Source organism: Lissotriton vulgaris, chromosome 3_1 (genome assembly GCF_964263255.1).
Source record: "Lissotriton vulgaris chromosome 3_1, aLisVul1.2, whole genome shotgun sequence".
Taxonomy (NCBI): Eukaryota; Metazoa; Chordata; class Amphibia; order Caudata; family Salamandridae; genus Lissotriton; species Lissotriton vulgaris.
This window is the reverse complement of record NC_141689.1, coordinates 722,160,246-723,313,678: the sequence shown is the minus strand read 5'-3', so window position 1 is coordinate 723,313,678 and position 1,153,433 is coordinate 722,160,246. Positions and strand designations below refer to the sequence as shown.

The window sequence follows — 1,153,433 nt, the reverse complement described above, 5'->3', positions numbered from 1 at the left end:
TATACTAATTGTAAATTACTTTTAAGACATTTTAAAAATGTGATATTTTGACTGTCTATATTTTTTACAACAATATTTTGGAGTCGAGATTTTTGTACTTACCTGTTTGAAGATAGGAATTCAATATTCTGGCATTCTATATTTTCTCCACGATATTTTGGCAGGTCGATATTTTGCTCCTCGATATTCTGTCAGTGATCCTATTCTGCCTACTACTTTTGGTATAGCATCTATTAATGAAATGGGCCTATAACATGTCGGGTGCTGTCTGTCCCCCCTTTTAAAAATGGGGACAATAGCATTTAAAACTTGCGTCAAGATGGGTCCCCAAAGGGTAGTATTAGATTTAAACAAGTCAATGGGTGTACCATCGGGCCCAGGTGCCTTGTCGCCCTTCCCTTACTGACAGACAGGGCCCATTCTACTTCATCCAAGGTGAACATGAGCGCATTTGCTTGGGTGGGGGAGTTCAAATTTCGAACATCCTGGTTAAGACAATTTGTCAAAACGGAGTTACCCGTGCCCTGGTAGACCTTGGTGAAGTGGCTAATCCATTGTTCCTCAGTTATAGCTATTTTGAGTGATGGACTATCCTCTTTAGACAGGAAAGGGGCCCTAACCACTTTCCAGAAGGCAGCACTGTCATTAAACGTTGACGCAGTAATTCATGTTTCCCACAACTCTTTTTTAACAGTGGCCTTCCTAGCCCATAGTGCTAATTTATATGCGTCTCTTGCTGCCTTTACTTCAGTACCATTCCTTGGGATTTTATGTAATACCTTTTCAGATGGGAAAGAGCTTGAGTACATCAAGGGTCAAACCAACCTTTTTTGGGACCCTCAAAGTTACATCGTCTAGTAAAGGACTCTCTGACGGCGTTCGTGATGGCCTGGAATGAAGCTAAATTTGCTTCTGGGGTGGCTGTATCACTCAGGCACAGGTCTATCTCTGGTTTGATTTTACTCAGTACTGATTTGAAAAGGGAGTCTTGATCCAACATAGTCCAGCGCAGTGTAAACCAGTTGGTGCTCCTTATTGCTAAATTACTTAGCAGGTAGTTGTTCTTTTCCCGTCTTAAGATAGTATTGGTCGAGAGTAAGAAAGCCAAGCAGGGCGGTTATCAGACACATAGAATGAGTGAAGACTATGTGCGTGGCTATTGGAGACTAAAATATAATCGATGGTGGAGCAAAAGCCCCTTCCATTGAATGTGGGGGGCATTTGGACAGGGATTTTGTACATTTCATTAGCAAATCCCAGGTGGAGGGTAAAGATGAGCTCATTGAATTGTTCCCCCCAATACAGAGTGTCTGAAATGGAATATGCATGCCCCATCATCTTTTAACGTTTCACATAGTTTATCCCCAGCATATGGACATAAAGCACAATTAAAATCACTAGCCACAATTAGCATTACATCTTTACTACTACCTATATTTTTTAACTTATTTAGCAGGTTGTAAATCACTGCTTTCACCTTGTCAGAAGGAATGTTGTTCTATAGATCAATAGCAACAAGTGAGTGCTTGGAATCTAGATCCATTTTAACTAGGTGAAAAAACTCAGTGTGTGCGTACATTGTTATCTTTTTTTAATTGAAAGTGCACGATATGTAAACACAAAGGCCACCCTTGGCCCTACCGCTAAGACTGCTAAATGCTGGCGTATGGTAGGTCCTATAACCGTTCAAATGGACAGGGTCCTTGCTCCAGGTCATGTACAAGAATGGCCCTGCACCCTTCAAATGTTTAACACAATGCTTTGTAGAAATTGTAACATTATTCACATCATCAAAGTTACAATCATTTTCCCAAGAAGTTCAGATGAAGTCTCTTCAATTTAAAAAGGATTTATTTATTCAGATTTCTTTATACAACGGATAGCCAACGCATTTCGTCCGTTACCGGACTTCTTCAGGGCTATATAAAAATACAAAAACACAAAAGTTGCTATTTACAATGGTGCGGTCATACATAATAAAAACATATTACAAAAACCAGATTTTTATGTACAATCATGTCTGTCCACAGTGTCCTATATTCAGTGATTTTTTCCTGGGAAAACATTCTTGCTAAACAATTATATAGATACACAGTGATGTAGAACAACACTAGAACATACATGATCCTTATTGCGATAGTGGACACTTATTTACATGAGCAATAGAGAATTGGATTTATCTATTTAATCAGTGATAGATGTACCCTTTAACAGGATCACCTATATCAAATTTAAGTTTGTACTTTATTTATATAAAATAGATATATTTAGTACCTTTTGACTTCCTTTAGTGTTTGAATTTCAGATCCTTACACATTGATAAAACGTCAGTCAATCTGTAAATGAAATAATGCCCACAATAAAATGACAATACGCACTATTCCTAAAAAAAAGGGTACACAGAAAGCATATGGTACTATTCATACACTCTTTTGTAATGATGCCCAATCAGACTCTGTTGCTAACAAAATCGCAATTTAGCCATGATTCAAAGGTCATCTTAAGAGTATCCACTCAATGTTAACGCAATGTATACATTTTAATACTGTTATTGCATAATCTTGCAAAGTTTTAGGTATTTTGATATCTATGCCTATGAAGAATCCCAGTCTGGCATTGTTGTCAATGAGATTATGACATGTCCAAGATATTTGGCTATATAGGAATAACATGAACAATTCATTCTAATATTACATTCTGTATTGCTATTGTAAAAAAAAAGCAGCAAACGACCCTCAGATCTAAGCTATTTATAACATTAACACTTACTTCAAAGAAAGTTGTATACGTGCTTCAGTGGCGTTTTAAAATTCAAGAGTAATTTCACAACAAAAGATGTAAATCCTAAACAAAATCAATAGACATATTTCGTTGTTTAGAGTAGTCCAACCTGTAAATATATGTCATTCACAATTACCCATGTTCATTGAATGCATAATCCACTGTTTATTGGAGGGTACTGGTCCTAACAAAGCTAAACCATATATGCCCAGATATTGAGACTAAATCATAATTATTCAATCATAGGTCGTAACACAAGAGACACCAAATTGTTCCATATGTCATCGCACATTTAAGAGCATAGACATTGATCGTGCATAATAGAAACATCACACCTTAGCATTTTGAAGTATATTTTCTTATTTGTTACTTCCTTATTCCCTTCTTTGTGTCATTATTCAACAAGACCAAATAAATCTCTTAGTTCGTGCTTCTATTATACACCCTCATTATCAAATAGTGATGCCAATCAGCCATCTTTTAATGGCTAGAAGTATTGCATATAACCATGAGTCTGACGCTAACATATATTATAGTGTCACTATTTTAATACCTCAGAGTCTATCTGTTTAAACTACTCCTAATTTTTTACAAATGTTATTTGGCTCTCCTTATTATATCCTTTAAAAAAAAATCGAAGCACCTCATTGTTACAAGCCACAATTTAACGCCGATAAGAGCCCAGTAGTACAGCGGCCATCTTTTAGTCAGTCAAAATCTGCCTATTACGAGCTGAATTATATTAGCACCCACTAGTAACATGGCTGCATTTAAACTGTCTGAAACTACTCTTCATTTCATACATGTATTATTTTGCTCTCCTTATTGTCCCCCCCTTAAAAGATCGAAGCAACTAATTTACAAACCACAGTTTAAGGCTAATGAGCAACTGATAGTCAAGCGGCCATTTTGTAGTCTGTCAAAACTATCTACCATGAGCAGAATTATATTGGCACCCACTAGTCACATGGCTGCATTAAGACTGTCTGATGTTAAAAAATATATAGTCCAAGGGTTAACAAATTTATACCCCAAACACTACAGCCTGCCCATACTTTAATTCCCACTCACAATAATTGTAAGCGTCCCAGTTTGCATGTGGTCATCTGGTGTCAAAATCATCCCACCAAACCACTCACTTTTATATGGTTCATAAATCTATTAGGGAACCAATTAATTCCATTGAATTGCTCATTAATCCGAAAAAGTGTCGCTCTGTAAATGAGGCATCCACCAACCAAAAGTCGCCGCCATCTTTAAATGGTCAAATTTCGACTCTATAGTGGCGCTATACTGAGCACCATCTTTGAATGTTAGAGTTTTGCGCCAAGGTTAACGCTGATAAATAACATCCTAAATGAATTGAGTTTCCTTCTCGTTAGTCCTAAAATATAACCTCCCAAATGACGTGCTTCGTAAGCCACACCCACCGTCACCTTTAAATATTTCAATTCCAATTTGACAATTGGGTTAAAACGTCAGCATATAGTACACAGATTAAATACAAAAAATAAAAAATCATGAACATCATCTTTGTGAAGGGTGTTCCCATCTGTGGAACCTTAATATCATCACATTCTAGACAACATATTTCCGCATGCCATAACCACAACCATCTGTAAAAGGTCAAGTCCAATCAAATATTTGGGCAAATGTGGGCGCCATCTTGGACTGATTAAGTCCTGTCGAACCATTGGAAATAACCAGTACAATCCTAATAAATTAAGTTTCCATGTCATTCTCTTGTTTAACTTCAACTACCGAATATGTCTACTAATATGTGCACCATCTACACGCGATAAATCTAGGTAATAGCATGCTCTTGCTCCAAAAAACATACTTTTAACTTCATTTGCTTCCAACCGAGCTTACATCTCGAAAGAGAGTAGTGAAACATTATTGTCCAATGTCGGCTACAGCAAAAGATCGACACAGGTGCAATCCCCTAATGTATGCTTTGATCCTATTCCACTAATTTCAGCCTCAAGACAATTAAAACTCCTGATGCGACAAGCTAAACAAAGTGGGAAAGGGTTCCTACTACCCATATGCGCAAGATAGTCTCAAACTAGCCACCAAGGTGTGTATGAAAAAGCCCTCTATGCGTGAACTCTCTTCTCCTATTCCTCATACTCATCATTATCACTCAAAGACTTAAAGGAAATGGTGGAACTCATTATTGATATTTAACCCAGAATTAACGGATCTCAGTCTGCAAATCCAACGTGCCTCCATTTGCCTCAGGTATGTAGTCCTGTCTCCACCCCTAGGGTTCACTCCCACATTATCGCATGGAACCTGATTTCACTGTTGTGGGGATGACACTCATCAATGTGTTGTGCCACAGGGCTTTGCACATCTCCATGTTTAATGCTCCCGACATGTTCTTGAATCCTGATTTTCAGACTTCTAATGCTACTTCCCACATAAATCATATTACAATGACAGATGACCAAATATACTACATATGTGGTGTTGCAGTTCATAAAGGTCATAATGGAATAACTCCTAGGTCCTTTATATTTGAACTTCTTTGTCTTATTCAAACGATATCTAAATATGGAGCAATTTCCACACACATAAAAACCTAGGGGTTTCTCAGGTAACCAGGTAGTTATTTCCCCTCACACGTGATTGCTGAACTAAGGTATCACTACGCTTCTTCTTCCTGATCTTACTCTCTGCCTTCCGGATGTCAGTGTCGTCATACCCTCTTACTTTGAAGTCTTACGTCATCTTCTCTTTGTTTTTTTCAAAGTTGTTTTCCTTGCTACAATTTCGGCGGGCTCGCACCATTTCACCATATGGTATGGCTGCAATGATATTTCTGGGATGACAACTAGCCACATGCAATACGCTGTTGCATGATGTTGGTTTCTTATACATGTCACTATGGACCACATTGCCTTTAGTATAAAACCTGAGGTCCAGAAATACAATCTCTGTTGTCAAACAGCTGATGGTTAATTTGATATTGCAATCATTTGCATTCAGATAGCAAAAATATTCATTCAGGACATCAGCACTACCCTTCCAAATTAAGAAGATACCATCAATGTAAAGGACATAGAAAAGAATGTGATCCACCCATTTTTCAGCGCAACGGCCCCAGGCATGCTCCATCTAATACAATCCCATGAACAGGTTAGCATAAGATGGAGCAAACCTGGAACCCATGGCTGTTCCCCGTTTTTGTAGGAACCAACTACTCATGTAGAAAAACATTTTTTGTCAGTATCCATTCTGACATGGATAACATCTGTGTGTGTTTTAGATGACAAGCGTTGCGTTAGTAGAGAAAATGTTTCAAAGACCTCAGCCCATTTTCAAGCTCTATACAGGTGTACAGACTTTCTACGTCCATTGTTACGAACAAGAAAGTTCTGTCCTCCCATACAACATCCTCTAGTTTACAGAGGAGATCTCTACTATCTTTAAGATAGGATGGTAAGTTCTGTACAAGGAGGAATGAGTCCACATACTAGGCTAGGGGTTCCAAGGGGGCCTCCATTCCAAGATATTATAGGCCTGCCACGGGGAAACGCACCCCCTTTATGCACCTTGGGGAGCATATAAATATACGGAAAACGTGAATTATTTATTCAAGGTCTGATATTAGACCAGACTCTTGCCACTCTACCAGTCTTGCATTGATGTTACACTCTATTAATTAGATTTGAATTGAACCGTAGCCTGGCATAGCAATCATTCTGGTTCAGTTGTCTATAAATTTCATCTGTGTAGTCCTGAAAGTTCATAACGACGATATTCCTACCCTTGTCGGCCTTCCGGATGACCATGAATGGGTCGTCGCGTATGGACTGAAGAAAAAGCCTATCTGCCTTACTGATGTTGTATGGATGTGTACATTTGCTGCTAACATGGTGAGTGTCCTCTAAGTTATACAAATCTTGTGTCACCCTCAAGCCGAATTCATAAATAACAGTATTGGTACTACTAGGTGGCATAAACTTTGATCGATTCCTAAGGCCACTATCTATTGAAGTATCCTCACAAACCTCAAGGCTTCATGCATGATCAACCAAATCACCTATTTCCTCTTGATCGTCTACTGTTGCGATCAAATGAGAAACATCAATATCCGATATTGTAAAGTCAGAGACACACACTGTAGTCGGAACAGGTAAACGGACATTAGATTGTTCTGCAAAGTATTTTTTTAATTTTAGTTTGCGTGTAAAACGAAACATATCCAAATGTACATTATCCAATGCTTGTTTGTCTGTTGGGCAAAAATTAAGGCCTTTACACAAAATAGCAATCTCCTGTTCATTAAATTCTCTTGATAACAAGTTAATCACATTTACACTGTTATCACCAGCATCATTTTCTCCACTGTTCACTCCGTGGTTCACAATCTCATTGCTTAATGGTATTTGTTGTATCCCATTTTTGCCTTTGTGACAGACCTGGTATTTCTTGCCAACCCGCCTAGTTCGCCGCCTGGAGCTTTCTTTTTGGTTCCCAGGCGATATCTCTGTAGTTCTCGTAAAAGATCAGAGGCTGGGTTAACATTAGAAGTGATTGTACTTGTGCCCTCACCAGGTTCGCTTTCTACTGAAGAAACAGACGAAACAGACGTACTGCTCGATGAGATACTGGGAGCCCTACTCTCACTTATAGGATCTGATGTACTCTTAGTGACTACATCGTCATATTTCCACGCAAACGTAAATATGCGACCTCTTTCATATTCGTTTCAGTCTCTCTCTATTTTTTGTTGCTTCTTACCATTCAGGTATAGTTGGTAAGAAGCCAATTCCTTCTTCAAGATCTCATAATTTTTCTGGATTATTTGAGGTAGATTCACTTCATTTCTTTCTTTCTCTAGGGCCAGAATCTCATCCCTAATCTTTTTCCTCTTCTCTCTGAGGTTCGTAAGAGGCTATGTGCAACCCCTCCTCCCATTCCCCCAAGAGATCCGGTCTAAATCTTCATAATTAGGGAAGATAAGAATTCATAAGCCCCTGGGAATACGCTTATTTTCCAAATACTTTTTTAAGTGTAGCACCGACCCACCATTTGGCGAGTTCCTGCTTTCTGAGTTTTTCAAGACATGCACATTTGTTCTTAAGGCTATCATTTTTAAGGATGGCACTTGTGGACGGACAAAACTTTTGCTATTATCAAAAAGGTCTTCAAAAAGTTCTTCCCTATTGTCCTCAAACAACATGATTAGTTACCCAACTTAATATCTTTTGATACTAAATGAAATGGGTTTTCTCACTGTGGTAGGCTGCCTACACAATACAACAAGAACAATTGGAGATCAAGGCTAAGATGCCTGCACCGGTGCTAAAAGTCCCCAGTGTAAATATCTAATGTGATGAAGGTGCAAATGGCCTAGAACATAATCCCCCATGTCCTATTAGTGAGAGAAGTGAGACAAATCTCCTACTTCCTCAACAAAAACATGTACAAGAACGGCCTTGCACCCTTCAAATGTTTAACACAAATCTTTGTAGAAATTGTAACATTATTCACATCATCAAAAGTTACAATCGTTTTCTCAAGAAGTTCAGATGAAGACTCTTCAATTTAAAAAGGAGTTCTTTATTCAGACTTCTTTATACAACAGATAGCGTTTCATCCATTACCAGACTTCTTCAGGGCTATATGAAAATACAAAAACACAAAAGTTGCTATTTACAATGCTGCTGACATACATAATAAAAATATATTACAAAAAGCAGATTTTTATGTACAATCATGTCTGTCAACAGTGTCCTATATACAGCGAATCCATTCCTGGGAAAACATTCTTGCTAAACAATTATATAGATACACAGTGATGTAGAACAACACTAGAACATACATGTTCCTTATTGCGATTGTACACACTTATTTACATGAGCAATAGAGAATCGGATTTATCTATTTAATGACATCAGGGATAGATGTACCCTTTAACAGGATCACCTATATCAAATTTAAGTTTGTACTTTATTTATATAAAATAGATATATTTAGTACCTTTTGACTTACTTATAGTGTTCAAATTTCAGATCCTTACATATTGATAAAAAGTCAGTCAATCTGTAAATAAAATGATGCCCAGAATTATATGACAATACGAACTATTCCTAAAAAAAAGGGTACACAGGATGTATATGGTACTATTCATACACTCTTTTGTAATGATGCATAATCAGGCACTGTCGCCAACAAAATTGCAATTTAGCCCTGATCCAAAGGTCATCTTAAGAGTATCCACTCAATGTTAATACTGTTATTGCATAATCTGGCAAAGATTTAGGTATTTTGATATCTATGCCTATTAAGAATCCCAGTCTGGCATTGTTTTCAATGAGATTATGACATCTCCAAGATATTTGGCTATAGAGGAATAACATGAACAATTCATTCTAATATTAACATTCTGTATTGCTATTGTAAAAAAAGCAGAAAACGATCCTCAAATCTAAGCTATTTATAACATCAACACTTACTTCAAAGAGAGTGGTATACATGCTTCAGTGGCGTTTTAAAATTCAAGAGTAATTTCACAACAAAAGATGTAGATCTTAAACAAAATAAATAAACATTTTTCGTTGTTTATAAGGAGAGCCAAACTTGGAGGCTATACCAGCAAAATTCCAGGAGAGAACTTTACAAAGGTCAGAGTTACTTCTCACTGGGGGTAAAGCCACATTTGTCATGGTTGCTACCTCACTGATGTTGTTAGGTGGTAGAGAAATAGCAGGGGGGTCAAGAGGATCATAAAGGATCATAACGGGATCTAGTGTTCACTGCTAGCTTTTGTTGAGCTGCTGGACTATCACAGGACGTGGACTGCTAAATGGCTGACCAGTTAAGTCCTTGCTATAAAGGTAAAAAAGAGGACCAGCACTACTCTTTTTTACTCACGGGTTACACAGGCTTGAGTTCCCATAACCAGTCAATCTATATCCTCCAGTGAGCGCAAAGCATCAAAACGATTAAACACTGGGATTGGGAATCTGGGCTCCCTGAAACTCCTGAGTGGTCACCCAGAGGAATAGTACCTTGGAATTCAAAGGGATTGGGTGGTTTATAAAAATAGCCCAATGGTAAGGTATGTATGTCACTAGCATTGGAGGTCCCTAAGTTACATCTCTCCAAGATAGTGCGCACCAGCAAGGGTGAACTAAAAGTTAACACAACACAGTCTCCATTAACTGTCTTCTTTGAGGGGCCAATCCAACCTATTCTAGGGGCCTTTTTAAAGTCGGAGAAGAGAGGGTTGCCTAAACCAGTTTTTTTACTCAAGTAATGGAGTGACTTGTTTTTTAGCGCTGCCCAGTGTTCGTAGGTGTTGTGAGGTAGGGGGGAAACATTTGCCAAAACCACAATTTAAGGGGTAGCAGCTGGAGGTAAGTTTAAGGTGGACGGAGGTTGAATGGAGTGCTCAGAATTATACCTCTGTCACAGTCTTTCGGCTGACTAGTCGGCCTAAGAGTCAAGTCTCTGCTCACTGCATCAGAAGTACCACCAGGATATTCTACGGGGGGTACTTTATGAGAGGGAGGCTGTCTAGTGCTACCAGAACTGGTTGCTACACATAGATCTTTACGTGTAGCAATATTCTCACCCTGGGGCTATACGTTGGTAGTTCTACAAAAAATGCCAGTGTGGCAACCTCTCTATTATTCGGGACACATGAGCTTGGTGATGGTACAGATGAGTGCATATGACTAATGTGTTCCTCCACCTTAGCTAACCTCACTTCAACAGCAGATATTTTTAGCTGAATAGGTTCCAGAAGTGTTGTCATCATAATTTCAAGCCTACCCCAGAAGTTCCCAACTTGCAGGCTATCTAAGGATTTCGCTGATGCATTGGAACTAACGCCACTCGTTTGGACTTCACTCTGCACACTGATGATTGTGCCGCATTACTCATGACATGGTCAGTGACATCACTGATGACATCTCAAATGACATCACCGATGACATCATCGCCAAACCCACTCACAAACCTACTCATACCCCATAGAAAAGAAAGTCTCATACACCCACTCCCACTGCCACACAACCACTCACATACCCATTCATAGACCCATACAAGCACCCACTCACTCTTCCATAGAGCCAATCATACATCGCCTTGCCCATACACCCACTCACACAACCACTAACTCGCCCATACAGCCACTCATGCAATCAATCACTCACATATCCAGTTAAACAGACATACAGACACTTACACACCCTTTCATTTACCCTTACAGCCACTCACGCCCACTCAATCACCCATACAGAAACTCACACAGCCACTCACTCAACCATACAGGCACTCACACACCACACACTCCCTCAAACAGCCACTTACACGCCAATACAGCTACTCACACACCCACTCACTTACCCATACAGTCACTGACACAGCGACTCACTCACCCATAAATCACTCTCACCCACAGAACCACTTTCATACCCTTTCACACATCAATACAACCACTCTCTCACCCACTCACTCACCCTTACAGCCACTCACACAGACATTCCAGCTCTAATACAGCCACTCACTTACCTATACACACACTCAAAGAGCTACTCACTCACCCATACAGCTACTCTCACAGCCACTCAACTACTTATACAGGCACTCCCACAGTCATTCATTCAACTATACAGCTACTAACATACCTACTAACACATTCATGCATACACTGACACACTACTCACACACTCATACAGCCATTCAGACACTCACTCCCACGCTGATAAAGACAGTCACATAGCCACTCAGATGAGATATATTAGAAACAGTATCACTCATTAGTAGCACAAAAAGAATAGTAATTTAACTTATGCAATAGCTTAGTACATATCCTTGCTCTCAGAAACTTTTACGAAACCCTTATACTCGCAGGATGATGTCATCAGTGATGTCCTTTGAGATGTCATCGGTGATGTCATCAGTGATAGTACTGACCATGTCATGAGTGATGTAATATGTGAGGTCATAAGCAGTGCATTGTGAGGGGTAAATTACAGTTAGCTCAGATAACTGTAAAAAGAACAATTGATGGACAGAATGCAGAACAATGTCATACATTCACCCCAGTACAGAGATCTGGGCCTAAATCCATAATTTGTTTGCTCACCATGCCATTCCAGTTTGAACACAGCCATATGCAAATCAGTCTTGACTCTGCGCCCATTGGCAACAACCCAGCCCGAACTGCCAGGTCAGGTCCTCCCTGGACTGGAAACAAACATCCCAGGACCGGTTTCGGGCTTTCAGCCCTCTTCAGCCAGGATAGCTTGACTTGAGTGGCATGGAGAGCACTGGACCCACGACTGGGCATACTCGTCCCACTCGGGGTGACAAATGCAGAAAGAGCAATTGATGGACAGAATGCAGAATAGCTGGGTCTGAACTTAGGTGGCGGAGTGAGCTAAAGAATGATGATGGATTCAACCCAGATTTGTAACTGGGGTGGGTGTCTGAAAAGTTTCAGCACTCCATCCAGCATCTCCTTGTGTTTGTTTTGCTTGCCCTAAGTTGGCAGCATATGCCCAGACATGGGTCGCTTGCTCACTTTGCCACTGGATTCAACCTAGCCTGGCTCATGAAGGATGTTACCCGGAAACCGGTCCCAGGATGTTTTGTTTCTGGGTCAGGGAAGACCTGGCTTCGCAGTTCGGGCTGGACTGTTCCCATGAGGCACAGGGTCAAGACTGATGTGCAATTAGCTGGGTCTGAAGTGAGGTGGTGAAGTGAGCCAAAGAATGATGATGGATTCAATCCAGATCTGTGACTGGGGATGATTGTCTGAAAAGTTTCAGCGCTACATCCATCATCTCCTTGTGTTTGTTCTGCGATAACTATAACTGCTAAATTTCACAGGTTAGGGTCACATTCACAAGTGAAATAGTGAAATGTGACCCTAACTATAACGTCTCTGTAACCTTTGTTTTTTTCCAGTGAATTACCATGATATATATATATATATATATATATATATATATATATATATATATATATATATATATATATATATATATATATATATATATATATATATATATATATATATATATATATATATCTGCTCCAAAAGCCCCCCCCACCAAGGAAGGAAGCGGCCGCACTCGCGTGGTGAGTCAAGAAAAGTTCAATTTATTTTCGCACAAACAGGACGCGTTTCGGCGAACGTGCCTTTTTCCCCTGTGTCAACCTGATTACAGGGGCTGCCACCATTTAAAGCATTCAAAAAAGCAATCACATTTTTTTCCCTGTGAATTTACAAACAGAAAAGACGGACAAATTCATCAATGTTACTTTAGGGGCCGTTTAAGAGTGGCTTCATATGCAGTTAAAAAAAAAACATATCAATGCATATTTATATACAATCCATTTCCATACTTATGTGATCATTGTCAAATTATTTCATTTCGAGAGTAAGTAAATTATTAACTCTAAGGACATGATTGGCAATTTAAAGTCCTGTGCATAAAAATTATGCAAAAAACAACAAAATTGAGCCCTGTATGGGCATACACCACTTCAGGAATTATAGAGAGATAATAAATAATAAGCTCTGGATGGGCTAATAACACTTTACGGTTATATATATATTTGTGTGTGTGTACGTATATATACCTACATATAAAAAAAAAAATATATATATATATATATATATATATATATATATATATATATATATATATATATATATATATATATATATTATATATATATATAGTTTGCATTAGATATAGTTTGTGCAGGACAACCATTCGGCCATCAGTAACTGAACTGTCGTTCAGATGGGATGATTAAGAACCACTGTCTTTGTTTACAGGCTGTCACCAAAGCGTTATTCCACCAAATGCAAATGCAAATACATTTTATATCCAAAGTTAAAGGATTTAAAAATGTAATGTAGATGTGAAAAGTAACTGGTAAGGAACTTAAAGCAAGATGTACTTATTGTTTGGAGCTCGCAAATAGCCCGATTCGCAGAATCAGGCCATTTGTTACTGCAAAAAAAGCCTTTTCCCATGTACCAGACCCTATTTTGCTATTTAGTAATATATTATTGAATCGTAAAAAGGGTTAGCAATTCGGAATTAGGAAAGGGGCGTATTTAGGGTGTCCCTTCCTAATACGACTCACAGTGGTATATGTGAATGTTTTGCGACGGCAATGCATTCGCAAAACATTCGCATTTGACCTCCTAGTTTAAGTAGGTGGTAACCCATTCATGTGAAAGTATGGGAAAATGTTTTTTAGGAGCAGGCAGTGGTCCCAAAAATAAAAATAAAACTTTTCACTTTTGTTTTTGAAGTGCATCCTGTTCCCCTTTATTTACAAGCAAAGACAGACATGGTGGTCTGCTGGCCCCTGCAGGCCACCATCCCTGTGGTTTTAGTGATTCTCAAAGGGTCACAAATTGCGACTTACCTCAGGAATATAAATGAGCTAGGCAAATTTGCAACACATTGAGAATTGCAAATGGTGTAAAACACTCAGTTGTACATAGCTGTTTGTGATTACCTGCTAGCAAAAATTCAATACTAGGTAAACGCAAATGGAAATCTGTCCCTTAGAAAGCCGAAGTGCAGTCTAGGGAGGGTGTATGATTTTTCCTGATCTGGGTTCTTTCAATAGTGTGTCACTTTAACAGTGCTTTATTTTTTCAGCGTCTTCTGTGTAATTGCTGTTTTAATGCTGCTTCAGTAACATGGTTATACATTGCCCCTGCAGAGGAGAAACACCATCAGGCAATAAAGTATAATAACATTCTGAACATAGAGCAGCTCCATCTATTTCACTTTAGTGGATTCGCTGGACGAAATCTTCCAACCAAGCTTTTAACAGATTATTCCACCTACAGAGACAGAAGAGCTTTCCTGCGCAACTTAAATTACTGTTTAATTTAATAAAACTCAGAGAACAGGCCGGATATTTCCTGAGGCACATGTCTCAAAATTACCTCGTATACCTTTCAATCCAGTAAAAGTAGAATTAAGCTTTATATTTTCAAAAGTTCAAGTAGGAATCTACATAAAAACTGATTAATGAAAAGCAAAACCACACAAACTGTAACAATGTTGTTTGAATTGGTTCAGTCTTTCTCAATGATCTCTTCCACGTGTAATCTTTTCTGCTCATACTCTCAAATTTAAAAGACAATTCGGCTTGAGAAAATACTTAGATATGATTTTCATGCATATATTTGAATATTTGTCTGATTATTTTATATCCGTTCTTCAATATGGCCACGGGTCAGACCGGTTCCAAAGCTATTTGCATTTTATTATACCGATGAGCCAAATACTAGCGGACTTCTGGTCCACCCACCTCACACTTCCCTGGGCTCTGCCTGGTTTCCCACAGTGCAGCCTCCTCAGCTGTCTCACCGTCGGAATCTTTTCACAGCACGCGAGCCACCAAACGGCTGGCCAGTTTAACAAGGCTGGAAATCTATTTTGGGCATGATTTACACCTGTTTTTTTCATGTTCCAGACCGACATGACTGTTATGTCCGAATAAAAGAATCAATGCTTGGAATGTTTGGAGAAAACTCTCAGTGCGTCATGGACATTGCTCTTTTGGCTTTACAGTAGCACGTTAAAGTTTTTCTGGAAAGTGTGCCTTTTTAACTTTACCATTAAATGTATGGGTCATCATACCCCTTCATATGCTCATATTTGGATAGTTTGGTACCTTGAGCTTAGTGGTGCCCTGCATCCTTGAGTTTGCTAATATTCCGAATGTCGATGACCTGCACTCCTAATCTCTTCATTTAACTTCGTAATTGAATGTACTGAGTTTCCCTTCTTTTGATATTTGGATTGTATGGTGACTTTCCCCCCTAATTGGTCTAAAACTGCTACCCTAAATGGATGACAGAGCTATCATCTCTTCATAAATATGCCCTAATATGCCCTCTTAACTTAAAAATAATTTAGTGTTCTTCATTCCCTTATTTCCTAACGCTCCCAATCTCCCCCATCAATACTTGTACTTCTCTACATCTTACGTCTCAGAGTCACTGCCATTCTCTTTTTCCCCACTTGCACACAAAAGCCCCCCATATCTATTCCCCTACAATATGAACCCTAAAGCCTACGCCGTCTGCACGTCCGTCACCATAACAAGTCCACGCAATACAATTTGATTACTCCCTCAAATTATCACACTTCAAGCAATTGCCTAGTACAAAAGATGCTCACTCACCCAGCCTCCTCACTATAGCTGTGCAATGCAACATTAGATTGTCATAAAACAGACCCTTTTGACTCACACACCCCTACACCAAACTGCAGAGCCATCACTAAAACGTTGACTGACCCAAGAACTACGAAACTCCACCCCTTTCAAAATTAACTGGGCCATTTTCACTCCACTCTCCGTTATTCTCCCTGAGAGATGGTGAAGTCATTCTCCTCATAAACACATTTTTCACGTTTACATCCATCTCACAAAGTGAAGGTTTTTATGTTACAAAAGCCGAACACATGCTACCTTTGGAAGAAAATTAACTGGATTAAATATTATTCTCGGGAGAAATTTCAGACTTCCAGCTACATTGTTCAACATCCTTAATCTTTGCTGGTAGTCGCTTCCCATGATGTGCAGCATATGTGCATGGCTGCAAAATCGCATACAGCAACATACATGTAAACTCATAACCAAGTGGGTTCCTTTACCCTGGAATGTCTGTTCAAAGAGTTGAGATGGATGTCAGCTACAGGCTGCTTAGAATTTGATAGGACCGGATGTTGTTAGAAGACCTGGAAATTCACAATACAAACCACCACTTTCACTACCGAACAGGTGTGCTGCCCAATGTTGCATTCTGGGCTACCAGGGGGTAGGAAGCCAGCTCTGTATATACTATCCCAAAAAGAGGTATAGTGTGCACAGAGTCCAATGAGGCCCCAAAGGTATGGCAGAGGTTAAAGTAAATAATACCTTACTCTCAATATAGTGGGACCAGGAATGAGCAGTTAAGCTTATCAGAGGTTAGTATGAATGCATTTGGTGTGCTTACTCATGCAAAGCAGGAACACACACTCAAAGACTAACTCCAGACTAATGTTTTGTAAACATATTACTTCAGTTACTTTTATTTTAGGAACCAAGTTTAACTCAGTTACAGGCAGGTAAGACTTTCAAACAGGCCGGAGGAATTACTTGGAAGTACTTCGGTCTTGTCAATTCAAAACAGTAACATTTAGTACTGTTACTAAATAGACAGATGCAGGGAATCAATAGAGTGCAATGCAATCCTAAAAAAGGAACACAGTGTAATGCATCAGTGGGTAAGTACAGGAATTGCGTTGTCAGTCTCTGAGAGTTAGTCTGACCCTGAGCAAGTGTCAGTTTGAGCTGGGCACTGAACCACCAGCAGCATTGGGGTGGCCAACTGCATAGTTCTGTATCTACACTGCTGCGGTTTATACTGGCAATGGTGTTTGCTCCTGCAGTCAGGGGAGAACAATGGGGAGGAATGGGAGGCAAGGGACTGCAAACACCGGGACCGTCGCCATCATTGTCAGTGAGTCACTGCAGGTCGTAAGGAGGCACCACCAGCCCAGCAGTTACAGTCGTGGGGATGGAGATGCACATGGGTTAGAGGAGTTAAGCCGATGTTGGGCCGTCTCAGAGAGGCCGTGGTCAAGTTTTTCGGGGCAGGAAGAGATCAACAAGGCCACTTGGAGGAGGGTACAGGCTCTCAGGAACTGAGCTGGGGTCAGCTTTGGTCACTGGGTCGAGAAGATCCCTCTAGGTCGTGGAGGCTATCCAGTTGAGGTTCTTTCTTCTGGCAGGGCAGAGTCGTGTTTACACAGGTGTCGGTCCTCTACCGCTGCGGTCTTGTGGTTCCTGTTGTAGTAGTGAATCGCGTCGACACAAGTGTTGGTCATCAAATATTGCAGTATTTATACCGGCGGACGCCGGGGACTAGTCCTTATAGCCGAGAGGTAGGTTCTTGGAGATTGGTTGAAGGCTGTAAGTTCTCCAGGGGTTCTTGAAGGCCTGGCAGGGTTTCTCGATGGACGGCAGGTCCAGTTGTCGAAACAGCTACAGGTGGTGTGTTATTTGTGCAGCGGTTCAGTTCCTGGTCCAGTAGCTGTCCTCTTCCGTCTTCTTCTTTGGTCCATTGAATCTGAGGAACAAGGTTCAGGGGAGCCCTTAAATACAAAATGTAAAGTTGTTACTGAGGTAGGGGGCAGTAGCCAATGGCTACCGTCCTTTAGGGTGACTACACCTTTTGGATTCCCCCTCCCTTTGAGGAGAGGGGCACATCCCCGTTCCTATTGGTCCTAGCTCTCCAATTCAAGATGTAACATTTCTAAGAGATGGGTTCACCTCAGCTCCTTGGGACCCTAGGGGTTTGCCAGGCTGAGGTGGACACTCCCACTTGCTTACCAATCTTCCCGCCTGTGGGTCCTGTACAGGGTGGTGGGCATATCCACTAGTTGGAGCCGCCCAAATCAGCACATCACAAAGAGAGAGCCTTTAATGTTCACTGCCAAGTGTTGCTGTTCCTGTCAGGGGGAGGAGTGAAGCACCTCCACCCAGAGCAGGGTATGCTCATGACCTAAGAGATCGCAAATATTCTCAACCCATGAGGTCAGAAACCTGTCTGGTGGTGGCTGGCTGTCAGGAAAAATTCAGCCAATACAGTTGAAGTTGGTCGTTTTTCAGGAGGCATCTCGAAGGGGCCCTCTGAGTGCATTTTATAATAAATCCAACACTGTCATCGGTGTGGATTTATTTATGCTGAAAAGTTTGATACCGAACTTCCCAGTTTTTTGTAAAGTCATCATGGAGCTGTGGAGTTTGTAACAACAACCTCCTAGCCCATGTACTCAAAATTGCTTCACTACACTTACAATGTCTGTGAATGGCACAGACACTGCAGGGGCATATTGCTCATGCAGCTATGCCCTCACCTGTGGTATCGTGCACCCTGCCTTAGCGCTGTAAGGTCTGCTAGAGGAGTGACTTACCCATGCCACTGGCAGTGTTGGTGTGCATGGATGTGTGCCATGTTGACTTTTCAGTTTCATCTGCACCAAAACATGCTGTCTGCAGTGGCAGTGCGTAGGTGTTAAGGTGAAGGGTCTCTGAGGGTGGCATAATACATGCTGCAGCCCTCAGAGGCCTTCTCTGGTTACACTGCCCTTGGTACTAGGGGTACCTTTTACAAGGAACTTACAAGTGGCCAAGAGGTGTGCCAATTGTGGAAACAAAGGTCCCGTTTTGGAAAAGAACATAGGGGCTGGGCCTGGTTAGCAGGTTCCGAGCATGCACTCAGTCATGTCGATATCAGGTATCTGGTAAGAAGTTAGGGGGGTAACCATGCATAAGTGTCACTTTCCTCACAGGGGCCAAGCCCCTCAACCACGATGCACCTCACTGGGGCTTGGCCATAATTGTGTTTCTCCCTATCTGTCTCATTATCGCTGGCTGCACCGTAAGCAGCAGGATGAGAACTTCCCGAGCTGCTCGATGTTTCCTTACTCCTTCTAAGCAAAACCCTTTTCTAAGTGTACTTAGAGGGTGTGTGTATGTAAAGCCCAGAATCCCACCAAGGAATGATCCAACCTCCTTACTTGGCAGGAGAGCATGTAAGAGCCCGTCTTGGTCACAAACTGGACACCCCCTCATGGAGATTTCAGGCTGCTGTGTGGAGAAGTCTAGCATGCAGGGACCCTCTGTGTCAGCTGAAGTGGCTTCTCTGCTAATCTATCAGGATGCTCATTATTTCTAATAAAAAGAAGCCTAGCGATGTACGTTGTAGGTTAGCAATGTTACGGTTATATAAATAGCTCTGTCGCTCCATGGATGAAGATAGCATGACATTTGTAAATAGTGCGCATAGAGACCTTGTACATGATGTTCGAGGCATCGTGATAATGTTGTGCGAAGCTAGATGTGCAAACAAAGTAATTTCTGAGAAATGAGTCCAACATTGTCGTGCATGCAAATATGTGCAAAAGTTCACAGTAGAAATGTTACTGTGAAAAATTACACAATGTAAGAAATGAGCAGCTTCTCTACATGGGCCTAACCCAGGAACATAACAGTATGGGTACCCGCAAATTCAGAGATATACACATAACTATTGGTCCTAAACTCAGTATCTGGTTTACATTTCAGAAATATATAGATTTTCCTCATACTCATTTTTAATTCTTTATATTTGCACTATACTTAAAACACAAAGAAAAAAGTATCGTAAGGGGCACTCTGCTGTAGGAAAACCTACTAACCCTATACATCTCCATCACCACAACATTATAGTGGACATACTGGTGTATTGCTTTTGTAAATCAGCAATCATGACACACAGCTACAAATGAATATGTTGTCACAAATGGCTGTTGTTTTCCTACTCATTTTTTCATATTTTATATTTCAAAAGTTACTTTCTTTGGGAAAATATTGAGGGATCTACACATTGACCCCTTGCTGAATTCAGAATGTTGTCTAATTTAAAAAAAATGTATAGTTATCTGTCATCACCTAGAGGTTTCGCACCAGTTTCCATTACAAACTGGAAGTGGGTTGAAAGTACAAAACCTACCAAAAATGAACTACTTCTCATAAATATAAAATCTGTGGTACAAAATAGTTTTTCGAATGCAGCTCTGCATGTTCCTTAATGCTGGTGATATTGGTAGAGCAAACCTTTCTGTGATGCCAATTTTCTGAAACAAAATATACACTTTTTCCCATTTACCTCCCCAAAAGGCAAAATGTAGATATATTTTGGCTATTTTCTCAGTCCCTTCTAGGGGAATCCCCAAACTCTTGCTACCTTTAGAATCCTGATGATGCTAGGAAAAAAAGATATCAATTTAGCATTGATGAATTGGGCAAATAAAATTTGAGCCTTATGGCATCGTTACGATGGTGGCACCGCAACGGCAAATGGGACTGCCCACCATAGGTGTGGCGGTGCCGGCATGCCAATTAGGATACGACTGCCACCATGGCGATCAAATCCCACATTTTTTACATTATGGTGGGCGGTGCTGTGAGCAGCACCCGCCGCAATATAAAAAAGGCATGCTGTGCATCTGCATGCACAACATGAGAGGTACCGTGCAGTGCCTGCCACCTTGTGCATGCAAATGTAGGGGGGGTGCCATAGGTACCCCCATGGGCACCCCCACACGCCCAACACCCAGGGGGCCCAGAACGGGCCCCTATTACCAAAGACTGCATGCCTTTCCATGGCGGCATCACTGCCATGGAAAGGCACAAATACGTGCATATCATAATATGGCAGGCGGTACCTGCTAGGTACCCCCACCGTATTCTGGGCCAGGACCGCACGGCAGGCAATCGTAATGATTGCCTGCCTGCGGTAAAGTGGCCGACGGTCTTTCAGTCCGCCGCTGTGATCCCCGGCGGGGGGTAAATGGCTGGCGGTCGTAGAAAGATTTTGGGCGGATCGCCACTGCCGATGCCCCCTAAGTGTGAAGTACCCCAAATAGCCAAAAAGGGACTCAGGACTGAGGTGGAAAATCCTTAGGAGTTAAGGGGTTAAACTTGAGTATATCATGTTAGTTTCAACATTATGCAAAATTAAAGAGAGTTGTCTCAGTATGGTATGTATGGACAGTCTGTAAGAGTCCTCGATTCATCATGGACAAGACACTGTTCAATCAAATAAACTAAAAAACAAAACTACCATCTCAAGGGAAAAATAAGTTGACCAGCCGATCCCTCCCAGCATACATTGATCTCTGATCGTAGATCAGGGTCAACATCTACATCTAAGCCCTGTCATATGGCGATGTTGTGCAAACACAACAGGCCACAACAATCTTGCACACAACTTCTGGAGAGTTCACGGTACCCCACCTTATAGTCAAGACATCTGAATTTGCGAATTGAGGACTCCAAATGTACATTCAATATTGGCTTGTGTAAGTTTGTGTGTCCAATTGTACCTCTGCTGTGAGACTGTAGTTGGTAGAGCATACCCGGTATCACCTGCAAAAAGGAAATGTGATTTTTATACAGGAGGGTGTCTATTATAAATGCACTACATTATGCCTACCTGCATGCAGTTCAAAGTTCAAAGTTCAAAAGACCTTTATTCGAATTTCTTAAAATTCATAAAAGTACCACAATAAAAACATACATTTGCACAACAAAGACAAATATAAAAATTCATAAATTGTTAAAAGCTGATGCATTTCTCATAAGACAATTTTCAAGGGTTTTCCATTGTTTTACGTACACATGTTATAGTTCTCAAAAAAGTGCTAGTGCGAAAAATTATTTCATCTGTATCCAGGGACAATAACATTGAATAAGATTCCCCTAACGAAAGGGGTCTGTGTTTCCTAAAATACGGGGTTAAAAACCAATTAATATATTTTAAGTAAAGTTTGCAGAAGTATAGAAAGTGCAAATCATTCTGTTTGCTAATACCATCACATGGGCAAGGGTTATAATCTTTTGTGTGCTGATAGCCCAGGGGAAATCCCAACAAGAATTTTATTGAGCCCGCCCTTAGCCGGAACAGCAGTGATCTCTCCGAGTTCGTCATAGGTAAAGTGAGGTATTGTGCAAGGTTACATCTGCTTAGATCATTTTTCTGATAAATCACAACAGTTGATTTGAGTATTTCTCTTTCCATTTGGTCTGAGCTATAAAGTGCATACAGTGCTTGTCTGACCTCGATTTTATCTTTAGGTTCAATCTTACTGGGATCGGAGAATAGATCTTCCCTGTTCACATCGCTCAGTGTTTTTAAGACATCCGCGAGCCAGGGGATTGACATGCCGTGATCGCAATTAAGACAGTCTTTTATAATTTTTTGGGTTAGGGTTGCTGAATCATTTCTCCAGATCCTCAACCAAAAGAAAGCTGGTCTAGATCTAATAAAGTCACATACATAGGGGAGGTTGAGTTCCTCATGGCAAATCTGTAGTAACTGACTCCACGCAGGTTGGTGATGTTCAAGTAGATTTATTGAAGATAGATGGGAGATCAGTAGTACATCAGTATATAGCCCCACCAGGAGCACCCAGCTAGGTACTCAGCCCTACTCCAACTGACAGCTTCATAGAACAACATTCCAAATGACATCACACCAGAGTGTTCTACAGATGGAGTAGTGGGAAATATGCATACACACAATATGCAGGATACAACATATCCTCTTTTCTAATAAAAGCGAAAAGAACATATTCAGGTGTATAACCATGTAGACAGAAATAAAGAGAAGAGAGTTGTAGAAACAAAGCATGACTAGATAAAAACCAAGTGGATGGAAATTAAGAGAAGAGAGCTGGAGAAACAAGGTAAAGCTAGATAATAAGAAACAGAAATACAAAACCCGTTTCCCATCCTCCTTTCTGATGAAAATTAAAGAAATAAAGTGAAGAAACAGAAACCATCAATGAGAACCCTCTGTGCACGAACTGGCCAGGAAAGTACACAAAAGAGTAAACCACATCAGGAGAAAATAAGATGATAGAGAAGAAGAGAAAAGCAATCTAGAATTCCTTCCTCTCTATACAATAAAAACATTAGAATAAATAATACAATTGAAAAGTACTGGGCTACAGCGAAATGAGTTTGTAAAACAGAATGAAGAAATGCCCAGTTCCATCCCATCCTCGTCGCCAAATAAATGTAGTAACTGACTCCATGCAGGTTGGTGATGTTCAAGTAGATTTATTGAAGATAGATGGGAGATCAGTAGTACATCAGTATATAGCCCCACCAGGAGCACCCAGCTAGGTACTCAGCCCTACTCCAACTGACAGCTTCATAGAACAACATTCCAAATGACATCACACCAGAGTGTTCTACAGATGGAGTAGTGGGAAATATGCATAAACACAATATGCAGGATACTACATAATCAATTCAGAGGAGGAGATTGGGGCACCCCGGATTTTCCTACAAAATCGACCTTCTTCACGCTGGATGCCGGGGCTTTTTCCCAATCCTCAAACCTCAGCCCTGTATGTGGTTACTGGTAGGCACTGTAACTTAAGCATTTTTAGGATAGCTCCAGTGGCGCCTATTTTCTTAGGTCGGGACAAACTCAAAGGCAGTGTGTGTTAAGGTAATGTGTGTGTAATATGTTGTAGTGACTGCTGATTATGTTTCAGATGCCTTCCCACATACAAATGTAGGCCCAGTGTGAGGAGTGGTTACTTACCAATAAGCCATGTCACACAAATCCCCAGAAAACAAACAGTGTGCAAGAAAATGTGGCTGCCATGTGTGCTTCCAGGAAAGGATGTGTACATGCCTGTTAAACAGCCCTGGGCATTGCAGACATCCTGCACAAGGATGGATTGCCAATGGTGTCTGGAGTGCTGTGTGATGAGGTGGCTGAAGTGCCACGTGAGTGCAGACAATGGCACCTAGCACAAGAGGGAAGTGGGTATAGGTATAAAATTCCCTTGCCATCCTTTTCCTTCTCATCAATGACTGCGGCATAATTATAAACTGGGGCATGCGACTGTAGAGGCATATCAGTACCTGATGCACGCATGAGGATTCATTTGCCTGTGAGATGCTAACATGATCAGAGGAGACCATCTGGAAAAATGAAGTGGCAATGAAATGAGTGAAGCCAGCATTTTGACACAAGCTGGGATAACCTGGGAGGGAGCTGTAGGTGAATCCAGATCCTGGTCAGAGTCAGTAACCATATCCACAGTCACATCACATGAGAAGCAGTACCTGGCACTCGACATACTAAAGATGTTGATCCGTTGCCTGTAAACTCTCTTTCTCCCCCTCCTCAAATTATTTCTTCTCAACAGAAAGGTAACCCTACAAAGACATTCACCAACGCAGTAAATTAGGGAAAAGAGGTTAAGAGTGTGAGTTCCATTCTTAATTGGTCAGTCTGGCTGCAATTGGTTGTTGTTGGAGTGAGTTTCCCCTGTCGATTGCTGGGGTAGTTGAGAACAATCATTCATTTCATTGCCAAGTGTGTTTCAAGTATTCCTTGTAATGTACATCTCCAGCATGTGGTTATAAGGAAACATTGAAAAGCTGTACAAACAAACCGAGTCTCCAGGTTAAAAAATTAAACACCATTTTGATTTCAGAGTCTCCCTATTTTTCTCTTTAGTTCTATGTTTAAATATATATATGTCTAATATTATTTTACATTAATATTTAACATAAAATTATAATACCATTTTTTTGCACGTGTAATAAACTTGTTTTACTCTTTGCTACACGTTACCATATGGAGATTTCCACCCCAACTGTAAAATCTCCATGTGTCAAAGTATAGAGAAAAGTAAATAAAGATTGCAAAACATATCAATATTACTGTAAATTAATGTTATATATTTATTTTAAATGTAGAGAGAAGAAATCATGCTACAGCAATATAAACTACATTTTTAAATAAATATTTAATTAATGTAAATATATTTTGTGAGGTATTGAGTTGTTGATTGAAAGGGGTGTGAGCCCTTCTCAAGCAACAGCCACAACCCTTGTCAGGGCGACCCACAAATAGTCACCAAATTAACCTGTGCTTAACCCTCAGGTAGCTGGACACAAAAAATGTCTGAATTAGCTTACAGGTAATGTGTAAAGTATGTATGCATCACTTAAGTGGTAAGAAAGTGAAAATAAACAAAAAAAATCCCACACCAATTTAGAAAAATAGGGCAAAATGTAATGAATTATTTGACACAAAATCCACAAAAATTAAATCAGTTGAACCGGAAGTATGCAATTTCAAAGATTTATGATAAGTATAGCGCATAAAAACACAAAGCGGGGGGCGTGGCCAAGATGGCGGCGAGAGCAGACGTGTAACTTCACTGCTCCCGCCGACGGACGTTTTTCAGCACCGGTTCCAGCGCTCTGGAGTCCTCACTGCTGGACCCGTGAGCTGCCGGGGCTGTAGACAGAGAGGAGCGGGTCCGAGATCGCGCCGAGTGGGGAGAATCGCACCCACCCGGCTGCCTGGCGCTCGTGAGCTGCGGAGCACCCATCCCCCACCAAGCATGAAGCGAGGCCTGACCCCGAGCCTGTGAGAAGGGCCGCGCAGTGGATTCCGGAGCCCAGGCGCGGTGAGCACAGGGCTGCGGCTGGTGCTCCCTGGGTGAGTCCGGCAGTGTGGGAAAACCAGAGCTGAGAACGCCGCGAGTGGAGAGCGAGACGAGGTCCCGGGGCAACTGAGGCCCGAAGGAGCGGTGGAGCTGCGGAACCACGAGGGAAACCCGGGGAGCCGGAATAGCGGCCCAAGGTGAGGCGAAGGCAGCCCGTGACACGGCCAGTGTGTGGCGGCCGGCGCTAGGGGCAGAGGAGTGATTTAGCGGCAGAGGAGGCACCCTTAATAGTTAGACCCGCGCAGGACAGCTGAGGCGGACCCGGGGTGCAGAATAGGCCCTGGCTGCACCGTCCAGGCGAAGTGGTGAGGCCTCGAGGTGTGCCCGGGCGCCATCGGGTGGCTTTGACTGGCATCTGGGGCCGCGGCTGAGGAGTGGACAGTGTCGGAAGGCCATTGGACCGAGAGCCAGGGCGAGAGAGTAGGCCCGCTGACCAGGGAGCTGTGATACAGTGAGGTGGCCGCAGCGGGGACTGTGGGCGGCGGTGGTGATGGTGCCCTGAGGAGTGGGAGGCCATCTTGGAGGTGTGAGGAGGCGCCCAGCTGCCCCAGAACTTGCAAGGCCGGGGATGAAGGGACGAAGAGAGCGAGCCAGCAGTGCGCAGGGGAGACGACAGTGCCGAGCGCGCCAGACGTGGCAGGGTGGCAGTGCGGATGTAGCAACGGACCAGAATCGCCCGGCAGAGGCAGCAGGGGAAGGGCCTAGGCTTACAGTCCGAGGGGCCTTGAGATGTCGGCTAACAGAGGCAACCGCGGAAAGACTGTGAAAGACCTTTTTGCGAAATCACAGACCCCACCACAAAAGGACACCGCGATTCAAGGCCCGAGGAAAATGGAGCAGGGAACAGACAACGTATCAGAACCCATCACAAAGGCGTTTTTGGAATCCCTCTTAACTTCCCTGCGGGAGGACATCCAAACCTTCAAAACAGAATTTACTAGAGAAATTAAAGAAGTCCGGCGGGAAATGGATGGGCTAGGTGAAAGGGTGGCGGACCTTGAAACCAAAAGCGACAACAAGGACACGGAACTGGCGGCACTACAGCAAGAAATCATCCGCCTACACGACCAGCAGGTGGATCTTCAGCTCCACGTGGAAGATTTGGAGAGCCGCTCGAGACGACACAACATCCGCATTCGCAATGTCGCCATATCCGAGGCCACCCAGGACGTGTTCCGCTATGCCCGGGAACTTTTCAATCATGTTCTGGGGCGCCCGTTGATCTCGGCCCTCCTGCTCGATAGGGCACACAGAACGGGTCCTCCCAGAGCATCGACGTAAATGTTTTTTTCATGGTGGGGAGGGGGGTTTTGTTAGTAAGGGGGAAACTCTGGATCCGAGAGAGTGCTGGGACGAAAGAGGGCAGTGAGCTACGAAGACTAGAGGGTCCCGGGTGGTCAGGACAACTACGATACAGGCCATGGCTGAAGATTCGGCCAATAGATGGCATCTCGGAGCGTGTGTGGGGGATGACTCCTTATGCCTGTGACTGAGTTGTGTGTTCTCACGTGCGTGGGCTTAATAATCCTGTTATGAGGCGGGCGGTGCTGTCCCTGCTATAGAATTCTAAAGCAGATATCTGTCTCCTCCAGGAAACGCATTTGCTAGCTAAAGATAGTCACAGGCTTAAGTCCCGTCACTTTCCAATGCAAGTGTTCTCCTCCGCAACCACAAAGACTACAGGGGTGGCAATCCTGGTATCAAGGCGATTTAAGGGGAAGATGCTACACCGGGGCACCGAGCTTAAGGGGCGACTCCTATCCTGCAGGTTCTCACTGGGAACTAACACCTTTACGGTAATTGCGGTTTATGCACCAAATGAGGGACAAGAGAGGTTTTTCCACCAAGTGGTTAATGAAGCGGCGGCAGCACCTGATAGACACGTTCTGGTTGGGGGAGACCTCAATTTATTTTTTGACAACCTACTTGACAGATCAGCGCAGCGATGCACGCAGGCAGGCACACTATCTGAAGGGGGACGGAACAGGCTGACAGAGCTGGGTATGACGGACTTGTGGCGCTCCTTCCACCCGGGTGACCGGGACTACACGTACTACTCCAGCGCCCACAAAACTGATGCACAACTAGATTACTTTCTAACATCTACTTCGTTTAGAGCGCTAGCGTCAAGTGTGGAGATAAGAGCAGCAGCGCTTTCTGATCATGCACCTCTCACTTTGTTCCCCTTTCCGTCGGCTGGGCGCAGCGCGCGTTGCTGGAGATTGCGGGACACGCTATTGCACAGGCAGGAGGTAGTGGCCAAAATCAAGGGAGCTATAGCTGGGTACCTGGTGCACAACCATCCAACAGACACTTCACGTGCGACTCATTGGGCGGCGCTCAAGTCAGTCATACGGGGAGAATTCATTGCAGTCGCGGCGGCAGAAAATGCAGAGAGGGCCCGTAAGAGGGAAGAGCTCTCTTCCCGTATGAAAGAATTGGAACAGGTACACCAAAGGACGGGGGCGCCGCGGGTGTGGAAACAGCTGCGCGTAGCGCATCAACAGTTGGCAGTACTGGACCAAGAGAGGGCAGAATATGAAGCGCTACAGGTGCGGCATGCGTACTACACAGGGGGCGACAGGTGCGGGAGGTTGCTGGGCCGTGCTCTCCGCGAACAGCAACAGCGACACACGGTGCAGGAGATCCGCACGCAGAGAGGGGAAATAGTAACCGAAGATGGAGCCATAGCGCAAGCCTTCAGTGACTTTTATACTGCACTATATGAGGGAGCTCAACTAGATCCGGCGGACGGTGCGGCCTTCCTGGACTCAGTGTCCCTACCGACTTTATCAACAGAACAGTCGGAACTCCTTGACAGGGAGATCCGTCCTGAGGAGGTTATTGCGGCGATTGCTCGCCTCAAACTAGCCAAGGCGCCGGGCCCGGATGGCTACACCGCCGCCTTTTACAAAACTTTCTGCCCCCAGGTTGCACCGTTATTGACAGCCCTCTTTAATTCCTTCTCAGACCTCGGCGCCATCCTAAGGGACCTGATGGGTGCCATGATTTAAGTCATTCCCAAACCAGGGAAGGACAGAGCACAATGTGGGGCCTACCGCCCCATATCATTACTGAATGTGGATCTGAAGCTCTACACCAGTATACTGTCAAAAACGGTTGGGCCCACTCATGCAAGGTCTGATTGACCCGGACCAAGCCGGCTTTATCCCTGAGCGACAAATGGTCGATAATACAAAAATGGCACTCCACTTGGTGGAATGGGATTCTAGGCTACCGGGAGAGTTCATGATGTTGGCGATTGATGCGGAGAAGGCCTTCGATCGTGTCCATTGGCCGTACTTGGAGCAGGTGCTCATCAAGGCAGGGTTAGGAACAAAATTCCGCATGTGGATTCTAAATTGCTATACCTTCCCCACGGCGTCGGTACGGGTAAGTGGCTGCTCATCACCCACGTTCCCCATTGAACGCGGAACTTGGCAGGGGTTCCCGCTCTCACACCTGCTCTTCGCGTTGTATATGGAACCCCTGGCGCAGTGTACTTGTAATGCATGCTACTTACCAGTGAGGGTCCCAAGGCGCTGAGGAGAGGGGGGTGCTGCTACTGCTCGAACAGCCAGGTCTTGAGGAGTCTATGAAGGCGAGTAGGTCTTGGGTCTGCCGTATGTGGGTAGGGAGGGTGTTCCAGGTCTTGGCGGCGAGGTAGGAGAAGGATCTGTCACCGGAGGTCGTTCGTTGGATGGGGGGACAGTGGCGAGGGCGAGGCTGGCAGAGCAGAGCTGGCAGGTGGGGGTGTGGAAGCTACAGAGTGCCCAAGAAGTGGCAATCCGCGCCCGGTTTAGGCTTGTCCAGCTGCACATCCTGCACCGCTCCTACACCCCACGCACGACATAATACCGCATAGGATACATTGACACGGAGTACTGTCTGAGGGGCTGTGGAGAGTTGGGAACCTTCTTCCATATTTTGTGGGACTGCGCGAGGATCCGGACATATTGGTCCAGACTGGCAGACATTATGTCTGAAGTGGTCGGCACTGCGGTTCCACTCGAGGCCCGATGGCACATCTTAGGAGTTATGAGCGACATTACGTGGCCCAAGTGGGAAAAGATTTGGCTGGCATTAGCGAGCATGGTGGCCAAAAGAAATATAGCGAGATTATGGGGTAGCAATGTTTTATCATCAGGGGAAGACTGGGAGAATGACCTAGACTGGTGCCAAAGAGCTGAAAAAGTGATATATAAAAGTAGAGGATGTCCCAAGAAATAGGAGAAAATATGGGCGGCATGGAGAATGTACAGAGGGGATTTACTGGAAAACCAGTCTGACTCCGTAACCTCCTAGTGCTATGTATGTATCTTTGTATTTGTATGCAGACCGAAATGTTTGGAACTGTATTATAAATGTCCTTGCCTTCTGTGTGTCCAGACACTGTCTTATGCTTTGTAGTATGCAACTGTTTTTGGAGCCTGTTACTTTAATTAAAAAAAATATTTTTTTTTTTAAGTGAATCGAAACACTGCTGAATAGGTCTTTCAGTTAAATCTCTGGTTCCTCATGTACTTTTTGTCAAGGTTCTCTTCTCATGCTATCTCCTCTCTGTCTAATGCAGTAATATATATATATATATATATATATATATATATATATAATACAACTAACAATGCATGTGAATACCTGCATGAAGTGTCACGTTAGCAGATTATGGAAAACAGCATTTTCTTAAACACAGCATGGTGAAATACAGGCCTAAATCGGCAAGACAGGTTATAGCATTAACTCAATGGAGCACATTTAATATGCATGTGTACAATTAAACATGAATGAATATAAGTTATTAGTACATTGCATTGAATGTGTAAGACATGTGGCACAGAGAACATCTGCAAAATAATAAACTGTCAATTTGGCTAAGAACTTAATTTAAATGCATACATGTATAACATTAATACACACATTACATAAGCTTTATCATTTTAAATGAAATCGCATTCTACATATCTGAGGATGGTTTTGATCTAATTTTCAAGTCATTAAATGGTATTCATGTAGTATTGCACACATTTATAAAAGTCAAATTTTACCTTCATAGTAAGTACATTTTCTACTAAATGAGCTATGGTTTTATTTCATCAAGACTTCACTTAATAGATATAGTGGCATAATTAAAACACATACATATATTCTCTAATTCTACAGTAAAAGCACTCTTTGATAGTAATGTAGAATGCAACATTTTCATTAATCATTTAGCCACATAAGAAACATGTACTAAATTCATGTTCATGTCACATATCTGTTCACAATTTGTGACACATGAGTGACATGTAAAGAATGGCCAATTTTGTGCTGCATCTATACCCCCTCTGACGGTGAATCAAGGCATCACATCAATGTTTTATCAAATGGACACATCACAATCTGGTTGTTTACATAATCGTTCTTCTGGAATCCTCTAGAAATTTCATGTCATCATAGTATTTACTCTGTCCATCCTCCAGTTCCATGCATGCTCTCTTTCTCTTTACTCCCTTTTACACTTGAGCACATTTGTCAACCTTATATATTAAAAATACAAATAATCCACAAACAGCAATTATCACAAATGTTTTCAGAATGTTTCCAACAATTCCACTATCTAGGTTTCCAAACCATCTGCCTATAGCAGAAAATCCATTCACTATTGCTTCCCAAGCTCCCTTTGCTGTTAACCCTTTCAAACCTTTCCTTAGGTCAGTGATGTTGCTAATGTATTTCTTCGGGTCCTTACTTTTGTCTGAAATGTAAGTACAACATTGTTGAACATTTAACATCTGGAAGACTCCATCCTCTTTTGCTAGAAGGACATCTAAAGCAAGTTAATTCTGCAAAACCATGGCTCTAATCGCAACCATTTCTGTATATATCCCTAAAAATCATCCAGCTGTACTAGTATGCAACTTGTAAACCAATGTAGAAAGCTTTCTAATCTTGTGTGATTTGAGTATCACTCCTAGAGATGTATCAGAGCACCAAAGATTATCTCCTACAATGTCACTAGCATTCACTACTCTCATTGTTCTCACATGTTGTTCCCTTGTCGAATCATCAATTTACCCCACATTATAAATCTTTGGAACAACGATCCCAATGTAACATATTCCATACCATCTCTTGGGTAACTTGTGAAATGCAATCTTCCCACAAATGTAATAGACTCCAGGAGAAACAGGATCCACTCCATCTAAATATAATTCCCAGTTTCCTCTTACTTCGAATGTATGGTCACATTCACTAGTCCCTACGAAATTTGTATTGGTTGTGGATTTTCTAATGAAGATGCATAATCTCCCTTTTTTTTTAGCCAATCTAAAGCTAATGCTGCCATGTTTCCCACTGATCTATGTTCACTTTGATCTTTAGCCCATTCTATCCCTTTTGAATGATTTGTTGCTTTAACCAATATGTCTCTCTTTCTGTTTTCTACTGAATCTATGAATTTATTTTCTACCTCAGTTAGTAAACAAGTCAAATTATGCATAAACAGTGTCTAGCATCACGGTGGGTCTGCAGGGATGTCCCACTATCTCAGCGTTTTTAGCATCAGGTTGCCGCTTCAGGTGCGTCAGCATAGGAACTTCTAGTCATGATTTGATTAATAGTATTGAAAATGACCCTTCTCATAGAATAAGCTGAACAAATAAGCTACAAGGGGGCGTGGCTAGCTACCAGCATAGATGGCCGCTAACTGCTAGTCGCCAGCTTGTAGCCCAAATAGATCCTTCATCATCCGTCGATAATGAGAGCGCCAGTGGCAGTGAGATGGCTAGAGTCGAGGTGGCTGCTCCGAAGACCGGTGGAGATCCTTTGTGACGCAAAACGCCGTAGATAAAGGGCGAGAGCCAAATGACCCGGGTGGGCAAGATGGCACCATTGGCGCAGCCTTCAGAGTAATGGAGGCCTGCATCATCAGTCTGGGGCCCAAGGAATTGTCCAAACACAGTGGCTGCAGTCGGACCGTTAGTGCCGGTGGAGGAGAACTGGGAGCCCCCCGTCCGTGGTCCGCGCAGGTGAAGGCAGGCAGTTGCAGTCACGAGGGTGGACGGGGCGGATGAGGAGCACTCCTACCCAGGACAAGATTGATTGGTGTGTGCTGGCTGAGATCCAGAGGGCGAAGACCGTACAAGGGCCTCTGCATAGATGCCTGTAGTAGTGGCCCACAAGGAGAAACACGGATAAAGAGACTGGCGGTCTCCGTATAGTCCCGGTGACGTGCAGGGGTTACCCGTGGGCTGATCTCGGATGGCCTTCTCGAGCCGAGGCTTGGGTATGGAGGCCCTGAGAACACACTACGCAGGGTGAGGCACACTGGGGCCATGGGTGGATGACCAAGAGGTCCAGTTGTTGGGGGGCCTGCAGCTGCTGGACAAGGCTGGGCCCGGCTCCTGGGCAATCGAGAAACTTTGTGGAGAGCGGGGGCATGGATTGCAAACAGCAAAAAGGGCAGTTGGTCAAGGCTTAGTGTAATACACGCCTCCCTTTGGGCACCTGGAGCCAGTGGACAAGGATTCCTTCCATTGCAAGCAGGCGGAACAGCAGAACCCGCCTGCCTCCCTGCATGAAAGCAAGCCAGAAGGTGAGATCAGCAGAGGCAGTTATGATCAGGAGCACCAGGGATAACTGATACCCAAGCACAGGACAAGATCCTCATTCAGAGTCTGCACCTACCTTTGGGAACATTGCTAGGTCGCAGACAACAGCAATGGGCCGAACCAAAAGCGTGGGCCAGATCATGCCAACTACATCAATAAATACATGGTTGTCGAGTCTGACGGCCAAGCCCCTGACCCCTCCTTGAGACATTATGATGGCAATCAGAGAGTTGCAGGGTACTCTGGAACCCAAACTGGACTCTGTAACAGAGGAAGTCAATCTACTCAGGGCAGACCTCCGGAACATGTCAGAAAAATGTCAACAGCCCTGGCAGGCATTGAAGGCCTGCAGTCCAAAACAAAATATCTAGATGAGCAAGTGTCAGTATTGACCAAAAACCAGACCGAAATCCTAGCTGGACTTGAAGACCAAGAGGGAGGAGCTCGATGGAACAACATTCAGGTGGTAAACAACAACAAATGCCTAAGCACACATAAGAAAAAATCAAGTTCATATGAATAGCCAATTGAAGGATGTAAGAAGTCTTGTTTAGATGGAAGGAAAAAGTCTTGAGGTAATTCGAATTCCAAGTTCAATCAAGTTGATTCTTTTTATTCCTTTTCAACAGTAAGGGCACGTGGAACAAGCCAGCCGACACGTGTTTTGTCGCACAATGGAGCAATGCTCCGCGACTTCTTCAGGGCACTTAGCCGGTGATAATTCCAACCCTGCTGGGCTTTATGTAGGGCAGATAAGGTAATCAGGATACCAGTATATAGAGGCTTGAACACAATACGTAGCTGATTTTTAAAATTGAGAACAATAATGATTGTGTGCCAGTTGCGTTGAAAACTAATAAGTCGTGGGCGAGTCTTCTATGCTGTGTATCTAGTACAAACACATCCGGGTTCAGAGTGTACAATCTTGTAAAGGTTTATGGCAGAAGAGCAGCCTCACGACTCCCCACTCGGTACCAGGTAGCGGACCATTCCGGTGGTAGGTGGTAGCTGTTCCAGATAGAATGGAGGGACCATCAATGGACCTCTTCTTGGAGGATTTGATCCTGCATAAACTTCAGCCTAAGCTACTGCCCGCCTCCTTCTCAGTGAAACAATTGCATTGAGCATTGGGAGCCCAGCCTCGCCCGGGGGCTACCCCGCACGATCATAGCCCGTATACTAAACTTCAGGAACAGGGTCACCATCTTACAGAGGCAGCACGCCAGCATGGCAACTTGCAACATGAAAATGTCATCATCGATTCTATCCCGATTTTACACTCCACATCCAACGCCAAAGACGCACCTTCTATGTGGTGAAAAGGGCCCTTCATGAACAAAACGTGAAATACATGATGTAATTTCCAGCAAAACTTAAAATCCTCGACGAGGAGAAATCCTATTTTTTCAATTTGTCAGATGAGGCAAGCGACTGGCTGGAAGTTTGGCGGACGGTTGGGCAGAAAAAGGGCAGAATTCAAACACCTACCATGAAAGAGCAAGATAAAGAGTGGCAGGATGCAGACCACACGCCTGACAGTCTGGTCCAGCGGCAAAGAACAGATAAGTGAAGAGGAGGGGGATTACAAATACCAGGGACTCTTCCTTCCTCGTGGTGGACTGGGGTGGGGAAAGCTGGGAGGGTCAGGGATAGGAATGTGAAAAGAACTGGCATAAAGTTACACCCCAGATGTAGTACTGATACAAGGGTTGCACCTCAGAGGAAGCCGATATAAGGCCCTGGACCCCTTGGGTACAGATTGGTGGCACACTCAGCTACTCAACTGATGCCCGGGGTGGGAATAATAATTCAAAAAACATTGCCTCTTGTCATAACTGGCACCTGGTCTGACGAGGCCGGCTGCTGTGTGGCGGTTGTGGGCAAGCGGGAGGAGCGCTCGATAGTGCTGTGCTAATCCAATATGCCTCTGAGGCTCCAAGCTATCACTCTCCCAAAGATCAGCGCGGTCCTGGGAGGGCTGCCCGCAGGCACCCTTTTGGTGGAAGGAGATGCAAACGCAGTCATAGACCCGGAGTTAGATCGTTCCACTGCACTGACGGGCCAGAAGGGGGAATGGGACCTCTCAAGTTTTCTGGCCGCCATGGGCATGGTGGACCTTTGGTGGGCACAAAATCCTCTGAAACAGCAATACACATATTATTCGGCAGACAACGGCTCCTTTTCGAGAATCAATTACTTTTTTACGCAAAATGACAAAGTAGGAGAATTTTCATCACCAATACTTATGGCGGGGGGCATCTCAGACCATTCCCCAGTGGACGTTACCATCCGGGGCCCAACTGTTAGTGGAGGACCATACCTGAGAATTGATCCCTGGCGGCTAAGGGACCCCGTACTCAGAGATAAAATCTGGCAAGGGACAGACCTATACTTCAAAGAAAATAGATGATCAGTGGAATCGCACCTGACTATCTGGGAGGCCTACAAGGCTGTACTGAGGAGGCAGGCTCAGGCACTAATAGGGGGTCAAAGAAAAGAGGAGGCATTACAAATTAAGTCGTTAGATCAAGAAATACTTCAAATTGAAGGTGAGGTGACGGCTGGTGCTGAAACAGACATGCAGCATAGATTATCACCATCACCAGCGAGAACTGCGTGCCTTGGCTGAAGGGGAAGCAAGAGCGTATGCTCTGGCAAAGCAGCATCAACTGTTTGATGTAAGCGACAAGGCCTCAAGGCTATTAGCCTCCCTGGAGAAACGATACAGGACCAATCGTGGTATAGTGAGAGCAGGTCCTTGTGTACACACATTGCTATGTTGGCATAAGCTTATTAGAAGTTTAAACGCCATTTTATCCTTTTGCTGCTTTTGCACACGACACTGCATATAACTGTTGTTGTAAGTTAGGCTTCGTGAATGTTTTCACATAAGAATGACTTGTTTTCAACATCCTTAGACTTACATTGTGACCCTAGTCTGCACAGTGGGTGATAAAGCCTCCAAGGTTATCATAACAATATAGCTGTTGTTCGGGCTGATCAGCTCACGTTTTAGACATAACATGCAGACAGCTGCATCTAACGAAGATTCTGGCGCCTTTAATATTGCACTGTAGGCATGATTTCAGACACTTGGAGAAAATCAGTTTCCCAGAGACAAAGAGCTTTTGCAGATCCTGATGTGATTCAATTCTGCTGATCTTGGAGGTGTGGGATCCCCTATTCAAGTCTAAGAGACCTTCTATATTGTATAAAATATAGTTCCTAGCAAGGGAGGGTGGCATACTGGGCACTATAGACCCTGTTTCCACCATCATTCTATTATAATTTCTCCTTTTGTGTTTTATGGAATTGTAACAATGCTGATCATATTATTTCTAATCATATGTCTGCTTGTGTTAGCAAAAATACTGCATCTTAGAGCACGTCGTTAAAATAAACATTTTAACCTTTCCTGTGTCTCTTTTTACTCCTGTTGTGGACTGGTATGAGAATAACAAACGAAAGATTCTCACCATTCCTGAGAGTAACCTAAGTCGCATTTTCTGGGTTGTGTAATCATTGGTACCTTTGCTGTAGGACGAAGAACTAATGAGGCACTGATGCTGGTCGGTTAGGGGTTCTAAACACTGAGGTGAGTTTTTTGGTCCACCACAGTTCACTAAGGTCCTGAGTCTCTATGCACAGTTCTGTGTATGAGCAGAATCCCTGCAACATGGCGCCCAACCTGGTGGTCTTATTTCGAGACTCACAAGTAGTGCTTATATCGGCCCACAACCCCCTTACTATTGATTTCTGGTTGACACTGGTGACGGATTAACCTACCTATAGTTAAATAGGTCATTCAAGCTTGATAATTAAAAACGTTTTTTATTGAATTACTACCCAGTTGTGCTACAATACACGTTCTTGTTCTTTTCCGTGTCCTTATGGCTGATGTTGACATCCCACAGCATAGTAGGTTGGCCATCCGCAATCACTTGCTGACGTATGGCGTCACAGTAGGTGGCTTGGCAGTTGTTTTTGTGGTGAGTGCTGAGGCAGCATACCCATTTGAGCTCTTCTACTCATTTGTTACCTTTCCTGCAGTAGATGTAGGTACCGGTTTGTTTCACGTTTACACTCCCACAGCCGTGCTTTACACTACACCCTGTATAGGACTCTGGAGATCCCAATTAATGCTGGGCAGCATCACATTTGGTTTGATGGCCCCCTTCCCCAATCATTAACGGCAGTTCGCTTGGGCCCTTTGTCTATCCCCGGGGCCACGTGACCGGTTTTGGCCGGTTACACACTGCATCAGCGTTATCAACAAGTCACTATAGAAGAGTTACGTGTGCTCTATACCTCTTTGGTTAGAGTGCACCGGGCTCTAGTGCAATATGTAACACGCAAGGTCCAAGTGGGGTCACCTGGTGCTGCGGCGTGTCCAGTTGGACCAGCCAGGATAAAAAGTAATCCCGTCATGGTGAATTCTGTTATGGGCATGCGCCCCCAGGATAAGGATGATATGCCTTTTTGGCTTGCTGAGAAATTTGACCAACTGGAAGCGGTATTTCCTAACACAACTCCTGTTGAAAAACACAAGATTCTCACCATTAGTTTGCAGAAAGACTTAATACCAGACGTTCCCAATTATGAAACTTGGGGCAAGATTTTTTCAACAGTCTATGCTAAGTGCTTCAGCACTCCGTCCATTGCTGTCCTACCCTCCGTCATTAAGCGTATACAGGATGAACACGGAGTGGAGCCGGCTGTTGAATTGGGAATGAGACTCATGGGAGTGTTTGACGTAGTTTCTGATCTCATCCTTGCTAATGTCAAGGAAGATGCGGTGAGCTTCCAGGTGTCGAATACTTTGCACGATGTCCCCGATGCCGCTAAACTCCGTCAGTTACAGAAAATTATTACACCATTGGCCGTAATAGTTTGGGTGTTAAGCCTTTTGCCAAGGCAGCGCAGAAGCAAACTCAGGTGACGAAATATGACAAGGATGAATGTAGCAGCAGTTACATGTTCCAAAGGTAAGATTGGAAATGACATCTTGGCAGCTATTGCAGCAACAGAGAAGGGAAGTAATTACCCTAGAGGTTTCCCTTCCAAATACTCTTATCATTTACGTCCCGATAAAGTTCCCTATGTGAGATTTAACGGTGTTGGTGACAGATGATTTCCAACCAGGACCGCAGGTCATCTCTGATAACAGTTGCTCATGAGGGTATGGCCTCTGCTCATGCCGGCGTCTCTGCGACTGTATCTCTTTTAAAACAGTGTTACTGGTAGGGCGGGTTGTACAAACAAACGCGTGATTATGTCCTTCATTGTGACATTTGCCAGAAGATTAAACCTTCAACTGCTGCACGTCCACCCCAGACACAGTTGTACATATCTAATAAACCACTTGGTTGCGTTTACTTAGATCAATGCGATCCTTTCTCCTCTGATACTGCGTATAGGTACATCTTAGTGGTACCTTTCACTCGAACCAGGGTCCAACGTTCGCCTCTAAGGCGTACAAGGATGCCATGCGTTCATTGGTGGTCCAAGTCAAATTTACGTCTCCATTCAGGCCTGAGGGCAATAGTGTTGTGGAGCGGATGAACCATGACTTAAAGCAATCCTTGACAGCTAGAGTTTTAGGTAATGGCCGGAACTGGCTTGCCGGATGTATGACGTTACAACGCATACTTTTACTCCGCATACCATTACAACGCGGTATTTACAACGCATACCGTTACAACGCATAGCGCTTTGAGGTGCTGGATAGTGGTAAGTATAATTTACTATTCTAACTCCAGTCCCCGTGGACCCTAGGGAAGGTGTTGGATAGTAAATTATACTTATTCCCTATCCTAGAGCGCCCCCCAGCGCAATGCGTTGTAATGGTATGCGTTGTAATGCCTGCGTTGTAGTGGTAGTGCGTTGTAAAAAATGCGTTGTAACAGGTGTATACCGGCTTGCCATCTCAATAGCGTTCACTGTGCACCTAATAATCTCCCTAGAAGGTCTCTGGGTGGGCGGACCCCATGCGAAATGCTCTTTGGCATCAAAATGTTTGCTCTGGACCTTGAGGGTCTAGACCGTGCGGCGTCTGCCGCACCCTTTGACGTAGATGAACATTGTGCTTTTTTACAGAATCCACAAAAGACCAGTGACTATAGGCCCTGTTTCCACTATTATTCTAATATGATTTCTCCTTTTGTGTTTTATGGAATTTTAACAATGCTGATCATATTATTTCTAATCATATGTCTGCTTGTGTTATCAAAAATACTGCATCTAAGAGCACGTCATTAAAATAAACAGTTTAACCTTTCCCATGTCTCTTTTTCCTCCTGTTGTGGACTGGTATGAGAATAACAAACCTAAGAGAGTTATTGATTCCCACCATTCCTGAGAGTAACCTAAGTCGCATGTTCTGGGTTGTCTAATCATTGGTACCTTTGCTGTAGGACAAAGAGCTAATGAGGCACTGATGATAGTCGGTTAGGGTTTCTAGACACTGAGGTGAGTTATCTGGTCCACTACAATTCACTGAGGTCCTGGATCTCTGTGCATAGTTCTGTGTATGAGCAGAACCCATGCAACAGTGGCTGGTCAGTATTAGAGACAAAGCTGGGGCACTTCAAACAGCTAGTGTGAGACTAGAGGAGACCTTCACTTCCTACTATGAAGCAGTTTATTTATCTGTTAGTGCAAGATCCAAGAGGGATTGCGACGAGTTGCTTAAAGACTTTTCAATGCCAACAATATCTGTGGAAACGCGGGAGGCCTGAGACACCGACCTAACCAAGGAGGAACTGTCCGGAGCCCTGGGAACACTAAAATTAGAGAAGGCAGTGGGTCCGAATGGTCTTCTAATCGAGCTATAAAAAAGTCTTGCTTCCACAATAATAGCACCATTACAAACATGCTAATGGAGGCTTGGGAGTAGTGACAATTACCGGATGACCAACGTGCGTCCACAGTCATGGTCAACCACAAGGTGGGTAGGGCTCCAGACTAGTGCAGTTCCTATCAGCCAATCTCCTTGCTCAACGTGGAGGCAAAGAATATGGCAAAGGCCTTGGACAATAGACCAGCATCCATCATCACTACTGTAATCCATATGGATCAATCTGGCTTCATGCACACGCCACAACCTGGAGAGATTATATGGTGTGCTCCACCTGATGGGTGGCCCTACGACCCAACAAACGGCATTGATAGCGCTGGATGCATCGATGGCCTTCGACAGTATAGAGTTGAATTATTTATTCGCGGTGCTCTCCAGGTTAGGCTTCGGCCCAAAATTTTTTAGCTGGTTGAGACTGCTCTACCAAGACCCACAGGCTCGAGTAAGAGTTAATGGAGCGCTCTCAAGGCCCTTCCGGCTGCTAAGGAGCACCAGACAGTTCCCCTATCGCCACTGTTGTTTGCCTTGGCGCTGGTGCCCTTGGCGCACTGGATTAGGACAGACCCGACGATCTGAGGCATAGAAGCACAGGGGGCTGGGAGGAGCAGGGTTTGCTGTACTCCGACGACATCCTTCTATATCTTGCGAGGCCGTACTATTCCATAGCAAGGCTACTCCACATTTTTTAGCTATTTGAGAGCTATTCCGGATATGCCATTAACTGATCTAAGTCGATGGTTTTCCCGATGTCTGTCCCCCCTGAGGCTGCCAACTAGGTGTGCAGCTCTAGTCATGACGGAGGGGTTTAAGTATCTAGGCATTCATGACACCCGCGATCACCTATTGTTCCTGAAGAGGAATCTCACCCCCAACTCAATAGGCTTCATACTGACAAAACGAAATGTATGGCATTGAACCCCAGTATATACTCTCTTGGTGCTCCTTGCCGCTGTCCTTCATGGGTAGGGCTGCCATATTTTATTTATTTATTTTTTATTTATTTCTTTATTTCGGCCAGTTGGCCATAAAAGACACACATAAATACATACATAAAACAGAGGGTCATAGCAATATACATACACCAAATGCTTTTAAAAACAGTTGACTTTTAAAATACAGTACAAAATTAATCCTCTGTTAAACATATTTCATTTGGCATCAGGAGTATAAGCTTATACAAGAGCCCTACTCAAAGCATCTGACCAAATTTCCTGCGAACAATATACACAGAATAGAGGAACCTACTGATACTGAATACACTAAACTGGGCAGTATTAGTTTTAATAATCCTATATGCTGTGAGACAGGATCTGGTTCCTCGGAGAGCACACATGGGTTTTAGCCATCTCTTTCGAGCTTTCGAATATGCTTTGCATATAAACAACATGTGAACCTCGTTCTCCATACAAGAATCTGAGCACATAGAACATTTCCCACTTTTACCATTCAGACATTCCAATTTTTTCTTTGACCAGCGTTCTATATTGGAATTCAACATGAGGTTCCCATACCTGAATTTCAAAAAAAGAGACTTCGCAACGGGAGGCTCTATTTCGTCCAAAAAGGATTCAAAGCAGGGTTCATCTTTAAAAGATAAGAAGTCTTGGATTAAGGTCCCAATTCTACTTTCATGTACAAGCCTATTAGTCATGTAGGACCAAAAGGGTCTTTTTACTATGGTCTTGGCAAAAGGTGGTAAATTATCTGGATTTTCCCACAACGGGTTCAAGCCCAGTATTGAGAACCATTTTTTAATATGCCCAAACCATAGGATGGAGTGAAAAGAGTCTAAATTCAATAGCTCTCTGAGACCATTCCTATATTCAAGTAATTCTGGGGTAGACCATATCCTTATCCAAAACATTAATGGTCTTATGATGATCAAATAATCGGTTCGTTTAAAATTCAAATCAAATTGGAGGGGAATTAATGGTGTGCTGGTGGGAACCCTTACAATTGATCTCATAAATTTATTATCCAGGCCTTGGAAACTATCCCTAGCCCAAGGTCCCCATATCTCAGCCCCATACAAGGCGGCAGATTGGATTTTAAATTTCAAAAGTTCAAGGACAGGGGTTACGCTCTTACTTGTACTTGCATTCAGTTTGCTAATGATTGGTTAAAAATTATGCGCATATGACACCTTGCATTTCTCGATTTGGGCCTTCCATGTTAATTTTGAATCGAGTACTACCCCCAGATAGGAAAAATTGTCCACAGTTCCTAAAGTTTGACCATTCAAAGTCAAGTTCCCTCTGTCCGGTCTACTGGGGTTCAATGCCATACATTTCGTTTTGTCAACGTTTATTTCAAGTCCTTTGGTCACACAGTAGCTACTAAAGGAGTTTAGGAGTGCCTAGAGGCCCTTCTTGGTTTGGGATATTAAGATGGTATCATCCGCGAAGAGCAACGCAGGCACCCTCTCTCCATTAAGCTGTGGTGAATCATTGCTACAAACATTCAAGTGATCAGGAACATCATTGACAAATAAAGAAAAAAGGGTGGGGGCCAAGACGCATCCTTGCCGGACACCACGCTCAATTGGAATGTTACGTGTCAGTTCACCATTTGGACCACACCTAATGTTGGCATGGTTTCTAGCGTGCAGCTCAATTATTTGTACCAAAAGACACCCTGGCAGGCCGGCTTCACTTAAGGATCTCCAGAGCAGGTTTCGAGGGACAAGGTCAAATGCTGCTCTCAGATCTACGAAAGCTACATACAGATGACCTTTCCTAATGTGCACATACTTCCAATATATACAACAAAATCTGAAAACCTGGTCTATAGTGCTGGTCTTGCTCCTAAAGCCTGCTTGAAATTTGGAAAGTATTGTCGATTCCTCCAGCCAATCATTTATCCGAAATAATAAATGTTTGGCATAGAGTTTTTGCAGGGTGTCCATTAAACTAATTGGTCTGTAGTTTGAAGGGACAGATCTATTCCCCTTTTTAAAAATTAAAACAACTTCTGCTGCACGCCAGCTGTCAGGGAATTGACAATTTTTGGACAAAGCATTAAACAAGCGATTTATGTATGGGGCCCAAACTTCAATTTCGTGCTTATACAAATCGCCCGATATTTTATCAGGGCCAGGAGCTTTACTGTTTTTTAGTTCATTGATTGCCCTTTTTGTTTCATCCAGTGTAAAATCAAGGCATTCAGAAGGTGGGGGTAGCCATGGAATCTCGTCAACACCACTATCATATTGTTTGTACAGAGATGTGAAGTGTGTCACCCATGTCAATTCATCTAAAAACGTGTCCTTCACAGCTCTACCTGCATGCCCCTCGTTTGCAACCAGCCTCCAAAAGTCGACATTGTCATTTGATTTTGCAGCAGCCAACATAACAGCCCAAATCGACTCTTCCCATGATTTTTTCGAGGTTTTTTGGACATGCTTGTACTCTTCCCTTGCAAGTCTGACATCTTCTTTTGATTTATTTTTAATAGCAAACAGGAGCTTCCTCTTAGCCGTCCTACATGAGTGGTCATACCATAGTTTCCCGTGGCTTCCCACTCGTACATTTTGATGCTTTTTCTTAGGCATTTTAGACAAATAGGTTTTTAGCTCCTTGAAAAAAACCTTGTGTAATTCAACAAAGTGATCATAGTGGTCAGGTGAGAAGGGTTGTCCAACTATAGGCGAAAACATCGTCCCAAAAAGCGAGTAAACCGATGCTAAGGCCTTACCTTCAGATAAAATATACGGCCATTTTAAAGCACGTCTATTATTATTAATGTGTACCTGCTCCCACATTTTACCAGTGGCAATCTCAGTCGATGTAGGGGCAGGGATGTCACTGAACATGTGTGCATCAATATGAAGTTCTAGGGGATAGTGATCACTCTCATCCCTGTTTGTCAATTTAAAATCAACCATAAAATGCCAAATGCTTAGTGAGACAAGTATAATGTCTAGATTACTTTTAGATTGCGCGAAGGTTGGCTGTTTAGATAGGTCAGATGGGAGGCGGCCGTTACATGCTCTGAGACCATGATCAGCAGTTAGCTTCAATAGTTGGACGGCCAGAGTAGAGCATTTAACGCAGTTTGAAGACTCAAGCTGGGGGATTTTATATGCTTGGTCTTCATCCTCAAAGACATCAGTAATCCCAGAAACGGGTTCAAAGTTACAGTTCAAATCGCCTCCCAGAATTACAGGAACATCACCAACCACTCTTTTCAAAAAGGAATCCAAGGTTTCCAAAGTAGGTGAGGCCTTGGAACGACCAAGGGGTCTATTGTAAACATTAACAATATAATATTCATCCCCCTTTAAGGTTACAAGTTTTAAGGCCAGAATGTCAGGGGTTCCTGTGTCTATAGGTTCGACCCTTATTGTCAAGGTAACTTTGAGCCATATGATCAATCCCCCAGACGGCCTCCCTCTGTCGGACTGGACTGCCTCAATACCAATGGTTTTGTATCCCATCCTGTGTGGAATATCCATTGACCATGTTTCTTGCAATAAACAGAAATCACTGGAGTCAACATAATCAGCCCATTCTGGGTCTTTCAGATTTTTGCCGACTCCAGCGATATTCCATGACAGAATAAGCAACTTTGGGGTTAGCCCACTACCAGAACAGGTACAATCATCAATGGGGGGCACTGATACCGACAGAGGATCTACACTATCTAGCTGTAGGTCGGCAGTTTGGTTCTCTGCTTCGGTGATCAAAACCCCTGCTACAATACTAGTTTCTTCACCAAGACAACCCTCATCCATGTCGTGGCATACTGGGTTCGCTACTGAAAAGCTTTCCTTATTCTGAGGGTCCCACGTTTTGCTATTGTTTCCAACTCCCGCTCCCTCGTTTTGTGATATCTTACTATTTCTAGTTCTGGGGTAAATATTCCCATCGCCGGTGTACAGTAGGTGTCATATAGCTTTGAGATACAATTTGGCATGGTCTCAAGTCAATCAACTGCATCTAAGCAACTGAACCTGTTGAAAGTGGGAATTCCATTCCACATATTTCGGTCAGCCTGTCTCGCCAGGTTTGGTGCATAACCATAGTGTTGTTTAACAGTATTCCAGTTAGACCCGTAATTTAAGGGCCTGGGTGGAGGATAAAAAAACTATAAGGGTCTGGCTTCAATAGATGATGTGTCTCCATATGATTTCCATGTGCAAATCTGATTAGCACTATGGGGTTCCTCGAATGAAATAACTATACAATCACCCGGAATTGGTTTAGCTGTGGGACCGACCCATGGTACCCTGCGAACCATAAGAATTTTACTTTTTCATATGGTTTGGAATGGGTTTGTTTGAGTTTAACCAATAGAGCACCTTGTTTTTTAGGGATAAGAAGTTCTCTTCATATTGGTTATCCAATCCAGGTACCCCAGTAAGAACAATTACAAAGGGACTGGCATCAGGGGGCAGGTCTATGTATCCTCCCTTAAAGTTGTTATAAGCGTGGGCTGATTGATAGTTATGTGTGTTTGTTCTGTTGGCAAAGGATTTATCAGCCAAAGATTTGTTTAAACCCAAGGTAGTGTGATTAGTGGGAGGTATATTAGATAAAGGCTTCTGCAGAACGGGAGTCTTGGGGGCAGAAGAATGGGTGGCAGTTACATTTGCCAATTGTGACTTTTTACTTTGTACAGGACACTTTGACGAGGGTTTACTAATGGTGTTAACAGATGGCAAATCCAAGGGTGTAGCATTAGGATTTATTTGGGTACTTGCTGTCAGATTAGTACTTATATTTTTTACCACTCCCTCTTTTTGATGCTGTACACTAGATGGATTTGTGTTCGAGAATACCACAGGGGCCATGTTTGGAGCCTGAGTGGGAATTGTTGGTATATCGCTACCATTAAGGCTTAAGCTAGCTAAGGTTATAACACTTTTTTCCACCTCAAGTAGCTGATTCTCAATGCCAGTAAGCCTAACTTCTATCGGCCTGAGAAGTTTTTAAGCGTTTCCCACACAATTTTTAAAAACTCTTCCCTATCCCCTTCTAGATTATCCACGGATATGGAAGTTTTCCCGCCCTCATCAACAGAATGGTCAGCCCTTAAATCCGGGTTTAGTGCCTCTATGTTGTCATTACTGCTTTGTACAGTTAGAAGCGTCTGATCGGACCCAATAGTAGCGATAGATTGTTGTAAAGCCCCCCCTGTAATGCATTGGCTTGAGGCTACCTTTGCCTTTTTCCTAGCGTACACAGATAGATTTTTCCGTTTTCTCTTTTGTTTGGGTATTGCATTTGCGACTCCCTGAATCTTATTCAAAGCCGCTTCCCTCGACACCTTTTCCCCCTCAACATTCTCAATCAGTGGATCTGAAGATTGAATGCTTTCAGATACAACACTGGCAGATAGCTTTGAGGGGTCTAATTCATGGTTGGCAGAGGGAACTGTTTCCTCGGGGATAGGATGTACCTCGGCCAAGGTGATGATTGGTGTGGGGCCAGTAGTACGCTCAGGAGTTTTAGAAGAGGCAATACTACCTAACGAAGATTTTTTCCTTAGTGCTAGTTCAGTTGACAGCCTTCTTGCAGACTCTAACTCCAGGGAGACTCTATGCTGGAGTTTGGTAATCTCATTGTCAATGGATAAACTAGTCCTTGTGATAAAGTCATCCAGGGTCCCTGTAGCCTTTTTCACAGTCTTAGTGGCCCTGCTCCGTGTTTCGCGAACAGACATTATTTAGAGGGTAGGGGTTTATAAAACACAAATAAGTCTGGATACCGTAACAAATACAGCCAAGAGAGATGGCCCGGTCCGGTCTTAATCGGTCTGGAACGGCCTGAAACGGCCCGGTCTTTGCCCAGTCTTCGCCCCGGGCTGCGTCCCGCGCTGCGGGAGTTTGAGGATATGATATAGGGGGCGTGATGGGCGGGGGGCGGGCCAGCAGGGAGAGCAGACCGGAAGCTGGGCGTCGGTCTTGCAGGGACTCCTGGGTATTGTAGTCCCCGCACGCTCGCAGCCCCGCTGATGCCTCTCACCCGGTGCCGCCTTGGTCAAAGCCTCGTCGATGATGCAGCCCAGAGTCCCACACGGCGAGGGGTGGGCTGGTGCGCTGAAGAAGATGCTGCTATGCCTCCGCAATTAAAACAAGGACCTCCGTAGTGCAAACAAGTAGGTGTCCCACGCGTAGATGGTCAGATACGCTTTTAAAAGGTCTCAGTTGGGTGGGGGGCGGGCCAGCAGGGAGAGCGGACCGGAAGCTGGGCGTCGGTCTTGCAGGGACTCCTGGGTATTGTAGTCCCCGCACGCTCGCAGCCCCGCTGATGCCTCTCACCCGGTGCCGCCTTGGTCAAAGCCTCGTCGATGATGCAGCCCAGAGTCCCACACGGCGAGGGGTGGGCTGGTGCGCTGAAGAAGATGCTGCTATGCCTCCGCAATTAAAACAAGGACCTCCGTAGTGCAAACAAGTAGGTGTCCCACGCGTAGATGGTCAGATACGCTTTTAAAAGGTCTCAGTTGGGCGGGGGCGGGCCAGCAGGGAGAGCGGACCGGAAGCTGGGCGTCGGTCTTGCAGGGACTCCTGGGTATTGTAGTCCCCGCACGCTCGAAGCCCCGCTGATGCCTCTCACCCGGTGCCGCCTTGGTCAAAGCCTCGTCGATGATGCAGCCCAGAGTCCCACACGGCGAGGGGTGGGCTGGTGCGCTGGTGGGCTGGTGCGCTGAAGAAGATGCTGCAATGCCTCCGCAATTAAAACAAGGACCTCCGTAGTGCAAACAAGTAGCTGCCATATTTAAAATTATGGCCCTGCCAAGCCTATTATATGTCTTGTAGAATATCCCATGCCCGGTCCCCCCCAACAGTCTTTAAGCATGTGGTTCAAGAAGTTCAATGGCTGCTGTGGCAGGGGGGGTGCACTCAGAATAACAAACTACAAGCTGCAAAAAGGGGTGTTATATGGGTGCCTGGCAGTCCCAGATATTAAGCTATACTACTGAGCCTCACAGTTGCTAGTCATAAATGATTGGGTCTATGCAGACAGCAAAGAATCAGCTTACAGGGTGGATAGGGATGCTGTGCCAGGAGGTAACAGTGTGCCACTTCTATACACTTGGAGGTGCGCTGAAGAAGATGCTGCTATGCCTCCGCAATTAAAACAAGGACCTCCGTAGTGCAAACAAGTAGGTGTCCCACGCGTAGATGGTCAGATACGCTTTTAAAAAGTCTCAGTTGGGCGGGGGCGGGCCAGCAGGGAGAGCGGACCGGAAGCTGGGCGTCGGTCTTGCAGGGACTCCTGGGTATTGTAGTCCCCGCACGCTCGAAGCCCCGCTGATGCCTCTCACCCGGTGCCGCCTTGGTCAAAGCCTCGTCGATAATGCAGCCCAGAGTCCCACACGGCGAGGGGTGGGCTGGTGCGCTGGTGGGCTGGTGCGCTGAAGAAGATGCTGCTATGCCTCTGCAATTAAAACAAGGACCTCCGTAGTGCAAACAAGTAGCTGCCATATTTAAAATTATGGCCCTGCCAAGCCTATTATATGTCTTGTAGAATATCCCATGCCCGGTCCCCCCCAACAGTCTTTAAGCATGTGGTTCAAGAAGTTCAATGGCTGCTGTGGCAGGGGGGGTGCACTCAGAATAACAAACTACAAGCTGCAAAAAGGGGTGTTATATGGGTGCCTGGCAGTCCCAGATATTAAGCTATACTACTGAGCCTCACAGTTGCTAGTCATAAATGATTGGGTCTATGCAGACAGCAAAGAATCAGCTTACAGGGTGGATAGGGATGCTGTGCCAGGAGGTAACAGTGAGCCACTTCTATACACTTGGAGGGCAAGCCCAGAATGGCCTACACATACCGCGATGGGGCTGACAAGTAAATTAAATAGGCCAAACAGGTGTAGACCAATCTTACCATCATTAGCATAGAGAGCATACACACTTTACACTGGACAGCAGTGCTAAAGTGCCCAGAGGCCTAAAACCACCAACACCATGTCAGAGAAAAGGCTAGGAGAAGGGCAAAAAGTTTAGGGATGACCCTTCAAAAAGGGCCGAGTTCAACAGAGGCGTTACTCAAAGACTTTGTGTAATATAACATAGTGTTCACCTCATCCGACCTAAGAGATCCCTTCAGAACCCCTTTTGAACCTTTCCTGAGTTCAGAACTGATTTGCTGAGCCCTTATGCAGACTCTTTGCAGGTCTATCTTGTGGATTCCTTGCAGTTTCCATGATCCCCTACTACTTGAATGAACTTTGAGAGGTTTAGACCTCAATGCTTCTCTTTGATTCTTTCCTAAGTGTGGCTTAGGCTGACACTTATTCCTGGCTCACTGAATTCCTGACTGAGCTTCGGAAATGCTAACACTTTTCTATTTGATTTTCTTTGTCTTGTCCTAATCTCTGCCATGGAAATTCCCTGATCTTGAGATTTTGGTTACCGAACCATCCCTTTAACCTGGTCTGGATTTAGAAGATTTAGATTTCTAAAGTACAGGCGAGCGAGTCATAGACTATTTTCTGAGCACTAAATATTGATGCTGTTTTCTTTTATTTCTGTTACTGAGCTGCTTGTTTGTCATTCTAGTCCACTTCAATTTCTTTAGGCGGTTGAGACTTTGCAGTTGTTAGTCTTTACCTTTACAGCATGGTCTTAAGAGTTGAGTATTTGAACTTGATTAATAATTTCTAATAAAACTTCTTAACATTGACTACCAATTTATGGTCCACATTGATCAGCCAAATGGGTTGCACTGTTAATTGAAATTTGATTGAATGTGAATGCTAACTCCCATCAGATACCCAGGGCTGGTAAATTAACTGCTACTTGTGGGTTTGCAGCGCTGATTGCGCCAACCACAAAAGCAGCTTTCAAACCTATCTCGGGCCTCTGCCATTACAGGGATTGTGCACGCAGTGTCACTGCCGCTGTGGCGTGGCACCTAAAGTGTGTGCAATGTCTGTGACCCCCTATTTTTCTGCATGTCAGTCACCCCTAAGGTAGGCCCTAGCTAGTCCTATGGGCAGAGTGCATTGTAGGTAATGATAGGATGTGTACCTTAAGTGCGTGACATGTCCTAGTAGTGACAAACAGCCATTTTGGTTTCTCACTATTGTGGGACTGCCCTCCCATAGCAATGCATTGGGATTCCCTAATAAGTGTTTCAGTGGTAATTCCTGATATGAGAAGAGCAGCGTGGTCAAGTTTAGTATATTTGTAATTGTAATAGTAAATGCTGCGCAATGGTGTGCGCAGATTTATTATAACTATTTTAGAAATGCCACTTTTAGAAGTTTTCTAATGAAATGGGAAACCCAATATACCCCTGACGGTTTGGGCAGATTCAAATGAACAGGTAAATGCGCCTTCAAGGGATTTATTTCAATACTTGTTTTTACTCTTTTGGTTCACCATTCAAGGCAAGCTAACAAATATTACTTGCAATGTAATTTTTTTTTATAATTTATTTCCGTAGAATATAAACGTACTTAGATTGTTCCCTTATTCACAAAATGAGAACACAAGATCTAATCATAGACAAATATATCCAAACACAGGCGTAAGTATAAAAATAATTTTATATTGAGAATTAACATAGGGTACTTGTAGTTTTAACTCACAATGAAACAAGGAAAAAAGTTTTTACAATAATTAACCCCTTACCTGTAACAATTGTGTACACTTTTCATATAAATCAAATTATATTTAAAAAAGAAGTGTATTTGTCGACGTTTCGGTCCTTATGCTTTCATCAATAAGACCATCTTCAGGACTGTAAACGTTAAAAACAGTTGACCCCTAATGAAACATGGAGTAAAAAATAATTACCATGTGTCTTTCTTTTATACATCTACAATAAGATAAACACCTGTGCAGAAATAAACAAAAACATTTAGTATTAACAATTACTTTGAAGATATTTAAAAGTAAGTCACCAAATCTTAGATCACATTTAATTAGAAACTAAACATGTTAAGGATGAACATTGTATTTATTCATCAACTAGAAACTTTCGGCCTCTTTATCATTTTGAGGAATATATCTATTGTATAGAAATCACATCATATTTGCTCGAAATAAATGATGTGATTTCTATACAAATTAATTGTCAGTATAACTAATACTAGGGGCGAGTGTCTGAAAAGTTTCAGTGCTCAGTCCATCATATCATCTCCTTGTGTTTGCTTTGTTTACCCTACGTTGGCAGTGTATGCCCAGACATGGGCCCCTTGCTCACTTTGCCACTTGATTCAAGCCTTTATTTCACCAGAACTTCAATTAATATATATATATATATATATATATATATATATATATATATATATATATATATATATATATATATATATATATATATATATATATATATATATATATATATTATCATGACTAAAACTCACACATAAATATATTCTCTAATTCTACATCAAAAACTCTCTTTATTAGTAATATAGACTACAACATTTTCCTCATTCATTTAACCACGTAAGAAACATGCACGTTCATGTCACATATGTGTTAAAATTTTGTGATGCATTCATGACATGTTAAGAGTGGGCAATTTTTTGTTAAACTAGCGATAAGCAGTGCTTAATTTTAGCCAGTGGTTTCTGGCACATTCCGGTGCTTGTGACAGTCTGCCACAAGGTGGTGTAGAGTGGCCACAACAACAGCTGATTATTAATTCAAGTTACATTGAAAATGACTATTACCTGCTGCCCAAGCCTTTCTTATAGCTTTGGGGACCTGGAAGAGTCCAAATTGCCACACTTGTAGGTGTATGATGGTGAGTAGTTGTGTTAGTACTGTTATTGGCAGCCCTGGCAGCGGCAGTGTGTGGTGCAAGCTGCGGTGGCCTCCTAACGAGAGCCCTGGCATTTTTTTTTACGCACTGGGGATAAGACACTTTTGGAACCATTGTCTGATTCTAGGACCTGCCCACCTCAGTTCAGCTACAGAATACCTAACAAGACCATTCATAATCCACAGGTCACTGTGTACGCGAAGGCCCCTCGTCCATAAAGCGTTCACACTCGGCCGCCTCTGCCCTCCCTCTCCCATTTTAAGTCCAGTCAGATAAGCTCCCACTTTGGTCCGCTGCCCGTGAAGTCCTTAGCTAATTGAATCCCGTTATTTTACAGCCTACTTTCCAATGCTGAAGCAGTTTCTCGTACCATCGTAATGCAATCCGTCTAAATGCCCCCGTTGCTGTCGAGAGCACGTGATTGGTTCTTTTCCAGTAAATCTCCTCCTTTTGTCACGAGGGCTCGGTCCGAGAGTGTATGATCTTTAAATATAATGCTTCAAGGCAGGCTGAATAAGTAATGGCTGCGGGCTGCAGGCATTCCGTCGAAACTCGAACCATTACTACTGAGGGGCCGGGGCGCGCAACATGGCCGAATCCCCTTTCTGTCATTAGGCATAAATAAACGATGGTGGCAGTCAATCGACATGCTCATCCTGACCTGAGATTGGCAGGTTGATAGAAGGCGGGAAGCGCGCGAGGATAGCTTTCACTGAAACGGAGACGTCCGCTATCAATAAGTGTCTGTCAAGGCTGAGGGATTTCGTAATCCGCTGGGAGTATCCGCATAGCCTGTAGGCATTTCATTGCCACTTCCGTGGCCCCTCTTTCTAGGAAGTTTAGTGTTCTGAGTGTGTGCTTGCTGGAAAAAGAAATATCTTCAGGGTAATCTAGCCTGAGAGGCACGGAATGCATCTGCATTTATAACTTGAGTCCTGGGTTAACCCGCATCTCCAATTCAAATCCCCCAGGTGACGAAGGTGAACACATTCGTTACTTTTATTCTAATACCGGAAGATGCTTCACTATTGCATCTTAATGTCCTTCTTTACACTTAAGAGCATAAAAGGATGTTTTGGGTTAAAATGTCATACATTTGTAAACTAAGGCTTCAAAAAATCAACATGGTCTATTGATCTCAAATCTGCCAAAAGTCGTATTAGTGAAATGCATCTTTTCTTGCATCAAAGAGTATTGTATCACAAATTATTGGTTGCAGACTGGGTTTTCATGAATTCTTTTTTAATTAAACTAGATCAGATTCTTTATGTTGTAGTGGCTGCCTTGTGATTTCATATTATTTGGTTCCCAAATGTTCAAAACAAAACTACTCAAAGATGAATTCTTGAGAAAGACGAATAGTTTATACATCTATTGTTTAGATTCCATTCTGCTGTATATAAGACATTACCAACTCAAATCTCGTCTTCCATACAGTCCTAATTGGAAGTGGGCCAGCGCCAAATAATCGTTACCGTTTGACTCTATGAACAACATTTACTGGTGCATAATGACCTGACCTTCTCATTCTGTGCCCCTGTTGTTAGGTTGAACCTGAGTCAGTGCGTATGCGCTACTCTGGCGAATTGCTGTAGCGGAGTAGGGAATAGAAGCCCCGCCCACTCTCCACCCATATCTGCCATAGGCTTGTGTCATTGTGCCTCCTAAATGCTGGCTTCTGATTTGTAAATAGGCGTGTTATTCCCTCCTTAAGTACCGCCTCCTCTTCATTTGTCACCTCCCATGGCGACTGACCCTTTACTTTGGTTGTTACACGGTACGTGTTATTTAGAATGTGAGCACTATTTTCTTTATCCAGTTTTTCTCACTGCAGGCAAGACGTGCTTTGGTGCCTTCTTTACAACCCTGCCCTCCCTCCCATTGTCATGCCTTCTTTACCCAAATTGTCTGTGCCTTCTCCGGCCCTCCCGCTGTCCATGATGCCTGCTATTTGCAATATGTTATGTTATGTTAATTGCATTTCTTGAGCGCACGGTTACTTGAGGGTGTCCTGGCGCTGGCTACTATCTGTCCAAATTCCAGAGTATGTCTTCGTCTACATGGTAAACAACCAGGTTTTAAGCCCCTTCCTGAATGTCAGCAGTTCTGTGGTGCTTTTAAGGTCAAAAGGAAGCTCATTCCATGCCTGGGCAGCGCAGGTGCAAAGGTTCTACTGCCCCAGTTCGGATTTTTAACTAGCAGTACAACCACCCCTTTTGCTTCAGCTGAACAAAGGACTCTTCTGGGGTTGTACCATTGGAAGCGTTGTTGTTGGTAGTCTGGCCCTGTTCAGTGAAGGGCTTTGAAAACCATGCACAGGGATTTAATATTAACCCATTGTTTCACAGGGAGCCAGTGTAGCCGTTTTATTTCTTTTTTAACAGGAACAAATTTTGGTGTCCCAGTCAGCAGTTTAGCTGCTGCATTCTGTATTAGTTGAAGCTTGTTTAGGTATTTCTTTTGAACGTTAAGGTACAGACTATTATAATAGTTCACCCTCAATAGGATTCAAGATATTACTATCCTTTGACAGTTTGCTGGTAGGTATGATTTTATTTTCCTTATCATTCTTAAAAGAAGGAAACTGGCAGAGGTCACCGTGTTTACCTGGCCCCCAAAAGAGAGTTTATTGTCTACTATGACAGCCAGATTTTTCGCTTTCCTGGCTGGCTCTGGAAGAATCACTAGCTCATTTGGCCACCAGTCCTAGGTCCAAAAGTTGGCATTATTGCCAAAAATGAAGACCTCTGTTGTGCTGGAGTTTAACTTTAACCACATCGCTGCTAGGGAGATTTTCCTCCTGTGCCTCAGACCCTATATTCCCATTGTTCATGACGAGCTCATGAGCACACGACCAGTGTACTGCATGACGAGCTGAGCTCGTCATGAGCAGTGAAGGGGTTAAGCATTTAGTCATCATCCAGGATTTTATCATTTTCATGCAATCATTAAACCTTTCCCCTATCTCTACCTCCTTTTAGTGACACCACTATTCACGTGTCATGGGCGTAGGAAGTCAGCTGAAATCCAAAGGACCTGATCACTGCCGCTAGTGGTGCTACGTATACATTAAAAAGGGTCGGACTAAGGGAGGAGCCCTGTGGTACTCCACATGGGAGGGAGAAAGGTTTGGAGCGGGCATTATCTAGGTCCACTGTTTGAGTTATATCTGTTAGAAAGGATTTCAACAGGTTCCAGGCTTTCCCTTGCACCCCACATGTAGATAGACGGTCCATCAGAACATCATGATGGACCACATCAAAGGCTGCGGAAAGTTCGAACATAATTAGTGCAGCCTGGCCTCCTTGGTCCAAGGCTTCTCTTAGTTCTTCTGTAAGGAGTGCATCTAGTACTGGGCTCTTGATTTTCTTCCAGGCTCCTGTTACTACCTCTTTTTTGACTCCTTCCTTGCCATGATGGGAGTTTGGGAGGTGAGTTCAAATAGAATGGCAGCATGGTCTGACCAAATAAGCGGCTGCACCTCCCTACAAATCAGTTTTGGGTTATTGGAGAAGATCCTGTCTGAGGTATGCCCTGCAAGATGCATGGGGCTCTCTACCAGTTGCTTGCGATCACCACTATTCATCACTTCCCCCCAAAGTGATTGTATCTGGGTCAGCGAGTGCTTCCAGATGAAAGTTGAAATACCCAAGGATTGTAAAGGAATCTGAACAGAGCCCATCCTCTATTAGCGTACCAATTTCAGCTATTAATGCATTTCTAGGGCCTTGGGGTCGATGGAGAAGAATGCCCTTGAAGGAGTTGAAATGATTGATGTAGAAATTAAACGAGAGCGCTTCACAAGTTGGTTTGGAAGCTGTTAGGAAGGAGGAGTGTAAGGAGCTGTGGTATGTAACTGCCAATCCTCCCCCTCTTCTATGCGGTCCATCTTGGGCATAATATAAGAACCCAAGAGGTGTAGCTTTAACCAGGTCTGGCTCTGACGCCCTGTCTGACCAGGATTCTGTAATAAAAGCATTTTATGTTCCTCAATAAGGAGAGCACACTCTGAACTGTGTTTGACCAAAGACCTAGCATTAAGCAAGAGACAGCATAGGGTATCAACCTCTGCTCTTTTATTGGTAGTCCCTCCCTTAGTTTTGGGTGATTTAGTTGGGTGGAATAGGATGTGGGTAGTCTTAAATTACAGTTGGGACAGGTTAGTATAATTTTGCTATGAATTGCCTGGCGATTTGCACACAGACAGGTAGTGTAATTACCTGTGAAGAAGTTCAAATCAAGAAGATTCTCCTTTGAGTAACTTATAAAATCTGGCATCTGAGAGCCAGGGGGACTGGCCCTGAGCCCGGTCCGAGCGAGGACTGGTGCAGACAAGCTTGCCTTTGGCGCGCCATCGGTATGCGACCTGCCCACGTCCTCTACGCGGTCGCGTCAGTGTGCCAATTGTATAGTGGTGCATGGGCGGAAGGGACGTCTAGTATGCTGACCAAGATGACAGCCCCGCCTCGTTGCGAGGACCGCCCAAGTCCCTGGGAGTCAGGAAAGTGCTAGTGCAGCACGAGATCGGTACGTTTTTAAAAGAGCAGGCAATTGATTAGGAGCATTTCAAATTCAAATTCATAAAACACCATGCTATTGTTTTTTTAAAAAAACAAGCGGTAAAGTGGGCTTCTTAGGGCCAGATGTAGGTCGGCAAATACCGGTCGGTAATGGCCGATTTCGGCCGTTACCGACCGGTATTTACCAATGGAGATGTAGGGGCCTTAAAATGTACAGAATCGGTAAATTTACCGAATCGGTAAAGTTACAGATTCTGTAAATTTACCAAATCGGTAAATCAATATGTAGGAGGCACAGAAAACAGTGCCACAGGCCCTTACCGATTCGTTATTTAAAAATGCAATTCTATTGCATGGTAAATAACGAATACCTGTATACATGCACATCTGTGCATGTACACCTGTGCCATGTGGCACACAGACATGCCCTAAGGGCATGTCTGTGTGTCACATGGCACACAAGTCAAAATCAGGGGTGCAACAGGGTGTCAAAGTGACACCCTGTCACCCTTGCAAAATCGGTAATTTTACAGAATCGGTATTTACCGATTCGGTAATTGACATTGATTCCTATGGTCCTGTAGGCCCATAGGAATCAATGTCAGTTACCGAATCGGTAAATACCGATTCGGTAATTACCGAATCATACAGATTCGGTAAAAATTACCGATTTTTTACCTACATCTGCTTTACCGAATCTAGAATACTGAATCAGTAAAATTCGGTATTCTAGAGTCGGTAAATCAGATTTACCTATATCTGGGCCTTAGTGTCTTGCATTTACGCAAGTTTGAGCTACTGGCATTGTAAATGACAATGCATTCTGTTAGATCTGGGGGTCTCTAGTTGGCAGAGGTAGGTACCAATGTCCAAATAGGGACCCTTGCTTCTAGTCGGGGTAAGGAGGATACACTCTTTGGATAACCCCTGCTCACTCCCTTGGTAGCTTGGCACGAGCAAACAGGCTTATCAAAGGCAATGTGTAAAGTATTTGTACCAACACTCACAGTAACACAGTGAAAACACTCTACACTAGTTTAGAAAAATAAAGTATCTTTATCTAAACTACACAAGACCAAAACAACAAAAATCCAACATCAACTGTTCCCAAATAAGTCTTCAAAAATAGTTCAAAGGTTTGCACCAAAATAATCCACAGTTGCGTCACTTTTAGCCGAAAGTACCTGTAGATGCAACAAAAGTTCCATTGCGTCATTGTGTCATTTTTATTGAATCTTATTCATTTTAATATAGAAAACATTTTAAAGTGTTGTTTTAATTCTCTTTATTTATTCGAGTGCTTGTGGACACACAGTATTTTTTGTTTTTCCATCTGGTGCGTACACGAATAAATCAGAAGGTTTTCCGATGCGTGAGCTGGCCACATACAGTTGTCCATGTGAGAAGCACGGATTCTCCAAATCTAGTCCACACACTTGCAGCGATTGTCCTTGTGCTTTGTTGATGGTCATTGCAAAAGCGAGTCGCACTGGAAACTGTAAATGGGGGGCCAATATTTTTTGAAAAAATCATTTTTTTTGCCAGAAACCTTCGCAAGAGTGTACTCAACAACTTTTACCAAATTTTTTTTTGATTTTTTTTTTTTTGCTAGAAATCTTCACGGGAGTGTACTCAAAAACTTCCCAAAGTTTTGTGGCGATCGGATGAATGGTGTAATAATGCATAAAGGACAAACAGACATACTTTCGTTTTTATAAATATAGATATGCAGGTAAACATTATACACAGCATTCCCCTTTCTAGACTATGGGCAAGATAGCCTTTAAATAGTGAAATGGAAGCAGTATTTTACTATCAGAGCATGTCACTCACACTAGTACATGCTCTACCTTTCATATACAATGCACCCTGCCCAGGGGTGTACCTATGGCCTTCCATAGGTGTCCAATGTGTACAGGAAGGGAAGGGTTAGGCCTGGCTGGTGGGGACACTGGCCAGGTCAGCACGGCAGTTAGCAACTGCACACAGGCACTACGGTGGCAGGCCTGAGACACCATTTTAGGGCTACTCATGCGGGTGGCACAATCAGTGCTGCAGGCCCACTAGTAGCATTTGAATCACCAGCCCTGGCACACTCAGTGACCTACTGGTAAAACAAATATGCCAATCATGGATAACCAATCACAATAACAATTTATACAGAGAGCATATGCACTTTAACACTGATCAGCAGTCCTATAGCCAACAACCACTGGTCAGGAAAAATAAAGGAGGAAGAAGCAAAAAGTTTGGGGGTAACCCTGCAAAAAGGGCTATTTTCAACACAACCCCCTTCCAGCCTAAAGCCAGAGTAGACTAAATGATACCTCAATGTGATTCCCTGCTTCGGGAAATTGAACACGGAAACTGGCCCAAACAGCAGGGGACTAGTCCTGTTCTACGCCTTTCTGAACCCAGTTGGATCCCTCTAAAATACTCTCAGGGCCCACTAGGCTAAACCACGGGGAACCCTTCTCCTCACCTGGGGACCCCTGCTGTGCAGCACCTAACCCTACTTCACTCACAGATGTGTCCACACTGGTAGAAAGTACCCACCTGGCTAACACAACGGTGTGGCCCATTCCACCCCCAGGGTGAGACTCCTGCCCCCCTCCCAGGTACAACCCTGTCCACCAGGACAACCAGCCACAGTGGCCAGTGACAGCTGTCAGTTGTGAGAGCCAGGCCTTATGCCTGTCAGGCCTCTCTAACCTCTGTGGCATCAGAAAGTTGGGGGTAGTAGCCCCAGGTGCCTGGCACCTTTCCTCCACTCTCCCTCCAGCCAAGTCAGGTAGGGCATCCTGACATTGGCCGGCCAGCCCAGGGTCTCTACCCTCAGGCTGACCAAAGGTCACGGTGAGGCTCTCCTCCCCCTACCTCTCCTTCTGAGGTCCTGCCCTCTCCTCCCAGGAGAGTCACCCCCAGAACACAAAATCACCCACCAGTTCAGGACCGCTTTCCTGCAACTGGTCTCCCAACCTAGGGTGTAAACCCTCAGGTTGCACGGGGGTCAGAGGTGAGGACTACCTCCCTCTGCACCCCCTTCCAGAGTGCTGCACCCTCCCAACTGGAGTGGTACCCTTGGAAGCCAAACCGGTTAGGACACTGATTACAGATGTCCTTCCCTCCAGGTCAGGCAGAACCCAAACCTGGCCTCCCAACCCAGGGACTAAACCCTGTTGTTGAACACCTGTTTGGCATGCCAGGACTTCTGGGGACTCACACAGTATCCCTCAGAGGGTGACACATGACTCATGTGTCTTGTGACAGTCCGCTTGGCGCAGATATCCCGACCCCTGTCCACCTGACAGTGTGCAAACATCCCCCAGGACAGAAGTAGTGTCACCATGGTCACTCCTAGGAGTCTCAGCCCTTCTAGCTTGTCCCTGACCCACTGGTCTCTCACTGGGGAACATATCCCCCTCTCACCCCTCAATCTGGACTTCTGCACCCTCCTAAATGGAGCGGCACTGCCAGACACCAGAACCACTGGAGCTCTGTTTACAGAGGCTCCAGGTTCTCCTGACACTAGGAGATCCTCCTCAAATGGCCTACTAGTACAGTCTATGCCCCCAACCTGGTGTTCCCTTAGGGAACCCTCCAGGCCCTGAGACTGGGTTCAGGGTGCCGTAAGACACACTGTCCCACACTCACTCCTTCTCCACTGAGACCAGACGTGAGCCCCTACACCCCTCCCATTTCCACTGGGACTTAGCTGGGGAACACTGAACCTCCTCTACCATACAGGTGTGGAAGATATCTGCGCCACTCCTTTTGGGATCACTCCCCAATGCCTCTTCAGAGCCTCTGGAATCCACCAAGAGGTCTGCCTCCAATGCAAGCTACCTGGAATCACGGAACTCACACTCCACAGGTTGTTGGCATAGCTCTGGAAAACAGGGACTTAAAATTTGCTCACTAACAAATGAATCACACAGCCCCCCACAGTGGTTAACCAAGCTACCATTTGCCTCACCCTCAAGTTGCTCACACAAGTACCCCACACCACTCTCCTTAAATTGGCAAGACAGTGTCTGACTGTCTCTGTCACTCAACCCACACTCTTCTGGGCGGTCTCCACACTCACACACCAAGGTTTCTACCATGGGTGAACCCCTCTCCCTGTACCTCTCATCTAGAGTCAGTACGGTGTCCCTCCCACCACAAGAAATATGGTCCCCTGTCTAAGTCCCCCAATCTACTTCAGGGACCCTGCACACCACTGGAGCTACCTCATAAACCTGACCTCCCTGGTGTATGTCAACCCCCAACCTCAATTCAGGCACCACATCTCTGGGTGTTTGTACCTCTCCCTCAGCACTAGATATCACATTCTTTCTGCCACCATCTGAGCTGGACCACACCTCCAACTCAGCAGAGCTCACCTCCTGATTTCCCAGTATAATTGTCTGTTCCTTCGCTCAGCAGCAAGGAGCCACTCACTTTTCACTCCCTCACTGTCAGAGAAGTCCTCCTCCTCAGAATCGTCTGTTAGTGTTGCTTCCCAAATTCTGGCCTCATAGGAATACAGGCGTTCCTCAAGATCCCTCCTTGTGGACCCTCTCTCCACGGAGAGCCCCCTCCTTTTGCGAAAAGCTTTTATCTCCTAAACTGTGTAGATATGCAGGTGGAAAAAGTTGACCTCCATTTTGGCAAGACTTCATAAGTGTAACACTAGCCAGAGTCTCAGTATCCATAAAATACTCCCAGGAGGACACCAGGAAACAAACAAACAGTATGTGATGGCATTGTGGTCTGCACTAAACTAGTGATGTACACCTATTACTGTGGGTCAAGTACAAATACAAGTTCAAATCCTCACCACAGACCACCAATGTTAGATCTGGGAGTCTCTAGTTGGCAGAGGTAGGTACCAATGTCCAAATAGGGACCCTTGATTCTAGCCAGGGTAAGGAAAATGCAAACTTCAGATAAACGTTGCTCACCCCTTGGTAGATTGGCACGAGCAGACAGGCTTATCAAAGGCAATGTGTGAAGTATTTGTTCCAACACTCACAGTAACACAGTGAAAACACCACAAATGGACTCTACACCTGTTTAGTAAAATAAAGTATCTTTATCCAAACTACACAAGACTAAAACGACAAAAATCCAACATCCACTGTTCCCAAATAAGTCTTCAAAAATAGTTCAAAGGTATGCACCAAAATAATCCACAGTTTCGTCACTTTTAGCCGAAAGTACCTGTAGATGCGACAAAAGTTCCAAGCGGGAGCTGCAGCGTCAGAAAACAAGCAATGCGTCACTCCTGAGACCCTGAGGAGGCGATGCGACAAACCCCGCTGCACGCAGCGGGCGGGTTGCGTCGAATCCAGTCTGTATGGGGAGCAATGCAATACCTTGTATGGATTCTGGTTTGCATGTTCTCCGGTAGGAAGCATCTCGCACAGGCACGATGTGACGATTTTCGGTGCAGCGGCGATGCGCAGCGCAGCGTTGATCCTATTCTGTCGCGGCCCTCGATGCGTTTGCGCTGGACTCTGTGACGATGTTCGCAGCGATGGGATGCGGTCCGCAGGCAAGCGATGCGCCGGGTCTCACATCGACGACAGGCTTTGCAACAATATTCGCAGCGTTAGGAATCTTCCTGCACCGGGGCGATGCGCTCTGCAAGGGAGCGGCGCGTCGAGTCTTGCAGCGGCAACATGCGCTGCGACGATCTTTGCAGCGACAGGAATTTTTTCGCACTGTTGGCAATGCGCTCCGCAAGCGAGCGATGCGTGCAAAATTGTACGTCTCCTCTTTTGTTTTTCCAGCTCCGCAAACAACAGAAAACAACCTCTAGAGGCCCCACAAATGGATCAAGCACTCTAGGCAGGTCAGAATTCACACAGCAGAGTTTAGGGAGGAAAGCTTCGGGTGAAGTCCTTTTGTTTCTGGGACTTCTTAACAGGAGGCCAGCTCTCCTCAGGCCCTTCGAGATCTCTTCAAGCAGGGGACACAGCAACAGAAAAGTCCTCCCCCTCTCCTTGGCAGAATAGCAACTGCAGGTCAACCTACAAACACACAGAAGGGCAGTCCTTCCTCTTCAGTCTTCCAGCTTTTCCTCTTGGCAGAGGTTCCTTCTTGATTCCAGGATGATCTAAACTTCGGGGGTCTGGGTATCCCTTTTTATACCAATATTTTCTTTGTTCTCTGAAAGCAGAGAGGCTTTTGCCTAGTTCAAACAAGTTCTGGTCAGTCCTGGATTACTCTGTTTACATGACTTCTTCTTTCCTTTGAGAGAGAGGGGCAGGGTCATCAGCCGCCCAGCAGGAGACGGAGCCAGCATTGTGGAAGGCAGGCACAGCCCTATTCAGGCCCAAGTGCTATCCCCCACCACCACTCAAGATGTAGATGGAGCTATTCAGCCCAGTGCTGACTTATCCAGCCTCCTTGAGCCACCCCAGCCCCTGCCACTTACAAACCAGACAGTCAATTCACAAACAGGCAGAGGCACACAGAAAGGTTAGAGAAGAAAACAGCAACTTTCTAAAAGTGCTGCTTTCAAACACAGGATTTGAAAACCATCCTTCCTAAAAGATGGGTTATTACATTCTGAGTACAGGGATACCAGACTTCAATTTTCTATCTTGGTCCTATGGGAAGATAGGCAGGTAAACATTATACACAGCATTCCCCATTATAGCCTATGGGCACGATAGCCGTTCTATAGTGAAAAACTAAATTGGCAGTATTTCACTATCAGAGCATGTCACTGACACTAGTACATGCTCTACCTCTCACATACACTGCACCCTGCCCAAGGGGGTACCTGGGGCCTTCCATAGGGGTGTCCAATGTGTACAGAAAGGGAAGGATTAGGCCTGGCCAGTGGGGACACTGGTCAGGTCAGCACACTAGTTAGCAACTGCACACAGGCACTGCTGTGGCAGGCCTGAGACACTATTTTAGGGCTACTCATGTGGGTGGCACAATCAGTGCTGCAGGACCACGAGTAGCATTTGAATCACCAGCCCTGGCACACTCAGTGCACTTTACTGGGGACATACTGGTAAAACAAATATGCCAATCTTGAATAACCAATCACGATAACAATTCATACAGCAAGCATATGCACTTTAGCACTGATCAGCAGTGGTAAAGGGCCCAGAGTCCTATTGCCAACAACCACAGGTCAGGAAAAATAAAGGAGAAAGAAGCAAAAAGTTTGGGGATAACCCTGCAAAAAGGGCGTTTTCCAACATATTCTATTTAAGTTTTGTTTTTTAAAACATAAATATAACACATTGTCATTTACAGTGCCAATAGCTTAAATTTGCATAAATGCGAGACCTATTGCATTGCCAATGCTTGTTTTCTTTGTTTCTCAGATGAGTGTCTCCCAAAAATCATGACAGACTTGCTGTTTCAAATACGATATGGATTTTTGTCTTAACTCTATCCCACATTTTGCTTTCCACTTATCTTCTTATTGCTGAACTCAGAATGACACCCTGCTGACCAATGTCATGTTTCTATTACTGTTTCTATCATTCTATTTATTGATTTAGGCTATGTTGGACTTGGCCCGGTCTGCAGGGTCATCACAAGGCTTTTTGCCTTCACCCACCTGTTTCCTGAACCTGGTTATACTGGCTTTTAGGACTTTGCAAACTTTACCACTGCTAACCAGTGCTAAGGTGCTTGTGCTCTCTCTGTATATACCCATACCCTGTAAATTAAATGCCACTAGTGGGCTTGCTTTTGAAAAAAGAAAGAAAATCTGGCCACCTTATTTTGTTTCTGCTTTTTATTTCAGCAGATTATGGGCCAATTTGAATATTTTTTCACTTGGCACTGGCTATTTCTTTGCCATGACTTAAACCAATTTTACACGTAATTCATTACATTTGAATGCTCGCCTGAACAAAAAATGATACACTTAATGGTCATAACAAATCAAATCACAAAATGTAAACAGTACTATTAATTTTTCTTAACAAAAAGTGCTTGATCACATTTTATACAAATATTCCTCCTTTACTGTTAATAAAGCTTGTCAACAAATGCATTAATCATGTTTTCTCAAAATGTAACACCTTTGTCAACATCACTATCCTACAGGAACTCTATTGACAACTACTAGTTCTTTTGCTTTAATAGAGTTCCTTGAACCATTGGGCAAATCTCAAGGTCACGTGAGATGTAATTTTGATTATAAATCCCTATCCTGCCTTTAGGCTATATTTCATATTCCACCCTTTTGGGTTCTTATACAGAAAAGTGCTGATGTGTTTCAAATCCCTGTGTTATCTAGGGATTTTCCTCAGGGCAAATTGACTCAGTGTAATCTGAATCGTTGCTTGTGGAGATGCCTTAGTCTTTCTTCTGATTAAGATATTTTTAGTGCTTATTTATTGATTTATTTTTACAATTTATAAAGCGCCGAAATCGCCCCATCAGGGTATCTTCGCGCTCGAACTGCTATAGGACTCCAAGGGGATACTAGATTAGAATAAAGTAGTTTTTAACATCTTTCTAAACTTTAGATAGTCCATACATTGTCGTAAGTGGATGGGGAGAGCCTCAGTCTCCTTCGGAGTGAGTGTTGGGTAGATTTCTGGAAAATAGTACCATAAGGCATAGCTGATGGGGGGTCAATCTTAGGGCCTATCTGTGAGCCCTTAGCTGCAGTAATTTTGTTGTAAATTCTATACATTTTCTGGGTTAGGTGGTTAGCTATATTGTCACATAGGGCTCAGCATTGCAGGCCTTGGGGTTAGTAAAAGTTTTTAAGATCTGATAGAGCGTTCCCGAGGTGTTACCTTCTCGTTTAAGTTGGGAGGCAATGTGTGTTTTGCAGGCGTTTTTCAAGTTTTTGTGGTACAGGGTCAGAGCTTGCTTGAATCTGTCTTTATCTAGCAGTTCGTGTGATTGACGCTATATTCGTTCGAGTTTTTTACATAGATTTTTTTCGGTCCGTATGGGGGTCCGAGTACCATTCTGCCTGCTAGCGTTTATTAATGGAAGGGCATTGTTTCAGAGGGGCTAGGTGGTCTATGGTGGATAGCAAGCTAGTGTTAAAGTAGGCTAAACTCTGCACTACACTGTCAGATTCCAGGTTACGTGGTAGGATGAAAGTATCCTGAAACTGTGTGGGCATTATTTCATGCCACTGTCTGTAGCTTCCTTTGGTGGGTGGTTAGGAGCTGTGTATTCTTTGGGACCGCTAATGCTGAACTCAAGCGGTATGTAACTGTTACCACAGATTTTTTACAACGCATACCATTACCACGCATACTTTTACAACGCAGGTCATTTTACAACGATTACCTTCACAACGCATTACACTACAACGCACATACTATTACAACGCATACCATTACAACGTAAGTATAATTAAAGGTAAGTTTATCTTTTTTTAAAAACATTTTTTAGTGGTATTTGGTTATGGGGTACAGGGGTATTTTTAGGTTTTAGGGCTGGGTTTGGGTTTTGGGGTACAGGGGTATTTTTAGGTTTTAGGGTGGGTTTGGGTTTTGGGGTACAGGGGTATTTTTAGGTTTTAGGGCTGGGTTTGGGTTTTGGGTACAGGGGTATTTTTAGGTTTTAGGGATGGGTTTGGGTTTTGGGGTACCGGGGTATTTTTAGGTTTTAGGGCTGGGTTTGGGTTTTGGGGTACAGGGGTATTTTTAGGTTTTAGGGCTGGGTTTGGGTTTTGGGGTATATGAGTATGTTTAGGTTTTAGGGCTGGGTTTGGGTTTTGAGGTACAGGGGTATTTTTAGGTTTTAGGGCTGGGTTTGGGTTTTGGGGTACAGGGGTATTTTTAGGTTTTAGGGCTGGGTTTGGGTTTTGGGGTACAGGGGTATTTTTCAAGTTTTAGGGCTGGGTTTGGGTTTTGGGGTACAGGGGTATTTTTAGGTTTTAGGGCTGGGTTTGGGTTTTGGGGTACAGGGGTATTTTTAGGTTTTAGGGCTGGGTTTGGGTTTTGAGGTACAGGGGTATTTTTAGGTTTTAGGGCTGGGTTTGGGTTTTGGTGTACAGGGGTATTTTTAGGTTTTAGGGCTGGGTTTGGGTTTTGAGGTACAGGGGTATTTTTAGGTTTTAGGGATGGGCTTGGGTTTTGGGGTACAGGGGTATTTTTAGATTTTAGGGCTGGGTTTGGGTTTTGAGGTACAGGGGTATTTTTAGGTTTTAGGGATGGGTTTGGGTTTTGGGGTACAGGGGTACAGGAGTATTTTTAACATATATTTACAAATAATAAAATTAAAATTAATTGTATTAATAAAATTATTTAATAATTAAATAATAAATAATTAAATTAAATAATACAAAAATAATGATTTACATTATATATTGATATTATATACTTACCTATACTTACGTTGTATTGGTATGCGTTGTAATAGTATCTGCGTTGTAGTGTATTGCGTTGTAAAGGTTTCCGTTGTAAAATGACCTGCGTTGTAAAAAATGCGTGGTAATGGTATGCGTGCTAAAAGTACGTGTGGTAACATCATATATCCAACTCAAGCATTGAGTGGTCTGTCCAAGTCAAGGGGCAGTTTGCCCCGCAAGTGATGTTGGCGGAGTTAGTTAGGATTAGATCTAGCGTATGACCTGCCAGATGTGTGGGTTCATTATTTATCCTGTTAAGATTGAGTGAGGACAAGTCTGCCAGAAGTGAGAGCACCTCTTGGTTGTTGGAGCTTTCGCTGTGTACGTTGAAATCACCAAGAAGTACAAAATTCCTGGCTGAGATTACGTGTGGGAATATGAGTTCCATAAGTTGTGGGGTGAAGTTAGAGAGTGGTCTTAGAGGTTGATAAACTAGGGCTCCTTTCCAGCTGAATAGTGAGTGCAGAACAAATTTTAAAACTAGTGTCTCCAGTAGGTCATTACTGATTTGGTCTAGATTGGAGATTTTAATGGGGTCTCTGTATACAATGGCTATGCCATCTGTCCAGATTTTGTACATGATATCCTCCTGGAAGGGCCATCGCTATTGCGGGGTTCGAGTCGGGTTTGGTGCAGGTTTCTGTCAGGAACCCTAAGTGGGGACGGGTGGAGAGGAGTAGATCCCAAATATTGATGGTGTGTTCTGGTAACGATCTAACATCAGCCAGAAAACAGTTCCAGCCGCCCATGTTGTGGGGAGCCCGAGGAGAGGCTACGTATTTCATACTTTGGAATCTGCAAGATCAACATGCGATAGGTCCAAATACTTCTGTGGCTGTAGGGCACATGATGTTCCCAATATGACTGCTGGTGTACTCATATTTAATGTTTAACAGCTCTTGACTGGTATAGGTGCTGCGAGCATCTATCCTGTGTGTGAAGTTGATAGAATTTGGTGTTGAATAGGCAGAGGTTCCTGCTCCTGGCGACGTACAGGCGCTGAGGGGTGCAGACGGGCTTGCCTTATGCGCGCTTGCGGCACGCCCTTTGCGCGCATCCGGTGCGCGTTAGCCCAGGCATGTGATTTTATAGGGAGGTGGGCAGCTAGACTGCTTATCTCTTCTTGGTTTTCAGGAGTGGACTGCTCAGTTCACTTCCAGTGTGTGTCAACTTCTCCATGCAAACTGAACGATCCACGGTGGAACGAGGAGGGACACAGGAATATCAGGTCGGTTAGAGTAGCGGGAGTTACAAGTGACAAAACGACATTAAAACATTTAAAAAACTGTACTCAAGTGACAGAATAAAAACTTCTGAGCCCTTTCCCAGGTGCTCATTCACTAAGTACCTAGCGTACTGTGCGCGTTTAAGCAGCAGAGTAGCGTGAACAGCGTGCTTTGAAGATGAAAGGAGCCCTCTCCCAGGCACTCTGCCAGCTGCTACCAAGCTAGTTTAGAAACAAATAACTTTAGACCCTTAAGCACGTCCGCTGCGCGTTGTCCCAGGCATGTGATTTTATAGGGAGGTGGGCAGCTAGACTTCTAATCTTTTCCTGGTTTTCGTAAGTGGACTGCTCAGTTCACTTCCAGTGCGTGTCACCTCCCTCCACGCAAACGGAACGATCCCCGTTGGAACGAGGAGGGACACAAGAATATCAGGTGGGTAAGAGTAGCAGGAGTTGAAAGTGACAGAAGTACATTAAAACTTTTTTAAACCAGTACAAAAGTGACAGAATAAAAACTTCTGAGCCCTTTCCCAGGTGCTCAATAACTAAGTACCTAGCATACTGTGCACTTTTAAGCAGCAGAGTAGCATGAACAGCGTGCTTTGAAGATGAAAGAAGCTCTTTCCCAGGCGCTCCGCGAGCTTTGCACCTGGTGGACTCCTAGACACAATAATGTCAGCTTTGCTTAGGCTTCACATCTGGTGGAGTCCTGGACACAGCAGTCCACCAGATGCGAAGCCTAAGCAAAGCTGACATTATTTGTTTGTGGCTCCCAGACAGTAAAACAGGGGAATAAGTGGTAGCAGGATGGGCCGTCTCTGACTTCATGAGGGGAAGGAGCTGTGACCCACCACACTTACAGATCACATAGGCTCTGCCGAGCACTCTCACAATGGGTTTGACACTGGTCTTTTATGGCCCCAAGCAATCTGAAGCCGGGGTAGGGAGGCAGAAAAGTCCAGACTCCTCTGGGAGTGGAACTCCCAGAACCATATCCTACTTCAAAGTGGGCACCAGGTATAAAGGTTGGACCCTTAGATCCAACTCTTCAGTACATCTGTGGACCTGTGGAAGCCTCAGGAGGACTTCTGTGCTGCTCTGCCAGAACTACTGCAACTCTGTTGCCCTGTTGCCATGCTGCCTTGCTGCCTGAGTCGCCTGGACCTGCTTCTTGAACCCTGGACCACCAAAGTGACTCGAATGGCCAGTTGGCTGACCTCCTGATCAGAAGCCTCAGGGACAGAACAGGCTTCAACCACCTTAAACTCTGTGGTGCCACCAAGTCCCGGACCTATGGAAGTGGGCCTGAAGATGTTCTACCAGCCCAGCTGTGGTCTCAGATGAACTTATGCAGGGCAATGCAACGCCTCTCAAACCTCCACATTGGAACCACTGCCCAACCAAGGACTTTGCACCGAGGCCCAGTCTCCTCGGGAACCACCATTGTGCAATGAATCCTGGACACAGGCCTTCGCAATGCATGCCCCCATCAACGGCATCTTTGGCGACAATTCAGGACTCTGCATTGAAAGCCCTGCAACTTTGTTGGAAACAGCCGGTGCTCAATGCATCTTCGATGCAGGACTTTGCATCGCAAGCCCCTCGCCGATGACTCAGGACCTTGCATCACAGCCTTGTAGCTCTTCGGAACCGCCATTTCATGACTCATCTACACACCAGTTTCTTGTATCACCTCGGCTGCACAATGCATTCTGTATGTGGGACCTCGCAATGCTCGGCAATCAGGATATAAGATACCCTTGTTCAGCTGGTCTAACTTGGTTCCTGCAATTGTGGTCACCCTGACATTGTGACTTTTTCCCAGTTTGGCACAACCAGAGTTGGTGCTCTGTGCTTTTACCTAAATCTTTAAATTGCATATCTCTGGTTCTACTGATTGGAGTTTTGTCATTTTGGTCTCAAACAGCCTAATAAATGTTGCTCTATTTTTATAAATTGGTGTGGGATTTTTCTTTTGTTGTGTTTTCACTTTATTTAGGGCTACTGGAATTATGTGGTAGGTGAGGGCTCAAATATGCGGCAGGGTCGAGCAAATTATACGTCAGGAAAGGCAAATTTATGCAGCATAATGCAGCACATTCTGTGGCAGTATTGCTTCATTATTTTGTCATTTTTACACTTTTTAACACTGTCTGAGCATTGGTTGCAACTCATTAGTATCAGTTTAACACTCAAACGCAGAAACAAATCAACAGAAAGGTGACCAGTCAGCCTTTGAAAGGGGTTTCCACTGTGCAGCAATACATGTTGCTGCGTTTTAAGTAACATTTGAACCCCGGGTGCTAAAAACATTTTTTTTCTTAAAATCGACAGATTATGCAGCAGATGATGGATTATGTGGCAAATGCTGCAAATCTACATTTATGTGAAAAACTGCTAATTGCATTAGCCCTTACATCACAGTTTGATAAAAAATAATCAATCTATTCCAGTTTATGATGCAACAATATAAAATAGTAAAAGAACTGTTTCATAAAGTGCAATGATAGGCACTGGTCTAATGCAAATTACAATATAAATGATAAACAAGTGAAAATACTCTATCATAACGTGCACTAATGTAAGCTCCAATATAAATAATAGATTATATTATAAATGAGTAAAGTACCCTTTCATAAAGTGCTGTTAGTACAAATTACGATACATGTCTAAAGTGCATTATTCATAGGAGGGCAAACAGGTGTCACATCCTGAATGGACAGTATTTCAGTGAAAATGACCATATATGTCTGAGGTGCATTATTCATAGGAGGGCAAAGAAGTGTTACATCATGTGACGAAATATTTTCTATAGCCTAAAAAATGCAATCTATGCATAAATATAAAGTGCAAATTTCATGATGATAACCTTCAAGACACTGATGGGATACGATGAAAAAATATAAAGCATTAAAAAAGGAAATCAAATTTAATTCAAAATAAAAAGTAAATAACACATCGTTTACAATTTAATTACAAATAATTTAGAAACAAAAAATATTGACAATTTTAAATATTATTATTATAATAGATCAGACACATAATTATATACATTACAACATAAAATAAATTAATAAAAATTTGAATCAATATATGTCCCACTACATGAAAAAAAATGTTTTTTATACTAAATAAATATAAAAATAAGTACTCCCGCCTAACACAACTTACATCCAATTACTTTCACAATTAACATAATTTGTTATCAATTAAACACATATTATTCATGAAAAACTAAATATAAATTTATTAAAATGAATTACCTTTCCCCCTTTACTCCTATAACCAAACAAACCGAACATAAGAAATAAAAAAATACTCAATTAACATAACTGATTATCACTTAATTATTAATAATTTACACCTAATGACTAATTTAATAAAAATAAATTACTTTCCACCCTTTAAATGCCACAACCTGCCAAAATAATTTGCATAAAAAATTAATAATACAATTAACAAAATAAAATATCAATTAAATAAATTATATTCATAAAAAAGTAATGATCATTAATTTATTATCATTAAATTACTTCCCACTCTATACCCCTATAACTCCACAATCCGCAACAGAACTAAAAAGAAACAACATTTAATCCAATAAAATTTCATAGTTACTAAAAATGTAAGTAATATAATATGAGAAACATAAACAATAATAAAACAAAAACATTATGTCATATACATTTAAAATATATACAAAAAAAACACTAATTTAAAAACAATATTTTAAACAACCATGGGGCGGATTAAGATGGGGGGAACCCGCCACCAACAGATTGTCGCTGGCAGTCTCCCTGCCATCGGAGACAGGTGGGGTGATGGCGTTCGGAAAGTCTGACCGCCACACATTGCCGGTGCAGTGGAGGGGCTTGTAATCCCTATCTTGTTGGCAGTGCCTGCCAGGCACCACCGTAGGGATTACAATGTCCCTTCCCACCGGTCTTTTCATGGCAGTTAACCCACCATGAAAAGGCTGGCGGAAAGGGACTTTGGGGGTCTATAGTCGTCCCCCTTTCTCCCTAGCCCTTGACTTTGGGTGTTGGGGGGGACCTATGGTGCCTGCCAACATATCCCTGCACCATGTGGCAAGCATTGCATAGTGCCTGCGACATAGTGCAGGGATATGTTTCCTCACCATTTTTTGAATTGCGGCAGGTGCTGCAGCACGCAGCACCTGCTGCAATACAAAAGATGGACAGCGCAACCTACTTAGAGGCAGTTGCATTGTCATTTGGTTGACAGGATTGCAGACAGCATGTCAGCAGATCCTGTTATCTGATGGGTGGCGGGCAGACTGGAGTCCCCTCGCCATCCTTATAAGGTCCTATTTTTTTTACAAACAATATTAATGACCTCTATATATAAAAAAATCGATATTACTTACCGTAAAATTGATGTTCTTGGCAACGATAATCTTGCACTCGATTTTTCCATTCCATAATATTTTTCACTCAATGATCTGGTCAGTTGAAATTTTCAACTCAATATTCTGTCTCACTACCCTAAAACTGGGTGTTTTAGGCTCTATTTTACAGCAGTGATGGTGATTAGATTTGGCCAGAATTAAACTGATCTGAATTAGGTGTAAGCAATTCCGATCATCTTCTTTCTGGCGATTAAAGAGCCATTTGGAGCAGCTGCCCTGCTTAATGATTTCTGGGAGGAAGAGGAAGATTTATCTTCAATTATCTGAGGAATAGGAAAGGAGAGGAGAGGGGATGGTACCAGACAGCCAAAAAAAGCATATGCAAAAACTGGATGTCATAATAATGTTAAAGCAACGATACAGTGCAGGTCTTCCTTTGATGTTCTACTCTCAGCCAGGAGCATACTGTCACCCTCAGGAGTGTCAGGAGAACAGGATCAGTTTGAGTATGTATTCCACTGGTGGGAGAATACAGGAATCTCATCTACATGGGCAAGCCCTCAAGTGGGCTGGAAGGAATTCCTTCAGCTTTAAAAGCATTGCCCCATCTTGGAAATCTTTAAGTACATAGCTTTCTGGGAAAGTTTTGCTATATTCAGGGCCACTGGCATTATGTGATTTTGCATCAACACTTTCCCATATGATAAATAATACTAATAATTTCACATTTGTAAAGCGCAAACTTGTCACCCCTAAGGGTATCCAGGCAATGGCTACATAATCCATCCTCTGCTGCATAATCTGCAGAATTTATCAAAATAAAATGTTTCTAGCTCAAGAGATCAAGTTCCAAAAAATGTGCCCAGATGTGTTGGTGACTCTGGGGGCTTACTGGACTAATTTGTCTACTGTAGGTGCCTGTGTATGACCTCAGGCTCACAGGTTCAAATCCTTGTGGGCCCACTCAGCCTTTCACTTGTTAACATCTCAATGCAGTGCAACCAATGTGGCCATACAATAGTCCACTCGGCAACTTAATCTGAGTTTAGTAGGGTTTAATTATAAATTTAAAAAACAAATCAATGAAGATCAATCTCAACATAATCATGTAAAAGTACAGAGAGACCAAGATAAGACCAAAGCTCCGGAAGAGATTTACCCTATATAGTGCAAAGCAGATGACTACCTCTATGATGATGATGCAGAAAATCAGGAAAAAGAATTGTGCATTAAATTGTATCAGATGATTCTCCTTAATGAGCATGAGCAAGCTTTTTCCCTGCACTCCCTTAAAAGGGCAACCCTAAGCTGAGAGGTATTTGCTAAGGGTGAAATCAGAATGGTGTCAGCTGTTGGCGCTGTCAGTAGAAGGCACTCGAGCAATGGGTCAACTAGCATAAAGGCACATAAGCAGCAGTATAGGTCTGCTCTCGGTAAAAACCTAAGACTCTCCTGTCCTCCACTTTGTTCAGTATAAAACATCAGTTGCAGTCAGAGTTGACAATCCTTTGCGATCTTTGCCAGTAAATTTTCATAGCTCTGGCACAAAAGGATACTTTCACCAACTTCCCCACAGCGATAAGTTGCAACTTTGCTCATCCTTGGTCATTTCTCTCCGCTCCCATGAGAAATCACCTTCTTGCTTGTTACTGTGCTTCTCCTTGCCAACTTCATCTTCTCATATCTTGCTATCTAAGGAATACAAAACCCTTTTATTCTAATACAATGAGGCTTTGCTCTCTCAATACCTGCAAGGAAAACAAAATACAAGTGCACAGATTTGAGATTTAAGGTTAAATATCAATTATATGTTAAACTCTAAAAAAGAACATAGACCAAACTAGTTTGTCCAGGCCCACTCTAGTCAAGTTAGTAGTGCACATGGTTACAGAATATGTACACACAATAAATGCTGCTTCTTAATACATGTGTGACTTGTAAAGAATTACAAAGATGTAATTTTGAATGCACCTTCACCTAAATTAATTCTTGTCACACGTATAAATGCTTGAACATTAATTTGCGCACATTCTAATTTAAGAACTTTAAGAACTTCATGATGAGACATATTTATGTTAACTTATCCGGTCATGTTATTGTCACTCAAACCTTTATTATTCATGCTCTATACACAAGTATTTCATGTGGAATACTCCATTTAGTAACGTTAATTACACAGAATATATTTGAGTGCTGACTACGTGTGAATATGATGCACTCCTATAATATCTCAGATGGGATCAAGACTACGGGGCATATGTACAAGCCCCTATCGACACCAAAACGTCCCTTTTACAGAAGCTTTGGTGGCGATAGGGGATACGCTTTATGTACAAGGCAGTGATAAGCCACTTAATGTGGCTTAACGCTGTCTTTTAAATAAGGCCCCTTTCACATTATGCTTAGTGTGAAAGGGGTGAGCAGTTGGTGTTGCAGTGGGCATTCCAATGCAACACCCATTTATTTTGATGCTGCCCCCTATGTAAATGGGTGGCGTGCATATGTCGGAGTGGGCCTCAGCTAGACCTACCAGTGCTAGGGGTTCGCCCTTCTCTGCACAAGACCAATAGGAAAGAAGTTGGCACGGAAACTGAAATATAAAACAAAGCTTTAAATAATAACCTCATGAGGTGGAGCCAATTCACACAACACCCTCCGGTACTGTATGAAGTAGCACACTGAACTGAAGGAGCATTGTCCTTTTATTCCCACACAGGGGCTCAAAAGAAGGCGGTACAAGTACAGAAGAAAAGGGTTACATACAAAAAAAGGTCATACAGAAATGCACAGTCAACAGTAGGGTGGAGCTAGCAGTTTGCTGACTCCGGTAAGAATAACCTGACATTTACAGACTAGAACAGGTGTATGGACAGTTACAGTCTCCTCTGCGCATGTGCAGAGTAGCAGAGCCTAAATATAGTCTGTCTATAAGCAGAGTGCAAGAGTAAATGACAGCAAGGTAGGACAGAGCACATGGTGAGCACATGGCAGACAAGATGGCTGCTGAATACAAGATGTCTTTAGCTAAATGCTAACCCCGATCGCTGCCAAATTACAACAGACAACCTTTTTAGCATTAGCTGAAGACATTCGTTCATTTGGGGTAATTTAGGTTCATATCCTGTACATTGATGTTCATCATTTCAGTGACCTCTTTATTTATTAAACGTTGTGCTTTCATTTCTGCAACATTTCGCTTGGCAGGTGTACAGGCAGAAATATAGACGGAGCAGAGCATTGGACCACATTGTATACATACACAACATGTAAATAGTATCATGAGTATTACACATAGGATGGTCAGTAGCTTCCAGCCCCAAGTGGCAAAAAGTGTCCACATCCAGCTAGTAAAAGTTCAGGTCCCAGTCTCTGGATGAATTTCCTCAGTAATCTTATGTAGTTTAGAGATTGCATCAAACACTGAAGGTGGGTGGTCAGGAATGTAGAAGCAGCAACTACTACCGATGATGCGACATGCACTACCTCGATCAGCTAGAACTACATCAAGAACCATACGATTTTGGAGTGCTCCAATCCTTGCAACTTGCAGCTCTTCTGTAATGTTCCCAAGTGCCATTGCTGTCTGATTGGTTACAGCTTCTACAACACAAGTCAATCGTCTTATCTTTCTACTGTTTAATGCAGCACCCACAAAGAAAAACAAGCCCAAATAAAAGTCGACATATTGTTGCAAAGTGGTGGCAGTCTGGTCAACCTCATCTGTACTTATTGTCCTTTTGTATCTGTTCTTAGAGATATCATTGTATAGCTTAAAGTCTCTGTGATACGATGCAGGTGCCAGAAACACAGGTGGCAACAAAAAGGACACATAGCATACTCCTGATCATTCAACGGGTAGTTGGTAATATCCCTTGTTACCACAGATAAAGTATGTATTATATGAGGATATGAAGCTGCTGTTATTGGCACCTTCAATAGTCAAAACCACAGTACACTCACTTCTCCCTACTGGAATTCTCCCAACACTTCCTATAGAAAAGTCTGCTTTAGCTCTGGTCACAGAAATCACAAAAGGTCCATTGTTCTTAATAGTTCTCATATTTGGGAAAACATATGGCGTCGAAATATTCTCAGGTCGATACTCCTCCCATTCCCATTTAGTTCCTTCAGCTCGCGGATTACCATCTTCATCTGGTTAACATACTTTATTGAGATGATAATTAATGCTTCCAACTGCCGCCTTTCCAGAAGCAATTAAAAGCGCAGCCCAAGCTTGGAAAGAACCATTATGAGAGAACGGAAGAGGAATAAAAAGTGTTCCTCCTTTCTTCTGGTGAGCAGGTATCATCCCAGGTAATAGTTGGTAGTATTTGTGGCATTGTGAGTGTGATGCAACATCTGAATAAACGTATTATTTAGGTAGGATTGTCGATGCTTTTGCTCATGGTAAGGAAGCGTAAAGTAATGATGCTCAACTGGTGCTGGAGTAGTGGCCATCAAAAGCTGTTGAACAGGAGCCACTTTCTCAACAAACCAGGTTGTCACTGCTATAGCCACTATAGCAACAACAAATCCTACAGCACAAATGGTCTTTTTATTACAGATCTTAGAAACAGTTGATCTCCCTGTAGATATGACCACTTCGTCGTTGAAACAATAGTTGGAGGTCTATGCCCTGGGCAGCCGTTGGTTTCTTCACTGAGGGTGAATACGGGTGTCACTACGCAGGACTGACCCCCCCCCCTTGCCACATCAGCGCTCTGTTTCAACAACTCAGGATGGCAGCTCAACCAGTCTTTTTTCAACAAGGCAGATTCTTTCCTCGGTCTCAGTTGGTATCATGATACTCCAGGGATCGTGTGGTCCAGGAAGACTCCCTCAAATTCGTCAGGTGAAATAGCGTGGCCCTTCTCTGTTTCCAGAATCTCTCGATGATCAGTCAGCACAGCAGGGTCCACCAAGTTAGGTGACACTCACTTGTGAGTGCTATGGACCCAGTTCTTCATGTTTGTCACTCGAACCGCTGTCCTCGCCGCTAAGAGCCCTTGCTCCGGTCCCCGCCACTTGGTTCCAAGCTGTTCGACCTCTCGAAGACCTTGACCATCACGTGGTCACCAGGCCGGAGTTTGTGGGTCTCACCAACAGATCTGTCAGGAAGAGCTTCTCAAACCTGTTGATGAATAGACATCAAACTATCAGTCAACTGTGCTAAGTAATCATTCATCAGAACGCAAGGTACATCATGTATGGGGCGTGGCTTAGGAACTCCCCAAATGTTCATCGGTCTCCCAAATACTACTTCATAGGGTGCGAACCCAGATCGTGAATGTGGTACAGATCTAATGGACAACAATGCCAAAGGTAGTGCATCAGGCCATTTCAAAGACGTGGAAGCCAGTATTTTTGCAGTATTTTTGCTAATTTCAACTTCAAAGTAGCATCGCCGCATCTATATCCATTACACAAGCCACCCCCTGCCCTATTACTACCACTGCCCTCCTCCTTAACATGAGATCGGCCGTTAAACACCAGACTGAAATTTATGACCTTCTGGATTCTAACTCCCCAGACCTTCTGTTTCTAACAGAAACCTGGTACAGGCCTGACTACTTGCCCAACGTCCTTGCCTCTCTCCCACCTGATTACTCCATGCTCCATGTCGATCGACCTGAGAGCAGGGCAGGGGGCGGAGTAGCTCTGATTGCTCGCAAGGAGTTTAATTTTCAGACTTTGGCCTCGCCCACACTACCAGCAGCCGATTGCCTTGTAGTTCGCTCTACCTTCCTAACGACCCCGATCACTTGTGTATTAACTTACCGACCCCCTCAGTCGTCCCCTGATTTTCTCCTTGCCTTTCAGAATTTACTGGCCACTTTGGTGATTAATAACGCTTCAGTTCTGGTCCTGGGTGATTTTAACTACTGGCCCACTGACCCCGCCGAGGACTCTACCTCTAAAGATTTTACCCAATGGCTCCTCAGCCTCAATTTCACCCAACATGTTCAAGGCCCCACTCACATCCGTTGGCACACCCTAGATCAGATCTGGACACTTAACATCCCAATGTCCATCCCCTCCATCTCACCTTGTTCTTGGTCGGATCACTCCCTGCTTGCTTTTTCTATGGTCTTGAGCCAAAAAACATCTCTCCCTATTCCCAAAAACATCTTGACTAGGCACTGGAATAAAGTCGATATTCCCTCCCTCTGCAATTCATTAGCTGTCACCTGTCCTGACCTCCAGGGCTCGGACCATCATTCCCAGGCCGCCACACTTAATCGGTGGCTCACCAGTGCCTGTGATTCTGTGGCCCCTCTGAAGCGAACGGTTATCAATCGCTCTCATTATGCCAATAAATGGTTCAGCCCTGCTCTTAAAACGAAGAAATTAGAGGTAAGGCAGGCTGAACGAGCCTGGAGACGAGCTTATTCTCCCGCTCACCGACAACATTTCGTTACCGTGCTTAACGAATATAAAGTCGCCATTTTGACAGCTAAATCCGAGTACTTCTCTGGACGCATTTTAGCGGCAGAATGCCAACCTCGTGAGATATTCTCCACTGTCCACGAGCTGGCATCGTCGGATAGAACCCTACCCAAGATCCCCCCCTCCCAGGCCTTATGCGACTCGCTCAATGAATTTTTCATTGATAAGATAACTCTCATTAAAGCCAACATCCCTCCCCCCTCTCTGTTTCACTCATCCCCAACCCCCTGAAAATCACTGTTCTCTCACTATTATCCCTCCACTCACCAGAGAATCTTTGCCCGCTCTACTCCGCCGTGTCAAGTCGGGCTCCCCAGCCGACATTGCCCCGGCACACATCCTTAGTCAGCTTTTTTCGGCGTGTCCATCCCCCGCCCTTGCCCTTCTGAACAACTGTTTCATTTCAGGTTCCGTTCCGGTCTCCCTGAAGACCGCTATAATTTTCCCAATATTAAAAAAACCCGGCGCCGACCCCTCCTCCCCCGCAAACTACCGTCCTATATCCCTCCTCCCCTATTTAGGAAAAGTAGCAGAGTCTTATGCCACCCAGGTGCTCGGCTCCTTTATTGAGAGCAGCAATTATCTTGCACGCTGCCAGGCGGGCTTTCGCCCCCGACATTCCACAGAAAAGGTGGTCATCTCAGACATGGACCAACTTAGGGAAGGATTTGACACCAACTCCCCTCAGGCTCTGGTCCTCTTGGGCCTATCCGCCGCCTTTGACACGGTGGACCATTCCATTCTTCTGTCCCGTGTCAAGGCGGCGGGCATAGGGAGACAAGCTCTCGCCTGGATAGGATCCTTCCTGGAGGGGCACACACAAGCGGTTCATCTGGCCGAATTTTCAGCCTCACCTAGCAGGGTGAGATGCGGGGTTCCCCAGGGCTCTTCCCTCTCCTCCTTGTTATTTAACCTTTACATTTTCCCTCTTATTTTTGCACTCCAACAGATGGAGGTCACAGTCTACAATTATGCTGATGACCTCCAACTTATATTTAATTTTTCTTCTTCTTCACCAGATGCCTCCATCTTCCAGTCAGTCCTACTGTTTATCCGGGATTGGATGAATGCAAACCACCTTAAACTCAACCCGGATAAGACAGAGTTGATCCTGACTGGGGCTGCGGCAACCCCTGGACACCTTCCTTTTGGCCCACTTCTCTTGGTCCCTCCCCCTCTCCTTCCCACTCCGTCAAGACCCTTGGAATCATGCTTAATCACCACTTAACACTTCACACCCACATAAGTTCTGTTGTCTCCTCCTGTTTTTTTACTTTACGCATCATTAGGAAAGCGTCCCTGTTTTTCTCCCTCTCTGCACTTAAACTGATTGTTATAGCCATGATCTTATCCAAGATCGATTACGGAAACATCATTTACAATGGCGCCCCTGCCTATGCACTTCAACGCCTTCAGTTGGTGCAAAACCAGGCAGCTCGCCTGGTATACGGTCTACCAAAATTCCATCACTCCTCCCCTCTTCTTATGGCCCTTCATTGGCTCCCAATCAAGCAAATAGCCCTTTTTAAACTTGGTTGCCTTACCTTTCAAGCTCGGGCAGGCACCGCCCCCACGTTTATAAACTCCGCCATTATTAATTACAGTCCCGCCAGAGATCTGCGCTCCTCTTCCAAATCCCTGTTAGTTGTCCCCCGGTTCAAGAAGAAACGATCTGGTGGTCAGAAATTTTCGGTGCTGGCCCCCACCTTCTGGAACTCTCTTCCCCCCTCCCTAAGATCTTCATCCTCTTACATGGAGTTTCGAAAAGACCTCAAGACTTTTCTGTTTCAGCAAGCTTTCAGCCCATAGCTCTCTCTTTCCCCCACAGTTTGAAATCCTATAGCGCCAAGAAACTGCCAAGTGAATGTGCGCTTTACAAATAGCTCAAAATTCAAATTCAAATTATACCTCTCCTCTAATCCTGCTGATTGTGGGTGGAAGACTGCATGGAACTTCTGTTTGATCCCTAATCCTTTCAGGACATGCTCAACAACTTTCCCAATAAAATAAGGTCCGTTGTCACTCCACAAAAGTTTGCAAACACTAAATCTGGGGAAGAAATCCTTTAAAAGCACATTTGCTGTGGTGAGAGGCGTAGTATCCCTTGTAGGGTATGCCTCTATCCATTTGCTGAAGGCACATACCACCACTAGAGCATACTTCAAGTTATTGCAACGTTCAAGTTGGATATAATCCATTTTCAAAACTTCAAATGGTGCAGTTGGTGTAGCAAACCCTCAACAGATCAAACAGGACTGTACTATTCTCTTAGCTGTGTTGGCAATTTCTGGATGCTCCCAAACTTGCGTAAGCAATTTCGTCACTGCGGAAGCTCCAACATGTGCCGGCCCATGTGCCATCTGAACCATAGGCTGTAAATAGGCTATAGGCAGTTTCCACTTATCCATTTCTTTGTTTCGCCAACAGCCCTCATCATCTAACATTCCCTCTTTGGACCATTGCTCAAGTTCTTCCACAGAAGCAGATCTCTGTATGTCTAGCACTTGTAGTGCTTCGTTACATTGCAATCTCACGAGCTACGAAATCTGCAAAGGCATTGCCTTGTCCTGTCTTATCAGTCACTTTCTTGTGTGCGCTACACTTCACAATAGCTATTTTCTATGGATATGTCAGTGCAGTCACTAGTTCTCCGTGCATTATCTGTATCTCGTGGGACGTAAGAAAGCCTCTTTCCTTCCAAAGTAGGCCAAAATCATGGGCCACTCCAAAAGCATAGCGGCTGTCTGTATAGATGTTCACACATAAGTCAGTGCTAAGTTCACACGCTCGTGTCAACGCTATTAGCTCAGCTGCTTGAGCCAACTTCTGTGGTATACGAGCTGTCTACACTACTGTCTGAAGTATCGTAATTGCATATGCAGCTGAAGTCGTGCCATCTGGTAACTTCAAACAAGACCCATCAACCCACAATTCCCCATCTACATCTGAAAGGGGCGTATCTTGCAAATCAACGCACCCCTTTGTCTGTTCCTCAGTAAGGAATATACAATCATGAGAATCCTGTGATTGAGGCTGAGTCCCTGGATATGGTAATAAAGTGCTGGGTTCAGAGTTGCACACCTCTTCAAGGTAATGTGGGGGGGCTAACAGTGTCAGTTCGTATCCTGTCAAATGAGCACTAGTTAAGTGTTACGTTTTAGTCTGATTCAAAAGGGCATCAACCGCATGGGGTACTAGCACCAACAGTGATTGTGACTAAACTATCCCTTTACTTTGACGTATGGACACAGCTGCTGCTGCAACTGAACAGAAGCACCCAGGCAATGCACGAGCAACAGGATCAAGAACCTCTGAAAAATACACACAGGGACGCTGCTTGTCACCGTGTGGCTGCACTAAAACGGACAATGCACACCCATCTTTCTCGTGTACATAGAGTGTAAAAACCTTCGTGTAATCTGGAGTGCCTAACACTGATGCAGTGCAAAGAGCTTGACGTAACTGACGAAAAGCATTCTGGCATTCAGTCATCCATGGAAGGGGCATTGGAGTGTCTTTAGTCAAAAGCGCCAACAGGGGTTTAACAATGTGTGAAAAACCTAATATCCATTGCCTACAAAATGAAGTCAGACCAAAGAATGCACGAACATCTTTCTGAGTAGAAGGTGCTGCTGTGTCTAGAATGGCTTAAATGCGATCTGGTGTAAGTGCACGTCCTTCCTTAGACAGAAGGTGACCTAAGTATGTAACCTTTGGTCTACAATATTGCAATTTCTTCCGTGACACTTTATGGTGGTGTGAAGCAAGAAAAGAGAGTAAAGACAAAGTACATTTTTCACACTGTATGGGCGTATCGGCTGCCAACAAGATGTCATCGACATATTGTATGAGAGCCACTCCTTTAGGCAAAGTGAAAGAATCAAGTTGTCTTTTCAATGCTTGGCTGTAAATACTAAGACTCTCAGTGTATCCTTGAGGATTTCTACTAAATCTCTACGATCTATTATTCAAAGTGAAACAAACAAATATTGGCTATCAGGATAAATAGGAATCGAGAAGAAAGCATTCTTCAGATCTATTACAGAAAATTTAGTTGCTGTTGGAGGAACTAAGGTAAGCAGTGTTGTTATGTCAGAAACCACGGGGTATTGTGGTACTACAATCTTGTTAACTCCTCGCAAATCAATGATGAATCTGTAAATCCTAGTGTCAGTGTCTTTTTTTCACAATAGGAAGAATAGGACTATTGCAAATGATATAGGGAACTTCTTCCACAACCCCCACTTCAATTAAATCATGGACAATGCGTACAAATGCTTCTTCGCCTTCTTGAGAATTTTTTTATTGAGGCAAGCGTGGCAATGAAGCACCCTCCTTGACACTAATATGTTATGGCAGAATAACCATTTGCCCTACATCGGTGTCTGAAGTAGCTCACAAAGTACTAGGGAGTGAAGCTAATGCACTGTCCTCTTTAACCAGACAGGATCTCTCAATCATGGGGTAGTTGTCATTCAAAATACCCCGTACTCCTTCTGAAGAACATAGTTTCGTAGCCCTGAAATATTTGAGCATATCAAGACCCACAATATTGTCCGGTGTGTTTGGAGAAAGCAAAAATGGACATGGAGCAGTACATTTGTCAACATGAAATGAAAGTGGTTGTGACAGTGGGCTAAGGGAAGGTGTTCCATCGAAACCTATTGATGTAATGGTTAAGCCAGACAGGGGCGCCCTTGGAATCAATTGTTTAGACAAAGTGCTACGAGTAGCTCCTGTATCAACCAGAAATTGATCAGTAAAACCCAAAACATGTGCTGTAACATAGGGACCCTTCTGATCTACTGGAACTTCAACTGATTCCTTACCCCATCCTAGGCACTCCTATGCATAAGCAGAACCTTTCAAATCAGACGGCAAATAATCAGACATTGGATACTGGTTCTGTCTATCAAAAGTGTTAAACCCATCCTGTCCACGCATATTAGAATCAAACCTAGGACGATCATCCGATCTCCCTCTAGGCCCTAGATATCCTGAACGATTTCGCATTTGTCCCCGTCCACGTGGATACTGCTGAGCACAAAATGCCGGACAATCAGCAGCCCAATGCACAAATTTCCTGCAGTACGCACACTGGTCAGCAGACAAAGTTGCACGAGTATAAGGAAGAAAAGACAGACCATAAGACCCACGTCCACCTCTATCCTTATTTCTAGAAGACGGACCATAAGCCTGAGCCAACATAACCTTTGTTTTGAACTCTTTCGTCTTTTTATCCTCACTGCCCTTCACTTCTAACTTCTGTCATTCGTAATACTGAGCCACAGTCAAAAGAGAAACCTGAGAAGAGGTAGTCCATGAACTCTCACTGGCCTTTAGGTGACTAGCTCTTCCTGGCAACAGGTTGGCAACATATTTATCGACAAACAGATGCCTGCCCGTGTCATCTGTTAATGACTGGCCACTAAAATCGTGTAATGCCTCCTCAAAGCTTGTAAAGAAGTCAGAAACCGATTCATATGCTTTTTGCTTGCAAGATGCTAACACAATCCAGCCTATCTTTTTTGGGGGAATAATCATCTTTAACTTAACTGATATAGCTGCTGGAAGATCTAAAATTAACTGACATGGCTTCGGTGCGGGTTCCCTTTCTACCTCCAATTGTTCCAATTCTTTCCATAATGCCCCAAAAGTTGCACGATCATCAACTTTACAAACAGTCCTCCACATATCAGGGGGTAATATCAATCCCAAAAACATATCAATATCAGGCAGAGACATAGTACAAGAGCTAACGGCTCCCTCAACTTTCTCATAAAAAGCGGCTGGATTTTTCCGCGGATCAGGCAATGCAGCTTTAAGAGCCATGACATCCGCTCTATTCCAAGGTGTGTAAACCCAATTTTAAATGAAATAACCCTTTTCTTTAGCGGAATCCTTATTATCACTTGTTCCCTCGCCTCTAGGAGGAACATACAAAGGTGAGGCTTCCCGAATAGGTTTTGCATCAACTATCGTAGTCTTATCTGTTCCAGAAGCAGAAGCCTGTGTCACACTGATCTGAGATGTTTGTGCAGCTGCCTCTGCTGCCTTTTTCTCTTCTCGCAAACGAACTGCTTCAGCACGCAGTTTAACCAAAGGTCTGATTGAGTCAGCCACCTGAGAAAAGACAAAAAGACCATCACGCATTTGCTTATAGTCATTTGCTACATAAACGGGCTCTAATTCCTCAGAATGTTTCCTAAACAGCTCATGGACCTCTGCGGCAAATACCTCAGTAAAATATATTTGCTCCCTTTCCTGCCAACTCTTTATGTCATTTAAAAGTTCAGAGGCAGGGGCAACACTATGAACGGCTTTGCAAGCAGCGGATCCAAGATCAGCCGCATGCTCAGCGGACAGCATAGAACGAGTTTCCCGTGCTTTCTCCTGGTCCGCAGAAGAGCCTTCATCTGACTCATGAGGAGCAGAAGGAAAAATATACAGGGGCGGAGAATGATCTAATAACAAGAAATCATCTTGCGGTTTATTAAGGATAGGATAGAGAGGTCGCCGAACAGCGTATTGGCCAGTTATCTGCAAATGGCGCTCCCTATCCTCCCTCTCTTTTAGTTCTTTCATTTCTTTATTTTTCATTTCTAACGCTTTCGCATGAATGCTCTTTCGCTGTTCTTTTTCAATCAAGGCTTGTTCACGCTTCATTCGTTCACGCACTTCTTTCTCCCACATTCGTACACAGTCAAACATATCTTGCCTAGTCTTTTGCTTAAACATACATTGTTCCACATACTGAATCTTCTGTAAATCAAATGACCCATGCATAGGCCAACGCAACTCAGGATCCTTACTAGTATATTTATTCCATAACGTGCTGTACATTATGGAAGAAATACCATACTTAATATACATGTCCCTATTAGGCGTCCTCTCCGGGGGGCTGGTTGTGCTTCATCAAGTCTCAAACTGGTACCACCACAAAAACAACACATCCTACGAAGTGTGCTAGAAACAGGCATGCCAAAAATAGTGCAGAATATGCAGTATTATACACATAGTAGCGCTTAAAGTACACTTGTACGGTGCGCAGTTCAAATCTTAGTCAAAAAAGAGAAAATTCTTCTCATTACCTGCCTATATAAATTGCAATTTATATATACATCACAGTTTCCAAAATTGGACAATACAAATTCCAAAACCAACAGTAAGTCGCATAAAACGATATTACCAATCACTGGTATCAAACCAACAGCAAATTTCCCATAACGACCATTACCAATCCCTTGGTGTCCAGATCCCAAGTGCCAAGTTCCTAAATCGACCAAACGGTCACTGCATGGTAAATCAACAGAAGAGATCTAATTCGAGGACCGGCACCACCTGGATGGTCAGATCAGAAAGAGAGAAATAACGCTGTGGTTTACCAAGACGTGGGTCTCCTCGGGCAATGATCATCCGTAGCGAGATTCCAATCCTTCGTTTCGACCACTCCTTCGGGCATCCGAGTCACTGATGAGCCCCACTGGTTAAGTGCCAATGTGTCGGGGTGGGCCTCAGCTAGGCCTACCAGTGCTAGGGGTTCACCCTTCTCTGCACAAGTCCTCAGACCAATAGGAAAGAAGTTGGCACGGAAACTGGAATATAAAACAAAGCTTTTATTAATAAACCTCATGAGGTGGAACCAATTCACACAACACCCTTCGGTAGTGTATGAAGGGGCTCAAAAGAAGGCAGTACAAGTACAGAAGAGAAGGTTACATACAAAAAAGATCATACATAAATGCACAGTCAACAGTAGGGTGGAGCTAGCAGTTTTCTGACTCCGGTAAGAATAACCTGACATATACAGACTAGAACAGGTGTATGGACAGTCACAGTTTCCTCTGCGCAATGGCAGAGTAGCAGAGCCTAAATATAGTCTGTCTATAAGCAGAGTGCAAGAGTAAACGACAGCAAGGTAGCACAGAGCACATGGTGAGCACATGGCAGACAAGATAGCTGCCGAATTCAAGATGGCTTCAGCTAAATGCTAACCCCGTTTGCTGCCAAATTACAACACATAGGAGGCAGTGCCAAAATTAAGACCAGGTAAATCTTGGACCTAAGTTAGTGAAACGAGGAGTAATGCATTATTTCTCCTAATTTTTGCTTATTTCATGTGTGCTGCCTTGTGCAGCACACATGGAAAAAGCTAAATGTTTATGTTGATTGTTTATGTGTAGGAAGGTCAGGGCCGGACTGGGAACCAGAACCGGCCCTGGCAAAGTGCTCGGCCGGCCCCCCTCTCCCCCTCCGGGAGGGGAGGGGGGAGAGGTGCGACCGCGCTCTGTTACAGCGCCGGTTTTCGGCCGTTTTTGTTACAGGGCCGTTTTTGCATCATAGCGGCCCTGTAACAAAAACGGCCCCAGGGGCCCAAAACCGGCCCCCAACCATGCGGCCCACCGGGGGATTGCCCGGTGCCCTCAACGGCCAGTCCGGGCCTGAGGAAGGTGTCCCTTACTGTACATAAACAATCTTTTCAAATAAATGCCATTTTGTCACTTTCATGTGTGCTGCATGAAGCAGCACACATGAAAGTCATAGAATGGCAATTAGGATTGTTTATCTGCCGTAACGGACACCTACCTACACATACATACACAATCCTCCCCTGCATGCAGACACCCTTGCACTATGGTGTAAGGGTGTCTACGTTGACGCTAAGATGCTAAACCTAGCCCCATCGCAGGGGCAAACGCAAGGCTGCACCACATTCTTGTAAAAATGGTGCAGCCTTAAGTTTCAGAAGTGGCGGACCGCGGCGGTAAGCCAAGGAGGCTAACATCAAGAGACATCACTTCCTTGTATATGTCCCCCTACACTTCTCCACAATCAATATCTGTTTTTCAGTGCCAACATGCCCTTCTGGGTGAACGTGTGCTTTACAAATACACGTTATGTTATCCAATTGAAAGAGAAAAAAACACATGTAGCATGTGCCCACAAAAGCAAAATAGAGTGGAGCACCTACTCATTTCACATTCACTGCTCCAGACTGGGACACCACTCAAAATGCCCCACAAAGAGGTTAGTTTATATATTTACCTGCCTATCTGGTGCCCCAAGGATGCGAGGAGCACCACCAATGTTTTAAATATGTTGGAGGGGGGGCTGCAGAAGTGGCAGCAGTTCCCCCAAAAGAAACATTTGGTGAAGTTGCCCTAAGTTTCTGGGGACATTGAAAGGATGACACCCAGGAAAGGCTCCATCGTTTTCAAGCACGCCCAGGGCTGGTACCTTTACGCCTTGGCTCTGGAGTTCAAAGAATTCCAGTGGTTAGTTATATGGCACCTCTATAGCCTTTTTTAAAAAGTGTGGGGACACTTGTCTGCGGGCTGGGATCAGTGGATCTTTATTTTTCAAATTATTGGAGGAGGAGGAATGGGGGGCCCCCTCTCTAAATTGCTTGATGCACCTCGGGGGTCCCCATCTCCTGAAGGCCCATTTGTGTTTATTTATTTTAAATTATTAAGGAATGGACTGTGTGTAAGGCCCCCTTCTCACCTCGCGCCCCCATCTCCCAACAATGAGAAAGAAAAAAGAGAAAGTGTTGCAATGCACTGTCAACCACAATTCCCAGGGGCCTCCAGTTCCTGAGTACCATGAATAACAATGCTGGTCAGGTGCATTGTACAACCCCCCACACTTGTCTGAGGGGCAGGTATTGCTGGCCTTGTACCTCCCTGCCAAATTACTCACAGGCAGGGGAAGGCAGATTGTTACTGCCATGGGTGGAAGGCTGAAAAAAATCCAGGAGCGTGAGGAACGGCTGTTGGCTCCAGTGCCCATCTTAAAATTCACCTAGGAAGCCAGTTGGGGTTTCAGGTGCCTTAAGACTCCCTACTATGATCCCTAATGCCTTTTGCAGACTATGGTTGCCCTGGGTGGGCCTGGGGCACCCAAGCCAGAAGTCAAGTCTGACGGATCCAGAAAACCTCACCAAGGATTGAGGTGTATTTGGAGAGACAGCTGTGTCCCTTGGGCTCCCCCCACAGCCCCTAAAAAGCCCCTGGATTGGTGGGTGCCCTGGGAGGAATCAGAGCATCCAAAACAAAAAGAAAACACAAACTGGAAAAGTGAACACAAAGCATGTGACTACAAAAGGAAAATAGAGAAGAGCAATCTGCTTATTTCATAGTTACTGCTTCCAGCCCGGGGGTTGCCCCATGATGCCCTGTGAGGGGTATTTTACATATTTACCTGTACACGTGGTGTCCCAAGGATGGCAGGTGTACTGCCAATACATTAAGTAAGTAATGTGGGGGCTACAGAAGCAGCAGTCCCTCAAAGAATCGGTTGTTGAAAATGCTCTAATTTTCTGAGGACACTGAAAGGCAAGGCTACATCATTTTCAAGCACTCCCGGGCTAGAGCTTTTGTTCCTTGGCCCCGGAGTACTATTGGTTGGTCTTAAGGCTACATTAGGGATTCTAGATGTGTAAAAGAAAGACTCTGACATGATTGAAAATGTGTTATTGGTGGTTTTGTTAATGAATAACGTCATAAGTGTTTTTACTAATAAATGCTTTTGAATATAATACGTGTTACAGATATATAAAGATGATGAACCCCTGACAACGCCTATTGACTTGCTTTATATATTGGTGAGGTAATCCTTGTACAAAGCTGGTATGTCAGCTGTATTTAAGATTATATATATTGAAATTGTGGCCCGTTGACAAAATCAGAGGGCCATCCCTTTTTAAAATGATACTTCTTTGTATTGTGAGGTTGCATCTGTTATAGGTGAAGGAAATTGTGCTTAGAGGGTCAAAAAGCATGCTAAATGCTTTCCTGCCAGAATGTTTACATGATAGGCATTCAGCAGCTAGTTAAACAAACAACAGTCCGGATATAAAGAAAGTATAGACCCAAACCATGTTAGAGACTTGTAAGATCCTGTGATTCAGGCTGAAGGATCACGCAAGGCAGGGGTCAAGTAGAAAGATGCAGGTTTATTGTAGAGAAAGAAGATCTCATCCATGCAGGGCAACAGGTCAATCCATACTCCAGTTCTATTTCAAAAGATAACAATCTAACTCATGCTAAGAAAGCTACAGCAAAGGCATTGTGACATTACATTCTTCAGTAACAATGACTTCAGTAAGATGCCACAGGTTTAAGCAGATACCACACACCTTCCCTCCTTTAATAAAACTAAGCAACAAAAGCAAACCAAAAATAACACCAAAAAAACAAAGAATGGAACAAATCTTCACTGTATAAAGTCTTTCAAATATGAAGGTTTGACTTTGACCCTTGTGGACAACCTGGGAGCTCTTTCTGGTAACTTCAAGTTACCTACTGAATAGTGAGTGTTTGTAAGGCGACCAAAACCATTACCTGTTACATTGGATTGTAAAGAACCTTTGTACAGAACATCCTTTTCCAGGTTCCAAATTCGATGATCTTGCATTTTAACATCATTGTTACACAACTTAATCACCCTAATGGGTTTAGAAAACTTCCCACTCAAACCAGGTTGTTTGATAACCACCAAATCACCAATATTCACTTTGGTACTTTTGACAGCTTTTCTAGAGTCAAACAGAGACTTCTTCACTACAGATTTCTCAATCTCTCCCTCACACCACAGGTCTCTGTCATAACTCCCACCAGGCTTTCTCTCCAATTCACACACCCAAGGTGGCTCTATTAAAGTACACAGAGTTCTGCCTTTGAACAAAACAAAGGGATATTTACCTGTAGTACTATGTGGAGTCAACCTATACATGTGCACTTTCCTGAGAACTTCCTTTTTCCAATCCAACCCAGAACTCCTAGCTAAGGTAATCACCTCCTTTAAAACACGGTTAAAGCGTTAAATCATTCCATTGGTCTCAGGGTGGTAAAGGGAGCACTTTGTGCACATTATACGGCATTTACTTAAGAACGCTTGCATTTCTTTAGAGACCAATTGAACACCATTGTCCGTTAAAATAGTATTGGGAAGACCCTCTCTAGATATGAGACTTTCTAAGAATTAAAGTATTTTCTTAGCCTCTACACCACTCGTGAAGCAAACTTCTGGCCACCTAGAATACATATCTATGGCTACAATGACAAAAACCTGCTGTCCATTCCCCTAGTTAGGCCCCAAAATGTCCAGTGCGATTTCTTTCCATGGACCAGTTGGCAATTTCCTTATTACCATGGGTTGTACTCTCACCATCTTAGATGTGTCACATACAGAACATTCCACACAATCTCTAACAAGTCTCTCAACAAGCAGATCCATCCCTTGGTCTTAGACATACCAAGATGAGATAAATGCAAAAGATCAACCAGCTTGAAGCAGAGATTCAGGGGAGGAATCAATCTCGTGCCTCAATACAGAAACCCACCAGAAACACTTAATTCATCCTTCACACCCCAACATTTCTGACTATCTTCTGAGGCTTGTCTTTTTGATTGCCACCCTTTATTAATGAGAGATACAACTTCAGTAAGAGTAGAATCAGAGGAGAGTTCCCGATGCCACTCATCCTGAGAGACAATCTCTTCATCAACAATGCACACATGAATATCTTCATCACAATCAACATCCGATGCTTCAGTCTCATCCACAGCATCCACAAATCTGGATAGGGTGTCAGCAACCCCATTTTCAACACTAGGTATGTACCTTATGTCAAAATCGAATTTTTGTAAGGCAACCACCCTTTGGTAATCTTGCTGTAGACAGCATCAATCCCTTTTGTTGTAAATATTTCACACAGGGGCTTGTGGTCTGTCTTGACTATGAATTTTGTCCCCCATAAAAACTTTTTACATTTCTTTATGGCCCAGAAAACAGCTAAAGCCTCACACTCGATGACTGAGTAGTGTGACTCAGCAACCTTCAATCCACACGAAGCAAACATGATAGTTAACAAACCATCATCACTCTGCTGTTGAGGTACCTCCCCAAGACCCCTAAGACTAGTATCTGTGATAATATAAGATACTTTATAAGGATCAAAACTCTTAAGACACAAAGCTGAATTTTGTCTTTGTTTTAGAATATTGAATTCATGTTCACACGCATCATTCCATACAAATTCAATCCCCTTTTTGAGTAGCAGTCTCATATTGGCACATTGTTCCGCAAAATTCTCTATGAATTTGCTATAATATTCGGTCATGCCTAGAAATTTCATTAATTTTTCTTTCGAACTTGGGGCACACATGCAAGTGATGGTGTCTACTAAGTCAGATTTGGGTAAGACTCCATCACCTGAAATGGAGTGACCCAAATAACTAATGGTAGGGACTCCAAAATGACACTTTTTAGCCTTAATGGTCAAATTAGCCTCATTCAGCTTTCTTAAAACATCAAAAAGATGATGACTATGTTGCTGCTCATCCTTACCAAAAACAAGAATGTCATCTTGGTAAACACACACTCCTTTGCAACTCTTTTGAACTTTCTCCATAACACGTTGAAAAAATGGATGCCACCGACATAAGGCCAAACGGCATCCTCACAAAACTGAAGGTCCCAATAGGGGTTACAAAAGCCGTGAGATCTCTTGAGGCCTCGTCCAGCAGAATCTGACGGTAAGCTAAGGTGAGATCAATGGTACTGAACACCTTGGCACCTTCGAGCAAAACCAACAGTTCTGAAATATTGGGTAGTGGATAATGATCAACTATGACACTTTTGTTAAGTTGCCTCAAATCCACACAGAGACGAAGACTTCCGTTGGATTTTTGAGCTGCAACTACTAGGGCGAGCCACTCAGTACTCTCAACCTCCTCCATTATGCCTCCATCCTTAAGTTTTTATAATTTCTTTTCCATTTCCACTCTAATGGCTAAAGGTACATTTCTAACTTTGTAACACGAAGGTTGAGCGCCTGCTCACAAGTGTATTTCAAGCTTAAATTTTTTAAACAACCAAGTCCTTCCCTGAAAACAATAGGAAATGTGTTTTTTATGCTGTCTGTAAAGACAGTGCAGGGGGAAGAGGAGTGATGAACAACATTATTTCTATCTTTCAGTATAATGGGACTCTGACTACTGGGGTCAAGCATTACTCCTAAATCACCTTGGTGAAACCAACTAATAATGCGGTCACCCTTCTCAGAAACGTATATTTTGCCTATTTCATAATGTTGTTCATTCTCGATGAGCCCAGTGAAATAGCCCCGGAGAGGTATAGGCTCACCTCCATATGCTAGTGGCTTAATGTCAGGCGTGTGCAATGTACCTCTGTTGGCAAGCTTGTAGAGAAAGAAAGATTTGGAGATTAATGTAATTTTTGCACCAGAGTCAAAAATAACTTTGGTAGGTTCTCCTTCTTCAAGAATAATATCAATAGGACATGTTCTTGTCCTGTTCCCCAAGTCATCAACTTAAACAACAATTTGCCCACAAACAAAATCTTCTTCTGAAATATCTCAAGCATCAACACATTTCACTTTTGTAGAGGAAGTTACCTTTGACTTACACAAACTAAAAAAGTGTCCCTTTCTTTTGTACTTTGAACAAACAGTTTTCAAGGCAGGACAGTTCTTATAGTTTGCTAAGAGGGCAGGCTTATCATATCTATAATACTTTCTGATGATAGGCTTATTTTTAACTTCATCTCCCTTTGTTTTCCCTGCAGGTTTTTTAACATCTGCATTTATTACTTGTACAACAGGCTGCTTATCCTTTTTGATAATTTCAACACACTTCAAAGAGTGCTCAACAGACTTTGCCACCTGTAACACCTCACCAAGAGATGGTTCATCACGCATCCATAATTCTTCCCTGACTCTCTCAATATTACAACCCACCATAAATTGGTCTATAATCCTTTCATCAAGAAGATTAGCAAACTTACAAGAGTACACCAGCTTTCTCAAGTGAGTTACATAAGTCTCAACGGACTCTCCTTCTGTCTGTAGTCTCTTTGCAAACTGATATTTCTCTAATTGTGTACTAACCTTGGGAAGGAAGTGTTTGTCTAATTTTTTTATGCAAATTTCAAATTTGTTAAGTCCTTGAGACTCCATGTCATTCAACTCAGGGAGATTATCATAAACTTCTTGACCCTCAGACCCTAAATAGTGTAATAACAACGAAGACCTTCGTTCAGCACTGAGTGATGTACCACAAACCGTGGCATAATGTTCAAAAACTTTCTTCCATTTCCGCCATTTTATGGTGAGGCTCCCCAAGGTGACACTAAGAAGAAAGGAGGAGCCGTGATGTTTTGCATTATGTGGAAGAAGAGAGAGCAAGAAAAACAAAAAATAAATAAAAATAATAAAAAAATAGACTTACACTAGTGCTTTTTTACAGAACAGTTGTGCCCATCAGCGTAAATTATGAGCATCAGGGTAAATGATGAGCATTCAAATAGCAAGCTGTGCCCATCAGCATGAAGTATTAGCTGTGTTCTATGGACTGAAGTAATAATTCTGCTCACTAGCGTGGAAACCAATGACAAATAAATAATGAAGCTGTGCTCATCAGCATAGAAACTAGGAGGGACACTAGCACTTGACAATGAGCTGTGCCAATCAGCAAGAATCCTTCCTTTGAACCGCAAGAATCCTGTGTGGCACAGAAATAAATCCAACTTAACTTGGATAAAAGAAGACAATCAAAGTCATGTGTACACATCACAGGGGAAACGCATGACTCTTGGTTGACATCGCCGTCAAATTCATGGTTGGCTTCACCGAAAAAATTATGTTTGAAGATACTTTGCTAGGCAGCAACCTTATTTAAGGCATACACAAGATGGCGGCAGGATGCAACGCCGGGTGCATGATGATATGGTTCTTCACTCAAGAGAAGACATGTGTAGATTCAACTGAGCGCAGGACAATGGCAGAGGAAGGCAACCAGCAGACTCCCACAAGAACAAGAGGACTGAAGCAGGCAAGTGAGTGCCTGTGTGGAGCGAGCGTGTATTTAAAAGTAAACAGACACCCTTGAGGAAAGGAAAGTAAAATTAAAGCAAGTAGATGAACGTATGTGAGAAGCAAGCACATAAGTCAATATCCCTTAAAATCAGTGCCGCTCCGTTGCTCTAGGCACGCCACATGTAAGAAGTGCGATTTAGAAAAGGGGGTGGTGATGAACAGAGTGTCTGAATTGAGCAGACCACTCTTACCCAGTCCAAAGATCAGGGCTTGATCCATCACCGTTATTTATCTCACTGCCCCACCCCGGCTCAGAACCTGGCTATATGCAAATCAGTCTGTCCCTGGCCCAGTGCATCATGGGAACAGGGCAGACTAAACTACCAAGCCAATTCTTCACCAGAAAGGAGACAAGCTACCGGGGACCGGTTTCTGGCATTTCAGCCGTCTTCGGCCCGGCTTGCTTGAATCCTGATGGAGCAGTGAGAAAGGGACTCATGTCTGAGTATACCCTGCCACACCTATAGTGGCCAAAAACGATTTAGAAAAGGGGGTGGTGATGAACAGAGTGTCTGAATTGAGCAGACCACTCTTAAGATCAGGGCTTGATCCATCACCGTTATTTATCTCACTGCCCCACCCCGGCTCAGAACCTGGCTATATGCAAATCAGTCTGTCCCTGGCCCAGTGCATCATGGGAACAGGGCTTTATCTAACGTTTTTAGTGATGAACTGTTTATATATGTGTTACCTTTTTTTCTCTGTACTTTTATGACTGATTTTTCTTTCAGTCGAATAAAGAAATTTTGAATTGAATTGAATTGCGTGGAAGGGTATACTCAGACATGAGTCCCTTGCTCATTGCACCATCAGGATTCAAGCAAACCGGGCCGAAGACGGCTGTAATGCCAGAAACCGGTCCCGGGAGCTTGTTTCCTTCCCAGTGTAAGAATTGGCTTTTGTAGTTTGGTTTGCCCTGTTCCCATCATGCACTGGGACAGGAACAGACTAATTTGCATACAGCCAGGTTCTGAAACTGGGATGGTGCAGTGAGCTAAAAAATGGTGTTGGATCTAGCCCTGATCTCTTGACTGGGTGAGAGCTTTCTGCTTAATTCAGAGACTCTGTCCCTCACCACCCCTTGTTGTAAATACATGTAAGAAGTGCGGCAAAGTCTTTAAGTCTTACGCATAAATTAAAGCCCAAAATAAGTGTGTCCACACCCAAACTGAATTTAACAGGCTTGCAGAAACATAGGAATTAAATAATGTTTCAGCAACGCATCTTCGGGTAAAAATGTGGATCACAAGCACAGGAACAGGTCTCACAATTAATTGATGTGAAGGCAGAAGAAAGTCACATTGAGTGAGGGTTTTCTGAAGGGCTGTGAAGCATAGCGTGGGGTTGAAAACCCCTTTTTGCAAGTAGTAAATCCGAACAGTACCTTGTACTTGGAAGTCAAAGAGCTTCAAAAGCGCTTCAAAACTAAATGAATACCCCTGAAGATGAAGGAGCTTATTGAGATCTTCTTTCCAGGCAGAAGCTGCAGACTATGCCAGGGTAAGATCCTGTGATTCAGGCTGAAGCATCACGCAAGGCAGGTTGCAAGTAGAAAGATGCAGGTTTATTGTAGAGTAAGAAGATCTCATCCAGGCAGGGCAACAGGTCAATCCATACTCCAGTTCTATTTCAAAAGATAACAATCTAATTTTTGCTAAGTGTTAAAAAGAGATCATAACACCAGTATTGAACAGGTTGTAGATTTATTGGGTTAACATCACCAACAGATGCCTTCAAACTCATCCAACTCCCACAGGCTCCAAAACTCATCTGACAAGTGGAATCATGAAGAGAAAGAATGTCGAAAGAAATAGAACACCAGTATGTCATAGTACAAACCAAATGTAACATGTAATGCACATTACAACACATCCCCTATACTAAGAGAAATAGAAAAAATAGAACAAAAAATTAAGTAAAAGAAAACATCACCCTAAAAGTAAAACAAACAGTAGGGCGAGTAACTGAACACAAGAATTAAACAAAGTCTCTGAAACGTACAGGAGCACGATGAGTTCTCTGAGGAAATCTCCTTGATGGAACAACACCACCACCAGTTGAGGAGGAAGTGGAAGTGGAACAATCAAGATTGGAAGGAGAAGCCACATCGAAAAACTTAACCAGCCTGGACATGCTCCATTTACAACCATTCTGCAAGGTAACAACATTCTTGTAAATTTCTGTGATTATGAAAGGACCAATAAACTCAGAGAAACCTTTCTTTGAAAACCTGGGTTTTTTAACCAGGACCCATTCCCCCACACTCCACAATTTAATTTTAGTAGAATTCTTCACATCATAACGTTCTTTATATTTTTGTTGATAGGAATGAATTCTATCTTCCACATTCCCCTTATCCAAAGGGAATGAAGATTGAAGAGGAAGCCAAGCAGGATTCAATTTAGAACAAGCTTGCCACCCACGTAACAAAAATAATGGAGAAGATTTTGAAACAAAATTAACAGTGGTACGGTGGGTCCACCAGGTATCATGCAATACATCTCTAAGAGGACTTTTCATATCAAGAGCTCTCTGAACACATCCTTTGACAACACGATTCTTCCGCTCCGCAAGACCATTGGCTTGAGGTGCATAGAGTGCGGTCTTAAGATGCGCTATACCATGGTCTTTCAAAAAGGACTCCATGTCAGTGGAGACAAATCGTACACCATTGTCCGTTATGATGCACTTAGGAATCCCCTCAGACACAAATTCATCTCGCAAAAAATTAATGACCACTTTGGAAGTAACTGAGGCTACACACTTGGTAAACACCCACTTGGATGTGTAATCGACAAGAAGAATTACAAATCTCTCAGATGGTAGCAACAAAATCAAATGGACCCATAATGTCCAAACCTAATTTGGACCAAGGTTGATCAGGAATACACACTGGTGACAAAGGGGCCTTAATTACAAGTTTAGACTTATCATTAACAGCACATTGATAACAGTCCTTAACCACACGCTCAACTTCACCATCCATATTGGGCCACTAATACGTCTCTCTTAAACGTGCTTTGGTAAGACTCCTACCCATGTGTCCATCATGGGCAAGATTGATCAACTTTGATCTCATTAAAGAAGGAGGAATTAACCTCTCACCTCTCATCACAACATCATCAACAATAGTAAGTTCATCACGAACAGACCAAAAAGGCAAAAGATCCATGCTAATACCTTTACTGTCATTAGGCCAACCATTAATTACCAAATCTTTCACCAAAGGAAAAATCTGATCTCTAGATTGAGCACAAACCCAATCCTCCAAAGAAATAGCACCTTCACTCACCCAAGATACATTGACACAACCCAACTCCAAATGTTCAGTCTGATCTTGTAGAGGCAACCGCGAAAGACAATCAGCAGCCTTATTTAAAGACCCAGGAAAATATTGCACAATGAAATTAAATTCCTCCAAACCCTCACTCCAGCGTTTAAGTCTCGGTGTTAACCTTTCACTCTCCATACACGAAAACACCTGTATCAACGGCTTATGATCAGATTTGACCACAAAAGGAATACCCCATAAATGAAACTTGAAATGTTTGACTGCCCAAACAATGGCAAGAGCCTCCCTTTCAATACAAGAATACTGACCTTCAGCTTTTTTAAATGCCTGGAGGCAAAAGCTACCACTCTTTCCTCACCATTGTCCAACTAAGAGAGAATGGCACCCAAGCCAGACAGACTAGCATCAGTAGTTAAGAAAGTCTTCCTTTTAGTATCAAAATGGCCTAAACTAGGCAACTGACTGATTGCCCTCTTAACAACCAAGAATGCATCATTGCAACCAGCACTCCACTCAAAATGAGCACCTTTTTTAAGAAGATTCCTAATAGGCTCAACAACAGATGCAATATTTTTAACAAATTTTGCGTAAAATTCGGCTAGTCCAAGGAAAGATCTAACCTGATCCTTGTCACATGGAGTGGGAGCTTCAACAATACTCTTAGCTAATTCTAGTTTAGGCTGTATTCCTTCACCGGAAATCACATGACCAAGGTATGTTACCGAGGTTACACCAATTTTACATTTAGCCTTGTTTACAGTCAAAACTTTATCCGCCAATCTAGTCAAGCCAGATCTCAACATACTGTCATGCTCAATATCGTCTCTGCCAAAAACAAGAATATCATCTTGAAAACAAATGACATTAGAAACATCACCCACCACCAATTTCATGATCCTTTGAAAACATGCCGCCGCGGATGCCAAGCCAAATGGCATTCTCACAAAACGAAACGCACCAAGAGGTGTAACAAAAGAGGTAAGATGTTTCGAATCATGATGGAGCGGCACCTGGTGGTAAGCTGAGGACAAATCAAGTACTGAAAATATCTTAGCCCTAGACAGCATAGTAATGGATTCAGGAATATTTGGGAGAGGATGGCGATCCACCCATATGCATTTATTTAACCCCCTGAGGTCCACACACATGCGAATGCTCTTAACCCCATCCTTGGGGGCCAAAACCACTGGGGCCAACCACTCTGATGACTCAATTTCTTCAATGACATTTAAATCAATAAGTCTGGAAAGTTCTTGTTTCAGTGGAGCTAACATCAAGCTAGGAACTTTTTTGACTTTATATACACATGGAATGGCATTTTTTTTTAAATAATACGATGCTCAAACCCTTTTAATAAACCCAATTTGTCAGAAAAAACATGAGGGAAATCATCCAAAAACTTATTTGAAGAGAAGATCTGATCAATAAGCATAACTTGATCAGAGGGTTTGAGAGCATTAGGATTGAGTATAATCCCCAAATCTCTCTGATGTCTCCAGCCTAAAAGATTATCACTCCTGTAAGCAACATACATTTTACCAACAGTCTCACAACCTTTGAAGTGAATTCTCATGACTGTATAACTAGATATATCAAGCGGGAACCATTATAGCTGACAGCGTTATTATCAGGTTTGATTAATTCTACTTTGGGAAAGGTTATGTTCCAATTTTCATTACCAATTAAAGTGAAAGGCGATCCCGAGTCAGCTAGAACTACAAAATCTTCGCCTCTATTATCACGTTGCACTCAGGCATAGTGATGGGATCAGCATCAATAATACCATCACTAGTGATACTAGAAATTACTAATCTGGGATTATCTTGTGTAAATTCAACATTTTCAATGAAGTGTATTTTGCCAGTAGATTTGCAAACTCTGGCATAGTGCCCCTTTATGCCACATTTAAGACAGGTAGCAGACTTGGCATAGCAATTTGGAAAAGAAGAAGAATGATTAGCACTACCACATCGATAACATTTAATCGTACTGCGATCAAAAGGAATTTTACCTTTTGGTTTTGAACCTTACAAATGCTATCTTCTGAAGAAATAGGTTGAATACCCCCTTGAGGACTAAAAGAAATGGATTGAGTAACTTCATGAATGCTGCTGGAACTGGAAGGACAATCGGATAAAACCTTATGCTCTTTCATCTCTTTAGCCCAACCAGAAGTGTTCTCAATACCTTCAACAATTGCTAAAGCCTCTCTAAGAGAAGGATTTTTAGACAGGAGCTTCTCTTGTACTCTTGAACTATTAGTGCATCTGACCAACTGATCACGTATTAAAGAATCTGTAAGGTCCCCAAATTCACATGGGCGTGCAAGAGTTTTCAAAGAAGCTACATAATTGCCAACCTTTTCTTTGGGTTCTTGCACTCTCATAACGAATTTATGTCGTTCTAGAACAACATTTATTCTAGGTCCAAAATAATCTTCTAGCATTTTTAAAGACATTTGAAAAACATCAGAAGGTGTATCACCAGAACCATTACCTAAAGGTATTTCATCAATACTATCGTAAATATTACGACCTTCCACACCTAAATTGTGAAGCAAAATAGCCTATTTCCTTAAAACCAAAAATGTCTCCCCTCCTATAGCCACTAAGTAAGAATCAAATACATTTTTCCACCTTTTCCATGGTAGAAGGGGTTCACCCTTCTCACAAAGAAAAGCAGGAGGTTGAGTCATAGAAGTAGAACTCATTATTAATGACAATGTTATAATCAGAGCACAAACTGTAAAATTAAGGAAGGAGAACAATTTCACAAACAAAGAGAAAAAAAATGAAAATATATTAAGAAGTGTGTGTATCACTGAAGAAAACAAGCATAGTAAGATACACAGTCTCAAAAAGAACAGGAACTAATCAGAGACAATCCATAGATAATCTTTTGTAAAAAAAAATAAAAATATCCAGAGTCAATAAATCGATGCATCAAGATGTAGGAAATCTGAAGTTGTCAAAACGAATAATCCAAACGTTGAAAAACGAGCCTTGAATGTGCTTAAAATCCTTCGGTAAATCCTTCGGTAAAATGCACAATAAACAATCCACGGTAACTAGGTAACGGTAAAACTAAAATGGCGTCATGCGTACGTGTGACATATGACGTGAAGACATCAACGTGTAGCCAGCCAAGAATCAGGAAGTGGAGCGCGAAGAAGAACAGCGCGATGTTGGCGCGTTCAGGAATGGAGCTGCGTGGGAAGGCAGAGCGAGGCTGTGGCCAGAGCGCGCTTTTAACTGGTAAGAGTAGCCGTTTGAAGTCGAAGGTAAACAAAAGACCTTCAAGTCTTTTTTAGCTTTAAAAAACTCGAGTTTCAAAGCAAATCGCAAAGTACCAGTTACCTGAGGAAGACTTAGCCGTGTAGAGAGAAATCCACAGTCTAACACGAAGTGAAGAAACAAAGTCTAAATCCTTTTGTTGTCTTATTTTTTTTAAAGTCTAAATCTAAAATGAAATCCAAGCAGAGTTAAAAATCCACCAAGCACTTTTGAAGAAAAATCCAATAGTCAGAAGTCAGTAAAAATGAAAACAGTATTTACCAATAAAATCCATAGTCAAGGTGAAAACCGAAATCCAAGGTTAAAGGTGGGTTCAGGGTTGAGTGGTGATGTGGCTTGTCCCTTCCAAGCTTTCAATCGTCACCAGTGTTAAAAAGAGATCATAACACCAGTATTGAACAGGTTGTAGATTTATTGGGTTAACATCACCAACAGATGCCTTCAAACTCATCCAACTCCCACAGGCTCCAAAACTCATCTGACACGTGGAATCATGAAGAGAAAGAATGTAGAAAGAAATAGAACACCAGTATGTCATAGTACAAACCAAAAGTAACATATAATGCACATTACAACAGTAAGCAAGCTACAGCAAAGGCTTTGTGACATTACATTCTTCAGTAACCATGACTTCAGTAAGATGCCACAGGTGCAAGCAGATGCCACAAGACTATGATACACATGTATGTCTTTATTTGGTCTAAGGGACCATTAAAGCACAGGATAAAACAAGTTACAAACAGATCACACACAACAAAATCACAAAGACAAAATTACTTAGTCATACATTATAGAATGTCTTTCCGTCGTGTCATGAAAGAGTCACACGGCATACTTTTTCCTTTAACCACTCATCTGAGTATTAAAGTTCAATACTGCGAAGTACACTGTAGGAGACTCACAGCGTTGTTAAAACAGTACACCTTTTAATGAGTTTCAAAACTTTTCCCTACTGAAATTAGGTGAAAGAAAATGAGTACTAAAAGCAGAGAATAAAGTGCAAAATATCAAAAAGTGCTTGGTGACTGTATGAACACTGAATAACATGTGCAGCGGGGTAATGTTGAAAACCATGTCTCAGTAACGGGAAAAACCACCAGGAAGTGAATCATATTTATTTTGAGGTGGGTTAAATAAAATCTGTGTTCTGGTGCCTTTATCTCTATATATATAAAAAACGAAAGTATGTCTGTTTGTCCTTTATGCATTACTACACCATTCATCCGATCAGCATGAAACTTTGGGAAGTTGTTGAGTACACTCCCGCGAAGGTTTCTGGCAAAAATAAATAAATAAATACATTTGTTAAATATCGGCCCCCGGTCCCCCAGGGCCCTCATAATCTTTCCAATACTGAACGTTTACAGTTTCCGGTGCGACTCGCTTTTGCAATGACCATCAACAAAGCACAAGGACAATCGCTGCAAGTGTGTGGACTAGATTTGGAGAATCCTTGCTTCTCACATGGACAACTGTATGTGGCCAGCTCACGCGTCGGAAAACCTTCTGATTTATTTGTGTACGCATCAGACGGAAAAACAAAAAATACAGTGTATCCACAAGCACTCGAATAAACAAACAGCATTAAAACAACACTTTAAAAATGTTTTCCATATTAAAATGAATAAGTTTCATTAAAAATGACACAATGTAAATGAAATGTTATCATAACAAGTTTCCTTAAATTTCCTTTCTTCTGAGATCGCAGCAACGCGCGACGGGTAAGCTAGTTCATAATAAATAAGGTTCCATTCCTTCACAAGTGACAAAGGGATATATGCATGTATAGTTAGCATATCCAGAGCTTTCTCAAGTCTCATCTTGCCTTTATGGGCATGGTATGTGTACTAAACCAGAGCCTTTGTTTGTGAGCTAATCTCGCTAGTACTCTAAAACATGAGTTAATCATAAATCATGAAGTGTATTTTTTATTTACTTGATCCAAGGAATAGAATGTTAGTCTGTTTCAGACAATCCTCTAATATTCCCAAAACAAGTCATCTCAAAAACTATGGGAAAATGGGTAAAACTATTATAAAAGGAATGTTATCAACATTTCAAAAATCCCTATAGATTAAAAAATGGGGCTAGAATCATCCGAAGTTACTTCTGAAGTACAGTTTAAATTCAAATCAGTATGTTCAATTCATTCAATTGAACTTTATTCAGTTCAAATTAACCATAAAAGTGCACAGTGGAAAGGCATTATAAATAAAAACATGATAAATACTAGTCACAACTCATAGCAGTATAAATATACAGAACAATTGCAATCATAATACATCATTTGTAAAAATGCTACCACAATGTTGAGACAAAAACCTCAAAAGAGTCTTTAGAAATGGGCTCTTCAAGGATTGGCTATGTCACCTGGATTTTTTAATAATATTTTCTTAGTATGGGCAGGTCAATCATGCTCATATCCTTGTAATTTTTACCTTACTTTGTTCATCAATATTTATTCAAAGTGCAAGTTCAGTACTTAACATCTAGTATAATCATGATAAAACCTGGTTAGATACTGTTAGGCATAAATACATTATTAAAATCCTGCTAAGAAGTATAAATCAATAAAACAACAATAAACACTTCAATTATTAATTATTTGTGCCATAGAAGTACAAGGCAATCGTTCTTTTCTTATAATTCTGCCTAATTCTCCACATAGCTAACAAGAAACATGAAACTGCGAATACTATATAGTGGGTGGAATCGCACTTCAGGATTCTTAGGGCTTCTCAACATGTTCTGTGCCCAAGGTTACAACACAATGGTCAGATATGCAAATTCCTATGGCCTTGGTATGCAGGACAAAGAAATAGAACAGGTTCTAATGCTTCACTTGCTGTGAGGTAAAGGGCGCAATGGTGGGAAGAGGGCCTCAAATCAGCCTCCAATCTGGTTGTAAAAGAATGGAGGGGTAGAGACCTGTACCTGAACTGCAAATAAAGTTTCCTTATAGCTATTGTCTCAATATCATCCAGGGAGCACTCCAACCCATAACTATCCTTCCATTGGAGGATGGCCAGAGTTAAAGTTCTTACTTGTGACTTATTATGCAAAGGATTTAAAGGCATTCCTAATTTAGGCCTTTGATCTTTTCGCTGCACTCCTCGGGTGCATCCGCAAAGCTGTCCAAGCCAAATATTCATGAATGTAACCCTGAAATATTTAAACCATGGAATTTATTTTGCACCCATATTACATGAAATCTCCTGCAGTCCTCTATGGTACAAAGCAAGATCTGAGGTGGACCAGACCCTCTTCCAATATAACGGGGGCTTTATTCCAACCACATCAATGAAGTATTTTTGCCTTTAGTGAAGCAATAAGATATTAAAAGGAAGCCCCGTCAGCTCTGGCAAAAAACGATTTTCAATAAGCTCAAGTGAGGACATATCCCTCCGCCCTCAAAGCTCTGCTCCATAAATAGCCGAGCCAAGTGATTGATGATTAAAAACCTGTAGTGCTGGGGAAATGGAGCACAAGGGGGAGCTCTTTTGTAGCTTTATGATACCCCCCATAGTTTGCTCAAGCCTTATCCTGCTTCTAGTTATATGCAGGTCCAAGTTAAAGTGCTCATTTAGGGTTATTCCCAAATACTCAAAAATGCAAGCACACTTCAAATAGGACCCTCTGAGGACAGGGTTAGGTTGTGTGGTGCTACAGGGATTGAGTACTATAAATTTAGTTTTGGAGAGGTTTCTGTCTAGGCCTCTGTTGGTACAGAAAATGTTGAATCTATCCAAGATCCTCTGCAGGTCCATGGGGGACAATGGTATGAGCAACGTATCATCTGCAAACATCAGGGCTGGTGTCCTGATGTTTGCAAGTGACGGGCCGTCCGAACTGCTGCAGTCCACAAAAGTTGCTAAGTCATTTACATAAAGGTAGAAGAGGGTAGGGACTAGGGCACAGCAAGACCTGCCATCACTTGGGTAGGGGAACTAGATAGAAGGCAAATCTAAGACCTACAAATGCTATGTATAGCCGTCCTTGCCCCAGTATAACACATTTCCAATAAAGGAACTGAAAGCAGAGCACCAGGTCCAGTGTGCTGATCCCTTCTCTGAAACCTGTCTGCATGGGTGTGAGGATCTGAGATTCAGACATTCACTCTAGGAGCCTATTCAGAAGAACCCTTGCAAAAAGTTTTTGAGTACATTCAATTAGACTAATAGGCCTATAAATAGCTGGAGTATTGTGGGCTCCAAGCCATGTTAGAGGTATTGTTGCGCCTCACCTTATGGTACTAAAAACCAAAGAAAAACAGGCTTTCGCACGTCAGGTTTATCCAGCAAATGATCTCTTGGAACCATGTCCAAACCAGGGGCATTCTGGAAGACACTTTTGTTAATTGCCACAATGATTTCTTTTTCTGTAACAACTAGGTATTCAGGGGAATCGCCTGTAGAGGTGTGTGGTGCCAAACCAGTGATAGTTGGTAAAGTAGCACTGTTGTAAGGAGTAAGGGATTCAGCAGCTGTTGGTTACTTAGAATATTGAGAAGAATACAAGTTTTTAAAATCTGCGACCCCGGTTGCCATGGGAATATTATTTTCAATTGGGGGATTACCAACCACTGATCCAGAAGCAAGTATGCTCCAGCAGGAGTGTGAGTCCCTTCTTCTTTTTTTTTTATATATATATTTTTTGTGTCCTCATTTGCCTTAGCCCATAAGTGTGGAGAACCCAAACCACCTTTTCTTGCGTGCGTGTGGGTACACCCTTGGATCCATAAGCTCGTCCCGATCACTGCAAGACAGATGTATCTTAGTTTATTTATTTATTTATTTATTTTTGGCATTTGTACAGTGCTCTGTTACCCGTAGGTGTCCTGGCGCTAAGTGTTACTCCTGAGGTAGAGGCAGATCGGGAATCAGTTGATAAACAGCCATGTCTTTAATGCTCTTCTTAAGGCCATGAGGTCCGTCATTTTTCTGAGGGCATGAGGCAAGGCATTCCAAGCTTTGGCTGCTCCCAGCACAAAGCTTCTGCCTCCCCAGCGTGCTCTCCTAGTACGAGGCACAGTGATCAGCCCCAGGTCAGCTGACCTAAGATTTCTAGTCGGACGATACCAATGAAAGTACTTCAGGAAGAATAAGGGTCCCTTGCCTTGTAAGGTCTTAAATACTAGGCATTATGCTTTGAATAGAATTCTCTTTCGCATTGGGAGCCAATGAAGTTTAACCAGCTCCTGGGACACAGGGACACATTTTGGGATCCCCAATATGAGCCTGGCAGCCGCATTTTGTAATACCTGCAATTTATTTAGTACCCCCTGTTGGGCACCGAGAAATAGACTATTGCAGTAATCCAGCCTTGCCATGACCAGCGTCGTGACCACTGTTTTTCTGTCACTGCCTGGAATAAATGGAAGGATCTTACAGATGGATTTGAGCAAGTAGGCCACAGAGGAAGATAGTGCATTGACCTGGGGATGAAAGGTGAGTTGATCATCAATCAACACCCCCAGGTTTTTCACCTTAGCCACTGGGGACCTTGCCCATCTGCTCTGGCCACCAGTTTGGGCTCCAGAAGTTAGTGTTTGACCCAAACACTATAACTTCAGTTTTAGCCGAATTTAATTTGAGGCAGTTAACTGCCATCCAGTTTCCAACCTCCAGCATACAGTCCTGAAAATTCCTTGCTACTCCTTCTTCCCTCCCTGGTAGTAAAGACACCACAATCTGGGTATTGTCAGCATATGATGTAATATCAAAGACATATGCCCGGATTACTGGTGCAAATGAGCTGACATAAACATTGAATAACGTAGGGCTCAGGGACGAGCCTTGAGGAACTCCACAGGGCAGGATGAAGGGTTTTGACTCATAATCTCCTAAGGCAACGCCCTGGACTCTGCTGGACATTAAGGCTTTAAGTATGTCAAGCGCCTTCCCTTGTACTCCGCAGGCCTTCAGACGGAGGAGTAAGATCCCATGGTGGACCGTATCGAAGGCCGCGGAGAGGTCCAGTAGCACCAGGGTAGCCCGCCCTCCCGCATCGGTCACCGCTCTGATCTCCTCAGTTGTTTTAATGAGGGCGGATTCCGTGCTATGGTAAGGTCTAAAACCATGTTGGGAGGGGTCCAGAATTTGAGTGGCTGCAAGGAAAGAGCTTAATTGAGTATTCAGGGCCTTTTCTATTAGTTTAGCTGGTAGAGGGAGCCTTGCAATTGGGCGATAGTTATTTGGGTCCCTGATATCCAGGTTAGGTTAAGTAGGGGCAAAATTGAGGCATGTTTCCAGCATGCTGGAAAACCTCCTGTCACAAGCATTTTGTTAAAGACGGTCACCAGCGATGTGACTATCGGTTCTGGGGCCATTTTTATCACAGCCACCGGGCAAGGATCTGACGGAGCGCCTGATTTTGCCGCTAACAGTAGCCGCCTAATTTCTTCACTATTTACTGGTGAAAAACAGTCCAAATTTTGTCCTAAGGTTAGCTCCATTACCTTTTCCTTTTCTGGAGAAGCGGCCTGGCTATTCATCCTTCCATGCCTGGAGAAGGCTTTGAAAATGATCTCCACCTTTCCTAGAAAGAATTTGGCAAGATCTTCGCATAATTCAGAACTCGCGGGGATGGCCGCCGGAACCGGGTCAGCCAGAGCAGTCACCGTAGTAAACAGTTCCTTCGCAGAGTTCTTAGCGAGGTTTATGCGATTAGTATAGTAATCTTGTTTTGCCCTCCCCACCGTTTTTTTATATGCTAGGAGGCTTTGTTTAAGAAGAAATCTGTCACTATCCCTGTATTCCTTCCGCCAGACCCTTTCCAGTTATTTACATTCCAATTTATGGTTTCTTAATTCCTCAGAAAACCACGGTGCCGAGGGCTGGGCTCTAGCCAGGAGACGCAGTTTAGGTGGAGCGAGGCTGTTGCAGGCTTTATCAATCCAACTAGTATGGGCAAGAGCCGCCGCCTCCACCTCTAATGGAAGGGGCTCCTTGGAGGAGAGCAAATGATCTTCCAGTGCTCTACCCTCAACTTTGTTCCAGGCTCTGCATATCCTAGCTACTTTAGGTGGACACCCCCCACCTTTGGATTTTGGCACTGAGATGGCAAATAATAGAGCCCTATGGTCGGTCCAGATGACCGGTATAGATTTAATAAAGACCAGCGTGGGGTGGTTCAAAAAAATCCCATATAGGGTATGACCAGCCTTATGCGTAGGGCCCCTAACCAGTTGTTTAAGCTCGGGCACCATCCATCAGATCGATAATAGCGTTGGTGTCCAGGGTTTTCTTTAAATGGAAATTGAAATCCCCCAGGACCGTAAAGTCCTTAGAGCAGAGTCCCTCCTCCAGTAAGCTTCCCACAGAGCTCAAAAAGATATTTTTAGAACCAGGGGGTCTATAGACTAAACAGCCATTAAATGAGTGATGATTGCCCAGAGTAAAGTTAAATGCTACCGCTTCACAACCATCCACCATTAAAGGGTGAAAGAGGGCGTTGAGGGAATTGTGATATATCACTGCCAACCCCCTTTCCTAAAGGGGAACCCAAACCAAAGGTCCGTGGAGCAGTAAGGCATAGGGGGGGGGGGGGACGGAAGTCCTAACTCCACTGTACCAACAATTCCCAGAAGGCTACTTTTTATGTACTGCATGATCTAGCCATGTCCACCCTGGAGACTTGATAAAGGGATGCCAGCCAACCAGCATGTGTTGGGGCCGCTGAATCGACCCAAAACATACAAATTTGTCTCCTTGCCAAGAGGATAGCGTAAAAAAGGAAAGATCTTGCGTGACCAGGGATTTTGTCGTCAATGCCAAACATAATTAAAGGGAGTGTAATATACAACGAGGTTTTGAGGATAGAGTTCAGGGAGACTTTTACTTCCTCTCAGAAGCTCGCTATAGCTAGACAGTCTTTAAACATATGAACGTCTGAAGCTTCTGGCAGGCCGCATTTGTTGTATTTTTTATCCAACTGATACTTGGATAACCTTAAGGGAGACAGATAAGCTTGATGCAGCATGGTAAACCATCAGGCCCCGCAGCCTTCCCCCACTTTAAGCGGACAATACTTTTAGACAATGATGAAATCACGTCCCTTCGAGTTGAGACCCAATGTTTCTTTGATTCTAACATAGGCTCCTCGAGTAGTATATTTGTGTGGGATGCCTTGAAGGCCTTCTGGAGGGGTTGTATTACCAGCAGAGCCTACCTCAGAAGTAGATTGTATAGAGATAGCATTAACAAATTGGAGACAGAAATGATGATCATCACTCAAAATCTAGGCAATCATGTTGGAGGAAGTGTGGAACAGGAAAAGCTAACCTCACTTAAAAACCAGCTTGAATTTATCTTACAAAACAGAACAGCTAAGATGGGAGGCAAGTAAACTTTCCCATTTGAGTTTGGAGGAGCAGCCGGAAAGGTCCTAGCGTGGAAGACTAGAACTGACCAATCTCGCAAGTATATTAGAGAGATTAAGGTAGAGGGTGAAGCTATCTCCAGGGTTTCTAACCCCGGTATCGAGGAGGCATTCCATGACTTCTTTCATAAGATATATAAGGAAAATATTAGGGAAGATCTAGAAGAGACAAACGCTTGGCTCAATACAATGCCCTTGCCCAAACTTTCATCGGATGATAGTAGGCGGTTGGAGTTAGAGATTTCGGAGGTTGAGGTTAGCAATGTCGGTATACAGCAGGAATATCGACGTGGAAATATTGACAAGCAGAAATATCGAGGTAAGAATATCGACTGTGTTAAATATTGACGAATTAAATATCGATGTAGTAAATATCGTGTGTTTAGAATAGCAGAAATATCGACATTGTTAAATATCGTTGTAGAAAATATAGTATCGATAAAATGTATTTTGGTGTTGTAATTTGTTTATTATTATGTATTTCTTATAAATATTTATTTATATTTTATATATTTATGTGATTAATAAAAGAATGTTTTTAATATTTTTAATACATTTTTAGTAAATTTTTTAGGAGCGGGTTATTGGTTTTATAGGGGATAAGGGTGGGTAGTAAGTTAAAAAATTGTGTGTTAAGTTTTTATTTAAATTTATATTTTAATGAAAAAAATAATGAAAATCAAAATTTTATATTTTAAATTCGAAAATTATTAAAATATTTTTAAAATTGAAATTAAAATAAGTGCGTGAATGTTTTAGTAGCGGGTTGTTGGTTATATAGGGGATAAGGGTGGGTAGTAATTTAAAAATTGTGTGTTCATTTTTTATTTAAATTTACAATTGTAATTAAATAAAATTTAATTTCGAAATTTGAAATAAATTAAGAAATTTAAAAAATTTAAATTAAAATAAGTGTGTGAATGTTTTAGTAGCGGGTTGTTGGTTATATAGGGGATAAGGTTGGGTAGTAATTTACAAATTGTGCTTAAATATTTTTTTGTTGTTTACAATTGTAATAAAAAAAAATCATTTCAAAATTTGAAATTTGAAATAAATTAAGACATTTTAATAATCTCAATTAAATTAAGTGTGTGAATGTTTTAGTAGCGGATTGTTTGTTATATAGGGGATAAGGGTGGGTAGTATTTTAAAAATTGTGTGTTCATTTTTTATTTTAATTTACAATTGTAATAACATTTAATTTAATTTCGAAATTTTAAATTAGAAATTCGTAATTAATTAAGATATTTAAAAAATTTCTTTTAAATTAAGTGTGTGAATGTTTTAGTAGCGGGTTGTTGGTAATATAGGGGATAAGGGTGGGTAGTAATTTAAAAATTGTGTGTAAAGTATTTTTTTAATTTACTATTGTAATAAAAAATTATAACATTTAGAAATGTAAATTGGTAAAATTGAAAAAAAATCAAAATTACTTATGATATTTAGAAATGTTATATTAAATTAAGTGTGTGAATGTTTTAGTAGTGGTTTGTTTGTTTGTTTTATAGGGGATAAGGGTGGTTAGAAAATTTAAAATGTGTGTGAACATTTTATAAATTTAACAAAATTTAAGAGAAAAACATTTTTAAATTTTAAATTTTAAATTAGAAATTAGAAATAATGTGATATAATTTAAAAGTTGATATTTTCAATTTTTTTTAAATGTTGTAGGAGTTGGTTGTTGGGTTTATAGGGGGTAAGGGTGAGTAAGAATTGTAAATGTTTGTGGTTTACTGTCCAGCACTTTCCCTAAGTTATGTTTGATTTGGAGTTAGAATAGTAAACTATTATGGTTCACTGTCCAGCACGTTCCTTGAGTTATTTTGGATTAGGAGTTAGAATAGTAAATTATTATGGTTTACTGTCCAGCACTTTCCTTGAGTTATGTTGGATTTGGAGTTAGAATAGTAAATTATTATGTTCTACTGTCCATCACTTTTCCTGAGTTATGTTGGATTTGGAGTTAGAATAGTAAATTATTATGGTTTACTATTCAACACTTTCCCTGAGCTATTTTGGATTTGGAGTTAGAATAGTAAATTATTATGGTTTACTGTCCAGCACTTTCCCTGAGTTATGTTGGATTTGGAGTTAGAATATTAAATTATTGTGGTTTACTGTCCAGCACTTTCCCTGAGTTATGTTGGATTTGGAGTTAGAATAGTACATTATTATGGTTTATTTTCCAGCACTTTCCCTCAGTTATGTTGGATTTGGAGTTAGAATAGTAAATTATTATGGTTTACTGTCCAGCACTTTCCCTGAGTTATGTTGGATTTGGAGTTAGAATAGTAAATTATTATGGTTTACTGTCCAGCACTTTCCCTGAGTTATGTTGGATTAGGAGTTAGAATAGTAAATTATTATGGTTAACTATCCAGCACTTTCCTTGAGTTATGTTGGATTTGGAGTTAGAATAGTAAATTATTATGATTTACTGTCCAGCACTTTCCCTGAGTTATGTTGGATTTGGAGTTAGAATAGTAAATTATTATGGTTTATTCTCCAGCACTTTCCCTGAGTTATGTTGGATTTGGAGTTAGAATAGTAAACTATTATGGTTCACTGTCCAGCACTTTCCCTGAGTCATTTTGGATTTGGAGTTAGAATAGTAAATTATTATGGTTTACTGTCCAGCACTTTCCCTGAGTTATGTTGGATTAGGAGTTAGAATAGTAAATTATTATGGTTTACTGTCCAGCACTGTCCCTGAGTTATGTTTGATTTGGAGTTAGAATAGTAAATTATTATGGTTTACTGTTCAGCACTTTCAGTGAGTTATGTTGGATTTGGAGTTAGAATAGTAAATTATTATGGTTTACTGTCCACCAATTTCCCAGAGTTAAGTTGGATTTGGAGTTAGAATAGTACATTATTATGGTTTACTGTCCAGCACTTTCCCTGAGTTATGTTGGATTTGGAGTTAGAATAGTAAATTATTATGGTTTACTGTCCAGCACTTTCCCTGAGTTATGTTGGATTTGGAGTTAGAATAGTACATTATTATGGTTTATTCTCCAGCACTTTCCCTGAGTTATGTTGGATTTGGAGTTAGAATAGCAAATTATTGTGGTTCACTGTCCAGCACTTTCCCTGAGTCATGTTGGATTTGGAGTTAGAATAGTAAATTATTATGGTTTTCTGTCCAGCACTTTCTCTCAGTTATGTTGGATTTGGAGTTAGAATAGTCAATTATTATGGTTCACTGTCCAGCACTTTCCCTGAGTTATGTTGGATTTGGAGTTAGAATAGTAAATTATTATGGTTTACTGTCCAGCACTTTCCTTGAGTTATGTTGGATTAGGAGTTAGAATAGTAAATTATTATGGTTTACTGTCCAGCACTGTCCCTGAGTTATGTTTGATTTGGAGTTAGAATAGTAAATTAATATGGTTTACTGTTCAGCACTTTCAGTGAGTTATGTTGGATTTGGAGTTAGAATAGTAAATTATTATGGTTTACTCTCCACCAATTTCCCAGAGTTATGTTGGATTTGGAGTTAGAATAGTAAATTATTATGGTTTACTGTCCAGCACTTTCCCTGAGTTATGTTGGATTTGGAGTTAGAATAGTAAATTATTATGGTTTACTGTCCAGCACTTTCCCCGAGTTATGTTGGATTTGGAGTTCGAATAGTACATTATTATGGTTTATTCTCCAGCACTTTCCCTGAGTTATGTTGGATTTGGAGTTAGAATAGCAAATTATTGTGGTTCACTGTCCAGCACTTTCCCTGAGTCATGTTGGATTTGGAGTTAGAATAGTACATTATTATGGTTTACTGTCCAGCACTTTCTCTCAGTTATGTTGGATTTGGAGTTAGAATAGTCAATTATTATGGTTCACTGTCCAGCACTTTCCCTGAGTTATGTTGGATTTGGAGTTAGAATAGTAAATTATTATGGTTTACTGTCCAGCACTTTCCTTGAGTTATGTTGGATTAGGAGTTAGAATAGTAAATTATTATGGTTTACTGTCCAGCACTGTCCCTGAGTTATGTTTGATTTGGAGTTAGAATAGTAAATTAATATGGTTTACTGTTCAGCACTTTCAGTGAGTTATGTTGGATTTGGAGTTATAATAGTAAATTATTATGGTTTACTGTCCACCAATGTCCCAGAGTTATGTTGGATTTGGAGTTAGAATAGTAAATTATTATGGTTTACTGTCCAGCACTTTCCCTGAGTTATGTTGGATTTGGAGTTAGAATAGTAAATTATTATGGTTTACTGTCCAGCACTTTCCCTGAGTTATGTTGGATTTGGAGTTAGAATAGTACATTATTATGGTTTATTCTCCAGCACTTTCCCTGAGTTATGTTGGATTTGGAGTTAGAATAGCAAATTATTGTGGTTCACTGTCCAGCACTTTCCCTGATTCATGTTGGATTTGGAGTTAGAATAGTAAATTATTATGGTTTACTGTCCAGCACTTTCTCTCAGTTATGTTGGATTTGGAGTTAGAATAGTCAATTATTATGGTTCACTGTCCAGCACATTCCCTGAGTTATGTTGGATTTGGAGTTAGAATAGTAAATTATTATGGTTTACTGTCCAGCACTTTCCTTGAGTTATGTTGGATTTGGAGTTAGAATAATAAATTATTATGGATTAGTGTCAAATGTTTTTATATAGAGTTTGGAATTAGGTTAGTATTTTTAAATTACTATATAGTGTTTTATTTACTTTAATAGTATTTGGAATTATAATATTGATTTTTTTTATACAATATTAAAATTAAAAAATAATATTTTTTAATAATATTTTTAAATATTCTGAAATATATTTTGAAGTATTTAAGATTATATTAATAACATATGTATAAAAATCAATTTCACATTTTTATAACATTTTTTTATTCATATCACGTGCATGTACATTTATAAAGTGCAATAGTAATAAATTCTTGTAAAATAAACAGTCTTTATTTTGTTAGTTCTGTTTGTAGATGGAAACATTTAAAAATTTTTAAACAAAAATACATTTGTATTTAGTGATATATAACATTGCAGTATTTGTAACATATACATTGTAATTTTTTAGTAATTAGCATATTATTATTTTTTAATTTTAAAGAAATTTAATATGTTAATTAATTTACAAATATTTGGCATTTAGAAAAGTATATACATAAAATTGTTAACATTTCTATATTATAAATAAATAAAGATTTAATTTAATAAACATATTATTAATATACATTACATTTTTTATATATTTTCACATAAAAAATGAATGTATATTTTACATTATTCATATGTTTATTGTAAACATTTAGAAAATCATAAAAATTTTCAAACAAAATTTTGCATATTTTTTTAATTTTGTCATTCATTTATATGGGGATTAAGTCCTATTTTTGTTTTAATTATGCTGCCATTTTGTTTTGTTTAGTTCACTTTTTAGACTATCTACATCGTTGTTTGGGTCACTTGTGAAGACGGAACCTCGCGGTTGGGAGCTGCTTCGTGTTTGTTAATGTAAGTTTTATTTTAATTACTTTAAAGTTACTTTTAATGAATTATTTAGTTAGTACTAGTGTATATGTGTTGCTATGTGTCTTATTTAACTGTGTATGTAAAATGTACGTGTTATTTAAGTACGTTAGTGATAGCGTACTTTGTTTACTATCTAATATGAATGTAATGTTAATGTTTTGCATTCAAGTATTACTTTATGTATTTTAGTACGTTTTATATGTTATTTCTTGGCTTTGTGGGTTTATTATTTGTTTAGGGTGGGTTTTGTTTGTACTTTATTTACAGGTGTCGGTTTTGGTGACGAGATGGAATTGCTCTCGTTTTTTTTTAAAAAAACAGGGGAAATTGTTTATATATATTTCCTTACTTTTCGGGATTTTGGAGCGTTTGTTATCGTGATTTATTTTCGGGTTCTTATGGTTCCGTTATCCAGAGGATTGCTATGTTGGAAACTTTTTATACAGTTGTATTTTTTGTATTTTTTGGGGTTTGATTTCACCATGTGGATTGCTTTTGGTTGGATTTGTTTTTTAAAGCATCTATTTCTGACAGATTCTACAGCTGCACAACCGTAAGTCATTATTTATTTAATTTTTGGGGTGGTTTATGTTTATTGGTGAGTTTGTATTTTATTTAGTTATATTATGTCTTGTGATAATACTTTCTATTTTATATTACATGACATGATTTAACTAATATAAAACAAAATGCTCTTTATTATATATGGTTTGATGGTTTGCTATTTCTATTTTATTAAAGGATAGATTTTGCAATTAGGTCTATGTATTCTAGACCTTGGGTACTTGGGTACATTCTTGTTTTTTGTTGGAGGTATTCGTACATATTTATTGTTTGTTTGCTTAGTTTTGGTCCTATTTTTGATAGAGATTGTTCAGTTCTTAGCTCTTGGTAGCTTTGTTCTTTTTTGATGCATTGGATTAGTTTATGAAGTGTTGGTTGTGTTCTTCCTATTGTGGCTTGGAAGGCATTATACCATCCTTCTACTGCGTTGTTGGTTTTGGCTTTTTGTGCTATAGTGCTAGCGTAGACATTCCACCAGGGAATTTGGAACTTAGGTTGTCTGCGGTGACCAGAACGATGTAATCTTCCCACCCAGGTGTTTTCAAAATAGTCCAAGAAGGGAGTTAATTTATTTTCATTACTGCGGTAGAAAGGACTGTCAATTAATAAATTGTAGTAATTAGCCACTTCTGTTGTTGGGACGTATGCCAGTGCTATTAATTTTTTTATCTGGTAAACAAAGTTGCTGTTTGTAGAGTATTCTATGCTTAAGGTGGATTTTTGTAAGTGTCTCCATATACTTTGATTGTAGTGATAATAACACCTTTGTATTGCAGTGTGTGGGTATATTTTTAGTATAGCTTGTATCATAGCTATTTCAAAGACTATTATTATTCTTTGTGGGTATTAATTATCTGTTAAGTCTTTGATTGTTGTTAAGATTTCTATGTAGGTTGCATTTGTTTTATTTGGCAGCAAAGTATAAATTAAGGGGATATTAGTTTCCTGGTATTCACCGTGGATGGTGTAAAGTTGATAGAAAGGTTTTGGACACACTTTAAAAGTTCCGTCCATCATCCATGTTTCACATGTTTTTAGTTTTTGCAAGTTGCTATTTGTTGCAAAAAGTAGAATTCTTTTATCATGGCTTTGGTTATCATACATTAAGAATTTATCGTTATTACGGGTAATAGTATATTCTGGATATATTTTAATTTCTTCAAAAGTTTGAGGTGGAGGTGGAGGTGGAGTTGGTTCAGATGCTCTTTTAGATTTAGCTATTAGTCTTTTCAAGTTGGGGATTTAGGGTAACAGTCCTGTTACGGTTTCTGGGACTTTGGTCAAAACATTTTTTTAAATTGTGGTGCTTCTTTCTTGGGAGCCTGTACTTGCTTCTCTGCCGCTGGCCGCGCGACGCGAAGGGGAGATAACGCGAGACAGCGTCTTAGTGACACATGCCTCGCGAACAAAACGCATCAGCGCGACAGCAGGGTGCCGCCCCCTTTAGGGGGTGGCCAATGCAGGGCGAGCAGGTTGGTGGTGGGCGGTCCTAGGGCCTTTATCTAGGCCAGCCTGGTTCAGTACTTCCTCTTTTCCGCCGCGTTTCGTCTGGACTACTCTGCGCTGTTTGCCTGCTTGCTGCACGTCTTCGTTCGGTTCGGTCTCGTCGTCTGTAGGTGAGTGCCATGCTCTTTACTCCCCCCCGCCCCGTCCCTGGGTCAAGCCCAGGTTGCACAGGGGCCTGTGGTTGCGATACCACGGGGGAGAGAGACGTGGCCAAATTGCGGGCTGACCGCATGGGCAGGCGGGCGGATGAGCCGTGGGTATTGTGCGTGGTATCCGTCGAGCTGCGCGGGCACGCTGTCCACTCACCGTGAGCACATGCGGGGAGAGAGCAGATGGAAAAACTCTGTGGCACACTGCAGAATGCTGGTTAAAGTAAGGCTGCTGTTGTCGGGTTCGGTATCAGCCTATTAGCTATTTCGCCGTCCGGCACATTAGAGGAGGGCATTCAAGCGCGCAGCACTTAGTCCGGTGCGCAGTAGCCGCAGTTCGAGTGGCGCCAAATTCAGGGCCGCCGCCATCAGCAGTCCTTTGTTCACGGCCCTTCGGATGCCCGGGGCTCGGTTCTTCAGTAACCGGTTATCGTCTAGTAACCTCGGTGCATTTAGTCCGGTGCGCAGAATTAGAGGCTAGGAAATGACCACTGAGGTAGCCGCAGTTCGAATGGCGCCAAATTCAGGGCCGCAGCCATCGGCAGTCCTTTGTTCACGACACTTCGGATGCCCGGGGCTCGGTTCTTCAGTGACCGGTTATCGTCTAGTAACCTCGGTGTTACTGTACTTCAGGGTTGTTCCAGTGGGGGGTTGCGGGCGCTCTTGCTGGCCTCATCCCCGCTTTTCTCGCTGATAACGGGACGCGCCCCGAGGGGCTCTCATCTGTCTACCCGACCTGTGAGGGGTCATCTGGGGTGGGGGGCCAGCTGAGGGTGCGGGTCGGCATGGGCGCCGCTCGCGCTCCGCTTGCTGCCGTCGGGGGGTGAGTTGCCTGTTTGGTAATTTCATGGAGCGCGATACCGTAATTGAAATGCATTGATGTAGGGTTATGCGACCGCAAATCGGCAAGCCACTTTAACTCATTATTTCCACAGTATAACTTCTTGGCAGCGAGGAGGCATTCTCTTATTCCACCACTTGCACGATGGTATCGGCATGCTGGCCCTCGGACTACCAGCATTCATGCCCTTGGCTGGCCCGCATAGTGTTTTGTAGTCCGTAGGCATCCGTGTCCCCTTCACTGATTTGCAGCCTAGCAGTGTTGGGCGTTCTCCTTTGGCGGCCATTGAGAAATTTTATATTTTATTACCAACAGTAGATACATTAATGGTGGCGATGATAGCACCATGTTCTTTGAGATTTATAGAGCGCGTAGGTCTAAATGCGCTGTAGTAGGACAAGGACACACTTATTGTTAGTCGCGGGAGATTGGGTGATTGTCAGAGTAACGAGCGTGACAGTATGTCTGTATGTCAAAGTGGTGAGGTCTTTAAATGCCATACATCATGAGCTTGTGTGCATGTTTGAGGGTGTGTGCGCCAAAAAGGCAATGCGGTACAGGTATGGTGTCTTCTCAGAAGCTGTATAAACTCGTCGCTAATGAAAATATTGACGATTAAAAAATAGGCGAGTTCTAAAGGCCTGGATATAAATGTGTCCGTTCTCACCACAGCATTTACATAAACTTAACCTACTGCACCGTTCCACAGTACATACAATCCCCGAATGATGAGTTATCCCGCAGAAAGGAGGACGCACAGGCTGGCCTGAATGGCTGCACGAAAAGCCTTCTTTACATTGCTGGAAAAAAAAAAAAACCTCATTCTCCCCTTTGTCTGTCTGGGTCGCCATTAATTTTGCTTAAATCTGTTGAGGCAAACATGGCAAGAATAAAGCTGGGTGGCCCCTGGGATCTTTGTTCCACGGTGCCACCCTCTTTCAACCCTTCTCTGCTGCATGAAAGGGCATTCCAGTCAAAAAAACCTTTTTTGTCAGCAAATCCCCGGCATCTTAAACCCTGTCTATATCAGCGAGGGCCCGGCGTCTCATACCGTTTCTGTTAGCAATGGTGGAAGCATCTCAAACGCCCTTAGTAATCAGCACAGCCCAGGGGACTCAAATGCTGCCTGTATGAGCACTGCAGAGGCATCTCAGATCAACAAGCACTGCGCGTAACAAACACTCAAAGCAGCATAGTGAGGCATCACGAATCCTTTTACACCACCTTAGTGAGAAGTATCAACAGAAGGATGAGGCTTCTCAACCCTGTCCTGTATGAATGAGCACTGCAGAGACATCTCAGATCAACAAGCACTGTGCATGACAAACACTTTATAACAGCATAGTGAGGCATCTCAACCCTGTCCTGTATGACCACTGCAGAGACATCTCAAATCAACAAGCACTGTGTGGAATGCGCGGTGGAACCGAGTTGTATGGGTGAAAATCTTGAGTGGTTTCTTTCACAAGACCCTTATCTGTAGTGTGTCACAATAGCGCAGGGTCATGAGGTTCATCTTTAGTTCTTTGCTAAACTGGCGTTCCGGGAAAGTTAAGGAACACTTTAGTGGCACCCGACACACTTCATTTCCGTTTAATTCATAGCTGCCTACCCTCATATGGCAGTTTAATCTTTAGGATCGGGCGTGTGGGTGATCGCGCAGACTACGCACGTTCATCTACACTCTGTACGGCTTGGTTTTATTAATGGCACATTGCGTGCGGCGAAGCCGTGATCCTTTAGCAGTTAAAGTATGGCTACGGGAATTCAAGTCTTTGCACGCGGCGCTTTTAAACTGGACATTGTTCCTTTGCACAGAGCATAAGGAGCTTCATTACTCCAGAGGGCTAAACGTTAAAACTGTCATTCGAAATATATCCTTGTGGCTTTGCATGACTGTAGTGCTGTTGTTTGCGCGTTCACGTTTAATATGAATCTTTGGAAGTTGAGGGAGACCCTGCCAATGATTGGAGCCAGTCTGTCTCTTCGGACCCCTGGGTGCAGCGAGGCAATGCATAGCAGACCCGTAACTTGTTTTACTTTTATACAATGGTCTTGATTGGTAAATTACTGTGATGATCTGCAATAATCCCGCTGAACTATAGCCAGTTTCACGGTTACGGTATTGTAGCCAGATGGGCTTGACTACCGTTCAATAGTTCTAGTATGTTAGGAGCGCGGGTGTTCGGGGTCCTCTGCAGGCGCTTTGTACTTTTCTGGGGAATCGAGTTCCGAGGCTCACGCAGTAAGGGGCGCCCGCACTTTCAGGGATCACCCCCCCACCCGCGTTCACACACAGATCGCTGCAGCAGGCACATAACCAGGTGAGCTATCTTGCGGGGATTTGAAGCTGCAGACGCAGATGACTCAGCTTCCTTCCAGCCGACAGATTCCGTGACATGAGCCCAGCTGCCAATCGCTAGCGCGCAAGGTCATGAGATTTGGCCACAGGAAAAAAAAATTTCTGTGGAAATAAAGTGTTTTCTGCGGAGGGAAAAGTGAGAGTGAACATTTATTCCGCAGCAAAATGTTCCACCTAATTGAAACTCTACATGAGTAAATGTGAATTAGAATGCTCCTGGAAGAATATGGCTGTCCTAGATTTCCAGCCGGTGCTTCTTTGTGAATTCCATGAAAGACACCCACCGACTTCAAACAAACATATCGATACTGGTCCTAAGCATTTCCTTTCTTTTGCAACGTAGGGTATGTTGTGCACAAGGCCCTTAGTAGGTGCGCTGTCGGACTAACAGATCCACCGTTTAATTGCTCACAAAATAGGTTTTTTGTGCCCAGCAAAAGGCCGTTACTAGTGCCCGCGGAGTATAACGGATAATTCCCTTATAAACACACAACGTGTCTGGTTCAAGTAACTATCAGCTGCTTCACCTCGTATGTAGAGCAGGGAGCAGGCCAAGTGTTGATCTCTGGCTTTTAGGCATTCCCCAACAACGCACACAGCCTAGCATCGTAGTGCCAAGTTGCCATAAGCAATGTACATGGCGATTCAGTAATGCATGGTAAATTTCAGTTTGTTGCAATGCTGCTCATTGGAAGAAACATGACCATGGCAGCCTGTGCAGTAGGTAAATGACTTTTAACAGGCACGCTTCTCTGCCGCGCGGCCAAAAGCGGTGTGTGAAAGGTTCAGATACGGCGCTATCTGTGAGCGTGCACAGTACCCAAAGCTCTGTGCTGGTATGCCACCGCGCCGACAACGGCAGGAAAGGGCCAGAAGATGAAATATCCTATTGTTCCCCGAAAATATTAGTGCACGTGCTTGGCTACATGCGTTTGTCTCGATGTTTGCGTGCGTGTTTAAATTCTGTTGCTGGGACTTGCGTAAGAAATGGAAATCTCGATGGAGTGGGTTTTAGCTTCCCGAGCAATGGATGGTAGCAATTTAAGGGGTGAAGTCTGAATGCTGCGATGTTCCGGCCTTCGCTTTGTCCAAAGGATGGAGCTGTCACTGTCCTCAATTATAATGCTATGTACAACGTCGCTCACCCCATATAAAGCTTATACACAATGCGATCGCCATATGTACGAGGTCACTGATTCCACTGACAGTAGAACGGACTCAGATGCCAAGCTATAAATAAATACGTGAGCGCCTTTAGAGAACGCGGGGAATCACGTGACTGCGCCGGGCGTGAACAGGAGGTGAAAGGGCGAACTGAGATCAGGGGGCTAGGGTTAGGTGAAGTGAACGGGCGCTATACAAGGTGTATGCTCTGATAACAATTCCTAGGTGACCCACGGTTGCTCAGTACGAGATGCTTACCGGCACAGCGGTGCCGCTAACTTATACCGGGTGCACGCGTTATTGCACGAATACTCTGCAGGACACTTGCAGAGGTAAGTAATTATTCATTACAATGAGGTCACTGCTATGGCATAGTGATAGCAAAGGTTGCGATCTGTTTGGTGAATGAATATTTTACCCAATATGTACATGCCATGTTTCGGTGCGATACACTCCAAGCACATGACAGGACACCTTTTTCAATGGAAGGCACTTCAGATCAGGTGGGGTAAACATTGTAAGTTATGGGCTATGGTACCCTTCTTACCAGATTTAAATTTTCTAACAACCCCTTCCCTGTCAAATTAAAGTGTAGCTCTATTCTCTAGTATAATGCTTGAATGTGTAGCCGCTCCTGCGTAAGTATGCACTAAACGTGTGTCCAGAGAGGAAATTCACCGGCAATTGCAGCCTCTAATTTGGGAAACCATTGGACCGCACAGCTTGGGGGACCAGACATGATTATCCATGAAGGGGTGGTTTCAATTTAATTATTACCTTAACTAACCACCGCAGCTCGAGAATTGTGCTGTCTTGGTGGTCTCAGAGATTGCCGTAGATAATGTGTGAGGAAACACATCAGGACCAGCTTAGAATTGGTGGTGCCCAGTGTGACCATTTTCGTTGGGTCCGTCCAAACGCGAACCCTCAATTAACCTGTGCTCACCCAGTGGTAGCTTGGTAAACTTAAAGGTAATGTGTAAAGCTGACTTACCCATTGGAGACATTTTTCGGCGTTCCTTCAGTCCTATACAAATGCACTCGAGAGAATCATGTTTAGGGTCATTTGTTGCCTTGCCGTCTTCTAGTAATCTTCAGGCAGTTTGCAAAGCGCCTCAGTTTGAGAGTTTTCTCTTGCAACTGACAAACGCAGGTATCCTGAAAGGAAACTCCAGTATCGTTTTGTACTAATCAGTGGTCAAAAATACCTGCGTATAACTTGGTTTAAATTACCACTAATGGGGGTCATTGATCCTACTAGATAGGCACAACGGTGCTCTCTATTCAGTCCAGAGCGAGGGCAGCAGGGACGAAGGAGTGGGGGATGGGCAGATGTCTGGAACCAATTAATTAGATAAAAGCACTTATCTTGCAATCACCACAAGGCTTGGGCACGAGGTTAAATGCAAGCACAAATCCGAATGTGTCTAAACTAGCACATGTATCCTAAAAGGCACGGCTGGATTAGGCAGTAACCCACTACACTTCAGGTGTACACCCCGGACGTTTTGACATGTTAATGCAATGTCATTCAACCATACGGGCAGCAGTCCGAGATAGCACTCCTCCTTATAGTATATCTTGCCCTGATTTTAGTCCGGGTCCTATGCCACTGGAAACACGAGTTCATGTATACATTGAGAATGCATCCATTAGGAGCAAGCTGGTGGGACATACATGGCAGAGTGTGCAGTAGGTGACATCGAGGCACAGTGATGGGTACGTTATGTAGCAGGTCAGGCTCAGGCAGAGCTGTAATTATGGCAAATTAGAACTGTCATTAGGACGCCAGTCGAACCCGCCCATGAGCATGTTTCATCAAGGAAGCAATACATTTCCGACAAGGATGATGAACAACTGCAATGGCTCACTATCGCCACCTTCTGGCTACCAGCCCCTTACGGAGAAGGTATTGGTTTTATGCACATATATTCAAAGATGATAGTAAAGATTCTGAACACCAAGTGCTTGAGCAGGCGGCACAGCCCCCTGTCCTGGCCCACGATATAAATCATTATGCAATGCAGGGTTAACAAGCACGTCATCCTGTATGAGGCAGTCTTTCATTGCTCGAGGTCAACTTTTGCTAACAAGCAGACGTTAAGTCACATGAGGTAAAACCTTGCAGTGAGTTGATAGGACATGCACGGTCATGATTATTGCAGCACTGGACAGGTCTTCACAAGCCCTACTTGGTTGGGACAAATATCAGACGAAACAACTGACCGCCGAGGAATCTCATTAAGAGGTGTGGTTTTGTAGCTAAGGGTGTGGCCTGAGAACCGTACCTTAGCAATCCCCATCAGAGGTGCGGCGTTACAACTAGGGGCGTGTCCTAAGAACCGTACAAGATCTCCATAGCGGTGTGGTGAATGGGAACTATGAGAGAGGTGTACCCAAAGGCTTAGTAGGGAGGAGAGACTAATTCAATCACCCAAATGCAATGGTCACTGTCAGGCTCTAGCAGCTGCATAAGGGGTAATTAAGGGTTACAACGGCAAGGGTGGGTCCAAGGTGACGGGTGCCTCTGGAAGAAGATCCTGAATGTGATGTGCGGGGATAAGCAACGCCATTGGGTGAACAAATACATGAGGTAGCTAACAGTGCATTCAGAAGGGAGTGACAAGGGGCAGGCTACAAGAGTAACAAAGTACAATTGGAGGCGAAATACCGTGGCAAAGGTTCCACAGGGAATTAAGAGAGGCTTTCCCGCGTTGTAAGAATGCCCTTAGGTTGGGTACACTTGTGGGGTTGGGGTGAACATGTCCCTCTCGGAAGTATAAGTGGAGCGAAAGAGAGCGAAATGAAGTAGCTAAGTGGGTGGGGGGCTCTGTCATCGACGGGGGCCTCCTCCAGAGCTGTGGCGGAGTACAGGGCGATCTGGAAGCAGATGGACAGTAAGGGTACCTCTGCGGCAGAAGGAGACAGCAATACCTCTGCCTGGCACAGTAGGGGTGCCCGAGCCAAGAACCTGGAGCCGAGGGGGTTCCAGGAAACAACGTCGGCGCCCCGTTAGTCCTTCGGGCGGTCGGGGGGCCTAAACCGACCGGGGGTGTGCCTCATCGCTCCGCCCCGACAGGGGGGGCGGGAGTAAACAAGATAACGATTAAAAGTATTGCACCGTCAAGAGCATCGACTTACCGTGCAAATTGGCTAATTAGGCAGGCGGGTCAGCGAGGGGCTGCCGTCTTGGATCGCCTGTAAGATGACCCACCTATCTGCTATTTGTATGCAAATAAACCTGCACCACCGTTTTCCCACAATTATGTCTCATGAGTCTTCTTGGTTGTGAATGTATTGGGTACAAGGTACAAGTGGAGCGAGCGATGGCGGTGTGGCCACTATGCCGCTGGCCGCGCGACGCGAAGGGGAGATAACGCGAGACAGCGTCTTAGTGACACATGCCTCGCGAACAAAACGCATCAGCGCGACAGCAGGGTGCCGCCCCCTTTAGGGGGTGGCCAATGCAGGGCGAGCAGGTTGGTGGTGGGCGGTCCTAGGGCCTTTATCTAGGCCAGCCTGGTTCAGTACTTCTTTTTTTCCGCCGCGTTTCGTCTGGACTACTCTGCGCTGTTCCCGCCCTGGCCCAGACCCAGCGGCAGAGCAGCAGGTTGGTGTGAACAATTAATGGTCTGTTTTGTGTTGCAGGCGGAGTCACAGGGCGATCTGGAAGCAGATGGACAGTAAGGGTACCTCTGCGGCAGAAGGAGACAGCAATACCTCTGCCTGGCACAGTAGGGGTGCCCGAGCCAAGAACCTGGAGCCGAGGGGGTTCCAGGAAACAACGTCGGCGCCCCGTTAGTCCTTCGGGCGGTCGGGGGGCCTAAACCGACCGGGGGTGTGCCTCATCGCTCCGCCCCGACAGGGGGGGCGGGAGTAAACGAGATAACGATTAAAAGTATTGCACCGTCAAGAGCATCGACTTACCGTGCAAATTGGCTAATTAGGCAGGCGGGTCAGCGAGGGGCTGCCGTCTTGGATCGCCTGTAAGATGACCCACCTATCTGCTATTTGTATGCAAATAAACCTGCACCACCGTTTTCCCACAATTATGTCTCATGAGTCTTCTTGGTTGTGAATGTATTGGGTACAAGGTACAAGTGGAGCGAGCGATGGCGGTGTGGCCACTATAAGTGTTTCTAATGCTTCCCATACTTCGACTTCAGTTTCATTGGGTGATTGGTTATGGTCACGTACATTTACAACATTGTTTTTGACTGTTGTAGCTCTACCATACCATGCAGTTGAATAATATTTGCTACATTTCCAATGTGTTTTATTATCTTTGACTTTTTCTTGGGTGTAGGTATAACCCATGTAGATGAGCATTATTTTTCCATTTTGAGATGTTATAAAAGTAGCTCCTTCTGCCATTTCTAGGGTAGATCTGTGAAGACATATATATGTGTTTTTAGTAAATATGTAAAACATTTATTTAAATGTCTAGGTTTAAATAGTAATTTTAAAAATGTACTTACAATGTTGTTTTTTCAGCTATTCTGATGTCTTTAGATCTTATATTTGGAGTTTCACTGTTGTAATTCCTGTAGTTGTGGTAGAGAACAGTAGTAATTAATAATATTGTTTGATAATTTTTTATTTCTCTTTTCGGATCATTAATTGAAAATGTGAGTATACTTACTTAATTTTGTAGAAGCTGTTGTTTGCGTAGATGTAGCTTGGTAGATGAAGTTTGGTGATTCTGAAAAAATAAGTGTTTGTATTAGTTTTATATTAAATTTGTATATATTTATAGCTCATACAATATTAAGTCATTTAGAACTAAAGTTTGCTATATTTTTATTTATTTGAAACATTTCTATGTAGGCATTGATAAGGCAGCTCATCTTTTAGTACATTCATTTATTGTGGCTCTTGTTGGTAGGAATTTTTAGTTTAAATAAAAAAGAGAGAGCATTTATTTAGTTTAGGGAGTTTAGCTAACTTTTTTGAGGCTTATATAGTACATAAAATGGGAGTTTACTTACTTGTGTTGTAGTATAATGTGTTGTAGTAGTTGTTCTAGGTGTGTATTCTTTTCTCTTCAACAAAGTAACAGTTTTTCTCCAAGTTTGGTCCAAAAATGGTAATTGTAGTAAAGTATGTAATTGTTTTATAGTAGTCAGTTAGGTATTTCTGCATTTGGATTGGTTTAATGACATTTATTTTAAATTCATTGGTTGATAAGGTTTGTTTGAATTTGATATCCGTTATAGTTTAATGAGGCTGTTTTATTTGTTATTTAGTATTTTATATAATTAAAGATGTTTTGTATGTGTTTTATATTTATTGTTTATAATGCTAAAAATGTTAAAAAATGTAAAATGTTTATAAAAATATTATTAATTGAGTATATTAGAATTATTAAGTATGTTTATTAATCATTATTTAAAATGTAATAATAATAAAATAGTAATTTTGTTGACAGTATTGTGTATTTAATGTTAAAGAAAAAAAGTCGATATTTTCTGTATTTGTAAATAGGCAGTAAGTAAGTCGATAATTGTGTTATCGATATTTGTGGTGTGTTTAATATTATTTAAAGAATTGTCGATAATTTTGTAGTCGATATTTATGTATTCGATATAATTTTAAACATTATTATTTTAGTCGATAATAAAATATCGATATTTGTGTAAATCCTTGTTTAAGTATATGGTGACGATATTTTTGTAGACGATGTTTTCGCAACAATATTTTTGTAGGTCGGTGCTTTTGTAATCGGTAGTGGATCAGGGAACCAGCAATGTCATCAGTCGCTTAAAGTGAGTCCCTCCTTCGTGCCTCAGCCAACAGGTTGATCCACTTAATCTGTTCCCATTCTCTCTTGGCTATTGTCGGTGTTATTCGTGCAAGGTTACACCGCTGATTATACCAAGTTGTGAATTTGAGTCTTTTGCATGAGTGGCCGGATTCTACATAGAAGGATTCACGTAATTTACCAAACAATTACATATGTGAATCTGTAAGACTTGGCCATTTTCCTGACTCTGACTGAAACTGATCTAAGTGTATCAAAAGACTGTCTCGTTCCCCAGTAACCCGTTGGTTTATATTGCCAATGGCTTCATCTGATGTTAGAATAGTGCCTCAATGCACCCTATACCTGCTAGATGTCCAGACCAATCTACCGTCAAGAGGACCATTAGGATTGCTTCACACTGTTGGCATTTCATCTTCAGCTCTAGGGATAAGAGATTCTATTAAAGCAGCCAATAGCCTAACATCCAGTAGGATATAATCCAAAAGGCTCACCCAGTGGGTGACTTAATATATTTTTTCCCTCCCTATCTGAGATAGACCTACCATTACAGGCCCAAAGGCACTGGCTTAGCACAAACGAGTTTAGTTGGACTGCTAAGGGGGGCCATTGAACTGCTGGTAAGATTAACAATTTGGGTATTGACCAGACCTGGTCTTCCTCTTTAGAGTGAAGTCTAAAGTGAGGGTCTAAGGGCTCAAACTGACAATTAACATCACCTGCTAGAATTTTTTGCTATCTCATTCGGGAGTGAGGCTAAATGCAGTTAGCAAAAAAACCACACCCGACACAGGTCTTCCACTCCTGGACCTGCAGTATATGTTATAGACATGACAAAGGATAATGCCAGGCAGTGTAAGAATAATGGACAAAAGCAATTGAAATAAGGGTCTAAGGGCAAGTTTAACGACTAACCAGATACACGCCCCAAACCATATATCAAAACACTAACTAGTACCTAGGAGTCAAAAAAAATGAGTTATTCACCATGGATAACAAGACCAATACCATACAGATAACACCCGTGGGAACACACCATGCAAACTTTAGTGTGATAATAGCCGAGTTTGGGCTCAAGGACGTATGGAAAAATTCCCATCAGAAGCCACACTGTACTGCCCTCTTTAGCATCATTTGGGTTCTCCTTGCCCAGGAGACAAAACAAAGCAGCCAGTCAGATCTTACCGTGACCGATTGTAGATGAAAAGAATGTTGGAGGGAAGTATTATATGATTTTGAAGTGTTTAAATGGCAACTGAGAAAAGCAGTGTGAGGTGAGAAAAGTGAATAGTGAAGGGTAATAAAATTAGATGAACTGGGTAGAAGCAAACAATTTATTAGTATCTCCCAGTCCCCCAAAGCTAAAAGACAAGTGCAAATGCGGGTTTGAAATAATATCCGCAGTCAGTAGTGGTCAACATGTTTCTGCATATATAGAAAAAGGTTTTCATGCATTCTTCAGGACCTGTTGTTTATAAACTACTGCTTTTCGTGAAAAATTAATAAAAGATATCACCTGAAGTGTCCAGGTCATGTGCTCAACCACGTACTGTTATCGCACCGTACCGAGGGAAAGAAATCCACAGGAAAAAATGAACAAACAGAAAAACATGAGTATGTCATATTCCTAATGTTTTAAACTATTGTTCAAGATAGAACCTTTCATTAATGGCGTTTTAATCGCACATACTGGGAATTAAGTTCCATCCAAATCACTCACCCATTAGTGGTGGTTGAGGCGCTTCACCCCACCTGGCTGCGGCTCAGGTATAAGGAGCACCGCTCTAAAGTGGAGAAATTAAAAGAGGGAGGCAATCAAGGCTCAGTTAATGTATCCATAAGGCTGTAAATGGATTTCTTGTGAACATTCGCTGCTTCTACTGATTCTACAAAATCAGATTAAGCTCTGTAATCATTAGCTTAGTGTCAAAAGAAAGAATCTTAATCAAATCAAAACTAATGGTGATTTTGGCGGTCATTTTCGTATTGCAGTGCGCAGCCTTAAGGGGCCCAGAGCAGAGAGTACGATCATACTTCGTCTGCATCCCGGCCGTGCGTGTGTTTTATCAATAGCCCTTCAAAGCTTTACATTTAATGTTGCTCATATGAATGGACAACAATAATCAGGCAAAACCTTAAAAAGTTCCGCCCGTGGTGTTCGAAGTGCAAGGTACGCGATCGATAGTCCTCGCACTACGCCATTATAAGTAGTGACCTCCCCGCCATCAACATGACCATTTATGCGGAGAAACTGCATTCCAGCGTGTTAAGGGCGTTTGTATTATGAGCGTGGCTTACCTATCCGTCGGTGTCTCCCGACAGTTGTCCGAGCTGTCTGGGGGGGCACCGGTGGTCGAGCTCACGCCGTGTTTATCCGTATATTCGGAACTAGCCGCATAAACACGGCGTGAGCTCGACCACACGCCCTTAACACGCTGGGATGCAGTTTCTCCGCATAAATGATCATGTTGATGGCGGGGAGGTCACTACTTAGAATGGCGTAGTGCGAGGACTATCGATCGCGTACCTTGCACTTCAAACACCACGGGCGGAACTTTTTAAGGTTTTGCCTGGACATTGTTGTCCATTCATATGAGCAACATTAAATGTAAAGCTTTGAAGGGTTATTGATAAAACACACGCACGGCCGGGATGCAGACGAAGTATGATCGTACTCTCTGCTCTGGGCCCCTTAAGGCTGCGCACTGCAATACGAAAATGACTGCCAAAATCACCATTAGTTTTGATTTGATTAAGATTCTTTCTTTTGAAACTAAGCTAATGATTACAGAGCTTAATCTGATTTTGTAGAATCAGTAGAAGCAGCGAATGTTCACAAGAAATCCATTTACAGCCTTATGGATACATTAACTGAGCCTTGATTGCCTCCCTCTTTTAATTTCCCATGCTCCTTATACCTGAGCCGCAGCAAGGTGGGTTGAAGCGCCTCAACCACCATTAATGGGTGAGTGATTTGGATGGAACTTAATTCCCAGTATGTGCGATTAAAACGCCATTAATGAAAGGTTCTATCTTGAACAATAGTTTAAAACATTAGGAATATGACATACTCATGTTTTTCTGTTTGTTCATTTTTTCCTGTGGATTTCTTTCCCTCGGTACGGTGCGATAACAGTACGTGGTTGAGCACATGACCTGGACACTTCAGGAGATATCTTTTATTCATTTTTCATGAAAAGCAGTAGTTTATAAACAACAGGTCCTGAAGAATGCATGAAAACCTTTTTCTATATATGCAGAAACATGTTGACCACTACTGACTGCGGATATTATTTCAAACCCGCATTTGCACTTGTCTTTTAGCTTTGGGGGACTGGGAGGGACTAATAAATTGTTTGCTTCTACCCAGTTCATCTAATTTTATTACCCTTCACTATTCACTTTTCTCACCTCACACTGCTTTTCTCAGTTGCCATTTAAACACTTCAAAATCATATAATACTTCCCTCCAACATTCTTTTCATCTACAATCGGCCACGGTAAGATCTGACCGGCTGCTTTGTTTTGTCTCCTGGGCGAGGAGAACCCAAATGATGCTAAAGAGGGCAGTACAGTGTGGCTTCTGATGGGAATTTTTCCATACGTCCTTGAGCCCAAACTCGGCTATTATCACACTAAAGTTTGCATGGTGTGTTCCCACGGGTGTTATCTGTATGGTATTGGTCTTGTTATCCATGGTGAATAACTCATTTTTTTGACTCCTTGGTACTTTTTAGTGTAAGAATAATACCAAATATGTCCAGTGACCGCAGTTTAACTTATTTAATGTCAGCGCGCAATGTGGTTCTTACCTAAATTGTTAATTTTCCAAAGGGCCTGCGTCTCCCTGAGGAGATTGCCACCTCATTATAGGATGCAAACCCCTGTCGAAAGAGGGGGGTAATAAACCATGTCTCCTGGAACAGACATATATCATACAGGTCAATGAAGTTATACCACTCCGGTGCTGCAAGTTTAGAAGATAGTCCTGCAATGATCCATGATACGAATTTGAGGGAGGTAGCAGTGGGCACATTTACAACTTTAGTATTAGTGTCGATGTCAGCTGGGGAGGCACGATGGCCTACCTCCCGATTATCAATATCTGTCAGAGGCAGTCAGTGTATCAAATCATGCTGTCTCCAGGCCAGGACTGGCCATAGCAGGCACAGGGCAATCCCCCGGTGCCCCGCAAGGGTGGGGGCTGGTTTTGGGCCCCTGGGGGCTGTTTTTGCAGCATAGCTGCAAAATCCGCCCTGTACCAAAATCGGCAGAAAACCGGCCCCGGCAAATAGCTCGACGGCACCTCCAACCCCCGCCCCCCTTCTCCCGAGTGGGGAGGGGGGGGGGGGCGGCTGAGCACTTTGCCAGGGTCAGTTGTGGTTCCCAGTCTGGCCCTGGCTGTCTCATTGTTGAAGAAATGTCAAAGCGACAATGACTTGATTCAAAGGTTAAAGGGCCCTGATTAAAGTTAGATGAGGTATTTATCACATGTGAAAAATACCATTTCACTACTGGTAATTGCGATGATTCCAGTGCCAACACATGTTTGCACAAGGATCGGAATTTAGCCCTGAACTTGTAATCATGACCAGGATGTGGCATTGGCGCTTGACTCAAGAAGTAGAATGGCTGTCTCAAAATTGGTGATTTACCAGGTGAAAACAGCGAAGATCTACCAAGGCAGTGTCAATCTGCGAGTCAACGTTTGAGTGGTGTCTAATAAACGCAGAGGTGATCCCTGTTGAAGATGGCTCTAAGACTCGTGGATCCAATGATGTTTTAACCAACTGAGTGTCTCTTGTGCCTACAACGTAATGTGATTATTTAGGCTTGGTTTACCTCAAAGTGAAAGCTTGATATTAAAGGTCTTGAGTACTTGGTGGCTCTAATTTTTAATAATAAGTTGTAAAAAGCCTCTGTACACGTGTCAGGTTTTTTCGTGGCTAAATAAATGGAAACAAAAGGAGATAAGAAATCTCTTTTGTCTTCTTGTAAAAGCACTCCTTCACCCTCTCAGATCTGAAGCTCCCTAGTACGTTACCCCAGAGCAAGGCAGTAACCTTCAGCAGGTAGACACCTGTCAGTTCCACAGTACGCACACCTGACAATGGCATGTATATTTCAGTTAATATAAAACCCTGCATATACACATCACAAAGCAATAGATTAAAAAGATTCACAGATATTTAAAACAATAACCTCTTACAAGGGAGCAGCATCCCATCCTAGCTTGCATTACTGTTTCTATAAAACCGAATATATAGTGCAAATGTGACAGTGCAAGGTATGCTAGAAGTGCAAGGGTAGCATAAAAGATAAACAAAAAAGGGTAAAGTCTTTTCTGGACAGCAGTATCGCCCCATATTATTTTATTCCACATTGTTACCTATTGTCTTACACTGGCTCTTCTATAAATCCAAATATAAAGTGCAGGTGTGGCAAGATAACATTTACTAAATATGGAAGAAAAGACATCAAGCTAAAAAACATTTACTCAACCCCCTCATACTGCAACATCTGTAATTATCATTTTATCTGACAATGACCTGACCACTTTATCCAGTTGGTGCACAATTAGCTATAAAGTGCAAAAGATGATATTAAGCAGGGTCAGACCAGGACATTTCCCTCATATTGTCTCCTCATATACCCATGGCCCTCGTTGTTTCACATCATGCCCTGTAAGGACGCCTTCCTTATATCTAGTAAAAAGTGCTTGAGTAACTGTTCAAAGCCACTAAAAATGTAACAGTGTCATTGAATACATTGAACGGCGTCAGAGTGTAGCTATCACTCATGCTTCACCCACACTGCTACGTCTAAACCTTTGTCTGACAACAACCTGTCACATTTTATGATAAATGTTATGAAAGCCTCTATCCACTCAGGATATCCACGCTTTAGACATAAGAGTAAGGCGTGGTGGCAGGTTCTGATTCCATACTGATTAAAAAGGATGAACAAAAAAGCCTTATTTATGTTCAGTCAACCGCTTGGGCCAAAATTGATAGGATGTGGGTCACTCTTTCCGTGTGTAGATGGCAAAGCCTGCATTTAGAACACAGAGGTTTCCTTGACCATTTTGAAAGGCTATCGGTAGTTGGCACAGGCCAAAAAGCACATGAAGCAACTTACTTTTAAAGAAGAATCTCATTAAAGCAGTTAAGTATGATTGCGGGCGGGGTTGTTTATATGAGTCAATGACTGTCCACATATAACTTCTTTTGCTAAAGTCTCTCTTGTCCCTGTTCCATGAGATGTTCTTTTTTTTATTGTTTAGAGGTATTCTAAGGAGGGCATTTGGCTGTGTTGATTCCCATAGTTAATTTTCCTAAAGGTCATTTACGGCCAGAATAAAGGCTGCTTCCAGCTGGGTTTTTTTTTTGGTATGACAATTTGAATTTCTTTCCATATCTGGAACAGCAATGTCACCTGAATAGACAGCCCTACCTTGTGACATTTGCTTAAGTAAAGAGCCATGCTGTGCTAACACTTGGTTTAGCAGACCAAATTCCAGCCGCAGTTGGGTCGGGGCAGTGTTTTGCCGTAGTTGAAAAAAGAATGCAAAATGCATTACTTTATGCAGAATTGAGAAAGGCCCCACAGTAAGTAAGTTCGCCTTTTATCACTTCAGGAAAAAGTTCCTTGTTTGGGCTTTGGAATTTGCAGTGTAAGTACTGAAAAGCTGTAATTAAGGAGGCAGTCTTTGGCTTTAATACGTTTAGATGCAAACAAAAAAAAAGGCGTTCCTACAGCCAGAGACCAAGGAATTTAAAGCAAAAGCCTCTTGAGACCACCAGGCCACCCAGGAACCAACTACCTTTCTTCCTGACCTTCCTTCCGAACACCACAATCTGAGTTTTGTGAGGTTCACCACCATTTCGTTTTTGGCACAATGAGCTTAGAGATTGTTTAAATGCTTCTGAAGACCAATACCAGTCAATTTCATCAGAACTACATCATCAGCATACGGCAATGAGGCCACCTGACGATGTCCCAGCTTAGGTAGATGTTATTTAGCTATTCCAAGGTTTGCACTTAGGTTCGATATAAACAAATTGAAAAACATTGAGGTCAGAACGCACCCATGTTTCAGGCCCCTCTTGACTTCTATTTTGCCATTTTTAGAACCAAGTTTGACCATTGCCCAATTATTTGAGTATAAAAGTTGGATGGCACATAATAATTTTGCTGAGATGTTCCAACCGGCCAGCTTTCTCCATAGGAGGTCATGGTTGACATGATCAAAGGCTTTGGAGAATTCCACAAAGCAGTTATTTAAAATCTGTCTTCTATTAATGTTACATTTCTCTACAATCATTGAGATCGCAACTAAGTTATCTAGGGTACTAGATTTACCTCTGAAACCAGCTTGGTTGAAAGCAATTCCTTTTTCTATTTCTGCCCAGTCTTACAGCTCTGCCAGTAGTAAGCTAGCACAGATCTTAGAGTCTACGTCCAAAAGGGTAACCAAACGATGCTGTTGGTGGAGGCATACCGGCCTTTCATGTAAAGAGGTTGGAAAATAGAACCACACCATGATTATGAATCTACCTTCTCAGCTAGACAGAAATTAAATAAGGAATAAAAACGTGCACACACAAAATCCCATTCTTGTTTATAGATAGATAAAGGAAGCCTGTTTGGGTCGGTGCACCATTCCCTCTACATTTCTCAACTTTTTCTCTGATTTCACTCAGAAGGATCAGGAAGTTGCGCAGTGGTCCTTGGCAACGGAAGAGGACTTAGGTCCTTCCTTTTGTATAAAGATTCTATATGCCTCACCCATGTTTCATTAATAACATTGTTGTCTTTAATGGTAGTTGGATCTCTATCCAGTTAGTTGATTAGAGACCACAGAGATTTACCATTATTGCTTTTGCAAGTTTGCATGATGTCAATCCAATCCTCTCGGTTTGGGATCTTTTTGCTAACCAGACTGATTTTTTGTATGCTTTACATAGATCACAGAAATTTTCACCCTGATGTGCGGTATCAGGGTGGTATTAATGGCCTTCATTGCAGTAGCCATGGCTCGACGTTGTAGCGTTATTAATTTTGCATACCATATTCTGTTTTTCCATGGTTGACACCTCTGCAGGAGCTTTAATAGATTTTAAGAGATACGTTTTAAGTTTATCTTGAGTCATTTGCAATGCCCTAATTGGATCTTTGAGGTCCCAGTTTAATGTTGTATTAGTGTGCTCCCACTCCTCATAACAGACCGATGCGGGGGTGTTCCACCGGACTCACAGCCTGCATCCTGTGTTTTAATAACATCATATGCTTGATCTAGCTCATTGGCGTTCATGATCCTGATGATCTGAGGTTAATGGTTACTCTCACATCTTTATTTAATTTATCTTGAATCTCACAATTGTATTGAAGAGGGAGAGCATAAAAAGTATCATCCAATACAAAATCAGCCATGAGAGATTTTCTTGTGGCAGTCACTGGGATGACGCCATGGCAGCGCTTGCTGAGTGCCGGGATCCGAGAACCTCTAAAGTGCAGCGGGGGTCATCGTGTGTTTTGTTGATGCAACTGTATTTGGAGGTTTGTATCAGAATGCCCCTGCACATGTCCATTCTTCTTAAATAAGCACTTCTTCTGAGATGATTTGCCAAACTGAGGTTAAAATCCCCTTTAAGCATTCGTGGGATAACACTATATGTTCTTTCCAGTTCTAAGAGGAAATTTTCAATTGTTTTTATAATTTGCTGCTTTTACCTCGAGCCTGGATTGATATAGGGATAGATGTAGGTAAATAATTTTTACAGATTCTAAAATACCGAATTTTACCGATTCGGTATTTTAGAATCGGTAAATCTGATGTAGGTAAATATTCGGTATTTTTTTCAGAATCGGTAAGATTCGGTAATTACCGAATCGGTATTTAGCGATTCGGTAATTGCAATTCCTTCCTATGGGCCTGGAGGCCCATAGGAATGAATGTCAATTACCGAATCGGTAATTACCGATTTGGTAAATACCGAATAATTCAAGGGTGACAGGGTGTCACTTTGACACCATGTGGCACCCCTGATTAGTGCTTGTGTGCATGTATGTGTGCCACATGGCACAGGTGTAAATGCACATATTTGCATTTACATAGGAATTCGTTATTTACCACCAAGTAATAGTTGGTGGTAAATAACGAATCCTCAAAGCCCTGTAGCACTGTTTAATGTGCTACCTACATGTCAAAATACAGATTTGGTAATTTTACTGATTCGGTAATTTTACTGATTCTGTAAAAATGACTGATTCGGTAAAATTACCGAATCTGTATTTTGAGATGCCCTACATCTCAGTTTCCAAATACCGGTCGGTAACGGCCGAAAATCTGTATTTTCGGCCGTTACCGACCGGTATTTGGATACCTACATCTAGCCCATAGACTTTTAGGATAATGACTTTCCCCAGTTTTATTTCCAAAGTCCCAATTGGATATTGTTAAGCCAAATATGTGCACTGAATTAGACTCCAAGCGGCTCAAGCTGAAAGATTTATCCAGTGTCACATAGATTAAAAGTCCATGCTGTTGGTGGCTGTTTTTTTTGGCTGTTCCTTCATTTTTCATGTCTCTTGAAGACAGCCACATCGAAACTCTTCAAATACAACTCGAAAGCTGGGTCTGTATGGAGTTTTTTGATTCCTACTTTGTTCTATGAAATAATGCACATTGGTTGTGGTGTCTTTTGGAGGGGCTGATAATCCTAGCAAGGCATGGTTTACGTGGCCTGTTCAAAAGGAAATTTCTGTGTCAAATTGTATATTCTACCAAGTTTATCCGAATATTTCTCAATACAGAGTTAGTCAATTTTATCTTGAATAGGGTAAAATGATACCCAGGTCCAATCTGCGGTTTGAGAGATCGGCAAGTTGACAAATCAACCGTGGCAGCCTCTTGCCTCCTACAGTCTAGGCAGGTCTCCAACCACTTCCAAGCCTCGTCTCTGATGCCAATCTACTGAAGTTGATCGAAGAAAAAATGAAAGAAAGAAAGAAAGAAAGAAAGAAAGAAAGAAAGAAAGAAAGAAAGAAAGAAAGAAAGAAAGAAAGAAAGAAAGAAAGAAAAACAGGAAAATGGGACGGAAAGAAGACAAGTGAGAAAGATGCAGGAAAGAAGGGAAGACAAAGAAAGACGGAAGAAGGAAAGAAAGAATGAAAGAAAGAAAGAAGGCAGAAGGACATTTTTTTTAACGTGCTACAAGTGCTGCAAATTAAACATGATGAAGGCACATTTTTTTCCTAAGCAAAGTTTATTGAAGAACAATTGATGAAATTGAGTCCAGAATAAGCGTGTTCTGAAGAATTGTCAACATATGAATTCACATGTATTGTATTGAAGCTTTTAGTTTGTGTACTACATACATAGTAAAAAAGAGAATAACAAAACTGTTTCAAATAGAGGCAATCTGTTATACTGGGAAATACCAGAAGTCACATAAACAAAGGAATCTTCGAAAGGAATTGAAATAGGAAGCCGGAACTGATAAAGCTGAAATGTGGCCTATGCTTTCATCTGGTAAAAAGCATCTGGCTATCACCTCAAGCTCTAAAAACAAAGAGCAACACTAAAATAAGAATGCAGTAAAAACAAAAACACTGGCACTAAAGGGAGCTACCTTGTGTGTGGATGCAGTCATTGTGAAAGAGGAAAATGCAGTCACTCAAGGTAAATATAACCAATTCCTGAGGTAGGCTGACCCATTTCCCCATGCTTTGTGCTCTACTAGGCAAAAGGAAAATGTGAAGACACAAGAACAGAATAAGGGCGAAGAGCCCCTTTAAATAAGTATATTATACATATAATTTTAATAAAATCAATAGGTCTTGGCTAATGCCAGACCTAAATAAGTACTGGCAACACATATAGGACTGGCATTGGCTGCCAGCCTTTTGACAATTCTTATTTCTTCTCTCTGAGTTTTTGCAAAATTTCATTGTTAGGGAAGCTGGCAGATCCTTATCAATTTAAGAACTCATTAGCTAAAAGCAAAAATATTTTTTTTACTTCTAAAAAGGACAAATTACTATAGAAGTCTCTGGCACTGAAGTGAACAACTTTTTGTGTGAGTGTGCTCCTTGGGAAAGGATAGCATGCCATCACTCACAATGAAATTAGCTAGTGGTTGAAGTAGGCTGACCCATGATGCATGCTAAAGTGGCTAGAAGAAAAATGGGTATGATACAACAGACTAATGGAGGAAGATTGGCTGAAACCCCCTATGACTAACTAAGTTATATACATAATGTTAGTTAAATCAAAATACCTTGGCTAACACCAGATCTAAATAAGTCAATCGGTCTGAAATTAACTGCCAGTCTCTTACCTTTGCAAATGCTTTGTTTGTAAGGTTTTTGTAAAGCTTTATTACAGACAGACAGAGAGCCTGGTAAAGACAAATAGAGAGGTTTGCAAAGACAGACAGTTAGATAGAGAAATAGATAGCTTTGCAAAACAGATATAGGTAGATTTGCAAAGAGATAGGGTTGAAAAGATAGATCAGAGATAGAGTTGCAAAGATTTATTAGCGATAGGTAAGGCTGCTGAAATGAAGATAGATTGATAGGGTTGTTAATATATAGATAGATAGATAGATAGATAGATAGATAGATAGATAGATAGATAGATAGATAGATAGATAGATAGATAGATAGATAGATAGAGTTGCAAAGATAACTAGATTTAGAAAGATATATAGATAGATATATATAGGTTTGCTAAGAAAGCTAGATATAAACAGATATACAGATATCCCCTTCGGTGCTCATGGCGAGCTCAGCTCGTCATGAGGCACGGTGCTCATGTGCTCATGACGAGCTGAGCTCGTCATGACCACATCCATTATCATTATGGCCCAGCACAGCAGATGATTATCATGCGCAGCCAAGGTGATATTCAGACAGATAGAGCTGCATACTTAAAAAGATAGTTATGATGATAGATAGATAGATAGATAGATAGATAGATAGATAGATAGATAGATAGATAGATAGATAGATAGATAGATAGATAGATAGATAGATAGATAGATAGATAGATAGATAGATAGATAGATAGATAGATAGATAGATAGATAGATAGATAGATAGATAGATAGATAGATAGACTGACTGACTCACAGGTTGGAAGGCAGCTCGACAGGTAGAAAGACAGGTTAGTAGACAGGTAGCTAGAAGGGTGACTGACAGAGAGGTAATTTGGTAGACATGCAGTTACATAGTGTTCGACATGGAGTCTCTAGTTGGCAGTAATTTGCACCCTGTCCAAGTAGGGACCCTCCATCTAGTCAGGGAAAGGTAGTCACACAGCTAAGATAACCCCTGTTCATCCCCTTGGTAGCTTGGCAGGAGCAGTCAGGCTTATCTGAGAGACAATGTGTAAAGTTTGTGTACACAAACTAACAGTAATATAGTGAAAACACAACATAAGGAGTCCACACCAGTTTGGAAAAATAGTCAATATTTATCTGAATAAAACAAGACCAAAACAACAAAAATCATACATACTCAAGTCAAAATTTCCCTTTTAAAAAGTGACAAAAGTTTAGTTCATTGAAATCAATGACTGTATTAGTTTAAGCTCAAAGTCACTTAGAAGCGGCAAAATCAAAGATGGTGCAAGGCACAGGGGAGGCGAGGCGCCGGAAAACAAAGCGATGTGTCGGTTCCTTACTACACAGGGGAGGTGATACGTTGATTCCTTACTGGCAGAGTGGATGATGCATCAGTTCCTTACTGCTCGGCAGTGGAGGTGATGTGTCAGTTCCTTTCTAGCAGGGGAGGTGATGTGTTACTTCCTTACCACCAAGGGAGGTGACGCAATGGTTTCCAGGCACATGGCCTCGGTTCCTTAATGTGGTGCAGTTTTAATGAAGAGTTGGCATCTGCGGATGATGTGTAAAAAATCCAGACACGCTGAGTCTACGCTGCAGTGGCAATGAAGGCACTGTGTGGATTTCACAGGCATGAGGCAGGTGCTGCGTCGATTCATCAGCCACAAACAGGTGCTGCATCAGAGTTGGAGCAGGTGCCACGTACGTTGGTGAAATGGTGCTCTAGACTCACGTGAGGCGATTTTTCTGACATGTTGCGTTAGCGACATGGGGCCTGCACTGAAAGCCATGGTCAATTCTTCCAGCAGGAGCCACGCTTTGGTACAGTCAGTGGTACTGCGTTGATCATTTGAAGCGATGAGTCAAGAACAGAGGTGGTGGGAGTACATGCGTGGATTTTCTCCTTAAGATCACCAGTTTACACTTCCAATGTCCCAGGAACTGGATTTGGCACCACTTGGCAAGTCAGAACTCTCAGCAGAATATCCCAGGCACTGGTAGGTGAAGTAATTGATGGCCCTGAGATTTCTTAACAGGAGGCAATCATTTACAAGCCCTTGGAGAGCCTTGGATGCAGGATGTAGAAAGCAAAGTCCAATCATTTCTCTCCCAGGAGAGAAGTAGCAGGTAGCAGGCCAGCACAACAAAGCAAGAGGCAGAGTGGCAGTCTTTTCTACAGCATCCAGCTCTTCTTTCTGGCAGATTGTCTTCAGCTGAGCCGTGTTCTGATTTTGGAGTGTCAGAGGTCCCATCCTTATACCCTCTTATGGATTTGAAATAGGAAACTTCAAAGGAAAGTCTTTGTAGTGCACAAGATCCTGCCTTTCTCTGACCTGGCTCCAGACACACTACGAGGGAAGGGTGGAGACATCTTTGTGTGAGGACAGGCACAGCCCTATTCAGGTGTCAGTGGCAACTCCTCCCACCACTAAAGCTCATGAAGGCCCATCGGCCTGATGATGGGCCATCAGGATATGGAAGGCATACCTCAGCTCCCTTTGTGTGACTGTCTAGAGTGCATGCACACAAGCCAAATTGTCAGCCAACCCAGACAACTGTTCTACAGACAGACAGAAGCACAGAATAGTTAAGCAAGAAAATGACCACTTTCTAAAGGTGGCATTTTCAAACAAACAATTTAAAAACAAACTTCACCAAATGAAAAAATTTTAAATTGTGAGGACTGAGAACCCACACTCCAAATCTTCCTCTGCTCCCAATAGGAAATTACACTAAAAAGATATTTTAAGGCGATCCCCATGATAACCTATGAAATAGATAGTCTTTGCAATAGTGAAAAATGAAATTAGGAGTAGTTCACTATTAGGACATGGAAACCACGCCTATACATGTCCTACACTTTAAATACACTGCACACTGCCCATGGGGCTGCCTTGGGTCTACCTTAGGGGTGACTTACATGTACTCCATCCTTTATGTCTTTACAAGAGAGGCAGGTATGGTAATTATGAGATTACAGAGCATAAACCTTTGAACAGCATATAGATATAGCAGAGCTTTATCGGTACACTACAAAACCAGTGGTCAAAATACATACTAGATGGACACTGCAGAAAAGACATGGTAATAAAAATGTGTCTTCTCACAGTGACATATTTTCAGCGGAATAGAAAAAATCAGAGTGTGGAGTACAAATATTAAGAAGAAGAAAATAACAAGAAGAGGAAGGGAGAGGAGGAAGTGGATTCTGTCTTCCCTAGTAATCTTATTAAACAAGAAGGAATCCACTCTTTATAGTGGTAGTGATCCCTACAATGGTGTGGAGCACATAGTGTTGTATAAATACCCCTCACACACCAACAGGCCCCTTGGTGTCATGCTTCATCATCGGGGTCTTCGCACCCCTCTACGGGATGCGGCGTGCTACGACTCACGGCTACGTAGGAGCACTGAAATTGGACTATGTGTTGATGTGTGTGAAGGAAATAAATGTGAGTGGTGAGGTGAAAGACAGTGATAGTTAAAAGATACCTGGCTCGTATGAGAAAAAATAATAAAAAGTTTTTATTAAGCCCTCGGCTGGTATCGTTAAAAAAGTGCAGAGTGAGGTTGTTTATACTAATTAGTGTACATCAACCTCTAAAGTGCGTCGACATGTTTCGGAGTAACAAGTACTCCTTCAGGACGAGGATGTGCACTATTATCCCCACCTTACTCACATGTATGTAGATGTCAAAGTGTGCTCTACAAAAATAAAATAGGTGAAATGTTCCTAATCGTGTTATATTGAATGTAGTCTTTTGCGCCCAATTGGCGTTGTTAATACAGAACCTGTGGATGAAAAAACTTCATGAAATATAACATCACTTTATGATATTGAAAAAACCCATGTAGATACACAGGAGGGTGATGAAGAACCAAAAATAAGGTCCAAAATCCTGTAAAAGAAAAAGACATAGACAAACATATAGACTAGGACACACATGGATTTGATATAATCGCCATTGGAATCCCTGGGATTGAATTGTGGGAAGAAACACATTATTTAGCAGATATACAGTTCTTACTTCTTGATAAAGGCTAACTGGCCTCATGAGCCAAGGCGTGGTATTGGGGGTTCTTTTGTCTTCTTGCTCAATGTAGCAACCTATAAGATGTCAAAAAAACAGCGTGGATTTAGAATCTAAAAATGCTGTTTTTTAGAAAGCAGGTGCCTCTATGCTCCAAGGTCTAACTCACGGTTACTGCCAAGTCTGGTAGGCAGTCATCCCCTCAACGCGGCTCTGACGGTATGTCGAGTCGTGTTGGACAAGAGCCTTATATAGTAGTAGTAATTGCCTTAATTAGTGTTAAATAGGAATTGGAAAATGCCCAAAGAAGGACCTAAACATAAGGATTTAGGTCCAGTCCTGCGCGCGTGAGGAGGGAGTGTCAGAACCACTCGCGCATGCGCAGGCAGGCAGCGTCTTGGTCTGCTGTCCTGATGCGCATGCGCGGAGAACGACGCTGATTTTACGCGCATGCGCGTGATACGCGGTGTTCCGAAATCGGAACGGAATGGGCATATTTAGACGAGGAGCACATTTGCAAAAGGAAAAGGGTTGGAATATGCCCCACAACGTTTTGTGCATGCATGGCAACCAGCATGCACTCAGAATATGCACAAGACATCCCACCTTTTGATATTATTACAGGGGACAACATTCCTGGGTGTTTTTTTAGCTGGAAATCGTGACACTTAGTGTTTTTTAGGTCATGACCTAAGATCTAGCTCATCTCAGGATTTAACATATATACTGTTACTTTGGCATAGTTCATTCATCGTAACTGGGTCCATGGAATGGAGTCATTTAATTTGGTGGTGTCTGTGCCCAGACGGAACACTCACCTCTGCTCCTTCTCAAATAAACCAGTGTCTGATGGAAGTTGCTCGATCACAGTCCAACGTAATTCATTCACACAATGCTGTTGCTCCAGAAAGTGTGCTGCCATCTTAGTAGTGGATTTTTTGCATCCTATATTGCTTTTATGTTCATTTATCCTAGTTTTTACAGCTTGTGTGGTCATGCCCACGTACTCTTTCTTGCATGGGCACGTGATCAGGTAGACAACGTTCCTGCTGTTGCAATTAGTAAAGGCTCGTTGTTCCCATTTAGTGCCATTTTGAAAAGTAAGGGTCAGACTCTTCTCCGTCAGATGGCAACTGTTGCAGTTTCCACATGGGTGGTGTCCATGTAGCCCCTGTAGTCTAGTTTGTTGAATCACAGTGGTGGGGGGTCTTGTGTGCATTAGAATGTCTTTTAGATTCTTTCCTCTCCTGTGAGCAAAGAGAGGTTTTTCTAAGTCAAGAGTGCCACTCGTCAGGATCCGCCAGTGTTTATTCACCACTTTAGAGACCTGGTTTGAAATAGAACTATATGTTGTAACACAGACTGTTCTGTTGGCTGTGTTTTCCTTAGGGGCTCTGTCCTCCAGAAGGGCTTCACTGTTGTTATTCCGTGCCCTTTTCATTGCCTTTTTTATGATTTTGTCCGGATACTGCCTTTGCCTTAGTTTTTCGCTCAGGTCCTGGGCTTGGGATTTGTACTTGGATATTTCGCTACAGTTGCGGCGTAGACGAAGGAACTGCCCGTATGGTAAATTTTCTCTCAGGTGACGTGGGTGGAAACTGTCGAACCTGAGAAGGCAGTTCCTCGCCGTGGGTTTGAAATGTGTCTCGGTTTTCAGAAACCCCGCCTCATGATAGATGTTCAAATCTAGAAACACCATTGATTCATTAGACATTTGATGAGTGAATTTCAAGAAAGCATTTTGTGTATTTAGCCAGGTCATGAACACTGTAATAGATAGACTATCTCCCTCCCAAATGACAAAGACGTCATTGATGTAGCGTCGCCATGTGCGAATTCTGCCCCGGAAGGGGTTGCTGGGATGGAGGATCTTGGTAGACTCCAGATGGTGTACGTACAGCCCCGCCAGACTCAGCGCGAAAGTGCTACCCATGCTGGTTCCGTGACATTGCAGATATAGGGTGCCTTCATATTCAAAGAAGTTCTTAGTTAATGCTATGGAAATACAATCCATGACCACTCCTCGTGGGGTTTGGTATTTCCATCTGTTGGAGTGGAGCACCTCCTCGATGATTTGGAGGGTCTCATCATGTGGAAAGGCTGGTGTAGAGGCTCTCTACGTCAAGACTCAGCAGTATCTGTGAGTCTGGGTCAAAAGGTTGATTTTGTAACAACTGAAGGATCGCTTTCATGTCCCTTAAGTATGTATCTGTTGCCTGTACCAGAGGTCTCAAAAATGCATTGGCAAATTTGGATAATGGTTCTAGTATGGAAGAGATGCCGGACACAATTGGGCGACCCAGTGGTTTTTCCAGGCTTTTATGAACCTTTGGTATAGTATAAAAGTAAGGTGTATGAGGGTTTTTTTGTACCAAAAATTCTGATTCCTTCTTTGTGAGCCAGTTGTGAGCCAGAGCTTCCTCAATCATTGCTCCTATCTGGATACGTAAGGATTCTGTAGGGTCCTCAGAGAGAATCTGATAATTCCTCCTATCTGAGAGGAGTTTCCTACATTCTAGGTCGTATGCCGTTGTCGTTTGAATCACGACTGCCCCGCCTTTGTCTGCCGGCTTTATGATGAGTTGTTTATTTTGTGAAAGTTCCCTTATCGCTTCATTTTCTTGTCTACTCATGTTTTGGAACACGTTCTGGTTGAGGTTCATTTTGCCAAGTTCAAGCATGATAGCTTTTTCAAATGCCAGGACCTCAACAGGAAGTTGAGTGTCCAGAGGTGTGAAAGTTGATTTTGGCCTTAGCACTGTGTCAGATGCATCACAGGTAGGCTCTTGGTTCTTAAAAAAAGCCTTCAACTTAATAGTTCTCACAAAGTCTTGAATCTCTTTGTGTAAGCGGAACGTGTCTGGTTTGTTTGTTGGGACATATCCTAGGCCTTTATTGAGTACCTGGTTCTGTAGGTCTGTTAAGGGCCAGGGAGATATGTTAATAACTAGGTTCCCCTCTTGCTTGTTGATGCCTGGTTCGCCGTCATGCTCCTGGTGTGGACCCTGGGGTCTGCCTCGTCCACTGGTTGCCAGGTGACATTGAGCCCCTTCTTGTTCCTGCCTCTGCGGGGTCCTGGGCCCCATGCTAAAAAAGGCTGCTGGTTTTGAGGTACAGTGGTTTGGTCTGGCCCCCATTGTGGGTACATCGGTCCCATTGGTGGTGGGCCGTATTGATACTGAGGAAATTGGTATTGGCCTTGGTAGGGATTGAATTGAGGTGGTCCTTGGTAACCTCTCCAGCCTCTTTGGCGTGGGAATTGGGTTCTTTGCTGGCGGTAGCCTCCCCTCTGTTGTTTTCTCTGTTGGAAACCACCTGAATTAGTGCTGGTGGAGCTACCATCAGAGCTCACACTGTCATTGTCACTTGTGGTACCATTGGCCACATAATCAGCTTTTGTGTAGGGATAAGCCCTCTCTGGCGTGAAACGGTCTTTGTCCTTCTTTAACTTATTAAACTTGCTTTGTTTTAATGTGACCTCAAAGTCAGTCGTTTGCTGATTCAGTTCCTCTAACCCCTTCTTCAAGGCTGCCGGTGAGATGAATACTTTTAATTGTACTTCAAGTTTTTGAATCTCTACCTTCAGTTCGAGGGATTTTCTCGTGGCTGTCTGTACAATTAGCACCAGCCAGTCTCTGGTACAGTGCCAGGATATCAGGGACCAGGCTTTTTTAAAAACAAGGTTGTCTTGAAAAATGAAGGGTTCGTTTTTTACTATTAAGCCCTGAGGGGCTATCTTGTTCCTAAGGTATTCCCTCATTAGGAGACCGTGCAAGGCCGCCCTAATCTGGGCTTTCCTTACGTTGGTTAGTTCATCCCAGTCTGCCACCGCTGGACCTGGGTCACTATTGCTTAATCCTTCAAAAGGATTTACTTCCGCAAGAATCCTGTCGATAGCCTCCTCACTGAAGGTCAGGCCGTGTTCGTCTTCCATGCTTATGTTGGTAAGGGAAAGGAATAGGTTTTAGGCGTTGGATGTAATGTGTGGCGATAGTCTATAAGTGTTTAAATGAATAGGGAGGGGCACCCACAGCTGTGCGCTGTCCAAAACAAGAAAAAAACAAGAAGAGGGAGGGAGAGGAGGAAGTGGATTCTGTCTCCCCTAGTAATCTTATTAAACAAGAAGGAATCCACTCTTTATAGTGGTAGTGATCCCTACAATGGTGGGGAGCACATAGTGTTGTATAAATACCCCTCACACACCAACAGGCCCCTTGGTGTCATGCTTCATCATCGGGGTCTTCGCGCCCCTCTACGGGATGCGGCGTGCTACGACTCACGGCTACTTAGGAGCACTGAAAGTGGACTATGTGTTGATGTGTGTGAACGAAATAAATGTGAGTGGTGAGGTGAAAGACAGTGATAGTTAAAAGATACCTGGCTCGTAGGAGAAACGATACCAGCCGAGGGCTTAATAAAAACTTTTTATTATTTTTTCTCCTACGAGCCAGGTATCTTTTAACTATCACTGTCTTTCACCTCACCACTCACCTTTATTTCCTTTACACACATCAACACATAGTCCACTTTCAGTGCTCCTACATAGCCGTGAGTCGTAGCACGCCGCATCCCGTAGTGGGGTGCGAAGACCCCGATGATGAAGCATGACACCAAGGGGCCTGTTGGTGTGTGAGGGGTATTTATACAACACTATGTGCTCCCTACCATTGTAGGGATCACTACCACTATAAAGAGTGGATTCCTTCTTGTTTAATAAGAGTACAAATATTAGACATATAATCTCTGGTCTCAGTTCAGTGTTTCTGTTTGCTACCCACGTGTTAGACGTCCTGGGCTGTTTTAAGAAAAATAAACATTTGCCACCAGCAAAAGTGATTAAACAATCCGCTACTACTAGATAAGAAATGGGAGATTTTTCTAAACCGCCTGTATAAGTATGTGATTGTTGATAGCCACGGCCCTTGCAGGTAAGAGCGGCAAGGGGGGATTCGACATACAACCAAGAGGGAAAATTAAATAAATAATTCATTTTCCCTCATCGTCGCCTGTCAAAATCTCACCACCACTCTTACCTGCTTTGGCCACGGCTGATTGTTGTTGATGATGAATGATTATGTACTGTTTGATGGAGATAGAAAAAATGCACTAAAGCTTTTGAGTCCAACAGTTTCTTGGCACAGTCTGTCATCTTCCATTCATTCCAGCTCGGATGCAAATTTCAGATTCTGCATCATAAAGTAGATTCTTGCAATAGTGGGAATTGAGCCTTCAAGTATGTCTAACTGGAAAGGTGCAAACTTCTACACCTGACTTTATTCATGCATTGCTGCCAGAGGAACAGATCATAAGCATTGAATATAGAATCCTCTGTTGTTCAAGCAGAGATCTTCTTTCCACTGACAGTTCCATTCTGAAGTGACCATTGGCTTCCAAACCTACATATGACAGAAGGGCATTGTCACCATCACTGTTATGTTATGGAAATCCATCATTTTCGAGTAGCATTTTCAATTGCAATATAGTTTAAAACATCTTTTTAGCAGTTTTCTTTCCTCCTTTTTGTTATTTTCCAAATATTTGTCCTATCAATCTTTCCATGCTAATGTTGCATCATTTAATTTTTGCAATCAAACTGCTGATGCAACATTCAAGACAGTACATTTAGGAAAGAAACTATGCTAGATTGAAATCAATTCAATTATGAATCTTTTATTCTACCTATATTATTACGAACAGAAGCTGCAACAAGGGGGCATATTTACAATAGAATGGAGAAGTGTGACATTAAGCAAACATTGCTAACACCACACTTCTCCATTCAGAAAACGCAGGGATGCACCGTAATCACAAGAATGCGGTGAACCCCTGTGTTTCCCCTAACGCTGGCGCTAAGTTCAGCTGCCTAGAGACAACGCAGGCACCCTTGCACTATCACCATAGTGCAAGGGTGTCTATGTTGGGGGAAATTATTGTTTATGTGCAGGAAGGTCTCCCTTCCTGCACATAAAGAATCATTCATGGCATTTTGAAACTTCATAGAAGTTGCAAAACGTAATTTCTTTTTTCATTGTCTATGTGCAGGAAGGGTCACCTTCCTGCACATAAACAATCAATGGCAATTTGCTGTTTGTATGTGGGCTGCCTTTGTATGTGTGCTGCAAAGGAAACACACATGGAAACAGCAAAAACAAGGAGAAACAAAACATTTCTCCTCCTTTTACCTGCTTAAAACCAGGTTTTCCCTAGTCTTAATTTTGGCGCTGCCTCCTATTTACGCCACCCTTGTAAATAGGGGGCAGCATCAAAATCAATCGGTGTTGTGGTGGAACACCCACCGTAACACCCATTGCCCTCCCCTTTCACGCTAAGCACAGTGTGAAGGGATGCCTTATTTTCAAGGCAGTTTTAAGCCACGTTAAATGGCTTAACGCCGCCTTGTATATAAGGCGAAGCTGCTATCGCCAACACAACATCAGTAAAAGTGATGTTGTGGGGGCGATATTGGCTTATAAACATGCCCCATAGCTACGTAAATTAGCAAGAATGCACCAGATAACCAGAGTAAAGTATCCTATCTCTTGATTATATAGTCAGAACCTTAATGATTAAGGAAAATGTATTTATCACAGAGCAGCCTGGAAAGTCACTTTCCAAAACTGTTTTTGATCTGCAAGTATTTGCTGCTGTATAATTAAAGTATGAACAGATTTTGATGTGTACATCAAAAGCATGACGTTCAGTGAAAGTCATTTAGACATTTTTATGAATAAGGCTATAATTACCTGACAAGCGAGTTTTCTAAATCTCCTCTGGAGTGCTTTCATGTTTGTATTGATTGTCCTCTGATGTCACCTAGATCTATATAGTTGGTTAATAATTAATTAAGTGCTTTGTGCTGAAACTGCTAAGATAATTGGAATCTTCCCTGCACGGCTCGAGGAGCGATAATCAGAGTAACGGGGGCCTATTTATTGAGGGTATTTCAAAACATGGCTATTTGTGCGGTGGACCACAGCTAAAACTACTTCTTCTACTCCCAAATGTTTCTCTATGAATAAATGACCTCTTGAAGAACTGTTATAATCTTTAATTACAGTTCCGGGTCAGGCCCAGCACATATCTTTCAAATAATACACTCACTAAAACACAAGTGTTTATATAGCCGAGATACCCGCCACCCCCTCTCAACACAATCCCCAAAAGGAGTGAAACCGGAAACAGTTCTTGAAGTTTTTGGAAGTGGGATGGAGTGACCATCCCGGCCGTATTTATTAAAACAAAATTAAAACATTAAACGTTTCATGTTATGTACAATTTCATTACCATATTGCGATGTTTGGCTAACCTTAACAGATTCTCTAATACAGAGGTTCTCCTAGCCGAACTAGCAACCTACAAAACATTTCTTGACATATTGAAATTGTACAACCTAACGTTTAAGGGCCAACGGCAAGGTCATAACCGGTGTCAAGATCCCTAACCGGACTTACCCCTCCCACTTGGGATGGGCGACAGCACGGAGGCGTACCTCAAGTGCAACTACTACCAATTTCCCTTGACTTGACGGGGGCACCTAAAACTCGACGCCAGTTAAAGGTCGTTCGAATACTCGTGTGAGGTATCTATAAGGTATCGTGGCCCTTATCCCAACCCCACACAACTTACCGCATCTGCCGTCGCAGATGTCACTGGCCCCGGGAAATTCCCCAGGAGGGGGCTGTAACCCCTCCTACAAAGGAAGGGGCCTTGACCGCCTTTCCTTTACTTCCGGCGACCCATCCTTAGAAGGGACCGCCTCCCCATTGAGGGGCCAATGGCCACCTCTCCCGAGCGCTCCCATCCGTGTTGGGTGACGCCCACTCATAGGGATCTACTAATTAGTGCTCACCGATCATGACCTTACCGCCTACCAAAATAAATACGACAGTGCAAATTAACCTAAGAATACATTGGCCACTATGACCGAAAGAGCATACATCAAAATTCGACACTTAACTGAATATCTTTAATGGCAAACATACTCAAAACGAACATTCTTTATTAACTCAAAATCAACATGGCACTACAACCTGGAAACGACAACGAAACAAAATTAATCAACTTTATTACACACAACTGGCTGTCTTCAGGGGCTGGTGGGTGGGTCAAAATTGGCTCTTCGTTCTGTCCCGAGCTCACGTGCAGCGAGGAGGTGCAGCTTCAGAGCACAAGAACAAGAGGATGTCTTCTGGTCTTGCGTCCCTTTTTATCCGTCTTCAGGGCGGGCGTATACCCGCCCCTGCCTGCCCCTGAGGGCGTGGCTGGCTGCGTCGGTGTCTAGGCCAGCCCATTCTAAGGGCGGGAACGAGCGCGCCCCAGCTACGCCGCTTCGGGCATACCAGCTGAGACGCGCCTCCCGCCCAAAACGGCTTCCCGGGGGGATCGAGGCACTCGGCCATAAGTTCGGGGGGACCGATTCGGTCGCCCCTTTCCATATAGCCGAGATACCCGCCACCCCCTCTCAACACAATCCCCAAAAGGAGTGAAACCGGAAACAGTTCTTGAAGTTTTTGGAAGTGGGATGGAGTGACCATCCCGGCCGTATTTATTAAAACAAAATTAAAACATTAAACGTTTCATGTTATGTACAATTTCATTACCATATTGCGATGTTTGGCTAACCTTAACAGATTCTCTAATACAGAGGTTCTCCTAGCCGAACTAGCAACCTACAAAACATTTCTTGACATATTGAAATTGTACAACCTAACGTTTAAGGGCCAACGGCAAGGTCATAACCGGTGTCAAGATCCCTAACCGGACTTACCCCTCCCACTTGGGATGGGCGACAGCACGGAGGCGTACCTCAAGTGCAACTACTACCAATTTCCCTTGACTTGACGGGGGCACCTAAAACTCGACGCCAGTTAAAGGTCGTTCGAATACTCGTGTGAGGTATCTATAAGGTATCGTGGCCCTTATCCCAACCCCACACAACTTACCGCATCTGCCGTCGCAGATGTCACTGGCCCCGGGAAATTCCCCAGGAGGGGGCTGTAACCCCTCCTACAAAGGAAGGGGCCTTGACCGCCTTTCCTTTACTTCCGGCGACCCATCCTTAGAAGGGACCGCCTCCCCATTGAGGGGCCAATGGCCACCTCTCCCGAGCGCTCCCATCCGTGTTGGGTGACGCCCACTCATAGGGATCTACTAATTAGTGCTCACCGATCATGACCTTACCGCCACAGGCCCGGATAGTTGACCGGCTATCCGGGCCCCCCACAAAACTCCTAGCTAAAGGTCATGTACCAACGTTTTTAACCATGCTAAGAAGTCTCCTATGAGTAACTCATTTCCCACCCGAGACAAATGCACACCATCCCCTAGATACATACTGTCATCATTAATACAACCGTGCGAGATAGAATGCAATGTCCTGGAACGAAACAACCTACTCACTTTGTTATTAAGTTTTCTAACAGAATGGTTCAAAGCAGGGATCGAAACAGCCCCCCGCCACACTTTTCGTGGGATCATATGAGACCACGCAATTATGCACCCCGGAACTTTCCTCGCCAACCAACTTACGGTGGAAAGCATCGCCTCCAGGAGAAGTCGTCTACCGGTGGTGACCAAATCATTGCCCCCTAAATGTACTATGACTATAGACGGCGGTGACCTCATCCGCCCTAACAAACCCTCAAAGTAAGCTTGAAACTGGTCAATACAGAGACCGCCCCTTCCGTAGAAGGACATCCTGTACCCGTATTCCCCAGCTACGTGAATCATGTCACCTGCTTTGAATACGTCTGCGGCACGCCTCACGTATGAGTGGCCCACGACCCACACCTCCTTTCTCACAGCCGGTGATGTCTGACCGCTGGCCCGGTGTTGGGTCGACTGCATAGTCCGCCCCGCCTCGAAGGCTTGCGTAACTGAAAACCAAACAAAAGACAAGAAGCGTGAGTACATTATTACAGCTTCACAACATGTGCAACCGCACATACCTCTTATAACAACTGGAGGACCAACGCCCCACTCGTTTTACTTGTTCCACATCAAGACCCCTGGCTGCAGCTTCAGTGGCAGCCCCTATCCGAAAGGAGTGGGTCCCAAACTCACCCGGGTTCAAGCCTGCTGCGGTAATCGACATCGCGAGCACCCGCTGAAACTGAAACTTTGTCAGTGGGGTGGCGTCCGCGTGTCTCAACATTGTCCCCCCCCATGATGCCACCCTTTGTGCTAGGTAATCCTCTAAACACCTCACCGGACACATGGAGGACCCTGGAATCCTGCGAATGACTATGCAGTCTCCCACCCCACTTTGATCGGTTTTTGACTTGACAAAGGATACCGTCATAGTCTCACCCCTGATCTGAACGTGTTGCCGGCACAAACCCCCCGCCACATCCTGCTTGCTCCTTGCCACCAGCTCACTTATCCTCATAGCCCCGTGAAATGCAAGCGTAAAAGCGGCTCGGAACAAACAGGCCTCGAACTGAGACGAGCATATGTCGGGGAGTGTGGCCAGCAACTGGGACAACCTATCCAGACCTATCGGGCGCCTCTCATCTACTCTGCGACCCTCAAGGCGTTGCCACCCACGCAGCGCTTTCTGTACAGCAAAAGACGCTGTCGGGTCCTGGATATTATGAGCCCTGGCAACAAAGGAGATGGCAGCACGATGCCTCTGGGCTGTAGCCACCGACTTCCCAGCCTTACGCAAGGACATCAGAAAATGTACTACCCAATCCTCATGCCCCCAAAGTCCCCCTCTCTCAGTCCCCAAAAAGGCCAAATAAGCCCGAAACGCCCCTTCGTATGCCTTCCTCGTCCTTGGTGCTAGACTCTCTCCCACGAGGTAACGAAGTTCGGGGCACCGAGAGACCAGAGAGCTTCGGGAAAGGGTGCTGGCTCGGGGTCCGCTGAGGGAAGGAAACCCGAGAAAGCCTGCATTTGAAAACGAGACAGTGCATCAGCAGCCTGATTCATCACCCCCGGGACATGTTTAGCTCTGAATACCACGTTCAGTTGCATACACAGTAAGACAATTTCTTTAAGCAGCCTCAAAATCATTTTACAACGTGCTGCCTGACTATTAATGCATTCTACAACGGTCATATTGTCAGACCAAAATATGACAGAATGATTTCTGAATCCATCGGGCCAGGATCTGAGGGCCACCAAAATAGGAAACAGCTCAAGGAAAGCAATATTACTCGTCAGCCCCTCATCGTGCCACCATGTTGGCCACTTTTGTGCCGACCATTTTGTGCCGAAGATGGCGCCGAAACCCATGCTTCCCGCTGAATCCGTCCATAGACCAAGCTCTTCAGAGGACAAGGCCGGTTTGTTCCAGACGACTCGACCATTGAAATCCGCCAAAAATGCTAACCAAATACGCATGTCTTGGCGGACCTCGGCCGATAACCTCGTGCGATGGTGACCCTCCTTTAGGCCGACCATCGCCTGTGCAATCGAACGGGAGAAGGGGCGGGCCATCGGGATCACCCTTAAGGCAAAATTCAACTTCCCCACCAATTGCTGCAGTTGATGCAGCGTAACTTTAGATGCAGTGATACACATTTGCAGGGCTGTCTTGAATTTCGATACTTTGGAAGCTGGTAAACGAAAACAACCCTCACTAGAGTCCAACTCGATCCCGAGGAACTCGAGGCAAGTCGTGGGACCCACAGTTTTACCTGGTGCCAACGGCACGCCAAATTGATTCATTAAAACACAAAATTCAGTCAAGGCCCGGGCACATTCATCATCCCCAGCAGCCCCAAGGAACAGAAAGTCATCGAGGTAATGCATCACATTGCGAAAACCTGTTTTCTTCGTGTAAACCCATTGCAGAAAACTACTGAATTTCTCGAAATAAGCACAAGATATCGAGCACCCCATTGGCATACACCTGTCCATGTAATACAAACCTTGAAACATGAATCCCAACAAACGTTGGTCATCCGGGTATACCGGGAGCAAACGGAACGCTGACTCGATATCTGATTTCGCCATCAGCGTCCCGGGCCCCAGGCGATTCAACATGGCTACGGCCTCATCGAATGATGCGTACCGCACCGAACACATTTCTGGATCAATTGCATCGTTTACAGAAAGGCCATGAGGGGCTGATAGATTGTGAATCAATCGAAACTCACCCGGGTCCTTCTTGGGGACCACCCCTAAAGGAGAACAAACAAAGTTCGGTACCGGGGGGACAGGAAACGGGCCAGCAACCCGACCTCGGGTAACCTCTTTCCGGATCTTATCCTGTACTACAGTAGTATGCTGCAAGACGGAAAGTTGATTTTTGCACGTCCCGACACCCTGAAAGTTACCCACCGGGATGCGGAAACCATATGAAAAACCGTTTCGTAGCACCCCAGCAGAAGTACGATCTGGGTATTCGCTGAGCCAGGGAATCATCGCCAGGGTATCAATCGGGGTTGGTAAAGGCGCCCCTCGGACTATATTAGACCTGTTTAGCGCCTCCTCTACCCCCATTCTCACCCGATTTGGCTCTGCACGAGGACTCAGGATGGGGTGCCCCACAACCACTACATTCGTGTTTGAACTTACAAGATCCCGGGGGCCTAGTACATTTGCTTCTGTTGAAATTGTAACAGAACCCCCTCTTCCCTGTATTGCCGGCGGGTCTCGGGTAATCGTCTGTACCCGTACCTGACCGAAAGGGTGTCCCCCCATTTTGGCGGGAGGACTCACTAACAGCACTCCCCACCAATGGCACTTTCAACATTCCCGACTCTTTCATCTTATTCCATGTTAAAGAATCGTAACAGTCCCAGGTTAAACTTTTGTTATGCTCCATCGCTTTCCTGAAAAGGTTGTCATAACAGAACCATTGGTTACCTTGGTGTGATGTCGAGTACCCCATAATTCGTGACTGATATACTGGAAATTCAGGGAGCAAATCAGGCCTACGTTCCCCCAAAATTGCCGTGAAAATTCCCCAAGCATTACCCCAGTTACCAATATTTTCATTCACTTTAAAGGCGGCCATTTTTGCGCGCCAAACACTCGGATGCATCAGATCCTTTTGACCCTTAACAGTTTCGACCTCATAGTGATCCACGAGCAGGGAGAAAATGTTAACGTATTCCCCCGCCCAAATCTTTTCCTTTATTTGCAAAGGAACATGTTGCCCCAATCTTTCTCTACGAGAGGGTGTTGACTCATCCCTTGCAATCGGCAATGGCCGCTTACCTGCACCGGACGCTGCTTCCGTCCCTCGTGGCTTGTCTATCGCCGCATCCGGCGCGGGCACCTTGGCTGTATCACGTTTCTCGCGCAACTGCTTTATGAGTGCTTGCGCTTCGGTAGCCATGGCGCCCCCATTACTGTCCCCCAACCATGCTGCTAACTGCGCCGCCAACTCGGGAGGCATATCTCCGGCAGACGTCGGGGTGACTATCACGGGAATCGGATTCCCCTCATCCGGTACCGGGGCCGGTACCGGGGCTGGCGCCTCGAGCGGAGAACAGGGAACCGGGACGTCTCCCCCGACCGGCCCCCTTCTCGGCCTCTTTGGCTTCCCTCCGGCCGGTGGACGCCCCGATCCCTCCTCGCCGTCTCGCTCCGCCAACCGCTTCTTAATTTCGGACATGTCCTTCATGAGTGCCCGAACCAACTGGTCAGTCGACATTCTCTTTGCTCCTTTCTTGGGCATCCTTTCGACGAAGTATCTAAAAGACAAAGAGAGAGATTAAAACGCTCAAAATTGGCTCTTCGTTCTGTCCCGAGCTCACGTGCAGCGAGGAGGTGCAGCTTCAGAGCACAAGAACAAGAGGATGTCTTCTGGTCTTGCGTCCCTTTTTATCCGTCTTCAGGGCGGGCGTATACCCGCCCCTGCCTGCCCCTGAGGGCGTGGCTGGCTGCGTCGGTGTCTAGGCCAGCCCATTCTAAGGGCGGGAACGAGCGCGCCCCAGCTACGCCGCTTCGGGCATACCAGCTGAGACGCGCCTCCCGCCCAAAACGGCTTCCCGGGGGGATCGAGGCACTCGGCCATAAGTTCGGGGGGACCGATTCGGTCGCCCCTTTCCAATATATAAGTGCCCCCGCCATATTACGATGCGACCACTGTTAGGGCAGTAGTCGAGTCTACGGCAGTGCACATACCCCCGGATATGTTTCTGCAAGTGAGTACAAAATCACGAAAAACATGAATTGTACACTTATGCTTGACATGTGTGGGGATATGCCTTGTGTTCCATGTACCTCATTGCTGGGGTGTGGACGAATGTGCACAGTCCAGTCAATGGTGCTATATACCACAGAAGGACTTATCTTGAATCCGGTTCCCACTGGGTCGTGGTCATCAGGATTCAGCTGCTTAGGTGTATGGAGACCTCAAGAAAGGGATCAACGGCAAAGGCTGCTGGGGAGTAGCAGATTTGGGTGAGTATGCACCCCAAAACCTTTGTTTATTGCAACTCGAGGCAGTCAGTCGGACTGCCACGGTCGGTCAATCGGAAAACCAACATCATAATCTGGACAGCAGTAGGAGATCCCTGTACTGCCATATGGCTGCATTTTATCTCCGACTTACATTTTGGTGTTTGGAGAAAGGCTGTTGGAGTCGGCGGTTTGTCAGCAGTGGTCAGAGTACACAATGCATGCATCGTAATCTGGAGGTCGGACTTACTGATTCCAACGAGACTGCGGAGCCACATCCAACAGGACCACGCAAGTCAGTCCAACAAGCATCGTAATCAAGCCCTAAGTCAGATTTAAGCATTGGTCCTTTCCCTCTTTGACAATAGACCCTACTCAGAAGAGTGACATCCCTTCACTACTCATGATCATCCTGCACTTCATCACTTGCCTTGACTAATTTAGGGCTAAAGAATTACAACCATGCAATTCCCACTGACCTGCAATGACTGCCCCTGTGGGCCCACATAATCTGAACGCCCTGCCCTTCTGCTTCACCTGTCAAAGTAGGCAAATGCACCATATGAACATTTGAAGTCGTACGATTGCCAGAACGGTAATCAAGGTGTGCCAAAAAAAGAATAAGAAATAGAAGGCAAGCTTCTTTAGAAAACTGCTTCAGAAAAAAGTTGACAATCCATCTCTTAAGGGAGCACCGCAACACCCACCGATTAGAACAACTGACAGATTCTTCTGCCCCTGTGGGTATAGTGTGAGGAGAATTCTGCATTTCACTCCTTCTCACCCACTACTTTTTACATGATCTCAAATACTTCTTCTTTACCTGAGCTACTATCTGCTTCGCTCTGTGGTTGTTCAGATAGGTTTCCTCTGCATGTACACATACCCACAGCATTAGGCAAACATCTGCAATACTGACTGAAAAATCCCTTTGTAAATGCTCAATGGGAATCCTTTTGATTGGTATTCTCTTGTCATAGGTCAAGCAGAAGTAATCCTATTCATTATATTGAATTTATCTGTATCAATGAATCCTCTGTACTGGTTATGATACACTAATTCCATTGGGGCAATAGGTCACTTTTTTCTATAGGCTTTTTAGAGCTTCATGTTGTAGGTGAGTTTTTCATTGTTTCCGGAGTGCTAGAAGCTGTGGTTGCTTTCAAGTTTTCAAGTGGTAATGTATCCCCTTGTTGGAAGTCAGGCATCTGGTCTATGTGAATGTTAAAGGCAACAAACTCCACTCCCCAGTCGGGCACTCTTATTTTGAAATATCACATCGACAAGAATCCAACTGACGTTCATACCCATACCAGATCTTATGCTCAGCTGTCTATGAAGTTTTCTATTGTTACAAATAAAATTGATTTAAAAAACATGTCCTTCAGTGTGGGTCATTGTCATTATGGGATACACATTTTCAAAACAGTTACTTAATTGATATTTAGTTTTGGAAAATAAGCCACGTCCATAAATAACCTAGGGCCACATGAATATACCTTTTTTTTAGGTGGCAAACGGCCGATTTGCAAAAAAGGCTTTTTCCTGTGTACCAAACCCTATTTGCGATTTGGTAAACTAGTATAGAATCGCAAATATTGTTTGTGAATCAGTATTATGAAGGGTTGTGTTTTGGGCTCCCCTTCCTAATACCGAATCGCAGCGGTATGTAAGAATGTTTTGAGACTGAAATGCGGTCACAAAACATTCACATTTTACCACCAACTTCAAGTTGATGGTAACCCTTTGCAAATGGGAAGGGGTCCTCCATCGTGAATGGTGGTACAAAAAATCTTTCAGAGGAGACAGTGGTCCCAACAATGGCCGTACAGACCACTGTCTGCTGTGAAAAAATGAAAAGTAAACTTTTCATTTTTATTTTTTAAAACACAACCCATTTTCCTTTGAAGAAAACAGGGAGTATTTTTTTTTGTCTTATTTAAAAGCAATCACGAGATTGGTGCTCTACTGACCAGAGCAGGCTACCATCCCAGTGATTTTAGCGATCCGTAATGGGTCGCAAATAGCGACTCACCTCATTAATATTTATATGGTAGGTCGATTTGCGACCCCCTAAGAATCACTAAATGAAACTCCTGGCGTTTCATACATTAGGAATAGTGATTTACCTAATTACGATACGCAGAAACCACAATTTAGGTAATCGCTATTCCTAATTTTGATACATGGGGCACTTTCTACTTACCATTAATTATCATGCCTACATTCCTACCTACTGTTTACGGAAACAAATATTTCTGATAGACGCCATACCACAGATAAAAGAGCACTCACAATATACAATATATTGCTTGGCCAAAACACAGTTTAAATGTGAAAACCTGGGCATAATGCACGATAGCAGGCTTCTAAAGCAACATGCTTTTCCACTGAGAAATGTGTCTCAATTATTAAGGTAGCCCCAAAACAATATTTAATTCAGAGAACCAATCAATAAAATTCCCAAACCAATTTAGTAAAAAGTTAAAAAGGAGCAAAGTGTAATAAGCTAAAATGGTCACCACTGAGTAATGAGAACCAGAGATATGAATTGTAAAATGTTTTATTGCAAAAAGAACAGAGAAAATACAAAGCACGAATCGAAGTCAAGGATGCAGTTCAATGGAAATCTAGGGTCTGATTAGGATGGCGGTAGGACTTAAGCTGTTGGTGGCCCCGCACCCTGAATCACGATGCGACTGCCTTCAAGGCAGTCACAGAGTGCATATGTTGTATTGTAGTGGGTGCTGCATGGTGCAGCGTACGGCACAGTACAAAATATGCACGCTGTGTCTGCCACATGGTGCAGTGATATGTTGTTGCCCCCTAGGGGCCATGTTGGAGGGCAAGAGAGGAAGGGGGCCACTAGGGGCCCCCAATGTCCCTAGTGCTCCTGCCTTTTCTTGGCAGGTAAACCGACATGAAAAGGCAGGCGGAAAGGGACACTGGCAGGCAAAACAGTGGCGGTGCCTGGCAGGAACCTCCACTGTTGTAGGGATACAAGTCCCTCCGACGGACTGACGGGCTCCTTGAGCCCCTTGGATCCGTGACGACCGGTCTCTCCGACTGCCAACCATAGTAACCATGGTAATCAGGCTTACCATGGCAGTGAGACCGCCACTGATGAGCTGTCAGTGGCGGTGCGACCGTCTTCATAATCAGGCCCAAAGTTAGGATTTCAGTCTGACCGTGATGGAGCAGGGGCTAGGTAAATCTTAGTAGTGCATTCTGGTCTGACCGCGATTTTTACCTTTGCATTAATGGTTCTGAAGCTCCACAAGTATGTCAAGGCTGACATATATTTTTATACATACCACTTTGTAGTTATAGTTCAGACACTTTCTCCATTAAAAGCCATTTTATGATTTGCCTATAACTCTCTTGAATAGATCTATATAGATTGTGTCAAATAAAAAATGAAGGGCCTCATTACGATGGCAGTGGGACAGCCACCGTCAGGTGTCAGTGGCAGTCCCACCGCCATCGGACCCTGCATGACCACCCGCCACATTATGATGGTAGGCGGATGGAGGGCAGGCAGAGAGACTAACCACCACGCATCCAACAAGCTCCTTGTGCGTTGTAGGGACTGCAATCCCTACAACAATGGCTGTGCCTGCTCAGGCACCACTGTAGGGATTACAATGTCCCTTTCCACCGGGCGTTTTATGACAGTTAACCCACCATGAAAAGGCAGGCGGAAAGTGACTTCCACCCTGGCCCTCCGATATGGGCCCTGCCATATCCCTGCACTATGTGGCAGGCAACGGATGGTGCCTGCCACATAGTGTAAGGATATGTGCAATGTGCATATTTTGGACTGCAGCATGTGCCGCAATACAAAATATCCAGATCGAGACCAGCTTGTTGGCGGTCACATCCTAATCCGGACCACAGATAGCTAGGTCCCGTTCCTGACAGGCCCCAAGTAAGGTAAGGGCTGGCATGCCAAATTATGTGCACTTACATGAAGGGGTAAAATCCTTAAAAGAGGCTCAAAAAAGTTATTCATTCCCATTTTAGCTCCCAAAGGAAATTTTGCTTGCGGATACAGCAAAAACACCTAATGGATTTATGTCTAGCTTGGCATAAAAGCAGAACTTTACTCAGAAAGCATGGATTTGTTGGATTTGTGTAAATTTACTTAGTAGTTCTTCAATAAAGCTTTTAAAAAGGTGCATGGTAGTCTGGACCGGGTTACGTTTTTGCACTATGTGCCATTTAAAGTATTGATTCAGTTATTAGCAACTCCTATTAAACACACTTAATTTTTTTCACAAATGTTATTGGCTCATGAAGGTCGTTATAGAATTTTTTCATGATCATAAAAATCATAACTTTTGCATTATATAAACAACTTCCACAGTAATGGAGAGGCACCATGAGAGGCATCCAAAGGATGTGATAAGAGGGACTCTGCCAATTTAAGTAGTAATTCGGCCTCCATTTTGTGGAAAAATCTAAAATTGAATTTGATTCACGAGTTTCTCAAGGAGTTAAAAAAGAGGGAAAGGTAGAAGGAAGGGAAGTAATGCATAAGGGCAGGGTACACAGGGTTGAAGGTCATACACAGTAGAGGGTGGGTGCCTGCAGATGGTTGAATGAAGGGCCTGGTCACAGGCCATGAACAATGAGGGATGCCTGCTGTGGCTGGTTGGTACATAAACATGAAACAATAGTTCACCTGGTTGTTTATATACATACTTTTCTTGTAATCACAGATTTATATTCAGAGTACTCATTCAATGTAAAGAAAGGAATAAAGAAACAGTCAATGTGAGAAACTGCCCACTTCTGCTCTTAAAGTTATTTTTTTTTAATTTTCAAAGGTGTATACAGTTATTATATAAAATCACTATGCAAGATCTATATACAATTGGCCTGTACAGACACATTTACTGAACAAAGAGCAGAAAATGAAAATGCTCAGTGTCCCAGTGTAGAGAAAACATATAAAAGCGCACAGGTCATAATTATACAAACAACATCTTTCAAGTATGTGTCTCCTGAAGCACACACATAGTAAAAATCTATAAATGCCAATTTATTTCAGTCCGCACTTATGACTGTTTGGTGGCACACTCTGCGGTCAAACTCTGCTGCACATGGCCTTAGGCCATGCGCAACATGAGTTGGGAATAAAGTGTAACATATAAAAAAACTTGAAATTCACTAATAAAAAGAAAGCAGAGATGAATAATGAGTTATTGTTCTGCCGCAAATGCATAAAACCACTAAAATTCACCAGCCATTGTTCACAGCACAGAAAACAAATGCCATAACTAATGTCACTGGCCATGCTCAAAAAAACCATTTGCCATTATTTCAGGAAAAAAAGATAGCCCAGCAAAAGAGTGAAATATGGCAGGTCATGTCAGGTATGGCATGCACCATGAACCATAATCGGAGAATATCAATGATTTTATGCATTTGAGCCAGTAACTCAATTTTTAAAGTGAATATATATATATGGGGGTCCCAAAACACGTTTTCCCGATGACATTTCTTCCAGAGGGATTTTAACAACGACAGTAGCCCGAACTACTGAACGGTCTTGGTCCAGAAAGAGTGCCTTTTGCAATTTGTTGGAAATCCATTCAGTAGTTTTGGAGTTATTAAAGAAAAAAGAATTATGTATATCTAGGGACATTGAGCCCCCGCAAATCCAACAGATTTCATGATGTGATCTGATTGGCTACCACTACTTTAACCAGGAAGTGGTGGCAGCCATCTTGGGACTCGGTACTCAGCATATGACCCAAGAAAAATGCACAAAAAAAAGAGGGGGCAGGGTAGGAATACCATTTCCTCCTATGCCTGGTGGTGGGGTCCACCTGGACCCCACCTGGGGCCAAAAATCTTGCTGCAAATTGGTTGAAGATCTGCAAATTTGTAGCAATTCAAAGAAATAAACAAGCACAGTCTCCAGCTCTTGTTTTTTTTAATGACCCCTGGGTGGACCAAGACCTGGGGGAATTATTAATAATGTCAGGCATGCGGCCCCTCTACCATGCTGACCCCATCCTCCGGGGCCTTTCCTTTAAAATAAATTGGGAGCAGCTTATGCAGTGGCCATGGTGTAAAATGGGGGCACGCAGGCCCCCTCCCTATGATGATTTTGGCTCCAGGGGTCCCATCACCTGGAGCCCAGCTGCAAATTCAAATGGGATGGGAGCTGTGTGGTGCCCTTACTGGTGTAATTAATGGCCCGGAGACCCCACCCTCCAGGGCGGGCTCCTGCTATCTCCTAGAGTGCCCGTCCTGGGACGCAGTGATGAAGGCAGGGTAACAGATCTGAATATTGCTCCCACTTGCAGGGAGCAGCATTTTTAGCTGCTTCTTGTGGGCAGGAGCAATGCCAGCTCTGCCTCCGGATGTAGGGAGGGGTTTGGGGCCTTGGGGCTCTGCCTATGGCCCCAACTGAGGATATGATGGGTGCCCTGGGTGGGTATTGGGGCACCCACCCTTAGCTGACCAGGCCCTGAGGATTGTGTCCCCGGGCCTAAATCATCCTGGGATGGGAGCTCCATTCCCCATCCCCCTTTAACCATTGGCCAGGCTCAGGGGAAGTAATCCCTGGGGCCAAAATGGGCCCGGTAAGGGGGACCATGTGGCCTCCATCCCATTTTACACATTGGCCGGGCCCCGGGATGGGGTCCCCGAAGCTGATAGAAGCCCAGGGAGGGGCTCCTAAATAACCCACATATTACATCACTCATGACATCTTCTATGATATTAGTGATAATATCACTGCAACATTTGCTGTAAAATTATTAATCATAAAACTGTGCATGGCAGGGGCAGGAGTCATAGTCACCATAGGGCACGAGTTATAGTTACTTGAGATAACTGTAACTATAACTACTGAAATTATATGGTTTGGTGTGTAAAATCTGAACCTAATTATAACGTCCCTATAACCTTTGCTTTCTTAGTGAATGTCTAGGTTTTTTAAATTTTTAATAGCAAAAGCATTGTTTGTTTTGCCAATAACTTTGGTGCCGTTTGATGAATCTTCATGAAATTTATAAAATTAGTACAACAGTCAGTTCACCTACTGTGCTGAAAATTTCGGGGTGATTGGTCAAGTAGGAGCCGAGAAGAAGGGGGTTCCCAAAACGCTTTTTCTCCAAGCAGTTTCCCATAGTTGTTTTGAATACGATTACAGCCCGATCCGCTTGATAGAATCACACCAAGTTTGGCAGAAAGGTAGTTCTTGGTTCAGAAAGCGACCTTTTTGTGATTTGGTGTACATCCATTCGGTAGATTTTGAGATATTAAAGGAAAAAGAAATATAGATATATAGGGACGCGGACCCTCTGCAAAAAGATGAATCCACGGCTCCACAAGCCAGAGCACGGTCCCGATTGGCTGGCTGCAACCTGAGAGAAAAGTTGCAACAACAAGTTTAAGTGTCAGGAAACAGTCCCTGGAGCTGAAACCTAGTATGTAAAACAGATGAAAGGTTCAGGGTAGAGGTTTCCTGACCCCATATTTCTATAAATGAGGTGGCAAAAGTAGATATGTTGGGTAAGAAGTTGCCTAAAAACGTATCTTTTCCCGCATGTGAGATCCGCGGAGCGCACTCGGTGCTCAGTGCGACCCCATGTAACTATGCAACTCGCTATGAATCAATAAATATATATATATATATATATATATATATATATATATATATATATATATATATATATATATAAATATATATATATATATAAATATATATATATATATATATATATATATAAATATATATATTCAAACTAAACTTGCGAACATCATCCTGGTGCATGCAGGGACCCGCAGTTCAGCCGCTGCGGGACGAAGTCCACTAGGGATTAATTGGGTACACCTACCTATGATTAAGGCGGAGTCACGCAGAAACGCGTCAGGACTACATTGTTTAAGACGAATAAAGTCGGCTTTTGCTGTGAGACGAAGTTGGGCTCTGGTGTGTTTTTGTGAGGAGCAACGAGCGGCAGGATCTCCATTCCTGCCTTTTAAGAGCCCGCCCTGCAGGGTCGGGCCCCCAGTAAAATGGAACTTTTTTGGAATGTTTATGGAGGGAGATGACCCGCTTGCAACGCTACCAGCCACACTTGGATTTCCTGGGCTATTTGGTATTCCGTTGGAGAAAGGGAGAGGAGAGGAGTGTCTTCCCTTCACCCACAACTTCGCTGCTGAAGCACATATTTTGAACACTGCAGTAATCTAAGCACTTAGCAATAGACATGTTTGTGCACCGTTTGGATGGCAAGAACAACAGGGACATTGGGTGAAATAATGCTATAAAGCAAATAAGAACAATTCAAACTAAACTTGCGAACATCATCCTGGTGCATGCTGGGACCCGCAGTTCAGCCGCTGCGGGACCAAGTCCACTTGGGATTAATTGGATACACCTACCTATGATTAAGGCGGAGTCACACCGAAACGTGTCAGGACTGCATTAGGTGTCACGTGCTACAATGTTTAAGACGAAAAAAGTCGGCTTTTGCTGTGAGACGAAGTTGGGCTCTGGTGTGTTTTTGTGAGGAGCAACGAGCGGCAGGATCTCCATTCCTGCCTTTTAAGAGCCCGCCCTGCCAGGTCGGGCCCCCCGGTAAAATGGAACTTTGTTGGAATATATATATATATATATATATATATATATATATATATATATATATATATATATATATATATATATATATATATATATATATATATATATATATATATCCGGCTCAGTCCCTGCAAGTTTCCCTGCGATGGGTACCTGCTTTGCCCCCAGCTACGCGAATTTATTCGTAGGCTGGTGGGAGGAGCAGGTACCCAGTTCGCTTGAGGTGGATGGAGAGAAGGGCTGTGTGATCAGGTGATGTCGTTATATAGACGACCTGTTCATAATCTGGCAAAGATCGGAACATACAGCCAAGGCCTATATCGATGCCCTCAACATGAATGACATGAATCTAAAATTCAGTGGCTCCATAAGCAATACCTGAGTGGAATATTTGGACCTAAAAGTCTTTATAAGTGACAACAACATAGAAACATCACTTTCCCGCAAGAGTACAGCGGGGAATTCAATACTGTACACCACAAGCAACCATCCAACAGCGTTGATACAGAGCATTCCATATGGAGAGCTACTTAGGCTCAAACGTAATAGCTCCAGAGATTCAGACTTCAAAATTGCAGCATCTGAATGCATCAGTAGATTTCAAAAGAGAGGATATGCAATGACTACGTTACTGAGCGCACTAAATAAAGTCAATGCTCAGCAGAGGTCAAATTTACTGATAGACAAGAATTATTCTTCCAGTGATGAGAAAACCGAAACGGGTAAATTCCGGCTGGTAACTCCCTATTCGGCGGAAGCAGATTTCTTGAAACGTATGCTCAAAAAGAATTGGCATATACTGAAAACCGACAGTTGCATCAAGGATGATATTCCTGATTACCCTTTGGTAACTTTTAAGAAATCCAGATCTCTAAAAGATATGTTGGTTCAGAGCCATTTGAAGAAAATTGAAAGGAAATCTAAGACACTCACAGACTTAAAGGGTTTCCATCCATGTCATCACTGCAAAGCCTGTGCACATAGCAAAAGAGTGAAAACTTATGAGATACCTAAAACAGGAATAACAAAAACAATTAACAAATACCTTACCTGCAATACTTCTTATGCAGTATACTGTCTCAAATGTCCGTGTGGATTGATGTATATCGGGAGCACGATTGAACCCTTAAAACTAAGGATTTTAGAACATTTAAGGGCAATTGAAAAGAACGATCAATCCTATCCTGTTGCCCGACATTTTCAGGATAAACATTCCAGCAGCAGATACCAACTACAATATTTTGGAATAGATTACATACCTGAAAATTCGAGGGGAGGAGACAGATTAAACAGGCTGAGAAGACTTGAATCTCGCTACATTATAGACTTAATGACCAAACATCCCAATGGTTTAAATGCAGGGGAAGAACTGGCATCACATATCGGATTTTGAAATCCAATTCACTCGAATCTTGCTTAAAACACAATGAGCTAATATGCATTGTTGCAATTCACTGTTAAGATTTCCATACAAATAGCAAAGGGGTAAAGAAGGAATTTATCTGATTTATTGGCTGTTTCCAACATGTTAGAAGAATGAACTATATTTAAAGGAGTATACAGAGACATGTGGAGAAGGTTACCAAATGAGGAGTGTTATGTGTAGATTTTCCAATGATCCTCAACTATACATAATTTTTGGAATATGAGGGTTAAGTGTAGAGTTATATCCAGGGTGCCCTTCGATAGTGTGAGTTTTGAAATTATTGTAGTAATCACTGTTAAATATAAAGTAAAATGATGGCAATACAATTGTAAGTCAAGGGAGAATTGCCGATCCACGGCTTGATTTGTTTCGTCATCAAAATTGTGAAAGTACACACAGTCACGTTGGCACATGGCTTGTGCCAGGATATTTCAGCCGATACACGGCGTGATAATCTGACTGTAGCAATATATAGGCAATAGTAAAATGTTGACTTTTTGCGTATATAAGTTTGGTTTATAACTGCCACTACTGTGCTCCAAATAATTGAGAGTGTAAATATAAGCGGATTGTGGTAACATGCCGTCAAAATGTGTACTGAAACAATGTATGATGCACACTATGAACAACATCCAATATGGTGTATGAATTTTAGTCCCTTGTTTGTTTTTGCCACGAAATCACGTGAGAACGCTGCTAAAAACATGGCGCCTACCATCAATGTTTGTAACATTGAGAAAGGCGGAGCGCCGAAACGCGTCTGTTGCGAACTTTAAATTAAAACCATCCAAGAACTACCCCCGGAGTGCGTGGTTTCTTTTCTTTGGTAATCCTGATGGAAACTGTGAGCTGAATATATATATATATATATATATATATATATATACACATCTACTCACACACCCAGTCATAGATGTAAACAGATACTCTAACACCCACTCACAGGGCCAGAGAGACTCTCACTCACAGACCCACTCCCATACTTAGTCACACACCCACAAAGCCACTCACACACTCACTCACAGACCCAAAGAGACACTCACACCATCTCTCATAGACCCTCATAGCAACTGACACACCCACTCACAGCCCCACACACTCACACACCTACTCATAGACCTACTCACACAGACACTGACAGTTACTCTGACACTCACACATCCACTCAGACACTCACACATGCAGTCATAGATCCAGTGCAGACCCACTAAACCACAGCAAAGTTACACGGGTGGCACATTGAGCATCACAGAGGATTCACCGATTTGTGGGAATAAAACAACCAAATTGGGCTTCTACACAGGAAATATGGAAAGGGTGAAAGAAATACTGACCATTTAAAAGTGGTATAAAAAAAAGAAAGATCAAAGGAAACCTGTGATTTTTTAACTAGAGCAGCATAAGCACATGGTGACGGATAGCCATTTAGTTCCTTTTCTACTAAGATACGAGGTGGTTTGCAGGAGTTCTGATTGGATATTTGAAATGGAAACAGATGTTACCAGACATACAAATACAACTGAGAGAACAGCAAAGAGCTTTTACAGGTAGGTTAAATAGATTTTAGTATATTAAAGTATATTTAGAAAAAAGAATAGTGAATTTATGTAATCTGAAAGAAAATGTGTAGCTTCTACACACTATACTAGAAGGGAATATAGAACAGTGCTTAGATGACAACATTAACTTAAAATACAGTGAGCAGGAAAGGAGAATGAGGAATTGGCATACTGAATGAATAATAATTGTATTATATCAGTATAAATTAATCTGTATGAAATTAGATGTGGGTGCTTGGTTATAGTATGCAATTCAATAGTATGTATTTTGCACATGTTCATACAGTCAGGCAGGCACATACAGACCCAATTACAATCTCACAAAAGCACGTATTTACCTATCACTCAGATAGGCAGAGAGTGACAGCCACATTAACTCACTCACCCATAAGACCATTCACACACCCATTTACTCACCTGTCCTGTACATCCACGTTTGAGTACTTGTTTGCCCTTAGAGCCTTGGAGGCATCCGCAGTATGCAATCTGCACCACAGGAAGAATTTTAAGAGGACTACTACAGATCTCTTCAGAAGGGAAAATCCTGATTGTAGATTATCTTAGAACCAGGGCCCCTAGGGATAGGAGCAGGGAAGGAGGGAAAGGAACAGACAAATGACTGGGTAAAGGCTCCAGAGGGGAGAGGGGATCCTCCACAGAGAGAGAGAGTTCCCTATTAGATTTGATACAGGAAGTACTGTTTCCTCCCAAACCCAGTCCCCTGAGGATCCTAGGACGGACAGGCTGAGAGGGAGCTGATACTGCAGTTGGTCATGCTGGATGCAGAGGATAGAAAAGGTGAGGCTGAGAGATCCTTGGAGGAGAAAAGGCTCTTGTTGGCTCATGGAGTGACTGCCATAAAGGTGAACTTGAAGGCCAAATAGCTGTTAGAGTGTAAAACAAATTGTCGGAGCAAAACTACTCTGTCCAGTGCAGAAGAAAGAGTCCATTTACCCGAGTTTTGGTGCTTGACTTAAGGAGGGGTGATATGTACAGGTTATTTCAGGCATATAAAGTAGCTCTAGATGTACAGAGGATCTCTGAGGAGGATGGGGGAGCTGGCCTCTGGAGTCATAATCCTGGTGATGGAAGAGACTATCTAGAGAAGGGGAAGAGGTTGAGGTATCCCATCATGAGGGATACCCTTGTGAGTAAGTCTGAATTCATCCCAGAGGAGTGCAGGTTGAAATACAGGGGCAGTCAGAAACTGTGCCAGCAGTCCTGGGAGAAATTTGTGGGGTACTTTTGAAATGTTTTTTAAAAGTACTGTTGTTTTTAACAAGGTTTTTCTAATAGTTTTATACTTTTTCTTTTTGTCAAAGAGAACTGGGATGAAGGAATTGGCTTCAGACGGTGAAAAACACAAAGCTTCAATGGGGAGCTAAGAAAAGAATTAAATATTTCTGCTGACAGTAATTTCCACATTTATGTCAGAGATGTTTTAAAGCATGGGCAGAGTGGGTTCTGGCCCAGGGCCCCAGTCTTTCAGGGGGACCCCTAATAGAGCCGGTCTGTTCTGCAGAGTCTTGCCCTGATAACCTTAAATCATTCTTAAACAGACTATTTTAAATACCAGTATGCTTTAATTTATTTTTAATGTGGGTGATTTGTGAGAGCCTATTAAAGGCATTTTGCAGAGAAATGTGTTTATGTTTCATGCAACATCCATAAAAAACATTTCTTTAAGATAAAAACAGGACCTCATATATCTGAATTGAGATGGTGTCACAGGGATTATTTGCAGTAACGGTAGTGAGCTGCTGCTGTGTTACAATATTGAAAACATAACACTATCCCTGAATATTAGATGTAATAATATTTAGAATTTGGAAGAGGCCTGGCCAAAGAGGGCATGAAAGAGCTGAAACTTGATCATTAATTAAAGGCTGTTGTGAAAAAGGGTCCCCAAAATGCAATTGACCCAGGGCCCCCAAAATCCTTAAGATGCCCCTGATCTATGTGATTAGCAATGCAGTACTTTCTGCTTTATCCTTTTTCCAGAGTGTCTTTTGGAATGCTACATGTTCAACTGGGGGACTTATCTTCAACCACAGTGCTGATTACCTGTGGTGTACCACAGGGCTCTGCCCTTTCCCCTCTTCTATTTAATGTTTATTTACAACCCCTGATTGTGGCTCTTAACCAGATGGACTGTCCAATCTACAACTATGCTGACGACACCCAAATTATCATCCAAATGGAGGATTGTCCGGGTGCACACGCAAGAATTCAGAATATCCTAAGATACACAGCCAATTGGATGTCTCTGAACTCTTTGAAAATCAATCCAGACAAGACCGAGGTGTTGCCAATTACCATCATGGGCAACCCCTGGAACGATCAGTTCTGGCCATTAGAACTAGGAGCACCTCCAGAACCTGCAGCAGTAGTTAAAAGCCTGGGCATTTCCCTGGATGGGAGTCTGACGATGCAAAAGCAAGTCTCGGGGGTGGTGGGCACGTGTGTAGGCCTCCTTCGACAACTAAGGAAAATGTCCTCACTCTTGTCCTTTGCCACCCTAAGACGCGCTGTTTCTGCCATGATCCTAGCCAAGATGGACTATGGCAACTCAGTATATGCAGGGCTCCCTCAAAAACATCTGAAACGTCTGCAAATTGTTATGAACGATACTGCAAGATTGATTTTCAATAAACATCAGAGAACTCATGCTTCTCCTCTATTTCGTGAACTCCACTGGCTACCGGTCAAACAGAAGGTTTTGTTCACAGGGCTTTGCATTACGCACAAAGTCCTGTATGGAAAGGTGCCAAGCTACATCAAAGCCCGTTTGGCCCCATACAAACCTGGTAGACGGCTGCGTTCTTCAGATGCTACCCTGCTAACTCAACCGCGTTTCAGATTATCCACCCTGGGTGGTCGTGCTTTTTCTAACATCTTTCCAGCTGTCTGGAATAGTTTACCAACCGAACGATGCAAAGAATCCAACTTGTTGCTTTTTCGAAAAAAACTAAAAACAGTGCTTTTCCAGCAAGCATGGGGTGTGCTGTAATTTGATGATCGGCTGTAGAATTTGATTGGTATATACCTGGTAAAGCGCTTAGAGACCCTGGGGTGATTACGCCCTATATAAATCAAATAAATAAATAAATATACTGTTCTATGAAAGCAAGTACTGACTTATCTGTGTCTGTTCCAATTTTAGCTGCATCTTTTACCCAGAACAGCATTTGGATATGATGAGCACCTCTTGCTTGGAACTCATTTTGCGAAAAGAAATTAGTGATTACTCCAAGGAGTGGATTTGTTTTGGTTGCAGATGAAGGACAGTGAAATTTCAAATCTGTGGCTAAAGTACCTGCAACAATGTGACAGCTGCTACAGAGTGTGGCTCACTGGTTAGAGCAGGCAGACCCTGAAGCAGAGGTCAGACCCATGACCAGGGTTCGATTCCCGACGCGGCAGGGTCTTGAGCTCAAATGTCCATGGACTCGATAATTCTCGCTTCGGTGCCTGACCTAATCAAGGGTTCGCACTCTGCAACTCTGGGCATTAAGCTTGCTTAATCTCCACAACGGCCCCCCCGCGGCGGGATGCCTGGCTTCCACCTTGGGGATGCCCTGTAGGGGCTATCTCACAGGGAAAAGCCAGGACGGGTTCCCAAGGCAAGCGCGGAGATATCCCTTCAGGGGTCGATTCTGGCGCTATATAAGAAACATAATAATAATAAAAAAGTTCTCCTGGTGTCTTGATAGTTATGTATTTAATGTTATAGTTTGCTTATGTGAAAAAATTGGGTAAGTTATACGATATATATTTTGCACAGCTCAGAGTTAGAAAACAAGCTTTTTTTGTAGATCTTTATAAAAAAAATAATTAGTTCTCATATCATCTCCAATCTGTAAGCACCAACCAGGATTCTATTGGTGCTTGTGCTCGAAATTGGGCTCTCTTCTTCAGGCAACTTTACCTGGCTGCCTCGGGTATGACTTGCTTCCATAGCCCAACTGCTTTAAAATGTAACCATTGGACAAACTAATTTATTAAATCTTCAACATATAATTTCTCTTGTTCCTCCACCAATCAATCTCCTTAAAGAAGACAACCGATATCTTCCAGGCATGCCAAGAAGGTGTGGCAGCTTGAGTCTATAGCTTGCCTATTTCCGTGTTCGTAACCAGAATTAAGTAGAACATCAGACGTCTTTGTTTTACATGTAGAGGAGAACCGCCCCAAAACCTGCTGCCTTATTCCACCCATGAATAAAATAATGCCATCGTAGTACCCAGTGAATGGGAAATGGTCTTTTACCCAAGGCAAATGTATCACAAAACAATTTGTCTTAAATGAATTCACTCATCCACAATATCTCTCACTCCACTGTTCATATACTTCACCGTATCCTCATAATACTCTAAAGATAGGACCCATCAATCAATTATAAAAATCTAATTAATAACACATTTAATAAAAACAGTTGTGCAATTGTGTAAAGAACAATTTATATAAAAAATGTATAATAAAAAACAATCCTGCAATTGATCTCATATTCTTTTAGAGTATAATCACATAGGCATTAAAAAGAGAAACAATAAACGTGACAAACATATTTCATCACAGATGTGTTAATTCGACTGAATCAATATCACATAGGCCTGTAAACTCAGTTATACATAGGCTTCAAAGTTCCGCGAATTTAACAATATAAAACAAGAGAAGCGTTGACGCGTTTCGGTTGAAGAACAAATATTGTAGAGACACCTTCTTAAGGACAACAAAAATCTTAATGTCACTCTCAAGGATAAAACAATATAATATTTGCCTGCATAAAAACAAAACACATATCACAATGTAATCTTACTAATCACATAAGGAAGTTATGTTCATCTAAAAATATTTGCCTCATTAGATTTTTTTAAATACGTATATTGAACTCTAAAGAGCTGAGACTCTTACACAAAAAACAATTTCATCAGTTTATATTTGTTCAAAGGGCCCATACCTACGATTCAACTAGCTAACTTTCTCATCCAATCAATCCCACTTCAAATACTTAATTCAATCATGTCAGAATCCTCTCCTGCTGCGTTATAGAGGTGATGTAGGTTTATTACATACATTTGGGGACAGGGAAGAACTCCCACTAGGTGAGCCTCCCTCATTCCACCTCCCATGAAGTTTGATAATATTAATCATACCTTATAGTATTGATCCACCAATTGAAGTAAGGGATATACATTACATCCCACTTGGGTTTACGAGATGTTTAGTCTATAATGGCCAGGGCTGAATTTCTACCCACTGTGATACTCTGGGTGAAAACTGGAGGAAATGTTAATCAAAAGGGGGCCAAGGGTAAAGAATAATCTGATCCCTCTCACAACCTTTTTATTACAAAGTAATAACCCATCTTGAATGATATGTTCCAAATTGTTTTCAAATTATAAGGAGAAAGTAATATAGTAGGTTCAGGAAAATACAAGAAACCTAAAAGACAAGGACACTTCTAAATTTGGGCAGGTGGCGCAAATGTGCATATCATCAGTCTCATTTCTTCCATACCACTTACATTTGGAACCGCCACTTCCCCTTATTCTCTGCAACTTTTTCGGGTTCCAATAAACTCTATACAGGGTAAAAAAAGATGTTTCCTTAGTGCAGCAGGTTTAACTACTGAATAAAGTGTAGATAAAGATACTTGCCATAACTCTTGCAACTATGCGCCTGGCAAGTATCCATCCCACGCTAAGGATGGCTCTCTCATCTTATCGTCTGCTTCTGCAAGTGCTAGTACCACTGTGCCACTTCCTTCTTCTTAACCCTAGGATCTTGGAGGTCAATTTCCATTTGGCCAGGTTCTGCTCCTTTCCAACCCTGACTCTTAAGCCACGCATTCACTTGTGAAATTTTAAACCTGGATATTTTCCCTTAAGTCTTGTTACTCCAATGTTCCCAATGTAGCTTCTGCCCATCGTCTAGCAGCTGCCCACATCTATTTATACCACTCTGCTTTAGAGGTTCCATAAGAGTGTCAAGCAGGGGGTTCCAGAGTGCCTGGGGAATTCTATTTGGGAGACAGTTTACTGAAATATGTGGTGCCCAGAATTCATCTATCCTCAAACCAGGTACTTTCTGCTGCTTGGTGACATTTTAATCTAACCTTCTTGAAAAAATGTTGGTGTCCCAAATTTATTGGAGAAACCTTCCTCAGGCAGGCCCAAGAGCATTGTGCTAAACATTACCCCGATCAGATTCTCATCTTGACAATGGAGTAACATTCTATTGTTCTTAAGCAGAAAAGCTCAGCAGTAAAGTTGTAGATCTGGGAGCCCTAACCCTCCTACTCTGATCTTTCTCCTCAGCTTCTACAAGGAAAGATGCATATCCTTGTTGGCCCAGACAAAAGAAGTTATTTTCCCTTGCATGCTTTGGATATTCTTTTATCAAAAATGTGTGGGATATTATCAAACAGGAAAGTGACTTTGGGTAAGAGAGGCATTTTTACTAAATGAACCCACCCATAGATAGACAGTGGGAGGTTCTGCCATCTTTTTATCAGCTTTCCTATCTCATGGCTCATCTTTTCAAATTTTGTTGCAGCAATTCTCCCAATATCTTTGGTTATTTTTATCCCCAAATATCTCATTTCTGTGATGATTGTTATTTCCCTGCCATGTTGGTTCCAGATCATTATTTCAGTTTTTTCTTCATTATTCTTATATCCTGCTAGCCTGCCAAAGATCCTTGCCTCTGCCATAAACTGCCACAAGGGGGATTGTACATCTGAGGTAAAAACCATCAAATCATTCGCATATAGGCAGTTTTCCTAGTATATGTCCCTACCTCGAAGGGTTTTATCTCTTCATTCAATCCTAAACTTTGAGCAAAAGGCTCTATATAAAGGTGAAAAAGTATAGGCGCCCCTTTCTATTCTCACTGGTGATGATAAACTGTTGTTCACTAAGATTCGGCGATAGAGGCTCTGAAGATCCTATCTAATGTGTCTATCAAGGTCTTAACCACTCCGAAGTGATCTAAAACTGCAGTGAGATATCTCCAATTAACATGGACAAACGCCTTAGCGGCATCCATGGTCACCTCCACAAGTTAAGTAATTTTTAATATTACGTTTTTGTCCCCACAGTAAAAAAGGGAAAATGCACCCACAGAGCATATTTCTATGGTGAGGTGCGTGTGACATTTTTGCACAGTGAGTAAGCATCTCACTTACATTTTTTAATATGGGTGGGATTAAAATGCCTGCAGCTGAGGATGGTTCTCCAAAGGGTGCTGTACTATTGCATTACCCTGCTGCACCTAGCTTGACCCACATAATTTAGTTGTGGCCCCATTCTGTAATTGTTTTTAAGTGCTTCCACATGGAAGTTGTCCCATGTAAATACTTTTTTGTAGTGCCCCTGGATAACTGCTTGATGCAAGTATTGTAGTACAGCTTTTTATCTGTAACCTTTTTCCCATTGATATTATTGTAAAATGCATCAAAACATCACTTTGTTTTGTGCTTCCTGAAGTACTTGTGTTCAAAAGTGTATTTGTAAATAGTTAAGTAACTTATATTAGGTTTATTTGTTAATTGTCTTGTTACAATTGTTTTGTAATGATTTAATAACATGTATTTGTAAAGTTATAAATGTATATTACTAATTTAATGTATGGATCACAAACACACCCATAGACGTACTCATAAATGAACTCGCCCACCTATAGAGTCATTTACATAGGTACTGACACTCCCATACATACACTCATGCAGTCACTCAAAATCTCATACAGTCAATCAGACACCCAGTTACACATGCAAACTGCTACTTAGATAGACTCATACACCCATACAGCCATTCACAAACCCCTTCACACACCCATACAGTCACTGACACACCAAGCCACACACTGATACAGTGGCTCCCACACCCAGTTATACACTGATACACCCACTCATATACCCACATACCAATTCAGCAACTCTCACACACATCCATACCCTGGTAAAGCTTCACAGAGGCTGACATATCCATGCACAGACCAATACAGTCACTTACACTCCAAGGCATTTACCAATATAGCCACTGACAGAACCAGGATCACACTAATACAACTACTGACCCGCTAAGGGACACACTAATAAATCTACAGACACATCCAGTCACACACTGATACAGAAACGGACACACTCAGGAACATTCTCATACAGACAATGACACACTCATTCACATATTGATACAGTCACTCAGATATTTAACCAAACACTGTTAGAGCGTCTCAAACACCCATATACATATTTATACAGGCAGTTACACACACAACCACACATTAAACAAATACTAACACACCCAGTCAAACACGAATGCATGCAATAAGACACCCAGGTACACATTAATACACACAATGACACATGCAGGCATACACCAGTGCAGACACTGACACGCTTAAGCATACACCAAAGCAGACGCTGGCACACTCAGCCAAACACTAATGCATCAAATAGTACACCCAGGTACACATTGACACATACACTGACACACCCAGGCATACACTCAAACACATCACTAATATAGCTACTCACATACCCAGGCATTTACTGATAAAACAACACACAGACTGAAATATTCCTGCACAAACCAATGCACCACTGACACACACAGGCACTCACTGATACAGCCACTGAGAGACCCAGGTTCACACTGATGCAACCTCTGACACAATCAGGGACACCCAGACACAGTCAATCCCATACCCAGACACACTCTGATATAGCTACTGACACACCAAGCCACACTCTGATACAGAAACTGACACGCCTAGGCACATACTCTTACAGCCAATGGCAGACCCAGTCACATATCGATACAGCCACTTACACATTCAGCCAAACACTGATACAGTCTCCCAAAACCCTAACACATACTGATACAGCCAGTAACATGCCCAACCATAAACTAATACAAACACTAAGACACCCAGCCAAACACTAATGTGTCCAATAATACACCCAGGTACACATTGACACATACACTGACACACTTAGGCATTCACCGATGCGTACACTGACACACCCAAACACTAATGCAACCAATAACAAACCCAGGCACACACTGACACTCCCAGGGACATACCAATCCATACACTGACACACCCAGGTATTCAGCAATGTAGACACTTACACACCCAGTCAAACTCTAATGAATCCAAATACATACACTGATGCATATACTGATACACCTAGGGTCATACCAATGCATTAATTCACTGACGTACTCAGGCACAGCAATACAGACACTGACACGCCCAGTCAAACACTTATGCATCCAATAACACACTTAGGCACACACTGAAGCATGTATTGACCCACTCAGGCCTACACCAATGCATAGACTGGCACATCCAAGAATACAGCAATGCAGACACTGACACATTTAGCCAAACACTATTGTACCCAACAACACACTTAGGCACACACTGAGGCATACACTGACACAGCCAGGCATAACGAACCATAAAAGTGCACAGTACAAAAATTTGTTAAATAGGTAAAAATTCATAGATAGACAACGCATCTCAATGGCAGTATAAAATATTAAAAAGAAAACTCCAGTTATAATACATCAATTAATAATATGCTGCCCCAAAAACTAAGATCAGAACCAGTGGCACAAAAACATTTTCCTGCCTAATTCCACCCTAGGACGTACCCGCGCTCGTTCCCCGAGTGGCCGGGACGAGCGGCAACTGCATGGCCTTTCTCCGGTGCCCAGACTCCCCTGTGGGCCGGAGTATCGATCCCGAGTCGCGGGGCTGGGAGTGCAGCGCATCGCTCTGGAGCCTCACACCCGCATCGCGGGATCACATGAGGCCCAGGCATGAGGCCTAGTCGTCGCCGAAGGAATCCCCGCATACCGCCTCCTAGACGGCCCTGGGGGGCGGAGCGACAGCGGGGGACGGCGGCGGCGTGTGTATCCCTGGACGAGCCTACGACTGGGGCACTTGGGGGACCTTGGCACAGAGGCCGTGTGAGGGCCCGCCCTGGCGGTGCAGCGGACCGGCCGCAGGGCGAGGCCTGGCACCTGCTGCCGCCGCCGGAAACCGCCAAGATCCTTTGGAGGCAGTGCGGCGAATAGAAGGAAGGTGAGGGGGCCCCCAGGAGCTATCCTGGCCCAGGGAGTGACGGCCATACGGAGACCAAGGGTCTGGAGCTGCACATGCAGGAGTCCGAATGGTGCAGTGGAAGGCAGGGCCTTGACTTACCTGCAGCGGGTGGAGGTCCTGAGCCGGCCTGGTAGATCTGGCGCAGTGTTGAGGGCGGCATTGTAGCTGGGCCCTGCTGATACCCCCTCCAGAGGTCGTGGGGGGGATCCCCCGTACATGAGGACACGGCGGCGCCCAATTGAGAATGCGGGCCGCTCTGTTGGAGGCCTGCGGTCCCTCCGCTGACAGTGGTGGGCCTGGCGAGGTGCAGTGGGGGCGTGATCGAGTACAGCGGGCCCCCGGAGACTGCGGCTGGGGACTACACTAAGGGGGCTGGACTGCGACGGAACTGCTGCCCTGAAGCTGGGAGCACCAACGTTTGCCGCAGTTCCTTGAGGGGTTGGCTGGGTGAGGCCTGTTCCTGCGCCCTCTGACTGGAAGAGCTGCAGTCATGATACCTAAGGGCAACGCCGCCACACAAGTCAATAAACTGGACAAGTATACGGTCCCTGTGGGTCAGGCCACGGCGGGAAACACGGCCGAGAACCAAGCAGACCAAAGTGAGCCCTCCCTGACCTCAATTATGACGGGGATTCAAACATTGGGAACCAATCTTGAAACCAAGATGGACAAGATATCTATTGAGGTGAACCTCCTCAGGACAGATCTCGGTAAGACCACTGACAGGGCCAAGGCCAATGAAGCTGGAACGACGAGTGAACGATCTAGTGCACAAACACCGGCAAATGGCCCTTAAGCTCGAGGACCAGGAAGGAAGGGCCCGAAGGAGCAACATTCGTGTGGTAGGTGTGCCGGAAGGAACGGAGGGGCCCAGCATGGAGCTTTTTCTCGAGGAACTTATCACGGTCCACCTGAAGCCGAAGCGGCTCTCCAAGATCTTTACAGTGGAGCGCGCCCACCGAGCACCAGTTCTGAAACCCAATCCGGGAGCGCCACCCAGAACCATAATCACCAAGATCCTGAACTTTAGGGACAGGGACGCCATACTCCAAGCGGCCAGACAGTCGGGAGATCTGCAATATGAGAATGCCACCATCCGTTTCTTCCCTGATTTCACTCTCCACGTTCAGCGGGAACGGTGCTCCTTTGAGGGCGTGAAAGCGGCCCTCCGAGACAGGGGGTTAAAGTATAAGATGTTTTTTCCTGCCAAACTTAAAGTTATAACGGGGGAAAATCACTGTTCTTCACGACGCCATCGGAGGTTCAGGACTGACTAGATAGAGAGTCCTCCCAGGATCAGCCACGGGCGGAGAGCAATACTTGGAGGGGTGGCCAGGACGCCTCACCGGGATCAACGACCGGGAGGTCGGACAATGATGTTGAAAGCCAGATCTCCTAGAGGTCGAGATCGGCTAGCCCCAAATGGGACTCACTCAGATGCTGAAGCGGCTCGGCGGCTGAGGATGTAGAAGCGGCCTCCACAAACTGTAACGTGTACTGTGTGGCATCATTGAGACGCTGAGCTGCTCCTATATGGGTCTTAAGGGAGGGGGAAGTTGTCCCCACCCCGGATATTGTAGCAATGACCTCCGCATTTGACACCGTGGGGAGGCCACCTGGGGCACTTCCGGACTCAGAGAAAGGGTCGAAGGAACTGTTGTGAGACCCACATGTAGTATCTCGAGTGGTGGGGCACATATAGTTCAAGAAAGCTGACAATATGAAGAGAGGGTACTCTTAGATACAGTAGTATTAGACACCGAAGGGGACAGGGGTGGGCGGCGGCTGGGGCCGGTGCACTCTTCCCCCTTAGAGTTTTAGCTGGAGGGGGAGGTTTCCTCACTCCCGGGCGGGTATTGGGCGAAAGGCGCTCTGCTAATTGGGGATGTGGGTAGTTCAAGGCCTACAGAGCAGGGTAGCAGGGTGGGCAGGCTGTTGGGGAGGGGGGGTCTTGACAGTTTGGGGATTGTTTGGGGTATGGTAGGAAGGTCAGGGAAGGGGGGCAGCGAGGGAGTTGAAAGGGATGGAACCGAGAAGGGGGGTGGGAGGAGGGGTTGGGAAATGTTTGGTGTTGTTACGACAGATTGTTGAGGATATCAGGATGTGTTGTACCAGGAATTTCAGGGCCCTCATTGCAGTTAGCATGGAAAGTAACAATGGGGTGGGATAAAAGCCTCAAGATTATGAGCTGGAACGTCAATGGGTTGGGGGATAAACTCTAGAGAACTATAGTGCTGCAATTCATCAAACATCACTTGCCGGGCGTGGTGCTCCTCCAGGAGACCCACCTACTGGGAAACTCATGTCACGCACTGAATAGATAGGGTACTCACTTGCTATCCACGCCGGATTCACCTCAGGGTCCCGAGGGGTGCGCATTATGACACGTGGCCATTTCCCAATGGTCATAGACCGCACAGACTCTGACCCTCCTGGTCGCTATGCTGCTATCACAGGCATATGGGAGGGCCAAAGAGTTAACCTTGTCACTAGTTACATCCCACCTGGGTTTCAGGCCCAATCATACCTGGACTTGGGTAAACTGCTTTTATCCCTTCCGGAAGGGCAGCTGGTAGAGGGAGGCGATTTTAACGCAGTGCTCTCTGGACACCTCGACAGGCACCCCCCCAGAGACATACCATCAGGTCATATGTGGTTAGTTGATTTCACCGAGACGTTTGGCCTCACTGACATATGGCGCTTCAAACACCAGACAGACAAACAATACGCCTTCTTTTCGGGGCCCCAACATACCTTCTCTCGCATACATTACATGTTGGCACCTATACACCGGGGCACCACCATGCAGACGGCCACACACTTGGAGAGAGGCGTTTCGGACCACTCCCCGCTATTGGTACATCTCACGATGGGAGAAAGGAGGGAGGGGACTATAATGCCGATTAACGCCTGGTATCTCTGCGATGAGGATACAAAAAATAAACTGACCCTGGCGATTACTCGCTACTTCGAGGACAATGGCGGCATGGTCGACTTCTCGGTGGTGCTGTGGGAGGCCTTCAAGACAGTGCTTAGAGTGGAGGCCCTCTCGGTGATTGCGGGCTGCTGCAGGGACAGGGAGGCACAAATGCTCACTCTGGAGAAAGATCTGCAGGAACTGGAGGCTGCAGCTCTTGCAGGGAGCACCCCAGGGGTGCCTCGCCATCTACAGCTTAAGAGGGCGGTGTATAAAGCACTAGCGACGGAGGCTTCCAAACATGTCCTAAGGGACAGGGAGGGTAGACTCGACCAGGGGGACAAGGCAGGTAAGCTCATAGCGTGGCTGGACAAAAAGCAGCAATTGCAGAAGGTGGTGGCAGAGCTCAAGTGAGTCAGGGGCTGCTATCACAGAACCCAGCGAGATAGTGAGGGAGTTTGAGCAACACTACCAGACAGTATACAGCAGGGGGTCCGACAAGCCCGAGGAAGACTCTGTGGACCTACGTACCGACATCCGTCTCCCAACCCTTACTGAGGCAGAACCTGAAACTCTCGAGGCACCACTTACGGTCGAGACGCTAGGCCGAGCTATTCGTGATCTTCACTCGGGGAAGGCCATGGGGCCCAATGGGCTACCGATCGAGCTGTACAAGCTCCGGCCAGACGGCCTCAGCCCATTCCTGCAGCGAATTTTTGAGGAAAGCAAGGAGAGGGGCATATTGCCGTGAGATCAGCGTATAGCCACCATTGTGGCCATTCACAAAGACGGCAAGCCACGTGACTCATGTGCCTCTTACAGACTCAGGCCAGTCCTACCAACACTGGTCCACCCGGACTGGTCGGGCTTTATGCCCCATCGCAACACGGCTCTTAATATCCGCCGTCTCCATGGGGTGCTGGGGCGTAGTAATACTCTCGGGGAGGACGCAGTGGTGGTATCACTCGATGCCGCCATGGCGTTTGACACACTAGAGTGGCCATATATGATGGCTGTCCTACGTAAACTGGGCTTTGGCCCTGAGTTTCTCGGCTGAGTGCGACTCCTATACTCCGAGCTCCTGGCACAGGTGACGATTAACAACAAGGTCTCCAAGGTCTTCAGCCTTGAGAGAGGGACACGACAGGGGTGCCCCCTCTCGTCACTGCTCTTCGCGCTATCCCTAGAGCCACTTGATCAGACAGGACTCTCTTTGAAAGGGATCCAGTGGGCCGATGGTTGGGAGGACAGGATATAGCTTTATGCGGACGGCGTCCTCCATTACCTGACCAAGCCTCGTAAGTCCTTAATTGTAGCCATGGACATCTTCACGAGTTTTGGTAGGAACTCTGGATATACCATTAACTGGGGTAAGTCAGTGATGTATGTCGTTCGTGGCGACCCCCCGGTGGTTCCCCGGAACTCCCCTCTTACGGTAGCCACAGACGGGTTTAGTACCTGGGGCCTCATTTATGAGAAATGACGCATCGCTGCGTGAAAGCCGCGATGCGTCACTTCTCAGTGCGCACTCCTTGCGACATTCCTGATGCTTCATATTTAATGTATGACGCATCATGTCGCAAGGAGTTACAGATACGTAATTATTTCTGATGTATCTGTCAGCGCAAAAGTGACGCGTTGCTGGAGTGTGTCACAAAAGTGACGAAACTCCAGAAATGCGTCCTTTCACATGGGGCAAGCCCCATGTGAAAGGGTCTGCGTCAGTCTTACGCCTGCTGTGAGGCAGGCGCAAGATTTTGATGCAACGGCGACCTAAAAGTGACACAGTGAAATCTCATAGATTTCACTGCGTCACTTCTACGACCCTTCCTTGCGTCAATACGCCCCGTTGCATACATTATACCTGGCGCAGGTATATTGTGGCGCAGTGGTTTACAAAGTGAAGCATCTACCTAGATGCGTCACTTGGTAAATATGGTGCAACAAGGCACATTTTTTACGCTGCTGGTGCGTCACAAAAAGTGACGCACCGATGGCGTAAAAGTGACGCATGGCCTCATAAATGAGGCCCCTGGGCATTTTTGCCTCTACAGAAAGGGCCATCAGGTATGACAGGAACCTCCTGCCCCCACTACAGAGGTTTAAAAGCGATTCCCTCTCCTGGAGAAAGCTCCCACTGTCCTTACTAGGAAGGGCATCGCTTTTCAAAATGATGACGTTGCCTAGATTCTTATACGCATTGCAAAATCATCCAGATATGGTCCCCCAGTCTTACTTCAAGGCTATTGAGACTACGCTTAGGGAGCTGCTCTGGCCGGAGTACCCCGAATCTCCCTGCAAAAGCTCACATTGGGCTGGTTTGATAGTGGCATAGCACTGCCGTATATTCAAAAATATTACTGGGCCACCCATCTCTCGGCCATTAATCAGGCTACGTACTGTGATGGTAAGGAACCAGGCTATGGCATGGACAGGTGGCTGTTGCCGGGCGGGAACTTTGAAGCGGCCTTGTATTCTAAACCGGGCAGGTACCACCTGACTGCACTAACCAAGCACTCAGTCCAAATATGGCACACAGTGCAAAGTCACTTGGGTTGGGCTGACACTCTGACTATGGCCACCCCGTTGTGGGTTTCATAACGACTGGGCACCCTGAACCGGACCAAGGGGTTCCATAGCTGGGACCTAATTGGGATCTCCCATATCAGAGACCTATGGGGGTCCGACATAGTAGTGTCCTTTGCAACACTCCAGCATACCTATGAGCTTGCTCAAACGGAATACTTCAGATACCTGCAGGTCAGGCACTCCCTCCGATCTAACATTCTGCCAGGAACTATGCCCCCGGACTCGTCACCCATGGAGGACAGACTGCTGGACGGCCATCTACCGGAACATGCCATTTCACTCACATACAGAAAGATTATCAATAACTCCTCTGACATACTGCTACCCCTTAAAGGGAAGTGGGAGGCCGAAGGGCTGGAGATAGACGAGGAGGAGTGGCGGAGTGCTCTAGCTTCCCCTAGAGAAGTGGCCATATTGGCCAAACTTAGGCTCATTCAGCTCAAAATCCTTCACCGTGTATATATCTCGGAGACCAGATTGCAAGTGATGGGCCGCAGTCAGGACGGTCTCTGTAGGAGAAGATGTGGAGGGAGGGGGATGTTCTTCCACATACTGTGGGATTGTCCAGTGCTCCAGCCTTATTGGTGCCGGATACACAGTTGCATGCTGGAGGTGTGGGAGATTGGGCTCCGAGCTCAGACGAAGAGGTGTATCCTGAACATTTGGGAGCCCACGGATCTTCCGCCCCGTGGGAAGACATGGGCCACACTGGGATTCATAGTCGCAAAGAGAAACATAGCTAGGCTGTGGGGGGTAGAGGCGCCGCCGAAACTGAGGGCATGGAAAAGGGACATGGATTGGTGCATGCTCCAGGAGAAGTCAGTTTATACAGCCAGGGGATGCCCCTATAAATGGTCTGACGTGTGGTCTGCATGGAATGAATACAGGGGCCATATTTGTGAATCCCCCCAAACGAATGCCCTGATTGACGAACCGCTCGCATTGTAGAATGTTTAAATTATGTACTGCAATGATTACTTCAAAATGTCTGCTATCAACGAGCTCTGATTTCTGACAATACAACTATATGTATACCGATGTTTATCTGTGACACTCACCACTGTTTTCTGCAATATTAATAAAAAGATTTTTTTTAAAAAGAAGAGAAATCTAGAAATGGTGTACCTGACGGGTCCCCTATGTCAGCTGGGCTTTCTATACTATTTTCCAATGAGGGCAGCTCAACAACTCTATACAATGTCTAAAATAAAATTTTGCTCCATCGGTTTTTATACAGAACAGATGAATGTTTTGTACTCTGGAACTTTAGACTCTTAAATATCTCCCATTGATTCAAATCATCATGAAAATGTTTCAGTAGAATCTTTTGACTATGAGGGTCCTTGTACCAGAGATTTAAACCTAGCATTCAAACCAATCATGTACATAGGAATATAAAAGGGAGATACAATGCTAAGAGGATTGTATGAAACGATGCATACACTGAAACACCCAGGTATACACCAAAGCACACATGGAATACAGCAAGGCAAAAACTGACACACCCAGTCAAACCCTAATGCATCCAATAACACACCTAGGTATACACTGATGCACACACTGACACATCCACCTTTGCACCAATACAGTCACTGACAAAGTTAGCTATTTGTTTGACCAGATGGAGGTTTTAATGAGAACCGTTTTTTTCTAGAAGGGTTTTTTTAACAGTTGTTTTTTCTCTTTTGTTTTTTTAAACACAAACTGAACAAGGTAGTAAAAAGGGTAAAAATGGGGGAATGCAAAGAAGCAATTGACTTAAATTTTCAAAAAACATTGGGGCATATTACCAAGGCGGCGAAATGAAATTATCGCCGCTTTTACAGCTTTTTTCGGCCAAGAAGCGGCGATAATTTCATTGCCTTATCAGCAAATACACGCTATTGCGTGTTTTGTTGATTTAGCCCCCCTTTCAACAACGCCCAGCTTTGCATCTCTAATGAGATGCAAAGTGGGCGTTCCATGCCAAAATAACTGGAGAAATGTTGCTAACCGACATTTCTCCAATTATCAAGCTGCACGCTAACAAGCAGAGCGTTAAGAAAAGTAGAGCTAACCACAGTTAACGCTACTTTCCTAACGCCTGCTTGTGACCTGACTTAGCCATGTAATCCAATGGGATTACATGGCTAAGATCACCCTGGCCTATCGGCAAGTTTTTGCTGGTAGCAGTGTGATTATCGCTGGATTTCCAGCAATAATCACACTGTTTTCCAGCTAACGCATGGATACCTATCGCTTGGGAGATAAGCCTTGCTGATAGCACGCTATCTCCGCAATGGAATCCAGCGTTAGCCTGCGATAATTATCCCCGCGCTAAAAGCGTTGAGCGATAATTATCGCAGGAGATTGCTAATATGCTAAATCAAACAAAAAAGGTGGGGGACCAAGAGCTTGTTACGGTCCAGTGCCCGTGCTTCGTATGCTAGTGTTATAACCAAGTAAGGGGGGTTACTGTTCCATCCAAGTGTGTGCTGTGGAATCACGCCCACACTCAGATATGGTAAGGGGTGAAGTCAGAGATCCTAGAGAAGGAAGTAAAAGCTAGGTACGGTCTGGGACCCTCTCAAGTGAAGCAAGAGGGGTGGGGGAGACACTTTTTGTCGCTTGTTGCCCTCACACACCCCGAAGGATGTCATGCTTCATCATCGGGCAGTGCTCCTCGTCGGGCCGGCGCTGCAATATCCTTCGGGTCCCCCGAAGGGTCGCTTTTTCTGAGATCTTTTGAGAGAACAGCCGTTTGATGAATGCGGGTATGCAGAGAGGGTCCTACTTTAAGTGATGGTGCAAGTGGTGGGTGGATAAAAATGGCTAGGGGATACCAAAGGGCAGTCATTTTAATAGTGATATATGAGTTCCCCTGTCATGTTAAAAAACTCGAAGGTTGTGAGTTACAATATGGGTATTAATGAACCCTGGGTAACAAAAAGTGTGGTCAGGTCGACATGTTTCGCGATAGCGTGGTCAGGTAGATCAGATGCGCTTCATCGGGAACAGTGCAGAGAATGATAGTGATAGTGTAGTCTAAAAAAGTGTAGGTGTAGGGGTAGCTGGCCCCCTATGCTATGCTGGAGGTGCACGTGGTTCTAAGCTCCTACTAGAGCGCCGCAGTGACCAGACAGTTAGTCTTCTCTCCAGTGAGACCTAGAACAAAGGAAAGCAAAGACGGACAAAAAAAGCAGGAAATAATCAATAAGAAATGAAAATATAAAAGTCATAGCCTGAGTCTATATTGGTGACTGACCGCAGCCCTATGATTGGTAATAGTGAATTAGGGTGGTGAACCGGCATTCACCCCTTATGGGCCACGGTAAGCTGAAAAACTGGCCAGGAGCCAGCAAGATGCTGTCCCATGTTGGTCGGGCCGGGCAAACCTGGTAGTGTTCAATTGCCGATATGCCAGAGTCCCTCATTAACCCCAAGCACACAGAGGCCATGTCCGATAGGGTTCTCAAGAGGAGATGCCTGGTGTTGCCTCAATCCCTATGCTAAGTAGGGAAAGTGCATGCCACACAGGTCATTTCCGTGGCCCCCATGAGAACCGGCCAAATTACAGTAAGTTCTCCCAGGTCTTATATACCTCACCTAAATACTGGTGGAGCATTACTCCATGGTTGCCGGCGTAGGTATCATTGTCAACTCACAGTCTAAAAAGGGGAGAGGATGTAGATTTAAGTAAGGGCAGCGTGTATTTTGAATCTTAACTGCAAGCATAATAGACCCCCGCTGTAGTCAAATGTCTAGGAACACGTCAAAATGCCAAGTCCTAATGGACACAGGTCCCACTCACACTTGTACTCACGGTTCTGTAGAAGCAGAGGCACTGTTAAGCACCTACCCACCATATGCCGGCCCGGATCTTAACTGCCCGGTCCTGCGTAGCTCAAGATATACCCTGCTCAGGGTGTTTCTGGGTATCCCAGAAAATTGGTCAGGGGAGCTCTTGAGAGAGCATGGTACACGCCCAGGGAAAATGTGCTTACCCCGAAGTCTAAACAAGAAGCGGATGAATTGGTAAGTGTATTTACTTTTAATCCTAAAGCTAATAAGGTAAAACAAATCATTCTTAGAAAACTTAGGCTTATTGAACATTTGAATATTCCAAAACCTTTGTTTTCTGCACAAAGAGGAAAGAATCTGAGAAATTACTTGGTCAAAGCAACACGTGAACAATCTACGTCAAATGACCTGAGAGGGATGCTGAGGCTACCACCAGTGGTGGGACACTATAGGTGCAACGGTTGCTCAGTTTTTCAGCAAACTAGAGACTCCAGAGTTGTAGAAATAAATAATAGAGAACACAAGCAGTTGTTTTTTTCCAATTGTCACACAAAAAACGTAGTATACTCTGTGACATGTCCATGCGGAAAAACATATATTGTACAATTGACACAACCCATCAGGATGTGAATTTTACAACATTAATCGCGCATACGGTGCAAAACCATAGGGACTCCTATGGTACAACACTATATGGAAATGGGACATGATGAAAATGATATTCTTTGGTCTGTATGATTGGTACTGAAAGCACCAAATAAGTTGGTCCTGCAAAATAACCTTAATCGGTTGAAAGCACGCATAATCGAAAGATATCATACAGCCACACAGGGGCTTAACGACCGTGATGAGATTTGGGCTTTAATATAAGTAGATACATTGTATAGTCCAGCCTCTCTAATTTCTATTAATGCCATCAGACTTATTTAAAGGGTGTACTCATTAAGGACGATGATCTGTTTAATGGAATTATGTTACAAACTGAGATGTGTTGTAGTTAGTTTGTGTTGCTTGTGGCAACGTGGGTTGCTAAAACTGCTGTGTAATATATTGCTGACTAATGTACAGTGTACATATATGTCTAAATGTTGTGTATATATATATTGCTCTATATGTGAGAAATGTGTGTATATTATTTGTTTATTTTATATATATATATATATATATATATATATATATATATATATATATATATATATATATATATATATATATATATAGATAGATATATATATATATATATAAGTCCACAAGTTGCCCCATGAGCTAGGTACACTCACACTTGGCGTCCATCGGGTCAGGGAAAGTCGCAAGCGTGCCCATGCCTGCAGCGACCTGACATGTTTCGGGCTCCGCCCTTCCTCAGAGGTTTATGCTGCCGCTCAGAAATGGCAACACGTGACTTTCCAACATATATCCTTTAATCAAACATCAAACTCAGGTGAGTATATGCGCAATGAATCCTGGTATTGGAAGTCCAAATAACACCCAAGTGGGCTGGCAGCATTTCGTGAGCAAATAAAGTTCATCAGGCTGAATGAGGGAAGGTGTCAGCAGTGTGCCTGCAATTGATGAACTTTATTTGCTCACGAAATGCTGCCAGCCTAGGTCAAAATCCAATTATGTTTGATGATACCTTTAATCTGATTGGATAGAGGTGTAAAGGTAGTGGCACAAGTGAAGGCTTCATTAGTTGGATGAGATTTGATTTCCAGAAGACCTTGTCGGTGGTTGTTTCTTGCTCGTTTCCTCGCCTTGCGGATGACTTCTGTCGGATACGCTCTTTCTTGTAGGTTTTTGCTAAAGCTTTCAGGCTGTTCGTCGCAGTCTCTTATCTTACTACAGTTGCGCCTTATCCTGAGAAATTGTCCCTAGAGTAAATTTTCTCGGAGTGCCTTGGGATGGTAGCTTTTGAAGCTCAATAAACTGTTGCGATCCGTTGGTTTCTTAAAAGTTTTAGTGTGGAGCTGTCCACCATCGAGCGAGATAAGGAGGTCCAGGAAGGGGATCTCTTTCTTAGAGCTTGTCATAGTGAAGTGGAGGTGAGGGTTGAGATGATTGATCCATTCATGGAACCTAATGCATGTCTCCTCTGGGCCATGCCATAGAATAATGACATTGTCAATGTATCTCTTCCATGTGACGAGATTCTCTTGGAAGGGGTTCATATCCGCAAGGATGTGGGTGGATTCAAAGTGTGACATGTACAGACCCGCCAGGCTCGGTGCGAAGGTGCTACCCATAGAGGTACCCTGTAGCTGATGGTAGGTCGTGGTCCTGTATTGGAAGATGTTCTTCAGGGCGATGGTGATATAGGCAAGGATGAAATCCACTGGCGTGTTAGTAGGTAGTTCAGCTTGGTTTAATAATTCCTCCACTACAGAGATTGTAGCATCCTGGTGAATAATAGTGTAGAGTGCTTCTACATCAAGGGTCACTAACAGCTCGATTGGTCTGGTGTTTTCTTAATTGATTTTTTGAATCAGGTTAAGCCCCTCCCGGGTGTCTTTCAGGTATGCAGGGGTTGCCTGGACCAGTGGCTGTAAAAAGAAATCACTAATTTGGCTCAGAGGTTCAAATATTGAGCCAATCCATGATACAATCAGGGAACCAGGTGGGGGGACAATCCCTTTGTGGATCTTGGGTAATAGATACAATTAGGGTCTCCTGGGGTCATCAGTGATAAGGAATGCTGCTGGCCTCATTGACCATGATTCTGATCTTGGTTAGGAGTTGTTCCGTGGGGTCTGTGTCTAGTTTCTCATAGTATTGGTTGTCGTTCAGTTGTCTCCGCTATTCTTGTTCATAGTCACAAGTGTTGAGGATCACAGTGGCGCCCCCCTTGCCTCTGGCTTGATTATGATGCTATTGTCATCATTGAGGAAATCACTTGCTAGACGCAACTTTTTAGACAGGTTGTTGAACGTTAGTTTTTTCTGCAGTGAGTTGGCTTCTTTCAAAACTGCCTTCTCAAAGGTGAGGGCCCTGCTAGGTACCATACCCCTTGTTGGTGTGAATTTTGATGGGGGTCTGAGCCCAGAATCCCCTCGTTCAGGTGCTGGTTTGTCCATGAAGAAACTCTTGAGTCTAATCTTTCTGAATAATTGGTGGAGTTCTTCGTTCATCGTAAAGTTGTCCATCTTAGGGGTTGGTACAAAACCCAGACCCATCTCAAGTACAGTAGTCTTGTCTGGTGTTAGGGTCTTCTTTGATAGATTGACAGTCAGGGTTTTGGGTTTGTCATGCTCCCGGTTGACGCTGTTTCTCCATGTCCTGCCAATGCAGCTGTTTGTTCCCTCTTCTTCTTCCTCTGCCTCTGCCCCTGCCTCTGCTCTGAAAAATATGTGGCTGGTGATGAAAGGTAGGTTGCTGGTACCCTTGGTGCGAGCCAGGGTACACAGGATACCAAACTGGTCCTTGTTGGTGGAATGGATGGTTCGGATACCCGGACATAGGAGGTGGTGGGGGGAGTGGAAGAAGTCCCTATTTCGGGGTATTTCTGCCCCAGCTCGAGTTGCTTGTGTTGCTATAGGTTGAACGGTTCAAGGTGACGAGGTTGTAGAAACCTCATCCGAGAGGGCGTCATTGTCAGATGGCTGGTAATCCTCCTTAATGTAGGGGTAAAAGTTTTTCTTTAGAGAATCTTTCCACGTCTTTCTGTAGTTTTTGAATTTTTTGTTGTGATAGATAGTCCCGGTGGTTAGTGATCTCTGCATTGATTTCTGCCAGGCGTGTTTTATAAGCAGAAATGCTGATGTCAGTCTTAGGGCCATTTTCTGATTTATTTATCAGGGCCTCTGATAGGCGTTTGGCTGTGCCTATAATCAAAATTAGCCAATCCTGTGTGCACTTCAACGTGATTTGGCTCCATTCTCGCCTGAAGATAAGGTCATCTAGAAAAATGCGGGGTGCATTCCTCACTAGCTGGCCATTGGGTGATGTATTTGTCCTCAGGTGCTCTGTCATGAATGTGCCGTGTAGTGCAATATTTATTCCAAGTCTATTTTATTTTATGAAGCAATCCCCTGGCAGGGCCACTTAGACACAGCGGTAAGCCTACAACCTCGTGTCGAGAACGGCGTGTAGTGCAATTTTGAGAGTTCCATTCCCCCTGTAGGCTAGTAGAGGCCATGTTACCATCATTGTCTAGTAGGGATGGTGTTTTCAAAATATCAGCCACTATGTCATCGCCGAATCCTAGGCCTAGGATGTCACCCATGTCAGTGGTGGTCATGTTTCCTGCAGGGAAGACTAAATATAGATATAGATAGGGTCCCTCGGCTTTACAGTCTTCTGGGAGTGCACCGCTCCATTGCTGTCCTAGTTTGTCTCCCGGCCTGACGGGTTGCATCCCTCAACGGCGGGTGCAGGAGCAGTTTGTGCACACCACTCAACCATCTGATCACTAGACCATCATTTTGGGGACTACTTTGAGGATTGTTCGGCATTTGGAGTCCGCCGTTGGTTCTCTGTTGCTACCTTATGACAATACTGTGGTGCTAATGTTGTTACAGCCATGCTGAAAGTGTTTTTCCCCTAAAGCTACAGCTGCTGGACATCTATTCCTTGCACCTACCTTTATTCCACATACTCTTGTGATGGTTCTGGCAGCGGACTGAGTGGCCCTGCCCTGTAAATAGTCCCTTTCTGTACATGACTACCGGGTGCCAGTTGGTGCTGTATTCACCCCTGTCATTACTTCTTGCTGTGTTGTGCATAATACATATGCTGTTTTTCACCTAAACTAGTGTGGTCTCTTTTTGTAGTGTGCCTTGTGTGTCATCTGTGTGTGCTGCGTGGATGCTTTGCACATGTCCTCTGGAGTTTGGCCTGCCCGCTCTGCACCATGCTAGCCCATTTCTAACAGGACCGTGGACCCCTGGGAGCTCCCGGTGAGCATTCTCGGAGAGGGCCAACCAACCCACCATGAACCGGGCCGCCCTATCCCCAAAAGTGAAGCCCATCCTGCACCTTCAGTTACAGATTGCCAAGCGGAGCCGAGGCTTGCCGCAATCAACCCACCATGAACTGTGTGAGTCCTTTAACCCCTGGGGGTGACTGGGGGTGAATGGTGGTGCCCCAGGGTTACTCTTCAAGTAGCTGCGAGCTCACATCTAACCGGAGCTGCGTCCCCACTGGGCTGGAGAGAGTTAAGAAAGCCTTATGAGGGGGACATATGCTCAACATGGGGGCTGCACATGAGTGAAATACCAGCCCCAAATATGGCGGGAGGAAGGTCCTTTATTGCTGAAGTGTAATTCTAGTTGGTGCCGGGTGAGGATAAGAAAAAATGCCTAATTGGAAGAGCTGACGGAGCGTGCAGGTGTGATGACTGGGTGATATCAATTCTTGAGCATACTGTCTCTTGTTGGATGCCAAGAGGGGCGCTCAAGCGGAAAATTCTTGGCCTTGAGGAGGTGGAACAGTGAGGCTATGGGAGGGTGAGGGAGTCCCTACTAGCAGGTAATGGGAAGGCACAGTTTCTACGTACCTCAGAGGCGGCCGAGAGCTGACCGAGTGGAGGGCCCCTTTGCCACCCAAGAAGAACCTCAATAATAGGGTCTCCAACTATTTCACATCAGCTGGAAGGAGGACAACGGAAGAGGGAGCAACCATGGAGTTGACACATGAAGACCTCTTGGCCTCCCTGCGCGACTTAAATAAGAACTACGCACCAAGCTACGGGCGGACATTAAGGCAGATATGGAAGCCTCCTTTGAAACCTTCCGCGCGGAGGTGCGAAAGAAATTAGTGACTGTGCAAGCAGATATAGATTCAGTGGTCACTCGCACACTCGATTTGGAAGCGCAACACCAGGAGGTGGAGGGTAAGATCTCAACTATGGAGGAAAGCACTGCTGACCTCCGCAAGCAACTTTGCGACTCCCTGCTCAAGTGCGAAGATTTGGAAAATCGCTATTGTCGCGACAACATAAGAGTCCGGGGCCTGGAGTAGGATTGCGAAGGACCAGACCTGGAGGCGTTCATGGTGGGCCTCTTCTCCTCTACCCTTGGAGAGGATGGTCCAGAGGATCGGCTGGAGAGAGTCCATAGAGTAGGCCCACGCCTTCCAAGGGATAACCGCCGCCCAAGGAATGTTCTGGCCAAGTTCAGCTCTTTTAAGATAAAAGAATTAGTCCTACAAAAGGCTAGGGCCTCCGATTCCGTCTCCTTTCAGAACACCATGTGTACCCTATATCAAGATGTAGCCCAGGCCACTCTCCTGCGTCTACAGCAGTTCCGACCAGTCATGGAGCTCCCAAGGGCAAAGAACGTCAGGTACAGCTGGACGTACCCCTTTGGGATAGCCTTCCTGTGGCATAATAAACAGCGGCATTGCATGGATCTTTCATAGGCAGCAACCCTGCTGGACCTGGAGCTTTCCAAAACCTCATTGGATCAAGAAGGAGACGGCCGACCGGATTGCTGCAACAGAGGGCAATGGCACAGAGTGGGAAGAAGAAATGCAAAAGCTCCAGAATGAGTCCACTGATAGAGTGAGCAGGGTGATGCCCAGCACCTTGTATGGTTGGACTGATGACCGAATGGATACCCCTCTGAAGGAAACCACAGCCATCGTGAGACGGTTGTACTCACTTGCCTCTCTACCACGTATACAGATGGATCAGGCTGGGAGTCCGGGGGACTTGGATGGAGCGGGGTTCTGGGTGCCCCGAGGCCACCTGGGACCTTACTTCTGATGCCTGATATGGACCACACAGGAGCGTAGTGGCATGGTGTAGTCAGGTCAGAAGATGACTTCTATACACACTGATGGAGGGGTCTCAAGGGATTGGGTCAAGGGTGTCGGGACCTGCACAAATCATGTGTTTGGAGTTGCTCCCTAAAGACAGTGTCGTGTTTATTCACTGCTCACTTCGAAATGTCTTAGTTCATGAGTACTCAGTTTGGGAGGGGTGACTTGTTTCACTATGCAGGATTGCCTTGCATTTTGATGTGACAAGGGTTGGGGGACAGGAAATGGTAATGGAAATGTCCCTAGAGTGTAGATTAATTTTGCTATACCCCTCTAGGAGGGGTAAACCACACACTCATTGTACAAGTTTGTTGAGATTTTTAAATTTGTTTAGATGTCATGGTGCCTTTTTTTTATTATTTGGGGGGAGAGGGGTTCACATGGGGTCGAGGGGGGGAGAGCTACAGTTTCTAGGGCAACCATCTTCCTCATGTACTGTGATTTGGACAGAGACGCATCACATTTACACAGGGTTCTAGGGGGGCATTTGGATCGGCGTTGCGCTCACAACTTCAGCGTTTGGAGCTGGTAGATGTTTGGAGGGATGCCAATCCCACGACGAGAGGCTTCTCGTTCTTCTCGCACTCCCACAGAATGTACTCCCATATTGGTTACATTTTCCTGAGTCAATCCCTGCTGCCATCTGTTTTACAATCACAATTTTACCCACTCTGCATTTCGTACCATGCCCCCTTAGAGATGACGATTGCGTGGCCAAACCTGCGCCCTAAACATGCCAGGTGGTACTTCCCCAACTTTTTATGCAGAGACAGACTCTTTAGAGATGAACTTAGGAAGACTATTAAAGGGTACCTCAGGATAAACGACCCTGAGGACACCTCTCACTCGAACACGTGGGATGCACTTAAGGCGGTAATTTGGGGCAAGTGCATTGAAATGGCCACCACCTTGCGCTCCCAACAATGTGCGAAGCGACTCCAGCTCAAAAGCAAACTTAAGTACGCTGAACAGGTACATAAGACCCAACCATCAAATCTGACTCTTCGAAAGGTTATGTCCCTAAAGGGGAAATTACAGGTCATTTACACTAATAGAGCCGAAAAATCTATCTTACGGTTGCAGGCCAGTGGTTATGGGAGTGGGAATAAGGTAGGCACCTTATTGGTGCGCCAATTACGGGCCAAACAGGAAAGTGAGTACATCAAACACATAATTGATGGCAATGGCATCTCTCACAGATAGGAGGAGGGTAAGGCTGGAGCTTCGGAAGATTTTCATAGAGCCCTGTATACCTCGGAGTCCTCGGGGTCGAATGACCTCTCAGGTTACTTGAACGCACTAGATCTCCCTCAGATAGGGGCGCGTACCAACGAAGAGCTATTGCAGCCTATTTCTATCGAAGAAGTGCAAAAGACAATCGATTCCCTGAAACTCCAGAAAGCTCCCGGCCCGGATGGTTTTTCAGCCCACTGCTATCGGACCTTCGCACCGGAACTTGTCCCCTTCTTAACTACTCTATTTAATTCCATTGCTTCTACCCACAGGGTCGCTCCTTCCATGGGAGAGGCAGTAGTGGCTGTAATTCCTAAACATGGTAGGGATCCAGCACACTGCTCCTCCTATCGCCCGATAGCTCTGTTGAACCTTGATGCAAAAATGTACTCCAAAATCCTGGCTTCACGTCAAGAATTTATCTTATCTGCTCTCATGGACCCGGATCAATCTGGGTTTATTATGGGGAGGCAAACTCATGACAACTTGAGGCGCAATATTCATATTATCGAAAAGGCCAACAAGAATAATATTCCAGCAGCGCTTCTCTCGCTAGATGCAGAGAAAACTTTCGACCGCGAGGAATGGCCCTTCTTATTTAAAGTACTCCAGCGTTTTGACTTCAGAGAAATGTTCATTGGGATTATTTGCCACTAACTATCACTCTCCTCATTCTCGGGTCCTTGTCAATGGAAAGGCATCCTCCCCCTCACATGTGAGACGAGGCAGGGTTGTCCCATTTCCCCCCTTCTCTTTGCCTTGAGCATTGAACTTCTGGCGCATAGGATTAGGGGTAATGAGGAGATTGGAGGGTTGAATTTTGGCACAGATGACCAAAAGATATTATTATTTTGATGACGTGCTCTTTCCGGTGACGGATCCCCAGGTTTCTCTCCCGGCCATCCAATCTGAGCTGAAAGCCTTTGAAGGGGCGGATCGAAGGGTTGTTACCTTTTCATTGCTCCTCGAGGGAAATTACATATTTGGGAGTTAAGCTTACCCCCGGGTGCAGGACTTATACCAGGCTAATTTTCCTCCCCTCCTGCGTCAATTAAAGAGCGACTTGGGCAGATGGAGTGCGGCGTACATCACCTGGTTAGGCAGTATTCATGACATTAAGATGAACTTGCTCCCCAGTCTACTTAATCTTTTCCAGGGGTTTCCTATTTCAGTTGACAGGGGACTTTTCTGGGAACTGAGAACCATGCTGATCAGATTTATCTGGGAGGGAAAGAGGGCTAAACTTCCATATAAGTTGCTAGTCAGACTACACAAGGAGGGCGGCTTAGAGCCACTGGACTTTCTATCCTATTATAGAGCAGCACAATTGCGTGTGATCACGGAGGGGTCATTGAGGGAATCGGAGAAGCACTGGCTTCACATGGATAGGCAGATAACTGGGCGCACTATTTGGATCTCCTCTGGAAACCTAAACGAGATAGGCCACTCAATGCTTACATTAGCACTCCTACCTCCACCACACTCAAGGTATAGGACACTCTCATCTCCACACTTCAACTTGCGACCTTTCCTTCCCACCACACGCCTATACACTTTAACGCCGCGTTCCCCCCTGCTTTACAAGACGCCCCTTTGATGCATGGTGGAGGGGGGTTCCTCATGATCTCCCACTTGTTTGATAAGGGGGAACTCCTCACGTTCCAGGAATGCAAGGCGCAGTTTGCGTTAACTAACAAGGAAGAATACTGTTACTTGCAGCTGAAACATTGGGGTGCAACAGCCCCTGGTGCGACAGGCCGCAACCAGGGAGTTGCTCCCTATGGAGATGTTTGCGCAGTCTGGATCCTCTTCCATGGGGTGTATATCCTTCTTGTATGCTCTTATCCAAGTGCTGAGCCACAAAGCAATGCCACGCTTTAATCATTTTTGGAATGAAATGTTTGAGGCCCCAATGGAAGACAAGCAGTGGGAACACTTGGGTAGGGACATAGCGAAATTCAATTGTTCCATGTATCTCAGGGAGGCACACGACAAAATTATGTACGACTGGTGCCTGTACCTTCAGAAGCTACATACGATTTTTCCGGGAATCTCTGATGGTTGTTGGAGGGTGTGTGGACTCTTAGGCGATTTCAGACACATTTGGTAGGATTGCCCTGTCATCAAGCCTTTTTGGAAGGAGATCCTGTCTCAAATAAATCTTATTTTGGGCTACCCCATTCCCGACTCTGTGGAACATGTCTTACTTGGGGTTCGGGATCCACTCCTGAAAAGACAGACACAATGTGACAAATCCGTACAATGGCTCTGCTTGGGGGCTGCAAAAATGGCAGTAGCTAAGGCTTGGAAGAAGACGGAGCCCCATCCCTAACCCAGTGGTTGCATGACTGTGGCGAGCTTTGGCTCTAGAGCGAATGACTGATATTGCTGAGGACACAAGGAAAGGTTTTGATTACATTTGGTCTCCACTGGTCAGATACCTCTCAGAGGGGCTCCCGTTGACAGCTTGCAACCCACGGATTAGGGCTCTCCATCTATTGCTAATCTAGATAACCACCATCACAGTGCGCATGGTCTGATGCGCTGATCATCTGGATGTGGACTTCGACTCCCCAGCCCCCGCGCCCATCTCTCTTTTCTTTTCATTGGCACCATGGCATCTTAGTTCGATTTAGTTCCTTTTTTCCTTTCTACTTCTCTCCTTTTTTTCTTAGGTATAATTAAGTTTCCTTTTCATGTTACTCTCATGGGAGGGTAGATGGTTATAAGCTTACACTACCGGGTTTGCGACTTGTCCTGAAGAAACTGTGTCATATATTAAACTTCCTTCGCTTAGACGTAGGGCGTAAACTGTAGCTCTTATGATTGTTTTGTATACCTGGGCGGATGATGCTCTTGAAATTGTTCGCATTTGTAATGTTTTTTTGATGCACTCTCTGAGGAAAAATGTAAATAAAAATATTTTGTAATAAAAAACTTCATATTCTTTACATTAAGTACATATGTGATATTCATGCTTTTAAATGCATATAAAGTATATTCATTAAAAAATAATGTCCCTGCGGTTTACTTTCTGACATCCTAATTATGATTTTGGTGGTTGGAGAGTAAACCAGCCAGTCATTCTTGCTGGCTTCCGACAGGCTCTAGGAGCTTGTCGACCAGTCAGAAGCAGGCCAATGATCTCAAGGGCTGGCCTTTCCGCTATTGCGATTACGATGCACAGTTTCCAGCATGGTTTCCATGCCGTCCTGTCCGACATGGAAACCATGTTGAAAGCATGTTCGGGGGCCCCAGCAGGGCTTCCTTGTGCTTGCGGCCTCCGGTAGGTCCCTGTTGAGCCCAGCGCACCCCATGGCTAGAACCTAAAAATGTCTGCCACGGGGTGTAGGGATTAACTGCATGTCCCTTTTCTCAATGGAGGCTTGTGTTACGGCTGGTTTAAGGCCATACCACGAGCTCCCATTTGGTCGCTTTGTAATGAGCCAGTCGGGAACGCCGACTGGAGGTCGGTTGATGTCAGGACCAAGAAGGTGTCGGGGAGGCAGCATCGTAATCAGGCCCTTCGTATTAAAAATAAACCTTACAAATTAACTTTAAAAAAACGAAATATTAAAGGGACATAACACTTCTGAAATGGAAATTGAAAAACTTTTGAAATTCTCAGAAAAAACCAAAGGTTACAGCAACATTATAGTTAGAAAATAGAATTTAAAAAACCTTAGTAATTCACTGAAAAAAACAAAGGTTACAAGGACGTTGTAGATAGGCGCAGATTTCACAAGCACAAAACCATAGAAATAAAGCAGTTATAGTTACATGAGCTAACTATAAATTACAACCCTGCAATGCCCTGCTTATGACCTCACACATTACATCACTCATGACATGATCGGTGACATCACTGATGACATCTCAAATTACAAAACCATGGTGTGTGAGTGTGTGGGGCTGTGTGTATACATACACATTTTTAAATCCGCTGACCACTGCCATGTCCTGAACATAGGGGGTGTCAGCATCATGGAGTCAGCTTCTTTTGTAAATATGATTCATTTCTGTGGTGCAATCAAAAAAAGGTGTCGACACTCTGAGGTTATGCAAATATTGTGTTTAGTTTCATACACGTTGTGCTGCCATGACGCAATTCATCTGCTCCTGCAGCCTTGCTCGCACATCAGTGCACATCTTAGCTGTCTTTATAAAGTACACTAGTGTGCAAGCCAACCATAAACATAAAACAATGTTGATATTTAAAAGGTGGTTTATACCACATGGTGCCTGCCACACAGTGCAGGGATGTTTAAAACATCAATTTATCAATGGCAGCTTTCCGCCCGCCGCACAAGATGCCATTGAAAAATCAATGTTTCTGACTGCCCATAGGGTGATTTTATCCAAATTGTGCAGTCAGAACCATGACCTAAGGTCAGGCAGTTCAAATCTCCCAACATCGTAATGAGGCCCAACGTTTTTTAAGTGTCTGTCATTTCTGTTATATGTATCTTCAAAGTGGCGTCCTTATTCGCATGTATGCATTGTAGTATTCTTTGGCACATATTGCAGTTCTCAGGACAACACAAAATATAAATTACATAGTCACTTTTGCAGTGATAATTCCCTTTGATCTTTTTAAGGGTATTGTAGAGGGTGGACTTGAATTCTTTTTTATTGATGCCATACTTGCACGCCAACATCTATTCCATTTCTCGATCCAACTGTACTTTCAAACGAGGCTCCTTTGCACTCCATCTCAGGACTACTTCGGAACTAGGGGCCTCCTTACTATGTCAGAGGGACCACCACAGTCAGGCCATCGGTGGAGGTCTCACCACCATGGGACCTTGCAGGTAGGCGGATGGTGGGCAGGCAGAAAGACCAACCGCCACGCATCCAATGGGCTCAAGGAGTCAGTCGGAGGGAATGTAATCCCTATAACAGTGGCGGTGCCTGCTCAGGCACCACCATAGGGATTACAATGTCCCTTTCCACCTGCCGTTTCATGGTGGTTAACCCGCCTTGAAAAGGCAGGCAGAAAGTGACTTTGGGGCCTGTAGCGGGCTCCCTTTCCTCTCTGGCCCTATGGTGCCCCCCTACATATCCCTGCACCATACAGTAGGCACTGCCTGCTGCCTGCCACCTAGTGCAGGGATATGTCAGATGTGTTTTTTATGTATTGCGGCGTGTGCTGCAGCCCACAGCACACGCCACACTACAAAGAATACACATGCATTAGAATGTGGCGAGCTGGACCTCCGCCTCATAGTCAGGCGGTTCTGCTTCCGCATCCATGTCGGGAGACATACGTCCACTAGACATCATATTCAGGTCCTCAGTTATCCTTAATGGACTTTGCTGTCCTAAAGGCAACCCCAGGTTTTCTTGGAACTGAACTGAAACTATTACTTGATCTTATTTTATTACTGTTTTACTATTTACAATTTTTTTGGCATTCACAAACTGCAACTTTAATTTTACTAATAGTAATTTTTACGATTCTGCAATCGGGGTCGAGAACTCATGTTTATGTGTGGAGTCTCCGGCATGAGTACGGTGTATCTGCACTTGTAAAATTGCTATTAGGAAAATGTAGTGGGATTAACCTGGATCATTCTGTGCTGCAGAAATAATGACATTAAAAAGTTTTGAGTCTTTTTGTGAAAAAGTTAGTCAGGTGGCAAATACAGACTGTTGTCTTGGTTCAGTGACAAAATATTGAGTAAATAATTGCTTACATAAATATTGAGTCAAAAATATTGATTTAAAGAAATCAACTCCCCATACATATAAATAAAATGAAATAAATTTCGGAGCAAAATATAATTTTCACTAATATAGTTGTCTAAAATGTCGATTTTCAAATATATCTACTTTAAATAGTAAATATTAATTACATCAAATATTAATACTAATGTAATAAAAATAAAATATATTGAATAACTTATTAGAAAAATATAACACGTATTATTTAAAAACGGTAAATCAATTATATATATTACTGTACATATTTTTATTTACATATATCTAATTTAAAAATATTACAAAATTATTATTTTAAATTTATAATATTGTTGATACTTTTTTAATGTAATTATATACAAAATAATTATGTATACATATATCTAATAACATAAAATATTTAAAAAAACAAACCATGGTAATTGTAAATAAAAATCAAACTAAAAAATTTAAAATTTACTAAAAATAAATATGTTATGTTATGTTATAAATGTATACAGCACACAATTACCAATGGTGTCTTGGCACTAGGCGACCTAGAAGCAGGCAAAGGAATTAATCTGTGAACATCCAGGTTTTAATGGCTTTCCTGAACAGAGTCAGAGAGGGGAGATTTCTGATGTTAAACGGGAGGGAGTTCCACAGCGTGGTGGCTCCCACTGTGAATCTTCTACCACCTCAGTGTGATTTAAATACTCTAATACAATATTAAAATCCTTAATAATTATAAATATTATAATTTAAATAACCAAAACATGTAAATGTAAACAATAGAAAGTACACTACAAAAATGAATACATATACTATTCCCACTGCAACTTATAAATAGTAGACAAAGTAAGGAACTCAGTAGGTGTAAAATTTACAAGTCCTACTACTGTCAATGCAACAGTAAGAAAAGTGTTTGATGTCAGAGAGGTAAAATTTACTATTCCCACTCCACTCAGTACTACACTGAGGAAAGTGTTGGATTGCGGGCCGGTAAAATGTACTATTCCCACTACAATGAGTGCAACAGTAGGGAAAGTGTTGGAGTGCGGAGGGTAAAATGGACTATTCCCACTCCAGTCAGTCAAACAATAGGGAAAGTGTTGGATTGCGGAGAGGTAACATTTACTATCCCCACTCCCGTCAGTGCAACAGTTGGGAAAGTGTTGGATTGCGGAGGGGTACATTTACTATTCCCACTCCATTCAATATAACAGTAGGGAAACTGTTGGATTGCTGAGGGGTAAAATGTACTATTCCCACTCCACTCAGTGTAGCAGCAAGGAAAGTATTGGATTGCAGAGGAGTATATTATACTAATTCCTGTCCAGTCAGTGAAACAGTAGGAAAAGTGTTGGATTAAAATGTACTATTGCCCCTGCACGCTATGCGGTATTAGAAATATACTATTTCACTTAAAGTAAAATAAATAATTTCAAAACTATAGTAAATAACACAAAATATAAGTATAAAGAACTATATATTTTTTTAATTAACAAATTACAGATTGCCTTTCCATCCCTTATCCCCACACAACAAACAACCCTCACCTAATATTTACATTTTAAAAACATGAATTAAAGAATATACATAACTAATAAACAATTAGACAGTTAATATTACTTATTAACTAATAATACATTATTTATATTTGATTAACTTGTCCCCCTTAAAACCTCCAAATACAACTCACACAAATAACCTAAACAATATCTTAATGACATGTTTACATAATTAATTATCATTTAAACAATTATTAAAAATGTACAATATTTATTAATTATTATAATTTCCTACACATCCTTCACCCATTCAAAAACCACAAAACACACCCAAAAATATATATAAATATATCCCATAATTTGCATAATTAATGATCAATTAAAGAATTATTTATATTAATAAATAATTGTTAAATAATTATAATTATTTAATTCCCACCCTATACCCATACAAAACCCACAACCTGAATGTAAAATGTAACTTACAAAATTATTTATACAATTACCATAAATAATTTTCAATTAAATAAATATAAAGTAGAATTAACTTTCTATCTTATACCCCTACAAAACCAAGAACCCACACCTCAAACTTAAAAAAAATCATCAGACTATTTACAGAAATAATTATCATTTAAATAATTATTATTAATTAAAAAGTAATTATAAGGTAATTATAATTAATTTACTTCCCACCCTACACCCCTACACAACCCACAACCTGCACCTAAATCTTCACTAAAAAAATGAATTGTACAATTGCCATAAATAATTATCAATTAGATAATTAATATTACTTAAAAAAATATGAATTATTTTTAATTAGTTTACTTTCCAACCTATTCCCCTAGAAACCCCACAACCCGCCACAGTACTAAGCATCACAAGAAACTATTAAATTACATTTTAAAGTTACGATTAATTTACAACCCATAATAAAAAACTAATCATATTTAAACAAATATTTTAAAACATATACCATTACCATATATAATAAAATATGCACAAAAAATTACAAATCAACATAATTAACAACAATGGGGCTCATTATGATGTCGGACGGCCTTACATCTGCCCAAAACCGTAGCGGTCTGGAACCGCCCGACTTTACGTCAGCGGTTCCGACCTCAGTATTAGGATGCGACCGCCCTATGGACGGTCAGAAACATCCATTTTATAATGGCAGATTGACTGAAAAGGCCTGCTGCACTAGCTGCCATTATAAAATGGATATTTAAATACATCCCTGCACCGTGTGGAAGGCAACTCATAGTGCCTGCCACACAGTGGAAGGATGTTAAAGAAGGGCCCCTAGGTGCCCCCCAGGCCACACAACGAGGGCCAGGTGGGCAAGGTGGCCCTGCTAGAGGCCCACAAAGACACTTTCCTGAAAGCCTTTCCATGTCAAAAAGGATGACATTAAAAGGCTGTTGGAAAGTGCCATCATAAGCCCGATGTGATTATGGTGGCATCTAATGGAGTATTTTCTGTGAAACATTTGAGTACCGGTCCTTTCAGTCGGGTATGGTGAAGTGCTTGTCAGATTTCACGAGGAAGTTTTACATAAACACATACATAAAACACACACACACACTCTCCTTTTCGGTTTTGACTCCGACTCAGTCATGGGACCAACCGACACCCTGGTATTAGTCCTGACCACCCCATTAAGATGCGACCGAACACTGTTAGGTCGCATTCCTATATTTCAGTATGGGAGCATGCAATACGTCCGTTAACGGGCCATAATGCTTGCTCCCATAGTGAAATGGGAGGTGCAGTTCATCCCTGAACCCCATGGCAGGTGCCTGCCACAAGGTGCAGAGATCAACATGGGGGCACCATGGGTTCCCCCTCGAACTCCAACCGGAAGCTTTGCACCAAACGAGGCACTGCTGGGGACCCCCTAACACCCTTTCTGACATGGTTTCCATGTCAGACAGACTGGCATGGAAACAATGTCGAAAACCCTGCATTGTAATCTCATAGGCGGAACGAGCCTCCATTGAGATTACATGCCACATTCCCACTGACGGACAGGCTCTCCCAGCCCGTCAGTAGCCAGCCGTAATGACTGTTCATGTTCCTTTCCAACCGCCTCCATAAAAATGAGGCGGGCAGAAAAGAATCCCACCAGCCAATTACGATGCAGCCTTATCATATTCAGCCCCATTGTGTTTTCTCTCACTTAGGGGCCTATTACGATGGCTTGTGGACTTTGTCTGCCCGCCATTGTACCAGGAAAGTGGACCAACTGCCATAGGTGCGGCGTTCCCGCCATGAAAATTAGTATCACACTGCCACAGTGGCGGTGGCATCCCGCATATATTACATTGTGGCAGGCGGTGATGTAAGCAGCACCCGTCACAATGCAATATATGCATGTCGTACATTGTGCATGCAAATGGAAGGGGTACCATGGGTACCCCCCAAGTGCACCCCCAACCCCTGGGGGCCCACAACGGCCCCCGAAAGTAAACTCCGCCCGGCTTTCCATGGCAGGGTCTCTGCCATGGAAAGCTCTGCACCGCCGCCCATCCTAATATGGATGGCAGTGTCTTGCAGACACCGCCACCATTTTGAAGCCCTGCACTACCCAGTCGCCTGTCGGACCAGCGGAAAACCAGCAGATGGTACTTCCGTCCGTCGGGGTCCCACTGTCATCGTAATTTGGCTGGGGAAATGGTAGGCGGGAGGTGGAAAATGGTGGGCGGAGTGCCATCGCCAGATGGGCGGTGGCGATCCGCCCACCATCCAAATAGACCCCTTAGTACTCCTACCAATATGCACTTGTCTCCCTTTCCACTGTCCCTTTAGCCTATGATGCACCCTGCTTGTTGTATAGTGTATTTTAACCTTATATGTCGCCTACAATGCAATTACCTCATCATGTTTTAGATATGCAGTAGAAATCTCAGTGCATTTTACGTTGCCATGGAAGCTAAATTGCTGTAGTACAGAGAAATATTTTATATTCGTGTTTCCAATATATTTCAAGCAAGTTATACATACTGTGGGCAGTGGACAACAAAATGAAGAACAATTGTGAACACGATTAAGTGATCATAATGATCCCTCCATGAAAGCTATGCAAAATAGTGGGGCGTCTGGTTTGCATCTCAGGAGGCCATCATACAGATACATGAAATAATGCCAGAAAAAGAAAACGACTGGACCCATTGGGGTGAGAATAATTTTAGATCTAAAAAGACAATTGGAAAATGTATAATCAAAATGAGTGAAAGATTTTGTAGTGATGGTAATACGTGGAGAGAGCAAGTTCATGAGTTTACCATGCTGGAAGGCATTTTTAACATCTGCAGTGGAACATCAAAGGCATTTCCCTGTAGAAGATGTAAAATAAAAGTAACATTAGTACAACTGCTGAGTCACAAAGTGGGACGCAGACAGAAATTGAACTGTCACCTAGCTCTGTGTAGCCATACTAATATCTCTTGTTAAATGCCGAATACAGAAGGGCTTCCTACTATGGAGGCTTCCCTTATGGTAACTAATTTGTCAAATCTTTACATTTTGGCACCTAATAGTAATGACATGAAGTTTGTTTGTTCTGTGCACTGTTTAATTTTACTCTAGTGTCAGAGATCCATTTTCTATTCGTGTTTCCAATATATTTCAAGCAACAGGGACCACACATTTAGGGGCTCATTACGATGTTGGTTCGAATCAATTTCGCCCGACACCGACTCAGTCATGGGACGGACCGACACCCGGTAGTCAGTCCCGACTCCCCCATGAGGATGCAACCGAACACTGTTCAATCGCATTTCTATATTTCACTATGGGAGCATGCATTAGCGTCGTAAACCGGCTGGAAATGCATGCTCTCACAGTGAAATGGGAGGTGCAGTTCATTCCTGCATCCTGTGGCAGGCAGATGCCTGCCAAAAGGTGCAGGGATCAACAGGGGGCCACCATAGGTGCCCCCTCGTCCTCCAACAGAGGCCCTGCACCAAAGACGGCCCTCCTGGAGGCCACCTACAACGCTTTCCGACATGGTTTCCTTGTCGTACAGACCGGCATGGAAACCACGTTTGAAATGTGCATTGTAATCTCAATGGCAGAAGGAGCTGCCCTGGAGATTACAGGATGCATTCCCACTGACGGACGGGCTCCCTTAGCCCGTCGGAAGCCAGCCGGAATGACCGGTCGGATTCCTTTCTGACGGCCTCCATCAAAATGAGGCAGTCGGAAAGGAATCCGACCGGTCCATTACGATGCTGCCCTAAATGCTCAGACCTGGTCTGAGCCTTTACGGACCGTATCGCAACCGGCCCGTTGTGTTTTCTCTCACTTAGTACCCCTACTAATCTGCAATTGTCTCCCTTTCCACTGCCCCTTTAGCCTTAGCCGCTCATGCACCCTGCTTGTCGTATAGTGTATTTTAACATTATATGCCAGCGTTATATTTAGGGAAAATGCATCAATGTTTTGCAATCGAAGTTTGGTTGCTACAAACTGAAAGCTTCAAATGCTATCACAGACCCAAGCAGGCCACCATCCCTGTGATGGCATCCAAATGTAGTGAGTCACAATTTGCGACCTACCTCATGAATATTGATGAGGTCGGATTGCAACCCACTACGATTCAGTTACCTGTTCATACATAGGTTGGATTGCAAAATTCCATTCTAGTCACAACAAGCCAGTATGCAATTTGTGACCACTTGGTAATTTTTAAGTCCATGAGGATGACGGATTTTAGGAGCTAAATAATTTTGACCTAGTTAGACCCAGAAAGGATGAAAAAGGGGAGGGTCCATGGTCGTGGAACCCAGAATAATCAGAGTTGAGTGAATGGCAATTAAATGAAGTATTACAGCATGAGGAAGTTCACCACTGCTCATCATCAACCACTATGGTACATCTAAGTTATGAGGGTCGTTCAAACAAGAGGCTTTAATTGGCAGCATAGATAAAGAGTTTACAAAATAGGAGGGGTGAACTTTATAGAGTGCAAGCAAGGAACAAAATCTGGTCATACATCAGGGGCATTATCCTGCACAAAAGAAATCCATAGGGGTGTTTCCCTATTTCCAGGTGTGCTGCAAAATTCAGCACACTTGGAAAGAGGAAAAACTAGGAGAAATAAACATATTTCTTCTCATTATGCATCACCTCAGGAGGCTTATGGATTTGACCTTTCCCCGGGTTTTTTTTTCACTTTTTAAATCTGGGCAGCGGCAAATTCCAAGGGTGTTGCATGGGAAAGCCACAGCAATACTCATTGAACGCCTCCCGTGGCAGGGTAAGGCGATGCAGCGATTTACGCTGCGGCTTCTTACTCATGATTTATGAGGCCACTCCAAGCCACACTGTCTTTGTGTGGCTTCATAAATCTTTATGAGATCCCTGCGTCACGCATGTACCACTTTACGTGATGCAAATGTGATGCAGGGCTCTCATAAATAACCCCTTAGGACTGCCTAAAATTCCCCATTATTATAGAGCTCCACAGTATAAAGTCGAATGAGTACTTGGAGCTTGGAGCTTGGAGCAGTCCCCCAATGCTGATTTTGTGAATTAGGATTTGCAGTGTAAACTGGCAATTCAACTCTTTGAACATCTAAGTTACATTTTGGCGTTCTGAGGTTTTCTGAAGCGACCATGAATGTTTATCCATATATCAGGTGAGCAGTACCTTTTCAAAGGTAGTGCATTCAAATGCCTACCATCTATTTGATGTACAGTGCGTTCTATTTCTTGGACAGGAAGCACTTGTATTTTTCTTGACAAATTACTCGGATTATTATGGACAAGGTTGTTTTTCATGGATCCGCGGAGCCGCAGTAATTGACTATAATCAAATAACAGATATCTGCAAGTGTACTTGGTGGAAATGGATGTTTGTCCCACTTTATAAGAAAGTACTTTGATTCAGAATGACACAGTTTGGATTCTGTTTGACAGTCAGCCAGATTTAAGTAGAAAAAACGCACTGCTCAAAAATTAGCATGTAATTGACTTCACCCTTAGAGATTAACTAAATTATACTGACACGGAAACTTTTTTCGAAACATAATTTCCTGAGAGGGCTCTCAGATCCCTCAAGTGATGCTAGAGCGTTTCCTTCGGCAGATATGGCTGAATAGGAGTTTTTCTACTTTCTCACTCTCGCTCTGTCTGCTTCTCATTTTACCCACTAACACTCTTTTGATCAGTATAATTTGAAAGTTTGCTAATTCTGTCTTCATTAAAAAAAAATCATTATCTCTTTCTGAAAACGTGTTTTTAAAACAGAGACTCCCATAACACAACTTTAATTGATACATTCTGACAGCAAAATAGCAACACTAGGCTCTGAGATCTAATTTTTTCCTACAAGATTGTACTACAGAATGTCGACACCGTATCGAGGCGAGGGACAAAAAAGTTAAGAGCATATAGGGTAGTATAGATTTACTATTCCTAACTCCGCATCTACGTACCTTGAAGACATATGTACCGTGTAGGTAGATATATGTGGAGTTAGTAATGTATAATCTATATATACCTATCAATACTTTTTTTTCCATATTTTTTCCTTGATATTACATCCCACCGATATTGTAGGTTCGATAATCGGGGGAGGGGGGGGGAGGGGGGCATCCCTTCTACTATTTCACTGGTAACTGTCTGTGTGTTACAAATTTGTGACGTGTGTATATGACTGTGATTCAGGCATTTAAAGCAGCCAGATAGAAGTATCCTTTCCGACCCAGTTCAGAGGGAGGGGTCACTGGGGCAAACAGGGGCTACAGGGGCTACAGTGTTAATGTTAGCCACACTTTTAGAGCGCACGGCTACCCCGAAGGGTGTCCCGGCGCTTTAGAACGTGGTTCTTGAGGCCTTTTGCTACTGATGTCATGGGGCTCATCCTACTATAACTCTGCAATATAGGCCAAGTTCTCTCTTTCCACGCTTAACTCACCGAGTATCGAAGGTGTGCAGTCCAAAGCATCTAAGGGAGCTGGAAACTCACAACTCAAAAACTACAGAATAAGAGCAGTAATGTGATATTCAGCACAATGCTTGCCTCTTAACCCCTTCGCAGCGGCGGGAATTCCGCTGCAGCGCTAAGGGGGCGGGGGGGCCGAGCGGCGCTCGCATGCTCGTGACGGAGCCGCTCCGTCACAAGCCGCGGTTGAGCTGTGCTCATGACGGAGCGGTTCCGTCATGGCCCCGCCCGCTCAATGGAACGTCCAGCGCAGGCGCGGAATTCGCGCCGCGCAGGCGCGCCAAGCGGGCCATGACGGAACCGCTCCGTCATGAGCACAGCTCAACCGAGGCACATGACGGAGCGGCTTAAAAAAAGATAAGTATTGTACTCACAGCAGAACTTAGGGCCTGATTTAGATATCGGCGGACGAGCTACTCCATCACAAAGGATCTGTCCTTTCTGTCGAAATCTAAATCCCATAATATCCTATAGGATTAAGATTTCGGCGGATAGGATATCCGTCCCCGTTGCCACAGAGTAACCCATCTGCTGATATCTAAATCGGGCCCTCAATATGGGACACAGAGAGTATGTAAATCTACAGGAATGCACTACATTGTCTATAGGGTTCTCTACCGAGTGAAAACATGGAATGAATCATGATTTAAGCTCAGGTGCAGACTTACCAAATTGCAGCAGAGCAGCATCCTAGCATTCTGAGACCTGTAGTAATTGTATATTCAATTCTTGTGCTGTGTTAGCAACTTTTGTCAAACTTTCCTCCAAATTGGCTGCCAAACGTTGACAGTCTCAGTTTCTCAGGTAAATGAAAATTACCTGATGTGGCGCATACTCAGAATTACCAAGTGGAAGTTGCAAAGGGCAAGCTGCCTAATTTACAAGGGCTCATTCAGTCATTATGCCTCCTTCTATCCGCAGTCAGTCGGTTGGCACAGCAGTGACTCCACAAAGATGCCTCCAGTGCTTTGCTCCAGCAAATGCAATGGAAGGATCCTCTTCCTTCGATGACATTGTTGTAAGGACTGAAGTGGAGAGAAGATAAATTCAGCATGGGGCACCTACATCTTTATCTGCGTCTGCCCCTGAATCGGGCAGTCTTCACTCTGCGGTTCACATTGGCAAGTCGAGTACAACTTCTCCTCAGTTGGACTTGACTCGATGCTTGGTCAGGGAGATTGAGGGACCTTGGACGCATTGGAAGTTTTCTCTGTGCTCGCCTGTGTTTCCTCTGCTCTCTTTGGGCCCTCCTCACATCATCCTTGGCAACTGGGTTCTCCTCTATGGGCAGACAGACTCCTGTGGGACAAAGCTCTCTCGTCTCCCCTCTCACCAAGTAGGGAGCTCCCAGGATCACTCAGAAACCCACAGCTCCTTCAAGCGAGGCTTGTAGAAACCAGGTGAGGTTGTTTTGCCTTTGTGAGACTCTAGCAGTGATATTTCTGGAACACAACAGCTCTTCTCAGGCAGTGAAGCAGCTCACACTTCGTTAAAGTGTGGTAAGTATGGACACACAACCTCAGAAATGCAAGCAATGCAGGTCCACTGTCTGGGAACTATGTCTGAGCACGGGCAATCCAAAAAGGATGCTATTGGTACACCATACATACACACTTGTAAAAAATATGGAGTCCTGGAACCGTGCACAATAAATGTGCAAGTACTCAGCATGTGCATAGGGATGTCAGCTCAGGGTTTGATCATGACAAACTTCCTTTACGAAAGGGGGCATGTAGGCATTGGGCTCATATTCCTGAGCTGGTAAAAAGGCCTGTGCAGCAACCAACCAATAAAAAAACTGCATGCTGCCCCCGACATTCACTGTACATGTTCAAGAACATAGACAACAATGGTATGCCGAGCCAAAAGTAGGCATTTCATGTCCCTCCGTGGCCTTAGAACAGACTCTCGACTTCAGATTACTTTGAAGTCTACCATGCAGCACACACATAGGATTTCATGAGTGCTAAGGCTAAAATACAGTTAAGTCAGCAAATTCGCTTGCACTTGGGTCACTCGTGGCAGGATACACATCCTTTACTATGAATGGAGACATTCCCATGCTAACATATAAAATTCACACCCTAAACATACAGCGCACACATGATTTCCAGAAATATCACTAGTTCATACATTGAAAAAAGCTATGGAAAATTCGAGTTCCCCATGGAGTATAGAACTGTGCTTGCTTAAGTCTGGATCCGGGTCAAAGATAGTTTTAACTATTTGACAGAAAATAAAGAAGAGCACAGTTTGATATTGCAAACATCTTTCTGCAAAATACTTGGACAACAAGAAGATCAGGAGCCTACACTGTGCATGGTATTTGTACTCAAACATTCGGTCCCCTGCTACATACAATAGATCACATAATCAACAGAGGGAAACAAAGTTAACTAGGGGGCCTATTAGTATGGTGGGCGGATCGCCACCGCCGGGCTGGTGGTGATCTGCCTGCCATCTGTTCCTTTGTTACCCCCGCCATATTAGTATGGCGAGTGGTACCGCCGGCGGACGGAAAGACCGTCTGCCGCTTTTCCGCCAGTCGGATTGCCGGCCGGGCGGAAAAAGGCCATAATATGGTGGCGCCATCCATATTATGATGCCTGCGGTGGGGATGCCTTTCCATGGCGAAGACTCCGCCATCGAAAGGCATGCGGAAAATACTTTGGGGGCCCATTGCGGAACCCAGGGGGATGTGGGTGGGTGGCTGCACTGCTTACAGCACCACCCGCCGCAATGTTAAAGTCGAGGATGCGCCCGCCAGTGTGGCGGGCATATCCTAATGGCGTGGAGGGACCGCGGCACCTCTGGCAGTCGGTCTCAATTTCTGTTACGGTATTGTCCGCCCGCCATCGTAATGGGGCCCTACGTCTTTTATAAATCTAAATGGATTATATATAATTTATTAGGAAGGTAAGAAAAACATTAAAGTAGGACATTGTTCACAAGGAGAGTAAATTACTCTGCTCAGGCATATGTACAGGGAGGCGGTAAAGCAATTCAAAATGAGACCATAGCCATTTAAGAAGCCCCATTGCACATAGAAAATGATACAGAAATTAAGAAATATGTGTCACAGTGCTAATGTCGACGACGTTTCCATCCCTAATATAATGATGGGATCATCATCAGGACACGATTGATGCCTGAGAGAAATGCCTGCTGTTGGCACGGAAGGGCAAGAAGCCCCACTTTGGAAGAATCAGAAGATCCAACCAATGATGGATCTAAGTTATACTTTTATCTCTAGAAAAGTGCGGAGCACGGTTGGCCGGTAAATAATGTACACATAAACAGTGGTCGGTGCCGGATCAAGCCTGATTGGGCTGGATAGGGTAAAACTGTTGCAGGATAGGACCCAGAATCAGTGTCAAAGAACTGAGGCATGTAAAGAACTGGTTATTGTGGTGAATGGTCCTACAAGCACAGGCTATCTGATCCACAACGGCCATGATAAATTGGTTTTGGAGCAGGTAGAGGGCCTATAGGCAGCAATTGAAAGGTGCCACTCTGTGCATGACACAGACGGAACAGGAAAGGGTACAGACTTTCATTGATTTTTGCATTTAGAAGGTTGTAATCTGGAATATAGAGCACTCAAAACCATAATATAGTAGCCAAAATATGCAAGTATGACACAATGACTTTTCTGCACTTGTAGTCAACCGGAGATCAGGGATGGAGTGCTTTACTATCTCCTGCAGAGGAGATCTAAAATCAGGCTCCAATTTAATTCATAATGGAACTAGCTTCTTTACAGTATCCCAGCTTAGTTCCAGGCTTTTAATCACAACGATTAAAGGCTAGATTACACAAAATGCAAAAAAAACCACAATGTGCAGAACACTGGGCTACTCAATGCAGAAGGCTGAGGCAGGCATCACAGTCATTTATTTCTTTACCTAAATAGAGCCAAGTGAGAGCTGTTAAGATCTGTCTACCAGTGGGCAGCTAGACAGCTAGCTTCCATTCTCTGTGCCCCCTGCATTTCTTTTCACTCATGAGCAGAGTTTGACCCTACAGATGCCAATTCCAAGCATTTTCACATATACAACATCTGACAATGTCACTGTCCACTACAAGCTGAAAGGGACAGTCATCCCACGCATCCTGCCCATCATCGCCTAACAGGCCTACGGCACCAATACAGCAGACAATCGACATCCTTCTCCACACCAAGCTGCTAGCCGTGCACCACCTGTTGGCCCCTGGCACACCCCAAACAACACCCGCCAGAGTCGGCGGAGTCTCACAGCTAGCCACATCTAAGACTGGCTGGACATCACCATCATCCTTGCACCCCAGTCCCCGTACGGCCAACACAATGCGCAGGAACAGCTGGAGAACAAGGAAGGACCATATGCCATATGCCAGATTCAAGCACCTGTAGGGGGCAATCCATTGCACACATATCCCAAATGTGCCCCCTGGTGACACAGCACACAATAAGCGCAACAGTAAGCACACGTCACACATCAATGTGCAGGCAACATCCAAACATTGTGGGACCTTCACCAATGTCGCCTCCAATACACAGCCAGTGTGGAAGATCCCTTCACCCTCCGACAGTCCAACAGCAACCAGCCATCCCAGAATGGCACCACGGGAAATGCACACCCCCTTGGCAACTTCCCAATTAACACCCTACTCCCCTCAACTCCACAACCATGCAATCCACAACTCTGGCAATGCACATGTCACAAGTCCACAACCAAGACGCACAACAACATGCCCCCCACCAGACATGATAGAGCAACTCACAATGGTAACCTGGGCAAGCTGTGAAGATGACCAATCTGCGGCATGGCACCTCAGCCACACCAACAGACGAATGTTGGGCGAGTTGGCAACCAGGCATATGTGAAGGATGCAGTAGAACCATGATTGGGAAAGTACAGAATGCCAAGAGTGGCGGCGAAGTGCTGAACAAACCGCAGTATGCAGAACAACCCATATCCACGGCGACATACACCTCTGGTGAATGGAGTATAGTGGACATTGGACGCAACCTTGTCCCTCCCGGCAGTGGGGGTCCTTGCAGAAAAGTTGCCTGTTATGTCCCACCCGTAAGCATGAGGGGGATGGGTCGGCATACGCCAGGCCAGCGTGAGGGTGTGGATAAAAAGCACATAGCCCTGGGCATAGTCCTCTTCTGGAAAGCCCAACGCCTCAGCCAGGGTGGCACCTCCCACCCCGCCACAAGGCTGATGCCATCCTCATTAGCAGAGTTGCCTGAGATCCTGTGCGCCTGCCATATCCTGGCCCGCTGGACCACAAACCAGTCAGGGCCGACCCTACGCAGCCAGGCCACACTGATCAGCATCCGACACCGGCGTGTGTCATGGAGGGCCCACCACGTGCCAGTGGAAGTTCCAAGCCTGAGGCCCGCGACTCGGCCAGCCTTTCAGGCCACTGCTGTCCCCCCCCCGACGCTGGCCCACATTACTCCTTTCTCGTTAACATATTCTACCAGCGACCTCTGCGGCCCAGTGGGTCCCATATGTGAGACTGTGTCCTGGCTCCTCAATGGCAGTGACCCCAAATCCGGGACAGCGGCCACAGCACCAGACTCCCTTCGATCCGTGAGGCATACTTCCATATGCGCATCTTACTACACATCCTGCCACAAATCATGTCCAATGCCATCCAGCGAGCCGTACTGCCTCAAACCCTGTCCAACGCCATCCGGCAAGCCATGCTGCCACACACCCTGTCCAATGCCATCCGACGAACCATGGATGAGGGACCAGGACAACCTTGCAGACCAGTAGGTCTCACATCCAGCGCCTAGTTGCGAAACACAATGGCTGAGTCCACACCAATGGACACACAGAGAGGATTAAGAGGAAGATGCGGCTCAATCCGTACGAAAGACAGGTCACAGTCACAGAGATGACCGAACACGTGGTGCCCCTGAACCTGAACTACTCAGGCCGGTGGGGCCACCAACCTATGCCGGCGACACTCGGTGAATGGCCTGTGCTGTCCTCTGACTCCAGCCTACACTGCTCTTGGCCTAGGCTGTGCACAAGTAGGCCACAGATTTGGAACTGAACATCAATTATGCAAAGGCAGATGCCACATCATTGCACACAAGGAGAGGCCTAAGAGGATGTCGCCTTGCTACTTGGCAGAGAGAAAAGGATCATCGTTACGGAGGTGTTCATACACTACCGACAACTGCCCTGGTGTCACTAGCGCTGTGCATCATGAGCCGAAGACACGTGGCTGTGGGCCACTGCTGACCACTGCCTACGGCCGACACTGCTTTCCAGTAGGTCACAGAGTCATGAGTTTGCAATGGCGCAGTCCATATCAGTGTACCGGCATCATTGCAGTCTGCAACCCCACTCAGCCTGGTGCCACTAAGTCTGTTCCCCGACATTCATGGACACTCTCTGGTCGGACAGTGGTGGCGTCTGAGACTAGGAACTTGGGGCTATTTTTCACCCCATGTAACTGATACAGACTTGGTGGTGGCAATGGGCTGTTGCATTCCACTCCTCCATTTGCTGCTTCCTGATAAAATCAAACCTTTCGGTGTCTTGCCCTGGAGGACACCTTCCACTGTCTTATGAAACACTCCACAACATACCCCTCGGACAATGATGGTTACCCGCCCAGGTCACATGGCCCATCTGACTGCACCACAAGTCACAGTCCCGTGGCTGGATGCCTGTGCCAGCCGCAGTGCATCCAGGGCCACTAACTCTGTGCTGGTCAAGTCCGGACCCCTTCTCCGTGGCCATAGGCTGGTCCCTTAGGCTCATCAATGCCATGACTCTGTGGCCTTGAGCAGTATGCAGCCTTCAGGCCCCAATGCGTCCCACTAGCACTCACACACCAAAGCGAGTCCAAAGCGGAGGCACACGGCACCACCGCAAGTACCACCTCCAAACGCCATCTGCCAGAGTTGAAGCAGTAGTACAGACTTGCTTCGTGGTTGCTCAGGCCAGTCATGGATGCCATCATCGTCCTGTTACCCTGCTCAGCACTCCAGGTGCCAGTGACTTAGTGCACCACAGATCATTGTCCGTAGCTAATTGTGTTTTGTGCTGTGGAGTGGTTGCGCAGGTATATCACCTCAGACAGTGTGGGGGCCCTGAGACGTTGATGGTGAAGATGATGCAGGTCTGGCACACCCCACTGCATCAGGAATGAATTGTAGGGACACAATCCGTGACTTTTTCTGCACATGAGCGTGCTCCTCTCTTGTGTCCAAAGCCCAGTGCACTGCGACTCACGGATACTTCTGTTTGCATGTTGGCTGTCCTCTGGACTTTATCCGGATCACCCCATGGTGCTCATCAGTTGACTCTGTATTGCATGTGTTTTCTGTTTGTGTTGCACTAGTGTCCAATGTCCAAGTGGTTGCCGACACCAGACATTTCGTGCGGAATGGCTTACACTCACCCCACACACATCCAGCACAGGAGTCACTGTACATGTGCCCCTGCCACTAAAGGGGCCGGGCGCAGGTGCCTGTAGCCAGTTCTACATGATCTCTGCGTGTGTCCCTGTGTTCTTGTAGTATGCATGTGGTCCCTGGGCCCTACAAATTTACATTGTGCTGTGTATCACGGATGCAGACATGTCACCTGGAGGTAGCAGGTTGAGGTTTGGACATGTAGCTTCCTCAGAAAAGGTCCAAAGATGACAGATGAGGTCTTTCTGGCATTTCTTACACTCAAACATCTTTTACCTATGACACAATTCGGCAGATAGGACGTTGCTGGGCTACGGCCCAAGCTCGAGTTCTTTTGTGGTCTCTCCATTGAATTGGCCCTCTTTTTTACAGGTAGCGGAAGAGCAAATCAGAACCCGATTACTGAAGATTAATTCTGGCACTCCGGACCACCTATGTTCGTTCCCCTTTAACAAACTTCAGTTATAACTACCACTTAATCAAGATTGAGAATCTGTAGTTCGTGTCATCAAGTCACTTTAAAAATATATATAATTTGGATAGTTCCCATGTTGAGAATTATAGACTGATCACGTTATTCCTAATGACTGGTAAGATTGTTGAAAGGGTAGTCTCTACACATCTGGCTAGGCTGCTTGAAGAACAGAATAGCCTTGATGAATGGTGGTTGATCTTTCGGCCTGGATAAGGAATGGAGGCAGTTCTTACTCTTACATTAGATGAGCTTTGCCTGATCTATAGCGTTCATTACAGTTGATGATGGTATTTTGACTGCGCGCCTTTTGGACTTAGTTAAGAGGGGGACAGTGTTGCATGCATCGTTACCTTCCTTTTTAAAGAAAGGTTCACTATCAGTTGTACAGATGTAATTGTCCTTTGTCTGCTGAGATGCAGTCTTCTTTTTTGTTGTCTTAACTGATTTGTTTTCCTGATGACCTGCTGTATCCTTTGAAATGAATTTAAGTACAAATGATATTATCATCTTGCTGGAGGGCGTGTTCAAAAGTGAAAGATGTTTTAACTCTGAGGTCATTAAGTAGTTAAAGATTGCAATGAAAACAAAGGATAATCAAATTCGAAATGTAGGTAATGGGTCTTTTTGTAGGAAGGAAATAGTGATTAAGCTGGTTAAGCTGATTAAGGTGGTCAAAGGAACGGCCGTGGATCTCTTGGGGATCCCACTGTTCGACTGTTCATACATACTTTTTAAAAAGTTTGATTCATACTCTCAAGAAACCGTCTTGCCTTCAGGATAATGCACTCAAATGACTTTCTGTAATGTTAACTCTCATTTATAGTTCATGTATTGCTGTGTGTGTTATTTTCCATTTGAAGGAAAGGGCATGTATGGTATTGTTCTCATGTCATGATTCCTGACCTGGTTCTGCGTCTATGTTAAAATGTATTTAGTGTTCTGCTAAGAGTTACATTAACGTCTGTGGCTCCGGCTTTCACCATTAAACCTAACTCCACCTACGTGCTGCCTAGTGTGCATTTATTTAGCAATTATGCAAAATGTTCTTAGTAATGAAACATTTTTATAGCATAAAAAAGACTAAAAATAAATTATATAGGATAAAGAAGCTTCTGCTAAATGTTGTTATTTGCTTTAATTGTATCCAAATTAAACAAGCTGTGGTACAATTGTGATCTTTGTCTTAGCAAAGCACTCCATGGTACAGAAGGGTAAGCCGTTTGTTGCCTTTTATATATGCAAAGTAAGATGTGTAAGGTACAGATAGCATCTTACAACAAACATTGCAAATGTCACTTATCTACACCTAGACACTTGCTGAGTAAACAGTGCTGTAAAGCTATAGAGGAAAAGGTAGACGAGAGAGGGAGGAATCGCGGAAGTGAGGTAGATGTTTATGTCTCCTACAATGGGATTACCTCATCATGTTTTAGATATACAACTCAGTGCATTTTGCGTTGCCATGGACACTAGATTGCTATGGTAAAGAGGAATAGAAGGGTATTCATACTGTGGGCAGTGGAGAACAAGAGGAAAACAATGCTGAACACGATAAATTGGTCATAATGATCCCTACTTGAAAGCTATAAAAATACTGGGGCCTCGGGTTTGCATCGCAGGAGGCCCAGAAATAATGTCAGGAAAAGAAAATGCCTGGACTCATTAGGGTAGGAACAAGTATAGATTTAAGAAGACAAAAGGAAAATGTGTTTCAAAATAAGGAAAGAGTACAAGATTTTGTAGAGATGGTAATACGTGGAGAGATGAGATCAAATGTATGGCTTCACCATGCTGGGCGGCATTTTCAACATCTGCAGTGGAACGCCAGCTACATTTCCCTGTAGAAGAGGTAAAATAGGTGTATTATTAGTACCAAATGCTGAGTCACAAAGTGTGAACTGTCACCTAGCGGTGTGTCGCTATACTAAAATCTTGTTAAATGCCCCACTTTACAGGGTACCCAGTGTGGTAATACAGAAGGGATTGCTCCTACGGAGGTTTCCCTTATGGTAATTACTTTGTACATTTTTAGGTCGCACATTCGAGACCTGTTGTATATACTTTAGTATATACTTATATGTGTATAAACTTTGTGGGCTCTGGAGATCAGTCCTAGGACTTGTCTGCTTCCGCTTAGGTACTTTTGTGTACTGTTCAACTGCCTCTATTTAAAGGTCTTGATAGAAAACTACCAGTAGCGGTCAGTAAAATACCAGAATTGCTTTACGCTGGGGGAGTTTCTTTTTTATTTTTCTGGCAACTGCCTCTATTTAACTTCCTGAAAAGAAAACGACCAGCAGCGGTCAGTAAAATATCTTGTATTTTCAGTGATATGACCACCTAAGGCCTGATTTTATGTTATAAAACAGAGCTTTGGACTATACCATTTCCCACTGAAAGGCAATATTTCTCTCCATGTGTTCCCATACCTGGTGCGTCGCGCAGTTTGGTGCGTACTTTCCCTCCATGTTAAAGAACAGTAAATGTTTGAGCACCCAGGCTAATGTGCTGCATAGCTAAATACACATAAGGTCCCAAAGGCGAGACCGATTGCATTGCAAATGCTTGTTTGCATTTTGGCACCTAATAGTAATGACATGAAGTTTGTTTGATCTGTAGACCGTTTACTCTGGTGTTCGAGATCAAGCTGCAGGGACCACACATTTAGAGTCACACCTCATATACAGTGCTGAATCGCGTATTATTAGTGGTATAATGGCTAGTGAAAGAATTCCCTGTTGGAAAATCAGCAACTGTAACACTTAAGGCAACCTTAGCTGAGGTTTCAAGCGCTGTGCCGAGGTTAATCCCATATACGATGGAGTCACAATCATTAGCACCTCTCTAATAAGCTGATCTATGGCTCCCAAGGAGCATCCTTGATGTACCATATGCAAATGTAGACCCTCAACACTGGTCTCCCACCACCACACATATGATTAAAGACCCAATTTAAGTGGATTTTATATGCTAATACAATGCAATTTAGGTCAACATTTGCTGTTATTTTTGCTTTCTCATACTTTAAACTGCCCCAACTCGAATACAAGTTAATTAGGAAATTACATTCCCCATTAATTTTCTCTGAACCTCCTTCTTGGTTGGTTTTATATATTGCCATGTATGCACCTCTCTTAGGGCCAGATGTAGGTAATCCAGATTTACCGATTTTGAAATACCGAATTTTACTGATTAGGTATTTTAGAATCGGTAAATGGGATGTAGGTATTAATTCCTTAAGTATTACCGAATTGGTAAGATTCGGTAAATATCGAATCTGTATTTACCGATTCGGTAATTCCCATTCATTCCTATGGGCCTGGAGGCCCCTAGGAATGATTGGGAATTACCGATCGGTAAATACCGATTCGGTAAAAGGGGGAACACATTGAGTGGGTGGCAGGGTGTCACTTTGACACCCGGCTGCACCCCTGAATTGTGAATGGGTGCACATGTGGCACACATACATGCCCTAAGGGCATGTATGTCTGCCACATGGCACTGTATTAATTTGCAAAAAATTGCTTCTTTTGGGGTTTTCGATATTTACCACCAACTTGTAGTTGGTGGTTAATACTGAATCCTAAAATGGGACAAGCACTCATTTGAGTGCTCCCTATATTAAGGATTCGGTAATTTACCGAATCGGTATTTAAGAATTTGGTAATTTACTGATTCCTTAAATTACCAATTAGGTAAATTACGGAATACTTAAATTAGGACCCTACATCTGAAAAGCCTAATACCGGTCGGTAACGGCCGAAATTCGGTAATTTCGGCCGTTACCAACCAGTATTAGGCTTCCTACTTCTGGACCATAGTCTCGATGGGGCAGTCCCTTACAGCATCTTTCCCAGGTCCTTGTTGGTGGCGACTGGAGTGTGGTTCTGTGGTGTAGTAGCTCTACTCGGAGGTGATGCCAACTCGCCTCTCCGCTCAAATTCATTTTATTGATCCCCGACAAACTACAGGCCTTTGGGTGCTTATATTTTTTTATTGATGTGAATGTCCAAGAAAGTGATCTAATGTCATTAGCAATAATGTTTTGACCACAGTAATGAGTGAGGACATAAAAATGCTTTTGATGGCTAAAATTCTTTTTGCATGAAAGCTGAATGTGAGATGGAGGATGGCTGGTGCCCCAAAGAAGCAACAGGGTCATCCCACCCCTTACTTCTTCTGTTTACTCCTTCATCTTTAATATCAGTGTGGCGGGTAGACACTAAGGCCCTTATTTCGAGTTGGACGGTAATTGGTGCACTATATATCACATCCGATAACATCCAACTCCACTGGGTCTTAATTTATCGGGTGTGACACTTATCACCCAATTATGGGGTTTTCACCAATATTGAGAAATGACACATGAATAGGCACTAACTTTTATTTGGCCCATAATTTTGCGCGTATTTTTCGCCTGATAAACGTTTGCAGGATATTGCGGGTGTGATATTGATTGTAATACTAATAATTCCACCATAAACCAGTACAATCGGTGTAACATGAGGGATAGTTTTCTACCTGACATCTGAGCAAGTAAGATCACTCTAATGTAAAGGGATGGAGCTGATGTCTGAAGCCTGAGGCAGAACAATCTGTTATTTGTTTATAGCTCTGAGATTTAAGCGCATAATATTTCAGGAAATCTTTCAGATTTCTTTCTCAGTCATGGGCATGTAATATCTGTGTAAATCAAGTAAGAGACTGTATGATAATTGGTCAGTATATGCAGTGGGGGCCACGTCATGATTTTTTTTAAATCATCTTTATTTGTTTTTTTTAAAAAGAAGTGGCATGAAAAGTAACAGCCTTTGATGTGTTATTGGCTGCTTCCTAAGCCACATCGACTTTTACCCATGAAGTGCAGTACACTTAGGGGTAGATTCACAAGAACGTGTGATAACTACAACAAGAGTAGCGTAACGCAACTTTCAACATCGCAGCCCATTGCGGGAAAATAGCCCTGTGTCAACATGGAATTCACAATAAGGCGGGAGCATGCGATAGTCCGCCGAAACTGCGGCCAATGTCTGCGATGAGGAAACCAGCGATAAGCAGTGCCAGGCCTGCAACACACACCTGGCAGGCGGGAAAAATCACCATTAAAGTAGAAAAGACACCCAAACACAAACTGACCAACACTCAAGCACCATGGAGGCAGCCGGAGCAGGCGCAGAGGACGAGTACAACCCCACAATCACCCCAGACAACCAGCCCGGGACCTCTGGGACAGTGTAGGGCAAGGACAAGAAGAAGAGGAAGACGAAGTTCAGTCCGCAGGAGAACAAGATCATAGTCACGGAGGTGATGCAACATCATCAACAACTGTTCGTCACCTCCAACGTGTCGTTGGGCATCAAAAACGGAATATGGCGGGACATCGTGGACAAGGTGAATGCCTACCCTATGTATTGCCCTCCTCTCTTTCTTTGCCCTGTATCTTCCTTTCTCACCCTTTGCCTACAACACTATGACCCCTCCTCCTGCCCGAAGCCCTGGGGGCATTTTTAATTGCATCTTCGCCCTTTGCCTACTACACTCCGGCCCATCCACCTGCCCGACGTCCTGGGGGCATTTTTGAGGGCATCCTCGATCCTACCCCTGTGAGTCCCTAGCCCTCTATAATGTAATCTAATTTGCAGTAACTGACTTCAACCCACCTAACCTCCCTCTTCCCCCCATCCCTCTCCCTAGACTCCTCGCAATCCTCCTGGGTCCTAGCTATTCTTACTCTCTCAGGTGCCCTCTTCTCCGCACCTATCTGCCCACACAAAGTTTGTTTCCGGTCCAGGGAAGACATGGCTTGGCAGTTCTGGCTGGACTGTTCCCATGAGGCACAGGGTCAGACTGATTTGCATATAGCCATGTCTGAACTGGGGTGGCAGAGTGGGCTAAAGAACAGTGATGGATTAAACCCAGATCTTTTGACTGGGTGTGAGTGTTTGATTGATTCAGATGCTCCGTCCATCACCACCCCCTTTGTACCGCTTTTGGCCGACATAAGTGTGGCAGAGCATGCTCAGAAGTGAGTCCATTGTTCACTTTGCCACTGGATTCAAGCAAGCCGGGCTGAAGACGCTGGAATGCCAGAAGTCGGTCCTCGGAAGCTTGTTTCGGTCCAGGGAAGACATGGCTTGGCAGTTCGGGCTGGACTGTTCCCATGAGGCACAGGGTCAGACTGATTTGCATATAGCCATGTCTGAACTGGGGTGGCAGAGTGGGCTAAAGAACGGTGATGGATTAAACCCAGACCTTTTGACTGGATGTGAGTGTTTGATTGATTCAGATGCTCCGTCCATCACCACCCCCTTTTGTACCGCTTTTGGCCGCCATACGTGTGACAGGGTATGCTCAGACGTGAGTCCCTTGCTCACTTTGCCACTGGATTCAAGTAAGCCGGGCTGAAGACGGCTGGAATGCCAGAAACTGGTCCTCGGAAGCTTGTTTCCGGTCCAGGGAACGCATGACTTGGCAGTTCGGGCTGGACTGTTCCCATGAGGCACAGGGTCAGACCGATTTGCATATAGCCATGTCTGAACTGGGGTGGCAGAGTGGGCTAAAGAACGGTGATAGATTAAACCCAGATCTTTTGACTGGGTGTGAGTGTTTGATTGATTCAGATGCTCCATCCATCACCACCCCCTTTTGTACCGCTTTTGGCCGCCATAAGTGTGGCTGGGTATGCTCAGACGTGAGTCCCTTGCTCACTTTGCCACTGGATTCAAGCAAGCTGGGCTGAAGACGGCTGGAATGCCAGAAACCGGTCCTTGGAAGCTTGTTTCCGGTCCAGGGAAGACATGGCTTGGCAGTTCGGGCAGGACAGTTCCCATGCGGCACAGGGTCAGACTGATTTGATTCTAGCCATGTCTGAACTTGGGTGGCAGAGTGGGCTAAAGAACGGTGATGGATTAAACCCAGATCTTTTGACTGAGTGTGAGTGTTTGATTGATTCAGATGCTCCGTCCATCACCACCCCCTTTTGTACCGCTTTTGGCCGCCATAAGTGTGGCAGGGTATGCTCAGACGTGAGTCCCTTGCTCACTTTGCCACTGGATTCAAGCAAGCCGGGCTGAAGACGGATGGAATGCCAGAAACCAGTCCTCGGAAGCTTGTTTCCCGTCCAGGGAAGACATGGCTTGGCAGTTCGGGCTGGACTGTTCCCATGAGGCACAGGGTCAGACTGATTTGCACATAGCCATGTCTGAACTTGGGTGGCAGAGTGGGCTAAAGAACGGTGATGGATTAAACCCAGATCTTTTGACTGAGTGTGAGTGTTTGATTGATTCAGATGCTCCGTCCATCACCACCCCCTTTTGTACCGCTTTTGGCCGCCATAAGTGTGGCAGGGTATGCTCAGACGTGAGTCCCTTGCTCACTTTGCCACTGGATTCAAGCAAGCCGGGCTGAAGACGGCTGGAATGCCAGAAACCGGTCCTCTGAAGCTTGTTTCCGGTCCAGGGAAGACATGGCTTGGTAGTTCGGGCTGGACTGTTCCCATGAGGCACAGGGTCAGACTGATTTGCATATAGCCATGTCTGAGCTGGGGTGGCAGAGTGGGCTAAAGAACGGTGATGGATTAAACCCAGATCTTTTGACTGGGTGTGAGTGTTTGATTGATTCAGATGCTCCGTCCATCACCACCCCCTTTTGTACGGCTTTTGGCCGCCATAAGTGTGGCAGGGTATGCTCAGACGTGAGTCCCTTGCTCACTTTGCCACTGGATTCAAGCAAGCCGGGCTGAAGACGGCTGGAATGCCAGAAACCGGTCCTCAGAAGATTGTTTATGGTCCAGGGAAGCCATGGCTTGGCAGCTCGGGCTGGACTGTTCCCATGAGGCACAGGGTCAGACTGATTTGCATATAGCCATGTCTGAACTGGGGTGGCAGAGTGGGCTAAAGAACGGTGATGGATTAAACCCAGATCTTTTGACTGGGTGTGAGTGTTTGATTGATTCAGATGCTCCGTCCATCACCACCCCCTTTTGTACCACACATATCATGGAACTCACAGGTACATACAACATCATCTAACACCCCGGCCTCACAAAAAAATCAGCCAAACGGTTCAAACACAATTTTATCAAACCACACCCTGAAACCCTCTTCGCTGATCCCTACTTCTCCCCACGCAACGGGCACTCAACCATTGACATCATCTTCCACACGAAATGGAGAGCACAATGGAGGAAAGTACTCCTAGCCACATTTACTGTTTCTTCTTCGAGAAAATTGGCACATGGACTAGCTATTTCCATTGCCCCTTCCCAACTTTTCCAAGCAACAGCAACCATCACTATCTACAACAACAGTACTCTCCTCATCCAATCTTTGGACCGTAGCTTAAATCTCCTGGATAACATCTGCCCCATTAATAAAGAACAAGTGGTTAATCCCCAAGCGGCCTCCCAATCCATCCCCACTACCATTACCCGAGGTGCTACCTCTCTTACTCCAATCGCTTCTGATACCCGGACGACCACTCCCCCGATACACCTAGCGGCATCTCACCGAAACATTGCATGCTTCTTCCACCTAACATGGCCAAGACTACATCCGCACCCCCCCATAGCTACCGAAACCACTCAGGGCACGACCATAGCTCCTCACACCTCCTACACAAGCACTTCCCTCATCATCTCTCCCCCTACCCGATCTCCCCCTCACATTATCACACCTAAAACTGACTCCTTCCAGCTCATCCTACCCCCCCAGCATGACTTTAACGATACACACACCCCCATCAGAAATTGAACCCACTCCAGGAACGACCACAGCTCCTCCCCCTGCTCACAGAACCCCTTCCTTAATCATTTCTCCCCCGCCTCATCCCCTCCTCTCAATAACACACCCAATTCGGACTCCTCCCAGTCCAGTCAATCATCATCTAGCAAGGCCGAGTCTACATCCGCACCTCCAATAGCAATGGAACTCAATCCGGGAACCACCATAACTCCCCTCACCTCTAACACACACCCCCAATCATCTCTCTCCCTACCTCTTCCCCTACTCGCAATAACACGCCTATCAAGGACTCCACTCATGCCAGCCAGTCCCCCACAGCTCAGTCGCCTGCACTCTACAGGTCATCCCTTGACCTTTCAGACAACAGTCCACCCTCTGAACTCTCACCGCCACCAACCACACTTCACACACCTGCCCACCACCAACCCACTACTCAGCCACCCTCATCAACAACCCACCCACACACACACACAACTGCGCTTACTAACCCACTCACTCCTGTACCAGTCCATACACCTACCCAGCCCACACTTCAAACACACACACCCATGTCACCGCCTCTCACCCCAATCACTACCACATCTGACAATAGATTAGATGAGATCATGTCCACACTTCACTCAATCAAAGAGGATCTCCACGCCTTTAAAGTGATGCTATCAAGACAGCCAGGGCTCTCCAGATCTTGTATACCAAACAATCCCCCAATCCATCTACCTAACACCCCCAGACATAATGTTCCCAGCTGGAAATCAATACCCTCCCGTAATCTATCTTCCCGTCCAATGCGCTCCACCAACCCTTTTTCGGAGAACGATCTTCGCTCTCTTCTACTCTCCTACGAACCCGCCATCACGATTCCAGTTCCTCTCACACACATGCCCATCCCCTCTATCCCCTTTAACCCTCACAGGCCCTCCGTCCATAACAATAGAGGAAAAATCGGCAACAATCTTAGTAAAGTCCCAATCACGCAGGACTACACCACTTCTCTCGCCATTCCCCGGCTTAAATGCACACTCTTGAACTGCAGTTCGGCCTCTAAGCACGCAACTGACATAGCAGACCTCATTATCTCTACTGACCTGGACCTGATAATTCTTACTGAAACAAGGCTTACAGAATCCTCCTCGCCTCTCATCGACATCCTAGTACCCCCTAACTATGACATCATTAGACTGGACAAGAGTGGCAAGACATGAGGAGGAATTGCATGCATACACCGGAGCAACATCACCGTAAACAGAGCCATATCCCCTGCACTCCCCTCTTGCGATTACATATGCCTTGACATCAACAGTAATGGCAAACCTGTCCGTACGTTACACACCATCTATCACCCACCTGGTGACAATCTCATCTTCACAGAACACCTCCTGGACATGGTCACAACATACACCGGACGACAAAACTCCCAAATGTTCCTTCGTGACTTCAACCTCCACTGGAACGACCTCAACAACACTGTGGTCAATAGTCTCAAAAACGTCCTGATTGCCCTAGACCTCAACCAAATCTGCAACAGCCCTACACACAATAAGGCGCAACCCTGGACTTTATAATCTCCAAGAGCGATTTCACGCACCTGGAGTCGATCCCCCCCTATGATTGGTCAGACCATCACATCATTCTTTTCTTTATCCAAAAACAGTTAAACTCAACTCGGCTCAATCCACAAAACCTAAAGAATGGAAAACAGACTGGAAAAAACTCAACCCAAATACGTTACCCGTTTTTAGCCACAATCTACTTTTGCCCCCTGCTGGTGCCTCCAACGTACATGAGCTCTCCAACCATTACCTCAACTCTATAACCTCGATAATTAACGAATTTGCTCCCCTTCAACTAAAGAGAGTTTCCACAAAAGACTCTAAACCCTGGTTCAATGGTCCTCTTAACAAGCATAGACGTTCTCTCAGAACTGCTGAATGTAACGGGAGATCGGTCCCATCCACCAAGCTCCTCATGACTCTAAAAAGAAAGAGAAATGCTTACTACCGAAATATCAAGCGCACTAAAGCAGACTTCTTCAGTCACCAACTTGACCAAGCAAGAAATTGACCAAAAAAACTCTTTGAATTAATCAAAACCCAATCTAAGGACGCACCTCAACATTCACAAGACCTAACTCATCCACAACCCACATGTGAAGAATTTTCTACCTTCTTTAATCTAAAGACTAAGAACATCAAGAAAGATCTCCTCGATGATCTAATTTCTCACTCTTGTCCGCACACCAAAACCTCCCCTCTACCCACAAGTACAGCACAACAAATCCCTTTAAAGTTTGTTTTAAAAAACGACACAGTATGGTCATCCTTTTACACCTACTCTGAAGATGCTATAGGCAAGTTTCTCAGTGCCCTGAAGCCTGCCAATCACCTCACTGACCCTCTCCCCGCAAATGCGGTTAAAGATCTTACCCCATTGCTTATTCCTTTCTGGACCACAATCATAAACAGTTCACTCCTACAAGGTTGCAACCCTGACTCCCTTAAAGTGGGGCAGGTCTCTCCCATCCTTAAGAAACCCACAGCTGACCCCACGGACCTAAACAACTACCGCCCTATCTCCAATATTCCCACCCAGGCCAAACTTCTGGAAAAATGTGTTTACCACCAACTGACAAAACATATTGATCTCTTCAACCTTCTCAACAAACACCAATCCGGCTTCTGAGCAGAGCACAGCATGGAATCAGCCATGACACACATCATTGATGATGCTCTACAAATACTTGATCACAATGGAACATGCCTTCATATCCTACTAGACCTCTCATCAGCCTTCGATACTGTCAAACACAAGAACCTGTTAGATCTGTTGAACCACAGAATGGGCCTATCTGGATCAGTGCTTAACTGGTTTACCTCTTTTCTGCAAACCCGGACCCAAAAATTCAAGGTCAACAACACCCTATCTAAACCCATTCCAGTTACGCTAGGAGTACCACAAAGGTCTTGCTTTCCCCAACACTTTTTAACTTGTTCATGGAACCAGTCACCGATCTGCTACAAGCGTCCAACATGCAATTCCAAATGTACTCTGACGATACCCAACTCTACCTTAAGATCAACACTCTTCAAGACATTAATTTGCTTAACACTACCCTTAAGACTACCCAAACATGGCTGGCAGAGTATCACCTCAAATTGAATGCTTCAAAAACTGAATTCCTCCTAATTGCCCCACCTGCCAAAGTCCCCATAATGCATGATTGGATCAAACACCTTACAGCACTCAACGTTCAACCAACCATTGTGGACTCAGCGAAATCATTGGGTATAACACTTGTTTGCAACCTTAATATGCAGAAACACATTAGTAACGTAACAAAGGGGGCAAACTTTCAGATTAATACACTGAGGAAGTTGAAACCCTTCCTACCTGCCAATGGCTTCAAGATGGCGTTTCAAGCTCTAGTTCTACCTCGGCTGGACTATGGAAGTGTCCCGCTATGCGGTCACCTCAAAGCTACTACGGCTCCCCTAAGAGCCTCTACTAATGCGGCTGTGAGACTCATCAATGGCTCAAAAAGAAGGGCCCACATCTCCCCGGACCTTAAATCTCTAAACGGCTGCCATTTGAAGCCAGAATTCACCTGAAAATAGCGTGCATGACGCAGAAGGCCATACATTACAATGCACCCAGCTATCTCACACAGAAACTCACAACATCCGCTGGGATAAGATCCACAAGAAGTGCAGAAACCCTCCTACTGAAGCCACAAAGATTCAACAAGAAAAAAACATTCAAACAATCCTTCTCAGGAATGGGGTCCAGGATATGGAATCCCCTTCCCCGGAAACAAGACTGAACCCCTCCACTGCTTCTTTCAAATTGGAAGTAAATTGCATTCTTATGGCAAAATTCACGTAAACACAGACCTTTGATTCCGTGAGAACATCCGTACATGGTATCAAACTAGTCAACCTAATCAATCTACTTGCTGTTACCATGTCTCTTCAGATCGCTCTTGTTTTGCACATTATTGCTCTGCTTTTTGTTGGCTCAATGATGTTACGCGATAACAAGGATCTCCTGTGTCTAAAATGACTTCTAGTGGCAGGGTCAGACAGTACATGGGTATCCCCCTAGACAATCTGAATAATACATAGATGCGTCACGCTAATTGTCAAGCTTGTAAATTGTCAAACAAAACAAACAAAACAAATATTAGAAATCTAGATTTTTTATGTAGTTAAAAAAGGTAAAAAACATGCAAGGTTAAAAATCTTTATATCTCTCGAATATATACAAGAAATCATCAATAAAAAAATATATTATTTGAACAGTGCATGATGTTATTTGGTGAAGGGTGTGGCGAGATTGAGATAAATTCCAACTCAATCTCAATCTCGCCACACCCTTAACCAAATAACATCATGCACTGTTCCAATAATGTATTTTTTTATTGATGATTTCTTGTATATTCATTTAATGCACATGGTACTTTATGATTGAATATTTCATGCACTGTATTCTAGAGATATAAAGATTTTTAACCTTGTATGTTTTTTACCTTTTTTAACTACGTAATAAATCTAGATTTCTTATATTTGTTTCGTTTGTTTCGTTTGACAATTTACAAGCTTGACAATTAGTCTGACACATCTATGTATTATTCAGATTGTCTAGGAAGATACCCACATACCGGCTCAATTATGTTATTCTTATTTGACTTACTTATCTTTACTGTATTACCATCACTCATCAGGTAGCTCCTGTTCTGCTTCTTACTGCCTTGCTCTATGTTTGCCCTATGGTGTTATGTATACTTCACTGACCTATCTTGTATGTATGTTATTATTACCCCTATGTACTGTAAAGCGCTCTGATACCCGCAAGGGTCTTGTCCGCGCTCTATAAAACTCTAAAATAAATAACAATTGGACGAGGTCAAGAGGCGATGGAATTACATCAAGCGGCAGACCAAGGAGAAACTCCCCGCCAACCGGAAGGCAGCATCGCAAACTGGAGGTGGGGGTCCAGCGCCACAGCTCAAGCTGGATGACATGGAGGAGCTGGTGTCGACAATCATCAGTGTGGAGACTGTGGCCGGAGTCAGTAGATCGGACACTGCTCGACAGGACACAACACAGCCACAACAGGGTGAGTGACCACCAGGTACTGGGGGGACGGGTTGAGATGAGCACAATGGCACACATGCACAATCAAACAGAGCACAGTGCTCACCCACAATGAGTCTGGGTCCTCGCCCAGATCTACACACTGTCAAAATGCACAATGCCATGCTGTCTGAATGTCAACATGTACCACGCGGCTACTTACATGTGGACACATCGTAATACACCATCTCCCCATCACATCGAAGGGACACCGTCAACAACTCCTGCAGAGCAGTCCCAGCCACTCTTCACTGATGACGAGGAGGACAACAACAGCATTGACACCCAAGCCATCCAAGACATCATGGACCTCATCCGCAACTCACCTCCAGGATCAGGGCAGCCAGCTGCATCGAGAAGACCCCACCTACTACCTAAAGCACCTAGCAGGAGGCACCCACAACCCCGGCACCCCCTCAAGACCCCCAGGAACAACACATGGCCTTCCAACTCCGTGTGCTGCAGGGCCAGAGGGAGCCCACAGAGCAGGTGCGGTTGGGCTTCGGCAACATGGCAACCAAACTTGACGCCATACTTGGGTGTGTATCCAAGCTACATGGTCTCCAACGAGCCCTGATTGACATCACTGGAGTCATGACGCAGAGAGAAGAATACCTGTCCGCTCAGAGTGGCTCCAGCGATACCTGTTGTGAGGTGCCACAGATGCGGAGGTTCATGGTGGACTTGGTTCGGATGGAGGTGGAAAGGATGGCAGCCACCGCTGAACATCAGCGGAATGTAGCTGGGATCTGCCATGCCCTGCAGATCCTCATCATGGCATTGCTGCCACAAGGCATGGCGATGTTGAATGCTGCTGCCCCCACACATCCACATCTCCGCCCCCTGGTGTGGCCATGCCTCCCAGTGCGGCAGGCCTAACCACTCCGGCACCTGGGATGTCAGGGCTACACAGTGTGGCAGATAGACCACTTCCCTACCTGAGGTGTCTGTGCCAAACAGTGTGGCAGATAGACATCCTCCGGCACCTGAGGTACAGCAACATCCCCAGGTGGGGCAGGGCACATATCCAGGGATGAGGACATGGATGGGCCTGTGATCAGAAGGGCTCAGTAGCATTCATTACCATCACCTAGCCTGTTCCTGGTTGGTCCTGCGCGTGGCCTCATGACCTTCCACTGACCCCCAATTGACTCAGATGCCCTCACCTTGGACAGCGACATGGACCTTGTTTGATGACAAATGACACTGCAACCATACTGTGGACTGCACCCCTCCTCTTCCGAAGTACTTGTCTTTCACGGATGGACTCTGGCTGGCCCTCCACGGGCCCAGATAGTGTGGTGTATTAGGCAGTGCCCTGACCGGCTACAGCTACTGAAAAGCACTGGATGTGCAATAAACATCCAGTGATGCACTGCTGTGTCATGTCTTTCCTCATTCATGTATGTATGTGTGGATGAATGTAGGGACAGTGATGTCACACGTCACTGATGCACATCCTGGGGGATGGCAGTCAGAGTGTGCAAGATGGCAATTTGTGTCCGGGGTCCCGTGAACACCACAACAGGGACACACACATCAGCCACTTTCTTGTCCTGACATGGATGGAACCACACCCAGTGCCCAGGAGACCCTTTTGCAAGCCCTGCCCTGTTTCGTCATACAGCAGGCCAGGCCATTCCGCTCACGCTCCCAGGGGGGGAGCCTCGTTGCTACCCGTTGCAGGGGTACTCGCTGATGGTGTGCATGTCACTGGTCTAGTTGTTAGCATGTCACAGCCACTCCCTGAGGGCTGGTCAGCACACACACCACATACACCCAGCACAGGCGTCACAGGCCATGTGACCCCGCAAATGTAAGGGGCCGATGACGTCACATACCCCTCTGCCGGTGGTGACTGGATGGCGGGCATGAGGCCTTGAGGCTGGCATGTTCTGAACCACGTGGCGCAGACTGGGTTTGTACAGGGTTTGTGGCAGTCGCTGCGTTGCAGACTGCACAGGCCTACCACCATGTGGCGCAAACTGGAGTTGGACAGGGTTTGTGGCACACGCTGCATTGTGGCCTGTACAGGCACCCCGCCTCGGGACGCTGACTGGGGTTGGACAGGGTTTGTGGCACACGCTGCATTGTGGCTGGCACAGGCACCCCACCACGGGGTGGTGACTTAGGGTGCACTGAGTCATTGGCACCTTGAGCTGCTGAGCGGGTGTGCAGCCTGCGATGATGGCCCGTCCTGGCAGTCCGGACTGCCCAGGATTTGGATGCCTTGCTGGACCGCAGTGTAGTTCGTGCCAGCGTCCTGCGCCGGCCTACCGCAACGTGGCCCCGCTTCCGGGGTCACAGAGTTAGTTGCACCCATTGGGCTAAGCGGCTGTGCATGCTGCGATGTTGTCGGGTGCCCTTGTTCATACCATGCCATGGTGTAATACAGTCCCAGCACCTGACGTGTTACCTGGTGGCCAGTGCAGCGTGGATGCATGGTGCGGAGGGTGCCATATCTGCGGGCCCAGGCCTTGTGGCTTGCAGCGGCATGTGGTGGGACCTGCAGTCTACAAGCCGGTGGTGGAAGGTAAGCAGTGTGGCCCGGGTGTGCATGGGCGGGCATGCTCCGATGTGCGGCGGGAGGGCTTGGATGCCTCTGTGTTAGGGTTTGTGCAAGGGATTTGGCTCAACCTCCCACTGAACCAAAAAGATATATTTGTAATCACTGTTCCATTGTCTAATTGGATTCCTTAGTTGTGTTACCAATATATAGAGCCTTATTTGTACAAGGAAATCAGTGAAACATAATATTTGTTCCCTTGTAGTTTCAAATATGATATTGAATTTGTTAGTGTTTATCTGTTGCTCCAATCATGAGTGTCAGGGGGTAGCTTCAAATGTAATGTTGTATTTGCCAATGTTTATTTTTTCCATTAGAAGTCAGGCTGTTTCCATACTGGCAAGTGTCAGCAGTGACGGTTGGTTTATGTGAGCCACGTTTCTTCCTTTGGTTAATGAACCCCACCCTTCTAGACAGCTATAAAAACCCTTGTCGAGCGAGCATATACGCTTGCGCTCGTTTTACCAGCCTCCTCGTCCCTTCTTTCCTGCAAGCAGAGAGGATTCTTCACCGACGCTCCAATCTCGGCTGGTCTCCATGGAAACGACGACGCTCAGCTCTGTTCCTCCGGTCTCATTTCCTTTTTTCCCCGCTCTGGCTGAAGAGTCTCACTGATCCTTCCTTCGGTCCCGACAACATCTTGCTCCATCCTGAAACAAGAAAACAAAGGAAAAGGTCAAGTAAATTCCCGCGTGCAGACTTAGAAGCGCGTACAGAGGAAATAAGTGATACATGATTCTTATTTTGTTATAATAATTCAAGGGGCAATGCGCATTATACTCGAGAGTTATTTCAAGGGTTATTAAGACAAAAAGCAGTCACAGTTACCCAGTGCTTTAAATGGGGAAAAATAATTGCAGGTACTCATTAAAATAGAGGTTTGGCAAGTGGGCGGGGCACAGGGCTGGGCTAAGGGCAAAATTTCATCATACATAGAAACTTCTGTACCAGTTGCAGCACACATTAAACAGATGAGAAATGTGTTTATGTAAAAAAACACAGATGAACTTATAACACAAAATTAAAGTCGTGATTGCACTGTCACCCGAATGGTTGCTGGGTGTAGTACATTGTTAGTTCTTGTGGGTTGTCTTTCTAGTCTTACTTCTTCTATTCTATATTCCATGTACTTCTATTCTATATTCCATGTTCCACCCTTCCTTCTCTCTGTGTATTCCACTCAGTGGCAGTTTACCGGTTGCTGCTGCTGTGGGTGGTCTGCTCTTACGCTGTGTCCTACTTTGAATAAAGAAACCTGCAGAAATCATCTCCTGTCTCTGGACATCATTTACTACAGTATTTTGGCGACGTTGCTTGAGCTCCTGCAGTTTCCCATCACCTCGTTACTTCAGAGACTACTTAAGAGCAGACCGATTTGAGCTGAATCCACTCTATGCTTTCACACCCTGCCTAAGAAGATCCGACGGCTTCATATTGGACATCACAACGGAACCGGCAAGTTTTTACCTGCTTCTGTCTCCGTTCTCCTCATTGTGTCCTCCTGCCGTCTTCCTTCTGGCTGCCTCCTGCTCCTGCGGTGTCTCTTCAATTCTGATGACGCATTAGAATCCTCCGCGGGAGTCAGCGATTCTCCCTGTGACGTCTGTTTGCGCTCCTCTTCCTCTGCGTGACTCATCCTGACGTGCCGCGCCTCCCAGAAACTAGCGCGATTGCGTGTCTACGTCATCACGCTGGGAGCCATTTTGAGTTTCCATGGTTACGGATTCAACTCCAGCAACGCAACGACGATGCGCTCGTCTTGTGCGCATTCATGACAAGTAAACCTTCGATTTTATTGCTATTTGTAGCGCTTTTACCTGGAATACGTTAACTCTTTATTTATTAGTGAAACATTTCCGTTTACTTTTGTTCTTGTGTCATTTCCGCAATTAACAAGATTTATAACATTCTCTGTCTCTCACCACATCTTAAAATATGTCTGATCAGCCATCCTTTCAGTCTGGCTCTGTTGTTCTACCGCCCAGTTTTCTTTCTTCGCCTGGCCAGCCCAGCATATCATGGGAAGACTGGTTTCCCATGTTTGAGAACTACCTTGATGTGTTGAATGCCCAAGAGTTTTCTGCCAAACGCAAGAAAGCACTCCTTTTGGGTTCTCTTGGCAAGGAGGGACAACGTGTCTTCAGGTTCTTGCCGCAAGTTCTTTTAGCTGGTGCACAAGCCCCATTGGATGAGTATAAGGAGGCTGTGTCTCGTCTTGAGGTCAGGTATGCCAAGGAGGAGAACCTTGTCATGAACAGGTATAAATTTTACACCAAAAGTCAAAAAGTTGGTGAGAGCATAGACGACTTTGTTTCTAGACTGCGCGAAATGTCAGTGAAATGCAAATTTGGCAACATGACGGATGAGCTGATCAGGGATCAGCTTATCGTACAATGCAATAGCAAAAAAATCCAGGAACGTCTTTGGGCAGCGAAGAATCCCAATCTGCAAACGGCAATTGATTTGGCAAAGGTTGTTGAACAGTCCCAGGGGTGTATGAAAGAATTGGAAAAGAGAGCTACTTTGAGTGACGTTGGTGAGGTGTCTTGTCATTCGTATACATTTCCAAATCAGGAAGATGATGACCAAGACGAAGTTGCTCTTCTTAAACAGAAGAAGTTCTTCAACAAAAAAACTGTTAATGTTAAGAGTAATAACACTGTTAAACCCCTTTCTTCTAGGCAATGTCTTAGATGTGGTAGTCTTGCACATGCTTCCGATTCAAAGTTTTGTTTTGCAGCTAAGCAGGAATGCATGAAATGTGGTAAATTGGGGCATTATGCTCGTGTTTGCAGAAGTAGAGCTCGTCCTTCTGTTTCATGTGTTAGTGACATCTCAGTGGGTAAGGATGACACTGACAAGATTTTGGTGGTTGGTAATGACTGTGATCTTCAACGTGAAGACCACAAACGCAGAAATAGACCTAAGGCTCTTTTCATCATCAATGAAAAGAATGTTTACTTGATGGTGGACACTGGTTCGCGTTACACCATTATTCCCAACTCCCTTTTTGTTGATTTGTGGGGTATGGGTCCTCTTTTTCCTACAGATATTTCTCCTGGTGGGTATCAGGGTGAACCACTAAGCATTCTTGGGTATTTTGAGGCTAACATTGTGTTCTCAACGAGACAAATTTTTGGGAAGGTATATGTCTCAGAATCTGGTCCTGCTATCCTCGGTTGGATACACCAGTATGACCTTTGCATTGTTGTGAATCCCCGAGCCGATCCTCAGGTCATGGTTGTGGAGGACTCTGAGTTATTCTCTTTGCTCTCTAAATTTAAAAACGTTTTTGGTGAGAGTTTGGGTCGGCTCAAGGGCTATTCACATAAAATAATAATCAAACCCAACTCTGTCCCTGTTCAACACAAGGTAAGACGCATTCCTATCATCATTAGGGATGAGGTCAAGGGTCTCCTTGATGACATGTTGAGTTCTGGGGTCATTGAGCCTGTTGAGGCCTCCCCTTGGGTTTCGCCCATTGTCGTCACCAAGAAGTCTGACGGCAAGCTCCGTTTCTGTGTCGACCTCAGGTCCCTCAACCACTGTGTTGTTGCTGACACCTTCCCGCTACCTAATATATCTGAACTAGTTACCACTCTCAATGGGGCAAAATTTTTCTAAAAATTGGACCTCAGGAGTGCATACCATCAAATTGACCTACATAAGGACTCCAAATCCCTAACAGCTTTCATCACTCCGTGGGGTATCTTTCAGTTTACTCGTCTGCCGTTTGGCCTCAAGTCAGCAGCTAGCGTTTTTCAACGCATGGTGTCAGGTATCTTCGAAGGTGTGCCCAAGGTAGTCTACTTTCAGGACGACATCCTGATTTATGGTCTTACTGAATCCCAGCACAATTTCACTCTGAGTGTTGCCCTTGAGAAGTTATCTGATGCTGCTCTAACTTTACGCAAGGACAAATGTTTGTTTGGTGTGTGTGAAGTAGACTATCTGGGCTACACCATCACTTCCTCTGGTATAAAACCCAAAAGGAACTTGTGTGAGGCTATTCGTTCTGCACCCTCACCTTCTGACAAAGACCAGCTTCGTTCCTTTATGGGATTGATAGAGTATTACTCTAAGTTTGTACATAATTTTTCTGATAAGACTGTGTCTATAAGATCTTTGCTTAAAAGGGGTGTAGGTTTTACTTGGGGACCTGAGCAAGAAAAATGTTTTGTAAACATCAAAAATGAAATTTGTGATGCCAAAATGTTATCTCCCTTTGATGTACATAATAGGTCTATTGTCACTGTTGATGCTAGTGCACATGGTCTGGGGGCTATGCTGTCTCAATTGTGTGGGGGATCAGAAGTCACCATCGCTTTTGCCTCCAGGACCCTTACTGATACGGAGAAGAACTATTCCGTTATCGAAAGGGAGGCATTGGCTGCCTCTTGGGCTGTTGAATATTTCCGTACTTATTTGTGGGGCATGAAGTTTACTCTGCGATCTGACCACAAGCCTCTGATCAAAGTCCTTTCTCCTGGCGGGGCAGGAAAGGGTTCTGCCCGCCTTATGAAGCTGGCAGCTAGATTACAAGAGTTTCAGTATTCGGTGGAATACATCCCAGGTTGGAGGAATGTCCAAGCCGATTGTCTTTCGAGACTATCTATGGATTGGCGTTCTCCTCACAATTCAGTTGTTTCACTAGACTTGGATGATGTAGCTGTAGCCTCGGTGGAAGATGCTGTTTTTGTAGGTGAAGGTGTTTTCTCTTCCAGTGACTGGTCTAAAGAAATGTCTGTTGATGCCACTCTCCAAGAGGTCATCAAACTTATAAGGTTGGGGCCTAGACGAGAGAGTTCTGTCCCTGTTGCTGTTCGGCCTTACATTAAGGTCTTAGATGACCCTTCTATTGTTGGGGATATTCTCTTTAAAGGTGAGAAATTCGTACCCCCCTTTGGGTTAAGGACCAAGTTGTTGGCTTTGGCACATGAGGGACACATGGGCCAGACCCTCACCCAAAGACGTCTTAAGGATCACTTCTGGGGGCCTGGTGTTGACTCCCAAGTTGTGGATTGGGTTGAGAATTGTTCTCTCTGCAGGGAAGGGGAGAAGCGGTTGAAAACTGGTCCTAAGCTGGCTGACGATGCACACATTCTTTCTCCAAACTTGCCCTGGCACACCATTGCCCTTGACTTCATTGGCCCTATGGGTGAGTTAGGGGAAAATGACAGATTTGCTATTGTTGTTGTTGATGTCTTCACCAAGTGGTTGGTTGTTCATTTTACCAATGATATTACTGCCTCTAACTCTATCAGGTTTTTGGGAAATCTCTTCAAGGATGAGGGTTTGCCTTCTGTCTTAATTACAGATAATGGTCCACAACTCATCTCCAAGGACATGCCGTACTTCTTTGTATAACCCCCAGGGCAATGCTGTTTGCGAAAGAGCCAACAAAGTTGTCAAGGGTATCATACAGATGGCGTCCAGTGGTGGTCATATTGTCAGGAAGATGGTAAATGAAATGCTTTGGGCATATCGTACCACCCCTTTGGCTGGTGCAGATTTGTCTCCATTTCAGTTGATGAGAGGACGTGATCCTGGTTTGAAATTATTTCCTTCCTGGATGAGAGATGTTGTTACTCTGCAGGCTCAGGGTAATTTTCCAGATGATCTTCGTACTGATGTTGCTGAACCTTCCCACAATATCATTTCTTCTTCTCCTTTTCTCGTGGGAGATTTGGTCAAGATCAAATTGGGAAGGTTACAAAAAGGTTTGTCCAAGTTCAAGGGTCCATTTAAGGTCACGAAGGTGCTCAACCATTGTGTCATCCTTAATAATGGCGAATGCTGGAACTTCAGGAGAGTTGCCCTTTATAAGAGACAAAAGAGTTCTTCCTTTTTGGCTTCCTTGCACCCTGATGCTTCTGATGCTTCTGTTTCTTCCACTCCTTGTTCCGATGACTCTGCTACTGGTGGTTACTTGTTGGCCAATGACACTGATGGTCACTTAGCTTCAAATGGTGTGTCCCTTGATTCTCTTGCACAAGATGAAGTCAATGTTTCTGGTGGGGGTGATGCTCCTGCTCTGTTGCAAGGTCCTGTCCCTGTTCAAAGTTCTTCTCTTTCTGCACGTCCTCTTAGGCCTCGGTGGCCTCCTACTTACCTGCAGGATTTTATTTGTTAAGTTTCATTTATTCTTTTGTTTTTTGTTTTTTCATTAGTTTTTTTTATTGTTTCTCAAACAACAGAAAGGAAGAAGATGTGTAGTACATTGTTAGTTCTTGTGGGTTGTCTTTCTAGTCTTACTTCTTCTATTCTATATTCCATGTACTTCTATTCTACATTCCATGTTCCACCCTTCCTTCTCTCTGTGTATTCCACTCAGTGGCAGTTTACCGGTTGCTGCTGCTGTGGGTGGTCTGCTCTTACGCTGTGTCCTACTTTGAATAAAGAAACCTGCAGAAATCATCTCCTGTCTCTGGACATCATTTACTACACTGGGCACCTGATGGACAGTGCAGGGTCTGTCTAGAGACCCTGTCCTGTTAATTACAGCATGCCACAAGCCCTCTCACCCCCCTGCAGTTTGGGGACATTCAAATGGGCGCCGCTGGAATCTTCACCAGCAACTGTGGAAAAGGATACTTTAGCCAAGTTAATTACAAGCTGCTCGGAAGCTGAGTGGCCTATGCCCTCCTCTGGATCAGAAACCTAACCTGAGCCTGTCGTGCTGTGGATCAGGGTACCAGTAGTTTTCCTGGCTACAAAGAAGTGCCAGTACTGACGGCAAAAAACTTCGGAAGTGCCGGTACTCAGTACCGGTGAGTACCGGCCCATTTAAAGCACTGCAGTTAACTCATTATCGATAATACGATAGAAAGACTATTGTGAAAGTTGAACGCGGCACAAATATGCACCTTGGAATTTAGAGTTATTTTCAAAGACTTTGAGGAAACGAAGGGCAACAGCTTTGCCTATAAAGGAAGAAAAAGGCAGCAATTATAAATGTTCTAAGACTTCTCAACATTAAAATACAATACATATTATTATCAGTAAGTTTGGGAAAAAAGCAGCATATACTGTTAAAGGCATAATGAGTGCAATCATGTTTATTATTCTTTCATCATTCTTTCGTCCCTGCAGATATTAAGCAGAACATATTATAAGCTTCATTCTTTAGTGCATATTGTTCTGGTGAAGGAATAACCAGAGGTATAGAAAAGTATTTGTTCATGTAGTAAAAGTTTAATAATACATAAAAGAATTAGAACTATCCATGAAGACAAGTTAATGTATTCTCATTTGTATTTTTAACTAGAAAGCAGTTCACAAAGCCGAGAGCATCTGAAAGTCCAGTGATGTGAAACCTACGGAGTGCTTCTTTCGGTTTATTAATTTGTTCCATTTCCCCCTTCCCTTGGGAATTTAGTCTTGTCAGACTGCGTTTGTGAACTCAGTCGGGCAGGTTTAGATTTTTAACGGCAGGAGAGAATCATCTTCATATCTCTCAAGCTGAACAGCCTGGATTTCAGGTGAGTGAAGGTTTAACACTCTGCCTGGGTGTGCATGGATGGTCCGGCGCTGTTGTCTTGTGAAAGTCTGTGTACTGTGCCAGTCCTGTCTCTGGACTCTGTTTCAGATGACAGCTCTGTTTCAGATGTGGGACCTGGTGTGCTGCTATACGTACCAGCAAGTGGTTGGAGACACACCAGTGGCAGCAGGTGAGCTGTGTGGCCTGGGTGCATAGGGTCGTCTCTCTCTCTCTCCCCATCTCTTCTACTCTCTCTCTCCCCCTCTCTTCTACTCTCTCTCTCTCCCTCTCTTCTACTCTCTCTCTCTCTCCCCTTTCTTCTTCTCGCTCTCTCTCCCACCTCTTCTACTTTCTCTCTCTCTACCCCTCTCTTCTTCTCGCTCTCTCTCCTCCTCTCTTCTTCTCTCTCTCTCCCTCTGTCTTCTTCTCTCTCTCCCTCTCTCTCTCTCTCCCCCTTCTCTTCTTCTCTCTCTCTCTTCGCTCTCTCACTGTACTCCTTCTCATCATGTTTTTTATCTTGCAGGCTGTGACCACGGAATGTGTCGAGGGGAGCCGCCTTGTGTCTTAATTTGATTTCTTTGTTGTTTCAATAAAGTTTAATAGTTTGCTTCGATAGTGAATGTGTGATGGTCATTTCTGTGCCGACACATGCATGTCACCAGTTATGATTGTGCGACATCAGGCGGACTATTTGGTACATGTTTGGGTTCAGCTGTTGTGGCATGTCTTTGCCTTGGGGAAGCCCGAGGTTGGGAGGGGGGTCCTGGGGGTGGTGGCGGTGGGTGTTGTGGCTCTCTTGGCTATCCGGCCTGCATAATCAGTTTCTCCATAGCATCTGTTGCCCTTCCGATGACGCCCTGGGCTGGGCTCTCTATTGTGGTGCAGACTGCCGTCCGACTTTACACCAGGTCAGAGCAGGTGTAAAATTCCTGCTGCTAACGCGCCTTATCGCATGTTTTGTGTTCTTATCGCTGATCTGTCTGGTCATTGTGAATGTTGAGGTGTGGTGTTGTCGCAGGATTTGTTACGGGAACGCTTTCTCTGCATCTCATTAGCGATAGTTGCGGGGGTCCTCTGTGGCGATGTTTTTTGTAGCTGCTATCGTGGGGAAAATTGGTGCTGTGGGCTGTTAACACCTGCCTGTGAATGGTGGGGTAAATTTATCATGACTTTGGCTGCGCAAAAGTGCAGTTAATTCGGCAATAGCTCCTTGTGAATATGCCCCTCAATGTTTGCTCCACATAAAGTTGCCCGGAGCCTAGATGTCAATTCGTGGGGTCAGTGGCTTTACATTTTATTGTGATAGCCCTCCTACCAAGCAATAATGGTAAATCCAGAAGTTTGCGTTCCACTCTGCAGGTCGTTGCATTGCACAAAACCTCAAGGATACTTCCTTCAATAGTATGTAATTCGGTTTGCCCTGTCATGTCGGTTAATGTTCCTGTCGCTCCCTTCCAGAATCTGTCCTTATGTGGTTAATCCCACAACACATCTTTAATCCATATCTGTAGCGTGAGGGGTCTTAGACAGTCAAGGCAGGCTCCAGGAAATATTTTATATAATTTCCATGAGGTCTGGTGAGCTCTACTGAGATGGTAAATAGCATGTATTTAAACATGGCATTGTCCCAGACCTTAAGCGGATAAGCCAATGCCATTTCCCATTCTTTATCGTGAAAGGCTGCATAGACTTTTGAATCCCAACGGTCTCTTCAGCTATTCAAGGAAATACCAGTCTGGGATTGGATTGCTTTACTGATCCCTCAGGAGTTAAAACAAAAGTGTAAAAAACTTGAAAGGATGGAGGAAAGATTTCTCCTCTAGCAAGAAATTGGATTATAGGGAGGCAGTTAGAAGCTATAAAATAGAAATTAAAAGTGCTCAGGCCTCGTATTATGAGGAGAGTAGAGGATTTCCCTGGCTTTCAACTCTCCAAGGGAAAATCTCTGCATTGCGAAAAAACGACTTAAAGCTCTCCTCCCTCCAGACACTCTGGACATTTCAGACCAGCGATGCAATGAACATGCAGACTATTTTTATCATAAAATCCAATCCATATTCTCCTCCTTTCCTTTGGCTGATAATCACTTTAACCATCATCAGGAGGATATCGGTCTGCCGAATCGGGGACACTCCTTTCAGGTTTTCTCCCCAGGTTTCCTTCCAGGCTATTTTAACACTGGTCAAGAGCGGATCGCCATGTGATCCGGCTCCTCCCAATATTCTGAAGCAGGTAGCCAATATAGTTGCCCCAACTATGATTGACATGATTAATATATCGCCTTACAGTGGTATAATCCCTCACAAGTGGAAAAAGGCTATGGTAAAATATCTCCTGAAGAAACCTAATCGGGACCCGGACTGCTTGAGCAACTACCGTCCTATCTCGTTTCTTCTAGGGATCAGCAAGATCACTCTCTACTTACCTGGAATCTCAAAAACGTATTCACCCCTCTCAAACTGGCTTTCAACCGCGCCAGGGTACTGAAACTACGTTACTATCAGTAGTCGAGGAATCAAGAAAGACCCTTGATGCTGGAGGATCCTCTGCTGTGATCCTCCTAGATTTGAGCGCAGCATTCAATATGTTCACCCATAAAACCTTGGTTCACTGACTTGGAGGTCTGGGGATAACCGGTACTGCCCTTTTGTGGCTGCAGTCCTTTTTGGAGGGAAGATCTTTACAGGTGTTTGAGGGTGAGGCTACCTCAAAAATTCTGCCTCTTCATTGTGGAGTTCTTCAGGGATCGTCCCTGAGCCCCACTCTTTTAATGCCTAAATGGCTCCACTGGCGGATAGTGTGCTTCCCTTTGGGCTTCACATAATCACCTATGCCGATGACACTCAGTTGGTTGTGGCTCTGAATCATCCTGACCAGGTGTCCATGGGCCTTCGCCCTTGCCTCGAGGAAGTCGCCAGGTGGATGAACTTGTCGCATCTGAAACTGAACGGCGATAAGACTGAGCTCATGGTTCTTGGAGATCACATTAACTTTAATGCAAGTACTATGTGGCCAGTCTGCATGGGCCCGCCCCCTGCCCAAAAGTCCAAGATAAAGAGTCTGGGAGTCTGGCTGGACCAGTACCTCCGTTTTAAAGTTCAGGCCAGGAAGGTTGCAGCCTCTTGTTAGCGCATCCTTAGGATGCTCCGTAAAGTGCTCCCTCTTCTTCCCTTCCGGGCTAGAAAACTGATGATTCAAGCACTCGGCTTGTTGTGGATTGACTATGGAAATGCCTTATATTTAGGCACGCCTAGCTCGGTAATTGCAAAATTTCAGACAGTGAAATGAAATGAAAAGTGGACTTATATAGCGCGATTGCTGCCCTGGGGCGTCCAAGCGCTACAAGAAAGAGGCACCACTTGTCAACGACGGTCAGCTTGGAGAACTAATTGTGAGCGTTGAAAAGAAAAGTCTTTAATTGCTTGCGAATAGAGAGCAGGTTAGGATTGGCCCTAAGCTGAAGGGGAAGCGAGTTCCACAGTCTAGCGGCACTATAAGAAAGCATCCTGCCGCCAGCTCTAGCTCTCTTAATTCTGGGAACTGTGGACAAAAAGGCCTGACTAGAACGAAGGTGTTTACTAGGGTGGTACTGTGTAATTAGCTCATGGCTAATTACCGGGCCCTTTTGCCAGAAGGCTTGATGGGATATACACATTGCCTTAAAGGAGATTCTTTGCCGCACCGGGAGCCAATGTAGGCTCCTCAGCCCAGGTTTAGATGACAATCTGCGTGGCAGCTGAAGCAGTGTACGAGCCGCGCAGTTTTGGATAATCTGCAGCTTGCGCAATGTGTAATCGGGGGTGCCTAGATACAGGGCGTTGCTAAAATCCAGTCGAGACTGGATCAGGCCTTGAATGGCTATTTGTTTGGCTTCCATGGGTAAAAGTGGGAGGACTTTTTTCAGCATCCTAAGGAGGCCGAAACAAGTTGCAGAAAGCTTAGTAACCTGGGTGTTGAAGGTCAAGGCTTTATCCAGCCATACCCCCAGGCTTTTCATGTTATCCTTAGGTACAGGTGGGGTGCCTAGGCTTGAGGGCCATAAGGAGTCGATGTTCGTTACAGTAACGGGACCCAGGAGCATCAGCTCAGTTTTATCCCCGTTAAGCTTAAGGGAAGATGTCATCATCCAGCTTTTTACTTCCTCCAAACATTTCAATAAACCCATTTGTGCTGATTGGCCGTCCTCCTGCGCAAGGGAGACCACTAGCTGAGTTTCGTCCGCATATGAGATGATCTTAATACCGAACGGACGGACGACCTCAGCCAGTGGTCTCATGTAGACGTTAAATAACGCAGGGCTCAGGGATGAGCCCTGCGGTACCCCACAGCTTAGAGGTTTACTAGAGGAGACAGTATCTCCCTCAAAAATCTGAAAGGTCCTAATGCTCAGGAAGGATTTGAGACAGAGTACCTGATATTCCCACATCAGAGAGGCGGTGCAGCAGGATATCATGACTAACCGTGTCGAATGCTGCGCTCAGATCAAGGAGGACCACTGCCACTGATCCCCCTTGATCCATAATCCTTCTGGTTTCCTTGGTGACTGCCAGTAAGGCAGTCTCCGTCCCATGTCTAGGTCGAAAACCCGTCTGGGTGGCATCAAGCAACTGATTATTCTCGAGGAAATCCATCAGATGTCTGTTGATATGCTTTTCGAGAATTTTGCTCACCCAGGGGAGCAAGGAAATGGGTCGGTAGCTGTTAAAGTCACCAGGATCCAGATTTGGTTTCTTCAAGAGCGCACGCACCATGGCCCGCTTCCAAGGGGGCGGGACTGTGCCAGAGGTGATGGAGGCATTAAGAAAGTTCATAATAGTGGGGAGAACAACATGGATTACTGAAACCAATATATCAGGTGGAGCTGGATCACATGGTGAACCTCACTTTACTTGACGAGCTACAGATTCCAGGGATTCCAGATCTAGCAGTGGGAAATGATCTAAAATTGCAGGGGCCTTAGGGGAAGCTTCTGCCGGCCTTGACCGTACCTGAGCACAGGGATCTAGATCCGTGGCAGGAAAGGAAGCGTAGATTTGGTATATTTTTTGATGAAAGAATTCAGCCAGCTCATTACAATGGGCCATTGTTTTACACGTGGGCATGGAGGAAGGGGGAAGTTTAGTGAGGCTCTTTACTATCTGAAAAATGTCTTTAGGTTTGGATTTTGCCTGCATAATTTGTTTTGAGAAGTAGGTCGATTGAGCAGTTTTTATCTCAAATTTGTAGGTTCTAATCGCCTCTCTATATGAGATTTTATCATCAGGGGAATAGTCCAAGCGCCACCTTCTTTCTAATTTCCTACAGTGCCGTTTTTTTTCCCTGAGTTCCCCGGAATACCAGGGGGCAGTTTTTCGTGGGCGCTTCATAATAGTTTTGCGAAGGGGGAGTGTGGCCTCAAGAGAGTTCAGGATCCACTCTTCGTATTCCTGATTGGCTACACAAGGATCCCCGTTAAAAAGGGGTCTGGAGACCATAAGACTGTTGAACCAATGCTCTACTGGAAGTCTAGACCAATTTCTAGAGTTCCTCACGATGGGGGTTGAGTGGGGTACCTTGCATGTGGACCATGTAAGGGGGACAAGTGAGTGGTCTGTCCAAGGAAGACAAATGGGTTGCCCGACCTTAAGCTCGCTACAATTACTAAAAACTGGGTCCAAGGGGTGGCCCTTGATAGGAGTGGATGAGTCGACCAATTGTTCCAATTGTAAGGCCGCTAAGTCATCCGTCAACTCCATAGCAGTGTGGTCGTAGGCGGCATCGAAATGAAAATTAAGATCGCCTAGCAGCGTATAATTGGAAGAAATTGTGACCGACTCAGCCATAATCGATGGAAGAGCCTTATGAAACTGCCCGGCGGCCGATATATAAGAGTGCCTGAAAAACACCTGTTGGGGGAGAATTCAATACTAAATGCGAGACTTTCGCAATCTGGTATAGAGTCAAAGGTACATCGACATAGATACTGCTCTTTATATATTATTGCCACGCCTCCTCCTTTCCCCACGGCTCGGTCTTTCCGCATAATTTGGAAGCCCAGGGGCAGTGCTGATACTATGTCTGGATCGGAATCTGACATTAGCCAGGTTTCTGTTAAGAAAAGTGCATCTGGCATGTAATCCTCCAACATGAGGGCAACTTCCGTCCTATGTTTAGGTAAGGACCTACAGTTTATGAGTAGCATGAACAATTATCCAACTTCTGCTTGTCCATGTGATGGACTAACCAAACAAAGTACCCTTCATTTTATGTTAATCTGCCCCCTCTATAAAGCCCTACGTATTGTTTATTTGAAACCGTTATTTAAAAAATACTCTGTGTCTTCTACCTCAAATGCCATGAAACTGTTATTTTCGCTTGCTAGCCCGGATCTGTGTTTTTTTATCGCAACCTTTATCCTGAAATCTGTTGCTGCAAGGAAAAGTATGGTTTTTTAGCTGTTTTTCCGTTTTTTTTTTAATTGCTTGACTTCTGTATGCCCTGAAAACAACCCATGATGATATGTACTTTCCTTGTGTTATGTCATATGTACGATTTTATTTGTGTACTTTTATGACGTTTTTTTAAACTGTCGAATAAAGTTTATAAACTGAAACTGAAACTGAGTAGCATATTATAGTCCCTCTTCCCGTCCAGAGGCTGGATAGTATTCAGCTTCAGTTTACAGAAAGGACAGACCACGGGCAACTCGAGGGCTTGGAATGAGTGCATACAACCTAATTCTCCCATAGTCCTCATGCTAAGGAGGGACTCAGAGCTGTAATACCTTTTCTGTAAGGCGAGAGATGCAGGGGTTGTTGCTCCTGGTCCCCGTCGGTCGCGGACGGGCGCAGACGGGCTTGCCTGTGGCACGCCTTTGGCGCGCCGCTGCGCCTCCAAGGTGGAGGAATCATTTTATGGGAGCGCGGGCGGGAGGGGCCGAGCACTAGACCGCTCGCCTGTTCCTCACCCATGCCGAGCACTAGACCGCTCGCCTGTTCCTCACCCATGATGGTGAATTCAAAGCTAGACCCCGGCAGCGCCTGATCGGCTGCGGTGGGGACAGGCGGGAAAAAGTAAGAGCAAGGTGGCCAGAGACTATTATTCAGTACAATGGCCAAATAAGCCCAGTAAGTTAATTAAAAACGAACAAAGTGCAAAAGAGAAACACAAGTGCAATTTAAAAATGCAATTAATGCTACTTTCTCGCACACAATCAGTCCCGGCTTTCCGCCTCAGGACACTCACATCCGCGTGCACACTCTCAATCGGTGCTCGTGGCCAAAATTAGTGTTTTTATGGGAGCGCGGGCGGGAGGGGCTGAGCACTAGACCGCTCGCCTGCTCCTCACCCAAGATGGTGAATTCAAAGCTAGACCCCGGCATCGCTGATCGGCTGCGTTGGAGACAGGCGGGACAAAGTAAGAGCAAGGTGGCCAGAGACTATTATTCAGTAAAATGCCCGAATAAGCACAGTAAGTTAATTAAAAATGAACAAAGTGCAAAAAGAGAAACACAAGTGCAATTTAAAAATGCAATTAATGCTACTTCCTCGCACACATCAGTCCCGGCTTTTCGCCTCAGGACACTCACATCCGCGTGCACACTCTGCAGAACTGTGCAGCAAGAATGCTTATGGGGACCCCATCTTGTCACGTAGCAAGGCCTGCCTTGTGTCCCTGCATTGGCTTCCTGTTCAGGAGAGAATCTGTTTCAAGGCCCTGTGCATTGCTCATAGGTCGCTTGGAGGGAATGCCCCTCCAATTAATCTTTGCTTGGTCAAGCCCTATCTGGCCAATAGCGGTACAAAAGGGGGTGGTGATGGACGGAGCATCTGAATCAATCAAACACTCACACCCAGTCAAAGGATCTGGGTTTAATCCATCACCGTTCTTTAGCCCACTCTGCCACCCCAGTTCAGACATGGCTATATGCAAATCAGTCTGACCCTGTGCCTCATGGGAACAGTCCAGCCGTAACTGCCAAGCCATGTCTTCCCTGAACCGGAAACAAGCTTCCGAGGACCTCCTGGCCAATAGGCAACTGTGTTCAGACGATCTTTCTCTAGCAGTTGTTCCCAAGATCAAAAAGGTCAGAAGTGGAGGGTGGCTTTTCTCTTATAACACCGCCATACTGTGGAACTCGCTCCCTTTGCCCTTGCGGAAGGAACACAATCATTTAGCCTTCCGCAAACAGCTAAAGAAATGGCTTTTCCCCTAGGTGCTCCCTTCTCCTCTATGAACTGCCTCAGTGCTGGGATGCCTTTAGGTAGCTATGCGCTTTAGAAGTGCTATTTCATTCATGCATCCCATGATATCTCTCGCCATTCTGCATAGTATTAATAGCTCGGACTTGCGAGTGCGGTTAGGGCTTGGTATTGGTTGCCTTCCACTGTGACTGCCATGTCAAGATCAGTCTACTATATGTAAGGAACTGCCCTCTGTGCAGGTCATATTTTTCGACAAGCACCTCCAACATCGTTATGGAGCACCCCTTCAAATAGATCTCCTATTGCAGAGATGCCTAACTCTTTCCACATGCCCAGGTCTCTACTTGTAGGACCATATTTGAGTTCTGTGGATACCCGGTAGAAGAAATGGGGCACATGGACTACCCAGTTAGTACCTTTTAAGCTCTGCTTGAAGCAGTCCTTATTCAGCTGTGCCAGTCAATATAAGTCACAAGAGAACTAGGCACCAGGCAGGAACAGTGCCTGCAACTGGCCATACTGGAGGAGAAATGGTGTGAGGCCTGTATCAGGCAAGAAGCCACTGTAAATGAGCTGCAAAATAGTCATGTTCAATGTGTCGCGTGCTCCTAATCCAACCTGTTCTACCTGAATCTTTAGTTTGGTAAGGTAATTCTGTGCCTACCAGTGTTTCATATCAGCATCATGTCCAGTTTAAAAAAAAAGGCTTTTTAGAGAGAAGTAGAGGGAGTTTTGAAAAAATAGTAAAGTAGGGGGGAGCATAACCATCTTTAATAGAATGAGTTTTCCTATTGTTAATAATGACAATGTCTTTCAGAATGCTATTTGGGATCTTCAGGCAGCCACTACTTTGATCAGATTTCCACCCAGCAGTTCCCAATCAGAATAAAACATCCGTACCTTGAAATAACAGAAAGTCTTTACTGACATTTATTTGTCTCGCCTCCCATATCAACTGTGCATGGTAGGCTATGGGGCAGGTAGGGAATAAGCATGATTTGGACCAGTTCAATACCAATCCACTTCCCTTGAGCCGTGAACACTCAAAGGGTCTGAGCAATCTGGGTTGTGTCAGCACTAACGTCTAAAGGAAGCATGGAGATAGTGGCCAGCCACAGCAAAATAGAGGTCTCTCCATGGCAAATCACAGGTTTTCTTGACAGCATTATTGCTATCCCTGGTTTAAGAAAAGCACAGGTAGAATACAGTCCCAGATTAGTCCAGCTTAAGCTTTACTTCCTCAAGTTTTGTGCCAAACGTTCCAGTTACGTTAGAGAGGATTGAGGGAAGCAAGGAGAGCGTCACGGGTGGTGGGTGGTGTAGCATGAAGACCAGACTGGGTGTTGCAAACTGGCGAGCTGGAGCTTTGCATTGTCAGTCCCCCATGGGCAATCAATACTTGCTGTGCAAAGAGGCGGGTTGACGGCGGCTTGTGCTGAATATCTGTGCGAGACTGCTTGCGGTCGTGAAGTGCCCTAAAGCTTGATTTTAATAGTTCTGAGCCACACCGTGGGTCCAAGACTTGAGGGGCACCACTTGGGAGACAGGAAACAGCTGCAGCTGGTGGAGGAGACTTTCATGTATCTGAGCCTCAGATAGGGAGGCCAGTAGACTAGCCCTTGCAGTTACTCTGGGGTCCTGGGTTCAAGATGAAGTTGTAGGTCCAGTTCTTCATCCTCAGGCCAGAGGGCAGCAGGTCAGTACAGCAGGGCAGCTGTTCCTTTAGAGCAGCGGTCCAGCAGAGTGTCAGTCCTTGTAGCAGCACAGCAGTCCTTCTTTCTGGCAGAGTAGCCACAGGACCAGAGGTGTACTGAGGTGTTGGTGTCTGAGGTCCTTCTTTATACACAGTTGTGACTTTGAAGAGGGTAGAAGCTTCTAGCTGCATGCTGTTGAAGTGCACAGATGCCCAGCCTTCCTGTCCCTGGCTTCAGACTAACTACAGGAGGTGTGTAGCCCTTTTGTGTGGACACAGGATACAGACAATTCAATTGCAAGTGGGACTGGGCCAAACTCCTCCCACCCTTTCTGCCTGTAATGGCCATCCAGTCACATCTAAGCTTCCCATTGTGTGCGGCTGTCTAAGAGGAATACACAAAGCCCAACTGTCAGCTGCACCTAGTCATGTGAGCAAGACAGGCTGCAGGCACTAAATGGCTAAGGCAAGAAAATGCCAACTTTCTAACTATATATAACAAGGGGAGGACCTGGTATCCTAATCTTTATGAACAACCACACTATATTCTTTTAATGATTGGGTTATTTATTCACCCTCTTTTTTCAATTCTTATATATATTTTTGGGAGGACGTTATGTCCTTTTCTTGGAACATATAAACCATATCATATACATAATCACATACATGAATATTTACACCACATTTGACACAATATACAACACCAATATTTTTGGACAAACATCAATTTGACGCAGTTTCACATAAACATGAATGACGCATTAACCAATGTGCTATATGCACTTCACTATGAAACTATAAGGTTTCATTTTATAAACCATTAATAGTTCAGTTCAGTTCTAATTATTTTACTGAATCAATTGAATTTCCTTTTGTTTCCAATTCAACTAACTAAATAGCGATTGCCGACGCGTTTCGAGCCTCGCGGATTCTCATTGGGCTCTCATCAGGGCTTCTTAGTCTCTACACATTGGTACAATCTACAATACAAACGAAAACAATCTGTCACTTATCTGGCACGTACCCTCTAATTCACTTTTTACATATTTTTGCCCATTTCTGATCATCCCTGCCAATGTTCTTTACATCTTTTCCAATAGCCATACGTCTTTTGCTCTTTAGTGAATGGGCTGAGGTTCTCTCTCCTGAGTGAACAATAAAGTTAATTTTGAAAACCGACACCGGGGTAAATATTTCCTTTGCACCCTTAAGCCTGTTTACCAAAGCAACCAACATACCTTTCTTGACTCCTTAGGCTGCGAGGTCACTATGTCAGACATCTAGTTATTTAAGGCTGTGACGCCGTTCCACTCCTATTAAAGAAAACTGACAATCTTTTTTCACATTCCAGCACCACTCTGTTCGATCTAAAAATGTGCCCAGGATTAATTGGGACTACATACCTGTGTATCATGTACCTGGTGAACCTGTTGCACGCCCTACTGTTCGAAACCTCAGTACTTTGCTCTGTTTTTTCTAATTAAAAACAAATCACATGACAGGACTTATGATTACTGCGCGCGAAAAGCTGAATGTCCTTGCTAAAAAATTGTCCCCGAGTTTGCTTACTTTTCACCTTCTTTACTTATCGTCACTCGGAAGCACGAGCGCGTTCACATGTATACCGGAAGGCCATAGTGTATGGTGACTTCCTTTATCTTATCGATGGGAGAACGCGAAGACGAATAGAGACCGGGTGGCGATAAGTAAAGAAGGTGAGAAGTAAGCAAACTCATAGTGAAGTGCATATAGCACATTGCTTAATGCGTCATTCATGTTTATGTGAAACTGCGTCAAATTGATGTTTGTCCAAAAATATTGGTATTGTATATCGTGTCAAATGTGGTGTAAATTTTCATGTATGTGATTATGTGTACGTTATGTTATGAATATGTTATGGTTTATATGTTCCAAGAAAAGGACATAAAGTCCTCCCAAAAATATATACAAGAATTGAAAAAAAGTGAATAAATAACCCAATCACTAAAAGAATATAGTGTGGTTGTTCTAAATGATTCATAAAGATTAGGATACCAGGTCCTCCCCTTGTTATATTCATATATAGGGCCTACCTGGATCCTGTCCAAACGGGCCTAACCCTCTTTTTGTGCAAACTTTCTAAATGTGGCATTTCCAGAATTGCAATTTGAAAATCTGACTACTCCATAAGTTAAGATTTTAAAGTGTGATTCCAGAGACACCAGGCATGAATTGGTTACCTCTTCCTATTTGGAAATTACACTAAATTAGCCCACCCAGAGCGAGATGCAATGGCGAAAACAAAGGTAGGTTGCACCCCTCCAGTGATGAGCAATGTGTAGGATCGCAAGTTCTCCATAGGCAGATCACATTGAACTTCCTAATAAACAAATGCCATTTAAGTTCACTAAATTTGGAGGCCAGTCCTGCAATGTTCCAGCAAATTAAGTTCAAATCCTTGCAGGCCATTGCAAAAGGAATGGGCAATGAAAGGGCCCGGAAGACTAATAATGGGGTGGGGTGGGGTTTGACTAAAGGCAGTGGTGGGTTCTGTAATGCCAGTCAGTTGCAAGTTCCAGTGAACTCAAAGGGGCAGCGCAATTGTCAGATTCCAGTGGGGACGGTAAAGGAGACTGCAAAGGCAAAAAGCATCCCATGTGGCCCACTTGTGTCCATGGTACAGGGCGAACAACCTCCGGCCTGTAATGAAAGCCCAATGGAAGAACCAAGATTGAAGAAGGCTTCATGAACCTGAATGCCCCACTGCTGCCAGGACACATGGAGATTCCATTGGGTGATTAAAGTTGACCACCACGGAGTCCCACTTGTAGGCTTTCACATCCTTCCCCAACCAACTCACTCACCTCATTATGTTTATCTTTTAGTGGATAGAGGTGTACAGGTTGGAATGTGAGTTGATCCAGTATGTCAATTTGTTTACTAACTGGTCGTCGGACTCCGGTGTTCCACAAGACAGGGGTGGGATGTTCCCCAGGATCACTACATAAGGAGTCAGAGCAGGGGGCAGGTCAATGACAACCTCACTCTTACGAGCAGTTCCACAATCCATGGGGAAACAACGTGGGCCATCACAGTAAAGAGTATGAGATAAGTTGGGGGGTCAACACCCTGTAGCATATGAATGTCCCCTCATCCAATACCACAGTGAGATCTAGAGTCCCTACAGGACCTCCTCCCCTGCGCCTTGCCAGAGGGTTTGCTCATCACATTAGGCTTTGCACGAGCCACGACTACCGTTCCAGGAATGGGGGGGGAAGGAAACACCTCCTTCAGAGTTTGTTATGGCCAGCTCTAGGTTACCCAAGCAATGTACCAATGGCTGTAGGAGATCATTGATCAGCTTGTCCAACCACGTTATCCATGTATTTTTGGGGTGCGCTGTCAATAAGGGCTTCCAGCAGGGTTGCACACACACCCTCCTCATAGGAAGTATCTCTCAAACTCCTTGGAAGAGGTCTTGTTGCTCTGGCCAGGTCCATTTTCTTCCTTTTCTGTGGAGGCAGACAAGAGTCTAGCTCAGCGTCAACTCTATCACGATTCCAGGGAAGACTCCCCGTTCAAATTGCTGATGTACCCTCACTGGAACACAATCTCCGTTCGGGTGTCTGCCTGCCATGCCACTTGTTGGAGGGTACTAACAGCCAGGACAGTACCCTTCTCAGCAATATCCAGTTCAGAGGTAAAGGCAGGGTCGGGAATGGTGGTGGTGGAGGAGTGATGAGGAGGACAAAAAACAGCAGCCACAGCCCCCTGGGATGCTAATACTTTATCCACGCTGGAGATTTCCTCATTAAGAGTACCCACAGCAGAGAAGAGGAAAGATCAAATGGTTGCCTTACCCTTCTGGGTTTTATATTGACAAAGGGCTTTTTGACAAGCAGGATCCCAAGCTCAGTGAGCATTCCAGGCAGCGGGGCGAAGCAGTTAGAGGAAGGACCCGGTCCGATCTCGCTCTTGGCTAGGGTATTAAAGAGGGTTTTAAATGAAAATTCTTTAGAGAACAAGGGCCATATGTATCAATGTTAGATTTTGCGATTCTCAAATAGCTAATTTTTGAGAATCGCTGTTTGAGAATCGCAAAACGCTATGTATGTAGGATATGCAATACATTTTGCAAAACCTACATATTACTTAATTGCAAATCGCAAATTCCAATTCGCAATTACGGAATACCTCTCCATTTATTCCTATGGGCCTCTAGGCCCATAGGAATGATGAGAAGATATTCTTAATTTGCAATTCCCAATTAGAGAATTACAAATTGAGAATGCAATTTAAAGTGTCCCAGGGCGTCGAAAAGGACACCCTGTTGCACCCCTGAAATGAGCATGGGTGCACATGTGGCGCACATACATACCCTAAGGGCATGTGTCTGCTCCACATGCCACCTTGAAAAATGGAAAAATGTGCATTTTTCAAAGAAATCGCAAATTACCACCAACCTGTAACTGGTGGTAATTTGTGATTCCTTATGCCATATTCGCACAACTTGGGTGCTTCATACATTCCATTTAAGGAATCACAATTTGCGATTCCTTAAATGCATTTGAAAAATAAGGAATTGCAAATTTTGTGTTTCCTTAATTTGCGAGACAGTTGTGCTTTCATACAAAGTACTAGGCCAAATTCTGATAGCAAACGCTGAAAGTCTGCGAATGTTAGCGTTTGTGATCGCATTTTGCCTCGGTACATATATGACCCTTAATTCAATTTTCCTTCCTGCTCCCAATTGAAAGTTATCACTTATTACATGTAATAAGGTGGCTCAATGTAATCCTATGGGAGAGGTAGGTCTTGCAATAGTGAAAGACAAATTTGAGAGTTTTTCACTCCCAGGACCTGTAAAAGTTAAAAGCACATATCCAGCCTTTTGAATACACTGCACCCTGTCATATGGGCTGTTTAGGACTAACCTCATGGGTGACGTATATGCATTAAAAAGAAAGGGTTAGGCCTGACAAAGGTTTTCTTTTACCAGATCGAAATGGCAGTTAAAACAGCACACACAGAGTTCAATGGCAGGCTTGAGACATGTTGAAAGGGCTATTAAACTGGGTGGCACAATGAGTGCTGTAGGCCCACTAGTAGCATTTAATTTACAGGCCCTGGGTACAGGGAGTACCACTTCAAAAGGGACGTACAAGCAAATTAAATGTACCATTTGGGTGTAAGTCAATTCTACCATGTTTACAGGAGAAAGCTCAAGCATTTAGCATTGGTTAGCAGTGATAAAGTGTGCAGAGTTCTATAAGACAACAAAAACAGGTTCAGAAAACAGGAGGGTAAAAGGATCAAATGTGGGGCTGGCCCTGCAGAGAGGCCCAAGTCCAACAGGGCACAACAAGAACAATTAGTCCATATGTTACATTAGTACATATGAATTTTGCAGAAAATTGAAAGGTTTCTGTTTTAGGAGAAAATATGTATGTACAAAAAAAATATATTTGGTATTTTGGACATGCTGCTTTAAAAAAAATGTATCTTTGGCAGAATTGAAATTATGTATGCCAAATGAAGATTTGGTAATTCATGTCAAAATGGTTGGGTTTTCAGACACTGCCAATTTAATGTTTTAGGCAAAATGAATGCCTATATGAAGTATAGGCAATTATTTTGCTTGAATATATTTTGAGGTGTGATTCAAAGTTACTTCTGCATAGCTTGTAGGTGATCTGAGTTACTTGGTAACAGAGGGCACTGACTGCTGTTGCTGTCAGTTCAGTAAGTTCAGTAAATCTTTATTTCGAAGAATAAAAATTCCTCATAAAAGCACATTACATAAAATTTCATTAGATTTCATTACATTTCATTCCTGAACTTTTCATGTTAAAAACAACAATAGAGAAGAGAGGATATGATTCACGGGGCAGGTATGATTTTACAACACTAATTCATTTCTTGTATTCCTCAATCTTACTGCTACTTTTAAAAAGCTTAAAATGGCACATAGGGTGTGGGGATCAGTGGCTTTCTGTAAAAACAACAATTCAGTTCTTGCTTGGCGGAATTTCTGTTTCTTTAAAATGTCTACCAAAAACAATCGTCTGGGGTTACTATAATATGGACATAAAAGTACAAAATGAAGGGTGTCCTGCGGAGACCTATTGTCGCAGCCGCAGGCACCCTTCTGCTCAATTGTTACGGTAAAACCAGCAGGGTAAGCTAAAATATTTGGTAACCAATTGAGCCTAAAACGGCACATTAAAAACCAATCATTTTGGCTATACATAAGAAACAGATATGATTCCATTCCCCCTCCATTTTTTACAAGGTCATAGGCTGCTAGTAATTTCTTTGCCAGGCCACAACTTCTTCTGTCAGCGACAAATTTTTCTAAAAGCAATTTTTTTACCTTCATTTTACAACTATTTACAATCAAGGAAGGATCATTAAAAAGCTGGCCCTAGTCAATACTTGTTAAAGAGTCTTGCACATATTTCAACCAAGGGATTTGTAGGGCCTTGTCTCTTTGTAAGCAGTCTGTAATTATTTCCCTGGTCAGAGCTGCCTCCGGGTTAGTCCAAATTCTCATCCATGCCATTATTGGCCTTAGTTTAACAATATCAGAAATATATGGCATCCCCAGTTCATCGTGGGCAATTTCAGCAGGGATGGATTGCTGAACTTTTAAGATTCTTCGAAAGAATTTATCTTCATGCTGTTGAAGTTGCTTACAGTCCCTAAAGCCCCATATCTCAGCACCATACAAGGCCTTAGCTGTACTGATTGAGGCATATAAGGCCATTATCTGTTCTGGGCACCAGCGTCCCAATCTACGGGCAAAGCTCAAAATAGCCCCATTTGAGGACACAAGCTTGGTGCAATGGGCCTCAAGCAGGTGATTAAATAGCATGTCCCCGTCCATTAGCAGCCCTAAATAGGGGAAGGTCTTTACTTTGCCCAGAGTCTGTGACCCAATTTTGAACACGCTCTTGTTAGTAGGTTTTTTACCGGCCACCATGACAAAGGATTTTGTTAGGTTGACAGACAAGTCCAAGTCCCCCATGAACTTAACGAATTCGTCCACCAGGAGTTGCAAAGCCCTTGGGGTCCTGGCCAGCAGGACTGCGTCATCCGCGTACAATAGTACTGGGACATGACGCGGTCCTACTTTGGGGGAATCAACTTCTAGGGCAATAAGGGCACTCTCTAGGGCATTAATGTAAAGGGAGAAAAGAAAAGGGGCTAATATGCACCCTTGTCTTACTCCCCTGAATATAAAAATTGATCAGTTCGCCCCCCCTCTGGACTGAAACGAACCTTGGCCGTGGTGTTCCAGTGCAGCTCTTTCAGGATATTGATCAGCCCCTCTTCTATCCCTAGGTTATGCATCATGGTCCATAGTTTAGACCTATTGACATTGTCAAAGGCCGCGGCTAGGTCCATGAATGCCATATAGACCGTGCCCCTACCTGCTTTCGTGTACTTGGCTGTCAAAAGGTACAAATTTAAGCACTGGTCACTTGTCGATCTACCCTCCCTAAACCCATATTGTATTTCTGCCAAGATATGATGTTCCGCCGTCCACTCCATAAGCCTGTTCAAAATCACTCGCCCCATAATTTTAGCAGAAACATTAATGAGCGAGATCGGCCTATAGCACTTAGGGTCATCCCTGGACCTTTTTTTGAATATGGGTACAATCAGTGCCGTGGACCAAGAGCGTGGTAGGCCAGATTTGATGGCTACATTTAACACCCTTGGTAAAATTGGTGCCCATAGATCTATATTACTTCTATATAGATCCGGTGGGGTACCATCCGGACCAGGGGCCTTGTTTGGGGTCAACCCACTAATTGCATTTGTTATCTCCCCTAGCGAGAAGGTTATTTTATCACTCCGCGTGTCCTGCCATTCGCCCTCCTGAATTGCTAGGTGTGATTTGTTGTATAACCCTTGGAAGTGGTTGACCCATTGCTCTGGGAGGATGTTATTACTAATCACCGGGGCAGAATTCTCGTTAAAACAGGGACGATTTACAATTTTCCAAAATTATGCAAAATCCCTGTTTTCTCCCGCCTCTCTAAGGTCTGCCCACACTTGTGCTTGAAGCAGCTTCTTCCGCTCTTTTACTTTGGTTCTGTATTTTAATCTACAAGTGGCCACGTCTGTCTTATTCCTTGGTTTAACTTTAAGACAGGCTTTTAGATCCCTTAACGCTTTGGAGCAGCTCTCATCGAACCAACGTGGGTTCTTCTGCTCTTTCCTCAGGCCTTTGACTTCCAGCATTTTATCCACTATGCTTGTAAGGGTTATGAAGGATTCCATTAATTCTGGACCTTCTTTTAGGGGGTCCAGACAGTCTCCTATCTCTTTTCTTCCATTTTGGACAAGAGATTTATAAAACTCTTGAGAGTCTACCCTTGCCCACTTAAGTCGCCTTCCCTGATCTGTTGTTTGGAGGCTAATTCCCTCCCTTTGGGTTTGCCCACCCCACAGGTGTGTCTTATTTCCAGAACGAGAGGGTTATGGTCACTAAAGGGGCTCCATTTAGTTTTAGCCATCACAATTCTATTTTTAGCAAAGGAGGATATTAGTATTTATTATTAGTCTATTATGGTAGAACTCCCTCTGCCTTTGAAGGTTGGTACGTATGTCCCCTCTACCTCTGGGGTTATTAGGTCCATCGTATGAGCTAATGAGTGGGCTTCTATCATTGCATTTAATTGTGTGCCCTCCTGATTATGTTCCCAATGAGGCCCCTCATTAAAGGGGCAGGCGTCCCAATATGGATGGTCCTGAAGCAGAACTGGGCAGAGATGACAATTAAAGTCGCCCAGTACTATTGTCATTGGAACCCCCCGCCCCTACTTTAGCTCAGCCTCATGTGTAAGTTTTTCTTCTAATTCACTGAGAGCGCCATTTTTTCCATCTATGGGTCCGGGATTATAAAAGTTGAAAAACTGCACCCTCAACTCTCTACTCTGGAATATAGCGGATTGCAGGGTAAGTGATGCCCAGGATGGTACAGTCCATTTACCTTCTAATGTTAGATCGACATAGAGCTCCAACCCTCCTCTCGCTTTACCCGGCCTGTCTTTTTGTACGGGCACAAAAAAGCACTTATAGCCCTCTATTTGGTATGAAGCCGGACTGACTGCCCATGTCTCCTGAAATGCCAGGATATGGAATCCCTGGATCTCATTCCTCCATTCAGGGTTATCAAATTTACCTGCTAAACCCGCTACATTCCATGTCAGATTCGCATTCCCTATGACATGATTTGGATCAATTATTGTTTCATTGCCAACCCTCCCTATTTCTATTGCTTCATTGTTTGGGGTTTCTGCCATGTTTAGGGGGGCTTCATTTTCCTCCACCTCCTCCCCTCTAACCAGTGTTACAAGCTTTTCTCCCTTAACCTTCTCTACTTCCCTCAGTCATTCATTTTCATCCATGTATTGTAAGGGGCTGTATCTATTTGTCCATTGGGGACCTCCCTGGTATGCTATATTTTGCATGCCGTACTCCATGGGCCTAGGATCGTATCCCTCTGTGAATCTATTTCTCCCCATGAAGTGAAAGTTTGGTTGGCGTGTCTTCAATTTCCTCGGGTAAAAATATATTAAAGGCATGGTCCTTATAGTGCTAGTGGTGTTTCTGTTGTCATTAGTTAATATATACTCCACACGATTCGGGTCCCTGAAGTTGGCGATGACACAATTCCCCTCTATTTCTTTCTTTCTGGTTCCCACCCACTGTGCTCTCCTTAAGTTTAAAATCTCCCCCCCTCTTCCTCCCTTTAAGGGTCTATGAATATTTAACCAGGTTGAAATCTTTTGTTTTAATTCTGTGAAAGTTTCTCTTGTGGAGGCATTTAATCGCCAATAACCGAAAAAGCTTTATTATTTATGTATTAACGAGTTTCCCAAAGACACTGTGTGTATCTTTTTGGTAAGTTAAGTGAACTTTGAACATTATCACACTGCTGTCTGAGGACTGGACATGTAAAAATGGTGTAACCTGCTTCATCCTGTAAGCTCTATGCAATTGAGTAGTAGCATTGCCGAAAGAGTCTAAAGGAAGTGGTAGCTCCTCCGCTAAGGCACAGGAGCGTTGCCCTACTGCTTTTCACAGTTTAAAAAAATGGAAAATAAAATGATAATAACTGGATGCTTTTATCATTTCATTTGTTCCTGCTGTGGCGTCTTGGCAGGGCAGGTGGGGCAGATCTGCTCTGCTGACAGAGCAGGGGAGGAGTGGTTTGCCCTCCCTACGTTTTCATGAATATTTGGCCGGCCAAACATTCATGCTCACTCACCATGCACATTTAGCATGTTCTCCACCCAGGCCGCATTACTACCAGGGTGGAGAATATGCCCAGGCGCCCTTTCCCTGGTGGCACTCAGACCACTGCTATTGGAAGCCTGGGAGCCCCGGTGCTTCCTGCTTCATGATTGCACAGGGGTAGCCAGGAAGAGGATGGAAGAAAGGCGGCAGGTAAGTTAATTTTTCTTTTTTAAACCCCCCCTCCCCCCCCCCCCCCACCCACTTCGCCCTTCCCCATCCCACTGCTGCTTCCCTGAAGCCACCACCTTTGCCAAAGAATGCTGCTTGTGCTTTGGCCTGTGATTGTAAGGTTTGTATTTAGATTTTTACCACGTGCACATCCCAACTACAAACTCAGTAATAATATATGACTAAGAACCTATAGGGAAAAAGGAGGTTGAAAACTGAGGTGAAGATATATGCTATGTACGTCTTGAAAAATAATGATCATCTGATATTGTGTAGCAAGATTTTTAACCCCCTGTAAAATATATAGTTTTTCGAAAACAAATTCTAAAAAAGTTGTTTTGTTGAGGGTCTGCACCAGGGCACAACACAAAACACTGGAATACATCGTTCAGAACCTCTGTATTTTTAGTCAATTTTTGTGAAATTTTGCTGTAAAGGGCACCATTTGCTATACTTTAACAAAATATTATTAGATGATAAAGCCTTACCTGGAGAGCGTTGGGCTTGCCTAATTTTAGATGAGATAGGAATCTATTCTCACCATTTTGAGTGCTGGCATCCACCACTAATTGGAGTCCTTCGGTGGTCAAATTGAAGACAAATTTTGGCTTGCAAATTGCAGTCCCTTTTCTAGGTCTGCAGCTTGTAGCACTGTTCTACTTTGAAAAACTGGTCAGCATAAACACATGCAAACAGTATTTCTGCATGAGCTATTGGCCCTGTAAATGGTGCTGTAGTAATTATCGAATCTTAATCTTAATCTAGCACGCAGAGCAAAATACGTTGCACAACCTAAAAAACACAAGTACACATTCGTGAATCCATCACACAGGGTTGTTCAGACAGACTGCATTTACAAACATGACCCATCTATGTCATTTGCTGTTTGTTATAACTGCATTCATAACGTTTACTCAGGAGTCTGGAAAGCACTTAGAGCGATGGAAAGCCTTTTATAATATGAATTAATCAGTGCTCTTGAGGAACTTTATGTTGGACAAATTTGCTGAAAAGCGATTAAGTGGTTTTGTCGATGTATTCATTTTTTATTTGCATTCTGCATTACTAATTCTGCGTCACTGGGACAGGTGTCTGAAAAATACTTTTCTCGTTTGTGCCATGCTTCATGCTCCTTTTGCCTAAAATCAACTCTAACGTAAGATTTTCTGTTGATCAGCTAATACCATTATTCCTATTTCGCCAACTATTTAGTGATAGGGCCTCGCAGACTGCAGAAGACAGGGCTGCCTCAGATAAGAGAAATAGTGCGTACGAACAGTTTTTCAAAGGTCACTGAGAATCACTTATGGAATAACAAACAATGGAGGGGGGGGGGGGTAAAATGCTTATTCGGAACAGCTTGATCACAAGCAAGAGCAGCAATCATGTTTCTTTTGGGGACGGGGGCGAGTGCCAGAGAAATGTGCACTTTTTTCGTTCTCCCACTGGGTGCTTCAGGATGTTTTGCTTAGGTCCACAGGAAGAGAAGGGAGAGAAGAAGATTAGCTGGATGACCAGGGGAGGCTCCACCGTTATGGCGCAGAACCTCAGCCACCCCCCACCCCCTCTGCCCCAAAAGCCAGCAGAAGCCACCAACAAAAATAGAATGATAATACAAAATTTTCGTTATTACTTTGTTTTGTTGCCCTACAGGCTCGGCTCGATGGAGGGGCGGGCCATTCATCCTGACCCTGCATCACCAAGGAGGGGGAGTAGTGGAAACTGCCAAGTGGCCATGACGTTGGGCTGGTCATCTGGAGCCGACCAAACCGTAATGAACACTTAGACTTTCTCCACCTAGCTGTGTTGTACAGCTGGGTGGATAAACCAACACAGGCTCCCAGTGCAAGTCTGAGCGCCGAACCGAAGCTCTCAGACCAATCCCAGCGCTGCTCACATGCTGGGAATAGCATTCCCAGCATGTGAGCAGCACTGGGATTGGGAGCCTGTGCAGTGTGCAGCAGTTCGTGGGCATCCGGGAGGTGAGGATCAGGAGAAAGGTGGCGCCCGTCAGAGCAGGTAAGAGTAATTTTAATATTTTATATATATTTTATTCAGTTTGCATCCCCCCCAATCCCCCCACCCCATCACTTCACAAAACCAGCGACTTCTGCTGTGGGTGATGTGATAAGGAGTGGGATAGAAGGCTTTTGGATGGGTTCACAAGGGAGGTTTTCCTCTCTCTTGCCTTCCTCTGTGTACTCAGTAGGTCTTGCTGCATCGGTTTTTTATGTAGACCAGATAGAAATAGGGCCAGGTAGATTCGCAAGCTAGGATGGTCGGATACGGTGAGATAACATTTTGGCTATTAAGCTGCTGACGGAGGTGGGGGCAAGCTTTCAGCACCCTGGTTGGTTTTAGAGGGGACACTGAGTAGGCCCATAAGAAGAGCTAGGACCAGCATTGCTCCAGTTGTAATGCCATGTTTGTGTGCAACGACCTGGGGGGGGGGGTTACAAAAATCAATCAATGGGTGAAGGCACAGCTGGAGAGAAGGCTGCGGAGTGAGTGAAGCCCATGGGCCCCAGGTCAGCGTGGTCGAAAACTTTCGGTATGAGTCAGGAGTGCGGAGAACCCTGGCAGTGCTGAAGGGGAGGGTGTGGCAAACACTTTGATGGAGAGCAAGGTCCACAGGCCACAAGAGGAGAGTGCTGTTGGCAGTGTGGTGATGGCTGGACATGTTCTAGTGTCTCAGCAGGCACTTGTATTGCCAGCCACTCCCTCCACAACAGGCTTCACAAGTAACGTGACCCTTCAAATTTAAGGGCCCAAATGCTAGTTAACCCCTATACTCCTTTTTAGTAGCATGGGCGTGTGTCATCCTTTTTAGTAGCATGGGCGTAGGGCCCCCAACACTACAATGGCGACGAGTGGGTTTTACCCCACATGTGAGGTAACAACCGCCTTGCAGTTCCTCATTGGGAACAGAGCAAGCAGTGCATAAGGCACCGCTGCCATTGCCTGCTCAGGAAGAGGACGGCAAGCAGTGCTGTTGAAGGAGGCCGACAGCTACCGAGTTCTGGTCCCAAGGTGGGACACACAGCACTGCTCACCTGCCAGCGACACAAGCAGAAGTATGGCGACACTGACATTACTGGCACAAGGGCAGTAAAAGTTGCCCTGGCTGGCTGCCTGCCACACCCGCAAGTGAGATGAGTCCAGCCCGCAACTAAATACAAAGTAAGCACCAGTTAATGTGGCAGCCCCAACCGGGGTAATTTGTGGGAAGGAAAGCATCGGTGGTGCAGCGAGATCACCTGCACCCACAAAAATGACTGCCCGGGGTCAACGACAGCCAGCAATGCTCATGTGACTCTGCCTGAAGCAGCTTGTGACACAGACTGCAGAGAAGCCCGCAGTGCAGTCAGGGCAAGGCCAGTAGATTTGAGAAGGCTGCGGCGACCTGTGATGAGACAGCAGAGCTGCAGAGCTGCAGCTGTGGTAAACCCCCACTGCCAACAACCAAGCTGCCCTACCGCACCAGCCATCAACGTTCCTGCACCCTCCACCTCATCTTGCATGCTGTGCACTGCACAGAAAATGAGGAGATCTGGCAACAGGAGCAATGTTGCAGCGGCCTCCTGCAATGCCTGCAGCACCCGAGATAGGCAAATGGACCGCAGCATGAGGAAAGCTGCTGTCTCTCTCCAATGACGGCCCCCGGGGGAAGTAAAGGTCGCAGACCAGACTTTCCCGGGGGCTATTCGCGCAAGGCCGGAAAGACAAGGTGGGGGAGGTATTTAGAGAATTGGGGAAGGGGCGGGAGTTTAGGATTGTATATAAGGTGTCAGGAGAGGAGGATCCGGCCTCTTCCTGACACCACCGGGGGGTTTAGAGCAAAAGTTTGAAGGTGGATTAATGAAGGTTAGTTGGGTCAGTGGGGCAGGTTATTGGGGTGCAGCGTGCTTATAAGGGTCCACGATGATGGGATTGTGCGTACCCCGCTGATCTGGGGGCCTATGGCGGGTGCGGGGAAATGGCGCGAAACCTGCTGGGCAGTCCCCTTCAGGCCAATTAGTTTTCCTGGTGGGGCATAAGTCCGCAGGCACCTGGTGGGCTGCGACAGCGCCCTTGCGTGGCAAAATAGGTCCGGGTGGGCTTTGCTCTGGCCTGGGAATTTTTCCTGACTCGGCCTTGCTGTGTAGATGGGCGGTACTTCCACACTCTTGAGTGGTGCAGACCCGAGTGAGCGACGCGGGAGCGGTGCACGTCACCCCTACACATGCGGCCTCTGAGCCGTCTTCCACCATGCCAGCTGGTGCAGGCTGCAGGTGCGCACCGTGGGAGTGGGATGGTGTAATTGCAGCTCAAGGTTTTCTGGGACCCTCCTTTCCTCGCTCAATCCGAATGCTTGTCGGTCCTTCAGCAAATTAGCTGATTCTTGGCAGCCAGCGTCCATAGAGTTGTACATTCACCACACTGACGCTAGATTTAAGGGGTATGAATCTCTTTATTACCCGGAGCGCCGGGAACCGCTTCTGCCTACTTTCGCGGTCGGCGCCAATGACCTAAGATGGCCGCCTTCTGCTTCCCGTCCCGGCACTTCCTTTTCCAGGGACGGAACACTAGACCGCCACCACATATCTCCCCCCTTTATGCAGTAACCAAAACATTAAAATTCTAGTCCCTACTTCCAGTTCATATCAAAGTCCTTGAACTTCTCTGGTACCTTTACAGCTCTCCCAGCTCTGGTCTTCATCACTCCAACTCCTCCATCACCTTCCTGTTCCATTCTGTCAATCCTCCTTCCTGCACCTTCCCTTTCACTGTTCATCACGTCCTCACTCCGCTCTTCTTTGCACCAGACCCTCGCTCCTTCGTCCGCTCCTTCTTCTCCGTTCCTTTCTTCCACTTGCTGCACGCCTTCTTCTACATCCTCATTTTGCCTTCCACTACTTTCTTCTTCTCCTCCATCTTCTACATACTCTGCTCTTTCCTCTGTCTCTTCTCCCCACTTCAGGATCTTGCTGCATTTTGCCATTCTATCCTGTGACCACACTTTCCCATCGCTGAGTAGGGCCGACCTGGCGTAAGGCTCCAGCACTTGTAGGGGTGGCGAGAATTTGCTTTCCCCCTTTCTTTTTAGGATGGCCAACTTCACTCTTACCCAGTCGCCCTTCTCCAGTTCCACTCCTTGAACGTTATGTCTCTTGTTAAAGTGTTCGGTGTACACCTCCTGTGCTTTCTCCAGATTCCTTCTGACCACGGCTGGTGACCATTTACTTTGCACCACTAATTTTCTCCACGCTGTGTTGTCCTTAGTGAAAGCTTCTCTGCCTCTCAACACCTTAAATGGACTGTAACCCATGCTCCCCGGGGTAATCCGATAGGCCCAGACCATCTTCACTAATTCCTTCTCCCAGTCCAGTCCATCATTAATGGCCGCTTGAATGGTGCCCATAATCACTCGATTGAAGTGCTCCACCTGACCGTTTCCCGAGTGATGATAGATGGGCGTATGTTTAACTTCTATCCCATTCCTGGATGTAGAAGTCTCCCACTTCACCGAAGTGAACTGCGGCCCATTGTCACACGTGATGATTTTTGGGATTCCTTCCCTGACAAATATGGCACGTAAGAAGTTCACCACTTCATCTGTATCCACATTCTCCTTCACTTCTACCTCAGGCCATTTGGAATATTTGTCGATGAGGACAAGAGCATACTTCTGTATTCCTGCTTTGTTGAGGATGGGGCCCATAATGTCGACTGACACCATTTCCCATGGTCCATCGGGCACCGGGAATTTTCCCAAGGGTGGTCTCAACGTGCTCTGGGACTTGTCTGCTTTGGCGCATGATTCACATTGTCGTACATGTCGTTCCACCTGAGCATCGATGGCTGGCCACCAGTACGCTTGCCTGGCGAGGGCCTTGGTCTTCGTGATGCCCTGATGTCCCTCGTGTAGTAAGGTCATCAAGTGATCAATTATGCCCTGCGGTGGAATCACCTTATCACCTCTCAGGAGGAATGCCGAATTTTCCGCCAGTGACAGTTCATCTCTTACTTCCCAGTACCTCCTTAGCTCTTCCTTGAGGTGTCTCTTTTCAGGCCACCCATGGACCACGTACCCTTTGATGGCCTCCAAGTCGTCGTCTGCTCTGTACGCTTCTTCCCATTCTTGAGCACTGATCACTTTCTCCATATCCTGGATGGTGGCCACCACATATCCTTCCCATCTTTGGTTCTCTTGGTTGTCCGCCCTTTCCATGGCCGCTGCTCTGCTGAGAAAGTTAGCCACCTTATTTTGCGGCCCAGGAATGTGCTCCACTTCATACACAAAGTCCAAAAGGCACAGTGTCATTTTTGCGATTCTTGGTGTCGCATGAGCATGGCCTCTGGAAGTCAGCACCTTGACTAAGGGCTTGTGGTCCGTTCTCACCAGGAATTTTGCTTCCCACAAATACTGTCTAAATCTCTCCATCGCCCATACAACCGCAAGCATCTATTTTTCAATGACGCTAAACTTTTCTTCGTTGGGCGCAAGAGACCTCGAGGCGAAGCTGACCGTTGATGTTTCATTGCATCAGTACAGCTCCCAGGCCACGGTCACTGGCATCCGTTGTAAGAATGGATTCCGCACTCGGGTCAAACCCTTTTAGAGGTATGGTCTCACTCATCTCCCGTTTCAGGGCATCAAATTCATCCTGTTCTTCCTGGTTCCACTGGAACCTGTTCTTTTCTTTTAGTAGCTGGCGTAAGAGATGCGTTTTGGTGGCAAAGTGGGGAATGAATTTGCTGTAATACTCGGCCATTCCCAGGAATGACCGAACATCCTCTTTCTTGCCTGGAGTGGGAGCCTCCAGAATGGCTTTCATGTTGGATTTTTTAGGGTCAATTCCCTTCTCACTCACTTCGTGGCCCAGATACGTGACGGACTGCACTCCAAATTTGCATTTTGACCATTCAGCAGTTAGACCGTTTTCCTGCAACGTACGTAGTACTTTGTGTAGTTTCTCATTGTGGTCCTGTTTGGTCCTCCCCATGACTAGGATGTCATCTTGGAAGAACTGTACATCCTCCACGTTCTTCAGTATTCTATGCATCATCTTCTGAAAGACCGCGGCCTCTGAGGCTAGGCCAAACAGCATTCTCACGAATTCGTAGCAGCCAAAGGGTGTGATGAACGAAGTGAGGTGGCTACAGGATGGATGTAGCTTCACTTGGTGGTAGGCTGACGACAAGTCCACCGTGGGGAACCACTTGATGCCTTTGGTTTTTGCCAGCATCTCATTTATGCGGGGCAGGGGAAATTTGTCGATCATGATGTTTTTGTTCAGTTCCATGAGATTGACACACAGCCGTACCTTTCCATTTGGCTTCTGAGCTACCACCAGAGGTCAAAGCCACTCCGCACTCTCAATGGCCCTAATCACTCCTTCACTTTCTAACCTGTCAAGTTCCGTTTGCACAGCTTCTCTGCATCGGAACGGGATGTTCCTCACTTTGTGAACGACGGGTTTCGCTCCCTCCTTCAGTTTTATGAGGTGCTTGTACTTGGTTAGTTCTCCAATTTGTCCGCTGAATACTTTGGGGTATGCCCTGTGCCACGCTTCCACATCGTCCTTCACTTCCATGTCCATTAGCAAGATTTTTTCTATGCCTCCTGGGTTGAGTTGTATCCCCAACGCCCCTTGGTCCTTCCAGCTGAGTACTGATGGGCCTTTTTCGGCGATGTACAACTTGCAACTTGCGTGACGGCCCCTGAACTCGAACAGTAGGGGGCAGTATCCCAACATAGGAATCCTCTGTCCTGTGTATATAACAGGTCTTAAGTCCATTGGATGTAACTTCTCCTCTATCTTGGATACAAACTTTTCCTCCCACACTTGTCTCTGTATGATGGAGATGAGTGCTTCGCTGTCCGCAATCATCTCTATGGGTATCCCTCCTATGTGCATGTTCAACTTGGGCTTATCTGACTCAGATCCCTCCATTTCCAGTACCTGGATGTCAATGTAGAGGACCTCTTCCAGGTCTTCATCCTCTTCTTGGTCTTCTGCATTATCTTGATGTTCTTGGTCCACATATCTGACCACCGCTCCTTTGGGCTTCCGGCGGCATACCTTCTCATAGTGCCCGAACACACTGTAATATGAGCATTTCGCCCTGAACGCCGGGCACACTTTGTCATTTCCAAGATGTGAAGTACTACCACACCTGTAACAGCTCGGCCGTCCACCCTTATTTGTCCTTTGGTCCGTTTGGTTGGTCTGGGAGGTTCGTCTGCCGTCTTGGTTCCTTTGTTGGTCTCTCTGCTTCGGTCGTTTGCCTCTCACCGGTGTCATTATCTTGCATACTGTTTGCGTTCCTCCTGCTTCCTTCCTGGCGGCTTGCGCACATCGCTTGGACAATTCCGCTTTCTTCACTAGCGCCCAGATTTCTTTTTGGGGGGCGTCCCCGTTTACCCACAATTTCTCTTGGACGTGGGTGCTGGATGTATGCATGATGATCTGGTCTCTTATTAGGTCATCGTGTAGCGTGCCGAATTTGCACGTAAGAGCTAACTTTTGTAATGCTACTACGTACTCGTCCACCGTCTCCCCGCTCTTCTGCTTTCCTTGGAAGAAGTTGTATCTGTCTATCGCTATGCATACAACTGGCCTGTAATGCGCGTCGAGGTCTGCGATGGCGTGGCTGAATACGTCTGTGTCCGATGCGTCCCTCACGCCTTTGACGATGGTGTCATATACTCTGATCCCCTCCGGGCCCAAGTTATGTAGCAATATCTTCTTCCTTCTCTTGCTTGAGAACGGAGCCTCACCTTCCTCCTCTAATGCTTCTAGGTAGTTGAGGAAGCACAGTTTCCAGTCTTCCCACTGCATCTCTGGTTCCCCACTCTTTGCCAGGAATGGCACCAATTGGGTGAGGGAGGAGGACTGGGTAGCCATCTTGTTTGTACCTCCCGGGTTCACTGGAACAGGGACAGCCCGACCAGGTGGGCTTCCCGGCGTTGGTTGTTCAGCCGTGTCCCCTTCACCAGGATCACTGTCACTTTCTTCCCCTGTATTTACCACTGCGGGCTAGGCAGAGCTTGCTGGCCGTCCCTTCTGGCTGGGTTCGCCGAAACTGACACTCCCTCGCCTTTTTGCCGCGCCGCCAGCGTGCTGGGTGCTGCCCTAGCTCTGTGAGTGGTGTGATACTCTGAGGGCTGCGTTGTACCTCTTGCCAATGCTCCCTATGCTGCTCAGCACCAGTTCGGCGACCTCAGTGCCTCCCTCTTTATTTTATTGTCCAGTAGGCGTCCCTCCAGGCACTCCGCAATCTCCTGGTGTGCCTGCGCGTTGTTGCGCCATTGCTCTGGAGCACTTTGGGTCTGCTGCCACGCTCCGGGTTGCAGGCGGGTCCGTTGCTTTGCCGGTAGTACTCCTCCGTCTAGCTTCGTGGTGCGCTGGGTGGTGGGTATTACTGCCCATGCCTCGCCGCCATTATAGAGTTGTACATTCACCACACTGACGCTAGATTTAAGGGGTATGAATCTCTTTATTACCCGGAGCGCTGGGAACCGCTTCTGCCTACTTTCGCGGTCGGCGCCAATGACCTAAGATGGCCGCCTTCCGCTTCCCGTCCCGGCACTTCCTTTTCCGGGGACAGAACACTAGACCGCCACCACAGCGTCGCCCGCCTGGCCGCCTCTCTCGAGAGATGTGGGCCCCCCATGGTGACGAGGCGAGAATTATGGGGATAGGCAGTGGCCTGCCAGCATGCAGCCGGCCGCGCGGGCCTCCGCGCCAGATTGGGGGTGCTTTCACGGGGAGTGGGTGCTGCGAAGCCCCCGTACTCGGGAGGGGGCTGTGGGGGTGTGGGATGCCAGGATCAGTATGCCCCCATATGGGGATTTAATGCGTCTGCACTGCGTGACCCTCGGCAGACAGCACCACAGCGTGTGGGGCCTGTGGGCTCCCATTCAATATTGAGCCTCGGCGGGAGGCTGAGCAGCAGGCTCCACCCCAGTGACATGCGGCAGGCCTGGGCCAGGCAGCCCGGCCCGGGTTTGGTGGGGGGGGGGGCATTTGGGGCAGGATGTGCTGGGAAGGGCGAGGCTGGGACAGGTCCAAGAATTTCTCTGCAGAGGTAAGGGGCCCTTCAGGAAGGGCTTGCAGCGGGCGGCAGGTGCGCGGGGAAGGGGGTCCTCGGTAGGGGTGAGGGACTGCCAGCACGGCATGAGGCAGGCTGGAGTGGCCTGGGGAGGGGGGGGGACCAGGACCGGCTATTGATACCGGCAGAACGGGGCATTGCCAGTGGGGCGCACAACGGCCCTGGGGCGCTGGCCAGAAGTAGTAGGGGGGTCTGTGGTGGCCTTCCCTCCAAAGAGGGATCGCGCAGCGCATACTACGATGTGATTGATCAATTTGTGAGGGATGGTTGTATGGTGAGAGGATAATGTTTGGGGAGTGTGGCAGGGTGTGACGGGATGGGATTGTTGTTTGATCGATGAGGGAATGGACGGATGTGGCTGAGTGGGGTTTTTCGGGGGTGGGGGGGGTTGAGGTAACCAGACTGTTTTAGTTTTGCAGGAATCCTGTACGGCCTCAGACGGAACTGTGGACAGGAAGCGAAAGGGCACAGCCGCGCCAGTCAGGAAGTTGAGGTCCCAGACGGACTCTCAGGTAACGGACTAGTGCTGGGGGCATGGGTATGAAGGGACCTCAGCTGGGGTATGTCAGGGGTTGTGCAGGAGTTGGCACGGAGGCAGGTACAGTGGCAGCATGCTGCTGGGGAGATGGGAGCCTGGCGAATTGGTGGGAATGGGTCAAGATGGACAATGTGGTACCACACACAACGAGGGGTCAACCAATAGGTCGCATCGGGTTGCTGGACGAACTGGAGTGTCGCATGGTTCGAGGGTGCAAGTTGACCTGGAAGACGATATCTGTCTCCACTGTTGGGCCTACATCCTATGTGTGGGGTAGGCGGCTCGAGGGCAGGGCATTTGCCCTGTGGATATGCCATGGTTGGCAGCTGAGCGGAAGTAAGGATGGTGGGTTTCGCATGGCTGAGAAAGGCGGGCGGAGGGTTAAGGTTCGCTCTGACTTGCCTGAATCGGTAGGGGCATCAACTCATAGCTTAGCCTCTCTGTGAGTGTATAATAGCAACATTATCGGTTTTCCGGGGGATAGCTTAACCAGGGGCGGGGGTTTTGCGAGCCAACCATTTGTAGGAGGTCACATGGTCAACAGGGGATGATTTGGGGGGGTACTTTAGGACAGGAGGCATTACACGATTCGTTAGAGGCCATGGGCTCATGGTGCCCGACGTATACAGGTAGGAAGCCGGTGCTACAACACAGGTTAGGGAGTGTCTCGGCTGTGGGTTGGGGGTGACGACGGGTTCATGAGGGTTGAGGGAGGCAGTTATCAGCAATCGGGTGGGCTACGACGAGGGATGACGGTTTCCGGGAACGAGGTCAATGACAGGTGTGGGTGGTCTGGTAGATTGGCCACTGTAAGGGTGTACTTGGTCAGGTTCATTGGACAAGGGGAAAAGGGCTTGCCTGGGGGCTAAGCAGGCATGGGGACTCTTTGACTGATGAGTTTTTGTGCACTTGGTGGGGGAAACAATTGCTTTCCATCACAGGACGGGACGATGCATAAAGTTCTATGCAAGGATTTCGGACGTATATGTAGCACATGACGGGGTGTAAGTCCCCAGGGGTAGAAACAGTCAGATAACCAGCATCCTTGATGATCAAATTGAGAGGGGAGTCCATTGGGATGTTGACGCCGGTGGTTGGTTGACTTGGTCAGTAGTGTATCGTGTACGGAGCAGGTTTTTCCAGTCCTTGTTGAAGCAGGAGAAGGAGGGATTTCCTCTTAGGTCAATGGGAAGTGCGTTCTGCATCCTGGAGAACATTACCATAGGAGGATCGGCATTGGGTTGTGCTTTAATGTCAGTTTCGAGGGGATAAGTAGAAGGGGGTTGGTGCTCTCACATTTCTTATTTTTCCGGTTTGTACCAGTTTCTGGTTGGTTAGTTGGGGGGTTTGGACTGGGGAGACTGGGTTTGGGGTGGGACAGTGAGACGGAGTGCAAGGGTGGCCTGGATATGTGGCAAGGGAGGATGTTGGTTTGTCAGAGGCACCGTGGGAGTAAGCAACAGGATCATGTGCAACAAGCGATGGGTGAAGAAGGTTCGAGGATGTAGGGGGGCTGCAAATGGTGGGAGTTTATAAGGAACAAGGATAGTGGTATTCTTTCTGGAGGTCAGGTTGGACTGGGGTGTTTTGGGGCGGGAACCCTGGAGACGGGACGATATGGTTGCGACAAAGCGTAGGCAAAGGGTCATGGGCTGGGATGAAATCGTTGTTTAGTGGACCTAGTGTGTTGGGAGGTGGGCAATGGGCAAAGGGTTTATTTAGGCAGGGCAGACCAGGGTCGGCGCAGTTGAAGCGATTGTGAGGACGGGGTTTGTGCCTGGGGACAGGGGTGATTTGGGGGTGGTTGAGTTGTTCTTTTGGATGCAGCGGACGGGTGCATTGGAGCATGGGGTCATAGTAAGCAGGGGAAGACTAAGGGAATGGGGATGTAATTCCTGCAGGACTAATCATTCTTTTTGTACTACACGAAGTGGGTGTCGGTTGGGTTCCAGGGTGGTCGCCTGGTGGGTAGCCATTTATCCGGGCATTTCACGGCAAAGGAGGAGAACTAACAGGTGTACAGACGTCACCGGGCAGGGAACACAGTCATCGAGCTGTGAGATGATGAGGAAAACAGTTGAATGAAAATAGGGGAAGTTGTGGCCAGTACGGCTAACATTGGGTCACAAGAAACAAGAAGTTGCCACAATATGAGGATACATGTGAGAGAAAAGAGTATTCTGGGATATTTCTGTTTTGGCTTTACACTATGGGACATGGAAGGGGATTTGGTTCACTGAAATGCAATGTTGAGCAATTTTGGTCTTTGGAATGAATTGTGCCTTGTGGACGTGGGGCTCGGGGTGCTATCGAATTGACTTGCCAGGTAATGGCCGGCTGGTGATGAGACTGCCTCGAGGAGAAACAGTTGGTGTTGTTTATAAAGGGGGTGCATTTTACAGACAAAGGTAGGCCTGGATATTCTTTATTTACAGGAGTCGCAGGTTTAGGGGTGAATGGTCGTTCCCCATGATGGGGGGGGGCACCTTTCACGGACAAGGATTGGCCCAATGATTTTACTTGTTACACAGGATGCAGGTACAGGTGGCGGATGGTCTTTCGCCCCACAATTGGATGACAATGGGGGAGGGAGTTGTGGCCAGTACGGATGACATTGTGTCACAGGCAACAAGAAGTTGCCACAATATGAGGATACACGTGAGAGAAAAGAGTATTCTGGGATATTTCTGGTTTGGCTTTACACTATGGGACATGGAAGGAATTTGGTTCACTGAAATGGAATGTGGTGGAATTTTGGTCACAGGAATGAATTGTGCCTTGTGGACATGGGGCTCGGGTGCTATCGAATTGACTTGCCAGATAATAGCCGGCTGGTGATGAGACTGTCTCGAGGAGAAACAATGTTTGTTGTTTATAAAGGGGGTGTGTTTTACGGACAAGTGTAGGCCCGGATATTCTTTATTTATAGGAGTCGCAGGTTTAGGGGTGAATGGTCGTTCACCACGAAAGGGGGGCACCTTTTACGGACAAGGATTGGCCTGATAATTTTACTTGTTACACGGGATGCAGGTACAGGTGGCGGATGGGCTTTCGCAGCACAGTTGAACGAAAATGTGGGGGGGAGTTGTGGCCAGTACGGCTGACATTGTGTCACAGGCAACAAGAAGTTGCCACAATATGAGGATACCTGTGGGAGAAAAGAGTATTCTGGGATGTGTCTGGTTTGGCTTTACACCATGAGACTTGGAGAGGGATTTGGTGCACTGAACAGGAACGTGGGGCACTTTTTGGTCCCGTCAATGAATCGTGCATTGCAGATGTGGGGAGCGGAGTGCTATTGAACTGACTTGCCGGGTAATGGCCCACTGGAGATGAGACTTTCAAGGAGAAATAGGTGGTTTTGTTCACAAAGGGGGCACCTTTTTAGGGCGAGGGATGGCCCTGGTGTTCTTTATTTACAGGTGTAGGTGGTGGATGGTCGTTCACCACAATGGGGGGCACCTTTCACAGACAAGGATTGGCCTGAAAAGGTTACTTGTTTAAACAGGATGCCGGAGCAGGTGGTGGGTGGTCGTTCACCGTGATGGGGGTACCTTTAACAGACGAGGTTTGGCCCAAAAATGTTAATGGTTACACAGGATGCACGTTGAAGTGGTGGATGGTCATTCACCAGGAACTGCAGAGTGGGGAAGCCGTAGGTGCACAGGAACTGGAGAAGCAAGTGGTCCTGCGTAGAGTTGGTACATTTCGCGACCACCGATTGTCCCAACAATAGTAATTTTATACGTGACACACGTTTAGGTGGTGGTTTGGTCATCCACCGGGTGCCACATTGTCTACCGATGGAAGGTGATAGGTGCCCAGGAACTTGGGGGGTGGGCAGGGAACCGCCCTACAGGGGTTTCCCTGGTTGGCGGTACTTTAGCGGGGTGGTGAAGCACATACGGGTGGATCCACCCCTCGGGGAGAGAACGGTACACGGGTGACTGATAGCGGGACATGGGAGGCAATGAAGGAAATTCAACAGAGGATGCTTGAAGGGCAAGTTAAGGAGAGAATGGGGAGAGGAAGGAGGTCACAGAGTGAATGGGGAAGAGTCAAACAGGTGAGATGGTTTTGAGAAGGATAAATAGAGAATGAGTCCGTATGGGATGGAAAAAATATATTTTATGACATTTATGTACTGTTTAATAAAGTCTAAAATGGTTGCAACCTTGTCCTAATAAAATGGCCTTTTATTCTTCAAGGAACAGCGTGGAGTGTAGTTATTGCGCGATTGCGGCCCCGGGAGGAAGTGAAGGTCGGAGACCAGTCTTCCCCCGGGGCTTTCGCGCAAGCCAGAAGAACAAGATGGGGGAGGGATTTAGAGGATTGGGGAAGGGGAGGAGTTTAAGATTGTATATAAGATGTCCGGAGAGGAGGATCCAGCCTCTTCCTGACACCTTAGGACCACCGGGGGTTTAGAGCAAAAGTTTGTCCACCCACCCACCCTACAGGTTTTAGGTGGGGGCATGTTACTAGGATCGGTCTTAGCATGCCAGTTTAGGGCAGGTTGCAGAGCAGCGACGTTACAGTACTTTGGAGGGGAGGTCAGTCACATACGGGCGGATGCAACCCTCGGGGGGGAGAACGGTTTACGGGTGACTGATAGCGGGGCGCGGGAGGCAAGGAAGGAAATTCAACAGAGGATGCTTAGAGGTCAAGTGAAGGTGAGAATGGGGAGAGAAAGGAGGTCACCAAGCGAATGGGGAAAGCCAACAGGCTTTTACTGTTTATATCAGACCAGGATTTCCTTTCTTCTCCTATGAATACATTTTTCTCTCCCTTTACTCACCCTCCTTCCTTAACTGGTCCTAGGGCCTAGATGCCTTCGGGCATGAGTGAGCTTTATAAATATATTTTTCATATAATGTCAAATAGCAAAGTTGAAAATCTGGGACACCAAAAAATGCCTCGATCAAACAGGAGAATCGGTGTCTCCCACCGGTTTCTGGGAGGCCAGCCCAGGCAAGGCGTGTCAAGAGGCTAGGGTAGCGAAAAAATTGTTGATCAATGTGATAGATATATTTTAGAAAAGATATAGAAAACACAGGAGTACCACCATTTTGAATATTGTGATCCACCCTATGATAAACAATGGCAATGTAATCCATAGGTCCACCTAGGAGGTGAGTTTGTCGATGGCAGGTCCATAATTCTGGTTATGACTTCAGCATGAAACGTGATGATGACACAGTCTCCTGGGAATTCCTTGCACCTCTTCCCTACCCAGCATACCCTTCTGGCCATCAAAAGTTGATTTAAAAGCTTATCTCGGCACCCCTATTGTCATGCAGCCAGTGTGATGATTTATGGATTAAACTTGACTCTTCAACCCCGATCGAAGAGTTGACACATCAGCAAGCACAATGATATGAAGGTAGACTGCAGGTGGCAAGTCATACCATGAGTTAGAACCAGTGGTCAGCCCTGTGTTGCAGTTAGAAATTATAGTGTTACAGCAGACAGGGAGAGGCTGCACTTGGGATGCCTGTGCCATACAAACTGGTCTTTTCTGTATGCTCTTTCCATCTTTTAGCACCTTGATGCCCTATGAGGGTTTACGTGTCCTCTTTATCATCCTTTACTCTTGCGCTATATAAATATTTTTTTATTATTTTATTTTTTATTTATTTTATTATTATACAGGTTGAAGCTGTACCGATAGCAGATGGAGCCCCATCACCCCTACCATCACCAAAGCCAAGAGGATTTTTCACAGACACCAACTCAGGAACAGGGCAATCTTGCTGAAGACTGATTAGGGCAGTGTTAGCATACATATAAACTGGTCTGCTACCTTCAGAGTTCTGCTTGTGAGTGAGGTTAGAGTACTTCACCTCAATTGACTCCAGATGATCTAGCAGGACTTTCAATTTAACATCCATGATAGATTTAATCATCTTGCCCAGGGTATCCACCAGAGCCTCTGGCTAATCATACAAGACCCAGAACTGTTTGCAAGCTCGCTCCCCCTATGTCACATTTGAGAACTAGAGTTACACTACTTCTGGGAAGTGCCATTTTTGAACTTAAAGCTAGGCGGGTTTACAGACTTAAAGGAAGCCTTAGTTAAAGGAAGGGGCACTTACAGAGGGCAAATCTGTTATTGATAAGGCCTGTGTTTGAGGTGTGCACCCAGCACTATTGCTCTAAAAAGCAGCCACGTCTGGCTGGCTGGAGGGAGTAGTTTGAGGTGAATGTGCATCATCAACGTTGTCATCATGAGTTGTGGGAATGAGGGAAAGTCTTCTTTTATTTCATTTTAAGTTCACATATTACCTTATTCTTACTTTGGCCATTGAGCCCCCGCTTTAGAATCAAACTTCCGTTTAGACATCTCCCTTTAAGGTAAGACACACCTTAGGGTGCCAGAAACACTTCACCACTTCACTTCACTCTACCTTGCAATCAATATTAAACTGTTAATAACTAATTCTCAAACTCTCAATATGGCAATGGGATAACAAGGTAATTGCTGTGTCTTGATGAGGAAGAAGTATAAACTAAGAAGAAATAGTTGACCTCTTGAGCAGGCGATGCTAGAGGGGTAGCCAAGCCCAACATGCCAGGCCACGGATGTGCACAGACAGCCCACTCTTGGCCTGGTCTTTGCCTGGGTGCATGCTCGTGAGCGTCCCATGCTAGGGGGTCAAGGAGCGATCTGTAAGAGCTTCCTGGCATGATGGAAGTGCTGACAGCCCCTCTCTACCACTGGTAGCACTGTTGCTTGTGGTCTGACCCCCCAGCTGCTGGTAAAACACTCCTGCGCTGCAGGGTCAAGGAGCGATTTTTAATCACCTCCAGGCGTGGTGAACACGTTGGCTACCCCTCGCTGTCATGGGTAATGCTGGGACTTCTGGTTTGAGCCCCCCAGCTGCCGGTAAACAACTCCCACGCTGCGGATAGCAAATATACAATTGCAAAGCCGGGATCCCTTTGCCGGGCCTTCATGGACCTGTTGAGCGCCTTCAACAGTATGGTAAGATCTAAGACGTGGGTCCTGCTAGAAGGTATGGGGGGTTGACTTAGGGTTTGCAAAATTTTTGCAGGTCATTCATTTTAATCTTTCAGCGTCTGTAAGATTTGACCCTTCTGGGGAGTGCACTAGTAGCTTTCAGCTGGAGAAGGGTGTACACCAATGCTGTGTATTGGCCCCTATACTGTTCCTGCTGCAGATCAATAGCCTTGAGGATGCATTATCTGCCTGTGCTGCAGAAATACCATATGTGGGTAAGAAAAAAGTTCCAGAGTTACACAATGCGGATGACGCCCTTTTGCTTGAGAGAACACACAAGAGCCTCAATACCCTTTTCCAGGCACTTGTTAGCTTTATGGAAACCTTGGGGCTAGCCACAAATTGTTCTAAAATCTTCACCATGTTTTGTGGCCCCACATCCAGGAAGACAAAGAGTATGTTTCTGTAGGGCCACCCTGGTGCTCCTACACAGGACTTTTCCTACGTAGGTATGTTTTTCTTTTGACAGGAGTAGCTGGGGCCCCTTCAGGATATGAGGATACACGTGAGAGAAAAGAGTATTCTGGGATGTTTCTGGTTTGGCTTTACACTATGGGACATGGAAGGAATTTGGTTCACTGAAATGGAATGTGGTGGAATTTTGGTCACAGGAATGAATTGTGCCTTGTGGACATGGGGCTCGGGTGCTATCGAATTGACTTGCCAGATAATGGCCGCCTGGTGATGAGACTGTCTCGATGAGAAACAATGTTTGTTGTTTATAAAGGGGGTGTGTTATACGGACAAGGGTAGGCCCGGATATTCTTTATTTATGGGAGTCGCAGGTTTAGGGGTGAATGGTGTTCACCGCGAAAGGGGGGCACCTTTCACGGACAAGGATTGGCCCGATAATTTTACTTGTTACACGGGATGCAGGTACAGGTGGCGGATGGGCTTTCGCAGCATAGTTGAACGAAAATGTGGGGGGGAGTTGTGGCCAGTACGGCTGACATTGTGTCACAGGCAACAAGAAGTTGCCACAATATGAGGATACCTGTGGGAGAAAAGAGTATTCTGGGATGTGTCTGGTTTGGCTTTACACCATGAGACTTGGAGAGGGATTTGGTGCACTGAACAGGAACGTGGGGCACTTTTTGGTCCCGTCAATGAATCGTGCATTGCAGATGTGGGGAGCGGGGTGCTATCGAACTGACTTGCCAGGTAATGGCCCACTGGAGATGAGACTTTCAAGGAGAAATAGGTGGTTTTGTTCACAAAGGGGGCACCTTTTTACGGCGAGGGTTGGCCCTGGTGTTCTTTATTTACAGGTGTAGGTGGTGGATGGTCGTTCACCACAATGGGGGGCACCTTTCACAGACAAGGATTGGCCCAAGAATGTTACTTTTTGCACAGGATGCAGGTACAGGTGGTGGATGGTCATTTGCCGCGATGGGGGCACCTTTCACAGACAAGGATTGGCCTGAAAAGGTTACTTGTTTAAACAGGATGCAGGAGCAGGTGGTGGGTGGTCGTTCACCGTGATGGGGGCATCTTTTACAGACGAGGTTTGGCCCAAAAATGTTAATGGTTACACAGGACGCATATTGAAGTGGTGGATGGTCATTCACCAGGAACCGCAGAGTGGGGAAGCGTTAGGTGCACAGGAACTGGAGAAGCAAGTGGTCCTGCGTAGGGTTGGTACATTTCGCGACCACCGATTGTCCCAACAATAGTAATTTTATACGGGACACACGTTTAGGTGGTGGTTTGGGCATCCACCGGGTGCCACATTGTCTACCGATGGGAGGTGATAGGTGCCCAGGAACTTGGGGGGGGTGGGCAGGGAACCGCCCTACAGGGGTTTCCCTGGTTGGCGGTACTTTAGAGGGGTGGTGAGTCACATACGGGTGGATCCACCCCTCGGGGGAGAACGGTACACGGGTGACTGATAGCGGGACATGGGAGGCAATGAAGGAAATTCAACAGAGGATGCTTGAAGGGCAAGTTAAGGAGAGAATGGGGAGAGGAAGGAGGTCACAGAGTGAATGGGGAAGAGTCAAACAGGTGAGATGGTTTTGAGAAGGATAAATAGAGAATGAGTCCGTATGGGATGGAAAAAATATATTTTATGACATTTATGTACTGTTTAATAAAGTCTAAAATAGTTGCAACCTTGTCCTAATAAAATGGCCTTTTATTCTTCAAGTAACAGCGTGGAGTGTAGTTATTGTGCGAATGCGGCCCCCGGAGGAAGTGAAGGTCGCAGACCAGTCTTCCCCCGGGGCTTTCGCGCAAGCCAGAAGAACAAGATGGGGGAGGGATTTAGAGGATTGGGGAAGGGGAGGAGTTTAAGATTGTATATAAGATGTCAGGAGAGGAGGATCCAGCCTCTTCCTGACACCTTAGGACCACCGGGGGTTTAGAGCTAAAGTTTTTCCACCCACCCACCCTACAGGTTTTAGGTGGGGGCATGTTACTAGGATCGGTCTTAGCATGCCAGTTTAGGGCAGGTTGCAGAGTAGCGACGTTACAGTACTTTGGAGGGGAGGTCAGTCACATACGGGCGGATGCAACCCTCGGCGGGGAGAACGGTTCACGGGTGACTGATAGCGGGGCGCGGGAGGCAAGGAAGGAAATTCAACAGAGGATGCTTAGAGGTCAAGTGAAGTTGAGAATGGGGAGAGAAAGGAGGTCACCAAGCGAATGGGGAAAGCCAACAGGCTTTTACTGTTTATATCAGACCAGGATTTCCTTTCTTCTCCTATGAATACATTTTTCTCTCCCTTTACTCACCCTCCTTCCTTAACTGGTCCTAGGGCCTAGATGCCTTCGGGCATGAGTGAGCTTTATGAATATATTTTTCATATAATGTCAAATAGCAAAGTTGAAAATCTGGGACACCAAAAAATGCCTCGATCATACAGGAGAATCAGTGTCTCCCACCGGTTTCTGGGAGGCCAGCCCAGGCAAGGCGTGTCAAGAGGCTAGGGTAGCGAAAAAATTGTTGATCAATGTGATAGATATATTTTAGAAAAGATATAGAAAACACAGGAGTACCACCATTTTGAATATTGTGATCCACCCTATGATAAACAATGGAAATGTAATCCATAGGTCCACCTAGGAGGTGAGTTTGTCGATGGCAGGTCCATAGTTCTGGTTATGACTTCAGCATGAAACGTGATGATGACACAGTCTCCTGGGAATTCCTTGCACCTCTTCCCTACCCAGCATACCCTTCTGGCCATAAAAAGTTAATTTAAAAGCTTATCTCGGCACCCCTTGTTGTAAAGTAATCAGGAAGCAGTAGTAGTTCTAAAGTAGGTTTATTATAACAGCCCCACACCGGTGGAGATGCGTGGGTCAGCAGAACAGCAGAAGTGACAGGTGATGTCACAGAGGGTAAACTCCGGTGAGGAATGGAATGTTGGGGAAGCCAATGGGGAAGGAAAGAACTCGGGGAGAGCTCACGCGCAGGGGATGGGAAGATACCACGTGCTGGGGCACAGGGGGAACATAAGTGAGTTACAACACATCTTCCTCTCTTGAGGGTTTTGACAACTGTGCCACGGGAAGTGGTAAACAATAACATGAGAGTACATAAACTGGTGAACAATTAGTCACAGAAAAAGTCATCCAAACGTTTTGGTCTTCGGATGGTTCTACCAAACCTTCCTGATACCAACGGTAAGTTAGGTGCACATTCGGTGTCAGAATGGGAATCATAGCTTGTTTTGCCAAACCTACCACTGAGCCTGTGACCGTCAGACGCAACTTCAGAGTCAGAATGTGGGTCATCATGACTACTCCGTCTACATGACGAAGTGCTGGGATTGACACCAACAGACTGATCTGTCGATTGACCATCATCTGAGTCAGAGTCAGGTTGGAGATCGTGTGTGATGTCATTTCTAGACAAGTTATTATCTACAACACAAGCCCTATCCACATCCACCCACAGATCATTGTTAACCATAACCTGTTGCTGTAGGTTTTGAGTCTTGCCTCCTGGATGATATTTTGCCAATCTGCTCATGTGCCATACTTTCCCATCGCTGAGTCTTGCCGCATTGTTAAACAGTTCATCAATGTAAAGAGGGGCAGTGAATCTGCTATCTCCTTTCTTTACTTTTTTTTCCAAACGAACTTTCACAAGATCGCCGACTTTAAATGCATGTTCCTTGGCACTGTGTTTAGAGTCATACCATTCCTTGTAGTATTTCTGGGCTTTGATAATGTTATTCCTCATGTTTTCTGGTGACCATTCTATTTGCTTAGATTTGGACATCCACCCTAAGTCGATGCTTAAAGGCTGTCTGCTTCTCATGAGAACAAATGGTGCTGTGCATGTGCTGGCACACAGAGATATTCTGAATGCCCAGATGAGTTTGTAAATTTCTTCTTCCCAGTTTTGGTTTGCGTTTCTAGATAGTTATATATGTCCCTTCAAGACACGGTTGAATCGTTCAGTGAGACCATTACCTTCTGGATGATAAATTGAAGTGGTGTGATGAGTGATACAGTTCCTTGCTAGAAACGACTTGAATGCCTCTGAGCAGAATTGCGGTCCATTATCTGTGAGTACTGATTTAGGTAATCCTTCACTCAAAAACAGTTTGTCCAAGAAATTAATGAATTTCGAGGTGTCAATTTCATCGACTATTTTAATTTCTGGCCACTTGGAGAAATGATCTATCGCTACTAGGATGTACTTGATTTCTCCGTCATGTCCTTCGATGGGCCCCACGATGTCTAAGCCCAATTTCTCCCATGCCATTAGGAGGGGTTGAATTGGAGAGAGACTGATTTTTGACGTTTTGGGGGTTTTGTCAGAGTCGCAGCATTCTACACAGTTCCTGACCTGAACCTCAATTTGTTTGTCAATACCCGGCCACCAATAACTTGACCTGACTCTCTGCTTAGTCTTGGTGATGCCAAGGTGGCCTATGTGGCACAACTTTAGAATTTTGTCTCTGAGTGTGACAGGGGCTATTGCTTTACCCATTCTGTACAACACACCGTTTTCCCAACTGAGTTCATTTCTCGTTTTCCAGTGTGCTTTGATATGGTCATGTAGGTTGCGCTTTTCTGGCCATGCAGAGTTGACGAATTTGCATACTTCTTGCAACGTTGAGTCACGCGACATGTGTTGACTCCATTCTTCCGCAGATATTCCATCCAGGTCAGTGTTGAAGAGCAGAGCCACTTTCTCCTCCTCTTCTTGTGTGGCCATACTTTCAGTGTGAGGCAGAGGCAGTCTGCTGAGGAAGTCTGCAATCTTATTTTTCACTCCAGGCCAATATTCCGCCGTGTAGTTGTAATCCAACAGCTTGATTGACATTTTGCTCAGTCTTGGTGAAGCATTTTGTAGACCCGAGGCAGACAGTATCTTGATCAATGGTTTGTGGTCTGTGTGAAGATGGATTTCGTATCCCCACACATATGCTCTGAAGTAATTGAGCGCCCATGAACAGGCCAGCATTTCACGCTCAATTACTGAGTACTTTTCCTCAGCTGAGGTGAGGGACCTGGAGGCAAAGGCTACAACCCATTCTTGGTTCGATGTGTCCTTCTGGGCTAGAACAGCACCAATTCCCTTGTTGCTAGCATCGGTGGTTAGAAAGATTTCTGCTTTGGGATCAAAACCTTTGAGAAAGGGTGCCTCGCTGATTTCCTTTTTGATGGTATCAAAGGTGACTTGACAGTCATGTGACCAGACAAACTTGGTTTTATTTTTCAGTAATTGTCTTATACTGTAGGTCTTTTCTGAGAAATTCCTAATGAACTTGGAGTAATACTCCGTCAAGCCAAGAAAAGCTTGTACATCTTCTTTGCTAGAGGGACACGGAGCATTGAGGATAGCGTCCACTAAACCTTGTTTGGGTTTAATGCCTTCCTGGCTGATGGTGTGCCCAAGGTAAATCACTTTGTCTTGTGAGATTTTACGTTTGTCTAGTTCTACAGTTAGACCATGCATTTTCAATTTGTCAAAAACTTGCCTAAGTCGTGTGTCATGTTCCGATTGGTTGCTACCCATGACCAGGATATCATCCTGGAAAAACCTGATGCCATCAACACCTTCCAGAATGGATGTCATGACCCTTTGGAAAAGTGCTGCAGCAGAGGCCAATCCAAAAGGTACCCTGGTAAACCGATAACAACCAAAGGGTGTGATAAAGGTCTCTGAATCGTGACTGATTCTCCAACATAAGTGAGTTACAACACCCCTATTGTCATGCAGCCAGTGTGATGATTTATGGATTAAACTTGACTCTTCAACCCCGATCGAAGAGTTGGCACATCAGCAAGCACAATGATATGAAGGTAGACTGCAGGTGGCAAGTCATACCATGAGTTAGAACCAGTGGTCAGCCCTGTGTTGCAGTTAGAAATTATAGTGTTACAGCAGACAGGGAGAGGCTGCACTTGGGATGCCTGTGCCATACAAACTGGTCTTTTCTGTATGCTCTTTCCATCTTTTAGCACCTTGATGCCCTATGAGGGTTTACGTGTCCTCTTTATCATCCTTTACTCTTGCGCTATATAAATATTTTTTTATTATTTTATTTTTTATTTATTTTATTATTATACGGGTTAAAGCTGTACCGATAGCAGATGGAGCCCCATCACCCCTACCATCACCAAAGCCAAGAGGATTTTTCACAGACACCAACTCAGGAACAGGGCAATCTTGCTGAAGACTGATTAGGGCAGTGTTAGCATACATATGAACTGGTCTGCTACCTTCAGAGTTCTGCTTGTGAGTGAGGTTAGAGTACTTCACCTCAATTGACTCCAGGTGATCTAGCAGGACTTTCAATTTAACATCCATGATAGATTTAATCATCTTGCCCAGGGTATCCACCAGAGCCTCTGGCTAATCATACAAGACCCAGAACTGTTTCAAAGCTCGCTCCCCCTATGTCCCATTTGAGAACTAGAGTTACACTACTTCTGGGAAGTGCCATTTTTGAACTTAAAGCTAGGCGGGTTTACTGACCTAATGGAAGCCTTAGTTAAAGGAAGGGGCACTTACAGAGGGCAAATCTGTTATTGATAAGGCCTGTGTTTGAGGTGTGCACCCAGCACTATTGCTCTAAAAAGCAGCCACGTCTGGCTGGCTGGAGGGAGTAGTTTGAGGTGAATGTGCATCATCAACGTTGTCATCATGAGTTGTGGGAATGAGGGAAAGTCTTCTTTTATTTCATTTTAAGTTCACATATTACCTTATTCTTACTTTGGCCATTGAGCCCCCGCTTTAGAATCAAACTTCCGTTTAGACATCTCCCTTTAAGGTAAGACACACCTTAGGGTGCCAGAAACACTTCACCACTTCACTTCACTCTACCTTGCAATCAATATTAAACTGTTAATAACTAATTCTCAAACTCTCAATATGGCAATGGGATAACAAGGTAATTGCTGTGTCTTGATGAGGAAGAAGTATAAACTAAGAAGAAATAGTTGACCTCTTGAGCAGGCGATGCTAGAGGGGTAGCCAAGCCCAACATGCCAGGCCACGGATGTGCACAGACAGCCCACTCTTGGCCTGGTCTTTGCCTGGGTGCATGCTCGTGAGCGTCCCATGCTAGGGGGTCAAGGAGCGATCTGTAAGAGCTTCCTGGCATGATGGAAGTGCTGACAGCCCCTCTCTACCACTGGTAGCACTGTTGCTTGTGGTCTGACCCCCCAGCTGCTGGTAAAACACTCCTGCGCTGCAGGGTCAAGGAGCGATTTTTAATCACCTCCAGGCGTGGTGAACACGTTGGCTACCCCTCGCTGTCATGGGTAATGCTGGGACTTCTGGTTTGAGCCCCCCAGCTGCCGGTAAACAACTCCCACGCTGCGGATAGCAAATATACAATTGCAAAGCCGGGATCCCTTTGCCGGGCCTTCATGGACCTGTTGAGCGCCTTCAACAGTATGGTAAGATCTAAGACGTGGGTCCTGCTAGAAGGTATGGGGGGTTGACTTAGGGTTTGCAAAATTTTTGCAGGTCATTCATTTTAATCTTTCAGCGTCTGTAAGATTTGACCCTTCTGGGGAGTGCACTAGTAGCTTTCAGCTGGAGAAGGGTGTACACCAATGCTGTGTATTGGCCCCTATACTGTTCCTGCTGCAGATCAATAGCCTTGAGGATGCATTATCTGCCTGTGCTGCAGAAATACCATATGTGGGTAAGAAAAAAGTTCCAGAGTTACACAATGCGGATGACGCCCTTTTGCTTGAGAGAACACACAAGAGCCTCAATACCCTTTTCCAGGCACTTGTTAGCTTTATGGAAACCTTGGGGCTAGCCACAAATTGTTCTAAAATCTTCACCATGTTTTGTGGCCCCACATCCAGGAAGACAAAGAGTATGTTTCTGTAGGGCCACCCTGGTGCTCCTACACAGGACTTTTCCTACGTAGGTATGTTTTTCTTTTGACAGGAGTAGCTGGGGCCCCTTCAGGATATGAGGATACACGTGAGAGAAAAGAGTATTCTGGGATGTTTCTGGTTTGGCTTTACACTATGGGACATGGAAGGAATTTGGTTCACTGAAATGGAATGTGGTGGAATTTTGGTCACAGGAATGAATTGTGCCTTGTGGACATGGGGCTCGGGTGCTATCGAATTGACTTGCCAGATAATGGCCGCCTGGTGATGAGACTGTCTCGATGAGAAACAATGTTTGTTGTTTATAAAGGGGGTGTGTTATACGGACAAGGGTAGGCCCGGATATTCTTTATTTATGGGAGTCGCAGGTTTAGGGGTGAATGGTGTTCACCGCGAAAGGGGGGCACCTTTCACGGACAAGGATTGGCCCGATAATTTTACTTGTTACACGGGATGCAGGTACAGGTGGCGGATGGGCTTTCGCAGCATAGTTGAACGAAAATGTGGGGGGGAGTTGTGGCCAGTACGGCTGACATTGTGTCACAGGCAACAAGAAGTTGCCACAATATGAGGATACCTGTGGGAGAAAAGAGTATTCTGGGATGTGTCTGGTTTGGCTTTACACCATGAGACTTGGAGAGGGATTTGGTGCACTGAACAGGAACGTGGGGCACTTTTTGGTCCCGTCAATGAATCGTGCATTGCAGATGTGGGGAGCGGGGTGCTATCGAACTGACTTGCCAGGTAATGGCCCACTGGAGATGAGACTTTCAAGGAGAAATAGGTGGTTTTGTTCACAAAGGGGGCACCTTTTTACGGCGAGGGTTGGCCCTGGTGTTCTTTATTTACAGGTGTAGGTGGTGGATGGTCGTTCACCACAATGGGGGGCACCTTTCACAGACAAGGATTGGCCCAAGAATGTTACTTTTTGCACAGGATGCAGGTACAGGTGGTGGATGGTCATTTGCCGCGATGGGGGCACCTTTCACAGACAAGGATTGGCCTGAAAAGGTTACTTGTTTAAACAGGATGCAGGAGCAGGTGGTGGGTGGTCGTTCACCGTGATGGGGGCATCTTTTACAGACGAGGTTTGGCCCAAAAATGTTAATGGTTACACAGGACGCATATTGAAGTGGTGGATGGTCATTCACCAGGAACCGCAGAGTGGGGAAGCGTTAGGTGCACAGGAACTGGAGAAGCAAGTGGTCCTGCGTAGGGTTGGTACATTTCGCGACCACCGATTGTCCCAACAATAGTAATTTTATACGGGACACACGTTTAGGTGGTGGTTTGGGCATCCACCGGGTGCCACATTGTCTACCGATGGGAGGTGATAGGTGCCCAGGAACTTGGGGGGGGTGGGCAGGGAACCGCCCTACAGGGGTTTCCCTGGTTGGCGGTACTTTAGAGGGGTGGTGAGTCACATACGGGTGGATCCACCCCTCGGGGGAGAACGGTACACGGGTGACTGATAGCGGGACATGGGAGGCAATGAAGGAAATTCAACAGAGGATGCTTGAAGGGCAAGTTAAGGAGAGAATGGGGAGAGGAAGGAGGTCACAGAGTGAATGGGGAAGAGTCAAACAGGTGAGATGGTTTTGAGAAGGATAAATAGAGAATGAGTCCGTATGGGATGGAAAAAATATATTTTATGACATTTATGTACTGTTTAATAAAGTCTAAAATAGTTGCAACCTTGTCCTAATAAAATGGCCTTTTATTCTTCAAGTAACAGCGTGGAGTGTAGTTATTGTGCGAATGCGGCCCCCGGAGGAAGTGAAGGTCGCAGACCAGTCTTCCCCCGGGGCTTTCGCGCAAGCCAGAAGAACAAGATGGGGGAGGGATTTAGAGGATTGGGGAAGGGGAGGAGTTTAAGATTGTATATAAGATGTCAGGAGAGGAGGATCCAGCCTCTTCCTGACACCTTAGGACCACCGGGGGTTTAGAGCTAAAGTTTTTCCACCCACCCACCCTACAGGTTTTAGGTGGGGGCATGTTACTAGGATCGGTCTTAGCATGCCAGTTTAGGGCAGGTTGCAGAGTAGCGACGTTACAGTACTTTGGAGGGGAGGTCAGTCACATACGGGCGGATGCAACCCTCGGCGGGGAGAACGGTTCACGGGTGACTGATAGCGGGGCGCGGGAGGCAAGGAAGGAAATTCAACAGAGGATGCTTAGAGGTCAAGTGAAGTTGAGAATGGGGAGAGAAAGGAGGTCACCAAGCGAATGGGGAAAGCCAACAGGCTTTTACTGTTTATATCAGACCAGGATTTCCTTTCTTCTCCTATGAATACATTTTTCTCTCCCTTTACTCACCCTCCTTCCTTAACTGGTCCTAGGGCCTAGATGCCTTCGGGCATGAATGAGCTTTATGAATATATTTTTCATATAATGTCAAATAGCAAAGTTGAAAATCTGGGACACCAAAAAATGCCTCGATCATACAGGAGAATCAGTGTCTCCCACCGGTTTCTGGGAGGCCAGCCCAGGCAAGGCGTGTCAAGAGGCTAGGGTAGCGAAAAAATTGTTGATCAATGTGATAGATATATTTTAGAAAAGATATAGAAAACACAGGAGTACCACCATTTTGAATATTGTGATCCACCCTATGATAAACAATGGAAATGTAATCCATAGGTCCACCTAGGAGGTGAGTTTGTCGATGGCAGGTCCATAGTTCTGGTTATGACTTCAGCATGAAACGTGATGATGACACAGTCTCCTGGGAATTCCTTGCACCTCTTCCCTACCCAGCATACCCTTCTGGCCATAAAAAGTTAATTTAAAAGCTTATCTCGGCACCCCTTGTTGTAAAGTAATCAGGAAGCAGTAGTAGTTCTAAAGTAGGTTTATTATAACAGCCCCACACCGGTGGAGATGCGTGGGTCAGCAGAACAGCAGAAGTGACAGGTGATGTCAATGAGGGTAAACTCCGGTGAGGAATGGAATGTTGGGGAAGCCAATGGGGAAGGAAAGAACTCGGGGAGAGCTCACGCGCAGGGGATGGGAAGATACCACGTGCTGGGGCACAGGGGGAACATAAGTGAGTTACAACACATCTTCCTCTCTTGAGGGTTTTGACAACTGTGCCACGGGAAGTGGTAAACAATAACATGAGAGTACATAAACTGGTGAACAATTAGTCACAGAAAAAGTCATCCAAACGTTTTGGTCTTCGGATGGTTCTACCAAACCTTCCTGATACCAACGGTAAGTTAGGTGCACATTCGGTGTCAGAATGGGAATCATAGCTTGTTTTGCCAAACCTACCACTGAGCCTGTGACCGTCAGACGCAACTTCAGAGTCAGAATGTGGGTCATCATGACTACTCCGTCTACATGACGAAGTGCTGGGATTGACACCAACAGACTGATCTGTCGATTGACCATCATCTGAGTCAGAGTCAGGTTGGAGATCGTGTGTGATGTCATTTCTAGACAAGTTATTATCTACAACACAAGCCCTATCCACATCCACCCACAGATCATTGTTAACCATAACCTGTTGCTGTAGGTTTTGAGTCTTGCCTCCTGGATGATATTTTGCCAATCTGCTCATGTGCCATACTTTCCCATCGCTGAGTCTTGCCGCATTGTTAAACAGTTCATCAATGTAAAGAGGGGCAGTGAATCTGCTATCTCCTTTCTTTACTTTTTTTTCCAAACGAACTTTCACAAGATCGCCGACTTTAAATGCATGTTCCTTGGCACTGTGTTTAGAGTCATACCATTCCTTGTAGTATTTCTGGGCTTTGATAATGTTATTCCTCATGTTTTCTGGTGACCATTCTATTTGCTTAGATTTGGACATCCACCCTAAGTCGATGCTTAAAGGCTGTCTGCTTCTCATGAGAACAAATGGTGCTGTGCATGTGCTGGCACACAGAGATATTCTGAATGCCCAGATGAGTTTGTAAATTTCTTCTTCCCAGTTTTGGTTTGCGTTTCTAGATAGTTATATATGTCCCTTCAAGACACGGTTGAATCGTTCAGTGAGACCATTACCTTCTGGATGATAAATTGAAGTGGTGTGATGAGTGATACAGTTCCTTGCTAGAAACGACTTGAATGCCTCTGAGCAGAATTGCGGTCCATTATCTGTGAGTACTGATTTAGGTAATCCTTCACTCAAAAACAGTTTGTCCAAGAAATTAATGAATTTCGAGGTGTCAATTTCATCGACTATTTTAATTTCTGGCCACTTGGAGAAATGATCTATCGCTACTAGGATGTACTTGATTTCTCCGTCATGTCCTTCGATGGGCCCCACGATGTCTAAGCCCAATTTCTCCCATGCCATTAGGAGGGGTTGAATTGGAGAGAGACTGATTTTTGACGTTTTGGGGGTTTTGTCAGAGTCGCAGCATTCTACACAGTTCCTGACCTGAACCTCAATTTGTTTGTCAATACCCGGCCACCAATAACTTGACCTGACTCTCTGCTTAGTCTTGGTGATGCCAAGGTGGCCTATGTGGCACAACTTTAGAATTTTGTCTCTGAGTGTGACAGGGGCTATTGCTTTACCCATTCTGTACAACACACCGTTTTCCCAACTGAGTTCATTTCTCGTTTTCCAGTGTGCTTTGATATGGTCATGTAGGTTGCGCTTTTCTGGCCATGCAGAGTTGACGAATTTGCATACTTCTTGCAACGTTGAGTCACGCGACATGTGTTGACTCCATTCTTCCGCAGATATTCCATCCAGGTCAGTGTTGAAGAGCAGAGCCACTTTCTCCTCCTCTTCTTGTGTGGCCATACTTTCAGTGTGAGGCAGAGGCAGTCTGCTGAGGAAGTCTGCAATCTTATTTTTCACTCCAGGCCAATATTCCGCCGTGTAGTTGTAATCCAACAGCTTGATTGACATTTTGCTCAGTCTTGGTGAAGCATTTTGTAGACCCGAGGCAGACAGTATCTTGATCAATGGTTTGTGGTCTGTGTGAAGATGGATTTCGTATCCCCACACATATGCTCTGAAGTAATTGAGCGCCCATGAACAGGCCAGCATTTCACGCTCAATTACTGAGTACTTTTCCTCAGCTGAGGTGAGGGACCTGGAGGCAAAGGCTACAACCCATTCTTGGTTCGATGTGTCCTTCTGGGCTAGAACAGCACCAATTCCCTTGTTGCTAGCATCGGTGGTTAGAAAGATTTCTGCTTTGGGATCAAAACCTTTGAGAAAGGGTGCCTCGCTGATTTCCTTTTTGATGGTATCAAAGGTGACTTGACAGTCATGTGACCAGACAAACTTGGTTTTATTTTTCAGTAATTGTCTTATACTGTAGGTCTTTTCTGAGAAATTCCTAATGAACTTGGAGTAATACTCCGTCAAGCCAAGAAAAGCTTGTACATCTTCTTTGCTAGAGGGACACGGAGCATTGAGGATAGCGTCCACTAAACCTTGTTTGGGTTTAATGCCTTCCTGGCTGATGGTGTGCCCAAGGTAAATCACTTTGTCTTGTGAGATTTTACGTTTGTCTAGTTCTACAGTTAGACCATGCATTTTCAATTTGTCAAAAACTTGCCTAAGTCGTGTGTCATGTTCCGATTGGTTGCTACCCATGACCAGGATATCATCCTGGAAAAACCTGATGCCATCAACACCTTCCAGAATGGATGTCATGACCCTTTGGAAAAGTGCTGCAGCAGAGGCCAATCCAAAAGGTACCCTGGTAAACCGATAACAACCAAAGGGTGTGATAAAGGTCTCTGAATCGTGACTGATTCTCCAACATAAGTGAGTTACAACACCCCTATTGTCATGCAGCCAGTGTGATGATTTATGGATTAAACTTGACTCTTCAACCCCGATCGAAGAGTTGGCACATCAGCAAGCACAATGATATGAAGGTAGACTGCAGGTGGCAAGTCATACCATGAGTTAGAACCAGTGGTCAGCCCTGTGTTGCAGTTAGAAATTATAGTGTTACAGCAGACAGGGAGAGGCTGCACTTGGGATGCCTGTGCCATACAAACTGGTCTTTTCTGTATGCTCTTTCCATCTTTTAGCACCTTGATGCCCTATGAGGGTTTACGTGTCCTCTTTATCATCCTTTACTCTTGCGCTATATAAATATTTTTTTATTATTTTATTTTTTATTTATTTTATTATTATACGGGTTAAAGCTGTACCGATAGCAGATGGAGCCCCATCACCCCTACCATCACCAAAGCCAAGAGGATTTTTCACAGACACCAACTCAGGAACAGGGCAATCTTGCTGAAGACTGATTAGGGCAGTGTTAGCATACATATGAACTGGTCTGCTACCTTCAGAGTTCTGCTTGTGAGTGAGGTTAGAGTACTTCACCTCAATTGACTCCAGGTGATCTAGCAGGACTTTCAATTTAACATCCATGATAGATTTAATCATCTTGCCCAGGGTATCCACCAGAGCCTCTGGCTAATCATACAAGACCCAGAACTGTTTCAAAGCTCGCTCCCCCTATGTCCCATTTGAGAACTAGAGTTACACTACTTCTGGGAAGTGCCATTTTTGAACTTAAAGCTAGGCGGGTTTACTGACCTAATGGAAGCCTTAGTTAAAGGAAGGGGCACTTACAGAGGGCAAATCTGTTATTGATAAGGCCTGTGTTTGAGGTGTGCACCCAGCACTATTGCTCTAAAAAGCAGCCACGTCTGGCTGGCTGGAGGGAGTAGTTTGAGGTGAATGTGCATCATCAACGTTGTCATCATGAGTTGTGGGAATGAGGGAAAGTCTTCTTTTATTTCATTTTAAGTTCACATATTACCTTTTTCTTACTTTGGCCATTGAGCCCCCGCTTTAGAATCAAACTTCCGTTTAGACATCTCCCTTTAAGGTAAGACACACCTTAGGGTGCCAGAAACACTTCACCACTTCACTTCACTCTACCTTGCAATCAATATTAAACTGTTAATAACTAATTCTCAAACTCTCAATATGGCAATGGGATAACAAGGTAATTGCTGTGTCTTGATGAGGAAGAAGTATAAACTAAGAAGAAATAGTTGACCTCTTGAGCAGGCGATGCTAGAGGGGTAGCCAAGCCCAACATGCCAGGCCACGGATGTGCACAGACAGCCCATTCTTGGCCTGGTCTTTGCCTGGGTGCATGCTCGTGAGCGTCCCATGCTAGGGGGTCAAGGAGCGATCTGTAAGAGCTTCCTGGCATGATGGAAGTGCTGACAGCCCCTCTCTACCACAGGTAGCACTGTTGCTTGTGGTCTGACCCCCCAGCTGCTGGTAAAACACTCCTGCGCTGCAGGGTCAAGGAGCGATTTTTAATCACCTCCAGGCGTGGTGAACACGTTGGCTACCCCTCGCTGTCATGGGTAATGCTGGGACTTCTGGTTTGAGCCCCCCAGCTGCCGGTAAACAACTCCCGCGCTGCGGATAGCAAATATACAATTGCAAAGCCGGGATCCCTTTGCCGGGCCTTCATGGACCTGTTGAGCGCCTTCAACAGTATGGTAAGATCTAAGACGTGGGTCCTGCTAGAAGGTATGGGGGGTTGACTTAGGGTTTGCAAAATTTTTGCAGGTCATTCATTTTAATCTTTCAGCGTCTGTAAGATTTGACCCTTCTGGGGAGTGCACTAGTAGCTTTCAGCTGGAGAAGGGTGTACACCAATGCGGTGTATTGGCCCCTATACTGTTCCTGCTGCAGATCAATAGCCTTGAGGATGCATTATCTGCCTGTGCTGCAGAAATACCATATGTGGGTAAGAAAAAAGTTCCAGAGTTACACAATGCGGATGACGCCCTTTTGCTTGAGAGAACACACAAGAGCCTCAATACCCTTTTCCAGGCACTTGTTAGCTTTATGGAAACCTTGGGGCTAGCCACAAATTGTTCTAAAATCTTCACCATGTTTTGTGGCCCCACATCCAGGAAGACAAAGAGTATGTTTCTGTAGGGCCACCCTGGTGCTCCTACACAGGACTTTTCCTACGTAGGTATGTTTTTCTTTTGACAGGAGTAGCTGGGGCCCCTTCAGGATATGAGGATACACGTGAGAGAAAAGAGTATTCTGGGATATTTCTGGTTTGGCTTTACACTATGGGACATGGAAGGAATTTGGTTCACTGAAATGGAATGTGGTGGAATTTTGGTCACAGGAATGAATTGTGCCTTGTGGACATGGGGCTCGGGTGCTATCGAATTGACTTGCCAGATAATGGCCGCCTGGTGATGAGACTGTCTCGATGAGAAACAATGTTTGTTGTTTATAAAGGGGGTGTGTTATACGGACAAGGGTAGGCCCGGATATTCTTTATTTATGGGAGTCGCAGGTTTAGGGGTGAATGGTCGTTCACCGCGAAAGGGGGGCACCTTTCACGGACAAGGATTGGCCCGATAATTTTACTTGTTACACGGGATGCAGGTACAGGTGGCGGATGGGCTTTCGCAGCACAGTTGAACGAAAATGTGGGGGGGAGTTGTGGCCAGTACGGCTGACATTGTGTCACAGGCAACAAGAAGTTGCCACAATATGAGGATACCTGTGGGAGAAAAGAGTATTCTGGGATGTGTCTGGTTTGGCTTTACACCATGAGACTTGGAGAGGGATTTGATGCACTGAACAGGAACGTGGGGCACTTTTTGGTCCCGTCAATGAATCGTGCATTGCAGATGTGGGGAGCGGGGTGCTATCGAACTGACTTGCCAGGTAATGGCCCACTGGAGATGAGACTTTCAAGGAGAAATAGGTGGTTTTGTTCACAAAGGGGGCACCTTTTTACGGCGAGGGTTGGCCCTGGTGTTCTTTATTTACGGGTGTAGGTGGTGGATGGTCGTTCACCACAATGGGGGGCACCTTTCACAGACAAGGATTGGCCCAAGAATGTTACTTTTTGCACAGGATGCAGGTACAGGTGGTGGATGGTCATTTGCCGCGATGGGGGCACCTTTCACAGACAAGGATTGGCCTGAAAAGGTTACTTGTTTAAACAGGATGCAGGAGCAGGTGGTGGGTGGTCGTTCACCGTGATGGGGGCATCTTTTACAGACGAGGTTTGGCCCAAAAATGTTAATGGTTACACAGGACGCATATTGAAGTGGTGGATGGTCATTCACCAGGAACCGCAGAGTGGGGAAGCGTTAGGTGCACAGGAACTGGAGAAGCAAGTGGTCCTGCGTAGGGTTGGTACATTTCGCGACCACCGATTGTCCCAACAATAGTAATTTTATACGGGACACACGTTTAGGTGGTGGTTTGGGCATCCACCGGGTGCCACATTGTCTACCGATGGGAGGTGATAGGTGCCCAGGAACTTGGGGGGTGGGCAGGGAACCGCCCTACAGGGGTTTCCCTGGTTGGCGGTACTTTAGAGGGGTGGTGAGTCACATACGGGTGGATCCACCCCTCGGGGGAGAACGGTACACGGGTGACTGATAGCGGGACATGGGAGGCAATGAAGGAAATTCAACAGAGGATGCTTGAAGGGCAAGTTAAGGAGAGAATGGGGAGAGGAAGGAGGTCACAGAGTGATTGGGGAAGAGTCAAACAGGTGAGATGGTTTTGAGAAGGATAAATAGAGAATGAGTCCGTATGGGATGGAAAAAATATATTTTATGACATTTATGTACTGTTTAATAAAGTCTAAAATAGTTGCAACCTTGTCCTAATAAAATGGCCTTTTATTCTTCAAGTAACAGCGTGGAGTGTAGTTATTGTGCGAATGCGGCCCCCGGAGGAAGTGAAGGTCGCAGACCAGTCTTCCCCCGGGGCTTTCGCGCAAGCCAGAAGAACAAGATGGGGGAGGGATTTAGAGGATTGGGGAAGGGGAGGAGTTTAGGATTGTATATAAGATGTCAGGAGAGGAGGATCCAGCCTCTTCCTGACACCTTAGGACCACCGGGGGTTTAGAGCTAAAGTTTTTCCACCCACCCACCCTACAGGTTTTAGGTGGGGGCATGTTACTAGGATCGGTCTTAGCATGCCAGTTTAGGGCAGGTTGCAGAGTAGCGACGTTACAGTACTTTGGAGGGGAGGTCAGTCACATACGGGCGGATGCAACCCTCGGCGGGGAGAACGGTTCACGGGTGACTGATAGCGGGGCGCGGGAGGCAAGGAAGGAAATTCAACAGAGGATGCTTAGAGGTCAAGTGAAGTTGAGAATGGGGAGAGAAAGGAGGTCACCAAGCGAATGGGGAAAGCCAACAGGCTTTTACTGTTTATATCAGACCAGGATTTCCTTTCTTCTCCTATGAATAAATTTTTCTCTCCCTTTACTCACCCTCCTTCCTTAACTGGTCCTAGGGCCTAGATGCCTTCGGGCATGAGTGAGCTTTATGAATATATTTTTCATATAATGTCAAATAGCAAAGTTGAAAATCTGGGACACCAAAAAATGCCTCGATCATACAGGAGAATCAGTGTCTCCCACCGGTTTCTGGGAGGCCAGCCCAGGCAAGGCGTGTCAAGAGGCTAGGGTAGCGAAAAAATTGTTGATCAATGTGATAGATATATTTTAGAAAAGATATAGAAAACACAGGAGTACCACCATTTTGAATATTGTGATCCACCCTATGATAAACAATGGAAATGTAATCCATAGGTCCACCTAGGAGGTGAGTTTGTCGATGGCAGGTCCATAGTTCTGGTTATGACTTCAGCATGAAACGTGATGATGACACAGTCTCCTGGGAATTCCTTGCACCTCTTCCCTACCCAGCATACCCTTCTGGCCATAAAAAGTTAATTTAAAAGCTTATCTCGGCACCCCTTGTTGTAAAGAAATCAGGAAGCAGTAGTAGTTCTAAAGTAGGTTTATTATAACAGCCCCACACCGGTGGAGATGCGTGGGTCAGCAGAACAGCAGAAGTGACAGGTGATGTCACAGAGGGTAAACTCCGGTGAGGAATGGAATGTTGGGGAAGCCAATGGGGAAGGAAAGAACTCGGGGAGAGCTCACGCGCAGGGGATGGGAAGATACCACGTGCTGGGGCACAGGGGGAACATAAGTGAGTTACAACACATCTTCCTCTCTTGAGGGTTTTGACAACTGTGCCACGGGAAGTGGTAAACAATAACATGAGAGTACATAAACTGGTGAACAATTAGTCACAGAAAAAGTCATCCAAACGTTTTGGTCTTCGGATGGTTCTACCAAACCTTCCTGATACCAACGGTAAGTTAGGTGCACATTCGGTGTCAGAATGGGAATCATAGCTTGTTTTGCCAAACCTACCACTGAGCCTGTGACCGTCAGACGCAACTTCAGAGTCAGAATGTGGGTCATCATGACTACTCCGTCTACATGACAAAGTGCTGGGATTGACACCAACAGACTGATCTGTCGATTGACCATCATCTGAGTCAGAGTCAGGTTGGAGATCGTGTGTGATGTCATTTCTAGACAAGTTATTATCTACAACACAAGCCCTATCCACATCCACCCACAGATCATTGTTAACCATAACCTGTTGCTGTAGGTTTTGAGTCTTGCCTCCTGGATGATATTTTGCCAATCTGCTCATGTGCCATACTTTCCCATCGCTGAGTCTTGCCGCATTGTTAAACAGTTCATCAATGTAAAGAGGGGCAGTGAATCTGCTATCTCCTTTCTTTACTTTTTTTTCCAAACGAACTTTCACAAGATCGCCGACTTTAAATGCATGTTCCTTGGCACTGTGTTTAGAGTCATACCATTCCTTGTAGTATTTCTGGGCTTTGATAATGTTATTCCTCATGTTTTCTGGTGACCATTCTATTTGCTTAGATTTGGACATCCACCCTAAGTCGATGCTTAAAGGCTGTCTGCTTCTCATGAGAACAAATGGTGCTGTGCATGTGCTGGCACACAGAGATATTCTGAATGCCCAGATGAGTTTGTAAATTTCTTCTTCCCAGTTTTGGTTTGCGTTTCTAGATAGTTGTATATGTCCCTTCAAGACACAGTTGAATCGTTCAGTGAGACCATTACCTTCTGGATGATAAATTGAAGTGGTGTGATGAGTGATACAGTTCCTTGCTAGAAACGACTTGAATGCCTCTGAGCAGAATTGCGGTCCATTATCTGTGAGTACTGATTTAGGTAATCCTTCACTCAAAAACAGTTTGTCCAAGAAATTAATGAATTTCGAGGTGTCAATTTCATCGACTATTTTAATTTCTGGCCACTTGGAGAAATGATCTATCGCTACTAGGATGTACTTGATTTCTCCGTCATGTCCTTCGATGGGCCCCACGATGTCTAAGCCCAATTTCTCCCATGCCATTAGGAGGGGTTGAATTGGAGAGAGACTGATTTTTGACGTTTTGGGGGTTTTGTCAGAGTCGCAGCATTCTACACAGTTCCTGACCTGAACCTCAATTTGTTTGTCAATACCCGGCCACCAATAACTTGACCTGACTCTCTGCTTAGTCTTGGTGATGCCAAGGTGGCCTATGTGGCACAACTTTAGAATTTTGTCTCTGAGTGTGACAGGGGCTATTGCTTTACCCATTCTGTACAACACACCGTTTTCCCAACTGAGTTCATTTCTCGTTTTCCAGTGTGCTTTGATATGGTCATGTAGGTTGCGCTTTTCTGGCCATGCAGAGTTGACGAATTTGCATACTTCTTGCAACGTTGAGTCACGCGACATGTGTTGACTCCATTCTTCCGCAGATATTCCATCCAGGTCAGTGTTGAAGAGCAGAGCCACTTTCTCCTCCTCTTCTTGTGTGGCCATACTTTCAGTGTGAGGCAGAGGCAGTCTGCTGAGGAAGTCTGCAATCTTATTTTTCACTCCAGGCCAATATTCCGCCGTGTAGTTGTAATCCAACAGCTTGATTGACATTTTGCTCAGTCTTGGTGAAGCATTTTGTAGACCCGAGGCAGACAGTATCTTGATCAATGGTTTGTGGTCTGTGTGAAGATGGATTTCGTATCCCCACACATATGCTCTGAAGTAATTGAGCGCCCATGAACAGGCCAGCATTTCACGCTCAATTACTGAGTACTTTTCCTCAGCTGAGGTGAGGGACCTGGAGGCAAAGGCTACAACCCATTCTTGGTTCGATGTGTCCTTCTGGGCTAGAACAGCACCAATTCCCTTGTTGCTAGCATCGGTGGTTAGAAAGATTTCTGCTTTGGGATCAAAACCTTTGAGAAAGGGTGCCTCGCTGATTTCCTTTTTGATGGTATCAAAGGTGACTTGACAGTCATGTGACCAGACAAACTTGGTTTTATTTTTCAGTAATTGTCTTATACTGTAGGTCTTTTCTGAGAAATTCCTAATGAACTTGGAGTAATACTCCGTCAAGCCAAGAAAAGCTTGTACATCTTCTTTGCTAGAGGGACACGGAGCATTGAGGATAGCGTCCACTAAACTTTGTTTGGGTTTAATGCCTTCCTGGCTGATGGTGTGCCCAAGGTAAATCACTTTGTCTTGTGAGATTTTACATTTGTCTAGTTCTACAGTTAGACCATGCATTTTCAATTTGTCAAAAACTTGCCTAAGTCGTGTGTCATGTTCCGATTGGTTGCTACCCATGACCAGGATATCATCCTGGAAAAACCTGATGCCATCAACACCTTCCAGAATGGATGTCATGACCCTTTGGAAAAGTGCTGCAGCAGAGGCCAATCCAAAAGGTACCCTGGTAAACCGATAACAACCAAATGGTGTGATAAAGGTCTCTGAATCGTGACTGATTCTCCAACATAAGTGAGCTACAACACCCCTATTGTCATGCAGCCAGTGTGATGATTTATGGATTAAACTTGACTCTTCAACCCCGATCGAAGAGTTGGCACATCAGCAAGCACAATGATATGAAGGTAGACTGCAGGTGGCAAGTCATACCATGAGTTAGAACCAGTGGTCAGCCCTGTGTTGCAGTTAGAAATTATAGTGTTACAGCAGACAGGGAGAGGCTGCACTTGGGATGCCTGTGCCATACAAACTGGTCTTTTCTGTATGCTCTTTCCATCTTTTAGCACCTTGATGCCCTATGAGGGTTTACGTGTCCTCTTTATCATCCTTAACTCTTGCGCTATATAAATATTTTTTTATTATTTTATTTTTTATTTATTTTATTATTATACTGGTTAAAGCTGTACCGATAGCAGAGGAGCCCCATCACCCCTACCATCACCAAAGCCAAGAGGATTTTTCACAGACACCAACTCAGGAACAGGGCAATCTTGCTGAAGACTGATTAGGGCAGTGTTAGCATACATATGAACTGGTCTGTTACCTTCAGAGTTCTGCTTGTGAGTGAGGTTAGAGTACTTCACCTCAATTGACTCCAGGTGATCTAGCAGGACTTTCAATTTAACATCCATGATAGATTTAATCATCTTGCCCAGGGTATCCACCAGAGCCTCTGGCTAATCATACAAGACCCAGAACTGTTTCAAAGCTCGCTCCCCCTATGTCCCATTTGAGAACTAGAGTTACACTACTTCTGGGAAGTGCCATTTTTTAACTTAAAGCTAGGCGGGTTTACTGACCTAATGGAAGCCTTAGTTAAAGGAAGGGGCACTTACAGAGGGCAAATCTGTTATTGATAAGGCCTGTGTTTGAGGTGTGCACCCAGCACTATTGCTCTAAAAAGCAGCCACGTCTGGCTGGCTGGAGGGAGTAGTTTGAGGTGAATGTGCATCATCAACGTTGTCATCATGAGTTGTGGGAATGAGGGAAAGTCTTCTTTTATTTCATTTTAAGTTCACATATTACCTTTTTCTTACTTTGGCCATTGAGCCCCCGCTTTAGAATCAAACTTCCGTTTAGACATCTCCCTTTAAGGTAAGACACACATTAGGGTGCCAGAAACACTTCACCACTTCACTTCACTCTACCTTGCAATCAATATTAAACTGTTAATAACTAATTCTCAAACTCTCAATATGGCAATGGGATAACAAGGTAATTGCTGTGTCTTGATGAGGAAGAAGTATAAACTAAGAAGAAATAGTTGACCTCTTGAGCAGGCGATGCTAGAGGGGTAGCCAAGCCCAACATGCCAGGCCACGGATGTGCACAGACAGCCCACTCTTGGCCTGGTCTTTGCCTGGGTGCATGCTCGTGAGCGTCCCATGCTAGGGGGTCAAGGAGCGATCTGTAAGAGCTTCCTGGCATGATGGAAGTGCTGACAGCCCCTCTCTACCACAGGTAGCACTGTTGCTTGTGGTCTGACCCCCCAGCTGCTGGTAAAACACTCCTGCGCTGCAGGGTCAAGGAGCGATTTTTAATCACCTCCAGGCGTGGTGAACACGTTGGCTACCCCTCGCTGTCATGGGTAATGCTGGGACTTCTGGTTTGAGCCCCCCAGCTGCCGGTAAACAACTCCCGCGCTGCGGATAGCAAATATACAATTGCAAAGCCGGGATCCCTTTGCTGGGCCTTCATGGACCTGTTGAGCGCCTTCAACAGTATGGTAAGATCTAAGACGTGGGTCCTGCTAGAAGGTATGGGGGGTTGACTTAGGGTTTGCAAAATTTTTGCAGGTCATTCATTTTAATCTTTCAGCGTCTGTAAGATTTGACCCTTCTGGGGAGTGCACTAGTAGCTTTCAGCTGGAGAAGGGTGTACACCAATGCTGTGTATTGGCCCCTATACTGTTCCTGCTGCAGATCAATAGCCTTGAGGATGCATTATCTGCCTGTGCTGCAGAAATACCATATGTGGGTAAGAAAAAAGTTCCAGAGTTACACAATGCGGATGACGCCCTTTTGCTCGAGAGAACACACAAGAGCCTCAATACCCTTTTCCAGGCACTTGTTAGCTTTATGGAAACCTTGGGGCTAGCCACAAATTGTTCTAAAATCTTCACCATGTTTTGTGGCCCCACATCCAGGGAGACAAAGAGTATGTTTCTGTAGGGCCACCCTGGTGCTCCTACACAGGACTTTTCCTACGTAGGTATGTTTTTCTTTTGACAGGAGTAGCTGGGGCCCATTCAGGATATGAGGATACACGTGAGAGAAAAGAGTATTCTGGGATATTTCTGGTTTGGCTTTACACTATGGGACATGGAAGGAATTTGGTTCACTGAAATGGAATGTGGTGGAATTTTGGTCACAGGAATGAATTGTGCCTTGTGGACATGGGGCTCGGGTGCTATCGAATTGACTTGCCAGATAATGGCCGCCTGGTGATGAGACTGTCTCGATGAGAAACAATGTTTGTTGTTTATAAAGGGGGTGTGTTATACGGACAAGGGTAGGCCCGGATATTCTTTATTTATGGGAGTCGCAGGTTTAGGGGTGAATGGTCGTTCACCGCGAAAGGGGGGCACCTTTCACGGACAAGGATTGGCCTGATAATTTTACTTGTTACACGGGATGCAGGTACAGGTGGCGGATGGGCTTTCGCAGCACAGTTGAACGAAAATGTGGGGGGGAGTTGTGGCCAGTACGGCTGACATTGTGTCACAGGCAACAAGAAGTTGCCACAATATGAGGATACCTGTGGGAGAAAAGAGTATTCTGGGATGTGTCTGGTTTGGCTTTACACCATGAGACTTGGAGAGGGATTTGGTGCACTGAACAGGAACGTGGGGCACTTTTTGGTCCCGTCAATGAATCGTGCATTGCAGATGTGGGGAGCGGGGTGCTATCGAACTGACTTGCCAGGTAATGGCCCACTGGAGATGAGACTTTCAAGGAGAAATAGGTGGTTTTGTTCACAAAGGGGGCACCTTTTTACGGCGAGGGTTGGCCCTGGTGTTCTTTATTTACAGGTGTAGGTGGTGGATGGTCGTTCACCACAATGGGGGCACCTTTCACAGACAAGGATTGGCCCAAGAATGTTACTTTTTGCACAGGATGCAGGTACAGGTGGTGGATGGTCATTTGCCGCGATGGGGGCACCTTTCACAGACAAGGATTGGCCTGAAAAGGTTACTTGTTTAAACAGGATGCAGGAGCAGGTGGTGGGTGGTCGTTCACCGTGATGGGGGCACCTTTTACAGACGAGGTTTGGCCCAAAAATGTTAATGGTTACACAGGACACATATTGAAGTGGTGGATGGTCATTCACCAGGAACCGCAGAGTGGGGAAGCGTTAGGTGCACAGGAACTGGAGAAGCAAGTGGTCCTGCGTAGGGTTGGTTCATTTCGCGACCACCGATTGTCCCAACAATAGTAATTTTATACGGGACACACGTTTAGGTGGTGGTTTGGGCATCCACCGGGTGCCACATTGTCTACCGATGGGAGGTGATAGGTGCCCAGGAACTTGGGGGGTGGGCAGGGAACCGCCCTACAGGGGTTTCCCTGGTTGGCGGTACTTTAGAGGGGTGGTGAGTCACATACGGGTGGATCCACCCCTCGGGGGAGAACGGTACACGGGTGACTGATAGCGGGGCATGGGAGGCAATGAAGGAAATTCAACAGAGGACGCTTGAAGGGCAAGTTAAGGAGAGAATGGGGAGAGGAAGGAGGTCACAGAGTGAATGGGGAAGAGTCAAACAGGTGAGATGGTTTTGAGAAGGATAAATAGAGAATGAGTCCGTATGGGATGGAAAAAATATATTTTATGACATTTATGTACTGTTTAATAAAGTCTAAAATAGTTGCAACCTTGTCCTAATAAAATGGCCTTTTATTCTTCAAGTAACAGCGTGGAGTGTAGTTATTGCGCGAATGCGGCCCCCGGAGGAAGTGAAGGTCCCAGACCAGTCTTCCCCCGGGGCTTTCGCGCAAGCCAGAAGAACAAGATGGGGGAGGGATTTAGAGGATTGGGGAAGGGAAGGATTTTAAGATTGTATATAAGATGTCAGGAGAGGAGGATCCAGCCTCTTCCTGACACCTTAGGACCACCGGGGGTTTAGAGCTAAAGTTTTTCCACCCACCCACCCTACAGGTTTTAGGTGGGGGCATGTTACTAGGATCGGTCTTAGCATGCCAGTTTAGGGCAGGTTGCAGAGTAGCGACGTTACAGTACTTTGGAGGGGAGGTCAGTCACATACGGGCGGATGCAACCATCGGGGGGGAGAACGGTTCACGGGTGACTGATAGCGGGGCGCGGGAGGCAAGGAAGGAAATTCAACAGAGGATGCTTAGAGGTCAAGTGAAGTTGAGAATGGGGAGAGAAAGGAGGTCACCAAGCGAATGGGGAAAGCCAACAGGCTTTTACTGTTTATATCAGACCAGGATTTCCTTTCTTCTCCTATGAATACATTTTTCTCTCCCTTTACTCACCCTCCTTCCTTAACTGGTCCTAGGGCCTAGATGCCTTCGGGCATGAGTGAGCTTTATGAATATATTTTTCATATAATGTCAAATAGCAAAGTTGAAAATCTGGGACACCAAAAAATGCCTCGATCATACAGGAGAATCAGTGTCTCCCACCGGTTTCTGGGAGGCCAGCCCAGGCAAGGCGTGTCAAGAGGCTAGGGTAGCGAAAAAATTGTTGATCAATGTGATAGATATATTTTAGAAAAGATATAGAAAACACAGGAGTACCACCATTTTGAATATTGTGATCCACCCTATGATAAACAATGGAAATGTAATCCATAGGTCCACCTAGGAGGTGAGTTTGTCGATGGCAGGTCCATAGTTCTGGTTATGAATTCAGCATGAAACGTGATGATGACACAGTCTCCTGGGAATTCCTTGCACCTCTTCCCTACCCAGCATACCCTTCTGGCCATCAAAAGTTAATTTAAAAGCTTATCTCGGCACCCCTTGTTGTAAAGTAATCAGGAAGCAGTAGTAGTTCTAAAGTAGGTTTATTATAACAGCCCCACACCGGTGGAGATGCGTGGGTCAGCAGAACAGCAGAAGTGACAGGTGATGTCACAGAGTGTAAACTCCGGGGAGGAATGGAATGTTGGGGAAGCCAATGGGGAAGGAAAGAACTCGGGGAGAGCTCACGCGCAGGGGATGGGAAGATATCACATGCTGGGGCACAGGGGGAACATAAGTGAGTTACAACCCATCTTCCTCTCTTGAGGGTTTTGACAACTGTGCCACGGGAAGTGGTAAACAATAACATGAGAGTACATAAACTGGTGAACAATTAGTCACAGAAAAAGTCATCCAAACGTTTTGGTCTTCGGATGGTTCTACCAAACCTTCCTGATACCAACGGTAAGTTAGGTGCACATTCGGTGTCAGAATGGGAATCATAGCTTGTTTTGCCAAACCTACCACTGAGCCTGTGACCGTCAGACGCAACTTCAGAGTCAGAATGTGGGTCATCATGACTACTCCGTCTACATGACGAAGTGCTGGGATTGACACCAACAGACTGATCTGTCGATTGACCATCATCTGAGTCAGAGTCAGGTTGGAGATGATGTGTGATGTCATTTCTAGACAAGTTATTATCTTCAACACAAGCCCTATCCACATCCACCCACAGATCATTGTTAACCGTAACCTGTTGCTGTAGGTTTTGAGTCTTGCCTCCTGGATGATATTTTGCCAATCTGCTCATGTGCCATACTTTCCCATCGCTGAGTCTTGCCGCATTGTTAAACAGTTCATCAATGTAAAGAGGGGCAGTGAATCTGCTATCTCCTTTCTTTACTTTTTTTTCCAAACAAACTTTCACAAGATCGCCGACTTTAAATGCATGTTCCTTGGCACTGTGTTTAGAGTCATACCATTCCTTGTAGTATTTCTGGGCTTTGATAATGTTATTCCTCATGTTTTCTGGTGACCATTCTATTTGCTTAGATTTGGACATCCACCCTAAGTCGATGCTTAAAGGCTGTCTGCTGCTCATGAGAACAAATGGTGCTGTGCATGTGCTGGCACACGGAGATATTCTGAATGCCCAGATGAGTTTGTAAATTTCTTCTTCCCAGTTTTGGTTTGCGTTTCTAGATAGTTGTATATGTCCCTTCAAGACACGGTTGAATCGTTCAGTGAGACCATTACCTTCTGGATGATAAATTGAAGTGGTGTGATGAGTGATACAGTTCCTTGCTAGAAACGACTTGAATGCCTCTGAGCAGAATTGCGGTCCATTATCTGTGAGTACTGATTTAGGTAATCCTTCACTCAAAAACAGTTTGTCCAAGAAATTAATGAATTTCGAGGTGTCAATTTCATCGACTATTTTAATTTCTGGCCACTTGGAGAAATGATCTATCGCTACTAGGATGTACTTGATTTCTCCGTCATGTCCTTCGATGGGCCCCATGATGTCTAAGCCCAATTTCTCCCATGCCATTAGGGGGGGTTGAATTGGAGAGAGACTGATTTTTGACGTTTTGAGGGTTTTGTCAGAGTCGCAGCATTCTACACAGTTCCTGACCTGAACCTCAATTTGTTTGTCAATACCCGGCCACCAATAACTTGACCTGACTCTCTGCTTAGTCTTGGTGATGCCAAGGTGGCCTATGTGGCACAACTTTAGAATTTTGTCTTTGAGTGTGACAGGGGCTATTGCTTTACCCATTCTGTACAACACACCGTTTTCCCAACTGAGTTCATTTCTCGTTTCCCAGTGTGCTTTGATATGGTCATGTAGGTTGCGCTTTTCTGGCCATGCAGAGTTGACGAATTTGCATATTTCTTGCAACGTTGAGTCACGCGACATGTGTTGACTCCATTCTTCCGCAGATATTCCATCCAGGTCAGTGTTGAAGAGCAGAGCCACTTTCTCCTCCTCTTCTTGTGTGGCCATACTTTCAGTGTGAGGCAGAGGCAGTCTGCTGAGGAAGTTTGCAATCTTATTTTTCACTCCAGGCCAATATTCCGCCGTGTAGTTGTAATCCAACAGCTTGATTGACATTTTGCTCAGTCTTGGTGAAGCATTTTGTAGACCCGAGGCAGACAGTATCTTGATCAATGGTTTGTGGTCTGTGCGAAGATGGATTTCGTATCCCCACACATATGCTCTGAAGTAATTGAGCGCCCATGAACAGGCCAGCATTTCACGCTCAATTACTGAGTACTTTTCCTCAGCTGAGGTGAGGGACCTGGAGGCAAAGGCTACAACCCATTCTTGGTTCGATGTGTCCTTCTGGGCTAGAACAGCACCAATTCCCTTGTTGCTAGCATCGGTGGTTAGAAAGATTTCTGCTTTGGGATCAAAACCTTTGAGAAAGGGTGCCTCGCTGATTTCCTTTTTGATGGTATCAAAGGTGACTTGACAGTCATGTGACCAGACAAACTTGGTTTTATTTTTCAGTAATTGTCTTATACTGTAGGTCTTTTCTGAGAAATTCCTAATGAACTTGGAGTAATACTCCGTCAAGCCAAGAAAAGCTTGTACATCTTCTTTGCTAGAGGGACACGGAGCATTGAGGATAGCGTCCACTAAACCTTGTTTGGGTTTAATGCCTTCCTGGCTGATGGTGTGCCCAAGGTAAATCACTTTGTCTTGTGAGATTTTACATTTGTCTAGTTCTACAGTTAGACCATGCATTTTCAATTTGTCAAAAACTTGCCTAAGTCGTGTGTCATGTTCCGATTGGTTGCTACCCATGACCAGGATATCATCCTGGAAAAACCTGATGCCATCAACACCTTCCAGAATGGATGTCATGACCCTTTGGAAAAGTGCTGCAGCAGAGGCCAATCCAAAAGGTACCCTGGTAAACCGATAACAACCAAAGGGTGTGATAAAGGTCTCTGAATCGTGACTGATTCTCCAACATAAGTGAGTTACAACACCCCTATTGTCATGCAGCCAGTGTGATGATTTATGGATTAAACTTGACTCTTCAACCCCGATCGAAGAGTTGGCACATCAGCAAGCACAATGATATGAAGGTAGACTGCAGGTGGCAAGTCATACCATGAGTTAGAACCAGTGGTCAGCCCTGTGTTGCAGTTAGAAATTATAGTGTTACAGCAGACAGGGAGAGGCTGCACTTGGGATGCCTGTGCCATACAAACTGGTCTTTTCTGTATGCTCTTTCCATCTTTTAGCACCTTGATGCCCTATGAGGGTTTACATGTCCTCTTTATCATCCTTTACTCTTGCGCTATATAAATATTTTTTTATTATTTTATTTTTTATTTTTTTTATTATTATACGGGTTAAAGCTGTACCGATAGCAGATGGAGCCCCATCACCCCTACCATCACCAAAGCCAAGAGGATTTTTCACAGACACCAACTCAGGAACAGGGCAATCTTGCTGAAGACTGATTAGGGCAGTGTTAGCATACATATGAACTGGTCTGCTACCTTCAGAGTTCTGCTTGTGAGTGAGGTTAGAGTACTTCACCTCAATTGACTCCAGGTGATCTAGCAGGACTTTCAATTTAACATCCATGATAGATTTAATCATCTTGCCCAGGGTATCCACCAGAGCCTCTGGCTAATCATACAAGACCCAGAACTGTTTGCAAGCTCGCTCCCCCTATGTCCCATTTGAGAACTAGAGTTACACTACTTCTGGGAAGTGCCATTTTTGAACTTAAAGCTAGGCGGGTTTACTGACCTAATGGAAGCCTTAGTTAAAGGAAGGGGCACTTACAGAGGGCAAATCTGTTATTGATAAGGCCTGTGTTTGAGGTGTGCACCCAGCACTATTGCTCTAAAAAGCAGCCACGTCTGGCTGGCTGGAGGGAGTAGTTTGAGGTGAATGTGCATCATCAACGTTGTCATCATGAGTTGTGGGAATGAGGGAAAGTCTTCTTTTATTTCATTTTAAGTTCACATATTACCTTTTTCTTACTTTGGCCATTGAGCCCCCGCTTTAGAATCAAACTTCCGTTTAGACATCTCCCTTTAAGGTAAGACACACCTTAGGGTGCCAGAAACACTTCACCACTTCACTTCACTCTACCTTGCAATCAATATTAAACTGTTAATAACTAATTCTCAAACTCCCAATATGGCAATGGGATAGCAAGGTAATTGCTGTGTCTTGATGAGGAAGAAGTATAAACTAAGAAGAAATAGTTGACATCTTGAGCAGGCGATGCTAGAGGGGTAGCCAAGCCCAACATGCCAGGCCACGGATGTGCACAGACAGCCCACTCTTGGCCTGGTCTTTGCCTGGGTGCATGCTCGTGAGCGTCCCATGCTAGGGGGTCAAGGAGCGATCTGTAAGTGCTTCCTGGCATGATGGAAGTGCTGACAGCCCCTCTGTGCCACAGGTAGCACTGGGGCTTGTGGTCTGACCCCCCAGCTGCTGGTAAAACACTCCTGCGCTGCAGGGTCAAGGAGTGATTTTTAATCACCTCCAGGCGTGGTGAACACGTTGGCTACCCCTCGCTGTCATGGGTAATGCTGGGACTTCTGGTTTGAGCTCCCCAGCTGCCAGTAAACAACTCCCGCTCTGCGGATAGCAAATATACAATTGCAAAGCAGGGATCCCTTTGCCTGGCCTTCATGGACCTGTTGAGCGCCTTCAACAGTATGGTAAGATTTAAGACGTGGGTCCTGCTAGAAGGTATGGGGGGTTGACTTAGGGTTTGCAAAATTTTTGCAGGTCATTCATTTTAATCTTTCAGCGTCTGTAAGATTTGACCCTTCTGGGGAGTGCACTATTAGCTTTCAGCTGGAGAAGGGTGTACACCAATGCTGTGTATTGGCCCCTATACTATTCCTGCTGCAGATCAACAGCCTTGAGGATGCATTATCTGCCTGTGCTGCAGATGTACCATATGTGGGTAAGAAAAAAGTTCCAGAGTTACACAATGCGGATGACGCCCTTTTGCTCGAGAGAACACACAAGAGCCTCAATACCCTTTTCCAGGCACTTGTTAGCTTTATGGAAACCTTGGGGCTAGCCACAAATTGTTCTAAAATCTTCACCATGTTTTGTGGCCCCACATCCAGGGAGACAAAGAGTATGTTTCTGTAGGGCCACCCTGGTGCTCCTACACAGGACTTTTCCTACGTAGGTATGTTTTTCTTTGACAGGAGTAGCTGGGGCCCCTTCAGATATAAAACCCCGGAAAGGTTTTCCAAAGCTGTGGGTTATATGTACAATTTAGCCTCACACATTGGTAAAAACATGTGGAGGTCTTTAGGAGCAAATGTTTACGCATTCTCACCTATTTGGCTGGTTTCTGGGGATATTCTAACACCACTGCCCTTCAGACAGAGGAAAATAGGGTCTTGCGATGCATTTTAGGCATACCCCCAACCTGTGCCACTTACATTGTCCACTAGGAGGTGGAGGTTGAGTATGTTGAAGATCCTGTTAAACTGACCCCCTGGTGTTATGGTGCAATATTTGGGCACATTTGCGTGCAGATTTTAATAGGAAGGTGATTTCCACTGTCTAGCCCATAACAGAGGCCAGGTCATGCTCTGGCTATAATATGTTAAGCAAGAAGTGTCTACCTTGGGGAGACCAGAACTCTTTTCTTTTCCCTCTACTATTATCAAGGTTTACGTTACCTGGGTAAACAAAGCATTTCATACCTGGGAAATGCGGATTAGAGAGTCAGATGAACTAGCCAAAACTTCAGTAAGAGAGTAAGAGTCTCTGCAGACCACCCCCAGTAAGGAGCTATATCTGTCTTGGTTGGATGCCACCTGGGACCAGATTCAGATTCAGTATCATAAGGTGGCATTTGAGTTTTCCTTTGGGCCAGTTTGACCCCAATAAGATTTTAATCTGTCCTTGTGCCGAGTCTTTGCCCAAGAGTTTGCTTCATTTTACTTTTTTCTGTAAGTTCTAATTGGTATTCTCCAAAAGGTTTTTAATTCCTTTAATCCGACCTTGCGGTATTAAAAGATACACTAAGGCTTAGATTTACTAGCAAGGCTTAAACTCCAGTACACTTTGTATCTCCATTTGTTCTTTTTTAAAGGGTGCTATTGACAGGAGAAAACAATTGTTGTTTTCATAGCCTGATCCTGCCAGTTTGATCTGTTTATATGGTGACCGTGGTGCACTGAGCCCCATGACAGATTTTTTTATTTTGCTTGAGCGGTACTCTGATTGTGTTTTTATTCATTATTTGATCTTCTGTTTTTAGACTTGTTTTTTTTTAGATTATCAAGAGATGTGTTTTTAACAATGCTTCTTATGTTTGTAATGTGCTTTTATGGCTGTGTTTCACTGCTGAAAAAATTGTTATCTGATATCTGACTTCAACACTTTGTCTGTGTAGCACAATACCCAAATACTTGGGGAGTATGTGCACCAGTGCAGGGGATACTCCAGATCACAGGGAACAGTGGCATCTGTGAGCGCAAAGAGTTCTGATTTACTCCAGTTTATGAATAGGCCGGAGAGGTGCCCGTAGCATATTTTTTCTCGTATGATGGGAGGAATATGTATGGGTGGGTCTCAGAAAATAGCAGGATGTCATCAGCATACATGAATGCTAGGAGTGGACCATTTCTAAACCAGAGTCATCTATGCTTGTGACGCTCCTGTAGATGCTGGACCAGAGGATCGAGATTGACAACAAAAGCAAGGGCGAGAGGGGGCATCCCTGACATGTTCCCCTAGTCACAGTGAAGGCCTGCAGGAGCGTACCATTCACTGGACCAGCATACAGAAACATGAAGAGGTCGCGGAAGCCGCAGGAGACTCTGTGCTTGGCCAAGGTCACCTGCAGCAATGGCCACTCCAACGAATCAAACACCTTCTCGGCGTCCAGGAGGGCAACCGCTGTTGGAAGGGTTGAGGAAACCTGATTAAGCATGGCAAAGATGGTGCGGAGGTTGATGGCAGTTGAGCGGTGTGGAACAAAGCCAGTCTGGGTGGGGGGAGAATGCCCTCTTCAAATGCTTCTGCATATACCTCCAACAGTCGGGAGTCAAAAAATGTTTGTAAGCTTAGTACAAATGACCTGTGAGTCCATCCAGGCTAGGGACCTTGGAGCCACTTGGTGTTGATCGCCTGCGCTATCACCTCGCTTGTGACTGGGGCCCCTAAGAACTGCTGTTGTCCCTCCAATAGCCAGACCATGGCCACCTTCGCTATGTATGCAGCAATCACCTTCAAGTAACTGGTGGCACGAGTTGTATATTCTTGTTGGCAATAGGTTAGGAATGATTGTGAGATATCAACATTGTCAACTGCAGTCAAACTGTCATCAGCGAGAAGACTCGTCATGCAATTGTTATGGTAGTTAGGATGCAAGAGCCGCGCCAGCTCCCCATATTGACGAGCCCGGGCACATTTACCCATATAGGCAACCTTGCATTCTGCCAGGTCACGGAACTCCTATGATCATTTGGAATGCCTGTGTAGTTGAGCGTGCTGTGCACCATCCATTGTGGACAGGTCAATATCCCGTAGTTCCATCTTAACCCTGGATAAGTCACTGCGAATACTTCGGGGAATTCTTGCATGCTTGACGTTGCACCACTGCGCATAACTGCCTTAAAGGCCTACAACAGCGTGGCATGTTTTTCAACTAACCCAGTGTTTAATGCAAAGTACTCATTGGTAGCGTCACAAAGTTCTGATTTGAATACTGTATCATGTAACACATTTTCTGAGAATCACAATTGCCAGGTCGTGTGGTCTTGATACAGGATATGCTAGCGTAATCCTGGCTGGAGGCATGATCTGAAAGGGTGTGTGCCACATCCTTTGGCCAAAGGATGCTCCCCCGGTACATGAACCAGTGGTCCATTCGTGTCCAGACATCATGTGGAGCTGAGTTAAATGTTTAGTACTTTGTATGGGCATTGCAGGCCAGCCAAGTATCTGAAGGTTGGAAAGTATTGAGGAGATCATAGTCAGCGCTGAATGAGTAGGGCTTGTAGATAGCAGATGAGCCAGTGGAGTCCATTGGAGGGTGGCAAGTTACATTGAAATAACCCCCATCCGGCTAAAATCTACCTGTGTACACCCCATCAATGCGGAAATATCCTGATAGAATTCAGAAGAATCAGTGTTGGGGCAATAAACGTTGACTAATAATACTGCTTTTCCGGCAGGGTGCTGGAGATGAGCACATATCTTCCATCTGAATCAGCGATTTGATCATGACATACACAGGGGATGCCCTTGTGAACTAAAATAGAGCCCCCCGTGAGTAAGAATTTTAATGGGCAAAGAAGCAGCTTGTGCCCCATGCAGCTGCAAAGGGGAAATCATCCTGGGGGAGATATGGGTTTCCTGATGCAACACTAGTTTGATACCATGTTTTTTTTTTAAAGTTCAGAATAGTTTATTACATTTTTAGTTAACAGATAGACAGTACAAAAAAGAGTACAATAAAAGTACCTAATAAGCATATATGACAATCATCGGCAACAAAAAAGTTATAACAGGTACAATATAATATAATATATTATTACAAAAAATTAAAAAAGGGAGGAAGAAAAAACAATTATACATATGTTATCAATAATTATAATATAGAACTACTATCAAATAGAAACTATGCAAGAATATTGATAAATAAATAACTTATAGAAAATTAAATTTTAAGAAGATGAATAATAATCAATAGGTTTCCAGAATAAATTAAAAGAATTACAATTATGAATAACACCATTCAAGGATTAATGGGCTCCTCTTCTAGTAAAAATAACCAATGACCACCAAACATGAACAGATAGTAATGAAACATCTTTCCAACATGAGGTAATGGATTTTAAAGCTGCTGATAATAGGAAATTAAAAAGTTCACCTTCTAGGTCAATTAATTTATGAGAAAGAACAACAGATTTACAAATTAGCAAGTTAAATGATAAATTATAATGAATATTAAGTATTTTTTATAACATGCACAACTTCAGTCCAAAATGTAAAAATAGGACATTCAAAAAGCATATGTTTTAACAAACCAGAATGCAAATTACAGTGCCAACATTTTGAAGTTGGGAGAAGTTTAGCTTTAAACAATCTTAATGGAGACCATGGATAATAATATAAAATGTATGAGTTTGTTTGATAAAGCGAAACAGGTAACCATCCTGAAATACTATTAAGCCAAATAACGTTCCATGTTTCGTAAGATAAAGATAAAGAAAGTTAATTATTCCAAAATGTCAAAAGAATATTATTATTGTCACCTTTAAATGGAATCATCTTTTTATACATTATTGAAACAGCATGAGGCAAAGTAGAAAGAGTTTGAATATAAATTGATAAATCTGATTTAGCACTAGAGAGTATAGAATGAGGAAATGAATCTAAAATAGAATTGCACAAAAATTCATATTTGGGTAACTCAGAGGAAGGTAAATACATTTCTCCTTTAGAACATCAAAAGAGATAAAAACACTGTTATAATAAATGTCTTTGAGGCAAAAAAATACCAGCCTTAATCCATGAATGCCAAAATCTAACATTTTTAGTAAGTTTTATGTTTGAATGATACCATAAAGACATATCTTCAGTAATGGACATGGGTGACTGAAAAATTAAATCGAAATCATGTAATATTAACTTAGTGGATTTCAAAATAACATATTGATTAAAAAATATTGATTTATTGGACATAGTTAACAAAGAAGGTAAGGGAACTAAATCTATTAAACTCTTTTCTATAGAAAGCCATGAAGCTGGATTAATCAAATGAGAATGATTACACCAAAGAGAACTTTTCTTTAATATAAAAGCTTTGTGATAATAATACAAATCTGGTACACCACAACCTCCATTACATTTAGGCAATTTTTATTTTTAATAACTAATACGAGGTGCTTTATTGCTCCAAAGAAATTTTGTAAGAAGCCTATCTATATCTTTATAACACTTAATAGGAAATTGGGTAGGAATCATGGCTAAGGGGTAAAAAAATGTTGGTGCTATAGTCATTTTTATGGAGTCCATTTTCTCCCACCACGAAAGATGAAGTGAAGACCATTTAGATATTTTGGGCCAGATGTAGGAAGCCTAATACCGGTCGGTAACGGCCGAAATTACCGAATTTCGGCCGTTACAGACCGGTATTAGGCTTTTCAGATGTAGGAGGCCAAATTGTAGGATTCAGTAATTTACCGAATCGGTAATTTAAGGAATCGGTAAATTACCGAATTCTTAAAATACTAATTCGGTAAATTACCGAATCCTTAATGTAGGGGGCACTCAAATGAGTGCTTTTCTCATTTCAGGATTCGTTATTTACCACCAACTACAAGTTGGTGGTAAATATCAAAAACCGTGAAAAATCAATTTTTTGCAATTTTTAACAGTGCCATGTGGCAGACATAGGGCATGTATGTGTGCCACATGCGCACCCATGCACTATTCAGGGGTGCAACAGGGTGTCAAAGTGACACCTTGCCACCCTTGAATGCGTTCCCCATTTTACCGAATCTCTATTTACCGATTCCTTATCATTTGTTTGTTTCAGTGTCCTTAAAAATCCTTTATTGCTAGTGGTCAGCCCTGCCTCTAAGTCCCTCCTTTTGCGCTTTTGTTTACTCCCACGGAGCAAGGACTTAGTACTGTATTTTTACTCTTTGGTTCTTTATCACTTTGTTTGAGGGGCTACTTTATTAGTTATTTCCTATTTGTCTTACACTGTGCATGCTTCCTAGCGGCTTGCATTTTATTGCAGCATTCCTACCTCCCAGGCCAGAATGACCAGCTGTTGTGCTCGACCATGCTTAGCAGGACAAAGAAAATGACAGAGTTTTGTTGGCTATAGTTAACTTTGTGTTTCATTTTGCCAAGTCTTCTTTTCTCACTTCGCCTGTAGTCCGTCCTCTGGAACAAAACACAAGATTGGCAAACGGCAGAGGATGTCATGCAGGTAAAATAAGAAAAAAAGGCTTGTTTAACAGTGCACTCCAGTAGAAAGCGCTTTCCCCTTTTGCACAATTTAGGGCCTTTGTACAATTCTTATTTTATCGTCTCTAGGCACTATACAGTGCAGAGGCTCGTATTTTCAGAGGCTGCATCGTGGTAGGACGGCCCACGGTCTTTTAGTGTTTTTATTTACCTGATCCTGTGTTCATGAATCGAGGGCCGGCAGTGCAATGGCATTGTGTTTTCAGGCATCTGGTTGCAGCCTGCAGTGTACCACAAGCTGGCCCATGTGTGGTGCCTCAGCAGATGTTTTTATTATTTTATAAAGCCCGCTTGTTCGGTGAAACACAAGTAGGAGCAGCATTGGCTAGCATTACACCTACTTCAAAACACCATAGGAATTTGTGCTGATAGAAACAGAAATTTGTAATGACTGTTTATGTTCCTTTTACATGGAATTTGATGTATTCGCACACAGGCTGGAAGTTGTGGAATTAAAGGAATATGTAGGAGTATTTTTCTGATCTTAATTTTTCACTTCTCACTGGCAGCAAAGCGTCAAGAGATTAATGGTGTTTCCATGCTTTACATTGCAAGTAAATGTGTTCTACCCAGTTTCAACGCAGGGTATATGTGCCCACACTGTTAAAATCTAGATTGTGGCGTAAACATTATCGGCGCCATCTTGTCCCTTTTCAGGCTCGTATGTGCGCGTAAGTAGCAGCCATTTTGAATGCCATGGCCTCTCTGGCCACTTCCGATAGCCAGCGCGTCTCTCCCCCTCTGTCTCTGACCTCGCAAGCATCCCCCGCGCACTGACAGCCCCCGCTCTCACATGCTTGGGCCATAAACCTCCCCTTCAGCGCGGCCCTGCCTCGGAACCACATCCCGTACCCGGCTAACACCTCCCTCCATCCCTTTTGTGATCACACATCCTTTGATGAACCCCTTTCCTCTGTGCCCGATTGTCAGACCCGATCCCAGGCCACCACCTGGTCCTGCGGATGCAGTTTATTGCCCCCTACAGTAGGAAGCTGTCCCTCTTCAAAGGATCTACGACTGATCAAAGCCCCCACCCCATGAGATCCGATCAACCACACACATTCCGGGAACCGACGGAATGTCCAGCTGCGCGACAGTCATCACCTACTGAGATCGGGGTGGGGACTTCAACTGTAGATGTGTGTGGGAACGGGCTTGAAGCGGGGATTCAGAGGATGTCTTCCCGTACATCAAAGTATTGACAAGAATGTGTTTCATGCAATAAAGCCATAAACCTGTGTATAAGAGGCCAGGCCTCAGAGATGCAGTTAGAGCACCTCGAGAAGATACCCCGTTGTCTGATTTGATGTGTTCTGCTCCGTCGGAATAAACTACTGTTTCCTGCCTTCCAGTCTCCAGCGCCTGCCTCTTTGTTTGATAATCTCGAGTGGTATGAGAGGCGGCTAACGCCAGGCAATACTTAAAGGTTATCGGTTGAAATCTGCCTACCCTTTTACAATTGGCGTCCCAAACGTGGGGCCCATAAGCGACACGTGGATCCAGTGGGAGAGGTCCTGACGACAGAGTGAATGACTGCAATGATCGGGAGTGCACCTGCCCGATAGACCCTCGTCTGGCAGCCGATCATCCGAACTTCACCGGTTCCGAGCAGACCTCTCTCAAGCGATCTACGGTCCTGACTGGGAACAATCAGGAGTGCCGCGGCAATTACGGAGAATAGAGGACGATCGGGCGCTGGAAGCGGAAGACGAGAAACTGTCCATGCGGTCCGGGTAAGGTCTTGTAACACGACAAACTGCGAAACGATTGTTTGCTTGTTTGAAAAATACAAGTATTGCTCATTGATTGTTTTTGAGATATTCTCTGCCTGCAAACGGGGAAGAATAGGAATATTCTCTCTTCCTTTGCAGATAGTGAAGGGTAGGTAACGCTGACTTTTGTCCCCCTTTGTAATCTGTCATGCCTATTTTTTCCCCACTGATTGATTGATTGTCCGAACATTGATTGTTCGAAGTTGGTTCTTTTGAGATATTCTCTGTTTGCAAATAACGTAGAATAGAAATATTCTGTCTAGTCTTTGCAAGTAGTGAAGGATAGGTAGTGCGGACCTTTGTCCCCCTTTGTAATCTGTCATGCCTATCTTCTCCCCACTGATTGGTAGTTGGTTCAGCCCGGACCGCTTATTAGAGAGCAATCATCCAGCTCCACTGGAAGGCACCCCTAATAAGGACATGTTCACTAAATATGGATTAGTCGCCGTGGCTTATAGTAAGCTATGGCACAAATACACAAGAAAGGATCAGGAAAGTCAGTGGCCACTGATAGGATCCTTTGATGATGATAAAATAAACGTGCTGGAAACAGCCCTTCGTAACAATAAGACAACGCCCGCTATGCTTGATAGTCTGGGCATGTGGCGCAAAGAAGCAGAGCAACGGAAAAAGAGAAACATAGTTAGGTTAGAGAAAGAACTACGAAAAGCAGCTCACCTAGCCGCCAAGAAATTAGAGGAAGAGATAAAGGAGAGGGAGGAAGCCAAGCAGAAGCAAGAGTCCGAAACATCGGGCCAGTGTCCCGTTAGAACACCCTCTACGCTCTACCCTGAGTTACCCTCGAAACAACGAGCGAACGATGATTTATTATGAGGTCCCTCAATCATCTACATGCCACCTCCATATGCCCCTTCCCAACCCTTAGTACAGCACCCGCAGCCCCCAAGTACAGGTGCGAATAGTGCCAGAACCTCGGTCCTCACGGCCTCCGCGCCGGCCGAGCCCCTTGTACTCAGTGCAGCGCAAGCAGTAACATTAGATGACCCTGAAGCTAGAAATAAAGACTCCACTAGAATGAACCGATTAAGCAAAGATAAATGAGCAGGGATCGATAAGATAGTGAAGACACTGGTGGAACGAAAAGAGTGAGGAATACGTAACGGATATGTATAATTCATATGCCAATAGCCACAGACGACACTTTGTCGTGCGATTTTGTTATCATACCCTTAATGCCTATAAGGACCGATACCAAGACAACGGCCCTGAGAGCCTAACGACTCTGTATAGGAAAGTCGACATTGGAGATGAAGACGAGTGTGATGTGACGGACCTCTTCACGCGTACGCTTGAAGTTTTCCGCCACCTCACTGAACAGAGACTAGAAATTAACACTACGACTCCTGTAGCGACCGAACCCCGAACAGAGAAAACTGACACGATGATGCCTATAACCCCTTCGCTGCGGCGGCTATTCCGCCGCAGCGCTAAAGGGGCAGGGCGGCCGCACGGCGGCCGCATGCTGGTGACAGAGCCGCTCCATCACCAGCCGCGGTTGAGCTATGCTGGTGACGGAGCGGTTCCGTCATGGCCCGCCCCGCTCATTAGAACGCCCGCGCAGGCGCGAAATCAGCGCCGCGCAGGCGCGGCGGCTGGGCCATGACGGAACCGCTCCGTCATCAGCACAGCGCACCCGCAGCTGATGACGGAGCGGTTCCGTCATCAGCATGCAAAGGGTTAAAGGAGGCCGCTCCCTACTGGGTTCCCCCACAAGGACTGGGAACACATGATGACATTAACCACCAAGATGCAGGAGGGAGGGTAGTTTATAACTGGGTCTACCAACCACGGGATCGGCAAGACATCCTGACTTTCCGAAAGTCCTTGCCTGATTTACGAAAGAACCCCAATGCCTTTTATACAGAATTAGGCACAGCCTTGGGTTCGACGATTATGACCCTAGCGGACATCGATTTGTTTTTCGGGCTATGTCTGCCAGCTGATGTGTGGAAGCAAATCCGGAAAGTCGACTACCTTGAGCTGTTCGGACATACCTGGTCACAACTCGATGACATAGATAGACACGAGAGCCTGGACAGAAACCTTTAAAATCCATTTTAGACCTCCCAGACAAGATCGTGCAGAAATTGAAAACCCTAATCCCAGAGAAGAAGGTGGACTGGTCAATAGTAACGGCCTGTCGCCAGAAACCCCAGGAAGATGTATCAGAATACTTCTCCCGGTTTGAGACAGTGTTTTCCGAGAACAGTGGCCAGGACATGACCACTGCAACCGGACATCATCTGTTTGTCCAGAATTATGTCAAAGGTCTGTCGCAGGAAGTCTCACAGAAATTACAGACTAGCGAGAGTAGTTGAGCGGCCTCCAAACCTGCGGCTATCCTTCAGATGGCCCAGTACTATGAGCATCAAAAGAATGAGAACGATAGGGCGACTGAGAAAAAGAAAAAGGACCTGAAAGAAAGGGTGATGATTGCTCAGTTGCAAGGGGTGACTATAGGAAGGGAGCAGTACAAAGGAAGCTACCAATCGAATGCTCCTAGAAATCCACCCCCTATAGACCGTACATCCGCACCCTACGCTGGACGTAAAGACATCGATGAGAACCAGTGTGCGTTTTGCAAGGGATTTGGTCATTGGAAATCCCAGTGTCCGGTTCTGCAAGAAACAAACAAAAATAGGGACACAAGGGACATAGCGGGTGGGCCAAGAAATAGAGGACAGGGACGAGGGTACACAAACGACACCAACAACGACAGTCCAGGCAGATCGAACATGTTTGACCGTCCCCGACAGAACCAGTACCAACAGTCTGACTGCGACGACGCCCACGACTTCGCATAGGACTGCCAAGGGCAAGGGAGGGATCCAGTCGAGCTCTGTGTTGACCAGCAAGGCCCTTATGTCACCGCTAAGTTCCTGGGTACGAAGTCTCCATTTTTGGTAGACACTGGCGCGACACGTAGTGCGTTATCTAAACGACTGATTCCAAGGGCACCCTTGTCTGGCTCACACGTAACATCAATAGGTTTTGATGGAACGCCCTCCACTAGTCCCTTGTCCACACCGATCTCCTTTGACTTAGATAATAACACCACTGACACGACGTTTTTACTTTCATCCAACACCCCCGATTCCATTATGGGACTTGACTTATTGAAACATTTCCGAGCTACTATTAGGTGTTCACAAGACGGAGTTCGAGTCAATCTGTACGACAACCCGACTCTGCTCAGACCTTGTCCCACACGACGCATGTTCTCCATCACTGATGCTGACTCGTCCCTACTCGACACTCTACCTCTGTATCTATGGGCCAAAACTGACTCGGACGTAGGACGCATGATGATTGACCCAGTACACATAACTGTTCGCCAGGACCCAATCCTCCCAAAACTTCCACAATATCGGATATCGCCCGAGGGCGAGAAGGCATTGGTAAAGATCATCCAGTCCCTGATAGATGCAGGAGTGGTAGAGGAAGCAGTTAGCAATGTTTGCAACAGCCCTATCCTACCCATTGTAAAGAAGCAGGGTGAGGGAGATGAGAAAGCGTACCGCTTCATCATCGACCTACGAGAGGTCAACAAAGTAGTTGTACCTCAGTACCCCATAGTCTCAGAAATCACCACTATTCTGACTCTGATTCCTTCCACTGCCACCACCTTCACTGTAATCGACCTCAAGAAAGCATTCTTCTCATCCCCATCCACCCAGACAGCCGCTACCTTTTCGGCTTCACCTTAAAAGCCCGCTCATATAGATTTTGTAGAGCACCCCCAGGCTACACTGAAAGTCCCAGCATCTATAGCCAGGCCCTCAAGAGACAACTGGACGCAGTCCAGTTACCAGATGGAGTGGTGTTGATACAGTACGTCGATGATATCCTTTTGGCGGCCGACACCACTCCACTTGCAGTCACAGCCACCATCCAACTCCTGCACTTCCTCGCGGAAAATGGCCACAAGGTCTTCAAGAAGAAGTTGCAATTCTGCCAACCCCAGGTCACTTACCTAGGCCACCTCTTGTCCAAAGACGGGAGAAAGCTTACACCCCAACGAATTCAGGCCATTCTAGAAACCCCTGTCCCTAAAACCCAGAAACAAGTCCGCTCCCTGGTAGGCCTCACCCCCTTCTGTCGACAGTGGTTGCCAAATTTCAGCCTCATTGTAAAACCACTACTTTCCCTGCTGGCTAAAGATGTCCCCTTCCCGCTCCCTTGGACCCCTGAATGCCAATCCTCCTTCAAAGAACTACGAGACGCCCTTTGTTCTGCACCAGTCCTAGGAACCCCCAATTACCCAAGGCCCTTCTCCCTCTACACCCACGAAAGGGAGGGGTGCGCTTTGTCTGTCCTGACTCAGTCCATTGGCCCCAAGCAACGCCCATGTGCCTACTTCTCTGCCACTCTTGACCCTGTAGCCAGAGCTTTGCCTGCCTGCCTTCGAGCCGTAGCTGCCGCTGCTGTCTCTATCCAACAAAGTGAGGGGATCGTGCTCTCGAACTCCCTTATGGTGTTAGTGCCCCATGCGGTTGACACCCTCCTGAACCAGACTAAGACGCAGCATCTGACTAGTGCACGACTGACTGGGTACGAACTGACTCTACTTGCACCCCACATCACAGTGAAAAGATACACCACGCTGAATCCAGCCACTTTGTTGCCCCTACCCGAGAACGACCCCAATGTGTCCCCTATACATGACTGTGTGACCCTCACGGACGAACAGAAACTAGGAGTAGGGTTGACCTCCGAGACACTGCCTTCCCAGATCCTGACGGAGAGTTATGTGTGGATGGCTCTTGTATTAAACTCCCCGATGGCACCACCTCAGCTGCTTTTGCAGTTACCACAGCCCGAACTATAGTTGAGACCGCCCGCATCACGCAACGATCCGCACAGGCAGCGGAACTGATTGCCCTCACACGAGCGTGTATCCTAGCAACAGGGACGACGGCATATATTTACACAGAAAGCCAGTATGCCTTCGGGGTGGTTCATCATTTCGGGCTCTTGTGGAAGGAGAGGGGATTTCTGACCTCACACGGCACACCCATCCTGCACGGAGATCTAGTCTCCGATCTGACTGAAGCGGTCCTCCTTCCCAAACAACTTGCTGTAATCAAATGCCAAGCCCACAAAAAGGTGACGGACATCATTGGGCAGAGGAATGCACTGGCCGACATCACTGCCCGGACCACAGCCGAGAATAGGACGATGACACGCATGTATGTGACCAGGTCACAAGCAGAAAAATGGAAGGACGCTAGGGAAACTATTAGGGACATCCAGATGGCCAGCTCACCACACGAATTGACTGAATGGGCACGGGTGGGATTGAAAGATGATGAAGGCTGCTGGCGGACAAAAGCATGAACAAATGGTTGCTACCCAACTCGTACTTGATCCCCATACTGACCATGGCTCACCCCCCTGCACACATAGGATCTGCCCCTATGGCCGAACTTATCTCCAAAGTTTGGCATAATGACAAAATCACAGACTCAGCTAAACGTCTGGTCCAACAATGTCTGATATGCCTGCAACACAACCCTGGGAAAGGAACTGTTGTACCCCGGGGAGGGTTTGGGGTCCCCAACCATCCATTTGAAGTCCTACAGATGGACTACATCCAGCTAGAAAGATACCAAGGACTGAAGTATGTACTTGTTGTCGTGTGCGCATTTAGCAAGTGGGTGGAAGCCTACCCAACTCGTGACAACACTGCCATTGCCACTGCAAAGGTACTACTGAAGGAATTCTTTCCTCGCTACGGCCTTTGTCGAATTTTGTGGAGTGACAATGGCCCTCACTTCGTAGCCGAGGTTATCCAACTCATCTTGAAGGGGTTGGGTGTAAAACAGAAATTTCACGCAGTCTTCCACCCCCAATCTGCTGGACTGATTGAGCGACATAATGCCACGCTGAAGCTCAAACTAGCAAAGATAGTGGCTACCACAGGACTGAAATGGCCAGACGCTCTCCCACTGGCATTGTTGTCAATGCGTTCCACCCCCACCAAACCCCACTTGACCCCTTACGAGGTCGTTTTCGACCGGCCCATGAGCGTCTGGTGTGCACCAAAACCGACATCCATTCACGACGTCCCGGACATCCTAATGTCTGACTATTTGTACAATCTGACCAAAACACTGTCTATTATCCATCAACAGGTGCTGCAGGCCATCCCCGATGCTTCCAGGGGCCCCGGACACGACATCCAACCCGGTGACTACGTATTAGTCCGAAACTTCCAGCGTGCAAAGAGTCTGGAACATCAGTGGATGGGCCCCTGGCAAGTCTTGATCGCCACCCGAACAGCTCTTCGAGTGGAAGGGAAGCGGAACTGGCTGCATGCACACCATTGTAAGAAAATCTCCTCAACCCTGACGACGACCGAAGACGTTGCCACCCAAGAAGAGCTTCTGAACAAAGACCGACCATCCCTGAGCTGTTACCCTGATACAGAGACACTTGAATTGGCAGAATTCCCCGATCCCACTGTGCCATCCAGAGAAGGGTATAACCTGCGACGAAAGGAGGGAGCTTTGGTTAAGCAGACCAATGTCTAAGTTAAAATTCTCAGAACGGTGGCCTAACACTACTAAGGCTGCCAGGAGAGAAGCCAAACGAAGTTTGTGGTTCTGCCCGCTACCGAGCCCCTTGAAGATGATGGAAGCGCCCGATACGAAGATGATGGAAGCACCCGACACTAAGATGATGGAAGCAACCGGACATCCGAAGACCCACTTCAGAAACCCAAAGACTGACAAAATACACAGCTCAAAGACTATTGCCCTCTTTATCGCCCTTCTCTTTTGCCTCCTCCTCATGACCACCCTCTGGATCGTGGAAGAGAGCGCACCAGCTCATAAGACATTTCTAACTACTGCACAGCCTACCACCATGAAAGAACACTACATGGTCTCTCTTTCACCTCAACTCCGAGAAAGACGTAAGGAGTTCTGGAACAACTCCTTCGTGCAGTTGCTACACCAACACAACCTTGCCGCCAATGCCACCAATTGCTGGATCTGTGGGTTGTTACCACATGCCACTGGACATTCCCTCCCCTTCATCCCTTCACCTTTCTCCGTTCATGGTTCCTGCCTTGCTTGGCTGATCCTCCTGCAAGAGAGTTACAGGGATAATGCCACTTCCAGCAAAACTGTGTCACACTTTTATCATGGGGTCTGGCTGAACAAAACAGGAAGAACTGCTGCTCCCTTTTGCCTTCTGACATCCAACGCCTCTATTCACATGGACATCCCTGCCAAAGAACGGGTTGAAATGCAGGTGTTCAACAACCCAGCCAGACCCACCTTCTCCTACCTCCGGAAACGAGCAGCTGCCACCCTGACTGTGGCCCTATCTGTCGTCAATGTCTCGGGCCTTGTATGCATTGAAGGCCTTGGGACAAATTTGGTGGGCCACAGCGCTTGCGGCATCACCAGAACTTTGGACTCACCTGATCCACCTTCTTTTGTCACCTCTCCGAACATGTTCTTTGTCTGTGGTACGAAAGCCTACACCTGGCTTCCAAAGGGCTGGGGAGGTACCTGCTACATTGCCTTCATCCTTCCGCCAACCTATGTGGCTCCAGCAAACCATCACCAACAAAAGCGAGCAAGAGACATTGAGCAAGCCGACTCCACCGGAGCACAGTTCCTGGACGCAATGAAGGGACTTGTTCCGCTCTGGGGTCCGATATCGAACAGCCGTGCCATCCGACATTTGACCCAGGCAGTTGAAACAACAATGAACATTACAGCTGGCATCCTCACAAACAATACAGCCGAGCTTCAGGCCGTCCGCCTGGTGGCCCTTCAGAACCGCCTTGTTCTAGATGTGGTTCTAGCGGATCGTGGAGGAGTATGCTGTATCATTGGGTCCAGCTGCTGCAATTACATACCGGACAATTCGCCCTCAGTTTTCAAAGCCATTGAACACCTCCACAGACTTTCCTCAGAAGTTCATCAGGAACAAGAAGAGTGGTCGCTTGGGAGTTAGTTCTGGAGTGCTGTAAAGGACTGGGGGTGGAGGTTGTTTATGATCATATTGATACCGATTGTCGTAATATGTGGATTCTGCCCGGGTATTCAATGCTTGCCACCCCTGTGCTCACTTTTTGCTAACTGTGTCTGCCCTAAGACTCTGGACTTCGAAGCAGAACGCCTGAAAACTTTGTATGAGGTAGAAATCCAAAATATAATGGGGATAGACATAGATTGACAAGCTGGCTAGATATGTTGAAAAGGGAGGACTGTTAAAATCTAGATTGCGGCGTAAACATTATCTGCGCCATCTTGTCCCTTTTCAGGCTCGTATGTGCACGTACGTAGCAGCCATTTTGAATGCCATGGCCTCTCTGCCCAATGCCGATAGGTAGCGCGTCTCTGCCCCTCTCTCTCTGACCTCGCAAGCATCCCCCGCGCACTGACAGCCCCCGCTCTCACATGCTTGGGCCATAAACCTCCCCTTCAGCGCGGCCCTGCCTCGGAACCACATCCCTTACCCAGCTAACACCTCCCTCCATCCCTTTTCATGATCACACATCCTTTGATGAACCCCTTTCCTCTGTGCCCGATTGTCAGACCCGATCCCAGGCCACCACCTGGTCCTGCGGATGCAGTTTATTGCCCCCTACAGTAGGAAGCTGTCCCTCTTCAAAGGATCTACGACTGATCAAAGCCCCCACCCCATGAGATCCGATCTCCACACACATTCCGGCAACCGATGGAATGTCCAGCTGCGCGACAGTCATCACCTACTGAGATCGGGGTGGGGACTTCTACTGTAGATGTGTGTGGGAACGGGCTTGAAGCGGGGATTCCGAGGATGTCTTTCCGTACATCAAAGTATTGGCAAGAATGTGTTTTATGCAATAAAGCCATAAACCTGTGTATAAGAGGCCAGGCCTCAGAGATGCGGTTAGAGCACCTCGAGAAGATACACTGTTGTCTGATTTGATGTGTTCTGCTCCGTCGGAATAAACTACTGTTTCCTGCCTTCCAGTCTCCAGCGCCTGCCTCTTTGTTTGATAATCTCGAGTGGTATGAGAGGCGGCTAACGGCAATACTTAAAGGTTATCGGTTGAAATCTGCCTACCCTTTTACAAAAACACCACTCCGCGGAGAGATTCGTTCTGTGCCTAGAAACCTGTTCAGTGTCTTACAGTGCATAATTTGTAAAAAAAGAAGTGCAGGTGCTGAAAATGTTGCCAAGGAGGCCACAGCTCAGTTCTTCCTTTGGTGAGCTCCACGTTCAACACTCTCACTGCCTCATTCTCTATCTTCTAATCTTCTAACCTTGATCTGTCAGGGGCAGCTCTAGGCTCATGGCGGCCCTGGGCAGGGAGCGTCGGTAGGGGGCCCCGGAAGAGGGGGTCCGGGCGGGGAGTGGGGTCAGGTTGTTTGGAAGTGGAACAGAGCCGGAGGCTGCCAAATCCCTGCCAGGGGCCGCCACTCAAATATGTATCCATCCTCAGAGGATTATTATATTAAGGATATATATTGGCGTGGCGGCCCCTGGGGTTTGGCGGCCCTGTGCAGGTGCACAGCTTGCACATGCCTAAGGCCGCCCCTGGATCTGTCGTCTGTCCCCTAAGTCTTTGCTCTAGGAGTCTATCCTCTCACCTCTCTAATTGTTTTCTATCATCTTTGTCACAACTGGTGTATTACCTTATTCCCTGCATTTCTGATTTTCCCTCTTTTCATTCTACCCCTGCCCTTTTTCACCGTCACTTTTATCCATGGTCTGCTATCTCTCCCCTTGATCTTGGCTCTTTACTATCACTCTTCTAGCAGTGATTAGCTGTGTCTCCGTTTTATCATTTGTCTGCTTTTTTTCCTCTGTCCTCTACATCTTTTCATTCTATCTTCTCTCTTCTTAATGCTCTCTCCTACATAGCATGGCTGCTTTCTCTTTGTATCTGATTTGCTCTCCTTTTCTTCTACTTAGCTCCGTCTTATCTCTCTCATCTCCTGTTGTTTCTTTCTCCTCTTTACTCCTGCTCTCTCTCTCATCTATAACACTGCTGCTGCCTGTGAACCCTGTTGGCACGCAGCCTGTACATGTCCCTGCTATATTGAACTCTGCGTTTTCCTGTTGTCTTTCCTACAGAAGAGGAAGATGACATGTATTTTATGATCTTACCTACACTGAATGCAAAAACAAAATGTACACCAAATGAAAATGCTTTTTTTGCATCTATTAATCAGTGTAGTATAACTGGGTTATTTGCAGAACAAGTAGCTGCTCGTGCATAGCAGGTGATGTCCTGCTCCCAGCAGAAGCGGTCGCTCCACACGCTGCTCCCTGCCTCCTGCTCCCTGCCTCACCTGGTATTGTAGCGATCTCGCCTTGCACTGCTTTAGCCTGCATAATTATTTAAATTCAATTCGTAGCGATAGGTTGCCCCGCCTGCCTGTTATTAATAATTAAATTGCTGAGCTCAATTTGATCGTAGCGCTTGATTGCCATGGTGCGCTTGTACGACTTTCAAATTTGTGCTGTGCTGCCTGCAGATTAATTTGTGCCTGGTTGTGCCGGCGCCACTGCCATTTACATCGTGCTATTGCCGATTGTGCCCCAGTCCTGTTTAGTTATTGGCTTGCTGCCATTTTGTTGTTGTTGTTGGTGCCTCCCTGCCCTGATCCCCACCCTGCTCCCAGCTGACCCTCCCTCGCCCATCCCCTTCCACTATCCACTTATGACAGATGCTTTTGCGCGCAGTATTCACGCGCAGCGGTCGCGCCCCATGCACGCCGAAGGTGCGCCAAAGGTAAGCCCGTCTACGCCCGTCCGCGCCTGTATCGCGGCCAGCGCTAGACCCCCTGACCCTCGCAAAACCCACTCCACCCGCATTACCTATGACGCCGTTACCCTCTTCGCTCTTAACCACGGACGCACACCTCAATGCTGCGAAGCTGCCCCAGGACACACCCATGGACCATTCGCCTGCCACTCCTGCAAGTTCACCTGCACCAGGACCCACACCAAATCCACTTCCTCCAAACACAGCTTCGAATCTAACCACCTAAAGTGCATTCCGTTGAACACCCGCTCGGTTCACAGACACGCCACTGAACTCTGGGACCTACTCGACACTACATCGCCGGACGTCGCCTTCCTTACAGAAACCTGGATGAACGCCTCATCAGCGCCCGACATCGCCTTAGACATCCCGGACGCTTACAAGATCATCCGAAAAGACTGCACCAACCAAACAGGAGGAGGCATCGCCATCGTCCATAAGAACACCATCTGAATCACGACCAGCTCCGACGATAACCTCGCGACCGCCGAACACCTTCACTTCCAGATCCACATCGACCACAGGACCACACTTAGAGGCACCCTCATATACAGACCACCAGGAACCCGCACACAATTCAACGAAGACATCACTGACTTCATCAGCCCACATGCCCTTGCATCCGAGAACTACATTCTACTGGGAGTCCCCAACTTCCACCTGGAAAAGAAAAACGACAGCAACACCACCACCCTTCTGGACAACCTGGCCAATCTCGGACTCAAAAAACTTGTTGACACCCCCACCCACTTAGCTGGACACACGCTCGACCCTATCTTCACCTCCAGCAAACACATCTCCTTCGATCACACCACAACTCTCCATTGGACGGACCACAGCTGCGTTCACTTCAACTACAAAAAGACCACGACCCACGACCCACAACCCCCCACATCCTATTCCCCGAAGAAACTGGAACAAAATCACCATCGACCAACTCTTCACAGCGCTTAACCAAAACCCTCCTGCCATACCATCGGACCCAAACCAAGCCGCCACCAAACTCACACAATGGATCGCCCACAGCGCTGACGAATTAGCACCCTTGAAAAACCACCAGATCAAACAAGGCAGCAAAAAGGCCCCCTGGTTCAACGATGACCTTAAGAAATCCAAGAAGTTATGTCGCACCCTCGAGAAAACCTGGAGAAAAAACCCAACCACTGACAACCTGACCACCTTCAAGGACGCCTCCCGCAAACACCACCGATTGATCTGATCCACCAAGAAATCAGCATTCAAGGATCGACTCGACTACAACGCCCACAACAGCAAGGTACTATTCAACATTGTCAAAGAATTTACCAACCCCACCGCCGGCACCAACGACATCACTCCCTCCCAAGACCTCTGGGACTCTTTATCCTCTTTCTTCCACAACAAAATCGCCGACATACATAACAGCTTTGAAAACCAGTCCAAAGACCAGACCACTCCACCCACCTCTGAACCAAAACAGCACTCTCACAACCTTTGCGCCTGGAACCCAATCACTACTGAAGACACCATCCGCCTGATGAACTCCATCCACTCAGGTTCACCAACCGACCCAAGTCCCCACCACATCTTCAACAAAGCAGACTCCATCATCGCACCCCCTCTCCGCGATGTCATCAACTGTTCCTTCAACTCCGCTACCTTCCCGAAAAGCTGGAAACATGCCGAACTCAGCGCCCTTCTGAAGAAACCCACAGCAGACCCCACTGAACAACTTTGTACATATTATTGTTTAAAAAATGCATTTTTTAATAAAACAAATTTTTTCGAACCTTTCAACTAAAAAAATATTTATAAAATGCTTCTTTAAATTTATAAACAATTTTCAAAAATAGTTTGGTTAGAAATACAAAATAATTTTGGATATTAATGTTTTTTTTCAAAAAATATCGATGCAAATTTGTTAAAAATACACCCTTAAAAAATGAAATATTTTCTAACTCCAGAATAATCAATATAAACATTTTGAAAAAATATATCAAAGCAATTTGCATTATAAATTAATGCAAAAAATATATATTTTTTAAAATATGACTGTACTATAATGACATCCTAAATATTTTTCTACCTCCTACCAAAACATTTTCTCACTATACAACACTAGCTATTTTCAAAATTTGATGGTAAAAACACAGGCCATTATTTACTCAATTCAAAACAAAATAACCAACCAAACCAAACATATTCACTGAACAAAAATAACTGCTATATTTTTTTTTTGCAGCAGAATGATTTTTTTAAAAAACCAACAGACCAACCAAGTGTAATTAAACAAAGATTCTCTCCAACCTTTAGGTAATAGAAACTATGTCATAATTAACACTTCTTAGAAACAATGCATACTTTCAAAATTATTTCTGGATCATGTTCCTAACCAAAATGACAGTGATAAAATGAAGAAGCATTTTTGATTAATGTACTAACAACATTTATCACATTTATAGTTGAAAGGAAATCGATTAAATTTAAAATAAAATGCATTTACAATTTATGTTTTCACTTAAAAAATATTAATGTGAAACAATCTTAAAACATTATATGTCATTTTTTTCGATCAAAAACTGAACATGATTTAATTATCTCATATACTTTTTGCGACCCAACATAGGCATAAACTAGTAACACGATAGTAGACATGTTGTTTTACAAGTTTAACATTACATTCTAAAACGGCAACCTCTCCTTATCCTTTCTTTACAATATATGTATTCTTTTTAAATGTAAACCTATATATATTTAAAGTAAAAAATGTTTCCTACCTGGATGTAGATCAGCTTCCAGCTGCTTCCTGCATAGATGCTCTTCAAAATGGCCGCTTACGTTTACGTTAACGTGAATACGTCATAGAAAGCTGCAAAGATTGAAAAAGGACTATTTAATACTTTAAAATATTGATTTATGTATAAATTTTTTATAAATGGTATATAACATGTAAAAAAATGTCAAATATATGAAAAAATTTTGCATTACATCTTTTTTATATTTATTTACTTGTAAATTAATGATATTTAATCCTTACCTTCATCCTTATTCCTTTTCCTTTCAAATCTTCCCCTTTCTTCTTCTTTGACACCTTCCTTTTCCTTTCCGCGGGATGACCAGCTTCAACTATGGAAATAAATGAAGGACAATTACTTCCATTAAAATCAATGCAAAACCGTGGGAACTTTTTTTCCAAATTTAATTATAAATTATATTACACCTTTAAAAAATTACTAAAAATATAGTTATATGTAATGTCAACAAAAATAATTAAAAATATATTTTTTTATATTTTTAAATATTTTTTTAAAAATTTACTTTTTCAAAAAATAACCTAAATATAAGATTAAATTACATAAAATCTATATATTCTTCAAAAAATCAAATAAAATTACTAAATATTTTTTTAATTTTGATTAAATATTTATAAAATATTTCATGACTGTCAATTTATAATTGTATAAAAAAATAGAAATAACATTTTTTATTTTAATTAAATATAACTATATTTTTATGTACCAACTGTTAAAAATTTTAGATTTTTTTATAAATATCATATTAAATAACAATTTAATTAAAAATAAAGAATAATTAAATATTATTTTTTAATTAATAAGTATATTATTTTTTTTTAATGGAAAAAAGTATAAATTTAAAGTTAAAAATGTCTACAATGTAATTAATATATTTTATAATACATCAGTAAATATTTATAAATTTTAATAATAAACATTGTCATTACCTTTTTTCTTAAAAAAATACTAGAGAATTTTTTTTTTTATTTAATATATAATAAAAAAGTAATACTCTCAATTAAAATATAATATATAAATATCATTTTTTTAAACTCAAATTAATAATTCAACTACTATAAATAAAAATATTTTTTCAAAAATGTTCTAAATAATCTATAAATAGAAAATAATACAAAATACTCTTTATAAAATAATAATACTAAAGTATTATTTCTAAATACTCAAATTAAAATATCTAATACAAAAATATTTTAAAAAATGTATAACAATAATTTACAAACAATTACAATATTTAATTACATTTCAAATAAAAGATTTCATAAATATATTAAGAAACATAATACTTACGATGTGAAGGTACTTGCGTTGTAAAGGTCCTTGCGTTGTAAAAACATGCGTTGTAAATGCACTTGCGTTGTAAAAGTTTCGTTGTAATGGTAGTGCATTGTAAAAGTTGTGTTGTAAAGGTTGTTCACCGAAAGAACGTGCCTTCATCATAAACACCTATTTTAAATTTTGACATAGGACATCAATTAGAGACAGATGAACATTGCCCTCATTTGGTGGCATTAATTAGAGACTGATGAACATTACCCTCATATGGTGGCACAATATTAGGCCATATGCGGGCCAACATGGCTTCTATAGTTCTATGAGCAGATTGGACAACACTGCACTACTAAATAGGTGGCCAGGGAGGAGTGCACGGGCAATCACTGGGACACCGGGTGGGATATCATGGTGTCAAGTGCCTCGCCGCATCCAAAAGGTAAACACCAAGGGGGATATGTACAAGGAAGTGGCAGAGCGTGTCATAAGCCTCCTTAGCTTAACGACAAGCTCCGCCACTTCTGAAACGCAAGGCTGCACCAAGATTATGGTTCAGCCTTGCGTTTTCCCAAGCGATGGAGCTTAGCTTAGAAACTTAGCGCCAACACAGGTACCCTTGCACTAGAGTGCAAGGGTGTCTGCATGAAGGGAGGATTGTTTATGTGTAGGAAGGTGTCCCTTCCTGCACATAAAGAATCCTAAAATGCCATTCTGTCACTTTCATGTGTGCTGCTTCATGCAGCACACATGAAAGTGACAAAATGGCATTTTTAAAGGTTTGTTTATGTACAGGAAGGGACACCTTCCTACACATAAACAAACCATGGCATTTTGCTTTTGCCATGTGTGTTGCACAAGGCAGCACACATGAAAAAAGCAAAAACGAGGAGTAATAATGCATTTCTCTTCGTTTTGCCAACTTAAGATCAGGGTTTTCCTTGTCTTAATTTTGGCGCTGCCTCCTATGTACCCACCCTTGTACATAAGGGGTACAATGGGTGTTGTGGTGGAACGCCCACCACAACACCCACTGCACGCCCCTTTCACACTAACCATGGCGTGAAAGGGGGCCTTGTGGACAAGGCAGCGTTAAGCCACGCTAAGGCGCAGCCCCTATTATCACCACAATGTCACTATAGGTGACGTTGTGTTGGTGATAGTGGCTTGTACATATTCCCCCAAGTCTTTGATGGCGTTCACTAAACTAAAAACGTTTTAGATAACGCAATTCTCCGTTCTAAGATGGGGGGTTGGGGGAGTCCTAAATAGCTTAAGGACCGCTGTTGACACACAACCAGATGCAATGGATACAGAGCAAGACGACTAATGGTGCACCATACTGTGCCTGCTTTTAACACAAAACTTAAAAGCAATGACGGTGTTATGCATGCTGTGGTATTACAAAGTAAAATTAATGAATGTAGGTAGTATGTGCACTTTCTCTTATGATTTGTTTAGGTCCAAGGTGTGTGCACTTTCCAAACACAAGAGTGAACTTTTTTGTTGTGTGCTAGGGATTTCATAGGGAAGCAGGCTCCAGTTGTGACTCGTGATTGGTTCAGGATAACGTCCCCTGCACCCCTGTCCCCAACAGGCCCTGCTTTGACCAGTTTACTCTGCACTGAGTGAGGTAACAAGACGCCCCACCTCCCCAGCAGGGTCGGATTGGCAAGGCGGGCATTCGGGAATGGGCCGAAGGGCCAGTGCCTCAGTGCCCTCTGTGGGCCGTTTTTTTTCTCCCCTGTCCCATTCCACAGAGAGTGGACTAGGAAAGGGGAGAAAAAAAAACGGCCCACGGAGTGCACGGAGACAGAGACTGAGAAAATGAAAGCAGCCTCGCTGTGCGGCCAGACAGCGATTGTCAGCTGTGGCCTCTCCTTCACCCCTGCCCTGCCAAGCAATTAAGCTGAGGCTGGGCTGGGGAGGGGTGATTGTTTGCAATAATCGGCCTCCCTGGGGGCCAGGTGTGTCTCAGGCCTTTGAGCCATTTGCACCTCGACCCCCTGGCGCCCATGCAGCCCAGAAACGGTGTTAGTCTTAACACCTCTCCCACAGCCCTTCACATTCAGGGCACAGTGGGTGAGGAAGAATGGGTCTTGCTGTGGGGGCCTGGTGATGCTTGGAATTTTTTTGTTTTATTTATTTATTTATGCGATTTTATATAGCGCTGACTTTACCCGAAGGTGTCAGAGCGCTTCACACTAGGAACAGCAATAATACATGAGGAGAAAATTATAAGTGGACAAATTACAAAAGCAAACGTTAAGTTACATGAATCAAAAGTGACAATAGTGAGCAACCAAAATACAAGAGGAGCAAACGATACATTACAGGAGGAAAAAGAGATATGTGTGCAGGTTACAAAAGCGTACAAAATACAAGTAGAGGTATAATACTGCAATTAATGGCAGACACTCCAGCACAAGAACAAACGTTACGTAGGCAATGGTGGCACTTGTGCAAATATCTAAAGCAAACAAAAGTGAGAGGTAGCAAACAGTGTGTTACAAGAGAAAAGTGACTTGTGCAAGTTAGAAAAGGGTACCATACACAGGTACAAGGGTAATACTACAGTAAATGGTAAACACTCAAACTGCCAGAACACACTGGGAAGGCACTTCCCATGCACCAGCTTCACCTCCGCCTCTCTCTGGCTACCTGGCTACCTTGGATGACCCAGAAAGCTGTGTTTTGTGCTCCCCTGCCAGGACATTTTCCCAAGGCCTGGAGGGTTGATTAATTTACTAATTGCAGGGGCCTTACCTCTGTTCATGTGCTCCTGAGCTGAAGGTCTGGGGAGGGCTGAGTAGGTTAGTAATAGCAGGGTTTTGCTGCTTTTCAGGTGCTCCTGTGCTGGAGGGCTGGAATAATTTTGTGACAAAAAGGGGCCTTGCTATTTTTTTTAGTCGCTCAGCATGTAGGCCATTGTCACCTTGGCCCTGTGTCGTGTGCAAGAACAGTATCCTCCCAATTTCATTCCTTGTCTGTGCAAATGGTGTTTCATGAAAGGGCACGCCCCTTGAATGTTGGCCACGCCCCTTAAATATGGGCCACGCCTCTTGAATGTGGGCCACTTTTTTCGTCAGTGCCCGGGCCGAATTGTGATCCCAATCCGACCCTGCTCCCCAGCCATCTGTGTAACGTCAGCGCTGGGTTACTCGCCCTGCCCCTCTCCCCCTCCCCCCATCCCACTCCCCTTCTAAACGCCGCTCCCGAAGATCAGATAAGAGAAACCTGCGCACAAACAAAGAGGTTAGTTGATGAAATGTGAGTCATGGCTGAGTAACAACTCTCTCATCCCTCCTCGCTGCACCTTGTTGCAGATATGCCTTACCCATACCCCCCACCTTCCGAAAAAGGTGGAGATGCAGCTGTGTAAGGTTACAGAGGCATGCGCAAAGACTGCATAGAACTGTTGAAATGAAGAGCACAGCTGGAAAGTAATTACCAGCCCTCCTTGCGGCATTTTGTTGCAGATGTTATGTCATTTGCTTTTGTAGCGCGCACAGCTACTCCAAAGAGTGTCCCGGCACGATCAGGAAAGAGTTGTGAGTCTCTAAAAACTGAAACTAAAAGAGAAAGGTTTTCGAATTTCTCTTGAAGTCCACAGAATTGTGAATACAGCGCAAAACTAGCGGAAGGGCTTTCCAAGCCCGCGTAGCCTTCAGGGCAAGGGAACTCCCTCCAAGCCTCTGGCGGGTGAACCGAGGGTCCGGGCCAAAAGTTGTGAGGAAGACCGCAATTGACGATCCGGGACATAGAAGGGACACCTCTTCTGTAAATAAATAGGCCCACGGCCATAGAGAGCACTGTGAGCGATGGTGAGAATTTCGCCAAAGCCCAATACACCATCTCATGAGGAAGCAGTGATGCAGATGTTTACGGATACAGAGACCTCTGCGGAGACTGCTGAGAATTGTTAAAATGCAGAGCTCGACTGAGAAGCAGCTCTCAGCTGTACCCTCTTCAGATATGCCTCTTCTTGCCCTAATATACCCAGGAACCAATGACGCAGCTGTGTAAGATTACGGAGAACTGTGCAAAGACTGCAGAAAATTGCAGAAATGGGGGCAACGGCTCAGGAGTAATTCTCATCCTTTTGCTGTGCCTTGTTGTAGATATGCCTCCCACATACCCCAATATACACCCTTCACATGAAGCAGAGATACAGCAGCGTAAGGTCAGAATGACCTGTGCAATCATTTTAGAGATGATGAAATGAGGAGCACAGTTGAAAGGCAGCTGCCAGCCTTCTTCTAGCGCACCACTGCTCAGACGAGCTGTCACCCCTAGGCTGCCTCACTGGAGCAGGATGTCTCGGCCACACTGCAGGCGAAGGGGCCGACCTGAAGGAGTTGTCTATGTAATCTGCAGACAGCACTCGAGGTTCAGGAACCTTCCCCCATTGTGGCAGGTAGGTGCAAGTCTATTAATATGGAAATGCATGGGGTTGGATGGCTTCATTATTGTTGATTTAATAATGAGGGGCATTTGGAGAGGAGGATTTGGTGCCAGTCACGGATTTATTGTACATAGGATTTGACAAGCCTCATTCAATGCTTTTGGTCCCCTCCAGTACAGTTGGGCCTGGACCCCTGTGGCTGCACTCCAGGAGGCGTCTGGACCCGCTGTGTGTGAGAGTGCACTCACTTGTGCCAAAGTGGACACTCACACTTTCAGTGCATGAAGGAGCGTAAACACACACACTCGCACCAAACGCATAGAATACACACACAAACTACATGAAACATATACATACACACAAAGAAACCCCATCTACACACACATTAGGCACCAACACACAACACACACACATTACGCATAGTACACACGAGACACCGAAAACACAGAGTAACACACACACTCACAAACATATTGCACATGCTTAAACTCACAAATTAAACACAACAAAGACAAATTACATATAAACTTAATTACAAGGTGTTAGACCTTGCAGCTTTGGCATGGTTACCCCAATCTTTTTGCCTCTACCTCCTGCATTTTTGATGCTGTGCTGGGTTTCGTTTTTGCTGGTTTAGATGCTTTGGACACTCTGCCAGAGTGTAAGTGCTCCCTGTGAAAATTGTTATGATGATTGGATATACCTGATTGGCATATTTATGCCACCGCAGTGCCTGTGTGCACTCTGTGAACTGCCATGTCCTCCTGGTCAGTGTCCCCACTGACCAGGCCTAACCCTTCCCTTTTTGTGCACATTGGTCACCCCTATGGAAGGCCCAAGGTACCCCCCTGGGCAGGGTCGAGTGTATGTGAATGGTAGAGCATGTACTGGTGCAGGTGACATGCTCTGGTAGTGAATTACAGCCATTTTCATTTTTAACTATTGTAAGGCTATCTTGCTCTATAGGTTAAGATGGGGGATGCTGGCAACAGTGGCTACCAGCATATCTTCCCATAGGAACAAGATAGGACATAAGAGTCTAGTATCCCTGAACTCAGAATTTATTAACACATCTTTTAGGAAAGGTTGTTTTTAAATCCTGTGTTTGAGAACAGCACTTTTAGAAAGTTGCTGTTCTCTTGTCTGACCTTTCTGTTTGTCTGGGCCTGTTTGTGTATTGACTGTCTGGTTTGAGAGTGGCAGGGGCTGGGGATTCCCCAGGAGGCTGGCTGAGTCAGCCCTAGGCTGAAAGACTGCATTTGCAACTTGAGTAGTGGGAGGCGATAGCACCTGGGCCTGAATAGGGCTGCCTTCCCCAATGCTGGCTCCACCTCCTGCTGGGCGGCTGACGACCCTGCCCCTCACTCTGAAAGAAAGGTAGAAGACAGGAAACAAAGGGCTCAAGAAACACCCAGAACTGGTTCAGACCGGGCTCAGGGCCCACTTGCACAAAGAGAACAAAGACTTTTAGGGGTATAAGTACAGGACCTCTGACAACAGAAAATTAGATCATCCTGGAATCAAGAAGGAACCTCTGCCAAGGAGAAAGCCGAATCTGAGGAAGGAAGACTGTTCTGCTGTTGCTCTGCTGGTCTGACCTGCTGTTGCTTTGCTGCCAAGGAGAGGGGAAGGACTTTGCTGTTGTGCTGTGTCCCCTGTCTTGAATGAATCTCCAAGGGCCTGAGAAGAGCTGGCTCCCTGTTCAGAAGTCCCAGGAACAAAAGGACTTCACCCCCAGCTTCCCTGAACTCTGCTGAGAGAGTTCTGTCCTTCCTAGAGTGCTTAAGACAGTTGTGGGGCCTCTGGAAGTTGTACCTGTGCTGGGAAGCTGGAAACTAAGATTGAGAGACTTTTGCAACTGAAAAGTTATCGCATCGCTCGCTGCGGAGCGCATCCCCGACAGTGCGAGGAAATTCCTGCCGCTATGAAGGCCGAGATCGTCGCAGCGCCTGTTGCTGCTATCAGAGCCGTCGCATCCTTTGTTTGCGGGATGCACCAGACCGGTGCGGGAAAAACTACCATCGCTGCGAGTGTCGTCGCAGAGCCTGTCGTCTCTGGGTGAGATCGCCGCACCGCTTACTTGCGGACCGCATGACATCGCTGCGAACATCGTCGCAGAGCCATCGCATCGAGGAGCTGCAAGAGAGAGATTGCCGCTGGATCGCGCATCGTCGCCCCGTAGATCGTCGCAGCCCCTACGAGATCATCGCATCGTGCATTTGCGAGAACAAACTTCCTACGGAACCTACGCACCGGAATCCATACAAGTGGCCTTCCTCCCCATACAGACCGGATTCATCGTAACACGCCCTCTGCTGCAGCTGGGCTGTCGCAAACACCTCCCTAAGGTCTCAGGAGCAACGCATTGCTTGTTTTCCACTGCACCAGCTTCTACTTTTGGAACTTTGTCGCAACTAAAGGTACTGTTGGCTAAACGTGTCGCAACTGTGAACTTTTCACACAACTGTGGATTATTTTATCGCAACCTAAAGAACTCTTTTGCAACCATATTCTTGAACTGTGTATGTTGGATTTTTGTCGTTTTGGTCTTGTGTAGTTTAGATTAAATACCTTTATTTTTCTAAACTGTTGTGGAGTCAGTTTGTGGTGTTTTCATTGTGTTACTGTGAGTGTTGGTACAAATACTTTACACATTGCCTTCTGATTAGCCTTGACTGCTCGTGCCAAGCTACCTAGAGGGTGAGCAGGGGTTATCTCAGAGGGTTTCCTCCTTACCCTGACTAGAATCAAGGGTCCCTATTTGGACAGTGGTACCTACCTCTGCCAACTAGAGACCCCCAGTTCTAACACAAGGCATACACCACACGGGCATGCTTTACAAAGTAAACACAATGTACATACACACACGTTGAACAACTTCACTTCAAACACTTCTAATTGGCACCCAGCGCACACTTTTAAGAGAAGGCCAACATAATCTAGACAAATGCTTTGCACACCCCACAACCGTTGGCCAGAGGTGACTCTTCTACCCAGAATAACTGATTTGTGACCATTATTTTATTTTTAGGGGAGAGGACATTTCAGGCAGTGCAGAGCTTCTTTGGGGGAAGGGGGCTACTAAAAATTTCGGGGGGGGGGGGGTGCTAATTCTTCCAGCAATAGGCAGAGTGGAGATGAACGGGTGAAAAAACAACAAAACCTCGTTAACACTTAAATGGTCTTTTAAAGACCTTGAAGTACTCTGGTGCGGCTTCGATAAGCTCAAAAACTGTCTGGGTGTGTGCCTGGGAATCTGTCTCAGCCCGGGCTGACACACACAATGGGGCGGGGCCTGAAGCCCTTTGAACCCAATTGGCATTGCGCGCCTGGTGCAGAAGTGCCCCCTTCCGGGGGTACAGCAAAAACCAAGAGGGGGGCTCCTTGTCACGTCCCCAGTTCTTCCAATATCCTCGGTCCCTCAGAAGTGGCAACATCTGCCAACAAATATGGCACCGGGGAAGGACCTAGGCACGGTGTATCACCCAATGAGAAGCAGCCTGGTGGACTGCAAGCTCAATCAATCAATCAATCAATCAATCAAGGGCTTGTATAGCGTACGATACTCACCTGGAACAGGTCTCAAGGCGCTGAGGGGTAAGGGGCATGGGGAGGTCCATAGATCCTGAAGGTTCACTGAGTTTCATTGAAGAGCCAGGTCTTGAGGTCCTTTAGGAACTTGTGGACTGATGCAGCGGTCGGAGGTGAAGAGGGAGGGAGTTTCATGCCTTGGCCATGATGAGGGAGAATGATCACCCTCCTGTTCTGCTTTTCTTGATCCGAGGTACTGTTGTGAGGAAGAGCTTGGCCGAGCAGAGAGAGCGCTGGGGAGCGTGGAACACAAGGCGGTGGTTCAGGTGTGTGGGTCCGACATAGTGGTGGGTCTTGTGTGCATGGGTGAGAAGCTTGAAGGTGATTCTCTTCTCGACAGCGAGCCAATGTAGGGTGTGTAAGTGTTGGCTGATGTGGCAGTGGCGCTGTAGGTTGAGAACTAGTCTGGCACCGGCGTTCTGGATGTTCTGGAGTTTGCGGGTGAGATTTTTGTAGATCCCGCCATAGAGTGCATTGCCGTAGTCCAGTCTGCTACTGATTTGTGCGTGTGTGACCGTTTTCCTGTGTTTGGGGGAGGGTCCACTTGAGGGTCTTGAGGAGTAGGTGGAGGGTGTGGTAGCAGGAAGAGATGATGGCGTTGATCTGGCATTCCATTTTGAGTTAGTAGTCCAAGATGATTCCAAGGTTGCGTGCATGGTCCATGGGGACAGAGGAGCGTTGTCCCCCTGCAGCAAAAGGGAAATATAAAACAGTAATAAGATGAATTACTGTTTTATTTCTCAGTGCTCCCAGCCTAAGCAGTGTTACGGGGCAGGGCTGCTGCTTGCTGGCAGCCGGGGAGTGATGCTAACTTCACCAGTTTACACTGTGCAAGTCACTTTGGCTGGTTATCCTGCAATGGCCAGCCTGACATGCACAGTGTAAACCTCTCTACCTAGTTGTCTGAGACAGCTGGGTGGAGTACAGGCACAGGCCACCTGTGTCTGCTGAAGCGTTGAGGCAGCTCACTCCAGCCAATCCTGTTGCTGCTCTCATGCTACTTATCTGCAGCATGAAAGCAGCGTCCGGATTTGCAGAGGAGTTACCTTAGGCTCCACTTGGTACTGTCGCACTGATGGCATCCAAGAAGAAAGATATGTAGGAGAACGAAACACAGGTAAGTACATTTTTCATTTTCTTGTTTTCCTCTTGGCCTACACTGGGTTTGGCTCTCGGTCCTCTAAACGTCCCTCTATCGTTGAGGGTCACCGCCGACCACTGCCTATAACAAGTCCATGAGTGATGCTAATTTCACTACCACCACCACTATCAAGCATTTACTTCCTCCCTCAGAAAAGCTTTCCCTACTATGACAAGGTGACCCATAAAGGCTCCAGATATGTGTCCGACCTCAGTTTTCCTTTCTTTTTTTAAGACACTGACTGCGTGGCTCAAATCCATCTGAGCGACTTACCTCACTCATCTGTCATTCTCATATAATAAGCCAACCAGGCAGTGGAGAAGAATTAGAAATATATTTATTAGGACATAATATTCATCTGCAGATGGGCCCCGTCAGGTCTACACCCCAGGGAGTGCACTGAGAGGATTGACTCATCCTATCATGACAATACATTATAACATAACATGGCAAGGTAAAGACAAGCCCAGACTGGTAAATTACAGAACTAGCGAAATGGTGAACAATGAACTTATACATGAGGCATCTGCACCTCCGAAGGCAACACTGTTATCTCCCCTCAAGGCCACAGAGCCGAGGCTCTGCTACTCCAGGGCATGGAAACATTTCTGCAAAACTAACTCAAGGCAAGAAATGCTGAAACAGGGATTTTCTGCTCATAAGGGAGGGGGGAAAACTGTACCATGACACATTGGAGCTGCAGAGCAAATGTCAGCATCAGAAGTCTGTCTGCCATAGACAAGCTTCTCTCTCTTATAGGAAAGTATACAGAAACATCAATAATGGGAACCTAACCAAGGGAAAGCAATGTACCACATCAAGTTTTCTAACTTTGAAGGCAATAATAAGACAAAAGCTTACACATTACAGAAACAATTCTATCCAAACTGAAGCTTGCACATTACAAAAATAGCTCTGTGGGTTGCAGCACATGAATAATAGGCTGTAACTGCATATTGGTTAAACACATTAGGCTAACATATTCACAACATCATTAGAACATTCTGCGACAGGAAAATTACAATCTATCAGACCCTCCTTTTAGCCTATTGTGGCTAACATAAGTGCAGCCTTTATTGCTTGAAGGAGGGTCTGTACAATTCTAAAGGAGAGAACGGGGACGGCATCACTCTTCAATCAAAGGGAAGCAAAGAAAACAAGAATAACCAATAATATATCATCATAAAATATATCTGGTATCGGGAAATGGAATACTAGGATGAGCATGATCATAGAAGTAGTGCAGCATACTATAGGGCAGGAAATGCACAGGCAACAAGTAAAAGAACAACCCCTGCAATACCTACTAAGACAATAATTATTCTCTGGGTGTGAGGTACCCTCCTTTTTGACTAATCTAAGCATATGCTCTCGGGGTACCATTTCTCTATAACACTATGTCATGATCAGACTACTTAAAAATACTTCACACTTTAAGTCATGGGCAGGAATTAATGCAAATAAGATCAAACTGTCATTATCAGGGAAAACACTGTATTGAATTCAATACTGAGGGCTCACTTGCATTATCAGCGAGGACCTATATCTAACATCCATGAAGTAGATCTTTATCGGGCTGAGAATTTTTTTTTTTTTTTACTAAACTACTCAAAGTATACTAACCCTCACAGCTACTTCCATAGGGCAAGAATACAAGCAACAATTTTTGTGTGTGTATGAAGGCAATGGCCCACACACCCAATAATTTGCAGTACTATAAATAACATGTGCCTGGTGCAACATGTGAATACTACATCATCCTAATGAACTTCCCAGTGCTCCTCTTCGTGAGGAGCTAGGGTACCAATGACATTCTCAGGCGGCGTTGAAATAATACTCATGAGGGTATGCGCCAAGCAACAAGAAACTAATTCTCTAAAGAGAAATATGAAAGCATCAGTTAGGATACAAACAAACACAATATTAAATTTGTAGACCATGAGAACCAAATGAGATCAGGGACATCTGGACAAGAAGCCGCAGAGGTTGCTCCTCCTGGGGAATAGGAACATTCAAAGGGACTCAGGGGCATATTATCAAGCCTGTGCGCTAAAATTATCGCCGCTTTATCGGCCGAAAACGGCCGATAAAGCGGCGATAATGGGCTTGATAATATGCTCTGTGGAATTCCAATCGAAGCCCATGTTAGATGTCTTCACATTTAACATGTGCTTCGATTGGAATTCCACAGAGCATATTATCAAGCCCATTATCGCCGCTTTATCGGCCGTTTTCGGCCGATAAAGCGGCGATAATTTTAGCGCACAGGCTTGATAATATGCCCCTCATTTTCCTAGCTAAAAGTCCAAAGTAAACTAGGGGAAAAACAGTTCACACTGAGGACAACCAGAGGGGATCTTCTCCCTTCAAGGGATCTTCTCCCTGTGTCCGTTAAAGCCTCACAGGCAGACTTCTATTGTCCGTTCCCTGATCCCACGACGGAGTCGCACAGCTTTTGCAACTCAGGAGCACTTAATCCTGGCCCAGGCGCAATCCTAGTGTCCCATCTGACAATGTCTCAACAGTGCACCAGGGCTCTTACCAGCAGTCCGTCCCTACCACTTTCTTTAGTCCTTCCCTACTTCCCTTACTCAGCCCTTCTTCCGGTACCCTGCTCTCCATTTCCTGGGCCACAGATTGTAGCGAGTACTCCCTCGCACCTCTGGATCTGTGAACAGAATGGGGGCTCAACAGCAAGGGGACTTATCTGCTGATATTTTCTCACTGCGATCAGAAAAGGCCTCACCACTTGCAATCAGAGCTGGCCTCTTTGCTTTTTTTATCCGGCTCCTCACCCCTCAACAAAGCATCCGAGAAGGGTATATAACGAGGAACCACCTCATATTCATGCTCAGCGAGGCCCTTTCTCACCCACTCATCATAGGGCAACAGAAGCAGGACCCTCTTTACGTGGCTTACGTGGGTGCACAACTTATGGCCCTGGATCCTGAGTGCGGTTCGGGTGGCAAGCAGCACCTGCCTCGGCTCACTTCACCTCGGGTCCAAGCAAGACTTCCATTGATATCTTCCGACAACAACCCAGTCCCTGGGTTGGATGGTATGTCCAGGCCCCTCCGGTTGCGGCTTCAGTGTGTCTGCTACCTGCTGATGAAGGGAACGAAGATCTTTAGTCAAAGCATACAAATAGTCTGTCAACAAAGGGTATTCTATATCAGCAAAACATTTTGGTCTCGTGACACCCCAAACATTTGCTGGGCGGTGTGAATTTGAAGGTGAAAACATCTCAGGCCTATCAATAAATTTGTGCACTGACAATAGGTAATACATTAAATATCTGACTTTTTCCACTGTATTACCTGTGGACGGACATCTGAATTCTAAGAGAAGAGAAAAAAATAAAACAAAACAGACATGTTGTATTCCCGCATTTTCACTTGAGAACCCTCAAAAAGGGAATTTCAAACCGCTATTCCTATAGCATGCACACAGCATCTACTTTGTGAACCTTCACTGTTGTGCAAAACTTCAAACACTTCTAATATTCTTTTTCTTACGCAAAACAACTATATTTTTGCTCGTGACCATGCTCACATATTATAGAAGCAGCAGGAAACTAACTTCTACAAATCTTTAATTTCTAAAAATATTTTGCTGAGGATCACACAAGCATCTTTCACCTTTCTCACTATTTAGACCATGTAACATTTTGTTTAGGGGAAACCTGTTCACCAGCTCTAATATGGATTATCAGCTCAACTATAAAGGCTAACTGATAAGAGACTAGTACACCTTTACTTAGTGCTGCACAATAATGATGTTGTTACCTAGGAATGTGACACAAAGGTAACGGCCTATTGTTCCCTTAATCAACAAAAGGGTACCGACCTATTGTTCCCTTCAAAGGTCAAATAAGGAAACACTAGTCTGGGCTGTTCCCTTCCTTCCATCCCTTTCATCCACATCCAATTAAAATAATCCTCTAATAAAAACTATCAGTTTATTTTCACAGACTAGCTAATAAAGAACTAGCAATGTACTTGCAAGACTACAATAATGGTGTTATTACCCAACACTTGTAAAACAAAACTACCCACATTTAATTTCCCTTTTAGATCAAAGCAGTACAGCAGGGAACAATATACATGTTACCTAGTTTTAATTTATAGGAGAACTAGCGGGTAGCTAGCTCCAGCGGGGAGCTAGCCTCCTCCCCATTTTGACAGGAGGAAATCTGGAACATATTTCACTTCAGTCAACACCATCAACCCCCGGGTGGAGCACTGGGCATAAACAAAAATCTAGGAGATACATAGCACTTTTGAGAGGGCTAGAACATCTTTTAGCACATGTACAAATGCCATTGCCATAAAATGATGTGTGTGCCTATTAATATCGAATACAATGTAACTAAGGAGAATTCATTATAATTATTTATCTATTACAAAAAACACTATTTCATTTGAGGCCTTTTATTCCCATGAAGGAATAAGGAAAAGGAAATGGGACTGGGACACAGCTAAAATCCCCCATAACTAGGCACTATGCGACATTCATTAGGGAAATGGCAGCAAAAGGGAAATCTATAAAAGAACAAAAATTACTTAGGTGATGGTCAGGCTTGTGACACAACACCATGAGTACTCCGTATTTTTCTTCTATACTATTTGACCAAATAGACATACACTGCTGAAGTGTTGTCTGCGAAATTTAGGGACCAGAACAAATTCCCCACAGAGGAGCTTGTTCTAGTATCAAAAATAGAATTATCAAAACAATACAAAACAGAAACATACATAAAAATAAAAACAAGCATACCAAGGCTGCAGGTATACTTGCTGTGCTAAGCACAGAAAGCATAGACAAATCCCAGCAACACATGCAAAGAAGCTGTGACACACAACACAATGCCATGCATTTCATGCACAGTGAAACTGCAGCCCAAAACCCAGTATGCTGGCCTCCTTAATTTGTCAGGCTTAAGATCGATCAGCATACCTACCACGCAGAACAGAACAAACAATGTACAATAAGCCAAAGAAAACATAAAACACACAATATAATTACATGAGTATAACATAAAATAATACACAATAATACATATACCAAACACAAAGGCCGCAAAAAGGAAAACACAACATTAATTACTCAAAGGACTATATTTTTCTCATGCATGTCATGCACCATGCGGTGTCAGTGCACACTTAATCTGTCTAGCACAAAGTTGCATCAATACTCACCGTAACACACGGATAAAAATATTTCCCATTACACTGAAATGAAACAAATCAAACCACAAAAAAACAACACACAAAATATTGGACAGAAAGACAACCACTTAGTAAAAACACCTTCTACAAAAACTTACTTAAAAACCTATGCTTGGAGCTCATTTACACCAGTTCATCTATATTATCTATCATCACCCTATATATACTTATCCCAATCCTAAAGGAAAAAATAACATCCTTTCAATGTAAAAATAACCCCAAGTTCTCTTCTAAAAACCCTGTCTGCTGTCTTAGACAGGACGAGCCCCCAACCTCCAGCCAAAAAGACAAAACATTTAGCAGCATTGAAAATCACATGACAATCTTGTAAATACATCTAAGGCAGCATCAAAAGGAGAAAAAAATATACATTTACTTTCACAGCTTTCAATTGTCATGAACCAGGAATTTCCATATTGTGCGTAAACTTTTTATTCTTGTTATTGAAGGTACCAAATCTATTTCTGCACAGACAGCTTTCCCTGTCTAAATGGGCCATTTTATAACCAATGCACTTTCTCATCTTTAAACAAAAAGGGGCATCTTACTTCTGGGTAAAATCACAGCTTTTAACTGTGTTATGTTAACATTTCAAACTTCTGAATCATACACATTTAATCCTGTTGCCAAAGGTATATTCTCACCCCAGAACATACTAAATACTCCAGTGCACACTAGCAGACATTTGCACAAAACACACACTCTACACCTCCACTCAGCGGGTGGGGCACTGGGCCCACTGCAATGGTGTCCCATGGACAAACTACATACAATACTGTTACGCACATATATACATTCCCACCAGGCCGCTCTTATGAGCAACACAATAAATATTCTTTACCTAATCTCGCATGATCAGTGCTCTCCACTAGGGACCCACTAGCAAAAACACTAATCAGTATGCCAATCAGAGACCCCCCAACTGAATAATTATTGAAATAGAAAAATGTTATACTATGACATGGTCCAACAGTGAAACAAAAAAATCAACAACAAAAATGGACACAACAGACAACCAATAAATCTCTTTTTTTTTCTTGTTGCCATTAAAATGCACAGAAATCAATCACTGACTCTGAATACAATTCAAACAATAGGAGTAACATGTGTTTAAACTATTGCATCTGAAACACTCACTAACATATTTAGTAAATTATTTTTTCTCAAAACAATCCTTCTTTTCTCAGACTAGGCCATTTTAAAGTGTAATTCTCTATGTCCAAATGGAATAACCTGTTGAAAGTTATTCATAATTTTGTTCCTAATACTAAATCACATGTGTTCTGAACAGCTGCATTATACTTTAGTCTAAACAGCAGCAGTTTGCACTCATAATTATGCAGATTCACTCCAAATTCACAATTCACATGGCTCCAACTGTGTATCTCTGCCTGTCCTTGCCAATAGCTGAGCCTCCTAGCCCCCCCATAATCTTCTGTCTGTGCTCTGCGAACCCATTGGAATGCTGTTATCACACAAGGTCACAACTGCTCTGCTCTTTCACACACTGTTATTCTAAACCTTACCGGCCCAGAGCTCTACAACCCTTTTTTATTTTATTGTGGACTGAAACACATCAACTCAACAGGTCATGTTTAAAACTAACTAAACAACTCCAGCTCTCCACCCCCTTTGGAGGCCTCTTTTGCCGTTCAAAAATTGAATTTGTCTTCCAAGAGCTAAGAATTCTGGGCTGCTAGCCAGCCTTCCTGGCCCCCCCTGGCATTCATCACCAAGGCCAAATCTGCCCCGCGCTCTGCGCTCGTCGTTCTGGCGCTGACAAAGCCAATAAGCCTTCCTAACTCTTTCTAACATGCAATAATTAACCCTATTTTAAAATATAAATTTCTCTTTTTTTTCACTTCTTTCTAACTTTACACTCTTTTTACATTCTATTAATATATATTCTAATTACTGGTAATCAAATCCTTTTTTCTTCATCTTCTACTGTTCACAAATTAAGGGGATGAAAGAAACCAAATTCTTTTCCATAGAGCACAGCCCTGCATGCACTTTTAAACTACATGAAAAACACACTGATAGTCAGGCACAACCATCTCAGATAGCTCACAAGGACCAGACAATCTAACTCATGCAACAAGGTGCACTCACTTCATTCAAACAAACATTTACACAAACAAAAGGCAGCCCACAGACTGCTCTCAAACCAAACCAATTATAACCAAATCAAACATATTACATGGAATGCATTCCCCATCCTCTTAATCACTGCTCACATTGGCTCACTGAGCCATTAAAAGCAACTTTAAATGTCCACATTTTGTCTTCTTTTAAAACTAAACTTTCCTCTTTCTGCCACCACCTTAGGGAATCAAACATGCTCTGACAGCTGAGCCTAGCAAACAGTCTCTCCTGCAAGTAATCTATCTTAACTGCATCAAAATTATTAAACAAAATCGGGATAAATCCATATTCACATACATCTCAAAATTCAAAGAGTCTTCTACAGGAGCGGGTTGGCTCTCGGCCAATCTGACATCAGTTGAACTGCAGCAATACCTAAAACATCGCAACTTACTGAAACACGGCATCTTGCACACTCAATCAAACACCACCAAACTCACTCAATCAGACACCGCCAAAGAACCCACACATACCCAGACACAAAAGAGCCAAGCAACTATCTCCACACACAACCACTTACAACCGCACACGCATGTCCTATGCATTGAGTCCCTGCCAAACACGTGTTACCATAATGGGACAAGGCCCGTCGACCAAGTCCTGGGGAACCTGGACCCTACCGCAGACCGAACAGTACACTAACTGTTCTGAGGTTGGAGAACACATCCGCCACCCGGGCGGCACTACAGATTGCTGCGCACTTTACCACGGGAGACCCAGGACCTGCTCTCAACGAACCACACACACTAGGGGTTTAGGTGAGTCCCTGAATCCGACGGCAATGAGCCACGCCTCCATCGCAGTACCACCCGGTTGGATGACCACAAACAAACGTCCACCCAACCTCCGCCAAGTCTGTCAGAGCACCACTCGCACTCTGAGTTCCCCGGAGCACACTAGCCCCAGGAGCACACCGGCTCCTCCAACCACTAGAGACACACCGGTCTCAGAGACACACCGGTCTCTTAACCACTGGGGACACACTAGTCCCTGGAGCACCCTAGCTCCTTCAATCACCAGTCGGACCACTCACCTCCTGTTCGCGGAACCCGACATCCACTGTTCTCCACCGCCGGCTGCTGGGACCAACACGGTCAGCTCCAAAGTTCCGCCTTCTGAACCCCGGCGCAGGATCATGAACCGGGACCTCTCCCGATCAGCAGGGCGGGGCAGCGCTGCGAGAACCAAGCTCGGCATCAAAGTGGGTACCCAGACCCACCGTGCCGACCAGAGGGTCCCCGGCCTTCTGCTACCTACCTACGGGTGAGAAAGATCCTTATCGCGGGGTCCCTTTTCAGGCGCCATCTGACAAGCGTGGCTCAAATCCACCTGAGCGACTTACCTCACTCATCTATCATTCTCATATAATAAGCCATCCAGGCACTGGAGAAGAATTAGAAATATATTTATTAGGACATAATATTCATCTGCAGATGGGCCCCGTCAGGTCTACACCCCAGGGAGTGCACCGAGAGGACTGACTCATCCTATCATGACAATACATTATAACATAACATGGCAGGGTAAAGACACGCCCAGACTGAAAAATTACAGAACTAGCGAAATGGTGAACAATGAACTCATACATGAGGCATCTGCACCTCTGAAGGCAACACTGTTATCTCCCCTCAAGGCCACAGAGCCGAGGCTCTGCTACTCCAGGGCATGGAAACATTTCTGCAAAACTAACTCAAGGCAAGAAATGCTGAAACAGGGATTTTCTGCTCATAAGGGAGAGGGGAAAACTGTACCATGAGACATTGGAGCTGCAGAGCTAATGTCAGCATCAGAAGTCTGTCTGCCATAGACAAGCTTCTCTCTCTTATAGGAAAGTATACAGAAACATCAATAATGGGAGCCTAACCAAGGGAAAGCAATGTACCACATCAAGTTTTCTAACTTAGAAAGCAATAATAAGACAAAAGCTTACACATTACAGAAACAATTCTATCCAACTGAAGCTTGCACATTACAAAAATAGCTCAGTGGGTTGCAGCACATGAATAATAGGCTGTAACTGCATATTGGTTAGACACATTAGGCCAACTTATTCACAACTACATTAGAACATTCTGCGACAGGAAAATTACAATCTATCAACACAAAGACACAGATCTGGAGCTTAGCTCCTACCTAATTGGTTTTTTTCACCAAAAAGGCAAATATCCACACACTTCTATGCCACACATACAGCCAATCCACACCACAGAATTCCACACCATGCCACAAAATTCAACAGCACACCACATAATTAAACTCCACTATATAAACTCCACTACACAAATTACCATTTCATATAAGTACACCCCATAGCACACAATCCCACTCCACATAATTCCAGTACACTCAATACTACATAATTACTATCCACATAATTCCACTGCACCCCATGCCACATAATTCCACTACACAAATCCACTCCACACCCCACCACACGACACCCCTAGACGAATGGAATCAGAATCCACTCCAGTCGTTAATATCGGAAGAGCCTTGTGTTGCGGCGGCCAAAAATACACCTGGACCAGTAGTACGAGAGACAAAGCTCTTCTGATTGTAACGACTGGAGTGAATTCTGACTTCATATGTCTAGGGGTATCGTCGGTAGCTTAACATTACTTGCTTCTGATTTCTTAAAATTACCCTTGGTTTAGATCTCTATGGACGCACGCCTTTTATAAATAAACGTGTGCATTCCGACGTGTGGGATATTTTGACTGCAATCCCAAATCCATGTGTCCAGATTCTTCTATTTACATAATCACGTGGTACTCAGTCTGATACTTGTGAGGGAGCTACTACAGATAACTGTAACTTGTCGGAATATCATATCGACACTCTAAAGGGACACTCACATGCTCTGGACGGAATCTGACATTTAACTCTCTACATCTGGGCTGACCGTCGCCTTGCTTGCAAATGTGGGACTTGTTTGATACAGAAGTCTCCTGCCCTGACGAAGTTCCTATAAAAGGAACGAAACGGGATGGCTGTTGTCCTGTTGTTTTAACCTAAAGAAGAATAAAGACATCCTATTAGAACATATTGGCTACTGTGACTCCATCCCTGGTGCTGCCTCCATTCTTTTCACTGTTTGTGACTTTATTCGCCTTCCCGTGCACATCGCTCGTAAACATAAAGGTTGAGTTGCTCACGTATTAAGATACTCATGCAAAGGCCAAAGCTTAAACATTAAGCATATAAGTCAACTGTAATTATGACACCTTAGCTACAGCTGTGCGCTACTATTCTGCAAACTACCAAATATAACCTGCCAAGAAAACATCCACTTTTAGTAAAGTACTGATTTTATACAACTTTGCCTCCAAAATTGCGTCTGAAAGTGTGAAAATGTCTTTTTTATACAGATTTTATTTACATTTTAAAACAATTTGTTTTAATACTGTGGCACTGTCCCTTGGGAACTCCAGCTTTAAGTGTATTTATTTGTTTGCTAATACAATGTGATTTTTATTTCATACAGCTTTTATGGTGGTCCACCGAAAAAAAATATTCAAAGAAAAAGAAAGAGTCACTCACAGACACCTTTGCATCCTTCACAGCGCCCGGGCCAACACTTTTATAATTCAATTAATAAATTAAGTTATACTCAACTCATTCAGTCACATTTTATCTTCTACAAAATCTATACACGTAAAACATGCCAAATAATCACTCCACTGCAAACAAAAAAACATAAGTAAAAAACATTATCATTTACAACCCCAATAGCTCTAACTTTCACAAATGCGAGACCTATTGCTTTGCAAATGCTTGTTTATAATGCACTTCGACCGCTGGTTGCGTGTCTCTCTCTGGCCGCACATCTTCCTACTGTTGCTTGCAATCGGTGCTGGATAATTGGTTTGGTGTACAGACAAAATATCGACTCCAAAATATCGACTGGACATAATATCGAGTTTTAAATATAGACTGGACATAATATCGACTGGACATAATATCGACTACAAAAATATCGTTTTTCAGGTAAGTGAAGTAATATCGACTGTATAAAATATAGATAGCAAAAATATCGAATTTTTAATAATATATAATATTTTATAGTGTATTTTTATGTAATAATATGTGTGAATAGTGTGTATTAATGTTATAAAATATTTTATTAAATGAATTTTGTTTTTATAATAATTGCGTAATGTAATTCTGTAGCGGGTTGTGGGTTTATAGGGGAATAGGGTGGGAAGTAATTTAATAATAATTAATTAATTAATATATGTTTGTTAATATTTTTAATTAATAATTAATTGATAATTAATTAATATTAATTAGTTAATTAATTAATATAATTTTGAACATATTTTGTATTAGTAATTCATTGTTAATTAATTATTTGTAATTAGTTAATTACATTAATTAGAGTAAATTTTTAATATATTTAATTTTGTGTTATTTTTAAGTAATTAATTTGGAAAAAATAATATTAATTATTAAAATAATTACAGCTAATGTTCTAATATATTTACTTTATTGTTATTGTTAATTAATAATTAATTGGTAATTAAATAATATTGATACATTTTGGGTAAAGGAGCATTTTTAGGGTTCAGGGTCAGTTTTCAGTTTTAGGGTAAAGGGGTATTTTTGGGGTTCAGGGTCAGTTTTCAGTTTTAGGGTAAAGGGGTATTTTTGGGGTTCAGGGTCAGTTTTCAGTTTTTGGGTAAAGGGGCATTTTTAGGGTTCAGGGTCAGTTTTCAGTTCATGGGTAAAGGGGTATTTTTAGGGTTCAGGGTCAGTTTTCAGTTCATGGGTAAAGGGGTATTTTTAGGGTTCAGGGTCAGTTTTCAGTTCATGGGTAAAGGGGTATTTTTAGGGTTCAGGGTCAGTTTTCAGTTCTTGGGTAAAGGGGTATTTTTAGGGTTCAGGGTCAGTTTTCAGTTTTTGGGTAAAGGGGCATTTTTAGGGTTCAGGGTCAGTTTTGGGTTTTTGGGTAAAGGGTTATTTTTAGGGTTCAGGGTCAGTTTGGGGTTTTTGGGTAAAGGGGTATTTTTAGGGTTCAGGGTCAACTAATAAGATTGTAAAAAATTATTTTTATTATTTTCATTTATTATTTAATTATTATAATTTAATTTAAGTAGTTTTAAGTATATTTTAGTAATTTAAATTTAATATTAATTTAATTTAACACTGTTTTTAATAAAGTCGATATTTTTTACATCTATATTATTGTTAACGATATTTTGTACTCGATATTTTTGTACTTACCTGTTTGTAGATACAAACTCGATATTTTGACTGTCGATATTTTGTCCACGATATTCTGGCAAGTCGATATTGTGTCCGTCGATATTATTTCAGTGATCCAATTGGTTTTATTAGATTCTTGTTGCACTACTCAGTTTCAAAGCTGGCTTATGTGTGGATTTTAGGATGACTTGCGAGAACTCAGTCACAATGAGATTACCTTTCACTAATCCATACATGGGGGCAGATTTACAATAAGTGGCGCATCCTTGCATATTAGCAGGGATGCGCAACTTATTGTGCGCCATGCCTGCGCCACCATTGATGCGCCACATTTACAATGCGGTGCACCAATGGGCAAAAACGGCAAAGATGCGTGATGCATCTGTGCCGTAAAGGCGGCGCATTGCTGGAGTTGCGTCGCAAGCACGACGCAGCTCCAGCAAGGCTCAGGGGGGCCCTACCTTGTTAATGCTGCGTCAATCCTTACGCCTGCTTCAAGCAGGCGCAGAGTTTTGGCGCAGCATGGGCCCCAAAGTGACTGAGTGAAATCTTGTAGATTTCACTCAGCCACTTTTAGGAGGCGTTCCTGCGCCGGAACGCCCCCCCCAGCGCAGGAATGCCTCCTTCTGGCGCAGGGTTTTACAACGTGACGCATCTCCCAGATGCGTCACATTGTAAGTACCCCGCATCGTGGCGCATCTTTTACGGCGCTGCTGCGTCACAAAAGTGACGCAACAGCGGCGTAAAAGGGGCAAAGGGGGCTTGTAAATCTGCCCCTAAGTACGTCCCATTATTACGTTTTTAAGATTATGCTCTTTCTTATACTAGCAGGATACTCCGGTCCTGAGCAATACAGGATTGCATAACTTTTTCAATTAGTAATTTCAGCTATTATATACGCATCCAAACATTATTCTCCACATACAAATATAAACTTCCTCTGTTGGTCAAAAGACACACAGCTTTCAACCTGTATTTCAACTGTATACCCTTGATTTCATGTTGTTATCTTCTAAGATATTCCATAAATATTCACTCTAAATTGATTACCTTCCTGGATTTAAACTACAAAATGTAAACAAGTACCTGTGGGGCAGATAGTATAATGTACACAGTAGCGGCTCGTAGAGGGAGTGCTGTAGGGCGGTGGGGCGGGGAAGGGGCAGGGTGGGAGGTAGTAAACTCCGGCATATGGCCGAACGGAAGTAAGTACATAAATAAATAAATAAAAAGAATTACGTTGCGCACGCTGCAATACCAAATGGCGATGCAGCGTGCACAATGTAATTCGTTTTATTTATTTATGTACTTACCTCCGTTCGGCCATATGCCGGAGTTTACTGTCCCCCACCTTGCTCCTTCACCGCCCGGCCCCACTACCCGCAGCTCTCCCTCCAGGAGCCGCTACTGAATGTACAATTTCAAACAGCAGCCACCCAGGTAATTTTATACACAGGGACCACTCTGGATAGTGTTCAGATGCTCAGGAAATAAGAAGCTAGCAATGCATGTTAGCATCTTTCCCACCCGGTAGCATGCAAATGAGCACCCACACATAGAGCTCTGTATTGCACCTCTCAATTCTTCAGAGTGCAACCATTAATTAACCGTATGTATTGCGTCACAGGGGCGGCTCCTCCGCTAAGGCGGAAGAGCGTCACCGCAAAGAAAAAAATAAAATGATAATAAAGGAGCGTTATTATCATTGGTTTTTTTGTATTGCAGTTGCTGCCTAAATATGGCGGGCAGGTCTGGGCTCCCCGCGTCACAGGGAGGAGGAGTGGCTGCTGCTGCACATAAAGTGCACATGACTGTTTGGTCGGCCGTCGCGGGGCTTGCCACTGTCATGCGCACTTTGCATATTTTCCACCAAGGCTGCATACAACCTGCGTGGAGAACATGCCCAGGATTTCACACCCTCTGAGCGCCGAACTACAGCATTCAGACCAATCACAACGCTGCTATCAGCAGTGTTGTGATTGGCTAGGGGAGTCTAGAAGCGTGGGTGCTTCTTGTTGAGGAGAGATGTTGGCTGGCGACGGCCAGGGGCGGCCTAGGCATGTGCAAGCTGTGCACCTGCACAGGGCCACCAATCCCCAGGGGCCACCATGCCAATATATATCCTTAATATGATAATCCTCTGAGGATGGATACATATTTGCGTGGTGGCCCCTACACGGATTTGGCGGCCTCCTACTCTGTTCCACTTCCAAACACCCTGACACCCCCCCTCTTCACTGGCCTCCGCGCTCCGCCCCATCCGGACCCCCTCTTCTGGGGCCCCATACCTACGCTCCCTGCCCAGGGCCGCCATGAGCCTAGAGCCGCCCCTGCGACGGCAAACAGCATTTAAGTCTTATTTTGTATTTATATCCGAACCCCCCCCCCCCTTATCCTGCCCTCTCACCACCGTCCCCTACCAGCCGCCACTGTAGCATCATCGGCTTTATTAACCACACCCAGACTGAGCCAAAAGGCTAACGTCATTTCTACAAAGTCCATCAGGGACCAGAAGGGTCCCGCAGTACATATGCATAAGGGAGAGGATGTGGCCTAATGGCCAGAGCTGCCGACCTTGGAGTTGGGCAGGTTCGCGCCTCGGCTCAGCTCAACAACCTGTGATTCTGGGCACATCACTTAATTTCTCTGTGACTGCCAAAAATAAATGTGTCCTCGTGTAATGTAACTGGTGCTCACGTAAAGCGCTCAAACACCTTCAGGTCGAGTTTGACCTATATAAAAGGGCAACATAAAAAATAGATGTGTAAGACTATATTCCGCATCAATCTGCAGCAGGGATGAGAACGCAATCTGGCACGTGGCACCAGCCACCACCAGCCATGCCTCAATTGTACGTTATGAAAAATGTTTCAGTCAAATCAATCGCGGCAATTTTTGTGCAATTTCCTTTTTTTTGCCTTCATCAAAGTGGAAATGTTTATGTGTTTCCGCTTGACAGGTCAGTGTTGGGTAGATTTAGGTGCACAATTGCTAGACAAACCGCCGCACGAACACTGCAACCATATGACTGACAAGGGCACAGCATGCATTCAGAAAAAAAAACCCGAGTCCTTAGTACTCCAAGGAATATTGCTCAGATTTGAGCACATAACTGTTGAAGTTCTGAGGGTAAACGAGGAAATACCCAGGCACACAGAACTATATCAATACGTTCTTAGTACTATACTGCCACCTGCCGGTGGACTGTATCCACTGTCAGCAATAACATTCTGAGACCTCAATATCCTTCGAAGTAATTGGAAACATCTATCTGATTTGTGTTCACATAAATAGGCATCGGGTGTTTATTTCTATGGTAGTCTACGCTTCACTATGTTGGGACATGAATATGAGCTGATGGTTTACGGTATCATCATCGTAATATGCCATAATCTGACCAGAAGTGCAGAGTGAAATAATCTATGTAAGGAAAGTGTGTGCCTTCAGGTATTTTATTGATTTAATGCAGTTCTGAGGTGGACCAGAGACTCTTTTTTTCAGCATATGCAGTTTGTTTACATCAGTGTTGCAAAATAGTCAAAGGCTTGTGATCAGGAAAGGGTGTGCTCTTCCGGTGTGAACCAAATGATGAAAGAGGACGACAGAAACTACCACACCAGTGTAGAAGAGTTTTGGGTATTTATATTTTTGTGCATCATTAACAATGTGAACTGAATTAACACATATGCCTTCTAAACGAGTTACTTATGATATATAGCAGTGTATTTATTATTGTTTTTAGTTATTGTGTGCAGAACACCATCATGAAGAAGATAAAAGCCCAAACTGCCCAGCCAGGTCGTCCCTGGACCGGAAACAAGCATCCTGGGACTGGTTTTGGGGGAACGCCCCTCATCAACCAGGCTAGCTTAAATCCTGTGGCAAAGTGAGCAAGGGATCCATGTCTGGCCATACACTGCCAATTTAGGACAAACTTAGCAAAAATAAGGAGATGATGGACGGAGCGCTGAAACTTTTCAGACACTCCCCCAGTCACATATCTGGGTTGAATTCAACATCATTCTTTAGCTCATTTCCCCACCCCAGTTCAGACCCGGCCATATGCAAATCAGTCTTGACCTTGTTCCTCATGGGATTGCTGAATTACAATTGTCAGCTGTGGTAATTTTAGAGGAGAGGCTTTCAAGCTCCCTGTGGTGTTCTGAAGGGATCCAACCTTAACCCCACTCTATTCAATATATATGTCTTGCTTCTCGTGGAACTGGTGCACTCATTTGGCTTTCAGGTGTTATCCTATGCGGACGACACTCAAATTATTGTCTCATTGGTAGCAGACAAGTACAAACAATGTATGAATGGCATTAGCACCTGTGTGCAGGACAGTTGCTTAAAATTGAATGCTGAAAAGACAGAGATCTTAGTTTTTCGGGCAGAGCACTCAGTGTGGTTTGAACTTTGGTGCCCAGAGACTTGCGTAGGCAGATTCATGACCAGACGGGCTGCTGCATTCTGAATGACCTGTAGGCTATTTATCAAGGACCTATTGATGTTCATGTATAAAGTGTCACAATTGCCTAAATGAGATGTTCTTAAAGCTATATCCACTGCCACTCTGAATACAGCTGGGATAAGAGAATAGATTGTTGTCAAGGTTCTAATAATAAAGAAGCAGGAGTTCACAGTCCTGCTGACCAGGGTATCAGAAATAAGAGTGTTACCAAAAAGAACCCACATGTTTTTAGAAGATTTCAACCGGAGATGATAAAGGACCACTCCCCAGATTCAACAAAGCCAAGTGGCGCGGCAGCTCCTTCTCAGTAGCGGCGGCTAAATATGGAACACTCTCCTTGTACACTTTGTGAGTCTGGACTCCTTTCTGATATTTCGTAAGCAACTTAAAACCTACCTTTTGTCCCTTCCTTGATTGCAGCTCTTTGATCTCTGCAGTTGTTTTCCTTACCAGCTCTAGCGCTTTGGCGCCTTCAGTTTTAGTGCGCTTTACAAATACTATTACATTCCCTTCCTATTCCATTCCACAATCCCTACCTCACATATAGAAACGTAACGACAAATAGGAATGTTATGTATCATTGTCCTTCTGTTCCACTCATCTACTCCTCTTCCCAGCAAACAAAAGACCATGGGTGGGTGAAGAATTCCGCTCCACCACCGAAGCTTGCTGAGTTAGCCCACTCTGCATAGAGCGCAGAGTTCGGAAAAACTCTGCGTAGCAGCGTGAAGCAGAATTTTTCCTCTTGTGCGGCTCACAAACGTTAAATTGGTGAGCGCGAGCGAAGACAATCATACACTAGACCACCTCCCAGCGAAATTTCTCAACACGGGCGGTCGCAGCAGGTTGCTCCTGCTCACGTTGAGAAACCTGCTGCTCGCGTGGAGGAAGCTGCCGCTCAACTAGAACATCTACTCAAGCAACAGAAAGAAGAAGTGCCCTCTTGCACTATGCATGGTGCCATTCAGGCTGATTTTACAGCACGGGCCATACTCCTGGCGCTAAACATCAGTGCAAGCAGCACGACTTGCTGCACTCCGCCACTTGTGGAACTTTGTGGAGCATGGCGAGTTTTTCAGCCCAGGTCTACAGAAGAACTAATTTACAAGGACTTAGCAGTATTTCACCTCCTCTCTTCTTCCCTTTCACAGAAAAGATATTTTAATCTTGTTCATCCGTGCGCATCCTTCAAAATCACAGATGAAACACCTTTTCTCTGTACAGAATTTGAGTTTGTGACAAAGTGTGAATGTTTTGAGACCGTAATTTGGATGCAAAGCATTCATACATCCCATTCAGATTCGGTATTTGGAAGGGACATCCTAATCACTCCCCTGCTAAATGTCGAATCGCAATCATAAATTGCGCTTCCGTAACCTGTTACCGAATCACAATTTGTGTTCTGTGAATATTTAAAAACATATTTGCGGTCAGAAACGGCCTGATCGGTCATTTCCTATGGCAAAAATTATATGTACATGTGGTCCATAGAGAGTCTTTGCAACATATGGGTTCTCACCAAAACTGTGGATTGAAAGTGGTCCAATGTTTCAACGATTAATGTTTTCTGGAACAAAGATAGATTGCGCTCCAGTGCATCACTTTGTGATTTCCGCAGGTCAAGAAAGAGAAAGAATGCTTCATGAAAACATCATGAACCAACATCCCCATGCAGAGCAACAGCACCTTAAACTGGTCTAATACCGGTTTCTCCAAGAAGATCAGCAAGCACTCGTCACCCCTCTTGGGGTCTATTTACCCACACTATGGATAGCAGAGGATGGCATGCTGACAAGGGACCATCATGAAAGTCTATGGAGAGGGGCTTAGTCGTTGAACATAGAAGTAGGTGAAATACTGACACTCCCAGAGAACCATCCAAAGGCCTTTTAAAGCTAGCCCACTCACTTAGGATGTTAAGTCTTGCCATTGCATGACATTATGGCTACAGCATCTTCTGAAATGTGCTGTGGTTCTAGAAATAGCTGTGGCCCCATCGACAAAGGCATTTCAGAACTCAGCAGAAAGTCCCTAAAAGTCAGCAATGGGGAGATAGTCCTAAGTTGGATAATTAAAAGCCCTTCCTTGGAAGGTGGTGGGAACTTGCCATTACAGACACCAGTGAATCCACCGTTACCTCCACCACCGCGCTATATGTGGTGACAGGGAAGGTTCTGATGGCAGCCAAAGCAAGGGTCCTAAACCCAGAGCAGGCAGTTACCCTGGCAGCTGAGAATTCATTCACTTCCATTCACTTGAGAAACCTAGTGGTCTTTATTACTGGATCCAAGACTGGGGTCTGCGACGATGTCCCTTTACCCTATTATGAATTCTTCTAATTGATGTTGTACCCTGTTAACTGATAACTGTTTTTCAGCATTAAGATACCCTTCTGGGTGAACATGTGCTTTACAAATACACATTTGGGCCTGGATTCTCAAAGGTTTAGCGACTGGTTAGCGTTACTTATGTAATGCTAAACCAATGCTAAATCTTTTTTGCGATTCACAAACCAATGCAAATTGGTATTTGCGTTGGTTTGTTTGGAAAAGTAATACAAAACAGAGGAAAATGCTGATTTGCATTACTTTGCGTCAAGGGGGCATTACAAGGGTGGTACATGGGCGTACCTGTTCTACCACCCATGCTTTTAGACGCTAAACCTTATTCTCAAACATCAGTAGAAAGAGTTTAGCACCCAAAATTAACGCAGCTGAAAAGCAGGTGTTAAACAGAAATGTTTTCATTTCTCCGTGCTTTTCCGACTTTGCATGCGTGCAGCACACATACAAAGAAGGAAAAGCTTTTTCACTTGTCCAAGAATAGTATTTTGTCCAGGACAGAGACCCTTTCTGTACAAGCCCTATGCTAGAATCACTCACCTTAGCGCTATGGCGCTAAGGTGTGTGTGAGTTGCTCTGCAGCTGTAATCAGCACCAGTGCTACGAAGAGGGAGGAAGAGTGCCATTTGTATGTGAATATGGCGCTCTCCTTCCCCCTCCCTTCACGCAACGCAGCGCATTCTCTTTGGGTGCTGTCCTGCGTTGCCTGACACTTTTCAGAATCTGGGTCGTTATGTTATCCTGTTTATATATGGTGTTTATGAAAGGATTATGTATCGTGGATGGCTGTACCATCACAAGGCACTTTGGGGTGATTATGATGGCGGGCTGATTGCCATCACCCAGCCAGCAGTGACGATCTGCACGCCATCACAACCACATTTACTCCCCCCGCCATTTTAATATCTGGGCGAAACTCAGGCATAATATGGTGGCGGTGCTTGGAAGGCACTGCCATCCATATTATGATGCCTGGCGATTAAGACCTTTCGCCGCCATGGAAGTGCTGGCGGTAATTGCTTTGGGGACCTGTTGCAGGCCCCCGGGAGGGTGCCGGGTGAGGGGCTAGACTTGGGTTGTACCTAGGTACCCCCCTACATTGCCATGGTCAAGGTGGCAGGCACTGCGCGGTGCCTGTCACAATGTGCATGGCATTGCACAACATGCCTCTTTTGCAGACACTCTGTTCATCACCACCCCCTTTGCTAAATCGTTTTTGGCCACTATAGGTGTGGCAGGGTATACTCAGACATGAGTCCCTTTCTCACTGCTCCATCAGGATTCAAGCAAGCCGGGCCGAAGAAGGCTGAAATGCCAGAAACCGGGCCCCGGTAGTTTGTCTCCTTTCTGGTGAAGAATTGGCTTGGTAGTTTAGCCTGCCCTGTTCCCATGATGCACTGGGCCAGGGACAGACTGATTTGCATATAGCCAGGTTCTGAGCTGGGATGGGGCAGTGAGATAAATAACGGTGATGGATCAAGCCCTGATCTTTGGACTGGGTAAGAGTGGTCTGTTTAACTCAGACACTCTGTTCATCACCACCCCCTTTGCTAAATCGTTTTTGGCCACTATAGGTGTGGCAGGGTATACTCAGACATGAGTCCCTTTCTCACTGCTCCATCAGGATTCAAGCAAGCCGGGCCGAAGAAGGCTGAAATGCCAGAAATCGGTCCCTGGTAGTTTGTCTCCTTTCTGGTGAAGAATTGGCTTGGTAGTTTAGTCTGCCCTGTTCCCATGATGCACTGGGCCAGGGACAGACTGATTTGCATATAGCCAGGTTCTGAGCTGGGATGGGGCAGTGAGATAAATAACGGTGATGGATCAAGCCCTGATCTTTGGACTGGGTAAGAGTGGTCTGTTTAACTCAGACACTCTGTTCATCACCACCCCCTTTGCTAAATCGTTTTTGGCCACTATAGGTGTGGCAGGGTATACTCAGACATGAGTCCCTTTCTCACTGCTCCATCAGGATTCAAGCAAGCCGGGCCGAAGAAGGCTGAAATGCCAGAAACCGGTCCCCGGTAGCTTGTCTCCTTTCTGGTGAAGAATTGGCTTGGTAGTTTAGTCTGCCCTGTTCCCATGATGCACTGGGCCAGGGACAGACTGATTTGCATATAGCCAGGTTCTGAGCTGGGATGGGGCAGTGAGATAAATAACGGTGATGGATCAAGCCCTGATCTTTGGACTGAGTAAGAGTGGTCTGTTTAACTCAGACACTCTGTTCATCACCACCCCCTTTGCTAAATCGTTTTTGGCCACTATAGGTGTGGCAGGGTATACTCAGACATGAGTCCCTTTCTCACTGCTCCATCAGGATTCAAGCAAGCCGGGCCGAAGAAGGCTGAAATGCCAGAAACCGGTCCCCGGTAGTTTGTCTCCTTTCTGGTGAAGAATTGGCTTGGTAGTTTAGTCTGCCCTGTTCCCATGATGCACTGGGCCAGGGACAGACTGATTTGCATATAGCCAGGTTCTGAGCTGGGATGGGGCAGTGAGATAATTAACGGTGATGGATCAAGCCCTGATCTTTGGACTGGGTAAGAGTGGTCTGTTTAACTCAGACACTCTGTTCATCACCACCCCCTTTGCTAAATTGTCACAATGTGCATGGCATTGCACAACATGCCTCTTTTGCATTGCGGCAGCTGCTGCTTACAGCAGCACCCGCCGCAATGTTAAAGATGCGGGATGTGACTGCCAGGGTGGCTGTTGCATCCTAATTGGCGGTGCGGTACCGCCGCACCCCTGGTGGCCGGTCCCAGCACCGCTAGCATGGCGGGCGGACTGAAGTCCGCCCGCCATCCTAATGTGGCCCTTTGTTTGCTATCTATGGTTTATTGCTGCTCAGGCATGCACTCACCCCGGATACCAGGTGTGTCTGCTCAGGCATAATAAAGTGAGGTTCCCTCATGGAGCAGGAGTCCAGATCATAAATGAAGCAGGCCTGTAAATTGGTGGTCATTCCCTCTACCTTATCCTCCCCATTAGTTCGAACTTGCTGACCCCAACAGTAAATTCTTCTAGGCATATTTATTTAGTTGCCTGATGTCCCGGGGAGAGTAAATGTACCTGTACAAATGCTGCTGACCAGGACCGCCTAGAGTGACGACTCCCCCCGTGACGTCAAGGGTGGAGGCCTCGCCAGTTACAAGGACAACTGTCTGGACAATCAGTAATGATGGACCTAAGATAGGACACTATATACATCAAAGATGATTCAAGGCATGGACAAAAAGAGAATTTTCCCAGTGCCCAGCACTTTTCCAGGAGGCCCCTAGAAACGGAAATTCCTCTCTACCTCCCTTCTATCTGTTTGTCCATCTCCGAAACAGGCCAGTACATGGTCATGATTGGTGGGGTCACTAAACTCAACCAGACTGCTACAATGACAAAATAACAGCTGAAAGGCTCATGAAGGCAGCCCACTAAAGATATGTTCTTGGAACATAAATGGGCTAGCAAACAAACTGGGGGAAGAGGTCACGGTCTGCTACTTACGGTCCTTCGAGATTATCCTATTACAAGAGATGTGGCTTGTGGAGCCGCAGCATCAAAAAGGGTTTAAAATTCATCATCTTCCACCAATCAAATTGAAATCCCCCAGACGATGTAGCGGCGGCTTAGATATCCATATATCAGCTAACAGCACAAATACTTCATGGGATCTAGCATGCTGCTCCCAGGTTCTTCAATTAGTGGGCATTTCACTCAGAACTTTCAAAGGTCAGCTTAGGACCTAAATTTTATTGAACATGAATATCCGTCCTAACTCAGCGCCTAGGCTGTCCCTATCGGAAGAAATTATGCACCGTATTAAATATGAGATCTGGGTTCCAGAATGCAGACATCATATTATCTGGCGATTTCAACATGTGGCTGATGTCTGATCTACAAAAGAATGAGGTAATTAAGTTGCAGGAAAGCAACTGGGCCATACCACGGCAGGATTGCCCTGGATGGAGCAAGTAGTACCCAAAGGGCCGTGTCCTCCAAGGCAAATTGGAACATCTTGGCCTTAGAGCCCTCAACGGGCGTTTTTTCCTGATAAGCCGCCTGGTCTCTCATTTCTATCTAAAACTGGTGCATCTCTGATCGACTACTCTTTTGTCAGCCTTTCCCTCTTGAATATTGTCTCCAGCTTTGGGTTTGGCAATAGATTAGAAAGTGTTCACAGCCCTCAAGAAATTTCCCTCAGCATTAGGCTGATGCAACACGATCAGACAGTGGCACAAGCCTTTGAAAGCTCCACTATTACCTTAAAATGCATTTAGTGTTCAGTTAATAATCTTCAGCTCCTAGCAACAGAAGCAAAGCACATGATCATGAATACCAGCAGGACAACGGAGGACCCAATCGCAAACTGGATATGTTTTTCAAGAAACATGATAGTCAGGCATGCAAAACCGACAAAGCACACAAAAGTGACTGGGTCCCATCAGCCGACCCCCTAGGGCCCTGTGATACGATCCACCAAACGCAGCATGAACTGGCTATGGCGGGAACTTAAAAGTAAGCCAGTGGACCCACTAATAATAATCAAATTAAGAGATGCCCGAAGCTACTTGATGGCTGCCAAATGGGAACAACGAAGGGCTTATTGGAATTCCTTCTGGGCTAGACTATACCATGACATAAGGTCAAACAATTCTGCAAGGTTTTGGTGCACTATAAAGAGTTCAGGGGGGCGGAGTGCCCAAGGTTGCCTCGTCTATTCCTGTACAGTCATTTCAATGACCCACAAGACTACATCTACAACCAAGCTACTGGTACAGAGGGCAGCAAAGCTCCGGAGGCTCAACCTCTAGAGCACTTCCATAAAGCACCAGTAATCGAAAGGCAAATTGAAAGTTACAATCAGGTTACTGGTACAGAGGGCAGCAAAGCCCAAGAGGTCCAAATTCAAAAGCAGATTGAAAAGGGACGAAAAGATAGGGCCCTAGGACCAGGAGGCATTCTTTCAGCCCTGTTTAAGGAGGATCCTGCTTTCTGGGCTTCTCAGCTAGCTCCGCTCTATTCTACCATCCTAAAAAGGAACATCATTCCACCTTCATGGCAAGGATCGATCCTTGTCCCAATTTTTAAAGGAGGAGATATAAAATCCCCAGGCAACTATCAGTTGGTTCCCTTAATCAACAAGGAAGCAAAGTACTTTGCAGGGATACTGCTAAACTCACTCCGGGCATGGGCCGAGGCATGCTCAATAATTTCAGCAAACCAACCGGATTTACAAGCAACACTGGCACTACAGTCAATCTTATGGCACTTTCCTCTTTAATTGACCAGGCAGAGAGCAGTATCAGCCCAATTTACATGGGGTTTGTTGATTATAAATCGGCGTTTGACAAGGTCAACAGGTCAGAGCTGTGGCAGAAGCTCTCCTCATTGAACACTCCAAACAGCTTAAAGTGAGCTGTGCAACTTTTGCATCATGATACATGGGTCAGGATCAATATTAGAGACCGCTCCAGACTGTCGCAACCAATTCCCACAACGCAAGGTCTTAAGCACGGGTGCGTTCTGGCCCCCACACTTTTTAACTTATTTTTATTGCATCTCCTAGATGCCCTGATGCCCTGAATCTAGAAATCTCGCACTCACCCAAATTAGGTAGTGTCCACCTGTCAAATTTATTGTATGTTCTTTCAAGCCACACAAAGATAGGTCTGCAACGGCTCCTGGATGCAACCGCCATATACTCAAATAGGAATAGGCTTCGAATTAATAACAAGAAAACTAAAATCCTGGCAGTTCCCACAGGAAGGCCCAAGAAGCAGGCATGGGTCTTAAACTCGGAAAGAATTTAAGAAACCAACTGCCACAAGTACTTGGGGAGATTTTTTCAATAAAAATGGCGGATACAAGAGCCAATTGGGAGATCAAAAAAAGAAAGAAACTGCTCTTGCATTTGCACTCTTTTCCATTCACAAGAAATTATTTGGCCCAACCTTCGCTCCAACCCTTCAGGCGACCCAGGCAAAAGTCAATCCAACTCTAACGTATGGAAGTGAGGTGCTAAAAGGACTATGCTGTGGCCAACTAGACAAAATAATTGCAAACATTTTTAGAACGACCTTTCAGCTACCATCCAACACTTCTCCGGCACAAATCAGGCTGGAATTCGGGATCTGCAAACAGTCAATGGGCAGAATGATGACTTTTTTAATGGGCTGTCACAAGCTGAGGGCGTCAAAGGAGGCAGCCTGGCTCACCACTTATGTGCCCAGCTGAACACAAGACGATGGCTAGCAGGGTAACGCTACTTGTCCTGTGGACTCAACAGCCAAAATGAATTCAAGAGGCTAGCAAAACTCAGCGCGAAAGGGCTTTCCTCAGCAGAAGACAGGGCTAACCTCTCAGCTAGAAGTCACGGTTGGTTGACTCTCAGCACCTATGCACAGCTTAAACCTCCGAGTAATTTAACTCTCACCTTCAGTGCACGCACCAAGCTCCGCTTTTTAAAATTGAGAATGGGGGTGATTCTAGTGACTTGCTATCTTCCCAAATGGAAAAGGGACTGTGCCCTGGAAACATGCAGGCTTTGCAACCAGCATAGGGAAGATGTACTGCATGTACTGTGCTTGTGTCCTAACCTCATGATGGAAAGAAGGGCTCTTCTACGAAAGGGCTGGATTGACAAGGAGGTCAGATCGTGTAGAGGTGCAGTGTTGGCCTGCTTTGATCCCCGGAACGCCATCCTAAATTGTGCACTGGTTTGGTTCATGGATCGCGCTGCAAAAACACTAGCGGAGGGGAACTGCTCAACTCTTCCTCAGCCTGAGACTCAAACCCCTTGCTTATCGTAATAGCTGGTGGACAAACTCCTTTTGCGAGCAGTCAGGCATATGGACAGTTTAAAAAAAAAAAAATTGAATGATTAGTGGAAGGGGAGAAGCCTATAGGTTAGCTAGTCCGGGTTTCAAACGCGATTTTTAAATTAGGACTACAGTTTTTCTTTAAAGGAACACCATCATAGGATTCTTGGACCGTGCACTTCAAGAGACTTTTTATAAATTGGGTTGTCCGGTGTTTTTATCTACAGGAACAGGTTTTTTTTTTAAATCAAATGTAAATATTGTAACATTTTTATCTGCAGTGTTTGCAAGGGTTTTTAACAAATCATGCAATAAAGTTTTACTACTCTGAATGTTTCTCCATCTCAACTTTTAACACATTATTCAATATTGTTTCATATCATGGGTTTGAATTAGCAGAAACAGGGCAAAAAAATAGAAAGATAATCCGAAGAGGGGTATTTAGGTGAGCGTTGCCCCGAACTCCTTAAGATGGCACTGATATATCAAGAAATTGATTAGAATATAATATTGCCCCGCCCCCACAGATCCTCACACCCTCTGGCTGTTTTTTATGTACACATGGTCGACAATTCTTTACTATTACTTTGGCTTTCAGCTATATTCGATCTACAAATGACTAAATACATGCATTTATAATTTCACTTCCAATGCCTCAAACATTAAACAATCATTTAAGCACTAGCCAGATTCCATCTGTGTACGTAGAGTGAGTGGAAGGCATTGAACTGTGTGTTCTAGGAGCTGTGTGCCAGCCTCAGCCCCTCCCTGCCACACTCCCAAGTCTGATCGTCTGGCTGCAGACCCAGCAGCAGATGGCACATTAGCAGCAGCAATCATCTCTCTCAAGGGGAACCACAAGGTTGATTCTCAAAACTGCGATTATATCAGATTGTAAACTCGGACGAGTCTATCTCCAGAGAAAGCAAGATAAAAGCTTTGACTTTTCATCTTCTGACGGAAGGAGACATCGAGTTGTCAGCGCTGGCGTTGAACTGAATGAGTGAAAAAACATCTGTAAAAACACACTGTCAGCTCATGATGGGACATGACAGACCGCTCACGCTTTCGCCTCAATTTGCTTCAGTTTGATGTCTGCGCTGGGAGTACTTTGACATTACACTAATGCGGTATAATTAAGGGAGTTTATTCTTCAGGTGTCAGGCCCGTAGGCTGCTCGCACGTGGTATCGGTTAACCCCTGAATGCCACGGGGTTTTAACCAAGAACACACAAATTGCATGGCAGACCCACAGCCTTTAAAAGTGTGCGCACTCTGAGGCGCGAGTTACTGGAAGAGTTTAGGACGACATCTACGGCAAAGTGCGGGAAGCCAGTTACATCTACCACCCGTCCTTGTCCTAGTGACTACCTGTGGTGTGAAATCCATTCCCACCTCCAGAAAGGACAAAATTGTGTACCTTAACACTCAGGGGGAGATTTACAAGCCCCTTGTGCCACTTTTGCGTCACTTTTCCCATGTTAAAAATGATGCAAAAGTGGCGCAAGCCGCAAGGGCCTTGTAAATAAGCCCCTCAGTAGTATTTTCCCTTCCTCTGTTTCGCTCGAGGATCAGTCGCATCTATTGGACGTCAGAAGGGCACTCTAGATCAATGAGGATAGAACATGCACTTTTCATCAGTCTGATCGCCGTTTTGTGACGTTTGGGCAGCAGATCAGAGTCGAAAAGCACATTCTTTAACCACAGCTCTGTCCTATTCTAATTCTAACTTCCACAATGGCTGAGATTCAGGGAAGATCCATGAAAGGACTTGCTGCTTTCTGGACAGACGATTAAGGTCGCTCTGTCACTGAGATCTGCAGAGCTGCAACCTCTCAATCTTTTGTTCACCACAACAGACTCAAGATATTGAAAGTGCTGGAAGGAACTGTGATGTGGGGGTACTGAATTCTATTCTGTCACAAAAATTATCGGTAAGTAATCAGGACAATATTGACCTTGCAGCTTTTTAATGATGTTTTTAAGCACCTACAAAGTGCCCAAAGATGACCATTTTAAAGGAAAGATCTGAATCACACGTCACATTTTACATCAAGATAAGAAACAGCTCATGAGTGTGGTGGCTGAAATTCAACAAGGTAGAGTTGTGGTGCAGGTATTGCAAAAAGTGAATGGCATCTGCAGGAAAGAAGAAGTGCTGACCTTACATTATATGTTTTGACTAAAAACAATAACAACGTTTGCAGGCCATCTCAGAGCCAATGTACTTGAACACTAGGGCATCTTTGCATATGCGGAGGGTCAACAGCATTGCTGCAATTGAAACAGAAGTGACAATGACAAGAATAGGTGAATGACAGGTGCGCGTGGCCACATCGCAGCCACTCTATGCACAAGCAGAGGGCGTGATTTAGATCTTGGCGGACAGGTTACTTAGTCACAACGGTGACGGATGTCCCTTCCGCTGAAATATAAATCCCATTATATCCTATGCAATTTATATTTTGGCGGACAGGATATCCATCACTGTTGTGAGGGAAACCCGTCCGCCAACACCTACATCAGGCCCAGAGTACTGAAGTGAACATAATAGTGGACCTATGTGAGGACCTCTGTTATGGTAGACAACATGTAGAACTAACAGTCCTTTCACAAAAAATGCACTACATCAAGTCACAAAGTGCCCTTATTACACAGGAACATGTGCTAGAGTGAATTTAGCCCAACATGTGGCAAGACAGCCTGCACCATACCCAAAACATGACTATTGGAAATGAACACGCAGCACTTTAAAGCAGCTCTCGTTTGAAGGTTCAATTATTAGAGACACAGTGGCAGAGCCCCTTTTCTTCTCAGCAAGGTCAGTTGGTCTTTGAGCGTGTGCATCTATATATATATTGTTGTTGTTGCTATAGGAGTAAGACAGTTATCCAGCTTGAATATTTGTACATGTATCACTCATTGAAATTCGGTTGACACAATAATGTCAAAATCAGTAAAGTCTGTGGATTCTGCATGGAGCACGCAAGCACCAGGATGCAGTGTCAGTGCAAATTGACTGTGTGGGCAAATGGTGAGTGAGTCAGTAGTACCTTACCAACTTCATTTGTGACTGGAGAGAGTGTAGTCACAAAAAAGTTATTTAGTTTCAGTTCATTAGGGCACAGCGTGGTTAATTAATCTTATAAGCCTCTACATATGTCAAGGTTGTGTTGTTTCCTCAAATAATAAATTGTTGTCGAGTTTTAAGCCTAATGACACTTGCTACGAAAGAAGAATTTGTAGTCATTGAAAGACAATTTTTCTGGTTGTTAACGACAGATGGTGAACCAAACATCGCTACAAAGACAAGACACAGGGGAAAAAGAAGTTTCAAAATCATAGTCGAATTATTGGAATTTAATTTGTAATTCAAACAAACACCTTAAATCGATTTACAAGTGAATTGGATAATATCAAGTTGCTTTTTGCTGGATATTGTTATAGTATTTCTGATCTTTTACTCAGTAGGTATTTTTCACTCACTAATGCAATTCAGTGAACGCCAAAAAGAGACTTTATTGGTTTCATGATTAGTGGTCTGAAGGTGACAATACACATCTAATTTATGAATCTGTGACTTTTATTAATAGAAAAGTAGTATGGGGCTGGTAAGAATGAAGAATGCGAAATTTAAGCAAATGCCAATGGTCCAAAAATATTGTTGATGATTTTCATCCAATACATTTTGGGGGAATGGTATCAAATACCAGGTCCAGAAAACTACAACGTTATTTGCAACTTTAAAAGAGGAAAGACAGATAAAATAAGTAATTTACCAATGACACTCAAGTGGGTTAAATAATAAAAAAATAAAAAATTATTTACTTTGAAATACAACTAATAAATCAGCAACACTTAGGACACGGTTGCACTTTTTCTTGCATTTTTCTAGTCAAGTTGGTACTCATCAACTTATTTTATTTTATTTAATGCGATTTTATATAGTGCGAACATTACCCGAAGGTGTCAGAGCGATTTTCAAAATAACCAGTTGCGTTACATAAGGACTTTGAATTACATGAGTTACATAAGAGATACAAACAGAAAAAATTGCAAATGTACAAGCTGTAAACTCACTCAAGGAAGAGATATAAACAGAGAAAAATTGCAAATGTACAAGCTGTAACCTCACTCAAGAAAGAGGTATAAACTCTAAAAACACATAGGAATGCTTGTAAGTACAAGTGTCTACTACATATACTAGTGGTTAGAGTACTATATATATAAATAGCAAATTCACTATTACATAGGAACATAAAAAAACATTACACAGTTTCATGCCGCAAGATAGGTGGGGTAAATAGTGCGGTAGCGGGGGAAAGTAAAAAGGTCGGAAGCAGGAGAAACAGGTAAGGGTGAAAAAAGAAACTTAAAGGGAAACCAAAAGTCAGGGTTAATGTCAACAAAACCGATTGGGGACCCGCAAACAAATAGACCAAAGTCGGGTTCAGATTATGCAATAAAATCCTTTTGGACAAGGTAAGGGTTAGAGGGGAGGTGGGTACAAGGCGCAGTCCAGGGTCACGCATTGTCCAGTAAGTCCATTTACGCCAGAAAGACCTTCAAGATGGAGGATGTAGGTTAAAGACCACAACAACACTACAAAATGGCAGTGTTGCTGTTTGGTGAGAAACCAATCGAAAAAGCCACAATGAAAAAATCAACCCCATGGAGCAGGATTGTACGGGGAAGGCGGCCACACAAACAGGAGGGAGGAAGGGTGGCGAATGCCAGTCAGGCCCAGGTCCCCATGGGCAAAGACACCCGGGCCACAGAGCAGCAGTGCTTCCACTCAACACACCATGCTGGAAGGAGAGGTCTGCTCAGAAGCCCGGACGCAGCCCCAGATAAAAAGTTGGCAAGGCGGCCGCGTGGTCAGTAGTGAGCGCGCACAAGCAAGCACATAGGAAGAAAAGCAAGCTTCATAGCTCCAGGCACCAGCGCAGCAGCACCCACGCTGGACAATTGTCCGCTGGTTCGGAAAAGGAAGCGTGAAGCCAGGCGAGCGAGAGCCAGGAAGGCAGGCGACGGCCAGAGGGCATAGTCCCCAGCCCATCTCCTCAACAGCCGCCAGGGCAGCCCAGCTGGGCATCGGCCGCGTTTAAATGGATCCGCGATCCAATGCACTATTCGATTGCAAACAGCTAATAGGGCGTTCAGGCCAAGTATCTTACTCTTCCTCTGAGGTCATCATTATAGTGTGACTCAGCCAGGGGATGCTAATGCACCCCACAATGTTTCAAATTGCTTTGGGTACCCCGTGTATATCATCCTCCTCTCCAATCCTACTTCTGAGGTGGTGCATTTTTGTGCAATGTCGCTCTTCGCCATTATTAAGACCAGTTTTACAAAAACAAAATTGTATTTATTTAAATCTTGCATGTTCCATATTTCTAGTAACACTGTAGGCTCATCTAGTGCTACTTGTATATCAATGAGCCTGTCCAATCGATTCAATTCCAGTATTTTGCAATGTCTAGGCAGCTCCCTATTGCGTGTAGGAGGATCCTCTTCTGGCCACAACTTCTGAGACACCCCTTTCATGTCCTCATGGCGAATTTCACCATTTGAATCCTCACATAAGACAGCATCTGATGGTTTTATATTGTATCATCCTAAAGTTTGATCTTATAGACACATCCAGGAGGCACATTAAGTCTTCGTCCCAATCTCCCAATTGGGGGGAATGAACAGAAATTTCATAAAATTCTGTCAGACAGCGTGAGTTAGACGTGTGGCAACACTACCATGCCTAACAATACTTGCACAATTTGCCATTAACTGCTGAAGTAGTTTTATAAATTAGTACTCTTGGGAGTTGTTAGGGGATAGCCCACCATGTTCACTGAGTCATCTCAACATCTCCAATCCCACTTGATCATCTGCTACCAGCCACACCCGTCCACTGATTCCCAACACAGAGTAATGTATCAAAACAAATGAAGAATCAGGGAACATCCTAGGAGTTGGACTTCTGAGTTCCAGCTGATAGGATGGTAGAAAGTGGCCTGGACATCTGTTACCTTCCTCTCACAACTCAAATGTCTGCTGATCGGGGACCTGGAGATGCTGCATCCTGTGTGGGGACTGGCTTTCAACAACACAGCTCAACCCTGGCAACCATTTCCCTGACGTATGACAACAGAGTTGGGATCATCAAGCTCTGTGTTCAAATCATAATGTGTAGTATTCTGTATATTTATTTATCCTGTTGCTTTATCCCTAGCTGATCAGCCAGTGTTAATGTGCTGCACAAAATGTTGGTGTGGTGATGATGTATGGAATGTTGGGGTGCCTGTGAGGTGAAGTGTGACAGTTGGACTATGGGCTGAGCAGCAGGCAGGCTGCTTATGGTGGGGCTGCTTTATATGATCTTACCAACTACAACTAAGACTAAATAAACCTATTTAAAATACATCTCGGCTACTGAATTTATTCTTTACATTTTGGCAACGAGGATGGGATTAAGGCTTCTAACCAAGTATCTGTGAAGTCTTCAGTCCATCAGGTGGATTTATACATTTCACTTGTGCTTTTTAACTTACTCAAACTGTGTTCGAGCATCTCATCTAACACTAGATATACTTAACGCACACTATGAACGTGTCTTAATCTATCACTTTTCTAAAGCTAACTATATATATGAGACACAATTTAGGTTAATTTGATCAAAGCTGGACCCTCTTAGAAGAACTTAGAAGAACTTGTGTTTCAATTGATTGCTAAAGATAAGAAGGTGTTGTGATGAATGATTAGTAGCTGAGAAGTATCTTTTTAGATTATTTATTAGTCTTAGTTGCAGGATGGTATCCAAGTACAGCAACCCCTCCAGAAGCAGCCTGCCTACTGCTCAGCTCAAACTCAAACTGTCACACTCACCACATAGGCACCCAAACATTCCATTCAACTCCATCACACCAACATTATACTCAGAGCACTCAAGTTGGCTGATCAGCTAGGAGCCAAGTTAAAAGAGGAGATGCATGAATGCCTAAGCAAGATATGACACAGTGTTTCATCCGGAAACTCACAAATGTTTTATCTGGAAGGTCTCTAATTGTATTGTAGCTGGGAAAGTGCTCAACACTTGTGAGTGAAATATAGTCATAAATATTAAATTGCTGCATGAGGAAAGACTCTTTTTTTTAATAGCCATGATATGTTTATTTGTCAGTTTTTTAACTGAAAAAGTAAACTGCTGCTTTTGTTACCCCATTGCAAGCTTAACTAATAGAGAACGCACAAGCTTTAAAAGGCTGGAGTTGGGCTAACTATGATGTTTCAGTAAATAAAGGAGGGTATTATGCTGTTTGGATCCTTGCAATTTTAGGTGCTGCAATGAGAATTCTTACATTGTTACATTTTGAATTAGTCGCTTGTGTTATTTCTTGTGATACATCCTATTTTGTTTACAATCAACTACCTAATCAAAGTATTTGACTCTCTTTTAATTAAGGAGTAAGTAGAGATCTTCAAAACTGATTATTTTTCAATTGATATTGTTCAAATATTAAGTACTGCATTTACATCATAAATTCTATAATAATTTGGAAATAATATTTAAATTGTAGAAATTTCTAAGATTTTTAGTTTGAACAAATTCTTATAAGAATCAGTATTAACCTTTATTTATGTCCTTAAAGTTGCAGCAAATCTGAAGTAGCATTAGGATATTGTAATTTGAATTAGCAACTCATTTTGGAGATTTTGAGGTTTCGTCAGAGCAGCAGGTCTACCACAATTCGGCATTTTCCCACTAAACATATGCTCAATCACTGAGTTTTAAATGGCAGGTCCTCAAGCATCTCCATTATAAAACAACTCTTGATTCAACAAACAAACCACCACATTGCAAAGGCTGTATTCAGCTTTGTTTTATTTTTGTACATTTCTCCCACCCAAGGCATGGTGGTCCCACACAGGGAAAACAAAATAGGCGTTGGGTACACTTGGAGAAAAGTCACAGATTTTTTTATTGTTTCCAAACAAACTACAGCTGATGCACTGTAAGCACAGACATTCCTTCTAGGCAGGCTCTATCAAAAATGCCTAAAGTCTAATTTAAAGTAGCAGGCATCACAGCAAAAGATGAAAGCCAATTGTAATTGTAACTGACCAGAGCTCTTGCTACTGTGCTAATGGTCAGTTGGACAATATAGCTAAGATGAAAAAAAAACAGCATATATAGGATTTCCTCAATTCAGGGTAGGCAAACTATGAAGCTCAGGAAGGGGCTCGGCACAGTCCCCAGGACATCCCGCTTGGGGAGAAAAAACACTTCTCCAAACCCAAGCCTTTTGTCTTGGAGCAATCCACAATTCACCACAGAGGAGCCATTTACCAATCAGGCAACACTGGACACTGGTATAAAGGCATTTTTGTCCAAGGCAGGAAAATGACAACTTTCTAAAAGTGTAATGTTCAAAAGAGGAATATTAAATCTGACTTTACCATTAAGATGGATTTTAAATTACTAATATAAAATTAATCATTGAATCGTCTTACTAGCTACCCCCTAATTGAAATGAAACATTATAAGCTGGAATAATGTAAACCAGTGTATTGGAGAGCCAGACTTGCTCCGGTGAAAACTGACTTTGTTTTTTCCCATTTTCAGTCAGTGTAGAAAATTAATACTTGTGCCCTGCCTTTTAAATACTATGCACCCTACCCTATGGGGATTTAGCGCCTAGCCTAGGGGTGACTTATAAGTACTAAAAATGAAGTTTTATGCCTGTCAAAGGATTTATTTTGCCAGGCCGAAATGTCAGTTTAAAACTGCAAATCCAGCCTGCAAAAGCAGGCATGGAGACATGTTTTATAGTGCTACTTTATAACCCGGTAAAAGGTATTTGTAAAGCGCAAACTAATCACCCCTAAGGGTCTTAAGGCGCTGGCGGCCGTCAGGAAGATTAAGCGAGCTATTGAGCAGCGTCACATGATGCTGGGCTGAGATGCTGCCCGCGATCAAAGGGTGAGCCCCATGCTCCAGAGTCAGCCGCCCTGGCCGCTTTGCCACACCTCTCCTCTTAGTGAGTGGCACAATGAGTACTGAAGCACACTTGGAACATGTAATTTACCAATAAATTACATGTGGCAATTAGGTGTATACCAGTTTCACCATCTGTAAAAGGGACAGCATAAGCACTTTACCACTGGTTAACAGTAACATACTGCACAGATTCCTAAGACCAACAAAAACAGGTTCAGGTAAAGAAGTAAAAAATCCGGGGGACTAGCACACAAATATGGTCATTTTCAACAGGAAGATACCTGAAGGATCCTAATTTAACAAATTGTGATCCGGAAGCAAGGAAAGATGCAAACGATCCCTGTCCTTGACCAATAATTCTCATTCTTTGTTGAATCATTTTTTCTCCTATATTATTTCTGCAGTCTGTGTATGTCTACTTTTTGTAGGGTTAATTTCCGCTTAGCCTCTCAAATCTCTTGCTACTTCAGGTTGTAACTTGTGGAATTCTTCATACACACCCATATATGTTCACTAAAAACATCACAGGCACCTTGTGTGATGGATACTGTGCTGAGGAGCTTAGAATGATTTTAAAGAACTGGACATTGTATTATAGAATTTTGACCAACAATCTTCTTTGTAGCTTCCCTATCTGTGAAAATCTGAATAACAAGGTATCCATTCCTTGAGAATCTTTCCAATCATGTATGCCCTTCATAATGCCTATATTATGACCATAATTTTAGGAATATACTGGAGACAAGCATGTAAAACCTCTTCTCTGACGTCACAAGAAATCTACGAAATTAACTCTTTGCTCCTCCACAGAACTGCAACACTTTTTTGTTTATCTATTACCTTACAATATAGCTCTTCCATCTCATTTTTTTGAAAAGCATCATTTGACTCTTTAATTACCATTGCACATAAATATATGGTCCTGACTATGAGTGTGATTGTGAGGCATCACTCTAATGCCCAGGGACCTAATAGCAAGATATCCAAAATGAAGTAGGGTGAAAAGCGCCTTACCTTTAACTCATCAAGAATGAAGTTCTGGAGATGTGTTGGGTATTTCAGAACACATCCACATTCACACAAAAAACTTCCAAAAGGCGTGGTGGCTGAGCCTCAAGTCAGGAATCACTTCTCCTGCATCATGATGCTGCCCTTACAGACACTCTTGGAACTACTAAAAAGTGACAATTGAGTTCATCTTAGCTACTGGTAATTACTTAGGCCACGTTACAGTCCATCTTTGCCCACTAATTCACTCCAGAATAAGACCAACCACATTCACATCAGACAGGGTCTTGCTCCAATAGGAGCAGTCCAGCCAAAACTACCAGTCCATCTCCCCAAGTGAGACAACCTTGGACTTAATTTTTCCTTGCAGAACCTCTTCAGTGAGGTGGAACAATTGACACAGTGAGCACAGCACCCACAAGACTCTGACCGCAATAGGAATGCTCAGACTTGTGTCCGTGCTCACTGCCTTAATGTACTCTTGCTACACCTCAGTAATAAGGCAGTTTTAAACAGTTTGGTGTTGCACAAATTCATACTGGTATTGTATGAAAATGTAACGTTTCCACGGTAAGATACTGTAACTACAAATGTGCAGACCAGACACTGCCTAGTTTGGTAGTCCTGTAACGTAAGACAACAACTGTTTTGGCCTTTACCTGGCAAATACACCTGTGAGCATTTTCCCAGAGTAATTGGTCACCTTTAATTGGTATAAGTAAAACCACACATCTATAATAGCACTGTGTCTGCCAATGGTATTGTTGCAGGGCTTCTGTTTGGAAACAGAACTGTGCTTTGGCAGAACAGGATGTAGGGTCTGAGTCTCACTACCACATCAGTACCTATAAGCTCAAATCCGACTCAGAGGCGTAGCTAGAGCTTTGGCGCCCGGGGCTATCCATCAGATTGCTGCCCCTGGGGGAGAGGTTGGGGGGGCGGCGAGCACTTGAAAGAGGTCCTAGAGACATGTAGTATTGCCGCTAATAGTTACCTCGATCATGCAAGTTACATGCACATACATGACACTGTCCAAGGCTACACAGTTGAATACACCGGTGACTGGCGGTACAAAAGAGAACACACAGACTGCATGATCTATTTGGGGACTCAGAAAAACCGCATGTGACATCCATCAGAGAGCTGCGTGAACAATTACCTGGTATTCCCCTCAGCACAATGCAAACATGAACATACATGACACTGTTCAGGGATCCATAATCTACAGCTGACATCAAATGACCATTCATCATGGTCACCCCATTAAAGCAGTGCACTTTGTGACCTGCATGATACATGTTCTTTGCAGCAGGCACATTAATTCTCTGTGCTACTTTCCAGGAGTCAACCCTTCCACTAGACAGAACTCCAATCTCTCTCTAGGAAGAACAATAATCATCGAAGTTATCATGACATTTTTATTGTTTCTAAAAATTGCTGGAGGCCAGGAAGGAGGCAGCAAGTTTTTTTAAACCATAATATACTTGCAAACACTACGCCCCCACCCAAAATAGGTACCCAGTGCGGTCACACCGTTCGCACCGCCCTAACCTGCTTAAGGTTCATGTGACCTCAGTGACAGAGTCACAGTGACTGAATCACTGTTACTCTAGGGTGTGCTGCTTCAGAGGCATGCCCGCAAGACTGAAGATGAGCTCCAGTATGGATTGTGGTGGACAGGCCTTCAAGGTTAACCCAGAATTGACACACTAGGGTACACATGCTTGTGCTAAGACATCAAGCCTTCTAAGGTTTAGTGGGGCCTTCTAAGGTCTAGCATGGGAATATGCTCCCTCAGTAGAGTGGTCTAGTGGACTGGTCATGAAGGCTGAACCCGGTTCCCCAGTTCCATATTCGACAGCTCTGGCCATAGTGCCACATCCTCTCCCCCACTGATCACCACACTGCCCCACTGAGAGAAACTCGCACTGCCTTGACTACAACCTAATTGTGCTCGCTATAAACACTTGGATGTGGCTAAATTTAAATTATGTACTTGATAAGAGTAATATGCTGCCTAAAAAAAAGTAAAAGCAAACACTCATAGGGAATGCAAAATTAAGTAAAGCATGTGAAATGTAAGCAGATACAACATGGTTACCATAACGATCTCTCACTCACTATTCAGAAATCAGCGAGTGGTTTTACCTGAAAAGTTAAGGACATGAGTATAGGGCCCTGAAGGGAACGGTTTCAATGTCCATTGCTTATATCCGTACAAAACGTAAGCAGTATGGTTTAAAAAGACCACATCCATAAACACAGAGCCATGGTACACATTTTGTTTTCCAATCCAACCATCAACCAGGTATTGCAGTACTTCCAGGAATGGTACACTTCCCCACCTGGGGACAACAATGCTGTTCAAAGAAAGACGCGAAAACAAAAGTAGCGCTTCACTGGCAAACTCTGTAAAGTGAGGCTGATGTATTTGGGTGAATGAAACCAATCTGGCCACTTTGCAACCACTCTGTCTTGCTTTATTTAGTTATATATTTATTTTTCATATTTAAAACCTTCTATTTCTCTCCAATCCGCTGCCCTTTGGAATAGAAAAATGTCAGAAAAAGGGCATTTCCCGCAAGAGTGTTTTTCTTTTTTGGATCCATTTCACAGGGAAGCAACTAAATGAAAGAAGGAAAGAGAGTTTGTGAATCGTTTCTTCAAGTCACAGTTTCAGTAAGTGAGGAGCAAAACAGAAAGAGAGGGAATAATAGGAAGGGGGGGTGGCAGTTGCCAGCACAGAAAAGAAGAGGACATTGTCCGAGTCCTATTCCTTCTCTGCCCGTCCTCAAACGACCACGAAAGCAAGCCGAGCTTGTTGCACTTTTCAAACGGGGCCGCGTGGCACTGGTGGTCCATTGTGGTGGCCTTTATAATTTATTTGGGGACACTGACACACTACTGTGACTGACAGTAGTGTCAGTGAGTGTCCCCCAAAAAATTATAAAAGGCCGCCGCAACGGGCCACCAGTGCCGTGCGGCCGCCCCCAAAAGAGTGCCGCCCCCACCGCCCCTCCTAGCTATGCCACTGATCCGACTAGCTCACAGTGCATCATCTGACTATCTCACAGTGCCTCACCTGCACCTTCCAGAGTAACAGGTAATTTCGACAAACCTAGAACATGAACCTCTAGTCCCCAAGGGAGCCCTGGAAACAGATTATCACCTTCACTTCTCACTCATGCATGTCCATAGTAAACAGAAAAAAAACACAGACGAAGTTTACAATTTATTTATTGAAACTATCATAGTCTATTTTGAAGCAGGCTTGCTGCGATTAGTAAACAAATACAGCTAAGAAAAGTACTTAACACTACTAACAGACTGTAAACTATGACCAGCCTGACCATGGCAACTAATATATCTGTCTTAGACTACCCTTACTATGGGGCTCATTACGATGGCAGGCGGACAATACTGCGGAGCTGGGACCAGCAGCCAGTAAGGCAGCGGTCCCGCTCAGTATATTAGGATGTGCCCGCCACTTTGGCGGGTGAATCCAGGCCCCAGATCATTGCGGACAGTGCTGCTGGCAGCAGCACCGTTCGCAATGCACAAATGGCACAGAGTGCATTTCCATGCACAACGTGGCAGGCACCACGCGGTGACTGCCACCTTGTGCATGGAAATGGAGGGTGGTACCACGGGTACCACCCAGTGCCGATTGACTCTCCCTCCACACAGAGGGGGCCCACAACAGGCCCCCAAAGTCAGTCTCTGCCTGTCTTTTTGTGGCAGGATATCCGCCGCAAAAAGACAGGCGGAAATGGATACCCTAATCCCTACGGCTGTGCCTGCACAGCACCACTGCAATCTTGGCCTGGTTCTGGGTTCCTCAAGGCTGGCAGAAAAGGGCCGCCTTGCGTAACTTTGGCGGACAGACTTTCCGTTTGCGGTGGAACCATTGTGATTCCCACCACCATCCTAATTTGGCAGTGGGAATTTTTAGCATGATGGCGGAAGGACTGCCACCGATGGTCCGGCGGTGGCGGTCCTTCCGCCATCATAATGAGCCCCTATGTGAGCACAGGGATATATTAGTGATCTCTGTGAGTAGAGCCAAACCCAATACCTGGGATTTGTAGTTGGGTGTTCAGCATCATAAGTGTAAACTCAGTTGCAGGGTGAACCATTAAAAGCCACAATATTAACCTGTGGTAAACCCAGGGTAGCTTGGCACACAAGCAGTCAGGCTTAATTTAGAGGCAATGTGTAAAGTACCTATGCAATACACAAATAGTAATAAAATAAAACACAACATGAGAAACATTCCAAACCAACTTAAAACATAGATTATATTTAAATACATTATTTGATACCAAAATGACAACAATCCAATTATTAAAATCAGAGGTATTGATTTTTAAAGTATTAAGTGAAAATAGGGCCAAAGGGACAAAGTAAAGACTTAAGGCCAACCGCGATGGAGTGCAGGCTGGCTACAGGGGCCAGGCTTTGCCCGCTGAACAAAAGTAACTGGGTGCCGGTTGTGTCAATGTTGAGGATCCTGTTTACGAGGAGGATGAGGGATACAGCCAAAGCAATGCATTGATATTGAGCGACATCCAGGATGTACTGGTCCTGATCCATGCTGCAGCAGCGATGTGTCAGCTTCAATGAACGTACGGGCTGCAAGGCGGAGTTCCCGGCACCATTGGGTTTTTTTTTAATTCTTTTTTTATTAAACATTCATCGATTTATAGAATACAACACAGAGGAATCAAATACAGTTCAATCAGAGAAAGCAATAATAGACACATTTTCATTACAGTACTTTGTGAACAGGCTATGGGGTGGGGGGATCTTTTTCCCAGCACCATTGTTGAGTCGCTGTTGACAGAGATGGGGAGACCTCAAGCTGGGAGGAGCGTTGCACAGTGATGGTTCCACAGGCGATTTGTCTAATCAATCCAGGTAGCCAAGAATTGTTCTGGTCTCGCAATAGGAGAAATACATGAGTTCCGATCCATGCACCGGTGCTGATGCACCGGTTTGAGAGAGGATGTGTGTGTTTCGCTGAAGCAAGCCCCTCAGGCCCACTTCCAAGAGTCCAGGACTGAGATGGCACCTGTTGACAGGGAAGACTCACAGGTGTCAGAGTCCAGGCACAGAAGCAGAATGTCCCTGAAACTTCAGATTAGGAGGCCAGACCTGCATAAACTTACCATCAAGTAATAGAGAGTTGGATCATCCAGTAGGGGATTATTGGCAGAACACCCACCCTAGGCACCTAGGTGATAACGCCGGATTCTTATCATATCTTTTATCTCGTCTTACCAGTTTTAAGAATCCATACTCCATACTCCACTGGATCTTTTTATCTACTAAGAAGTGTAAAGGGGAGAAACCATTTCCAATTGCAATTTTCAACTGACCAATCAACTCAAATTCAAAGGACTACTGACTATAAATAAAATTTTCAAGGATTTATTACAAAGCCAAAAATAACTGAACATACAAGCACCTCATCACGAGGTTAAGAAAATAAATGGGCACTAATACAAACATAATCCTACGCAAGAGTCTCATCATGAAGCACGCGATGACTGCTCCAATCTCTATTCTGGTATTAATTAACCTAGAAAGGAAAAAACATGAATCTGTACCTATCCTATCGCTGAAGTGACATCCCTACTTAGTATCATTCCCAGGCAAGAGAAAAAGGTGTTAGCAGTGAAGACTTCCTCAGAAGTACACTCACTTTGCATAGGTAAATAGCCAAAGCTACAGAGCTTGTTCTAAGATGCTTCTTCTAGTTTTCCCTCTTTTCCTCTTCTCCTCTCTCAATCAATTTGCCTCTTCTTCCATGTGGCACTATCCCTAATACAAAATCACAAAACATTAGAACACACCCTTTACACACCCCTTCGGACAGGTCTTTCTTCTCGTACTTTTCCATCGAAACTCTGATTCCATCCAAAAAACGTTGAAGTGTCCTTGGGTCCCAGGCACCTTCTCCGCTGAAAGTATCATATCTGCATTACTTTACACTCCCATGGCAGCTCTCCTACCATCCTAACTCCTAAAACAAAGAGTTATTCTGCCTAACAAGACGTGTATCCTTGGACCTGCAACAGAAAGCATGTGAGCGAAACAACCTTGCACGCACGCAAAATCTACTGAATACATTCGACCAAGAGCCTTCCCAATGAAAAATACATTTCAGGCCTGCAACATTCAGCTAACATAAGAAATCACGAAAAGGCCTTTCGAACAAAGCATAGAAAATCATTTTAGGTTTTTACACATTTAAGCATACATTTCCTAGGACACATTATAAACATTAATTTCATTACTCTGCATACATGAATAAGCAAACTACATGTGCAAAGTTTAATATGGTGCACGTTTACTCCTAATGCATCACTTTCTACACATACTAATTCACTAAACATCATCTAAAATACATCCTTGATTAAACACTACATGAACTTCATACGTGGCATGATTACATTTCTATTCGCACTAATACATGCTGTTTTAATACTACAATTCTAATGACCACACATTAATACAATCCTCTAAATATATGGGTGTTGACGATCGGTGATTATGATGCACCCCTATAAATTTCAGAATGACATGGCGCTCTATCATAGGTTAGGGAGCGCATCATAGGAGTTCTCTGTACACAGTACTTATATACCAGCTTATATACACTGTTTTAGCACAGTGGTGGAATCATTTATCCTTTTCACTGTTACCATACTGCTATTCACTTTTATCTGCTTCTGTCTATTAATCATTGCAGTGCATATGTTTTATACAAGAGTCACAATGGTTCAATAAATATTGAAATGCCCCTTTGTGTATTACTTGTGTATCTCTCTGAGTATGCCTGAGTGACTGAGCTAAAAGGTTCTAGATCTGTTACCACAATTTCCTGTGGAATCAGGGATGTCATGTTCTGAGCAGCAGCGGTGCGTCCATTGGGGCGTAGGGGCGGAGCCCCACCAGCCACCATGGACGCATCGCGGCCACCGGCCGTATCTTTAAAATTGCACAGGGGGGTGGCCTGCTGCAGCTTGAGTGACAGTCCACACACTCAGGCTGCAGCAGGCCGTAGTGCGCAGTCCCGCTGGGGAACTTACAGTACGCATGCTTGAGAAAGTTTTCAACTTTTTCAAGCATGCGCACTGTAAGTTCCCCAGTGGGACCCTGGGGTGCTTCACAGTGCTGCTGTAGCCCGGGTTTCCTTAGGGCGAAAGGGCGAGCAGCAAAATGACCCCCTAGCCAATCCTGGCGCTGCTGCTGCGCCAGGATTGGCTGGTCCACCTGCAAGCGGCATCCCATTGGATGCCGCGCGTGGGGTTGGCCCGGCGGCAGCATTCGTCTCGTCGTAAGCCAAGGAGGACTGGTCTTTGGCGCCGGCGGTGCCCGATTCCGGTTTTCCACAACACACTGAGTGACTTTTTCAATTAATTTTAGCTCTGGTGAAGAGAAAATCGGAAGGCGGTGGTGCTGCTTTGCATGACCTGTTCCGGAAATATGATTAATCTGGAAAGAATTTCAGTGATTGATGCCGTAACAGAGTATGAAACCGTTGCCACACATTTATATCTTGGCTGTGCATGGCGCGCTTTTGGTTTAGGTACGGCTGCCGACTGCTTTTGTTTCCTTGTTTAAAAATATGATTCGTTTTAGACTGATCACCTTCAACACTGTTTTTCCTATTGCGGTGCTATCAACTTACTGTGATGTTGGTGCAGTGTTTTTTTTAAGTAGCAGCCATCCAATGCGAGCAGGCATGCTAAGGAGTGAGGTGTCCTGTCCATTTCTTAACATCGCAATTCACAAAGCTGTTCTCATCTCTTTCACATCGAGAGAGAGAGCGAGAGGCGGGAGTTAAGTGGAGGGGGCCGAGGGAGGAAAACGAGATGAGAGCGTGGACGGAGAGAACGAGACGCAGAAAGGGAGACGGGGGCGACGTGCAGAGAAGGGGACGAGAAGAGAGAAGACAGCCCTGAGAGAAGATAAAAGAATGTAAGAGAGAGGGAGAGAGAGAGAGAGAGAGAGAGAGAGAGGGGGTGAGGAGAGAATCTAGGTCACTGCTGAGAGGGGAGGGCAGGCACGAAGGAAGAGGAAGAGCATGTGAAACATAGGGGGGGGAGGGTTGAGGGAAAGAGTGACCCAAGCAAGGGAGAAGAGATAGGTGGGTGGAAGAGAAACGTGTGAGGTGAAGGACAGTAGGAGGAAGTGAGGGAAGCGGGGACAGAACGTGGGAGGGAGTGACACAGAGGGAGGGGGTGACACAGAGGGAGGGGGTGACACAGAAGGAGTGAGTGGCACAGAAGGAGGGGGTGACACAGAGGGAGGGGGTGACACAGAGGGAGGGAGTGACACAGAGGGAGGGGGCGACACAGAAAGAGTGAGTGACACAGAAGGAGGGGGTGACACAGAAGGAGTGAGTGACACAGAAGAAGGGGGTGACACAGAGGGAGGGAGTGACACAGAGGGAGGGGGTGACACAGAAAGAGTGAGTGACACAGAAGGAGGGGGTGACGCAGAGGGAGGGAGTGACACAGAGGGAGGGAGTGACACAGAGGGAGAGAGTGACACAGAGGGAGGGGGTGACAGAGAAGGAGGTGGTGACACAGAGAAGGAGGGGGTGACACAGAGGGAGGGGGTGACACAGAGGGAGGGAGTGACACAGAGGGAGGGAGTGACAGAGAAGGAGGGGGTGACACAGAGAAGGAGGGGGTGACACAGAGGGAGGGGGTGACACAGAGGGAGTGAGTGACACAGAGGGAGGGGGTGACACAGAGGGAGGGAGTGACACGCCCTACGGTCACTCGCTCGCTCGCTACGGTGCTGTATGCAAATCACTTGCCGCCCCACCACTTTGAAATGTCACCCACCGCTACTGGTTCTGAGGTTTCCCACCCTTACTAGGTTTAGGGGGACTCATGGGGGCACTCTGAGCTAGCAGGACTATCGGCCAACGTGTCCTGAGGGATTGCAAGGAATCAGTCTAGCATCATCCCAATGTTTATGTTGTTCAAACAAATGAACAGTTCCTACTGAGAAAGTGGAAACCATACGACACCAGTGGTGCCTTTGAAGTAGGGGGACTTCAAATATATGCCTTTGAAAAGTCACAGAGGTCCTCCCTTCCTGCCCTGTCTCCAGCCTCCCTACAGGAGGGTATGCAGCTATTTGCATGGGGTCAGGACACAGCATATTCAGGTGTGAGTCTGGGTCCAGCTACCCCCACCCATCCATCCAAAATGGCCCATTAACTCACACCCAAGCTCACATTGTGTGTGGATGTCTAGATGGAATACACTAATCCCAGCTGTCACCCTCCTCAAACGCGTATCAGAGACAGGCTGCAGGCACACAGGGCTATGGTAGGAAAATGCCAAATTTATAAAAGGGCCATTTTCAAAATTGCACCCTGCTTTATGGAATACCTGGTGCCTACCTTAGGGATGGCTTATATGCAATAAAAATACAGTTTAAGGCTTGGCAAGGGTTTTTACATTCAATTCGACATGGCAGTGTATCAATGCATTCAAGCATGAAATGGCCGGGCGGTGATTTGATGTTAGAGTGCTACGTAGGTGGGTGGCGAAATAAGTGCTTCAGGCCCCACTGGTAGCCTTTAATTTACAGGTCCTTGGTATACCACTCTACAAGGATTTCACAAGTAAATTAAGTATGCCAATAGCTCATATGCTAATCAGACCATGCGTAGGGGAGTGAGCAAATCTCTACAAATCGTGTGACACACAGTGGCACCATGTGAGTTGCCAGGTCTGCATTTAGTGTTCTGCATTCCGCATTTGCAGAGAGGTGCCTGACTCTTTAAAACTCCTTTAAAGAGTATTAAAGGGGTTGCTAAAGGACAAAAGGACTTAAGGAGCACTGATGGAACCTTGTTGGAGTGAGTGCCCAAACCCGTCAGCAACAGGGGCAAGGAGGGGTCTAGTTGACAGACTCTAATTGGCAGCACATGGTGGCACATGGCAGCACTTGGTTTGTGTACCTTGCACTATCTGGCATTTATGGTTCTATTCTACTTGATTCCTCAGTACAGCAGGGAAGCGAAGAGGAGGGTGAAGTGCTGCGGTTTTATGCTATTCGCAGTGGGTTGAGTCCTGTGTTGTATAAGAAAGCAGATGGCATAGTGGCCAGTGTGGCTTGTGCTCATGGGGTGGGGGGGGGCACCCTCCTGGTTGCTCCTTCTGACGCCCCTACTCCTTATTCCACTAGTATGACCAGGTCATCTTGGGTCACATCTGCCATACTGACTACGAAGAGCTGTACTATAGGTACAAGTTGTCAAATAGCTAAATAGCTTTGTAATCCTAGTCGAAACATAGTCCTTTTGACAGTTTTAGGCATGTCAGACTTTTTCCAGCTAAACTCAAGGCAATCTTCAGATAATGTTGCCAAAAAGGCAGAAAGTGCTGTGACAAGTAAGTGATTCAAAAAGGGTTTGACCCAGTAGCGGCCCTTCCTCTGTCAAAGTTGGGGCAGGCCGGGCTGGAGGAAGGAGGTGGGGAGTGTTTGGTGTAGTGTCCTGCAAGGACACAGTCTAGTTGTTTTCTTGTGACCTCATACTGTGCACCCACCCACCACAGACGTCACTGGGTCAGGTGACGCTGAGAATAAAAGAACCCGAGCGCACGTGCTCGTGGCCAGAAGTTACTACCCCTAACCGGTGTCCTGTGTCGTCCTTCATTCCAGCATGTGGGCCTAGGCCCGCATCACAACACTGGCGACGAGGCGGAGCCGGTGCCCATGCGTGCACCAGCCAAAACGTTGGGGAAAAGAAGGATAATACTGCTCGTGCCATGAGCAATACCTCCCAACAGCAAGTGCCCTCCAGCGAAGGCCTGCGGGGCGTGAGCTAAGCCCCAGGGCGACACGACTGAGGAGAAGGTGACCGTAAGCCCTGCGTGAGGGGAAAGCACAGCGGGTCGACCATAGCCCACCCGCGTCGGCCGCAAGTGAGGCCCCACCGTGTGATGACCGAAGCGGAGTCCACCCTCGCAAGGAAAAGGCCCGTCGGCCGAAGGTGAGCCCGTGACCAGCACCGAAAGCGGAGCCCACCCGCACCGGTCAGGACTGTTAATGGCGGCCGTTTGGTAACGCCGCCCGGGACATGCAAAGCGGAGCCCACCCATGATAAACATTAACTGCCCCCAAACAGTGCGAGTAGTGCCAGGCATTGTCCCCGCTATAAAGTAAGACTCGCGGAGCCCACCCTTGGCCTGCCTGCAGCAACCCCCGCCCGCCGTGCAGCGTGTGCCTGCAGCTGCTACCGCGGCGGGGAGAGTGAGCCCGCAGCATGAAGTGAGCGGCCGGGCGCCTTTCTAAATGAAGCGGAGCCCACCCGCGATAAGCCGCATCATCAGAGGAGCCCATCCGCAGCGATGCATCAAACGCTCCCCACCCTGCGCCGTTTGTGATGTGCAAGGCTGAGGCGGCAGGGTAAATGTGACAACCCCTGCGCAACCGCCCTAACAGAAACTCACTGAAAAGAGAGAAGCGGTCTAGCAGTGATCGCCTGCCTCGCTCCACTCCTGAGCGCGAAAGAGGTTTCCCCCTGTGAGTGTGTGGCGGAAGGTGAAGAAAGGCAGAAGAGGGCGCGGAGACCCTGCCGCGTCGGCCTGAGGTTCATGTCCCCGAGCAGCCAGGGAGTGCGAGGAGCCGGCTGTGAACGGCAAAGGACACCAAGAGCAATGCTGGCAATCGTAACAAAAAGGGAGAAAGCACTTACTGTTGTCCCGGTATCCTGGTTTTCCCCTACTGCACGAGAGCCCAGCACCGGCCATAGAACGGGGAGGTAACCAACGCAGTGAAAGACTACCGTTGCCCAATGAGGTGCTCCCCTGTCATCTAGTGGCCGCAACATATTAGTGCAGCCCAGGTGTGGAAACCACAACAAGCACTGGCAGAGGACAGGGAAGGAGTTGAAAACGCCTCTAGACGCAAAGCAACAATGGAGCTGATTGGCTAATCGCAGAACTGCAATGGCAAGCCACAACTAACTCAGCAACAAGCATTCGATAATCCAAGTGCCACAGCCACAGATCCAAGGCAGCCAAGGAAACACCAGGTCCAAAGCTAAGCATGGAGACTGCACACTGCAACGCCCTACCTGCAAATACGTCCAGGGTAGGTTGCACCTAAACCCATCGGGAGACGGCGCAGGAACGCGCCAAGAGCGCAGCACTACGCCACGGGCCGCGAGGAACGCGACAGGAGCACAAGAGGTCCACACCCGCACGCTCCTCTTTCCCCCCCCCTCCCGCACCGTCCAAGAGGAACAGGCCCTGCATGAACAAAAGAAACTTGGAAAGAAGGAAGTCAAGTGTCAGAGGCAACTACAGGACTGCAGCCCAACCATACACTGCCATTGGGTAGACAACAGGTGGTCCTGCACCTGTGGTGACAAGCAAGCCCACAACGACCGGACGCACAGGGATTGCAGCAAAGTAATGACAAAGGGCAATGACCTGCCCGAACTTAAGTCAAGGAGGAACTCAAGTCAAGAAGAATTCCGACTGGCCCATAACGGAAATAGAAGCTACCAAACCCCAGGATGAAAAGAAGAGCAGTCTTGGACAGTGAGGACAGCTGCATGCACGATGTAGTGCACAAGTGTCCTGCTACCCCACGACACCCACAGGCAGTACCACCACGTACAGCCAAGGAATACATCCAAGAATGTCCTGCAACGCCGACCGCAGTGGTGCCATGACACTACCCCGAGACTAGGAGAACGGACGAAGCACAGGAACACAACCACGCCTGAATGACGACACGTCAATACGTAACCTCCTGAGGACAAAAGGAGACAGTGCAGGAACGCGCCAAAAGCGTAGAAACACACCACAAGGCGCGAGGGACGCGCCAGGAGTGCAAGAACTCCACACCCGCACGACAAGACCGTGCAGCACTGCGCCGGAACGTGCCAAGAGCGCCAAGGATCAAGAGCGCCAGAGTGACGCTGCACAGCGACACGCCTACGCCACGGGACAGCGCACAAAGGTCCCCAAGAAAGACAGCGACATCTCGCAGCAACCAGAGCGCCATCGTCAGCACGCATGGCGGCATGCACCAGAGATGCACCAGGAGCGGTGACGCAACCCTCCTCCGTGCAGACAAAGCGCGCCAACGCCTAAACACCGTGACGCGCCCAACAAGCCGAACCGCCAATGGTCGCACCAAGCAAGAAGCCGACCCGCCCAATGGTCGCACTCAAACCAAGAAGCCGACCTGCCCAAAGGTCACACCCAAGCCAAGAAGCCGTCCTGCCCAAAAGGTCGCACCCAAGCCAAGAAGCCGACCTGCCCAAAGGTCGCACCCAAGCCAAGAAGCCGACCTGCCCAAAGGTCGCACCCAAGCAGGAAGACGACTTGACCAATAGTCGTGCCCACACAAAGAAGCCGACCCACCAAAGGTCACACCCAAGCAAAGAAGTTCGACCACCAAGACAGTTCACGAACATGGACCAGCGAACTTGGACAACCACAGTTTAACATTCTGAGTCAAGAGGGAAGATCGCGACGACCGGTCCAGTCACAAGAAGAGAAGATCACAGTGTCGGAGAGCCATGCCCAAACCAGAGAGAAACAGGTGGAGTGCACGCTGCCTGGAGAAGACTGGTTGGGAAGAGCAAGACAGTACGGTGACCAGACCGCGTCGCGAGATGGAACAGGGAGAAGAAGGGCGTGGCACCACAAAGAAAGGGAAGAAGACAAGAAGCCAATTCGCCAGAGAATTGCAGAAGTACCGCCGAAGAAGAAACCCGATGACCAAGGAAAGGTTTCCTGATGAAAAGTAAAAGAAGTGATCAAGTAGAGGGAAGATACGACGGCAGGTCTAGTCATCAAGCCAAGTGAAGACAGTGTCCCACCGCATGGACAGGACCAGGAGAGATACATGTAGAGGGCCCGCTACATGGAGAAGCCTGGTTAGAAAGAGCAAGCAAGAAAGAGGACTGGACCGCGTCGAGAATAAGGACGAAGAGGAAGAATGGAGTAACACAACATCACTCCACAAGGGGAAGAGAGAGAGAACCACACTCAGCACACAGGAACATCGGTGCTGTCCAAGGAGCATCCCAACAGTCAGCACACAGGAACATCAGTGCTGTCCAAGGAACATCGCAACATCCGTGTGGATCCCAGTAATCCCGACAACTCGCACCTGAGGAGACCAACCACTGAAGAACCGTATGGGTGCCCCGTGAACCTGAAGCTTGCCGAAGCAGAGCATACCCGAGCACTAGACAATCCACCCTTGTGGACTACACAAGACTCGACTGTGGCCATGTCCGAAGTTCCGCAGCGACCCGCACAGCCCACGCGATCAAGTGGCAGTCCAGGGGACAAGGGCCTTGGCCGCATTTCCTGTGAGAGAGGAATCCGGATGGGAGAGGTGCAGTAGCGGCAGCTCCACGACAGGCAACAGGAAGCACGAAGGCCCCAGGTAAACACCTGGCAACGAGAAACGGTCTGATGAAGACACTGAACCCATGTCCTAACGGCAAGACCATCCTGGCGGATGACATCAACACCCCCGAGGACATCCTGAGAGACTTGGCGGTGAGTCCGATGGCACATCCTCAGCGACGCCTTTGCGCGGCTCATGCGAAGTCCCATCGTGTCCAGCAAGAGGGTCCTCCCAGCGACTCTAGTGAGAGAAGAGTCCAAGCAGGAGAGGCCAATCTTCGAGGCTCCAGTGAGAGAGGAGTCGGGCAAGAAAGGCAAGGCAGACGTTACTTGGCCGGCAGGAGGTGTGAAAGCATCAAGATCAGCAAATCCAAAGAAAGACCTCTCGTGCCGCAGTCGTCACCAACAACCAACAAGCGTTGTCATTCACCGGACTCGGAACACCGGCGAGACCCCTCAAGGGTCAATCCTATTCTGCTCCAGATACCCCAAGTATTGAACAGTGTACATAAGCGCAACAAGACAAGGATGATCTGAAGTACACCATTGAGGTGAAGCTCATCTGACTGGATTTGTAATCCTGGAACTTTTCAACATTTTCCCAGCCGATCGCCTGAAGAAGATCTGTTGGGGTTGTAAATTGTTTTATTCTGTTCTCTTGCAGGTTGGACATTTTGCTTTCTCTTCCTTAAACTTTGGGGGGGATGTAGTGTCCTACAAGGACACAGTCTAGTTGTTTTCTTGTGACCTCACACTGTGCACCCACCCACCACAGACGTCACTGGGTCAGGTGACGCTGAGAATAAAAGAACCCGAGCGCACGTGCTCGTGGCCAGAGGTTACTACCCCTAACCGGTGTCCTGTGTCGTCCTTCATTCCAGCATGTGGGCCTAGGCCCGCATCACAACATATGGGTAAACAAATAAAATAATTAACATACCGTAACACAGCTGCCGCCACCGCCGTCTCCCGTGCATCATCTCATCCTGCTTCTGCTCTGGGGCTGGGTACAGGCTCCCAGCCTGCCCTGCGGCCAATCCTGAAGCTGGTCTCACATGAGAGCAGCTTCAGGATTGGCCTGAACGTCGGCAACTTGCACTCCCAGGCAGACTGGGAGCCTGTGCCTCCTATCTCCAGCCCTAGCAACGCAGTTGAGGCTGGAGAGAGCTTCACTGCACATGAGGAGTTTGGCTGGCCTGAGACGGTCCGCCAAACACCTCATGCGTAGTGAAGGGAGTGCCCAGCACTCCTCCACCAACATTGTCATCCCCTGACCCGACCCCAAGACTCGCCAGAGTCCTGGGGCGGGTAAAGGGGATTAAAATTAAAGGATAATAAAATGGCTTTTATTATAATTTTATGTGCTGGTGATGGCAGTGGGGGGGGGGAGGCGTTCCTTCTCCCTAATAGAGCGGCAGCCACTGTTCGATCTGGTGATACTGAATGTAAAAGAGACGCAACTCGAGGCTGTAGAATCATGCCTTAAATAAACCAAACAGACTAAAAAGGCCAAATGTATCAACCGGGCTGAATGAGAGAGGCAGATCTAATGGAGCAAAAGAAGGGAATAGCTCTAAAACGTTTGATAAAATGAGTCTGGCCATGCCTAACAGGACAAAGGGAGGCCTGGGAAAGGAAAACGACCTAAAACGTGTGAAGAACAGCTGCTTGAGGTTGTCTAGCTCTTTGCAGAACTTTGTGACAACACATTTTAACATCTCCAAGAGTCAAAGACCACCAAACCTATCAAAGAGACTCACCTTGTCACATACATTATATCAGTCAGTCAGTCACAAATACATTATTCAGTAGTTAAAAAACATAAAAGTACAAGACATTATATCATACTAGCACTGGTTGTATCCAATTGTCTGTACGGTGTTAAGTTCGGATGTGGCTTTAGTAGCGGTCCTAACAAGAAAAAGGTTGCAAATGGTGATGTGCCAATTGGCAATGTGCCAAGTGACTTAATGCAAGCATTTAGTAACCACCTATCCATCAAGGGGAAGTGGGAATTAGCTGTGGTCTCTCGTCTATTCTGACATCATATGAATGTGATGGAAATAATCAAGAGATCAAAAGCGATGAACAGAATGGTTGTGGTGTGACGTGTAGGGGGTGTCAACTTGAGGTGGATGGCAATGAAGGCAGGGGTTCGGGGCTGATGGAGGGTAAATGACGAGAGGGCAACATACTACTCCCTTCGCCCACCTCAATTATCCTCTTCCCCACTACTAGAGGTGTTGTCCACAGGGGTTGGGGAGAAACTCCTAATTTTACTATCCATTATGCTCTGCCAGAGAGATCAGATCCTGATGCAATTAATGTCCCCCATCCAGATTCCTCTGTTCAGAACTCGTTAAAAATGTCTCAGAATGTTTAATGTTTAATTTGCTTATACTGATGCAAACAACCTTTCAGAGTATGTTGAAAGCACTGGTTTTGTCCAATACACAGCAGGCCAAGCGGATTGAACCTTTAGAAAGCATCAAAACAAGGCTTTACTGTCATTTAATGGATGCCATAAAGAATTCAGCTACTAGAACCCTAGAGGTTGAGTAAAGCAGCTCTAAGATGCCACCTTTATTGTCAAACTCTGAAAAATGATTAGTGTTTATAACTCCTGGCCTCCAGCTTTGAATTACTGCTATGGTGAGCACTACAGGACAAATAGGGTCTTATCATGATTCCGCCCCTTAATCTGTGGGAAGAAAAATTGTGGAGCTTTATTTATAAAACCTGGGAGGAAGCCTTCTGAGGGCTATACGATTAAGGAACCTTCCCTGACACTTCTTAAACCGGCAATGGGCGAGGGTGTCAGCCAGTCTAATACTGATGTCTTTACGGTAAAAGAGAAAGGGTAGCACTTGATAAGTCTTCTATACAAGTCTACCACAGCAGATGAGGAGACGCCAAAACCTACGCCACCTCACAGAGTTAGGGAGAAAGAGGAAGGAGTAGCTCCTGGCAACTTTCAGCTTTAAGCCCAGTAACCAGGGTTGGCTCCTCCAGTTAAATGCTCCCAGAAAAATCCAAGCCCTGACTCAGAAATGTCAAGCAACAAAGAAAACGCCAGTACTGCTACAAACTTCAAGACCTATTTGCAGTGCAATGAAGAAAACAATGTCACACCAACCTCTTTTTCCGATGGATTTAATCCCAAAGAATTTCTTTCAAGTCTACATTGGCAATTCGTCAAAAACACAATATAATACAAACATCTTATAGCTCTAATTTTTCAAACAGTAATATCCAACCTCCCATTCTCCCTCACATGCACACATGCAACTGTTTTACTAACAGCGGAAGTGGAACAGAAAATAGCAATAGCCGCCCAGTCTTCAACCGAAGGGGACATTTCCAACAGAATTTTCAACAACAACAGCAGCTGTCTTTTTTAGGGAGAGGCCAACAAATGACACGTGACAGGACCAGATTAAACGACCAGCCATGGGAGATGTCGACAAGGTGACAGAATTACAAGAATTGAATAAATCACCTATTTACAATCTATCGAATAAAATTCTGACTAGCATTGAACTAAGCATTCTGGAAAAAGGATTAACTTGTGTCCCTACAAGAGACACAAATTTTGTACAAATGAAGGCAGAATTCATTGAATTTTGCAGAAAAAATTTTCTTTGCAGAGAATCCATCATTAGGCAATTCGGAAACAACAGGTCTTAGGAGAAACTCTACATTTTGTCCATCGTCTGGCAAAATCCCAAAAGAAGTGATCATGTTTGTGATAACTGTGCTATCAGCAATTGCTAAAATTGAAGAAAAGGAAAAAAGTTTAATGAAACCGAACTTCACGAAAGCACAAAAAGACGCCTTGTGCAATTTGAAAAAGGATTTATCTATAACAATCAAACAAGCTGACGAAGGTGGTTCAATCGTGGTTTGGGGGACGGAACGGTACACAGCAGAAGTGAATAGACAACTTGGAGACAGGGAATGCTCCAGGAAAATATCAAAAGCTCCCACATGGGAACTACAAGGTCAACTGTTTAAGATTTTACAGGCAGGTTATGACCACGGCTTCCTAGGCAAAGAGGAATATGAGTACTTACAGAATAAACATCCGCGAATACCAATTTCTTATATACTCCCAAGAGTGCATAAGTATGAAAATTGTCCGCCAGGGAGACCAATAGTATTGGGCTGCGAGTCGTTAATAGAACCCATTTCAAAATGTGTGGATTTTTTCCTAAAATCATTTATGGTTGAAGTTAAATCATTCCTACAGGATACCACGGATTTTATTAACAAACTTGATATAATGGATTTTGAAGAAAACAAACACTTTTTAGTGACTTTGGATGTGGTATCAATATATACTCAAATACCCCAGGAGGAGGGTCTGACGGTGCTAGCCTCATTCCTGGAAAGTAGACCAAAACCAGTCAAAATTCCCACAGAATTCATAATGGAGTTGGCAAATTTTGCCTTGAAAAAGAACTATTTAAAGTTTAAAGATGAATTTTTCTATCAGATAAAGGGAGTGGCGATGGGGTGTCCATTTGCCCCAGAGCTAGCGATTCTTTTCATGTCAAAATATGAAGAAAAATGTGTGTTTAATAACAACACCTTCAAACAGTGGATTGGAAGTTGGGTTCGGTACATCAACAACATTTTTATGGTATGGGCAGGAGATGAAGAAAAACTACACTCCTTACATGATTGGCTAAATAACAGAACATCTGATATTAAGTTTAGCATGAACCACTCAAACCATAAAATGGTATTCTTGGATGTAGAAGTGTATGTAACAAATGGAAGGCTTGCAACAACACTATTTAAAAAAAAAACAGATAGAAACGAAGCTCTCCATTTTACAAATCTAAAAGAGAATCTGCCTTACGGGCAATTTCTATGGATAAGACGAAATTGTTCATTCAAAGACGAATATTTACTCCATGCTAACAACCTAAAGGATAAACTTCTTAACCGTGGATACCCGAAAAAGCTTTTAAAAAAAGCAATGAAAAGAGCATGGTGGACTCCATGTGAAAGCCTACTAGAGAGAAATGTAAAATCAACAGCGGAAAGGATTGCTTGCCTGTCAACGTTCTGTCCCACGTCAAATTGGTTGAAGAAGGTAATTTATCAAAATTGGCATTTGGTAAAAAATCTAGATAAGACACCTATTGAAGCTCCACTGTTTGCATTTAAGAAAGATAGAAGCATTGCAAACCAGATTGGGCGAGCAGCATTACCAAAACCAAAAGGGTCGACCCTTAGGGATTACGTGGGACTACCTCCAATAAAGGGCCATCACAAATGCGGAACTTGCATTTGTTGTGAATCAACAATAGAGGGAGACCTCTTCACACAGAATACAAACCATTGGAAACATGAGACATTTTCCAATTGCAAGTCCAAGTATGTGGTATATGGGATTGTATGCCCGTGTAAGAAATTATACATAGCCAAGAAGTTCACCATAGGATTTCGCAGCACAAATTAAGAATCCAAAAGAATGTGCAAACAACAAACTTAGTGAACCCATGACATGCCAATACACATACAGAAAAAGACCTGAGATGGACCGTGATTTCAAAAGTGGAACAGGATTGTTGAGGTGGAGATCTAGATGCAAAACTATTAAAATGAGAAGCTATGCTCATTATAAAATGTAATACAGCGGTAAATGGGCTCAATGAACTCTCAGAGATTTACAAACACTGTAGTTCACGATCACTGGACAAAATGCAAGGATGCTATTTACCATTAAAGGTTCCCTTCATAGATGTATGAATCAACACTGTTGAATGTAAGACGAGCAGCCGCACTCAATAATACAGACTTGTGCGAAATGGATTTTGCCAACTTTTAACAACTCCTAGAATCCCTTCAAAAGAGAACAGGATAAGTTTGAAATCTCAGGTAGTGCGTGCAGAGACATATGGAAGAATGCCTTGCCCATAGGAGGAGCCACAATTTGAATTTCAATAAGACCAAGGACAGAGTCCGGCTATGGATAACATAAAAAATGAGTTAAAGTCAAAAATATATAATCACAATAAGAATGTAAAACATGGATTCATCCTGGAGATTATATGCAATTTGCACGTTCTCCGTTTGAGAGAATACTATAAATCTGAACAACACTTCCACAACTAACTTTGTCCGGGATGCCCGTTAACTTCATCTCCCAGAATTCCAAGAGATTGGTACGTCTCCCCTATGGCGCGTTAAGTAGATGATGAACGCGCCGACGGTAGATCAACTTTCCGGAGCAGTAACTGTGAGACTCCCCCGTGTAAATCTCAGGCACAATTGCTTAAGGTAAGCAATGTTTCTCCAGTCATGCAGCCAGCATAAGAGAGCGAGAGGGCAGTTCAAACAAAAGCCCCCTGCCATGAAAGATAAAACGCGGATATGTTACCACTTTAACTAAGTCCGGTCATGTCTCCCTCCCCAGACTGGTGCTGAGTGCCTCTTACCGGCTTTCAAACTAAGAAACATTTAAGAAGACAGACGTTTATTCAGGTACCTTTAATCTGCACGCACCCGAGCCTTGCCGCCCCGCCGCCCCCGCCTCCTCCTTGATTGTGGACTTGTTGTAAAAAACACGCTTATGACTAATGACAACAAGCATTTGCAATGCAATAGGTCTCGCATTAGGAAAGTTTGAGCTATTGGTATTGTAAATGACATATTTTTTATTTAGGTGTTGGTTTTGAAAATAGCGAAATTAATAGCTTTGTCATTTACAATGCCAATAGTTATAAGTTTTGCAAATGTGACACCTATAGCATTTGTAATGCAATGTGTTCTATTTACGTGACTTAGATGTATTAATATTACAAATAACAATGGCTTTTAATTTTTGTTTCATAATTAATACTTAAATAAAAGTTATTGTAATTTATAATGGTAATAGCTTAAACTTTTGTAAATAACTTTTGTGACTATTATGTTCAGTGTATTTGATAGTGACGAAAATCCAAGAACATAAGTGAAATATTAACATCTTTTTGTGACATTTGTAATAAAGGTTGAAATATTGAGAGAACATATTTGAACCAGTTGTTGTTGAATGGTTGCACAGAGTGATGCTGTGGTGGCGCTGAGTGATGTTGCGGTGGTGACGGGTGATGCTGTGGCATTCAGTGATGCTGTGGTAGCGCATAGTGATGTTGTGGTGCCCCTGAGTGATGCTCTGGTGGTGCTGAGTGATGCTGTGGTGATGCGCTAGATAGATAGAGTGCGATAGATAGAGTGAGTGCGATAGATAGAGTGAGGGCGATAGATAGAGTGAGGGCGATCGATTGAGTGAGGGCGATAGATAGAGTGAGGGCGATAGATAGAGTGAGGGCGATCGATAAAGGGAGGGCGATCGATAAAGGGAGGGTGATAGATAGAGGGAGGGCGATCGATAGATTGAGTGAGGGCGATATTAGATAGACAGATAGAGTGAGGGCGATCGATAGATAGATAGAATTATGGCGATAAATAGAGTGAGGGCGACAGGTAGATAGAGGGAGATAGATAGAGTGAGGGCGATAGATGGAGTGAGGGTGATAGATAGAGTGAGGGCGATAGATAGAGTGAGGGCGATAGATAGAGTGAGGGCGATAGGTAGATAGAGGGAGATAGAGTGAGGGCGATAGATAGAGTGAGGGCGATAGATAGAGTGAGGGCGAAAGATAACTAGAGTGAGGGCGATAGATAGATAGAGTGAGGGCGATAGATAGTGTGAGGGCGATAGATAGAGTGAGAGGCGATAGATAGAGTGAGGGCGATGGAGTGAGGGAGATAGATAGTGTAATTATGTGGCGTGTAATTATGTGGCACTGAGTGGTATTTGGAGTGTATGTTGAATTGAGTGCAGTGTAATTATGTGGCGTGTAACTATGTGGTACTGAGTGGTATTTGGAGTGTATGTTGCATGGAGTGCAGTGTAGTTATGTGGCGTGTAATTATGTGGCACTGAGTGGTATTTGGAGTGTATGTTGCGTTGAGCGCAGTGTAATTATGCTGCATGTAATTATGTGGCACTGAGTGGTATTTGGAGTGTATGTTGCATTGAGTGCAGTGTAATTATGTAGCGTGTAATTATGTGGCACTGAGTGGTATTTGGAGTGTATGTTGTGTTGAGCGCAGTGTAATTTTGTAGCATATAATTATGTGGTACTGAGTGGTATTATGAGGAGTGTATGTTGTATTCAGTAGAGTGTAATTGTGTGGCGTGTGATTATGTGGCACAGAGTGGTATTGTTTGGAGTGTATGTTGCATTGTAATTATGTAGCATATAAATATGTGGCACTGAGTGGTATTGTGTGGAGTGTGTGTTGCATTTAGTAGAGTAATTATGTGGTGTGTAATTATGTGGCACTGAGTGGTATTTGAAGTGTATGTTGCATTGAGCGCAGTGTAATTATGTAGCATATAATTATGTGGCACTGAGTGGTATTGTGTGGAGTGTATGTTGTATTCAGTAGAGTGTAATTGTGTGGCGTGTAATTATGTGGCACTGAGTGGTATTGTTTGGAGTGTATGTGGGATGTTGGGGAGGGGGCTGGGGGGTGAGGGGGGCACCTGGTTCCCTTCCATATTGCTGGAATAATGTTGGGGCAGGGGGCTGCCTTCCTGGCCTGCTCTTCTCACTCTGGGAACTACTGGATGTCGTGTGCACAGTTACCTACAGCCCACCTTGGGGAGTAACTGGGAATAAGACATTCTCAGAACATGCCCACAATGTGTAGGCCAATACTGAAGGGGAGTGGGGGCTTAGTGTAACGTGGGAGAGGATGTGGTGCTATGGCCAGAGCTGTTCACTTTGGAACTGGGAATCGGGTTCCAATCTCAGCGTCAGCTCAACATCCTGTGATTGTGGGCAGATCACTTTATCTCCCCTTGCCTATAAAAATAATAATAACATAAAATGAATGTGAATGTAACGAGTCTTCCAGTCCAGCTCGCGCTCCATAAAGCTGCCCCAGTCCAGCTCACTCTGCTTGTGCAGCGTCGGGTGAGATAAGCTAGTGACGTCACCGGAGTGGAACGTTCTAGCTGTAGCTCTCTATGGTCCCAGAGGCGCTGTCTGTGTGGAGACAGTGCCTGTTCCAGGCTGCGGTTTGCAGCGCTATACTTCAAAGCTTTGGGTCTTTTATGGCCGGAGGTAGCGCCCCGAGGGGAAAGCACTGGCCTGTTCAATGCCGTTCAAAGGCTCTTTGGTGAGTTGTGAGATTGGAGAGGGGGCCGAAGGTTTTCTGGGGGACGAGGTGTCACTGAAAGGCCTGGTAGCTGCTGGATAATCAGCAGAGCTGGGGTCTGGGGATGCCAAGAAACATCCGCTCTGCCTACGGGGGCCTCGTGAGACCAGCTGGGGGACTCACCCACCGAGGTGTTCCTTTCTTGCTTTAAAGCGTTCAGTTTTTCTTGGATGTTTTTTCTGCACTTTTATTTACCGCAAACTCTATCGGAAGGTATTGCAGCGCTTTAAATGAACACTAGTTACACCGCACAAGTCACTTTTTTAAACAAGAAAAAAAAGAGCCCTCGGGAGAAGGAAGAGCTGGGCACGGTGCAGAGAGAATTTTAGGGGGTGGTGGGAGGAGGCAGACATTGGGCCACAGAAAATTGGTGGGGGCACCTATAAAGTACAAGTATACTGGCTCAACATATTTACAACTAACTTTGTACATATGTTTGCGTATCTAAATCTATACATAGATGTAGATACATGCACGCATACCATACAAAGTGACATTTATGACAAGTGGTTGGACAACTTAATTGTGTGTGGCAAGCAAGGGGGAGATCAGTCTGTTTTTTTCTATCACTTCCTACATTCAGCAGCTGTGGTGGTGTTTAGGGGGAGTGCAGGCTTGTGGCCGGGGCTGAGACAAGTAAAAGTGGACTGTGCATAATCAGTAGGTTTTTCCAATTTTGTATTTATTAAACAGTATTCTTTAAACGTGTTTAAGGATTTTAATGCATACTCTGTTTCCTCACAGTAAGCCTCTTAATCATTCATTATCAGCATATTTTGCTAAGAAGCTGTTTTTTTCTCAGAGATTTGAGTGGGCGTGGTTAAGGATAAACAAAAAGTAGAGGGTCCTTCAAGGCTGCTCGCTACTCCGGGGTGTCCTGTAATCCCCAGCGGCGCAGCTGTCTGGCTGCTATCTGGCCGCTAGAGGTGATCCTCTACGACAACAAACTTCCCAGCACATCAAAGAACAGCTGAGAGGGGGCTTTCTTCTTTCTTGGAGAGTCCTGCAACTTGGGAGATAATTATTTAGTCCAGGTGCAACCAGAAAACTGTTTCATTCCAAGGTTTTTCCCTTCGTCTTGCACCAGCCGTTCCGACGTTAGTTCATGAAAGGAGATCTTGTATGGAGAATAAAATGCCAGAACACAGCAAATGCAGGATTATTAGCGCAACAGCCCACCACTAACGTAAGGCAAGTCCTGCCTTGCGCCAAACAGCAGCTTTATAGACAGTAAAGTGGTGTGAAGTGATAATGTCGCAAAAATGTACCACAAAGAAACGGACGTGAATGCATGGAGTGAGCATGCAAAACTAACCTACAAAAACAAATGGACGGACCACTAACTGTGGGCTCCCGGGTCCCGAACTACTTCACGTAAAGCGCCTCGACGCCGCCTCGTCAGGGGTAATCTCTATATAAATGCAATTTAAAGAAAAAGGGAGTGTTGTGAAATTGCACATCTTCCCGAATTAGCAAAGCTTCGGTGCCAGCAACAATTTCTGCAAAAAAGCTCAGGTGTAAATCTGTCCAGTTGAAACTTGTAAAAACATAAACTGTGCATTTGCGAGACACATGTTTATCACGAGACACAACTTGGAGCTGAAGGCTGGTGTGTACTGTCATCCATCAATGGATCACATTTGAAGGGCTTTGGGAGGATGAAAGCACGGGACTCGAACCTGTGACCATGGTGTGAAAAAGACATTCCAGAAGGGATGCGTCAGTCCACTGACCCACCAGAACCAGCTTTGCCCTCCTCAACGAAAAGTAGGTTTTGCATGGTCTTCTCATCTGTGCAAAACCTACTTTTCTGCAGAAACGCTTAATTTTGTACTGAGAGCCAGCACTGCTTTCAGGGCTCTTGTTCACACGCATAAGGGTGAGATCGGAAAATGTAACCATTTCAGGCAGCAAATTTACTGTACACAAATAATCCACAACTGGGATGAAATAATGACATCTTGTAGTCATACATGATTGCACGTTTGATGCATGGTATAAGTGCACCAACAAGGCAACTACTGCCAACGCCAACTCAGTGCAGAGTTTAGGAGAATTTATTTACAAGTCAGAAATCTGTCTAGGTGATTTTGTACCACTCAAGGTCACATTTTGGATTGGCGGAGAATATACTTTTTTCCAGTGCTAGGCAAAAAACACACAATACCTAAGGTTTGGGCAAAAAGTGCACACTCCCACCCTCAGTGGATATTAAATGAATGTCTCTAGACGTCCTGTGGTTAACAACGCTCCGGTGATTATCACAGCTGTACTCGGCCTCCAATACTTAAAAAAAATCAGTACAAATCATTAATGTGTATTATACATTTATTTCAATCTTCAATTTAAATAAATAAAGTCCAAAGCGTTTCATATGGAGATGAGTGTTCGAATTTTAAAGCGTTTGATATGGAGACGAGTGTTCAGATTTTAAAGCTGGCAGTACATCTGCTTTTATCTTTCTTTTTATGTGAAAAGATCAGGAAAAAGTCCACTGTGGGATTCAGAAATCAGAAACAAGCAATGTCCTGAGCAAATGGTGGGGGCCTGAAGCAGTGGGGTGGGAGAGGTGAGGGGGGAGTCATGGGGTGGGAGAGGTGAGGGGGGAGTCACGGGGAGATTAAGGGACAGAAGGCAAGCGGCCGGGAAGTGCAGGCGGGTGGGGGGGGGGCGGGTAGCAGAGCCTTTGAAGAGCCAGAGTCAGTGAAGTGAATAATTAGGGGAGGAGAACTGGCAGGCTGATAGGCAGAAGGCTCAGGCAAGCTCGTGCACGAGGCGTGCACTTCCCAAAATCCTCTGGAGAGCCCTTGCTTGGCCTAAAGTATGGGTTGGCTGCATTAGGGCTCTTTTCCTATTCCTACGGAATAGGAAAGGCGAGCCCAAAAAAACTCTGTTTCACAGAGATGTAAAACTGATATCAACACAGAGAATCAGCTGCACGCCGCCCTCAGGATGTTTCAAGTAAGACCTTTCAACCTCACTTACATTATGACGGCAAAGTTTGTGTTCTGACAACAGGGCTGTGACAGAATGATAATTGTTGTTACAGGTGCGATAGCATTGTGAAAAGGAAGGACTGATTGTGAAGCTTTATTAAGGGAAGGGCTCACACGCAGAGAAGGCGCTTAGAGATAGGGGTCCTTAAGGGTAATCATTAAGATAAGGATATCTTCTTATGTTTTTCAGCCACTCTGGTCCTAATGAGAATCCCCACACTGTGTGGGATTCGAAACGTGTAGACCACAGCGTTTAGGCCCATCTAAAACTAATGTTGTACATGTCTTGAATTTGGCTAAATTCATGATATTGATAGTCTGTGCCTTGTTTTGTTTCGTATCAAGTATGTGTCTTGAAAATAAATTCTAAAGTTCTCTAGGCTTGTGTTTGATAGGAGTGGTAGTGTGTAGTAAGAAGTGTGGTATGACAGAATGACTGAGGTGGTGAATCTGATAGAGCGAATGGAGTGTTGAGAATGCACAAAAGTGAAACCAGTATGTTAGTAAAACAGTTGTATGTGTGCTTGTGAGGGAGAATGGGAGGGTGGATATTACTCTTTCAAAAATTAGAGCTATAAGATGTTTGTATTATATTGTGTTTTTGACGAATAGCCAATGTAGACTTTGAAAGAAATTATTTGGGATTAAATCCAACGGAAAAAGAGGTTGGTGTGACAGTGTTTTCTTTATTGCACTGCAAATAGGTTTTGAAGTTTGTAGCAGTACCGGCGTTTTCTTTGTTACTTGGTGTTATTGGGTGTGGCCTTGCAGCTTAAGAGCCAAACCCTGTGTTGGTCTTTGGCTGACTCAGCATGGGCAGGGCCTGCTGAGTGGCAGCTGTGGTGGGCTCCAAGTGCTCTAGTTTACAGTGCTCATTTCCTTTTGGCCGATATCTTGTGACGGTCAGCCTGACATGCGCACTATAAACCTCTTATTGAGCTGTCATAGACGTGGTAGAGCCTGCACCGGCCTCTACTGTCCTCGGGAGCGCCAAGAGACGCCAGTCCCTCCAATCCTGGTGCTTCTTTCACGCTGGTTAACAGCATGAGGGCAGCACCAGGATTGATCAAGTAGGTTAACTGGGGCCATGGACGTGATATCAGGAAGGAAGAGGAGCAGAGTGAGGAGGCCGTGTCTGCGCAAGCAGGTAAGTCGTTTTATTTATTTCATGTGTATATTTATGTTGTGAATTTATTTTCTGCCTCCATCCATTTGCCTGTCCCTACAATCACCGTACTTGCCAGCCCCCACTGCAAGTAACATCTGGGGACTTAGGTCTGGTGGTGTTTTGCATGGCCTACGAGGGTGAACTAACCAAAGTTGTTTGTTTCTCTAAAGCAGTTAACAGTTAAAAAAAATGAAGACTGGAAATTAACTGAGCGTTTTATAATGCTTCAAGATGACCCTGGGTACTGGGGGGATTTAAGGGTTACCTCAAGTCTAATACTATCTCAATATATATGCCCCTGTTAAGATTTCAAGGGGGCATGATCTCTACTCAAATTGAGCTACAGCATTTTCCTTGGTACCATTCTGGTAAGGAAAAGTCACACCATTATGAAAAGTGGGCCCATCGAACTATATAATAAATTCAACATTCACCAATGATGAAACAGAAGGGGAAAGGAATTTATACGTGTCGAGACAATGGCGCAAGCACAACGTAGGTAATCTGAACAACTTTAGTAATAGAGGGAGTCACTGCTACTATAACTAAGGGCCTTATTTTTACTTTTTTATTTTATTTAGAGTGTTTTATAAAGCGCGCACATGACCCATGGGCATCGGAGCACTGTACATAGGGCTGATTGAACAACAAGATAAGTATAGACAAGTACATTAAAAGTAAAGAGCCACAATAGGCTGCTACAGATATCACAATAAAAGACCGTCATTCCATTAATATGCCATTAATCGGCATTGATCTAGCACCTTCATGGTGGGTATTTTGTAGCTGCTCTGAAACTATTCAGATCCAGGTATCCATGGGAGCAATGTTTTAGAGGCTTCTCCTGTAAATAAAGTGCTTCTGACAAATGTAGAAATTGATGCCATTGTGACGTTCCTTGCACCCTGGGGAGAGGCTCCCCGAAAGTCTATGCAAGGAATCTATTCGTTGGGATTTTTTTCACCTCTTTTTTTGAAAAAGTGGGCAATGGGTTCGAAAGCATCTTGGGTGGTAAGGAGTTCCAGATCCTTGGTGCTGCCCCAGAGAAGGAGCGTGTGTACATTTTTTGGGGGGGAATCTAGGAGGTTCAAGCCTGTGGGAGTTAGTACTTCTTAGGTAGTGGCTACCACCGGAGATTCTAATCTTTCCTGCCAGGTAACTTGGTTTGTTAAAATGTAATGCTTAGGGCGTGAGGCAGTCAATTTTCAATTGGGTACTTGCCTCGAGGGGAAGCCAGTCTAGATACCTAAACGATGGGGGTAGGATGTGGTCAAAGCGTCTAGTTACCAGTCTCGCTGCAGCATTAAGAGTAGTTTTGAGTGGAGCTGTTCTCGCTTTGGGCAAACCCGACAGGGTCGCCGGACCGTATTTTAGTCTGGAGACCATTAGTGATTGTACTGCTTGTTTGAAGTTTGTAGGTGGAAGAAATGGCTGCAATTTCTTCCGTAATTTGAGTTGGAATGAGGCACTGTGCATGGTAGCATTGATGTGAGGTCTCTTGTTTAGATTCTCGTATAGTGTTATTCCAAGGGATCTTGTGGAGTCAATAATTGTAGGTTTGCAATTGAGGGCATCTAGGTGCTTGAGCCAACTATGGATGAGTGCGGAGCTGTTTTGTGGGGAGAAAAGAAGGAATTCTATTTCAGAGAGTTCAGCTTGAGGTTGTTTTGAGAGAGCCAAGACTGAGTTTTGACTAGAGTGTTATTTAGTCGAATGACGTTGTCTTGTGAGGATATCTTTAGGTATAGGTTTGTGTCATCTGTGTACATGTGGTATGCAATGTTCGATTAATTGAGGATTTCAGTTAGTGGTTCCATAGATGGGTTAAAGAGTGTGGGGGAAACGGTCAGAGAATGAGCTTCCTAGTTTGATGCGTTGTGGGCGAATTTGAAGGAAGGAAGCTAATGAAGAAAGCACTTTCCCAGACAACCCCATTCTGTTTTCTAGTACTTTTAGTACGATGTTGTGATTGACTGTGTCAAACGCCGATGAGAGGTCTAGGAAGATGAGTGGCACAAGTTGTTGTTGTCTAGTATCTTAAAGGTGTCGTCTATTATGTGAACAATGGCCGATTTAGTGCTGTGTCCTGTTCTAAATCCTGTTTGAAATCTGTTGAGTAGATTGAATCGGTCAATGCGCTGACTCAGTTGGTTGTGCACACATTTTTCCAGCAATTTTGCTAGAAAGGGGATATTTGACACCGGACGAAAGTTGGTCAGAATTGTAGGGTCAGCACCCACTTTTTTCAAGAGGGGCTTCACTTGCCCAGTCGTCAGGCATTCTGGGGTACTGCTTGTTTTAGCGATGAGTTTACAATCTTCGTTAGTATGATTGAGAAGAGTGGACTTAGTTCCTTTAGTGTTGTGGAGGGGATGGGGTCATTAAAATGTGAAGGTGGTTTCATAGATAGTAAGAACTTGTTGACATCTTCCCCAAATAGTGTTTTGAACTCACTCCAAATAGCTTGAATTTTGGTCATCATAGGCTCCTCCACCTGGAATGTAAGGTCATCGATGGAATGGTGATCATTGACTATTTTGTCTTGTGAATTATGATTGTCGGTTGCAATTTCCTTTCCAATTTCTAAGATCTTTTCATTGAAAAATGAAGAGAACGCTTCACATTTATCCATGGTGTTTATTACTGAGCTTGGTTACATTGTTTACCCCCATTTGTTGGTTTACAATTTCAAACAGTCGTCTGGGGCCATTGCTTGCATTGTTTAGTTGGGTTCTGCAGTACGATCTTTTGGCTTCCCAGATGAATTTTTGTAGCTGTTTCTTCGTTCAAGTACTTTGCTTAGAAGTAATGTTGAGGGTTCCCGTTTCCATCTTCTCTCTGACTGTCTATGACTTCTCTTTTCCTCATTTAGGCTTTGATTGTACTAGGTTGGGAGGGTTTGATTCTTTGTTTCTTGAGTCTTAGAGGGGATACTACCTCCATTATATTTGATACTGTTCGGTTGTAGTGTTGCGTTAATTTGAACACATTCTGGTTTGTCACTGGAGGAGTGAGGCTTTTTTTCCACAATTCTGTCAGTATCACCTTATTCATGTTTTTGGTGTCTCTGACCCAGTATTTGTGTTTGGTTACTTGCCCTTTGGTGGTCTGTATGTGCGTAGTTAGGTGGAATATTATTGAGTAATGATCAAACCAGTCGATGGGTGTGATTGAGTCTATTGACAATGTCCCTTCTCTGGATATGATTAGGTTGAGCATTGAGCATTTATTGTGTGTTGGGCTTGTGCAAGATTAGGTCAAGTTTTGATCATCAGGACATTTTTTAAGGGTAGAGACCTGTGTATTGTCCTCGTCATTTCAGTAAAGGTTAAAGTTACCAAGAAAAATTGCATTGGGGTATAGCATGGAATGCATTGCGATTGTTTCCATTATATGTTCAATGAACAGCTGGTTGTCTCCTGGAGCGTGATAAAAGAGGTGTACTTTAGCTCATTATTTCTCTGCTGTGGAGATTTCTTCACCCATGTATTCACAGGATGTAAGAATGTCTACAGGGAAGGTTTTGACTTGACAGGAATTCTCGTGAATGATTGCAATCCCTTCTCCCGGTTGAAGCTGTCGGTCGAGGTGTTGAATGGTGTAGTTTGGAGGAACGAGTAAGTCAAGCATGGGTGTGGTTTCTGTCAGGAAAAGAATATCCAATTCATGGTGAAGAATAGTTTTGGCAATGTCTGTGGCATGTTTTATCGCTCATCTGCAGTTTAGTAACATGCATTTAGTAATAGGTTTTGAGAGGGACAAGGGATTGGGATTTGGTGCCCTTGGGACCTCAATTAGGTTCTCATGGTTTGTGTTCTGTCTTTTTTCCCCGAGGATTTTGCCAAGACACATTAACTATAGGAGTTAATGTGTCTTGTATTAGTGTCCTAATCTCTTGGCAAGCTAGTGAGGTTTCTTTGATGATCGAGTATGCTATATTTACTCCATTAAGTAGGTTTTCAATGTTGTGTTCCAGCTTGCTCAGCTTGCGTTCCAATAGGTTGGTCAAATGGTATCTGCCGAGCGAGTCATATTTCGTGGATTTTGTAATGTTTGCCACAGTCTGTTGATCATCTCTATGGAGTGATCTTGGTGAGTGATCTTTGTAACTTATGTTGTCTGGCAGTGGTGATCTTCTTATTGTATGTGACATTAAGTGACCGGTTGCGGATGGTTGCGGTCGTTGTAGGATTTTCTTCTTGTGTCATCAATTAATGAGACTTAGCTTCTTTGAGTCTTCTGATACCCTGGGCGATGTGTGCGAGTGATGGACTTACTGAAGGCAGTGATGTGTGGTTCTTGTAGCACAGTGGTCAAACTCATTTGGAGGCCTGTGCACGTCTTTGCTCAGTGGGGGGGAAGTTTGATGTTACTTTCATATATGTCACACGTCATTGTGGGAATCTTTGACTCTCCATTCTTCCCTATTGTTCGTTGTTGTCATCTGGTGCGGTGGCCCGGAGGTAGTGTCTGCAATGTGAGCGACTGGGATCCTTAAACGTTTTTGTTGTTATTGCAGAATTGTTGCCGTTGCTCATGAGGTGGTGGTTTAGACGATTGGCGATAGCTGTTTAGGGTCTTGGTCATTTGTGTTGAGGAGCAGATTTAGTTGGAATGTATTCATAGAGATTTGGGGTGTGGAACAAACCATTTCCGTAGAGTTTGGGTCTTGTTCTGGTTAGTTTTCAATTCTGTGAGGTTGTTGATTGGTCTGCGTATCTTGGGACATGCTTCGGGATGAGTTGGCTCTCGTGGGTGCTCTGAGTTTGGGGAACCATTGATCAAAGATTTAGAGGTTAGGGTCTGATGCTTGTATCAGTAATATGCCATTCTTGTAGACATTGCCACTTATGCCTTGAATGTTTGGTAGGGGGCAATTGACAGTTGGAGACCATGTGGTATTTTGGTGGTTTTTGATACCTGTAGGACTGCGTGTATCGATTTTCTCCACCTTGCTGTACAACGTGTGAAGAAGATCAGATCTGATTTTATTGCTCCTATGAGACAGTGATTAGTTTTTCCGGATTGGCTTTTAAGATTCTGTGTTTGAACTGTTTTGCTGCATTCTTAGAGAGATTCAGTGGGTAATGTATTTTGAGGGAGTTGGGAACAGATCCCAAGAAGCATCTATCTAGGGCCTTAATTTTAGGTTGTGCCATCTTGGAGTTAGTGAGTGCTTGACTCTGCGAGTTTTGTGCTGTTGTGTTGAGTCTGGGTATTTCTGTCTCAAGTGGTCAAATAGTATTCACAGAAGATAGCCTAAGGTGAATTCTTGTATTATACCTTACATTTTGGAGAGTTTACATAGTCTGCTGATCAAGTTATTTACTGTAGTGTAGGTAACAGCCCAGTACACCAAATTGTTTTGTGTGTTGAGAATCTAATCACAGGGGGAAGAGGTTACAATGTCTGCCAATCAAATCTTTCCTTGTGGCATAGGTAACCACCCAGTACCCCAAATTATCACGTGGGTTAAGGTAGAGGAGAGCTATTATCATTTATTTATTTATTTATTTGTGTATTCCCTTTTCTCACTAGAAACTAAGAACCTCTGTGTGATATTTCATCAACCACCTTATCATTAAAGGGTGGCTGTTCCTAGAGGCTAGAGGGACTAGGGAGGTCCTATCAAGTGGAATTGCAGTACTTTTTTACTTTGTGATTCTATGAGCCTTAAGTTTCCAGTCCACTGTCTATTTCAATGTTCATAGTCAGTGATGTACAGTCCTTCCGTCCTTTCCATTATTAAACAGGTCACCAGCCCCAAGACCTATTTCAGTTTCTGAGCTCCTGAGATGGTATCATTTTAAATTCAATGTAGAAGGCCTTGCAACACTTTTGCGCTGCAGTTGAGTCACTTTTCAGTGATACAGCAGAGGCGTAAACAATGCGCCACGTTGCAACGTATTCACAAGGTGACATATCTCGGTAGATATCTCACCTTGTAAATCCCTGCTTCACATTATACCTGCGGCAGGTATAATGTATGCGGGGTGGGTCGTACAAGTATTGCAGTGAAGGCGTAAAGTTGGCACAGTGCCATAGGCACAGGCACAGGCCTACCTCATGCATTACTGGAGTTGCTTCATGCTTGCGACACAACTCAAGCAATGCAGGACTTTTGTGCATATGGATACGTCAGGATTCCTGACCTATCTGTCATTCCTTGCGACATGGCGCGCCGTACACCAAATACTGCGCATCCATCGTGTAACAAGGAGGGCACAGTGAAAACTGTGGCATCACTGTTTTATCGCAGCGATGCAACAGTTTTCATAAATAAGGCCCTAAGTGTCTGGGCAACCTGCATCAAACAAAATCTTGGTTTGGAATGTTCCTGGGTTTAGTTCTCTTAAAGATTTCCCCACCTATAAGTTCATTTTAGGAGAGGTTTCTAAGTTAATGTTGCAAAAGATATGGCTGTAGGGAAGCCACTTGGTTGATGGGTTTGTTGTAATCAGTAGGGATGCCTTTTTTGTCCTCCATGTCAGTTCGGGCTTGGGGCAGTCAGCTGGCATTGATTTCAGTTCTTAGTGAAAAAACAGTCGCTTTATGAGAGACATCGTGACGAATGAAGCACAAATAATTTATTAATTTGCTTGTATATGTAAGTCTCGCCAATTTGCAAGGGGTTTGAAGGGAATTGGCTACATTGAACCAGGACCCTTGGCAGTGCAGTTGTCAGGGTGAAGTGTGGGCCCAGCAGTGAGCACACCAAGAACGAGCGAGTAGAGTGAAACAAGCACCAGATCACCGCACACATTTTTTCTGATTACCAGACCCTGGTCCCCCAGGTACTCAGCCGTGTACGTGTCCGGCTCTGTGCCCCTGTGGTCCTATTGGTTTTGACGGACCGACAGCATAGAGGACCAACGGTACCAAAGGTTGTAGGGAGAGAGGGCAGTGCATAAGCGATGTGGCAGCTAAAGTTTAAGGGCACAGACACCAGGCGTCCCATTTTTGTGAGCTGAGGCGGCTGGCATTGGGTTGGTGCGGCTGGCTTACTGAGAGAATCCTGCAAGTCTACTGGTTGCTCCCTTGCCCACCAGTCATGCCCCCATCAATATACTGTTTGTAATGTTGTATTGTGGGCTGTGATGTGTTAAATACCCGGCTATCATGCATGGGCCCATAGTGTTTGCAGTACCAGCTGAATAGCGGGACTGAAAAGAGTTTGTGCCCCCTTGTGCTCCAGTGACCGCTCTTCCCACCTTCTCTAAGCTCCCTTGGAGACAGGTAACCTCAAATCGTGCCATATTTACTGTATCTCAAAAGACCTATCCTGCTTTAGGAGAAGCAAACTCGTAAGCTTACAGACGGAGAGCTGTTGTCCCACAAGTGGGACTTCCTAGTGTTCTCATGTCACTTCACTGTGCACAATTAACTTTTTCAATTAGATGGTACAGTTTCCCCAAAAGGAAGGTTAGGCAGCGCTTGCAGCTTGTCCTTCGTCACTTCTGATGAACCTTTTTTTGCACCAAGTGGCTCGCACTAAAGGGCATATTTACAAGCCCCTATTGCCACAGGAACATCACTTTTAGTGAAAAATGGCACCACGGAATCCTAGTGATTGATCGGCCTCCTGTAAAGTTTCAGAATTAAAGAAATTTGCAATTTGAGTGATGCAATGACAATCAGGAACAGATGAGCCAGCGGGAAGTAGGTGGTACCATGATGCTCTTTGAGTGTATAATAGATTTATTATGACTCTTCCAAAGGGGAAAAGGGCCACCTTGAGAGAGACATCGGATTTACCCTCGGACCTCCTAGTGCCCGCAGCTGAATCTCCTGCAGTCCCCAAATCAACTCCTAAGCTGAATACAAGCTTCTTCCAGAGGATCAGTAAGGAAGTGTCATCTGACTCCAGCACTGTCTTGGATAATGGACAGCTGGGAGGCAGTTTCATTGGTAAAGCAAGGGAGCTCACTTTATGGAGCTACAAAACAAAGATACAACTAAAGTGGGACATAAGATAACAATGAAATAAGATTGGGCGCAGAACATGTTCGCTGGGAAAAAAAGGAGAGAAGTAGCAGAGCTTGAAGGTCTTGAGAACTAGCTCCTAAGGCTGGAGAGTGCCTGGGGGACCGCAAAGGACCCCCTTATTCTGAAACAGATTGTGGTTCTGCAAACTGAGTACAGTGATCTGGCACAGGAGAGGGCAAGTAAGCAAATGCTGGCAACACTGTATCGCCTGTATGAAACAGGAGGTAAAGCAGTTAAGCTCTTAGCATGGTTGAGTTGGAGGGAAATGGAGGTCCGATGGATGACGAACATTGTTGACCAAGCTGGGGCTTCCTGTGACATACCTGAGGAATGTGGCCTATTATGCGTCATTCTACAAGGTTTAGCCCCTGCATGACTCAGTCCACACTGATCAATACTTGGCAAGGGTTGCAACTACAGTGCTGGAGGCAGAGCTCGAGAGGCCCTTGAGAGGGGCAGTGCTGTGAGTGAGTTCCTGGTGACCATTGCACAATTAAGGGCAGGTAAAACCCCGGGGACCAATGCGATTCTGGCCGAGTTTTATAAAAGCAATGCCGGTCTTTTGGGACCTTGTTTGCTTAACCTGTTTCAGAAGATGGGAAAACAGGGGGCCTTGCCACCTGACCTCCTACGAGCCCCCATACGGTAATACCCAAGGATGCTAAACCAAGCGAGTGGTGCGAATCATATTGCCTGATCTCCTTACTCAATATTGAAGTCAAAATCCTAGCCACGATCCTTGCTACAAGGCTTTTGCAAGTCATTACACCCTTACTGCATAGGGATCAGTCAGGTTTCATGCCCGGTAGGTTGACACGGTTCAAGTTGCAGCATACACATAACTGGTTGGCAGAAGTGAAGGACCGACCAGCTCCACATGCCTTCGTCTCATTAGAAGCAGAGAAGGCATTTGATGCCATGCATTGGCCCTTCCTCAACCAGGTGCTACAGAAGTTTGGGTTTGGTCCACAGTACAGAATATGGATAGCAGTGTTACACCAAGCCCCAATAGCAGAATTAAGAGTAAATGGGGTGTTTTTGCCTGAGTTCCCTACAGAGAAGGGGACCTAACAGGGATGCCCTCTGTCCCAACTCCTCTTTGAATGTTTGAAATACACACAATCGCAACATGGCTGGCAGGCAGAGGGGTTGGGGTTGACAGAGATGGTGGAATATTTTCCCTTAGAAGGGCGGATACTGATGGAAGAAGTGGGGAAATGAGCAATCTCCCTCACATACAAGACATTGAATAGCAATATGCTAGATCATTTGCATAAATCAGTCTTGAACCTTTGCCTCATGGGAACAGTTCAGCCTGAACTGCCAAGCCAGGTCTTCCCTGCACCGGAAATAAGCATCGTGGGGCCGGTTTCGTAGTAACACCCCTCTTCAGCCAGGCTAGCTTGAATCCAGGGGCAAAGTGAGCAAGGGACCCACGTCTGGGCATACCCTGCCAACTTATGGCAAACAAAGCAAACACAAGGAGATGATGGACAGACTACTGAAACTTTTCAGACACTGACCCCCAGTCACAGATCTGGGTTGAATCCATCATCGTTCTTTAGCACACTTCGCTACCTCAGTTCAGATTTGCATATGGCTGGGTCTGAACTGAGGTGGCGAAGTGAGCTAAAGAACGACGATGGATTCATCCCAAACCTGTGTCTGGGGGTGAGTGTGAAGGCAGCTTTTGGTCTTGTGGATTAGGTTTAGTTGTGGAGCTCCTTAGAAGAGCAAGGGGTAGACATCACTCTTGTGCAAACAATAGTGGCGCTTCACAACTATAGTACAGCCAGAGTTAGGTATGGGCCCGGAGGTGAATGTAGCAAAACGTTCCCCATTGAAAAGGGTGTAGTCAGGGCTATGTATTAGCCCCTCTAGTTTTTAGTTTATTTTTAAATGATGTAGCAGATTATTTATGGGAAGAACCTATTTACGCCCCTATCATAACCAAGCGAAAGGTCCCGATCTTGCTGTCTGCTGATGAGGCAGTCTTGTTAGCCCAGACAGACAATACAATACAAAGATATTACTAAAGAGATTTTTAGGTTACTGTCATAAAATGGCCTTGACTAGTAACTGCAACAAAAAAAACTTAAACTGTCCCCAGGTTTAAGAGGAGGTTAATGGTAAATGGTGATCACATCGAGTGTGTTAAGCAGTATGATTGTTTGGGGATTCTGTATACTGAGCAATTACATTTGAAAAATCATATGCTGAAGGCAACTCTAGTTTTAAGTCAGACCTCAGGGGCGGTATTCAAATTCAGGCACAAGCAGATGCCCAGAGCATCAGCACCATCCTCCAAATTTAAAAGCAGACGGCGGTAGCAGCAGCACTTTATGGGGCAGAACTTTGGGGATCCGGAAATGTACATAGATTGCAAGTGGCTGAAAACAACTTTCCTATGGTGCTATTAAGATTGGGCATTGGCACTCCCTTGCTAGCACTTTATGTCGAGATCAGCCGCACATCAATCGCTGAACTAGCAGCCCTAAAACCACTGTTAGATTGGATTAGAGTGGTGAGGAACCTAGAGGCAACACTCTACCTAAAACCCTTGGAAGAGGCTGATAACACCAGTGGTTCAAGTAGGAGTCCCTGGCTGGCTCATGTGAAAAGCATATTGAATGAGCTACAGCTGGGGTTCCTATGGACTGGCCCGAGTAGGGTAAGGTGGGATGCTGTAGAGCTCGTAAAGGAGTTATTATGTGTCCTGGGCGGAGAAAACAATGTCCATGATAAAACCAGTGAGTATATTGGAGGGTATTTCAATGGTGGGCATACACCACGCAGTATGTTATACCTGGACTTGATTTAACCTGAACAAAAACGTGCACTACATGTCAACGTCAAATTGGATATTTTGCCGACTGTGGCATATCTTGTTAGGTGTTCAAGGCTCACCACACGAAGTGAATACTGTGATTTTATGTATTATTGTATGGCTGAAAGCTGAAACAATTAATACACTTTAGGTTTAGGCAAACCCTTCGCTGTCGCTTTTTGCCTGCTTAGTTTGTTCTGTCAATTTTAAATTAAAAATGTCTCCTAACTTTTGATGATTGGAAGTGAAACCTTGTAAAGTAAAACGGCTGACATCAACTCTTGTGCAATGTAGTTTAATCCATCTAAGTGACTGTTTTGTGAGTGACAGCCCTGCTACTGAGACATTTTAATATGGCAGAAATGGCAATAAAACAGTAATAGACTATATTTTATTTGTGCTGAACATTTTGTTGCAGCGGGAAGTATTAAGGTAAGAGATGTGGGCGTGAGTGATCACCTTGCCATTGAAATAGTTTTTAACTAAAATGTTAACCTAAATTTAGAACCAAAATCAGTTCTAACAGTTATTTATAATCAAAGAATTAGGGTCTCAATAACAGAGGATGAATTGTAGGAACTAGCAAAGATAAGAGTTGGGGACCATGTAGTAGCCGCTGACAGCAATGGGCTTGAGTGGTCTAGATAGTTGATCAATACATTTCAGGTGGTTTTGAAAATTAATCGCCCTCTCAGATCTACAGGGTGGCTGCAAATTGGGTGGTTCAATGCGGAATGGCAGGCGCTCCGAAGGAAAGAAAACAGACTGAAGTGTAAAGATCTCTCTGGGGGTGAATGTTTGATTTGTTCAGCATTCCGTCCATTATCTGTTCCTTTTACTGTTACAAAGTTGGCACTTTCCTGCTCAAAAGCTTGTAAGGCCTTCTAGGAGTGTCCAGCGGCCTGGGTCTGTTAATGGCGCCCCCGTTAAGAATGCATATTGAGCCCAGACAGTGAGGAACTAAGGGGCATATTAGCAAGAACCTCGTTAAAATTATTGCTGTTTTAGCGGCAGGAAACTGCCGCTAAAACGGCGATAATGGGCTTGCAAATATGTGTTATAGAATTCCAATAGATGCCTAGGTTAGATGTGCAGGACATCTAACCTGGGCTTCTATTGGAATTCTATAACGCATATTAGCAAGCCCATTATCGCCGTTTTAGCGGCAGTTTCCTGCTGCTAAAACAGCGATAATTTTAATGAGGTTCTTGCTAATATGCCCCTATTAGTGGGCTGATTGGCCAGCCTACCAGGAAGTTTGGGGGCAGTGAGGTTCCCTGTCCACTTGCATTTCAAATGGCTTGCCTACAGCACTCAAAAAGAAACCTAACAATAGTCTTTTGTGACCCTAGAACTATTTGACCCTTGGCAGGAGAAAGGGAGAACTTTCCAAAAACAGATGAAGGGGTAGCCCCGAAAAGTTCCCCAGTTGAAAGGATGGCACCAGGTATAAATATTGGACCTCCAGAGCAACTCTTTATTACACTCCTGGACCTGCAGACAATACTGATCCACAGAGGGCTACCCTGCTTCTTGAGACCTGCCTTGTTCCTCAGAAGACTGCCTTACTGCTTAAGGCCTGCCTTGTTCTTCAGCGGGCTGACTTGCTGCTACCAGGGGACTACCCTGCTGCTCGAGACCTGCCTTGCTCTTCAGAGGACGTCCCTGCTTCTTGAGGCCTACCCTCTCAGGGAGGGAAGACTGGGCCTGCTCTCTTCATACCAGGCTAACCTGTGTGACTCAAAGGATCAGTAGGCTGAACAAAGGATAGCCTTAACACTTCTTTTAACTTGCTGGTCATAAATGGGGCTTTCAATATCTGCTCCAGATATCTTCCTGATATCTCCTTAACCCTTTGGCTTCAACCACAGCTGGATGGACAACCAGTTTGGATTCTTATAGAGGAGAGTTGAGATCATCTTAATACAGGAGTGACTGAAGGCCTATCTGGAGTCCTCCTAGAGAATGGAAAGATTCAGCCATCTTAAATTTAGGGCTTCTGGAAATTTTTACAGTAAAGTGAAGAATAAGTGATGAAAAAGTGTGTGGCCATAGGGTGAGAAAACAGACAATATTCCAAATGGAAAGTTCTCCAATCACTTGCTACAGTGCAAAATAAGACTTGTACATCACAACCATATTCACAGAACATTCCTCAGCCTCGGAAGACTATTTTGGAACAAAGGGTACCACTGACTTCTGCCTGGCATCAAGGGTTATCAGCTACTTTCCTATGTCAAACGATTCTTTACGGACATGGGTCTAGAAAGATTTTATTTTAGTCCACAATCTCTGACTGAGATAAGCAAGAAAGAGCTGAAACAGAAAGCAACGAGTCACCTAGAGTCACTAAGAATTATCCTGCTTTCAAATAAACAATCTGTACAACACGCAAACATGGTACAACTAACGCCACAAATACAGCCTTATCTTGCATTAGAAATTAACTCATACGAAAGGATGCTTTTGACCAGGCTTAGACTCAATCTGTTTCACAGACTAGTAGCTTTCCCGCAAACGAACACTTGGGAATCAAAATTGACTTTATGCCCCTGTGATGAGACTTCCGCACAAACATGTATGCACACGATACTGTTCTGCAAATACCACCTCCCTCACAGGAAAATCTGGCTATTTCCATTACTAAAAGCCTGGGGTTTTAGATAATGTCGTCCGGCCATGATTTTCTTGCAGATGTTAGACTCTGAGCGCACCTGCTATCATATATTGAACTTTTTAAAATGTATCATCAGGCACCGAAGGAATCTTTAAAAATCTTTCTGTGTGATTTATTTTTATGTTGTAAATTTCATACTGTTGCTTTTATGGTTTTATAGTGACAAAAACCGAATAAAGAAATTTATATATATACTTTCCAAAGGTCAGGTAACTGATTTCATATTTGCCTGCTCCATAGATACAAAATTAGGAGGACTTCTAGCTCCAAGAGTGCCCAGATGACCACACTGGACTGGTCTCTGCAGGGTTCATGGCTGGAGAGAGACCAGGTGCCTAGAAAACCTTTCTGACCCCTGGCGATTTAAGAGCACCGGAAGGAAATTTTGCAACTGTTAAAGAAAAGGGAAAATTGGAAATTTCTCAACCTCTGGAGGACTGAACATTGTGCTTAGGCAGGCCCAAAAAGGTCGCACATTAAAGTGGACAAGAAAATCTGGTTTATTTTGCTCTGACTCTTTACTGCATAGAAAATGGGTGCATTCGGACCTTGCAGAAAAGCTGACCTCTTATAGCCCTGCCCACCGAGAGCTTTCAACCTGGCTCTTCAGGAAGACCTTAAGATCCAAAAAAGTAACTAAGTCCAAAGAGGGGTAAGGCAGCATATCTATTCTAGTGTCTCAGTGGCCTTGAGAGCTGCACAATCTAGTTTTGTCTCATGTAGGGTTTTTTCCACCACAACCAATCGCTTCAGTGGGAGCTTGACGATGATGTGTCAGACTTCAAAGGATCCTCACCAACTTCAGCCTTGGATGTTTCCCCACTGAAGGATTTTCCCATCTATTTTAGAGACTGAGTCCTAAGGTAAAAACTTTGACAGGGATGACCCACTTGGTACATGTTATGTTATGTTATATGTATTTATATGGCGCACGGCTGCCCCAGCAAAGGGGCGTCCCGGTGCAGACTGTTCGTGCCTCAGAGGGTGGTTGCTGCTGATGGAATATTGCAGAAGACATAACATGATTAACAGAAGAGGTAGGTTTTTATGGCCTTTCTGAAGGACAGCAAGTTGTTAAGTCCGCGTATCTGGGCTGGAAGTTTATTCCAGAGCCTAGCTGCTAGGTATCTGAAAGAGCGACCGCCCATCCGGGCTAGTTTAATGCGGGGGACAATGGCAAGGTTCTGTCCTTCCGACCGTAACGCGCATCGGGGAGTATAAAATGAAATGAGTGGGCACAGCATAGGGGGGGAGGCAGATTTCAGGATTTTAAAAGCGAGGCACAGCGTTTTGAAGTAGATCCTCTTCTCTACTGGAAGCCAGTGAAGTTTCAGAAGGGTGTTAGTTATAGGCTTGTGGCGGGGAAGTCCAGTAAGTGCTCTCGCTGCGGCGTTCTGGACTCTTTGTAATCTAGCTTTCTCTGCAACATTTGTCCGTAGCAGCAGGGAGCTGGCGTAGTCTAGCCGTGAGAGAATAGCTGACTGTACCACCAGTTGGCGGGTTTGGTGGTCAAAGTATTTTAGGATAGGTCTTAGGTTACGCAGAATCCCGAAACAGTTTGCCGCCACTTTTTTTGTGTGATGAGTAAAATTCAGGGCTGAGTCCACCCATACTCCTAGGTTTTTTACTACACATTTGGGATCCGGTGGTTGCCCCATTGCCTCAGGCCACCAGTTGTTCCCCCAGGCAGTAGTATCTTTGCCTACCAGCAAGACCTCCGTCTTGCCGGCGTTGAGCTGGAGATAGTTTAATGTCATCCAGCTGGTAATGTCAGTGAGAGTCTGTTTAAAGTTTTGCGCTCCCAAGCCGTTCTCATCCTTCAATGCCACCACCAGCTGTGTGTCATCAGCGTAGGACACTAACGACAACCCGTGTTTCCTAGCTACTTCTGCCAAAGGTTGCACGTAAACATTGAACAGGGTGGGGCTGAGAGCAGACCCTTGGGGCACTCCCTGTTCAATGGGGCATTCCCTCGAGAGAAACGGCGGGGTGGAGACCCTGAAGGATCTACTTGACAAGAAAGACTTAAACCAATTGAGGGCCTGACCAGATACCCCTGCTTCCTCCAGCCTGAATATCAGCACCTCATGGGAGACCGTGTCGAAGGCAGCACTGAGATCTAAAAGGATCAGTGCTGCCATTCCTCCTGAGTCTAGGATGGTTCGAAGGTGTTCTGTCACACTCAGGAGGGCTGTTTCGGTGCTGTGCCCGGCCCGGAAGCCATGTTGGGACCTGTCTAGTATAGAGTTAGACGTCAGAAAGTTGGTCAGGATGGAGTTGAAATGGGCTTCCACCACTTTGGCTGGCCAGGGGAGCAGAGATATAGGTCTGAAGTTTTCTGGTAGGTTAGGGTCTGCGTGGGTTTCTTTATAATGGGGGAGACCCATGCTTGCTTCCAGCTGGCGGGTATATTAGCTGTGTGGAGGGACAGGTTAATAATGTCTCTGAGGGGGCCAAGTACTGTCTCATCTGCTTCTCTGAATTGTTCGGGTTTAAGGGGGTCTGCTGGCGAACCTGACTTAATTTTATTGCAGAGAGCCATGAAGTTTTCTTGGTTAAGTGCTGGAATGAAATACAATTTGGGCCTATTAGGGTCGGCTTTGGGAATGAGCTGTGGATTGGCCGAAAAGGAATTATAGATTTTTTGGATTTTATCCGTGAAGAAAGTAGCCAAATTATCGCATAATGTGGATGAGGTGTTGGAATTGCCTACTAATTTTTGGGCACTGAGCTCTTTCAGTATTCTGATAATAGTTTTGGAGGCGTTGTGGCTATTGTTGATCTCTTTGGCGTAGAAAGCTGCGCGAGCCCTACAGATTTTACAGTGGTAGCTTTTTTGTGACTGGACATAAAGGGTTTTGAGAGCAGGGTCGTAGTCTCTTCTCCATCTACGTTCCATTTTTTTAGCTCCTTTCTGAGTAAGGTGAGCTCATCGTTGAACCATGGGCTGGATACGTGAGAGCGTGCTTTGATCCACTTAGCAGGAATCAAAGTATCTAAGGCCCTGTTAATCCAATCACAGAATCTAACATATCCTAAGTTAGGGTCATCGCTAATTGTTGGAGGGTCAGCTATGAGGAGAGCATGGAATTCCTCCAAACGGAGCTTTCTCCATGGCCTTTTCCGCACCTGCTGGGCGGGTTTTATATTAGGATTGTCCCCATAGGGCAGTGTCATGGTCACTAGGCAGTGGTCTGTCCAGGTCATGGGGATAGGCGGTTCTACGTTCACGTTGGTCAAATTGGAAAAGATCGGGTCTAGGAGATGTCCGCCGCTATGGGTGGGGCCATTGACAAGCTGGCAAAGCTGTAGGGCGTCTAAATCAGCTATCAGAGTGTTAACCGTATTGTCAGTGGTGATGTCAAAATGGATGTTCAGATCTCCTATGATGGTAAAATTGGCAGTGCCAGTGATCAAGGAGCACATGTTATCAAGAAGAGATGCTATAAAGTTCTAGTCTGTTCCAGGGGGTCTGTAAATCAAAAGACCTACGAGAGTGAGTTGAGGGTTAATGTGGATGTTATATCGAGCACATTCACAATCTTCAATGTCTAGTCTACTAAACCCGCTGGAAAAGTTAGATTTCACCATCATTGCGATCCTACCTCCCCTAGTGTGTCTATTAAGGGTGTACGTGGTATATCCATTGGGGGTTGCTAAATTGATGACTGAGTCCATATCATCTTGTAGCCACGTTTCAGTTAGAAATAAAATATCAAGAGTATGGTCGGTAATAAGTTCATGAATTTCCAGATGGTGTTTCTTCATGGACCTTACATTCAGTTGCCCAATCTTGATTTGTTTCCGACTGGCCTTAATAAAGGACGGTTGCAAGGAGGGTTTATGCAGGGAGAAGCGACACGGGCAGGTAAAGCAGGTTTTGCCTAGTGGAGAATAGAGTTTAGTGCAATCCCCTGTAAGACAATTAAGAGTGAGTAAGTCTTGTCTTGAGTACGAGAGTCTACCTTTCTGATTTTCGCTAGAGGCCTCTGCAAGAGGCGACGTACAGGCGCAGACGGGCAGGACTCTGGCACGACTCCGGCGCAGATCCGGCGCGCCCGCTGATCGCGTCCGCTGCGCGGAGTCATGACCGTCTCTTTATATAGTGTCCCTCTAGCCTCCCAAGCCAAAATGGCCGCCACAGGAAGCCCGCAACCGGGGGACTCAGCAATTAGATAGGCTGGACCCCACTCGGCAAGCGGAGGGAGCGAGTGCCCAGGTGAGTTAAAAACTGCTCATAAATTAGGGCAGGGTGCACAAGGGAATATTCCAGTGAGGTTAAAAGTAAAATAAAATTAAAATTAGTGAAGGGGAGTCTCCGCGATAAAATCCGCGAGGAAGCCCAGCAAGTCACACACAAATAGCACACTTAAATCTGGCTATCAGCTATCAGTTTAGCAAGTACATCTGGCTATCAGCTATCAGTTTAGCAAGTACAGCAGCAACCTCCCGGCTTTCCGCCTCAGGAGGGATTCCAAACAAACAGCGTTTCTCGTGACTGCGCCAAGGAAGGTTCCTTAAATAGTGTCCCTCTAGCCTCCCAAGCCAAAATGGCCGCCACAGGAAGCCCGCAACCGGGGGACTCAGCAATTAGATCGGCTGGACCCCACTCGGCAAGCGGGGGGAGCGAGTGCCCAGGTGAGTTAAAAACTGCTCGTAAATTAGGGCAGGGTGCACAAGGGAATATTCCAGTGAGGTTAAAAGTAAAATAAAATTAAAATTAGTGAAGGGGAGTCTCCGCGATAAAATCTGCGAGGAAGCCCCACAAGTCACACACAAATAGCACACTTAAATCTGGCTATCAGCTATCAGTTTAGCAAGTACATCTGGCTATCAGCTATCAGTTTAGCAAGTACAGCAGCAACCTCCCGGCTTTCCGCCTCAGGAGGGATTCCAAACAAACAGCGTTTCGAACTCTGTTCCATTGCAGGTGGCCTGAAATTGTGCCTAGGTCCCAGTCAATGGTGAACTATTACTATAGATGAGTACCTTAATATTTTTGAGAAGTGATCTGCCTTGCAATTTAAAAAATCATATCTCTGCTTCCCCATATCTACTTCTTAAAAAGCTAGTGTCTTTCTGTTCATAAAATGCTTCTCCATCTTTCACAGTTAGGAACTGTATTGTGTTGCTTTCTTCACTTGAAAATTGAAGGTACTCCTTGTATTTAACATGTTTCTCTTTGGTATTGTCAGCTGCTTGTGCCTGGCTACTAGGGGATGAGCAGAGTTTCTCTGAGTCTTGTGTTTAGATCTTACAAGGGTGTGTTTATGAAGTTGGTTTGACTATCCTTTACAACTTAATAGCCTACTTTCTGACATTACCTATATATGCCTACCTTCTCAATATTTTGGAAGTTGATATTCTGGCAATGATATTTTTTAACCAGAATATTTAAACCATAATATTCTGTTGCTATACCCTACCATAATTGTTAGACCTGACAGCCTTAGAGTGGTCTCCCACCCCAACACTTTGCCTATCTCCTATATTTTGTTGATTTCATTTTTGCAGGCTTTAGGACTCTGTGCACTTTATCAATGCTAACTAGTGCTAAAGTGCTTGTGCTCTCTCCCCTAAAGATGGCAGTATTCACTCATCCCAAATTGGCAAATTTAATTTACTTATACGTCCCTAGTAAAGTGTATACATGTGCCCAGCGCCTTTAACTTAAATGCTACTAGTGGGCCTGCAACACTCATTGTGCCACCCACTAGGTGGCCCTCTAACCATGGCTCAGGCCTGCCATTGCAGAGCCTATAGGTGCAGTTTACACTGCTATTTTGACTTGGTAAGATAGACCTCATGCCTGGTCTAAAGCTTCCCATTTTATACATATATGTCACCCCAAGGTAGGACTTAGGTAACCCAGAGGGCAGGTTGAAATGTATTTTAAATGCAGGAAATGTACTTATAAGTTTTACATGCCTGGGTAGTGAAAAACTCCCAAATCCGTTTTCACTACTACAAGGCCTATCTAAACCACAGGATATCATTGGGATTACCTTTTTACATATTTTGAGTGTAATTCCCAATTATGAAGAGATAGACTTTTCAGGTTTGATGTCTCTGGACTATGTGCCTGCTGCATGCCTCTGAATATATGCCTCAGGTGGGTGACAACTGGGATGTGTGCAGTCCCTCTAGACAGTAACACAAAAAGAGAGCTTAGGTGTGACTTGATGGGCCATCCATATTCTGATGGGCCATTCTTGGCAGGATGAGAGGGAGGAGCTAGGCGCAACCTCACAGTTACACTTGAATAGGCCTTGTCCTGTCCCAACACAAAGGGTTGCATACCCTCCTGTATTGATTCTGGAACTAAGTCCGAAGGGAGGACCTCAGAGACCTTCAAATAACTTTCTTTGAAGTCTCCCCCACTTCATAGGCACAACTGGGTATAAGTACTGGACCTCTGACACCACCATTTCAGTACACTCCTAGGACCTGGGAAGGCTCTACCAGGAAGAGCAACTGCTGTGCAGCTAAAGGACTACCACTCTGGTAGACTACTGATTTGCTGGACTGCTGCCTTGCTGTGCTGGCCTCCTGCCGGCTGTTCCCCTGCCTGGGTGAGAAGGACTGGACCTGTATTTCTTGAATCCAGAGTGACTCAAAGGGCTTGCCGGCTTGCCTCCTGATTGAAGTCTCAAGGACATAAAAGACTTCTAACTCACCTGCATCTGAACTCTGCCATCTGAGAGTCGGCCCTGCCAAGTGGTGCCACCTCAGTCCTGGACGCTTGGAAGTGAGACCTAAGGTGCTTCTTCAGCCAACCCACACATCTTCATTGGAACCGGCGCATCTTCACCATTGCAAAGATCACAACCGGCCCATCTTCCCCTTTGCATGGATCAGAACCGTTGCATCATCGTCGCTACGTCGAGCAGACCCAGTGCATTGTCTTCGGAACCAGGGCATCACCCTTGCAGTCAACGCATCTTCTGCTTGTTAGAAATGGGTGTCTCTAGTTGGCAGAGGAGGGTACCTTTTTCCAACTAGGGACCCTTGTTTCTAGTCAGGATAAGGGAGCTACACACTTTAGATAACCCCAGCTCACCCCCTTAGTGGCTTGGCACGAACAGACAGGCTTGTCCCAAAGGCAATGTATAAAGTATTTGTACCAGCACTAACAGCAACACAGTGATAACACCTCAAATGGGCACCACACCAGTTTAGAAAATAAAGAATCTTTATCTAAACTTAACAAGACCAAATCAACAAAAATCCAACATACAGGTATTAAGAAAAATGACTTTCAAAAGGTTTTAGCAACCGAGTCCATATAAAACTATGGATGCATGATTTCTTGCAAAGTACCTGTTGTTGCGACAAACATTCACCAAGCCAAAGAGCCGCAGCGATGGGAAGCGTGGAAAAACAAACAGATGCGTTCCTGAGACCCTTGTGGATGCGATGCGACAGTTCTGCTGTACACAGGGGAGTGATGCTTCGGGTCTGGTCTGTAGGGGGAAGCGATGAGTCGATTTTGGGCCAACTCTGATCCCCAGGTGATGTGTCTGGTAAAACTTGCTGCACAGGGACGATGCGTGGAAATCTGGGATGCGTCGGCGAACGATGCATCGGCGGCAAGCGGCACTGCATCGACCTTTCCACCCGCAATATCTCGATGCATTGATTCTTGCCGCGGCGATAGTCATTGTGTCGGTTATAGCAGCGGTGCAGCGATGCGGGGAGATTCTTCTCGCATCACGGCATTGCGTTGGAAAAACTGTTGCAAGAAGAGCGATGCATTGATTTTCTTTTTATTGCTTTGGTTTCCAGCTCCCAGCAGCAGAAACAACCTCCAGAGGCCCCACACAGTCACAGGCACTCCTGGCAGGCCAGAACTCCCAGGAAGATCGGGGGAGCTGGGGGTAAAGTCTTTGTCTTCCTGAGACTTCAAAACAGGAGGCAAGCTCTACTCAAGCCCTTGGAGACTTACCTCAAGCAGAAGACACAGCACACAGCAAAGTCCTTCTCCTTTCTTTGGCAGAAACAGCAACTGCAGGCCAACCCCAGATACACAGCAATGGCAGTACTTCTCCTCAGTTTATCCAGCTCTTCTCCACAGCAAAGGTTCCTCTTGATTCCAGAAGTAGTCTAAAATCTGGGGTTTTGGGTCTGATACTTATACCCCAAAATTAATTTGTTCTCTTTGTGCAAGGGGCTCTGAGCCCAGTTCAAACCAGTTGTGGGGGGATTCTGCCAGTGCACAACAACATCCTTTGTTAGTGTGAGCCTTGGCTCCAGACACACCACAGGAGGGTGGAGCCAGCATTGTGTAAGGCAGGCACATCTCTATTCAGGTACACGTGCTACTCCTCCCACCACTCCAAATGCAGATCAGGTCTATTCAACCTAGTGCTGACTCATCCAAACTCCTGGAGCCACTGCACTTCCCCAGCCTTGTCACTCCAAAGCCAGACAGTCAATCCACAAACAGGCAGAGACACACAGGATGGTTGGACAAGAAAATAGCCACTTTCTAAAAGTGGTATTTTCAAACTCAGAATGTAAAAATCACCTTTCCTAAAAGATGCATCTTTAGATTTAGAGTTCAGGCATACTAAACTGTATTTTCCTATCAAGTCCTAATGGTAAGTTATATTTATAAGATGTTATAAATTAACTCTCATGCTTTCCTATGGGGACAGATAGCCTTACAATATCAAAAAACGAAATTGGCAGTATTTCACTATCATGACATGCCACACACATCAGGGTATGTCCTACATTTCACATACACAACACCCTGCCCACAGGGGTACCTTGGGCCTACCTCAGGGGTTACTGACATGTAAGTAAAGGGAAGGTTAGGGCCTGGCAAGTGGGTGCACTTGCCAAGTTGACATGGTAGTTGACAACTGTGCACAGACACTGCGGTGGCAAGTCTGAGTTACTGTTTCAGGACTACTCTTGTAGGTTGCACAATCAGCGCTGCAGGCCCACTTGTAGAATTTGGTTTACCAGCCCTGGCACACTCAGTGCACTCTACTAGGGACTGACCAGTAAATCAAATATGCAAATCAGGGATAATCAATTGTAATAACAATTTACAGAGGGAGCACTTGCACTTTGACACTGATCAGCAGTGACAAAGTGCTCAAAGCATCTAAGCCAGCAAAAACTAAATACTGCACAGCATCAAAAATACAGGAGGTAGAGGCAAATAAGTCAGGGGAAACCACGCCAAGGATGCCAAGTCTAAAACTGCTACAAAAGCAGAACTAATGCATTGCATTCAGGACCAGCGCATCGCCAATTGGACCGATGCGTCACTCTCTTTGCATGGAGAAAACTGACACATCTCCCTTTATTGCGGGATCTGAACTAACGCATCGCCTCGCCTGCACCCCACATCTTCCTCAATGTCTACGCAAACCAAGATCAAGGTACTTTTTTCAGCAGGCCCAAGTGGGTCCCTGTAGCTGGCCCGTCCACCATTGCCGTAAGCATGAACCTTTGACTTTGCTCTGATCCAGAGCGACCAGATATCCCAAATAGGCGCTATTTACTTATAAGCGCTTCTTTACAGTTTACTCCTTAGAAATTGATATCTCAAGTTCTACTTAGTGGATTTTAGTCATTTTGGTATTCTTTTATTTATTAAATATGAGCTCTATTTTTCTAACCCGGTGTGGATTAATTTTGTGTGGTGGTTCCGATGTTTCAATGTTTGAAGTGTTACACAAATACTTTACACGTTGCCTCTTAAGTTAGGCCTGACTGCTCTGTGCTAAGCTACCAGAGGTGACCACAGGTTAATTTAGGGTGTGTCTGTTACTTACCCTGACTAGGATTGTGGTTCCTGCTTGACAGGGTGTATGCCTCTGTTAATCAGAAACTGAATTCCTAACAATAATGCTATTTAGTCTTATGAAAGGCAGTCAAACTTAATTCATGCACTTGTGAAACACATCTGTTCCTCATTTTTTTGGCCACAATCTGCATCTGTAGCCAGCGAAATGTCTGTAACTTTGGAAGATCTGGATGTTTGGAAGTACTGTGTTTAAAGTTTTCTACACCATGGTATTGAGTGGAATTGGGCCATTGTGTTCCTAGATGTGCCACTCGTCTTCTACAGTAGTTTCTCAACTTCATCTTTGTCTTCATTTGAGATACTTGAGGAAGAGTAGGACCAGGATCAAAGTATTAAACATATTTTATCTTTACATTTTTTTATTTATTAGAAAAGGATGTCAGTTTGGAGTACAATAGGTGCCCACTACAATGTAATTCACCAAGTACATTTGCCCCTAAATACGCCTCAGAATCAGGTCCAACTATTCTAGGTTAATCTCCTTGCAGAGTTAGTGCTGTCATCTAACACTTTAGGGCCAAAGGCAGAAAAGGAAAGTGAAGACATCTGCAACCATTCATAGCAATTCAATATATCATCCCGCTCAGATCTTCTCCCCATATCCCACTGCACTTAGGTACCCCACAATCAAGAACCGCCAGCTTATCCATATCCTGTTACTCACAGACACCACTAAACTGGTAGAACCTTTAACCAGGTTTGGTGGACATTCCGGTCGGAAACATCCTCCCTAAGTCCACTTGGTGTAGAGAAAATGCTCTACACCATGTTACACTCTGAGCTTTTTACCCGTGGAGGTGATTAATATCCTGGCTACCATCTTGCCCTTCGCTGTGTACCTCTCCTGTTTTCTACACAGTGTCAGGGTGTAGATCTGGGAAGAACAGCAAGTGACTATCCCCAAATTTCACCGCCTTCTTGAGGATCGCTGTACAAAGGATCCTCTCCATCCAACCTGCAGAGACAAGTCACCATCACTGTGCCTCCAGATGTGTTGTCCACTGCGTCATTGTCCCTTCTTCTCTTCGGAGGGAGACAGTATGCACACTTCAGCGTGCACTGCACTTCTTCCTCTGTAGTCCCAACAGTTCCCTTGGTATTTTCGCAATCTTTTCTGGTGGACTCTGCCGATATAGATGAAGGTCCTACCAGCACTCGTATGGGTTACACCCCTTCTCAGATTATCGAGAAGTTCCAAGCGGGTTCCAGTTTTAGGATGCTGTTGATAGCGCGCTCCTTAAAAGTCACTGAGTCCATGGCCATGGAGTTGATCTCAGTCAGCTGAGACTTTACGTCTGCATACTGTCTGTTGTCACTCTCTCAGATAGTCCTTCTACCATGCACTGGACTGACTCCACTCCCTCCTCAATCTTTGCTGTTTTCCTTTCTAAGTCTGCAAGAAGCGCACTGATTGGCTTCAATAGGGCATTTTTTCCTAATTCTAGATCTATATCTTTAGAAGAGTCTGGCGGGCCCATTTCCCTCTGCGACTTTTTATTTCCCTTGCTCCAAGGAGTGAAAAAATCTACCCTGCTTTTTTCTTATCATCCTTGTTGCCTCCTACTACTCTTTTTTCGAAGCGTCATACTTCTGCTTCCAAGTTTTCTGGTGCAGAAACAGGGGCCCGGCATTGTCTTTAAGACTCCAGCATTTAGGGGCAACGCACAAATGGTCAATCACTAAAATGATCTGGTGTGTACTATTTTTAGGTGTTAGTAGCAGTGAGCCTTCACCCCCATAAAGGGGTTTAGTCTGTCTTTCTTTACTCCTTCCTCCAGCCACTCAGTCCCTACTTGGGCCCTCACTATCCTACCATGGCCCTAGTTAAGCTGTGTCACACAGGCAGTTGCCTTCTCCTCTGTGCTCACACAGGGCTTTTAATCAACGTTAATTTCTGTAAGACATTTTTTTTAAAAGTAAGTGCCAGGGCCCTTGTCAGGAGGCCATTGTAGCCTGTCCAACGCATTGCCCCTGCCAGCGCTGCCAATGACACTGCCAACACACCTACTAATCATCACCCTCCTATAAGTGTGGCAATTGAGACTGTACTAGGCCCCCAAAGCTATAAGAGTGGCTTGGGTGGCAGTTACTAGTTATTTTGAATGTATATTTAATTAATAAACAACAGTTGTTGTACCTATCTCTAAATTAAAGCAATAGCACAACCATGTGGCAGACTATCGTAAGTGCTGATGTTGACAATTAAGTGCCGGTGCCAACCACCGAAAACTACAGTCTCAAATTAAGTACTGTTCCCAAGGATGTGGCACCCTCGCCTGCCCCCACTTCTCAGAAGGGGAAACACGCTGTGCTGCGTCCTCGGGTCCATCACAATACACACACTGCATCACACCTACCTAATCGGGCCCTGAAGAGAAATAGAGTAAGGCCACCTATGCTCCACTCACCGATGTCACCACAAACGAGATCATGCCCATTGAAGTCCGACTCCTTCCTTACCTGGTTCCAGAATCAGCAAGCTCCAAGACTCCTTGGGTGGCAGGGACAGACCCAAGAAAGGGGCCTCAATACAGAGCCGCAAGATAAGGTGCTATCTTGGGATCTGGACAGCCACACTCCCCCTAAATATATTTTAGAAGAGGTTATAAATGCCATTCCTTTGTACGCGGTGATAAAAATTGAATTTTCACCCTGCAGAAAGCCCTTGACATGTCTTGGGCTTTTTGTCAGTTTCAAAAAATACTCCCCGAGTGTAGTGCTTTTGTGATCAACTCCAAAACATCTTGTGATGAATGAATGAATGAATGAATGGATGGATGGATGGAGCTGAAAAAGTTTTCCCTGCCAAAGTTCAAGGTAAAAATGAAAAATGTAGATGCCCTAAATGTGCGTCTAAGGGCCTGATTGCATGTGGGTAGTTGTTTTCTGACCCCTGCCTAAACACCAGCGAGCGCAGCGGTCGGAATTACGAGTTGGGTGTTATGGAAAGCAACCGACAATGACCGGATGCGTTAAATACCTCACCTTCATTCATTTTCAGCCGGTCAAGCCTGACAAAATTCAACAGTGAAAGTAAACGGTATTACCGTATCACGCGGGTGTCGGTGCGTTAAAAATCTAAATCTGCTGCTGCTATTTTCCAGAAACTCGTCATACGTGCAATTTATCACCCCTGATAACAACTAACCCCGTGGTATCGTCTTTTATCAATAGCACCTATACTAGCAATCAGGCGCTAAATGTTGGCAGTATATGTTTTTGCTGTCTAGCCAAGCAGACGGACTTCCATTAGAATCTGGGGATGTTACACAACCGGATGCGGCTGACAAAAGAGCTGGTGCAGAGATGTGGCCTAGCAGCTAGAGCTTCTAACTTTGAAACTGGGGAATCAGGCTTGAGTTCCGGCCTCAGCTCAACATCCTACGATTGTGGCCAAATTGCTTGACCTCCCCAGTGCCTAAAAAACAAGCACTGACAAAGCAAATAGGTCTAGGTTTGGGTGCTGGACTGTTGGTGTTGTCAGCACTTATACTTATTCTTTAAATATTGAAAATGGCTTTCCCTACACGTCCATGCATGCACAAGCATAGGTGCACATCATGCCCATCCTGTAATAGTTTAGAATGGCAGGTGGCAGCTGCCAGCAGTGCAGTTAGAGAATGTGGCACCCTGCAGGCAGCTGCGAGGGTCCAGTGGAAGTATCTGTGGAACCGGCGGACCATTGGAAAAGAAAACAAATATGAAAGTATTAGAAAGGGAACATTATCTTTTTTTCCAAGAGGGGAACTTTCAGACCCCACTCCCTGGCAGTGAAGGGGACTACGTTTTGCAGATGTACATAATGTACACAGGAAAAATATTGTCACTGTGAGGGAGGGGAACGACTTGCAGAAGCGCGCGACCAATGGTCCTATGCTGTATGTTGCAGTTTGTGGAAGTAAAGTGTGACTGACACTACATCAGACCAGTGGCTGAAGAGGTCTGACAGAATGCCTATCTCTGAATATATTTTTTTATAAGGATTAGTATTATCAACCTTTATTAAATAAGAAAAAAACTGAGGTATTCATTATATTGTTAAACTGTCGCAATGTATTATCACATCAGTAAGCTGCAAAATAGGAATATGCTCTTTATTTAAAAATGTCAAGGCATCAACATTTGTTGAGTGCAGTGCCATGAACTGTGGCAGAGAACAGACAATATAAACATGCCAAAGCAAATGAACATATGCATAGTCTGTGGGCTGTCGTGTTGCTCCAACATTTTAGTGGAATTTGTGTGCAGTCGAGAGGCAAAAGAAATGATGAACACAGCATAATTCCCAGCCAGAGGTAAAAAAAAACTTTCCTCATACAACACTTGTAAAGGCTCCCACACAACCAAGTCCTCCCTGGGCATGAACAGAAATATGCTCAGGTAACATGGTTTGGCAGAGGAAAATTCCCTGAGAGTCAACTGATGCGCCATATTGTTCGCAGGAGGGAAAGCTGGAACCCGTCCTCCTCAACAATCTTGTTGTACAGCATGAGAGGTAAAGAGGAAACTCACAATACCTAAATTTTAAAGTATCCAAACTACTAAGTAAGATCTCAGGTTGACAGCTAAATTCAGGTTAGTTTGTTCTTATCAAATTCAAAAACAGATTAATGTACACCAATCTAAGCATTATGGTGTAGAAGTGCAAACCAAAAAGAAAGGGGAGGCCGCTCGGCCCCCACGTATGCATGTACGCAAAAACCCAGAAGGATATGTTACTGCCTAGCGAGTGGCGATCCCAGTTGTTGAAGTTTAGGGTGGAAGAGACCCTCAGTAACTGGCTCAAGGCGTTTTCAGTATTTGTAGCAGTAATCGCGGAGCATACACCAGGGATGCAGGCCCAATTGGCCTGTTACCAGAGTAGGATCATAACGTTTAGCGAGAAGCATGGGGAGGCATGGAAAGAATATGATATTGCGTTTAGGAAAGCCAAGGAATTTAACAAATCTTTAACCGGGGACAAAGTTAACTCAGCATCATGGCACTCGCAGTTCTCGGGAGGGCAGGCGCCGGGTGGGGCCAATACTTGGAATAAAGGGTACCCCTACAGGCCGCAACAGCAATTCCAACAGCCAGCCCAACACTCTGGCCAGCAGCCCTTTCGTGCGGGGCTTGGGTGGGACCCGTCCAGCAGACCCAGGGGCAATGCGGGAGGAAAAGGGGTATGCTGGGACTTTAAGAAGGGGGCATGTACTAGGGCCCCGGGCACATGCAGATTTAAACATGCATGCGCCAGCTGCGGGCAGGCTTCCCACACTGAAGCCAATTGCAGGGGAAAGGGTCCTCAGAGCGGTAGAGGGAGGAGGAGACTAGAGTAGCTCTTGTCACACCCAGGTTGCCCACACCCCTATTGACATATCAGTGATGATCCCATGGCTGAATAAATACCCAGACCATGACTCTGCCAGGTTACTACAGGAAGGTTTCACGCATGGCTTCAGGATTCCAGCCGCAGGCTATGTGGGTAGGCCACAGTGCAGGAACCAACTCTCAGTTAAACACAACCCGGGCGTAGTGGAGGAAAAAATTGGAAAGGAATTGCGCCTGGGCAGAGTGGCGGGCCCCTTTGACGATATCCCGTCAGCAGATTTTGTGTGTTCACCGCTGGGGGTGGTCCCGAAGAAAGATAGGGGTGAATTCAGGCTGATCCACAATCTCTCAGCACCCAGGGGCAATTCATTGAATGATGCAATTGATGATGACATATGCAGCGTGAAATATGCCTCTTTCGACCAAGCAGTGGAGATGTTGAGAACACTGGGGCATGGGGCATTGATGGCGAAATCTGATATTGAATCCGCTTTTAGACTACTCCCAGTCCATCCCGAAAATCAAAACTTATTAGGTTTCACCTTCCAGGGGAAATACTATATGGACAGATGCATGCTCATGGGTTATTCCATATCATGTTCATACTTTGAAACTTTTAGTTCATTCTTGGAATGGGTTTTGAGACGGTCCACGGGACACCGACATGTAATGCATTATCTGGATGACTTCCTCTTCCTGGGGGCGGCGGGCTCACAGGAGTGTACAAAGGCATTGCAGGACTTTTGCGTGCTGATGCGCGCTTTCGGAGTCCCGCTGGCTCAAGGCAAGACGGTGGGCCCGGCTACTTGCCTGGAATTCCTAGGCATCGAGTTGGATTCAGTAGAGTTGCCAGGGGAAAAAATAGCCAAATTCAGAGCAGCCCTGCAACAATGCTTAAGTAAAGAGAAAGTGACATTACAGCAGTTGCAACAGACGGTGGGCCAACTTAATTTTGCATTGAGGGTCATACCCATGGCACGCCCCTTTTCACACTCTATTGCCCCGGCCATGAGGGGTCTGAGAGAGAAAAACCACCGGACCAGGTTGTCAGCAGAGGTTCGCCAGGACATGCTCATTTGGATAGCATTCCTGGAGGATTTCAATGGCAGGGTGGTGTGGGGGCCCTCACCTGCGACGTCGGCGGAGTTAGGTCTGTGGACCGACGCCGCCGGCAGCGTAGGCTTTGGCGCCATCCTGGGCAATAAATGGGTTGCGCAGAAATGGCCGAAATGGTGGGATGAAAATGGGCTGACTGTCAACATAAGTTTCCTGGAACTATTCCCCATTTGGGTGGCATTGATGGTGTGGCCCGGACAATTGTCCAACCGGTCAGTGGTATTCTGGTCGGATAACATGGCGGTGGTCGAGTGTATCAATCAGCAGGCAGCACGTTGTCCCTTGATATTGCGCCTCATGAAAGAAAGTGTCATTGCATGCATGAGGTTGAACGTTCAATTCAGAGCCACACACGTCCCAGGGGTGCTGAATAATGCGGCTGACGCCCTTTCTCGCTTCAAGATGCAGGTGTTCAGGGAGCAATTACCAACTGCAGAGGTGTCACCGGCACACTTCCCCACAGCGCTCTGGCAGATTGGTGCCCCCGACTACAGAACCTCGTGGCAACGAGCCTAGCCCCCAGGACCAGGACGGCCTATGAAGGGGCGTTCAGGTCGTATTGTGAATTTCTGGGGCAAGAGTGGGAAAAGACTTGGGAACAGGAAGCGAGCTTCACTCTCTATTTAGAATCAATGCGCGAGGGGGGGCGGTCAGCAACCACAGCTAATAGACACAAGGGGGCGGTGTCATTCTTCGCACAAGTAAAGGGCGTCAGGGATCCCACAAACAGCTTCTTTGTGCGAAAGGCATTGAGAGGGTGGCGGCTGGAGCGACTGCGACCGGCGGACGGCCGGAGGCCGATAGGGCTAGAACGATTGGCGAAAGTACTGGTTGCCCTACAGGGCATATGCAGCTCTCCTGGGGAGGTACTCTTGTTTAGGGCAGCTTTTACACTGGCCTTTTATGGGGCACTGCGGATTGGTGAACTGGTGTCAGCCAACAAAACAGACATGGCAGGCGGCATTCAAAGGTGCGATACAACGATCCGGGGCGATGCATTATGGATTACAATTAGGAAGTCTAAGACGGATCAGGAGGCACGCAGTAACCCATGCTGCCCAGTAGCCAGCATAGAGGCATTCATTAATCAGAGGGTAGCAACACCAAGTGGACCTTTACTGGTCCACGCGGACGTGACCCCTCTGTCCAGATTTCAATTCCAAAGGGTATTGGCAATGGCTATTAGAGAAGCAGGATTGGACCCCAAAGAATTCGGTACCCATTCATTCAGGATTGGGGCGGCGACGGAAGCCGCGGCTAGAGGTTTGCAGTCAGGCAGTATAAAAAAGATCGGAAGATGGTCTTCTGACGCCTATAGGCGCTATGTGCGGCTGCACATGCTGTGAGGTGGTAACATTTCCCAAATTGACATTTGCCTTGTTGTGTGCTTCCCTTCCAGTTTCCCGGATCTGCCACGCAGGACGGGAAATTGCGCAAAGTCACCCGACGCCCACACCAACAAGGATGCATCGCCAGGAGGAGCAAGAGAAGAAGCGGATAATATGGGTTATAGGTCATTCGTATGTGCAACGTGCTAATCATGTTTTTATTTCAGGTGGGTTTAGACGTCGGGCGGAGGCACAGGGGACCACGGTGACCTTTTTCGGTAGAGGGGGACTCTGCATTAGTCAGCCAAGGGGCTATATGACTCAGTTGTTGCAAACACACACGCCACCACCCTCAGTGGTAATACTGCATTTGGGGGGGAATGATCTGGTGAGACTGAACAAAAAGGTTTTGGTGGAACAGATAGTCTCCGCGGCTGGGTGGATAGCTAGGGAATTGCCAGGGTGCACAATAGTGTGGTCCCACCTCATACCACGACTACAATGGAGGGGGGGCAACTCAGTAGCGGCATTGAACCACTCGGTAAAGAGGGTCAATAACAAGTTGGGGAAACTCTTTCGCACCACAGTACTACAGAACATACCACACGCGATGCATCTGGGGCAGCCAATTTTACTTGAAGGACGGGGTGCACCTTACTGAGGAAGGCAATGACTTATGGGTGAGAAATATAATGGCATGGATCGAGAGTTCTGGTAAGTAATCATGACCTTATAAGCGTAGGGAGGTTTTGTGGGGGGGCCTGATAGCCGGTTGACTATGCTGGCCCGTGGCGGTAAGGTCATAATCAGTGAGCCCAATTGGAGGTCCTTAATGGGGGGGCGGCACCATTAGCTTATGGGCTCGCCCAGGGGGAGGGGCCACTGGTATCTCCCAGGGTACCTCTCAGAACTCCAGGGGCAGGATATACGTTGGCTTACAGGGGTGCGGGGGAGGGAGCAAAGCTCTATCCTTTTTGTGGAGTAGCCACCCCGCACATACACTATGATGTCGGTAAATGACGCGAGTGTAAGGGCCCTCTTATCAGGGGTTAAATGGAGTCCCCGGTGTGTCCGAGGGTAAACAGGGTACAGACTCTTCCGGTGAACGGGCCCTCGTGGCGCATGCGCACTCGGTCGGGAGAGTGCAGCAGATAAGGATCGGACACCGGTTAGCGACCTTGCCGTAGGCCCAGTAATTATAAAACTGCAAATGATGTGAAATTAGATTCGGTTAGGAACACACTGTATTAGACTATTTGTTAAGGTTAGCCCTTTCAGACATGTCTATCACACTGTAATCTATTGTGGATGTTTGCCGTTTTATAATTGTGTAAAATACCGTTTTTAATTTGACAATTTTAATTTTGTTTTCATATTTAATAAATACGGCCGGGGGATCGTGAGATCCCCCGCCTTCCAAAGACTCCAACTGTGTCCTCCAGTCCATGTCATTGTGCTTTATCTGTGTCAGGTGGGGGGGGGGGGGGGGGGGGGGGGCGGTAGTCCATGCCCATGTAGGATGAAGCCAAATCGCCAGAAGCGATTCACCCCATATAACAAAAAGAAAACAACTAAATCTATCACCGCAATAATGCCCCTGTTACTTACCAGTAATTGTCAAATATAGCTCTAGAGATACATAGTCGAACTCTTCCTTGCTTATTTGCAAACACTCTTCGGTCATGCAAACATTTTCCACTAGAGGGTGCTAGTTACTTAGTGATAACTTTCAACAGCAGCAAACAAGGAAGAAAACCGAGGAGAGATTTTTTATTGTTTTCAAACTAAAAGAGCAGACAAAATAAACTTGCGGATAGAACAAACCAATAATTAAAATACATTTTATTTGCATTATTAATTAAAATATTTGCAAACAGAAGAGTTAGGAAACCAAAAATATATAAAAACATGATCTAAAAACGTATACAGTCGTAAAATCACAATAAGTCATAAGAATTCACAGAAACTGCAAAGAGTTCATGCCATTAGAAATTGTGATAACATACCTTCTGCCGGGTTAATCAGAGTTCGGGAATAAAGTGTGTTTATACTGTACATTTGTGTTCCTTTTTAACCCTGTTGTAGGGGGCTGCATGTTCCACTTTGGCGGGTAGTCCAGAGTTGGTAGCATTCAAAGCCGGTACAGCATAATCTTGCAGTTAATATACTATGAGTAATTTGCACTGTTGTTGCCCTTTCCTATTATAAGTGTTTATCACCATCCAGACACGGCTTTGCCCTGCTAGCACGTTTTAATCATGTGATCTGCCCAGCCTATGAGTCCTGAAGGTAATAAGCTTTCAAAATGCTGCATGAGCAAGCTGCTGGTTCCACAGTTGCCTTGCCTGGATGGTGTCTAAAGCCTATTCCAGACAACGAAGGAGTGGTGAATTACTGGGGCTACTTGCGATTCAGTTGAGGCCGGCATGAATCTCGGGTGGGGGAACAGGAAGGGGGGACGGGGTCGCGTGGGGAGGGGGGTGGTTGTGGGGGGCGGGGGGGCTAATGCATTTTTAAAAAACGTACCTGGTGGGTCCTGCGTTTTCCTGCTCTCCTGACTCCGGCAGGAACAGAAAGCAGCAGCCTCCCTCCCCTTCCCTAAGCTAATCACGAGGCTGCAATGGCAGAGTTGTGATCGGGACGCCGACCAGCCAGGCTATAATGTTCCTTCCTTGCCCCCACAGCATACACTCTGAGCCTCTGTACGTTTGTAACTGCTTTATTGCATTTGTACAAAGTTATAGCTAACATAGAGCGCCGAGCGTCTTGTTCCGATCAGCTCCGGTCGCCAACTGCCAATTATCCCTTTCGCGCCTTGGCCTCCGTCAGTTCTGCGCATGCGTGCGCCTTCCGCTCTCGTCTACGGCGTGACGCGTCCTCGCGTACACGCTCGTAGACTAGAGCGCTCACCACATATCTCCCCCCTTTAACATAACAATAAAACATTATCAGTCTCCATTCTAGTGTCCACTCATTTCAAAGTCTCTATATCTAGAGGGCATGGTGACTGCCCTCCCGCTGCGGGTGTACCTTACCGGTGTGTTGTCTTCTGCTTCTCTCTCACCCAGTACTCTTTCACCATCTCTCTGATCTTCTCCCTGTACTTCACCGGCCGGTGTGTAGTCCCTGTTGGTAGACTCTGTGATAGGGGATCCCATTTCTCTGTCCTCTTCTGCACCTTCAAACAGTTTGTTTGCGTTATGAACGCAGGAAGGTCTTGTTTCTCCAGACTCCATCTGTACCTCCTCTTCCTCTGATTTGGGCCACCTTACAATCTTGTTGACTCTAGCCATGCGGTCTTGGGACCACACCTTGCCGTCACTGAGGAGTGCCGCCCTGCCTCGCACCTCCTTGACCTGTAAGGGTTGACTATATTTGCTTTCTCCTTTCTTTTGTAGAGTGGGCAGTTTGACCTTGACCCATTCTCCTTCTTCCAGCTCTGTATCCTTTGTGTTTCGTCGTTTGTCATAATGGGCAGCATAAATCCTCTGGGCCTTCTCAAGGTTGTGCTGAACCACCGCCGGGGACCACTTGCTGGTGATGGTCTTCTCCCTCCACACTGCATTGTCCCGGGTGAACGGGAGTCGACCTCTAAGTACTTGGAAGGGGCTGTACCCCACCACCGTGGGGGTGATCCTGTAAGCCCACAGCATGCTCATTACTTCGGTCTCCCAGTCTTTTCCCTGCGAGATGGCTGCTTGTATGGAGCCCATTAGCACACGGTTGAACCGCTCCGCTTGGCCGTTACATGCTGGGTGGTAGATGGCTGTGTGCTTTGACTCAATCCCGTTCCTCTTCATAAATCGTGTCCACTTGTCCGAGACAAATTGCGGCCCATTGTCACTAAGAATAGATTTGGGTATTCCTTCTCTTAAGAACAAGGACGTCAGAAACTTCAGTACTGTGTCCGTGTCCATGGATTCTTGTATATCAACTTCAGGCCACTTCGAATACTTGTCAATGACTACACATAGATATTTGTTTACACCTCTGCTGTCCAGGACAGGCCCAAGTATGTCGATGGCCACGTTTTTCCATGCGTTTTGTGGTGTTTCGAACTTTCCCAAGGCTGGTCTAAGTGGTCGTAGAACTTTGTCCGCTCCTTGGCATTGCCCGCACTCTCTCACTTGTCTTTCTATGTGGGCATCCATGCCTGGCCACCAATACATTTGCTTGACTCGTGCCTTGGTTTTTACGATGCCCAGATGTCCTTCATGTAGTTGTTTCAGCAATCTGGGTATCAGTGTTTCCGGTGGTACTACCCTTTCTCCTCTGTATAGGAAGACTCCTGAATCACTCAAGGACAGCTCCTCTCTCATCTCGTAGAACCTCCTCACTCCTTCTGTGAGCTTCTTCTTGTCCGGCCATCCAGACGTAAGGTGTCTTTTAATCTCTACTTTCTCTGCATCTTGTTCGTAAGCAGCCGCCCATTCTTGACGGCTAATCGTCATCTCATGGTCTTCCATGCTGGCTACCATCTCCTCTTTGTCCGGGGCCGCCTCCGGCGCATCCTCCATTGCCGCAGCTCGGCTGAGGTAATCTGCCACTCTGTTTTGGGTTCCCGGTAGATATTCCACGTCATAAGTGTAATCAAGTAGTTTTAGTGTCATTTTAGCAATTCTTGGGGTCGCTGTATCATGGCCCGACGACGTCAGGACCTTGATGGGGGGCTTGTGATCCGTTTGGAGCTTGAATCTTGTACCCCAAATGAACTGTCGAAACTTGCCCATGGCCCAAGTGACCGCCAGCATCTCCTTTTCAATGACACTGTACCTTTGTTCCGTCGGAGATAGAGCGCGTGAAGCAAAACTGATGGTTTCTATGGATCCATCCTCCCTCTCCTGTGCCAACACTGCCCCTAAGCCTTTGTCGCTTGCATCCGTCGTCACTATGGTTTTGCCCGAGGGGACGTATCCTTGCAGTGGAACGGCTTGGCTGATGCAGTCCTTTACAATCTCAAATTCGTTTTGTGCTTCTGAGTCCCATTCAAACTTCGCCTTGTCTCTGATGAGTTGTCGCATTCTATATGTTCTGGTGGCAAAATGCCTCACAAACTTACTATAGTACTCGGCCATCCCGAGGAATGACCGCACTTCTTCCTTGGTACTCGGGGCTTTAGCATTCCTGATGGCCCTCACATTTTGTTCCTTCGGGGAAATCCCATGTGTCCCAATTTCGTGTCCCAAGTACGTGACTGAGGGCATTCCAATCTTACATTTGCTCCACTCTGCAGTTAAGCCTTTGTCTTGCAACACTTCTAGGACTCTGGTTAGTTTTCTGTCGTGATCTTCCTTGGTGGAGCCCATCACCAGGATATCATCCTGGAAGTACTGCACCCCTGAGATGTCCTTAAACAACCGATGCATCAACTTTTGAAATACGGCTGCTGCAGACGCCAGACCAAAGGGCATCCGGCGGAATTGGTAGCACCCGAATGGCGTGATGAAGGAGGTGTACTTCCTACTCGTGGGATGCAGCTCAATTTGATAGTATGCCGACGTGAGATCTATGGTGGAGAAATGGGTGATGCCTTTTGTTCTTGCCAGCATCTCCTCAATTCTGGGCAGGGGAAACCTCTCCACAATGAGGCATTTGTTGAGCTCTCGGAGGTCCACACAGAGACGAACCTTCCCATTAGGTTTCTTGACTACCACCAAGGGGGATAGCCACTCCGAACTGTCCACCGGCTCTATGATGCCTTGTTTCTCCAGCCTCTGAAGTTCCTGTTGCACAGCTTCACTGGTGGATATGGGAATGTTCCTGACTTTGTGTACCACTGGTACTGCCCCCTCCTTGAGGACCATTTTGTGGACAAATTTGTCCAGTTTTCCGACTGTACCCTCAAATACCTTGGGGTATGCAGATTTCCAGTCTTCTTCTTTCGTGAGGGGCCACTCGTCTGTTAAGAGTATCTGTTCTTTCCCACCCGGGTTGAGTATGATTCCTAGATCCCCTGCGTCTCTCCATCCAAGTACCGAAGGGCCCTTCTCTGCGACATACAGAGTGCAGGTGGCTGACCTCCCTCTGAATTCGAACGTGAAGTCTCGGCATCCCACCAGGGGAATAGCGTTCTCTGTGTATGAGATTGGCCTGATGTCCGGCGGCAGTAGGTCTGGCCCCACTACTGGTGCACAGTCTTCGTCCCATATGGATCTTTGTACAATGGTCCATGGAGAACCTGAGTCGACAGCCACATGTACCTTCACTCCCCCTATGAGCATGTCCGTGCGTGGCTTGTCTCTGCGCTTCCCTGCCACCTCCAGTACCTGGTCCTCAATACACAGCACCATTTCTCCGTCTTCTTGGTCGTCTTCCTCGCTGACTTCCGAGGTCGCAGATTCCACACATTTGCCCGTGGTCTTCTTTCCCTTCTTGCGGCATACTTTTTCAAAATGGCCGACCAGGCCGCAGAACGCGCATCTGGCGCGAAACGCAGGACAGCGTTTATCCTGAGCAGAGTGCGCTGTGCTACCGCATCTATAGCACAAGAATTTGCTGTCTGTGCTGGGGCGGCCCGTCTGTTTCCCTGTCCATTTCGTCTCCTTCCTCTGTTCTCCGTACGTTCCTTTTTGTTTGCTGGACGTTGACGCCTCGTCTATCTTGTTAATCATCTGCCTCTGCGTGCTTTCTCTTTTGGCCGCATCTGCGCAGCGTTTCGACATTTCCGCCTTTTTCACCATTGCTATGACTTCCTTGAGCGAGGTCTCACTCTGTGCCCACAGTTTGTCCTGGACGGCCCTGTTGGTGGTATGCATGACTATCTGGTCTTTGATGTACTCATCCTGCAGAGCACCATATTGGCACGTGATGGCCAGACGTCGGAGCGCGGCCACATAGTCGTCTATGGACTCGCCTGCCTCTTGCTTCCTTTGTTGAAAATTGTAGCGGTCTATGGATACACAGACTGCTGGGCGGTAATGGTTGTCCAAGTCTTCCAGTGCATTTTTGAAGACATCCACAACTGTTGCACCCCTTTCCTTGGGCACTATGTTTGCGAACACTCTCACCCCTTCCGGGCCTAGATTGTGGAGTAACAGTCTCTTTTTTCTTGCTGGGGTGTATTCCTCTCCATTTTCGTCCTCTAGTGCCTCAATGTAGTTCTTAAAGTATTCCCTCCAATCCTCCCATTTTAGCTGGGGTTCCCCTGGTCTGGGTAGGAAAGGGATGGGGGCCAACAGGGCTGATGCTTGATTCGCCATTTTGACTTCGCCTCTGTGGTCTGCCTCTTGGGCTCTGGGTTGGTCGGGCCCACTGGATGCTCCTGCACTCCCCGCCGTGTCACCTTGACCCCTGGGGCTACCCGGGGTGTTGTCCCTTATTGCCTGCGTGGGGTTGTCTATTTGCGCCCCCTCCTCTGGCTGTGGGGTGGTGCCTTTGGTTGCCAGGGTGCTGGGTGTATGCTCTTTTCCCTCCATAAGCACTGACCTGGTTCCTAGTGGCTTGTGTCCTTGCACGGGGTGCCTTTGCGCTGCTGCCATGCTCTATGCTTATGCTGGTTGCCGGTTGTGTTCTGTCCCGCAGGCTGGTGTGGGGCTGATGGGGTTGGTTGCTCCTTTCCACTGTGCTCGGTGGTGTTCGTGTCTCAGCCTCGTCGCCAATATAATGTTCCTTCCTTGCCCCCACAGCATACACTCTGAGCCTCTGTACGTTTGTAACTGCTTTATTGCATTTGTACAAAGTTATAGCTAACATAGAGCGCCGAGCGTCTTGTTCCGATCAGCTCCGGTCGCCAACTGCCAATTATCCCTTTCGCGCCTTAGCCTCCGTCAGTTCTGCGCATGCGTGCGCCTTCCGCTCTCGTCTACGGCGTGACGCGTCCTCGCGTACACGCTCGTAGACTAGAGCGCTCACCACACAGGCACCTATCGGGAGGTCATTTTCGCCATGTAGCAGCCTACATGGAGAAAAGGCAGAGTGCGCATGACTCGTTTGGTTGACCCCAGACGCCCGACTAAACATTCAGTGCTCTCAGCAGTGGGTAAGCCACTCCTCCCCTACCCTAGAGCAGACCCGCCCACCTGCCCACCCCCAAACAAACCCTTCTGCTTTCTTGCAGTGCAAGAAGCAGAAACATAAAATGGTAATTTTACCATTTTATGTTTCTGCTTCTCGCACTGCGAGGAAGCAGTGGGGCACGCCCCTCCGTCCTACGCCCTGTTGCATTTAGTTGCCAGTTAAGATTGTCCGGAGTACCTGGCTTTGAAACTCTTGCATGCTGACTTGAATTCTAGGCGCACCTGGGCAGGGGAAGGCGAACAATTGACTTACGCATTTTACCCACCAGGCCGTTCAGGAGTCCTGCATCCTCTCCCTGAAAGATTTCACTTCCAAGAGTTTTTGACGGCATTAACTTCACCCTCATTCCCCGCAGGATTGGGTCTAGACTGACAGGTGCTTCGAGGCGTCTGTGAATGCGCATTGAGGGCCTGAGCTTTACTTCTGGTTGACTATTTTTGCCGAGCTAAGTTTCCTCTTGCCTCGATCCAGGCTGCTAGATACTTATATTCTGATAGTTGCTGATGTTTTCACTTCTGAGCTCCCAGGCCACCTTCTTGATGACTGTTTTACCGAAGACGATTACTTTTCTTTTTGCCAAACTCACTTCAAGTTTATTAGGCCTGGTATATTCGCCCAATTTATTGATCTGTCACTGGAGGCGCACTTTTGAATTGCTTAACATCACCAAATCATCTGTATTCAGTAAATTAGACAGTGGTATGCTTCCCAATTATGACAGGTGTGAATTAACAAGATCCAATGTTAATGTGAGATTTGATATGTTTGAATTAAATAGCAGCAGAGCCAAGCCGCACCCTTGTTTTAGCCCCCTGTGGTGCCGATTTTCCAAGATAAAAAACGGTTGTCACTAGTTTTATCCTTGTTCACGTGTCTGAATATAGAGGCTCTATCGCCCTTAGCAGTTTCACAGGGCTTCCCCATGGTTGTAATTTTGTCCACAGAGGACTTCCGGGGACCCGTCAAAGGCTGCCTTTGAACTCAACAAAACAAATTTATGAGTGTATACAAACAAGCAACCCGGTACATAAGAAAGGAAAATGCCATCAGGTTCGAGATGCAACCTTGATTTTGTGGAACCTTATCTGGTTCAGGAGTATTAGCTAGTCTTCTTCAGCCCAGATGCTAAGGTTTGCCAGCAACAGACCAGCAAGTCATTTTGCTTCACATCCAGCAGTGATATCAGACGATAATTGATTGGTTGGTTCCTCTTCCCTCCCTTAAAAATGGGGTGTAGTATTGAGCCTCTCCAGGAATCTGGGACGTCTTCTTTCCAAAGTACTTCAATGAAAACAAATAATGGGTTCAGACAAAAATAAATAACACATCGACCAACTAGCCCTTTTACTGAAGGAAACAATCCTTAAGGCAGATATGCACTTTGTGCTCGAACACACTGTCATCACACACTCTGAAGACAGACACTGGATGAAGTACGCTGGTCCACTGCCCCATGCTGTATCCTGTGGTGGGTGGAAACAAAATGTGAAGGACAGCTGAACAGACCAATGGATGAAGACAGTGGGCTCAACGTACCTGTATGTTTCTATATATTTCTGCATTTTTTTTGTGGAAAATATTTATTTCGAAAGAGCAATACAAATACAGACCCACAACCACAGGGGCCGGTCAGTAACAGCTAGCATCAAAGTCCATCAGTAATACACAGCTCATCAGCCGGCAACCCGGGGGTCCAGTAGCGATAGAATACACCCAGACGATATCCTTGTAGTGGAAAGAGGATCATTGAAAGGTTTCACATTTTTATTTTTTTTAAAAGACAAAACAACCTAATCCCGAGGTAATGTGTAAAGGGTGTGTGACTGTCTCAGATAGCAGGGGGAGCGACTCAAGATGACAACTATAAAAGGATATGAAAACATAAGGGGGGGGAATGAAGGGGTCAGGGTCAGACAACCCGGTGACATACAGCAGGACATGGACGTATGGAATGCTCGGTCACGGGGACTGAGGGACGGCAGTCATTTCTACAAATGGGGGGTACAGATTTCTCCACGATACAAGTTCCATTGACCCCATATCCTTCCTCATTTCTTAGGTCGTCCACGGGCGATGTACACAGTTTTCTCGCGGACCATGCACCAATCCATGTTGTCCTCCCAAGTGGAAACCAGGGGTGCACGTGGAGACCCCCACAGCTGGGCTATGTCTCTTTTCACAATCATGTTGCAGAGGGTGGCCCATTCAGTCTGCGCTATGCTATAGTCATTCGGCTCCCACACATTCAACAGACATCTCCTAGCCTCTGGCAAAAGCGATACACCTGTGACTTCATCCATAACCTCATGCAATCGTTTCCAATACTCCACCACATCCGGACATTCCCACAAAATGTGAAGAAAAGTAGCAAGCATACCACAGCAGCGCCTACACAATCCATCTAGAGAATAACCCATGCGCAGCAAACGTGGACCCGTAACATACACACGGTGTAGGATCTTCAATTGCACCAGTCGGAGACGCGCCGGGATCCCCACTTCCTTAGGAGAGGATATCGCAGCCTGCCAATCTTCATCATCCAGCTCCAGCCCATCACCAGTCCAGGCCTCACAAGAAGATCTGAGCGATTATTAATCAGCTTTTTATAAATAAGGGAGATGGTGCTGTCCGGGACATACCCGTCAAGCATCCTGTCTTCCAAAGGAGAGGACTCCGGGACATCAGTGCCAACAGGGAAGACGGATACAAGTGCGTGACGAACCTGCAAGTAGTGGAAGTGCTCCCTATCGCCCAGTCTATATTCTTGTTGGAGTTCCACAAAGGATTTATTCCTGTCCTTGACCCAGAGGTCCCCTACCTTGCTAATCCCTATGAGATCCCAGTTGTCAAACCCCTTCGTTCTCCAAAGACAGCCCAGTCGCTCAGCAGCATAAAGCGGAGTGGCTCTGGTCAGCCTATCTGTCCACCCCGTTGCAGCAGTCGCCGCGCCCCACACTCGTACCGCAACCCTGGTAGGTCCGGTCAGAGACTTTCCCGCCGACCTGGAGTACAGCGCCATGTTATAATCTCCTCCCGGGAGCTGCCATCTATCCATCTCAAATGCCAGGTTAGGGACAGGGCCGTACATTGCTTGGTTGATGGCACTCAGTTGCGACGCCCAGTAATACCTTTTTATGTCAGGCAACGCAATACCACCGTCGTACCAGGGTAGGGTCAGTTTCGCCAACGCAATGCGAGGTCGCCCGCCCCATACCAGCTTCCTCTGGAGGCCCTCGATCTCCCGGAAGTAGCTTGCAGGCACCAGGTCAACCGTGTTCTGAAGGGCATACAAAAAGCGAGGGAGGGACATCATTTTAAACAAGGCCGCTCTCCCAACTGGGGACAACGACAATCCGCACCATGTTGTAACGTCGGATCCGAGCCGGTGGAGCCGCGGGAGCAGATTCTTCTCATATCGTGTGGCTGAGTCCAGGGAGATATAAATCCCCAAGTATTTAAAACCGTCACGCGATACTGGTATCGGACAGTAACGGGGGAACAGTGGCATCTCCGCAGTGAGCGGGTAGATACAGGATTTAGACCAATTGATGGCCAAGCCTGAATTTCTTCCAAAGGAGCGCAATACGTCAAACAGCACTCCCAGGGACTTACGAGGGGAAGTAAGATATAACAGGATATCATCCACGTATAGGGATATACGGTCCTCAAAATTAGAGGACCACCTAATGCCCTTTAGCGACGGTTCCCACCTAAGCACGCTGCCAGGGGCTCAAGAGCAAGCGCGAAAAGGAGCGGTGATAATGGACATCCCTTTCGCGTGCCTCTGCCAAGGACTAAAGGCTCCGAAGCCCTACCGTTCACGACCACTTGGGCCATTGGCTGTTCGTAAAGGAGTTTAACCCAGCCGATAAAATGAGGTCCGAAGCCGAATTTAGCAAGTGCCGCCCACAAATACAGCCATTCAATCGTATCGAAGGCCATCGAGGCGTCCAACGAAACCAAGATGGCCGACTCGCGAAGCGACCCCGCCCTTGCAAGCACACCATGGAGGCGGCGTAAATTGAGAGCCGTATTCTGGTGAGGAATAAACCCGGACTGATCAAGGTGTATCAGATCACCAATAACCGTGATCAAACGATTCGACAGGAGTTTCACCAAAATTTTGGGTTCAACGTTCAGGAGTGAAATCGGCCAGTATGAAGAACATTGATCACAAGGCTTCCCATCCTTGTGAATAGCTACAATAGAAGCCAATCTCTGATCTCGGGGAAAAATCCCAAGATCGCGCGATTCCAGAAACATTTGGCGAAGGTATGGCGCCATTTTATCCAGACACAATTTATACAGCTCAATCGGGAGACCATTTGGACCAGAGGCCTTCCCTGAACGAAGGGAGCGAATAGCGAGTGCTATTTCATCAGTAGAAAAATCTACCTCCATAAGCTCTCTATCAGACTGCGAGAGGCTAGGCAACGCGATATCCCTAAGTAGCAAGTGTGAATCCTCCTCTGGCCTGTCGGAAACCAGCGAGTAAACCTTCTGAAAATGCTGAGCAAACACCGCAACTATACCATCAGGGTCCACGACTCGTTCACCGTCCTCACTCACCACAACAGGCACCACACGATTCAGCCTTTCTCTCTTATCCAGCCACGCAATCAACTTCCCAGCCTTATCTCCGACATCGCACAAACGCCCCTGTTGCTCACAACTCATCATCCTCGCCGCGTCCGTCACCAACTCCTTGTAATCGGTTTGTTTAAGGGCCAAAACATGCAAACCTTCGGGTGTGACCTCAGACCCCAACTCCTCTTCCAACAACGTAATTTCAGTCTCCAATCTCACCACTTCCTCATTCTTGCACTTTCTCGCACTAGAAATCAGAGAAAGGGCTTGGCCCAGGACAACAGTCTTAAAGGCCTCCCACAGTGAAACCGAAGAGGACACCGACCCAGCATTCTCCTCAAAGTAATGATCTACACACTTAACTACCTCAGCCCTTGTTTTCGGATGACTTAGGTGCCAGGGGTTAATTGGGGCAACACGGCCTCCGGCTTCTAATTGTACATCTATCGTAAGCCAGAGAGGCAAGTGATCAGAGATCCCCCGAGCAAGATGGCGAATTTCCCTCACAGAGACCATCTGCGCCGCTGGCAATATGATATAATCGAGCCTAGAGAGACTTCCGTGTGCACCCGAATAGAAAGTATATTGTGCCTGCCCAGGGTGTAAGTGCCTCCAGCAATCTACCAAACCCAATGCATTCAGGAAATCGCTCATCCATAACTGCGACCACAAAAGAGTCCGGGGGGGGGGGGGGGGGGGTGACTATCTTCGCTACCACAAACAACCGAATTAAAATCCCCACCAACCACCATCATACCCAATGGGAAATTCAGCACCACCCTACCCAGATCAGCAAATGTGACGGACTGTAAACCCAGTGGGACATTGGAATTGGAAACGGTATTTATAAAGCGCGACTGTCGCTTCGGAAGAAGCATCCTGGCGCTAACTGGAAGGTGGGCGGAAGGGAGAGAATTAGGCAGGATTAGATGGTGTCCCGCACATACTCGTCCGGTAAGCTGAAGATCCATGTTTTCAGTTGTTTCCTGAATAGGCATTCCTTTGTCAGGGATCTCAGATGCTGGGGCATGGCGTTCCATGCTTTGGAGGATAGGTGGGTAAGGGTTTTACCCCCTTTGGTTTTTAGGTTGAACTTAGCTAGTGTTAGAAGGTTGTTGTTGGAGGATCTCAGGGTCCTGTGTGGGTTGTAGTGGGGATAGCGTTTGACTAGGTACTTGGGACCAATATGGTTGAATGCCCAGAAAGCCACGGTTAGGATATTGAATAGGATCCTTTTGTGCAAGGGCAACCAGTGGAGGGTTCTCAGGGCGGAGGAGGCTGAAGATCTTCTGGGGAGTTTAAGCACCAGCCTAGCAGCCGAATGCTGGACACTCTGAAGTTTTTTGAGTGTGGTTTTTTTCACACCTGCCAGGAGGCCGTTGCAGTAATCTATGCGCGATAGGATTAGTGCCACGGTAACCGTCTTTCTGGCTTCAATTGGTAGGAAATCAAAACATTTTTTGAGGGATTTAATGATTCCGAAGCAGCTTCCTGCAACTGTCCTGACATGCTGGTCGAAGGACAGGTCAGTGTCGAAGGTGACTCCAAGGTTTCTTGCAGTAGCAACGGTCTGTGGGGGGGCTGTGGAGTCCTCTGGCCACCAGAGATGGGGACAGAAGTTAACGTTTTTCCCTATGGGGAGGATTTCTGTCTTTCCAGTGTTACACTTGAGGTGGTTGGTTTCCATCCACAGGAAGACATCCTTCAGGCAGTTTGTTAAGTTTTGTTCGGCAGTTGTGGAGTTCTCTTCGAGCGGGACTATGAGTTGGGTATCGTCGGCATAGGATGTAACAGTGATACCGTAGGATTCGATCAGAGAGATAAGGGGTATGAGGTAGGCGTTAAAGAGCAGAGGGCTTAAAATAGAGCCCTGTGGGACTCCTAATCGAATCTTTTTCTCTGCAGAGCTGAAAGGTCCTAGTTTGACGGATTGTGATCTTTCGGAAAGGAAGGATATTATCCAATCCAATGCCAGGTCAGAGATGCCAATGTCCCGAAGTCTGTCTAGAAGTATTAGGTCGGAGATTGTGTCGAACGCTGCCGTGAGGTCCAACAAAATCAATACGGCGTTTTTCCTTTGGTCTTGGAGAATTTTTATGGAGTCAGTCAACTCAATCAAGGCTGTTTCTGTTGAGTGCTGAGGACGGAATCCTGATTGTTGGGGGTGGAGGATATTGTTTGTTTCTAGGTGGGTTTTGAGTTCCCTGTAGACTATTTGTTCTGTGATTTTACCCAAGACTGGGAGGAGGGAGATGGGGCGGAGGTTGGTGAGGTCCGAAGGGGGTTTGTTTGGTTTTTTCGTCAGAGGTTTAACAGTGCCATGTTTCCATGCACTAGGGACAGTTCCAGTACTGAGGGAAGTGTTTACTATTTCATTGATGATGGGATTGACAATGTCAATCAGTTGATGTAGGATACTAGGAGGACAGGAATCGGAGGGGGCGCCTGATTTGCATGCTAAGATGACTTCCTTGGATTGGGCTAGGGTGACCTGTGAGAAGACCTTTAGGTGAGCCGGGGTATTGTCTTCAGGTTCCTGTCTGGCGGGGGACTGGGGACGTTGGTAGGGAGGGAAGTCCTTCTGAATAAGATTGATTTTCTCTTCAAAGAAATCTGCTATTTTGTCGCAGAGATCTTGAGAGGGGGGTATTTCAGACTGTAAGGCTGCAGGATGGGTGAAGGATTTAACTATTGCAAACAGAGTTTTTTGCTTTTGTTTGGCGCCATTAATGGTTCTGGTGTAGAAGTCTTTTTTGGCGTTTTTTATAGTCGAGTGATAGCTTTTCCTTAGTTGGACGTAGGAGTTTCTGTCCATGCTATCATATGTTTTTCGCCATTTACGTTCTCCTTTTTTGCAAAGCAGGTGAGCCTTGGCTACTTCTGGTGTAAACCAAGGGGCGTTCGTTTTAGTTTTAGTTTTTGTACCATTTCTCCTGGTGCGTTTGGGTGGGGCACGGATTTTAATTTCGTGGGATAACCAGTTGTGGAAGGATTGGGAGTCTTGTTCCACATCTCCCGACATGTTGGGGATTTGGGTCTCAAAGGTGGGATTGAGTTTGAAGGCTTCTTCTACCTTTTTCCAGTTGACCTGGTTCTCTGGAGAAAAGCAAGGTTTAATTGTGTTTATATGCTGGGGGGTTCTGATGAGGAATGGGATCAGATTGTGGTCAGTCCAGATTTGTGGGACTGGGGTGTGGGTTTCTAGAGAGGGGAGATTGGTACAGATCCCATCTAGGATGTGTCCCGCTCGGTGGGTGGGTTCCTTAACCTTTTGTTGGAGGTTGAAAATCTCCAATGTTTGGTGGAAGTTAAGTGTCTGCGCATCCTCTGTGGAATCGAGGTGCAGGTTGAAATCACCCAGCAGGGTGGCATGCGGGTATCTGATTAGGAGTTGTCCGAGGGTGTCACTGAGGGAATCTAGAAATTTGGTGGCAGTGCCTGGTGGACGATAAATAAGTCCTCCTGAAAATGAGGTGGACTCATTGAGTTTGATGGAGAATCCAAGGGATTCGGCGCCTTTTAGTGAGTCGAGGGTGAAGGTGTGGCATTTGAAGGAGTTTCGTAGTAGAAGGGCTACACCTCCTCCTCGCCCCTTTGGTCTGTCTTGCCTGTATATGGAATATCCTTGTGGGAGAGCGGTGGCTAGATCGGGGTTACTGTTGTTCGTAAGCCAGGTCTCTGTTATAAGAAGACAGTCGATGTTTGATTCCTGGATGAGGTCTGTTATGTCTTGGCTGTGGCAGGTCATGGATCTTGCGTTGATCAGCCCTCCGATAAAGGGTGGGTTTACTTCCCTGAGGTTAACCTGGGGGGCTGAGGTCTTGACCGGGGAGGAGGTCCATCTGCAGTGCCTGCAGCTAAAAGGCCCCTTGATGGTGTTAATGTCGACTTTACAGGTACAGGGTGCACCGCTGCGTAACTTTTTTAGCGAATTAGCTTGGTAACATATAGTGGGGAGACCGGGGGCAGAGTCTCCTGCGCCTGTCCCGGTCTTGGCGCGGACGGGCGCAGACGGGCTTGCCTTAGGCGCGCCTTCGGCGCGCAAACGGCGCTCCCGCTGCGCTCGTCCGCTGCGCTTGCGCTGGTGGCACATTTGAGGAGAGGGGTTGTGGGCGTGTCCTGCCAGGGGGCGTGGCCTCGTGTCACGAGTGTTTGGCGTTCGTGATGAGACTGAAACACCTGACAGCGCTAGGTCCGCTGTAGGTGAAGTGCTAGCCTGGCTTCAGAATCAAGTGCAAGTTTTAAAAATAAGCATACAATCAAAGCAATAGTTTTAAAAATACGAGCAGCTATCCTCCGGCTTCCGCCTCAGAGGGTGTAAGATTCCAGTAAGACGCGCTATTGGTCGGCGCTGTCTTATAGGCGGGGGTTGTGGGCGTGTCCTGCCAGGGGGCGTGGCCTCGTGTCACAAGTGTTTGGCGTTCGTGATGAGACTGAAACACCTGACAGCGCTAGGTCCGCTGTAGGTGAAGTGCTAGCCTGGCTTCAGAATCAAGTGCAAGTTTTAAAAATAAGCATACAATCAAAGCAATAGTTTTAAAAATACAAGCAGCTATCCTCCGGCTTCCGCCTCAGAGGGTGTAAGATTCCACTAAGACGCGCTATTGGTCGGCGCTGTCTTATAGGCGGGGGTTGTGGGCGTGTCCTGCCAGGGGGCGTGGCCTCGTGTCACGAGTGTTTGGTGTTCGTGATGAGACTGAAACACCTGACAGCGCTAGGTCCGCTGTAGGTGAAGTGCTAGCCTGGCTTCAGAATCAAGTGCAAGTTTTAAAAATAAGCATACAATCAAAGCAATAGTTTTAAAAATACGAGCAGCTATCCTCCGGCTTCCGCCTCAGAGGGTGTAAGATTCCAGTAAGACGCGCTATTGGTCGGCGCTGTCTTATAGGCGGGGGTTGTGGGCGTGTCCTGCCAGGGGGCGTGTCCTCGTGTCACGAGTGTTTGGCGTTCGTGATGAGACTGAAACACCTGACAGCGCTAGGTCCGCTGTAGGTGAAGTGCTAGCCTGGCTTCAGAATCAAGTGAAAGTTTTAAAAATAAGCATACAATCAAAGCAATAGTTTTAAAAATACGAGCAGCTATCCTCCGGCTTCCGCCTCAGAGGGTGTAAGATTCCAGTAAGACGCGCTATTGGTCGGCGCTGTCTTATAGGCGGGGGTTGTGGGCGTGTCCTGCCAGGGGGCGTGGCCTCGTGTCACGAGTGTTTGGCGTTTGTGATGAGACTGAAACACCTGACAGCGCTAGGTCCGCTGTAGGTGAAGTGCTAGCCTGGCTTCAGAATCAAGTGCAAGTTTTAAAAATAAGCATACAATCAAAGCAATAGTTTTAAAAATACGAGCAGCTATCCTCCGGCTTCCGCCTCAGAGGGTGTAAGATTCCAGTAAGACGCGCTATTGGTCGGCGCTGTCTTATAGGCGGGGGTTGTGGGCGTGTCCTGCCAGGAAAGAATTGAGATCGTCTTCCCCTCCCAGCGACCTGTAATGGCCGCGTACCGGCCTCTTTCATCTAACACAGTGTCATCTATCTCCAAGGGGAGGGAACTCCTGACCAAGACACCCGCCCCCCTCGATCCAGTAGTGAATCCTGAATGCGCCACCAAGCGGTATCCCCTTCTGTTCACTGCCTGGCAAGCATTTCCTATAAGATGTGTCTCCTGCAATAGTACTACATCAGGTGAAAGGCGTTTCAGATACTGTAAAACAATCCCCCGCTTAATCCTGTCACCCAGACCGGTAACATTATATATTTCTGCATTTTTAAAAGATGTTTTTTCTTAACCCCTTCCATGCTGGGCCGATTCTGCTCGTGTGCTAGGCTTTTAAAGAATGAATGGCTTTATGACGTCCCCCAGCCGTCATAAGCACACGAGCACCGTGATGCATTACGGATGGGGGCCGTCATCAGAATGGAAGGGGTTAAAATGAAAAGCTATAGGCTAAAGCCAGACTTAAAAAGTTTGATATCTGGAACTACACATTATAATGTGGTATATGAAACTGTGTTAAAAAATTAATAAAAACTCTGGGGAAATCAATGTTACACCAAAAGGTAGAAGCGTATGTCCCATGCTTGTCGTAGTCCTACATAAAGTATTAACAGCTATAATAGTACAGGAGCGGCTCCTGTGAGAAAGCCTGTCAAAGACGACAAGGGTGTCAGCTTTGTTGGTGGGGGCATCAGAGCCAGCAAGGCTTCTAATTTAGACCAGCAGTGGAAGCTCAAAGGTTGTCCACAAGGTCTGGTGCCCAAACTCCCCTTTTGAGCTAACCCTGTTTTTTGCTGATCCTTAGATGAGATGAAAAAAAATATTTTTCATGGTCCTAATAAAGCCATGGGTCGAAGGCAGTGTGCCTGTCAATTCGTTTTCTGCGTTTAAACAGGCAGTAGTTCAAAACTCTGCGGGCGCTGCAAGGGGTCCCACTTTTGGTTATGTAACTGTTTCCCTGCCTCCTGTGGTCGTCTTAAGTAGGGTTCGTTAATGCCGTCCTGCAGCACTGCCTAAATATTTGATATCAGTACATTTGTAGAGTGCATAACTCACCCGTGAGGGTCTCAAGGCGCTAGGGGAGATCTGCCACCGGCGGTTGCTCACCGGATGCGGGGGACGGTGGCGAGGACGAGGTCAGCCAAGTGAAGCTGGTGGTTCGGGGTGTAGAAGGTGAGTCGTTCGTTGAGGTACGCTGGTCCGGTGTTGAGGAGAGCTTTATGGGTGTGAGTGAGGAGCTTGAAGGTAATCCTCTTGTTGACGGGGAGCCAGTGAAGGTCTTTCAGGTGGCCTGTGATGTGGCGGTGTATGTCGAGGATGAGGCATATAGAGGCGTTCTGTATGCGGTGTGGTCGTTTCTGGAGTTTGGCTGATGTTCCTGCGTAGAGAGTGTTGCCGTAGTCCAGTCTGCTGGTGACAAGGGCCTGGGTGAATGTCCTTCTGGTACTGGTGGGGATCCATCTGTAGATCTTGCGGAGCATGCGGAGGGTGTTGAAACAGGAGGAGGAGACGGCGTTCACTTGCTGAGTCATTGACAGAGCGGAGTCCAGGATGACCCCCAGGTTGCGTGCATGGTTAGTGGGCGTCGGTGCAGCTCCCAGTGCAGCCGGCCACCATGAGTTGTCCCAGGCAGAGGGGCTGGATCCGATGATGGCGAGCGGTGCCATGTAGATGTTGAAGAGTGTTTGGCTGAGGGACGATCCTTGGGGTATGCCGCAGATGATCTTGGTGTCTTGCGGAATGGGGGGAGGCGGACACTCTGGGTTATGCCAGTGAGGAAGGAGATGGTCCAATCCAGTGCATTGTCGCAGATCCCTGCTTTGTGGTGGCGGGTGAAGTGGCAGATGGTGTGGAAGGTGGCCGAGAAGTCCAGGCGGGTGAGGGCCGCGGTTTCTCCGCTGTCCATCATGGCCCTGATGTCATCGGTTGCGGCGATGAGGGCTGTTTCGGTGCTGGGGATGCTGCGGAAGCCTCATCCAAAGCAAGGGGTCCATGTTGATGTGGCTGGGGGGTGGTGGGTCTGAGGTATCTGTGTCAGTCGGGGAGGCCTGGTTGCTGAAGCTGTAGTGGATGTCTGAGATCTTGCGGTGGAAGAAGATGGCTAGGGAGTCGCAGAGGTCCTGTGATGGCGGGATGTCTTTGGAGTTGGAGCTGGGGTTGGAGTTTACCTTCACGATGTTGAAGAGCTCTTTCCTGTTGTGTGCATTGTTGTCAATGCGCTCTTTGAAGGATGTCCTTTTGGTGGTACGGGTGAGTTGGTGGTGTCTGCGGATGGCGTTCTTGTAGGCTGTGTTGCTGTCTGGTGTCTGTTTGTGGTGCAACTTCTTCTCGAGCCTACGGCAGGCCTGCTTGGATGCCTGGAGGTCGGCGGTGAACCAGATGGCTTTTCTGTCAGAGCGTCTGTTTCGAGGGTTTTTTGATCGGGGCAAGAGTGTTGGCACCGTTGTCGATCCATTGCCTGAGGTTGAGGGAGGCAGAGGCAGAGTCGGTGTCGGTGTCGGTAGTGTCTGTTGGTGGGTTTCGGGCGAGGGTGGTGACTAGCTGGTCTTCAGTGACTTTGCTCCAGCTGCGGTGGGGGGCCCGTTGTGTGCGGTGATGTGTTGTCGGCTTCTCGAAGGTGAAGTGGACACAACAATGGTCAGTTTGGTGGTGCGGCTGAAGGTGACATGGTTGCTGGCTGAGAAGATGGGGTCGAGCGTGTGTCCGGCGGAGTGGATGGGAGTTGTGACGAGCTGTTTGAGTCCGAGGTTGTCGAGCAGAGTGGTGGAGTTGCTGTTGTTGGTGTTCTCGAGTTGGAAGTTCAGGTCTCCGAGGAGGATGTAGTCCGTGGATGCAAGGGCGTGAGTGCTGACTAAGTCAGCGATGGATTTGCTGAACTGTGGCCGGGGACGGGTGTTCTGTAGAAGAGGGTTCCTCTGAGGGTGGTGTTGGGGTCAGTGTGGATCTGGAAGTTCAGGTGTTTGGCAATGATAAGCGTGTCGTTGGTGCTGGTCTTGATTGTGAGTGTGTTTCGGTGGACGATGGTGATTCCTTCTCCTGTTCCGTTTGAGCGGTCCCTGCGGGTGATCTTGTAGCCGTCAGGGATGACTATGGCGATGTCGGGTGCCAAGGAGGGGGTTCATCCAGGTCTCCGTCAGGAAGACGACGTCTGGGGAGGTGGAGTCGAGTAGGTCCCAGAGTTCGATGGCTTGTTTGCAGTCAGAGCGGGTGTTGAGTAAAAGGCATCGGAGGCTGTTGCGACCTACGCCGGTGGGCGTGGAGGTGGTATGGAGACTGGTGAAGTGGCAGTTCCGGCAGGAGAAGGGTCCATGGGTCCGCTTCGGGGTGGCTTGGAAGCAGGTGTGGGATCAGCCGGCGTTGAGTGCATGGGGGCTGCTGGCGTTGTGGCAGCGTCGGGTGTCGCAGCAATTGCGTGGGCCAGGGGGTCTGGTGCTGGGCGCGGTCCAGGCACGGATGAGCACAGACGGGCTTCGCCTTGGGCACGCCTTCAGCTCACCAGCGGCGTGCCCGCTGCGTGCAGCCACGCAGCGGCTGCCATTATAAGAGTTTTTGCCTAGCCCCCCCCAATCGACAGAGGCACCTGGCACAGTTAAAAGTTGCAAGGGGTTCAGGGGGTTCAGAAGGTGAATGAGCAATAAAAATTTAATTACATTTCAGTTTTACCTTGTTACATTTGCTGAGTGTTCCAAGACAGGTAGAATGAATGCGAGGCTGACTTCTGACAAATTGATGCTTCTTCTATTATGGTGGAAATGTTGTTAACTTTTCTTACTTTGGCTGCAAAGCGAGAGGATTTTTTTAAGTGAATTATATGATAATCTCTCTGTGGTACAGACGGGGTCACTGGTATTAGGCAACAGTGGAGGCCAAAACCATGCAGCAATATTGACTGAATTATGTGGCAAACAAACACACAAATTATTCCATTTAATGTGGAACATTTTTTAATAGTATCACTTCATTATTTCGTCATTTTTAGGTCGAGGGACCATTAAGCTGCGAAGCAGCTTCCGGTCAGGAGATCTTATGTTGTGTAGTAGGCAGTTTAGACCCGCCTCTCAGCTCCGTTCGCTTCCATTGGCTGGCTTCCTAAACAGAGGCCAGCCATTGGAAGTGAAGTGAGTCACTCCAAACAAGCCCCGTCTTTTTCGGATTCGGGGGTGTCACTCAGGACAGCAAAACACGCCCCCGAATTCGAAAAATTCCGGAAGCTTGAGGCTGCCATTTCTGCCCGACCGCCAGACGAGACAGACCCTCCGTTGTCCCGATGCTGCATCCTGCCTCGGTTTCCTTCCTTCCGCCTTTCCTCTCTCAGCCTCCTCCTCTCCCTGCGCTCTTTCCTCCGCCGGACCCACATCCCTTCCTCCGCTTATGCCCACCCAGACCAGTCCCGCAGCTCTGCGCCTCTCCAGGCACGAGAGACCCTTCAGCACAGCCCGTGACCCGTGTGGGTCAAGGAGCTACTTGTGCAGTGGCTCCGTGAACCAGCTCTTCAGCCGTGTCTTTTTCCTGCCCCCCGCTGGAAGTGGAGTCCGGGGAGCAAGCACTGTTCAGTGACAGTCCGGTCACTTGCATGCAGCGGTCTCACATTCCAGGAAAGGGGACTGGGGCTGTGATTTGAGACATCGCGCCCAAAGGAAAGATCCGCTAGTATGAGACACCAAACTGCCTTGTGAGGGAGCGCCCCACCCTTTCCTCTGCCCGCAGCTCTCCTTAGTCACGCCTCGCCCCCCCTTCCCTCTGCCCGCAGCCCTCCTCCGTCCCGCTCTCGTTTAGGACTTATTATTTCTGCCTCACAATGTCATCGTTGCTGTTTCGCCACTTGCTTTGCCATCCCCTCGCTCTTCTCCTGTGTCGTTGCTCGCCTGTTATTGCCCCGTCCCCCACGTCGTCGCTCAGCAGTTGTTGTTCGTTCCCTGTCCTCCTCCCACATAGTTGCTTGCTTGTTTTAATTGCCCCGTCCCTACTGTAGCAAAGCTTGACCTTCCTGGCTGGATTAACTGAGCATGATTTTATTTAAGGCAGTCCGTGAATGATTCAAACAAGAACAACCAGATGCACTTTTGATTTTTTTCAACTAATCGCTTTACTGCTGCCCTTAGTTATCGACATTAGCTTACTATTCAAGTCAGTATAAGGTGCTGTTTAGGATTCTCTGCATTTTTAAAAGAGCTGTGTGGAAAGTAAAAACGATATCTCTCTTTGGCACATCTCAAACATAACACGAAGATCAATCCCATTCCTGTATAAAGCCTGCTAGCTGGTAACACACATGCACTGCCTCCATGCACTAAAAGAAACCAACAACATTGCTACCTCATAAATTTCACAAGAACCTTAAGAAGAAGAGATAGAAGGGCCATATTCAACTGAAGGATAAAACGTCTAAGATTAGTTGTGCAGATGGCAACAGCACATATGGAAACTTCATATACATGTTTTGCCCCCATACAGCATAGTGTGAGGTTCCCACCACAACCAGTTACATTTACAGGCAGAAAACGGACTAAAGCGGGGCCACTTCATCCGATGACATCCTAAATGATGAGACGTTCAGAGCGAGCGTTGCGAGGGCTTGAACAACATTTCAAACAAGGGGTTCATTTCCAGCTTTTCAAGCCCCTGGCTACAAAGGGTTAGAATGATTTTATTTCTGGGCAAAATTGAAGGTTAGGTCCACATAATCGAGCGTAATTTCTAGGATAAAGAAGAACCTGGATTATGTTTTCACTCAATCTTACAACTCATTTTTTTTTCATGTATGCATGTTTTTACTTCTTTGGTTGTTAGTTAGGGATTTGTCATGCTCAAACGTTTTGCGAGCACAAAAATCTACTAAACCTTCGAGTTTTGCAGCAATTGTATGACTGAAAAGCCAGAAGCTGGCAGCAGTGACTGGGGATTGGAAAACACTAAAACTGTGGTAAAGCCAATAGGTCTCAACTAAGCGACAGTTATTGACTTTGTCAAAGTTTTGTTTAGCCATGTTGTACAGCGGTGCACCTGCTGTGCACCATGACTGAAGGTAGAGGAAAAGAAAGTGCTGTGGTGCAACCAGCGCTAACTGCCTCATACTAATTGTTTTACTGATGTAAGAAGGCTCTCACCCCTTCACTAAGCGAAGCTAGATTTTTTTTTAATTCATGTACTATTGACTGTAAAATTATGCAAAGTATTACCTAATGCCTACATAACTTTACAATTCTGGGTTCAAAACATTAAACGCCTCTTAGATTACAGATTAATACTTCAGTAGGCATATAATGAGCTATTAGTCACTTTGTAATTTGCTTGTGAATAGTTTTCAAAATGTGCTGACGGGTCACTTTCGCATTCGACTTTTATACAGCTGCACCAAGCAACCTAGAAGTCAAGCATATATGGACTGGAATTATTTGGAAAATACAATTGATTGTCAGAGGTAACCATCTATTTCAGAGAAAATACTTCTTGTAAAACATAATAAATCGATGTTTGCTTCATTTTATATTGCTCTTCTGGTCTTTACAAGTTGTGTAAATAATTGGTGTTCGTATCACCAAATATGATGGTACCAATTTAGTAAACTGGGAAGGAGTCGGCCCTTCGGAAATTGAACTCCTAATTTACAGATCACAGAATATAACAGCGATGAGCATTTAATTCAGAGACCAACAAAATAATATGTAAACCACATCATAGCATATTCCTGTGTAAACAGCAGAGTAGTACAAAATGATTGAGCCACAATCTTCGAAATTTAGTGAGGGGCCACCAAAATTTCATTTAGCGTGGTTGCTTCACCTGTACACAAGTCTTGAGCCAAGTGTGGGGCCTCTGATTGGTGGGCACTGCTTGTGTTATGCTCATGTTTGTAAGGTTAAGTAGGTCCAGTTCGAAGTATTTTAATTTTTTGAGAAGCATTACCTGAAACATGTTAACTCCTCATGGACATTAATTCTACAAATAGTGTAATATTTTCAGCAAGATTATTTTAGTTTCTCACAAATACTGCATCATTTAAATGCTGTATGGGCCAAAATCATAGAATCGATTATTGCAGCATAGCCTTCAAGGTTTGTTTCCAACCCCAAACTGAACGTCGAACAATTTTAGTAGCATCTTGATCTGGCATGGCATTTTCAGCTCTACATAGCACTCAATCCTATGCAAATGTAAGTCATTGATTTACATGGTACAAGATCAGTGTAAACCCTAGGGATCTGGCATCGGTGGTAGTTTTTATCCTTTAAGCTCCTTAGTCACAAGTCAGTCTCGGGACTAGGGCTACTGTTAGGGCTGTTTGGTAAAGTTCAAAGTTTGGATACAGGTTTGTTATAAGAATACACACTTTGAAATGCCATGTCCCTTTACATACTAGATACAGGCATAATTTATATATTTGGTCACAATTATATACACGTTCCTCTATACACAAAATGAAACCGTGATTGTAACAGTCCTGCACCCTGTAGAACTTCCAAAGCGGATTGCCGCATTTAAACCACAGAAAAACTACTTTTCTATCAACACCAGTTTTTGAGGATAATATTTATTACCTATGGTCGCTGCACCCCGGCTCAGCCAGCACTGTATTATGGTTCTACACAGGGACCTCTAGTAACATACTGCGATTCTGCACCCTATTCACATTGCGCAGGAGCCTGGCTCTGTATATGTGAAAGCTGAGAATGATCAGCAGCTGAGCACACAAGTGGCTATTGTGTCTCTTATTAGCTATCGAGGCTTAGGTTTGATTAAGCGTTGTTACGAGTGCTTCTTCGAAAACACAGGGTGTCTCTTTCACACGATTTAAAGCCAGCAATTAAGCCACAATATAACGTGCCGTATGTCAAAGTCGTTTTAAAGCGTTACAAATGTGCAAGCACTATGCATACAACTAGGCTACGGGTGCATCAGGTAACAACAACATAACATCGCATGCTTTAAAAGTAGCAAACTAAAGTGCACTTAACCTACGCCGAATGTTACGTATTTAGAAATGATTATGCAGGATACTACTACTACAAAGCACTGCAATAGTCTGCGATATTTTGCCTAATGGAACTGACTGCTACACTGCACATTTGTCAATGCAGCGCTAGAGCACGGCTCTACAGGGACCTCTAGTCACAGACTGCGACACTGCACCCCGGTTCAGCCAGCGCTAGAGAACGGCTCTAGAGGGACTTCTAGTAACAGACTGCGATTGTGTGGTTGTGTGTGTGGCTTTATGAGGATAGCATTTTTTGTAGGTGCCTCTATGTGTGGGTGGCTCTGTCTGTGTGAGGCTGGATCTGTGTGTGTGGGTGGCTCTATGTGAATGACTGTGTGGGTGGCTCTGTATGTGTGTGTGTGAGGCTCTGTGTGGGTGTAAATGCAGTAGGTCATGCATATGCGAGCGACTAAGCTATTGGCGTTGTAAATAACAATGCCATTTATTTAACGATTAAGCTATTGGCAATGTAAATGACAATGCTATTTATTTATGATTTAAAAAAAAATGTCATGAGCAATGCCAATAGCTCTACCTTTAATAATGCCGAGACCATTGCATTGTAAATGCTTGTTGTATATGTTAGTACTGTCTAGGCAAAGGCTTCACATTATTAGCACCAGTTGCGCATCTAATACTGCTCGCTGTAAGTAAATGTAAGGTGACTAGTCAACCTTTGCGAAGGACCTGCCACTGCACAGAGGTACGCGTTGCTGCATTTTTAGTAACTTTTGATCTGTTTAAGCTCAAAACAAAATGTGTTTTTGTTAAAATCTGTATATTATGGAGCAGATGATGGAATATATGGCAAAAGAGGTAAATTAATGATTATGCAGAAAAAAAACACACCCACAGACAGACATAACTCCACAGCCGCAGAAATGCATAATACCAGTGGCCTTGTGCAGTATAGGGAGTGCGAGAAGAAATACTGTAGAATGTCAATTTGTTTCTAATTCACATAAAATGTAAATACCTGTAAATGAACTGTACAAATATTTCAACATATACCAGCAGCTACAACAGCAAAAATAAAGCACATTTTGTTGAGAATTCTAAAGTCTAATGGAAACAAAGATTTCAATAGGATCAAACCAAATCTTGGTGATGCACAAGTGATGAATATTGTATTGTATTGCACACTTGTATAGCACTTGCTTCCAATATGTGTGGCACTAAAGCACTTACCTACGTGGGGAGCAAGGTACACCAGATAGGGTGGTGTGTGGTTAGAAGGGTGTTGTTTTGTGAACCAATGTGGCAAGTGTTTCCATGTCTTGCGTGATGACCACCGAGGTGCGGTTACCATGTGATGAGACACAGTAATAGCAGTGCAGTGGGTGATAATTTATAATTGACCTCTCTAGACATCTTTGCAGAACATTAACTAACATTTTCACATTTTTGCATAGTATAATTCAAGATCTGTGTAGTATGTATCTACTTTTTGAACTTTAATGACTCCTATGAAATCTTGCTTTATGTTTATCTAATTTATGGTCATAGGAACTAAATTGCTGTTATGAGGTCCAATGTAATCAATGTACTAAATGCAAAATATGTGGTAAACTTTTGGGGCAGTGTTTTTATTGGGAGAAGCGTGGGAACGCGGAGTGGTAGGAACTTTATGAATCCTCTCGGATTCTGGAATTTCCCTTCACAGGAATATGAGGGAAGAAAATAGCCAAAGTTTGATGTTTGCAGGCTATTCTGGGTGAGAAATTCATGCAAACGACACCATCTTCAGCTTTCTTTGATACCTTGTTTTAAAAAATCTTTGGGCCTGGAAGGTTTCTCTATGTATAGACAAAGTCCTGGCCTAAATACCACAGCTACCCACATCACCAGAAATGGTCAATTTGCAAGGCAAAAGTTTGATTTTCAATGTCTTTTTCGGGCCTTGGAGAGTCTTTTTTTCATTGGTGATAGCTGAGTCACACAAGTGGGTACGAGCATAGGAACACTGGGTGGTCCGACACTTGTGGATCCATTACCGAGATCTGTTTTTACTTTTGTTTGGCTGTGCAACATCGGTGCGCGCTGAGTACTGTGCAATACAGCAAAACAAAAAACAAACGTGGTACTCGTGGGAAGCATTTCCCTCATGTACCGACTTTGATTTTGGAAAAGAAAACGTTTCTGGTATTTTTACCAGAAGCATTTTCTTTTCCAATTCTGTGAATGATTGATTGAAGTTCAGCACACTGTGAAAGCAGTGTGGTGGATGTCAACGGGTCCCCTGCCCTAAAGCAGTTAAAACCCACCAAATTCATGCAGCCTGATGTACTGTCCAACAAGAAACAGGTCACAGGCCTCCAGTGGACCCATCATGGGCTCACACAATCACCTATACTTTACCATGCCAACCTGTCTTGCTGGTCGATGTTGAACTAAGGTTTTCTTATGTACAACACTGTCGGAGGGATGGTCGGAAGCAGAAGCGAGGAGGCTGTATGTGTTCAATATTGGAATTTTTATTAAAGTAATTGCCAAACTTAGAAGCACACTGTTAGCGGCATAAACAGTTCTTAGTCTTAAAAGAAAGAAAAGAAGTGACGAAGTAGCTTTCTCAAGACTGATATAGCTAGAGGCTTCAACAACTCTGTGGTGACCAAGAAACCTATTACGGGTTTCTATTGGCGTGGTGGGCTCCAGAAACCTGTTACGGATTTCTACCGGTGTGGTGGGCTTCAGAAACCTATTACGGGTTTCTACAGGGCATGCAGGCTCTCCAGAAACCTATTAAGGGTTTCTACCAGGCTTGTAGTGTATCCACAAACCTATTACAGGTTTCTACAGGGTTGTTAGGGTCCCAGAAGGGTCTCAAAAGAAAAAAAAGAAAAGTAGCGGTCAATATGTGGCTCTTTTTTATATGTGCAGGTACCGTCACCAATATCCCCACGTGGAAATATAAAGAGAACAAGTTGTGGGCGGAGGTTTTAGGGACGTTTCAGAGGCGAGGTATTTAAAGGAGGTGCAGGGAAGGGAAAACAGGCTATAGGCTTGCAGGCACAAAAATATAACTGAGTTGACTGGGCTTCCTCTATATGCTCTCAGGGAGCTATTGCGCTTTGACAAACACCTGTGTCCCACCCCTTCCCTCATTTACACTATCCTCCCCTCAGTCCCTGGTCCCGTACCGCTGGGAGCCACAACTCTCCTGAGTTGTGGTGGCTCGCACGTCCTCCGGGATTCGCAACTTCTCGCTTCGGCAGCTTCTCCCTCGGTTTCTCCTTCTCTGGCGTTGCTCCTGGACTCTGTCTCGCTCTCTTGGCTGTCGGGTCCGGAATTCTTCTCAGCTGGCGCGTTCCGTGTTGTGTCCGCGCTTTTCTGCCCGTTGTGACCTTCTGACGGCGCTCCTGATTGGAGTATCTGGCTTACTGTCCCGCCTTCACAATGTACGACAACTTCCGGGTTCTGCGGGAGGAGAGGCTTCCATTAGCGGCGTAGCTCCGGGGACATCCTCGTCCTGCATAAGGTAAGGATCCCATATTGTATGCAGCTGGGTTCTCTGGTCATGGGCAGGGCTGGGGCAGGGGACTTCCTCACAAACACCTTTCGCACAATACGCCTGTAAGTATGAGGGCTATATGCCAATGTCAGAGCCTGCTTAAGTCCATGCAGTTTATATAGGTTTTTTGAAGAAATTGATTTGATTTTAATTCAATATAGTGCTCAAATGCCCCGAGGCGTCTTGGTGCGGCTGCAATATCGCAAAAAAATGGAGAGGAGGCCAGTAGTTCCTTATTGATTGAACAGCAATGTTTTTATTAGTTTCCGGAAAGCCAGAAGATCTAGATATTTGCTTATGGCAATCGGAAGACTATTCCATAACTTGGTGGCTTTTAGAAAGAAGCTCCTACCACTCCAGGTAGGATGCTTTGTTCTTGGAGGTGTTTGCACCTGAGGACTTGAGCATCCTATTAGCGGTATACAAAAACACATTTTGAACGAAAATAGTTAGGTCCCCTATTGTACAGTGCTTTAAAGGTGATGCAGAGGGTTTAAAATCCAAACGTCTGTCTATAGGGAGCCAATGAAGTTTGAGCAAAGCCTGGGATGCTGACTTATGCTGAGGAATTCCTGTTAGGAGTCAGGCTGAAGCATTTTGCATCATTTGTAGTGTTTGCAGGGACTTTTTTCATATGCCAATGAATAGGGTGTTTCCGTAGTCTATTGCGCAATAACTAAAGTGGAAACTACTGTTTTTTGAAGGTCATAGGGGGGTATAGGAACATATTTACTCTATTTTTTTCAGCGTATATAACACAGATGATGCAAGTGCATTCACTTGATGTTCGAAATTAAGTTTCTCATCAAAGACAACCCCTAAATTCCTTCCTTTCTGTCCTGGTATTGGTAAATGTCCCATATTTTGAAACCACCTGATTGGCGACCAGAAGGATTTATCTTTCCCAAACAGAAGGACCTCTGTTTTTTCCATATTGAGCTTAGAGCAACTTGCTTGCAACTAATGGTCTATTTGAGGAGCTAAACCTGTGTCCGACTTCCTCATGATCTTTAAAGATTGACACCACAATTTTGTGTGTCATAGGCATAGGACACCACTGAAAAACCCATTGTCTTTATAAATTTAGCCAGAGGGGCAAAATAAAGATTGAAATGTGTAGGCTCAATGAAGAGCCCTGAGGTAGCCTACACCGAAATTGCTTTGTCTTGAATTCACTCATTGCTACATGATTTGTTCTGTTAGCTAAAAAAAGCTTGTAGTAGCTTTAGTACTTCACCTCTTTTAGTCCTAATTCCGCTAATCAGCCAATTAAGATGGTGTGGTTGACTGTATCAAAAGCCGCGGAGCGATCAAACAGTATTAATATGGCCTGACTTCCGATGTCCACAACACATCTTAATACTTCAGATGCAGAAAGCAGAACAGTTTCTGTGCTGCGTACCTTCCTGAATTCAATTTGGGAATTGTCCAATACAATATTATTTTCAATGCATGCCATGAGTTCAGCATTCAGAGCCTTTTTCAGCAATTTCGCTGAAAAAAGAAGTCTGGATATACGCCTATAACTACTAGGCTCCTGGGGGTCAAGGTTGTTTTTTTTATCAGGGGTAGGATTGATGCCTGTAATTAAACTATCCCTCTTTTGACCCTAACCTTACAGTGAAATTAATTGTTGGAACTTCTCCTGCAAAAAGACATCTAAATATGTTTTAGTTTTCACCATTGTTGCACCCTTAAAATGTTTAAAACACACTGGTCGTCACTAATTTCCCAATATGTTCTGGATGGATTTCACCTAAGATCTAGTTATTTTTAAATTAGTGGCAAAAATAAATTCAAAAGTCACTTACCAAGTTGGTCAGAATTAGGAAATTCTACACTTTATGAAGCAGATGAAGTTTCCTAACTTCACTTGGTGTGAGGTTTATTCTTTCGGGCCTTCCAGGTGTTATGATTTCCTGATTCAGAAAGTCCCAGATAAGACATAATCCAGCAAAAAGAAATTAAGTGCTAAGTTTGTTCATCCAGCACCTTAGGTAAGAGGTGTGGAAGGGAGGTCTCTGAACAGAGGCTTAAACAAATTTGATAATCTTTGCATTACACAAAGCTTAAATAGTTTAGAAAATACTTAAAGCTGAATGGAGAAGGAAGATGGCGTCTGTGTGAGGGGTCGCAGCGGCTGTGCTCAGCGGCGCTGGGTAGATACAGCATAGAGAATACCTCTCTACATTCCGGCACTACCTACATCAGCCTGCTATTATGATTCCCCACGTCTTCTAGAGACACTCAGATCCGGGTTTTACCAATCTACAGTAATACTGTGATAATGCGATACTGCAATACTGAAATGCAAAGAACCTTTAAGTGAACCCTCGTGTGAAGAGCAAGTGAAGAACGCCATACGCCGCATCATCACTTCACAGCATAGCGGCACTGGGTAAGGATGACGGCTACGTCCCGATGCAAACTAACTTCTGACATTTGACTTTTTGTGTATTAACGATAATATCGGCCTCTGCTTCGGCTTCTGCTTTTGCTTCACTGTTGGTACTAAGATCTGTATATCCTTGGCTGCAACTCATTAAGTTGAATCTTTTAAGACCGACCGACCGTCTTTTCCGCGCTTATCATCTTTGACTCTCACTCCCCTCCCCATCTTGTGGATATCTTACAGATGCCAACGCTTCCGTCAATTGCTGCTCTCTCCTCACAGAGACACCGAAACCTCTCCTCGTCCTCTCTCCCTGGTTCCAAAGGCTTCATCTGCTAACACGAGAGCAAGGGCCTCAAATCTCATGCGCGCTCCGTGTCCCATGCCTCCCGTTGCCAGGGGAACGTAGGAGGCGCCTGCTGTAAGAAGGCAGAGGGTGAGGCTGAGAGAAGGAAAAGAACTGTGAAGGCGAATGCCGCTCATAGGCAGAACGAACTCAGTAAAAAGGAGCTGCAGTCTTGAACGCCGCACTGGGACTGGGACTGGGACTGGGACTGGAACTCTTGCCACTACATCTGACCTATTGGATACAGTGTTTAACATCGTTTTTTCTTCATCGATATTTGGGACAACAAAACTTCAACTGTGTAGACTATGCTCCTCCATTACTGCTCTCTCACAGAGTGTATTAAATATCTGCCTTAAGGAAATTAAGTACAAGAGAGGTCAGAATAGCATTGATATTGTACTGAGAAAACGCTCCCATTCCAAGAAAGAGATCCAAGTAGGGCAACCTCGATCTCAGCTGGGCTTACAGACGGGCCTACAGAAACCAGAAAACAATCAGAGCTGGATTGCAACGCCATCTAAGGCTATACATATGGAGAGGAATGCTGGAGAGGACAGAGAGGACAGAGAGGATGGAGGAGGAGAGGAACTCATCGTACAAAAGGACCAGAAAGCCCACAAAAGCCAAAAAGGCCAGAAAACACAAACGGTGACTCACAACAGAGAAAAGGGGGATGAAGAAGGCGTTCTCCTACAAGGAGATACACCGATCCAAGAAGACCCGGCATATTCAGAGGATGTGATAAACCTAGGAAATCAAAACTTTGAGAACGCCGAAACTGAGGGGACACCTGAGGAGGCACCTACTCCGCACATAAATAACCGACATAAAGGCCCTGAAACTAGAGGGACCAGAGCAAAAGAAAAAGACATGGCAAGAAATGAATCCCAAGAGAAAGGAAAAGCTAAAGTTAAAAATATAGAAAAAAAACTGGAAAAAGAAAGGGAAAAGGCAAAACGCAAGGAGAGAGAGAAAGAGAAAGAGGCTGGCAAAAAGAAGGACAGAGGGGGAGAAACAGAGGAAACAGCCAAATTGGAGTTAATGGCTAAAAAAGCACAGAGGTTACAGACCATAAAAAATGTAAAAGCTGCTGCTAAGAACACTGGTCTACCGGTAACATCCCTGCCAAGAATATCTAATATATTTAGCCGTCGTCCAAAGGAATGCCTGAGTGACGCATCGACAAATGAAAAAGCACAGAGCCAATTGCAAAGCAAGAACTCTAGAGAGCTGAATGGAAACTGCAAGGATGCTCAAAGTATGGTCCCATCTACAACCAACACTGAAAGGATTCATACCACAGGGTCAGGCGAAGGAACTCTGAAAGCTGACCCAAATATGAGGAGCAACGAAACAAAGACATCCATAAAGGCTGATGTAATGCTATCTAATCAGAGAGAGCAATCCGATCGAAAAGAGATGAATCAGAAAGCTGAGCATCTACACCGCTCTCTTAACATGCAAACGCCCTCAGCTGGGAAAGAATCACATTCAGCTATTCACTCACTTTCTGACGCAGACTCTGAATCAGAACTATATGAAACAGGGATGTCTATCTCAAGTGACTTAAGTGAACTAAGCGACTCAAATGAATCAAGTTCCGGTGCGCAAACTGGTTCTGTACCTCTGGAAATCTCGGGCTCCAACGACTCAAGATTATCCAGCGAAACTAACTTCAGGAAGAAAAGGAGCGGGGGGAAAAAAAAGGATGAAACCTAGAAAAGAAAAAAATATGATGAACAAAGAGACCACAGACCCAGGTAACAACACGGACTATGCCTAAAGTAGACCCAATTCTACCCGAAAAAGCCCAATGATTAAATCACCGGGAGAAACATCACATCAAAAAACAATTGAGCCCTCATTGAGCGAGGTGCTAAGCTCAATAAAAAACTTCCATGAGGATGTGAAGAAAGATAGCCATACGAATCGCATGGCTATTAAAAATTACAAAGTGCAGTGAAAAAAGTGGGTAACATTTGCTCTGAGATGTCTGAGAGGATGGTCATGGTGGAAATTCATACTGAGAATCTCGAAACAGATATCGTGAAGCTCCAAAAAAATGAAAAGGAACAAGATGGAATATTAAAGGATCTCATAGCCAAAGTGGAAGATCACGAAAACAGATCTAGAAGGAACAATTTAAGGTTCCTTGGAATCCCAGAAAACTTTGAGGGAAACGACGCTAGAGGAGCAATGATCAACATTCTTAAAACATAATTTCCGGAGTTGGAAGCCTGGGATATGGAAAGGGAGATACAGCGGGCTCATCGTTTTCCCCTAATGCCATCAAAACATTCTAACAAGCAACATCAATATCCCAGGGCAATGCTGGTCTACTTTGGCAATTTCCTTCTCCGTGAAGCAATCTATAACCTTGCCAGACCGACTACTCAAAGAGAATATAAGGGATTCAAATTTTTTGCTAGACCGGATTTCGCTCACTCTACTGTCGAGCGAAGATGGAAAATGCGCCAGCTATTTGAACCTTTTGAAAAAATTGGAGCAAAGTATTTTTGCAAAACCCTGCACGCCTGAAAATCATTTTCAAGGGCTCAACAAAGAGCTTTAATAGGCAAGTGCAGGCGGAGAACTATCTACGAGAAATCTCAGGGACCGGGCCACAAAATTCAGGGAAATAACGCAAACCACAGTAAAAAACCTATAGAAGGAATAGTTAAGCTGAATTAACTACTCCACTATGTATTAATCAGGAACTATATTCCGCGGAAGCATTGAGAACCAGTAGAATGGATGAGCAGGCTGGAATACATATTTAGTTTATAAAATTAAGTGTGAAATGTTCTCATATTATCCAGGTTTTGGTTCATTAGGATTAGATAGGTATATAATACACATTATTAAACTGGCCCAGCCCGCAGGGCCCGCCTTCACGGATGTCACATCCCTGGTCCAGACAGGGTAGGTACCCTTCAAAGGTGGTGGTGGGTGGGGGAGGGGAAGAGGGGGCATTGGGAGGTAGGGCAGGTCGGTGGGACGTTGGGGTGGGAGGGGTTCAGGGGGAAGGTCAGACAGGAATTTTAAAAATTACAGAGAAAAGGAAAATCTTAAAGCTATAGCTAGCCCTTTTCTTATGGGAGAGTATCTCTCTAAAATGGGTAGCATAAACAAATGGGGGCACTGAAGATTATGTCACTTAATATCTGCGGCCTAAATGATATTAAGAAGAGACAAGCAGTTGCGGTGGGTCTACAAACTACAGGCCCCAACATAGTATGTATGCAGGAGACGCATATTGAAGGCTCACAGCTACACCTTCTAAAAACATTAGGGTACAAATTAATCTGCGCTACTACTCAGGGAGCTCGTGTCAGAGGGGTGGCAATCTTAGCTAGAGGCGGAGGTTTTAGCTTTAACCGATGCAAAGCAGATACATTTGGGAGGTGGGCAATCACAGAATGCCAGTTTGAACAATCACAGTTAGTTACCATCTGCTCAATTTATTGAAGCAATTGTGATGCTCCCACCATGATAAATGAGGTCTCTAGCGAACTTGCATATTGGCCATTACCAGTTCTCATCTGCGGGGATCTCAATATTAATTTACCCTCTGACTGGTCAATGAAGGATAATTGGGTGTATCATGGGAGGAAACCTAATGTGTTCAAGGCCCTAAAGCATCTATGTCATATGCACGGACTTCTGGATGGGTGGCAGATCTCTAACTCAGAGGATCCTGGCTACACCTTTTTTTCAAATCCACACCGGGTGCATGCTAGGCTTGACTCTTTTCTTATATCACAGACATTAAGCTCTATCACACAAATAGAAAAATTGCCTAGAGTACTATCTGACCATAATCCTCTAGTATGCACCCTAGAGCTAACACAAATGGGCCAGAAGCCAAGAAATTGGACCTTCGAGAAATCCCTGCTCCTTGAAGAAGATTATTGTAATCACATGCGAGCATGGATATCAAATTTTCTAGACAATAATGTAGGGAGTACCTCTATAGAGATAGTGTGGGATGCTCTAAAAGCAGGAATCCGAGGGGAAACCACACAATACTCAATAAGGATTAATAAATTGGCCAGAGACCTGTATAAATCGCTATCAAAAAAACTACAGGGTTCTGAAAAAGAACTTATCAGGGATACCCATAATTCTTTAACGGTAGAAGAGCTCATTAAAATTCAATATCAGGTGGCAATTGATAAGGCTACTATTATGAATATATTTATAACCAAAGCGGTTTAAAAAGCCACCGCACATAGTGAGAAAATCTACGAAGTAAGCAAATTAGTTGGCCATCAACTGGACATACTTTCGAGGCAACAAACATCTCAGAACTTCATACGGGATATATCAGACCCAGTGGAAGGCTTAATCTCAGAAAGTAATAAAATCAGGGAGGCATTCTGGCACTTCTACAGCACTTTATACTCAGAGGAAGGAGGGGCCGATATAGACAGCATGAGAGAATACTTAAATCAGGGAACACCCAGTAGACTTGCTGAAGAAGACCGAGATGATCTAGAGAAGATACCAGTCCTGGAAGAAATTCTAGAGACAGTGAAGGCTTTGCCCAGAGGAAAGGCAGCTGGCTTGGACTCTATCCCTCTAGAGTTTTATATTACTTTTTTAGATCAAATCAAAGAGATTTTCTTAGATTTATGTGTGCACATATTTAACGGGGGACAACCACAACAAAGGTCATGGTCAAAAGCAAAAATAATAGTATTCCTGAAGAAAGATAAACCTCCGAATCAGATGGGCTCCTATCGCTCCATCACCTTAATCAATGTGGATTCAAAATATATTCCAAATTAATAGCAAATCGAATGGCGCCATTAATCCACAAACTTGTCTCAAATTCCCAGCACGGGTTTGTACCTGGAAGAGGAACCACAGATCACATCCATAGAGTGATCACCCTTTTTGACAGCACAGAGGTGACGGGAGACCCAATGGCGCTCATCCTTTTAGATGCGGAAAAAACCTTTGACCGGGTCTCCTAGTCATTTCTGTGGCTGGCAATGGGTCATCTGGGCTTTAAACAAGGATTCATTCAGGTGGTACAAAAACGATATACCAACCCTAAAGCTGTAGTGATGATAAATGGCAATCTCTCTAAAGAATTAAAAATATCAAGGGGAACTCGACAGGGATGCCCATGCTCCCCATTGCTGTTCGCCATCTACATTGATCCCTTTATTCGCAGTCTGGAATCTAATGCTGGTATTATCCCTATACTGACCCAATGCTATATGACTAAAACTCTTGCTTATGCCGATGACATAGCCATAGTAACATCAGATCCGGCATTAGCCTTACCTATAGTTGAAACTGAGGCTAAAAACTTTGGTAATATGGCCGGCTACGCTCTTAATCAGAGTAAAACCCAAGTAGTCTTAAATGATAAATGCACTATGGTAGATCCTTGAGTGACAACATATGCGACCTACCTAGGGGTATGTTTCTACTCCAAACTCGATAAATTGGTCGAATTAAATCTGAGCCCCCTGCTAGATAAAATGCAGAAAAATCTTCATTGTCTGAATAACCTACACTTATCTTTGATCGGCCGTGTAAACGCTTTAAAAATGGTATACTTCCCTAAACTGCTTTATATGTTCAGAGCAATCAATCTGGAAATTTCCGAATATTGGTTCAAACTGATGGAGCGCACTTTTTCTAGCTTTATTTGGTCCTATTCACAACCTCGAAGAGCCTACAAGCTCTTGACTCTTCCTAAAGAAAAAGGAGGCTTAGCCCTCCCTAACCTTAAGTTGTAATTTTGGGCTTGTATGCTCTCATATAATCATGAACTCTTTTTTCTATTAGATAATAATGAGACAGTCTCAGGGGAAGACCAACCATCACTCCATCAGCTGATATTAGGTATTAAGAGCAAAGGCTATCTGTGGCGATTTCTCTATGATAGCTACCACAAAAAGGTCCGTCTAAAGACCTTACTGGGGGGGTTTAAAGCGTGGAAAGCGGTGAGGAAATTACTGGGCATAGGACGACTCTCGCTCTACTCTCCTCTAAGCAATAACCCGGCTCTCCCTGAAATCTTTAGTGGAGTCTGTATTGAGAGATGGACTACGAAAAGGAATTACACACTTTGGATGTCTTTTCGCAAATGAAGGGCTACACTCGTTTGAAACCTTGAGGGAAATATATCACTTGGAGTGGAGGGACTTTTTTAAATATCTGCAAATTAGAGATTTCTTAACAAGAAGAATTAGAGAAAATGCCTCATTTAATATAATACCGACAGCAGAAACGTTAAAAAAATCCCAAAAATTCACTATCGGTGAGATGTATTCTCACTTGTTATCCCTTCTTCCGAACAATCTCGAGAAAACAGCACAGAAGTGGCAGGGAAAATTAGCAATCACCATAGAAGAATTTACTTATGCCTATGATTTATCCCAAACTATCCTTATGTCAACCAAACTACAAACACAGTTTTATAAAAACCTGTTTTTTTATGTATTATACCCCTGATAGAATTGCTAAATGGGGGAGTGGGAGGGGCACATGCTGCTTTAGATGCACATTATCTAATGCGGATAGCATACACATATTTTCCTCCTGTGCAAACCTATCCTCCTTAAAACTGAGCATTGAACGGTTCTTAACTGATGTCCTAAAAACCGGAATAGCCCTCTCTAATGAAATGATTTTGCTTGGGGCAACTAATCTCGCAGAACCAACCCCTGAACATGAACTAATATTTATCGCCATGGCGGTATTAAGAATCTGTATCGCCTCGGGCTGGTTAGATCCTAACCCACCATCTTCTCAACAATGGTTCTCTGGACTGCTAGCTATATTTAACTTGGAAATGGCTATATATAAAAGAAAAGGCAGAAGACAGAGGGCCAGGGGATTGAGAATCTGGAATCCTTTAATTGAGTGGTCCCAATCCCAAAGCAATTATCTGTAACATAAAGCCATAACCTGCGGGATCTAAATACCGCAAAAATTTAATTTGTTATAGTTGTATATTGTTTGAAATCTATAATTATTCAGATGTAATGTCTATCTCCCCAAATAGATGGGAAATGTTTTGGTTGTTTGATTAACCTATTTAGCCATTAATGTATAATGTATGAATCCATCCAATTTTCTAATTTCTCTGTGTTTATATGTTAAATATTCTTTGTTGAACTTGTCTGACTTGGGGGGAGTTATATACTTTGGAAAAAACCCAATAAAGATATTTTAAAAAAAAAGAAAATACCTAAAGCTACCAGTCAGCCTACTTTACAGCTTTATGTCCTTCTACTTTAAATCCCATCTAATTGAGAGGATTTCAAGTTTGATTATGAAAAGTTCATTTTGTGTGGTTTAATATGCATCAAAAATATACACATACTCCTTCACATAGAATCACTCTGTGAGCAAATGAATATCAAAATCAGAACATTGATTACAGGATATCGAATAAAAAATATTGACAGGTAAGTATATGTGTGTATATAAATATATTAATTTGACCAACATGGAACTGTCGACAAAAGAAGAGGAAATCCTAAACTTAGGATTATCATTTTGTCCGACAGCGGAATTTAATTACGTCCAGAATAGGATAGACATTTTCAAATTTATAAGACTCTTGAAACCAAAAAAACATTTCTCTGTGAACCAACGTTCGGCGAACGAGGCTTCTAATCAAGGAACCAGTGAGGCTTCACTGGGTGAATTAAATGTACAGGACATGAACCTCATGCTTGATATCCAGCCATCTGGCGTGATGTATGAAAATAATGAAAATAGTGAGAACATTGAAAGACTTATAAGTGGTGATCCACCAGAATTGATGAACCAAGCAGATGAAGTGGCAAGGACCGAGGGTCTTGTCATCAATGCAAGTGATCCTACAGGCTTTAGACCTAGGTCCCGGTACATTCCCTACACTGCACGAGATACTATTGATGTATTCAATGACCTAGTAGTCAACGATTTGAAAAACTTAGAGAAATGTACGAGTGTGTGCAATAAAAGATTTAACCAGCAGGAAAAAGACCAGGTTGCCCTAATTAATAAAATCAAACAGAACGATATGTGTATTGTGCGCAATGCAGATAAGGGTGGGAACGTGGTCCTCTGGGATAGGCAAAAATATCTCTTTGAAGCCTATAAACAGCTGAATAATAGGTCATGTTATATAAGGATTAAATCAGAAATCATGACAAATAGTCACACACAATACAACTCTGAGCTTGAGAATTGGTTTGGCCAGCAATTGATCACGCATGATGAATATAAATTTCTTAAAATAGTCAATCCGGTAACTCCGGTTTTCTATTTACTACCCAAGGTCCACAAGGATCTCTGTGACCCCCCAGGCAGACCTATTATCTCTGCGATAGGTAGTGGGCTTGAAAACACCTCAAAGTTCATTGACTCTTTCCTCAATCCACTAGTTACACTGCTTCCTTCATACATATTGGATACTGGGGCGTTTCTGAAATCTATTTATGACATCCCCTGGGAAGATGACATGGTTTTGGTGACAATTGATGTCACTACCCTCTTTACCAGCATTAAACACAGTGATGGTCTCAATGCTGTAAGACACTTCCTGGGAAATAGACCAATCAAACTTTGGGCCCATACTCAAATGCTCTTGTCAATGGTTTCAACTTGCTTGAAAAATAATTACTTCATCTTCAATGACGAATTATTCCATCAGACGTGTGGCACTGCGATGGGCACCTGCTTCGCCCCCAGCAATGCTAATTTGCATATGGGCTGGTGGGAGGAGCAGGTGATCCGGAATCAGTACCATGAGGAATGGGACACCAACATCCTCCACTGGAGTTGTTTTATTGACGACTTGTTTGTTGTCTGGAGGGGCACAATTCCTGACTTGAATGTATTTTGGGCTAAAATACAGAAGAACAGTTTGAACTTAAAATTCACGAGTACTGTGAGCACTGAGTCTGTAAACTTTCTTGATCTGACAGTCTATATAAAAGACAACAAATTGCAGACCAAACTCTATAGGAAAGAAACATCTGGGAACACTGTGCTACATGCCAGTAGTTTCCACCCCACAAATCTGGTAAACAGCATACCCTATGGGGAGGGTTGGAGAGTATTAAGAAACTGTAGTGACCCTACAGAAAGAGACTGTTAACTGAATACTCTTAAATCGAGATTTAATCAGTGTGGGTATAGTGACAACTGTTTGAATACCTCATTTGTAAAAGTCAGGCAAATAACTTGAGAAGATGTCCTTTTCAAGTATAGAGAGAAGATGAAAAGTATGGCTGAGAATGAATGCAGATTGATTACCAACTACAATAGGCTGCATGGTTCTATAAGGAAGATATTGGCACAACATTGGCATGTTATCAAAAATGAACCAATTTTAGGCCCGTCGTTAGCCAGTAGACCCCTTATTACATTTCGTAAAGCGAAATCATTCAAACAAATGTTAGTAAAAACAACGGTGACTAAAATCAAGAAAAAGAGCAAAAAGAGTAACTGGATGGCAAGAAAAGATGGATTTTTGAAATGCAGTAAATGCAAAGCGTGTGAACATGGGAAGAATATTAGTACATACAAACCAGGCCTCTCCAACAGGATAAAAAAGATAAAGGGACAATATGATTGTAAAACAGAATATGCTATCTATGTTTTGAAATGTGAATGTAACCTGCAATATGTGGGGAGCACGATCAAACCCGTCCATCAGCGGGTGCTCCAACATCTAAGGGCGATAAAAAAATGCAGATCGATCATATCCAGTCGCCCGGCATTTTGAAAGATTTCACGACAAGGATGTAAGCAGTCTGACTTACTTTGTTATTGATTAGAGACCTGTGAATGAGAGAGGGGGTGACAGGATTAAGAGGCTACGTAAGCTCGAATCATGGTACATCAACTAAATTCTAAAAGCCCATATGGATTGAATATTGAAGAAGATCTGTATACGCACTTATGAGTATGAATTAACATTGAATTGAAGAATATTATTCATATCTTTGCTTCCTAGACAGTGGCATCCATTCCCTATTTTTAAAGTTTTTTGTTTTGTCACAATTAAATTTTTATTTTTTCACTTTATGATGAACTGAACGTCTGGCCCACTGGGGCAGCACTGTTAAGCTGTAAAAGCTTTTTGTTGTTATTCCACACTGAACTACTGTGAGTTGAATTCAGTATTGAGGGTAGTGTGAAAGCAAATTTAATCCACAAGAATGGGAGTTTTTTGCTACTAAAGCATCAATTTTGCATATGAATGTGAAAACAAAAGAGGCACGCAGAAGGGGTTACATGCCATTATACCTTCGTACTTTAAGAAGGGATTGGCATATAATGAGGGGTCTGACTAGGTCCTGAGATGCTTATTGTGTTTATGCCCACTTGGGCTCAATTGTTTATACAAATGGGTTATAAATACTCTATTTACGGAATATTAAGTGACAATTACTAATGCGACCATTTGTCTTTGACATTGATTAATTTTCCTTGGAATTTATCTGCTTTCCAAAAAACTGGAAATAATTTTATAATTGTTTATTAGAGTTATCTCTTTCAGTATGAATGAATTATGTGTGTATGATGGAATTCAACAACATATACATTGCAAAAAAGTCTTTTGTTCAGTTCTATAGATTTTACGGGTCATGTGATGAGTCACATGACACCAATGCACTTTAAATGTTGTTTGTATTTATGAAACTTTATTCGTGACCAAGCCTGCTGAGTCAGGCGAAACGCGTTGAAAAGCGGCAATAAAGAAAAATAAAGCTTTCACCACATTTGGCGTCGTCTCCTCTACGTATCCTGTGTGGAGGTTGAGTTTGAGATATATATATATATATATATATATATATATATATATATATATATATATATATATATATATATATATATATATATATATATATATATATATATATATATATATATATATATATATATATATATATATATATATATATATATATAATTATTATTTTTACAGGTATGTATATGTGGAGTTGGGAATAATAAATCTATACTTCCCTGTATGCACTTACCTTTCAATATTTTGTACTCGATGTTCTTGCAGCAAGGTGTTTTGGGAGTTATTATTTAGTAGTACAACCAGTAGTTGGGAAAGAATGCACCTATAGAGCACAGCTTTACTGTTTGGTCATAGCTGAGGGTCATGCCCCTTAAAAATATGCTTCTGGCTACCGGCCTGGTTCTAAAGATCTGGCCCTGATTGCTGCTAATAGGCACAAGCATTGGCATAGCCAATAGCTCTCGCCTTTGGGACCTTATAAGTTTTTATGCATGCAGCATATTATTCTGGGTGCTTAACATTAACAGGGTTTACTACGTATAGCACTGGGTGGGAGATTGCAAGCAAAACAAACGTACACCACATGAATGAGAAGAGGGAAGGGGATGTAGACTTGTGGCTAGAGCTGTCGACCTCGAAGCTGGAGAACCATGTTAGAGTCTGCAACGACGCTCAACATCCTGTGATTCTGGGCAAATCACTTAATCTTCCCGTGCCTAACAAAAACAAGCCAATGCCAATTATGGGTGGAGGGTGGGCGGGGCTTCTAGTTCATACTCCAATATAGCATGCTGCCGAGAAGCACATGCGCTCCCCAGGCTCGACCTTAAAGGTGCTGGTACTTAGTACCGGCCTATTTAAAGCACTGGTTATAACCATAGCACATTGTTCAGACTCTGCCATCAGTGCAAAAAAAGCAACACATCAGCTGCCTATGTATCCTGTACTGATATAATTATTATAAACCACCATTATCTAACAGGACACAAACTGGATATATTAGCCCCGGTGGAATCGTAAAAAAAATGGACACAAATGATAGTTACATTTGTACTAGCTCATAGTTTGAGGAGTGCACATTTGCTTGCATCTGCAGTTGCTGTGGCCATCTTCGCTGTTGGTAACAGTGACTCTAACACTGTTTAATTGCGGTATTAACGCATTTAAATCATAAATAAAAAATGTTAGTGTGCATGATTGCCCTTTTTTATCCCTACATGTACATCTCCCTCCAAAAATACCTAAAGCACCTGGCACAAATATGACACTAGGGTTTTGTTGTCAGATTTTTACATTTCATTATTGGCTACAAACTGAGTACAACCAGTTAGTACACATAACGTTAAGTGTGCCATCGTTTGACGAAATGTCAAATGGTAAATACTCACCATTCTTGCCACACCAGCCCCGCATGAGAAGACGACCATAAATAAAGAGGACTGGTGGGCGGGTAGCGTGCTACTCGCGGGACGAATTAGGCTGGAATTTGGTGTGTTGTCATGAGCAGGTGCGCAACACCCATTGGGCTCACTCGGGTTTCATCCCTCCCCCCCCTCCCACATTCCCCCTCCCCGTCATGCGTGTCAGCCCTGCTGAGTCAGCTTCGCGGGCTTGCGACCCTCTAATTGCAGCCGCACCGAGTACTTCACAGCTCTTTAAAAGCCCATTTACTTGTTAATCAAGGCTTTTCTTGTGTTTTCACCCCTTCTTAGAGCCACTCTGCCTATGGCTGGAAGAAATAGCCCCCCCTCCCCTTCCCCCGAAAAAAAAAATCTGCCACCCACCCACGAAATTTGGCTCTAGTTGCCCTCCTGGTCATGAGACATACGGTGAGTGTTTTGGTGGCACATGTGAGGGCAAGATGCATCCCCTTATCGTGATTTGTTGATTTTTTTAATATGGATGCTATGTGGCATGGCATCCATTTTATTGCTTCGCATTGGCACAAACCTGAAGAGAAGATGATTGCGGCACCTGATGCTGAAGTATTAAAGCAGGTGCGTGGATTGGAACTTATGTGAATGGACTGTGGCTTCTCTGGGAATTGTTTTCATGCTCTGTGTGGAAGTTCACGTTGACAGAGGGGTGAATGAGGCTGAACACTTGCGGTCATGCGCACATCACTTTGAACGGGCGCGTGCCGCAGCCCGCAGTCGATGTTCAGTACTGTTGTGATTTTAACTTCCTCCACTGGAAAAGGAGCAACAGGCGCTGCTTTTTGTGGAGGTTCTCAGTAGATTTGATGGGTGCCAAGTGATGGCGCGTCTCCAGATAGCCAAGGGAAATTACTATTAGCTACCATGCAGGCCTTAGTAAGGCAAACTGAGTACAGCTAGTTATGACCAGGAGAGGAGAATACTGACATTGAAGTTGTTGAGGTGCCTGGATTTCGTATGGTGAGGTGAGGAAGGAGTGCAGGCTCACAGAAACAGAGGTAAGTGAAAGAGGAAATTCTTCTTAAATTTGATTATTTTACCCTAAATTAAATAATTAAGGGAAGTTATCTGGGGGAGAGGGTAGTTGCTCATACATAAGCAACAGAAGCCTTCCAGTACAACAAAGCTCCCTCGTACCCTCCGTCACGTAGTAAAGAAGAATTTGGAAAACAAATGGCCTTAGGGAAAACAAAACCACGTAAGGCCCAGAAAAACTCTAAAAAAGCAGGAAACAAATCCGGAATGGTGGATGTGACCAATGTTTCAAAAATTCTGGTGAACGCAAATAAAGATATGGCAACACCAACCGGCAGCAGAGTAACGATTAATGGAGAAACTTCACCCCCGAGTTCAACTCCTTTGCCAGCACCTGCATCCTCTAAGTTAGCTGGCGCAAAAGGGGGGTCGGCGGTATCAAAAACCATCAAGGATTTTATCGGGAAACATTTTAAAGGGAAAGAGTTAGCATGTAAGGAGACAAGTGTATTAGAGACCCCGCAAACAATCGAAGACTCAGCAGAATCTAGCATGGAACCCCTGAACCAGTCAGACTTCAATATCGCTGAGATACCATTGGAACCTCGACTGTCTTCCTCACCAAGGATGTGGCAGTCACTATTCACCCAGGTCATAGGAGCAGAGGTGGTGAACGAAGATAAAATAGACAGTAGCAACCACGTGGGTGAAGAGAATTCTGCTGAGTGGGAAATTAGCTTCAATGGACAACAAAGGCTAAAGAGCCCAATTGTTATCGGTCTAAATGCTACAGATGTGCCCCTATGCAATTTGGAGGTGACTGGATCCACCAGCTTATCCATGCTTGAGGTTATGCTAATGCTCCAAAAGACCTTGCAGGGCATCTTAGAAGTTTCAGTCCTAAATAACGACATTATAAAAAGACAAGGTGACCAATACAAGGATATAATTGGGGAATTGGTTCAGATTAAAAACTTGATGCCTGCCTTAGTAAGACCAGTAGAAGACCAGGAAGAGAATATAGTGGATGGTGGGGATGTAGCGAGAAGGGAGAGTAGTCATTCAGAGGATGTATCTACAGAATACATATCCTATCGCCCAATGATAATAAAAAGGTATGGGGGAAGGACCTATAGAAAGCAAATAACAACAAAGCAAAGGAGGGGGAAAAAGGCCCCAGTTAACTGCAACCCCGAAAAGCATCAGGAGCATGGGAGGGGGGCCTCCTCAGCCCATAAGATAAAGGATAAGGAACTAAAGCAAGGAATTAAGAACCTAAACTTTGCCGAAACAGGAGCAAGTAGCAATAGTTCAGACGATCCAAGCAGGAGGATAATAAGGAATAGATTGGGAAAAGGGGAAAAGGCTACCAGGAAGACCCAACCTGGGGTCAAGGAGAGCACAGCAGTAGATTGGGGGATGGACACGCCTGTAGGTGGGGGCCCACAAACCTAAACCAGGTGAAGGGGGTTAGAGCTAGAGACAGAGAAGAAGTAAGCAGGCATAATAGGGGAGAGATGCCAGATGGAATATTACAACACCGACAGCCAGAACTTCCTAAAGATAACTGGGTGTTTGTAGAGCCATTGGGACAGGAAAAGGGGGGGGAAAAGAACAAGGAAATTAAACCCTTGAAATCGCTCACAGCTCCTATCATCTTTTGCAATGTGCCCCAGCCTAAGATATGTCAGTACTGCAGATCTAAAAGAAGTTGGGTTTATGGCAAATGGTAAGGGGGAGGAAATAACTAAGGTTTTACTCCACTCAGCCTTAATAAAAGATGCAATAGAAAAGGCAGAGTCTGAGATGTTGTGGGAAGGAATTTGAATAGTAAAAAGGGAAGAGGTGTTACTGAATAAGATAGGGAACTCTTTCCTTAGGAACCATGCAGCACTATATGAAAGACAAATAAAGATGATTAGCCTGGGGAGAGGCAAGAAAGATGCCCTTGAAATTACGATAAAACCAAAAGATCAGAGGTGGGACGTGGAAGATGTCCTTGCTGGGAATAGATATATAGAACTGGCCTACATGAATGGTGAGGAAGACGGTTATATGAGTAACATTAGGAAGAAGGGTCGTTGCACAGCCTAGCCATTCTGTCCTGGAATCTAAGCACTTTGCGCCCGTAGCATTCTCTGCCTTTGCTGCCCTGCGGCCGTGCTGAAGAGCAGGTTTTGGGGGTGGATACTGGTGATGATTCCTAGCGTTTGCCGCTCCTGTGCCAAAGTCATTTAGGAGCGGGGGCAGCAAGGCCGCCGCTGCCAAAACTTGTGCCGCCCAGGGTGGACCGCATCCCCCCCCCCCGTGTCCCCCCTTGCTACGCCACTGCTAGGAACATGAATAAAATGCAATTTTTAAAGCCAGTAGCATGCCTGTAAAATAAATTGCTTTCTTATAACAGCTGCTTACTATCCCTGTTATGCAAAACATAAAAAGATACCTCCCACCGTTTTCAGATGACCCCCACTAAAAACAGGGACATGAGCTAAATTTCCTGAAATCTGCCGGGCAACTGGTGGAAAACCGGGAAGTCTGGTCACCTTAGTTCTACCACACCTCCTTTTTCCATGCCTTGACTGGAATCCAGTTTGTTTAGTTCGAGGAGCTCTAGCAGCAGCTGGCGTATGTCGTGGACAGAGTGTAACAGAGGGATCATAAGATGGTGATGGACGGCTCTTCTGCAACCAGAATAGAAAGAGCTGCGAGAAGAAACCCAGGGTGGTTGAAATCATCCATGACTCTCTGAAAAAGAGTAAGTAATTGCCTCATATATTTGATTGTAGTTGCATTAATAACATGCGTCATACCTCTGACAAGGAACTGAAGAGAACTGGTGGGCATGTAGCGTGTTACTCGCGGGGCGAATTAGGTTGGAATTTGGTGTGTTGTCATGAGCAGGTGCGCAACACCCATTGGGCTCACCCAGGCCTCAACCCTCCCCCCCACATCCCCCCGTCATGTGTGTCAGCCCGGCTAAGACAGCTTCGTGGGCTGGCAACCCTCTAATTGCAGCCGCACCAGAGTACTTCACAGGTCTTTAAAATACAATTTACTTGTTAATGAGGCTTTTGTTGTGTTTTCACCCCTTCTTTTGCAGTTCCTGTGACCTCACAACCCCTGCTGCCTGCCGTCCCTTAAACAATGCTAGAGCCTTGTGCACTGTGCTCTGAGATCGGCGAGTGTGGTCAGCGTCTGCTCCAACTGGGCTCCAGGGGCACTGAAGGAGCTGAAGGTGAGCTGGATCATTGAGCTGGATTATTGACAGAGAACAAACCCTAACAATGCTCTACTGTTTTCTGGTCAATAGTACTGGGCAAAGCGTGACGGTGGTGGCGACGATAACAGTCCAAGTGGAGGCGTCAGCTCCAAGGAGTGACTGAGATAGAATGATTGACTCATGTGAGCAGAGCAGGGCAGCAGTTGCAGTAACGGTGATGCTAGAGGCGTGACAGGTGAAGCAGTGAAGCGGTAGCGGTTACGGCAGAGGCGGAAGGGAGCCCACGAGTGACGTTGAACCGCGAAGAGTGAAATCGCGGCTGCATTACTGCTCTGGTGATATAGCGCTGCAGCGCAATCCAATGAGGCGGCAGGCGGAGCCCAGGGGAACTGGGAATTGAGAACCGCGTACCGCAAGCCACGGCGGAAAACCTAAGGCAGCGGTGAAGCGGTTGTGGCTCAGGGATCTCTTGGTCAGTAGAACCGCCGAGTGAAAGCCGAGACAAGGCGTGAAGCAGCATTTGTTGCCACAGCACCACAGCGCTGCAGAGAAGAATCATAGCAGGAGGAGTTGGTGTTGGCCAGCATTTGTGATGCGGTAAGCAAGTTGTAGCAGGTCTGACACTTCTTAGGGGCTGTTTACTGAGTCCTCGGAGCGGAAAGGGGAGCTGTGGGTATTGCAGGAGCCAGCAAGGGGGTATTCCAGTCAGGCTTCACTTCACCTGTGACCAGAAAACAGACAAACCTGCGTGGAAGCAGACAACCTGTGTGGAAATAGTGAGAGTGTGGAGCAACAGTGGGGGCACCGTGTGAGGGGTTCAACATTCTGGTGCTGACTCCTGAAGGAGGTTGAAAGGAAGCTCGTATTTAACTGTTTGTTTGGCAAGAGGGTGGCAATGCAAGTGGCGGAGGACGCTCTTGCGTCGTAGCTCCTTCCAGAACTGTTTGAAGTGAGGAGAGTGGGCCATCAGCCCCTTTGGTTTTTCTTTGTTCGCCCTAAGTTGGCAGGGTATGCTCAGACGTGAGTCCCTTGCTCACTTTGCCACTGGAGTCAAGCAAGCCCGGCTGAAGAGGCTGGAATGCCAGAAACCGGTCCTGGGAAGCTTGATTCCGGTCCAGGGAAGACATGGCTTGGAAGTTCAGGCTGGACTGTTCCCATGAGGCACAGTGTCAGACTGATTTGCATATGGCCATATCTGAACTGGGGTGGCGGAGTGAGCTAAAGAACGGTGATGGATTAAACACAGATCATTTGACTGGAGGTGAGTGTTTGTATTGTCAACGCTCCGTCCATCTCCCCCTTTGGTTTTTCTTTGTTCACCCTAAGTTTGCAGGGTATGCTTAGACGTGAGTCCCTTGCTCACTTTGCCACTGGATTCAAGCAAGCCTGGCTGAAGACGGCTGGAATGCCAGAAACCGGTCCTGGGAAGCTTGATTCCGGTCCAGGGAAGACATGGCTTGGCAGTTCTGGCTGGACTGTTCCCATGAGGCACAGGGTCAGACTGATTTGCATATGGCCATGTCTGAACTGGGGTGGCGGAGTGAGCTAAAGAACGGTGATGGATTAAACCCAGATCAGTTGACTGGGGGTGAGTGTATTGTCAACGCTCCGTCCATCACCCCCTTTGGTTTTTCTTTGTTCGCCCTAAGTTGGCAGGGTATGCTCAGACGTGAGTCCCTTGCTCACTTTGCCACTGGATTCAAGCAAGCCCGGCTGAAGACGGCTGGAATACCACGGTCCTAGGAAGCTTGATTCCGGTCCAGGGAAGACATGGCTTGGCAGTTCGGGCTGGACTGTTCCCATGAGGCACAGGGTCAGACTGATTTGCATATGGCAATGTCTCAACTGGGGTGGCAGAGTGAGCTAAAGAACGGTGATGGATTAAACCCAGATCAGTTGACTGGGTGTAAGTGTTTGTATTGCCAACGCTCCGTCCATCACCCCCTTTGGTTTTCCTTGGGCCATAGCTATAGTCATTGGCCCAGTTGGTCCCTGATAATTTCCTGATTACTCCCTGATAACTCGAAGAACACAGATACCATCGGACACTCCGAGTTCTGATTGGAACCAGGAATAACCTCGAATCCCATCAAACGCATGCACATCCCCCAGGCCATCAAATGAGCTGACAAACTTGAGGACTAACTCCAGGGCTGATCTCCTTTGGGAGGAACATATTGAGCTGTGCTGAGCGGGGTGTGATCAAATAGGGTCCCATGGAGAATCCACAAAGAGGTAGATATTACTTTGAGATCTTGTAAAGGAGGCCAAGAATGCGCTCAGGAAGGGAGAGGGCATCTGGCCCCCCGACACGACGGTCACCGAGAGTATTAAAAAAAGCTAAAGTACAATCATAAGATATGAATCAGATGCTAATATCGCCAATAGCACGGATGTTCAAAAAATCATTAAAAGTCCCTCACAAATTTGATTTTTTTAAAGATCTGGCGGAGGCTATGATGTCAAGTCAAATCGAACCTGAAACAAGTAATCTAGAGGCACCTATTAAGCCTGTTAGCAATTTGAGCGTAATCACCCAACCAATTGGGCAAAAGCAAGAATTTGACAAGAAAACATATAATGTGGACGTAGAGGCCAATACGTCAGTGCAACCAATAGATCATACACCTACCCAAATTAGCGACCTCGAATTATTATGTATAACACAACCTTGCCAAAAGGATCCAAACTTAGGGAATAATGTTGAGGCATCAAAGATTGAGATGTCACTTGAAGAAATGACCGTTAAACCTGGAAATATAATAACGTTATCTAGGTTACCTATAGAGAACGAAGTTTAAATAAGAAAAAACACTCTCCAAAGTAGGGTCCTGACATCTGATAACCAGAAGATAGCAGGAGAAAAAAGTGAAAATTTAGATGAATCCATCCAGGAAAGCCAACTTAGTAAAAAAGGACACGCCTCCCCCGCGTCAGAGACAATAATGTTTTTAGAAAATGATGAAGTTATAAACTTGGAAACATACTGTTCAGATCAGAACACACAGAGAAATGAATCACTCAAATTATCACCCAGTCAACAAGCTAGGCAACACAAAACACTAACATAAAGTGAAGAAACAACCCAAGTTCCAGGAACTAGTATAAGAGAAAAATCGGAATCAGCACAACCTGACAGTGACAACAGGAATTATCAAAAAAATTCTCCTAACACCAAGCAGGAACTTCAGGGGGACAAAAACACTAAAACCATAGAAAATCAGGATTTTGGGTCTATTTGAGATATTGTTTACCAAACTTCATCACTTACTCCTGAAGCATTGACACTTCAGTCGAATAAAATGGATATTCAAATCGAAATACTGGAAACAATGGCAAATGCGGTGGCAAGAATAGATCACAAACTAGCTGAGCTAAACAGTCTGATAACCAGAGCTCAAACAGATACATCAACTACCTATCTGGAATGTTCTTGTGCACCAATAATTCATAAACTAATATCAATACCGAAGTTATAAACACTATATTGGAAGATGTCAAGGCAAGCCTTCAATTGAATAAAAATAAGAAACTAACAGATAAGGAGGGTATGTGTTTAACAGTGGACAGTAACCTTACAAAGACAGAGGATTTAACCATGCAAATCGATTTAGATGCTAAGGACCGATCATGCCCCCCAATAATGCCGAACAAACTACGGGAGAACAACAAACCAATAGGAGGCAAACCATCTGATCAATTTGTAGGAGAGCTACATGATGAACAAGAGGATAAAGAAGTGGACTTGACATTGTTTACAATGACAAAAAGACATAATTAAAAAACTACGTAAAGCAAGAAACAAAGCTAAGACGGAGCATCTAAAAAAGACACACTCTCAAGATGGAATGCCACCTAATATGTCTTATAAGGAAAAACTCCACTTGGAGGAAACAACTGGAAAACAAAAAGTCGATACAGGTAGGGACCAGCCGAAATCAATTAACACAACAAATACTCAGTATTTTGATATGTTTGCAAAACCAGGTAACCAATTGAACCCTCAAAAAGCTCCGAAAAGGAACACTCAAATAGGTGAAATAACCTTAACTGATACTGTAGAACTTTCCCTTGATGAACCAGCTGAGGTGTGGAAAAATATCGCATTAGAGGAGACCATGCATGACAAGCAGGGAAACGGCTGTTGGAAAAAAGGGCCAGGGAGGTCACCCAAAGAGAAATACAAAAAAGGGCGAGCAAACAATGAGTTCGCTGAACTCCGAAAAAATGAAAGCTCCTGTAGTTAAAATGGATGCAGAACAAATAACTAGTGGCATCGCAGCGCAAAGATCATCTTGAGGGGATTATAACATAATCCCAAACCTAAATTTGAACTCAATACAACTACCATGCCATCGTCCTTTCTCAAGTTGGGCACAACCGAATAATAAAGTTAACCAAGAACCTGGGAAACAAACAGAAGTAATAGACCAAAAAGAGGACAAAAGTCATAACAAAACGGGACCATCTAGTTATAGTAAAATGTGGTAAGAACAAACGAGTTATAAATAAAGTCCAGCAAGAATCAGAAAACTACACCGAAAAGGAACCGCCAGTTCAAAGGACGGAAAAAATCATCTTTAAACCAGTATATGAGTCTCACGGGCAGCAGAACATGTTGAAAAGAGGCAATCTTCTTTGCCTTTTCAAATCGGTTCCATTTTAGCTGATGTGTCAACCAACGACATTGAATGCGTTGGTTTCCTACAAAACCCCGAAGGTTTGTGGTAAATAAAATTACCGGGCTATTTTTGAATTACATTAAATGACAATAAGGATAGCTCAATAAAAATGAGAGGCAGAGTCCGTGGTATCTGAGTCATACGGTTTTTAATTCGGATTCTCGAGAATCGGGACATCGAGTTCCATCACCACTAAGGTTCAGGAAGGGACATTCAACGTTTTATTAACATCACACATTATATATAGTAAAACAGTATAATTGAAATGAATACAGTAGGCGTAACAAGTGGAAAGAGAAAGATAAGAACACATGAGCGTAAAAGAAGGCGTGTACAGAGGCGTACACGGAGGTGTGTACTGGAAACATCACAAAAAGTGTCATAAGTGGGTGGATGCATAGAGAAATTCTGCAGGGTCAGCAGAAACCTTTGTTACAGATGCGCGCGCAACTAAACATAACGTGGCATAGACGTGTAACTGGGAAGAACTGGGGGTTTGACTTTAGCACTAGTAGAGGAGACTAATGTCTGGGATGTCAGAACGACCTGCACTTATAGCGTATCTGGTATCTTATGTTTGGAGGATGTATTGTCTGAAGTAAAAGGTCTCTCGGGCAGAGGCCGTTCAATACTGAATGCTAGTGCGTGCATACGTGTCTTGGTGCAATGAGCGGGGGCCATGGGCCTACCATGGTAACGGGTTCATTAAATCACTTGCATGGAGACAGGAGAACTGGGCCCTTTGCTCTGCGGCCGGAAACATGATTACCTATTTCACTAGACTGGAATGTGTTTTCGAGGAGGCTGAGCAGATAACTTGTAGGCAAAATATTATTTTGGCAGGCAGGCCAGGCCGAGCCAGGCACCGCTTCACCGAGCAGGAAGTAAGGCAGAGGTCAGGGATGCATACCTAAACTGCAGCATTCAGAGACAGAAGAGACTCGGAGTCTCAATTAAGGGCCTAGCTCGACTGAGCAAGTAAAACATGGAGAAAGCGTGTGCGGGATTCAAAAGTGCACCATGTAAAGACGTTGGCACCATAGGTCTAGAAGCCAAATTAACATGGTTTTCTTGGAGGACTGGATAACTGACATGTTAACGTTGGACGCAAATGTATATGTGTCTTCCTAGCATGCACGGAAAGGGAATTACACGACATACATGGAACATGAGTACATGGATAGGGTGCGAGTGGGGGACACATTGAATACCTAAAAATTTCTATTTCCTCATTCCCTCCTTGGCCCCTACTACACCCATTAGGATATATCTATTTTCATGAGACTATCTATCTGTTCATATAGCATCATTTGTTCATCTTTTTTCATTCGGGAACGGGAACGTGAACTTGGACGGGGAATACAGGCTGTGGCGCACAAGCCGCAAATCGCTGGCCCACATTGCAAACAGAGACAACAACTGAATACTATGAGCAGTATTATTCCTAGGAATGACAATACTTTCCATCCCCAGGCGGATATCACACTCCAGAGCCAACCGGACCATGTCCAGGTGTCTGGATTCTGGTGCATCTGGTGAGCTATATTATGGAGTCGTGTTATTGCTTTATATACTGACGGTGCGTTATTAGGAATGAAAATACAACAACTGGATCCGATCACTCTACAAGCCCCGCCCCTATCGGCCAGGATGACGTCAAGGACAAGGCGATTTTGAAGAACAACAAGTTTCATAGCAGACTGCTCCTCGGTTAAGTTACCTAAGGCAAAAGTAGTCTCGTTGACTACTGCCTCAAGAGTTCTGGTTAGCCTACGTATTATTTTACTGTTCTGTACCGGGCCTATGAACCAGAAATATCCTTTAATGTAATCCTTATATTGATCCCATGCAGACTCGGAGTAATCGATAACTGGAGGAAGATCTCTCTTAGGTCTTACATGAGTGAGTTGGGAATTCTGATGATAATCAGGGGGGGCTAGAAAAACAGGTGGTAATAGGAATGCAATGTAACATGTTCCATCCCAATCTAATGGCAGACGTACATAAGCTGTCTAGCCACAAATAAAATAAGAATGGCGGGAGGCTTTGAAAGTAGACTTTCCTTTATCGCTGAATTCGACCACAGTATTACAATCACTGTGTCCTAGATGTATTGAACCATTCTTTCTGACGCATAATTCGCCTTTCACTGGTAAAACTGTAATAAACGGCAAGTCCGAATTAGTCTCAGACTGCACATTCAGAATCATGAGGTTAAGTGTAAAATTTCCTAATCCATACACTTCATTTTCTAGATCGGTCCCTGTCCTTTGGGGAAGACCTTCCTTGTCTGGGAAACATATTTTATTCATAACTGTATTCAGGTTCCCCCATATCCAATTGCCTTGGGAAACTGTGGACTTACTATCTAGGGAAGACATTAAAGTAAACCATGCTCCACACAAACCATTATGTGTAAACGGGTAGGGAAAGAGGGGCAGAGCTCCCTTGTATTTCTGATAGGGAGGGAGTCGGCCACATACCCAACAGTTTGTGGCATTGCTGGTCTGGTGAGTATGGTGTAACATACGAATGAAAGTGTTGTTGCGCATTGCTAATCGATAAGACAGCTCGTGAGGGGGTAGGTCACGAAAAGTGTGCTCTACAGTGTCATTAGAGGAAGCATGTACATGTGAACCAAGTGGAGGAAAGAAAACATGTAGCATAGAACTTATGCATATGATCGTAAGACTCAGAAAGAACATAAAAAGTAAAGTAATAACACATCGGCTGTGCACATTTTTACAATATTTTTCTCTTTTCTCAATTCGCCTATCTCTCTGACTATTTGGGTCTATCTTATACATGTCAGAAACCTGTCTAACCACTTCACCCGAGGGGGACTTAAACAATTAAACGCTGTCTGACTTACTAGACCTCAATTTGGCTCGGTACTCCTGTTGTGGAGTTTTCTCTAACAGGGAGAGTTTAGAGTCTGTAGCGGGGCAGTTCTTGAGAACAGTCTTTGGACACAGTCCATAAAATCTCTTCACGTGGCTAGAGTGGAGCCACCCCTTCCTGCCTTCGATCTTCACAGCGGTCCTCGTGGTCATCAACACCAATTTGGGTTCCTTCCACCTCGGCTCCAGAGGGCTTGAGCGGTCAAAGTTGCGGACCAACACCAGGTCTCCGGGAACGATTTCATGCGGTTTCACCTGGGTGTTGTCCGGGAAGGCAGCCGCGACCTGTGAACGACAAGATAGTAGTGCAGACATCAAGGAAGCCAGGTAATCTATCAGCATAGTACTTTCAACATCAGTTATCTTACGAGGCATAGGCGTACCCCACATGTTTGGGGGACGTCCGAAGACTACTTCATACGGGGACAGTCCGGTTCTAGAATGGGCTACCATACGCATATAAAAGAGGGCAACCGGCAAAGCTACCATCCAATCTACACCCTTTTCTGCACAGACTTTCGCTAAACGTGTTTTCAGGGTCTGATTATGTCTCTCAACGAGACCTGCTGCTTCGGGGTGTCGTACACAGTGAAATTTCCACTGGTAACCTAACAGGAGTGATACCTGTTTCATGAGCTCGGACGAGAATGGCTGTCCATTATCAGAGTACACGACACGGGGCAAACCATATCGTGGGAAAAATTCACAGACCAACTGTTTGGCAGTGGTTACAGCAGTGTAATCTGGGACTGGATACGCTTCTGTCCATCTGGAAAGGGCACATACAACTACGAGGACATACTTGAATCCTCTACAACGGTTCATCTGGATATAATCCATCTGGAGGACTTCAAAAGGATGGTCAGGAGGATGAAATCCACCTTGTTCCACGGGGATGCCTTTGCCTGGATTGAACTGACAACAGATCATACAGGTACGTACTTTCTGTTTTGCTGCTGCACGTAAATGCTTATTGAACCAAATATTCTGGATGCTATCTAGCATGGCTTTCTCTCCTAGGTGTGCTGGACTATGTGCTGTGTTAATGATATCTTGAACCATAGAGTCGGGGAGGAACCATGTGGCTCTGCCCTTAGTCATCCAACCCTGATCTGTCTGGACCCCTCCTTGTTCAATCCATTTCTTGATTTCGTCCGGAGTTGCATGTGTCTGTATGTCAAGTACATCTAGTGTGGGATCCTTAACTGTCATGCAATGTGTCAGTGTAGTCACTTCAGTCTTTGTCGGATCAGTCGGAATGTCTGTTTGAGTCTGAGCTGTGAGTTTAGCTGTTCGATCTGCCAGGTCGTTACCCTGGGAAATGGTGTCAGTGACCTTATTAGGTGCTTTGCACTTCATGATGGCTATGGCTGTAGGCAAATGTATTGCTTCTAATAGTGCTTGAATGAGGGGACCGTGTTGTATCTTGGCGCCGTGGGAAGTCAGAAAACCTCTCTCTTGCCAGAGGAAGCCGAAGTCGTGAACGACTCCGAATGCATACTGTGAATCTGTATATATGTTTACTTTCAGGTTCTTGGCTCGTATGCAGGCTTGGGTCAGAGCTATGAGCTCTGCTGTTTGAGCAGACAGTGTGTCAATACGTTGTGTTTCTATGACTTCAGTTTCAGTGGTCACTGCATATGCGGCCACTAACTCTCCTGTACTTGTTCTCATACATGAACCATCCACGTTAAGTGTCAGGTCTGGATCGGGCAATGCAATGTCTGTCAAGTCTTGTCTGGGCTTTGTCACGGTATTAATGACTTCCACGCAGTCATGTGGTGCTGGATCTGCTGTGATCGAGGGTAACAATTTGGCAGGGTTTAGTATGTTGCAACGTCTGATTTCTATGTGTGGTTGGTACAATGTCAGTTCATATCCTGTCAGTCGTGCTATGGTCAGGTGTTGAGTCTGTGTTCGATTGAGGAGAACTTCCACGGAGTGTGGAACTTGTACTGTCAAGGGATGTCCTAATACTATGGAATCGCTTTGTCTGATTGCTAAAGCCGTTGCTGCAACTGATTTTAGGCACGCAGGCAGAGCCTGGGCCACGGGATCCAATGTACTAGAAAAATAAGCGCAAGGCTTATGGTGTCCTGCTTGATCTTGTGTGAGAACAGATAATGCTGTGCCATCGCGTTCTGTGACAAAAAGTGTAAAAGGTTTGCTGTAACATGGTGTCGCTAAGACAGGTGCTTGACATAAGGCTTTCTTTAATTCATCAAAAGCTTGTGTATGTTCCTGAGTCCAAGGGAGGACAGTCGAAGTCGCTGCCTCCTGTGTTGTCAACTGTATGAGTGGCTTGGCTAGATATGCATACTGAGGAATCCATTGTCTGCAGTAAGAAGTGAGGCCAATGAAGGCCCGTACTTCCTTTTGTGTCTTGGGTTGTGGAAGATGTGCAATTAACTGAATGCGGTCTGGTGTCAACTGTCTACCCCTCTTGGACAGCAAGTGTCCAAGGTATACCACTTGCTGGGCACAGAATTGCAGCTTTGAAGGGGACACTTTATGCCCCTTTTCCGCCAGAAAATACAAGACTGTCAGTGATGCGCGTTCGCAGTCATGTTCGGTTCGTGCTGTAATTAACAGATCATCAACATATTGCAGCAGGGCAGTGTCAGTAGGCATGTAAATGCAGTCTAGTTGTCGTTTCAGTGCTTGGCTGTAAATACTAGGACTCTCTGTGAACCCTTGAGGAGCACGTGCAAATTTGAAGCTTCTGCCATTTAAACAGAATCCGAAGAGATACTGGCTTTCAGGATGAATGGGAACACTAAAGAAAGCGTTCTTGAGATCGATTACAGTAAAGAACGCAGCTTCGGAATCAATGGCAGTCAATAGGGAAGAAATATCTGGGACCACTGGGTACTGGGGTATAATGCATTTATTGTGTGACCTTGTATAGGCATTTATATAGCGCACTACTTACCCGTAGGGTCCCAAGGCGCTTCGACCGCTGCGAAACCCTTCCTGGCTTCCCTGAGAGATGGTCCCTTATTGGGTATCTCCAGGGTGAGACCAGGCATCCCCGGCGGTCTGGTGGGGCCGTTAGTGAAGATGAGGCAAGCTAATGCCCAGAGTTGCCGAGTGTGATCGCTGATCAGAGTGGGCACCGAGGCGAGAGAATTATCGAGTCCGCTGACCCTGGTCCAGAAACCTGCCGCGCTGGGAATCGAACCCTGGTCCCGGGCCGTCCTCTGCTCTCGGGTCTGCCGCCTCTAACCAGTGAGACACACTACTTCACTATTCAATTTTCGAAGGTCGATCACCAGTCTGTAGACCGGTGGTGCATTCGGGTCTGTGCGTTTAAGAATCGGAATGATTGGAGAATTACATACATTGGAGTCAGTTTCTACAACTACTCCTTGAGCAATGAGTTCGTCTATGATTTTCAGTAAGGCTGTTACAGCCTCAGGTGGCAACTTGTATTGTCGGATTCGTGGCAGTACAACACCTTGTTTGAGAGTGACACGATAGGGTGTAATGTGCATACAACCTACATCAGTTGGACCTTGTGCCCATAAATGCTGCGGTACATTCTGCAATCTTGGATCAAAATCTCTCAACACATAATGTCCTTTAAAATCACGTAAAAATAATCTCACTCCTTCCGGGGAACAACATATCACTGCTCCTAATGCTTTCAATGTTTTAATACCAAGCATGTTTTCTGGACATGATTTCGTAAGTAACAAGTCTGTAGTACGAGACAATGGACCAATTTCTAGGAGAACTGGCTTTGACACTTCGTTAACAATAGGCTTTCCTGAAAATCCAAGGGAAACATTCTGTGAGCCTGAGAGGGGTGCCCCTGGAACCTCGTCATGACTGATGGTAGTTCTGCTCGCCCCTGTGTCAATCAAAAATGTTATGTCTTTCCCTAATACCTGACTATGTACATAGGGACCCTCTTGATCTACAGGAACCTCGATAAGGGGCAAGCCAACCTCCCTCTCTAGGCTGTTTCATGAGTACTGCTGGTAATCGGGATAATCTGACTGTGCATACTGGTACATTTGCTGTGTAACATGTTGCGTGGCAGCAATGGGTTGGGGCTGAGGTACTGCTACTGTCTGTTGTGCATTCTGTGGAGGTTGCGTGTTCTGTGGAATATTCTGTGGAACATGTTCTGGTCTAGGTGCACGCGGTCTTTCTTTCGTTCTGCCTGTAGCAATATTGTATTTCAGAACGGTACATTAGTTTATATAGTGACCTGGCTGTTTACAGTAGTTGCAATTCCCTTTAACAGGAGCTGCAGGATGACTAGTCTGTGTCGTACCCCTCTTCTGACCGTCTGCTGGGACTGACTGGGCAACTAGTACTTTCATTTTCGTGTCTTTCATACGTCTCTGTTCATGTTCGTGTTCTTCTCTGATTCGATTCTGGTGGTACTGTAACATTTGTAACATTTGAGAAGGGGTGTTAGCTTGCCATGTCCTCTCGACTTTCAGTACTCTATTTTTAACCTGTGGTAATGAATTCTCGACTAGTTTGGATACAAAAAGATGTGGATAAGATTCACTACTCGTTTTCAGGCCGCTATTAATAATGAAACATTTCTCGAATCTGGAATAAAAATCACTAGTGTCTTCGTCATGTTTCTGTTTGCAGGCTGAGATTGCATCCCATCCTTTTTAATTGTCAATAGCCTCGGCAGAACCTGTACTAATAATCCTGGTAATGCTTTAGCTTTATCCCCAAGACCAGTACCTGGGATTTGCCCATTTTCTTCAGTTTCTAATTCAGTCCAAATAATCTTTTTATCTCCCACCTCCCATTCTTTCTCTTTAAGTTTTTCGTAAATACCGGCTGGCAACAGTACCTTTAACATTTTAAGAATATCGGGATACGTATAATCCCCCATGAGTAGCATGTCTTTTAATTCACGATGAAATCCTGCTGGATCTTTATCATGACAAGGCACTAATTTTTTCATTTCCAATAGTTCCATTTTAGTCAAGGGGGTGTATACGAATACTCGTTCTAGCTCACGTCCTGTGGTCCGGACGGGATGAACTTCTCGTAAGGGATTCTGTCTGTCTATGTAAAACGGTTTTCTTACTGGGGGTGGAACAGGAACGAAATGTGGAGTCAGGAAAGTTCTGTATTTATGGCGTTGTTCTAGAATGATATTAATTAAATCGGTACCTAGGCCTCTCCATCTTTTTAGGAGTAACTCTTCCAATATATTATATAGGGGACCTGGATCAGAATGCTGACTTTCATACAGTGTAATGAGGTGTTGAATCATGTACATACCAGCTAGTCGCTGTTCGTCTGGGGAAAGATTCAAAAATGTTTGCGCTACTGAATCATCTTTATATACGCTAGTATTGCCAGCCCATTGGACTGCTGACCGGGCGAGTTCCTGTTCATGCATGGTACTAAGTTCACTGTAACCTATTCGTTCTTTCAGTACTTTATCAGTGGCCTGGAATAGATGTTCAAGAAAACATTGTTCTGGTATGGGAGAAAGAAAACTTTTCTTACATTCTAGGCGTATGGTTTGTCAAAGGGTCTTGCCCTACCTACGTACGCTATCCTGCCTTGTTTACTGTGTTTTCCATCAGCTATATTTAATCAAAAGTTTCATTTCTTCTTTGTCGTTACCTGGCTGGTCTTGTTCCCTAATCAAACAGTTTATCAAAAACTGTAAGATCATGCCTTGAGTCTCCACCTTTCTGTGTGCCATAGCCTCCTGTATACTTTCTGGTCTTTCCCCCGTTCTAATAAAGGGATATATGTTGTCTAGATGTTTAGTCATTTCTGGTAACATAGTCAAATAGTTTGTAACACGTCGTATACGTAATGAATATAACATCATCTGGTCTTCGCCTGGTACTGGATCGTATCTACAATCTGTAATGTACTGTCTAAGGGCTGCGAAGTTAGCTACCTTTGGTGTGCGTTGTAATGCTGCTTCTCTAAGTGAGATTCGTTTTAATTGAGGCGGGATGATAGGGAGACCTCCTACTGCTCCCCCTGAAGCTGAAGCATGACCATCAACTGGCTGTGTTGTCGGTGGTAGTAATGGAGCTGGTCGAGTAGGTGTAGTAGTTATAGGTGCAGGTAATGTAAGTTGGCCATGTGTTGCTGTCGAAAAAGGATTGCTAGGACCAGTGGCAGGAGGGACGGTAGCAGGTGAGACAGTGGGAGGGGTCTTGTCATCCTGAACAGGATGCTGAGGAACATTATTAGTAGGTGGTACACGTACATTAGTATACTCAGGAGCAACATCGTCTAAATAAGAGGAAAGGAAAATGTCCGCTGGAGTCTGTTTATGACGTAATTTAGTCGGAACCAATGGTGGCGGCAAGTTACGGGGTACTTCCGGGGTCGCCCTGGGCAGGCCCTCGGCAAGAACAGGATACATGCCTGTAATAAGGGCATTTCTTTGTCTGTCTAATTGTTCTATTCTGACTCGTTCACCTTCTTCTAGTAACTCTTTTTCTCTAGCTTTTTCAGATTCTTCTCTACTTTTTTCTGCTTTCCTGATTTCTTTCTCTGTTCTTCTATGCGCTTCTTTACGCCACAATTCTATGGCATCTTTCTGGGATTGTCTGGCTTTCTTTTTCCATAGTGCTTCTTCTACTCTCATGATGCAATCAGCATCCCATGTCCCTGAGACAGGCCATCTATATTTCTCTTCCAGATCTTTTGTGTATCCCACCCACAAGTCTAAGTACAGTATGGCATCTAAGCCATGTTTATGGTACATAAAATGTCCTGGAGTGTCCCTAGGCGGGACGGGAACTGCTTCTTCGAGTATCCCTTTCCTAGTTCCTATCTGACGTAATTTCGAGAACAGCTGCATTTTTTAACTGACTTGAACGTGAACACAATAAACACAGTAATGAATAGCAAACAATCATTCATACCACGACACATTAAAACATTTCAGACTGATATTTACCTGGTACATAGAAAAACATGAATACTGAAATCTCGAGATACAATACTAGAATACTGAATCACTAGATGCACTGCTAAACAGTACAGACAATACCGGTCCCATAAAGAGACACGTCATTACCGTATTCACCTAAGTGAACACGTCTGGACTGGACCGGGTCTGTGTACCCAGACCCGTCTTGACCGGGCACAAATTAATGAACCCGTCTAGATGCGTTCCCAACAACGGTACTCACCGGGAAGCAAAACTGAAGGCCTCGGAAACTGGACTGGACTGGACTGCTACGACGTCTGGCTGCTACTACGCATGCGCTTCGGAACAGGTGGGCCTCCGGATACCTCGGACCTTGCTCTCTCGGCTTGGGCTCTGGTCGGGACTCTCCGCATTCCTCACCGCCTCGTCTGGATGCCGGACCGCAGTCTCCGTCTCCTCCGTGGGCCTGAGGGAGATAGCAGGAAAACCCGCAGGTGTGCGCGGATTCCGTCACGGCTGTAGAAGGGGTCAGGGGCCTGCGTACATCGCCGGCGCGTGATGAAGGGGAGGGGTCCCTATTCGGGCGCCAGATTATGTGGTAAATAAAATTACCGGGCTATTTTTGAATTACATTAAATGACAATAAGGATAGCTCAATAAAAATGAGAGGCAGAGTCCGTGGTATCTGAGTCATACGGGTTTTAATTCGGATTCTCGAGAATCGGGACATCGAGTTCCATCACCACTAAGGTTCAGGAAGGGACATTCAACGTTTTATTAACATCACACATTATATATAGTAAAACAGTATAATTGAAATGAATACAGTAGGCGTAACAAGTGGAAAGAGAAAGATAAGAACACATGAGCGTAAAAGAAGGTGTGTACAGAGGCGTACACGGAGGTGTGTACTGGAAACGTCACAAAAAGTGTCATAAGTGGGTGGATGCATAGAGAAATTCTGCAGGGTCAGCAGAAACCTTTGTTACAGATGCGCGCGCAACTAAACATGACGTGGCATAGACGTGTAACTGGGTAGAACTGGGGGTTTGACTTTAGCACTAGTAGAGGAGACTGATGTCTGGGATGTCAGAACGACCTGCACTTATAGCGTATCTGGTATCTTATGTTTGGAGGATGTATTGTCTGAAGTAAAAGGTCTCTCGGGCAGAGGCCGTTCAATACTGAATGCTAGTGCGTGCATACGTGTCTTGGTGCAATGAGCGGGGGCCATGGGCCTACCATGGTAACGGGTTCATTAAATCACTTGCATGGAGACAGGAGAACTGGGCCCTTTGCTCCACGGCCGGAAACATGTTTACCTATTTCACTAGACTGGAATGTGTTTTCGAGGAGGCTGAGCAGATAACTTGTAGGCAAAATACTATTTTGGCAGGCAGGCCAGGCCGAGCCAGGCACCGCTTCGCCGAGCAGGAAGTAAGGCAGAGGTCAGGGATGCATACCTAAACTGCAGCATTCAGAGACAGAAGAGACTCAGAGTCTCAATTAAGGGCCTAGCTCGACTGAGCAAGTAAAACATGGAGAAAGCGTGTGCGGGATTCAAAAGTGCACCATGTAAAGACGTTGGCACCATAGGTCTAGAAGCCAAATTAACATGGTTTTCTTGGAGGACTGGATAACTGACATGTTAACGTTGGACGCAAATGTATATGCGTCTTCCTAGCATGCACGGAAAGGGAATTACACGACATACATGGAACATGAGTACATGGATAGGGTGCGAGTGGGGGACACATTGAATACCTAAAAATTTCTATTTCCTCAGGTTCACTGCAATTAACAATAATAACTGTAACATCTCCATCTGCAGTGGAACAAATTATGAAGGAACAAAAAAATGTTCCTTTGTTGGGGAATAGTAATTAGCAAAGTTGCACCAAAGAAATACCCAACGCAACTGATAAAAGCAGAAAAAATGCTAACATGTGAGAAGGAAAAAAAGGGCACCCCAGCCTTCTCTGTACTAAAAAATCAGTTAGGAAAAATAGATATAGATGTCGTAAATCCTTCGGTCGACAAAAGATAGAGAAGTCTAGAGGGATAAGTGAGAAATGGATAACAATGGCCTTACATGGGAATGATAACCAATGACAAAATAACCAAAAAAACACACTAAAAAACCAAGTATTGACATTGAAAATATAACAATCTGTTCATGGAACATAAATGGATTAGGTAAAAAGCTAGATAACATAACCGAAATATTTAAGTCCTATCAGATTATATTACTGCAAGAGACATGGGCAATGGACCCTTTTATTCTGCATTAATATAAAGGTAACTTTGAACCTGCGACTAAGCAAAACAAACATGGTCGCCCTTGCGGAGGCTTAGCAATATTTATACCAATTGATATAAATGCAGAACATAAACAACTGGATACGAACAATTGCAATGTTCAAACGGTAACGTTAAGATACAAAATGGATGATCATGAAAAGTCTTTAAAGCTGGTTAATATATATATATATACCACCTACATTGAATTCAAGGAAGACTATGTGTGCTACTCTTACCAGTTATCTACTAGAACAGATGGTTAATGATCCCATTGTGGACTTTATAGTTTCAGGAGACTACAATTTAAATCTGTTAGTACCTTTTACAAGAGACAATATCACTCAGTCACAAGACCAATAATGGCTTATTCCCGCACAATGATTGGAAACAACGATTAAGACCGGGCAAAATAAAACAGGCCTAAATTTTGTGAAGGACATGGAAGCTTTGGGATTACGAATAATCAATGGGAGATTCCTGACGGACTCACCTCCAGCATGGTCATTTTATACACAAAATGCAAAATCAAGAATTGACTACACAATGCTATCACTGAACATCTTTAATAACTTTACCTCGTATTATTTAAGAAAGCTCCCTGAGAGCGATCACAGCCAGCAAATAATTACTACTACAATTACAAAAACAAAACACCAACTGTATTTGTCAATGGAAGGTCAGGTCAGAACCACCAACAATAGAAAACGAATTTGGAAACCGAATAACAAAGAACACACCAGTGAACTCGCACAAAAACTGGTTATCCAATGCTTTAAAGAAAAAACCTCTACATCTGTAATTGATCATTGGGTAAGCTTTATACACAAATTAATTACCCAACATGACCCCCTAACTAAGAATGAATATGAAACCGGAAAAAAGGAAACAAAAATCAACTTAACATATACGGTATGAAAAATGAAACAGACTCTAAATAACCCCAGGAAAGAGCTGATTACGTTTCCAAACAAAAAAGGAATAATAGCCAACTTAAAAGCTTTAAATCAAAATCTGAGGAAACTAATATGTAACGAAAAAAACCAAAGCTAAGAATGATCTCTAGACAAAAATCTTTTATGTTAGTAACCAAGCAAATTCAAGGGAGTTCTGGAAAATGATAAACAGCCTAATAAGACAGGATAAAACTGTAGTAGCATCAGTATTAACTAAGACTGAATGGGTGAATTTTCTGGTACAGCAAATAAACCTGGATTGCAGCATAACAAAAAGAGAGAACAACCATAAAAGGAAGGAAACATCAAACCCAGAACAGGTCAATGAAATTAAAAAACACAAGAACAAGTGCTTAAGCTAATAAAAAAAACAAAAAGACGGGGAACCAGGCCCAAATGGTATCCCTTTTGCCCTGTATAAGGAGGATCCAGTCATATGGGCAAAACATCTAACCAATATTTTTAATGAAGTAGTTCGGATAGAGGAAATACCTGAATCCACGAGAGGGTCGCTAACATCCCCCATCTTCAAAAAGGGAAATTGGGCCCTGCCTGAGAACTACCGTTTAATAACACTACAGGATACGGACGCAAAACTGTTCGCAGGGGTTCTGTTGTCAATTTTATCTGACTGGGCAAAGGATAATCACATTCTACCACGCCAAACCAAACGGGTTTTACTAAAGGCCTAGGACCAGCTACTAAGATCTTAGCCCTATGGGTATTAATGGACAAAGCAATTTCAACAAAACAACCTCTGAACGATTGAGGGAAAAATTACGAATGCAAGGGATTCCACCCCTATTATTACAGCTGATTCGTCTCCTACATATTCACACTAGTGTCAGAGTGCGCATCGGGGATGGTCGGTCACTTACTAACGAAATACCGACAACAGGTGGTTTAAAGCAAGGGTGCGTATTGGCCCCACTACTATTTAACCTCTTCTTAGCAGATTTGATGGAGGCATTGAATGATATAAACGCTCATCCACCTAAACTTGCAGATAAACACATATCAAATCTATTATATAAAGATGTCGTTCTTTTAAGCAACACAAAAGTGGGCCTACACCGTTTTAATAGCGCAAACAATTGAGTATTAAAACGAAAATAGGATGGTAATAAATGAAACAAAATCCAAAGTTATGGTGATTACAAAAAACTCAAGACGGAAATCCAAACCCAAATGGTTTCTGAGAAAGCAGCAATTAGAACAAGTTGAAACCTATAGATATTTGGGTGTCATATTGAACGATAACGGAAATTTTCTCCCTCAGAAACTCAATATCTATAGGAAAGCCAATGCTTTGACGCCTGCATTTAGGACTATCCAAAAATCAATTAGCGACCTGACTGACCGCCCCTTCCGAATGGTGATATCTGCTAAATTGCTACCCTCTCTAACATACGGCATTGAGGCCTTAAATGGAAATGGAAAGATGCAGTTATTAACAACAAGGCTACCTCAAAAACTTTTAAAATCCTTTTGTCATTTGCCTGATAATGCATCGCAAGCTCAAGTTAGGCTGGAATTTGGTTTAAATAATCAGCATTGTGTACGAAAAGGGCATGCAATTAAAGTCTGGAACAGAATAAAAAATGACCAAGACAATTTAATGTCCCCCCGTTACTGTGGAAAGAAACTAATGGAAATAGCAAATCACCTGCCTGGAAATACCTGGATGTAGCTTTGGAAGAATTTGAGGTTTGGGACGATTTGGGACTCCTCCATAACTCAGGAATCATTTAAGAAAGTTATTAATAAAATAACAGATCACTTATCGTTGATAAGTGATAAAGCCACCTTCGTCAAAAGAAAACATGCATGGTCGTCATAAATGGTTTCACAAAAAAGATGGTACAGCAATACCAGGATACTGTATGATCGCGGAAAAACAAACACATATTTATTAAAGCACGATTTGGCGTACTGCCGGGTCTATCCCATGCACCACCTTGGAAAAAACTTGAAAATGACACACTATGTAAATCTGGGGAGGAAAACATTATCCATCTATTGTGTCTCTGTCCGGAATTGGAAAATGGAAGAGTAACCATACTAAACAGACTATTTAACGAAAGAGGGATAAGGACATGCAGACAGGCATGGTTCGATGTCTTTCTTCAGATGATATACTCATGAATTCTGCTTTGATAAAGAAAAATTTGAAAGTATGGAAACAATTAGAAGTGCAAGAAACTGGAAACTAACAACGATTATATTTTCTTTTTAAAGTCTTAATGTATGAATTTTATCGTAAATACTTCTTTTAAAAGATGTAGAGGAATTATTATTTTTTTTATTAAGGATCTGTTGCTATTCAAAGTGTACATAATGAATTATTGTATGAATTTGTTTCATTGTGAGATTTCAATTAATCAAACAATGAAGATATTTAATATCTAATCTAATATCCACCCCTTCTTAGTGCCACTCTGCCCATGGCTGGAAGAAATACCCCCCCCCCCCGAAATATTTTTCCGACCCCCCCCCCCTCGAAATTTGGGGCTAGTTGCCCACCTAGTCATGATGGTCATATGGTTAGTGATTTGGTGGCAAGTGTGAGGGCAAGATGCATCCCCTTATCGTGATTTGTTGATTTTATAATATGGATGATATGTGGCATGGCATCCATTTTGTTGCTTAGCATTGGCATAAACTTGAAGAGAAAATGATCGCGGCACCTGATGCTGAAGTATTAAAGCACGTGCATGGATTGGGACGTCTATGAATGGACTGTGGCTTTTCTGGGAAGTGTTTTCATACTCTCTGTGTAAGTTCACGTTGCCAGAGGGGTGAATGAGGCTGCACACTTGCAGTCAGGCGCCCATCACCTTTGAACGGGCGCGTGGCACAGCCCCCATTCGATGTTCAGTACTGTTGTGATTTTAACTTTCTCCACTGGAAAAGGAGCAACAGGCGCCGCTTTTTGTGGAGATTCTCGGTAGATTTGATGGGTGCCAAGTGAGGCCGCGCCTCCAGATAGCCAAGGGAAATTACTATTAGTTGCCATGAAGGCCTTAGTAAGAGTTGTGCAGGGATGAAGGGGGCAAAGAGAGACGTCCCCTCCAGGCCGACGCTGAGACTCTATTATTCCAAAACAACAGCCCTTGTAAAATCCTGGACAATTGATGTTGAAGGGAACTGCAAAACGAGTGGACCAAATAACTGGTAAGATGACGGGGAGGCAAATTTTAAGATGTTTCTAAGGCATCCTAGGCCGTGCCCCTTGGAAAGAGGGTGAGAAGCAACACGTTGGAAGTGAGAGTCTGATGGTGGAAAGAGAGTTGACAAGCTCTGCAAACAGGGATCCCCGTGGTCATCTAACTATGTAATAGGGGCACCTGAAAGGAGAAAGCTAGCAGCTGTGCAAATAGTCAGTGGAGCGGCCAAGAAATGATGTGCAGAAATCCTCCAGCAGGCGCTAAAGGGGTAGGACTGCATGGGTACTCACTAACAGGTGCGCAACACCCATTTGACTCAAAGGGCTTCAGCCCCCCCCATGTTAATGAGGCCTTGCTGTTTCACCCCTTCTAAAAGCCCCTGCAGCTCCACGCCTATTGATTAAAGATTCAGCCCCCCCCCCCCCAAATTTGCCTCTAGATGCGCCTCTACTCATTAACTTTCTATCGGGGGCCAAATTTACAGTGTGGTTTGTGGCTGAGGGCCATGCCGGTGGGGGCGAGGTCAGTGGGGGAGGGAGCGGGACGTGGCTAGGGCAAAGAAAAACTGGGACTATGAAGTTAAACACAGGCCCCTGCAGCGGATGCACTTGTCCACTCAGCCACCAGACCTGGCATACACACATCTCTCTCTATCCCTCGCTCCCTCCCTCTGTCTCCCACCGTCTGTCTTCCTCTCACTCTGTCTCACTCCCACTCTTTCTCCCTCCCTCTGTCCTTCACTCTATGTCTCCCTCTCTCTGTCTCCCTCCGTCTCTCTCCCTCTGTCTCCCTCCCTCTCTCTCTCTGTCTCCCTCCTCCCATTGGGTGTCTTCCTCTGTCTGCCTGCGTCCGTCTCCCTCTGTCTCCCTGTAACTGTCTGCCTCTATCTGTCTCTATCTATCTCTGTCTCTATCTGCCTCTGCCTCTGTCTGTCCCGGTCTCTATCTGGCTCTGTCTCTAGCTGTCCCTGTCTCTTTCTGTCCCCGTCTCGATCTTTGTCTGTTTCTGTCTCTGTGTCTGTGTCTGTCTCTCTGCCTCTATCTGTCTCTCTACCTCCATCTGTGTCTCTGTCCAAACAGGAAGCTTCCCAAACCACCTTTAAAAGTCAGCTGGGAAAGCGCTTACAGCTGACTTTTAAAGGGCCTTTGGGAATCTTTCTGAAGGTGCCCTGGCGTCACAGAGGCCGTCAGTAAACACCGAAGATGGCCGCAGGAGCATACGTAGTAAATACCTATTTAATACGTATTTACTGCGTATGCGGTCATCTTCTGTGTTTACTCCCGGCCGTGAAAACTGCAAGGTAAGGTCCGCGGGCCCCCATGAAGGCCATACTATGAGTACCAGTGGTAGGCAGTGTTTTAAATGGGCCTGAACTGAGTGGTGGTACTGAGTACCGCCACTTCTACATTTTCGGCTCTTGAGTACGGGAACTTCTCTTTGTCCAAAGAGAGTACCGGCACTGATGCCGATGTGAGCCAAGCTCAGTGAAATTGGCATTTTCAAAAAGAAGCGCAAAACAGCTGACAACAAGTGGATCCGTTTACATGAAACACTGATCGAATGCTAATCTCGCCTTACAATGTGCTAATTGAGCCGCCTTCAGAAGGCATTCATTCAGAGCTAGCAGAAAGTTTGTTAGGGGCCTGACTTTTACTGTTATGCCTGACACAGTGTCCACACAGGCTCTTTGTAGTCCACAGCACTGTAGGTGTGAGAGCAGGACCAGCTAACAGGCATATGTTACTCTCGGGAAATCGAAGAGAAGGCTTCCTGCTGGCATAGCAGAGTACAGCAGCACTTGGTTGCAACCAGACTGATCCCTTTGCTCTGCCCCTAGATCTGCCCCCTAGCCCCACCACAAGCCCCGCCCCTAGTCCACATATCAAGTTGGTGAGTACCTGTACTTATTTTTTTCCATTTAAAGCACTGTTGGTAGGGTATGCCTTGACAGGACAGGTGAGAGACAGGACTGTAGAGAAACTCGGTGGGAGCAAAATAAACTTGAGGTAGCATCACTAAGGAAATGGAATGGCGATCGATGACAGTGATTCCACTGCTCGGCATTGGACAAGATGGTGCACCCAAAGAAATGCAATGCAGGCAGAGTATATGGAAAACGCCGCGTTAATGAGGCAGCTGCACATCACAGTACCCCGGCCATCGCCTTACAGACTATCATTGAGCCTCACAGGCATGTTTAACCTGAAACAATACATCCCTCCTAACGAAAGGACCACCATTAAACATTTGAATAAACTCAAACACGTCCCCAACAATCGAACTGAACTTAATAACAAACTCTCAAGCCCTCCCAACCCCGCGCCCCCACCTAATCCGCCCACCCATTAGTGCACCCAACAATATCACCACACCTGCCTCTCAAGCAAAAACAATGCTTGCTGTTTTTTTCTGCCCTACCCCCTCCCCAAAATACGCTTCTCAGCCACGGGTTAAATCCTAAAAAGGTTGATAAATCAGCTTAATTTTCATTAGGTATAACATATTCTGCACTTTGAATCCAAGGACAGAATGCTCCAACTTAAAAATGCCCTCTGACAGACACAAATGTGACATCTCATGGTTCAGCTTGATCCCAGAACCCTCCCATACCCCGCCACCAAGGCTGTCCATGGCCCAATCCGCAACCTCTTTTGCTCTCTCGAATACCTCTTCAATCTCTTTATGAGAGCCAACTCTTTTAGTTGAACACAATAATTTTCACCAAGACGAATCATCAAAACAGGACAACCCTGACCTTTGAAACTCTGCCAAAAGTGACAACAATTCCCCCACCTCATTCACCTTCTCCCCACCAATTTATCTGAAACCGGACATCGTAAAAGGTGAGTAGCTTGCCAAAAGATCTCTGATGCGCTTGATAGGCGGTCCACTTACCAAACAAATGCACACACATTCACACTAATATATGGTGCATGACGGGGCAGAACACAATCTGAAAGAAACAACAGCACACAATTACTAACAACTTCCTACAATGGGACCAACTCCAGATGCACATACTCCTTGTAAGCATCCGACCACCCCCTCCACAGCGATCTAACCCTCTCTCCTGATCCCACCCCCCTAGTCCAGCCCACAGCATGGCTGCTCCTATACTAAATGAATGAATTCCAACATTTTCATGTGGCCAGCCCAACCCCCATAACACCTTACGCAAAACAAACATCAACAGCACACTCAGAACCGTACCCCGCCCCCTTTTATGCTTGAATATCCATTCCTTCCCTCTAGACCTCTACATCTAAATTGTCTCCACACACCCACCGGACACACGTCCTTAAAGGCCCTTATCTCCAATACTACCACTTTCTCTGACCCTCTTTGATCTGTTTTAACCTACTACTTATAAGTTCTATCCTTGTTTTTGACACCTTCCCATCCCTTTTACGCAATCATCCTGATCTACCCAACCCAATAGCTCAGAAATCCAAAAGCTCCAAATCATGCCCATACAGTTAAAAAAAGAGAACAAGCTGGCATTATTGTTACCATAGCAACCCCCTTTAAACATTGTAATAACTGTTTCAGCGGTATCACTATAATAGGCCTCCTAACCCTTACCCTCTTTTCCCTTTCTCTAGATCAATTTTCCAAAATCCTTTGATCTAGTTCCTCTGCCATAGGCCCGTAAACTCACCAAAACTTCCTAGAAAACGCTATTCCTGCTAGTTTCCCCCAAATCGTAGCAGGCAATAAACCCTTCTCTGCCGTTGTCATGATAAAATTCAATACATCATCCTGTCTAAGAGCTCCGCATCCTCTGTAACCGGCCTGTTCTGCACTCATGATGCTAGAAATTACACATCTGTGTTTGAGCATTCCTAGTAGATGGTGCTAGTGAACTTTTTAATAAATGCATAATTCGGACTCTTCTGGTTGCCACAAGTCATTCAGGATCGCTGTCTTCTTCTGCTGAGCCTCCGGCACATGCCCACGGAACCTCCGCCACTGCAAATCAGATGATGCAGTGTCATTGGCTATGCCCAACAAGTTATTTTGAACTTCAGGCATTCCAACACAAACGCTCTCATCAAATGAAGTACCTGCATCGTCCCGAGCAGACTGTCTATTGATAATATTACTACTGGCATATTGTCAGTAATAAAGGACACCTCCCTTTTCCTGAAAAAACAAACCCAAAATACTAAATCACAACCATTAGGGAAAAATCCAAAAAAAGGTAATGCTCTTTCACCTTGCCCATCAATTAGCAGGCCACTGCTACACACACCTTCCTTGTCAGTACAGTCTAAATCCTCCACTGTCTGCTGTGGTGTCTGAAAAAAATTGGATGTACCAGTTAGCTTTGTCACTTAACCCCCCACCCCCTACAGGGAAACACCTGTAAATCTCTCCAAGAAGGTAGTCCACATCTTAAGATCAGCCCACAATCTAGCCGACAACCGAGCTCTATGATTGGGTAAAGACAAACCTGCCAGCACTAAGCCAAATGTCTCTAAAAAAATCAAATCTCTGCAATCACTACTGAACAGTCAAAGTTAAAATGTCACAAACAACACTTGAAACTCCTGCACAAAAACACATTATTTTGCTCTATCTGTCCAAATAGATTCAATATTTTAACCCGTAGGTCCTCCGGCAACTGAGCTTTCATCTTAATAGAATACATTTACATACCAAAGAAGGTCAATACAGTCGCTGGGCCAACTGTCTTTACTGCTAAAGGAACACCAATGTCATTCATCAAATCACAAAAATAATGTACAAGATTGCTTACATCTCGGGCAGGGGCTCCATCCTTTTCTGCAGTGAGAGCTACTTCTAATGAGTGAAAATCAATGAGAGCTAGTAAAGGCCGAGAAACCCACACATTTTTCCAGGAGACCCCCCACGCCCATCTTCTTTGACTTTAAGACTAACTTCTTCAGAGCCCATACTGTGGTTTGAACAAAATACTTAGCGCTCCCTAGAAACACTCATAGGAACAACTTTAGATTTGTGTTGACATCATACTTCAAAGCATTCAATTAATACAATAAGTACTGAATTTGTCCTCTCCTCTGCATTCTTCAAAAAGGTTACGTTTTGAATTTAAGGTTTTTATTGCATTGCCATATTATAGTCTCATTGCTCCCTTTACTATTTTGATATCAGTAAACCAGGCCTGCAGTGACAATTGCCTTGTTCTTGTTAAACTAATAAAACACTTTGAAAGATGCTGAACATTCTTGTCTGTAGCTATCTTTTTTCTTGATGTCAATAAACCAGTCCTGCAGTAAACACTGCCAGGTGCACGTAACGCAGGTAAGAGTGGCCTGGCCGTTTTAGGGGGGGGGGGAGGGGGGTAAGAGGAGGGATTTCGACAGATGATCACGAGGGAAAAATAAGTAAATAATGAATTTCCCCACGTGGTCATCTGTCGAAATCACCCAACCCGGCCCCACTTCTTACCTGCTCGAGCCGTGGGTGAACACTGCTTTATTCTTATCTTGTGCAGCTGATAAAAAATTGAAAAGCTGCTGAAGATTCTTCTCTCCAGCCACTTTTTAGCTGGCATCTGAAACCCGGGTCTGCAGTACACACCAATTTGCTCTTGTTCAACAATAAAAAACTTTGTAAGAAGCTGAAGATGCTTCTCTGCAGCAACCTTTTTCTTGGTGTAATTAACGAGAGATACCTGGATTTGGGATTTCACCAGTAACTGACGCTGAATAGGTATTCATTATAACTGCATACAAACCATTTCAGTGAGAGACATGACAGTACCTGTGGTCCAAAAATCCACTGTAATGTTCGGTGTAGCCTGATAGGGCAACTCTGATGGAGTAATTCAAATATTCAGCAGTCGTAACTTCTGTTTTACAAAGTTCATATCAAACAATGTTGATTCACAAAGATAAGTAGTGCCAAAGAGGGTAAAACGTTACATGGCAGCTGCGCGAAAGTTCTTATCATTTTCAGCATCCACAAAATTCCAGAAATTAATGTCATTTTGTAATGAAACAATCTCCATTTCCATGAAGGCAGTCAAGGTTAACAGGCAGACTAATTTTCTCAGAAATGCCATTAGCATCCACTTCCATGAAGGGGTTTGAAATAAACATCACACAGGACTCCAGTTGCTCAAAATCACTCAATCTGTCATTGAACTCTTGATTAAGCTGCATCAGGAGGCTACTGTATTTTTCCATGTCCAGGAGCTCAGCCTCAGCTTTGTTTTCTGAAAGGATTTGGAGCACATAGGGAAAGTGCTGCATCCTTCTTTTCTGTACATGTTATATGAAAAAGTTACGTTTTGATTTGAATATTTTCACAGAATTAATCATGTTAGTGTTTGTCTTGTTTTTTCCTTGTAGTTCGCAGTTCAAGACATTTATTTTTTGTGTCCCATCATTGAAAAATGCTAACTTTTAATGTTCTTGGCGGGACATATTGATGCCGCCTGACCGCCACAACAACACCACCGAAAGGCGGTTCCCTGGCAGCTATGGCAGGGCAATGGCAGTCCGACTGCCTTTATTGTAATAGGGCGGACGGAAAACTACTGCCGCTACGCCCTCAGGATACTGTCGGTCCTTGGACCGCCAGACTTGTAATTAAGCCCTTAGTGTTTTTTAACCGTGTGGTATCCTTATTTCTAGACTCCATGAAAGCTTTGACTTCTGGCAATAGGGAAAGAAACTTACACAGTATGTTTACCCTGTTAAGCCATCGGATCGGAGTAAGAAGTAAAAGCTCACCACACTCTGCTGATATTTCTTCAAGGAATAATTTGAAGCTTCGGTGTCTCTTGACCTTAGCACAAATTGAGGTAATAATTTCAACATGGATCATCACAAGACCAAACCTGATTACCTTGGCACATGTTGCCTGTTGATGTATAATGCAATGGTAGTTCCATAGTGAGGGAAATCTGGATCTATTTTACAATTAGCAATGAAACCAGAATGATGCCTGGTCATTGCGGGTGTTCCATCAGTTGTTATTGCCACAAGCTTTTTCAATGGAACATTTTGTTTCACAAAAATATTGTGGATGTCAGCTCTTTGGCTGTGGTTTTCAGAGGCAATTCAGTTAAAAATTCCTCTTTATCATTGAAATCTTCAAAAAACATTCCAACAAACATTGCCAACTGGGCAATATCGCTTGCATCAATGGATTCATCACACTGAATAGAAAAATATTTTCATGTCTTTAAATCCTGCTCTAGCTGCTCTATCATGTTGGTCAATAAAGCAGATACCCTTCTTGCCATAAAGCTTGCTCCTCACTGCACAGCTGAAATGGCAAAGATAATTTCATGGCTATTTTTGAAATCTATGAATAAGGACTCTGCCATTGGAATCTTGCTTCCTTCATAAAATCTCTATCCGAAAATGTTGCTTTATGCTCGATCAAATTACGAGTACCTTTGAAAGATGTTTCAGCTGTCGCTGTGGCTTTCTTCATTGGCTTTGTAAAACAAGCATTTGCAATGCAATCGGTCTCGCATTTGTGAAGTTAGAGCTATTGGCGTTGTAAATGACAATTCTTTTACCTTTGATGTCCAATGTTACTTCTCTAACACAATTAATATTTCTTAAAACTATCCCCTGTTCTGCACTCGCCAATAAAAGTTACTGATAACCAAAGTGTTATCCAATGTCTTGACTGATTAAAGGTAATGCATGTTTGGTCACTGTAGGTTTGTATATGTGCATAGTCACAGAGATAACCCATAAGGTAATGGCAGAGCAAGTTTGTGCAGTTACCAAGGTAACCAATAACTTGATGGCAGAATAAGCGTCAGTGGCGTAGTCAGGCCTTAGGCCACCCGTGGCGTCGCCTACATTTGCCACCCGCAACGACCTGATTGCAAAGCAGGAGGTGGGGACAGGTGATTCATGGGGCTGCAGTTAAGACCAGGGGAGGGAGGCGGGCGGATTTGCTTACAATTCTTGCGACGGCCGCAGGTAAAAGTGGAGTAAGGGTGGTCCGGCCCCAGCTACGCTGCTGTTAAACGTGCACAGTCACCAAGGTAACCTGCAGAATAAGTGTGCGCAGTGCACTGTTGGTGTATCCCAAAAACACAATATTTACAGCTTTGAAAGCAGTGCATTGTACTAACCATACATGTCCGATGAAGGGCTGTAAAGCTATAATTATCTGGTTGATTTAATTTGGTATTTACCCTTCAACACTGTGCAGAGAGCAGTGAAAATGGGTAGCACAGAGAAAACAGACCATCTGAACTGTAACAATAAACACTATGAGGACTGGTAACTAAAGCAACAACACAATTAGAGTTTTATGATCCTGGACTCCAGTTAAGAGAGACATATTTCTACAACGAGCAGCCCACATACATTTAACAATCCGGACACGGACAATGAATTCCAGCTGGTTCTGGGTGGGGGTAATGAAGTTGGGAAGGTTTGTTTGTTAAAATAAACACAAAATATATCAGATCTGATATTGCAGCCATCAGTGCTGGCTAGACAGCCGACATCGCTTGCTTAGGTAATGAACATCAACCAACTTGAGAGAAGCTTTTATTGGGAAAACAGCAACTCGTTTGTGGGTGCAGGGGACACAGGGCCAGTGGGCATTCACTTTGGGAGTACTTACATGAAATGCCCAGTGCACCGCCCCCAATAGGTGCACTTCCACTCACCATTGTTGTGTTAAAGCACGGCGTTCAACTCTACTGCTCCTTAAATTTAAGGTGAGACACTGTACAGGGAAATGGCCATTTCTGGGGACTGGGCTGCACTCCTGCAGGGAGCGGTTATAGAGGCAGGAAGGTGCAATTAACCAAGACAAGGAAGAAATTTGAAACGAAAGAACTGAGCTGGAATTAAGTAAATGGCTAAAAGTAGAGCGCCGGGCTCACACATACCTGCTGTGTTTTAAAGCACCACGCTCAGCTCTGCCAGACCTTAAATTTTAAGTGAAAGCTGCACCTTGCGGAAATAAAGAAAGGCGTGTTGCGAACGCTACAGAAGTAAATAAAGAGAAAGGATACAGTAATAGGCCAATACTCCAGGGGAGGAGTAAGACACAAGAAGGTGGGACATATAACCTCAAGAAACCATACATAAGAGAGCTTTTCGGAAGACACACACTTTAACCAATCTGCAGTTAGGGCGTGGCCAAAGCCTGTAGAAGTGAACACAGCATGCCATGCAGAGCAGCGCATGAGCCCTGCTAGGCTCGACGTAAAAAGATTGCTGTCTGCAGTGCAGATTTGTTTGTTTAATTTTTGTGACCTGAAGCTGTTTCCTTTAGGAAACTTCCTCTCAAAATTCAAGTGTATTGTTGAAAAATACCTCTCAACATTGTCCTTTTTTACCACTGCAACTTTTGCTCCACTGATTAAAGATAAAACACTTGTCTTTAATTTGTGTAAACAAAAATGTATTCTCCCACTCTTTATGGCAGTAGTATGTCTTACACTTAGTCCTTTTGGAGGGACCTGTCTTTTGATTCATGACTATATTTGTTAAGGCTGTAAGCAAGAGTAAATGAAGTCAACATCCAATTCATAACAGGCAAGTGTGCCATGTGGACACCTTTAATGATGTATTTCAGGACTCTTGTTATTCGTAGCCATGCGGGTTAATTTAAGAGCACCATTGGAAAGTGTGATAACTAACTCACATTAGCTTTGTTTAATTACGAACACTGAATGACTGCTTTTTACAAATGACCCTAGAATTGATTCAGCATGACCTAAGAAGAGCCACAAACTATGGGCTGTTTATAGTTTAGCTAACCACTGCAAACAGGAAAAGGGCTACAATTTGCACCATACAGAGGACTCAATTCACAAAGGTGAAAGTTTTGCAATTCATTTTTATCAGGTACTCCTACATTTGTTGCGAACATCAGACTTTCTTGAATTAGGACACGCTTTAAAAACGACTCTAGAGTCAATGCTATTCCATGACAGCTGTAGATCTGATGACATAACCCTGTGACTCATGGAAAGTGGCATCACCCACATTTCAAAGCAATATCAGCCTCCTAAAGAATAATCATTCGCCTGCTTTCACCTACATTTTTGAGTCAAGCAGTTCCAAACGTACGCGAGTCAAGTAACAGTTCCGAAAACTCATTAAAATAAAAGTAAGTGATTTTTTTGCTACATAACATGAAAGCAACAATTACAGGAAAAGATGTCCTGGATCTAAAACCTAAATGAATTTTAAACTAAACATTGCTTCATTGAGTGAGGTGTGACCTATGCCATATGCATACTCCATACTGCACACAGCTGACTGAGGCACGGAATAATGTTATGAACATTATTGTACTTCAGACTGAAAATGTCTCAGTGTCAGGATGACCAGTTATTCTTTGACTGGTTGTGTTGCAAAGAGCCAGGTCATTGAGCACTGCTGCTCTGAACTGGCCCATTACTCTGCGTGTGTTATCTTCTTCGTCAGTATGCCATAGGCTGCCACTCACCCTATGTGCACTAAAGGGGGGCAATCCATCTCTAGGGAGAAGGAGATACCCATTGGTTTAACTGTACAACATGAAACAGAAAACCTAGGATCAGTTATGGCTTCCTCTTCAACAGACAGTGTGATCCTGACCCGAAACAGTAACCAGCTAAGATTGCTAAGCAGACTATTACAATCACCAGAAATACCAATGGGTTCTACAGAGTTGTTCAAAGCTGTCAGCAGACGCAAAATCAAACTATATATGTTTCCCATCTCATTATCCACCACACTGCGTCCCAGAACATAACTGCGCCTTGGTATTTATCAGGCAAGACATGGAAACCCTTCCCACATAGAATCACGAACCAAAGAAAACACTTCCAACAAACACACTCTACATGGCACAGCTTATTGACATGTAGGTAAGTGATTCAGTGTCACATATTGGGTTATTAGGAGCTATAAATCCTACAACAAAATGCCTCCCCTTTCTTCAGTATCACACATGACAGCACCTTGAAATGCATCAGTTCAGTGTGTGCTCTGTACAAAATCTCTCCTGTGCGACTATAAAGCTCTGTATGGAGTAATAACCTAGGCCACATATATGATGCACATGACAAGTGACTTTTCATTTTTGTCAGAGATAAGTAAGTCCATGATGTTTAAAAACTAATATAACTTTAAAAATACCTCCCAATGCAGTGATATAATCTGATGTTCTGACATTAAATTCTTCTGCATGAAAGAGACGGACACTCTGAATTTAAAAGCTCATACTTTTGTATATATTTGGCACTGGTTTTACGTAGTGTTGCCACCTGACCGGTTTTCTTCCAGCACCACCTGTATTTTAACGTCTGAGCCGGTACAAAAATAAGTAAAATCACCTAAACCCGACATTTTTAGCGAGCCCTTGTGTACATACTTCAAACATCAAATATAAATAGAAAGCACTTTTAAATGCGTTCTAGTTTTGCGTTAATGCTCAATTGCTAATAAATTAAATAAACAAAGGGAGAAAAGTTATATTACAAATGAATACATACAATTTTCCTTCATGTTTGGGTCTTTGCAGACTATTTACACAACAACAATTGGCCGGTATTTGAGAAGTTGGCAACCCTAATTTCACTATGGTAATTATTGTTTTTAAAATGACAAGGAAATGCTCATGCTAAGGGGTCATAGAACTAACACTAACCCTCAGTACAGCTCTCTCTGTTAATTTTAATATGTAAGCCACATTCACAGAATCAATATACATATACAAATACTTTTTTTAAATAGATACATTTAAAATGAAGTGTTGAGCATTATGATTAATGCAGTGCTTAATTTGTAAAATAATAAATGGCAAGGTCCTGACCAAAAGGCCACTGCAGCTTGCACCACCCATCGTCACCAAAACAACTACTAACCATCTCTCTTACCTGCAAGTGCGACAGTTCAGATTATTCCTGGTCCCCAAAGCTAAAGGAATGGCTGGGAATGCAGGTATTAGTAATTCTTAATGTATATTGAATTCATGCACAACCGTTCTTCTGCTCATCTCCAAATTAGATGAGAGCGCCCCAATGTGGCAGACTGTGCTGTGTTGACAATTAAGTGCCAGTGCTGAGCACCTGAAACTAATTAAGTGCCGGTGCTGAGCACCGGAAATCACCGGCTCAAATTAAGCACTGGATTATTGTGGCACTTAATTTTACAATTCTCCCATAATCTCATTAAATCCACGTTTTTACCAACATCTCTATTTTTAACACAGAAAGTACAAGTTGTCCATGGGCACAACCCTGAACCATGAACTTCATTTTACATTTCCCCCATTATGATAATTTAATCATGGAACAAGAGTTCCTGGCCCTGGCTTGCAAAAGTGCAGCTAGTTCAGAGAGATGCAATTAAATTATTTACAAAAATAATTTTTTTTAAAAAAGAGTTGTAACACCGATTTTATTCAGTGATTACATGTAATCATTAAAATAAGGAAGAGTTTCACACCAATTCTATTTTGCTTTATAAAGCCCTTCCGGTGGGAGTAAGCACTCTGAAATTCCAGGGCCTTACTTGCACTGAGCCGCCTTGCCAACTTCACTATGCAGCTAATGGGCCGGGGTCAGGTGCTTACCGATCTACTGCTCCGCTCACACGTTGCGCACGATCAAGTCAAGTCAGAATTTATATAGCGCACTACATACCCAGAGGGTCTCAAGGCGCTTGAGGAAGGGGGGGGAGGTTTACCTATCGAATATCCAGGTTTTAAGCTGTTTTCTGAAGGCTAGGTGGTTTTGGGTAATGCGGAGGTGGATGGGAAGGGAATTCCAGGTTTTGGCCGCTAAGTAGGAGAAGGATCTTCCCCCCATGGTGGCTTTGTGGATGCGCGGCACAGCGGCGAGAGCTTGGTTGGACGAACGCAGTTGGCGGGTGGGAGTGTAGAAGGAAAGGCGCGTGTTGAGGCAATCAGGTCCAAGTTCGTAGAGGGCTTTGTGCGCGTGGGTGAGGAGGCGGAACGTTATCCTTTTGTTGACGGGGAGCCAGTGAAGGTCTTTCAGGTGACCGGAGATGTGGTCTGTGCGGGGGATGTCTAGTATGAGTCTGGCTGAGGCGTTTTGGACGCGTTGGAGTTTTTTCAGCAGTATTGCGATGGTGCCGGTGTAAAGGGTGTTTCCGTAGTCCAGACGGCTTGTAACCAGTGCGTGGGTGACCGTTTTTCTTGTTTCGGTGGGGATCCTGCGAAATGTTTTTTTGAGCATGCGTAGGATGTTGAAGCACGACGAGTAGACTGCGTTGACTTGTCTGGTCATCGAGAGAGAGGAGTCCAGGATGATGCCCAGGTTCCGTGCGTGGTCCGTCGGTATGGGAGCTTTTCCTAGGGCCGTTGGCCACCAAGAGTCGTCCCAGGCGGAAGGGGATGCACCTAAGATGAGGACTTCCGTTTTGTCCGAGTTCAGTTTCAGGCGGCTGTGCTTCATCCACTCGGCTACTTCTTTCATCCCTTCATGGAGGTTGGTTTTGGCGGTGGTTGGGTCTTTGGTGAGTGAGAGGATCAGTTGAGTGTCATCAGCGTAGGAGATGATGTTGAGGTTGTGCTGACGTGCGATGGTTGCGAGGGGGCTCATGTAGACATTGAAGAGGGTAGGGCTGAGAGAAGAGCCTTGTGGTACGCCGCAGATGACTTCGGTGGCCTCTGATTTGAAAGGGGGGAGCCGGACTCTGAGTTCTTCCAGGGAGGAACGAGATGATCCAGTCTAATGCTTTTCCTTGAATTCCGATGTTGCTGAGGCGTTGTATTAGGGTACTATGACAGACTGTGTCGAAGGCTGCGGAGAGGTCGAGGAGGATGAGGGCGACTGTGTCTCCGTTGTCCAGTAGTGTTCGAATGTCGTCTGTTGCTGCGATGAGGGCGGTCTCGGTGCTGTGTTTGGCTCGGAAGCCAGACTGTGAGGAGTCGAGTGATTTGTTGGTTTCGAGGAAGGCGGCGAGCTGATTGTTGACGGCTTTCTCAATGACTTTGGCAATGAAGTGGAGGAGCGATATGGGGCGGTAATTTTTGAGTTCGGTGGGGTCAGCAGTGGGTTTCTTCAGAAGGGCGCTGAGTTCGGCGTGTTTCCATTTTTCTGGGAATGTGCCGGATTTGAGGGAGCAGTTGATGACGTCTCGGAGATGGGGTGCGATGATGGAGTCTGCTTTGTTGAAGATGTGATGGGGGCAAGGGTCTGTGGAGGATCCGGAGTGGATGGAGTTCATTAGGCGGATGGTGCCTTCTGTGGTGATTGGGTTCCAGTTGAGAAGGTTATTCAGGGGGGGTACAGGTTCGGAGGTGAGAGGGGTTGACTGGATTACGGGTTGGTTGTCAAAGCTGTTATGAATGTCGGCGATTTTGTCATGGAAGAAAGAGGTGAGTGAGTCGCAGAGGACTTGAGAGGGGGTGATGTCGTTGGAGCTGGCGGTGGGGTTGGTGAATTCTTTGATGATGTTGAAAAGTTCCTTGCTGTTGTGGGCGTTGTTGTCTAGTCGGTCTTTGAGTGCTGATTTCTTGGCTGTCCGGATTAGTTGGTGGTGTTTGCGGGTGGCGTTTTTGAAGGCGGCTTGGGTGATAGTGTTTGGGTCTTTTTTCCAAGTTTTTTCAAGGGAGCGGCAGAGTTTCTTGGATTTTTTAAGGTCATCATTAAACCATGGGGCGTTCTTGCTTCCTTGCTTGATTTGATGTTTTTTCAGGGGTGCTAGTTTGTCGGCGGTTTGGGTTAACCATTGTGTGAGGTTGATGGCGGCTTGGTTAGGGTTCGTTGAATAGGCAGGGGGTTTTTGAAGAAGTGATGTGGAGATTTGGTCGATTGTGGTTTTGTTCCAATTTCTTCGCAGTGTTGGTTGAGGGTGGTTGTGGATCGTGGTCTTATTGTAAATGAAGTGGATGCAACTGTGGTCCGTCCAGTGGAGGGTTGTGGAGTGAGTGAAGGAGATATGCTTGCTGGAGGTGAAGATAGGGTCGAGTGTGTGTCCTGCATAGTGGGTGGGGGTGTTAACAAGTTGTTTGAGTCTGAGATTGGCGAGATTGTCCAGGAGGGTGGTAGTGTTACTGTCGTTGCTCTTTTCCAGATGGAAATTGAGGTCTCCCAGAAGAATGTATTCTTCTGAGAGGAGGGCGTGTGGGGTGATGAAGTCAGTGATGTCTTCGCTGAATTGAGTACGGGGTCCTGGGGGTCTGTAGAGGAGGGTGCCTCTGAGAGTGGTCTTGGGGTCGGTGTGGATCTGGAAGTGGAGGTGTTCGGCGATAGCGAGGTTGTCTTCTGAGCTGGTTGAGACGCGGATGGTGTTCTTATGGACGATGGCGATGCCTCCTCCTGTTTGCTTAGTGCGGTCCTTACGGATGATCTTGTAGCCGTCCGGGATGGCTATGGCGATGTCTGGAGCTGATGAGGCATTCATCCAGGTTTCTGTTAGGAAGGTGACGTCCGGGGAAATGGTGTCGAGTAGGTTCCAAAGGTCGATGGCGTGTTTGTGAACCGAGCGGGTGTTGAGAAGGATGCATTTGAGGTGGTTGGTGTTGGATCTCTGTTTGGTGTTAGTGGGTTTGGTGTGGGTCTCGATGGAGTTGTACTTGCAGGAGTGGCAGGTGACGGGTCCGTGGGTGTGTCCCGGTGCGGCCTGGGCACAGTTAGGGAGTCGCCGGGGTTAAGTGTTAAGAGGGTGGATGGGTCGTATGTGATGCAGGAGGGGTGGGTGATGCGGGGACCAGGGGGTCCGGCGCTGGGCGTGGTCCAGGCGCAGACGGGTGTAGACGGGCTTACCTTTGGCACGCCCGCTGCGCGTGGACGCTGCGCGAAAGTCCATCTGTCTCAAATGGATAGTGGAGGGGGTGGAGCGTGGGAGGGTCAGCTGTGAGGCGGGAGCGAGGTGGAGGAAGGGCCAGGGGTTACAAACAAAATGGCAGCAACAACAACAAGGCAGCAACAACAACAAACGCAGCAGCAGTGGAAGCGGACGCGCTTTGGAAATATGCAAAACTCTGTACCAAACACAGCCAAGAAGCGCACGCTAGCGATACTAAAAAGCAATTTGAAGTCAAGCACTATGATATGAATAAGGACAGTGCAGTCAAGCGCTACGTTATGAGAAAATAATCTGCAGTCAAGCGCTACGATAATATTTCCAGAAGCAGAGTCAGGCGCTACAATACCAGGTCTGCAGTCAAGCGCTACGGTAATATTTCCAACAGCAGAGTCAGGCGCTACAATACCAGGTCTTCGCAGAGGAGGAGGCAAGGGGAGCGACCGCTCGTGTCCAGGACAGGACGGTCAAAAGGCAAGTGCGTGGTTCCCGGGAGGCAGTTCAATTCTGCATTCGCCACCTGCACTATGCAGATAACAAGCTTTCCGGCCTGCTGCTCATCGCACGTCGTGCAGGATCAAAAGCGCAGTGCCAGGCTGCAACAGGCAGATGGTGCAGTTCCTGGTAGCAGTTCAGGAGCAATGTCATCCTTTTTAGCCTGCCCCGTCAAGCTCGATTCAGCTGATCTGAGCATCTGGTTGGGTGAGGGCAGGCAAGTGCTAAAAAAAAAAAGCCTACATATCCCTACAAAGAGAATGAAAGGATACAAAATAGCTACCGGGCGCAAGCTACTCATGGTGTGTAAGCGAGCGCCCGGAAGCTCACTATCAACTGGTTGAAGACCAGGGTCGGATTGGGATCACAATTCGGCCCGGGCACTGACGAAAAAAGTGGCCCACATTCAAGAGGCGTGGCCCATATTTAAGGGGCATGGCCCACATTCAAGGGGCGTGCCCTTTCATGAAACACCATTTGCACAGACAAGGAATGAAAGTGGGAGGATACTGTTCTTGCACACGACACAGGGCCAAGGTGACAATGGCCTACATGCTGAGCAACTAAAAAAAATAGCAAGGCCCCTTTTTGTCACAAAATTATTCCAGCCCTCCAGCACAGGAGCACCTGAAAAGCAGCAAAGCCCCTGCTATTACTAACCTACTCAGCCCTCCCCAGACCTTCAGCTCAGGAGCACATGAACAGAGGTAAGGCCCCTGCAATTAGTAAATTAATCAACCCTCCAGGCCTTGGGAAAATGTCCTGGCAGGGGAGCACAAAACACAGCTTTCTGGGTCATCCAAGGTGGCCAGGAGGGAGGCTGAGGTGAAGCTGGTGCATGGGAAGTGCCTTCCCAGTGTGTTCTGGCAGTTTGAGTATTTACCATTTACTGTAGTAGTACCCTTGTACCTGTGTATGGTACCCTTTTGTAACTTGCACAAGTCACTTTTCTCTTGTAACACACTGTTTGCTACCTCTCACTTTTGTTTGCTTTAGATACTTGCACAAGTGCCACCATTGCCTACATAACGTTTGTTCTCGTGCTGGAGTGTCTGCCATTAATTGCAGTATTATACCTCTACTTGTATTTTGTACGCTTTTGTAACCTGCACACATGCCACTTTTTCCTCCTGTAATGTATCGTTTGCTCCTCTTGTATTTTGGTTGCTCACTATTGTCACTTTTGATTCATGTAACTTAACGTTTGCTTTTGTAATTTGTCCACCTATAATTTTCTCCTCATGTATTATTGCTGTTCCTAGTGTGAAGCGCTCTGACACCTTCGGGTAAAGTCTGCGCTATATAAAATCGCATAACTAAATAAATAAATAAATAAAACAAAAAAATTCCAAACATCACCAGGCCCCCACAGCAAGACCCATTCTTCCTCGCCCACTATGCCCTGAATGTGAAGGGCTGTGGGCGAGGTGTTAAGACTAACACCGTTTCTGGGCTGCATGGGCGCCAGGGGGCCGAGGTGCAAATGGCTCAAAGGCCTGAGTAACACCTGGCCCCTAGGGAGGCCGATTATTGCAAACAATCACCCCTCCCCAGCCCAGTCTCAGCTTGATTGCTTGGCAGGGTAGGGGTGAAGGAGAGCCCACAGCTGACAATCGCTGTCTGGCCGCACAGCGAGGCTGCTTTCATTTTCTCCGTCTCTGTCTCCATGCACTCTGTGGGCCGTTTTTTTTCTCTCCCCTTTCCTAGTCCACTCTCTGTGGACTGGGACAGGGGAGAAAAAAAACGGCCCACAGAGGGCACTGAGGCACCGGCGCTTCGGCCCATTCCCGAATGCCCGCCTTGCCAATCCGCCCCTGTTGAAGACCCCTGATCTAGGGGAACCTGTTAGCCCAACAAAGAAGAAATCATCTAGGTAATAAAAAAACAAGTCTACACCAGACACAAAAGTGAATAGCCACTGTAAAAAACAGCTTCATTTTTCACATAAGGCGCATGACGTGGACCTGCCCATAGGCAAAGCTTCATCCACAATCACTTGGCCATTAAATTTAATTCCTGTGAGAAAATGGGGTTCTCTTGCTGCCTCCCCCAATTTTTGCCTGGCTTTTGATGCAACGTTGACTGTAGAGTACTGGGACCCTGCTGTCCAGGTACAGAGTACCAGTATTATTTCCATAAAACAATTCCACAATTGGCCCTTCAGGCCCCCTGTAAGTTCCTAGTAAATGGTGCCTAGAGCATTGGGACTGAACGGGGTCCCCTAGGGACCCATCACCTAGTCCATGCACACTTCCACTGCAGCAGGCATGGTGCAGACAAAAAAACAAAGTCGACATGGCACACTGCCTGCGTGACATGCCAACTAGCACTGCTTAAGGTATAGATAAGTCACCTCTCTAGCAGGCCTCCCAGTCGTAAGGCAAGGTGCACTATACAACAGGTGTGGGCATATCTGCATAAGTAGATATGCCCCTACAATACTTAAGTCTATTTTTTTATATTCTAAGTGCCAGGGAAGCCATAGAGAGTACATGGGCTGAAAACTCGACAACTCTAGTTCCCCAGCTCCATAATTGCTTCTCTGAAACCAGGAGTGTTTGGTACCAAACTACTCCGATAAATAAACCCACACCGATGCCAATGGAGGAATGTAAGAAAATGGCTTTGTATATACTGGACAAAAGTAAGGTACAGTGTGCACAGAGTCCACAGTCCCCAGAGGTTTGGCAGAGGTTAAAGTTAGATAGAACCTTACTCTCTGAAGTGGTAGCTTGGTCGAGCAGTAAGGCAGTATCAGAGGACAGTGTAAATAATTTGGTGTACACACTCAGTCAGCAAATGGTCTCACACACTCAAGAACTGAACTCTAGGCCAATTGTTTTGTATCAAAAGATATAGTTTTATTTTAGAACCAACAAGGTATCAAAATATACTTTCTCAGGATGAGTTACTTAAGTTAAATACTTTTCAAATATGCAATAGACTTTTTGATCACAATAGTTACAGTTGTTGCAATAGGCAACACAATTTCAAATACAATGCAACATTGAGCCCAATGGGAATTTCTAGTTAAATGCAATTAGTTACTTTGTAGATTACTTTTCTAACCTCAAGACTGGATCCTAGATTCAGTCCTGGGACATGTCCTATAAACAGTAAAGTAAAAGCATTTTGGTTACAGTAGTGATTTTTAAAGAATATTTTTGTATTTTTAAAATTGACAATTAGAAACATTTTCAGGTGAAATTACCAATGTTATCCTATGGAAGGAAATTCAGTTTGCAGGTAAAGTATGTTCGCGTTACTTTTGTAATCCAGTGCTGGGCTCCAAGGTTCAGCACTGGGACATCTATCTACAACAGGCAAGTAATTACGTTTTTATCGTTGGGATTTTTAAAGAATATTTGTAAGTTTCAAAAATCGACACTTAGAAACTTTTTCAGCAAAAAGCAGGCAATGATATCCTACGGAAGGAAATTCAAGTTACAGGTAAGTACGGTTAAAATTACTTTGCAGCGTCAGTACTGGGCTAAAAGATGCAGCACTGAGGTCTCTCCTGATAGCAGGTGAGTAAATCGGAATTTGTGGTTCAGTTGATTTTAGATGAATATTTTAAAGTTCCAAAACTCCACACTTGGTACTCCCTCAGCAGCACAGGAGCAGCCAGGTGCAGAGGTAGTTAGGCCCAATGTTATCCAATGAGAGGCAGGGGGCCTTCGGTTGGTGGCTGCTGGCTAGCAGGTCACGCGGATGTGGGAGGTACACTCCTGGTCACTTGCTCAGGGCAAATCGGGAAGTAGATTAGGGCAAAGGTTGCACTGCCATAGGCACTCCGGCGGCTGGGTGCAGGGTGCTTTTGAGCCGTCGGAAGCTCAATGTTATTCAATGGAGATCTAGAAAAGGGAACAAAGGCTGCAGGCTCGAGACGGAGATTCTTCAGGAGCGACCAACACTTCGAGGGGTAAGTTGGGATCTTGGAGGATAGGTAGGGACCCCGGAGTTGGGCACAGGAGGACGGGGGGCGCCGGGTGTAGGGGTGTCTTTGGACATCAGAAAATCTTACCCTCTGCTGGTCGCAGTTGGAGGGGGTCCCTGGTTCTGAGGCAGCAGGCTTTGTCTGGGTCTTAGAGGATGGTCCTTGGGCACTGGATTCCAGGTCAGAATCGCCGGAGGGACGTCCTCGGGGGCACAGGCCAACCTTGACAGGTGCAGGGTGTGCGGGATTAGCTGTCCCTGGTTGGTACCAGGGGTGTTGCTGTTTGAGCCGAACTACTGCTCATGGGAGCCCCAGTCTCTCAGAGGGTCAAGGCAGGCACATCTGGGGTTCTCAAGGTTGCTGTCCGCAGGAGACGCCGGGATTTAGCAGGAGCAGGTTCCAGGATCAACGGGCCGTTAGGGCTGGGGCCATGTAAGTGGGTGATGTCCTCCTTCTTGTTAGCAGCTGCACGCAGATCTTCTTCTTCTTGGTCTTCTTTCTTGTTTCGAAATCGGGATCTGAAGAAGGAAGGTTCAGGGTGCCCCTAAATACTAAATATCGGGGCATTACAGGTAGGGAAAGGGCAGGGAACAGTAGGTTCTTGCCCTGGGGTGAGTACAACCCCTATCCTGCTCCTCTCCTGTGGGAGGGGGGCAGGGGCCTATCTTTGATTGGGCAAGGCTCCCCATCCTCAAGATGGCCGTAGCCCAGAGTTGTGCTTCACCTCGCCTCTCCCACCTAAGGGGTGGAGTTGGCACAGGCTGGCACACACCCTTTCCTCACGTAGGGTTGAACACCAGTCTTCCAGCCAGAGTGGGGGTCAGAACCAGTGTGGGCAAGTTGCTGAGTACAGCAGTGGCCTGGAGAAGCTCACAAAGGCTGTATGCCTTTGTAGCTTCCTCCTGCCCATCCTGGGGTAGGAGACCTAGTACCTCGCCCAGGATGTGTATTGTTGCAGGCCCAGGAGAGCTGGGGCTCTCCACCCAGGGGTCCAGCAACATGTCTGCTGTGTGGCAGCCTAGGCAGCCTCTCAGACAAGACGTGGATTGTAGGTTAGGTTTCAGGGGGCAGCTCTAAGATGCCCTTTGTAGTGAATTTTACATTAAATCCCACACAGGCGTCAGTGGGGGTTTAATGTGCTGAGAAGTTTGATATCAAACTTGTCAGTCTTCAGTGTAGCCATTATGGTGCTGTGGAGTTCGTAATGACAACCTCCCAGCACCATATACTCTTAATGGCATCACTGCTTTTACAGTGCCCAGAAATGGCCCTGGGTACTGTAGGGGCACAGGGCTCATGCACCTGTGCCCCCACACCACTGGTATAGGGCACCCAGCTAGAGGGGTGACTGATGTATGCCAGGGCAGTGGGTTTGAGGGCATGGCACTGAGGGATGTGTGCCATGTCGACTCTTTGTTTAGTTCTGCACCAGGACACTCAGCCTGCAAAGGCAGTTTGTGTGCGTCAGGGTGGAAGTCCCCTAAGGGTGGCACAATAAGTGCTGCAGTCTTTAGGGGTGGCCCACTGGTTAGAGGAGGCAGACCTGGAAGCAGAGGTCAGCCCGGGACCAGGGTTCAATTCCCGGCTCGGCGGGGTCTTGAGTCCTAAAATGTCCATGGACTCGACAATTCTCGCTCCGGTGCCTACTCGATTCACGGGTTCACACTCTGCGACTCTGGGCAATAGCTTGCTTAATCTCCACAACGGCCCCTCACGGCGGGATGCCTGGCTTTCACCTTGCGGATACCCTTCCGGGGTTATCTCACAGGGGAATACCAGGACGGGTTCCCTAAGCAGGCGCTTAGAAACCGCTCAGTGATTTGTGCTATATAAATTCCTGTACATTTACATTTACATTTACAATGCCCTGGGTACCTATGGTACCATTTACCAAGGGCTGATATGTGGTCAGAGATGCCAAATGGGTTTTAGCTTCAACACAGTTTCAGGGAAGAACACAGGGCCTGAGCACCTGATTGGCAGGAGCCCAGGGCACACTCAATCAAAGTAAATCAGCAATTCAGCAACAAAATGGGGGCATACCATGCAAGAAAGATGGCACTCTCTCACAGGGAATTATTGAACCATGTAGTAAGAGGGCACCTCAGAGATGCCCCCTGAAAACCTACCAACCCTGGTGAGGTCACAGACTGGCTGTAGGCAGCCTGCCACCAGCCAACATGTTTCTTGACCCATCTATTGAGAGCCTCTGCTCTCTGGGACCAGACACAATGCACATTCTGGACAGAGGTGTCACACCTCCTCCCTCAGGATGGGCACAGTGCTTGAGAGGGAAGCTTCAAAGGTCTGCTGCCTTTGTAATGCCTCTGCAGCCAGCAGCAAATGGTAGTCCCGGGTTTACACCCCCACTTTGAGTGGGAAAACCTAGGGAGAATAGGAGCTGTGCCACCTCTGCCAACTCCACCCCTAAGGTGGGGGAGGCGAGATGAAGCGCATCTTTCAGTCCCTGCCATCTTGAAGAAGGGAAGACCCCTCCAATAAGGGCTAGGAATATGCCCCCTCCCACTGGAGGATGGCATAATTGAGAGTGTAGTCACCCCAGGAAAGGTGCCTATTGGCACTACCTGAGACTCCCCTAAAATACCCCAAGTGTAGCATTTATGGGGGCTTTCTCAGACGTGTAAACTAGTTTCTACAGACTTAAAAATGAGGACGAAGAAAATGCAATGCAGCAAAGCCTGAAGACGCCTACTGACTTGGCCCCAGCCCTACCAGCCTGTCTCCAGCTTCCAATTCCCTGCAAAATAAGACATCTGCCCTGCAGTCAGCAACTCCCAGAACCAAAGGAAGACTGGCCTGCTCTTTGATAAAGACCAAAACACCAGAACACAGTAGATCTGTCCCCAAGAAACATACACAAAGGACTCCGATGCCCCGGAACTGTGAGTCCTGTCCACTCTGCACCAGACGCCTCTGTCCCGTATACAGGTGGCTGACCGATCCAGAACAGGTTCCCCAGCGATTTTGACCTCTAGTGCAGCGTTGGCTGACCACTCCTGGATTCCACGACAAAACCTGCAGACTCAATCTAGAGGCTCCCCCCGACCACGACCGGCTCCGGTGAGAATAATCCAGGTCAAAGGACAGCCCTGCACCCGAAGCCCCTGGGTCTTGGTGAGCTGAACTAACGATGCCCTTGCGACCCACAGCACCTCAACTTATCTCTGCTGGCACTGGTTTCCTCCATGCAGCCTCCACTGCGACGCCTGCAGCCTCTTTGTCCATCCCAGTTACCCCATTAAAAAGCATTAGGTGCCCGCAGCTGTATTTGTACCCTGCACCCGGTCGCCCCTGTGATGCTGGTGGTGCATGCTTTGAACTTACCTGAATCTTGCCCTCTGCTGATCTCACACTGAAGACTGGAACTTTAAATTGGGTACTTATCGGTGAAACCACATTGTTGTTTTCTTCCTTAGGCTAACATTGAACTAAGTGTTGACTTTTGACAAACATAAGTTTTTTTCCTGTAAAACGTACTTACCTTTCTGCGAAGATCTTGGTCTTGAAATAAAATTTGAGCAAAGCTTATTTTTCTTAAATTGCTGTGGATCTCCTTTTTTGAGCCGTGTGTCAGTTATTGGTCAATGTGTGTGCAATAAATGTCATATACTCCTGTGTTAGGCCTAAGGCTGCTTGTCCACACTACCCCTAATAGAGCACATTGGGTTTACATTGAGCCCTGCACACTTTTGGGGACTCTCTGGACTCTGTGAATGGTATAATCGTCTAGTGGCATACCATATACCGAGTCGGCTTTCTACAATTTCTAACAAAAATTCCTGTGGGTTAACAGGAAACAAATGAAAAGCCGACTTAATATCCCTTTTTGACATCAGTGCACCAGGACCCAACAACCTCACCAGTTTTATTGCATCATCCACTGTTGAGTATTTGACTGAAGCCACCCATTCTGCAATGCAATTATCTACATAATTACCTACAGGCAACAAGTGCTGAATCAGTCAAAACTCATTCTGTGTGTTTTTTAAACAACTCGACAGCTTAGACAGCTGTTCTGCAATCAATTAGGTAAATGATCAAAGATTCCAAAGGCTTTTCAAAGAAGGGGCCTGCCATCCTCTTTTCGTGTACGTAATTCATCAATTTGTTGTGCACTTCTTCTTTATGAGCATTCACTGACTGAAAGTTCTCCACCCATCAGGTTTACATAAGACCCTCAAGATAGGCTTGCAAGCCAAACTGAAAACCATTTGCCAAAACCACAGTGCCATCCCTATGAACATAAAACTATGACTAATAATCCAGCCTGTCCAACTTAATTGGAATAAAAGCCTTTACCCAAATGTCCTTGACCTCTCCCCACCAGTTTCCTTCCTCCTGAAACCTGCCAATACACTGTCTGTCTTGTAGGCCCACCACTGTTCTGCTTCCCTTGGGGCCTCCAAATTGTTGTGTAAAGTACATAAGTGGATGCTTCCTCCCACACTTGGAAACATCATGCGAAAAGGGGTTGTACTCCCTTGAGCAGAAACCTTTGCTGAAGGGCCAACATGCCCCAGTCTGCCTGAATGGCCTCTCCCCGCTGTACCCAACGCTCCTTGGAGTTCCACAGCTGGAAAAGGCTTATAGAAAATGGGAAGACCACTAGCTGTAATAAGTGCAAGTCATGATGGTGCCATAGAGAGGAGCCACAAATCGTTGTCCAGCTCCCCCCACTTATCTTCCTTAACCTCCTCCCCTGCACCATGAACTTCTCGTTATATTGGTCCCTCGCAAAGTCCATGTCCATGTGCTTGAATTCAGCCACAGAATATTCTGGGTACTTTTCGCAATACACACTGCTGTAAATGAGGAATGCCACTGTCCAGTTTCCTATTGTTACCAGTACCTGTGGTCTCTTGGACAGCTTGTACTCCTCCTCCTCTTGTGCCTGTAGCTTTTTATGCAATAGTTAAAATACTTTTATATATTCACCCTTCCAAGTGCTTTCCATAGTTGTACTTCATAAATTGTGAAACACACAAGATGATGGATGGAATGTTGCACAATGGCAAAACATTCACCCCCAGTCCCAGATCTGGGTTTAATCCATCGTTGTTTTGCTCACCAATCCACCATAGTTCAGTCATGGCCATATGCAAATCAGTCTTGACCCTGTGCCTCATGGGAACTGCCGAGAACTGCCAAGCTTGGTTTGGTGAGTAAAATAACGATGGATTAAACCCAGATCTGTGACTGGGGGTGAATGTTTTGCCATTGTGCAACATTCCGTCCATCATCTTGTGTGTTTTGCTGTTCACCCTATGTGGGAAGGGTATGCCCAAACGTGGGTCCCTTGCTCACTAAGCCACTGGAGTCAAGCTATCCTGGCTGAAGACGGCTGATAGCCAGGAACCGGTCCTAGGATGCTTGATTCCGGTCCAGGAAAGATATGGCTTGGCAGTTCGGGCTGGACTGTTCCCATGAGGCACAGGGTCAATACTGATTTGCATATGGCCATGTCTGAACTGGGGTGGCTTGGTGAGCAAAATAACAATGGATTAAACCCAGATCTGTGACTGGGGGTGAATGTTTTGCCATTGTGCAACATTCCGTTCATCATCTTGTGTGTTTTGCTCTTCATAAATTGTGCCCTCAGAGGCTATGTAATACCCATCTGAGGTAATTTGTTATGTTTTACCAACTTACTCTCTTTTTCGTGTCTGCTTCTTTTGCTGTCTCACCTTTTGCTGACCCTGTGACTTCCCATCTACTATAATGGGTAATGCTGCAACAATCTCCATCGCAAGACCAACTACAACTTCCTTTTAAGAGGTCTAGCCCCTTTTCAATCAAAAACCATGTCACACATCTGTAGACCCACATGTTTTCAATTCTGACTTACCAGCAAGGATTCTTGGGCCCGCACCAAAGTCTTCCACCCAGCTATTGAAACCTTCTCCCTTACGTGTTCCGTTATTTCCTTCGCTGGAACGTCCTGAAACAGACCCACTTACTCCTTGTTAAGATATGGCCACCACTGGGCATTCCAGTCTTCAGACCACCAGTGCCAAAGGTCATTCACAACCCCCTTCTGGTGACCATCTTCCACAATCTCACCTTGTAACACAACCTTTCATACTCTTCCACATTTGTAGCAAGTTCAATGGAGAAGCTTCACCAAACCTTTCCCTAGCTTCATCTGTTTGGTCCACAGTCATCCACGGGCCAGCCACATGGGATTTTTTCCTCCCTTCTTGCCAGCACACCGGAGCTGCACGGGGCTCTCCCAGTCCCACGTTTGTGCACTGTTGCAGGGTCAGACTTCTTGGGTGTTCATCTGGCCACCAGTCTCCAGCTCTTCCGCTAGCCCCTCCTCGATTTATACCAACCTAACCTTCTTAGTGTTTGTAAGGTTACCCGATCCACCACTGACCCAGGTCCCTTATCTATCAGCCCCTCTATACTGGAGCCTTCCAATCATCAGAGAATTGTCGCCCATTCATAGTTTCCCACTCTCATTGAGGTTGGTCTGATGTCATCCCTCCCAAGTTCCTTCTTTCTTACCACCTAATTTAGACAGCTGCTCCTTTCTGCTGCCTCTCAAACCTCTGCACTGACCATAAACACAGGGTTGCCCTGTCATCTTGATACACTGTTGTGCTGGCCCCATCCCTTGCTTGACACCAGCGCCCACTGCTTCATCAAAGGGAGCAAGCGCTCATGCACATCTCACACTGACCCACAAAAGTTCTGCATTTGCTGCTGTCTTCCCACTACCACCACAGGCTGCCTGGCTGGTGCATGGCCAAGACAGCTGTTCTGCATGCAATTAGCAGCAAGATATGAGTCGTGGGGCCACAGCTACACCCCTGTGCCTGCGAACAAGAAACACTTACCATGAGAGCACGATGGGTGCATGGGACAAACCTCCAAGTGGAGCTGTATCCCAGGGACAAATAACATGAGGCCCATATTAAAAGACTGAGAGACTGTCTGGCACCAAAAAGATAGACCTGCATGTTAGAATAAGTAAGAATTGTAAGCGTAAACAGGGGACGCTAGGTGGTGCACGAGTGGAATGGCCGCTGTGTGGTGAGGCTCCCGCTGACCGGCTGCATAATCCTACATTTATCCTACTCCTTGCCTGCATGTAGAGCAAAAACTTGCAGGGAGTGATTCCTGCTGACTTCGGGATCCCAGCGGTGCAAGTATCGGAGCTGCTGGAGGAGCTGGCGTGTGCTGATGAGCGGGCGTAGCGGCGGGCACGCTATCTGCTCGTTGCTCCTGGTCGGTGTGTACGGCCACGGGAGACCCCGGCTCGCCATGAGGAGCCTAGGCAGGAATGCCGGAGAACGATAAAATCTGCAAAGGAGGTCGGTGCTGGGACGGACTGCTATCGCAGAGCATCGCGCGGAGACTCACTGGTGGGTGTCTCTAAGCTGTAGTTAATAAGTGGCTGCCCCTGGAGATCTGAGAGCAGCGTCTCAGCCGTCTCCAGCGAGTGAGGCGCAGCCATTTTGGCGAGATTCACGGCGGCCCATGCTCACGCTGATGCCCGGATTCCGCGCTGCTTGAGATGCCTCCTGCTGCTGCCTGCAATATCGGACTGCGCAGTGAGGGCTAATTCTTCAAGACGGACGTGGCCCTTGGGAGTTTGCTTGGAGGCTGCTGGATTAGACTAGGTGGTGGTGGTGGATGAGCTGCGGAGGCGCCGCCATTTTCCCCTACCCGCGGTGACGCCTGTGGATGCGGGACGCTGTGCTACTCTCAGGGTGCATCGGCTGCGGTGCGGAGTGGATGCAGCGGCTGGCGGTGTAACAAGCGCTGGGTCCTGAGACCAGGAATACGCTGTCAGGGACTAGGGGACTGGAGGTGAGCAGCGTTGAAGGTGTACTACCTACGTGGAAAGGAACTCTGAGGCCTCGTGCGCTGGGCATCCCCGTGGGTGTGTGGGGTTAAGCGCTATAGAACGTGTTGGAGGATAAGGTGGTTGGGGTCTGTCAGCGTTGCTGGTTGCCTGTAGTCCCTTTCAATACGGGCACTGGGATAGATGCAGCTACCAGGCGTGAATTCAACTTGCACTGGGGACAGGAAAAAGAGTCGTCAACTGCTGGAGGCGCCAATTGAGCACTAGAGCGAGAATGAGAGGTGCCATGGAGGGCTGATCCTGGGTCCCTGGGTCGCTACAACGGCGTGGAGCTGTGAGTGCATATTAACGGAGTGGCGCGCAGCGTTGTGCCCCTGGCCATCTTTGTCACAGGAATTGCTGGATAACGGTGAGTGACTACCTGTCCGTAGTTGGCTTGGTGTTGCGACAGTTACGTGCGCCTTGCAGCAGATAGAGCAGGGCTCCGGATCCATCGGGTGTGCGACTGAGCCCGGACTTAAGATGGGGCGAATGGATGTTCGCCAGCCGAAACTTACGTTCGAGGCTAAAAAAGCTAATAAACAGCAGGCTGCAGTAGAGGGTGCTGTAGCGGAAGCCTCTCAGCAGGATTCCCTAAAAACATCGAGTGACTATCTTAAATCGCTTCTCACAGAAGTCAGGCAAGGGTTTGCGTCCATGGCGGACAAAATCAATACAGTCTCTACCCGAATGGATGCCATAGTGCGCACGATAGAGGGGCATGAGACGCGTATCAAGGAGGCGGAACAGCGAGCCTTCGATGTAGAGGACACCACTGCCCAGCTCAAAACGGCAACGACGCAGATGGACAGGTTGCTCAAGATAATCGCGACAAAGAATGAGGACATAGAAGCCCGCAGTCGTAGAAACAACATTGGTGTCCTGGGAATTCCAGAGAGTACAGGTACAGGGCGAATGGAGGAGCTGTGGTGGGTGCCAACCGGTTGTCTTCTCAATTTGTGGTGGAAAGGGCACATCGATCGCTGGGGGAGAGAGACCACTTGTAGCCCTCCCAGGCCTATCATTGCTTGCCTATTAAATTATAGGGACAGAGACGTTGCTTTAATAATTGCTAGAGAGAAAAAACAGTTAACGTATTTTGGTATCTCTTTCACAATGTACCCGGATTTTACAATTCATGTACAAGAGGAACGTCGTTAAATTTTGGGAGTAAAACAAAAGCTCAGACAAACCCTAGTAGACTATGCTTTACTATACCGTGTTCGCCTTCGTGTTACTCATCAGGGGACACAAACATTTTTCACTAATCCACAAGTAGAGGATTACTTGAAACGCCTCAAGAAGCAGAAACGACAGCAGCGAGAACTGGAGGACTCTCCTGGATCACAGTCTCCGGAGTAGGAATGAAGCTCTTGGAGCTTAGCTCTGTTGAACTGTATAGAACATTTTATGCCCTGCTATAATGGCTAGTTGCCTTAATGATGATAGAATGGTGGATCGAGATAATTTACACATCTGATGTGTAGACATTGAGTTGTAGAGACTGCAAAAGGTGTGTGAGTTAATTGAACTGCCGGTCACCCTCGGGTTGGACCTTGCAAGTCGCAATTCATCGACATGGCCTCTGGGCTAACAAGAGGTGTCAGTGGGCTACCTAGGTGCATTTCCCACAAGGGAATACCCCACTTTGGTTGCTACCATCATGATACTTCTCGGTAGTCTTCCCTTAATTTTCGGGGGGTGATGACCTGGGCCCAGTTGGTCTACCTGAGAAGTTGGGGAAACGGGAGGGGGGTGGGTTGTGTACTACTGGCATGATTGGGATGCTTCAGTGGGAGGGGGGATGGATGGGGGACAGTTTGTTGTTACGATGATACTAATATGCTAGTCACTGGAGGTATCTATGCTTTGTTATATGTACGAATCAGGAGGTGTCTGCATGTGCTGCAGGTCGACCAGGGGATGAATTCCTTGTTTGATGGCTCGGGTGGGGGGGTGGGGGGACACTCTTAGGGTAGTCTCATGGAATGTACGAGGTCTTGGGGAACCGAGAAAGGAGACAGGTGCTGGCCTATCTTGAAAGGCAACAGATTCATATAGCACTTCTACAGGAAACCCACATTGCGCCAAGAGTGGTGAACTCATTTGCTAGCAGTCGGGCGGGCTGTCTGTCGGGCGTTTGCCTCCTATGCCAGGGGTACAGCAATACTTTGCAGTAAACTTATACGCTTTGAAAGGATGGGGGAGGTGGAGGATTCACAGGGCAGGTATGTCATCCTTTGGGGGTGACTGGGTAGAGTTACTGTAACAATCCGTAACTGTTATGGCCCTAATTCGGACTGCCCAGAATTTTTTACTGACTTATGGGGTAAGATTCTAGCAATTGGGTCCACTCATGTTATTTGGGGGGGTGATTTCAATGTGGCACTAAACCCAGCTAGATAGGTCCAATGCGGGATCGCAGCACTATACTAGGGCATAGGAGGTTCTGCAGGGCATAATACTGGAAGGAGGGTTGATCGACAGTTGGAGACATTTGCATGCCACACAACATGAGGGTACACATTTTACGTCTTATAAGGGAACTTGGGCACGCATAGACTACGGTTTGGTTACAAGGGGGCTCGGGCTGATCATTAGGAATGTGACACATTTGGCCTGCACATTCTCTGATCATTGCCTGGTTAAGGTCTCGCTGTCTCTTCAGTGGTACGATAGACCCCGACTGAGTTGGCGGCTCCAGGCCACGGCACTGCTGGATTCAGTTTTTAGGGCAGAATTGGGTGAGGAGATCGAGGACTTTTTTGCCCGGAACAAAGGCTATGTAGACAGCGTAGTGATGATATGAGAGGCGTTTAAAGTGACGATACGAGGGCACTACATGTCTAAGAGTTTTGGGGTGTTGAGGGATATTCAGAATACGATACGTAAACTGGAGCAAGATCGGAGGGGTTGGAGAGAAGGATGGGGCAGGGGGGAAGTGGGGCAGGTACACAATGATTTTCGTACACTCTTAACTGCATACGAATATGCCGCGCACAGAGAGGTAAAGTTTAGGGGGAAGTATTGGACAGCGCGCAAATATGGGGAGGGCGACAGGCCAGGGAAGGTGCTGGCTGCACTAGCGAGGGGCCCTTGTTTCAACACCGACGTGCTGGAAATACAGGAACCAGGAGGAGTGACACATAGGGAATCGCTACAAATACTGGAGGCATTTGTCAAACATTACACAACACTGTACACCTCTCAGAGAAGGCACGCCATGGACCTGGAGGACTTCACGAAGGATGTTGCACTAGGTTGGCTTGGGGATGAACAGCAGAAGTCCTTCGCATTCCCTTTGAATTAGACGAAATTAAGGGAGCTATTATACAGCTTCAGAATGAAAAGGCACCGGTTTCAGACAGCCTCCCGGCTGAATTCTATAAGGCCTACATTGACGTCACGGTGGGTGCCAGCATTGAAGGAAGTTTATGAAGAGTCCCTTGAGATAGGAATACTCCCTACTTCAATGAGAAAGGCGATAGTTACATCCCTATTGAAAACGGGTAAACCACCAGAGTCTTGCGACTCCTATAGGCCATAGTCACTGATGAACTGTGAAACTAAAATAATGGCGAAAGTGTTGGCTAATAGATTGTCCCTCCTGCTTGATAAGCTGGTACTACCTGATTAATCGGGATTCGTGCCTGGTAAGGCAACCTCCCATAACCTTAGGACTTTGTTCGCATTGCTCCAGAATGTAGTGCCAGATTTCCCACTTGCCTCAGTTTTTTTTGATGCAACTAAAGCATTCGACTCGGTGGAGTGGGATTATCTATTTGGAGTGCTGCGAAGAATGGGTTTCCCAGGTATACATTTCCTGAAATTAGCTATTATATCATCGCCCCACGGCTCGAGTGCTGGTTAATGGCCATTTATCACACCCCCTCACTGTCTCTAGGGGCACTCGTCAGGGGTGTCCGTTATCGCCGCTCCTTTTTGCCCTAGCAGTGGAGCACCTGGCTTGTAGGCTGCGGCAGCTGCATCAGGACAAGGCATTTTCAATGCTGCCTGTGACAAATTCTAGTCTCGTATGTGGATGACATTACCCTTTATGTTAGAGATCCACAACAGAATATCAACCCCATTTTACGCAAGTTTATTGGATCTCGGGCATTAGCATTAACTGGGGGAAGTCACAGGTTTTCCCTCTGACCCCGGAAGTTAAGCAATTTCCATTGGACTTTCCTATAGAGTGGTGTGGCTCGGAACTACGGTATCTCGGAATACAGGTAACCCAAGATAAAGACGAAACTGTACGTGCCAATTACGGTAAGGCCATCACAATGTCACTCACTGGATATCATTGCCTCTATCGCTTGCCGTGACAGCTTCTTTTATTAAGATGATTGTATTACCCAAGTTTCTTTATTTATTCCTGAATGTCCCTTATTATCCGGAGCGTTTTTTCTTTGAAACATTGCGCACAGAATTGCTTAGGCTTAGCTCCCACTGTCCTATCACCCCGAGTTATCATTATTACACAAGAAAGGCTTTCAGAACCTATGGGCGCGTGCACATGTAACACCAGTGGAGATCTTTTTCATGATGTGTTTCGTTTTTTGGACCATCTCTTGTCGGGGATACAACCTTCGCCCTTGGATACATTTAGATATATTCGGCTTAGACAGGGGCTGCGGTCTATTCTCCCTGATTTCCCACAAGAACCGGCATGCCTTCTCCCCTTACACCACGTTAGGCTCCCCAGATGGGAAACATCTTGTGTCAAGATTATACAATAGCGTCCGTACACATTGGGCAGGAATAGAGTAAGTCCCGACTACACTGGGGTGAAGAGTTAGAACGGGAGATTACTGACGAGCTATGGCAATACTGTTGTGTGCAGACGGCGCAAAATTCATCTAGGTGCATATCTATGAGTGAGTAAAATATGGGTCCTGACCTCTTGTCAAATGTGAATTACATGTTATTTACTATTTAGGGTCGCATTCCTTAACGGTAGCGCTACAGAGGCATGACTGTGCATCTCCATCATCTGCTATTTGGTTGACATATCAAGCATGGGTAATTATTGGAGGAACAGCTTTATGGTGGCTGGGTATTGTATCATTGTGACACAGTTCAATGTAATGATTGTGTAATTAACTGGAAAATTTGAAAATAAAGTTTAAAAAACAAACAAACAATTGTAAGCGTAAATGCTGAACTGATCAACGAGTTACCAAACTTACAGCATCTCGCAATTCACACCTGTGTCGATTCTCGCCCCCGAGCTTGCCTTGGCTGCTGGAACAGTAGTGGTGTGGGAACTACATCAACTTACTAAAAAGCTGTAGTGTTGTTGGAGCTGTAGCAAGTGTAGTAGAAATTGACTAGAGTCCCATAGTAGTGTAAAGCAGAACGCTGCATTTGATCCCCCATCATAGTGTGCAGTATTTTTTGTTAGAAAATTACAGTACAACTCTTCTACTAAGACGAGCACAGGGTAGGATAGTACTTATTGCATCGGTTGTTTGACTGTGATAGTTTCTGTCTCTCATACTGCCTCCCTGACTTTGATTGTTCACTCTCGCCACCCTGAGATTCAAGTGTGGAATGGGTGTACCTGGCCTAGTTTGCATTGCCATAGCAGGATGGAATGCAGGACACCAGAGGCATACAATCTCAGCCTATATAGTTATGGACCTGAATGGGGTTTGACCTACGCCTTGACTTTCTCTCGGGCTTGAGTCAATGGCTTAGGCTCGAGGTGTAAAGTCATCCACACCACAGCTGGCACTAGCCATGTGAAATACACTTCTGGAAACAGCAGATTTGTCAGAACAACCAGTGAGGCCTTCAGCAGCGCAGCAGAGGTCATCATCGTCCCAAAACATTCTTGGTGCAACTTACTGGCTTGAGTAATATCAAGACAGGAGCTGCCAACGGAGGACCACCTGAAATAGGGCTAACAGTACCAGAGACAGTAGAACAGATTCAAATATCTACAGCATTACCAGAGCTGCCAGCACTTGTGTGTCAGGTGATTGCATATGAAACTCCAGGTGCAACTTACCCAAACTCGGCTCCAGAAGTGAGCAGTGACATTCCCTGAAGTCAGAGTTCGGGAATGGCGCTGGTAACTTCTGGAACTGTCCATTTAGCTGGGTGCTATGCGTGGGAGAATAGTGCTCTTGTTAGAGGTGTTTTGAGATGTTTCATGAGAGGATGTCTCTTTAAAAGTTTACTCTTAGAAGACTTACCTGACTTGGAATGGAAACAATACCACAGTTTATGGGAGTAAACCATGTAAAGCTTGGTTTTCTGTTGCTGATCACCTTGAGTGCATGAGGCCTCATTTCACAAAGGAGCCAGATTTGTGCTTAAGGCCTTGGCAGCAAAGGCAGACGCAATCAGTATCCAAATTTGAGGCAAACCTGAGGACTGACACATTTGGCGAGAAGGGAGGCCTATTATTTGGCGCAAAGGTGGATCTCAGAATACCTCTAAAAGTGTATGGACAAAAGAAAATAGTCATTTTACAGGGTGATCCTTTATATGTCTTCGTGTCACCATTTCTAAAGGAGGGACTGGAGCCACTTCCAGAGCCACGTGGCACCACCTAGTGCAACCTTTATGGAAGAATCTGCAGGACGAGGGCCAGAACTATTTTTTGCACTCTATTGCCTGCTGGGTTTAAATGACACGGATAGAACTGTATCACAGGGTACAAAACAGGAGTGAGCACACATTTGCCCATGATTTCCAGAACTTGGTCATAGCAAGATAAATACACTGGGGATTGGTAACAGTCCAGCATTGTCATTATTAAGCTGCTGTACATAGGTCTCAGTTTACAGTCTTCAGGTCTAATTTATAGTTTTACAGCCAGTACTCTGTTCTGTCAGATTTGGCGACTCCATTGGCCCAGTGGTTATCTCTATCCTCTGAAAGGAACCACAACCTCAGTGGCTTCTTTCAATATATAAAGTTTGTACGCTTTCTGTCATAGTGCTGGTGATTTAATGTCCTTTCTCAAATGGTCCCTATCCAGTCAGGAAGAGAAAGGAAGTTTTCTATCAACAGAGTAAACAGGGCTCAGCCAACGAAAAAGTAAAGGTCCACCTGTATCTAAATAAGGCGAGTGAACTGAGGGATTGGGGCAGGGTACACCGTTGCGTATACAAAAGAGCACCCTGGCCGCCAAACTCTAAATCAAGCTTTTAATCTTATCTCAAAAGAGAGATTAGGTATCTAGGTTACACTTGGCACTAACCTATATTTTTTTTAGAGATTTCCCACACAAAATGTCTGGTCTTTATAAGGAAAGCAATAAATCCAAGTATGCCACCACATATGAAAGTAGGACACAGTATTTAATCCTACTGCAGCTATCACACTACCTTTTGACTACGTGTGCACCACTGAAATACTATATACATATACAAACGTAGGAGAGGAGCAAAATATGTATGGAGGAACAACATCTGATATTATTGCAGAGGTAAAGAACCAAACTGGTTCTGCAGCAGTATTAAAAGTTTTATTCCTTAGAGTTATAAGAGGAACCCAAATATGGATATGCATCTTTTGCAAGTTTAGTTTTGCCAACATTCACATACCAAAAAGATGTAACTACACAAAAAAGGCCTATTTATTTATAAAATATCTCAACTATACTTATCACTGTTCAGCTGTACGGTATGACTTCTGCATTCTCGACAACATTCCCATGAAAAAGAATGTTGGTAAAGGGGAAACATCGGCTTAATCCCTTTGGATCAAAACTGGTATTCTTTGCATGAAGAAGAATATGAGTGCTTTCAGTGCAAGGAAAAGGTCTTGGGAGACCAAGTTAATGAGAGCGTTCAAGATGATGGAAAAAAGGATAGCATACCATTCTCAAATGAGGTAGGTCCTACCAATGGTAAATGCTGCGAGGTCTGTGAGTTTGAGGGCTGGAAGCAGGTTTGTCAGGACAAGCCATGTTTTTCAATGGTATGCGAGCTTTCAGATTAGAAAGTCTTTTTGTAGAAGATATTGATGTCTCTCCACGTAGACGTATTGAACATTTCACTGCTTTGAACAGTGCCATGATATGCTAATTGGCTTCAGCAATGATTGACAGTAATTGGTACTGGAACACGACGTGCCTTCAAATGCATTCAACGAGAAGAGCCTTTAAAAACGTTGATCATCACATGATAACACTCAAGCAGAAATCATTTACTAAGTTAATGTTGGGTTAGATGAGAACTGTTTGCATCAAGGTTGTGAGGCCATCAGGAAGCAGATAGTGAGTTTCATAGTTCTTAATATATGCATCTACATATGCTTTGATGTTGATGTTATGGGTGTCGAGTAGGACATCTTTCAGGACTGTGAGGGCAGTGACTTAAGTAGGGAGATATTTATGACATCATCCACCTTGAATCCTTGAGACAAGCATAAAAACTGATTGGTGGATTTAGGCTTTCCCTAGTGTAGAGAAAAAAAGAGTCTCAGATTGTAAATGGAATGGTGTGGTAATCAGTACACTTGGGGAAACCACTGTTATTACACACATTGGCATCACACTGGTTCTAAGGGCTACAGGGTCCAACATTTGTAACACGTTCATTTAATGGTTAGTGAGCTGCTTACTGCCGGAAGCCAAACAGAAGATGTCTCTCTATAGTTTACTGTTGATGTCTCTGGGATCACTGTAACTTCAGTGAGCTGCAGTGTCTTCACGATTCAAGTACCTCCTTTTTCATGCAACAATATGTTGCTCCTCCACTAAGTAGAAGACTATAAATACCAACATAGAGCAGATATCAAGGCTTCTGAATGTTGGTTTATAAATGAAAAAGTGAAACTTGTGTGTCATTTTTTAAGAGATTAGCTTTATCTATTAGGACTTGGAGAGTACTAGATGAATGTCAGATATTTATTAATATGTAAAAACATAAAAAACTAAGAGAATGTGCTTTCTATTTTACATCACTCGACCTACAGTTTTTATGGCTATAGACATGGCCTGTACAATGGGTGGGTGTAATATCTAGACATTTGCAGAATCATTCTAAGGTGGTGAAATGCACATTGATGAAGTAGGTGACAATAGCCCCTAGAACATAAATAAGAGGTGTACTTAATGATTTGAAATACATCCTTATTCGGGAGCATCTACAGAGTGCCTACAAGAGATTGGTACTATATGAATTACTCGGGGGAGCATTTCTGAAATGTAGGCATCAACAGAATACAATATAAAAAGCTTGAATATAAGACATTGTGTTGTAAGAACAGCATGTTTAAAGTTACATTACTTGGTGCAGAAATAGGAAGGGGAGACTTTGAAAGAAATAATTTTCTATTTAGAAAGAGGTAACCAGAGATGCTGAAACCTACCTAATGTTGATGTAGAACAACAACAAAAATAACGATTGACAAAGAAAATAGGTGGTCTCGCCTTTAAAATGCAGCCAGGGAGCAAATGGCTTTGATATTGCTTGCCTTCTAGCAAAAGCACCACAAGATGGGCAGTGCAAGGTGTACTCCAACATGCAGGTGCAAAGGCATCCATCTTGGAATGTTGGAATGGCTTCTGTCAAAAAGCAAGAACATCATTCCAAGATGGCTACTTAGATACACATGCATGTGCAACCAACATTGTTATTTGGAACAGTTTTCCTTTTATTTATAACAAATCATTCAAATATGGACACTGGTGGGTCAACACGCTTGCACAAGTGTAAACAGCTGTGTTGGATTTGTTTAAGATTTTAAAAAAAGCATTTCAAGATGGCCAACTGAAAGAAAGTGCCTCTTTTGCATCGTTAGCCTGCTACTTTTTGCCTGGCTTTGATGTGGTTTCAAGTGTAACAAACAGGGTTCTTGCCAACAAGGTCCCCCTGTGCCAGTGCTCCTTCGCTAAAAACAAATCCCTAATTGGCACTACTGCCCTCTGTAAGTCCCTTGTAAATGGTACTCCGAGTACATAGGGCCTGGGAGCGAAGAGGGCCCCCTGGGTCCCCCCTCCCTGGGACCATGCCACTGCCCTTGAAGCTTGCATACACCTGTGAGGGAGAAAACGACCAACTCTACAAAGCACCCAGCCTGGGTGCCATGCCAGCTAACACTGCTTAAACGAATAGGTAAGTCACCCCTTTAGCAGGCTTCACATTCTTAAGGCAGGGTGCACTATCTGGTGGTTGTGGGCATTTCTGCATGAGCAGATTTGCGCCTACAATATTGGGGTCCATTTCATATTATTGTAAGTGCCCGTGGAGCCATAGAGAGTACATGGGCTGAAAACTTGACAACTAGAGTTTCACAGCACCCTGTTGGCTTCACTGAACACAGGAGTGTTTGGTACCAAACTACTCATCTCAATAAATCCACACTGATGCCAGTGTGAGCTTTATTATACCATGTACCAGAGGGCACCTCAGGGGTGCCCTCTGAAAACCTGCCAACCCTGGTGTAGTCTCTTACCGGCTGTAGGCAGCCAGCTGCCATCAGACATGTTTCTGGATACCCTGGGTAGTAGAGAGCCCCTGCTCTCTGGGACCAGAAACAATGTACATCCTGGGCAGGGGTGTCATGCCTCCTCCCCTAGGATGGGCCAGTGCACGAAGGGGGGAACTTCAAAGGCCTGCCGCCTTTGTAATGCGACTCTGAGCCACTGTTGCTAGCAGCAGATGGCATCCCTTGGTTTAACGCCCGCTTTGGGCGGGAAAACCAGGAGGAAAAAAAAACCTAAAGAATATGGGTTGCCCACCTCTGCCAACCCACCCCTATGGTGGAGGTGAAGCATAACTTGCACCTCCCAGCATCTTGAAGATGGAGGACCCCTCCAATCAGGGCTAGGTCTATGGCCCCATCCCACACGAGGGGGGCATAATAGAAGGTGTAGTCACCTACGTAAGAACTCAGCAAGAACCCTGCCACCAGCACCCGGTTCGACAAATGAACCTGCTGTCTTTCCAGAAACCATGCAAGAGCTCCAAGAACCCATGGAGACCCTGCAACCTTTGCCAAAGTCTCAAACACCTGCCTACGGACTACAGGATCTAGTCTCCGCGTCTGCCGGTACAAGAACTACAACAACCACCACAGTGAGGACTGAACTTGGGCCAACGTGACTCACTGCTACCAAAGAACTCCAAAGACCGCAGTGTTAGAGGACCAGCACTTGTCTCGATGCAACTCTGCCCTGCCAGAAGAAAGCAGCACAGCCAGGCGTCCTCCATGACCTTGAGGGATCTTCTCGGCCCAACGACCCAAGCTGTTCACAGCTCTGTGCCCGAGAGCCCCTAACTTCCTGCAAGTGGCCCTGTCAGCTGCCTCCTGCACATCGCCTGCTCGACCACGACCTCCCCAGGACACTATGAATCCGGCCAAACCGCATCCAATCTACAGCAACTGACTGCCAGCAACTGCGATAGAAAGTGTGTTGGCCGCCTGCTGAAACCTATCCCGTTCATTGCCCACCGTCAACCATAAGGATAAATATCATTGCTGGTATCGATCTCCATGGAGCAGATACTGAATTCAGTACCTTTCGGGTGTCCCAGTCCAACACGACCAACACTGTGCTTCGTGATAGTCTCATATCCTCCTCCCCCCCCCCGAAGTCTGGGGCTGTAAGTTGTGTACTTGCTTGATACACCGCCTAATTGATTTCCTTCACAGGATAATTTTGAAGTGTTCTAATATTGTGCTATTGACTTTTGAACGTGAAAAGTATCTTTAATTGAAAATTTACTTACCTTATTACAAAGATCCTGGTCTTAAAATCAAATGCAAAGTATAATTTTATAAAATAGGTCTGGATCTCCTTCTTGATTTGTGTGTCCATTATTGATCACTGTTGTGCAATAAATGTCGTACACTCCTCTGTGGTACGCCTAAAGCTGCTCGCCCACACTCCACTAATAGAGCAGTTTGGGTTTTACATTGAGCCCTGGACACTTTTGGGAAACCCCTGGACTCTGTGCATGGTATTACCATTTAGTGGGAGTATCATATAGAGAGCCAGCTTCCCACACAAACTGTGTTTGTGCGCATACATGCGGATGCACTAGCGGCCATGCATGGAGTTTATTTCATATTCTTTATGATTAATTTACTATAAAAAAAATGGCTGAGTGATATTTTTAAATGGTAAATTAGAAGAAAAATGATTACGCTCCTGTTCCGCTCATTCTGGTAGATACTCCAAGTACTAATTACTCACCATGTGAATCTTCCCTTGTACCAGACGGGATGTGGAAAACTCTGCACTAGCTCCTGTATGTCAGCAGGTGGTGCATTCAACTTCTGTTGGAACCATATTCCGCCTCTAGACATGAAACAGAAACGCTTGTAGGCACCAGCCCTGCATGCTGCCTCAAGTTTATGCAATGCCATCCTTTGTGCCCTCCGACAATGTGCTTAACCAGATATGGTCCCCGATTTCTCCTGAAAGCAGAGGGCAGTCAGTGAGGAATCTGTTGTCATATACAGTATCCAACAGCAAGAGCAACATAGAAGGTAAGTAACTGTTCTTTACATATTGGATGCTGTGTCAAAAAGGTCAGATCACGTGGTGCAGCCTGTGTTGCAGACCATAGAGGCAGCTCACTGGCAGAGATAAACCAGGTCTGGCCACGCTGCCATGAAAGGCTCAATCAAAGACATCATTAAATGTGAGCAAGGGTTAAGATTTGGATGGCCCAGGCTGCAAGATCTAAATCAATATTGGCTTTAGTCTCTACAGTAGGTATCTGTAGATCAAATAACTTTACAGCTCTAAGTACTACCACTAACAGGATTGTGTTACCCAGTAACAGACTAATTTGCATACAGCCAGGTTCTGAAACTGGGATGGTGCAGTGAGCTAAAAAACGGTGTTGGATCTAGCCCTGATCTCTTGACTGGGTGAGAGCTTTCTGCTTAATTCAGAGACTCTGTCCCTCACCACCCCTTGTTGCAAATATTTTTGTCCACCCTAAGCGTGGAAGGGTATTCTCAGATGTGAGACCCTTGCTCATTGCACCATCAGGATTCAAGCAAACCGGGCCGAAGACGGCTGTAATGCCAGAAACCGGTCCCCGGGAGCTTGTTTCCTTCCCAGTGTAAGAATTGGCTTTTGTAGTTTGGTTTGCCCTGTTCCCATCATGCACTGGGACAGGAACAGGCTAATTTGCATACAGCCAGGTTCTGAAACTGGGATGGTGCAGTGAGCTAAAAAACGGTGTTGGATCTAGCCCTGATCTCTTGACTGGGTGAGAGCTTTCTGCTTAATTCAGAGACTCTGTCCCTCACCACCCCTTGTTGCAAATATTTTTGTCCACCCTAAGCGTGGAAGGGTATTCTCAGATGTGAGACCCTTGCTCATTGCACCATCAGGATTCAAGCAAACCGGGCCGAAGACGGCTGTAATGCCAGAAACCGGTCCCCGGGAGCTTGTTTCCTTCCCAGTGTAAGAATTGGCTTTTGTAGTTTGGTTTGCCCTGTTCCCATCATGCACTGGGACAGGAACAGACTAATTTGCATACAGCCAGGTTCTGAAACTGGGATGGTGCAGTGAGCTAAAAAACGGTGTTGGATCTAGCCCTGATCTCTTGACTGGGTGAGAGCTTTCTGCTTAATTCAGAGACTCTGTCCCTCACCACCCCTTGTTGCAAATATTTTTGTCCACCCTAAGCGTGGAAGGGTATTCTCAGATGTGAGACCCTTGCTCATTGCACCATCAGGATTCAAGCAAACCGGGCCGAAGACGGCTGTAATGCCAGAAACCGGTCCCCGGGAGCTTGTTTCCTTCCCAGTGTAAGAATTGGCTTTTGTAGTTTGGTTTGCCCTGTTCCCATCATGCACTGGGACAGGAACAGACTAATTTGCATACAGCCAGGTTCTGAAACTGGGATGGTGCAGTGAGCTAAAAAACGGTGTTGGATCTAGCCCTGATCTCTTGACTGGGTGAGAGCTTTCTGCTTAATTCAGAGACTCTGTCCCTCACCACCCCTTGTTGCAAATATGTGTTACCCAGTAGTCATCTGTTCTTGGTATGTAGAGCTGTAGATTCACATGCTTTGCATACTCTTGTCATCTAGTGTTGGGGCTGGATGTTTGCAAGTAGTTTTTCTTCGAAGAAGTCTTTCCAGTCACGAGTTACGGCCCCAGCAGAACACCAACTGGCGGCCTTAACAGATCGTGGTACCCAAAGGCATACCAGAGGAGTTTGAACCATTTTTAAAAGGTGCAGCCTCGCATTACCTTTGAAATCCACAATCTGATCGACGATGGCCTGTAGAAATCACAGCAAACAGGCTTCAGATCCAGGTCTGAATCCGATCTCAAAGCCCTCTTGAGCCCTTTCGGCCACAAACTGCGGCACTTCTTGCAAGTGTGTGAGAAGCGCAGAGGAGGGAAGCAGTGTTTCAAATTTTTACATTTGGGCCTGGACTGGTCCTTCAATTTACTCCGGCCTTACCAGAAGATAGGGAGCAAGAATAGGACTGCGCCAGACCTTGTGTCTGGGAATGAGACTGCTACCACTTCTTGTATTTAGCGACAATGTTTACCTTCCCACTTCAAGATTCCCTTTGGATGCAACAGGGAGCATCTGTTGCCGAACTTAGAGTAGTGTTTGGTGATGAGGCAGCAGATAAAGAAGCCTCGTGGGTCTGTGACCAACATCTGCTTCTGACCTAAACCCTGCTTTTTGGGGGTGAGAAACCTCCATCAAAAAATAAAAGCATGTGCAGGCTGCCATAAAAAGAAAGTAAAGCAAGCAACCCTGTAATAGTGTGCAGCTACCATGTTCTCACAAAAACGAACTTAAAAAAACAAAGCAAGGTGTTGGGCCGGTAGATGGCAATTTGTGGGGCGAGGGAATAACTTGGAATTCTGAGTGCAAACAGGAAAGATTATTTTAAGATGTAGTGGTTATTAATAGCCAATGTGCTATTCTGCTCGGTGTAGGTCTGAGTGAGGATGAGTGTTTTTGCAATTATGGCAACTGCCTTAATATAGCTGAGGGTAGCTTTCCAAAAATAGCAAGCATTGCCAGAGTAATAGACTGGAATTGGCTACCTGCCTTTTGGAAATGTCAATGCTTGTTTTATTTTGTCATTTATTTTGGTCTTAAAGAGCACACAATGCATAGTACTCCTTGGCACATTAGGGGACTACTTTGTGTGTTGATGTGCTCCTTGTGAAAGTGAAAATGTTGTCATCCCCAGTGAAGGTAGTCAATGGTTGACGTGGGCTCCCTCACTACCCCATGCTATATGCTAGTGTGTGCTGGGGGGCGTGAATGACAATTACATATTAATGGATAAAGAGGACTGCCTGAAAACCCCTATAACGAAGCATATTACACATATAACATTAATAAAATCAAAAGGTTTTGGCTAACACAAGAACAAAAGGAAAGGGCAAAACTCTTGTCCTTCCAGAAACTCCACTAATAGCTGTGAGGGCTGCAATAATGTGACCAAAGTGACAAGACACACCGAATAAATTAGCATTTCTCAAGAAATATTCTGGACAGGCAATCTGCAAAACTGCCATTTATGTCTCACTTATTGGCCTGTCAACATTTTTCCAAGTAAGTAGGTGAGGATTAATTTTAGCATAGTTGCCATACTCGCCCCATAATGAATTTCATATATCTTAATTGTGTGTAAAAGAGACATCGGTCAAGGATTATGTCGCATGTTTTGATTAATTTACAATGAGTTATTTGTAAAAGGTGATATAAAGAACCACTCCACAGTCTTGAAAACAGTCAGCCCAACTGAACAACCATCTTTTAAATAGCTTTATTTTATAAAACTCAAACCATAATAAGAACGCAAATGTACACCTTAGAATATCGACAAACAAGCTTGTCTTTTTTTTTTTACAGCTTTAGACATTCATGAACTACTACATAATTTACATCTGTACAGGGATTTAAGGTTTTGCAACACAAGTTGTTACAGGAAAACTACTTTAGCAGCAATATCACACAATACAACACTTCATAGTGTTAGCTTAGTGTATGTTGTAAAGTGCTCTTTAATATTAAAAAAAGTAATGTTCAAAGAATGAGAGGGACGAAAGTTCACTTCCAATGTACCGTTTGGATCACAAAACCATGTCAAATACATTTCAACTTAGTAAACATTTGATCTTACATGAAACGGAAAGAAGAAACAAACACCAAAAGAGTATACAATTGATGCATTTGTGTTACATGTTAAGAAAATGAAACAGGTAGAGATTTATATACATGCATGTATCTACATGTCTTTCTCTCTTTATATATATAGTTTTACATGTATATACGTACACACAGAAACAAATATAGACATTCAGACATTCGGATGTACTTCTGTCATGTTGATGAAAAAATAAACATACTATAATAAATTATGTTTTAGTAGTCGTTTTGTAATACATTTGACCTCTTTCTCTTTACTCATTTGAAACAGATTTGCATCAACTAAATATGAAATCAGCAGCTAGAGTGATATATGTATTCTAATGTTCAAAGAGGCTGAATCTACATGACACTGGGTAACTATAGCCTGCCACCCCGTGCACTAAAGCAAGATACGAAACACACTTGTTACATATTCATACTTGTTAAGTAGATAATGAACAGACACTTCATATTTGAGGAGGCTATTTTTCTGCACTATTGAACTGAGAAAATCAACAAATATTTAAAAACTGCCTCTAGCCAAACAAGTTTAAGAAGATTAAGAGCAAATGAACAGGAAATAAAATTCAATCCATCTAATACAATGAAGCTTGTTGGTTTACGTTTTCAAACTGTAAATTAAACTAAAAGCAACTGTTTCCTCCATGAAGCAAACCTGTCAATATCGATTTAGTTACTCTTACAACCTGCAACAGAGGAGCCTGGTTCTTGCTACATTAGGTAAATAACATTTTCTTTAGGTTTTTCAAAAGGGAAAACAACAAAACAAATAGTCTACAACATATATATATATTTCAAACATACAGATAGAGCTATGTGTAAAAATAGACATTTGTGGGCATGGCTCAGAGCTAACATTTACAAAAACACACAAGTCATTTATTAAAGTCTCAAAACACAAATAGGTGTTAGATAAATAATAGTGTGAGATCATAAAATACATTAATTTCAAGTATGAGAGTTGCCTTGCTTTTACTTGTGAAATTTAGAATGTGTGTATTCTTCTAAAGCAACGTGTGAAAATACCTTTCTAAGTGCCCGATTTTTAGGTTACATTAAGCACCCTGCATCTTTAAAAGCATCTGTGAAATCAGCAAGTCAACAGCCATCAATCGCTAACCACATCAATGCAGTACACGAATGGAATGGCTGTATTACAATCGCAACATGTAAGATGGACAGTCTAATGTTTGTAGAACATTCCAAGAGTTTCACTGTCGGTTCTTAGTTATCAAAATCTCAAAAATCTTTATTAGTATATGTACCATTTTTTGCTCGACCACAAGATTTGAGAAATTCATACCCACTCTGGAAAAATAAAACAATGTAGATGGTTTACTGTTATCATTTGACTTAGTTCACAATGGAATACTATGTACAAGAGAAAGAAGAATCCACCAGACTGCATGAAGGAGATAAAATGTAATGTATGAGATATGAGCATCAAGGCAACGGGGCCACTTGCAGTAAAGTATCTTGTAGATATTTCTATTTATTACATTTCATCTGGGTATTCCAAATGCTTCATGGAAATTAATTCTTCGAGCTTTATTCTTCCGCCACCCATCATTGCAAACGCTGGATACATCATGCCCGAGCACTCTACTTTTCGTTCATAAAGACATTTCATACTATCTGCATCATAGAAACCAACCATGCCTTTTTCATATTCAAGGCAAACACCTATGCGAGATGGCAAAGGAAGAACTCTGTTTTCATAGTCACTGGAGACATTCGATGCTTTTGGAATAAATAGTTTGTCCATTCCTATGGTAACAAGAGTAAAGGGCTGTGATGAGTCATCGCAGGCATCTTCACTTCCACTGTCATGACCACTGTCTTGATCGTACCTAAATGAAAGGTAGAGAGGAATTCATCCTGAAACATGTTATGACAGTATTATTTTGTTTTATAAGAAATGTAAACACACTTATATGATAAGGTGAACCTACACTTTGTTTTTACATAAATGCATACATTTTGCATGTAACACGTTGAAAGTAAGTTGAATGGTATTTGACATCAAATTCAACACAAAACCTCTTGGATTGTCTCAATATATGTACTCTTCATACCCAAGTTATTATCTCCTCGTTCTTGTAAAATTGGCAGTACACCACCCAACTATTTAGAATTTCCAATAACTCTTGTTTATCAAAAAGTCTGAAGGCTTTTTAATCGCTCAAGATTTATTAGTACAATGTTTCCCCCTCTACTGGCTTATTTAGTGATTGTACTGATTTCGTCCCTGAGTGTTCTGTTCGAATGGGGAGACTGTCTCACTTGTGGTCCACTGCTATCTCTGCGAGACAGAATTCAGTTTTTTTTCTCCAACTGTCCAGCGAAATAGGTCTATGCTATCTTCATTAGGAATAATGAGCATGAAAGTACAATATGGTTTCAGCCTTGTCTAGGACAAAGATCGAAGTATTGAATTAAGTTCGAACCGATTTTGTCACATTTTCACTTTAGAGTCGTATAGCTTTTTTTTTTTTTTTGTCCAAAGCTACAGTCGATTGATTTGGCATGCAACTGCTAAAAACAGGTTTAATTTCAATTTGCCTATACATTTAGACAAACCAATTCGGATCTTAGAAAAACATTTTGGTTCGGCAGAAAGAAAAACACTTGCTAAGGAATTCGGGTGGAGGCAAGCTACCACCTAAAATGTTCCCTACAGAATTGTTCTTAATTTGTGTTGCTTATGCATGTATGTAGCAGTACTTTTTAGCTGGATGTGTCACTTTGTCAGCGTTATTGGAGCTGGTTATAAAGATGACTGTAGGGGAAATCAATGCAGCTCCTTGATTGTTTGGGTAATGTGTTTTCATCAAGTTCTTGTTGAGATGTGTGGCAGAGTGTAGGATGCCTTTCAGGGGTGCTAGAGTGGTATATTGGATATCTTTGAGCAGAGTGTTGTCTCTATTCAGATGAGATGTGAGCAGGACTTGCACTGTTGTTCTGATTCAGAAGATAGCCTGAAAGGTCTGAGTCAAGATTACATTTAGCATAGTTTGAAGCTATATAGGCTGATGCCAGACACCCAAGCTTAAATCTGTGATTTCTAGAGCTGCTGGCGACAAGAGGAAGCCAGTATTCTTATAGTCAAGCTTTGGGCAGGTGCATGGTATCCATGTCTAAATTAGCTAAGGGCGATTTTGAGTCACTGTGGAGGAGATTCGGAGGTAGTGTGTCATTGTTGTGCCTTGATGAGGTTGTCGGTTAATATGGATCTACAGGTCCCAATGCCTAGACTGATGGTAATGTGACCATCACCAACAAAGCCCAGACCTTCAACCCTGGTCAGAGGAAAATCCTCCAAATCACCATCATCAACAACAATGACCTATGGCAGCACACTAAAGGTGATGGAGATGACTGAGGATGTAGGCTTTCTCTTGTGTTCCAGCTATGCCATATTTGGTAGGACCTTTTGTTACAAGTTCCTGCAGCATATCAAGATGCATCTTTTACTCTTGGATATTTCTCCTATCAAATTATCTATAGTTAGAGCTTCCGTGTTGGTTATATCATACTAGGATTTGGAATGGAAGGGCTGATATTGTAACGTTTCTGGACACAGTCAAGATCAGAGCCAGCAGGGCAGGTTCTCTGCCTCTGTATGGATGGATACCCACCAGAAGGTCCTCTCGGGTATGAGAACACAATGTTAACATGCTGAAGCTGAACATAGGCTCTTTGGCAGTGAAGTGCATGGGGTGGGGGTGCAGAGTCCAGTGTTGCATCTTCCTCCTGGTATACAACAAGTGAGCTGTCTGGTACACCTACACCAACCACGTCAGTCAGACGGGAAAACAGGTCCTGGCCCAGTTTGCAAAGAACTACTCACACTTCTGCCTTAATCACCAGATTTATAAGTGGAGGCTTCAATATATAGTGAAAAGGGTTGACAGTTACTTGTGTAGACATTCTAAGCATTGATGACCCACAAAGGCCCTTGTCACGTGAAATAATTTGCCTCCTTGGTTCACACTCAATTGGTCCAGTTCAACAGTTGGAGGCCAGACCTGAAAGTACACGTCCCAGAAGAGTTACGCTGAATACAAAGCATGGTGAAGCTATATATGTGTCCCCTTTCTGTCATACTTACCATGCTAATATTACAGGTTAGAAGACAGAAGATAAGGAACATTCTGGTTCCTCCTCTCTAGAAGGCACAAAGTCTGGCTTCAGATTCTACTGAACTTTCTATAGATTCTCCCATTCACCTTCACCAGAGGGAGAATCTTCTTCAGGCTGTCCTAACAAAACCATGATCGTAATTAACAAGGTATGTACCTTTGGTAATGCTTTTTCTGGTAGAGACTCTATCTAACTGCAGATTCCTCACCTTTTGAATATTTCCCAGGCATCAGACTATATCAGGGAAAATTGAGCAAAACTGATGCACGTCGGTAAGTGGTGATGTGCGGCTCCATATGAATGACGTTCTGGAAATTATGTGCAAGGCCTATATGGGTCCCACCCTCGCACGCTGACATCAGTTGCTTTCAAAGCTGCCCGCGCCGCCAGACACAGAGCTCCAAAAGTAAATTGGCTTTGACAAGTATGCAGGTTCCTAAACTGGAGATTTTACTAATGGGTAGAGACCAATTCACAGAACTGGTAGTATAGGAGGGTCCGTGAGGAATCTGTAGTTAAACAGAGTCTTTACCGGAAAGAGTTACTGAAGATAAGGAACTTGTTCTTTTGATGTTATGATGTATCTATTTACAGAGCACAACAAATCACACCCAGAGGTGTATATTGGGGTTAGGCCTGATCGAGTAACGCATCCAATTATCAAAATAACTAAGTTTTCAGTAGTCTCCTAAATTGGGTGAAATCCACGAAGCTACAAAGATCATCAGGATGTTGATTCTAAGGTCTCAGGGCAGTATAAGAGAAAGCTCTGCCTCCATACCTTGAGGCACCAATTCAAGGGATACCTAGAACAACCTTATCACAAGACCGGAGTGTGCATACAGAACGGTAGTAGCATAGTTTGTCCTTGCAGAGATCTTCCTAGTGAAGCTTTGTGGACGATACAGCATGTATTCAAACAGATGCACTTTCTGATCGGTAGCGAGAGGAGGGACCTGAAAATAGGGGCCAAAGGAGAGCCTGCAGGGAGGTTGCAGACCAGTGGGGCAGCAGAATGTTGTATGACTTGAAGTTTTGTTAAAAGGTTGTCATTTGCTGCCATAAGCAAAGTTTTGCTGCAAACCAGGCGACCCATGGTCAGTGCCTGGACCAGTGTTTTCCTAGCCGGAGCCAGGGAAAGACTTTCCTTTAGGATAAGCATAATCACAAAACAAGTCCCACTCGTTGCGGCTACAAGGTTTTTCATTGACAGTTCCAGGTCAATTATTACTCCTAAATTTTTGCTGAATGACTGGGGGATGGGGCGGTACTTAATTCCGCAAATCACCAGTCCAAAGACCATAAATGTTGCGCCCTTCCACACAGCAAGACGTACATTTTTTAATCCAAGCAGCAATATCCATCATACACTTTGGGAAGAGAAGCTTAATGTTCTCAATACAATGTCCTGTTTCATAGACATGATCAGCTCCATATCATTAGCATACAATATTATTTCAAAACCATACTTTTGAACAATCTGCCTCAAGAGGGCAACGTAGATGTTAAACAATGTTGGGCTCAATGATGACCCCTGGGGCACACCGTTGGTGAGCGGTACCTGCCAAGATTTGACACAGACATGTAAACACAGAATCCTTACCTTTTGAATAGATACCAGAGCAGTACCTAATAGGAGGTGGGTTTGTGAATTGGCTGAAACCAATAAATCCTGTAGGACTGAGCGTGCAAAACGCCCCTACCAGTGAACCTGGATGTCCAGACATTAGTTATTTGTGACCCTATGGTGTGACACCCATGTAGTTGCCTCGCAGATGTCCAGGATAGCAGCTTTGTCCCTGGTGCAATATGCTTACACATCTTCTGCAGGCTGCTTTTTGGTAAGTGCATAGCAGATCTCGTTGCAGGGCTCGATATAGCAGGAGATAGTCTGTTACTGCAAGGCCTTACCATTTTTCCCTCCAGGGAACCCCACTAAGAGTTTATCATCCACCTGGTTTTCTCTAGTCTGATTGATGTCAAAGCTCAGCACTCTTTTGGGATTCAAGCGAGCAAGTCTGTTCCTCTTTAGAGGGATGAGGCAAAGCATATAAAGAAACAGGGTGATGGTCTGACTGATGTGATTTAGTGTCACAACTTTTGGCAAGAAGGATTCTCGTGTCTGCAGAACTAGTTTGTCTGGGAAAAAGGCAGGTTAACACAGAGAGCTTGAACCTCACTTACCCGGAGTGCCAAAGTGATGGAGATGAAGAACACTGTCTTAAGGGTGAGGAGTCACATGTAATAGCTGTGAAGCGGCTCACAGGGAGAATACGCGTAGACCAGGTTAAGGTCCTGCTGAGAAATGGCAAAAGGAGGAGGAAACAAGTGATGGAATATGTTGTGGTGATGATAAATGGAATGTTTGGTGCCTGTGAGGTGAAGGGTCACAGTTTGAGTATGGGCTAAGAAGCAGACAGGCTGCTCCGGGTGGGGCTCCTCTACATATACTTACCAATTTATTTATTATTTATTTATTTATTTATTTATTTACAGATTTGTAAAGCGCATGGCTGCCCGTGAGCGTCCCAGCGCTAGTGATAGATCAGAAGAGGTTGAGAGGGAAATTGGATTTAGGGAAACAATCAAGTCTTAAGTGCCTTACGAAAAGCAAGAAGGTTGGGCTGGACTCGGATGTCTGGGGGGAGTGCATTCCACAGTTTGGAAGCATTGTACGAGAACAGTCGGCCTCCAGAGCGGGCTTTCCTAGCTCTGGGCACTGTTGCCAAGTTTGAAAGTGAGGAACGAAGGGTTCTAATGGTTTTGTGGGGGGCAATAAGGTCCTTTAGGATGGGTGGGGCCTTTCTGTGCAGAATTTTATGGGTGGTACAAAGGGCTTTAAAATTCACCCTTTCTTGGATAGGCAGCCAATGCAGTGATTTGAGGGCTGGTTTGGCCGAGCAACGGCTGTGTGTCCCTGTGAGAAGGCGGGCGGCGGTGTTTTGCACAGTCTGGAGTTTTGCCAGCACCTTGTTAGGGGCCCCTAGACACAGGGCGTTACCATAGTCCAATCGGGACATCACAAGGCCCTGAATCAATAATTTTGGGGATTTTGCAGGGAGCAGGGGGAGGATTTTTCTAGAGGTCCGTAAAAGACCATAGCAAGTTCGGTCCGTCTTCCTCGCTTGGGTGGAAAAGTTAAGACCCTCGTCCAGCCAAATCCCTAAGCTCTTGATTTCATGCTTAGGGATAGGGGGTGTGCCCATACAGGGAGGCCACAGGGACTCTGGGCGAAAGTGTGACTGGTTGCCCAGGACCATGATCTCAGTCTTTTCGCTATTGAGCCTAAGGTGTGACCTATCCATCCATTTTGTTATGTCACTAAGACAAGTGTAGAGGTCAGTGGGAGAATGGTCATGCTGATTAAGGGATACCACCAGCTGGTTGTCGTCCGCATAGGTTAAAAGCTTAATCCCAAATGGGGCGACGATCTTCTCGAGAGGGGACATATACACATTAAAAAGGGTCGGACTCAGGGATGAGCCCTGAGGGACCCCGCAGTGTATAGGTGTTGACTTGGAGGTGAAATTACCATCCGTAACCTGAAAGGAACGGTCCCTCAAAAAGGATTCCAGCCAGGATAGGGCAGGCCCTAAGATGTTCAACTCCTTGAGCCTGTGGACCAGTGTGGAATGGTTGACGGTGTCGAAGGCCGCACTGAGGTCCAGGAGGATCACTGCCACTGATCCTCCTGAGTCGATAATCGTTCTTGCCTCTTCGATCACCGCCAACATCGCAGTCTCCATACTCTGGCCTGGTCTAAAGTCAGTCTGTGAGGGTTTAAGAAGGCCATTGGCTTCCAGGTAATCGGAAAGTTGACGATTTACATATTTTTCTGCGATCTTACTGATGCCTGGTAGGAGGGAGATCGGTCGAAAATTGCTTAGGTCTAGGGGATCAAGGTGTGGTTTTTTGATCAGTGCCTTAATAGTTGCCTTTTTCCAGCTAGGTGGAACAATACCATGGGAAAGCGAGATGTTAATTAGATTCACCATGAGAGGCAAGATGGTTGGGGCGACTGATTTTAAGATGTTAAAGGGTGCGGGGTCCAATGGGGATCCACTTTTTATTGATTGTTAAAATTGGGGATAGTGTCTCTACTGTTGTAGGGAGGAACAGATTCAGCTGGGGCTCCAGAGTTTGGGGTGCAGATCTAGGTACGTAATGAGGGGGTGAATTGTCCGGTGATTGTAAGGGAAGGGAGGTAAGAATTTTTTTAACCTTAGAATCGAAAAACTCGGCTAATTCATTGCACCGGCTGACCGAAGCTTCCACAGGGGAGGGACGATCGGGGATTTTTAGGAGTTGTTTTGCAATTTGGAAGGTCTCCCTAGAAGAATTGGCAGATAGTCTAATTTTTTCTTCGAATTAATTGGACTGTGCCACTTTGAGGGCTTTTTTGTATTTAAGGATCATGAGTTTATATTCTAGCTTTTTGGTGGGATAAAAATTTTTCCTACATTCTCTTTGTTTTTTTGCAGAGCTTTTTTACGAGGCACACTTCCTCGGTGAACCAGGGCGAGGTGGTTTGCAGGTGGATAATTTCGGGAGAGTTTTATCCAATGTCTCTCCAATCCATTTAGAGAACTCTGCGTCGGCTAAAGCAGGATCCGGGACTAATGATGGAGGAGAAAGCTCCAAGTTATACTTACATTTCTCTGGGTCTAATTTAGCCCAGGAGCGTGTAGGTTTACTGGATGGTGGTCTGGGGCGGGCAAGGATGGAAAGTCGCCAGTTCAGCATTATTAGGAAGTTATCAGACCATGGTATCGGGGTAGGACCTAGGATTGTAAGGTCAGTGATGTTGGAAAAGATAGGGTCCAAAACCTACAACTATGACTAAATAAACCTATTTAAAATACATCTCGGTTACTGGACTTCATCAGTACAGTGTTATATGCATTAGGACCCCGGTGGTTCTGAGGTGGACTCTAGACAGTCTGCGTAATATGCTGGGAGGCGTCAGGGTGTGGTGCTGTGAAAAGTATGATGTCATTTGCAGTGTGTGATTGTATACTGTGGAATAAAGTGTTTAACTGCAGTTTGAGGGGCATGGTGACGTCCCTGCGCCTTCTCAGAAGTGTGAGACTGGCGGGAATCCAACTTGGATTTGTGTTTTTTTTCTTCAACTTACCCAAAGACTTGGTGTGCGATGATGACTGACCTCAGGGATCAACTCCTGCAACTTCTGGACCGAGAACAGGACCAGGCCAGACCCTTAGACTTGGACCGGTCTAGTCACAAAATCGTCCTGTGCTTAGCAACAGAGCTTGGCTGTGTGGTCTTGTAAGGGTTTATGGACATGCAGTCACTGCAGGCCTTAGAGTCGTGGCACAGCCCTAGGCACCACATGCAAACCGGATATCTGTCAGAGACATTTGTTTGCAACAGTCCCTGCAGAGTTTAAATGCTCTTGTCTTGAGAGGTGATGTTTGCCATGCACACTGAAAAAGAGAATCCGCTCCTGGAGCATGAAAAGAAAGGAACTGATGTCAGACTGCAAGAGTGCCGCCTATATAGCCCCCCCAAGTCACTTCTTGAGCTGAACGGCGTCCGTGCCTAGCTACACTGCACCAACTACCGGTGCAGAGACATACGGCTCAAAAGTTTCCATATCCAGTCTGACACTTGGGGAAAATTCAAAAGGTGAGGAATCTGTGGTTGGGAGGCTCTATCAGAAATTACTCTGCCTCATGAATGGAGAATTAACAGGCACCAGTGGGCATACCTACGACACTTCAAGAGTCTACCTCAATTATCTGAAGGTTTTGGGGCTTGAGTGCTAAGAAAAGCCTAGAGCTCTGCTGGGCATTTTTGGTCTGGAGCAAGTTTCAGATCTGATAGTGCCAAGCAATGTAAGGACAATGGTGGGATCCAAAAAATCAGCGATTTCTGAGAGTCACAATGTGGTGGAACGAACTCTTGTGTGGATGCTCCCTGATCTGATGCCTGCTCAGGGGCAAGTTGGGACACACACACACACACCCCAGACCACAAGTGAGATGAGAATACAGTTCCATGTAAGCTGCACGTAAAGCGCATCATATAAATCAGCTAGTGAATGTTTTAAGAGGTGGGTTGACTATGGTATTATGCTTAATCTCTGTAAGAAGGTCTTAGATGTGAGAATTAGATATTTTAGGCACGGAATTTAGCATTTTAATTTACCAATTTAAAAATGTTTACATTTTCCTATCTATTGACTGCCTCCAAGTCTTGGCAGGGCATAGCGGCTCCTGCTGAATGTGTCCCAGAATCAAAAGTTGACATGATTAGCTTCCTCTCAAACCATAGGTCTATTCCTCAATAGTTTAATGTTAACTAACCACTCAGATCTTGAGGTGTGCTAGCAAACGGCCAGGTATGAGTTTCTTTCCTCAAGTAGTCTTTGTATGCCTGGAAAAACAGATTGCACCACAAAACTCACCTTTTGCATGAGTTAGCACAGTTAGCATCCCCAGAGCTGCTGCCGAGCGGCCAGACCATGGCTGTGGTGCAGTGATGAGGGAACTGATCCCTCGGTTCGCCTGAGGATGTGTTACAGCACCCAGGTGTGGAAGAAGATGCCGGAGGGCTTGCCCGCAGTGGGCCGGCGACGTGCTGCCGGGACCGCATACATGAAGGATATAAGCTGTTTAGGCCCAAGGCAAAGACGCGAGTCCTGGAAGCAATTCAGAGGTCTCGCACCATACTGTAAGGCAAGATAGACACAGTGGCGAATGAGGTGGGACTACTACATGCAAACTTCCAAAATGTGTCAGAAAGAGTGATGGTTACAGAGCAAATGATTGGCGGCCTGGGCCAGGATGTTGTCAACCTCATGGAACACGTTGCAAAACTGACAACCACAGCAAAGATGCTGGAAGATAGGGTTCAGGATGCTGAAGGCTAGTCCCATCATCACAAATTGCGTCTGGTGGGGTTCCGGGAGCAGGCAGAGGGGAGCTCAGCAGAATTCATCCTAAATGACTGGATCCCTAATCTCAAGACGGAGGACCTGTCCCACATGTACACAGTTGAGTGAGCACACAGAGCACTGGTGATGCACCCTTAGCCGGGGGGCACTCTGAGAGCCCTTATGGCATGAATCTTTAACTACCGTGACAAGGATTGCATCCTTTAGGTGGCCCAAGAACGCTGAAATACGAAAGCCACAATGCTTCTATTTTCCCAAATTATACCAGAAAGTACATTCCTAGAGGAAGCCGTTTGTAGAAGTCAAGCAGAAACTTGCTGCTGTTCCCCACGCGGCTCCGGGTGGTCGCACAGGGTAAAAGCAATTCATTTGATTGACCCAAGGATGTTTGGGCCTAGTTTTAACAATGGGAAAAAGCACCGCTTGGAGAACGAATCTCTTTAAGGACTGGTTGGGGTTGGCACGAAGAGCCACAAAATGGAGCATTCTCAAGAATAGTTGACAGCAAGAGGTGATATGGAATCTCGAACTGAAGTGAAGGAGGAAGGCCCGCTTGCAGATGTGCAGATATACTATGCCAGCTTGATCTGTATTCAAAGCAGTGGGGAGGAGGGTCCAGTCCTGACTATCAGAGACTGCTGAATCCCAGTCTGGTTGACTCTTGGTGCGGCCACCTGGCCATGGTCCTGGTGTGTAAGTACATTTAAGAGATGAGGGAAGCACAGGACAGAGACGCTGCATGAGACTCAGGAACATTCTGTTATGAGGTGTTCAATCTGGACGATCACTTCTGTGTGCCTTTGACAAGTGCTGCTGCTGCATATTAGCTCCTACGCGGAAATAACTTAGGGCACTGTTAGGGCAGCCGGAGTGAGGCGTGGTGTGGGACTCTGCCCTGACAGGGTAGGGGAAAACACCAGCATCACCCGCTCCTGCATATCAGTGGGAATAACTTACTTTACTGTGCAAGGGTTGGAGACTGGTTCTAGACAGTGTGCCAACCAGTTGGATTACACTTAGGTGGAGGTAGGTGGTTTCTGTGCTCGTTTGGCACAGGATGGTGGGCGTTCATGACTAGTTAATTTACTGTGGTCTTAAGATCGTCCGGAGTGTGAAGGGGAGGGGTTTCATTGTTTTTTCTGTTACGGTACATGCCATGCTATGGAATATTCGAGTTAAGCACACATGGATGTGGAGCGGAAGAAGGGAGATGCTCGACTTATGGAGAAGTACGAGGTAGAGAGGCAAAAGGTGATGGGGTACTAACCGCTTGTATAATACTGAATTTTAAGCTTATCACATAGAATTTCAGAGGCCTGGGTAGCTACATGAAAAGATACAGGGTGCGTTCCTATTTAAGACATTGGAGTGAGTATCGCATGCTTACAGGAAACACACCTCCCAGACAGTGAGGCGGATAAACTAAAGAAAAGATGGAGGGGGCAACTGATGACGTCCACCTTCTCTTTCTATGCTCGCAGGGTGGAGATCTGGGTGGCACCCAGCGTCTACTTCTGCTTGATCTATATGGAGGCGGATATACAGGTCAGTATGTCTTGGAGCAGGGAGTGCTGGATGGGGTGGACATCACCATTCTGAACCTCTATGCCACCAACGTAGATGATAGGGATTTTTTTTCCCAAAAATGCAGTCACTGGTGAAGGATAATATGGTTGAGCGGCTACTATGGATAGGGGACTTTAACTGTGTCCTGGATGAAAACATGGACAGATGACCCCCCCATAGACTCAACTAAGCCTGGAATGGTAGATGTGCTGAGTGAAATCATGCATAATCCGGGATGTAAGAACGTGTGGCAAGAACAATAACCAGTAGGGAGGGGCTATTCTTGTTAATCGGCCGCCCATGGTACCTAATGCCGACTGGATCGAGCTCTGGGTACAGCAAACGTAAGGGCAGATGTTAAGTCGGCTATACATCTGTGTAGGTTTTTATCCATTCACTCCCCTCTATTGCTGGAGTGGAGTGGTGCAAGAGTTCAGGATGGACTGAGATATTGGCGAATGCTGACAGACTCCCTATTGCATGCACCGTTTAGGCAAATGTTAGGCAAAAAGATCTCAGAATACTTGGAGGGTAACTGTGGCTCAACATACAGGAAGGGTACTAAATGGGAAGTCCTGAATGCAGTTATTCGCAGGTAATGTTTTGTGAAGTGTGTGGTCTGCACCAGCAATTACAGAGTGAGCTTGCAAAGGCCCAAAGAGTGGTCACTGTAGAACTGGATTAGAGAGGTCGGTTGTTGCTATTAAGAGGCGCTTGGGAGACACGTGGAACAGACTGGACAAGTTCAAGCGTTGGGAATATAGACAACAGTTGCATCAGAAGGGGGACAAACCAAGTAGGTTGTTGGCCTGGTGGCTTAAGCGGGAGACTAACAGAAATCTTTAATGGGACTTCGTCATCGAGATAGGACCATGGCCACCTCCCAACGACTCATTAATGACACTTTAGGGGATCACCTATGGGACTCTTTTAGAGGAAGGGAGGCGGCTGTGAGAAAATGCCATCTTTCTTGCATTGGTATGCCCCCACTTTTTGCTGAACTGCTGATGTGCTTTGACTGAGTGTGCCCTGGGCTCCTGCCAACCAGGTGCCCAGTGCCTGTGTTCCGTCCCTAAAACCGTGTTGAAACCAAAACCCAATTGGCATCTCTGGGCACCTGTCAGTCCCTAGTAAATGGTACCCTAGGTACCCAGGGCATGGTGACCAGAGAAGACCCCTAATGGCTGCAGCACTTATTGTGCCACCCTTGGGGGCCCTGCACACCGACACTCACACACACACACTGCATTTGCAGGCTGAGTGTCTAAATGCAGAACTAAACAGAGAGTCAACATGGTACACATCCCTGTGTGCCATGCCCACAAAACCCACTGCCCTGGCATACCGTAGTCACCCCTCTAGCTGGGTGCCCTATGCCAGCGGTGTGGGCACAGGGCCATAAGCCCTGTGCCCCTACAGTACCCAGGGCCATTCCTGGGCACTCTAAGTGCAGTGATGCCATTAAGAGTATATGGTACTGGTGGGTCGTCATTACGAACTCCACAGCATCATAATGGCTACACTGAAGAATGACAAGTTTGGTATCAAACTTCTCAGCACATTAAACCCGCGCTGATGACAGTGTGGGATTTAATGTAAAATGCACCAGAGGGCATCTTAGAAATGCCCACTGAAAACCTAACCTACAATCCACATCTGGATTGAGAGACTGCCTAAGCTGCCACACAGAAGACATGTCGCTGGACCCCTGGGTGGAGAGCCCCCCGCTCTCCTGGGCCTGCCCCAATGCACATCCTGGGTGAGGTGCTAGGTCTCCCCCCTCAGGATGGGCAGGGGGACGCTTCAAAGGCCTGCAGCCCTCGACAGCTTCTCCAGGCCACTTGCTGTACTCAGCAACTGGCCCCCGCCAGTTCTGACACCCACTCTGGCGGGAAGACTGGTGGGAAACCCTATGTCAGGAAGGGGGGTGTGCCAGCCTGTGCCAACCCCACCCCTCAGGTGGGAGAGGCGAGGTGAAGCACAACCCCGGGCTCCCGTCATCTTGCAGATGGGGAGCCCTGCCCAATCACAGCTAGGCTCCTGCCCCCCTCCCACAGGGGAGGAGCAGGCTAGGGGGTGTACCCACCCCATGACAGGAACCTATAGGTCCCTGCCCTTGCCATACCTGTAATGCCCCTAAATTCAGTATTTAGGGGCACCTTGAACCTTCCTTCCTCAGATCCGATAAAAAAACCAGAAAGGAGATCAAGAAGAAGAAGGCCAGTCGTGCAGCTGCTAACAACAGGACGACACCCACTGACTTGGCCCCAGCCCTAACGGCCTGTCGACCCTGGAACCTGCCTCTGCAAAATCCCCACGACTCCTGCGGACAGCAACCTTGGAAACCCGGAGGACCAGCCTGCCTTGACCCCCTCAAAGATAGAGACTCCCCTGAGAAGAGGCTCTGCTCCAACAACCATACCCCTGGTGGCAGCCAGGAGCCGCAAATCCAGCCCACTCTGCATCGGCCGAGCCCGGCCCGTGCACAAGTGATCCAAGACCACGAGGACGTCCCCCCGGCGACTGGGACCCGAAGTCCAGTGCCCAAAGACCCTCCTCGACTACCCAGACGACACCTGCAGCCTCAGAACCAGGGACCCCCCCAACCACGACCAGCCAAGGGTAAGATTTCCCGACACCCAAAGACACCCCTGCACCCAGCGCCCCACGGCCCCTTGTGCCCTACTTTGGGGTACTCACCTCTTCTCCCCTTTCTTTTTTGTACCCACTGTTGCTGCTGCATTGTATTGTATTGCAGTGTTTTTGTATTCATTTTTCTTATCCTATTTGCGCTCTGTGCCCGTCCCATTTGTTTCGATGCTCTTCCCCCGCCGTTACACCCTCGTCCCCACCGCTGCGTCCTGCCCCCTGACCCGATTGGCCCCCGCTCCCCACTCCCAGCTGCTCCTCCCTCCCTCGACCCCTACATAATGCAGGCCGCTGCGCAAGTGGGCAAGTCGCTCCCCCACCGCGTTAGCACGACCTGCTGGTGCGGTGTCCCTGTGCCTCGCTGCTACCGCAGGTTCGATCCCTGGTGATCCAGTGTTCGTAAGCTTGGCCTCCTTATTTTCTTTTTTTGTACCCAATGTTGCTGCTGCATTGCATTGTATTGCCGTGTTTTTGTATTAATTTTTCTTATCCTTTTTGCGCTCTGTGCCTGTCCCACTGTTGTTTCAGCGCTCTTCCCCTGCCGTTGCACTCTCGTTCCCTGCCGCTGCGTCCCCGCCCCCTGACCCGATTGGCCCCCGCTCCCCCCTCCCAGCTGCTTCTCCCTCCATCGACCCCTGCATAATGCAGACCGCTGCACGCTAAGGGAGCGACCCTTGACCCTGGTTTCAGGCCAGGTCGCTCCCCCACCGCGTTAGCACGACCTGTTGGTGCTGTATCGTATCTCTGTACCTCGCTGCTACCGCCGGTTCGATCCCTGGTGGTCCAATGTTCGCAGGCTTTGCCTCCTTACTTTCTTTTTTGTACCCACTGTTGCTGCTGCATTGTATTGTATTGCCGTGTTTTTGTATTCATTTTTCTTATCCTTTTTGCGCTCTGTGCCCGTCCCACTGTTGTTTCGGTGCTCTTCCCCCGCCGTTGCACCCTCGTTCCCCGCCGCTGCGTCCCCTGCGGCCCCGCCCCCTGACCAGATTGGCCCCTGCTCCCCCCTCCCAGCTGCTCCTCCCTCTCTCGACCCCTACATAATGCAGGCCGATGCGCGTCCGCGCCGAAGGCCGCCTAAGGCAAGCCTGTCTGCGCCCGTCCGCGCCCAGTGCCGGAACCCCGCCGCTACCAATCCTCCCGGCTGAAGTACGACCCGCCGCCCTCAACGCACTTAACACTGGACGACAGCCCGCCTGTTACCGAGCCACCCCGATGCACACCCTTCACCTGTCAAACCTGCAAATTCACCTGCCTCCAAACCTGCAGACCACCCACCGGACCCAACATCAACGACAACCACCTCAAAGGCATCCTCCTCAACACACGCTCTGTCCACAAGCACACCGCCGAACTCTGGGACCTCCTCGACACAACAGCACCAGACATCGCCTTCCTCACGGAAACCTGGATGAACGCTTCCTCGGCCCCGACATTGCCATCCCGGACGGCTACAAGATCACCCGGAAGGACCGCATCAACCCAACGGGAGGAGAAATCGCCATCATCTACAGGAACACCATCAACATCATGACCAACGCCGAAGACACACTCCCCACCGCCGAACACCTACACTTCGAGATTCACACCGACCCCAAAACCACCCTCAGAGGAACGCTCATCTACAGGTCCCCGGGCCCGCGCACACAATTCAGAGAAACCATTGCTGACTTCATCAGCCCGCACGCCCTAGCCTCACCCGAATACATCCTCCTAGGAGACTTTAACTTCCACCTGGAGAAAAACAACGACAACAACACCACCGCCACCCTGCTTGACAACCGTGCCAACCTCAGACTCAAACAACTGGTGAACACCCCCACCCACCTTGATGGACATGCGCTTGACCCCATCTTCTCCGCCAGCAACCACGTCTCCTTCAGCCACTCCACCGAACCACACTGGACCGACCACAGATGCATCCACTTCACCTTCAAAAAGATCACATCCCACCACCGCACGCAACAAATTCCCCGAAGATGCTGGAGCAAAATCACCACAGACCAACTCCTCTCATCGCTCAGCCAGAACCCGCCATCCGACACCGCTGACACCAACGACGCAGCCCACAACCTCGCACAATGGATCACCAACTGCAGCGACGACCTCGCTCCACTGAAGAACCACCCAGGCAAGACCGGCAAGAGGAAAATCCCATGGTTCACAGATGCCCTCAAAGACTCAAAGAAATCATGCGGAACACTCGAAAAAACCTGGCGCCATGAACGAACTACAGAAAACATGACAGCCCTCAAGAACGCCACCAGCTGCTCCGAACCACCAAAAGGACATCATTCAAAGAGTGACTAGACAACAACTCCCACAATAGCAAGGAACTCTTCAACATCGTCAAAGAGCTCTCCAACCACAGCGCCAGCAACAACGACATCACACCGTCACAAGAACTTTGCAACTCCCTCGCCACGTTCTTCCACCGAAAAATCAGATATACACGACAGCTTCGGATCCCAGACTCCGCCTCCAGTCACAGAACCAGAGACCCTCATCACCACCCTCCGCGCCTGGACCCCCATCAACACTGAAGACACCACTAACATCATGAACTCCATCCACTCCGGCTCCCCCTCTGACCCATGCCCCCATCATATCTTCAACAAAGCCGACACAATCATCGCACCCCACCTCCGGAACGTCATTAACATCTCCTTCGCGTCAGCCACCTTCCCTGAGAACTGGAAGCACGCAGAATCAACGCCCTTACAAAAAAAAACACAGCGGACCCCAAAGACCTCAAGAACATCCGCCCTATCTCTCTTCTCCCCTTCCCGGCTAAAGTCATCGAGAAGACCGACAATAAACAGCTAACCGCTTTCCTCGAGGCTAACAATACACTCGACCCTTCCCAGTCCGGTTTTCCGGCAAACCACAGCACCGAGACTGCCCTCATCACAGCCACTGATGACATCAGGACCCAAACAGCCGACCTCATCCTCCTAGACCTCTCGGCAGCCTTTGATACCGTATGCCATCGCACCCTAACAACCCTCCTCTTCAACACTGGGATCCAAGGAAAAGCCCTGGACTGGATCACCTCATTCCTCTCCGACAGAACCCAGAGAGTCCGCCTCCCTCCCTTCCGTTCAGCAGCCACCGAAATAATCTGCGGAGTACCACAAGACTCCTCGCTCAGCCCAACACTCTTCAATATCTACATGAGCCCCTCGCCACCATCGCACGCAAACACAACATCAACATCATCTCCTACGCCAACGACACCCAGCTGATACTCTCCCTCACCAAGGACCCAGCCACCGCCAAAACCAACCTCCAGGAAGGAATTAAAGACATCGCAGAATGGATGAAGCTCAGTCGCCTAAAGCTGAACTCAGACAAGACGGAGGTCCTCATCCTCGGACAATCCCCACCTGCCTGGGACGACTCCTGGTGGCCCACGGCGCTGGGCACCGCACCGACACCCACGGACCACACACGCAACCTGGGATTCATCCTGGACTCCTCCCTCACGATGACCAAACAAGTCCACGCCGTCTCATCCTCCTGCTTCAACACCCTGTGCATGCTCCGGAAAATCTTCAAGTGGATCCCATCGAAACCAGAAAGACCGTCACCCAGGCCCTCGTCACCAGCCGACAGGACTACGGAAACGCCTTATACGCAGGAACCACAGCCAAACTTCAGAAACGACTACAACGCATACAGAACGCCTCCGCACGATCATCCTTGACATCCCTCGCCACAGCCACATATCCGCCCACCTGAGAAGCCTGCACTGGCTCTCCGTCAACAAGAGAATCACGTTCAGGCTCCTCACCCACGCACACAAAGCGTTCCACGACATGGGCCCGAATACCTCAACAACCGCCTCTCATTCTACACTCCCACCCGCCAACTCCGCTCCGCCAACCTCGCCCTCGCCACCGTCCCACGGATCCGCAGAACCACCACCGGAGAAAGATCATTCTCCTACCAGGCATCCAAAACGTGGAACTCCCTCCCCGCACACCTACGAATGACCCGGGACCATCTCACCTTCAGGAAACACCTCAAAACCTGGCTTTTCAAACAGTAGCAGCACTCCCCCCCCCTCCCTTCAGCACCTTGAGACCCTCACGGGTGAGTAGCGCGCTCTATAAATGTTTTGATTGATTTATTGATTCTCCAAGAACCCAACTTACCTCTCGAAGTGGTGGTCGCATCTCCGTCCCCGAGCCTGCAGCCTTTGTTCACTTTGTAACTCTCCCATTTGATAACATTGAGCGCCCAACGGATCACACCCTGTACCCAGCCGTCCGAGTTCCGCTGGAAGTGCAACTATTACCCTACTCTACTTCCCCACTTGCCCTGAGTAAGTGACCAGGAGCTCAGCTCCCACAGCCGTGTGGCCTGCCTGATTGCAGCCACCAATCAAAGGTCCCCTACCCTCCACTGGATTGCATTGGGCCTGCTCTCTCTGCACCCGGCTGTCCCTGTGCCGCTGAGGGTGTACCAACTGTAGCTTTCCGACCCTGGAAGACCCCTGAGTCTATGCCCAGAACCTTAACCTCACCAGTCGAGTACTCCCCTGAAAGCCGATAACTCCCTTTCCTTCCATAGGCTAACATTGACTGGTTTTCACTGAAATTTCCTTCTAAGTGTCGATTTTTGCAACTTTAAAATATTCCTCTAAAATCAGCCGAATAACGTTTTTTTCCAAAATACTCACCTGGGATCAGGAGAGAAACCAGTGCTGTACTTTCTAGTTCAGTGCTGAACTGCAAAAGTAATTTTAACTGTACTTACCAGTTACCTGCATTTTCTTCCATAGGAAACCATTGACTGTTTTTCTCTTAAATTTCTTCCGTCTATTTTTGCAAATTACAAATATTCCTTAAAAATCGTACCAACTGCTGAAACGTAAATACTTACCTCTCTTAGGTAGAGGTCCCAGTGCTGGATCTAGGAGTCCAGTACTGGATTACAAAAGTAACGAGAACCTACTTTACCTGTGACTTGAATTTCCTTCCATAGGATAACATTGCTAGTTTTTCTCTGAAAAGTTTCTGTCAACTTTGAAAATACATTTATAACCTTTAAAAAGTACAACTGTAACCAAAACGCTTTTACTTAACTGTTTACAGCTTAGGTTCCAGGACTAAATCCAGGATCCAGTCCTGTGGTTAGCAAAGTAATCCTAAAAGTAATCTATTGCATTTTTATAAAAAAAAACATTGAGCTCAATGTTAAGTTGTGTTTAGAATTATGTTGCCTAAAGCAACCCCAGTAACTATTGTACCTACTAAGTCTATTGCATGTCTGCAAAGTAATTACCCAAAGTCACTCATTATGAAAGTCACTCATTATGAAAAGTATATTTTGATATCTGTTGGTTAAGTAAGGTCATATCTGACTTTAAACTCTGTTATACCTCTACCTTACTTTGGTCCGGTGTATATATAGAGCCACTTTCTTACAGCGGCTGACGCTGCTTTGGTGCCCAGGTATCTGGGAAGTGTGGACCTGCCTATGTTGCTGGCCATGTTATGAGACGAACTGGAGGTGGACATCTCCCTAGAAGAGATCAGGAAAGCGATGGGTAAGATGAATAGAGGGAAGTCACCGGGGGTGATGGCTTCCCGGTGGGGTTCTACCAAGCTTACACCGTGCAGGTGGCTGGGCCGTTGCTTGAGGTATTTATGAGACGCAGGACAGTGGAATGCTGCCCCGCCACCATTAGGGAGGGAGTGGTATGAATGGTCACAGAACATGGGGAAGATGTGACAAGCCCGTCCTCCTACAGGCCTCTCACCAAGTTCAACATATACACAAAAATACTGTGTAAGGTCCTAGAAGAAAGGGTGACTGCTGTAGTAGGGATGCTGGTGCATTAAGACCAGTGTGTCTTTATGCTGGGGCGAAGCACAGCTCTTTACCTGCAAAGACTTGCACATGTAATACACTCCATACAAGGGAGTGAAAAGGATTTGGCGCTGGTTTCAGTAGACATCTCTAAAGCGTTTGATACTGTGGAGTGACAACATTTACTGTTTGTGCTCCGTAAGATGGGGCTTGGTCCCCTTGTCTGTAAATGGGTAAGGATCCTATGAATGGTGCCCTGCGCTAAGGTGCAAAGTGGGGGGATGGTGTTTGATGAATGGTGGGTGTGGAGAGGCACGCAGCAAGGCAGTCCACTCTCACCACTCCTCTTCATCCTGGCGATGGAGCCACTGGTGGCAAAGCTTAAGGATGACATGGGAGACTCTGGCATCATAATAAGGGACATCACACATCTGGTATTCCTATACTCAAGTGATTTTTTGTTCTACTTGCAGCGCCCTGCTGTCCTCCTCACATAGCTTCCGACACAAAGGTAGGTATGTGGGAAAAAGATGTGTCTGCACATAAATAGGTAAAAGTAGTTACAGCTGGGGCTGAGATAGGTGAACACTTCCTTCCGGTATCTTGGTATCATGTGGGGCACTCAATGGATGTGGAGCTATGCTTCTAGAAAACCCTTTTCATCAAGGTTTCAGTGAAATGATGCACCAAATTTGCAATGCATTTATTTGATTAAAGTTTCCTTGGTGGGGGAACCCTTTGATTTGTTGGAGGAACCTTCACCCACCAACCTAATTGGTGGCACGCTTCATCATTGGGTTACCACCCGGAAGGCTGAATGCCTCCCAGGTGTGCTTTGACGCCGGATTACAGCAGAGCTTTTTTTTCTCTTTTTTTGTGCAGGGTGGATTTTGTGACAGTGAAAGGTTAAAACTACCTACAGGATACCTGGTCCTTTCATATATGGTTCCCGTGGTAGGATTACAGAATTACAATGTTTGATGGACGTGAATGAGCACTATTTGTGATGTGGTCTATATGTTTCAGCCACAAGTATCAACTAAAATGACTTTTTTCAGGACCCGTGCTCAGAGTAAACCCATAGCTCACGTAGAACTATGCGCACACGCTAAGGTGTACATAAGGATGTTACTTACGGTTATTTACAGTCAAAGTTTCTGTGCCTGTGAAGATAAAGGTAAAGGAGACACAGCATAATTAAAAAACACAACAGTACGTCCATTGTGGTGTGGACCTTACATTCATGCATGAACAATTTAATGGTGCAAAATTGCTAAATCTTCTGTACGTGGAATGTGCGGTATTTCAGACATGCACTACTCACTGATCACAAAGATATTCGCTAACTGTACAAACGTGCAGCAACTATTTGTCATCGCAAGTACTGCACTGTCAAAATTGTGAGCATAATGTAAATCAAGGCAGAAGCCGAAGTGTCGCTGGATAAAGTCTAGTTTTAAGGTTATAATATGCGCTTTATTAAAAAATGATAAAGTTATCAGAATAACAAAATTCTTCGCAACTACATTTATCATGAGAATTTTTTTTATGACATAGATCTCGTGGGAGGCGGCACCTATTGTCACACTCTATATGTGGCAGAGTAAATCAGTGTCTACCTGAGCGTGTCGAGAGCTGTCACTCTTACTGAGTCATGGCTGGCCCCCTGTACCAGAACCTTTTAGTTCCTCACTCGGGATCCTGATGAGGCAGAGTGTTTGGTAAGGGACGTCTTAAGGAGTGAATCCGTTTACAGGCTCCATCAGCGCCTTAACCGCATGCGCGCTAGCGGAATTCCGCTCCTGCGCTGAGATTTTTAAAAACGCATGTTACGTGACGAGCTGGGCTCGTCATCAGCGTGCGAGGAGGCTACGCCATGACGAGCCCAGCTCGTCATCAGCGTGGAAGGGGTTAATAATCACAAAAGAGAATGGACACTTGTATCTACAATAACCAATGGTTATTTCTTAACAACCCTCATAGACGCTGTGATTTTGTTGTTGCGGTGTATCTTTTATCCGCCCCTTCTCGAGCGTCATGGCACAGTCATCGGGTTGTCAAGTAACGTGCTATATGCCAGCCTCACCCGAGGCAACCTCTGGTAAGTGTAGAAGTGTCCAGAGAAAGTTAGGACTAGTCCAGAGGGATTGATGTGCAGTGCCAATAAGTGGGTATAAAAACAGTGTTGCACCAGAAACCAAATTTTATTATAAGAAGATGCACACTGTGATTAAAACACGGGAAAATCGTGGTATATTCGGTAATCGAGTTACAGGATTACCATATAACTATCGTAGGTCAACATGTTTCAGCTCTTTAGGGCCCGCAAGGGTCTGTAGAGCTTTCGTCAGGACACAAAAACACAAAAACTTGATACTCATACAATTAGTGTAGTTTTCAATGGGGAGTATGAAATTCTCATACTGAGATTCCTGTATATTGGAAACAAAATACGATTAACATTTGATAAATGTCACATCAATTAACAGCATATAGCATATACAGAGAGTGTCTCTGTGGTTAGATCCAAAAATAAATGAATAAGTTATCATTTATTTGTATCTATTTATTGTGCACCACACTATGGGCACTGAAACGAAATGTGAGCTTAGAAAGGGATGAAGAGAACAAAAAGAGAACAAAAGGATGGCTGGTTAAACTGGTAGTGAGAGTGAGCCTGAACACCTAGCGGTTGTTCATAATTCAAGGTAAGTGCAGTGGTTTTCCGGTAATTGTAGGAATAACAGGAAAAGGTGAAGTGTTCTGCAATCTATGGGTGTTTAGTTGGTTACCGCGGATTAGCAAGTCTGCGACGATGCAGTCGCTTGTATTGCGAGTAAAGGTCAAAAGACTCTAGGACAAGTCTGCTCGTATCAATTGGGGCACATTTGTATAATAAAGTGTCAGCAGCGCAGTCTGTTATAGGCACATTGGCGTACGAACGACTTATAAAGACTCTAGGACAAGTCTGCTAGTATCAATTGGGGCACATTTGTACAATAGAGTATCAGCAGCGCAGTCTGTTACAGGTACATTGGCGTGCGCACAAGTTTTAATCCGTGGTCCTTTCAAGTCTACGCGTCTATGTAGAGGTACATTGGCGTGCGCACAAGTTTTAATCCGTGGTCCTTTCAAGTCTACGCGTCTATGTAGAGTTACACTGGGTTACTAGAACCACGTAGGGGCCATGCCTGTTGTTATTAAGGGGAAGAGTTTAGTTGACTACGATAGCGGCATGGTGCGTATATTTAGCAGAAGCATTTAGTCTTAACAAATTACGGCATAAGGAAATTTACAGCGATAGTCACAATACCTTAATTGCCGGTTAATCTCTCCATCAGTCGGACAAGAGAGTCGCATTACACGTGGCGTTTGCTAAAATAAACACATAAAACCGCGTGGTTGGTGAAGTTTGCAAATGCTACTTACCAGTATGCATCTGTTCTTGGCATGTAGGGCTGCTGACATTCATATCTGTGCATAGATCGCCGCCTAGTGTTGGGTCCGGATGATTGCACATTGTTGTCCTGGAAGAGTCTTCGAAGTATCACGAGATAGGTGGCTCCTCCCCTGGACTATAGTGCTCATGGGCATCGACTCCATCCCCAGATTGTTTTTAGCCATTGTGGCCAAGATGGAGTGAAACTCAGTGAATGATGACCATGCTATGAGTATATATGTGGATACTGCAGCTGCTACAGGCGCCGGGGAGGAGGGCGGGCGATATGAATGTCAGCAGCCCTACATGCCAAGAACAGATGCATACTGGTAAGTAGCATTTGCAGTTCGAGGCATGTGGGCTGCTGAATTCATATCTGTGCATAGAATACATAGCAGTCCCTCCATTAGCTGCGGCCGCCCGTGCCAGCTGCAGCAGTTTGGAAAAGTGTCTTGAGAACAGCCTGCCCTACAGCTGCCTGCTGTTTGGAGTGCACGTCTACACAGTAATGCTTAGTAAATGTGTGTACGGTAGACCATGTGGCTGCTCTACATATGTCCTCTAAGGGAATGTTTCCAAGGAAAGCCATAGAGGCCCCCAACTTTCTGGTGGAGTGGGCTCTTGGTGGAACGGTAAGAGTGCGTTTAGCCTTTGCATAGCAGATTAGAATACATTTCACGATCCACCTAGCAATACCAGCCTTGGAAATAGGGTTACCTTTGTGATGTGGCGCAAAGGCGACAAAAAGCTGCTTAGTCTTTCTAAAATCCTTGGTCCTATCAATGTAATACATTAGGGCCCGTTTAACGTCAAGGGTGTGGAGCATCCGCTCCGCCAGTGACTCAGGATTTTGAAAGAACACCGGCAACTCAATGGTTTGGTTGATGTGGAACTGAGACACAACCTTGGGTAGAAATTTAGGGTTAGTGCGGAGCACTACCCTGTTTGAATGAACTTGGGAGAAAGGCTCTTGGATTGTGAGGGCTTGCAGTTCACTAACCCTCTGTAGCGATGTAATTGCTACAAGGAAAGCCACTTTCCATGTCAAGAACTGAATCTCGCAGGAATGAAGTGGCTCAAAGGGAGGACCCATCAGTCTTGTAAGAACCACATTGAGATTCCATTCAGGAGCTGGTGGAGTCCGTGGCGGAATGACTCTTTTGAGGCCTTCCAGAAATGCTTTGATAGCAGGCACCTTGAAAAGTGAAAGGTGCTGTCTATTTTGGAGGTATGCGGCCATCGCAGACAGGTGAATGCGAATGGAAGTATAGGCCAGATTACACTTGTATAGATGGAACAGGTAACAGATGATGTTCTGAATAGAAGCATCCAGCGGATCAATGTTGTGGTTTGCACAATAGATGACAAACCGCTTCCATTTCGCCGCATAGCAGGCTCTAGTAGTGGGCTTCCTAGCCTCCCGAATGATGTCCATGCAATTGGGAGGAAGGTTGAGGTAGCCAAACTCTAGGACTTCAGGAGCCAGATCGCCAGGTTGAGCTGTTGCGGATCTGGGTTCTGAATGTCGCCATGGCTCTGCGTTAGAAGGCTGGGTGTGAGATGTAGCCTTTGATGCGGTACCACGGACAGTTCCAGAAACGTGGTGTACCATGGTTGGCGAGCCCAAGTTGGAGCAACTAGGATGAGAGTCATCGAGTGCTGCCTCAGTTTGCGTGCCACCAGCGGAATCAGAGGTGCTGGGGGAAAAGCGTACGCAAATTTGCCTGACCAGTTCATCCATATCGCATTGCCCTGCGACTGTGGGTGTGGGAACCTGGCGGCGAAGCTTTGGCATTTTGCGCTCTCCCTTGTGGCGAACAGGTCTATCTCCGGATGACCCCACCTTTGGAAGTATGGTTGGAGTACAGATGGATGTATCTCCCACTCGTGCATTTGGTGGCTGTGCCTGCTGAGCAGGTCCGCCATCTGATTGTCCTTGCCTGGGAGATGCTCTGCCATGAGGAAAATGTTCCTCTGAATGGCCCACTTCCACATGCTCTGAGCCAGATGAGACAGCTGCGGAGAGTGTGTGCCTCCCTGCTTCTGAATGTAGTACATGGCCGTCATGTTGTCCGTCCGGATCAACACGACCTTGTTGCACAGATGTACTTTGAATGCCTTTAAGGCCATGAAGATCGCCATCAGTTCCAGAACATTGATGTGCATCTTCTTCCCTTGCTGTTGCGTCCATAGTCCCTGCACCGTGTATTGGAGTACATGCGCTCCCCATCCCTGGAGAGAAGTGTCCGTAGTCAGGATAATCTGTGGAACAGGCTCTTGAAACGGTCGGCCCTTGCAAAGGTTTCGTGGATTCCACCAATGCAGAGAGTTGTATGCCCGACCGCTCACCAACACTAGGTCTTTCAACTGGTTGTGAGCCTGCGTCCACTGACGTGCTAAGCACTCCTGAAGCGGACGCATATGTAGTCTCGCGTGCGGAACAAAGGAGATGAAGGAGGCCATCATGCCTATCAACTGCATGAACACTCTTGCTGGAAGCGAGTGTTGAGGTCTGAATTTTTGGATCAGCGATTGAATGCTGTTGATCCTCACTGAATTCGGCTGTGCTGTAGCCGCCAGAGTGTTTATGGTCGCACCCAGATACTGCCGTATGTGAGCGGGCTGGAGATGGGACTTTGGGTAATTCAGTGAGAACCCCAGATCGTGCAGAAGGTGAATGGTTTGGGACACGTGGTCGGCACACTGCTGGGCCGACTTCGCTTGAATAAGCCAGTCGTCCAGATAGGGGTAGACGTGAATGTTTTGACGTCTGAGATGCGCCGCCACCGTTGCTAGGCACTTTGTGAAAACCCTGGGTGCCGTGGTGACCCCAAAAGGCAAAACCTTGAACTGGTAGTGTTGGTTTTGTATGGTGAACCGGAGGTATTTTCGGTGTGAAGGATGTAGTGGAATGTGGAAGTACGCATCCTTCAGATCCAGAGTTGCCAGGTAGTCCCCCTGTTGAGGCAGTGGAAGAACCTGCTGCAGCGTGAGCATGTGGAAATGCTCCGAGAGGATGTAAAGATTGAGTGGCCTGAGGTCTAGAATGGGCCTGAGGGATCCGTCCTTCTTTGGAATCAGAAAGTACAGGGAGTAAACTCCCGCACCTCTTTCCTGCAAGGGCACGAGCTCTATTGCCCCTTTTTGCAGCATGACGTTGACTTCTTGCTGCAATAACTGCAAGTGCTCGCCGGACATAGGACGGTTTTTTGGGGGTATGTTGGGTGGAGTGGATGTGAGCTCCAGACAATAACCGTATTGGATAAGTGTTCTGACCCACCTGTCCATGGTGATGGACTTCCACACGGACAGGAACTGCTGGAGTCTCCCCCCGACCGGTGTTGCGTGGTCGGGGGGCAGTGACAAGGCATCACTGTTTGTTGGCGGTGGAGGACCTGGAGCTGTTGTTCCCACGTCCTCTGCCTTTGACGTTGTTGCCACGGTATCCACCCCGACCTTTGTTGGTATAAGAAGTTTGGGTGTTGCTTTTGTAGAATTGCGTTGACTGTGAAAGTTGACCCCTTGAGGTGCCTCTAGTATTGGAGCGACGAAAGGACCCACCCCGAAACTGCTGGGATTGCAAGGCACCCATAGACTTCGCAGTGTCGGTGTCCTTTTTCATCTTCTCGAGGGTGGTATCAACCTCGGGGCCAAACAGGTGGTCTGGGTTGACCGTCTGGTTCAAGATGGTAGTTTGAATGTCCGGCTTGAACCCAGATATCCTTAGCCATGCATGTCTACGAAGCAGAACGCTAGTGTTAATTGCTCGCGAGGCGGTGTCAGCCACGTCCAGAGCGCACTTAATGGAAGCATTGGTGATAAGCTTCCCCTCCTGTATCAACATCTCTGCCGCTTCTTTATATTGATCGGGTAAGTGCTGTAAAAGGGTCTCTAGAGTATCACAGTGTGCCCTGTCATAACGCGCTAGTAGCGCCTGTGTGTTGGATATGCGCCATATGTTGGCTGCCTGCGCCGCCACCCTCTTCCCAGAAGCCTCAAAGACTTTTGATTCCTTGTTTGGGGGAGGAGCATCACCCGTAGTCTGTGAGTTGGCTCGCTTGCGTGCATTGGAGACAACCAGGGAATCCAGAGGCAACTGTCCTTTGATATAAGTAGGATCGGTGGGCGCTGCCTTGTACTTCTTGTCGATTCGTGGGTTGAGGACTCTTGCCCGGGTGGGCTCTTTGAACACCTCAGCCGCATGTTTCAACACCCCTTTCAGCATCGGCAGAGTTTTTATAGTTTTTTCAGAGACCGAAAAGGTGTCAAAGAGGAAGTCGACGTCCACTGGGTCAGCATGGAGATCGACGTCATGATTGGCTGCCGCCCTCTCAATGAGCGCATTGAAAGCCGCAGAGTCCTCTGTTGGGGAAGTTTTGGCTGAGAAAAGCTGAGGCTCCTGCCCTGAATGCGGGTCCCCAGGATCGCCACCTGTAGACCATGGTTCAGTCACATCCTCTGGGTCTGAGTAGACGGGGTAGCTATACTCATCCTCGTCGTTGCCGTCACCTTCCTCGACATGGGAATGAGTGGGTGAAAGTTCTTGAGCCTGTGGTGATACAGGCTCAATAAGGGCAGAGGCACTAGCAGAGTCCATCTTTCTCTTGAGTGGAATCTTGTAAGGCTCTAATTGTGGTTCAGGGGTGATCTTTCTCTTGAGGAGAGAGAGCCTGCCCGTGTTGGCGTCGATGAAAACTTCTTGACGTTCTTCTTCTGTCAGTTGTCGTGGCCGTGGGCCAGGGACCACCAACGATGGCTTCGGCGTCGAAGACACCTTCACGGGTACTCCGGCCCCTGATTTTGCTGCGAAAGCCTTCGGCGCCGTCTTTGGTGGCAAGGTGAAAAGAATCGGCGTCGGCGCCTTCGCCGGTTTCTCTAGAGGCTTGGGCGGCACAGGGTCCTTTGGCTCGACTGCTGCGGCCCCCTCCCTAATACGTTGAAGGGACTCCGTAACCTTCTTAGTGAACGAGGCGGAGGGACGCGCCGGCTCGAGAGAGTCTTTTGCAGCTGGTTTCGGGGTGGCGACCGACGATGCGCTCTTTGGAGTCGACGCCGTTGCCCCCTTGGCCTTGTCGAGTGGAAGCGAGGCAGTGAGGGACTTGGGGTCGTCCTGCCGCTTCTTCGGGTCGAGAGTGGACTTCTTATGGTCGTCGACCTGCTTCTTGGGATCGAGTCGGACCTTATTTGCGTCGACCGTCTTCGGCGCAGATGCAGCTGCGCCGGTCCCTTTAACCTTCGGCTTCGATACAGTAGCCTTTGGGTCGGCCATTTTGGCGTGGCTCTTGAGCTCGACGGCCATTTTAGATTTCTTTGGCGCCGAGGCCTCCGAAGTGTTCGACCCGACCAGCGGGATCCGCGCTTTCGGTTTCGATACGTCTGGCGTCGAGACCGTTGGTTTCACTTCTTGTTTTGGCTGCACCGGGAGTGGCGCCGTATCAATGTCCGTGGCCGGGCCGGAAGGCGGAGCCGTGGGACGGGAATCAAGGTCTTGGGTAAGGCCCGAAGGCGATCCCTCGACCTGGGCCTCATAATGGCTAATGGCCCCGGAGTCAGTCTGAGGAAGCTCCTCGTCCGAGCTATCCTCTACGGTGGCAAGGGCCCCGTCGTCGTCCCCTACCTCCTCAACGACTGCACCGAAATCCTCGTCCTCCGCGTCGTAGTCTTCCCCGACCTCCGACGCTGGGTTAGATTCCGTGATCTCCTGGATAGCGTCGTCCTCGACATCCTCAGCGTCGAAGATGTCCGTAGGAGGTGGTGCAGATCGCTGGGCCTCCAGGCGCGCAGCTCGGCGGAGCTTGAGTGTCTTTTTGGACCGTAACTTGGAACAGGCCATACACTTGGCCTCGTCGTGGTCCGGCGACAAGCACTTGTTGCACACCGGGTGTACATCGATATGCGGATACTTCGAGGCACACACCGGGCACCGTTTAAATGGACTTCGTTCCATGATGGAAGAGGTTGGAGCGTCGAGTAGGCCCGTCCGCGCCGAAAGCACGCGGAAGGGCAATGTCGGTTCGGAGCCGAGGAAATTACGAACCCGAACGAGAGACAATACCGACGCAAGTCCTAAAGACCTTTTGGTCTTAAACAAAGTAAGTTAACAACTATCGATTCCGACAGAGGGAACCGAACACATCCGAACCCAATGGCGGAAAAAAACAATCTGGGGATGGAGTCGATGCCCATGCGCACTGCAGTCCAGGGGAGGAGCCACCTATCTCGTGATACTTCGAAGACTCTTCCAGGACAACAATGTGCAATCATCCGGACCCAACACTAGGCGGCGATCTATGCACAGATATGTATTCAGCAGCCCACATGCCTCGAACATGATTAAAGAAACCTTCGCCGCTTGAATAAATGGAAGGAACGCGAGGGACGCCATTCTTACCCTCGTGTTACCGAACAGTTGCTGCTAGTGCTGACTCTGCCCCTGGGAAGGAGGAGGTTCCTTCCTCTTCCACTTTTAATATCGTGAACAGCGACAAAGGGTTCGCGTTCTCACCCAGTGTCGTTCCCAGGAGGGAAGTTTTAAAGGGGAAGTGAGATGCTCGTTGGTGTCAGTAATGGCCATTCATTAATATTGTAAGAGGGGACATTCTTTAAACGTGTAGGATAAATCACCACATCAGACATGTTGAAGATGTCAGTATTTTCCAGGACAGATTAAACTGTCGGCATGGCAAAATGACTCAGTGTACTGTTGATGTGTCCCGCCAATATAAGACTCAGTAGGCTAGGACAAGAAGGTAAAACATTATAGCTCAGTACGTATGATAATTTGTGGGATGAGTTGTCATTTTGAAGATGCTTATCACTATATAATGTGTGAGATAGTGTCAGTAAAAATGATGCCATGGAATGTTATCGTTCATCCCTGATATGTGGGTTTTGAGTCGATTTCGAAGAGGATCTGTTCTGCATTATTGTTCTTCTCGTGGAGCATCTCTTAAATTGTCCATCTTAGGTCATCACAGGAGTGGCCAGCTTCAATAAAATGTGTGCAAAGTTTGGTTGTATTTTTCTTCAGTCTTACATTGCTCCTGTGTTCTCCTATACGTATTTTGCTCTTCGGCAGGTCATGCCTACGTATTTTTGTTTGCAAGGACATGTTATGAGGTACACCACGTGGGTGGAATTGCAGTTCGTGTGCTGCCTCTGTGTCCAGACCAAGTCTTCCGTAAGTTGAAGAGTCTTTGTTGTGTTAGTAAATTTGCAGACTCCACAGGTGCAACAGGGGAAGTGACCAGTTACTGGGGCCATATTGATGTTTCTTAAAGTGCTTATAACGGGTCTTTTCTTTGGACGAGTATGCACTAGCACATCTTTTAGGTTCTTGGTCCTCCTGTTCGCAAATCTTGGCTTGGGCCAATCATATGTCCCTGAGGTGATTATTTGCCAGTTTTTCCTCACTAATTTCTGTACTTGATAAGTAGCAGGGCAAAACGTAGTGACACATGTGACCAGATCTTTTATCGGTTCCTTTTGATGACTCTGTAGTAAACACTCCCTCGGCTGGTTCTTAGCTCTTCTTTTGCACTTGGAGATTGTCTGAGGAGTATAGTTCCTTGCTTGTAGTCTTTTACTCAAGATTGTGGCTTGTTGTCTATAGTCACTTTCCTTGCTACAATTGCGTTTGTGTCGGAGGAACTGGCTGTAAGGAAGATTGTCTGAGTGGATGGGGGTGAAAACTCGAGTATGATAAGAGACTGCTCTTAGCTGTCGGCTTGGTATATGTCTTGGTCTCTAATTTCCCATTTTCAGAAAAAATAGTCAGATCCAAAAAGTCAATTCTCTCCTTATTGGCAGTGAAAGTGAACTTGAGCCACCGGTCTCTTCCATTAAGCACACAAACACAATTGTAGCAAGGAAAGTGACTATAGACAACAAGCCACAATCTTGAGTAAAAGACTACAAGCAAGGAACTATACTCCTCAGACAATCTCCAAGTGCAAAAGAAGAGCTAAGAACAAGCCGAGGGAGTGTTTACTACAGAGTCATCAAAAGGAACCGATAAAAGATCTGGTCACATGTGTCACTACGTTTTGCCCTGCTACTTATCAAGTACAGAAATTAGTGAGGAAAAACTGGCAAATAATCACCTCAGGGACATACGATTGGCCCAAGCCCAGATTTGCAAACAGGAGGACTAAGAACCTAAAAGATGTGCTAGTGCATACTCGTCCAAAGAAAAGACCCGTAATAAGCACCTTAAGAAACATCAATATGGCCCCAGTAACTGGTCACTTCCCCTGTGGCACCTGTGGAGTCTGCAAATTTACTAACACAACAAAGACTCTTCAACTTACGGAAGACTTGGTCTGGACACAGAGGCAGCACACGAACTGCAATTCCACCCACGTGGTGTACCTCATAACATGTCCTTGCAAACAAAAATACGTAGGCATGACCTGCCGTAAGATCAAAATACGTATAGGAGAACACAGGAGCAATGTAAGACTGAAGAAAAATACAACCAAACTTTGAACACATTTTATTGAGGCTGGCCACTCCTGTGATGACCTAAGATGGACAATTTTAGAGATGCTCCACGAGAAGAACAACAATGCAGAACAGATCCTCTTCGAAAAGGAGCAAAGATGGGTAAACCGACTCAAAACCCACATATCAGGGATGAACGATAACATTCCATGGCATCATTTTTACTGACACTATCTCACACATTATATAGTGATAAGCATCTTCAAAATGACAACTCATCCCACAAATTATCATACGTACTGAGTTATAATGTTTTACCTTCTTGTCCTAGCCTACTGAGTCTTATATTGGCGGGACACATCAACAGTACACTGAGTCATTTTGCCATGCCAACAGTTTAATCTGTCCTGGAAAATACGGACATCTTCAACATGTCTGATGTGGTGATTTATCCTACACGTTTAAAGAATGTCCCCTCTTACAATATTAATGAATGGCCATTACTGACACCAACGAGCATCTCACTTCCCCTTTAAAACTTCCCTCCTGGGAACGACACTGGGTGAGAACGTGAACCCTTTGTCGCTGTTCACGATATTAAAAGTGGAAGAGGAAGGAACCTCCTCCTTCCCAGGGGCAGAGTCAGCACTAGCAGCAACTGTTCGGTAACACGAGGGTAAGAATGGCGTCCCTCGCGTTCCTTCCATTTATTCAAGCGGCGAAGGTTTCTTTAATCATAACTTCACCAACCACGCGGTTTTATGTGTTTATTTTAGCAAACGCCACGTGTAATGCAACTCTCTTGTCCGACTGATGGAGAGAGATTAACCGGCAATTAAGGTATTGTGACTATCGCTGTAAATTTCCTTATGCCGTAATTTGTTAAGACTAAATGCTTCTGCTAAATATACGCACCATGCCGCTATCGTAGTCAACTAAACTCTTCCCCTTAATAACAACAGGCATGGCCCCTACGTGGTTCTAGTAACCCAGTGTAACTCTACATAGACGCGTAGACTTGAAAGAACCACGGATTAAAAGTCGTGCGCACGCCAATGTACCTGTAACAGACTGCGCTGCTGATACTCTATTGTACAAATGTGCCCCAATTGATACTAGCAGACTTGTCCTAGAGTCTTTATAAGCCGTTCGTACGCCAATGTGCCTATAACAGACTGCACTGCTGACACTTTATTATACAAATGTGCCCCAATTGATACGAGCAGACTTGTCCTAGAGTCTTTTGACCTTTACTCGCAATACAAGCGACTGCATCCTCGCGGACTTGCTAATCCGCTGTAACCAACTAAACACCCATAGATTGCAGAACACTTCACCTTATCCTGTTATTCCTACAATTATCGGATAACCACTGCACTTACCTTGAATTATGAACAACCGCTAGGTGTTCAGGCTCACTCTCACTACCAGTTTAACCAGCCATCCTTTTGTTCTCTTCATCCCTTTCTAAGCTCACATTTCGTTTCAGTGCCCATAGTGTGGTGCACAATAAATAGATACAAATAAATGATAACTTATTCATTTATTTTTGGATCTAACCACAGAGACACTCTGTGTATATGCTATATGCTGTTAATTGATGTGACATTTATCAAATGTTAATCGTATTTTGTTTCCAATATACAGGAATCTCAGTATGAGAATTTCATACTCCCCATTGAAAACTACACTAATTGTGTGAGTATCAAGTTTTTGTGTTTTGTGTCCTGACGAAAGCTCTACAGACCCTTACGGGCCCTAAAGAGCTGAAACATGTTGACCTACGATAGAGTTATATGGTAATCCTGTAACTCGATTACCGAATATACCACTATTTTCCCGTGTTTTAATCACAGTGTGCATCTTCTTATAATAAAATTTGGTTTCTGGTGCAACACTGTTTTTATACCCACTTATTGGCACTGCACATCAATCCCTCTGGACTAGTCCTAACTTTCTCTGGACACTTCTACACTTACCAGAGGTTGCCTCGGGTGAGGCTGGCATATAGCACGTTACTTGACAACCCGATGACTATGCCATGACGCTCGAGAAGGGGTGGATAAAAGATACACCGCAACAACAAAATCACAGCGTCTATGAGGGTTGTTAAGAAATAACCATTGGTTATTGTAGATACAAGTGTCCATTCTCTTTTGTGATTATCAAGGTACCTATTCAGGGGAACTGAATGGACATTAATTCCTCTTCCCTCCTATGATAAGAGTCCATCAGCTTGCCTGCACGTTGGGACGGTAGAACGGAGTATCTGATTGAGTATCAGCAGGCGAGCCCTGTACCTAGGTTAACTCTTTACTGGCCGTTACTTGTACTTGAGGTCGTACAGGTACGGATGCATATTTTGTTAAAAAGAGCAGCATTTGTTGACAGAGGAGGTCTTTTACGTAAAGGTTTTTTGTACATGTATTTGGTAACACTATTGAAGAAAATTGCAATGCAATGCAATGTATCTGTGCGTCGAGACGTAGAAAAGAGCTTATGACTGGTTATTAGCGGGCAAACCCCTGGACTTGGATTAACCATTGCCTGACCATTACTCTTATTAGAAATTAGGCTAGCAACGATGCATAATTCTTGAGACATGTTTATTTGACCAGTGAGGTCTTGTGAGATGGTCAAGGATTTTTTTAAGCAATATGTGTGTTTAGGTGCATTAAACCTGTTCATTAATTTAGTATGATTATGGGGAATGAGGAGTCTTTTTTAATATATACGCCCAAATGTGGCAAGTACATGGCTGGCTGGTGCCAGAGATTCGTATTTCTCAGTTGGACGAAGGCAGGTATTTGCAACAAGTATTGGTATCTCACTAGATAAGCATCAGTTGTTGGGCCATCAAGATATAGTTAATACCTTCTGGGTAATTAAGTATTTCACATAATATCATCGTTCAGACCTTTGCGATGTGTGGAAAGTCGATAAATCTACCTCTGTTCTTTTTCTAGAAGAGCTCTTTGGAGATCCTCATGAGGTGAGTCTAGTTGTTCTATGATCACCCACTTCAGATTGTCGATAGTGTGACTGCCTCTGATAAAGTGATCTGTCATATTTGTTGTATTTCTTTTACATCGAATGTTGCTTCGATGTTCACTGATTCTTGTTTTTATTTTTCTGCTCGTCATTTTGATGTAATGGACTCCACAGCGGCATGTTATCATGTTGGTGGAATTACAGTTAGTGTGCTTTTTAGGATCCACATTGTATTAGGTTTTAGGTCTAGTGTTTTTGTCCAGTATGTGGATTTGCAAGCAATGCAATTACCACAAGGGTAATGGTCTGTAACATCTGGTATACCCTACGCATTGCAAATTGTATTCTCTCATGATTTTCTCGGCCGTGTTGAGACCCGCCGGTCTATTGGGCTTCTCCCTCTTTTGAAAGAGCAGAGTGTTTTTTCCCACATCAGGTTTCTCATTTGGAGGATCGCCAATGCTATTGACAACCAAAGGGTTCACCTACCAAGGAGACTTTAACCTGCTGGGTGTTTTCCCCCCCTGTGCGGGGGGAGGGGGAGGCCGCGCGCGGCGCCGCTGTGCTGTTGACGAGCTCGGCTCGTCATGAAGCACAGCGGAGCTGCCCTCGTGACGAGTTGAGCTCGTCACACCACATCCGTTTTTAGAATGTTCAGCACAGCGGGGAAATTATCCCCGCGTGCAAACGTTCCAACGGCTGTGACGAGCTCAGCTCGTCATGAGGGCAGCTCAACCGTCCCTCATGATGAGCTGAGCTCGTCAACAGCACACAAGGGGTTAATCAAATAAATGCACTGCAAATTTTGATAGTGCATCATTTCACTGAAACCTTGATAAAAAAAGGTTTTCTAGAAGCATAACTCTGTGCTCTTCTCTTTGTTTATTTATGTATATTTCCAGGGGAGACGAACAGGCCTTCTAGTTTCCTCTTCTTTCACCTCATTTGTTTTTGAGCACTCAATAAATGACCAGCAACAGCACTGCATTCAGCCGCTGGTGAGCGAACTGATGAAGTCTGTTCGCCTTTGGAGCACACTGCCGTTTTCTAAACTAGGAAGTGTTGAGATGGCAAAAGGAAAATGCTGCTTACCATTATGCATCTGTTCTTGGCATGTAGAACTGCAGAGTCGTACACTATGCATTAGATCGCCACCTGGTGTTGGGCTCGGATGATTGCAGGTTGTTGTCTTCTTGGAGAAGTCTTTGGAGTCACGATATAGGTGACTCTTCCCTTGGACAATACTGCGCATGGGCATCGGCTCCATCCTTAGATCGTTTTTCGCCATGATGGGAAATGATGGAGTTATATAAGTGAAGAGAAAAAAAGGGATGTCCAAGCGTGTGCATCTAAGTAAGATGAGAACTGGAATGGATACAAGTCCGGGGAGGCGGGAGGGCGTGTACGACTCTGCAGCTCTACATGCTAAGAACAGATGCATACTGGTAAGTAGAATTTTCGTTCGAGGCATATGAGCTGCAGATCGTACACTATGCATCGATTGTGCAGCAGTGTCTCCCCTAACAGTGGTCGCTTGTATCCATTGCAGTAGTCTGAAATAGTGTTCTAAGGACAGCCTGGCCTACTGCAGCTTGCTGCTTGGCTTGCACATCAACACAATAGTGTTTAGTGAAGGTGTGTGGTGTAGACCATGTTGCTGCCTTGCATATGTCCTCTAATGGTATATTTCCTAAGAAAGCCATAGAGGCTCCTAGTTTGCGAGTGGAGTGTGCTCTTGGAGGAACTGTTAGTGTACGTTTAGCTTTTTGATAGCATATTTGTATACACTTTACAATCCACCTGGCAATCCACCTTTAGAGATAGGGTTGCCTTTGTGTGGAGGAGAGAAAGATACAAACAATTGTTTTGTCTTTCTAAAGGATTTAGTTCTATCTATGAAGTATAGCAGAGCTCTTTTAACATCTAATGTGTGCAAGGCCCTTTCTGCTACAGAGTCTGGGTTTTGGAAAAACACAGGTAACTCTACAGATTGGTTTAGGTGAAAAGGTGTTAAAAACTTTGGAAGAAATTTTGGATTAGACCTAAGAACCACTTTATTAGGATGTATTTGAAAAAAATGGTTCTTGTATAGTGAACGCTTGTATTTCACTTACTCTTCTGAGAGAGGTGATGGCAACAAGAAAAGCAGTTTTCCATGTTATAAATTGCAGTTCACATTTATGTAGAGGCTCAAAAGGGGGTCCCATGAGTCTCGTAAGGGAAAGAGTTAGGTTCCATACTGGAGAAGGTGGCAACCTGGGAGGGATTATTATTTTTAATCCTTCCATAAATGCTTTGATTGCAGGTACCCTAAAAAGAGACAGGTGTTGCCTGTTTTGTAAATAGGCTGCAATTGCTGCAAGATATAGGCATATGGAAGAGTATGCCAAATTAGACCTTTGTAGATGTAAAAGGTAACAAATGATATTTTGGATGGAAGCATCCAGTGGATCAATATGATTATTTTTGCAATATATTGCAAATCTTTTTCATTTGGCGGCATAACACGCTCCAGTAGTGGGTTTCCTAGCCTCGTTAATGATATTCATACAGTCTGGTGGTAGGTTAAGATAACCAAACTCTAAGACTTCAGGAGCCAGATCGCTAAATTCAGTTGGTTTGGATCTGGGTGTCTGATTTCTCCATGGTTCTGTGTTAACAGCGAGGGTGTGCGCTGTAACTTTTGATGTGGAACCAGAGAGAGATCTAGTAGTGTGGTGAACCACGGTTGGCGTGCCCATGTGGGAGCTACTGGTATGAGCTTGAGACACTGTTGTTTGAGCTTGCGCACTACTAGTGGAATGAGGGGGAGAGGCGGAAAAGCGTACGCAAATCTGCCTGGCCAGTTCATCCATATTGCAGTGCCCTCGGACCGTGGGTGTGGGTGTGTGAACCTGGCGGCGAAGGTTGAGCATTTTGCATTTTCGTGGGTGGCAAACAGGTCTATGTGTCGATACCCCTATCGTTGGAAGAATGGCTGAAGAACTTGTGGATGAAGTTCCCATTCGTGAATCTGTTGTGACTGCCGACTTAACAGATCCGCTATCTGATTGTGAACTCCTGGAAGGTGTTCCACTAACAGATATATGCTTTGAGGAATGGCCCATCTCCAAATGTTCTGTGCGAGCTGGGACAGTTGCAGAGAGTGCCCCTCCCCCCCCCTGTTTTTGTATATAGTACATTGCTGTCATACTGTCCATCCGGATTAAGACAGCTTTGTTCTGTACGTGAAGTTGAAAAGTTTTGAGTGCTAAGAATATCGCTAGCAGCTCTAGATGGTTGATATGGAACAGTTTTTGTTGGTTGTTCCATTGACCTTGAGTAGTATGGTGTAAGAGATGGGCTCCCCATCCTGTGAGAGATGCGTCTGTTGTGAGCACTATTTGTGGAACAGGCTCGAGGAACGGCCGTCCTCTTGTCAAGTTTTTGGTGTTCCACCATTGCAGAGAGCGATGTGTACGGCTGTCTACCAACACCAGGTCTGTGAGCTGATCTTGAGCCGTTTTTCCACTGTTGTGCCAGACATTCTTGTAATGGACGCCTTTGCAGTCTTGCATGTGATACTATGAAGATGCAAGATGCCATCATGCCTATTAATCTCATGAACACTCTTGCTTGGAGAGACTGTGGGTGTTGAAAAGTGGAGACTAAGGCTTGGATGCTCTGTATTCTGGCTGGACTGGGATACGCTGGAGCTGTAGATGTGTTTATGGTAGCTCCTAGATACTGATGCACGTGGGAAGGCTCTAGGTGTGACTTTGTGTAGTTGATCATGAACCCTAAGTTGTGTAACAGTTGAATTGTCTGCTGTGTGTGTTGTACACATTGGTGGAATGATTTGGCTTTTATGAGCCAATCGTCCAGATAATGGAAGACCTGTATCTGTTGTCTTCTGAGATGTGCTGCTACTACTGCTAAGCACTTTGTGAACACCCGCGGTGCTGTTGTGACACCAAACTGAAGGACTTTGAACTGATAGTATTTTCCTTGTATTACAAACCTTAGGTACTTCCTGTGAGCAGGATGTATTGGAAAGTGAAAATAGGCATCCTTCAGGTCTAGCGTTGAAAGGAAATCGCCTTGTTGCAGTAGTGGGAGCACTTGTTGCAGAGTAATCATATGAAAATGATCTGATTGTATGTAATGGTTGAGGGGCCTGAGGTCGAGAATTGCTCTTAGTTTCCAGTCCTTTTTGGGAATTAGAAAATACAGCGAGTAAACCCCTGTTCCTTGTTCCTCTAATGGGACTAGTTGAATAGCATCTTTTTGTAGAAGTGCTAGAACCTCTTGTTGAAGCAGAGTCAGGTGATCTGTAGACATAGAACGCTGCCTGGGTGGTATGTTTGGGGGGGTTGCTGTAAGTTCTAGGCAGTAGCCATGTTGGATAATCTCTCTCACCCACCTGTCTGTTGTGATGGAGTTCCAGACAGGCAGGAACTGTGTTAATCTGCCCTCCAAAGGAGTGGAATGCTATTGGGGGAGCAGAGGGAAGTCACTGTTTAGTTGTGGAAGAGGAGCGATTGTTGTTGTTACCGCGACCTCTTGCCTTGTTATTATTGCCTCTGTATCCTCCTCTAAAATACCCTTTGTTAGAGGATGTTTGTGTTTGCGTCTTGAAAGATTTTGTTATATCTGCTTCAGTTTGTTTGGAGCCTCCCCTATAAAAGGAGTGACAAAAAGAACCTCTAGTCTGTGTGGACTGTAGAGCTCCCATAGACTTTGCAGAGTCTGTGTCTTTTTTCATTTTCTCCAGTGTAGTGTCTACTTCTGGGCCAAATAATTGGTTTTGATTAAAAGGCTGGTTTAAAATTGTGGTTTGCACCTCTTGTTTGAACCCTGAAATGCGCAACCACGCATGTGTTCTGAGTATGACACTAGTATTTACGGCTCTAGCTGCTGTGTCTGCAACATATAGTGCACATTTTATTGAGGCATTTGAAATTAATTTGCCTTCTTGTATGAGCTCTATTTCCTGATCTTAATATTGATCTGGGAGGTGTTGTAGTAGTGTCTCTAATTGGTTGTAATGAGCTCTGTCATAACGTGAGAGAAGGGCTTGTGTATTTGCTATGCGCCATATATTTGTAGCTTGTGCAGCTATTCTTTTACCTGACGCATCAATAACTTTGGATTCTTTGTCAGGTGGGGGCGTTTCACCAGAAGTCTGTGAATTCGCCCTTTTTCTTGCATTGGACACTACTAAAGAGTCTAGTGGAGGATGTCCTTTATTATAGGTTGGATCAGAGGGTGCAGGCCTATATTTCTTTTCTATTCTTGGATTTAATACCCTAGTGCGTACAGGATCTTTGAATATCTCTGGAGCATGCTTAATGACTCATTTGATCATGGGAATAATTTGAGTAGATCTGTGTGATGGCTCAAATGTATCTAACAGAAAATCTTCCTCAATGTCATCAGAATGCATTGTGACATTGTGGTAGAGAGCAGCTCGGTTTAACACCTTGGCTGCTAGGTGTTTTCCCCCCCTGTGCTGGCACTCATATATTCCCATTGTTCATGACGAGCTCAGCTCGTCATCAGCACAGCTCAACCGTGCATCATGACGAGCTGAGCTCGTCATCAGCATCGAAAGGGTTAAGAGGTGATTAAAACCAATGCGGTCTTCTGGAGGAGAAGGTTTTGACAGGTATGACTGTGGATCAGGGACATCAGGCACAATATGTGGTGGAAAAATATAGATATCCTCATCTATAGGATATGTATTTGGGTCTGCATGTGGATCGTCTTCACCACCTAAGTCATACTCCTCATCAGTTTGTGGTGAATGTGATGATGCAGGAGAGGGGACAGGAGAGATTTGAGGTGATATGTATGGAGGGACAGGAGAGGAAGAAGATACAGGAGTTGGAGGGTGCATGGGAGAAGTTGCACAGTCCTTTTTGGCAGGAACCACAGGTGGAGGTGGTGTTTCTGCCGGTCTCTTTTTATGAGGTATAATTATGAGGTATAGCACCTACATGTCCAGTCTTTGGGTTTATGTAGATCTTCTTTTGTTTAGGATCTGGTTTAAACAATTCTTCTTCCTCTACAACCTTCTTCGGCGTCGATTTTTTCAGTTCCGACAGAGGTTGTTTTCGGTGTTTTGCCTTGGGAGGTATTACAGCGTCCTGTGGCAAAGTTCTCGTGCCGAAGGTGTTGTTTTCGGCATGGTAGGCGTGTCCGAGGACTTGGGACCCTCGGAATCAGGCTTTGTGGGTTTTGGCACTGAAGCGGGAGTCTTCGGAGTGGAAGCTGGCCTCGTCGGCTTTGTGGCGTCGGACGCTGGCTTTCCCTCTCTAGTTTTGGAAGTCGACGGCTTTGGAGCTGGAGCCGGAGCTTCTTTCGGTGCCTGTACCTCTTTAGGCTTCGGTGTAGAAGGATCTTTCGCTTTCGGTGCCGAAGGGTCTTTTGGCCTCGGTGTTAAAGGATCTTTGGTCTTCGGTGCGGATGGAGGTGGTGGAATCGGCACGTGTGTTTTGCTCGGTGCCGAAGCACCTGAAGGTGTAGTTGTTTTCCTCTGAGCCAAGCTCGAAGGCTGGGCTTTAGGAGGAAGTACTTGGTCTCGACTTGGCCCCTTGGGCGGAGTGCTGACCTTTGCCTTGGCTTGGGCAGTGTATGTGGTGCAGGGGCAGGAGTACTCACGGGTTGACGTGATGGAATCGAGTCATCTGAGTCTTCTGTCTCTGATATGATCTGGTGATCAGGCAAATCCTCTTATGGAACGAGCGGAACCTCGTCATCGAAGATATTCTCCGGTGCTGGGGCTGATCTCCTCATCTCGTGTCGACGGGCCCTCCGATCCCGGATGGTCTTTTTCGATTGGAAGGATGCACAAGCTGTGCAGGTCGACACTTCGTGATCTGGCGATAGACAGAGGTTGCAGACCTCGTGATGATCGCTATGTGGAAATTTTGCTCAACGTACCGGGCATTTTTTGAACTAAGTTACAATATACTAAACTGGTGAGCACGGCACAGGAAATCTGGACAGAATTCCCCAACATGCCCCAATTGACGGAAACCCGGCAACTAATCAGAACGGCGGGGTTGATGAGACACATGGTGACACATCGATAAGACACTCAAGGCGGATAGGGTTTGGACTGAGTTTGCGGCATAGGGAGTAGGAACTAGTGGCACCACTCATCGATCTGGAATGGAGCGCAACCTGCGAACTGGTAAAGAAGGTCTCGCGCAATGGCAGATTTAAATTGCCTCATTTAAATTATGTGCATTGCACATACTTAGCACAGATCAAGATTAGCATGATGTACCCACGCAGACTGTCCCAGATGTAGGGGAGAAGGGGCTTCTTTCTTGCATATGGCATGAGAGTGTCCTACGGTGCATAATTATTGGCTACAGGTGGTAGCGAAGATGAGGCAGGTGACTGCATTGACAATAGAGGAATCATCTCAGGTGCATATCCTTTTTATTATTAAACAACCAAGAGGAGGCAAAATGAGTTAGAGGTTCCTAAAGCTAGCTTTAGTTCTGGCTAAAAGGCGGGAGGCCATAGAGTGGCTGGGTACAAGGGTCCCCTCAATTACTCTGTGGTGCAGGGAGGTACATATGGAGCTCAATAGTAGGGACAAGTTGCAGGTATACCTATAAATTTGCCCCACACTACTGGAAAGCATGCACACGGGTCGGGATGGGACTGATGAACAGGGTACACAATCCTAGGCTACAGAGTCCCACAAGGGCAAGTCTTGGGGAATACAGGGACGGCAGAAGTGCTGGGGTATCAGTGAGCAATGGGATGTAGTATAGGGGGAGCTATAGAGTACCTCAGAAACCGAGAGTTGCAAGGGCATGAATGGCTACAAGTTGAGTGACAAGATACAACTGAACTGCAGGGGAGTAGACTAAATGGAGGGAGAAGTAAGAACGATTTCCTTGTAATGTATCATTGTAGATGCTGAAATTGCACAGTGACTGTACCATTGTCTGTTATTGTTAACGTTGTAGTGTGCATTGGCAGAAGAAGTTACTTACCAAAGGTAAGGATGTATCTGTGAGAGACCTATCTAGTTATAGATTCCTTACCTTAGAATTACCCTAGGCGTCAGACTGGATCCGGAGACATTTTTCCGTAGCAGTAACCCTGCACGTCGGTAGGTGGCATCGGTCGACTCCGCGTTCGTTGTCAGCGTCGTGGTCGCCAGGATGACGTTGCGATTTCTACTTAGATGCCGCCCCTGCGCACTGACGTCCGTTCTGACAAAACTTTCCACGCCAGAAGCTCAGAGCCATGCAAGACACTGACCACTGGAGCACATAACTAGGGTCCTGTAAGGGAGTCCCTATCCCTAGAAGTCAGTTTGTAGAACGGGGAGGATGGGTGGGGTGGTAAGGAATCTATCACTACATATATCTCTTACAGATCGTTACCGAAGGTAAGTAACTCGTTCATCTGAAAGAGACCGTAGTTATAGATTCCTTACCTTACAATAGATACCCCAGCAATACCAGCCCCGGTGGTGAGCCAGCGAACTAAGCTCACACCAGGAAGTCCTGGAGAACGGAACAGACGAAAAAGCTGTCTCCCTGGACTTGAGTGTCCAGGTGGTAATGTTTTGTAAACGTGTGGGGGGATGCCACGTGGCTGCCTCGCAGATGTGAACCAAGAGAACTCCACGTCACAAAGCAGTAGTGGCTGCCGTCGCCCTGGTAGACTGGGTGCGCATTCCTACTGGAGGTTCCTTTTTTGCCAAAGGATAGCAGATATTGATGCATAAGACAACCCATCGAGAGATGGTAAGTTTGTGCAATGCCTTCCTTTGGCAAATTACCTTTCTTGATGCCCACATTACCAACGAAGAGTTGATCGTCCACTCGGAAGTCATTAGTGGGGTCAGTGTAGAAGGACAATGCACGTTTTGGGTCCAGACGGTGGAGTCCCTCCTCCTCTGTGGAAGGGTGCAGGAAGAAGGTAGGCAATGTGATGGTCTGACCTATCTGGAAAGAGGTAACCACTTCGGGTAGGAAAAAGGTCCTAGCACGAAGGACCACTTTATCTGGATGGACAGCAAGAAAGGGAGGCTTTGAAGACAGAGCCTGAAGCTCACTCACCCTGCCAGCAGAGGAGATGGCAAGCAGGAAAGCAGTCTTTACAGTAAGAAGACTTCGAGGACAATTTTGTAGTGGCTCAAAGGGAGCACACATAAGATAAGTGAGGACAAGATTCAAGTCCCACTGGAGCATTACGAAGGGAGGAGGAGGAAAGAGGTGAGTAGATGGGTAATGCCCTTAATAAATATGTTGACATTAGGGGACTAGAAAAGAGAAGGCTGATCGGGAAGTCGAAGAAAGGTCAAAATGGCCGATAAAATGGCCTTTAAGGGTGCCAAGAGCAGCGCCCTGCTGAGTCAAAGCTAGAATTAAGAGAAAGAGGGGCAGAAAGGGGACCCGCCCCATGCCACAAATGTGTTCCTTCTACAAGGATATACCATTTTAGTGGAGGGACGCCTGGCTGCCAAGATGACTTACAGCCTTCGGGAGGAAGGTCGAAAGCTGTCGACTGTCACCGCTCAATCTCTACGCAAGGAGGTGGAGGCTGGACAGCTTCGGGTGGAGGACTGTCCCATGCTGCTCCGACAGAAGATCCTCCAGAAGAGGTAGTGTGATTGGAGAGTCAATGGCCATGCTCAAGAGCTCGTGTTAACAGACTCTTCGTGCCCAGTCCAAACTACAAGAATGACTTGGGCCCAGTCGCGCTTGATCTTCTTCAGGACTCTGGGTCAAAGTGGTACAGGGGGACGCAATTCCACTTGCGATGAAAGGCATCGCAGAGAAAGTGCCGCCTTGGAAACTCCAACGCGCAGAACTGCTGACATCCTGCATTCTCTTCGGTGGCTAATAGATCCAATCAAGGCTCTCCCAACTGCTGACAGAGACCTTGCGCCACCTCCGAGTGAAGATGCCATTCGTGATCCATCATGCACCGGGGGCCGAGTCGTCCGCCTTGGCGCTCAGGGAACCCGCCAGGTGTTGAACTACCACTGATATGCCCTGATGTTCCAGCCATGTCCAAAGGCGAAGAGCCTCTTGACATAGGGTACACAATTCTACCCCGCCCTGTTTGTTGCAGTACTACATGGCAGTGGTGTTGTCCATGAACACCTGCACTTCTCTTACTTTGACAGAAGGATAGGATAGGATAGGATGTACATTTGTATAGCGCGAATTGCTGCCCGGAGGCGTCCAAGCGCTAGGAGAACCAAATACCTACAGCAGGCTTAGAAGGAGAATTAGGGATGAGATTAGCTAGACTGAGTGAAATAAATGGGTCTTTAGTTGTCTGCGGAAGGTTGAGAGGTTAGAATTAGCTCTAAGGTGCAGTGGGAGGGCGTTCCAGGCTCTAGCACCGTTGAAGGAGAAGGTCCTGCCTCCGGATCTGGATCTTTTTATTTTGGGGGTTTTTGCAAGAAATGTTTGACTGGAGCGGAGGCTTCTGTTGGGCACATAATGGGTAATTAAGTCTTGGGTAATTTTAGGGCCAGTGTTCCAGAAGGCCTGGTGCGCAGTGCACATGGCTTTAAACAGGACCCTCTGTCGCACCGGTAGCCAGTGGAGGGTAATCAGGCCTGCTCTCACTGACTGTCTGCGGGGAAGGTCTAATAGAATGCGTGCTGCGCAGTTTTGAACTATCTGGAGCCTTCTGAGGGTGGATTCGGGGGCACCAAGATAAAGTATGTTATTAAAGTCGAGTCGCGATTGAATTAAGCCTTGTATGGCAGTTTGTTTGGCGTCCCAGGGAAGGAGGGGGAGGATTCTTTTCAGCATTTTCATAATGCCAAAGCAGGTGGGCGAAAGTTTTGCGGACTGCGTATTAAAGGACAGGGATCTGTCCAGCCACACTCCAAGGCTTTTAATGCTGTTTTTGGGAGTAGGTGGGGGGCCCAGGCTGGGTGGCCATAAAGAGGGGGGAATGCTGGGGTCTGGGGAGCCCAGGAGCATCAGCTCCGTTTTGTCCCCATTCAGTTTTAACGAAGAAAGGGACATCCAGGTCTTCACTTCCTCAAGGCACTCTCTAAGCCCGCCTGGAGCCGATGGAGTGGCTTCCTGAGTCATAGAGACCACCAGCTGCATATCGTCCGCGTAGGAAATGATCTTAATCCCATACGGACGGACGACGTCAGCCAGTGGCCTCATGTACAGGTTAAAAAGTGCAGGGCTTAGAGATGATCCCTGAGGGACTCCACATTTCAAAGGTCTGCTGGCAGAGACAGTGTCGTCTTCAAACACACAGAAGGATCTGTCTTGGAGGAAAGATTTGAACCAGGACAAGGCTTTGTCTTCAATCCCAACCTGGGACATGCGGTATAGCAGAGTGTTATGGCTAACCGTGTCAAAGGCCGCGCTGAGATCAAGGAAGGAATACCTTCAGTGCAAGACGGATTGCCCGGAGCTCCAAAAAGTTGATGTTGAGCCCGGACTCCGTCGGACACCAGAGGCCTCTGATCTTCATCTCTCCCATGTGGCTGCCCCATCCCAGAAGTGACGCATCTGTCACCCCACTGGAACTTGAGGTCCCACTGCAGAGCCCGCATATGCCATCTGGCATGATGTACCAGCAGGATGCCATGAGGCCCAGCTGCCGCAGAGTCTATCTCACCGAAATCTGGGATAGAGGCTAAAACATCAGTATCATAGCCAGAATATCCCGGACGTGCTGCTCGGGAGGTTAAGCCCGAAACTGTGCTGTATCTAGAACTGCTCTGATGAAAAGGACCTTCTGAGAGGGAATCAGGAGCGACTCTGGCACCTTGATAGCGAACCCCAGCGAATGCAGGAGGTCCGCCATAGCTTGGAGGTGGGATACAACAGCCTGAGGCAAGCCCGCCTTCAACAGCCAGTCGTCGAGATAAGGGAAGACTGAAACCCCTGATGTGTGCAGATGAGCAACTACCACTTTCGTGAACACCCGATGGGTGCTGGTTAGGCCAAAGGGGAGCACAGTAAATTGAAAATGCTTGTGGCCGACCGTGAACCGTAGGTAATGCCGGTGGGCCGGCAAGACGGTGATGTGAAAATAAGCGCCCTGCAAGTCCAATGCTACCATCCAGTCTCCAGGGTCGAGAGCAGACAGGACCTGAGCCATGGTTAACATTTTGTACTTCTCCTTCTGGAGGAAGCGGATGACGCCCTTCAGGTCTAAGATAGGACGCAGGCCTTTGTCCTTCTTGGGTACCAGGAAGTAGTGGAGGTAGCAACCACGGCTACTTTTGGCACAAGGACTCATTCGATAGCTCCCTTGGCTAAGAGAGCAGTAACTTCCTGGCGGAGAAGAGCCAAGTGATCCTCTAACATGCGATGGAGTGTTGGTGGCATGAAGGGAGGGGCAGTCTAAAAGGGGAGGGAGTAGCCTCTTCGGACTATCTGCAAAACCCACCTCTCTGATGTGATTTTGTGCCAGTGGAGGAGGTGATGGCTGATCCTTCCTCCCACTGGTTACTGGTGGCCCTGAAAAGTCGGACTAGGAAAGTTTGGAGGCTGCTGAGGGGGGTGGGGCATATGTTGACTGGCCCTCCCGTTGGCCCCCAGACCCGCAACACTGGGTCCCACGTCCCTGGCCATGCATAGGCTGGGTAGCTTGCGTGGCCCTGTGGCTCTGGGTGGAACAGGGTGGGGCACCCCTTCCATAGCCACGAAGGGGGCAAAAGGGAGACTGCATAGGGCGAGAAGTTGCTGCGAGGCCCAAGGATCTGGCCGTGGCCCTAGAGTCCTTAAAGCGCTTGAGTGCGTTGTACGCCTTGTAACCCAACAGGCGACGGCCATCAAAGGGCATGTCCAAAAGTGTGGATTGGGCATCCCCAGAAAAGACAGATTTTAACCAGCCAGGCGTGGCGCCTCATGGCTACCGACGTGGAAGGAATATGGTACTTACCAGTATGCATCTGTTCTTGGCATGTAGGGCTGCTGACATTCATATCTGTGCATAGATCGCCGCCTAGTGTTGGGTCCGGATGATTGCACATTGTTGTCCTGGAAGAGTCTTCGAAGTATCACGAGATGGGTGGCTCCTCCCCTGGACTACAGTGCACATGGGCATTCTCTCCACCTTCAGATTGTTTTTCGCCATTGTGGCAGAGATGGAGTATGATACAGTAAGTGATGTCTATGCTAACAAAGTAATATTGAATGCTACAGCTGCTACAGGCACCGAGGAGGAGGGTGGGCGATATGAATGTCAGCAGCCCTACATGCCAAGAACAGGTGCATACTGGTAAGTAGCATATTCCGTTCGAGGCATGTGTGCTGCTGAATTCATATCTGTGCATAGAATGTATAGCAGTCTCTCCCCTAGCGGTGGTTGCCTGTGCCAGCTGCAGCAGTCTGAAAAAGAGTTTTGAGAACAGCCTGTCCTACAGCTGCTTGGAGTGTACATCTACGCAGTAGTGTTTGGTAAATGTATGTATGGTAGTCCATGTGGCTGCTCTACATATTTCCTCTAGAGGAATGTTTCCTAGGAAAGCCATGGATGCTCCCATTTTGAGTGTGGAATGCGCTCTTGGGGGAACTGTTGAAGTGCGTTTAGCTTTAATGTAACATATTTGGATGCACTTAACTATCCATCTGGCTAAACCATTTTTTGAAATAGGGTTACCTTTGTGCTGTGGTGAAAAGGCAACAAACAACAGTTTCATCTTCCTGAAATATTTTGTCCTGTCTATGTAATATAGGAGAGCTCTCTTAACATCCAGTGTGTGCAGGGCTCTTTCAGGTACTGACTGTGGATTTGGGAAGAACACTGGCAGTTCTATTGTCTGATTGACGTGGAAGTGTGATACCACTTTGGGCATGTATTTAGGGTTTGTCCGAAGCACGACCCTATTTGCGTGAATTTGAATGAATGGCTCTTGAATAGTTAGGGCTTGCAGCTCGCTAACTCTTCTAAGCGAAGTAATGGCTACGAGAAAAGCCACCTTCTATGTTAAAAATTGTATTTCACAGGAGTGTAAAGGCTCCAAAGGTGGTCCCATTAGTCTGGTTAAAACAACGTTTAGGTTCCAGAGAGGTGAAGGTGGGTGTCTTTGGGGGATCACTCGATTGAGGCCCTCCATGAATGCCTTAATTGCAGGCACTCTGAACAGTGAAACTGCCTGTTTTGAAGGTAAGCAGCTATGGCTGCTAAGTGTATCCGTATGGACGTATAGGCTAGATTGCAGCGGTGTAAGTGCAAAAGATAGCATATGATATTTTGAACGGACGCGTCTAGTGGGTTTATGTCGTTGTTGTTACAATAAATGACAAAACGTTTCCACTTTGACGCATAGCAAGCTCTTGTTATAGGCTTTCTTGCCTCCCTGATAATGTTCATGCAGTCAGGTAAGTTGAGGTAGCCGAACTCTAGGACCTCAGGAGCCAGATTGCAAGGTTCAGCTGCTGCGGATCTGGGTGCTGAATGGCTCCAAGGCTCTGCGTTAAGAGACTGGGTGTTAGTCGTAGTCTTTGATGAGGCACCACGGAAAGTTCTAGGAACGTGGTGTACCACGGTTGCCTCGCCCATGTTGAGCAACTAGGATTAGCGTTATGGAGTGCTGCCGCAATTTGCGTGCCACCAGCGGTATCAACGGTGCTGGTGGAAAAGCGTAGGCAAATTTGCCTGACCAGTTCATCCATATCGCATTGCTCTGAGACTGCGGGTGTGGGAACTTTGCGGCGAAGGACCGGCATTTTGCGTTTTCTTTTGTGGCAAACAGATCTATTTCTGGTTGTCCCCACTGTTGGAAGTACGGTTAAAGCACTGAGGGGTGAATTTCCCACTCTAGCACTTGCTGGCTGTGTCTGCTGAGCAGATCCACTATCTGATTGTCCTTGCCTGGGAGGTGTTCCGCCATGAGAAAAATGTTCCTCTGGATGGCCCACTTCCACACTATTTGAGCCAGATGCTACAGCTGTGGAGAGTGTGTTCCTCCATGTTTCTGTAGGTAGTACATTGCAGTCATGTTGTCCGTCCGGATCAACACGGTTTTGTTGCACAGATGTACTTTGAAAGCTTTGATTGCCATAAAAATTGCCATCAGCTCTAGCAGATTGATGTGCAGTTTTTCTTCTGCTGCGTGGTCCATAGGCCCTGTACTGTGTGGTGGAGGACATGGGCTCCCCACCCTATCAGGGATGCGTCCGTTGTTAGCACAATTTGTGGTACAGGCTCCTGGAACAGTTGTCCCTTGCAAAGGTTTTGTGGTTTCCACCAATGCAGAGAGTTGTATGCACGACTGGTGACCAACACTAGGTCGTTTAATTGTCCCTGAGCCTGGTTCCACTGCCGTGCGCTAGGCACTCCTGCAGCGGACACATGTGAAGTCTTGCGTGAGGGACTATGAAGATGCACGAGGCCATCATGCCTATCAGTTGCATAAACACTCGGGCTGGGAGTGAGTGCTGTGGCCTGAACTTCTGGATGAGCGTTTGAATGCTGTTTATTCTGGCAGAATTTGGTTGTGCTTTTGCTGCCAGTGTGTCTATTGTTGCTCCCAGATACTGCTGCACATGGGCAGGCTGAAGATGGGATTTGTTGTAGTTCAGCGAGAAACCTAGACTGTGCAGGAGGTAAATAGTGCACGACATGTGGCTGGCACATTGCTGGGCTGACTGCGCTTGTATGAGCCAGTCGTCTAGATATGGATAGACATGTATATGCTGTCTTCTGAGGTGTGCAGCTACTGTCGCTAGGCACTTGGTGAACACCCTTGGGGCTGTTACCCCAAAAGGGAGGACCTTGAATTGGTAGTGCTGAGTTAGAATTGTAAACCTGAGGTATTTCCTGTGTGCCGGGTGTATAGGTATATGGAAATATGTGGCTTTGAGGTCCAGTGTTGCGAGGAAGTCTCCTTGGCGCAAAAGTGGCAACACTTGCTGCAGAGTGATCATGTGGAAATGCACTAATAAGATGTATTGGTTTAGGGGCCTGAGGTCCAAAATTGGTCTGAGAGACACGTCCTTTTTGGGGATTAGAAAGTACAGAGAGTACACCCCTGTACCCTGGTGTTCTAAGGGTACTAGTTCTATGGCCCCCTTTTGTAGCATGCTGATGACTTCTTGCTGCAATAAGTGTAGGTGTTCTGCGGACATAGGACGTTGTTTTGGGGGTATGTTGGGCGGTGTGGAGATTAACTCTAGGCAATAGCCATGCTGTATAATTTGCCTCACCCACCTGTCTGTAGTTATGTTTTCCCAGACTGGCAGGAACTGCTGTAATCTTCCCCCGACCGGTGTTACATACTCTGGGGGCAGTGACAAGAAGTTACTGTTTGGTGTTGGTGGAGGATCTGGTGCTGTTATTCCCTCGTCCTCTACCCTTGGTGTTATTGCCACGGTATCCACCTCTACTGTTTTTGTTGTAGGTGTTTTGCGTGTTGCCTTTATTGTAAGAGGTTTGCTGTGTTGAGGCTCCTCTAGCAGCTCCTCTGTTGCCGGAGCGACGAAAGGAACCGCCTCTATATTGCTGTGACTGCAAGGCACCCATAGACTTGGCTGTCTCGGTGTCCTTCTTCATCTTGTCTAATATTGTGTCCACATCAGGACCAAATACATAGTCTGGGTTTACAGGTTGATTAAGTAAAGTGGTTTGAACTTCATTTTTAAACCTAGAGATGCATAGCCACGCATGTCTTCTGAGCATGACAGTGGTGTGGATAGCCCTGGCTGCTGTGTCTGCTGCAACTAAGGCACATTTGATGGAGGCGTTAGATATGAGCTTTCCCTCTTGTATTAGAAATTCTGCCTGTTCCTTATAAAGGTCTGGTAGATGTTGGAAGATTTGCTCCAGTGTGTCATAGTGCGCCTTGTCATACCTGGCTAACAGGGCTTGCGTGTTTGCAATTCTCCATATGTTAGCTGCTTGAGCAGCCACCCTTTTGCCTGAAGCCTCCAGAATTTTGGACTCTTTGTCTGGAGGTGGAACTTCGCCAGAGGTTTGAGAATTAGCACGTTTACGTGCATTGGAGACGACTAAAGAGTACAAAGGCAGTTGTCCCTTAATGTATGTAGGGTCAACCGGTGCTGGCCTGTATTTTCTTTCTATCCTAGGGTAAATGACCCGTGCCCTGGTTGTGTCTTTAAATATGTCCCCTGCATGTTTAAGCACCCCTTTTAGCATTGGCAATGTTTTGACGTTTTTTTCAGAGATGCTGAAAGTGTCAAAGAGGAAGTCTTCATCAATGGGATCTGCATGCATCTCCACATAGTGATTATATGCTGCCCTTTCTATTAGTGCGTTGAAGGCAGCTGTGTCCTCTGTAGGCAATGTTTTAACAGGGTATGCAGTATTGTCTGGAATTGTCTGAGAGTCTCCAGGATCTACAGGGTCAGACCATGGCTGAGCTTGTATGTCCTGGTCATTATCCGTTGGATAATTGTACTGGTCATTGTCCTCATACTCCCCATAGTCATCTGTGCGTGTGAGCGAGTACGTATAGGTTTCTTGCACATATGGAGTGATAGTCTCAAAGAGAAATGGAGATGTTGAAGTGTCTCTTTTTCTTTTTAGAGGTATTTTGTAGGACTCAACGTTAGTGTCCGGTCTGACTTTTCTTTTTAATAGGGTAACCTTCCCAGTATCGGGGTCAACATACAGTTTGGACTGTTCTTCAGCTGATGTGTCCTGTTCCTCAGGTACTTTAGCTCTTTTCCCCAATTTTGGCTTTTTTGGCAGGGTCGGTTCGAATCAGCTATCTTGTTCGACCGTCCTCGGCTTGACGTACGGAGGAAGTCCGAATTTTATCGGTCCGAGAGACTTTGGTTGTTGGACCGTTTTAGTAGACTGTATGATCTTTTTCGGCGCCGTGGTTATCGATCCGACTGTTTTTGGTTGTTTGATAACCATCCTTATTTATTTATTTATTTAAGCCATTTCTAAAGCGCGCTGCAACCCTACGGGCATTCTGGCGCTATAAAAGTGTAACTAAGAATTGAGCATCATGGGGCAGGAAAGGGGAAGTGAGCAATTTACTCTTGGGCAGTTAGACTTTGGGGAAGAGCCATGTCTTTACCTTTTTTCGGAAAGGCATCAGTTCACTTATTTTCCTGATTGCAATAGGGAGGCTATTCCAGAGATGGGCTGCCGCTATGCTTAAGGCTCTGCCACCGTGAGTAGCTTTCCTGATCCTAGGTATGCTAATGAGATTAGTGGATGAGGAGCGGCCCGGTGTCGACTTCGGAGCTTGCTGCTTCGGAGCGATGTTTTGTTGCCTTGGTTCGACGGAGCCCCGGCACGATTCTTGATTTTGGCTTGAGTGTCTTTGTGTGCACTTGCCTCGGTTGTTCGACCCGTATTTTGGGATCGACAACCGTTGTCCGTTTGAGTCCTTTATTTGTGTTGCTTGGCGTCAATGTCGTCGGCTCGACGGCCTTCAGCTTAATTGCGGACATGGGTGTAGTGGCTCCGGCCTCGACAACCCTTGCATGCGACTTCGGCGGGTCGACAACCTGTTTTTGTTTGGTCGGCTTCGACGGATCTGCCATTTTCGGTCCGAAGAATGGGATGTCGATTAGTTTCGGTTTCTGTTTAGGTTCTATCACTTTCGGTTTCGATTTTGCCAAAGTTTGGTAATGTCGCACCAATGGCTCTTGTATTATATTCTTAGCCGGGCTTAACCGCGGGGCTATAGAATCGACGTTCTGATCTTGGCTAAGGTCTTCCGGCGATGCCTCGAACCGAGCCTCTGGATTTGAACCTGCGAATATATGGGGCTCCGTACTCCCGGTTGGCCCTGCGTCCTCGCCGGAGTCGTCCTCGACGGCTCCGATGCCTGGATCGTCGTCCCCTACCTCGACAATTTCTTCTTCGTCATTGACGTAGTAGTTGGAGTCATGTTCAGACCCCTGCTCAGAGTGCTGACCCGAGTCTTCAGGCTCGACGACCTCTTCGTCGTCTTCAAAGATGTTCTCTGGCTCAGGCGCGGACTTCTGCATCGTCTGCCTCGCTGCTCGTCGAACCCGAAGTGTCTTTTTTGACCGAAATTGAGCACAAGCTGAGCAGTCGGCCTCGTTGTGTTCTGGAGATAAACACTTGTTACAGACTGGGTGTTTATCAATGTGTGGGTATTTAGAGTTACAGTTGGGGCATCGCTTGAAGGGACTTCGTTCCACCGACGATTGGCCCTGTTGTCGAGAAGGCCACGCGGCCCGATTCGACGTCCTGAGTAGAAAGAACAGGAATAAGTTGTTGGCACCGATCGGAGAACAATACTGACGCCCCGAAGGCCTTTTGGCCTTTAGAAAGTTTTTAATCTATTCCCGAATTCCGAGTAACGAAAGTACATCCGAACCCAATGGCGGAAAAAAACAATCTGATGATGGAGAGGATGCCCATGCGCACTGTAGTACAGGGGAGTAGCCACCTATCTCGTGATACTTCGAAGGCTCTTCCAGGACAACAATGTGCAATCATCCGGACCCAACAGTAGGTGGCGATCTATGCACAGATATGAATTCAGCAGCCCACATGCCTCGAACACTGTCCTAAGCAGCGAGTCAGCAGTAACTAGACCACACAGGATGGTGAACTTAGCTGGGTCTCGACCCTCAGCAACAGCACGGGTGAGTATGGGCCGGGCCTCCTGCTGGCACTGTGGCAGCACTTGAGAGAATGTAAACCACACCGTGTGTGTATAACGGCCCAAAAGACATGCAATGTTCACCGACCGCAGTCCTAAGCAGGCAGGAGAAAACATCTTCTTCCCAAGATGGCCCAGCTTCTGGATTCCCTATCAAGAGGAGCAGTAGGGCCTTTAGAGGATGAGGCTTGAACCACCAAGCTCTCAGGGGAAGGCTTTTGGGAGAGGAAAAGTGGGTCACCCTGGGCTGGGCAGTGGCTTCGGGCAATCATCCGGTCCACGGGAGCATCTGTATTGGGCTTGGACCAAGTGCCTAGAAGGATGTCAGAGAGAGCTTCATTAAAAGGCAGCAGGGGCTCCAAAGAGGCTGCTGCTAGCTGAATCACCTCAGTCAGGAGGTTAGTCCTGGCAGCCACCGTAGGAAACTAGAGGCCCAAGACCTCAGCTGCCCTAGGCAACACCACAGCGTAGGAAGCTACGGAGGAGGGAGAAAGCATACCAAGGTCTGGGAAGGTATCCAGATCACTGACAACACCAAACTCCTCTTTCCAGTCCGGATCCTCAAGTTGGTCTGCTAAAAGGTAAACAGACCCCCAGTATCTGACTGCCACTCAGGGCGGTCGGGAACGCAAGGGATGAACAGCAGTACATAAGTACCCTCCAGCACCGATAACGGTCAAAGTCAGTCAGGCGCCGTGTCCAAATTGGGGGTCAGGCCGGGGTCAACACTGGCTGTGGGCGCAACAGACGTTGGGGTCGTCGTCACTGGAATCGGTGCAGTGGAAAGTACAGTGAGGTCGAGCGGCACCGATCCGGATCCAGGCCTGGATCCTTGGGGACCCTGAGGCGCTGAGACCAGAGCCGCCGGCATCAAAGGCACAGGGCCCTCAGCCGAGACTGTGGGGCCCGAAGGCGTGCCTGCGGAGTCCGGCTACCCAAAGATGCTGTGCAGCGCTTCGTAAAATGCACGAAGCTGGGCAGGGGACGCACCGGCTCTGGGAAAAAGGGAAGCGCGGAGCAGTCCCAGCAGGCTCACAGGAAGGAGCCGGAGGGCAATGTCGCTCCGTATCCCACGTTGCGTCAGCTAACGGATGGGGAGGAGGCGAAGAGCGATGATGCTTCTTCACCTTCTTTTTGTGCTTCAACTTACCCGAGGAGTGTAAAGACTTAGAGGACGAATGGTGGTGGCTCCGCGACCAGTTCCGTGACCTAGAACGGCGCGGAGCAGACTGCCAAGCCTCCAAAAGCTTTTGGGACTGCTCCCGCAAAGACTTCGGATTCAGGGCTCGGCTGTCGGAGCACGACTTTGGGTTGTGGTCGCGCTACAGGCACCAGAGATACACGAGGTGCGGATATGTGACCAACATAGTCTCGTAACAGGTGTCACAGGGCTTGAAACCGGGCCAACAGCTGGACATCCCTCGTGGACCAGGAGTAGAAGACTCAAAAAGATGTAGACAAAAGTTGAAAAAGAGTGAGTCAAAAAGTGACTCGGGGGGACGCTCTCTCCGGATCAGCGCTGGCTGGTACGGAAAAAGAAAGAACTGAAGTTAGCGGGCAGGGGCAGCATCTAAGTGGCCACCGTGACGTCATCCTGGCAACCACGTTGCCGACGACCGACGCAGAGTCGACCAACGCCAGCTACAGAACCGCAGGGGTACAGCTACGAAAAAATTTCTCCAGATCCATTCCGATGCTTGGGGTAATTCTAAGGTAAGGAATCTATAACTCGTGCTGGTACAGTCATCAGAAAGCTAGGCTAAACAGAACCAATACATAAACTGGGCATGCATATTGTGTGCAAATATTAAAAGAGCTGACATAAACAGAGCCCTGGTTTATTTAGCAGCACAGTGGCACAATCCGCGTCTTGCAAGAATCCAAACTATCCCATAATATGAGTGGGTCTTATCAAAGCTCTTATATAATCACAACGCTACCATCATTAGTCACCTCACTGCGCTTAACCAAATAAGACAAGTGGATTTAAAAAAAAAAAAAAAGAATTAGGAGTCTTGTCCCTTGGTTGAGTAGATATTTTATAAACATCTGTGCCCTTTTTAGAATAGATTTTAAGTTTACCTTGGACTGCTGATATCACGAGGATTATGAAGCCATTCTTGTAACTTAGTATCGGATGTAACACCAACTTTTACCAAGTAAGAAGATGAATCAACATGGAATGCCCAGAAATTTCTTCCTTTTGTAATTCCAGTGTCTCCAATGAGGTAGTCAAGACACATATAACATCCAACTTGGATTCTTTCAGCCCCAAGTAAAAGCGGAAATCCAGCCACGCTCTCCACAGTGTCTCGCCGTTTATTCAGCATAAGGCGTTCTTTGTTGTACCCACATTTGTCATCAAAGAGGAAGCTAAATACTAAACCAGAGAAATAAAACATTACCGCTTGAATAAAACTCTCAATACACATATGCATCAAGTAATTGGTTTGTGGAATGCTAGTACACAGTTACACTTGAATATAAATAATTTTCCCAAAGTACCTTAAAGCTAAACCTCAGTAGTGCAGCGCTCACCTTCTGTTGTGTGCTCTTGAAATCTTTTGTTGGATCAAGATCATGTTCTCTAGTTTTAAACACACAAGCTAAGCATCTATGTTACATAGTCAACAACAGTAAATCTATAGTTATGCTTAAATTAATTGGCCTACTAATTAGTTGGCCGACGGGGAAAAACGTTTTTTGATGGCTGATTTCTAATAACTATGAACCAGTATTAACAACTCTACATGAAACTTACAATGACGTATGCAAGTTTTATAGAGAATTTCGAAGCGATTGACACATTATTAGCAGTACATAGCTATGGCAAAGTTAGTTTGTGTCCCAAACAGGTGCAGGTGTTTTTATATAGTTGACTTTTTTTTCAGGCCGCATGACAAGTAATCAAAATGAATTCCCTGTAATCATGCTAATGCATGGACTTGCATTATACGTAACAATGAGGATTGATATAGGCTATATACACGTAACTTAATGACATGTATCACATATTAAAGAGAACTGCTTCGGATTCATACAAATTTACATCAAGATAAACAATGTTTTAAAACACAAGATTTTATTTTGAATTAGTTGGGGGTGGGGTCAATTCTGGAAGAAACCACATTTGTTACAAATTTTGTTGAAGCTAAGAGATCTATGTTAAATTACATGCGTTGGCACTTGCTGAAGATTGAGGATTGAGGATTTTTTGAATATGTAATTGAATGTCCTTTCTGTAGTCACGCGTGTGATGGTAAGTAAATTGAAACATCATCCACCTGCACGGGCCTCCACTATGTAGCCTGCATGCATGATTTTGAAATGGGATCAAGAATCCTGCTGCACTAAGGGAAATGAAACATAGTCTACCTGCACAGGCCTCCACTGTGAAGCATGAGTTTTAAAATGGAAGAAAGAATTAGGAATTCAATGGAACATCATGATAGTATTTGGTTTAATAAATTTGTAAGGGGTATGGTTTTGAGAAGCTGAAGGGCAAATGTGAGTAGCCAGGTAGATTTTTCTTCTCCCAATCATTGTACCACGTATATTATAAATGCTGTATTTAGGGGCATGCCTGCCCTGGAGTGAATAAGAATAATTTTTTTAACTTATTTTAAAACTTGTACTGCTCTGTGGTCCTTGCTGGTTCTTCTTTTCTACTGGCTTCTGGGTTTATGGAGTTTGTTCTTATGGGCTCTTTTCTGATTGACTGGTAATTCCTGGGCTGTCCTTTTTTTAAATGTTTGTGATCTGATTTACTTGGGGACCTAAATGGGTGGCTACTTCTTTCACTCCCGACTCTGACCATTGAAACACAAACTCCAAAGCAGTAACAGGTTAACATCAACCCAAAATATTGAATTTTTAGATTTTAACTGGTGTCGGCTTATGTTTTTGGGAAAAATGTTTTTCTGAATTTAATGTCTATTGAGGTTTTTTTTAATCATTCGGGGACTGTATTACAATAAGGGTACACCTTTAACTAGTTGCATCAGGAACAAACAGGGATAGGATATACCCTCTTACTTATAATGCGCTCTCCACAGGGCAGCTCTGAACTCACGCTGTTCTTGAACCAGTGCATTAGTGAAAGACGGGCCTGCTGACTCAAGCAATAGGTCTGCCTTTCACAATGAAAAACGCAACTTGCTGTACTTTCATGTGAGAGAGCAAAGCCCTGCAGATGCGAGCACTAAGTGAGTGCAGCTGAATGCAGAAGGATGGGTCATGAGAGGGAATGGGTCCTTGGTGAACGCACAGACTTACGCACCTCTGTGTAGAGCACAGCCAGTGCACCACCTAACACCCCTTTTGCCTTGCACACGCCCAGAATACAGTGAGGGCACAGAGGGAAACGGTTTTCCTCATTTGCATAGGGCCATGCACATGAGGGAACATCCCGTTAAGCTAGTGCCAGCGCTTTAACACAGGGGTCTGTTCAAGTGTCTGCAACTCCTTCTTTAATACTAAAGTAACCCAGTGCCTAGGGGTACAGGCACAGCTGCACCCCCAGGGTACACTACATATTAATGAGCCTGGTGGTTATTTTGTCAAATTTGTACTGTTTTAAGTAAGAAATATGTGACTGTCCCAATTTCTAAACATAAAAACACAATGATATACAAAAATACATTCCTGAGTGGGTTAAACTCTAAACAATTCACTGCCATATTCATGAGTCCTTACCACATTATTCTTTCTTTAAAATAAACAATACATTCTCGGCACACAAACCTTCAACAGTCATTAAATGGCACATACATTATCATTTTGTTCAGACGAATAAGTTACTTACCTTTGATAACTCTCTTTCTGGTGGATAATCGATCTAACTACAGATTCCTCACTTTAGAATACTCCCCAGGTACCAGACTAGATTCAGAAATCTTTTTCAAGCAGTATTCCTGCATGCAGCATTGCTCTGCATTAGCTCCATACCTCCCCAGGAATGATCAAGTGCCAGCTCAGCATGCTGACAGGAGTTTCTTGTTTTTCCCTTCCTGCACCCTCAGAGGTAGAGCATGAACAGTTACTGGTACCAGTGTGCTGAATATTAACTTGAGACCTTTTTAGTTTTTAATAGAGGCCACTCGACTGAACGGGGAGGTGGGAAGGCAGTGAGGAACCCGTGATTAGGTAAGAGTATCTACCATAAAGAGCATTACCAAAGGTAAGTAGCTTGTTCTTCAGATGGATACTTTGAACCGCAGATTTCTCACTTTAGAACAGATACCAAAGCAGTAACTCATCAGGTCCCCAAGTCCTTCAAAAAAGTGTGTAAAATCCTTCTCCCGCTGGACTTAACTATCAAGGCAGGAGTTCTTCTTGAACATGTGCACAGACGCACAAGTTACTTACTTGTGTAACAATATATCTGTAAGAGACATTAGTTAGTGATTGATTCCTTACCTTAGACTATCCCCAGGCGTCAGGCTGGATCCTGATAGTTTTTCTGCTTAGCAGTACCTCTGCGCACCTGTAGTTGGCGTCCTGCGGCTCCGCGTCCGACACTGGTGTCGTGGGCGCTGAGATGACGTCATGGAGAGTACGTAGGCGCCACCCATGCGCGCTGCCGTCAGTTCTGTACACAACTATTCCGCGCTGAAACGCAGAGCCATGCCAGAGACCGACAATTGGTGCATAAAACTGGGGCCCTAAAAGGGGATAACAACCCCAGTAATCAGTTCGCAGAACTAGTAGGATGGGCGGGGCGGTAAGGAATCTATCACTAACTAATGTCTCTTACAGATATATCGTTACACAAGTAAGTAACTTGTGCATCTGACACGTCAGAGATAGATTCCTTACCTTAGAATAGATACCCCAGCAATACCAAACCTGGTGGAGGGTCTGCGAACAGGATTACACCTAAAAGTCACGGAGCACAGAATGGCCAAAGAAGCCATCTCTCCGGACCTGACTGTCAAGGCAGTAGTGCTTGGTAAACGTGTGCAGCCAGGCCCACGTATCTGCCTGACAAATATCCTGTAAGGGGACACCGCGTCCCAAGGCAGAAGTGGCTGCATTTGCCCTGGTCAAATGGGCACGCAGCCTCACAGGAGGCTCCTTCCTCGCCAAGGAGTAACACACTTTGATGCACAAAACGACCCACTGGGAGATGGTCCGTTTGTGCACAGCCCAACCTTTTTTATCGCCCACGTAGTCAACAAAGAGCTGATCATCCACCCGGAACTGCTGTGTATGCTGCAGATCGAATGCAAGCACACGTTTTGGGTCCAGACGGTGGAGCCTCTCTTCCTCCCTTGAAGTATGCGGAGGCGGAAAGAAGGTGGGCACAGTGATGGTCTGCCCGATGTGAAAGGGTGTAACAACCTTTGGGAAGAAAGAAGGACGGGTCCTCAGAACCAACTTGTTCGGATGAACAGAAAGGAAAGAAGGCTTGAAAGAAAGAGCCTGGAGCTCACTCACTCTCTTGACAGAGGTGATAGCCACCAGGAAAGCAGTCTTGAGAGCAAGAAGACGTAAGGGACATTTATGAAGGGCCTCAAAGGGAGCACATATCAGAAAAGTCAAGACAAGATTCAAGTCCCACTGAGGCATTATGTAGGGCACCGGTGGAAACGTATGAGTAATGCCTTTAACGGAACGGTTAACAACCAGGAACTTAAAAAGAGAAGGCTGATCTGGAAGACATAGAAAGGTAGAGATGGCCGAAAGATAACCTATAATAGTGCTCAGAGTAGAGCCCTGCTGGGCCAAAGAGAAGGAACAGAAGAACCTCAGAAAGAGGGGCAGAAAGGGGATCCACAGCTTTCGCTGTGCACCATGCCACAAATCTGTTCCACCTACAGGCGTATACCGTCTTGGTGGAGGGACGTCTAGCTGCCAGAATGACATCACAGACTTCGGGAAGAAGATTGAAAGGTGTCAACTGTCGCCGCTCAATCTCCACGCATGGAGGTGGAGGCTTGACAGGTTCGGGTACAGTCCCCTGCTGCTGTGACAAAAGATCCTCCAGAAGAGGCAGACTGATCGGGGGATCGCTGCTCATACTGAGTAGCTCGGGATACCAAACTCTTCGAGCCCAGTTCGGGGCCACAAGGATGCGCCTGATCTTCTTCATCACTCTGGGCAGAAGTGGTATAGGCGGAAAGGCGTACAATAGACCGCAGCTCCACGCGACGAAAAGCGTCTCAGAGTGAGTGCAGCCTTGGAAATTTCAACACGCAGAAATGATGACATTGCACGTTCTCTTCGGTGGCGAATAGATCTAACCAAGGCTCTCCCTACTGCTGAAAGAGACCTTGAGCCACATCGGAGTTTAGACGCCATTCGTGATCCATCAAGCACCGGCAGCTGAGTTTGTCCGCTCTGGTGTTCAGAGAACCTGCCAGGCTCTTCGAGCAGTAGTAGCATTCCCCACCCCAGCTCCTTGAGACCCTCACGGGTGAGTAGTGAGCTTTACAAATGATATGATTGATTGATTACAAATGATATGATTGATTGAACCACCAAGGTAATGCCTTGATGTTCCATCCATGTCCAGAGGCGCAGAGCCTCCAGACAAAGGGTTCAGGACCCAATCCCACCCTGTTTGTTGCAATGCAAAGGGTTGCTGTTCAGACGTCAAAATCAGTATCTCTATCAATATCCCAGGTCTTCGGTATACGCCAAATCCCTGTGTAGCCGAGTATGCTAACATCGGTGTTAGTGTACTCTGCTACAAAGGGATTAGGTGGCGACCTATTTTTGAGAAGGAACCTGAACTCAGAGGTTTGAAGGCTGGGTATACTGAAGACCTGGGATATTGATAGAGATACTGATTTTGACGTTGCCTCGACAGGAACCCTTTGTGGGTTGGAAGTATCACCACAAATCGAAAGACTTTACATAGGAGACATAGGCTTGAGAAAGTCGCGGGATAACCTCCCCGTTTGCGACGGGCCTAAGGAGGGTAGGGGTGTGGTGTGTGTGAGGGGTGTGTGTGTGTGTTTATTTTTGCCAGGGCAAAAAGAAAAGGCAGAACAGCCATCTTGAACATATTGTAACACCCATCGGCCCAAAGTGATTGTTTGCCACCCTGGGAGGAAATTATGAATCCTGCCCCCCTACTGAATGGGTTTGCACCACTAAGGGCAACATAAAAAGGGCTGGTGGTTGCTGCACAAGTAGAAGAGGAATGGAGAGAATGATGATCTGGTTGGCCTGTGCGCAAACTTCCAGACCCATGTCAAAAAGCTTGAAACTTCTATGGTGACTGCTGTACTACCTGGCGAGGCTGCCTTTGCCTATATGTAAGACCTCAGGAATAGCCTAGGATTTTTTCTTTTTTTTTTGTAAATCTTTTTTTACTATTATGAAACATATCGACATTACAGTTCACTTTTCAGCATGAGCAGGAGACCATATACCTTCCAATGTTTCAAACCTGGAGTAGTAGTTTCATTGGTTCAATAGATTAGCACGAGCCTTCTCGTACTAATCCACTTAAGTTCTTTATTGGAACAACAACGAACAAAAGGTGGATTTGCTTTGTTTGATCAGCACATCTACAAAAAGATATTTCCCTTGTTAAGAGTTCAAATATTATACATTAGACACACTCTGTGGGAGTGCTGCTCTGGTATCGTGCTTATCCACCTGAAAGCAACAATCCACGATATCCTACTCGCTCAAGGTGGGACGGAATGTCGTACACAAATTATAACAAAAGTACCAGCGCACATCCCTTCTAGTTGCTATTATCCAAATGGCATTCAGCCACGGCAATCCAAAAAACAAGTTTTTTCTTACTCTCCTTTTAGTCCTCAAAGACATGTACAATGTTCGTTATGATTCAAAGGACATTTATTAATAATTTCTTTCTTTTGCCACACCGTCACAGCCGACGCGCGTTTCGCCCTCCGCGGGCTTTTTCAAGGCAAAGAAGTTGTATGGTGAGCAAAATAGATTGGCAGTGGTCAGAGTATCATATGGCCTGTTGGGCACTGATCCTTTGAATCTTTTATCTTATGCACCATAAGTTGAGCGTGTCGAGTATAGGGTTGAATACTCCGTTCTTTAATTAGTGCAACGGTTAATGCACACTACATGGAGCCATGATACGTTCCATCGCCGTGGCGTGTTATCCAGCGTTCGTGTGTAGTCCTTTCTGCAGCGTTGACTTTGGTTCCCTTTTCAGCATGAGCAGGAGACCATATACCTTCCAATGTTTCAAACCTGGAGTAGTAGTTTCATTGGTTCAATAGATTAGCACGAGCCTTCTCGTGCTAATCCACTTAAGTTCTTTATTGGAATGTTGTTAGTGATTTGTATATCCAACAGTCAGTTATGTCCTTATGTTCTGCCCTGCTGGTCGCTGCGCAGCATTTGTCCCGAATAAAGTAATGACTTTAAACACTATATTCTGTGATGTACCTAATTACTACAGAATAGTGTGGCAACGATCGGTTTGAGAAGAGACAAGTGCCAGATTAACCAACGGAAAGAGGAAATACTAAACGCTTACCTTCTGGAGCAAGACGGAACCTGACGAGGCTACTTCTGTTAACTTCACGGCATACCGAAAGGTACTTTATTCTATAACATTTAAAGGATTTTCCTTTAGAGGCACAGGCAGGCAGTGGGAGGTGTTATTAAGATTGAGACGCAGTTTTGGTCTCCGTTTCGTCACTGGAACGCAGCTGAACCGCAGTGTGACGTTCTACGTGCTTCGTACAGGAGCCATTTTTTTTTTTTAATAAAAAAAAACAACTATCTTCATTTTCAAAATCTTATACAGGGTGCGCCATCTGCAGTCCCAGGGCCGGCAGCTGGTACTAAGCAGTCACATCATTAAATTCCGACACAGCCTGTAGGCCGACATCCCAGAGGCTCGGCGGCGTTCAACAACTATCCAAGGCACTATGGTTCCAGGTATGTTCAAAGTGGAATTGCTGTAAAATCCTCACATTACATGTGCCATCATTATGTGTGTTGCTCACAATTCTTTAACCCGCTAGTCCCAGAAAACCGCAGGCTATGCACACCCTTAGTTTGAAACAGTTCCCCTAAATTCTACCCCAACTACCCCTCCCACCCGCAAACCGCCAGCAGTTCTCCTGCCCAAGTTGCCTCTCAGAGTAATAGTATCTGACCACCCTCCTTCAAGGAAGGGGGGGGGGGGGGGGGGGGGGGAGAGTGAATCGCTCAACCTCCTATTCTCCACCCCTGACCTGCAGATTCCCCCGGATTGGCTCCCAGGCAGCGCACCCCGCTCACCCCCAGTGTGGACCCTGCACCCCGGCTCCCCTCCTCCCGCAGAAACCTCTTTTCTCTGCCCTAGTTCTCTCTACTATGTGCCATCCCCAGCCCCAGTGCAGTCCCCCCATCATGTTCCTCAAGTGTATTCAGCTCGTCGGTGTCCCCATCCTGCTCGGTCTCTTCCTCCACCTCGCCAGCACTAATATATGTTTGATACAGTGTCCAGAAGTTCTTGGGCCGACTCTTGGGGGGGGGAGCAGTTCACTATATGCAGTACAGCATATCCCTAGCCCATCTCTTCTTAGTGGGTAGTGGGCCCCTCATCCAACAGGCGGCTATTACTCGCCTGGCGATCAACAAGGCCCTGTCAGTCAATCGCCTCAGTGCTACTGGTAAGGTTTTCGAGTATCCCAGCAGAGCTAGTGCCGGGTCGGCTGCAATCTCTACACCTAGTATCAGACCAAGTTCCGAGAACACTTCCCCCCAGAATTTGCTGACACCGAGACAGCTCCAGGCCATATGGAGAAAGTCAGCCGTTGGCGTGTGGCAGCGTTCGCACTCCGGGGATCGCCGCAACCCTTACCTGTGTAATCTCTCCGGGGTATAGTAGACACGGTGTAAATATTTAAAATGCACTAATCTGTGCCTCCCGTTCAAAGACAACCTTTTGGTGCTGAGGCAACAATACCTCCACATCTCGTCCTCTATTTGTATTTTTAGGTTGTGCTGCCATTCCGTCCTAGCTTTGGAAAACTGGGGCTTCTTGTGACGGGCTCCCAGCTTGTTTAAGTTAGTCACTAGCTTACGTGAGGACACTGTTTTAATCACATAGGTGAGTTCCGGTTCCATCAGGCCCGGGCCCAAAAGGTCCCGCAGTGCGCCCCGGACTCTATGATACTGGAAGCGTGTTAAGAGTGAGTTGTCCGTCTGCGGGAGGGATAACTGCTCCCATGTCCTCACCACCCCGCCCTCGAACATGTCCTCTAGTTTTGAGATTCCCAACTTGTGTAATGTTCTTATGACTCCCCTCTCTGTCAGCAGGGGGAGCCATACCGCCCATTCAACTCGCATTTGCGGGGAATACAGCAGGTCACAGTCCTGCGCTCGCGCTAGTTCATGCCAAGCGTGGTTCGTTGTCTTTATGGAGTCCAGTATGCCTACACCACGATCCACTGGGAGGCAGACCGTTGCTGGCAACGGTAAAGGTTCCGCGAAGAGACGCTCGAGTATGACGTGTGGGATCTGCGGGTTTCCATGTATCCATGTATGCAGATGCGCTGCCTGTGCTATCCTATAATATCTTTCCATGTCTGGAGCCCCTAGCCCCCCCATCTCGTATGGCAATGTCAGGATCTTTCACTGTATCCTAGGGTGTTTGCCCCCCCACGCAAGTCAAATAAGTGCCTGTGTCAGTGGTTTGAAAAACACCTTCGAGAGGACCACCGGTATGTTCATAAACAGGAACAGAAATCTCGGTAAAACCACTATTTTCATGATGGCGATCCTGCCCAACAGTGACAGGGGGAGTTTGCACCATTTGTCAATGTCATCTACCAGCCTGGAAAAGGCGGTGCCGTAATTCCCCCGAATCAGTATTTCAGGATCCGTGTGGAGCTGTATCCCCAAGTATCGAACCGGGTCCGTGGACCACTGCAGGGGATATTCCATCTCAAATGGTCTGGTGACTGGGGTTAACGGGAACGCCACTGATTTGGCCCAATTGACCTTCAGCCCCGATAGTGCCCCAAACCTCACTACCTCTCTGAGCACTGACTTAAGATTCGTCTCCGGGTCGCGAATGTACAGCAGGGTGTCATCAGCGTACGTGGAAATGCCTATCTTGTACGTTGGAAAAATTGATGCCCTCGGTAGCATGATATTCCCTAATCGCACAGGCCAGGGGTTCAGCTACCAGTGTGTACAATAAGGGGGAAAGAGGGCACCCCTGCCTTGTCCCTCTGCTGATTTCAAAAGGGTCAGTGACAGTGTTTCCCATCCGCAACCTGGCCGTGGGTCTATAATACAGCGCCCCCAGCATTTGCAGGAAGGGTTCGCCCAGTCCCAGCTTCCGCAATACTCTCAGCATGAAGGGCCACTCCACGGAATCGAAGGCTTTCTCTATGTCGAGGAATATAGCCAACGCCTTGTTTTCCTGCCGTACATGCTGCATTGTTCCCAACACGATTCTGATATTGTACGTTAGATTCCGTTCCGGAACGAAGCCGGCCTGCTCCGGCGTCACAAGGTCAGGGACGAGCAGCGCCAGCCGCGTGGCTATCACTTTGGCATACAGCTTGGCGTCCACGTTAATCAGGGAAAGCGGTCGGTAGGAGCCGCAGGCGTCTGGGGGTTTCCCGGGCTTCAAGATCGTGATCAGCAGAGCCTCGCTCATGGTGGGAGACATGGTACCGTCCGCGCAAATATCATCAAAGAGGGTAATCAGGCGTGGCATTAGTTTGTCTATAAAGGTCTTGTTGAAGCCTACAGTGAGGCCGTCTGCCCCCGGGGCGCTACTCGCACGCATCCCTCCCAGTGCCTCCCGTATCTCATCCTCCTGTACCGGCGTCGCCAGAAATTCCCTCATCGCGTCCGTCAAGAAAGGCATCCTGATGTAGCTGAGGTAGTCATCAATCTCCTCTTCCATATGGGAGGATTTTGACTTAAAGAGATTGGCATAATAACTTTTTAACTCAGCAATAATCTCTGTCTCGTCCGTAAGAACTTCCCCAGTAACTGATGTCAATTCGTCTATCACCAGGGGCTTCCTTTCCTGTCGCATTATTCTGGCTAGTAATGACCTAGGCCTGTCTCCCTCCCCGTAGACCCTTGCCGTAGCATACTTGCCCATATGTTGCACCTTCCTATCAGCTTCCTCATGGTAGTCAGCTATTAGTGTTTTGAGCTGATCGGCGGACTCCGCATCCGGGCTGTTTCGCCGCTTCGCTTCAAGGTCCTTTAGTTGGGCTTCGAGGTTTTTCAACCGTTGTCTAATGGCTTTGAGAACACTGGAGTGTTTGGCCATGGCCATCCCTCTAATGTAAGCTTTGAACGTGTCCCATACGGTCTGGAAACTATCAACAGTGCCCAGATTGGTATCAAAGAAAGTGTCGTCAATGTCTTCCGCTAGTTCCCCTCTGAACACTTCATCTAATAGAGAGTAAGGCGGGAACCTCCAGGTAAATGGGGGTATTCTTTTCGTCGGGTCACCAGGGTCAAAAGCAGGGGGGAATGGTCCGAGAGTGTACGAGGCAACACCACACAACCCCTGATACCGGGAAGCACCGACTGTGAGGCCGGGAAATAATCGATGCATGTGTGTATGTTGTGAAAGGCCGAGTAGTGCGTAAACCCTCCCTGAGTGGGGTGTCTGGTGCGCCAATCATCAGCAAGGTCTAGTCTCACCATTTCAGCCTGCATGAGGAGGGCCGCAGCCGCTGGCCTGCGAGTCGGCCCCCTAGATCTGTCCACATCTGGGTCGAATACAAAATTGAAGTCGCCTCCCCATAGCATTTTAGATGTCTCATAAGAACGGCAGCGCGCGGACAAGCCCGCGTAGAACTCAGGGTGGTCGTAATTGGGCCCATATACATTAACAACTACAAGGTTGTGCCTTTTACCCACACATCTTGCAATCAGATAGCACCCCTCTGAATCTGCTTCAATCAATGTCAGCTTTAATTGGTATCGTGGGTTGACCCATGTAATCACCCCTCTAGAGTGTGTGGTGAATACCGCTGCTAGGCTGGTATCCCTTATGCCCTTAGTATTGAGCATCTTGCTCTGAGAAGGGAGGTGTGTCTCCTGTATGAGTGCGAGATCAATAAGATGTCTATGCAGATAGTTCAATACCTTCCGTAGTTTGCGATGATCATTTAGCCCTCTCACATTCCAGGTTAAGGCCTGCAGTGTGTCCGGACCGCTGTCAACAGCCGCCCGCCTATGTCAGCCATCCCATTGGTGCAATCAGAGTGGCAGCGAATAGCATTACCTCCCAATCTTCAAACAGTCTCTGCAGGTCTACATCAATATCAACGTTACTTCTACAATTAAACTCGGGCGATACTCTGCATGGCGTAACTTTCAGTTCCCCCTGAGTACAACAACAACATCCCTCAACTTGCACTACCCCCCACCCACTGCAGACCACCCCCAAACTGGCCTGACAGGACCCAATCCCACCCTCCAACTTCCTACATGCTAAGATGTCCTGAGTTTCCCCATGTGAAGCCCACCTAGGGGCGGTAGGAGCTATAAGCGCTAGGGCAGAGTTCGCCACAAGAATCACACAATAGTTCCACATCTGTGTCCCGTGCGACTTTGGCCCCAAACGCCATCACCCCAGTCAATATTATTCAACGGGCGGGCAAACCAGAGCACGGCGTGTGACCACTCAGGGTGACATCCATACAGTTCCCTCCACCTTCCCACCATATATCTCTGGATTCAATGTTCTATGGCGGTGAGGGAGGGGCACATAAGGATAATTGGTACATATCAAAATGAAGTGATCTCACCCAGCCGTCAATCGTCAGGAGATCGCAGGATGCTTCCGTCTCTTCGCTCCTGCATGTCAGCTCACCAAAGAGTCTCGTTAATGCAGCAGATCAGCAGCATGGCACTCTTCAGTGTCTGGTGCTCCGAAGTCTAGCCACGCTGCAGGCCCCTTGGGTATTATTCCTGTTCATCCAGAGTGCTGCTTTCTGCTTGGTCTCCGGTCGATCTGTGTGGACTGTTCCTCTGTTCCTTGGTCCATTCCTTTCGCGATTTCTGAAGTTCCTTCGGATCAGTAAAGAAGTGCGAGTGCCCCCGTCTATTGATCCGCAGTTTCGCCGGGTACAGCATTGCGTAGTCGAGGCCCAACTCCCGTAATTGTTTCTTGTATGGAGCAAAGTGTCGCCGTTCCTCCTGAACCTTTGCCGTGAAGTCGGGGTACAGGGAGATCTCCATACCTTCAAACTGCAGCTTCCCCTTGACTCTGGCCACCCGCAACGCCGTGTCACGATCTCTATAATTCAGCAATTTCGCTATTATCGGCCTTGGCGGCGCTCCAGGGCGTGGTCGCGGGCCCAGCGTGCGATGCGCTCTCTCAACGATAAACATCGGGGAAAAGACATTGTCTTCCAGCAGTGTGACCAGTAGCTTCTCTACAAACAGTTCCATCCTCCCTGTTTGTGTTGTTTCTAAAATCCCCGTAATGCATATATTCGAGCGCCTCGAGCAGGCTTCCAAGTCTTCGGACTTATCCTGAATGACCTCTAGGAGCCTGGAGAACTGTTTGCAGTCCTTATCCCACTCCGTCTGCGCCTCCTCCACCTCAGTGAAACGTCTCTCAGACATGTCGAGTCTCTCTGCATGTTTGTCGACCCTCTCTGACATGCGGTCCATGCGGTAGGTGAGCGCGTCAATCTTCGTGCCGATGGATGCCATGCTATCTTGTAGTCCCTTCTCCATAGACACAAGTATGTCCTTGATGTCGGCGTACAGCGTGTTTTCCGGGCCCGTGATCCTTGTAGGTGGGTCAGGCACCGGCTCTTTAGAGACCTTGGTCCTGCGCTGTTCGAACGCTAGTTTCGTCTGAGTCCTGTCGTTTTTGCCCATAGCTCGTTGTTGGGAGCGGCCTGAGCCTTGCCTCTCAGGTAGTGAATCCGCGTTTGCAATGACCAAGGGCAATGGGATCACAGTGGTGTTCTCACCTCACCTTTCAGGTTCTACGTCGCCACCTACTCAACACTGCTCCAGGATCCACTGACAATGCTAAACCGCTCCGTCGCAGTCAGCTCCTCCACTCCGCTGTTGGGCGGGCTGTGCCTGCAGGACTCTATTAGTGCGGCTGAGGCCCGACCACCCCTCCCAGAGAGCACATGTTTCCCGTTGTGCTGGTATGCAGGTACCCCCAGGACTGCTGGTCGCACCCACCACAGGTGTGTTTCTACCGGGGCCCAAGGGCGGGGTGTCTGTCGCGCGTCCTCCTGTAGTGCGTTCGGGCCTTTCCCACGAGGCCTTACAACTGTTAGAGCACCCCCCTAAGTACGCTCAGCAGGGCGACACCTCCCCGAGCGCCACAGCACCGCAATCCCAATGGGGGGGGAGGCCAGGCCGCAAAAGCAATAGGAAACGTTTTGTTCCTGCTAGATATTGTTAGTTTAATATTCTGTAACTATTGTTTGTTTCAATTGTGTTTTTCTTTGTTTTTATTAATTTTTGTTTTTTCTATTGCTTGTTTTGAAAAGGAGGAGGATAATGTAGTAGATTCATTGGTTCAATAGATTAGCACGAGCCTTCTCGTGCTAATCCACTTAAGTTCTTTATTGGAATGTTATTAGTGACTTGTATATCCAACAGTCAGTTATGTCCTGATGTTCTGCCCTGCTGGTCGCTGCACAGCATTTGTCCCGAATAAAGTAATAACTTTAAACACTATATTCTGTGGTGTATCTAATTACTACACCTGGGTTACAGAGTTTGAAATCACTATAAACAAGATGTGTCCATTAGGGGTTTACAAGAGTCTTGCATCAGTCATGGGTATTGGCGGGGTACAGATATTTCCTATAAAGGAGTTCCAGGGCCACATATACCGATTTTTCCCGGAACATGTACCAGTCCAAATCTTCCTTCCATTTCCCTAGCGCTGGCGGTTGTTGAGCCCCCCAATTTTGTGCTATGTTTCTTTTAGCCACAATTACCACCATAGTTGCCCAGTGCTTTGTATAAAAGGTCAGGTCTGTTGGCTCCCAAACATTTAGGAGGAACCTGTACGCCTCAGGCTGCAAATCGACTGCAAGCATCTCTCGGATAGTGCGGTGTATAGCACACCAGTATGTTTGTATGTGTTCGCATTCTCATATAATGAGGATAAATATGCCCACCTCCCCACACCTACGCCTGCACTCTCCGCTTTCTATTCTGCCCATACGAACCAAGCCTGGCCCAGTGATGTAAATTCTATGCAGAATTTTTAACTGCACTAAACGTAGCCTTGCAGGGATCGCTACTTCTCTAGGGGAGAAGACTGCTTCTCGCCAGTCTTCTTTGTCCAATTCTATGCGGCCGTTAACCCATTTTTCTTTAAGGGACAGGAGCGGGTCTTCCATATTGTTTGATTTACAAAAATTATTAGAGAGATGGATTTCTCGGGAAGATGGCCATTAAGTATTCTATCCTCAAGGGGGGATGCGTCGGGAAGGGAGCACTTACTAGTTAGGTGGGTGTGGAGAGCATGTCGGACCTGAAGATACCTATAGTGCTCAGTGTCTGCCAAGCAATATTGTTGTTGAAGAGAGGCAAAGGGGAGGATTTCATCCTTGACCCAAAGGTCCTTGATCTGGGAAATACCGATTAGGTCCCATTTGTCAAACCCTTTAGTGTGCCATAGCCTCCTTAGCTTTTCGGAGTCGCCAGTATGAGCCTACAGTCCCATCCCAGGTACTTATTAACCTCGTGCCACACGTGGACTGAGTGTGCTGTCGGACCAGTGAGGGAGTATTTACGGGGCTCTGATATGATCCCCACCTGGAAGGAGCCATCTGTCCATGGCGTACCCTGGATCATCTGGACGACCATATATCCCTTGGTTTACTGCAGTCAGATGGGCTGCCCAATAATATTTCCTCAGGTCAGGGAAGTTCATGCCACCGTCGTACCAGTTGAGGGTAAGTTTAGCTAGGGCAATCCGAGGTATGCCGTCCCATAAGAGAGTTCTTTGTAGTGTTTCAATCTCTTTGAAGTATGATTTAGGAACTGGATCCATTGAGTTCTGCAGGGCATAGAGGAAACTGAGCAGAGCCACAATTTTAAAAAGAACAACCTTGCCCAACAAAGAAAGAGGCAATGACCTCTGGTGGTTGATATCACTTTTCAACCGCTGAATTGGCGGTAGGAGGTTGTGAGTGAAACGCTCTTATTGCCTGAGCCACCTCATCTTTCGAGTATTCGGACTCAAGGTATTCACGATTCTCATCAGCCAGGGTGGGGAGCACGATATCCTGAAGCAGGGCAATATTGTCTCCCTTGAATACTGCCCCTCCGTAGTGTAAACCTTTTTATTGTGGTCCGCAAACTGGTCAGCTATGTGTTGTGGATCTGTGATAAGTTCGGATTCCTCCCCGGTCAGCTCAGGAAATGGTCGAGCTGCCCATTCCTTTCTATCCAGCGTTGCTATCAACTTCCCTGCCTTGTCCCAGTGCAAATAGTCTACTTTGTGTTTCCCTCCCCTGTGCCTTAGCTCTATCCGTTGCTATTCCTTTAAATTTGTTGTGCTTTAAGTTTAGCAGGTGTACCCTCTCAGGGGTCACCGTATGTTCCAATTCCTCCTCCAATTGAAGCACTTCGTCCTCCGCCCTTACCAAATATTTTTGCATGTCCTTTTTCTTACCCGTTATAAGGGATATGGCTTCCCCACGGATGACCGATTTATAGGCTTCCCATGATGTTTGGGCTGATGGCACAGTTCCCTCATTCTCTAGGAAATAATGATCAGTGGTTTGAGCGATTTTCATTTGAATGTCAGGGTCACGCAAGTACCACAGATTAATGGGAGCAATTCTTCCTACATACATTTGGCCCAGGACCATATGCATCGAAACCGGGGAGTGATCCGAAATGCCCCTACCCAGATGGCGAAAATCTCGAAGATCACCTGCCTGCGTTGCCGGGACAAGGACATAGTCGATACTGGACAAACTATGATGAACACCGGACCGGAAGGTATATTGGGCCCTATCTGGGTTATGCACCCTCCATCCATCTATCAGCACCACGGCCTCAAGGAAGTTAGATAGCCACCTCTGTGCAGGTCTAATGTCCCGAGGGGGGTGACTATTCAGTGCCCCAGAAACCACTGCGTTAAAATCTCCCCCCACAATGAGGAGTCCCCGTGGGAATGAAAGCAGCACCGCACCGATGTCCTTATATGTCTCACTCTGGCCGGGGGGACCATATACTGAGACAAATGTAATAGTCGGGCCTTCCCAGAATCCCGAAATTCCTACATATCTACCCCGATTGTTGGACCATGTGGACAGCGCCGTGAAGGGAAACTATTTCTTGGCTAGTATTCCATCCCCTCTGGAAGCTGATGTAAAACCTGCGTGTGAGACTAATTTGTACCCCCCCCCCCCCCTGTTTATTGCCCGTGTTCCCAATCAGATGAGTTTCTTGCAACAGAACATCATCTAGGGCCTGTGTTTTGATATAATGATGTACCATACAACACTTAATCTTGTCGCCAAGTCCATTGACACTCCAGGTTGCGTTCGGCCCCCGGGGACTCTATCGGCTCTCTCAATAACGAACAATTTTCCCAGCCCCTTAGGTTGTAGGTGTTTAAGGATGAGGTCTTCCACGAAAAGATCTGTGCCCTGCCCTTCTGATTTGTAAATAGCTTGATCCAGCAGGCGCCGCGAACGTCACCGCACTCTGAGTAATTCTTCCCAGTGTAAGTCTCTTCGCCTGTCCCAGGATGCTGTATCACGCACAGATTAGAGTGATACCTATAATTTGCACGTTCCGGTCACTTGCAAATCACGGGCCAAATGGGAGGCTCTCATTCCATTACCACGGCATCGCTCTGGATTTCATGTCGCAGTCATCCTCTTGATCGCCCTCATCAACATGCCATTCCCCGGTTCCTGGGACTCACCTCTGCAGTTTACTTTAAAATGCAGGCGGGGGGAGAGAGATTTAGCCCCAGGCGGCCCGGGTTGGTCAGTCGCTGCTTTAGGCGGGGTTCAGCAGTCTGTCCACTGGAGTGCACAGGCCCGTTTACCATCCGATTTCACACTTGAGGCCCCCGCGCCCACCCCTGGTCTAGGCCCCTAGCAGTCTGAGGTCCATCCTGGACCGCCCGCAGATGTCCCATGTCAATCTCAGCAGGGACACACGTCGGGTGCCCCCGGCACTGGATTTCCCACAGCGGGCTCAATTCGATGATCTTCACTCTCAGCCACGGCCGTCACGCGAGGTCACGGTCTCCTCGTCTCGTTTAGGCCTCACTACGATCACAACCAGATCTCGGATGTTTATTATTTCTCTGGGTCCACAGTCTTGAAATCATGCGCCGGACACCTTCCCCTTCACGGACTGTAGGACTGAGGTGCGGATAATTGTGACGGATACTCAGGGAATTGGCAGAGTTCCGCTAAGCTGCGGCCATCCGCCTCGTGGCTTAACTACGCCCCTCCCTACTCATAGCCTATGAATTTTAGGAATAGGTGTAGAAACTGCATGGCAGAGTGAAAAGACCCTAAGAGTGCTCCATGGCTCTACTTTCTTTAAGGCTCATCAGCGCGGAGTCTGCCTTCCTGCTGAAAAGGCCATCAAAATTGATATCCCTGATGGAGGGCTACTAGTTACAGGAAAATTGTGTCAAGTGCATGCACCCATGTCAACGACGAACACAGGACCAATTGTCCTCTCCAAGCACTCAGTAGAATAGCTCTTATAACATATTTGCCAGTGTCTTGAACGTCATGAATCGTTTGTTCTAAGAGGCCCCAAGATCTTCTGGGACTGCTATAAAACGTTTGCTGGCCATGTCTTGCAGGGTATGTGTTTAACGACCCAGTAAGCATACAGCATTAACCAACAATAATGCCAGATTGTTGGAGGAAAACATACGCTTGACAGACACTGGAGAAGTTGTGGGGAATGAAGTGTTACTCATTTACTGGGTGAGGCTTTTAAAGCTGTTTACAGGAGGAGGATTTGTAAAACAAAAAAACCCGAACTGCCAGAATCCCACCTGTGGAGACTGCCCACCTGACTATTTACAGGTAGGCAAGGAGAGCGCTTTTACCAAGTGGTGATCAAGGTCTGGTGGAGGCCTTAATAAAAGGCAGCAAAGGTTCAGAAGCAGATGGCTCAGAATACAAAATTGATGTCAGGCCATTTATTTTGGTCTCGACTGAGGGCAGCTGCAAATCCAGATCCTCAGCTGCCCTGTGGACCCCCACTGCAAATAAAGGGCTTTCTTCCATTGGTAGTTCAAATGTTGAGGCCAGTCCTGCTTCAGAAGAGGTGTTAGGCCCAATGGCCTCTTGCAAAGCCGTGTCAAAGGCATCATCTATGTAGTAAAGGGGGAGAAACCCATCACCATCATCCTGGGTTGACCTTTCATCTGAATCGGAGCCAAAAAAGAAAACTGAGCATCTGCTGGTGTGTCCACCCTGGTAGAGGCAAGTTGTTGGAGTCTGGGTCTATTAAAACTGGTTGCACTTTTGTAATTTCGTAGAGCATTGGTCGAGATCAAGCTGAAGACAGTTTGGTAACCGACCTAGGTAACCGACATGGGTACAAGTACCAAATGCTCTTTCAGTACTGGGGGAGTCTGTACCAGAATTGACGTGCCTTCGGGAAAGCCTCACTTCCAGCGTTGAGCAGGCAAGGAGCTGTCTACTTGCTACGAAGATGCATTGGGCCTCAAAGGTTTCTCAAGAGTGGGGGTCTACCACTTCGGATTGCCAACACATTCCTACCACGCTTATTTCCACCATTTTTTGGGGGGGAACATCCTGAGAATTACTCCGAAGCGCAAGGTCTATACCCCAAGACTGAAATGGTGCTTGGCAGTCCAGGACTTCTAGAATGGAAACAGGCCCCTTCAAGGATGACGCACACTGTGTCATGCAAAGGTCGGCCTGTTTCAGAGCTCCTGTCTACTTTCGCTTTCAGGTTGCAAGCAGCACATGTAGGCCAGAAGTGGCCTCTTTAGTGCCAGTCTTGGGGTCCTCTCTTGTCAGTGCAGATAACCCCGGTCTTTCTGCTCCTCCAACTGTTGATGACACCCATCCCATACCCCTCATCTTCTCTGTGGCCTCCCTACACTCTGTTTAGAGAAGGTACCTCCAGAAATATGTGCTTTTGAGGCACTTTGGGAGTCCACTCCTTACAGGGTTTTTTTTCTCGCTGGTGGCAGTACACTGCCAAGTGTGCAGGCCATGTTCATTTGATGACAGTTACCCTTCTTTGGGCAAGTACCCCCCCCCCCCATTCTAAAGAGACAATGGCTTCATGGCAGTCAGAATCTACCATGGACATTTTCCACCTAATAGACTTCTACCTGCAGATAATGTTCTGGAGAGATGTAGGAAAGTAGCCCTTTTTGACATGGTCACCCCCACGTTTCGCCTGGTAACTGATGTGACTTCGAATGGAAGTGCATTGGGTTCCTGCTAACCAGGTCCCCAGTTCCAGAGCTATTTCCCAAATCTGTACAATTGTTTCCTCAATTGGTAAAACCTTTATCACCTCTATAAGTCCCTAGCAAATGATACCCCGGTACCTAGGGTTAAGAAGTACTACAAAAGGCCCCGTAAGGGGAGCAGCACGAATTGTGCAACCATAAGGGACCCCTCACCAAGCACACTGCGATTGCAGGCTGCGTATTTTGGTGCAGATTAAAGTGAAAACACGGCATGTCACACATCTTTGTATGCCATGTCCCCTAACACTGCATGTGATATTCAGGAGTCACCCCTACAACACGCCTGACAGCCCTAAGGCAGGGTGCTGAATATTACATGTGAAGGCATACCTGCATGAGCACATATGCCCCTGTGCTGGTCAGTCATAATACTGCCAGTGGAAGAGGAGAGGGAAATCATTTTAAAACCTGTGCTGGATACTTGTGAAAAAAGTCCCCCAGCTACAGGAGGGCTTCACTGAAAATAGGGGGGTTTGGTATCAAACATCTTCCATTGACAAACCCACACTGATTTCTGTGATGGATTTACCAATACAGGCACCCAGAGGGCATGTTAGAAGTGCCCTCTGAAAACCTACCATTCTCTGGTGTGCTCCCTGACTGATTTCTGCCAGCCTGCCACCCGAAACACTGTTCTGACCTCCTAGGGAGAGAGCCTCTGCTCTTAGGAGGCCCCGAACAAAAGTCTGTACCGGATGAGGGTATAACCCCCTGTCCCACAGGATGGGCTGCTAACTAGCCTTCTACACCGGCAAGTTTCAAAGAGCAGCTGCCTTTAGAAAGCGAATCTGGCTCACCTCACAGGAGAGAAAGCCCCCCCCCCCCTTGTCCATGACCCCCTAGGCACCTGGACAGACAGGGAAATTAGTTAGTCAGGTAGGCATGCCATCTCTAGGCTAGTACCACCCTTGGGGTGGGCTACACTGAGGTGAGTATCGTTTTTTAGAAATAGCCATCTTTGTGATGGCATACAAAGGAATTCTGGGACAGAAGTTTGCCCACATCCCACTGGAAGTTGTCATATAGGGGGCGTAGTGACCCCAAGCGTCAGTGCCCATTGACTGCTACCCTACAATCCCCTAATGCCTCTAAATTCAGTATTTATGGGAGCAGAGAAGCACATCCTTGTGACTGAAGAGCCACAAAAGCAAAGAGGAGAGAAGAACCAGCGGACCTGGTATCAACCCTTCCACCCGGTCTGCCTCCCTTGTCGAAAATTAAGCCATAGTCGATTTGTCCTGTAGCTGTTGGGAGGAATGCCTGCCTTCGATAATGACCCAATACCTCCTGTGAACAGAGAATCTGTTCCCCCAGCATTCTGCTTAAACTCCGCAGCAAAGACTCTGAGGCATCCGGAACCATTCAAACACAACACCTGAAGCCACCACTGCACCCATTGTTCCTGGTCCTCGATAAAGTGGGCAAATGGTGTCAACAAGGTCCCCCAGCCCTCCAGAGTTAGAGTACATCGTGGTTTTGTCCCTCATGGACCCTTCGACGACACTGGCAGCCTCTGCACACAGGCCTCCTCTACTGCAATTGCTCCTGGTAAGAAAACCAGACGCTAATCCCACCTCTGCATCCGTCATCCCTGGGTTGTGGAGAAGAGGACCAAAGGTGTCTCTACGTCCCGAAGCATCGCAAGGCAGGAGCTCCTCTGATGGTTAAGCCTGATTGGCCTTCCCTCAGAGCCTGCAGTCTCTTTACGCAGAGACCGATTTCTATAGAATAACACTGGGCTTGCTACACTGATTGGCTAGAGCAAGCCCATTTCCACTTCCAAGTAAACCTCTGAACTCTTTACATGGTGTATCAGATTGATTTATGACATAAAGAACCAGCTTCCTACAGGAGACCAGCCTTTACACCACCAGGGTCTTCCTGGCACAGGTATCCCTCAGAGTAGTGACTGGACCCCGCTTACTGAGGCTCTTTGGAATTTATTCTTAAAACTCTACAGGATCACCAGCCTACATTTTGAGTCCACTTCCCAACCAAGGGACTCTAGGGCATGCTGTACGCACTTCCCTTGTAATAACCTTGCCATGGTGCTATAGTTGCCACTCATGTTAAGTACCCACTAGTGAGTGCCTTCCTGGGGCATGAGACATCTCCCTTCCTTTGCCCTGTCTGTAGACAATCATAACACAGAGCCCTCATCTAATGATATGGCGCCATGGGCTTCTTCCCATCAAAACCACTCTTCCTATGCTTTTGGGGAAAAGGGTAAGGCAATGGCTCATTCCCCCAGGTCAGACATTTGGGGCACGATGGCGTTCTCACTTTTAATTTTCTGCTTTCGGTAAATCCCTAGAACCTTCTTGGAGACACACTGGTGCTAAGCCAGAATTCTACTTCCTTCCCACGCTCTCTAGGAACAGTGAGTTTGATGTCTATCCAGTGGTGGTGTACAAACAACAGGATGGGGAGGTAGAGCAAACTAGAGAAGGATTCTTGCTCCACAGACTACTTTATTAAACAAAGAGAATCCAACTCAGAGGGAGGGAGAAGTGTTCAACAAGTGGTGTTGGAGCACTTAGTGTTTTGTGAAATACCCCTCACACACCAAAAGGCCCCTTGGTGTCATGCTTCATCATCGGGGTCTTTGCACCCCTCTAACGGGATGCGGCGTGCTGCGACCTACGGCTACGTGGGAGCACTTATAGTTAATTACTATATGTGGTGCATGTGTATTGGGTGTATTTACAAAGTGAGTGGTGGGACGTGGTGAAGGTTTAAAAAGTACCTGGCACGTGAGTTTACTCGAAAAAAATGTATTCTTAACTCCGGCTGGTACTATTAAAAAAAAAAGGTGCAGTGTGAGGTAAAAACCTGTCGTGTTATTGGACAGAACCTCTGGTGTGCGTCATTTTTTATATATATATATCAGATTGTAATAAAAATGATAATTATCAAAAGTGAAAATACTGAGAGGCTATAATGTGCCTACAGCGGTATGCTACAAGTACAATGACCTGTAAAAAAAAGAAGAAAAGAGATGGTCACCCATGTACCGGGTAGTTCAGGCAGGTGCAGTCACCTGGAACCGTACCATGCGCTTAAATAAGCTCTGTAAAAGAAAATACTGACAAAACATACAACAAAGATACACAAATTACTAGAAAAAAACGGAAGTCTGGGTCATACTTATGAAGCTTGCTTGCTTGCTGCATGAGCGAATAGGAACGTCTGGGGTGTTGCTTTTTGTGCAATCTGAAGTGAGAGATAGTGTAGGAATTAAAGTACAATCTCACTTACTTAGTTGGTTTGTGAAAACGGGAGTGGTCTGTTTCATACTCACAGGTCCGGGACATACTATTCACCGTCCTACCCCATACGCTGCTCCGCTGGTGTGAGGGGAGCTAGCGGCAATTACCTTTTATACCCGGCTCCTGATTGCTGGTCTGGGCGGCCGGATATGCATACATGACCAAGTATGGGTTTTCCGATGTTGACAGGTTAATTACATGCCCAAATTGACCAAATAAGGGTGTTCCGTTGTGGTCAGGTTAATTGTATGCCCTTGTATGGCATATCCGTGTGTAGATGAACAACTGGTACTCAAATGTCTAGTTATGCGCATGAGCAAAGATCCTTCGCGCATGCGTGTTTTGGCGTTGGTTTATCATTTTGTGCAGTTTGTTCGACCGTTTTTTTTTACAAAGATTGGTATGGATACCGGAGTGTGTTTTTTTTTAGGACATCATTAGATATTGATTATGGGGATTATTGCCGGTCCCAAAACAATAAATCAGTAGTCTACTGGGTGAGTTGTCCCCATGGTACATCATCATTCAGGCCTGTTATGTGGGTGCCAAGACGGAACACCCATCGTTGTTCCTTTTGAAAGAGTCCTGCCTCTGAAGGTAACTGTTCGATGACTGTCCACTTCAGGTCATTCACACAATTATGTGCGGTGAGGTAATGCGTGGCCATTTTTGTTGTACTTTTTTTGCAACGCACATTGCTTTTGTGCTCGTTCATTCGTATTTTTACAGCCCTGGTGGTCATGCCCACATACTCCAGGCCACAGGGGCAAGTGATGAGGTATATCACATTTTTGGAGTTACAATTAGTCATCCTCCTTTGTTCCCAGGTTGTTCCGTTACGGAAATTAAGTCTGGTGCTTTTTTGTGTGAGGTGACAGCTGCTACAGTTCACGCAGGGAAAATGTCCTTGCACTCCTATGGATGGTTGTGTTACCAAGGGTGGTTTGGGTCTAGTATGTACTAACATATCCCTGAGGTTCCGTCCTCTTCGGTGAGCGAACATGGGTTTTTCAAAATCAAGTTTGCCGCAGGTCAGTATGCTCCAGTGTTTGTTGACTATCTTAGTGACTTCATTTGACATGGTGTTGAAAGTCGTCACGCAGATAGGTCTTTTGACTTCAGTGGATTCTTTTTGTCGGTCTTCCAAAAGAGCCTCTCTATTATTGTTCTTTGCTCTTTTCAATGCTTTGTCAATGATTTTGATTGGGTATTCTCGTAGTTTCAATTTCTCTTTTAGATCTCCGGCTTATGTTCTGAAATCTGATACATCAGTACAGTTGCGCCTGAGGCGCAAAAATTGGCCGCAAGGTAAATTTTCTCTGAGGTGACGGGGGTGAAAACTGTCAAACCGTAACAAGCAGTTCCTAGATGTCGGTTTGAAATGGGTGGCTTCCTCCTTCTGCGTGTATGTTTAAATCCAAAAAGACCAATGTATGGTTAGATACTGAGCTTGTGAACTTTAAAAAGGCATTCTGATTGTTGAGCCAGATCAGAAAGTCATTCACAGATTGCTGGTCACCTTCCCATATAACCAGAATGTCATCTATGTATCTTTTCCATGACTTGATGTTATCTCAGTAAGGGTTCTGGGTGTGGAGTATCTTATTGCTCTCTAGGTGGTGTACATAAAGTCCGGCCAGACTTAGAGCAAATGTACTACCCATGCTGGTACCATGCTTTGTTGATAGATGGTGGTTTTATATTGGAAAAAGTTTCTTTGCAGTGCCAGAGATATGCATTCCAAAACCAGGCCTCTCGGTGTTTGGTATTTCCACGGTGTGCTAAAGAGGACCTCTTCGATGATGAGGAGCGTTTCATCGTGAGGCAAGCTCGTATAGAGACTTTCCACGTCCAGACTGACCAGTAATTGCATTTGAGGATCAAAAGCAATGTCCTGTAGAAGTTGAAGAACCGACTTGGTATCTTTCAAGTAGGTATTGGTTGACTGTACCAGGGGGTGTAGGAAGGCGTCTGCACATTTTGACAGACATTCTAATATGGATCCGATGCCTGAAACTATCGGCCTCCCTGGTGGGTTTGTGACATTCTTATGAATTTTAAGGATGCAGTAAAAGTAGGGAATGCGGGGTGATGGTTATGCAAGAAATTCACCTTCCTTTTTACTGAGCCAATCATGTGCCAATCCCTCCTCAATCATGCCACCAATTTTTATTCGTAGGCTCTCTGTTGGATCTTGCTGCAGGATCGTGTAGTTGCGTCTGTCTGCAAGCAATCTCATACACTCAGTGTCGTATGACTCTGCAGTCTGTAGAACAATGGCACCACCCTTATCAGCTGGTTTGATTATGATGTCCTTGTCATCAGCTAGTTCCTTGATGGCTTGTTGTTCCTCTTTACTTGTATTGTGGAACGTCTTGATAGTTGATGAATTTACCTTGTTGACGTCTGTCATGATCGCTTTTTCAAAACGTCAGTAGCTCAATTGGGAGAATAGAGTCCTCGGGGTGGGAGGGGGCGGGGGGGGGGGGGGGGGGGGGGGCGGGAAGTGGACTTGAGTCGTAGGCCAGTATCAGTTGCTGTGGCAGTTGATGGTTTCTCGAGGAAAAAGGTCTGTAATTTCAGTTTCCTGATAAAGTCCTGCATTTCCATATTTAATTTGAAAATGTCTGGTTTGTGTGTTGGCACAAAACCGAGGCCTTTGTTCAGTACTGTTGTCTGTATCTCGGTTAGATGTTTTGGAGTTAAATTCACTACTAAGTCCCTCTCTTGCCGCTGGTTGACGGTTGGTTGGGGAGGGAGCCTGTCATGCCCCTGGTCATTCGCGGGTTGCCTGGATCCTGGTCTTCCCAGGAGACACTCTTGCCTTTCCTGTTCCTCCCGCGGGGTCCTGGGCGGGTGCCTAAAAAAAGGCTGTGGACCGTAGAATCCGCCATCGAATTCAGGATTCCATTGTGGATAGCCATGGCCTGTGTTAGGGGCGCCAAACTGGAATGGAGTGAACGGAGCTGGCCCCATGTATTGGGGGAACTGAGGAGGGTATCCTCGCCACCCTCTCTGTCTTGGAAATTGTTGTCTTTTCTGTCTCCATCCGCCTCTGTTGGGTCTATACCTTTGGTTGCCACTTGAGTTGGAGCCTGTTGAACCATTGTCGGGACCATCACTGTCTACGTCACTGTTCTGGTTTTTAGACACGTAGTCGAGCTTGGTGTAGGGGTATGCCCCCTCCGGTGTGAATTTATCTTTGTCCTTTTTTAGTTTGTTGAACTTGCTTTGTTTTAACGTATATTCGAACTCTGTCATTTGTTGGTTCAGTTCGTCTAACCTGGCTTTCAGATCAGCTGGAGATATATAGGTGCTTAATTGTACCTCGATCTTCTGGATCTCAATTTTTAGTTCATGTGTGATCCTGGCTGCTGTCTTCACTATAAGGACAAGCCAGTCCCTGGTACAGTGCCAGGAGATGAGCGGCCACTCCTTTTTGAACTGCATATCAGACTGAAAAATAAATGGTTCGTTTTTGACGATCAGGCCTGGTGGTCCGATTTTGTTCCTGAGGTACTCGGTCATGAGTAGACCATGTAATGCTGCTTTTATTTGATTTCGTCTCAGATTGACTATCTCGTTCCAATCGTTGATATTGGGTCCAGTCTCTGGATTACTGAGGTCTTCAAAGGGATTGATGGCCGTTAGAATTTTGTTTCGAGGAAGTGTTCCTCTTGGTCACGAGCGTGAGTGAGAGTAACTTAGTGCTTTAAATACAGTCACATGACATAAGTGCAAGGGTAAACAGACTCGTGGGAACAGCGAGCTGCAATGCATATTCAAATGACAGTACAACAAATGAAATTGTAAAAATGAACATCGGCATGCACATTTCACACCCACATTGTTATTTATTTTTTCACCATTTCCCCGCGACAATGTGGGTGTGAAATGTGCATGCCGATGTTCATTTTTACAATTTCATTTGTTGCACTGTCATTTGAATATGCATTGCAGCTCGCTGTTCCCACGAGTCTGTTTACCCTTGCACTTATGTCATGTGACCGTATTTAAAGCACTAAGTTACTCTCACTCACGCTCGTGACCAAGAGAAACACTTCCTCGAAACGCGTCGAGTGGAGCTAATCATTAAAGCTCGTTAAACTGAAGAAGCTGGCCCGGACATTCCTTCTTTATCGTGTTGGGAAACATTTCTGTGTAAATATATACACATGTATACTTTAACAAAGAAGCATATAGTTTGAAACAAAAAATACCTTATTGAAATAAACGTCGAAGAACTGCTTGTCCCACTGCTGTGTGCTCCTTCCACGCATTATCTAAACAATATTGTCTAGTAAAAGTGTGCACGCTCTTCCAAGTCGCTGCTCTACAGATGTCTGAAAGTGACACTCCTGCAAACAAGGTCGTTGAGGTCGCCATCTTCCTGGTGGAATGGGCTTGCACCATGGAACCCAGGGGTTTCCCAGCCTTCTTGTGACACTTGAGAATGGCTGATGCAATCTATCTCAAGATACTTGATCTGGATAAAGCTAGACCTTTCCTCGGTCCAGAAAAGGCTAAAAACAACTGCTTTGTTTTTCTAAACAGTTTTTTCTGCCGATGTAGAACTTTAAACATTGTTTAATGCCTAGAGAGTGTAGGGCTCTCTCCGCTTCTGTCGAAGGAATTCCGAAAAATGTAACACTACAGGTTAATTTCAATGAAAGATTGTAGGAACCTTAGGAATTAATTTTGGGTTTGTCCTCAGTATTACTTTGTCTTGTCGAAACTAAAGGAATAGTTCTGCAATTGAGAAAGCTTGAATCTCGCTAACCCTCCTTGCAGATGTGAGGACCAACAGCAAAGCTGTCTTCCACGAAAGGAACTAAAAATCTGCCTTGAGCACCGGTTCGAATGGAGGCTTCATGAGTTGTGATAGAACCGTATTAGGTGCCAAGGGACCAGAGGGCGATGAATCAGAGGAAACACTTTTAAAAAGTCCTTTGAGTAATTAACTACTCTTAGTGTCCAGAGCGATGGTTGATTCGGAACTCTTCTATATCTTGAAATTACTGCCAAGTGTACTTTAAGGATGCATGAGAAAGACCTGCTTTAGATAAATGGACAAGATATCGCAGAATGTGTTCTGGAGAGGCCGTGAAGGGGTGTAAAGCCTGAGATGCACACCACTGGCAAAATCTCTTCCATTTTGCTGCATATGTTCTGCTTATTGAAATTGCCTGAGATCGAGAAAGTATGTCCTGGCATTCCTGAGAGATGTTTAGAGATTGGAATTCATGTTCGTGAGGTTCCATGCTGATAAATTCAGCGATGTCAAATTTGGGTGGAGAATTTGTCTGTTCATAGAAATCAGATCCTGTGATATCGGAAACTGAATCCTGGGAGCTATTGAAAGATGGAGAAGCTCCAAGAACCAAGCTTGCCTTGACCAAGCTGGGGCTATCAGGATTAAGTGGCATGGCTCTGATCTCATTTTCCGAAGTACTCTCGATATCAGAGGGAATGGAGGAAATGCATCAGCGAACATTTCTTTCCAACGTAGGTGCAGCGCATTGCCCCATGATCCCGCCTGCGGGACCCGCTTGCGATATGTTTGCATTTTGAATTGTTCTGGTCTACGAATAAATCTAACGTTGGAGTGCCCCACTGACGAAACGAGTTGATTTTGAGCTAGCTCCCACTCGTGAGACACACTGTCTGATTCGGCCTTGAATTTCGAGGTCCTGGAGATGTGCCCCCCAACCTTGAAGCGAAGCATCTGACATCATTACGTAACTGGGACGTTGGGGCTTGAATAGTAGAACTTGTATTAAATGTTTTCTGATCTTCCACCATGACAGAGCTTGTCGGATGAGAGGAGATATGGAGATTCGATCTTCGAAGGACCCCTGGATTGAATCCACTGCTTGTCGAGGAGTTCCTGCCAAGGTCTCATATGCAGACGGCAATTTGGTATCAATGGGATACAGGAAGACGTCATCCCCAACAAGGACTTGTATATTCTCACAGTAGTGTACTTTTTTGATTGTAGGGTTGATGCCAGGTTTATAAATTTTTGAATCCGCTCCTCTGACGGATAGGCTTTCGCTTCCCTTGTGTGAAGCACGGCTCCTAGACATTGAAGGGATTGCGAAGGCACTAGGGACGACTTTTCCAGATTGACTTGTAGGCCCAGGCAGCAAAATAGATCCATGCAGCATTTTAGAGAGATCTGGACTTCGTTGTAAGATGATCCTTTTATAAGCCGATCGTCCAGATATGGGAAGATTTGGTGCCCTTGTAGTCTCAGGTGAGCTGCCACTGGTGCCATGCACTTAGTAAAGACCCTTTGAGACGATTTTAGTCCAAAAGGCAGCACTTTGAATTGGTAGTTGCGCCCTTCCACTACAAAACACAGATACTTTCTGTGCTTTACATGAATCGGAATGTGGAAATAAGCATCTTAGAGATCCAGGGATGCCATGAAATCGTGTTTGCGTAGAAGTAGGAGAATCTCCAGCAGTGAGAGCATGCGGAACGGAATTTTCTAGATGAATTGGTTCAGATCCCTCAGGTCCATTACCTGCCTCCATGTTGATGTTTGTTTTTTCTTTATCAGAAAGAAATCGGAGTAAAATCCATTCCCTTGCTGAGGAAATGGAACTTCCTCTATAGCCCCTTTTTCAATCCGAGATAATGCTTCTGCTTTGAAAGCTGATAGATGTTGCTGCTGTCTGAAGACAAGAAGTTGATTTGGGGGCCTCTGTACAAATTCCAGGGTATGGCCTTGGTGAATTATATCCAGTACCCATCTGTCTGTTGTTATCGACAGCTATTGTTTCGAAAAAAGAGAGAGATAATGGTCGATGTCGGTGTCTGACCAAGTGGAGGGCACCTTGGAGGCGCTAGGTGGCGCCAAACCAAGATGGCCACACTGGAGTGAGGCTCCCGCCAGACCGGGCACTCTTTTCTATCCTGTAATATCCTGATCGGTGATATCGGTCCAAAACCCACACCACTGGCTACATTGCGGTGAACTGCACGCAACGGTGTAAATTTTGTCAAGTTTGCCCCTCCGGCTGCCTTGTAGATTGTCGGCGCTTCTGGGGCGGGCAGAAGGGACGGAGCGAGGACTGCTGAGAGCCGGGCTCGCCCACCAGGAAAGACCGGAGACCTGTGGCCTGAGCGATGCTGCCGACAGACATCGACCCGAAGAACGAACTGCCCCCGTGCCCAGCCCGGGAAGACACTGCCGCGAGACCCCCAGCACAACACAGAAACGGTGAGCGCCGCCTGAATCCTGCGACTTTCTCCACCGGGGGTGCGCTGGGCATCGCGCGCACTCCGGGGGGCACTGACAGCCTGGCTGCTCACACGGAGGGCGAGACACTAAGCACAGCCGCGCTTCGCGCTGCACCACCTCCCTCGGTCTGGCCCTTAGCGGAGGTATTCGGCGACGCCCCCTGCCCGCCTGGCATTCCTCGCTCGTCGGAGCGGCGCATTACACGACCACGGGGCTGTGCGGCCTGCACAAGCCTGGTCGGACACACCAGCTGGAGCCTGCACGGAGACTCAACAGCCGCCCTGCCCACTGAGCGCTGCTGCGCTGGGGAGACACGAACCGCCCCTGTGACTGCTTGATCTCACCACTCAGCGTCTGGGGGCCACTCTCCGCTTTCGCACTGACCTGCTTCTGCCGCGGACCTCACCATACGCAGACTCCTGCAAGGGCGCGGCCCCCCTGACCCAGTGGCCACGCGCGAACCTGAAGCTGTGGCCTGTGTGATTCGGGCCTGGTGCTGAGCCGCTGGGGCGCTTGACTCTCTGGCCTGGTGGGCGCTGATGCGCAGCAGTGGAGGGACACCTCATCGGGAGACGCAGTAGAGGCCACACAGGAGAACTGCTTTGAAGGTGCCTGCCAGCTGCCACGATCTCTGCCGCCTAATTTTCACGTCTTGGTGGCGGCGACCTCTTTGCCTTGAAAGAACCTGCGGACCTCGCTCATACCGACTGGACTGTGGCCCTGGCTGTCCCTCCCCTCGCCTGGTGGCGGCCCCCACTGGGCCAACTGCCCCTGACTTTTGCTCCTGCCTCCGAGGGCCTGAACTAACTGAGGACGCATCCCCACAACTCGGCCAGCACCTCGAAATCCTTCCCGGCGGATGCTGTAAACCAGAAGACAACACCTGACACTTGAAGCTCCTAACCAGTGTATCTACTCACGTTCATTACTGCCGGGTCACCGGTGGTAGACGTTCTGGCGTCCTCTTCACTTGCGACGGCTCGGACTCCTCGGCGCGACATGGGGCGCAGTGATGCTAGACAGTCCAAAATACCATTTGAGTCCAAAAAACCTTCCAAGGCGACACCGGAGACAGAGGGGTCCCCCACCGCCTCAACCCCTCAAGAGGAGGATTGGAAAGCCCTCCTGCTTGGCATGAGGCAAAGCCTATTAACAATTGATTCCAAAATCGACACCATTAACACACGCATGGATAGTGTCGTGGCAAAACTGGAAAGTCATGACACTCGCATCAAAGAGACCGAGGATAGGATCTCTGTACTGGAAGACGGGGCCTCCTCGACCACCAAGCAAGTCACACACATGGACAAACTGCTCAAAATAATTGCAGATAAAAACGAGGATTTGGAAGCGAGGTCCCGTCGCAACAACATCCGCGTCCTGGGCCTTGCGGAGTCCACCAACACAGGGAAAATGGAGGTTTTCATGGAAAAACTTGTGGTGGAATTGTTTGGGATAGAGTCCTTCTCCTCCCACCTTATTGTGGAGAGGGCCCATAGATCTCTGGCTGCACAACCTTCTCCTGGGGCCCCCCCGCGTCCCATCATCGCCCGCTTCCTAAACTACAGGGACAGGGATGCGGTGTTGCGTCGTGCAAGAGAACTCGGAACTGTAGCATATGGCAACGCAACGCTATCCTTCTTTCCTGATTTTACCCCCTCAGTTCAAGATGCCAGGCGCAAATTTGCAGGTGTGAAAAAGAAACTCCAAGCCCAAGAAATCCCCTATGCCATGCTCTATCCTGCGAAGTTAAAAATCACTCACCGTGGCACACAACACTTTTTCCATAACCCGCAGCAGGTGGAGGACTTTCTTAAGCAGCACAGGAAGGAGCGACTCCGAGATGAAAGGGAGGGACGTCGGTCCAGATCACACTCTCCGTTATCCCAGCAAGACTAACTACTGGAGCTGTATTCCCCGTCGCAAAGGTACTGGACACGGCCCCCACCTGGGCTGGACGCAGCACATCTCGGTGTGGTACCACTCCTGATTTACTTTCTCACCGATCTAAGACATAAACGAGTGCCGGATCACCCACCTCCGTCCCACATACGCAGACTGGGCCCTGTCCCGGTTGCCTGTGGGTGCAAGTAAGGAGGTGGAAGGCAGGTCTGGCGCCCCCTGGGTTCCGTCACCAATGGGCGATCCCCACAACACCTCTTCCCCTTCAGGGGCAAGAGCGAATGTAGTGACTATCTTGTTTTTGATTCTATTTGGGTTTAGGGAGGGTGGGTGGGTGCTGATTACCCGGCAAGTTGGGGTTGCCGGTGTGGGTGGGTGGATTCTAAGCTTTGACTCTGCGATCCTTAATATGCCTGATATAATGGGAATGTCTGGGCGCTTCTGGGTTGCGGGACAAGCGATGCTCCGGCCAGTTGGGGATGCCGGAATGGGGGGTGTTTAGCCTGGTTTTACTCTGTTGACTGCACTGTTGCGGCACTTCCTGGGGCGGGAGGGAACTATGGAACGGGGCTGGGAAATGTCCAACTTAGTAAATTCACCGATGCCTGTCTGATGATACATGCTACATATGCATGCCACACTTATTTTCCACTGTGGGGATGGGTGACGTAACAGATACGCTGCCAGCACTCCAGGTGATGTCATGGAATGTGCGAGGACTAAATAACCCTAGAAAAAAGCGACAAATACTGGGGTACCTGGACCGACATGGAGTGTCTATAGCTCTGCTACAGGAGACTCACTTGGTGCCGACTGGGTCCCCTCTGTTCGCATCTAGATGGGCTTCGTGCAGGGTCTTTTCATCCTACTCAAACTACGCTAGAGGCGTCACAATCCTGATACGGAGGGGGGTGGGATTCACCCCAGCAGGCACGGACGCTGACTCTGGGGGGAGATACTGCATGGTCTGGGGGAAGCTACACTCTCATACAGTACTCTTTGCATGCTACTACGGCCCCAACACAGATGATCCGTCTACACTTCTTACCATGTGGGGCAAAATTCAGACGTTGGGCATAGCTCATGTAATACTTGGGGGAGACTTCAATACTGCTGTAAAGCCTGTTCTTGACAGGTCACACCCACAATCGATACATTACACACACTCCCAACGCTCCTTATTAGGCATCATGGAGGAACACCATTTGACAGATGCCTGGAGGCATTCGCACCCCTCCTTGCGTCAAGGCACTCACTACTCGGCAGTCCACTCCACCTGGGCTCGCATTGATTACATATTCCTGACCGCAGGCCTCACACCCTGGGCGGTTAAAACTCTACACCTAGCTCGTACATTTTCAGATCACTCACCAGTCCTCCTCTCCCTGCGCGTCCCCCACGATGTCTCCCCGTATTTGAACTGGCGCCTCAACCCTGCGCACCTCACAGACTCTGCCTTTCAGACGGAGCTAGAGCAGGACATACAAGAATTCTTTGACCGTAACATTAACTCAGTCGATAGCCTTACTACCGTATGGGAGGCCTTCAAGGTCACTGTGAGAGGATGGTGTATCTCCAAAGGAGGGGGAGTCCTCAAATCCCTGCGTGGAGAGCTACGTAGGTTAGAATCTGAAATTCACACGCTTGAGAGAGATATTTCTCGCGGGACAAAGGGACATGATGTGCGAGCTCAGCTCAGAGACAAAATTAATGAATATACCGAAGCTGCGGATATGGAGGGTAAATTCCTGGGGAAACCCTACATGGCACGCGTATATGGTGAGGGAGACAGGCCGGGCAGGGCACTGGCCTCGGCTGTTAGGCCCCCTAGGCACCGCAATTATGTCACCTCTCTGCTCGATGACCAGCAGGTGCCACAGAGAGATCTCCCTGGACAGCTTCGCGTACTCACTGACCATTACAAGACAATGTACACCTCCCAGAGGCAGATGCCACTGGACCTGTGTGCATACCTTGACGACACTGCGATTGCATGGTTGGGCCCGACACAACAGAAGTTCTTACACCTCGAGCTCGAACTGGATGAAATAAAAGACGCCATTATGTCCATGAAATCTGGCAAGTCTCCTGGGTCAGACGGTCTGCCGATAGATTTCTATAAAACCTACATTCATCTGCTTGCCCCCATACTGAAACAGGTGTACTACTCAGCTCTTGAGGAAGGCATTTTGCCAACTAGTATGCGGGAGGCATTGATAGCATCACTGCTTAAGCCAGGTAAGCCGTCTGAGCTTTGTGACTCCTACCGACCCCTGTCATTATTAAACACTGACGTTAAAATACTGGCGAAAGTACTGGCGACACGCCTGAATCTTCTGATGGAAAGGCTGGTCCTCCCGGACCAGGCAGGCTTTGTCCCAAATCGTGCGACTTCACACAACCTCCGCACCCTACAGGCTGTAATGCAGGATATTGACCCCAAGTGTGAGGCAGCTGCAGTTTTCCTCGATGCCACCAAGGCGTTCGACTCCCTGGAATGGGACTACCTACTGTCGTTGCTGGAACGGATGGGAACTCCATTTAGCTTTCTAGATTGGATCAAGCTATTGTACACTAAACCACACGCTTCGGTTCTACTGAACGGGTCCCGTTCGGCCCCCTTTGAGATATATAGAGGAACCCGGCAGGGATGCCCGCTATCCCCAGTATTATTTGCCATAGCTATTGAACCCCTCGCAGCCAAGCTTCGCCAACATCATAATCACAGGTCACTGATCTAACCGGGGCGACAGTTGCTCATTTCATTATATGCCGACGACATGACTTTATATGTCCATAAACCGCAAGATAATCTGAACCCCCTACTGCGCGAAATTACCAAATTTGGAGCCATCGCTGGGGTGCAGATCAACTGGTCTAAATCAGCCCTGTTCCCCCTAACAGACAACACTCCCCAGTTTCCTCTCGACTACCCACTGTTATGGGAAAATGACGAGATAAAGTACTTAGGAATCAACGTGACCAGGAACCGTGATGCCCTAATCAGGGCAAACTACGGTACTGTCCTTGACAAGTTGACGGACAGCGTTACTAGGTGGATTCACCTTCCACTGTCCATGGCTGGACGCATATCCATGATCAAGATGGTTATCCTTCCTAAGATGCTGTACCTCTTCACTAACATTCCCTATAGCCCAGGTTCGCACTTCTTCCGCGCCCTGGATTCCCAGTTGTCAAGACTTGTGTGGGGGGGGAAACAAGCTAGGCTAAAACTTGGGACGCTCATGTTGCCCTACCACCAGGGCGGATTTGATGTACCAAACTTTCGGCTGTATTACGACTGTGCACAAGGCCACTTTGCTGCCTACTGGCTTCATCCACCACCCTTTATGGCACACTTGGCCGTGGAAGATGGGTACATGAGACCTGAAAAACCGTCGGGCTATCTTTACACGGAAGCCAGTATGACTGACCGAGACCCCTCCACGGTGGATTGCACAGTACGTGCCTGGCGTAGGATTGCGGAGCGTATGGGTGTGGCCCTTTTGTATTCCCCATTCATGACCCTAGCGTATGACCCTAGATTAAGTATCACACGCGAAGAAATAGGACGCAAACTGCTCTCCAAACTAGCCCTTCATACATGGGGAGATTTGTACGTACAGGGACAGTTTCGTACAGCGGACCAATTTTTTGGGGAGCACGCACCCTCTGTTATGGACACGTTTCTTTACACGCGATTACGACAGAATATCAAAACTGTTACACCCGGATTTCCGGACGAGCCGGAAGTCTTAGCGCCCTTGCATGCACTGCTTCAAAATGACACCCCGAAACACGTAGTCTCCTTGCTCTACAAGCACGCGTATGCGACCTCCACACCCCCAGATCTACGAGCGAGACGTGATTGGGATGCAGACCTAGATTCCCCTCTCTCAGACGAACAATGGGAAGACAGCTGCTCACACACGACTTCAGTGACAGGAAATGCCCGCCTCCGACTGGTCCACTATAAGTTTTTGCACCGCCTCTATTACACCCCCGCCAAGCTGTGCCGTTTCGGACTGAGTGACAATGATCGATGCCTCAGATGCAATCGGACAGGGGCAGACTTTATTCACTTGGCATGGACGTGCCCAGCTGTTGCCCTATACTGGGCGCGGGTGTTCGAGGCCATGCCTGCAATGATAGGGATGGAGGTCGAAATGTGTCCCAAAATTGCCCTACTAGGCCACTCCATCCCGGCGAATAAACACCACCGGAAATTCTTCGCACTGGGTTTCCTGCTTGCGAAACGCCATGTGGCATGTAGATGGGGCCGTGGTCGCGCCCCCAAATTCAAATTGTGGCTGACTACTATGTCAACTTGGCAGGATCAACTCCATAATTACGCCGACTTACTGCCCCATAAATTGCGCCCCAAAGACCTATGGGGCCCACTCTCCGCCTATCTGCTTCGGGCCCAAACTAATGCTGAAGCTGGACTTGATGATCAGGAAGATGCAGGACAAGCTGTGCAACCCTCCGAACTTCTAAGTGCGTCCTCTACACTGCCGACTGATGCTGCTGTACCTCCCCCCCCACCCTCTAGGTGCACTACGGAGTAGGAGATATTGATATCAATACAACTCCACCTGCGGTCCCAGGCGCCTTCATGCAAATTTATAATAGCGCACTCCACCTTCTCCCTGACTGACCGTAAGACGGGCATCTGACCCTCTCTGCATCAGCGCTCTATGGCCCTCTCTCCTTCCCCCCCCCACCCCCCCCCCCCCACCTCGGAGCTTAGGCGCACAACATGGCATTTCACAATGGACTGTCTCACAAGTACACAGAAACGGGCACAGGTTACACACACACACACCCCCCTCCCACCTTCCCCCCCCCCCACGGGACATTCACGTCGGTCCCTTAAGACACAGAGTACGCACACCTCTAGCACACCTAGACCCGTGCTGGAGGAAGCATCGCACCTTACTCTGCGCTAAGAGATCCTATTCACCACATCCCTCGACTGGAGATCATACAGGGAAAGGGGACTGACAGCCTTGGTTCTCGTAGTTCGTTATAGTAAAGTTTGGAGTTCAACAAAAAAGAGAAAATGAGACCTCAAGTGTTTAAGAATTGACATTACCTGGTTAGTTGCCTGTGGAATTACACCTCCTTTTACAGCTTTATACGCTTTATATCGCGGCCGGCCCAGATGGGTTGTAGGCAGCATGCTGTGTTAACTTATTACTTCTATCATATGGTTATGAGGTATGATGAAACTACATACTACAGCTGCCGGCCTGCTTCCTCAGGTTGTAGGCGTCGAAGCTGTGTACTGATTACGTGACTTCAATAAAGGTCTTAAAAAAAAAAAAAAAAAAAAAAAAAAAGTGGAGGGCACCTTGAAGTCACTGCCGTCTATTAGTTTGCTGTGCTTTTCCCCTCACGGCATTCTTTCCTTTGGATTGCTGATGGTAAGAGGGATTTGAGGAACAATATTGCTGGTTACTGGAATATTGACGATAACCTTGCTGACTGTATGGCTGGTTCCTGTTGGACTGGTATGAAGATCTTTGACTGAATTGGCCGCTAGATCCTCTCTTCCGAAAGAACTGGAATCTGCCCTGCTGAAGAGACCCCAGCCCCCGGGCTGTGTCCGTATCCGCCTTGATTCCTTTAAGAGCATCATCGATGTGTTTACCGAAGAGATTCTCTCCGTCGAAAGGCATGTCAACGATTTTTGCCTGTACCTCCGGTCTAAAAGAAGTGGCCTTCAGCCAACCTGGTATTCTGAGAGCCACTGCTCCGGCCATTTGACGAAACGCTACTGAAGAGATGTCCATAGCAATATCAATGGATTCAGAGGCCGCACTAGCCCCATCCTATAAAATAGCGGCAGCTTCCTCTTTTTTATCCTCCGGAAGGTGAGCACACAATGGTGCTAAATCGGACCACATCTGTCTGTTACAACGACTGATGAGAGGCATAGCATTTGCCGCATTGATGGAAGACGCTGCCATTATCGCAAAACGCTTACCTGCTCCATCCATTTGTCTTCCTTCCTTGTCAGGGGGAGCTACAGATGTCGAATCAGGTTTTTTAGATTGTCTCTGTGCTGCCTGGATTACCACCGATTCTGGACGTGGATGCCCATTCAAACACACAGGCGAAGATTCTGGTGCTCGTTATTTCTTCTCTATCCTAGGCACCGAAGCCAACACAGATGCTGGTGTTTTCAAGATTTTCAAACTTTCATCCCAGATATGTTGGATGATTGGGATTGATTTTTACTGACTTCCTCGAATCCTCCTCGAAATCATATAGGAAACATTCTGTTTCCTGTACTGGCAGCTGGAGCTCAAACCTTTTAGCTGCTTTCTCCATAATATCATGGAATCCTCCAATGTCCTGTGGAGGAGAGTTCGCTGGTGAAGGTGATGGCAAGTTGTGGGCAAAATTTATTCATATCATTCAACACCCACTGGAATATCAGGAAGAAATTCTCCTTCTTCTGGCTGGTCTTCTCCATCACTCCCCGTAAAGTCATCCCGTATTGTGACAACTGGAGGAGATCGCAATTTTTGCACCGTAAGCGTAGGCTGAACTACTGGCACCTGGCGAGTGTAACTGGAGCATTAGCTTCGGGAAAACGACGATAGTAGTCGTTAATCATGCGACGTTAATCAGTCACCAGAGAGACCGGCATTGAGATGGATTTTTCCCTCTCTTCAGTAGTGGTTCTTCTTCCTCTTCACAGTCATATGATTCTTGAAATGACTCATATCTCTTAGATTTCGCATCAGGGTGATCCTTAAAAGAATAAACGTCTTGAACCTCCTGGCATTCCTCCTCATCAGGCTCCTGACTTTTAATCTGCAGTGGAGAGGGACTGTAAGCCACTCCGGAAGATTCCTCGTCATCCGACTCCTGCAGTTCCAGTAAATTTGACGAGGAAAGAGGAGAAATTTTTGTCCACGCCGTATACTCAGAGGATTTCTTAACCGTTGACGAGTCTGTTGACGATTGGAAAGATCTGCTAGAGATCATAGTCTCCGACTTCGGTGATTTAAAAGTCGTCGTCAACGGAGCCCCGAAGCTCCCTTCGTCGAGAATTGAATGGCCGTCGACAAAGTCATCAACAGAACTGCCGTCGACGGAGAAGTCGTCGTCTAGGTCGTCGTTGCTGGGATCGTCAATGAGGATGCTGCTCTTCCCGTCGACGGAGTCGTCATCGTCGACGGTGTAGTCTTGGTCACTGCCGTCGACGCCGAAGTCGTCGTCGAGATCGTCGACGATGTTGTCGCCGACGGTGTCTACGACATCTTCACAGATACTAGCCATGGAGACACCACAGTCTTCGTCGACGGAACAGCAGACGCCTCCCCTTGAAACTGAGGATTTCTTCAGAGGAGTCCGGGTGAGAGAAGATAAAGATGTCGCTTTTCCCTTAGATTTTTGTTTTTTAGGATCCACTAATTCTTCTGAAGTGGAAGACTTCCTCTTTTTAGAACACTGGCTTGTGGATTCTTCCTCTGAATCTGAGGTGGCCTTCTTCTTCTAAAGCCACAACAGAAGACGTGCCTCTTGATCCCTAAAAGTTTTAGCTGAAAAGGTTCTGCAGTGTTTGCAGCCCTTAGCCACATGCTTGGGATGATGACAATATAAGCAGTCTTTATGTGGATCTTCAGAATAAAGTCTAGCTTTTCCACAAGATCTGCAGGGCCTGAAAAGCCTCTTTCTAGAGTTTTCAGCCACATGAAGATACTAGATGAAGCACAGTAATTTAAATCCAGAAGGAAACTGGTCAGTTGAAAATGTCAGGGAGACTCCTCACACGTAGGCGGTTGGAAATCTGAGGTAGGAGAGCTCTGCTGGGGAGAGTGATGTCAAGGCTTTCTGCTGATTGGCTGAGTTTTGGACCAAACAATAAGGAGGTCTGGTTACCAAATTATGTAATTCCCTATGAGAGTTTCTTTGCAGTTTTTCTCTATGGTACTGCTATGGTCATTCTGTTACTGTGAGACTACCACCATGACGACAGGGAAGATACAAGCATGTGAATCTATGAAAGATTCAATACTGGAGAATCTGCTGCTAGAAGTCTCTAACAGATAGGACAATATTAAGGTTACAGACAGGGTTTACTGGTACCCTGGGTGGGATAATCCGTTTGAGTCCTTTCATGACATTTTTGATTTCTTGAATAAAGAAGAGTGTTCACTGTTCTGCATGTAGGCTGCAATAGCAGCAATGTGATGAATAGAAGTGTAAGCAAGGCCCAATTTTTTCTAGTGGGGAAGGTAATAGATAATCTTTTGGACTATAATTTTAGAAGGCTAAGTAACGAATTATGAGGAATATGGACAACCACATCCACTTGGATGCATAACTGGCTAGCATAATGGGCTTGTGTGTTTTTTTTAGGGTGTCTATCCATTCTTGAGGAAGATTGAGATAACCACACTCTAGATCTCAGAAACCAAATTGTTAAATTGAGCTGCATGGGGTTAGGATGCCTGGTTCTGATAGGTGTATATGATGGTGGAGTGTCGATGCCAAATACTCTGTGCTATTGTTACCAACTACAGTGAGTGTGTCCCGCCCAGCTTTCAAAGCTAATGCATGATGTCATGTAGTCTGTCTATCTGAGAACTACTTTGTGTTGAATCTGTTGAAAGAAGGCCTTGAGAGCTAACTGTATGGTCATTAGTTCGAGATAGTTGATGGGGATAGACAACTTTGTGAAGGAGAGCATATGCCCAGAACAGGTAGATCTCGAAGATGAGCTTCCCAACCTGAGAGTGAGGCATCCGTGATGATGGTCACCTGTGGAACAGGGTCCATGAAGGACAGGCCCTGCAACAGATTGTTGCTGTTCCACCACTTTAGAAAGCGATAGTACTGGCCCGTATCAACACTAGATCTTCCTGGTGACACTCTGTGTGTGACCACTGTGCTGAAGGGGGCTCATGTGCAAAATGACATGGGGGACTGTGTGACCCGATGATCTAGCTGAGAAAGTGGCAGTAACAGCTGCAATGCCTACACCTTGGCTTGGCTAGGGTATGCATTGCTGGTGACCGTATTTTGAATGGTCCCTAAGAAGGACTAGATTTTATGGGGTTGGAGGTGGGACTTGGACATTGTGATCCTCGAACAACGGAGGAGGGATATAGTGGAGTGGTTGTAAGCAAGGCACTATCTCTTTTTGCACTCTTGATGACCCAATTGTTGAGGTAGGGAAACACGCAAGTGCACTCCTTCTGAGATGGGTGGGTATTACAGATAGGTATTTGGTGAACATCCTGGGGGCTGTGATGACACCGATTGGCAATACCCTGAACTGATAATGTTGACCATTAGCCACTAACATGAAGCTTAGGTAATGTGATAAGCGGGAAGGGTGGATTGTGGAAATAGGCGTCCTTAAGCATGCATGCATGTATGTAGTTACCTTGCTGCAGCTACAGGGTGACATCCTGCAGTGTAACCATATTGAAATGTTTTGAGAGGATGAAATTATTGCGGGACTGAGGTCTATAATAGGCATAAGGGATCGATTATTTTGGGGGATAGAAAGTACAGCAAAGTCAGCCGCTCTAAAAGGCTGTGAAAGGAGCAGCATGGTAGAAAGGAACGGAAGGGCATTGCCCCATTAGATAATTTGGAGGACCCACTAGTCTGTCGTCATGGCCTGCCACCCTTTGAGGAAATGCACAAGTAACTACTTGTGTAACGCTATATCTGCAAGAGACATTAGTTAGTGATAGTTCCTTACCCTAGAATTACCCGAGGCGTCAGACTGGATCCGCAAATTTTTTGCGTAGAAGTACCCATGCGCGTCGGTAGGCGTCGTCCACGGCTCCGCATCCGTCGTCGCTGTAATGGGCGCCATGATGGCGTCATCGGAGTACTTAGACGCCGCCTCCGCGCGCTGACGTCAGTTCTTATACACAGCTTTTCCGCGCCAGAAACGCAGAGCCATGATAAAAACCAACACTGGTGCCATGAAACTAGGGCCCTGAAAGGGGATGACCTTAACCCTAGATATCGGTTCGCTGAACGGGGAGGATGGGTGGGTCGGTAAGGAATCTATCACTAACTAATGTCTCTTACAGATATATCGTTACAAAAGTAGTAACTTGTGCATCTGAAAGAGACACGTTAGTGATAGATTCCTTACCTTAGAATAGATACCCCAGCAATACCAACTCCGGTGGTGGGTCTGCGAACCAATAATCACACCAGAAAGGCCTGGAGGACGGAACGGCCAAAGAAGCCATCCCTCCGGACTTGGCTGTCCAGGCAGTAGTGTCTTGCGAACGCGTGCAGCGAGGCCCACGTAGCTGCCCGACAAATGTAGTAAGAGAGCACACGTTTTGGGTCCAGACGGTGGAGCCTCTCTTCATCTTTCGAGGGACGCGGAGGCGGAAAGAAGGTGGGCAAGGTGATGGACTGCCCGATGTGGAAGGCTGTGACTACCTTGGGCAGGAAAGAGGGTTTTGTATGCAACACAACCTTGTCCGGATGGACAGAAAGGCAAGGAGGTTTAGAGGAAAGAGCCTGGAGCTCACTCACTCTCCTGGCAGAGGTGATGGCAACCAGGAAAGCAGTGTTAAGCGTAAGAAGACGTAGAGGGCAGTTATGAAGCGGCTCAAAGGGAGCACACATCAAGTAAGTTAGAACCAGGTTCAAGTCCCACTGGGGCATCACGAAAGGAACAGGAGGGAACATATGAGTGATGCCCTTTAAGAATCTGTTTACAATGGGGGACTTGAACAAAGAAGGCTGGTCAGGTAGCCTAAAGAAGGCGGAAAGGGCAGAAAGGTAGCCCTTGATAGTGCCCAGAGCAGAGCCCTGCTGGGCAAGAGAAAGAAGGAAGAGGAGGACCTCAGAAAGAGGGGCATTGAGAGGATCCACAGCCTTTGCTGTGCACCATGCCACAAATCTATTCCACCTGCAGGCGTATACCGACTTTGTGGAGGGACGCCTGGCTGTAAGTCCGCAAATGGTTAAATTAATTTGCATTGAGTGAATCCAGGTAGTTCCTGGATAACTAGAATGGCAGAAAAAGACACACTGTCATTTAGTGAGGATGCATATTCAGAAACTCCTCTCAGACTCATCACTCTTTTCAACGGTCACATTGAGCGGCACAGCTAAGCAGCAAAACGTTGCAGATAAACTACTAAGATTGCAAAAGAAGCACATCAGGACGGAATTACATGGTCAATTCCTACTTGCAAATTTAAGGGCCGGGACAATACCGTGGGGCCTTCAGATAAAAAACGTTCCAGTGATCTTTACCGACGATCCGATCTATAAGAAAGGGTTCAGTTGCATCAGCACCAAGTGCAGCAGAGATCTTATGGTGCATACAGTGGAAACAGCCCATAGAATTTGTCAGAAAGAAATTGAAGAAATTGAGGAACAATTACAAAGCATAAAAGACAATCACACTGAAACGGAGGCGAAACTCCTCCTTGAAAAGATCGAGAAGGAAATAACAACATTCAAGGACAACACTATAAATTTCAAAACATCAAAATTTGAAAAAGATAAAAAAAACCTTCAACTTGGAGACAGTATATCCCTATCTCAAAGAAGACTTCTATACTCGGTCTGAATCCACCAGACATCTCAATACATATCAAGGCAGATCCAAAAAGAGATTAATCACATTTTCAGAAACTTCCTCTTCAGAATCATCAGCAGAGTCAGACCCAGGAGAAGGATCGTCCAATAGGAACCAACAGAAGAGGCCTTTTTTAGGACAAGGCCAAGAACAACCACGGAGCAAATTCAAACCCCAACAATGGGAAATGACCACACGCAAGCAGCATTACAAGTCATAGACAATTCCTTGATCATTAACATCTCTAGTAGGATCCTTACAAAAGCTGAAGAGGAATTACTGCAGTTGGGTCTCATTTGTACCAGGCACGCATATAGACTTCACCAAAGTCAAGCTGGAGGTGATTGAATTCTTTAGGAAAATCAGACTCAGATGGTTCTTTAAGGATGCAGTGAACCAGCCACAAGTTGAGGTCTCTGGTCTCAGAAACAAATCTTCATTCTGTCCTCCGAATAACAACATGGCGAAGAATATCATCACTTTCGAGCACAAGGTTCTATCCTCATTAAATGTATTGGAGAAGAAGAGACCGTTCATACCGACTAATCTCTCAAAGAGTCAAAGGCAAGCCATAAGCACACTCAAAAACCAGCAGGAGGCGGTTATTCGACCAGCAGACAAGGGTGGGGCGGTGGTCCTGTGGTCTAACGAATTATACAAAGCTGAAGGTAGGAGCCATGTTTACAATCAAAATTGGTATCGCCGCATAACACAGGATCCTTCGGCAGAGATCACTCATGAAATATCGCGAATGGTGAAAGAGGCAAGGGAGATTGGAATACTCGGTCCGAAGGAAGCCGAATTTTTGGTCAAACGATTCCCCCGGGTGCCCCATCTATACTTTCTCCTAAAGGTACATAAAGATCCCAACACACCGCCAGGCCGACCTATCGTGTCGGGATGTGACTCAGTGCTGGAGCCAATTTCCAAGTTTGTCGATGTGTTTCTGAAGGAATTTGTTGTCCAAGTGCCTTCATATCTCAGAGATACGATGGAATTCATAAAAAAGGTGGAAGGCCTGGAGTTTGACCCTACCTCACAACTTTTGGTCACAATGGACGTTACGTCCTTATATACTCAAATTCCACAGCAAGATGGAGTGGATGTTATCGAAATGTATTTGGACACCAGACCACGTCCGCATAGAATACCCACCAAGTTGATTGTGAAATTTGCATCACTGGCCTTAAAAAAAGAACTTTTTCGTGTTCGAGGAAGAAATGTTTGTGCAAATTAAGGGCTCAGCGATGGGCTGTCCCTTCGCACCGGAGATGGCAATATTATACATGGCCCAGTACGAAGAAAAATTTGTGTACAACAACAACCCGTACAGAGCCCACATCGGGCAATGGCTCAGGTATATAGATGACGTGTGGTGTATCTGGAATGGTACACCACAGTCTCTAGAGGAATTCCACGACTGGTTGAACAACAGAAGTCCGGACATTAAATTCAGCATGGCATATGATTGCAAAACTATGCCGTTTTTGGACGTCGAGATTAAATCTACACCTGAAGGCCTTATGTCATCACTGTTTCAGAAGAAAACTGACAAGAACAACTCTTTACATTACAAAAGTTATCACCCGAAGAGCCTCAAGAATAACCTCCCCTTACGGACAATTCCTCAGGGTGAGGAGGAATTGCTCTAGGACAGAAGACTTTGTTACCCATGGTGAAGCACTTGTCAAAAAGTTGAAAGAGAGAGGATACCCTGGCAAGCTCCTGAAACATTCTAAGAAGAGGGCAAGATGGACACCCAGAGAGCATCTTCTGCAGAAGAGAGAGAAAACACCCACAGACCGGATGGTGTGTGTATCCACTTTCGGACCCCACACAAACCCGGTTCGGAAAATCATCAGGAACAACTGGCATCTGGTGGAGGAAGTCATTCCTGAGATTGGCAAACCACTGTTCGCGCTAAAAAAGAACCGCAGCCTGGGCCAGCAGATCTCTTCCACACGTCCTACCACGAAGAGAGAAACACAAAGCACTCTGTTTAATATGAGCCCAGGGAAGGGACATCACAAATGTGGCACCTGTTCGGTGTGCAGCCTAACGATGGAAGGAACACATTTCACAGACGGCAAAAAACATTGGCGGCATGAGGACTTTACGAACTGTAAAACGAGATATGCAGTCTACGCCATAATATGCCCCTGCAGGAAAGTGTACATTGGCAAAACTACACAAGAAGTGCGCCAACGCATAATCCAACACAGATCTCGGATTAACATTAAAGTGCTCACAGCGCCACTAGTGTCTAACTTTTTGACAAATGAACACTTGGTCAGTGACCTGAAATGCACAATCTTGGCAAGCATCAAAAACATTGCGGGTGCCGGGGGCGACCCGGATGCACGACTGGCACAGAAAGAGGCCTACCTTATTTTGAAATTCGACACTGCAATGTCGGGATTGAATGACCTAACTGAATTCAGCAATCTATAATAATTTTGTATTAATCTGTATTTTGCAACGTGTACCTGCCGTGGCTTGCTGCTGCCCGTGTGACCGTGTCTTACGAACTGTAATACAACCTCTTCCCCCCTGGAAAAAGATATTGTAAAAAAAAAAACCCTTGCAACTACGTCTCCCAACAGACACCGGGACGCTAGTTTTTTCAAATACGAGTCTTAGGAACTGTAACATAACTTTTCCCCCCAGAACAAAGACTTGTCTTAAAAAAACCCTTGCAACTACGTCTCCCAACAGACACCGGGACGCTAGTTTCTTCAAATACGAGCGGACATGCCCCTTCGGGTACCACATGTCTTACTCACGGAGGTAGATGGGTGCCGGACCGAAGCGTTTGCAATCTCGCCCACAAGTAAGTGTTATTATGCCATGCTCAATTTGCTTACTCAGACGATCGAACGCCATTAGATCCCTAATCGCACGTTCCTTGTGTTAACAGCTGACATGTATGAGTCTGGTAGAGGAGGTCCCTTGAGGCAGTTTCCTTACTGATACCTACTTTTTAATTGTTATTTCACAGTGACAGCGACCCCCCAGTCCGTGTCCTGAGGAGAACCCGCAGAATCATATTGGGTTCGAAACGCGTTGACCCTCCCTCCAAGATACAAAATAGATGGGGCTTGATAGGAATTAATCAACACACTTGCAATCATCCAGCGGTTTATGTGTCATTCCTAGTCATAGCACTCTATTATGAACTTTACTATGTATCTTGTGTCGGTGTTGACAAGTAGGCTAATTTAACAATCTGCTAGTCCACTTGTTCATTATTATTCAGGACTGGTGCCTCAACATTTTATCTATTTGAGGCATAGTACAGTTGTCTATGTGACTATTTATGTGACAATTCTTTTGTAAAATTACTTTGTTTCACATGTTTATTTCAGTGTATTGAATGTATTTATGTATTTGTGTAAATATTGTGTTGTGTTTTGATGTCAAAAAAACTCTTTCAAAAAAATCTTATAAAGTAAGAATTAACTAAACACAAACTGTTGTCCTACCTAGTAACTGATTTCACTAGGGGGTGTATTGTTGCGATAATTCAATCTGCCCGGCCATTTGTTTTTGCTTACTTGGCTGCCAGAATGACATTACAGACTTCAGGAGACAAGTCAAATGGCCTCAACTGTCGCAGCTCAATCTCCAAGCATGGAGGTGGAGACTGGACATGTTCGGGTGGAAGACCGTCCCCTGCTGCTGCGATAGAAGGTCCTCCTGAAGAGGCAGACGAATCGGGGGATCGACTGACATACTGAGTAGCTCGGGATACCAGTACCTACGCGCCCTGTCTGGAGCCACCAGGATGACTTGGGCCCGGTTGCACTTGATTTTCTTCAGCACTCTGGGCAGAAGTGGTATAGGCGGAAAGGCGTACAACAGACTGCAACTCCGCTCGCGACGAAAAGCGTCCCCGAGCGAGTGCCGCCTTGGAAATTCCAACGTGCAGAACTGATGACATTGCGCGTTCTCTTCAGTGGCGAATAGATCTAACCAAGGCTCTCCCCACTGCAGAAAGAGGCCTTGCGCCACGTCTGAGTTCAGACGCCATTCGTGATCCATCATGCACCTTCGGCTGAGCTCGTCTGCCCTGGCGTTCAGAGAACCTGCCAGGTGTTGAACCACCAGGGCACGCCCTGATGTGCCAGCCACTGCCAGAGGCGCAGAGCCTCCGGGCAAAGGGTCCAGGACCCCATCCCGCCCTGTATGTTGCAGTACCACATGGCGGTGGTGTTGTACGTGAACACCTGCACTACACTCCCCCGGACAGAGGGGAGGAATGCCTTCAGTGCTAGACGAATCACCCGCAGCTCAAGAGGGTTGATATGGAGCTGGGACTCCGCCGGAGACCAGAGGTCTCTGATCTCCGCCTCTCCCATGTGGCCTCCCCAGCCCTGGAGGGACGCGTCCGTCCCAACTACGTGCTCCGGCTGGGGAAGGGAGAGGGACCTGCCTCTGACCCAATCGCGGTCCCTGAGCCACCACTGCAGTTGTTTCGCAGTGTCCTCCGAGATCATGACATAGTCGGACAGGTTGCCCTGATGCTGGGCCCACTGAAACTTCAGGTCCCACTGCAGAGCCCGCATCCGCCACCTGGCGTGATGCACCAGAAGGATGCAGGAGGCCATCAGCCCCAGAAGCCGCAGCGTCAACCTGACCGAGACCCGGGATAAAGGCTGAAAGAGTGGAATCAGAACCTGAATATCCCAGACCCGCTGTTCGGGAGGATAAACCCGAAACTGCGCCGAGTCGAGGACCGCTCCGACGAAGAGGAGCTTCTGAGAGGGGCACAGGTGTGACTTCGGCACGTTGATGGAAAACCCCAGCTGGTGCAGGAGGTCCGCTGTTGTCTGACTACTGTTAAGAGCGAGCCCGCCTTCAACAACCAGTCGCCGAGGTAGGGGAAGACTGTAACCCCTAACATGCGCAGATGAGCTGCGACACCGCCATCACTTTCGTGAACACCCGTGGGGCACTGGTAAGGCCGAAGGGGAGCACAGTAAACTGAAAGTGCTTGTGGCCTACCGTGAACCGCAGGTAATGCCGGTGGGCTGGCAGGACAGGGATGTGAAAATAAGCGTCCTGCAAGTCCAACGCTACCATCCAGTCTGCAGGGTCTAGGGCAGCTGAGACATGAGCCAATGTCAGCATCTTGAACTTCTCCTTCCGGAGGAAGCCGTTGACGTTCCGTGGGTCCAAGATAGGGCGTAGGCCCCCTTTGCCCTTCTTGGGTACTAGAAAGTAGTGGCAGTAACAACCACACCCTACTTCTGGCCCATGGGCCTGAAAGCTCGGACTAAGAGGGTTTTGAGGCGGATGCTGCAGGGGGAAGAATGGACTTGCCTCGCCGTTGTCCCCGACCGCCGCCACGGCGGTTTCCACGTCCGCCACCGTGCTGGACGGTAGTCTGCGGCCCGTGGCTGGCTAGATGTTTGGGGGCGCCCCTTCCTTGGCGACGAAAGGAGCGAAAGGCAGCCGTTTGCTGGGTCTGGGCCGAGAGGCCCAAGGACTTGGCCGTAGCCCTGGAGTCCTTAAAGCGCTCAAGCGCATGGTCTGCCTTGTCGCCAAAGAGGCGACTGCCATCGAACGGCATGTCCATAAGTGTGTTCTGGACATCAGCCGAGAAGTTGGCGGACCTCAATCAGGCGTGGCGACGAATCGCCACCGTTGTTGCCATCGCTCTGCCCAGGGAGTCAGTAGTGTCCAGCCCACACCAGATGGAATAACGCGCCGCATCTCGACCCTCCACAAGGGCTTGGCCGGGTTTAGCCCGGACCTCTACCGGGCATTCTGGCAGCACGTCTGTGACCGTATCCCACAGAGAGTGGGTGTAGCGGCCCAAGAGGCACGCGGTGTTGACTGACCGCAAACCTAAACTCAGGGAGGTTAGAATACCTCCTTCCCGTATTGTTCGTACCTCTTGGATTCCCGATCGGGGGGACCCTCCGGGAATGAGGTCTGGGAATTAGAGGCCTGGGTAACCAGGCTCTCGGGGGTGGGGTGGGTAGACAGAAAGCAAGGGTCGCCCGGAGCCAGGCGTTGGCACCTGGCCACGTTCCTATCCACAGGCTGACCTGTAGCGGGCTTGGACCAAGTGCCCAGAAGAACGTCAGATAAGGCCTCATTAAAGGGCAGCAGAGGCTCGGCCGAGCTTGACTGCGGTTTAAGGACCTCAGTGTGGAGGTTAGTCCTCACGGCCCCGACGGGGAGCTCAAGGCCCAAGGCCATGGCCGCCCTCGTCAGCACCACACTATAAACTGCCCCTTCCTCCGTAGCCACGCTAGGAGGGGAGACAAAACCAGTGTCGGGCGAAGTGTCCAGACCACTGGCCTCCCCAAGCTCTCCTGTCCAGTCCTCAGAAGACTGACACTCACGTGCCAGAGGGTCCTCAGACCCCTCCCAATCCCCCTCGTCACCCATCGCCTGGTACTGAGGCTCAAAGGATGGGGCCAGGTCATAGAAGTAGAAATCTCCAAGCGGCATCGAGAGCGGCGCCGGACCCGAATCGAGGGTAGGACCAGGGACGGCATCGTCCTGGGACGGCGCCGGGGGCGACACCCTTGGGGCCAGGGCCGGCGAGGTAGTTAGGTCGACCGCCAGCGACCCAGATCCGGATCCAGTGGGGCCCTGCGGCAGCGGGACCGGAGTCACCGACGGTGCCGGGGCCGAAGCAACCGGCCCGCGTGGGGACCCAGTCGGGCCGCTTGGCCCGAAGGCGCCACAGAACCCGACGGAGTGAGCGACCTCATAGCCGAGAGGAAGGCCTTGATCTCCTCCGGCGTCTCGTGCTGCCCAGGGACCGGCGGGTATGGAGCAGGTCGCGACGCCCGCAGCTCCAGCGGAGCCGCGTGGGCGGTGTCGCCCGAACCCCCGGCCACGTAGTGCGAGCGTCGGGGGGAGTCAGAAGAGCGATGGTGCCTCTTCGACTTCTTGTGCCTTGTACCTGAGGACTTCGAGCGCGAAGACCGATGACGACTCCCGGAACTGTGGTGACTCCGGCCCCGCGACTGGTCCCTCGGCCTCCTTTCGGACCGGGACCTCGAGCGGCGTGGGGCGGACGGCCGAAGCTCGAGTCGCTTACAGGACCGCTCCAGTCTAGCTTTAGACGTCAGGGCCCGGCAGTCAGAGCAGGACTTGTCGTAGTGGTCCGGGCCGAGACAGTGCAGGCACCGGCGATGGGGGTCGGTAACCGAAATCAGTCGGTTGCAGACGGCACAGGGCTTGAACCCGGGCATCCCTACCTGCACCGTCGGAGTCGAGAGACTTTGAAAAGAGATCAAAAAGGATCGTAAAAAGTTTGTCAAAAATTGACTAGGGTACAACTTTTTCCGGATCTGCGCTTGCTGGTGCGGAAAAAAGAAGAACTGACGTCAGCGTGCGGAGGCGGCGTATAAGTACTCTGACGACGTCATCACAGCGACCACGATGGACGCGGAGCCGCGGACGACGCCTACCGACGCGCATGGGTACTGCTACGCAAAAAAATTCCGGACCCAGTCTGACGCCTGGGGATATTCTAAGGTAAGGAATCTATCACTAACGTGTCTCTTTCAGATATTGTATTCAGCCTCCATCAGGGTATCTGTGTGCCCCCAAGGACACACTAAAGCGGTTTTAGGATTGAGCCCGCTGGAGAGAAGGGGGGCTGTGCCATATGATGTCTCTGCCATCCTCGTTGTCTTTGAGAGCCACCCCCTAAGCCATGGAAGGGCTGAAAATGTTGTTGGGATGGAGGAGGAGTCTGGTGCTGACAGATGGAAAAACCCCTACTGTACTCATAGAGGGAGTGAAATTATGCGTGGGATTGCCTTGGTGCAGTATTAATGCCTGAGTAACATGCTGTGACTTTGCTTGCCTTGAAATGCTCCAAAATAGAGTCCGCTTTGTAACCAAAAAGGCAAAATCCATCAAAAGGCATGTCCACTAATGAAGCTTGGACGACGCCGGGGTGGCCATGGACCACATCCAGCCATGGAGCTGGAGCACCACACTGGTAGTCACAGCATTTTGCAGACAATAAGTCATGTCCAATCCTGAGTGTATCACAAATTTTGCCACGTTGTAGTCGTCCTGGATATCCTTAAAAGATCCTTAAAGGTCATCAGGAACAGCGACTAGAGCTTGAGCCACAATATCTCAAATGGCATGGGAGTAACAGCCGAGGAGATGGCTGGCATAAACGGATCTCATAACAAGACTTGAGGAGAAATTTCTCTTGCTAAAAGTCTTTACTCTTTTGAACTCACAAATGGGAACAATGGTAGGAAAGGCACTGGAATTAACCCTGCTAGGCTGGGCTTTTCTGAGCTGGATGCTGTGTGAGGAAAGCGGGATCCCCAGGTGCAGGACAATGGCAAGAGGTAACCTATCTTAATAGGAGGCCCTGAAAAAAGCTTCACCCAGGGTTCCAAAATCGTTTCAGTAAGTGCCTTGGTAAATAGAAACAGTGTCTCAGTAGCAGCCCGGCAAGGCTGTTATACATCAGTCAGTACACTAGTTTCCACTTCTATGACTGGCAATTGTAGGTTTAACACTTCAGCTGTCCTTCGCATCACAGCAGCTAAAGAGGTGCTTTGATCTGTAAAAGGACCCGGGGAGACAAGGCCAGAATCAAGCGAAGAGACAAGCCCGCTGGAATCCTGAAGCTCCTAATACCAGTTGCACACATAATATTTAGAAACACACTCGTCCGTGTCATCACAGCTGTTTTGTGAGTCTGTGCCAAATAAATCATGTACAGTCTAGGCCTTAACATGTGGTAATGGCATGGTATCAGAATAAGATAGGTTGTCAAGAAGTAGCGCAATAGCGCAACTTCAGACAAAGTTGTGGCATGTTATTGAGTCAGATAGCACAATAGTTTATATAACTGGAGCCAATGACATTGATGCAAGCAGGGCTGGTGTAGGGGATGAATCTGGGGCAAAAGCAGGCACCAGACCCAGTGCTGAACCCGAAACAGTTCCAAGGGGACAGACCGTGCTGGGGGCAGATCTGCTAGCACCAGAGAAAGTCCAATTGGAGGTCCCCGAGGATGCTTGAGGCCCAACAGCAGGGCAGTAAAGTGCATTGCTATTCTACAGGCTTCTACTTGCTGCAAAGTAACTAATAGACCTGGGAATTCAGGGTGTGCTAAGACCAAACTCAGAATCAGCTCTGATGGAGATTGTGAACGAGACCAGGGGACATGTAGACTGCCCTCGCACCCACTCTGGAGGAATGAGTGAGCATATACTGCTGATGGTCCTGGGCATCAGATGTAGGTTCCAGGGAGCCACACAGCTTTTTATAAGTGGACATAATGACAGTCATACAGACGCACACATAAATACAAAGATGCATGCACATGAGGCTCAGAATATTCTCAGCCCAGAATCCAGACCCTGTTCTCTTCAGCTCCTGAGCTGATCATGTACGGAAATCACACATTTTTACTCCAGCTCTGGCAGCCCCACACTTCAGTGCGCCAATACAGGCTTCTGATCTGTTTACCACTGGCACTCTCTGTTCCTGGCAAATTGTTCACACACACTGTGGGACCCACAAAGCAAGGCCTAAATGATGACATGTCTCCTTGTGACTTTGCTATATTGAAAGTGGAGACAGATGGTTGTGTTGTAGACCCTACTGATAAACACAGCATGTGGTTGAGTGTTATGAGGCCCTCGTATTGGTTTTGCTGGCTGCTACTCTGAAGAGTCTAAAGGTAAGAACTGCTGAGTCTTCGATAAGTACAGACTCTGAATTAGGTTACGGAATTGGATTCAATGTAAGAACTATGACTCAGGTGCTGATGAGCTGCCAGTAACTCCTGAGCTACTATTTGGAGACCCCTGGTTCAGCATCTAAAGAATGCACACCACAAAATCACAACTAGAGCGCATTACACCTTGGCAGTCCCTTGCCTTTATGTAGCTCTGCAGACTTCATCCTCGTGTGGATCCATGACATGGGCTAGAATGTGCATATTATGATGCCATTTTAATTTGAAATGCTTGAGACACCATATTTTGAAGGGGAATGTTTTAATCTGTTGGCAGCCAAAATTACAGTAAGGATTGTGTTACTTACCCTGTAGACATCTGTTCGTGGTATGTGTGACTGTAGATTCACATGCTTAGCATATTTCCACCATCTAGTGTTGGGTCCGGATGTGTGCAAGTTGTTTTTCTTCTAAGAAGTGTTCCGAGTGAAACGGTAAAGTGACTCCTCCTCTCTGTGATAATGCACATGGGCATCAGCTTCATGGTTAGATTGTTTTCCTGCAGGCAGGCGAGAATGGAGAAAAAGTAAGTGTTAAGAGATATTCATGCCACTAAGATGATATAAATGAACTGCAACGGCCACAGGTGTCCAGGGAGGAGGGTGGGTTGCATGTGCATCTACAGCCCTACATGCCACAAATGGATGTCAACAGGTTAAGTAACAACCCGTTCAAGGCATGTATGGATATAGATATACATGTTTAGCTAGGCTGTAAAGCAGTCTCTCCTAACTAGTGGTGGCTGACATGTGGGTGCTGCAGATGCTTGAAAGACAGTACCTAGCACTGCCTGACCTACATTGGCTTGCTGGTGTGCTAAAACATCCACACAATATTTTTTTGTGAAAGAGTGTGATGTAGACCATGTAGCTGCTTTGCAAATATCAGCTATTGGAATATTGTTCAAAAAAGACATGGGTGCTCCTATCTTACAGAGTGTGCCCTAGGTGGGGTGGACAAAGGTATTTTAGCTGATGCCTATTTTGCAAGTAGGCAGCAATTGCAGCTAATGTAATAAGCAAGGTCAGAGGTCTGTAAATGAAGAATGTTTTGGGGAACAGTTGTGTCAAGTGGATTAATGCTTTATTTATGACAGCAGAAAACACACTGTTTCCATTTTGCTGCACAACACGCTCTAGTTGTGGGTCTAGGAGCTCCCTTAAGAATGCTCATACATTCTGATGGGATATTTAAATAACCAAATTCTATGACTTCAGGCACCAAACCAAAGGTTTGAGTGCCTTTGGGTTCCGTATTTTCCTATGGTTCTCAGTGAGAAGATCTGGGTGGAGAGGAAGTTTCTTGTGGGGAACTGCTGATAGTTCCTATAGCGTGGTGAACCATGGCTGGCTTAAGTGGGTTCTACTAGGGCGAGGAGAACAGACATTTGCTTGAGCATCCACACCACAAATGGAATAAGATAGAGAGGGGGGAAGCGTAGGCAAATATCCCTGGCCAGTTCATCCTTAGACCATTGCCCTTGGTCTGTGGGAGTGGTAACCTGGAGAAGTCTGGGCATTATTTCGTTTTCTGCGGTTGCGAAGAGTTCTGTGTGTGGAAGCCCCCACCTGTAAAAGTATGGGAGAAGGACTTGAGGGTGGAGTTTCCATTTGTGGATTTGTTGTCATATCCTGCTGAGGAGGTCAGCAATCTGGTTGTCCTTTCCAGGAAGGTGTTCTGATATTAGGTGAATGTTGTGACTTATTGCCAAACACAAATCATCTGAGATAGGCGTGATAACTGTAGAGACTGTCGCCCCCACTGTTTTTGTAAACAGAACATTGTTGTCATGTTGCCTGTGCAGATCAAGAGAAGCTTGAATTGTGAGGTGATCTAGAAATGCTTTCAATTCCAAGTGTACAGAGTGTAGCTAAATGATAACGAGACCCTGGTGTTTGGGTTCTCAAAGACCCTGGACTGTTAGATGATGTAGGTGATCACCCCATCCCTAAGGGATGCATCCGCTGTGTAAATGATCTGGAAAACAGGGACGAGAAAAGGTCAACCCTTTGCCAAATTTTGTGTGTTCCAACACTGAAGAGAGCAATGAGTGCAGCTGTCTACCAACACTAGATCCTGTAAGTGACACTGTAATTGAGACTACTGGCGTGCTAGACATTCTTGCAGCGGACGCATGCGACACTATTGTAATGCATGATGCCATCATGCCCAGGAGTTGCATAACTGTTTTGGCTGTTATGCTTTGATTGTGTCGGAATTTGTGCAACACTGTTTGAGTATTTTACATTCAGGTAAGATTTGGGTAGGCTAATCCCAACTGTGTGTGGAGTATGGCCCCTAAGTACGGATGAACTTGCAATGGTTGAAGATGTGATTTTTGTATGTTTATTGTGGATCCCAGTTGATGCAGAAGAGTGGTTCGAGTGTCTTCTTGACACAACAGAAGTGTACTACTGGCTTTTATGAGACAGTCGTCGAGATGTGGAAAGAAATTAATGTTCTGTCTGCGTAGATGTGCTGCTACCACTGCTAAGAATTTGGGTAAGCACACCAGGAGCAGTATTTGCCTCCGAAGAGGAGGACTTTGAATTGGTAATGTTTTACTGCTACAACACATATTTGAGGTATTTGTGATGTGGTGGGTGAATGGAAATATGGAAGTAAGCATCCTTTAAGTCTAGTGCTGACAAAGTTGCATTGTTAAAGCAATGGAATCACATCCTGAAGAATCACCATATGGAAGTGTTCTAATGGTATGGAATGACTTAAGGGCCTGATGTCTAATACGGGCCTTAATGATCCGTCCGTTTTTGGAAGGGGGAAGTTTAGGAAGTATACTCTGGTGCATTGATACTCAAGAGGGACTGGTTCCATGGCTCCTTTTAGCAAGAGAGCTTCTACTTCCTGTTTTAGGAGATGTTGATGCTCTACATAAAGATTGTGTCTACGAGGTGAAATGTTTCGAGGTGTGGTGATGAGCTCCAGACAATAATCATATTGGATAATGTCAAACACCCACTGATCTGATGTTCTGGTTTTCCAAGTATTGAAAATGTGTTGTAGTCTGCCTCCGACAGGTGTTAAATGGTCGGAGGGGAATGAGAAGGAAGTCATTGCTTTGAGATGGAGGGTACAGTGCATGTGGAGGCACCACTACCCCATTCTTTAGAATTGTTCCCACTGTATACACCCTTACAGTATCTTCTAGAGGGGGAAACCTGATGTTGTTGTCTGTAGGAGGACATAGAGGCATCAGAGGATGTAGTTTTGGAACCTAGCTTATATGTGGCTGAGAAAGCAAATGACACGCAAATGATGGACAGAATGCAGATCTATTGTTCTTTTGATCACCATGCCACCCCAGTTTAGACCCAGCCATTTACACTACAATTCAGTCTTGACCCTGCGCCTTATGGAACAGTCCAGCCTGAACTGCCAAGCCAGGTCCTCCCTGAACCAGAAACAAGCATCATGTGATCCGGTTTTGGGGTATCACCTCACATCAGCCAGTATACCTTGAATCCAGTGGCACAGTGAGCCCGGGACTCAAGCCTGGACATAACTTGTTCACTTAGTGCGAGAAAGCAGAAGACACACAAATGATGGACGAAATGCTGAACAAATCAAATTCACCCCAGACAAGAGGAGATCTTGGTTAAATCCATTGTTCTTTTGCTCACCACGTCACCCCAGTTTAGACCCAGCCATATGCAAATTAGTCTTGACCCTGCTCCTCATGGCAACAGTCTAGCTGGAACTGCCAAGCCAGGTCCTCCCTGGACCATAAATGAGCATCCTAGGACCGGTTTCGGGGTTTCAGGTCAAGACTGATTTGTATACGACTTGGTCTAAACTGGTTTGGAATGATGAGCAAAAGAATGATGGATTTAACTCAGATCTCTTAACTGAGGTGAATGTTTGATTTGTTCCTCATTACTTCCATCATTTGTATGTCTTTTGCTTGCTCACCCTAAATGCGCTGGGTATGCCCAGTCGTGGGCCCCAGGCTCACTGTGCCACTAGATTCAAGCTAGCCTGGCTGATGAGGAATGATACCCCAAAACCGGTCCCAAGATGCTTGTTTTTGGTCCTGGGAGGAGCTGGCTTGGCAGTTCTGGCTGGACTGTTCACATTAGGAGAAGGGTCAAGACTGATCTGCATATGGCTAGGTCCAAACTGGGGTGGAATGGTGAACAAAAGAACAATGTATTTAACCCAGATCTCTTGACTGGTGGTCAATGTTTGGTTTGTTCGGCATTCCATCCATCATTTGCGTGACATCTGCTTTTATGTGAGGCCCCAAAAGGAGTCACGAGTAGTGGAGATTTGGCTACTTATCTTTTTTTATAATGCTTGGTCCACCTGGGGATCAAACAGATGTTCCTTGTCAAATGGCACATTTAGTAAAGTCTGTTGTCCCTCTGGTTTAAATCCAGACACATGCAGCCATGTATGCCTATGCAGTAATATGCTTGTATTTATGCCTCTAGCATCTGTCTGTTGAATCTAGGGAAAATCTGATGTAATTTTTAGAAATGAGTACCCCTCAGTAACAATTTCTTGTCCCCTCTTTCTATATTGTTCAGGGAGATGTTGGAGGAGACTCTCCATCTAATCCCAATGTGCTCTATCGTACCTCGCCAATACAGTCTGGCTGTTAGCGATGCACCAATGATTGGAAGCTTGCGCAGCCACCCTTATGCCTGAAGTGTCAAGAAGCTTTGACTCTTTGTACGGCAAAGTGGCACCAGCGGAGGTCTGTAAATTAGCTCTTTTGCATGTACTGGACTGAAGACTCTGGAGGGAGTGGCCCTTTAATATATATAGGATCAGATGGTGCTGGTTTATATTTTTTATCTACCCTAGGTGTAATTATGAGTGCTCTAACAGGGTCTTTAAAAATATCCTCAACATGCCGGAGCATGCTCTTGAGCATGGGGACGTATTGAGGTCCTGGTAAGAAGAAGAGTCATCAGGAAGTGAAGGTCTGGCTGGATAAGGTCAGGGTCAGTATCCCCTGGAGGATCAACATCATAATTGTTCCAGGAGGTTGAGGATGTGAATAATCTACTCCATCATCAACTCCAAAAGGAGATTATGGAGACCCTTGTGGGGTAAAGTCTCCTGTACCAGTGTATTACTAAGGTGGTGGTGGAGGAGATAGAGGTGGAGGTTGTAGTGGTGAAGAAGCGGGTAAAGGAGGAGGCATAGGACTGGTCGCTATGTCCTTTTTCTTCTTTTTAGGAGTTTGAGGATGAGGCTGTACAGCTTTTGCTATTATTCAACCAGTTTGAAACTGGATATCTTTTGTCTTTTGCCTCGGATCGAGCCGCTCCTGCATAACCTGGAGGATTGGTCCTGTAGGCAATTCTGTTGTGGAGATTACAGGTTGCGGAACCGAACTAAGTTTTCCCTTCAGTGCGGAAGTAGAGCTTTCTTTCAGTGCCAAAGTGTATTTTTCTTTCAGTGCTAAATGAGTCTTGTTTTTGGTGCCGAAGAGCCCTTGGCTTTGTACTCGAAACAGGGTTGTCAGGCCATGAGGTGTTGAGAGCAGAGAAATTAGTTGAATGGCTCGAAATCAAAGCTGGACGGACCGAAGCAGAGTGTGGTAATTTGGGCTTAATTTTCAGAGTCTAGCACAAGAGTAGGCATCCATATCAGATGTTGGGTGTCTTCCATGGCCTTGAAGAATAGAAGCTGTAAATTCACTCAATCCTGAGTATCTCTTAGTGAATTTTACAGGGCATGAATACTCATGGCACATTGACCCGGAGGAAGGTCTTCAATTTAGAGATGCACTAGACGGTCCCTCAATGTCTATTTCAATAGGAAAGATCAACAAGCTTCAAAGTCGTCTTCTCTGTGATCTGAGGACAGGCATAAGTTGCAAACCTGATTGAGGTGGCTCCTCCAATATTTTATGTGGCAGGAGGGACAAAAACAAGAGGGAGTCTGTTCCATTAGCAACACATTGTGGATGGAAGCCGATGGCAGAAAGAATAGATATGAATGGGCAAGGCCGAAAGCCGCAAGTCAAGAGCGCCGAACCAACGACGAGAATTTCAGTATTTATTTTGATACGCTAGAATGGAAACTCGATCGCAAACAATACAGACAAATGGAAAAAGGTGTAACAACTCGGACGGAGTCCGAAGCAGTCTCGAATTGGAGTGCCACCAAACACGGCCGAACCTCACGGCGGAAAGAAAACAATCTAACAACGAAGCCAATGACCATGAGCTTTATAAACGAGAGAAGTCACTTTACTTCATGACTGGGAACACCTTTTTAAAGATAAACAACTTGCACACATCCGGACCCAACACTAGATGGCAGAAGTATGCCAAGCATGTGTATCTACAGTCACACATGCCTCGAACAAGTGAATCTCTCCTGTAATTTCTATTAATAACTATCTCTAAAATGTAACAGTATAGCTCTTAGCACACATATGAAAATGATTTGCTGTACGTACTACATGATTACTGCATCATAGAAACTTTAAACATTTTTACCAGGTGTTCATGTACTGCCAATAGACTTCCGCTATATCACATTCCTCAAACATCAGGCCCACCTGCAGAAGAGGGGCAATACAACAAATAATAACTTAATGTACCTGGAGCTGGAGGAGTGTGGTAGATAACTTCGCCGCTATACAGACTACTTATGAAATCCTTAAAGCCTCGAACTCTAAAGGAGTATGTACTGTTGATTTCGAGGTCAGAAACAACTTTGCTGGTTCCAAAGACTTGAATCTCTTCCCAGGACACATCTTCATCTTTGTCATGCCTTCTATATTCAAGGACATAACTGTCTGCTGAAGCCTGGTCAGGTTGCTGCCAACAAATGAGTGCTTCATTGTAGATATTACTTAGTTCCTCGTTAATCCGGGGTGTATTCATACCTGCAATGTCAATAAAGGAGAGGTAAATGCTGAAAAATAAGTATTCCAATTGGATTACATAATACATTTTCATATTGTGCATTACATGTCTATTGCAATAACCGTATTGAAATTTGATTCCACATCTGCATATGTGAAATACTATAAAATTCAACAAATATTTTCTATTTTATTGGGATTTCAATTGAATCAAGTCTAGTAAACACTCTGCTTTGCAAAATTAATTGCATTATTTTGTAAGTGAAATGCTTAGACCAGATTATCAAAATATTTTTCATAAAGAATTTGAAGCACATTTAAATTCTGATCCAACAAGTAAGTGGTAAAAACCACACTGCCTAATTTTAAAGTTATTCATTTTGTTTGTGTTGGCATTTGTGGATATTTGCAAACAGACTATTTCTATTGTAGTACATTAAAAAATGTTGAGGCTGTTACACATCTGTATGAATGATGGTGCAATGACAAATGTACTGTGCATCGAGGCAAATCACAGGAAACAACATTTGGAACAAAGGCTGTATGAGGTGTGTGCATGAGGAGATATTTCAAGAAAGTGATGAAATTAATTATCTAGGGTTGATGTCATTTAGGAGTAATGCAGCAACGAGGAAGCAAAATAAACAACTACCATACAAAAAAGAACTGTCTCATCTAACTGGAATGTTAGATACCTAAACTTCCAGTTAAAAAACAGTTTAACTATAGTGTGAGTTCTATGATCTGGCGACTGAAAAGTTGTTCTAAAATTGTTTATTTAATGTCTTGCACATAATCAAGGGGCAGAAACTAGCAGTAGTAATAACAATCAACTTGGTATTTCTCTCGATTTCACATAGAGGAATGATACAATTATCTTTTGAGGAACAATACAAAAGTAAATCAATACTTAGAAACATCGAAAAATATTTTAATCAAGAAGAGAGAAGAGTTCTGCTCTGAGATAGTGGGTATCTTACCCTTGGTGAATGAAATAGTGCTAAGAATGTCTTTTTCTGGAGAAACATCAAGTTTAAACTCATCAAAAGAAGAATGTACCGCAGGCCGGAAGGATTTCAGTGACTCTGTAGCTTTCTGAATTCTGTGAAAAAAGAATGCAAATGATTTGTACCAAGCCATGCAATGCAAATATAAGGCCAGATTATTAATCAATTAAAGTGTAGTCAACATGATAAAACAACTATTATAAAAAGAGAGCATGATCTGGACTTGCCACATGGGCCACCAATAAAATAAAGTGCCTCATTTGTAGTAGTGTGGGAATGGCAGCTTAAATGTTACATTTACAGCTAGCCTACTGTTGAAACTAAGGCAAATTAATTAGGCGAGATCCTTCAACCAGGTCCCATCCCTTCTGAGCTTCTAGATCCATGTAACCAGGTCCTCGGGGACACTCTCATGGCCACCTAGTCTAATCAGTACTCGGACCCTTTGGCTTGTTGACATAAACCAGCCCTCAGTGATGCCGATTTTCGGACAAGACATCCCATTCCTGAAAGTCTGGAGGTACAGGCATTGAACAAGTGAAATCACTCCTAATCCCTCTCCAAGTAATCCTCCGGTTAGAGAGTAGAACAAAAATGCTACTTACCAGTATGCATCTGTTCTTGGCATGTAGGGCTGCTGAGATTCATATCTTAGCATAGATCGCTGCCTAGTGTTGGGTCCGGATGTTTGCACTTTGTTGTCCTGGAAGAGTCTTCGAAATATCACGAGATAGGTGACTCCTCCCTTGGACTACGGTGCGCCAGGGCATCTTATCCATCTTCAGATTGTTTTTCGCCATTGTGGCAAAGATGGAGTGTAGAAAAGTAAGAGATGACCATGTAAATGTATGTAGAAAGAATTACTGCAGCTGTGACAGGCACCGGGGAGGAGGGTGGGCGATATGAATGTCAGCAGCCCTACATGCCAAGAACAGATGCATACTGGTAAGTAGCATTTTCCGTTCGAGGCATGTGGGCTGCTGAATTCATATCCTAGCATAGACTGTATAGCAGTATCTCCTCTAGCGGAGGTCACCTGTACCAGCTTGAAAGAATTTTTAGGAAAGCCTGGCCTACAGCAGCTTGCTGCTTTGCTTGCACGTCTACACAGTAGTGTTTAGTGAAAGTGTGTATGGTAGACCATGTAGCTGCTCTAAATATGTCTTCTAGTGGAATATTTCCTAGGAAAGCCATAGATGCCCCCATTTTGCGCATTGAGTGGGCTTTTGGGGGATCTGTTCGAGTGAGCTTGGCCGTTTGATAGCATATTTGAATGCACTTAACTATCCATCTGGCTATTCCTGATTTTGAAATAGGATTACCCTTATGCTGTGGACCAAAAGCAACAAATAGTTGTTTTGTCTTTCTGAAAGCTTTAGTTCTGTCAACGCAATATAATAGAGCTCTTTTTACATCTAGTGTGTGTAGAGCCCTTCCAGCCACTGATTGCGGGTTTTGGAAGAAAACTGGAAAATCTATTGACTGATTGAGATGAAATGTTGATATAACTTTTGGCATGAACTTAGGGTTAGTACGGAGCACTACCTTATCATGATGTATTTGCATGAAAGTTTCTTGAATTGCTAGTGCCTGTAGCTCGCTCACCCGCCTGAGGGAGGTAATGGCCACTAAAATATGCCACTTTCCATGTTAGGAATTGTAATTCGCACGAATGGAGTGTTTCGAAAGGTGGCCCCATAAGTCTGCTAAGTACTATGTTTAAGTTCCAGACTGGCGCAGGTGGATGTCTTGGAGGGAAAATTCTTTTAAGTCCTTCCATAACAGCTTTGATAGGTGGTATTCTGAACAGGGACAGGTGTTGTCTGTTCTCGAGATATGCTGCTATAGCAGCAAGGTGTAGCCTTATGGAAGAGTATGCTAAATTGCATGTTTGAAGATGTAACAAGTAACATACTATGTTTTGGATGGAGGCATCTAATGGATTGATTTGGTTAATATTACAGTAATTTACAAATCTCCTCCATTTAGCTGCGCAGCGTGCTCTAGTAGTTGGGCGTCTTGCTTCCTTGATAATGTTCATACAGTCTGGGGGCAAGTTAAGATATCCAAACTCTAATACTTCAGGAGCCAGATAGCTAGGTTCATCTGATTGGGATCTGGGTGCCTGATTTCTCCACAGTTCTGCGTTAACAGCTGTGGCGATAGGCGCAGCCTTTGGTGTGGGACTACTGAGAGTTCTAGGAGTGTCGTGTACCATGGCTGTCTTGCCCATGTGGGAGCAACTAGGAACATTGTGAGGGACTGTTGCTTTAGTTTGCGTGCCACTAATGGAATCAGTGGGGTTGGTGGAAAAGCGTACGCAAATCTGCGTGACCAGTTCATCCATATCGCATTGCCCTGTGACAACGGGTGTGGGGACCTGGCGGCAAAGGACTGGCATTTTGAGTTTTCTTTTGTGGCAAACCGATCTATCTCTGGATGCCCCCACCTTTTGAAGAATGGTTGGAGGACTTGAGGGTGAATCTCCCATTCGTGTATCTGTTGGCTGTGTCTGCTTAGTAGATCTGCAATCTGATTGTCTATTCCTTGGAGGTGTTCTGCCAGGAGAAAGATGTTTTTTGGAATTGCCCACCTCCATATGCTCTGTGCTAGGTGAGACAGCTGCGGAGAGTGTGTCCCTCCCTGTTTCTGTATGTAGTACATGGCTGTCATGTTGTCCGTCCGGATCAATACAGCCTTGTTGTACAAGTATTTCTGGAAGGCTTTCATTGCTAGCAATACTGATAGCAACTCTATGTGGTTTATATACAGTGTCTTCTGCTTGACTGTCCAGAGCCCTTGGACTGTGTATTGAAGTAGGTGGGCTCCCCAACCTGTCAGTGATGCGCCCGCTGTTAGCACTACCTGTGGAACTGGCTCTTGGAACAGTCGAACTTGGAAAGGTTTTGTGGGTTCCACCAATGCAGAGAGTTGTAAGTGCGACTGTCTACCAACACTAGGTCTTTTAGTTGTCCTTGAGCTTGGGTCCACTGCCGTGCTAGGCATTCCTGCAATGGGCGCATTTGAAGTCGGGCATGACATGAGGGACCATGAATATGCAGGAAGCCATCATGCCTATGAGCTGCATGAACACTCAAGCTGGGAAGGAGTGCTGTGGGTGAAATCTTTGAATTAGAGACTGCATGTTGGCTATCCTGGCTGGATTTGGATATGCTTTTGCCACCGAGGTGTTTATTGTTGCTCCCAGATATTGTTGTATGTGGGAGGGCTGCAGATGTGATTTTGTGTAGTTTATGGAAAAACCCAGACTGTGCAGCAGCTGAATTGTCTGGGATTTGTGGCTTGCACACTGTGCGTATGAGTTGGCTTTTATGAGCCAATCGTCCAGGTAGGGGAACACATGGATGTGTTGCCTTCTTAGGTGTGCTGCTACTACTGCTAGGCATTTTGTGAAAACCCTTGGTGCTGTAGTTACCCCGAAGGGGAGAACTTTGAATTGATAGTGTTGACCTTCTATCGTGAACCTGAGGTATTTTCTGTGAACTGGATGTATAGGAATGTGAAAGTATGCATCCTTGAGGTCTAATGTAGCAAGGAAGTCGCCTTGTTCGATTAACGGGAGTACTTGTTGAAGAGTGATCATACGGAAATACTCTGAGAGTATGTATTGGTTCAGAGGTCTGAGGTCTAATATTGGTCTGAGGGACCCGTCCTTTTTGGGAATTAGGAAGAATAGGGAATATACTCCTGTCCCTTGGTGTTGAAAAGGGACTGGCTCTATGGCTCCCTTTTCTAGCATGGATGTTACCTCTTGTTGTAACAGCGTGACGTGTTCCTTGGACATAGGACAGTGTTTGGGTGGTATGTTGGGTGGAGTAGAAGTGAGTTCCAGGCAATAACCATACTGGATAATTTGTCTCACCCACCTGTCTGTGGTAATTGCTTTCCAGACTGGTAGAAATTGTGTTAGTCTGCCTCCGACCGGTGTTGAGTGGTCTGGAGGGAGTGTGAACAAGTCACTGTTTGGTGGCGGTGGAGGCTCTGGTGTTGTTGCCACCACGTCCTCTGCCCTTGTTATTAATGCCTCTATAACCTCCTCTGTTGGAGCCTTTATTAAAGGTGCTCTGGGTATTACTCTTGAAAGTGGAGGAAGTTTGTGATGTGTTGCCTCTACCTGAGCCTCGAAAGGAGGAGCGACGAAAGGAACTTCTGGATTGTTGGAACTGAAGTGCGCCCATTGACTTAGCAGTATCAGTATCCTTTTTCATCTTTTCCAAGATGGTATCTACTGCAGGGTCAAACAGAAAGTCTTGGTTAAATGGTTGGTTGAGGATGGTTGACTGCACTTCATTTTTAAATCCGGAAATGCGTAGCCACGCATGCCGGCGTAGTAATACACTAGTGTGTCAGCAGCGTCAAGTGCACATTTAATGGAAGCATTTGTTATAAATTTGCCTTCCAGTATTAGGTCGTAAGCTTTAGATTTTAATGGTTCTGGGAGGTGTTGTAGTAAACCTTCCAGCTGGTCATAATGTGCTCTATCGTATTGTGCAAATAGAGCCTGTGTGTTTACAATTCTCCAAGTGTTTGCTACTTGGGATGCCACTCTTTTGTCTGAGGATTCTAGTATCTTTGACTCTTTGTCAGGAGGGGGAGCATCTCTTGTTGTCTGTGAATTAGCTCGCTTTCGAGCGTTTGCTACCACTAATGAGTCTAAAGGCAACTGTGATTTAATATAAGAAGGGTCTGTAGGGGCTGCCTTATACTTTTTTTCAATTCTGGGATTGAGGACACGCGCTCTGGCTGGATTTTTAAATATGTCTGGTGCATGTTTTAGTACCCCTTTTAACATAGGAAGTGTACGTACGCTCTTTTCTGAAGTAGGAAAGGTGTCGAATAGGAAATCCTCTTCTATTGGGTCAGTGTGCATGTCTACATTGTGATATTTAGCTTCCCTATCCACTAGTTGGTTAAAGACAATGGTGTCGTCAGTAGGCAACAGGTTTGTGGGATATGTAGAGGTGTCAGGGATGGGTTTTGGGTCGTATGTATCATAGGGATCCTTTTGGCCATCCCATGTGTTATCCTGCACATCCTGATAGTCAGGGTCTCCACAGTTATTTTGAGGATCGTCCCCTATGTTTTCTGCCTCATCATAATGTGAAGGAGAGTAAGGTACATAAGACATGTCAGGAAAGAAAGGAGGAGTGAAAGGTCTTGAGGGAGATGTTGCAAAGTCTTTCTTCTTTGGAGGAACAGGGGAAGAAGTGTCAGTGTCCAAAGGTCTCTTCTTCCTATGGCAAACTGTTACCCGTGCTTTTTTAGGGTCTATATACAGTTTAGGTTGTTCTTTTTCCACTGGATCAGGGTGGAAAAGTTCTTCCTCAACTGTCCGTGGTTTTTGAGCCGATGATTTTGGCTTAGTCACTTGTTTTTGAGTCTTTGGCTCGAGGGCCTTAGGCTGTGTAGCTTCTTTCGGCTCGACTGTAGTTTTCGGGTCGGTGACATTTTCGGCTCGGCGACTCCCTTTTGTTCGACGTGTTTTGTCTTTACCGTCTTTTTTGGTTCGACGACCTTTTTCGGATCGACCGTGTTTTTTGGTTCGATAGCCTTTTTCGGATCAACCAGCGTTTTCGGGTCAAGCCCTCTCTCCGGGTCGACTGGTGTTTTCGGTTCGATAACCTTTTTCGGATCTACCGTTTTTTTCGTCGACTCGGCTGCCTTCTTCGGGTCACCAGGAATTTTAGTGTGACCTGTTTTTGGGAGGTCGACACTTTTTCGGCTCGATGGCCTTTTTTGGGTCGACTATTCTTTTGGGATCGATGACCTTTTTTGTTTCGATGGTTTTCTTCGGCTCAACAACCTTTTTCGGTTCGGCTGCCTTTTTGGGAATAGTGTAGCTAGTTCCCGGGGTCTCAGAAGGCTTGTGTTTGGTCTTCGGAGCCGAGCCAGAAGGTGGGGTCTCTAAAGGGGTTTGTCGATCTCGGCTAAGGCCTTTAGGCGATGCTTCGACTGGAGCCTTGTCTTGAGATGGAAGCGGGGTAAGGGGCGTGGTACTCACGGATTGCCCTGTTGTGATCCTGTCATCGGAGTCAGACTGGTCTTCTATGGTGACAATTTCGAGGTCGAAGACCGCCGCTTCTGGGAGGTCGTGTTCGTCATCAAAAATGTTCTCCGGTTCCGGTGCCTACCGCTGCATCTCTTGTCTAGCGGCCCGTCGGTTCGGGATAGTTTTCTTCGACCGGAACGGAGCACAACCTGGACAATCTTCCTCGTTGTGCTCGGGAGAGAGGCACTTGTTGCATACTGTTTGTTTATCAGTATGTGGGAACTTGGAGTGACATTCTGGGCACCTTTTGAATGGGGTCCTTTCCATCAGCAGCAGGCCCACGTGGCGTCGAAAAGGCCCAACAGCCCGCGTCGACGACCGGATCGAGATGGAAAGTATTATAGAGTAAAGGTTTACCGAACAAGAACAATACAGTCGAGGTAGAAGGCCTTTTGGCCTTAGAAAGTTGAAAAGTTTCGGTTCCAAAGTTGGAGATGAGGATAGCATCCGAACCCAATGGCGGAAAAAAACTATCTGAAGATGGAGAAGATGCCCATGCGCACTGTAGTCCAGGGGAGGAGTCACCTATCTTGTGATACTTCGAAGACACCTCCAGGACAACAAAGTGAAAACATCTGGACCCAACACTACGCGTTGATCTATGCTAATATATGAATTCAGCAGCCCACATGCCTCGAACATGTGTTGATGCCTATGGTAAGAGAAGGTACGGCTAACTTAGCCTTAGAAATCTTTGAACATAGTGTAACTTCTGGGCAGGTACACCCATGATTTGTGGCACTTGGCCACCAAATATTGCAGGTGGTCTGGAAAATCTCAGAGCCTCGCTGGCTCAAACAATACTTGATGGCCATGATGCGCCAAAGTATGATGCATGATGGTTTGGGTAGCACAGTGTATGCTGTAAGGACTACTGGCATAAGCGTTGTGCTTAAAAGGCATGCCTGGATGAGATCATCTGGGTTTTCAGGAGCTGTCCAAGTGACTTTGATGGAAATGTCCTTAGATGGTTTCAATGTTTGAAGAGGTTGATCCAATTCTTAAATGGTTTAAGGACAGTCTAACCCCAACACAATCCTTGGTACACTCATTTCTCGCTAACCAGTTCGACCAACAGTACAGAAAATGTAGGAGTTATTCCAAGACAAAGTCAGCCCTCTCAAACAGAGCAGCAACACCAGAATCAGACCTTTTGGGTCAGTGGTTCTGGTGGCTGAAGAAGTCTTCATCAGCAGGAACAGCTCTCCTCTCCTCTGCTGCAGAGCCTGCCAAGGTGAATTAACTTGATCTTGCAGACCCAAACTCAGCCAGTAGGAGGGATGATACGACATTTCCTCCGCACCTGTAAAACAGTCACATTGGACTGATGAGTCTTGCTAGCTATTCAAAGGGTTTGTGCTTTTCTGTCATATTGTAGTAGTTGTATTAAGGGCAGCATAAGCGCTAGATTTACTGCCTACTGTTAACAAGCATTGGCATAGCCAATAGTTCTCGCTTTTGGGACCTTCTAAGTATTTATTTATGCAGCATAATATCCTTTGTGCAACCACATCAACTGTTGCATGGCTAAACACTTATAAGGTATCAAAGGCGAAACCTATTGGCTATGCCAATGCTTGGTGTGGTTGTGTGTGTGGTTGTGTAGGTGGTTTTGTGGGTAGTTGTGTGGGTGTAGGTGTGTATGTGGGTGTGTGTGGTTGGGTGTGTGTGGGTGGGTGTGTGTGGCTGGGTGTGTGTGGGTGTGTGTGGGTGTGGGTGGGTGTGTGTGTGTGTGTGGGTGGGTGGGTGGGTATGTGTGTGGGTGGGTGTGGGTGCGGTTATGGGTGCGGGTGGGTGTCTGGATGTGTGTTTGGGTGTGGTTGTGTGTGTGCTTGGGTGTGGTTGTGTGTGTGCTTGGGTGTGTGTTGTTGTGTGTTGTGTGTGGATAAAATGTATACATTTTCTTGTCTAATAAATAACTTGTTTCGAAATACCGCTTCAGAATGCATTTGTGTTGTTTGTACATGCTATAGAAATCCAGTATTACTATTAAATAATGTCATAGTATTCAGTTTATCCACCTTTAAAGTCTGAAAGGCTGTCAGCACAGCAGAAATTCAAACCCTTGATCTGCACATCACAGCACATTACATCACTAGTCCATTTCACTGATGCACACATAGTACGAAAGTGCTGCTGTAACAATAAGGGAGAAAGGAGTATCTAATCATTTTCCATCCTTCAGCACTTGTGCTGACCTCCAAGTTAGCGTCTTATAGATGGTTGTGAATCGGCATCATTAGTTTTCCTCATGCCACCAAATGGCCAACTCTCATTTAAACTGAAGCATAGCGAATCCCAATGCTTAATGTGCCTATATTGTGTGTAAGGGAGATTAGAGAAAAGACTATTTTGTGGCACAAACAAAAATCACCCACTGGTATAGAAAAAAGATATACAAAGGAAGTAGAGGTAAGGACATATAATGACATAGTCGGTGCTCATCGTTTTTGCGACCTTATGTACAACTGCTGCAGTAGCCACGTATGACAGGACTCTTTAAGACTTTAATATGAGGCACCTTGCGGTTTTACACTGAGATGAAATTATTGCCAGATTCAGAATTTTCGAGGGCAAAATGAGAGATATTTAGCAGAATCAGAGTTACCACACTCTGATTTCAGAAATTGTCTCACTTTCCAATCTCTGTTCCCCATGCAACTTTGACCAGGTATCACTGTCTCCTGGTAAATTGTGCACAGGGAAAAATTGTGGGGATGAGATTATTACAAAACTCTGAATACTACGAATGCCTAGTATCTCCAGCCCACTCAGAATGAGAGTATCCCCCAACTGTTAGTGCCCATTGTGAGCATCAGGATTATGATCTTCTTTTCCTGCTTCCCATCCTTTTCGTACTGGTTCTTTTTAGAGGGTGACTGGATTATTAGACAGATAATTGTCCTAGGCCAGAGTCTCAAATATATTGTTCAGTAGAAAATTACATTTACAACCGCAAAAAGTTGGATTAATGTTTGTAATCCCCAAATCTAAATGGCAAAAATCAGGATTTAAATACATTGACCTTTCGTAAACTCATGGAAAGTCGCCGGTATAGCAGCCTTTCAGCAGCCTTGAAGACAGGCTTACAGGAACGAGCCTTGGTGTTCGCATGGGAGGGGTAGGGAGTGGCCATAAAGAATTCAAGGAAAGCTTACTTAACCATAACTTTGTGGATATTCACAAACATTTCCAATTTCTCTTAATGTCCAGTTGTGTAAGACGCTTAAAGAAATGTTCAAATTAGGCGTGAAGTGGATCAAACATTCACATACTTACAGGGAGTCAAGTGAAATAGATTTCTGTGTGGTAATAATTTCACGTGAAGACCAAAAAAACAAGGGTGATTTCTGCGTTAATCCTAACCCACAGGTGGAAATTTGCTGCTTTAAGGAAAGGCATGTTCATGGAAATAGGCGATTTTTATAGTTTTTTGCTCCGAAGGAGATTTCTGTGAGTATAACAGAGAAACCTTACAAACACCCGAGCCAGAAGCCAACAATCTGTAAAGTTACAAATTCTTTTATAGATCAGACCCCTTATCTCATGGCTCTCGAGTGAACTCCTGCATCAGCAGAAAGTTCATTTTACATGTGTTCAGAGCAAAGTTCTTTCTGAGATCTTGATCCCGATGTGATGTTTCGCTTACACTGCACGCACTGCTCTGAGTTTGGCAAGTACTGGAGTTGAACCTTTACTCCCAGCCCTCACGCCCCTCGTCCGGAACAATGTGATAGACTTTTGCTTTTTGTCCCCATCTGGGCTGTGATCCGGGAAAAAACAACAGCCCCGGCTGCCAGGATCCTGTCACTTGTCTTTTTGTTATTTCAAGAGCGCTGTGTGCTCTGCACCTCAGACCCAGAAATACGGGGACTGCAGCATTGCCAGATCAGAGCCAGAGGACCAGTGTTCTGACCGCATCTCTGGGTAGACTAAGGCACACTGGCAGGCTTCTAGGAGCTACTTGAACACTGTGAGGAGCATGGACCACATCGGCAGAGTGTGGCTAGTTAGGAGAAAACCGTGGGAGTGTGGAGAGCTTGAGGCTGGAGCAAATGGGCAGAGTGTGAGGAGCTTGGAGCATATTGGGGAAGTGTAAAGAATTTTGGCACATCGGCAGAATGTGAGGAGCTTTGAGAACACAAGCATTGGCGGCCGCAAAATTAAATAAAAAAAAACGCGAGGGGTGACGCGCTTGGTGGGCACGCGCGTCCCTGCAAGTGCTGCCTTGCTGGCGATCAGCATGCTATATTGCGCATGTGCGCGCATGCTCTTGTGCGCATTCTAGCAAGTTGATCGCCAGCAAAGTAGCATTTTTCAGAGCCCCAAAATATCTCGGCCGAGTGCAGCGCATGCGCTGGATCAGGCTGAGACCTAAAAACGAACTCCTGTCATGTTCTCGCTGCTGCGTTTTACCCTGTACATCAGAGCCATGCTAGGAATTCATAAACACACGGAATATAGAGAAGAAAAAGCAGTAAAAATATAAAACACACTGAAGGACTGATGCGTTACGCCATTGTATAAAACGCAACGAGTTTATTTTCAACATTTTTTCACTCAAAGACTAAGGCAGAGCCCTGCATTCTGGGTTTCTACTCACAGAAGCCTATATAAACAAGCATTTGCAATGCAATAGGTCTCGCATTAGGAAAGTTTGAGCTGTTGGTATTGTAAATTACACATTTTTTATTTATGTGTTGGTTTTGAAAATAGCAAAATTAATAGCTTTGTCATTTACAATGCCAATAGTTATAACTTTCGCAAATGTGACACCTATAGCATTTGTAATGCAATATGTGTTGTATTTACGTGACTTAGATATATTGATATTACAAATAACAATGACGTTTATATTTTTTAATAATTAATACTTAAATAAAAGTTATTGTAATTTATAATGGCAATAGTTTCAACTTTTGTAAATAACTTTTGTGAAGATTATATTCAGTGTATTTTATTGAGACGAAAATCCAATAACAGAAGTGAAATATTAACATCTTTTTCTGACATTTGTAATAAAGCTTTAAACATTGAGAGAACATATTTGAACCAGTTGTTGTTGAATGATTGCACACATTGATGCTGTGGTGGCGACGAGTGATGCTGTGGTGATGCGATAGATAGAGAGAGGGCGATAGATAGAGAGAGGGCGATAGATAGATGGAGGGCGATAGCTCGATAGAGGGAGGGTGATAGATAGATAGAGGGCGATAGAGTGAGGAAGAGAGAGAGAGAGAGAGAGAGAGAGAAAGATAGGGTGAGGGCGATAGAGTGAGGGCAATAGATAGATAGATTGATATAGTGAGGGGCGATAGATAGAGTGAGGGTGATAGATAGAGGGAGGGTGATAGATAGAGGGAGGGTGATAGATAGAGGGAGGGTGATAGATAGATAGATAGATAGATAGATAGATAGATAGATAGAGTGAGGGCAATAGATAGAGGGCGATAGAGTGAGGGAGATAGACAGATAGATAGATGGAGACATAGAGTGAGGGCGATAGAGTGAGGGTGATAGATAGAGTGAGGGTGATAGATAAATTGATAGAGTGAGGGCGATAGATAGAGTGAGGGTGATAGAGTGAGGGCGATAGATAAATTGATAGAGTGAGGGCGATAGAGTGAGGGCGATAGAGGGAGGGTGATAGAACGATAGATAGATAAAGTGAGGGCGATAGATAGAGTGAGGGAGATAGATAGATAGATAGAGTAATTATGTGGCATGTAATTATGTGGCACGGAGGGGTATTGTGTGGAGTGTGTGTTGCATTCAGTAGAGTGTAATTATGTGGCGTGTAATTATGTGGCACTGAGTGGTATTTGGAGTGTATTGTGCATTGAGTGCAGTGTAATTATGTGGCGTGTAATTCTGTGGGATTGAGTGGCATTTGGAGTGGTGGTGGTGGTTGTGGACATGGTGGTGGAGGTGGTGGTGGATGTGTTGGACATGGTGGTGGTGATGGATGTGGTGGACGCGGTGGTGGTGGATGTGGTGGACGCGGTGGGGGTGGACGCGGTGGTGGTGGACGTGGTGTTGGACGTGGTGTTGGACGTGGTGTTGGACGTAGTGTTGGACGTGGTGTTGGACGTGGTGTTGGTGAACGTGGTGGTGGATGTGGTGGTGGATGTGGTGGTGCTGCTGGACGTGGTGGTAGTGGACGTAGTGGTGATGGACATGGTGGTGGTGGACATGGTGGTGGTGGACATGGTGGTGGTGGACATGGTGGTGGTGGACATGGTGGTGGTGGACATGGTGGTGGTGGACATGGTGGTGGTGGATGTAGTGGTGGTGTATGTGGTGGTGGATGTAGTGGTGGTGTATGTGGTGGTGGACGTAGTGGTGGTGTATGTGGTGGTGGACGTAGTGGTGGTGTATGTGGTGTTGGTGGTGGATGTGGTGTTGGTGGATGTAGTGGTGGGTGGTGGACGAGGTGGTGGGTGGTGGACGTGGTAGTGGGTGGTGGACGTGGTAGTGGGTGGTGGACGTGGTGGTGGGTGGTGGACGTGGTGGTGGGTGGTGGATGGTGGTGGGGGACGTGGTGGTGGGGGACGTGGTGGTGGGGGACGTGGTGGTGGTGGACGTGGTGGTGGTGGACGTGGTGGTGGTGGACGTGGTGGTGGTGGACGTGGTGGTGGTGGACGTGGTGGTGGTGGGTGTGGTGGTGGGTGTGGTGGTGGGTGTGGTGGTGGGTGTGGTGGTGGGTGTGGTGGTGGGTGTGGTGGTGGTGGATGTGGTGGCGGAAGTGGTGGATGTGGTGGTGGTGGGTGTGGTGGATGTAGTGGTGGTAGGTGTAGTGGTGGTGGATGTGGTGGAGGTGGTGATTGTGGACATGATTGTGGACGTGGTGGTGGGGGATGTGGTGGTGGATGTCGTGGTGGTGGGTGTGGTGGTGGACTTAGTGGTGGTGGACTTAGTGGTGGTGGACTTAGTGGTGGTGGACTTAGTGGTGGTGGTGTTGGATGTGGTGGTGGATCAATCAATCAATCAGTGACACTTATATAGCGCGCTACATACCCGTAGGGTCTCAAGGCGCTGGGGGGAGGGGGTGGGGGGGGGGGGGTGCCGCTACTGCTCGAACAGCCAGGTCTTCAGCTTCTTCCTGAAGGAGAGGTGGTCTTGGGTCAGGCGCAGGTCGGTCGGGAGGGAGTTCCAGGTCTTGGTGGCCAGGTAGGAGAAGGACCTTCCTCCTGTAGTCGCTCTTCGGATGCGGGGGACGGCGGCGAGGGCGTGGTTGGCTGATCGGAGGTGGCGTTTGGGAGCGTAGAAGTTGATCCGGCTGTTGAGGTAGCTCGGGCCTTGGTCGTGTAGGGCTTTGTGTGCGTGGGTGAGGAGGCGGAAGGTGATTCTTTTGTTGACGGGGAGCCAGTGAAGGTCTCTCAGATGTCCGGTGATGTGGCTGGTTCGTGGGATGTCGAGGATGAGTCTGGCTGAGGCGTTCTGGATCCGCTGGAGTCTCTTCTGGAGCTTGGCGGTGGTACCGGCGTAGAGGGCGTTGCCGTAGTCCAGTCGGCTGGTGACGAGGGCCTGGGTGACGGTCTTCCTGGTCTCGGTGGGGATCCACCAGAAGATCTTCCGTAGCATGCGTAGGATGTTGAAGCACGCCGAGGAGACGTTGTTGACTTGCCTGGTCATGGAGAGGGAGGAGTCCAGGATGAAGCCCAGGTTGCGTGCATGGTCTGTCGGTTTGGGTGCGGTGCCCAGGGCGGGAGGCCACCAGGAGTTGTCCCAGGCGGAGGGTGAAGAGCCCAGGATGAGGACCTCCGTCTTGTCAGAGTTCAGTTTCAGGCGGCTGGTCGTCATCCACTCGGCTACCTCTTTCATCCCTTCGTGCAGGTTGGCTCTGGCGGAGGCGGGGTCGTTGGTCAGGGAGAGGATCAGCTGGGTGTCGTCGGCGTAGGAGATTATGCTGAGGTTGTGTTTGCGTACGATGGCCGCGAGGGGGCTCATGTAGACGTTGAAGAGGGTGGGGCTCAGAGATGAACCTTGAGGGACGCCGCAGATGACTTCGGAGGCCTCTGACTTGTACGGTGGTAGGCGGACTCTCTGTGTTCTTCCGTCGAGGAAGGAGGTGATCCATTCCAGCGCCTTGTCCTGGATTCCGATGTTGCTGAGGCGCTGTACTAGGGTGCGGTGGCAGACCGTGTCGAATGCCGCGGAGAGGTCTAGGAGGATGAGGGCCGCTGTTTCTCCATTGTCCATCAGGGCTCGGATGTCATCGGTGGCGGCGATGAGGGCGGTCTCGGTGCTGTGATTGGCTCGGAAGCCGGACTGTGAGGGGTCGAGGGATCCGTTCGTCTCGAGGAAGGCGGCCATCTGCTTGTTGACGGTCTTCTCGATGACTTTGGCTGGAAACGGGAGGAGCGAGATGGGGCGGTAGTTCTTGAGTTCGGTGGGGTCCGCTGTTGGTTTCTTGAGTAGAGCGCTGAGTTCGGCGTGTTTCCAGCTCTCAGGGAAGGTGGCGGTGTCGAAGGATGTGTTGATGATGTCTCGCAGGTGGGGTGCGATGACAGCGTCGGCCTTGTTGAAGACGTGGTGAGGGCAGGGGTCGGTCGGTGATCCGGAGTGGATGGAGTTCATCGTGCGGATGGTGTCTTCGGTGCTGATCGGGGTCCAGGCGTGGAGGGTGGTGGTGGGGGGTGGTTGTTCAGTCATGGTGTGCGTTGGTTGGTTGTTGAAGCTGTTGTGTATGTCCGCGATCTTGTTGTGGAAGTATGAAGCGAGGGAGTTGCAGAGGTCTTGCGATGGGGTGATGTCGTTGTTTCCTGCGCTGGGGTTGGAAAGCTCTTTCACGATGTTGAAGAGTTCCTTGCAGTTGTGTGCGTTGTTGTCCAACCGGTCCTTGAATGCTGTTTTCTTGGCGGCGCGGATCAGCTGGTGGTGCTTCCGGGTGGCAAGCTTGAAGGAGGTCCTGTTGTCCGGTGTGGGTTCCCTTCTCCAGACTTTCTCGAGGGCTCGGCAGTTCTTCTTGGAGCTCTTGAGTTCGTCGGTGAACCACGGGGCTTTCTTGCTGCCGGGTCTGCTGGGCGGGGTCCTTAGCGGGGCGAGCTCGTCCGTGCAGATGCTGATCCACTTCGTGAGGTTGTCGGCGGCCTGGCTGGGGTTCGCTGAGCTGGCAGGAGGGTGCTGGCTCAGGGAGGTGGCGAGCTGGTCTGCTGTGATCTTGTTCCAGCTTCTGCGGGCGGCCTGTTGCTGGTGGTGGTGGGTCGTCGTTCTCTTGAAGGTGAAGTAGACGCAGCTGTGGTCCGTCCATTGAAGCTCTGTGGCGTGGCTGAAGTCGATGTCTGTGCTGGAAGAGAAGACTGCGTCGAGTGTGTGTCCGGCGAGGTGGGTGGGGGTGGACACCAGTTGCTTGAGTCCAAGATTGGCGAGGTTGTCGAGCAGGGTGCTGGTGTTGCGGTCGTTGTTGTTCTCCAGATGGAAGTTGAGGTCCCCCAGGAGGATGTAGTCAGCGGAGGGGAGGGCATGCGGGCTGACGAAGTCGGCGATGTCCTCGCTGAATTGTGTGCGTGGTCCAGGTGGTCGGTAGATCAGGGTGCCTCTGAGGGTGGTGTTCGGGTTGGTGTGGATCTGGAAATGCAGGTGTTCGGCGGTGGTCAGGGTGTTGTCGGTGCTGGTCGTGAGGCGGATGGTGTTCCTGTGGATGATGGCGATGCCTCCTCCCATCTGGTTGGCGTTGCGGTCCCTCCGGACGATCTTGTAGCCCTCTGGGATAGCGATGGCGATGTCGGGAGCTGAAGAGGCGTTCATCCAGGTCTCCGTGAGGAAGGCAACGTCAGGGGCTGTGGCGTCTAGAAGGTTCCAGAGTTCGATGGCGTGTCTGTGGACGGAGCGGGTGATGAGCAGGATGCACTTGGGGTGGGTGCTGCTGGTGTTCGACTTGGCGGGTGCTGGTGTGAGGCAGGTCCGGATGCAGGTGAATTTCCAGGCGTGGCAGCTGAAAGGTCCGTGGGTACGTCGTGGAGTGGCTTGATGGCAATCTGGGAGTCGGCCGGAGTGGAGTGCGATGAGGGTGGCGGCGGAGTACGTCAGGCGGGTCGGTCGGGTCTTCGGGGGCCAGGGGTCCTGGCGCTGGTCGCGATCCGGTCGCGGACGGGCGCAGACGGGCTTACCTTTGGCGCGCCTTCGGCGCACAATCGGCGCGCCCGCTGCGCGTGACCGCTGCGCGTTCGCACGGTCGCCATTTAAGGCGAAGTGCGCGGGTGGGCGGATCAGCTGGGAGGCGGGAGCGGGGAGGGAACAGAAGAGAAAAGGGGCGGGGCAAATGGCGGTGGCGGGAAGCGGGGAGGGAGAGCGGAGGGCGGCGAGTTAGGCGGGCAAACAGGAAGGAAACTGAAACACGTCACAGAGGTTGCATGAAATAAAACAGGCACAAATGGAGGGCACAAATAAAAGGCAAAACAGGAAGGAAAACGAAAACGATGTCACGGCACAAAAATACAGGCACAAATGGCGGGCAAAACAATGGAAAAACAGCTAAAGAAACGATCACACGGCACAAGAGAAACAAGCACAAATTTGGGGCAAAACAACTGGCGAAAACCAAAGGGGAGCGACCAAGGCGGCAACGAGGCCGGCGGCGAGGCAGAAGGCAGGCAATGGGGCACACGCAGCAGCTGGTGGCCGTGCGGCGCGGGGGTGTCCCACAAGTTGTATGTGGGACACCCCGCGCCGGGTGGATGTGGGTGTGGTGGATGTGGTGGGGGTGGACGTGGTGGTAGTGGTGGGTGTGGTGGTGGTGGAGGAGGTGGGTGTGGTGGTGGACATGGTGGTGGTGGACGTAGTGGTGGTGGATGTAGTGTTGGTGGAGGTGGTGATTGTGGACATGGTGGTGGTGAATGTGGTGGTGTTGGTAGTGGACATGGTGGATGTGGTGGTGGTGGTCGAGGTGGGTGTGCTGGAGGTGGATATGGTGGTGGTGGATGTAGTGGTGGTGGACGTAGTGGTGGTGGACGTAGTGGTGGTGGATGTGATGGTGGACGTGGTGGTGGTGGGTATGGTGGTGGTGGTGGGTGTGGTGGTGGTGGAAGTGGTGGTGATGGACATTGTTGGTGGTGGACATGGTGGTGGTGGACATGGTGGTGGTGGACCGAATATGCTACTTACCAGTATGCATCTGTTCTTGGCATGTAGGGCTGCTGACATTCATATCTTGTACATAGATCGCCGCCTAGTGTTGGGTCGGGATGATTGCACATTGTTGTCCTGGAAGAGTCTTCGAAGTATCACGAGATAGGTGGCTCCTCCCCTGGACTAAAGTGCGCATGGGCATCGACTCCATCCTCAGATTGTTTTTAGCCATTGTGGCCAAGATGGAGTGAAACTCAGTGAATGATGACCATGCTAGAAATATATGTGAATTCTGCAGCTGCTACAGGCGCCGGGGAGGAGGGCGGGCGATATGAATGTCAGCAGCCCTACATGCCAAGAACAGATGCATACTGGTAAGTAGCATCTTCGGTTCGAGGCATGTGGGCTGCTGAATTCATATCTGTGCATAGAATACATAGCAGTCCCTCCATTAGCGGCGGCCGCCCGTGCCAGCTGCAGCAGTTTGGAAAAGTGTTTTGAGAACAGCCTGCCCTACAGCTGCCTGCTGTTTGGAGTGCACATCAACACAATAATGCTTTGTAAATGTGTGTGTGGTAGACCATGTGGCTGCTCTACATATGTCTTCCAAAGGAATGTTTCCAAGGAATGCCATAGAGGCCCACAACTTTCTGGTGGAGTGGGCCCTTGGTGGAATGGTGAGAGTACGTTTTGCTTTCAGATAGCAGATCTGGATACATTTAACGATCCACCTAGCAATACCAGCCTTGGAAATAGGGTTACCTTTGTGGTGCGGTGCAAATGCGACATAGAGTTGCTTAGTCTTCCTAAAATCCTTGGTCCTATCGATGTAATACATCAGGGCCCTTTTGACGTCAAGGGTGTGGAGCATTCTCTTCGCCAATGACTCAGGATTTTGGAAGAAAACTGGTAATTCAATAGTTTGGTTGATATGGAATTGAGGAAGCTTAGGACTCAGCTACACAACTGAGGACTATGATGAAATTTTGGCAAGACCACCTCTACTCATAGAAGGTGACCTCAACCAGACTCTGTCTTCAACGGCAGAATGGGACGAGTTAAGCGAAATAAAGAAAGAGCAAGTACGAACAGCAGTACATGGCATAATAATGACTGAATATCTCCGAGTCAATGCTGCACCGAGAGGCCTATGGGTGTCGAATGCACCACGAATTTTCTTAAAAGACCTAACATTTCGGAAAGATTGGTCCTTCATATCCTGGAAATGCACCAGAGACTACCTGGTGCTGATAATAAAAACGGCAACCAGACTTACAGATGAACTCGCGATCAAGATCGAGATTTTAGAAACAAAACTAAACAACACAGTCAACATAACCATCTACAAAACTCGTCTTGACGAAATTAACAAAGAAATGAAAGAAAGCCAAGAGTACTTAACACAGACAAAATTGCAAAAGTTGGCAAAAGAATTGAAAAGATTCTCTTTGGAACGTATTCACCCTTACAGTAGCAAAGACTACAAACCCAACGATAATTCAGATACGAATAGCATGTCTTCAGACAATAGCTCAGACCAGAGCGGAGACGAAACAACAACTCGGGCCGTGGAAACTTTAGGAATAAAAGAGGACAACGAAGAGGCCGAAGCAATTACTGGCGCCCCCCTTTTTTTCAAGATAATACACAGGGAATACCATTCCACCCATTTAACCCCCAGTTCCAAGGTTGGCCAAACCCGTATTTCCAGGTACCCATGAACCATCAAATGCCACCACAAGGGGCCCAAAACTACCAACAAAGCCGTCCTTTTTTAGGGAATGGCCAGAACAACCGAAGGTCCAGGCAAAAAGGAGTAACCTGGTCCGACCAAGCACGACAGGTCCAAACCAGGAGCGTCACCAAAGCCAACACAGGACAAGGTCCGACAATCTAATAGTCAACTTAACAGGACTAGAACTAACAGAGAACCAAACGAGTGTCCTGAACAAAGGATTAGGATATGTGCCAACCCCAAAAACAGACGTCTTCAAAACTAAATGCGAACTTGCCAACTTTTGTCGCACGCTAAAACTGAAAGCGTTTTTCAAAGGAGAACAACAACCTCAAGAAGGAGATACGACTCTAAGGAATAAATCCACCTTTTGCCCGCTTAACTCACAAATACCCATTGAGATCAGTACATTTGAACAGGCCATCATGAAGGAAGTTGAAGAACTGAATCATCATCCTCCAAGACCTTTCCAGAACCTATTAAAAGCAGAAAAACTCGCTCTGACAGAACTAAAAGACAATCATGATATTGTCATAAAGCCTGCGGACAAAGGCGGAGGTATTGTCTTACTATCAACAGAAGGATATGACAAACAATGCATGGACCTACTAGCAGACACCAAATTCTATCAAGTGATCACAACCGACCCAACAGCGCGCCTACAAAGAACAATAGCGCTGATGATTGAAGAAGCAGAATGTAACAACTGGATATCTAAAAAAGAGGCGGACTATCTAGTAACAACAGCACCAGTCACGCCATACTTTTATTCTCTGCCCAAGACGCATAAAGACAAGATGCCACCACCAGGAAGACCAATTGTCTCGGGGATCAATTCTATTCTAGAGCCGCTATCACAATTTGCAGACCAGTACTTGAGACCACTGGTCCAAACTACGCCTACCTACCTAAAAGACACACGAGACTTGATCAATATGCTACAAAATTTCGAGTACTCGGAGAGTAGTATGCTCCTAGTAGGATTAGACGTCGAAAGCCTCTACACAAGCCTTCCACAACAGAAAACTTTAGAGACTCTTGAAACCATATTGTTCAATACAGACTGGCCCCATCGGACCCCAAGACATTTTGTACTAGAATGTTGCAGACTGGCCCTTATGGAAAAAAATTTCCAATACAAAAACACTCTCTACCTCCAGCAACATGCTACATCTATGGGCAGCACTTTTGCGCCAAGCGTAGCCGGTCTGTATGTGAGCATCTTTGAACAGACCTACGTACATAACGCAAACAACCCCTTTTTTCGTCATATACTCTTCTGGAAGAGATATATCGACGACATTTTCTTAATCTGGAGAGGGAACAATGCATCACTAACAGATTTCCATAGGTGGCTGAATAATCAAGATGAATGCCTGAATGTTACATTCACATCCAATGCACAGAGTCTTGACTTCTTAGACATCACCATCTTCGCTAAGGAGAACACCTTACAAACAAGAACATTTTTCAAGCCTACTGCAAAAAACAGTCTGCTGTCCTTCAACAGTTTTCACCCCCGCCCCTTAAGAGAAAACCTTCCGTACAGCCAGTTTTTACGACTAAGGAGAAATTGTAGCTCCATAAAAGACTACAAAGTCCAAGCAACAGACCTCTGTGAAAAACTAGCAGCCAGAGATTACCCAAAGAGGATAATCAACTCCTGTGCAAAACGAGCCAGAAATCAACCTAGAGAATCCCTCCTTGAAAGTCGCCCAAAACAGACTGAAGACAGGACTACGTGTGTAACAACCTATAGCCCGATAACAAATCAGGTGAAGAAAATAATCAACCGCAACTGGAAGATTATAACATCCAACACCCTGACTTGGCCAAAACCAAGATTTGCGAATAAACGGAGTAGTAACATAAAAGACCTACTGGTCCATACCAGACCTCCACCGAGAAAAAAGAAACAACAACCGGGCTTATGGAATAACCCTCCAATCACTGGCCACTACCCTTGTGGTTCCTGCATAGTCTGTGCTACCACGAAACCAACAAAAGAATTGCAGTTACTTCCAAACTTTTTATGGAAATTGAAAAAACACACCAACTGCAATACCAGTCACGTGGTATATATGATTACATGCCCTTGCAATATGAGATATATTGGGATGACATGCCGTAAGGCAAAACAAAGACTCTGTGAACACAGGAGTAACGTTAACTGTCAGAAAAACACAACAAAGATGTCATCACATTATAAAGAGAAACAACACACTGCCAATGACCTCCACTGGGTAATCCTGGAGAGTCTAGAGACAATCGACAGAAACGCAGAAAACATATTGTTTGAGAAAGAACAACGTTGGGTTCATAGGCTTAAAACAGATACCCTAGGCCTGAACGATTCTGTTCCCTGGCTGTCCCTCAACAAATGATCTGAAACTTTAACTCCCATTCCTAACAATCCACCACAAGTGCGGTACCCTAATGGCCCGATAACTCTGTTTATCTTTAGAAGATCGCCATAAATGCACTGTACAAGTGACCCCAAAAACCAAGCTCATTATTGCAGATTAAAATGACCCACGAGAATAAAACCACTGTGTTCTTCCTAATGCGCAATTTCCGTGCCCACTCTAGCCTACCTTATAAGAACTGACAAATTAAAATTATAATATTTTGTCATTTATTCATTTATTTAATATATTTTTTCCCAATGAATTGAATAATAACACCGATTTATACACTTCAATTTTAATTTAATAATGAGCGTAGTACCATAGAGTTTATAAAGAAACTCCTCATATAGCTTGTTTCAAATGTTGTAGTATTTCTTTTATTGCTACTGCCACAGAGTACAAATCCACCCGGAACCGCATTACGCTGTAGTTCCGGGTGATGACAGGCAGAGTCAGCACATGCTGCCAGGACCGAGTAAGAAGGCACTAAGGTAATCGGAAGACCCATGCGCGTTGAACACACAGAAAACCGTAAGTGAGAAAGCGCGCCCGATAATTCCTTCCTCTTAATATCCCCTCAGTAAGGCCTCTCTCGATCAGCCCAAATCCCCGAGGGAGCAATTTCCAGAATTAAATAAGGTATGCTCTTTCAATAAAAGCGAGCACAGCGTATTCAGTACGAACGCAGTTACGCACGACTCGTGGAAAACCTTTTTGTCACTATAAGCATGCTCATATTCCTAAAAACACCACACGCTCGGAATATTTGACAAATTGGAATGCCTGCAGCGTATTTAGACGCAACCACAAAACGGCCTCACTGTATAGCATATACCACTATAAGATCACGCACAGTGATATTGTCAGAACTATGGGCACCTCACTACAGTATTATTGTCAGAACTATGGGCACCTCAGTATAAGTCGATCCGCTCCTGCCTACCGAAGCATGATAATGGAAGAGTTGACGCCTGAAATGAGTATGACGGAAAGTATTGCCATTTTCTAGTTCCTTACAAAGATAAAGGTACTATTGTACATAATTATGTGTTTTTCCATACCCCATCTCTCTGTTTGTTGCTGTTTGTGTGTATGTTTTCTATTTTTGCAGGTACAATGAAACCTTAAGTCACGAAGATTCAGGTCAATAACCCTTTATTCTTCTCACAGTTTTTTCACCATTCACTAACCCCTATTGGTCCTGACGAAAGCCTATAGATCCGCTGACTACCAAAGGCTGAAACATGTTGACCTCTTTTTAAAAAATCTTACACAGTGCACTCGAATCCCTTATCAATTCGCAAAGTGCACCAGAAATTTTAATTGTAGTCCGAATCCAGACTTATTAAATTGGTTCTGTCTGGCTGTCCGGATTTTTAATAACAACACCACCACTAGACTCCCCACTTTCCACGATCACTACTGCCTTAAACCTAAGGCAAACCTCCTGGTGGAGGGTGCACAAGACAAAAAATGACTCAATGATTACGCACGCACGTGTAGAAAAGCGGGGACACAGTATATACCGCTGAAGAGAGATTACCAATATACACGTGTATGAGGGTCATATATGTTTGGGAAATACCAGTTCCTCGACTTGTGAACCCAAGGTTTAAGCAGGACAAGTGATCCTTTCCCCCTTCTGATTATGAATGATATGGAATTGAGACACAACTTTGGGTAGAAATTTAGGGTTAGTGCGAAGCACCACCCTGTTAGAATGAATTTGAATAAATGGCTCTTGGAAAGTTAGGGCTTGTAATTCACTAACTCTGCGTAGCGATGTAATTGCTATGAGGAAAGCCACTTTCCACGTCAAGAACTGAATCTCACAGGAATGCAGTGGCTCAAAGGGAGGACCCATCAGCCGGGTGAGGACCACATTGAGGTTCCACTCCGGAGCTGGTGGAGTCCGCGGAGGAATGACTCGCTTGAGACCTTCCAGAAAACCCTTAATGGCAGGCACCCTGAAAAGGGAGAGGTGCTGCCTATTCTTGAGATAAGCGGCCATTGCAGATAGATGTATGCGAATGGAAGCATAGGCCAAATTACATTTGTACAGATGGAAAAGGTAACAGATGATATTCTGAATAGAAGCATCTAGCGGGTTAATGTTGTGGTCTGCACAATAAATGACAAACCGCTTCCATTTTGCCGCATAGCATGCTTTGGTGGTGGGCTTCCTCGCCTCCCGAATGATGTCCATACAGTCGGAAGGCAAGTGCAGATAGCCAAACTCTAGGACTTCAGGAGCCAGATTGCCAGGTTGAGCTGTTGCGGATCTGGATGCTGAATGTCGCCATGGCTCTGCGTCAGAAGGCTGGGTGTGAGACGTAGCCTCTGATGCGGTACCACGGATAGTTCCAGAAACGTGGTGTACCATGGTTGGCGAGCCCACATAGGAGCAACCAGGATGAGAGTCATCGAGTGCTGCCTGAGCTTGCCTGCCACCAGCGGTATCAGTGGTGCTGGGGGAAAAGCGTACGCAAATTTGCCTGACCAGTTCATCCATATCGCATTGCCCTGCGATTGTGGGTGTGGGAACCTGGCGGCGAAGCTTTGGCATTTTGCGTTCTCCCTTGTGGCGAACAGGTCTATCTCTGGATGACCCCACCTTTGGAAGTACGGTTGGAGTACTGATGGATGTATCTCCCACTAGTGCATCTGGTGGCTGTGCCTGCTGAGCAGGTCAGCCATCTGATTGTCCTTGCCCGGGAGGTGTTCTGCCATGAGGAAGATGTTCCTCTGAATGGCCCACTTCCACATGCTCTGAGCCAGATGAGACTGCTGCGGAGAGTGTGTTCCTCCCTGCTTCTGAATATAGTACTTGGCTGTCATGTTGTCTGTCCGGATCAACACGACCTTGTTGCACAGATGTACTTTGAAGCCTTTGAGTGCCATGAAGATTGCCATCAGTTCGAGAACATTAATGTGCATCTTCCGTTGCTGTTGCGTCCATAGACCCTGCACTGTGTAATGGAGTACATGAGCTCCCCATCCCTGGAGAGAGGCGTCCGTCGTCAGGATAATCTGTGGCACAGGCTCTTGGAACGGTCGGCCCTTGCAAAGGTTTCGTGGATTCCACCAATGCAGAGAGTTGTATGCCCGACCGCTCACCAACACTAGGTCTTTCAACTGCCCGTGAGCCTGAGTCCACTGACGTGCTAAGCACTCCTGAAGCGGGCGCATATGTAGCCTCGCGTGCGGGACTATGGAAATGCAGGAGGCCATCATGCCTATCAACTGCATAAACACTCTTGCTGGAAGCGAGTGTTGAGGCCTGAATTTTTGTATCAGCGATTGAATGCTGCTGACTCTCACTGAATTCAGCTGTGCTGTGGCCGCCAGAGTGTTTATGGTTGCGCCCAGGTACTGCCGTACGTGGGCGGGCTGAAGGTGGGATTTTGGGTAGTTCAGTGAGAATCCCAGATCGTGCAGGAGGTGAATGGTGTGGGACATGTGGGCGGCGCACTGCTGGGCTGACTTCGCTTGGATGAGCCAGTCGTCCAGATAGGGGTAGACGTGGATGTTCCGTCTCCTGAGATGCGCCGCAACTGTCGCCAGGCACTTTGTGAACACCCTGGGTGCCATGGTGACACCGAAAGGCAAAACCTTGAACTGGTAGTGTTGGTTTTGGATGGTGAATCTGAGGTATTTCCTGTGTGAAGGGTGCAGAGGAATGTGAAAGTATGCATCCTTTAGGTCTAAAGTTGCGAGAAAATCCCCCTGCCTGAGCAACGGGAGCACTTGCTGCAGGGTCAGCATGTGGAAGTGCTCCGATAGGATGTAGTGGTTGAGGGGCCTGAGGTCCAGGATGGGCCTGAGGGACCCGTCCTTCTTTGTAATCAAGAAGTACAGGGAGTATACCCCTGTGCCTCTTTCTGGCATAGGCACGAGTTCTATTTCCCCTTTTTGCAGCATGACAGTGACCTCCTGCTGCAATAAGTGCAAGTGCTCGTCCGACATAGGACGGTGCCTTGGGGGCCTGTTGGGTGGAGTGGATGTTAACTCCAGACAATAACCGTGTTGGATAAGTTTTCTGACCCACCTGTCCGTGGTGATGGACTTCCAGACGGGCAGGAACTGCTGGAGTCTCCCCCGACCGGTGTTGTGTGGACGGGGGGCAGTGACAAGGCGTCACTGTTTGCTGGTGGCAGAGGACCTGGAGTTGTTGTTGCCACGTCCTCTACCCTTGGCGCTGTTGCCACGATATCCACCTCAACTCTTGTTGGTGTAAGTAGTCTGGGTGTTGCCTTTGTAGTATTGCGTGGACTGTAAAAGCTGACCCCTGGAGGCGCCTCTAGCGCTGGAGCGACGAAAGGACCCACCCCGAAACTGCTGGGACTGTAAGGCATCCATGGATTTAGCAGTGTCAGTGTCTTTTTTCATTTTCTCCAGGGTGGTGTCAACCTCCGGGGCAAACAGGTGATCTGGGTTAACCGTTTGGTTCAGGATGGTGGTTTGGATGTCTGGCTTAAATCCAGAGATTCTCAGCCAGGCATGTCTCCGAAGCATAACGCTGGTGTTTATAGCTCTGGCCGCGGGATCAGCTGCGTCCAGAGCGCACTTAATGGAAGCGTTAGAGATTAGCTTCCCTTCCTGAATCAGCATCTCAGCCCCTTCCTTATATTGATCAGGCAGGTGTTGCAACAGGGTCTCTAGTGTATCGTAGTGCGCCCTGTCATAGCGCGCCAAGAGCGCCTGTGTGTTAGAGATGCGCCATATGTTGGCTGCCTGTGCTGCTACCCTCTTCCCCGAAGCCTCAAAGACCTTGGATTCTTTGTCTGGGGGAGGAGCATCACCCATAGTCTGAGAATTGGCCCTCTTCCGGGCATTCGAGACGACAAGGGAGTCCAGAGGCAACTGGCCTTTAATGTAGGTTGGATCAGTAGGTGCCGACCTGTATTTTTTGTCAATTCTAGGGTTTATCACCCTTGCTCTGGTTGGTTCTTTAAAGATCTCAGCCGCATGCTTTAAAACACCATTCAGCATAGGCAAAGTTTTTACAGTTTTTTCCGACACTGAAAAAGTGTCAAAGAGGAAATCCACATCCACAGGGTCAGCATGCAGCTGGACATTGTGATTGGCAGCGGCCCGTTCAATGAGGGCATTGAAAGCAGCAGAGTCTTCTGTAGGTGAAGTCTTTGCAGAAAAGAGTTGAGGGTCTTGTCCTGAATGAGGATCCCCAGGGTCACCACCAGCTGCCCAGGGCTCATTGGTATCCTCAGGGTCTGTATAGGCTGGATAACTGTATTCATCCTCTTCATCTCCCTCTCCAGCGTCCACATCGGAGTAAGTGGGCGACACATCATGAGTCTGTGGTGAAAGGGGTTCCGCCAAGACAGGAGAGCAAGCAGAGTCCTTCTTCTTCTTGAGAGGGATCTTGTAAGACTCCAGCTGGGGTTCTGGGGTGATTTTCCGCTTCAGGAGGGAAAGCCTGCCCGTTTCGGCGTCGATGAAGTGTTCCTGACGCTCATCCCCCGAAGGTTGTCGAGGTCGCGGGCCGAGGACCACTGACGACGCCTTCGGCGCCGAGGAGACCTTTTCGGGCACTCCGGCCACTGCCTTAGGAGCGAAAGCCTTCGGCGCCGTCTTAGGTGGCAACGTAAAGAGGATCGGCGTAGACGCCTTAACTGGTTTCTCCACAGGCTTCGCAGGCGGAGGGTCCTTCGGTTCGACCGCCGCGGTGCCGTCTTTGATGCGCTGCAGGGAGTCCATCACATTTTTGGTGAACGCGGCGGATGGACACGCTGGTTCAGCGGAGTCTTTCGAGGCCGCTTTCGGAGTAAGGTCCTTCAAGGCCACTTTCGCAGTCGGCTCACGAGACGCAGCGCCCTTGGCCTTGTCGTGCGGACGCGGGGCAGAGAGGACCTTCGGGTCATCGAGCCGCTTCTTCGGGTCACCGAGAGTTTTCTTCGGTTCGGCGACAGTTTTCTTCGGGTCGACAAGGCCCTTGCCGGCGTCGACCATCTTCGGCGCCGACATCGACCACCTTCACCTTAGTCTTTGGCGCGGTAGACTTCGTCTCGACGCCCTTGACGTGGCCTTTCGGCTCGACAGCCATCTTCGGCTTCTTTGGCGCCGAAGCCTACGAAGTCATTGAGCCGACCAAAGGGGTGCGCACTTTCGGTTTCGATGTCTGCACCTGCGCAGTAGCTGGCGTCGAGACCGTAGGTTTCACTTTCGGTTTCGTTTTACCAGGGAGTGGCTCGGCAACAATGTCCGTGGCCGGGCCCGAAGGCGGGGCCGTGGAACCTATATCGAGGTCTTGGGAAAGGCCCGAAGGCGATCCCTCGACCTGGGCCTTATGAAAAGGCACGGCCCCAGAGTCAGTTTGAGGAAGCTCCTCGTCCGAGCTATCCTTCATGGCACCGAGGGCCCCGTCGTCGTCTCCTACCTCCTCGACGACTTCTTCGCTTTCGAACACCTCAGCATCATCGTCGTAGTCTTCTTCGACGTCCGACGCGGGGTTTGATTCCGAGACGTCCTGGATATAGTCTTCTTCGACATCCCCAGCATCGAAAATGTCCGCAGGCGCCGAAGCAGATTGCTGGGCCTCCAGGCGCGCAGCACGTCGAAGCTGGAGTGTCTTCTTGGACCTGAAGCGTGAACGGGCCATACACTTGGCCTCATCGTGGTCCGGCGACAGACACTTGTTGCACACCGGGTGGACGTCGATGTGGGGGTACTTCGAGTTACAGACCGGACATCTTTTGAATGGACTTCGGTCCATGATGGATGGTCGATAGTCAGGAGCGTCGACTAGGCCTTTCGCGCCGAGAGCACGCGGAAGTACAGAAAACCGGCTCGGAGCCGAGCTGGAAGAAGTAAAGCCGACCGCAAGACAATACCGACGTATAGCCTAAAGACCTTTTGGTCTTAAGAAAGTTTTTCTATCGATTCCGACAAGAGGGAATTAAAGACATCCGAACCCAATGGCGGAAAAAAACAATCTGAGGATAAAGTCGATGCCCATGTGCACTGTAGTCCAGGGGAGGAGCCACCTATCTCGTGATACTTCGAAGACTCTTCCAGGACAACAATGTGCAATCATCCGGACCCAACACTAGGCGGCGATCTATGCACAGATATGAATTCAGCAGCCCACATGCCTCGAGCATGGTGGTGGTGGACGTGGTGGTGGACGTGGTGGTGGTGGTGGTGGTGGTGGTGGTGGTGGAGGTGGAGGTGGTGGTGCAAGTGGTGGTGGAGGTGGAGGTGTTGGTGGAGGTGTTGGTGGAGGTGTTGGTGGAGGTGGTGATTGTGGACATGGTGGTGGTGGCCGTGGTGGTGGATGTGGTGGTGGTAGTAGTGGACATGGTGGAGGTGGTGGATGTTGTGGTGGTGGGTATGGTGGACATGGTGTTGGTGGATGTAGTGGTGGTGGACATAGTGGTGGTGGGTGTGGTGGTGGACATGGGGGTGGTGGACGTGGTGGACGTAGTGGTGGTGGATGTGGTGGACATGGTGGTGGTGGTGGACATGGTGGTGGACGTAGTGGATGTTGTGGTGGATGTTGTGGTGGTGGTGGACGATGTGGTGGTAGACGTGGTGGTGGTGGTGGACGTAGTGGTGGTGGACGTAGTGGTGGTGGTGGACGTAGTGGTGGTGGACGTGGTGGTGGACGTGGTGGTGGTGGTGGACGTGGTGGATATAGTGGTGGTGGACGTTGTGGTGGATGTGGTGGTGGTGGAGGTGGTGGTTGTGGACATGGTGGTGGATGTGGTGGTGGATGTGGTGGTGGTGGATGTGGTGGCAATGGTGGTGGAGGTGCTGGGTGTGGTGGTGGTGGACGGGGTGGTGGAGGTGGACGGGGTGGTGGACGGGGTGGTGGAGGTGGACGTGGTGGTGGTTGTTGACGTGGTGATGCCGGATGTGGTGGTAGTAGTTGTAGACATGGTAGTGGTGGTGGGTGGTGGACGTAGTGGTGGTAGATGTGGTGGTGGAGGTGGATGTGGTTGTGATTGTGGACGTGGTGGTGGATGTGGTGGTGGTAGTGGTGGTGGAAGTGTTGGTGGAGGTGGCGATTGTGGATGTGGTGGTGGTGGTGAATGTGGTGGTGGTGAATGTGGTGGTGGTGAATGTGGTGGTGGTGAATATGGTGGTGGTGAATGTGGTGGTGGTGAATGTGGTGGTGGTGAATGTGCTTGGACTGGGTGTGGTGGTGGTAGATCTGGTGGTGGTGGACATGGTGGTGGTGGATGTAGTGGTGGTGGATGTAGTGGTGGTGGATGTGGTGGTGGATGTGGTGGATGTGATGGTGGACGTGGTGGTGGTGAACGTGGTGGTGGACATGGTAGTGGTGGACGCAGTGGTGGTGGACGCAGTAGTGGTGGACGCAGTGGTGGTGGACGCAGTAGTGGTGGACGCAGTGGTGGTGGACGCAGTGGTGGTGGACGTAGTGGTGGTGGACGTAGTGGTGGTGGACGTAGTGGTGGTGGACGTAGTGGTGGCGGATGTGGTGGTGGTGGACGTAGTGGTGGTGGATGTGGTGGTGCTGGATGTGGTGGTGGTGGATGTGGTGGTGGTGGGCGTGGTGGTGGAGGGCATGGTGGTGGAGGGCATGGTGGAGGGCATGGTGGTGGAGGTGGTGGTGGAGGTGGTGGTGGTGGTGGTGGAGAGGATGATTGTGGACTTGGTGGTGGTGGACGTGGTGGAGTTGGTGGTGGTGGTGGACGTGGTGGTGGTGGACGTGGTGGTGGTGGATGTTGTGGGGGTGGACGTGGTAGACGTAGTGGTGGTGGATGTGGTGGTTGTGGTGGATGTGGTGGTGGACGTGGTGGTGGGTGTGATGGTGGTGGGTGTGGTGGACGTGGTGGTTGTGGACATGGTGGTGATGAACGTGGTGGTGATGGACGTGATGGAAGTGGTGGTGATGGACGTGGTGGTGGTGGACGTGGTGGACATGGTGGCTGACATGGTGATGGTGGACGTGGTGATGGTGAGGGCCGTGGTGGCCGTGGTGGAGGTGGGTGTGGTGGAGGTGGGTGTGGTGGATGTGGGTGTGGTGATGGACATGGCGGGGGTTGACGTGGTGGTGGTGGACGTAGTGGTGGTGGATTGGTGGTGGATGTGGTGGTGGACGTGGTGGGGTGGATGTGGTGGTGGTGGTGTTGGACGTGATGGTGGTGGACATAGTGGTGGTGGATGTAGTGGTGGTGTATGTAGTGGTGGTGGGTGTGGTGGTGATTGTGGACGTGGTGGTGGTGGATGTGGTGGTGGTCGAGGTGGGAGTGGTGGTGGTGGATGTTGTGGTGGTGGGTATGCTGGGTATGGTGGTGGTGGACATGGTGGTGGTGGATGTAGTGGTGATGGACAGTGGTGGTGGATGTGATGGTGGATGTGGTGATGGTGGATGTGGTGGTGGGTGTGGTGGTGGACGTGGTGGTGGTGGATGTCATGGTGGACATGGTGTGGTGGGTGTGGTGGTGGACGTGGTGGTGGTGGACGTGGTGGTGGTGGATGTGGTGGTGGTGGACGTGGTCGTGGATGTGGTGGTGGTGGTGGATGTTGTGGTGGTGGTGGACATGGTGGTGGTGGACATGGTGGTGGTGGACATAGTGGTGGTGGACATAGTGGTGGTGGACGTAGACGTGGTGGGTGTGGTGGTGGTGGACGTGGTAGTATGAGGACATGGTGGTGATGGACATGGTGGTGATGGACATGGTGGTGATGGACGTGGTGGTGATGGTGGATGATGTGGTGGTGGACGTGGTGGTGGACGTGGTGGACATGGTGGTGGTGGACATAGTGGTGGTGGATGTGGTGGTGGTGGACGTGGTGGTGAGTGTGGTGGTGGACATGGTAGTGGTGGACGCAGTGGTGGTGGACGTAGTGGTGGCGGATGTGGTGGTGGCGGATGTGGTGGTGGTGGATGTGGTGGTGGTGGTGCTGGATGTGGTGGTGGAGGGCGTGGTGGTGGAGGGCGTGGTGGTGGAGGGCGTGGTGGTGGACGTAGCGGTGGTGGAGGTGGTGGTGGAGAGGATGATTGTGGACTTGGTGGTGGTGGACGTGGTGGAGTTGGTGGTGGACGTGGTGGTGGTGGATGTTGTGGGGGTGGACGTGGTGGACGTAGTGGTGGTGGATGTGGTGGTCATGGTGGATGTGGTGGTGGACGTGGTGGTGGACGTGGTGGTGGGTGTGATGGTGGTGGGTGTGGTGGACGTGGTGGTTGTGGACATGGTGGTGATGGACGTGGTGGTGATGGACGTGATGGAAGTGGTGGTGATGGACGTGGTGGTGGTGGACGTGGTGGACATGGTGGCTGACATGGTGATGGTGGACGTGGTGGTGGTGGATGTGGTGGTGGTAGCGGTGGTGGTGGTGGTGGCGGTGGACGCGGTGGAGGTGGGTGTGGTGGAGGTGGGTGTGGTGGTGGACATGGTGGGGGTTGACGTGGTGGTGGTGGACGTAGTGGTGGTAGATTGGTGGTGGATGTGGTGGTGGATGTGGTGGGGTGGATGTGGTGGTGGTGGATGTGCTGGTGGTGGTGTTGGACGTGATGGTGGTGGACATAGTGGTGGTGGATGTAGTGGTGGTGTATGTAGTGGTGGTGGGTGTGGTGGTGATTGTGGACGTGGTGGTGGTGGATGTGGTGGATTTGGTGGTGGTCGAGGTGGGAGTGGTGGTGGTGGTGGATGTTGTGGTGGTGTGTATGCTGGGTATGGTGGTGGTGGAGGATGTAGTGGTGATAGGACAGTGGTGGTGGATGTGGTGGATGTGATGGTGGATGTGGTGGTGGTGGGTGTGGTGGTGGACGTGGTGGTGGATGTCATGGTGGACATGGTGTGGTGGGTGTGGTGGTGGACGTGGTGGTGGTGGACATGGTGGTGGACATAGTGGTGGTGGATGTAGAGGTGGTGTATGTAGTGGTGGTGATTGTGGACGTGGTGGTGGTGGATGTGGTGGTGGTCGAGGTGGGAGTGGTGGTGGTGGATGTTGTGGTGGTGGGTATGCTGGGTATGGTGGTGGTGGAGGATGTAGTGGTGATGGAAAGTTGTGGTGGATGTGATGGTGGATGTGGTGGTGGTGGGTGTGGTGGTGGAAGTGGTGGTGGTGGAAGTCATGGTGGACATGGTGTGGTGGGTGTGGTGGTGGACATGGTGGTGGTGGACGTGGTGGTGGTGGACGTGGTGGTGGGGGATGTTGTGGTGGTGGTGGATGTTGTGGTGGTGGTGGATGTTGTGGTGGTGGTGGACATGGTGGTGGTGGACATAGTGGTGGTGGACGTAGACATGGTGGGTGTGGTGGTGGTGGACGTGGTGGTTGAGGACATGGTGGTGATGGACGTGGTGGTGATGGTGGATGATGTGGTGGTGGACGTGGTGGTGGTGGACATGGTGGACATGGTGGTGGTGGACGTGGTGGTGGTAGACATGGTGGTGTTAGTGATGGACGTGGTGGTGGTGGTGGACGTGGTGGTGGATGTGGTGGACATGGTGGTGGTGGTGGACGTGGTGGTGGTGGTAGTGGACATGGTGGTGGTGGCCGTGGTGTTTGTGGACATGGTGGTGGTGGAAGTAGTGGTGGTGGACGTAGTTGTGGTGGACGTAGTGGTGGGGGATGTGGTGGTGGACATTGTGGTGGTGGTCGTGGACGTGGTGGATGACATGGTGGATGTGGTGGTGGATGTGGTGGCGATGGAGGACATAGTGGTGGTGGATGTGGTGGTGGTGGACGTGGTGGTGGTCGTGGACATGGTGGTGGATGTGGTGGTGAATGTGGTGAATGTGGTGGTGAATGTGGTGGTGGTGGACGTGGTGGTGGAGGACATGGTGGTGGTGGATATAGTGGTGGTTAATGTGGTGGTGGTGGCTGTGGTGGTGATTGTGGTGGTGGACGTGGGGGTGGATGTGGCAGTGGCAGTGGTGGTTGATATGGCGGTGGTGGTGGAGGTGGTGGTCGGTGTGGTTGTGGTGGACGTGGTGGTGGTGGTGGTGGTGGATGTGGTAGAGGTGGTGATTGTGGACGTGGTGGTGGTGGTGGACGTGGTGATGGATGTGGTGGTGATGGTGGTGGGTGGTAATCATGGTGGTGGTGGGTGGTAATCCTGGTGGACGTGGTGGTGGTGGTGGATGTGGTGGAGGTGGTGATTGTGGACGTGGTGGTGGTGGTGGACGTGGTGATGGATGTGGTGGTGATGGTGGTGGTGGTGGGTGGTAATCATGGTGGTGGTGGTGGTGGGTGGTAATCCTGCAAGAGTCTGCCAGCAGGCTGGGCAAAATTCAGCAGCGCCTCTAGGCGTTTGTTGCAATGCACGGACTTCACACAGTATTTGGCATCACGGTATAGTACACAATAAAACATTTCTTAGCACGTAATTAAATAAGATGCTCAAAAGAGCTCTTTCGGCATCTCTGGCAAGTGTGAATGAACAGCACCATAAACTTTTAAGAAAGGAGACCAGAACGCGTAGGAATGCTTACAGTGTAGCTTCTGTAAGACTTTCCGAAAGTGACCCTAATCAGGACATAACTAAACCTTTGATGTCTATTTTACAACATCCAGATAGCAAAAGACTGGGATCCAATGATGAATTTACCTTTTCCCCATTTAGGAGGAAAAGATGCAAAAAGCTATTATGAGCAGCAAAGGTGCCACTTGGGGTGTGGTCACTTGGATTCAGTAATGCTTTATTTTCGCGTTCTCATGTAGGGTTTTAAAAAATATAAAAAATGTAACTGTTGCTTATGTATAGGAAGATAGTTTTGTGCTTTATTTGGAGAAATTTTCCTACATTTTAAAACATCCCGGAATACAACATCCAAGTGGGACTATTTGTTTTTTTAATGAATATTAATGTGGACTTTTTGATAAAGAATTAATTGTGCTCGACAAGATGTGTGGGGTGTGGAGCAAAAAAGGAAATACTTTGATAACACAGTTTCCTGAGGGAGTCGGAGATTCAGGCTTTCTATTCTTTAACGTTTTGTGCCATATACGATGGTCTGGATGAATATCTGCCTGTTGGTGGCTTGACAAAGGGGCCCAACGCAGCATGCAAATGCCTTTGTCACTTTCCCTCACAGTTTTACATTTCACGGCTTCACAAAGATTATGTGGTTATCAAAAAGAGGAAAACAAGATATTCCTTGTTCATCTTCCAACAACAATTCAAACAATTTTTAAACAGGCTCAAATTCAAAGAGTAAAAAAATGCTACTAATAAAAAAGCAAAACACATTTTAAGGGGGTAAAGCTCAGTCTCTCCAAAAAAACATACAAGGACTAAACGTATGAGCCAGTGGTTCTGAGATCCTCTCTGCTTGAGTGAAAAAATAACAGACCTTGCCGGCCTAGAAGATCACTGCCCAATTTCCTGCGTAGAATCTTATTAATTTTGTCTAGAAAATATTGAGCATGGGTTCCTTTGCCTATACTTTACTTTAAAAAATAGTAATGACATTTATTTTGCAATCCTACTCGACCCCTAAATGATATCCTAAATGTCATTACTAAAGACGGTACCATGGTGTTGAAATCATCATCTTTGACGATGCCAAAGCATAGCAAAGCCATTCTTAACTATATATCCTGTTGTGGGTCCCGGTCTCTAACACAATAGCCAATCACCTGGAATGCCTTGGAAGATCCATTACCCTCAACAGTGTGGGTTACACAAGGAAGGAAGCCAGTTACATTCTACTAACAATATTTCTATGATGAAATGCACACATTACTAAGATATTCTTAATCAAAAGACAATGGCAGCTCCAAGTGTGGATATTTTGTGCTATCTGGATCAAATCACAATTTAGACTGCATTTCTCCAAGGAAAGATAAACATCATTCACAGTGTATTTAGAAAAAGTTGGCTCTTGACTGTGTACCAGATTTGTCTAGAGGTTTTGGCTAGTTAATAAATCTGGTTCAAGCAGAAATAATTTATACATACCATTCTGCGAAAGAAATGCAAAATCCCATTTCATTTAATGTAACAAGCCATACCATGGCGTATGGATTCCTTGGAAGGTGAGCTGGAGTATTTATATGTTGAGCCTATGCTTGTTAGCACGGCCAAATATTTTAAGGCTTGGTGACAATATGTCATTATAATTTAATCTAAATAAAATGGTAACCCTCCATGCTTCTTATTATTACAAATACACATAATTCTTTTAACGCAAGGAATGGAACTAGCAATTTCAAGCAAGAAAGGCAAATCAATCTACTCAAAGTACTTTCCCGTCCGAAAGAAAGGCATCAATTGAGCCCCATTATGGATGGAAATACTGCAAAACAAATACACGAAGAAAACAAAGATAGAATACTTGGTATGCACCAACTATATCCAACTAAATCTGGGAAACAATGTGGGTGACCGCGCTTTCTTATTCTTCCTCTCCTTTAACCCATAGTAACAACATTTATGGCTGGGTGGCTGATACCGCAGGGTGGTTATTAGCTGTTTCCAGAGCTACTCCAGTAAGATGAGCTAGCTACAACTATTTTGGCTTTTGTATGGATAAAATGCATCTTTTAGAACAGAGCCACCATCCAGCGGAAAGCATGGTAGTGAAATTGGTTTGTGTCAAATCAGCACAGCCTGCTAACCTCAGAAGTAATTAGAATACTTTATGTAAGCATAGTAGACACTGGCCTAGACACAGAATACTATTTTTTTGCCCATGCTTAAATCAAGTTAAATTAGGATTTGGTTTAAGATTCCAACACTGCTTAAAACAGTTTTGTTTGCTAAGCTCTTGGTTTCCAGAGCTAAACAGGAGCAATTAAAATTAAGTGTATCAAATGCCAGTCATACAATGCTTTATTTTGATGGTACATTTTTATACAGTTTCCAAGCCAAAAAAAAAAAAAACTTCGTCTGAGACTACTGCTTAAAGTGACCCCACAGACCTTTACTAGCCTCTTATAAACATCTCTCACCAAAGTTTCAGGTCTACTTTGCAAGTTATTTCAGTTTGCTTCTTTGTGTTTGCTTATCAAAGAAGTTCCAATCATTATTGCCCGTTTCTTTCACGAAAGTATTTTATTATACATAAGAAAATGTTCACTTGTTACACAATGCCGTATGCGCAAAAGCACAAAATGTTATATCACACAAACATGAAGAGATACCTGTCATGGAGCTGCTTTGCTGTTTGCACGAAGCAAGACTGATCGGTTTCTTTCAGCACTTCCTGTGCGTAACCAACAAGGCCATTATTTTCTAATAGACCCTGGTACTCCTCAATTTGATGTTGCAGTTTATCCAATCTCGAGGCCTTGGAACTTTGAATTGATTTTAGAACATAAGACTTCCGATCTTCCAGGACATTAAAAAGCTTTTCAAATGTATTATTTGCATTTTCTTCGGCTTGGTCTCCGTTAGACTACAAACAATAAAAACAAGAAAGCACATTAACACTTTCAGTAGTAACATCAACTAAAAATACGAATGTTAACGTGTTTCTTTTAAACAAAAGATATTTACCTTGTACATTTGCACTCATTTTTACTTTACTAATCGCGCCACTACAAATAAAAGCTGTTGCTTTGTTTAAAAGAAGGCATGAACGTACACGTTTTTAAAAAAAGATGTACAGTTTTACATTTTAATGTTACTGCTTTTGGAATGTGAAAGAACTGTCGCTGGGCAGAGCCATGTGTTGATAAGCGACAGAGATCATTTTTTGAGACATTTCGATCTATGATAACTATTTGAAAAATGGCATGCCAAGGAAAATAGGTTATTACTGCTCTGAATACTTGAACGCCCTATCATAGGGTAACAGCATATGGCTCACACACTTTTGCCACAGATGCAGATTAGTAAGGAATATGCTAATTACCAGTATGCATCTGTTCTTGGCATGTAGGGCTGCTGACATTCATATCTGTGCATAGTTCGCCGCTTAGTGTTGGGTCTGGATGATTGCACATTGTTGTCCTGGAAGAGTCTTCGAAGTATCACGAGATAGGTGGCTCCTCCCCTGGACTACAGTGCGCATAGCGGCCAGGTGTATCCTGATGGAACTATACGCTAGATTGCATCTGTAGAGATGCAACAAATAGCATATGATGTTTTGTGTGGACGCATCCAGCGGATTAATGTCATTATTGGAACAGTAAATGACAAACCGTTTCCATTTGGCTGCATAACATGCCCTAGTTGTAGGTCGCCTTGCCTCCTTGATGATGTTCATACAGTCAGGGGGTAGGTTGAGATAACCAAACTCTATGACCTCAGGAGCCATATCGCAAGGCTCAACTGTTGTGGATCTGGGTGCTGAATGTCTCCATGGCTCGGAGTGAGGATACTGGGCGTGAGGCGCAGCCTTTCGTGGGGCACCACTGAGAGTTCTAGGAACGTGGTGTACCAGGCCTGCCATGCCCACGTTGGAGCAACCAGGATGAGCGTCATGGAGTGTTGTCTCAGCTTGCGTGCCACTAGCGGTATGAGTGGTGCTGGAGGAAAAGCGTACGCAAATCTGCCTGACCAGTTCATCCATATCGCATTGCCCTGAGACTGCGGGTGTAGGAACCTGGCGGCAAAGGTTCGGCATTTTGCGTTTTCCTGTGTAACGCATAGGTCAATCTCTGGAAGACCCCACTGCTGGAAATATGGTTGGAGCACTGAGGGGTGTATCTCCCACTCGTGCATCTGATGGCTGTGCCTGCTGAGCAGGTCCGCCATCTGGTTGTCTTTGCCTGGGAGTTGTTCCGCCATGACGAACATGTTTCTTTGAATGGCCCACTTCCACATGCTCTGGGCTAGATGAGACAATTGTGGAGTGTGTGTCCCTCCCTGCTTCTGGATGTAATACATGGCAGTCATGTTGTCTGTCCGGATCAGCACGACTGTGTTGCACAAGTGTAATTTGAAGGCTTTCATTGCCATGAAGATTGCCATCAGCTCCAGCAGGTTGATGTGCATCTTTTGCTGCTGTGTCGTCCATAGTCCCTGCACTGTATAATGGAGGACATGCGCTCCCCAGCCCTGGAGAGACGCGTCAGTCGTCAGCACTACCTGTGGTACAGGCTCTTGGAACGGTCGTCCCCTGCAAAGGTTCAATCAATCAATCAGTGACACTTGTAAAGCGCGCTACATACCCGTAGGGTCTCAAGGCGCTGGGGGGTGGGGGGGTGGGGGGGGGGGGGGGGTGCCGCTACTGCTCGAACAGCCAGGTCTTCAGCTTCTTCCTGAAGGAGAGGTGGTCTTGGGTCAGGCGCAGGTCGGTCGGGAGGGAGTTCCAGGTCTTGGCGGCCAGGTAGGAGAAGGACCTTCCTCCTGTAGTCGCTCTTCGGATGCGGGGGACGGCGGCGAGGGCGTGGTTGGCTGATCGGAGGTGGCGTTTGGGTGCGTAGAAGTTGATCCGGCTGTTGAGGTAGCTCGGGCCTTGGTCGTGTAGGGCTTTGTGTGCGTGGGTGAGGAGGCGGAAGGTGATTCTTTTGTTGACGGGGAGCCAGTGAAGGTCTCTTAGATGTCCGGTGATGTGGCTGGTTCGTGGGATGTCGAGGATGAGTCTGGCTGAGGCGTTCTGGATCCGCTGGAGTCTCTTCTGGAGCTTGGCGGTGGTACCGGCGTAGAGGGCGTTGCCGTAGTCCAGTCGGCTGGTGACGAGGGCCTGGGTGACGGTCTTCCTGGTCTCGGTGGGGATCCACCGGAAAATCTTCCGTAGCATGCGTAGGATGTTGAAGCACGCCGAGGAGACGTTGTTGACTTGTCTGGTCATGGAGAGGGAGGAGTCCAGGATGAAGCCCAGGTTGCGTGCATGGTCTGTCGGTTTGGGTGCGGTGCCCAGGGCGGGAGGCCACCAGGAGTCGTCCCAGGCGGAGGGGGAAGAGCCCAGGATGAGGACCTCCGTCTTGTCCGAGTTCAGTTTCAGGCGGCTGGTCGTCATCCACTCGGCTACCTCTCTCATCCCTTCGTGCAGGTTGGCTCTGGCGGAGGCGGGGTCGTTGGTCAGGGAGAGGATCAGCTGGGTGTCGTCGGCGTAGGAGATAATGCTGAGGTTGTGTTTGCGTACGATGGCCGCGAGGGGGCTCATGTAGACGTTGAAGAGAGTGGGGCTCAGAGATGATCCTTGAGGGACGCCGCAGATGACTTCGGAGGCCTCTGACTTGTATGGTGGTAGGCGGACTCTCTGTGTTCTTCCGTCGAGGAAGGAGATGATCCATTCCAGCGCCTTGTCCTGGATTCCGATGTTGCTGAGGCGCTGTACTAGGGTGCGGTGGCAGACCGTGTCGAAGGCCGCGGAGAGGTCTAGGAGGATGAGGGCTGCTGTTTCTCCATTGTCCATCAGGGCTCGGATGTCATCGGTGGCGGCGATGAGGGCGGTCTCGGTGCTGTGATTGGCTCGGAAGCCGGACTGTGAGGGGTCGAGGGATCCGTTCGTCTCGAGGAAGGCGGCCATCTGCTTGTTGACGGTCTTCTCGATGACTTTGGCTGGAAACGGGAGGAGCGAGATGGGGCGGTAGTTCTTGAGTTCGGTGGGGTCCGCTGTTGGTTTCTTGAGTAGAGCGCTGAGTTCGGCGTGTTTCCAGCTCTCAGGGAAGGTGGCGGTGTCGAAGGATGTGTTGATGATGTCTCGCAGGTGGGGTGCGATGACAGCGTCGGCCTTGTTGAAGACGTGGTGAGGGCAGGGGTCGGTCGGTGATCCGGAGTGGATGGAGTTCATCGTGCGGATGGTGTCTTCGGTGCTGATCGGGGTCCAGGCGTGGAGGGTGGTGGTGGGGGGTGATTGTTCGGTCATGGTGTGCGTTGGATGGTTGTTGAAGCTGTTGTGTATGTCTGCGATCTTGTTGTGGAAGTATGAAGCGAGGGAGTTGCAGAGGTCTTGCGATGGGGTGATGTCGTTGTTTCCTGAGCTGGGGTTGGAGAGCTCTTTCACGATGTTGAAGAGTTCCTTGCAGTTGTGTGCGTTGTTGTCCAGCCGTTTCTTGAATGCTGTTTTCTTGGCGGCGCGGATCAGCTGGTGGTGCTTCCGGGTGGCGAGCTTGAAGGAGGTCCTGTTGTCCGGTGTAGGTTCCCTTCTCCAGACTTTCTCGAGGGCTCGGCAGTTCTTCTTGGAGCTCTTGAGTTCGTCGGTGAACCAAGGGGCTTTCTTGCTGCCGGGTCTGCTGGGCGGGGGTTTTGTGTGTTCCACCAATGCAGAGAGTTGTAAGCACGACTGGTCACCAACACTAGGTCTTTTAGATGTCCACGAGCCTGGTTCCACTGTCGTGCTAAGCACTCCTGGAGGGGACGCATGTGCAGCCTTGCGTGTGGGACGATGAAGATGCAGGAGGCCATCATACCTATCAGTTGCATGAACACTTGCGCTGAGAGCAGGTGTTGGGGTCTGAATTCCTGGATTAGCAACTGCATGCTGTTGACTCTGGCTGAGTTTGGCTGCGCTGTCGCTGTGACAGTGTTTATCGTTGCCCCTAGGTACTGTTGTACATGTGCGGGCTGAAGGCATGATTTTGGAAAATTTAGTGAAAATCCTAGACTGTGTAGGAGGTGAATTGTGCGGGACATGTGGCTGGCACATTGCTGGGCTGACTTTGCTTGAACGAGCCAGTCGTTCAGGTAGGGATAGACATGGATGTGTTGTCTCCGAAGGTGTGCAGCCACTGTCGCCAAGCACTTTGTGAACACTCTGGGGGCTGTAGTGACCCCGAAAGGCAGGACCTTGAACTGGTAATGCTGGTTGTTGACTGTGAACCTGAGATACTTCCTGTGACCTGGGTGAATGGGAATGTGAAAATAGGCATCCTTCAGGTCTAGTGTTGCTAGGAAGTCCCCTTGCCTGAGCAATGGTAGAACTTGCTGTAAAGTGAACATATGGAAGTGTTCTGATAGTATGTACTGGTTTAGGGGTCTGAGGTCTATAATGGGCCGCAGGGAACAGTCTTTTTTTGGGATTAAGAAGTACAGTGAGTACACCCCTGTACCTTGCTGTTCTAAAGGCATGAGTTCTATAGCTCCTTTTTGCAGCATGCCGAGTACTTCTTGCTGCAATAAGTGCGTGTGCTCTGCGGACATAGGACGGTGCCTTGGGGGTATGTTGTGAGGAGTGGAGGTTAGTTCTAGACAATAGCCGTATTGGATAAGTTGTCTCACCCACCTGTCTGTGGTAATGCCTTCCCAGACTGGTAGGAAATGCTGGAGTCTTCCCCCGACCGGTGTTATATGGTCGGGGGCAGTGACAAGACGTCACTGTTTATTGGTGGCGGAGGCACTGGCATTGTTATTTCCACGTCCTCTGCCTTTGGTGCACGATATCCACCCCTGTTATTCTTGTAGGTGGTCTGCTTGCTGCCCTTGTTGTATTGGGCTTGCTGTAATGCCTGACCTCTGGAAGCTCCCAAGTTACCGGAGCGACGAAAGGAACTGCCCCTGAACTGCTGCGACTGCAGAGCCCCCATGGATTTTGCTGTCTCAGTGTCTTTCTTAATTTTCTTAAGGGTAGTGTCTACATCAGGGCCAAAGAGAAAGTCAGGGTTAACTGGCTGATTGAGCAAAGTTGTTTGGATTTCTGGTTTGAAACCAGAGATGCGGAGCCAGGCATGACGTCTTAGCATTACACTAGTGTTGATGGCTCTAGCAGCCATGTCTGCTGCATCAAGTGCACACTTGATGGATGCATTTGAAATCAACTTTCCTTCCTGTATGAGCATTTCTGCTCCTTCTTTGTAAGCATCAGGCAGGTGTTGCATCAGCTGTTCTAGCGTGTCGTAGTGAGCCCGATCAAATCTTGCTAATAGGGCCTGTGTATTTGAGATCCTCCAAATATTAGCCGCTTGAGCTGCCAACTGTTTACCAGAAGCTTCTAAGATTTTGGATTCTTTGTCCGGAGGAGGAGCATCACCACTTGTCTGAGAGTTTGCTCTTTTGCGAGCATTAGCCACCACTAGGCAGTTCAATGGGAGTTGGCCTTTGATATACATAGGGTCCGCAGGCCTATACTTTCTTTCAATCCTTGGGTTTATAACCCTTGCGGGTTCCTTGAAAATGTCAGTAGCATGTTTGAGGACACCCTTTAGCATAGGCAGTGTTTTTGCCGATCTTTCAGAGGTGGAGAAAGTATCGAAAAGAAAGTCCTCCTCTACTGGCTCTGCGTGCATGTCAACATCGTGGTTGAGGGCCGCTCTTTCAATTAAGGCATTAAAAGCTGCTGTGTCTTCAGTAGGCAAGGTTTTGACACTATAGGACTGAGTGTCAGGCGCAGTGTAGGGATCATCAGGGTCAGCTGGGTCAGTCCAGTGCTGAGATTCCCCTTGATCAGCGTCAGCATGATAAATAAATCCCATATGACTATAATCATCTCCCACATCCTCTTCGCTGTGTGTGGGAGAATCGGCACCATGTTGTGTATAGGACTGAACAGGTTCAAAGAACAGGTGAGGTTGCAGAGTCCTTTTTCTTTTTCAGGGGGATTTTGTAGGACTCCGAAGGATGTTCTGGAGCGATTTTCCTTTTGTGAATCGTGAGTCTGCCAGAATCCGAGTCGATGTAGAGCTTCGACTGATTGTCATACGAGGGTGCCTGGAACATTACCTCCTCCGGAATGGGCTGAGATTTAGAAGGTCCCGATACCTTTTTGGAGGTCTCGGCGCTCCTCTGTGGCTTGAGCGGTTTAAGTCGAGCGGTCGTGGCAGTCGGTATTTAATTGGTGGTGGAAGCACCAGAGACGAACCGACCATCTTAGGGATTGATGTCGTCTTCAATCCGATTGGCTTCGATGTATCACCAGCATGCTTGCGATCTTGCGTCGACTCGGGCTGATCGTGTGCAGCAGGCACAGCCTTGGTCTTCGACGCGACCCGACCCCCCCGACGCGACACCTCAAAGCAGGGTTCTATTGCCCTCGCAGCTCCTCTCATCCGCAATCCGGAAGTGGCAACCACTTCCGGATTGCGGATGAGAGGAGCTGCGAGGGGAGCAGGGAGGCCGATTGAAGAACACAAGGTCAAATTGATAATAGACACTGTGGAAGGACACAGAGCGTTGATAACAGACTTGAAAGAATCAAGTGACGCTGCACTGAGGGCAATAGAACCCTGCTTTGAGGTGAAAATCTCTAAATAATTCGGTGGCCCCCCTCCAGCAATAACACTTTCCATCCTTGAGTTCGTGAACTAGAAAGAAAGAAATGTGACTCTGAAATAACAGACCAGACCCTCCAGCAATCGAGAGATACCGATTAAGCTACCTCCAATTAAGAAGAGAGGGATAACTATTACTCACAGAATTGTCTGTCCTGATGAAGGTGGTATCGTTACACACCGAAACGCTGCGTCGACAACTTTAAACAACTGTGATCTTTTTATGATATATTTTTATCTATGTACTTATATAGGCAATCCCTTTTTTTAACAAAAATCGAACCTTTATTTGTATGTACGGTACTACTGATGTTATATGACATTGATTTTATTTGATTTGTAATAAACAGTTTTTTAATCACACACACACATGTATTTCTTATGTAATTTTTATGATTTCTGATATTATGATGTTTTCAATATATGTTTAAAATTTAGTAATTCTGTATAAGCTTCTAGTGAACTGGCATTGTGAGTTATCAGGGTAAAACACGTCAGGGTTCCTCAAGAGTTGAACCTTCTTGGGACCTCTCTAGTCTTTCTCTTCAAATCTCCTTGTCCCTAATTGGATTAATAAGAAGACCTCCCTTTCTTTTATATTTACTTGGAAGGAGAAATAAGCTATTAATAAAAAAGCTATTGTCACAGCCAAAACAGAATACTTCTCCAATATTATTTCTAAGTCATCTAACAGTACTAAAAGTATCTTTAAAATAGTAAAAAGCTTGGCTAGCCCTGAATGTGTAAAAAAATAAGATCTTACCAACACAAGAGTTATGTGACGACTTTGCTTCCTTCTTTCTGGAGAAGATTAGCAAGATTGTCGAAGGGCTGAAGGTAGAGGCACCATCAGACAGCATAGCGCAGAAGGATAGACAAATACCAAAGGCTTGGACGCTAGGGACAGGGGGACGATGCCATTGAAGCAGGACGCTATCCTGGACCACTTTGCGCTGCCCTCTGACGAGGATTTTATCAAGGTGGCCTCAGGAGTCTCCTCAGGCTCGCCTTTGGACCCTCCCCCCATAAAATATGGAGAAAACTTGGATCTGAATTCTTCCCGGTTCTTCACCAGCTGTTCGACCAATCCTTGGGCAGCGGGCTGGTTCCACGTTGTTGGAAACAGGCAATAGAACCCCCCTGTTGAAAAAACCAACCGCAGACCCTAAATACCTGAAGAACGATAGACCCATCTCTCTTCTCCCATACCCAGTGAATATCATGGAGCGCCTGGTGGGCAGATCGCTTTCCCAATTCCTGGAGGCTAACAACAAGCTGGAGGAGGAGTAATTTGGGTTCCGCCCAGGTCATGGGACAGAAACTGCTCTGATAACCGTTCTGGACAACCTCCGAATGCGTGCAGACAGGGGTCAATCAGCTATTTTAATCTTGCGAGACCTGTCTGCCGCTTTCGATACTGTTAATCATGCGATCCTCCTAGCTAGGCTGGAAGAAATGGGGGTGGTGGGAACAGCCTTGCGTTGGGTTCAGTCATATCTGTCTGATAGACAGCAGGCAGTGGCACTCCGCCCTTTCCAAACGGAATTTGCTGACATCAAGCATTGAGGACCCTCAGGGGTCCTCAATCAGCCCCATCCTATTCAATGCCTACTTGCAGCCGCTGATAGGCATCATCAAATCCTTCAACATTAGGCTGGTGAACTATGCTGATGACACCCAGCCGATTCAGTCTTTGGAGGGTAACCCTGATGGGGCCCAGGAGAATTTCCATGCCTGTATGAGGGAAATGACAAACTGGTTGAGAGACAACTCACTACAATTCAACAATGATAACACAGATCTTGCATTGTGGAGTGGGTAGAGTGCCGCCAGTTCTTCCTATTAACTTCTGGCCTATTACAACGGAAACTCCTTTGGTACCCGTGGGAACTGCGCGAAACCTGGGGGTCAGCTTCAATGTTAAGCTGAACCTAGAGTCTCATGTCAACAAGCTGGTGGGGAGCTGCTACACTCTCATCAGAGAACTGAGGAAGATACTGCCGGTACTACAGACTCAGGCCAGAGCTTTAGTAGTAAGGAGTATCATTAAGAGCCGCCTGGACTATTGTAAAACCTTGCTACTGGAGTCCCCTACATATCTGCTTGAGAGACTCCAGAGAATTCAGACGGCAGTAGCAAAACTTGCACTTATGGGCTTGCAGCCATGGGAAATGGCCGTTGCCTAAACGAGCGGCTATCCTGCTTGATTCTGAGCCATCTGAGGTTGAGCGACGCAATACGGTGGTGGGTTTCTGGTTCCTGACCCCGCCGTACTACTTTTGGACCCCTGGCGCGGCATCTTTCCCTGTAGGATCGTCTGAGCTGTGCAGTGCTCCGGCGGGGAAATGGTCGACCAAATGGCGGACCCGTGGTGCGGCCTGTAAGGAGAGACGCCCTCCGAGCGCGACAGTGACCTTGCCCCGAGAGCTCCGCTACCAGCGTAGGGTCCGGTGAGCAACGGAGGCGACGCAAGACCTGCGCTGGCGAGTCTGCGACGCTTCATTTGGCACAGCAGGAGAGAGTGTGCGGACCCGGCAGACGTCCTGGAAATGGAGGTCCCGGCTTTGCGGCCTACATGGTGAGGAGTACCGAGTTGCGACCGGCGGCCCGGGGAGGGCGCCCTGCGGAGGCCCAGTGAGGTGAGAGCAGCCCAGGAGAAGTGGCAGCAGAGGGCCTCAGCGGGCGCATTGGCCCCATGGCTTGTGGCAGGCGGGCGGAAAAGGCCAAAAAATACTGAAGACTGTGACAGCTCGGCAGCTGGCAGGTGGGTGTATTATGGCTGCTACAGCCTCTGAACTGTGGCCTAACACGGTGTGAGCCTGTGCCTGGAGGTAGAGGCGCTTGGGCTCCCCACGAAGGCCCTGTACTTTCCTCCAAGTGGGGGGGGGGGGGCTTGGCTGCAGGAGGTGGGCTAGAGGAGCGTTGGCTGTTACCTTGTCTGTAGGGGGTGCAGCCTGTTTACAGGACTGTGTGCAGTGCTTCGGCAGTGGAGAAGTGAGGAAAGGAGCGTGAAGACAGCTGCACCAGGAGGAAAGGTGGGCGATTGTGTACAGCCTGGTTGGGTTTCCTCTGAAACGTTGGATCTATGTGAGGGCCCTGCGGGCAGGAGCCTGGAGTGACGGGCACTGCCCTACTCAAATATCCTGGTGGTAACTACAGCGGAGATCACGTGTGCGGACCTGTGGTGTGGGTGGTGCGCGGAGTTTGGGACTTTGCTTTGGCGGGCTCCTGGCCTCGAGCCTGGACAGATGTAGTTTGTGTCGGCCCTCCATGATGAGCCTTGAGGAGCAGGGGCATTGACGCTGTGGAGCGCTACGGAGAGTGTCTGCTAGTGGGCTGTGACTAAGAGACGAAAGAGTCCTAAATTGATTGCAGGGGCGGCTGGCCACTGACTTCTGAGGTCAACCATCGGGAGTGTAGACCTGCTCGTAGTGTCGGACCCCGGGAAGGAGCACTTCCCAGTGCTGAGTACTGTCTTAGTTGTTTCCTTCAATTGGTTGCGATTGTATCCACTAGGATGCCCTTTGATTTTGTCCGAGGATTCGGGGCTCCGCAATCATGGCTAGAGGAGGGAAGGGTCCAAAGGCTAACGCCCAGAAACAGTTGGCGAAGTTCGAATGGTCTAAAACAGGAGAAAAAAGGCGAATCACCGCGATTGGAGAGGGATGGGGCGGCGGTGGCCCCTGCACCGGGACCGGAGCCAACTCTTCATGTGATGGCGGCAATAGGTGGGGTGCGTGGACTCGCTACGCAGAGCGGATTTTAAGAAAATGGATGAGAAAGTTAAGGATCTTAAGATAGTGACGAGCGCCCTGCAGATGGACACATCAGAACTCCAGAAACAAGTGCTCAACATACAACAGAAGCAGGCAAAGATGTTGCAACAGCTAGATCACTATGACGGCCGAGCCCGCTGTAATAACATTAGAATTTTAGGGGTTCCGGAACGAATGGAAGGGCCGGCTGCGGATCTGTATGTGGAGGAGCTAATCATGAAACATCTAAAGCCCAAGACTTTGTCCAACTACTTCTCTATAGAAAGAGCTCACAGGGTACCGGGTGGTAGACCAAAGCCGGGCGCAGCCCCAAGACCCCCGATTGCCAGGGTGTTCAACTATGGAGATAGGGATATAATACTGCAGACTTCACGGCCCAGCCCTCCCCTGAAGATAGATAACTAGGAGGTGGCATTCTTCCCGGATTTCAGGGCCAAGGTTCAGGCGCAACGCAGAAGCTTCCAAGCGGTGAAGAAGGAGCTGAGAGATCGGGAGGTGAAATATGCGATGTTCTTCCCGGCACGGCTGCAAGTGGAGTCGGATGGCAAGTCGTAGTTCTTTGACTCACCAGAGGAGGTCTGGGACTGGATGGAGGGCTGGAGCAGTGGGAGGCCAAAGGAGGGAATCCCCCTAGTAGATCTGGCCTACAGAGAGGAGTCCGAATGGAGGAGGCGAGCAATTATCCCGCTACAGAGAATAGTCAGCTGAAGGAGCAGGACTGATAGCCCTGGCGGTGGGACTGAAGAGCCTGGAACTGGAAGAATACGCAAGTAGTGGGGCACAGAGGCGGGGGTGGGGGGGTGGGGGGGTGGGGTGGAAAGACTTACCGATAGGAGACTGTTTCTACACTTGGTGATTTATGATATGGTATTATTTGATGGGTATATTGAAGATATAGGACATTGCGTAGTTGCTGTTAATAGAGGATAGCTAAGAAATAAGATAACTGTGATGTGTATCTGCGGGAAAGGGGGGTTGGTTCCCTCTGCGTTTTCAGCATTTCAGGGGGGTAAGAGGCACTCTGCCATGTTTGGGGGTGGGTAGTTTCTTTATCCACAGGCAGGGAGGCAGGGAGGGGGGTGTAAACGGGCACCAGGTGTGGGGGGGGTGCGGGGGGGGGAATGTTTTGCAGTTTTTTGCTGCTTTCAAAGTTATGGTGAACTCCTATGCTACGGATTGGATAGACTGTTGAGTATGAGCTTCGGAGATGAGTTCCAGAATAACTGTATTGTGTTGCTGTGTTCTGTTTTTTTTGTTCTTTTTCAATGTGACAGACTCAGATGTGGCAAGGCTGCTTTTATTTACATGTTGCGTAAAGAAGTGATCGATGTCTTATTGACCTATTGGGCTATGAGTATTAACGTACTGGGGGATGGGGGCTGAACGGGTATCAGTGCTCTCTGTCCTTTCTTTGAATGTTAATGGCTTAGGTGATAAAATAAAGAGAGGTGTCGTCCAGCAGTACCTTAAGAGACAGTCCCCTGTCTTGTCCTATTGCAGGAAACCCACTTAGTAGGCAATAAAAGTAAGGCCCTTAATAGATGGGGATACTGGCTCCTAGTACATGCTGACTATGCCACCGAATCTAGAGGCACGTGCATCCTGGTTAGAAAAAGCACACCATTGATTGTACACAACACGTGGGCGGATCCAGGGGGGGATGGGGGGAGGGGGATTGCGGTAGCTTAGGCCCAGTGGGGAGGGGAGGGCCCTGAATGTAGTTTCTGTTTACCTGCCACCAGCGCTGGGTAGAGATGCCTTAATAGAATTAGGCCGGGTATTGACCAAACTTCCTGACGGTACTCCGATACTGGGTGGGGACTACAACATGACAATGAACGACACAGTTGATAGGTACCCACAGAGGCAAGGGGCCAGGACAAATGAGCTCATGGCGGAATTTACCGCGGCACTGGGCCTCTCGGATGTGGGACGGGAACTCCAGACAGTGCACTCCACCTTTACATATTTTTCCAGTGTGCATGGCAGCCTCTCCCGAATAGACCACTTTTTACCATACACCGCTTCAGTGGGTAATTTCAGGCATCCCCGGACTTATCCCCGGGGTATTTTGGATCACTCCCCAGTGGGAGTGGAGTTCACTCATGGGGAAAGGCAGCAGCGTTGTACTATTGTCATCAACCCATGGCTGTTAAAAATTCCAGATATCAAGGAGGAGCTCGGGGTGCAAACTGGGTATTTCTTGGCAGAAAATCTAGGATCGGTGGACTCGGCGCAAATGCTATGGGAGGCGTATAAAGTGGTCCAGAAGGGGTATGCCTTGTTGTTGAAAGTGAAATATATTGCTAACAGGCGTGGGATCTTGGTACAGCTGGAGGAAGCCCTCCGAGGGCTGGAGGCGGCTCACGTGTTGAATCCCTCAGAGGAAGCACTGCATAGTTTGAAATTAAAGCAGGAAGAGTACAAGCTCAAAGCACGTGAACACATGTTGGCCAAACAGGCAGCTACCCAACACATCCTTTATGAGCTTGGGGACAGGGCAGGAAAGACACTAGCGTGGCTGGAGAGGAGGGAACAGGGTGAGCGGTGGGTGCCCAGACTAACATTACCCAGTGGTGAGGTCCTGCACCGCCCCGGCGATAACGCAAAGGCGTTTGCAGATCACTTCAAGAAGGTGTATTCTCTCTCGATGGCATATACAGAGGAGGACTCACGCCGGCTGCTGGCGGATAGCGACGTGCCGACTCTTTCGGAAATGAACAGCGATATGTTAGATGCGGATCTATCAAATGAGGAAATCCAAAAGACTATTGGCCAAATTAAGTCTGGAAAGGCGATGGGGCCGAACGATACCCCTGTGGAGTTCCTTGAGGCTGTGGCCTCTCAGGTGGTCCCTCACCTGCGGGCCATGTATCAGGAAAGCTGGGAGAAGGGAGTTCTGCCGCCTGACCAGCGTCTAGCCAGTATAGTTGTTATCCATTAGGCTGGAAAGCCGGTGTACGACTGTCGCTCCTACAGGCCGATCTCACTGATAAATGTTGAGGCAAAGATCTTGGCAAAAGTCCTCGCCACGCAGCTGGGAATGGTGATTTCCTCTTTGGTGCATCCGGACCAGTCTGGCTTCATGCCTGGGAGAAACACCGCCCTTAACATCCGCCGGCTCAATAATGTGATGGCGCGTTGGGAGTATCTGGAGGAGGATGCAGTTATATTGTCACTCGATGCATCCATGGCATTCGCATCGATCGAATAGCAGTATCTTTTTGATGTTCTGGTGAGAGCTGTGTTCAGCCCTAAATTTATACGGAGGGTGAGGCTGCTGTATACGGACATCAAGAGGCAGGTTAGAGTCAACAATTGCACGTCCCGAAAGTTCACTCTAAGGAGGGGCACCAGACAGGGGTGCCCGCTGTCCCCGTTGTTGTTTTCCCTCATGCTAGAGCCCTTGGCGGCCTGGATTCGTAGTGATGTGATGGTACGGGGTTTTAGATGGTCGCCGGAGTGTGAAGATAGTAAGTCTGTGCTGTATGTGCTGCATGGGCAGGCCCCCCCCCCCCCCCCCTTCTCCCTAAGGAGTGTGCGCTGGTTGTCTTAACAGATGGATTTAAGTACCTGGGAGTCTTTATTACACCAGATCCAGCTCTCTTTTACAGCCGCAATTTGGCACCCCCGTTGGCCAGGCTGCGCACAGATGTCAAGCATTGGAGGTTGCTGCCTCGGTCGCTGGAGAGCCGCGCTGCTCTTTTTAAACTGTTAGCTCTCCCACGATTTCTGTACAATCTCAAAAACTGCCCGCACCAGATTCCAGATACATATTTTGTAGCTGTGGAAGGGGAGATGCATACACTGCTCTGGAATGGTAAAACCCCGAGGATTGCGCTTCAGAAATTGATGAAAGGATGGTATGATGGGGGCATTGCGTTGCCAGACGTAAGATTATTGGGCTTCTCAATTGGTGGCTGTGAATAGATGGAGATACGCCCGCCGGATGACCCGGGATGTGCCCTAGAAAGGTACCAGATGGATCGTTCGGGCCATCTGTGGGCTCTGCATTCCCGCACTAAGAAGCAACAGTATACTGGCCCCACTTTACATACGGTACAGATCTGGCGGTTAGCTAACTCACGAATGGGATGGGCAGGGGTGCTCACCAAGGCAACGCCACTGTGGTACTCACAGAAACTCGGCATGCTTTGCTATCACCCGGGGTTTGATAGGTGGGATGTCATTGGTAATTTGACAGTCAAAGACCTGGTTAAAAGAGGAGTGATTCTCAGATTTGAGGAGCTGCAAAAAGCCTATCACTTGGCCCTAGAAGAGGTTTTTAGGTATCTGCATATTAGGCATGCTTTGCAGGCGGCCTTCCCTAGCTGCGAGGACATACCGGAATCATCACCCCTTGAGGATCGCTTGTTGGATGGGCTTTTGCAGTCCAAGGCGATCTCCTTGACCTATAAAAAAACTTAGTAATAATTTGCCTGATACCTTCGGAAAGCATAAAGAGCACTGGGAGGGAGACCTTGGGCCGATTGATGAGGATTGGCGCCAGGTGCTTATGTCGCCCAGAGAGGCGGCTATTACGCTCAGAATTAGATTAATATAGCTTCGTATCCTACACCGCTCCTATTTGACGGGAATACCATTTGCAAAAATCGGGTCTCGACAAATTGACCTGTGTTTGAAGGGTTGCCGGCAGCCAGCTACCTTTTATCATATGGTGTGGGAATGCCCATTTGTGCGGAAACTATGGGACAGGGCCACAAATCATGTGCAATCTGCAGTGGGGAAGAAGCTAAGCCTGACGCCCCGCTCGGGCTTGCTTGATGTGTGGGAAGATACAGACTTAACTGAGATGGAACAGCAATTGACAACACTAGGCTTCACGCTGGTCAAAAGGGAGATAGCGAGAGGGTGGGGTGGAGTGGCGCCGCCGGCAGTGGCAGAATGGCTGAAAGAATTCGATAGATGTATGGTAGCGGAGAAAGAAGTATTTATAGAGAGGGGGTGCCCGAAGAAGTGGGATAGGAAATGGTCGAAGTGGAATTTCTATAGTGGGGAGATTTGTGTATCACCTGTGGTGGAATTGGAAATGCGGAGAAGTAGGGACAGAGAAGTAACTGTTTAATATCTATGCTTTTTCAGCCTTTGTCCCAGGTGCGGTGTCAAATGTAACTTGCAAGTACTGTATGGTAATTACTGTCTATTTGTCCGTCATGCACTTTATCAATAAAAATATTTTTAAAAAACTAAAAAAAACTTGCACTTATGAGGCCACGGCGGTCCTCTTCAACGCAGGCTCTGGCAGAGCTGCACTGGCTCCCGGCAGCTCAGAGGGTACAGTTTAAGTCTCTCTGTATAGTGTTTAAGGCCCTACATGGACTTGGGCCCAAACCGATACAGAGGAGATTTGGTTGGTATGTTCCTACACCTAACCCCCGCTCCTCATCAGCCAATCTTGCGATCATTCCCAAAACAAAGAGAGCAACTTTGGGGGGGGGGGGGGGGGGGGGGGGGGAGGGTAGAGCGTTTGGCACAGCAGCTGCGCACCTTTGGAACAACCTCCCCCTTGAATTGAGACAGACACAGGATTTATTGCTGTTCCGCAAAAAAATCAAGACTTGGCCATTTCCCAGGTTACAATCCTCACCGTGTTGACGCCAACATCGCTAGTCAGAAACTTTAGGTGTCACAGCACCAGGATGCCCGTAGGGTTACAGTGCGCTCTATAAATGTTCATACATATGGGGCAGCTGTTTGGGGAATCACTAGCATATCCGTTTTACAACGAATTGAGGATTGCTTTTGGAAACGATTAGTAGGCGTCCCCCAATCTTGCTCTTCCTACAATTGCCATCTCGAACTGGGCGGTCCTTTTATTACGGAACAGATCCGTTCTGCTCCACCTCTCCTTTAGCATTCAGTGCGGAGAAGGGAGCAGCTGAAGATAACACATGAAATCGGAGAGACTCCCTAAAACTTGATGGCTTATCTAGTAAAGTAGCTTCAATTTGTTAGGAGCAGTTTCTACTCCATCGGTTGGCCAAACTATTTGATGATCCAATGTTATGCACAACCGTTTCAAGGTCTGAATTCAAAGAATTACTCCTGGAACAGCAGCGAGATGGGAGTCTAACTGTACTAAGTCTAGGGTTAAACCATATTTATTAGCACCTAGAATAAATACAACTGACCGTACGCATTTATCTTTTGTAACGTATCCTCTGCATAGATATATTTTATTCAGGTTTTAGTTGAACTATATTCCTCTTATGCTGGACCATCCCTCTAACACATTCTATGGATGCCCTTATTCCTTGCCCATTCTATGGATGCCCTTATTCCTTGCCTGTGTGACCCGTTCACCCCAATGTGATCTCCATCTCTTATTCTTTTGCAGTCTGTACAGTAAGGAAAGGAAAACGGATATTGCTCCATTAATGCGTAGTCTTAAATTCAGACAATGTCGCCCAGCTTTACACTTTTTAAAGCTCTTACCTGACCCTTTTTTCTGCTATAGTATGGCCTAATTTTTTGGGTGTGCTTTAAAAAGTAGGTAACAGCACTTGTGAGGTGTGATAATGGAACAAGATTTTAACCTTTTATAGTCCCATTTTAAAAGTATGCGTGTCTTATTATGAAGCTGTAAGCAGAACTGTTTTAATGCATAACATATTTCTATGTATTTTTTTATGACTGGCTATTTTATCTTTATTGTATAAAGTATGCTTTTTGTACTGGCGAAATAAAGTGATCTCGACTGACTGTACTGTAAAGGTTATCCTTGGTCAAGCCATTTTGTGTCACTTCCATGTTGCTTGTGCTTCCACTTCATAGCCACAAGCATAGTCCACATCTACCTTTGGGACTGCCAATTCAGATGCAATCCTTTGTTGAGTATTATTTTATTTAAGTTCCCAGTTTATCCCTCATTGCAGAGAACTGTTGGTAGGTATTCCTTGGTCAGACAACCTTGTGTCACTACCTTATTACCTATGCCCGAGACATAGGTTCATTTATTTGCTAATTTTCTTGATGCAGGTATTTTGAGATTTCCTTGTGAGATGGCTTCTCTGGTGGAATGGCCCTGACCCAACAAGATGTGTATGAGAATTTTCTTCATCCCCACACTTTCGAGCGGGGAGGAGTACTGTTCTTACAGGCTTTATAGGGCTGATACTGTTTAAATACTCACTACCTGGTGATCCTTCAGAGGCAGTCTAGGTAAAAGGAATCGCAGAGTACAGATTCTGTTGCCCAATGTATTGGCCATGGAGATGACAGAAGTATAACAAGTTATGATTCAGGCTGGATCTGGAGAACAAGCTCAGAATCTTTCATTATGCGATGTTGGATGGGCCGTGCTGGCCAGATGGTGTTGCTGTTGCTTATGAGCAGTGTCAGTTTAGTTCACCACCACTATCTACCACTGTGACAGATCAAGCCCACCAGGAGTTAAAGGACGTACACAGGGCTGACTCAGTGGTGTTCTTTTGGTCTAACAAAACACACTACATCAACTTACCACTATAACTGGAGGAGACCAAGGGCGGTAGGTGTTCTCAAGCTCCACCTTTCCTCCCACCAGAAATATAACTCCTGGTCCTCTGGCTGCCTACCTTGAGCCCCTAACCCCAGTTCTAGGGCTGTATTCCTTACTGGCCTTCAGCACATTCATGCTACATTCTGATGTCTTGCATTTTCTACCCTAGGAGGCGGAATCTCGCTAGTTCCACTCCATCAACACTAAAGGAGACTGAGTTTCCAGAGTGCATTTAAAGCACATTGCCAGCTAAACAATAATGAAAGCAGGTGCAGAGTTCCAGATTTTGCGTCATCCCTGCTTATGTCCATGCCTGCTTCTGCAGTGCTTGTCAGTAGTCCTCTTTCAACCTGGAGATCACCACTGTGAACAGCATCAGAAGCACACATTTAGATTAAGTAAATGATTAGAACTGGCTAGACAATTCTTTATACTGAAAGACGTGTCCATTTCATACTGTTACTTAGTTTCTATCCCAAACCACCCTTCATGATCAGCCTTGACTCCTCAACTATTCTATCATGAGAAAGAAGCCCTATCAGGAGCTCCTGGCATATTGGAGTAGATTCATAACACCTGGACCCTCTGAAGTGTCAGGTACCACCATAAATACTTTGAAACTATTATCAAGCACTCCTTTCATCCCGACAACTCAGGATCACAACATGTGAACCGGTCTCCCAAATATCTGTCATTGCATCAAATGTTCTTTGTATTTTGCAACGACCAGTCAAGTAGAATATCCCCAGGAAAAGACTAGTACAACAAGCATTTCCAATGCAATAGGTCTTGCATTAGGAAAGTTTGAGCTACTGTTATTGTAAATGACACATTTTTTATTTATGTGTTGGTTTTGAAAATTGCGAAATTAGTAGCTTTGTCATTTACAATGCCAATAGTTATAACTTTCGCAAATGTGACACCTATAGCATTTGTAATGCAACATGTTTTTTATTTACGTGACTTAGATGTATTGATATTACAAATAACAATGGCTTTTAATTTTTTTAAATAATTAATACTTAAATAAAAGTGATTGTAATTTATAATGGCAATAGCCTAAACTTTTGTAAATAACTTTTGTGAAGATTATGTTCAGTGTATTTTATTGTGACGAAAATCCAAGGACGGAAGTGAAATATTAACATCTTTTTGTGACATTTGTAATAAAGCTTGAAACATTGAGAGAACTTATTTGAACCAGGAATTGTTGAATGGTTGCACAGATTGATGCTGTGATGGCGCGGAGTGATGTTGTGGTGGCGACGAGTGATGCTGTGGCATTCAGTGATGCTGTGGTAGCGCATAGTGATGTTGTGGTGCTCCTGAGTGATGCTGTTGTGGTGCTGAGTGATGCTGTGGTGGTGCTGAGTGGTGGTGCTGAGTGATGCTGTGGTGGTGCTGATTGGTGCTGTGGTGGCGCTGAGGGGTGCTGTGGTGGTGCTGAGTGATGCTGTGGTGGTGCTGAGTGATGCTGTGGTGGTGCTGAGTGATGCTGTGGTGGTGCTGAGTGATGCTGTGGTGGTGCTGAGTGATAATGTGGTGGTGCTGAGTGATAATGTGGTGGTGCTGAGTGATAATGTGGTGGTGCTGAGTGCTGCTGTGGTGGTGCTGAGTGATAATGTGGTGGTGCTGAGTGATGCTGTGGTGGTGCTGAGTGATGCTGTGGTGGTGCTGAGTGATAATGTGGTGGTGCTGAGTGGTGCTGGGGTGGTGCTGAGTGGTACTGTGGTAGTGCTGAGTGGTGGTGCTGAGTGGTATTGTGGTGGTGCTGTGGTGCTGCTGCTGTGGTGGTGCTGAGTGATAATGTGGTGGTGCTGAGTGATATTGTGGTGGTTCTGAGTGATGCTGTGGTGGTGCTGAGTGATGCTGTGGTGGTGCTGAGTGATGCTGTGGTGGTGCTGAGTGATGCTGTGGTGGTGCTGAGTGATGCTGTGGTGGTACTGAGTGATAATGTGGTGGTGCTGAGTGATAATGTGGTGGTGCTGAGTGATAATGTGGTGGTGCTGAGCGGTGGTGTGGTGGTGCTGAGCGGTGCTGTGGTGGTGCTGAGTGGTGCTGGGGTGGTGCTGAGTGGTGCTGGGGTGGTGCTGAGTGGTGCTGGGGTGGTGCTGAGTGATAATGTGGTGGTGCTGAGCGGTGGTGTGGTGGTGCTGAGTGGTGCTGTGGTGGTGCTGAGTGATAATGTGGTGGTGCTGAGTGATAATGTGGTGGTGCTGAGTGGTGCTGTGGTGGTGCTGAGTGATGCATGTAGTATGACCACCAGATAATTACCATCACGGTTTGAGATCCGTACATTCACACTTCCTACTCTATCACGTCACATCTACTGCACCCCAAGATAAGAGTAACTCTCTGATCCCTCACAAATGACCTCAAAATCCTTCCCACATAGGTTCACATCAACTGCAAAACTCTTGATCGTGCTCTTCCCCACAGTGGACATGTTACATGTCTATTAAGGTGCGTTGATGCCCATAATGAAGTATAATGCGCTATATAAATGCTACAATATAATGCAGAGCTCAGCCACACCTGAATGTCTTAACCTGTAGCCTAGTATCTTTCATGGTTTACGTATGTAAACAAACCCAAGTCTGGGAAAATCACTCGTCCTTGGATCAATTGCACCAGTTTGTTTTGGGCGCCTTTAGAAACTGCTTGCTCTAAAGAGCTTTTCTTCCCTTGTATGCTTTCATTTTTAAAAACAATGACAGCCTTTGCTAAGTGTGTGTGGTGTAACCTGCCTAAAAAATGGCGCCATTGGATGACATGAGAGTGCACCTTCCCTAATAGAGTCTGTAAAAGTTAGGACTCAGTCCGGAAAAAAAAAGTTACTACAGGTTTCCCCATTCCCTGCAGTTTGCAGCCCTGGCTTCCTGCTCTGCCTGTGTCTTTTGTGAGCCGAACAACTCACAAAGCCCTTCGTCTACAATTGCATTTGTGATAGAGTTTCTATATTGAGGCCCAGAATGCCTCGCTCTAGACTTGCAAATGCCCTTGCATAGTTAAATGACAAAAGCTGCCTGTTGATATGGCGCTGGCCAATCAGCAGGAGGCGCCAGATCAAAGGGTGAAATCCAAGCCGCAGCTTCCAGGAGGAGGTCAGACCTCTAATTATGTGAGTGGGGGTAACTCAAGCCGACTTATTTGTAACCCACGGGAGGGTTCGCGTGATAGACATCCGCAACACACGGCATTTCGCGCAATTACGTACACACGGCAGAGTTCACGAGATGATCAGAATTGCATCACTACAGTCATTTAAAAGGAGCGCCCTCACGAATAATTCCTGTTTGCCCAATTAGTTGCGTTGCTGCTTCGTGGCACACGGAGGAGGCACATTATTGTTGTCTTGCCAACATGTGACAACTCCAATCAGGGAAATGTCTAGGAGAGCGGACACCAGAAGAGGCTTGGACACACTGACTGAATCAGCTCATTATCCTCAAACAAGCCCCATGCGCCGTCGGTGCGTCGCCTTTAATATGGGAAACAGTGGCGCACGGGCGGCGCATGGGGCTTGTAAATACAACTCTTTTGTATTTTTGCTGTTTGTGTGAAATCGGGTCCATGCTTTTTATCTATGCTTCGGGGATTACTACTCACAAATGCACACAGACACTGCGATTTTTAAAACACAGCACTTCCGCGTCACTGCGCATAACTGTGATTCACAGTCCGAGTTATTAAAAAGTAACTTGGTTTATGACGAGTTTAGTACTGCCTTAGGTTTACAAGTCACTTGGGTATGAAGTGTACACGGATGTCTTGTTTTTAAAAGTCAGTCCGAGGATGCTGTATGCATTACACTTGTTTTATGAAGTACGTTTGGGTAAGGAGTACATGATTGAACCCCTTTTTAAAAGAGAGGTTGGGTGTTCGGGTGTGATGCGCACAGTCCAGTGTTACATATATAAAGTAACGAGATATGTTCAGAACGCATGTAAGGAACTGGTGGAACTATGTTTTACAGTTTGCACTTAAAACAGCACACATTTTTTATAAACAATGAAACTGGGTGCTGTGCTAGGCAGCCCAGCACCCGTGCACATTAATAAAAAGAAATTAACTTTAAACCAGGAGCAATGCTGCGAGCACATTCATTTTTTACAAACATGAAACCGGTCACCAAGGTAAGAAGCGCGGCGCCCGAGCACATTACTTTTTAAAACAAGCTCTTGGCATTGCTGTGATTAGGGGGGAGGGAGGGCTTTAGTTTAGCTCTTATTTTAGCCCCTATAGTCTCGTCCTATTCATTCCTTGCGGAATGGAATAGGACAAGACCTAAAAAAGTGCCTACACTTCCCTAAATTGTTTAAAAGTAGACTTGGAAGTCTGCAACAGCTCATGCATTAAATATGTCCAGGTACCAGTCACATTTATGTATTGAAAATTAAGGTCCCAATCTGCAAAAGAAAAAATCAATGAGGTTCAGCTTCCAAAAACGTATCTAGTAACTATTCAATTCAATGCTAGAAACATACAGCCCTTGTCACAAATGGTGGTACTGGAACGTAGCATACAAATGACGTTGGTTTGAATAAAATCCCTGGCCACAAAGGTTACAGAGACAACAGGTGTTCCAGTGATACCATGAACATTTCAAAACTGTATGCTCATACCTTTTTGGTAGTAAAAACTAAAGGAAATCCATCTGGTAAATGAAAGGTGGGGCAATGGTCAAATCATACATGTAATTATTTATTTCTTTATTTTAATTTTTAAATTTGTAAGGCGCAACAGCTACCCAAAAAGGGTTTCCCGGCGCCGAGACACAGCAAAATGAGGGCAAGGAATTACTGGCTACTCTAGTTATTGTTCGAATAGCCAAGTCTTTACGTGCCTTCTAAACCTAGCATGGTTTTCCTCCTTTTGAATGAAGGGAGGGAGTGCGTTCCAGAGGGATGGTCCAAGGTGGGCAAAAGATCTGCCTCCCATTTTTGCCAGTTTGAATCTTGGTACGCAGAAGTTGGCAGCTGATTGTGAGCGAAGGTTTCGCTTGGGAGTGTAAGGATGAGCCAACGCTAGAAGGTATTTGGGTGCAGTACCAGCTTTGATTCTGAACATGTAGTTCAGGGCTTTGAAACGGATTCTACTTTCTACCCTGAGCCAGTGGAGTTCACGGCAGTAGCTCGAGACTCCCGAATTTTTGGGGATTCTGCACAATAGTCGAACAGCTGCGTTTTGGACAAGCTGTAGTCTACTGACTACAGCTTTGTTGGAACCAAGGTACAGAATATTGCCGTAGTCAAGCCGAGATGTTATGAGGGCATGGACTATGGTTTTTTGAGTGGAGGAAGGCAGCATCAAGAGGATTTTCCTCAGCCATTTGATGATGGTAAGGCATAGGCCGACAACTTTGCTGGCCTGTTGGTTCATGGAGAGGGAGCTATCCATGATGACTCCCAAATTACGTACTTGAGTAACTGGGGTCGGAAGATTGCCCATTTGGTAGGGCCAGTGTGAGGGATTCCAGAGATCTCGTTGTTTCCCTAAGAGAAGAATCTCTGTTTTGTCTCCGTTAAGCTTTAGTTGATTTCTTGTCATCCAATTCAGGATGTTTTGAAGCCCTAATTTGAGGAGAGACGGAGATGATGGGCAAGATTCTGATAGGGAGAAAATAATTTGGGAATCATCGGCGTAGGTCATGAGGGTAAGTCCGGATCTTTCCGCTAGGTCGGCCAGGGGTCTGAGGTAAAGATTAAAAAACAGAGGGCTCAAGATAGATCCCTGTGGCACTCCGTGAGGGGCTTTGAAAGTGTCGGAGCAGGCCAAGGAGGATGTAATTTGGAATGTCCGTTGAGCCAAGAAGGACCGGATCCATTCGAGCGCTTTCCCACGGACACCGTTTGTGTATAACGCCTTGATGAGTGTTTCGTGGGATATGGTGTCAAAGGCCGCGCTCAGGTCCAAGAGCACGAGCGCGACGGTTTGACCATTATCCAGGAGGTTCCGGATATGTTCTGTAACTCCTAGGAGGGTTGTTTCTGTCGAGAAACCAGCCCGAAAACCCGATTGCAAAGGGTGCAAGAGCGAGTTGTTTTCCGCAAAGGTGGATAAGACCGAGTGGACGTGTCTCTCTAAGCATTTGGAGAAAGCAGGGAGCAAAGATATGGGTCTATAATTTGCCGGAAGTTCTGGATTTGCTGTGGGCTTCTTTAACAGTGGCGTTATCATGGCGTGTTTCCAGAGGGCCGGAACTGTGGAAAGTTCTAACGAGGAATTGAGCGTATCCACAATGATTTCCAGGGAGCAACCGTCCAGTTGTTTAATTACTTTGATAGGAATCGGGTCCCTGGGGGAACCGGATTTGATGGTCTTAAAAATGGTTTTCAGTATGTTAACCGTGATGGGAGGCCAAGATTCAAGGGTATTCTCACAAGAGGGAGCATGTTCCGTGTCAGCAAGAGGGGGTGGTTCATTGTTGTTAGTTTTAATGTCCCTGATGATTTTCTCAATTTTTTCGGTGAAGAAACAGGCTAGATCTTGGCATTGGAGAGTATTAAGAGGGGGAGCCGTCGCTGTCGTTTGTGCACCTGCGAGTTCTTTAACCTTATTAAACGGAGTTTTCGGCTTATTGGTAGCTTCCATGATGGTGTTTGAGACAAACGGAGCTTGCGCTTTCGCACAAGCAGTGTGGTATAGATTTCTGGCTGCATGGTAGGTCTTTTTTGCGTCAGGGGCGTAGTCTTTTCGCCATTGACGCTCAAGTGCCTTGCATTTGGATTTTTCAATTTTCAAAAGGTCATTAAACCATGGGGCAGGGTGACGGTGTAGGTTTTCTTTGATATGAGGGGTGGGTAAGCAGTGATCAGCGGCGTCACTGAGCCATTTTTGGGTAGCTACTGCTAAGCTATCCATGTTGTGACCTTTCGTAGGAGGGTTTTCGTGGAGTGCTGCGTTAAGTTTCGCCATGTCCAGTAGTTTCCAGTTTTTCCTGGACGTAGCTAAAAAACCAGATTGCATTATGGTAGTAGGTGGGAGATTGATGCTAAATTTTACTAGATGGTGGTCAGACCACCAAATGGGGATGGTATCATGCCATTTTAGCTCGTTGATATTAGAAATAATGGGGTCCAGTAAATGGCCCGCTTTATGGGTAGGTCCAGAGTTGGCTAAGGTCAGGTTGAGGGCCGTCAGATCCTCTAACAAATTAGAGCAGAAGGGGATAGAGGGGTCGTCAAGATGTAAATTAAGGTCCCCGATAAGTGAGAAGTTTTTGGAGGCTATATAGTACGGAGTGATATAATTGGCTAGATTTGACGCCCATTGGGATGAGTTACCGGGGGGCCGGTATATCAGTAGGCCAGACATCGTAAAGTTCCAAGGAGGACGCTGCATATCAGGACAGATGGTTACCCACACACTGTAGCAATTTAATTCAATATCTAGCAGGATGTGGGAGCACTTTGCCAGCACATCAGCACCAGTCCTCCAAAGTGCACTGAGGTCAACGCAGTTATTTGTAATTAATAAATAAACATTGTAGCACCAGTTAAAGCACAGCCAGTTCTGGAAATCACTAGACATGTCTGTTGGCAGTTGCTATTCATCAGCAGAGAGTAGTCGAAGTTTGGAGGTGCTTGATATGCCGTATCTAGTTTTTCAAATGAAATACCCCTTCCTTTCTCTTTAAACATGCAAAAAACACATTTTTGAGAGGAGATAAAACGGAAAATGCTACTTACTAGTATGCATTTGTTCTTGGCATGTAGAGCTGTAGATTCATATACTTGTGCATAGATCGCCATCTGGGGTTGGGCTGGGATGTTTGCACTTTGTTTTTGTCTTGGAAGAAGTCTTTTGTAGTCACGAGGTAGGTGACTCCTCCTTAGGACGATAGTGCGCATGGGCATCGACTCCATCTCCAGATTGTTTTTCCATGGAGGGTTAGGATGGAGTTAGTAAGAAATACAAATGCTGCACAAATGATGAGCAAATATTCATTTGTTGAATGAAGCTTGTCCAAAATATTCACATTAAATGCGGTAACGTCCTCTATACATGTCCTCACCCCAATGTGTTTCGAGCCCCGAGGCTCTTCGTCAGGGGGTATTAGCGAAGATTAGCATGCAAGGAAGCGGGAATCCCGCGGGAAAACCGGTGATAAAGACGCCCAGCAGACGCGAGTGAAACTGCAGCATTTGAAAAATATTTCTTGAACATTATCATGAAAGAGAAAAAGTGAATAAAACTTTTTTGAACAAAAACTTTGGATTACATTGCTCATTATAGCCTACAGGTGTGCTCAGGCTAACCACCCTGTGCCTACAGGGTTTCTTCATACAGTTTCTCACCTGGCTCTTCTCGGACAGTAAGAGCATCATCCTGAGCACCCTAAAAGACGTTACTTTCCCATTACTTATTAGAGGAACTACAGTTAACCCAGGAGTGCAGCGGAACCCTATTCACTACAGCTGCTGTACAAATATCATCTATGGGAATGTTCCCTAGGAATGCCACAGAAGCCCCTAGTTTGCGTGTAGAATGCGGTCTAGCGGGAATGGTTAATGTACGCTATGCTTTTTGGTAGCATATCTCGATGCATTTAACGATCCACCTGCCAATTCCCCCTTTTGATACAGAATTGCCTCAATGTATTGGTGAAAAAGCAATAAAAAGTAGTTTAGTTTTCCTGAAAGTTTTTGCCCCTTCAATGTAATAAAGGCTAGCTCTTTTGACGTCAAGCGTACAAAGAGCCCGTTCTGCTACTGAGTCTGGTTGAGGGAAAAAGACTGGCAGCTCAACAGACTGGTTAAGGTGGAAAGCAGAAATTACTTTTGGTAAGAATTTAGGGTTTGTCCTAAGAACCACTTTGTTGTGATGTATTTGCAAAAATGGTTCTTGTATGGTTAATGCCTGGAGTTCACCAACTCTTCTGAGAGATGCGGTCCCTACAAGGAAAGCTACTTTCCATGTGAGGAATTGCAACTCGCATTTATGTAAAGGTTCAAATGGGGCACCCATGAGCCTGGTAAGGACAATGTTTAGGTTCCACTGTGGAGAGGGTGGAACTCTGGGAGGAATTATCGTTTTAAGACCTTCCGTGAATGCTTTGATGGTAGGTACTTTAAACAATGCCAAGTGTTGTCTGTTTTGTAGGTAAGCGGCTATGGGAGCAAGATGTAATCGTATGGATGTGTATGCCAGATTACATTTTTGTAGATGCAAAAGATAACAAATATTTTTTGGATTGAAGCATCTAGTGGATTGATTGTGTTATTACAGTAGATAACAAATCTTTTCCATTTAGCTGCAGGCTCTAGTGGTAGGACGTCTAGCCTCTTTAATGATATTCATACAGTTTGAGGGAAGGTTGAGGTAATCAAACTAAGACTTCAGGAGCCAGATTGCTAGGTTCAATTGGGTTGGATCTGGATGCCTTATCTCTCCATGGTTCTGCGTGAGAAGCTTTGGGGAAAGGCGCAACTTTTTATGTGGAACTAGTAGGAGTTCCAGCAGGGTTGTGAACCATGGTTGCCGAGCCCATGTTGGAGCAACTAGGCCAATGGCGAGAGACTGTTTGAGCTTGCGCACTAGGTAAAGGAATGAGCGGGAGATGCGAAAAAGTATACGCAAATCTGCCTGACCAGTTCATCCATATCGCATTGCCTTTGGACAATGGGTGTAGATACCTGTAGGCAAAGCTTGGGCATTATGCGTTTAAATGTGTGGCAAACAGATCTCTGTCTGGGTGGCACCACATCAGAAAAAACAGATGAAGAACTTGCGGATTTGCGGTCTCGGACGACTGAGCAGATCCGCAATTTGATTGTGTTCCCCTGGAAAATGTTCTGCTAGGAGGTATATTTTTTGAGGAATGGCCATCTCCATATGCTTTGACCTAGGAGTGAAAGCTGCAAGAGAGTGTGTCCACCCTGTTTTTGTATATAGTACATTGCTGTCATAATGTCCGTACGGATGAGGACAACTTTGTGTACGAGATGTATTTGGAATGATTTTAAAGCTAGAAAAATCTCCCGTAATTCGAGGTGATTGATGTTGAGCAGTTTTTGCTGATGGGGCCACATACCCTGAACGGTATGGTTTAGGAGATGAGCCCACCAGCCGGTGAGCGATGCGTCCGTTGTGAGCACTATCTGTGGAACTGGGTCAGGGAACGGCCACCCTTTGGACAGGTTTTGTGTGTTTCACCACTGCAGAAAGCGATGTGTGGGCCGCCGACCAACACCAGATCCGTAAGCTGACCTTGAGCATGGTTCCACTGATGTGCTAAACATTCCTGCAATGGATGCATTTGGAGTCTTGCATGAGGTACGATGAAAATGCAAGAGGCCATCATCCCTAATAGTTGCATAAACACTCGAGCTGGTAGTGAGTGTTGAGGTTGAAATTTTGTTATGAGAGCCTGCATGGTGGCTATCCTGGCTGGATTGGGGCATGCAAGGGCTTTTGAAGTGTCTATTGTGGCTCCTAGATACTATTGGATGTGAGACGGTTGAAGATGAGACTTGGTTATGTTTATTGTGAATCCCAAGTCGCGCATTAGCTGAATTGTGTTGTGTGTGAGGTGGACACATTTGCGGCGTGACTTATGAGGCAGTCGTTGAGGTAAGGAAGCACATGAATGTGTTGTCTGCGCAAGTGAGCTGCTACTACTGCAAGACATTTTGTGAAGACTCTGGGTGCTGTAGTGACACCGAAGGGGAGCCCTTTGAACTGGTAGTGCTGGCCGTCCACTACAAACCGTAGATATTTCCTGTGAGCAGGGTGAATAGGAATGTGAAAGTAGGCATCCTTGAGATATAGAGTGGCAAGAAAATCGCCTTTTTGGAGCAATGGGAGGATATGTTGAAGAGTGACCATGTGAAAGTGGTTGGATTGTATGTACAGGTTTACCGGTCTGAGGTCCAATATTGACCTGAGTGTGCCATCCTTTTTTGGGGATGAGAAAGTACTATGCCTTGATGGTGTATGGGAACCTGTTTTATTGTGTGCTTTTGCAAGAGAAAGAATCTCTCGTTTTAGAAGCGTGCAATGTTCTGTGGACATTGGATGTTGTTTGGGTGGTATGTGTGGAGGGGGGTTCCAGGCAGTAACCATACTGGATAATTTGTCTCACCCACCTGTCTGTGGTGATGGAGTTCCAGACAGGTAGGAACTGTGATAGTCTTCCCCCACTGGAGTGGAATGTTCCGGGAGGGAAGTCACTGGTTTGTGCTAGGGGAGGATCAGGTGTTATTACAGAGACCTCTTCCTTTCTTATTTCCTCTGTACCTCCCTCTAAAATATCCTTTGGTAGAGGAAGTTTGAGTGGGGCTTTTGAAGGAGAGGAAGTGTTGTCTGTCCCAATGGTTTTGAAGGAGCCCCTATAAAAGGAGAGATGAAAGTAGCCTATTTGTTGATAACTGTTAAGGCCCCCAAGGACTTAGCTGTTTCAGTGTCTTTTTTCATCTTCTCTAAAGATGTGTCTAGAGTAGGCCTAAATAAGGTTTCTTGATCAAAAGGCTGATTAAGAATTTGAGACTGCACCTCCTGTTTAAAGCCAGATATGCTTAGCCATGCGTGCCTGCGCAGTATTACGCTTATGTTAACGGCACAAGATTCTGTGTCCGCTGCATCAAGAGCATACTTGATAGAGGTGTTTGTAATTAGCTTTCCCTCTTGTATGAGGTCGTTAGCTTTTGACTTCTATTGGTCTGGACGATGTTGCATTAGTATCTCAAGTATATCATAATGCGCACTGTCATACCTGGCTAGCAAAGCTTGGGTGTTGGCAATGCACCAGCAATTTGCCACCTGTGACGCAACTTGTTTACCACATGCGTCTAATAATTTAGATTCTTTATCCGGTGGAGGGGCATCAAGGGCATCTGACACAACTAGAGAATCTTGAGGAAGTTGTCCCTTGATATAAGCTGGATCACTTGGAGCTGCTCTATATTTTTTATCAACCCTGGGGTTGAGAACTCTAGACCTGAAAGGGTCTTTCAACACATCAACCTTTCAACATAGGTAAAATACTTGTTGACTTTTGTGACTGTGTAAAAGTCTCTACTAAAAAGTCTTCCTCCAAAGGGTCTGAGTGAAATTGTACACCATGATTGGCTGCCCTGTCTATCAGTTGCGCAAAACCTATGTTGTCGTCTGGAGGGGATAGTTTAGATGGGTATGGCTCAGGTATATCTGGGCATTACCATAACCGTCCCAGGGGTCAGGTGGTGGGATACTGTGGATTATGAAGCGGCGAGGCTTCATAAATCACAGTAACCGGCCCGTATTCCATCTCTGGGGTCCAATCTGAGGAGTAGCTAGGTGCCACACGGGTGCTGGGCTTTGAGGGCTTAAGTCTCCACCGCTTGCAGCTTCCAATCCAGTGCCATTCCGAGATAAGTACCCTCTGAGACTAGTAAACTTCTAACTCCTCGCATTGCTATGCTTATATGTTTTTGTCCTACAGGGTGTGCCAAGTAAGCCTTCACCCCCCTCCTGTGACCCATGGTGCATTTTGCAATTAACTAAAAAGTGAGACATTTTAACAACCAATTTTCTGCCGGTGATGGGTGGGGTCACAGACCTTTTGATCCATTGATCCTACCATAGGAGTAGATTACTCCAGTGTTTTTAAACCACTACAGCTTTTTAGTTGTTTTTAGTATACCTCTAGTTCACGCCACCCCTGAATAATACTGGTATCTTCTCTAGGGGGTAATGAGGTTGGTGATAACTATATTGTATAGACGCCATCCACGATTTTGCCACACATTTGGAGCACCAAAGATGTACACTTTAGACCAACCATTTAAATGTGTGTTTTGTCTTTTATGTATGTCTGTTATTTCTTCCTCAGGTGCGGAAATCCTCCTAAACCAGGAGCTACCAGGAATGAGCAATTGCTCCTTCCACTTTTGCACTTTAAAAAAAAAATATTTTCACTTTCACGTCCCTAGGTAAGGGTGAGCCTTAGGGTGCTCATACCATCAGAGTTTATTACACTACACGAGTCCTGAAGAATGCCTGGTAAATTCATACCGTTTCATAGGCTGAAACATGTCGGCTGATATTAATATTAATTGGAATTAACCAAACCATCTATGTTGGGTTGAAATTCCGAACACATAGCTTTTTATCTGTGTCTAAGGGATCCATTATTAAATTATTTTTGATACTCATTAGACACGTTTGTATTTTCACTGCACGCCTATTTCACGAAACCCGCTCCGCAGTAAATCTGGTGTCGCAGCACACCAAAAAGGTACTAGACCTTTTTGGTGGGGCCCAATGATGAAGCATGACACCGACCAGGTCGGTGTGTGAGGGCTTTCTTACCTACCTAAGTTGGGTCAGGTAATTTCTATTCTCTGCTCCTTTAAGTGGTTTCTGTCATACCACGGACCTCTCTTTTTTTGTTGGCATACTGTGGATGTCATCATCATCATCATCATCCCATTGTGGGTCTACATACCCATCTTCATCCCCCCTCGCCCCCCCCGCCCCCCCACCCCCCCCAAGTCCTCCTCATCCTGTGGTGTGGGTGAAGGAGGAGGTAGTGGAGAGTGTGCTGGAGAAAGTGGTATATTTGGAAGAGCTGGGGGTGGAGGCCTGAAAGGCGAAATTGCTATGTCTTTCTTCTTTAAGGGCACCCCAGGTGCATCTGAGGTGTCTAATTTCCTTTTTCTAAGTGGTATTGCTGTTAACTGACATGTAACAGGGTCAATGTGTAGGGTTTTCTGTTTTGGAACCGGTGGATCTGGTTAAAACAGGTCTTCGAAGCCAGTGTCTTTTCAGCACCGACGATTTGGATTCCTTCAACTCAAGTCTCTTTAGGAGTGGTCTTGGTCTCCTTTTGCTTTAATGGAGTTTTCGATTCCGAAATCTTCTTCGGCTCAGAATATTTATGTGGTTTCTTCGTGTCCAAGGGCTTGTCCACTGTGTTTTTCGGTGCTGAAGGGTTCAGCGCTGAAACCGTCTTTCGTTGCCGAGGAAATAGGGTGTGGACTGTGTCTGTTTTCAGTTTTTGTTTCGGTACCGGGGGTTGTTTTTTGGAGCTGGTACTTGGCTGACTCGATCTCAAGCCACCTGAAGGCTTTTTTCTGTGCTTAGGAGCCGGGCCCGAGGGCAGGGCATCTAAAGCATTATCTCGGTGTTAACCTGAGCCTGAAGGCGAAGGTATTACCGCAACCTTATCTTTTGTTTTAGATGGGGTAGAGGGGTTGAGGTCGGTATTTAAGATCCGTTGACCTGGAGTAACTGGGTGATATTCTGCATCGGACATGACTTCCTCGGAGACGCTGAGGTCTTCATCCTCTGGTTGTTGATCTTGTGGTACCTTGGGGCCTGCATCTAAGATGTCGCCCGGCGTCAAGGCAGATGATCGAGACATTATGTGACGTTGTGCCTGACGATCCCCTATAGTCTTCTTGGATCTAATGGAAGCACAGGCCTCACAGGCTTTGTCCTCATGTTCTGGAGAGAGGCAAACATTACAGACCTCGTGGAGATCCGCATGTGGGAATTTAGCACCACACAGGGGGCATTTTATAAATGGAGTTCTTTCCATTGACTGCAGGTCCTGGTGGCGTTGATGGGCCCAACGGCCAGCGTCAATGACCGGAATGGAAGTTATTAATGATTTTTTGAGATATGTGTCAAAAGGGAATGTGATCGAAACAATACCATCGGGCGGTGAGGGATTGCGCGGCGAAGGGGGATCGAGTACGACACGGACCAGGAGAGCAGCAATTCACATCCGAACCCGATGGCAAAAAAAAAAAAAAAATCTGAAGATGGAGTCGATGCCAATGCGCACTATTGTCCTAAGGAGGCGTCACCTACAAAAGACTTCTTCCAAGACAAAAACAAAGTGCAAACATCAGAGCCCAACATCAGATGGCGATCTATGCACAAGTATACGATCTACAGCTCATATGCCTTGAACATGTGGTTAACCATAGAACTTTCTTCTCAATTAATCAATATCAGCAGTGTATACAAAAAGGTGATTAGGACTACGCTAAAAGCAACCAACTTGCAGAAAAGAAGTGCAAGGTAGGTGGGGAATGAATGGTTCTATAAACCACATTTTCACTTTTGCAAGTTTATGGCTATGGAAAGACTGTCCCTAACCTGTAGGTGCACATTGTGTTACCAACCACTCTCAGGTGGCAGATGTTGGAGTAAACTCCTAGCTAAAGTCTGTAAAACATGTAAGGAGGAGGCAGGCAATCTAACTGAAAATATTGTGATCAAAACCAGAGGCAAGGAACAGTAGATATCTTTAGCACACAGCAGCAAGGGGGCCCCAAGTTGATTTTAATTCGAAATCCACTCCCTATGACTTCTGATCGGGAAGGATTGCCTTTCATCATTTAAACAATATGAAAATATATAATACCATTTTTATCTACCAGGTGATAAAAAAATTTTACATCAATGTGTTCTTACCTCAGTCTGTTTCACCAAATGCTCCAGCTCAGAAATTTGATTTTTGACTTCACCTTCTTTACTGATAAGATAGTTGATACCTTTTGACAGCTTTTCCTGTAGGTAATAAAAAGTGATATCATTTTAGAAAACCAGAATTATAAATTGACAATTTGGTAGATGTCCAGCTCAATCGAAGTAATCCTGCTGAGTAGTCCTACTGTTTCAGTTGACTTAAAATACAAAAATATAACAATGTACCACATCCTTTCCAAATGTGCTATTTAATGCAATTGTCATAAATAACAGGCATTTTTCCGAAGGAAAACAGGAAAAAATACATACGAGTAACGTTAATACTCGTAATCTACAGAAATGCTCTGAATGAGTAGAGAAAATTATCCATCCAATGCCAGACTAGAAAAGGAAAATATTAGTTACCTGTACTCAACATCATATCACTAATGTGTCCCACTGTTCAGATAAATTCCCTGTTGCGAGACTTAAAAATCTATATAAAAGAGTATATGGCATACTTTATGGAACTTAGGCACCAAACCATGAATCAAACAACTAATCAGGTTTGTTCATAGTTTTGTGTTAGGAATTTATGGGTCTAGTTCATTTGCTACTATGTATAGAAAAATAAGACTGAAATAATAGGTTGCAGATAAGGTGCTCATCCTGGTGCACGCAGGTAAACATGCTTTATTTTCATAACCAGCACAGACTTGCAGTGTGTTACTCAGTAATGCTTCACTAGTGTTAACCAAGAGAAATAACATTCTTGGTTGTAAAGGCTCATGCAACGAAGGAAACTTCGACTTGTACTGATCGCAAATACTTACAAACCCGAGCCATTTTGAGATTGCAAACCTGTAAAGCTCAAAATTATACGGTCTTACACTACAAAAAGACTTTTAGGTTTGTGCTTTACGAGTTGAAAAAGTCTCTCTCACAAAATGGGTTTAGAGATCCATACCGGACCACAATTGGAAAGGATGGTGTAGGGGGCATACCCTCATGAGCGTAACTCAGTTTGGCATGTATCGATTGTTTGCAACTACCATTAGGGTCACAAGCCATTGGGAAGGAAGTGGTAATTTATTGACAAAGGGAAAACATATCCTTTGAGAATGATGTTAGGTGACCTGGGGGGCAGTACAGAGTGCTCCATGAGACCACTGTGTGCTCTCACAGTTTTCCCATATGAGACATCTTTTTGAAGCAGCACTACTAGTTCCTTTAAAAAACTGTTGCTTAAAAAAAATAAAAAAAGATTTCAAATTAGAAATACAAAGACTGGGATGGGTTGTTCCTTGCAGGCGACCATCCCTAAGTTTGTAGCCAATCAGATGTCACACAAATTGATACCTGCCTAATTAGGCAGGTCGTTTTGCAAACCCTGAAAGCGGACATTTTATGATCCATCATGTTAGAACACAGATTGCAACCACTTTGTAACCACTTTTTATGGCGAGGCTTTTGATATACCTTCCCTTAAGCTTCTATCCCTTTACTTCCTGAGCCTCACACAAACTGTCTTTCTTATCTAACAACTAAAGCAAGAGGAGAAGTGTTATTTATATAACTGGACAGCCACTGCAGAAAACCGCTGCTTTGTATTTTTGGCCTGGCACTGTGGGACAGATGTTGCATTCAATCACAGATGTAGCAAGTTCCCTTAACATTCTGTTTCTTCAAATTCCGGACTAACTGGTTCCTGTTAAAAGAGCTACTGTCGTACTTGGGTGTTAGTATGCAAAGGGGTCAGTCTGCTTGACAACAAGACCTCAACATGTAATGAAAAACAGACATAAAAACTAAAATTGTAGAAAGCAAAGACCTTTCTAGGGCATTCCTTTAATACTGGTGACTCATACAAAATCTTTGGGCTGAAAGCAAATGGTATTGAAAATCGAATATGCTACTTACCAGTATGCATCTGTTCTTGGCATGTAGGGCTGCTGACATTCATATCTGTGCATAGATCGCCACCTAGTGTTGGGTCCGGATGATTGCACATTGTTGTCCTGGAAGAGTCTTCGAAGTATCACGAGATAGGTGGCTCCTCCCCTGGACTACAGTGCGCATGGGGATCGACTCCATCCTCAGATTGTTTTTAGCCATTGTGGCCAAGATGGAGTGGAACTCAGTGAATGATGACCATGCTAGAAGTATGTGTATATTCTGCAGCTGCTACAGGCGCCGGGGAGGAGGGCGGGCGATATGAATGTCAGCAGCCCTACATGCCAAGAACAGATGCATACTGGTAAGTAGCATCTTCGGTTCGAGGCATGTGGGCTGCTGAATTCATATCTGTGCATAGAATACATAGCAGTCCCTCCATTAACGGCGGCCGCCCGTGCCAGCTGCAGCAGTTTGGAAAAGTGTTTTGAGAACAGTCTGCCCTACAGCTGCCTGCACATCAACACAATAATGCTTTGTAAACGTGTGTGTGGTAGACCATGTGGCTGCTCTACATATGTCTTCCAAAGGAATGTTTCCAAGGAATGCCATAGAGGCCCCCAACTTTTTGGTGGAGTGGGCCCTTGGTGGAATGGTGAGAGTTCGTTTGGCTTTCAGATAGCAGATCTGGATACATTTAACGATCCACCTAGCAATACCAGCCTTGGAAATAGGGTTACCTTTGTGGTGAGGTGTAAAGGCGACAAAGAGTTGCTTAGTCTTCCTAAAATCCTTGGTCCTATCGATGTAATACATCAGGGCCCTTTTGACGTCAAGGGTGTGGAGCATCCGCTCCGCCAATGACTCAGGATTTTGGAAGAAAACAGGCAATTCAATAGTTTGGTTAATATGGAATTGAGACACTACCTTAGGAAGGAATTTAGGGTTAGTGCGAAGCACCACCCTGTTAGAATGAATTTGAATAAATGGCTCTTGGATAGTTAGTGCTTGGAGCTCACTAACTCGTTGCAGTTAAGTAATCGGTATGAGGAAAGCCACTTTCCATGTCAAGAATTGAATCTCGCAGGAATGCAGTGGTTCGAAGGGAGGACCCATCAGCCGGGTGAGGACCACATTGAGGTTCCACTCCGGAGCTGATGGAGTCCGCGGAGGAATGACTCGTTTGAGTCCCTCCAGAAAGGTCTTAATGGCAGGCACTCTGAAAAGGGAGAGGTGCTGCATGTTCTGGAGGTAAGCGGCCATTGCAGACAGATGTATGCGAATGGAAGCATAGGCCAGATTACATTTGTACAGATGGAAAGGGTAACAAATGATATTCTGAATAGACGCATCCAGCGGGTTAATGTGGTGGTCTGCACAATAAATGACAAACCGTTTCCATTTTTCCGCATAGCATGCTCTGCTGGTGGGCTTCCTTGCCTCCCGAATGATGTCCATGCAGTCAGAAGGCAAGTGCAGATAGCCAAACTCTAAGACTTCAGGAGCCAGATCGCCAGGTTGAGCTGTTGCGGATCTGGATGCTGAATGTCGCCATGGCTCTGCGTCAGAAGGCTGGGTGTGAGACGTAGCCTCTGATGCGGTACCACGGACAGTTCAAGAAACGTGGTGTACCATGGTTGGCGAGCCCACGTCGGAGCAACCAGGATGAGAGTCATCGAGTGCTGCCTGAGCTTGCGTGCCACCAGTGGTATCAGAGGTGCTGGGGGAAAAGCATACGCAAATTTGCCTGACCAGTTCATCCATATCGCATTGCCCTGCGATTGTGGGTGTGGGAACCTGGCGGCGAAGCTTTGGCATTTTGCGTTCTCCCTTGTGGCGAACAGGTCTATCTCTGGATGACCCCACATTTGGAAGTACGGTTGGAGTACTGATGGATGTATCTCCCACTCGTGCATTTGGTGGCTGTGCCTGCTGAGCAGGTCCGCCATCTGATTGTCTTTGCCCAGGAGGTGTTCCGCCATGAGGAAGATGTTCGTCTGAATGGCCCACTTCCACATGCTCTGAGCCAGGTGAGCAAAACACAGCACTGAGACCGCCCTCATCGCAGCAACAGACGACATTCGAACTCTACTGGACAATGGAGACACAGTCGCCCTCATCCTCCTCGACCTCTCTGCAGCATTCGATACAGTCTGCCACAACACCCTTCTACAACGCCTCAATAACATCGGAATCCAAGGAAAAGCACTTGAATGGATCACCTCGTTCCTCACCGGAAGAACCCAGAGTGTCCGCCTTCCTCCATTCAAGTCCGAGGCCTCTGAAGTCATCTGCGGCGTACCTCAAGGATCCTCACTCAGTCCCACCCTCTTCAACGTATACATGAGCCCCCTCGCGACCATCGCACGCCAACACAACCTCAACATCATCTCTTACGCGGACGACACTCAACTGATCCTTTCTCTCACCAATGACCCCAGCACCGCCAAAACTAACCTACACAGAGGAATGAAAGAAGTTGCCGAATGGATGAAACAAAGCCGTCTGAAACTGAACTCAGACAAAACAGAAGTCCTCATCTTAGGTACATCCCCCTCTACATGGGACGACTCCTGGTGGCCGGAAGCCCTCGGAAAAGCACCCATCCCGACAGATCACGCACGGAACCTTGGCGTCATCCTGGATTCTTCACTCTCAATGAACAGACAAGTCAGCGCCGTATCCTCTTCCTGCTTCAACATTCTTCGCATGCTCAGAAAAACATTTCGCTGGATCCCCTCCGAAACAAGGAAAACAGTCACCCACGCTCTGGTCACGAGCCGACTGGACTACGGAAACACCCTCTACGCGGGTACTACCGCAAAACTCCAGAAGAAACTCCAACGAATCCAAAACGCCTCAGCCAGGCTTATATTAGACATCCCACGCAACGAACACATCTCTGGTCACCTTAAAGACCTCCACTGGCTACCCGTCAATAAGAGGATCACCTTCCGACTGCTTACCCACGCACACAAATCACTCTACGACATCGGACCAGATTGCCTCAACTCACGATTGTCCTTCTACACCCCCTCCCGCCAACTACGTTCTTCCAGCCAAGCCCTCGCCACTGTACCTCGCATCAACAAGACCACCATGGGAGGCAGATCCTTTTCATACCTGGCTGCTAAAACATGGAACTCACTCCCCGCTTACCTTCGCCTCACCCAGAACCACCTAGCGTTCAGAAAGCAGCTTAAAACGTGGATATTTGACAAGTAATCCTCCTCCCCTTCCTAAGCGCCTTGAAACCCTCTGGGTATGTAGTGCGCTATACAAATTTTATGACTTGACTTGACTTGACTTGCGGAGAGTGTGTTCCTCCCTGTTTTTGAATGTAGTACATGGCTGTCATGTTGTCCGTCCGGATCAACACAACCTTGTTGCACAGGTGTACCTTGAAATCTTTGAGTGCCATGAAGATTGCCATCAGTTCGAGAACATTGATGTGCATCTTCCGTTGCTGTTGCGTCCACAGTCCCTGCACTGTGTAGTGCAGGACATGAGCTCCCCATCCCTGGAGAGAGGCGTCCGTCGTCAGGATGATCTGTGGCACAGGCTCTTGGAACGGTCGGCCCTTGCAAAGGTTTCGTGGATTCCACCAATGCAGAGAGTTGTATGCCCGACTGCTCACCAACACTAGGTCTTTCAACTGCCCATGAGCCTGAGTCCACTGACGTGCCAAGCACTCCTGAAGCGGACGCATATGTAGCCTCGCGTGCGGGACTATGGAAATGCAGGAGGCCATCATGCCTATCAACTGCATGAACACTCTTGCTGGAAGCGAGTGTTGAGGTCTGAATTTCTGTATCAGCGATAGAATGCTGCTGACCCTCACTGAATTCGGCTGTGCTGTGGCCACCAGAGTGTTTATGGTCGCACCCAGATACTGCCGTACGTGGGCGGGTTGGAGGTGGGATTTCGGGTAATCCAGTGAGAATCCCAGATCGTGCAGGAGGTGAATGGTGTGGGACATGTGGTCGGCACACTGCTGGGCTGACTCGGCTTGGATGAGCCAGTCGTCCAGATAAGGGTAGACGTGGATATTCCATCTTCTGAGATGCGCCGCCACTGTCGCCAGGCACTTTGTGAACACCCTGGGTGCCGTGGTGACACCGAAAGGCAAAACCTTGAACTGATAGTGTTGGTTTTGTATGGTGAAACGGAGGTATTTCCTGTGTGAAGGGTGCAGTGGAATGTGAAAGTACGCATCCTTTAGGTCTAAAGTTGCGAGAAAGTCCCCCTGCCTGAGTAACGGGAGCACTTGCTGCAGGGTCAGCATATGGAAGTGCTCCGACAGGATGTAGTAGTTGAGGGGCCTGAGGTCCAGGATGGGCCTGAGGGACCCGTCCTTTTTTGGTATTAAGAAGTATAGGGAGTAGACCCCTGTGCCTCTTTCCTGCACCGGCACAAGCTCTATTGCCCCTTTTTGCAGCATGACGGTGACCTCCTGCTGCAATAAGTGCAAGTGCCCGTCCGACATAGGACGGTGTCTTGGGGGCATGTTGGGTGGAGTGGATGTTAACTCCAGACAATAACCGTATTGGATAAGTTTTCTGACCCACCTGTCCGTGATGATGGACTTCCAGACGGGCAGGAACTGCTGGAGTCTCCCCCCGACCGGTGTTGTGTGCTCGGGGGGCAGTGACAAGGCGTCACTGTTTGCTGATGGCAGAGGATCTGGAGCTGTTTCCACGTCCTCTGCCCTTGGCGCTGTTGCCACGATATCCACCTCGACTCTTGCTGGTGTAAGTAGTCTGAGTGTTGCCCTTGTAGCATTGCGTGGACTGGGAGAGCTGGCCCCTGGAGATGCCTCTAGTGCTGGAGCGACGAAAGGACCCACCCCGAAACTGCTGGGACTGTAAGGCACCCATTGACTTTGCAGTCTCAGTATCCTTTTTAGGTTTTGACTGGCGATGCGTACGAAGTACGCATGCGCCAAAAAACCTTTTGAGTTGTGTGTGTGGGTCGGGTATACGCCCCCTCCTCCCATTGGCTAGCTCCATAAATGGAGGCTAGCCATTGGGAGAGGGCTCCGTCCGTCAATCTCGGACCAGATTCAGGGGCGTTCCCGAGAATTTTTGGCTTTTGGCTACGTCAGCCGAAAGCCTCTTCTCGGGAACGCCCCCGAATCTGGTCCGGCATTGAGCCGGCACCCGCCTTCCTGCTTGCTGAGTGCTTTGTTTTTTTTTTGCCTTATGTCCGTGTGTGTCTGTTCCCGCTCCCCCCCCTCCGCTGTCAATGTGTCCGTGTGAGTCTGTTCCCGCTCCCCCCCTCCGCTGTCAGTGTGTCCGTGTGTGTCTGTTCCCGCTCCCCCCCCTCCGCTGTCAGTGTGTCCGTGTGTGTCTGTTCCCGCTCCCCCCCCCCTCCGCTGTCAGTGTGCAGTTGTCATTAACTTTTGCCCCACAGTCAATCAAACCAGCCAACTAGATTGAAAGGTACCCACCATCGAAAAGATGAGACAACAAAAGGCAGCTTGTAGCATTTTTTCGATTCCGCTCTATACATACCCATACTCTGGCGCCCCTGTTCTCATTCCAAACCACAGAGGAGCGCTAATCATTTCTTCCACAAATGCGTAAGAACAAATGTGTAAGTTACTCTTCCACCAGACAGAACTGTGAATGCGCACACGTGACGCACGCCATCGTTTCTCCTCAGCCCGCTCCGACGAAGGATAACTTTGCATCTCTAGACAAGACAATCAACTCTGTAGCGTGGCGTGACAAACCATGTACATAAATAAACTGAATAAATGCCTTGTCGACTGTTTTTTTTTTCACTCTACGGGACATACGTTTTAAAACTGTCGACGTTTCCTTTATAAATATGACTTCATGCAATGCAAGGAGACTAGAACGCTGTTTGGCCGCTTCCTGCAATCAATAGCCCGCCACATCTTTCATCGCTGCGGTATTAATTTGCCCTTATTTATTTCGCTCGGCACTAGACGGGCGGCGTCTTCCTGTTCGTGACAAATCTTTCACGCAGAGTGAGCATGGCGGCAGGCCGAGCAGCGGGGTTAGTAACGTTTGCGTGTTTACTACGTGCAAGATGGATGACCCGCTCAGGCATTTACATCCTCCTGCATTATTATGACAGCACAAGGAAAGCCATGTGATGTATGAGCCGGGAGGAGAATAAGGGGTTTCTGTGTCTAACAGCTGTTCGCGGGAATTTCAGCAATGTTTTAAGAGCTGTCACCATTTACCACTCACCCCTGCTCTCTGCTATTTACCATCCGGCCTCATTAATTTCGTTTTTTTCCCCTGCGTATTTGCACAAAGCAAAACAACTCTGTTCTCAGAAAATAAGGTATTGTCCCAGGGAGAATGCTGACGTCTCCTTTCCAAGGGTGAACTATGTGTTTCAATTGCTTGTTGGTTTTATTTTGGAATTCGTTTTTTTTATGCTTGTGGGAAGAGTCCCATTTGGCCGAGTGGACTTTATAAGGGGCAGGTTTGTGCCACATGTGCGGCTAAGCATTACTTTCTATATTACAAATGTACACCGGCGTCCTCTGGGGGGAGCCTCTTGTGCACGTCAGCCAGAAGTGAGCTCCGCTCCGAGGCGGTCCGGGGTGTTTGGGACGCCGCAGTCCGAGTCTGAATGTAGGCTGGCGAGGGAGGAGTCTGTCCGGGAGGGAGGGACCCACGGCGGGTGCCCTGCCAGCAGGTGAGAGCCGAGGGAGGGGCACCCGCCCACCTGTGCCAGCAGCACCCGCCCTGTGCCCACCGGTGCCAGCAGCACCCAGGAGCAACAGCCGCGCTGTGCCCACCGGTGCCAGCCCCGGGAGCGGCAGCCCTCTCTGCCCTACCTGGACGCCCTGGGCTGCCCGATGCCCCCTCTTGCCCCTGACAGGTGAGGCTGTGCGCAGCCCCTGGAGCGGATGCCCGGCTCCAGCCATGCGTCAGGGGGGCCGACCTCTGACCCTGCCCATGGGGCGAGCCCTCGGCGCCCTCCTGACCCTGCTCTGCCTCAGCCTCGGAGGAGCCCACGCCCCCCGACTGACGGCCAACTTCGTAAGAACCCTTTGCACTTTTACGAGCGTGTGTGTCCTGGTGAGCGGGTGTGTCACTGCACCGAGAGTTTGTGTCCTGGTGAGCGGGTGTCTGTCACTGCACCGAGAGTGTGTGTCCTGGTGAGCGGGTGTGTGTCACTGCACTGAGAGTGTGTGCCCTGGTGAGTGGGTGTGTGTCACTGCACCGAGGGCATGCGTGTCCTGCTGAGAGGGGGTGTATGTCACTGCACCCAGAGTGTGTGTGTGTCCTGGTGAGTGGGTGTGTGTCACTGCACCCAGAGTGTGTGTGTGTCCTGGTGAGCGGGTGAGTGCGTGCCTATCCTGCAGTGAATGTGTGTCTATTCTGCAGTGAGGGTGTGTATATCCTGCAGTGAGTGTGTGCCTATCCTGCAGTGAGTGTGTGCCTATCCTGCAGTGAGTGTGTGTCTGTCCTGCAGTGAGTGTGCGTCTATCCTGCAGTGAGTGTGCGTCTATCCTGCAGTGAGTGTGCATCTATCCTGCAGTGAGTGTGCATCTATCCTGCAGTGAGTGTGTGTCTATCCTGTAGTGAGTGTGCGTCCCTGTGGTGAGCCTGTGTCTCAGTGAGGTGTCTCACGGGGTCTGTGCACAAGACCACCTCTGCTATCTTTTAATGTCCGTGACGTTGTCCCCTTCGTATGGTGCCTGTACATTTACAGTTTCAAGATTGTTACAGTGCCTGTGGCAGTGTTACTGTGCACAATTGGTATTGTGTCAGTAACTGTCACTGTGAAGCATTGTTAGACCTGGACGCCCTGGGCTGCCCGATGCCCCCTCTTGCCCCTGACAGGTGAGGCTGTGCGCAGCCCCTGGAGCGGATGCCCGGCTCCAGCCATGCTCCTGGGGGGCTGACCTCTGACCCTGCACATGGGGCGAGCCCTCGGCGCCCTCCCGACCCTGCTCTGCCTCAGCCTCGGAGGAGCCCACGCCTTGGAGTACATCACCGACGCCCCCCGACTGACGGCCAACTTCGTAAGAACCCTTTGCACTTTTACGAGCGTGTGTGTCCTGGTGAGCGGGTGTCTGTCACTGCACCGAGAGTGTGTGTCCTGGTGAGCGGGTGTCTGTCACTGCACCGAGAGTGTGTGTCCTGGTGAGCGGGTGTGTGTCACTGCACTGAGAGTGTGTGCCCTGGTGAGTGGGTGTGTGTCACTGCACCGAGGGCATGCGTGTCCTGCTGAGAGGGGGTGTATGTCACTGCACCCAGAGTGTGTGTGTGTCCTGGTGAGCGGGTGTGTGTCACTGCACCGAGAGTGTGTCCTGGTGAGCGGGTGTGTGTCACTGCACCGACAGTGTGTGTGTGTGTTCTGGTGAGCGGGAGTGTGTCACTGCACCCAGAGTGTGTGTGTGTCCTGGTGAGCGGGTGAGTGCGTGCCTATCCTGCAGTGAATGTGTGTCTATTCTGCAGTGAGGGTGTGTATATCCTGCAGTGAGGGTGTGTATATCCTGCAGTGAGTGTGTGCCTATCCTGCAGTGAGTGTGTGCCTGTCCTGCAAGTGAGTGTGTGTCTGTCCTGCAAGTGAGTGTGTGTCTGTCCTGCATTGAGTGTGTGTCTGTCCTGCAGTGAGTGTGTGTCTATCCTGCAGTGAGTGTGCATCTATCCTGCAGTGAGTGTGCATCTATCCTGCAGTGAGTGTGTGTCTATCCTGTAGTGAGTGTGCGTCCCTGTGGTGAGCCTGTGTCTCAGTGAGGTGTCTCACGGGGTCTGTGCACAAGACCACCTCTGCTATCTTTTAATGTCCGTGACGTTGTCCCCTTCGTATGGTGCCTGTACATTTACAGTTTCAAGATTGTTACAGTGCCTGTGGCAGTGTTACTGTGCACAATTGGTATTGTGTCAGTAACTGTCACTGTGAAGCATTGTTAGATAATTTTATATAACTACGGTTCTACGGTTGTTACTGAGTAAGTGTGTCTGGGTTAAATGTTAAAGTCAGTGACTGTGTTACTAAGATTGTTTTAGTATCGGAGGACGTTTTACCATAAACAATTGATATTGCTTCAGTGACTGTCACAGTGTAACATTGCTAGACATTGTACATAACTACGGGTGTTACTGAGTCAGTGTGTCTGGGTTACATGTAAATCAGTGACTGTGTTACTAAGATTGTTTTACTGTCTGTGGCAGTGTTACTATGTTCAATTGATACTGTGTCAGTGACTGTGTCTACAGTAGATAGTTACAGAGACAGTGATTGTGTTACTAAGAATGCTACAGTGGCTGTGTGTGTGGGGGGCTTTGTGTGGCTGTGTGTGTGGGGGGCTCTGTGTGGCTGTGTGTGTGGGGGGCTCTGTGTGGGGGGGCTCTGTGTGTGTTTGTGTGTGTCATTTGCGAGAGATAAAGCTAGTAGCATTGTAAATGACAATGCCATTTATTTATGTTAAAAAAAAACATAAATAAAAATAATGTCAAGAGCAATGCCAATAGCTCTAACTTTAACAAAGGCAAAACCATTGCATTGTAAATGCTTGTTTATCTTTTCTAGGGTGGTGTCAACCTCCGGGCCAAACAGGTGATCTGGGTTAACCGTTTGGTTCAGGATGGTGGTTTGGATTTCTGGCTTAAATCCAGTGATTCTCAGCCAGGCATGTCTCTGAAGCATAACGCTAGTGTTTATAGCTCTGGCAGCGGTATCGGCTGCGTCCAGAGCGCACTTAATGGAAGAATTCGAGATAAGCTTCCCTTCCTGAATCAGCATCTCAGCCCTTTCCTTGTATTGATCAGGCAGGTGTTGCAACAGGGTCTCCAGTGTATCGTAGTGTGCCCTGTCATAGCGCGCCAGAAGCGCCTGTGTGTTAGAAATGCGCCAGATGTTGGCTGCCTGTGCTGCCACCCTCTTCCCCGAAGCCTAAAAGACCTTGGATTCTTTGTCTGGGGGAGGAGCATCACCCGTAGTCTGAGAATTTGCCCTCTTCCGGGCATTCAAGACGACAAGGGAGTCCAGAGGCAACTGTCCTTTAATGTAGGTAGGATTAGTAGGCGCTGACTTGTATTTCTTGTCAATCCTAGGGTTTATCACCCTTGCCCTGGTAGGTTCTTTTAAGATCTCAGCAGCATGCTTTAAGACACCTTTCAGCATGGGCAGAGTTTTAACAGTTTTTTCTGATACCGAAAAGGTGTCAAAGCGGAAATCCACATCCACAGGGTCAGCATGTAGCTGGACGTTGTGATTGTTAGCTGCCCGTTCAATGAGGGCATTGAAAGCAGTAGAGTCTTCTGTAGGAGACGTTATAGCAGAAAAAAGTTGAGGGTCTTGGCCTGATTGAGGATCCCCTGGGTCACCACCAGCTGCCCAGGGTTCATTGGTATCCTCAGGGTCTGTATAGACTGGATAACTGTACTCATCCTCATCATCTCCCTCACCAGCGTCCACATCTGAGTAAGTGGGCGACACATCATGAGTCTGCGGGGAAAGGGGTTCCACCAAGACGGGAGAGCAAGCAGAGTCCTTCTTCTTGAGAGGGATCTTGTAAGACTCTAGTTGGGGTTCTGGGATGATTTTCCGCTTCAGAAGGGAAAGCCTGCCCGTTTCGGCGTCGATGAAGTGTTCCGGACGCTCATCCCCCGAAGGTCGTCGAGGTCTCGGGCCGTGAACCACCGATGACGCCTTCGGCGCCGAGGAGACCATCTCGGGCACGCCGGTCACCGCCTTAGGAGCGAAAGCCTGCGGAGCAGTCTTAGGCGGCAACGTGAAATGGATCGGCGTGGACGCCTTAGGGGGTTTCTCTACTGGTTTCGCAGGCAGAGGATCCGTCGGATCGGCTGACGCAGTGCCTTCACGGATGCGCTGCAGGGAGTCCGTCACCTTTTTGGTGAACGCTGCGGATGGGCGCGCCAGTTCAATGGAATCCTTCGAGGCCACTTTCGAAGTCGACTCTCGAGGTGCAGCGCCCTTAGCCTTGTCGTGCGAACGCGGGGTCGTGAGGACCTTCGGGTCATCGAGCCGCTTCTTCGGGTCACTGAGAGACTTCTTCGGCTCGCCGACAGCCTTCTTCGGGTCGACAAGGCTTTTGCTGGTGCCGATCGTCTTCGGCGCCGACGTGCCCGACTCGACCACCTTCACTTTAGTCTTTGGCGCGGCAGACTTCGTCTCGATGCCCTTGACTGGTGTTTTCGGCTCGACAGCCACCTTCAGTTTCTTCGGCGCCGAAGCCTCCGAGGCCTTGGAGCCGACCAAAGCGATGCGCACTTTCGGTTTCGGTGCTGGCTCCTGCGCAGTATCTGGCGTAGAGACCGTATGTTTCACTTTCGGTTTCGTTTTGCCAGGGAGTGGCTCGGCAACAATGTCCGTGGCCGGGCCCGAAGGCGGGCCGTGGAACCCATAGTGAGATCTAGGGTAAGGCCCGACGGCAATCCCTCAACCTGGGCCTTATAAATCGGCAAGGCCCCAGAGTCAGTTTGAGGAAGCTCCTCGTCCGAGCTATCCTCCATGGCCCCAAGGGCCCCGTCGTATTCGTCTCCTACCTCGTCGACGACTTCTTCGCCCTCGAACACCTCAGCATCCGCGTTGTAGTCATCTTCGACGTCGGACGCGGGGTTTGATTCAGAAACATCCTGGATAGATTCGTCCTCGACATCCCCTGCATCGAAGATGTCCACAGGCGCCGGAGCAGATTGCTGGGTCTCCAGGCGCGCAGCTCGTCGAAGCTTAAGCGTCTTCTTAGACCTGAAGCGGGAACAAGCCATACACTTGTCCTCTCTAGAATGGACTAACAGACTAATAACAGCACAGCAATGTTTAACGGTCATTCAGGATGCCCGTTGTTTGGTGCAAACAAAGGCTCTGCACACACACCCATAAACCAAAGTAGAGTCAAAATACTTAAGTGGGATTCAAATCTCGAGTTACACGCTAGCTGAGAAAAATCGCACAAAATATAAGTGAATGTACTGCATATGGTCCTATCTGCCAGTTAATGTAAATAGAGCCGGCGACTTTGAAAGAGAACACAGGTATGTGGAATTTAATATTTACTTGCCAATGGGACCGGTTGCTTCATAAATCTACTTGCCAGTCTGTCTATAAGAATCGAATGTGAGACCGTATCAAATGCTAAAGACAAGTCCAAAAGCACGAGCATGGCACAGCATCCCTGGTCTAGGGATTCTCGGATGGTTTCCGCCACCTCCAACAGCGTAGTCTCAGTGCTATAGCCCACCCTAAAATCCGACTGGGAATCGTGAAGGAGATTATTGGATTCCAGATAGTTGGAAAGCTGTCTCTGGACTTCCTACTCCAATATTTCTGCAGGTGCGGGCAGTAGGGAAATGGGCCTATAGTTTGGCAGGATCAGCTTCTTCCTTTTTCAAAATGGGCAGAACAAAGGTGTTTTTCCAAACAGAGGGATAACTCCCTGACATCAAAGAAGAGTTCCAGATAACATTAAGGTGTGGATTAAAAAATGGGGCCAGCTGGTTAAAAAAACCTAGCAGGACAAGGATCGAAAGGTGAGCCAGACTTAGTTCTAGCAAGGTCTAGCAAGGACAAGGTCGGATAGAAAGGTCGAAATTCAAACCAGTGACATGGGGAATCCATCGCCAGTGAGGAAGTTGTACAATCCTTTGAAGCCGGAAAGGAATTATATATAGAGTGAACCTTCTCCTGGAAGAAGTTAGACAGATCTCTACATATATCAACTGTGGGCCTGATCGTGCTCATGGTGGCTTGAGGGTTCATAAAATCTTGCACAATCTTGAACACTTCCTTAGAAGAATTATCCGACTCTTTGATATGCTTAGCTAAAAAATTCCTGATAACCAGGCGTTTAAGGGCATGGCAATTTTTAGTGCGCTTTTTTATGTACTCTTTGCCTCTGGATTATAGGTCTTTCGCCAATTGCGCTCCAGCTTTTTACAAGACCTTTCTCTAAGAGAAGCTCCGAGGAGAACCAGGGGGCGGAAGGCTTTTTCCTGGCCCGTTTGACTATTTTCATGCACTCAGCCTAGAAGCACTAAGCTGTCTACTCCTACATTAAGTGCCAACGGGTGCCGATTGTTTTTTCTGCAAGAGACACACATCTCCCCAGGAGAGTTGGAAAAGTTACGCCAACGCTGGAGGTGCATTCTGTGCGCCACAATGTACTCCGAATTTTCACATGGGGCCTTGGTATGGGTCCAACCTGGGGTCCCTTTTAAGGAGACAAGCAGGATAATAGACAAGGAGGGAAACTTCCTAGTAGGCAGCCTTGACGGCTCTCTAGTCCTCCTGGACAGTGTAATGTGTCCAACTCTGACCGAGGAAAATTTTGGGATACCCTCCCAGCCCCACTGGCTCACTACACAACACTTCCATGGGTGTTGGATGGAGACTACAATAACGTCCTAGACTTGGCCTTAGACAGATCTCACATTCCCTTGCAGCGATCCCCGCGACACACACAATATAAATGCTATCGAGCCTAGGCACAACACTGGGCACTCACTGATGTGCGGAGCCTTTGCCACCTCACGTCCTGACGTCATTCCTTTTACTCAGTCTCGCACAACCTACATGTGCTACTCGAGCCCTTCCCCTGTTCTCCTGCACTCCTGCCCATGATGCAACACTCCGACTATTTGGGGCGGTTAGTATCAGACCACAATGCTCACATCATAGATCTTCAATGGGCACCCCACTTGCCGCCCACTCCTTCATGGAACCGGCCATGTTACTGCCTTGAAGACCCGGTTTTACAGAGTGAGTAGGAAACATTTATTCAACAATATTTTGCACAGAACCACTAGTTGGTGCAGTGGAATGCCTTTAAGGTAGTCGTCAGGGAAGTCTATATTGAAACAAACTGCAGGAGTTCGGATGACTTTAGAGCGGGACATAGACGAGGCCAAGCGGGAGCTAGCAACATTCAGTAAGGCAGGGATGCTGACCCACCATTAACAACACAACTGGCAGACACAAAGACCAGGTATGGGACTCGCTTTGAAATTCAGCAGTACTACAACTGCACAGCTCACGCTGCTAAGGTCCACCGAGAGGGAGACAGACCCAGCAGACTCTTGGAGTGGCTTATACAACAAGATTCTACAACTCTTCCCATTACTGAGTTGCTGGATTGTACGAGGGCTCTGCTCCGCACCCAAACCAATACTCTGCAAGGCTTTTATGACTACTACGTCACCATATAGGGAGAACCTCGGAGGACTTTATCCAACCGAGCAGATGAATTTCTGGGCATGATCACTGTTCCTCGCAGTTTGACATCCACACAGCTCTCTGTGGAAGGGGATATCACACAAGCAGAGGTGAAGCAAGCTATCTGAGACCTTGACCGGAATAAAACCCTGGGCTTAGACGGCCTGCCCTCAGAGTATTACCACACTTTCTCGTCCTTTCTAGCGCCGCAACTGGAAGCAATGTATACGTTGGCTCCAAAGAAGCACGAGCTCCTCTACATGCTCCACAAGTCCCTCTTGCTCACTATTCCCAAACATGATAGACCCTACCCAACTGGCCTCTTATCGACCCTATCACAATACAAGGTGCAGACTATAAAATATTTTAGTTAAGATATTAGCCAGTCGATAAACCCAGATTCTTCGGGACCTGGTCCATTCGGACCAAAACAGCTGTGAGCCAGGTCACACTACCTCCCGAAATATTAGACGCCTCTTCCAAGTACAGAATCAGGCACGAGGCCGATTCCTGAGGGCAGCCTTCCTTATACCTTATGATTTGCATATGGCCAGGTCTGAACTGGGGTGGCAGAGTAGGCTAAAGAACGGTGATGGATTAAACCCAGATCTGTTGACTGGGTGTGAGTGTTTGATTGGTTCAGATGCTCCGTCCATCACTACCCCCTTTTGTACCGCTTTGTTCGCCATAAGTTGGCAGGATATGCTCAGACGTAAGTCCCTTGCTCACTTTGCCACTGGATTCAAGCAAGCCTGGCTGAAGACGGCTGTAATGCCAGAAACCAGTCCTAGGAAGCTTGAATCCGGTCCAGGGAAGGCATGGCTTGGCAGTTCGGGTTGGACTGTTCCCATGAGGCACAGGGTCAGACTGATTTGCATATGGCCATGTCTGAACTGGGGTGGCAGAGTGGGCTAAAGAATGGTGATGGATTAAACCTTGATCTGTTGATTGGGTGTGAGTGTTTGATTGGTTCAGATGCTCCATCCATCACCACCCCCTTTTGTACCGTAGAGAAGGCATTAGATACCCTGACCTGGAACTGTCTATTCATTGTCCTCACAATATGAGGGTCTGGCCAAAGTTCCTAGCCTATACCAAACTCTATATTCCAATCCAGTCTCACGGGTTTGGCTGGTCCGTTTGGTCTCAGCTCCGATTCCGGTGGGCCGGGGGCCGAGGCAAGGCTACCTACTCTCTTCCCTACTGTTCGCGCTTGCCATGGAGCCACTAGCCTTTTGAATGCGCGTGAGGGGCCAGGAGTGGGGCCTCCCGCTGGCTGACAGGACACATATAGTGTCACTTTCTGTGGATGACCTACTCTGTATCAATCAATCAATCAATCAATCACATTTATAAAGCGCGCTACTCACCCGCTAAGGTCTCAAGGCGCTGGGAAAGGGGGGGGGGGGCGCTACTGCTCGAAAAGCCAGATCTTGAGGAGCTTCCTGAAGGAGAGATGGTCCTGGGTGAGTCGCAGGTGGGTGGGGAGGGTGTTCCAAGTCTTTGACGCCAGGTAGGATAAGGATCTTCCTCCGATGGTGGCTCTGCGGACCCGTGCGACGGTGGCCAGGGCGAGGCTGGCGGAGCGGAGCTGGCGTGTAGAACGTGAGGAGTTTGTTGAGGTACTCGGGGCCTAAGTCGTGGAGAGCCTTGTGTGCGTGGGTGAGGAGTCTGAACGTGTTCCTATGGCTGACTGGGAGCCAGTGCAGGTCCCTCAGGTGGGCGGAGATGTGGCTGTGTCGGGGGATGTCCAGGACCAGTCGAGCTGAAGCTGGATGCGCAGGAGTCTTTTCTGTAGTTTGGCCGTGGTCCCCGCGTAGAGGGTGTTCCCGTAGTCCAGACGGCTGGTGACAAGGGCCTGGGTGACCGTTTTCCTGGTTCCAGTGGGGATCCAGCGAAAGATCTTACGGAGCATGCGGAGGGTGCTGAAGCAGGAGGAAGTAACAGCGTTGACTTGTCTGGCCATCGTGAGGGAGAAGTCAAGGATGAAGCCCAGGTTGCGTGCGTGGTCCGTGGGCTTGGGTGGGGAGCCCAGGGCAGGGGGCCACCAGGAGTCGTCCCAGGCGGAGGTGGACGGGCCGAGGATGAGGACTTCCGTCTTGTCTGAGTTCAGTTTCAGACGGTTGAGCTTCATCCAGTCCGCGATGTCTTTCATGCCGTCCTGAAAGCTGGCTTTGGCGGAGGCGGGGTCGTTGGTGAGGGAGAGGATCAGCTGGGTATCATCGGCCTAAGAGATGATGTTGAGGTTGTGCTTACGTGCGATGGTTGCGAGGGGGCTCATGTAGACATTGAAGAGGGTGGGGCTGAGCGAGGAGCCTTGCGGTACGCCGCAGATGATCTTGGTGGCTTCTGCGAGGAAGGACGTGAGACGGACTCTTTGGGTTCTGTCGGCGAGGAAGGAGGTGATCCATTCTAGGGCCTTTCCTTGGATCCCGGCGTGGTGGAGGCGGGTTGCTAGGGTGCGGTGGCCGACCGTGTCGAAAGCAGCCGAGAGGTCGAGGAGGATGAGGGCGGCAGTTTCTCCGTTGTCAAGCAGGGTCCTGATGTCGTCGGTGGCTGCGATGAGGGCGGTCTCGGTGCTGTGGTTCGCTCGGAATCCGGATTGCGATGGGTCGAGGGAGCCGGTCGTCTCGAGGAAGACTGTCAGCTGTGTGTTGATGGTTTTCTCGATGACTTTAACGCGGATGGGGAGAAGCGAGATGGGGCGGAAGTTCTTGAGGTCTGTGGGGTCTGCGGTGGGTTTCTTCAGGAGGGCGCTGATCTCTGCATGCTTCCAGCTCTCCGGGAAGGTGGCGGATGCGAAGGAGTTGTTGATGATGTTCCGGAGTTTGGGTGCGATGATGGAGTCGGCCTTGTTGGAGATGTGGTGTGGGCAGGGGTCGGTAGGGGGGCCCGAGTGGATGGAGTTCATCGTGTGGGTGGTGTCTTCCTGTGCTGACCTGGGTCCAGGCGCAAAGGGTAGTGGTGGGGGGGGCGTAGATTCGGTGGCAGGGTTATGGGCGCCGAAGCTGTCCTGTATGTCGATCTTACGGTGGAAAAACGTGGCAAGAGAGTTGCAGAGGTCTTGCGATGGCGTGATGTCGTTGTTGCTGCCGTTGGGGTTGGAGAGCTCTTTCACGATGTTGAAGAGTTCCTTGCTGTTGCGGTTGTTGTTGTTGTTGTTGTCCAGTCGTTCTCTGAATGCTGTCCTTTTGGTGATGCGGATCAGCTGGTGGTGTTTGCGGGTGGCGTTCTTGAGGGCTTTAATGTTTTCCAATGACTGGTTATGGCGCCAGGCTTTCTCGAGGGCACAGCAGGATTTCTTGGAGTCTTTGAGATCGTTGGTGAACCATGCGACTTTCTTGCTGTCGGGATTGCTTGGAGGGTTCTTCAGTGGAGCAAGGGCATCTGCGCAGTCAGTGATCCATTGTGTGAGGTTGCGGGCTGCTTCATTGGGGTCCGTGGTGTTGGAGGGCGGGATTTGGCTCAAGGAGGTGGTGAGTTGGTCGGTGGTGATCTTGCTCCAGCATCTTCGTGGGGTTTGTTGCGGGCGGTGGTGGGTCGTTGTTTTTCTGAAGTTGAAATGTACGCAGCTGTGATCGGTCCAGTGGAGCTCGGTGGTGTGGCTGAAGGAGATGTGGTTGCTGAAGGAGAAGACTGGGTCGAGCATGTGGCCGGTGTAGTGGGTGGGGGTATTCACCAGGTGCTTGAGTCCGAGGTTGGCGAGGTTGTCTAGTAGGGTGGTGGTGGTGTTGTCCTTGTCGTTCTCCAGGTGGAAGTTGAGGTCTCCTAGGAGGATGTAGTCGGGGGAGGCGAGGGCGAGCGATCTGATGAAGTCTGCGATGGCTTCGCTGAAATGTGGGCGTGGTCCCCAGGGTCTGTAGATGAGGGTCCCTCTGAGGGTGGTCTTGGGGTCGGTGTGTATCTGGAAGTGAAGATGCTCTGCGGCGGTGAGGGTGTCGTTGGTGTTGGTCGTGATGCGGATGGTGTTTCTGTGGACAATGGCGATGCCGCCTCCGGTTTGGTTGACGCGGTCCCTCCGGGTGATCTTGTAGCAGTCAGGGATGGCTATGGCGATGTCGGGTACTGAGGTGGCGTTCATCCAGGTTTACGTGAGGAAGGCGACGTCCGGTGCTGTTTCGTCCAGGAGGTCCCAGAGTTCGACGGCGTGTTTGTGGATGGAGCGGGTGTTGAGCAGGATGCATTTGAGGTGGTTGTTGCTGGAGGTTGTTCTGGCTAGCGCGGTGCAGGATCGAGTGCAGGTGAAGTTGCAGGCGTGGCAGGTGAAGGCTCCGTGGGTGCGTTTCAGGGTGGCTTGGTAGCAGGCTGGCTGTCGGCAGGTGTTGAATGCGTGGAGGGTGGAGGCGTCGTATTTCCGTCGGGTTGGCTGGCTCCGGCGAGGTCCGGGGGTTCTGGCGCTGGGCGCGGTCCAGGCGCGGACGGGCGTAGACGGGCTTGCCTTTGGCGCGCAATCGGCGTGACCGCTGCGCGTACGTGCGGTCCCCGCCATATATGGCGATGGGGGGGGAGGGGAGACAAGGGCGGGAAAACCAGACGTGGGGGAAGCGGCGAGGGGGCAAGCCTGAGGGCAGAGTCCCAAGCAGCACCTGCAGCCCACAGGGGGGAAAGGCAGCAGGAGAGGCGACAGAAGGCAGCAGCGGTGACCAGGGCCCACGGGGGCCGTGCGGTGAGTGGAGTGACCGGGTCAAGGGTCACAACTCACTGCTGCGCGGTTCCCGCAATATATGGCCAAGTGGGAAGGGGCTGGCCGCAGGGGAGCAGCGGCGGGGAGCCGGGGGGGGGACAAGGGCGGGAAAACCAGACGCGGGGGAAGCGGTGAGGGGGAAAGCCTGAGGGCAGAGGCCAAAGCAGCACCTGCAGCCCACAGGGGGAAAGGCAGCAGGAGAGGCGGCAGAAGGCAGCAGCGGTGACCAGGGCACACGGGGGCCGTGCGGTGAGTGGTGTGACCGGGTCATGGGTCACCTGTATGTGAGGGACATCACCGTTGACGGTACACTCATACTTAACATACTGGCATATTTTGCCTGTGTTGCAGGGCTTCGAGTCAACTGGGTGAAGTTAACCATTTACCCTCTTAATTGGGAGCAGGCACCGGTAGACGTATACCTCAGTGATGCATGCCTAGCCTGGCATCCGCAGGCAACATGCTATTTAGGGATATGCCTTCATCATACTTCCCTGGACCTTTATGATAGTATGCTCCGCAGGGCCTTGCAGGCATACGGCCCGGGTACACTTGTGGAGGTCTTGACACTGGTTCCAAAGGGCAAAACTGTCCTAGCAAAGATGGTCGGTCTACCTTGTCTTCTCTATTACTTCACAAATCCCCTGGTTTTACCAACTAGTTCCTTCTTCAAAGAATTAGACGCACTCCTGTGTTCCCTCATATGGGGATCTGGTCGCAGACGAGTTGCTCTCACCAAACTACAACTACCAGTGGACCGGGGAGGCCTAGGGTCTCCTTCCTGGCAGGATAGGCCCAATGGTTTCCCGCTGGAGGGCCTGGCATTACACACCACCATCAGCTCAGATGGTTGGGCCCTCTCAAGTGCCCCTTCTCCGGCGCCTGCTCTTCCCAGGGGAACTAGCCTCCCCCTCCTGGCCCCTACAAGTGGCAGTGACAAAGACTTGTATGGCAGAGATACATCGTCTCTTGCGGGGGGCCCCGATCTATGTCCTGAATTTGCCCCCGATAGGCTTGCCGCATGGTCACGGATATTAAACGGCGAGGGAACTGCAGTCGCCACTTGAGATGGGTGACCTCTTCGAGGATAGCTAGCTTCCCACGTTCGATCAGCTGATCCCGGACAGAGGCCTACCAGCGGGGCAATTTCTCCTGCATAGGCAACTTAACCACACCTGCCACAAGCTCTGGGATCTCACAGGCAGAGAACCCAGGAACCAACCGGTAATCCAGACCATATTAACCATGGGCCCTAGACGTCACCTTATCACCTAGTTATACAAAGCCATTCATAAGTTGATGGCTACTCCCCTAGACACACTTTGTTATAAATGGGAGGACGAGTTTGGGAGGGTGCTTCATGACCGGGAGAGGGCACAAGAGTTCCCAAAGAAAGTCTCCTGCAACTCGCACTTCAAAAACATACAATTTTTCATATTTCATAGGCCGTAGTTAACCCTCGCACATCCGAGTGTCCCTTCTCCTGCGCCCGGGATGCAACCCTTATGCACATGTTGTGTACATGCCCAGCCCGTCAAGACTACTGGCATACCGTTCACACCATGTTGCAAGAGGTTATAGAACTCCCAGATATCAGCACCTGGGAAGCATGTTCCTTAGGCTTTTTCCAATGCGGTTTGCACCCTGGCTTTGGTCCCTGCTAAACACACGATCACGTTTCATTTGCACTCTCCCTCGTGCCCCTCCGGTGGTGCATAGAGGGCGGTGATACACAGATGGGGTGCGACAGAGGATGCACTCTGTTATCAGGAGGTTCGGCGAGTATGGCGTCGATCAATAGCTCCACATTGGGCAACTCTCGTGCGAGTCAACATCAACCGAACAAAGGGTGCTAAACAAGGGACTGGGGTTTGTCCCTACCCCTAGACACGACACCTTCCTATGTAGGATGGAGTTGCCGGAAATGATGAGGAAGTTTAAGTTGCATACGTTTTTTTCAGACAAAGAAAAGTTGTCTCCATCTTTGTTTGATACTAATTTGCATCGCCCCTCCACCTTTTGCCCTCCTAACTCTTTGCTTGGCCCCTAAGTGGCAGTGTTTGATGTTCCTGATTCTGTTCAAGGATTTCAATGTCTTGTAAAACCCTCTGTTCACTCTGCACATAATAAGGAAGACTGGCTTGCTGTTAGATCTCTGCAACAGAATAGCGATATTACCATCAATCAAGCCGACAAAGGCGGTGTTGTTGTTGTACTCAACACCTGTGACTATGAGACAGAGATAATGAGGTTGTTGGAGGTCTGCACTAAATTTCCAAATGATTCATCCGTGATCCAACTCAGGAACTTAGCGACACTATCAAGAAGATGGTGGCGGACGCTGTGGCCAAAAAATGGATAACATCGAAGGAGGCAGGCTTTATCATCAATACTAAACCGCGGGTTCCTACGTTTTATATTTTGCCCAAAATCCACAAGCCACAGCGTCCACCCCCTGGACGCCCGCTTGTTTCGGGCATCCATCCTGTTCTGGAACCTCTATCCCAGTTCGCTGACTTCTTCCTGAGGGAAGCAGTGGTCACTCAAAAGTCGTATGTACAGGACACGACTGACATCCTTAATATCCTGAAAGATACTGATTTCGATTCTGAGAACCAACTACTGGTCACCATCGAAATTGAGTAGTTATACACAAGAATCCCCCAGGATGCCACGCTGGTGGCAGCAGCGCGGGCCCTGTGGGCACTTAAATGTTTCTATGACACGCCCCAGACTTTTGTTATGCAGTGCATTGAGTTGGCACTCACAAGGAATTTTTTCGAGTACAAAGGCTAACTTTATTTACAGACATCAGGGACGTCGATGGGGGACACATTTGCTCCCAGCCTGGCCTGCATTTATGAGGGCCTTAAGGGATAACCTCCCGGTGGGCCAGTTTCTCAAGTATTGGCGGAATTGTTCGACCATGGATGTATTCTGGGAAAAATCAGAGGAGTTGGTAAAAGAACTCAAAGAAAGAGAATATCCGTTGAAGGTGATCAAGCAGGCACGTAAGCGTGCCCTGAATACCCCACTGGTACCTCCTCTTGAGAGAAATGTTAAGGAAAGACAGGCCTGTCTTCCTGTAGTTACTACTTTTAACCCCCTATCCACCAAAATGAGACAGATTATCAGAAAAAACTGGTCGATTTTGGACACAGCTACCAGCAGGATGCCAGTCCCTCAGTTTGAGTTTAAAAGGGCTCCCAATTTAAGAGATAAACTGGTCCACACTCGCTGTCCAGCCCTCACACAAGTCAAGTCAAGTCATAAAATTTGTATAGCGCACTACATACCCAGAGGGTTTCAAGGCGCTTAGGAAAGGGAGGGGGATTATTTGTCGAATATCCACGTTTTAAGCTGCTTTCTGAACGCTAGGTGATTCTGGGTGAGGCGAAGGTAGGCGGGGAGTGAGTTCCATGTTTTGGCCGCCAGGTATGAAAAGGATCTGCCTCCCATGGTGGTCTTGTTGATGCGAGGTACAGTGGCGAAGGCTTGGCTGGAAGAGCGAAGTTGGCGGGAGGGGGTGTAGAAGGACAGTCGAGAGTTGAGGCAATCTGGTCCGATGTCGTAGAGTGATTTGTGTGCGTGGGTAAGCAGTCGGAAAGTGATCCTCTTATTGACGGGTAGCCAGTGGAGGTCTTTGAGGTGACCAGAGATGTGTTCGTTGCGTGGGATGTCTAATATGAGTCTGGCTGAGGCGTTTTGGATTCGTTGTAGTTTCTTCTGGAGTTTAGCGGTGGTGCCTGCGTAGAGGGTGTTTCCGTAGTCCAGTCGGCTCGTGACTAGAGCGTGGGTGACTGTTTTCCTTGTTTCGGGGGGGATCCAGCGAAACGTTTTTCTGAGCATGCGAAGAATGTTAAAGCAGGAGGAGGATACGGCGCTGACTTGTCTGTTCATTGAGAGTGAAGAGTCCAGGATGACGCCAAGGTTCCGTGCGTGGTTTGTCGGGATGGGTGCTTTTCCAAGGGCTTCCGGCCACCAGGAGTCGTCCCATGCAGAGGGGGATGTGCCTAAGATGAGGACTTCTGTTTTGTCTGAGTTCAGTTTCAGACGGCTTTGTTTCATCCATTCGGCGACTTCTTTCATTCCTTCGTGTAGGTTAGTTTTGGCGGTGCTGGGGTCCTTGGTGAGAGAGAGGATCAGTTGAGTGTCGTCTGCGTAAGAGATGATGTTGAGGTTGTGTTGGCGGGCGATGGCCGCGAGGGGGCTCATATATACGTTGAAGAGGGTGGGACTAAGAGAGGATCCTTGTGGTACGCCGCAGATGATTTCAAAGGCCTCGGACTTGTATGGTGGGAGGCGGACTCTCTGGGTTCTTCCGGTGAGGAACGAGGTGATCCATTCCAGTGCTTTTCCTTGGATTCCGATGTCACTGAGGCGTTGTAGAAGGGTGCTGTGGCAGACTGTATCGAAGGCTGCGGAGAGGTCGAGGAGGATGAGGGCGACTGTGTCTCCATTGTCCAGTAGAGTTCGAATGTCGTCTGTTGCTGCGATGAGGGCGGTCTCAGTGCTGTGTTTAGCTCGGAAGCCAGATTGTGATGGGTCCAGTGATTTGTTGGCTTCGAGGAAGGCGGCGAGTTGGTTGTTGACGGCTTTCTCGATGACTTTGGCCGGGAATGGAAGAAGTGAGATGGGGCGGTAGTTTTTGAGTTCGGTGGGGTCCGCTGTTGGTTTTTTCAGAAGGGCGGTGAGTTCAGCGTGTTTCCAGTCTTCTGGGAAGGTAGCGGAGTTGAAGGAGCAGTTGATGACATCTCGGAGGTGCGGGGCTATGACGGAGTCTGCTTTGTTGAAGATGTGGTGAGGGCATGGGTCTGTGGGGGATCCGGAGTGGATGGAATTCATCAGGCGGATGGTGTCCTCAGTGGAGATTGGTTTCCAGTCGTTAAGGGTGTTAACGGGGGGAAGATGGTCAGCAGATGGTAGGGTGGGTTGGCTTCCGGGTTGGTTGTCAAAGCTGTTGTGGATGTCAGCAATCTTGTTGTGGAAGAATGAGGCTAGGGAGTCGCAGAGGGATTGAGAGGGGGTGATGTCGTTGGAGTTGGCCGAGGGGTTGGAAAATTCCTTGACGATGTTGAAAAGTTCCTTGCTGTTGTGGGCGTTGTTGTCAAGTCGATCCTTGAATGCTGTTTTCTTGGCCTTTCGGATTAGTTGGTGGTGGGTGCGGGTGGCGCTTTTGAAGGCGTCCTTGTTGCTGGTGGATGGGTCTTTTTTCCAGGCCTTTTCAAGGGAGCGGCACAGTTTCTTGGACTTCTTGAGATCATCGTTGAACCATGAGGCCTTTTTGTTGCCAAGTTTGTGTTGACGTTTTTTCAGTGGTGCTAAGGTGTCGGCGGTGTTGGATAACCAAATGGTGAGGTTGGAGGCGGCTTCGTTGGCGTTGGAAGAGAGGGCCGGGGAGGTTCGAAGGAGCGATGTGGAGATCTGATCCGAGGTGATTTTGTTCCAGTTTCTTTGAAGAGTTGGTTGGAGGTGGATGATGGGTTTCGGCTTGTAGTAGGTGAAGTGAACGCAGCTGTGGTCAGTCCAGAGGAGATCCGTAGTGTGGCTGAAGGAGACATGGTTGCTGGAGGTGAAGATGGGGTCGAGTGTGTGACCTGCGATGTGGGTGGGGGAAGTGACCAGTTGGTTAAGTCCGAGGTTGGCGAGGTTGTCTAAGAGGGTGGCGGTGTTGCGGTCGTTGATCTTTTGAAGGTGGAAGTTGAGGTCTCCTAGAAGGATGTAGTCTTTGGAGGGGAGCGCGTGTGGGGTGATGAAGTCCGTGATGTCTTCACTGAATTTAGCGCGGGGTCCTGGTGGTCTGTAAAGGAGGGTGCCTCTGAGTATGGTCTTGGGGTCGATGAGGATCTGGAAGTGAAGGTGTTCGGAGTTGGCGAGGTTGGCGTCAGAGCTAGTTGTGATGCGGATTGATTTCTTATGGACGATAGCGATTCCTCCTCCTGTGTGGTCGGTGCGGTCCTTGCGTGTGATCTTATAGTCATCAGGGATAGCGATGGCGATGTCAGGGGCGGAGGAAGCGTTCATCCAAGTTTCCGTTAGGAAGACGACGTCTGGAGAATGGTGTCTAGTAGATTCCATAGGTCGATGGCGTGTCTGTGGACTGATCGGGTGTTGAGAAGGATGCATTGTAGGTGGTTGGGGTCGGGAATCTGTGGTGTGGTCGTAGCGGAGATGTTGTCGGTGCCGCTAAATTTGCAGGAGTAGCATGAGAAAGGTCCATGGGTGTGCCCAGGAGCGGCTTGGACGCAGTTGGGGAAGCGGCCGGGGTTAAGGGCTAGGAGGGTGGCGGCATCGTAGGTGAAGCGGGAGGGCTGGGCAACGCGAGGGGCAGGGTGTCTGGCGCTGGGCGCGGTCCAGGCGCGGACGGGCGTAGACGGGCTTACCTTTGGCGCACCTTCGGCGCGGGTTGGGCGCGGTCGCTGCGCGTAAACGCTGCGCGCGGGAACAGCTGTCATATATGGATGTTGGAAGGGGAGGGGCGAGGGCGTCTCAGCTGGGAGGCGGGGCGGGCACACGAGGACAACAACAACAACTCTAAAATGGAGGCGGAGGGGGGAGCAGAGCGGAGCGCTACACTTTAGACGCGCTGAACACAATGAAATCACCAAAACAATTATCCAAACAGTAACAACAGTGATATTATGCAAAGCGGCAGGCAGCAGGCAAATCTGATCGGCAGAGGCACAGGCAGAGCAGCGCTACGATACCACAGCCAGCAGGGGGGCGCTGGGAGCGACCACTCGGCTCGAAGAGAGGAGTGAGTCACAGCGCGCTGAGGGGGAGAAGCGCTATTTCAGTGCCGTGGGAGGGCGTCTCAGCTGGGAGGCGGGGCGGGCACACGAGGACAACAACAACAACTCTAAAATGGAGGCGGAGGGGGGAGCAGAGCGGAGCGCTACACTTTAGACGCGCTGAACACAATGAAATCACCAAAACAATTATCCAAAGAGTAACAACAGTGATATTATGCAAAGCGGCAGGCAGCAGGCAAATCTGATCGGCAGAGGCACAGGCAGAGCAGCGCTACGATACCACAGCCAGCAGGGGGGCGCTGGGAGCGACCACTCGGCTCGAAGAGAGGAGTGAGTCACAGCGCGCTGAGGGGGAGAAGCGCTATTTCAGTGCCGTGGGAGGGCGTCTCAGCTGGGAGGCGGGGCGGGCACACGAGGACAACAACAACAACTCTAAAATGGAGGCGGAGGGGGGAGCAGAGCGGAGCGCTACACTTTAGACGCGCTGAACACAATGAAATCACCAAAACAATTATCCAAACAGTAACAACAGTGATATTATGCAAAGCGGCAGGCAGCAGGCAAATCTGATCGGCAGAGGCACAGGCAGAGCAGCGCTACGATACCACAGCCAGCAGGGGGGCGCTGGGAGCGACCACTCGGCTCGAAGAGAGGTGCTCTGCCAACAGGACATTATCTCTGCGGAGGGTGCTCTGTCTGATTTGACTGCGGTGGCCAAAAGTGTTGTCTTAAATGACGGACGGACGTGGTTCTTAAACCGGTTCAGTAATTGTAACACTTTACATGTTATTTACAGACTCACATGTAGTTGTGGGCTGTATTACATTGGACTTACCTCTCGCAAAGTGAAGATCTGCATACAAGAACACCTCAGTACAATTAGGGCCCAAAAATTGACTACACGCCTGGTGCAACATTTCACTGAGAAAGGACATAACCTTAGAGATTTGAAATGGACTGTCCTTGAGAAGGTGGTTGGTGACCCACACAATCTTGAAGCCATATTAGCAAGGAAAGAGGCCAAATGGATATTTTCAGAAGAGGCAGATCGCGAGGGACTTAATGAAAATATTGAGTGGAACAAAGTGAGCAGATGTTAAAGGGGCGGGGCTGTTACCGGGACGGATTCAGTATTTACAGTCTTTGTATTGCATCACAATCCATGTTGCCCATCCCATGTTTTCACTCACAGCCCATATTCGGTACTGGGATCTCTTTGTTCTACACCCCTGTTTATATAGAGCCGCTGCAAACCTGATCAGCGTATTGTGACTTAGGAGGACTTGCCCATAACTGGCTGCTAGCTGCATGTCCCCTCCCTTTTGTGCTGGTACTGCTGGGGTGTTTGGCTCCCGCGTTCATGTGGGACGAGGGAATGGTCCCTTTGCATGAAATGCACGGATGCACATTTGAGTTCTATGTGATTTGAATTGTGAATGACCAGGTGCATACTGTGGCAAAATCCAATCGTTGTGTCTGTGGTTATACCAATACTACCCGGAAATTAAATAAGGAACTTAGATGTATGCCTCTTTAATGAAATTTTAGAGTAAGAGCATGCCTCTTTAATGACATTTTGGATTAGAGCAAATGTGAGTAAGGACGCTATTTTAGGTTGTGTGTCACACAACTCGGTTTTAAGTTGTCACTATTTGATGGTGCTTCAGCCGGTTTAATTTACCCCTGCAGGTCCCATACTTTGGAATCGGCATTAAACTCCTGTCTTTCGCTATTTTAATCCCTACTCAAAATGGCCGCCCAGCGTAGCTGCGACGCAATGCATACCGCGTTGCTGTTACGCCTGGCGTAACGTGGCAGATGGGGCGGTGCCGAAGGCGAGGTTATAGTCCGAGTACAGCAGCGGGCAATGAGAGGGATCCCCAGAAGCGCCAGCAGGACTCTGCAACAGTAAGGTCGTTGGGATGTGTGCCTGGGAGACATCACAGAGACTGGTTGAGGGTGTCTCTGCCAGCGTACGAATTGCGGCATTGTTTTTGGTGGATGGTTGATTATCGAGCAAGTTTGTGGATGCCATTCATTGTTTGGGCATTGATAGAGGCACTAATATTATCTTGAGAGGACACGTGGGCCAATGAGGAACACTGTGTGATGCGGCCATATGTATGAGGGGGATCACTACATAAAGGTGTGCCTTACAGACAGTACGGTATGCATTCTTTTTGTCATTCAGGGGGCTTGATACAGGACGAGCCACTGGTGGGCACGTGATCTTGTGACACGGGGTCAGATATATCACATGGTTGCTGGTATGCAGTGACCGGGCAACCTCAAGGTAAATTGATGTGTTTAAAAATAGTCTTTATGGTGTCTAAACATGTTCTCAACCAACGTCTTTTCATTAAGCTACTTTGGCGATTCACTGCTGTCTCTTGTTTTTAATGTTACCACAGGTCTTGTGAATGAATGAGTGTGAAGATCAAGAAAAGTGAACCCCATTTTGCCCTGACGAAGTTGCTGGAATGTTGAGCAACAAAACATGTTGGCAGTAAGGAAATGAGTATGGTGTATTATTAGCCATTTTTAGTTGGGAAGGCTTGCAGCAGTGGAATAAAGTCGGACAGCCAGCAAGCCTTACCAGTTTTTAACTTTGGGAACCAAATGCACTGGTTCTCTTTGGGGTTCGCGGTGCACACACACACATATAGCTGTTGAATAGTGTATACTTTGGTCACGTTCACTATTGCTGCACTGCACAATTATTATTTAGGAATACAGCACATTTTTGTTTTCTTTTCTACACACCGCAAAGAGAGTGACCGATGATGAGAAGTGGGTAAACTGGTAATTGTCAGCCAGGAACCCCCTCGGGTGGTGTTACCGTGAGGTACTCTAACTTTGCTCACTTTTTCTGTAGTTTGAGTGAGATTTCCCCTGTTGTAACGTTTTTATGGAAAATACACCTTAACCTCAGGGATTAGTGCTAATTTAGACACCCATGGGATTTAGAAAAATTATTGGGTATCAAATCCTTGTTGAGGGTTTATCCATGTAGGTGTCTTCAATTGGTGAGGCTCCGTTGTGTTGTCATATGACACACACACACCAACAGCTCTGTCTATTCCTCTTGGACCCTAGAACTGTTTGTTTGATGGATACAAATGCACCTCCTCCTCACTATGTTTACCACAGTTCACTTTCAGTTACGATTCGGTAGCATCAACATGTGGGGACTGCACATGCGTCATATTCGCTAACTTGGTAGTTCTCTGCTTAGAGCATTGTTACTCTAAATTATATTACAGGCTATATACACACCAACGCTTGCAGGAGCGGCCATTACCATACTCTTTTCAGTCTTTCGTTTGTCTCTCTTTCTTCCTTTCTCTCTTTCTCTCTTCCTCCCCTTTCTCCTTCTCCCACTCTCTCCTTTAATGTAATGAAGCCATATGTTGATAATTGACTTGTTATTACCGTTGTTTTCTGACTGCGAAACCTCAATAAATTGCAGAAAATGCAAAAAAAAACAAGCCAGATAGAATTGTTGCTTACCTTTAAAGTTTTGTAGGCACTGCTCATTGTTGTCACTCTGTGGTTTGCATGTGCCCCTCCTAGCTTACAGAGATGACAAACAGGTCTTCTGCATATTTCACAATACATGTTAACTTTTTCCATTTCGTGTTCAGGACACATCAAAACCTGGCATGAAAAAGAAAAAGGTATCTATTTGTAATCAACAAATTTGTTCAGGTCGGCTTCACCTAGCAAATAGCTACTGACATATCGAAGGAGAAAAGGACTATTTTTTCATATTTCGGTTCTTAAACAGTTAAATTAATTGAACTGTTCGCCACAGATATAAAAGATTTCACATATTTTAAAATATACTGAGTACACATGCTTAGTAGAGCTATAATGATAGCATACAATAATTTACCAATTAAAATCACTCCTCTGAAAGTTATAATTAGCCATTAAAATGAATCAAAGATAACGTGTTTGGCAATAATGCAGAGACCCAATATGAGGAATGAACATGAACAAACACGACATGATTAAATGTAACTTGTCTGGGTGACTTTCCAGACTTTACACAAAATACTTGACCACCCTTCACGTGCACAGATTAATTGCCCAGGTTACAACATACATTTTAGGCGCAAAAATTGTATATTCCATTTCGGGTTTAACAATCAATGTAAGCTGCGAGCCTCGGCTTATGGTATTATTAGGTCTTGCAGACCTGCGTTGCAGCGCGCATAGGATGCTCGCTCTGCGAGGCTTCTTGTAATCGAGTAGATTTCAGAAGAGGCATCGAAGTCCAGCCCATCATTCCTATTGGCTGGCGTCATCGTTCATGCTACACGGTCGCCTCCAATTGAAAATGAGGCTTCTTTGTTACCGCTCTGTCTCCTTCTCAGACAGCCCATCCGGACTCGATTGTTTACATGTGGCGTGACACGGTCTCCTTCAAATACAGTCGGTAAGTACTTTTTAGGTCTCGCTATTACATTCCGCAAGGAATGAATAGCGAGAATTATAGGGTTGCATCAGGAAAGCTAAACCAGCCGGCGGATTTACACAAGTGCATGTGGTCTTGTGAATGCGCTCCCATCCGCCTACTGGTTTAGCTTTCCTGATGCTCTCCACATCAAAGCAATCAGCCTCCTCCCACAGGCTTCCCCATCATGCGCAGTGCGCGACGGCCTCACTTCTCCTGCCCCCTAATTGCTCACACTTTTACGGCCGCCAACTACTTCAAAGCGATCCGCTCCGCCCCCTGCTGCACCCCATATGGTTTTGTTGAAGCGCCTCGAATCCCCCGCGGCGTCCATTATTTGAAATAGTTTACAGATTTGCGGCGCTCTACTTTTAGTTTGGGGCTTCTACATTTTTGGAGCACTTTCGTTTTGTCGACAACAGCCATTGTAGCATTTTTATAAATTATCAGTACAATTCGCATTATAGTACATCTAAAAAAAAAAGAAATCTCATATAACGCATGTCTGGTATGTGCCTTCTTTCTCATTATCCTTATTTGATTTTTGTTCCTGCTTGTTGTTCAAGAACTGTTTTCACCTCCGCCTGAAACTAAAGACAATTGCACACCAACATGTCACACCCACCGTGTTCCTAAACGACGTAGGCAACATTTCCTGAGCTCACAAACTGGCAGACCCCTCGGTGTCGGGGCTATTAATTGCTTTGGCCCATTGACCCGAAAAAATTCTATTTCCTTTGGCTATTCATGAAAATGCACTAGACGTGAAAGAAAGCTTCTACATAACTTCAAGAAAGTGGTCTAATGCATTTGAATACTTGTCAAATAGATATTTTGTAAAAGCAACTGTACTGTGTCACGGGCTTGGGAGTCCGGCTTAGATGCGATTGGGCTGTCGTTTGCTTATGAGAGTAAGCAGGTGACAGGTAGGTTATGGGACTGCAATCCATTTCATCGGGATCTGAAGTGGGAGTGGTAAGGTAAGACGAGAAGTGAACTGAATTTCTCCTGTGGAGTGAAGGGGGAGCCAGAGACAGACCCATACTGTATCTTGCTCTGTCACTACTGATTGCGGCCAGTCCACGCTGCCCGTAACCCGTCTCCCCCTTAATGTTGGGCGAATCGTGGCTCCTCCACCCGTTTCACTGTCTTGGTTTTGTTGTGTTTTCTATCGTACTCTGTGTCCGCTCATCCTCAAGTTCGTGCATCTCTTGCGTAAATCTCCCTGATTCACTTATTTCTAGGCTTGGTTCATAGCCTGACAGCAGAGCACGCGAATCCTTCCATCTTAGATATCCCTTTAGGTTAGACTGCATTACCGCACTGTGGCCCTCATTACAGTGATCCGGTAATTAATTGATTGGAAAGTTATCGCACCCGATAACATCCGAGTCGGAATTTATTGACAGTGATAAATACCACATAATTTATTTTCTGCAAGAATAGAACGTGGAGTTCGATTCATACTATTGTACCAAATAAATATGTTACAGTAAATACTTTAAACGTTCTTTGATAAATCTCGGTTACAATTGCGCTATTTGCATAACAGCAGAGACCACACATCTGTATTCGCCGGGCCGCTGTAAGAAGAGCCATGGAAACCGTCAAGGGCGCCTGTGCGCCCCTCCCCCTGCATTGGTATCTGCTCTTAAGATGGAGCTGCTGTTTGAAATGTTTCTCCTGCAGCTCGGGGCTGCTCGGCAACAACTGCCTCCTCAACGCTAGGACAGGACTTCCCTTTAGATGTTCGTGTCCCGTCCTCGTGGTTAGGTAAATAGACCGTAAATACAGATGTTTAGTGGCCACCATAGTGTAATAATAACATGCATAGCCGTGCATTGTAACTTCGTTGGATACTCTGTCGGATTCAGGCTCGCATTTCTTTGATTCTTCGTTGCTCTCTCCGATACTTTAAATAAAACTACTGTAGTAAATAAATGTGGTAACCTCCACCCTTTCTACAAGCTGAAGAAACTTACAGCAAACAAGACAACCCTTCCATTAGAGATGATTCAAATTGGACGTACCGTTGCATTTTAAAGTGCTTTTCTAAAACGAGTTTCATTTAAGGGCCGCGTTTATTTACTTTCATTTCGGGGCCGCGTTTTTTCTGCCCCGGTTAGGCTCTCATTCATTTACGTCAACATTTTCTTGGGGGGGGTGATGGCTTCTTAAAGAGGTATTGCTTTTATGTGACAAACGCGAAGTTTACATTTTATTTTAGGCACGGGGAGATACATGATTTGCCTAGAGAATGTTGCATGTATTGCAGTGGCTTCCCTTGTAAGCTTCTCTCCACCACGCTATACGTGTCACCCTGAAGCACGTGTGCTTCTCTGCACTAGGGCTCCACTTAACCGTTCGCCGTCTGTTTTTGCCCCCCCCTGAACCCTCCTCCCACTCTCCCGCACTAGTACTGATCACCATCCTGTGCGAATTGTTTGTGCCCCTAGAATTCATAACTTGTATGTGTGCTTCCCCATGCCAGCCACACAACATCAATCCCTCTCCCCCAACTCGTTTTGTTAGCACAGATATTTTTTTTTACCGTAGTATTGCTAGGGAATCCGAGGCTGCTCAACATAAAAGAGAGGTTATGATTATTCACATTAGAATGAGCTTTTCTGCTTGCTACAAAGATGGGACAAGTGAAAGCAAGCACCGCCTTAGTGCCCCACAGCAAACCGCTATAACCACTCTATTGCTGACAACGGCTTGCTGAGACAGTCATCCTCCCGAGGTCGAATGCTTCAAATTCTTCTTAGAGATGTTTAGTATGTGAACCCGGAGTCCCAGAGACCGGCCATCGTTGCTTTTCTCTCATAACCCCTGCCCTATGGGGTCTGCACCAGCTGTGTTGTGCCTTTCTGCCCTCTGCATCACCACATCATCACTCAGCGCTACCCCAGCATCACTCAGCACCACCACAGCACCACTACAGCATCACTCAGCACCACCACACAGCACCACCACCGCGTCACTCAGCACCACCACCGCGTCACTCAGCACCACCACGGCACCACTCAGCACCACCACGGCACCACTCAGCACCACCACGGCACCACTCAGCACCACCACGGCACCACTCAGCACCACCACGGCACCACTCAGCACCACCACGGCACCACTCAGCACCACCACAGCACCACTCAGCACCACCACAGCACCACTCAGCACCACCACATCACCACCACAGCACCACTACAGCACCACTCAACACCACTACAGCACCACTACAGCACCACCACAGCACCACTCTGCGCCACCACAGCATCACGCAGCACCACCACAGCACCACTCAGCACCACATCACTCAGCACCAAAACAGCATCACTCAGCACCACCACAGCACCACAACAGCACCACCCAGCACCACCACATCGTCACTCACCACCACAGCGTCACTCAGCACCACCACAGCGTCACTCAGCACCACCACAGCGTCACTCAGCACCACCACAGCGTCACTCAGCACCACCACAGCGTCACTCAGCACCACCACAGCGTCACTCAGCACCACCACAGCGTCACTCAGCACCACCACAGCGTCACTCAGCACCACCACAGCATCACTCAGCACCACCACAGCATCACTCAGCACCACCACAGCATCACTCAGCACCACCACAGCATCACTCAGCACCACCACAGCGTCACTCAGCACCACCACAGCGTCCCTTAGCACCACCACAGCGTCACTCAGCACCACCACAGCGTCACTCCGCACCACCACAGCACCACTCTGCGCCACCCCAGCACCACTCAGCGCCACCCCAGCATCACTCAGCACCACCACAGCATCACTCAGCAGCACCACAGCACCACTCACCCACTCAGCACCACAACAGCATCACTCAGGGCCTCCACAGCATCACTCAGGGCCTCCACAGCATCACTCAGGGCCTCCACAGCATCACTCAGGGCCTCCACAGCATCACTCAGGGCCTCCACAGCATCACTCAGGGACACCACGGCATCACTCAGGGACACCACGGCATCACTCAGGGACACCACGGCATCACTCAGGGGCACCGCAACATCACTATGCGCTACCACAGCATCACTGAATGCCACAGCATCACTCGTCGCAACATCACTCCGCGCCATCACAGCATCAATCAGTGCAACCATTCAACAACAACTGGTTCAAATATGTTCTCTCAATGTTTCATGCTTTATTACAAATGTCACAAAAATGATGTTATTATTTCACTTCTGTTCTTGGATTCTCCTCAAAATAAAATACAGTAAACATATTCTTCACAAAAGTTATTTCCAAAAGTTTTAGCTATTGCCATTATAAATTAAAATCACTTTTATTTAAGTATTAATTCATTTAAAAAATTGTAATACATTGTTATTTGTAAGATTAATACATCTAAGTCACATAAATACACAACATGTTGCATTACAAATGCTATAGGTGTCACATTTGCAAAAGTTAAAACTATTTGCATTGTCAATAACAAAGCTATTATAAAGCTACTTTATAAACAAACACATAAATAATATATTTGTCATTTACAAAACCAATAGATCAAACTTTTTTTGTAAGTAGTGAACATGTGCGCCTGTTAGGTGGGTGAATTGGTTAAAAAGGAAGGGGAGGTTTGAGAACGATATTAAGAAGTTCATACTAGTAAGAACGTTTTGGGATGAGTCCGAGAGAGGTGGGGTGGTACATATGTTGCAGGGAGTAGGTTTTTTTTTTTCACAGTATGTATACATATATACTCAGGATTCTTGCTTAATGTTTAGTGGGTGGAGTAACCCCCTCTATATAAATACCGATATGTACTTGGCAGCCACAATGTTTGCTTGGTCTGATGTGCACATATAGCATTTCTTTAATCCAATAACTGTAATTAAAAAGTGTGTGTGTACTGAAGTAAACCAAAGCTTAAAGTTACGTAATGCTTAGGTGAACATGTCAGTGACAACATTAATGTCTAGAACAAAACAAACCAGCATTGGCATAGCCAATAGGTCTTGCCTTTGGGACCTTATAAGTGTTTAGCCATTCAACAGTTGATGTTGTTGCACCAAGAATATTGTGCTGGATAACTGAACACTTATAAGGTCCCAAAGGCGAGACCTATTGGCTATGCCAATGCTTGTTTTTGCATTTGCCCAATGGCAACAGCTTGTTGAAGTTGTTCGACGGACTATTCTCGTCTATGGTTATTTTTAATGCTAGCTCACGAGTTACACATGGTTGTTTCTGGCTCATATCAAATCCCGGAACTGTTTTACAAGACATGGTGCAGTGTCTATAATTGCTGAACTGAAATTTCGACCCAAATAAAACATTTTGAGGGTACAATGTTGGTAGTAAGAACCCCCGCCTTTTACAGTCGACTCTGCGTTGTGAAGCGCTGTGCGGGGGGATGAGAAGCCGGGGCCAGCTGCTAGCGGCAGTGCTAGTTTGCCCTCCTTCTCTGCTCTCACGGGTCCTCCTTTGTTAACCGGATCTTGGTGACTCTGGACCTGGCCTCCTACCGGCAGCTACCAGCTGTATTGAACAAAAAAAGCTTGCTTTGGAATCCGGTTTTATAAAGCCCTAAGACGATCTGTAAATATGCCCCAGAGCAACTGCAGAGAAGGGGAGGCCTGAAGCCTGCAGAGAGCCGGCCTTTTAGGTTTCTGACCTGCTTCAGGAGGGCTGTTCACCCCCCTCCCCCCCGCCGTACCGAGGTGCGGCGCTCCATGCTCCCACACCCCCTCCTCCGAGCTCATTCAAAGTTCGCAGGGAGATGGCATTCAAAGTTGTTCAGAACTCTCACCGACTCTGTCACCTCTCGTCCTCATCACTCAGAGGAAGACAGAAGTGAAGGATTGTGGCGTGGGGAGTATGTGGGGGGTTGTTGCCCTCCCTCCAAGAAGATTGTTCATTTACTTCCTAAACTTGAAAAGAAAACTTGGAAGCCATGGAAGGAGTAGACATATTTTTTTCTTTTCATTTTTACTTGGTTCAACAAAGTTTGGTACAAATCGATCAACCTTATCTTAACTCACCATAGCAAGTTTGTTTTCCACGATTTGTACGAAACGTCTTCTATAATGGTGAGTAAAACAAAATGCGGGGTGGTAGGGGCTAAGGGGAGGTGTGAATAAGTGCAGTGGGCCGCACAATGTTTGGGGCCTGCCTTTGAACCTCGTGTACCCCAAGCAATATCTCCAACATCTTTCTGTAATGTTGCTACTTTATCTCACAAAGAAGCTTGGAGCTTGTATGAGGGTATAAAGATGCTTTATTGTAATTAGCAGAAGAGCGCCGGGAAAGACGTCCGGAGTGCTCCGATACTGGTGCTCAAAGTGAATCTAAAATGGCGGCTGCGTTCTACGTCATCACGCGACCGCGTAATGACTAGAGCACAACACTACATATCTCCTTTCTTTACACAAACAAAAGTAACATTTCTCAAAGTCTCAATGACAACAAGTTACTTCACTTCTCCCAGTTCATAGTCTCTGTACTTGGCAGGTCTTATCACAGTTCTCCCTGCACGCGTACGTCTTACCGGAGTGGAGGAGGGACTTTCCACGAAATCTTCTGCCCTGTTTGCACATCTCCATCCAGCTCCCTGGGGGTTCTCCCTCTCTGGAGTCCAGTCTTTATCTTCTGGACGATCTTCAGCGATAGGATGGTCTTCCACCCCTTTTCCTTCCACTCCTGACTCCATCTCTCCTTCCCGAGATAAGACGCCGTCTGTAGGAGAACTTTGGTTTTCCTGGGTCTTTGCTCCTTCCTCTCTGGTCCACTGCAATACCTTATTGCACTTGAACATACGATCCTGCGACCAGATGTTTCCGTTGGTAAGTAATGCTGCTCTGTCATACACTTCTTTCACTTGCATAGGCAAGCTGTATTTGCTGTCCCCTTTCCTTCTTAACTGGGCGACTTTCACTCTGACCCACTCTCCTCTTTCTAACAATCTCTTTCACGTTGCGTCTTTTATTGTAGTGCTCAGTGTATATTCTCTGTGCGCTCTCCAAGTTGTGTTGAACTACTGCTGGTGACCAGTTACTCGTGACTGTCTTTTCCTTCCACGCCAGATTGTCCTTGGTGAACGGATCACGTTCTCTTAGGATTTGGAACGGGCTGTATCCAGTGCCGGTGGGTGTAATTCGGTAGGCCCATAGCATGCTCCTTACTTCCTTTTCCCAGTCTTTCCCCACTCCTATGGCCGATTGTATCGAACCCATTACTACTCTGTTAAACCTTTCGGCTAGACCATTGCCCGCCGGGTGGTAAACAGATGTGTGTTTGACTTTGATGCAGTTTCTTTCCATGTATCTGTTCCACTTCTCCGAGGTTAATTGGGGTCCGTTGTCACTCAAAATGGAGCAGGGGATACCTTCTCTGAGAAAGGTGGCTGTAAGAAATCTGAGCACTGTCTCTGTGTCCATCTCCTCCTGTATGTCTACTTCGGGCCACTTTGAGTACCGATCTATGAGAACTGCTACATACTTCTGGGTACCTTGAGCGTCCAGCACGGGACCAAGAATGTCTATCGACACTTCTTCCCACGGGGTGGTCGGGTTGTCGAATCTTCCCAATGACGGGCGTAGTAAGGTTTGTGACATATCCGCCCTTTGACACTGGTCACATTCTCGCACATGTCTCTCAATCGGATTGTCCATTGCTGGTCACCAGTACATTTGTTTGGTTCTCATCTTCTTCTTCACAATGCCCAAGTGCCCTTCATACAACACCGCTAGCCGGCGTGGTATCAACGACGTTGGAGGGACTACTTTATCCCCTCTAAATAGGAATGTTCCCCAAGAGGAGCTTCGCGCGCAACCAAGATGGCCACGTGAGCACAGGGCTCCCGAGACCCTCGCAACCTCCCGCATATATCCTGTAGCTTATCCTGACTTTCATATATGTCCCCGTGAAGACGAACCGCTGGTGAGGCGAATACTGAAACCAGAATCCGGATCAGACCCCAGGAGCCGGAGTTATGACGATTTGAAGATCGCGGCCTACGTCTCCGTGATGCCCGGCTGTGGAGTTGGCATGGTGTCCGAGTTGTAGTTGAACAACATCGGCCTGAGGGGCCGGAGCTGAACGGTCCGGCCTACTTTCACTTTCGTTTTCGTCTACTGGGCAGACCAAACACTGCGGATTCTGCACTGCTGCTCGAGGGACCTCGGAGATCTCCATCTTTCTACCAAGGTCGACCGTTGCCGGGCATGGCCTTCCACGTAGCCTTTTGATTGCGCTTTTATCCCCCTGCCCCAGTCTGGACTCATTTTCACTGTCTCCACGATGGCGGGGAAGCCGGAGTTGGACAAACAGAGATCAAAGGCTACTTGGCGAGGCAGCTATACCCAAACCAACATCATGGACCGCTATGCCCAGGCTAAGGTGTCGCCCAGTGGACCGGGTAGGTCGCTGGAGGTAGCGAAAGATCCACGGACCTCAGCGACGGAGCCTACCCTACAAGACGTCATGGTCGCTATTGATAGGATCAGATCGTGGAGAATCTTGCCCATAAACTTGACACTGTGGCAATTGATATGAATTTGATCCGCACAGACCTAGCGAGAACCAACGAAAAGGATAAATCGCTGGATATTAAGACTACTAGCCTGACGGACGTCGTCGTCGAGATACAGATGGAGGTTCGCAACTTAAGGGCTTCCAATGACCTCCTTGCACGTTGGCTGGAGGATTTTGAAGGAAGGTCTAGGTGGAATAACGTCTATATTATAGGAGTTCCGGAGAAGGCGGAGGATTCAGCAACTGATCTTTTTGTGGAGAACCTGATCATGAATCACCTTGCACCCAAGGGACTGAGCAATTTCTTCACTGTGGAACGAGCTCACAGAGTTCCGGGTGGACAACCCAAGACGGGTGCCCCGCCTCGGACTAGAATAGCACGCATTTTCAATTTCCACGACAGAGACGCTATCCTGCAGGCTTCGCGAACAGGCGGCCCCTTTAAAGTTTGAGAACACTACCATCAGTTTTTATCCAGACTTTACCCAAGCCGTGCAGAAACAGAGACTTGGTTTTCTTAGGGTGAAAAGGAGACTCCGAGAGATGGGCCTCAAATACGCCATGCTTTTTCCGGCCAAGCTGCGTATCGAACATGCAGAGCGGACTTATTTTTTCGACAGACAAGACGTAGTGTCCGACTGGCTTGATACTCTTCCGGCCCATCATCTGCAGGATGGGCAGAGTGGTGACGCGGAGGGCGAATCGATGGACCAGGAATAAGCTTTATCATTGACTGGTTCCTGGGGTATTCTGGAAGCTTCGAACTGTGGCGCACTAACTGTGTAATGTGATTTTATGAGGCATCTCGGGGGGGTTGCGGGGCTATTGAATCATTTTCCTCCTCTGCTTGACTTTCTGTAGATTAGTTTAGATGTTGGGGCGACAGGCACACTGCAAGTTAAGGTGGCTTTCTAGTCTTATGCAGGGGTGCAGGGTGAGGGGTGTTGTAACGGGTTGTTTGGTGGGGAGGAGGGGGGGTTGTGTTGTTTTTTCAGTTTCATTTTCTGAAAGGCAATGTATTGCGAGACTTTCTGATTAGAGCGCTGGGTTCCTCTTGGGGTTGGAATTTTCTTCTTGTGTGGGATGGGGGTAGGGGATTGAGACTTCTGAGCTGGAATGTGAATGGGCTGGGGATAGGATAAAGCGTGGGGTGGTATTGCAGCAGCTAAAACGTCATTCCCCTGATGTGGTTCTACTACAGGAAACTTACTTGATAGGCAATACATGCTATGCTATGAATAGAAAGGGGTATCGTTTGGCCGCTCATGCAGGGTTTTCCTCAGGTTCCCGAGGGGTGGGTATTCTTATTAAGAATTCTCTCCCGTTGGAGGTAGATGCAACGGTTCTCGATGACAGAGGGCGCTATGTTGCCCTTACTGGTCTTTGGGAGGGTAGGACCCTGTCCCTGGTATCCGTATATGTCCCTCCCGGTCAGCAGTCCACTACCTTCGCAGAACTGGGGCGGGTTCACCTGGCTCTCCCTGAGGGGTCATTGATATTGGGTGGTGATTGTAATGCAGTTGTGTCTGGCATTTTTGATAAGACATCCACCTAGAGACCTTAAGGGGGCGCAGAACTGGCTTTGTGGTCTCATCGATACCTTAGGCCTTGTAGACTGTTGGAGACTGTTGCATCCCGCTCAGCGGCAATACACGTTCCACTCCGGTGCCCACGGTAGCCTTTCGAGGATTGATTACGTTCTGGTGCCTGCTGCACAGGCGGCGTCTGTCGCTGAGGTTAAGCATATGGCCCGAGGAATTTCTGATCACTCTCCTCTGTAGCTTCGAATTGAATTGTCTTCGGGGACCGAGGGGCGGGTGGCCCCGATCAACCCTTGGTATCTTTGTAATCCTAAAACTCGTAACAATTTGATAAAGTCACTTGATCTATATTTTTCAGAAAATGGGGGCTCCGTCTCGTCTGCAGTGTCGCTTTGGGAGGCCTTTAAAACAGTTCTCAGGGGTCAAGCCCTGTCTTTGATTGCTGGCTTTAAAAAACAATGAGGCGGTGGTGAATGTTGAAACTGAAATAGCGGACCTTGAGTTAGACTTGGAACAGAAGGTAACCCGTGCGTAGACACATATGTTAAGATTGAAACCGTTGGAATATAGGGCTCTAGTTACAGATGCTGCTAAGGCCATGAGCCGAGAGCAACAGGGTCGGCTATATGACGTGGGAGACAAGGCAGGTAAATTAATAGCATGGTTAGACAAGAAGGACACGGCTAGTCGGGTCGTGCCTGAGATTGAGAGGGTGAGTGGTATGCGGGTCTCAGACCCGGTGGAGATTGTTGAGTGCTTTGCTGATCACTTTCAGACAGTATACTCCCCCGTGTCCGATAGGCCGGAGGAGGACTCTCATTTGTTGCTGCGTGACATTGCATTGCCGAGTCTCTCGGACGTTGATAGAGAGCGAATGGCCAGCGCACTAACCGCCGATGAGGTTGACCTTGCGATCCGCTCCTTGCGGTTTGGTAAGGCCATGGGTCCTAATGGGCTGCCGATAGAGCTATACAAGTTGCGACCAGACAAGATAGCCCCCTATTTGAGAGATATGTTTTTGGAGTCTCGTGAGTGTGGTTCTCTCCCCCGAGACCAGCGACTTGCGACGATTGTTGTTATGCACAAAGAAGGGAAACTAAGGGACAAGTGTGGGTTGTATTGTCCTATATCCCTTTTGAACGCTGAGCCTAAGATTCTCGCAAAGGTGCTGGCCAATCGCTTGATCACTGTCATTAGTGACCTGGTCCATCCGGATTAGTCCGGTTTTATTCCCCATCGTAACACTGCGTTGAATCTCAGGCATCTGTATGGAGTTCTTGCGAGGGCTGGGATGTTGCGTGAGCCGGCCATCTTGGCGTCCTCGGATGCCACGATGGCTTTTGATACCATTGAGTGGCCTTATTTGTGGGCTGCATTAGCTAAATTTGGTTTCGGTCCCGGCTTTATAGGTTGGGTCCGGCTTCTTTATGAAGACCCGCTTGCTCAGATTGTAGTCAATGGTCAAGTTTTGGTACAGTTTAGTCACGGGCGTGGTACCAGTCAGGGATGCCCCCTATCACCGCTCCTGTTTGCCCTGGCCCTGGAGCCCCTCGCCGCCTGGAGCCCTCGATAAGGGGTATTCGGTGGTCCAATGATTATGAAGATCGCATTTCGCTCTATGCTGACGACCTATTGCTATATCTCACCTCGCCCAGGAAGTCGTTGATGGTTTTATGTGATGTCCTCGCCTCCTTCGGTAGAAACTCGGGTTTAATTATCAATTGGGCAATATCCTATTTATATGTTCTTTCTGGCGATGCCCCCCTACTCCAGCGTAATTGCCCCATACAAGTGAAACAATCAGGATTTAAATATCTGGGTATTTGGGTCTCCATAGACCCTGCAGCCCGGTATAAGCTTAATCTTCTCCCACCGTTAACTCGATTGCTGCAGGATGTCGCGGGATGGCGTAGGCTTCCACTCTCGCCGTTGGGACGCGCGACCCTTTTTAAGATGATGTCTTTGCCTCACTTCTTATATGCCCTCCAAAACACGCTCGACATAGTCCCCGCCAGTTATTTTCGAAACATCGAGGGTCTCCAGAGGAAATGGATATGGGACGGTCGACCTCGCATTGCACTGTCCAAACTAACGCTCCCGTGGTACGATGGGGGTATCGCCCTTCCGGACATCAAGCGGTATTATTGGGCGTCTCAGTTGGGGCCATTAATCATGGTATGTATGGTCCTGAACTGAATCCCGCGTTTGCTATGGACAAATGGTTGTTGCTGGGGGGTAATTACTATAGGGCACTGTACTCAAAATCAGCGGTCAGGTCATTGTACGGGCCTACTAGGACGGCGGTTCGTGTATGGCATGATGCAACTGCTTCTATGGGTTGGAAGGACCGCCTGACTTTAGCGACCCCACTTTTTGACTCTGATAGGCTTGGTACTCTGTGGAAGACAAAAGGGTTCGATAGATGGGACCTCATTGGCATTAGCAAGGTGGGAGACCTATAGGTCAAAGGACAAGTGAAGTCATTTGATACGTTAAAGAAGGAGTTTGAATTGGTGAACTCTGAATATTTCCGCTATGTTCAGGCCCGCCATGCTTTGTTGTCTGTCTTCTCGGTGGGGGAGGCGATACCCGAGTCTTCCTCACTGGAAGATAGATTGCTAGATGGCCATGTTCCGGATAGTACAATCTCCCTAGTATATAAAAAGATGATTAATGATGGATCGGATCTTCTGTTGCCTTTGCGTGATCTCTGGGTACGGGACGGTCTTGAATTAGATGATGAGTACTGGCAATTAGCGATTTCCTCTCCAAAGGAGGTTGCGATCCCAGCGAGACTTCGGCTGGTCCAGCTTAAGATCCTTCATAGGGTGTACGTCACGGGCCCCCGTCTGGTTCACATGGGCTTCTCCGATGAGGGTTTGTGTAAGCGGGGATGTGGTCTGGTGGGGACATTTCTACATATTATCTGGGAATGTCCTGACGTGATGACTTATTGGAATGGGGTGTATGATGTAATGGAAGAAGTTACGGGTGTCCCTCTCCTACCGGAGGCCAGACGCTGTTTGCTAAATGTTTGGGAACCCACAGATTATAACGTGGCCCAGACCCAGTGGGCGACCCTGGGGGCCATGATTGCTAAACGTGATATTGCACAACTGTGGGGGTCCCAAAGACCGCCCACGGTTGAGATGTGGAAGGACAACATGGATTGGTGCATGTTTCGGGAGACAAAGGTGTATCTGGCCCGGGGCCGCCCCCGGAAATGGGGGAAAATCTGGGGGCAATGGAATAGGTTTCGAGGTGACATATGTACACCACCTGCAATGGATGACATCAATATCGCACTTTCCCCCTGAATCCCACATTCACTGTTTGTAATTTCGTCTGCTTTCTGTCTCTCCCCAGTGCTCCTCCTTCCCTACAATGATTGCTTATTATTTGATATACTGTATACCTGACCTCATTTGAACGAAGCGCTAAGTATATTGTGTTTGCCTTGCTTGTTTTATTTAATAAAAATAAATATTAAAAAAAGGAATGTTCCCTGATCTCCTATGGATAACTCCTCACGCACTTCAAAGAATTTTCTGTGTTCCGCTTGTAGGTGCTTTTTTTTCTAGCCATCCTTGCAGTTTGAAGTTCTTGACGTCTTTGATGCCTGGGTCATCTTCATAGGCTTGTTTCCATTCTTGTCCGCTGATCACTTCCTCATGTTCTTCCATAAAAGGCCACCAGACTTCGTCCTCGTCCGCACCTCTCGGGGCTTCCTCCATAACTTGAAGCTCGGCTGAGAAAATCCGCCACCTTATTCTTGGCTCCTGGTATGTACTCCACATCATATTGGTAGTCTAGGAGTTTCAGAGTCATTTTGGCGATGCAGGGCATGGCACTCGCATGACCACATGACGTGAGAGCTTTGGCCAGTGGTTTGTGGTCTGTCTTTAGTAGGAATCTTGTGCCCCATATGAATTGGTGAAAATTCCCCAAGGCCCACAGCACTGCAAACATCTCTTTTTCTATCACGCTGAATTTCTGCTCTGTTGGTGATAAGGCCCGGGACGCAAAGCTGATGGTCGCCATTTCTCCCTTCTTTCTCTCTTGCATAAGGACAGCCCCACGCCCCTTTTCGCTCGCATCAGTGGTCAATATGGGCTTTCCATGCGGCTCATATCCTTGTAGAGTAATTGCTGAGCTTATATCTTCCTTAATCTTCTGGAATTCTCCTAGTGCCTCTTCCTCCACCCGAAGGTTGTTTTGTCACATACTAATTGTCGTAGGTGATGGGTCTTGGTAGCAAAATGCTGTATGAACCTACAATAATATTCGGCCATTCCTAAGAAAGATCTCACTTCCTCCTTGCTCTTCGGTGCGGGTGCTTCATATATCGCTTTAGCAGTGGTTCGTTTGGGCGTGATGCCTTGCTCACTGATCTCATGTCCCAAATAGGTGACGGAAGCCATTCCGAATCAGCACTTTTCCCATTCCGCCGCAAGGCCGTTATATTCTAAGACTTGTAACACTATTGCGAGCTTATTGTCATGGTCGATACGATCCTTGCCCATCACCAAGATGTCATATTGGAAGTATTGTACTCCTATGTCCATGAATAGTTTATGCATCAGTTTTTGGAATACAGCAGCCGCTGACGCCAGCCCGAAGCGGTACAAAAGGGGGTGGTGATGGACGGAGCATCTGAATCAATCAAACACTCACACCCAGTCAAAAGATCTGGGTTTATTCCATCACCGTTCTTTAGCCCACTCTGCCACCCCAGTTCAGACATGGCTATATGCAAATCAGTCTGACCCTGTGCCTCATGGGAGCAGTCCAGCCCGAACGGCCAAGCCATGTCTTCCCTGGACCGGAAACAAGCTTCCGAGGACCGGTTTCTGGCATTCCAGCCGTCTTCAGCCCGGCTTGTCTGAATCCAGTGGCAAAGTGAGCAAGGTACTCACGTCTGAGCATACCCTGCCACACTTATGGCGGCCAAAAGCGGTACAAAAGGGGGTGGTGATGGACGGAGCATCGATTCTGTGTGTTAATTTCGTTAATTTTCCCACTTTTCCTCCAAACACAATTGTGGGGAATTCGCTCTTCATTTTTGTGAAGTTTGGTTGATGTTCAACGTTCGTCATCAGGACTTGCATGTCCCCTCTGGGGTTCAACTGTATGCCTAAGTCGCCTTGGTTCATCCATCCTAGGACAGAGGGACCCTTTTCTGCACATTTAATTTGCACTGCGATCCTTGAACTCGAACTTCAGGACACAATATCCGACCATCGGGATGCGTTTACCCGTGAACGTGACCGGACGTATGCCTGGAGGTTCAAGGTGTGATCCCAGGCTGTGTTTGAAGTTTTTGTTCCACATGGTCTGCTGTATATTGGTGTATGGAGATCCAGAGTCTGCCACCATCTTGATCGATACTCCCCCTATTACCATGTCGCATTGGGGTTTCTTCGAGCGTCTGCAGTCTATGCCCAGTACCTGTCCTTCGATGCACAGTACATTGTCTTCTTCTTCTCTCTCTTCTTCAACTCCCGCTTCTTGCGCTACAAACGTGACCGTCGGTCTCTTCACTTTGCGGCAACACACCTTTTCAAAGTGTCCTACAATTCCGCAGTACATGCATTTTGCCCGGAAGGCTGGACAACGTTTATCGTACGCCGCATGAGATTGGCTTCCGCACCTGTAGCACGTGTTTGCGCCCCCCTTATTAGTTTTCTTCACCTTTGTTGGTCGCGGAGTCCATTTGGTTTGCAGTCTCCCTTTTGGATAGTTCCGCCTTTTTCATCATAGCTATGACTTCCTTCAGGGTGGCATCACCGTTTACTGACAGATTGTCCTGAATCGCCGCGTTTGTAGTGTGCATGACTATTTGATCCTTGATAAATTCATCATGCAATCGCTAATTTCTTTAACGCCGCAATGTAGTCATCTATGGACTCTCCCACTGCTTGATTCCTTTTTTGGAAGTTGTATCTGTTTATGGACGTGCACACCGCCGGTCTATAATTGTTGTTTAGGCCCTCTATTGTATGTCGGAATACGTCATCATCATCGGCCTGTCGTTGTTCGGGACTAGATTCTGGAAGACCCTGATTCCTTCTGGGCCTAAGTTGTGGGGTAATGTTCTCTTTCTCCTCTTGCTAAGGAATGCTTCCCCACTTTCATCTTCTAAAGCTTTTAGGTAATTCATAAAATATTCTCTCCAATCCTCCGTTTTCATCAAGGGGTCACCTCGTTTGGGTAGGAATGGGATTGGTGTTGTAAGCGAAGACGCCTGCTCGCACATTTTGGCGCGTCTTTCTGTTGCTGCTTCTTCTCCTCTGGGACTGCCCGGTGCACTTGTGTTTCGGTAGTGAGCTGGGTCTTGGCGGGGCTATAAGGCACTAGTTCCGCCAGGGCCCTGGACATCCAGTAGTTGCTTCTGGCTGGGTCTCGCTGCGCCTAGCGGAGGCTTCTTTTTCTGCTTATCTTCTCTCCCCTCACCCCCACTGCGTGGTTATATCTTCCTCGAGGGCTGCTTCCCTCTTCAGCGCCCCTCTATATTTCTGGGAGGTGCCAGTATGGGCTCTGTCTGTGATATACTGACTATGCCTTCGTCGTGGGGTTGGTGCGCCTCTTCCCGCTTTTAGAATAGGCTTATTTATACCCCATTCAGTTGTGGCTACCTTCTCTGCGGTTGGTTTGCCTACCGTCACTTCGTCCTCTGCCATGCTCTCCTGCTGTGTGGTCTACTCTGGGCCTATGCTCCTCGTGGCCTCCTTAGTAGTAAACTCTGTTGGGTTCTCGTGTGCTCTTCTGTCGAGTCCCAGCCTCGTCGCCACTGTAATGTTGCTACTTTATCTCACAAAGAAGCTCGGAGCTTGTATGAGGCTATAAAGATGCTTTATTGTAATTAGCAGAAGAGCGCCGGGAAAGACCTCCGGAGCGCTCCGTTACTGGTGCTCAACGTGCATCTAAAATGGCGACGCACTCTACGTCATCACGCGACCGCGTTATGACTAGAGCGCTACACTACACTTTCCATCTATACAGCCCTGGAAGGGCACCAGGGAACTGCTAAAAATCAAGTGCTTCACAGCTTTGTCAGGGGTATGAAGCGCTGTACAAAAGTTCTGACACAATCCAATGGAATGTTTAGAACAAAAAAAAAAAACCTCTTTAGCAACCTACACGTTGCACAGCCACAGGTCCAGCAATGTCACCACAGAATTACGGAGGCAGCCGCAGGGCAAGGACAGCATAAGGGCGCAGCGGCAGCCAGGCCAGCTCTGGGATGCCAATACTTCGCCTACCTTCCACACTCTGCCAAGCCAGGCGCGCTATGCCTCTGGGATGCTTCCCTCTTGCTGATGATACTGGACGGCTCCTAGGCAGCATGGCTGAATTCACTGACTAATCAGAGCTTAACGATGGATTTACTGTGAGGCGCTTGTTTTTTATTGTATGGTAGGTTAGAAAACTATTTATTTTACTTAACATTTCCAACTTAGTATGGACAGGAAACACATGTTGGCATGGGTTTTCTCGCATAAGTATACAAGCATTAATTATTAAATGCTTTCGGTGTTGTATAAATGCTTGCCGTGTCTTTGAAGATTTCACCAACCTTCTATTACAACCAGCGTGCCCTCCCTGTCATAAAATGAGATTGCCTACTATAGGACACACCTGTCACAAAAACCAGGAACACTGTGGGCAGAGTGCCATAAGTGGAGACAGTTGTTAGAACAACAGGCATTGCATAATTCACACACCAGTTACTGTTGAACAAATGTGCATGATTCATCATGCCTCTGACAAAGCCACAAATCAATATAAGGTGTGTAACGCAGACACATTCTTTGCAAAATTGTCACCTAAGCATTATTAACAAGACTGTTCAGAATGCTGTAGACCAGGGCTTGTGAACTGTAGGAAGTTCCATTGCCTCCATAACTTTACTGCATGTCTTGGTCTCACCTTGTAATCTGCCCCAATCCATTGCCTCCATAACTTTACTGCATGTCTTGGTCTCACCTTGTAATCTGCCCCAACTAAGACAGTCTAAAGTGGGCCACTGGAATTGCATGATTTTGCAGTTGCAACGTTTTCCGCATAATTGTAAATTTGCTGCATGTCCCACATAATCCATAATTTACTGCATAATCTTCAGATTTTAACAACAAAAAAAATTCTTACTTGAACAAATGATCAAAAGTTACTAAAACACAGTGACATGTTGCCCAGCAGTGTAAGTCCCTTTGATGAAGTTGACTGGTCCCCTTAATGTGTATTTGGGTCCTAATCTGGTACTAATGAGTTAACGCTTTTGCAAAATTAGTGTTAGCCTATAGAACAAGCATTTGCAATGCAATAGGTCTCGCATTTACGCAAGTTCAAGCTATTGGCATTGTAAAAGACAATGCCTTTTATTTAGGTTTTAAAAACTAAACCAATAATAAAAGGGATTGTCATTTGCAATGTCAATAACTCAAACTCGCGTAAATGCGAGATCTATTGCATTGCAAATGCTTGTTTTTGGAGGTAATGCTGGAACAATCCTTGTATCAGGTCATTTCTTAAGGTCTCAAAGCACGCTTTTATGCATATTGCACGAGGGATTTTTTGGGATGTTTTAAAGAGAAGGAGCAAGGGATCTTGGTTTCTTGAGCTTTGGGATTCTAAAGGTAAGGATTCCATATTTCGTAGGGTTAGGCTACATCCGAAGGAAGAGTTTTTGATCCAGGTATCTTGGGGACTCCTTTGCTTGGCTTTGTGGTTGATGAACATCATTTTGATAACACTTCTGGCTTCTAAGGGGAGCCAGTTGCTCCTTTACCACAGATATAAATGTTTTGTCCCTACTACACTGTTTCACATTTTTAATGGTACGTGTATGGTTCATGTTCTTCCTAGCCAATAAAATGAAAGTATTGTCACTTTTATTCTTTTTCTTTTCCAACATTGAACTTACCTGCAGTGTCCTACGGCATATCACTGTTTATTTTATTTCACAATGCATGTGAAGTCCAAGACTCAACTCATCTTCTATGCGGCCTATGACCCTGCTCGCAGGCAGGTCGCTCCCCACGCTGCTGCACGGCTCTGCCTGTATTGTTTTTGCCTAATCTTGTATTTTTCCCCTGTGCCTAACCTTCTTTCTTGCCCAGATTTGTTTTTATTCCCCTGTGCCTGTACTTGCTTTCTTGCCCAGACTTGTTTTTATTCCCCTGTGCCTGTACTTGCTTTCTTGCCCAGACTTCTTTTTATTCCCCTGTGCCTGTACTTGCTTTCTTGCCCAGACTTGTTTTTATTCCCCTGTGCCTAACTTGCTTTCTTGCCCAGACTTGGTTTTATTACCCTGTGCCTAACTTGCTTTCTTGCCCAGACTTGTTTTTATTCTCCTGTGCCTAACTTGCTTTCTTGCCCAGACTTGTTTTTATTCCTCTGTGCCTGTACTTGTTTTCTTGCCTAAACTTGTTTTTCCTTCCTGTGCCCAGTTCTGCCACGGCCCCAGCCCATTTTTCCCGCCGCTGCGTCCCTACCCACCTGCAATCCCATTCGCCGCCCCGCCTACCAGCTGTTCCTCCCTCCCACATCCCCTCATATGGAAGCCGCTACGCGGCCACGCTCAGCGGGCGCGCCGTGCTCAGCGGGCGCGCCGCTGGCGCACCTAAGGCAAGCCCTTCTGTGCCCGCCCGTGCCTGGAACGCTCCCAGCGCCAGGGCCCCTGGACACCACGAACACCACGACGCCCGACACCGCTACGATGCCAAAACCCTCCACGCACTCGACACCGGACGCGTAGCATGCTGTGGTGGAATGATATTCATGCAGTCTGGCAGGAGATTGAGGTAGCCGAACTAAAAGACTTCAGGTGCCAGATCGCAAGGTTGAGTTGACTGGGATCTGGATGCCTTATCTCTCCATGGTTCTGCGTAAGAAATTTGGGTGAGAGGCGTAGCTTTTGATGCAGAACTACTGATAGTTCCAAGAGGGCTGTGAGCCATGGTTGTCGGGCCAATGTTGGAGCTACCAGGATCATTGTGAGGAATGCTGTTTGAGATTCTGAACCACTAACGGAATGAGCGGGAGAGGCTGAAAAGCGTAAGCAAATTTGCCTGACCAGTTCATCCATAGCGCATTGCCTTTGGACAATGGGTGTGGATACCTGGACGCGAAGGTTGGGCATTTCGAGTTTTGGTTTGTGGCGAACAGATCTATTTCTGGGTGGCCCCACATGTGAAAGAATGGAAGAAGAACTTGAGGATGGAATTCCCATTTGTGGATCTGCTGTCTTTGACTGAGCAGATCTGCAATTTGATTGTGTACTCCTGGGAGGTGTTCCGCAAGGAGATATATGTTTTGCGGAATGGCCCATCTCCATATGCTTTGAGCTAGATGTGAAAACTTGAAAGTGCGTGTCCCCCGTTTCTGTATGTAGTACATTGCTTTCATGTTGTCCTTACGGACCATGACAGCTTTGCCACCCAGATGTAGTTGAAAGGATTTTAACGCTAGAAAAATTGTCAACAATTCAAGGTAATTTATGTAGAATTGTTTTTGCTGAGGGGTCCACATGCCCTGAATGGTATGGTTCTTAAGATGAGTTCCCCAGCCAGAGAGCGATGCGTCTGTTGTTAGCACAATCAGTGGAACCAGGTCGAGGAACAGCCGCCCTTTGGAAAGGTATTGTGTGTCCCACAACTGCAGAGAACGATGCGTGCGGCCATCCACCAACACCAGATATGTTAGCTGACCCGGAGCCTGGTTCCACTGACCTGCCAAACACTCCTGTAAGGAAAGCATTTGGAGTCTTGCATTAGGGACGATGAGAATGCAAGAGGCCATCATCCTGATTAGCTGCATGAACACTCGAGCTGGTAATGAGTGTAGAAGCTGAAATTTTGATATTGAAGCTTGCATAGTGCTTATCCTGAGAGGGTTGGTGTATGCTAAAGCTTGTGAAGTGTTTATCGTAGCTCCTAGATATTGTTGTGTGCTGGATGGTTGGAGGTGGGATTTGGTGCGGTTCACCTTGAATCCCAAGTTGTGAAGCAGCTGGATTGTTTTGTGTGTGTGTTTTGCATACAGCTGCTGTGTGACTTGGCTTTTATGAGCCAGGCGTCCAGATAAGGGAACGTGTGAATGTTTTGTCATCTTAAGTGAGCCGTCGCTACTGCAAGGCACTTGGTGAATACTCTGGGTGCTGTAGAGAGCCGTCCTTTTTTAGGATTAGAAAGTAGAGGGAATAAACCCCTCTGCCTTGATGAGGTAAGGGGTCTAGTTCTATTGCATGTTTTTGTAATAGAGAGAGAACCTCTGGTTTGAGAAGAGTCCGATGTTCCGAGGACATTGGGTGTTGTCTGAGAGGGATGTTTGGGTAGTGAAGGTGAGTTCCAGGCAATAACCATACTGGATAATGTGTCTTACCCACTTTTCTGTTGTGATAGAATTCCAGACAGGTAGGAACGGTGAGAGACGTCCCCCAACAGGAGTGGGATGATCGGGGGTAAGTGAAGGGAAGTCACTGCTTGGTGGTAGGGGAGTTGCGGGCATTGTTACCACAACTTCTTCCTTTACAGTTGTTGCCTCTGTACCCTACACGAAAGTATCCTCTAGAGGAATTCATTTAAATGAGGCTTTTATAGGAAGAAGAGGGATGCTCCGAGCCAATAGTTTTGGAGCCAGCCCTGTAAAAGGAGAGACAAAATGAACCTCTAGGGGAAGGTAATTGCAAGTCCCCCATGGACTTTGCAGTGTCTGTATCCTTTTTCATCTTTTCTAAAGCTGAATCAATTGTGGGCCTAAGAAGGTGCTCTTGGTCAAAAGGCTGATTAAGAATAGCGGATTGCACCTCCTGCTTGAACCTGGAGATTCGGAGCCAAGCGTGCCTGTGTAGCAAAACGCTGGTATTAATAGCACGAGATGCCGCATCAGCCGCATCGAGTTATGTTATGTTATGTTATTTATTTATTTCTATAGCGCACGGCTACTCAAAAAGAGTGTCCCACATTTGATAGATGTATTTGTTATTAATTTTCCCTCCTGTATAAGGTAATTAGCTTTGTCTTTATATTGGTCAGGAAGATGTTGCATAAGCTTTTCAAGCTCATCATAGTGAGCTCTGTCATATCTGGCCAACAAAGCTTGGGCATTGGCAATCTGCCAATGATTTGCAGCGTGTGAAGCGATACGTTTTCCAGATGCGTCGGAGTTTGAATTCCTTATCAGAAGGAGGGATGTCGCCTGTGCTTTGTGAATTTGCCCTCTTGCGTGCATTAGACACCACAAGAGAATCTGGTCTCCAACCTTTTCTGTAGTGAGATCTGCTTCTGATCAATGAAAATTGTCGTGAGCTACTAAAGGCCAAGCAACTCACGTATTTTCACAAGAGATTCTCCCATGCCCATTTCTGTTCTGACCTGAAGCCTAATTTCTTTGGAACTCATACAGTGGTTTGAACAAAATACTCATCGTGACGCCAATTAGCTTTTGGCCTCAAAAAATTAAAGCTGGTGCGGGCAACTAAAGGGACGGCATAAATAAATGTGCTTAATAAGTGCCTCTTCTTCTTATCCGAAGGTAGTTCTGCCTAATGATTGTCATCATGTATTCATTCATACATCTGTATACTGGAAAATGTGTAATAAATGTCAATTATTCGAGGGGCTTGCAGTGGCCAAATTCAGACACACAACCGGGTTTCATCTTTTTATGTGATGATGATTCCTTCAACCTGTGCCAGAAGTTGTGAATGGTTACAAAAACAGCATTTAGTACTTCAAAATTACCATCAAGATGGCCGAGCGGACCTCCAATTTTCTTTTAAATTCTTCATTCATTTTTTGCTGTTCAGACATGATATCCATAAACCCTTGTCTCTGATACTCTCTCCAGCGGTGATGTCGATATACATCAAACTCCCCATTGCCTGCACCAGCACTGGAACCCATGACATCTCTCAAACTCTGGAGGAGCCCATTCTTTGTGTATTTCAGCTATTTGAACACTTTTATCCGGGTTCTTCATTAGCCACTCCAGCTTCAGTCGGTGCTCCTCCATGGCATTCTTTGGGATGACTAGTGGCTGCGGTGGTTTCTTAGGGCAAGGGGGCTTTGGCTCAGTTGAATGGGGGCCATGATTCCACAATATGTTCAGAGGTGAACAGATGGACAAAAGGCGGTCATCCAGCTTCTTAAATCCAAAGGGTTGCTCGCTAAAACGGCTAAGAAAGAACAGTCAATATAGTGTCTGAAATCCAACGCCAAACTCTCAATGGAAAAGAAGCCAAAAGCCAGTGTACTCGCGCTACTACCAAAAGCAGCTCAAAACAAGCATTGGACTTAATCCGCTGAGGTTCCGTGGCGAACTTCTAAGAATAGTCACTGCCAGGGGGGCAAAAGGGGGAAATCTCACCCTACGAACCATGTCCAGGGAATAGTAACTTCGGAGGCACCAGAAAAAAGATAGCGAGGTGACATGAAGAGTGAGGATGGCAACTGATTTGCAATGCAGCGAGGAGGCCCAGTCGTGACAGGAGGAAATGATCGGTGAGGTGGGGGGGAGTGGGGGACATGAGCAGCGATATATCCTAGGCTCTAGCTACATCAAGCTGGTGAGGCGAGGATTAGAAAAGAAAAGATGCGGATCCCCCCACCCCCTGGAGAAGGCAACGAGAAGAAGGGCGCTGGGTAAATTGAGGCAAGGACCGTTAGCTGCGCCGTCTACCCCTGATCAAGGCCCTTGTTGCGATTTGGCACCATAAGATAGGAGAAGCCTTCCCACCAGGGGACAGCCACAGTCCGGTACACAAAAGGAGAGCCTATCCGAACCTACAACCCCAAGAAGAACAGCCCACAGAGGTTTGCGCCTGATGTCAAGTTGGCAGCCGTCTAAGACGGCGAAGGACCGGCTTAGCGCAAGAGGCAGGTGAGTGTTTCCTGCAGTCAGAGGGCGAGAACAGGCAAGAGAAGAGACAAGGGGGCATAAAGCCTCACTTAACACAGAATCTGTCTGGCCTTACCAAGCAGTGCACAAAGAGTCTGCCTGAATTGCTGGGAGGGCCGGGCTCGAGCTCCCCATAGCCTCGCTGCTCCTTGGACAATCCCCACGAAGACTGCTGTCGAAGTCACCACAAGGAAGCAGGAGGTGTACACCACCCATTGTCGCACACAGGGAGAAAGAAAATAGAACAAGTGGATGGGTGAGTACTGGAATAGGAAGAGATTCACAAAAGCCTGGTAAAGTTCCTCCCAGTTTGCGAATTTCAGCGACTCCATCCCGCGAGGGGCACCATATTTAAACACACAGGGGACTGGACTACAGAGTCACAGAGCTACACAACAATTGGGAGAACATATGTCACCCCAACCAACACATAGCCTAGTTTAGACAATTGCACCCCACCCCAATTGCACGCCACCATAAGTCTACAAGCCAGGAGATCCAGTCCGGAGCTTCAGGTCCTCACAAGTAGACAACAACGCATGTTGTGGCCTCGGCCAGCATTAGAGGGTGGCTCCCACCAACGCCACTGGCTCCATGCCACCTAAAAAAGCACAGGCGAACAGAGTCTCCAGCTATTTCTCACCTACAGAGACAAGAGGATCTTCTGAGGGCGGAAGCTCAACAGAAGGTATAGCACTCACCAAAGATGACCTCCGAGCCTCATTGAGTGACTTCAAGAGGGAGGAGATCAAGACAGACTTGGAAAGTTCCATAGAAGATCTCTGCTCGGACATCCAGGGAAAGCTCACATCCTTGCAACAGGATGTTGACTCGGTTGGCCCTCGCATGCTAGATATTCGAAACCAAAATGCAAGAGTTGGAACGCAAAACAGCTGGGATAGAATTTCAACGAAAATGCTCCGCGAGCAACTACAGGCCAATGTCCTATAGCACGAAGATCTTGAGAACAGGTCCCAGAGAGATAATGTACGACTATGCCCGGACCTGAAGGCGTTTGTCATGGGCCTGTTCGGAGAGCTGCTTGGCCTGGAGGTATGAATATCAAAATACGTAGGGTCCACAGGGTGGTACCGCTAATACCTGGAGAAAATAGACGACAGAGATGTCCTAGCCAAGCTCCATTCCTGCAAGATGAGAGAGACGGTTATCCTAGACCTACCACCAAAAACGATTTGAATGACAAAGGAGAAATGACGGCCGAGGGTGGAGGAAGGGGGCAATGGCAGACACTTAATCGTCAGAAACAACAAAAGAGGAAATAAACCGAAACCACAGATGAATGGTGTGTTGGTGGGAATGCCAGTCGAACAGTCAGTAAAGAAACAACACTGGCAGTCTCTGCTGGACATGTAGGAACGGATAGAATATATGGTTATGCATGTGGACACTGAGTTGGCCAATACACAGTCGGCGACATGTCAAATTACTGATAGGCTGGACATTAATACTGTAAAGGGAAGGAGCCAGCCTTTCAATGACTCCCACTAGTTGCTATTAGCCAGTGACTCATTTCACAAATTAGGCTTGTCATATGCGTTTTTGGATGAATAAGTCTACAATAAGTACACAGCAAAGTACTTTTCTGATATTGGGTTACGTTGACTCTAAATGTTTTAATTCAAGGTTTTTGTTGTTGTTTTGGTTCTGGATGCACGGGTGCCTCTATCCCCATACGAGGCACACATAGACTGGAGACCAAAACTGTGAGGCGTCACTAATTGGGACATGGTGAAGGAGGGGGCTGGGGGCCTCAGCCGAGAGAAGAATGTGTAGCAGTTATAATAGGATACAACACATTTTAGGTAACAATGGCTCTTACCTTACTCAGGTGGTATACTAAGGGGCTTAACTCACCTGCCAAATGACAAAAACTATGAAAATACCTCCTAGATCAGAGATATGACGTAGCCCTACAGGAAAGGCAGATGAAAAGGTCAGAAGAACACAGGCTGAGACAAAGAGAAAACCCCATTGTATATAGATCATCAACTTCGACTATACACAACAGGGTGGCTCTATTCTTTCACAACTCCTTGAAATTTCAACCAGATGGCAGCAAAATGGATAGAGAGGGTAGGCTGGTCATAGTTAAGGGCAGTTTGCATGGCCGCCTTTGTACCTTTGCCGCAGTCTAATCAAGCCTCATTTATGACCTCTGCCTTGTCAACGCTTGCGTGGGGTGGGGTACGCTGAGGCAGAGATTTTGTCGCTGGGAGACCTCAATCTTACATGGGGTTCCTGCCTAGACAGCACGCAGACCCAGAGGGCGACCTCAAGTAATTTTAGCAAAACTTTGAAATACAAATTTACTCCATGGGCCTGCTAGATGCCTGGAGCATGCTTTGCCCCACTACTAAGTTGTATGCCTATTATTCTAAAACACATAGGTCATACTCTAGAATTGACTACATCTTTGTGGGCAAGTACCTACCTCCAGCGTTGCAGGCTACCTCCGTACACTCGATCACTATATCTGCTCAAGCACCAGTTACACTGACTCTAGCATGGGATGTTGCACAATCAAAACATAGATGATGGTTCTTCCTTGCCTTGCTGGCGCAAGATTGTCGCCTGCGTGACAAATTGCAAAAATCTATCAAGGACTATTTCCTTTTGATCGACCCCAAAGATACAGCCCTGGCAACCAACTGGGGCGGCTTTAAGGCAGTGTTCCGGGGCAGGTGCACATCTCTCCATGCAGCACTAAAACAAATGACCTGAGAAAGATTGACGTTGGAAGCAGAGCTATAAGAGGCAGAACAGTCTCACAAGAGGAATCCTATTCTCTGCTTACAAAGAAAAACAACAACTCTCAGGGGAAAGCTAAACGCTATCTACAATAACAGGGCTGAGGTCACCCTTCCACAATTAAACGTACAGAATACGAGAAGGGAAACAAAATGGCACAAAATTGGCCAGGCAACTGCAGCTCAAGTGAGAACGAAAACCCATAGGGGTCATTACGCTAGCGGGTGTGGGAGGAGGGGGGCGGGTGGCCTTGTGCCTGGGTAGAGCGACTACAGAACTAGAAAACCCAGGCCTTTGTCCATTTCTACAAAACTCTATATAAGGTGGTTAGGTACAAGGAGGCAGAGCAGACTCGATATTTGGGGAAGGTGGAGCTTCCAAGGATGTCGGCAGTACAAAATGCATTCCTGGGGGAGTCGACCGGTGCAGAGGAGATCAGCAGGGCCATTGCAAGTCTTAATCCACATAAATCACCAGGTCCCGATGGGATGTCAGCCCATTTCCACAAAACATTTGGGGCAAAATTAATCCAGTAACTGGTGAGCCTCTGCTATTTGATTGCAGAGTCAGGGGCAGTGACTACATCTATGAGGGAGGCTGTTATCTCGGTACTGCCCAAGCCAAGGAAGGATATTCACCTCTGCAGTTCATATCGCCCAATAGCGCTTCTCAATCTAGACGCCAAGATGTATACAAAGATTTTAGCCAGCAGATTGGAAAATCTAATGTCAGAACTAATACACTCAGATCAATCCAGGTGCGCCAGACTCATGACAATTTACAGAGGGTCTTCCACCTGGTCGAGAAGGCAAATAAAAAATCTATTCTGGCTGTCCTATTGGCGTAAGATGCAGAGAAGGCCTTAATCTGAGTGGATTGGCACTTTTTATTTCGCACCCCGCAGAGATACAGATTCTGCGACAGATTCATAGGCATGATTAGAGCCAACTACACTGATCCTAGTGCTCAAGTACTGGTCAATGGGGTGAGCTCCAACGTGTTTACATTGGAGAGAGGAATACAACAGGGATGCCCTCTCTCGCCATTACTTTTCGCCCTAAGCATCGAACCCCTAGCTGTGAAAATAAGCATGGCACCCAACATCCAGGGTATCCTGTTTGGCACGGACGAGAACAAAATAGCCCTGTTATCAGTGACTGCTCCTGAGTGTTTTCTGATAGCAATGATGGAAGAATTGAGGCGCTCTGAACAGATGGAGGGCCTTCAGGTTAACCTAACAAAATCATATTTTCTGAATCTCACACTGCCGTAGAGGGATATGGAATCTCTGGTTGCATCCATTCCCTTCCACTGAGCTAAAAAACAAATCACATACTTCGGAATGAAGATCACACCCAAACTCCAACATATTTTTAAATCAAACTACCCCACACCCTTTCTCCAACAGTTGTAGGCAGACTTCAGCAGAAGGACTACCCTGCAACTCTCACAGATAAGCCAAATCCATGCGGTCAATATGATGGCACTGTACAGAGTCCTGTATCTTTTTCAGGGCCTCTGGGTCGAGATAGAGAAGGGGTTCCTAGCTACATTAAAATCCACTTTATATGGCAAGGCTGCAGGGGGAGGCTATCATATAGGCAAATCGGTCTCCCTAAAGACAAGGGGGGTATGGTATGGCCTTACCAGATATGTACTTCTACTACAAAGCTGCCCAGATATGGGTGATTATGGAGTGGTCGGCTCTGGAGTCTGACAAGCAGTGGCTACACAAGGACAAGTGGCGCGAATGTGCATTTGGGATTTAAGGTATACCTAAGCATGCCTACCAAAACGACTCTAGGAGGTATGGGACGATATCCATAGTACCTCAACCCTGACCACCTTCCCATCTCCATTCACACCCATACACTACAAACCTGTGTTTTTGCCCACAGAGACATCCTTCGATGCATGGAGGGAATATGTTCCATAACTGGGATCTACTCACTTTCGAACACAGAGGGAGTTTAATCTACCAGTTACTGAATACTATCACTACACAAAACTCAGACACTTTTTTTTTTTAGTTTTATATAGCGCGAACTAGACCCGAGAAAACGAGTATCAGAGCGCTTTACACGAGCACCAGTTTTGTTACAGATGGACACATTCATTTTTGTTAGGCAATGGGAGATTAAGTGATTTGCTCAAAATCACAGGATGTTGAGCGTCGTTGCCAAGACTCGAACCCTGTTCTCCAGCTTCAAAGTCGACCGCTCAAGCCGCAAGGCTACATCCTCTCTAGGTACGAGAGTCAGAGGCGGAGAAAGAGTAATTTCCCACCACCAGAGTAGCTAGCGAAGATGAGGAATGGCTCCAAGGGTACGATCTCATGCCTCTTTAAGATACTACAATCTACACTGTACACTACCCAACCACAAAACAAATCCTTCTGGAAGCGCACCTTGGGGGTGGACACTTCGGACAAACAGTGGGACAGACTATAAATGGACACACATGAATTTAATCAAATCGATGTGTATGTGGGAGGTCCACTATAAAGTACTATGCGATTGGCATTTGTACCCAACAAAACTAAAACCAGTCCTCCCCAGGAGTTCAGACCTACGCTGGAGGGGATGCGGGCTCCAGGGGGACATTAAACACATCTGGTGGGACTACCCAATGATTAAGCCATTCTGGTCAGAAATAATGTCACAAATTAAAGTATCCAGGGAAATCCTATACCTACAGATCCAGGCTTGACACAGTTAGGCCTAAAGTCAGACATCATCAAACAGTTGGTGACAGGTCCATCCTATGGTTGTGCCTGGGGGAAGCGAAAATGGCAGTGGCAACGGCTTGGAAACAAAGCGCACCATCCATGACCCAAGTGGCACTCTCACTTGTGGCAATCCATCACCATGAAATTGATGGCAGGCGTGATTTTGGACTCCTTTAAGAATTTCGAATATATTTGCGGGCCACTAGTGGAATGTCTTTTACAGGAGCTCCCCTGGTTTACTTGCCCTGTGTTTACACGGATGCTTCACCTGTTCCAATTTTAAGAAACTCCATGTTGGGTGGAACTGGAAGGCGACCTCCCAGGGAAACTCCTGTTTTCACCTGGGGCCAGCCGGGCGGCTCCTATTCTCCGGGACTTACCGAAGGGGATACCGTGCACCCTAAATGTTGGTGGTGTGGTGGAGTAGAGTGGGAGGGAGGGGTGGGATGGATGGGTGGGTGGGAGTTGGGTGGGTTATTTATAATTTTGTAATCTTATCCTGAGGCTTCATAATAGTGCTTTTCCTTTTCATATTGCTAATTGTGATCTAGATCACTTCCTCAGAGAGAGGCAACTGTGTTATTCTCTAGACTTAATCCTTTAAGCCACAGGAAGTTGAATGTAAGGCACTATGTTGTAATACGCTTGGAAAGATTTCAATAAAAACAAAGTTGACAAAAAATGTACCATCAAGTGGAAGCAGAATGTTCTAAAATGGTATCCAATAGTGAAGATGAAGATTTTGGAAGCACAGCCACAGAGGAAGGTGAATGAGATCATATTTACAACCACAATTACACACTTTGACCAGGCAGAATAGATTTTTAACAAATTAATGCATCTTTGAAAAAAACTGCCATTCTCTGCAGATGTGGTTTTCCTAGCCACTTCACCCCCTAGGTGTGTACTCCTTCCTCCACCTTGGACTTTCAGAAGGTGCCACGTGCCCTTCTGTTAAAAAAAAAAAACAAGCACTGACGTTGCCAATAGGTCTCGCAGTAGGAAAGTTTGAGCTATTGGTTTTCTAAATGACATTTTATTTTTTTGTTTTGCATAGTAGCTACAGCTGAAATGCAAACCCTTTGAGTGATTTTTTAAATTTATTTTTATTTGGTATCGAAATCGCTATGATGGATCAGGATTGTAGTGGTCTGTTCGACTGGTCAGCACTGATGTTATTTATTAGTCTGCTTGTATTTGCAAGGGATCACAGTTGTGTTGTTTTTAAAGCGGCAGAATTCAGCCCGGAATCTGAAAACGCTGCATCAATATGTTAATGATTTAGTTGTTCAATTGAACACATCTAATGCCCACACGTGAGAACGATGATATGCAAGATGAAAGTCCAGGTTTGGAATATATGGTTCTCAAGACATGGAATCATATGGTAACTCGAGTCGCAAAAAATGAGAAACACATGGGTTAATGTCTTAAATACCTGAACTAGTTGGAATCAATATTATAGGTCACAGAAAACAATACCATTCAGAGACGCATAAAAATGACCATAGATCCTAATGCAAGCAAGAAAAAAATTCCTCCGGCCTCCAAGCACACAACATATCATACTGAATTTTAGAAGACAACCATATGGAGGGGCCCCTTGCATCTTTTGCGTCCCTTGCACTGCACCTGCTGAGCTGTTGATAGCTTCACCCCGGAAAGTGTTTCATGTAAGCATATTTTATGCCTGCATTTGTTTAAATACTAAATTTAAAAAAAATGACTGCCAAAGAATAAAAAACTCGTTTGTTGGACAGTGTAACTATTTAAAATATAAAACAGCGTATAGGCCAGAATACATCTCCTATAAACCCAGCGTGATTTTAAAGAGCAGCCCTCTCACGGGTTAATAGCGCGCGAGCTGCCTCGATCTGACGATGAAATGCCAGAGCTATTTTCACCCTCCTCGGCAGGAATATGCCTCGGGGTAGGGGGCAGTGAGAGCGTCTGGGCTGTGCTGACTGCAAACCTCTGCCAGATTTTTAGAAGCGATTTGCATCGGAAATTCTTTTCAAAATATCCTCCTAGCGTTAAAAGTGTGCCTGGAAGCGTGCAACACAAGTTTAGTTTTGGCGCTTTAATAATCCTATTGCGAGAAACCGGCACAACGATGATCGTAATTTCTCCGTCTCACGTAAACATGCGTTTGAGTACGGCCTTAGCTCGAAATTGCAACATTACCCGGCACATTTGCAGTGTTTCGTTATCTTCCGGTAGCTTCGAGGTGCTAAGTGCAGTATTGTAACAACTTTAAACGATTCTTTTAGTCACCAGTCGCTGCTGTGTAAACATTGTAAGTTTAAACGAGGTAAGAGGGGGAGGTGCTTTCTGCATGGCGCTTGAACACTCGACGGCTTGTCAATGTGTATTGTTGCTGGGATGTACAGTCACGTGTGTGTGGGGGGGGGTTTGTGATGTGGACGAACAGTGGCGATTGCTGAAAGGGCCGGCCATAATAGGGCGCGCAAAAATTTCAGAGGAGAGAATGTTTGTTCGTAACATGTATCATTACTGTTCTTATCGCGAAGCGCTCTGACGCCTTCGGGTAAAGTCCGCGATATATGTAAAGGCATAAATAAACAAATAAAGACACTGATTCCACGCGCTATGCGGCCCGGGGTAGGATCACTTCAGGGCATACAGCTGGCTTAAAAGCAGATAATTAGGAGGGAGCGGCCGGGAAACTGAAAGTACGGCCGGCCAGCCATGAATAATTAGGGGAGGAGAAGCCGCACAGCACACGCTGGGAGAAGCCCTTTGATGTGCTGTGCGGCCGTGAAAAAATGCAATTAGGAGGGAGGGAGGGAGGGAGGGAGGGAGGCTGATGCGCGTGCTTGTTTGGTCACGTGATTCACGTGAACTCAAAGAAAACCGCACGAACGAAACCCTTGGTTTCACGAGTATTTTGAGCACTTGAATTCTCGCTCCGCTCAATGCGCTTGCGCGCATTGATAGGTGGCGAGACCTAAAAAGATATGGAACTCATCCAATGTTTCGCTCAGGCTCCTGGTGAATCTTTGTACCTCTCGATAAAAGGCACTCCTGAGACTGGAAGCCACCCAGATTTCAGCAGCTGGCCCTTACACTAGCAATGCTGATCTCACCTGCCCTAACTCCAGTGTCACCTTCCAAATATAACAATTTCTACCTGGAGGATTACTTTACTTCTGAATAGGATAGCAGTAGAACTGGCCAGCCAGTTTACTGACCAGACAAACCCACCAATCCTACAAAACAGTTGGCTTAGTCTACACCTTAGCGTGCTTTTCTTATCTGGAAAGCATTGCATAGTATAGTAAATGTCTCTGTGAAGGTGGACATATCATTGCACACTGTATTCTGTCACACAAACTCATAGCCTTGCTTTATGTGTGTGCCAAGGCCACAAACCGTCCTGCTTAACATATTTAAGGCCATTAATTGTCTGCGTTGCCGTAGATGATTCAATGACTCAAAACTGGGCAGATGTCGGAACACATTAATCTCCTTCTTACTCACTGGTAGCAGAAAGTAGCGGTCTAGTGGCGCATAAAGGCAGATGACAGTGTGCAGCGCAAGGGATTGCAGCAGGTAACGAATAGTTTCTTACCTGTCGGTGTCGTTTTGCAGCTTGAAGATCTTTCTGGATTCACTATGCTGTGCATATTCCGCGGTCTTGTGGTTGGGTCCGGATTCGTAGTCTTTTCTTTGTTTTTTTTTTTTTTTTTGCAGCCCTTGTGGGCGTTGGCGTCACACCTCCTCGGTGCATTTCCGGTGACGTCGGCATGCTTCCTGCGGAAGCTCCCACTCTTGGGCGCCATCTTCGGATTCTTTTTTCCCGCGTTTCTCTCGTTTCCGAAGCAATGGCAATGTTCTATTTAAGGTGAGAATTTTTTACCGCTTTGTCCTTAAAGTCTCTTACTTCTCTCCCTTCTTTTTTTTTTTTTTGACCACCTCTTCTCTCTCCAGCCTCATCTTTCTGGCGGAGGTGGGTGGGTTCGCTAGTGAATCCAGAAAGATCTTCAAGTTGCAAAACTACACCGACAGGTAAGAAACTATTCGTTTTGCAGCGTGAATCTTTCTGGATTCACTATGCTGTGCATAGATTTCGTAGCGGTTTCTCACTTCCGTGGTGGCTGGGTGGAAGATGAGCTCTGGTTTCTGAATATATGCTGAAGCACCCTTTGTCCAACTTGTGCTTCCTTGTTCATCTGAACATCCACGCAATAGTGCTTCGTGAATGTGTGCACCGAAGCCCATGTTGCCGCTAGGCATATGTCTTGTATGGGTGTATTGGCCAGGAAGGCTATTGTAGCCCCCTTCTTCCTAGTGGAGTGGGCGCGTGCCCCCTCTGCCAGTTCTTCTCCTGCCCTTTTGTGGCAGAGCTGGATTGTTTGCACGATCCATCGCGCAATAGTGTTTTTAGTGACTGCTTTGCCCATGTGACTGTTGGCAAACGACACAAAGAACTGTTTCGTTTTCCTGTGTCCTTTTGTCCTTTCGATGTAATGCATGACCGCCCTTCTGGCGTCCAGGGTATGCAGAGCCCGCTCTGCGCTAGTGGTTGGTTTTTGGAAAAAACTCGGTATCTGAATGGACTGGTTCATGTGGAACCTGGACACCACCTTCGGCATGAAATGTGGGTCGGTCCTCATCACCACCCTGTCATTGTGTATTTGTAAGTAGGGCTCCTGTAGCGTTAACGCTTGCAGTTCGCTCACTCTGCGTAAGGATGTAATTGCAACCAGGAAAGCAGTTTTCATAGTTAGCATCTTCAAAGAGGCCTTGTGAAGTGGCTCGAAGGGCTCCTTCATGAGTTCCGTCAGGACCACGTTTAAGTTCCATGCCGGTGGTGGCACCCGCTTGGGTGGTGCAATCCTTTTTGCTCCTTCGAGGAACCTCTTTACCACCTGTGATGTGAAGAAGCTTCTGCCCATATCACCCCTAGTGTATGCCACTATAGCCGCCAGGTGAACTCTCAAGGAGGACGAGCTGAGCTTTTTGTCCAGCAAGTGTGTCAGGTATTTCAGTACCGTGGAGTCCCTCTTCATTTTATTGTGAAGTCTCTCCCTCCTGCACCACATCGTGAACCTTTTCCACTTTGCGACATAGCACTTCCTTGTGCTGGGCCTCCGTGCCTCCCGAAGAACCCTGAGGGTGCTCTCTGGCAGTTTCAAGTGTGCGAATTCGATGTCCTCAGGAGCCATGCTACTAGGCTCATGCTCTCCGGTTCTGGGTGCAGCACCTCTCCGTTCTGCATGGAGAGCAGGTCCTTTCTCCTGCTGAATCTGTGGGGCGCACACTGCGCCATCTCCATGATCTGCGAGTACCAAGTCTGCCTCGCCCACTGCGGCGCGACCAGTATCAGGGTCATGGTGCTCGCCCTGCACTTGCTCAGCACTCTGTGAATCAGCGGTATCGGGGGAAAAGCGTATGCAAATCTCCCGGACCAATCTATCCATAGGGCATTCCCAAGGGACCCTTCTTCGTGTTGTCTGGATGCGAAGTTTCGGCATTTCGCATTCTGGCGTGTTGCAAACAGGTCCACTGATGGTGTCCCCCACCTGTTGAACAGCCTCCTCGTCTCCTGAGCATTGAGTTCCCATTCGTGGGATGCCGAGTCTGTCTGCTCAGCCAGTCTGCTTGAATGTTCTCCTTGCCTGGTAGGTGTATGGCTATCAGGTCTATCTGGAGAGGGATGGCCCACCTCCATATCTCCTGTGCCAGCGTCGAAAGCGTCGACGACTGTGTTCCACCCTGTTTGTTGACGTAGAACATCGCCGTGGTGTTGTCTGTCTGTAGCAACACCCTCTGCCTGTACAGTCTTGTCTGGAAGGCTTTCAGTGCCAGGAAGATTGTCTTTAATTCTAGGTAATTGATGTGCTTTGTTGCATCTGCTGGCGTCCACAGGCCCCTCACTTTGAGTTCCTCCATGTGAGCGCCCCATCCCTTCAGGGATGCGTCCGTGGTGATGGTCACTGTCGGAGTTGGGAGTGTAAGTGGCTGTGCCCCTTGTTATGTTCTCCAGGGTCCACCATGCCATCTCCTTCTGCACTGCGTGCGTCACTACCACAAGATCCTCCCAACTGCCCGAAGCCTGTGACCATTGTTCCTGCAGCCATTCTTGCATGGGTCTCATGTGGAGCCGCACATTCGGCACTAGGTGGATGCATGATGCCATCATTCCCATGATCTTGCTCGCAGTCCTCACTGTCCGAGCTTGCCCCTTCCGGTATAGGCGAGTCTCCTTGACCAGCGTTCTCGCCCTCTTTTCGCTGGGGAAGACCTTGCCCTGTACGGTGTTGATCTGTGCCCCCAGGAAGATCTTCACTTGCTCCGGCTCCATTGATGATTTCTTCCAATGCACGGAGAACCCCAAGTGTATGAGTGTCCTTGTCACTGTATGCGCATGCTGCTTGCACTTGTGGTACGAGCTTGCTTTTACTAGCCAGTCGTCGAGGTAAGGGTATACGTGTATCCCCTGTCTTCGTAAGTGCGCTGCGACTGCCGCGAGGCACTTTGTGAATACCCTCGGTGCTGATTTTAGTCCGAAGGCCAGGGTTGTGAACTGGTAGTGGCCTCCTCCGATAGCGAACCTGAACATATGCTTGTGTTTGTCGTTCATCGGTATGTGTAAGTAGGCGTCCTTGAGGTCTATTGTGACCATGAAGTCTCCGACCTGCAACTGTGGCAGCACCTCCTGCAAGGAGGTCATTTTGAACTTTTGTGTTTTTATGAATTTGTTGAGGAACCTCAGGTCTAGGATGGGTCTCATTTTGTCGTCGACCTTTGGTACTAGGAAGTACGTTGAGTATATTCCCTTGTTCCTCTCCCTGAAGGGAACTCTTTCTATGGCCTTTTTCTGTAGAAGTTCTTGCACTTCTTCCTGAAGTCTCGCCAGCTGTTCTTTTGCTGGTGGCTTCCCCCTTGGTTTTCTGTTTGTTGGCTTTTTCTCCAACTCCAAGCAGTATCCGAATTGAATGATGTTTAGGATCCATTTGTCTGATGTTATTTCTCTCCATTCCTGGAGATAGAACTGTAGTCTTCCTCCCACTGGTGTCATGTGGTCGTAGGTCATTAGATTGTCCAGACCCCTTTCTACGCGGTGCCCCCTGGGATCTTTCCTGTGGTCGGGCACCCGGGGGAGTGTGAAGTCACTTTGAGGCGGGCTGCTGGCCCCCTCTTCTATTCTGGCCACGTCCATTTCTCCCTCGAAAGGACTGACCCCTTGGCTGGTATTGCCAGGACTGCTTGTGGTGACCTTGCTGAGCCTGCGAGTCTGCCTGGTGCGTCTGCTGGAAGGCCTGGTGCGATGTACCTGGCTGGATTCCACCTCTTCCGCCGGGCCTCCACGCCGGGGTGCCTCTTCTGTTGCCTCTGAACTGCAAGGCCCCCATGGATCTAGCAGTCTCGTTATCCTTTTTGAGTTGGCATAGTTTGTCGTCAACCGTTGCTCCGAAAAGTGTTTCGCCGTTGAACGGTGTGTTCAGGATACTGTGTTGCACCTCGGGTTTGAACCCTGAGACCCTGAGCCAGGCGTGTCTCCTCTCTGTGACACCCATCATCATTAGCCTGCTGGCGGTGTCTGCTCCGTCCAGGGCCGTCTTAAGGCAAGAATTTGCCGCGTTCTTCCCCTCTTCTACCAATTTTTCGGCCTTCTGCCTGGCCTCTTGGGGTAGGTCCTTCACCAAGTGCCCCAGTCCCTCCATGATTTGGTACACGTGCCTGTTTAGAAGGGCGTTGGAATTAGCCATGCGCCAGTGGGTCGCGGCATTTCGCTCGATCCTTCTTCCCACCAGATCCATCCTCTTGCTCTCCTTATCCGGCGGTGGGCCCGAGGTAGTAGATACGCTCGCCCTCTTCCTAGCTGTGGCCGTGATAATGGAGTCAGCGGAGACCTCGCCTCGAATGTAGGCCGGGTCCTTCGAGGAGTGCTTGTATTTTTTCTCTGTTCTTGGAGTTACTGCCTTGCATGTAGCGGGCTCCTTGAACGCTTCCTTTCCCTGCGCCAAGACGCTCTCGAGCATTGGGAGGAACTGGCTTCTTGTTTGCGTTGGGAGCAAAGTCTCTAGCAGGAAGTCTGCTTTCTGCTTTTCCTCGTCGAGTTTCAACCTGAATGCAGTCGCGGCAGATTGTATCGCCGAGTTGTATGCCCCGATGTCGTCGGGCGGCGAGGGTCTCGAGGGGTACGAGTCGACCGCCTCCTCCGGGCTCTCAGTGTCGACGTCTAGGTAGTCCTCCTCGCGTGGATCAGAGGTGACCGACTCGTCGTCCACTCTACTGCTCTCTTCGCCCTCGTAGGTGTAATCCTCGTAGGGATTCTCTTCAGCTTCCCGGTCGTCGACCATCTCGTCGCTAGGCACATGGTCGTCGACATGTTCCTCTTCCTCCTCGACCAGATCTAGCACGTCGTGCTTGGTCTTGTGTGGAATCGTGAACGCACTCATCTCGGCGGCGACCTCCTTCCTTCGCTGCAAGAGGCTCGCCATCTCGGCTTCCAGCCGGCGTCTCTTCCTTTCTACCTCTGCCGCGTTCTCGGCTTCGGAACGTTCGGCTCCTCTCTTCGGCGCCTGGCTCGGCGCGAGATCTTCGGCGTCGACAGCTTGGATGCCGAACTGGGCTTCGGGTCCTTGGACGTTGCCGAGGCTTTAGGGTCTTTCTCCCTAGACGTCGATCGGTCCTTTTCGGCGACGAACTTTGACGCTTTCTGCTGGTCAACAGCCTTCGGCGCCAGGGACTCCTTCTCTGAGGATCCACCGGGCCTGCTTGTGGTCGCGGACGACAGATGTCGCTGCGTCGGCGCCTTCGGGCTCTTGGCCTCGAGCTTTCGAGACTCAGGGTCTCTGGTGTTCTTATGGGACGTCGAGTCTCCTACCTTATCAGGTGTCTTCTTGTAATCGGTCTCTACGACCGTGTAGCCGTCGTGTTCTGCGGCAGCGTTGTCCTCCTCCTCCGAGGACATCCCCAGCTCGTACAGCGATGGTGTCGGGGATTTTCCTCCGAGGGCGGCGTGTGCTACCCTCTGTCTCTTCCTCACTCGGAGGGTCTTCTGGGCGAAGACGGAGCAGGCGTTGCAGTCCTCGCTTCTGTGTTCTACCGGTAGGCAGAGGTTGCAAACCGGGTGCTGGTCTTTCTGTGCGTACTTGTGTCTGCAGTTCGGGCAGAACTTGAACGGCGTGTTGTCCATCCTCGTGCGTTCAGGCCTCACTAAGCGCGTGGACGTCGACGATCGTCGAAGTTCCCGAGGTTTTCACCTTCTCTCCTCTTCGTCAGTGTCCTGCGAAGTCTTCTCTGGTCTTCTTCTTCCAATATCTTCTCCAACTTCCAGTCTTTTCTGTACTTTCTCCAAAAATGTCTGGAGCCCAAACGGGAACGATCCAGACCCGACCGCGGAAAAAAGAATCTGAAGATGGCGCCCAAGAGTGGGAGCTTCCGCAGGAAGCATGCCGACGTCACCGGAAATGCACCGAGGAGGTGTGACGCCGACGCCCACAAGGGCTGCAAAAAAAAAAAAAACAAAGAAAAGACTACGAATCCGGACCCAACCACAAGACCGCGGAATATGCACAGCATAGTGAATCCAGAAAGATTCACGCTGCAAAACAAGACTGCATGCACGTGAAATACGAATTGGTGATTCTCAGAAACGTTTTGCTGGTTTTTTTAATGCTTTTAGTTACCACATTGAAGTACTTTGTAGAAAGAAGTACCAACGTTTTTAGCCTTTAGTTTTTCATTTCCAGTAAGGCTGAAAAGTAAACGTAGGAGAATCTTACCTGATCACTGCCAATTTCAAACTTGCTCCTTTCCCGCTCCGTCCTGGTCTGCCGCGGCTGAGAGTGCCGATTGAGCGGAGGGTGGGGCTTGGGGCAATCCGAGGCATCTCCGCAGAAGGTAGCGGTCTAGTGGCGCATAGAGGCAGATGACAGTAAGGATGCGCAGCGGACGCACGCAGCAGGCACGCCGCCGGCGCGCCAAAGGCAAGCCGTCTGCGCCGGTCCGCAGCAGACCGGGGACAGGGGCTAAAAATGCTGCCCAAATTCCAAGTGACAGGCAAGTAAGCTACTCTAATCAGTTGAGGGAGCTAGACTTGAAGCGACCCACATGCTGCAATCATAGGTTAGAGGTAGATCAAGAAATGGAGAAATGCGGGCACTGCCTATTTAGGTTTAACCCAATCATTAAACAGATAGCACAGGAATTGAAATGCCTCCTGATTAATTGTAGATCATTGAGTAAGCATAAAATAGAAATATTCGCCTGTACCGTGGAAGAAAACCCTGATGTCCTGTTACAGAAACATGGTTACAAGAATCCTCAGCGCCGGATATTTTCCAGGCACTTCAATTGGATTATGGGATCCTCAGGGTGGATTGCAATAAGAAGAAGGGTGGGGGAGATAGCCATAATTCATAAGTTGACACTAGATTGCATAATGGCGGGGGTCAACATAGATGACTGTGAGGCGGCCTCTTTCATTAAAACCAAATGATAAACAGACGATAAATGGCTATTTAATCTATAGACCGCTGGGAACATGTACTACCTTTAGTCAGAGGGTCCTGGAACATCTGATTCAAGCAGCACTGTACCACAAACATTTGATAGTTTTGGGGGACCTAAATCTACATTTTGACAATGTAATGTGTAATGAAGCACAAACTCTGTGTCAGGAGCTGAAGGGGCTACAACATGAACTGAAGACTACAGAGACAACACACCAACGGGGGCATCTATTAGACCCCATCTTTTCTAATTGCCATGGTCTGTCTGTAAGACATCCAAGGGCAGTCGCATTTTCAGACCATTATCTTGTAACTTTCTATATCCCAATAATAAGACCACCCACAAAAACGGATCAACCCCCTACTGGTAGACGTAGGAAATGGGCTAAATTCAATGAGAACAATTTTACACAGGCCCTACATAATGAGCTTCCTGTTTTAAGTAACAACATCAAGGAAGCGAGCCAAGGAGTAGAGAAGTGGATTACAGACACCTTAAATAAGGTAGCGCCATGGACCACTAGCCCACCACATAGGAAATCCAAGAGTGCGCCTTGGTTTAATGAGGAACTAAGACAGGCCAAGAAAGAGTGCAAAAAACAGGAAAGGATATGGAGGAGGAGTTTCTTGGAGTCAGAAAAATAGCATACAAAGTTAGGCTCAGACAGACCATGCGAAAGAAAACCAGGACTTTTTATTACGCAGAAAGGATTGAGTTAGCCGAGAACTCAAAGGAACTATTTGGTATTCTTAAAGAGATATCCTCACTAGAAAGGACATCCACATTACCTTCCGGTCCAGAGGAGTCATGCAATAAGATTGCAGACTTGATATCGAGAGGAAATAAAAGCTAACAAACAGGAAGTAAAAGCTGCTCAAGCTGCATACTTTTCTGACAAGATCTTAGCAGCAAAATCTAAACCTAGGGAAATCTTTCAAACTTTGCAAAAACTTACAAAACTCCCCCCCCTCCAGTGTATATGAGGAAAAATCAGTTTCCCAATGTAATGACCTGGCGGAATTTTTCTCATCTAAAGTAAATATAATATATGTGTCCTTCCCCTGTACAACCACTCCTCTTGTAGCTCAGGAAAAAACCAAGGTGACAGATACTGTTCCAGTCTCTCCACCCACACTTGATCATTTCCCCTGCCTGGATCTCGAAGTCTTAGAGTCCATGGCTCGCAAAGTAAAATCCGGGTCCCCAACTGACCCGGCGCCCCCAGATGTCATGGTGCGAGCATCTCAGGCAACCTTACCAATCATCAAGAACCTCCTGAACGCATCTATCACTTATGGCATTGTCCCTCCTGCCTGGAAACGGGCTATGGTCCGAGCGCTGATAAAGAAGCCAAACTTGGATCCATCGGACTTTGGCAACTATCGGCCTATTTCCCTGCTCCCCTGGGTGAGTAAAATCTTGGAGAGGTACGTAAATCTCCAGCTGGTTAGCTTTCTTGAAGATAACCAGCTGTTAGACGCCACCCAGACAGGGTTTAAACCTAAGCACGGAACAGAGTCCGCCCTCCTAATGGTCATTGAGGAGTCCAGGAAAATTCTTGATCAGGGAAGATCAGTGGCAGTGATCCTCCTTGATCTCAGCGCGGCGTTCGACACGGTCAGTCACAACACTCTACTGAACCGTCTCTCGAATGTCGGCATAGTGGACAAGGCCTGGCTCTGGTTAAAATCTTTTCTGAGCGACAGGTCGTTCCAAGTGTTTGATGGACAGACAGTGTCTTCCAGCATGCCCCTGAAGAGCGGAGTCCCCCAGGCCTCCTCTTTAAGCCCCGCGCTTTTTAATATCTACATGAGGCCACAGGCTAAGGTAGTTCGTCCGTATGGAGTTAAGATCATATCCTATGCGGACGACACCCAGTTGGTGGTCTCATTAGCGCAGGAGGCTAATCAACCACTTTCAGGCGGACTAATAAAATGCTTGGAGGAGGTGAAGGCCTGGATGACCCTGTCTTCGTTAAAACTCAATGGTGACAAAACGGAGCTCATGCTCCTGGGCCCTGCAGATCCCACTTTCTTCAACTCACTGTGGCCCACCTGTCTAGGCCCCCCCCCCCCGGCTCCGAAGGATAACATCAAAAGCCTTGGGGTATGGCTGGACAGGAGTCTTTCACTCAACACCCAGGCCACAAAGCTCTCAGCTACCTGCTTTGGACTGCTCAGGATACTGAAGAAAGTTCTTCCTTTGCTCCCCATGGAGGCAAAGCAGGTAGCCATACAGGGTCTGATACAGTCACGTTTAGACGCCAATAACGCCCTCTATCTGGGTGCACCAGAGTACACCATAAAGAGACTGCAGCTGGTACAAAACTGCGCTGCCCGCACTCTGCTGCAGATCCCACGCAGACTGTCAGTCAAAGTGGGACTGACCAGCCTGCACTGGCTCCCAGTGCGTAAGAGAGTCACTTTTAAGGCAATCTGTATTGCTCACCAGGCCTTCTGGGACCCAGGACCTCTAATTACTTGTGGTCTAGTAAGTCAGTATCGTCCAGGTAGAGATCTTCGATCTAGCCAGGCTTTTATGGCAACAGTCCCAAGAATCAAAAAGACAAGGTCGGGTGGAAGGATGTTTGCCTATAATGCCGCCAAGATCTGGAATTCCCTCCCTGTTCACCTGAGATCCAACCCTAACCTCTCCTCCTTTCGTAAACAATTAAAAACACACCTGTTCAATTCTTCTCAATAAAACTCAGTTCTCCTGCCCTTTTTTCTTGGTCTGCAACCTCACTCACTCAAACCAACAGGTTCCTCTAGCGCTTGGACGCCTCAGGGCAGCAATCGCGCTGTTATAAATCCACTTTCATTCATTCATTCATGAAGTATCAATTGTGTTGTATGCTGACAATACCCAGCTGGTGGTCACGCTGACACCAAACTCACCGCAAGCAGCCAACATCTTTGCAGCCTGCCTGAAAGGTCTGGCTGGGTGGATGTCAGATAATTGCTTAAGTCTAAATGGCAATAAGACGGAGGTGATGATAGTAGGAAATGCTCCATCAATATGGTCGCCGGCATGGTGGCCAACCATGCTGGGCCCAGTCCCAACCCCAAAGTCGGAGGTATAAAACCTGGGAATATGGATGGATTCAAAACTATCCTTTGAGGCTCAGATCAAAAGAACAAGAGGGAAATGCTTTGGAATTTTGAAAATCCTCAGGAAAATCCTTGACATTCTCCCTATATCATCGAAAAAAATTCTGATCCATGCTCTGGTCACAGCAAGACTGGTTTATGGGAATGTGCTGTTGCTGGGAGCAACAAAAAGAGCATTGCAGAAGTTGCAGTCCATCCAGAATGCAGCCGCACGTTTGACCCTGAATCTAACGAGAAGGACACCCTCGGAAAACTCTCTAAAGACACTACACTGGCTACCGATTCAAAAACGTGTTAATTTTAAAGGCACTATGTTTTAACCATTGTATCTTGCAAGGAAAAGGCCCAACCGATTTGCACAACCTACTCTCTATATATGAACGAGAACGTGAGCTAAGATCTACCGGAACACATTTGGTTAAAGTCCCTACGATAAAAAGAGCTCGTATGGGTGCTAGATCGTTTAGCTATATGGCAGCTAAGAGCTGGAATGCGCTACCCACGTCCCTCCGGAAAGAACCCTCAGAGAAGATCTTCCGTAAGAAGCTTAAAACATGGCTTTTCTTACAATAGATACACAATTACCTATTGAACTGCAGATCAACAATTTTTTTCTGAGAATTATTAGCGGTTAATCATATAGCGCGGGGACACACCAGCTGGTGTAACCAGGCGCTCTACAAATCTAAACTAAACAGGTGCGTCATTGATGTATTTCTGAGATACCAGCACCATGCGTGAGAGCGCCGCTCCAAAGGAATACTCTTGGTCCTGTGCTCTTTGCTGTTGGAATTGTCCTGGTTTGAGTCCCACTAGGCTCTCCAAATTCCTTCTCTAGCTGTTCTTATTTCTTTACTTCTGATTCAGCATCCTAGACTATTGTGATGACCCTAGTAAAGGGCGTTGCTTATGTTTATGTTACAACGACATTACAATGGCACTCAAAATGTTTTCATGTTACTCATGTAAATTAAAAAGTTGGATGTGTACATTCACTACAACTGTCCACTTGATTTGTTAAAAAGTGTAGTGGGTGGTACTAAATATTTATTTGTGACTACATGTATCACAATGGATTGCTGGATTCTCAAGAATGCAGATTAACACTAAAATGCCATTTGCATGGACTGCCATCGTGAAAATCTGATAATATTCATACACACATGAACTTTGTACTTTGGGACTCTTTTCAGATTAACTATGTGTTAATGGGGATGTCCATAATGAGGATGGTGGTGTTGCAAAAATATTGGTGCTGCTTACTCTTGGAACAGTCTCAAGTACTAAAGTGAATTTGATTAATACCTCCGTAGGTGCTAGGTCTATTGAATGCCCACCTCCTGTGCCTCCAACCTCACTCCTTTATTTTGCCAATATTTTTCTGTGGCTTAGAGAGCAAGGTGAACTGCCTCTTATTCATTTAGTTGAAGGGTTACATTATATTCATAAAATTAATTCTCTTTGGATGTTCAGAGCTATCTTTCGCTCGTTTGATTCTGGTACACTTAGTATTTTCCCAAAGACATCATTGCTCTGTGCCACACAATCTTCAACAAGTATCTAGAGTTATTCTTTTGACAACACTTGATATTCCATTTACTTACACCTTATTCACGTTGTATCTCCTTGAGTGGCACAATGACTTTGAACAGTGTAGATTTACTCTTTTATGCTCTCCTGTGCTGTAATGAGCATGTGGTAGTCTACTTCCTGGGTTGTGAAGTCATTGGTGTTACCAGAGTGACATTTCTGAGCGTTTATAAACTGAAATTCGATTTGATATTTTTGCAAATGTAATTCCTACCAAATGGCTATTTCGAAGGGTCTTATGTTATTTGCAGGGATTTACTAAATTCAATTAGCTATTATGTACTTTTTGTTAATTCTGATTCACAAATGTGTTCCTTTGTACATCAGGCCCTGCAACTATTAAATAAATTAAAAAATAAGAAAATCAACTAAAAATATCTTGCACCCAAATTATGACCACAGATACTGGGGGCTCCATCTTATCCATGCCCAACAAGGAATTCCCCAGTCCCTTCCTCCCACCCTGGATACTGTCACAATAGATCCATCGCCCACTATGGTTATACAATCGTCTGTCATTGCTTCTTCCTATTGTACAGCCCTCAGTTGGTCTACAGCTAGGCTGCACTTTGCTATAACATTACACCCAGGCATATAGAGACATCAAAAGATTTAGAACCAGAATCACAAAGCGCCACTGTGCTGTTAGCGCCATTATTTACAGTAAGACTCCATGTTGCATAATTAAAAAGGTTTATGTGGGCAGGCCCAAGATGGCAGAAAGGTAGGAGGAGCTCCTTTTTCCTTTGTCAGAGTCTACTAGGTCTAACATTTTGCCCAGCATCCCTGCTGACTGCCACGGTAGCAGGAAGGGCCCTTAAGGTATCAGGAGCAGGGCCCTCTGAAGGTTTGTGGCCAATGCTCCCTGAACTTCATGGCCCAAGCAAAGTGGAGAATTCAGGCTCCTGAAACAATTTGACAGGCAGCTCCAGGGCACTGGAGGAAGCTGTGCTGCCCTGATTGAGGCGAGCTACCCCGGCCTATGAGAGTGCCCCCATGGATCCAGATGCTCCCCGGCCAAGGGAATAACAACAGGGATCACAACATATGGCCAGTTGGGACAGGCCGAGCAGCCCACAACACCCAAAGCGATAGGAGGGACCTGGGGTGAGACAACCACCAATGTGAGAAGACTAGGTACCTCTCCCGGCAGACAAACAAAGGCAGAGCCCTGTGCTAGACACAGGGACCATTAGAGCTAGGCAAGAAATGATACATGAAAGGAGTGGCTCAAACCTACATATGGTGCAACACTGGTTTAAGACAGCTATGTTGATGGGAGGAACAAGGCGGCAAGAAAGCAACAGTGGAAGCTACAGAGGGTCTGGATAGAGAATTATTCAACCCCTCAGAGCAATATGGGTTGCAACACCACAGAGAGCTCAGACCTACTGCTGGCACAAAGATCAGTGAGGGGCTGCATGCCTAGTGGATACCAGGCAATGGCGTCTTCCCTGCATGAAACCAAAAACAACTTCACAACCTCGAGACAAGCCATCACCTGCAGTTAGAGTCCCATATGGCTTGGCCGCTTGAAGCATATGAAACATAGTAGACAGTAAGGGAAAAAAATAAAACCCCTCAAGGAGGGATCAGAAGCAAGAAGCAGCAAGTAAATTGTCCCCTGGCTCCCAACCCAGTGACAATCATATCCAAAAGTAGAACAGAACCCTCTTTAACACTCATTCTTGAATGATTTCTTCTGGGTGCTGAGGGAGAACTTCTCAGTCCTAAGAGAGGAAATTAGAAGATACACCCAGAGCTCCAAACAAGACCCATCAGATGTGGAAAATGGGGTCTCATCCCTAGAGAGTACATGAGAGGGAAAGAAGTCGTTGAGGCTCTACAACAGGAGATCTCCTCCCTGAAGAAGCAAGCTGTGGATCTACAGACACACCTAGAGAACATCGAAAACTGCTCAAGTATATATAATATTACAGACGAAAGGGCTTTTACGGAATGTGAAGGAAAACAACACAGAAACAAGTGTAAGCAGACTCTTCAGATACAACCTCCTGAGCAACATTGTGCGGGATTGTACGCATCGTGTGGATTAGAGGACGAGGGCGGGCTTTCCAAACCCCTAACATTCTGACCAGCTTTCACCATTTTAACCAAAAAGGAGACATCTTGGCTGTTTTTAAGATTGGACAGATTGTGTTTGAAAGTAGCAAAATCTTGATTTTACAGTATTTGACAGCCATCATGTTGCAAGAGCGCTGAGTGTTTCAATTGGTCACTGATTACTTACAATGTAAAGGGGATCAAATACAGATAGCTGCACCTATTTCACATTATATTCACATGGGAGGGAGTTTTCTACCAGATGATGTCCCTAGCTGAGACCTGCTGGATCCTGGGACTTGGGAGATCCAGGCCCTCAGAAGTCTGTACAGATGATGAACAGCAGCAGCCATTAAGGCCCAAAGACATTTTGAAACCACCAGAGACGCTAGCAAAGAAAAGAAGGACTCTTCTCTTGCATTTTATAGACTTGAGCAACTACACCAGTCATTAGGCCACTTAATCTAGAGGGTACCAGAAACTGCAAAGTATTAGAGGTGGAGGGCCAATGGACAGTAGGAAGATGGTAGTAGGTAGCTGAAGTCAGAGTACAACAAGGTCAACTGGGTGGAAGGGGCCCTTGGACGGGAAGGCTACAACCAGTTTTTTCCATAAAGATGTTTATTATAATATCAGGCTGTAACATACATCAGCAAAACACTTACCTTTGGCCGGAAATTAGTAGTTGGGCCCACGTATTCATGCTGGGCTTTCACCGTTCCCCAAGGATGATGTACTTTAAAGCATTCATTGCAGTAACTCGCATTACAATCCATGCAGCTCTTTGTTGATTCCTGAGGTGGAGGTTTACAGAGATCACACATGATAGCAGTAGCTGCCCTGGCAGCTTGTCTATATCTTTCTACAATGGTTTCCAATGTAAAATTTCGAAACAGACCACAAATGCCACGCTCTCCAAGATCAATTTCGTGCAAACAACCAGGGCATGGTAAAGTAGTGAACTTTGGAGTAAGGGAGTTGCGTTTTGAACCTGTAACCAGAAAACAAAGTTAAGTAAGGAAATTATGAAGACGACAGAGTGAAAATGATCTAAGCACCATCTCTTCAAGGTAACATTCATTTCAGTTAAAAATTCATTAAAATCATTTTGTTTTGTAACAGTAAGAGATTGTCAAAATGTTAAAGGGAGTTAATCATACATGTAGTTTAGCACATGCTTTATTTTATTACACATCAAAATGCAGTGTTTGCATGCATCTGGTGTTTGAATAGCGCAATTCTAAACAAAAAGGAAGTGAAGCAAAAGGGAAAGTACACTGTCCTAAGAGTCTATGATTTTTCATATGGAGATGTCTGACAAGCAAGTTATTTACCTCAGGTAACGGTATATCTGTAAGAGACATATATTAGTTATAGATTCCTTACCTTCAAATTACCCCCAGGTGTCAGACTGGATCCAGAGAATTTGTCATCAGCAGCACCCCTGCGGTTTGGTAGGTGGTGTTCGTCGACTCCGCGTTCGTCGTTGGCATCTTGATCGCCGGGATAACGTAGCGGTATCTACTTAGACTTTCTTTACATGGCATTCCACGCCAGAAGTGCAGAGCCATGCATGACACTGACCACTGGTGCACAAAACTAGGGCCCTGAAAGGGAGTCCCTCACTCTAGAAGTCAGTTCGCAGAACGGGGAGGATTTGTGGGGCGGTATGAAATCTATAACTAGGAATATGATACTTACCAGTATGCATCTGTTCTTGGCATGTAGGGCTGCTGACATTCATATCTGTGCATAGATCGCCGCCTAGTGTTGGGTCCGGATGATTGCACATTGTTGTCCTGGAAGAGTCTTCGAAGTATCACGAGATAGGTGGCTCCTCCCCTGGACTACAGTGCGCATGGGCATCCTCTCCATCCCCAGATTGTTTTTCGCCATTGTGGCAGAGGTGGAGTGTAATACTGAAAGTGATGACCATGCCTGAGAATGATTCTGAGAGCTACCGCTGCGACAGGCACCGTGGAGGAGGGCGGGCGATATGAATGTCAGCAACCCTACATGCCAAGAACAGATGCATACTGGTAAGTAGCATATTCTGTTCGAGGCATGTGGGCTGCTGAATTCATATCTGTGCATAGAATAAATAGCAGTGACCTCCTTAGCGGCGGTTGCCAGTGCCAGCTGCAGCAGTCTGAAGGAGAATACTGAGAACAGCCTGTCCTACAGCGGCTTGCTGTTTGGAGTGTGCATCTACGCAGTAGTGTTTGGTAAATGTATGTATGGTGGACCATGTGGCTGCCCTACATATCTCCTCTAGAGGAATGTTACCTAGGAAAGCCATGGATGCCCCTAGCTTGCGTGTGGAATGCGCTCTTGGGGGAACTGTTAAAGTGCGTTTAGCTTTTTGATAACAGATTTGTATGCACTTAACAATCCATCTGGCTATACCTGATTTGGAAATAGGGTTGCCTTTGTGTTGTGGAGAGAAGGCAACAAACAGTTGTTTAGTCTTTCTAAAGTCTTTTGTTCTGTCGATGTATTACAGGAGAGCTCTTTTAACATCTAAGGTGTGCAGTGCCCGGTCTGCCACTGAATCTGGGTTTGGAAAGAAAACTGGCAGTTCTATGGTTTGATTAATGTGGAACAGTGAGACAATCTTAGGCAGGAATTTGGGGTTGGTGCGCAGCACTACCCTATTAGCATGAATTTGCAGGAAGGGCTCTTGAATTGTTAGGGCTTGAAGCTCACTAACTCTTCGTAGCGATGTGATGGCTATCAGAAAAGCCACTTTCCATGTAAGAAACTGTATCTCACAAGAATAAAGAGGCTCAAAGGGTGGTCCCATGAGCCGGGTGAGAACGATGTTTAGATTCCAGACAGGTGAAGGAGGGTGTCTGGGAGGGATCACTCTTTTGAGTCCTTCCAAGAAGGCTTTATTGGCAGGCACTTTTAAGAGGGAAAGATGCAGCCTGTTTTGAAGATAAATGTAAATTGATACTTGTATAGCGCACTACTTACCCGCAAGAGTCTCAAGGCGCTTGTACGAATACCGCTGTGGAACCCGTCCTGGCTTTCCCTGTGAGGCGTCCACTCCTGGGCACCCCCAGGGCGAAGGCCAGGCATCCTTAGCGTTGTGGGGGCCGTTGTGGAGATTAAGCAAGCTATTGCCCAGAGTTGCAGAGTGGGACTCTAGGATTGGAATAGGCACCGAGGCGAGAATTATCAGGTCTGTGGAATTTTGAGCCCAAGACCCGCAGAGGCGGGGATTGAACCCTGGTCCCGGGCTAGACCTCTGCATCAGGGTCTGCCGCTCTAACCATTGAGCCACACTTCTCCACTTATAAGCTGCTATGGCGGCCAAATGTATCCTAATGGAACTATACGCCAGATTGCACCGATATAGATGCAGCAAGTAACATATGATGTTTTGCGTGGACGCATCTAGCGGATTAATGTAATTATTGGAACAGTAGATGACAAATCGTTTCCATTTGGCTGCATAGCACGCCCTAGTTGTAGGTCGCCTTGCCTCTTTGATGATGTTCATACAGTCAGGGGGCAAGTTTAGGTAGCCAAACTCTATGACCTCAGGAGCCAAATCGCAAGGCTCAACTGTTGCGGATCTGGATGCTGTATGTCTCCATGGCTCTGAGTGAGGAGACTGGGCGTGAGGCGTAGCCGTTGGTGAGGCACCACTGAAAGTTCCAGGAACGTGGTGTACCAAGCCTGTCGTGCCCACGTTGGAGCAACCAGGATGAGAGTCATGGAGTGCTGCCGCAGTTTGCGCGCCACTAGCGGTATGAGCGGAGCTGGGGGAAAAGCGTACGCAAATCTGCCTGACCAGTTCATCCATATCGCATTGCCCTGAGACTGTGGGTGTGGGAACCTGGCGGCGAAGTTTTGGCATTTTGCGTTCTCCTTTGTGGCGAAGAGGTCTATTTCTGGATGACCCCACTGCTGGAAATATGGTTGGAGCACTGAGGGGTGAATCTCCCACTCGTGCATTTGATGACTGTGCCTGCTGAGCAGGTCCGCCATCTGGTTGTCCTTGCCCGGGAGATGTTCCGCCATGAGGAAGATGTTCCTTTGGATGGCCCACTTCCACATGCTCTGGGCTAGATGAGATAGCTGCCCGGAGTGTGTGCCTCCCTGCTTCTGGATGTAATACATGGCAGTCATGTTGTCCGTCCGGATCAACACGACTTTGTTGCACAGGTGCAGTTTGAACTCTTTCATTGCCATGAAGATCGCCATCAGCTCCAAAAGATTGATATGCATCTTTTGCTGCTGTGACGTCCATAGTCCTTGCACAGTGTTATGGAGGACATGCGCTCCCCAGCCCTGGAGAGATGCGTCCGTCGTCAGCACTACTTGTGGGACAGGCTCGTGGAACAGTCGTCCCCTGCACAGGTTTTGTGTGTTCCACCAATGCAGAGAGTTGTATGCACGACCGGTCACCAACACTAGGTCTTTTAGATGCCCATGAGCCTGGTTCCACTGTCGTGCTAAGCATTCTTGAAGGGGACGCATGTGTAGCCTCGCGTGCGGGACTATGAATATGCAGGATGCCATCATACCGATCAGCTGCATGAATACTTGCGCTGGGAGCGATTGTTGGGGCCTGAATTTCTGTATTAGCATCTGCATGCTGTTGACTCTGGCAGAGTTTGGCTGTGCTGATGCCGTCAGAGTGTTTACTGTTGCCCCTAGGTACTGTTGCACATGAGCGGGCTGAAGGTGCGACTTTTGGTAGTTTAGTGAGAATCCTAGACTGTGTAGGAGGTGAATTGTGCGTGACATGTGGCTGGCACACTGCTGGGGGGACTTTGCTTGAACAAGCCAGTCTTCCAGGTAGGGGTAGACATGGATGTGCTGTCTCCGAAGGTGCGCAGCCACAGTTGCAAAGCACTAGGTGAACACCCTGGGGGCAGTGGTGACCCCAAAAGGCAGGACCTTGAATTGGTAATGCTGATTGTTGATGGTGAATCTGAGATATTTCCTGTGACTTGGGTGAATGGGAATGTGGAAATATGCATCCTTGAGGTCCAGGGTTGCTAGGAAGTCGCCCTGGCTGAGCAATGGTAGGACCTGCTGTAAGGTTAACATATGAAAGTGTTCTGACAGTATGTATTGGTTGAGGGGTCTGAGGTCTAGAATGGGCCGCAGGGAACCGTCCTTTTTTGGGATTAAGAAGTACAGAGAGTACACCCCTGTACCTCGCTCTTTTACAGGCACGAGTTCTATTGCCCCTTTTTGCAGCATGGAGAGTACTTCTTGCTGCAATAAGTGCGTGTGCTCTACGGACATAGGACGGTGCCTTGGGGGTATGTTTGGGGGAGTGGAGGTCAGTTCTAGACAATAGCCGTATCGGATAAGTTGTCTCACCCACCTGTCTGTGGTAATGCCTTCCCAGACTGGCAGGAACTGCTGGAGTCTTCCCCCGACTGGTGTTAAATGGTCGGGGGCAGTGACAAGGCGTCACTGTTTGTTGGGAGCGGAGGATCTGGCACTGTTATTTCCACGTCCTCTGCCCTTGGTGCTGTTCCCACGATATCCACCCCTGTTATTTTTTGTATAGGTGGTTTGCGTGTTCCCCTTGTTGTACTGGGCTTGCTGTAAAGCTTGTCCTCTAGAGGCTCCCCTATTACCGGAGCAACGAAAGGAACTGCCCCAAAACTGCTGTGACTGCAGAGCCCCCATGGATTGTGCCGTCTGTGTCCTTTTTGATTTTCTCGAGGGTTGTGTCTACATCGGGACCAAAAAGGAAGTCAGGGTTAACTGGCTGGTTGAGCAAAGTTGTTTGAATCTCTGGTTTAAACCCAGAGATGCGGAGCCAGGCGTGACGTCTCAACATTACACTAGTGTTAATGGCCCTAGCTGCCGTGTCTGCAGCCTCCAGTGCACATTTGATGGATGCATTAGAAATTAACTTCCCCTCCTGTATGATCATTTCTGCTCCCTCTTTGTAAACATCAGGCAGGTGTTGCAACAGCTGTTCTAATGTGTCGTAGTGAGCCCTATCGTATTTAGCCAATAGGGCCTGTGTATTTGAGATCCTCCAAATATTAGCAGCCTGTGCTGCCACCCGCTTTCCTGAAGCCTCCAAGATCTTGGATTCTTTGTCCGGAGGAGGAGCATCACCACTAGTTTGCGAGTTTGCCCTCTTGCGAGCATTGGCCACTACGAGGGAGTCCAATGGGAGTTGGCCCTTGATGTAGGTAGGGTCCACTGGCGCAGGTCTATATTTTTTTCAATCCCTGGGTTTACAACCCTTGCTTTTGTGGGCTCTTTGAAAATGTCCGTAGCATGTTTGAGGACTCCTTTCAGCATAGGCAATGTTTTTGCCGATTTTTCAAAGGTGGAGAAAGTATCAAATAGGAAATCTTCTTCCACTGGTTCTGCGTGCATTTCCACGTCATGGTTGAGGGCTGCCCTTTCAATTAAAGCGTTAAACGCTGCTGTGTCTTCAGTAGGCGAGGTTTTGACATTGTAAGACTGAATGTCTGGTGCAGCTTGAGGATCATCAGGGTCTGCAGCATCAGTCCATTGCTGAGGTTCCTCTTGGTCAGTGTTAGTATGATAAGTGAAGGCCATTTGACCGTACTCATCACCCACGTCCTCCTCGCTTTGCGCTGGAGAATATGCAACTTGTTGTGAATAACTGTCAACATGTTCAAAGAGAACTGGTGAGGAGGTTGAGTCTTTTTTCCTTTTAAGAGGGATTTTGTAGGCCTCTAAGGGATGGTCTGGTGCGATTTTCCGTTTATGGATGGTGAGCCTGCCAGATTCCGAGTCGATGAAGAGCTTCGACTGGTTGTCATACGAGGGTTCTTGGAACATAACCCCCTCTGGAGTGGACTTCGAAGGCGCGGACACTCTTGGTCGCGTCAGTGCTTTTGTGGTGCTCGACATGTTTGGGTCGAGCCGTTGGTGGCAGACCGTATTTAATTGGAGGTTGACCTGAGGACGAGCAGACCTTTCTAGAGCTTGCCGTAGTCTTCGACCAGAGCTGCTTTGTTGGCTCACTAGCATGCTTGAATCCTTGCGTCGACTTGAGCTCACGGTGCGTAACCTGTACGGCCTTGAGCGTCGATGCAACCTGCTCTTTCGGGTCGGGTTTGGTCTTCTACTCGAGAGCTTTGCTCAGTACCGGTTTAAACACTGAAATTGTCGGTTCGGCAGTCTTTTTGGCCTGGAGACTTTTAGTCTTGTCGCCATGCTTGGGCGTCGACGGCGTCGAGGTGACGGTCTTGACTGTAGATACTGGTTTTGGCGCCCCGCTCTTCGAGGCGGCGCCCCCTTGTGACCCCGAAGGGTTGCCGACACTCTTCGACTTGACTGGCGTCGATGAGTCTGATGGCGTCGATCCGATGGCTACTTGATGTAGTTTCAGTTTCGGTTTTGGCTCTGTAGGTTTCGGTTTCGATTTTGATGGATCGACCGATGGCTCCTTTGAAGTATTCTTAGCCGGGCCTGAACGTGGGGCTATAGAATGTGGAGTAAGATCTTGGCTAAGGCCTTCCGGCGATGCCTCAACCTGAGCCGTATGAAGCGTATTGTCAATATTAGGCCCCGCTACTGCGGTTGGGCCTGGCTCATCGCTGGAGTCGTCATAGATGGCCCCGATGGCCTCTGCGTCGTCCCCTACCTCGACGACGTCTTCTTCATGGACATAGTCCTCGTCTTCTTCGTCCACATCGAAGTTGGAGTCATGCTCCGACGCTGGGTCCGACTGCTGGTCAGGATCTTCTTCGTCGGCGCCTTCCTCGTCACCGGCCTCGAAGATGTTGTCCGGCTCGGGCGCCGACTCCTGCGCTGACTGTCTTGCTGCGCGTCGAACTCGAAGCGTTTTCTTCGACCGGAACTTTGAGCAGGCCATACAGCTGGCCTCATCGTGGTCCGGGGATAAACATTTATTGCACACTGGGTGCACATCAATGTGAGGGTATTTAGAGTTGCAGACGGGGCATCGTTTGAACGGGCTCCGTTCCATCGTCGTCGTAGTTTGGGCCTTTGGTGTCGAAGTCAAAGCTGTCTTCGGCGTCCTGTTCGAAGAACTGGAGAAAGATAGGCACCAAACGAGACAATACCGACGCCCCGAAGGCCTTTTGGCCTTAACAAAAAGTTATAATAAAGTTTCCGAACTGGAGTCGAGAAAGTACATCCGAACCCAATGGCGGAAAAATCAATCTGGGGATGGAGAGGATGCTCATGCGCACTGTAGTCCAGGGGAGGAGCCACCTATCTTGTGATACTTCGAAGACTCTTCCAGGGCAACAATGTGCAATCATCCGGACCCAACACTAGGCGGCGATCTATGCACAGATATGAATTCAGCAGCCCACATGCCTTGAACATATATGTACCTTGCAGATATATATCGTTACCGAAGGCAAGTAACTTGTTCATCTGAAAGAGACTATTAGTTATAGATTCATACCTTAGAATAGATACCCCAGCAATACCAAGCCAGTTGGTCGGTCTGCGAACCAAGTTCACACCAGATTGTCCTGGAGAACTGAACGGCCAAATTAAGCAGTCTCTCCGGAATATCCAGGCAGCAATGCTCAGTGAACGTGTGCAGAGATGCCCACGTGGCTGCCTGGCGGATGTCACCGAGGGGGAATCCACATCCCAAAGCAGTAGTGGTTGCCGCCGCCCTGGTGGAATGGGTGCACAGTCCTACCGGAGGCTCCTTTTTCACTAAGGAGTAACAGATTTTGATGCACAGGACGACCCATCGAGAGATGGTCCGTTTCTGCACGGCCCAACCTTTCTTGGAGCCCACACAGCCAACAAAGAGTTGGTCTTCCACCCGGAATGGTTTTGTGCGATCCAGATAAAATGATAATGCACGTTTTGGATCCAGATGGTGGAGCCTCGCCTCCTCCTTAGAAGGATGCGGAGGCAGGAAGAAGGTGGGCAAAGTTATGGTCTGTCTTATGTGGAAAGAGGTAACCACTTTGGGAAGAAAAGAAGGCCTAGTTCAAAGGACAAACTTGTGCGGATGGACAGCAAGGAAAGGAGGTTTAAAGGAAAAACATGGAAGCTCACTCACCCTGCGAGCAGAGGTGATGGCAACCAAAAAAGCAGTTTTTAAATTCAAGAGTCTGAGAGGACAATTATGTAGTGGCTCAAAAGAAGCGCACATAAGGTAAGTTAAGACAAGATTCAAGTCCCACTGGGGTAAGTGAGGTGAGTAATGCCCTTAAGAAACCCATTTACAACAGGGGACTTGAAAACAGAAGGCTGATCAGCAAGGCGAAGAAAGGCCGAAATGGCCAAAAGATAGCCTTTAATGGTGTCCAGAGCAAAGCCCTGTTGGGCCAAAGACAGTATGAAGAGGAGAACCTCAGAAATAGGGGCAGAAAGGGTGTCCACAACCTTTGCTGCGCACCATGCCACAAATTTGTTCCATCTACAGGCATATACGGTTTTAGTAGAGGGACGCCTGGCTGCCAAGATGACATTACAAACCTCAGGAGGGAGGTCGAAAGCTGTCAACTGTCGCCACTCAATCTCCACGCAAGGAGGTAGAGGATGGATAGGTTCGGGTGGAGGACCTTCCCCACGTGATGATGTGACAGAAGATCCTCCCGAAGAGGCAGTCTGATCGGAGGATCGATGGCCATGTTCAAGAGCTCAGGATACCAGACTCTTAGTGCCCAGTCCGGAGCCACAACAATGACTTGGGCCCGATCGCGCTTCATCTTTTTTGGCACTCTGGGCAGAAGTGGTATAGGTGGGAAGGCGTAAAGAAGACCGCAATTCCACTCGCAACAAAAGCGTCGCCGAACGAGTGCCGCCTTGGCAATTCCAACCTGCAGAACTGCTGACATTCGGCATTCTCTTCGGTGGAGAACAGATCTAACCAAGGCTCTTCCAACTGCTGAAAGAGGCCTTGCACCACCTCAGAGTGAAGCCGAAATTAGTTTTCCATCATGCCCCGGCGGCTGAGTTTGTCCGCCCTGGCGTTCAGGGAACCTGTCAGGTGTTGAACCACCAGGGACATGCCTAGATGTTCCAGCCATGTCCAAAAACAAAGAGCCTCCCGAGATAGGGTCCACGACCCTACCCCGCCATGTTTGTTGCGGTACCGCATGATGGTGGTGTCTGTGAACATCTGCACTACTCTTCTTCTGACAGAAGGAAGGAATGACTTCAGTGCAAGACGAAATCGCCCGGAGCTCCAGAGGCCTCTGGTCTTCGCCTCTCCCATGTGGCCGCCCATTCCCAGGAGTGATGCACCTGTTACCACTCTGAACTCTGGGGAAGGGAAAGGGATCTGCCATTGACCCAATCCTGGTCCGTTACCTACCACTGCAATTGGTGTGCAGTGCCCACCGAGATCTGGACGTAATCGGAAAGATTCCACTGATTCTGCGCCCACTGGAACTTCAAGTCCCACTGCAGAGCCCCCATATGCCACCTAGCATGATCCACCAGCATGATGCAGGAGGCTATGAGGCCCATCAGTCTCAGGGTTATTCTCACCGAAATCGAGGATAAAGGCTGAAACATCGATATCATAGCACAAATATCCCAGACTTGCTGCTCAGGAGAATAGCCCGAAAACTGAGCTGTGTCCAGAACCGCTCTGATGAAAAGGAGCTTCTGAAAGGGAATCAGGTGTGACTTCAACAGGTTGAGAGTGAACCAATGCAAGAGGTTCGCTTTAGTCTAGAGGTGGGAGACAACAGCCTGGAGCGAGCCCACCTTCAACAGCTAGTCGTCGAGATAGGGGAACACTGGAACCCCTGATCTGCGCAGATGGGCTGTGACCACCGCCATAACTTTCGTGAACACCGGAGGGGAGCTTGTAAGGCCAAAGGGGAGAATGGTAAACTGAAAATGCTTGTGGCCTTCTGTGAACCACAGGTAGTGCCAGTGGGCAGGCAAGACGGGGATATGAGCAACAGTGTCACAGTGTCACACACTCTTGTGGAGAAGTGTGGCTCACCGGTTAGAGGCGGCAGACCCAGAAGCAGAGGTCGGCCCGGGACCAGGGTTCAATTCCTGACGCGGCAGGGTACGGAACCAATATCAGCGGGCTCGATAAATCTCGCCTCGGTGCCTCTCTAACCATGGGTCCCACGCTGCAACTCTGGGCAATAGCTTGCTTAATCTCCACAACGGCCCCCTCGCTGCCGGGGATGCCTGGCTTCACCTTGGGGATACCCAATAGGGACCATCTCACAGGGAAAGCCAGGACAGGTTCCCCAGCGGTACACAGCGCCAAGAAACCCCAGGGTGAACCTGCGCTCTACAAATTCATACTAACATAACATAACACCAAATGTGTGCAATGGCCCAAGAGACATGCACTGTGCACCAACCGCAGTCCTAAGCTGGCAGAAGAAAACATCTTCCCAAGATGGTCCAGCTTCTTGGATTCTCTATCTTGAGAAGCTGTAGGGAAAGTGTTTCCTTTCAAGGATGAGATTTGGACAACAAAGCTCTAGGTGTAGGGTGCTGGGAGTGGAAAAGGCAGTCGCCCGGGGCCGGCCGGTGGCATCAGGCAATCATCCTATCCACCGGAGCCCCTGTGCTGAACTTGGACCATGAGCCCAGAACGACGTCAGTGAGGCCTCATTGAAAGGCAGCAGGGGCGCTGAAGAGGCTGCTGCAGGCTGAAGCACTTCAGTCAGGTTAGTCCTGACTGCCACTGAAGGAAGGTCAGCTGCCCTGGGCAACACCACAGCGTAGGAAGCCCTCTCCTCCGTAGCCATGATAGGGTGAGAAAGCATACCAAGGTCTGGGGAGGTATCCAGACCACTGGTATCGCCCAACTCCTCTCTCCAGTCCGGCTCTTCAAGCTGGTCTGCAAGAGGGTCAACAGACCCCTCCTTGTCCTTCTAACCCTTCTCTGGCAGCCACTCAGGGCGATGATCGTCAGGGAAGTACCAGGTACAAAAGTACCCTCCGGCGCCAGTACTGGTGTCGGTCAACGCCGTTCCGGCTCGGTGTCCACGTGAAGAGGTGGGCTGTAGTTGACGCTGGCTGGGGGCGCAACCGGCGTCTGAGACGGAGGAGACGTTGTGAGATGAATCGGCAATGGGAAAGGTAACGTGAGGTCAACCGGTGTTGATCCGGATCCAGGCATTGTTCCTTAGGGACCCTGCAGCGCAGCGGCCGGAGCCGCCGGCATCGAAGGCCTAGAGCCCCCATCAGAATAAACGAAGCCAACAGCTGGGCCTCCAAGAGCTTTCGGGACGGTTCCCGCAAAGACTTCGGGTTCGTGGCCCGGCAGTCGGAGCACGACTTCGGGTCGCGGTCGCGCTCCAGGCACCAAAGGAACATGAGGTGCGGATTGGTGACTGACATCAGCTTGTGACAGGAGTCACAAGGCTTGAAAGCCGGTCGACGACTTGCATCCCTCGTGCACCAGGAGTTGCAAGACTTCAAAAAAGAGGTCGATAATAAGTCATTAGTCAAAAAATGACTACGGGTAAGGCTCACTCCGGATCTGCACTGGCTGGCGGAAAAAGAAAGAACTGACATCAGCCCTCAAGGGTGGCGTCTAAGTTGATACTGCGACGTCATCCCAGTGATCATGACGACGGACACAGAGTTGACCGAAGCCACCTACGGACGAGCAGGGGTACTGCTGAGGACAAATTCTCCGGATCCAGTCTGACGCATGGGGGTAATTCTAAGGTAAAGAATCAATAACTAATAATCTATTACAGATATGCTAAAAAATTAAATTGCAAGATCACAAATGCTGCCCAAACCCATTTTGTTCCCTTCTTTTCAAAGCAACAACAGTAGATGAAAAGGTTTTCATAGCCATACAACCTCACCGAGTAAAAAAACACTTATTTTAAGCTAGCGAAATGCTTCAAAAGGACCCATGATATAGAACAATTACAATAGGTTTATCAGTTTATTGAAGAAGACACAACCGAAAAAGGTATGCTTCCAGATTCCAACACTTCAGAAAGGAGGTAGTGTTCCTATGAATTGAATAATGATGGAAAATATCCTTAAAGAAGGGTTACACCTGCCATAACCAATGCTTTAGTTACATATGGAAACAGCTTGAAATAGCTCAATCATTTACTGGTTGTATGGTTCCTATCAATCACCTGTAGACGGTGTCATAGTTCAATAAAACCCTCTTAATGGACATTCTAGTTAACATTGGTTTGTTCAACAGTCAGACTTAACCTTACAACTGGAAAAACATTCCATGTTGTAGAGCAGCAGACTGCTGAAAAACTGGTGATCAAATAGAAAACACAGAGGTACAGCCTAAATCAGAAGCTGTCCGAACCCATTCAAGTTGAAGAAGCAAGCAGGGTGACTAAGCCCTAACCATGGTAATGTAGGGGCTTTTACCTCTACTGTCCCAGAACCTGAACTACTATGATCTACCTACAACCTGAACACAAAGTAGACCCTTCAGCACTTGATCCTCAGTCGTAGTAAGGTGAGAGGTCAAAGGCTTCTAAGGGTGGCAGTTTGGGGGCAGAGACTCAGAACACAACAGTTTTGCAACAAAATAATTATTGCCCAGCCCAGGGCTTTTTTCTGTGAAAAAGAGAAGTATGTTAATACGCTCCAAATCACAATAATGCACACACAAATAATGTCTTAGAGTTCTATACATGCACTATGAGTATTTCTCCATGGAAACTTATCAGGGTTAAAGTAAGTGAAGGTGCATGCTCACTTTAGACTGAGTGAGCAGCTTCCCTGGTTCTGCTACCTAGAAGTCAGTCTTTAAAAATGCCCTAGCACTTAGTCCCTAAAGATATGGTACTCTGCCAAACCACTTTAGCTCAACGAGTGAGCAAAGTTACCAGCTTTACCTGGGTAGTAATGATAGGATGAATATGTGTCCAGGGTTCTTCAGTACGTTGCTGTGCCGCCCTTCCTTCTTTGGATTCTCTATGCACTGGTATGCAGCTCAAGAGCAGCCTTAGATATACCTGGGGACTCTGTTGATCTGTGTAGTCTGCACTGACACATCAACACATCAGCAGAGTCAGCACATTGCAGGCGGTGTTTCTCGTACTTCTAGGTATCTCAGGTCACTGCCAAATATAGCTGCAGGTGCCTCAAGTCATCACTTGCAGCTACAGAACACTCAGGCAAAAAGTCACAGCTGCAGTCGCACCTCTTGCAGGATAAATGGGAGAGTTTGAGTTAGGCTGGGCGCCAAGACCTCAAGACTGACCCATGTGCTGTGGGAACACTCAATCACTTCCAGGTCCAACATATGTAAACATCTGTCTTGAAGCACTTGTCTGACACGATCTATTCTTCACAGACAAACAAAACGATGTGCCTATAACGTGCACAGATGTGAATCAACCTGGGGTTGGCAAGAAAGATGGGGAAACATATTCAAGACTATCTCCACTCTCTTCTAAATACTTAGGTCTCATGTAAAGGGCATGCCTTACCCCTGCCAAAGAGCAGTCTTTCACATTACTGTGCAAAAGGTCGAGGAGTGTCTCACAGTAAAGTTTTTCTGTGGTTTCTGAATGACACAGGTGTTTACCCGGTAGGTCACCTCAGAAACCCGCATTACCTTATAAGGCACACACCAATTATCCTCTAACGTTCAAGGGCAAATTGAGTTTGGCACAAACACCTCTGGGCCCTCCTGGTATCCAGATATCTTTGCATTCTGGTTGCATCATTGTGTCAGCTTTGGTTAGCCTTAATGGCTAATGACAGTCTGCATCATTTACGGGCAGCTAAATTTCATATCCACCCCCTTGTTGACAAGGGTAAGTGTGCTGCGAATAAGATTCCGAAACAAAAGATCAAACTGAACTCCAGTATGTGAAATTTCTTTGTAGACAAATGATCTAGAAGATCCCACTTCCAACGGTTCTCTGGTAGTTCCCATCATGTTCTTAATGGTCTTTTTAAAACGCTTCAAACCGACTGGGCTGCGAGCGATATGCTGCGGAGGAGTGGTAGGTCGGACTAGCTTGTCACCAAACATGTGCTAACTGTCGACACATTACATGCAGATGGGAACGAAATTAGGATTGTTAGGCACTCATATGGGATGTCTTTCCTTATACTAATACTGCGGGTGCTGACAGGGTTTGCCACTAACTCTGGGCCTGGGGCGTGGCTTCGCCGTGCTCCAAGATGACTGGATGCTAAATGGGCTCTGCTGGATGGGCCCACAATCCTAACTAATTCTGCATGCTGTGGGGCAATCTGGAGCAAAGTGGGAGCTGTCTACTATCCGAGCAAGACTAAAGGTAGAGATTTGTTGGCTGCCAAACAGAAACTGGCTGACATGTAGTAATCGCACTGACTGAACCTTCAAGCTGAGGGAGGAAGGCAGTGGCGCCGTTGAGGCCTGCTCTGATGACATCGGAGGCCATGGCGGGCTCCAGTGTGCCAAGTAGGTGCAGCTGCAGGTGATCCCTGCGGACACGGCTCGGACTCTGCCAGAGTGTGCCCGGCATATGACTGGGGCCTGCATCGGGCAGATGCCTGGAACCCAGCTGTGGCCTGAGCGGGCTCGGCCCTGGCTGGGCGACGTTACTGGCTACGCAGGGAGGCAGTCTGCGGAGAGCCGGTAATACTGCTGGGACTGGCGCCTTGGAAACCGAAGAAGTGACCGACATAGTACCAGTGAGCCCCCGGCTTGCTGCTGGGCCTAGGGGGCTATTGGCCTCGGTGCGGGCTTGCAGGCCTTCTTGCAGATTGAGGCATTGTTGCAGCAAGCCTCGTTCGTGTGGGAGTTAGCATGGGGGCCGACAGGCGAGGTGCGGTGCTCGGGGGTGACGCAGCATATACGCACAGGTGGCGGATTTATTTTGCGCTTGCGGTGCTGCGGTGGGGGGCATCTGGTTTCCTGGCGCACCAGCAACAGATAGAGCTGCCAGGGGCTGGGTGGCGATTACGCTGCTTGCCCTGCGGATGCTGCCTGCTGATCCATTGCCCTCCACAGGGAGTGATCATTCAAGGGCTAGCAGCGCTTAAAACTGAGCAACTCGCCTGCCCACTCTGGGCCCTACATATAGGGGAAGACGATCACCCCCCAACACACGCTCAGCAGTACTAAATAGTCTTGAACGCCCCTGAGAAGGACTACTCTCGCCAGCTGTTGAGGGGAGGCGTGCCCGACCACACTAGTCCTCAACACCTACTTACTGTGGCCAATATGGGAAAAAACGACCCCAAGCAGTCCAAATTTCCATTTGAAAATAAGCATCTCACAAGCAATATGGACACTTGCTCTTAACCGGAAGCAGAATTAAGTGCTAGGGATCGCGGGTACAAACAGGATGAAGACCTGCGGGCCATAATGCTAGAGGTTTGCTCCAGTTGAAAACTATACACAATACAATAGATGCTCTCACCTCCAGACTCAACATGGTAAAACAACAGGTTGACTCCCATGAGACTCGCCTGGACACACTGGAAAATTACACCTTAGATGCGCACTACTAATAAGTCAACTCCAAGAAGCACCTCCTCCAAATGGAAAAGATACTCTCTGTAATTAAAGCTAAAAATGAGTATCTGGGAGCGCGCTCCAGGTGCAACAACTTCAGATTTGCTGGAACACCCGAGACCACAGCCATACCCAAAATGGAACACTGCATCGAAACACTGCTGAGTGATCTATTTGAACCAGTCCTCTCCCCCATGTTTATTGTTAAGCATGCAAATTGCTCACTGGGGCCTAGACCACCAGTTGGAGCCACGCAAGCCACGCAAGGCCTACAACTGCTTGCTAGTTAAATTATCGTGACTGTGACTCGGTGCCAAAAGCTGCTAGAGACCAAGGTTCCATAAACCACAAGGCAACAACATCTCATTTTCCCTGACTTTACGTCACCGGCTCAAGCTGCCTGAAAAGAATTTGTACCTACCAAACGCATCCTACAGCAGACCAAAATCCAGTATGCCATGCTGTACCACGCAAAACTGAGAATCTCACATGGCGGGCAACCCCACTTCTTTACCAAAGCTACATCAGCATTAAAATTAGCCACACACAGTCCCCTCCGCTCACCTCAGCAAGCTGGATCTGAACCGGGACTCAGCATCAATGATTAAGTGAGCCGCGATGTCCGGGTGCTTCATGCAAGACGCCCTAATAAGCCAATTCTGCACATGAACACTGGAGTTATGCCCATTCGGACAAAGAATGCATGTGCAACTAGACTATGTGAATTTCTACATACTCTGTGAATCCCCGAACCAGTAATACGGCCCGGCCACCGTGCCATAAGGTAGGGCTGCATGCCGGCAACCCAGGCCCCCAATGGGAGAACTCCCATGGTTCACTATGTTTGTTTATTCCGGGTCAACAAGGGGAGGGGGGAGGGATGGGTACCACAACCTAGTTGGGGTTTTAGGAGTTAATGAAGTTGGTCGGGGTAGGTTTTTTACAGTTTTCTGCGGCAGACCACACATAAGAGCGAAAAGGCAGGACATGCGAAAAGGCAGGACATGCAGTTCGAAGCACACATCAACATTATAGTTTTCACACACATCATGGACCAGCTGGCCGACTCAAAGAGTACGGCAGACACATACCTGCACACTATGGTAACGGATACATGTCGGAGGTAAAGTTCCAAACCTGGAACATTAGATGACTGAACGACCATTGAAAAGCTAGACTAGTGCACCCCTATCTTATCAGACATGAGATTGACAACTGTTTCTTACAAGAAACACACCTCAGAAGCGTTGCTGACCCCAAAACTCCACAACAGACACTGAGGTGAAGTACACTCATCGCATATTCTAATTAAGCTAGAGGGGTAGCAATCTTGGTCAGACGCGATGCCGGCTGGACAACCTCTCGTACACTACTGGATCCAGAGGGTAGCTACGTCATCTTAAGAAGCACAATTGATGGACAGAATGCAGAACAATGGCATACATTCACCCCAGTACAGAGATCTGAGCCTACATCCATTGGTTTTGTTTTGTTCACCCTGCCATTCCAGTTTGAACCCAGCCATATGCAAATCAGTCTTGATCCTGTGCCCACTGGGAACAGTACAGCCCGAACTGCCAGGCCAGGTCCTCTCTGGACTAGTAACAAGCATCCTAGGACCGGTTTCGTGGTTTCACCCCTCATCAGCTCGGATAGCTTGACTCCAGTGGTATGGAGTGACATTAATCGCAATCTACAGCCCTAACGTAGATTACCCAAACGTCTTCACCACCATTTGATCAAAAATAACATTGCTTGGCTGCGATACAGTGAAGGGGGGGCAACTTCAATATTATCATGCATGACTCCTTGAACTGTGTGGGCTCCTCCCGCAAACTGCATCCTAGGGCCAACCAACACAAATTTTCTCTATCCCTAGAAAAAGGACTGATAGATATATGGCAAAGTTGGCATCCAGACACTAGAGAGGGCACCTGTATCTCTTCGCACAATAAAGCTAGGTCCACGCTCGATTTTTGGCTCGTCTCTGGTGATGTTGCTACCTGGACCACAGACACTCGACATTTGCTGCGCACATTATCTGACCATGCCCGGCACTACTTGACGGCAGCGTATCACAGACTATACCTCGAGCCTTCTGCTGTCTTTGCCTGTGGTTGTTACAGTTTAAAATTGTAGTTTTAACCTGCCTGTGACTGCATATTTTATCACCTGTTTTGTGTTTTAAACTTGTGGTTTTCCCTGCCCATGATTGCTTGTATTTAACGTGTTGAAGTGTGGGATTTGCAGTCCAAACTCAGTAGTTTATCCCTCTCATTTCTGGTGACAATTCAGTTTTCCCTCCAAATTTCTCCTTTGCTCTATGAGAAGACCTGTATGTCAAAACAGTGCACCCCCAGCCACCATTTTGTGTTCACAAGCCAGTGAATCCAGCCCCCTCCCACAGGGATATTCTACATCAGAGGGCGATTCTGTGAGCTGTTTAAACTGTGTTTACTAGGGACTGTGCACTTTGTTTTTTGGCCAGGAGAGGGAGTTTAGTTTTATTCAAACAGTATTGTTAGATTTCAAGTTAGTGAGGATTTTACCTGCAGAAGCCGAAATTGTGGATTGAGCCGGTCTGTTTCCTAGGAGATTCTGAACAGGAGAAGCAGCTCCCCAGCCCCCAATCCCCACTCCCCAGGCCAGCAGAACACTGGCTATTCAGCTACCAGGCAACTCTGAGCCCTCCCCTCACACTTGCCCAGGCCCCTTAAGGCTTTGCTGGGTGCACCCCAAATAATTATCCTCCATCTTGTGAGTTGCAGCCTACCTGTGCCCCAGTTTGCAGTGAGCAGAGTCCAGGACGTGGTAAGGAGACAGACTAGTGCTGTCTGTTCGCCCAAAACAAAAGTTGTTAAAAAAACGGGTTTCCCTGTCTGTGATTACTGTCTTTGCCTGTGGTTGTTACAGTTTAAAATTGTAGTTTTAACCTGCCAGTGATTGCATATTTTATCACCTGTTTTGTGTTTTAAACTTGTGGTTTTCCCTGAATTGTGGGGTTTGCAGTCCAAACTCTGTAGTTTATCCCTCCAAATTTCTCCTTTCCTCTGTGCTAAGACCTGTATGTTAAAACAGTGCACCCCCATCCACCATTGTGTGTTCACAAGTTAGTGAAACCAGCCCCCCCCCTCCCCGCAACAGGGATATTCTACATCAGAGGGTACTTCTGTGAGCTGTTTAAACTGTGTTTACTAGGGACTGTGCACTCCGTTTTTTGGCCAGGAGAGGGAGTAAAGTTCTATTCAAACAGTATTGTTAGATTTGAAGTTAGTGAGGCCTTTACCTGCAAAACTCTAAAGTGTGGATTGTGCCGGTCTGTCTCCTAGGAGATTAGGAACAGGAGAAGCAGCTTCCAACTCCCTGGCCAGAAAACCTTGTCTGAGGTCCCTAGGACCTTTTATGGTCTGCTATTAGTTGGTACATGTGTACACTGACTGGTGGTTGTATCTGGTGTTTCTATTGGATTAGGGTTAGTGTTCTCATTGGTTGGTTATTTGAGGGGTCTGATTGGTTTCTGGGTCTGTGATTCAATCAATGTAGGGTTGGGACTAGGGCTAGGGTTAGGATTTCTATTGGAAGTAGGGACTAGGGCTTCCTATGTTATTGGTTGCTATGAATAGGGTGGGACTAGGGCTAGGGTTAGACCTTTAATTGGAAGTAGCGATTGGGGCTTCTGATGTGATTGGTTGCTGGACTAGTTGTGGGACTAAGAGTAGGGTTAGGCTTTCTATTGGAAGTAGGGACTAGGGCTTCCTGTGCCATTGGTTGCTTGGACTTGGGTTGGGACTACTGGTAGGGCTAGGGCCTCTATTGGACGTAGAGATCACGGTTTTTGAACTGATTGGGTGCTTGGACTAGGGCTAAGATTGGCTGTAATGCCCTGGGGTCTCCTATTGGTTCTAGATTTTAGGGCTAGTGTTGTGATTGGATAGTGTTAGGGCTACAGTTCCCATTGGCTGAAGGGGTCACCTGATTACTATGGCTATAAAAGGCCAGGGTTAGGGCGTCTCAGCCCGGGCGGAGAGGACAAGGGCGGAGAGGACAAGGGCGGTTGCCTGTTCGAGACTGCCCAGGGCCCATTTAGCAATACCCAGCCCACACAAGCCACAAACCTATGGTACTTATGATCTATAGATTTCTCACTTTCTTCAAATTTAGCATTTCAAATGAACTACCCTATTTCTCAGCCTATACATTCTCTCAATATACCTTCTAGCCCAACTTTCTGACTCATCTCAAACTTCTTTCTACTACTCTTTCTAATGCACTACCCTATGCATCTATCAATATATCCTCTACATCCACTCTCTCATTTATCCCAAACCCCATACCCCTACTATGTTCCCCAAAATACCTCTTTCTAGACTCTCTCCTACTCTACCCCTCCATGCAGCATCTGGCACCTCTTTTACTATACCAATCCCCTAAATCAAACCTTTCTAAACTCTTCCCTCTGTCTCCTCCCCTACAAAACTCCTTTTTTCTCATCCAAAAGCCTCCTCCTACTGCTAATAACGAAAAAAACATATTTTAGTCTTTTATCCCTCCACTATTCTTTTCAATCAAAATTAACAGACTTACCTGTTCACTCCTCAAATTCCATACTCACACTAAACTAATTCACCACTAATCATTAATGGGTTCCGGAGTGGCGTGCTACTTGCCATAAAAACGTTTCAACAACCATCAGGGGTAACAAGTGCAATATGAATGCAAACCTTTCTTCCCCTTTTATCCCTCCGCTATCCTTCTCACTCCAAATAAATGACTAATATCCACCATTGAAATTACTTCATATTTCACCATATTAATTCACCACTAACCCTTTATGGGCTTCCTGAATAGCGTGGGTCAACAAACGTAACAAGCGCTATATAAATAAAAACCTTTTTCCTCCTCTATCCTCCTGCTAACATTATAAATACAAATAAGTGACTAACCTTTCCACCACTTAAAATGTACTTGCATGTTTCACTATACTAATTCAACACTAATCCTCTATGGGTCCCGGAGTAGTGTGTTACTCGCGGAAAAAGCACTTTGACACCTCGACAGGGGTATAAGCACTATATAAATGCAATTACAATACAATACAATACAATACATCATGCAGGACTGCCACTATATCATGACAAGTATGTGTCATCATGCTCCTTTTATTTTTTGCCGATGCTGTATAGAAAAAAATAGTTTGTTGAGCTGCACAGCAACGGCAAAATGCATATGCACAGCCAAGAGATCCAAAATGCTTGTCAATGCTTGCTTTCATGTCTTATTTTCGTTTACATTATCTAATTATTTATGTGAAAATATATTAAGCTACAACTAATATATTTAAATGTGCAGTCATACTTTGATGTCTGTATACTTTTAGAGTGTTAACAAGCCTCTTCCGATAAAACCTGAAAACATAAGCAACATTGCACAACTTTATATGAACATCTGCAGCTTTTTAAGCTTCATTATGAAAGCTGATCTTTTTCTCTCTGCTGGCAATGCACACCTGTTAATTTGGCACTTAATTTAGGCAGTTTAGAGACAGTCAAAAGACAGCCCATTTCTGCCTTTTCACTTTTTGGAAAAAAGATGGACTGGAGAATACACTGTTTCATGTCTGCATATCTATATATCTATAAAAATTTAAACCTGGGAGCCTTAAACGTAAGTACCAACGTTGTACAGAGGTATCACCTATTCTGAATTGTACATGCATTCACATTTATTCATATGATATACAGAGCTGGGAAACCTGCTTGTTTTAAGTCAGTGAAATATGTTTAAGTTCCACCAATTGTACATTTTAAGTATGTATTTATATACAGAGATGTTACCCATTAGATTTGGAGATCATCTCTAGTCTGTCTTATTTGCTGTACAGCACTCCGACACCAGCACCGAGTATGTCCGCACTATGCTATTTTACCGCTGACAGATTCTGGAAGATGAACACCTTGCCATTTGTGATCAAAGGGAGCACTTGGGACTTTTCTCCACGTCATCCAGGCGTACTCAACAATTTAGGAACACTGGCAAGCTAGCCAAGAAAAATGGTCTAAAGTACTGGGATAACTAATAGACCCTCGGCAAAATCCGGAATTTGGAAGATCATGGATGAGTTGGGGGTCCTCGAAGCAGCTGTATACTGACAGGGATGGACTTTCTTCTGCCTACGCAAGTCCACTTTAGATGCTGGTGCTCCGATAGGGCACCCTTCAGTAGCTGCCTGGATAGGGGGCGTGGATCACAGCTGACGCCCAGAAGAAGCAACCTGTAGTATAACACCAGTAGGAACTGAACAGCTAGTACAGATAGAATGTTAAGACAGGAATGTACAATAACAATTCTAAGAAGGAATGGTGCACTAACATGGGATACTACACAACCCACAAAGCAAAGGGTTTCCCAAGAACCCTTTCAGGACACTTTTCATTACACTACATGTTATGATCTGCTATGACTGGCTACACGTTGGGAGACAAATTGTGCTCCATAATGCCTGCAGTAAAATACAAATATTTCTATTTAGCTTTAGGTAGTGTGATATGAATTAAAATGCTACTACTTACTGGATCTAAGAAGCCTGTCGATCCTGTCAATTCTTTCGATACTTGGTGAAAGGAGCCTAATGCGAGGACTTCCTGGGCTTGATGCTTCTGAACACACATCAGTAAAGGAGTCGTCATAATTCAGGAAGAGAAGTTCTTTTACACACTTGTGACAGACGCTGTGCTGACATGGAAGAATAAGTGGATGGGTGAATAACTCCTTGCAGGCAGGACAAATTAACTCCCGTTCAATATTTTTAATCGTCACCTGAAAGGACCAGAAATACAAGAAGGAAATAAACACCTTATCAAATAAAAACAAAATACGGTCAGAATAAAAAGGCAAATTGCGACATTTACACATGTTGTTGTGGAAGGCAGGACACTCAAAATTGTAAATAACAGTAAATGAGCCAATCTGTTTTTTTGATAATTAGCTACTCGGTCATATTTTTCAACTGCTCAGTATATGTTTTTTCGAACTAGCTCTACATGATGCAAAAAGTTACAAACCATATATTTGCAATGCACATAATGACAACAGTTCTTAATTAATATGCATGGAATTGCATCCTTCAATATGGGTTCCACAATAATACCCAGGATTTTTGGAGGAGGCTGAGGGGTTGACGCTAGGCTGGAAAAAGGAAGAGTCAAAAGATACTGTAGGTAGGCAGTAGGAAAAGGGAAGGGAGTGAATATCAAAATTAGCCTTAGTATAAATGAACAAACGAACCCTACACAGCAGGATGCAACTTAGAGTTTTATGGTCGGTGCCAATATTGCTGGTTGGATCACGGCAGCTCACTGAGCTCGCAGCCCCCAGGGAACATTTCAGAGTAGCAGAATGACCAATGGGACCCTAAAAAGCAAGGATGAAGTAAGAACTAGGGGACAGACTAGCAGGGATAAAGTTAGAACTAGGGGACGGACTCGAGTTAGGAGAAAGAAGAAGACTAGAGTGAAATGACTTGGTGGGGGAAAAGTTGCGGCACTGTTGGAGGGAAGGGACAGGATACAATGGAGCAGAGAAGCAGGATACAATATCAAAGGAAACCAGAATTGGATAGCCCCTATTGGTCGAATAAGGAGGAAGAAGCAGCACTGTAGTAGAGCGGAGGCACAGAACAAGGCAAAGGGCAGTTCACATAATCCTTCCCCACTCACTCCAAAATTCTATCAGTAAATCCCATTTCTTATAAATTTACTTCAGTTAAAATATTTTTACATTTAATGATAGCCATAACAACTAACGGCACTGAGCCACTCAGGGCAAAACATGGAGATTATGGTTTGTTTGCCATTTGACACAAAATTGTTGTCCACCAGGTGTACTTCAATATTCTATATTCCTAAACCCTCATCTTACCAACTGGTTTGAAAACTGCAATCTAGTGGTGAGAACAGGAAACAGAAGTAGCACAAGCACACGCCATCCATGCAACTCTTGCCCGCACTAGCCTATCTTCTTGCATTTGGTTTATTTTTTGCAGTTTTACATAAGGCCAACTTGACACAAGAACAAATAAGCGCTTTAGATGAGAAGCAAATTACATCACACATTTTTTCTGCACAGCTGATTAAGTAACTTGCCCAGAATAACAGGATGTTGGCCCATATGACTAGTCGGACCTGGTTTGTCAGTTCCAAAGTCGTCTGCTCTAGTCACATCTTCTGCAATGATTTTTAGTTATTTAGGAAACTAGCCATTATTTTTTTTTATCTTGTTGCTTAGTCAAGGATGGTGGATGGGAATTGAATGAATGTCAGAATTGCTGGTAATTAACTTTGCATGCGAGAATCAAGAGGGAGAGAGAGGACCAGATAGCTAGTCCAGATCCCCGGTTTATATGTATAGTAAATCAAAAAGAGACTAGCTAGAAATGGAGTTAGTTTGACATTAATAATGTTATTGTCATAGCGACTCAGTATCGTTTTGCCAATTGGTGGGGGCACCTGTTGGGTGTCTTTAGAAAGCCCTCACCCACCAACCTAGTTGGTGGCATGCTTCATCATCGGGCCCACCCAGTGACACCTAGCGTGTCCCGGGTGTGCTTCGGCGCCTGATTACAGCGGAGCAGGTATGTCACTGTGTGTGCGGTGTAAGGTGTTCAGATATGTGAGGTTAAAACGGCTTGGCGGACGGTCCCTGGGGTGAGGATACTTTATTAAAAGGGCCTCCATCAGCAGTTAAAAATAAGGCGGTGGGACGTTAGAGGCGGGTTACGACCTCCTACGTCCTGAGAGTGTCAACATGTTTCAGCCAGTGCCTTATACTAATCTGGCTTTCTTCAGGACAATAAATATGTGCAAGTTAAAAATAGGGGTAGTGTACTGTAGTCTATGTGTCTACACGCCCTAAAGTGTATATAACTGTGAGAGGGGGGATTCCCTTCTCAAGATCACCTGTACATTTCACATTGAAAGACAGGGACAAGACAAACATGGGAGAGAAAGAGTCACTAGAGAGTATTGATCATTTGTTATGACAGCCGGCTTAATAGCGACATGGTGCAGGCTATGAGCGGCTCAAGTGTAATGATACTGGTGGTACCATTATTGTGGAATCGCACTAGAACTTCGAGGGTGAAGTGATTAAAACAGCGGTATAAATACTGCATTGGTGAATAGTGAGGAATTTTGGCGCAAGGACCATGTCTTACGCTTTTTAGTCTTGCTATTGCTCCAAGGTTATTGAAGTGGCAAGGGGTGGCCCTAGTAGGGAGAAAAGGTAGGACCACTTGGGTTAGGAGACCTGTGGGAGAAAGTATGGGTAGCGCTTACCTATTGTAGAGATGATCAGCATACTCACAGGATTTCTGGTCAGCACCAGCGTGGGACCTGTTGTGCCTCCTTCGCAGAACCGGTAGTAAATGGCCGCTGTTGCCGGTTTTTTATAGTGCCTTGAATTGTTTAAGTCAGGGCACCTGGAGGGAAGAGTAATGGTAGAAAGACTCGCGTTGCGGGTCGTAAACGCGCTCAGGTGTGTGCCCTTCGCTTCGCGCTGGTGCGCGGTATAGTGTTATCTCTTTAGCGCATGCGCCGGCGTGTTGTGCGGGCGGGCGCATGCGCGGCCGTGTGTTGATCGGCGCATGTGCGCCCGAGAAATGGTTCGCGCATACGCTTAGACAGGCGTTCTAGCGCATGCGCGCCCGAGAAGTGGTTAGCGCATGCGCCTTGGCAGGCATTCTCGCGCATGCGTGGAAGGGCAGGTGTTCCTGCTAGCGCTAGCGTGAAGCTAGCTGTGGCCCTAGGTCCTTACTGATGGCAGGGGCAAATGGATGACAAACTTAGTGGCGCTTGGGGCACATGGTTGTTTCAAGCGCTGGGATAGCAGGTGACCAGTGAAGCTAGCTGTTGCCCTAGGTCCTTACTGATGGCAGGGGCAATTGGATGACAAACTTAGTGGCGCTTGGGGCACATGGTTGTTCACAAGCGCTGGGATAGCAGGTGACCAGTATAACCTGCTTGCACTCTGCTCTGGTAGTGCAGGGAACTAGCGAATCTTTAAGTCCCCCGTTCCCTGCACTACCACAGCCATCAGTAAGGACCTAGGGCCACAGCTAGCTTCACGCTAGCGCTAGCAGGAACACCTGCCCTTCCACGCATGCGCGAGAATGCCTGCCAAGGCGCATGCGCTAACCACTTCTCGGGCGCGCATGCGCTAGAACGCCTGTCTAAGCGTATGCGCGAACCATTTCTCGGGCGCACATGCGCCGATCAACACACGGCCGCGCATGCGCCCGCCCGCACAACACGCCGGCGCATGCGCTAAAGAGATAACACTATACCGCGCACCAGCGCGAAGGGCACACACCTGAGCGCGTTTACGACCCGCAACGCGAGTCTTTCTACCATTACTCTTCCCTCCAGGTGCCCTCACTTAAACAATTCAAGGCAGTATAAAAAACCGGCAACAGCGGCCATTTACTACCGGTTCTGCGAAGGAGGCACAACAGGTCCCACGCTGGTGCTGACCAGAAATCCTGTGAGTATGCTGATCATCTCTACAATAGGTAAGCGCTACCCATACTTTCTCCCACAGGTCTCCTAACCCAAGTGGTCCTACCTTTTCTCCCTACTAGGGCCACCCCTTGCCACTTCAATAACCTTGGAGCAATAGCAAGACTAAAAAGCGTAAGACATGGTCCTTGCGCCAAAATTCCTCACTATTCACCAATGCAGTATTTATACCGCTGTTTTAATCACTTCACCCTCGAAGTTCTAGTGCGATTCCACAATAATGGTACCACCAGTATCATTACACTTGAGCCGCTCATAGCCTGCACCATGTCGCTATTAAGCCGGCTGTCATAACAAATGATCAATACTCTCTAGTGACTCTTTCTCTCCCATGTTTGTCTTGTCCCTGTCTTTCAATGTTAAATGTACAGGTGATCTTGAGAAGGGAATCCCCCCTCTCACAGTTATATACACTTTAGGGCGTGTAGACACAGACTACAGTACACTACCCCTATTTTTAACTTGCACATATTTATTGTCCTGAAGAAAGCCAGATTAGTATAAGGCACTGGCTGAAACATGTTGACACTCTCAGGACGTAGGAGGTCGTAACCCGCCTCTAACGTCCCACCGCCTTATTTTTAACCGCTGACGGAGGCCCTTTTAATAAAGTATCCTCACCCCAGGGACCGTCCGCCAAGCCGTTTTAACCTCACATATCTGAACACCTTACACCGCACACACAGTGACATACCTGCTCCGCTGTAATCAGGCATCGAAGCACACCCGGGACACGCTAGGTGTCACTGGGTGGGCCCGATGATGAAGCATGCCACCAACTAGGTTGGTGGGTGAGGGCTTTCTAAAGACACCCAACAGGTGCCACCACCAATTGGCAAAACGATACTGAGTCGCTATGACAATAACATTATTAATGTCAAACTAACTCCATTTCTAGCTAGTCTCTTTTTGATTTACTATAATTAACTTTGCATACCTCTTTTTCCTAGTTAAATACTTTTTTCTATTATGATCTAATGACACCCAGAGTGAGAATTAGAACAAATTATATCCAAATGAAACCCTGGCCCCGACTATATAATGGGGTTGTAGAGGTTTAGCAAACAATGACCATGTCAAAATCTGCGACCCAGACCAATGCTTACAGAGGTATGTAGAACAACATGCGTTTATCCATCCCGCACATCTCCTTGATGGGGACATGCATCTGAAAAGACACAAAGGCCATGTTTGACCTACGACAAAAACTTTAAGTCCTTGTGGAAGAACTGTTTGGAATGTACAGAGCGAATAAGCTAGAAGAGTTCAAGGCAGAATCTGGGCGACTTTCTATTCTAATTCTGCAAAATGCCCTCAGCTTGAATATAAAAAAGATCACAATAAAGATTCTCTCTCTAGATTGGCATCTTGGTTCGTATGGAAATCCTTAAAATAAGCTTAAGAGCTTGGAGTCTGCCAAACTGAATGTCAGAAGTCGGCTAGTACGAACAAAATTGTTTTTTAGAGAAACTGACAGGAGAAAATAAGCATTGGCAAAGCCGTCTCACCTATGAGATCTATTGGCTTTGTAATGTTTTTAGTTATGTTAAACTTTAATTAATTAATCAATCCATTTGTAGAGCGCACTACTCACCTGTGAGGGTCTCAAGGTGCTGGGAAGGAGGAGGGGGGGGGGGGGAGGGGTGCTGCTACTGCTCGAACAGCCAGGTCTTGAGAAGTCTTCTGATGGTCAGCAGGTCCTGGGTCTGTCGCAGGCGGAAGGGGAGGGTGTTCCAAGTCTTGGTGGTGAGGTGGGAGAATGATCTGCCGCCGGCGGTCGCTCGTCAGATGCGGGTGGCGAGGGCAAGGTCAGCGGAGCGGAGCGAAGCTGGCAGTTTGGGATGTAGAAGTTGAGTAGTTCGTTGAGGTACGCTGGTCTGGCGTTGTGGAGTGCTTTGTGAGCTTGGGTGAGGAGCTTGAAGGTGATCCCGTTGTTGACGGGGAGCCAGTGCAAGTCTTTCAGGTGGGCTGTGATGTGGCAGGGGATGTCGAGGATGAGGCGAGCAGAGACGTTCTGTATGCGTTGTAGTCATTTCTGGAATTTGGCTGTGGTTCACATGTAGAGGGTAGAGCAAGCAGGCAGATACTCACGGCCCACCACCGGGCCACCAGGGATGAGTCACAGGTGGCAGCCTGCATGTGGAGGAGGGCCTTGAACTCGGGGCAGCAGCAGCGATCAGCAGTAGGGACACGGGCACACGGGTGGTGCTGTGCGGCGTGGGGAGCGACCTGCCTGGAACAGGGTCAAGGGTTTAACACGCAAGCACACACCTACAAAGGGAACTGTTTTGTCTTTTTATTTACAGATCCGAGATGGATTGACAAATTTTTTTAGAGTCGCGCAAAAATGCTTCTTTAAAACAAACCTTGAAGTGCTATTAAAAAAATAATAATAATGGATGAATTGATACAGAAGTGGGCAGGGGTGAAACAACATGGCAGGTGGAGAGAAGCAACAAGTGGGAGAGAATATGGGAGAAGGAGCACAACATGCAGTGTGGGGGCAGAAGCACACAGTGAAAGAGCAACGTGGATACCGGGACCGAAGTACAAGGGCAAGAGAGCAAGGAAAGTGTGGGTGGTGGGAGAGAAGCACATGGACAGAGAGCACGGGGATAAAAGCATGAGTGAGACAGCAGGAAATCACATGCGCTCTCATGGAGTGCTTGAAAAGAAAAAAGTAGAAAATATTACTACAGAGGCTGTGCTTTATGGCATGGACAAATGCAAGACTAACAAAAAATCTAATAAGAAGCAGGCAAATATGAGTGACAGGATAGAAACTAATGGTAAGCAATAGTGGGCTGCAAGCACCTGTATAGTGTATATGGTAGGGCCGACCTAAAATTAACTTTTTCAAGTTGGTAAAAAAAACACATAGAAAGAACAGAGATAAGCAGATTTTAGTTCAAAAGTACAAAAATGAAGAGGCTACAGTTAGTTAAAGGTAGAAACTAAAACGCATCTTACGCAAAGTTAGCATTCAGTATGACCAGCGTAAAACAGTCACTCACCGTTTTAATAAAACATGTAAAGCTTTGTATGTGATGTGGCTGTCCCCTTAGGGGTTCTTGAAAATGACGATAATACATTATGTTAATTTGCTCCAAGATAAATCTAATGAAGCCCTACTGGCCAAACTCATATCATGGGTTCAGTTTTTTTATTTGCAGATCACTTAACACGTTTTCTGTCATTTTTAGGACTCGCTTAGGCAGAGCTTGCACGGTCTCTTTGAGACATGCTGTATTCAGGATATGGGCATACAGCTCCGCCCACTTTCTGCTCATTGGCTCATGCCCTTTGTAAATGGTGGCTTTTCATTGGTCAATAGGATTTATTTTTTATTTGAAGAGTTTTATATAGCGCTGGCTAGACCCGGAGGTATTAGAGCGCCTTACATAAGGATCAACGAGTTACATGTTACACATTACATCCGTTACAAGAGCATAAAAATAGGAAAAACATAGTAAAAAACAATGTTACTGTAATTCGTCGGAGGGAGGGGGAGGAAGGAGACAAAGCTTGGAGACAGGGAGAACTGCCCAGTGTCGGGCTGGGTAGGTGGCGGTCGAGGGGATGAACCAGGGTCGATCGCCTCTATAGCTGTATGGCAGCTCCACCGGGCATCGGCCATATTGCTCGGTCGGTAAAGGGTATAGTAGTCTCTTTTGTGTAACGCCTTGGCTCTTCTTGTAACCTCCCATAAGGACACGGCATTACATGTGTTGTTACTCTCTAGGAGTTAATTACAGCCTCAGAGCACTATTTTCTTAAAGGGCTGCAGACAGGACACACTAATGAGCGATACTACTCATATATATTAGGAGTGGCTGCATGTATCCTTGTGCGTATGGGTGTGTGAAAGGCTGCATGAGTGTATAAGTGGGTGCGAGTAACTGTGTGGGTGAGTGAGATGCTGTGCGAGTGCCTGCATTGGTAGGTGAGTGGGTGTATCAGTGGTTGTATGGGTTGGTGAGTGGAGGTGTGAGTGGCTCTATGGTTGGGTAAGTGGGTGCCTAGGGACTATAAATAAATAAGTGAGTGGGTGCCTCGATGGCTGCATGAGTGAATGACTGGGTGTTTAAGTGGTTGTATGGGGGACTGAGTATTAGTTTGAGTGGGTGTTGGGTTAAGTGAGTTGGTGTGTGATGGCAGTATTAGAGAGTGAGTGTCTGTGAATGGCTTTGTGGGTGAGCACGCGGATATGTGTACTCTTGCACTGATGTGTGAATGGGAATGTAAGTGGTTATGTGGTTCTGTTAGTGAGAATATGAGGGCTTGTATGGGTCAGTGGCTGTGTTGAGGGGCTAATTGGGTGAGTGAGTGTCTGAGTGACTTCAAAGGTAAAAACGTGTGTGTGAGTAGCACTATGGCTGAGCGTGTTATGTCACTGGCTGTATGGGTGAGGGGCTGGTTGCATAAGTGGTTGTATAAGTGTCTTTATGTATGAACTAATGGTTGTGTGAGGGACTGCACGAGTGAGTGGGTGTGTGCGTGGCTCTATGGAGGAGTGAGTGGGTGGGTGGGACAACTGTTACAGGTCTGTGAATGGGTATGTGAGTGGTTGTGTGGTTGTGTGAGCGGGCATTTTAGAGGTTGTATGGGGTGTGAGTAGGTGTGTGTGGCAGTATTAGAGAGTGAGTGTCTGTGAATGGCTTTGTGGGTGAGCACTCAGATGTGTGAACGCTTGCACTGATGTGTAAATGGGAATGTAAGTGGTTATGTGGTTCTGTTAGTGAGAATGTGAGGGCTTGTATGGGTCAGTGGCTGTGTTGAGGAGCTAATTGGGTGAGTGAGTGTCTGAGTGACTTCAAAGGTAAAAACGTGTGTGTGAGTAGCACTATGGCTGAGTGTGTTGTTATGTCACTGGCTGTATGGGTGAGAGGCTGGTTGCATAAGTGGTTGCATAAGTGTCTTTATGTATGAACTAATGGTTGTGTGAGGGACTGCACGAGTGAGTGGGTGTGTGTGTGGCTCTATGGAGGAGTGAGTGGGTGGGTGGGACTACTGTTACAGGTCTATGAATGGGTATGTGAGTGGTTGTGGGGTTGTGTGAGCGGGCATTTTAGAGGTTGTATGGGGTGTGAGTAGGTGTGTGTGTGGTTCTGTAGATTTCATCAGTGATGTCAGCAGTAATGTCACGGACCATGTCATGACTGAATTAATATGTGAGGTCATAAGGAGTGCATTGCAGGGATGTAAGTTATAGTTAGCTCAGCTAACTAGAAATGCTGAATTTCACTAGTTTTGTAAGAGTGAAATCTGAGCCCAACTATAACGTCCCTGTAACCTTTGTTTTTTCAGTGAATTTCTAAGGTTTGTCAAATTCTTTTTCCTAACTATAACATCCCTGTAACCTTTGGTTTTTCAAGTGAATTTCAATTTTTTTTTTTAACTAGTAGTTGCATTTCAGGAGTGCTGGAGAAAGGAGGCGGGGCCTCTGACCAAGTCTCAGGAATCCCACTGTGTCGGACTTACGAGATAACAGGAGGGATTCTGAGCTCCCAAAAACCCTCAGCATCCAAAAGGACTTCATCCCCCAACTAGCAGTGCGCCAGGAGGTGCGTGTGCACAGTGGTGCAGAAAGGGGGCGTGGCATTCGTTGTCCTCTCAGCAATCAGTCTGTGCAACTTACTGGAGGTAAAAGGAGGGCATGTTGACCCCCAGGGACACTCTGGCGCTAAGGGTGACTTCATCTCCCAACCAGCAGTGCACCAAGAGGGGTGTTTGCAGCATGGTTGCGAAGGGGGTGGCCTCCAGCAATGTTTAGAGAGGGGGAGCAGTGTGCCGCCCCTTTCTTGGGCCGTTAGGCCCTGGGGACCCCACCTGCCGGGGCCAGTCCTTTTCAATAGGGGAGGGGGGCTTCACGTCTCCCCTCCCAGGCTGATTTCAGCCCCAAAAGCTCCATCCCCCGAGTCCTGGCCTTTTTTCACAATTTATAAAATTGTAATTTATATAGGACGGGGGCACAGTGGCCCCCTTCCCGGGCCAATTTAAGCCCCGGGAAGCCCATTCCCCAGGTCCCGGCCCCTAGTGTGGGTGTCCTGGTCCCACTCAGGGTACCCACTTGGCAATGTTGGGGACCGGGGGGAGAGATTTAATGCCCCTGCAGTCCCTGCCCCCTCCCCACCTCCTGTGGAAGCCGGAATTGCTTTGACAGAGGGAGCAACTAATATGCCACCCTCTCTCGATCAGAGAAATTGTGATCGCTTTCAGCAAGCGAGAGCCTTTTCAATGCTCTCACTAGCTGAAAGCGCAGAAAGTTTACTATCACTTGGCGGGAGCCCCCTAGCATTATTATTTCATTTAGACCCACAGAGGTGGTGGTCCCGGGGGCTGCAGGGGTGAGGCAGGTTTGGATGTGCGCGTGCCCCCTACATTTCTCATATTTATCCCCAGGGATATGGCATCCCGGGGCTGTGGCAGTTGAATTAAATGAAAATGCCCCAGGGACGTGGTGGCCCCGAGGCTTTAAGGCTCCAAGGATGGGGCCTTGTGCGCCACCCTCCTCTATACTTTACACATGCCCGGGACCTGGCCCACCTGGGGGGCGATTACTAACAAAGCGCAGGAGCCTACGCTTAGTTTTTTTTTTGTCAGCGGAGTTGTGGCAGAAAGAAGCGTATATGGTCAGGGTGCTTCTACACTGCCCCCTTTTCATTATTTCCTGTGAATCGGTCCAATCGAGTAACAAGATGGCTGTCAACGCTTCCTGGTTTGAAGTGTTGGCAGCCAATCAGATCTCGGCACTAGATCTCGAAAGAGTTTGCGGATCTTCCGCATCCCCAGTTGTAAATCTGAAAGACCTTTATATAACTCAGAAACTACTGAATGGATATACACCAATCACAACATGTCACTTCCCTGAACCAACATCTACCTTCTTGCCAAATGTGGTGTCATTCCGTTCAGCAGTTCAGGCTGTAGCCATGTCTACAGTACTTATTGACATTATCAATGGGAAAACGTGTTTGGGACCCCTGTTTTTCTTGGCTCTCGCTTGACAGATCACCCCAAAACTTTCAAAACCACAGCTGAATTGAGTGTCAAACTAGTTTTGAATATTTCATGAGGATTCATCAAACGACATTAAAGTTATTGGCAAAACAAAAAACACTCTTCCCATGGAAAGTACATCCTAACTAGAACTACCTACTGGTGACGGCCAGCAGTTAATTGATATAATATAATATACCATACAAATTTGGTCAGTCTCCTTGATCCACTGGAAGATGTGTCTTCTTCCAATTGCCAAAGATGGCAGTTCTACCAAATATGGTACCCCCCCCCCCCCCTGCCACAATCAACAAATGCTGGTAGCCCCAAACACATACCCCCAGTGAGGCACAACACCAACCTCAATCTCATGCATTTTAAAAACAATGTAGCCTGGACCAATTTTGAAAATCTCTCTTAAGAAATCACTAAAATAATTGCATGCAAGAAGCAGACATCACACCTCTCCGACCCCCTTCCTTCCTCTTGTCAAAAATCTCAGACATATCATCTACCCAACATGAACGAAAATCATTAACCCCTCCTTATCCAATGCCTGCCTGCAGGTGTGTGGAACTTAATAACATATCTACTTGTCCATGTGGCAGTTTGCTTCATAAATCTACTTGTCCTGTAACAAAACCCACTTGTCCCTTTGGTGCCATGTAGTGCGGGGACAAATTATGGCAGCAATCTCATTATATAAGAGCTCTAATATAGCCTCCCTGATTATGCCAGGGCTCATACCATAGTAGTGTTTGAATACTTGCAATCCTCTTATGTTGCCACGTTTCCGCAGATCTATATATTGGGGCAGAAGGTAGTGGTAAGTAATAGTTCCAGGGTTAGAATGCTGTTTTGAGTCTGTGCACACCTACTAACTTGCATGTTTTAAGGGTTTTCAACAACTCTTCTCTAATCTGTTCCCATACTGAGAAATGTTGGCAATATACTCCGCGATTTTTCCCAAAAAAAGAAGAAAAAAATAGGGGCCCTGGGAGACCTTGTTGGACCCGTGAGGAGACCTAGAGGATCAGGGTGCGTCAACCCTCCCCCTTTTCACGTTTTAAAACACACATTTCACATACTTCTTGAGCCTCCCTTGTACCGAGACATAAAATGGCTGCCAACAGTTTCTAGTTTCGAATGTTGACAACCACTTGACAGTCAATTAGCCTTCAGTGCGTGATCAGAAGGGTGCGCTTAACGTACGATGACAATAAGCGGAGTATACGTATTCAATTTATTATGGGAAGTGGGCCATGTGGCCCCCCTCCCGTGCCCAATTCCGGGGCATGGCTAATTATATATTATTATTTTATTGAGGAGGGCTGCAAAGACCCCCTCCTGAAGCAACTTCAAGACCACGGGGACATCCGAACTCCATCTATGTATGTACCCCGTAGGAGTTGCCTTCACTTTGCGCATGCATGTTTGTGGTAGCGCATGCGTGTTAATGTTACGCATGTGCACAATAAGTCCCACTGTCTGGCTATGTACTTCTAACGTATTTCATTTTATTTGCGCATGCTCAATTACAACATGCCCAATCATAGCTCTCACACCCAGAGACATCATGCTCAACCAATCATCCTTCTGCAACGCATTTATAAGCTGCCAACCTTCTTGAACTTTTCCTATTCCGCAGTCACAGCCATTGAGTGTTTTCGTATCCACTTCTTCGTAGGTGAGCACTTTTTTAAGAGTAATTCAATTAATTAAATCTGAACAATCTTTAAATACCGCGTAAATGCAAATTTATGTTCGATTTGGCAAAGCTGTTTTTTATCACGCTTTCCTAGTTTTTTTATATCGTTAAAGTTAACTTTGTAACTTTCTTTTCTGTGCAAATCACTTAATCCTAGTGCGTTTGTTTAATTTGCCAAGCGCCACGTGGCCACTCCTACAGCAGTGTGCTACGTGCTGTTCAAGTGAATGCGATGTCGTTTTTCTCCAGTAAATAGTGTGTCACATGCCCCATGAATTGTAAAGGTAATGTTGTCGGCAAAAGTGTATTTTAACACGGTTTCCAGCTCTAATAACTTAAATATTTTGCCTTGGTAGGCGATGTTTCTGGGCAAATTACTTAATCCGCCTGCATATAATTTTTTAAGAAGTGCTTCACGTGCTCCTTCCTCCCTTTGCACTGCACATGTAATTGCTTGATCAAAATAAATGTTGTATTTTAGCACGCTCTCCAGGTTTTTTAATGACCTTAAACTTCATTTGCCCCCTGTTCTATCTCATTATACAGATATCTCAACCATGAGATGTACTGGTCGCCACAAGCTGTCCTGCCCATACACTATACCATGTGGTGGTGAACAACTTGACAAACCAGATCCACTGACTGCTCTCCATATGTTCTCAACCGAAAATTGCAATGTAAATAAAGTGAGTAACCAATCTCGGCCTAACATTTGTATAATGCTATTTCCTATTTTGCTTGCCAAATATAACCTCTGATAATTACTTTTCATCCCTAATCCTATTGAGAACAAATGTTTTGATGTACATTTAAATGAATCTTGGACATATGTACAACATAAACATTTTTAACTCTTTTTTTTCAGTTTGCAGAATGTTTGTTGCCGAGGTTGAAGAAAACGATATCCTCCTCTTCCACCTCATTAAACCGATGTCTCAAATACCGCATTTACTAGTAGTCCGAAGCCATGCACATTCACAAATTTTTAACGGACAACGTTGAGATAAATACTCACAATACGACTACTCGAAGTTCAAAAGTAATGGATACAAGTACTTGAGGGGTTTTCGGTGGCAGATAATGTCAAATTCACACTTCTATGAATGAGTCTGATACAGGGCGGATCTCTGTATAACTAATGGATGATTAGGTTTTAGGATGGCATACAGAGCTCCCAACCTTCTTACTTTTTTTCTTAAAGAGTTTCAAATTTGGGACGAACATTAGGCTGTGCAGTTGAGGTTGACGGTGTTGCTCCACTGGTACTTGGGCCACCTCATGAAGCAGGAGGGCCCTCTCAATCTCCCTAACTCTTCCCTTGCAAAGTTGACCGGATTCTTAGTCTGCAAGTGCATCCGCATACTTGCAGTTCCACACCAGCCCTCTTTATTGGGGTCTACTCTTGAAAGCAAAACCTCTGATAATTGCTTTTCCTACCCAATCCTATTGGAGAACAAATCTTTTGATGTACATTTAAATTAATCTTTGACATATGTACAGCATATACAGGTTTGACTCTTTTTTCAGTTTGCAGAATGTTTGTTGCCGAGGTTGGAAAAAAACGATATCCTCCTGTTCCAGCTCATTACACCGAGGTCTCAAATATGGCATTTTCTAGTTGTCCAAAGCCATGCACGTTCACAAATTTTTAACGGACAACGTTAAGGTAAATACTCCCAATACGACTTCTCGACGAAGTTAAAAAGTAACTGATATAAGTACTTGAGGGGTTTTCGGTGGCAAATAATGTCAAATTTTTTGCCTTATTTGACATGCATGCAATATGGCAAAAGTCTGGCAGACATCATCTACGATACAAAGACTTAACACCCATACTGGATCGCCATTAGAAACCTAAGAGCACTTCTCAGCTAACAATACATCCTACGCAAAATATCTCTAATTACACTTTTAATTCACCTTTTTCAGAAGAGGCTGGACCGAACCCGGATTTCCTCAGGTGTCCACAAAAGCGCAAAGCCACGTAATTGACAAAGTACAGCAAACCGTGAAATAGTCTTACCACACAAATATACACCAATCTATTATTTTCATGGAGTAGTGCAATTGATGTAGCCCAGCATCATTAATACATAAACAGCATACAGTTTAGAATAATTCAGGTACAGTTAACTTAAACACATTTCCATAATGCACTCAACATTATGGAGTTCACGAAACTGTAAATGTGGTGCATGTTAATAAACTTTACAGGCAGTGCAATAAGAACCGACCTCCTAGCTCGACAAAAATATAGGGAAGGCTTTCAGTACACCCATCCATAAACACAACATACTTCAAAGAACTAGGTCTAGATTAAGCACATTTTCTTCTCTCGTTGGCCAGCATAATTCGACTTTTAACCACGAAGTATCTACTAGCCACACTAACGAAGGACAAACAAAAAAGTGATCAATGGAGACCACCAGCTGTACAATAAGGGCCTCCACATTAAGCAAGCACTACAGTAGCATACAATTGGCTGGAGGAACTATTCAAACACTGGTAACATAAAACATAAAAAATAACACGGACTGCACATCTGTTTCGTGGAGATTTTGAAAAAGCAGCTGAATTGCGGCATTATATAAAGGTAGCTAATTTGAGAAAAGACTGGAGGTAGACATCAGTAAAATAAAAATAGAGCAGACACTTTTTTTTAATTTTGGGAAAAACAATCTCTCTCTAGATATCTTGTAATGTTTAACTTCAATAAGGTCAATTTGCTTGGTCTTCTTTCAAAGATTAGTACCGTGTCTAGTAAAAAGTATAAGAGGCATGTAATCTACACAAACTAGAAGAGTTACTAAAAAGCGAATTCATACAAGAACTGGAACAGGACTTCATGGGAAACTTGTGTTCAGCTGTGTCCTGGAAATAATGATGTTCATTAAAGCCTCAGCAAGTGATAAACTGAAAGGAATATAAAAGACAACTTGAAAATAAAAAACAACCATACATACCAGAGTCTGTAAACAGAATAAAAGAAAATAGTTAGTGGCATTTAAAACATTGAAGATCAAACATGTGGATCGTCGTGTCCAGTTTAAAGAGCATGGAATGTGATGCACACAATGCCTTTCTTCTCAGAATGAACCTATTATCCAAGTTTGCAAGGGAGGGGACCAGTTGTCTGTTTGATTTACAATGTGCACATCGAAGCAAATTACAGGACGGTTAAATGACTCTGGAGAGGCCTGTTCACATTCGCGCTTCCCTCCCTGTCGCATATAAGTCATTCATTCGTGTTCATAGGAAACAATAAGAAATACAGTACTCTATAGTTAAAAACGCACTCTATTATCCACACCGTATTAGTAATTCTGAGCTGTTCAAAGGAAAAAAAAAGGAAAACAAAAGTAAACATGTAAAGTTACAAATCGCATTCGCGGTAAGAGTCCTGTACATAACGCACAAGTGGTAAGGTATAGGGAACAAATCAGAATACAAAGTTCCTCACACAACCTTCATTCCGGGTTCTATGCAGTAGAGCGTGTCATCTATACAGATAATCCACTGTAAACGCTGGCTACTGATGCTCTCAGAAGAGCAAATATACGAAAACATCCAAAGTTACAGGAAAATACGCCCAACTCACTGCTTATAATAACTGCACTACATTTCGTAAAGAAACTACTTGCAGTCTATGAAATTACCCTAGCAGCCATGGTACGGACCCACTGGCGGCCCTCAACATTTTGAACAGCTTAAGCACAGAGCCTGGAATTGCACTCCACCTGGTGTGTGGGCATTAAAAACCTTTTCGAAGGGGTTGGCTCCTGTCTCATTGCCCTTGACCATAGTTAGTTGCGGTGTGGTCAGGCTTTTACAAATATTAACCTAGTTGTTGATGGGTACTTCTTAACACCTCAACTGCTGTACCTTAACACCCCCCACCCCACCCCACCCCAGTGGTGAGCCTTTTTTGGGCTGGTTACGGTAGCTTGTGCTTAAGCGTCCATATCTTTTTGTGAACATAAAGTATTCACGCCAAATGTGCATCCTCTTTTTTAGTCCCAACATCCTGGGCATCCTAAAGTTATCCAGAGTTTGTGGATTCCCCTGAAGGAGACAAAGAAAATAGTCAAAATATAGCAACATTTAGAGTTTTTGGGTGAAACTAGGAAAACGGTGCTCTGAGAAAAAAAGTGTCTGTACTTTGCTAAAATGACATCAACAAACTGTCTGCTGTGCTAAAGTCCCCATCTTTCCAGCTTTTAGGATCATGCAGAGATTAATCGCAAAACCTCGTTTTTTGACACACTTTTGCCATTATTCATAGAGGTAGCCCATTTTTCCCATTTTTTGTGCTTTCAACCTACTTCCAGTTTGTGGTGGAAACCAGTGTGAACCTCATGGGTGATCCAGAAAAGCTACATGTTTCTGAAAAGTAGACAGAATTCAGAATTCAGGACCAGGTCATATGTGTAGATCCTCAAAGTTTTCCCAAAGAAACTAAATGTTGGAATAAAGACCTATTGAAAATTAGTAGGGCAAAACAACCAATTGTGACAATGCGTTCATCTATAACTTTTTGTCACAATTGATGATTTAAAAAAAAAAATGGTACCATTTCATTCATTAGACCCTTTTGGTTGACAGGAATACATAGGGTTCGCAGGTTCTCCAAGAATCTGAGGTCCTCAGAGCAAACAACTGAGCTGCACGATACAATGGTTTATCATTGTGCACCAAGTATAGATCAATCCATACGGTGAAATATGTAGAGTGAAAAATGGGTATCAAAGTAACTATGTACTTCTGAAACTGGCACAACATATGGAGTTTACGAGCAGTGGTTATTTGCACAGCTCTGAATTTGTGGGTACCGGTAGAAGCATATGATTTAGAGAGTATTTTTCAAAAGGTCTTCTTTCTTACAAACTGGTTTACATTTGGAAGGCACAAACACAACGAAATCCAATTGGTAATACCAACTATTCTACTTTTCTATGCTCCCACAAGTCTTCCGATAAAAATGGTACCTCACTTATGTCGGTAGGCATAGTGCCAGGGACAAGAAACTGTCCTAAACGCAACATGGATATATCACGCTGTTCGCCTGAAAACGGACCAGTTTTATGCACAGTGGGTGCCTGTGGATTTTGGGCGCAAATAGGGAAACCTAGCAAACCCACAAATCATTAACAAGCATTGGCATAGACAACAGGTCTCGCATTTGGGACCTTATAAGTGTTAAGCCATGCAACAGTTAGTGTTGTTGCACCAAGGATATTCTGCTGCATAACTAAAATACTTATAGGGGCCAAAAAGAGAGACGTATTGGCTATGCCAATGCTAGTTTCTTTTTTGTTGCTGTTTTGTTGAAGTTGCCAGATCTACAATAGCTGGACATGGTTTTTGTTAACAGCTCTTTGCATCAAATGAACTGGTTTTCATTGCTCTGAATGTTGTTTCCATTCTGGTTGTAGGACGAAGTAATTCCCGGGGGTGTGGGGGCTGCCTAGCTGTGCGCATGCGCCGAACTCTGCAAATGAAGAAAAGCCTGGAGCAGGCACAATTTACAAGTGTGGAGTGAGTGAGCCCCAGGCAGCATGACTCACTCACACAGAAGTTCATGCCCTGCACCTGCATATGCAGCATGGTTTAAGGAAGCTCGACCCACTGCCCCCTCCCCCCCAGGCATCGAACACATATTTACCGAGAAACTCTGAGAAAAGTCTGCCTGCTGCACTGACAGCTGGTGGTGTGTGTGTGCCTGGTGACAGCGCGCATTGATGGCTGGTGGGGTGTGTACCTGGTGAAAGCGTGCACTGATGGCTGGTGGTGTGTGTGCCCCGTGAAAGCATGCACGGACGGCTGGTGGTGTGTGTGCCTGGTGGAAGCGTGAACTGACGGCTGGTGGTGTGTGTGCCTGGTGGTGTGTGTGCGCCTGGTGAAAGCATGCACTGACAGCTGGTGGTGTGTGTCCCTGGCGGAGCGTGAACTGACGGCTGGTGGTGTGTGTGCCTGGTGAAAGTGTGCACTGACGGCTGGTGGTGTGTGTGCCTGGTGAAAGCGTGCACAGACGGCTGGTGATATATGTGTGCCCAGTGAAAGGGTGCACCGACGGCTGGTGGTGTGCGCCTATTGGAAGCATGCACCGAAGGCTGGTAGTGTGTGATGGCTGGTAGTGTGTGTGCCCGGTGAAAGCGTGCACTGACGGCTGGCGGTGTGTGTGCCCTGTGAAAGTGTGCACTGACGGCTGGTGGGGTGTGACCCCGGTGAAATCGTGCACTGGCGGCTGGTGGTGTGTGACCCCCGGTGAAAGCGTGCACTGACGGCTGGTGGTGTGTGACCCCGGTGAAAGCGTGCACCGACGGCTGGTGGCGTGTGACCCCGGTGAAAGCGTGCACCGACGGCTGGTGGTGTGTTTGCCCGGTGGTATCATGCACTGATGGCTGGTGGTGTGTGTGTGCCTGGTGGAAGAGTGCACTGACAGCTGGTGGTGTGTGTCCCTGGTGGAAGCGTGCACTGACAGCTGGTGGTGTGTGTGCCCGGTGGAAGCGTGCACTGACGGCTGGTGGTGTGTGTGCTGGTGGAAGCATGCACTGACGGCTGGTGGTTTGTGTGCCTGGTGGAAGCATGCACTGGCAGCTGGTGTTGTGTGCCTGGTGGAAGCGTGCACAGACGGCTGCTGGTGTGTGTGCCTGGTGGAAGCGTGCACTGACGGCTGGTCGTGTGTGCGCCTGGTTGTGTGTGTGCCTAGTGGAAGCGTGCACGGATGGCTGGTGGTGTGTGCGCCCGGTGAAAGGGTGCACCGACGGCTGGTGGTGTGTGTGTGCCTTTTGAAAGCGTGCACTGATGGCTGGTGGTGTGCGCCTGGTGGAAGCATGCACTGAAGGCTGGTAGTGTGTGTGCCTGGTGAAAGTGTGACTAACGGCTGGTGGTGTTTGTGCCTGGTGGAAGCGTGCACTGACGGCTGGTGGTGTGTGTGCCTGGTGGAAGCAGGAGCATTCACAGTGATAGAAGACACAAATGAAACTGGAAGCATGCACCGAAGGCTGGTAGTGTGTGATGGCTGGTAGTGTGTGTGCCCGGTGAACGTGTGCACTGACGGCTGGTGGTGTATGACCCCCGGTGAAATCGTGCACTGGCGGCTGGTGGTGTGTAAACCCCGGTGAATGCGTGCACTGACGGCTGGTGGTGTGTGACCCTGGTGAAAGCGTGCACTGACGGCTGGTGGTGTGTGTCCCTGGTGGAAGAGTGCACTGACAGCTGGTGGTGTATGTCCCTGGTGGAAGCGTGCACTGACAGCTGGTGGTGTATGTCCCTGGTGGAAGTGTGCACTGACAGCTGGTGGTGTGTGTGCCCGGTGGAAACGTGCACTGACGGCTGGTGGTGTGTGTGCTGGTGGAAGCGTGCACGGACGGCTGGTGGTGTGTGTGCCTGGTGGAAGCATGCACTGGCAGCTGGTGGTGTGTGTTCCTGGTGGAAGCAGGAGCATTCACAGTGATAGAAGACACAAATAAAACTGGAAGCATGCACCGAAGGCTGGTACTGTGTGATGGCTGGTAGTGTGTGTGCCCGGTGAAAGCGTGCACTGACGGCTGGCGGAGTGTGTGCCCGGTGAAAGTGTGCACTGACGGCTGGTGGTGTGTGACCCCGGTAAAATCGTGCACTGGCGGCTGGTGGTGTGTGACCCCCGGTTAAAGCGTGCACTGACGGCTGGTGGTGTGTGACCCCGGTGAAAATGTGCACTAACGGCTGGTGGTGTGGGTGCCTGGTGGAAGCATACACTGATGGCTGGTGGTGTGTGTGCCTGGTGGAAGAGTGCACTGACGGCTGGTGGTGTGTGTCCCTGGTGGAAGCGTGCACTGACGGCTGGTGGTGTGTGTGCCTGGTGGAAGCGTGCACTGACAGCTGGTGGTGTGTGTGCCTGGTGGAAGCGTGCACGGACGGCTGGTGGTGTGTGTGCCTGGTGGAAGCATGCACTTGCAGCTGGTGGTGTGTGCCTGGTGGAAGCGTGCACAGACAGTTGGTGGTGTGTGTGCCTGGGGGAAGCGTGCACTGACGGCTGGTCGTGTGTGCGCCTGGTGGTGTGTATGCCTAGTGGAAGAGTGCACTGATGGCTGGTGGTGTGTGTGCCTGGTGGAAGCATGCACTGATCGCTGGTGGTGTGTGTGCCTGGTGAAAGCGTGCACTGACGGCTGGTGGTGTGTGTGCCCGGTGAAAGGGTGCACCGACAGCTGGTGGTGTGCGCCTGGTGGAAGCATGCACTGATGGCTGGTGGTGTGTGTGCCTGGTGAAAGCGTGCACCGGCGGCTGGTGGTGTCTGTGCCCGGTGAAAGGGTGCACCGACGGCTGGTGGTGTGCGCCTGGTGGAAGCATGCACTGAAGGCTGGTAGTGTGTGTGCCTGGTGAAAGCGTGCACTGAAGGCTGGTGGTGTGTGTGCCTGGTGGAAGCAGGAGCATTCACAGTGATGGAAGACACAAATGAAACTGGAAGCATGCACCGAAGGCTGGTAGTGTGTGATGGCTGGTAGTGTGTGTGCCCGGTGAACGTGTGCACTGACGGCTGGTGGTGTATGACCCCCGGTGAAATCGTGCACTGGCGGCTGGTGGTGTGTAAACCCCGGTGAAAGCGTGCACTGACGGCTGGTGGTGTGTGACCCTGGTGAAAGCGTGCACTGACGGCTGGTGGTGTGTGTCCCTGGTGGAAGAGTGCACTGACAGCTGGTGGTGTATGTCCCTGGTGGAAGCGTGCACTGACAGCTGGTGGTGTATGTCCCTGGTGGAAGTGTGCACTGACAGCTGGTGGTGTGTGTGCCCGGTGGAAACGTGCACTGACGGCTGGTGGTGTGTGTGCTGGTGGAAGCGTGCACGGACGGCTGGTGGTGTGTGTGCCTGGTGGAAGCATGCACTGGCAGCTGGTGGTGTGTGTTCCTGGTGGAAGCAGGAGCATTCACAGTGATAGAAGACACAAATAAAACTGGAAGCATGCACCGAAGGCTGGTACTGTGTGATGGCTGGTAGTGTGTGTGCCCGGTGAAAGCGCGCACTGACGGCTGGCGGAGTGTGTGCCCAGTGAAAGTGTGCACTGACGGCTGGTGATGTGTGACCCCTGGTTAAAGCGTGCACTGACGGCTGGTGGTGTGTGACCCCGGTGAAAATGTGCACTAACGGCTGGTGGTGTGTGTGCCTGGTGGAAGCATACACTGACGGCTGGTGGTGTGTGTGCCTGGTGAAAGAGTGCACTGACGGCTGGTGGTGTGTGTCCCTGGTGGAAGCGTGCACGGACGGCTGGTGGTGTGTGTGCCTGGTGGAAGCGTGCACTGACAGATGGTGGTGTGTGTGCCTGGTGGAAGCGTGCACGGACGGCTGGTGGTGTGTGTGCCTGGTGGAAGCATGCACTTGCAGCTGGTGGTGTGTGCCTGGTGGAAGCGTGCACAGACAGTTGGTGGTGTGTGTGCGTAGGGGAAGCGTGCACTGACGGCTGGTCGTGTGTGCGCCTGGTGGTGTGTATGCCTAGTGGAAGAGTGCACTGATGGCTGGTGGCGTGTGTGCCTGGTGGAAGCATGCACTGATGGCTGGTGGTGTGTGTGCCTGGTGAAAGCGTGCACTGACGGCTGGTGGTGTGTGTGCCCGGTGAAAGGGTGCACCAACAGCTGGTGGTGTGCGCCTGGTGGAAGCATGCACTGATGGCTGGTGGTGTGTGTGCCTGGTGAAAGCGTGCACCGGCGGCTGGTGGTGTCTGTGCCCGGTGAAAGGGTGCACCGACGGCTGGTGGTGTGCGCCTGGTGGAAGCATGCACTGAAGGCTGGTAGTGTGTGTGCCTGGTGAAAGCGTGCACTGAAGGCTGGTGGTGTGTGTGCCTGGTGAAAGCGTGCACCGGCGGCTGGTGGTGTCTGTGCTCGGTGAAAGGGTGCACCGACGGCTGGTGGTGTGCGCCTGGTGGAAGCATGCACTGAAGGCTGGTAGTGTGTGTGCCTGGTGAAAGTGTGCACTGAAGGCTGGTGGTGTGTGTGCCTGGTGGAAGCGTGCACTGATGGCTGGTGGTGTGTGTGCCTGGTGGATGTGTGCACTGACGGCTGGTGGTCCTGGTGGTGTGTGTGCCTGGTGGAAGCATGCACTGACTGCTGGTGGTGTGTGCCTGGTGGAAGCTTGCACTGACGGCTGGTGGTGTGTGCCTGGTGGAAGCGTGCACTGACGGCTGGTGGTGTGTATGCCTGGTGGAAGCAGGAGCATTCAAAGTGATAGAAGACACAAATGAAACTGACGAAGAGGAGAGGGAGGGGGGAGAAGGGAGGGGGAATGGAGCAGAGGAGCATGATTGATAGCTATTAGACACAAATGAAGCTGAAGGCGGAGTGCTGAAAGCAAAAGAAAACAAGCACTGGCGTTGCCAATAGGTCTCGCAGTAGGAAAGTTGGAGCTATTGGTTTTGTAAATGACAAAGCCCTTTATGTATTTAAAATGATAACCAAAATAAAAGGCATTGTTATTTGCAATTGTAATGGCTCCAACTTGCGTACTGCGAGACCTATTGGCAACGTGAGTGGTGTTTCGTGTGTGAGTGGCGTTGTGTGTGAGTGGCGTTGCCTGTGTGAGTGGCGTTGGCTGTGTGAGTGGCGTTGGCTGTGTGAGTGGTGTTGCGTGTGTGAGTGGCGTTGCGTGTCGTGTGTGAGTGGCGTTGCGTGTGTGAGTGGCGTTGCGTGTGTGAGTGGCGTTGCGTGTGTGAGTGGCGTTGCGTGTGTGAGTGGCGTTGCGTGTGTGAGTGGCGTTGCGTGTGTGAGTGGCGTTGCGTGTGTGAGTGGCGTTGCGTGTGTGAGTGGCGTTGCGTGTGTGAGTGGCGTTGCGTGTGTGAGTGGCGTTGCGTGTGTGAGTGGCGTTGCATGTGTGAGCGACGTTGCGTTGTTGATTTGCGTTGCGTTGTTGAGTGACGTTGCGTTGTTGAGTGACGTTGCGTGGGTGAGTGGCGTTGCGTGGGTGAGTGGCGTTGCGTGGGTGAGTGGCGTTGCGTGGGTGAGTGGCGTTGCGTGGGTGAGTGGCGTTGCGTGGGTGAGTGGCGTTGCGTGGGTGAGTGGCATTGCGTGTGTGTGTGGCGTTGCGTGTGTGTGTGGTGTTGCGTGTGTGTGTGGTGTTGCGTGTGTGTGTGGTGTTGCGTGTGTGTGTGGTGTTGCGTGTGTGAGTGGCGTTGCGTGTGGGAGTGGCGTTGCGTGTGTGAGTGGCGTTGCGTGTGTGAGTGGCGTTGCGTGGTTGAGTGGCGTTGCGTCGTTGAGGTGCTTGTATGTTACTAGTATACACTCTAGCCTAGAAGTGCTCGCATATTACCAGTATTCACACCAGCCTAGAAGTGCTTGTGCTAGCATGTTATCAGTACTCACACCAGCCTAGAAGTGCTTGTGCATGCATATTGCCAGTATTCATTCTAGCCTAGAAAAGCTTGTGCTGGCATGTTTCCAGTATCCTAACCCTTTGCGAAGTGCCAGTGCTCGTGTACTACCAGTTTTACAACTCAGTCAAGAAGTGCCAGTGTCCTTTTCTACAACCCAGCGCATATCAGTGCTTGTATATTTTCAGCATTATAACCCAGCATAGAAGTGCTTGCATATTACCAGTATTCACTCTAGCCTAGAAGTGCGGTGCTCGCATGTTATCAGTAGGCACACCAGCCTAGAAGTGCTCGTGCTCGCATGTTACTAGTATTCACACCAGCCTAGAAGTTCTCGCGCTAGCATGTTATCAGTATTCACACCAGCCTGAAGTGCTCGCATGTTATCAGTATGCACACCAGCCCAGAAGTGCTTGTGCTCGTATATTACCAGTATCCAAACATGTCGAGAAACACCACTGATTTTAAATTATGAGTATTGCCAACAACTTAGAAAGCGCCAGTGCTGGTGTATTAGCAGTACTGCCAACTAACTGTAAAGTGCCAATGCTCGTATATTATCAGTACTGCTTACCAGCTGAGAAGTGCCAGTGTTTGTATATTAGCAGTTCTTCTACCCAACTGAAAAGTACTAGTGCTAGTACATTATTAGTACTGCTAACTAACTGAAAAGTGCCAGAGCACATATATTACCAGCAGGGCACTGGAATTATGCGATTTCGTTTTTCACATAATTATAGATTTACCACATTTGCCACATAGTCCACTATGTGCCACATAATGTGCAGATTTTAGCCCCGTACAAAATGTCGATTTAACCTCTAACGGTTTAAACGTTACTAAAAATGCAGTGCCACGTGTTGCAGCGCAGAGGAAGGCCCTTGGCAAAGTTGGAATGGTCAGCTTTCTGTTGCTTAGTGCTATGTATGGGTATTGAATTGGTACAGAAGAAGTGCAACTTATGTACAGACAAAACAGTGTTACCAAGTTTAAAAAGAGGCAAAATAATTAAATCAAACTATTAAAAAATGTGCCGCATTATGCTAGATAATTTGCCCTTTCTTGTTGCATTGTTTACCAAAACCTGCTGCATAATGCGGCCCTCTCCTGCCGCATAATTCCAGTGGTCCTGATTATCAGTACTGCCAACCAGCCGAGAAGCGTCAGTGCTATGTATTATCAGTACTCAAGACCCACTGAGAAATGGTGCTTCCAGTTTGTCACTAATATGGACGTAGCGCGGCAGCGAAATTCAGGTATTTCCATATATAAGTTAGTGAAACCTGTCCTTGAAGTGCCAGTGCTTGCAAATCAGCAACGTCGCTACTCTACTGAGTAACAGTGCCTCGACCCAGACATCCTGTTAAAAGCCGCGCAGAAGAGCCTTTCTCTGTTTAAAAAACTCACGAGCTCTTGAGTTTAACCAGTACTTTAATTTTTCATGTACATTTATTGCAAACAGGCTGAGAAGTGTCAGCACTCGTATACTGTCACTGTTGCAGCCGCCGGGTTACAAAATGGTTTTAGAATTTACAAGCACCCGTACTCTCGTCTGAATGTATTACAAACACTGAACATGGCCGATATTACCATATACAAACATTACAGCCTTGCTCACCACAAACGGAAATGCCTCCAGGCGCTAGGAAAACAGGCATTCTTACCCAGCTAGCTCAGTGGCAGACAGTTTATCAACCACGGAATGGTGAAAGGCTGGACTTGAAAGCATGTGGTGACAAGACGGAGGGGAAGGCAGAGAAGGCCAGCTAGCTCAGTGGCAGACAGTTTATCAACCACGGAATGGTGAAAGGCCGGACTTGAAAGCATGTGGTGACAAGACGGAGGGAAGGCAGAGAAGGGGAGGGGGGAGGAGAAATGCGACACGGTGTGAAGCACATCAAAGGGCTTCTCCTCCCCTAATTAGGGGAGGAGAAGCCCTTTCGGGAAACTGAAAGTACGGCCGTCCTGCGGCCGGCCATGAATAATTAGGGGAGGAGAAGCCCTTTGATATGCTGGGCTGGCCCTGAATGCGCGTGCTTGTTTGCTCACGTGATTCACGTGAACTTCATGAAAACCGCGGGGCTGAAAGCCCTTGGTTTGACGATGATTTTCGCCACTCGAATTCTCGCTCCGCTCGATGCGCTTGCGCACATCGATAGGTCGCGAGACCTAAAAAACAAGCCAAGCCACGAAAGTTAAAGTGATCAGAGGAAGGCAGCGGGGAAAGCAACTTAATGACCCGTGACGGAGGAGACAGATGGCGGCTGCGCGCGGGCACGTGCACTCAAGCTTCAGGCCAGCAAAACTCCGTTAGGTAGCACTTTTTTTACCAATAGGCTCAACCTAAAAACTAGACACCTATCCCTGATTTCCGATCGTCATTACAATAGATTTTTTTTTTAAAACACAAGGGATGTGGCCAAGATGGCAAACGGGGGAGACGTGTCCCGATCGTCTCCCCGCTCCTGAGGGCCATCCCAGCCATCCAAGCGCGAATTGCCCCTCTTAGCCGAGCAAATTCGGGGGTACACGACTGGGCAGACCTAGCACACCCTGGGGGCATCTCGCATCAGCCCTGGAGCTGCCCACAGAGGTGGTAGAGCCGCCGTCTGGTGCGTTGCCGGCAATTGCAAATGGCAGCGGACCCGCGCCCAGCGGAGTGAACGAGCTTGTCACTGTTGTCGCGGGGGCCGATTGCCGCCAGAGCGGAGCCTGGTCCCAGTGGAGCTGCGGGAGCCCGCTTGTGCAGCAACGGTGACCCTAACTGGCTGCGCAAAGCCCAGAGAGCGGGCGGTGGCACGCAAGATAACGGGCAGGGAGGCCGAGAGGCCGAGGGGGTGCCTGCAGCCGAGGGCTCCCTTCCGCGGCGGCAGACAGGAGTAGTACGGCACTGCCCGACAGGTGCTGCATGGCACTAACACCCGCCTGGAGGTGGAAAGAGACGTAAAGAGACGGCCGGCCTGATTACATCCCAGTGAGAGGAGCAGCATCAGAGAGGCCTGGTTGCCACCTGCTGAGGCGGAGTAACACGGACCCACAGTGTGAGCAGGTACTGGGCAGTGGGAGTATTGCATAGAGGCACGGGCTGCAGCTGTGAGGAGTGGCGACCCCCTGAGCCCAATGGTGGAGTCTGGCGCCTGAGATAGGCCCGGAGGAACACACACCTTAGCGAAAAGAGCTTGGTCAGCCCAGAACCTCGCGACTAGGCCCAGAGGCGCAGTTAGAGGGCCGGAGGCCGTGATCTGAGACCGGGGACAGCAGCAGACAGGGGTCCGGAGGTGCCTCATGGAGTAACTCCCAGTGGGCAGCAGAGGGAAGGGTGAGGGTGCACATCAAGAGGCCCAGCAAGCAACACATCGAGTGTGCACAGCCTCCGCGTCGGCCACGAGGCAGAGCCGTGCGGCGCCAAGACCTGTACCATCACCCCTCCAACGGTGGTCCCTGCGGGGTGGAAGATCCAGCGACAACCATGGCAGCGGGTCGGGGAAGGACAGGTCCCTTAAGGACATGCTGGCTAAGCCCCCGCAGCCTGGCGGAGGGGATGGGCGAGTCTCTCCGCTAGTACACGCGAGGGAAGATGTCGAGCCCCAGGACGGCCCAGTCACCCCCGTGTTCCAGGAGAGGCTCTTCGGCACCCTCCGAGAAGATGTCCGCATGCTGAAGTGCAGCATCGCACAAGAGATCAGAGATGTGCGGAGAGATGTTGACACGGTGGGCGAGCGCGTGGCTTTACTAGAGGAACATATAGACAGGGCTCACAGAGTGAGACTCCAGCGGCGTGTGCCTGCACCCCCACCTGACATCCTCGCCTACCTACCGGACTTTCGACTGAAAGAACGTACACTGCGCGCAGCCAGAGATACACACCCTCTTATATACCAGGACCACCAGGTCGCCCTCTACCAAGACTTGGCCCTGATCACACTTCAGAGGCAGAGAGACATGCAGGTGGCCATGGTGCATCTTTGGAGTGAGGGGGTGCCATACTCATGGGGGCATCCCTTCCGGCTCATCTTTAAGTGGCAGGGCAAACTACACCAGCTTCGCTCACTGCAGGATATTTGCCAGGTCCTGGGCATCGAGCACCCACAGTCGGAGCAAGAAGCATCTTCACAGGACAAACCTGCCAGGGAGCATTGACAGAAGGCGACGGGGAGGCAGAGCGTGCAATGGAACAAATCCCGTCGAGAGAGACAGGGGGTGCTGGAGACGCTTTCCAAAGGGTCACTCTCACATAATGACTCTTGAAATGACTGAGGGTCAGATAAGTAGTTCATGAGCGGCTGTAATGGGTTTGGATTCGCCTTTCTGGGGGCGGGGGGACCGGGGCGAATGGCCACACTACGCCCTTATACTAGACATTGTGGAAAAAGGGTAGGGCTATGACCTTCTTCAAGATTTGCCCGGCGCTAACCGCCTTTGTACCATTCAAATTACCAAGCAATGAGGCAGGCGCCGGAGACCAGAAGGCAGGAAACAGAAGTTTTATTCCGACGGAGCAGAACACATCAGATCAGACAACAAGGTATCGTCTCGAGGTGCTCTAACAGCCTCTCCGAGGCCTGGCCTCTTATATCCTGGTTTATGACATGTCAGCATTCTTTATTGCATAAAGGACTCTTTAAACTTATGAAATGACATAGAGAGTTGCCACGAGGGGTGCACACCTTAGGGGATTCACTAGCGTCCGCTGTCACCTTTGGTCATGGTCACTAAAGAAGTGAAGATACTAACGCTTAATGTTAAAGGAGTTTAACAGCCCTGTTAAAAGGCATGCCATTCTGATGTATCTGGAGCATGAGGAGGCCGACGTATGTCTCCTGCAGGTGACCCATCTTCTGGCTAAGGACCGCCACAATATGCGTTCAAGAGCATTCCCCCACCAATACTTCTCTTCCACGGGGGAAAAGAAAGCAGTGGTAGCCATACTCCTATCAAATCGCTGTGAGGGGGTGGTGAAGGAGAAAGTGGCAGAGTTAAAGGGGAGATCGTTGGCCTACAATGTACAATTTGGCTCCCAACTTATGGTCATAGGCTCTATATACACCCCAAACTCAGGGCAGGAGGGCTTTCTTAAAATAGCTTTAACTGATGCAATGGCTCCCTGCAACCGCATGGGGGGGGGGGCTAAACTTTGGTAATGGGCTCGAGCAAGGATAGATCCCAGGCCACCTACTCCCAAAGGGGGGAAATGTCACGACTGGAAGAATTGGCTGAGGGAGATGGGTTTAGTGGACCTTTGGAGAGAAGCTCACCGACTTCCTCCCAATATACCTTCTCCCCCGTTCCCAGAAAATAGTCTATACGTGCATACAATTTATGTGCATGAGAGAAGATCAGTGGGGTGGTAAAGGCAGTGAGCATCGAACCAGCCGCCCTATCAGACCACAACACACTGACAGTGAACATAATGTTAACATTGGGCCTCCGCCAGGTTGGCGGCTGGAAACTTAAGTAAACCATGCTCCACAGAAAGGCAGTGGAGCAACAACTCACTAAATGTATCCACGACTATCTGGCCTTCAACGACACTCCAGATATAGCAACAACAACCCTGTGGGAAGCATTGAAAATGGTGGTGCAGGGGAGTTGATTGCTATAACAGCGGCCGACAACAAAGAACGCAAGGAGTTGAGAGCAGCCCTGTCCACTCAAGTTCAGGAACTTGAAAGGGTCCATAGACAGACTGGGCCGCCCAGTGTGTGGAAGCAACTCAAGGCCGTTATGGCTCGGCTAGGTGGGATAGACCTAGATAGGGCGGAATATGCGTCGGCCAGACTGAAACACTTATATTACGTTGGCGGTGATCGTACGGGCCGCCTCCTGGCCCAGAGGCAATGGACTCTGATGTCCTCGCTGCAGGGAGACGGACAGGAGGAGATAACTGGGGATCGGAACATAGCCCATGCCTTCCAGGAATTGTACTGGAAATTATATACTGCAGACACCTCTTCAGACCAAGACTCCCTAGACTACCTTCCAATCTATCCCTATGGCCACACTCACACGAGACCAGGCAGATACGCTAGACGCCCCCATCCCGATCGAGGAAGTAATCACGGCCATCTCACGCCTCATGTTGTTCAAGTCTCCCAGACAGGACCGGTTCCCCGCCCTGTATTATAAAACATTCAGCCACATCTTGGCTCCGCTTCTGGTAAGGCTGTTCAACTCCTTTGGAAGGGAGAACCCAATCCCAAATACGATGCTGGGGGCGTAGTGGTCCTGCCAAAGCCGGGTATGGATAGGCAGCAATGTGCCTCATATCACCCATTTTCGCTACTTAACGTAGATTTAAAGATATTCACAGGAATATTCACCACCCGACTAGGCCCCTATATGCTAAACTTGATAGAGATGGATCAAGCCGGGTGCCTTCAATCGAGCCAATGTGGGGACAACACCAAGAGAATACTCCATCTGATAGACAAAGCCCACCAAACGCAAATTGACACACTTTTACTGATGGTAGACGCTGAAAAAGCGCTTGACCGAGTCGATTGGCGGTTTCTTGGTCACACGTTGACTAAATTTGGCATGAGGGAGAAATTCCGGGAGAGGCTGGGATGCTGCTATAACAGCCCTACCGCTTCCATAAGAGTAAATGGCACATCCTTGCGATCGTTTGCGATCCAGAGGGGAACCCAGCAGGGATGCCCCCTGTCCCCCTTGCTCTTCGCCTTGTATTGCAAACCTTTTGTGCAGATGGTCAGGGATAATCCCATCATTCGAGGATTCCATTTGCGGGAGAAACACACCCGATTAGCCTTTATGCGGATGATGTGATAGCGGCGGGCTTAAAATGCTACAGGTCCTTATCGTTTTTGACCTGTTTCGTCATTCTTTGACCCGGCATGCTGACAGTAGACGCGGCATTGCTTAATGCTACTGATTCAAGTACGTTATTGTCGCTGCTGCGTTTCTCTGTCCGCTTTTAAGTAATTGGTCTTATGTCTATGAATGCTAACCCAAAACACCATGTAAACATAGTCTGGTCTTGATGCTGTACCTCAAAGACCATCTAAACATAGCCTGGTCTGCATGTTGTATATCGGAATATTTAGCATTATATTCGTCCTATACCGCATATACCCATTTAACATTGCGGTCAACAGAACCCTTTCTGATCTATTGAAATTATGTGCTCAGACATTATCTTCGTGGCACAGTAATACTAGTCTATTTATCGTTTTTTCCAACCATATACATTACCGTATATATGCCATTGCCTGGACTTACTTAGTTTGACTATATGGCAAGATATACGTTAAAACTAGACATATGTCATAACACTATTAGTTAACTAAAACGCTGTATTTACGTTTATAGACTATCATTACTACGCCGAGTGCTTAACTACTAGTTGTTCTAGAACCAATCACCAGCAAGCCTATATACGCCGCATTGCGGGTAGGTCTTGAACCATGTTTTCTGTAGTAGGCTGTCATAACTGAAATTTTTCAAACCAAACTAATATTAGTTATGCATCCCTCTAGACCCCAATTCATTTATTGGATCCTTAGCCCTACATCTCTTGCTGCTCATTGTAACTAGAAGCAAGCCTTTGTGGAAATTTCAGGTGACAAACGTTTTGTTTTACCAGCGTTGTACCTCATTGTCTATGTATTAGTATTTTGATTAAGTAAGATGGAATCTTCCTCATGTTGTGTACGAATGTTAACTTTGCACTGCTTTTTAATAACGCTCGAGACACAATATTGAATCATTTACTGCCTGTCACGGACTACGATATGAAGTACGATGGAATCTTGCCCATGTTGTTGTACGAATGTTAACTTTGCACTGCTCTTTAATAATGCTCTCAATACACAATATTGAATCATTTACTGCTTGTCATTGATTACGATATGAAGATTAGTATCCTCATCCTTTGACGCTTATGAAAAATTATCAAGTTTAGTTCATAAACACATTCTTTGATTGAATGCCTTTACTAAGCAGTACCAGGAAGGGGTAATATGCTTAGACTAATTGGATACCAGGTTTTTACCTGAACACACAGAGTTTTAACAAAAATATTTTTATATAAATCTTTTTTTAAATTAATTGATGAAACACTGATTATGTTTAAGTTTAGTGATTTTTTAACATGTATTAATAGTAACATGGATTTATTGTTTTAACATAGGGGGTTGTCCCAGCAACAAATTATTTTGTCCTGATGATGGTCTTCATGACGACTGTATACTAGACCGAAACGTCGACACTTCCATCATCTCCAGAAGCGTTGCATTGGCACCAACACACGACCATTGTTTATTAATCAATTTGGTTGTCTGTGATATTTACTAGGAGTTGATGTTTAGTTGTGAACTGATGAGTAGATGTTATATATACCTCTGTTCATAACTGTTTTGCTTTAATTGATTTCTTTGTATCTGTCTCCCCAGATTTTCATTTGATGCTTCATTACTCAATATAAATTTTCTTGGAATAGGATTTACTTCCTCCGTGTGTTCTCTTTCCCTTCCTTTGATTTATTCTAGCAAAACTTTTAAGTGTGATATCCTGTTGATACACTGGAGTGCGATAATTTGTACATCTCCTGAGATTCATTTTTCTCTGAATTAAGACCCTTGTATCATATAATAACCAGGACCACATCGTCTGCATAGAATATGCTAGGCAGCGCTTTGCCCCCCAAACGGGGTGCGTGCGAGTTGCAAGCCTCTAGAGCAGGTGGCAGGTCGGCTGTAAATACATTAAAAAGGGTGGGCGCTAAAAAGCACCCTTGCTTTAGGCCTTTTGTGGTCAGAATGCGCCTAGAGACGTGTGTGCCATTCCCAAGCTTTACCTGAACCCACGTGTTGGTGTGCAATTCGATCAAAAGGTTTAGTAGAGGCGCGGGGATCCCCCAAGAGGCCAGTTTTCTCCAAAGGTTGCCCCGGTTGACATTGTCAAATGCCGCCTTGAAATCCACCAAGCAAAGGTGGAGAGCCTGTTTATTCACCCTTGCCTTGTCGATAAGTAGCGAAATTGCCAGCAGATTTGTTGTTGTTCCCGTGTCTCTGCAGAATCCCGTTTGGCTAGATGGAATTAAGTTGCGGTTTGTTGCCCATTCGCGCAGCTGGGTCCGTAAGAGCCCCGCGAAGTACTTAGCCTCAACGTCCAAAAGTGCTATCAGGCGGTAATTTTTTGGTAGTGAACCGTCCCCCGCCTTATATATTGGTGAAATGATTGAGCCTCTCCATGAGGCAGGAAGGCTCCCGGAGTGGCTAACAGACATGTAGAGGGGGGTCAGCGTTTCTGCCCAGTATTCCGGCTCAAGTTTAAAAAGGGCCGTGGGAATTCAGTTTGGCCCTGCTGCGCCATCTTTTCTTCCTTTGGAGATTAATTTCCTGAGTAAAGCCGCAGTAGTTCCAAATTTGACTCCTTCCCATGGTGTTTTTATTTGTGGGGGTTGGCCCTCTAGAGCAGCCTGGGGCTTACTTATTATAGCGACCTGTTGGTTAAAGTGTTTATCTAAGAAAGATTCCCATGAAGATTTGGTTGTGTAGGATGTTCTTCCGCTGTTTTTCGGATTTAACATTTTGTTCATTGTGGACCAGAACTGGGCGCTGTTGTTTCCCTTAGAGTCGTAGTGAAGTTTGGCCCAGAAGTCATCTTCGTTGGATCTTTTGACTGCCCATTTCAGTTTTTGAGGTCCGCCCGGTGCTTGTGAAGCTGTGCAAGAAGAAAACCATCCCCCGGGCTTTTTCTCAACAGTCTTAAGGATTTATTGATCGCTTTTTTGTGGATTTTTAAGGCTAGTTTCTGGGTGCTTGAGGTCTTCCTTGTGACACCAGAGCCGGAAAATGGAAAATGCCGTACAGTTGTTGAGTATTTGTTTGCAAAAACGGCCGTGAATTTTTCCCATCCTGCTACTGGGTTGCCTGAAGGATAGTTTAAGCTGTTTAATTGAAATTTTGCTGCTTGAAGTACCTCCACCGTGTTTGCGACAGAGGTTTTAATTCGTTTAAGGTGTAACTGGCATGTGGTCCTGTTGGGTTTGAAAGGATTAGGTCCGGAAGGACACAAAAAGATACTTCTTGGGGGCGGTGGTCAAGATCACCCTTGTCCCCTAGGTTGAAGCCAGTAGTTAATGAAAAAGTGGAAGAGACACTAACGTGAAGTCTATTGTAGAGGTTACGTTGCCTGAGTTGAACGAGGCCACAGATGGAGAATCTTCAGGAAATCTTCTATTTAGAACCCTCAGGCAGTGTGTTCCAAATCTTCCAGCAGCTCCTTTGCAAGCTTGGGGATTTCACCATGGCTGCTGTATGATTGGATGGGAATATTCCAGTGGGAAGACTGGGCCTGAATGTCACTGGTTAAGGATGACCCTAAGATACATTGATTGAAGTCTCCGGAAAGAATTAAATTGGATGAGGTCTGCGTAGTCATGACATAATATAGGTGGTCCATTAGGAGTTTCACCTCTTGTTTCTTCTTTTTTGGATTTATGTAGGTGTTAATCAGCTGAACCTCTTTATTCTTTCCGCCAAAGTTTAATGAAATCCCAACTGTGTTTATAGCCGGAGGGTTGGTGGTGAGTGCCTGCACATTGCCAACAGTTGAGATTTTGATGTAGGTTGCTAGGCCGCCTCCCAGCCGTCCGAACTTGCTTTTCCTTGTGGCTCGGGAGTGGTAGCAGGTGTAGCCCTCTATGGAAACCGGCTCCTCCAGCCATGTTTCCTGGAGGAGGATGATATCGAATGATTTCACGTATTGTAGGAAATCAGCGTCTGCTGCTTTGTTGTTGAGCCCATTTAGGTTACACGAGCATAGTTCCAGGTGTGGCGCGGCCTAGCGCAGGCCTGACTCTGTTAGATTTCCTTGTCATTGGGGATTGCTTGGTGTGTTGCTTATTCTGAAGAGCCGGTGTTCGACTGCGCTGTACGAATTGGCGATCGTTGGGCTGTTTTTAATCAGTGTCTCCTGAGTGGTTGTAGGTGATCGTCCCAGTGCGCCCCTCAGCACCGACCTGGTCTTCGAAGTTGTTGTAGGTAGTCGCTGCTTAGGTCTCTCGAGCAAAGGGAGCGGGTATCCTATGTTGTGGTGTAAGGCGGATTTAATCCCCCATGTTTTAAGGAGATTTTGCTCTTCTAAGATTTTATTTGCGATTTCGGACGAAATCCATGTTGCTTTTGTTGCTTCATTGCTGTATGTCCGATCAGTTTTTATGAATTCTATAGAAAGAAGGTCGGCTGAGGATAAGTCGTTTAACGCTGGTATGGTGCTAAGTAGCCGTAGTAAATTGCCTCTATTCAGTATATCGAATGGTCCCTTTGATTCGTACTCTGTAGTGAAGAGGATAATGGTAGAGTTCCTATTTGGATCATTCGACTGAGCTGTTGGCAGGTTGGTAAAGACTTGGGTCTTAGGTCGCTGTTGTCAGACTGAGGTAAAATTCTTATGAGCGTGTCCCCGTAGGAGAGATTCTTGGAAGCGGGGGAAGAGGGAACTGTAGGGACACTCACTATGTGGAATATCGCTGAGTTTCCCCTCTGTTCTTGAGCTCGGGATCTTTCACAGTGGGTGATGATAGAAACTTCTTGTGCCGTTTCCGTACTATGCTTTGGCTGTACCCCCATTGGTTCGAATGTTGATAGTAGTTTGACGGGGCTAGCATCATTCTCTTTATCAGGGCCACGGTTATCCATCGTGTTTTGGTTTCCAGTGTCACTGCCAGACGGAACCCTCCCATCCTCCTGCGTAGATGCCCCTATGGTGGCTTCTACGTGTACTCCGTTAGAGGAAGATATGTGCCCGTAGAGATTAATTATCAGCTGGCGTTGTTTACTGTAATTGGGTCCAGGTCTTGCTGCTCCTGTCTTTTTCCTGGCTTAAAAAGTGGGTAAACTTCTGGCGTGCTTATAGTTGTTAGTTTTTTGCGGCCTTTCCTCATTTGCTGCCGCCGCCCTTTCCCGTTCAGGGGCGGCGTGTTAACCTTAGGAGTGGAGAGGAGCATGTCAGGTGGCCCGATTGCGGCACCTGACAACCCGATGGCAGCACCAATGCAGCCTTGTCTGCAGTGCTGGCTATAATAGGCCCTCCTGTTAGTGGTACGAGAAAGGCTGTTTCGCCTGGATTGATGTGCTGGGTCCTTGCATTGAGCCCTTTTGGGAACCCTTCAATCAGAGAGGATACTATTTCTGGAAGTGCTGCCAGTTTGTCGACGATTGGACCGCAGCTGCATACCAGCTTTGCTTCTTGCTGGGCTCTGCTGATTAGAGAGTTTACTTGGCAACGTTTCTCATCTATCCTCCCAACAAAGACAGCCAAGGTGTCAAGTAGAGTCAGCTGTAAGTCCATTTTATAAGATTGGAAGTGGAGAGTGTCTACAGTTCGTTGCATGGTGTTTAGAAGGATGTCCCACGTGTTTGACACGTCTGATGCTTGAGTCCTGGGGAGGGACCTTTTTTGGGTTGTCAATTTGTTGGGTGTTCACGACAGAGAAGAATTCGGTAAAGTGGTTGAAATTGAGAAGATGCCCTCCCGGTCAGAGATGCTCTTTTGGTAGGCTGGTTTTTGTTGATAGTTTCCTCTATAGGCGAAGATGGATTAGCCAGCATGTTCGGAATGTATGAGGCAACTAGTTTGGTCCACTCCTGTGAACCCAAGTAGGTTAAGTTGGCAGGGCCGTCGCTCCCAAGATTTGGTATGTTTACCACGTCCTCCTTCCGATGGTCATCGGAGCTCTGGCCTTTTGCTATTCCTTCAGCTGGCTGTAGGTGAGATTTTGAGCTATCCAGTTGGTCCAGGAGGCTTTTGACCGTGATCAGTGAGTTGTTTGGATTGTCTGGGTTATCGATGCTTAGGGCTTCTTGCCATGGAGAGAAGTCCTTGCCACTGCAGGTAATGAGGTTGTGCGAAAAATGCTTTGGTTTCTGACTGGTTTCAAGTGAAGGTAAAGTAGTTGGTGTCGGTGGGGAGTTGGTGTACATGAGAGAGGAAGATAAGTGTGGGGCAGACGTAACACCCCTGTCACCTGACCGCGGGGCTGGTGGGCTACAAATGTCCGTGTTTGTAAGCGCACCTTCACCCACGGGCCCTGTTTTCTCCTCTGCAGGTGGACACGATGCAGGTAGGCCGTCTGCTGTGGAACAGCGGTTCGTGATACCGCTTACTTGACCCAAGTATTGGTCTTTTTGCAGTTCACAAGGGGATCGTGGAAGAAGTGAGTCCTGGAGGCCCAGGATCTTTCCAGTGGACGAAATGATTGTGGAGAGGGGATCCTTTAGAACGTTGAATTGATTTTTGGTTGTCGAAGGTTGGGGCGAGAAATCGCAGCCAGTGATGATCGCTAGACGCTCCGATTTCGCCTAGAAATGAATCCCAACTCCAGCTGGCTTCATTTACATTTTCCTTTTTGTTGGCGATTACTGCGGCGTTCTGCTTTGCCTTCGCCTTGGTTTTTGGCTTGTTCTCGAGGTGGACCCTTTTCTTGCCTGACCTCATGTTGAATTTAAGCCAATAAGTTAAGCCAATAAGTTAGGAAACGCGCTTGGCTGAGCAGGCTTTGCTCCAAAAAGCTTATTTAGTGGCTGGTATCGCGGGGGCGAGGTGCAGGGGAAGGGACGCAGTCTCGCAATGCACCAGTCTCTAGGTATCACCTCCCCCCAGTGCCCTCAAGCCTCAGAGCCACTGGCCCTCTCTCTCCAGGTCTTCCGATTCACTCTGCTCCGCTCTGCTCTAATCAGCTCAGTTGGAACAGCGGCTGCAAAAGATTTGGGTTGATTTTGGCAGGGTTATTTAGGATGCTCACGCACCGTTCACAGAGCGAATGAAAAAGGTCACAGTGTTTGTGGTGCTCCTATTCCGGTTGATCCTTTGCCTTTTTCCTCCCTTCCTTCTCCTCTTCCAGCCCTTCCTCGTGGTGCTGCCGCACCCTTAACGCAGTCTCTCTGCTCACCGCGGGGCTACAGACAAGCTGACTGACTGAGCTGAGCTTGCTGGCTAGTACGGCAGGCTGGCTGGCTGGATCGACTATTTAATTTGATGTCCAATGTAGCTGTTATAGCTGCTGTGGCTATTAACTGCTGACTGTTGAGCAGGCGAAAGGGCAGTAAATGTGGTGAGGGGCAGGGAGCGACCCTCGGTCCATGGGCCTATGCTTTACCGCTAGTGGCCGGCGTTTTGGTGTCACTCTGGTGGGTCTAGTGGCTCTCTGCTGCTGCAGGGACACGAGTCATGAGTCTCACGAGTCTCACTGGTCGCGAGTCAGGGGTCGCGGCAGGGGTCACAGCGGCTCACCTTCCCACGCCTCGCCAATGCAGCTGGCACCTCTGCTCCGCTCCTCCGCCACTCGGCCACTCCTACTCTGAGCTCTGCTTCCGAGCTCAACACCGCACCGTGACTTCCCGCGGGAGATTTTCCGGATCAGCCGATTCAGGCTCTGGTTTAGGTTCCTGCTGGGCCGCGGCCGACGATGGTCACACAAGCGGCACGGCACGGCTCGGCAGTTGCAGTTTCAGTTGCAGCCCCACAGCACAAGTTGATCCCCGCTTTTCACAGGGTGCTCAGGGTCACCAGGGCCGCTGTTTTCCCCCCGTACTCAGGGGAGCTGGTATCGCGGCTACCACCCGCGATGCTCCGAGCCGGTTTTCAGGCAGCTTCCACACTCCGGCACAAACCCAGCTACAGTTGCGGCGCTTAGGCTCCAAAGCCTCCAGAGCCAAATACCCTCCTCTCTCTGCTGCTCGTGGCCAGTGGTCACCGGTCTGCGGCTCGTGGCGATTGCAGCTCTCTGCTCTCTGCTGCTCTCTACTGATGACAGAGGAAAAACTGATAGATCCATCTGGCTTCTCTCGTACTGAGTCTCCTCTCCATATTAAACTGGTCTCCCTGTACTTTCTCTAGTACAACCCACCTGATGTCTCTCGGGGTGTGTTTGAACTCCTGAAAGTGTTGCACCAGTTTCGTGGCCAACTTGCCTGTGCGTAAAGTGCTCAGATGTTCTTGTATTCTAATCTTTACCTTGCGTGACGTAAGACCTATATAATGTAGGTCACATGGGCAGGTAAGTCTGTATATAACGTTAGAGGTGTTACAATTGCTGTAATTATTCAAGTGCCAGATTTTGTTCCCTGCCAGGTTTACACTTTTGGTAGTCACAGTAAGATCACACACGGATCACCCTCCGCACGGGTAGTGTCCATGTGGCAAATTGGTCTCATGTGTTCCCTGTCTGAGTCGGGTATGGACCAGGCGGTCTTTGAAGTTCGCTGATCACTTAAAGGCAAATCTGGGGGAGGCATCTGCATGTTTTTGGTTCTTAAGAGATGCCAATGACGTCTAACAATTTGTCGTATTTTAGTTCACATAGGTCCAAATGTAGTGACTACTGGGATACATGCCTTACTGTTCTTAACAGCGTGCTCAAGGAGGGCTGCTCTTGGGGTGTTGAATGCACGTTTCTGTGCTTGTTTGATTACTTTTCTCGGATAATCACGTTCACCCAATTTAATTGCCAATTCTTGAGCCTGTTCGTTAAATACTTGCACTGATGAGCAGTTACGACGATACCTCAAAAACTGTCCCACTGGCAAGTTATCACAAAGTGCTCGTTGATGATATGATCTATAATGAAATAAGGAGTTTTTATTCGTGGGTTTCTGGTGAACACTGGTCAATAACTTGTTGTCCTCGCACGGATATCAAGGTCGAGGTACGTTACTGTGGACCTACTGATGGTCCATGTGAACTTCAAGCATGGATCTTAGTTATTAAGCCATGTCAGAAACTCTTGCAATCTTTCTTCAGAGCCTCGCCACACACAGCACATCATCAATATATCTCTTCCAGAAGACAATGTTCCTCTGGAAGAGTTTAGAGTCATGGTTGATGTAATGCGCCTCAAATTGGCCGACAAATACATGCCAGGCTGGGGGCAAAAGTTGCCCCCATCGAAGTCCCAGAGACTTGTAGATATATCTGGTCCTTAAATGCAAAGAAATTGTTTGTTAAAGCAATCTCAATGCATTGTAACACAAAAGTTTGTGGGGTATCATAGAACCATTCACATTCCCCCAGGGCGCGCGCTGCTGCCACCAACGTTGCTTCCTGTGGGATGCTGGTGTAAATAATAATGGTGTTTGATCATTACAATTACAATGGTACTGCGCGGTAGTGACATCAGTTTGAGGCAAAAAACTGATTTCCTCGGTTATTAGTATCGTCAGCACTACCTAGTATACATTATAGAGAATAACATGCCCTACTGGCAGATATGATGGTTCTACGATTCACACACGACCAATGGCCATATAAAAGAGTAGTTGTGGCTCTGTGACATCTTTAACACAGTTAAATAGAGTTATATAGATTCAAATGCAATACAATGGTCTTGTAGTATATATAAAGTTCGGATATGGTCAATTTCAGCCATACACGAGGGATTGAATATAATGTGTGTTACAGTCTTGATTTTATAGAAACCTCAGATGTATGACGTTGCCACTCCAGCAAAAATATTTTTTTTAAGATTTAAAAAAAAAAATGTGTCTACAATTGATATATACTACACACAGGGATTTAATATACTTAATAGCACCCTGGCCCAGCTCAAAAGGCTTTCTCTAGACACTTGCACTCTACATACCACTGCGCTGTGGGGGCTGGTAAAAATTCAAAGATGGCGGATAGTTCCCACAGACACTACACTATTGGCACCCACGATCACGTGACGACGCAGGTTTTCTGATGCAGCTATAGGAGCCCGAATGGTGCAGAGACAACGCTCCACGCCAAACGAGGTCCCGGTAAGTGCAACCTGGCACAGGCAATAGCAGCAAATTATGGATAAAAGGCAGAGATATTTGCAGATTCCTTTTCGAGTCATATCCTAGCGAGCCAGGCAAAACAATATAAGACATGAAAACGGGGTTTTCGGAATGGGCAAGTTAATGGGAGTAAAATGTGCACAGAATCCTCCCTATGAATATGAGAGTGGAGGGTGCGGGGATCAGAATCCCCTCCACAATAAACAAACTTCTGGAGATTCATTTTCACCATTCTTTATATATCTTTGCAGGCTGACGGTGGCAGCACGAAGGACAAAATAGCGAGAGTGACTTATGCACATATCCAAATAAGAGTACTAGTATAGGTATGCCTGTTGAGTGCCTAACCTCGGTAATTTGCTTGTGACATGCCAGGGGGAATGCAATAGATTTTATTCACTTAAGACAAACACTGCTTACTGACAGGGTTGTAGTGCTTTCCTTGTTATTTTATGTTCCTTACAGGCACATATATGAACATGCGGTGCAGGGTAGAGTGATAGACCCACGCCCTGAAGAAGTTGCCATAGGTTTTCAAAGGGCAACGAAACATGTCGGCTTTTTAAAGTGAGCAGACACACAGCACAGAATAAAGATTATTTGACAAGTGTGGTCTGGCTCGGTTTTATAACATGGGAGTACTGTGCCATAGGGTTGGGCACATTCTCTCTTTTCTTTGGGTCCAAAACGGCAGTACACCAGACTGGCTGTACAGGCAGGATTTGACACTCTAGCACCACACATTATTTCTTTGTGCACTCTTACACCTCTTTTGTTTGGAGTGGTGGATGCTAATGATGAGAACCTAGGCAGCAGGCGAGTACCATCCTGCTAGCCTCCATGGTGATACTCCCGTAGGCTCCACCACTCCTCCCTCACGCTTTTCTCTCCACTTTTCCCCTTCGCTCACTCAAAGTAACACTTTGGGGGAAGGGAGGGCTTAATGGAGGAGGAACTACTTTGGAAGGCATCGCAACCCGTTTTAATGTATCTTTTGTGCAAAATGGTGACTCAAATCCAATAAGGCAAGACGGCAAAGTGATAGCCGCTGTCCCATCTACAAAACATCAGTAGCTGGTCTGGATTAGGAGGGGTATATTCACTGTATGAATAGGTCCCGAGTTTTATATGATATATTGAGTGGGGGACGACCTGTTCTTTATCCCCTAAGCTCCCTATTGTGAGTGGAGATGGTTAATTCTGCCATGTCAGCCAATAGCACTTTGGATACTTTGGCTTTAAGCCCATAATGAAACTGTTAAAAATCAAACTACAAGCCCCACAATACAATATGCTGTGGGTTCAAAACAAAACCGATGATGGTATCTTATGTAGTAGTGCAAAAGTGCAGAGTAGTGAAATGCAAAATAAATTTTGTTCCTGGCTTTCTGACTTTTTAGGCTTTGCGTGCGTTACAGGGCAGAGCCCTGCTTCGCCTCCGCAAGAGATTTTATAGGAGAGGATTTTCAGAAGAGGGCTTCAAGCCCCGACCCTCATTCCCATTGGCCGGCGTCACCGTTTATGTTAAAACAGTGGCCTGCCATTGGGAATTAGGTGTTTGGGTTGCCTCACTTTGGCTTTCTGTGCTGGCTTACTTGGACTGGCATACCCGGTTTGCGTCTGTTGCAAAGCACTTTCTTATCTTTATTGGGCCATGTGTTTCTAACACATGGCCCCATAAAGAAAAGAGATCGGCTGCAGCGAGGTCCTCTTTCACTTTCGGGACCGCGCTTGTTATGCAAAGCAGCTGAGGCTTGCAAGAGTGGGCTCTGCTGGAACGAGCCCCTTGATGCATGTTCATCTTAACCCCTTCGATGCTGATGACGGCTGGGAGCCGTCATGGCACACAGTGCTCGTGTGCTGATGGCGGCTCCCAGCCGTCATGACCACGCCCGCGATCAGAATGTGCCGCACAGGAGCGAAATTCCGGCCGCGGGCAAGGGGTTAAAGACAAGGGCTGCCTCTCAGATGCTGCGGAATGTTGTGATAATCTTCCTGGAGCAGTGTAGCCTGGAGACGTTTTCCAGGCAGAGATGTGTGACTACCCCACAGAAAGGGTGTGCTGACTGCAGCACGGGGCACGCACTCGCCGGTGCAATCCCTACACCGCAGACTGTCTCGGCACACAGACCTTGCTACTGTTTGCTCACCGGGGGGCGGGGCACCTACCCTGAGGTACGGCCATTTGGCTAGTTTAGGGCTTTCACATATTTGTCCTCCCCCAGGCTATGTGCTTACGTAGTGCATCCTGCAGGTAATAGAGCAGTCACCCATATAACAACACCCTTCCTTGCCAAATCCGGAAGCGTGAGGTCAGTGGAGGCCAGCAGGCATGTTTGACTGGCACTATCTATGAGCTGCAAAAGCTGTGTGCAGGTCGTTGCTTGTGAATACATTTCGCATCTTTGAACTCTGTGGTTGAATGTCTCTACTTATTTTAAGGTTAGTGTTTTGTTGATAAATGTGTGCATCGGTTTGGTAACATGAGAAGGGCCCTCGCACTTCGGGGTGAGATAACTAGAGTCAGAACAAGAGGTGGCAGATGTAAGGCCGGCTTAACACCTTGAATGCTAAGGCAATTCATCCAGGATTCTGAACTCCCTTAAATTCCATTGTTCATGACGAGCTCAGCTCGTCATGAGCACACGAGCAGTGTACTGCATGACGAGCTGAGCTCGTCATGAGCATGGAAGGGGTTAAATAAACAGATAATTATATTAGTTAATTTATTGGTCGAGATGTTAAATTACCGGAGATGTCCACAGTAGAAACGGAATTTCCCCCAGTTTTATAATAGCGCAAATTCGGCCCGAAGGTGCGGCTCTTTACATATGCACTAATTACATTACACAAGGCCACATTCAGTTGTTTTTTTGGGAGGCACGAGGAGGTTAAGTGATTTGCCCAGAATCACAGGATTTTGAGCTGATGCTGAAATTCGCACCTGGTTCACCGGTTACCATGTTGGTAGCTCTGACTGTGACGCCACATTCTCTCCCCTATCCACCTGATCACATATCTGGTATGAGACCTAAGTGATACTGACAAATGGGAATATAAAAGTTTGAGGACATGATGTCATTCAAGGCATGTCTTCGAAAATGATTGCATGTTCACACTCAGTGTGTAATTTAATATCTTCCGTCCAGCAAAGTTAAGAAAGTATATTAAAAATGTTTTTCCGATTCATAACCCTACAATATAAACATCTAGTGTTGGAAAAGCCAATAGGTCTTGGCTGTTAAAGGATGAGCTATTGGCTTTACCAATGGTTCTTTGTACTTGCTCTAGCTAATGCCAACATGACTGTTAGTGTGTCATGACACGTTCAGACGACTTGGAATGAGTTTTCTCTTAAAGAAAAGCTATTCCAAGATAGTGTCCATGCATACATATGAGTGGTGATGGATGCGTTGTAATTTGAATTTGGCAGTGCAACATGGCCAACAGCCATGTTGCAGAGTGCAGGGAAGCACAATAAATGGACGCAAGCGACCTGGTAGCATATTGCAGCTGCTAACTGGGCCCTTCTAAAAAACAAAATATTAAAAGCAGAGCGTAGGATGTGGAGTTAGACCAGAGAGCAAGAGATGAGCAGACAGAAGGTGTTAAATGGAGAGCAAATGGGAGGGGTGGATGCGCTGGATAAAATGAGGAGCTGGGGAATGGGGAGTGAGAGAAAGCAAAAAGATGATTTCAAAGGAATAGGAGGACCAGGGAATAACATGCAGGTATCCTTCGATACTTGTTGGTGATATTCATTATCAATAGTATTAATTGTCATCTTCGCAGTCATGATTTCATGAGGTATGCCACCTCTAGACTGTAGAAAATGACAATGAAGTTTGTTGCTAGGTGACTCCACTCATCAAAGAGCGCGCTAAGAGATAATTTACCCTGAATATTTACCCTGAATATTTCTTGACATTAGCATGCCTACTTGAAGGCCCTCTGTGAGGGGAAGGCAGTGTCGTCATAATGACTCTGACAATGACAATTAGGACTAAGGATAACGAAGATTACCCGTAAAGAATTAAGACGTTATCCCAACAACCCATCGTCCTTGTCTCAGTCATTACTTAAAAAGTATACTAAAACCATAGTTGCATTCGAAGCGAATAAAAAAAATTAAATATGCAATAGGCTGCTAATACTGCAAGAAACAAATGTATTAGTTAACCAACAACAACATTTTATAAACAAAATTCATGCAGATTTAAGACAGGATAGAACTCAATACCCCCTGTACAAAGATTACCCTGCCCTTCCAAGCAGGACCACTTAATCGGTAGTGGTTGGCAGCGAATGAAGCAAATCAGAAATGGCTGCCCTACAAATACAAGTCTCTGCCCAGGACACAGCCATCTCCCTGGTGGATCAACCTTAAATATCTTCTGGAAGAGGAGATTCAGACAAAGAATAGGCCAGAGAGATCCTAAAATGAATCCATCTCCTAAGGGAGCCTTACAATCGTACCCTCAATAATCTGAAAGCGCCAAAAAGGTGAGCTGATTCTTTGAAAGATTTGGACCTAGGCAAACAAATCAATATCCCTCCATGACCTCCAAGGAGTGCAATAAAACCTCTTCCTGAGAAGGAGTGGAAAAAACATAGGTAACAAAATTTCTTGAATCCTATGAGCCATGTATGCACCTTTATTGTAAGGAACGCAATCCAGTTTCATAATTATTGCATCATCCAAATTTCTGAGGAATGAATGCTACACAGAAGAGACCCGACTTCATAAATTCTTTGGGAAAACTTTATAGCTACACGGAAAACTAATTTTGTTGTTAAACATTTAACATCTGCAACACTGGAAGGCTCAAAAGGAGAGCCACGAAGAGACTAGAAATCAAGAGGCAAGTCCCTAGGATGTGGATGAAGAGATAGATTCACTAAAAATCTGGAAGTAGGCAAACCCTTCAATAGTATAGCAATAAAAAACTCTTCTTTACCAAAAGCTCCTTAAGGCTCACAGAATGGTGTAATTGCTGAACACTGAATTTTTGAAGTAAATCTGTGAGGTGTATCTGAAACTTATGGATAGAAGAAAGATCACACCGAACAAGAGACAAATTGTTAAATGTACAGCATGGTTGAATGTTCCCCCAGTTCCTGGAAAATACGTTTATGGTTGAACGGCATCTCGATCTCTGGATCGGCCCTCTAAACCTCCCGACCCACTGAGACAGGAATTGAATGGAAAGACAAGCTGGGGCCCAAAGAAAGGGAACCAAAAGGAATCATGCAAGCTGGAGACATACTTATAGATTCCAAGAGAGGAAACCACCCTGACTGGGAATACTACAATTAATAAGCTAAACATAAAGCATTGAACATTATTGAGACTGGCCACGCACCCCATCAGGAGTTTCAGCTCTCCATGCAGGACAGTATACACTCCAGAGGCCTTGGGGGGATCGACTCTGAGGTGCTCTTTGCCACCCAACTGAACTCAGGGACTGCCTGCACATCGAAGTGGGAGCAGCTGTTGAGTGGAGGGCGGTGAAGACGGACACCCACAGGCACAAATCAAACAAGCATTTACAATGAAACTGTCTCGCCTTTGCAAAAGTTAGAGTTATTGGCTTTGTAAATGACAAAATTGTTATTTATGTGTTGGTTTTGAAAACAGATAAATAAATGGCATTGTCATTTACAATGCCAATAGCTTAATCTCTTCCATAACTGTACTTTCACAAGAATTTATAAACTGCAAAAGTAACCACTTCTGGTACATTTTCGGTTAATGAGCAGTATGCTGCCCTCGTGAACGGTTTTCCTGTCTGTTGGGTGTAGGTGCTAAGGGCCACCTGCAATTTCTGATTAAATAATTAAAGAATAAAGTCAACCCCACAATGGAAGCGCTCACAGGATGTCCAGAAAGTGCAAAGGTCCCATGCAGATGCCAGAGGCAAGGCCGCCTTCCAGGTAACGAGTCTGCCTGGAGACTCGGCCATGCCGTAGGAGGCCTTTCAGCTCTGGTGCAGTTTATACAAAGATATATAGTATTTACAGAAAATGGAACCTTTAATAACGCTACCAAAATGCAACTGAGTATTTGATAGTTCAACATAGATCGTCATGTTATATTACCATTAGGACCCCCTCCCCTCCTCAAGGAAGACTGGAATGCATGACTGTTTACTTATTGCTTTGCTCTCCCAATAGTTCAGAAACCTAGTTTCCGCAATGAATTTTACTTGGGGATTGAAATTCACTTTCTAACGTTCTATGAGGTGGATGGCACAATATTAAGGTCATAGGCAGCATGAAAAGTTGTCTCAGCAATACATATTTAGCACTTACTTTGTATAAACTACAGAGACTTTAATGTTGTTATTTGTATAGCTTTTGAAATAACTTTGTTTTCCTTAACATGTGCATTTAAAGCATATTGCAGCCTTCCTTCCTATATTGGAAGTGGGGAAAAAACTGAGGACACCTTAAGAGCAACAGACCTAAGGCAGCACAGTTTAAAACTCGGAAAAAACAATGTAAAGTTTTGTGATTTTAAACAGGTAGTCCCGCAATACAACTCATTTTCAAAGTATAAGAATCTAGAAAAAAAAATCAACTACGAGCTTATTCAAACAAAGTACATGGGTGTTAAAACCTACCGCCCCTCTTTAGACTGACATATTGGGATTTCATGGCTATCTAAATCTCACTAAGAAGGGATATGGGGCGCATCGAAAGATTGAGGGCTCGTGTGGAAGCAGAGTGGTCATTTCTCGTCCTACGAGCTTTAAAGGGCAGTGTGAACGAGCGCATTTTTAAGGACTGCTCAGAGCTAGGCGACCCATGCAGCAGCAACTAGGAGGGCTGCTCGGGGCTGCGCAGTCTTGTGCCTCACCCTGCCTACCAAGAGACTGAGCGCGCAGGAAGAGAGGCCATCTGCTCATAGTATAGGTGGCTGGCAACTCCCCCTCACTTACCCAGGCCTCTCTGCCCAACGGCTGGGCCAGACCACTGACTCCTCCACGCAGTGCACCCGCCTCCCTAACAGCGGCGCACACCAGCTCTTTTTTATTATGAATGAAAAACGCTGTATGCAAATGAAGGAGACTCTAGGAAAAAGATGGCCGACGCTTGCACTTCCATTTGATGCGGGGGGAGGGGGGATGTCCGGAGCCTCAGCCGCCGCACGCTAGACAATGCAGGGGGGTGGGCAAGGCTCAGAAACTCCAAAGTTTAAGGGAACGCGGATTACACCTAAAATCTGAAGCCCCCTCCCTGTTAAAATGGTCCGTGCCAGGGAAGGGTGCAGAAGATGGGAGTGGGGGTGTCCCTGCCAAGACCGGAGCAACCCGTTAAAAACTGGGTAGCAACTGACGTGTAGCCGCCAGCTCGAGCCCTGCAGAAGTCAACACGGCAGCAGGGGGGCGTGCAGCGGCTCTTGTGACCCCCGAAGGCTAAAATCCCATGCACCAACCACCTACCCCCACCCACAGCACACAACACACAACCCATTCCTGCCGGAGCGCTCCAACTCACTCCTCCGGCTGTTCTTCCTAGTTCATTTTCCTACTCAGCGGCGGCCCACAGCAGCGCCCTGCGGCTCCGCGCTCCACATCTTCTTGGTCACATTCTTGGACCTTCCTCAACTTCTTTTTATTATGTTTCAATAGTTATAGGGGGAAAGTCGGGGGGGGGGGGGGGGGGGGGGGGGACATGTCCCAAAAGTAAAAGAAAACCAAGGTGTAACTGCAAAAGAAGAGCCGTCCCGGAGAGCGCTGCGCAGCATGGCCGTGTCAGAGGCTTAAAGGCGCTGAGTGGGTAGCTGGGAGGGAGGCTGGTGAGCCCAAGGAAAAGCGCATAAAGTGTACTGTCGCAAGATTCAGTAAGCATGACCGTGCCATCTCTTAGAATTCATTCAGCGAGCCCACAGCGCGTATGAAGCTGTCGATCGCAGAAAGTGCTCCATTCCGAATTCATTCAGTGTGCCAGATACAGAAAGCGCCCGATCACCACAGAATTCATTGAGTGACCCAAAGCGAGCCCACACCTGCAAAAGGCAGGACGAAAATAACAAAAACATGCCGAGACCCAAAAAAAAAAAATGTATCTGCCCACCGCCGCAATGACGTTCACAAAGGGGCGGAGAGCGAAAAAAATCACCAGAACGCCCATGAATCTGCTCCGTGAATTACGGACAGATCTCTCTTCCAATGGCTAGCCTCCATTTATGGAGCTAGCCAATGGAAGAGAGAGGCGGGACAAAGCCCCGTCCTGAAAAACATAAGATTTCGCCTGCGCGAACACTGCTGCGCAGTGCTACGCCAGGCAAAACCTAAAAAGAAGGGAGGAGAAAGCAGAGTGGTCCACTTGCATCATTGGGCCACCATTGCTCTACACTGTTTTCAGTTCCTGCACCAGGCCCGCTTGGAAGCAATAGGGATACTTACCCTCCCAATTTCACATGGTCTATCTCTCATAAAAATGTATAGGGCACATTTATAGCCTTAATGTTTTTCCACCTGCTCCTTCAAGTAAATTCTGATAATGTAAATCAGGAGGTGGACCTTTCACAATCACTTGCTATAGAAGGCACCCTCAACAGTTACTCTAAAAACCAATGTGTGCCTCTTCTTAAATGTCTATTTATCCCATTACATACGTTTCTAGTAGTCTATTAGCCAACTAGTCCAGCGCAAAGCGTTCAGACCTTCCAAAAACTGGATCAGATGAGCTTATATTGCCCAGGCTCTTCCTCCTTTGGTCAATGTGAAAGGGTGCATCCACTTTTAAAAGCCTGTGTAAGCACTTAAGAAAGGTATGCAAGGTAGCTCACTAGGTTGAGCAAGACAGCTTTAATTGACTGCATGGCCAACTCATCCCTTCATCCTTCTGGGGTCGAAAACATGTGCCGTACAGTTGTGATATCGTTTCGGTTTCAAAAGCTTTATTCGAGCAATATACTCATAAAAGCACAACATACATTTAAAAAAATACAAGACATTAAATTGACCCTCTTATACGTTTAATAAAAAAACCGTTGTGCAAGCTTTAACAGGAAAGGAATAAAAACAGTTAAATACACATTTACTCAAAAATCAATGTACATTAAAAGAGATAGCCCTCCGTCTGATGGACCATGCCCACCCCAGGTATTTTCCAGTTCCCACAACAATTGGCAGATCAGTGGAGGTACAAATAATGCTTAGCGCCTCAACACCACTAGATGTCCCTAAGTTCCTACAAACGGGAACTAGCCATACTCTTCGAGGGGTTGCGTATGCCTTACAAAGGAATAAAATGTGGCCTATGCTTTCCTTGGCTGCACCACACACCGGGCAGCACGAGTTGGTCGTACTCCTCCACCTGCCCGTCAAAGATCTCTGGGGGAGAGAACCAGATCTTAACTGGAACATTAGCTTTCTGTCCCCTGGGACGGTGATACTGTCCCAGTATAATTCTAACAATGGACACTGTTTAATTTCCAAGAAGCGCCCCCCCCATCGTGTCAGATCTCGTTCTGCTCCAGAGCCTGCCATCAATCCTATCCCAATATAAACTTTTGATGGTGCTTTTACTAGGAAAAACTTCCCCAGAGGGATTATTCCAGAGATTGGAGAGGCCAAGTTCACCTAGAGCAGCCCTGAGGTGTTTGAGCCATGTTATTTTATGGAAAACATCTGCTTTGATTATTGCAAGGAATCCATCGGCGTAGTGCCGTATCCCTGGGGTGGTCCAGAGGCGTCGCCAATAAAGGATTGGGCGCAATCTTACTCGGTCACTGACTGATCTTCTCCCAAGATCAAGACCAAGCGGGATTAGTGGGGTACTCTGGGGGATTCCCGTTATACCCCTAATAAACCTGTTCTCTGATGTCTGCAAGGGAAGAACCTTGTCAAAGCCCCATAGTTCCGCCCCGTACAGGGCAGAACCAATGGCCTTTGCTTCATAAACTGCCAGGACTGCATTGATAGGTTTAGATTTTGATTTTTTGTGTTCAACCCTTAATGCTCCCGCGATCTGTTGGTGTTTCAGGACCGCCTTTTCTATATGGTAAGACCACTTTAGATTGTTGGTGATCTGGACCCCGAGGTAAGTGAATACACTGACCACCTCTAACTCGCAATTATTCAAAAATATTTGTGGGCGGGCTCTACGCTTAGGCGAGAAAATCATCAGCTTGGTCTTACCCAAATTCACTTCCAAGCCGTGTTCCCCGCAAAATTGGTCAAAAGATATGTAGGGCGCGCTGCAGGCCACCCGGTGTTTTGGACAAAATGAATGTATCGTCGGCGAACATCAGGATCGGGACCCTGAGGCCCGCCAACGAAGGTGCATCGACACAGGCATCCAACATCCGAGCCACAATTCCGTTAATAAATAACGAAAAGAGCAAGTGTGCCATTGCACATCCCTGGCGAACACCACGTTCAACGGGGAAGTCGGCGGAAGATTCACCGTTCGTGCCCCATTGGACCCTGGCAAAATTAGCCTTGTGCAGCCTCATAATTAGGGTAAGTAACTCGGCTGGGAGGCCAATTTCACTCAGGACTACCCACAGCTTTCCCCTTGGGACCAGGTCGAAGGCAGCCCGCAAGTCGACAAAAGCGACATACAGGCTGCCCGCGCCAAGCACCACCGTTCCCCATTGAAGTAAGGCAAACCGAAACACCTGGTCAACCGTACTTGTGGCCCGCCTAAAACCAGCCTGGTAAGGGGACAATGCACTATTCTCTTCGAACCAATCCATTAGCTTGATTACCACCATTCTCCCTACCACTTTTTGAATGGTGGCAATTAAGCTTATCGGCCTATAGTTAGCCGGGAGGGACCTATCTCTCTTTTTATAAATAGGTATAATGATCGCCCCCTTCCATACTTCTGGCACTTCAGCTCCTTTGGCGATAGAATTTCCCATAAAGGAAAACATACCTGACCCACCGACCCATATCATTTTTAAAGACGTCAGAGGGTATCCCGTCAAGACCCGGGGCCCTTCTCCCTTGGGCAGCACATATTGCAGCTTCAGATTCTTTAAAAGAGAATACATTTCCAGTTGCAAATACCACTGGAATCGTTTTCACAAACCCAACCTCCTTAGACTCTGCATATTGGGGTTTAAAGTATTCCACCCAGGCATCCTCGGCGACGTTGTTATCAGGTTTGTTCGGAGTGCCACCTCTACCCCACTTTAATAATTTCCAAAATAACCTGGAGTCATTGACCCCTGACGCTTCCTTCAACTCAGCCCTATACTCTTCATATCATGTTTTTTTCGCTAGTAATATACTAGCCTTGTAGTACTTCCTGGCCTTACTAATAGCTTCCCTATCCCTATCCCTATCCCTATTCCTAATAGCGCTACCTAAGGCTAACCTGGCTTCCCTGCACTGGTGGTTAAACCACCTAGCTGGTTTAGGTGGTTGTTTCCAGTTTGTCTTACGTGCTCCCGTGAAATGTGGTCTTATGAGGGTAAAGAGCTTGTTGTGTATATCCGTTATTTCCCTAGACCCTGGGTTAACGGAATTTTCAGATTCCATTGCAGCGATTGCAGCATCCAACTCGGAACTTATAAAGTCCATTGAATCCGCGTTTGCCAAAACACTTGGCCAATTAAGTCTACGCATATTGTTAGTCACTATGGGCATTAGATCATCATTCAATTGCTGGCTACCGGGCATGATTGACCACCAATTGTGGGTCACACAGAGGGGAATGTGGTCACTTTCCAATCTACCCTCAACTTTCATGTCCCATACCCACTGCCATAGACTAAGGCTGCAAATGACAGTCTATCCTACTATGGTTAAGACCATTGTCAAAGGTACAAGCACCTTCCCTGTCACCTTTCGTTCTCCCATTGAGAGCTCTCAACCCATATTCCAGGCAAATAGCATTCATTAACAGGATATCTTTAGTCCACCGTTTGACAGGAGCCAGGGTTAGGGTCGGGACACCCCATTGTGTGTCCTCGTCCTGCCCCAAAGGATCATCTATACTATCTAGTGGCTCAAAGGTCCTATTCAGATCACCCGCTACTATAATTTTATTCCCCAATGATTGTGATTGTAGGTAAGTGAACAGGGCCTCTAGAGTGGGGGAGCTTCCTGGATTGGTACCCCTAGCATAGATATTATAAATATCCATCACTCCCCCCTTTTCTGGAGCCAATCTTAGCATTTGAATGTCCCTACAGCCCAGATCGACCACTTTTGCTTCAATTTGTAAGCTTTGTTTCACGCAAATTGTGAGGCCACCCATTGGTCGACCCCTGGCACCTTTACTTGCCGGGATTGAGAAGTTTAGATAGCCGAGGAGAAAAATAGGATCGCATGCCCATGTCTCCTGGAATAGTCAGACTTCAAAACCATTAACAAAATCTATCCAATCCTGGGACATCAGTTTACCAACCAGCCCGGCGATATTCCACGAGAAAAACTTCCCTATACTTGGGCCGTCCCTGGGCACTGGTCCTACAAGAGACCTCATTGGCGGATTTTTCAGGGTTACATCTGTTCCCACCCTATGTCTTGTTACGTCTGCATTATTATGCTCAACCCCCTGGTTACTTAAGGTGCTTAAAGTAGTTGAATCCTCATCCCCAGATATTTGGTTACATTCCCCACGTAATTTCTCCAAAGTCACAAACCCCAAGCCAGTATTCATTCCATTTGGTTCCACATTTTGGTCCTTGAAAAGTTTAGCAAAATTCCCACATGGGTTCCGACTAATCATGTCCTCTACTTTGTTCGTACAATTATCAAGCATCTGTCAATACCCCCACCACGGCTCCCTCAGTACTCCAAAGCGATTGGTATTTGTGCCACCATAATAACTATTCTGTTGAAATGGTTCAGTGAAGGGGGCAGACCCTAGAAACGGGACACTGGTTAAGGATCTTGGGTAGTTTGTCATAACATATTCCACACCCGCTGGTCTCGGATAAAAGAATGTAAGATCTACGATACCAATTCCCCCACAAGTTGTACCGCCATCGTGTTTCGTTATCAAACTTGCCACCCTAGGATCTTGAAAATTGACAACTATACAGTCACCCCCCAATTTCTTAGAAGTACAACCTATCCACTCCGTCCTTCTTGCTCCAATGATCAAACCATCAACTTCCCCGGGCAGTGGTCTATTTACCCTTAACCAATGCATTACCTTATTTTTTAGCATTTGGAAGGATTCCTTTTGCCCAGCCAATAGTGGTGGCACATTTATAAGGACAGCCACGTAAGGAAAAGAATCTGGGGTGAGATTCATGTGAGGTATCCTGCGCGGCACCTTCATTGGGAGTGGTTTAGGCAGGCTATTGGCAGGAACAACAGATCCGGAAGAAGAGATGTCATGTGATGGTTGGGAGCTATTTGATAGAGTGTTTTTGTTCCCAGAGATGTTTCTGCTGCTACTGGCTGCAGTACCATTACAGGGTATTAGGTTGTTCGATGGGGCTTGAGGGGCATTAGATGGGGGGCCAACACTGCTAGAACAATCTTTAGTACCCGTAACAACTGTGACAGGAAGCTTAGCTACTTTGGTGGTCTTACTACTTGGGTTATTCATTGGCTCCAAATTGGTCTTTTTAGTTTTCCCTTTACCCTGAAGCCTACTTGGGAGTACCATCCACAAGTGGAAGGGATACAACATCCGACACACCTTACCTCTGCCCACTAGGTTGGTGAAGATTACTACACTCCCCTATCCTTATGTGGGACTTAATTAATGATTTTGTAGTGAAAAAATTGTCCAAGGTTGCCTGCTCGAAATGGTCTAGCCTATCCGCTAGTTTTTTTACTTGTTCCTCGAGCGGAGTCAAGAGAGACCTCATTAACTTCTCCAACTCGAGTAACAGGGTGGGGGTGGCGTGTAGGCATTCAACCGTTCCCATTTCTGGGAGGTCGTTGGTCTTGGAGCTGGAACTAACTGGCACATTACCCCCCTCAAGAGACAGGGGGGGGTGTGGGGGGGGCGGGGACTACAGGTGGAAGCTCTGGCAACCCCATAGCTAGTAAATCAATGCTATTCGAGCCAGAACTAACCGCCTCAGGAGCTACCCCCTCCTCGCATGTCATTTCCCCGTTGGGACCAACCTCGATAGATTCCTGGGAAGAGCAGGAACATGCTACAACTTCCCTTAATTTTTTGGGGGGTTTAGACAGGTAGCACTTCTTTGGGGCAGGACATCTCTTCCTTTTGGAGCATGACTTTGCTCTTACCACTTGATTTAACACACTCCGTTGGGCCGAATTCGGCTGCCCTATTGATGGATCAGTAGGTAAGAGAGGTGTACTTACAAGGGGAGAGCGGATATCAGAGTCCACATGCGAATCAGTCAACAACTCAATCGTAGGGGGGAAAGCATAAGGAGTTTCAGCTACCACTGGCAGAATTAGGGATGACCGGGGGGGAATCAATGCCGGGAAAACCTGCGGTTGTCTTTTTTCCAAGGGTATTTTAAGAAGTTCGATTGACAACCTACGCTCAGCGCGTCTCTCCGCCAATGCAATCTCCTTGTCGATATCGTTGGCTACCCGACAAAAAAGTTTATCCAAAGGGCCCGAGATTACTGGCCCCACCTCGGCCTGAGAAGGGATACCGGTGGTGGAGGTTATAGGTGATGTCATAATTGGTATCCTAAGTATTTAATGAGAGTACTATGTTATACAGATGACAATACCTGAAATCGATGTGAACACAAGCTCACAAAAGGAGACCTGAATGTCACAAATACAGGATGACAGAGGGGGGGCCCAGCCCGGCCTCTCTCGGCCCCTGACTGCCACAGACGGTCCCGCCCTTGTCCCGGGCTTCTCTCGGTACGCTCCCGTGCAGCGGGGATGACAGCTCCTATTATAGGAGGGAGGTGTTCGGGGGGCGGGTCAAACAGGGAGAGCGTCCAGGTGCAGGTGATGACAACGCAGGGACTCCTGGGAAATGGAGTCCCTGTCTCTCACCTGGCGCTCGCAGCCCTGCTAGTCCCACAGGTCTCAGGTCCAAAGTTGCAAGCCCCAGAAAAGCAAAGTGAAGCGTCCAGGCAGACGGGCGATGCGGGACCCGCGAGGTTCCGAAGCAGTCAGGAGCAAAGCGGCAAACAGAAGACTCTCCCAAAACTGGTATGGCTTAAGGCATGATATCTCTTAGACAAAATTATCAATTTAAAGTGCAGAATACGGTCTGCAATTTGCTTATTTTATGGGCATGAAAAACAGTAGTCTTCGCCATCTCAGCACCTTTTTGAAGAGGATTTTCTGGTTCAAGGGGTTGGAGGACTGGTACCAGAAGCCTGTAACACTGAAGAAATATAAAAACAAGCATTAAAAAAACAATTGGTCTCGCCTTTCATTAAGTTTAAGCCATTTGCTATGCTATACAATACCATTAGCAAAGCAAATGGCTTGAACTTAATAAAAGGCGAGACCTTTTGCATTTTCAATGCTTGTTTTACTTGAAGGCCGTCAAAGGTTAAATATTCCAGTGGATGAGAGGGAACTTATACCTTTCAGACGCAAAAAGAAGTATCTCACCGCTAATGGGCTAACATTTACAATGCTTAGAAAACTTGCAAATGGTGTACTATCCCAAAAACAATGTGAGTAGAAGCAGTTAGAGCGTCGAGACACACAGAAAGGAGAAATAATGGCCCATCACCTGCATTTTCGAACACATTCTCAACCAAACATTTGGTGTTTTTAGGTGGTGTGCTGACAGCACAACTGTGTAGAGCCCTGCTTTTAACAAGTGCAGCACATACTGCAGGTGCTGCTCCGCAAGAGCCGGCAGCGTACTGGCTGGTATGACAGCGCAGGCCCTTTATTTAAATTAAAAAAACAAAAACACACAGAGCAAACTTCTTTATTTTCCATTCATACAAGATAAAATTGCTATCATCGTACATATAAGTGAGTATTCTGAATAAACTGTATAATTTTCATTTGGCACAATGACTCTTCTTGCACTAGCATTAGCAAAGCAAATATGTCTGGCCTTGGCAAGCTAGTGCAGTGACTACCTTTTTACTTTTTATTGCAAGCATATGCCACAAAAATATAACGGGAAAAAAAGAACATGTCACCAGTTCAAACACACAAGGGCAGCTTTTCAAAATAAAAAAACAAAAATGGAAAACAAGTGGTTGAGTACAGACCCACAAGTACAGGCACGGAAGAGCACTTCTTTTTAAAAGGAAATATACAAGTGATTAGAAAAAAATGCATTTACTCAAAGTCCCATAGACCCAATTTCTGACATGGGCTTACCCTCTGTCCCATGCTGTATATGTGGTAAAAGGAAGCAAAATATTAATAAGAGTTGAACAATCATTTGATAATGAGGGCAGACTCAAAGCAACTCTGCATCTGTAGTGTTTTTTTTTTTACCTACATGACGCAGGCAACACAACTAAAGCTATCTGAAGACCAGACCTAAAACATGCAGCTCCAAGCAGAGGCCCTCCAAAACATTCAGTCCTGTCCAATGCATTCTGACTGGCGAGAACCACTTTATTCCTCTTTCTCGTTACAGTACTCACGATAAAAGATGATGCAACCAGGCATACCCTGCACACTTCCAAACCCCACCCCGAACCCCTGCAAAAAAAGTCTTCCTTTATTGGCCCGTGCTTGTCTTTGTTTCACGCTGTGGTGAGCCTACATACATGATACAGAAAGAAAAATAATTGAAAATGGCGTGTGCCCAAAGAAAACCTCAAAAAGTGCTGTTGCGGGTGAACTGGAACATGTAGATGGTCGTCTGCTGGTCTACTGCTACCCCTAAATTCCCCTGGAGCTACTGGCTGAATAATACTCTATAGCTGAGATCTGAATAGCAATGAACCAAAAACAAATCTGACATATTATGTATGTATGTTTATCTATATATATAAAAACGAAAGTATGTCTGTCTGTTTGTCGTTTATGCATTACTACACCATTCATCCGATCGGCATGAAACTTTGGGAAGTTTTTGAGTACACTCCTGCAAAGGTTTCTGTAATGTGTTAAATATCGGCCCCCCAGGGCCCTCATAATCTTTCCAATACTGAACGTTTACAGTTTCCGGTGCAACTCGCTTTCGCAATGACCATCAACAAAGAACAAGGACAATCGCTGCAACTGTGGGGACTAGATTTGGAGAATCCATGTGTATCCACAAGCACTCAAATAAATAAACAGAATTAAAACAACACTTTAAAATGTTTTCCATATTAAAATGAATAGGTTTCAATAAAAGTGACACAATGTAAATTGAATGTTATCATAACAAGTTTCCTTAAATTTCCTTTCTTCTGAGATTGCAGCAACATGCAACGGGTAAGCTAGTTTACATATGTGTATATGCATATTATATATGTATATATATATATATATATATATACACATACTGAAAAAACAAAGGTTACAGGAATGTTATAGTTAGGTTCAGGCTTTACCAACACAAAACCATAGAAAGTCAACAGTTGATAGTTATACTTCTGTTTAGAAACTAAAGGTTGTGGCCTACAGTTACTTAACGGCATGAGTTAAAGTTACTTCAAATAAATAACACGATAAGTATACTTGTAACTGCTGAATTTCTATAGTTTTGTGTGGTTAAAATGTGAACCCAACGAGAACATTCCTATAACCGTTGGTCATTTCAGTGAATTTGTATATTTTTTATGTAAGCTAATATATAATTAGAACTGTGAGTACCCTTGGATCCGCGGAGCTAGATATACAAAGTTTTTTTCTTTAATAACTCCAAAACTATTGAAAAGTTTTACACAAAATTCCAAAAATGGCTATTTCTAAACCAAGAGCTAGGTTTCTGCCGAATTTTGTTTAAGTCCGTTCAGCGGTTCAGCCTGTAGCTGTGTCTAAAAACTGCTAAATATCCATGGACATTACATGGGGAAAATGGGAACCCCCTTTTCCTTGCCCTAGCTTGACAAATCACGCCAAACTTCTATGCATAACTAGGCAAAGTAGAGCACTTTGTCTGGAAAATTCTGTGAAGATTCATCAAAAGTCACCAAAGTTATTAGCAAAGCAAAAAATCCTTCCTCTATGTAAAAAGTTGGTACTAAATATACCTACTGGCAGTAGTGTGAAGTTGCTCAAACAATTTCCCTTTCCTTCCTAAGAAGGAACCAAGATAACTGTGTCTATAACAGAACCCCACCCCCCCTCCAACTACCGGGGTCTGCACTTCGGTCTTTCCTCAGATGTTTGGTTGGAATCACTCCAAATGCAGAGTTAACTATAAGTCAATTAAATAGGCTTGTCTGATGACATCCAGGACTCACTAGTGGATGTTGCTGAGTCGATTAAGTGCTGAGCAGACCTCCAAGGGTTTGGGGAAGGCTGTTCTACTTCTGGATGAGTTGGACTTGATGCTTTGCAGAATTTCGATAGCTGGAAATAAATGCTGCAACCAAGGCCCTTACATCTTTTCTCTTAGTAGGAAATCTCCATTTCCGATGACTCTTCCTTGCCACAAAGGATCTACCTGGAGCCCAAGGACTGCACAAAATGTCTATATACAACTTCCTTTTACCATGAATGGCACGGCAAATATAATAAAAAAAACAGCCTTTTTCTTGACATCTCCTAACGCAGGACCCAGAAGCTTTGTTTACAGAATAACGGTGTAGCCACTATTTTTAGGTTGAGCCTGCTTGCAGCGTGCTAGCGCCATTACTTGGCAAAGACCTATTGTATCTTTAAAAATGTTTTAAACTCCAGCATCACTTCCTGGACTTTGTGTTGAGCATGAACCAAGTACAGATTGATTTTCTATCAATTAGTGTTCGTTCACTGTTTGCGTTGTGAATGAGGTACTATTTTGTCTTTTTCGGGACATTTTTATATAACGCAAACTCTTCACAACCCAAAGGTACTGGAGCTCTTTACATGAGCACGAGTTACATTAAACAAGTTCCAATCATTATTAAAGGCAGGGCTGCAGGTTTGCTTTTGCTGACGAGATTTTTCGCAAAACCCTTTAAATCCAAGTGTTCATTCTGTTTGTTCGTGACCACTTGCACAGCACATTATTTTGATCTTAGGGATCGGTAAAAAAAAAAAACTTCTCTTTTTGGTAGATCAGGGGTCTCCAAACCGGTCCTGCCAGATTTTTGGGATATCCCCATTGAGATACATGTAGTTATTTTAAAAATCTGGCATGGATCCGGCCCTCCAGGATCGGCTTGGAGACCCCTGGGGTAGATGGTTTCTGCTCCTGTACGACATATTTATGTCTAATTACTTTTTCTTGGCTCATCCAAGTGGTGAATAATAAACATTGGTGGAAGTCCAGTGTCCCTATGACAGCATCATTTACTTTTCCAAAACTTTCTGGATTTTAATAGCATTAATCAACTTTTTGCTTCCCTTTGTAGCACGAGCACCGACAGCAAACAAAATAAATGTGGTTCCTTTTTTTTTTCAATGCCGTTTCAATCATATTTTAATCCAGATTTCATCATTAGTATGAACGGTCCTAAAAAGCTTGTGCGTTGTTTCGGGCACCTCAGTAATTGACACCATTTGCCGTTATGCAGCTAGAGCCCAGTACATTTAAGTCATCCCTGAGCAGAAAACAGGAATAAATTCTGCATTTCTAACCCTGTGGTTGGGATTTTTGCTGTCTAGAAGTCACAGAACCGAGATCAAACTTCCCCGTGGACAACAAAAACGTAGGCCATTAAATGTTGCGTTCTGAAAATGGTACAGAGGTGATTGTTACCATCCATTATTAGGTCTCGCCTATTAATCTCAAGGGATAATAGGATGAGAGTATAGAGGCCAAACCAAGGTCTGAAACCATCACGGATTTCCTACAGTTCGTGTGGTGCACTTGTGCGGAAAGCGCGTCCACATCAAAGTCGTGAGCCTCCATCCCACAGGCATCTGAAGCTTCCCCCAGCAGCCTCAGGCATTCACCCCAGCGCGCGCTCTGCCTCACTTCTCCTCCCCCCTAATTACATCCCTGCGGTTTCAATCACTTTCACGGCCGTGAGGCCGTGCTTTCAAGGGATCCGCTTCTCTGCCTCCCTATTTTTTTTTACGAATTGCTCATAAATGCTATGTGTAGTTCCCTCTTGCTCGGTATTCTAAGGTCAAACAGACGAGAGAGCAATGCGTCGAGCTTGCAAATAAATGCTCCTAGCTGCCTTATTTTGCCGACAGGCGCTAGATTGTACACACTTCTACCAAGCTCGATGTGCTTCACAATTAGATGCTGGTCGTGTCTGTTTGCATTTCACTGTGTTGCTTGTTATTTTATTTTTTCCACCTCATGTTCTCCCGGAAATATTATAGCACTCTCACAGACTGCTTCGAGCGGCCGTTTGAAACTTGTGTATTTATTTCCAACAGCGCATTAACTTTGCATTGTCCCACGAAGTCCAGCCATTATGTTTAGTATTACATCGCGCATATTTCCAATATGGCGCTAACTGATACACGGTATGAACAGGCAGTAAATTCTGTTGTCCTCTTTTGAGGTCTATTCTGGCACTTTCGTTACACTTCTTGTAAAAAACTGACACACACACTTCTAATACGGACACTCTCAGAGTTTGAGCCGGAACACGATTGCGTATAACACATCCGCCGTACTTCTCACATACTAGTTAAGTGTTACGTATAACCGCTTATTATGAGTTTCAATATCTCTTACAAACTTCGCATTCCTTTCAGACCTCACGAGTTGGTTTCTGATTCACTTTATTCACTAGGCATTGCAGAGGTATGTTCACTGCATGCTTCTTTATCCGTTCCTGCACTACTCTTTCACATTTCCCTATTGATTTATTTAACATGCACAGATAAACCGGGTCCGGATGCAGATTTGCACGTTTCCATCATCACGTGTTTTAAATTTTGCTGAGAGCGTATCTAGAATCTTACGACACATGGGAAACTCTTCGGTTACCTTGGTTTTCATATCATTATTCACGAGCACCACAATTTAACGAATAAGTTCACTCGTATCACTGAGGCACTTTTTTATGTATTCGTCACATCAATACTCACACGACATGGCATCGTGAAACTCTATACTTCAGCTGGTACAGGACTGAAGGGTCCAAACGCTTGAATATTATTTGTTTGTTTTCAGGAAATGATTTCCCCTGATAAAGGGTCCAAGACCCGAAATGCATATGGATGATCAACGTGACATGTCATATGGTTAGTGACACCATGAATCAATAATACATGATACATACGCATCTATGAGAATATAACATAATGATGTTTGAAATGTGAAATAAAAATAACATTCATTCAATAGGAAGAAAAAACGGATAACTGTGGACCTTATTTATTTGTTTAAATTGAGAAAGGTTTCTATAACCTAAACCGGAGAGCAACAAGGGGACACTAAGGATCTTTTAACTTAGTGCTACATTTGGATTTTCGATTGAACTCCCTAGGCTAGAGGGAGACACCCAACGTTCACCCAAGGCGTTTACTGAACTTAAAGCCCGTGTACGCGCTTGCTGCCATTTGCTTTCCCGAGCCGCCTGCATCATCGCATCAGACCCGTCACAGCAATGCCGAGAACTTCACACTTCAAAGGAATGCTCTCCCCCGCCCCCCTCTGCGCAATGCCTCGCTCCCATTTTCTCCCAGTCTCTCCGTGCTTACTGCGATGTGTCCCCCACCCATAGCTCGGTTTTTGACACTTCCGACTTCAAAGGCTAGGCGATTGTACAGAGCTCCATTGATTAATTATTCCTTGTTTTACCTCTTGTCATTCCTGCCAAACACCCATACAAACGCACCAAAGAGATGCAAGCCTTACTTCTTTCAGAAATGGTTACTAATTGGAGTTTTACATCGTACATCTAGGTAGCCCAGATTATTCAGAGGCCCACTTTTTTTTTATTTTACAAAACATCTTTAGTTTCTGATAAAAGTGCCCTTGTTTGGTGCAAACAAAGTGCGAATACATGGATTACTTTCTCATTTTACAACTCTGTAAAAACTCCTCTACATTTGTGTGCAAACAATCAGCAATATTAAATCAGTATGTCAACAGAATTCGTGTGGAGAAGGTGTCACACACAAGCATTTCTCACGAATGAGAAATCATGCTCGGCTGCTCCCACTGAACACAAAGGAGAAGTCGGAGAGGCACAGTACGCTGCTTGCAGCCAATGGGGATTAATTTCATTTACAACACCAACTGCGTCACAGACATCAGTGGGCTGGTGAAACTGGAGAGAACGGCAACCTAAATGAACATTTGGCAAGAAAAATCAAGCAACACTTAAAACATGATAGTTTTCTTGAAGAACATTAACTTTCTTACCACCACTTAGCACCACCACATCCTCACTCACCACCACCACAGCACCACTCATCACCACTCAGCACCACCACATTATCATTCAGCACCACCACATTATCACTCACCAACACCACATTATCACTCAGCAACACCACATTATCACTCAGCAACACCACATTATCACTCAGCAACACCACAGCGCCACCACAGCATCACTCAGCGCCACCACAGCATCACTCAGCGCCACCACAGCATCACTCAGCGCCACCACAGCATCACTCAGCGCCACCACAGCATCACTCAGCGCCACCACAGCATCACTCAGCGCCACCACAGCATCACTCAGCGCCACCACAGCATCACTCAGCACCACCACAGCACAACTCAGCACCACCACAGCACCACTCAGCACCACCACAACATCACTCAGCACCACCCCAGCACCACTCAGCACCACCACAGCACAACCACATCATCACTCAGCACCACCACATCATCACTCAGCACCACCACATCATCACTCAGCACCACCACATCATCACTCAGCACCACCACATCATCACTCAGCACCACCCCAGCACCACTCAGCGCCACCCCAGCACCACTCAGCGCCACCCCAGCACCACTCAGCGCCACCCCAGCACCACTCAGCGCCACCCCAGCACCACTCAGCGCCACCCCAGCACCACTCAGCATCACTACAGCACCACTAATTGCGTCACAGACATCTGTGGGCTGGTGAAACTGGAGAGAACGGCAACCTAAACGAACATTTGGCAAGAAAAATCAAGCAACACTTAAAACATGATAGTTTTCTTGCAGAACATCCACTTTCTTACCACCACTCAGCACCACTACAGCATCACTCAGCACCACCACAGCACCACTCAGCACCATTCAGCACCACCAGAGCACTACTCAGCACCGCCACCACAGCATCACTCAGCGCCACCACAGCATCACTCAGCACCACCACATCATCACTCAGCACCACCACATCATCACTCAGCACCACCACATCATCACTCAGCACCACCACATCATCACTCAGCACCACTCAGCATCACCACAGCACCACCAATTGTGTCACAGACATCTGTGGGCTGGTGAAACTGGAGAGAACGGCAACCTAAACGAACATTTGGCAAGAAAAATCAAGTAACACTTAAAACATGATAGTTTTCTTGCAGAACATCCACTTTCTTACCACCACTCAGCATCACACAGCACCACCACAGCACCACCACAGCACCACCACAGCACCACCACAGCCCCACTCAGCACCACCACATCACTCAGCGCCACCCCAGCACCACATTACCACTCAGCAACACCACATCATCACTCAGCAACACCACATCACTCAGCAACACCACATAATCACTCAGCGCCACCACAGCATCACTCAGCGCCACCACAGCATCAGTCAGCGCCACCACAGCATCACTCAGCGCCACCACAGCATCACTCAGCGCCACCACAGCATCACTCAGCGCCACCACAGCATCACTCAGCGCCACCACAGCATCACTCAGCGCCACCACAGCATCACTCAGCGCCACCACAGCATCACTCAGCGCCACCACAGCATCACTCAGCGCCACCACAGCATCACTCAGCGCCACCACAGCATCACTCAGCGCCACCACAGCATCACTCAGCGCCACCACATCATCACTCAGCGCCACCCCAGCACCACTCAGCGCCACCCCAGCACCACTCAGCGCCACCCCAGCACCACTCAGCGCCACCCCAGCACCACTCAGCGCCACCCCAGCACCACTCAGCATCACTACAGCACCACCAATTGCGTCACAGACATCTGTGGGCTGGTGAAACTGGAGAGAACGGCAACCTAAACGAACATTTGGCAAGGAAAATCAAGCAACACTTAAAACATGATAGTTTTCTTGCAGAACATCCACTTTCTTACCACCACTCAGCACCACTACAGCATCACTCAGCACCACCACAGCACCACTTAGCACTATTCAGCACCACCAGAGCACTACTCAGCACCGCCACCACAGCACCACTCAGCGCCACCACAGCACCACTCAGCACCACCACAGCACCACCACATCATCACTCAGCACCACCACATCATCACTCAGCATCACCACAGCACCACCAATTGCGTCACAGACATCTGTGGGCTGGTGAAACTGGAGAGAACGGCAACCTAAACGAACATTTGGCAAGAAAAATCAAGCAACACTTAAAACATGATAGTTTTCTTGCAGAACATCCACTTTCTTACCACCACTCAGCATCACTCAGCACCACCACAGCCCCACTCAGCACCACCACAGCCCCACTCAGCACCACCACATCACTCAGCGCCACCCCAGCACCACCCCAGCACCACCACATTACCACTCAGCAACACCACATTATCACTCAGCAACACTACATCACTCAGCAACACCACATAATCACTCAGCAACACCACATTATCACTCAGCAACACCACATAATCACTCAGCAACACCACATAATCACTCAGCAACACCACATAATCACTCAGCAACACCACATTATCACTCAGCAACACCACATCACTCAGCAACACCACATTATCACGCAGCACCACCACAGCATCACTCAGCACCACCACAGCCCCACTAAGCACCACCACAGCCCCACTCAGCACCACCACATCACTCAGCGCCACCCCAGCACCACTACATTACCACTCAGCAACACCACATTATCACTCAGCAACACCACAATATCACTCAGCAACACCACATTATCACTCAGCAACACCACATTATCACTCAGCAACACCACATCACTCAGCAACACCACATTATCACGCAGCACCACCACAGCATCACTCAGCGCCACCACAGCATCACTCAGCGCCACCACAGCATCACTCAGCGCCACCACAGCATCACTCAGCGCCACCACAGCATCACTCAGCGCCACCCCAGCACCACTCAGCATCACCACAGCACCACCAATTGCGTCACAGACATCTGTGGGCTGGTGAAACTGGAGAGAACGGCAACCTAAACGAACATTTGGCAAGAAAAATCAAGCAACACTTAAAACATGATAGTTTTCTTGCAGAACATCCACTTTCTTACCACCACTCAGCATCACTCAGCACCACCACAGCCCCACTCAGCACCACCACAGCCCCACTCAGCACCACCACATCACTCAGCGCCACCCCAGCACCACCCCAGCACCACCACATTACCACTCAGCAACACCACATTATCACTCAGCAACACTACATCACTCAGCAACACCACATAATCACTCAGCAACACCACATTATCACTCAGAAACACCACATAATCACTCAGCAACACCACATAATCACTCAGCAACACCACATAATCACTCAGCAACACCACATAATCACTCAGCAACACCACATTATCACTCAGCAACACCACATCACTCAGCAACACCACATTATCACGCAGCACCACCACAGCATCACTCAGCACCACCACAGCCCCACTAAGCACCACCACAGCCCCACTCAGCACCACCACATCACTCAGCGCCACCCCAGCACCACTACATTACCACTCAGCAACACCACATTATCACTCAGCAACACCACAATATCACTCAGCAACACCACATTATCACTCAGCAACACCACATTATCACTCAGCAACACCACATCACTCAGCAACACCACATTATCACGCAGCACCACCACAGCATCACTCAGCGCCACCACAGCATCACTCAGCGCCACCACAGCATCACTCAGCGCCACCACAGCATCACTCAGCGCCACCACAGCATCACTCAGCGCCACCCCAGCACCACTCAGCATCACCACAGCACCACCAATTGCGTCACAGACATCTGTGGGCTGGTGAAACTGGAGAGAACGGCAACCTAAACGAACATTTGGCAAGAAAAATCAAGCAACACTTAAAACATGATAGTTTTCTTGCATAACATCCACTTTCTTAGCACCACTCAGCACCACTACAGCATCACTCAGCACCACCACAGCACCACCAGAGCACCACCAGAGCACCACTCAGCACCGCCACCACAGCATCACTCAGCGCCACCACAGCATCACTCAGCGCCACCACAGCACCACTCAGCGCCACCACAGCACCACTCAGCGCCACCACTGCACCACTCAGCACCACCACTGCACCACTCAGCACCACCACTGCACCACTCGGCACCACCACTGCACCACTCAGCACCACTCAGCACCACCACATCATCACTTAGCACCACCACATCATCACTCAGCGCCACCACATCATCACTCAGCGCCACCCCAGCACCACTCAGCATCACCACAGCACCACCAATTGCGTCACAGACATCTGTGGGCTGGTGAAACTGGAGAGAACGACAACCTAAACGAACATTTGGCAAGAAAAATCAAGCAACACTTAAAACATGATAGTTTTCTTGCAGAACATCCACTTTCTTACCACCACTCAGCACCACCACCAGAGCACCACTCAGCACTACCAGAGCACCACTCGGCACCACCAGAGCACCACTCAGCACCACCAGAGCACCACTCAGCACCACCAGAGCACCACTCAGCACCACCAGAGCACCACTCAGCACCACCAGAGCACCACTCAGCACCACCAGAGCACCACTCAGCACCACCAGAGCATCACTCAGCACCACCACGGCATCACTCAGCACCACCACGGCATCACTCAGCACTACCAAAGCATCACTCAGCACCACAGCACCACCAGAGCACCACTCAGCACCACCAGAGCACCACTCAGCACTACCACAGCATCACTCAGCACTACCACAGCATCACTCAGCACCACAGCACCACTCAGAGCACCACTCAGCTCTACCACAGCATCACTCACCACCACCACAGCACCACTCAGAGCAACCACAGCATCAATCTGTACAACCATTCAACAACAACTGGTTCAAATATGTTCTCTCAATGTTTCAAGCTTTATTACAAATGTCACAAAAAGATGTTAATATTTCACTTCTGTTCTTGGATTTTCATCACAATACCATACACTGAACATAATCTTCACAAAAGTTATTTACAAAAGTTTAAGCTATTGCCATTATAAATTACAATAACTTTTATTTAAGTATTAATTATTAAAAAAATAAAAGCCATTGTTATTTGTAATATTAATACATCTAAGTCACGTAAATACAAAGCATGTTGCATTACAAATGCTATAGGTGTCACATTTGCGAAAGTTATAACTATTGGCATTGTAAATGACAAAGCTATTAATTTAGCTTTTTCCAAAACCAACACATAAATAAAAAATTGTCATTTTATTTAAATATTGGGCTGCGCATAAAGCTATTTGCTGGGACTGAGCCATTATGAAGATTGTGGGAATCGGAAGCTGTGCGAATTTTTCTACACTTGCAACAGTTGTCCGGCTCATGGTTAAGAACGCTGATATTTTACATTTATCCTATTCTCTCTGTTGCCCGCCTTCTCCTCTGTATGATCTTATTTCTCTACCCATTGTTTCACACTCTGATTATTCCTTCCGCATTCCCTTCTTGGCCATGTCGCTCCTCATTTTCCACTCTGCTTATTATCTATCTATTCAACGCCTTTAAGTCCCATTCCAATTGTTTTTTATCACCTTTCTCTCTTACTTTGTTTTTTTTTTCTCGCTTTCTTTCTGTAATCTTTGTGCTTCATTCTTTTCCTGTTTCGATCTTGCCTCACCTTTTTTCTGTTCTCCTATTCTTTTACTAATCACTTTACCTTTAACTTGCTTACCTTTATTTCTGTTTTGTCTCGTGCCTGCTCCATTTTCTCTTCTTTCCTATATTTCTTCCTAATATTGCTTCTTCATCTCCCCTCCTGTTAGCTTCTTCTAGCTCTTCTTCCTAGGGTTGTACTTTCATGCACGAGAAGTTTTCAGCAGTATTACCCATGTTTTATTCACATTCACAAAGAGTTTGCAGCACTATTTTTTTCAAACACGCGGTAGCAGTGCTAAAGATAAGTAGCTACTGTGCACCGTTCTAATCCGATTTTCTTCAGTGTGTTTGGAGATGAATAGAGTGTAAAGTTAAAACAAGCCCTGGCAAGGCCAATAGGTAATGCCTATGTGAGATCTATTGGATTTTTCAGTGTTTTAGCTCTATTGTACTGCAGAGAAGTTGCTGTTCAGGATGGCTGAAAGTAAGGACAAGCATTGGCATAGCCAATAGGTCTCGCCTTTGGGACCTTATAAGTGTTTAGACATGCAACAATTGATGTTGCTGCACCAAGGATATTGTACTGTATAACTAAATACTTATACGGTTCCAATGGCAAGACCTATTGGCTATGCCAATGCTTGTTCTCTTATTATTTGAAACTGTTTGTGTAAATAATTCTACTTTAAGTAGAATTAGTGAGGTTGACATTGTTGGTCTCAAAATGATTAAAACTTCGACAGGAGAAAAATAACCTAAATATAATCCTTTCAATGTAAATGGGATAAGCAATCTGATGAAGTGGGGGAAGGTGCTATATCCTCCTCTAAAAGTAATTCCGTTTTGAAAGAATCTCAGTTGAATGGAACAGAGGGGAAAAAAAAGGTTTGGAGATAAACTACCCAACAACATTTCAACAAATGCCTGAAGAATAAGCAATGTATTTAGAAAAACGCTAAATATTATAACAACAAATAATGGTAAGAGGTTCTGAATGCAAATACTTTATATAAAAGTTTGTGCAGGAAACGATTCTTACTTTGCAAAGGGTATTAGCCAAATGAGAAGCTAAAGAGTTTCTTGGGAGAGTTATGTAAGAAATTGGTACCCTTTAAAAAAAATTAATGAGAGCACCTGGCAATTCTTTAGATAGAAAAGGAGATGGAAGGACAGCTGCTACCAAAGCAGAACCTGATCAAAGACACTAATGGACATGATAAACGTTTCAAGATTGAATAACCGAACAGAGGGAGGCTTTACTTTCTATTTGGCACCACACACTTTATTATTCTGGATCCGATTACACACTTGGCAGTAAAACATTTTGTCCACGGCAACATATACATCTTAAAGCGCGACCCACTCATATTTACACCTCTTGGTGGGGAAAAAACACTCTTTTTTGGAGATTGGATGCATCAATTTTACGGGATATGTAGATAGTCAGATATCGTTGTGCAGAAGTGAGATCGTTGTGCAGAAGTGAGATCATGTTTAATGAGAAATTAATAATCTAATTTAGATTTAAATGCGGTTGGACAGCCTTTAAAGTTTTATATCCGAGATTTGAAAATGGACTCCTCCTAAAAATAAAAAAAAGACCCAACGAACTGAAGGACCTCGAGCTCGAATTAAACTTTCCGGAAAAAAAGGTTAACTTTGAAGGGTACAACGCAAAACAGCATATGCTTATTGTTACTGAACTAATGCACCGGGAAGGACAAAAGAATGAGTCGATCTCTTGGAGAGAGACTGTTTTCATATGGCCAATCACTAATTTGTGGAGTGGAGGTGTTAGTTCACTGAGCCACAACACCCATCTTAAAAAGACCTGCATGTGAAAGAAAAGTTAATTGAGCCATGTCTCAGATGAACAAAGTGTACTCGAGAGTTGGAATTTGCTGTCTATATTTGAGAAAACAACCTTTACATTTTCTTATACTATGAGCTTAGTGAGTCCTCTTGTGGAGATCATTACTCTTTGTAATTTTTGCGACTTGCAGTCACATAAAAAACAATATTACCGTTGTAGCGAATATGCATAAGCGTGATATCAACCCCAAAAAAGATTACCAGTATAGGGACACGAAAGCGCAACATTTCCCAAAAAATATATTACCAACACAGCAGACATGGCTCCACCTAAACAACAGATGGCCCCTGTGCGCTGAAAGGTAAAGAGACAGCGAGCAGGCAAATGCAAACAGCTCTTTTCAAGCACTCATGCTTCTGCTGGCATCAACCTTGCGGGAGCGAGCAGTAGCGCGCGGGCCATCTGTTTTTGATTAGCGTGCTCGCTCCCGCAAGGTGGATGCCAGCACGAGTGCTTGAAAAGAGCTGACCAATTTCTAAAGGTCATCTCCTACAGCTGCGCATGCGCGCTGCCTAGGCGAGACCTAAAAAAACGCTATGACACGATCAGTGCTGACCGAGTGATAGCACTTTTTTTCTTGTACTTTCAGCCATGCTGCACATCAGCCACACTGCGTTAAAAATTGGCTAAATAAAACCATGACAAAGTCAACAGCTTTTGCGTAAGCGAGACCTACTGGTGTTGCCAATGCTTGTTTTGAGAGGTGTCTGCAGTCCATAATTACATTTTGCGATACCCTTGGTCAGAGACTGTCGACTGGAAATATTTTACCATTAGCTGGGTTGCAGTACCATCCACATATACTGCTACACACGTAGGTAAGATATTAAAACCATTACAACAAGCATGGCATAATAGTATAACACACATACAAGTGCTAGACAGACCAACATATAAAATGTACACATGATCCACAATGGGCCACATCACAAATGAAATCAAAACATGACTAAAATTGGCAAAACTTCGATACAATATTAAAAGTTTTCCTCAACAACGGGAACCTCACATACAGAATATAAAAGGTGTTTAAATCCCGCAGTTAAGCACTAACTGGAGATATTCAAACACAGCACGGTTCTCAGTCGCTATGTCACAGTTACGTAAATATGGTATCCAAATATAATTTTTATTGTCAAACTTTGAACTGTTACACTAATGTGTCTTACAGCAGCAGTAAAACAAATCCAGGGTAAAACAAGACAATACAATTTAAAAGCACAATACTGCACTAACAGCTGAATTGCAGAACAATGATTAGGGAGAACATTTTAGGTGTGAATCGGCAGTGTCAATGAAGAATTTTTAACAGTTAATGCGTGATTCCAAAACTTCCTGAATTGTGCCAAAGGTAGCTGATGGAACATCGCGTATATAACCTCTCCTCCCCACTTTTGCCAGAGTAAATAAATTGGTTCGAATAGCTTTGACAATCTCCTAGAGAATAGGTATTCTGATCGTACCTGGATGGTAAGAAATCAATGTCATACGACTTCAAAACACAACGTTAGCCTTATTTCATTAAGTTGCATGTATTAACCGTCAATGTAACAGATATGTGTCCATTTCAAAATCCTCAGTGAGGTTTCTAGTTAGCAAGCCTGGTTTCTCTTAAAATCTACCTCCAGATAAGATCTTGAATACATTTGAAGTTGCAGTGTTAAAATTAAAGAGGGTTTATCACAATACTCTTCCATAAAAGAAACTTGCTATACTGAACTCAATACGGATCTGAGCAACAACAGTTGTCAACTAGAACAAATAATGACATGAATGCAGTGAAATGGGCTAAGCAAACTTGATCATTTGCCAGGGAAAACCTCAAAGCCATAGGCTACTGAAGGCATCAGTTCAGCACGAAATGAATAAAGTATCAGAGCAATAAGACTAATTTGAAACAGAATCTCATTGTTGTATTTACCAATTTATTTGTCTTGTTATACACATCAAATGCCTAGAGACATCTGTGGTGCGTGTCCCTTCTTGAGTGAGCCACTATTATTAGGGTCCATTGGTGAAGTCTTTTTTTGCAAATACAGCTCTGGGCAAGATTATGAGAGGTGAAACGGAGGAACGGAGTGAAAAGACAACCCCTAGAGTGGGTCCTAATTTACCTAGGCCGCCCCTTTTTCTAGAACCCTCAAGAGCAGCTCTTGCGTTCTTTGCAAAGAATTATCTGTTCTAGGGAGCAGAACTACTGACACAACTTCATATCACCACCTGCCCCGGAAATTAAATTCAGATTCTCTCTTAAACGACAGAATACTTTAACCAATTTTACTATGTATGTATGTATGTATGTATGTATATATATATACATACATACACACACATATACTGGAGCTGGGTGGTCTATTCTACTTCGGCTCTAATTTGAAGCAGTAGTTTCTTTTCCTAATCACCTTTCTGACAGCCACCTGGAGCAGTACTGCCAACTCTGCTCCAGACAGCTGCTTCATCTCCTCATCTAATGAGGAAACTATTCTATCACTCAAAGAATTATTTATTCGATCAGATCCTGACCATAAAAGCACGAAGTAAAAAAGACAATACATAATAACATTCATAAAATACACATTTTGAATTCATTAAAAAGGTTACAGAAAGGTCTTTCATGAAGGCATGTACTTCTAAAAAGTTAACAATTACAATTTTTGAAGCATATTTTTTCCTCAGTTTCTAAGCAGCAAGTATATAATTTAAGACAGAGAAACAGATTGTTGGGTTAGACAAACATTGTAGAAAATCTCACCTTTTTGATATGACATTAACTTCATATTACTTAACATGGGCCATAAGAACCCTCCGTTGAGGCATACTTTCTGGCCACCCAGCTCTAATGGGTATCAAGCTGGACAGCAGGCCGGGCGCTATGGGAACTGATCACAACCGCCAGGCAGATTCAGACCCGAACCATAAACCGTATGCTGCTGCCAGGGGCAACACCACTTCAGAACAAGCCTCTCCAGGTGTCAATGAAGCGCATACATAGGATGAACCGCACTGCACCCATGTACTCCCGCATCCTACCGCTAGTAGGATTCCCTAGAGGTCGGGCACACTACACGGAGCGAATACTCCACACATGGACAGAGCACTCAGAGTTGATCGGGCACCATAACTATAAGCATAGGACTATAATAAAATGAGCTGAGCAACTAGGAAGTTAATGAGCTATTTAACTTTGTGCATTACAGAGAATGGTTTCTTTACATTTATTACATAAAGCCTTAACACACCAGTGGTACGAGGTAGTAAGGGGGAGGGAGGGAGGGGGAAGAACTGGTTTGTTTACTACTGATGCGATTGTCTATCAGCTACAAATGATGTGTCTTGATTACGGGCCACATATAGCCAAACGACTGCAAGAGGATAGTTACTCGAAGGAGAAGAACGGAGACATAGCCTCTTATAGATGGAACTGTAACCACTCCACATAGACAACTGGATACAATCTGTTTTTTGTTATTTGAAAATGTAATAATATTTATATATTTTTAAATGGACAGAGCACTCATTTACAGAAGTAGGCACACCATCTCAATGGACAACTGAAGACATTTGCAACATTGGCGGCTGATATGGGCCTCCCAAGAGGACAATTCCTTTTGAACCAGCAACTGCTCAAAGACTGTCGTAGAATGTGGCACACAAACAACACAGAACCCCCCCACACACCTGGTAATTCACGTACTGTTACAGATGGGCCCGGGACGATACCTTATCACTTGGATATACAAAGCGATACGGGCCCTTAACTCACCCACCCTTGCGCCCCTCTGAGTGAAGTGGGAAACTGAACTCCAAAGACTGCCCCAGGACAAAGAACGGGCTTGTGCCCTTGAGTTCCCCAAAAAAAAGTGTCCCACAACTACTGCTTCAAATACATACAATTGCATATTCTACCTCACCCCCGAGAAGCTTCAGCTTCAGCAATATTACCCAGATGGGTCCTTTATGTGCCCTACATGCCCAGAACCCAGCGCCTCTTTAAACACGTTTTGGGACTGCCCAGCACCCCGCATCTATTGGGCCATAATCCATGCCGCCCTCCTTGCAGTCACGGGGCTTCCAGACATACACACATGGGAGGCCTGCACACAGGGCACTAGTAAACGCCGCAAGAATATGAAACTTGAGACATGCTTTATGTCCCTGTTGCTCCTTCTGGTCAAGCGGTGCATAGCAATGCATTGGAAGGCGCCGGGGGGGTCCTCCACTAGCGGCATGGGTGGGGGCAGTCAAAAAGTGTTGCGCAGCGGAGGAAGGGGTACTTCGATCGTAAGAGGTCAAGGGAACCCGCAAGTATCCTATATCTATGCCATGGGCTATGCTACTCCACTCCTTCGTGCAGAAAACATCAGATGCACCGGAGTCCCAGGCTACCCGCTCCGCCGTAGCAAAGGCACACCCTGCGGCAACTCAAGGTAGTCCCCAGATAGAACAGACGCTCGATGAGCAAGGCTAAAGGCCGAGAATGGACAATACACGTATTACCCTTCATGCGACAATCCAGGGTCCCCCCGCGCAACCTGAGACCTAGCCAAAATGTAGTAATTAGGCGGCCCCTACCAAGTGGCGTAATATGAGACACAGTGTATCCCAGTTATGTCTAGCTACTTTGTTCCAGTTTACATCATTAATTGGCACGTATCACCAAATTTAGCGTAGGGCTGGAAATGAGAGCGAAGCTCAAGTCCCAGTACAGCTCACAGATTACCTTGCATGGACACAGAAACAACCTCATCAATCTATCCGCATCAGCATTCCCAATTCCAGAATTGGTCAGGGGGGGGCGCAAAATACAAAGTCATTCTATTCCATGGCAAGATGTAAAATGGATGAAAAATACATTGTAATCGATATTAATCCTATTGTACTGTACTTGTTCAAAAATGCCAATAAAAATGATTTTATTTAAAAAAAACACGGTGCATAAGTAACTGATTAGTATAGTACAATGCAGTGTGCAAAAAAGCATAACGTGTGATGGGGATTGAGGAGACAGCATCACATGGGCACCATGGAAGCTTAGCAAACACAGATCCTGACCTGGGAAATGCTACTGAAAAATGGACCATGTTCGGTTGTAACCATGGGAGATACAATCTATGCTCAGCATTGGTTATCAAGTTACGGTATGGTTCCATCCCCATGGAAGTAGAGATAGACACCTACTTTACTACTGTGGCCATATTAAGAACCTTAGCAATTCTAACCTTCTCCCTATGCTCCAGGAACTTTACTTTTACCAACGCCTTTGACCTGGAGTTAAGGTACTGGACAATCAAGGATATTGCTCAAACCTCAGTTGGAAAAGATCTTTTTCACATATGTCCAACCAGGGGATGTCAGTCATATGGCTAGAATTCATACAGTCCAGTATTACCTTTCCCGAAAATGTAGACTCAGGAGTAGACTAAAGTTTCAGCCACAGTATTAGAGGGGCCAATCAAACATGGTCCTCCAAGTAACCAAAGCCAAGTTTCTGATGAGAAATAAAACAAGGCGTGGTTTGGGTGGCGGCTAGAAGTCTACACAAAAAAAAATTTGCAGTCTGAAATTACCCAAACATGCATATCGCCTTACACCGGCTCCATATGTTCCTGAAAAGATGAATTTACTTTTATAAAGTTTAGACATCTCTCTTAGGAGCTTATGACCTTTTGTACAAATCTACAAATTGATTCACATGAAGCCACCATCTTCTGTTATCAACACAGTTAAACTGTCCCAAATCAAGTTTGCATCCAAAAAAATGCACAAATAATTAGAAATAGATTCTTTAGTAATCGTAGTTGTCTCGATAAAAAAATACTTTTAGTTCTTGTATTCTTTGGCCCACAAGTCATTATAAAAGATTTACCATGGTTAATCTTCAAATTTAGCTTCACAGTTAAATTATTATAAGCCTCTCAAAGTGCCTGCAATCCATTTGCTATGCGTGTGATAACAACTGCATCATCTGCGTATAAAAGTACAGGGACCACGCAGGGCCTATCTTTACGACAACCTTAACACCAGATGTTAAAACAAGCACATGCAGTGCAATAGGTCTCGCATTTCCGAGAGTTTCAGTATTGGCATTGTCAATGATAATGCCTTTTATTTATGCGTTTATAAACTTGCAAGAGGAGTTTACCCACCGCTTGCAGGTTTCTAAACACATAAATAAAAAGCATTATCATTTACAAGGCCAATAGATCAAACTCTCGCAAATGCAAGACCTATTGCACTGCAAGTGCTTGTTCTACCTGGAGACTGAGCTGCCTCAGTGTCTGTAAGGTTTATCGCATCTGAGGTGCCTAAGGCAGCTTGTGAGTTTATTGCAGCCGGCGCCCTTTGCTGTTGTTGTGATGGAGACCACAGATGCTGCGGTAGCCTCGAGTCAGCACAATGCGGCTGGGAGAGGAAACTCCAGACTCTATAATGTGCTGCCAGCGAAGTAAAACTTTTTCACTCTTGCGTACTATATAAAGGTCTCATATGGAAAGATTTTACACAGAGGGTGGCTTTGCGATCAAAGGGCCACTGTCTGTGCACTCTGTGCTTTCCACCCCAAACATATCACTGCACCAGCAGGAGCACAATTAAACAGAATAAACCAGCCCAACGTAGCAATCGCATACCATGGCATTATGGGTATGCAAATGAGCCCAGGAATAGCTTCTTTCCCCACATTGCAGTATGCGACGTGTAAGAAAGGAAGCCAACATTACAACTGTAGTGGGAAAAATGACAATTTTGCAGCGAATGTCGCTTTCATTCAAAGACAGTTAAGTAAGTCTCAGCACACTTCAGCATGTAAACAAATAGAAACCTTTTTTTCGCTATTTCTTTGCATGCTGAAAGCGGCTGCCTGCCATTTTTTCGTTTTCATTACTTTTGTTACAATCGCATCACCCGCGCAGGTGCATCAAAAGTAAATTTATAGAAACTTCTTTTCTCTATTTCTTTACTTTTGATTCAATTGGGGCACCTATGTGGTTGATGCAATTGTAACAAAAGTTACGGAAATGAAAAGAAATAGTGGGCGGCCGCTTTCAGCAGAGACTGGGAGCAAGAGAAGGAGCCTGGCGCTGGGAGTTCGGACAGTTGGGCAGAGGGTGACCTGTAGCTCCGCGGTGGGGTGCGGCCGCAACCGGGGTTTGGACCAGGTGCCGCCTTGTGTACCATGCAGTGTCCCGCAGGTAGGATTTAGAGCCTTTCCTTGGCGCCCCCGCTGCGCACTACCTTTTGAAGACGCCGAGAGTGGTTGAAAATGATTATTCGCGGGGCCAAAAAAATAAATAAATAAACCGGGCGCAGCGTCCTTAAACGTGCACATTACCTGTCCGGGCGTGTGTACATCTCCTGTCCCCCTTCGGAAGCTAAATCGACAACAATAGAGCAGCGCATGTGCTGAGTCGCTAGTCGAGACCTAAAAATACTTGAGGGCATGTATATAAAATAAGAAAGGTGCCAAAAAGCAACCCTGCCCTACCCTTTTTGTAACTAAGCTCCGGCGGTGAACTCCGCTCTGTTCGCCGAGTTTTCTGCACTTCTTGGAGCACACGAAGTTCCATTAAGCTCCTCTCCACATAGTGGAGCATAGTTTGTTTTTTTTTCGCTCGCGCTCCCCAACCTCAAGTTGGCGAGCTTGAGCGAGAAAAATCTACCACCCGGCGAAATTTCTCAACAAGGGCGGTCGGATTTCTCAATGCTGGCAGTCACGACCCCTCACGTTCAGAAACCTTCTGTTTGCGTTGAGAAAGTTGCTGCCCGAGTAGAAAATCTACTCTAGTGGCAGAAAAGAAGCAGCATCCTCTTGTGCTGGGTGTGGTGCCATTCGCATTGATTTCCCATCGCATGACAGACACCCGTCTCTGAAAATCAACACGAACAGTCATCCCCAAGTGCTGAACTCTGCGTAGAGCAGCAGCATTTTTTTGGTCAATTTGCAGAGTTCCGTATAGCGTAACCCCGCCTAGGCGCACTTGTAACCTTAATGTGGTTCGTACAGTCACTATTTTGAGTATAATGGACTTCTGTGGAGGTATTCAGTCACTCAAAGGGAACCTTCTACCTGCTGGTAGAGGCTAAACCATCATGTATCATTGTCATATGTTTTAGCTAAAATATGAACTCTAGCAGGTGCCATGTAGCAGCAACCACAATAAAAAAACAACACCCAAAAAAATACCTTGTATAACAATGCAGTCCCATGGCTTTCTCGTAACATGAGATAGTCCACACTGGCAGCAATTTTCATGCAATGAATAAAGTGCAGATGATGTACTTCATTTCACAGGACCACCAACTTATGTCCATGTACACAACAGCTGGCCAGCTAAGCGCCAGAATAACCCCCCATGGACGATTAGATGCTAAGAAAATCCTCTTAACATAAGTAGTGGTGAGTTTGCTACCATTTTTGTCCAACTTCCCCTCTCCCAGCACCCAAAAGAAATAATTAATCAGTTGCACCTGGCAGTTTGGAGATTGGATGGTTGGGGGTCCCAAGGCAGGTATGTTCAACAGAAGTGGCTTTATATATTCAGTAATCAGGGATTTCCTCAATACTACATCAGCTTGATTCAGGGAAAGTTATCGCTTTGAATGTCAGAACTAATGTGAATTAGTACTTGTTGTAATACTGGTGTTGTATACTTTTGTAACTATAACAAGAGATTCTATTTGCTCTTAGTGCTGTTAAGGATATTAAGGAATGTTGACAGGGGAGACCTGAAGGTGGCTATCCTGGGAGAAACTGTACTTGCTATGGCGGTCTACACTAAACACAAATAAAAGATTACTGTCAGGTCGGTGCCTGGATGTCCGTATATGATGTGGCAAAGAGTTGCCCAGCTACTGCCTAATACTACCTAAAATGGTAACTCACTTATTTGAAATCAGATGTACAGCCCGTGAACAAAGTTAAAGGAGTGAGCATTTCCCCTGATGTTTCAGGACACTATAATGCCACTAGACGGTAGGAGCTAATAATCAATCAATGAAGACATTTGTTAAGCGTGCTACATACCCGTGAAGGTCTCAAGGCGCTGGGGAGGGGGTGCTGCTACTGATCGAAGAGCCAGGTCTTGAGAAGTCTTCTGAAGGTGTCTTCATCTATACATTGAAGAAGTCTTCTGAAGCAATTCATTAAAGACATGCAGTCACCCAAATGTGCTGGACGAAGCTCATTTCCAGACTACTTATAGGTTTTCGGCATGTAGTAAAAGTATAGGAGTTCAATTAGACCACCCTGGTTCCTTTATTGTAAATAGGTTTCCTAATTTAAACACTTCCAATTCTCAGGCTTACCTTCGTCAAGATACATGCCTGGTAAAACATACCATCTCAGTCAGTCGCACTCTCTTGAAGTATTTTCAGACCTATTATGAAGCCTTGCCCAAGCTGCTTGGCCTTGAGAAAACCAAAGTGACTCACACTTTGAATAGGATACGGGTTAAATTGAGTGGATATTAACGTAGTAGACCAAAAGCCATTACATTAGCTCAACCAATACATTGTACCGGAAAGAAGAGTTTGTTCTTGATTATCAAAAAGGCAAATCTGTTGAAATGGATCCCTAATTTACAAGCAACTTTAGACTACAAAAAAAACACAAAAAATATATGCAGCACTTATCTTGTAAAACAAAACACTATTTTCTGTGATTCAGATGTGTGCGACGACTACTAAGTGTGTCTTTCTTAAATATCTTTGATGTTGTAGATTTGAATCAGATTTGTATTTGTGTGCCAAGACTTCATATCAAAACTTGCATCTTAATCCCTATTTTATACTTCATGAATATTTCCGAGCTTTTATTTGGAGAGTAATGATAGGGTATCTAGCAGAGTAGTCAACTAGTCGAAGAAACTCTTCAAAGTTAAACCTGCATCTTAATTAGGCTAACAAGCTATTCATTCACCCTGTTCTGAAGGTGGACCACGATTGTTATCTTCAAACTGACAGAAGCATTTGCATATCTGGAATGTTGTATAAGAAAGTCTGTATTCTCACAGTTGCCTGAAATTTCCTGGGATAACCTATTTTATTTTTTGTCTTGATTGCGACGATAACTGAGGATTGCTAAAGTGCTTGTCTTCCTCTACTATGACTTTATACGAAGGACTTTGCAGTATACCTTCTTTTAAATACCTGTTGTTATTGGTGTGCTACGTATTCCCCCTTGTGATTTTCGGTAGCCTTCAATAAAATCACAACAATAAGAAATATCTGCTTTCTACGGAAGACCTTCTCTTTTTTTTTTAAAGCACGAAGGCTGTGTTTGCACTTTTAAAAAAAAAAAAATAGGCGGACACGTGCACAGAGACCACGACTGATAGAACTTCCGGCAGCAATAGGACCAAGAGTTTATTTTCCGTGATTTCGAAGATACCAAGTTTTGCCAAAGCGCAATAACTTTGCGTCAAAATAAACTATTGAATTTTAAGCACATCGCGTTGCAGTTTTCAACCCGATAACTAAGCAGTTGATAGGCGTATCTACTGCCGCTTATCGCTGCTTAAAATCATGCCCAGCCAGGGTAGAAAGAAAACAATGTCCTGCGGAATACTGGGTTGGAGGCTGGGCTGACCCTGCTCCCCGAGGGCACAGTCCACAATGCCGCAGATCACAGGCAGTTATGGGGGAGGGACAAATGGGAGTAAGAAGGCTGAGGGCCAATTTGGCACGAAAAATGTTTGAGTTCTTACCCATGCCAGGCGCACCCAACTCTCCCTCCCCAAGGTGCCCGGGTACTCACAGGGATCTCTGCCATGGCCAGCATCATCTCTTCCATCAACTCGTCTTCTTCCTCCATAGCCGCTCCCACGGGTGCAGGCGCTCACACGCCCCGGCAGCAGGGATTCCGTGGGCGGGGCTTGAGGCGGGGAGGAGCGGCCACGCGCCGGGACTCACGCGATTCTTGTGATGTGGCGGTTGGGGTCCGAGCGGCTGTCACGATAGAATCCGCCACTTGATGGGATGGGGGCGGAACCGCTGTACACTCACCCCCGGCCCGAGCGGTTGAAATCCCTGCCCTCAGTGCCGGATCCGCGGGAAGGCAGAGGGGGGTCTACTGCGTCACAGCCAAACCAACTGCACAATGTGCTGACACAGGGAGTGTGTAGCCCAACTAATGCCCGCGTACAGCCAGCATCGACGGGCTGGTAGACGGTTGGTGACCGGGGCTAGCTTATAGGAGGCGCCAAGCTTCTAATGAGCGGAAGATCGTCTGCTACAGGTGCCCAACCATAGACGCTTCACTTATCCAGGCTCAAGAGGACGCGTGCAGGTGTGGTTCTTCGCTTGCTAGCTCTTACGTTGCTCTGAGACCACCCCTCCCCCGGGGATGCTAACTAACCTTCGATTAATGAGGAAATATGTGACTGTATTTTGGGGATATTAAATACTTTAAGTACTGGGAAGAGAAATAATATGTATTTGGGTTTGCTATTTGAAGAGGACGTTAGCACGTTTCACAGGGAGTATCTGGACTTATTACATTTACACAATTCAAGCAAGGAGAATAGGTAGATGCATATGACTTGACTGTGTGATGTCGCTTAGACACGTCTTTCTGTTATGTAGACTGCTTTGATACAGATATAGTGCTTCTACTGTGGTTTTCAACACTATTGATGAACCAGGAGAGGTGTTAATCCTTTAAGTAGTTTGTTGCTCCACAACTGGACTTGGTCAATATCGAAAATTAATATCAAATAACAAATCCGAATTAGACGTAAAGTACATTAGGCTTTGCAGTTAAGACTGAAAAGAATTAAAATGGAAACCATGAAGGTTTATTAAAAGTGTAAAGGCATTGCAGAAAGAAAATTGACAATGAGTCAGTTAATTATTTGTCAGATAAAGAATTTAGTTTAGAATAAAATGCAAATCATAAAATAGCAAAATGGAATGCAATGCAGCTCATTTAATAGGTCATAAATCAGACACGTCAGCACTGCCCCACAGACATTTACAGTACAGTTCTATCCACAATGCTTCTGTGACATCTTTTGGTTAATACAAATTCTTTTTCGAATCAACGTTAAGTTCCCATGAAAATTACATCGGGGTCCCAAATTGAAGCCCTGAGAAAGCATTCAGTTTGCTAAGTCGGCAAGAGAAGGAAGCTTGGGAAATAAGTATCAAGTTGTGTAAGAGAGAATGAAAGTGTTTAAAATATTGCATACAAAATATTTTTTCTATGCTGGATGCATAGTGTGTAAAGGACAGAAAGATGGCTGGGCAGGAATAGCATGGGTACAACAAAAGTTTTGAAATTGAGGCCTAAATTATTTATGTTAAAGTAAACCGTTTCTCAGTAAAATATCTTTCATTCTTGAAGTTAATCTCTGTGTTAATACAGATGTGCATTGTAATTAAACGCGCTACACCAAGCTCACTCTAATGCAGAGGTCTTCAATCTGTGGGGCACGATCCCCCAGAGGAGCTGTGGATGCCTGGGAAGGGGGGCGCACATTTCCCAGCTTCACTTATGCATATACAATGCAATGGGTCTCGCATCTGCGAATTTTGGAGCTATTGGCACTGTAAATGGCAATGTCTTAAAAAAAAATTAAGCCATTATTTACAATACTAAAAGCAACACATATTGTATTGCGCGATGTCTGTGAAGACTGCACAGCGCTCATTAAAGTAAAAAAAAAAAAAAGTGAGGTGCGTACATGCAGCATGCTTTAGTTCACCCTATGGCTGCTTCACTGTACAAAACAGCATGGTAAAATTGGTACTTTACAGTTGTATATAAGCTGCCCCGCGTACAAGAACTACGCTCAACATTTAAAATCTGACCACACTTTAAGCACTGTAACTAAACAAAAAAAAACTCCCCCGTTCTAAATTACCTGTCCATTCTCTAAGAACTGCCTCAGCATAACGGGACCATTCATGCCATATGTATAGTGTACTGTGAATAAGAACTCTCTGCTTCCTAGGAGAATTGCTCTGCCACATAAAATCTTTCACTGCAGAACTGCATTCACCATATAAGAACTGGAATCTCAATATAAATGTTCCTGCTACAGAACAACATTCCCATATAAGATCGGACTGGCCATGTTAACAGTCACCCTGCCCTAAATTAAGACCCTAGTCCGGCTTGAAAGAAGGCTGGCTGCAGCATAATTATGTCGTTGATCCATTGACGGTGGCGATCTCTGCGCACTCTCCTTGCTGTGGAATAACTCTGCCCTGTGTGAGAAGAAAAGAGACAACTTCTCAGATTTACTGTGAACCAGCCTATGAATCACAAATTTGCTAGCATTCGCGACAAGAATTTGCAATTCTATTAAGGACACGGAGGCGAGGATTATGCTTCTCAATCTTTACTAGAAGCTCACAGCAGCCAATGAAAATGCTTGCTTTTCATTCAAATAACGTTAAACACTACATATCCCATCATGTCTCACATATAGGCACGCCCCCCTAGTCCATAAGAGGCCTCTGCCTGTCACCATCTTCCTCTTTCTTTCCGGCGAACAGCTCCAACAACAACTTGGAAAACTTTGTAACTCTTCCAACGGGAAGGATCAACATCCTCAGGCGAAATATCCTGGCATTCTCCGACCTTCAGTCGCTCTTTTTATCAGAACCTGGAAGAAAGGATATGAGACCGTAACCACCATAACCACTGGGTGGGCAAGTATGTGTGTATGTGTATATATATATATATATATATATATATATATATATATATATATATATATACACACACACACACATACCGGGTGGGATAATCCTCGCCTCCGTGTCCTTAATAGAATTGCAAATTCTTGTCGCGAATGCTAGCAAATTTGTGATTCTATGTCAGGACCGGAGGCTTCTGATTATGCTTGTTTAACGCTTATTAAAAACTACAGAGGTAATATCCCCCACCGGCTTATAATAAAATGTCTTGAAGGTCGATTCTGACGACCAGTCTGCACTACGCATGATATCGTGAATGCTGGAACCCAACATGAATGACTTCGATGCCATGGCACCCCTGGCAGAGTGTGCACCAAAAATGGTGATGTCAATGCCGGCTGCTTTCATAACATAACGAAGCCATCTGGCAATGGTGGCCGCAGCCACTGCTTTGAAAGGCTTTTGCAAGGCGATCAAAAGCTGCGAACAGCCCTGAGGCCTAATAGCCGCTGTACATTCCTCATAAGTCTTTAGACATTGAACCACACATAACTTTTCATTCTCCTGAAATGCATTATAAGAAACCTGAGTAGATAATGTCTTAGTGCGTCTAACAATCTGAAAAGAAACTCCTTCCGGAGTAAATACTCTACCTGTTAGCTCCAGCGCGCGTACATCCGACGACCTCCTGCAAGCCGAAAGGCAAAGCAACATGGCTAGTTTGGCTGACAATTGCTTTCTGGATAGAAGGGAATTCGCTGGCCATTTGTCAAAGAGGTCCAAAACCAGAGTATTTTGGTTTAGGAGGATTCTCCACCCTAATGCCTTTAAGTAATTTACACACGACAGGGTGCATACCTATTGGCATCCCATCCAGCTGGACATGGCCCGCTGAAATGGCAGATCTGAAGTTGTTGACCGATCTATAGGCCAAACCCTCTGATGCCTTATCCGTCAGGAAATTCAGCACATGGGGTAAGTCGGCCCCCACGGGATCCAGGTGTCGTTCCACGCACCAATCCACCCAACCTTTCCAGGCCGAGGAGTACCTTTTCCTCGTGGAAGGTGCTCAGGCCTGCTTGATGAAATCTGCAGCCCTGCTCGAAATCCCTGGCACTTGCCACTGTTGCCTGAAAGCCTCCAGGCCATCAGCTGAAGTCTGCCCTCCATTATCAGAGGGTGCCTCTCCTGATGAGGGCCCAGCAACAGCGTCGTCGACTCCGGGAGGAGTCTGGGTAGGTCGCAGCTCCACTGCATCAGCTTGGGGAACCAAGATTGCGACGTCCACCAAGGCGTCACCATGACCACCTCTGCCCTTTGCCTGATCACTTGCGACATTGCTCTGGGGATCAGCAAGAAGGGGGGAAAGGCATACTGCACCCCCTGCGACCAGTCCTGGAGAAACGCGTCCGTCGCTTGCGCCAACGGATCCGGCCTCCAACTGAAGAAGCAAGGAATTTGGAACGTCAGTCTCGACGCGAATAAATCCGTCGCGAATGGACCCCAAATCTCCTGCAGCCACTGGAATATTCTCAGGAGCAACTTCCAGTCGCTGTAGTCCCTGAGGTATCTCGAGTTCCAATCCGCTACTTGATTGGACTGACCCGGAAGATATTCCGCAATTACTGATATCTGATTGCGAAGGCAGTAATGCCAAAAGTCCTTGGCTATCTGCACAAGCATGGACGACCTCGTGCCGCCCAACTTGTTGATGTATCTCACTGCCGACACATTGTCCAGACGCAGGAAGATACAACAGGATGTCTGCTTCGGGGACAACGTTCTCACAGCGAACGACCCCGCGAGCAGTTCCAGACAGTTGATATGAAGGGAAAGCTCCTCCGGGGACCATCTCCCTCCTGTGGAGATGTCTCCACAACGCGTGCCCCAGCCCCAACGGCTGGCGTCGGACTCTATCGTGATTTCTGGGAGGGAGCCGAAGATCGCTCGTCCGTTCCAGGCGTCGACGTGTCCCAACCACCATTGCAACTCTGTCCTCACTTCTTGCATGAGGGGAATGCTGTCTGAATATGAGAGACCCTTCTGAAGATGCCTGATCTTCAACTGCTGCAGAGCCCTGTAATGTAACGGGCCCGGGAATATCGCTTGGACCGAAGAAGCCAGAATTCCTACCATTCTTGCCAGTGCTCTGAGGGAGACTGTCTGACTGTTCAGCAGCTTCCTGATTTCTTTCTTTAGATCCTTTAGTTTGTCCTTCGGAAGGCATAGCTGAGCTATAACCGAGTTCACTGTGAAACCTAGGAAATCTATCACTTGCGTGGGAACCATGACCGACTTCTTGGAGTTTATCACAAAACCCAGATCCTGCAAAATAGTCGTGGTCAACTGAAGGTGCCGCAATAGAGTTTGCTGGCACTGATCCACTATTAGGATATCGTCTAGGTATATGATGAGGCGTATGCCCCTCTCTCTGAGGTACGCCACTACAGGCTTCATCACCTTGGTGAAGCGCCAAGGAGCCGAGGAGAGCCCGAAAGGCAGAACCAAATATTCGTACCATTTGTTTCTCCACCTGAACTGCAGAAATCTGCGATGCGGGGGAAAGATCGGAATAGAGAGATACGCATCCTTCAGGTCCAGCCGGACCATCCAATCGCCAACCTGCAGAAGATCAGTCAACAGATGGATGCCCTCCATCTTGAAATGATTGTACGTCAGAAACTGATTGAAGTCCCTGAGATTCAACACCAGTCTGTTTCCGCCCCCTTTTTTCTGTATAACAAAAATATTGCTGCTGAAACCTTGAGGACTTGGTGCTATTGCGTGTTTCTGCATCAAGGTTGCGATCTCCTCGTCTATAAAACTGGTCTCTAGTTGGGAAAAACGGAGAGCTGTTGGTACGCCTGACTGAACAGGACGCGAGTAAAACTCCAAGTGAAAACCCTGAACCGTCTGCAAGACCCAAGTGTCTTGTGTAAGTTCTCTCCACCGCCCCAGGCAGTGTTGTGTCTGACCCCCCAAAGGAAGAAGAGAAATATCTGCAAGTCTCACCCGAGTTCTGCTGGTGCTTGAAGTTCCCCCTGCCATTGCCGGATTGGTACCGGTTCTTGCTGAACCTCCTACGGGAGGGATAGAAGGTTCCCCCACGGGTGGAGTCATAATCATTCCTGCACCTTGCGAAGTCGCCTCTATGGGAGCCTGGAGGACCTCCTCGGCCTGACGAGCGACCCCCGCCTCGTCCGGCCCTATTAAAAACACCCTGGTTCAATGCGCGCTTGATGCCCGATTAGGCCTTGTCTAATGCTGTAAAGGTACACACGTATTTGGAGACGTCTTTGACGAACTTGTCACCAAACAATTGGCCCTCTGCGTCCGCAAGCTCTGTTAGGTTGTAATCCATCTTCATAAGCAACGACTTCCTTCTCTCCACCGAGATAGCACAATTTGCGTTGCCCAACAAGCAGATGGCCCGTTGGGTCCATCCGGCCAACACATCAGGGTCTACGGGGGTCGAGGCCTCCTTGGCCGCCAAGGCCATCTTCAAAATTTTTGCCAAGGGGCCGATGGCATCCAGCATCTTGTCCTGACACCCCTTCCAAGCCCTGTCTAAACCGCTTTTAGGAGCCTTCGTGAACATCTTTAAAAAGGTTAGAAGGCTGGGGTCTATCTCTGGCGTTTCCGCCACTCGATTAGGGATGTCGGGTCTAGGGCATTCTGACCTCAATCGATTCCTCACTTCCCTGGGGAACCCCTTGCGTAAGTTCTCGTGAATGTAAGCCGTCACTGCCGTAGGCGGCACCCAATCTTGCGACCTGGGATGCATTATCTCCGAAGGGTCAAAGGTAAAAGGGGTATGAGCAGGCGCAAGGCTATTGGCCTCCGCTGATTTAGCCTTTTTTGGAGGATTGCGATCTTCTGAAGTGTCCGTATCAGTATCTGTGTTGGTACCAGTGTCTGTCTGTGTCAGTATCATGGACCCTACGCTTAGCTGTGGCTTTGCCTCCTGCGTATGATCGGTCCGCCATATCCGGTAAGGTAGCTAAGGCCTGAGTATGAGGCCAAGTGGCAGTCACCTGAAGGTTGACCCGAGGCCGAAGCCTCCGTTTTCTTTTTCTGTGGTTTGATGAAGCCATGTCTTTTGGCGAAACCCTCGAGTTGTCGTCTTATAGGACGAAGGGCTGAAGCAAGGGCTTGCTGCACCGTCTGTGGGACCGTAGTCTCCATAGCCCTATTAACGGAGGACTGGACTGAAGCGTCCAAGGCACTAACCAGGTTGTCCTCCAAGGCAGCCGTCTGCCTGGTCTCAAAGTTCTCCTCCTCATTATATTCCTCATTATACTGTTCTTCTGACATCTTGATATAATTTGGAATAATCCCACTAGAGGCTGCTGACACCGAGGGTCAGGCACAAGGAGGGTCAAGGTGGCGGGGGGCGGGGGGGGGGGGTCAGCCCACACAGCACACTGAAACACTACAACCTTCAACCCCCTCAGCAAAGCTTTAGTCAATAGGGGTCAGGGACCCAGGCCACCACCAAATTCCAGAGCGTGTGCACACTCAAAACCGGCCTTATTGGTATTTTGCAGCCTCTCCAGGCGGTTCACGAGGCAGAGGGACACCTTGCTAAACTCTCCGTGAAAAAAGCGCAACTGAAACTAATTTGGGGATCGCGCCGCGACGTGCAGCCCAAACGCGACTGAATCCTACCAGAAAGGAGCCCAAATTCAGCGCGTTTGGACGCACGCCGCGGCCGAGAGCCACCCGGCCTGAATCCCCGTCAGCAGCCACAAGGAAAAGCCAGCTGCGCATGCGCAAGAAGCGCCGACACTGAGTGGGACACACCGGGATAAACAAGGGCTCAATGTAAACAAAGGCGTCCGTCTGCCTCCGGTCAGCGACCGAAGCTACCTTCGCGCCGCGAGGCGCATCTCCAAGCCACTAAGAGGAAACAAGGAAATGAACGGCGGGCGCCGAGGCCACCCGCCGGTGCACCGCTACTCCCAATAACAAACCGGGTAATTGACTTTACAGAAAATACAACCCACAGTCCATCCTGGACCGACAAACCCAGTTTGAAACAATGTTAAATAACAATAATCACAACAAATATAACCATAAGACTGAACATCAGAGGGAGTAAACGAAGGTGCACTTAGCTCTGTGAGCAGCAAAGAAAGAGGAAGATGGCGGCAGGCAGAGGCCTCTTATGGACTAGGGGGGCCTGCCTATATGTGAGACATGATGGGATATGTAGTGTTTAACGTTATTTGATTGAAAAGCAAGCATTTTCATTGGCTGCTGTGAGCTTCTAGTAAAGATCGAGAAGCATAATCAGAAGCCTCCGGTCCTGACATAGAATCCGAAACGTGCACCAGCGTGTGATTTATGGATCGATTTAAGCATTTGCAATGAAATTGGTCTTGCATTTGCGAAAGTTAGAGCTATTGGCATTGTAAAGTACAGTGTTTTATGTATGTTTTGGGCATTTAACGCGTGTTCTGTAACAAAGTACTGGCAAAGCCAGTAGGTCGGGCTTATCACTTACAGTGCCTTGATGTTTCCATCCATGCTCTAGCTCATTCATCTGTACATTTAATTCTCCCTGCTCATCCATGCAGTCAGTCAATGATACATGTTTTACATATAAGTAAAAGTGCGTGACTGCGTCCATGCACCTTACCAAAGAGAATGATTGCTGACTTTGTGAAAAGAGAATTCTTCTACAATCTGTTCTGAGCTATTTATACGCTCCAAAATGCTGTTAAGCATTTGTAGTCCTGATTAAAAATATAGGCATTTTTATAGTAACAAAGAATGCTCTGATTATTTGGCTTAGATGAATTATGAGGTCACTGTGGTAACTAGTGTACCCCTTACATGGATAGGAGACGCTGCCCAGACCTGAATTGACATCCGCAGCCACAAACAAATGAGCAGAGCTTCAAATATGCTTTACAGAAACAAAAAATGCACGTTGTGCTTGTAGTCTTAGTAGCACAACTCTAGATTGCAAATTACAGAATGCAATGAAAGACATAAGTTGTGCCTTATTTGGCAACTTCACCTCTATTGTAGTAAATTCAGCCCTGTAAAGCTGCCAGGGTGCTTACTGCTGGATGGAGTCCATATTAAATAAAACATAAATAGGTACAGATGAACACTGAGCTTGCTGGCACAAGGAGTCAATCAACTGCCATCTCCTGTGTTTGCACTGGAAAATCACATTATTAACAAAAGGTAAACCCAAAACTATGAATCCCACAATGTAGTGTTCTTGGCCCAAAAAATGGACCTGGGTAAATGGAAATTTTTATTTATTTCGTTTCCCACTTAGCATATCTTCCTTACAAGCAAAGTTCATGATAAGATTAGCAAGAGAGTTCGGAGCAGCCTGACGCTGGAGATACCACTGTTTATCTAGATATATGTATTTTCTAATTTACCTTCCAGCCATTGCAGCATTGTGTTTTCTAAAACAACTGACTGACATAGAAAGGAAAAGATACACCTTCCTCCGCTATCTGGGCTTGTGGCTGCAGTGTCTGGTTAGTGGGATTGTTCTTTTTATACACCTCAGCCATTCCTGCCTGTGTGAGGAATGGAGCGATTACGGAAACTTTCTTAGTTACGCCGATACCTCACAAGGAAATAAAGTGCTTCGGATTGTTTATTTGCTCTAGAAAGAATAACAGTTGTGTATTACTGTGATTGGAAGAATCGGTAAACTGTGTTAAAAATGTATAGCACCTCAAATGTAAACAATGAACATCTGAAGTTATTTTAACATAGTTTGTATGTAGACAACTGAAAGACCAACACATACAACAAAACTGAAAAGGCTGGTCCTAAATAGGTTCCTTATCAGATAGATATACACATGCAAATTAGAATTGAAAAACAACACTTTGAAAAGGCAATTAATATTGGGAGAGGTTTCACAAGTGGCAGAAATTACAAGGGTGAAAGATTGCAATGTGGCTCTGGGACAAATGACCACAGGCGAGACGGCAAAGTAGAGTGCTAGAGTGAGTTTAGAAGAAAGAAAACAAGAAGCTGCGACCTCGGAGGGTTGTTGTGGGTTGTCAGAGGGGTGAAGTGGTGTGAAGGAGGGCACTGGGAGATTAACATCGGCACTGCGAGCGTGGAAAATGAGGCATACGCAGCTTTTTCAGTGTACAAGAGCATTTGCCAATACAAAAGCAGCACACATTTGAGTTGCTAACTGCTGGTATCAGCACAGACCCTCCAACATTAACTGCTGCATTTGAGCAGTAAACATGCAGCCTCTCTGCACCTCCCCTCAGTCGCTTACCTTGCCGATCTCCCAGGCAGGCTAGAGCTTCACAAATTCAATCCCCTTCTGCCAGTATTGACAACTGAAACTCCATGCTGAAAGTTAACTGAAAAAAAGTGTGGCCACGTGGGAGGGGTTGTGTTGGGAACGACACTGGAAGATTAGAAGCGGCACACACAGAGGGCGCCAAAACTAACCAGCACAGGAGACCCCACCTGCAGCCCACCACCTTTTAATTAAACTGAGCAGGGTGGGACACTCATGACTGGCACATACAGGAGGGTTGTAACACCCACAGCCAACGGGCGCCTTAAGAGCATGGATTCCACTCCTATTGATAGCGCAGAGCACACTGGAGAAGCGCCGCTCCCCCTGCCGGTTAAAAGTCCCGGGCCGGCATCCATGCCTAATGCGAAATACCGCACACGGCAGAGTAATCCCGCTCTGGGCAAAGGGATGAACGGGCCCCCCAGCGTGTACCTGGGCAACATCAGTGAAGTTTCAAAAGCCGTAAACGAAAACGAGGACTTTCATTAAATACACCCCAAACGCTTTGTACTTAATGGAACATGTCTCCGCCTTTTCCGGGTGCACTCAGAGCGCTCGATTATTATACAAACTTGTGGATATTACGCACATCCAGCATCTATAAACAAGGACGGAAATAATATGGCATTCTAGGCTGAGACAGTGCACCACTAAGGAGTGTGATGGAGAATGGTGAAAGCAAAGAGCACTGGCAACGCTAATCGGTCTCGCTCGTTTGTATTGTTGAGACCAGGTGGCAGAGGAAACAAGACGTGCAGCCGCCATTCTTTAATATGTTAATTAAAATAAAATGCAGGGCACAGAACACACTCACTCTGGGACAAAGGGGCCGTCCACAGCACTCCCCCTGTGCTGAGAGGAAGGACCCAGGGCACGTCCCAGAGCTGAGGCAAGCCACCGCCCCCGCCTTTCGTAAAACAAGCGATGAACTAATTAGAAACAGATGGCCCCCTAACGATAACTAAGTGCTTCACTGCAGCCGTGAAGCAGACTATCTAGTCCGGATGGGCCGGACGAAAAAGGGGAAAGGGTCGCAACCAAAAAGGCTCAGTTCCTATCGAAGGCCAGCGTTTTACATAACCGATGACACCAGCTAATGAAATTCAGGGGTGGAGCTTCAAGTCCCCTTCTGAAAAATCCTCATCCACAATATATCTCGCCAGAGCGTGGAGCGCTGCAACGCCAGGCGAGACCTAAAAACGTTTGATTTTGTTTTGGAAAAAGACAGCAGTCCTGCAACTGCTAATTTAGATCCTTATCAGCTGAAGTTTCAACAATTGAGTGATTTGTGGTGTGAAAAGCTATTGTGCCAGGGTGCCTGCTTGCCTGAATGGAGTGCAAATGTGCCTTTCAGTTAATCAGCAAGTGTAACGAGGGCTTGGGGCAGGTTTTGGCTTAAATTGTTCAAATCACTCCAAGCTTTGTGATGATAAAGATTTGTTTTTTCGAGTGGTAGTGCAAAGAGTTAAAAACGGGGCTGTGAAGTGCTTGCTTTTAATTTTAACTGCATTTTACACAGCCCATAGTACCCCTAAAGAGATGTTGATGGGACATTTATGTAAAGATTGAATTCGTTGGGTCCTAGTTACACATAGCCCTCTGTAGTGCATTAACTAATAAAGGTTTCATAATGTACTAAAGTGCTTTTCCCACTGATTAACAACTTTTTGAACATATTTTTAATTCCGCTGCCCATTATTTTATATGGAGATACCTGATGGTGAAAGACCTACAAAATGTACAGATTATTTTGGGGATTATTTATGAGCGGATTGCATCGCCAGGGCATCACTTTTATTGACTCTCCGGCGGTGCAAGCATCTCAACTATACCTATGAGGCAGTGTAAAATCACCCTGCATGGCCTCACAGATATGGAGTAAGACATAGCAGCACAAGTCACTGCATTGGCTTTGCAACACCCATGGATTTTGATGCTGCCCCATATTTACAAAATCAAGTAAACCTGAGGCAGCTTCAACGAGCCTTTACAATGCAATGGTCTTGTCTTTGTTAAAGTTAGAGCTATTGGCATTGCTCATGACATTATTTTTGTTTTTAAAACATAAATAAATGGCACTGTCATTTACAATGCCAATAGCTTAATCTCTTGCAAATGCGAGACCTATTGCATTTGCACCCACACACACAGCCCAAGACACACAGAGCCCAACACACACACACACACACAGAGCCGCACACACGGAGAGCCGCACACACACACACACACAGAGCCCAACACACACACACACACAGCCCAACACACACACACACACAGCCCAACACACACACACACACACACACAGAGCTCTCTGCCCAGTATCGCCCCAGGGAACGGAGGCAAGAAAAACAAGTTTAGCCATCGAATATAGCAATCAGCAACAAAAGATGACCAGTCAAGCTCTGGGAGGGGCCTTCCATGGCCTATAGCCATTCCCCCTTGCAGGTGAAAAAGCATCGACTAGACTGACTTGAAACTGACACGTGTCACTATGGCCGAGCAACCCAGTGCCTTGCTCCATCTACACCAACGGTGGAAGATTATAAATGGAGGAATCTGTCTCGCATTATTAAGGTTTTTATGTTTTCAGCGCTCTCTTGAGAGAACAAACTTGGCCAGTGGCCTCAACATCCCTCAATAGTTCTGATTTAAGATTGCGAGGTCTCCAAATCTCACAGACTTGGCAGAAGGGGAAGCCGTCGGCTATATGTAGGCTATTACACGATTTGGACGATGCCAGCCATAGTGTTCACACACGCTCACTAGGATACTTTATTAAATAGATTAGAATTAAACTAGCATGGTCAGCAAGTTAAGGCTGTGTTCAGTGGGGGGTGGTGCATAGCAGTCGGAGTCTGTAAATATACCAAGTTGGTTACAATGTTTTACTGTAGAACCTTGACGCGCTGAGTGCACAGTTCAATAACCATATTGCTCGTTCCGCGTCAATATTCAACCACGCGCAGCAGAGCCTTTCTCAACCCCCACAAAAAAACTGTAGGAACCTGGCTACCAGCCAAGAATCGCCGCCAGACCGTACAAATGTATTACACGCCTGGTACCTTTCGCCTTCACTTCCTTTAATGGGCCGTACCCTTGTTGAATCACGCGCCCCACACTTAACTTTTCTTACGGACTCAACTTGTGGGTAACTTTCAGTCCCTTCTTCTTCTCTTCGGCCTCGGAGAAGCCAGAGAGAAAGAAAATAATGGACCCCGCGACGAGTGCAGCAGCAACAAGCAGCTTCATGTTCTTTGCCAAGGCCGGCCGCATCAACCAGGACTCACAGGTGCTGCCGGGAATAAAAGGTACTCAAACGAGAGCCGGAAGTGACGTGCACGGAATTGGCCAGCCGGTACCATAGAGTCGGATTCGGGGGTGCATAGCATTTTGTCTGATACTTTCCGTGATGCAAGACGAAGGAACAAGTTACGAAGAAGCAAATATGCCATATTTTAAATGTGTACAGAGGCAACGAATAGTGCGTAACACTCTTTCTAATATGTTCTTAAAAAAGATACCCCCGCCGTGGCAATAGAATAGCCGACCTCCGAACCTCTTGACAGTAAATGTACGCCCACCTCCCCTCGATGTGTAGCCCCGTCCTTTTTAGACTGGGTGGCGTGTTTTTCCGGAAGACGTCACAGAGAGAAAGGACAGGAAAAACAGGTCCCCCAATCCAAAACGGACGGGGCTTAAAGTAACATACAAAGCTCTTCTCCAATGGCTGGCCGCCGTTTAGGAGGCCAGCCAATGGAGAAGAGCTGGCTCGTTTACCTCTGTACTGAAAAACATAACATTTCTCCTCGTTCTTTTCTCTTTCCATGTGTGCTGCGTTCTGCAGCTCAGATAGAGGAATAGGCCTCTCAGGATTGTTTTTGTGAAGGAATGTGCCCCTTCCTGTACAAAAACAATCCTGCCTATGTTAGTGATATGCAGCAATTTGTGCGCCAACGCAAGGGAAAATGACAGTAAAGCATTGTATTTCATAAATACAGTGCCTTCCAGCCCTTTCACATCAGCATAGGGCAGCGTAGCAAGAAGATTCTCAGCACTGCCCTACGCCAATTACTCATAAATGAGGCCCTTTGTTTTTAGCTACACCCCCACGCTCACTATTATTATTATTATTATTATTATTATTATGTTTCTTATATAGCGCCAGAATCGACCCCCGAAGGGGTATCTCTGCGCTTGCCTTGGGAACCCGTCCTGGCTTTTCCCTGTGAGATAGCCCCTACAGGGCATCCCCAAGGTGAAAGCCAGGCATCCCGCCGCGGGGGGGCCGTTGTGGAGATTAAGCAAGCATTATGCCCAGAGTTGCAGAGTGTGAACCCATGATTAGGTCAGGCACCGAAGCGAGAATTATCGAGTCCATGGACATTTGAGCTCAAGACCCTGCCGCGTCGGGAATCGAATCCTGGTCCCGGGTCTGACCTCTGCTTCAGGGTCTGCCTGCTCTAACCAGTGAGCCACACTTCTCCACTCACCTTTGGTTTGCTAAACACAAGTTTAATATTATTTCCCCACCGTAAAAATGGTTTGCTGTGGCAATTTGGGGCGTTTATGGTTGTTGACAGTTATCGAGGATGAAGAGTACCAGGTTCTAGAAGGGGGTCCTTATACCTAAAAAAGTTTGATAAAGGGGTCTCGACATCAAAAACTTTGAAGACCTCTGCTCTAATGTTTTTTGGAATGATTGCAACATTACTTCACCTTTAGATCAAACATGGTTCATTTCAAAATAGTCTTTTCTTTTTTCTTCTGGTCATAGCTGACATCTTCGCAGTACTCCCTCGATTCAATGGCAGGACCGAAGGCTAGAATTATGCTCTGCTTTCCTTATTTTCCAGAACCAGCAGTAATCAAAATTAATACAAAAGAACTATCTTTCCCATGGAACCTTTGGAAAGGTGAACAATTGAGGTGAACCAATAGGCAGCGTCAGGCATCCTGAAAGGCACGGGGATCCTGGGATACGTCCTCTTTCTTTTCCTGCTCCACCAGCAGTTAAGTCAATGTTCTTCTATGTTCCTTCTCTTTGTTAATGCATATTGACTCATGGCTGTATGTTAATGTTTTTATTGTTCTTCTGAAGTGGCAAGTTCGGCGCAGCTTTCAGCCAGCGGGAGCGTTCTCATCACTCCATTCGGCGCATGTCACATAGCAGGCATTGCGGTAGCGGCGGAGGCCACTAGAGGGCGCATGTGTTGTGCAAGCTGCGTCTCATTGCTCTGCGGGGAGGCGAGTTCTTTCCTGTGAGAATCATTCCTGTCAGTAACGCACTCCTGCCGAGCAGCACCTCCTGAAAGCCAGACGCCCATGTTTCAGGGGTCTGTAGTTAAATTCTAGAACAGCCTCTACCCCTGTTTCAAAACGGATCTGTATTACCCTGTGTTTGTCCTACAGTATAGCTCTAACCTGTAATAAGCTTGACACTCGTTTTTTCACAGGTCTGCCATACCTTATTTTGGCTGTCACATTAGGGCCCAGCCCAGGCGTAATTTTAACCCCTAAACCAGTAGTGAGTTGGCCCCAGGGGCCTTAGCCCCCTTATTCCCCCGCTTCACACCCAAAATCTCAGGGCTTCAAAACTGCCAAAACCCTAGGTTTGCCAAAATATTTAGGACAGAGTGCCAATAGCAGCTAAGCCTTGATTCTATCATGGAGGGGGATTATGTTGAAGAAGAATCCCTGCAGGTCCTTACTCTGGACGACGAGTTTTGTGAGGCTATGGATGGCTCCATCCACCAGGCAGTCGCGGCGGCCATGGGTCCCTTTGAGAGACGCCTCATGCAATTAGAGTATTCCTATGCAGTCGCCCCCTCCTCAAAGGACCATCTTCCCCCTCTCACTCGTCCTCCAAAACGCAAACCGGTGTTGGCTGTTAATCTAGGCACCTTTGAACACCTTAAGAGGGCCTTTCTTGCACGCCTATTCCTTTAACACTCAGGAGTGTTGGAGGAGGTTGCTCCCTCATCCTTGCATTACAGGGGGATGATGACGGTGAGGATTTCCCCCACTGAATCCACTGAGGCAGCGGCCCCCGTCCCGGTGCCCAGCTACGGGGGGTGTGGACCCTCCCACGGACATGTTGGTCCCGGAGAACCTTCTTCACCCTCACTCCATGGAGTGGATTCCGGCTGATAAGGTCGCTCAGTTTGTGACAAGCCGTCATAGAAAACCTCTGTAGAAAGAGGTCGGGACCTGCCTGAAGGCGGAATGCCCACGACCCGCCCTTGCCGCTAAGGTGGCATTCACTCCTGAGATTTACTCTAGGATGGCCACTTTCCTTTAAAAGTATATCCGTGTCCCTAAAAAAGGGATAGATAGGTCCTGTAAGGCTTGCCTGGACAAGCTCCTGGACGTATGTGGACCCCTTACTAAGATCTCAGACCTTGTGGAGGAAACTAAGGCATTCCCAGAGTTGGTGTCTGGCTGGGTCCGGCGTGTCATTGTGTTTCTGGGCAACGCTAACTGTGCCCTCTCAGCTGAGAGGAGACGCTCACTTCTGCTGAAGGTGGACCCCAAGCTTGGGGATCTTACTTCCTCTGACTCTGGTGCTGTGGCTGACGGGGGACACTTTGGAGAACCCTTTGTTAAGGAACTCACTACATCCAAAGGTTTTCGTCGGGCCGGTCGTGGCAGGGGGCACTCAGCCGGTTTTGCCTACACCAAAGCCCCTTTCAGAGGCTTCAGGAAAATGCAGGAGTAGCCCAAACAGTATAACCTCAGATTCATGGGTTTTGCGGACCATCCGGGGATTCCACATAGAGTTTTATGGGAACTCGGCGCAGGAATTCTGTCCCGTGTCCTAGAGTTTCCAAAGCCCAGTCAGCCCTGATAGACCGGGAAGTACAGGCTATGTTACGCAAAGGGGCTAGCTTTAGTTCCTCCCTCCACCCAAGGGGTTTTCTAAGCAACATTTCTTTGGTGGACCAAACCGATGGAGGTCAGCGCCCGGTTATCAACCAATTGCTGTTGGTGTACTGCCATTTCTAAATGGAGGGGATCCACCTGCTGCGCAACTTCCTGCGCCCGAACTACTGGATGGTGCACCTAGACATAAAGGACACTTACCTGGCGGTTCTGATTTGTTTCTCCGCACCACCGGTTTCTAGAGTTTCAGTAGAAAGGGCAGGTTTACAAGTTCACCACCCTCCCTTTCAGTCTGTCTTCCGCACCTTGATGCTTAACCAAGGTGCTCAAACCCATGATAGAGTACCTCAGAGTTCGGAGCTTCCACCTCATCATATACCGTGACCATCTCCTTTTTTTTGGCTCTGTCCCCATCGCTGCGCTGTTAACAAGCCAACTGCAGACAACTGTGGCTTTGTTGCACAGCCATGGCTTCATTATCAACACAAAGAAGTCCCTCCTCACACCGCAAAGACAAACAACGTTCCTGGGGTTTGTCATAGACTCCGTCAGCAAAACTCTTGAGTTTACCATCCAGAAAGCTTTCGAAGATCCGTTGGGATCTCAGGAGGGCCCTGCCCAGGACTACCATTAACCTCCAGCAGGTCACCAGAATAATGGGCCTCCTTTCGTCCTCTCTACTCAGTTTCTTCTCCCACCATAGCAAGATGGATCAGATGGGTCATGCAGGAGGCAGGTTGATATGTCGCACTTCGGTGCACACTCGGTCCGAGGAGCACTGGCCTCCAAAGCCCTTTCCCTCGTGGCTCGCCTCGAGGATATAATTAATGCCGCAAACTGGTCCTCGGATTCCACGTTCAAGAGATTCTATTTCAAACCAGTTGTGGATATGGCCTCCCTGGTTGTTGACAAGCTTTGAAAAAGCATAATCCTCGCCTACGGTCCTGCCATAGAATGAAACAATTCCTAGTAAGCATGAAGGAAAGTTTCAATTCTATTAATGACTCGGAGGCGAGGATTATTCCCGCCCAGAGTGTTAAAAGCAAAACGACAATCATGAACATTATCTGCGCCATCTTGTCTGATGGAAGTTCCTACGTGCACATAAACTGCAGTCATTCTGACCGACCGCAGCCATTTTGTATTCCGTTGATCACCTTTGTTTCACCTTGCCCACACTAACCTCCCTCTGACCAACCTGGTATGTGACTTAGGGGCTATAAACTATTGCCACGACAAACATCAACACCACCTGCTGCTACAAACTCGTTTTTTTCTCTCATCTCTGTTTACAGGCAAACCCATGGACACTCCTACACAAACAGGTTCCAAATACCAAACATACTCTTGCAAACATGGTTTATTGCACTGCACACAGCAAAACTTGTTTTTGCCAACAATGGGACCTGTTTTTATCAACAGAACGGACTCTAAGATCCAGGTCTCGCATGTTTTAGACCCTGAAGCAAGGTCCAGCTGCAAGAATAAGTTGTTTGTTTTGACCTGGGTGGGAGGAGAATTAATGTTGGGCTTGTGTAACCATGTTGATAAAACAATGGTGGGCTTGTGTGACAACCTGGCCGGGGCGGAGACTCCAAGCTTGTAACCTAGATAATGAAACAAATAAATGGTGCCAGAACTGTATAAAAGGAAGAGCCAAAGCAGTTGCCAGCAGATCACTTCCCTGAAGACATCCCGGTGTCTGCGGTTGACATGGTCTCCTCTTGAGAGTAATAAACCTTTTTCTTGCCTTCCAGTTACCAGCGCCTGTCTCTTCATTTTGGTAACTATTGATATTGGGAAGTAGAGGTGTCATACGCCAAACAGTCTTGTTATTCGTTAAAGATTGGCTGTTTTTCCACAATTGGCGTCCCAACGTGGCGCCCATCAGAGACATGCGGGTCCAGGTAGAGAGGTCCTAACGACTGAGTGAACATCTAAACGGTTGGAAGTTAACCTGCCTTGAGAGGACCCTCGTCTGGCTGCCGATCAATCTGAACTTTACCGGTTCCGAATGGACCTCTCTCGACTGACCTGCGGTCCTGACTCTGATCCCACAGGAGTGCTGCGGTAAAATTGGAGTAAGAGAACGCTCGGGCGCTGGAAAGGGAAGGCGAAGAACTGTCTACGTGATCCGGGTAAGGTTGTGATACACGACTATTCAATTGTTTGATTGATTGTTTGGTTCGGAAAATACTAGTATTACTCATTGATTAGTTCGTTTAGCCTCTTTTGCTACTCGAAATATTGGTTCTTTGGTTCTTAGGATATTTGGTTCTTTTTGATTTTTGCAGGTAGGGAAGGATAGGTAGTGCGGACCTTTGTCCACCATTATTTGAGATCTTCATTTGTCCGATTATACGTCATGCCTATCTTCTTCCCACTGATTGGTAATTGGTTCAACCCGGAACGTTTATTAGAGGTCAGTCATCCGGCTCCACCGGAAGGCACCCCTAATAAAAAGGAAAAATCGAGTAAATCAGTAGGCCACTGATGGGATCTTTTGACCCCGCTAAAATGGAAACGCCAGGAATAGTCCTTCACGAGAAATATGGATTCTGATAGATATATCTGCCGTGTGGATTCCTCACCTTGTGAATATCCCCTTGCGTCAGCAACATTCGGAAATTCTTTTTGTAGCTTCGCGTGGACGTCACAGAGACACGGCTCCGCTCGCGACTCCACCGACGCCTATAATAGGCCCACGCCGGCGTGATGACATCAGTTCCCTTCTTTCCGCGTCGTCAACGCTAACGGTTTTCAGGGATCGTACTGTAGCTTTACAGTAACTTTGTTACTATTAACCTGTTATTCTGTTTAACTTTATATTCTTCGAGATGTCGTCGAAGAAGACTGGTTTTAAGGCTTGCGGCGAATGTGGCAAGACTATGTCTATCACCGATCCTCATGATTGCTGTGTCTGGTGTTTAAGCTCCGACCATGACGTCGAGGACTGTCCTTGCTGCAAGAAGATGACTTCGAAGGCGCTAAGAGAAAGAGAGGCGAAGCTCCTTGTGGCTAAGCTTAAGAGTAAGAAGGATAAGAAATCTTCGAAGTCTCGAACTCGTCGGTCGAGGTCGAGGTCTCGATCGAGGTCACGCTCGGAGTCGTCTTCAGCTCACGCTTCGAAGTCTTCGAGGAAGAAGCACAAGAAGAGGAGCCATGAGTCACGTCATCACTCCGGAAAAGACTCTGGTTCGAGACCGAAGTCCCAGGTCAAGCTTCTGAGTAAAGAGGTGGTGGTTTCGGAGTCAGAGCATGTCTCTGTTGGTGAGGCTTCACAACCAGGTTCACCCGAATCACAGGAGCAGGTCCATTCTCCAGTTCCATCCAATCCTTCTGGTCAGGAGGATGAAGGTGAGGAGCAGGGGGCTGGTGAAGTCGAGGTTCCGGTGCCTGCGGGTTCGTCGACCCCGGTTCCAGGACTCGTTGAAGAGGTCGACGTCGTTTCGACTCCACCTCCTCAGGAACGACCCAGAGAACCATATCCTGAGTTTCCAGCTCCAGGTCAGGATCCATCTCAGTTCTTGAACGCCATGTTTGGTGTCTATTCTAGGGCAATGTTCCCGTCTGGTGCACCTGTTGGTCCCACGGGTCCTATGGCTTTCAACTTGGGTGTTCCCAAGGCTTACGCCCCTGCGCCCTTCATGCCTTTTATGCCGGCTATACCACCGCATTGGCATTTTCCGACACCTCCGGTGTCGTCGACGCCGAAGCGCTCGACGCCGACTCCGTCGACGCCAGTCACATCGACGCCGATGCCTACAACTCCGAGGCAGGATTCTGTCCGACCTCGTGCTGAGAAGCCTCGTCCAACGTCGGGTTCGACGCCGGCTCCGGTGCCGTCGGAGTCGATTCCGAACCCGTTGGCTTCGGCTGTGAAGGAAAGGTCTCGGAGAAAGGCTCAGAGACTTCTGGAAGAGGAAAGGTATCTATACTCGGATACTGAAGAAGGGGAGTTACGGGATTCTGAGGATCCTTTTGAAGATTGGTGTGAGGCCATGGGCTTGAACTGTCACCTGAGTGGGAGTTGGCTTCAGTTTCAAATGTGCCATCAAAGGATGTGGTACCTTATCACACTGTTATAAAAAAAAGCAGCGAGTCTGTTGAATATTACTCTTCCTACTGCTGACTATAAGCCTAACATCTTGACTGAGGTTCTTCATTCTCCCTCGTCAGTAGTTGAGCCTGTGTTACCCTTCAACGAGGCCTTGACTGAGCCCATCTATGAGGTTTGGAAGAAGCCTTTGTCTGCTCCTGCAGTTTCAAGAACAGTTGCAAGGAGATACAGAGTGGCACCTGAGGACCCTGCGTTTTTATCAATTCATCCCTTGCCTGAGAGTTTGGTGGTGCAGGCTGCTTGCTGTAAAAAATCTGCTGGAGCTTTCCCACAGGTTCCTGGGGACAAAGAATCCAGAAAGCAAGATCAGGGTGCCAGGAAGGTCTTCTCTTCAGCCAGTATGGCGTTAAAGTCAACCAACGCAACGTGCCTGATGGGGAGGTATATCCATGCCTTGATGGATTCTGTCAAGCAGCTAGTTCCGAAAATTCCTGAAGATGACCGGAAGGATTTTCAGGAGGTGATTTCAGACACTCAAGCAGCTGCGAGACAGGTGATTCAGAGTGGCCTGGACACTGCTGATTCAGTGGCAAGGGTCATCTGTGGCCACCAGGAGGGCTGCCTGGCTTAAGTCATCGGAGTTCTCTGCGGACGTCCAGTCTGCTTTGTTGGACTTGCCTTTTGATGGCTCAGGATTGTTTGGCAAGAAGGCTGATGCTGCCTTGGAACGTTTTAAGGACAGTAGGGCCACTGCAAAGTCCTTGGGTCTTCAGTCCAGAGGAACTACTGGTAAACGCTTCAGGGGGTTCGGAAGATCTTCCTTTCGCTCTTACAGACCTTCCCAGCAGCAGCCTCAGAAGCAACAGAATACGCTGTACAAGTCGTACAGGGGCAGACAAAGATCCCGCCCTAGAGGTCGTCAATCCTCCTCCTCCTCTCCTTCCCAACCCCCGGCCAACGCAGCAAAGCAGCCCTAGATCCGCCATTCCGGATCATGTGGGCCCAGTGGGGGGTCGGCTTACTCATTTCCTACAAGATTGGGAATTAATTACATCGGATCTTTGGGTTCTCAATCTTGTAGGGAATGGGTATGCACTTCCTTTCCAGGAATTCCCTCCCAATTACCCTCCTTGCCAGGGTTATTGTTCGGAGGACCACCTGCTTCGCCTGCAGGAAGAAGTCCTGGCTCTTTTAAAAAAAGGTGCAATAGAGGTGGTTCCAGAGCAGGAGAGGGGTCAGGGGTGCTACTCCCGGTATTTCCTGAAACCCAAGAAAGATGGCAGGCTTCGGCCAATCCTGGATCTCAGGATCTTGAACCTTTACCTGAAACAGGAAAAGTTCAAGATGCTCACTCTTGCGCAGGTTCTTCAAGCGCTGCTGGAAGAAGACTGGATGGTGTCGATCGACTTGCAGGATGCGTATTTTCATATTCCCATCCTGAAGTCGCACAGAAAGTATCTCCGTTTTACGGATGGTTCACAACACTACCAGTTTGTGGTCCTTCCGTTTGGACTTACTACTGCGCCTCGAGTCTTCACCAAGGTGATGGCGGTGGTGGCAGCTCATCTCAGAAGAACGGGGATACATGTGTTTCCGTATCTAGACGACTGGCTGATCAAAGCGGAGTCGCCGGAGAAGGTGCTCCATCATCTGCAAGAGACAACTCAGTTGTTGCACAGGTTGGGTTTTTCGATAAATGTACCCAAGTCTCACCTGGTGCCCTCACAGCGCAACCTGTTCATAGGTGCGGTACTGGACACTACTGTATGCCGCGCATTCCCTCCCCCTCAAAGGATTCGCGACATTCAGGAGATGATTCCTTTGTTTTACCCTGGAGCGGTTGTTCCAGTCCTGAAGGTCCTTCTCCTGCTCGGTCTGATGGCTTCATGCATCCTGTTGGTCAACCATGCACGCTGGCACATGAGGGTACTCCAGTGGTGCCTCCGCAGGCAGTGGTATCAGCACAACAGAGATCTCAGGGAGTCAGTGAAGATCTCCAGAGAAACTGCAGCGGATCTGTCTTGGTGGAGTGTGGAAGGCAATCTGTCTCAAGGGAAGCCTTTTCAGATTCCTCCATCGGTGGCCACAGTAATAGCGGACGCGTCCACCCTCGGGTGGGGTGCTCATTTGGGGGACCTGGAGGTCAAAGGTCTTTGGTCTCCAGAGGAAAGGTTGCTTCACATCAACCTTCTGGAATTGCGGGCAATACGTCTGGCGCTCAAGGCTTTCCTCCCTTCCCTTCGCGGGCTGTCAGTTCAAGTCCTGACGGACAACACGACCGCGATGTTGTACATCAACAAACAGGGAGGAGTAGGGTCGCAGTGTCTCTGCAGAGAGGCTCTGCGTCTCTGGTCCTGGGTTCAGGACCATCAGATTTGTCTGATGGCAAATCATCTGGCCGGAGTTCTGAACGTTTGTGCAGACCGTCTCAGTCGGCAGTTCTCTGCCGATCACGAGTGGAGGCTCCATCCATCGGATGTGGGGGACTCCTCGGGTGGACCTGTTCGCCACTCACGAGAATGCTCACTGCCTTTCATTCTGCAGCCTCCAGTTTCCGATGCAGGGAGCCTTGGGGGACGCGTTTCAGTTGAGTTGGAGCTCGCAACTCCTTTACGCGTTTCCTCCCATACCCTTGATTCCTCGGGTTCTGAGGAAAATTCGCCAAGACCGGGCCCGAGTCATATTGATTGCCCCGGATTGGCCAAGAAGGGTGTGGTACTCAGACCTTCTCCACCTCTCCTCTCACCCACCGCTCCGTCTCCCTCACAGGGCAGATCTCCTCTCTCAGTTGGAGGGGCAGGTTCTACACCCCCACCTCCAGACCTTACACCTTCATGCCTGGAGATTGAACTGGGCAACCTGATTTCTTTTTCTCTCCCTCACGATGTGGTGGATGTCATTTTGTCAGCCAGGCGTGACTCCACTAAGTCCATCTATTCTTATAGGTGGTCGAAGTTTGTTATTTGGTGCAGGGAGAAGTCCATAGACCCTTTGAGGGCCCATTTATCTGATGTTCTCCAGTTTGCCCTTTCTCTTGCACAGCAGGGTCTTGCTGTTGCCACGGTGAAGGGTTATCTGTCAGCGCTGTCGGCGTTTATCTGTTTGCCTGACCAGCCCTCTCTGTTTAAATCTCCTATAGTTTTGAGGTTTTTGAAGGGCCTCACTAATAAGTTCCCTCCTATCCCTTTTATTGTGCCTCAGTGGGATTTGAATCTAGTTCTGACATTTTTAATGGGTGCTCCTTTTGAGCCTCTTCATAAATGTCCCATGAGGCTCCTGACTTTCAAGACTGTTTTCCTCGTTGCAATAACCTCGGCAAGGAGGGTTAGTGAGCTTCAAGCTCTTAGTTCCAAGCCCCCATTCCTGTCCGTTCATGCTGATCGAATGGTTCTTAGGACCAGGGCTGCTTTTCTGCCGAAGGTGGTGACTTCTTTCCACCTTGGTCAATCCGTCACCCTTCCTTCCTTTTATCCTCCCCCTCACCCTTCAAAGGAGGAGGAGAGATTACACCGTCTTGACCCCAAGAGGGCGGTGTCTTTTTATTTGGACAGAACTAGAGACTGTCGCATGGATGACCAGCTCTTTATTGGCTTTGCTGGCTGCAAGAAGGGAAGAGCGATTCAGAAGAGGACTTTGTCGAGATGGATCGTCCTCTGCATTAAGATCTGCTACTCTTTGGCCGGTAAGGAACCACCAGAGGGCATAAGAGCTCATTCGACTAGGGCTAAGTCTTCGACCTCTGCATTGGCTAGAGGTGTTCCTGTGGAGGACATTTGTAGGGCGGCAACCTGGTCTTCCCTCCACACTTTCGCGAAGCATTACTGCTTGGATACCGAAGTGAGGAGGGACGGTCACTTTGCGCGCTCTGTTCTTCAGGATTTCCTGGTCTAGAAGAGTGAACACCCTCCTCCGGGAGTGGGGACTGCTGTGGGACTCTATTCACAAGGTGAGGAATCCACACGGCAGATGTATCTATCAGAAGAACAAGTTACTTGCCTTTGGTAACGCTTTTTCTGGTAGATACAATATCTGCCTGTGGATTCCTCACTGACCCACCCGCCTCCCCGTTGTCCACTCTTCTTTGCCAGAGTATCTTTAATGGATTGTTTTATTGTAAAATGTTTTATTGCATTTACCAGACCCTCCAGTTTATCGCGATTCACGAAAAAATCGCGAAATCGGCAGATTACCGCAATGGCCGCGATAATACCCATATTGGCCGCGATATTTTACAAAAAAGTGTCTCTATCGGGAGACAGCAAAACAAACAATCAAACAATGCCTTTTATTAGCTCTGCGCCGCCCCCCGCTGCTCGTGTGTGTCAGCAGCTTCCCGGGAGGGACGCACACAGACAGTCAGTTTTTGAGCTGATTAGTGGGGAGCGGATTGCGGCGCTGTTGGCACGATTCAAAAGGATTGTTCTGTGAGGAGAAACAACGTTTGCGAATCGGGCGCTTAATAGCAAGTTGAAAGCAATGAATCCAACTTGTTTAATTCCCAGCAGCAGAGAGAGCCGTCATCAACGCTCAAACAGGGGTTTGGATAAATGTCTTTCAGATTCGGGCCACCCCCCGGACAGATAAGTGATTGGCCTCGCTTTGTTCTTTCAAACTAACCCCAGGTGGTGAGAAAGACTCTCGGACTTGAGATGACTTGTCATTACAGGCCTCCATTAAAACGTGATGGCAGCGCCCTGCTGATGCGAGGACACTATGCAGACCAGGCGGCACCTCCCTGTTGGGTAAAAGGGCTTCAGCCCCCCTCCCCCGTGGTGGGGCAGAACCTGATGTACTTGCATCAGGGAAACTGATGGCTACAGTTAAAACAGTGGTAGCTGAAATGTTATAGGTAAGTTCAGTGCAGGATGATTAAAGCAATCAAGGTCAAACATTATGATATTTGAATCAGTTTGCCCAGTGGATCTCACATACAGTACTTTGGGACCGGAGTTCAGTCTTTCCTGGCAGCGGCCTCGTTTCTCTTTCTGAGGTGGTTAAGGGGGTTTAGGTGATTGCAGTATTGAGGCCGAATGACAGTAGGATTAGTGAAAAGGACGTACACACAGAGGCCCTCATGCAAGGTTTGCAGTTAATTGCATACGTTTTTATGGGTTCCAGTGAATCATAGAAGTGCGCACATACTCTCTGTGTGTATCATGATTACTCTCTTTTCATTACTAGGCGTTCTAGAAAGGACACAAAGAAAAAAGAATGACAGATATGTACATTAAAATGTATTTAGTGTTAAATAGGGATTAATTAAATAGGCTTCTCAAATTGATAATTATCAATCATCTAAAATACTATTGAATCGGTAATTAATGACTTATGTGTTTTTCTTTTCTGTATTTCTATTATAGATTCCGAACCGCCGCCAAAACTTTTTCAACCTTCTTTTATGCTTAGGTCTCATAAATATATATTCTCCAGAAAATGAACTTTCTCTCATTTTCCCAACCATAGTTCCAACACAGGCAGTCATTTTGCTTTAAAAAAACCTGTGATGACGGACCTGGGGATCAGCATTGCAATAACCCACCATCTACAAGCTTCTGTGGGTGTTATACGCAAATGGGCTGAATTTTCTGCATACTTGTACGAAAGTGAATTATTATTTGTAGTGAACAAGTGGACAACCACAAAGGATAAGGTCACCACCTGCTAGATGTTACTTAAATTAAATAAACTTAGGCTTAATCCCTAACAACATGATGCAAAACGGACAGGCGTAAATCAAAGACAATGTGAAGAGTATTGAAGCAGTGCAAAAAAGAAGAATAAGTCCTACAAAATACAATAAAACTCCACAACCGATTTTAAGCTAAAGAAAAACAAATATGAGTGATATAAGCTCAAAACAACAAAAACACAGCAATGGGAAATGGAGACATGAATTTTTAAAGAATTATAGTGAACAAGTGCCAAGAAAAATAAAGTGCCCCATGTAAGTCAGTGGTCACAGTAGACTCAGACCAAAGTGTATTTTCAGCCCGAGTCATATACACCAGTGAATTGGTCCAGGTGAAAGTCTGAAAGTAAAAAAGTTCTAAAAAGTTTCTAAGTCGTTCTTCAGAAATGGGTTTTGTTACTTTACTGAAGAAAAATGTTGACTTTTTTTTTATAATTCCCAGCACAAAATGGGACTTTGGCACTTTTTCAGATGAAAAATCCTCTCTTCATGGGGCATTGTTAAAAGTGGAATGCCACCTTTATTCCCAGTGGCTGGATACCTGATGCAGTATGGTGCTGCTGGTTCTCTGGAGGCTTCTCTCTGAAAAAGTTCTTACAGTGAGAATTAGCCATTCCAGATTGCCTAATCAAAGTGGAATACTCTGCTAAAACAGTTTCCATTGATTTAAGGCTGAAAATGAATGCTTATGAGTAAATAAAAGTGCCGCTAAAATGCCGCTAAATTTCCATATTTGTGCCGCTAAATTTCCATATTTGTGCCGCTAAATTTGCGAATCCATGCCGCTATATCCTGGGGGGTCTGATTTACTTCACACTGTGTGTGTTACTTTTATTTCTATACTGTGTATATTGTGTACATTTCTACTGTCATCGGTCCGTCCGTGTGCCTCGCAGGCACGGAAAAAAGGGCGGAACTGATGTCATCACGCCGGCGTGGGCCTATTATAGGCGTCGGTGACGTCAGCGGAGTCGCGAGCGGAGCCGTGTCTCTGTGACGTCCACGTCGGCGCGAAGCTACAAAAAGAATTTCCGAATGTTGCTGACGCAAGGGGATATTCACAAGGTGAGGAATCCACAGGCAGATATTGTATCTACCAGAAAAAGCGTTACCGAAGGTAAGTAACTTGTTCATTAGCAACATAAATATTGATTGTTTGGTAGTTTTTGAATAATGGTTAATATTTGCAAATAGTAAAGGACAGGTAATGCAGACTACTTGTCTGAATTTAGGATTATTTGAGAGATTCTTTTGACCAATATCCATCATGCCTGTTTTTTCTGAAGTTGTTGGAAAATGGTTGTTTTAGCATGAATTGTTTGTTGAACAAAAAGTATGGTATTTGTCCCATAATGTATGACTCATTGAGGAACAAATACGCAAAGAAGGAACTCTAATTTAAATGGCCAGTAAAATAAAAATTACTCGATTTATAAAAAGTTAAAAAGGATACAGTACACAGAAGCAATGTCAAAACAATGGTCAAGATCTGTTGTATTTTACACTCTTACAACGTAAACAATTGGTAAAGATCCTGATATTTAGATATATCGATGAAGAGGACAGTAGATCGAACCTCTTTTCTTAGCAGCTCCCTCGGAGAAGCAAAAGCGTGCATTTTTCAAATTAGGAATTTTTTTGTTGTAAGGTTCCCAAAGAAGTACATTAGCTCGAAATTTGTTAGCTATGATCCTCAAGTGCATTCTGGTCCTTGGAGTCCTAAACATCGTAATCTTTGTTTTACACACCACGTGTTTCAGAAGAGTATTTCAAATGCTCCAAAGCCTCACCAAAGGAATGACATCCAGTCTAACATTAGGCAGGAGTAAGTTATAAATGTATTAAGTAAAAAGGAGAAAAAAATCTTCCTTAGAACCTATTTGCCTGCATGGCCAAAGCCAGGGCTCGAAAAACATCGCAAGAAAGCTTGTTTTAAATGTTAGCCTTTGATGTCCTTGCACAAGTCATATGATTAGAATGAACATTTTAGGAAAGTCCCGCTGTGTTTTAACCTCTCGTAACCTCCTAAACGCAGCGGTCATGTGTTTAGATTATATATGAAAGGCATTTCTAGGCACTGGATTTTAGCAGTCGGGCACAAATGCATATTTTCGGTTTTTAGAAAGGGAAAGTTTCTTTTGTGTGTTATAGATTGGTATGCCTTGCACAAGCATTTCAGGCATGGCCTAGTCCGTGTTTATGGACCCCATGAATAGGTCTGCCAGCCTCGGCAATTACGAATCTGCGATTTTCTGGCACAACTGTGCTCCTGCGTCATCCTGCGCTGTGTCCTCCACCCGCCCGCAAAACTGATCTCCATGCAGACATTAGACAAGTCTGTTAGTGGTCTTACAGTGAAGCAAAAATGCATACCATTGAAAGCGTGAATACACCCAGCTAAACTCGCTACCTCCTATAGTTTCCCTGTTCAACGAATAGGAATGGCCCCAGGCCACTGTAGATCGTTTTCTTCAATGAGAACATTGATCCATCCCCCTCCCCTCACCTTATACTGAGTACCTCTGGTCCCTGACCTTTTCCTACACTCGGTCTGTAATACCGCACTCGGACGATCTATGTAGTGAGCATCCTATCATTGGTTATCTTTGCCGCACTAACAGTTCTTGGCCATGGACTGCATCCCAAGAGATAAGTCAGGTATATGGTAAGTAAAAATATTTTCCTTATAATGCGCGCTGATGTGCTTTGAATGCTGCATCCTCCCCCTCTTTTTTTCTGTAGGTTACATCGGAGTTTCAGCTGAAGAATGGAAAAGGCCTAAACGCACTGTGTTCCACGCTGATAATAGGCCAGTACTGTGAGATGGTATGTTTTATGCAGAGGCTATCTCTGGGAACGTGAAAAATTGTATGGTATGAATGCGTGTGTGTCCTGATTTGTATGGTATGAATGCGTGTGTTTCCTGATTTGTATGGTATGAATGCGTATGTGTCGCGCACGCCTGGTTATGAATGCGTGTGCACGCCCTGATTTGCATGATGTGAATGCGTATGTGTCGTGTACGCCTGAGTCGATAAGAGAATGCTTTTTGTACGACTGAGGTACTGATCGAGCAGTTAATGGAATGAGAAAAATAGGCCTAAACGTGGTACCTACATGCAAAAAACGATTAGCGTTTTTTTAAATATAGCACATTCTTTACTTCGAAACGAGTCTCTCTCTAAAGCCAGCGAATGGGAGGGTAGCCTACATCAGGAGCTTGAAGTATTATTGCAGTACATTGAGCCTGACTCCAACCCATATCACAAATGTGCGACCAAAGTAATGCGCGCCTGTGAGCTGACCAAATAGAGAAATGAAGAGTCCCCTGAGTTAGGGCTCATCCAAATCTTCCTCCACTCAGAAATGAGAGATATGGTCATGTTTTAGATTTACCCCTTCTTCTTCCATCCACATAGAAAAATAAGAAATGTACCGTCACACGTCCGACTGACATCCCTCCTTTACCTCAGCTTGAATCATCGTTGCTAGATGTTGGGGGACCCCACCGTGAGTATAAGTACGACTCGGCTAGTGTCCGACCAATTAAAAGGGAGTAAGTATTTTCAAAATAGGCCACCAGCTAAAAATTGTCGACTATTAGGAAAGAAGGAGCCTGACCCCAGAATAAATTAAGTAGTGTACTGAGAATATGCAATATGCATGAGATAGTCCTTTTATTGTCCAAAACAACTGTGTTTTGTCTTCGGATTTTTGTACTTGATGCATGCACTGTCACGCCTTATTCGGTATTTGTGTGTACGAAAACTATGCATTTATGTTTTCCCTCGGCTTGTGTGTTTTATTTGTAAACCGACCTGTACTGTTCAATGTTGCATATGTACTGAATACCCTATTATTGTACACGCTCTCTCTCTCGCTCTGTTATGCGTGTACTGAATAGCCTATTGTTGTGTACGACGCTCTCTCTCTGAGAGCTCACTTTTGAATAAATAACAACGCTGTACCTCACCAGTACTCGCCCAATTGGCTTTAAACAAGACAGTGAACAAATTGACAGAAACAAAATATCATATTTTGACCTATTACTACCTCTCCTTTCTGTAAATTGATGGAACTTAATTGGCTGAGAAAGAAAGGACAGGTGAGACGACTGATGTCCCCTAATCTGGCCTTTATAAGGGAACTAAATGTCAGTGGCTTTTTGTTTTAGTGCCTTAGTGACACAACCTTCATCGTTCATATTATTCTGCCCATTGCACATAAGTAGAGTGACCAAAACGTCCCCGTTTTTCCAGAATGGTCCCAGTTTGGTACCAGCTGTCCCAGAAAATTTTAAGAAATGTAGCTCATGTCCCTGTTTAAAAAAAAATAAGAATTGACTAAGCCTGATAGAAGTTAGCCGTTGTTTCCAGAAAAGATTTCATTGACAAGCAAGCTGCCAGGTTTAAAATTTGCAATGTATGTAAATTCTTACAGATCGTTCTGTAGCTCTCTGCTAAGGAACGCACTCGTAGCTTGAAGTAAGATCGTAGTCCTTCTACCAATTTTGTGAAATGTCCCTAGTTGTTTTTACTTTAAGATTCCGGTCACCCTAGATATAAGTTGTATGGACATCGCAAGTCCCTCATTAACTGTTGAAGGAGCTAGGTTGTAAAGTGTGCCGAAAAGTAGAATAATGTTTATGAAAATGATTCGAACCAAAGGAATGTTGTAGTAAGCCCTGCTGAACGAGTACTGAAACCAAAACGTTTAGCTGAAAGAAGGGAGCATCGATAGGATGGAACAATGCTTAGCCTGTGTACTCTATGGTAAACAATAGCCAGAAAGGGTACCTGTATGCCCATGATAATAGCCCATCACACTTTTTGTAATTAGCAGACCTTGAAGAAAAATATAGCTCCACAGGATTTAGTTTAGAATGACGAGTCTCTGCCGGAGGAGCCGGTTTTAATTTGACAGACCATGTAAATGATAGATATTGGATTTCTTGCCACAATTGTGAATGAAAAAGGAATGAAGGCCAAGGATAAAAATGATGGTGGAAATTCGAAAGAAATGCTTGCAGACCTGCACCAGAGTAATGATTTAGGAGTTAGTAGACGCCGATGCGAGGATTCAAAAGTACCCACCCTATCGTCATTTTGAGTAGCCGATGAAAGTTTCCCCAGCTACTTAGGGTTTGGGAGAGAAATTGAATGGTGTAAACGTCTTCCCCCTGCCAGATCTCTAAAAATCGTTTTGTACTTATTTAAAGATGTCATGCAGTCATCGGAGGAGAGGGGCCGGACGTGACTCAGAGCCTGGCTGCAGATCGCGGAAAACCCATGACCTCGACCAAGGTGGAGCCACAGAGCAAAGAGATGCTGGATGAGGCACCATTCCCAACATGGAAAATGAAAGAAAGAAGGGCTGTCCAGAAGCCCCAACCTTTTAATTAAAACATGTGCCAGAAGTCCCAGCCCATATAGCCTAATTGATGGGCCCACTTGCGTGAAATTTCTGCCTCCCTTGGTCCATTTCAGATCTGACCCCACTCTGCCCTCTCTTCCTTCGACCTTCCAAAGCACGCCCTGCCTTTTTCATATGGAGTTTTGAAATTGACTTGATGAAGAAACACAGCGCACAGATAGAATAGGGTAATAGGGATGGACTTTATGGATAAAGAATAAGAGTGTGGGTACCCTGTCTAAGGTGCCTATGATAGATTAGTTAGAGAACAGGGCAAAAAGGACTGTGGTCCGTGAGCAAAGAATGGCCACGCTCTACAACGTGGAATATGGATCAGAGCTGGACGCATAGCTCCACCGTCGGTGCTCAACAGTGTCAACCAGAGGCGGATCCTCCATGGGGGCGTTTGGGCGCCGCCCCACTGCTTTCTCTCCGTGCGAGAAGGCAGAAACAAATAGTAGAGAACTACCATTTGTTTCTGCCCTCTCGCACGAGAGAAAGATGAAGTTCCTGGTTGCGAGAGTGGGAGGGGTTACTCGAGGGCAGGGGGGAGCGGCTTTCTTAATACAGTTAATACTGTCTGTTTGGACAGCCTCACAGAGGCTGTCCAAACAGACAGTATTAACTGTATTAAGAAAGCCGCTCCCCCCTGCCCTCGAGTAACCCCTCCCACTCTCCCTGCTCTCTGTATGCTGCAGCATACAGAGAAATCACGTGGGGTTGGGGCTGCCGGCCGAACCTATCCCAGCGCTGGGCTGTGGTGGAGGGGAGGGAGGCTGCCTGCAGCCTTCCTCCGTGACGACGAGCACCATGGGAAATTCAAGGACAGGAACAGGATGGCGAGTCTGGAGTCGGAACTTGAAGGCGGGAAGGTATAGGTAAGTAAGTTTATTGACTTTTATATTTATTTTATTTACTTCGTGGCATGTGCGGGGGGAGAAGTCAAGACACTGCCACCTTGTGAGAAACAGAAATGCCACAGGTCAGGATGATGGTGTGTGTGCAGTAACGAAAGTTGTACTGAAAGGCTTCAAGAAATGTGAATGTGAAAAATACGAGGGCTGAGAAAATACGGCTTTATTACATCACACATTCCAGGATAAGCTATCTTTTGTTATCTAAGAAGGTGCCTGCTATCGCGCTGTGCAGTTCAGTTCAAGTCCACTGTTCTGTAACCCCAGCTCCCAATAATGTCCAGTTTTACTCTGAGCGGGCTGCAGCCAGTTTCTCTGCGCGAGCGAGCGCTGTTAGCAGGATTGATAATGCCCCTGTGGGTGCCCAGCCAGCTCAAGCAATCCTGACAATTTTACAGTGTGTGTACAGATGGGCTTAAGCAGGGAATTTGTGAGGGTCTGAGGAATATTATTACACGTGACATTCCTGTGGGGATTAGTCTCGTCGGCCCATGCCACTCTGTCAAGAAGGTGCAAACCGCGCACTTTCTTGCTGTCCGCTGCTTTCCAGTCAGACACACACCCAGGTGAAGCGCTCGGTCGTACATTCTGATGAGTTGAGGACTCGTGAATACCAGTGCACCTATGTTTAACTGACGTGAAATGGAAACTGGTAAAAATATTGCTGAGCAAAACCTGAATCCCTGCAGGGTCAGTCAGCTCATCCTTTCAAAATATATGAAATGGTGTGAAAGGGTAGTCATTTTTTTACTAACACTCATGGCGAATCAGTGTGCACAAGTGACTGCCAACAGCTAAAATAAAGTACATCCTGAAAGAGTAAGGGGAATTCCTGCCAACCGCCACTTAAAACTACCTTGAGGTGATGTGTGCTTGCTTCTCTCACACGCACTATACTTCATTCATTGCTCTTACGCCCTACCACTTTCAAATTCCAGCAGCCGCCACTGGTGTCAACGAAAGGAGAAGAACAATGGAAGCTTACCAGTGATGGCTCGCTATAAAAAGACACTGGAAAGAAAAAGACTTTGAACACTGCCAACCATCCAGTGCTTGTTGCATCACCCAATGTGTACTTTGTCTGTGGAACCAAAGCCTACACCTGGCTCCCAAGAAACTGGGGAGGCACGTGCTACATAGCCTTTGTTTTGCCACCAACCTACATAGCCCCTGCAGAGCACCATCGAGAAAAACGTTCCAAAGACACTGATCAAGCAGACTCTGCTGCATCACAGTTCCTCGATGCAGCAAAAGGGCTCATCCCGCTATGGGGTCCGATGGCAAACAGCCGAGCCATCAGACATCTGTCTCAAGCAGTAGAAACCGCCCTGAACGTCACAGCTTGGATCCTCCTCAACAACACTGCCGAGCTTTAAGCGGTCCGTCTGGTGGCGCTTCAAAACCGCATGGTCCTGGACGTGGTACTAGCGGATCGTGGAGGAGCATGTCGCATCATCGGTGCCAGTTGCTGGATATACATCCCTGATAATTCACCCTCTGTCTATGAAGCAATCGAACATCTCCACAGACTGTCTTCAGAAATTCATCAAGGATCAGAGACTTGGACAATTGGAAGTTGGCTTAGGGGCATCTTGAAGGACTGGGGTTGGAAAATAACAATGCTTCTCTTGGTCCCAGTATTGGCAATATGTGGTTGTTGTTTGGGTGTACACTGTATACCACCTTTGTGTTCTCTGTGCATAAGTTCCCTGCGCCCTAAGACTATGGACACTCAGCTAACAAAAATGAGAGTAATGTATGAACAAGAGATACAGGACATTATGGAGATCGAAATAGACTGACAAGGTGGCTAGTTATGTTCAAAGGGGCGACTGTTAAAAGCAAAACAACAATCATGAACATTATCTGTGCCATCTTGTCTGATGGAAGTTCCTACGTGCACATAAACTGCAGTCATTCTGACCGAATGGAGTGGTGTGGCTCACTGGTTAGAGGCGGCAGACCCGGAAGCAGAGGACAGCCCGGGACCAGGGTTCAATTCCCGACGCGGCAGGGTCGTGAACCAGGGTCAGCGGACTCGATAATTCTCGCCTCGGTGCCTACTCTAACCAGGGATCACACTCGGCAAATCTGGGCATTAGCTTGCCTCATCTCCACAACGGCCCCCCCACAAACGCCGGGGATGCCTGGTTTCACTTTGGAGATACCCAGGAGGGAACATCTCACAGGGAAAGCCAGGACGGGTTCCCCAGCGGTCTATAGCGCCAGGACGCCTCCGAGTAGCAGTGCGCTTTACAAGACACACACATTACATTACCGACCGCAGCCATTTTGTATTCCGTTGATCACCTTTGTTTCACCTTGCCCACACTAACCTCCCTCTGACCAACCTGGTATGTGAGTTAGGGGCTATAAACTATTGCCACGACAAACATCAACACCACCTGCTGCCACAAGTTCGTTTTTCCTCTCATCTCTGTTTACAGGCAAACTCATGGACACTCCTACACAAACAGGTACCAAATACCAAACAGACTCTTGCAAACATGGTTTATTGCACTGCACACAGCAAGACTTGTTTTTGCCAACAATGGGACCTGTTTTTATCAACAGAATGGACTCTTAGATCTGGCCGGTCTCACATGTTTTAGACCCTGAAGCAAGGTCCAGCTGCAAGATTAAATTGTCTGTTTTTACCTGGGTGGGAGGAGAATTAATGTTGGGCTTGTGTAACCATGTTTATAAAATAATGGTGGGCTTGTGTGACAACCTGCCCGGGGCGGAGACTCCAAGCTTGTAACCTAGATAAATGAAACAAATACATTGTGCCAGAACTGTATAAAAGGAAAAGCCAAAGCAGTTGCCAGCAGATCACTTCCCTGAAGACATCCCGGTGTCTGCAGTTGACATGGTCTCCTCTTGAGAGTAATAAACCTTTTCTTGCCTTCCAGTTGCCAGCGCCTGTCTCTTCATTTTGGTAACTATTGATATTGGGAATTAGAGGTGTCATGCGCCAAACAGACTTGTTATTCGTTAAAGATTGGCTGTTTTTCCCCAAGAGTTGCTTTCCTTAGAGTATCAGTCATTACTCCCGCCCATTGACACGAACATATAGGCCTGGAAGTGTCCTGCCTCTTCGTATGGGATAAGTATGAGCACCGGTTTTTTTCGGATTCTGTGCAATGTTGTAGTTAGTTACACAGGAGTTCTGATTGAACATCACATATGACCGTATCCTAATGTTATGCTGTCCATGAATGGGATGTTATACAAGATTCCAAGGTTTGAAAGTTCAGGTTCATCTCCGTAACTTCTGGCTTCTTGCAGGGTCCGAGCCTGCTAATATGGACTTATGGAATTCGATAAAGGTCAGATGGTCACAGACAAGAAAGAGGACGTATCCCAGCAGCCCGGTGCCTTGCAGGATGCCTGACACTGCCTATTGGTTCACCTCTGTTGTTGACCTTTTCCGAGGTTCCATGGGAAAGATAGTTTTTTTGTATTTATGTTGAATACTGCTGATTCTGGAAAATAAAGAAAGCAGAGCATAGTCTTTGCCTCAGAGTCCTTGATAGAATTGAAACTTTCCTTCATGTTTACTAGGACATTTTTCGTTCTGTTTTCTCTTCAACATAAGAAATCTGACACCTGCTGGAGTCAGTTTGTTATCACATAGACTAATTCTCACATTATATTGGCCAGTTGTAGGGCTCTTTGCCATTGTTTTAGAGAAGATCAGGAGCAATGCATCACAATTCTATTTTAAGTCAATAAAGACAGCTGGGTTTGAGTTAAAGGGTTTTATTCAAATCTTTTAGTAAATCATCTGTATTATATTACGAGTTAAATTAATCAATTTAGTCATTAGAATCCAATTGGAAATCAATATAAAACCAATTCGCAAAATTCGAGATTGTAATGCATTAGACTCATTCCATAAAGGAAAGAATCCTTACTACAAGAATCGTGTAAAAGAATACCCTCAACTTCTTCACAATAAGCACATAAACCTCACCAATTTTATTCAGCATGTGTACACAAATACTTTATGAAAAGCACATTAATAATCACAATGCATAACCCTATTATTACTCACAACTTCAATACAGCGAAGGCCTTCAAAATCACACCTTGTCAGTCTTCAAATTCTGGGGTTTGTGCAATGAGGCTTGGGCATTACTCTAGCTTGGGGTTATTATTTGTAGCTCATATCGTAACATAAACAGTCCTCCTGCTGCCGAATTTGCTGGAGTGGGAATCAGTTTTCAGTAAAAAAGAATCTCTGTTTACCATCACACTGGCTAATTCCCGCTCTATATTGGTCATTCTCATGGATCTTTGCCATTGTTTTAGAGAAGATCAGGAACAATGCATCCCATAAATTTATAATCACTATTCTACTTTTAATCAATTTTGGGTATGAGTTAAAGGGTTATATTGTTAAACTCTTTATAGTAACTCATCTTTATGTGATTACAAGTTAAATTCATCAATTTAGTACTTAGAATCTTTTTTTAAATCAATTAGCAAAAATCACAATAAAATGCATTAGGTACGTTCCATAAAGGAAAGAATCCCTGTTCTAAGAATCGGGTAAAAGGATTTAGTCAGAACCCATAAAGAGTTCTAGTTAGAGAGAATGAGAGAAACCATAAAGCTATAGCAATAAAGTTAGCTCAATAGATCAAAAATAATTCAAAGCAGAACTTCTTATAAAGAGAGGTTAAAAAACTCAATAGAGTCTCAGAGCAACGTGGAATAGCGCTTAGCAAAAAGTGGGCTGGAAAAGTGGAGTTAAGCTACTCTATGAAAACGCATTATTATAGACCTCACATTCTGAAGCTTTGTAACATGTTTCTTCCGTCTCAAATCAGCGTTCAATGCTTTCATGGGAACAGGTTACCTCCTCTGTACGCCAAATTACAATAGACCAAAGACAGCAATTTATTTTTTTATTTTTTTTTTAAATCTGTTTTATTGGTACACGTGGCATACAGTTACATTTCTTGTGCGCGTAATTCAAAGGGGAAACAACAATTGGAATAGTTCTTACATCATCAATGTGAACGTTGGCGACTTTAGAAAACCAATAAATGCACTCACTGTTAATAAATATCATCCGTTACCTTGGGGCGGTCCCTACATTCACCAAATCATTCGCTCCATTGCTTCTATACAGTGTAATGCGCTCTGTTCGCCTTGCTATGGTGCCAGACCTCACCCGTCAGGGCGGGCAGCCTGATGGCCAGCCGCGCCCCCGGTGCTCGCGACCCACTGGTTGGTGACGTAGCAAGTTGTCTCTCAGTAGTGTGAATAACCAGCCGGGCCCGGTTCCAAGCAACCTGCACATGTACCGTGGCCGGCTAGGAGGTTTAGTAGTCCGCCTCCGTGAGGCAGAAGTTTGCGGTCGTGGCTTGTATGCGAGCTGCACTCCTGTGTGTCGTCGCCGTGTGTCGAAAGTGAGAGGTGTAGGTGGGAAAGGTAGATCCGGCGTGGACAACTGGGGGGTGTCCTGTGCCGTGAACGCCACCAATTCAAACTGGGGAAAACAGGAGAGTAGGTGAGGGTGTAAAGAGTCCGATCTCGGAGTAAGGGGGTGGGGGGGGGTGCTGCAGCATTGGTTCTGCCTAGGCCTCTTCGGGTGTGGTAGACTTGCGGGGTGCTGGCCCTGAGTGTGCTCGGGGGAGGAGGCATCGGCGATGTGTAGTGGCTCTGGGACTCGGGTGTGGGCGCATCTGTGGGGTCGAGGGTATATGTGGGCTCCGCTGATCAGTGGGGGGGGGGGGGGTAGGTCGTGTGGGTGGGCGGTGGGTCGCTGGGGTGGTATTTCATGTCCATATATGCGTGGCTCCCGATACTCCCCTCTCTCGCCACTCAGTCTGTGATTTGGACCTGACCCCCCCTTGTCCACTGGGGAGGAGCCATCTCCTTACAATATCCCTTTATCGTGGCAAGCTCTGGTGAATGCTCTCAGGAAGCCCTCCCATACCTGAGCGATCGGTATGGCCCTCCGCCCCGCCGTTTCCTATAGACCAAAGACAGCAATGTTATTTTTGCTCATGTAGATCACTTTTGCAATCAGGTCTACTACCCTTTAATGTAGTACATTTTATTCATTTCCAACAACGATCTATGTAAGTGCTGCAACATCTATATTTTAAAAGAAGACGTTTTGCACAATGCCATCCTTTGGGAATGAAACTAGGAATTTAAGAGGTCAAGTTCAGTTTAAATGCTGTATTTTATATACACGCTTCTTCATTACCTCATTAAACGCTCAAAACGAATCGTGTTAACAGTGATACGTGGGTAAATAGAGACATTCTGCAGAAATATATAAAAACCTTTCTGAAACTATTATTTATTATAAAAAAAACATGTTCATGGAAAAGTCAGGAAAGAAACCTTTAAAGCACGTTTAACCTTTCTAGTCAAGTCAGCTTTACAAGCTATGTTACTTTAGCCATTTGAGGCCTAGTACAGTAAATCGATGGCCTACTACACATTTTTGCATATTAAACTTTTTATTTTAGTTAAAGCTTGCACATTCATTATGAATTATATTAATTTCTTGATTTGATTAGTAACACACCCTCAATTCTCCCCTGATAGTTATCTAACAATCAATTTTTTTTCAAAAAATGAATCTTTAGAGTTAATTCTCGTCCTCTGTTGGGTCAGTTCTCTTTCCTTTTAAAACAATAAGCGCATTCAAATAATTATCATAAGGGTTACTATCCAGCTTAATATGCCCTCGCCTAGGTTACAAACCCTCAAAAGTCTTTAAAAAAAACCCTTTCCAATTTTGCTAAACCAGGAACCAGCTGATTCCCAAGAACCTGTTTCTTCAAGAACCTTTAACTTCTGTGTGATGTTAGAGACATACCTGTGAATCTGATTACTATTTTCAGACATATTTGCGCAGCATTGCTGAACTTTTAACCTGCAGTAGACTTCATCCTCTTCTTTAATATATCTAAAGCTAGCCTGTTTTGCATAACCATAGATCTTACAGCTCATTAGTAATGCTTTTTAAGGCTCCTGTTGTGTTTATAGCCAATTTGTCAACATGGGTAGCCAACTTTCAAATATATCCTCTCTCACTTGCCCATCACTACGACTTGCCCTCGCTCTCCTCGCAATTTTATTACTCTTTTCATATATATCTTCCTAGTGTTAGACACAAGGAAACACTATGCCTAAATAGCAGCTACCCTCCCCGTTATGGGGCAGTTTAAAATAAGCAGTGCTCCCATAAGCATAATAGATCCCCTTAATAATGAGCTACGGTCCAGTATTTGCTACATAACTTTCCTTCCGCTCGGTCCAATTTAATTCTCTGAAGTTACATTTTGTCTCTTTTCCTGTACCATACACATTTTGCTTTTCTTTGCTGAATCGAAACTAAGTCAAGAATGCACTCATAAATTTGCATCATCCTCTTCTTCTAACTTAACTCTTTTCTCTTCATCAACCTTCACTGAATATCATCTTCTCTACAGTATGCCCTTCTGCAAACTCCTTCTCACCTTTGCTTAAAGAACATGTACCTTGTGTGCAATATAGCTAAACAAGGCCCCCAAAGTTTTGCTTCCATAGTAAGCATACAAATACCTAACTAAATGAACTGTTTCCAGTGAAACATCAAAATTCGAATGACACAGCTCAAGAAAATCCTGTTGATAAAACCAATTTAGAAACACAGAGCAGGTTAAAGCATAGTTAAAAGGAATGTGGTGATACATCTATGTAAAGCGGCGCAACATCAACAGAAATAAAAAATATAACTGCAATGGCTATAAAAGGAACTCTTACCACTTTACAGGCCGTGGTTCCTGCTGGGCACAGCTTACAAAATTATGTCCCCAGCCTACTCTGTAATCACAGCAGTGAATGTTTCTTTCTGAGTAGGTTTTAAAGGGGAAAAGCAACCCAGAGAGACATTCACAGCCAGACACTAGAAACATCAATTAATTAGGAAAACTAGTTTGTCATTTCTTAACTTGGTTACGGGAGAGGTACGGTGGGACGGATGAGGTTGGAAGCAGTGTTTTGTTTATCAATGTGTATACAGATGTGAATGTATATTTGAATTTACAAGAGTTCAGGGTGGGTTAAAGGTCACTACTGAAATGTGGCGATCTGAAAATGATGAATTTGATCATCCTTCCAAGATCAGTAACTGAGTTTCTTAAAATTACCATTAAATTCATAATCTAGTAACATGTATTATGTACAGCACTTAGAATTGAGGACCCGTGCCAATAAGTGCCATATAAAAAAATTTAATCTTTACATAACACACAGTACCAACTCTAAGCGGTCTGTTGTTTCTGTACTAAATATAACCAAAAACATGACCTGGTTTTACCAGTGCACATACGCACTCACAAAAAGAGGCAATTGTGAAAGCGTGCAGGGGGCTGCAGCAGAGACACAATACAGTCCCCGTTTGTTTCCTCCAATATTATGGGGGACAATGACAATGCTACCTTCAGAGATTCCAGTCTCTCCAGATGAGGTACCCGCCTAATCCAAAAACACAGACCAGCAGGTGGTAAATTATCAGTATTAAAATCCCTGGAATCTGGGAAAATGCATAATAAAATGAGCCCTACATTTATCCCCTATTCCAGGGGTTTAACTTGTAATCCCCAGTAACTCACATGGACAACATCCAGACACGTGGAAGTCAATGGCATAAGTTGTTATCAAGATCTGAAAAATCTGCATTTTTCTTTTGTCATGCAAGGGCAAACCAGATCACATATAGATGTTTAAAGCAAGCATTATCCAATTAACGAATTCCCAGAATAGGAACTTGCGACTGTAGTGTAGTTCCTATATTCCCAACAGGCTCTGCACATTGGAGATAATATATCCTATAGATTAGACGTAGGACTGAGGTCTACTAGGTCTCTATCAAATATATTAGACTTAATTGTGAGTGCCAGCTAGCTCAGAGGTCACTAGAAACTTTCATCGAATTCAGAAGAAGGGATTAGTTTCTGACAACCGCATAAACAAGACAACTTTGTTTCCCCAAGAATAAACTGATCTCCAGAGTCGTGGAAAAATTAGGTAGATTTTTCACTCAGTCAATCGTGCATGCTTCGGTTCACCAGAGGTGCAGAGAAATAGATAGACTGGCGTTTTCAATAAGAACAGTCTTCTTTCTCAGGTACGTATGAAGGTGGTCTGAGTATTGCTTTCATAGGCATCAAATGTCAATAAATATCACAAATCAAGATTATGTAACTTAAATCATGAGCAGTCCATAGGTGCAGTGCATATTTTATTTTAGCACGTCATAAGTAAGATACTAGGTATCATTCATTGAGTAACAAGGTTTGAGGAATCAAAACTTAAAGCATATCAATTACTTCATTTTATGAAGGAAAAATTAGAAAAGACAGTTTGAAAAGAACAAGTGTGCTCATCAAGTTGAGAGCCAATTACATTCTGGTATATCAACGCGCTCTTTAGTGAACAGGAAAAGAGGTAGTTAGAGGGGATGGGTGTGATGGGATAAAAGTGGGGACCGGGTAAAGGTGTTGTGACCATGAAACAATCGCAGTGAATTTCAATGCAGCCTTTACAGTCTGGTTTAGATCGGTAGTTCCATAATACTCTTAAGCACAGGATCTGTATTAATCCATTGGTTATTCCAATGCTCAGAGAAATGCCATGGGCTAGTTGTCTACGTTTCGACCCTTGGTTGTAAGGGTTGTTGGGAACCTCATGGTGGGGTCTTCTTCAGGACACAAAAGGAACAGGAGCGCCTACAAATAATACAGTTACAATGAATGTATCTACCAACTGATGAAGAATAATCTTGCACTAGGACTAGAATGAAAATGAAGTACATACTTTACGTGGGGCCAGTTCAATGGCCGTTAAGATAGGACCTTCCTAGGTTCCTATGTTGTGGGATATAGCCTGCAATTATTAAAAAGGATCGAAGTTACAATAGGATGTACAAGGGGGTTCCTTGACTCCCTAATGGGCGATGTAAATACAAAGGGGGCACTTACTGGGACGTAGTTGCTTTCCAGATAGTTAATCTGTGTATTTCAAAGTCGTTGTCTGTCCACCGCTGGTGGTAGGGGTATGTGGAAAGACTCACTGACCCGATGGTTCTAAAGAATAGAGTAGTCACATGGGTCAGTCAGTTGTATCGCTTAGAAATTAGAGAAGAATTAACAAAATAAAACGGGCATGGTCTGGAGCCCAGTCATGTGTGTTAAATCTAAAAGCGCATGAGGGCTGTGGGTGGGAGAAAGAGTAACTCCGATAAAATCCGTTTACTCGGCCCATACAGCTCGCCCTAATTACTAATAGCAATCTGTCAGAAATAGTTTAAAGCAGGGGCATTCAAAACTGGCTAATGGCGTTAAGGGCTGACTCGATGCGGGAATCGTGTCGCGTCTGGTAGAGGAAACACTTTTAAATGCTGAGGAAAAGGATTCGGTCCTTACCTAATCGCCACCAAGATGTGCGCAAATGCATCTCACTCTGAAGGCAGCCGATGGGTGTCTGAGCTTCCGCGAGGTGCAGGTGCTGGATACTTGTCGGAGGCTCGTCGTTAGACAGCCAATCACTAGAGAGTATTCGAGTTGGTCTAAGGGAGTAGGGTGAAAGGTCCCGTGTACTAAGGGTTGGGCCTAGGGAGCGTGTCAAACGATCGCATTTTTTTATAATTAATTAGCTCAGGAGCCCAATTCTCAGAGAGAACGCATTGCGTTCAAAGGAAGTAAAGGGGGAGAGAGAGTTTCTTCTCGATGTATCTCGATGACAGATATAAAGCTTCAATGTTCCAGAATCGACGTTAGGAATGTCCCTTACACAAGAATACATATGTATACATAGGATCACAAACTGGTTACATTTACAGAATGGTTATTACGTATAGATACATACATATACACAGGCACATATGGCAATTATGCATTAGTATTCTGTTATATATAGGTTATGGCCAATGTACCAAAGGATCAAGACCTGTATTTACTGAAAGTAATCAGTCAGGGTCAATCAAGGCCATCTGGGCAAAAGTGGTCTCCAGTTCATTTAGACCATTCTGGACAGAGTCAAAGGACTGCATCCATTTACATTCTCTTAAATTCAAAACAGAATTCAGGTTACCCCCTCGTGGGCCTAGTGTGATTTTTCTCAATGACTACCCACTTCAAAGATTCTGGTGTGTGAGTGTTCGCTAGAAAATGTTCTACCAAAGGGGCCCCTGGTGTTTGGCATCTTATTCTACCGCAATGTTGCAGCACACGGTTCTTGATTTTTTGCTTAGTTTGGCCTATGTAGATGAATCCACAAGGACAGAAAATAGCATAAATGACTCCATGGCTATTACAATTCGTAAATGATTTTAGGGTAACGGTCAGGTTGTTGTGTGTGATTGTTTTAGTTTCCAGACATAATGCACAAGCTTTGCAGTTGCTGCATTTGTAGTTGCCGAGTGTGATGGGCAGGTTCCACGTTGTTTGTATAGTGGGAACCGGTGGGCTATCCAGCATGGAGCACACTACGTAGTCTCTGACACTCTTCGCTTTTTTGAAAGCGTGCATTGGCAGATTAGGCATTTCAATAGCGTCCAATACAACATTCCAATGTTTATTGACAATCTTGCGTATCTCATTACTCTTGCTGCAATAAGTGGTGACGCTGCTCAAGTACTCAAGTCGTCACACCCGGGCCTGACGAGATAATTTACCCTTTGGCCAGTTCCTCAGGATTCGGAGGAATTGCACGTTGAAGGAGGATTTCTTTTCAGAATCAGATGAACTCATCTCCCGATTGTTGGAAAGAGGCTACCCCAAAAGGCTCGTAAAGAGGGCTCGCAAGAGGGCGTGGTTTAGTAACAGAGAAACCTTGCTTGTACCCAAGAATCGACAGTCCTCTGAAGACAGATTGCTTCAAAAGTAAGGGCACCCGTGCTTTAGCTTAAGATGTTTACAGTTGAAGCGCTATTCATCTATTGCACCCGGACAGCGACTTGTGAACTTTGTCACCTTTACTTTCTTTGCTTACCGGTGGCCTATCAACTTTTAACTCCTCAGCATTGCCTACCAGCAGCACTCCGACTAGTATGTGCACTTCTCATTCAAGACTTGTGCTTTTTGGATGCATTGTAATCAGTGGCGGCTGGTGACATTTGAAAGTGGTGAAGCGTAAAACAATTGTCGTAGTTCACTGTGGCTAACGAGCGACCCTGAACCACCTACGGGGGATTCGGGGTGTTCTCCCCTGAGAAAATTTTGAAAAAGAGTGGGCAAATGGTGCTTTTTCAAGCAATAATGAGAAGAACAGACGAAATTGGTGATGAAAATAACGGAAACAAAAAATTAGATAAAGAGAAGGGATCTGGGTGAGGCCTGCAAGCGATGGACAGGTAATGTGTCAGGTCAGAGATCTACAAATAGGGACTGAAGAAACAGTGTGATGGGCACAGGCAGACGTAGGGGTGATGGACCAACAGTGTGACCAGGCAGGTAGGTAAGTGATGTACAGGTCTTGTGCCATGTATTAGAATAGGAAGAGACAGATGGGTGATGGAGGTACAGGGTTTGTCGGAATAGACAGTGTATCAGGCACGTAGACTGTGGGTTGTAGATAGAGGGAGTGACCGAACAGGCATGAGGTAAGTGATGGACAGAACGCGTGTCAAGGTGTCGGGATAGGCAGACAGATGCTTTATACAGGGGATGTTGGTGATGGGTAGAGGGGGTCAGGACAAAAAGGATGCAGGTGACATGGAAGTTCCAGAGTGCCCAAATAACATTCAGCGGCAATGACATTACAAGTAAGGCCCAGTAATCACAACCTAACTATGCATTAATATTTCAGGTAGGGTGCAGTAATCATAACAAATATGTTACACTATCACTCTACCTCTCTTTTGTGAAGATGTGAAAAGAGCACTAGAGTTGCAAATTTACACTGCTGTCCACAATTTCCACTCAAATCTCTCAGGTTCAATTAAAGATCTATATTAAGTAAACAGCAATGGGTGAGCAGCGCTGGCGCACGTTATAAGAGATTCGAACAGAGACTTGGTTATCCATCACCGTTCTTTAGCCCACTCTGCCACCCCAGTTCAGACATGGCTATATGCAAATCAGTCATCTTGTTATAGCCCCTATCAATGAAAGCCGACATTAGTAGGGAACTAGCTCATAATCGTTCGTAACACTACTATAACCAAAAACGAAAGTCCCAAAGTTGGCGTAAAATGCCATGTCCGACAAGAAACATATAAACCCCCACATGTATAAACATTACATATAAACTCTGAATTGCGGACAAAAAAGTCATACACAATGTCTTGAATAGCATACCTCCGAGTACAGAGCTAAAACAGCAGTCTCAGTATCAAGCGGCGTGCAGCAACTGCGCCATATTGGTCGGCTCCTTATCATTGTAATTACCTGTTAAGGTAACTAAAAAAGGACTAAACCTGTTAGTCCTATTATAACTTGGTGGTAATTATATTATTATTATTTCTTTTCAGCCGTTACTATTGACACGGAGTATGCTTTTATCTTGTTTTCAGGACAGGAGTGAATTCCCCATTTTCATTAAATAGACCCGGACATGGCTTGATTTTCATATCTTCTTTACCGACACTAAGGACTGGGCTTATGGATTTTGTGTATTAGTGACGACCTGGAGAATACTTGGAATTGAGTGAGTGTTAAATATGTTCCTTACTCCAGTTTGGATTTTCCTATGATGGTTCGATTTTGCGTTTGGAAATTTTTGTACTTTAAGACTTGAGGGTTCCACGTATATGTTAAATAGTGACTATCTCAATTTTCGTTTTTAGTATAAGAGTTGATGCTGGTTACGGACTAAGGCATTCCTCTCATTATTTCAACATAAGCGCTCCGTTGAATTAGGTTTCGCCTAAGTGAAAGCTGCGCACTGCGCAGCTTTTCACGCAGGTGAAAACCTAATGAGAACAGTAGAGTGGCTTGGGAATCCGCCCTCTGTTCCATTGGCTAGCTCCATAAATGGAGGCTAGCCATTGGAACAGAGATCTGTCCGTCATGGTCGGACCAGATTCGTGGGCGTTTCCGCGATTTCTTCCCTCTCCGCCCCTCTGTGTGCGTCATCTCGGCTGTGGGCGGGTTTTTTTTTTTTTTTAGGTTTGTTTTGTTTCATTCCAGGCCGACCGAAGTCCAGGTGAGTGCCCGTTCCCGCCCCCCACTCCCGCTGACCGTGTGCCGTTCCTGCCCCCCCTCCCGCTGTCCGTTCCCGCCCCCCCCTGTTCGTGTGCCCGTAGGTACTCGTTATGTTTTTTTTTACGAACGTCTATGTAGAACGTCTCTCAGATACTTTCTTATGCCATTGATCTTTCTAGCTGTTTAATATTGGTTTTGAAATCATCTTGGATTGCACTGTGGGCTTTTCACTTACTTACACGTGCAGAGTAGTTGGCTTAGCTTATCCAAAGTACGGATACGCACAGCTCCATATCAGTGAAGTTTTGTGATCATTCCAACATTTGTGATTTCAACTTTTCGCCGTGTGTTTTTTTCCGTGCGTAGGCTTGATTTAATTATTAACCTTTATGCACAGTAATAGGGGCAGAATATATTTATATTTTTTTCCAGTATGTTTGGGTACATCGATATTACATCACATGCGCACGGAAATAGTGTACTCGGTTCGCGCATGCGTTGGGCTTATGGTTACGTCTTCCATCACATGTGAGCCCCGATGCATGCTTTGATTGGCTTACATTACGGAAGGATTATCTCAAAAGGAGGCTTGAAAAAGTCCCGGTGCCTCCGGCTTCAGGCTCTACAAATTGCTGCGTACCGACGGACAGGTAAGCCCCCCGCAGGTACGCTGTGTTTCTTATTTGTAAAACCGTTTATCGTTCGGTTTTTTAGCTAAGTGGGCTCCCTCTTCACCTATATGATCGTTATATTTAAGTCGCGTGGGTGAGGCTGGACTACGATTATAACAAGGTTGCTGCAAGTCACAAGTGCAGCAACCTTGTTATAATCGTAGTCCAGCCTCACCCTTATGTTTACACACTTTCAGGAACCCTTTCTTTAGGGGGTTGGTAGACATTTTCTACTTGTTTATGGTAAAACTTGTCTGTATTCTTGCCGGCTGGTTATTTGAGTTGAAAGTCTTTCTGATGACTTTTTGACTTTATAGGAGCTTGGTATGCAGGCTTTGGTAAATAGACAATATTGATTAAGTTCAGACTGTCGAAGCCAACTAATATTTTGGTGTAAGTAGTCTCTTACATCTTAACCCAGTATATGTAAGTTTCCCTCTGTAATTTTGGCTCCTTACACTTTGACTTAGTGGGGTAGTCACAGTTCTATGACACTCTCCGCTCCTAAAGTATATTATTACTAACTATTAGTTGCTACCGTTTTTTCTAGAGCGGCGCCCCTTTCCTGAGCGGTTGCCAGGTAGAGGTGTGGTGACTTACCCAGTGATTACGGGTACGTTCATTCTTGCTTTTAGATGGTTTTCTCCATGTGCAACGCTGCAAACGTGGTTGATATATATACAAACATTACTTCCTTGTTGTTTAGGTTTCGCCTAAGTGAAAGCTGCGCACTGTGCAGCTTTTCGCGCAGGCGAGCCAAGCTCGACCCTCCATCACTCTCACCCCCCACCCAGGGTCCTCCGTCCCACACTCGCTCCATCGCTCCATTATCAGCAGGGCCTCTAAGGCGCAGAGCGGTGCTGAGTTTTACACACTCCCTCGAGTCTGGGGTACACCTCCTCCACCTCTGGCCAAGTTCGACCCCCCCCGCCCCACGTACGCAGCTCTCCCTTCACGCTCGTTTTCCTCCTCTCTTTCATCACTTCTCTCTTACCCTCCCTCTATTTCATGCTAGAGGCTTCATGCGAGCCTCAGCTGGTGAAACTCTGCTTCTGTGCTACCCCTGACCTCTGTGTGGGGCTCTTTGCGTGTGTGTGTGTGGGGCTCTTTGCGTGTGTGTGTGTGGGGCTCTTTGCGTGTGTGTGTATGTGGGGGGCTCTTGCGTGTGTGGGGGCTCTTGCGTGTGTGGGGGGCTCTTGCGTGTGTGTGTGGGGGGCTCTTGCGTGTGTGTGTGGGGGGCTCTTGTGTGGTGTGTGGGGGGGGCTCTTGTGTGTGTGTGGGGGGCTCTTGTGTGGGTGTGTGTGTGTGCAAATGCAATACGTCTTGCATTTGCGACAGAGTAAGCTATTGGCATTGTAAATGACAATGCCATTTATTTATCTGTTTTCAAAACCAACACATAAATAAAAAGTTTATCATTTACAATGCCAATAGCTCAAACTTTTCCGAAGGTGAAACCGTTGCATTGTAAATGCTTGTTTACATGGTGAGCGATTTTTTTATATATATATATATATATATACGTTCATCTTGTCTATCTTTTTGCTTTTTATATAACTATCACTACGAGGTGAGCGACGATGTTTTTGTTTTCGGTGTTCACGAACCCTTCTTTCTGATCTGCGTTTTCACTAATGGCTTGGGTGATTGGTAATTTGGTGTAAACATTCACGACTATACTCTATTCTGCTCATGTCCTTTTGTGACCAATACACTTTCTATTTTACCATAACGGTCATCTTATTAGAGCACTATCTCTTTCTCCCTTTCTTCCCGCCCTTTTTTCTATTCTTTGCTTATTAAATTTAAAAAAATTGTAATACGAACTTCAGTGTCTATAGGGCAAAGTAGTGAATACAGTTGTAGTATCTTTTATATTTTACCAACTTTTACATTTGCTCCCTTTTTGTGATCCACAAAACCTGGCATTCGTTACAAAGCATGTTAATGGCGTCATGCCCCCCTCCCCCCTCCCCCAAAAGTTCTGCAATGGCTGCCACAATGGGTTTTCTATATTGTGGTCAGTTAAAAAAGACGCCAACACCCCTCCCCCACATGCCTTTGAAGGTCTAAGAGACTATGTCCCAGGTCCTGTAATGGCAGCCACATAATATGCTTCATGTTTTGGCCACAGAATCAGAATTTCCCTTCAAACGGGACTATCATGGCACATCTGGACACCAAATTTCAGACAAACTTTACTTTTTTACCCCTTCATGCTCAACCCTTTTCTCTCCTTAAATGCTAATTTCTTGAAAATAGCTGAAAGTATTTACACCAAATCACAAAAAACATTCTTTCGGAGTACATTACATTGTTTTTTTTAACAAAGCTGGTGTATTTCTTTTCAGCTATTTTTTCTGTATCGGAGAGCAAATTTTTCTATGGGAATTACCATGGAAAATTGCATTATTTTTATCGCCCCCTCTTTTATCTTGGCCCCACCATGATGGATCACTCATGAGATGTTCACTGACTGAATTGATAACATCTCTAATAACATCTGAAATGACATAATCGATAAGAACACTGCGCATAGTTAACGTGCAAGTTAATAGTCCCTTTAGGGCACAAGTAAAAGTTACTTGAGGTAACTATAACTGGTGAATTTCAGGGATATTTTTTTTTTACTTTAGGTTTTAACTGAAATTTTCACCTAACGATAATGTCCCTTTAACCTGTGGTGATATAACTTGTGGTGCATTGCCTCAGTCGAGATGTTGTCCCTACTATATGAATTTAATTGTTGTTTTGGCGGTTCAATCACATATTGAGATATGTGTAGCGTTGCAAATGGTAACATCGTGTTCTTTTACAATCACGAGCAACTATATTTTTTAGGGCTCGCCTGCTGTGCGCATGCGCATAGCTGGCGAAGCTCTAATGTGGCTTATCCAGAGGTTAACCACCACTGGCGATTCCACTGGCGATTGCATGCAGTGCATGTGCTTTTTAGGTGATTGCGCAAGCGCAAGCCCTAAAAAGCGCGTGCACAATGCCACCAGCCGCCTGCCTGCCTGCCTCGCATTACCACATCAAAGGCAGCCCAGCCTCCCTCCCACAAGCTTCTCAGCGTGTGCTCTACCTCAGGCCTAAATGAAAAACAATGTCCTAATAGGAAATAATAAACAGTCAATTAAATATGCATGCACATTGCATTGCTAGCAAGGGAAAAAAGGAGACTATCTAATACACTTTCAAGCAAGGTAGTAAATCATCTTGTTTTATGAAGTAGAATTATGGTCGGAATAATACAGTTATAAGCAGCACTGCATATATTCAATTTGAATGACAACCAAAAGGAACTTGGTGCTCTACAAAAGTGACTGAGGTGCAGGTGGCGACGCAAGTGAAAAAGTGAAACAGCAGAAACGGCGCACTGTGAGAGGCTGCAATTATCTACAGTGAGTGGTTCGGATCATGTGACAAAGTGAAATCACAGATACAATGTTATATTTCCATTTTTTGTTTTTAGGAACCACAATATAGAAATGCGCCTATTAATGAGCTGGGTAGTCGACGGCGTTTCGATCCATGTAAATAAGGATCATCATCAGGACTTGGCTGTCTTGTTTGGGGCGTGCTGAAAAAGTGGACGATATTAGATGATCGTCAGTAATTGAATGGTGACCTGCACGGGGGCTAGGTCTGGAAGCGCTGGGCGGTCATCTGTGATCCGCCGAACCAGCACGAGTCCTCAGATCAGCGTGCCGGCACCGGAGTTAATCTGCAGGTCCGTAGGCTTGTTGGCGTTCAGGCCGGCTTTTCTCCTCCCCTCGGGCAAGCAGATAGCCGCAATAACACCCTCCCTGCTCAGCTTTCTTCTCAATTTCTCCCAGTCTCCACTTCCCATTAGGAGCCCTTCCTCCCCCCACTTCGTATGCTAGCCTTTACTCTAGCAATGGCAGTGCTTTCACTTTACAAATGGCAGAGTTTTGCTTCCTCACCTCCGGCTTTGCATTAAGACCCGCATATGTGTGCTTTACAAAGTGGCAGAGTGCAACAAAGGCAGGACGCGAAAACCTACACCATGGCAAGGTCATCACAGGTAAACTGCCTCGGGAGCAGAGCACATTTATCTCGCCTCCACTCGGTATGCACGCATTCACTTTACAATGGCAGAGTGCAACAAACTTTAGCCGGCCATGGCGTGCTCTGTGAAGTTCTTTTTCTACCCTGCTTTGGATTAAGAGCCCCCCTCTCTGTATTTCTTTTGCACGCTGCGGCATGCGTTTTTAAGTTAATTTACTTCCCCCCTCCCACTTCGCATTAGGAGCCCTCCTTCCCCCCACAGGTAAAAAACATGCTGCTGCACGCATCGTACATAAGATGTGAAAAGGCGTGCACTGACATTCACAAACAAGCCACCACATATGCAAACCGAGAAATTGCTTAGGAAGGGAACATCTTTATACTTTTCATCAGCCCGCTTGTTTCTCTTTGTTACAAAATCAACCACTTTAATGGTAGTCAGTGGACTAATTCAATTCCGAATATTTATTTTGAAATCTAGCTCTTGGTTGTGTAAAATGATGGCAGTAGGAACTACATGGGAGGGGACTCGTGTGCCTTCTGGAAAATACAGCCGCTCGACGTGTGGAAGAAATGCCGAATATAGGCTTATAGCATCACTGCAGAGGTTAGAATCACCACAAGGAGTCCCCAGAAGAGCATCCTTAATCTAAATTGTATTTTAACCCGTAATCCGGTTTCCGCTAAACTCTTGAAGCTTTCACCCCTGCTGCCAATAATAAGTGTCTATCTAACTTATACACTACCTTAATCTAGTCGTCTCTACTGGCATTTATATCTGGAGACCACGCCATTGTCTCATGGCTGACTCTTTCCATTAAAATCCTTTCTCTAACCCTAAACACTTTTTGTGTACCCTTCCTCCTGTGCCACAACTCTATCAAAACCTGGCAACGACTACCAGGATTTTATTTTCCCCTCCAGCACATTGTTAAAAGATACCACAAACTTAAATGCAAAAAAATGAAATTGTACATCACAAAACACCATTGACCAATTGTGTTTTTCTCCTTATGCTCCCTAGCCAGCTTAACACACAACTATCAAGGGACTATGGGAAGGGAGGCACTTTATGTTTACTCTATTTTCCCCCAGAATGCAGTCTTTTATGCAGCTTAATTGAAATTTTATTCATCAAAACAGTCCAAAGTTGAGCCACATGACTAGCACCAGGGCTTTTTCAAGTGGCAATGGATAGTAGGTGGCTGCCACTTTCATAGTAAGGCCACCCTTGAATATATCACTAGTGCAGGTCACAATTGACCACAGCACCACGTGTACACAAAAGGAAGAGTTTGTATGTTATGGATGTTCAGTGTCTGTATTTTATTCATTGGTACAGCCCGTAAACTTACATGTAAAAGCTGCTCCATGCCATTCCAACAAGCACCTTAGCTACAGAGGATTTTCTAGTTGATTTATGTGGAACCACACAGGCACCATTGGGCCTGAGGTTACCATTAGCAGCAGCAAAGTTTGCCCCTTACTTGAGAGATTGTTGGTGCAGTGATTTATGCATCAAAATGTTAGTGTAGGTAGAGCTGCAAAAATAATTGCTACCGCCCTAACCACCACCTGTGAAAGAGTAAAGGTATAGAAAGCAGTCCTCCGGAAAAGGCATGAAAGCATGTGAACTTCTGTTCTTTGTATCCAAGCATCTCCCCTCCCAAGCATGCACAATTGGCTCTCATGTAATCATACTTTTAAGCAAACTTAGAACATGGATGTGACGCATCATGTCCTAGAAGATTACAGTTATTATCCAAACGGTATATTTAAATAGATTTAATAAAGGAGGTAGAGTTGACTTGGCTAAAATTGCACAATTTGGTTGGTTGGGAAGCCGAGACTAGAACTTGTTTTTCGTAGTTTCATAACGGACAGTAAGCCAGTTAATCCACTGAGACCGTCTGCTGAGGTTAGATGGTGTGCCACCTTTTATTTCACAAAATCATATTGTCCAGGTATGTGCCTGTCAAGTAGAGGGTACATCTTTCTAACCAAGACAGTGGGACTTCACCAGGAGAATGACAGACTGAACAGGATAAATGTGTGCAGCAGGCCTGACTGCTCTGGGACCTTACATAGAGGTGAGCGATGGGAGTGGAACTGGAATACGTTTGCAGGTACCCACTTGCCTCCTTTCCCTGAAGGCTTTTCTTCATTGCTGTTCCTCCTTTGCCACTTGCATTAAAAGAGGGGTTTTCAAAGCTTAGTTTTAATTTTTTTTTTTTAAACCTGTGCCTCCACCACAGAGCTCCACCGATGCACCCACCACAGAGCTCCACAGATGCCCCCACCACACAGCTCCACCGATGCACCCACCACACAGCTCCACCGAGGCACCCACCACACAGCTCCGAGGCACCTACCACACAGCTCCACCGATGCTCCAACTAAGCTCCACCAATGCACCCACCACACAGCTCCACCAATGCACCCACTAAGCTCCACAGATGCACCCACCACACAGCTTCACAGATGCACCCATCACAGAGCTCCACCGAGGCACCCACCACACAGCTCCACCGATGCACCCACCACACAGATCCACCAATGCACGCACCACAGAGCTCCACCAATGCACCCACCACACAGCTCCACCGATGCACCCACCACACAGCTACACCTACACAGCTCCACCGAACGACCCACCACACAGCTCCACCGAACGACCCACCACACAGCTCCACCGATGCACCCACCACACAGCTCCACCAATGCACCCACCACACAGATCCACCGATGCTCTAACTAAGCTCCACCAATGCACACACTAAGCTCCACCGATGCACACACCACTCAGCGCAACCACAGCATCACTCAGCGCAACCACAGCATCACTGGTTCAAATATGTTCTTTCAATGTTTCAAGCGGCTTTCAAGCTTTCTTGCTTTATTACAAATCACAAAAAGATGTTAATATTTCACTTCTGTTCTTGGATTTTCGTCACAATAAAAAACACTGAACATAATCTTCACAAAAGTTATTTACAAAAGTTTAAGCTATTGCCATTACAAATTAAATAAATTATTTAAGTATTAATTATTTAAAAAAATGAAAAGCCATTGTTATTTGTAATATCAATACATCTAAGTCACGTAAATACAAAACATGTTGCATTACAAATGCTATAGGTGTTTGCGAAAGTTAGAACTATTGGCATTGTAAATGACAAAGCTATTAATTTAGCTATTTTAAAAAATAACACATAAATTAAAAAAAATCATTTATAAGACCAATAGCTCAAACTTTCCTAATGTGAGCCCTATTGCATTTCCAATGCTTGTTTATGGTTGGAGGTCAACAATATCCTCTTGTTAGTACCCGATATTGTGGTTTATGCAGAAACTACCAGCTACTTTCCCTAGCTCGCTGTTTTCACTGTGTCCCACAGTGTTGTGGCGTGAGCATTGCATGTGCATGCAAAGTAGCAGTCATTTATTTTCTTCATTTTAATGTTTTCTGTCAACAAGGCCGGTTCTCGACCTTGTTTTGACCTCTGCTTGTTTATCCAGTCCCCGCCTGAGATCATTAAAGTCTTATCCATGTTTGCGAGTCTACAACTGCTCGTTTTAAAGGTATGTACACAGACAATCAGATCAATGTCGACTCTTTCTCTTGAGATCTTCTGAGGTGAGGTAAAAAGCTGCAGCTGGCCAGGATTCTCGAGGAGGGAAGGGGAAAAACGATGTTATCAAGTGCCTTGCACACAAAGGGCTCGCCATCTTCCGAAGCTACACAATGCTGGGTCTCCCAGATTGATCTGTATACTCACCCTCCTTAATAAGACCACATGAATACCCCTCCACGTGATCCCCGGTTGGTCATTTTCTTTCAGCTTAAATGCCTAAACGCTTCTCTGGTAATCCAAAACAATAGAAAATAAGATAAAGCCGTTCAAAAGATCTAAAGTCCCGTTTCCAGAGCGCAACCAAAAATATAGGATCACGATTAGCTGATTGCACAATAGGAACATCGTTAACTAGCAACGTTGCACTGTGCAGCAGTCTCAATAAAACATTCCTATCCGTCCCATTCGTTTAGGGCAGTGCAGTTTCACGTTTGAGGGTTTGACAGTGCAGGAATGAAACTAAACTATTGCTAACAATATACATAGTGAGTGGTCTTTGAGTCCAACCCGTTCAACCTCTGGCTTCGACCTGCTCTTTCCGTGACTTACTGGAGACTTAGTTAATCTAACTTTGACTTACCCTAGTGGAGTATATTTATCTCTTACCTAATGCAATTGTCAGTTTTTCGCTTGAGTACTTGCACTGAACTTCAAGTATAGCACTCTCTGCTTCTGTTGAGTCTGTGTGTCTCAGTATTATGTGTGAACGCTGTTGAAGTGGGGCAAAAAGTTTGAAATAGCCTGCAGCTGCCTAAATGAACATAAGTCCAAATGTGGAGTTATCTGCACAAACATCTACATTTCTTTTATATAGAGTATATCACCCTAGGCGACATGTAAGACAGCTCTCTGATAAACGAAAAACATTTGTTCCCATGTGGTCAGTAAAAGGCAATATCATAAACTAAAAACAAATTCTATGATTTACTGTTATAAAGGTTTATATCACTCTGAAATCACTGCAGTCACCCTCCTTATAGCTGGCATCATGGAATGTTTTAGGATCGAGGCACCCCTGGCCAATCCAAGGGTGCCATACCATCCCTCCACCCTTGTCCACACCCTCCTGCACAGCATTATGGGGCAAACCAAGATGGAGACGTCAAGAGTCTTTGGAGAGAGCTTCCCTGTGAGCCTCTGCCCGCCCCTTGATGACATAGCTGCCGGAGCTCATCTCACCCTAACTTAAAAGGTGAGCCTCTCCAGTGTTCGCTCTAGCGGTCTGGCCCACCTTCTTTGTTCCAGTGAGTCTATGTGACAATCTAATTAACAGGTGCAGTTTTGTCCCCAACTCTTCCTTTTTACAGGAACTGGGTCAAGCACTGTTAATTACTGTATTGTGTGGATTGTGTAGGATGGTACTCTCTCTCACATACACAACCCGCATAGGTGCACCCAGGCTTGTGCATTTGTGTTCACATGTAACCAGCTTGAAGCCGCTTCACATAGCTGCACAGCAGTGGACTTTTCTTAAAAGGCAGGCACTGGTGGTTAACATGCAGTCAGACTCCGGTAGTGAGACTCATTCACGTTTAAAGTCCCAAAACAGGGTAGTCAAAAGCGAATAATCCTTGGGGACAAAGTGCGTGGAACCAATTACCTAGTTAATAGCTTGTTTTTTCAGGGTCATAAATAAAAGGTCTTCTCTTGGTGTTGCAGAAGGATGTCTCGTCCAAGGTCAGTTTGCCAGTTGCAAGACACTCTTTGAAAGGTATTTGTCCTTAACCCCTCCCACGCTGATGACGGAACCGTTCCGTCACTTCCCTCGGGTGGGTTGTGCTGGTGACGGAACAGTTCCGTCACGGGCCGCTCACGCGCTGATTTCGCGCCTGCGCTGCGCGTTCTATTGAGCGGGCGGGGCCATGAAGGAATTTTCCGTCACAAGCACAGCTCACCCGAGGGGCGTGACGGAGCGGTTCCATCACCAGCAAGGGAGCGCCGCGCGGGCCCCCCGCACCTTAGCACTGCGGCGAAATAGCCGCTGCAGCAAAAGGGTTAATGAGTAGGACGTGTTTAAGAATTTCAGCTGTAGAAGTCCTGACATAGTGCTTATGTGGCCGCAGTTTACCAACTAGTCGATTATTGGTAAAATATAGTGAAATAGGCAGCCAGTAAGTTTGAGCACTCTCTACTTCCGTCACAAAATCAAACTTTTAATTAATCAAGGAAAGGTATTGAGGGAAATATTCGTCTATATGGCCCCCCTCGAGGACGTGGTAACGCCATTTAACATCAAAATGGTTAGTTACGCTGACGACACCCAACTAGTCGTCTCCCTGTCCCAGCTGCTTGACCACCCTGAAAATCTGACCAACTGCCTCATAAACATCCACAACTGGATGAATGAATCATCATTGAAATTGAACGGGACTAAGACAGAGGTAATGCTACTCGGCAAGCAATGGACAACTATTCCTCCCACGATATGGCCCGATGTGTTCGGTGAAATTCCCCCTCCCAAATCTGAAATCAAGACTCTCGGGGTATGGCTTGAGCCACAGCTTACAATGAAGACCCAGGCAACCAAAACCTCGGGCACATGCTTTGGGCTCATGCGTACGACCCGTAAAATTCTGCCTTTACTCCCACCTATGTCCAGAAAGCTCCTTATCCAGGGCCTAGTGCTGTCCCGTTTGGACTATAGCAATCTGGTCTACTTGGGAGCCCCCGAGGCTACCATCACGAAACTCCAGCGGACACAGAACGCGGCAGCACGTATGATTACCGACACCCCCTTCAGAACATCCGCCAAGCCAGCCCTTAAAGCCCTGCATTGGCTACCTGTACGCCAAAGGGTGCACTTTAAAGCAATGTGTATTACACATAAGCTGTACAACGGATCTGGCCCTGCGATCCTTAGTAAAATGATTACGCCTTATACAGCTACTAGATCGCTACGATCTCAAAATGAGAATCTAGTCTGCACCCCCAGATTCAAAAAAGTCCGCACAGGAGGCCGTCAATTCTCAGTCCAGGCAGCCAAGGGCTGGAACGCATTACCCCGCGCCCTCAGACTGGAAACCAACCACCTTGCGTTCCGCAAAAAGCTAAAGACCCACCTGTTCCCCAAATAACTCCATTCGGCTTCCTCACCTCTCAATAGGATTCAAGCTACACAGCGCGGGGATGCCCTTGGGTCACCAGGCGCTTTAGAAATCGCTAAAATAAAAAATAAAATAAAAAATAAAATATTAAACAAGACAATTTTAACCTAATAATTTGCAGCACCTTTCGTCCAACTTACAAGTGTTATATAAGCAAATGAGGATGTGTGTGGACTGGCATCTAAGCAGCAACAGGATATTTCCTAATCATTCCACATAATTGTGTCACTACAGTCATGGAAAACACGACTTGACAAAGTTAAGCACAAATACAAATATATGGCATGTAATGAACTTTAATGGGATGAACAGAAGAGTTTAGTAGGGGTCTACTAAATGGTCTAACATGGCTAGTTAAAAATATGATTCAATCAATCAGTACATTTGTAGAGCGCACTACTCACCCGTGAGGGTCTCAAGATGCTGAGGGGGAGAGGGGGTGCTGCTACTGCTCGAACAGCCAGATATTGAGAAGTCTTCTGAAGGTCAGTAGGTCCCTGGGTCTGTCGCAGTGTGGATGGGGAGGGTGTTCCAAGTCTTGGCGGCGAGGTGGGAGAAAGATCTGCCACCGGTGGTCGTTCAGTTGATGCATGGGACAGTGGCGAGTGCGAGGTCAGCAGAGCAAAGCTGGCGATTCAGGGTGTAGAAGGTGAGTTGTTTGTTGAGGTATGCTGGTCCGGCATTGTGAAGTGGGGGGGCCAAGATGAGCAGGAGCTTGGTGGCTGGTGAAGCTGCAGCTCCGGCAGGAGAACTGTCCGTGAGTGCGCTTCAGGGTGGCCTGGAAGCAGGTGGGTGATCGGCCGGTGTTGAGTTTGTGGGGGAAGCTGGCGTCGTAGTGGCGTCGGGTGTCGTGGCGCTCGCGGGGGTCAGGGAGTCTGGCGCTGGCCGTGATTCAGGCACGGACGGGCGCAGACTGGTTTGCCTTAGGCGTGCCAGCGGTGCGGCCGCCCCTAAGAAGGGGGAGGTGAGAGGGAGGAGCAGCTGGGAGGCGGGTGGGTAGCAAATGGGTGGGTGGGGGGGGTCCGCAGGGGATGCATTGGCGGGAAGTGGAAGTGGTAGAAGGCAGAAAAGTGTAGAGAGAGCGCTACAGAGAGGAAGAATGGCAAGAAAAGGTAGACAGAGTGGGCAAAATAGCATACAAGTAGATACGGGCAAATAGGGAAAAGTAGGGAAAAAACAAAGAGAGGGCACAGAAGGCACGAACTTGCGGCAGCAGCGGGAGCATGAGTATGGGCAAAGACCGGTGGAGCTGTGCGGCGTTGGGGAGTGACCTGCCTGGAACAGGATTATAGGTTCTTAGGATGACCTTTGGAAATGTGATTTATTTGAAATCTTTGTAATGGTGTTTTCTTTTCTCAGCATCCACCTCCACAAAAAGTGAAATTGAAGCATTTCCTAGAATCAATTTCTAGAGGAAGTTATATCACAGGTGTTCCACTAAAATCATATTTAAAAGAAGTCTGATAACCATGCTTCATTTACCAGCATCCCTCTCCACAGGGAATCCCAGGATTCCTGTTTCTGGTCCAGGGAGGACCTGGCTTGGCAGTTCGGACTGAACTGTTCCCATGAGGGGCAGGGGCAAAACTGATTTGCATATGGCTGGGTCCACAAGGGGTGGCGTGATGCACAAAAGAACGCTGTATTAAACCCCGTGAATCTGAATGGAGGTGAATGTTTGCACTGTTCAGCATTCCGCCCATAATGGGTTCCTTTTGCTTTTGTCGCCTTAAGTGGGAAGGGTATGCCACGCTCACTGCGCCACTAGATTCAAGCTAGCCTGGCTGATGAGGGGTGATGCCCAGAAATCGGTCCCAGAATTCTTGTTTCTGGTTCAGGAAGGACCTGGCTTGGCAGTTCAGGCTGAGCTGTTCCCATGAGGGGCAGGATCAAGACAGATTTGCATATGGCTGGGTCCAAACTGGGGTGGCGTGGTGAGCAAAAGAACATTAGATTAAACCAAGATCCTTGTGACTGGGGGTGAATGTTTGCATTGTTCAGGATTCCGTCCATCATTTGTTCCTTTTACCACTGCAGTTTTTAGCATTCGTTTCTACAAGAAGTGAAATCGCTTCTTGCCTCCTCCATACTTCAGTCAACTACTTAGGGTGACCTACAGCGTGAACGTGCCCAGCAAAGGGTGGATGCAGAAGGAATATGCTACTTACCAGTATGCATCTGTTCTTGGCATGTAGGGCTGCTGACATTCATATCTTGTGCATAGATCGAAGCCTAGTGTTGGATCCGGATGATTGCACATTGTTGTCCTGGAAGAGTCTTCGAAGTATCACGGGATAGGTGGCTCCTCCCCCGGACTACAGTGCGCATGGGCATCCTATCCATCCTCAGATTGTTTTTCGCCATTGTGGCAGGGATGGAGTCTGATACAGTAAGTGATGTCCATGCTAAAAATAATTCTGAATTCTACAGCTGCGACAGGCACCGGGGAGGAGGGAGGGCGATATGAATGTCAGCAGCCCTACATGCCAAGAACAGATGCATACTGGTAAGTAGCATATTCCGTTCGAGGCATGTGGGCTGCTGAATTCATATCTTGTGCATAGAATGTATAGCAGTGTCCCCCTAGCGGTGGTTGCCTGTGCCAGCTGCAGCAGCCTGAAAAAGAGTCCTGAGTACAGCCTGTCCTACAGCTGCTTGCTGTTTGGAGTGTACATCTACGCAGTAGTGTTTGGTAAATATATGTATGGTAGTCCATGTGGCTGCTCTACATATGTCCTCTAGGATGTTCCCTAGGAAAGCCATGGATGCCCCTAACTTGTGTGTGGAATGCGCTCTTGGGGAAACTGTTAATGTGCGTTTAGCTTTTTGATAACAGATTTGTATGCACTTAACAATTCATCTGGCTATACCTGATTTGGAAATGGGGTTGCCTTTGTGCTGTGGTGAGAAGGCAACAAACAGTTGCTAAGTTTTCCTAAAAGGTTTTGTCCTGTCTATATAGTACAGGAGAGTTCTCTTAACGTCTAGGGTATGGAGCGCTCTTTCTGCCACTGAATCTGGATTTGGGAAGAAGACAGGCAGTTCGATAGTTTGATTGATGTGAAATTGGGATACTACTTTCGGCATGAATTTTGGGTTTGTACGCAGTACAACTCTATTTGCATGTATTTGTATGAATGGCTCCTGAATAGTGAGGGCTTGTAGCTCACTAACCCTTCTCAATGAAGTAATTGCCACTAGGAAAGCCACTTTCCACGTTAGGAACTGTATCTCACATGAGTGTAGAGGTTCAGTTTATCCATATTGCATTGCCCTGAGACTGCGGATGTGGGAACCTGGCGGGGAAGCTTTGGCATTTTGTGTTTTCCCTTGTGGCGAACAGGTCTATCTCTGGCTGACCCCACTGCTGGAAGTACGGGTACAGCACTGAGGGATGAATCTCCCACTCGTGCATCTGGTGGCTGTGTCTGCTGAGCAGATCCGTCATCTGGTTGTCTCTGTCTGGGAGGTGTTCCGCCATGAGGAAGATGTTCCACTGAATGGCCCACTTCCACATGCTTTGGGCCAGGTGTGACAACTGTGGAGAGTGTGTCCCTCCCTGCTTCTGAATGTAGTACATGGCTGTCATGTTGTCCGTCCGGATCAACACGACTTTGTTGCACAGGTGTACTTCGAAGGCCTTCATCGCCATGAAGATCGCCATCAGTTCCAGCAGGTTGATATGCATCTTCCTCTGCTGTGTGGTCCATAGTCCCTGCACGGTGTAATTGAGGACATGCACCCCCCAACCCAGGAGAGATGCGTCCGTTGTCAGCACTATTTGTTGAACAGGCTCCTGGAACGGTCGTCCCCTGCAAAGGTTTTGTGGGTTCCACCAATGCAGAGAGTGATATGCTCGACCGGTCACCAACACTAGGTCTTTCAACTGCCCTTGAGCCTGGTTCCACTGCCGTGCCAAGCATTCCTGAAGCGGACGCATGTGTAGCCTCGCGTGAGTGACTGAAGATGCAGGAGGCCATCATGCCTATCAACTGCATAAACACTCGTGCTGGCAGCGAGTGTTGGGGCCTGAACTTCTGAATCAGCGACTGAATACCGCTGATTCTTGCTGAGTTTGGCTGTGCTTTCGCTACCAGCGTGTCTATAGTCGCTCCCAGGTACTGTTGTACGTGAACGGGTTGGAGATGAGACTTTGCGTAGTTTAGAGAGAACCCTAGGCTGTGTAGGAGGTGAATAGTGCGCGACATGTGGCTGGCACATTGCTGGGCCGACTTTGCTTGAACGAGCCAGTCGTCCAGATAGGGGTAGACGTGGACATGGTTTCTTCTCAGGTGCACCGCCACTGTCGCCAAGCACTTGGTAAACACCCTGGGTGCTGTTGTCACCCCAAAGGGTAGGACCTTGAACTGATAGTGCTGGTTTTGTATGGTGAATCTGAGATACTTCCTGTGTGCAGGATGTATTGGTATGTGGAAGTATGCGTCGTGTGAGTCTAGCGTTGCGAGGAAATCTCCCTGACTGAGCAATGGTAGAACCTGCTGTAAAGTGAGCATGTGAAAGTGTTCTGACAAGATGTATTGGTTTAGGGGCCTGAGGTCTAGAATTGGCCTGAGGGACCCGTCCTTTTTGGGGATTAAGAAGTACAGCGAGTATACCCCTGTACCTTGTTCCTGTAGAGGGACGAGTTCTATGGCCCCTTTTTGCAGCATACTGATTACTTCTTGCTGCAATAAGTCTATGTGCTCTGCTGACATAGGACGGTGTTTTGTGGGTATGTTGGGTGGAGTGGAGGTTAGATCTAGACAATAGCCGTAATGAATAATTTGTCTCACCCACCTGTCTGTGGTAATGCTGTCTCAGACTGGCAGGAACTGTTGTAATCGCCCCCCGACCGGTGTTATATGGTCCGGGGGCAGTGACAAGGCGTCACGGTTTAGTATTGGCGGAGGATCTGGTGTTGTTATTCCCCCGTCCTCTGCCCTTGCTGCTGTTTCCACCTCTATTGTTCTTATTGTAGGTGGTTTGCGTGCTGCTTTTATTGTACGTGGACTGTTGTGATGCCTGGCCTCGTGTAGCTCCTCTGTTACCTGAGCGACGAAAGGAACCTCCTCTAAACTGTTGGGACTGGAGGGCACCCATGGATTTGGCCGTATCAGTGTCTTTTTTAATCTTTTCTAAGATTGTGTCCACATCAGGACCAAAAAGATAATCTGGGTTTACAGGCTGGTTCAGTAATGTTGTCTGGATCTCAGGTTTGAATCCCGAGATACGCAACCAAGCATGCCTCCTGAGCATGACGCTTGTATTGATGGACCTTGCTGCAGTGTCTGCCACATCTAGCGCACACTTAATAGATGCGTTGGTAATGAGTTTACCCTCTTGTATTAGCATCTCTGCTCCCTCCTTGTAGGGCTCTGCAAAAGTTGTAGCAGTTGCTCTAGAGTGTCATAATGTGCCCTATCATATCTGGCTAATAGGGCCTGTGTGTTTGAAATCCTCCAGATATTAGCTGCTTGAGCAGCCACCCTTTTCCCAGAAGCTTCCAGCACTTTAGATTCTTTGTCTGGAGGGGGAGCATCACCCGTAGTCTGTGAATTTGCACGCATATGGGCATTGGAGACCACCAAGGAGTCTAACGGCAGCTGTCCCTTAATATATGTAGGGTCCACAGGCGTCGGTCTGTATTTTCTCTCAATCCTGGGGATAACCCTTGCTCTAGTGGTTTCTTTAAAGATGTCCCCAGCATGCTTAAGGACACCCTTTAGCATTGGTAATGTCTTTACAGATTTTTCTGAAGAGGAGAAAGTGTCAAACAGGAAATCCTCTTCCACAGGGTCCGCATGCATGTCCAAATCATGATTCAGCGTTGAGCGCAGCTGTATCCTCTGTTGGTGAGGTTTTCACTGGATAAGAGGATCAGGAATAGTTTGTGATTCTGCCTGGTCAGCCGGGTTTGCCCAGGTGTGAGTCTCCTCATCCTGATCAGTGTCCATAGGATAATGATATTGTTCCTCATCATCATAGACAATATCCTCTGTATTGGGTGTGGGTGAACATGCCGAAGTGTCCTGGCCATAATACTGCACAGATTCAAAAAGGACAGGTGAACTTGCAGAATCCCATTTCCTTTTGAGAGGAATTTTGTAAGATTCCAAAGTATTGTCAGATCTGATTTTCCTCTGATTAATAGTGAGTTTACCATATTCTGAGTCTATGTGTAACTTGGACTGGTCATCGTAAGAGGGCTCCTGGTACAGAACGTCCTCCTCCGAAGGATGGCTCAGTTTCCCTAATGACACTTGTTTAGGGGCTTCGACCCTAGGCATCGGATTGAGCACCTTGGGGCGCGCAGTCGGTGGTAGTCCGAACTTTATCGGTGCCTCTTTAGGGAAGCCGACCTTTTTCGGCGCCGATGTAGGCCCGGCCTACTTTGCCTTTTCGCTAGCAGTCTTTTGGGCGTGCGCCGTCTTCGGTGCTTGCGGCGTCGGAGGCGTGCTCTTCTGTCTTGACTCGACGTCCTTCGAGGCGCTTTTAGTCTTCGACTCGAGGCCCTTGACAAGCTGGGGACTTTCGACCTGATGCTTTAGATCGAGACCCTTTCGAGACTCGAGTCCCTTGTCGCTGTCCATTGACTTCGACGTCTTCGGTTCGACGTGCTTAGATTTAATGGCGGCCTTTAGCGCCCCGATCTTTGGTTCGACACTCTTTACTTTCGGCCCGACAGGGGCGTCAACACCAGATTTCTTAGTCGACTCCGATGGGTTAGAGGCTTTCGATCCGAGGGCAGTCTTTAGCACTTTCGGTTTCGATATCTGCTCGATAACTTTCGGTTTCGTTTTTAGTAATGGAACCGATGGCTCATGTATAGTTTTCTTAGCCGGGCCTTGACGCGGGGCTATAGAACATTCTTCACGATCTCGGCTAAGGCCTTCTGGCGATGCCTCAACCTTAGCCTTTGGGAGTTCTTGAGTGTCTGCTTCGCGCCCAGTATCCACTGTCGGGTCTGGTTAATCGCTTGAGTCGTCATGAACGGCTCCGATGGGGGATACGTCGTCCCTTACCTCGACGACGTTTTCTAAATCGACGTTGTCATAGTCTTCTTCATAATAGTCGGAGCCATGCTCCGAACCGGGATCCGACTGCTGTTCCGGATCCTCCGTGTCGACGATCTTATCGGCGTCCTCATTGAATATGTTCACCGGGTCGGGCGCCGGCTTCGACATCGTTTGCCTCGCTGCACGTCGGAGTCTAAGCGTCTTCTTTGACCGGAATCGAGCACAGGCTAGACAGTTCTCGTCGTGCTCCGGTGATAAACACTTGTTGCACACCGAGTGTACATCGATGTGTGGGTACTTGGAGTTACAAAGGGGGCTTCGTTTGATTGGGCTCCGTTCCATCGACGATTAGGCCTTCTGGTGTCGAAAAGGCCACGCAGCACTTCTCGACGTCCTGCTCTGGAAAACTGGAACAAGAACTCATCACCGATCAAAACAATACCGACGACCCCGAAGGTCTTTTGGCCTTTTAGAAGTTTCCGAACTTGAGTAAAGAAAGGTACTTCCGAACCCAATGGTGGAAAAAAACAATCTGGGGATGGATAGGATGCCCATGCGCACTGTAGTCCGGGGGAGGAGCCACCTATCTTGTGATACTTCGAAGACTCTTCCAGGATAACAATGTGCAATCATCCGGACCCAACACTAGGCGGCAATCTATGCACAAGATATGAATTCAGCAGCCCACATGCCTCGAACAAAGGTGTTCCATATTTGGAATAGGAAGTGCCTAGGGCCAGAAACCCTGCTCCACTGCAGCCTCCATAGCAAATGCCTACAAAGTAAGTTCTCATCAAGAGCCTCACCAAGCATCCATTCCCACAATCACACCCAGACATACACCACACACAGCATTCTCACAAAACACAGGCCCAACATCATAGACATCCTGCTAACCACCACACACCCTATTACTAACCTTTGCAGTACTCCACACTACACTACAGATCTCATCACCAGTCACAATCGCGGTACACTCTACGTCACAGAAACAGGGCTCACCACTGGATCCTAGATATCCTCGTTCCCACAGGCTAAAGAACCAGTGTGCAGTCTGCGCTAATAAGAATGGAGGAGGCCCATCATCCAGAAGTACTCTTGGTCCTATACCACAAAGAACAAGGTGACATTCAATTCCATGGAGCTCCTCCTATGTCCCTTCCCACTCTCCACACCGTGGTCCACCCCAACTACTGGCCTTCTAGAGAGAACAGTCCAGTTTGTTGGACTTTATAAATATAATCTCAGGCCGTGTGAACAAATTTTCTATCCGACATGCACACACCACTATCTTCATTGACTTTAACTTCTCAATCTCATTAACATACCGAATCTTGTACAGCATGTCGCCTAGCCACACAATACAAAGACCACATCCTCATTCTTGTCTTCTCAACATCACAACCATCCAGTACAAGCTTTCCAAAACCCTGGATTGGACTGACACCTCATCGCCCCAGGCCTCCTGCTGACCATCCAGCCAGAACACCTCGGTCGACCCAGAAAAGAACAACAAACCTTCGGATCCTTTGACTTCTCCATACAGCTCAAACTTGTCTCTCGTCCTGCCACATCCACCTCTGACGTCAACACCCTTCTAACCGACTTCAATGCATTTCTGGAAAATTATATGAACAAGCAAACTCTAACCAAAACACACCAAGTGCAAGGCAAATCATTAGGCACCCTGTTGCTCCAAAGACCCGTTGACAACAAATGCTCCTTCTGCAGACAGGAAACAAAATATAAAAAAGCAGAGCCCTCGATGACCTGATGCTACTGAAGTCCTCAAGGTAACGTAAACAACTCTTCATATCTCCAAAAGCCAAGCACTATTCCTAAATCCTCAAGAACGTTACCTATAAAAGCAGAATGCTCTTCAGGACGATCAAGCTCTTCATCAACACACTACCTGACTTTCCTATCCTTCATTCAATGGAGAAGTGCAATGCCATCAACATCTTCTACAATAAAAAATACAGAAGATTCAACAGCTCATCAACAACATCAAGCCTGCTTGTCCCATGCATGACACACGCCTCTGTGGCACACCTCAAAATCATCATCCTTTAAACCCATCTCTTGCAGGCCTCACTGGCATCCTCAACTGTCTCAATGCCACCACCTAAGAATATGATGTTTTATCATTGTCCGTCATTAAAAACCTCCCTGAAGAAAGTCTCACACACTCAGATACCATTGTCAACATCTTCCTCAATCAAGGCATCTGCCATGAGGTTTGCAAGACAGACCAGATCCTCCCTCTCCTGAAGAAACCAACACTAGACCCTGATGACCTCCCCAACTACAGGCCAATCAACATTTCATCTGCAAGCGCATTGAAACTCTACTTTGCTCAACTTCAAGATCACATCATTGGTAACCATCTCCTGCAAGACTGCCAAACCTGCTTCAGATCATGCTGCAACACGAAGACTGCTGCATTCAAAATTATTGGCTATGCTTTCCTGCAAAAGATGAAGATGATAACTTCGTCCTTCCATTGCTAGACCTCTCTGATGCCTTATACGCCATCACCACCCCATCTTCACCCACACTCTACAGTCTCGATTGGGATTCCTTTGCAATGTCTTTCACTGGTTCTCCTTCCATCTATCCAACCAACATCAGTTTGTTTACATAAGCACCTCCAGGACTCAGAAGATCCATATCACCTGCTGAGTACTCAGGGTTCCATTCTGTCCCTCGTCATTCTCTACATGGAGCCCCTTGTGTCTTTACCCATAGACAACAGAATCAAAACTCCTCTAGAAGTCAATGACATACATCTATATTTGAAAAGTCTCTCCTGCTCCAGATATCCAACACCTTGTGTTGTGTCTGTCACTATTATCTGTGTGCAGTGTCCACAATTAGTTTGCACAGCATGGAATGCAAGCAGAGTACAGATTCTGTCGTTGTCTTTCATTTGACCCCCAGATACAATACACTGAGGAAATTACTCAGAAGGGTTTGTATGTATTGCATGCCTGAATACGTGCAACACACCAATAGTGGCGCTGCCACACAAATTGAAATATAAATCTGCGAGCAGTGAAAAGATTGAGGGTTTACGTCCTGCAGAAAGCCATATGGCTGTTAAGGCATGACTGAAACATGTAGAACCAATAGTTGCCGGAGTACAAATAATGAATGACTCCTTCTCCTTGCCACAGGATACTGTAATAATTTAAACTTCTTTTAAAAAAAAAAAATATTTATTGATTTTGCATATACGCACAGCACAGTTCAGAGTGAGAAAAAAAATCAACAGAAAATCAAACATTCTCAGCACAATATTACAGTACCCAACAAAAGTGCATTAGTAGACTCAACCTAGCCCACCCACAGTCTACCATATCCCTACTAATTGCGGGATCTAATAATTACACAAAATCATATCCAATAACATAAAACAACTAATATAACCCAATCTGCTAGTCTGTAAGATCAGTCACCAGCCTTACCCTCCTTCCAGGCCGATATTGGCTCCCAAATTTTCTTTCCTAGTCTCCTCGCCCTCCTACCCCTTCTAGCATATATACCTTTTTCTAGATTGTAGACAGCGAGGAGAGTGGCCAGCCACTGTTGCATTACTTATGGTGTTTTATCCAACCACGTCCTTGGTATCGCAAGTCTAAAAACTGCCATAGCCACGAACAGAAATTCCCCATATAGGCTATCTGACTCTGCGCTGACTCCAGGTAATATCAGGGGTGGAGTAAGGGTAGTGTCAAGCCCAAGTGTACCAGACAAAAAGTCTTCAATGCCCTTAATGAGTGTGTGGAGCTGAGGGCAGGTAGCAAAAATATGTATACTGTCTGCCTCTGGTGTATTGCATCGTGGGCAGGTTGTCCCGGAGGTCCCTCCCCACTGTGCTATTCGTGCCGGAGTGAAATAGAGAGAGAATAATGTTTTGTAGTGCTGAGCTTGGAGAGAAGCCGAGCATAATACTGAGCGCCCTAGTTCTAATGAGTCCAGAAAATAGCCTGCCTCGATCTCCAACTTATTTTCCCACTTGTCTCCATGTTTTTCCAGGTCGTCTGGTTTATTTGCTGCCAGAGCTGCATAGAAACTACGAATTGAACGCCCCCCCCCTTCAATGGCCTCCTTAATGGTATTTTTAACAAACCCTGTAACCGCCCCTTTCCTATTGCTTAAAAAACTACGCACCTGGAGATATTTGATAAAACTCCTCCTGTTTATATGAAATTTAGCCTCCGGACTTGAAAATTGCTGCAAGCCCCCATCCGGACCCAGCAAGTCCCCTATTTTCACGATCCCCTTACTTGTTCACTCTGCCATAGTTGCGTCAGCGAATATCAATGGGGGTAGGGTTCTATTTTTATGCAGCCAAATGTATCTATTAAACCTTCCCAAGCCAAATTTCCTTGCAAAGGCGGACCAAATATTATAAGCGGCCTGAATAGTCTTGAACCTTGTCCTTTTGAAATAGGAATAATCGGTACAGCTAAGAAAATAATTCTCTGTATCTGAGCCAAGAATAGTTGCGTAAACTTTGGTAGAAGTTGATGTTATTCTAGGGTCTATCCCCCCACCTCCCACCAACCCCTGCATGAACTGTAGTGCTGCTGCCCAATAATAGAGTCTAAAGTCCGGAGCCCCCCACCCTCCTCTCGCCCTAGGTAAAGACATAAATCTATACGCCCTCCTAGTTTTCCCGTGCGCCCATATGAACCTATTCAAGAGTGCCTCTAATTTATTCAACAAAATAGCCTCAAATAACAGAGGGATTGCCTTAAAAAAAGATAAAAACTTCGGGAGAATCAGCATTTTTAATACGTTTGTGCGTCCTACCAGAGAAAGATGGAGATTATTCATCCTCACCAAATCCACACTAACCTTAGACATTAGGGGTGCCATGTTTCTTTCCACTACCATATTTAAATCTGCATTGATCTCCATCCCCAGATAAACTGCAGCGCTGACTACCCGAGAATCATTACACACAGCGTAGGAGTTTTTAACTGTTTGGGTCTTATTGCTATTAAGCCTATAACCTGATATTTCATCAAACATTTGTGCCTCCAATTCTATCTCATTGATGGCTAAGGCGGGGTTGGGGGTAACTATTGCCACATCTGCTGCATATGCTAGTATTTTAAGCTGCCTGCCATTAACACTTACAGCTGGAATATTAGGGTTCCTTTTTAGTTTACGTAGTAAAGGGTCCATATAAAGCGCGAACAGCAGAGGTGACTATGGGCAGCCCTGTCTAGTCCCCCTCCTAATATACACTGCTGTGGTAAATCCTTTGTTAATCCTAATCCGGGCTGTCGGTTCCCTATATAATGCTTGTACTGCTAGAATATAGCCTTCCCCTAGGCCATACCATCTCATTACCTCCCAAAGGTAATCCCAAGAGACCCTATCAAACGCCTTTTCTGCGTCTAAAAATAGGGCAGCAATAGTAAGGATCACGAAAGGCTTGTTGTCAGAGAAACAACCGGGTGCATAGCCTAATATAAACGCACTGGATGCTAGTAAGCTGTTATTAGGTGGTGCAAATGGGTGAGTGGAGAGCCCTTGGAACCACTCAAAATTAAGTAGACTGAACTACCAACTGCAGAAATTACGGGGTTACCCAATGCACTCATTCACAGTAAAACATATGTTATGTGACATGCAAAAGTTTTGAACAGAAAACAAAGCGACAGAAAAGTCTAGGAATCTCCAGAGAGATAGTGGTCCGTTGGAGTCCTTTATTAAGTCAAACAGCCAGCCGACACGTGTTTCATCGCTATTGCGAATCCTCAGGCCAAAATTGCTGTTTCAGAACCAGAAGGTTGCACAGCTGGTGATAATTCCGACCCAGCCGGGCCTGTGACCGTCAACGTAGTGAACGCAGGGAAATGAACTCCACACCAGTGTGAGGATGCAGGAGGAAAAAACTTTGTCCCCGTGAACACTAGTGTTGCGTTCTAATCTAGGACCCTGATCGATACTATGACCTTATGCCCCTATTCGGCTATAAATCCATTTATTCCCTATATTGGCATAACCGTTCAAGTGCAATATTCAGAAACTCGTCTCTGGCCTCACACGAACAGAGCCACATTCCAGAATAGCTTTCTCTGCCACTTCCTTTGCAACCAATTAGTGCAATGACATAGCAGAAGTTACTATCTGAGATTCCTAGATTAACACTCCGAGTTCTTCAACAAGATAACAACTCAGCAAACCTGGAAATCCCCGCTTGCTGTGTTTTGTTTAGTAATAGAACTCTAATGAGCACTGATAAACGATCACTTCCTGGTGACATCTTTATTGACGTCTTATGTCCAACAAACTTACGTCAAACAAGGCACCTTTCAGGTATAAATATTACCAACGTTGCCTTAAGCAAACGCTGAAGCTATCAATGCCATAGCTGCTGTGTTGCTGTCTGCCGTTGTTTCGCTGAAGCTGATGCTGCCAGCTATCTCGCTGCTGCTGAAGAAGCTATCATGCTGATGATACCATAGCTGCTATCGCTACTGCTATCGCTGCTAACTAGCGAACGATGGTGTGGTGAACTTAGGAGCTGAACAGCCATCCCCTGCGAAGAGCCCAGCAGAGCAAGCTGCCCGCGGACGCTGTCCCCCCTCCTCCTCCTCGACGCGCTGAAGAAGAGACGCTGCCTTTCTCCTGCAGAGAAATCCAGCTCCGTCGTTTCTAGTCTACCCTTGCGGGTGACTGGGATATCGAGCCCTGAGGGAGATACCAGACCTCCATCATTCTATTCCAGAGGTATGGTGTTGACTAAACCCTTGAGAGAGAATTCTTGAAGCAAACCTTGGCAAAACCAACTTAAACTAAAGCTACTTACTTACTCCCCTCCCAAGTATTAGGCTTAGGTCAGGTACACTGGGGTAGGCGTAGTTAGAAGCACCAGTTGAGTATTTTAGCCCAATGTATATATGAATGTATATATGTTTTATTCCTTTTAAACCATTGTATGGCTAAGAAACCATATCAATGCTGTTACAGTATTATTTCGCAATACTTATCTTACTGTACGTACTTTTTTATAATAACAAGTCTTGCAATTGTGGCAATTCATTTCTCTTGTACGAGAAGAAAGACTGTTCAATAAATGTTACCTTTTATTGACAACGCCCGTCTCTCTATTCTCTACATATTGTGAAAGTAATCTGCACCAACCTGACTGAGTAAAATAACTGTCTATTGTTTCACACGACCCTAGAGATTGACTCTTGATCTGAGGAGCAAAGTTGTCATGTTGCACGGTTGTTGGAAAACTGAATCCCTTCTTGTCTGTGCCAGGGAAGCTGATCTCTTCCTATTTCAGTCAAGAAAGTTTCCAGTGACCTCTGAGCTAGTTGGTAACAAACCCAATTAAGTTTAGCATAGTCAGTAGAGGCCTGGAAGATCCGCACTTCTACGTCGATACTATGTTTATGTTATTCCAATGCGCAGGGCCTATTGGGAAAATAGGAACTACACTACATGGCGCCCAAACGTTTGGTAAGGCGATAAACTAACGCAAGACGTTAGAGTAACTCAGTCGTGCATATTTCACACAGACCCCTTTCTCCCGTAAATACTCCAATAGACGTCTGGAGTGGGTGAAAGGTTAAAATCCGCCCGAACTCAGTAGGAAGAGATTCCTATGTAAAGCTCTGGTTTATTCAACGTTGAAGGATACAGTGTTCCAAAATATTGTGCACTTAATCTTTGTCTCCTTGGAGACCTACTCTGCAAACCTTGCATTTATACAATGCCAGGAGAAAACGGAACCACTGGGGCCGCAGCAGATGCGACTCAGCAGGGTCCCGACGATACAGTACCGGGTGCAATAATCATCCCGGCACATTTAAGAAAGTCTATAACTTTAAAACTTATAGAAAACGGACTGACTCCACAAGGGGGTACAGTAATTTTCGTGATAGAGGCACACGAATATCGGCAGACAGAGGTATTCTATTCATGGATAAACTTTCCAGCGGCAAACGGTAGAACAAAAGAGTTTCACTATTATAAAATAGAGAAACCTCCGGATGAGTACGCTCCTTTCGAGGAGACTGAAATCCCACTAAAATTCCAAGAGCACCTGCTCTGGTTTAATGGCGCCCTAAAACATAATGATCATATTACCAGGCTCGGTCCACTAGGTAGACCAAGAGCAACGTGGCCGGTTCTAGCCAGCTACACACCACACCCGGACATTGCAAAAATGTCAAAAGAAGAACTCTTAGTTAACATAAGAGAATTAACAAAAGCATATAGAGAGTTAGTAAAATTATTTATTAAAAATAATTTAAATACTCCTAAAAAGAGCTGGGATGGAAATAAACAATCCACTCCCAAGGAAAAAGTTTTCCAGTCCAGAGGAAGGTCTGCTCGACGGAGGGAAAGAACTCCAACTCGAGAAAACCAGTCTCCCCAGAGGGAGCCCTCTGAGAAAAGATATAACCTTAGAAATAGGGATAATTTGAAAAAACCTGATAGATATCAAAGTATTGATACACGTCCCTCTCGATCTTTTTTGCAGAAATCGGAAAGAAGAGGACGGTCAGACCCAGGAGAGCACACCAAGTCCAAAGACAAGGAACCTGCTCAGAGTAAAAAATCTCAATTTCCAAAAAAGAAGGTAGCCAGTATTAGAGTAATCAACCATGCCGAGAATACCGAGGACACAGTTGAAAAACGGGGAGTGGGCACAGACAATGTTAGACAGTGCAGCAGAAATCTGTATAGCCCGCAAGATCTTGATGAGTCATCTGGAGACAGTGGACACGAATGAATACATTCAGGTTGAAACTGCCGACACCAGACTTAGCGAGCCCCATAAAATATACGAAATAACATTGCGTATGGAGGGTGATAAGACTAGGAAAATAAAGGGTCTATTTTGGGATAAACTCTCAAAAGGCTATGATATTCTGTTAGCTGAAAAAGATTGGCCCCCAGAGTTTGTCAGGGAGTGCCCTCGTGGCGAAGAAATGATTATGCCTGCCTTCTCGAATCACATTCCGATTCACAAAAAATATACTTATGCAAGGAAATGGGCAGTAGCCCAGGCACCGGCATTATATAAAAATCATGTAGGATGGGATGAGGACTCACCTCCTCACAAAATCCAGTTAAAAAGTGAACCAACTGCCCAACGGCAGTATCCCATTAAGCAAGAAGCTAAAAAACAAGTCAGGGAGATCTTAGATCAACTTGAATACCAGGGGGTGATTGAAACATGCACCTCTCAAATGAATAATCCTTTGTTTCCTGTCTCCAAGCCAGACAATTCATATCGTCTAGTTTTGGACTACAGACATCTTAATGCATGTTGTAAAACTTTTGCAGTACAAAACTCGCATAGTGCAGTCCTAATGAATAACATAGTTAGGAAAAAATATAAAACGACATTAGACGTATCTAATGGTTTCTTTTGTCAAAACATTGCACCAGAAAACAGATACTTGAACTCTTTCTCAGCATTTGGGTCGCAGAAAAAATTCTGTCGACTCCCACAGGGGTTCAAGAACAGCCCAGGACTATTCTCAGCTAGGGTAACAGAGTTACTACAAATATATGATGATGAGGCATTATCTTACGTAGATGATATCTATCTCACAGACGACGACTTGGATACTCACTTGAAAAGAGTGAACACCATTATACTTGGGTTCGCAGCAGAGGGTTACAAATTCAACTTTAAAAAGTCTCGAATTGCCCATCTGACAGTACTATTCTTAGGGTACGAATTATCAAGTGAAGGAAAAAGCCTAGCGGACAACTTCTTAGAGAAGTGCGCTGTACTCCAAGCTCCAAAAACGCTGAAGAATTTACAATCCATACTAGGTTTTCTGAATTTCGGAAGAACTTACATTCTAAATTACGCAGAGAGGGTTAAACCTCTCTACGAACTAATAAAACCTGATTTTAAACAAATCAATTGGACTCAAAAACACACAGAAATTTTGGGATCACTGCAAACAGACATGTTAGCTAAAACAAAATTAAATACACGTGACAACACACGCAATCTTGTAATCCGAGTCATCCCAGGAAGATGCGGATTCACGTACCTGACCTCTAATGAGGGAGAAAAGGTACCAATTTCAATTAAATCTCACTTGTACACACAAGCAGAAAAAACATTCAGTCCCACAGAAAATACTGTGAAAGCAGTGCAGATTGCATTAGCAAATGAACGAGAACTAGCACACGGCAAACGGATTAATATCCTCACAGCGGAATCCGCCTTCGAGGCGCTAGTCAGCCCAGTAAACCTGCCTACAGTGTCACTGGATCCGAAATGGATACAGTGTATAGATTCTCTAGGAGGGGAAGATGTGAAATACTATTTCGCCCCGCAATTCGAAGAACTGAATGATTTAGAATATGAAGAAGAATATCCTCTGCCAATCGAACTTCTGCCTCTCCCACAGTACGCCTGTATAATCTATACAGATAGATTTGTACAGCATTTCAACGTACAGAGCAAATCCTACGATGCAGCCTGTGCGATTATTAAAGGTCGTTGGCTGTGGGGTAAATTCAGACCGGAAGTAACAAAAACTGAATCAGTAAGAAACTGTTCGGCTCAGAGAGCTGAAATCAGATGTTTAAAGATGGCGCTCGAAAATGCAGAACGTGAATTCCCGACACTTATCGTGTGTGATTCTCATTTTGCGTCAACTCTTACAATAATAAGCTGCAGAGTTGGATTGAAAACGATTACAAAGATGACACAGGTGCCACAATAAAGCATAAATTGCTCTGGAAACAGGTAGCTCTTTTACAGAAAGAACTACAAAAGACTCACGTGATACACGCACAGAGTCTTCAACGTGATGGCGTTCACGTTGCAGGGAATTCATTGGCTAATACAGCCACAGCGGAAGCAACTAAACCGGCTTCCGTAGCCACAAAAAAGCGTGCAGAAAAATACATAGACGGGGAAACCATGCTGGCAGTAAAAACGACCGTAAAAGGCGACTGTGCAGCACTGCCCGTGAACTATCCACTCAATTATGCATACGTAATCGATGCAAACTCCGTTCCTTTTGCTCGAATCCCTGGAGTGGGGGAAAGGGTAATTCCAAACAGGGACCGGAGGGGCTTCCTCATACAGGAAGCACACATGGGATTGGGTCTGAGACACCAAACAATCAGGGACTCTCTGAGAGAGTTAGAATCAGAGTACTGGTGGCCGGAAATGAGTGAAGGCATTCAATGTTTTGCTAAAAATTGTGAAAACTGCAACAGAGATCGCAGTGGAGAACCGGCCAGTATAGTGTCAGGAACCCTGATAGACAGCTTAAGGCGGTCTATCTGCGCAATCAAAGAAGAGAAGCGCGTCCCATTGTACATCCTTAAGGCTAAACACACTTAAATAATGTGGCCTCCAGCGCTCGGCTGACGCTAGAACGGTTATTAAAGATCTGCGAGTCTTTATCGGCACATACGCAACTACCACGTTCCATTCTGACCAGGGTCCTGCTTTCAGCTCTCGAGCTTATAAGGAGGCCATGGCCAGCATGGGAATTGGGTTGCGGTATTCTTGTCCGTCGCACCCCGAAGGGAATAGTGTGGTAGAAAGAAAAAAACGAGACATAAAGCGATCTATAACAGCGAAGGTATTAGGTTCAGGCGCTGGGTGGGTCAAACATTTAATAAGTGTCCAGACCAGTCTTAACAATTTGCCAAGAAATTCTCTAAAAGGTTTCAGCCCATACGAACTATTGTTCGGAATTAGAATGAGAATTCAGGACTTAGATAGTCAGGTATCAGTGGTACAAGATAAGAAAACAGACTTTGACATCAAAGATCGTTTGGCTGTTTTACAGGAACTGAATGAAACACGAAAATCCTTAAGCAACATAAAGTTAAAGCAACAGCCAGATACCACTGACGAGGCACCACAAGCAACAGCCCCAGCAAGGCCTGTCTGGATTCCAAAGATTGGGGATCTAGTCAGAGAAAAAATCGCGGTGAAGAAGGAATTTGGGCCTTCTTACAGAAAAGCAGTACCTGTCTTGGCAGTCACCGGAACAAGATCAGTTGTACTACCGCCCCTTACTGGTAAAAAGGAGAACAGAGTCGTGTCTATCGACCTAGTAAAACCACAAGCATGTGGCCTATAATCAACAGTAGGCCCAGTGGACTCCCAAGAAACAACAGAATACCCAAACTTGCAACAATCCAAGAGGTTCAAACTGAAAGACTAATCACATTCGATCAGCCTGCAGTGCACAGAGAAGGACTATGTAATAATGCCATGGAACTCGTGCCTCTTGAGACACAGATTGAAACAGTTCTTCAAGAAACACCAGTCTACAATAATGTGGCATCAGAAAATGCTACCGAGAGACAGATTGAAAGAACAATCCCAACAATTGACAGAACTGCCTCTGGTTATTTCATCAACTTCGACAACTTTTCCGAGGATCAAAGTAACCCCGAAGTGATGCCAGAAACAAAAATGACTTTTAAAGAAAAAGCAACAGAACTCTTTCATCAACTGAAGGAAATCTACCTTATTTCCCCTTGGTTAGAGTTCTGGTTCGGGGTAGGTATATTTTTCCTCCTGCTTTGGCTCATCATGGTACTTTGTTTGGGAAAATTCATTGAGGGAAAATATAGTACAATGGACACAGCAAGTCAGAACATCAACTTAGTCCTCAAACCACACAGATCATCCCACGTGAAGAAAAGAGAACTGTCAACAGTAAATGTCACAGCAATTCCAATACCTGGTGGGGTAGTATGGGAGAAAACGGACTATGAGATCTATGGTCCGGTCGAGATCCTGAAGTATCCTCATCAACTGAAGGTTTCCTTAAGTGACTTTGTAAAACCTAGTACATTCTCTGATGATTGGGACTTTAACAGTATTAATGACATGATGTCTGATTTAGTAATGTCAGCTAGATTTACAGAACATGATTATTTACAGGGTTTGTCTAGTTATGAACAGTTATTCTGTTTTACACATTATGGCAATCATTCTTTGCATAAATCTGCACAGCCTAGAAATGTTTTTAAGTATAACCAATGGGAACATTGTGCTACACCACCTAAAAGCAGTTCTAAAACATTTTTTGAGAAATTCAAGTACTTCTCAGGGTTTAACACCAGTGATGCGGAAACATTTTATTACAAACTGTTAGATAAAACAGGAATGAAAACAATGCTGACAAATTCTAAATTGATATATTCAGAAGCATTTTATGAAAAAATGATGACATTTGGTTTTGATTATTGGAAAAATAACATTGAAACAAAAACCATTAAGGGTACGAAAGATTGGCAGGTACAAGGTCTAGAAGCACTATTAAGAACCTGCATGATACCAGAACAAATGATGTTTTTAAATGAAACAATTCACCAAACATCCTGTCTTGGCTTCGCTAAGATCAAAGACCTTAACAAACCGTCTATTCCAAAGCCAATACCTGATAATGCAACAACAGATATTGAGATAGACGTATCTAAAATCTTACATTTTAACAGAACACATCCTGATTGGAAAAAGTGGTTAATCTGGCCTACTGACACAAACAACTGTCAAGATAGATTCCTGAACAAAACACAGGGGTTAAAAATGACCAGACAAGACCCTAGATACTCCCAGAGACAACATCCAGGGATAGTAACAACATACAGTGTAGGGAAACTCTGCCTCGAATGGCTAGGAACATCCACACTGGCTGAAATGAAGCAACACTTGTCTTTACTAAAAGATGGTGCTGATTTGCGCGATTTTATTATGGGACCATGCAAACAGCGTCAAAAGCGTTTCATAGCGGTCAGCATCTATGCTGCGTACAACGAGGCTTGGAAAGTCACACAAATTGAAACAGCTGAAAAAATACGAGAAATTGATCGTATTAATTTGGAAAAATCACTTTCTGTAGTGGACAATGGGTTAATGACTCTGTCCTCCAGAATATATTTGTTGGACAATATTGTATCTTCTGCCTTTGACATAATAGACAGAGACTTGCTAATGTTACAGCATGGCCAATCTCAATTACGTTCTATTGTACAATTAGGCTGGACGCTGCAAAATCTTCGTTCAGGCTATGTGCCTTGGCGTTTAATCAACACAACGTCATTATTTTCCATTTTTAACCTTACTGATAAACAAATCAGTTTGGCACAGAAAGGAGCAGACTATACAATCCTGAGCATCGAAAAACTTGAGAGATTACCATTGACAATGTCAGAAAGTCCTGTCATTGAATGGATAATACACGGAATTATCACTATTCCGATAACAACTTTCCGATTTAAAAATTGCCTTGAATACATACCTAGGGAAACATCATTAACAACGAAGGCAGTACTACGCGTAACGTTTACAACGAGGCACTTACCATGTAAACGTCTTACCAACGCGTATGCCTTCAACGATCGTCTCTACCACGGACAAAAAAAAAAACGTAGGATTAAAAAGGGGGGTTGGGGGGGGTCTCCCCCCATAAAAAACGATCCCGACGTGCCGAAGAAAACAGCGTCGTAAGAGAGGAAGCGGAATAAACTTCCGCTTCCTCTTTCCGACGTAAGAGCGACGTGATAAAGATGATGAGGGGAAAACGAATTCCGTGGTAACGCATGCGTGGAAAAGGCATGCGTTGCAACGGAATTCGTGGTAACGTCATATAACCACATACCTACTGGCCAGTATGAACGATTGGGTAAAGGATATGTTAAGTCAGAATGGAAATTACCATACACACATTCATGCTATAGTGACAGCGACAAAAATGTATTTCTTAGTGGTGAAAACTGTAAACGTTCACTAAGCGGTATACTTTTGTGTCAGGGTATTAATTTACACGGAGCCTGTGAAGGTAATTCTAACAACCTTTCATGCCACCAGCTTGTCACACCTGCAACGCAGATAGAGCCCTTCTTTATGCAACTTTCGAATGGGAGTTACATTCTAAGAACGGATCACAGATGTTGTGGCCTTGTTCCAGGGAAAAGTTATCTCGTATGCGTAACATCCATGGTCAAATGCTGTATGCAAGCATTGTTCCCGAGCGGGCCTGGAGACATAGAGACTCCCATCTGGCCTCGTCTGCATTTCTCTTCTATACGAATTGATACTTTAAGCAAAATGAAGTCTGTGCTTTTACAGACAACAGTGCCCATAACGTCATCAAAAGAGACGTATGATCTTCTAGTTGCAAGGACAGCTACGGAGGTTCATGACCTTTTATCAACAAATTGCCCCGTGCATTTCGTAGAAATGTTGAGCCAACTCCTTAACATGTCTAGTGCCACAGGCATCCCAGGCATATTTAAGACTATTTTTACGGGACTGCTAACACCCTTTCAAGCAATTCTGGGAATCGTTCCGAATTTTGTCCACTCTGTTTTTGGCGGCATACCCCTATTTTTAGGTCTCGCCTGTCGATGCGCATGCGCATCGAGCAAGCGAGACTATGGGGGCTTATCCACTCTTTGTCCAACTTGCAAGGAATCGTGGCGATTCCTTGCAGTACCCGTGACTTTTAAGCTCAATGCGCATGCGCATTGAGCTTAAAAGCGCGTGCACATGCCCCCAGCCGCCTGCCTTGCCTACTCTCCCGCCCCCTCACTTCTTGATTGCACGACCGCTAGGCCGTGCCTCCCCTACTCTCCTCCTCCTACTCTCCTCCCCTCGCCGTCTGTTCCCGCACTCCTCCCACACCCCCGCTCCGCCCCCTCCCCTGCCTGCCATGTCGCGTCGCATTTCTCCTCCCCCCTCCCCCCAGCCGCCTGCCTTGCCTACTCTCCCGCCCCCTCACTTCTTGATTGCACGGCCGCTAGGCCGTGCCTCCCCTACTCTCCTCCTCCTACTCTCCTCCCCCCTCCCCTTATCTGGCCTTCCCTCCGTCTGTTCCCTCTCCCCGCTCCGCCCCCTCCCCTGCCCGCCGTCTGTTCGAGACAAGACGAGAATTGAATTCCCTCTCAATAGGTAGGATATTTTACATTATACACCACTACCTGTAAACAAATGAGCTTCATTTAAGTCTTAGATCGTGTTAGCATTTTGTCTCTCGAATATTTCTTATATATTGGAAAATTAAGCCTAAAATGACCAGAAGGCTCCATTTTACCAAGCCATCACTTACTCATGCTTAGGTTCAGTGATATTTGTAACAACGATGACAACACCAAGGTGGGGGCATCATGTATTTGGTCAGGTTACATTCTACATTTCCACCAATCTTCGAAACACACGCCACGGCTTGCTAGTGGCGGATGGGCTGGGTGATGCCTCAAAGATGGACGTCTTGCCTGACAAAGGCATCACTTATGTTGCATTTGTCACAATTGGAGGTCCTGGCTAAGTCCCTGGTGCTCCTCAGAAGCCGAACTCTAAACCGCGAACACAAAGGTCACTCATACGCACTGCCGCCAATGCTCTCGATATGAGTGCTGCTGTGAAAGATTATCAGCTGTATCCAGGAGACATGGGATAGTTTGGCGTGGGTGGTACTCTGTTGCCTGTAGTCCAGCATGCAGGCAAATTACTAGTTAGCGGGCCACTCAAAGATGGCCGCTCCTTCAAACCTAGGGTACGGAGTCACCCTTGATATGAGGTGGACTTCCGGTCTCTATTCTTTGTTCTAAAGATGACAACAAGTCCATCTTCACTGTTGAAGGCAATGGGCTCAATTTGCACAACAATAGCAAATTTACTCATATAGCCTTGCAACCAATTTAGTAGTATATTTAAAGTTTATTTGGAATTCTCAAACAAATCCAGGAGTACGCTTTGGAAGCTGTGACAGTTGCAGCTTTCCTAGAGTACTCGTATTATTTGTGTACATTCATGCATGTGCCAGTATTTAACAAAATGTACTTTCTGTGCTGAATTTTTATTTTAATGTTTAAAGAGTGGATAAGCCCCCATAGCCTCACCCTCACTCACCCTCACCCTCACTCACCCTCAACCCCTCACACTCACTCACCCTCACCCTCACTCACCCTCAACTCCTCACCCTCACTCACCCTCCCTCACCCACACTCACCCTCCCTCAACCCCTCACCCTCACTCACCCTCAACCCCTCACCCTCACCCTCAAACCTTCACCCTCAACCCCTCACTCACCCTCACTCTCACTCACCCTCACTCAGCCTCAACTACTCTCACTCACCCTCAACCCCTCACCCTAACTCACCCTCACCCTCACTCACCCTCAACACCTCACTCACCCTCAACACCTCACCCTCAACCTCAACCCCTCACCCTCACTCACCCTCACTCACCCTCACTCTCACTCACCCTCACTCTCACTCACCCTCACTCACCCTCAACCCCTCACCCTCACACAGTGCAATAGGTCTCAGACCATTTCAGTTAGAGCTTTAAGAAATGTTTATGGCTTTTTTTATTTGTAATTCTTTAGCATTGGCTACAGGAAACAAAAATGCTAAACATTTACAAAAAAAAACCCATAAACAATTCTAAAAGCACTAACTCTAATGGTGCGAGACCTATTGCATTTCCAATGCTTGTTTGGACTTGTAGCAGGGATTTTATTTTTGACCCTCCTGCTTCGTTATGGAAAGCCACAGCTCAGACATGACTCCTATGGGAATGGAAGAGACAATCCTAGCAATTCGCTACCGGGACAGAATAACTAGAGTCCTTGGATTGGCCAGGCTGAGAGATCTAAACATGACCTGGTTCCTTTCATTCAGACCGATATGGCAATCCTGCATCTTACCTGTACTACGATGTATGCTATGCGGAGATGAGTGCGTGTTGGACATCTGTCCAACGAACGAACACGAACTTCCATCAGCAGTACCAATGGATATCGATACTTTGCTAAGTCCGATAACGGCTCACGCATTGTGTTGTCCCCAGCGGCTACCAATCCTGATGAGGGCATTCGTTGAGACTCCTGTGCTACGACTAGGTGGTAACAGTGGAGCGAGTGACAAAAGCAACATCACCCAGGTACGACCTTCTGTGAGCATTGCTGATCCCGACTTAGATGACAGCAATCATTCTCACACCTGCCAAGTTACAGCACTATCGAATTTGGTCGAACTGTCACCTGATTTTGTAGAGCAATTCTTTGAGAGCCTGTCTGATATGATGTTCTCACCCGAACAGAAACAATAACTTTAGAGAAGCATTCCGACACACAGCGTTCCCATGAACTCTGAATTCGGCCTTCAGTTTTGAACAACAAAAACTGCTAAAAGCGTTGGAACTCTATTTTCCCCGTTCAAGCAATAATTCTTTTGAATTGAACACTTAATATTCACCCTCTTTTTGGCACGAAAAATTCTTTGCTTAAAGTAAAACTAATCTTAGAGAACAGAAGCTTCAACTTCTATTTCTACATACATCTAGAGACATAATAACTTTACACCAGCCTCTAGCACATTTTATTGCAATGCATTTATATGTGATGAAATTATCTCGCCCTTCTTCTGTTTCAGAGATATTTCATGTGTGATTCTTTTTGCATAATTGTTCATTGATTTCATATGCTATAATTTTTGAATGATTTCTATGCTTCAAAAACGTACAGTACCTAACTTTTCACGTCTTACAAATACGCCTATTTCGAATGCATATATGTATTTTGGGGTGGGCAATGTTACACATGCATCTTATTGCTCTAGTTTTAGTAATTTGATGGACATGAATTCGTGGAGTGGGTGTTGTGTTCTAATCTAGGACCCTGATCGATACTGTGACCTTATGCCCCTATTCGGCTATAAATCCATTTATTCCCTATATTGGCATAACCGTTCAAGTGCAATATTCAGAAACTCGTCTCTGGCCTCACACGAACAGAGCCACATTCCAGAATAGCTTTCTCTGCCACTTCCTTTGCAACCAATTAGTGCAATGACATAGCAGAAGTTACTACCTGAGATTCCTAGATTAACACTCCGAGTTCTTCAACAAGATAAAAACTCAGCAAACCTGGAAATCCCCGCTTGCTGTGTTTTGATTAGTAATAGAACTCTAATGAGCACTGATAAACGATCACTTCCTGGTGACATCTTTATTGACGTCTTATGTCCAACAAACTTACGTCAAAAAAGGCACCTTTCAGGTATAAATATTACCAACGTTGCCTTAAGCAAACGCTGAAGCGATCAATGCTATAGCTGCTGTGTTGCTGTCTGCCGTTGTTTCGCTGAAGCTGATGCTGCCAGCTATCTCGCTGCTGCTGAAGAAGCTATCATGCTGATGATACCATAGCTCCTATCGCTACTGCTATCGCTGCTAACTAGCGAACAGCCGTCCCCTGCGAAGAGCCCAGCAGAGCAAGCTGCCCGCGGACGCTGTCCCCCCTCCTCCTCCTCGACGCGCTGAAGAAGAGACGCTGCCTTTCTCCTGCAGAGAAATCCAGCTCCGTCGTTTCTAGTCTACCCTTGCGGGTGACTGGGATATCGAGCCCTGAGGGAGATACCAGACCTCCATCATTCTATTCCAGAGGTATGGTGTTGACTAAACCCTTGAGAGAGAATTCTTGAAGCAAACCTTGGCAAAACCAACTTAAACTAAAGCTACTTACTTACTCCCCTCCCAAGTATTAGGCTTAGGTCAGGTACACTGGGGTAGGCGTAGTTAGAAGCACCAGTTGAGTATTTTAGCCCAATGTATATATGAATGTATATATGTTTTATTCCTTTTAAACCATTGTATGGCTAAGAAACCATATCAATGCTTTTACAGTATTATTTCGCAATACTTAGCTTACTGTACGTACTTTTTTATAATAACAAGTCTTGCAATTGTGGCAATTCATTTCTCTTGTACGAGAAGAAAGACTGTTCAATAAATGTTACCTTTTATTGACAACGCCCGTCTCTCTATTCTCTACATATTGTGAAAGTAATCTGCACCAACCTGACTGAGTAAAATAACGGTCTATTGTTTCACACGACCCTAGAGATTGACTCTTGATCTGAGGAGCAAAGTTGTCATGTTGCACGGTTGTTGGAAAACTGAATCCCTTCTTGTCTGTGCCAGGGAAGCTGATCACTTCCTATTTCAGTCAAGAAAGTTTCCAGTGACCTCTGAGCTAGTTGGTAACAAACCCAATTAAGTTTAGCATAGTCAGTAGAGGCCTGGAAGATCCGCACTTCTACGTCGATACTACTGTTTATGTTATTCCAATGCGCAGGGCCTATTGGGAAAATAGGAACTACACTACACTAGGGAACGTGTTGGATAGTAAATTAAATCTATTCCCTATCCTAGAGCGCCCCCCAGCGCAATGCGTTGTAATGGTTTGCGTTGTAATAGTTGCGTCGTAAAGGCACTGCGTGGTAAAAGTTGCGTTGTAAAGGATGTTTCCCGTTTTAGAGCCTTGTTTAGTATGAGCTAATAAGGTAAACCCCAGTTGCTCAAGCAAGAATCCCTTCCCTCCCTCAACATGCGTTTCTTGTAAACATACAAAATCCAGCTTCATTGTTTTTAATATCGCAGACACCCAAAGTCTTTTCTGTACATCATTTAGCCCGCAAACATTAATTGAAGCAATACGACAAGACATAAAAAAATGGCAAATGGTTGTTCTACTTTTTCCGCCGAATCTTCATTTAGAAAAACAAATACGTGTTGTGCTGCAAGTGCTGTGCCTGCCCTAACTCACCCTCTTCCCCCTGCCCCCCTCCCCCCTTCACAGCCAGGAGCAGATCAAGTCAGACTTTGTGAGTTTGGGGCTGGTGGCGGCGCGGCTTCACCGGAACCGTTTCTACACGGTCAATGAAGACTCAGAATCTTTGGGCACTGATGAGGAGAGCTCAGGGGAAATTACTGACACAGGGAGTAGCTCCACAGCTCCTAAGAGCACGCAGAAAAAGAAACGCTTATCCAGGAGGAAACCCAATCCTCCAGGCAGCCCCTCGGACCCCTCTAAGAAGCTATTCTGGGATTATTCAGCCACCTCACAGACTTATCAAGAACAGGATGGCGCCCAGCGTTTTACTGGGGGCCATGTCTCTCCCCAGCTGTCACCCCAACCTGTCTCAATGGACTTGTTATTTAGCACCCTCAAATCCATGTAAAGTGAGGCAAGGGTCGAGAGCCGGAGGGCAAGGCAAGGGGCAAGAAAGATACAGAATACCCTAAGAAAGATGAACAAACTCTATGATGAGATCGCGGAGAGGGTTACCCAAGTTGAGGAGAGGACAGGGAAGTTGGAGGACGATTTCAATAGCCTTCAGACCTTTAAACAAGATCAGCTGAAGGTGGCAGAAGATGTGCAATGGAAGTTGGAGGATTACGAAAATCGTCAACATCGCAATAATATCAGATTTTTGGGTGTGGCTGAGGGGCTGGAAGAGCAAGATGCCAGACTATTTGTTGTGAGCTTATTAAAAGGGGCCTTTCCGGAGCTATCTTCATGGCAGTGGGAGGTGGAAATTCAGAGGGCGCATCGATTCCCCTTCATAATTAAAAGAGGGCAGTCAGGGACTCAAGAGAGAAGACCTAGAGCCATCCTTATATTTCTAGGCAATTTTCTGTTGAGACAGCTAATTTTAGAGAAAGCTAAGCCGGAGGCCAAGCGCTCTTTTAATAATGTCACTTTCTTTGCTAGGCCCGATTTTTGCCATGTCACGGTGGAGATTGAGACAGCTTATCGCTCCCCTACAGGCCCTGGGATCAGAGGCCTACTTGCTGTACCCAGCCAAACTGAAGGTGATCACCAAAGGGCAGGTGAAAATGTTCTTTTCGGAAATTAAGACACAGGAGAATATGGTGGAGGTGCTGGGGTACAGAAAAGGGGGTAGATGAGAATAATGACTGTAAAAACCTCAAGGTAGCGTCTCAGTACAGGGGATTCAGGGTTTATAATTGGTACAGTTTAGGAGGAGGATCACTCTGTTCTTTTGGTGTTTAGTACACAAGGGAGGGAGGAAGAGGCGACAGCTACATTCTAAAGCGACCACACATAGGTCATGTTTGACCTATTTGCCCGGAGGGGGGAGGGGGACAATTATTTAAACTTCTAATAGTGCGTCTGTAGGCAATTTCAAGGTTCATGGTTGCCCACCCAGATAAAGGAGTTATTTGGGTGAGGACTATATGATTAAGCATGTCAGAGTGAATCCCAGTGGGTGAGAGTTCTTTTAAACAACTAGAGACACCTCCCTACAGGAACGGGATAGAGGCACATAGTAAGAATACTCTAAATGAGCTCTCTCTCTCTGGCATCATCAGCAGAGCCATCATGTCCAGCACCCCTGCCTATCCGACTGACAAGCTCACCATCTCCAGAGGTGTTCAGCCCACCCGCATGCACAACAAGTGCAAAAAATAAAACATTGAAGCATGCCGTCTCGGTCTATGCACCCAGAATCTAAAACAACATCTACATATCCATCAGTTTAGAAACTACCTGAAGACACACCTCTTTAAAGAACACTTTCTCTTGATGCAATAGTCCACTTCCAATCTTAGAAACCAACTACCCTTCCCATCACACATTGACTGTATTTTTGCCCCTCGCCCTGTACAGCTTTCCACTTTCATTTGGCTAGGTTTCTGCTATAGAAATACTGAATATATACATGCTTAAATTATGGATTTTACCCTTGCAATAGTTTAACAAAAAGTGGCTAGTTTGTAATTTGGCAATCTAGAAATCTGAGCCTCATTTACTTTCTTTTCTCATGGCCTGCATGTAATTGCCTAAGGAAATATTGACTGAAATCAATCGTCCAGAATATGAGGGAGCTCTACACATCTGCAAAAGTATGGAATGAATTAGCCTGCAGCATATTGTACAGAGACCCTTGTATGGATGGCATAGTCAGCAAGAAAAGTATTATGTGTGACCAGTTAAAAGGCACTATTGTACCAGTATTACTTCTACTGGCGATTATGCAGCATGAATAATTTTAAAGTAGATGCTTGAAATGTATTTAATGTATTTTGCAACTCATGTTTATAGCCATTTGTGATAATGTTATGGAATGATGGACTATTTTACGATGTGTTTTTACTCTTCATGTTTTTGTGAAAGCGAAAGAATGTAATTTATTGAAAATAATGAAGACTCTCATGACTTTAGTTCTGGGCTTTGTGATTCTGGAGCATGTAAGACCGTTGGGGTTGTAGGTTACCATGTCTGCTTTGAAGGTGTTAAAACAGCCAGGCATTCCTCTGAATGAGTTGTTTATAGAAAGTCATAGTGACCTGCAAAATGACACAATTTTAACCACTGTCTCTGACAAAGCTGATCTGATAGAGACTTCTAGCTGCAGATTTCTTACCTTTGAAATCCCCAGGCGTCAATGTGGATCCAGAAACTTTTGCTCGAGCAATACCCCTTGGGCGTGCCGTCAGGTGGCTCAATTCGGCTCCGTGTGATGTCGTTGGTGTTGTTAGCGTCAGTTATGACATCGCGGTCACCTATATAGGCGCCACCCAGGTGTGCGAATGTTAGTTCTTTTCTTTCCACGCCAGTTAAGTGCCAATCTGGGAAGAGCTATCCCTCTGTCACTTTTTGATAGGACTTTTGGTCGACTTCGTAATTATTTTTACTTTGTGTGTGATTATGTCTTTGAGGAAGACAGGGTTTAAACCATGTGGCACCTGTCAATGTGCCATGTCAGTAACCAATCTCCACCTCGTCTGTCTTTGGTGTCTCAAGCGTGACCACGACTCAAAGTTGTGCCATGAGTCCGAAGGCTTTGCGGGAGCAGGCAATGAATGAAGCTCCTTGTGGCCTGGCAGTCGACACCATCCAGCAAGACTCCACAGAGGTCCCGGTCCTGATCGCAGAAGAGGATGTCGCAGGACCGCTCCTGGAGCCCTTAATCTGCTATGTCCCACTCGAGGTCATCGGGACCCTCAGGGAAGAGGCACAAGAAGAAGATGTCCAAGCAGACTTCTTCTTCACCTCGACTGTCATCCGCCAAACAATGAGGTAAGGAGCACGAACGCTCTTGGCACGGTTCTGCGGAGCAGGAGTCAGGGTCGTCTTCGCGCCTCCCTCCCTTTCCGGGAGCCGAAGCAACCTCCGTAGGATGGCAAATTCATACACTGGTTATGTGTAGGACGTGACGCACACAGATTCCAATTGGTTACGGAACACACCTAAACATTAAACCAGTTTGGGTTAGTTGCAAGTGAATGAGCATAATTTTCTGAGTTCAATACGAACCAAATAGGCATTCACCAGAGAGTACCATAAACAAATGTACCATCAATTGAGAATTTGATCTTTTAGGAATACCTTTAGTACATGTTCTCTATAGATAATCGTATTAATTGATTGCGTAATTGAAGACTGTTTCTTGCTGGGTAATACGCTGATTTCATGAATTGTAGGAACATTATTGGGGCAATTACAATAAAGCCCTTAAAGGCTCCGACCTGTGGTTGGAGCCTTTAGGGCTACATCGTAATGGGCCGGTCAGTTTACTTTCTGACCGCCTCATTATGTTGGAGGCGGTTGGAAAGTAACCCTGCCAGTCATTCTGGCTGTTGCCGACAGGCACGGAAAGCCCGTCTGCCAGTCGGAAGCCCACAAGTTATCTCAAGGGCGGGTCTTTCCATCCTTGAGATTACAATCACGGTTTCCGACATGGTTTCCATACCAGTCTGTCCAACAAGAAAACCATGTCAGGAAGTGTTTTTGGGGGCCCACAGCAGGGCCCCTTTAGTGCTTGGCCTCCGGTTGGAGGCCAAGGGGCACTTAAGGTGCTCCGCAGTTGACCCTGGACCTTGTGGCAGGGATGAATCACACCTCCCATTTCACAATGGGAGCATGTATTACAGCCGGTTTACGGCTGTAATGCATGCTCCCATAGTGAAATATAGGAATGCGACCGAACAATGTTTGGTTGCATCCTAATGAGGCAGTCAGGACCGCTGACCGAGTGTCGGTCGGTTCGAAGACCAAATCGGTGTCGGCGGAAGTGATTGCGCCCCACATCATATTAACCCCCTAAGTGTATCAATGATGATTCAAATCAAAACTAAAGGGTAATAGTTAATTTTATGTGACTTTATGAATTGTTGTATAAATGAAGTAAGATATCACAATGCCTTTTTTGTTCCACAGAAAAAAAAAATACTAATGAAGGACCTTGTTGGGTCCAAAACAAATTGAGGATCTGTATAACATTTACCAAGAGGAAAATACAAAAACGTTTGTTAGAAGATGGATTTGAATACATAAAGATATTAATGAAATACAATGGAATTTGAACTCATGTATGATAAACAAATGACAACACATACAATTAATTGGAGACTAAAATAAACAAAAAACTAGGAGACCAAGAGGAAAATCCACCAAGGTTAATAAGTATTGCTGGAGGGAGACACCATCCTAGAAGAGGAATAGTGCAATGTAACTATATGAAGAGCGCCAATGACCAGAAGGTGACACCCTTCTAGCAAACAAAAACTTCCATCAGAGAAATACCATTGAATAAGCAAGGAGTGTACTGATGATTCTCACAATAAGATGGTGATATTAGTCATAACATCAACTCATTTTGAAATCCCAATTTTCTTCCACCCAATAAAACCCTCTATAGCATTGACTTGTTTTATTTACTGCCTACCCACAGTGGAGTATATTTTGTGAGGTAATTGTACCAGCTATATTACTTCGAGTCGGTTGCCATACTTTTATCACTGTTTGTGTTGTTGGCGGACAGGTTGGACCAATCTTCTCACCATAAAGGGAGTGCGACGGGTGAGTATCTCCCATTTCTTTGTTTGAAATCCAGGGTCAGTTTAGTGGAGTCACTGAACTACGAATATTCTGGTATCAGATAGCATGATGGGGGTGCGTGGCCTGGCGGCACCTAAGATGGCCGCACTATAACGCGGCTCCCGTGAGGAGCTCCCGAAGGCCCCAAATATCCGGCAGATATCCTTAAGCCTCCCTGTCCCAGAGGCCGGATCGGGAGCCCTTTCTCCGGACCCTTCCGGTGAAGCAGAAGTGCCACGGCGAGCCGTACCAGGTTTGGGGCCTGCTGCGGCCTGCCCCGCGGAGGAAAGTGCGTCAGACGCCGGCCTTGCGTTATCCCGAGGCCGGCAGTGGTGAAATAGTGACGGCGGCGGAGGTCAGGTGAGGAGCAGGCCCGGCGGTGTCCCGGCAGGCGCTCAGGGCAGCACGTGAGAAGTCTGAGTGGGCAGGTGAGAGGCACGGAGGCCCCGGGGGCACTGGCGCTGGCGACAGTGGAAGCGGTCAACTCGGAAGGGGACTCAGAGGCCCAGCTTGAAAAAAGGTGCTGGACTTCGGCATGGTGACGCTGGCCTCTGGCTGTGGAAGGAAGTAGGGCCTCCTTCAGTGATCTCCAGTCACCCTGTTGTGTGCAGGTGGCGACTGGTGCTTGGCCTGGGTAGTGAATCAGGGCGGAATGAGGGCCCTGCGTCGGGGTGCAATAGAGTGGCTGACGAGTGCGTCGGCCGGGTGGCGCAAGGAGTGTAACAGAAGGCGAGAAGGCGCCTGGAAGAATGTGGGAGAAGCCCTGGCCTCACAGGCAGTCCGTGGTTGCTGGGAGACAGTAGCCGACTTGGGGTACCAGCACGAGAGGTGGGCATAGAAGCGGTGCCTCACGTCCACTGAATTGCGGTGAGAGATTCTGGGGCGAAAGGACCTGGCGAGGGGCGCCCATGTGGGGAATAGACCGGAAGTGCAGTCGCCAGGAGACAGAGGCGGTGATGGCCGGTGGACCGGTCGTGAAATTGGTTGTTGGTCCCGAGTGAGATCCTCTGGGAGCACAGAATCACCGGGTGCGGTTTGGACAGGGTGGTGCCAACGCGGCCTTGTGAGTGTTCACCCCCCCCCCCCCCCCTTCTCCCCGTGGGTGGACTCAACGTTTGGGAGCACAGCCATGAAGCCTAAGAAATCCACAACGACCCAGACCAACACCATGGACACCATACAAACGCTGGGGACCACGCTGGAATCTAAGATAGACAAGGTGTCCATCGAAATGACACTACTGAGGGCGGACTTAAACAAAACGTCGGAGAAAGCCACCCAAAATGTAGCAGACATTGCGGAGCTCCGAAGTACCACCAAGCAATTTCAGCAGCAGGTTCAGCACCTCTCGCATCAGCAGAAGGTGGTGGCAGCCCGTCTGGAGGACCAGGAAAGGAAGGCCCGCTGAAATAACATACATGTGGTGGGGGTGCCAGAGAAGATGGAGGGGCCTAGTGTGGACCTGTTTCTTGAGGACCTCATCCTCAACCACCTGCAACCCAAACGCCTCTCGAAGTTCTTCGCTATCAAGCGTGCTTATAGGGCGCCGATCCCCCCACCGCGGCCAGGGGCCCCGCCGCGGACAATAATTGAACGGATCCTTAACTATAGAGATCGCGACGCCATTTTGCAGGCAGCCCGTCAGCATGGAGATCTGCGGGCTGGACAATGCCATCTTCAGGCTCTTCCCAGACTTCACGTTGAAGGTGCAACAGGAACGCCGATCCTTTGATGGAGTTAAAAAAGTGCTTCGAGAGAAAGGCATCAAATATACGATGTTTTTTCTGGCAAAACTCAAGCTCTTAATAGATGGAAAATCCTTTTCCTTCACCTCCCCGGAGAATGTGCATGCCTGGCTGGAGGAACGCATGGAATCAATGGATCCCGGATCGGGAGGCGGCTGGAGGAACACGGCGTCGCAATCTCAGACTTCTTTGGGTGGTTCTCAGGGGAGCAGACGTCAACAGCGGGGAAATACTTTGCTGTCAAGCAGGAATTGGCCGCGGAGCCTGTCGGCCTCGCCAGACATGGGATGAAGTGGCCAGGACTGGTTTGCTGTGCTAAAAATTACTGGAGTGCACATGATGTATATTGACTATTTCCTGTCTGCATTAACTGTATGTCAGCGGTGGTGTTGGGCACGGTCCGGTGGTGAGGCCTGCTGGGGGGTCCTTATGAGGTGGGGAAGTCAGTGATGATCCGGCTGGAACTGTTTGGGAGGAGGGGAGGCGGTCTGAAGCATATGGGTGGGAGGCCTGGAAACGAGTTTGGACAGGGTGCGGCAATTGATAGACTAAATGTGGGGCCGACGGGAGCCCTCAAGTTGCGGGACTAGTTAGCAGTTCTCACCCCTTGGTTTTCGTTTGAAGGGCTACAGGCGCTCTGTGTGTTGAGGGATGTCTGGCCATGTTGGCCGGTGTAGCAAGGTAGCAGGGGGGGGGGGATGGTTATGCACGTGTTTATCTCCTTCTGTTTCTTATGTGATGCATTTGTTTGGGCTCCAAAGGCACTATTGGGAGGCAAGCGGGAAGTGCGGGGAGGGGAGGGAGGGCACTCGCCTCCTCGAATGTTTGTGTTAGTTCTCTATAATGCAAATACCACACGCCAGTCACATTAGCGTTTTCTCATGGAACGTTAACTACCTACAAAACAAGATAAAGCGTATTATGGTTCTCCAGTACTTACATAGACACGCACCAGACATTGTGCTACTCCAGGAAACGCACCTACTCGGGAACCAATGCAAGGTCCTCAATAGATTTAGCTACACGTTACGGTAACATGTCGGTTTTACCACAGGCTCAAGGGGGGTAGGGATACTCATTAGGAACTCCTTACCACTGATAATCGGGAGACAATTGTTAGACCCCTAAGGACGCTATGCGGCACTGACGGCTCAGTGGTAAGGTAAGACTGTCAATCTTTGTTCGTCCTACATCCCGCCCAAGCTACATAGCACCACCCTCCCCGATATCAGGAAGTTGCTGCTGATATGACACCGGGGATCCTGATCCTTGCGGGAAACACAAATGCAGTGATAGACAGGGACTTAGATAGGTCACAGACGCACCCTCCCAGCGGAGGGACTTGTCACTTCCGGGACTTTGTACATGCTATGGGCCTGGTGGATCTTTGGAGGGTACACATTCCCTGGTTCGACAATACACACACATCTCAACAGCGCATGGTTCGGGGTCCAGGATTGATCATATATTCACACAGGTGGGAAACATGGGTCTGTTCCAGGGTAGGTGTCTTAGGGCAAGGGGGATATCTGACCATTCCCCAGTAGAAGTACATCTCCGAGGTCCGGACAGGGAACGGACTAGCCCTCCCAGGTTAGACACGTTTTTATTTAAGGATCAGGAGTTCCAGGAAGCATTTAGGGAGCGGATAGACCAATACTTCACTGATAACGTAGGTTCTGTTAGCTCACATAGTGTAGTGTGGGAAGCGTACAAGACGGTGGCCAGAGATTTCGTGCAGGCGGAGGTAGGAAAACGCCGTAAAGACAAACTCGCGCAAATTGATAAACTCGAACGGGACCTGCAAGCCCTAGGGAACTTGGGAGTTGGCTCCCCTGAGCAGGATCGTGATAGGCGACATAGACAGCGACTCCTGGAAAAAGAGATAAGAGATGTGCTTACTGACCAGGCGAGATCGCATGCCTTGGCAGTCCAGAGGCGAGTGTGACTTGGGGGATAAGGCCAACAAAATGATAGCCTGGCTGGAGAAATGGGATTGGAAACGTAACTGGGTCCCGGGGATTAAGCGAACGGACGGACCTGTGCAAACTACGGGTAAGGAGATAGCGGCGGAATTCGCACGATACTATGAAACAATGTATAGGTCCCACACTAGTCAGGGATACTTCCCAAGGATCTACGATCAGCAACAATTGTTTTAATACATATAGCTGCCAAACCGCAGGAGATGTGTAGTTCCTATAGGCCCATCTCCTTGCTCAATTTTGAAACAAAGGTACTTGGTAAAATCCTGGCCACGAGACTGGGGGCAGTTATCCAGTCATTGATCCACCCGGACCAGTCGGGCTTCATGCCCCACAGGAGCATGCGTTTAAACCTACGGCGTTTGTTCGGGGTTCTGCAAGGAGTGTCTGAAAGGCCGGGGGTGCCGGCGGCCCTGCTGTCTCTTGATGCCCATATGGCTTTTGACAGCATAGAGTGGCAGTATCTCTATGCAGTCCTGGAAACACTGGGCTTCGGAGAACACTTTCGAGCATGGGTACAGCTGCTATATATCGCACCACTCGCAAGAGTTCGGGTAAATGGAGTGATGTCGAGAGAGTTCCATCTGAGCCGAGGCACGCGTCAGGGTTGCCCCCTTTCACCCACCTTGTTTGCGCTGGCGCTGGAACCACTGGCGCACTGGATCCGGGCAGATCCCTTGGTGGGGGTATAGAACTGGGAGGGGGCTGGGAGGAGCGTATCTCGTTATACGCCGATGACATCCTCCAGTATGTTCAGAGGCCGGCTACTTCCATTCAGAGATTAATGGAAATCCTATGCGAGTTTGGTACCAACTCCGAATACCCTATAAATTGGGATAAGTCCCTGGGTCATGTCCTAGTGGGGCCGCTACCGCAGTTATTGGCAGACTGTAGGGGCCTAGCCTGGAAGAAAGTCTTCAAATACTTAGGAATCTGGATCACACAATCCGACTCAGAGTTCTTGCGCCTGAATGTATCAGTGCAACTGGATGGGCTTCAAGGGGACGTTAAGCATTGTAGGTCTCTACCGCTCTCCCTGATGGGGTGTGCCGTTTTATTCAAAATGATGGCCCTCCCCCGCCTGCTCTATGCTTTACAGAGTGCACCCTTCCTGGTCCCAGACCAGATTTTTAAGATGATCGAATCAGAACAACACTCCTTATTTTGGAGTGGTGGGTGCCCTAGAATAGCTCTTAAGAAACTGTAGAGGAGGCGGTATGAGGGAGGATTGGCTGTGCCGTATATCCGTCTATATTACTGGGCGACGCAATTGATTAATGTGAATGGATGGGTGTTTGCCCCATTGGAGGAACCAGCTTACAGGATGGATAGGCTAGCCTTTGGGAATGGTACATACTTAGAAGCCCTACATACTAGGGGTAGGCGCGGCCGACCTCTACCTCCCCAAACAGCAGTAGTGGTTGGAGTGTGGAAGCGAGCAACAAAGTTGCTTGCATGGGAGGCTGTACACGAACATCCCTCAACAAAAAGGGATAGCTGTGATCAAGAAACATCTAGACAACCGGCCAGCACCTCACCAAGTGCCCACCGAGTTTATAATTAGTCTCCTCGAAATCGCCCTAACCAAAAATTACTTCTTGTTCAAAGACACATACTATAGACAGTGTAAGGGAACTTCTATGGGGGCAATTTTTGGCCCCAACTTTGCCATTCTCTTTGTGGACGACCTAGAGTCAAATATCATCCTGACTGAAAACAATCCCTTCAATGACCGAATAAAACTTTGGCGCTGGTACATCGATGATGTCCTTATGATACGGAGTGGAGATGAAGAGACATTACATAGCTTCTGCACCTGGCTTAACACAAATCAACCAAATCTCAGATTTACTTACTCGCACAATAGACAGCAAGTTCATTACTTAGATGTGATGATTAAATGCGAGGATGAACAGCTATATACCACTTTGTTTCGCAAGCCCACAGAACGTAATATCCTCCTCAAATATCGGAGTGCACACCTTATGGCCAGTTCCTGAGGATTAGAAGGAATTGTAAATATAAAAACGATTTTTTCACAGAGGCCGAAATCCTATGCAAACAATTAACATCTAGAGGCTATCCAAGAAAACTTGTGAGGAGAGCCATGAAGAGAGCGTGGTACACGGATAGAGAACACCTGCTTGAACAACCCCCCAAAAAAACCTTATCTAAAATTACCTGTGTTACCACGTTCAACACTAAGCTATCAAAACTTATTAAAAAGCATTGGACTGTACTGGACCCTTTAGAACTAAATACAGGCCTCCCCCTTTTCTCCTTCAAAAGAGGTCGAAACCTTAAAGACCACCTTGTGAGAGCAGCGACTTGCCCGCCCAGAGCCAACACAATTGAAACAAGCTTTAATCTACCACCTGTTCTAGGACATTTTAAATGTAATAATTGCATGGCATGCAAATTCACAAATAACACAAAAGTATTAGAGTATGAAAGTTGTAAGCACAATCTCAAATTTTTACCAATTGTAACTCAGAAAACGTCATTTATTGCATTGAGTGTCCCTGTAAGTTGCTCTATATTGGCCAAACAACCCAACAAGTAAAAACTCTGATATCCCAGCATAGGAGCAGAATCCGGTGCAGAGTAACAACGGCTCCTCTTGTTGAACATTTCATTGAATTTGGCCACACTGAAAACGACCTGAAGTGGCAAGTCATTGACAAACCTGTCCCCAACGCAAGGGGTGGAAATCAACAGACTATCCTGAACCGCCTGGAGTGCAAATGGATCTACAATTGCAAAACTATTGAGAAAGGACTCAATTCCCTCGATGAATGGAACATGTGCACATGATTATCTTTCACTAAAATACTATATGCAGCCAATTCCTGTCACTGAAATGTGCTGTTAAAAATGTTACAGTATAAAGATGTAAGGTTTGTTTGGAATATACAATTGTACGGACAACTGTATAATTATTCTACAGATAATTATAGAACTATTGTATGATTAGCCCATGGCCTTAAATTGCCTTCGACTGTCTTAACGCCATCCAACAATCTCGATATGTCCATATCCATTGCTTGAAATAAGGCGTTTTATAGCGACAATCATTGGGTATAATTGTAAACTCATTCTAATTGTTCGTAAATAAGCATTACCCATGCTTCATTCACTATTGGTTACAATTTGGTTTCACAATTTTCGATCAAAATTAAGCTGCCCGTGTCATTCTTGTTACCAATCCCGATAACGATAACACTGCCCATGCGCAGCTAATAACAAGCTACAATTTCCCAACACTGCCCATGCGCGGCTTAAAATACGCCACATGTTCTCAGCAGGCATGCGCGTTTCCAGGACCTCCACCTCTCATGCGCGCGCAATCAGGAAGTATATTAACGCGATCCCAGCCCGGCGTCTGACGTGAGTGACCCAAGCAGCGAGGCACTCGGACTGCAATTGATGCCGCCTAGATGCCTTGATTAAGTAAGTCCTCTACGACCCTGGCCTAACTTTTAAAGTTATTCTCCGGAATTAGTCTAAATTCGACTATATTCTTGTCCCACAGTTCTTGGTAAACCTTTGGCAAGTAACAGATGCTACCTCCTTCCCGACCGACCGAACCGGTATATGGACCCCATAAACAGACTAGAGGCCAAAAAACGCTGTAAGTGCTCGCGTCTCTTTTCCTTCCTTTTCATTGCTTAAATCCCACGCTTGTGATCATAACGTGAATGCTTAAATCCAACGCTTGTGATTTATAATGTGAATGCCTTAATTATTGTTCAGCAGGAGCCAGACTGACCCACCCTTTAAAATTATTCAGCCGAGCTGCCCATCCTTGAAACTAGTAAGTCATGCCAAGCAACTGTGCCCTTCAACGCGCTTAAGTCTATATTACCACAACACTTTAAAACGCTGACAATTTTTTCTGTCCCTTAGACCCTGGTAAGCTGCTTCAAAATATGCGACTTTCATAGCGAACTAACCGCTGACCAGACCCATAATACATATCTCAACACTGATTTAAAACCTCTTCTGCAAAACGAGCTGAAGTCTCACCCAATCTCAATTGAGTCTCTCGGTCCTGCCGGACTACACTAACCACAAAGTAAGTTAGAATGAATAATTCCATACACGCAAAAAAAATGCCCCTTCGCCTAGTCAGTAAATTAGCGCAGCACACATTGGGTTACTGCTAAGCACCCCCCTTCCGATTATATTCGAAATGTGCATGGAAATGAACCCTGCCACTGGGAGCACCAGAATCACTAAGCTAAGAAAATGAATATGTAGGTTTTTAACTTTAACCTTAACTACTTCTCTACAGTTTCAGGAGGCTCCCCAGTCCTGAAGATGATCTAAAATAAATATAGATTGAAACGTTGTCGACTTACCCAAGGAAATATCACCCCCCATTGTATATATTCATGTGGTCTTTTACCTTGTTCTTGTGTGACATTCCGTCTTTCACTATGTTCACTTGTGTCACGTTATGCACCTTGTCACTCATATGAGCACCTGAAACTTTTTTGATAAATGTTGAAAAAGAAAATAAAATAATTTTATATGTCCCTACACCCTTAGCTCCCTAGCGTGAATTAATCTTACGCCTTTCTTCTCTTAGGACCTTATTAGGCCACCCCTGAACAATTGTTCCTCCAAAAAAAAAAAAAACAATGGATGGGAGGCAAGGCTTACGGAACAGACACCTTTGTGGGCCGGGACTTTCTTGCCAGCAGTGATGAAGTTGCAGGATCTGCGTCGGTGGAGCCTAATTGGTATTGATGTACTGGAGGACGTTTGGAAGTGGTGGGATTTGCAGACTGAATACCAGATGGGGAATGGGGAGTTTCAACATTACCAACAACTCAAGTTTGCCCTACACAGTCACCTGCCCCCAGGGTAGGAGCTACTGGAGTATGCTCCGCTGGAGGATAGATTACTACTGGACCCATGGTTGATAAAGCGATCTCCCTCACATATAGTAAACGTATTAATAACATTTCGGACATGCTGGGGCCCCTGCGGGAAAAGTGGGAGTCAGATCTGGGACTGTTGGCCGATGATGATTGGGGGAGGACCTACAGTGCCCCCGGGAAGTGGCGATTCGTGCTAGGTTCTGGCTCGTCCAATTACGCTTCCTGCATAGATCATACACCCCACGAACGACGCAATACCTGATAGGTTATGTAGACTCTCGCTTTTGTTTGCGGGGGTGTGGGGAGGAAGGGACCTTCTTCCACATATTGTGAGACTGCGCTAGGATCAGGGCATATTGGTCCAGATTGACAGGCATCATGGCGGAGGTGGTGGGAGTGGACGTTCCGCTGGACGCCAGATGGCATGCTTTGGGGGTCACCAGTGACATCACCTGGCCGAAATGGGACAAAGTGTGGCTAGCCCTGGCGAGTATGGTGGCCAAGAGAAATATTGCAAGATTATGGAGCAGTGATCTAATACCTACGGTGGAGGAGTGGGAACATGATTTGGATTGGTGCCAGCGGGCGGAAAAGGTGATTTACAAAAGTCGAGGCTGCCCTAAGAAATGGGAAAACATATGGGCGGCTTGGAGGCGGTATAGAGGGGATTGGGTGGATTCGCACGCAGACGACTGAAGAGCCGACATGAGGGGGAATCAGGGTGAAACTTCGTACACTGGGCTTGTGCACTCCACATGGTGGACTTGGGGCACCCGTCCTGTACTGTGAGGTAATTGGAATTTTTATGGTCAGTTATGTCCCCTAACGAGTACCCCATCGTCTCCATGTACGAGTTAAAGTGCATGTAACTTCCCTCCGCAACCGAATTGAGGTAATATAAATTTTGTGATCGATTGTGTCCCCTATCTTAGACCCCAACGACTCCGTGTACACGCTAAAAGTACATGTATGTTCCCTCCACTTCAAGCTATGAAGACGCAAATACATTTGCGTCCAACGTTAACATGTCCTTTTTCAGATCCACCATGAATGGGTCAAATAGTCCGTTCCTAAATATGCCATGCCAACGTCTTTATGTAGTGTACTTTACACGTTTTTCAGCCCTGGCGAAGTAGGCCCTGAATTCTGCCATCGAGCCTTTTCCTGCCTTCTGACTCTGAATCTCAAACCTGGGCCTGCATCTGTACCCGTGACCTCTGCCTTACTCCCTGTGCGGCTAATGGTGCTTGGCTCAGCCTGTTGCCTGCCAAGACTGTATTCAACCTTCGAATTATCTGCTCCACTCCTCGAAAATACATTCCTGTCTAGTAGTTTCACGTCAACATCCTTCCAGCTGCAGAGCAAAGGGCTCGGCCTCACTGTCTCCATGCAAGTAATTCATAGCTCTGTTTCCATGGTAGGCCCATGCCCTCCCTCGCACCCCTCGCATCTCATGCAGACACGTAGACGCTCATACACGCACTCACAGTCAGTATAGAATAGCCTCTTGTCCGAGAGACCTTTTCCTTCCAGATAATACAGTTCCTTAAACATGAGATATTAGATACGATTTGGGATTAGGTTGATCTGACATCCAGACATCTGTCTCCACATGTAGGGCTAAATGTCAAGTCCCCCTTCACCCCTCAAGTTACACGTACATTACACGTCATACTGCTTTGCGCGCATCTCTGCCATGTATTTCTGCTGACACTGCCGGATTCACTCATGGATCCGCCTACTTGTGACATCATGTTAAATGACGTTCTTGTTCACGCCTTCATGCACGCCTGTTGTAACGCCTTTTTGTATTACGTACATGCACTCTTATCTCTCTTCTCAGCTGTTACGCCTCCTGCATATGCCTTTACTGTAATGCATTGACTATATATATGAATGCCTGTCAATAATGTATTGTCGCATACTTGCATACTCGCATATTACCATTGACTCTGTCAGTCTGTCCCTTCCCGAACCTGCGTGGTGACGGAACGGTATGCCACCTTGGCTCGAGCCAATATGCTAATCACCCAATTCCTTTTTAAGGAATAAAACCCTTTTTGAGAAACCTCAAATATCACAGATTTTGCCTCTTATTTATTATGAGTTATTCTTATTGACTTTACCGCATAGAAATTCAGTACCAGGTAATTAAATTTACCACATAATTGGCGCCCGAACAGGAACCCCTCCCCAATCTCACCCGCCGGGGGTGCTTTGCAGGCTTAGTCCCCTGCCACAGCCGGACGGAAACTACGCGTACCCGCAGGATTTCCTGTATTTCTCTCAAGCCAACGGAGGTGACTGAGGCCGCGATCGACACCCAGACGAGGCGGTGAGAAGTGCGGAGGATCCCGACCAGAGCCTAGCTGAGAGAGCAAGATCCGAGGTATACGGAGGCCCACCAGGTTCCGAAGTTCCGAAGTATCTGCGTCACGAGTCGAGTCCGAATCCAGTCCGAATCCAGTCGAGTCCAGTCCAGAGTTTCCGAGGCCTTCTGTTTCCGTGCTTCCCGGTGAGTACCGTTGCTGGGGACGCATCTAGACGTGCGCATTAGGTTGTGCCGGTCAAGACAGGTTTGGGTACACAGACCTGGTCTGCACTGTTTTAGACAGTGTATCTGTACTGTTTAGCAGTATATCCAGTCTGCACTGTTGAGCAGTGTATCTAGTATTATGCAGTTAGCGAGTTACATTCTAATTGTTATTGTTCATCTCAAAATGTTTTAATGTGTCTCAAAATGTCGTGGTATGAGTGATTGTTCGATCGTCATTATTGTGATTATTGTCTTCATTGTGTTCATATCTGAGTAAGCACCAAGTAGCCAGATTTTTTAAGATGCCGTTATTCTCCAAATTAAGACAGATAAAGACTAGAAAAGGGGTACTCGAGGAAGCTGTTCCCATTCCACCTAGGGACACTCCAGGGTACTTTATGTACCACAAGCACGGCCTAGATGCCGTTCTATTTCTCGATTTATGGGTGGACTACACTAAAGATCTAGCAGAGAATCAGAGATGGCCCGCTGCAGGGACATGGGATTCAGATTGCATCATAAGAGTAGAAGAAGCATTACGGAAAAAGAAAGCCAGACAGTCACAGAAGGATGCCATCGAATTATGGCGTAAAGAATCGCATAGGCGTACAGAAAAAGCCCTTAGAAAAGAAAAGGAAAGAGGATTCAGACAAGGCCCAAGAAAACGTATTAGTTGAGGAAGGTATCCGAGTAAAAATAGAACAAGTAGACAGACAACTAAACACCCTTAGGAATGGTATGTATCCTCTCCTGGCCGAAGGTTTACCTAAGGCCACTCCGGAAGTACCAAAAGATCTACCACCTCCCATGCTCCCGACTAAAATGCATCCCAAAACCGCGAAGGACATTTTCCTTTCTTTCTATCTAGATGATGTAGCGCCCGCATATGCTAATGCCGCACCGCCGCGCACACCTCCTCCTGGCGGCGCTCGACCCCGAGACAATCAGCCCCTACCCCCGCGACAAGCTACTCCTCCACCTCTTCCTCCCGTTCCGAATGTCCCTCCTGGTCTTCCTCCCGTTCTTCCAGCTCTTCCCGCACCCATTCCTCCCACTTTTCACCCGAACAACCCCTTCGGAGCCAGTGCCTCAGGAGGCGCGTCCGGAGGGGCGATAGGTTTCCAGACACCTCCACAAGTACATAGATTGACTTACAGGGATCTAGCACAACAACGTACACCTCGATCAGCCGATTTTGATATAATAAAAGAACGTCTCGGGGATTGTAGATATGATCCAGTACCCGGTAGAAATGATGAAAGATTAATACTAGCATCAGTACGACTAAGACGGGTCACCAACTTTTTGTTGACCCTACCCGGAATGGTTGAACATCTAGACAGAATATATCATTTTGTCCAAACAGGGCAAGGACCTGAAAGTATTAAGGAAGCCATGGCTCACCAGAAAGTTGACACTCAAGCCAAGATATTACGGTTTTTTATAAACTGCTTAATAAGAGAACAAGATAGGCCGGGGATGGACCCGGAGGAAATGAAAGCACTTCATAGATGGGGTCAGAATATAGCAGACGGGAGCCATGATAAACAGAATTGTATAAAAAACATGTATCAAAGAATCAGAAGCGTAGTAATAAAAATACATGAAACAAGACAGTTAGAACCAGAAAATGAATCAGACAAGTTTGAGTCCTCAGAAGAGGAGCAACCAGAAGAAGCTACAGGACAAGCACAATTACCAGTTAGAGAAACGATAGCGTATGTAGGTAAAGGAAGACCCTTTAATAATTCAATGCGCCCAGTGCGTCCAGAAAGTAAAAGAATTTTTCAAGAAGCCATGTGTAACCCAAGAACTCCTGAACACTTATTTCAAGCTACTGATAACAGACTCCGAGAACGAATGGGGTACCATGTACTAGATTCTATGGATGAACAAGAATTAGCGAGGTCAGCAGTACAATGGGCTGACAGTCCCGAGAAATATAGTGATGATGCGTTAGCACACACATTTCTGAACATGACACCAAGTGAACAGCGTTTAGCTGGTACATACATGATACAACACCTACTTCTATTGTATAGAAGCCAACATTCCGATCCAGGCCCCCTGCCTGATATATTAGCAGAACTGCTCATGAATAAGTGGAGAGGTCTAGGTACCGATCTAATTAAGGTAATTCTAGAACATCGGCACAGATATAGTGCCTTTCTATGTCCACAATCTGATTCAGCACACTCCATGGAAAGAAAAATGTATTACATGGATAGACAGAATCCGTTACGAGAAGTGCACCCAGTTCAGAATACCGATAATACACTTAGACGTGTGTTTGTGTTCACACCCATAACCAAAATAGAATTATTGGAAATGAAAAAACTAGTACCTAGCCATGATAAAGATCCCGCAGGTTTTCACCGTGAAATAAAAGACATGTTACTCATGGGTGACTATACTTATCCCGACCTTATGAAGATATTGAAAGTATTACTGCCTCCTGGTATTTATGAGAAACTTAAAGAAACAAGCATTGGAAATGCAATAGGTCTCGCAGCATTAGAGTTAGTGCTTTTAGAATTGTTTATGGTTTTTTTTGTAAATCTTTAGCATTTTTGTTTCCTGTAGCCAATGCTAAAGAATTAAAAAAAAAGCCATAAACATTTCTAAAAGCTCTAACTCAAATGCTCCGAGACCTATTGCACTGTGTGAGGGTGAGGGGTTGAGGGTGAGTGAGGGTGAGTGAGGGTGAGGGTGAGTGTGAGTTAGGGTGAGGGGTTGAGGGTGGGTGAGGGTGAGTGAGGGTGAGTGAGGGTGAGGGGTTGAGGGTGAGTGAGAGTGAGGGTGGGTGAGGGTGAGTGAGGGTGAGGGGTTGAGGGTGAGTGAGGGTGAGGGCGAGTGAGGTGTTGAGGGTGAGTGAGGGTGAGGGTAGGTGAGGGGTTGAGGGTGAGTGAGGGTGAGTGAGGGTGATGCTGAGGGGTTGAGGGTGAGTGAGGGTGAGGGGTTGAGGGTGAGTGAGGGTGAGGATGAGTGAGGGTGAGTGAGGGTGAGTGAGGGTGAGGGGTTGAGGGTGAGTGAGGGTGAGGGTGAGTGAGGGTGAGGGTGAGTGAGGGTGAGTGAGGGTGAGTGAGGGTGAGGGGTTGAGGTTGAGGTTGAGGGTGGGTGAGGGGTTGAGGGTGAGTGAGGGTGGAGGGTGAGGGTGAGTGAGGGTGAGTGAGGGTGAGGGATTGAGGGTGAGTGAGGGTGAGGGATTGAGGGTGAGTGTGGGTGAGGGATTGAGGGTGAGTGAGGGTGAGGGGTTGAGGGTGAGTGAGGGATTGAGGGTGAGTGAGGGTGAGGGATTGAGGGTGAGTGAGGGTGAGGGGTTGAGGGTGAGTGAGGGATTGAGGGTGAGTGAGGGTGAGTGAGGGTGAGGGGTTGAGGGCGAGTGAGTGAGGGTGAGTGAGGGTGAGGGGTTGAGGGTGAGTGAGTGAGGGTGAGTGAGGGTGAGGGAGGGTGAGGGAGGGGGTGAGGGTGAGTGAGGGTGAGTGAGAAAAAAATAAGAGCAGACAGTGCTGGGGCTTGACTGGCTATTAGCAGAGAGCGCCCGAGGGTCAGATACAGTGCCTGGAAGCGAGGACATCACAGCCTGCTCGACTTCAAACCCAAACGCAGCGGCAGGCTTAGCATTAGACTCCCACTGCTATATGGTGACCAAAAGAGGAAACTGTATGTTCCTGGAAGCGGATGTCCGAAGAGATGGGAAACCTGTGGAAGAGAGCGACGGTGGGGCGACAACGATTATGGCTTCGTTTGCTTTTGGTATCCGACTGGCTGCTGCGTTCCGGTTCTGAGCCGTGGAAGTTAAAGGGGTTCTCGCAGAGTCAACGAGGCAAAACGCGAAGGAAAGAACCATGGCTGAAGACGGGTAACATTATATTAAATCTACATCCGTTTGCAAGCGCTAAACGAAGCCTGACATAGGCGAGCAATAATTCAGTGCAAATACTGTAGCGGGGCAGCCAGGATTGGATATAGTATAATTGAGCACGTGTTTTTTTATCAACAATGACGCGAGATTTGCTACGTAAATTCAAGAGGCACGCGCTGTAAAAGTTACAACTATTTGCGTGTGTGCGTGTGAGTGAGCTCTTCTTTGCTTTTAATCTTTTGGCGCGATATATTTAAGTTGGAACGCAAACGACGACAGCGCGTTCGCCTCTTTTAACTCTGCGCCAGTCAGACAAGGATTTTACTTCAGGAAGGTCTGGAGTTGTGTTTGAGTAAGTTTGCTCTCGTTTGCATGTACCTGACAAAGCCCCAGCATATACTTAGTTTCCAGCTAACTTCGCAAACCGTGTGAAATCCCGAATGTGAACTGTAAATCAATTGGTCAGAATAAACTGTTAAACAAACACAAGAAACAGTCGGACAGGAAGCAATCGCAGGAGCAGGCTCATGTGTGCAGCAGTTACAGAGCGCACACACACAACTGGAGACCAGTTACAGTCAACGAACAATCGCAGGCAGGAGCAGTCACAGGCGGAGAGAAACTATGCGGTCACAGACATGGAGCAGTAACATGTAAGGGAGGGGTCGCCTGCAGGAGGCAGTCGAATTCGGAGAGCTGCTGCAGGCACGCGGTACTCACAGGCAGGGCTGGCGCAGGCAGGGGCTTCACTCGAGGAGGCTGCGGGGACCAGTGGAGGGGGGAGGAGAAATGCGACACGGCGGGAAGGGGAGGGACAACCAAAGAAGACGGAGACCCCAAAGACAGGCAGGAGGCAGGGACAGGCAGCGTGGGAACCGGGAACGGAGGAGAGAGGCAAGAGGAAGGAAGGACGAGGAGAGGAAGGCCATTGAAGGGGGCGACTGAACCTCAAGGCAGAAAATTGAGGAGCATAATTGAAAAGGAGGCCGAAGGAAAATGTTTAAATTGAGGGACAAAGGTAGAAGGTGGGGGCACTTGGGAGAAATATTGTAAAGCTCGAGGAAAAAGAATACAGGAAGGGAATACCTGAAAGGAGAGAGACAAACGGAAACAAGCCTTTCACCGTAACACGGCGGGCAGGGGAGGGGGCGGGTAGGGGAGGGGGCGGAGAGGGGAGAGGTGCGACACGGCAGGCAGGCAGGGGAGGAGAGTAGGAGGAGGAGGGGGGAGGAGAGTAGGGGAGGCACGGCCTAGCGGCAGGCAGGCAGGGGAGGAGAGGAGGAGGGGGGAGGAGAGTAGGGGAGGCACGGCCTAGCGGCCGTGCAATCAAGTAGTGAGGGGGCGGAGCTGGGGGAGGCTGTGAGAGAGAGTAGGCGGCTGGGGGCATGTGCACGCGCATTTAAGCTCAATGCGCATGCGCATTGAGCTTAAATTTCTCGTGCACTGCAAGGAATCGCCACGATTCCTTGCAGTGTGGATAAAGAGCGGATAAGTGCCAATACTCTCGCCTTGCTCGATGCGCATGCGCATCGACAGGCGAGACCTAAAGAATGGGAAGTGGGAAATGCAAAGATTGATTGGACTGCATTAGAAAACGAAGAAAATACTAGAATTCCAGGCCAAGGGCTTGGGGATAAGGTTAAAGCATTACCAGGATTGTTAGTACAAGTGTTGCCACGTTTATTAAGTACGAAAAAGGAAGATTGGGGTGCAATCTCAGCCTGTAAACAGAAACCCGATGAAGACACTAGTGATTTTTATACTCGATTTGAGAAATGTTTTGGTATTAATAGCGGCCTGAAACCAAGCAGAGTACTGAAAGTCGAAAGCACTTGGCAAGCTAACACCCCTTCACAAATGTTACAGTACCACCAGAATAGAATTAGAGAAGAACAAGAACATGAACAACGACGTATGAAAGACACGAAAATGAAAATGTTAGTTGCCCAGTCAGTTCCTGCTGATGGTCACAAAAAGGGTGCGACCCAGCCCAGTAATTCGACGGCTCCTGTTAAAGGGACATGTAACTATTGTAAACAGCCAGGTCATTATGTAAACGATTGTGCAGTTCTGAAACACAATATCTCCACGGGTAAGACCAAGGAGAGACCGCGCGTACCTAGACAAGATCAGGCCCAGCAACAAGTACCACAGAATATACAACATATTCCGCCTATGCCAGCTTCATCACAAACTGTAGCAGTGCCACAGCAACAGCCTATTACTGCAACACAGAACACGACACAACAGATGTACCAGTATGCACAGAATGACTACCCCGATTATCAGCGGTACACATGAAACAGCCTAGAGAGGGAGTTTGGCTTGCCCCTTATTGAAGTTCCTGTAGATCAAGAGGGTCCTTATGTACACAGTCAAGTGTTAGGAAAAGACAGAAAGTTTTTAATTGACACAGGGGCAAGCAGGACCACAATCAGTCACAATGAGGTTCCAGGGGCACCCCTCTCAGGCTCACAGAATGTTTCCCTTGGATTTTCAGGAAAGCCTATTATTAATGAAGTATCACAGCCACTTCCCCTTGCAGTTGGTCCTTTGACACGGACTACAGATGTATTGCTTACAAAATCATGTCCAGAAAACTTGTTAGGTATAAAGACACTGAAAGCTCTAGGAGCTATAATATGCTGTTCTGCGGAAGGAGTACGATTATTCTTGCGAGATTTTAAAGGCCACTATGTATTAAGAGACATGGATCCCCGGTTACAGAGTGTACCTGCACACTTGTGGGCGCAAGGCCCCACTGATGTAGGTTGTATGCACATTACACCATATCGAGTCACACTCAAAGCAGGAGTGGTATTACCACGAATTCGACAATACAAGTTACCTCCAGATGCTGTAGTGGCTTTACTGAGAATCATGGACGAGCTCATTGCACAAGGAGTGGTCGTGGAAACCGACTCCAATGTATGTAATTCTCCTATCATTCCAGTTCTTAAACGTACTGATCCAAATGCACCACCTGTTTATCGATTAGTTATTGATCTGCGCGAATTGAATAAATGCATTGTACCACAGTATCCTGTGGTTCCAGATATCTCTTCATTACTGACAGCTATTGATTCAGAAGCGACGTTCTTTACTGTAATTGACCTCAAGAACGCCTTCTTTAGCGTCCCAATAGATCCAGAAAGCCAATACTTGTTCGGATTCAGTTTAAATGGACGAAGTTTCAAATTTTCACGCGCACCTCAAGGATTCACAGAAAGCCCCAGCATCTATAGCCAAGCACTGAAAAGACAACTTGACAGTATCCACATGCCTGTTAACACCGCCCTACTCCAGTATGTCGATGATCTGCTGATCACCGCACGAAGCGAACCCGAATGTGAAACAGCATCACTGACGGTTTTAAATTTCCTGGCTGACAAGGGGCACAAGGTTTCCCCTTCAAAGCTGCAATTCTGTGTTCAGCAAGTTGTGTACCTGGGTCACTTGCTGTCCAAAGTGGGGAGACAGCTCACCCCAGATCGCATCCAGTTAATTGTAAACATGACACCACCGAAAACACAAAAGGAGGTGCGGGCTTTCATAGGCCTCACCTCGTACTGCAGACAATGGATTCCCCAATATGCATTTCTAGCAAAGCCACTCATTCAGTTGACAACTCAGGAGGCAGCGACATCGACTGTCCTCCCTTGGACTCAGGAACATACACAAGCTTTTGAAGACTTAAAGAAAGCCTTATGTCAAGCACCAGTTTTAGCAACACCATGTTACAGTAAGCCTTTTACACTTTTTGTTACAGAACGTGAAGGTACTGCCTTGTCAGTCCTCACTCAGGAACAAGCAGGTTCACACAAACCGTGTGCTTACTTTTCTAGCACATTAGATCCAGTAGCCCAAGCTTTACCTGCATGTTTGAAATCAGTCGCAGCGACAGCTTTAGCAATCAGACAGAGCGATTCCATAGTATTAGGACATCAATTGACAGTACAAGTTCCACATTCCGTGGAAGTTCTTTTAAATCGTACACAGACCCAACACTTGACCATAGCAAGACTGACAGGTTATGAATTGACATTGTTTCAACCACACATAGAAATCAGACGCTGCAGCACATTGAATCCTGCCACACTTTTGCCATTAAGTGGTGTAGACCCACTGAAGCATGATTGTATCGAAGTCATCACTATTACGACGAAACCCAGACAAGACTTGACAGATGTCCCATTACCAGACCCAGACCTGACACTTTATGTGGATGGTTCATGTATGAGAACAGGTACAGGAGAATTAGTGGCAGCTTACGCAGTCACGACAGACACCGAAGTTATAGAAACAAATTGTATCGACACCCTGTCAGCTCAAGCAGCAGAGCTCATCGCTCTGACACAAGCCTGTATTCAAGCCAAAAATAAGAGAGTTAACATATACACTGATTCACGTTATGCATTCGGAGTCGTTCACGATTTCGGAGTCCTCTGGCGAGAGAGAGGTTACTTGACTTCTCACGGTGCCAACATTCAACACGGTCCCCTCATTCAAGCCTTGTTAGATGCAATACATCTACCTACTGTGATATCTATTATGAAGTGTAAGGCACACACAAAGGTTACCGATACGATCTCCCAGGGTAACGACCTGGCAGACCGAACAGCTAAGCAAACTGCCCAGAATCGAATGCATGCAACTGACTTGACAAAGACAATAGTTCCGACACAATCACACTGCATGACAGTCAAGGATCCCGCACATGATGTAATTGACATACAGACACATGCCACACCAGATGAAATCAAGAAGTGGACTGAACTAGGAGGGATCCAAACAGATCAGGGATGGATGACGAAGGGAAAATCTACATGGTTTCTCCCCGATTCTATGGTTCAAGTCATCATTAACACTATACATAGCCCAGCACACCTAGGAGAAAAGGCAATGCTAGATAGCATTCAACACATATGGTACAATAAGAACTTACGAGCAGCAGCGAAACAAAAAGTGCGTATTTGCATGATTTGTTGTCAGTTCAATCCAGGTAAAAGCATTCCTGTAGAGAAAGGTGGATTTCAGCCTCCCGATCACCCTTTTGAAGTCCTCCAGATGGATTATATCCAGATGGAACGTTGTCGAGGATTCAAGTATGTCCTCGTAGTCGTATGTGCACTTTCCCGATGGACAGAAGCATATCCAGTCCGAGATTACACTGCTCCGACCACTGCCAAGCAGCTGGTTGGCGAGTTCTTCCCACGGTATGGTTTGCCCCGTATCGTGTACTCAGATAACGGTCAGCCATTCTCATCCGAGCTTGTGAAACACATAACACTCCTGTTAGGGTATCAGTGGAAGTTCCACTGTGTCCGGCATCCCGAGGCAGCAGGTCTCGTGGAGCGCCATAATCAGACTCTAAAGATCCGACTTTCAAAAATATGTAGAGAGAAAGGCGTTGACTGGATAGTAGCCTTGCCAGTTGCCCTTTTCTATATGAGGATGGTTGCGCACTCTCGAACCGGGCTATCCCCGTATGAAGTGGTCTTCGGTAGGCCACCAAATATGTGGGGGACGCCTATACCTCGTAAAATAACAGATGTTGATTGCGTTATGCTGACAGATTACCTTGCCTCCTTGATGTCTGCACTACAATCTTGTCGTTCACAGGTAGCTGCAGCCTTTCCCGACAACACCGAGGTGAAGCCCCATGAAGTGGTCCCTGGCGATTTTGTGTTCGTGCGGAACTTTGACCGGAGAAGTCCACTGGAGCCCCGCTGGCAGACCCCGAAGTTGGTTCTTCTGACGACAAGGACGGCTGTTAAATTGGAGGGCAGAAAAGGATGGCTGCACTCGAGCCACATCAAAAAGTTTCACGGACTTCCTTCGGACTTGGACTCTAAGCCCTGCCCTCCTCCACAAACTGACTCAAAACTCCCCCTGGTTGAGAAAACCGCCTCCGAAGAATATAGACTAAAGTTACGGTCTAGCAAGTCAGACAGTTTAATTGTTTAAGTCCTCCCCTAGGTGAATCGGTTAAATTAGTTTCCGACATGTATGCCCTAGACCGAGATAGAGAGAGAGATAGACAGAGACAACTCAAGAAACGTGCATATTGTAAATCACTTCGTAGTCACTGTATAGTGACATTATTGATTATGTTTTTTCTAAGCCTTCTTATTATTGCTGCCAGTATATTATTGCACATGTACTACCCTATTTTCAAGCGTGCACAATCTGCTTACAATGTCACTGCCGAACATTCTTTTAGCGAATTACCTCCCCATGAATTGTCTTACAGACTTGCGCTGCGCAACAACACATTCATTAGTATGTTACATCACTCCCATCAGACTAACAATGCTACAAACTGCTGGATATGTGGCCGACTCCCTCCCTACCAGAAATACAAGGGAGTTCTGCCCCTCTTTCCGTACCCGTTCACTCACAATGGCTCCTGTGGGGCATGGTTTAGATTGATTAATTCCCTAGATTCTGACATTGCTGTTTACGATGGGAATTGGGTTTGGGGAAACCTGAACTTAGTTCTACTTAAAGTCTGTTACCCTGACAAGAAGGGACTTCCCACTAGAACAGGAACTGATCTAGAAAATGAAGTATATGGATTAGGTAATTACACAATTAACCTCATGATTCTAACTGTTGAATCCGAAGCCGCACCAGTATTGCCTGCTATGTCAGTGTTACCAGTCAAAGGTGAATTATGTATCAGAAAGAATGGTTCCATACACTTAGGTCATAGTAAATGTACTACTGTGATCGAATTCAGTGATCAAGGCAAATCCACGTTTAGAGCTACTCGTCATTCCTACTTTGTCTGTGGCCATACCGCATACATACGTTTGCCTCCAGATTGGGATGGTACCTGTTACATTGCATTCCTTCTGCCACCTGTTTTCCTAGCTCCTCCTGATTATCACAGAAATACCAATCTAGTAAACAATAGACTCCGAAGAGATCTCCTGATTGTCGACTACACTGAAACGGCATGGGAGCAATACACAGACTTCAATAAAGGTTTCTTCCCCTACATAGGTACTGTTACTAATAGTAAACTGATACGTAGATTAACTAGAACCCTCGAAGCAGTAGTGAATGAAGCTACTTCCGCTCTAGGTAACTTAACAGAGGAACAGTCTGCCATGCGGGTTGTTGTTCTTCAAAATCGTCTCGTCATTGACGTCATCCTAGCTGATAGGGGTGGAGCTTGTAAGGTCATCGGGTCAAGTTGCTGTGTTTTCATTCCAGAAAACGCGCCAACGGTATATAAAGCTATAACACGTCTCCATAAAATTGCAAGTCTGATACATCAGAATCCAGGCACCTGGACTTGGTCCGGTTGGTTCTGGACAACGTTGACTGCGTGGGGATGGAAGATCCTATCCTTCCTAGGCATTGGCCTTCTCATAGTATTCAGTTGCTGCCTGTGTTTACAATGTGGACCGGCAATTTGCGGCCTGTGCGCCACATCATGTATTCCGCATTCAAATTCCCATTCAAAACGTCAAATGAAGAAAGAAGAGCAATTGATGTTACATGAACAGATTGATCGATTCATGCAGATCGATATATCATGAAGGGTCCGTAGGGGACAAGGAGGGAATGAGGTAATATAAATTTTGTGATCGATTGTGTCCCCTATCTTAGACCCCAACGACTCCGTGTACACGCTACAAGTACATGTATGTTCCCTCCACTTCAAGCTATGAAGACGCAAATACATTTGCGTCCAACGTTAACATGTCCTTTTTCAGATCCACCATGAATGGGTCAAATAGTCCGTTCCTAAATATGCCATGCCAACGTCTTTATGTAGTGTACTTTACACGTTTTTCAGCCCTGGCGAAGTAGGCCCTGAATTCTGCCATCGAGCCTTTTCCTGCCTTCTGACTCTGAATCTCAAACCTGGGCCTGCATCTGTACCCGTGACCTCTGCCTTACTCCCTGTGCGGCTAACGGTGCTTGGCTCAGCCTGTTGCCTGCCAAGACTGTATTCAACCTTCGAATTATCTGCTCCACTCCTCGAAAATACATTCCTGTCTAGTAGTTTCACGTCAACATCCTTCCAGCTGCAGAGCAAAGGGCTCGGCCTCACTGTCTCCATGCAAGTAATTCATAGCTCTGTTTCCATGGTAGGCCCATGCCCTCCCTCACACCCCTCGCATCTCATGCAGACACGTAGACGCTCATACACGCACTCACAGTCAGTATAGAATAGCCTCTTGTCCGAGAGACCTTTTCCTTCCAGATAATACAGTTCCTTAAACATGAGATATTAGATACGATTTGGGATTAGGTTGATCTGACATCCAGACATCTGTCTCCACATGTAGGGCTAAATGTCAAGTCCCCCTTCACCCCTCAAGTTACACGTACATTACACGTCATACTGCTGCGCGCGCATCTCTGCCATGTATTTCTGCTGACACTGCCGGATTCACTCATGGATCCGCCTACTTGTGACATCATGTTAAATGACGTTCTTGTTCACGCCTTCATGCACGCCTGTTGTAACGCCTTTTTGTATTACGTACATGCACTCTTATCTCTCTTCTCAGCTGTTACGCCTCCTGCATATGCCTTTACTGTAATGCATTGACTATATATATGAATGCCTGTCAATAATGTACTGTCGCATACTTGCATACTCGCATATTACCATTGACTCTGTCAGTCTGTCCCTTCCCGAACCTGCGTGGTGACGGAACGGTATGCCACCTTGGCTCGAGCCAATATGCTAATCACCCAATTCCTTTTTAAGGAATAAAACCCTTTTTGAGAAACCTCAAATATCACGGATTTTGCCTCTTATTTATTATGAGTTATTCTTATTGACTTTACCGCATAGAAATTCAGTACCAGGTAATTAAATTTACTACAGAATTTAAAGACGCAAATACATTTGCGTCCAACGTTAACATATCCTCTTTCAGATCCACCATGAATGGATTGATAATTCAGTTCCTAAGTATGCCGTGCCACCGTCTTTACATGGTGCACTTTCACGTTTTCCTGGCTCTGCCGAGTTAGGCCCTGATTCCTGCCATTGAACCACTTTTTCGTCTCGGTCTCTGAAAGCTGCAACGTGGAGATGAGATGCATCCCTGACCTCTGCCTCACTTCCTGCCAAGCGAGCGGTGCCCGGCTCGGCCTGCTCTGCCTGCCAAAAACAGTATTTTGCCTTCAAGTTATCAGCGTAGCCAGCTCAACCTCCTCGAAACCACATTCCTGTCTAGTAAAATAAGTAAACAGCTCCCCGGCTGCAGAGTAAAGGGTAAAGCCTTCCTGTCCTCCTCATGTAATTCATTGCTCCCGTTACCATGGTAGGCCCTGGCTCTGCGCATCTGCACCTAGACACGCATACATTCAGTGTAGCATAGCCTCTGCCCGAAAGACCTTTTCCTCCAGTATAAACATCCTCCAAACACAAGATATCAGATATGTTTCAGGAACAGGTCGATCTGACATGCCAGACTTATGTCTTCTCCACTAGTGTTAAAAGTCAGACTCTTAGCTCCCTCCAGACGCACGTCAATCACACGTCATATTAGCTGCGCGCGCATCCAGGCCATAGGTTTCAGCTGACTCTGCAAGAATTCACTAAGCATCGACCCACTTATGACACTCTTCTGTGACGTTTCTAGTTCACGCCTCTGTGCACACCCATGTTCACGCCTTTTCGCTACGCACATGTGTCCTTATCATATACATTTCACTAGTCACGCCTACTGTATGCAATGCTATTGTGTCATTTTACTATATATGCCATGTACTGTGAATAAATCGTTGACATCGTTCCTGACATCTTTCCTGACATCTTCCCTTGCATGCTCGAACCCTTGTATTGATGGAACAGATCTCCATTGACTCGAGTCATTTCTGAATTAAAGCCCTTTAAGACTCAGACACCCCGGACTCTGCCTTTCATTTGATTGAGCTATTCTTGTACTTGTAATTATATGGCAAAAACGATACGGTAAAATATTTACCACATAATTTGGCGCCCGAATAGGGACCCCTCCCCCACCCCACGCGCCGGAGATGCGTCGCAGGCCTAGCCCCCTGCCTCGGCCGTGACGGACCCCAAGCGCTTCCGCAGGATTTCCTGTATCTCCCTCAGGCCCACGGAGGTGACGGAGACTGCGATCGACATCCAGACGAGGCGGTGAGGAGTGCGGAGGATCCCGACCAGAGCCCAGCCGAGAGAGCAGCGTCCGAGGTGTCGAGAGGCCACCTGTAGTGCCGAGGCACATGCGTAGTGCGCAGCAGAAGCGGTGACGTCAGTCCAGTCCAGTCGAGTTTCCGAGGCCTTCCGTTCCGTGCTTCCCGGTGAGTACCGTTGCTGGGGACGCATCAAGACGGGTGCATTGATTTGTATCCGGTCAAGACGGGTTTGGGTACACAGACCCGGTCTGCACTGTTTAAGCAGTGTATCTGTACTGTTTAGCAGTATATCAAGTAATTCGTGCATTCAACGGTTCAATTTTGTTCTGGTTATAGAATTAGTGGGTTGTCAATTTATGTTCGAAATGTTTCAATGTGTTTAATGTCGTGGTATGAGTGACTGTTTGCATATTATATTGTGTTCATTGTTTTCGTGTCCATTTTGGAGGCAGCAATGCCTTTATTCTCGAAATTACGACAGATAGGAACTAGAAAAGGCATACTTGAGGAAGCTGTTCCCATCCCACCGAGGGACACTCCTGGTCATTTTATGTACCACAAGCACGGCTTAGATGCCATATTATATCTAGACTTGTGGGTGGAATACACGAAAGATTTAGCAGAAAATCAGAGATGGCCCGTTACAGGGACATGGGATGCCGAGTGCATCATGAGAGTAGAGGAAGCGTTGTGGAAGAAGAAAGCCAGACAGTCACAGAAAGATGCCATTGAGTTGTGGCGTAAAGAATCACATAGACGGACAGAGAAAGCACTCAGAAAAGTAGAGAGGATTCCGAAAAAGCCAAAGAAAAAGAACTAATAGAAGAAGGAGAACGAGTTAGAATGGAATAACACGATAGACAGAGTAATGCCATTATGACAGGACTGTATCCAGTTCTGGCCGAGGGCCTGCCCAAGGCGACCCCGGAAATACCGAAGGAACTGCCCCCTCCATTGGTTCCGACTAAATCACGTCATAAGACCGCAGCAGACATTTTCCTTTCTTCCTATTTAGACGATGTAGCTCCCGCATATACTAATGCACCTGCCCATGTACCTCCTGCACCTGCTGACGTTAACCTACCCCACGATCATCTACCCCCAGGTCCGCAACAGCAAACTCCGCCCGCACCACATCCGGCTCCACATCCTCCACCTGTTCCCGCACCACCTCCTGCACCTGTTGCCACTTCCCCAGTAGTTTTCCCTGGTGGTATTCATCCACTTAATCCTTTTGCCCAGGGTCCAGTCCCGTTACAAATACCGACCCTGCAGTCAGGTTATGCTCAAGCCTCCGCCACAGGAGGTGCTAGAGGAGGTTTCCGTACCCCGCCACAGTTACATCGTATAACAATGAGAGATCTCGCAATGTCACGAACACCTAAAGGAGCTCCAGCTGAAAAACTTCAAGAACAGCTTACTGATTGCAGATATGATACAGTGCCTGGTAGAACAGGACCCATGTTGTTAGCATCCCTACGTTTAAGACGTGTTACAGATTATTTAGTTTTACTGCCAGAAATGCCAGAACATCTAGACAATATGTATCATTTTATTAGAACAGGAGAAAGACCGGAGTCTGTTGGTGACGCCATGTCACGTCAGAAAGTTGAGAACAAAGGTTTAATCATGCGCTTTTTGGTTAATTGTTTAATAAGGGAACAAGATCAGGCAGGTTTTCCACAAGATGAGATGAATAGACTGATCAGATGGAGCCAGAATATTGCTGAGGGTAAACATGATAAAGAGAAATGTGTACATGCTATGGTTAGAAAGATCCGTAAAGAAATAATAGATATACATGCCCGCCGAGAACCTGAAGAGCCACTCGAATCAGACGACCCAACCTCCTCGCAGGAGGAGGATGAATCAGAGAATCTAGCAGAAACCTCACAACAGGTAGATAGGAAAATAATAGCATATGTAGGTAGAGAGAAACTCCCTGGACCGTATCCTATTGATAGGCCCTTCGATAGACCCATTCGTAAACAAGAAACGTTCGAACACAAGAAACGTTACCTTTGTCCGATACCAGAGCGATGTACCCTTGAGCATGTATTCCAGATGACTGACAAAGTACTAAAAGAAAGGATAGGTTATCAAGAACTCAATACCCTACGTGATCAGGAACTAGCCCGGTCCGCAGTACAGTGGGCCGGGGATGACAGCATATATAAAGACGATTCAGTAGTACAAACGTTTTTAGGTCTTACTCCAGAAGAACAGCGACCAGCTGGTATATACATGACACAACACCTTATTATACAGTACGAAAACCAAGCATCTGATCCAGGTCCGTTATATAGTTTATTGCAAGACTTACTCCTGAGACGATGGAGAGGTCTAGGTACCGATCTAATTGAAACGATTTTAGAACAACGTCACAAATATAGAACGTTCGTGACTCCACATCTTGTTTCCGTTCCACCCCCAGTCAGGCAATCATATAACTTTGACAAACAGAATCCTTTACGTGAAGTACATCCAGTCAGGAAAGATGATAATACCCTTGAACGTGTGTTCGTTTACACGCCTATAACTAAAATGGAATTATTAGAAATGAAGAAAATAGTGCCCAGTCATGATAAAGACCCCGCAGGTTTTCACCGTGAAATAAAAGACATGTTACTTATGGGGGATTACACCTATCCCGACATTATGAAAATATTGAAAGTGTTATTGCCTGCCGGTATTTACGAGAAACTCAAAGAAAAAGAATGGGAGGTGGGAGACAAAAAGATTGTTTGGGCTGAATTAGAAACCGAAGAAACTGGTCGAACCCCAGGTTTAGGTCTTGGGGACAAAACTAAAGCATTACCAGGATTGTTAGTACAGGTTTTGCCGAGATTGTTAGCAACTAAAAAGGAGGACTGGGATGCGATCTCAGCCTGCAAACAGAAACCCGATGAAGACACTAGTGATTTCTATTCCCGATTTGAGAAATGTTTTACTATTAATAGTGGCCTGAAATCAAGTAGCGAGTCATATCCACACCTTTTTGTATCTAAATTGGTCGAAAATTCTTTGCCCCAGGTTAAGAACCGTGTACTGAAAGTTGAGAGCACATGGCAAGCTAATTCGCCTTCCCAAATGTTACAGATGTTACAATATCACCAGAACAGAATTAGAGAGGAACATGATCACGAACAGAGACGTATGAAAGACACGAAAATGAAAATGTTAGTTGCTCAGTCAGTCCCAGCAGATGGTCAGAAAAAGGGCGCGACACATTCAAATAATTCAGCGGCTCCCGTTAAAGGGACATGCAATTATTGTAAACAGCCAGGTCACTATGTAAACGATTGCACAGTTCTGAAACACAATATCGCTACAGGCAAAACCAAAGAGAGACCACGTCCACCCAGACAGGATCAGGTCCAGCAGCATGTTCCACAAAATGTACAACCTATGCATGTTCCACAGCAGACCGTAGCGGTACCGCAGCCCCAACCCATCGCCGCGACTCAGCATGTCACACAGCAGATGTACCAGTATGCCCAATCCGATTACCCCGATTATCAGCAATACACATGAAACAGCTTAGAGAGGGAGGTTGGCTTGCCCCTTATTGAGGTCCCTGTAGATCAAGAGGGTCCTTATGTACATAGCCAGGTGTTAGGGAAAGATAGAAAGTTTTTGATTGACACAGGGGCAAGCAGAACAACCATCAGTCACGAAGAGGTTCCAGGGGCACCCCTCTCAGGCTCACAGAATGTTTCCCTTGGATTTTCAGGAAAGCCTATTGTTAATGAAGTATCAAAACCAGTACCCCTTGCAGTTGGTCCATTGTCCCGAACTACTGATTTATTGCTCACGAAATCATGTCCAGAAAACTTGCTTGGTATAAAAACCCTGAAAGCTCTAGGAGCTGTAATTTGTTGTTCTCCGGAAGGAGTCAGGCTATTCCTTTGTGACTTCAAGGGCCATTATGTGTTGAGAGATTTTGATCCCAGGTTACAGAATGTTCCTGCACATTTATGGGCGAAAGGCCCTACTGATGTAGGTTGTATGCACATTACACCGTACCGTGTTACACTCAAGCCAGGAGTTATACTACCACGTATTCGACAATACAAGTTACCACCAGTTGCTGTAGTGGCTTTACTGAAAATCATTGACGAGCTCATTGCACAAGGAGTGGTTGTAGAAACCGACTCCAATGTTTGTAATTCTCCTATCATTCCGATTCTTAAACGTACTGATCCAAATGCACCCCCGGTCTATCGACTGATTATTGATTTACGCGAATTGAATAAATGCATGGTACCACAGTACCCTGTGGTCCCTGATATCTCTTCGTTATTGACAGCTATTGATTCAGAGGCGACGTTCTTTACTGTAATCGATCTGAAGAACGCCTTCTTTAGTGTCCCTATTGATCCAGAAAGCCAGTATCTTTTCGGATTCTGTTTAAATGGCCGAAGCTTCAAATTTGCACGCGCACCACAAGGATTCACAGAAAGCCCCAGCATCTACAGCCAAGCATTGAAACGACAACTTGACGATATTCACATGCCTCCCACTACTGCCCTATTGCAGTACGTCGATGATCTACTGATCACCGCCCGAAGTGAACTAGAATGTGAACAAGCCTCACTGACAGTTTTGTTGTTTTTGGCGGACAAGGGACACAAAGTGTCTCCTTCGAAGCTGCAATTCTGTGCCCAGCAAGTTGTGTACCTTGGGCACTTGCTGTCCAAAGAGGGGAGACAGCTAACACCAGATCGTATACAGTTAATTGCACATCTTCCACAACCCAAGACACAGAAACAAGTACGAGCCTTTATTGGGCTCACTTCTTATTGCAGACAATGGATTCCCCAGTATGCATTTCTAGCCAAACCACTCATACAGTTGACAACACAGGAGGCAGCGTCTTCGACTGTCCTCCCTTGGACTCAGGAACATACACAAGCTTTTGACGAATTGAAGAAAGCCTTATGTCAAGCACCTGTTTTAGCGACACCATGTTACAGCAAACCTTTTACACTTTTTGTCACAGAACGCGATGGCACAGCGTTGTCGGTTCTCACGCAGCTTCAAGCAGACAAACACAGGCCGTGTGCTTATTTTTCGAGCACATTAGACCCAGTAGCCCAGGCCTTGCCTGCGTGCTTGAAATCAGTTGCAGCAACAGCTCTAGCAATCAGACAAAGTGATTCCATTGTATTGGGACACCAAATGACAGTACAAGTTCCACACTCTGTGGAAGTTCTCCTAAACAGAACACAGACCCAACACTTGACCATAGCACGACTGACAGGTTATGAATTGACGTTATTCCAGCCACACATAGAGATCAGACGTTGTAATACACTGAATCCTGCTACACTTTTACCCTCGAACACAACAGATCCTACTCCACATGACTGGGTAGATGTAGTCGACACGGTTACGAAACCCAGACAAGACTTGACAGATGTCGCATTACCCGATCCAGACCTGACACTCTATGTGGATGGTTCATGTATGAGAACAAGTACAGGAGAGCTAGTGGCCGCATATGCGGTGACCACTGAAACTGAAGTCATAGAAACACATCGCATTGACACCCTGTCAGCCCAAGCAGCAGAGCTCGTTGCTCTGACCCAAGCCTGTATACTAGCCAAGAACAAGAAAGTAAACATATACACAGATTCACGTTATGCATTCGGAGTCGTACACGACTTCGGTGTCCTCTGGCAAGAGAGAGGTTTCCTGACCTCTCACGGAGCCAAAATCCAGCATGGTCCCCTCATTCAAGCACTGTTAGAAGCAATACATTTGCCTACAGCCATAGCCATCATGAAGTGCAAGGCACATACGAAAGTAACAGACAAGATTTCCCAGGGTAACGACTTTGCAGATCAGACAGCGAAATATACAGCACAGACTCATACACAGACGACTGATATGACAAAGACTGATGTATCATCACTGACACACAACATGACAGTCAGGGACCCCGCATTAGACGTCATTGACATACAGACACATGCAACTCCAGACGAAATCAAGAAATGGGCTGAACAAGGAGGGGTCCAGACAGATCAAGGTTGGATGACGAGGGGAAAAACCACATGGTTCCTCCCCGACTCTATGGTTCAAGTTATCATCAACACTGCACATAGCCCAGCACATTTAGGAGAAAAAGCCATGTTAGACAGTTTACAGAATCTATGGTTCAACAAGCATTTACGAGCAGCAGCAAAACAGAAAGTGCGTACCTGCATGATCTGTTGTCAGTTCAATCCAGGAAAAGGGATTCCCGTAGAGCAAGGTGGATTTCATCCTCCTGACTATCCTTTTGAAGTCCTCCAGATGGATTATATCCAGATGGACAGATGCCGAGGATTTAAGTATGTCCTCGTAGTTGTATGTGCCCTATCCCGATGGACAGAAGCGTATCCGTCCCAGATTACACTGCCCCGACCACTGCCAGGCAGCTGGTTCGTGAGTTTTTTCCTCGATACGGTTTGCCCCGTGTCGTGTATTCAGACAACGGTCAGCCATTCTCGTCTGAACTGATGAAGCAGATCTCACTCCTATTGGGGTACCAGTGGAAGTTCCACTGTGTCCGGCATCCAGAGGCAGCAGGTCTCGTGGAGCGCCACAATCAGACTCTGAAAACTCAACTTGCTAAAGTGTGTAAAGAGAAAGGCGTAGACTGGATAGTAGCATTACCAGTTGCACTGTTTTATATGAGAATGGTAGCCCATTCAAGGACAGGGCTATCTCCGTATGAGGTGGTCTTCGGTAGACCTCCTAATATGTGGGGGACGCCTCTGCCGAGAAAAATAACCGATGTTGATAGTACTATGCTGACAGATTACCTTGCTTCCTTGATGTCTGCACTACAATCTTGTCGTTCACAGGTTGCTGCAGCCTTCCCAGACAACTCCGAGGTGAAGCCACATGCACTGGTCCCGGGAGATACTGTTGTTGTTCGGAATTTTGATAGGACGAGCCCTTTGGAGCCCCGCTGGAAGGAGCCGAAGATTGTTTTGCTAACAACCCGGACTGCAGTTAAGCTAGAGGGGAGGAAGGGCTGGGTACATTCCAGTCACGTTAAAAAATTTCATGGACTTTCGCCAAGCCCTGACTCCCAGAACTCTCACGTACCAAAGACAGACATTAAACTCCCTTTTCGAGAGAAAACTCCCCAAGAGGAGTACAGACTAAAACTAAGGTCTAGTAAGTCAGACAGTTTAATTGTTTAAGTCCCCCTCGGGTGAAGCGGTTAGGCAGTTTCTGACAATGTACAAGCTAGATCCAAATAGAGAGAGAGATAGACAGGAGATCATGAAAAGAAATCGTTACTGTAAAAATCTCCGTAGTAGGTGCATCTGCACCCTGATTATTATGTTTTTTCTGAGTCTTACGTTAATTGGCACCAGCCTGATGTTGTACATGTATTTTCCAATTGCACATTCTTTTTCTAATGACACTGCAGAACACACGTTTAGTGAGCTGCCTCCACACGAACTATCTTACCGACTTGCGCTGCGCAACAATTCTTTCATCAGTATGTTACACCATTCCCATCAGACCAGCAATGCCACCAATTGTTGGATATGTGGCCGACTCCCTCCCTATCAGAAATATCAGGGAGTTCTGCCCCTCTTCCCTTACCCGTTTACACACAATGGTTCCTGTGGTGCATGGTTTAGTTTAATTAATTCCGTAGATGCTGATTTCATAGTTTTCCAGGGCAGATGGGTATGGGGAAATCTGAACACAGTTCTGAATAAGGCATGTTTCCCAGACAAGGAGGGTCTTCCACAAAGGACAGGGACCGACCTAGAAAACGAAGTGTATGGATTAGGCAATTTTACACTTGATCTCATGATTCTTAATGTTCAGTCAGAAACTAGTCCAGACTTGCCATCTATGTCAGTATTGCCAGTCAAAGGTGAATTATGTGTAAGAAAGAATGGTTCAGTACACCTAGGTCATAGTGAATGCACTACTGTGATCGAATTCAGTGATAAAGGCAAGTCTACATTCAAAGCTTCCCGCCATTCCTATTTCATTTGTGGTCATACAGCTTATATACGTTTACCCCTAGACTGGGATGGTACCTGTTACATTGCATTCCTACTGCCTCCTGTTTTTCTAGCCCCTCCTGATTACCACAGGAATTCCTGCCTCAATCTAGTTAGGCACAAAAGAGACCTTCCATTAGTTGATTATACTGAAACCGCATGGGAACAATATACAGATTTCAATAAAGGATTCTTTCCCTACTTAGGCACAGTGTCCAATAGTAAATTGATACGCAAATTAACCAGAACTCTCGAAGCAGTAGTGAATGAGACTACTTCAGCTTTGGGCAACTTAACAGAGGAGCAGTCTGCTATGAGACTTGTTGTTCTTCAGAACCGCCTTGTCCTTGACGTCATCCTGGCCGATAGGGGCGGAGCTTGTAGAGTCATCGGATCCAGTTGCGTGTTTATTCCTAATAACGCGCCTTCGGTCTATAAGGCCATCACCAGACTTCACGAAATTGCCCATCAGATACACCAGAACCCAGGCTCCTGGACTTGGTCCGGTTGGCTCTGGGGTGTAGTAACAGCCTGGGGATGGAAGCTATTGTCATTCCTAGGGATTATATTGGCCGTCGTATTCAGTTGTTGTCTATGTCTTCAATGTGGGCCAGCGATTTGCGGCTTGTGCGCCACATCTTGTATTCCCCGCTCAAGTGCACGTTCCCATTCCCGATTGAAAAAAGAAGAACAAATGATGTTATACGAACAAATAGATGGTCTCATGAAAATAGATATATCCTAATGGGTCCGTAGGGGACAAGGAGGGAATGAGGTAATTGGAATTTTTATGGTCAGTTATGTCCCCTAACGAGTACCCCATCGTCTCCATGTACGAGTTAAAGTGCATGTAACTTCCCTCCGCAACCGAATTTAAAGACGCAAATACATTTGCGTCCAACGTTAACATGTCCTCTTTCAGATCCACCATGAATGGATTGATAATTCAGTTCCTAAGTATGCCGTGCCACCGTCTTTACATGGTGCACTTTCACGTTTTCCTGGCTCTGCCGAGTTAGGCCCTGATTCCTGCCATTGAACCACTTTTTCGTCTCTGTCTCCGAAAGCTGCAACGTGGAGATGAGATGCATCCCTGACCTCTGCCTCACTTCCTGCCAAGCGAGCGGTGTCCGGCTCTGCCTGCCAAAAACAGTATTTTGCCTTCAAGTTATCAGCGTAGCCAGCTCAACCTCCTCGAAACCACATTCCTGTCTAGTAAAATAAGTAAACAGCTCCCCGGCTGCAGAGTAAAGGGTAAAGCCTTCCTGTCCTCCTCATGTAATTCATTGCTCCCGTTACCATGGTAGGCCCTGGCTCTGCGCATCTGCACCTAGACACGCATACATTCAGTGTAGCATAGCCTCTGCCCGAAAGACCTTTTCCTCCAGTATAAACATCCTCCAAACACAAGATATCAGATATGTTTCAGGAACAGGTCGATCTGACATGCCAGACTTATGTCTTCTCCACTAGTGTTAAAAGTCAGACTCTTAGCTCCCTCCAGACGCATGTCAATCACACGTCATATTAGCTGCGCGCGCATCCAGGCCATAGGTTTCAGCTGACTCTGCAAGAATTCACTAAGCATCGACCCACTTATGACACTCTTCTGTGACGTTTCTAGTTCACGCCTCTGTGCACACCCATGTTCACGCCTTTTCGCTACGCACATGTGTCCTTATCATATACATTTCACTAGTCACGCCTACTGTATGCAATGCTATTGTGTCATTTTACTATATATGCCATGTACTGTGAATAAATCGTTGACATCGTTCCTGACATCTTTCCTGACATCTTCCCTTGCATGCTCGAACCCTTGTATTGATGGAACAGATCTCCATTGACTCGAGTCATTTCTGAATTAAAGCCCTTTAAGACTCAGACACCCCGGACTCTGCCTTTCATTTGATTGAGCTATTCTTGTACTTGTAATTATATGGCAAAAACGATACGGTAAAATATTTACCACAACTGGACTCCTCAGGCTGTGGCTGTTCTAAGGAGGGGCGCTGTGTTGTTTTGATGAGGAGAAGGGGGAGTGGGTTGGAGGTAGTGAATACTATGTGTATGCATTGATGGGTCACAATTGGGGGGTTGCTGGGGCTATGTCAATGTTTGGTGGGAGATCTGTCGTATGGGGTGGGCCTAATCATTGAATGTGCAGCTGTGGTCGATTTTATTAATGATTGTCGGTGTATTTCCATTGCTAACTGATGTGCAATGTTACGGAGCTGGTTATTCAATAAAAAGATTATTAAAAAAAAGATGTGTGGCATGATAATATGCAAACCCACCTGCAGCCATGTCCTTGAGATAGGTGCGGATCACTGCTGTAAGGTGGAATTCACACTGGATATCATACAAGTAATTCTGAAGTAGGTACAGTAAGTGCAAGTATGGAGCCTATTTTAATGATGGCCACCCTCACCACCAGTGAAAACGGGAGAAGCAACTGAGTTTAAGAAATTCTTAGACCCCTCTCACAGTGTATCTGTCTTATCATTCTAAGAACAAATATCCAAAGGTTATGATAGGAGCATTCTAACAGTGTCTGGAGGGACAAAAGTTCTATTTGTTCCTCCTCTTCATATAGAGCTATTAAAGTGGCAGCAATCTTTTTGTTCTACGATCTGAAGAGAACCTGGCACAAAAAAGACAAACCTGATGAAACAGTGTATCCACCTGTGCTTTATGGCTGGTGTCCCGAGCTGTGTTTAGAAATCACAAATAACGAAGAACAGTCATTACAGGGATAAAGGGTCAAGCCTTCTTAAGAAGATGGCTGCTTGTTAGGAAGGCATCATTCATAGCTAAGGATGCCTTTTAAACACCATAATATTCTCTTCTGAGATTTTCAATTTTGGACAAAGTATGTTGTAGGTTTTTTTTGTTTAGAATCTTTTTTTAGAAGTAGTGCCCCAACAGCATGCCTTGCGGCATCTGCTTCAACTCTCTTGAGGAGGATAGGGGCTGACAGTCAAAATACAAACATTATAATATACAGGGTTACCCTGGTTAGAATGTTCCTGGGTTACTACACCCTGGACCTATGGTTGTCCCTTTTTAAAGAGTTGGGTTGTGGGCCAGCGATTTTTAATTTGCGGTCCAGGAACCTCCTCGAGTTCTCCGACTCAAAAAGTTCTATAAATGTGAAGTAATTCGAACTTAAAGGTAAAAATTAAGTTGGTATTCTCAGATTGAATTGTGGCAACAGTGCTAGTGCATTAAACAGAATATACTATGGAGGATGGGTGGCCTTAACTGAATTAGAAAAGCTCAAAGTTTCCCATTAAAAATGTAGATTTTTTATATTTGTGAATTAAATAAAATTTCATCATTTATGTATTTGTTTGATGAATGCTTGTTTCTGCATCTTTGTGTATCACTTTGCATTTTGAATCATCGAAATTGCTTAGGCAGGGGTCCCCAGATTCCAGTAAGGATTCACTGGGGGTCCCTGGATTCCAATAATGATTCTGTGGTGGCCCTAGTATTCCAGTAATACTTAATTGGGGGTCCACAGAAGTCAAAAGGTTAAGAACTAGCGTTGTAGGCAATATCATCTGGAAATAGTTTTAGATAACAGCAATAATAGAAAATAGAGAACCTAAGGAGTCACTAGGGATCTTTCCAGTTATGTTCACTAGGACATTCAAGAATACCTTGGATACTTTGGGAATCCAGCTATATCCCAGTAGGGGAGAATATAGCTCCCAGGATGGCTATACTGATGTGAAGTAAACACTGATGGGTCTGCCATATTTTTATGGTCATCTAACTTTTTCAATACACCCCAAGATGTAATATGTGACTGTGTTTTCCGAGATTAAAAAAAGCAGCATGGCATCTACATACACAAACAGGTAGGTGTCTTGAATGCCATGAGGAGGTGCTGACAGGTAACCAGAACGTTGCCTAGCCCAGATGACTTCACAAGGCATTTGTAGTTGCTAAACATCAATACACTGACTTTCAACTTCAACCATTTCTTATGAGGATCCCATCCTACATTCGGGGTTCTAAAGAGACCTTGGGCAAAATGCTGCGTATACCATGGCAATCAGATTAGCTATTAAGCAGCTCTGGATGTCACCATTCTCCACACACGCATACACTATCAGAACGAGTTGACTGTTGAGCAGCGCAATTTAGACTCCATCCTTACATGTCACAGAATATAGGTGACATTATATTCATTGTGTGCCTTAACCCCATTAATGTGTCTGAAGCATTAAAAGTGTATTAATGAATGTATTCAAATAGAGACTAGAGATCTATACACATGTGCACTAATGTTCAAAGATCTGCTAAACAACTGATGATACAGTAAAGTGTCCCTTTTTCATTTTTCATACATTTTAAGATTATCTCGTGTAAATATGAAATGTTTTTAATGGTAATATGAATTGTAAATTGCTTTGTTTCGACCATTGTTTTTATGCTGTCATGTTTTGCTTTTATGATATGTTTCTATATCGAAATAAAGCTTTACTACTACTACTACACATGTGCACTAACGTTCAGTTTAAACATGAAAGCATGTATTCTTTATACACATTTTTACACTTCTTTTGCTCACATTTTAAATTTCAAGTTACACGTGTGCATGTATAACCATGTATTCGAAGTGCACAATAAATGTTTATTTAAAGTTAGCCTGACTACAGGCCTCAGTTCTAATGCATTTTGCTTTGCCAGCATATTTTCTTTTCTTGCAGGTTTATTATTTTGGTTGTTAGAGAAAGGTTTATTGTCTATATTTGACTGCTGATAGAGAGACCTCGAGGGATAACTTGGACGTGGAGAAACAATGGCCGAAATAAACTTTCTGTTCATCATGTACCAGGGTGGCAAGATGTTCAAGGTTGAAAACTGCAGTCTCAGCTCCATGCGTAGGGAAAGTGGAACTGTATTGCAGATGAACCCAAGTAATGGTCTGCTTGGTCCCTGTAGTGTTAAGGGAGATAAGGACTTTTTGATTTCCTGCTACTTTAGATTGGTGTTCACACAGTTAGAGTCATGGTGGATCCAACCTCTCGGTTTCCTTTTTGCAAGTGTGAAAATTTATGCTTTTATGCTTTTTTATGCTTTAAGCATTTATTTCCTTTTTCCAAAACTTCTACTGAAGACTGATCATGTTGACATCTATGTTCTGGATTTTGAGACTTTTGATAGATGACCATAAATTTGACTTATGTTTAGAAGAGAGAAGGGAAGTTTCTATATGGAACATCTGTTTAACTTTGTTTCTGTATTATTGTGGCTATCACAATTCGGTATCTCATTTTGTTGCGCCTCAACCAACTGAGATATTTCACTTTACCTATTGTATTGCTGTACTTATTAGATTTACTCTTGGCTTGCATATATATACTGATTGAATGGTAATCAAAAATAAAACCCTTTAATCATACTCAGCGATTACTGGTCCTTATTGTGGAATTACATGGGCTTCACAAGTTAAAAATGTATTGTTGATGTTTTCTCCCTTTCAATGCTTCATGTCAAGTAATGAAGGTCTATACAATCAGTGGGGAAAATTCTTGCAGATTATATAGCATATATCTCTTTTTCCTTCTTCCAACACTTGTACATATAAACACAATGACCAGCAATGGGTTAAACATTTACATCAGCGTATGCCAATCTTTTTTGTCTGGTCACTCAAAGAGGTATCAAATATATGATGAAGAAGCACCACAGTCCAACCCCCTATAATTATTTTCGGGAAGGTGCATTGATGACATAACTCTCACTTGGCAAGGTGTGAAATCACTCTTCCAGAAATAAATTACCTAATCTACCTATAATGCGAAGAACATTCAACCAGTATCTCATATCAGTGGCACCAGAATCAACTTCTTTGTTATAGAATTCTAGAAACAATGTTAGCCAATCAAAGTGGTTTAGACTAGTATCAACAGTATGCAATTACGTTCCTAATGCTACAAGTGGACATACAGTTCCCATAAATCACAGAGAACATGAAGTAACAGTCCTTAGTACCAGTCCACCAATCAGGGATCAGCCTCGCATATAACCAGTACTGTGCCCCGTCGTAATCTCTCTTTCTTTGCAGCTGCAGCCTCTAGTTAAGTGTATAGTTCGCTCCCCCCTCTTTTATCATTTTACTGTACTTGAAGTTACCTGAACGTATTTATGCTTAATAATGTGTTTGGATGTGCTTACCAGGTTTTCCATGTGTTGGCAGCTTTGACTTGCTAAATAACGGCCAAGGGAACGCTTTGTTGTCCCTTCGCGGCCGTTCCTGTGTTGTGGTGACGGGACAGGGAGGCGCAGCGGTCCTCCGTCCGCTAGAGGGTGTACCTCTCCGCTGTCAGTTTTCACCAGAGACGCGGTGGAGAGCACATCAGTTATGACCTGCTGCCGAGCACCTTCACCTGCGTTCTCCCTTCATCTGTCCCAGCCGGCATGGAGCCTGACACCCTTCCGGGTAAGGTTGCAGCGCGGACACTGCTGGTAGTGTGCAGACAGGCCCAGGCTGGATATTAAGACCCATTTTGATTGGAGGGTTGATTTAGATGCTTTCACCAGACTTAAACAAGCCCATCTAAACGCCACAACCCCCTCCCTCCTGCAGCTGGACGTATAGACGGAATCCCCTGCGGTAGACAGCGCAGACAGGGTAGACTCCCCCCAACCATCCGACGACTCCCCCCAGGGGTCTGACGGGGAATCTGACTATTAGCAGTCATGGCACCCCTCCTCTGCTACTCTCTCTGAACCCCCCAAGAGAGGGCCTATCGGATCTCCTAGATCTAGAAGAGCTTTTGCATCCCCGCTCTTCGGAGTGGGTACCCTCGGATAAGGTGACAAAGTATGTGGAGAGCAGGTTACGCAAGCCTATGGACCAAGAGGTACGCTCTCGGTTAGGGGCTGAGTGTCCTCATCCCTCTTTGGAGGGCAAGGTGACGGTGACCCCTTGAAATCGAAGCCCAGATGGCAACATTTTAAACCAAATAAAGAATGTCAGGTTGGATCAGGGCACCAGAGGCTTTAGTGTCCTCCAACATGTCAAATATCTTGACAAGCTCCTTGACATTACCAGCCCGCTTGTCAAGATATTTGACATGTTGGAGGACACTAAAGCCTCTGGTGCCCTGATCCAACCTGACATTCTATCCAGTTGGGCCCAGAGAGCGATCATATTTTTCAGTAATGCCAACTGTGCTTTTTCCATTAAAAGGCGCAGGTCCCTGCTGCTCAAGTTGGGCGAGTTAGCCACATCAGAGGTGCGCGAGATAGCTCAAGGGGGGCTGTTCGGAGATCTTTTCGTTAAGGAGCTCAGTAAATTTGTGTACGTTTAATTCACTAGACAAGGTCCACTCAACGGTAAAGCACATTTTCAACGCATGTTTTTCCTCCGGGCCGGACGCGGTAGGGCGCGCTTGGCTGGCCGCTCATCAAAAGGCGCCTCCGGGAGAGGTCAACAATCCCAGAGAGGGCAATGGCAAGACTCCTCTTGCTTCAGAGGTTTCTACTCAACCACAGGATGTGGCTATCAGAGGGGACAGCGGAAATGTCCAGTGGGGGCGTCAACAACTCTTCCCATGCTGAGTTCTTCAATTCTCTCATGTATTTGCTTGGGGGGGGTCAATTGACTCAGTTTCTCAACAATTGGAGGTCCCTTACCACTGATGCATGGGTTTTACAGACAGTACAGGGCTTCCCATGCAACCAGTACTACCCAGACAAATGTGCTTCTCGGGCAAGATGCTTGTCTCATTCAGAGGGAGGTAGAGGAGTTGCTGAGGAAAGGAGTACCTTGCAGGTCCTCCCCTCACCTGGCAGGTTTTTTGAGCAACCTGTTCCTGGTTCAGAAGCAGGATGGGGGCTTCCGCCCAGTTATAAACCTTCAGGAATTCAATGAGTGGCTGGTGTACCACCCTTCAAGATGGAGGGTATCCATCTATTGAGAGACCTCCTTCGCCCTAACAATTGGATCGTCAGGTTGGATCTCAAGGATGCGTACCTGACAAATCCGACCTTTCCCCCTCATCGCAATTCCTGCAGTTCCAATAGAGACAAGACTTTCATGTTTACTTCCCTGTCTTTCGGTCTCTCCTCAGCTCTTTGGTGCTTCACCAAGGTTCTGCATCCAGTGAGAGAACACCTCAGGGAACAGGGAATTCGGATGATCATCTTTTTGGACGACATGCTGTTTATGAATCCATGCCCTGAGACCCTCTGCCGGCAGGTACTCTCCGCGGTGTCTGTACTCCAATCGTTGGGTTTTGTGATCAACCAAACCAAGTCCAGTCTCTCTCTGTCCTCTACTATTACATTATTGGGTTTAGTCATAGACTCAGTAAGAGCAACATTGAGCCTCCCGTCCAGGAAGTCGGCAAAGATTTGGCACAAGGTCAGACAGTTACTAAAGAAGTCTCAGACCTCCCTGCGCAGCATTGCTAAGGTGGTCGGTCTTCTGTCTTCCTCGATTCAGGATATATTTCCTGGCCCCCTGCACTTTTAATCACTACAGAGGCTCAAAGCATCTCGAAGCATTTTTCTTTCTGTAACTCTGCCCTTTTTCTTTGGTTACTAAGTTTTGATTGCTTTTAACAAATGTAACATGTTAGCCTGTAACTCTGATCCTCATTGTGTAACTTATGTAAAATGTGTAACTTGCAACTTGCTGTTCCTTATGTTTTCAAACAGACGGGCTGCTGCCGCCGAGGTCGTAAAATTTTGTTGCACCGTTCCTCCCTCTGAAGTCGTGACTATCCATCGGCTGCCACTGAAGCTAACTCCTGATACCTGCATGATTCTGTTGTGTATCGGTTTCTTGAACATAAGCAATTCAGTTGCCCCAAACCTTTGACCTGTTAATTGGCAAAGTTTCTCTGATACTTGGATCTTTTCGCCAAGCACCACTGACCTCTTTTGGAAGTGTATTGTTTTCCTTCAACCCATTTTTTCTCTAGGGTCTTCAATTACAAAATGCATAAATCTTTGTCCTGATGATGGTCTTATGAAACGACTTTCCAAAAGACCGAAACGTCGACTACCAAGTCAAATCCTGCTTATGATTTATCAGTTATCATTGATTTCCTTGTATTGATTTGAAATCACTGTGTCACTATCTACCAGCAGCATAGACTTATTTTGTGATATTTGTTTGGAGCATATAAAATACTCCTATGTCTCAAATGCATCTCTTTGTACCCTATTTTAATATTGACTGAATTTACTGTTTTCTAAAGAAAATAATAATCTTTTGAATCAACAACCTGGTCATTTGTATTTTTTCATTTTTTTTCAATTCATTGTGTTAGTGTGGTAACACATTTGATCTGTATTATAAATCATTTCCAGCTACTAATTTAGGATAGTGTGGGTACCCCATTCATCCGGAGTCCCTTCCTTTGCTGAAACTGATAATTTTAAACAAAATCCTTTGCTGGCCTAATCCTTCAATATGTTCCTTATGTAAAGCGCTAAGATACCTACGGGTCTAGCCAGCGCTATATAAAATTCAAGATAAATAAATAAATAAACCTACGGAGAGGTTTCTCATACGCACAGAGTGTGCCGCTTTCGGAGGAGGCCAAGGAGGAACTCAATTGGTGGCTCACCTACATAGAGGCATGGAATGGCCGTGCCATCTTCTGCTCCCAACCCGATCTTGTAATAGAGTTCGATGCCAGGGGCTCTGGTGGGTTAGCCCGCTGTGGAAAGTTCACCACCGGCGGCGTTTGGTCCACAGCTGAACAATCCCTACACATAAACTGCCAGGAATTAATGGCAGGCTCTTTCGGAGTTCATATTTGGACTAGAGACAGAGCGCAGGCCTGTGTCCTTCTCAAGATGGACAACGTAGTGACGGTGCGCTACATCAACCCATGTGGGGCACGTGCTCGAAAGCCTTTGTGGATCTGGCCAAGAACCTTTGAGAGTACTATCTTGAGCACCAGATCTCGGTGACAACAGACATCTTCAGGGTCTGGACAATCAGGTGGCAGATTGGCACTCCCGTCACTTGCGGGAGTCTGAGGAAACTGTTGCCCCCTGTCTTTCGGGCACTGTTGGATCAACCTTTTTGCGTCGCGCCTAGATCACCAACTACCCAGGTACTTCAGTTTGAGACCGGATCCGGGGGCGACAGCAACTGATGCATTCCTCCAGAATTGGGCAACAGAACTGGGGTATGCCTTTCCCCCCTTCGCAATGGTCATGAGATTGATGACTCAAGTTCGCAGGCAAAAGGCGGATTTAGCGGTAGTCACCCCAGTGTGGAAGTGGCAAGTGTGGTTTCCAGTTCTGATGGAACTTTCCTGGGGTTTCCCAATCCAACTACCCTAGCTGCCTCATCCTCTGAGCGATCCAGCGGGCAATCCTCACCCGCTGGTGTTGTCCGGTTCTCTGCATCTCATGGCGTGGAGGATTGCAGTACTCGATGGCAAGATCCTGGCCTTTTGAGAAATGCTGCAGACCTCCTCTCTCAAGCGTGGTCGGATGGCATGGCCGAGCCACAAGTATCTTTCTCCCAAGCAACTATCTGCAAAGTTGGCAATGCTTCTACGTCTGATATCGTATAGAGGACTTTCTGACGTCCGGGCCCTAGATGTCACGGGTCGTTATTTCACTCCGAATGGAGTCACCTTCCACATGTCACTAAGGACTAAATGTCAGTCTAGGGTGATCTCTTATGCAGCCTGCCTGGATGTACCTAAATGATGCCTGGTAAGATGTATTAAGGCCTACGAATGCATGACAGAAGAATTACGTCCCCACGTCATTTGTTGATAGCTCTGCGAAAGCCATTCAGAGCTGTGTCATCCCAACTATTGCAAGTGAGTTAGATGGTTGATGTCGGAGGCTGGTACTGACACTAAGGTCTTTGGAGCGCACTCGACTACTGGTGCGATGGCTTCAAAAGCTTTTGTATTGGAAGCCAGCTTGGAGGACATTCTCACCGCGGCAGACTGGCCTTCTGATTCAACCTTCAAAAGGTTCGACTTCAAACCAGTCTCCTCCATTGTGGCTCTGTTAGTAGATAAGCTTTGAACTTATCTAATCCTCGCCTCTGGGTCCTAACATAGAAGAAGAATTTCCTAGCTATCTTAACAGAAAGTTTCGATTCTATTTAGGACTCTGAGGCGCAGATTAGCCCACCCTAAGACCAGGAATGACCACTTTGGTTTATTGGATCGTTGTAGAGATGTAAGTAACTAAGTTTCCAGTTAATTGGTTCTTTCTGCATTAATTATGATGTTAACACGATTGCTTTTAGGGACATTTCCCTCACGTTTCTTCTTGGCAATCACCAGTCTCTTTTTTCAGGACCGGAGTCCGTGAAACCAGAATAAGAATTTCAAACACTCAGCATGGTCGCAGGAAAAAAGAAGGATTCTGACGAGAGAAAATACGCGTTATATGCAAGGCTGATCCCTGGTTGGTGGATTGTTATTGAGCTCGGTTTCTGCATGTTCCCTATGATTTATGGGAAATGAAGTTTTTTGATAAAGTCTGTTAACGTCTAAGATGTCTGCTGTTAATTAAATGGAAGATAGCATTTGCCTATTCCTCGCTTCTGAGTCCTTAATAGAATTGAAACTTTCCGTTACGATAGCTAGGAAATTTTTCATTGATTTACATATTTTTCCAATGTCAAAGAAAAATTTCAAAAGAGCAAAATCTGAAATAAAAAATCACACAGCAAAGTCATAAGCGGCGGTTCCTCCATTAGAGGGCAGTAATATCACCCCTCCCCTGTGAGTAAAGCAAACATAAAAACTAAAATGGTAATAAAATGTATTACCATTTTATTTTTCATGCTGGCAGCCGCATCTGAGGGCAGGGCCAATGCTACTGACTGGCAGCAGGGAGGGGTGGTGTTCACTTCAGTTGAAAGTTTGCATGTCACTTTGGTCGGCTGTCTTGCAATGGTCAAAGTTACATGCGCACTTTAAACATCTCCAACCCGACCTGTCTTATACAACTGGGTGGGGAGCAGGCACAGGCCTTCAGTGCCTGACAGAACGTTGAGCCAGCCTACTCCAGCCAATCCTGGTGCTTCTCTTATGCTGCCTGTGAAGCATGAGAGCAGTATATGGATTGGTAGAGGGGAGTTGGCTGTGGGTCTGGGACCCTGTGCTGGAGCCCCGGACTGCTGAGACGAAGAGGAGCACTGACGCAGTGGCTAAGTAAATGCTTTTATTTTTTTGTTTAAAGTTGATTTAACTCACTGACAGGCACTATGAAAAACTCGGAGTCTTCAGCCTCAACTCCAGAGCTCTCAATTGTGGCCCTTTATGAACATTGTTTAAAATGGACCACAATTGAGATCTTTGGCATTGAGCCGAAGGGCACTGCTGGTTTTTATCAAAGTCTGTCAGTGGGTCAAATATTTGCCCCATCAGTTTTATTTGTTAGCAGCTGCCACTGAGAGTCAACATAATTATGGGAACTTGCAAATTAAGAGCCATTTTCACTTGCCTACTGGGCAAAGTTTATAAATTTGGGAAAAACAAAAGAATAACGTCAAAGTTTATAAATTTGGGAAAAACAAAAGAATAACGTATCTCAGCAGTGCCACGTTTGCCATGTGTACATACTTTAATTACAGAAGTACCTTTTTTGACATACATTTTGTTTTGCTTATGTCATAAGGCTTACATTGGGAGCATTAAAATACCTCTAACAATAAGAATGCAAGAACATCTCAGAAGGTATTAAACACCTGGAGGTAAAGCATTTGCTTACAGAACTCTATAGTCAATAACACCGTCTTAATTGTACAGTCACATTTCATTTTATGGAAGAGACTATCAACAGAGGATCGAAATTATATGAACAAGAGTGTCAATGGATTTTTAAATGTAAGTCAACAATCACATAACACTACCTGTACTATGCTTGACCATTATATTGGCTAACTTATCCCATATACTTCATTCCCTTTTTTCCCCTCAACCTGGGATAATGTTCCTGTTTCGCTGAAGAAATAATGTCCCCGTTTCATATACATATTCCCTCCCTTTCCAGATGACTCCGTTATCCTGTCCATATTATCAATTACGCTCATCTTGCATAAATAATAATTATATAAAAGAGCACAATGCGTTACAAAACTGCAGCAATCCAAAACATGACAATTTTAACAGACTTCTGCTCCCATAAAACAGATAATTCATAGTGCGACATTGTCACTGCTCTGGACAGATGATAGACTTTTCTAAAATTATACTGATGTCACAAACACCTCACTCCTCCCACCCTAAAAATGTTCCTTCCTCTGTATGGTGTCCTGGCATTTACACATACATTTCTGGCTCTCAGTTCATCATTACATATTACACAAGATCAATTAACAGTGAATGCCTTTGATAGATATTCACAAATGTCTAAGTTCTAAAAACAAACAATGGATGCATTTCTTTGTTTTGTGACGACTTCACATTCTACATTGGCCGTTAACGTCAAAAGGCATTTAGTTCAAATCCTCTACATTAAGTCCCACTGAACATGGATCCGCTGTGACTAATTATTTCCATTGTACCTAGGGATTCCAGTTTTTGGTTTGAACCGATAATCGTCGATAAAAATCCACCAATGAAAATACTTCCTTTTCCTTAGAAACTGAAAAATAATGAATTTTGCTAGATTAATGCTGCTTTTACGCACCTCTAGAGAAGTATTACATTAAGAAAAAAACAAAAAAAGAAAAAAGAGAATAATCTCCCAAGAGCAGGCACCCTGCAGACCTCCCTTAAATCACAAACAAGGTTAGTAGATTGTTACATCCCAAATCAGGGAGGGAAGGAGAATTAGGCAGGGCAACAAATCGTTCCACCCCTGCAAGAGTAAAGATCAAAACATGTTGAGACAGGTCACTACCATGCCGCCTTTTTCTGTCAACCCCATCCCGCTATAATTAATATCCATGCCAGTTTAGAAAGGCTGGAGGCAGAGACAGACTGAACATTTACTTACATCTGCCTACTGCACTTTAGTGTCATTGTTAACTGTCACAGTTGTTTTCTCATCTCCTCTCCCATAGAGCTCTTTTGTTCTTGGAAAATCACTAGCATCTCTCTTTGGGAGCGATGGGATCTTTTGTGGGAACTAAGGGTATCGATCACTGCTGTTTGCAGATTCACCACTCTTCTAAGGCCCCCTCAGCTTTTTACCCCAATATTTAAATGAATTGGGGGTCAGGGCAATTTCTGGACAGGGGGTGAATTCAAACCTCATGAGGCACAGTAAATATGTTCAGACAAGTCTCCGGTTTTATAAAAGTAATGGCCTCCCTCGCTACTGGCAGCACAGGAAGAGCTCTAATAGACACATTTAGAAATATGCTCTGTTATAGAAATTATTTTAGCATTTATGTAGCACTTACTACCTCTATGAGGGACGCTCCAGTGCTTGCCTACATGTACAGCATGCTACACCATTTAGAGGTTGTCTTTGTTTTGATCCCATGTGGGAAGTGCTTTCATGTTGTGTGTGATGAGCACTAAGGTGTGGTTATCATGTTATGGGATACATCACTTAGCAGTTTGATGGATTAATCCGAGTACAGATGTGCTGTTTATGATTTCCAGTAACAAGGCAGCTCTGATGAGCTCTTTGCATCTGCTGTTCGACAAATCTCCCACTCCCCTTACTTGCAGAATGACTTAATGGTAGACATAGCCATGTAACAATAAGCATTTTATCGATGAGGTTCTATGGACAGTATTTGTAAACAGTGGATAAACACAGTCTCGAGATAATGAGGCAAATTGAGTATAAGCACTAATAATCACTGATTTTCGAAAGTTGAGAAAACAAAAAAATTACCGGCTGGAATTTAGAAAAGAACAACACTGAAAACGGACACTTAAAATGGCTGCTCGCTCTACAACTTAAAGCAAATCAAAGAGACACGACGTAACCCTACCAATATAAACCAGTAAGCCCCTTTTATTATTCACTCTCTTTGAGTACATGATGAATACACGCCTGGGTAACAGGGCATGTTTTCATAACCAGCCACTAGCTTACAAAAGTTAAATATCATTCTATAACAGACATGAAAAAATGCTTATTATGTGCATAGCTAGACAACATGACCTGTAAAAGTTGTTTCACTCTCTTATCAAATTTTGAATTACACAACCTATGTAAAGACAACTCAGTGTATAGAACCACTCATCACTACTGTTACGAAGTAGTGCTACACTGAAAATTACTTGTATATAAAATGAGTCCTTCACATTAATTAATGTGTTCCACTGGGCTATTAACCACTAATCACTACATGTTAATAAATATTCAATTGTATAACTACCTATCATGTACAAATACTAAGTGTTTTTTTTGTTTCCGAAGTGTCACTGACTAATTCCCCATTTTTGTTTCCCTACTATAATTTTGCCATACCAGAACTAAGAGAATTTTCCAACTATAACATGGATTTAAGAGTCCGGAGTGATCATAATCCACTCACTATCAAGATAAAAACGTCCTTGAACAGAAAGTTGGCGACCTCTTCTTAAGGTACAGCTCAGCAGAGGAAAATGTCAGGCTTGAAGAACATTCTCTGGCCAACAATTCCTATCCCGACCAAAAAATGCAAAATCACCCGGTCCTTTTCACTGGAGAAGATGGTCACCTCCTAATGAAGGCCAGAGCCAACAACATAGGACTTGGTGTCACCATTTTCATCTGGGGCAAAACCTCCTCACTTTGCGAACCAATACAGTGAAGTAGTTAAAGAGGTTACCCATCCCTTTCTCACCTGGCAATACAAGGAATACAAGGAAATTCAAACAGGCCCCAGTCCAGCATTGACTTTCATCCTCGGTGATATCAATTAAAGAGCAAAGTGACAGCAACCTCCTTCACCAAAGAAGATAGGAAAACAAGGACCAGATTAGCCTGCAATTCCTGGAAGAGAAACTCTCTCTCATTACTGATCTCGTTTACTGAAGAACTCCGTTGGGGAAGACTGGAAAGGAAATTGGTGCAAAGTAAAGAATAAAGCAGGAGGGGCAAACAGCCAGCAGTAGAGGGTGGCAGAAGAAAAGTACTGGCTACCTGTTTGCCAGGGGAGTATGGTGTTTTCGAGTACAAGTGGAAGGACAATACAAAAGGGCATATAAAAAGAGTATAGGAGTAATGTGCAGACAAGCACTGCAGTGGAGGGAGCTGATGTGCGTTCAAGTGAGAATGCCAAGAGAAAATATGTGGAAGTAGGTAATTTAGACAAAGGAAATGGAACAGAATCAATTCAGGCAGAGACTGTTGAAGGGGGAAAAGGCATGGGCAACTCGTACATGGAACAGAAGTTGTTCCAAGGTACAGAAAGAGGATGAAAAAAGCAAGTACCAGAGCCAGGTGTACAAAGAGTTTGTGTTCACAAACCCTTTGATTCAGTAAATCAGAGGTTTTGCAAACACTAAAGTCCTTTTTAAAATGTACTAACCCCCTTTTAACAATTCGGAAAAGGTTTTCCAAATCATTTAATGTGTTTAGGAAGCCAAACCAAAAGGGTATTCAGAAGGGGTGTGTTTAAGGTATCCCTTCCAAATTCTGGTTCGTTATGGAATGTAAGTTTTGAGACTGAAATTCGATCGCAAAACATTAACATTTTACAGACACCTCAAAGAATGTAGTAATTTGCAAACAGAAAGGGGTAACCAAGTAACCCCCTACCCTTTTGTAAATGTTTTAAACAAAATTTTTAGGAATAGACAGTGGTCAATGGGAAAATAAAAACAAGTTTGCCTTTTGTTTAAACTTACTTTGTTTTCCTCTTAGGATAAACATGCCGCTTTAAAAGGAATATATATATATATATATATATATACATATATATATATAATTTATTTATTTATGGCAGTTTTAAATAGTGCAAACTCGACTCACAGGTATTGATTGGAGCGCTATAGATAAGCACCAGTTACATTATACAAGACACATTAATTGTTCTTTTTTTTGTTTTAGGCACAGGGAGGTTGCATGATTTGTCCAGAATCACGGGATAATACGCAGACACAGATACTTGAACCCGGTTCCCCAATTCCAAAGTTAGCAGCTCAGGTTGTTACACCTCATCCTCTCCTTTATTGCAAAGCAATCACAGACATAATGATCTGCTGATCCCGGCATCCCTGTGATTGTAGCGAAGCGGGGTCACAATTCCATTCATTTGTATTAGGTATGTAGGATTACGACCAGCTATGAATTGAGATTTTACGAACTGACATATTAATTCATATGGTCAGTGTGCAAAATCAGAATCGATTCAGTAAACGTCAGTCCACAATTTGCAACTACTTTCAACAAATGGATTCTTAGTGTAGGAGGTCCATAGTTAAACTAATTCAAAAATAGGTGAGGGTGAGCAGAAGGTTGAGGCAAATGCCAAGAGGTTGTCCTATTGCAGCAAAACGCAAAACAAAACTACTTCAGTTCCATCAATGACAGCAGCATTTAATATTTTCTAAGGAAACATTTGCTGAAATATCTAAAATGACTACACAAAGGAGTGGGAACATTTTAAGGGAAGAACACCAGATTCATGTTATCACAGCAAACTAAACATCATCTTTTCTACAACGTATGTTTTAAGTGAAAATATTTATATACTACACAGTGGTTGTCGCCACAGTGTAGGTATAGTTAGGACGGAGTTTCCACAGGAGGGGCATTTTTTGTTTTGCTAACTTTGGCACAGTTTACTGAATCTTCATAAAACTTACCCCCCCCCTCTCTTCCCCTTGCCCCTTCCCCCCCAAAAAAAGGTCATCGTGGAAAGTTTCAGGGTGATCCATTAATCGAGGCAGTGAAACAGGAGGGCCCAATGTGTGCTTTCCCCATGCAATTTCCCATAGGAATTCTAGACACCGATATAGAAAAAGCAGGACTCATGTGGCACTGCAATAATAATTGACCAAGAAGGATTTTTTTACCCGTCAGATTGATTGGTAAAGCGTGACGTACTTATTGATCTCATTGGCTGGCATGAACATTAAGTGAAATGTTGCGGCTGCCATTATAGAATATGGGGACTTGCTTCTATAGTCCTGAATGTATGTAACAAACAGTATATAAGAAGGCAGAGTTATATGTTGAACTGCCGGCCACTGTGAGGGGGGAAGCGGATCCCAGAGGTTTCTTCCCTCATAGGCAAAAAAATAAAATTGCCTCATGGGTCCTACAGTACTCTTGAGGGGCCCATGGGAGAGGTCCTGTGGGAGTCCTGTGGGACCCACTGGAGGCCCTGCAGCAAACTCATGCTGCACACTACCAAAGGTCGTGCACTGTGGGGGGCTTGGCTCACCAAAGGGGGTTGAGTGAAGGGCCTGGCATGAGGCCAAGCCCTGCAGCTTACCCTACACTACGCTCCGTTGGCCACCTGCAGGGGTTTGGGCCATGCCCTATGTTAAGGTGCTGCGGCCAACTCCTTACTGCATATGTTCAAAATGTATTCTCAGTGTGGGATTTGGGTAAATAGAATTTAAAAAAATTGAAAACTGAAATTCACTGAACAAAGCACATCTTAAAGTGACCTTATAGTTAGGTCTGGTAACAGTAACTTACTTTACATTAAAACACTTCAGAAATCCACTGAAAAACACAACTGTTAAAGTAACATTATAGTTAAATATGGTACTAACAATTTAAGTTACATTTTGAAAAAAAAGCTAGAAATTCAACGAAAAAAACAAAGGTAAAAGTGATGGTATAATTAGACCTTGTAATAATATAAAAAACTAGAGTTTTAAGATAAAACACACTGAAATGTACCACTTATAGTTTACTGAGCTAACTATACCTTGCAATGCACTTCCATAAGAAAGTGTCCTAGACACGAGGGGATGTATTAAAGAAAATTCCTCGGGGCACAAGAGCTGCTTGTGCCTGCTCCTTGTGCTGCTGTATACGTTGCCTATGTGTTTATGGTGCCCACTGTGAATTTCAGACATGGGCATAGAAGCAAAACAATTGTTGGGAGACCCACTGATTGTATGCCACATATTGCTGGTGCACAGCCATTGCATCCTTCTTAGCATTACGCCCTATCTCCAGGCATAAGATAGACTTTTTGTCCACCCAAGGAAGAATGGGGTGGGAGCAGGTAGAAAGGCAGGTCGTTTTATGCAATCACTGTCTGCCCATATGTCAAACCTAGGTCTACAGAAATCCTAATTTTCTCTTGTTTGCCATCAAGAGTGACTGTAGTGACTGTAGTATTCAGGCTGTGTCAGCAAGCAACCAGGGACCCCAACCAACTCTTGACAGTTGTAAAACGTAGATACCAAGTGAGAGCCGGGGTAATATGGATTGCATGGATCTCTGTATGTTTTAGATCTTAGAAAAATGCCTAAATACGCAATTTCCTCTTTCTTTTCAATGGGGATGGCTGAAATATTTTGGTCTGGGGTTAGTTGGTATCAGGGAACCATCACAACCCTGGGCATTTAAGAAACCTAGCAAATCAGGGGATTACAGGGTGATGTAGCTTACATGGATACATGTACGTTTACTAACCCAGAATGCTCTGCAAACATCAAAGAATAAGTCAAAAACACATTTTCACATATTTATACGACAACAAAATTGAACATAGGGCATGCCGAGCCAATGGTCAAAGTCTTATCACACTGCGTTCTGACAATTTTCCCAATTACCTCCCATGTGTGGATGGGCCGAATGCATGTTATAGGAAGGGAACAAAGCTGTAACCATGTGAAGACGTCACTGACACTATATTGACTTCACAAGTTTTAACTAGTCCTTACTGAAGGCAACAAGCCAACGCACATAAGTGGGGTACCTCTTTTATCGGGAGGAGTACGAGATCGCTGAATAGTAGGACTTTTGTCAATTCCCCACTGGTTCGGGGACTTTCCCTCACAGAAACGTGAGAAAGTCTATGATTTCATTTGATATTTTCTGGGCATTCTGGGTCAGGAAATGTAGTGGAATCCATGCAATTCCATGTAGACGACTCTGGGCTCCCCTGGATATCTAATTAGAAAGTTTTCTATGAGTGTTGGCCAAACCCAGGACCAAATACCACACCTACACACATTGCCAGAACTATTACATTTCAAAGAAAAAAGCATTTTAAATTTCTAGCCACTTCCTGTCGCAGGTGATAGGCCGTACTGGTTTTAATCAAAAAGAAGTGTTGGAACCGTGAGAGATAGAACTCTTATACATTTCTGCAGATTCTGGATCGTTTCCTCGCAGAAATGTGAGGAAAATCCATGACTTTAGCTGAAGATTAATAACAAAGCTACAGGAACCACCAATAGATCAAGATGGATTGTTGTATAGCATTTTAGGACCCTAGTGTAATTTTCCCGATTCATGCCCTTATATAGGTATAAATCACCATATCCTTATATAGGCACAGAAATCATAACCATATTTAGACATAGCTCATGCAGTCCAAATACGGCATGGCTACTTCCACTAGTTCCGAAAATCCACAACGATTTCTTGGAAATCTCGGCTTCAGCAGTTAGGGACTTCCCCTTGCTTGAAGATTTGTCCAAGAACTCATGGATTTTTCAAAGAACTGAGACTCTTTGATGACGTTATTATGTCCACCTTTACGTCAAACTCGGCACCTTCAAGGTATAAATATGCCCACACTTGCCCTAGCAAACACACAGTGGTTTGGAGCAGTTCGACTATCTACTTGCCCAACGCATCCTGCTGCAGCAAGTGCCGAAGGAAGCCGACCCTCCAGCAGGCGCACTGAGAGAGATGCTGTCTTTTCTCTTGCCGAGAAATCCAGCTCCAGTGAGTCCTGAGACAGAGAGATACCAGACCTCCTTCATTCTAAACCAAGGAACAGAGCTGATTAGACCCTAAGAGAAATTTTGGATAGATTCTTGGCAAAAGAATACTAAACTTATGCTACACCACACTTACTTCTTCCCTCATACTAGACTTAGGTTAGGGTCATCGGGGTAGGCGTATTTTAGAAGTACCAGTTGAGTACTTTTAGTCTTTATTTATTCATGTATGTATTTTATGGCTTAGAAACTTTACCATGCTTTTACAATATTATTTTATAATACTCTTCTTGCTGTACGCATTATACTTTACAGCCAGTATTTCGATTGTAGCAGTTCATTTCTTCTGCATGAGAAAGAAGACTGTTCAATAAATACTTTTATTGAAAACGCCGGTCTCTCTATTTCTCTGCACCACTGGTGAAACGAAGCATGCACGATTGACTGGGGTAAAATATCTATCTATTGCTTCCACGACTCTGAAGATCAGTTTTACCTTGGGGAAACAAAGTGGTCATGTTTATGCGGTTGTTAGAAACTAATCCCTTCTTGTTCATTCGAGAAAGTTTCTAGTGACCTCTGAGCTATCTGGCACTCACAATTAAGTTTAATATATTCGATAGAGACCTAGTAGATATAAGTCCTACATCACATCTATAGGATATATTATTCCAATGAGCAGAGCCTATTGGGAATATAGAAACTACACTACTCGATAGGGCACTAATAATAATAAACTACAATGTCCAAAAAGGTGTCATTAAAAAGGAAAACATAAATGATACAAATTAGATGGTTATTATATCATATCCTCAATAAATGTACTTCTTTCATTTGGTGATAATGCTAATTTATAGTCTGCAATAATTGCTAGCACAAATTTCCTTTTTTTGCAAATTACAATTGGCGTACACGGTCATATTTTTGTTATGTCTGCTCTCAATTGATTCATAATATGATACATTCATTGATAATTAGACTCATTTATGTTTTCCTTCTGTAATGATACCTTGTCTATGTTGTTTGGCTTATAATTGACATTTTTAGAGACATCGGGGTAAGAAAGCATAGTGGAATCAATATAAGCCACACAACCGTGAACTCTTCTGGTTGTCTTGTTTTCAGAAATGTCTGGGGTTGATAGGTTTATTTGGATTCTTGCCAAGCCTAGGCTCAAGGTACCAAAGCTACCTACATCACCAAAACAAGTACATTCCAAAAGGATGAATCTACTGTTTCTCTCTTGCATTTTGGGGCAATTCTATCGCATGGGATAGGCCCACCCCACCAACACACGTGTGGGGTATTGTTTTTATAAGGAGAAGTATGGGAATGCGGTGAAGTAGGATTTTTGTCAATCCCTGCAGATTATGTTATGTTATGGATGGTATTGTAGCGCGCTCAATTACTCAGGAGTATCCTGGCGTGTGAAAGGCAGAGAGGCATCAGAAGAAAAGGAGTTAAACTATCATTTTAAAGAGGTGGGTTTTAAGTGCTTTCTTAAACAGATTGAAGTTCTGGGTGGCACGCAGCACCGGAGGGAGGGAATACCAAGCAGCAGCCGCCTTAACAGCAATCGAGTGTCCACCAAGGCGCGTGCGTTTAAAGCGTGGAACAACCAGCAGTTGATGGAAAGCTGACCTTAGAGAACGATTAGGTACGTACTGGGAAAAACGTTTCCTCAGATACATAGGTCCCTGATCGTTGATGGCTCTATGGACAAAAGTTAGGGATTTAAACAGAATCCGGAGGGCTACAGGCAGCCAATGCAGGTCACGCAGATGTTGGCGGACACTGAACGTCCGTGAGATGTTAAACAGAAGTCTAGCTGCTGCGTTCTGTTTAATTTGAAGACGATTGGTTAAGTGGGCTGGGATACCAATGAACAGGGCATTTGCGTATTCGATTCGGGGAAAGAATGAGTGCCCTAGCCACTGTTTCTCTGGCCGTCTTTGGAAGTAAGGGGAAAAATCTCCGGAGAGCTTTAAGAATGCCAAAGCATCCACCAGTGAGTTTTTTAATGTGCTCATTGAATATTAAATTTTCCCCAAACCAAACCCCTAAATTCTTAGCAGGTTTGCCCTCTGAATTGGGGGAGGAAAGCCCAGCGGCCACAAAGATTCTCCGAAGTTGGGGGGGAACGGACCATAGAGTAGAATTTCCGACTTATCTTCATTGCACTTTAATTGGGCAAGAGGAAGCCAGCTGAAGGCTGAGGAAAGGAGGGTCTGGACCCATGAAGTGTCCAGATCCTTGCCAGGCGAATAGCAGCTGCGTATCGTTGGCATAGGCAATTATTTTAGCGCCCAGTCCTTCCGCCAAAGAGATCAAGGGGGTCAAGTATATATCAAATAGCAGAGGGCTTAAAGTAGACCCCTGCGGCACCCCGGTCGAAAGGAGTTTAGCCGAAGAGGAATAGGGGGGTAGCCACACCTGCTGCGTCCGGTTATTCAGAAACGAGGTCAGCCATTTAAGAGCAGAGCCAGTAATGCCAATATCTTCCAGGCGAGTGAGAAGAAGCTGATAGGGTACCATATCGAAAGCGGCAGAGAGGTCTAACATCAGAGCCGCTCTGCCGCCAGCGTCCAGACATTCTCTGATGGCCTCAGATATTTCGACCAGGGCCGACTCAGTGCTGTAAGCAGCACGAAACCCAGATTGAAGGGGATGAAGAGCATGTGACGCTTCAACAAAAGTGTCGAGCTGGCGGAATGCAATCTTCTCACTTACTTTAGCTAGCACTGGCAGCAGGGAGATGGGTCGATAATTGTCAGGGACTGCAGAATCTAGAACTGATTTTTTAAGTAGAGGCAGGAGTTTAGCTTCCTTCCAGCAATCGGGAACTGTGGCCATTTGAAAGGAGAGACTAATAATCTCCGACACCTCAGCACAGATCACTTCAGCCAACCCGCCAAGAACACGGGCAGGTCAGGGGTCAGCAGGTGACCCTGACTTCATGGATTTCAGAACAGCTAAGGTGTCTGTTTCAGTTGGAGGGGAGAAATCTTTGAAAGACTGAGTGGGAGAGAGAGAAATTGAGGGGTGGGCCATACCCTGGATGCACCGCCCTCAACTCGTGGAGCGAAGACTAGCCTGGATCTCAACTATTTTATTTATGAAAAAAGAGGACCGGTTCTCACACCATTGTGCAGAGGAGGGGACCAATGGTTGTTCGGCGCAAGGGAAGAGAAAGCTCTCAACAATAGTGAAGATTTCTTTACTGTTATTATTAGCCCTAGAGATCCTACCAGCGTAGTAGTCACCTTTGGCCGCTCTGATGGCGGCATAATATTCCTTCTGAGCCGCACGCAATGCACCCTTAGCAGTGGGGCAGTAGGCGCGTCTCCAGTCTCTTTCAAGTTTTTTGCAACCTAGCTTCAGTTCTTTCAGAGCGTGCGAGTACCAGGGTTTAGAGGGCATAGAGCGTTTGATGGAGCGAGCGCCCTGTTTCACGGAGGCTGCAACCCCTGTGCTGATCCATGTGGTAAAGCGCTGCACATCAGCGGGGAGCTCAGAGCCCAACGCTGGACGGCCCTGGTGGAGTGCATTGATCAAAGTAGGAAGATTAATTTTCGGATAGCACATATTAGGGGGAATAACTCCATATGGTTTCTCTAAGGACAAAGAGAACCTAATCAACCTATGATCTGACCAGGTAAGGATTTCTGGATCTAGTGCCGTTAAGTCAAAGTTGGAACAGACTACATCCAAAAGGTGACCCCCCGAATGCGTCGGCAGCTTAACCCACTGTGTTAGCTGGTCCACGTTTAGAGATTCCTACAAGCTGATTGAGTCAGATGACTCACCAATGTCCACGTGGATGTTAAGGTCGCCCAAAAGAAGAAATTTAGGGAACCTCAAAGTTCGAGGTACAATCACGTCCTCTAGATCCCTGAGGAATCCAGATGGACCCGGAGGGCGGTAGACCAATGTTCCGCCCAACGTGAAATGGGGTAAAAGGATAAATGAGAAGCGGAGAACCTCCCCAACACCCAATTCACTGGAGGGCTCGCTGTGAAAACACCAGCTGTCTCTGAACACAACAGCGGACCCTCCACCTCTCCCCCAAAGTGCGATCTGCCCTAATGATTTTGAAACCCCTCGGGATGGCCAGTTCTACCACCGGAGCACAGGAATTATTGAGCCACGTCTCAGTGATGAACAGTATATCAAGACAGCCATCAGACAGGAGCTCAAAGATGTTGGCAGCGTGTTTAACCATCGAGCGTGCGTTTATTAGAGCTGCAGAGATGGTATGCTTGATATTAGATATATGGGTGGGAGCAATTGGTGTTTTGGGGGGACCGAAGTTACATAAGGGACAGATCCTGGAAGAACAGTCGGAGACATCCCATGGTCCAACGCCTCTACAGTTGGGATTAAAGGCCCAAAGCTCCTCTCGGGAGTATCTCAGTCGAACTCCCTCATTATGAGGAATAGAACGGGCAGCATGGCTGACGCTGGGCGCACCCGGTGTGAGGACGGGCGCAGACGGGCTAACCTTTGGCTTACCTTTGGCGCGCCTGCTGCGCGCGTCCACTGCGCGACCGGAAGGACATACGCAATTTATGTGTGCACCTCCCTCCTCCAGCTAGAGCGCTGCCACTAGCCCAGCCGGGGTCTAGGACTACACCTAAGATGGCCTCCTGCCCTCCACTCAATCGGCACAGCAAGCCGCGGAGGAACGAGGCAGGGAAGGCACACCTAAGCACCCCCAAGATGACTAATCAGGTAAGAGATGTTACACAGAGGGGCTAAACAATTTTAAAAACAAATATTCAGAAAGAGCGCCTCAGCGCGAAATGCGAGTGCAGGGAAGGTTAAAATGCAAAATTTCAATGAAATGAGGCAGAGTAAACAGAGGATGCCTCTGCAGAGCAAACGGGTCGCAGTAGGAGCTGCCACCACCTACCCTAGCCGCGATTACACTGCTTTGTCTCGCAGAACTCCGAGGAAAATGATTTCATTCAAAGCTTGATGTTTGCATGGCGTTCTTGGTAAACAAAAAAAGCAAGCCACATCACACTGGACGGCCCAGTGGACACATGGCTCAAATACAGCACCAACCCACATTCCCAGAATATTTGAATTCCAAAGGAAAAATCTTGAAGTTTCCATGTTGCGTTTTGGAGCCTTACCTGTTGCATTTGATCGTTTGCCCCTCATACGTGGGGTACTTGTTTTATCAAGAGGGTGGGGACACTGTAGATTATGGAACTTTCTCTCACAGAGATATAACTTAAACCCATAATTTTAGCAAATATGCAATGTTTGCTTTGGATTTATAGGTAACAAAAATGTAAGGGATGTATGCAAGACACACAACCGTGGATTTGGCTTGGTGTTTAGTTTTTAAAAATATCTCAGTTGGTAGGTTGCAATGGGTTCCAGTTGAGCCTGGGTCCAAATACCGCAGCAGACTACATTGGCAGAAAAAGTGAATTTTAAAGTAAAAATCTTTGTTTCTTTGTTGCATTTTGGGGCTTCTCCTCTCACAGACGATAGGCCTATGCATAAAATGAGGGCACTGTTCTAATGGGAAACAGTGTGGGAAGACAGAGTAGTAGAATATCTGATATTATCCTTTGACTTTCTCTCGAATTTTGCCTTCCAAATGCAAGCATGTGTGCAAGAAGGAGCACGGTCTGCAAAATGCCCACTGAATCATATGATATTGTAGGTAACCCCTAATTCGGTGAAAATAAGCACCTAAACTCAGAACCTTCGGCAGCTTTCTTTAATTCCCGTTTTTTTATTTATTAGATTTTACTATCATATGAACTGATGCATGATTAGTACACAATGACAAAGTTTGAAGTTGGAGCTCAGTTGGTACTCTGGATATCACTTGTTTTCCAGTATTGAATCTTTCATAAATTCACATGCTTGAATCTTTCCCATCATCAAGGTGGGAATACCACAGTGAATATAGTAAGTAGCACAATGCAAAGTATTATACAGCAGAACTTAAACAAGTGACATTCTTAGCCATTTCACATCATTTCAAATAGAACCAAACTGCAGCCAATCAGAGAGTAGCATCAGAATCATCATCAGTTCCCCTAAAGGACCACCATACCTCAGATTTCAAACACACGTAATGTGAAGGGAGTGTCCCTGAGCTTTGCTCAGGTCTGTTGAAAAATGGTTACTCTGCTATCATTTGACCTTTGATTGAACTTCAGCTGCCATCAGACAGAAGAAAACCTCCTGCCTGTGGTCTTCTGACAGAGATTCACCTTGTCAGATGGATCCAAGAAAAGATTATTAAGACCATGTAAGTATTGTGGAAAGCTGAGACGCTTTACTGGAGATCCTCACAAAGAGTGTCTTTATTACTTAGATAATGGGCATAAGACCAAAGATTGTAAATATTGCAGGACTTTCTCTGCCAAAACCCATATAGACTGGGAGGCACGTCTTCTTTTGTTCCTACAAAAGAAGGAATCCACTAAAACTCCAGTCCCTGATGATCATATTGGTGCCAGTACAAGACTGCTTCTTATATGACTTCAAGGAAACAGTCAGGAAATTATTTAAGTCAATACCCATAATAGATCATAAGTGGGAGGAAGGCCTTAAGATCATAAAAAGCCTGCAAATACGAAGGTAGTAATATCTAGACTGGATAAAAGAACCGACGGAGCCACTGTTAATACTCCAGCTTGTTTGAAAGGGCACCCGGAACCTGATTCGGTAGAAATGCTAGAAATGCAAGCGGCACAAAGGTGATCAAAGGGACAAGGATCATCAACACCAACTAAGGCAATTTTAAGAGGAAAAACATGGAAAACAGTCCTGTGAGGAGCCTAAAAGGGTATCAAAAGGAGAGAAAAAGATAAAGAATGACAAAAGTCCAGATCAACCCAGGGAAAGATGTCCAACACCTTCTGGGTCCTCTTAAGCACACAAAACGAGGTCAGAACCTTCTACTCCATTGAATAAAGCCTTGACCTCTTCAGACCTAGTAACGACTTCCTCAGATCCTCCTCACAGACTGCATGTGTAAATGGCAAAACAGTCAGTGAGGCATCAACAACACAGGCTACTGCGTAATAGTCTAGGTCGACAACTACTGCCACAATGTATACAGTATTCTCATCATCAGGGTTAATATCACCAATGACTGCATAATCTACGATTCCCTCAACAACTGCTCTGGCATCAACACAATTGACGGCTGCTCCATTGACAACACAGTTGACGGCTACACCAATAGCTACTCCTTTAACCAGACAAGTATCTCAGGCACAGAATCTCACATATGACATCAAAGACGGCACAGTCGACAGGCCAGCTGATGAGAAATATCGAAATCTCACTGAGACCCAACTAAACTTCACCAACTAAAGTATCAGCTTTACCCCAAGTCCGTCTTCTGGAAATAGGAGACACGGACGAGGATGAAAATTGATTTTTTTGTGTGGCAAGTAGCTTGTCACAGCTGCACGTGAAATGTCAAGATACTGATAAAGAGGAAGATCGTGAAGGGACAACCTACTTGCAGGGTGATTTCTTTTTAGAGATGAAAGTCAGGCAGAAGCAAGATCTTATGAAGAATTCCAGGAGGGTCTCCTTATCATGAAACCTTTGAAGAGCGGTCCTTTCAAAAACGTGGGATACAGGTTCCTCTGGCTCTGGTAACAGATCTTCACCAGATGCGTAATGGCTTTTACAAACATTTTCCAGAAAAAGGAAATACACTGCTTCGACTACAACAACCAACGGTGTTCTCAGCTTCTGTGTCACCGAGCTCTGTTAGATTACTAGATAAGGAAGGGAGCCCTGCTATGGAGCAACGTGGCCTACCTTAACCGCAGCAACTAGATACAATTACCATCCATGATGATTATGTGGTTGAGGAAGATGATGAGGAACGTAAGGAAGATGTACTAGTTTATGATCAGGCTAATACCATAACTGGAAGGGAATGGATTGATTGTGTTACGCCACTATCAGCCCCTCCGATGCCCCACCCACAGCTAGTTCCCCACCAGAAGATACAGGGGGCTTCCATTTCCTTTTAGAAAGAGTGGCTAAAACATTGGACTTATGGGTGTCAGTACAAGACTGCTTTTTATATGACTTCAATGGAAAAACATGTAAACAACCACCTCTCCAATTTTGTCGAACGTACGGGATGTCTCGACTCTTCCCAGTCCAGTTTTAGGCCCATATACAGCACCGAATCAGCTCCTCTAGCGGTCACGGATAACATCAGGATGACCCTAGATAAAGGCCATCCTATGATTCTGGTGCTGTTGGACCTATCCGCGGCGTTCGACACAGTTTCTCACAACATCTTGACTAAAAGACTGGAAGAGGATGGGTTAAGGAAAACAGCCCTACAATGGGTGAGGAGCTTTCTATCTGACCATTTTCAGATTGTTAATCTGGGTCCGTACCGATCAGCCCCCACTAAGTTGTCCAAGGGAATTCCCCAGGGCTCATGTTTGAGCCTGTGAGAAGTTGGCCTGGTATGTGATGCTCACTAATTCTAGTGATGACCTTGTACCATGCCAAGCAACCCTTATGATGATCGGTTGTAAGTCAACCTTATAGACCAGTTATCCTAGTGGTAACATGGACAAAGCAGTCTTAGGCTAAACTCTGAAAGGCATGTGAAGCCAGCTGTATTACCATACACAACCCCCTTGAATACCAGATGAAAGGACACCACACAGATATATATTGAAAATATATATATATTTATTAACTACAAATATCCCCTGAACTCTTTATGAGCACAGAAGCACAAGCGTTAAACAAAACACAGTTTAAAATACACAAAAGTTGCACAATATGGATGAGCCCTAGGGGCCACCTAAACCATATACTAAGAAAGTGGTATGAGAGATACCAATCTAAAAGGAAACCGGCCTAGGGCCTTGGGAATCGCTGGAGCTGTTCGGGACTAGCAGTGACTAAGTCGGGAAAGGCCCGCGGGACTCGGGTGCAGTGTTTAAAGTGCATGCACTCACCAATGCAAAGTCTATGTGGTGCGTAAAAGTTAGAAAGTTAGTTAGTTAGGAATCTTCCGAGTGACCTAGAAAGCTGAAACTTGAGACACAGGCCCTAGAGGTGTGTACCAGTGTGGGAACACTGGCGTTGCTGAGTTACCTCACCCACAGGAAGCGGGTGCATAGGGTCGAAGTAGTGTCGGGTTTCGTCACGCTGGTCGATGGTGCTTGGAGCTGAAGATGCTGCAGGCGGCTCGGTGTGAAGAGTTCCGGTGGATCCAAGGGTGGATCTGAAGTTGTGAAGACCTGAAAGCAGAGGGGACAATGTTCAAAGTCACCAGCCAGTGACTACTGTGGAACCAGATTGGAACCAGGCGATGTTGGGTGCAAACAGGCGTTGAGGTGTAGCTTCTCTCTGCAGCCACGTGGACACCGGGGGTCGAGGACGTCCAGGAGTCGGTCACGAGCTGTCCCACGCAGGCTTCTCGCTGTTGGCGGTGTTGGCAACTTTATTGGAGCAAACAGGCCTCGGCTAATGCAAGCCACGCAGGAATCGAAAAAGGCTTATCACTCAGACCAGCAAGGTCAGAGCGGGTGCTCCTTTTTACAGGAGCGAGGGCAAGTCTGGAGCAACCAGACCCGCAGTGTAGTTCTTCGGTTTCGTCGCCAAGATGGCTGCTGACCACGTGGCTAGTGGCCGGGATGGCGTGTCGAGTGGCACAATGCAAAAGGGCCCCACGCAGATCGTGGAGAAGCTGGGGGGCTGATCTTCGGTGCAAGGGCTGCTCGGTGGTGGGGGTTCTCAGTCCCCAAAGCACAACGTCGAGGGTGCCTCTGATGCTGCGCAGTCAGCTCTTCGGGTGTCTTCCAAGAGGTCCGGTCCGACGTCTCTCGGTGCCTCCACGGGTCACTTCTTTGCAGGGACTGTGGATCGGGCTGTGAGAAGTCTGGGAGTCTGGGTCTTGTCAGGCTCTGGGCTCGGGCTCCGGCGGGAGGCGGCGGCAAAGCAAACGTTGAGTTGCTGGTTGGTACCTGTGTTCACAGGGTGGCCACTCCTAGGCCACAAGGGAGATGCTCTTCAGTCTTCTGTGCAGCAGAATGTCGAAGTCCAGTCGTCTTCTTCGTTTAAAGTTGATTCAGGATGATCTGAGGTGCTCTAGCACTGCTCCCACTCTTATTCCCAATCTGAGGGGGGGGATCACCTGCTAGGTCCCTCCTCTGGGTGGGACCAGGAAGGGGGCGGTTACACCCCCTTTCCTTTGTCCAGCTCCTCGCCAGGCCTGGGTCTGAAAAGTCCCAGGACCGGTTTGGACTGGCTTATGCACGGGGACACTTTGTGTGCCCCGGGCATGTCTCAATCTTTTCAGCCCTGTCCTACCCAATACACAAAATCCTGTCTGGGGTGATGCTCGCACCTCCCAAGGCAGGAAACCCTTTGTCCAAGCCTCCCTCGCTGGAAGGACTCCCAGCAGCAGGAGGTCAGACTTGTGTCTGTGGTGGCAGCGTCCATTTTGTGACGCTGAAGCTCTGGTTAACTTTAACCGGGGTTAAGGCTACACACATGTCGTGTCCCTCTAGAAGGGTGGAATGCTATCCCCGTCGACAGAGCTGTCGAGGGGATAGTATTCCAAATCGTATGACACCTTACTCGACATGTTTTGATAAAGCCAAACCAAAGTTAGCATATAACCGCGAGGATTATAATGCACTTAAGAGTATATGGTATGGCAATATCCCAGAACAGCTAAGGGAGTGGTTCCCGACAGCTGCAGACAGGCTCAGCTCATGCTAGAGCACCATCTCACATATTTCCAAGCACTCTGCCTCCAGGATTGATGAGGCCTTCCATAGGAGTGGCTGATAGGAACATATGTGTCCAGTTAAGGTTAGATATAGGGATACTATATCTAAGTAAGAGGTGATTACACCAACTTACCCCAGCTGAGTGATCAGCCAGTTGTGTCAAATATGGAGACCAGGCCAGGGGTGGCACAATACATGCTGCAGCCCCTGGTAGGCCTTGGAAACACTTATGCCCTGGGTACCTAGGGTACACTGTTACAGGGGCCAATAAGGTGAACCAGTTCCAATTCGTAATGCACCTAGGGTGCATTGGCAGTAATTTAGAGAGAGAACAGCAGGCTGTGGGTCTGATTAGCAGGCCCACAGCCACATTAAGTCATAAACCAGTGAAGCAAAAAGCAAAAATTTGGGGTGACCATAGGATAGCAGACCCTACTCTCCTACAGAGCCCTACACTTTTTAACATCTATATTGCTCCCTTGGCCAGTCTTTTGAGCCCCCATGGGTTCATCCCCATATCATATGCCGATGACACCCAGCTACTTTTCCCCATTTAACAACTTCACCCCAGCAGTACAGGTGGCCTTTTCTAAAGGGATGAGAGCAATATCTCACTGGATGCGGAACAAATTCCTCCAGTGCAACGTGGGGAAAACTGAAATCATGCTCTTCGGAGAGGCACCCCTTCTGTGGACTCCTGACTGGTGGCTGACAGATCTAGGCCCCCTTCCTACCCCCAAGATGTCAGTAAAAAATCTATGGGTCCAGCTGGACCAGGCACTCACTCTGAAAGAGCATGCCACCCAAATTACTAGGGCTTGCTTCCATACAATAGGCCTACTCCGTCGAGTTTTCCCTCTGCTACCGGACTTCTCCCGGAAAACCCTTGTCCAGGCACTTGTACTAAGTCGCCTGGACTATTGTAACGGCCTGTTAGTCTCTGCCAATTATACCTCACTGGCAAGAATACAGGTCGTTCAGAATACGGTGGCACAAATGGTCCTCAATGCTCCCCCAAGGACTCCTTCTCGCCCTCTTCTGATGAAACCAAACAGAAGAAACCTTTCCCTCCTGAGGCGGAAGCCGGGAGGTCTCTGTCTTTCACTTTACTCGGCACCTTAGAATCTCTATTCTTGAAATTTTAGTTTATGTTTTGCTCGTGCTTGACTAAGAAGCATTTTAAAATTGGTAAACTGTGTATTTTACTTGCGTGCTCGATAGCGCTTGATTAAAAAGCGCTCGAGATTAGAGACCCCCTCAGCGCTCCTAAGCGCTTTGTGCTCCTCCCCCCCCCTCCCCTACCCCCGGACCGCCCTCGGCCGAGCATCGACGCCGAGGGCTGGGATTTGATCTTGGCGGCCATATTGGGTGTGGGCCAGGCGAATCGCGCGCTCTAGCAGCGATATAAAAAGGAAATATGGGCCTGTTTTCTAGCGATAACCAAACAAAAGAAACCTTTCCCTCCTGAGGCGGAAGCCGGGAGGTCTCTGTCTTTCACTTTACTTGGCACCTTAGAATCTCTATTCTTGACATTTTAGCTTATGTTCTGCTCGTGCTTGACTAAGAAGCATTTTAAAATTGGTAAACTGTATTTTACTTGCGTGCTCGATAGGCTTGATTAAAAAGCGCTCGAGATTAGAGACCCCCTCAGCGCTCCTAAGCGCTTTGTGCTCCTCCCCCCCTCCCCTACCCCCGGACCGCCCTCGGCCGAGCATCGACGCCGAGGGCTGGGATTCGATCTTGGTGGCCATATTGGGTGTGGGCCAGGCGAATCGCGCGCTCTAGCAGCGCTATAAAAAGGAAATAGGGACTGTTTTCTAGCGATAACCAAACAGAAGAAACCTTTCCCTCCTGAGGCAGAAGCCGGGAGGTCTCTGTCTTTCACTTTACTTGGCACCTTAGAATCTCTATTCTTGAAATTTTAGCTTATGTTTTGCTCGTGCTTGACTAAGAAGCATTTTAAAATTGGTAAACTGTGTATTTTACTTGCGTGCTCGATAGCGCTTGATTAAAAAGCGCTCGAGATTAGAGACCCCCTCAGCGCTCCTAAGCACTTTGTGCTCCTCCCCCCCCTCCCCTACCCCCGGACCGCCCTCGGCCGAGCATCGACGCCGAGGGCTGGGATTCGATCTTGGCGGCCATATTGGGTGTGGGCCAGGCGAATCGCGCGCTCTAGCAGCGCTATAAAAAGAACGGTCATGACTCCGCGCAGCGGACGCGTACTGCGGACGCGCCGGACCTGCGCCGGAGTCATGCCAGAGTCCTGCCCGTTTGCGCCCGTTCGCGCCCAGTTGGGCCCATGGCCCAGGACCCCTGTCACATCAGCCTCACCCCCATTAATATATTCACGCTCGGCACTCCTTACCCTAAAGGGGGCACTTCCATCTTCCTGTAGCCACTCTGTGGACCCTGCGCTTGGCTGCCTCTCTTGCCAACATTGTTCTTTTAGGGCAACTGAGGTGACCACTAAAACAAGACAGAGTCCTAAAACAAGAAAAGCAGAGGTCGCTTTAAAAATGGCATTGGTTAACTGCCGTTCTTTACCAAAACATGCCATTGAAATTTCCCTACTAATTGAAGATTTGGACCTGGATATTCTTTTTTTAACAGAAACGTGGCTTGGATCTACTTCTGGCCCCGATATTGTCCGAGCCCTCCCCTCTGGATATTTGATCCAACATAGGGATAGAGGACCTAAGGTTGGAGGAGGGATCGATATTCTCTATAGGGAACATCTAATTTGCCGTATGACTGACAGTTCTATCCCAGACTGTGAGAGTACACAATTCTCTATCACACTATCCTCAGAACTGTCACTCTCTGGTCTTCTAATTTACCATCCAACTGGCCCGATAGGTCAATTTGTGGAAGGGCTAATCGAAACCACTTTGGAACTAACCAGCACGGTCTCTAACTTTATAGTGTTAGGAGACCTGAACCTCCATTTTAATAATCCTTTGGATACCATTGCAATGGAATTAACTAAAGATTTAGCTGCTTGTGAACTAAATTTGATAGTTCTGCATCCCACTCATTCCAAAGGGAATCTTTTAGACCCCATATTCTCCAACGTTGTAGAACTGACCTCAGCTGAACCATACTCAATTCCCTTGTCAGACCATATGGTAGTCCCTTTTACATGGAAGATAAATAGACCCAGCTCCATTAAACCTTCTCATAAAGCCTTAGGTAGGCGCTGGACGAAACTAGAACCGAATGATTGGAATTAGGTATAGTACCACAAGATTGGAAGTTGGCCATGGTCAGGGCCCTGTTGAAAAAACCCAATCTCGACCCTGACGATTTTTCCAACTACCGCCCCATATCCCTTCTTCCTGGCATCAGCAAGCTTACCGAAAAATGGGTGAATAAACAGCTGGCATCTTATTTGGAGACCCATGATTTGCTACACCCTACTCAAACAGGATTCCAGAGAGGACAGGGAACCGAGACAGCTCTGTTGAGGGTGGTTGAGGTCTCCAGGAGGATTTTGGACGCAGGTGGCAGCGCGGCCATTATCCTCTTGGACCTCAGCGCAACCTTCGACACGGTTAACCACCGTGTCCTTCTATCTCGCCTTGAAAGGATTGGAGTCATGGGCAAGGCCCTTATGTGGCTCGAGTCTTTTCTCAGCGACAGAGTTTTTAAGGTTTTCTCAGAGACCAGCTGCTCCCTTCCAGTGCCATTACAGTGTGGGGTACCACAGGGTTCCTCCCTTAGCCCCACACTGTTTAATGTGTACATGGCGCCTCTGGCAGAGGTAGTGGCCCCCTTTGGAATCCAGTTAGTAAGTTATGCTGATGACACTCAGCTAGTTGTCTCCTTAAATCAGGTAGAACCCCTTCCGACCAACCTTTGCAGCTGCCTGGAGGCGATTGCGAAAAAGATGGATGCGTCCCATCTAAAGCTGAATGGGGGGAAAACTGAGCTGATGCTACTAGGAAAAAAAGCCACATTTAATAATTCCACACTGTGGCCCTCCTGCATGGGGCTTGGGCCTACTCCAAAGTCCGAGATAAAAAGCCTCGGCTTCTGGCTAGATATAGAGTTGTCTTTTAAAACCCAGGCAAGAAAGACAGTGGCCACCTGCTTTGGCCTGCTGAAGACAATTCGTAAAAACCTTCCTCAGTTACCCGAAGCAGCCAAGAAAACCATAGTCCAGTCCCTTATTCTATCTAGGCTGGACTATGGAAATGCGCTCTATCTAGGAGCCCCCGCTTCGGTTACTCGGCAACTCCAGACTGCCCAGAACTCCGCAGCAAGGTTACTTACTGGTACCAGCCGCCGTACATCAGCTGTACCCTCGTTGAGGACCTTGCATTGGCTTCCAGTGAGGGAGCGGGTTCACTTCAAAACCCTCTGTCTGGTCCATAAAACTCTATGGGAAGGGCCCCCCCATTCTAAATGACATGATCAGACCATATAAATCACCCAGGGATCTCCGCTCAAACCAGCAAAACCTTTTAATAATCCCCAGGACCAACAGGGCCCGAACAGGAGGCCGCCTCTTTTCGCTAAATGCGGCCAAGTTATGGAATGCTCTCCCTCCACCACTCCGTCAAGAGCCTAACTTGCTCGCATTTCGCAAAAAGCTAAAAACTGTACTGTTCCCTAAGATTTAGATAAGCTGGGCCTCTGTACTTCAGGTATCTGATACCTACCTTCCTCTGGTTAACATCAAGCGCTGGGATGCTTCCGAGTAGCCATGCGCTATAGGAGAACCTTTACAATTACAATTACAATTACAACTGGCTCCCCATTCGTCAAAGAGTCAAGTTCAAAATTTGCTGCACCATCCATAAGGCACTGCTTAACTCAGGACTTTTATATCTCTCTGAGAAGTTCATGCCTTATGCCCCCTCAAGATCACTCAGCTCAAGCACTAAACACCTGCTGGTGGTGCCGCGAGTAAGAAGAGCAAGACTAGGAGGAAGGGCCTTATCCCATCTTGTCCCCCGCTACTGGAACGAGCTGCCACTGCCCCTGAGGCAGTGTCTAGACCATCTAAAATTCCAAGCAGCTCAAGACCACTCTTTTCCTCACCTACTAACTCTCTAGAGTCACTTCGCCACCCATGTTCAACTGAAGCGCAAAGATACCCCTTCGGGGTCGATTCTAGCGCTATACAAACAAACAAATAAATAAATGAAACAGTCAGGAAATAATTTAAGTCAATACCCATAATACATCATAAGTGTGAGGAAGGCCTTAAGGTCATAAAAAGCCTGAAAATATGAAGGTAGTAATATCTAGACTGGATAAAAGAACAGACAGAGCCCCTGTTAATTCTCCAGCTTGTTTGAAAGGGCACCCGGAACCTGATTCGGTAGAAATTCAAGCGGCACAAAGGTGATCAAAGAATCCTAACAAGTCATGTTCCGCACCGCAGGGTACGATGATAGAACACTGGATATATCGTAAATCCGTCTTCAGCTATGGCCACAAAGACTATAAGAGCTTCCAGATAGGATTGTAGTTCGGTGCATTAATCCACTCCCTGCCAGAAGACAAGAAGGAAGCCAAGAATATACTACAGGAGGAAGAGAGGATCATCAACACAGTAAAGGTTGTTGCATTGACTGGTTTCAGACAAATGGCTAGAGCAGCAGTCATAAGTCACCAAAGCTGGATGAAGGCAACCTCACTGAAGCCAGAGATACAGACAAAAATCTAAGCCAAGCCTCACAATGGCAAAGCCCTTTTTGGTAAGCATGTGGATGATGCACTCCAATCTATCAAAGTTGATACAGAGACAGTAAAATCCCTAAGAGTTCTTCAAAAGTGCCAGTTTCAACCATTTTGTGGAGCAAGGGGCAGAGGACAGTAACATTTCAGAGGGGACTATCAACCCACCCAATTTCTGCCTTGTGGTTATCTCAACATGGAAATTTCCAGCACCTTGCACAGCAGTATCAACCTCAGTCGACTGCAGCTTACTCAAGACAAACTCCCAGAAGGAAACCTCCAGACAAGGACAGAGTCCTCAAGGGGACAGTGACGATACTGTGACACTGGTCGCCATTTCATAGGTGACGCCCCTAAATGGGAGTGAAACGTTTTAAAATTCATACAAAAATAGGTGATTCTTCTCTTCAGATCATTGGGTGTTAGACCTAATTCAACACAATCGCTCTCTAGAATTTCCCAAAAACCTGCACAAAATCCACCTCACAGGAGGTCACTTCAGCATCCTTGTCTGATAAAGGATAAAGGAACAACATCAGGTCACTCATACTCAAGGGAGCACATGTGCACCAAAAAACAGGTTTATACTATAACTTTTTTGTCCTAAAAAAAAGAAATCTGGGAAGAGTAGGCTGGTGATCGGAGACATCTAAAAAAAATACCGCAAATAAATTCAGAAAGGTAACCCTACATATACTGCAATTGCTAAACCTTGGAGATTATAAAACCTTGGAGATTATATGACATGACAGTGGAAGAGGTGTGGCGCCGCGGCTAGGGCGACTGACTCCGGAATCTGGGGATCACAGTTCGATCTCCGGCACGGGCGGCAGATTAGCCCATCACCATGTGACTCTGGGCAATAGCTTGTTTAATCTTCCCGACAGCCCCCATCGCCTAGAGACCCTTATGGGTGATTGTGCGATTTACAAATGTGGATTATTATAAGATATATTATCCCTAGATCTCCAGTATACCTACTTTTATATTCCCTTCCATATCAAACACAGGAGGTATCTCAGATTCGAGGTGGCCAGATGTTACTACCAATTCAAAGTCTTCCTTTTCGGTTTAAAATCTGCCACAAGAATATTTACCAAATACATGGGTCGGGTAGCAGCTTGCCTGAGAAGAAACTGACACCAGATCTTACCTTATGTTGATGATTGGCTAATAAAAGCATCATTACCTCAGACTGCAGTCCGTTCAACAAATACAAGTCTTCAGATCTTCGAGGACTAGGGCCTCATATAAAACAGAGAAACATCAAGCCTTATCCAAGAGAAGAGGATCACATTTCAAGGATCAATTTTGGATACAAGGATATGCTAGTTTTCTCCAAAAAAGAGAAGATTACCAAGATTGTAATGCTAGCTTTTGTACTTTCAAGAAAAAGTTAATTTTAACCAAACCATACTGTATGAATCGTTCTCTGGAATTATGTTGCTTGCATTCCACTAATTGTGTCCTGTTCATGAGACCGCTGCAAGAACAAATAGACCACACAATGGAAACAGGAAATGGGATCCTCCAATGATGCTATGAGGGAATGCTCAGAGATGAGAAAGGCCATGAAATGGAGGTTGGAGAAAGACATTTACCTGTGGTTAAAATTCCAAAACATGGCACCACATTACGTTATGACAACAGAAGCATCCATGGAGGCATGGGGAGCTCACCTGCAGGAACTCAAAGTGAGTGGCATATGGTCAACCAAGAAAAAGGCGAGGTAAAAACCTCTTAGTTAGGGGAGGTGGCCCTGAGGTTACACAATTCCATTCCAAGAATATGAGGAACAAGATTGCGCCTCCTATCCAATGAGCTCTGGACATCTGGAATTGGATATTACAAAACAAACTTTTCTAGAAGGTAGAACACCTACATGGCACAAACAACCAGTGGGGAATCTTAGCATATTCTCAAAGGAATGTCAGTAAGGGAGATGTCCCAAATAGATCTGTTAAAGATTTTCAGCAAATGGGGAAAAACAACCATAAAACTATTCGCTACACTTCTCAATAGAAACAGCAGAGTCTATGCAAGCAGATTTCCCTACAAGAGATCTTGGGGAACGCCTTTATGTTATGTTATAGATGTTAGTAGTATAGATGGAAAATCCACGTCTTCAGCCTTCTTTCTGAAGACTGATTCTATTTCCAGGAATCTAAGGTCATGTGGTAGTGAATTACATAGCTTGGATGCCAGATGAGATAAGGATCTACCGCCCCATCTGGCTCTTTTAATTCTAGTTTCTTTTTAGTAGACGTTCTGCGCAGGATCTAAGGCATCTGTTGGGGACATATGAGCCCACCAAGTCTCTGATATTACAGGGGCCCTTGTTGTTTATGGCTCTGTGTGTCAGGAAAAGTGCCTTGAATATGACTCTAGCCTCGATTGGTAACCAGTGTAGTGCTCTTAAACGCTTTCCTAGTGGTTCCTGAATTGGGACCTTACTGAAAAGTCTAACTGCAGCATTCAGCACGACTTTTTTTAATAACAAATTTTGGTGCCCCCAGATAAATGGAATATTAGCATGGACAGGAAGTTGTGCTCAATCCTCTCCTCCCCTTCCTCTGGTCCTCAGATCCTCGACAAGAGAAGAGAATCATTCTAACCGGTCCAGCGTCACCAAGATAGTTCTTGTACATAGACCTTCTCATCATGTGGGAACAGCAACATATTCCATTTAAACCAGTCCCAGGAATGATTTTGATGAACAATGGCCAAGGGACGGACACCCAGAATCTCTCAATTTAGCAGCCTGGCTCCTGAACACTAGGAGTTCCACTGATTGAATAGCCCAAAACAATGCAGAGACACCTTAGCAAAAGTGAGAGCTGACTCAACAAATGGATCATGTAAGGTGAAATAGCTACGATTCTGCAATTGGGTTTCTTCAAATAACTGGCAACCATTTTCTTTAACCTCTGCCTAAGTATTGCCACATCTACCCAGCTTTAGCTCATTCTGGGCTTTCTCATACCTCCATCAAAGTTCAACTGGCAGCAATATCTACATTCACAAGTTCCTTGAGTCAGAAATCTTTATGGTCTGACAGACTGATAAACTCTTATGAGGGATGTTTAGAGCTTACCCTCCGATACGAAAACCACCAATTCCTTGGCAGCTAAACACAGTTCTGGCCCAATTAATGCGGGGACCAGGTGAAACTATACACAAGGCCGACTTCAAATATATTTCATGGAAGATAGCTGTAATTTTAGGCATGACATTGGCTAGAATGATTTGTGGAATCCAGACTTTTACAACACAACATCCATACCTGCACTTTAAAAGAGGCAGGTTTGTTTTGAGGATTAATCCTCATTTTTTCCCTAAGGTTCGAAAGGACTTTCACTTAATGAACGTACAGTCTTAAAGACATACTTCCAGAATACATCAAATGATGCAGAAAGATCAATACATACTTTGGATGCTAAAAGATGTTTGACATTTTATATTGAAAGAACTGAACCATTTCCAAAGTCTGACCAACTTCTAGTTGCTTTTCACCTCCAGGGCTAGAAGTAGCATAGCTAGATAGATTTATTTTTGTCACAAGAAAGCAGGAAGATCGCTGATCACTAAAGTTTGCTTTCATTTGGCAAGAAGTGTGGTGACCTCTACCACTGTATTTGCTGGGATTTCATTGTCTGACATATACAGAGCCACCACATGAACAAATTGGCATTTGTCCCCTAGACACTACTAACTACATACCACCATGATTAAAGATGCGTCAGTGGGCCAAGCAGTCCTTCAGTACTTATCTAATGAGGTGACCGAACTTTATTGTTTTGTCTGTTATAAATGAAAGTTTACACACTGTACATTGTATATTTGTTCTCACCTCCTCATGTTTTTCATATTTTGTCAAGTTTGTTACTGCTTACTTTTCAGATTCAAGCATATGAATCTACAAAATATTCAATACTAAGGAAAAAACAAGTTACTGACCTGTAAACAGTGGTTCTCCAGTATCAATATCTTTCAAAGATGCACATGCGATCCTCCCATCTCCCTTTTATGGGGCTTACCACATTAGATACCTCATTTATCATTTACACTTGTGCTCCAAAATCTGAGGTATGGTGGCCCTGGAGGATGAAGGATGATTGAGGAGCTGTTTTAGGATTGGCTGTAGTTTGGTTCTTTTTAAACAATGCGAATTGGCTAACCATGTCACATGTTTAAGTTCTGCTGTACAATGCTGTACCTCGTACTACTTACTAAAATTACCGTAGAACTCCCATCTGCACGACGGAGACTACGAAGGCTATCAATACTGGAGAAAAACAGTGTACATGTAAGTATCTATTTGTTTTGACAACCAACCAACACTACATATCCCTGCGCCCAGAGAAGTCTATCTGACAGTATATTTTGTAAATTTGCCGTCAGGGCAAAACAACGGCCTATTTTCCACTTCCTTTGTTAGTTTTTAATTTCAAAGATTATTTTCTTTAGGATAACAAGGAGGGATCTACACAAACTAACCCTCATTTAATTCAGAATTTAATTCAGAATTGTGTCTAATTTTGAAAAATGTATGGCTTTCCAGGTTCACCTCATGGGCATCTGTTTTCACCACAAACTTCTGCAAGTGGGTAGAAACCACTATAATAAAAAATATTTACTACCACTTAGAAAACTGTAAAACCTTTGGTAAAAATATATATTTTATTTTATAACTTGGCCTGGCCTGTTTGTGAAAGCTGAGAAGAGGACAATCTTAACATAGCAAACGTTCTGTTGAAGCCCTGCTTAGAAGAAGAAAAAAAAACACACTCACACACACTTTCTTGCACAGTACATTTTTCCACGCAAAAAAAATGAAACATTGCTACAATGTGGCTTACAAACTTAGAGTACCTTTAGGATTCCAAAAATGTGGGAGGAAAGGATAAACATTTAGCCTGAATATCTGTCTTGGGGAAAACGTTGTTAAGGTCTTAAGAGTGAGCAGGCTCAAATATCGAAAAAAGGACTCAGGGCGGGGGGGGGGGGGGGGTGTACAATGTTTGCAGGATATCTATGGTTTGATTTGTTTGTACACAGATCATTCAGGAGAAACCGTGTACTGTAGATTCTGCATGTGATTAGAGTGACCAGATGAATACATGAGTTATTCATTTCATGTGCGTTAGTGCAGTTGCTCAATTGAATCATACAATCATCTCCTATCCAGAATGCACTCATTTGTAAATACCAGCACAGCAATACTGGTGTCCTAGTGTCATAAAGACATCTAGTCACCCTGCAAGTGATGAGTAGGGAGGTTGAGAATAATTAAAAAACATCAATAGGAACGAAAATGCTGTGTATCAGTCCAAATGAATGTTGAATGTAGCTGCCAAAATACTGTGTAGGGCAGGATAAGGCTAAAGACTGATCACTAGAAAATAGCTAGCAACACCTTACTACCAATTTCTGGATCGCAAAAAAAACTAGAGTTTGACCAGCAAATTTGGGCAAATGAGTATTGATCGTGATACCTAGATCTGTCATCAGCGACCCAGCATTATAAAGCTTGATCTACTTAGATATTATAGAAAATAATTGGTTATGTTGGGCGATACAATGGAAAAGCTGAATGTTGTGTGTTGCTGTGGCATCGCCCACGTTTAAGACCCCACAACCTGATGGTGGAGAAATTCAGCTTTTCCAATTAGAAAGAATTTGCACTAATGTTGCATTGTGACTGAACCAAACTATTTGAATTCACATTTTCGAGACCAATATTGGATCCCCACTGCATCTTGACTTTTTGGCTGTCCACCCCTCCTCTCTTCATACAAATACTGGACATAGTCCTGAGGAAGAACCGCAGTGAAGCTTATCATTCCGCGCCGTGTCCAGAGTCTGTGCCATCACACATGTCTACACAGTTCTCTTGACCAATAGTCAACCAGTATTAGGTTTTGCATTACATGTGATAAATAACGAGACAGCACAGACATTTAACAATTCTTTTAATTTATGTCACAAATGTATGATTTGTATATGGTGTACTGTTCACTTCACCAGTCACCACATGTCACCTTCTCACAGTAGTCTCCTTTGTATTTTCGCAATTTACTAGCATTTGTGACAACCATTTAATATTCAATACTTCTTTAAATATATGAGTAAATCCGATCTCGCTGTGTTTTCCTGGTGTGTTCTCAATTGAAATTGTTTTTTCATTTATTGTTTTAAAGGAAGTGTGAAACACCTTTTCTCTTGTATTGAGTACATTTATCACAGCAATTGTATTGCCCAACAGAACCAATAGTTTACTATATTACCAATACCCAGGATCTGAGGGACACCGGGTCGTCCCTTTATCCTTAACGTGATCTACTTAGATGGCTGGCTCTGATAAACACATATTTATTTGTTACATTTTGGCTCACAGTTGTGTAGTGGCAAAATGTATTTACCAAAGGTACTGCTCAATTGTGTTATGCATGGCCAGAGGCAGGGTAGACCCTATCTCACTGAAAAATAGTAAGTCTGCAATTCCAACATAAGATGAACCAGGCAAACGCGTTGGAAAACCCTACCAATACAGATTACAGTCATTAACTGTGACTGTCTTTCCCTATTGGGTGTGGTAAGCACTCACTTCAAACAATTCTCAAACAAGTTATACCAGTGCATGTTGGCAGCCTGCCTACATACATACAAACTTACAAAGAGCTAGAATGCCTACAACTCCAAACACAATAATAATGATACAGCTTTATCGGATTTCGCTGGTGTGGTATCAGTAATGCTTAGTGCATTTGATGCTGAGATTTCTATATAACCTGTAACAATCCCACAAGACTGGCACAGATGGAATTCTAAACACGACCAATAATATTGTTATAAATACATTGGCAAAGTTCAACTCCGAGATACAGTAGACTGGGCAGACATATGAACAGCAGGGAGGACAGAGGTCAAAATACAGAACTCATAGTGGGAGACTATCTTCAGGATTACCAGAGAGAGCTATTAGGTACGAGTGCTCAACTCAGGATAGTGGATGTATCCACTATAATTTACCATACACTAACAAGCATTGGCAAAGCCAACACATCTCGTCTATGAGAGCTAATTGCATTGGCAACATGTTGTAGCCAGTGTATAAAGCACCTCGGATGCTTTGCAGAGTGGCTAAAACTAATTTAGAAAAGTGCTATGATGCAGCCAGGGCTAATACGCTTTTTTTAAGTGCATTAGTGCTGGATGCATTATATTCTTTTTAGGTCTCGCCTACGCAGCGCTAGAAGACCTTTAGCCGTTGTTCTTCTCTTTTGCGAAGCACATACTCATGTTTGTGGCAGCATACATACACCTTGCAGGAGCGTGCAGAGGCGCGCCACAAGCACGAGTATGCGCTTCAAAAAGGAGCAGACTGCTCTCCCCAGCTCGCGCGCACCACTCGCAGGTTCACCCCTCCGCCGCTCTCTACCGCTGCAGCCTGCACGCCTTTTTAAAAAAGAAAAACTTTCAGCGCGAGGCGCCGCTTTTTGAAGCTTTATTTGTTTTTTAACATCATCTCCAATCTGGTTCGTGCTAGCTCTCATCACCATTACTTTTGAATTATTTAGAAGTCATTAAAAATAGGATTTCACCTGAGATGACCATTTTGTCCTTAACCATTTACATGAATGTACTCACAAAAATCAAATGTACTGCAACTTTGAAATGCGACCTTAAAAAACTTAAAGGTTCAATACTCAGCTAGTGATATCGGAGGTGTGCTCCTATAAAAAGCAAAAGCTGCCCATAATAACTTAAATTTGACGTTGAAAATTGGTATTTATGGTTCAACGTCTGTAGAGAATTGTAAATACTTAAATAGAATATTTTCAATAATGGGATCTAGTCCTCTCGCCTCATAAAGTTCTGATGTGAGTCTTTTTATATCTTCCCCACAGTGTGTTTGAGCGTTATAAGATTAACTCTTTCTTCAGTTTACTAGAACCGGAGGTGATGCAAAATATTGGCAAAATATTGACGATTTAATATAGACACAAAATCAGACACTCCGATCTAGTTAGAGAATCAATAGTAATAAAATGTCTACTTTACCCCGAAAAACAATAAACTGTACGTTTTCGTTTTTCACATTCTTAATTTACATAACAAGTATGTGTGCTACAAACAAGTTAGGGGCATTGAAATTTGCTTAAAACTTCTCTACACAGAAATCAAAGCTTTTGCATTTCCTAGGCTTACTTTGAAATGAGTTACCAATTCAAGAATACTAACACAATTGTAACGCTGTGCAAGTGACTTAGAGACTAATGAATCAACTGTGCTTTACTCAAGCTTCTGTCCAGTCTCCCAAAATTCCTTTATCAAAATGTTCTACATTCATTTTCCACGTTTGTTGCTTTTGTGCTTGGGATAAACTAGAAAATGTGTAAAATACATCATGAAAATACGTTAAGTTAAGGGAAATCGCATTGTAAAGTCAACATGTTTTATTATGTTTAAAGCCGTTTAATCTCACTAAGGTCCAGTTGGAAAGATGTTACATTTGACACTGCATTTGGAAAACACTAGATAACCTGGTTTAACTGGAATCATTACTAGTAGAACAAGCATTGGCATAGCCAATAGGTGTCGCCTTTGGGACCTTATAAGTGTTTAGTTGTCCAGCACAATATCCTTGGTGCAACAACATCAACTGTTGCATGGCTAAACACTTATAAGGTCCCAAAGGCGAGACCTATTGGCTATGCCAATGCTTGTTTTATTATTATTTTTAGCTATGCTCTTCAGCAGTCACACTGCTATACAGCACGGATGTAAACCATTGCTAAAGTCATCAATGCCCATGATGTACAGAATGAACAAAACGCACTGGCAGACTCAATAAGGCGATGCCTATTGGATCTGACAATGCTTGTTACGTCTCAGCCCATCACCCGTGTGATTCAAAGCAAATCAGTTAGGCTCTCATTGCATGAAAAAGCAAACAAATGGTACATTTGGCAAAAAATCAACATAATGAAACATAATGAAAGTAATTGCGCCCTTGTCCATGTCTTAAAGAAAATACATTCGGAAGGAGATAACATCTATTATCACAATAAAAGCAGATAACCTTTGTTGTCACAATAAATATCCATTTCAAAGGAGAAAATGGTTCTTTGAAGTGCATGTGGTACAGTAAAGCATAGCTAAAAATGGCAAGAGGTTCAACAAGAGCAACAGGGAAGAAGAAAAAATAACCTTAGTGCGTCACCACAGTGTGATTAGTGCAAGGACACCCATCCAGCTGAATCAATCTGTTCTTGGCCTATGCTCCAGCCGAAAGAATAGGAAGTGAAGCCAGCAAAAGCTAGACAACTAGAAGCCAGCAAATAATTGTTCCAATTAAGCCAATAAATGTGAAGCAATGGGCGGGCTCAAACCCCCATGCTGTATACAACAGCTTTTGCAAGCGAGAGCGCATGCAATATCTCAGGCGAGACTTAAAAAGGGGAATTTGGAACAGGTAGCCCGTCTTTTCCTCAACCACAAAGTACTAGATGTTCAGGCAGTAACAAAAAAAAATAAACTATCGGGAAATTCAAACAACGAGCTCTGAGTGAATCTGTCTATTCCTGGATGGAAGATTGATGTATTTGAAATATTAGACAAGCACATGAAAATAGAGGACAAGTCAGCTCATTATCTCAATCGATACGATCTGATTGGTGACCACGAAAATGTGACTATGATTACTGGGGTTACCACGAAGCTGTCTATTAATCCCAATGCCCTATACGATCAAGCACATCAATTACCTCTTTCAGAGAGTACAGTGGACAGATCACAGTAATATGTAACACCCTCACTGATAAGCTTACCAAGACATTTTGACAGTTTCACAAAATTGTGGTTTACAGACAGTCTCTGAAATTTCAGTCTAAGGGCCTGATTTTTAGTTTGAAGAACGTGTTACTCTGTCACAAATGTGATGGATATTCTGTTCTCTGTATTACAAGTGCATTATATCCAATGGAACTTTTAATATGGCAGACGGGATTTCCATTACGTTTGTGACAGAGTAACCCTTCTGCCAAACTCTAAATCAGGATCTACATGTGGATGAGGAATGTGCACACAGGAACCACATTTCTTCCAAGGTATAATGAAACCTATACCCTTTTGAATTATCTTCAGAAACTAAACAGTGCCTTCTAGAAAACCCTGGATGTCCAAGGTATGGTCAGGTGCATGTAGAGTTTATGCCTATGATATAGGAATGCAATGACATGGAAGAGGTTAGCAGACTTTGTATCCACATTCAAAGATAAGACAGGACTGTTGAAAACTAAGGGCCAGAAGTACAAAAATTAGGAATTGCAATTTACAACTTGCAATTTTAACCGAATCTCAATTAGGAAATCACAATTCTTAATTTAAGAAAACTAGGAATACTTAATTGGCGATTCCTAGTGGGTTGCAAATTTACCTACCTCACAGTTGCCCCCAATTTGGAATGATAGCCATCCCAGTAATGGTGGCCTGCTGGGGTGAGCAGACCCCCATGTGTGTGAATGCTTTAAATAAATAAAAATATTTTTGAAATGCAGCCCTTTTTCCTTAAAGTAAAATGGGATGCATTTCAAAAACAAAAAATACAAGATTTAAGTTTCATTTTTGTAAGAGTAGGTAGTAGTCCTTGGGACCACTGTCTGTACTTACAAAATAATTTGTTAAACATTCTCAACGGGGGAAATGGTGCCATGGGGACCCCTTCCCACTTGTGAATGGCTACTACCTCCATTGAGATGGCAATAAAAAAATGTATGTATTGCAACCGTAATTCAGTCACACAACATTAATACCATACCACTGCAATTTGGTATTTGGAGGGGGCGCCCTAAACAAATACCAAATCGCAAAATCAAACTGCAATTTGCTAACAAGTTACCAGATCACAATGTGGCTTTTGTACATATCAAAATGTTTTTCAGCGGCTGCAGAAAATCCAATTGAGTAAATCGGGCCTTTTGCTACCTCCCAAAAAGTTTTGTACATATAGCCCCTAAAACTCTAATAGGAGTTTGACTCTGAGCAAGAGGAAATGCAGACTTTGCTGTAAACTGATCACTTATGCATTCCTGTTACACATAAATCGGATCGCTACGGTTTGGATCAACGAAAGATCCTGAAGGTTCAGAAATAGAATGGGGACAAAACCAGATGGGTAACCTTGAAAAGGACACTGATGGCCAAACATGTAATTAATGAAGCTCTTGTGATCCTACTTAGAAATGATTGGATGTTATGGAGAATGAGAGGATAATCTAGATGGAGTAGAATGGGAATGAGGTGGGCTGTTTGAACACACTATAAAAAAGTAGTTCAATCAAAATATGATTAGAGATCAAGGGAGGCAGAACACTAATGAATGATTCAAAGTCTAAAATCTACATCAACATTTTCTGTAAATCACTGTGGCGTGTTCTCATTTTCATTTCATTTTCATTTCTCATTTGTTGAGATCGTGCTTGATCGCCATACCATCCTCTGGGAGGCAGATTGCAGGTTTGTGGCCACCATTCAAACTTCCTGCCGACTCATTAAGATCCAGGTTGTCTTTTTTCCCCCAGCAGTATCTCACCTAAAACCGAACACAACATTATTTGCTCTTATATCAATCTGTGACAACTTCAATGACGGGGGGATCAGCTCTTTCTTGTTAGGTGTCTCCCTCCCTTGGGTAACACATGAACAGAGAGCAGAACTAGATAGCCCAATCACTCTATGTAAGATACAGGAGGCCATCCATGCACTTCCAACTGACAAACTCCCTGAGCCTTATGGTCTTCCTACTGAATTTTCATTGTGTATGCCCCTCTTTTAGCCCCCGCCTGCGGACGCTTTACGACGAGGCCTGAATGGCTTCTTGCTTACCAGCTACGCTGCGTTAGGCATTACTTATATATCTCTCCCCAAACCTGACAGGGACCCATCTGCATTGGACTTCAACAGACTATTGGCTCTTTTAAATACGAACTACACGATCTTGGCCAAAGAACTTGCTGATCGCCTGGTGACCTTAGTACCAACACTGGTACATCTGGACCAAAAAGGGTTTGTCCCAGCCTGTAACACATTACTCTACCTGCAGAGATTCTTCTGGGTCCTGGAGTATTCCTCACTCCTGGCCCCGGTCTGGCTGCATGGTGCTGGATTTAGAGAAAGCATTTGATTCCCCGGAGGGGACTTTTCTCTTTGAGGTACTGCCAAGTTAAAGCCTAGGAACCTGATTTATTTGGCTGGTGAAGCTCTTTATACCCTCCCACTGGCTATAGTCAAAACCGACACACTCATTTCTGATCCTTTCCCAACTGGCAGAAGCACTCACCAGGATTGTCCACTCTCCCCTTGCTCTTCACCTTGGCTATAGAGCTGCTGGTCCTTGCTCTTTGTGCTTGTGGGAAATGGGGGATCTCCCTGCAAGATAATCTGAAGTCAATCTCTTTGTATGCAGATGGCCTGTTCCTGTATCTTCGGGATCTAGATGTTATTCTGGGCACGGTGACTCGGACCTTTAATAGATTTGCTGGATTGTCAGGGATTATAATCAACTGGGCTAAATGTTGTCTCTTCCAATTCAGTCCTTTGATGTTTGACTCCATTGTCTGACCTGGCAACCAGCTGTGTTTTGCTACCTGGGCTTCAACATTCATCCCACATCTGCTAACTTATCTGAAGGCAACCGGACACAGGCGGTGACCTCATTGCAAGCACAAATGGGGTTCTGGAAGTCACTTCCACTCTCTGTGGCAGCTCGCATCACTCTTACCAAAATGATTTTGCTACCCCAGTTAATATGTTATTTTGTCAACCTCCCCCTTTGTGTGACAAAACGCTTCTTTCGGTTACATGAGAAATGGACGGGGGCATAAATTTGGCAGAACATGCATTGGTTTTATTGGGGTTTTAAAAAAATATATATTTTATTGAACAAAAGCAGAGTAAGTAATCAGTTGGCAGTCACTAAGCACAAATATTGACATAGAAGGCATACATTACAGCGGTGCATTACTAGTTCGAGTGCGGGGAGGACCAATCCTGGTCATCGCCATATCAGTTGTAGGGGGAACTACAAAGCTCGCCTCTATAGACATTCCAGTGACCCCATTTCTTATCCCAACTCCCAGGACATCCTCTGACCTTGTACACAGTTTTTTCGGACAACATACATGTATCCATTGCAGCAGAACATGCATTGTTGAGTGGCGCTGCAGAAGCTTTATTTGCCACAGGACCTGGAAGGTCCATACAGGAACACAGCGACCCGGGAGTACCCTGTTTCACTACACTCATGTGAATCAGATATCACTGAGACAGTTGGGATCTTTATCGAGATCGTACACGACTCCTGGGCACAACACGTCTTTACACCAGCAATAGAATCGCACGATTTTCACGATTCTTCTACTCGTTACCTACTCATTACACTGGGACTTTGCTTAGTGATCACCCACTCCAGAATCACGGTGTGAACATCATTTCCCTGAGACTTACAACCAAGGTCACGGGCCCTGCTGGGTCGGAAATATCACCAGCAGAGCGACCTCCTGGTTTGACACAGCCACGTTTAGCCCGGAGGATTCGCATAGGCGATGAAACACGTGTCGGCTAGCTGTCTAACATAATAAAGGATCCCATCGGACTACTCTCCCACAGGAGATCCCTACTACTTTCTGTTGCTTTGTTTATTTGTACACTGTTACAGGACTGTTATATTATCTTTGTACTGATATTTTGTGTGTGTGCATAGGGTACTCCTGTTAGTCATTTAGTTGGTAGTTTCTTCCACTAACTGCTGAGTGGTTCCAAGGGTTTCCCACTCACCCAGTTGCACCACTACTACACAGCGCGCTACCTATTGATGTGTCCACTGATGGTAGGGCACCCTTTGCTAATCTGACACTAAAAACCTTTCAGGATTTGTCAGGAAGGTCTGGCAGTTCCAAACTCTGAACACTACTATTTGGCCTCTCAGCTTCAATGGGTGGCCCAATGGTTAGCCGGCCTATACACTGCTGCCATAGCCACCACCTCCCTGGCCTGAGACTTATCTGCCATATTCCACCAGTTTCATCCTTGTACAATGGTGGTGACACCTAGACCATTACTCTTGCATGTAGCTTATCATTTTTTTTTTAATTTGTTTATTGCCATTTCAAAGACATACAGTGCCTAACATATGAAAGTACAAACATATAGACCATTGCACAACAACATCCCGCATCCAAACTGTTACATATCTGAAGTTTTGGAGATATACATACTACAACAAAGCCAACAATCACCATTAGTCCACTTGATGTGTTTGCATATATGTAACTAGGAAGTTCCAGTATTCTTTGGGTTTCGACCCTGATGGCAGCTATTCTTCATAGGTTTTCAAGGTGTCTTTACAGTATGTCAGGTCTATTAACCACTGTTTAACCTTTGGGGCTTGTTTACTACCCCAACAGAGCGATACTTGGCGTTTGGCCATCAACAATGCTATTGCACAAAATTTTCTCTTTACCGCGCGTACATTTGACACCAGACCCAGTAAACATGTACGTACCGAGCAATCAACTTCAGCAACCAACATTTCCTTCAGTATTTGGGTCACTTCTGCCCAATATTGGGCTACCGCTGTGCATGACCATGCTAAATGCAAGAAGTCTGCTTCTTGGGTGACGGACAGTTCTGGGTGATTATGCAGTGGTATAGATGGGGCGTATAAGGGTAGCTTGTTTGCTTTGCGACCTATTAGTTACCAAGCTTGATTTGTGGTATCAATTGTGTTTATGTCCTTGTGATGTAACGGAGGTCTTTTGCGCGCTATTATGGCATCCAGTGGAATTGGCGCCGCATCACCCTCCTCAATCGCAACATGCATTATAAAGGGAGTTCTATGATACCAGAAATGTGCATACTGTGCTTGCGCACATAAATAATAAAGCAAAAAATCCGGCACCCTAAATCCTCCTTGTGAGTACGGTAATATCATATTACACAACTTGATCCGGGCTTGCTTGCCTGCCCATATAAGTTTGAGTACCATTGAGGAGATTCTACGAAAAACTTCTGTTGGAGGTTTGATCGAAACATTATTAAATAAATATAGCAGTTTTGGCAGGACCACCATTTTCACAATGGCTAATCTATCGGCTAGTGACAAAAGTAGGTGACTCCATCTCTCTATTTTCCCCTCCAGTGCATCAATTGCTCTACCGTAATTTGTTCGGATCACCACCTCTGGGTCTCGATGGAACCATACCCCCAAATATCTAATCGGTTCCTCCTGCCATTCTAGTGGATAATCTGTTGCATGTGGGGATGTGGTATGATTACTGATTTAGCCCAATTTATTTTCAGACCTGAATACTGACCAAACTTGATATATTCACGGAGACGGGGGTTTAAGTGGATATCTGGATCACGGACATACAACATCATGTCGTCTGCATAGAGTGAAATATGCAGGGGTCTCTGCGGGAACTGTAATGCCGAGTAGTGGTGATTTTGTCTGATTTTGCAAGCTAGCGGCTCGAGTACTATAGCGAATAATAAGGGTGATAGTGGGCATCCTTGCCTTGTCCCCCTAGTAATTGATATGGGATCTGAGATATACTTGTTGACTTTAATACAAGCTAACGGAGCTGTGTACAGCAATTGCACCCATTGTAGGAATATTGGGGGATGACCATCCTGATCAATACCGCATGCAGATAACCCCATTCTATTGAAGCAAATGCTTTAGCAGTATCTAAAAGGATCGCTGCGGCTTTAGTAGATGGGTGCAAATCGTGGGACAGGGCAAACAGCGTTCTAGTGTTATGGGCTGTAGATCGGGCGGGGATAAAACCAGATTGGTCCGGTAGAATTAGGCCAGTCAACAGGGGCTGAAGTCTGGTGGCTAGGAGCTTGGCTAAAATTTTAGTGTCCACATTTGTTAAAGATAGTGGTCTGAATGAATCACAATATTCCGGATCTTTATTAGGTTTTAAGAGTGTGAACAACATAGCCTCCCTCAGTGTCAATGGTAATAACTGCTTTTCATGCGCATCTCCGTATAGTTCCACCAAGTGAGGCGCCAACTTATCCACAAACGTTTTAAAACATTTGCATGTGAAGCCTTCATTAGGTAACGACTTTATAATTTCAGTTACCTCTTCCACAGTGATTGGTAATGCCAAGTATTCTCTCTGTGCGCCCGATAACCACGTTATGGTTACATCTGCCAGGTATGTTAAAATTTCCTCTGTAGTAACGGAGTGCTGTGTGGTGTATAAGTTGCCGTAGGCGGTCATAAATTCCTGCAATATTTCCTGCGTGTCATGTTTAAGGTTACTGTTCATGTCCCTGATCGCTTTCACTATCTGTGGCCCATTCTAGAGCAGATTTTGTCAGCAAGCGCTTTACCTGGCCTCCCACCTTCCCCATATGATCCTACCATCTGCCTTTTCGTTATATATTTAAGTTCGTCAGTAGCATATGTTTGGTAGTCCGTCAAGAGAACTCTGATATCCCCCAATATCTTAGTGGAGCCTGTACGCCCATATTCTAGTTCCAACGCACGCAGTTTGTCTTCACGTTGTGCTAGTTGACTCCTGATATCTCTTAATATACCTGCCGTAGTGCTTATACATATACCTCTAATTGTGGTTTTAAAAGCTTCCCACAAGCGCCCCGGGTCCTCCGTGCTTGGCTGATTTAACTCAGAATAGTCTGTAATAGCCTGACTGATCGTGTCTGTGTATACTGGGTCTAGCAGTGCTTTAGCGTTAAATCACCAACTGTATGGTGGCGGCGTATAGTGTGGAATCGTGATATTCAACCTGACCGGGTTGTGATCCGACAGTGTCTGAGCCAAGTGTTGCACAGAGTTCGCCCACAGCATGACATCATCAGAAACCAACCAGTAGTCTATACGCGACCAACTATTATTTGCCACCGACACATGCGTGGCTTCCTGTGCTACAGGATGACGAGATCTCCAAATATCAGTTAACTGGTTTATAGACATAATATCCTTCAATTTACACAAAGCTCGCCTATGTGGCTCAGTTGTCGTCCCCGATCGGTCAGTGGTATCCTGTAATGCGATGTTAAAATCTCCTCCCCAAATTAGCGGAATATCAGGTAATGCACATATTTTTCTCTCTAGAGTACAATAGAAATCAGGATCGTCAATGTTCGGTCCATACGTATTAATTATAGCTAGTATACTGCCTCTTAATGTGCCAGTTATTATCATGTAGCGCCCCATTGCATCAGAGTCAGTAGTATCTATATGGAATTGTAGACCTTTTTTCACCAATATAATAACCTCCCTAGCATAAGAGGACTATGATGACATGTGTATGGATTCCGCCCACCGTCGTCCCACATGGATAGTACCTGTTGGCGTCAGATGTGTCTCCTGCAAGAGAGCAATATCTATCTGATGGCGGTCTAAATATGCAAAAATTTGACTATCTTTTTCGGATTGTTCAGACCCCTTACATTCCAAGTTAACAAAGACAGTTTCTTTGAACGTAATAATTCAGTAGACATTTACAAACCGTGCAATTATACATGACCGAGAATGATATAGCATTGCATAGCATGAGCTTGTGACGCAGCGATGTCTCTCAAATGCATTGGTCTAAAAAAACTTGCCCAACACCCCCACCCTCCCCCGACAACCCCCACCCCTGCCCACTTCAGCAACCCAACTATGCCAAAGACATGATCCCTTGAACATTGGTAACTTAACTTTAGATGGGGTACACCCGCCTGGGGGGGTCCACCGAGGTCACACAACTCCATCCAACTTAATGGACGTGGCCGGGTGTATTATATGCCTGCGGATAGTGTCCTACCACCCAACCCACATATGTGGTAGCAACATATTCATGGTGTCCAGTGTAGACAACCGTTGTGCAACATAGAAATAACTAATATCACACTGCAAAAACGTGCCCAAGTCACATAAATGTCCAGCAACCAAACACTGTGTGGCAGCATATACTTATCCCTTCTTGCAATGTAGGCGCCACCAAATCTTCAGCTTGGAAGGCATTAATGATCCTTTGGTGCAACTACATTTTTCTAGATCCCAGCACATGTCGGCCCGGCAGCTATGCCCCGTAGTTGGCGCCATCTCCGCAGACATTCTGTGTGTCGCTGGCCTCCTCAGAGCAACAGTGGCGTGCAGCAGGATCCATGTCAGAGTTCATTGCTCTTGCGCAGCATTAGCACCCACATTGATAGTTCCGAGCATGTGGAAACAGTGCTGACAGCATAGTTATGTTTACTCTGAATCTTGTTGTTTTCTCTGTGCCGTTCTTTCCTCCTGGTGCTGAGTTTCTTTAGTTAGTCCTGCGCGGCCTTTGGCCTTTGTAAAATGGTGGCTCTACCATCATGCGCAACCCTCAGTTTGGCCGGGTATAGCATGGCATATTCTATTCCCATGTCTCGCAGTTTCTTTTTCATGGGGTTGAACTCTTTTCTCACCATCTGGACCGTCAACGTGAAATTCGGGATAAAACTCCAAACTATTACCTTGATAGGTTATCTTCTGTTTTTCACGAGCCATTCAGAGTATTGCAGCTCGATCTCTGTAATTAAGAACTCGAGCTATTATAGGTCGCGGAGGGGCACCTGGTTTGGGCCTTGAGGACAGAGATCTGTGCACACGTTCAAACAGGCGAGAGTTGATCCGTGCCAAACACGCTTCAAAACAGTTCCTCAATATATGTTTCCATCTTGCCCGTGTTGGTGAACTCCGGAATTCCCGCTATCCAAATGTTATTTCTGCGAGAGTGCGCTTCTAAATCCTCCGCCTTGTTCCTGATAGTGTCCAACACCTTCTCCATTTCTGTACACTTTGTGGCCTCTACCGCAGATATGCGCGTTTCAGCTTCAAACAAGCGCTCTCCATGTTTGTCCAGCTTCGCGGCCATATTAACAACCGCAAAGTGATGGTGTCCAGCTTACCGTTAATGTCTTGTAGACTTCGCTGGATAGCTTGCAGCACTCCTTCCATGCCATCAGGGGGACCTTCATCCGTTTCCAGCTCTACGTCCGATGCAACTGTAGAAGTCTTTGCGGAATTTTTGGTTTCAAAGGTCAGTTTAGCTTGTTGCTTGTCTGGTTTACCCATGCTGACATATGGTTATTCTGAAGATAGAGAGTGGGGACACCGTCCAGACACTTGGCGTTGTCCAACTACGGCACAAAGTCTAAACTACAAAGGCTGCCGGCACCCCGGCTCTGCACTCCGTCGCGTTTTTAATCGCTTTGCTGGGCCAGCAATGTATACCAATTTTCGGAGAAGCACAGCGACAGAGCTCCACGGATGTTTCCTTGAAGACTACCTCGCACGTTACTATAACAAAACAGTGGGCATCAACTCTCCATTGTATTCCACAACTTCAGTCTGATCAAAGTGAAAGTGCAGCTACACATCAGATTCCTCTGTTGCAGCCATCCCAACCACGCAAGGGTGCATCCAAATCCTGAGCACACAATCCCGCGGTATCATACAAAGGGCAGCTCGCCAGATACATTAACGTTGTTTAGGGTCCGATATTAACAACATGTGTCTACTCTGCAGCGTATCATGAACACACCAGGCCCAGCCATCTATTGCCCCCGCAGCATGCACGCTTTCCGCTGAATGAGCAGTATATATGCAGTTGTTTAGGGTTATCTCCAGAGCAGCAACACACAAATTTCCACCTGGCTGGTAGTAATTATGTCAGTGACTACTGGAGAACCTGACCTTATGGGCCAGGCGGCGCAGGGCACGCCTAAGATCTCCGGGTTCACCTGCCTTGGCTGACAGAGACAAGTGACACTCTGTTAGGCGTAGAAAAGCAGATTTATTAGCTGCAGCTAAGCACAGTTGTCCTGTAAGTACACCAATGGTAGGTTCTCAGGAGACTGCCACTTCATTCTGTGGCGCACAATCTATTATACTACACAGGTTTACAATGCCAACTCCCAAAACATACAAAACTGACAAATAGGAATAGTTTGAAAACAAGCTATCGAATGTCTAAAACACACCCTTCTTTCAGACCCTGTGTGCTCTCCTCCCCTCAAGTTAATCAACACTAGTGCCCGTAATTCAATTTGCAGGTGGTAGAACATGGTTGAATGCTTCAAAAGATAGTTTATGTAACAAGAGAACGCATGAAGAGAATAGTGACGGTCAGTTAAACAAGATAAAGTCAAGAAGAATGGTGGACCCAAACAGTGGAGTAAGACATGGATTAATCAGCCTAGACATGGATTTACAAACTCGGCAAACCCTGACATCTGTTTCGTAAACATGGCAAGAGTTACTCTTTAACGAGAGAGACACGTAGCAGCTGAAAAGGCAAAAACATCGCGTTCACCACGTCCGTCGTGCTGCCCGAGTGAGGCAACACAAAATGGCGGTTAAACACAAAATGGCGGCTAGATACGAAGCGGAGTCGAAAACCACGAAACCTCACTACATCAAGGCGCCATCACCTTACAGTGTCAAAGCGCACCGCGCAAGTCCATCAGTGTGACTGCCATACATCGGTGTCTGAAACGGCTGCATTTTGTCCAGTAGACATGCCATGCAGTGCCCAGCAGTGCCCTTAAATCGGTCTGCCAGCCCTTTGGAGCTACATATGCTTGATTTGAACTATCCGCGCTATATGTATGATATATGGATGAGGCATCAGATAATGGACCATGCCGCGCAAAGCCTCCCAACTGCAAAGAACCAAACATAGGAAACAGCACAAGCAGCCACTGCCTTGCTTTCACACTCCTATCGTCGCTCCACGATCTTCTTGTAAGGCGCGATGCAGGCTCTCTCCCGGGTGGGCGCCGCCATCTTGATTGCGCTTTATGAACAGCTTGTGGACCTCAAGACTGCCGATCACTACACATCCACGCTGTTATGCCATATTTTGTCAAATCCTTATGCCCATACGCCAACTCTCTAGTCAGGGTGACAGCAAGCGGCTATCGTACAGTCCGGAAATACACCTGACAGTGCACATCAGAGGTTCGCTGTCTGTCCGTCCGCCATTATGTAGCTTATCATTTCTACAAACGAGGTACTTCAGGTTGCACCTGCACAGTTAAGAAGTGGTGTTCCATTTTGGAGTGCCAGGTCTTAGTTTCATGAAATGCCCGCTTTCGCCTCATTCATTTTTACATACTTCATAGGGCCTACCTTACCCCACAGAAAAACAATTGTTATTTCACACAAACAGATGCAATTTGTCCTCGCAGTTTTTTCCCTTATGCTGATATATTGTACATGGTGTTGTCCAGTTCATTGCTTCACCAATACTGGCTCCACATCCCCTCCCATTTGGCAAACTGTACAGTGCGTCCTTCGTTACACACCTGGGAAATATGTATATTGGGTTTATGCTGCAACAATAAAAAAAACATAAGGCTTCTGACAGGTTCCTCGCCCTAGGGCATTTGCCTGCAAAGTGCCTCTTTAAGCGCAAATGGAAGTCCCTTACCCCTCTTCTACTTGCTGCTTGGGAACAATCCATTGTTCCTTGGGCTCAGGCGGAAAGTGTTGCCCTTCACAAGGAAGACACAACGGGACTACGCAAGTATCCCCTGGTGACCTGTTGGGACACTATTTTAACGGACTTCCAAGCTGCTATTCATCCTCGGTGGATTCCCTAATTGATCTTCAGTGGCTGTTGTGTATGTTGATTCCCACACTACAGGTCTATAGCGAGTCCCTTTGTCTGCCCTACGCCAACCACATAACCTTTAATCTTTGGTTCTTCCACCACAGCCTGGGTCTAACGCAAGTCTTTTGTGTGTTATATAGATGGGTGCAGATTGCTTTAAGGATTTGTATTGGTTGTATATTGTATATCTGTTTTGATTCATTCATGTATTGTGCAAGATATGGCCCGATAGATCTGCTTCGCAGGTGCATGAATATAAGCTTTATATAATATGCTGTTTTTATTCGGTCGCATGTCCTGTACTCTGCAGGTGTCATCTTATAACACATTATCACCCAGATTGTTGTTTCTGTTTGCATGTTACTAAAGCAGCTTATTCATGATGATGTACAACTGCTGACATTGATATACGCACTGTATAGATGAAAACTTTCAATGTTAATAAATAAGAATTCAACGGCAAAGAGCACGAGATTTGTTTCGTTAGAGGCGGACCCTCGTACATATACGCCACATAACAGGTATACTCAGAACTGCCCCTGATGAAGGCGCCAAAATGGTGCCGAAATGCATTGGGCTCAACCACGAAAATTGTTTATATGATTTTTGTACAATGTTAAAATGTATTGGAACTAATGTGATATGGACTAAATACTGAGTTAAAATGCATGTCGTTATGAATACAATGAATAACAATATGAAGTGTTAAAAAAGAAAAACATGATTAAAAGTTAAATTGATAATACAAGAAAAATAGTTGGTTTACAGTGTATACACAAAAACTTAAAATTTCAAGGTGCGGAGCACCAAGTGAACAGTGCGCGATTAGGTGGGCACCACAACCCATCATAACCATATATTAGCTACTAGGAGTGACTATTCTAAATAATCGCGGCACCAATTGATTACAATACAAAAAAGCAGTTTACCAAGGAGTGCTCCTTACAAACCCAATTCATAATTTTGTAAACAAGCCATTAGGGCAAAAAATGAAAGATCAACACATTGTCAGCTAATTCTATTTTTTCCTTTTTGTATATTGTTTTATATTTCAACGATAATTTTTCTTGGGAAAACCGTGACCGATCTAAGCAAATGACCCTGGTCTGTCAATTCTGAATTTTGCCTGCTTTGCAGAAACATGTAGCTTTCCAGGTTCAACTAGTTTCCATCACAAAGTTCAAGTAGGTCGAAACTACAAAAATTAGGAAAATGGACTACTATTCTAAAAAACTGCATTAACTGCGGTAAAAAATATTTTTTTACAACTCAGCTTGTTTCTGAAAGCTGAGAAACTGGTGATCGTAGCAGAGTAACACTTTTGTTGATGCAACTTTCAGTTAAAAAAAACATCCATTCTTGCACAGCACTTGTTCTTGCTTTTCAAAAAATATATATATCTATATATACTTATGCTTAATTTTAGCTGTTTTATTGGTTCCCTCCGGGAGAATCCCCAGCATTTGGAAAAAAAGCACACATTTGTGACCCAAACATCAAAAAAAGGCTCAGCACTTTGGTGACGGTAGCGAAATGATTGAGCAACAGTATGTTTTGATGTTAGTTTGCAATTATGCTCCATGAAAATGTATTTATCTCAGTTATTACAGTAGACCTGAACTGAAACTTTCAATTAGTCTGGGAGTAGTATGAACCACTTTTTTTTGTCAAGCAATGATTTGTAGTTTACCCAGGATTTAAACCCTCATATCTATCTGCAAATAACTAGATTATGTGAATTGATGAGAAAGTATCATCTGCCAGTGGCTCAAAAAGGAAAGTAGCCACATTCTTGCTTCCGGCCACTAGAGGAACCCTAAAATAATGCAGAAAGCATTATCAAGGAGACGCGTGGTTAGCTAGCCAAGATGGTGGTCACATAATACAGGGGCTCCGCATCGGCCCCAACTAATCTTGTTCATGCTTTCCTTCAGGGGCATCATCGGCCCCACTGCAGGTTGCTTTTGAACAGCAGACCCTCAGAGAGCTGGCCCTTTTGGTTTTGGGGGGGTCAGCTGGCATCCAAGGGGGCACTTGATGGGAACAATGGGTTGGCAGTGAGGTGCTCTTTACACTATGTCTGGCCCACAAGCTGCCAAGCGTTTCTGATATGGAAGATTCGGAGATGGGGTTGGGGACTAAGCGACACAAAGTTCACCAATATATCACACGTAGAGGGGTGCACTTTGTCATTCTCCAGAAAACACATCTTACAGGGGTAGAGGCAGAGCTTCTACAGCGCATTTGGAGAAGACAAGTCTTTACAACTGTGGGCATGAGTGGGTGTCCCTTTAAGGTGACTCACTACAGACTGGATTTAGTTACTACAGACTCTGTTGGTGCCCCTTGGTCATCTTGTTGATGACACCTTGACCTTAGGCAAGTGACTTTAGTTGTGTTACGCATGGGTCAACTCCCCTCTACCTGGAGCATCAGCCTTCAGAATGGCTGCAGGCTTTCAAGAGTGGCTGCAAGATTGGGGACTTGAGGATATTTAGTGAAAGCAGCAATGAACAGAAAGGTATTACTCTTACTACTTCCACATATATAAGCTGCACACTTGGCTGGACCATTATGTGTGCACGAGCCACCTGTGCCAATATGTGAGCCAGACGGAATACCTGGGTTGCACTTACTCCAACCATAGCCCTCTCTCAATGTGCTATAGGCCGGGAGGTGAGCACTCAGCAGTGCCTGCATGGAGACAGTACCACTCAGTGTTGTCTGATGCTCCCTTTCGTCTGGGACGCCATCACAAGATAATTTGAAATTAACCACGACACAACCTCAAATTGCTTAGTCAAGTCGGAGGCGTTCAAAGTGTCCGCAGGCATTGCTTAGGCAATTCTGTGGATTGTGACGGGAGTTGGGCAAGGAGCGACGAGAGTTAGAAGACAGCTAGCAACAATTAGACAATGCTCTGGGTTCTGACTCGAACGCGCGGGCACAGTTACTGACGGCAAAACAACAGTATAATGTGGCGCTGGCGTACTGCCCTGTCATAATTACAAAGACTATATCAACAGCACGCATGAATAGGAAAGAAGGGCTGAGAGGCTGCTGGCCTGGCATATTAGGCCGGAGATCCGTGGTACACCCATTACTCATTTGCTTGCATCAAACTGCACTACAATGAGGCCATTAATTCAGCCTTTTCAGACTGTTACATGGAACTCTATCGACTGCCGGCACCAGCCCGGAGAGGCAAGAGCGTTTCTGTGTCAACTCCCCCTTTGAATCCTACCACAGTTGGCGAGCAAGAGCTTGGGTGGACCAGTAACAATTAAGGAAATTTAAAGATATGGCTACAGGCAAAACCGCAGTCCCTGATGGACTGCCTACAGAGTTTTACACAACATATGCAGGGGTTCTCCTGACCCCTAGGCTAGCAGCAGCTTATGCCAAGTCGTTAGGGTCGGTACATTGCCAGTCTTAACTAGAGAGGCAACAGTGGTTCCGCTGCCAAAATCTAAAGCAACGGAGGTGAACACGGACACATACCACCCTCTTTCAATGTTGAACATGGACTTCAAGATACTCAATAAAGACTTAGCACTCAAACTGCTGCCACATATGCAGGGATTCATGAATGAGGACCAGAATGGTTTTATTCCAAGCCGAAACACCTCCCTAAACCTTCGATGTCTCCATCATGTCTTATACCACCCTGTTACACAGACATTGCCTGGGGTGAGAAGGCATTTGATACAGTTGGTGTGATATCCTGGAGTGGATCATGCGCAAGATGGATCTGGGAGAGGCCTGGATTAAGTGGGTGTGGCTGTTATATACCGGACCTACTGCCAGGGTGAGCACCGGCACCAGGATCTCAGAACAATATGAAATACACCACAGTAATTGCCAGGGTTGCCCTTTGTTCCCCTTGTTATTCACCTTGGCCACTGAACACCTGGCAGAACTGCTTCGGCTGCAGGTGAAAGGCGGAGGCACCAGGGTAGGAGACTGTGAGCATGTAGTCCCACTTTAGGCTGATGACCTGGTGATTTATATGGCATGCAGAGCCACATGTATGCTCAATCTACCTGAGGAGTCCTGCGCCCTTTTGGGCCTGCAGGTAAACAGGACTAAGACTTGCTTATTCCCAAACGTACGAGGCCTGGTGCCACCACTTGCCCTTCTGCCGGGTCTGGTGTGGGCACCTGACAATTTTAAGTATCTAGGGATCTAGTTCTTTCACACGTTTGGAGGCAGCCTAGGTGGAGCCCTATGCTCTCTTAAAACATGGGTTCCGTAATGGAGATCACTTAAGCTCCAGTCATGGTGCACATAGCGATTTCAAAGATGGAGATGCTCCTGAGATTGCTATATAACTTTATTAATCTTCCAATTAGTGTTCCGGGTGCCTGGTTTTGTCAGCTGGATTCCTTTCTTCGAGATCTGATCTGGGACTGGGGCCTTCACATGGTGTCCTTAGAGACACTCAGATGGACACCATGCGAAGGAGGACTGGTCGCCCGAGACTTTGAGCTCTATTTTATGGCAGCCCAACACCAGTGGGAAACCCGATGGTTGGACGGCACCCACCAGGCATAGCTTGGTCCTCTCAGCAGGCGGCCCTGCTGGTCAGACTACTTCGCTCAACAGTGAAGATCACACACCCGAGGCCACTATTGGCTGCTGCCCTTACATGCTGATGTTGCTGTGTCCGGAGGACTCATGAGACACCGCTCTATGCCACTGCCTTTTTGCTGCTGGGTCACCCACATGGGGAGGCCCTGTCCTTCTTTACAGTGGCCCAACTGGCAGAGTGTATTGAATCAGGGTCGGTAAAAGTGGGGCGTTGTTTCTACATGGACGTGTTAATCCCCCTAGAAGAGATTAAAGAGCACATGCGGCTGCCCCCCTGGCAACTTTCTCAAGTATGAAGCATTGACAAGGGCGTTTGAGGTCTTGAGGAGCAACGGGGAGAGAAGCCCCTGACTCACACGGTACTGCAGTCAGTGGTGATGATGGTATCAGTCCTCCACCTGGTGACATGGCTTTATATGCCCCACAACAGGATGCTTCAGAAACCGCTTGAGACTTTGAAGGCCAAATGGACAGCCGTGCTTCATCACGAGTTCATGGAGCCGGAATGGGGTAAAATATTGGCCTACCCAAAGACAGTTTCCCAGAACACACGTCTGAAATACATCCAGTTTAATTATACATTTGACTCCACACAGACTAACAGTCATATAATGCTGGGGACCACGGGGATCCCCTCAATATGCACATCTTGATGCTGATTTCTGTCATAAAATGTGCAGCTGCCCTCAGCTGCAGGTATATTGAAGGAAGGCTCGGGCCAGACTGGACGATGCACTGTACTATGTCATCCTATTCACAATGGAGACATGTCTATTAGGGGTCTTCCCTAGGCCCAAGCCCATAAGGTGGGCAATAGGTTTGTTGATCTGGCTTTAGCCATGTCTAAGAGAAGGGGTGCGAAGGCCTGGAATTCAAGGCTAGGTGGGAGGGTGGTGGTGTGGGCGAAAGACATGACCCCAAACCACAAAGATCTGGTGGTTTCTACATTAATATTTTTATCAGTGTTATGGGGCAAATCACTGATACCTAAATTACCAAGACTCGGGCATGGATAGGGGTAAACCTAAGAGTAGAAGAAAGACCAATCTTATTGGAAGAGAAAGCCTCACTCACATAATGTGACATGCTTCCTCATAGGTAACCTCTCCCCACCCTGGTAGGACAATACTACCAGGGCAAACTCCACTTTCTAATAAACCCGATGGAGGGAGTTCTTAAATATGATAATTTCCTGGCCAAAGCAAGGTCATCCAGATAAAGTTCAAAGTACCTTGAGGTAACTGGGTTTTCACCTTTATTAGTGGTGACCTCTGCTGCATCTAAAACCAACTATTCAATGGAATGAGAGCACAATGTCTCAGACCATCGTCTTATCGCCAACATGTTTCTACCTTACTCTAAGTCACCTATATCAGTCGGGGCATTCATCAGGGCTAAGGAACCCTAAAGACCCATTCGGTATCAGTTACGGGTCTTCACTAGGCCGAGCCCCGTAAGTTAGGCAACAAATTTGTTGATCTGGCTCTAGCACTGGATGAGAGAAGGGTGGCGATGGCCTGGAAATCATCAATGGGTCCGAGGGTGGGGGTGTGAGCGAAAGACATGAGTACCTCGGCCAGGGCGAAGAAAAAAGTGTTATTGCAGGAGGAGACTAGGGAGCATGCAGACGCCCCATAGCGGGACTCTAGGCAGAGGTTTTGGAGGCGTGGGAAAGCCTTGCAGGTGAGGCACACCAGAATGCTGGAAGCCCTGAGGGGATAGATAGTGGCAGACCCTGGGAAAAACTGATCGTGGAGCACAGTTCTTAGGCCCGCCAAACTGAGGGATGAGTTGTCTCCCCCCAACGCCCATGCGACTCCTTGCTGTTGGTACGGACTGAGCTGGTGATCTCTTCATGGAGACGCTGATTCCAAGTCCAGCACATGATGTGGCCATGACCCCTCCCCCCCCTTCGGTGGAGGCACATACTAACCCCCAGCCTCATGCATGTGCCTAGATGGATGATGACAGCAATCCCCAAAAGACAGTAGTTTGTGAAATGAGTTCTTTCTCCAGTTATCGGTTCCCATTGCTTTTATTTATGGTTCAGTTTGTGCATGTTCACACATATAGGCAGAGCCACTGAGAGGGCAACTTAGCTATGGACTCTGCTGGGAGCAGGAGGCGGGTCATCCTCTGTGGCCTTCTCTTTGGGGACCTGCCGTTGGGAGTACACATGACTGCGCTTGTTTATATGACCCACTTATTGTACATAGATTTGTTCTGTAGCAGCACTGTCCATGTGCAAAATGTTATTGTCTGACTTTGGTGCCTTGACTCTGTGCTGATGTAACGCCCATGCTGATATTGTTTTGAGAGGTACTATGTAATGTGAAGCCGAAAAATGCCAAGAAAAATAATAATAAAAAAAGGATAACAAGGGTTTTTCCATAGAGTCCAGAGAAACTCATCTTTACATTTTTAGGTCTCTCCTAGGCAGCGCTTGTGCTGTCTCTTCGAGATTAACAGGATATGTGCATATAGCTCCGCCCACTTTCCGCCTATCTTTTTTAACTGCCTCCTGTCCCTGCCTTTGTAAATGGTGGCTTTTTATTGGTGAATAGGCTTAGTAGTCCCTCCTTAGTACAGACTTGTCTTTTCTTGTAACCGCCCAACGAGGATATCCCGTTACATGTGTTGTTACTCCCTAGGTTTTAATTACAGCCTCAAGCCACTATTTTCTTAAAAGGCTTCAGGTAAGACACACTTGGTCCTAAGCTAGGCTGGCAGTGGTTACTTCGCTCACTAGAACATCTCACATTTATATGAGACCGTCTATAAATTTCCATTCATCCCCTCTACATAGAGTACAACCTAATCCGAAATTAATGTAAATTCTTTTTTTTAATTGTGGCTTTTCATAAAGTCTCATGCAGTTCACATCTGAGACATAGAAAAATAATGGCAATATCAATAGAAATAAATACATCACAATCAATAAACCTGTCGCCATATCTTACATGTATAAAGATAGATTCCAGATATTTGACACTACAGTTACTTTTTTTTTTCCATACATTGGCTCCGAGCATTGTTTACGCAGTCATAGTATCTTGGGTGGTAGGTGATACATCCGTGCGTAGGTAAACCAGTAAAGGCTCCCAGATATCGTTCGGACTGGAGGTCACCGGCAACTCCTCTGCGTATAAGGCTAAATTCGCCCTGCAGTATGTCAGGTCCCTAATCCATAGTTCAGGTGTGGGGCTCCTTCTACTTTCCCAAATCATCGCTACTCGCTGCTTAGCAATAAGTAGTGCCATACTTGCCAGTTTACCCTTTGCACCTTTCAGAAAAGGGACTAGACCCCATAAACACACCTGTGGTGAGCAAGGCACTTCTACCCCAAGGATTTTAGACAATTTAGTAATCACTGCAGCCCAATATGTCCTTACCCGCCTACAGGCCCAGGATAGGTGCCAAAAGTCTGCACCCGGGACACCACACCGTAGACATGCGTGTGTGTCACGTGAACCAAAATTAAAAAGTCTGTGAGGCGTATGATAAACCCGATGAAGAAATTTAAACTGTATAATGCGCAAATTCCTGTTGGAAGTGAGGGCTCCAGTCAGGCTACAACAGTGTACCCAATTGTCCTGAGAGATAGGAATTCCCGTTGGAAGTGAGGGCTCCAGTCAGGCTACAACAGTGTACCCAATCGTCCTGAGAGATCGGAGGGTCCAAATATTCATTCCATTTCCCAGACTCTTATCGTCAGGGAGGGCCCTATCTTCCCTTGCAGCGTAATATAATTTAGTGACGAGTTTCTGTCGTGTGGGGCTGGTAAGTAAGGCGTGCAATGTGAGGGACTCTGGTGGCTCAGCAGGGAACGTTGCATAATAGGCCTGTGCTGCTTTCTTAAGTCTGTGTAACGAGAATGTGAATAGAAAAGTCTGATGTTGAATATAGTCTGTGTCAGCGGATGTCAAAAAAGTGCCATTCGGGTATAGATCCTGCATTTTGTCAATTTATTTATTTATATTCATTTATAACATTTTATATATGCCTACCTGATCCAGTATGTGCATAGCTCCCATCTCATGTGTCACCGACAGGTTCTCGTGATAAGCAATAGGTAGTAGAGGAGAGTACAAAGGCAGTTTCCCGGCCAGTCGGCCCAATGCTTGCCAGTCTGTGATCGTCGAGTTAATAGTGTTGAAAGTGGCGCGGGGTGAGAGTCTACTCCTGTGTGTTAAAATGGAGCTTAACAGGATGGGATGTGCGTCCCAGTGTTCCACTGCCACATGTGGGATGAAATTGTGAGCAGTAAACCAAAAATGCGCGTATTGCGCATGTGCGCACAAATAATACACATAAATATCCGGCACACCGAATGCCCATGTTTATAATCTACGGTTAGGGTGCGCCAGCTCACTCGGGCCTGCTTTCCACCCCAAATCAGACAGAGAAGCAGAGAATGCATTTTTTTTTTTAAATGTTGGGAGAGAGGGATCGGTATGTTATTAAAAAATTATAAAAATGTAGGCAACAACACCATTTTTATTAATGCGACATGATCGGTGAATTAATGTAATATTTCTTTTGTCACATTTCAAAGCTACTAATTTTATATATGGCCATAGCTATTTGAATGTACTCATAGTACTGTCTAGCATGCAATGCATTATGGGTAGGGTGGATTTACCATATCTTCTGCAAGGTGCAGTACCATATGTGACCAGAAAAGGGTCCGCAGTACTGGTGCCTTGCTCACTAGGGACCTCTAGGCGCAGCTTGCGGTACTGCTCCGAGACATGCAATAGTGTTGCAATACTGCACCGAGACATGCGGTGCTGGTGCCTTGCTCACTAGTGACCTCTAGGAGCAGCTTGCGGTACTGCACTGAGACATACAATGCTGTCTCACTACGCAAGCATTTGCAATGCACTAGGTCTTGCATTACTGAAAGTATGAGATATTGGTGTTGCATTAATATTTGCAACGCCAATACCTTAATCTATCAGTAATGCAAGACCTATTGCATTGCAAATGCTTATTTTTTTGTTACTTGTAGTGCAGAGCATTACAGAAGCGTGTCCATATTCAAAAAAATGAGGTCCATTTGCGTCACTGTATCTATTGAAAAACAGACTTATTGTGGACACACTAACCATAGGTGAGTAGACCATCGGTATTAAAAACTATTATTTTTCTTTCAGAGCACATAGTGCCCGTATAGGAAACATAAGCGCTGCCACTGAAGCATCCGTTTCCAACACTCATTCAAGTTAAATATTTTAAAAATAAATAATATCCTCGAAAGATATTGTTTTTATATTTTCTAGCCTGCCTGCTGCTTACCGAGTGGCAGCTGAATTTTAAATGTTCACACGCCATCACAGTCACGCAATAAAGCGCCGTTGTGAAACAATGGTGCTTGCACCAGCCTGGAACACGCATATCGAAGGTTAAGAAAATCTGAAGAGAAGGACATGAGTAAAGGTATGGTACTGACAGCTGTAGTAGCGCGCTCTAGTGTACGCACGTCACGTAGGCCACGTGACGTGCCACGCCCGCGCAAGGCTACGCGCGCTGCGTAAAGGTTTGGCGCGCAGAGCCGTTAATCGGCAGTTGAGGCTCGGCGCTCTTTAGGGATAGACGTGTCAAATAAAGTGAAGTTAACTACTTACAAGGTTGCAGCGTCATCGTTGTTGGGGGAATCGATAACATTACAATGGCGACGAAGGTGGGATAGCCGATCCCTACCCCCGCAGCGAATACCGACGGCAACCGCTTAGCAAGCACCCTGAAGAGCGCGGCAGAGCCAAACAACCTGAAGTCCCCAGAGGTCGAAAACGGCGCGAGCTGAAGAAAACACGGCGAACAGTAAGCCAAACAAGGTCAGCGTCCACCTAGTCAAAGAAACGAGCTGGATACCCTGGTAAAGAGCGAGGGGGCCGACGCTGGTAGTCCCCAGGACCACGCATACGAGGTAGAACAGGACAGCGCGCCGGGAAGCCCCAAAGGCCACACGAGCCACCAGCCCACGATCAAGAGCGAAAGAATGAGCGGGCAAACAGGATATGCGACAGCGCCGGTACAATTCCTGCCCAGACCGGGAGAACCGTTGATGAAGTGGGAGGACTGGAGAGAGTGCATCGACAACTTCATCGGCGTTCTAGAAGACGAGAGTGAAGAGACATTCAAACCATCGAGGAAGAAACAAATCTTGCTATTGAACTTAGGCCCTGAAGGGTTGAGAGTCTACAAAAGCCTGGTGCCGAATCAAAGAAACAGCACGGACGATGATGTGTACGCTCATGCAATCGACGATTTGAATGAACATTTCAGACCGGCGGTGTGTGTGTCGGTGGACAGATTTAACTTCCAACAAAGAAAACAACGCCCTGGGGAGACAGTAGAGGAGTACGTGGCAGCATTAAAACGGCTAGCCGCCACGTGCAAGTATGACAACAGTGAGGAAGAATTTATAAAGGACCAAGTAGTAATGCACACCACATGCACCTCTGTGCAAGACAAGCTGTGGGCCAGTGGAGAAACTACCCTGAAAGACGTACTGGTCATCGTCAAGAGGGCAGAACTGGTGAGGAGGTGTGCGGACGCAACAAAGAAAGAGACGGCGTCCAGCGTCATGGTGAACAAGGTGGACGAGGAAGAGTCCCGCAAGGACCACCAGACAAAAAGGATAGCAGACAAGAGTAACACCAGGTGGAGCAGCAATGGCGGTCCGCCAGGAAGGCAAGCGGGAACCAACCGGAAACCATACTACAGGTGCGGGAACTGGGCGCGCGAAGCACACGATAGGAAATGTCCAGCATTTCGCGCCAAATGCATGTACTGTGGAATAATTGGTCACTTCGAGAAGGTGTGCAGGAAAAAAGCCTCAAAAAGCATAGTGAAATTAATCAACCATGACAGCGACACCCAGGAGGAAGCGCCGGAGGAAGATGTGGCCACGGTGCTATGCATATATGGCCAGGTACTGGGAGTGGATGGACAAATAATGAGCATAGATGGCAAAAGGACCATGAAACCTGTCCTGGAGATGGCCATAGGAGGAGTCACTATCAACGTAGTGGCCGACACCGGCTCACCGTACACCATCGTCCAGAGGGCAGTGTGGGAAGAGAAGTTTGCACCATGACTAGGCCCGGAACTGGAGAGACTAGACATCCGCCCAGTAACGTACAACGGGGACCGCATACCAATGGCAGGCTTCCGGCCACTGAAATTTGAGTTCCGGGGTCGATCGGCCTATTGCAAACTCTATGTATCAGAGAAGGGTCCCTCCGTACTGGGGTGGCTGGACCAGGGCGATCTAGGCATCAAGTTGGATCCAAGAGGCAAGGAACAGATCTTATTACTTGAACAAGGAACATGGCCAGACCTGGACAGATGGAGGAAAACATTCCCCAGGGTGTTTGGGGGCACAGTGGGGAAGCTAGAGAAATTCTCACACAAAATCATCCTGAAAGACAAGGCAGTACCCGTGGCTCACAGGCCAGGAACATCCCTATCTCGGTACGAGAGGCGGTCCAAGAAGAACTCCAGGACCTGGAGAGGAAGGGGATCATCGAGCCCATCACATGCGCGGAATGGCTGGCGCCATTGGTGGTAGTCAAAAAACCAAACGGAAAGGTCAGGTTGTGCGTGGACCTTAGGGAACTCAACAAGAACATTGTGGTGGAAAAGTTCCCTCTGCCAAGAATTGAGGAGATGCTGGCCAGCACCCGGGGTATCAAATGGTACTCCACCATAGATCTGACTTCCGCCTACCACCAAATTGCCCTACATCCGGAGAGCCGCCATCTTACATCGTTTATCACTCCGTTTGGGTGTTACCAATTCCGCCGCATGCCATTCGGGTTGGCCTCAGCAGCTGCAGTCTTCCAAAAGTTAATGCACCAGCTCTTCCAGAGAACCACCGGCGTCCAGTACTTTCAGGACGACATCCTGGTGATGGGCCGAGACAAGCCGGACCATGACGCTAAACTGGAAAGGGTACTACAGATCTTGGAAGGGAAAGGCCTCACAGCGGAATGGTCCAAGTGTTGCATCGTAATGGCATCATACCTGGGGCATGAAATAGGCGTGGAAGGAGTAACCCCAAAAGTTGAAAACGTCAAGGCAATCTGTGAAGCACCCCCACCTACCAATAAAGACGAAGTCAGATCATTTCTTGGCATGGCCGAGTACTATGGAAAATTTGTGCAACATTTCGCCTCAAGGACCCACCACATGAGGCAACTGACAAGGGATAACACCGAGTTTCAGTGGTCAGAAGAGGCACAGAGTGAATTTGAAGAAGTCAAGACAGCGATCACTGAGGCCATTCCACTCCAAGGGTACGACCCCCAAGGCAGAACAGTTTTGACCACAGATGCCAGCGGCAGAGGACAAGGACAGATGGACACCATAAGCTTCGCCTCGCGCACACTGTCGGACACTGAGAAGCGGTACAGCGTATTGAGAAGGAGATGCTCGCAGTGGTGTGGGCCACATCGAGATTCAGGCAGTTTCTATGGGGCACACGTTTCTTATTAAGAACAGACCACAAACCTCTGCTAAAGGTGCTGACGTCGATCGGACATGCCGAGGCCACACCAAGGATTTAAAAAATGTCATTGAAATTACTAGAGTTCCGTTATGATGTAGAGCACATACCAGGGAATAAGAATCGAGTGGCAGATTACATAAGTAGAGCAGCCGCCATGGACTCAAGTGCTGAGAACAGTGCAGGAATGGAGGAATGGGTGGCGCTCACAGAGGACCAGGAGGCCTCCATCAGTCTCACAGAATGGAAGCAGGCGTATGATGAGGATGTGGCGTTGAAGGAGGGGAAGAAGTTCGTTACGCAAGGGTGGCCCGAGAAGAGAACACTTGGAGGGGAACTCAGACCCTACTACGAAATCAGAGAAGAACTGTCGATAGATGACAAGGGAGTGTTTGTGCACAGGGGTGAGAAAGTAATACCACCTGCGGACCTCATCAACAGACTGTTAGATACACTCCATGAGGGACACCTTGGGATCTGCAAGTTAAGATTGAGGACCAGACAAGACTACTGGTGGCCGGGAATGGACTTGAGAGCGGAAAGACATGTCAGGAACTGCAACAGATGCCAAGGAGCCGATAAAGCACTTAAACCGCTCCGCCCCGAACTGGGTAAGTTCGATCTACCAAAGAACCCCTGGGAAGAACTGAGTGTGGACATCCTGGGCCCGGTTCTAGACATACGAGGTGTCCAAAAGTACGTGTGTGTCATGGTGGACAGGTACTCGAAGTGGCCTGAGATAACAATAGGAGAAACCATGGACGCGGATACCATCATCAAGTTCCTAGCAGACACGTTCGTGAGGGAAGGCATTCCCAAGACGGTGCTTAGTGACAACGGACCCCAGTTCAAGTCAGAGAAGTGGAGTACATTCATGAGCAGGAATGGCATTGTAGCCAAGCACACGGCCATCTATCACCCTGCCGGAAACGGCTTAGTGGAGCGGTTCAATAGGGTGGTGATGGGGTCGATCCAAGCCGCCATATCTGACGACAAAGACTGGGAAGTGGAAATTTGGCACATGATCTGGGCCTACAGGATCACGCCCACAAGCACGGGATACAGCCCGTTCCAGATATTGAGAGGACGCAAACCATTCACACACGACAACAGAGTGTGGAAGGAAAAAACGGTCACCAGTAAATGGTCACCCGCTGTGGTGCGAGCCAACCTCGAGAGGGCCCAAGCAGTCTACACAAAACATTACGACCGCAGGCGGAACGTACGGAGTACCGGCCTGGAGGAAGGAGAATGTGTACGAGTGAGGTTGGCCACTGCGCAAACGAAGGGTGAGAGCAAATATAGCAAGCCCATGCAGGTGAAGGAAGTCCTGGGCAGGGCAGCCCGGCTGAGCGATGGCAACGTGTGGTCGCAGGACCGCATGGCAAGGTGCAACAAAATCTTGAACTGGAACCAAGGAACCACAGACTTTGGTGAGGAAGAGACTGAGTCGGTTGGGCAGGAGCCCCCAGAGACAGCTTTTGAGGAGAATGGAGAAGGCTCACAAGAACTAGAGACAGTGGTAAATGAGCAGGAGCAGAAGGCAGGAGAATGTCGTAGAGGAAGAGAAGAAGGCGCGGCCGCGCAGGAGGTTGAAGGAAGCAACGAAAGTGAGAACGCCAACACCCCGGTAAGACTGACCCGAAGGGGCAGGGTGGTGGTTAAGCCAGCCAGATTCAGAGACTATGAATGGAACAGTGGACTATGAGTAATTATCTGTATGTTGGAAAAAAGGGGAGATATGTAGTAGCGCGCTCTAGTGTACGCACGTCACGTAGGCCACGTGACGTGCCACGCCCGCGCAAGGCTACGCGCGCTGCGTAAAGGTTTGGCTCGCAGAGCCGTTAATCGGCAGTTGAGGCTCGGCGCTCTTTAGGGATAGACGTGTCAAATAAAGTGAAGTTAACTACTTACAAGGTTGCAGCGTCATCATTGTTGGGGGAATCGATAACATTACAACAGCGACGATCTAAAAAAATAGAATGCCTGCCCCAAGGCATAAAAGTAAATCCTACCTGCCGTAGGAAGCCCATGCTGTGACACAGTATTTCCCCAAAAAATCAATTTCAGGACAGAAGAGCCCTTCGGTAGATCTAAAACCAAAACCAGGAGGATATACGTTAAGGCAGTAATTACATCAGCCCCGAGTTTTACCTCCAGATTAAGCGATTTGTGGAAAATATGGAATAGCGAGCATATCACTCTATTTTGAAAAAATATTTTTAGAACGGGTTTACCATGAGCTCTTTGCTGTTGTTAAATAGAGACGTTTATGTTTCCATTCCATGTGGTAGAATTGCACTGATACACAAAGAGTCAGGGTTTTAAGTAGGGATGGTCCTGCCGGTGCTCAGCATGAGCAGTAAATATGTTCACATTCTGAGATTTACAGTCTTTGCTTCAATTTAACCAAGACACCTGATAATCAGTTTTCCTGCACATTTTACCATGCAGAAAAACCGGTTGTATAGTCTGTTAATAATAGCATATCCAGTGCTTTAAGTTGGACGAAAAAGACCGAAGTCTCTGAAAAGGGCGTGGCCAAAGAAGCGTAAATAAAATACATTACAAGGCGTGGCCAGTTTAACTATGGAACATGAAGCATGTGAAATCGAATCCTGTGCTTGCCATAGCCTGCCACCAGCTCAGTGTCTAGTGCTCTGCGTTTTCTGGTTGTGCATTCAAAGCATCACACAAACAAGAAAACATATGCCTAAAACAAGTGCAATTCATAGGCGTTTACCAAAGCTTCTTAGCATTTATTGAAAATCAGATAAATGAGTAACAACTGTCATTCTTCCTTTCACATCACTTTTCTCTGTAATGTCCCTCTGCTTTAGTCACTTATGCCTTTTTTCTCCACACATCTTTCTCCCCTGCATGATTCTCAGTACATCTGCTTCTTTTACATCATTGCGTTTTCACGGTCTCCTTTGGCATTTTTATTCCTTTCGTCTCCTCCACCTCACTATTCCCTCTCACAAACACTGAATTTCCCCCCTTTGGCGTTCTCCATATTTCAAGTGCTGTGTATCTCTTTCACGCACTTTACCATAGAATTGTAATAGCAATTGTCCATCACTCTGCCTGCTCTGCTAAGAGGCCAAGGATTAAATTAGCATGGTGTCAAAACACCTTTTATGATACACTGGCACACTCGGTTAGAAACCTGCATCGCCTGCAGCCTTAACTCCAGGGCTCTCAGTCCTACCACATCCTCCTGCACGCCCATTCACACCCCAAATCCACCCAGATACCGACAGGCGAAGCAGTCTGCGCTATATAAGATTCATACGGTGCATGAAAACAAAACTATGGAATCATATCTGGGAAAAGGAAATACTCCTAGAACAGGGACACAGAGACCATGTAATAAAGAGGTAAGATGTGGGGAAACTAAAAGAGCATTGCACCACTGTCTAGGATTCTCTCGTTCTAGCACTCATTGTGGAAATTGAAATCAGTGATTTCTTACGGTGATGAATTTAGGGACCCATCAGGGCATGTAATAATGTCTGGTTTTAATTATAGAAGAAAGGTTCAAGGAGGAATGTCTTCTGATAAAGAGCAATAAGGAAACCGTATTTAACATTCCCACCACTGTGGTTCTTTAGGGAGTCTACCTGACTGGGATAGGCAGGTCCTGATGTAGACCCACTTTGTGCAGGCTGCGCCCTGAGTCTCGGGTTGCACTTCACTAACAAAAGCAGGGGAGGGAGGGTCATGGCCTAGCTGTTTGGGTCAAAACTCTGCTGTTATTAGAGGGGCACACCTAGTTTGTATTTGATGGGAGCCCTTCACAATGGGACGTGCATAACTACTAAAACAAATTACCTCTGTTCACCAGTGGCACTGAAGTAACAGCCTCATGAAGGAAGGGAGTGGAGAATGCATTGGGTCAAAGAGCACATATTTGTTTTATGATAAATAGGGTGTGGCCAAAGCAAAAAGGTGCGCTTACTACATTACTTTCTCATTTTACTTACTCGTTTCTGTCCTTAAATTAGAATAGACTTTGCCTGCCTGCAGACACTTCAGTAGTACCAAAGAAAAAGCAAAAACAACAGATCAAACCCCTCTCGTAATACCCTACATAAGGGCAAGTAGCTCAAATCCCTTCCTGTTTTTAGGTCTCGCCTATTAATCCCGCAAGGGTTAATAGACGAGCGTATAGAGGCTCAACCAAGGTTTGAAACCACACGGATTTCCTACAGTTCGTGTGGAGCACTGGAGCGGAAAGCGCGTCCTCATAAAAAAGAAATCAGCCTCCCTCCCACAGGCATCTGAAGCTTCCCCCAGCGTGCGCTCAGCCTCAGGCATTTCTCCTCCCCCCTAATTATTCACCCCTGCTGTTGCTGCCCACGGCCGGCCGTACTTTCACTTTCTCGGCCGCCAGGCGGTGTCTCGCATTTCTCCTCCCCCCTCCCAGTCTACTTTTATTTTTTAAACTTGTTATTTTTATTAGACACATGTACTTTTCTCACACACCTACTTCTTTCAACCACTGTCGATTCGGGTGATAAATTGCAGCAGCGACCTTGTCAAATTAAACCTGAATTATTATAAAACTGTATTGAGACATCACTTAATTAAAACCTAAATAATCGTGTATTGCTTTGGGTATCTACTTTTTTACTAAAGATTTTCCCTGCCTCTCATAAAGTGCGGATTTGTTAAATATGCTGACTTCGCTTGTTTTAGATTCCCGATGAGCCACAGTGTTTGTCCAGTCACCACTTCGCTACAGCGAGCAGATCCACTGCGCTCAGATTCCATGCCATCTCTCCCCGTACTAATGTCTGCAGAGTCACTTCATAGCAGGATCAAAGGATGGCATACAGGAGGCTGTGGTCTTGAATGTAATCTATCGGGGTACACTGCGTGTTTATATTCTCCCTTCAGCAACGAGATCGGCTCACATTAAAGAGGTGTTACTGGTGCATTGTACTGCAATCACGAGCGATTTTAAAGGCTGCTGCTCCCCCGCCCCCCCCACAGCAATGCCAAGAGCTTGTTTTCCTCCTTATTCTTCGCTTCATTCCCTTGTCCGTCTCTAGTCATTGCCTCCATGCTCTCTCTCCATTTATATGCCCTCTCCCCCTCCATATGCCTGTGTTTCCTTATGTGTCTCCTCGCCTTCTGAAGCCTCTTTCTTTCATTAATATATTATCGTATCCTCGTCACGTTGTCAGGGAAGTAACACAGGCTCCTGCTTTAATCTATCAAACTGCGCAAAAAAGGAGATAGGTCCTTGGCGGGGCTGAGGGAGGGCTGGACATCATGTTTTGTTGATGTTATTTCTTTGAATATTTTTGTAATACGTTTCATGTTCATTGTTTATTGAGTAAGACTGTACGTAATTTTTCGTATTGTGTATTGGTTTTCTGCCATCATAAATAATTTTTGTATGAAATCATATGACTAAAAGGTATAAATAAATATACCGGACCAGGTTTAATGAATCTGTTTATTTGGTCCCAGTTGGGATTAGACTATAAGTAGCCTGAGAAGGGGGCACTTTTTTGTGTGTTAATCTATCAAACGGCACAGTACAAAGTGGTGGAAGAGAAGTTTACTAATACAGTGGCTTTCAGAATGCTGCAAATGGAGAGGGCTGATGAAAAAGACCTGCTTTCAAAAATGCTTTTTTTCCGATGTTGCAATCGGAATAGTACACAACATCGCCTTATCTCCACTCTTATTCAACTTATACATCGAACCGCTGGCAAACAAGCTCAGAGCTCACACCGAAATAACCCAGTTTACTTACCGCGGATGGGAAAAAAAAAATAGCCTTGTATGCAGATGATCTGATGATCTTTACCGACAGCTATGCAGGTTCTTTCTATGCAATCGAGGAAACTCTAAAAGACTTCGGGAAGGTATCAGGCTATCAAACAAATTGAGCCAAAACAGAGATCATGAGCTGGAATACCCAGGTAAATAGCAACTTTACCAGAGAAAAAAATCAGATATTTAGGAATAGAGCTGGTTAAACACCTAGATAAGATAACCAAGACAAATCTAGGGTAACAGCGGAGGTGAGAAAGCTATTAAAAGCATGAGGAGGTCTCCCCTTGACTTTCCTTGGTAAATCTAATCTAATTAAAATGTCTATTCTACCAAAATTTACATTCCTATTTAGTGCAATACCCTTAGAGTTTAAGAAGGAAAGCATGAAGAAAATGCAAGGAGAGCTAGCGAGTTTTATTTGGGCGTCCAAAAGTACACGAATAGCCTGGGCAAAACTGCGAAGACGCAAAGCAGAAGGTGGAATTGCCAGTCCTGACCTATTTGAATATTATAGGGCCTTTCAATTTAAGCACATGAGAATTCTGCTGGGTAATTATGATCTATATCCGGAACATCTTAAAGCAATGACCAAAAACACCGGTCACTTCCTATTCAAATATGGGCATCCTAAGTACTTTAAGAAAGTTAAACTAAAGACGTTAATTTCAGCGGCAAAACTCTGGTACCAGATAAGGAGCACTTGGAAAATACCCTATTACAGTGAGTCTGCGCCAATATGGGACTCTCCAGGAACCCCAGAGTGTCTCAAGGATAAGCTAGCTACACCTTTGAAAACATCAGGCTTTCAAGTTTGGGGCCAATTAATGGTGGATAACAACATAATAGATTGGGAAACTGTCGGAAAATACAAACGCATCCCTCTCAAAATTCAAATTCTACCAGCTGACTGGGTGGGCAAAAACAATAAAAGAGAAAAACGCCAGAAACCAGTCCATAGAAATAAACATGACAAAGTGCGCCCCGTTGAAAAAAGAAATAGCATTATGGTACTGGGCCCTTATCGAAGCTGGAAAAGAGAACTTCCTAATTCCAGAAGCAACCTGGGGGAAAAAACTTCCGTCGCTGGATCTCCAAAACCTGTGGCAAGTATCTATGAGCAAATGTTGGTCCATTGCGAAATCTGTTACTTTAAGGAGAAACCACCTCTTTACTATCCACAGAGCCTACTGGACGCCAAAGCGACTACCCAAATTCAGTGGACTAAATATGAAAGCTTGTCCCAAATGTGGCTTAGCAGGGGCAGATGATGTGCACATGTTCCGGCAGTGCCCCAAGATTGATGGTTTCTGGCAGGAAGTGAGTAAAATCATAGAAGCAGAACTGAGAAGACGAATAATTGTAAGTATGGATCTTGTTATCTTCAGGGTTAGCAGGCATGAGGGGGTAAACTTCTTAACACTTAAAGAAGAGAATCTTTTATTTATGTTGATCTTACTAGCTCGCGAGGAACTTTGTATTAAGTGGATAAAACCGGTTGCCCTTACACATTTGGAATGGGTGGCCTCTATAAACAGAATAAATAAATGGGATAGAAAAGGAAAACCCAGCAGGAAGCATAATTATTGGGCGATTTGGGAAGAATCTCAGTTTGCAAATTAACCGGTTACTAACACCTTTACCACTCTATGGCCCATATATTTCCAATGATTATGCAATAGCAATAAAAACACAAACAGTATGCTTGTGTGAGTGGCCAGGATGGCCAGCTCCCCCAGTTAGAGATTGAAAGTGTTAAGGACACAAGGGTACCTCACTCTGAAAATACGAAACGTGAACACCTTCGAACCCATTGGCCGTGATGGAACAGAAAACAGAGAAGCGGGTCCCTGATAACTCCAATTACACTCTATTGCAGAATGAGGAAAAAAAAAAAAAAAACCTCGGAAATAAAGCATTTTTGAAAGCTGGTCTTTTTCATCAGCTCTCTTCATTTGCAGCATTCTGTTACACATGAAATCCACTGCATTAGTAAACTTCCCTTCCAGCACTCGTGGTGTGGCGACGTCATCACTGACAGTTTTCAAACGCCTCTTTTAGCTTTGGGTTTACTGCCTGGGTGTAGATGGCAGGAAATGAAAGGCAGTGAGTCACTTTAATGAACTTTGGTCTCAGATGTTCACAGTCCCTCATCTCCGTCCTGCCCATGTTGTGCATTCTTACATTTCACATGCTTTTCTTAATTTTGACCTGCTTTACTTAATTTAGATTTTAACAGGAGACCGCTCAGCTCGGACATGCTGCAATGCTGAGTTCATTATATCCCCACCCCGTCCTTTCATAAATGTGGCCAGCAGTCTGCTGCTGTTTGGATCAGCATACCAGCGGGGCAGCTGTCCTCTCCCCCCCTCCGCTTGTATTTGAAGGCAATGCAAAAGTTAGGGAAACAAATATATAAATATGCCCTTCTTTTAATTAAGACGTTCACTACTAACGTCTTCATTGTAGCAGTGCATAGCTATAGTCTTACCTTCTAACTTTCACTGGGCGTGACAACATCACACATTGCAGACTGCATAGGGCGCAGATGCAGCATTTACAAAGCAGTAGGTCTTGCATTTGCGAAAGTTTGAGCTATTGGTATTTGTAAATGACAATGCCTTTTATTTATATGTTGTTTTTAAAACTAATAAATAAAAGGCATTATCATTTACAATGCCAATAGCTTAAACTCTTGTTTGAACGGTTGTCTTTATATGGTTATCCTGAGTGCACGTAAAGTGTATGTTACAGCACACTTCACCGGTAATTTAAAACTTAGCCCCCATAATCATTGCGTTTCCGAAAATAAATTTGCTTCTAGTAGTTCATCCCCTCCACTCCATCCATCCATCCATCCCCCACTCCATCCATCCATCCATTCACCCCCCCACTCCATCCATCCATCCCCCCACTCCATCCATCCATCCCCCCCACTCCATCCACCCCACTCCATCGTTCCCCCGCCCCACACTCCATCCCTCCCCCCACCATACATAACATGCTGTAACATACACGTAAAGTGTATGTTACAGCACACTTCACCGGTAATTTAAAACTTAGCCCCCATAATCATTGCGTTTCCGAAAATACATTTGCTTCTAGTAGTTCATCCCCTCCACTCCATCCATTCATCCCTCCACTCCATCCATCCATCCCCCCACTCCATCCCCCATCCATCCATCCATCCATTCCCCACTCCATCCATCCATCCATCCCCCCACTCCATCCATCCATCCCCCCACTCCATCCATCCATCCCCCCCACTCCATCCACCCCACTCCATAACTCCCCCGCCCCACACTCCATCCCTCCCCCGCCCTACACTCCATCCCTCCCCCCGCCCCACACTCCATCCCTCCCCCTGCCCCACACTCCATCCCTCCCCGCCCCACACTCCATCCCTCCCCCGCCCCACACTCCATCCATCCCTGCCCCACACTCCATCCTTCCCCCGCCCCACACTCCATCCCTCCCTCAATCCCTCCCCCTATCTCTCTCTCGCCCTCCCTCTATCTATCTCTCTCTCACCCTCCCCCTATCTCTCTTGCCCTCCCTCTATCTCTCTCTCGCCCTCCCTCTATCTATCTCTCGCCCTCCCTCCCTCTATCTCTCGCCCTCCCCCCTCTATCTCTCGCCCTCCCTCCCTCTATCTCTCGCCCTCCCTCTATCTCTCTTTCGCCCTCCCTCTATCTCTCTTTCGCCCTCCCTCTATCTATCTATCTATCTATCTATCACCCTCACTATCTATCACATCACCACTGCATCACTCAGCACCACCACAGTATCACTCAGGGGCACCACAACATCACTATGCGCTACCACAGCATCACTGAACGCCACAGCATCACTCGTCGCCACCACAGCATCACTCAGCACCACAACAGCATCAATCTATTCAACAACAACTGGTTCAAATAATGTTCTCTCAATGTTTCAAGCTTTATTACAAATGTCACAAAAAGATGTTGATATTTCAGTTCTGTTCTTGGATTTTCGTCAATATAAAATACACTGAACATAATCTTCACAAAATTTATTTACAAAAGTTTAAGCTATTGCCATTATAAATTACAATAACTTTTATTTAAGTATTAATTATTAAAAGAAATTAAAAGCAATTGTTATTTGTAATATCAATACATCTAAGTCACGTAAATACAACACATATTGCATTACAAATGCTCTAGGTGTCACATATGCGAAAGTTAAAAGTATTGGCATTGTAAATGACAAAGCTATTCATTTCGCTATTTTCAAAACCAACACATAAATTAAAAAAATTGTCATTTACAATAACAATAGCTCAAAGTTTCCTAATGCGAGACCTATTGCATTGCAAATGCTTGTTTAGGTCGAGTCTGGGCTGCGCATGCGCTGCTCTATGCGGCATGTTGTATTTAGGTATGGACTTGACGCTCCGCCCATATTTTTTATTGACTTGTGTCATTCTCCTTTGGAAACTGTGGCTTTTCATTGGTCAATGGGCTTAGTACTCGCTCCTTTGTACCACCTTGTCGCATTTTATAACCTCCCAGTTGGATACCCCTGTTACATGTGAGGTTACTCTGTAGGCTTTAATTACAGCCTACGAGCAGTATTTGCTTAAATGGTTTTCTCCTGCCCTAAACTGCACTTTTTCTTTAATGGCGGTGTGCCCCTTTCCTTAGACGAGTTGCATCTAAGGAAATGGGCGTGGCCATCATTAAAGTGAAACCAGGGCATAGAGTGCTTTTACAAAACAAAGCATATCTTTGTCAAGTTGACAAACAAATGCCTTTTTTTGTAAAAGCGCCCCATACCGTGCTTTCACTTTAATGGCAGCAGCGCCCCTTTTTTTAGACATGTCTCGTCTAATAAAGGGTCGTGGACGACATTAAAGTGAAAGCGCAGCATGGGCGCTTTTACAAACAAGCATTTGCAATGCAATAAGTCTTGCATTTACGTGAGTTTCGTAAATACGAGACCTATTGCATTGCAAATGCTTGTTTTGCTTATTTTGCAGACACTACCTGGATTCGGGGTCTTGCTGACTGTAGAGCAGTTTTGCCACTCACGTTCAGGACTCGTGGTGTTGGTGCTGAGATTCTGTTGTCAGGTCCAGGCTGGGCAGGTGTTGCCAGTGGATTACTGAGTCCCAGCGCTTAGAGCCCTGCTGCTTCTGATGTTGGGCACCTCAATAAAGCAGCCACTTGGTGGATGCCCCCCTTCCCCTTGATGGATTTGAAAGAAAGTGGTGGTAGCTTGCTCTCAGACTCATCATGCTCATGAGTGGCAGCCTGAGATGGGCTGCTAACGCATTGTCCAGCTCATGAAATGCAGGATCAAAGTGTCCCAATCATGAAGTGGCGGCCCGCCTACAAGGTGAGATGCAGTGAAAGTCCAGTTTTAAGCAGCTTGGGATTAAAGAAGAGTGCTGTATATAATGAATTCAATTCAATTTGTCTTTATTCGATCGTATACAATCATAAAAGACACATATAAACAAACAAATGAAAGGGCAAGAGATAACTTTTTAAGACAATAAAAAAAATACCACACGATAAAATTCATAAGAAAAGTCCATGAAAACATGTCAAGTAAAAAATTATACATGTCATAGATCCTTTTCGTCTAGGACCAGAAAAGAATTCCTAGAAGAAAAAGGAATAACTATAGTTACAGTTACACAGGTTTTGGTTAGACACCTCAATCTTATAAACAGATTAGATTAGAAGAGACAAAAAAAAAAAACCGCCATAGCTCAATAACATCAGTTACATAGTACCCTGCAACCTATTCCTTCTAAGGACCTACGTCCAGCTCCAAAATTTGGCCATAGCAATAACTATGACTTCACTAGTATCGGTTTTTAAGATACGCGGAGCTGTTTGGCAAGATCTTGTTCCTATTTTAGCACAACCTGGCTTAAGCCATTTATGACGAGGACCCTTATATGCAGGGCACACAAACAGAATATGCGGTAAAGTCTCTTCCTCACCTGGGCAAGAATGACATTTGGAATCTTGAACCTTACCCCACTTTTTTGTAAAGGATTTTAAGGGGAGAGTACCCACTCTAAATTGGTGCTAGAGCGTCCTATCACCAGGGCTCATAATGGTATCCCAATAGACCTCCAGCCTATATTCAATTTTGTGATCCAAAAAGAGACCTGTTAGGGAAGCTCCATTCACCTGGGAAAGGGACTTCGGGCAGACCATGTCCCTGTATAAGGCTTTAAAATCTGTTTTTGATGGGAAAGAATTCACTTCAGGGTCCAACCACAAATGGTTACGGCCCATGTCCGATAAAGTAGCCGTAATCATTTGTAACCATAACATTTTATTTGGTTTGTCAGCTTCTCTAATATACTTAACAGCTTGCGCATAAGGAGCAAACTCTGGGGTAGTCCAAAGCCTTCACCAATAGGCAAGAGGTCTAAAACCCGCAGCCCCCTCAAAAGAAATACACCCCAGATCTAAAAGTAAGGGTCTAAGTGGTGTAGACTGAGGAAGGTCGGTCAATGCCCTCAGAAACTTGTTCTGCGGGTGGACTTAAGTTAATTCATCTTGCCCGTTTGTTGATTGTGGGCTTAGGAGCATACCCTTACTGGAATATCCAGTAAGAGGAAGCTTGAATCTCTTCTGCGGTACTGGTTTTGGGAGCCCATTTAGACCATTTGTACTCTTCTTGAAAGGAATGAATTGCCTGTGTTAGTATGGAGGGCAAGTACAACTCCAAAAGAATAAGAGCGAACACAACTTAAAAGATATATTTATCAGATAGCGAGGGAGGGGTTGCCAATGTCTCAAAATCACAGCTAAGGGCCTTAACATCGGAGACCTTTATGGAACTACTTGCTTGTAAAAAAAAATCCCTTTTTGCGTGGTCATTTTATTGTCTAAGGCCTCTGGAAGTCTTTTCAACGTTAATCACCAAATGTCACCTGGCAGCCTGGTGGAAGGTGTGAATGACTCCCAGGATAGGGAACAAAATGTCTTTGGCTGGGAGGAGGTGTGGCCTCCTCCCGGCACAGCCTGGGAGATGTGGCCACCAACAGCTCAAGCTTCAAAGGGGCATCCCCTGTCAATGACAGATATAACTCAAACCTAGGCCTAACCCGATCTTGTCCAAGTAGTCAGAGTGGCACCAATCCCTGTGGAGGGAAACTTTCTTACAAAACTAATTTGCAGGGGGACTCCCTTATTTCGCTAGACACAAATTCAGTGGTATGCCAGAGTTCTGGCAAAGAAGGGAAAGAAGATTCTGCCGTGTTGGACTTTGCATACAGCAGGGTACTGTGGGATTGTTTAGGGCCAAACTCTCGGGTAATTATGTGAAAGTGGGTAGAGTTGCCCCTGTTTTTTTTTCCTATTGTCACAGAGCTTCCCCCACACACAAGGTAGTGCCAAGCGTAAAAAAGACACCTCATGATAGCTTCTTCGGAACACTGCTGGACCTGAGGAAGATAGAAGAAGAGCTGATCTTTCTGAATGCTCTGGAATTCAGAAAGGGGACTGCACCTACTGTAACTTGTGGAGAAAAACCCTAAGAGCTGGATCTGCTCCCTCATGAACCCAGGACAGAAGAGTGGACTCCAATTGCTAGTTCGCTAGCCTCCTGTTAAGCTACAAGAACAAAAAAGCTGCAACATAGTCCCCCTTCCTGAAGAGCCCAGCTGAGCAGTTCCGAATGGACTTGCCTTGAACACTGCAGGTGGCTTCCCCTGTAGGGAGCCCTGACCCACATGTAGTCTCCCTAAGGTCTGGTGCCCCAGGATAAGTGTTGAAGTGTACTTCTGCTGCCTAACAATGAAAGCTGGGAATTAGAAATGTTTTCAAAGATTTTTGCCAAAAGAAGCAAAGGCTAATACAGGACCACTGCCGAACCGCTGATGTTGTACCGCTGGTCAAACTCAACTTGCTGGCTTGCACCTCTGAAAGGATCCTGACTTCCCAAAAAGTTTTTAAGTCCAAAGGTAGAAATCTTCACTGGGCAAAGGCACCAAGAGTATCCAGCAGGCAAGGGACATTCCTTGGACGTGATTACGAATATCTCACGCTCTAAGCTTTACCGCCAAAAGTCAACAGCTTCACTGGGACATCGCCTGGCAGCTATCTGGCCTAGAGGAATCCATCTCGGCCACTGCCTGATACTTTGCCCCGCTGAGGATTTTTGCCAGCCATTCCGGAGACTAAATCAGAAAGCAAAACTTTCCACCAACTGAACCTGTTCCCTATATCCAACCCATGCTCCATCGTGCTTGGCCTTAACTTTAGATTGCTGCTAGACATCATTTATGGAACTGGGACTGGAAGGCTGAGGATGTCAGAAGGCTAAATTCTGCATCTTCCCTTTCTTGGCCAATGTATGATGCTAAACTTGAAGATCTCCACCACAAATCATTTAAGCAAAGGAAGCATTGGAGTTGGGAGGGTGGGACAGGAGACTAATATCACAACTCCAGAAACGACCACTAGCTGCAATAAAAGCTAGACAGCCCTGAAATGGTGGTCTCCTGTCCCCGTTAACGGATGATGAATGGAGGAGATCATGCATGGGGGTGCAGGCAACTGTGAGCAATGCACGGTTTAAGTTGATACACTTTAACCACCTTCACTGTGCTTATTTAACGCTAGTCAGACTGCACAGAATATATCCTAATAGAACTGCATCCTGCCCAAATTGTGCTGAACAGAATGTCACTTTCCTCAACATTACATGAAATAGAGGAATATTCGAGGGGGGCCCTTGCACACCTTCAGCGAGGTAAAACACACATTTCACAGAAGGTGCTGGTCGGCCCTGTCGGTTGGGCATCATCCCAAAGCCCAAGAATGGTAAAGTGCAAAGCAGATTTGCAGCCTTAGGTTCGCTCTTAACCAAACGCCTGATAGCGATTCCCTGGCTGTCAAATAAAGTCCCCACTACAGAGAAAAGGAGTAGGGTGCAATGGAGTGAGCGGTGGCAGAGGAGGTAAGACTGAAAAGAATTCAAATTGATGAAAAAGCAAAGAGGAGCTGGGTTGGGTCAGATATGATCCATGAGTTTACCGACTGACAAGAGATGGGAGGAGGGGAGGCAGAGGGGAGTAAGCCCTCTATGATAGCGATGGTTCCTTTCTCTTTCTTTGTTATGCACATACTGCCAGCTGGTGTTACAACTACAAGTATGAACATATTATTATGTTGGACACATTATTGTTATGCTGTATAATTGGAAAATAAATAAAGATGGGGGGAAAAAAAGGAATAGGAAGCATACCTTGCCTTTTTCAACTGGCAGAAGTGGTTCAAAGTTTTCTAAATCCTCCTTCAAGTCAAAAGCTTATTTTCAACACTATCACCTGTTGGGAGAATCCTAGCAGGATAGCCAGTCATTTAATGTGTAATAATTGAGGTGATTCCTCTAAAGGTCCTTCAGATTCCTCAACCAAGCCTTATCGGTCTAAACAGCTATGGTCTTCTGAAATCAGCCCTTGTTTCTCAAGTACATGAGCCGCTCAAATTATATTTGGTCAAGTGGAAATAAGTTGTTTCAGATGCCTGTAGTTTAAACATTGTTTTGTGGGGGAGGGGGTACAGGATTGAATTCCCTACACCTCCTCTAGATTTTGGCGTTTTTTTACCGCTTGGCCCCACTCAGTGCAGAAACAGGAGGCTCTGCTACAGGGATCAAAGTCCTGTTGGATAAACATGCCATTGTTCCTGTTCTCAAGGAGGACCAAATAGAAGGAGTTTTATTTCATGTTTTTCTGGTTCTAGAAATTTCAGTATGCTTACGCCTTATCATAAATCTAAAAGGTTAATTTGTTGGTAAAGAGTATCCACTTAAAAATAGATACTTTTTGGATTGGTCTAGCAATGAGTATCTGCCAGCTTTCGACTTGAAAGGTGCCTATTTTCATCCCCATTTGCCCCCCTCATTAAAGTGGTTTGCTATCCATACATCTAGGTGGAACTATCATTTCCAGTTTGAGGTTCTTCCTTTCAGACTGAAAGCAGTCTCAGGAGTCTTTTCAAAGTTAGAGGCTCCTATAGTGGCCTACTTACTCAACAAAGGGATAACTCCACATCCGTATATAGATGACTGGCTGATTTATTCACGGTCAAGATGCCAGTCTATAATAGAAATGGAGTTGGATTGCAATCTACTGTCTTTCTTGGGATGATGATCAACCTGAAAAATTCTACATTGAATCCAGCATATGACCTTCAGTTTACCAGGGCTCAATTCCAGACACATCTGGGTCATTACTCCCACTGGAAGAGGCTGTCTGCGGTTCTCCATGTCTGAAAGTCATTTGTCATCTTGGTCCAAGGCGGTGATCCTATGAACAGACATCACAACAACCAAAGCCTCTGTGAACCAAGACATGCAGGGATCTGTCCAGACCCTATAGTGAGCAGAGGACCACCAGTTAGAATGGTCAGCACTCTGAATCATGGAGATAGACGATGTGAAAATGGAAACAACAAGTCTAGAGGTTCGGATCATCTCTGGAGTTTTGGTTGGACCTAGTCTGTGTTCCACCAGATATGCTAAAGATTCTGCAACCTGGTGTGGTCTTCTTCATGGGTTTGACTCGAAGTATCGGAAAGAGAGTGCCTGGGGTAAATGTCCTAATTTGCCCAAGGGTCTTCTCTTTGCTTCCCTTCTGCCTTACTGTCATGTTGAGATTTCGAGCTAGTCTGATTAGATGCTCGCAGAGCATCACCTTAGTGGTCCCAGAAATCGTGGTTCCCAATCCTCCATTAGCTGTCCTCAACTCAGGAGTGTATTCTTCCAGTGTAACTGTCTCACTTTCTACCTCTGTTGCGTTTTGTCTCTACTGAGAATGCACTTGTCAGTGTGGAGGTTGAATGATTAGACTGATCATGTCCGCGCTGGTGATTTCGCGGCTGGATTATGCCAATGCCCTGTACAACGACGTCCCTGCATACAGCCTGCGGAAGCTCCAGATGGTCCAGAACCAAGCGGCTCGGTTGGTGTATGGTCTCCCACGTTTCCATCACTCTACACCCCTCCTCAAGGAGCTCCATTGGCTTCCTATCAAGGAACGCTCTCTTTTTAAAACCGGCTGTATGGTTTTTCAGGCCCGCCAGGGCACTGCCCCCGCCTTCATTTCCTCTCTGATCAACGAATATGTTCCGGTCAGAGAGCTTCGTTCTTCTTCTAAATCCCTCCTGCATATCCCACGTTTCAAACGTAAAAAGTGGGGAGGAGACAGTTTTTCAACTCTGGCTCCCACCTTTTGGAACTCCCTCCCCGACCACCTACGTTTTGCTACTCACTATTCCTCCTTCCGTAAAGACCTGAAAACGTTCTTGTTCAAACAGGCCTTTTCCCTGTAACTTGTCCCTCCTCTTTCTGCGCCAGGCTCTCTCCGCCCTCAGTTGCTGGACCTACCTCTATAGCGCCAAGAAACCGTAGGGTGAACGCTGCGCTGTTTTTTAAATTAAATTAAATTAAATTGACAGAATCTGGGTCTTCCTGGGGTTGGCTTTCGAACATGTAAGGCTTACAGTCATTATTGGGGAGACTTTCAAAAATGGTGTACGGGAAAAGATTTAGTCCCTTGGGAATGTGAACCAGTATTAATCCTTCAATTCATTCATAAGGGTTTGTTTGAGCATTATTTCCCTCCACCTTCAAAATCCAACCGACATCCACTGGAGCCTTTAGAGAATCTTGAGGCGAAGTTCACTCTGTGCAGGCCTCTACTTCCGACCAGCCTTTGGTTTAATCTGAGCTCCAGTGACCTCCCTTTTGAACCCTTGGACAAGGTTTCCCTTCAGTTTCAAATTTTTAAGACTTTTTTTCTGGCAGCTATCACCTTGGCCAGGAGATTAGGGACCTTCAAGCTCCCTACCTTTGTATCTTTTCCGGCAGAACGGTTCTCCATCTGGATTTAAGGTTCAGCCCTAAAACATGCTCCAAATTTCACAAGGAAGCTTAAATTATTCTTCCAATGTTCCATCCACCTCTAGTCTCTCCCGAAGAAAAAGCATAGCACACTTTAGATGTTTGCAGGGCTGTGTGCATGTATTTGAACAGGGTTTCTCCTTTCCATAAGTGTGCTCATCTGTTTGCTAAGTTTGGTCCACCTGGTAAGGGGTTAGCTCTCTCTTCCACCTTAAGTCTTTGGGTAAAATCTACTATCTCTAATGATTACAATCTTTTGGGTAAGGAAATACCTGGTCACATTCAAAGACATTCTGCCAGGGACACGTCTGCCTCGTGGAATGAGACATACTGAGTGTCTGATAGACATCTGCGTCACAGCAACTTGGGCTGTGTGTGTATATATATATACACACATTAATGCAATGACGTGGACGGGAAAGTGGAATGAGGAGATAATGCTCAGATTACTTGAGGTAATGCCATTACTCTGAATGTCTTCCTCGCCCCGAGGCTTCCCTACCTCCCTTGTGTGTAGCTTTCGCTTTAAGATTGGAAAGTTGCATTATATGGGATTTGAGCTCTGCCTCCTCGAGTAAGTAAAATGGGTGGGTTAGGTCTCTGGCTTTTTGGTACTATTGAAGTGTCTACAGCGGTGGGGCCGCGTATAATTTAAGGTTATGGACGAGAAAGAAAATCGGTGTAATGGCATAACAGCAAGTAATAAGAAAATAAACAACAATATGCGCAGATTGAAGGTGACAAGTACAACAACAACAAAAAACACAAATTTTCCTTTAAGATTTGTCAGTACTGTTTCAAGAGGCCGTGGCGAGAGCATCTAAAATCGACGCTGTTTATTTCCAAAAGCGCTCGGGGGGAAACCAGCCACAAAGAACTGCTACACTTTAAATGTTGTTTACCAGCAAACACAAAACAGACTCTCCAAACAAGTGAAATGGCGTGGCTTAAGCTACAACACACGGATAATAATACAGTAAGAAGGTTGTCGCGCTCTCCGAGTTTATTTTTATATAACTTGGTAAGTGAGAAGCATGACAACCAAACAGAAACAAAACAGCCTGTCAAACCGAAATGCAACATCCTGAAGGGGAAGTGCTGACCAAGCAAATCCTGTTAGTTTCACACATGTATGAGATGGGAACAAAGTGAAGAAAGAGAACAGGGGGTATTAGCTGCTAATCGTCTGCCTACCCCCGCCCCTGCTGTCTTGCAATCTGCAACCCACAGCCAGCTGGCCCATTCTCTGCAGCCAGGACAGGAGCCCAGAATTAAACCCAGCTGGTGGAGTCTGGAGCCTCCCGCAGGTGCGTCAGCCGATCCCGGAACAGGGCGCGCGCCTTACCTTCCCCCTCGTGATCGTGTCCACTATGAACCCAAACTGGTGGATATCGTCCGGCTCTGCCATGTCGGTTCCAATAAGCAGTTCCCGGGAAAAAGAAACCGATAAAATCCAAAAGCGTCGGCAAGTCCTCCTGCTCGTACAGTGCCGGTGGCCCCAGTTGTTGCCTCAGGCGGGATACAAACAAAAAAAAAATCCAACCGGCTGTAGCAATTACTCAGAGCTCAGCCCGGCCGTTCACGTTGTTGGTTACTTGTGATGTGGTCCTGGAGATGAGCTCACGGAAAAAGAAAAACACACACACACAAACGTGACGGGCTCAAGTGATGTGAAAATTTTATTAGATGAACCCTATCCTTTGGGCACATGGCCACGCCTCTGGGGCTCTGCCCTGCCCTGCAGACTGATCTGCTCTCGGCTGCAGCCCGGGAGACGGGCTCCGCCGGCTCTCTGCGAGGAGTGACCCGCGGTCACACCAGCCTGTCAAGGGCCCCCGGTCGAGCCTACTTTTATTTTCAGCCGCTGGTGTCATTTTGTTAGATTGTTCGCCTTTGACGCAAAGTTGAAGTAACGTTGCCTCTTACAAGGTTTTTATCAAGCTTCGGAAGAGGAAGGATATCATTCTCTTAAAGCTTGCGTGTGAAAGAAGTTAATTGAAATAGTTGAAAAAATGGTTGTGGTCCAGTATGAAACGGGTAGAATTGGGGAAAGAGCACCGGGCGAGGTGCCTGCTTGAGCCGAGGTGGTCTCTGACACTTGCATGCTTGGTGTACGCACCGCAGGAGGTACACCACTTGTGAGTGACTTAAATCAACTGTTTGACCTGAAACGTATCCGCTTTTCTTCCTTGAAGTTGTTGGGTCGTTAACTCGTATTCTCTTTTGTAGCCTGTAAGCATGGTTACCATCCTGTTGCCGCATTTACAACTCTTATTTTACTGGATCTTTTCGTAAATATTGTATTTTATAGCAAGAAGCAAAACAAAGTTTTTTTTCACATTTTAAATTCATTTATTTTAAATAAACTAAAACCAAAATCAGGACTGGGCTCGTCGATCTTCCCAACAGCAAAATTGAGGGGTTGCTTTATTATTATTGTTACATCAATGAGCACTCCCATACTGTAAGCACCAACTTGTAGATTCACGTGTGTGAGTTTTCGTATTACATTAGCATTTTATTTTACACTACCAAGGCCCAAGTCCGAATACATGCGAAATTGTTTTATCGTTTTTTTTCGTAAAATGGATTCCTAATGAAGGCTGCAAGCAAAGTGTTCTGAGATGAATAATTTAATCTGTAAATGGAGAGCTCTTTTCCGATAAGCAGTGGGTAAGAAACATTAGACGAGTAAGAAGCTATTGATCTGAAAGCTCAGTGTAATTTTTACTGGAACACTGACTATGTGGTCTGTACTCCAGAGCTACACAAGCTGATTAATGCTAGTTAGGACAACCTTTCGACAATGTACGCGTAAACTAACTCTCGCCATTTGTTTTCTGGATCAATTTCTTTATTCTAATCACAAATCTTTAATGTGGCTTAATTTTACTTGCTCTGCATATAGTGCCATTATTGGCAACATCCCCACCCACAGTCCGAGCATGCATGAATAAATAAATACACAACACAACTTTTGTTATGGAAAAATATTGCTGCAGGTTTATTCCATACAAAAGTAAACACGCAACCTGCAATGGGTGTTACCGTACAGGGCTTCTAAGGGTGGCACAATAGGTGCCGCAGCCCTTCGAGGCCTTCCGTGGTCACAGTGCCCTTGGTACCTTTTTATAAGGGGCTTACCTGTAGCTAGGGATGTGCCAATTGTCGGTACAAAGTCACAATTTTGCGAAAGAACACAGGCCCTGGGAACCTGGTTGGCAAGGACCCAGGGCTCATCAAGTTTGGTTGCATCAGATGTCAGGCAAAAAGTGGGGGGTAATGATGCAAAAAGAGGCACAATCCTACACAACCCACCCCCCAAATGAAAGAGGATGAGACTAACATTTCCCAAGATAGTCTTCATTGCCTAAATCAAAGAATCTGGAAAGGCCATTAGCATAGGCATGGGCAGTCCCAGTTCTATGTTCCACTGTCCTTTCCCTGTAAGGAGATGGACCATCTCAACCGTTTTGGGTTTTCTCCTTTCATCTGCGTTAGCCACCTGAGGAGTCTGTGGTCAGTTTGAACCAGGAAATAAGTACCAAACTGGTATGGTCTCAACTTCTTCAGGAACCAAACCACAGCAAAGGCAATGGCACTCCAACGCAGTTCCCTGGGTAGTAGCCTTCTGCTTATGAAAGCAACAGGTCTTTGTTGTCCATCATCATTTCTCTGGGATAGGACCACTCCTTTTCCCCAGCTCAGAGACATTAGGCTGCACAATTAACTGCTTGGAGTAATCTGGAGCCTTGGGAATAGGTGATGAGCATATTTCCTCTTTTAGGGTGTCAAAAGCCCTTTGGCAGCCAACTGTCCAGTTTACTTTCTTGGGCATATTGTTGGTGAGTTCTGTGAGAGGAGTCCCAATGGACCCATATCCCTTTTCAAACCTCCTATAGTAAGTACCCAGTCAAGCCAAGGAATGCCCTGACTTGGGTCTGGGTGGTTGGAGCTTCCTAATCATGAATGGTCTGGATCTTGGTTGGATGTGGTCTCCACCTACAGGATGGCCCAAATACTCAACAGTTCCCTGCTCTATCTGGCACTTGGATGCCTTGATAGTTAGGCCTGTAAAACCTTTCCCAGGTGGCTGGTTGATCCTTCCAGGAAGAGCTAAATATAGCAATATCATCACAATAAGCTGCACTAAAGCATTCCAACCCAGCAATGACTCGTTTAACCAACTTTTGGAATGTGTCTGGGGCAATCTTTAGACCAAAGGGCATCACAGTGAACTGGAAATGCTAATCAGGTGTGGAGAATGCTGTATTTTCCTTTGCTCCAGGGGCCTTACCATTCTCCCAGTACCCTGCAGTTAAGTTAAATGTACTTAAGTATTTGGGAGCCCCTAACTTATGTATCAGTTCATCAGCTCAGGGTATGGGGTGTGCATCTATCTTGGTGACAGCATTGAGGCATCTGTAGTCCACACAAAACCTAATTTCTCTCCACCCTGTGGATGAGGTTTGGGGACCAGGACCACTGGCTGGCCCAGGAACTCTCAGAAAGCTCAGTGACCCTCAACTCCAACATCTTGCTGACCTCAGCTTTGATGCTTTCCTTAACTTGGTCAGATTTTGGCAATAGATTTTGGTTTTGATAGGCAAGCTTTCTCCAGTGTCCATACCATGGGTATATCAGGGAGTCTGACCAGGGGTTAAGTACAAATAAGCTGTGCAAACTGTTGTAGGACTTGTTTGCAATCAGCCTGCTGTTGGGCAGAGAAGGTGTCTGAATAGACCATTACATCTACTGACCCATCTTGGGGCTGTCAGAGAGGAGGTTAGGGAGAGTGTTAGAACTGGCTATTTCTGTCTGGCTAGGGCTGACGCCAAAGCCAGGCAGAAACCACCATTCTAGTCAGGGCAAGGGAGTCACACGCCAAGATAACCCCTGCTCACCCCCTTGGTAGCTTGGCACGAACAGACAGGCTTATCCCGGAGGCAATGTGTAAAGCATTTGCGCACTCACACAACAGCAACAACATCCTAGGCACACCACAAAAGGAACTCCACACATGGTTATATAAAATAACTTTTGTATTGTCAAAACACATCAGATAGTAATCACACAATATACATGGTGCCAACTGGCACGGGCAATATTCACAAGGGATTATTTACACAGGACAGGGCCTTGTGGGCGCCTGTCAGAATCAGTACTTAGTAGAACTAGCACTTCTAGAACTTAGAATATAGGATATAAAATCACTGTAGCACAAATTAGCAAATATAGCACACAACCAGTAACCACTGGTAACAGGTAAGTACCACCTACGCAACCCTAACTACCTTAGGAGAATGTCACGCAGGGAACCAGGACCTCACTGGGACCACCTGTACTAGAAAGAACAACCACCTAAGTATCACAATACAATTAGGGGTATAAGCAAGAACACATTACACATGATGCATCACAAACATTCAGAGGTGTAGGGAAGGAAAACACATGATGCATAAAACATACATTCAGCGGTGTAAGAACAAGGCACATGATGCATCCAAACCACATTCAGAGGTGCAGGGAAGGAAGACACATGATGCAGAAACCAACACATTCAGAGGTGTAAGAACAAGGAAGACACATGATGCATAAAAACATTCAGAGGTGCCAGAACATAACTCAATAGCGCAAAAACACATGATGCATGAAAACACATTCAGAGGTGAAATAAAACCATACAATTGCGCAAAACTTACATAAGCCACCACCTGTGGCAGTCCCTAGGCCAACTGGCCTTGTTGGGGCTAGGACGCCCTGTGTCCCAATAGTCAGGGTCCTAAACGGTGCAGCTGCCCACTAATTGCTGGGCAGCTGGGATAACAATGGTGGGGACAACGTTGTAGCCTTCCAGGCTCTACACAAAGCACTCGTGTCCCCCAAGAGCCTCTCTTAGCTCTAAAACTAAGTAATGCCCGAGCCCCTCATGGGCTCCTTAACAAACGTAGCGCCTGAGCCCCTCGTGGGCTCCTCAACAACTGGGGCGCTGTGAGCCTCTCGGGGCTCGTAAACAAAACATCTCGTAGGCAGGAGGGGGCGGTCACCGGCAATGTGCCCCGACGCCCCCTCTAGCTAAAATGGCCCCCGGAGCCTTCTCAGGGCTCTACATGCAACAATGCCCCTGTCGGTGGAGCGGCCCGCTATCAATCGCGGCCGCTCTGCTTCCCATTTGAAGGCCCCAGCCCTCCTTCACTCACCAGGTCTGGCGGCGGCCGTCGGAGGAGAGCTCCCGCTCCTCGGGACCCTCCGTTGCTGCGGGCGGCTTTTCTCTCTTCTTCTCCGGGGCTCCCTCAGCACAGGGGAGCCCCGCTACAGGCTGCAACACCCCGGGAACATCTCCGGTCTCCCTCCATCGCATGGGAGACTGGCAACGAAAAACAAGGCTTCCTCCCCGGCAGGGGGAAGCGGAAATCACGCACGCCAGGCCCCGCTTATGTCCCACAAAGATCGCCCGACTTCCTGTCTCGCAGGGCCGCCAATGGCAGTGCTGCCCTGGGCAGGGAGGCGGGGGCAGCGCCTCCGTATCGATCTCCGGGCCAGCGGCGGTGAAACACACGGGTGTAACACGAGGGGTGGGCACCCTCGCCAGATAAAAATAATTAAGAGGAGCGTAAAGCACGGGGCCAGCAGAATAAAACTGCACAACACGCAGGGTGGGAACCTGCTATTCCTCACGCAAAATGCGGATCGGAGAAACGCTCACAATAAAGCAAAAAGCGCTCCCAAACGCTATGAAAAGATAAAGCGCTTGCAGGCGCTTCAGGGGTGAATACAGCGCTCCAAAGCGCTGCAAAGTCCAGTGACAAGGTCCTTCCTGAAATAAAAGCACTTCCCAGGGGCTAAGGGGGGCAAAGTCCATCAAGCCCCCAAAGACTCCCGTAGCAAAGAGGTCCCAGCCTCAAGCTGTCCATCAGGTATCCAGGGACTCAGCAGGGCCCAGGGAGGCAAGCCTTCCCCTGGGCCCAAGCAGCAGCACGCCCCTGGCAGGATTCAAGTTAGAAACAAGAACATTTTGTAAGGGGACACAGCCCCTTTTTATACAGAGAAATCCTTTGTCTAGCAGGGTGCAGGCAGTGTGAGAACCAGCTACAACTGGGTATAGGGAACTCCTTTCACAGGCCAGGCTAGGGACATCAGACGCACCACAGGGGGTGGAGCCAGCATTGTATGGGGAAAACCCAGCCCCATTCACTCCCAGGGGCTATCTCCTCCCACCACTCTAGTTGCAGATGCAGTCATTCAACCAAGGGCTGACTCAGACAACCTCCTGGGGGCTCCCCAGCCCCTGTCATTCTCAAACCAGACAGTCAATCCACAAGCAGGCCCCGGCACCCTCCTGGAGCCAGGATCCAGCCAATCACAGGCCAGGCACAAATTACACAAATATGCCAACTTCTAGAAGTGGCACTTCTACACTAGACACAATCATGCCGCATATATCATTTTGCAGCATTCAATCTCACGAGTTCGCACATACCAAACTTGACCCTGCACTCCCCACACATCAGGAACTACCCTGGGTATACATATTCCCCATTCATTCCTATGGGAGGGCAGGTCACTCACCACACATACACAGAGAGCTCACACACTTTACACTGTACCACAGTGAACAAGTGCGCAGAGCCCTAAAATCACCAACACCAGGTCACAGAAACAGGCTAGGAAAAAAAAAAAGTCTCGGGGTGAACCTGCCAAAAGCGCCGGGTCCAACAGAGAGGTTCGCTCTTTATCTCCTGAGCCTCATCAGTAAATATCAGCATGGTCACATCAGCCCTTTCACAATAAAGGTTGAGGCAGTTTAAATGTATTACCCTTCTGGGGGACCTGCTAGTGCCCAGCTACCAAGTAGGTGACCTTACTTTTTCCCCCTAGGATAGGGTAAGAGGCACTTCATTTGTCCTGGAGAGCCCTTGGTGCCACAGGCTCCAAGGCCTGGTTGGAACTCTGTCAGTGCAGCTTTCTGGTCATGCCAGAGCTTCTGGAGCTCTTGGCTAGCCTGAAGGTGTTTGGGTGCTTTCTGCATGTACTCTGCCATCTTGGAACAAAGGCCTAGTACATAGTCAACTACATTTTGCTTTGGTACATGATGGAGTTAATCCCATCCTTCCCTTACAAGAGAGAGTGGTCCCCTCAAGGGGTGGCAAAACAGAAGTTCAAAGGGTGAAAACCCTACTCCCTTCTGCGGCACCTCTCTGTAGGCAAAAAGGAGGCAGGGTAACAGAACATCCCATCTCCTTTTGAGTTTTTCAGGGAGTACCATTATCATGCCTTTTAATGTTTTGTTGAACTTCTCAACACAGCCATTTGTTTATGGGTGGTAAGGTGGTATGAACTTATAGATCACTCCACACTCATCCCACGTGTGTTTTAAGTGTGCAGACATGAAGTTGGAACCTTCGTCTGATACTACTGTCGTGTTCTAATCTAGGACCCCGATCAATACTGTGACCTTATGCCCCTATACGGCTATAATCCATTCATACCCCTATAATGGCATACACGATCAGAGCCATATTTCAGCCACATTTCTGAAACTCGCCTCTGCAGCTCATTACAGTAGATGACACAGCAGAAGCCACTATCTTAGATTCCTAGATTACACTCCGAGTTCTTCAACAAGATAAAACTCAGCAACCTGGGAAAACCCCACTTGCTATGTTTGATTAGTAATAGTACTCTAATGAGCACTGAAAGGACGATCACTTCCTAGTGACATCTTTATTGACGTCTTATGTCCAAAAACGTACGTCAAACAAGGCACCTTTCAGGTATAAATATTACCAACGTTGCCTTAAGCAAGCACAACATCGATGATAGCGACGGTGTGGTGAATACAGGAGCAGAACAGCTGTCCCTTGCAGAGCCCAGCAGATGCGAGCAGCCCACGGACGCTGCCCCTCCTCCTCCTTGACACGCTGAGAGAGACGCTGTCTTTTCTCCTGCCGAGAAAATCCAGCTCCGGCGTTTCCAGCCTACTCTTGCGAGTGACTGGGATATCGAGTCCTGGAAGGAGATACAAGACCTCCAACATTCTATTCCAGAGGTATGGTGTTGACTAAACCCTTAGAGAGAATTCTTGAAGCAAACCTTGGCAAAACCAACTTAACTAAAACTGCTACTTACTTACTCCCTCCCAAGTATTAGGCTTAGGTTAGGTACACTGGGGTAGGCGTAGTTAGGAGCACCAGTTGAGTACGTTAGTCAAATGTATATATCAATCCAGGAGAAGGTCTTATAGGAAGCTCTTGGTGAATGCAAGGGCTGAGTGGGACCAACAATATTGGGAAAATCTCTCAAGATCACTTGCCACTAAAGACTCATGTAAATTTTGGCGAATAGTGGCCAATGGAACAGAGGACTTATCCTCAGCAATAGAGCCTAATATAGCTCCTAGCTTATGGCAGAGCCACTTTCAGTCATTGTATTCAATGGAAGAGGGGCCACCGAATGTAACAAACATTATGATAAGGCCAGGTCCAAAAGGAGATCCTTTCACTGAAAAAGAGGTGAGGGTGGCTATAGCTGGGTTGTCTGCAGGGAAAGCTCCTGGTCTCGATGGGGTAGCCGGGGACTTATTATTATTATTATTATTATTATTGGACATTTATAAAGCGTGTCCCCGCGCTATGATAAGTGGAATAGCCGTCCCTCCCGCCCTTCAAGAAGTCTACCTTCTATATAAATGGGTTTTAAGTTTCTTTCTGAACATGGGCTCAGACGGTTCCAATCGCAGTTCTAAAGGTAGAGCATTCCAACACCTGGGAGCGAGGTATCTGAAGGATCTCCCTCCCATGCAAGCTTTCCTAACTCTTGGAACCTTTAGCAACCCAGTATTCAAGCAGGAACCATGCATATGGGCCCCATACCTTACGTTGATATTCAACGCTGTCCTGGGGGGAATGGAGGTGCCGGATACTTGGCTGGGAGCAGAAGTGGTTCCAATTTTTAAAAAGGGTTCCCCACTGCTCCCAGCCAATTATCGTCCAATCAGTCTTATCGATATATCCCAAGAGCTTTTCGGTAGACTGATTTTTGGAGCGGCTACAGAATTGGATAGAGGAGATCCTGACGCCCTATCAGGCGGGATTCAGACAGGGGGTCTCCACAATAGATCAAATCTTCAGGCTGAACCTTTTATATTGGAGGACAGCACTAATTGAGGGCGGTACCTTGTATACTGTCTTTGTAGACCTGCGTGCCGCCTTTGATTTGGTACCCAGACTGAAACTGTAGAAAGTCATGGAGGAGCTGAATGTCCCGGGAGACATCTTGGCAATCCTGATGAGACTACATCATAACAACTATGCCCGCGTTAGGTGTGGCAGAGGTGGCAATCTAACCGAAAGGTTCCCCGTTCGCAGGGGGGTAAGACAGGGCTGCGTGCTCGCACCGACCCTGTTTTGCCTCTTTGTGAACGGGGTAATTGCCCACCTGACCAGGATTCCCAACACTGATGCCCCAAAACTGACTGGCAGCAGGGTGCCCGCAATTATGTTTGCTGATGACACCCTGCTGCTGTCTAAATCCCCCATGGGCATACAACGTGTCTTGGATGGGTTTATGCAGTTCTGCTCAGAGCGGGGGCTCGAAATTAACCCACAGAAAACTAAATATATGATTCTCAATCCCAACCCCCACAACCGCCCACCGCCAAAGCTGGGAACAGTCCAACTGGAATGGGTGCATACAATTGAATATTTGGGGATTACTCTCAATGAAAAACTAACGTGGTCGGTCCACCAGTCAAAAGTAAACATCAAACTGGCACAATTGGTGGGTGGCACTATGAGACTAGTGAACAAATCCCCCTATCGGCCACTTACCCCTATTATCCACATTTACAAAGCACAGGCACATATGGGGGCGAGCTGTGGGGCCATATTCCATCATCTAAACTATTAACTATTGAGACCAAATTCCTGAGACAGATTGTTGCTCTCCCACAGAGCACTCCATTACTCCCTCTCAGGTTGGATATGGGTCTTCGGCCCATAACGGAGGAGCTAGGGCTCAAACCTTTAGCATTCTGGCGGCGTCTATGGAGCAGTCCAGACCTTTCAAATTATAGAGCTGAGTTGCAGGAATTTTTACAGTTACCCAACGCCACAAGAACACCTTGGCTGATTTACATCAAGAGAACTTTTGAGGCAATTGGACTCCCTGAACTATGGTTGGACCCAGTAAATACTAGTATTAAGATTAGGGCTCCCGGTTTTATGGTATTTATTTTTTTGCCATTTCCGTCTGTATTTATCCATATTTATTTTTTGGCCATTTTTTCTGTATTTATCCACATTTATTTTTGTCACAAGCAAAAGACGACGCCACAGCTAGTATTTTTCCAAATTTATTAAATTGTGAATGCACACATGCGCTCGGTTGTTATTGGTCAACGCTATGCTATACATTCATCTGAAAACGTTGCCATTTGCAGCATGTCCCAAATATGCTTAAAAGTGCTATCACAAGCCATTGTCTCAGAGCCTAGCAGTTTCTGCCATCGGCAGGTTGCTACATCCTATTCCCCCACTGCACACCTTACTGCCACACTGAGAGGCTAGTAGTAATGGCATGTAAAGACGCGACTGAATGCCAATTTAGGCCTACATTTCAAACGTTTAATTTTTGAGTGAAAATCAGACGAGGATTTTAATTACTCAATATGATTGTTAATTATGTTAATTTACCCCACTTTCGCTTTCACTGAACCTAATTTGTTAAGCCATTTAAATGGTACTTGCTTATCTTTGTGGCACTATAAAAGTTTTCAAATGTCTGCAAACTGACAGGACCTAAGTGTAGTGGCACTACAACGCAGGGGCGCAATGCAGACCCCTGCATTCACTGTGGTGCAAGAAGGCGCCCACCCTTCCTGGGGGCCCCGGTCCACCAGAAGGATACGATTATTTGTGACGTAGAAGTGTCTCAGGGCCCCTCAACATATTCTGTGGGGAAGGGGCATTATTTTGTATCATGTCAGGGCTACCAATTGATACACATTGAATCATGCAAAAATGATGTTATTATTTACATATTCACAAAAAATAAAGCAACAAAAATGATGGCAGACTTCTGTACATGAAAGTTTGATTCCCCTCCCCCACCCACCCCTACTTATGAGTGCGCAGGAACCATGGCTGTGCCCAAATCATTGTGAATGGGACACGTTCTTTCCAGCAGGCATATTAACCCTCTGTGCTATAATGAGTCACAACCTGCACTAGACGAAGCTTCGGTCTCTCTCCGGGAAGAACATTAATCACCGGAATGGTCATTTTTATTGATGCCTGAAATTGCAGACTATTTTGGATCCACAGCCAGGGGGGCTCAAGGGCGGTGATACCGGGGCCCCTACATCGGGTGCTGACTTCAGGGTGCGTCCTGTTTGCAAGTTCATTTTAGTTTTAAAAGCACTCGCTGGCCAGTGCTTTGTCTCCAGGACTTTCCGAGGTTGGCCTGGAGAGTTTTCTTCCCTGGTTGCTATACTTGGAGCAATCGGCAGAGTGAAGAGGCAGGGGCCGAGGGGTGAACAATAAAGTCTCATTAACATGGAAATGGTCTTTCAAAGACCTGTGAAGTACTCTGGTGCGGCTGTGTGCGCGCAGGGAAGCTGTCTCAGCCGGGCTAACACCTCTTAACCCTCTAAGGAGGGGGAGACATCAGATGGCTGGGGGTTTGATTCTATTGAAGTGAATGACTAAATATACTTGTATTTTCCCGTTTTTATATATAAATACAGACCAAGGAAAACTTATTTCCCGTCTGTATTTATATGTAAAAATCCGTTTAAACGGAAAACCGGGAGCCCTAATTAAGATCCCTAAAAAGGTACTCGCGAGAGCTTATTACGAACACATGCTCTCCAGAGTTGTCAAAGGCACCAGTGATGGATCATTATCCAACCAGTTCATGAAAATTAAAGATTCCTATCAACTAGAAAGCGTTCTTGATGCCATGACTCCGGCACTAACCAGAAAACTATTCCTCCAATGGAGATACGGAACTCTTCCTTTGGCATCATTCACAGCATCATGGTCTTGCCGCTCCTCCTCCGAAACTTGCCCGACATGTGCCCACCCAAAGGAGAACAATGTCCACGTGGTTTTCTTTTGCCGGGCCTACGAGAGGAGCAGGAAATACTGGCTAGTCCCCCTGCTCAGAAATCTGGGGTTCAGAACCTTTTTACCCGCTTATAGAGTCCTAAAGTCAGACCTAGCTCCCACTACAGTTTTCGCACTTTCCAAATTTTTAACTACAATATGGTACGCTCGAACCCGCTGTATAAAGAGACTTGGAGACTTGGGACAGATTTGAACTATTGGCACATCTATTTTTCTTATTTCCTTTTAACAATCTTGATCACCAATGATGTTTAATACACTTTTAAAACATTTGTATATGATGTAATGTATATCTTTTATGATCATGTGATCGAAATAAAGATTTTTCGAATCGAATCGATATATGAATGTACATATTTTATTCATTTTAACCATTGTATGGCTAAGAAACCATATCAATGCTTTTACAGTACTATTTCGCAATCCTCATTTTACTGTACGCACTATTTATAATAACTAGTCTTGCAATTGTGGCAATTAATCAATCTGAAGTGTCAGAGCTCCGCAGGCAGACGCCGGGAGACACGCTTTTTTAAAATCTTGTAAAAATTGTTTTTATCTGTGTATATTGTACCAGAAGCTTGTTGCTTCACTTACCAGAAACTTAGCACAAACAGCGTCCCTCGTGACGGCTGCAACGACCCCTAGCTCG

The 1,153,433-nt window shown here is 46.0% G+C and overlaps 1 protein-coding gene across 2 annotated transcripts; it reads right to left on the bottom strand.

Annotated features, from left to right (window-relative positions):
* Positions 1-552,420: 552,420 nt before the first annotated feature.
* TRIM36 (tripartite motif containing 36) lies at positions 552,421-1,141,450 on the bottom strand. 2 transcript variants are annotated; one of them, XM_086961040.1, is made up of 10 exons: positions 1,141,000-1,141,450; positions 843,984-844,230; positions 821,687-822,012; positions 773,375-773,521; positions 742,370-742,465; positions 708,731-708,984; positions 672,343-672,464; positions 671,096-671,383; positions 610,435-610,732; positions 552,421-554,672 (listed from the first exon to the last, which is right to left on the bottom strand). In XM_086961040.1, exons 1-10 carry the CDS (start codon positions 1,141,060-1,141,062, stop codon positions 554,318-554,320), a joined length of 2,196 nt encoding a protein of 731 aa, XP_086817166.1. In that variant the 5' UTR covers positions 1,141,063-1,141,450; the 3' UTR covers positions 552,421-554,317. The 2 variants fall into 2 exon arrangements, with proteins under 2 accessions (XP_086817166.1, XP_086817167.1); XM_086961041.1 differs by lacking the exon at positions 1,141,000-1,141,450 and adding an exon at positions 925,350-925,854.
* Between the last annotated feature and the right edge of the window lie 11,983 nt (positions 1,141,451-1,153,433).

Bases quoted from the DNA above. Each gene is read 5' to 3' on its own strand.
- TRIM36 (XM_086961040.1), bottom strand. From the start codon at position 1,141,062: ATGGCAGAGCCGGACGATATCCACCAGTTTGGGTTCATAGTGGACACG. The intron at 742,466-773,374 runs GTAAGCAACAAT...TATTACCTACAG, and splicing joins GTGCCTACAAAACTTTAAAG to GAAAAGCTGTCAAAAGGTAT. The intron at 672,465-708,730 runs GTATCTCTTCAT...CTTTTTTCACAG, and splicing joins GCAAAGCAGCTCCATGACAG to AATTCAGAAAGCTACAGAGT.